The sequence below is a fragment of the Plectrocnemia conspersa genome, unplaced genomic scaffold, assembly GCF_051122295.1.
Source record: "Plectrocnemia conspersa isolate PC_06_02 unplaced genomic scaffold, ASM5112229v1 ptg000014l, whole genome shotgun sequence".
Taxonomy (NCBI): Eukaryota; Metazoa; Arthropoda; class Insecta; order Trichoptera; family Polycentropodidae; genus Plectrocnemia; species Plectrocnemia conspersa.
This window is the reverse complement of record NW_028277178.1, coordinates 29,490,845-30,576,921: the sequence shown is the minus strand read 5'-3', so window position 1 is coordinate 30,576,921 and position 1,086,077 is coordinate 29,490,845. Positions and strand designations below refer to the sequence as shown.

The window sequence follows — 1,086,077 nt, the reverse complement described above, 5'->3', positions numbered from 1 at the left end:
ATATAAATGTATATAGTACTCTGTAAATCAGTAACCTCGTGTTTTATTTTAATGACTAAATTTTAGTTTATAACAAATAAGCTTAGAATGATTTAATTCACATTACGGTTATATAAAATAATTTGTGTAAGTAATTAATACATTTGTGATATATTTTTATATGTTTACGATTGAGCATATGTTATCCTATTTTGCTGCAAGAAATATACAATTGTGTTTTATGTATATTACAATGAAGTAAATGAAAAATATACGTTTACTTATTTTTATTATGGTGTTAATTACGTTGCGCGACTTTATGTAAAAATCGATGTAAAATTGCTGAAAATATAAATATATAACTTTAAATAAAAATCGATTTGCACGTATTAATTACAATTTATTTCTTGTTTAATCTTAATTCTTTAGTTTAAAATATATTTTTGCAATATGCAAATATATATCGTTATTATAATGGCGATAATAGCATGTGTAATTATATAATTTTATAAAAATGATTTATGATGTTTTTTTAAATTAATTATAAAAACTAGCAGTTTTACTCAAATAACTCATTTATGTTATGCTTTTTTCGCATTTCTCTAATGCTATTTTTTATTGTAATTGTAAAAAATGTGATTATTTTAAATAAATGAAAACTATTTTATATAGTAAAGGAATGTATTACTTATTTAACCTTAATAATTAATTACAATAAGTAAAATTAATTTAGAAGCCTCTATTTATTATTTAAAACTTTAAGTGATAGCAATGTTATCTATTTGAAATGTTAGTGATAATAAATATTTTACAATAAATTATTTATTATTTCTCAACAGATGTCTCTAGTATTTCGGTTTGATACTGTAATAAAAATATATATATATATATATATAAAATTTATTAAAAACAGAAAAGGGCTAAAAGACAATATATTCAATTTTTGTCAATTATTTCGACAAATTTATGCCTATTTCTAAAAATTATTATAAATAATTATAAGTACGAAATAGTTCATATTTTTTAAAGAGCTTGGAGACTAAATAATAATGGGTGGCAGCATCGCAACATCGACGTTTCGTCAGTCAATCAAGCCGGTGACCAGATATTTCACCACAAGACATTTCACCACATGACATTTGGACACAACGACAATTCACTACAGTGACGATTAATTGAACACACGACATTTCCCCGCAAGCCAGAAAAAACATGATTAATCAATGTTTTAATATAATTATAAAATACATTATTTCTAATAAATTAACATACATTAAAATACATAATAAATTAATATACATTATTTATAAATAAATTACCTTAAAATAAATGACCCACCGTGAGTATAATAACAATTTACATTTACACTGGTTAATTTACTTTAAGATTAAGTAAATTGTTTTGTAGGAAGCCTACACCTATTTATATTTATCTTTATACTTTCATTAAGGTTTATTAAGGCCAAAACTTGGCGGCACTTTGATAGCACTGGCGTGACGGTTTTTATCTCGCCTGGCAACTATCGGACCATCGCGGGCTCCTGCCCCGTTCCAAAGTTTAAACACCATGTTACGTTTTATATAGTTCAATTAAACTGCAGCGTCTCAATCTTTGTCTAATTGCCACCCGTCACCATCCCGTCGCTAAAGTGTATTTATAAATAATGGTGTAGGGGGGCGATTTATATGTATTAATTTATATTTTGTAATGGCCAAAACTTGGCGTCACTCTGGTAACACTGACGTACGGATTTTTCTTTCTATTAACAATTTTCGGCGCGCTCAGCAGCCGAAGACTAGAAATTAAGTAGTGTAAAATCCAAGGAGATGTGAATATTGCCATTACATTTTTCTAAAGCTGTCTTCAGCTATTTGATTTTTGCGCGAATGAAATGAGTTATTAAAGTATTATTAAGGGCGGGGGGCACAAATCTAGTTTTTGCATGGGGCACCAAATAAAGTAAAGAATCGCTTTGCGGGCTGCGTGCTAAGACAGCCTTGATTTAAAATATTAAATTAATTTATTATAATTATGTTAAATGTTATGTCTTTTTTATTTCAAATTAGTATTTTTTATGCTATGAATTTTGTGCTTTTTATACTGTTGAGACCATATATTTATGTATTTATACTCCTAAAAGAAAGGCGCTGGGAATAAGAACGGATAATAACCAAATATCCTTTTATAAAGGTATAGTAAGAACTTTTTCGATTAATATATTTACTAGTGATGGGACTTTGGCGGACGAATGGTGGCAGATGGCAATTAGATACTGATTGAGCCGCTGCAGTATTATTTTATTTTGATATAGTCTGGTTTACATGTTATTTATGAAAGTAAACGGTAGGCGAGGCAACACCGCTGTTGTCTATTCATCAAAGTACACACAAAGAAAGTGCCCCCGACATGTCAGTGCTGCCAGAGTGCCACCAAGTGCGAGCTCGTCAAAGTCGCCAAGAGAATGTGTCCCCGTCACGTTAGTGTTACTAAAATGCCGTCAAGTTTTGGCCATAATAAAACCCAAATAAATTTATATATTTATATAAATAGGTCCCCTACAATATCAACTCTCCAGTTTGAACTTTTAACTGATTTGTTTAAGGCAAAAAAATCACACTAAACACTAAATAATCATTAGTTTTTAAACAAAAAAGGTGGCGCAGATTAATATTTTCTTGTTTGATATGCTAGGATGAGAAATTAATTTTTGTTGGAATTTTCATAATATTATATATTTTTCAAAGCAATATATTTTTTCGTTTGACGTTTTAAAAATGTCTTTATATTTTGTTACTTAACAAAATGAATTTGTGTACAGCCAATACAAAACTAGTAATAAATTAGGCAAAAAAGTGTCCTATTCCGATTTTAATTTCGATACCCAAAAGGCCGATTTTAATTGTGTTATTCCCAAATGACGTGCACGAATTTTATCGCGCTAGGGCCATCATAGCCGTTTGACGTTTGTTTGAATTTAACGTTTTCCGTTTTTCCGTTATCGACTGCAAATATTGTTATATTATCATAATGGATTTGTTGAAGCTTCTACGTGAAAGTTTCCCAAATATTAGCGTCGTCCAGCAAGAAGCGCCAAGTTATGTTCGCTGTCATTTGAAGGCTGATCAAAGTATCATTCTCGCTTATAGCAAGGTGAGTAAATCTCATTTACAAGCAATACATTTTTACTCTTTGTTTAATATAATATAAACAATTGATAGGCCAATTCATATTCTATGACGTCGACTACTCCTAGAAAACGCGATCAAACTACTCTCATATCAGGTAATTATTAAAAATATTTATTAAATCGCACATCGATTTGACACCTTTGACCTTACTTTTTTTGCCTTAGAATTTGAGCTAACGGGGTCTCCGCTCAAACTGGATTTGGGGTACGATAGATTGGAAGACACACTTTTGATCGACATATCGACTCATTGGACACAAGATGAAAACGTCCATGAACCTTTATCACTAGAAGAATGCAGGTAGCGTAGATTTGTTAAAACTTCTTTTATGTAGAAAATGATTAATTTTATTTTATTTTATGTAAAGAAACATTGTGAATTTTTATAATTCTAAAATATTTTCCTTGCCGCCTGATGATTGTTTGCCTCTTTGGGTCGTTTGTGATGCTCAAGATAAAAACAAGACGGTACTATTAGCCGCCCTATCGTTTAAGGAATATTTTGCACGTGGGATTGTTACATTTATGGTAATTAACAATTAATATCATTATAAAAATCATTTTTGTTAATATCACAAATATATTAAATTATAGGATATCATACCTGTTTCCAACTTATCTATAGATAAAATGAAACAAGAACATTGGAACACCTACAGTTGCTCACCGGAACAAGTATTGTAAATAAATTATTAACGAAAATAATGGGCGATACTAAAACATCTTAATAAATTTTAGTCCATGACGTGCATTGTCGAAGGAATCTTTAGAGTTTCCGGTAAACGAACAAAGCTCCTAAACAACGAAGATTTTAGCAAGTTTCATAATGGCATGACTCAATTGGAATGCGAATGGACCAAACCATCGCTTCAAGTTCCAGCTCATGAAACAGACGTTAAATTGGTATTTGTTATTATATAATATTTTTGTTAATATATTGATGTAGTTTATTTTCTAATATTTATTTTAATTATAGGTTCAAGAGATTATAATCGGACACGAGTTAAGTGAGTGTACTCCGTTGTGGAAATCTGTATGTGCCATACAGGGAATTAGAAATGCACTCTTGAGCCTTACCAATATTTTGACGCCGAATAATACTGCTGAAATATCATTGAAGTACGTACATTTATTATTATTCAATATGCAATATAATTTTGGAGGCCCTCTTTTTCCATTGATAAAAAAGCGCCACAATTTTTTTGTGCCACGATTTTTATATTAACTATATAAAAAAAATTATCTCTATTAGTGTGTAATTTATTCTAATCACAAATATCTCGTTATTAATGTTAAAGGCGTTTCAATGAAACAACTTACAATATGTGAGAATCGAATGAAGCATATCAAAACCGAATTTTGACCACTAGGAGAGCGGATAAACAACTATCACTTCTCAAAAGCCAAAAATTAACATTAAAAGCAATAAAATTGTGCTGTCGCAATGGAAATGCTCGGTTATCTAGTATTATCTAGTATATTTGTATAGCAATATTACGACTTACAATAAGTTAAAATCGAATGAAGCGTATATAAATAGAATTTTGACCAATAAGAGAGTGTATAAACAATTATCACTTCTCAGAAAAAAATTCACGTCAAAAGCACTAAAACTGCGCTGTCGCAATATGAACTCTCGGTTATCTAGTGTCTTTTATAGCAATATTACGACTTATAAGTGAGAATCGAATGAAGCATAACTAAACCGAATTTTGACCAATAGGAGAGCGCAAAAAACAATTATCTCTTCTCAGAAGTCAAAAATCCATGTCAAAAGCAATAAAATCGTGCCATTGCAGTCGCAGTGAGAACGCTCGTTACCGAGCGTTCGGTAACGAGCGATAAGAAATATTAAATTGTATATTCTTTATGACCAGGGATGTCATTTGGGGGGAGGGGAGCAGATGGAGGCATTTTCCTCCCCCCTCCCCTGAGTTTGCGTAGAAAAATGCATGTTATTAAATGTAATACTAAGAATCTTAATTAATTTGAAATATTAAAAAAACGACCACAGACTGACTAATCTTTGCTCCCCCCCTCTTCCCCTGGAAAAAGGTAAATTGCCATTCCTGGACTGCACGCTGTACGTGGAGTCTATTTTTATGGCACAAAGTTTTACATTTATAGTGCACAATATATAATTTATATTGCAAAGTATTCAAGCGGAAAGTATTAAATTTATAATAGAAACTATTAAATTTATAGTGCAAAGTATCATTTATAGCGCAAATAATTCATACCCGAAATTTATATACGAGATATAACTATATAGACTCTTTTCAACATAAAAATATTTACCATTTCCAATGGAAATCTCAAAAATTATATTTTTTTTTCAATTTCTTATGTGCTTAAAAAATTATAAAAAAAATTGTATTTTTTAGACCCTTTAATTCAATCATAACTCATACTCAGAAATCGCTGGAGTATAAATTACGCGAACTCTTAAATGAAATTGAAAACTATAGTGTTTTACCGCATGGTCCTAAAGGAGGTTGTATTTGTATATCGGATGACTGTACAAATTTACAGCAAGTTTTTAAGCAATATTCAAGCACAGGCTCGTCCAACGATTTTACTTATAAACTCTGGGATATACTCAAAGGTGATTATTCAAATCAATAAACAATATAATATACATATATATACATTCATTATTACTTTTATACCATCTTTTTTTTACAGAATGTAACATGGTAGACGATTTAATTAATTTGTTGGTGTACGCTCTAAAAGAAATTTATAAAAGAAATTTAAGACCTTTTGTGAGTTTAATTTTTTTGATTGATATGAATTTATTGATATGATATTTATTTTTACATTATACTTTATAGATCGATCCTGGAAACACAAGTTATATTGGGAGTCTTGTAAAAAAATTGTCTAGAGGACTATCACAGCAAGCGATAAAATCTTTATCTACATTCCATACCAATCCGATGAGAGCCTTGAACGTAATCGCCCAGTTGGGTATTGCTAAAACTTGTTGGGAGTATACAAATATCTTTTCACTCGTCGACAATGCTCTCGGATTCAACGATAGATTAAGACTTCAAAACAAGTACTGTATTTTAATATAAACGCTTATTAAACGTTATTTGTAATAATTTAAATATGTTTCAGAGTGTCGGAAATCAACGAAGAAGTACTCAATCAGACCGTTCTTGATATGACGCTCGGTTCCGGCGACGTCACAGTCAATCCTTTCGACACAAAGTTTAACTTGATGGACAGTACTTTTGTTCACGAAGCAGAACCTGCGGTCTGTGAAAATTTAGCGGATTTAACGCTAGATAATTTCGCTTCGCTGAAAAAGCACAACATTGAGATAAAAACTGAGAGACGATTGCCCATAAAAGATCAACCGTTGATATCAGATGATGTGGATATTGAATTGACGTCGAAGGAATGGAAGTTTAAACTGACGCGTCTTGCTCAGTTGCAAATATGCATGGAGCACATCTACAGATCGCAGTTATCGTTGAATTGTGATTTCAGTATGTATAAATATAAATTTATCGAATACAACTTAAATAATAGTTATAATAAATCATTATTTCTTGTAGATACTCTTAAACCGATCATCGCTCAACTCCTGGACCATTACACTGCTGACAACTCACCGATTAAAACCGTTGATCAATTGAGTAATGAGCCGGTCCAAATTTTCAATTTACCCGTACCTTATAAGATTGTTAAAGACCATTTGCAATTGTAAGTAAATAAAGAGCATAATAAAAAATATAGAATATGTACTAAGCAAAATAATAATTGAATTATTTTTAAGCAAACATGCGACAATGTATCGAGTGACACTCAAAAGCGACTGTTACGAAGATTTGGTGAAAGGCGAGCCTCCTCATGTATATCAAACCATCAAATCGACATTTGTGTATAGTCAGCAACCATTATTTCCGCCCAGTGTTTTCTCGTTACCTGGTAACTAATGACTAGTTTTAGAATATAATTATAGTGAAGATTGATGCGATCTCGTTATATCTTATTTTATTTTTAGATGCAAACGTCGCCGAAGATAACGATGTTCTGTATTACGCCTCAAAATACACGTATATAAATAACTCTCTATAAAATTGAGTACCCCTGGTTTGTTTTTCATTGTGATCATGAATACTTTGAATAAGGTAATGTGCACAATTAAAGATCATAACAGGAAGAGTGTTGCAACTCTGACCTTTGAATCATCGGTTAATTTATCGGAGAGATCACCACTCACTGTAACTAATGACGTTAATCATAGATATAGTATATTAGAATTTGATATTTTATTTTAACTAATAATAAATAATATTAGAGAAATAATTAAGTATAAGAATTTATCCATTTTTAATATTATATTTACTGTGATTAAAGTATGTATTTAGTATTCAAGTATGTTCTACGAAATATAATGAATGATATTGAAATTGTATATGATGTATATATATTCAACAACATGTAAGATTATGTGGGCTTTTACAATTGGATCTAATTGAATTACATGTACTTATAAATGATAATTTCCATTCATTATAACTTGCCTAATCAAATTAAAATTTTGAAAAACAAACATTAAATTTTAAGTTGTTACAACCTAATATAAAAAAATAGTTTTAGTAGATTTTTGCATATGTGAAATACTAACATATTTTTTTAAGAAATCTTCCACTCATATATTATGTATATTTAGTCATAAACTATTAATAATTTTTTATTTAGTATAATAAATAGGTATTTACAATACTTTTTAAATATTAAAAAAATATTATTTTCTCAATCCTAATTTTCAAGTCATAATAATAATTTTGTTAAATATGTGGCGCTCTTATATATACATATATGATATACACTGTGGTTGTTTTAAAAATGTATTATGGTAACGCCTCATTTACTCTCACTATAATAACTTGTAGGTGCTCACGTACTGTAATTTGTCATTAAAATGCAATGTGTATAGATTGAATCGACATTCACACTAAAAAGGGATAAATAAATTAGTAGTACATGCAGTTTTGCCATTGTATCATACCCTTTCTCATTACGTTTTATAATCTGACACCGTAGTGTGAATAGGGGGAGTATCACATGTCTCCCTAAATAGATATCCTTTGTGCACATAACGTACTTCCTGAGTATCCAGTTTGTAAGCAAAAATATACGGTTCATGAACAGACATTGTTTCGAAGTTTGTTTAAAAATCATTTAGTAGTGTTTAACCGAAATACTTTTCCCTAACGATTTAACTTTTTGAATAGCATAAATATTTTTTTTGTTCAAAGTCTTTCGTTGTAAAAAGGTAAATACAATCAACCCTACAAGTAAAAAAATGAGCTACATACATTTTTATGATTATAAGCTATTATTATAGATTACAATTAATAGATGTAACTATGCATAACTTTTATTTAATAATGCATCTGTGAGATTAGGAAAATGTAGGAAAACCTGAACTGTGCCTATCAATCAAAATTAAAATTGTGTAGTAATAACTAATTGCGATATCTCAGCTACGATAGAAATTGAAAGGCAATAAAGTTCCTATGGGATTCGAACCCAGGTCTTTTGGGTATTTGCCACTGACTAATACCACTGGTCTATCGCGCTGATAATGAATTATTTAATTGTATTGAGTCATCCTCTATGCCAGATACAAAATTTAGCATCACTTGCGGTTTTTTCCCAGTTATATGTATATTTCAGATGATCATGTACGTATTTTTAATGCTCAATCTTATGATCAATGTTGTGTGGCAATTCTCATGTTCAATCTTGTGTCGCAATGTTACAGCTTTCCAAAAATACGAATAATTATTTAAGTATCTTAAAATGGCAAAACCTGCGGCAATTAATATAAAAGTTAATGAAATATATTTTTCGATTTAAGTGATGGTGTCAGTTGCAGCACGTTAATTTTACTCGATTAATTAAAAGTGTTTCTCAAACTAATGTTAATTATTTAATCCATTCATGGTCATGCCCGAGCTAACTCGGAAATTTGTATTGTGTGAATTCTCATCTTAAAATATCAGCAGATTTCTCGAGAAATTTATGAAGCATTTTTTTGTTCAAAATAAAATTTGCGGATTTGCATAGGAAAGGGTGGGTCCGTTCAAGAAGATTTTGAATTATTTAAAAAAAGTAATATGACCAGGAAGTGATTTTAAAATGCAAAATAAATTTATTGCTTCTGCAGCTTAAAAAACCAATATATTTATAATGGAGTGATTAATTGCATATTTCTAAATATTTTGTATAATGTTTTCAATGTTAATTTGCAGGGTTTGTTCTAAATTTCTCTGTTTAAAATGCCTTTTGTTTCCGCTTTGTTCAAATTAATTCAAGATTTTTTTCATAAGATTCCAAAGTGAATTATCTGATCTAATATCAATCGATTATTCTTGAGTTATATATGTAATAATGTTCTGACAATGGTACCACTGTATGTGATGTGCGTGTCAATTATCAGTCATATTGAGCTCGTAGTTTGTGTTTGACAGCTATGACGACGCATTTTGTCAAGCTCAGCGATTTTTTTTATTTAAAAATTACATTAACATTAAAGTAGTTGTCAAAAATGGAACAAAATGCAGTATAGAGGTATAAATGTTGTACAGGTGGGCCATAAGTTTTTCACTTTAGAAAATTTACGGTGACCAAATTTTGATAATATCAAAGTAAGACACTAAAATAATAAGGTCATTTCGGAAATTTGCTGCGGGAACCAAAATAATTATCTCGGACATGTTTATTCGAAGAGGACAAAGGACAAAAGTAAGTCAAATTTTTGAGGATGATAATACTTCTCAAGGGCGTCTGATCACCTCAGAAAATTCAATAAAAAAATACAGGTCATATGATAGTGAATGTTTATTTCACTGACAGAACACAATTGGGAAAATTATGTCTTAAAAATAGGTTTATCATACGTCCAAGGTTCACAACATCGGTTCCGGTTTTATCGGGATTCTCCCGGTTTCACCGAATTTCCGAAATTACTTTCTTTTTAGTTGAGTTTACTTATATTACTCAAAAATATCTGGCACGGACCCAGCCTTTCCTATGCAGCAGTATAAAAATTGCAGCCATTGTAGAACAATTATTAATGTTCCTAAAAAAAATATTTTTTAACAAAAATTAGCCAAGATAATTTTCTAGAAAAATGTGCTTTTAGAGATGAGTTTATGAGCGGGAAGGAGTTAGCCTTACCGTGCATGGTGATGCATATATGCATCACACTTGTACGGCGTACAACTTTGTATCAAAGGACATAAAGTGTGTGCAAATTCATGATCATTCAAATATTAATCATCCATCAACCGCACGGCGTGTCATAAACAATGTATAACCTAAAAGTTCAGCCTGTTTTGACAGTTAAAATTGGGAAAGCGACGCTCGTGATATTCCGCTACTTTGCTAAAATATTCTTCGTTTACTGTTTCAAAGGTATGTCTTACATATTTTTTATGGTCTTGATTACATCTTACACTATCATTTATAATGTAATTTATTAATTTCATGTGCGTTTATTGTCGTTATGTTGCAAATAATGAGTAGTGAAATATATAGTATAATGTATTTTTCTTAATATTTATTTACAATATGTATATTTTATTTTATATCCTTTTTATTTATAAAATTGGAACAGGTTGTGGATTTAGAACAAAAATGGATGGAGATCCTTTTTTGTCTTGATTGAAAGTATGATTGTGAATTATCAGTATACACTGTTCCCCCGTAAAGCGATTCATTGCAAATAAATTTCCAAGAATCAAATTCCCGCTCAAAAGCCATTTAAAAAGTGAAAAAACTTATGGCTCAATCCATAGAATACTTTTATTAAAGATTCTATGTCCAAACGAAGTGTTTTGATTAGTAAAACGTTTACAGGAGACCCGTAAGACGTCGAAGATTACAATAAAGATGGACGGCCTAGCTCGTTAACCACTGGTAAAAATAGGAAAAAATATAGACATTATGCTTATCACTAATACATATTAGGCGTGAAATCGCTGAAGACGCCGATTTGTTCCAACGCGTCATAATAAGTGACTAATAATGCGAGTGACATCGAAGGAAAGGTACAATTGTTTTTATTGAAGTTCCCAAGACTAAAAAAAGCACGCCAAGTTCAATCATATTTGTGACTCTCCTTACTGTTTTTTTTAATGATAACGGTTTAGTCTACCACGAATTTTTATTACCAGGTCGTACGACTTGGTAGTAATTATTTAATAAGAAGTATTATCATGCTGTTTGTGTAAAGTACTTCGAAGAAAACGGCTGAATTGCGAGCAAGCAACTTTGGAATTTTGCATTACGATGATGCGTCTCGTAAATTTTTGGTCAAAAATTAGACTATGGAGATGCTTCAGCCACCATTTTAACCAGATATGATGTCATGCGACTTTTTCCTATCCAACTGATAAAGATGTCATTGAAATCACAACATTTTGCGACCATATAGTAGATAAAGACTATACCAAATAAAGCATTCTATGGATGTAAAGAAACGCTGTATAAGTGTATATATCTGATTGAGACTATCACGTGATAAAGGCACATTATACATAGTACCCAGAATTTATCTAGCCTTCGCCATGGCAGTAAATAATTCACAAGGGCAATCGTACAGTGCGACAAAAACTGCCTTATAGGATGAATGCTTTTCTCCTAATGTCAGAAAAAAATATGCTTGTAGATGAAAATAATTTAACAATAAACATGTTAAAAGATATAACTAGGGACAAAACATCGGCGAAGTCGGGTCAGAAAGTTAGTAGAATAATACAATTACAATAGTATGTATATATTTACCTACTTTAAAACAAAACCGAAAGTGGACGGATGTCTTATTGACTTACCTACATATTATGCTAGTACGTAATTTTGTAAGGCTTCCTTCGCAACTCGACGCGAAGAAGCGAAGGTAACAAAACCCGATTATGAGTCAAGGAATCGCATACGTGAAATTGGATCATCGTATTAGGAAATAATAGTCGGCTTTTCTGGTCGTAGGCACAAGCAGTCGAAAAAAACAAAATCGTTTAGTGCTTCCTCAGATCGGTTTTGGAGCAAACTTCGCCAGAAAATTGCAACGCCGTCAAAACAAACCGGGTAAGTACCAAAGGTCCTTCCCCTATGTCCTTTCATGTTATTGAACAGTGGTGTTACGATTTTGTAAATATGTGTAGTATATATGTATTTACGCTGAATCGTAATGCAAATATAAAAAGTTATTGATTAGAATATATTTATATATATTGAGATAATAGAGTATTATTTATTATATTTACTGGCAAATATTATTATTTAATTTATCATGTTTGTATTGGGTTGATTTGATTTGACCTAAACATGTCTCACTCATATTGAGGTTATTGACTATGTAAATTAATATTTTATGGTTTGTTTTTTCGATGAAATTCTTGATGTATACTTGCAACTCTTTTTAATCTACCATTGCATTATATGCAACGAAAAACACTGTACTTGACTATTCTATTGCATCTTGTTGAAAGTCCATTAGCTTAGGCGGAAGTGTTTTAGCTATGAAAATACTTCCATCGAGATTTAGTAAGCACGCCGCTAAAGTTGACGTCGAAGACGCTCGGTTTCGTTATACGGAGCGCGTTTCACTCTAATATGTTATTTCATAGCGTCCATGAACATGGCACTATAGTCTGAAATACTTCTTAGTTCAGAGGAATCTATACAAGTAATATTTACAATGAGAGTAAAGATTATATTTGTATTTATATCCTAATGCGATTTTCTATAAGTGTTGGGATATAATACACTGAATTATTGACGTTTGCCGATGTTTGTCATTAAGGAGAGGCAAGTGGGTTCATTTGCCCCCCCCCCCCTTAGATTTGGCCAGAAAAATGCATGTCATTTAATGAATTACTATGAATTTTTATTAAATCAGAATATTAAAAATATGTCCAATGAAAAAAGCTGATATGACGTCTTTGATTCTAATCCAGAAATTTTCGGACTATCCCATTAACAAATTAAAAATAAAAGAATCGATCCCTTGAATATGTTTTGAAATAAGTCATTTCAATGAAATCATATCGGAACACATTTTTTATCCAGTAGATAATTTTATGATTTTACAAGTGAAAATATAATTTATCTGGCATGTGCTAGTAAAATTATATGATTTCAACTTTTCCATACGTATTTATTTACATGCTATGTATAAATGTTACAGTGAATGTGTGTTTTTCGGTGAAGTTATATTTTCACTAGAGTCCAAATACATGTTCACCAGTAGATATATATTTCTACTAGCGAAAGTATAATTTAACTGATAGGTGCTAGTGAAACTAAATCTAATCTACGCGAATTAACCCAACCTAAATTAAAATTTTAAAACTAATTACAGTTTTAGAACTTTCATTAGGTCAAGTCCAAAATACAAAATAAGCTAACTCAACTCTCAGGGGAAAATAACCACAAGAAGAAGTACAGACGCTCGCTACAAGTTCTCGCATATTGCTCCATAGTTTGTCTGTACTACGATATTTCACTGTTGATATATAAAATATGATAGCTATTATATTATTACGGAATTTTGTTATGAGAGTATTGGTCAAAGTATATTAAAATCGAATTTTGGTCAATAGGAGGGCGCAAAAACAATAATCACTTCTCAGAAGTCAAAAATTCACGTCAAAAGCGATAAAATCGTGTCGGCGCCGTCGCAGTGGGAACGCTCGGTAACGAGCGTTCCCACTGCGACGGCGCCGTATATCGTGGTACAGACAAACCATGGAGCAATATGCGAGAACTTGTCACATAAAATCAATTAGAATATCATAAAATTTAAGTTATTTAATTTACAAAATAATGTATTTTACTCTTTAAAGTTTTATTTTTCGTGCTTGTCTTCAAGAAAATTTAGCAATTATTTTATTAAAATCAATCTGTTTTGTTAAATCACGCTAAATCGATAAAATTGTCATATTCAAAGCAAGGGACGATCTTAAATAGGTTTTTATAATTTTCAATTTACTGAAGCCTCTTTCAGCAGAGGCTTAAGTGACCGGTAATTTTTAATTTATCCCTAATGCAATATCCAAATTCGGATATGACTGTATTAGATTGTATTCAAGCATTATTCTTAATATATCTAAACTTGTAGCTGTCTTGAGATCTGAAATTAAATTGCCTGATTTTTGAAACGAACTATTTCTGATAATAATTACTTAGAATTATTATCGTTAGGATATTTGTAGGAAAAATTATAGCCTGCTTTATGCAAATTTTCTGAATTCACCGACATAAATTTTTCTCCTGGTAAAAATTAAAAATGTGATGAATTTTCATTGTTTTTCATATCCTTATCTAATTTGTGTTATCAAAATATCTATCACATCATTTATTTTTGTTGGTAAAATCTACGTGTATTGATTTTAACTCATTTAGTTTGATTCTCCAATTAGCGGTCCATTTTTTAATTTCGGAGATTGAGGTATATATTTTTTTGATTGATTCTTCATTGTTTCTTCCAGTTGCCAAAATTGCCGCGTCATCGGCAAATGTTCCTGTAGTGTTGGTTGAAACTTCTGGTATATCATTGAGGAGTGGGCCCATTACACTTCCCTGAGGTACGTCTGCGTTGATCTTAATTTCTAAATATCTGTCTTTTTGTTTAATTTGAAAGTAACAATCTAACGAAGTAACGAAGTAAAGTAACGGAAGGGCTTTTCGAATTTTGTGGTTCAGTCCGTCATGCCAGACCAGACAGCCGAGCAGACTTTCTTTTCTTCTAGTGCTTGTCCTATGTCTCGGATTATTCGGTAGACTTGCTCGATTGTTGAATGCTTTTTTCTTAATACAAATTGATGGTTGTGTATTAACTTTCATTTTTTTCTTATATATAGAATAAGTTTTTCGAAGAATTTGGAGAGCACTGGTAGCAGTGATATTGGCCTGTATGCTGTGAGTACTTCTGCGATCTTCCACAGTTGTGGAACATATATGAGCCGAAATACTGCGTTAAGGGTTTTAGTGATCTGTATTACAGATTTTCTTGGTAGCTCCTTCAAGACCTACCCAGTGATAGTCTGGAACTTTATTCGGGTAGGTGTCAGATCATATCATTTTTTATACTTATTTGACTGTGGCTGTATAAATTATAATTTTTGTGTCTTGTAGTGGAGCACTAGTGAGCGATGTTCATTTTCTTCTCCTGAGCTGACTGTGAAAATCTCAGCCAAGTAATCTGCGTAGAGATCAGCTATATGATTGTCTTTGATCCACTTTCTTTGCATATCCGTGGCGGTGCTTATAAGATGGGACGTTCGATCGATTTCGTAGCTTTCCAAAGTGAGTAACTTGTGCAACGTTCGGCCGGTAGTTCATTTAGGTAAGTTTTAACTGATTCTCTTTTGATATCTCAGATTTCTTCATTAAGATTTTCGATAACTTGATTCCACGCTGTTTTTTTTTCTCGGATGAGGTTAATCATTTCACGCCAGTAGTTAATACCGTGTAGCTTTCTTCTAATTACGGGGGTATTATTCCACGCTACTAATTTATTAAGTTTGGTTTAAATTTGTTCTGTGATAGTTCCATCTTGAAACTTGTCCGGAGCTAATAGTAGAAGCGTAAACCCAAACTTGTCATCTCTTTCTAAATTATGAATAATGATGAAATGGATATCTCTCGAACTGACTGTGTTAACGCAAATATAGTATAGCAATCTGATTGCATCTGTTCAATTATAATGTACATATATACAAATGTAGATGGATTCCTTAATGAAATAAAGAAACATCTTCGTGCATTAAAAAATAAAATTTAATTATAAAAAAAACTATATTCTATTTATGTTTATTTTTATGTTTTATATGTATGTTTTGATTAAATTCTATATAAACAATTCGCTATATTAACTAAATAAATTATTAAAATAAATAATAACAAAGAGACGTAATTTCGTCTCGCAAATGCGCGTGTGAGTTTAGGATGTAATTTTTTTTGTCTTCTACATCAAAATAATATCGTTCAGTTTCAATTCATTTAGCATTGAACGCAGAAAATAAGTTGGCAAAAAACAATAAATAAATATGTGTACAATACATGATATTTTCACCACGCGCCGCCCCGTGACATGTTTTATAGTCCCCGTTGGCGCCATTGGGGCGCCGGGGGTGAGTTTTCCGCGAAACTCCCGAAGGGGAGTTTTGTTTATTTGTGCGGCATGACATAATTGAGGGGTACACACTATGCATACAGTACACACTGTCTGTCACGTCGGGAAAATTCGGCCAAAAATAACAAAACTCCCAATGTTGTGTAACTCGTAAAAATCTATATGAGGCTCTGCTGCGCCATATACATTTCTCGCTTATTATTTGCACGCGATTTTCGCGGCTGCTGTCAAAAATTTGACAGCATGCTCCAAAATTGACAGTGGACTCTGAAAAAATAAATGAAAACTGCTTAACATCGAACCGGTCCCCAGCAGCCTCGTCGCTCCCGGTAACCCAGTTTTCTTTTGTCGCGCTTCTCAAACTGTTCAAACGACGTTCGGGAATCGATCGGATTCAATCGTTGAATTTTAAACATTCTGTGACCTTTACTAAAAATATCAAATTATATTTGTTATCCTCTTTCTCATCACAATGTCTGTAATCATATTTTTTTAATATGTGAAAACATTGATTCATCTTCTAAATTAGAATATGTTAGGCAATGAGAAAAAACTACTCCTTGATCCTTCTTGTATTTAAAACATTAGTCCGTTCTTTGTCAAAAAATGAAGACAATTATTTATTTTTAATGGCAACAAATTAAATTTAAATCAACTTTGTGTCGAAATAAAAAGTAAATCTCAGTCAAAAATATTTTTAAACTAATCGATCATTCAGTCTAATTATATATACCTATTAGAAACTATTTTAAACATTTGATTAAACTATGACGTTAAACATAACGTCATAGTTTAATAAAAAAAAATGTTTAGAATGCAAAACATTGCATTCTAAACATTTTAAGTATACCACAAAATGAGCTGGTTTCTTTTGTTGACATTCAACGCCATATATGTACATATATATATTGGGGTCCGCAAAAGTTATCACCTGCAATTCACCGTCAGCAATTAATCGCTAGCTTACCGCCGCGTCAATTAATCGCATAAACAACGTAAAGTCTGTAAATAATCATATTTTATCGCTAGGCAATACATATAATTTATTTAAATTTATTGGTAATTTTAAAAGTTAAATAAAACGAGCCCAACCAAACAAAATGGCCCTAAAACACATTGATTATTATGCTGTACATCTGACAATATAAAACTGACCTTGAGGTTAAAATATAGATCATATAGTATAAATACTAGCTTTTATTTATAAATCTATAATAATAATATCTGACAATCTGTTAAGATAATTCTTACAATTTCATATAATTTTACACATGTAATATTTATTTTACAACTTTTAATATAAATTCTGACCCGAAAAACACGACCTTTTTTTAATTAATTTTATAATTCAAAGCAATATTTTTTCAATTTTGCCTTAAACATTTGATCCTATTTGTAGAGTGTTGTCATATTTATCAGGCGTTAGGCGACTTGTTACATAAAAAATAAGCAGACTAGAAAATGGATTACGTCTTAGTAGCTTTACATTTTATTTTAACGCTAAAAATAAATACTGTATTCGGAATATAGGATTATTGAACCATATATTTGTACGGTACCTTACAATGTACGTGCTTTTTTATAAGTACAAAGCTTTTTATATAATTAAATATTTGTACTGCGTCAATTAGCCTCCAAGTGGTCTCGAAGATCGAGATAAACTCTTGGGAATTCTAGACCTTGTCCTTGCTTCTAAAACCAGGGACGTTATTTGGGGGGGGGGGGGTGCAGGTGGAAGCATTTGCATTAATTTAGATTCGAATTGGAGACTTACATTATTTTTGATTATTTATAAATATTTTAATGCATTTGTACTTATGAGGGACTCCCATGAATGTTTCACACTTCCTGGTCATAGTATTTTTTTTAAAATGACTCAAAAACTTCCTGTAAAAAATATTCATACAAATATAATTTTCATTCATGATAATTTTTGGGATGAGAATTCACAAAATAAAAATTTCCGAATTAATTCGGGCATGACCGTTAAGAAGTTAATTTATTCTAACTGGTTGGCCTCAGTGAGTCGCAATTATATAATAAAAATTAAATTGGGTTATAGCTACCTCTAGGTAGCCTTTGACAGCTTTTGTATCAATAGTAAAAGCCCTGACGGTGACCTGGCGTATTCCAAACGATTGATTTTTATTTGTTAGTGTGCAGAGACGTCATTTGAATTTGGCTAGAAAAATGCATGTCACTTAATGAAATACTATGAATTTTAATGAAATCGAAATATTTAAAAAACGACCGCTGACTTGGCAACCTTTGTCCCACTCCTCATGGATAAATCTGAAATGATGTCTCTGTCATTTCAGATCTTTTGTTAAGTTTGTAGGAAGGTAAGGGGTGCATGCGGTGATTTGTAAATCTTTCTAATTGTTTTATAGAAGTGTTCGATGGTTTTCTAATTATTGTTTTTTTAAATGAACCGCGATAATATAAATAAAAACACATATGACTTAATTTCGATTTTTTTATGAAAGATTATATTATTTTTTGTTGAAAATATTGGCGGGTGGATGGTAAAGAGTGGCATATAAACACATATTGGGTCGCTGCAGTATTAGTTTATTGAATTTTTATACAGATACATTTTGAATTTGATGTTTTGATACGATAGATCGGCGGACGAGGCACCGCCGGTTGTTGTCTTCCCGTCGAGGTCCGCTAAAAAATGTTTTGCATTACGCCGCCGTCATGTCAGTATTTTTGGGTATAGTAAATACTTTTTTTATTCAAAATCATGTCATAAGATCTATAGAATAACTTTTATTTTGCTACAATAACGACTTACTTTCATGATATTGAATTAATATTAAAAAAATAATATCTAAATAAATTTATTTAATGTAGAAATTTGGAAATCTTTTTTTCCATTAAGCATGCAAAAGAACTTTAAAATTTAAATATATCTGAGATTGTTTTTTTATTACTCCTTGTATTTTCAGCCATTTATACTGAACCTATCGAACCCACATAAATTTCTCCTTAATCGATTTTCGTCGCGCACAAAGCGTAACATTTTCATGAATGGCCCATGGCTAGTGAAAGTTTTCCGACGCGCGCCTCCGTTTGACTACCCCTGGCCACCAGGGGATGAGAGGTTCGGGATCGTTGTTTGAGAGAGAGAGGCAGCTCGCTCGGCCTTCCGCGCCGGGTCAGACGTGCGCTCCGCCGGGTACGCCTCGCTTGTTTACGTCATTCGTGTCTCAACGCAGCCGGTGCCGACACACGCCGCAATAGCGCACATCTCAGCCAGGGTATGTGGTATTCCCCCGGGACCCTCCTACATCCCAGCTGGGTATATACACCCCTTATACATGTTGTGATAGACACAGGTCAAGGTGTCAAGGACGCGCGAAAATCTATGACAATTTCCCGGATTTTCCGCATACGCGAAAACTGCATTGTGCGATCGATCATTTTCCGACTCGGCCTTCATTATTTCTAGTTACGCCCCAATTCTAATAACTCCATTCGGTGATCAATAATAACATATGTATGTTAAATTATCTCTTTCTTGGTATTCAATTTACGCGTATGTAATACAAAATACTCGTTAAGCCATAGCAATGGCTGTATACGACATTTAATCCCATTAATGAAGCCTTAAAGCTCCATACATTTTAACACAATATGGAAGTATTCGCTTTCAGCGAAATAATGTATTACGAGCGATAGAAGGTAACGTATCGGTCACATATATTACATCTTATTGTGCAATTATATATATTATATAGTGCAAGGACTTATTAATTCATATTTAGCTAAGACTAGCTATTCCACAACTAAATTCTTGATTATCGTAAATCAATGGTCTTAAGTGTATTCCTGTTTGCTATTTTAGTGATGAAATATTTTTAGAAATATTATTTTTTAAACTGGTACTTTTTTAAAATACAATAGAAAATTGTATCTTTGTTGAGCCTCAGAAATAATTCATTAAGTATATTGAAAATATTTTGACTGCTTATATTTAAAAGTAAATAATTTTTTAGTAATTAAATAAAAATGAATTATGTGCTACAATCAAATTATATGTTATAATAAAATAAAATTAATACATATTGATCAAGGTCTACAGCATTTATTGAATGTATCAAGTCAAAATATATTGAACTCACCTTCCACCTACATATTTAATAGTTGTATATAAAGTAATGGTTGTATATAATTCAAGTGACTGAAGTTTGTGTTTTTAATGCAGTTTTAAATTAAGACAGGAGCAATATTTTTATCACACAAAAACGGTATATACAAATAGAATAATGCATTAATCAGCAATATTATTTAAAACATTTTTTAATTGTGTATTGTTGCTTAGATTATCAGTAGCTTATTATTTTAAATTATAACTTCAGTTAATAATATTGCGATTGATATTCTATTTTAAATTTAAATTTTTTCCTAAAAAATATATTTTAATATTAAAAAATTCTTGTATATTTTTCATATCAATTGTTTTGCCAAAGCCTATGAAAAAGGCTTTAAAAGTCCAGATAAATATATAAAATATAAATAAAACACATACAATGATCAAAATTTGTCATACAACTAACGGAATTTAATGTTTTATAGTCTTTATTTCATTAAAAATGTATATTTTATTTTTTAAAAATACTTTATTTATATTCAGAATTTTAAGAACAACTTTAAGTAATTTTCATTCGAAAGTAGAGTTAGACAACTTACAATTATTTAGAAAAAATACATTTTTGAAATATAAATATCTTTTGTAGGACTAGATTACATAAAATATGAATAAATAATTCTTCACAAAATTTAATAAAAAATAGAAATTAAATTAAATGGTCTGGAAACTGTTGAATAGATACGTTTTTGCAGCTATCCCTTCAATATTTTAATTGTTACAATAAAGTTGTCAACTTTTAATTAGTGTTACTATCTTTGATATGTGAGATTTTCATTATTTAGTCGTTCTCAACTGAAAATAAATTTGCCAAAAAATCACTTAAGGCCATATAATACTATATTATACAATACAAAGCTATGAACAAATTTTTAAGTCATCGATAAATGCATAATTTACTAATGTTTCTTTGCAAAATAAAATGAAAACATAACTATTATATGAAGTTGTCTAGAAAGCTTGTCTAGAGTGTTGGAATTACATATTTTGCAAGGTTTGTTTTAATGAAAATGGAGATTTCAATTTGTTTTGAGGAATATGTACTTGATATATTAGATATATGAGGTTTTTATGACATAGCTATCTGAATGGCAAGAGCAAGGTGACATTATTATGTCATTTTTTTGCTATTGAATTTGGCAAATATGGATTGAAAGGCTATAGATATTATATAATAGTTAATTAAAAATACTTTTATAAAACCGTAATAAGCTTGTAAATATGTTGATAGATTAAATGCAAAATATATTACAATATCTTTACAATACTAAATGACACATGCATATGTTGGAGTTGTCTGGAATGTTTTTATTCCTGAGTGTTAAATTGAGATGATTTTGCCTCTACCTCTTTTTTCTTGATATTAGAATTACATATTTTTTAATGTTTTCTTTAGTGACAAACGAGTTGTTAATTTGTTTTAAAGAACTCTTGCTATAATATATTAGAGATGTAATTTTTTTATAACATAGCTATCTGAATGCTGAGAGCAAATTAAAATTATTATGTCATTTTAATGCTAATGAATTTGGCAAATATACATTGAAAGGTCATAGATATTATATAATAATGAACTATACATACATTTATAAGATCTTAAAAAGCTTTTGAATGTTTTAGTAATACATGTTTTTTTACAAAATTAAATTAAAAAATGACTATTGTATGAAATTGTGTGGAAAGCTTTTATTTATAAGTGTTATATTAAGATGATTTGCAGCTATCTTTTTTCTTTTTTGATAGTAAAATTACATATTTTAAAATGTTTCCTTCAATAACAATAGAGTTTTTAATTGGTGATATATTAGAGATGTATCATTTTTATAACATAGTTATCATTTTCATGAAAATGAATTTGGAAAATTTACACTTAAGGCCATAGATATTTTGGTTAGCAAAAAATACATATTCAAGATGCGAATGTTATTTTTATGAAATTAAAAAAACTGAAGTTAACTAAAAATATAGATTATAATAACTAGTTTGGATTATGTTTAAACTTGTTTGTATCTAAATGTGTTTACTGTAACCGCGCTAGCAATAATCAAATTCGACCTTAGGTATACGTCTTCATACATAGATTATGTGGTTCGAATCTGGTTATACCCCAGAGAGTAACAATGATGTTTCAGGTTTTGTGTGCGGTTGAAATATTCACGAGAATAAAGGATAGTGTGATATACTGCCACCTCTCGTCGAACATCCTCGTTAATATTTCATCCGTCCCTATTTTAGTAACCCATAGTTAACTGTGTTAGAATAAAATCTAATAAAAATTTAATATTTATATATTATAACATTATTTATTATTTTTCATTAGGTGCAAGCGATGGCTGGTGATACTACAATTTGTGGTGAATAATGTGCATTGTCGAGATGTTCCAGTGACCATTGTTGTTGGCGGAGACCTCTTGACCTCTGAGAATGACTGAGTCTTTTAATTTCGACTAAAACGATGAATAATAAGTGAAGTTACGTCAGGATACTACGAGGAAACGGCCGTGTAGTGCTTCGTTAATATTATAAATTGAGTGAGCCATTCATAAGAATTTGAGAAACATTAAAGATTGATTCGACGTTGTGATATAATAATTCGCCAAAATGGTATGTACGATATTAAAATTATGTTTAATATTTTATCCGATATGCTAATAGTTATAAACGACTTTTTTGTTCGTGTGTACGTATATTTAATTCGTGCGATGTGTGTCCCATGTGCAATGCCCAATTAGGTATTTATTTTTATTCAATGTGATACAATAATTTACGTGACGCGAAAATATGTTTATGGTAATTTTAAAGACACATATTGATCAAGATAAAACATATTAAAAATATGCTTAATAAATAAAGAGGTCTAAGATAAAAAAGGTCGTATCTGCTAAAATATACTATATAGAAAAATACGTAAAAATAGCCATAAAGCTTCACTTTTATATAAGAGTCAAATATATAATTTACGGCAATAATATGTTAATATACTAGAAGTCGAAAATCACCCCAGGATGAAAAAATTTGATGTTATGTTATGTTATGTATAACCTTTATAAAAATATTGTTAGCTTCTTAATTAATACTGCTTAACAGAACTATTTAACATTAGTTAATAATTAGAATTAAACATATCCTTTATTATTTTAATTATATTAGTTTATGTATATTTGTAATAGTCTACAATAATTTAAGACTACGTTTATGTTTTCGGGATAGTATTGAGAGTCCATAGTTTGAAAGTGTTCATTGTGGTCGTCAATGATTCAATGGGTGATAAGTGACGCGTTAGTTAGCGCGTCATTCGTTTTTGGCGAGTGATTTTCAGTGATTAATCATGTATCTGATTTTTATATATTTTTATAATTGCTCTTCAAGAACGCTTGGACGAGAGGGGACAAATAGAACAACTGAGTTAGGATATAACTCCACTTCCAAAATTAACCCCTTTGTGAAAGTTTATATTTTTAAGGCCCTCTGTTAAGCGACCGTCTGATAATATCAAAGGATAGTTAAAATAATACTTATTAAGTCGCTATTGTGCAATTCTTGGTGCTCTGTCAATTATTAGTGTTTATTGCTGTAAGGCAAATAATTGTTGTTTTTGCAGATTATTGAATTTTAATTTCCCCATTAAATATTCTACAAAAATTGTTGTTAAACAGTTTTAATATTTATTGCTGAATTTTATAATTAAAAAGGATTTGCAGAATATAAATTATATATTTTTTTTTTTTTGATAATAATAGATTTTAAATTACAATATAAGATGAAATACAATAGAGGCAATTATTTTGCATATTTCATATATAAAAACATATTTAATAATACATATAAAAAAATATTCTTAGCTATTTTTAATGAAACACGATTTTTCAAATCTCTTGATTTTTGAAACAAAATATAAGTCATTACAAAATGACTCAGCTGTAATTTTTTTAAGTACTAAAAATTATAATAATATAGTTAAAAGATATTAGAATGTATTAAATATTGTATCCATCTGTTTTTTTTAACAACTCATTCGTAATTCTAAATATAAAACTTTTTATTTATGCTATAAAGTATAAATTGTAAAATCAAATGGGAAACATCTTCAAACTACGTTTATGTCAATTAACATGTTTTTTGTCTTAAGGTCTTCATGTATTCAATACAATACATCGCTTGTACCTTACTTTAAGAGTACAAAATAAAAAATAAAAAATACAAACCTACCTGAAAATAAAATTTTCAATTAAAAATTATCATATTTTATTTTCAAGTGAAAAAGTAAATATTTTTTAACCACTTAACAATAACAATAACAATGAAACTGACCTTTATATATTGTAGAAAAATTATTATAAGATTTACAGTACAGTGCTAGTTTGTTTGAAAATCTATTTGTGCTTGTAATAAAAGTTTTAGGTAGAAGATTCAAGTAATCAATAAATAAATATGTTTTTACATCACAGTATTTCCAACATGAAAAAGAAAAGTTAATTTACATCTGCATATAAATCTCATTCTTATATGCCTTTAAGTTTCACAAATGAGTTTCATCACTTTTGTATAAATTTCAATTTGAAAAAAAGAGTTATAAAGTTTGACTTTTACGCTTTCGCTTCGAGAATAAGCAGATTACTGATCATAAAAAAGGCATTCGTTAACGTTATGTTTTTTGTATACTATACGATGCTTTTATGAGTTAAAAAAATCCGAAAATTTGCCAACGAAAGCCGGCATTATCATTGGGCGCGCAACTTGTGGGATTTTTCGAGTCTCTGAGGTACTTCTGAATAATTTATTAAGCTCCCAATGAAAAATTTAAATACGCGCACAGTCCGCTAAAAAGGGACATTTTTGGTCACACGTATGTTGGTGTGACAACACAATATATGTATAAGATGGAATTATGCACGACGCAAAAACCCACTATGTATATAATTGGGTATACTAATCAACAATTTTTTTTCCAGAGTTTATTAAGGGTAATAAAGTTTGGGTACGCCCTGGTGATAGTTACATTGCTACTTATGCTTTGGGCATCCTTTAGCAATGCCAGAGAGGTAAGGATCGAAGACTAAAATTATGAATATATAATAAGTGTTGAATAAATAATTAAATTTATCTTTATCTTTCAGTTTCATGTTGAACCGGGTGTCAAACATCCGCCATGTTCGTTCAATCCCCTATGTAGTTGTTCAAAATCTATTCCGGACCTCGGAATAGTCGTGTGTCGATCCGTTCCATTATTTAGGGTGCCTCCATCAATTAATTCGTCAAAGGTTTATATGCTACACTTAGAGAGTAATGGTCTGAGGAATCTGGAACCATACTTCTTTAAATCGACTGGTATTTATAATTTATACATAGTAGTAAAAATAACATTTGTAATAAACCATTATATATTATTTCAGGATTGTATAGATTGGCAATCAACAAAAATCCTTTGGATGATATACCCGAAGAAGTGTTTTTGGGTTTGGAGTGGTCGCTCAGAGAACTGGAGCTGCATGATGACGCTCTGGTTAATGTGCCAAGTAAAGCTCTGAGGAACCTGCAAAAATTGGAGTTACTTGATTTAAAAGGTAAATAAATTTAATTAAACGGTTCGTCATCACAAAATAAGGCATTAAAAACCGTTCCATGCTAAAATAAATACTCATTTGAAAGGAGTTAATTGCGCCGTAAAGAAAAATTGTGCGTCATATCGCTAGACCATTGCCATCGAATTTTTTTATAGTGCCACGTTTAATTTTTTAGAGAATTATGACATTAAAAATGATCGTCGTTAGCATATGCTGCTATCACTAACAACGATAGACAGTTATTTAGCATTCAAAAGGTTAAATATTTATAAAAAATCGGACAAACATATATTAATATGTTCCGATGTGTTTAATCTTTGAATACCATATTTAATATTACTATACAACAAATGTTTTTTCCACAAAGACATTATTATAAATAAAATACATGCTGATTTTAGTTTTTAAAATATTGTCTATTGCATTAATATCTACATGTGCTTTAAGAAAATAATCGAAAATATTTTTTAATTATATAATAGTTTGTAGTAAAATGTATTTATTTTAAGTTTATCTTTGGCCTTGTAATATATTTTTAGAGTAAAAAAAATATTTTGCCATTGTAATTATTATTTATTTTATTAATTTATTTAGCTAATATAGCTTATTGTTTATACACTAAATATAATTATGTACAAAATATAACATAAACATTACCAGAATATAAAAAAATAGTGTAATATTATAATTTATTTCTTAATGCATGTAGCTGTTTCTTTATTCCATTAAAAAACTCCGCTACAGTTTATTATGGGGGAATGTCCTAAGAATGATATTATACAAATTCACACCTCCGTACAATATTCCCCTGGCCGTACTCGTTTTCTAACGCATATCTATCCTTTAATTATCTCTATTTTTAGTATTACATCAATGTACATCTTTATTTGTAATCTACTACTTATTAAAATTCTCTGATAACATTTTATTTTTTAACCCAACCATTCCAATCTTTCAATCACACTTTTATAACTACTAAATCTATTTTTATTTAAAACTACTCTTATTGCCCTATTTTGTAATTTTAGCAACATCGTCTCATCTAATTTATTAATATTGTTACACAATAATTGAAGTGGGACAATACTATACTATTGTAGATTATATTTTTGTATTTATACTTAACGTATTTCTTATCCTAGATAATATTTTTTTTATTATGTATTTTCGTTATTTATATTATATTCAACTTATTTAACATTATAAACTATGCAATAAAGTGTCGCCAGTAAATAGATGTATTTTACATTTTTCTATATTAATAATTATATCATTAATATATATTATAAACAACAATGAGATATTTTTTTTAATAAGCATAATTTATTTTACCTTTTTGCTTTCTCTTTTGTAAATAATTACTATGTCATATTAAAATTGCGTAAATTTCAGATAAAATTGAATATTTAGTGATCCATTCTTTTTAAATATATAACCTTTTTAATCTTTAAAAGTCGATAATTAAATTAGAGAAACAATTCAATGGTCAGTAACTTTGAAATATAACATTATAAATTCAAACTCTTAAGGATTGATTTTTTTATTGTTTTTTTTAGAATGATAATATATAATACAAAATGCAAAAGAGTACTGAAAATATAAAATTGTTATAACAAGTCACTTATACATCTCGTGGAAAAGTGAATTTTAACTAAAATGTCATTTTAGTTAAAAAAAATTTTTTCAAATTTTGTCAATGCAGAAGACTAAAAGACATTTTTCACATGGTTTATAGTTCAAATGTATATAGTACTTTGATCTTCAATAGTAATCAAACGGAAAATCATATAAGCATTTTTAAAAAATGCAATACTCAAACGAACGTTTATAAACGTCCACGGGGAGATTAGTATAAATGTTACAGTGAAGTTCTAATTTCAATGGCGTTTCAGTGAAAACATATCCGAATACATTTTTATCGGTAAATATATATTTCTACTAGCGAAATATAATTTAACTGATATTATATATGCTCCAAACGGCCATTTGATAAGGATGAAACATCTATTTAGGTGCTTTTTACAAAAACGTGTTTATGTTTAAAATATAATTCAACTGAAGCTAATGAAATTATATGTTGCTTTAAAACGTCTATAAAATTTAATTTGCCAGTTGTGAAACGCTTACTTGCTGCTCAAATCCAAACCTAACAAAAATTTAAGATTTAAGTTTGAACAGTAAAAATACGTTTCGCAACTGTTAAATTGAGTAAACAATCAGTAAAGATCCTAAACTTTATTACATGCGTACAGTATTATAATGTGATTTTTATATAAAAATATTTTATAATACCAATAAAGATTGCATCTTTTTTATACCTAATGATATTATTATTATTATATCATTAATATATGACATATTATCATTTTTTATATAGTCTTCGTTGTGTCATATCATAAGTTGTTCTTAAATGACTAATTACTAATATATTTTATTTTCAGGCAATCAAATATCAACGTTGATGTCAAACAGTTGGGATGGCCTTAGAAGCTCTTTACAGACCCTAATATTGGCAGACAACTCAATCAGCAAATTGCCAATGGATGCATTTGCTAGTTTGCCGATGCTTGCAACTCTAGACCTGCGTGGAAATCATCTATCTCATATAAATCCAAACGTGTTCAGAAATGGAATGAGTAGATTGAATAAGGTATATTTTAGCACTGTAATAAATAATCAAACTGCAGTATGGATTTTTCATTCATAATTAACATTGTAGCTATTATTAGCCGATAACCAACTCACTATGATACCTTATAAAGAGATTTCACCGTTAAAGCAGCTTCGACATTTAGATTTGTCCAAGAATCGTGTCGGACAAGTTCTGCCAAATATGAATCTACTGGGAATTCAGATGTCTTTAGATGTTCTAAGGTATATTGACACAAGCGCATTATAAATAACGTTCATTACTAAATATATATTTAACTCTTTAGACTTGATTTCAACATGATTACTTACCTAATGCCTGGATCGTTCAAGTATTTTACAGTCGTCAACACGACTAATCTTGACGGGAATCCAATGACTTTCATAAGAGTAATTATTTATATAATTATATTAATAAATGTGTATCTTAAATTATGTTTTCATCATTTTAGGAAGACGCGTTCCGTGAAGCAAAGATTCGTATTTTATCTCTAAGAGATTGCGGTTTATCGGATATATCACCGGCTGCTTTTGCAGGTCTGGAATCAACTCTACAATCACTGGATTTGTCTGCAAATAACCTTACAGGCTTACCACGAAGCTTATTCCATCAATTTGAATACTTACGCTACTTAAATTTGAGAGAAAATAGAGTAATTATTAATATATTTAGTTTATCCATAGTTAAGCATTTATATACATATATAAATTATATTATTTTAAACATAAATAGGTACGTAATCCAGTTCCAACTGATTCCTTTGATGGATATCAATATGCTCTATTCAGCTTGGACTTGATCGGCTTAAGAAATGGTATCACAAGTTTGCAAGACTTGAGACGGTCAGTGAATAAATATATGATATATTTTAAATATATTTTTATGTATAATGTAATTATTATTGTTAAATTTAGGATGGCATCATTAAGAAGCTTGTCGTTGAGCTCTCTTCCAAGACCAACGCTCGTCTCGGATGACTTTCAAGAGTTTGGAGTTGATTTGGATGAACTCAGAATTATCGGTGGATCGTTAGACGCAATACAAGCTCACGCTTTTAGATATTTGAGAACGATCAAACTGTTGGATTTATCTGAGAATGAGATATCGACAATTAATAAAGATGCTTTCGTCGAGGTATGATTGATATTGTAATATGCCTAATATTTGAGATGATAATATAATTTGTGTGTTTTAGTTGGGTCATGGTTTAACGACTTTTAAAATGTCTAATGGTTTAGCAGACACCGTAAGAGAGCTACCCCATGAAGCTTTGAAACCACTATCGCAACTCAGTTATCTTGATCTGAGTAACAATCGGATTGTAATCGTTCCCGATACATCGTTTCACTTTTTGAACAATTTAAAACGTCTAGAATTGCAAGATAATCTGATTGAATATTTCCATAAAGGCACACTTCAGGTTAATATTGAAAATAAATGGATTTATATATAATATATAGTATAACTTGATTTTATTATTTAGGGTGATATACATTCATTATTGGAAAGCATTATATTATCGGTAAACCGATTGAAGCGAGTAACACAGCATACGTTTGTGGAGCTTCCTGCTTTGAAAGAATTAGAGATGGAAGACAATATGATCGAAAGGCTAGACCGTCGAGCGTTCATGAATTGTGACCGACTAAGAAAGATCAGCTTGAGAGGAAACAAACTGAAGAATATAACCGAAGAGGCGTTCCAAAATCTTCCTATGCTGGAAATGTATGCAACGAATTATACAATATTTTAATATTTTTACTAATGTTATCTATTTTATTTTACAGCCTTGATTTGTCTTATAATCATTTGAGAACATTTGACTTTTTAATGTTTGATCAAGTCGGAACGTTGTCGTCTCTTCAAGTAAATGCTTCATATAACAAGATTAGTTATTTGAGCGATTCTATAGCAGCAGCCGTTGGAACCATATTTAGAGAACCAGGTGATAATAAATTCTATAAATTTGCATGAATGATTATAACTAGATGTTCTTTTTTTGCATCGAATCTGTGTTGTTTTAAGTATGATTATTTGTTTATATCATTTTATTGTTAGGTTGGTTTGTATGAATTGTGTTATAAGATACCCTAATGTTGCTGAATGAGAGCTGAAGAACAGATTAGGGGTATAAAAAAGTTTTTTATTCTAATTATTTTACAAGAGATCGACCAATTAATTAAATGGCGTTCATGTTTAATAGCATATGGATATAGATAAGATCATATATGACGTCTAGAATATATTTTTATGGTTTTTAAATATGCAGAAATGTAGAGCAAATAATTTTTATAAGTATATAAACTTCATATTGTTATTTTTTAAAAGTTTACGTTAGATCACATGATCGGTTTTTACTTAATAGACTTATGTTTGTGTAATAAAAAAAAATGTTATATGTCTGATATTGATACTGGATTTTAACTATACAGAATCTGGTATCTTTAGTAGAAAATTGATTAAGCATGTATTTTTTAGTGTTTGAGATTTGAATGCATTAACTTCAATCTAAAGTTTTCAAACTATATTTTCATACACACCAACCTAAACTAACACATGTGACATGCACAAAGTTTTATTTTTTTTATACACGTTTTATTCTGTCTCACTCACTCTTCATACTTTTCATGTTTTTATTTGCATCGTGTCGTAGAAGAAGAAGATTACGAACTAGTAGAAGGTACATTCCAATATAATCTTAATATTGAAAAGATAGTATTAGAAAGATAGCAGTCATAGGTAATAATTTTAAACTAAATACTGTAATCAAACGTTTTAGGTATTGGGATTGGAACGCATCATTCAAATGTGAAACTTTTGGATTTGTCACACAACAACATTTCATACATCAGTCGATCATATTTTAGGTAATAATTAAATACAGCAATTGATATAAATCAATTATATTCCTATAATGTATGTATCATTATAAATTATAGCTCGGCAGAAGTTTCCTTAACGCATTTATACCTTTCGCACAACAAACTTCAAAATGCAACAAAAGATGTGTTCGGTAACATGCCGCATTTGCAAATCTTGGATTTGTCTTTCAATAATCTGATAGATCTAGAATCTGATATGTTCAAATCCACTAAAAGATTACAAGTATTTTTATTAAATTATTTTATATTTTTTGAAATAATTTATTAAATTTATTTAATCTATTTACAGATCATTAATCTACAAAATAACTTTCTTGAAGATCTACCAGGAGAAATATTCAGATTTTTACAATCACTAAGAGTTGTCAATCTTGGAGATAATGACATCAGAGTATTGCCTGATAATCTGTTTCTCGAAGACGGCTTAGAGAGGTATTTATTTTTTATACTTTTAACAAAATGTTTGTTATATTCTTTATTTACAAATAATAGGTTGGATGTATCAAATAATGAGCTATCTCGTGTGCCTACAAATTGTCTATCACAACCAGCAGCAGCTTCATTGACGGAATTGGATCTCAGTGGAAATTGTATTCCGGCCATCGGTTCAAGTGATCTTATGCAAAAGTTTCGGGTATAATTTTAATTTTATTTATGTATCAATTAAATTGCTTAGTAAATTTGACAAGTGTGAATAGATAAAAAGTATAGTTCGTATAGCTTAAGATGATCTTGGAGAATTAAATAATAATAGGCCAAATCTAGAAATGTTTTATACAAACACATTTCATATAATTTAATATTGTGAATGTTTTGGTAAATTAACTATATCTCTCTGTCAAAGTGCAGCTGCAATGAAAGATTTATTCTGGAATTAACTTTATGCTATGTACTTATTGAAATTTAAAGAATAATATACTATAGACACTTAATATATTAAATGTAGTATTGAATAAAGAATATATAATATTAACCCAAAATATGTAGGTTGTACAATAACATATTATTGAAATGACAATACTTCTTATACCGTTTTATTTCAAATAGAGAGGATCGTTTTTTATATAAACTACCAAAATAGTCCCGTAATAAGGATCAAGCCGAGTTGTACAGATTGTAAGCTTTGATTTGTGTGTGTGTGCATTTGTATTATACTGAATATTATAACTATGTATAGTAGAATATGTTGATCTTATATATTAGTGTAAATTAACGAGTTGCTATTCTTAATTAACATTACTTTCATTACATCCTTTCCACTGTGGATTTGTAAAAAAATGTGTAAGTTTCTACACTTCCAGCTATATTTATTGATATACAATATGTATGTTCCTTTATAATATTGCTAATTCTTGAATAATATCACCATTAGTATAACGATTATGACTACTATGAAATGGATCAGCGTTCCGAGTGGCAAAAACCCGGTAACGAATACCAAGATTACACATATCATAGTGTGAGGCGTCCGTATCCAAATCAAAAACCAGAAAAACTTAAAGTTCAACCGAGGGCAGAAATATTTTTAAAGGTTAATAAAAGCAGTTTAATTAGAAATGCATGTATTAACATTTAATTTAATGCTTTTTTATGTATTTATTTTAATATTAATGATCTGTTGCATCATCATTATTTATTTTAATCTTCTTACGACAATAAGGTAAGTATATAATTGCAATAATCAGTTTCTAGTCTTAATAAAGTTTTATGTATACCAAAATCTATCCAGATATTCTAACAACGATTCTTCTTATTAGGGAAATATATATATATGTTCACAAATAATCAGTTTTTTGTATTGTATAAGATAAGATAAAATACAAGCTCTTTTATGAAAAGTTGCTTGTGTGGTAATATACTTTTGAAACTGTACAGCAGTTTGTATACTTCCGTTCAATAATGGCAATAAATTTGAAGAAAGGCTTTGGTCTTTAGAAGTACTTGAAGTGGGACTACTTTCTAGAAACTTCAAAGCCACACTGTGCAATAGTGCAAGCTTATGAATTTTGGTCTCTGACAAAATGTTCTGAAGAGAAAGAAAGAAAGATAGAGTGGCTCATATAGCATAACCAAGAAATGTTTGATTGGCTCCAAAGAAGAAAGATGCTTTAAAACACCTTAAGCTAATGAGGAGCTGCGCCTCGTTACAGAAGACCGGACAAAATAAAAAGCTGTTCTCTATTTTGATTGCCAATAACAAGGTTATACTGTAGGGTATATTACATTGGTCAGAATATAAGCGGCCAGAATAAATATTAGATGGTCAAAATTTATATTAAATGGCTAGAATTTAAATTGGACTGGTCAGAATTACCATTGAATAGTAAGAATTATTTAAACAAATAGTCAGAATCATTTTTTCAGTCAATATTTATAAAGAATAGCTAGGTAGTATTTATTTTATATGAACCTCAAGGTCAGTTTTATGTTGACAAATGGTCATTATCAAGGTATTTTAGAGTCTACTTGTTTGGTTGGGTTCACAACATTATCAGATGTCAACACAACAAGCAAAGCGTGCTCTTCGCCGCTGCTCTGTCTTTATTCCCGCTTCGTTTGTCGCTCTTAATACCGTCGCCTCCTACATACAATTAAATGGATTCGTTGAGAGTTATTATTGGGGTATTCACCATTCTGACCTACACTCGCTATGGCACCTAACCTGTCCCAACAGTTTTGGTGCAAGCGAGATATTTTATAAAATATTTTTAAAATAAATAATTTATTGTCTATTTATATTTATAAATGTTATAATATTTTTTTAATTCACATGATTTATTATGTTTTTATTCTGGCGATTTGCTATTTTTATTCTAACCATTTAATATTTGTTCTGACCCTGAATAGTATAATTATGACCATTTATTTTTTTATTCTAACCGTATGTTACTTTTATTCTAAATAATATAATTATGACCAGGCTGTTATTAAAATTCTGATCGAGATTTAATTTTTATTCTGACCCAAAATTGCTTTAAATTTTGACCATTTAAGTTGTTACCATATTGTTGAACCAATTTTAACTGTTTTATTTGTTGAATTGTGTACTGAATAATAACGCAAACTAAAAAATAATTACATACAAGAACATACAACGAAAACCACTATTTAACAAAAGCATTTCGCCGCCCGACGTAATGCAATTTGACACAACTTTCGAAGCGCAGCTGCAACATCAAAATTACATTATTACCAATGTACTGTTCGAAACTTTAAAATCTTGAATATTTTACTTATTTTATTGCGGGGTTAATGATGTCTTCAATTTTAAACAAATTTCGAATTTCACACCAACAAAAAGCAGGAAAAAGTTACATATATTTAATAAAAACATTCCGCCGCCCGACATAATGGAATTCTCCCTACCTCGATGATGGAGATATCTTGTATATAAGTCAGGACTCTGCGTCTAGCAATAAGTACCACAAAAATTCAGAATTGAGTTTAAAGCAGTACCATATGAGATCTTTAAACATACACTTTTGGTGTCAGACTTTGGTAGCCAAGCAGCATTTAAACTCAATCTTGAGTCATGTATAGTGATATTAATCTGAAGGGCCGGCGTCACTGCCCTGCAAACTGGAACGGAGTGTTGCCACAGTGTAGTGCTAATTTGAAGATCATTTTAAAACCAGGAAATGTTTATCTGATACATTACATACAAATCGAATTTTAGATATAGACGTATAATGATTACACTTAAGCATGATTTTCTTGCATGTATACAATATAAATATTTCATATTTGATACAATTCATTTAATGATTTGCTTAACTCTTATTTTTATTTCTAGTCCTTGTCATGGTTGGATTTGTCTAACAATAGACTAGTACGAATTGATGGCGGAGCTCTTGGATACTTGCAGAGACTTTCCTGGCTCGATTTGAGTCATAATGGTCCTTTATCGTTAGGACGAAACGATAGAGCCTTTCAAGGAGTTGAACATTCACTTAAGCATCTCGGTTTGAGGAACATAAGTCTAATATCGGTGAGTAAAATATGATTATTATTCTATTCATGAAACGGTTTGATTATGATTTATTTTAACCGATGTTAATATTTCATACCGTTATATGATAAAATGTTATAATTTATTAATGGAGATACAGTGTGAAACTGCTGGGATGTTTGTAGCGGACAAAAATTAAGGGAGGTACACATCACTGGTTCTTATATTGTGAAGAGGTATGAATAGGTAGAGTTTGATACGATTAATGAAAACATCTCTCATGAGTTTGAAAAAAAATAGAAATCATGTAATGTCATCATGCAGATCATCATATATCGTCGTATTTATCTGGTAACAATATCAATTCAACATAAGAGAGATACATTTTACCTCCAAACAATGAAATGCATTTCATTTCATATCTATAAAAATATGACACATTTATTTACATTAACACTTCATGATAATTAGGTCTAGAACAAATGTATTAAATTAACCTATCCCCAATTACATTTATATAAAAACTAATTCTCAATATGTGTATTCATATAATCAATATCTGTTACAGGTTCCTTCATTAAATCTTCCAAAATTGAGAGCTCTTGATTTGTCTCATAATAATTTGCCAACTGTGCCACCAGATACTGCAACTAATTTAACACAACTACGATACCTTGATTTGTCCCACAATGACCTAACAACTGTTCCAGTTGTAAGTCCTATATTATTTAGTATAACTGAATTTTTATACAATTCTAATCTGTAACACAAAACTTTAATTTCAGGTAACTCATTCACTAGAAAATTTGCGTTGGTTGTCTATTGCTAAAAATCCAATCTCAACATTGACTAACACCAGTTTGTTGGGAGTTGCTGAAAAATTAGAATTTTTAGACATATCAGGACTTCGTCTTACAACTTTTGAGGTAGTATTATTTTAATTTTATTTAAAATGTTACTTAAATTAGGCACTATTTAAAACTCGTGTTAAAAAGGTTGGGTTTGATATGTGGCTTTTGATCAAATAGCTGATAATATAATTATTTACAGTTAGTCGGGAATATAACTACTTTTATATTTATATGCAATATGTGCAGTATATAAATATTGTACCTACAATTGTGCTCAATAGTTTTAAATGAACTTATTATATAATTTCAGATGGGAGCCTTATCGAAAATGCAAGCTCTTCGCTCTTTAGTGATAACGGCTTATTCAAGGATACGTGAATTCAATTTACCTAATTTACTAGCTTACAACGATGGCTTGAGAGATTTGTGGGTTAAGGTAATATTATAATATACTAATATTTGAAGCATTATGTATACAAGACTAAAGCAATAACGGTTTGTAAGAGTTTGCTGCATATTTTTCATAGTATCAATCATTGAGTTATAAAAACAGTGTATTGGGAATTTAGACTAGTTCTTCGCCGTTCTTTCAATGTGATTTTCTACTAGTATTTCCATAATCACTGTCGGCAGACTCTTATGGAACAAAATTCATTAATATAAATAATTTAATAGCAACTAATTCTAATAATAATAAAAACACTTAACTGACGGGTCAGATAGTTTCTACCCGTCAGTGTAAATATTTGTTCAAATGTTGATTTGTTGTCTCAACAAAAGGACCTGGAGTAATTCGGAAGGTGATCGATTGACAATTGATTATCATTTACATTTTTACATTTTTCAATCGGACTTCTTTTATAGTTAAGGCAGAAGTGTTTTAAACAGAAATGCTTTTGTCGAGGACTTTGGAGTGGTATTTAGCAAATGTGAAGACTTATTACTTACATTGTCAATTTTTACATAAACGAAATAAGATATGAACAAGCAACAGTATGATCCTACAAAATGAAGTAATGTAGATAGTGGTAATGGTAGATGGGAAAATGCGATCTGTCTTGATCTACCGCACTATTTCTTTGTTTCTATGTCACATATGATATGAGCAAACGACTTGTCTCTATACCTTTTTTTATCTATCAGTTAATAGAGATAGATAAACAGTGTTTGTTATATATTATAATGTCAATTTGTATAATTTCTTTATATCTACTTGATGCAGTCGTAGCTTTGTCTACGTCTCATAGGCCCAAGTAGTCTCTGAAGATCGGGATGAACTTAAGAAATGTAAAGCAAAGGCTTATGTAGTCTTTCAAGTCTCAGCAGATGCTCGACTTAGGTTCGCTTTGTGCGAGTTCGGGAGTATTTAGTGAAGTTTTTGAAAGAAGTTTATTTCGAATGGAAGTGAATTTACTTTTATATATGCTTGTTTGAGATGAAAAAGGTTTTTTGCTCTTGCTTCAATTGTAACGATTTGATAACTGAATTAAATTTGCTTATTTCCATCGATTCTCTTGTAAGAGTTTGTACAGGTGAAGGTTTTGCAACATTGTACTTGTTATATCGCATTTTACCTGCTGTCATTACATCTCTAAAGGCATCAAATGATTGAACGGCCGTTGTTGATACATTTAGAGTTCTTTGATCGTCACTTACAAATTCACTTGTCTGCGAGTTGTATAATGATGAACCTAAAAAAGCGATGAACCTCGACGATAAAACATTGGACGGTTCACAAAATATTGCTGACGGTTTTGTGCAATATTTTCGTTTTGTTTTCGAGGAATCTTTTTCGCCTTCTGCTCAGTCGCTTTCTTCTTCATGATCTTGGTCTTCAGTACTGACCATCAAAGAAACTGAGCACTCAGATCTTAAATACGGATTTAATAAATTAAATTAAAGGCGTTCTTCTGGACCTGATTTAATTCCCGATTTTATTTTGAAGGGTTGCGAAGTCAGTCTCGCTGCTCCTCTAAAATGTATTTATGATCTGATTCTCAAAACATCATCATTTCCTGATCTATGAAAATGCAAAAAGTCACCCCTATTCATAAAAAGGGTGACAAATTATATAAAAAGAATTATAGACCAGTCGCAGTGTTGTCAGCTCCTGCTAAATTATTTGAAATATTTATTCATAAATATCTCCATAATCACTTTCGGCAAGTTTTGTTAGACCAACAGCACGGGTTTCGTCCTGCCTGTTCCACTGTTACTAACCTTCTGTCGTTCACCAAAACGGTGACAACTTCTCTCGATGCGGGAATTCAAGTAGACTTCGTGTATACAGATTTTGAGATAACCTTTGACAAAGTTTGTCATAGGTTATTATTAAATAAATTGTCGAACCTCGGTTTCTCGGATAATTTAACTCGGTTATTCTCGAGTTATTTAAGCAATCGTAGACAGTTTGTAACCTATGGTGGACGATTGTCAAAAGAATATTTAACCCTTCGGGGGTTCCTCAAGGATCCAATCTGGGACCTCTGCTTTTTGTGCTATTTATTAATGACATAAATACAGCAATTAAGAATTCAAGTTTTCTTCTGTACGCAGATGATTTAAAATTATATAAATGCATTCGATCTGTTGTGGACTCCTTCTCTCTACAAAGTGATTTAGACTCTCTGTGGAGATGGGCTTCCATTAACTGTCTGCCCTTTAGTGTCGGAAAGTGCCATACTGTGTCATTTTCTCGATCCCGTTCGCCGTCAGCTTATTTCTACCATCTCGGTGGTAACATTTTGACTAGAGAAACTTCCACTAAGGATCTCGGAATCACTTTCGAGAGCAAATGGAGGTTCTCTCTACACATACACGACGTCTGTGATAAATCTTCCAAGATGCTCGGCTTTGTTATGAGGAATGCCTTTCACTTTGACGATCCGTCAGTTATTCGCATCCTCTATGACACCTTAGTTCGTAGCATTCTTGAATCAGGATCTATAATTTGGAATCTCCGAATAGCCAAATATTCCCTTTTAGTGGAAAAAATTCAAAAAAGGTATTTAAGATACCTTTACAAAAGGTTTGGTTATTATCCGTACTTATATCCCAGCGCCTTTCTTTTAGGAGCGTTGGGATATGATTCGCTGAGTTCTCGCAGAAAGCTGTATGTCGCTAAGCATTTTTTCAAATTACTAAAAGGTGCTGTCGAAAATCCAGCTATTCTCGAGGAATTCCAGTTTTGGGTTCCGAAACATTTTCGAGAATCTCGATCGAGACCTCTTTTGATGGCCGTTAGGGCTAGGACATCCACACTTGCCGACTGTGCTGTGGCCATCCGGTTCCTTAATACGCTGGCATTACATATTGACTTATTTAATGTTAGCTACGAGGATCTGATCCAGTTTGTATAATTTAATTTTAATATTTTATAATTTTTTGTTATGTTTAAGTATTGTTATATTTATGTATATATACGTTTTTTTATGTTTTATAAATTTAAAATTTGTTTTCGACCATTGTGGCGCATTGGGGTAACCTGTTAGACCACGATAGTCTTAATTTAATCTAAAATAAATAAATAAATATACTAAAGAATTTTGGCTTATTGCGCTTTTAACGCATATTTGCGTCAAGTTTTTTCTATAAAATATAAGCCATATATATATATATAAATAAATAGATGGCATAATAATATAAATAATAATACTTTGGCATTGATTATCAAATAGGTGATGATTTTTTTTTATTAAAGTAACTGGAAAGAACTACTGTTTTGTATATATTTATTCATATTTTTAGGTGGAAGATGATAAAACTAACATGGGAATTGAAATGCTCGGACAATTACCGTACAAGTTAGAAAACATTACGTTCAGCGGTAAAGCTCTGAGAACGTTAGGCGATAATATACTTGTTGTGAGTATTATATTTATTTAATTTATGCATTGATATTTGGAATAACTATTATATACTTTTATTATAGGGAATTAATAATCCTAATTTCCGATTCGCACTGAGAAATACGAGCATATCGACTATACAGCGCATAGTGTTTATGAAAGCCGAAAAGATTAGAAATCTTACTTTAGATCTTCGACACAATCGCATAAAAACTGTATCGAATCCTTCAACGTGTGAATGGCCAGGTGTGCCGGGAAGAATTTTTCTTCAAAACTTACTCCTGGAAGACAATCTTCTTAAATGCGATTGTGACTTAGGGTAAGTTTGATTATGTAATCAATGAAGTAATAAGAGCTAATTGAATAAGTAATTTAATACTGTTTTTTAGTTGGATTGAAGAATGGGAGAGAAAAAGGAGAATGTACTTATGTTCTGACGAAATGGAAGACAACTGTATGACAGTGACTGAAGATTTGCGTTTATCCAAATGCTTAAATAAAGAAAATCATACACTGATAGACGTAAGTATTGCCTATTCATAATATTGATAATGCTTAACGCTGTCTTATTAATATTTATATGTTTCTAGGTTTTGAAAAATGATATTGAATGCGGATGGAATAGCGCCTCAGGCACAACTCCCATGACTACCTTATTGTACACTATAGTAATTTGTTTCTCAATCATAATTTATCTATGAATTTTGCTTTGGCTATTTGATGTTTACTCTGAATTTTATGACTTATTGGCCGCTATATATTCGATATAAAGCGTCGGTATACGACGATGTACGAAACGGTCGCGGAAAGTCTGAATAGTCACACACCATGTATAATACTTTAAGTTAAAAAAATCAATCAACTGTAAAAATGGAAAAATCTAGTTTGGCATGTTAATATTTACTTTTCAGATATAGCATATTTTTCTCTCTTTGTATAATTATTGTGTATAAGGTACTGAAAATTCATATGTAATGTGTTCTTAGGTATTAATATCGACTGCAGAGAGTATAATGATCGTGTTGTTCATACAAATCATATAGTTGTGATTTATGATATCAGATTATTTTTGATTTTGTAATGTAACTATGAAAAAACAGCTTTTTGTTTGTTTCCGGCCGACGTTCTGTTACATGTATTGTGTGATACATGTTACGTTCAATGCATTTTATAACGTTCTTATAAAATGCACTTTAATCTATATTGACCAACCCGAAATATCAAATAAATATATTAATTAATTAATAATAATGATATATTATTTTTATCTAATATTTAAGGGGTTCAAAAACACCTGTGATATAATTTCATGCTGTTGTAACATATAATATAAAATTGTGCCAATATCGCAATATTTTTGCTTTAAGTATGTTTTTTTATTGATTTGGCCTAAATAAACTTCTTTTACATATGTATATATATATTGAAATAAAACATCTCTATTTTAACTCATATGTACATAATAATACATAAAAAAATCTAAGTCTTCTACTCTAGAAGGGTGTTTAATTGCTGGTTACCGATTGAAGATAACAATTAATTTATTTATATAATTGATGAACAATCATATTATTTATTAAAATAATATATCTAATGCGTTATATGATTATTATATATTTTTTATATGTCAAATAGCCAATATGATTGAGAGTAATATTTAACCAAAATTTAGATTATTTTATTTATCAAATATAAAAATATCTTTATTAGATTATTTACAGTTTTATATATAAAGAAAAGAGTGTCCTATTGATATGATAAGATGAACGAAGAGTATAATATTATATATTGATACAACGCTAACAATGTAAATGGATGGCATTTTAAACAAAGCAATATAGTAACTAGATTTTACCAAATTAATCTTGAATTACTAAATAAGATATATATATTTAAAAAAAGTGTAGTTTAATAACAAAGATAACATAAGGAGCAAAAACATATTTCAAGCAGGTATATTATGTGTATTTAATTACTTTATGGTGAACAAGAAACGAATTATATCATCGTAATCTCAAAACGAGAACGGTTTGAATTCCTATGTATAATTATTTATTGTATTTTTAATTTCAATTTTTATATTTATTTTGTATTGGCTCCTACTAACTAAGAAGTAGTAAATAATAGTGATGCACTATAATATTTATGTAAACAACACTTTATAAAATATACTTAAAATATAAGTATCCTGTCCATAATCGGTTTACATTATATTAATATTTTATTATATTCTCTGCTTATAATTTTATTATAAAATAATATTAATCAGTAGCCATCCTCAATATTAAACTTCTATAAACTGATTATAAATTTTCGCTTTTAAAACAGTCATTGTAAATTAATCTCTGTGTGTATATTGTAAAAAAGAATATATATATATATATATAAAATAGCATATTAACCATTATTATAAAAGAAAAAAAGATATATCTATTTACCTCATTCGTATGCCAGAAACATTTAATCAATGAAAACTGTTAAATATAATACAGATATTTATATTTTAGGATGAAAAAAATTCCGGTTCAAAGATATATTATATTATATATATACACATTAAACCATTATAGAGTTTTATCTACACTTATAAGAAGATTTAGTTTCAGATTAATTATATTTAATGTATTTCAAAACAAAAAAGACTATTTTTGCATGGTGTCTAGCAAACGATGATAAGATATAGCAATGGTATTGATACAAATGTATTTTTTGATTGTAGTCTTAAATAAATAAAAAATGTTGTGTAATTGGGATGTGAGAATATGTGCAATTCAAAAATGTTATAAAAAATATTGTAATACACACACGTCTTTTATTATTGTTATTATTTTACATTATAAATAAAACCACACATTGATATATTGACATAATTATATTATAGTTTATTGATGAAATTTTTATTTGTACAGATTTCTTCCATTAAACCTCAATTGTACTTATATAAATATACAACTACAATACTATGTCATGTTATATAAATTATCGGCAAACATTCACCACTTCTACGTTAATTAAATTAATTCGGTATTCAGGAACATGTTTTTACAATACTAAATATTTAAAAAATGCTGTGAAAAATAAAACAAGATATTCACACAAAATTTTATTAAAAAAAAACAACAACAAAAAAGATTAAATAGATAAATTGGCAACTATTTTAGATATTTATACAAGTTTTTTTTATAATTTACTATTTTATGATGTTATTGCTCACTTCTATTGATAGTATAATAATCATCTCTAATCTCATTAATATAAATAATTTATTTTCATATAATATTTATTTACATGTATTTATATTACACTTAAACTATTTCAAAGCAAATATGTTCAATACTAATTGCCATACGTATGAATACATTACAGCTTTTTGGCCATATAGACATAATAAGATGACTGATAAAAGTTGAATCGTTAACTACAGAAGTTGCTTTTATTAATACAAAATAATTTGCTTATTCTCATTACGAATAACATTAAGTACAAAACTGGTTACTATGACCCATAGTTAATGTTTCGTAATTAATAAAATTTCCGAATTAGCGATTCAATCAAGTTATTTATGTATAAAGTACATCAATTAGATTCTCTGCTATTCTCACTAGAACCCATGGTTTGTTCAACCTGAAGATTGCTCGTCGGCGATCCTGTCGAGCTTTCAGCCGTTATCACAAGACCCTCTTTCAGTCTCTTCTTCTGCTTCATTCTTCTATTTTGAAACCAAATCTTCACTTGCGTTTCATTCAATTGCAAGGCCGAAGCTATCTCTATCCTCCTAGCTCTGGTCAAATATTTATTAAAGTGAAACTCCTTCTCCAATTCCGTCAGCTGCTTATTAGTAAAATTTGTCCTTCCTGTGTTGTTTAAATTCAGGAGAGAATTCGCTAATAATGAGCTCGATTGAAGACTGATGCACGGAGAACGATTGCCTCCAACTTGGACGTCCATGGAACTCTGAGGAATGCCTTGTGCTCCAGCGAAATCAGACAGAGAGGTCGAAGTCAATTTTGGAACTGAAACAGAAAAATATATAAATATATATATATAAATGTAGTGTGCTGGAAGCGTGTCTGATCTATCTTAATTTCTGCGGATTAATTTATTTTTTTCATTTCCACCGACCCCAGAAAATCCTATTTGTCTTAAATGTTCCTACAAATCATTAAGCACGTCCAAACGCCAAGCTCGTTTATCAACGCTTAATTGACGATTTGTCTCAGTTTGTCACGAGATTTCCAACTCGTAACATTAAATGAAAGTTTCTTATGTCTTTGTACGTTGATAAAGGCAAAGTAAATACAAAAAAAAACAGAGAATTATTTTTAAATATATGTGCATTTAAATAAATAATTTGTTCCATAAAACGATTTTTTATGCATTTCGGAAAAGGATTCGTTACAGAGAGATATTCACAAGGTGTTCACTGTTCTGTTCAATAGTAATGCTCAAATAATTCGTTTTATAGAACAAATATTATATATTGCTCATTTAAATTTTTCTCATTAATAAATGTTTGTAAAAATGTATTTTTTTATGAGAGTGCTTTCAAATGACTGTCAATTTTAAGTCTCGAGAATTCGTTTCTCTTTGTGGCAATGACATGTATAATACAATAACTTTATGAATGATGAATAAAATAATTAAGGCCACCTGATATAACTGCTTGCGTTGGGTGCCGATAAAGAGAGCAGTATCGAAATTATAACATTGGAATTAGGAATCAATTTCTAAGGTTTATCATAAAGATCCATTGTGACCAGGGCCGGCTCTGACGAATGCTGGGCAAGGAGTCTGACGCAAGAAAAAAGGGCGAGCTTCCTCCTAAAAAAGGTTATGTAACGAATACAAAAGTTATTTTAAATAAAATTTCAAATGATTTTAATTTTTAAAAATCATAAATTAATTGCATATACATCATGCGAAGTAACTAAATAAGACAAACTGCAAAAAATCATTTGTAATTTCCATTATCAAAGTAATACATTTTAGAAATATTTAATTTATCTTAATAAATTTATTCTTCGGTAAAAATATTTCTAACTTTAAGAAAGGGCACGACATACAAAGTTTTCGAATCGCCACTAATAATCAATGTATGTTGAAATTTAAAACACTTATTATTTCCGAAACATTGCCATAATATTTCGTGTGTTTTCTAGATTTATTGCGACGAAGACAACACGACACATTCAAGTTGTTCTGGTCTTTGCTTATTTTACACAAAGTGCCCCGCAAAGTTGACAATGGAATTTTGGTGAAACGCGATGCCAGCTCTATCTAGGTATACAAATTTTACAAAGATTCAAAAATCGACCCCAGAATTCGCATAATTTTGATTTCATGTATAAATATATAAAAAAAAGAAAGTTTTATCGGAAAAAAGACAGTGTAAAAAAATGTCCAAACAACGACCAATAATTCTTATTTTTTTGTGTATTATTTTATTTTTAATATAAGTTTATTATGATTTAATATTTATCGTTTATATTTTAAATATATTAAATACAGTATTTCCTTTTAATCAATAAATTAAATTAGTTTTTATTCTCTTCTGTAAAAATAACTTTTGTGACAATGATTGTTCTTCAATTTTTTTTGTGTCTGAGAGATTTTGATCGATTATTACAGAAAACGTTTTCCTAGATTATAATAATCTAACTTATATTTTTCTAATAAATAATTTAAAATAAAATTGAGTTAGATCATTCTTAGTGACAACTATTGACAACTGTAAAAGTCGTTTATAATTATTATTAAAAAAAATGTCACTGATTTCAGTTTGGTATCTCGCTACTAATTTAGTGGTTGTTGATTGTGTTGTCAATTTATTGTTTCACTGATATTTAGCACATATGGATTTTATTAGTGAATAACATATTAATAGCATAACAATTTAAATATAATAAATTAAACATAATATCGTGCAAAAGCTTTTATACTTGTTGATATTTGTTTTGGTGATTTTATGCACTACCATATACAAAATATATACAATTTCATTGTTTTCATAACATAAGCGACTGATACAATATTAAATTTTCAACCATAATCCTTTATGGCAACAGCTGCTATATACTGACCGGTGTCCAGCATATTGCCCTTTGCGACAATTAACCCTAAATTCAATCCCAATACAAACATAGATATTATAAGCGTGTATAAGAATAAAATAATAAATATCAATACTTTTACTTACTATATATGCCTATTGAAAAATGAAAAACGAATAGCGTTAAAAATAAACCAGTAACGGCATGCTAAGTTCTAAAACGTTTAAAAGACATATCGTGTTAAGCTTTTCGACATAAACGCTTTTGAGTTTCGATTCTATTTTTTCGATCGAATACACTCGTGCATAAAAAACTTGTGAGGTCAGTACGAGTGAGAGCTCTATATTTTATATTTATAAATAAAAATGTAAAAGTATGTTTAATAGAATGTAATATTAAAAAAAATATTTTGCTGTGGGATATGCAGATTTTTAGAATTTTTGTGGACAGTTGGCTTTCAATGGTTACATGGTTAACCCATACGCACATATAATATTATATATGTATACGTTGACGGCGGTGAAATTGCGTGACGATATAGATAAAAAGTTGCATTTATAATGCGAGGGGGAAGTGATACTTCACATAATTCAAAAATTGAATTTACTTTACCTTTTCCAATTAAAAATCTAGAGAAATAAAATTTTAATATATGTTTGTATATTTTATATAATAATGAAATGATGTTAGAATTTGAAAGTATTTTTTTTTGTGAATCTTAAATTGATTGATCTAAATATATCAGAAACACAGTGGAGTAAATCAGTAAAAGTCAGTATTGAAATATAACACACGTGAAAAGTAACATAGGGCGACGTGCACGTCATTCTGGCTATTGCATGTCATTTAAGTCAATAAATCGTGTTCGGCATATCTGAAATTAGTTAGACAGTTGCCGACACGAAACAAATTAACGTGGTTGTATGAAGAAGAAAGGTATTTGGTTTCTGTACATACAGTCGTAATGCCTTGATTGTTTTTTTGGCTAAACGCTATTTAGATCATTAAAGTTCGGCTGCAAAAATTAATGTGAGATTTTTTTGCATTCATGTGTATACATATGTAATATTTTTTCTTCATTGACACTGATGCTTTTAAATCATGGGAATCGAATTATAATATATGTAGAGAGAATTATATCGAATATAAATTTCGTATACTTTTCAAATAAAGCTTGCATGACTTCTGCTTTATAAATCCTTATGTACATTTTGACTATCAAAAAGAAAAAAAAAACAGAAGATTTTGTTCATTATATATATAAAATAATACATAAGTTAGTGCGAATTTTAGACCAAAAATTAAAATAAGACTAAGTCATACTTTTGGGGAGACACGACACGTCCCTAATAAAATAGTACATACCTAGTCGTGGAGTTTACGGGTATTAGAAACAATTTTAATGCTCAATGGCATATGTCTCGCAAATATATAATACATTAAACCTTAACAACAAAAAGTATTGTGATAACGCCAGATCTGAAATAATTTATGTACTAATTAAAAAATCAACGGAGGATGAAATTAACTAATTACTGAACAAATACAAGCGCAAAAAATTTGAAATAATAATCGTTTCTTTTGTCGATATTTTTCTCGTTGCTAGCCAACGTTCCTAACAAATTATTTGTTGATTTATTTCGTGGCGTCAATTAAAGATCGTGTGTTTGAATCTCAAGTGAGTCCAATATTTTTTATAAATCTTATTTATTGTCTGGGAGATTAAGAGTTTTTAATAGTTGTTATAAATTTTAGCTCTATTCGATTATATTAGATTGTATTACTATCATGAATAAACATCAAGGTGAATATGGCTAATAAATCAACAATGGCAAATAACAATTAAAATTTTCTTTACGTATTAAGGAGGTTTGTATAAATGATGTCACATGTTTTTCGTGGATTTTCCACCCCTCGCCTCCCCTATGTCACAAGATTTTATTATACCAGACTCCTGTTTTGTTCACACTGTCAGAATTCCACCAACACCTTCCCCTAAACTATTGTCATAATAAGGTGTGTGTTTTGCGAGGTATAGAACTTTAAAATGAAATAAAACACATAAATATTAGCTTTTTTGGAAAGATAATTTTATGCCGATGATTTTGGGCATATTTGTATGCAAATTTTAATTTATCTATGAACATTTGCGCCAGTATTGCCATAAGTAATATTTTTAATTTAAATTAAGTAAATTGTGTCATTGTGACATGGCGCCAGAACACAATTATCACCTGACGCCTATGATAAAGTTAAATGTAAATAAAAATAGCATAATTACGAATGAGGTGGAATGCGTGAGCGACCGGAAAGTATTCGGATGGTCGTTTGGAAATTCTGTAGTTGTGTACTTTTAGGTATGGACTGGAATCGAGTGGGCGAGTGCGTTGATATTAAATCTTTTATGAGGTGCTTTACTGTGCATTCGATCAGCACTTTACTCGAAAGCGCCCTTATGATCTTGACGTGTCATATCCTAGATGATTTTCTCTCGAGATCATTTCATTGCTAAAAAGAAAGCTCATCTTCCATGAAAGATCGGGACATCCATCTGCTTTCGAGGAATTTCGTTCATTAAGAATGCGCGTTAAGTGTTTGATAATTTCCTGTTATCGCAATTATTACAAAAGTTGCCAAAAACAAATTAATAATGACCCCAAAGCATTCTGCAAATTCATGAACACTAAACGCGCTATTCAGTCGACGCCGAAAGTGATGAAGTTCGACAATAAAACATTGGATTGTTCACAAAATATTTTTGGCTGTTTTGCGCAATAGTTGCGCAATGTCCGTACTTGCCGACTCGCCTATGGCTGTAGCCATTTGGCTCCTTAATACTCTGGCATTACACATTGACCTGATTAATGTTAGCTGCGAGGAGCAGTTCCAGTTCGTATCATTTAATTTTGCTTTTTTATGATTTCTTGTGTATTATTTAAATTTTGTATATATATATATATGTATATATTTTTAATTTGAGCAGGTCGAGGGCGAGAGCAACAGTTAGTCTCCGAGAATAAAGAGTGACAGACTCTTCGAAACGTCAGACGCTCACATACCAAGTAAGATCGCGATGGCATCCGTAGCCAATATTGATAAAAAAAAAAATTTTTTGTGTATCGAAATATTGCTTTCGACAATCGTGACGCGTTGGAGTAACCTGTTAGGTTACGATGGTCTTAATTCAATCTAAATAAATAAATAAATATAGGCGCCGCGGCTGGTTCGAAAAAAGCACTATTTGGAAGTACATTTTTTCGAGCAGCTGTGGCCGTATATCGGCAATAACGCGGCGAATGTTGGCTTCCAAGTTGTGCATCGTCTTTGGTTTATTAGCGCTAACTAGCGGTTTTACATATCCCCATAGAAAATAATCCAAAGTTGTTTAATCACATGATCTTAGAGGCTAATTCACAGGCCCATTACGCCTTTCTCATTTCAGCATTTTATTTTTAGTGTGTGGTCCAAACCTTCTTCTGAAGTTTATCTAAAATATATTTATTATGTAGCACTTTATATTGGAACGTGGTAGGTCGAGTTATCTGTTTTGTGTTTACACACCATAATAAATTTAGGCTGTATCTTTTAAATATTATGAGCGTTAACAACCCCTATCGATTTTTAGCTATGAGCATCTTATAATCAGCGTATCGTGGGCTATTATTTTAATTTTTTTTATATATGGTATGAAAATCTGTAATGCATATTGTGGTGCTTTTTTGTCATACGAAAAGTATTTCGCACCTGGAGTCTCCCAAGTGCTTAATCCGCCACTGGCTATCGCATCGCCACGATAGCTGACTCCTAAGAGTTTTTCCCCATTTGCAACCTGGGGACCCGTGTGGCCGTATATATATCTACGTACACTAATATAGAAGTGTTATTCTACTTCGTCCTTTAAAACTCCTTATCATTCAAGGAAGAATATGACTGATAAACTTACGGAAGTGGCTTTGAAAGAGCGTTTATTTATTATTTAGGACAGTAGTAAGCTAAAAGTAGCAGAATGATAACCAATGCCTGATAAATTTATTTAGATGAAATTTCGTAAATTGAGTAAATATGTTGTATTTTATTATTTTGAGATTTATATGTAGTATATTGTTTAATCTCCCAGATAAATCTGTGCTCGTGTGGACTTTGTTAAAAATATCTCACACAGCTGATAATAATAATTACGCTCATATCTCAAAAAAATGGCGGCGGATTCTGCCACCAAAATTTGATTATAACCTTTCGCGAGAGAGGAAGAGAGCCAACCGATAAGGGTACCCCCAGAGGGGGCCGCCTCCGAAAAAAGCGGGTTTTAACGTAATTTGACATTTCCAGTGTGGCGCGAGCGGCGGCTGTACACGAAATGTTAATCATTTCATCGTGGAGTATCGCATTATAGGCCGTGACAGCGGGATGACGGATCGGCTCTGGGTTCGAACCCCTACCCACTGCTCTCTCGCACCCCCTGCGCTCAGACCTCGGCAACGGACACATGTGCTTCACGCTAATCCATCGATTAATCCGAATTCGTCGTACAAGACTAAATGACCAAAAATAATGGAAACAATTAGAATTGATTCCATTGTAGAGTTTTTTAACTTTTTCTTATATAAATCATTACCTCCCATCTAACATGTTAGTCGTTCAAAAGTTTTAACAAACATATTTGTAGATACATTCTACTAAATATGCTTAATTTCAATCGAGATTACAAAGTATTTTAATTAAATGTAAAAGAAAATCTATTGTTTTATAATACTATACAAGTATCGCTTAAAACATCTAACTGAGCGTGTTTATTCTCAAGCCGATGTAATCACGAAAAAACGGAATTCATACGGTGATTGCAATTATTATTATCAATTTTAAATAAATTTTGTTCACACCTGCCTTAAGTGGATATGGATTATAATAATCATACCGAGAAATTTAGAGCAGATCCATATGTTATTTAGAATTTTTTTAATATTTCGGTTTTTATAGGAGAAAGTGTGTGACTTCTGCACCCAAATAATTTAAATTACCACATACATGTGAATTGTTGTTATTGGGCGGTGACATTAAAATAACAGGTCTTGGAAGTCAGAGAGTTTTCGCTGGAATGTCAAGTTGTATTATTGCCAGGTGTGATTTTCGTGGAGCAGCTGTGATTGATGCTTTCTAGACAATCCGCTGATATCTTATTCTCCTAGCTTATCCCTGTTTCTGTGTCTCTTCCCTGTGATTAAATGTCACATATTTTATAGTGCTGCTTCCAAACAGCTCTGTTGAATCGCAGATAAGGATTTTTGTGAGCCAATTGCATCGCTTCTTGGACACACCCCCGAAATGCATGTTTCAAGAGAAACGGTTTACACGGCCATTTACAGCAAACGGTAAAGAAAAAGTAAAAAAATAATAGCAATGTATTGCCTAGCGCCCATCTTTTCCAAACAAAGAGTAGTTTTTTGGCGGTAATTATGGGTGATTACCGTCTCGGGACATTATTTGTAATATTTTTAATTATTAACGCAATTATTTAGTCATGAGATCTCTTTTCTATTGTTGTGTGAAATGCTTGTATGATTAAAGTGTCCTCTAAATTATAAAAAATATGCAGAATATTATAATAAATAGCTGAATAAAACTGGTGGAATATAATAAATATAATTAATATATCTAAGGAATTTAAGTAATAATAATTTATTATGAATATAGAAATATTCTGAGCAGTTATTTTTTTTTATTATATAATATTTAACTGAAGTACTATAATATATATTAATCTATTTTTACATAGGTTTTAATTTAAAGAAGTCCTTATTGTGATTTTTAGAGTTCTTTTTAAAATATTGGATCGTATTTTTCTAAAATAAATTAGTTATTGCCTATTTATATTTAAAAATATTGTAATACTTTTTAATTCAGACCTAACCTAACCAAACCGTTTGCTATTTTTTTTGATTGATTTGATATTTATTCTGACCCTAAATAATTTTATTATGACCAGGCTGATTTAAATTCTAACCATTTAATTTGTTGCCTAAAATAATATATCTCAGTACCTGTTTGTTAATTAAAAAAATTTTATTACAATTTTGCATTGTGAAATCTCATTATTTTATATTTATTGCTATTTAAGCTCAAATAAGTATAATTGTCACCATTTAATATCTTATTTAGGATTGAATTGATCGATATAATTTAATATCATCGACAAATAAAAAATATATAATTCAATATATAACATTATAATTTAATCAAATGTTTAATATAGTTTAACATTAATTTAATTAGGCTGAATGATCGAGTATCTTTTGCATATTTTTAATATCACCATTGAGTATTTTAAATTAAAGACTTAACCTTTATAAATCGTGTTTAAATAATTACTTTTTTATTTTATTTTCTTTTATACCTTACCTAATTTTCATTACATTAGGCTGATTTTTGTTAAAGCATCTAAAAATAACATACAGTTAGAAATAACAATTATTAACTTATTTATTTAAAACGTAAAAATGTATTTACAAAAAGCGATTAGTTTTTTTTATTAAATATTTATTGTTTATCTGAAAAAATATAAAATAAATTAATATTTAATTTTTTCATAATAAAATTGAATTTAATCGACTTTTAATAAAATATTTCACTTTATTGTAAATATATTATGTGCAATCATAGTAATAAAAATACCATTGAAAAGTTAATAAAAATATACCTGCATATATCAGGTCATTAATATTATTGGCTTTTAATTATTAATATTTAATTAAATGGTCAATTATTATCTAAAAATAGACCTGCTAGTAGTTATTTTGCTCTATGCATTTATAATTTTGCGCTTTGCGTCCAAAATATTTTTTTGCGAAACTCGAATTAACATTATTACAGGGTCTATTATTTATATTTAATACGTTGTTTTTGAAGTGTTAGTTAATTTATTTCAATAGAACGATACAGTGCGTTGCTAGACGGTAATACTAAATTAGAAATAAAAAATATTACAAATTTAGGAAAAAACCTTTAAGTATTGCCTATATAACTAATTCATGTCAGTAATCAAATCTTAAAATATTACTTACTGTACATTTTTAACTTAAAACTGACCATATATCACTTTTCTCCGCAGTCTTTTTAAAAAGTACTAATTTCGCCACAGACGTATATATCCGCGCGTAGACTAGTCGCAAATTATGATTTAATATGTTCTAATTCGTGTATTTTCATACAAGAGCTGCTAAATAATATTTTTTCTTTGATTATAAGAGATTTTTACAAATATTTTCATAAATGACTTTCACAAGTTATTATTTATATAATTGACTTGTTTCTTTATGATTGTGTTTATATTACTTTTCTCTTTTAATGAAATAATTTAAACACTTTTTTATTATGTATTATCATTATGGAAATGGAAGATTTTTTATTGATTTTGGACAAGTTTATCTTTAAGTGGATAGTCATATTACAAACTATTTTAATAATAAAAATACTGATTATTTGATTAAACTGGGAGATTAGAATTAGTGATACATAATTATTATTCCGATCGATTATCACAGATTAAATTTACCTAGATTTTCCTAATCTCATGGATGAATATCATGATGATTATTTAAAAATTGAGCTAAGTCATACACATTAAATATAAAAAAATCTTTAATAATGAGCTACTTTAACTCATAAAGAATATCAACAATAACAAAAAAATAGTTGTTTATTTCTTTAATTGTGGATTTTTTAAACAAAAAAGTCACAATAAATTACACAAAATTGTTATTTTTGTTTTTATATTTACAGTAAACCTAATTTTTTTAGTATTAGTTGAACACTAAAGTTCTAAAGTTTTATTTTAAAATTAACATACAATATTAGAACATATAAGAATAAATATTTTTTATTAGGATTGATAAGGTTTCTAATATATAATGTATTTAAAATCTTTCTAGATAAAGTATATCATATCAAAGCATATGAGAGTATTTTTTTATTAGATAAGAAATATTTTTTCTACATTATAGTACAAAATTAATATAATAAATGGCTAGATCCATATAAAATGCATAAAGATAAATTTTAATTAGCTCAATAAATATACGTAGTATATATTTATATGCAATTTTGTGCTGTTTAATAATATAAAATACAACATTGTTATTATCATGTAGCATAATTCATTAAGCAAATTTTAAACTGTGTGTTTTTCAAAGATACAGAAAAGTTTATATTATTTTTATGTAAATACTTTTAATTTAATTTTCGGTGGATTTGATTGAAAAACTTTTTATGTAAAAATAATGAACAACCAAATCAATAACTTACTTTCGCATAATAAGCTATATAGCAGTAACATATTCAATAAATACATAACTTAAGCTATTGTAAATTGCTTTAATAATATTATATAAATATTTAATTTTTATTAATTAATAATTGATTATTGGTATTGGCTTAATATATCTTATATTTATATAAGTTTATTATAAATATTACATCTTTTTGGATAATGGCTTTTACATAAAGTCAATATGTTAAAAAAAAAATAGTTTATTTGTATTTTAAACATATTTATTACTGTTATTAGTAATATATAATGTAAAGTATTTTTTATGTATGTAGTAGTGGATTTAAAAAATACCGAATTAAAAATAAAATATTAACACAACCATAACATTTGTGAAAAAATGCGATGAATTCCATTCTCCTCCCACATTACTTCTGTTTCCGTCCTGCTGTCCCGTAAGTCCTGTCCGAGACGATTGATCACTTTATTCCTCAGAGGGTTTCAAAGAGCCCTTTGTGCCCTTTTTTCGTGTAGGTCGACCATAGCACGTGAGCTTCAAATGTGCGTGAGGTCTCAAGCGAAAAACATAAAATGTTATTTCAAAACCATCGGTTTACATTTTTAATTAAATTTTATATAATAAAAAATCTCTCATAGACGTTAAATTTTCAATTTCACGACAAAAAATAACCGTACACAATATACGTTAAGCAAACAACCCTTATCCATTACCGAAATTGACTTTCAGAAACCACCCCCGCATACTCCCGGGCATGAAAAAATAGCGCTGCTACTTGAATATCGGAAAAAATTATATTCTTTAAAAAATAAGCTTGAATCAACAAAGTATATTGCTCTTCGCTCAGATAGTGATCGCCTGCGCTTTTATTATAGCATGTCAGAAATAGTCAAAAGAGGAAACATACGGATAATTTGAAACAATAAAAGTTCGAAAAACCTGCAATTAACTGAACACATAGTTGCAATTTAGATTTGCGTAGATATTGAACCGGCCGTTTACTTTTTAACTTACGACAAATATAATTTTAGAATATGCTTTCTATTTTATTTATTTATATTATTTTTAATAGTGCGTATTAAATCTTAAGAACATAAAGACTATTAATGTATTTTACGACTTTAGGGTTGATGTCACCGTCAAAGTCTGGCTTGTGCATGTCAGTCGAAAAGTGGTAAATACAGGGTTGAAAATGTTGCGAATAATTTATTTTTTATTTTATTACAATTTTTATAACACAATTACAGGTTATACTTAGCATATTATATTTATTAAATAACGTGGTTCTAATTAATTAATTTAAATTAATATTTAGTTAGATACTTTCCATTATTATCTGGTTGTGTTCAAATATCAATTTATTTAAGATTGATTTTAAAAGCTACTTGATCAATACTTTTAACAAAAATAATAATAGTGCATGTAAGCAAGTCAACCCTGATCAGTTCTATAAAAGTCAAATAGCTCTCAAATCATATTTACAGAAATATCCCTACTAAAAAGGTAACACAGGTATTATAGCCACATCCGGAGCTATGCGACGTCACGCAACTTCTATTTAGCTTTCACTATATGTATTACTAAGAAAGTATTACAATGCAACTTAGAAAAATGTGATATACACATACATATATTATGTTCGATTCTAAAAAGCTTATTCACCCGTAATATTAAAATTGGCAAGATTATCACAATAAAAATCATGTTACAATGTAAGCTTTATTCAAGAATAGCGTTGTACGAAAGATCATAATGTCTGTAATTATCTTAGCGTTCTGTCGTTTTTTTATTACCATAATGGCTTTATTAGTATTATAATTTGCGGTTACATTTTTTTTTTGTTAACATGTTAAATGTACTACAAAATAAAATAAGACTTTAATATGTATCTGTGAGATTAAATATAGGGTTATATACAAGTGAGCCGAATGTTTGCCAAAAGATCATCTGTATTTACCTTTACTTTGGCCTGAGATCGTGTTGCGTTATTTCGTTTCGAGATCGACTTTTTGTGTTCGCAGAAATTCGATCTCTTTCTATGATCTTTTTTGATCCCAAATGCATGTAAACAACGGCGAATTCTACAGACCGCACTGTTTGCATCACTAATGTCCTTTGTCACACTGTAGTAATACATATTTTCGCATATTTTATAAACATTGATTAAAAGTAAGAAAATACATACAAAGCAACAATATAATTTTATAATGGCTATATACTACGTTTACACTTTTTACGGTGTTCATAAAACTTTATGGAAAAAAGATTTTATCCATTGTAAATAACTTGATAAAGTTGCAGGTTGTGGGTTTATTAAACACAGCTTTAAGAAGCAAAACTATTATTATTTCTTATGTGCTTTTCAAGAAATTAACAAATTAAAATAGTGGGTAAAATCTACTTGATCGATATTGTAACTATACCATTGTAAAATAATATTTTATCGGAGATTAATCTCTTAATTTCTTCTAATATGTTAAAACTTTTGGGGCAATTTAATATTTGTTTCATAACTATTGACATTATTTAAAAAATATTTATAATAACTGCAATATGTTTGAGAACAATTCTCCAAGAATAAAATGTAGTTTTACCAATGACAAAATCTTGAGAGAATTACAGGTGAATTCCTAAGATATTTAGTTATGCAATAATTGTGGATCACGATATTTATATTAATTTAAGATTTTTTGGACTGAATTGTTGAATTGGATTGGTTTAGTTTCTCGTCCAGCTGATAAATAATTAAAGTAGCATTTGATTTTATTTCTGCAGCCAGGATATCATTGTTCATCTCTGCTGTTCTACATTCAGAACAATTTTTGATATCGTAATTTCTCGTTCGATTTTTTAAAGGCATCTTTGACATTTACGGATATTTAATGAAACACATAGCATTTTACAAATATTTTTAGTGGCCGTAATAAGAAAATAAATAATGAAATATAAAAATCTGCCTTCGTAAATTTTGAAACACAATTTTAGAAACACAGAGTTTAGATGTATTTTAGTACATAAATTACAAATCAACAGCCAAAGTAAAACTTAAATAAAAAATGAAGTTCATTTCAGGATTACTGAATATTTCGCTCCATTTAGACATTGATTTTTATTTTTACTATGTAAAGATCTGTTTTCTCTTTAAGATCGATCAACTCTGATCAATCCTCTGTAATGCCATATTATAAACGCGTCATTAAAGTCTTTTAATAGGTCCAGTCATTTGGACCGTATAGGAATATGTACTATGTATATATAAAAGTAAGGATTTTTTTTTAATATGTTTCTATTACTTTCAATAACACTTACTAATTAGAAAATGCCGAACTTAGAAGAACGTATATAATTTATATTATAAGGGCGTACAATTTAAATTATTAGTGTATAGCGCAAAATTGCGAGTACATAGTGCGAAAAAACGAGTGCGAAAGAATTATTTATTGAGAGCATTGTCTGATTGAAAAAAATCTGTAAGTATTTCATTAATTTTAACAAAATTGTGTATATAAATTTTGCACTATTCTTGCCACAGAGATATGCTGATATATCTATATACATATTTGTACATTGATTAAATATTTTTGTGATTAATTAGTATATATAACATATTATTTATTTAATAAATTTGAAGCTTAGTTTTAGATTTTTTAGATTAAATTTATGTTCATTAAGTATTTTCATTTTATTTCATCTAGAAAAATAAATTAAATTCTTCAATTTAAGTAAAAAATAATATACCTTTAAATGTAATGGTTATTAATATTGTTGTCACTTAGTAAATATAAATTTAAAGCAATAATTAAAGCACTGATTGCCACATGGATAATACAAAAAGGAATTTAATGTAATAAAAATATTTTATTTTTTATTTTTATAGAAATGTTCTGCTTCTTGTAATAAAATACCAGAATTTAATAAATATATTACTAACCATTTATTTTAAAACATAACATTAATTATAAAAAACAGACCCCTAAAAATACTGATGAATTAACTAACTGGCTTAAAGCAATCAAAATTAGACTCAATAAATATACGCAATATAATTTCTCTTTAGTTATTTATGAAACTATTTAAAATTAATTTTATTTAATATTGTGAATAATAATAAAACAAATATTATATTTATTATTGTAGTTTTTTTATAATTTTCGGTTTTGTACGCGTTATTATATCATATTTATTTATTTTTAAGCAAAAATATACGTTAGATTTAATTTTTTAACTTTTTTTAGTAAACAACGATTACAGACTTATACATAAAAGCTAGTCGTATAAATGTTAATTTTTAATATAATGTGCAAAAGTGCCATTTAATTATTTACATATTTTTGAGTACTTTTAACAATAATTTTGTTCAAGTTATATTTTTAACTATGATATTTAAATTGAAGGTTTAATATATATCCTATACTTTTTATTTGGCTTTGTTATAACTGTATATTTTTATTAAACAACAATTCAGTTCTTTTAATAAGTACCAACTGTGTAAATCATAAAATTTACTATTAAAAACGCAGATCTTCGAAAAAATCTAAATCATTGTGGCAAAAAATCGTACAATTTTTTTGTAGAACATTAAAATTGATAAACATAATATATTGCTGTAGCTGTTTTTTTTATTAATATTAGGAGTTTTTATTTATTTCGACTAATCGTAAATAGTATAAAATTTTTGCGATAAAAATATGTGTTAGATTAAGACTATTTTAATTTTGAACTGTTTTTTTATTTCGCATTTTTTTGGCATACAAATATGCATTAGATTAAAACTGATTTATTTTTGAACTGTAGTTATATTAGTACCAGATATATAAATATAAAAACTACTAAAAAACCGCAGATCTTCGAAAGAAATTATATTAATAATTCATATAATTATTCATATTCACGTGAAATATTTAATATGGTTAGTCTATATATTATATAAAATAGATAATGCTAGAAAATTACGTCATAATTTAAATAAATATATAGAAAGTATTATTGGAATAAAAACAGTGCTCGTAATATTATTTTAATGACAAACCTCTTGTCGTCCAATGTTATGAGAATTCATCTTATGTGTGTTATTATTTTTGTACATAAAATATTTATATGTATTTCTATATATTGTATATCGTCCGCCATTTTGCTCCATCCAGTATCATCCCCTCTCGTTTTTGAGCAAATTTCATTATAGGGCTAATTCGTTGAACCACCCGCATTTTGATGGGACGACCCTCATCTCGTCGGGCCAACCCCAGATTAAAAGGGCATGGCGTCTCCAATGAACACGTCACGAGAGTTGAGCCAAACTCTCCCCACGACAAGCTGCGAATATCTCATAATATTTTAGAAGCAGCGATAGTCAAAATTCGCGTTCGTTGAAAAATTTGTCGAAAAGTATTTCTACATCGTTTTTTCTTTCACTTCGATAAGCTCAAGCGTGAATTATAGTCGGAAATGGTACTTAGCTACTACATATTCATAGTTGAATAATTCCCATCACGCTACAAGTTAATGAAGCACGCATTATGGGCGTACGGCTGCGGTGTTTAAACTTTTGATTAATTTTTACGTGTCGTTTTCAATTTTGACAAACACGTTGTTCTACACTTGAACGACTAAACGTATATAATATTTCATTCTTGAACAAATTTTTAGTGTTTAAGATTAAAAAAATAGTAATGTGTAATACATATTTTATTGCACGCAATCTATTATAAATAAAATTTGAAACGTACGTAATAGTTTTAATACAAATTATATTACGTATTTAATTATATATATAACACATAAAATATAACTTTTGGTATTCGCAAGCCTTATGAGAATTAAATATACTTATGTTGGGCTATAAGAAACATTACATTTGCCGAACACTGAACAAATCGATTTCCATTCTTGGCTACATTTTTTTTGTTAAAACTTACTAGTTACTAAATACGAATGCTCTATCGATTATCGTTGGTTTAAATTAGACATATTAGTTTACTTTAATAGATTTTATTTAATGTAAAACATTTTTTTAGGTGATTTTCTAGAGCCAATAAATTGCATCTCTTATGGTTCATCGGGAAATATAATAAAAATACCAAATGTTTTGATATATGCAGGTTTTATATAAAAAATATGATTTAACTAAACAGGACCAATCTAAATATTAGAAGCAAAGTATTTGGATGGCAAATGTAGTGAAAGAAAATACTTTTTTGCCCGCGTGAGGATTTTTTCCTTCTAAATTTTTTGACACGCTGATTACTGGAATATAAGGATGGAATTATTCACTATTATTTAATAATCATAAGTGCTGCAATACCAGAATTTAATAAGCTGTTTATGGTTCAGATAATATGATAAAGACAAATCGCTAGGATAATTTGAGTTTGTAGTTATTTCTAGACGTTTTGCGACTTTATATTTTCCAATTCAATTATTTGTATTATGATCATTATGATCACTACATATATATTTACTAAGTACATTTTATTTATTATAGATATAAATAAAAACAAGCATTTTAGAACCATTGTATATAAAACATAGTTATACCCCACTCCGTGCTTAGAAAAAATAATACGCTACTTGACTTTTTATTCGAGGATAAAAAATGCATAGAATCTGAAGCTCTCCCCATCTGCTCTACCATCATGTAAGGTCAGATGACAGGCGGCCATTTTATTTCTTTGTTGAAGCGAGCGTATAAAATTTCCGAATTTTCTCTACGCTAACGTAGCGATTTTCCAGCGGTTAAACGGTCCGTTAAATTTAACCGCTTGAATCAAAAATTAAACCGCATCAATCTTTTGTGACAAGGCACATGCCCAAATTCAAATCTTGAGACACGGTTAAACATCAGATTAATTACTTTGACATATTTTGAGACATTTTTGACATATGTCACCGTGCGAGCTTTAAGCTCAATTAACTCCAGTTTCGACTTAACAAACGGCCAAAGTTTCTCCCCCAGCGGAGTTAAGTTCAACCCTTATGAACTGGCTGAAAAGCTTGAATTAGCAATTAGACACGCTTAACTCCAACGTAACGCAATGTATATATTTTAATAATTTGTATTTTATAAACTAATAGTTTATTTATAAATTTATTATAAATGAATGTAATCTTTTTCCATAAGTTCAATATCTATTGTAAGTATACTATAATATATTTTGAGAACATGAATATGTCAATAGTCAATCGTATTTTTATTGCATTTATCGATATACATAATCAAAATGTAAACATTCGACTGAGAAGTAGTTTTATAATCTTATCTAGCTACTGAACTCGCTATGATATTCACTACAATATATTGTGTAATAAATTATAAAAACTATTTTATTATTAGTGAATCACACTGATGTTTAATTCAATAAAAAATATTTGTATGTGTATATATTGTATTTACGATACATCAAGATATTATACTTATTTTATTTACACAATTTTAATTAAATCTTATATTATAATGATAAGCTATCTAAAGCACAGAGCAACTCATCTTTTTATACGTATAAATAACATATCAATTTTAAAGAGATTATGATTATATATTAGATAATGATTTAGTGATTTTTATTCTATGAAATGAATTTTATATTTGTGGGCACAAAGTTCCATCAAGATTATTTGTAATAAACCAGCGCTGGTTCTCTGGTCACACCGAAGGGGTCAAGCTAAAGGGGTGGCATGTTTTTATGCTTGTTTTGTTGACTGCCCTGTGAAAAAAAGTGTTGAACCACGCGACGCTACTGTCCCGACATGCAAATGTATGGCCAGCCACAAAAATTATTTATATAGCCATAAATATTAACATATTTACGACACTGTATGCATTGTATACATATCATATTTATAAATAAATTAATTAATATTGATTTAATCAAAAAATAACAATAAAAATATATATATATAGAACTTTTTGCTTTTGCGTGTAGCGGTATAGGCAGTAAAAATGTAATCGTAATACTTTTGTGAAATTATTATACTTTCGCTGTGAAGATTTGAAGGGATTAAAAGCACTGGAGCATAAAAAGTCTCAGCTGGGGCGCATAAACCTTATCACAAATCTTATGTATGATTTAATTAGATTTTTTTGAATCAATATATATATGGACAATAATATCTTAATTGTTTGATTCAATATAGAATAAATTTATTAATGAAGTGATTAAGTGCAATTATTTTTTGTAATAAATTTATGGTAAAGTGATCAAAGCAATGTTGAATTCAAACCCCTGAACTATCTTCGCTAAGGATCTCTCGCAACCCTAAAGCACAGAACCACTAAAATCTAATCGATTACTTCCCCCATTTGTTCACACATTTGCGGCCTTTAATTTTTTAACACGAAATTTAAAAATAAAGTAACAATAATTTTATATAAGAACTACAATATTTTTCAGAATTAAGTATACACTTATCTTATTAATCTAACATTATTTAAATGTGGCCCACAATCACATAATGTAATAAACTATATTGTTTATAGTGACAAAACCTGAAAAATTATATATTTACATTTATTAAAATTATATCTTAGTTTTAAAAGGCACGTGAAAATTATGAGGAATAAATGTTTCAAATGTATTAACTTTTCTGTATTTAATTGCAGAATAATATTTATATGATTCACTTATGTAGATAGGAATATATGTACATAACTCATTAATGAAATTAATTTTATATTTATATGCTTTAATATACATATTATTAGGGACGGAATAGCGTAGTCCGTAACGTCTCAGACTGTTAACTCTGAAGTTGCGGGTTCGAGCCTTAGGTTATAGATTATATTTTGCAGCTGGCTTAGAACTATGCAAATATATATCGGAATAGTGCAGTCTGTAACATATCAGATTGCTAGCTCAGAGGTTACGGGCTCGAGCCACGACAGCAGACTTTAATTTTTATTTATAAATGCGCTTTAATTAAAAATTGGCCCTAACTGCAAAGGGATATATATTGATTATAAATTATAAAACACATTATAATTTATAATTAATTGTATAGGTGGCAGTGATTCCCAGACTGAAAATCTGGTGGTTAATACTTACTTGTAGGTATTCATTATGTCTGATAACGCATTTAGCTTACGCCTGGCAGGATATAACATTAAATATTAAATAAATATATATATATATTAAAGAAATTAATTTTTAGAAGTTGAATATAATCAACTTTTAAAATATATTTTGACTGTGAGAGTTTTGTTCTTATTTTATTGTTATTAATAGACTGATTAATTTTATTTTATGTTTAATAATTTATGTTTTTTAAACACTATGTTTATCCATTCGCGTCCAAAAGTTTTCTGTTTTACACTACATAATTATAATAATTAATGAGTTTCATTAATGATAACTAGAATAGTTCAAAAAGCTTAGTCCTCTTTTTATGTTTTCACGTTGAGGAATTTGTTGCCTCGATGTTGACGTGCCTTTGGATTTCTAATCCGTTTTTTATTTTGATTATGTGATTAACCTGTTGTTTTGTTCTTATGAGTAACGTTTTAATTATTATTACTTTTTTTAACGCGTCCAGAACTTATTTTATTTTTACTTAGCATATAATTTATAAAATGTTTTTTATTTTTTTTATTACTCTGCATATATGCAACTAAGTCATTGAACTGATTTTTGTGTGAGTCACTTTTATTTTAAGCCTGACCGATTAAGGGTATGTTAGTACCCCGTTTTGACGCAGTAATGCTGTAGTAATAGATTCTCGATTATATTTTCAAAAAACACTGAACGAAATAAAGAAAAATATTTAATTATGTACATAAATCGAAATATTTCTTGTTATTTAAATTATGTACTAAATACATTTAAGTTGAGAAAATAGAGTCTTTACCTAGCCAAGACGTTACTGTTACATTTTGTATGTTTTGCTATATATTTTTAATTACTAATTTTATTAAAATTATATTTTTTGTAATATTGTAATTAAATGGTTTTTTTTGGTATTTTATTCTGGCCAGAGATAATTTTTATTTATACTCAAATATGTCTTTTGCAATACTATATTTAAAGCACAAAACCCTATTTTTGCGATCAATAAATGGACAAAAATAACTTAAAATAATATTATTATAAACTTTATTTAATGATTGATTGCACCTATTAAATAAAATTCCAGACTCATAATAAAAGTTATTTTTATCCATTTACTATTTTCGTTCACTTTTGAATAACCAGTATTACTTCTACTCACAATTATCGTTTTTGCTCTAAAATAATAGTTTAATCTATATGTTTTTATGGATATTTACGGTCGTTCTTAATATTTTATAACATATTTAAATATTTTGACATGTTTAAAAATTAGCTCAAAAATATGTAAAAAAAATTAAAACCATTAAAATCTTTCTGGGATTAGATAGTTTTGTCTCTAGCAGACATCAAAAAATATTAAGCTATTAACAGATTTAACGATTGTGATGTAGAAGAAGGTGAAATAAAAAGGTCAGAAATTATTTAGCAACAAAGTGAGGTGATAAAATAAGCTAATTATATTCTTGCGTGAGGTCATTATCAATGTAGTCATAATTTGTTATCCGCAAAATATGACTACTTTGATAATAATATGATTTTATTATGAATGTTTTTTTCTCTTATTCATAATAATGGGACGATTTATTACATGGCAATTGGTAGCATTTTGGGGTCCAGTCGTACCCCTGTTCGCACAGAGTTCATTTGTCAGCGTTTAATGGCGACACTGCTTGCTCTTGAAACAATTAGTTCTAGTTAGAGTTTTCACTTATGAACCGATGGTAGATGACCACCGAATTCCTCCAGACTCCACATGAGTGAGACTAGCGAGCGCATAGTCAGCGGCAAATCTCACGGAGCGTGATCGTATGGTTTTTGGCCACTATGGTGTGTCGTGCGATACGAGCCGGGTTCGTGACTGTAGCGCCATCGGTGCAAGTCATCGTGACGTTTCGTTACAGCATTATTAATAATATTTACGGTCGCACAAAGGGGGACAACCTAATAATCCCCAGCGATAAAAAACCAAGCGGCGCGACATAAAGTGAGCCGACCGCTCGATGTCAACCAGGAGGACGCAAGACGGTCGGCTACCCTGAGATACTTTATTGATGATCATCACGGAGATGACTGGCAACAAAGCATCTTTGAAGCGAATTCTTCAGATGTTCGTTAAACACGCGAATTTTCAATGGAGAGTATGATTGAAAGGGAAAAGTTGGTGTACGATATCGAGACATATAGTCTATCGAGTAAAGGATTAAATATTTTTCATATGGGGTATAGTAATAATATTTAAAAAGTGTCTGTCTAATTTTATTTATATTAAGTTGACATATGATGTTATAAAAAAAATGTAGGGACGCTGAAAATTTATAATGGTGAAATTAAACAGTGTATTATGGTAATATATGTATCATGCATACAAATAAAACCATTTATTTATTTATTGTATATCACTTTTTAACCATTATTCTGATTCATATTCCATAAAAAATTTACTTTTCTAAAAGTATTCTAAAGCGTCTCAAAAAATTGACATTTTGATTGCCACTGATAATATCAATGCAAATTTTTCTATCATTCAATGAAAGCGGCGAAGAAGTCTAAATTTTGATTATGACCAACATAATAAAGCAGTGATGGGTTTAAATCCCATATGGACCCGAGTGTTTTTAAAATTTCTGTAATGTGTGGGAAATTAATTACAGAATTAGATTTTTCAATACAAATATAATTCTAATCTCACAGATAAATATTGTGATGAATAGTTTAATTTAAATCCAGCTGGGTACATAATCACATATATTGATACTAAGCTGTAATAATAGTTTATATATTATATAAGATATGTCACTGATATACAGATTTGATTTCAGTATACTGTCTCACTACTTACTTAGTAGTTATTAATTCTGTTGTAAAGCATTGTCTTTTGCCTAACATAATATGAGGCATTGAGAATATTAAAAATTAAGTCAACTAAAGGAACCTTTTATAAACACAATATTTCAAATTTCGCTACTTTGTAATTAGTCCGTGCATAATACTAGTGATTGATCGTGTTTGTCCCATTGTAACGCATTGGGCTAACGCTTGTCATGTTGCAATGGAAGATTTACAATCTCAAAAAAATAACAAATACTATATAAAACAATATCAATATGGTTCACTGGTCGCAATGAACGTGATCTAGTGTTCCGACGGCAGATCTTAAAATGTTTACTCGATTCGACGCAAAATGTATAATATTATTTAAAAAGTTACAGTCAAATCTATAAGTAAGCATACAGTTATTTTTTATGAGACTGTTTGTATAATATATTGCCAATATTTTTAAAGTAAACTTAATATAAAATAAATGATACATAATTGAAAAAAATTCACATTAAGCACTATTTTCCTATTTTTTGTACAGCGATTGTATTATATAAATTTCATAAATATAATAAAATTGTATTTAAAAAATATACTTATAATTCCAAGTAAATAGTTATGTTAAATGTCAGATAACTATTGGGGGTAAGATGAGGGTAGAGATGCTTAACATGTTTCATTTGCACACAATTCCAAATCCTTTATTAAACTAAGTTTATTATTTTTCATTGTAATATATATATTACCAGTCAAACTTATAGCTACAAGAGTTTGACTGTATTATTAGCTGCTTTATAAGCTTTTTTTATAAATCTGTAGCATTATATTAATAAGCAATACTTATGTAGTAGAAAAGATTTTAAAAATGGTTTAACTTTGTTATTTTCCTGCAAAATATTTTTATTGCGTCGATATTTAATTTTTTAAATTGTTTCAGTACATTTTTATGTTTTTATTTTTTCCAGTTTTTTTGAAAGCTTTTTCTTAATACAATAATACTATAATTTACTTCTAAAGTATATGATTTACCCTATTATAATACAGCTTTATCAAAGTTCTTGGAAAGGTTATTAAAATACATAGATTAAGTCGTTTACTTTTGATTTTATTTTTGTTAAAAATCTAAGAATCATGTTTTGACAATTTTTTTCATATCTGTTTTATATCTGATTTACAATTAAGATGTGCAGTGAGAGATCCTTGACATACTCTTGTTACCAGAAAAATATTTCACTTACTACAAGTAAGCCAAAAGTCAGTATACTTAAGTAAAAATTCAACAACTTTTTCGATGTTGTATATTATTTCAGATTTTGTGTTCTAATATTAAGTAAATAAAATCAAATTGGTATAGTAACTTTTTTACAAAAAGAAAAATATCATAATTTTATAATATCATAACATGGATAAATTTAAACGATAGAAAAAAGACTAAGATCAAAATTAGAGCTATTGCCAAATTTTATTTTTTTATTTATAAATAAAAAAAATATATATTATGTAAAATATTGTGTGAAAAATAAATTTAAACACAAAAGTTATCATATTTTTAAATAAAATAGTTACTTTTTTAAACGAATATTTTTAATAATTTGAAAATATTTCATAAATAAAAAATAAATATTTTTAGTTTTTTTTCTTAACTGTGTGCAAACAGGGGTATTGCTAGACCCCAGTCCATTTCTTCTCGTTTTAAATCATATATTTTATATATATAAAGGCATTTAAATATCAACATTTTTTATCTCCATGAACATTCTAAATTGCTATCTTTATGTTTTAAACAAAAATAAACTTGAATCATTTTATTTCTTATGTACAAAAGCATCCTTTTTTTGGTTTTAATGCAAAACTTCTACTCTTTTTTCTTCGTAACTATCGTATTGTTCATGGCTTTGCTAAAAAGAATTATATAATTTTATTATTAGTTATTGAAATGATATGGTAAAAATTATTTTGTAAAAAAGACACTAGTAAAAAAATTATAAAATATTATTTTAAATTACCTTCTTCTTTGGAAATTAAAATAAATTATTTATAAAAAAATCAATTACCAAAGAATTACATTAAAAGCAATAAAAATGTTTTTAACTTCATAATAATTTTATCAATGAACTAAACACGCAAAGTGAGTTCTCCCATACTCCCACCACTTAAAAAACATTAATATATTGAGTTGTCCTTTAAAATTCCCAACGCACTGTATGATACCTATAAGCAAATCATTCCAACGAATATTGAATCAATAAAAATTAATATTTGAACATATATAAAAAATCAACCCTTATTTGATATTTCAAAGTCATAAAATCGATACTCAACCACTGGCTAATTTTGTGGTGTGTCACCCGCGTAACGACCTTTCATGTTATCGTCAAAGACTTGTAGCAAATCAGATTTCATGAGAACTTCGACCGTTATGGCTAAAAGCAACCGACAAGTGTATATTTTACCGATTCGTACTATATAAAATTTTCCATGCTCGTGACGACGTACAGTAATTATCGAAAAAGCCGCACCGACGTGAAAATATTATATTTTTTTATGTTTTATTAATCTTTTTATTACTCGACAAAACGATATTGTGTGCATATTATTATTATAGTACATATAAACAGCTTATGCTTTAGGAAATGTATATAAAACAAATTTTAAATAAAATTCGTTGCTTTAAAAAAAATTGTGCTTAAATAGGATTTAATTTAAAAATATTAATTTATTAGTAAAAACGATTCTGATCTGTAATATTTATTTTGTATTTTATCTCTGTTGAATATAGTCCAAAAAAAAAATGATAAATTACACTAAAATAATCACAAATGGATAGCGTTGTCATATAATCATATAGTTTGAGAATCGTCCAGACATTCTGTGAATATCGTCAGTTCAATATGATCTGACAATTACACGGGACTTGCCGAGCTAAGAATTTACATCTGCATTATTGGAATATTTATCGATCGATTTATTTTTATTCGATCAATTAGTAAGAGGAATTTTCCTTTAGTGCATTTATTGCCAATGTTTTAAAAACGAGCATCATGGAGCCATATCAAATTTTAGATCGTATCTACAACGTTGATGTCTAATTGCTCGATACTAATAAGTAAAATTAAAAATGTCGTCCACACCTGACTATACCTACATATAAATAGCAGATCGACATTTCAAAACCGGTCTCGTGTATCACAAGATTGTATGGCATTATTAACACGTGTTGTTTTCTTTAGTTAAATACATCGCTAATTAATTAATCCATATTTTAATACATTGATGGGTAAACGGGAGATTTCTAAAATACTGCCAAATATATGTTACATTCTTAGATAAATCATATCATATCTTACTCGATTCCAATAAGAAGGGGATATATATTATATTATTACAATCAATGTCTTTCACAAGATCACATTAAAAATTAGTATATAAAATAATGCCATTTACCTGATGGTTTAGGAACATTTCTCTTCACCTGCATCCATTTATATGTAGGAACTGCATGGTGGTGTTGATTATGCTGACCAGGACCAGGACCTTGTCCCAATCCCATCCCAGAACCAGGACCTAATCCCATGCTCTGCAATCCCTGTTGCGATCCAGACAGTCTAGATCCAACTTCATGCTGTCTGTAGCAGTCTCCGCCGTGATTTATCTCCTTCGCCATATCTTGGAGATGCTCGCTTTTCTGATAATGACTTTGGTAATCTAGACAAGCGTTTGGTGAGCCACTCTGATGCATCACAATATGTGGGTAATTGTTCAAATTTTGAGCAGGCGCTTCTCCATCAACAAAATGCATGTTGTATTTGGTTTCTAAGTAGTGATTATCCAATTTGTGATGCTGTCCTTGATGATTTATCTCCAAATGAGGGACGTTATAAGGACCCATGTCCGGATAAGAGCCTTGTAAGTGCTGTGGATAAGCTTGATTCGGATGCATGCTATAATCCAGGTTTGTATAACTGAGACCGTTGTCTGTGTTGATTATGTGATCTGGATGCTCAAGGTTAACAGGATTAGATTGATGATCGTGACCCAGCTCCTGGTAATGATGATAGTGACCTTCCGTATAATAGCCATGATCTGGTGGATAGTCCGACTGGCAGTACGCCTCTGAATAAGACTGTTGCTGGTTACCGTACATAGTGACATCCATAGTCATCATGGTTCAGCACTCAAATCTTCTATCCACCTTATTTATATATTTTATTACACATCACATTGTTAATATTTATTTTGAACGTCTGTCAATCATTGTTTGTCGATCATGGTGCAAAATGTACATGATTTGTATGTACAGTTTCAAAACTAAACTTGTCCGTTGGCCGTAGGATTATGTTCTTAGATCGGCTTCTTGTGGATCGAATTGACATGCAAAGATAGTTATGCAAATAAGACGTCCAATCGAGTAAACAAACGATACACTATTGCAATGTAATGTTATCACCGTAACGTTAGGTTAGACATCTCCGCTTGGTGTCGCAGAGGTTACTAAAGTTCTCACGTCAACTTCAAGCGCTGGCGGTAGACCAAAAGTACTCAAACTGTGACCCTCGTATTTTTACGAGTTTAGTGAATTTCTCTCTAAACATCGCGCTTCTAATATTTTTACTAAACTATATATAATATATTTAAAATAAATATATTTAATTAATAATTCACCAAGTAAAATGTAAAATTTCTCACCACGAGTTCATTTTGTGAATCGCGAGATAAGCCAAATTTTTTGTTTAAATATACAGCATTTAATAATTAAAATAGCGGTATGTTTACGCAAAGACACGTATATTATACATATGTGTTAAATGCTGCGAACGTTAAGAATAGAACGGAATATTTCTGCCTGAATTTTATAACAAGAATGAAAAGATGTTTCCACGTGAAACATACCCATTTCTTACTATCGTTTTTACGCGCTTGTGTTTAATTAAAATAAATATATTTGATTTTTTAATAAGTGAAGTGGTATTTTTCATCAAAGACGATATTATTTTTATATATTGCAGAAATTGCAAAAGTATAAATATCATTGGTTTTGGTAAAACAATATTTTACTAAAATAAAATATTTTTTTAATGTTGTGTTTGCCTTTAATTTTTTTCAATTTATTAGGCTGCAAAATTTAAATTCGGTAAAACTAATAAACTATTATATTTTAGTTCGAAATTAGATTTATTATTAATTCGAAATTTAGGTATTTCAATTTTTGAGTTTATAAATATATTATAAAACTATTTTTACCTATACCATTTTTTTAAATCAATTTTTTAAATAAGAGTTGCTATATTACATAATGCTGGACCTGGCTAACTAAAAAAATCAGTCAATATATTTACAGGGGCACTTTTTCATAAAAATCTAATATAAACTACCATAGATAACATAAAAACCATTATATTCCATATAAACGTATTTGACGATTTTTTTTATTTCATAAAAGAACACTTTGTACTTTTAATAATTATTCTAATATTTACATTAAATCTTACCTTTTTATTGTTTTTTTAAATATTGTAAATAAGCTATTATTTTCTACATCATTAAAACAATAGAGCTATCATAAAACATTTAGGAACATAAAAAAATGCTTTTCTTATTTACCGATCGTTCATACTAGAACGGCGACGACAAAATTTGCAAAATTTAAAAAATGTTTTATTTATTCTAATTCAGCTCAATTTTTCAGCGACCAAGGGAATTATACTTTTTATTGATAGACTATTGAAAAAAATAGAGTGTAGTTAAACACTTTTTTTCTCTTATGCTTTATTGCGATTTTTTAATATTATAAATTCATTTTTTTTTAAGGTCTTACTTTTTTAAATTTGTATATCTAAGGTGTAAATCTGTAATCTGATCTGTAATTCTCTATTATTAATGTCTATTATTTTTTACAGCATTAAAAAAAGTGCTATCATAAAATATTTAGGAACATAAAAAATAGTCTTTCCTACTTACTGATCGTTCACACTAGAACGGTGACGACAAAATTTACCGTCTTAACTTTTTATTATTTTTTTGCTAGGAATTTTGAAATAAATAAATCATAAAAATTGACAACAATAAAAAAATAGTGCTGTCGTAAAATATTTAAAAAAACTTTTCTATTTACCGTACGTTCACGTTCGTGTCAAAATTTGCAGTCTTACCTTTATATTATTTTTTTTATTAAAACTTTTGAAATAAATAAATTATAATTATTGACAACATTATTAAAAATAATTAAAAACATAAAAAAATAGTCATCCCTACTTTGTTCATATTACGACGGCGACGCATTTTATTGAATTTTCCCTGTAGTCCTTTCTATTTGATATATAATTATGTTTTATTGTGTTTTGTAATTTTCTCGCTTCTCGGAAGTCGCAAAATCATGCCGTCGCAGTTGTAGTGAGAACGATCGGTAAATGTTTTCATAATCTATAAAAAATAGTTTTTAAGATATATTCTTACAAAATAGATTTTTTTATTATAATTTAATTATATATTTTATTTTATTTATTTAATATCTTATAAGGATAGCCTTTACGACGATCAGTAAAAATTAAATGAAATATTAATTTAACAAATTATTTTCTAAAAATTTAAATAATCACTACGCATTTGAGGGTCGATGAAAATCACATGTCGGCGCAAAGCTTCGTCTCGCTCGCACTCTTCGTCAATGCATCAGAACTGAACGCATAAAAAGCACGCGTGAAAGAGAAAGGACATGGCGATTGAGCTGTTGGGGCGTGGTGTGAAGAAAAGGCGGTGCCTGCGATCACGTGGACCAAACAAAGTATGCGTCGACCAATAGGATAGCAACATTCAAATCTGGAAGCGCCTCCATTTTCCATTGGACGAGGGGTGCGGGGTATGACACTGAGAAGGACACGGGGATGGGATTATCAGAAGAAATCAGGGCTTTTATGATAAAATTCATAAAAAAACTGCCTCAAATACATATATTCAGAGCAACAAAAACGGATTGAGGAAGAGCTAGTTAAATTTAATAGATTAAACTATAGTAGTATTAGATTTGGTTTTTAATATGTAACAATGTTTTTTTTATCAAATTAGGGTGAATTTTTAGTTATAAGATTAAAACCAACTGCTTTATATATAAAGATGTAGTTGAACTTTTGATACTTAAATGAAAATGTAAATTTAACTAAAAAATAAATATTTAATATATTTTCCTTTTTTTAAGTCGATATCTCGTTAAGCTTTTAAGTTAATGTAGTAATTTAAAATGTCTAGACTAGTTCTTTTCCAGACTAAATAAAATGTGATTAATATTTTTATAAATGCTCAAGTATATACAATAACTTTTATGTTTTTTTTAGATTTAATACTTATATCTGGTAGTTTCAAAATATTTTTATTTAAAAGAACAGAGAAAAGTTAATGTATCTCAAAAATAATTTTACTTAAAAAATCTTTGCATTATGATTACAATCTATGTTTAATTTAATTTCTTAATCAAAACTTAAAGTACACATACTGGGAAAATAATTAAAGAAATAAGTAATTATTTTAGCTAATAATAAAGTTTATACAATTTCGAAATGGCTTTGTCGTTAATTACCTTGTCTTTTAAAAAGTTGTTGAAAAACTTAAATAAGTCTGGAGGGTATATACTTGTAGATGAGTATGTGTTTATAGTCTTGCTCTTGTATGTTTACACATTGTCGTGCAAGAAAATTGAGCCTTTTAGAATGGTTACAACTCTTAATAAATTTTTCGATTTCTTGATAATCACTCTTAGCTATAATGCTTTTCGAAATATTTGGTGACTTAAATTTCTATCTAATATTGTAGATGAAGATTAATTTATTAGTCCTACTTTTTTAATTTTTGCATATTTGTACATTGTCGTGCAAGAGAATTGGCCATTTTAAAATATCCAGTAAGGCAATCGGAAGTTGTCATTCTTTGTACACTAATCAGTTTTAGTTGTAATGCTTCGCGAAATATTTTGAGACTCTATTTTTATCTTTTGCCTTCTGATTTTGTAAATGATCTATTTTTTATCACAATTTATAAATGAATAGTTTCTTTTGCATATTAGAAGCGCAGGAAAACCATCGTAAATTCAATTTTTTTGGGTTTTTATTGTAGTTCGTGTGACACCCATTTGTACCCATTTTTGTAAAGTAGTTCAGAACTATTGAACGATTATTAAAACATTTAATTATTAAGTCTTTGAATGGTTTTACGTGAATCTGATTTAAATGGCGTCTTCGTTTTATCGCATATAACTAAATAATAACGTTAAAAACCTCTTAGTTTTCAAGGCTTTCATTGTAAAAATATATAATATTTGCGTATTTTACATATTTAAAGTAAAATTAATGTTTTCTGAAACACAAACAATAAAATACACCTAAAATAATAAAATAAACAATTATATTCTTTGTTATCTAATTGAGTTTTATCTTACCTTTCTTGTTCTTACATTCTCTTTCTTAACAAAAAATTCGGTTGTAATTTTTTTTAACTTTAAGTATGAAAGCTAAATCTTCTTTGTAATGTTTATTATACTTAGATTTTCTTTTAGAACGCATTACCATTATTTGATAAAAATACAATGCACAACAAGATAAATAAAACAGCACTATTGTGTTATTAAAATTGTCTAATAATATTTTGCTCCAAATTAGGTTTTTACAATATATAAAACCAGTTAATAAGCTATAACAATCTTATCAATAGTATAACAGTATTTTTTGTAAATAAATATACATATTTTATATTATTCAATAAAATAAATTTGATCCTGATTTAAAACACTGATTATTTGTTTAATTATTGTTTAATTGAGTTGAATCTATAAAATCAATTTTATATCACTCACATTAACAATATATTAATACTGTATTTTAAGTAAATAACAATTTTATTTACCTTAATTTAGCTAATTTTTACACTAAACATCCATTTAATATTATACATAATATAATATAAACATTAAAAAAACTTCATATTATAATTTATTTTTTAATGCATGAAGTTGAACCTTTATTCCATTTAGGAAACCTGGTACAGTTTTGTTTTTTTCGGATTACCCAAATATAAATTAACACCTTCGTAAATAATTCCCCTGGCCGTACTCCTTTTATTATACCTAACTATCCTTAAATTGTCTCTATTTCAAGTATTAAATTTATGTACATCTTTATTTCTTATTAAAATACTCTGGTAACATATTATTTTATAACTTATATATAAATACTAAGACATTTATCTTCAATATTTCTTAACCATTTAATCAATCTAATCTTTCAATCACAACTAATCAATCTATTTTTATTTAAAACTACTCTCATTGCCCTATTTTGTAATTTTTGCAACATCATTTTATCTGATCATTTAAACATGTCAAATATTATTGCACAATGATTAAATTTGGCAATATTACTACTATTGTAGATTTTTTGTTTTATAAATAACATATTTTAAATCCTAGATATTACACCTATTTTTCTACTATTTTTTTAAATTTGTAATTACAAATAATAACGTAAACGTTTTATTATGCATTTATTTATAATATAAGTAATATTGCTATATCGACTTATTTAATTACTGTTTTTATTTTACTTAATATTAATAAGCTCTTCCTCTAAAATTTTAGTCAATGATGCAGAAAATAATATTTATAATGTAGAATTACAAATAATGTTAAGATACTTAAATTCGAATATATTTGTCTATTTTTTAGTTATTCGCTATTTGAATATTTGTAGTATTCAATTACATTGCAGTAACTCTAGCAAACAAAGAACAGATCTTTGATGAGCACACATTGTATTTTATCAACGCATTTAGTCATATTTTCCTAATAATGTACCGTTCTAATATCTACAATTGTACCTTTTTGTTTTAAAAAAATAATTTTATTTTTAACAGTTGCATACAAAATAATAATATAAAAACACTTTGTAATTGCCGAAATTTCCTAAATTACTCATATTTCATATTTTAATTTATGCTGCTGTGGACTTTCTTAATGATTTTTTAAATAAATTCAAATAATGTCAAATAATGCAAATTTATGATTGTAATATTTTTTAAGTATACCGAATTATTACAACAAAAAATTATATATTTTCAATTATAGAAAAGCCTATGCGAAAACTTTAAGAAATTTATTTTAAACAATTTATATATTCAGAATTATTTATTAATCCACACCAACAGCATCTAAATGAGTCTTTTCGGTAGCATAAATAATTAAAATAATACTTCGTATATATTTGAAGCATTAAATTATTTTTTTGCCACTTTTTATTGATACCATATAAATATCTGTTTGAACCTGTATTCATTATTCAAACTGTATTTTGCTTTTTCATAATTTTACGAATATATTCGTATTCGAATATTTATCGTTAACTATTTATTTGATATTCTAATACTTAAAATATATAATAATATTTGTAAATTCTAATATAAAAGTCTCACATGTATATTCAAACGTGAGATGAATGTAAATTTAGTATATTATATTAGCGTACTTCTAGATATAGATTTGGTTGTACTACTAGAAATCAACCAAAAAGAAGGATATAGATATGTTAATATGTATTATATAACAAAGTTAGCAAACATATTTTTTTAGTATTTTCTCTATATAAATACGACAACTTAAAACTAGATTTTAATATATACTAGTACGTTTGACAAGGCCATATTTTTATGTTTTTTTACAAATATTTTTTAGGCTTCTTTTAATAAAATATATATATTTATATCTCTATGACTGACACAAACAGTAATATATATATATAAGTCAGTGACTAATTCCTGAAATACCTGGCTTCAAACCCTATATTAATCTTGGTGTTTTTGTGAGATCGGAATTTATGACTATTATATTTATAGGTATAATTCAGATCAATCTTAACAGATTCTCATGAAGGAAAATCGTGATAAATAAATAAATTAAATCAAACTATAACGCATACTGAAATCTATTGATACTGATTGAAATATATGTTTCTAATTTACAATCTGATTTCGGTCTTCTGTTTCACTATTTAATTATAGTCATTGATTGTGTCTACTTCATTGTGAAACATTGGCTTAAAGAATGTCATGTTACATAATGAAAATTTACAATAATTAAATATACTTTTGAGTAAATATTATTATGTATAAGTTTATTTGAACTTTATGTCACTATTCGTTTGCGATTTAATGCACACAATTTTTAATCTTTATTTATTCATTATACAGTGTCTAATATTTATTTTTCCAGTTCCTCGCCAAAGCCATCCACCTGGGTATCTATTTATTCGTTCTCTTTTTTATTTATTTATTTCTTAATGCAAAAAAAAACTATTTGTTTCTTAGTTAGCTAGCACTTTTTTTTTAAATATTCATGTTACCTTCTTAAGGTTTTTAACTAATGGGTTAGAATGATTTTTATTTCTGTCATGGTAATTTACTTTAAGTTTATCGAAGTAATCGCGTAAAGTGTCTATTTTTAAATCTTTATGTATATTTGAGTTTCGGACAAATCATTGAGTATTTGTCGCCATTCTTAGCGAAATATTTTGTTTATTCATTATGTTTTATATGGATTCAATATAATTTTAGTCGGTGGTTACTGGTAGTCGTTATAACTAATTTGGATGGAACGCGTGGTTCTATTGTACAGGCTGCCTTGTGTTTATCAATCATCATTATCAGTCTGTGGGATCACCGTAACAGCCATGCGGTCAACCAGGTGTTAATACCTTCGACTACCATCTTTGTTAACGTCAGACGCGTAAGTTAGTCAGTGGAAGAGTAGTAGTGGTAGCGCCAGGGTACATAAATATCTACATACATCTTCAACGGATAATTTTAATTGATATATATTGCAATTCATTGAACAAATTGTTACAAATCAGTTAATCGTAATACTGATTTTCACACAACTGAATAAATACCTTAGTAATCCCTCTGAATAAACTTGATTGGAAATTGATCAACCCCTTTCATCTACTCTAAGAGAAAATAGGTTAAACTGTATTGGAAAAAATATATCGGTATTTTATTTACTTCTTTGCAATAGAGATAAAAATATTCTCGTTAATTTTTTTGCGATGTATATATTAGAAAAAAAAATACGATTGGAAAAGCCAATGTAAATACGATATAAGTGGTATATATATATATATTTTTTTTGTTATGTCATTATTTCAATTCGGAAGCTGCCTGTCTGATCACAAGGCAACGCTGGACCATCAATCACCAGCTACAGCTTATAGAGCTACCGATCTATGATAACGCCTCCTTATCGTATTCTATTAGAAACATGCTTTCTTATTATACGCCGTACACAATACCTATCCCATTATAATATAATAAATAAATAAATGGTGAATAACGTTCATTCCTAAAAACGTTGATAGGTACACATACATAATATGTAGGTATGCGTATATATTTTTTTATAATTCGGTCCGTTTATTTTACTGTCAAAATCCTTCGCATCTCAGAATACGATCAGATAGGAACAATTGAGACAGATTTTATTCTCAGTCTCCATTGTCAAAAGAAACCGTTCAACTTCATATCTATACATAATTATTGATATATTATATTTATTCACAAATTACTGAGTATGATTTTGACTTATGTACATATAAACATTAAATTGTTTACTATTGTATTTAAAGAATAGTATCTTAACTGAATAATCATTACAGTTTTTTTCACCAAATTCAAATATTAATTATATTAAAAATTATCAAGAATATATGAAAGGTTTGTGATAGCTCACTAAATAAATGGTTATATTTAATAATAATCTACAATATTTTTGTGGCAATGAAATCAAAATCTAGAGCAAATATGCAGTCGGAAAAACCGCGTCGATTCTGACCACGCGCTTGTTAACCATTAACATTCTTTCGTGGCTTTCACCGTCATATTTATAGTTTGTTCTTAACAAATAAATTAGTGACTGGTTTTTAAAAAATAAATACCTATAAATAATTTAAATTAATTGCATACTTCAAACATATTACTTTATATCAATAATTCATATTCTTATTAATATAATAATATTCTATTATACTGACTTTTTAAAATAAAAACCTTGCTAAGATTTAGTTCAGCAAATATGTATTTAGTGTTCCAAATAAAGTTTTGTATTGTATATGTTACAGTAAATGTGAAATAATATTCTCACAAATGTAACAAAAAAATTAATTATTATTTCACTGGTCAACATCAGTGTAATTGTATTGTTACTCAATTTTAATTAAACTCAATTTTACAGCTGCGAAGTGTCCATTTTCTTTTCAAGTCCAAAAATATTTGTATAATGGTTAATTGAGTTTTAAAGACAGTTAAATTATATTTTCTGGTGAAAATATATTTGGATATGATTTTTAATTATTATTATTTGATTATACTTGCTACCAAAAAGACAAAAAATCATACTATAATAAATTAAACATTATTCATATTCATTTTAAAAGGTTAGAAAATCCAATAAAATCCACAGCTGCAAAATATTTACTCAGAAATATTCGTAATTTTTGGAATTTCGGCAATTGCGAATTTTTTTTTTATTATTATTATATTTGTCGGCTATTTTAAATTATGATAAATTTTGTTATAAATAACATGAATATACTTATATTCATGTTTAAGATAAATTTCGAAACACAAAATAAGAGCACAATTGATCTGTAGTAGTAGGTACATCAAAGAAAAAATTGACTACCTGCGCTGTTGTAATACATAAGGAATAATACATGATAAAGTTGCTTGGTTTTTTATGTTTTTAGAAATTAAAAATTATTAAATATTTACCACATTTGCAGTACAATATTTTATAAGCGAATACTTTATGAACGCACGTGTTTTAATACATTCGGTATTTGAATATTCGAAAATTTTGATTAGAGTCTCTTCTTGTTATTAAATAACTTTTTTTATGGTATAATAACAATACAAAGCACTATTTTGTATATTATATTTTATTTATTTAGTCCTTTCTAATATAATAAAATTAATACACCTGCAAATTAGGATTTTTTAACATATACTTAATTTTATTTAGTACTTCTTACACTTGTATTATAAAAGTTACTGATATTTATTTTTACTGTAGTGTTTGAATAACCTTTAAATAAACATTATTGGCTAAAAATGAGCTAATAATTCCTAAAATTTTACTCTCCATTTCAAAGTCCTTCCAAAATATTTATTTATGCTTCCTCCTTTGGAGCTATTAATCCTACGTGCACTATATTAAAGCAGATACATTAAACATATATTTGTAAAATAATTAGGAATTATCTTCTTACGCTTATATATATTGAAACATATATATTTCAAAATTAAAATTTCTTACAGCTTTTAAATATTGTATAATTTTTCTATATAATATTGATACAATGTAATAACATAAAACATAATAGACTTATACAAGATTATGCTTTGATCTAAAAATTAAATATTTTACGATGCATTGTAGTTTCGTCCGCAACACAATAACGATCGTTCCGCCGCAACAAGCTAACTCGGCGTTTCCCAAATATTCGAAAGCGGGTCACCGATCGTTCGGCAACGATTAAAACAATCGATTCGATTTTCGCACGTCATTCGCCTAATTCTTTCTTAATACTCGAAACGAGCACATACAATAAGAAAAGCAACATAACGGAATGCGGGAGTCGAAAACGAGAGACCGGTCTCCTCGCAGAGATCACCTCGTACAGATAACGATGTTTGCTTACCGTTCGGCATTCATAATAACGAGTGACATTTATGGGAGATCAAAAAGAATATGTAGAAGCCAGTGGAACAATGTGCTTCCTTCCCATGTCGGTGGAGGTACTGTTTGTTCGCAGACAAAATGGATTTGGTTGATTGGCCAACAAAGGTGTCAGACTACCGCGGCGGGTGGCTTCACGGACGGCGGATACAGGGCCGGCTCTAGTTCTAGGAAAATTTAGACATTGTATCCAGTAAAATTCACTACATTAACATTAATACAGATCCATGTTATATTAGACATCTTATCGATTTTTCGAATGGTGAAAATCTCGAATCGTGTATATACGGATTTCCAAACATGAATAATCGAACTAGTTCAGTTAGACTTTTTGAAATTGTTGAGATCAATGAGTAAGCTCCTGGTTAGGTAATCATATTTGATGCAATATTTAGGTATTTATTTAACTTTTAGAAGTCCAAAGGCTTTGTTGTCATGCCCAATATATTTTCTATTTTTTGAAGCCATTTCAAATGACTCGATGCTAAAATTTTCAGTATTTTATTGCATTAGTTACTTAGAGATACTTCTATCAATATATCACAGTTAACATATTTAGTAATTCCTAACCATTGTACCCGAAATTCAGTTGTACTATAGATTTTTGCGATACATTGTTCATGCTAAAGGATATCATATAAAAAGGGTAATCCAACAAAAAATATTTAAAGATATTTTGGAATTTTTATCTATTATTCAAACAATTGATGTATTTCATAAATTATAAAAAAATAATTTCAATTAAATAACAGCCTTACTTTTCGATGACTCTTCCGTACATTTCGGGCAGTATCTCAGCTATAACTTGGTGGATGTTGGGTTTTAGATGCTCCAACGGCGCTATATCGCATGATATTGGTATTACCTTTATTTGGCCAGAAAAAATGCATGTCATATAATGAAATACCATGAATTTAAATAAAATCGCAATATTAAAAAAAAAATGCTTTTGCCCCCCCCCCCCTTTAAAAAATTTAAGTGACGTGCCTACTTCTAATTCAGAAATTCTCGGGCTATCCCTAAAAAAAAGTATCCCGAAAATATTTTTTTAAATATGTCATTTCAGTGAAATTATATCAGAATACATTTTCACCAGCAGATATATATTTTTCTAGAGAAAATACAATTTATTTGGCAGGTGCTAGTAAACTTATATGATAAATGTGCTAAAATGTCTATGAAACTCTATTTGGCAGTTTCAAAACATACATTTTTCAGGCCAAAATAATCCCTCCTGACCCCAAAATGACGTCAGTAAGTAAAAGGCGAAAATGATTCCTCAAAAACAGAACGGAAATATTGCGCAAAACCGTCAGATTTTTTTTGTCAACCATCCAAACATATGTCAGAATGAAAAGTATTGCGGATTCATAGTTTAGCTTTCATTTTATCAAGATAAAGAAAACTTCTAAATGAGCTCTGTACTGTTTCCATATATTCGCATATTTTTGCAAAGACAGACCATTTTGAATTGTAGCTCCATCGAGGTCCAGAATTTTGGCTTCTACTATCTTCTTCCAGATTATAAACTTAGCAAAGAAAACTTTAAATATTCTCCTTTTATTCATAATGGTGACTTAACGATCTTGAGTCTCTTTTCAAAATATTTAAATACTTAATATATATTTTTTAAACTATTTTTTATACAAATATTTATATATTTGTAGTAGAATATTTCATATTTTTTTTCTTAAACGCCAAAAACCGACTAACTCCAAACTGTATAATAGCAACGTCCATGAAAATTAATAGTCGACAAACAAAATATTCAAGAAAAAAACTCATTTTAATTGCCAAAATTTCATAAATTACTCATATTTATGATGTAATGTTATGCAGCTGTGGCCTTTTTGAATAAATGGTATTTTTTTTCTCTTATCATACAACGCAAGGAATATTTTTAACCTTAATGTACTGTTGCATTATTTACAGTGCAACTTTGCTATTCTTGTTTTGCAAAATGTATATTCTTATATTAATGTTATTTAAAATAATAAACCTTTGCCTAATTGCTGCAATTTTTAAAAATACTCACATATCGGAGTTATAATTTTGCAGCTGAGGATTTTCTCAATAGCTGGTATTTATTTTTTTATATAATAAATTAATTGTAATATTTAAAGCTATTTATTATATTTATATTATTGGAGCAATCTGAGTTATAGCCTTTACGGCAAAAAAATATTAAATGAAATTTTGTACTGACTTAATGTTAGAAACACTTGATGCTCTATTATTTTAAAATAAAAGTAAATTGTTTTGCATATTTATGTTATTTTAATAACACATAGTCTTTGGGTTTTTTCTTACATTTGCAAAAATGTATAACTTTTTATAAATTAACGATAATTTAACTATTCTTCGGTGTTTGTTAGCATTAGGTATCAATGATAAATATTAGCTTAATTTAGCAGAGATAATTAGCATAGAGAATGAAGTTTTTTCCATTCAATTTCTCGCATATCTTTTTAAATCTTTCAGATTGAATCCACCCGATTTAATGTGACTGTAAACGACTGTAAAATAGGGTTTAAGGCGAGTTAAAATAACAGTCAAAAATGACGGATGAGATTCTTTGTTTATTTGTTGAAAGACGAAAATGTAAAAATAGCAAAAGTACTTAGGAATTCTGGAGGTCAGAAATTTGTACATAAATAATTTATTCCCAGGCTGTTTCGAGATGACCCATAACATCCACAATGTAGTGACAGATCTGATATACAAATAACATGGACTAGCAGTAGCGAGAGCCATTTCGTGTCCATCGTATACGCTCAGTATTAATTGGATTAGTCGTATCTTGAGATACACACACATTCAGTATAATTGAAATGTATATACCTACATAATGTACATAAAATATCTTCATCAAAATATTACAATAATATATAATAAATTATTTATTATATACAATTAACGAATATTATTTTATTATTACATAAAAAATTCTCTTTGATATAGATATCTCATATTGCTTTAAATATTATCTATTCATGGAACTGTGTGGCTAACTTTAATTTGTGTTAACTGTGAAAATAGCAGATATTATATTTTTCTGTTAAAAAGTATCAAAGATATATGCGGTGCTTTAGACGAGTGTGAAAAGTGACGCGGGTGGCTCGACTGACACATCGGCCAAGATTCACATCTGACATGATTTGAATATAACGAGAGGAGGTCTTATCGCGGAGGAGGAAGTCCATGCGTGGGTAGTGAGGGTGAATCTCTAATTATTTACTATAAAAAGGCCCATTCAATTTTTTATATGAACTTGAAAATTTACGAAAATTCACAAATTTTCTTTTAATTCAAGACAAAAAGTACTATTATTTATTTGTGTTAACTTTGATGTAAATTAGTAATATATTTAATTAATTCATAGAGAAGTTACCTAAGATATTTATTATTTATAGTACTAAATATTGCCACAAAGATAAGATTTTGTAAAATTATACCCTTTGAAAAATTTATTCCATTGAGTTAATTTTTAAATAAATTTTTACAACTGTAATATTACTGAAAATTATTTTTAAATATATTTTTTATTATACCATATATTTTAAATTACATTTTAAAGTTGTAAGCTAAATGTTGAAGATACGAATTTTGGAAATTTTTTTTATAGTCATTTTAGTAGTATAATATAAAAATATGTTCATTATTTTTCATTAATTTAATTTTACTAAAATTAAATTTATGATTTGTTTTAACCTTAAATGTATTTTTATGTAAGTAATATAAATAGCTGTAAAAAGCTATAAAATACCTGAAAATAGATTTTAGAAAAACTCCTCACTATAATAAAATTTGGTTTATTTTTTGAAAAAATTATTGTTTTTGTAAAAAAAAATATGCAAAAATTAATAATTTTTTCAACTTAAAAATAAATTATATATTCTAGAGTCTTAATTTATTTTTAATATATTATATGTCTTTCCAAATAAGTTGTAAAATTTTACCAAATATTTGTGCTGAAATTTAAAATTCTTTTAGTTAAAAATTTATTATTAAAGTCTAGAGACCAATTATATCTTTTAATAAGAAAAATGTGTACTACAATTCATAGTCTTTTGTATAAGTTGTATATTTAACTGGCTATTAAAAAAATGGTAAAAAATCATTGAATCTTAAATTTCATTCTTTTTATAATAAAAATCTATAATGTAAATTTAGAGCTTAAAATTATTTTGAAATTCATTAAATATGTGCTACATATTTTTAATATAAGTGAAATAATTTTACTAAATATTTATTAGAAGAATATGAATATGAATTGTAATCTAAGCAGAATAATATAAATAGAAAAAAGTAAAAAGTGATAAAATTAATTTTAGATAAAATATATTAAGACTCATATTTCACCTAATTCAAAATACATATAGAATACTTTTGTGAATTATTACTAAGCTTCACTACTTTAAAAATCCATGGGTATAATATATAAGCGGAAAAAAATTAAATTAGCACTACAATTCTGTCAAAATAAATGATATAATGTGAAAGAAAATGTTATTAACTTTTTTAGGCTATTTTATTTTTTAAATAATATTATGTATACTTTAAAAGTTCATAATTATAATTAAGCATAAAAAATTTATGAGGTTAAAATGTGCTATTCGTTATTGATTATTGAAAAAAAAATTAAAATAATATTGACTACAAAAATATCTAGGAAGCGAGACAATATTTTTATTAAATATCAGAGTTTACTATATATGTATATTAAATGATTTTTAAATGCAGCATCGTATAAATAAATTATTACATTATATACATTAGTATAGTAATAATACTTTACGTATTTGTATTATATGCACATATTCTTTGCAGTTTTATTTGTTTGAATAAAAGGCTTGGTATGTTACGAGGTCCATGCGTATAATAGCCTTTATCAAGTACAAGGTTTTGCGGACTGGTCCCTGAGGAGGAGAGGAATGTAAGAGATAGGAGACGAGACGACCGTTGCCATGTCCCTGTCAATTTCAATAACGTCAAAACGTCACTACTAAACCCACTATATGAGCAAGTGTATGTGAACCAAAAGGGTTCTTCGATTCCGATCGATTTTAACTTCGACTTTTCTTATACATGCCAAAACAAAATAAATAAATAATAATTAAAATCACAAATCAATATTTAATTATGTAGAGATAACAAATAATATATTATCTTTATATTTTGAATAAAATAATCGATAAGTTCACAATAAATTTTATTTGCTCACAAAACAAGTTTTCAATGACACGATGTAGGTGTCAGTTTCTGTATCATCAATTTTTTCTTTATTTTTTAATAAATAATGAACCGATGACTGATTTGGGTGACCATATTAAATAAATAAAAACAAAACGGTTTACGAAAATATTTTTTTACATATATTATTGAGTAAAAAGCATGGTCACTATATGACCCTATTTTTTGTTTGCACAAGTCCCTTGTTCTCATGGACGCATCTTTCCGGTCAAGATTGGAAGTTGACAGGACACATTATTAGACCACTAATAATATTTTGAAGGTTGGGTCTTTCATTGATAAAATAAACCTCATTATAACGACTTTGTATCATTTATTATTGGGTCACAAAAAATCGTCAAATGTCAAAAAGCACAAAACGAGTTTAGGTCCAAAAAAAGCAATATAATGTTGTACTGTGCGATTAAAATAAAATCTTATAAATTTAGAATGTGAACGTTCAGATTTACGATTATAAAAAATAATTGAGAACTGTAACGTTTATCTATTACATCTACTAGCTACCGTATAAATTTAGACAGGGCTGTGCAATTGTATATAAATAATTTTAGATTTAATTATTTTGTATTCTCCACTAAAATATATCGTGTTTTTTCTTTTCAATGTCTCTTTCTTAGGAGTCCATATATTCAGTAATATCTGATGAATATTATGGATATGCCTAACTCGGTAAAATAGAGTCTGTTTCAGGACTTTCTACCTCACCGTAAAAAACATTACAGTGAATCATTATAGGAATTTTATGATAAAGTAATTATATATGTAAGTCACACAGCGCGAATCACAAAACAAATCCCAACATCTTTAAAACTTTACTAAAATAGGACATCCACTTCTGTGTAATAAAGCACATTATACATTTTCCTTCTTGCTTTAGAATAGGTAATGTAATGACATTTTTTAATTCTTAACAGCGGATGACCACGCATATATATTTTTAACAACAAATTGAATTTTTTAACCATCCTTATTGTGATCTATTTAAATGAATACTTTAAAATCATACATGAAAAGTATGAATTTTTAATTATAAATAACTTTATTTATATTAATAATAAACAGGAAAAAACATTAATGGACTTAGATTAGAACCTTGAAAAATTCTTAATGTGGCACTGTATTTACAAGTATTGTCCATAAGGACGATTTGAAAAGTATGATTATTTTATGGGAAAACCTAAATCTATCCATTTTTAGATAGATTGAGTATTGAGAAGTCATATTTGTTTTTTTATCTATTAATATATTTTAAAATCATAGAACTCAAGTATCATAACAATAACATTTATCCACGGTGCTAGCCCTATTATTTTTTTACGTGATATAAAAATAGTTGACAATAACAGCCAGCATTCGACTGTTTAGACACGTATCGCCCACTTAATGCTAATGGCTGCTCAGATGGCTTCGCGGCCAATCTTGACAGAAATAATAACTTCATTTATAACGCCGGACAGATGTGCTCACCACCTCGTTACGATGTCAACGCTCCTTCTCGTGGACAATCTCTTCAATGACACTTGGTCGACATAGTCATATCATCACGCTCGATTTCCACCACAATCTATCTTAACATACCGGTCTCATAATGAAAATTTTTACTACTACAGTTCGAGAGATGATATCGCCCAGATCGAGATGTCAGTTTGTTGCCGTTTTTTTTTTAAGTAACACATACGTGACATTCATAGAAAAAATACAAGATTAATGAACAGACTGGGTGTAACAAATCTATGATGTAAAAGTTTATTACAGTTGCCATTTAGAAATTGATATAAAATATATTAGAACGCTAGTAAAATAACTCAATTATTATATGAAAATCGTTTTGGAATTGCGGATAAATTTGATCGAAGCGTTTTTTTGCGGTCTGACGAGTCGAGATAAAAAAAAATCATTCACGAAACAATATGCTGTTTGACAGATGACAATTTTGGTATTGGAAAAATATTTAAGTATAATATATCTCTATATTAGACGGAATGATAGATTAAATATAAGTTTATATACATATTTTCATGTTATATTATTTTTTAATTAAAATAATATTATTACGTGCATACGTAGTACTTATCTAAAAAAAGGAAAAAAAACTGTTTTTTGCTGTATTTCAATATTTCATATGCACAATTTATATGTAAAAATATGTAAGTGAAATATATTGCTATGTACTTCTTAATGTTTCTTTTGATTGCTATGTTTCATGTTTGTCTTTCATTAAATAGATAGAAAAAAAATTCATTCTCAAATAATTATACCTATAATAATTTATCTACATCTTTATCAAATAAAAACATAGTTTTTACTTTGCTAATATCTATATACATATATATTTAAACTTTAATGTTTGTAAACTTTTTTTAATTTCACCTTTGTATTTCCAACTAAAAGTATTCATGTGAAATAACGCAAAAGATAACTATTTTGTTGCCTCAAATTCCATTTAAATACACTCTTTAGATATTCAATATACAAATTTTGAGATGAACCAAATATAGAACAGTAATTTTTCTATTTTATTAGAGTCATGTGATTCGCTGTATAAATTCACTGTACTGATGCCACATTTTATGAGTGATATATTAAATTTTGCTTTTAACATATTTTATAAATTCATGTAAAGTTTATTTTTTTATTTAAATATTATATTACTTTTTAATACAAAAAAAGAACCTAATTTTAATTTTAGAATATCCAATTTTAATCCCGTTTTTTGTGACACATTATAATTATTTGTAATACCATCACTATATTATAATGTAAGTAAATTATTTTCCAATATGTGATATTGCAAAATTTAGTTTATTATTTTTTTAAATATAACTGTAATGTATAATATATTATATGCCGTTAAAAGTAACACAGGTAGTTTGACATATTGATATAATATATGACGATATGAAAACGTTATTTGTGTAGCTGGTCTGCATTTTGGTAGGATTTAGATAGTAGCTCGCTTTTGACACATATATTAATGTATACATTACAAAGGATTATTATTTACGACATGCATAACTCTCAGGGACGTAAATATTATTTTAATAATTAAAAAATAAAATATTGTTAAGCAAATATGCTTTAAATATATGATCCTTTAATTATGTGTCCCAGGAAGGATTTTAATTTATATATATTTATTAAAGTAATATATTTATAGCAGTACCATAAATGTTTTATCGGATTGATTAGCCAATCAGTATACTATTGTGTCGCCGTTTCAATAAGGGAAAAGCCTACTGTAACGACTACTGTTTTTCATATCCCGAATCGCTAATATTAGTCATAAATTTTCCAACTGTCAATGTTTCAAGCTGATATAACTTTTCCACATAAAAATTGATTAAAAACATCCAGTACAGCCATCAATGTTGATTTTAATCATTGTAAATATTTTTTGGCATATTTTTGAGGTATGCATCTGCTCAAAATCTGTGTGATGACGTAATATTTATTATAACTTTTAGCGATATATAATATATTATATGCTACTTCTTATCAAAGTAGGATTATGATATTGAAAGTTATACTATCTACATGGAATGTACTATTTCGGTGTGATAACGCGTAGAAGGATTATTTGAAAAATATAATATAGTACAAATATCTGTTTATATACCTATATAATAAATATAGATAATTTTTATATTTATCTGCGGTTCTTAACCTTAACCCTTTCTTGCTGTCAACTCATGCGTGAATAATATTTATTAACTTTGTCATGAACAACATATAATTTAAACTCCAAATAGAGGCGCCCATTTTTTTGATGCCAGAATGTTCATTAATTATACGATAAAATTTACCTGTTGGCAAATATCAAAGTTGACAAATTCACAATACCTTAATTCTCAAAGGAATGTGTTTGAAAACAGGTAATTCTAATCCCTATTGTGAATTAATACAATTAGGAATTGTGTGGGCTTGTAAACGGAAGATTAATTATACATTGGTGTTGTATATCTGTCAAAAATTCTCACTTAATGTAACACAAAGTCAATGATATTTGTATATTGCATTATATTAACATTAATATATTAACATTGATATTCTTAATTTGTGTATAATATATTAAAATATCTAAATACATATTTGTTACACAAAAAAATAGTATCCCTTACAACAAGGTATAAGTATAAACATTTTTTTGTGTCTGTCCAATGTGTTTGAGTGACAGGTTAGTATTCATTGACTTGTGTGGGAAAATATTAGAATACAATGTCATGGTCAGTCTGCTCATCGAAGATTATGTGGTCAAGACATTTGTTGACCCTTTTAAGAAACATAAACTATATGACTTTTTATATAATCTATAATTTAGCAAAAATTAAATTTTAAACAGTATTTATATAAAAATATATGTATTTTTATTATTTTTAGATGTTTATATAGATATAGAATTCCATCCTTTTAGTTCACGTTTATATGTGAATGTAATATGAATATGACCGCAAGTTTGTCACTTCTTCATACCCATGTCAAAGTAGTTTTTGTCTTTATTTTCGTGCCAAAACTCTGCAAACAATTGAAAGTTTGCAAATATTTGGTCAAGTCATTCAAGTGGGAAGAAAGGAAGCAGTCATCCGTACACCTGTCAAAAGTCAACATTTTTAAGGGGCTTTGTTAAATAATGCAGAAAATGAGAGTGCATTGTGTGCTTGATGCCATAAGTGACAATATTTGACGTTAATACGCAAACGTGATATATATTATTAGAGATGTTCATCTTACATTTTATATTTAATTAGTATATTTGGTAATTAATTTGTATTAGGTATTAGCTAATTAAAAATAATTTAAAAAAAATAAGGTTTTTCAAAATAAGGTAAATGTATATGTTTATTATTAAATGGTATATAACAGCTAAAATTTTAAAGACAAATAGTAGCTTAAAATCCCAAAAATTCATAGCTGTATTCAGAGCAAGTAGTTAAAAAAGGACAGGGATTTCCGATTAACAATTAGAAAACATTTGCTAATATAAGTTTTATGACCGATCCAAGGAATTACGATTGGTAGACATTTTGTTAAGACTTATTTTCATTTTTACTGGGCAAAAAAATATGAATAATTTAAAAATACTTATATTATTCTTTGGAAAGGATTTTCTTTACAGATAAATGTTTTTATTTATTTGCTAGATAAATAATATAATTACATTTTGTCATATTTTCAAAACAGGATAAAAAATAATCACTAATTAAACATTTTTCAGTCTGAATATTCAGAGCAGGTAGTAAAAAAAGGGACAGGGATTTCCGCTTAACAGTTCGAAAATATTGTTTGCCAATAAAAGTTTAACACTAGTACTAATACAATAAATATATACATTTTACATCGCTTATTACAACTCTAGCGAACGGATGGTGACTGGTAGAAATTATTGTATAAATAGATTGTCCACTGCAGTAGTAGAGTTTTAAAAGTTAATATACTTATTACATGTTATTAAATGATGCGAATGATCGGCGGACGATGCCCCGCCAGTCGTCTTACCGTCGAGGTCCGTCAGTGTTACCAGAGTGCCACCTAGTTTTTGGACATAGAAAATAAATCGACCGTCCACATAACAAAAATGGTCCTAATTTTGAGCCCCATAACTGTGAACTATTATTCTCTTTTTTAACATATTATTTATTTTAACTCTTAAACTTTTGTCAACATAATAATAACATTATTTCACTTACACTTATTACGGGTTTTGAGGCCAAAGGAGTGACTTTCCAGTCAATATTGCCGCCAAAAATATGATTACAGTTTATTTTATAATCAGATATAAATTAGGATATATATATAGGATAATATAGATGCCGCAATCAGGCGATGGAGTTGTATCTTTGGAAGTCGAAGAGGCTTTGCTGGCGTGTCCAGTTGTATTATTGTCGGCTGTGATGTAGCCTTGCGATGCTCATTAAATGACCCGTTGATGTATTTTGACTCGTCTCTGCTCATCCCTATTATAGTGACTCTGGCATCTTTATATCGTTTTCTTTCTGTCTTTTTCCGCGTTTTTTTCTCTGTGACGCCATAGCAATGACTTCGGTGTCTTTGGCAAATACCAAATATAGCGCTCCTATATATATATATATATATATATATATATATATATATATATATATATATATATATATATATATATATATATATATATATATATATATATATATATATATATATTTTTAATAGCTATATGGCTTTTATTATGGAAATTATTTAGTGTAATAAAATTAAGTTGTACAAAATTAAACTATTTTTAAAACAATAAAAAGTGAAAACACAAAATTTTCAATAAAACATTGCATTTATTCGTTGTACTAATTTAACTATCTTTACTTGAATTTGAAATAAAAAACATACATCTAAAGTTTTATTTTCCTTGCTTTTGATTGTTTGGTCAGGAGATTTCTCTTACATTGAGTAAAATAATATGTGACTTTTAGGACTTTTGATTTCTCTTTTCGTTTGTTCGAAACTGTTATAAGAATAATTTAAATTATACTAAAGTGTGCTGGTGGTTGGAAAACTTGTACTTTCATATTTCTAACCTAATCTGTTTAAGATTTTGCAACCCAGTCTCAGTGGAATGTTTTACATTTTCTCAACCTTTATTTAATATTTTTATTTTATTTTATATAAATATATACAAACATGAGTATAATAGTAGCAATCTTAAATTCTGGTACAGAAATTTAGTCAAAATATGTTTCAATCTTAATCGTAAAAATTGCCTCATTTTTTTATCCATAAATTATTATTTTATTAACTTTTATATATTGTTGAGTTGCTGTATTATATTGCTAATATTTTTAATAAAATATTGCTTAAAATAATGATCTTTATATACAATTTATTTTCATCGATCGACCTTCGATTTGTGCTATTTTTACTTTCATATATCGATATTTCATATCAGCTCTTTTTATCTATTTTTGTTCCATTTCTAATTTAAAACTTGTTTTCTTTTAAATATTTATAAATAATAATCTTTATTTAATATCATTAGAATCCATTAATGTAATTAAGTAGCACTATTCATATATATTAGAAAATATATATGATTTTAATTGCTCTTTAAGATCTCTGCGAAGTAATTGCAACCCCATTTTTACTCGAGTTTCCGGAACGAACTGAACACGCCTCATGTATAATTTATAATCGAAAGCAAATTATTCAAGTTCGCAAAATAATACAGGGGGAATTTTAATACGAGTCTAATGCATATTAAAAAAAATATAACTGCTTATCGATCAAAGATGAAAAAATCATATGCTAGATAAGCTACCTGAATTTAATTCAACAATAAATTTAAAGTATCGATAAGGAACCGATACGACTTATGCACACAAACACAATCTTGTTGATTCTGTGATCACACTCATCATTAAATATAGCTTTCTGTTAGATACAACTTATCCGATAGAATATATATGTATGTGCATTATAAATAGATTTAAAACGTTATGCAATGGTCGAATGTTGCTCATGCCTTATTTTATCTTGACAAGAGTGAATCAAGATTTGAGTGACTGGTGGCATAAAATGTTAAAGCTACACCTATCTAGCTTGTCTATCCTGTTGACAAACAACCGCGTGATCCATCAGGAAGAAGGGGAAGTGTTGATACCTATCTCCGAACACGATCAAAGACTTGTGAAATATGCTAATCCTATCAAAGTTGATCCTGAGCCAACCCCACAATTTTACCCTTTGACAACTTGTATCGCAAAGCACCCCACAATTCACCATGTATTATATATACATCCTAACTTAAAAATTGAAAACTTTTCACATACTAGAGTATCATACGATAGATGCAAAATATTTATCAATAACACCACTTATCTTTTTAGATAATTTTCAATTCACACATGAACATATAAATAAAGAATTAATTTTAAAAAATATTTATTATAAAAATATTTACATAATAATTAAAAATAATCAACAATTATTTCGACTTCTAGTATCACGTAATATTGCATAAAAAATAAATACAGCGTGGTTTAAAACTTGGATAACATTAATAATATTACTTGTGATTCTCAGATGTCTCTATATGAAGCATAAAAATCAATCGATATTATTGATATAATCGTTTTTTTTTACTATTAATATTTAAACGCATTAGTGGCTATATGCGTATTGTTGTTGATTGTTATATTGTTGAGTAATTGGTGCACTGAATTTACTCAGAGAAGCTACGGAATATACTGGTTTTACGGCAGTGGGTTGGTATACAGCCTTGGCTGTTACTGGAGTCGCATATGTAGATTTGGATAAAGATGTGATATAAGATTGGTGTTCTTGAGGTTTAGAAGCACTTGGTTGTTGCTGATGGACGACAGAGTTGTATAGATTGGCTGTAGATGAATAGTCGATGGGTTTGTAGTATTGAGATGATTCCAAGAATTGGTATGCTCCTGCGCCTTCTTCGTGCGATTGAGAGCTTTCTTGTTCCTTACTAGCAGCTGGGACAGTGTGCTGAAAATTTTATTGATTGAAATATAAACATGTTTTATACATAATAGTTAGGTAATCAATGTATATTTACTGGTAAATTGTAAGAGTAGGTGTATTGGGAACTCGGTTCGTATGATTCAGTTTTAACTGGTGCTGCTTTGATCATGCTCGATTGCGAATAAACAGGTTGGGGGATTTGTACGTATTTCACTTGAGGTTGCGTATATGCAAGGTGAGAAGGTTGAGAATGAGAAGCTGGAGAAATTTGGAAGTGAGAATAGCTTGGAACTTGTTGTTGATGAGATTGTAAAGGTTGTTGTTGGCGTCCGAAAATATTTTGCGAATGGGAGTATACGATCTTGGGCTGAGGCAAGGCGTAAGCGATAGGTTGTTGGACGTATTGTTGAGGTTGTGTATACTGTTGAGGTTGTGTGTACTGTTGAGGTTGGTAATATTGACGCTGGGTGTAAATTTGTTGTTGTTGAGGTTGGTATTGATGGGCGTAAGTTGGAGTAGAATATTGATGAGCTGAGGAGTCTTCTTGACTACTCGACGATGCTTGGTGCTCTCCAGGTCCAGTTTCGTCATAGTTTTGAGATATGGCATAGGCAATCTGTGCAGATGAAGCAGCTGATTCTTGACTTAATGCCACATGGACAAGACCAAGAATGGTTACGTAAATGAACTGTAATAAAAAATGCGTGATTTTAAAAAAAATATAATTGAACAGGAACTTGAAAATAGAGGTAGTAGATCAAGGCTATATTGCGTATTTTTTGCCAAGGTTGAAAGTGAGTGCTATTATATCACATTTTTGTTGTGCGAAAACAATGCAATGTTTCTTTGTTACAAGATAAACATGATTTTTTACACAATGATATATGAGTGTATTACAAAATGGTACTATAATTACCACAATGTACTGTTACTCAAACTTAAATATATAGCAAGACAAGAAATATACTTGTTTATAATCTTAAGTTAAAAATATATTACAAACAAATAGAGAAAAGGTTGACAAAAAGCTAAAGCAAGGTCAAAAAACTGTATGGTTTACTATAATTAATTCATAAAATTATATATTCTAGATTTATCTGGTTCCTTTCTATACCCTGTTATTTTTATTAGTTAACCAAAATTTTTACAGCTGTCATTTTTTGTATGATTTTTTTATTTTGTGTATGGCATAATATATGTATGTATAACGTTCTGAAGTATTTTTTATTTTATATTTAAAGCTAAACAATTTACACATAAAAACATTGATAAAGTGCTTTAATTACTGTCGATTATGGAAATTATTTTTTTGGTTAAAAAATATTTTCAGATTTTTCTAAATAATAAATATATTCATTATTACTACAAAAATCCATTGATAATTAAATATATTAAAATACAAAATTATCCTTAGTTTTTTTAGGATGATTATATATTTAAAAAATTTTAAATTTATTTTGTAGATGTGAGATTTGCATAGTATATGTTTCAGATTCATGGAAACGAAGTAGCATTATTAAATATTATTTTATGATACAGTTAGAGCTAAACAATTTACATATAAAGTAATTTTACTTTCGATTCTGTAAATAAATTCTTTGTTTAAAATAACTAATTTAAACAAGTACCAGATTTTTCTGAATAATGAATGTACTCATTATTACTAAAAAAATAGTAGGTAGTAAAAAACATTAAAATATATTTTTTAATCATTTTTTTAGGGTGCTTTTCGTATGATTTTTATTTCAAGTAAATAAAATTTATTTTGAAGATGTGAGATTTCTATACTATATGTACCAGATTCATTGAAACAAAACGACGTTATTTAATATATTTTTATGATATAGTTATAGCTAAATAATTTACACATAAAGTCATTGATAAAATGCTTTATTTAATGTTGATTCTATAAATTAATTCTTAAGATATATAAACAATTTCAAAGATATACCACATTTATAAAAATATTGAATACACCCATTATCACTAAAAAAATAGTTGCTAGTAAAATACAATGAATTAAAAACTCGTTGGTAATTTTTTTAGGATGCTTTTTGTATGACTTTAAATTTATTATAATATAAATTTATTTTATAAATGTAAAATATGCATAGCATATGTTTAATTATATAGTTTGTGGGAATTAAATGGCATTATTTAGTATATTTTTATAATATATTTGGAGCTAAAAAATTACACATAAAGCCTTCAATGATTACTGTTATTTCTGTAAATTATTTTTTTGGATATAAGAATAACCCCAAAGATTTACCAGATTTTTAATGTATTTTACTAACAGCTATTATTACTAAAAAAAATGTTGCTAGTAAAATACAATTAATTAAGAGCTCATATGTAAAAAAAATTTATATTTAAAAAAATATTTGCATAGCATATATCTCAGATTTGTGGGAAGAAAACGGCAATATTATGTATTTATTTTTACATATAGCTAAAAAAGTACACATAAAGCCATTGATAAAGTACTTTAATTAATATTGATTCTGTAAATTAATTCTGTGGATATAAGAACAATTTTAAAGTTGTATCAGATTTATCAAAATATTAAACATACTCATTATCACTAAAAAAAACAGTGACTTGCAAAGTAAAATGAATTAAAAATAATTTTGTCATTTTTTAATATGCTTTTTGTAATAAGAAAATATTTTTAATTAGTAATTTATTTTGTAAATGTGAGATTAGCATAGCATATGTTTCAGAAAATGGTGTTAATTATAATGTAGTTAGGGCTAAAGAATTTACACATAAATCCATTGCTGTAATGCTTTTATTACAATCGATTCTATAAACTATTTTTTTAAATGAAAAACAATTTTAAGAAGTACCAGATTTATGTAAATAATGAATGTACTCTACTCCATAATTTATTTAAAATAAAAGTAGTTAGAAAAATTAATCGAAATAAGAACTAGTTCAGATATTTCAATACTGTTTGAATGATGCAAAAAATCTTAGATATTTGAGGTGCAAATATGTTAGCAAATTGTTAAGGCCTTACTTTTTAAAACGCGTTTATAAAGATACATAATTATGATAACTTTCTGTCTTATTTACTATCATTAAATAAAATTAAAGTGAATCTAAGTAATGAAAACTTTTTTACGAAAAACGTTCATAACATTTTTCTATAGTAAAGGTCAAGGTTTTTATGAGGGTTAATATATTTTTCCCGGATAAATCTCAACTGCAAGGGTCAAGTGTAAGTCCCGGAAGAGAAGAAAAGTATATATTTACCTTGGATACCATGTCGATGACTTGCAAGAGCAATCTGGTAGAAAGTTACACAAGTATTCGCACTTGTGGTCAAGAGGTAAATGCTACCAGTCCACAGCAGCCTTGAGTTTTTATATCACTTTCTGTCCATTCCTCCAGTGGTACTTGCTATTAGATACCCACCACTCACTGAATTAGTCAACTGGTCGCTATGAATTCATTCATTTTTTACAACCGTTCATGTCAACCGACGAATATTTTGAAAAGATGTATTGATTTCATTTCCGAATTCGATATGCAGAGAATGCGATTTCTTCATCCGGTTCTTGCGAAAACATTACGGAGAGATAAAAGTGAACCTTGCCTTTACTTCAATGCATAGTATGAAGTTAAGATAACATTTTATAACATCGAGACACTTCATAACTTCTTATAATAGGTCAATATGAACTTATCAAAGGTGAAACAATGAGCAATGAAGTTGTATCCTACTTTATGGAATATTAAAAAGAGGGTTACAAAACAAAATCTTGCCTTATATATATACATATATTTAATAATATTAGATCTTTAAAATATCTAGTAAGCATAAAAATGCACCTCTCACTATAAATAACACTACAAAACTTATAACAATTATTTATGTTAAAATTAATTTGATATTATAGATGCATCTGAAATTAAACTTTTTTTGCTCTTTCTGTCAAAGACAAGAGAAATATAACCATTACAAATTGTACGTCATAATAAAATAAAAAGTAAGTAAATTGATTTGAGTTATATTTATCGTAGTCATAAAAAAATCTGCTGGTAAAACTATGGTGAAAAAATGAAAGGATTAGTCGCAAACTAGTTATTTTTTATCAAGATCATCGCTTATCATCTTCGGAACAGTGAACATATTATTTAATTAAATTACATCAGCAAAAAATATTTAAGGAAATTATTGCAAAAACTAATTAACAAATTATTACTTTCATTAACAAATTGTTAACAAAAAAATGGTGAATAAAATTCCGCATTTGACGTAATTTCTCAGTTCCCATTATTTTATATATTTTTTTTTAAATCTGTATTATGCCGGAAATTATTTGATTGATACTTTTTTTACAGTATTACATTAGTATATTTTGCCAGATCATATTATTGAAGTTTATTTATCAGTAGTAAACGTTTTTTTAATTAATTAATGATGTGCCTTGAGGCTGTTTATTATTTCGACGTCAAATCCTATCGCGTTTAATTGATCGTTTATCATTTGATATCTTGAACTCGAATCAAACCAATCAAAACTTTGTTTGAAATAATCTTTTCAACGCTCAATAAATTTTAGAATAAATAGGTGTAACGATGCCAAAAACTGCATATTATAAAAATAAAATTGAATATTTTACCGTTCACTAATTTAAAATGCACTTGAAACTCATCGCAACAATCACATTTTTTCTACAACATAATGTGATAGACGTAAGCTTATCTATGGACATCAAAAATAAACTAGTTTATTACTTTCACATTGAAGACCGGATTGGATCATAATCGATACGTAGTACCGAAAATGAAGAAAGAAAGGAAAATACAGCAAATAATATACACGTAATGTGTTATTTAAAAAATGTAACATAAGATTTATTACCACATGTGGAATATGATATGAGTCGTTTGATCTGTAATATAAAAACATAATGGGCATTTTATAAACATATGACACTACTACTTTCAGTGAATGTGAAATACTTTATTGTACAATAACATGAAAGAAATATATATGACAAGGTCTTAACATTGTGTATCTTACAAATAATAAAAAAAATCTAACATGCAATATAGTAATTGAAGCATTTTTTTACAAAAGCAACCAATTCATTTTATAATTAACCCCAATAAACTATATATAAAATTATATATATAATAAAATAAAAACTATTATTTTTTGCTTGAGTACTTCTGTCTAATAGCAGTTCTAGCTTTTGTGTGTATAATATATTTTGGTATGTCACATGTGCCCATGTAGATAAATGTATAATATAATCCCGCTTTTCAATATAGTGATCAATCTTTCTTTTCACTTTCGCCGCTGGGCTTATTTGTATGAAGCCCTTAGAATTTTCACATTAAAAATAACAATAAAAGCGACGTAAATTTGTATGGGAAAACCATGTTTATGGTTGTCAATTTTAATAAATATATTATTTTTTTTATAAATATTTTTTGCATACAAAATGCTTTGTTGTGCTCTAAAAATGCATGTTCATTTTTTTCATATAATTAATAAATATGTTAATATTTTTTTACCATAAGCAATTAACTTTATATATTATAAAGTAAATTACAAATTAATGGTAAAATATCTAGATGGAATGTATAATATATTATTCTAAATGTTTTAATAATAGATCATTCGTGGATTTATTTATGTTTTTACCTACAACTAACAATTAACTCTTACTGCAAAGAACAGGATGGTTCAAATCATCCGATATGATAGGTTTGTGTATTTTTTCAAACATATATTGAAAAAATATCATTTACATTTAAATGTTTTACCATTGTGTGATTAAATCACATTATATATTATTTTTCTAATAATTTAATTACTTGCATAATAATTTTAATAGTCATATTATATTGGGACAATTGTTACTATTATATAAAAAAATGGAAGACAGTATTTGAACTGTATTTTAGTAAATATAAAAATAAAATAAAGTTTGCTTATCAACATATTTTTTGTTCACGGAGGCGCCAGGGACACCAACGGGTTTGAGCCACAGCAGAAAGTGGATCTTGAATCGTCAACCAGCTGAGGTAAGCTCAGTTACTTTTTTCGGCTCACATTGAAGTTCTTATCCCTTAGCTTGTCGAGCCCCTATTAAAAACATTTTAGAATACTAGCACAGCAGAGTACAAGCTTATGTACAGAGAGGCAGAATATTTTATTTAGTAGTACTATAGTGGACTTGTTCCAAAGGCCTTACCACTGATGGCAGCCAGAGTGACACTTGAGTTTGGCACTCCCTCCAGAGGAAAACACTAGTTACTCAATTTTGCGGTTGAGTGTAACATCCTAGAAAGATAAACCTCGACTTTCATTTGACGCCACAAGGTGAAATGGTTGGGGCTGACAATGGTGGCGTTTTGGTCCTTAAAATTATTGCCTGTGACAGTTCACGAAACGCTCTCTCTGCCCACACCCGCAAAAGCAATGAAAAATTATTATTCTATTATTCATAAAGCTTGCCATCGAGACAGACATATATTTAACTTAAGAAAACATTAGTAAAATCGACATTTCAAAACACCTAAAATTGCACAATAACTTCTCAGATTTTTTAATGTCATTAATTACCGCAAAATCTCTTCAAACCAATTTATTCATACGCTTTACGATTCGTCTAAGAATATAAATGTACTCACATCGAATAAGCATTGCTAAAATTATCCTTTGTCATTATCAGACGGTCGCCAATCATGATAGCACTTTGAAACGTGAGCTTTTAAAAAGTGATGTTGGAGGTGGAGCTAGATTAGTATTAGCTTTCTCGGATCAGTAGACTAAAAATTATATGGTATAGCTCCTCGGACTGGCAGATGACTTATAGACTCTTAAGAGCCAATTCAACTTAATGTTATACGACTCTCGCCCGATTTTGACACCTGTATTTTTCTGTACATATTTAACAAAATATATATATATTATAACAAACAGGTTTTATAACATTCAACTGACCAATGAGGACCAATCCTGAAACTCCTTGTAATCAAATAGCGATTGATATCTATGAGGGATGACCTGTCAATATCTACTGTTATTAGACATACCTACTTTCCCAAAAATATTCTAATTAATCCAGAAGGTGATAGTAACGCGGAACCCTCCATAGGCCGTTCCGATAAATAATAGGTTTAAACATATCATTTTATAATCAAATTAGCATTTTACCAACTAGTAAGCTTAAAATGCTGCGAACGTTGAAAATGGAACGAACCATTTTTGTCTCAATTTTTTAACCTATAAGTATTTGTGAAAGAGTGATTTAATATAAAACGAAAAAACGGAACGGTCAGATAGATATGTCTTATTATGTACAATACCTTTGCAATTTGCGCAGTATTGAATATGTGGCTATTTTCGTCTCAATACTGCTTCAACTCGTCTCAAAGATCAGGTTGAACTCTTGGGATTCAGGTTACTACTTAACTCGAAAGTAGGAGTTAATTTTTGCTATTTTAATGGTCATCTTTGTCTATTCGGCGAATTCCATTTATTCAGAAGTCAGAAGCAAGGTGTGCGTTATGTAGTCAAGCTCTGCTTTCTGAAATTCTTGACAGAAAAAGTAGAATTGATCCAAAACGATAGTGTTCTAATTTATGAACCGATAAAAAAATAGGAGAAGTCCAACGTTCCTTCCAATTCTCGATCCTTTAAGCAATGTGAATGATTTAGGACAAAACCAGACTCTTTTTTATTGTCTGTATTTATTTAACGGTAGTTGTAAGTTATTATTGGTTTATCAGATTATCCCAGGTATTACTATTTTATAAATTAACAATAATTGCATTATTCTTTCGGTCTTTGTAAACACTAGTTGTATCAAATACTATTTATTGTAATAGTGGTATATTTTTTGTTTTAATATTTTAAAATCTAAACCAGCAATGGTAGTGGAGATAAAATAATCTCAGTTAAGCTATATTATGCATTCTGTTTTTCAACCGGTCATAATGCTACAAAAGTAGTTTAAACACCTGTAATGCAATGGGCAGGGATTTGGGTTCTTAATTAAGGTTCTTGGTTAATAACGGGTGGGCAATTTCAACATTGTATTTCATTCAAAGAAAGAATTCTGCGAATTTCGATCATAGTAGATACCGCTGATAAACGTTCTATTCACAAATATTTTTCGATTTTTTGTTAAAAAAGAGCGTCTCATTGTCTCGCATTTCAAAACAATATTAGGGCACATAAAGGACCATGGATTTTAGAGCAGCACTAGTCACTTGAGTATATTGAGAGAGAAAACGATTAAGTGTGTTGCTTAAGTATAAAAATTGTTTCATTCAAAGATTTTTTAAATTTCATTCGAGATAGTATAAATTAATATTTTACAAATATTAGACCATTCGAATATTCTTATAGTTGAAAATAGAACAAATAATTCGAATATTTGATTCAGAAAAATACATTATATAAATTAGCAAGGATGCCATTAAATGTAGTGTAAAAATTTCGTTACAGGTATTTTGATAATAAATATCTACGTAATGGCGGGTAGTTCTTGGAGGTTGTTAGTGAAGATATTAGGGCTGCCATAAAAGCAGATCAGATATTAATGATACAGATCGTCGTCTTCCTGTCTTGGTTAACCAAAGAATATTATTGTTCTTACCTCCGCCACGCCATTATACCTAGATGTTATTAATGTGATTTTGATTAATTAAGTTTTTATTAGAAATATTAAAGCCTTGTAAATCTGATAATTTTTAATAACAAAACATTACATACTAATTTCCAATGTTATGCATCAAATAAAATATTTTCACATTAATGACTTTTAAAGTAGTTTTTGGGGCTATGCATACAAAAAATTGTATGTCATACACAGCCAGGCGCATAAACATACATCATCGTAAAAATACAATCATAACGTGACAGGTTTTCACCGAAATTGGATGGTGTATTTTTTCGACAAATCGAGTACCTCTCTGCTACATAATATATGTATGCGAAAGGTATAATTTAGTCATATTTAATTTTAATAAAATAGATGGAATAAATTTCGCTTTTAGTTTTCATACATTTGATTGAAATGATTGGATTAGTAATTAAAAAATCCAATTTCGTAATTTAATCAAGAAGAATCATATCTCAGATCTCACGTCCTCGTTAAAGGTCAGACTGCAATATAAAAATTCAATCTAAAACGCGTTTATATAATACAATAACTATTAGTATACGTGCGTTTAGCGCCTTGCGTAACAACGCACGCGTTGAATTCATTTACATAACCCAAAATTGAGATTCAGACCGACTTTTCGTGATGAGAACTGAGCGATTTCTAAACGCGTCTGTCAGAACGTCTCTGCGTTCACGACGTTGTGAATGTTGTTTCATATTTATGATATTTGACGGTCACTGTCATTTGACTACCACTGACGAACTATTACGTGCGGAGCAACAGTCTTGTAATGGACAAACTTTCATCTCAAAGTCACAAGTCCTAAAAAGAAGTAGTAATCGCTTCTATAATTAATCTTATCCGGTACATGCACAAGCGTAAATAAAAAATATACTAAAAGTCTATTAAAGCGTTTTAATAATGTAAAAAATGAAAGCATTATCTAACGATCCAGTAATGGAGCACGTTAAAAAGCTGTTTTGTGAAAATTAGTCCCTGCTTTCCGGTTAAAAAGTAAAGGTAATATTTTAAAATTAATGACGGAAAAAACTACATAATAGTTAACATGGAGTTTGCCAAAAAAAATTATATTACAAAGACATTGGAGGCTTATTTCTCATTGTTAATTTTTTTCTAATATAAATATATGTATGATAAATGGTGTAGTGTTAAGTATTAACAATGACATTAGCTAGTTAAAAAAAGAGACCACCTAATAAACGGTTAATGACGCTCTTCATTTAAATTCACTGCTCTCAGAAACTGATTTAATTAATACTACATATATATGGGAGTTCTCGTTTTTACTTTTCATCTTTTTTCCAAATGTTTCAATCTCAGATATTGAGACCTTTCGATTCTAAACATAATGGATATAGCTCAGACTTCGAAAGCAGCAGATAAATTAAGTCACAATTTATTATCACGACAAAATACATTAACGTGGATAAGGAGAGCTATGTTAAATTATGATATTGTATGTCCTAGTATTAAAAACCAATTACAAACAGTAAGTTTATCTTGACGGACAATAACACGTAGAATTTAATGTATTGATAATGATGTGAATAAGCAACTGTTATCAATATTACAATCGACAAGGTGGTATTCAATCGCTCTCGATGAAAGTGCTGATCAAAATGGTACAGCTCAATTATTATTTTTTATAAGAGCATGTACCCCTGATTTCGACATAATTGAAGAACAATCAATGGAAATGATACATTTGAACAAGTATAATTTCCTAATCAAGTATAAATTACGATGGAAAAAATTCGTGAGTGTGACTACTGAAGGAGCACCAAGCTTAACTGAAAAATATTCGGGAGTTCTGACGAAAATAAAGGGCAAGATTAGTGAGGAATGTAGGGATAAGGAACTAATAACAATTCATGGTATTTTTGTATTTGATATATGAATATGTATATGAGTATTTTTGTATTTCCCTAAAATTTATTTTTAAAAAATAAGAGTACTCAGGGCTGGCCCTGTCTGCCAAATAAATTATATTTTCACTGGTAAAAATATATATTTCTGTGAAAATCTATTTCAATATGATTTCACTGAAATGACATATTTAAAAAATATTTTCGGGTTAGATTCGAGATTTTTTTTAGGTATAGCCCGAGAATTTCTAGTTCAGTATCAAAGATTCATATCAGATTTTTTCGGCCCCCCTTGGAAAAAACTGAGCCAGTGGTCGTTTTTAATATTTCGATATCATTCAAATTCATAGGATTACATGCATTTTTATGGTCAAATTAAAGGGAGGGGGGGGGGGAAATAATCTTAAGCCAATAACAATATTATGAGTTGATTTATTTTATTTAGCAACTGTATGGATAAAGTATTTTTTATTTCAATATTTGCATCACATATTGATTTTAAATGTAATATTTCTTCAGAAAGATCAGCCTTATGTTTGTTTCGTATTTTTCGCCTTTTCCGAATTTCATCATCATTTTAGATGCAAAATAACCACATAAAAATATATGCATTATTTATAAATTTTGCTTCATCAAACTATTATACTTATCAAATTAGCGATAATACAATCAATAAAAACATTAAATTTATATAATTCAGCTGATGCTGTTATTGATTCTTTATTATTTCTTGGCTGCTTCCTTTTTCGTCTATCTGAATGTCTGATCAAATAGCTAAATTTACTGCTACTAATTTACATTCCTTGGATATTTTCTCTGAATTAAGTGTAATATTTTATAAGGTTCAGAAAGTAATAAGATCAACAATAATTTGCAAACAGTTTTTATCACAAAACCGCACATAAAAATACAATCTGTTCCTTTGTTTAATAATGTTTATTGTGAAAGTATAATATTTCCTAGAAAATGAGTGCTTTTGAAGGCAATGTTCCACTCCTTTTATTTCATTTAGTATTGTGTGCAATACGCAAAAGAAACATATCTGAAATACATCACAAATGTCAGTTCTTATTTATTTTAATATATTTTTTTTCAGAGTCGGGCCCTTCAAGGAGAACAGGCCTTAGGTTTTTTCCGTCTCCCCCCCCCCCTCTCGGCAGGCTTGATCCCAACCATCTTGGTAACTCAAATTGGACTTGTTCAAAATATTTTTAGTACTCTACGGAACTAATTAATAAATCGTTTTTACTTTATTTTTTCACAATTTTTAAACGTTTTAAATTAATTCCTAAGTTTAGACATTTTTTCTAAAATAAAACTGGTATGTAATAAAATAAACATATTATTTTTATTTTACCTATGATTCAATAATAATATCACAAATAGCTACCTCACTTCCAAGAAAGATGACCTCCAAGTTGGATTAAATGAGACTATATACATTTTTAACCATTAAAATGTAAGATCTATTACTTGTATCTTTCCCAAGTCTATGCATGCACAAAACCGTACCAAGGAAATCTATAGTTAAGTTTGTCTCAACATAATTTTTTTTTTAAATACATGGGTGTTATATCAATTATTTTTGAGACCCACCAAGATCTGGAGACGTGTGCCATATATGCTTCTGTGGTAATCTGCCACTGATGCATCCAGTAGCGTAGCTAGGGTATGTGCCGCCCGGGGCAATTTTTAAAATTGCTGCCCCCCCCCCATACTTTTTTTTTGCAGGATCAAAAAATCAGCATTTCTTAAAATAATAAATTGATTATTGTTAAGCTCTTGCTATTCGTAGATTTACATAAACTTTAGTTTATTCAGGGTTAAGAACCACACTAGACGATTCCATCGCGAATATGCTGCCCCCAAGTAAGTGCCGCCCCCTCCGACCCCCCCATAGCTACGCCACTGGATGCATCCAATAAAATATTTTAACTTTAAGTTTTAGAGGCATCACAAACACAAATTTGTATATATATCATACACAATCAAATAATAATTTTTATATATTTCTTACTAATGCGACACACTAAACGTTGTCACATATTAGATATATATTCTCACATACGTGTATCTTCTTACTATAAATAGCAAAAATAACAGCTCTTATGTTGAGAAAATATGATATCAACGTTGATATCTGATGATTTGTGATAAATACAATTTTGCCTTTCATCTTTTCGCTCTTATAATAACATATTTTTTTTCTATCTTTGCTCCCTATTCGTTTGCAATTTTGACATGTTAATACGGACACTTTCCCAGCAATTTGGTGCTATAGCTTCCATTTCGGCCCCACCCTCGGTGGCAGGTGAGTGCTTTGTCTGGACGTCTGCGGAGGAGCAGCAGCTAGCCTGGAAGGTGGTAGCTCTGCTCCACTGACAGCATGATCGATCGGCACCATTTACACAACAAAAACATCCTGGCCGAATGTAATCCTGCCAGAGCAAACACAAGGGTCCCACAATCCCTCGTTCGCCAGCTCGCTGAGCGTAGCGAAAAATCCCACACGAACGCTTTCCGCGACGTTTAATGAAAATACCAAAAAAATATACATATACATATGAATGTATACATGTATAACATATATACATTCTCAACAACATAAAATAGCATATACACGTGTATACAATTATAAAATAACGTTTTTCGCTTAACGACAACAAACAGGAATTCACGCCAAGTCCTATATATAAATATATAATATAAAACGAGACTGAACAACAATAAAATACATCTATATCGGTACTTCTAAACTCGCGTATTAAGTTATTATTGTTGTCCTACAATATTATGAAAATAAAATGTAGTATAATACATAATGGTACAGATTGGAATGTGGAATGTGTATAATAATTGTAATTAAAGTAATCGTATTAAATTGAAACATGTTCCTATGAACCATACATAAAATAATAACGCTCATTATCACTGCCATATAATTTACAGTATATAAAAATGTGTTTATCAATGTGAAACTTAACTGACAGTCCGATAAAAGCAAAATTTATAGGTCTACTAAAATCAAATAAAATGAAATAAATTGGTAGGCGTAGTAAATCAATAAGCCGAATGCTATTAATAATTGACATTGTTAATTCGCAGTATAGATTCGTATTAAAGCGATCCTAAACTGGATTCTGTGTGGGTTTTATTAGTTTTTTTATATCAACGAGTTGAAGAGAAAGTACTACATTTTAATACACATGTAATTTATTCTAATTAGGATCGTAAAAGTTAAGGGATATTCTCATATATTAATCCAATATTGACATGTAGGTATTCGTTTCTATTGATATTAAAAATTAAGTTGGAGCTGAATAACGCCTTCGGGCTATATTGAACTCTTTGAATACTGCTTTATAGTTGTATGTAATTAATCTTAAATAATAATTTACCGTTACATGCTTTCTCTGTAACATTGATAACGTTTTGACCTATGTTTTGTAATAGGAGTAAAAAATATGTTCTATTATTATTATCATCAACAAAGAGAACATTGCTTTCTATTAAAATGATCTATCTACATATTTTCACAAAGCGTATAATACTGGTTTTTAGATTCTGATAAATCTGAGGTGTCATATAAATATGTTAATATTTCTATAAATAATTTAAACATTACTCTATAATACGCTTACAATAAATTTATAATTATTAGATGTGTCAAAAAATCAGGTATATCAATTTGCCAGTTTGATTTTTTGCTTCGCACGAAAGTAGCGTTTTTGTACAGAGGTTTTAAACTTATTTAGTTTCTTTATTTATATTGCTATATATTATTAAATATATAGCAATATAAATAAAGTATATAAAAAATAAATAAAATATTCTAATATTTAATCACTAGTATTTTTACACATTTTAGCATGTACATTGAGTATACATCACCGGAAGGCATGACTTTTATTTGCATTTTATTTTAAAAAAATTGTGGCAATTAATTAAGCTGCATCTTTTTTTAGTAAAGCATGAACGAAATTGCGTATTTCTTTTATATTCTCTATCAGTTAAAATAGCTCATTAATAGAGAATTTTTTATTCCTAATGTATATAAGCTAGCTCAATTTTAATTAAGCATTGCGATATTTATCCGTGAGATTAGGAAAATCTAGCTAAACCTGATCTGTGATGATCGATCGGAATTATAATTATGTAATAATCACTAATCGACAGGTTATTTTTTGCCGCGTGATTTTCGCGCAACACTTCAGCGCTTAAGTCAAGATTTTTTATTATAATATTACGACGAATGATAAGTAAGAATAAATTGAAGCACATCAAAACCGAATTTTGGTCAATAGAAGAGCGCAAAAAACAATTATCCCTTCTCAGATGTCAAAAATTCACGTCAAAAGCAATAAAATCGTGCCGTCGCCGTCGCAGTGCGACGGCACCGACACGATTTTATTGCTTTTGACGTGAATTTTTGACTTCTGAGAAGTGATAATTGTTTTTTGCGCCCTTCTATTGACCAAAATTCGATTTGAATCTACTTTATCCAATACTCTCATATCAGAATTCCGTAATAATATCGGTAAGGATAGCTATCATATTTTTAAAACATAGTATAATATCGAAATGTATGTAAACTATGGAGCAATATGCGAGATGCAACGTCTGTCTGTACTTCTTCTTCTGAGGTTTAGAATCAGGGACGTCATTTCATTTTTTTTAAATATTTCTATTTCATTAAGATTCATAGTTTATAATTAAATGACATACATTTTTCTGACCAATTATGTAAATATTACTACATATGGAAGTTAAAATCATAATACTTTACTAGTACCTGCAAGATAAATTATATTTTTACCGTTAAAAATATATATCTACCGGTGAATATGTATTCCGATAAGATTACACCGAAAAGACATATTTTCTGAATAGATTATTTTTTTTAGGGAATTTCTGGTTTATAATTAGTGACGTAATTTTAGCTTTTTCCAGGGAATTGGCCAGTCAATAGTCGTTCTTTCGTTTTAACATTTTGATATCATTAGATTCATAGTATTTCATGAAATGTCATGCATTTTTTGGACAAATTAAATGGGGGCTTTTCTCATTTTCTTAATGGATTATAAAAACCAGAGTTACTTTTATCACTTACGCCAGGTACTGCATTTAAACTTAACTTTGGAATCACTTTGCTTCCAATTTTAAATAACGAGAGCTTAACCAAACTTCCGCCAAGTAAAACTAAGCCGAATCTAACTAGATAACCCTTAAAAGAACGAGTATTCAATTTGACCGCCGAGCACTTAACCGTAAAGTTCAACCCGATCTTCGATACAACTTGAGAGACTACATTATTCAGTACTACTAAATAAACAGATACGTTTATCTATAGTGTAGTTAAAAATAATGTATATAAAAACTGTAATTATTAAAATAGATTAAGGTCGATTAACTAAAAAAAATCCCGACTTGCCATGAAATCTTTTTAAGCGCTTTTTAATAAAAAATCAACTAAATTTACATAGCATACTCAAAATACCTTTGAGTGGTTTAGAAAATATGAACGATATTAGAGCACTCGCTTATTCGTTAAACCGGATTCCATTGATTGTACGTATATAATAATAATTGATTACACAACGTAAATTCTACGACAGATTTCCACTCGTATTCTGATTTTTTAAGAAAAAAAATAATTATATGGACTGAAATTCATTCTGCACATGCATTATCTACGATAACGTCATAAATAAAATTAACATAATGATGTATGCGATTATAAAAAAAATGCATTAGAGCAACTTTCACCGTCGATCTCAACAAAATATTTGTTTACAAAAAATAAATACATATATTGCACGAAGATTTCTATTGGTCGATCAGAACAGAGACCATTGTACAATCACATCGTCGGGTATTGTGTCTTGGAGAAGTCCCCTCTTGAAATCCCACCCCATGTCAGAGGGTCCGATGCTACTACGTGTCGGGGTGGGACACGCAGACCCACAATGCAAATAGCCGTGTCGTCTGCCGCTAGGGCCCAGGGCCGCGTTTTGTCCCTGGGGCCCGGGGCCAATCCATCATCCGGACGTCCGCGACTCAATGCCCGTAATCACGTCAATGAATAATGCACAAAGAGCTGGGATCTGATCGAGAGCCGGCTTTTGGTCACGATTTGCAAGTGAAAATTTGCCACGTCCCATTGTGACGAATCTCTTAACATTTTTGACTGAACAACAAAAAATATGCAACACATGTCGCTAAAATGGCAGATTTTTAACTGAAAGGCGTATTTTTTTTATTTAATGGTTTATAACCATTTTCTAGTTAACAAAATAATATTAAAATTATATAAAATAAAAGTAACGCTAATAATAGGATAAATTAATTGCAATTTTAATTTTAAAACATTATTGTAGTATTTTTTATTAAATAAAAATTCAAGGTGTGTGATTATTTTTATTGCTTTGCGATGAGCAGAAAAATGTATAACTGTTGTTACTGTACATGCATATATTATGAGAAAAAAATATGATGCTCTTATATATCGGTTTTAGTGTTCATGCAGTATCCGAAAGACTTATTCGCAATATGCTTAGTAAATTTAAGTTAAATTTATAATGAAAACTACAAAAATTTACATGTATGTAGAAATAAATGCTTATCTTAAATTATTTTTATTCTAGTATTTTTATTCATTTTAATTGTTTTAACTGCTTAGAATAAAAAAATATATTAAGTAAAAAAATTCTAATCAAATTTTTGTGATTGATTACATTAAATCTGAGTTTCGGACTCTACATTATAATTAGTTACTATTATTTTCATAACTTATTGAGACAGCTTCTCATGATTAAATGTATACCTAAATCTTTAACGCTAACAATGTATTTTATGCAATTTTCTTGTTTGCTTTTAAGAGGTGAGGTAATGGTTGTCTACTAATTCTAAATATAACAGCTTTTTTTGCAACTAGTTACAAGATCATTAAAATATTTATGACAGCTGTTTCATCAGCGCACATTTATAAGCCATTAAAATATAGAATAAAAACGAACTAGAAAATATAAGATAAAACTATGTGCAATAACTCAACGCTAGATCAGTACCTTGTAGGAATATTAAAAATAGGGGTCTGGAAAATTTATCGCTCGCAATTCACCGCCAGCAATTTACCAACATCAATTAATCGCTAGCAGCTTACCCCTGTGTCAATTGATCGCATAAATACTTTATAGATTAAATATGATCGTTAGCATATTTTATCGCCAGACAATAGCATATAATTGATATAATATTATATAAGTGTGACATCAGCATACATCGAGAGCTGTCAGTTTTTATAAACTGCCATATCGCTAATGAACACATCAACGAAGTGTTGAGGTCCGAGAAAGCTGCCTTAAAGTACTCCTATCGTGATAGCTTGCAGTGACTGTAGAGGTCCATTGTTAATATCGGTATTGCCTGTTTCTCAAAATGTCATGTCATAACTAGTCGAAATATTAATAATACACAGCATAATATAAACACAATGATTATACAATATTATATAGTAAAAATATAGTACATTATTATATAGTAGTGACAGTCAAAAATGACAGTCATAGTGAGAGTCAATGCACTGTATCCATTTCTTCCAAGGTCGACTAGTACTTCATGGTTCTAAACAAATGTAGCGCGTAGGTTTTCTAAAAGATAATAAAAAAAATATATAAATATGTATGTATGTATATAATTTAAAAAAAAACACTACGTTTTACATAAATCTGGATCAATTACTGGTCGATTATTATTGGTAAAAAAATTGAATAGCTGTATCAAAGCGATAGAATAATTAATCACGTGACGTTAAGCGCTTAATTAAGCGCCATAAATAAAATCAGAATAAACTATCGCTTTTGTGACATATAGACGCTTGATAGCGTGAAAATTGGTAGGCTTCGGAGTAAAAATCTCCATTAACCGGTATTTTTTAATAAACGGCACCACCCATTGCCCAAGGATACGAATCAAAATTATGCAATGGTCTTTCTAATACTAAGCATTAATATTTTCTAAATGAAATTTATAACAATCGCTTCGATACCTTCGATAATGTCTTGTATAACCAAATGATCTAAATCTAAATTCCTGTGAAATTTACAGTGCAAGCTGACCTCAGCGAAACACTTTAGGTAAGTTTTAAAAGCTTATTGATAACATTGCTCCTAAAAGCGAACGCTTCGTGACGATTTGCAAAAGCGCAAAAATAAACAATGCAATGTTTTTCTAGAAAGTCACGTAGGGGCGCGAATACCAAAACAAATATATTGAGATGGTGCAGAATTAGATTGTTGTTGAACTGGCGGTCTGAAATAATATGTTTTTACCAAAACACAGTTTACCGAACGACGCTAATAACTTTTTAGCAGATTTTTTATAAAATAAATATTTTTACCGAGATAAGTTTTATACTTTGCGGTAATAAAAAAATAACGTTTTGGAATCCGTCCAAATATTGTGAAAAACGGATGCAAACGATGCATAACTGAGGTGTTTATCGGAAGGAGAATCAGAGTTTCTAAATACCGATGCCGCAATATTTACAATGATAATTTCAAAAGTGCAAGTATTGTATTATATTACTTAGGATCCAATTATTTATTTATGTTTTAATGTAACAATTTTTAATCTATCGGTATGTTAACAAAGAGTCTAGTTCTACCCCAAATCGTCAACATTGTTCAGATGACTGAAAGATTCGGTAAATGCACTGAATTACTTCTGCGACTTCAGAAACTTGAGCAAAACTTGTATCAAGCGGAACTACGCTGAATCTACAAAAGTTAAAGTTGCTCTTCAATACGAAAAATTGGAACAAATTTTACAGCCACATTTAAAATTATTATGATTTCATATTAATATTTAAAAAAAAACTTTGCAAATATAGAATATAAATATCAAAACTACTGACAGTTAATATGAAGTACTGAACAAAAAGAAACAAAATTACTGACCCAATAAATACAGGTTTTTATTAAGTATTTTTTCTAGTTCATGTTTTATTTTATATATTTCTCATACGCTTCTTTTTTTTCTACAATGAATTATAATAATAAATACTTTTATATTATCTTTTTAAGACATCATTTTTAATTTAAATTTAATAATGAAATTTTTAATATACATTTTTTTTAATAAATCTGACGCTAATTCGCATAGCTTTCTCTTAATTGCTAGATTATGTCAATGTTAAGCAGAAATGTATTAGTAATCAATTCCTTTTCCGCATTTTCCATAACTGATGATTATTTATGTATATTAGATAATCCGACATTTACACATTATTATTTCTTTAGTTTTAATAAAAATAAAAACACTTTATTAAGATTGACAAATAATATTAACATAATAGTTGTGTGGTCTATATTATTTTATTTTTTCAATCTAACAATTTATTTATAAATTGTTAATAGATATTTATAAATAATATTTATTTTAAATCTCATAAAAAAATATTTTTATTATTATTATTATGGTTCCAACAGTATAGTCGCGGTCTTCCGAGTGCTCTGCTAGTACTAGTTTCCATTTTAAAAGTTGTATTATCTATTAAAGTTGAGCCTTTGAGCCCTGGCAAATATCGATTATTCTAGCACATATTAATTATTTCACGTTTCCCTCTCGGGACTCTTTTGTTACTGCATCCCAACATGGTCCGAAGATCCTTCTCAAAACTTTTCTCTCGAACCCGTCGAGAAATGGTTTATTGATCTCCAATCTTGTGTATGCTTCATATACATAACCCTATACAAATTTATATATATATAATATAACTATCGTACCCTTTGAAATATCAACGGATTGTACATAAAAATGGTATAAATATGTCTTACAAAATTAAACAATATGTATTTTTGTGTAATATCTAAAAATACTGCATATTTTTGACGGTCAATGTAATAAAACATCATACAACGCGTGATCATCATATGCTTCTTAATTTCTGCCCTATATCGGTCGGTCGATTTGAGGAGCAGTACCGATATACTGGTAAATACACAGGGCAGTATTGTTTTGTTTGTTCTCGAGGTACGAATGTCAATATTATTATCTTGTTATATATGTTTTATGTATAATAATTATAGCCTTGCTCTACGTGTACATTTTTAATTTGATTTATTTTTACAATACATCCCTGTTCTCAGAAAGTATGTAAATTATGCATATATTTCTATTTATGCACTGGGTCATAGGAAAAATAGTTTTAAAGCGAAAAGGTGTATCATTTTGCTATATGTATTGTAGTCATTATGATAATTATATATGAGGTGTTACCGCGCGCAGCCAGTAGTACATTCTTGGAGCAACCAGAGTATAGACATCTATGATCAAAAAAGGTAAGTAAACGAAGCCAGGTTTAAAACCATTAATATTTTATTTTACTGATTTGTATTCTTCTACTTATATAACTTTCTCTATTTAGTCACCGGTAAAGGCATTTCCCAAGTATTTACAAAAAATCTTTTGATACTTAAATAATCTGATTTATTTTCAAACCTAATTTCGCCCAAAAGATTTAAGAACTAGAACCACTGCCTCACACATTTTTACATTTACGTCAGCACTTGGAATATTCTATTATGTTATTGATTTAGGTAATGTAAACATGAAAAGTAGAGACACCTGTATTGCCAATTGATACTTATTATACTAACAACTTTAACGGAGCCACCTTTTGCTATGACATAAAACTAATGTGAAGGTGAAAATGTATATTAAATCAAGTATTATTTTAAAATAATCACCTTTAAGTTGATAACCTAATCTATTTTGAAACGTTACGTCTAAAAGTAAATTTAATACATTGAAATTGTTATTTTAAAACAATGTTTATTTATACAAGTGCACTTTGTTTTAATAAAAAATAGTATTTATGGAATTCTTTTATTTTCATCAGCTACACATTCTCATTGAAACGTTAAATCAGAATAAATATCAAAACAGCGATAAACTGAATCACTAAAAAAAAATTGAGCACAAGTTAGTGCCATGTTTTTTACACGCTTTTCATTTTCATATAATAGATACACACAGTAACTTTGTGTTATGTTTTGGCAGTGTATTAGTAACTTTATATCAATATAGAAAATCAGTCTTAAAATTTTCTTTTGACCAAATTGTAAAACATAATAAATACGTTCCTTAATTGACAAAATGTACATCGCAAAATTACTGTTTTTAAAAAATAATTGACAGTCAGATCTAAATATGTCTATTGAATAAAAATATAATCTTTCACACAAAAATAGAGCATTGAAATAAAAGTCTTCTTATATAATTTTGTATTATACAAAAACGTTTTTAATGAGTTTTGCCCGGCAATGAATATAAAATAACAAACCAACAACAAAAACTTGTATCATCAAAATAAATAAATATATATATGAGAATTGTGATAACAAATTTATCTATAATCTAAGCTAATACCATTTTTAATGTAAATCTCATTTTGAAATACATTTTTACTCAAAACGAACGATTTCTTTTTAATTTCATATTTGTGTTAGACACGTTGCTTAAACACGAATTAACAATTTTATGACTTTTTTTATAAGAATACTAAGCGTACTGTAAAATTTACAAGTTTAGATTATTCTATAGTTTTATTGCAACGTAAATTGCTTGAAGCATACAACAATATTGTATTCATAACCTAAAAAATAATTAACAATGAGCATTTCCGATAAAGTAGAAATTGTGTGCAATTTGAAAATAAATCTATATCGTATTTACAAATTTTTTACTAACTTATAAATCTACGCATATGTGCATTTTTTGATTATAGATATTTAGCATAAATAGCTTTTATTAGGCACCATATTTACATATACATTTGTATGCGGGACGATTTTTATTTCTTGACATTGAGGATTTTGTTGACAGCCGTAACGACATCAGACGGTGCAGGAAGCGCAGCGGCTTCTAAGCTCTTCGTATACGGCATGGGAAGATCGGCGCCGGTGACACGCCAAACAGGCGCATCCAATTGGAAGAATGTATCGGTTTCCATAATACGGGCGCAGATCTCAGCTCCGATTCCTGATTAAATTCACACATCATTAAATAAACCAATTTAGCAATAAAGATAAAATAAAATAATAATCACCAGAGGACGGCCATCCTTGCTCCACAGTTATTAAATGATGCGTTTTCGCTACTGATTGTCTAATCGTATCCATATCTAAAGGTCGCACACTCCTCAAGTTGATAACCTCGCATTCGATACCTTTTCCTGCTAACTCTTCGGCTCCTAAAAGAGCGGTGTCTACGGCTTTAGCAAAGGCTACGAGTGTTACGTGTTTACCTGGGCGTTCGATTTTGGCTTTGCCTTTAAATTAACATATTTTATTACAATAAATAAAATAAATATATGTATATATATAAATAAAAAAAATAGTACCAATCGGAATAACAAAGTTGTTATCTAGAGCTTCATCAGACATTGGAAACTGTACGCCGTACAACATTTCATTTTCTAATACGACTACAGGGTCTGGATCTCTGATGGCTGCTTTTAGAAGACCTGTAATATTAGTAAATATTTCATCAAACATGTCCTATTTTTAAAGCATGTCTTGAAATGTTTATACCTTTAGCGTCTTCGGAACTATAAGGTGCGACAACTTTCAATCCGGGACAATGCGAGTACCAAGCGGCGAAGCATTGCGAATGTTGAGCGCCAACTCCTGCCGCAGCGCCGTTAGGTCCTCTGAACACAATCGGAACGTTGACAGCGCCGGCTGACATATAGAATGTCTTAGCGGCTGAATTGATAATCTAATTCATAAAAAAAATCGATATACATATAGACAACGACAATTGATCGTATAACGGCAATTGAAAGCATAGTGGCAATGAACGTCAATTGAGATAACAGAGTTCATCAAAACAATGGTTATCGGTGAAATGTTTACCTGATCTATAGCTTGCATGGAAAAGTTATACGTCATGTACTCGCAGATGGGTCTGAGGCCGGCCATGGCTGCGCCGACAGCTAATCCCGTGAAGCCGCTCTCGGTGATCGGCGTATCGATTACTCTTTTGTCGCCATACTTTTTCCATAAGCCTCTGTCAAATATAGATTGAACAAATTGAGTATATTAAGATCTATTGATTAAATTTGTAAATTGTACATGTTATAAAAAAATATATAGGTATTTGGAATCATCAGAACATGGGATACATTCTGATATAAGCTCAAATAAATTTCAACGTATCATACCGGAACGCGACCCAGCACATTCCGATCTCAATACACCACTGATTATACTTGTCAATATTCTTTTTATAAAGGATTTAAAAAGTCGGCTAATTTTAAACGATCCAGTCTCAACTTCGACTTACTCTAAAATGCTATTAATCCACAATTGTTTTTTACTATCCTGTAAAATTTTCATTTTACGCTACCATTACATGGTAGTTACGGGACAGGGACAGTAGTATTGAATCCTAGACTTGTAGTTACTTAAGACTAGGGTTCTCAATTATCGCAGTTTTCAACTATTCGAAAATTGAATAAAAAATGGATCAAGTATTCAAAATATATCCGTAATTTTTTCTCGGTTTTTACCGTTATTAATTTATATACCACTTAGTGAAAAATTCAACTAATTGCCTGCAAAATATTATTTAATAAAAAAAATAATTACTGGTTTATAATAATTATTTTAAATAATTAAATAAACAAATACAAAAACGTAACACGTAGCTTCACAAAAATTTCCTGTTTTTGAGATAAGCGTTAAACGATAATAAAAGGTGGGCCTTTCCAATATTTTGTTTCGTTCAACGAACAAATTCTATGAATTTCGGTCATAGCAAATAGCGCCAATAACCATTACATTCACAAACGTTTTTCGAAGGTGTAAAAGTATTCTTGTCGAGAAGAAGCGTCTCGTTGTTTCGCAATTTGAAACAAAATAAAGGATTTTGGAGCGGCACTAGTCACTCGGGTATATTGAGAGAAAAAACGACTACATGTGTTGCCTAAGTATAGTTGAAAATCATACGAGTAATTCAAATTTTAACAAAATCACTGTAAACGGTCGTTTACGCGAGCGCGATCTGCTTGTCCGTGTCCAATCTGTTCGTTTTGAGCAAGGACAACGGACAGACAACAGACGGATCTGTCCGAGAGTTTTAACACCACACACTGGACATTCATCTCGGACAAATCCGGCGGGCAGATCTGTGTGTTTTTAATTAATTTTATTTAATTTGTATTTTTTTTGTTCTTAATGCATAAATTGCCACATATGCCCGCCCTAATATATTTTTGTCAATACAATTTTAAATAATATTCAAATATTTGTAAAGGATTAAAAAAAAGAACAATATACAATATGTATAAGTAAGACATCCACATATATGTATATTAATCATAAAATGTTATAAAAATAGCACTAAACAGCAAGTTATGAGTAAAACAAAAAATTGATAATTTGGTTAAAATCCTATTAGAAACAAGTATAATCAACGGTGTAGTGAGGCTAGAACGATTTCATATAAAATAGTCATAACCAAATTACAAAATAACAAATGAAAAACAAACATGGCCGACTTGTTGAATTAAAATTCAATTTGCATACCTGGAGACTTTGTATGCGCCGTCGTATTGGGCGACTTCCTCTCCGAGGAGGAACACTCGTTCGTCCCGCTCCATCTCCTCGTCGATGGCCTGATTGAGGGCATCTCTGACCGCGACCTGGCGGCCCCTGAGCGCCGCGGAGGTGCCTAGCGCGCGTCGAGCGCTCCACATCGCCGTCTGCATCATCTCCTGATCTCGTGACGTAACACTCTCACCCAAGACGAAAGATAAGCGAGATCGGTGATCGGCGGTCGGTCCGGAAGCGAGACCGTGACGATCGAAAGAGTGCGTCTGCCCTCAGCCGACTGCCGCGATCAGCTGCGTCCGACGAGAAGGTCGCCGCGATCGTCTATATTCAAAGACGTTTGGCCTAAACGTAGCACGGAACGACCATTCGACAAATAGTATCTATTATATTATATATAAATAATTTCGGCCATTATCCAATTATTTTATTACTCTTCCGATATATTTTTAATCGAGTGAATGCTATGCTTTTATGCACGCACTAGTATACAGATTTACTCGCCCATCTCTTTTTTGACAAATTCTCTGACAAAGCAGTATAGCATGGGTTCGTGAGAGTTAAAAAATAATATGCACTTGCACTGCTCTCTTAATTTAGTTTAAGTTAGTAAACTTTTCCAAATATTTAAAATAAAAATAATAAACGAGTAGAGAAATTGCCAATAATAATGTCACTATTTTAGTTTCTTATAAATGTTATTATACAATTGCTAAATATCCCCTTTAAGTAGTCCTACTATAATTTATTTTAATGTACCAATACAATATATCCTGTAGTTAAAATTCGCTGTAGCAATATATTTCAATAACGAACATGTAAACTACCATATACTTTTAATATAATTACTTCTGCAGCGGTTCACCCTATGTGTAATTGCTACCTGTCTTCCTGTAAATTAGTTTATCAAATTATGTGTTATCTTCTACCTCTAACTATCGTATTTTTTTGCAAATACGAGTTTAAAAAAACGCAATTCACAAACATATCGCGATCGGTCGCAATGCATCTCACAAATTTTTGCACTCAAAACACACACATACATATTCACATTAAGAGATTAGTAAAATGACCAACATATGACTTATCCAGATTCAGGAAGAGTTGTTCATTAAAAAAACAAGAATGATAACTTAAATAACGGCACGTGTATATGTATTTATATTAGATTCACTGAAACCATTAGAATAATAAATTTAAAATAAAAAAATATATATATTCACAATAAGTTTATGTAGGCGATGCATATCTAAATATATGTGCATTGTTTCGCTGTGAACCGCACCAGCTTCCCGTAACTGTTAAGAAGCTAAGTACTACGCATCAGAGAGGAATCCGCGTGAAGATTTGATTGCACGAAGCTCAATCACACAAAACATCGACGGATTGTCAATGCAGATCTTAAACAACAATACGAAATGCTGCATAGCATGACACCACGTCAAAAAGGCAAAAATTTATACCCCAAGGCTCCAAACAGAGAAGTTCAATATTAGACTTGATGAATTTCCTTTACAATTTGACTAAAAATCAGAAGTACTTTGCCGTACTCAGATCCCATATAATGGACCCAAATTTGAGGATACTTTACACGGTAATATGCGTTCCACGCATCAAAAATAAAGTGTTTTATTTTTCCCTTTAATGATAAGTTAGCGGTTTCTCTTCTTTTGCGTGGGACCTTAGCCCAATGAGGAAGTGAAAAGGACGCCTTATCGAAGATCGAGGGACCAGTAAAATCCTCAAGATGGTTTTATCTCTTTAGTTTGTCTTTTATATAATAATACGGTAGGCTCACCCTACCTTCGCGCATGTCATAGGTTAACAGTAAAAGAAAGACCGAGCAGGAGTTTTCCACGTGGTTTGATGCGGGCATCTTTTAGGCATGCAAAACTTGTAATGGCGTGTTTTGTAATGTTTCATTAAAAAAAGTAAGGAAACATGTGCGAAACAGGTATCATTAAATTTAAAGGCACCCATAATGGATATTTATAATGAAGGAGGAGAGGTAATGGTTAGTCAAGCATCGCGTACCTTAGAATCACTTTTATGAATAGAACGACTTTTCTATGAATATTGTCGAAAATAAAATTTTGACTTTTGCAGAGCGCAGTAGAAGAGCGCAAAAAAATTATCATTTTTCAGAAGTCAAAAGCAATAAAATCGTGCCGTCGCCGTCGCAGCGGAAACGCTCGATACCGAATGTTCCTACTGCGACGCCACTAACACGATTTAATTGCTTTTGACGTTAATTTTTGCCTTCTAAGAAGTAATAATTATTTTTGCGCTCTCATATTGACCAAAATTCGGCTTGAATATACTTAAAATAAATCAGTATCCCAGTATTAATGCGTGGTATAGTTATCTATTCTTTTTTTAAGTCATGGTGAAACACAAAAAAGCGGATAAACCATGAAGCATTGAAATTATTTCTAATAAATATTTCTTTTGATTTAATAAAGAAGAAATAATGCCAGTTAATGACAGATAATACATTCATTCGGTAGTTAAATATGTGTTACACTTGGTTGTGTATGAATGACTTGATATATACATACTTATCTATCAGCTTATGCGGTGCTCGTTTTACACCGTTTCACTTTTAAGCAGTTTAGATAAAATATTTTTTAAATACTCCAAATCATAGATACTTGTTCTACGCGTTTAGCGTGGCGATGTACAAATGCAATAGCTTACTCCCACTTCTTGCACTTGACCCACATCTGGAACCTCGTCCACTGCTCATACAGTGTGTCCTGATTTCCTTTCTGAAGTGCGTGTGTGTCGCTGAAGATATACTATTTATTTAAGTTTGGAATATTTTAAAGAGATAGCATAATAGTTAAGATATAATAAAAAAAATATTGTTAAAAAACATCCGATTGTTCTGCGTTTGTTTCACGCAACGAAAACGACCCATTTCTCGATCGTATTGAAACGTACGACAAAAACTGTATCTTTAACAAAAACAGAAAGCGATCTGCACAATAGTTGAACATTAAAACTACATCGAAATAAGCAGCAGTGTAGTGGTACATTTTTCCACGATCGGAACGAGTTCTGGTACGATTTGTTACAAAATATGCAAAATAAACAAAAATCATATTAATCTGTGATTAATATGATTAATAATCACTCAAAAAGGGGTAGAATTGCAGTACTACTTATTTTTTTAGAACTACACCACTGGGGATAATTATAAATATTTAACAATGAACAAGATACTTTTTGGTTTAGAGAACTTTTATTCTTGGTTTAAATTCAAGTTAATGTAAATGGAATATTGAATACAAAACAATGAACACAATAAGTATAAAAATGTAATAGTAGTAGAAAGAATGTGTGTTTAAATTGTAAAGTTTGCATTAAAGCATTTAAAAATCACATTTTTAATTACATTTTACAAAAATTTATTTATTAAAATGGATTATATTCATATCAAAATTGATTATGTTGTATTTTGAACAAACATGAATTATTGAAATTAAAAACATTTTAAAATTAATAAGAAGATTAATTAACTGGCACTTAGACTTCATAGTAATTAACAAACAAAAATCAATATATATATATATATATATATATATATATATATATATATATATATATATATATATATATATATATTATATATATAAAAAGAAAAACAATATCCTTTCATTGGATTTTTTGTACTAATGTGCAGTTAACAAATTATAAAAAAAAATAACAATAATATTGCACTGTAAAACGTAGTAGGAATTATTGTAATATAAAATATGTATACATAATATTCACAACATTTAGATTTAATATAGAAATAGATAGTATTTCATTTATTTGGCACATTAATTTTGTATGAAATAGTTAAAAACATATGTATATATATAAATTGGTAACTAATTATAAAGCATCAAAATATTATTGTAGCAAGTGTGTATATATTTTCTTGAACATAATTAAACACATATTGAGTTTTTAAGAGCAAATGGTAACATCAGTAAAGTAATTTGGTATTGTTTGATGACATTTTGAAGATATTGTTAATGGAATGCATAATGAATAATTTATTATTGACTACTATGAGGTATTTCAACGTATATAGTCTTTGTAGAATTTAATTTAAAAAAATTGTCCATATACAATATAAATACATATAAAAAGTATACTTAAATTACTATAAAAATATATAAAGAAATAGTATAAATGCCTTGTATTAGATTTGGTAATGTACCACATACACAAAAATATGATAATTATTTATGTCAACAGAGTCATTATCGTATATTCATCTTAGTTACGTAACGTAAGAAAATCACACTTATTTCTCAAGACCGATTTTAAAATAGGTATTTCTCTAGTTAAGCATTAACAATGACTAAGTTTTGTTTTCGATGGTAATATTTGATATTTTACTATTTAAATTATCATTAATATTTGTTTTATTAATTATACTAATTAGTTATTCGGTTCTCGATACGTACTTACGTATACTCTTCATATTTTCAAACAACTTTCTTTTATAGACTCGAATACTGGCTTAAGAGAGTGATGAAGTAGTTTATAGTAGTCCAATATCCCTCAGGGTTCCGTCCACAGCTTCCTCCTAACAGAAAATAAAAATAAACTATCCTTCGAAATTTCAAAAATAAAATGATAAAGTACAGTTTTATAAATAATAATAGAACATAAAAAAATATTAAAATAATGTTATAAAAAGATTCAATAACTAAAAATATATTTAGCCATGCAAAAACACTTCAACACGATACCTTAATACCAAATGCATGCCTATTTTTATTTTATTTTTATGTAGGGAACGGAGGGGAAGAAGGCGCTACTGCTACAGATAAATTAAAACATCCAAAATTATTCAATCAATACAACATTCCCATGGTATATTTCGTCACCACAATAATATTAAAAACACATCAAATAGTAAATAAGAAAAGAGACACAAAGATTTCTTTAATAGATAAGTTTAAAACCTTTTTTGACAATAAATTTATAAAAATAATAACATTTTTATTGAAAATCTTTTAGAACAAATATTAGTTAATATTACTCACACCGTTATTTATTAAATTGTTGAAGATGTTAACTTATATAATTCATAAGTCATGCGCATGCATTTGAAATCGGGTATTACAAAAATATTTACTTTGGCTTCAATTTTTTTCAGTCTCATTCTTAAAAAAACATAAACCACAATCTGGTCCCTTTGATTTCGTATTAAACGATTTCCAATGCAGTTAAAATATTCAACCACTCAACAAACTGGTTATTGTTAGTATGTTAGAATAAAGATTATATAAACACAGTGAACAATTTGTTTCAATAAATAACAATTGAAAGTCTTACTTGAAAATTAATATAAAAACCGTACATAACTTATGTACATATAATAGAATACATATAACAAGCATTATACATTATTGTAATTTGAAAATACAAAGTTCGTTTGATTTTTTAAATATTGTTAATAGGATCTTCTGTACTTATTTGATCGATAACATTGTAACTTGACTATTAATATTTTTTTACAAAAAAAAATACAAATAGTCCTTTTGTAACATTTATACCAATATTTGTAGGTAAATTGTATCAATAAAAACATATAAACTACATAATAACTTAATAATAAAAATCTTACATAATTTGGAAATAAAATAATATTAAAAATATTTAATAATATATAAACGTATATTAAATTTTTCATCTCTTCTCTCATTTACTATGACATACTGTATCTCATATTCTTTCACTAACTGTAAAATAATTTGATCTATAAAACAGTTTAAATCATATTTATATGTGTAGTTGGAAAAAAAACTATAATTCTATTTAGTCTTCATGCGTCAAAGCATAATATAATTATTTAATACTATATACATATACGTAGCTGTAATGCGATGAAAATTAAATGGCAAGAAGCTTAGGCTTATGGCATCAGAATTTTTAAATATATAATATTTTTTATCATATTTTTAATAAGTTTAAAATGTATTTTCGGGAACATATTAATGATATTCCAATTTATATAATATAAAAATTGTTGGCACTTTAAAAGTATACGGTAGAAAAGCCAATAATATATTCCCGTTAATGTTATTTAAATTTTACAGAGGCCAAAGATTTTTCTACAAAGTCAGAGTTAAATTATATAGAAAATAAAATAAAACCTTATTGATTCAGATTATCTTTGATGTCCTTTTCCGGATGAAGAGAGAAGTAAAAAAAGAAATACACATAAGTGCAAGAATAGTATGCAATCACAATGGCTACACCAAATAATGTGAAAATTACCAAAAATAAAATATAAAACATGTCAAAGTTAGTCTTTCTTATCAAATAGCTACAATATACACCGAAAGCAATGATATGTATTTGACTGAAGTAATAATTAATCTATTACATCAAAAATCTAATATTAAGTACATAATATTATATATGTATATATAATAGATCATTTGTGCATTTTGATAAAATTGAATTGCAAAAAAGGCACAAATATGGACGAAGTTTTCATACATAAGTGAATTATGTGCTTTAAATTGTATCTATACTTATTTTTTAAACCTATAACAGTGATATAATAAATCATCTTTAACAAATCAATAGTAATAATAATAATAATAACAAATCTTCATAACCATTATACGTCTTTTATAATTTATAAATATAATAATTTGCATGATGCATTAAAAATAAATAAGACTAGAAAAATGAAGTACAATAATTAAAATTTTAGGCAAATCTGGGCAAGAATAATTATATTTTGTATGTTATAGCAGCTCGTTAGCAGGACTACTGACCTCTTGTAGTAAGTCTTGTGCGGCTATTGCTTTTAAAACGTTCTTCTTTGACGTTTCTTGTAATTCCCCACCTATCACCAGTTCGTCTAAGATAAAATAGGCTTTTTCGAAGTTAAAAATGATGTCCAGTTCGCACACCTGAACAAGAATCCATCAATTAAAAATACGCAAGTTAAATAGAAATAATTTAAAGTACTCACGCTGCCAAAGTATTTATCGAGAAGTTCTACATATCTATGGATAAGTTCAAGCGTTAAAAGCTCATTATCTTGTTGTTCGATTGCACAACAAAAGTACAAAGAGGCGTATCTATAAAGCAATATCAGTGTGAATTGAGTATAAAAAGGAACTAAATGGCAGATAGTTATCAATAAGAACCTTTTGTAAACAATTTTGACATCTTTCCATTCGAGAAATGAGCACATTTTAGGCTTACGGGCAAGAACTGTGGTTATGAGCTCTCTCGTGATTTTCTTTTTCAGCTTATCGGGATGAGCTACGTACCATTTTTGGAGACGCAGCTTTCCTTGCCTACTAAATAATAACATAAACTGCATCTGAAACAGAAAACAGTGTGTACATAGACGTGTCACGCCTCAATGAACTAGGTTATTGAAATGCGGTTCGAATGAATAAAAAGCACAACAAAATTTATCAATGAAAACGGCAATAGAGAATGAAGTCACTTACCTTTTACGGGATCAATTTTGACAGCAGCGAAACGTCAGACGTCAGTCATCGGCCGAGGCCGATCAGTGACGTCACAACTTGACACATTTCATAAATTTATTACCTTTTTCATTTATTACATTTACTGAATTATATTTTTATGAAAGGTTTGACAACAATATAATTCTAATTTAAACTACTAAATCATCTACACGATGAACTTGCAAGCCGTGCAAAAATCAACGAATTTAATAAATACATAGTTGGAATTTTATCTGTTATGGCCAAAAAGTTACATTTATTTAATTTATGTATATGCTCATTTTGCGCATAACACGTATAATATCGAGTATGTTTCTCTTAATTAAAAACATCATAAGTAATACTATTTAATTATCTACAAAGTATGAAATATATAATGTAGGTTTTTCAATTTTATCGGCGCCAAGTTATGAATATTTGTTCTGCTTTTTTATGCTTTTGCTCATAACGTCTGCGAAAGTGATATTATATGCTTTATTGCAGAGCAGGAACGTCATTTTGAAGAAGGAGGGGGGGGGGGCAGGTGGAATCATTTGCATCCCTTTGAATTTGGCCAGAAAAATATTTGTCATTTAATGAAATACTATGAAATTTATTGAAATTGAAATAAACTAACGCTAACTCTTGCCTCTTCTCCGGATAAAAGTAAAATAACGTCCCTGATTAAAAACCAGAAATTTTGACTAAATCATTTAATTCGGACTGGGTAAAATGTTTTGGACCATTGATACCAGGATCATATAAATCACAGCTATCGTCATCGCTGGATGTTTGAGGGCAGTGTTTTGGTATGGTCTCAAATATTTTCTAGTGTATACGGAGGGGAGGGAATAAATATATTATGTAGTATAATTTTTATTTATTGAACGAATATATATTTATTGGCGAAGTGTCACCTACGCATGCGTGACAAGAAATCATAAAGAAGAGAGTACTGAGCACCCAAAATTAGTATATTTTTGATTATTATGATTTACATTTCATTAATATCTTAAAATAAATATAGCCAACTTTTAAGCTGTTAAGGCCTTAGTTGTTTACTGTCAGATTCACACAGCTGTCAAATTCCCGGGATGAACGCAGTAGTGGCTTTGTGCCATTTCTGCGAAAACCATGGACCTCGCGTCGTCATATGCACAAGGCCCGAGTTGAGGGAATCCAATTTAATCAATTCCGGCGCTGAATCTTCAGTAGAAACGTCAAATTGTTGCGCTGCTTGCGCTCCAGTAGGATGCAGCTTGTTGGTTACTGCCGAGCGTGGCGGGCGTTTATATTGTACGAGACAACCGCCGCAGAATGACGAAACTACGCGGCTTTTGCAGCAGGCGTGCGTGAGAAGCCTCAGCTGTGAAGTAATACATATTATATATGTGTTGTTATGTAATGTTTTTGAAATTTATGTTTTGTGTATACATTTTAGGTGAGCGCGACTCAGGAAAACTCGTTCGTCTTCTTTGGCGATTCTGCTAGGGAACATGTACTGAGTTATGCGTTTCAAATCAAAGATACCCAAGCACGCGGGTTGAAACGATGGTTTTCTTTCATATTGCTCATGAAAGACAAAATGTTTTTGCTCAATCTCACGCCATGTTTGATAAAACAAATGGAGGTATTATTATATAATAATTTGGAATATTTTTTATGAATTTTATGAAGCGTCGCTTTCCTTATTTTATTGCCTGATTTATCACTACTTGCAATTAACCATTTGAGTAGTATTGTCGTTTCAATCTTTATAGTTATATATTTACGTATATAACTAAAGAAATAATAAATTAAAAACATTTATGTTTTTTTTTAATTATGCTTTAATGTGAATGATTTATATAGAAAATAATAGCAATCACTTTGAGTACGAAATAAATAAATACAACAAAAAATGGTATACAAAAAATTAAAATAAATTAACTAAATAAACGTTCAGAATCACTGATTTTTTTATAATTTACTATAAATGAAATATAAAATAATAATTAATAAAATAAAAACAGAAATAATTATGGAAAATACGTAAAGTTAACTCACTCCCAGGTGTATATTATCAAATTAAAAAATGTGAATAAATTAACTCACTACTCAAAGGGTTAATACCAAAGACTAGATAATAATGTAACACGCAAAACCTGGTTTTCTTTTATCATGTACAATATTATAAGCGAGCAATTTTGCTTCAAAGGTCAAGAACGAGTTCACTGAGAGTAGTATGACGCAAATTATATTCTTTCTTCTTTAGGTTTATCGGTACAATATATAATAGCTTTATCAAGACATGTACGTCATTGAAGGTGGAGGCATTTGCCCCCCCTTCAATTTTACCAGAAAAATGCGTCATATAATGAAATACTATGAATCTTAATAAAATCAAAAAACTAATATCTTTTTTTGATTAAAAATTGATTAACGTGGAGAATAATTGTAGAAAAAGATGGAGGATAAATAATTTAGTAAAAGTATTACACGTTTTAATTTTTAACTCATTTCACCCGCACCTTAAAAAACGCAAACAATTATATTTTATATTTAACATTATATAAACTTAAACTATAATCATCGATATAATTTTTTATTTGCTCTCAAATGCTTAGTAACAATAATAAATATTTTGATGGTTTCGTTTTTGCATGTATGTTTCTGTTTAAAGAAAGACAGCTATGTGTTGTATTGTATGTGTTCATTACACTTGAATTTAATTTATAATTATCATTGAATACCTGTTTAGTTTAAACACTAGATAATTTTATCATTATAAAACTACAATATTATTTTTTAGGAAATTGCTGAAGAATTGCAGAGCTTAGGTAATATTGTATATACCAATGATCAAGCAATTTGTTCTCAGCGAGCATTGAGACTCAAAAATAATAATCCGTTTAACGAAGTACCTCGATCGCTTATAGATTTAACTGGTAAGAGCAACTTTAATAAATATTTTTTTTCCAATATGGCTTTAATTATTCCATGTATTTTTTTAGGAAAAAAACATATTTTTTCTTTTATTCATACCAAATTCATTTGCATGCTTATCACGTGTAGTCGATATTTTAGTGAAATTGCTTGCGGAGGCATTTTACCGATAACAGATAACAATAGTACATTAAATAATAGCAATAATGCAAAAGGTACCAAGTCATTGTACGAAGTTAAGAAATATTTAGGTGATAATAGTTTTTTGAATGCCATATTTTGCATTTTGACTGGAATTCAAGTAAGTCGGATTAACTGTCTTAAATATTTTAATAATTATATAAATATGATTAATAATTTCAGGTAATAATCAGAGGAGACTCAGATATGTGCGAAAATCTAGTGCATGCTTTAATTTTTTTCTTGCCAAAGATACCAAAGTGTCTAGAATACACTGATTATATTCCGCCTAGTGAAGCACGTATATATTTTTGTAAATCAAATGTCGCCGTACCAAAGCCTTGTTCTGGAATATTAAGGATAGATATTGTGGATGAAGAACCAATCATACATTGGACCGGAAGTTTGCCAGTAAAATGTAAATATCACCAATTATATTGGATTATTTTTATAATAAAATATATAATTTTAATTTCAGGGCCGAGCATGATGGTGAACATTATGAAAGTGTTTAACGAAAGAATCGATGAACAGATTATTATTCATCATGTTAACGCTTTGAAAGAAGAGTGGATGAAGTAAATATATATTATAAATTCATTTCATGTTATTATTATTATTATTATTTTAATTTTCAGTAATGCAACAGTGTTTAAACATTTATTGAATGCCCCCAATTCCGGAGAGAATGTTTTACTTACAAAGAAAACCATTGGAATAAAGCATGAAGATGAAGGATTATTGAATTATTGGATGACTAATCTTGCTTGAATTATTTATAGCCAAATATAAAGTGCTCAATATTTTTTATAAATATTTTAATATAAATATTGTTATTTTTTGTATATTGAAAATAAATATATTTTTATATGATTTTTTTTTATGTATATTTGTAATTCTAATACAGAACAAAAGTCATAAATAACTGAAGTCAAACTGATAACGTATAGGGACAGTTTACAGCCCGTAAGTGTTTTGTTTGTGGCCGTCGTGATATATGTGTCTGGGGATGTTATACTATTGAAAATTATGTGATTTTGATTCAAGAAGTGCACTTTTATATCTGTTACTTTATTATCTGTGCATAAAAATATTAAATAAATAAATAGATATTGTTTGTATACGTTAAAGTTAAATTTGTTAGTAACACAGTTACATTTAACTTTTGGTAATCAGAGGGTATACAACTTTAAAGTTGTGGCTTGTTACGTTTGAAACAGAATCGGCTTTGCAGTTTGGGAAAATCGGTGAATAGACTTGATTAATGGTTTTGTGTCATAGTCAGCCAACAATTTAAATTAACTCTGAAAATATAGTAGAAAATATTTATTGAATTAAATGAATAGCCAGAATATTGTTTGCTTTAATGTTAATTTTATTATAATTAATTTAAAATTATATCCATATTATTCCAAGAACATATATAAACATATTTTTAATAAACTGTGTATTAATTCAGGACGATTTAACATCTTCAAGTGCATGAAATTTTTGATGTACAATCTTATTTTTACATGAAGATTGCATATTCAAACATATTATCGTTCATTTTTATTACTTAAACTTAGACTTGGTGCACAATTCTATTATGTGGTATATAAACAGTAAAATAAAATGGACGAGTTGCCAGCGTTTCAAAGGTGAATAACACAAAAATAAAATAATATAAATAGATACTCAAATAAATACTATTTTTACTGTTGGCAATTTTGTAATGATTTTTAATATAAAAAATGGTTTTAAAAAATAAGTATATTCGGTTTTGACTTATTATATATAAAGTATAAATTCTTCCGGCTTCAATATTTAATATAATAGCGTAATAAAATCGCGAAACGTCTACCAGCGCTCTTCGAATTATACTGTATGTGACTTTTTTAAGGTTTTTGTATGTAATATATACCATAGATTGGCGTCATTCAAACGATCGCGTATCTGAGCGAACATCCATTACACAAAGGTTAAAGGGACCTGAATAGGGATTCCAATCCCGGGCCAAAATTTTGATCCCGGGATTTCGGTATTGTAATTAGTCGATCCCGGGATCCCGGGACCAGTCCCGGGATAATTTTCATGTTATTTTATCGATAAAAATAATTGAATGAATAATACAATATATTTTTACATCTGTTTTTTATAACGTACAATGTATAAAGTACGTATAATTTTAGTCTTGGACTTAAAATAGAAAATAATATAATAAAAATAAAAAAGGGAAGGTCTTATATATTTATTTGAGAAGAAAAAAATGAACTTTTGACAATGTATGTACATAGGTATGTACATTCATAGACACAATTAATTGAAAACATTATTTTGAATAAAACTCACGAAGTAACATCAAAGCATCAAGTGTTTTATCATTAACCTTGATCTGATTTTGGTTCCTAAGCAACCTGCTGCTGAAAAAGCACGTTCAGACTCACAGCCTCAAAGATTCACAGATGACACGTGCAACTCGCGCAAGTTTGTACACGAAATATAACGATGTTGTCAATAATAATTCGATTGTGCTTGATAAATCAACCAATCCGAAAAATTCGGGATTATGTTTTATAATCCCGGGACTCATCTGGTATCGAAAATCGTTCGGGATCCCGGGATCCCGGGATTGGAATCCCTAGACCTGAATAATGGGAAGTGGTCAGTGCCAAATACAAAATAATGCGTTGCATGTCTCCACCACAATTGAATCCATATTCCATATAATTACATCATTGTCAATCTTACTGATTTTCAAATCGCCTTTACGTGTGACAAACTGTTTCTTTGTTTTTAGTAAATATAGGACAATGGAAGTTTCTCAATATTTAATTACATAAGGGTCTGAAGTTGTATCCGAAATTAGAAACTAAAATTATTGACGTTTACGTTAACATCTAAAAAAAACTAGATCTATTTTTAAGGTATATAACCCTAAGGGGTGTGACTTCGCAACCAGTAACTAGTGAGAATTTTATTAGATTGTATTACGTATATTGCGGCTACTATGATGGGCGAGTATCGTTTACTCCGAGCAGTGGTGGAGAAGCTGGCGCAGGGATGATGCCCGTAAAAGATCCTCAGGGGTCTTGTAGGTGGCAGTGATAGGCAGTTTCAGATTAAAATAAATAAAATATAAAGATATTGCAGTAGTTTAAATGAACTAACTAATATTGAGAACATTTTTCTACAATATTTTATTATAACTTTCTAATAATTTGATCAATTCAGTTAGGATACTGCTACCTATTTAATGAACCAGATTGAATATAAATTAATAAATTTCAAACACTGCGTCGAGTTGACAATTAAGGGCATTCGATTGACGCAATTGCATTAATTATAATTATGACTTCGGTTTGTTTCAATGGACGTTTACTTTGATATTTTAAAGAACAATTTATAAATACATATTTAATAAGTTTAACTAATATTTATTTACGTAAATAAGATAGAATACACAAATTATAGTAAATATTAAAAAAATATATTATGTAAAAGACTTTAATAACCATTTTATTTTGCGTAAACGCTTCGAGTTAATTTTCGGCAAGAGATAAAGATAAGAACATAATGAAATTAGTTTTAGGAGAAATTTCGTAATTCAATTTATACATTACGCGAAACTTCATTTAGATCACTTCAAGATTAATAATAAAGAGATGTGATTTGGAAACGTATTAAAAATAAGTTGCTGAATGTTCGTAAAAGCGCTTATGTCATAGAGAAGCAATGAAAGTAATAAATCAAGCCTTTGGCAAACACACTTCCATGACTTTAATCAGCCCAAAGTCTTACTGGATTTAGGGTGGGGAACTTAGGGATAATGATAAACCGTTTAAGGTTTAAGCCGTGTTTAAGTATGCTTTCTCGTGTGATAAAATAAACATGAATGTATGTATATATTATGTATACATATCTCTATCGATTTAAATTATATATGTTAAGATTTTAGTAAGAAGTGCAATCAAGTCATAAAACGACAGAGTATACTCGAATGCATGGTGCTTATAATAAATATACGAGACGAAATTTGGGTGTCATTTATACTACACCAAGATTTCGGTATCATGTGCAATAGTCATTTAGTAAACCAGACGAAATATAATGCATGATATAGTTCTTGAACAGGAAGTGTTCTTTATAAATTGTACCTTTAAATATGTTGCAAAAATATATTAATCTTAAAACATTTATTACAGGTAATTATATGTTGTAATAATTTAGTAAATGTTTTAATTTAATCACTTGCTTTTAATGTAGCCAAGGAATAGGAAGTCACAATCGGTTAAGTTTCGAGTGCTGTCATTCTCCAGACAAAACACAACGACCTCTATGATTTATCGACGAAAACTTCGGCATAGTTGTGTTTCTCTAGAAAGCTTTTATCTCATTGGTAGCATATGCTGTAAGATGCTGTTTCATGAGCTTTTTCTTTATGTTAAATATTACACACGAGAAAACGTCTATAAACTCGTATACTACGAATCTATAATATATACATACAGAATGATCCAAATAATTTATATTTATAATTTTATATATTTTAAAACTGTGCTAATTAAATTTAACTAAAAAAAATATTATCTTATAGCACTTCTTTTCTATCATTTAAATTAAAAATAATATGAATGGTTCTTATTTTATTGTGTTCCATCAAATTTTTCGTATATATTATTCCAGTTTTTCATATTTATTTTTATATATGCGTTGTGCTGTTTTGTCCTTGCACCGTTTTATATTGTGCTATTTTGTCGCTGCGCTCTTTTGTTTGACTTAGTGGCATTTGTTTACTATATTTTGATGATTTATGTAGTCTTCTTAAAATAGGACACCTAAATCGAAGACTACTTCTGTGAGATTAAAGCAGTTTTTCAGAATATTCGAACAAATGAGGATTTATGGTCTTTATAAAAAAATATTTAGAGCCCTGGTCGATAGCCGGCTACCTTTCAGCATCAAAAAGTGTAATGCCTGATCTACACTCTCGCGAAATTGCCCGAAGTTAAGCGAGGATGAAAGTGTAGTAAGGTCACTTAGTGCTACTTTGCTTCGCCTCAGGCAGCTTCGAGTGACTTCTGAACTGTGTCGGTATTTGTGGTCCGAGTCAAAGGGACCGAAGTCCGAGCACGAAATGATTCACCACACTACTCGTAGATGTCATGTAAAATATAAAATAAATATGTCTTCAGTCTCTAAGGCAATATGTGCTTTGAAATTTTGTGCTTGTATTTAAATTTAATGTTGTTTTATTACCGATTAATGGGTTAGTATGGTTTCGTGAAATATGTTTATAATATTATCTGATATGGAAATGACAGTGTGAATATATTTTTAAGTATTAAATAATATTTTTACAGCTTTATTTTAAATGACTTGCAATTGAGAGAAAATAGTATTACTGGTGTTACTCTACACAGGACAGGTCAAATTAATTGTTTATAGTTCAAAATTATATTTTTTTAGTAAGCGCGTTAAATATCGAGTTAAAGGCCGCAATGGCGGCAAGCATTTTAGAGCGAAGTTCAAAAATATGTTTAATAAATTTAAGCTTGGTGTTCAGGTGAACCTAGATATTTAACGCTTGTTTTGAATTTTACGTTACTGCTCTCTTCATTTAGAAAAAAGTAGAACTGTGAAGAGTCATAAAAAATCGTGAGGATGTTTTCAGCGATTTATTTATCTACAAGGAGCGAAATAAATCGCCGAGCTAAATAAAAGTAATTTATATGGAGCGGTAAGATCTAATTTAAGAAATAAATGTTTGTTAGTATATTTAATTATTTTGTGTGCATATAGTATATGTATGTGTATGGAATGTTTGAGCATATAGTGAAATATTTAAAATACTCAGTTACATATATACATATGTACAAATGTGATTAAATATATAAAATCGTGTCTTTCGGTCTAGACCCGATTTAGTAATAAAATTTCTAAAGTGCATCTTCAACAAAAGCTTTCCAGTTGCATGGTGTAGATCTTTATCTTTATGAGCAATCCTCCCTCCTGTGAGTTGAAAACGCAGATGCAGTTTTTCTAAATGCAAAATTGGATTAGAATTCCAGCAAAATTTAACAAGGTACCTCGTAGCGACACTGCAAGCACAGGAAAATGGAACACCCTGGGAAATGCGGATTTTGGGGAATGGCCCTTGGATGCCTCCTGTGTGAGCGGTGAACTCTAAATTGGATCAAGTCACCGTCCTGAATTAATTTTATGGATTAATAGTAAATACACGAGTTACATAATACAACACTGATGTGGCGTATTTTTTTTATTGTATTATTAAAACATTGTGAGGATGGGAATGGGAGTGAATCAATTTGTTTCGTTAGTCAGCGGAATAAATATGACAAGCGAAGCAGGAGATAAATAATTCGAAAAACATAAAATATCAGAGAGGAAACTTGCAGAGAGATGCATAATTCAAACAGTGGCGTAACTCGAGTGAACCTCATAAAAATTCTACTCAGAGGTCCTTAGAACTTTCGTTCGGTTAACCGCATTTATTGAAAATGCGCCTTTTTACAATAGCTGCTGTATTGATTTATAAAGAGTACTGAAAATAAATATTCAATCAACATTAAATAATTATAAAAACAACTATCAAATAATGTACAATACATAAAATAATTAATAAAATGCTTAATTGAGTCTAACAGGGAAACAAATTAAAATTAATATTATTTAGCTTATATATTGAATATTTTCATAGGATAAGTGTAAGATTTTATTTACATTTATATATAGTAGAATTTAACAAATTATTAATCAAATTCTCTAAAAGTAGATTGAATAGGTCTTGACTCAAAAAAATAAGTATGGTTATAAATCAGAAATACTATCTACCAGTCTTTTCAGTAGTAAAACACATAGTATATGATTATACGCGACCTGAAAAGCTTTGTGTTTTAAAAATGGTATATATTTTAATCTTAATATAATGCATATGAATTTTGTATCCAAATATGTATATGTAGGTAATAGTTTAACTACAGAGCTGCGACAGTGTAATACCAAGCAAATTCCCTGCATTTTGAGATTATGCATGCAACTGAAACAAATCCAACTGACAGGGTCCCTGACACCGCGTTCAAGGCTTGCATTACTCGGAGGTCACCGCAAAATTAATTTTTGGCATATTATTTTTTTTCCTCTCATATCAAAACCGAAGGTCTAAACTGACAAATCTACGAATGGGACACGCAACGAATTTATACCTTCATCGATCTCGAATCGGACATCAGTGACCTCAAATATCACAATAAATTATCAAGTTACCTTGCCGGCGATCACTCTCCAAGAAGATCTTTAGAAGAATGTGTAATCAATCGCCAGTTAAAATGGCAGGTCAATGCCACGAGCGTCTAATTTGTTTTGATCTCGTGTATACTTTTATATCAAACAGTAACAGTCAATGCACCTTTAAAAATAAAAATAGCAATATATATTATTATATCAAAATATATAGTTAGCGATAAAAACAAATTTCGCAGTTTAGAGATTCAATATTGAAAATGAATTCTATGAGGGTAATTTAACGAGCTATATGTATTTATACAAATAACATGGGACAAAGTTGCGCGTTACACAATTATATGGATTATATGGATCGTGGGAAGTAGAAAGGAACAATAATTAATATCTAGCAGATAGCTGTTACTCGCTACGCATATAAACGAGCGGCATTTAATTTAATGTGAACAATAATCGAATAAATTTTCTATTTATACTTAGAAATTTATAAAGCGATCTGTAATATAAATTTGCCTGCTTACACACATAAAATAATTTATTAGTGTTTTTATTCCATCTTGATATCTATAAAAATATGCATTTAACGTAATCATTAAAATTATGCACAGATTCTTTAACGCCATGGGTAAAATCTAAATGAGTGTTAGGACAGCTTATTGTTATTTTTTTGCAATTACGCGTTAAAAGCGCAATAAAAAATAATGCTGTGAGTATTGGGCCAGGAGTAAGTAATAGCGAAAGCACGTCCCTTATATCCAAACAAGTAAATAAGCGTAAACATGTATGTATAATTCCATCTAAAACTTCCACAAGTCAAAACTTGTCTTTCCTATTACTTTGCTTTCAACTTGAGTTCGGCCAAGCAAAGTTACGCTAAGATTAAGCACTCTGGTTTCTCGATGTTTTTTATTTCTTAAGATATACAAATTTCTATTTTATTTTTTTAATTTTTTCGAGAATTTTCGAGATAAAATATATGTAATATATGGTATGTGCTTACAATAAAAATAAACTTGAAGATGATGATTTGTTATATTGTACCATAATGGATCGAAGAACCAGAATCATGGAAAAAATTGTCAATAACTACTGTTGCTACCTTACATTTTTCATATTTATAATAGGAAAAAAAAAATACCTCGGCAAATTCTTTCTACTCTGTAGAAAGCTCTAAAATATTTTTCGAAATCTGACGATTCGTATGCAAAGCAGTTTATTTTTATATGATTATTATTGTAGTTTTTAGATTAAAAAAAAGCGAAGATAAAGCAGATTAGAGTAGTAAAAAATCACAATTAAGTAAAATATTAAATTAAAATCAACATTTTCATGATAGTTAATTTTTAAATATTTTTTACCCGAACCCGCAACCTTAGAATTACTAGTCTCACTAGTTAAATATATTGATTAAATGAATAATTAGCTAATTAATGTATTTCGAAAGAATTTAAATGATCAGTATTTAAGGAATAAACGGGTTGTAACTGCTAAATAAAACTAGTCATATTTGGTCAGTATATTAATTTGTCATAATAAAAATACTATTTTTTTTGATAAAAACATATTTACAATATTTGTAGAATTATATATTATTTTTGTAAAAACATATTTAAAGTTTAACTTTTAAGGAGCCATTTTATTTAATTCGATTCGAATAGTTAATAACAAAGTATTTTAATATATGATTAAAAATTAAGCAATATATGTATTAATTGAGAAAATCACACAGCTGCACAATAATAACTGAGAAATATGAGCAATTTCTGCAATTACATTTTTTTTTTTATATTATTTTGCTTATTATAAATAACATAGATTTCTCAAAATGAAAAATAGAAGGTTTTTGGAAATAAAAAAGTCAAAATATTGTACTACATACATATATACGAATATTTAACAAATATTTCTATAACTAATAGTTTAAAACAAGCGTGTATATTAGGTTTTTAATCTTTAAGAAAACGCATTATAGCATTATCTGTCAAAATATCAACATTTTGTCGTAAAACATAATTTATATAAGAAACAGATCCTTTAATAATTTTTGACCGTTTTATTATTTCTTAAGCTACTGATTGTTTAATTAAAAATCTGATAAAAACTGGACAATATAACTAACTTAATAAAGACAAGACGAAAGGAGTTGTTATGGTTTTAAATCAATGAGTTAAAAAAATTAGTTAATTTATGTATTATATTTATTTAATAAATATTTAAAAATAATTATAATGAGTTTGATAAAGTAAAAGAAATATTGTTGTCTATTTTTAATCACCCTTTATAGCGTGGTTCATCATATTTTGTAAAATTTAAAACAATTGGTTTTGTAAATTATATTATATAAGCAAAATGTGAAGGTCGGAAAGGGATAGTGCTGTTAATAGGGCGCTAACTTCCTTTCTTGTCCTTAATAATTAAACTTCCAACTTAGTCTTTACAACTAACTTAGTGGATAATCTTTAACTATTATTTATTACATAGATAATAATTAATGTATTTGTTTTTTACGATATTAATTTTACCCAAACAATGTGTATATAAAAGCTACATAATTTATTCCAGAGTTTTCTTGAGCTGCTCATAAATAAAAACATATATTTATATTAATAAATTTAACTTAGTATTTATGTATGTATATATATTTACTATCAATATATAATTATACTGTTTTAATATTTGTTACATTTAGAACGATAACTATATGAGCACAAATTGATATGCTAGTAAATCAATTTAGATAAGTTTGAAACTATTAATGTTGATAATATTAGATTAGTTATTAATTTGTACATATAACTAAAACATACACATCGATTTATGTTCTATTCTGACAAGTTTGTAAACAATTTGGTGAAGTTATTTTTAGATGGTTTGCAATGTTACTTATAGTGACAGTGGAAGTTTATTGAGACGAGTGTAGTTAATGCAGTTAATATTTCGATCGGTTAGGTTGATGTCTTAATAATTTTAAATATATTATTAAAACATATTAAATACTACGTATATATAAGAATTTTGTACAGACTTTATACATAAGTATAGGCAGCCATTGGCGCTCAGCCTTAATGTCAACGATCGCATCCGAAGCGATTAAAAAGTCGTCCTTTGGTAAATCGAATCCCGCTCGGTTGCAAAGTGTGCCAAGGATGGTGCGATGTTGGATCAGATCAGGAATCGAGGAGATGGGTGAGATGGGAACGGTGAACTTGGATTCGCATTACCAGCCCCGGCATACAACGACCTCTGCCACTCCGTGCGAAAAGTGATTCTTGGGTCAAGTTCGTTCACGACCCATTAGTTTTGTACGGATGGATGGAGTTCCCCATTGGTAAAAAGGGGATTTTTAATGTCGAATGGCCATTTCCTGTGATGGCTGTATTTTCAAAACTCTCTCGATAATTTTCTAAGAATTTTTTTTCAATATTCGCTTATGTCGTCTGGGAATAAATGTCTTACATATTTGTTTAAATGTAGTATAGTTTTTCTAGTTGAATGTCATGAACAGTGATTTATCACACTATATTGTATTTTATATGTCACCGATTTAAAAGCTAAGAGAAAAAAATACCTTTTAAGGAAAAACCCTTGATATTTTTTACCTCTTGAAAATGTAAATCAAAACATCCATTGCATTAAAAATATAATATATATAATATACATACATAAAAAACTAAGCATTGCAGATCATTTTCGTTTTCAAGAATATCATATTGAAGTATTTAAATTAAAATATGTATATAGAAAAAAATAAAACTGTGACTATTCCAAAAAAATATTATAATGTAGATATATAACTGTGAATAATCAGTGTTTATTTGCTCAATTAGAGAACTTATTATTTTTCCCCTTTATGTATGCTCCCTAAATCCTTAAAAGCAGTACTTTTATAGTCAAAAACATCTGTACTTTAGTTTAAAATACACAAGGAGAGAGGACAAGGAAAAAACCTGGGTAAATTGCATATATGTGATTTGCAAAACTTTACCTCTAATAACGTTGGTGTTTTTGAAAAGTTTAAAAAAGTGTTTATATTATGTAAGTAATAGAAGAGCGTAATTCTTAATCGATTTGGGCCGGAATAATTCCAATGCATGTATCTAACGTTGGAATCTACAGATAAAATCACCGAACTTCCATGGCCAAACACAGCATCAAGATTATAATTTTATAGGACACAGAAATATCTCCCAATCTATAGAAAATTTCGTGTGACATACTAACTCTAATTAAGTAAATATTTTAATCGTCCTACAGAAAAAAATAAGAAAATCCTAAATATTTGTATCTAGCCTAATTTACGTTGTTTCTAATATTTTCTAAAAATAAATTAGGAATTTATTAAAAACTCTCCGTAACAAATCAGGTGAAATAAAGTCAATATATTGTATAATATTTTACTTGTTTTAAACCATTTTTTTATAAATAACACAAAGGAAAAGTAAAAAATAACAAAAATAACACAAAAGAACAGTTGAACTTGGAACTTGATTTAATTCTTAAGCGAACATTATTTTATAAGGAAGCAGTTTTAATTTAATGCCAACTGCTAAAAAGTTAAAATTTATGCTTTTTTAACAGTCCTAGGTTTGCTAGGTCAGTGACTGTTTAGTTGCTCAAAAAATAAGAGATCTGTATCGCTTTTACGGTTGTTTTCATAATACGCTTGAACAACAAAGCTCCAATATCTATCGGTCCAATTCTAAATGGGTACTGAAAACGACTGAGATAATCCTATCTACCATTATTATAGGCAAAACAGTGTCTCATCTGAATATTAAAGATCTTTGTGCCGATCGCGTACTTGAGCGAATGTAAATGTACTTTTCAAAATAACCTAAACAAAGAACCAGATAGTGGAATGTGTTTAGCCAAAGTTCGGGGGGTTCTGACTGAGATGAAAATTGAAAAGATAAATGGTGAAAAGAATGTACGCAAGATCTGATGATGCTATAAATAAAAACAATTTTGGTGAAATCCCTAAGAACTAATACAAAATACAATATTTATAAAAATTTATGGATATACAGTATAAAATTTATACAAAAAAAAGAAAAAAATCAACAATAAAAAATAAAAAAGTATAACTTAATAAATATATTTTCTCCTTTTCGACTTTTGTGTATTTTACTACAACATATTTCATAGCTAAATTTATTCTCTGCTGTACAGCTACATTTTTTATTTATTATTATATGGAGTGTCAAATTAATGAACGAGACAAAGTGAATATTGTAATTTTGAGTTCACACTTCATTCGGCATTAGACTTTGCCATATAAACAGCATTGGCAACATTGCGGAAAGTTGAAAGGTCAATTTGAGCTGAAGTTTACCATGACACGTTAAAAAGATTCAACGCCCTCTCTAAGAATACTGCTTACTGTTAAATTTAAACGTATTTGTGATACAAACAATAAAATGTACATATATGTATGTATGTTTAAAATAACGCGATCAATCAAAATGATTTATGACAAAGGTAGAATAAAACAATACGTCATAAAAAAATAAACCCTTGTCATATTCATATAGTACTTTAAAACAATAGAAGTAGATTTGGTGTAATAAATTATTATATTGAAATTTTAGCTAATATAATATTAGGTTGGTTGTTTTGAAATCGTATATTGTTGATTATATGGTTTAATTGCAGCTCACGTATTACAAGAGATTAGTTAGAGTCGAGTTGAACTATACTGTAATACGTTTTGATTAATATTATATTACACCGTTGAAATGTTTCCTTTGCCCTTTAACAATAATTAAAGCTTTTAATTAGATATTACATTACATAACAAACATTTAAAAGAGTAAATATTTAATATTTCAATTGTTTATATTGAAAATTATATGGAAATTAAAAAAATTAGGATTTAATAAATAATTAAAGGTATAAGTAGTGTTTCTTTTAGAAAATCATTTTTAGAGAAAAATGGCAAATCGAGAGATTTCATTACTCGAAAATTATGCTGATTCTTAAAAAAAAATTTATAAAGCTATTTTTGTTAAAAAATATGATATATTAATAAATGTATTTAATTTTGCTTACAACTGGATGATTCAATATATGTTGGTGATGTTGTACAATTGATAGTTTTCATTAGAATGATATTTGCACATTTTTCTTTAAAAGAAGCGTTAGGGACAATTTTATTGCGTGGGAGAACTCAAGGTATTGATATTTTTACTGGATTCAAAACATACGTAACCAAGATACAGTTGCCATGATTATTGTCTCAATCAAAGTCTTGTTAATGGATTTATTATCTTATGTCAGAATGTTAACGATTATTAATATATTGTAACTTTATTGCATTATTTTACTAAATGCTCTTCTGATTTTAGTTTTAACATTTACTAGCTTTATGATTAAATCCTTAGCAATTCTAACAACGGTATATAAATATATCTTTTTATACTTTACACCTATCTCATTCGATATGTAATTTTCCTACATTCATTATGTTTTTTTTAACGCTGTAATGTCTCCTATATTTTATTTCCAAATAATGTAAGTAACCCTTTGTAAAGTTGATTTATTAATTTTAAATTAAACTCGATGTATTTTTCATTGGGTTTTCCTTGATATTTCAGCACATTCTATGCCATTCCAATAAAAATGAAAATGCACTACTGAAAAATTGCTTTGCCCTTGAAAGCCCCGAAGCCGGCTGACGGCCTAAATGCAATTTTCAATAGTCCCGTCGTTTCGAAGGCTCTCCCGCGGGCGAGCAAGCAAGGCTTCGAAGGTTTCCCAGGGTTCCCACATAGCGAGAGAGGGAGCAGCACCCGGGCCGAGGGGAGTTGACCCAAAAACCTCTCCAACACACGCAGCTGCCGGGCCCATACACCACACCACAAACCTGGAAATATGTCACGCTATTTGGAGCAAACCTGTTGATTCTAACCTTGGACCTGCTTCTGATGCCTCGGCCGCCAATACCACCAGAGGCTGCTTGGCGGTTGTTTATATAACTCAAAATTCCGACGCAGGTATTTCAATAAATCCACTTCCAGAGGTTGCCAAGGCTAAATGACTTGTGTTCATTAATCGAATATGGATTCCCGAGAACTCTATTCTTTAAATTCATATAACAACGAATGCGTGTGTGTGTTTAACAACACGAGGGTTTGAAGGTTTAATTGAAATTCATTTAATTTTCTGAATCACTTGAATGTAAATATTGAACATTCCGCTTAGATTGCGGTTAGATAATGATTGAAAGCTTGTTTAATTAAAGTGATTACAATCATACATACTATGCTAGTTATTTTCAAATTAAGTAAATCAACTTAAAATAGCTCCAAAATAGTTGAGAGATCCAAACGGAAAAATTAGATTAAATATTTAAAATACATTGTATTATAACTCTTAAAAAATATGACTAAAAATATTTTGAATAAATAAACATATCTAAATCATACTGTTGTATATTATAAAAATAAACTGTATAAAAAATATTTTATTTATAAGAAAAATTAACGCTTCACAATAAAAAAATAAACTTTGCCTTTCATTAAAAACAATTATGTTTCAAGTATTATATTAAAATGTTAAAAATATTTATTTAATTTTTCTTAAATTTATTGTAATGTAGGGACTAATAGTGTCCTTCGGATAAGTGTAAATATTTACATTGCCGCATTGAGTGTAATAGAAAAAATTCACAATACGCGTTAAAAGCGCAATAAACAAAATGCTATTAATGACAAATATTAAAAATGCTATTATTCAAAAGATTAGCACAATGGGTGACGTCATAAAGCTAGCGTTGATGACATTTATTAAATCCAATTATATTTTTAAATCGAATTCGTAAAACCTAATTTTTTTTAATAGGAATATTTAAATTATGGAATTTTATAAAACAAGTAAAATTATTCAAAACAAATCATATAATATTTTTAAGTAATTCCCTTTAAATTTAACTTTCTGAGTATGTTCTCTTTATAACTAAAAATAAAATTTTATTACTGTATTTTTTCTAAGAATTGCTCTAGCAATAAGTTATCAAAAAACATAATTCATTTAAAGTTACTAGAGTAATATCATAAGCTGACCATCGATAGAAGCTGCTTTCCTCTTCACGTCAACCTTGATTCAGCTATGACGTTTTTTAACATTTAAACTCTAGCGATCATGGAATATAATTATTTTAATAAAAAACAGACTAAATGAAATAAATCCAATTACATTTATAAATCTTCGTAATTCGTTAAATCATAAAAAAAATCCCTAGCTAGCTCAAGCGTATATAAGCGCATCCAAAACACATATATTTCATCAAAAATTTCCCAATTTTAAAACAGAGAGAATTCACACAAACTTGCACTAAAAAGCAGCCGCTTCCCTCTTTATTTTAATTCTGATTCAACTACGTCGTTATAAATCCAGTTGTCATGGAATGCTTATATTTTATTAAAAAAACAGACGAAATTTAATAGATCCAATTTGTAATTGGCTGTGGACTAGCAAACAATTTGCCCCGGGAAGAACAAATGAATATAAGCGCATACATAGCATATATACTTTATCAAAAAATTCTTATATTTCAGACACATAAAAGTTCTTCTGAAATCACACCAAGTGGAGCTATGCTGCCTATTGATAAGGACGAAGAAGACTGAAAAAGCAGCCGCTTCCCTCTTTACGTCAGTCCTGATCCAGCTATCATATTCGAAATTTAAAGTTTATTACTATCTTCGAAGATGATCATATTCTTTAGACGCAGAAGGTAAATTCAATAATAATTAACGAAACGTAGACTAAAAGAACAGTAGCTCAATAACTTTGCCGTATATAGTATTAACGTAACTATTTTTAGGAATAAGTAAAATTATTGAAAAAAGATTTAATTCTCCAGATACGTTGACCCTAGATATTTTTATAATTAAACTATTAAAATACTAGCCTAACTATCATAAATTAACTTTTAATAAAGCACTCATAGTTCATATATAATAGATCCAAGAAAAAGTATAAAAATATATATACCAAAACAGTGATTGACAAATATTCGTGTATTTATTCTACAAATTGGGTCTCAAAAATAATGTTATATACCTTTTACTGAAATGCTTAGTAAATATAAAATAGATTTGAGAAAAAGTATCAAAAAAATATACCAAAACAGTGAAAGGCAAATATTTGAGTATTTGTTCTACAAATTAATAAATAATATTCTAGTTCAATTGTTAAACCATAACCTTAACATTTAACGTCATGCAGTAGTTTGTATCTGTATACTGTAGTATCGATGTAGTATACGAAAATTGAAATGGGATTTCAATTGACGATCTCGGTAAACATCCGGGTCAAATCCAGCCTCCGAATTCGGGCCAGGGTCATGACAAAGCATGCTCGATAAAATCCTACAGGTTCTTATTATGTAATATTATGCACGCGATTTATTGGATAAATTTCCATACGCTTCCACGTACATAATTTATCATACCACATTGGTATATTATGTAAAATATAAGTTAGTAAAAAGTTACGTATAAAATTGTGAGATTTTAATAATAAATTATTTTATGCTTTTTTTAGATTTTAATAATAAATTTTTTTTTTTAGACTGAGTTCTAATTTTTTTATTATACTAATAGTATTTTAGATATTTAAAAAGTGAGTATCAGATACTATTAAAAAAATATTTTAGTCATATATAATTCTTGTGAATATACTTTAATTTATTTTCCAACTTATATTTGGACATATGTATATACACCTGTAAAGCTAAGAATCAGTTATAACCTTTAACTACAATATCATTTTTAATTTTTATTAAAATAATCTTTCTAGAACGGTTTTGTTCATAAACTTAATAAACGTTTTTTTCTTTAACTTTGAATTTATTAAGTTCATTTGTTACATTTTTATTATAAACGTCTGTTTCAAATTTACGATGCCATTAAGTCCGTTAACAACGAGATTACAATAAGAAAAATTGTTGTTTTAAATTATTTGGTAATTTAAACACTAACTGCAAGCACAAAAATACTAATACTACGGCTTTATATTATTTGCATGTCATGCAAAAAAGTGTTGCACACTAAAAAATAGCCTTAATTTTTATTGCCCTTGTATCTTTACTTTCTAAGTACCCCTCGAATAACACAAGTATTTTTTTTAATATTCAAATTGTATGATTACACCACATTTTAAATATTAATATTCAACCACACTTGAAAATCTATAATTAAATAAATCAATTAATATAAATATTTCATATTAAAGATAAATTTTGCATTATAAATTAAATTTATTTTTAAATTAAATATATGTATGTACATTGTCAAGATTTTTTATTCTCAATTACATATTATTTATTAAATTATTTTAATAATATGCATTTCGTTCATTGAATTTCTATCGCAATAGTTGCGACATTGAAATCTACATGAAACAGATCGCATAATTCGTGTGTCATTGTTTTAAACGGCACAGGCTGTGTTTGTTTGGGTATGGGTGGTCAGGAATTTAGGCCAGTTCACCGCCAAGGACCTAGACCTCCATTCGGCGTGCGATGCACTTAGCTATACACATTATATGCATTTTCCTGGTGGGTTAAGGGGAGTCCCGCACCGACTGAAAATCGATCACACTTGTTTAAGTTTGGTTAAGCCACTTCCAATGGCAATTAAACTAATAAAGGTGTATATTTAAAACTCATCTGATATTTAATTTGATATATAAATCATTTTTATGAATCAATATTAAAGAAAATAAATCAAAACGTGTCAAATTTTCAAATTAAATAATCGATATCGTTATATGTATTATGCGTATATGTGAGATGACATATTAATATTTAGAAACGCGTGTATTTGATGTATTGTGATATTATATTAAACGGGTGACCTATATTCAACTGGGAAGGATGGGATATATAAAGTAGGCCAATCCAGTACAATTGAAAAAAGAAGCGATAAAGACACCAATTTATTTGTTTTAAAACAACCGCCGATTGCATTGAGTTTAATTAAAATATCCATATGGCTGTTGAAAAAATCAATTATTTGATAAAATAATGAATTAAAATATTCTCAGTAAATATATAAGGTTATTTATCTATGTATATAAATTGGATAAACATATCTGTGTTTATTTTTATATAAGCTATTAAAAAGATAATTTAAATTCATTCTTAAATATCTAATTAAATAATAGTTTCTATATAATACTACTCAGTAATAAATATATTTTTTAGTTTTGTATAGTAATATGCTATTAGCCATAGTTAATTTAGTAATTTAATTAAAAAAATCATAGCGAATCAAAAATAATATTTAAAACCCAAATAGCTGAGCGTCCGTTATTCGCACACTTACTTGCTGCGGTACCTCACGATAGTAAAAGACGGACAGGTATATTTAGAAAAATATTTTTTCTTTTAGTTATACGTTTGTTGAAAGTTATTTTATTTTTAATACCAATAGTGGTAGAATTCCTATTTAATTTAATAATATTTAAATTCATCTTATTATACTCAAAAGTTAGTTAGTAAATCTGATATTTAAACAAAGTTATTTTTTGGTATGAGTATGATTGATCTTTCTTATCATGTATTTTTTTTATCATTGTAATGTAATTGATAATATTTTATTTGCTAAATTATATAACTCGATAATCATTATTATTTTATTAAAATTGTCTCGTTTCAAATACTACCTTATACAAATTTAATAATTATTTTCTGCCTGTATATAAATAAATTAAAAACACACTTATTTTTTTATAAACCCGTTTTTGTAATTCGTTAAAAGGGAATAAATCATCTTTATTACTACAAATATCAAGCTGAACTATTTATTCCATTAAAAACTGTAGTCTCATGAATTATGGAACATCAAGGGAAGTAAGGATGCTTCATGAAACATATGACTGTATGATCCTGTAGTTCTACGCGACTTCTTGCTTATTTATTCATTCCGTTATTTTAGTTCAAGCCTAATGACATGATTAATGCGTTGCACGTGTATATAAAGTGCTACACGTGTATATATTATTACATATAATTCGATTATTGAATTACACATGTATATAATGATAATTTGATAAATGTGTTACACGCGTGTGTAATATGCTATGGTGACAGCATCCAAAGTATGATACAATACCGAGATAAATCTATATTATTTGTTTTTAGATACATACATAAATTATATTTAATTAAAAACTTATTAGAAAAATAAAACATTTTTATTGTCTTCTTCCATCAAGTGGTCTAACAATCCAAAAGAGTCTTAAAAATAGTATTAAGCAAATCGTTGCTACTATAAAATTAGGTTTTATTAATTAGTAAAAATAGTAATTAAAATGCAATAAAAAATAGTGTTTTATAAATAGTGAAAAGAAATCGGTAAATATTTATAATAAAAATCTGCAACACCTAAAAATGACGGTTAGAAATTTTAGCTGAACTTTAGACGGAATCTAGCTTAATTTATAAAATTAAAATGTTGATGCTGATATCAGGGGCGTAGTTAAAATGGCTGGTCTTTAAAGTCAGAGAGTCTTCGCTGGCGTGTCGAGTTGTATTATAGTCGGCTATGATTTAGGTTAAGCAGCTAGGATTGTCGTGATATGCTAAAATATGCTTAAAGGAAAAAAATCACTTTGTAGAATTTTGTCTAAAAATATTTTAGTAGTGGTAATGGGAATGATGCTACTTTCTTGAATTAAACGATTTAAAATTTAGTTTTAGTTAGAGATTGTGATTTCTCAAGATCCTTAATTTTAAATGTATAAAGGAATTTTTTAAATTACCACTTAAGGAGTTTAAATGATTGATCTTATTTACTAGATAATAATTTAATAGGTTTGATCTTATCATAAAAGTAACTGAGGAAACCGTTTTGTCTTTTATTTGCGAAATTATCGTTTAGATATTATTTTATTATTTTAGCAAGTATTAATAATTAAATATGCTTTTTATTTTATTTCATATATAACGTAAAGCAAAAGCATAAACATTGTAATTTTGAAAGAGACAAATCTTATGATATTTGTAGAGCAAAATTTATATTTTTATAATAAAATCCTTTAGCTATTAAATATTAATTTGTTGATTTAGAGATTGAATTTAGATAATAGAAAAAATTTGTACCATTTTGATGATTGATTTAAGATGATACTGTCTCATTTAATTTAAATATAATTGTGACTATCAATTTAAAATTAACATAGAAACAATTTTTAATTGAATCAATTTTATTTATAGCATAGCTATAATAAATCACAATTATATTACACATTACTTACCCCTCAAGGTATTGGCAATTTTTATGTTATTATGTTCATAATTCAAGGTCATAGTGATAGCAAAATAACATTTCAAATTGATATATTGACTCAAACAGGATATCCTCTACAATATATTGAATATAAAAAAATCTTCTTCGTATAAGCTTTTCAAGAAAGTAAACTTAAAGGTTTTATAAAGGAAATGTAGTGGGCGTATTATATAAAAGTTTGATACAGCATTTTCATAATTTTATTTTTTAAAAACATATACATAGTTTAACCAATAAATTATTTTTTAATCAATCAAACAATCATTAATACATCTGTAAAAAATCGCATGTCACAATTTTTCAAGTAAAGTCATTAATATCATTCGTAAATCAAACAATTATAAATATTGTTAATAGTTATATTTTGGACGTCAAGACATTGAGTTATTTATTGTATTATATTATACATCAAATATATATGTACTAAATTTTTGTATTTATTTTGCTGATCAAAAATTATTTTATATTACTCAACATTATCGTTTCGCTTTATTTTAAATTATACATACATATAAACGACTTATATTCCACATTTATAAATATTATTTTTTAATAAATACTTTATTTTAATACATCGTATAAACGTTACAGGTACAGATGGCGGTCGTTTAATTAAATTCTAAAACGCAACCGCCAAGTGCTTCTATTGTGTTTATTATATCAGATTTTCATTAATAATGGGTTCTTTTTCAAAGAGTCCGCGATAAAGGAAGCTAAAAGTTAAAGATTAAAACCTGATTTATGTGCTAGTGATAAAAAAAATGTGCTTATGTATAAAAAATAAAAAAATGTTATACAAAATTTGGTCTTAAGATATGTTTTTTTAAAGAATTACAAAAAATGCACGAAATTTGCATAGGAATCAATTCTAAGTCTGAAATACGCAATCACAAAAATGCTCAACTATTTCTATACACACATATCAATATATATACATATTTTATCATATTGTACTAACATCAAAAAAACTTATATTGCTTTCAAACTCAGCAGAGAAGCAACTGAATCTTGAACTTCTAATTGTTATATATTGTACTACAAAAAATATATATTATTTTCTTTTTATCGTAATTTAATATATTATTTAAAGTTATATATTATACATACAAACATGTTCTGCTTAACATACTTCAAGTAAGTTAAATATTGCAACGGTTTACTCACTATTAAATGGCATGTGAAAAATAAAACATGGTATTATATACATATGTATATATGTTAAATGTAAACTCTTGTAATCTGCATCGTACAAATATAATTTATATATAAATATATAGTTTATCTAAAAAATATTAAATTCTCCCATAGAATAATAATCTTAACGTTTATAATATTTGTTAAAAATATACATATTTTAATAATTTATATTTCTATATTAAAATTGATTTTTGAAATTTTTAATATATTTCAAAAATATATATTATTTAGGTTTGTGCTTTATAAATTATTTTATCATTTAATAAATGCAATATATACATATTTTTATATAGGCAAAAGCACATTATATGGTAATATTTTTTATAATTTGTTAATTAGGAAAAGAAAGTGTAATAAAATATTGAGAGTACTTGTCTTCATTATTAATATTATACGAGAATTCTGTACTATTATGAAAGTATAAATTATTATAGTTAGTATTTGAATTTGTGCAAGTAACAGCAATGGGCTATCGCTTAATAGCGAATTATTTATATTAACAGTTTAAATTGTATTTTTTCATGAAATTTCGATGCTTAAATCGGATTATTTGTAGTTTCATTATCAATATGATGAATTAAAAAATATATTTCTTCACTTTGATATTTATTTCCATTTTATTTTTTATATAAACTTAATGAAAAAGCTAAACCGTATTTGAAATTATATATACTTTCACTTACACATATTTAATACAAGTATGAATATATAAATATTATATAAATTAGTATGTAATTTGCGCGAAAATATTATTGTTGAAATTCTAAAATTTCATTCTCTCAAGAATTTGTGAATATATATATTTTATTCTATTTATAAAATTTGTGGTATAATTATATTAGTAGTTTGACTACGTACATTTGCGAACAGTTTATCACATACAAACCCTATACTTTTTTTTGAGAGTGAGTGAAAAAAATGTGGTCCTTTACATTTTTTTGTTTAATATTTAATTCAATTTTTATATAGAAAATAATCAAAACGATTATGAATGAAGTTAGTAGACACTCACACATCCGAATAAGCCATGAAAATTAATTAAAAAAATGTGCGTTACGCTTACCATGTTTTCATGTTAAAACCTTAAAATTCTAAATTTGATAATCAAATATACATATATTAATTAATAGGATTAACTTTTTTTATGAAAATAATCTATAAGAGACTTTGTGTGCTGAGTATCATGCTTGAAGCTGTTTTTATTTATTTTTTATCTTAGTATTCTTGTATTAGATTGTTTTCTGTGTGTCAAGCTGTGTTTTCTGCTATCGATTCAAACAATCCTATTTTTTTTTAGATGGTGTTCTATTGATTATATTCAGACGTTCGTTGCTCGTGCAGAGTTTTATACTAAACAAAGCACGCTACCGAGAAGCGACTTTTCGGATTCTTGTACCATTTGACCAAAAACCCGTTGACGCACTACCGAAATGGGAAAGTCGCCCATCAATATTTAGCACTTGCTGTCTTGGCAAGTTAACAACAATGAACCGAAAATGCTTCACAAGGTCTTAAACTCCCGTGTTGTTGTATATGAACGACACGGCAGCTCCGTCTTGACCCGGTGGAGAACGTCTGCTGATGGAGGCATTGTTGTGGTGGTAGTGTGAGGATTTTCTCATCGAGGTGCTCGATGACATCAGGGCCACGGTTTCGTAATAGCGCAACCTTCCACAGCATTTTCTGCTTTTGATTATAGCTACGAAGCCCCTCCTATACTTCTTGTTGAAGAACGCGTACAGTATCGGGTTTATGCAAGAGTTAGAGGCGCCTAGCCATTGAGCAATGGGTGTGGCTATCGGTAGAATCTCCTCTTCCCACACTCCAATCTCGCCGCCGAACTTTATCCTTGCAAAAATTATGTACAACGGCATCCAAGAAACGACGAAAAGTATCACCACAGCCACCAACATCTTTACAACTTTCACTTTGGACTTTTGCTGCATCCTCTCCATCTGAGCGTCTTGGGTGTCGGTTGGTATATGCCTCTTCCACACCTTGATCCAGATCAGTATGTAGCACATCGATATCAAAATCATCGGCAGTATGTAGCAAAACAAGAAGTTTGCGATGAGGAAGTACAATGGTCCGTTCAAATGCTCTGGCCATACTTCTAAACATAACTTGGTGTCTGGAGATTCGTTGAAGATAACCACCAAATCGAAATAAAGCGCCCATGGAATTGTAGTAGTCAGAGCTATCACCCAAATGACGAAGATAATCAGGCGGGCTCGTCGCTTTGTTATTTGGCACTTCAACGGCCACCATATGGCAAGGAATCTGAAACAAATAAGAAAAAAGTTTTTTAAAAATGTGGCAATGACCTAAATATATCAAGAAGATTGCTATGGTTAAGTGATTATATCTTTTTTATAAATATTATTACGTTGATCGCGTTGCACGCGAGATTATTTTAGGTAACAACTTTATTATTATGTCGATATAATAATACGTCTTCGAGAGACAGCTGCTTGGAATTTTATTATAATATTATATAGTTCGAAAACCAGAAATAGTAAGCAATAAATTTATTTACTAGAAGTTGTTAAATATTTATGTTAAATACAAAAATCACTTTACTAGCAATACAGGTATTTTATGTTTTAGGTAATTTGTCGTATTTCTTTTAGAAAAAATATAAATAATTAAATTTTTTGTGTAGATTACTATGTAGCGACGGTTGCTAAACAATGTTTATTGGAATCAAATGTTGTCTCAACCACCTGCATAATTTATTATAATTTAAAGGTATCTCTAATGACCATTTGAACAAACGAAAAAATAGTACAAGATTTTGTACTCAAACAATTGCATTAATAATTGTTAATATTGCATTGGTCACCTATAAGCACATCACTACCGAGACGTTAATCTCCTATAAGTACCGTTGATAACACTACTCTTTGTTAGGAAAGGATGAGCGCTAAACAATACCTTTTACTTAGGCATTCTGTTTTTTTCGATGTTTTTTATTTCACAACAAATAAAAATTCTTATACTAATATTTTGTTTTTTTGAGAATTCTCTTGAAATTTTAATGTATTAAAAATATATGTAAAATGTAGCATGTGAAAAAATTGATATATTATATTATTGTAGATATTTTTATATTATCGATAAACAGAAAACTGCATTATCCTTGAAGAGAACAAACATATAATCGATGCGAAAAATTGAAGGATCATAACGGGACAATTAAAAAAAAATTGCACCGTAACATTTGCCAGGTATTTCTTATATCAAATAACAGTTTTTGAGATATTGTAAATTTCCGTATTTTTTATTCTAAAAAAATTATTTTCATCTAATTGCAAATATCTCTAGTTGTATTTTTAACGTATTTAAGTATTTTATAACGATTTTCTCATAGTTCCTATAATATTGCAATAATATGAAATCGTCAATCAATTTATAAATAGTGCTTAAACTTTAAAAAATAAATACCTTTCATACTATATAATAAAATACTTTTAATTTGTTATAAACTACTTTTGCAATTGGCTAACTAGAACTAGAGATAATTGCAAATCTGTAAAAACACATTTTTTTCAAAATTAAAAATATAGAAATTAAGCAATATCTCGAAAACTCATTTTCGGATTCAGCGCGCAATTTTACATATGATATGACTGTCAAATGTTATAGGAAAAAAGTAGATGTAAGCTAGTATATAATATATAAATATTAAAATTTAATGTTAGATACGTTTATCGTTAGATAAGTTAATCATTTTTTGCTATTAAAATACTTCCTACCTCTATAAAAAGTTTGTAAGAAAACATTTATATTTTAAAACATCTAGCACGGATTCACCCTTTTTTTGCTGTGGTTATTAAAAAACGTAGTGGCTGTAAGACATTTAAAAGTATTCGCTAAAAAATAATTTTTATAAAAATTTTGGAGAAATCCACAAAAAATATTTTTTGAGAAACATTAGTTTTACCACGCGCATAACACTATTGTTTTTTTTAACCCTTTCGCTCCTAATCACTAAAATAGCCATCAATATTATCTATATTAAAATACGCCTTAAGAGACGTAAACATATTTTGTACGTAATGCAATTGGCCCGCAAACATCCTCATCTGCGATTCGCCAAAGCTGTCTCAAACTAGAGTTATAAAATATGTGACACACTGTAAGAAACGCTTAAGGACACTGCATGGACATGAGAGAGAGGATCGTCCAGCATAATCATGAAAACTCAGCTGATAGTATTAGACACACCCCAAGACCTGCCATTTCAAATCCACTACCTGGTATTGGTATCTACATTTCTTTATATATGTTTATAAAATACATTTTTACTAGCTTTTATAGCGTCTATTTGCCTGAAAATCACACTTCAAAATCCTAAAATGGTGAACTCGACGTGATTTAACAACTGATTTTTATCTGCTTCTTAAGAAAATAAATAGCGGATGTCCAAAAAATTTTGCTCATGCAAATCATACGTCTATGATTTTTTCTGCATGACTAAATATCAATTGTTACATAAATGTGCAGTGCACTTTTTTTGGTCAAGCTGGGAAAAAAAATTGTCAAGGTAATTGCTCCGATTTTTATTATTCATTAACAGTTTCAAAGCATTGCATTAAGCCGTAGACTTTTTCGGAAATAAAAACTAAATATCTCCTCCAAATAGAATGAGGAAAGGTACTGATTTGACTTCACGTTACAGCGTTGTGTTGACGCATATTATGTAAAAAAATACAACCAATGCAATGATTAATTCGCAAGTTTAAAGCTTTAATCTACATTTTGAAAGCTACCAAATTGCTATGTTATTTATTAGTGACCCGTCATTAAATGCATATTTACGAAAATGCTTTATTACCAACAAATAATTTCTTTAAAAGCAAACCGACCAGTACCAACACTGGTCCACCATGTGTCATACCATTTAAGCGATATAATCTTTTATGTTTAATTGTTTTTATTTTTCCACAGCTCTCTTTTGGCAATGAATAAAATTCAGTAAAAGTCTCAAAACTTGCAATCATTCCAGGTCGTAATTTATGACATAAGCGAAATGACATTATTTAACAAAAGTACGCGATAAAAGATTTTTTCGTCAATCTGACAGTTTGAAACTGCTAGATCGATTATGGTTAAGATTCAGATATAAATAAGCATAAAACTTGTTTAGGTGTTAGTGTTGTTTTGCAGCTTGACATTTTTGATTTAAATTGATTAATTATGTCCTATTTAATGACGTTTTAATACAGTCGTCAATATGCATATTTATTTGTGAGGCCAAACATAACCTCGCACAACATAAATTGTTGTCAACATTTTTTTTGCGTATATAGAAATTAAAACAACGCAATAAAAAACATACAGTAAATATGTCTCATATATATAAATATATATGTTGGATCTATCTTGATAATAATAAAATTTGTCATATTTTTATAGTATAAAACATATGATAAACGATCTTGATATATATTTTCACTTTAATTGCATATCATTGAGCTTTCATCTTCGATCATATTATTATAATGAAATCTTACGGTTACGTCCATTTATCATTTCATCATAAACCAAACAACTCGAACCAAGAAAATGACCTTATGAAGGAAACGAGTTTTCAACTAGCAATTTTTTTATTTGCAAAAGTACCTCGTCAAGTTTCTTTTGAAGATTTATAGGAGTCGAAAAATTTGAATATTAACAGCTTTTCGAAAAAAATGTGTCAACATAAATAACAATTAAAATATAAAACATTTTATACTGCAATTATGATCGATTAAAGACACCTTTGCCCTCTTAAAATTATTTTCCTCAATATATAAAATATGCTGAACAATTAATATTCATGAAAGTGTAATTTTTGCAAAATCATTTTTAAAATACGTATTAAACTAACTGTGACACCAATCACAATTAAGCAACAAAGTGTCAGTGGTAAATATTATCAATTAAGGTCAAACAATGTCAAATACGTTACATTTTAGATCTAAAAAATAGTAATTTCTCAATCGACTTTATTATTATATAACTTTGTCTATAAAAGTGATTAAAATAATATAATAGGTATTAAATTATTAAAATAGAAGAGACAAATATAAGTGTAACAACAACAAACATGTTACAAATGCTTAAAAGTAAGGTTGATTTGAAGCAGAGGTCAACAAACTTTAAAGATTAGGGCCGCATTGGGCTTAATATTAAATTAGTTTGTCGCAGTTATTAAATATATAAAAATAGTGATTTATTTATATTGTGAAATTATTTATTAGGTATTTGGCTCTTAAACTGTTATTTTATTTTTTACAAAAAGAGATTTGCTTAGTCGTGCAGTGCTAAAATTTTGACTATTTAATTGAAAAAATATCGTTAATATCCTTGGCTATGAAACCAAGTATGTTATATTTTTTATAAAAAAAATCTGCTTATCAATGATTCATTGGATTGAAAACTGGAAATATTATCGCTGCAGGTAAGGAGATGCACATTTTAAAATAGAGTTTCTTCTGACAAATCAAATGTAATGTTTTTTTAAACAAAGGTGAAAGTACAAAAATCATAATCTATCACAACTATATTGTCACAACTATACAACTAGTATTAACTATATTTTTCAAACCACTGAAAACCAAAAATAAACACATTTGAGAATACAGATTTTTTTTACAGTTAAATGAATTGGGTCTAGATGTATTTTTATTGCTGTGATGAAAAGTTAAAATGTATTTATGATAATTGATCACACATTTAATATTATATATAGCAAATAAAAGTTTTAAAAAGACGTATATTTAAGAAAATTAGTAGTTCTTTAAAATATTGTTTTTGGGTTGCTTAAGGTAATACATTTTTCAGCAAATAAAATACTTTTGATTTGATATTAAAATTTAGTTAATATATTTTTTATATTTCATACACTTATTTTTTTTTTGTGTAAATGTAATAATAAATATTTGACTCATTACTTTACGCATATTTTTATTCAATTCTTAAATTATTATTAAAAATTAGATTCTGATCAAATATAAACATTTATATTAAACAATATTTAAAATACAAAAAAATAAAGAAGTCATGAAGTGATCTTTATTATGAAATATTGATTAAAGAGACGCTCCACCGACAGTGATTTCTGAATAGTGTATAGTGACGTGTAAATTGATTAAAATACAGATTTCAAATCGACGTGTAATTTTAAATGTCTCATCTATTTATTACACAAAAGCAACCTATCGCAGTTTTTATGAGATCCTTAACCTTTTCATGTAGTTTAATCACTTAGGCACGTAATATTCCCTTTCAAAAAAATATAATACAGCACCCAACACATTTAATCGAATTCCTTCGAAATACGCAGCGTCAACTTTGAAATTGATTTTCACACATTAAACAATGAGGCGTGTGGGATTCTTTTCATCTCAACGTTTAATCACTGGGATCGATACAATATAGTCACGTTTAAGCTTTGGTCATGCCTTCCTCGACAAAGTCATGATTTTGGCCTTCGATCGTGATATAGTCAAACATCTAATTTCGTTACCTCACTAAAATTACCGTGGTGAATCATTGAAGGTCAATCTTAGTGCAAAAATAAAAACAGGAAGAACGTAAAAATCACGAGATAAGAGCTGTCACGAATTTAAATCTGAGATTTAGAAAAGACTTGCTTTAACGCAAATTTAAATTATGATTGCGTAACAATATATAATGTCCAGATTGATTATATTATTAAAGTCAAAAACCTAGACCTAAATAACGCTTCGTTATTGCTTTAAAAATCATATTAATATCTCTCGATACCATTGTGATTCAAATGCGATTTATTTCACTGTATTGCGCATAGTTTTTTTTATTCGTTACGAAATTGTGGTAGTTAAGTTAATGTGGAAGATTTTTTCTGGCGCCGAGTCAATGTCTCGGAATAGAATCGAATTTTTAAAATATTTTTCCCATATGTTTTTCTAGAATATGATAATTCCCATCGGTTTAATTATTGTTTGTTGGCATTGAGAACGCACACCTCCAATTTACAAAAAAATCATAAACTCGTATATTTTTAATGGCATAGCGTAGAGATATCGGAAAAGAAAGGGAATGCGGCAATATTTAGTTTGTATAAAAGGCTTCAACCACTACTTTGGATCACCAGTCACATCAGTGCAGTCTTTCAGTGTCGTTGAAGCAAATAACCCTCTTAAACATGTATAAGTTTGTAAGTGTATTTCGTGTAACTCTGTGATGATGAGTGAAGTCTTGGTGATAAACATAAATTTTGTCTTTTAGGTCTTGGTATCCGCTCTTTTGGCTTATGCCTCAGCCGCTCCAGGAGTAGTGTCTTTGCACTCAGCTCCGTTGGTGCACTCTGTACACACAGTGCCGATTATTCACGCTCCAGTCGCTCACTCAGTGTCCCACAGCAGCTCGGTTGTTAACCATGGATCTCCAGTAGTACACACCAAGCTGGTACATGCCGCTCCAGTCCATGCTGTGCATGCCGTACACGCCGCTCCACTCCACACCGTCCATGCCGTTCACGCCGCTCCAATCCACACCGTCCATGCCGTCCACGCTCCAGTCCATGCCGTCCATGCCGTCCACACTCCAGTCCACACATACCACGCTGCTCCAGTCCACGCTGTCCACGCTGTTCACGCCGCTCCCATCTCTCACGCCGTCTCGCACAGCAGCTCTTCAGTAGTCCACCACAAAGCTGTTCATGCCGTCCCAGTCCTCCACTCTGCTCCAGTGCTCGTGCATCATCATTAGGGGTTACCAAATGTATAAATATAACATTTAAAAAAATAAAATCAATAAGAAAATAGACCATATGTTTCATTATTCACATAAAAAACAAAAACCCTCAATCAAGCTGATAAATATCAAATTAGACACTTCTTAGCTGTATAGAATTAATCTGTATATTTATAAATTAAAATTAAATATGTTACTGAGAAAAAAGCTCTGCAAATCCAATAAATACAATTTGTATTTATTCAATTTTGTTGTATTAATTGTATTACACATATTTCATTATATTAGTAAGTATTTTTATTGTAATAAATGAAAAATATCTCAATGAGTTCGTTGGAACTGGTAGTAACACACATTAATTATTATCTGATATAAAGAAGTATTTGTTAATATAATTAATTAACGGCTAGTTAATTGCTGTTTACTAATTAAATATTATTTTTATTAAGAAAAAACATTTCGAAAAAATTCCATATAATAATAAATAAATATGTACGCTTTTTTGTAATCTGAAGAAATAATATTAAATCTAACTTTATATATACGATACAACCATTAAAAGAGCAAAAAGATATAGTAATTTGGAGAGAAAAGTTTCCACTTTAAAGTAATTTTTCATTAGCTATTTTATGTATCTTATTTATAAGATAAAAAATTAATTTTAAAATAGTCTAAGTTTATTTTACTTTTTCTTGTATAAGTTTAAATTAATTTTGATATATTTTTGTAAATAATATTACAAGGATTTAAATAACATAAAAATAAAGACTGTTTTTACTGTTTTTTAAAAAAAGAAGCAGCTGTTTTAAACAGATCTTATTATTTTCTAATAATAATTTAAATTCCCAATAATTTAAAAAACAGTTTTGGCAAAAGTCAGTTTCTTTACAAATTCTAATATGAAATGCTAAATTATGGAGATAGTTAAAACAACGTTATAATGAAAATAAAAAATAAGAATAAATTATCAAATGATGTAAAAAATGATTTAACTTTAGTTCTTAATTGAAAAAGTTATGATAACAAAATTGTATTATCTAGCTCGATTTCAGATAGTCATCCGTAAGAATAGGAAAAGCTAGGAAAACCTAATCAATGATGATTTTAATAAATATACGTAGAAGTATCAAATATAAAAATCACAAGCATTATTGGGTCTAAACATATGTATTACTCGATCTTTTACTGTTTTAAGGTACCCAAGATAGTAAACTTCATATATAACTGATAATAGATAATAAAAACATTATAATATAGAGAGTAATATCAATAAATTAAAGAGTACGAAATAAATTAACATAATAAATAATAGTTAAATAATAATAAAATAAATTAACGAAATTTAGTATTTGTAAATTAGTAATAAAAACAGATAGTATTTTTATTAATAATAAAATAATAATTAAGAAATAACAACAAAAATAATTATGAAAAAATACGTAAAATTAACTCATTACTCAGAGGGTTAATAGTTTTAATGCAATTAAAATTAAAAATACCATATATCATTAGATCTAAAATTGTTTTATACTACTTATTTTATTTATACAACCTTCCTTTACTAGCCCTATATTTTATGAAGTATTAACAGCTATAAAAAATTAAAGGACTAAATATTATTTAATTTAAAAAATATGTATTTCGATTTATTTTTTGTATTATAAGATCTTTATATAATAATTATATTAAACAAATACTTTATATATGTATGTAATAAAGTAATATCAGATAATAAAGAAATAATTATTAATATTTAATATTGTTTTCAAAATATGTGATATTTATAATTTTGTGCCCCTATTTTTTGAGAATACTCAATATATCATGTTTAAATATTATCATTTTTATGTAATAATAGAAACATATTTATTATTTCAATGTTTCAGTATTATATAATATCCTACATTTTTTATCATTATTTTCAAGCATTCTTTAAAACAAACAATTTAAGCGTTAAGTATTGAAGGACACTTGAACAGAATAAATTCTTAAACAATTTTTTTATACACATTTTTTTAATTTTTAGTCAAAATAAATATTAATTCAATTAAAGGACAAATATGTACATACACTAAAGTTAAATATCAGCAATTGACTCTGGTTTATTGTTAAATTCTTCAAGAATAATATTTTAAAATAAATTTCCGTTAAATTATTTTTGCCACAACACATCACTAAATACACTGTAAACCACTGGTCAAATTTTTAAAACACAGGAGAAAAATTATTGCATGTGTTTTTTTTTTCAATTTAAATGTTTACAAAATTTAAATTTATTTCTTCAAGTTGTCAATTATTATATTTTAATTTTACAGTAAGACGCGCATTAATAACGTCTGATTATGATTTAATTTGTTGCACATTAACATATTTTATGTATTTTTTTCATTCAGCTACGAATTACACAACCTCTATTATGGAAACGCTTAATCAATGCAGGTCAAGTTGAAGCGGTATAGAAAAAAATGAGTTCGTTTTAAAATTATATCTGAACCGAAACCCGTCGACCGTGGTTACCAGATAGATCTTAGGATAGAACGAGATGACTCGAAAGATCGCTTTGAACCTGTTTTTAACTCTTTTTTTGTAACATTAAAAAGTTTGCCGACCGGAGTCGGTTCTTTATTATTTTCGTTGCCAAATTTGACCGGAGGAGGCATACAATTATCGTGGTGGCTTGGTACTTGGATAGACACGGTGAATGGTATAAAAGGAGCGGTGAACTTTAGTCAAAACACCAGTTGCTTCTCGGCAATCAATCGGCACATTGCTTAATTGTAAAAATAACCGAAAAAATCAAGATGTTCAAGTTTGTAAGTATCTTTAAAAAAGACTTATAGATTGATTGAATTTATTTATTTATTCATTATATTTTTATAGGTGGTTGTATCAGTCATATTGGCTCTTGCTTCGGCTGCCCCGGGATATGTAGAAGTACATTCGCCGGTAGTACATGCCCCAGTAGTGCACGCTGTGGTACCCAAAGTAGCAGTGTCACATAGCAGCAGCTCGGTTGTCCATCATTCTACTCCATTAGTTAAATTAGTCGCTGCTCCAGTCGTCCACTCTGTCCACGCTGCTCCAGTAGTCCACACTGTCCACGCTGCTCCAGTCGTCAAATTATCTACTCCAGTGGTCCACTCCCATGTTGTGCCAGTATCCCATGCCGTATCCCACAGCAGCTCGGTCGTCAGTCACAGCCACCCAATCCACTCTGTGCCGATTGTCAAAGTAGCTACTCCAGTAGTCCACACTGTTCACGCTGCTCCAGTCATCAAATTGGCCACTCCAGTTGTACACTCCCACGTTGTGCCAGTATCTCATGCCGTATCCCACAGCAGCTCGGTCGTCAACCACGGCCATGGCCACCCAGTCATTCACTCTTCTCCAGTCCTCGTTCATCATTAAGCGTTGATGTGATATTTATTAATAATTTAAAATAAAAAAGATATAAATCGATATTTTTTTGAGTATTATTTTATCCATTATAAAAAAGTCACTGTATTGACGAAAATCTACTTGAAAAGTTATAACTATTTAAAAATATATATAATTGCCTTCTTTTTTCAGATTATAAAAATTAAAACTTTGGAATAATAATAATAAAAATTGTATTTAATAACATTTTAAAATCATCACTTTATTGCTCTTACATAGAAAACACAAGTGCATAATTTTCATCAAAGAACGTCTCTTTTAAAACCAGTGATATTGCTAATGGTGCAAAAATTCAAAAAAACAAGGATCCATCAAGGATATTTTACGAAGTAAAATATTCTTTTAAGAAATGGGACATTTTATTTAAAGTCCATGCAGCTATTAGAGACAATTCCCAAAGACAAAATAATTTACAAAAATTCTGTGTTTGTCTTTTCTTTAGCTAAAGAATATTATTTGTAAAAAATCTTAGATATTTGGTATGCAGTTATAAAGATTGTCATTGCAAGAACTCGCATTTGCCAATTATAAGACAGTGTTTTAGAATTTCCATGTTATGCAGAATATTCTGTACATTCATCTATACTAATTACACAAATTATTTGAAATTAATAATAATTATTAAAATAAAAAACTTTGTATTCATAAACATAAACAGAATACGAATTCGTCCCAGTCATAGTACTATGCCACGAAGTTTTGAAATTATCCTAAAGATTGTTCCTGAGTGTGATCGAATGGTCAAAGTGGAAAGTAGCTGCTAAATTGAGCTTTTATGGATCGTCTAAGCGTAGCTTCTCTAAGTGTGAGCTTGCCTGAATTCACGTTTATTCCAAGCCAGAAGCGAAGTGGTGGTACTGAATGAAGTATCTAAAATAATACGGCTGTGTGGTTTTGAATGAAGTATGTAAAAATATGGTTAAGTATACATTATTAAGAGTTTAAGTATAATCAAAATTCTTTCCAGTTCTCAGTTATCCTGTTAATGCAATAATTTGTAGCGATACCATCTGCTAGAAATATTGTTAAACATAATGGTGGGTATAAATAAGATAGAAAATGATGTAATTCTATGTAATGTGGGTTAAAGGAACGCTTGTTATAGAAAAGTTAATAAGTTAACGGGGAGTCAGTGCATAATTCCATCGAATTAGGCACTGACTCCCCGGCTTTGTTCAGGTAGTACTGTGCTTTAAATACTAATAGATATAAGCTAAAATACGCAACTATTTTTGTAACGCTGACGAGAAAAATTTGGTCCTTTGCAAGTCTTACAAATAGTGTAATAATTTCGTTATAACTTTTATTGTATTTTAAAAAATTAAGTTATTACCTTATTATTCTGATAAATATATTAAAAACATGTTGTTCTATTCTAAGAAATATGTTAACATTAGATAGAGACGCTTTAAAATAATAATGGAAGCTTTTACATTATGGAGTAAATGGACATTTTATTTAAAAAAATTAAAATTGTCTAATTGACAGTGAAAAATAACATTTAATAACGTTAAAAGCGCAATAACCAAAAATATATTAAGCCCTTTTATCTGCTGGCAAATGTATATGACATTAACAATTTTTAAGAGCATGCCTTAACTGTTGTTTGTTGTCTTTATAAATACACACCAAACGTATTTAATTGACAAACAAATTGAATAGCAAATGATAAGTGCGAGGTTGCCAAATCTTTACCAGTCACAAATAAAAATGTTCCAATAAGAATTCAGACTAAAAAAGATAAATCTAATTACACTTTCAAATATGTGTAATTGCAAAAAGCTTATATTATTCGAAAAAAATGCGCGTAAACATTTCATAAAATATTCCATATAAGCTCAAGCACCTTATTATAAGAGTATTTTGATTTTAATTATTCATCCGTGAGATTAGAAAATTCTCGATTAACCCAATCTGTAATAATTATAAGGAATTATAATTATACAATATTCGTAAATTTCAATTTCATTGATAGGATAAAAAAACACTACCGTCTATCGTGTTAGAACTTTAAAATAATATTATGATTTGCGACATAACTTGCATTAAATGTAGCTACGTCAACAGAATCTGACAAGACTGAAAAAGCAGCCGCTTCCCTCTTCACATCGACCCAGGTCCAGCTATACATTCTGGAATCAACCTGATTTTCAGAGACGGCTGTATTTATCAAACACAGATAAGGCTACGCGCACGTATATATTTATATAATAACTACCCAAACTGTACTTGATACTTAAGACAATGTTGAACAATAATTATAATTAACAACTAATTAACATTGCTATTTAATACTATTTTTTATTAAATTTAATAAATGAAAGTGATTTTTTAATTTAATATGCTTTTTTATAATCGTGAATTTTTACACCTTAACTATGATATAATACATATAATTTATAAAAAAAGCTTATTGTATATAAATTTCTAGATCAACATGATTATTTTAAGCTCTTAGCATAATTTTATTTGTAAGCTATGGAGCTTTAAAGTATATATTTAACTGGCACAGACATTATATTATCAAGTCGAAGGGTATCGAAATTTAAGTGGCGTACCGATGAAGTTAAAGTTTTAGGTATATATTCATAGATAAATATAGTGTTGTAATTTAACTAAACATTACACGTACCAGCAATAAAAACCACATATATTAAAACAATAACATTAGGGCTTGCAGTTTCACAATAAGATAACTGCTCTATCTGGGTCAATGGCATTATTACAGCCATTAGCGAAGCTTTGTTGTTGATGTAATAAGTTTCCGATTTTCAACAGCTCTCAAAACCGGTCTATCAAACCTAAAGGGCTTTATATACATACATACGTATGTCTATTATTTTATCATTATATGAAAATTTCACAAGAGCTTTACATACTTTATATATTTTACATTCAATGATGCAACCATCAATTCTAACTAATCAATTCAGTTAATAAAAAATATCACTTCAATATAAAAAGTATTAATAATTAATAGTATATTATTATATGAAAGAGCGTCAATGATATTGTAACGACCTACACGAAAACGTTCTTCAGCAGTGACAAGGTGGTTTGGTTTAATTTATAACTGATCTTTAAAAAAATATCGGACGATTTGCTCTTATTTGGCTCTGTGCATTGAAACCAAGGTTTGTGGATTCGCATGTGCGTATACTTTTATAATATAACACTTTCAACGGAGGCTATATATATATGAGATCTGGTACATTGTTAAAGTTAATAGTAAATTTTCGTTGAAGTGTTAGCTTCATCAAAAAATTTCAACATGCATAAATTAGTAAGTATTGTTGAGAAACATGTATACAGATTTTAACACAAATTTGTTAAACAGTATCTAGAAGAAGATTAAGATTATAAATGTACATTGATATTAAAATATATAGAGTAAAGTTCAATATACAAATATAGCTATATAAATAAAATTGAATACAAACTCAAAAAGCTTATTCAATTGAAAAAAGTAGAGTTACAAATCTATGCTAGTTTAAGTTATGATTATAAATAAATATTATGTATTATATATAACAATGTGTTATTTGTATCTGTTATAGATTTTGGTCCTGTTTTTGGCAAGTTTCGCTCTGGCTGCTCCAAATCCTGGGCTCCATATCAACTTTGGACAACCAGCAACAGTGGTACATACTGTACCGGTTGTGCACACAACTTCACTGGTACACTCTGTTCCTGTTGTGCAGACCGTTCCTGTTGTGCACACTGTACCTATCGTGCATTCAGCACCCATAGTACACACTGTACACACCGTTCCTGTGGTACATTCATACCCCGTGGTACACCATTCGCCTTCTGTGGCTCTGAAGATAAAACCGGTTTACAAAGTCAAGGTTAAATCGCATCATTATCATGGATGATTTAACTTTTATTTATTGTCCCACTACACGTAATATAATATAATAAAATATTTATGAAGATAACTAGTTTTGTATTTTTTTTCTAAACGACTCCCAAAACCAAACCTTGTCCCAATATATCATTTTTTTAAGAGTAGGTTTACATATATAATTTTTCAAATCAATTCTTTATTGATCTTATTGTTTTCTGTATAACCACGTAATTTAGTTTTATGGTCGCAATGTGCGATAAAAACATATTTATTAATGTCCTTCGCACATATTTCTTGCTCGAAATCAAAGTTTTCCAAAATTATTACAACAATTCCGAACGCCAATAGCAAATGCTTCATGAAGGATTGCGTCACGATATATTATATTTGATATAACAAGGGTCTGGCTTATTTTTTTGTGTGGGCGTTAAAAGGGCAGTTTATCGATCTTAGGCGAAAAATTGCTTCTCAATTTTTAATCAAGCAAATTGGATTTTGTATGTATTAGATAAATGGATATATTACAATTAGCACTTCGCTAAAGTCCGCTTAAGAGCTGTAATTAACTCAATAGGCGCTTAAATCGCTTAGTAATTCCAATTAGCATCAAATATAAACTGAAAGTCGATATTACAGATTATTTATTCACTCTTAGTATAATCTATGTAGAAATTAGTTAAATCAATATTTACAGTGCTATGTAATGTTTTATTAATAATAAAACTATATTAAGGAAAAATATATTGAGGGGAAAAAAGAAGATATAATATTCATATATATTCTGATAAATATTTTTATAAGTATAAAAAAGCAACGTATTTTTTATAATTATTAGACCGGTATTGAGCTATTAAATATTATTAGCATTTAAAATATTTGCATATAAATATTACACAAAATAAAAATATCAAAAAACCAATTTAATTATTATATTTTTAGTTGATGGTTAATTTTTTATTAATATGAATATTTGCAATATTAAAAAGGGTATTGATTAAATTGTTGTATTTGAAATTAACTTTCATAAAAAAAAGATTGTAGCTATTTTTTGATCAAAGGCAATTAGATAAATTCTATTAAAAACTATTTTTGGATTTTAAACCAAAATAGAAGTGATTGTATATAATACCTGGTGTAGGTTTTGCACAAATATTAGACGTTAAGCTATGCTGTTTGTTTATTTAAATTTAAAAAAATACATCTAATGCCATATAAAATAAGTATTAATTCATTTTTATATTTCTCTACGAAAAAAGGAATTTATTAAAATAGAAAAAAATATATTCATAAGTAGCAGGTATTGCACAAAAAAGTACAATGCCTGCTGCTTATGATTGTATTTTTTTATTATTTTATTAAATTCCCATTCTTTATAAATATGTAGAAAAAATTTAAAATTTAATTTATTTTATAAACAATGATTTAATATTTATTTTATATGGCATTAGATATAACTTTTTTAAATAAAATTAAATAACATATTTATGACGATAATATTATAACAGTATTATAATCTTTAAATTATTTTTTAGCAATAATAAAGAAACGAAAATTTATATTATTTATGCCTTGATTGTCAAGAATTTTATTTGTATATATCTGTAAATATAGGATTTTTAGACAAATTAATTTATTATTTACTAACAGTTTAAAATCATTAATTGACATTTTATTAAAAAATTAAAAAAAAAATTTTCTAAAATATTAATAAATTATTTACTGTCATGGATTTTTTTTTATTTTAATAAAAATTAAATATTTGTGCTTAAATAAATATCATCACTGTATTTTAAAATACATTTTTGGGTAAAAAGCAGAAATTAAAAAATAGTTATATTATATTACATTTTGGTGATATTTTCTCAACAATATATTAGGAAAAAAATAAATATATTGATTTCTCTTATTTTTTTGTAGACTAATAATAAAAATATTTTTTTGACAAGAAGGAGAAGATACAAAATTTCCCAAAAAAAATATATTAATAAAGTAACATCACTATTTTATATACATATATTTTATTAAGAATACTAAGAAAAACACATATACAAATGTAATAGTTTTATATATTATTTACGTAATTTATTGATTAATATAATTAATTTGATTTTTAATAAAACTAGTTTTTATTTTAAACACGTGATAATAAATGGTCAGTTATTAAAATGTTTAGTGGCTATTGAATATAATTAAAAAAGCTATATCATTTTTTTATCTTTCCCAATTACAAATATTATTATTTTATATAGTTTAATCTAAAATACAATTTTTTTCTTTTTATATGATCAAATATTTATTATATTTAAAAGTTTCAGTTTAACCATGAAAACCTACTGCTATTATTATTTGACCAAATTTAAATTAACAATCCTTTCTGACTACTAACTATTTATACAATTAGTATTTATATATATAAAAACGTATTTTATAATATTTTTTAAAAAAAATTATAATCTGTGTTTTATTATTAGAAGAAATGTAGTATCAGAAATAAATAGATTTTCCTGTACAGTTTTTTAAATTAATGATTGTTTATAATATTTTTTTATATAACTGAAAATTTTTAACTAACCATTATATATTATCTAAAAAATATTAAAAACAAACCATTTAATTCGCTGCTATAATAATTTTACTAGTTTTAAATATCATCAATATATTTTTTGTAGCTGGATTTTATTTTCAAATAATAAAAAAATATGCAAGAGCTTAAAATTTAATATTTTTATTCTATATAATATTTTATTATATTTTATATTTTTTTTTCTAGATATAATTATCTTTAATTTAATATAATTATTTTAGTTTTTGCCAGATATTTAATTACATAGTCACTAAATTAAAGGGCAGTTTTTAAATTTAATATAAAAATATCAAATTATTCAAAATAGCTTTGTTAATTTTTATATATTTCAACCAAATATAATATTATTTAATTTAGAATTATTAAACTTTCACAAAAATATTTAGATTTTTTGTTGAAATTTAATTAAGGAGTTTTTAATGAGTACAGTAATTTAAATCTAAATTTAAATAGTAAAGAAATACAGTAAATTGACTTTTTGATTTTTTTAAATTAAAAACTAATTTTATTCAATATTTTAATTTTTTCAAGTCATTATAATTATTTTTTTCATTTTAATGACAATTATAAAAATATATATGTATATTTTTTTATCAATATAAAAAAGAAACAAATTTATTTATATCATTAATGTAATTACTTATTTTAATATTATTATTGATATATATTTTTTTAAACGGTCAGTGGATTAAAGACTAGTTTTTTATATTTGGGAGCCAGTTTTTATATAAAAGCATTGGTATTTTTTTACTTTTAACCGACGAAACATATAAATATAATATATAAATAGATTTGATAAATAAAAAAGTGTTTTAAAAATTAAAATCAAGAGTTTAAATTTAATAAAAATATCTTAATAATATATATTTTCTTGATAATTTATAAATAAGTTACTATTATAAAATAATTTAAAAATAATCAACTGACCGTTTAATTTAACCGTTACTTATCATTAACTATTTATAAAAATAATTATTTAATTTTGTAGAATTTCTAAAAATGACATTTTAATATATTGAAATAAAGCTCAAGTTTGGTGCAATTCACACGAAAGCTCTAAAATGTCATTTGAATCTATTTTGAGTTTGAGTTTCACGCCAGAGTAATTGGATATATGCAAAGTACAACTTCGACCCCGACTCATGAATACAACAAGCAAAACTTCGAGTTTTGATTTATAATACGTTCTACATAAATGTTTGCGAATCAATGTACTAGTTACAAAACTTGTAATGTACACGACGCTTTGCAAAATAAGAGGGCTTGGCCATCCGATACTGGTTATATACACACAGTCGTCAGTTGAAGTATGTACATAAGCCTTGTGTCAGCATGACCGTCACAATAATTAATAATTTTCCGAGAAGATTTATTGCAGCTTACCATCTCTAATAATGGGCATTTACATATTTTCAAACGAAGGTTGTTGACGCTTACCAGTTGTAGGCGAAAAGGCAAAAGTTACCCAACACTATTGCAATATTCATAAGCCCATAATAACGAGATCATGTCTAGAAGGCTTTAGAAACAGTTCAATTAAATTTACTGCTTCCTATGTTGTTTACTGTGAGTTTCCTCAAAATTCACGGACAATCTCGTGCAATGTATCGTTCATTATCATGATGTAAATAAACTCACCATATAGGCATATAACCTATTGAAAATAACCTCGGTCAATAAGTAGTTCAAGATCAAATACTTTTTTTAATAAAATATACTACCCATAATTAGTGTTGTTTTTGTGCGGTAAATACTTTAACATGTCAATAATGAAATAATGTATATATTGCTAATAATTAGTATATTGAAAGTTCTGTCAATATTTTTTTTAAAAACATACAGCATAACAATTTATGTCTTACCAAAAATATTTAGTTAATTGATAATAATATAGGACTGATTTTAAATAAATATTAAAAATGAAATCATATATTACAAATTTTTGAAGAAAGTTTTTTAAGGAAAATGTGTAATCATTTTAAAAAATTGACTTGCAAAAATATACTTTTTTGGTTTAAAAATTTGTAAATATAAATTATATTGCAAAAATCTTATTATAAAAATTTCATTAAAATATATATTTTTATATTGCACTGAAAAAATAATGAGTACCTATTAAAAAAATAGATATGGACTGTTAATTAATAATAAATTAAATATTTATTAGGTGGTTTTTTGCAATATTAATTAATTTATAATCAGTGTCTAATACATAAATGACCTGGATTAAAATCTCATATAAACATTAGTGATTATTATAAATTAAAATAATTAGGTATTCCTATTTTTTTTCAAGCTTAATGATACATATCGTAATGATTATTACAAATCGAGCTAGGTCCTACATATTATGTATATAATAATCTCTAATAAAGAGCTATTTTCGTTAATAGAGTATTTAAAAAACAATGTAAAATCAGTATATAAATATTGTATGTTGTGAATTATAAATATTGTTGCTATATAATTTATAAATATATTTACAATTATGCTTGACTATTTTGGTCATTTGTGTGAATGGCGTTTTTTTTGTTTTGCTTGCAAGGTCGCGGAAATCGACCAGTGAAAATAAACACTCTAATAATTTCCACGTATAGCCAAGTACTAAACAACGACAAAACACCTTTCGAATCCTTCAAACGAATGCAATTTAATGGTTCGCTGCTTCCACGCGTTAAATTTAAGGCACCCGGTGGATGGGTTCGATATTTGACATTTTAAAACGTGATCCGGTCCTTTTTATAGCCAAAAAGGACATGGCAAGGTTCAAGAAGCGTGCAATAAGTCTGTCTCTTTTTCGAACGAGCGTGGAACGAGTATGGAGCGAATGTGCATTGTGCAAATTAACATAACTGATGCAATATATAAACGGCGATGCATCGAGCTTTTCAGACAAAGTACGACAAAGACGTCGACGAAGCTCACAACGATCTCAAAATGTACAAGCTGGTGAGATATAATATACATTTTGCTTATTTCATTTACGAAATTATATTTTTAATCTGTAGTGACTATAAGAAGAATTAAAAAATAATTATTTTTTAATTCGTTACTTTGATTTGATATGTATTTATTATATAAAGATACATTGTCTGCTAAATTATTTTTATATGATATGCCAGTAATAGAAATGTCTATTATAATAAAAAAATGTCAAGATAAATAGGAGTTTTATATCAAAATAAAATAAGGAAGTTTATTTATTTTTTAATGTCAATACCAAATCAAATGGCAATCATTTACTTTCTGTAGAAATTTATTTAAAGTTAAAAATCTATTATTTTGTAGCAATGTTAAATAAAAAAACTTAATTAATTTAACTTCCCACGCATCACATTCACATAATCTTTTTTTCTACGGTGATATACCATTTTATTCGCTATAAATCCGCTTAAAGCGGGATGTAGCGATTATTCTGGACAATAAAATTGATTTTATCATTATTGCTGTGGGGTTGACACGATTCAATTATGTGAAATAGGGGTCGTAGGCATGTAGAGTTTCGGACGTTAAGCAACGCGGATTTGAGCGTAAATACATGTAGAGGTACTTTGTCTAAATTTATAGGGTGGTAAGAAGATGTATGTGCACAATCAACAATGTTTGCCCGGTTTTAATTGAATCCCTTTGGTTAGATTTTGTGAGGGAAGCGTATTTATTTTTGTAGGAACGAGTTTAAAAACGACGTCCGGGAAATAAAGGATTGATATAAAACTCTCGCATGAGCGATCGCAGATTAAATGCGCAATTCTTTACGACGAGTCGTTTAGATTCACTGAGCTGGGTGGTTTAGAATAAATAGACTTTTTGAAATAGCATACAACATAGATCAAATATATACAACATATTTATCAAATTTTGTTGATAATAAAAAGCAAAAAAAGCAGGCAATGTATTCTTTTAATTTTTTAATTGAAAGAATTTAGTTTTAAAACCGATAAAATTATAAAGAACTAACAAGTAAAAACATGGCTAATGTATTTTTATATGAGAGCCAAAAATATGGTAATATACAAAGTACAAACCTTAAGGAATATATAAGACATATAAACAATTAAATTCAGTATCTGTTATTATTTTTTTTAGTAAAATATTAATTAAAATACGCAAAAGCAATACTAAATTAATAAATTGTATTTTTATAACTAATAATAGTTTGGTTTAAAAAAATATGAATTAAAGTTTAAATAAACATTCAATATGATGTTTACCTTTCTAACTTTGTTTTTAGTATGAATTATAAAAAATACAGATCAAATTAAATTGTAAATAAAACGTATTTTGATCCCCAAACTATTTCACTACAATTACAAGTTTTTTATATATTAATAATTTCACAACTGAAATTAAAATTGATACCGAATAATATACAAACTTTATCACCCTGTATATGTGTTATTTAAGCATCAATATTTATTGTTATTTATTATATAAAATATGATCTTAATTAATTAGATAATGTATGTATATATTTAATCAAATAGACATCGACGATCGGTCGAGCGTGAAACCTATCTGTTTTTAATTTTAAGTATTCATTTAAATCAATTTATTAAACTTATTAATGCTATTTTATTTAGTGAATTTGTTTATAAATACATAATAAATACTGTGCCTCAAATGTAATTATGCATAATTTAGCTGTTTAAAAAATTAAAATATCAATACAAATTTATTTATTCATTTTGATATTCAATTAATCTAGTTGTTGATATTCACATGGTAGTAGTCTGTACTAATATTTATTTACAAGCTTATAATTATTATGTTTTTCTTAATTTTTTTGTTTATATTATATTAGTGTGGTATAACATATTTTTGTCTCCTGTTTTTTAGGAATAGTATTGTTTTTGCAGTTACTGTATTTTAAAAATTATTTGAATTTATATTTTATATTTTCAGACCATATTCTTGGCTCTATTCGCCTGCGCCATGAGCGCACCATCTCCAGGATACGTGGCACCTTTGGTGGCACATCATCCTGTAGTGGCACACCACCCTGTAGCAGTATCCCACAGCAGCTCCGTGGTCCACCACCACACGCCAGTGATCAAGGCCGTCCCTGTGGTGCACCACGCCCCTGTGGTTCATCCAGTGCATGTTGTCAAGGCTGTTCCAGTGGTACATGCACCGACAGTCTTCAAAACTGTGCCAGTCGTGCATCCAGCACCTGTGATCAAGGCTTTGCCTGTTATACATCATGCACCAGCTGTCGTCGTTCATCATTAAAAAAAACATATCTATAATATGCCAATCGATGCACAGTATTAAGTAAACATTTTTATATTATCCTTAAAAATGTCAAGTAATTTTAATTCAATAAAGTTATTTTTACTAATTTTTGGTTTATTGTCAATAATATTTTATTAAGATATCATATTATTCTGGAAGATAAGTAAGGGTAAACGAGGCACAGTACGTTATGGTTTATGGTAAGAAAAAATATTATTTTAGTATTTTTGGTTAAAGAACTACAGGTTTGATGATGAGGTAATGGACGGTAAATTGAAGATTTAACCGTGAAGCTCCAGTAAACCCATTTAAAACATAATTGGAATCTGCAAAAGATTGGTAAGGTGTCAGATAAAAATTAGAACTCAATCAAGAAGAAGGAATACACACATGCACTTATTTTTATTTAAATTTTTACTGGTGAAAAAAATAGATAACGTGCAATAAAATCAACCATCGCAGACAATAAAACTCAGTAATAACATTCTCCATTTTGCTAGTCTTTGACTAGCAAAAAACCGACTAATTAAAGAGCTTAGTTAATTTTTTAACAAATATCCAGATATCGAGACATTAAAGAACTCGGTATACCCAGGAAAAAATCATATGTATTCCACCTTAAGCATTGTCAAGGTCGTGAGTTGTAAAATCTTACGTATTTGTATTATAAGATTTTTTATGATAAATCGAAATTTAGATTCATCTTAACATATTACGGTCCGTTCACGTGTTTTCGCGTGATAGCTTAACTTTGCGGTCACTAGATTAAAAAATAATGTATCTTTAACTTGCTTTTAAATTTTATAAAAATAATATGTCTCAATATATATTATCTAGTTTTTTGTTAGACCAAGTTTTATATATAATTAAGCAAAATAACAAAAGCAAAAAATCGTTTTCTGATCAAAGTCATGTAAAATTAATATGTAATATTGGCCGAAATAACAGGATAGAACTGGATTTAATTTAAATACAAATAAAATATTATAGCTAAATCTTTGTAGGTTCTAGAAAATACAGAAGGGCTAGAAAATACAAATATTTTATTCTGACTTTGAGAAAAAACGCGTTAAAAGCGTCATAAACCAAATTGTGTATGACTTGTCGGTAATTTTTTAGGCATTTAAAATTAAATAAGATTGTGAATATTACACGTGTCAATCAAACATTCAGATATTTTATTCAAAAGCACCAAAACGTCCGTTTAGAACGTTTTGCAAAAGTTTTTTTATTATATTTTATTGATAACACACCAAGATGCATAACGAACAATTATTAAGTTGATAAATTACAAAAAAATATTAAGAAGACAGATACATGATAACATTGCTAATTATACCTTTAAAATGTCGTAATTGCATGTTGTAGTAAAGAGTAGGTGAATATGAAATTTAAAAAATCACGACTAACGATTACATAACGCTAATCCTTTTACTTGTAGCTCGTTTATGACTAGACATCATTAAAAGCATTCACCTGAATGCAAGTTTTGAAAGCAAGTGAAGTAAAGTTGAACATAAAAATGAAAAAAAAACAGCCGCTTCCCCCTTCACGTGTTTTCGGAAACCACTGAATCCTTTAAACGCATACAAGACTACGAGGATTTGATTTTAATTAACAGTATGTAGACCATATTAAAATAATTAGAAAATAATAATTTATGAATAAGTTAACTTTACCGTACAAATAAACACAATGACACTCAGGTCAAGACATTTTTGTTTTATTATTTGTAAGTATCCACTTTTGAGCAAGACATATGTACATATAATTGACAATGAAAAAAACAGTTGATTTCAAATTTACCTCAGAACTGTAAGAAATTTTTCCTGAAATAGTGTCTAATGAAACTGTAAATGAAAGATGGTTAACCTTATAACAAAGTTAATTTTCTTGATATTTGTTTATTATTATGGAAAAAGCAAATCTTACTAAAAAAAATATATTTTATAGTTTAAAAGCACTTTGGTTAATGTTAACGAAATGTATAAAACATCTTAGACTTTAGGACAACGGGTTAAAATTATAGGCTCATTTCAAATTTGTAATAATCTTTTGACGCAACATCGCAAAAAATTAAGAATGAAAAGGACCATATCAATAGATTTATATTTATTATAAAACACAATTGTCTATATTTATTTGTTTAGCATAACAACCTTTATAAAATATATATATCTGGTCCAAAAATAATCTCGATAAAACTGTAAATGTATACAGAGTTTTAGGTTCTTAACTAAAGTAGTTAGTTTTCTACAACTATTTTACTTAATGGTTATACTTTATATAGCTTGTAAATGTATATTAATAAAAAATACGAGGTTATCATGGAATAGGTAATCTTAAAAATATACATGTACAATTTTGATAGTTACTTGAAAAAGTTTATAAGAGAATTTTGTCAAAAAGTATTGACATTTCCCAAAGGACGTGATCTTTAAGTCGCGTTACAACATTCAGAAAAAAGTTTTACTAAAGGCGAGCTAAAATCGAATAAGAGCAAACTGCCTATTTTAACATTCGATAATTTATTTTTCTGAACCGTCAATAATATATTATGAGATATATTATGTGACCAGAATCGTGAGTTACATATACATATATTTGCATTTAGTAACTAATTGATGCAATCCTATGTATTCAAATCAGTTGAACACCTTGGCCCGAACGTCGATATAATAGCTTACGAATCATTCATTCTATTTTGGCAGTGCGTTTCTAAATGTACCAGATTCATACATTAAGATGACATATCTGTGACTTGAAAAAAAACAATCAATGTCATTTTTTTAAAACTTAATGCGCTTTTATATGCAGCGAATACATTGTGCTTTAAAAAGTTATATTAATTTTAAAATGAAATCACGAAAATATTTTACATTTTTATAAACTCACAGATAAAATATATATTTAGGTATTATTTTATTGACCTGTTAAATAAACAGTGTTTATTTACCATAGCTTCAACAAACAATGCATTTAAAAATAAAAATGAACTACTAGATAAAAAAATGTGTAACTAAACAGAAGCACAAACTGTTTTAAAATAAATTAGGTTATTATTCAATATCTTTTAATACTAATTTACGTTCTTTTATCAAGTCACAAATATTAAAATTCTCAGAAAGTATTTTATGTATAGCGTTTATATTCATTACAATAAAATATATTAATAATAATATTAGTTGAGTTAAGTAATAATTTTCTTTAGAAATAACATCATCAAAAGACTTATTTTTGTAAAATTGTTAACTACCATAATTTCTTGTTATTATTATAAAATATAATAATACCTAAGAAATGGCATTATTTAAATGTCGCTATTTATATTCTTAGAACAATACCCAACTTATTATTGCCAGGAGATCCTGCTTATATTTGTTATATTATATATTAAGATACGTTACTTGGAAAATATATTTAAAATAATCTAATGTATTTATAAAATGATTTTACTTTGATTTTAAACAAATCCTTGTTTAATAAAGCTTTTCCTAAAATAATATTTATACAATAAATCCAAGCTTATATTATACAAATTTTATTGTTTAATTATAGATCACCGTTTATGAACGACCTTTTATCGATTAGCTTAAGAATTTCAAGAGAATATCTTAATTAAAGGTCGCTATCCAGGGGTCATATTGATTATTAAATTACCCGAAGCACGGAGGTCTAATCGAAATTGATTAAAATGGTACTCACCTATCCAAAGATACAGCTATGAGACTATATACTGAGGCTGCCACTGAAACACCCTGTACATAGGGAACGGTTTTGCACATCCACCATCCTAGTACCCAAGCTGAAAATTGAAAAAAAATATTTAACATAATTATATTATATGCCTTTTGCTGGAAAACTAAATAAATAATCCTAGAAAATTTACCACGCTTAACCACAAACTTTCGTGTTTTTACCATGAATTTTATTACTGAGCTTCGAGAGGGACTTTGTAAAACGTAGGAAAAAAACATAATATAGAATTTTATACACGTCGTATTTTTTTCGAGTCAAATATCATTTAATATGGTAAACTTTTCATATTCTATATATTTCTTCGGTGTAACGGCGAAGGTTTTTCCTTTGTACTTTTTATTGCGTTTTTAATAAAAGCTATATTGCAATCGGATTTTTATTAACGATCTTATTAAGCGATTGTAAAACACTTTGAATAAACATGAACGAGAAATATATATCTATCTGAATTGTAACGTTTTAGTAACGGGTCAATGAATTTCTCTCTTTAACAAAGAACGGTATTTAAAGACTATTTGTTTTGTAAAGAGAGGAGATTACTTTGTTTCAACTGTCATTTCAAGTTTCCTTTAAATACAATATAGGCAATTTATTGTAGTATTAGTGCAACAAGTATCTTATTGTTGTATATGTGAGCAATAATATAACGCGTTTAAAAATATTGAATATTCAATAATTTCAATTTCAATATATATGAAACGCTAATAAAATAATATTTTAACTGACACTTGGGTTAAAAATTATTTAAACTAATAAATATAAATTTATGAGCTCTCATCTGTAAGAGTTAATTTAATAATTACTACTACTAAATAACTATTCGCTATTCTTATATATTTTTATTTATAAATACATCAAAAACCGACCAATTCTTTAATATAAACTTTTATATTATTTCTTTATATAACAACGCAGGTAATCTTTTATTTTTATCTAGACCACAATTGTGCTCTTTTTTGTATAAACCATAGCAACTTCTAACTAATCAACGAAAAAAATAATAAAAAAAACAATTTTTATTAGCAAAAATTATAGAAATCACTAATATTTTGATTAAATATTTTGCAGCTGTGGACTTTCTTAATGGGTCATATTATTTTTACAACTTTTAATATTTTCTAATAAATAATGTTTATTATTAAGTCCATCTCAAGTATTTTTAAAGCTTAATTTAACTTAACATTTGTACTGATATCAAATAGTAAACGATGACATTTATATTTATTCATTAAATTAAAAGAAAAGAAAAATAGTTTGTATTGTACGGGGTCAAGCCAGCTGGACCGTTAACGCTGAGCTCATTCAAACCACCATTTTAGATATTATGAAAAATAAATTATATTAAAATGAAATTGCTGCTGTATTTTATCCTAAGGTTGGATCTACTAAATATTAAAAATTAGCTTAAAATAAATACTTTTTTTTATTTACTCGAACTGACTATGTTATTGCAAATAGATTATATACTAAAATAATAAGTTTGGACTTGGACAGCCTTTCTACTTCAAGCGTTAAATTTTGATCCTGCCCAGTTTAGAGACCCTAGGAGTTGACTTGAGTTGCGATACGATCTAAATACTATAACGTAACATATTTTATAATATTTTTTAATGTCTTCTAAACAGTTATTGGGAATATCATTCCATATACTCCCACCACTTAATTTAAATAAGATGAGGAAAATGATTAGACATATGCGTTTAGCTAGCGCTTTATATTTTGGATGGTCTTTGCCATGTCAAATTTTCATAAACAAATTTCAAGGATAGTGTTAATTGAGATATCCACGATCAAGGCCTAGGTATAATGGCGCGATTAGAGCCCAGTAATCACGTAGGCCTCGCAAAGACATGCAATTTAGAAATCACGACCAGGGCAGCGCGATCACGTGACACAGTTGCAAATGCGGCCCTGCGATTCCAGGGCCGGCTGATTTATTCATTGGCGGCGGCGGCTTGCATTCCGCGGGGCGAACGAAAACAAGAATGGGCAAGGACGCCGCTAGGAGCGTCGGTCAGGAAAAGGTCGCCAGCCCAGGTAGGCCAGTGACCTGACCTATTTACCGGCCGGCCAAGGAAACCTCGCTTGTCAGGTCATACAAAATGTATGTGGCCGGCGATCAATTTTGAATGCGGCCCGCATTGATTTGTTGCGACTGCGGCGTGCCCCCAGACGAAAGCGATATTTTCAATTATGCGCTTGTCTGAAAAAGCTAGGTTCCACCACTGCCATTAGCTTAGATGAGCTTCGAGTCAATTTTTATCCCACACGCGCGTAGTCCCTATCGAGTTACCTTTACCGTAGAACCCTTGAACGTGACATCTATGCCCGAACAGTCTTGAAATAATAATTGTTTTCGATTTCTCCCTTCTTTATTTTTAGTGTAGTACAGGATTTGGTCAAGGTGATTTTTAAGAAATATTTATATATGGCAAAATAAAATTATTCTATTTTAAATTAATTAATATTACACAAATCTTAATTCATTATAAATAATTTTTTTCTACATTTTATTGTAATTTTTTTGTCGTTTTTAATATGACAGATTCTCGTCCAATGCGTTACAACCGTGTAAACACAATCAACACCTACAAGTAAGTAATGAGACGCGAGACTGAAAGCAAAGTCTATAAATCAGATGGATAACGAATTTTGAATTTTGAAAGAATTTTGCATCTTGAAAATTATGTGAGATCAAATATTATACTAACATTATAATGACCGGGTACCCGTTAAAAATAACAAATTATTCGGTTTTTTTAAGAACGTGAGGGTAAACACGAGATTAGTGGGTGAGTGTGGTATTGCGAAATATTTTTATAATATTTTCTGTTATGAAAATTACAGTGTTTTTTTATTGTTGGTATTTGAAGGCTTATATGCATTTTTTTAAAGATTAGTATAAAAATATATATTATATACTATTTTTGTAGACACGCTCTTAAATATAATGATAATTTATAAGCAGTAAGTAAAAACATAGGATTACTTTTAAATGAAAAAGCATTTCCTATGAAGTTTCTGACAATTTTAAATAAACGATTAATGCTTTAATCGTTTATTTAAAATTTAAAGCTTTTTAAAACTAGCAAAACTCTAATTATTACTACCACTATTTAAGTTAAGTAAAGCGAAACCAAGGCAAAGATCAACATGCATTAAATTTAACACAACAGTTTTTTTTGTAAAAACGCAATTTATTGATTTTCAATATTAAAATATTAGCAATAAAACTGCGCCTTTATATATTATATTATACATATTATTTTATATACATATTATTTTTAAATAGTGTCCTAATAATTTAACTATTTTTATTTTATTGTATATAAAATATGTCCTTCAACTTCCGATTTAATGCAACGCAATTAGGAATAATATATATTTGGCTTTCGAAAACAATTCTAAGTCTGTTTTTTAAAATTGCCTGCGCTTAATTTAGTAAGCTGTGAGCTTTATGATTCAGGATAAAATTCACTAGAACATTCTTTAAACCGAAAACTATCGATCTTTTATGTTTTTATTTGTGCTTCTTACATATTTTAATCATTGTAATTATTTAGAAAGACACTTTTTTAATAACCATATACGTTTATTCGAAATGCTTAACTCTTCCTCTTTTTTTCTTGCTTCAGCAAGCTTTCTGCTTTTATTTGGTAATATTTATAGCAAGCTCCCGACATGTGATATAAAGCGGCATAAATTATTTATTTAGCACAATACTGGTGGAACATCTATGTGCGATTGTTTCTGGCTGAGACTGTCCGGGATGAGAATTTTCGGACTTTGACCCGGCTAGGGAAAACACATAAACGTAAAATATGACATTTAGCACTCGTGGTTTAATTAAATATTTTTCTAATATGATTATATATATTCTAGCGAATGTGTATATGTATTATAACTATAGTATATATTAGCAGATTGTTAATTCAATATCTTAATAATAAAATAACTAGAAATTTGGAAACAATTATAGAAAAAGTTAAAATATAATATGCTGAATAAAAATATACATGGTGCTGTATATATAGCATTTGAATATATTTTAAAAATATATATGTAAAGAAATTTTACGTTTCTCAAAATATTTTATGTGAAAGACAATCACGAGACTTTAGGGAGAAACATTCTATGGAGACTGCATTTCAATAAATAATTTATTGGATAGTGTTGGTTATTCAACCAAACAGTAGAATTAGATTTGTTGTACTGAAACAAAAGGGAGCTTTAAAAACAGAAGACAGATGTATAGTATAAAAAATAAGTGTATATGTATTCACTATATGAGCTGTCGATTTTGAAAGTGGGGCAAGTCTATATTATGTTATTGTTGGATAATTATTGGTTTACGTTTAAACTGATTTTAAAATATTAATAAGCAATAATAGACTTATTTATTTATTTTTTTACAGTTTTTTACCATAGAAATTTCATATGCAATATTTATATTCGCGTTATTTAAACAAAAAACATGTTATCAATAGGGCCCAATAGACTCATCTCAATTTAAAAAGCAATGATTTTATGAAAATGTGAATTTCCTGTTTTCAAGAGCTTAATCAAATAAATTGAAAAATCATTTACCAAAATAAATTACTAGTAAAAATTTTTCAATGTTATTTATATATATGATTGTGAATAGATTAAAAACAGACTCACTTTCAAAATCAACGGCTCATATATTGATACTTATTTGACGTATATTAAAATTATAAAATATTATCTTTGTACGGTAAAACCATGTTTAAATATATTAAAAAGGTGTCAATGAAAGTGCTTATTTAAAAAACAAATTATTACATCTTTCGTTGTAACCTGACAGGCGTGAGCCCAATGCGTTACAACAGAAAAATCGATACCAACTGAGTATCAGAAATAATGAATACCTACAAGTGAGTACTAATCACTAGACTGAAAGTCTGGGAGTCGGTGACATCTATACTATTCATTTTAAATTATTGTGTGCTATACAATTTATAATCAATAGATGTCACTGCAGCTAGGGCCGGTTTTTTTTAATAATAGCGCATTTTTATAAAAAAAATTGAGTGCCGCTGTCAGGGCTCGAACCCGCAACCTGAGAGTTAATAGTCTGAGACGTTATTATAAATTATTGACAATAAAACTTTTTTAATAAAATACAAATAATGACTTAATTACTAATATGGCAAAAAAATATAAAAATATTAGTTTTAAAAATAAACAATGATTTATTAATATTTGAGACTAAATTTATTATATTTATTAAACTAAAACAAGTTAAAAAATATTATTTTATTATCGGTATAGGGTACTAATTAAATAGTCTTAAACATTTATTAGGGTTGCCTATAGCTTAATTGCTTACACGTCATAAAAAGCACAGAAGCGAGCGTTAATTTGAAGATTCGTTTGAAACCATCGTTGCTGCATTATCATCATCCAAATTTCCATTTTCTCAAACGATCCAATTTACACTTGCGAATATTTTAATTGTGTCAAGTTGTACTACGTCTAACCACATCAAGGTGTTTGTGTTTGTTCCAATGTGTGTGAAAATGCTATAAGCGAAATTAATTTCACCCATATAAGATATATTTGGTTCAAATAAAAAAATATGTGTTTAACATCTTGTTAAAAGAAATAAACAAAGCATTAAAACCAAAGAAACAGGAAAAAATGTCTAAGTGATTTATTTTATTGAATAAATATTTCAGCACAGAAAATTCCCTGTAGTAAATATACTGTTAAGTAACATTTAACATTATATATTATTTTAATGTATAATACAACATGTGTATCTGATATGTTATATTTTTAATATTATTTGTGAAAATTCTAATGAGAAAATAATTTGCTTATTTGAATGGAAGGCTTATGTATTATGTTTTGCTATTGTTCGCATAAAATAGTCGGAATAATGATTTAATATAACCAATATATATTTATAGCTTGACTTAAATTTATATATATATAATTTGAGCATAGATAATAAATGCTAACAATATATCATTAATCATATGTGTTGAAAATGATCAATAGTTCTTCACTAATATTTTACTTAAAATAAGCTATTAAATATATTTGGCCACAAGTTGTAAAATAACATTTATACTAAAATAGTGTATATAGTTACATATTTCATATTTTTACAATGATATTTTTAGTAAGGAATTTTTAACCCTTGTATAAGTTTGAACTAATTTTTATAATTTAAAATGTTCTACTACATAATAAAGTTTATATGCAATTAAATATATAAAAAATAAGAGACTTTACTAGATAATTATAAGTATAAGTTAAATTAAAGATAATTAAAAATAAAGGTAATAAATCTAAGCAAGTACCAAATCTTTTTCAAGGGACACCTTTGGGTGTATTTATTCCTATTAGGTAGAAGATTACAAGGTAAGCCCAAGACTCAAGACTGTTCAATTTGTCCCTGATAAATTACGGCCCGTTCGGTGCACATTGGCCATTGGGTCATGGTCGACCCAAACCTCGACCCCAACTTGCCTCTAATACTTTTGCAAAAAACCGGTTCACAACGACATTATTCACCCTATCAACTTTTTCCCTTCCGCCTGATACGCAAAGCATCCCTTGGGAAAGCTATACCATATAATATAAATGTATACAAGTATTATATTTATAATAAAATACTATCAAGTTTTTGCATAAAAATATTATACATAAATTTATCAAGCCGTTCTTGAACACTCTTTGGTAGACATTTTTGATTAATTGGCTGTTAATTGAACACCACTAGCGGATGCCTACAATAAAATCTCACTTTACAATGTGAGTTATATTCTCATTATTAGTGCTTCTGATTAATTGCTATTATTTATTACTTAATATATTTATTGAAAATTTTATATATAGTTAAAGTAATAAAATTTAAATAGATACTGCAAATAATTCAAGAGTTAACATGGCGAAATATTAAAATATTATTAAAATCACTCATTTGGAAATTTATTCTAAAGTAACAATTAACTACGAATTTATAAATAATTAATTGCCACCTCTCTTTTTTAATAAAAAAAGTAAAACAGAAAAAATAATAAGCATGTAAATCGATATACTATGATATATTAACTATTAGTCACCGATAATAAGAAAATAGATATCTTTATCTTTTATTTTTGGTTATTGTTTTAATAAAATATATGAAAAATAAATAATTTATATAAATAAAAACACATAAATAATTTCTTGTTGTGATGCAAATATTAGCAACATCACAAGATTAAATTTGCTGTTTGTCAGTCTTTTTAATACATTAAGTAATTAAAAAAAATAATAAAAGTTCAATTATAATTACAAAAGATTGTAAAGATGTCGTAATTAAAAAAAAATATTTTTTGAATACTAAGAAAGTTTTTGAACATCGTCCGACAGAATCAGATATATTTGTTGCTTTAAGCTATAGAATATATTTCTTTCTTGGAATGTGTTTTAAAATATATGTAAAGTTGTTAAAGGTTAATATTTTAGCATAATTTTATTAAAAACTATAACCTTTATTTTCATATAAATCTGTCCTTGATTTCAGAACAAAAAATTCTGACTAACTTTTTTATAGACTTTTCTTTAAATAGGCAACAAATAATATTAGAGTATCACGAAATAAACGTCGATTTTTAATATAGCTCAAAAAACACTTTTTAATGTTTATTTTTATTAATTGATTTAAAATAGATGTTACATTTTCCGATTTTTTGGGTATTTTTTAATAGCATTAGCATAACATTTTGGATCGCTATAAATTAGAAAAAGTTAAAATATGTATATATATTAATCGAAAAAATATCATTTTGGCTGTTCATATAACAATTTGCTTTTGATATCAAGAAAAGTCGTATTCAATTTAAGATATTCATACATAATTTTTCTTTTGCCAGTTCATCTAAAAGTTTGTAAACATAACGTAACATATATTTAAGAGTTTTATTACTTCTTAATAAGTTTTTTTTGCGGTATGAGTACCAAGTTTGAAAGCTACATTACTAATATGAATTTTGAAAATTTTTATTAAAACATATTATATACCTATAGCTCTAAAATAGCAACTTCTAAAGAGAGCAGTGTTAAATATTTATCTTTTAAATCTACAAAAGAAAATTGTTGACGATGCTTATATTAAGAATTTTACATCTGTTACATTATATGACATCAATTATGTAATGGCTTTTAATATATTTTTGTTAGTCGAGAACAGCTTACTCAGATTATAAGGTGTTCATTTTGCGCGTTTACATTGGTGATTTTCAATTATTAATCTGTAATATGTTCGATAGAACGGTAAATTAGAAATAACCGGGCCAAGGATAAGGACCCTTATGTTTCCACTAGATTATCGTTAAAAATAAAGGGCTGTGAAAGTTGTATAATAAATAAATTAAACATCGTATATGTAAAGTGGTGGATAAGGACTTAATCTATACAGGTAATTTAGGTGTATAGTCAAAAGATTATTTCTAATAGATAACAAAAATCTCATAAAAGCTTGTGTGGTAGCATAAGGGTATATGAGATAAATATATATATACTTTAGATTGTCAAAAATAATTCAGACCATTAGGAATAAACCGAGTATTTAAATTTAACGACGTTTAGACGCACGCTTTCTGAAACGAATTTATAACCAATAAAATTTTATAGTGACGTTATGCGAAAATCAATAAGGATCTTCACTCCATTTAACGCACGCCACGGGGTCGCTATCAATCTTGTAGAGGTAATTTTGGGCGCAGGATTTTACTTTTTATCAGCATATTATATTTATAGAAATATATTATAATGTGAGATAAGGTAAAAAAAATTTGTACTATTTTTTAGAATTATATTTAATATGCTTATTGTTATTATCATGAATGTATATACATAATCCAGAGGATTGTTATGTATTTATATTTATCATTGGATTATTAAAAATCAGCAAAGACCTATCTTTAAAATTTATAGTATATAATTCGATTAATAAAATAAATTATTAAAATGCTAAAGCATAAATAGTGGTTTTTAGTATAAATAAAAAATATTTTTTAACTAATTACATATAATACATTTACATTTTTTCATATAAAGAAAATGTTTATTATATAATAAATAGCTTTTAGCTACAATAGATTGTCTAAAAACATAAAGATTTGTATATACAAAGATAAAATTTACCAATTTATTATAAAATTAATTTTAATTCTATCATAATTTTGTATGTTTCCAATAAGACTGTTTAGTCAAAATATTCTGTTATTTGTTTGTAGATTTTTTTTGATAATTTATTTTAGATTTGTGTGAAAAATACTGGATTTAATATTTAATGCTAAACTAACATAAATAGAACATTTTTAATTGAGTTTTTTCTATGAGAAAAAGTCATCAAAAGTAAATTGAATAGATTAGCATAAGTCACAAATTTAAACTTTTGTAATAAATAAAAGTAATAACTTAAGTTACATTATCTGTTAAAAGATTGCATTTAAAATTATATATATATATATATATATATATATATATATATATATATATATATATATATATATATATATATATATATATATATTATTAATTTAAAAAACTGTATATAACATTTTGCTTGAAAAGACTACTAAAAATTCAATTGCATTTTAACAATTATTTATAAAATACTTAGTTAAATAATACATATTTAATTTATTCAACGCCTAATTTTTAAAATTGAAGAAATTTAAAATTCCAATACCAAAAGACTTGACGCCGGGGCTTCGCCCTTGGTTTGTTGGGCCCGAATAGAACGCGCGATATATATTTATATAATGTATTATTTAATTATTAATTTTTTTTTTTAATTTTAAGGGACAGAATTGGGTATATTTTAGCGAACCTAAGTAATATATTGAAATAAGCAAAACTCGAATGTATGTAAATGTACAAATTTGGATATCTTAATTACTATCAAACTTACTCAGGCTTGAGTTTTTATTGGCTTTACTGTATATATCATGTAATACATATATGTAACAATATCAATAAAATATATTTATTATTGTTTTCCTGCCTGAAATTAAATAAATATTGTAGTCTATGTACATACATGTTATGTAACAAATGGTAAGATATAAGTAATTGGGTGGAAAAAGGAATCGAGCGATTTTAGGAGATATGTAATTCCTTAAGAGACGCTTTTTTGTGTAGGTATACATATGTTCATGTATGTTCTAATGCGTGTGACTTATTTTGTTATTTTTTTCTGATCACGCAGCAGAAATACACGCACACAATAATTTATATTCCATGCTGCTATCTACTCTCAGCTGAAATTCGAAACGTTAGACTCGGAGTAAATGAAAATGCCTTTAAAAGCTAAGAAATACACGCGTTGGTCGTTAATGCATATTTTAGCAACGTTTCCTACAAAGTTAATTTTTTTCTGTCGTTGCCAAGAACATATTTCATCCACAAAATTGAAACACCACGCGCAGCGTGAAACATTATCTTAGCGAAATTCGTCGAGTGAAAAAACAGATTTATCACTTTCATAAGAGGGGAGAAAGCCATAGAGAAATTTATTTATATACATAATTTGTAGGCTTTTCTTCTCTCCTTCTTTCGATGCGCACAAATATCGGTTAAGAGTCGAACTAAACGGGTCAGTTCTCTTCCACCTTTTTTCCTCCTGACTCACCTAGCCGCCGGTAATTTTATCGACCTATTTTAGAGATGGGTCAAACTCTTTGAAAAGAAATTCTTTAGATTGTAGGTCGCGGATAGCGGCAAAATATTTCGTAAAGAATTTGGAATTATTAAACCAATGACTCGTGTGCGATTTTGCGGTAATGAAAAAATCTAAAAATCAAACTTTATATTTTGAACAAAATATTTAATAAAATAATATGTATTTTAATACAATAAAATTTAAAACATAACAGGCGAACAGTTAAAACAAACATAGCACAAGGTTTAAATGATAAGTCTAAGCTAACCTTATTTGTTGAATAGTGATTAACAGAAAAAAAAACTAATATGAAACGTAGAGGTTTATATTTTACACTTTAGGTGAAAAATAAATGTTAGTGTCATAGTGATTTGTAAAAAATGTTTTTTAAACTGTTTTTTTTTTAATCTTACAATGAATTTGTATTACCCGTAAATTTATATTTTTATCAATATAAATATAACATAAACTCAGTCAGTTTTTATCAAACAATTCATTTTCAATTTCTTTGCTATACTTAAATAATTATTTAAATAATATTTAATAAAATAATTAATTTAAAAAGTGCACTTAAAATTGTTACTAAAAGTTTAAAAAACACTGATCTAATTATTCACCATCATTTAAATAGATAAAAAATTAATAACTAATAACGCAATTTAAAATATTTATTTATTTTTAGTTTATAAAACACTAATCCAGTGAATTAACTAAAATAAACAAGCTACAACTGGCAATACCATTCGAATAAAAAAATATTTTAATAACTTATACATTATTTGACTCAAATATTAAATATTAAGGATTTCAAAAATAATATTCAAATAATAATAAATCAATTATTAGAATGAAAACGTGCATTTAAAATAATTATGAATGGTTAAAAAAACACTAATCTAGTCAAATAAACGTGCTGCAACTGGCAAACTAATTTGAACTAAAAAATATTTAATTTTATACTGCATTAGTTAGCACTAATCCAGTTAATTGAGTAACAATATAAATCAAAGTTATATAAAATAGTGCTATATCAGTAATAGTTTTTATTTGATAATTATTTTTTTAGGTTCATTGTCTCTAAAAAGAATGACTTATATTTGTTATAAATAAGGCAATATTAACAATATTTTAAGAAGTAGAAAAACTATTAATATTTGCAGCATTATACCCAAACTATAACTACTAGAAACAAGCTGCAACTGACACCATCACTTTAATCGAAAAACTAATACATTAACATTTACAATAATTAACGTAATTACTATTTTGATGTACCTAAATATATATATTTAAATCATAATAAATATATTATCGTAATAAAAACTTGCGTTTAAAATAACTATTCAAAGATATAGAAACATTAAAATAGCGAATTTAGTAAAATAAACGTGCTAAAGCTGACATAATTACTTAAACCGAAAAAAATAATTATTGCAAGCTTAGCTATTTTTTAGTTACGTATTTTTTGCGTTTGTAGAAAACTGACATTGCGATAAAACATTGAAAATGAGATAAGCATTTAGGAAAATAATTAAAATAATATTTTAAAAATAGCTGCAACACAATAGACATTTGGTATAAATTGGTGACTTTTACTTAAAAGACCTTGTTTTAAATCTCATACTAACTCTAGTATTTTTTTCGACTGTATCTGGAAGATCAGAATTTGTAATTACTATATTATCCTATCAACTCCTATTAATTGTCACAGATTCGGTTTTTCTAAATGTTCCTGATTTTAATTTTAAAATAATAAAAATAATGTACCAAATAAATGGTAACAAATCGAACACAATTTTTTTATTATTATTAAATAATTATTAACACAAAAGACCAGTGGTATAAATCAGTAACTTTTACTTAAAAGACCTGGTTTTAAATGACGTGTTTTTTTTACTGTGTCTGGGAGATTTGTATTTTTGATTATTATATCATTATAACAGATTAGCTTTTTTTATATTTTCCTGATCTCAAAGATAAATACATATAGTAATAAATAAATAAACGAAAGACTCTCGAGCTTGATCTTAGAAAAAATAATTTTAATTTTGAATTTTTCAGTTACATATTTTTATCAATAATCACTTAATTCTCCTAAAATAATATTAAACTGTTTTTCAGTTATTTATTATTTTTTTAATGAATTTATAGATATTGTTGGAAAAGCATAATAATAAAAAGGCGTTAAATGAAACAATAAATAAAAAATAGATTAATTCAGTATCGTATTTTAAAACCCCAGGTTCATTGATTTACGTTTTAAGCCTTGTAAATATTTATTAAAATAGCTTAGTAAACTTAGAAAGCTACAAATAAATTTAGAAACAAAAAACCTAATTTAAAATTATTTTTTTAAATGATTTCAAATTAAAAAAATATATATGAATATTTATATAAAAAATGTAAAATGCATATATAATACATAAATAAAATTGTTTTTAACGTAAGCATATTTATATATTATAATTTTTATTCATAGCTATATTATACCATTTTATAATATTATTTTGTAACGAATTCATTGTGTTATTGTGCAACCTTCATAAAATTATGCGGAATTCCGCACATGTCCAAATAACATCATTGTGGCGTTGACCTTCCAGACTAGCAACATTAAAGCTCGTTTCACAGAAGCTTTTTTCTTGTGTTGGCCCAGTTTTGTAACTTTTCAGCCGACTCGGTGCTTTTTCATGTTGCAAAATAATTTGACACGGTGTTGCCATACTTTTGATGAAAAACATTACTTGTTTACGCCATGCGAATAATAAAAGACGAACATATTGTGTATTATTCTCTAAACTGAAACATATTACGTTTCACATAACAAGATACTAAATTGATTAATACAGACAGACAAGGTTATCTCGAAGAGTACATAAATCGAAAAATATATGTTTTATTAATTCGATTTTGTAGTTGGGAATTTGTATTGTTTTCGACAAAACGTTTTCCATTAGATAATACATATTGTTTCGCAGCATTTCCCAGTCTCAACGATTTATATACGCATAAAGCTTTGTTATCGTATCATCTCGTTTTTCTTTCACTTTAAGGTCAAGAAGCGTCTAAAATTATGTTATTTGAACAAGGTCGAATATTTATTGTTCTATTAAAACTTAAGGCATTGTTTATGCATGCTCGTGGAAAAATAAGATTTGTAGCCAAGAAGTTAAGTAATAGATATATAATAATATATTCGAACTCAGCTGTCTCCTGATAACTGTATACAATATTAAAATTTAAGTGGGCGTCACTGGGTTTCAACCCTCATTAAAGAGTTTTCGCCAAGTTTGACATGTGAGATAATAATCAACCCCCACGCTGTGAAAAAGCCTTCAAATTTTCACAAAATTCAAGAAGCATATTCCTTGCCATTACACGTCTTCGGTTAAGGATTGTCGAACAAAATTCTCGGGGAGCCGATGTCAGAAAATTTTCAACGATTTTCCATGTACCGCTCCTACAGTATATTCGATTACCATAAGACGTGTGCCCAAAATACTAAAAAAAAGGTTATATTTAGCAACTCATTACTTTCTACCTTTCTTTATAATACACCGACAGTCATTTAATTTATATAATATATAGAATTTATTTGATATATGCCACAAATAATTTTGAGCAGCACTTATGTTTATTAAACTAAATTAATACATTTAAAATTTAAGTTCACTGTTCCTTAATTGGACTGTATTATATATAAAAAAAATATCTGTAGAAACATTATTTGCAATAATAATTTAAATGTAAATATACTTATCGAGCAAATATCTAAAACCTTTATATTTTAATCGCTCAATATTGAATTGACTATTCAAATGCAAAGATCAAGATATTGCTTCCACAAGCTTTGACAAAACTTCTAAAAGGTTCATTTTAACATTTGAGGCTTTGATCTCTTCGGCAAAATTACCTTTTAAAGAGTTTCGAACGTCGGATATTAAGGTGTAAAGTACGCCTAATGAATTCTAACATATTATTTTAGTATATAGATAGGTGCTATATATCGCGGTTGCGTAACGCGTTTTATCTTAATTCCCATTATGTACCGTGAGACTAATAAGTTATTCAAATCGTGTGATTATATCTGTCTGAGTCGTAATCCATCAAAATTAATACCCAAATGGAATTGCTTAAAGGAAACCGCGTTCTAGGAATACATTAAAGACGACCATAACAACATGACATAAGGATTTACTGGCAGACGAAATCCGGGGAAACGAGCGTTAGCAGCTTTATGTGGCATATGTATGTGAAAAAAAAGGTTTTTGTCCCATGTTGTGAAAGCGTTTTTCACGCACATGGCGATAACTCGGAACAAACGTTTTGGAATTCCGTGGCAGTTTTGCTCGGTCAAAGAATTCAACGACGTAGCACGTGCAAATTTAGACGAATGCTTTTAAACTTTGTACGGCTTTATAAAAATCTGGTGTTATGTAACCCTTTATCTAAAAAATGTTTAATATTATTATTTTTAATTTAAATTTACTGCGAAAACATCATAAGCTATAGATTTGAAGGTTTGAACGCAGTCAAATCTCAAAATATGAAGTATTAAATTGTCTTATAAAGAACTCGATTTAATAAGATACCTGTTACTGTGCTTATATTCCTTTAATAATCTATGGAAATGGTTCTTATATTTTTATTGTATTTTACAAGTTTAAAATATAGTTGGAGACCTATGGTTTCTAATATACGTAAAAATTGATATAAATTATAAAATAGCACAATATCTTTTAAGAAATTATATTTAAAATTTTATTAGAGTTAAAGAGAGTAAAATTTGTTAGTATTGTAATTTAATTATTTACTATTTCAGCCAGCTATTTTATTTATATAAAATACAGTTATATAAGTAAATATTATAAGAAAAAACTAGAAATATTAAACTAAATTTATTAAAATTAAATGGCAATCAAAATATTTTCTAAAATATTTTTATTATCATATTTTTTTAGTTAAAACATTTTTGCATCTTTTCACAGATTTTTTAATGTTAATATTAAAATAAACTTCCTAAATTAACAGGGAATTTAAATATTTATTGTATTATAATAAAAGACCTAATAATTTATTGTGAATTATGTAAAATATTTCCTAAATTTCTTTTAGCACATACATAGATATTTGAGTTCAAAATTAAATAAACATATTTTTTAGTATATTTTTAAGTCAAGTGAAAAATATTTAATTTAATACTATAATCTGAGGCGAACTTTCAAACTGCTTTTCTAGAAATATAGGATTCTTAAAAGTTGTTAAATGCTCCCAAAAAAACTCGTTTTCCATGTGAGGTATCAGGGTTTGTAAAAATTTTGAGCCACATCAGGGAGTTGAACTTAGGTCAATAACCAGATTAGAGTGAACAGTGCAGATCTTTTATTTAGCTTGACGCTGGAATTTATATAACCCTTAGCTTGTAGGACTAACACAGAAGTATGCTGCCATTTATCTTAATTTTGTCCTTGGGCAATCGCACTTATTTTAAGCTCCACTACATATGGTCTAACGTTGATATTTTGAATTATTATTAATTAATAATAACGATAAAAATTACTATGCTAATCAAAAATTTAGGATTTGATAACGTACTTAATCAAACAGGCAAAATATTTTCTCTAACAGATCAGAGAACAAAAAACATGATGTATTTAAGACCAGTTTAATATATTTGTTAGCAAAAACACACAAAATTTATTATTAGCTCGGTATATGCCGTCATTTATTACGGATTCGGCATTTGTTTTTTCATGAAACAACATACCTGGTCGATCGGCGAGTTATTTATTACACGCCGGCTGACTCAAAGAGTCAAAAAGCTGCTATAGAAAAAATGTAAGAATGCGAAATTTTCCCAATAAGAAAGAGCAAGAAATGTTCGAAAAGAGAACCTTAAAAAATATTGAAAAAAATAAATCTATTTTTTGACATTTATGTAGATTTTGAGAACATGATAATTGCAGAAGTTTGAATCATATTGAAATGAATCTTGTTTTAAAAATAGATCCCAAAAGACTGCGACTAATGAACCAAAAATCAAAACTTATATCAAAAAAATCCTGAGATTCTTTTTATAAATATATAATATAAATTATATTATAATATATAAATTAGTTCAATAATATAAATTTAAAAAATGTGTTTTTTTCTGTAGTTGATTGTAGTTTATATTAATCAAAATTATGTATTTTTATTCTAAGAATATACACATATTGTAAGTATCTTGGTAAAGTTCATCGGTAAAATAACACCTCAGGAAAAAATTAAAAATTGTTTCAATAAATAAAATTTGAAAGAAAAAGTGAAAATATCAAAAATTAAATTTTTGTAAATATAACTAAAAATCTATGAGATAAATATAAATAGTATAATTTTTAAATCAATAATATTAAAACATATTTTATCTCACTCATTTTAATATACAGAAAAATACATCATTTTTGCGGCTTTTGACTAACGATTTTTTTATTTTTAGTTATCGTTGGTATGTTTAATAAATTCGAAAATATTATTAATTGAATTTTTATACAATAATAGTAATCATAAATAATTAAATAGTATAAGCGATGCAAAAAACTAAATCAGATAATCTCGAATTAAAATAAAATAAAAAATATTAGGGTTTGAGTGAAAATAAATATTTGCTCAAATATTATTATTTTTTATTGTATGATATTCTAATCATAACCTAAAGTTGTTATAAATATAATAATTTGAAAGTTTTTTTAATGTGGACATAATATAAATATTAATACACAATAAAATTTACTAGATAGTTTTTAATTATTTGACAAAACCTTCTAATATAAAATAAAATGGCGACAGGTTGAAATTAACGTTTAATTGAATACATTAATTTAACATTCCTTTTTTACCTGTGTTACTTTTACTCATTGTTATCAGCGAAAGAAATGAAATACTTAATTAACAATTATTAACTTTACCTCACTTATACGTTATAGCAATATGTTTTATTAAGTAAAAACTATATAAAAATAATAAAACTAAATTATTTTGTTCTTAGTTTCAGTTTCAAATTTGAGAGCTATTGCTTTTAATTTATTTAAATAAAATAAAATAATATGCATTATTTATTAAAATGTCAGATACATTAATTAAGCTACCATTCCATTTAACAATTGGCCCTTCAATAAAAAAATAAATCAGAATGTCTAATACGGTAAAAACACAGGGGTGCGAATTTGAATATTATGACATAAACCAGGGTATGTGATATATAAAAACAGGGCTCAAACGGCAAAATCAAATATGCAGATTAAATTAAAAGTTCAGATAAATCAGAAAGATTAAACGTATTCATCGCAAACTCCTGACACAAGAGAAAGAATAACATTAAAATTTGAAATTGCCACCTTTTTGTAATTAGCCGAACCACTGAAGGGGTGAAAAACAAAATATCCTAGTGAGGTATTTTTGGGTATAAATACAGGAACCAATGGTCATTCAAAAACTTTTACTGAGATTTCATTATCTAGTTAAAGGCATAAGAACCTCAATAAATTTGTAGTTTGAACTCCGACCAAAAGAAGGCGGACTTTACTTTAGACCATAAAAAAATCGCAATTGCAGCCGCTTCTCTCTTCGTCTGGAGGTATACAATCTCAATTTTTGCATAAAAATATTTATATTGAAATACAAAAATAAGCACACCTGTCATTCTAATATAATGATCTGAATATATTATATTGAATATATAAATTGTGCAGTAAATTAATTTAAATTAATGACGTTCAACCATAAATATACCATTATTTGTGAGCGCATCAAATTATGAAATTATATTAACACGAATTATGATCACGATGTCAGAATAAATCATATTTTCACCGAGATCCGAAAACAAGTTTTACTATATACTTATTACTTAGATAACATGCCAAAAATTTTGTCCGTCGAGCCGTGTAAGCGGTAAACTTGAGCTATTGTTATGCCGAAAGCAAATTTCGTACCATTACACACAGACGGAAAAGGCAAAAAAAACTTAAGAACGAAAAATATAACGCATACTTATAGAATATTTGTCCAGAGATAAGCCAATGGATCTATACATTACATCGTGACCAGACGTAGCTCTGGTGGGAGTCAATACAAGTTTGATTAATGATTGAGACCTTATACCTAAAAGTTGGGTCCGAGGGTGTTATTTTTTTTATAATATCAGTTATAACAAACGCATCAATCTTTTATTAGTACCATAAGACGATTTTCGCGGACAACGACTCTTAAGCTTTGGAATATAATAAATATATAGCTGAGAGAAAGAAAAAAGCGACTGTTCGTCGAAACGTGGGAAAATGCAAGTCAGACGGAGCAATTACTCCATTCCGCCGAATTGCTTGAACTTGCATTGTTCTGTTGATTCCTTTGTACTCTTTTACATTACCGAGTTGACAAAATTTTTGCCACTTGAAATATATTGTAGTTTAATTAAAATTTAGCGTTCTAGGATTGATTCTAATTGGGGTTTGAGTTGTGCAACTATTTTATTTTAAAGTGGCACAATATTTAATGAATAAACATATAATGCAAATAAACTTGCGGGATACTATCCGTGGATTATGTATACGAAACCCTACGTTTTTGGGTCATAAAATCCAACTAATGTCCTGCGTAGTTGTTTCTTTCAACCCATCCGAATAACAAATCCTGTTGTCCAGAGTTAATTTTGTACCCTGTCACTTTGATAAATTGATAAAATGCTAAATATTTTTTCAAATTGTCTTCAAGTAATATTTATTATTATCAGTCTTTTTCTTGAATTTCATTAAGCTTTTTCCTATTGTTTTTATCTAATAAATGCCAATTTGAACGATTTGTGATTAACTAGCGCTCTGATAGATTGCTCTTTCGTACAAAAATACGTGATGATGCAAAACTAAGCCAATAATCAGATAAAACTTATATAGTATATATTCATATATAATATATTCAATCAATGCATGTAAAAATGTGTGTGTTAAATAATAAGATTTTAATTATACTTCAGTACAAATTTTTAAAAATCTCTAAACACATCCCTGATGCTTAGGTGCATTTTATAGTATGTATATACTGACTTTCCAAAGCATCCCGTGCGGGCAATACCGATAAGAAAAGACCGTATTTCCATTGGATAACCTACGTTATTTATTACCTTGTAGTAGCTTTAAACCGCTGAACTAGCACTAGCCATTTTTATGATCTATCCGCTGCAATTCAATAATGATGCAAAAGTTCATCTTGACAGATAACTTTTCGTGCAGATGTCACCGAGTAATAAAACTCTTTATATTACATATCAGTTCTAGCGACCTTATAACTTGAGCAATAAAGCATCGACGTCTACATAAGACTAATCAAATTATCCTCTTGTAGAAAATTCCACCAAATAGCCTTGACTTCAAACTGAGAGCATAAGGTCAAGTTCGACGCAGATTTATGTACGCAATGTCCAAAAATACGATACACACGCGGCCAACTATCAATCTTGAACCTAAAGTGAAATATCTGTTAAATAACTGCCTTTCACAAGGGCAAGTTCGCCTCTGCGAACTCCACCCCGGAAGTTCGGTCAGGGGCTAAAGTAATTGATGATGAAAAGTACTTTTCTGATCTTTGAGATTAAAGCTTTGTCTGACATGAAAAGAAGCACTCTCCGGCACATAAAATAAAATCGAATATGTTCTTAAATTTTATGTTATTATATTAGTTCTAATATATGATATATTTTGAGATGTTTTTGCTACTACAGTACTGTTTTTTACGCATTCAAGTAAATAAGTAGGGATAACGCCCCGAGTTTCCATAAGTTCTATTATTAAACTGGTCGTAAATATCCGTAGGCTACGAAGGGAAAAGGACGAATAGAGGTTTGAATGCATATTATTACGAAGCAGTTTAGGAAGCAGCGAAATTATGGCAAATTCAAACCTTATTCGGCAGATTTTAACCTCAGAAGAATAAATTATATTAAATAAAATACATTTTATATTATAAATATAGTTCTAATTTATTAAATAAATAAATATTTAAATATTGCTATTAAATTATATATTATAAAGAAAGATGGAATAGTTAATGAATAGAAAAATAATTGTCATTGCAAATTTTTATTTAACAATTGCATGGAAGCGTTTCAGAAAAAGAACTTTTTTCATATTTATATTAAGGCCATTTGAAAACATACATAAAACTATTTTAATAAAAAAATAATCACTTAAAAACATATTCAGTTAAAAACATTTATCAAAGAGTGCCTCAAAATTAAGGACACTATTATTTATATATTTTTTGGCAAGTAATATTTTCATATTTAAATTAAGAATAATATTAATAAATAGTAAAACTACTGCTACAATATGCCAGGCGTTAGCCCAATGCGTCACAATAGTGTATCATAAAATTAATCACTACTTAATAAATAATGAGACCCCAGACTAAAATCAGGGTATATAAATAAGTTACTATAAATTTAAATTTTTATTGTATAAACAATTATTAGAGCTTTTAATTAATTTATATCAGTGCAAGACAAAAGCTCAATTTAATATTCAATTATTTATCTGTGGGATTGGGAAAATCTAGGCAAACATGCTGTGATGGTGGATCGGAATTAAAATTATATAATAATTTATATTTAATATGTATCTCCCAGACACGATAGAAATTAAAAAACCATAATATATCATATTCGAACCTAAATCTTTTAGGTAATAAATACTTATTACATTTTATAATATATTTAACTGTTTAAAAGAAATAGTAAATGACATTTTATAAATATTATATGTTAGGTAACTGAACAATTTTCCTTTCAAATAATTCCTGGGACTTAAAATCTGGTACATTTATACAATTTAAACAATTCAGACAAATTATAAATTAATAATAGGCTAAAAGTGCAATTTCCGGACTATATGGTGTATGTACATTATTATTTATTTTATTAATTTATTTAGTCTAATTTAACTAAACATATAATATATAATATAAACAGAAAATAAAGAAATATGTACTGTAAACAATAATTTAGTTGCAGTGCTATAAATCAGATCTCGATTCGAGTTTCAAAATATTTGTGATTGTCCACAGCTTCAAAATGTTACTTTAGAAAATAATGAAATTTCTGGAATTTCGGGAGGTAAAAAAATATTTTTATTTATTATTTTGTTTGTTGGTTAAGAGTTGTAATGACCGTGGCTGTTATAAAATGTTATAAGAAGATGAATATAATAATTCAATAAAACTAAATGAATGACTGATGCCACTAATTTTAATTGTTTAAGGAAGGTCTGATATTGTTTTTATTGCAAGTGACAAATCGCAAGCAGAAATTTGGTCCACTGTTTTTTTAATCACTCAATTGAAGCGGCACTCAACTATCAACATTTTTGAACATCGTAAGCTCACTAAAATATCTTTAAACAGTAGTGAAAGTAATGTTCAGTGTCCGGCCAATCATGCTATTGATTTTATTTACGTTTCTATTGATAGAAAATCCATTTCAATTTTTTTCTGTAAGTCTAACTAAGAACTAATCTCTATGTATTAAAGCTTTAGCTATTTATACAGCACTTAATGGCATTAAAAAAAAATATGCCTAATATATGCTATAAACTAATAAATTATCTGATGAAATAAAATAGCAATAAATTAAGGTAGTGATAATGTACAAAAGATTCGTTAAAATAAATAATGTTAATGTGAAGTTTGGAAACTTCTTACATAAAATTCATTTATGTTAATTAACATAATAAAATATACACACAACAATTAATCAATATGCAAATATTATCATATTTATAAAATCAGCTTAAAGATTCTCGCGGGATTTGATATATTACAAATATTTTCCAAACGTGTGTACATAATTTTATAATCAGATTTAGAAGAAAACTTCGGCCATTAACGCTATTGATTTTTCGGGTCAAGGCTCATATTAGTTTTATTTCTTAGTTATGATTAATGGCAAAGAACACATTTGTAAATAATATGTATTCAATATAAACTTATGTATTGCATATTTTTTAAAATTGCATTGAATATTAATAACTAATTTATTGTCATTGACAAAACCCTTCGGAAACATGCCGTCCAATTCCAGACCGAAACCAATCTAATCGTCTGGTTTAGTCGTCATGGTTGGTGCACGAAGAATTTCTCCAATATTGGCTTATGAGATCGCGCCGATTTACGTGCCAAAAATTTCAAGTTCAAAGCGAAAATCCCATTTTTTCCGCTCAGTCGTCGACCAAAGTTGGTCCAATTTACCGATACCCAAAACGGCAACGTGGACATTTTCGAGGAAATATTAAATGTGTTCAGAAATTAATATACTACATATTTTATCGCGTTAATATCAAAGTTAACCTCATAAGGCATTCTAGCAAGAGATAAGGGTGTCATACTGTAAATATGCGCTGATCGATGCGATCGTTAAAATATGGATATATTGCATATTAGTCCATTATGTACTATTAAATCTGGCAATAAAATATTTTAAAATATTTAAATGCTAACGCAAGGTCACGTATCATGTAGGCTTATAAGTAAAAAAATCAAAGATTATACGAGTGTATATAAAAAATATATTTGTCTCTACAGACGTGACCAGACGAGATAAAAAGTTTTCTTAGGGAAACTTTAACCCTTAGATGAAATAATAATAAGTAAATATGTTCTTTATTTAGAAGTCGTATAACTTGTTCGATACAACTTGGGGCCGTTTTTCTTAATTCATTAGATAATGTTTTATTCGTTGTGTTTATGGCAAAATGTTGTTGTTAAAAAGGGATTTTTTCTCTATGATAATGAAAGGAAGAGGGGAGATATATTTACTGAAACGTCTTAAATAGGCGGAGAAACGAACCGGAAAAACCGGTGATAAATTGACGTTTCGACTTAACCGGACAATGGGAGGATATTGACAGTGAAAACGCTGAATACAGCCCGATTCGATACAGATATAATTTTTAAATGATTACACAATAGTGTACTATGTACCAAAACAACATAAAAAAATATTTTATTTATAATTTTAAATGTCACATTGCAATTGATAGAAGAAAATATTATTATTTGCAGTCTTAAAAAATATATGAAATTAAACTAAATAATTTTAGTTTGTTTTAAATAATGATATTTTTATTAAAATATAATTATTATCAGTAATTGTACGGTAAATACAGATATTAATAAAATAAATGTTGATATACCGATTTATCACCGAATTTATATTATTATTTATCGTTTTTCAATATTTGGTTCGCAAAACAATAAAATAAAACCATTTATATCAAAATGATAAAATTTCGGATTTTTTTTTAGCAAATACAGGTGATTTTATGTATATAAAGGTATATTCGAAATTAAAAAAAAAGTGTAAAGTACTTCATTTGGTCAAGTTAAATTTTATTAATTCGTTTAGGTTAAGTTTGGGTTTAAATAGCAATTAGTCGTTTCGAAACTGACTTGATTTCAACTGTAGATGAGAGCAGCATATAATTTAAATATATTTTTGGTTTTATAAATAAATATGTATGCCGGTGTAAATGTAATCGAATATGATTTCATTAAACGCCAGGGAAAATAAAATTCAATGTTAGTATACATTTACTGAAACTTATTTTGTAACACGAAATATATATATATATATATATATATATATATATATATATATATATATATATATATATATATATATATATATATATATATATATATATATATATATATATATATATATATATATATATATATATATATATATATATATATATATATATATATATATATATATATATATATATATATATATATATATATATATATATATATATATATATATATATATATATATATTTATATGGGTGTATAAAACAGTTAAAATATACAAATTTGTAAATTTTAAAAATTGTTTAACTCAAACTAAGCATTAATTAAAAATAAATATATTTCAAAAGTTGTTTAAAAATTATTAATTTAATTATTTATCTTCAAAATAAAATTAAAAAAAAAAAATTTAAAGAAAAATATTTTTCATTGTTCTGATAATTGGCAGCTACGAGGAGCTGATCCGGTTCGTATATTTTTTTTTATTTTATGATTTTTATATTATTTTTTGTGTATAATTTTTATTAGCTTAAGTAAATTGTTGGTTGATTTATGTTAATTAAAATTTGGTTAAAACCAAAAAATATGACTATATAAAATTCTGCGAAAATACTGTAATGTGATTTTTGTTTTACTAAAAAAAGGTACGACAGTTTAAAATGCACAATAACATAAAATTGAAATGAAAAATATCTAAAACACTAAGACAGTAATTACTAATCAGGAAAAATGTTTAAAATACGAATAAGTAAATACTTATTATTGTCAATTATTTTATTAATATGGTAATATAAAATAAATCAAATACGAAAAAGTGGTTAAAAAATATAAATAATAAACTGAAGTAATAGTTAGTATTTAAGAAAAAATAAATTCAATATGGTTATTGCAAAACTGAATTTTTTAATCGTTTTTGAATTAATCCGTATATAATTAAATAAAATCAGCGGATTTTTTAAGCTATAAGAAATTCAGCTCAACAAATTCAGCATTATATGTAGCATTCTAATATTAGAAAGCGTAGGTTTACAATAAATATCAACATTAAAAATGCAGATTGTCTTGAGGGTATTGGATACAAATCTGAGACACATGTCAATGTGTTCCAGATATAAATGTAATAGTGTCATATCAGTACATATTGCTTTAGAGACTAATGGCAACATATCAATGGTTCTAGATCTTCAGTTAAATGTACAAAATTTAACACTTAATTTAATGTTTTTTTTTTCCTTTATTTTCGATAAAAGATTTGTTAGTTTTTTATTAGATAATAAGCACCGACGTTATATTTTCTATTCTAAGTTTCAAGCAAAATGTAGTAAATAACAAGGTATAAACTAGTAATATGTATAGTTAATATATATTTGGTATGTTTGTAAAATTTATATTAGTACAATAAATGTATTATAAAAGCCACCAGGATGATATAAATCAATATAAATTATGTAACCGGAAAAGAGTAAATGATCAACTCGATATTAAAAATCGAAGTGACCTAATCTTAATCATGTAAAAAATATGTAATTCAAAAAAAATATTAAAATAAAATTAAAAATATATATTGCCATCTAGCGAATCTCAATGTAAACTAATACATGTACCAGTTAAATAAATAAATAAACATTATTATACAACAATTAATTATCATTGTTGAAAATGTTATGCATGAGTATACATTGCAGATTTTGAAACAAAGACGGAAAGATAAATGGTTTATGGAAATGGATCATAATGCGAAATTCACCGGAAAAGTTTCAACCGAACAAAAGTATCCTTTGTAACAATTTATAAAAGCTAACCTTGTTTTAATTCACACGTATAAATATAGAAAACATATATTTTCATTAAATTATGTAAATTATAAAGTAGACAAAAATCTATCACGCTTTTACGCAAGTTCGTGAACTTTAGCAGAACAGACATGTTAAAAGTCGATTTGCAAGCTTCCACCGCTACATTGCAAATAAGTAAAAAAGTTTTTGACTTTTCAGATCAACATCTGTGACACTTGAACATCAAAAAACTCCTTAAGTTATCATAAAAAGGTCGACTGAATTATAATAAATGTTTAGCTAGTAATATATTTCATATATTTCTTTCAATTCTCTATTAAGTAGAATTATATTTTATCCATTCAATATAAACGTTTCGTTCATCAATTAATTTCACAAAACAGACAATAGAGATCTTTTGGCAAGGATTTTTTATTAACGATAAAATATATATTTGAATCACTTCTTTATAAAGGAAACAATGTGAAATAAGTTCAAGGATGGGATAATAAATCTTGTTTGGGTTCGGCACTATTATATCGTAGTATTCATGAGTTATTGATGTGCATATTAAAATAATTTGTGTTGAGTAAATCCGACCCATATTTAAAATCAATTCTATAATAGAAACAGTATCAAAGCAAAAAATATTAACAGACTATTATTTTTGCAATATTGGTCACGGACGCTCGACGTATTTTTCCATATGAAAATGAGCTTTTAAAAAACTTTTTTCTGCCTTTCAAATTATTCTCGTTATATATACAACGAATAATTAAAAAAATCTCTCAGAAAAAGAGCAAAGCAATAGCGAGATCTGGAACATAAGCAAATGCGGATGTATATTTTTAAGAAGAGGCCGAACTGAATATAGGTCATGCTTGTTGCAAAAGGCTGAGCCCTGGGTCCCAAAGATTTTCCCGGCCTATCCCAGAAAATGTTTACTTTTGGACCCGCCCAATTATATCTGAAACATATGCCCGGAAACACGTAAAGTGTCTACCTTAACCGATCGTTACCTGCACATTAAACAACGCTCATCAAGGCATTATGCAAATTTTGTTTATTGGGTATAATTATAATAGTAAGGGTGTATATGATATTAGCTTTAAAATACATATTAATACAAACATACATATATCATATGCTTCGCCTTTACAAGGAAAAATGTCGCCAAAGAAATGTCAATCGAATCATTGAATATTTATAAAATAAATATTTAGGCAATGGCTTAGAACATTTCCCAAAAAAAAAATATCAACTCTGGGTAATAATTTTGCATTATTTTGTTTATAAAAAAACAAATAACACTGATACTTATATGTGTGTATTTATATTTATACGGTGATTTAAGCTATATATTTTTTGTAAATCGTCGATTTTATTTTTTCATACTAATGTATTTTTTTACTTCATTAATATAAAAAAAACAATATAATTCATTATTCTGTTCTAATGTGTAACATTTCAATAATAATATATAAAAAAGTTGATATAACTGGCAGAAAATATAACACATCCTATGCAGATGACACAGTCACATTACTGAGAATCTGCTAGAAATAAATACTGAGCACCAAGATACGATGTTTGTACCGGTTATGACGTAACCAATATACTTTAAGAGTAGAAAATGTTACGTAAATAATATTTGCGGCTTGATAAAAATTACTATTTCTTAAACAACAGATATTTAAATTTTTTTATACAATATAACATTGGTTATATTGTTACACAAACTTATTTGCCTACTTAACAGAAAAATACTTTAAGGCAAAGCTTCAGTGATGTAACGAAAAATTCAAACGTAGCCGGAAAATTCAGACGTTGGAAAAGGGGGGATTACGAAAGTGAAAGCTTCACTTTTAAAGCCACTCTGTCGTATCAGCGTTGATACTTTGATAAAACTGTCAAAATATGTTTATTTTGTTATTTTGCGTGTGTACCAGCAAAAAGGAAGCATCTTGCAGTTCCAATGCCCTACAATAGTCGCTACCCCCTAAAATTCACCCACTAAAGCAGACTAAAGATGAATGGATGAATTTGCATTTGTATTGACATGTGGCGCCGCGCAACGTCGCTAGACCTTAACTGAGCAATAAAATAAGAGATGAATATAAAATAAGTTGTATTATTTCCAGTGCCAAAGCTATGTTTAAGTAGGGGGTATAACGTTCATTATATTGTGTGCACATTGTACCTTATCTTATTTACTGCCGCGTTGTAAAAACTACCCCCTTATCCGGCACTTGCGAATGTCTGAATATTTATATGTTTCGAAATCGGATTGTGCAATATAAAATTGGGTAGCAAGTGAAACTATGTATACAACTATCAGCATATATTGTATTGTTTAAAATAAAAATGATTTTTATTTTATAGCATATTTTTATTTTATAGCATATAAAGAGCGTTATTTTAAATATAGCATAATTTTTAATAAAAAATTCTCCCATGTCAAATAGACGCTTTGTTTACGCGTGCACCTGTTAAATCGGTAGTGACCAAAACAGTGTAATGAAAATTATATATATTTTTTGCGTAACATTAAATAAATAAATACTAGACAGTGATAACTAAGATTTCTGTTGGCAAAAAACCCAAAAAAGTGAGTATAATAGTTATAAATAAGAGTTCAAATATTTTGCACCAAATCATTTATTTCGAGTCTCTATTTAAGACCACGTTGTATATTCAAACTATGTCACAAGTTACGAGATAAATATTTACTATTAAATTCAGGCTAATAAAAGACCCATAACTAGGCTGGTCAACGAGAGAATAATCTTTTCGTCGACCGACCTCAAAAATCAGCTTATTTGTTTTCTTTAAAATGGATCACAATTCTGCTAATATGGAAAGCTACAACTTCGAGCTAAAGATACGTTGACGCTTTGGGATTGCAGCTAATTTTGCCATGGCCAAATAAGGACAGCGTTTCTCCCTGATGTACAAATACAATTTGACATCAACTTGTGAAATGACATCACAAAACCTTAGACCTAGTATCACTCCTTTTTCGATTTGACTAAGATATATTTATTATTTAACGTATAAAACTTGTTTAATAAAATGCGAATTTTTAAAAATATTATTAAAATAATTTTCAGTAAATTCCTAGATATTCTTAAATTATTTTTGTGTATTTGAAAACGTCATTTTAAATAAAATCTATTTTACAGTAGTATAGGTAGTTTGACAACGAAACAACGAAAGTGTAAATAATTAACCATTTAATGAGGTGAGGGTCATGTAAAATGTCTTTAAACGTCTCTCCCCGTATTACATAATGCATCGAGGGTGTATACCAAAGTGTCTTGACCCGGATATCCGGTTATCGGCTCTCCCTCTCTTTTTTAGCATTTTTTTACCGTTCGATGAGTAAAATATTAAATTTTACCCAATGCCACGCGGCACGGTGCCGTTGCGATACTGTCCTTGGACAACTTGCATACGGCTATGGGGTGGTTATCGTTTGGGAGGTAGTAGGTTGAGACAGGCACAGGTGCCCTATCGCAGGCTAAGGCACTCTACAATCTTGGAATAGTAAAAATTATGCCGGATGCTCAAACTGGCGGTGAAAAAATTGTTATAATTTTTTTTAAGCTTAATATATTTTCTAATATAAATCAGATTTTAAATGATTTGTAAACAATAACATATCAGTAGTAAATTCGAGATTTATAGATTTATTATAAATATATTAATTTGTATTTCGTTTCCTATTATAGATATATTTACTTGCTCCATATATTTATAGTTGATCAACGAATGAATTAATTAGCAATCACAGAATTAGCTACAACTGGTTGACCTTTTTGGCTATGGTTTGGTTCAGGTGAATATCAAAGTCATTATTTTTTGTCTAAAATATAATATATTGTTTATAAAATATTCTGTACACTACACATACTGGGGCGAGACCCGACCTCCTACTTGGGTTGTCACGAGTCAGACGGCGAGGGAGAGGTGGCAGCGATCATATGTATATCATAAGTGATCTTATATTAAATTTAATATGTTTAAATCTAGCTATTGAATCCATTTGTTACAGTAATTAAATAACGTTTATTTAATCACAACTAACGCATCCCAACAGATGTATTTTTATTGCTATTGATCCCATCGTTTTTTTTTACCGCAAAAGCCATATATAAACAATGTTTGGGAAGCAGCGCCACGAGCGGGGGCACTGCCCCATATAATGACCCGGTCACCGTCCCGGTGGTGACCCAGTTAAACCTCTCACACCTTCACCACCTTTGAAGCCTCGCGCATTTCCGCCACAACCCCCGCGCACCCCCACCGCGGCTGGCTTGCATCGTAGCGTGCTACGAGTGCCGTGCTACAGACAGCGTGGCTACGAGAACGATTCGAATACTACGGCTCGAGCTTTATCTCTTACAACAACCCAAGTCAAAGCTCCGCTTGAGTGGCAATTTTAAGATTAAACCTATTCTAAAAGATCTTAAAATTTATGAAAACCATATTAAAACTGATGTTAGATGAGGGTTTGCACAGCTGATTATAATTAATATTTTAATTTTAATAAAAAAATATTTATTTAATTTTTAATCATGGTTTTTTTGCCCTTTAAAGTTGCATGTATTAGATTTCCGAATAACATTTTTGGAATGCACTATTTGCAATGGTCTTTAGATCATTAAACGATGTTGATACATCTCTATTATGGTCGCAAAACATTGTCTTTTAAATGTCAAAAATATAAAATAGTCGCAGAAGGTCATATAATATATAGTGCAAACTTTAGCGGCAGCATCACGACATTGTCGTTTTTGTCCAAAAAATACTAATTAATATAATAGTTAAGTGCGTTATCGTAGTAAAAAATCCAAAAGTTGTTTGCTCCTAATTTTGGTAGTAAATTTAGATTTACTGATTTAAACTGTAAGGTATTGTCTTTATGAACTTTATGGTACTTTATTATTGATAATTCATATAAATAAACAGTAAAGAGAACATTGAAATTTGATTACTCTTGATATGTATATTGCTTTTGGCTCTTTAGGACTTATGTTATAATATAATTATTTTAATATAAAAACCATAAATTTGTCACTTGTAACGCATTAAAGCAAATATAGGTTTTTATTACGATGCTGTTATTGTTATAAATTCAACACATATATTAGATTAAGCAACATTTTATTTGTAGTGTGCACTAAAACTAATGATTTGCATATTAGAAAATGAGCATTTAAAACATATATTTTAATTAAATAAAAATATTACATTGAGCAATATTCTATAATAGCTGTAGTGTGCATTAAAAAAAATTATGTGTTCATTAAAATATTAAAAAACGAGCAATAAAAAAAATTATTGCAAAAATAATAAATTAAACAATATTTTATTTGTAGTGTGCACGAATTTTTTTGCCTTTTAAACTAAAAAAATTGTGTTTTTAAAAAATATTAATGTATACTATAATTTGTATATATTATTATTTTTTTTATCAATTTCAAAACTTTCATTAGGTAATGTTTGGGTTTGAACAGCAATTGACGGTTTACCAGTTGCAGTAAACTCATATTTTAATTATTATAAGTATAATTTAATGCTTATTTTATAATATCTCAGAGTACAAATCAATCGTTTTAGTGCACACTACAAATAAAGTGTTGTTTAATCTAATATTTATTGCTTATTTTTTAATATTGTAATGCACCTACAATTTATTTTATAAAACAAAGTTTTCATATAAATGCACATATCTTTAAAAAATCCTTTGTAAAATCGAATCTGACTTTTAAAAGTTTTACGAGATAATTTGGCTGTTAATAGTGCTTTTAAATATCCGTTATTCTATTTTATTAAAAAAAATATAGCGCATATTTAAAAACACTATTAGCCGCCAAAAATAAAAAAATGTTATTATGGTTGTGGCTGTTGTTGTTGTTGAAAAAAAAACAAAAAATAATTGCATTTCCTAGTTTATATTGTGTAGCTGTAGACCATTTTAATGATTTGGAGTTCTTTCGGGAAATAAAAATATAATTTAATTTAATAGCAATTATTAAATAAGCGCCTATTATATTAAACTAGATTTATCTAATCTCTAAGATAAATATCGAATTAAAATAACTAAAGTCGTGTTGTGACTCGTTTAAAATTAGTGCGGAAAAAAATAGTTTTTATTTTTATACTACAATACTATCTGGATCTTTGTGGCACACATATTAATTATTTTTAATAGTTCATAGTTGACATTATAAACAATTTTAAGGTATATATGTATATATAACATCATTATACTAATCTAAGAGCTAAAGTTACCATAAAATAATAATGCCAGTACGATGCAGGGTGGATGAGTATAATATTTTCATTTCCTAAAATTAATGAAAGTCGAGTAACGTTTGAGTAAATTCTTACTAATGAAACATAAAACCAATATGGGACAAGCTACTAACCCGTTAACGCGAAAACTTTAATATTTAAACCATCTTTTTGAAACGTTCTATACTTAAGAAACTATAAACGTAGTACACGTTCAAGGTTAAACGTTTATGAAGTGTGTTGTAATAGACACAATACGGCAGTCTGAAAAGATACTACGCTACTATAATACTATAATACTACTACTCGCTGTTCAGGTGAACTCGTATGAAACATCTGCCCTCAATACACTTACTATGCCAATGCACTGGGTCGTTCTATAATAAATTTTTATTGTTAAATATGTTTCTATAAATATTACCAAAAAAAAATATGCCTATGGTAATGATAATTATTTTATAGTTAGTGCTCAATGAATCTTCATGCGAAATTATTACGACCGTGCCCCTCATATACCATTACCGAAAACGTGAGGTCAATGTTAACGCTCGGCGATTATACCGTCGCGCTTAATTTACGTTATTTGTCTGTTGATTTACGTTTAAACCCCTAGCGATTCCGGTATATATTTTAACTTTTATATTGTAGATTAAAAAAATCTGTAGGTTTCGAAAGCGAATTTTTTTAAATTAAATATATTAAATGTTTATATATAATTGTTTTATGACTTGTATCAAAAATTTAATAAAATAATATTTAAAAGAGTAAAAAACAGTTATCATACCCATCTAAAATATTTTTTTTTAGTTCCTTGTAGCTATCCCCAAAAACATTCTTGTGTTAAGCAAGTTCGTGCAAAAGGGAAATTTTCAAGCGCTGACGTCCTGATCGCAACGGTCAAGAATAAAGGACGCGATCACTACTTTCTATGGTACTTAAGCTTGAAGACAAAAGTCTCCAAGCATTGCGGGTTGTTGTATGCATTGCAATTGAAATAAGATATTAAATAAAACATTTATTAAAAATATACGCTGGCATTACACATTGACCTGTTTAATGTCAGCTACGAGGAGCTGGTCCGGTTCGTATCATTTCATTGTAAAATTTAATGATTTTTGGTTTGCTTCTCTATATGTATTATTTTTTGTGTATTTATTTAATTAAATATATTTTTTGTGTATTGAAATAATACAATTATTATTTTCGACCATCGTGACGCATTGGGGTAACCTGTTAGGTTACGATGGTTTTAATTAAATTTAAATAAATATATAAATTTACTCTAATTTGTGTTAATGAAACAAAGCGTTTTAATGATATGTCACAAAGGAACAAAGTACCAGAAAACATCAGCAACGCTAATAGTAATTAAAGTTATAACCGACCTATCATAAAAAAGTATCTCCAAGCGCTATAGAGTTAAATAAATGCTTGTCAGTATTGTTGAATAGATAATTCGACTTTCAATTCAATGGTCAGATTTAATCTACTTACACCTCAAAGAATTAAACTTGCTCTTTGACACAACTTGAAACTGTACGCGCATTAAAATATTTTTTTGTTTTTAATCAAAGTTTAAAATTTCTTAACCCTTCTTGGGCAAAAAAAAAAGCCAAAAAATACCCTAAGAATTGGTTTTAACTGTAACTTTTTAATTACTACCATTAATAGCGAAAGATTAAAATAAAAACTAAAAAAATAATAAAAGGATAGAGAAATCCTTGATTTTTTTAATCATATTTTAATTTAGTATATTTACCGACAAAATTATTCGTTAGAATTCAGACTTTTTTTACCTTTTCGGCGCAGTTATCTAGCACTGACACTTTAATTTTTTTGGTTCAAGTGAGGTCCAACGATTTTAGTGCACTTTTTGAAAAATATACATTTATACTGTAAATAGACGGGTAACTGTAACCGATCTATTGACGAAACTCTGATTTTCAGAAAAATTCGAGGGACGCAAATTTATTAGCACAAATATATTAGTTGCTTCACATTTTATCGAGTCTTTAAAATTGATTTTAATTACTTAGAAGCAACGGTTATATATAGTATAAACGAAGAAAAACATCTGTAATTTTGTGAATGAATTTTTAAATGTATTTCCTTTAACCTGTACCTAAAATACCTATTTCTATCTATCAGTATTTCTCTAGCTCCTTAAGTTAATGCGTCCTAGCGATCGATAAACGCCTGTTTATGTCGCGTACCGTAGTTTAACAGAAATTACGAGCGCGAAGCGCAATGCGTAAAATTTTAGCTATTGCCTTTTGAGTATATATTACTTTTATTAAAGTAAAATTTAAATTCCCTGTTTGTAAATAAAGATAAGAAAAATATTGCCTGCTTTGTGATACTATCTTTCAGATTTCCTGATTTACATCATTCTTTAATCATTTTATTTAGGATGCTTAAAAAAATATTTCTTAAACATTTGACTAATTAAATTATAAAAAAATATTGTAAAAATATTAAATACAGGCATTGTTTGTTATTGACAAATATTAACGTGCTTTAGATAGGTGATTATTTACATTTCTTCAATTCTTACTCAATATAATGACACATCTTATTTATTGGCGCCCTAATGCCAGAAAATGACAAGGGATTTATTATCGGACGAAAAGAATTTTTCCGAACGCATAAAAATATTTGCCCAGTTCCTCGAGCCGTCGCGGAAAGTGCAATATAAAAGTGGAATAAATCTATCGATACGTGGGGGAGCTTTTCTTGGCTGATTCGAATATAGGTCTATACGGCACAGTCGAAAATACGACCCAAAGGTCTGTGTCGTGTAAGTAGAATTTATACACTGGCCCGCAGCTGAGTGTACTTTATCGATATACTTCGAACCAAAAATTATTATATTGTCTCCGAAAGGATTGAAAAAAACATATTTCACGTTAAAGTGCTTGGGAAGAGATTGTATATTATCACGTTTTTAAAAACTGAATTTTATTAATAATAGAAAAGTATTATTCCATCATTAAAAATATGATTAAATATGATATTTTTATGAGTCACTCATAGCCAATATTTTTGCTTCATTGTAAATGAGGACGGTGAACTCGCATTGGGATTCGGTAGAATGTTGACATCTAAAAGGTCGTAAAATATCTCTTTTATTTTTGATGTAGGTATAGTATACATAGAATATACGAAAAAGCTTGAATATCGTTTTATGAATAATATACAATTATATTTGTGAAAAACATAAGCCCATTGTAGAATTGTAATTTTTCACTGTGAAAAACTTTAAAAAATAAAAAGTAAATGCCTTAACATTATACAGTGCAAAATTAATTAAGATAAAATTTTAATTTATTCAATAATAAATAATGCTTTTTAATGTTAAAAAAAACAATAAAAATCTTATCAAAAAAATTTAAACATACAAAATTAATATAGCATATAAAATTAATAAAGAACGGTTTTATTATGTAGCATTATATGTGTAAATTTAGATATAGCCACTAAAATATTATGTAACTTTAGATAAATTAAATCATACAGTAAAATACTAATAAATGTAAGTCTAAAATAGTTATTTCAAAGCTTTATTATGATATTTGGCTCAGAAAAATGAGATATCTGCATATGAAAGTTTGTAAATAAAATATGTTTTCTATTTAAAAAGATTATTTTTTCCCTTCTCGCTTTTTCTCTAAAATTTTTCTTAATAAAGCTACCATTTTTAAATATATTTTTTTAATGTTAATATAGTATTTTTGAAAGTCAAAATATTTATGTATGATTTTATTTTAGATGAATTTACATTATATGCAGGTAAACGACATAATATGCAGAAAAAATTGACTTTTAAGAAAATCATTTAATTGAGATAACAATTGTTACTTTTTAATATTAGAAGAATAAGGTAAGTGGAATAATACTCTTCTTCATTAGCCAAGACAGTACCAAAGAAATTAACTTTAAAGAGTTAAGAGTCGAGCAATATTTTACCTTTAATAATCGGTCAGGTATTTTGGGCTAAAGTCCAGTAGTTACCAACGAGCATTAGTATTTTTTTGAATGGCATTTGAAACAGAATTAAGAAATTAGGTTAGGATAAATGTGTAAATAAATTCATATTAATTTTATTTATTCATTAATTTGACTTTAACTAATTTTTCAATAAAATTCAACATTACCTAACTTAAATTTAACTTTACCTAACTATTTAATAAAATTCCCGAAACGCAATTGCGTACGATTTTAAATAGCTCGTTGCCGTAATTTTTTTAATAAAGTGTATTTTTTTTTATTTTGTATGCATTTGCAAAATTACCAAAAAAAAATTAACTAAGGAATTTAACGCAATTATTTAACAAGTTATAAAGCCGCTCACAAAATATTATTAATTATTGTGTTCATATATGAAAAAAATTGTCATTTTAAAAAATATTTTGGAATTTGCACTCCATAAAAATAATCAATTTCGATAAACTTAATAGAATATATAATATTTTTTATAATTAATAATCATAATTGGGGCCCTAAGTGATAAAAGAGGATCAGTGGGATTTTGGTTATTTTTTATTAGTCAAGATACTAAAATGGTTCAAATTTTGCCTCAGATCTTAAAATAATTTTATATTCACAAATGGTTTTCAACAAGACAGCTTATCAAATCTAGACCTTTAACCATTCATTAAGGTATATTCAGTTATGATAAATAGGTTTATTAAATGTATAGATACATACTAAAAATAAACAAATATGCGATTTAAAAATTATCCGAGCAGTGAGAAAAAAACTTTAGAGTTTGATTCTTGAAGCGCAATCGCGTGTGATATTAAATTACTCGCTGGCACAAGTTATTAAATATAGAGTAACATAAGTATCGCCATAGAAAAATGCATTTAACGCAAATATAATTTTTTTCAGAATTATTTAAAAATTAATTATTATAATAATCTACAAAATAAATTGCTTCTTTGCATTTTGCAACCTATAAAAACAAATTTATAAATAATATTTATGAAATCCAACAGACTTAATAAAACGATTTTTATATATTGAAATATACGTTATTTTCAATCAAATTGGCTATTTAGACGATGGAAGAAAAAAATGGATGGAATTTTGCCCTTCTTCATTATATAATACATGGTACTATAAAGGGAAGAACTTTGCGTTTTACTATGAGCTTAGGCATAAAGTCCATCAGGAGAGTTTATCAATGGTGTTTAACAAAACAGTTCATTTAATTAGTACCACGACTATTCAGTCCAAGCCCAAACATTAAGCCAGATCCCTTGAGGGTTAGAAGCATTATTTTAACTTTAATTATCGGATTTAGACAAGAGCTTGGCAATTACCTACAATCTTGTACTTACAAAAATCTTGTATCTTGTACTTACAAAAAATAAATATTTCAAGCTAAGGAATAAAATTGTATGTTGAATTAAAGTTAAAAAAAGAAAAGTAGTACACATATTTACTTTAATAAACTATTGCACAGAAAGATATTTTAATTGTGTTGGTGGACCACTTGTTTAACATGCCTGTTCTAATACATTTATAGGGTGGCCTTTAGCTAGTCGTTTATTGTAATGGCGTCGATGTGTCTACTCACTTCGTTACCACACAACAACGACTCAAAACACAGAACCGAATATAAATAACAACCCATAGACAGTAGCAAAATCATAAAACTCCGGTGTGCAAACGATGCGTTGAAAATTTTACGACCCTGGGGGAGATCGCCGAAGATAACATCAAAAATGGCGACAATGAATAGAGAAGCTGGCACTTGGTGCGTTATGCTGTTCCAAATGACTTTATTTTCGTCTTCAGAGTCTTTATATCCATCGAAAACTTTGGAAAACTTTTTGTTTCTCTCCACAAAGCGCTCTCGGCTCAGTGGCAATACACTTCATACTATGATATTTAATTTTTATTTCGTTTTATCAAGAAAAACATTCCATCTGTTATAATTTTTTTAAAAATATAAAACGAAGGTTTTAAAAAAGCTTTAAAACTGGTTTTGAAACAACAACGTAATGGTTTGTGAGCTTTTTGTTAAATATAGCGAGATTAGAAGACAGCGAAAACTACGTTGTATGCATCATATTCCATATTAAATCGTCTACTATGCTCGCAGAAGTATGCATTTCAATATACGCTTACAAAGTTTATTCAATGACTTAACTGCAATTTAATAGAATTATGAATATATTAACCCTTTAGTGGTATGCTTCCATTTTCAGCTTAATCCATATGCAAAGTGAGCGCATAGTGAATTTTCATCTTTCAGCGAAGGGTTTCCTTCCATTAAGCAAAGTCTATCGGGAAGCAGGGATTAGTCGGGGCATCCAGAGTGTCCAGGATGGACATGAAAGTCCAAAAGGTGGCCAATGGTGGAAATGCACCGGCTATGGGGGTTGGGGGTTGAACCAGACGAGGTCGTTGAACCAACGCCCATGCAGCGTCGCTCGATAAGCCACGCGTTCTATTACATTTACTGCTCTATAACATAACCTACGCCCAGTTTTATTCTCTTAATCAATCCCATAAACGTGCACATCTGATTGACATGCCAGATAAGTCGAATGCTGGGTTTGATATCATCTTTAATATTGATTTGAGGGTAACAATAGAAATAGTTTTATATGTAGGAGTTGGATATCAAATAGCTAGATTTATTTTTAAATAATGCTTTATTAAGAAGCTAATTTTATTTTAATATCATATATGAATTAACAATAACCTTGACTTATTTTATTGACCTTGATATAAATATTACGGATAAATCCGTAAGATTATGAAAAGCTAAGAAAACCTAAACCGAAAATAAAAAAAAGTTAACTAACGAATATAAAATTATATTATATTTAAACTTATATGTATTATAGTTATAAACATTAATTTATTTGCATATTAAAAATCTTCCATAGCAACATGACATGTCTAATGCGTTACAATAGGGTTAATACAATCAACAATTACTTGTTAAGTAGTGGAGTAAAGTCATCGACCTACACCACTATAATTTTTTTTAAGAAAAACTAATTTAGTTGCTTTTCATGTGTGCTTTATTGGCAACAATGTAATGCAGCAGCTACAAAAATATTTTCATAATAAATTACTGATAGACTTTAAATTAAATAAAAATAAATACTATTTGTTCTGATTTAAGATATACAAAAGTTATTAATAGCTATAAAAAACCACTATAATATCTGTGCTTTATATATTATAACTATGACAAGACCTTAAAGTAAAGCTTATTTTTTTTATTATTATCATATATAATGTGACATAAGATAAGATAATATGTATAATATCACGTAGGGATGCATGCGCATTGACCCAGTGTAAGAAGTTACATTTCACTTCCAAGGATTCGCGATACGAGACTGTTAAAGGAGAACCGCAGTAGTTTAAAAACTAACTTACAATCTTAAAGTCTCTATTTATTTGTTCAGTTACGCCAAATTAATGTAATTCAATATTTTCTTAATCTGCGCCAATAAAGAAAAAAAAAACTTTCTAAATCGTACAATTTACGAAAGCAATAATTGGATCTCGTTTTATGGCTGTTTATTCAACTTTGCTGTTTTTCTACAGTTGGAAACCTTACTTAATGTGTTGATCTCTCGAATGTGCTCTGAAATTGATCCGCAATAACAGTAAACATATAAAATGTTTACGTGCGTTTGCCGAGAGTTTAAAGATATAATTCGAGATTTAATATTATATATTTCGTGAAGAAATACAAATATGAATAAAAATGTAATTAATTTTTTATGAAGCATAAAAATATATTTACATTAAAAATCAATTTAAAGATATTCTAGAGTAACGTTATATATTCGCTGGATGAAAATCCTGAATGTATGCTTGTGCGATGTACTGAAAAAGTTCTCAGCTTTTCTTGAATATTTACGGTCGAAATATCGCAGCGTCTGTCTTGGCCAGAAATATGAAAATACAGAGAATTCACCCTTCATATATGTCCGTTGTCACAACGTTAAATGGTAGTTGTCATTCTTTCTATATTTACGTATTTTAACATCACATCCAGAGATTGATTTCTTGGCAGAAAGATAGTTTTGCTTGTGAAAACGATCGATCATCCAGAGTGTCTCATAGTTACATCAACGAATTTACATAAACCTTTCAGAGATGAGGCAATATATCACTTTTTGTATAAAAAATGATATTGAAATGCAATAAAAACAGTTTCAATGACCCCGTATCATATACATAAATCGTGAACACAATAGTGGATTTTCAACGTTCCTGTTGTTTCTATTATATCACGTTTGCATGCAATGTGCCATTGCAATTGGACCGAAATCATACAATTAATTTAACAGTTAATTATGATTGAAAAATAATTGTGATTAATATGACGTTGAATAAAAATTAAATTTATAATGTTGTGAAATATTAATTAGTTTGTTTTAATTGGAGAAACATAATTTACAAATTGTTTTTAGGCATAAGATTGTGTTTTTAAAAGCATTTTTTGTAATAAAAAAATAATGAAATTAATACTTATGCTATATAGAAATGCATGTATATATTTTTTTAATTAATATCAAATGTGTTTTTCTAGCAAAGATGATTCACTGTATTTATAATATTTATTTCAAGATAAGTTAAGGTCTTTAGATTAAATTAATGGATCTTCAGAATCAAAAATACTACTGATGATTTATATATTTGTTATTATCAATAATTTAAAAAAAATACAGTGCATATGTTAATTAAATTTTATGATAGTTATTGGGTTTTATATTGATATATTTTTTAGATTTTTTAAATATTTTTTTTTTAAAATGCTTACTATTTCCTAATAAAATTATTCTATTGCTACATGGAAATGTATATATTTGTTATCACTATTAGTTTTTTTTCCAAATGTTAGAATAATAAAATTTACGTAAAGGTCAATGTTAGGCTTTAAAATAATATATTTTTAACTGTAAAAGTTTTTTTTATGAATAAGGGCTGAGTAAATTTTATGAATTTATTATTTTTGTAACTTAGTGATGAGTTATATATATTTTTTTACTAATAATGTTTGTATTAAATTTACTTTAAGGTTAGTTCTAGGCTAAGATTAAAATTACAGATTTTTAAAAAAACATTTTTGAATAGAAAATATGCCCATTCATTTTAATAAAATTTATATTAATACTATAATACACAGTGATGAATAAAATGTGTTAATTATACTAATACTGATTCAATGCATGAACTAAATTATTTAAAAATTAGTTTTAGGCTTGATTTTGGAAATAAAATATCATTTTTAAATGGAAAAATGCTCAATATTTCATATCAAAGTATTATTTTTGTTTAATAGTTATGTAGAATATTAGGTGTATATACTATATATTATATATATTTAATCCTATCATTAGTTTTTAATTTATTGCGTTTACTATAACAATACTATCACATTTCATGTTTTCAAAGTAAAATAGATATTAAAAGTAAAATAAAAAAAAATATGACAATTATTTTTCCTTTTCCTAATATTATTAGTTTTTCTTTAAAATGTATTCAATATAACAAAATTAATACAAGGGCTAGTTTTGGGTTTTGGATTGTATTTATATATTTTTAATTGTAAATGTTTTTTTTTAAAAATGATTAACATATTATGTAAAAATATGCTAAGAAAATATATTCTAAAAATGTATATATATTTAAATGTACTAATAATAACAATTATTGAAAATTGTATGTATTAAATTTCATTAAAAGATAAAAGAAATAAAATCTATTATAACCTATAGATTTTTAAAGTCAAATAACATTTAATTATACATTATATGTATTAAAATTATTTAAAGGTCAGTTTAAAGCTTAAGATTGTATTTATGAAGGCTAGATTCAGGCTTTAAATTATATTTATAATTTAAAAAATATCAATAAGTGCTTATTATTTTTTTTATAAAATATTTTTGCTACATAGTGATATATGTGTTTGTTAATTATAACATACGTTACTAAATGTAATAATTATAACATTTATAACACATTGTATTTATTTAATTAATATAAATATCAGTTTTAAGCTTTAAAATGAACTTATAAATTTTTATTAAAGTGCACAAAATTTTTATTCGTAACAGTCAAAATATTTTTATATTAAATAAATACTTTTAGGAAATATAACTATTTATAATACCATAAATCAGCAAAATATTTAAAAGATTATTAACCATATAACATATGCAATCAAAATTAGATATCCCTACAAGAATTACTATAATTACAAACATAATGTTTTTTTTTAAATATTTTCGATTCAAAATTTTTACTTGTTTTTATAGAAAACGTAGATCCTAAAATATGTATCATTAGATAGCAAAGTATGTTTTATAAGTATACCTAAATATTATATTTGCGACAAAAACACGGTTGTTTAGTGCAATTTATTATTATTATCTCCTATGTAAAAATATTATTTTAGCAATAACAATTTATTTATATTGTGCAAACACATTAATTTAAATATTAAGAATATCATAAAATACATAAATAATAAATGATTACTCACGGACAAATATGTTGGACATTAGCGTGGCAGGTAGGCAGAATACTATGACCAGGATATCAGCTACTGCTAGATTTACGATGAAAAAATTAGTAACTGTCCTCATCCTCGGCGATCTGAATACCACGGCGATGACAAAACAGTTTCCTATGAGTCCAACGGCAAACACGATTAAATAAGCGACACAATAAACTGCCGTCATAGCAGAATTGTGCCTATAATAGAAATCTGGTCCGAATCCAGTATTGTTCATATTTCCCATGCTAGAATTGAAGACAGTCGTAGGCCTCGTCACTGTGAAGTCAGTCAGAGAACTTTTACCGGTGTTTAAAAATCCTAAGCTGTGCACTGTCGCCAGTTTGTTTTCAGGTCCGTAATTTGTGTTGACAATGTCTAGGATTGAGTTTGAGACGATGTCTACGAAGTTGTTGGCCGTTTCGCGATACATTTTGTTGGTTATCGAGTGGTTGTAGTGCGTTTTGAAGTGGTGTCTCGTTTTAATGAATGACGGTTCAGTAGTAGGAACTGTTTGAAGGAACGGCGTGGCTCTTCTTAGCGAATCAAAATCCAATTCTTCATTATCGGGTAGTCTGAGTGAGGCCATCTGAAGCGGCTCTAGTTCGTCCAAGTCCATCACACCCGAGTAATATTGGTTTGATAACGAAGGCATTTAGTCATTTAATGTTATATTTGGCAATATTTTTAATTACACTAAATTATCTAAACACCCAAAAGTTCGAAATAAAAAGTTTCACTATGCACACACAAAAAAGTAAAAGTTTACGGCAAAATTTAAATTAAAGTTTATAGAGCACAATCTAGCGTTGGCTATAATAAAACGCCACGATCGTCATGTCGAGCTTTGAACATGAAAGTTTGTGTTGTGATGGTGGAAAAGCTCTGTTTTGTGTGGTAGGCGTGCAGCGTCGGAGACGTCGCGGCGCCGAGTGGCCAAAGGAGGAAGGCTTTAGAGGAAAGCTCTCCAGGCTTTTCGTTTTTCGGCATCGGTGCGCAAGCGCTTTGTCCGATACGGGAATGCAACGGGAGCTTTGCATAACCCCTCGCATAGTATAGGCACTGTATATTATAAAGCTCCCCGCGTGGCGAGAAACTTTCGACGCAACTTTAATTAATAAATGCATAACAAACATCCGTTACTATGTGCGGCAATATTGGAAAATGAATTGAATCAGATTATGTAATTGGTTTGTCGATAAACACTGTTGCTTTTGACGTGCACTATGCGCCATCTGTGTAAGCTATTCAATTTTAACTATGGACTCCAATTATAGAAATGCAAGTATTCCGATATTATAATCAATATTTTTCGTATTATAATAATAATGTGGTATTAATTTATGCACACATATTTTTATTATATATCAAAAAACAAGTGTAGGTAGTTTTATTTATTGTAGCTAAAGGCTACAATATACATTTATGAACTATATACATACATCATCTATTTATATTATTTTAATTCCAGGATCCACGAAACCAATGCTGTCAGTCCATCACTATCGTGAGGAACCACAGCTGGTGAGTGTATAAATACCGAACTTTAAACTTTTTGGGTTATACATATTTTTTTAATTTCTGCTGATCAAAAATAATCTAGTTTTAGTATCGTTTTGTTAAATTTATACATTTAAATCATTGTGTAGCTTTGCATTATATTATAAAGTATTGTTCAAATAATTACTCATTATCAAATTGTAATTTATCGCTACTGTTAAATTTTTGCACGTTTGCTTTCAATAGATATGCGGTTGATCCAGGCACATTTAAGTGTAAATTTATGTACAACGTGAACTACTACTTGATTATTATGAATTATTAACTATTGGAAAATGTAGTTTTTTCTGTGGACAAACTACGTAATATTTTTGAATATTTTGAAACTATTTTTTATGTTATTTAAAAATAGGTTTGGTAATTTAATATAAAACCATAAAAAATATATAATTTAAGAGATTTAAATAATATATTTTTATTTAAATTCTAATTGTCACATTGACAACGACAGTAGCCTTCAATTCACAGTGAATTTTTCTTTCACAATATTAGTTAAATATGATGCAAACTGACGAAACACTTGTAATTAAAGGCAATAATAATAGAACTTTAAATTATTAGTGTGCCAATTAGTATATTTTGTGTGGAAAATATATGAAGGCTATTTTAAAAATGTACACTATATAGAAGTAAACATAAATAAACATACAGCAGTTTTTTTGATAATTATTAATACGATAAATATTTAAAATTAATAAGATAAATATCACTGAGCCTTTGCTTTCATAAAAGTGTCTCACTATTTAGTAGTTGTTGATTATGTTTACACAGTTGTTATGTATTGGGAAAACTCCTGTCATGTTGCGATATAATATTAAAAAAAATATATTCTTAAAGTATTTTTTTCTAAGCTAAAAGCCAGTTAGTCAGCTGTTAAATTACATTATTACTACTTTATAATATTTACCTCAATGCGCACGCGTCAATTTCAATTTTAGTAATCAAACTTTTTAATTTATGGTTATAAGCAAATATATAGTATTTTATTCTAAATACTTTCAGGGTTTTAAATATCGCAAAACAAGCATTTTATATTTTTAATTAATAAAGTAATTATGAAATTGCATTTTTAAATGTTCGCAAACGTTGAAAAGTAATGTCCGCTAAATCGAATGCTAGGACCAAAAAATGAAATGGAAAATCAGTTCATTTTCACTATCATTACGTCGATAAACCATTTGTGATAAATAAAATTAAGCTCTGAGAACATTTCCGAGATTTTTTAAGTACGAGGAGGGACCCAAAAGTAACGAGATTCGGGCTGTGGAGGAGAAGAACGTTAAAGTAACGAATTTTGGGTGATAGGGTGTTATAGAGAGAACCCGTATAAGTTAGTATTTGCCGTTTTGTTGTCGTGAGAGCACCCGTTCGTGCGTAGTATTTTTTTTACCAAAACAACTGGTTATTAATACCATTTTAGATTTCTCAATGGACGATTCAAGTGCATACTTGACGAATTACAAATATAATATTTATTTAATGGCAATATATGATATCTACTAACTGTTTACTTAATTTCTCATATTAACAGCAGGTATTCTGTTTCATAAAAAAACAGACTAAGTGAATAACTTGAATTTTTCTATTCTTAAAAAATGATTTCATTAAATACAAATTAATAAAACTTTATAACGCAGATTCGATATTTTAACACACTCGGAATGAAAAGATTGACATTTTTTTTTTAACATGATATTGCGCTTTATAATTTAAATTATATATACAATTGTATACTATTTTTTTTCGATTTTTACTCACTTGTATATTATTTGATAATGGCGCTTCATCACTATAGGCACACATGAGATAGTCATATCCTCACGTTCAAAATCTTTGGACAAATTATTGTAAGAATATATATTCCGTATTGTATAAAGCTCTCATTATTTTTATGTTTTGCAAATCTAAACATAACGGATTATATAGTCTAAGTTTATATAGTATAAGCAGTGTATATGACTAATCCTTACACATATAATGTATATATTTAGTTTTTATAATAAAAACATACCTAGTTAATTTGCACTCCAAATATGTATATTCATTCAAATCAAACAACGTAAAGGAAAATGAATAAAAAATATTTTGACGAACAAATGCTATATTTCTGTCGGACATCTTGTTTTATATTTAAATACTGATTTTTGATTGGTCCACAGTCAGAGCCTTTAATCGAAAACAAAAGAATTTAATATATCGAGGGTTTGAAAATCAATCGAAAAAATTCTATTTTTATTTTTAATAATTATAATTAAATATATTTCCTTTGTTTACTTGTATTATTATAAACCGTTCATATATGATTTATAGAGTAACATATTTAACGAAAAGCGTTTTTAATTTAAAGGAAGCGCGGCCGGAAGTGACGTTCTAGAATAATTATATATAAGATAATAATTTTATTTTATAAATAAATTTAATACTTAATAAAGCCTTACTATTGACATATAAGTGTCGTTGTATACTCCAAAACATAAAAAATAAAAAGCTGGACGATTGTAATAAGAAGCGGCTGCTTCTCATTACATCTTCTAAGGCCGGTTTCACACGTGCCGGGTGGATTTGCCCGGCACCGGGCCGGCGCCGTGTAGTGGGGGATGGTGTTGTATGGGCTAGTACCTATCATTTCAGACGTGCCGGACAAATCTACCCGGCGCCGGCCCGACGCTGCCCATACAACACCACCCCCACTACACGGCGCCGGGCAAATCCATCCGGCACGTGTGAAACCGGCCTCAGGGTCGTCTTGGTCAATTCGGCGTAGCTTTGTTTAGTGATAGTTCGGCTGAAATTTCGTTACTCTAGTTTTTATCTACACAAAATTCAATTATTTTATTTATATATAAGTAATGCGTTAATTTCTTGCCATGATTATTAAAAAAAAATCTATTTCTATTTTTATAAATAATTAAAATAACTATTTAGGTAAGTACTGTTTTATTTGTTATATGATTTTTTTATTATTAAAATCGCTACAAAAAAAATTTGTATCTTATTTGATATTGTAATGATGTATTGTTCTCTTCTGTAGTTTTTTATAGTGGAAAATATATTATTTTTCTAAGATTAAATATCTTTTTTAAGATGAATTTTTTTATTATTACAGTTTTTATCTTATTCAATGCATTTTAAATAATACTTTAGCGATTTACAGAAACTCTAATTTATGACTTAAAATTTTACAAATATTATATAAACCCCATAAACTTATTTAAAAAAAATTTATATATGTACTATGTAATATATTTTATACTTAAAATACTTCACCAATATTTTGTCAGAAAAACTTATTTAATGTAGATATGTATATTGATTTTACAATATGAAACATACTTGTTTTATAATGGTATTGATTAGGCAATTAATATATCCATATTAAAGTATTTTTTTTATCTACTATATTTTTTAAGCTTTTCTGTAGCGATTTTTATATCAATATTTTGAACTCAAAATTCTATAATTATGATATACATTTTTAAGAGACTATATATGTACTTTGTGTTAAATTTTATATTTAAAATACAAACTGTTAAATAAACATGAAATTATTCGAATTATTTTATAATTTCTTATATAATATTAAATATTTTTTTATATTGGTTTCTGAACAAGATGGTATTGATTTAGCGAGCAGTATAACTTTTATATTCAGGATAAAGTTATTGTTTTTATTGGGTTTCTTTTATTAAATATAATATTATATATCAAGTATTTGTTTAATATTTTTCAATAATAAATTCTACTGTACACACTTAAAATATTTATGTCAATGTAGTAATTATATTTTTAATTATATTTGTTATTTGTCATCTTAGTTTAAAGTCGAAGAGCGAAACGTATTTTTTTAAGTAAGCACTCTACTAAATTTAATAATGAATTTGAACCGCAATATTTCATTGTTATTATATTATACATGTAATTCAAGGGAATCGAAAAGTTTAATTTCGTTAAAAGAACGTTGTATACATTAAATTACATTTGATTGGACTTGTTTTTAAAACTTTACATAAGTCTTTTTTTTAATTTATGTATATATTGATTTTTTATTTTATCAAACAATAAAACAATGTTATAATTTGTTTAATGTATTTTATTAACATTTTTTCAATTTTAAATAAATATTTACAATATATTTAAACTATTTTATGCTATTTTTTATTTAGTATAAAGATGTTTTTATTTTTTTATTTAATTTTATATTTACAATTTAGTTGATATTTTTTTATTAATAGTATGCGTTATAAGACATTTACTTTTTATTTACAAATAAATTCTGGTAACATTTAATATCATTTAAGGTTAAAAAATTTTGGTTATTATTAAAATTATTTATATTAACAAAGACTATATTATATATACACTTTTGTCATTATCATTTAGTAACCGTTTGACTCTTTGGGTGCGATTTCGAATTTTGGTCCGACGGTAACGCTCAGGTGCAAACTTAATAAACTTTCGTCGTTCACACCTCTTTATTTACAATATTATCCGAATAAATTAATTGTAGTTTTACATAGGTCTAGCGATGACCAACCTTTCGCTACCCTGCCGCCTCATAATGGCGGCCGCCGCTGGAGTTGCCACAAATACCGCTTGTTTGGTACTTAACTCTAAAAGTTTAGAGCTGCCTTTTATGTTGTGGTTGCTTGATCTCTTAGTTTCGTTTCGGTTCTCCTTCCTAACGTTGTCTTCGACTTCGCTTTGATCATAATCAACGACCGGTTCAGCAATTCCGTTCGTATAGTTAGACGTGTGTAGGTGCGCGTGCGGATGAAGGGGCAAAAGTATAGGGTTCATGTTGCTATTTGATTTTCTTATTATACTTTTCGGATCAAACTCCGATTTGTGTATCATCTTAGGCGGCTCTTCTTCATCCATCGATGAATTTTTAAACCCGTTCTGTTTATTTCTCCTCTTAGAAATATTACTCTTCTGATTAGGTTTTTTCATTATTGAAGTACTATGTATATTGAAATGTTCATTAAATATTTCTTTAGTTCTAGTGTTGCCTTTAGCTGGCTTTCTTGTCAATCTTTCTTTATGAGACGATTTTAATGAGTCTTCATAACTGCCGCTAAAAATCAAAATGAAACGCATTATAAATAAGTTACCATAATAACATTCTACCATCGAACTATATACATATTTTACAAATTAATTCATTAGAATTGTGTGGGTGGTAATTTATGTGCCTTAAAGAAAAAGCAAGCCGCGATATTTACTTCTGGAGTAAGGATCCCAATCAAGCACCGATTTTGCTGCTAGGACGGGAAGGATGCCTCCAACCATGATCAAAGCAAAAAGCATACTGTTGGTAATAGCTGCAAAACACCATATAAATAAAGATCATTTCATACACGCTACACTAATTTTTACATTCGGATTTTAAAATTATTGTGATTGAAAAACTTTCGCAATATAGATAAAGCCGAAACGAGACGAGTTTAGATATCGTAGAATTTCAAGACTTTAAAAAGGAAGGTGTGGGGTTTTTTTGTCAAACCTAATCTAGTGTTCACAGCGAGATCTCGTCGTAATATATAGCACCCATTATTTTCACACCAACGTGTCATCCATCAAGCTTTTATGTTAGCTTTGAGAAAAATAATCAATTAATATTCTGAGCAATCGCTTTACCGGACACTGCACCGAATGCATTCCTTAAAAATGTTTTTTAAGTTCAATATTTATTAAAACCTCTCTTTGATCGATCATCAACGCTTTGTTTGCAAGTTAACAATAACATATTATAAAAAAAGTACTTAAGTATTAATCTTGGGCGAAAAACTTGTCCTTCATACATTGTTATTTAAAAAAACACATCGTTTATAATTAATGACTCTCCAAATTTTGTATATGACTCGGCAAAATATTATTTACAACGAAGAAATGGCCTTCTAGTAAAGAATTTTCTCAAGAGTCGCTCATTAACGCTGTTACGTAGTTGGCTTTATTTTTTATGATATTTTCTTGCTTAAAAATATACTTTATTACACATATATACACATTATTTACATTTTAAATTAAATTTATCTTATATTTACACGAAAGCAAGATAAATGTTTTGTAAAAACAAATTTAATGCACGACAATTTAAAATCCTTACTTGCTACTCTCTTCAGACGATTGAGTAGTCGATTGACCGCAAGGACATCTTCCTCCTTCAGCTATGCCAGAATCCTGTCCACTAGAATGGACTGATGTTATCGAGGTTTCCATTCCTGTGCTTTTTCTGTAAAAATATCAATATTTGTTGAGCGTTTTAAATATATGTAAACACTAAATAAATTAAAAAATCATAATAAATTATATTACACTTTAAATTTTTGCTACATATGATAAATATGGTAAAGCAATTTAAAAATACATTTTAATTGAAGATCGTTTTTCAATACTTTTAATTTGAAAAAATGTATTGTTCAATTAGTAAGATATGATTTAATAACTCTAAATATTTTTTTTAAGGATGATTAAAAATATTATATTACATATTGTTTTCATTTAAAGATAAGTTTTTTATTTGCACTATAATTGTTAGTATTTTGAAGGTGTGAAAAGTATTTTTCTAAAAATAAAAATCGCTGGGAAAATTAAGTATAAGTAAATATTATTAATTAGAAAAGCTTTAAGAATAGTTCAAATAAAATGATTAAATGAGTGTGAGAGAATAAGTAAAAGTAAAATTCATTATATCAATAAATTATCTGTTAAAAAAAATTTATAACTAAAAAATAATAAATATGGAATATAAAATTAATAAAAAATAAAATTATATTTAACATTTTACTATAAAAAATAAAAAAATTGAGAATTATAAATATGTGAAATTTATATATTGATAAAATTATGTTTTAAACATTTAAGTGTGTTTGATTGATTTGGTTTATATATTTTGGTACTTACGGGCTTAAATTATTAATGAGTAATAAAAAAAACACTTTGATTTAATTATAAAGATTTTTTTTCTCTGAAGTAAAATTTAAAAACATATTGTGTAAAAAAATGTAAACCACTTAAAATACTGTCTAAAAAAGTTGTCTTTAAAGCTATTTGCAAATCTTGAAAAATTAAGTATCAAATAAGTATTTTGAATATTAATAGAATAATTTTTTTTTAGAAATGGTTATAAATTATTTAAATGAATAATTGAGTATGAGAGAAAAAGTAGAAGCAAATAAAAAAATGTTAAATTGATATATTGGTAAAATTATAAATCGAATAAAACGTAAATGTGTTAAATTAGTTGAAATAATTTACTTGTAAAAACTGAAAACAATAAGATTTCATGATTAAGATTTTTTTTATAAGTTAAAATTAAAAGTAGTTAGTATTTTTACTGCAATTTTTCGACCATATAAAACATTAAAAAAGAAGTCTGTACAGGTAATTCAAATTATCTAAAAAAGTATTAGTGTGTTTTAATAATTTATTTTAACATTTTTCAAATATTAAAATTTTTATTTATTTTTTTAATATAAAATATTTTTTCTTATGTTAACTTACGTACTTTTTAATTTTTAAAAAAAATATTATACTAATCTGATGTTTTTTTATATCTTTAGTTATATATGTAAACATATATATATATAACTACCTGGGTAACCTCAAAATAGTGAATTATCGACCGCCGTACATGTACGGCGATACCGCTCAAAGGGTTAATTGAAAGTGTTGAAGAATAGATTCGAAAATCTATAAAAATGATTTATAAATGAAAATGGTTCAATTTAAATTATTAGTATTTAAAATTATATAATGACGTCTTACTATCGTTATAGAAAGAATTCTTAAAAAAAATAAAAGTTTTATCAAGGTTAAGAAACATAATATGCAAATATTTTTATTGGAATTTTTAGATCATATGAAACACTGTGAATAACATATTGCAAGTTTTGCAAAACATAAAAATAAGTAAATTTGAATAAAGATAGATTGGAATATTTTAAGTAATGGTATTTCAATTGTTATCAATTTCTGGTTAGTTAACCAAAAATTAACTATAATAAATAACCATTAATAATTATAAACTAAGAGCAAAAAAAATGTAAATGAGTACAAGAATATGAATTTCGAAAGAAAATATTATAAATAATCTAATTATATAGTGAAATAACATGAAGTATTTTTTTTATTAAGTACAAACTACACAGTGCTAAAAATAAAAACTTGTATTTTTATATAAAATATATAATGTAATAGCTTAGAAGCAGATTTTAAAATAATGTGTAATAAATGTTATCCATTCGTCAAAAAATGCAACAAAGATTAACGAAATCGACTAAACAAAAAATCATTACTTGCTGACAAAAAGTATGACAGAATTAAATTATATACAACATTGTTACAAAATGACACAAAGCATATAAATCATTTATCATTATCTAGAGCTATCATGCAATATGAAAAAAAAGTTTTTAATAATATGTACATATATTGCAAAGCAAAAGTATCAAAGAACGACTATTATTAATGATATTTTTTAAAAATAATATATAAAAAATATTTATACCTCTTTTTAGTTCCAGTTCTTCTGTTAAATCGTATGCAGCTAGGATCATGTTGCTTTGCTTGAATATAAGTACCGTTTCTGTGTCCCTCATTTCCATATTGACTTTTGACGCACTTTTGGTGAGCCTGTCCGAACTCTTCTATAGAATTGCCGTGCGGACACATTTGTTTCATATTATGAGAATTGAGGATGTCTAAATAGGAGTCGGCCTCTCCGTATCCTTGTGGAGGTTCTTGATAGGTGGTAGGAGTTGTCGGGAATAACGAGCCAATTTTCGCTAATTGGTCAGTGGATAGGCCCATGGCATTGAGGCGTTGCTGGGAGAAGGCCTTGTGCCGGTTTCTGCGGGATACAACGATAAAGAAAATAGTACTCGAAAAGAGGTAATGAAGGCTCAGAGTATTAAAATAAAAAATAGTGGTCATTAACGTGAAAACGAAACGGTTATTGTGTTAGTCCGTCAACTTGTGTGGTGCATTGTTAGACGTTTTAGCTGGAATTGCAACGTGCATCGTGAAAGCTCTAAGCAATTTTAGCACATGCAAACGACTCGGTGCGGGAAGTAATAATAATATACAACGCTCGTTTTTCAGTGGTTTATTTAGTATTTATTTTACTTGAATTTCTGTGAAAATAAACGGTAAAAATCGATTTTGTTGGGTGGGTTTTGGTTAAGATCAAAGCGGCTTTGTGTTATGTACACCATTCAACGTTTAATTAAAATTGCTTATAGTTAAAAAATATTACATACCTGTTCATAATTATTATTTTTTTACATGTGTAACAGTTTCAATCGATATTAAAGCTCTAGAATTTTATATTTTTAATATCGATTCACTAGAAAATATATTTTTATTTTCTCTTGTGGGATTTGATTAAAAAAATAAAATTCTACAAACTCGTTTTTTAGCTTAGTATATTGATTTATAGACCACAATTATTTGCCTGAAAGTTTTACTTTAAAAGAAAAAAATTAGTCGCTTGTGTTAAATAAATATCAATTTTAAAACGTGACTTTTATAATTGTTTTACATTTGTACAAAGCTGCTTATTATATTTTATATGATGTTTGAAAAATATTACAAAACTGAGTTTAAATGAATAATACTATTTGGACAAGTTACATAATAAATTATGCTTTTGTAAAAAAATAAACATATTTTTTATTCAAGGAAAAAAGCAATTTTAAAACCCTATATCAAAAATATGCTAGCATAAATAAGTTATATCTGAAAATAAGTTATAATATATATTAGTCCTTTTAAAATAATCACATTCTAAAACAACTAAAATAACAGCTAGTAAAGGATGTGCTTACTATGGTAGTCAAATACTATATTTAATACTGTTTCTTAAAGTTAATGCATATGTTTTTATTAAAGTAAAACATACTAAGGAGCAAAAAAACTGTTTCGGTTAACTCTACTTTTATATATATTTAATTCTGCTCTTATAAAAAAATAATTATGATTTTTTAATAAAATATTTTCTTACTAATTTAAGATATTGTTCAAATGCCTTTACTTAACATAAAAAAAGATTCAGCAGCAATTAATTATAATTTTTTGTTAAACATTTTTCTTGCAAAAAAATTCTAATAATTCACAATAGTATATTTTATTTTTAAAAAAAATAGATAAAAATAATAGTCATCTGAAAAAATATAGGTTTATCAAAAATGTATTTTTTAATATATGTGGTAAAAAAAATCTAGGCAAAAATTGTGGCCCAAAATTATTTTTAGAACTTAGTAAAACATGCATTTTTTAAAATTATACATCGAATATCTTTGCATCGATCTGATGTAATTGTATATGTTAAAGTGAATATGTATTTTCCAGTGAAATTATATTAACTGTCTTAGTGAAATCATATCCGCTTTTTTACACATTTCACGCATATAAATGACAGCGTAGAGCAGCATATAATTTTACTAAGACCTGTAACATAAATTATATTTATATTAGTAGATATGTGTATTTTTTATAATTTCACTAAAATGTCAATCAAAATATATTTTTATTGATAATAAATATTCACTGTAATATATATATTACACGGTAATTATAAAGTTATTTTAAATCTTTAAATTAATATGACTTTAGTTATATAGTATTATTCTGTATATGTGAGTATGGGGGCAGAATGAATTAGTTATATCTGAAACAAAAAAGTATCTCGCTGTCATTTATACCTAAAACTTTCTTAATTAAATTATTAAATTTTTCACAAGATGCGAGTTTTATCTTGATAGTTTTATATTCTAAACAAGTTTGAAACGATTTTCTCAAGTTAAAAGTAATATTTCTAAAACATTGAACTTCATGAATTTAATGAATGATTTATGTACACGTAATAACTTAAGTATCTTATAGTCGAACCTTAAAATTTGGCACAATTTTAATCTAATCACCATACATGCGCTAGGCGTGAGCTTATAATATCACATGCTTGAATCATATAATGTGGTGCATAAATATTATACATTTGTAAGTTCTTAGTTATCAATGCAACCTTTTCGTTCGTCTGACACATATAATGCAGATGGCTGTCGTCAATGCCCCTATGAAGACGATGCACCCTAAGGAAACGACGCCCAGCTCTAGGGCGCTGAGGGCATATCTCCCTTTTACAGGCATCACACTTGACCCGCCAACTTCTAAGATTTGATACGATGGAAGTTCGTGCTTTATCTCAGACTCTTTCAGAAGCAATGCCCTAAAAACGGTCAAAGTGTTTTACGTAATACGCGCAAATATATTACAGTTCAATGCAACTTTTATCAACTCACCTCTGAAGCGAATCCATATCTATTATAGAGTTTGAAGTCGGATCTACAGCGTATATGTACATATTCGTACTAAAATAATCAAATCATAAATGTCATATTATGATCAGTATTAATATATAGAATAATTTATATCTCACCTAGTTGTATCGTGAGTGTTTTTGGAATGCGATTCTAATTTCCTCACCCTGACATCCATACCGGTGGCTGATGTCAAAACGTTGGTTATGTTTTCCATCGCTTTTTCAACGTCTACTGGTTTTTGTGACATCACAACGACGAGTTGTTTGCTTTCGTCCAATACGTATACCTAAATAATTTATAAACATATTATTATTTATTATTATAATTATAGTATTTTAATTTGAAGCAATGAACAAATATTCAGTTTTTTACAACAAATATGTAAAAACATTAGAGTATTATCAGCAATATCATTGCTTATATTATTTATGATACCTGCAAAATTTTCGATATAAATAAATAATCAAAAATATTTTTTAATTACGTTTTTGCCATTGTTCATATTATAATATAGTGAATATTAAAAAATCAGGTTTATGGTATAAAAATATAAAATATTTATTATTTTCTAAAACTAATATTTAATTTAAAGACATATATTTCTAAAACTAATATTTAATTTAAAGACAGTGGTAAAAATTCAATATTGTAGTGTATAGTTTTTTTTCTAATTCATATCTGAGCCTCATATTCAATTTTTTATTATATAAATTAGGTTTAAATAAATTATTAACGAGCGTTAAAAAATATCTTAATAATAAAAAATATTTATTAATAAAGAAAGTTGTAATAAAAAAATATTTATGATACTCATATACATATATATATGCTTCAAATCTAATTAACATTAATAGGATTTATATATCATGTAAAATTTGGGGTTTTAATATATGATATATTTTTTTATAAATTACTAAATATAGAGTACTATAAATCGATGTCAAAAAAATTGAATCAACTACGACAAAATAGTCATCGCATAGTTTTATTTTTTTATAAAGTACTTGGGTTAAAAAAATGCAATAAAATCGAGCATTTTTTTAGAATAAAAATAGTAAGTTATAGTAATTACAAATACTGAGATTATTATAACTATAATTATAAATTTATCACTAAAAATCTAATTTATAGCCTAAAAACTCAACTCATTTAATATGTAGAATATAAAAAATGTTATTCAATAAAAATAATGAAAGTATATTTTTAACGTTCTATTAAAGCAATAGTGATGCTTAAAAATATATAAAAAATAAGCAGTGATCTCAAATCTGTCACTGGATATTTAAAATTGTAGATTTTAATGAACTACATAATAAATAATACTAACGCGGCAAATTTAAAAAATAATAAAAAATCAACTAAAACAGAGAAGTTCATAATATTTATAATAAAGTTTAATTTTAGCAAAGTAGTGTTATTATTTTATTGTAAAAATGACGATTATTATAAAAACGAACAATTTAAGCAAAATTATTGCAATAAATAAATAAAAAAAAAATATGATTTTTCTAAATTTTATTTTTTTTACTAAAAAATACATTTAAGAGCTATAAAATCAACACAAAAAAAATTAAATATGATAAAAAGGTAGTTTAAGTAATTTATTTTATTATAAATGTTAAAAATTTTTTTTAAGAAAAAGTTTTGTTAAACTATTAAAAATATTGAACAATACAATAAAAATGAAAACCCTATTTAAATTAAATTAACGCTTAATTGTTTTTTTTTTGTATTTTATATTTGATTTTAGTTAATTAAAAAAATATTATATTTAACATCACAATAGTTATTAAACACTGAAAAATCGCCCTTAGCAAAATAAGAACTAGTATTTATCTTTGCTTTAAGAAATTATAATAAAATTCAATATTAAAAAAATTTAATTAAAATCTACACTTTTTTGCTTGTTAATTAATAAATAGTTCAAAAGTATGTTATTATTATGTTTATGAGTTAAAGATATCAACAGCAGCTTTGGTTTATAATAATTATAAAATATATTGCAATAAAATACCATATTTATAAAAATAATCGGTTGTAAAAATGTAGTAAAATGAGCTTGAATTCAATTTAAAATAAATTTAATAAGTACAGTTTTTGATATTAAATTGTAAAATTTAAATTGAACATAATTTGTAAACGTTTTGTTTAAGCAAAACTGTTCAAACGTCATAAAATTTACTAAAAAAATTAAAAAGCAAAATCATTTTTATAAAAAATAAACTCAGTTCTTAAATCTGGTAATATATTTTTAAAATATATATTTGTTTAATTTTTGCTATCGAGAATTTAAAACTTTTTTATTCAACCTTAATGTTGAAAGTTGTAGTAAAATAATGTCGATAAAAAATATTAATAAAAAAATTATAATAAAAATCTCATTTCTCAATCTTTAGGGCAAATTTAATATTTTTTATCGTAATATTTCTATTGCAATATTTTTTTTAATGACATATATGACATTAATATTATACTACACATCAAGCTTTGATACATAGTATATTTAATTTTTCCCATAAAAATGTAATTAATTAAAGCTTAAAACTCAACACGAAATAAATTAAATTATTTGTGTAAAAATTTCAATTTCAATAAAAAAATTAAACATACCACTCTTTAATGCAGCAATTTTATTTAAATCTTTATAATATATCAATTTCTAACATTAAAAGAAACACCATAAAAAACAATAGCTTGGCTCTAATAACAAAAAACTATATATTAAAGCTCAATTTAAAATTATTGAATATGTATAGTTTATCATTGATTATATAATAACATTTAAAAACAAAGCACAACTCTTAAAAAAATTACAATGAATCGGAACTTATAAAAAATATTATTGTCGATATTTTAAAAATACAACTATTTCTACATATGAATCAAGCCATCTTTTATCTGTAGCCTAAAAACTGTCATACAGTGTGTAGACTTTAACTTTGATATATGTACACTAAATAATAAAAGTGTTTTAAAAATCACTTTTCCATGTATCAATTTAAATCCAATGATAATAATATACCGAATTCTATCATTGTCCCAAATTATCTTGAATTACAAGTACGTAGAGAAAATGGATATACTCACGAATACATTAGCAATAGCAGATTTGCCATCATCAGCACCTTTTCTGTCGGTCGCTTTAACATCGAATCCAAAGACCTTGCCAGCCTCCCTTGAGAACATAGCAACGGCTCTCACTTGGCCGCTTATGGGATCGATTCCGAATCTTTGTGACTGGTCGTTCAATATCTGGTATCTAATATCAGAGTTGTATCCCAGGTCCGGATCTGATGCCTAAAATTATCCAGGAACGGTAATGAGAGTATTGAAATTAATAAATTAGACAATATTTTCTTATATTAATGTAACCAAAAAATATATATAAATATAAATAAATAAGAATATGTATTAGTTTATTTAATATTGTTATTATTCAATCAAATTTATTTAAAAGTTACTGACGAATTTCAAGACAAACTCATTCGAGTAATCTCGGAATAGAATATTTAGTTTAAAGTAAAAAATACACTTTGGTGAATTTAATATATAATAAATTAAATTATATGAGTGTGAAAAAATACGTTATGGATATTAGTATTTTTTTTTATAATTAAGAAATATTTAATTAGTACTAACAATACACATAAAACAAGGGATTTTGTACAGAAGTGTTAAATGTATATATATAGAAGTCATGAAATCTATATCTCTGTAAAGTATATAATACTTACTTAGTATGTATATTTAATTTAATATTGTAAAAAAATATTTATGCAAAACTCACTTGTAATTTTAGTATTTCGTATCCAAAACTGGCTGTTGTAGGTATAGCAGCCACGATCGGCCTTCCATATACCGTAAATCTTGGTGAATTATCGTTAACGTCTTTTATGTTAACGACTATTTTAACATCTGCCCTCGTTAACCCTTCTAAAACGTCGTCGGATACCGGATAGATCATATGCGGCAAATTTCTCCCTACTTTGGGTCGTTCCGCTCTCACAACAATTTCGTATTTATCTCTGATCTCTCTATCCGGACTCCTAACAAGATACAATGTTCCGTTTCTCGGATCGACTACGAACATCTTCTTAATTTCAAACTTGTCCTCGCTTATGATGGAGTATCGAAGTTTTTGGTCTTTGTAAAATTCAGTCGTGTTCAGCGTAAGCAGTTCCACTGGAGTGTGCGAGTTTTCTTCGATCTCCACTTCGTAATACCTCTCGGCGAATATTGGCTTATCCTTATTTTCCAAACTTTCCGGTACGTCCGTGACTCTTAATAATATCAACGCCGTAGAGCTCAAGCTCGGTGATCCGAGATCCGAGGCGATAACCGTGATGTTATGTAAACTTTGCGCTTCGTAGTCTAATTTACCGGTCGTCGTAATAACGCCGTCTTTGGAATCAATAACGAATAGATTCTGTTGATTCTTACGTCTTTGGATATCGAATAGCAAGAGGCCGTTACCGTTGCCCGAAAAATCTGAATCGTTTGCGAATACTTTAATAACTTTACTACCGATCGGACTGTTTTCAGCTAAAACTGCTCTATACACAGGTATCATCATAACCGATTCGAAGTTGTGATTGGTTATTTCTTCGGCTTCGGGATGGATCCATTCTAGTATTTCGTCGTGGTTATAAAATTTAGGTGCGTTGTCGTTAACGTCCAAGACGTGCACTTCTACGTTGACTGTGGACGATAATCTCCTTTCCACGCCGTTATCTCTGGCTAGCACGGAAAACGAATAATGCTCTTGAGTTTCCCTATCCAATTCCCCGTTAACGCTGAGCACTCCGCTGAAAGTCGAAATTTCGAACGGTAATTTTTCATCGTCAGACACGATCTGATACGACACGTTGGCGTTTTTTCCATAGTCTGCATCTGCCGCTTCCACTTTGCCCAATACCGTCCTGGAGTACAAAGCTTCGTTCACGTCGAAGTTGTACCAAGTCTTTTTAAACACCGGAGGATGGTCGTTAATATCTTTTACATACATTCTGACGTTAATCAAATCCATCAAGCCACCTCCGTCCGTGACCGAAATGTTCAATCTAAACTCGCATTCGGGCGGTAAAATTCTAGATACGACCACATCTCCGGTTAGTTCGTTCACTATAAAGTATTGCTTAATGTGCAGCTTTCCCGGCATTATTGCGAAATTCGGAATGAACGTTTCCGCGACCGTAGAGTACTTTAAAGCGGCATTCACACCGCTATCGAGGTCTTCCGCTCTCAGTTTGAGAACGGTAGTACCCACAGCCACAGTTTCTGGTATTGATAATAAAGGTCCATATATCGCTAGATTATCTTCGTACTTATGTTGAGATCGGGGCGTAAACATTTTTATGCTGTCTCCGATGCGAGACCTCCTTTCTTCGAACAACTTCACGCGAGATATACTCTCGTCGTATTCAATAACTTCAATTTTTTCGTCCGAAGGTATAATAATCTGTTTGAAAGTCGGAGCGTTATCGTTTTGGTCGATCACTTTAATGGTCAATCTAGTTTCAGAACTCAAATTGCCTTTGTCTCTGGCCACTAATCTCAAGATATAAACGTTCTTCTCCTCCCTGTCTAGCGACTCCCCTCTGAAAAACACTCTTCCAGATATTTTATCAACTTCGAATAATTTATTGCCGTCTCCGTGCAGCGAATAGTCGAATGCAGCGTTAGAACCCGAGTCGGCGTCTTTAGCGTGAATTAAATTCGTCATATTCACTTCTGTGTTTCTGACGGAGTTCTCCAGAATTGAGCCATCGTAAGAGTTTTGATTAAATATCGGCGCGTTGTCGTTATCGTCGTCAACGATAATCGTAACTTGATATATACCAGCACCGCTAATGGCTCCCTTTGTGTATTCTGCTATAACAGTCAATCTATAAACTTCCCTTTTTTCTCTATCTAATCCCTTTTGAGTGTATAAAGTTCCATCTTGTCCTAAAAAAACAAAAAAAAACGTGCGTAAATTTTTTTTAATAAAATGAAACTTAGAAGCAAACTTTACCACACGTCTGGGGTTGAAAAACTTTTATATTTATTATTTTAATATATTCATATAATAACACTTAAAATATTATCATTACTACACAATAACTTAAAATCATGATCTGCAAATAGTATTCATAATTTTTTTTTATTTACTTAATTCCGCATAACTCATTCTGAGGTTACAATTTTATACATTAAAATAATAAATTTAATACGTATACATCTAGAAAAATATAATAAGTACACTTAAAATATTTATTAATAAATTAAAAAAAAAAAATAAGAAAAATAAAAAGCATTTTAAAAGAAAATAAAAATAACAATTATATATTGATATCATATATGTATGTCTCAATTGCATAAGTTAATTAAAAATATATTTTTTTATTTCTTTGAAATTATCCTTAGCTGATTTTGGTAAACCAATAAAAGCTTTAAATGCAATATATTTTTTAAGAATTAATGCCAAACTTCACAGTAAATGCTTGAGGGATGTGTTAATCATTGACAGATCTAATTTTATAATTATGTACCTGTTTTCTAAATTTAAATTTAGTATTAATAATCGATTTTTGATGATAATGTGTCATAAGTTGTAGATGATTTAAAAAAAAAATAAATATAATAGATATATGGTAAAAAAATAATGTACTTAAAGTAAATGTATGTTTAATAATTATAAGGATATATTAGATAATAAGGACGTGGGTGGGGGGCATTTATTGTTAAAAAAGTATTAATATGAACGCCAGATAACGAAGCGCTTTCACTGCGACGACGACGGCACGATTTGATTGCTTTTGACGTGGATTATAAATAAACTTGAATTTGCACAAAAAATGAATGTCATTTTATAAAACACGATGAGTTTTAATGAAACCAAAATATAAAAAAAATATACCACCGATTAATAAAATTTTACCCCCCCCCCTAAAAAACTGAAATAACGTCCCTGTTCAATATTCGATAATATTATAAAAATAGTTAAAGATAATTGTTGATAAAAAAATTTCCTGGCAAACTTTTGCACCCCCCCCCATGAAAAAAAAACTAAAATGATGTTCCTGATTTTTTTATTCATATTTTTACCCCTAAAAATATAATTAATCTGGCAGGTGCTAGTAAATTTATGCAATTTCAACTTTTCCATACTTATTAATATATACATTTACATATGGTATATAAATGTTACAGTAAATATGTATTTTTCGTTGAAGTTATATTTTCACTAGTGAAGTCCAAATTTATTAGTATATATATATTTCTACTAGCGAACATATAATTTAATTGCTGCTCTAAAATGTCTTTAAAACTCAATTTGACAGTTGTGAAACGTACATTTGCTGTTCAAACCCAAACCTAATATATACAAATTAACTTAACCCAATTTGACCCGATGAACGTTCTAAAACTAATTACAGTTTTATAACTTTCAGTACGTCAAGTTTAAGATATAAAGTAAGCCAACTTAATTTTCAGTGAAAAATAACTGGAAGTCCACACTTCAATATTTATTAATGTTTTGAAAATATAATAGCTATTCTTACCGATATAAAAGACTGTTCATGAATACTATAAATCTAATGATATAGCAATATTAAAAAAGAACGACTACTGACTGGTCAACTCCCTGGAAAAAACTAAAATTACGTCACTAATTATAAACCAGAAATTCTCGGGCTATCCCTAAAAAAATAATCTATTCAGAAAATATGTCCTTTCGATGTATTAAAATAACATTTTCATCGGTAGATTTATATTTTTACTAGTGAAAATATAATTTATCTTGCAGGTGCTAGTAAAATTATATGATTATAACTTTCATATGTAGTAATATTTACATAATTGGTCAGAAAAATGTATGTCATTTAATTAGAAAATATCAATCTTATTGAAATAGAAATATTAAAAAAATTGAAATGACGTCCCTGATTCTAAACCGGAAATCTTAGAGTAAAATAAGCAGAAGAAGAAGTACAGACAGACGTTGCAACTCGCATATTGCTCCATAGTTTGCCTACATTTCGATATTATACTATGTTTTAAAAATATTATTAGGGTATAGGAAAAAGTATATTCAAATCGAATTTTGGTCAATAGGAGGACGCAAAAACCATTATTACTACTCAGAAGTCAAACATACACGTCAAAGGCAATAAAATCGTGCCGTCGCCGTTGCAGTGGGAACGCTCGGTAACGAGCGCTCCCACTGCGACGAAAGAAACCTTTCGGAAAGTGTTCAAGCCAGATGTTTTAAAATATGCAAACTTTCTCAGAAGATTTTTTTGCGATTTTCTATTACTCTAACCGGCCACCGGTTTAATCTTTGCTTTGGTGATCTAATAATTTTTTTATATATTATATATACTATTTTCCTTTTTCGATAATTCAATTTTTTTGTATTGTTTCGGTAAAGTAGCAAAAGCTGTTATTAACAAGTGTCTCGCTATTATTATTGAGAGCCGAAAGGGCTTTAATTTTTTTCTTAAAACAATTAGAAAATATTTATTCTGAGCTTAACTCGAATAATAATAATAATATTAATTAACCAGATATTGATGTCATTAATTAAATATTTGCAAAATTTAGATGTTTTGCACCAGTCAAAGAAGAATGATTTCTGTAGTTATTCTTCAAAAGCAGAAATATGTAAAATATGAAAATAAATTATTCTCAGATTATTCAATGGATCGATAAATTATAAGGACTTTCACGACTTAAAAATTTTTCATTGGCGTAACAATTAAAGAAAGAAATTTCTTTCAGCCTTAGAGAGAGAAGTGTAAGAAAATTAACATCTTACGGATTACTGGAGAAAGAATTTAAAATATTTTAATCGACCATAATCAACAGAAAATGAGAAGAAGTTTTCTACATCAGAATTTTTTTTAACAAAAAAAAAAATGAGTGTATTTGATTCTTCTTTCGATGGCATGTGTTTTTAAGAATAACATGTAATAATGTATCTGCAATACGATACTGTATTACATACATTTTTTTATTCATCAAAGTCGATAATTCTCATTTCTCGTGAAATGAAAAATATAGAAAAATCGGAATGCCTAGTTATATGTCATCATGCGCGTCAAGTAATTTATATGTAAAAATATATTTTATCGTGAAATCTTTAATTGTCAAAAAACGTTTATGAAATTTGGGTTAAAGTTATGGTTCACTTAATTTAATAACAATACCTATTGCTATATCATCAGTGACGTCTTGTTGATTCGCTATAATAAATCTGATGCTCTTCGAAGAGTTATTGTTGAACGCCACAGTATTGTTTTGATATAAAAGTTGTCCTATCAAAGCTCCAGCCATATTCTCTTTGACGTGAAATTCAATCGGCGTATTAGCAGCACCCCTACAATTGTAGTTAAGAACAAAACGTATTACAAAGCGATATAATAGAGTTAGACAGAAGGCGTCGATCCGCTAATTACTTCATAAGTATTCCTCTCTCGTCTTCTGGATCCACGACATGAATCGTAACATTCGTTACCAGAGTTATATCTCCTTTTTCATGAGTAGCCACAGCTTCAAAGTCGTAAAGGGCTCTATCGTATTTAGCGAGTTCGTTAACCACGGTAATCGTTCCTGAGCGCTCCTCCACGGCGAATGGAACTGTAAGAGTTATTTAATTAATTTAACATCTTTTAAAATTCAGAATTTATAAAAAAAAATAGTTAAAGTAAATACCTCCTTCGTGATAACTGTGCAGTAAGTCGTATATAATGAGATTTTTGTCAACGGAGTCCGTTAGTCTTATTTGACCGACGCTTGTGCCGACTCCGACATTAGCGCCGACCCAAAACTCGTATGGGGAACCGATAAAACCAGGAACAGATGGCTTTTGTCCTAAATTAATAAATACAATTTAATATAATTCAATATGCTGCTAATGAAATTATAATAACAGTGTTTCGATATTGAATATAAATATATATATTTAATTTTTTATCTGCTGAATAATTAATAATATAAATTTGGTTTTATTTTACGTTCGTTGCTTACCTCTAGTGGTTTTGGTGACTTCGATGGTGACAACGGCTAAAGTGAACCTTCTCTCGCTTGGATTGGCAGGTTGGTCGGAAGCTTCTATGAACAAAGCATGTCTGCCTTCCACAAGCGGCGTTTCTACCACAGTCAAAGCCCCAGTTTGGGCGTCCACTTGGAATGGCGACGTTATCGTAAGATTACTAGTCCTTTGCAAATCGTACAGCACCATTCCGTTCCGTCCCAAATCTGGATCCATCGCTTTAACCCTACCGATCGAATCGCCCACTTTCGCATTAGACTTCATCGTGAACTCGTAAAGATTGCTCGGCAGGAATATCGGATTGTTGTCGTTGGCGTCTAGCAGAGTCACTTCGACGTTGACGAAAGACATGAGCTCGTTCGTGTTCGGGACTATGTAAACGTTTTCTTTGCTTACGCCCGATCTGTCCGGGAACACGTAAGTGGTTCTGTCTCCGACGTCTGGCGTCTTTCCTGTTTGGGGATGCCTCCTCCTCTTTGGCGTTCGACGGTTCGGAGTGAGGTTTTGCGATGAGCTCGGCACTCGACCGACGACGCTGTGGTTTTTCTCCTTGGCGAAAACTTTCATTTTTAGAGACGAGTGCTGCTCGCGGTCCAGGACGCTCTGAAATTATCGAGTGCTGTGTAATATAAGCATTCCATCACATTTATATATCAACGGAATTTACGATAAATTTATGTAAAAACAAGAATAGGGAAGGGGAGTTTCCGTAATAGTTTCCTTAGCTTCCTAACATTGAATATTATAGTGATGATTTTTATTAAATAATGTAACACCTATTACACAGAAAGATAGAGATTTAAACATTTTTTTTATATTGATTGTCCTTAGCAAAAGTTAATGCAACAGTAGAAACATTTAAATAAATGTCAATATGTGAAAGAAACGAGGTGACAGATACAAGGTATGAAATTCCTCAAAAAATTTTATATACATGGAAATCATCACAATATCAACAAAATCAATAGGTTTTGAAACTCAATACATGCTGTAAAAATCTGAGCTGGTTCTCATGCTAATAATGGGACAAAAATGCGTCTGAAAACATGAAAAAAAAAAAAAAATTGAATTAATCTGAAAAAGTTCAAAATAAAAGTGATATACAAACATCTCAAATAAATATCATAGATTTCAATATAATATAAAAATATTAAGTAAATTATAATTAATATAAAATTAATAAGGCTACTAAGCACCCGAGTTAAGATGTCTTTTCCGATTCAAAAAATCATCTTCGTAAATAAATCAAATTTATAATATCTCATAATTATTATTTCACTAGAATTTCTCAAAAAAAATTATAAATCAAGATATCTCATTTCTCAAAATAATTGGTGAGTTTTAAAAAAAACTATAGAGTTTAAAATTAAATTTGTAATAATGTAAAGTAGGAATAACTGTTATTGACAATTTAATCTAAGATTTGTTTATAAATTTGCGAGCCGGAAATTCCTTTCCGGTTCTGTAAGCAATTAAAGTAGATTAATCTATTAAGGTTCATTGATTATTTACGTTCATTATAACAAATTATTATTTAATTTAAGTTGGTTCACTTTAACGATCGCCCAGTTCTCTGTCTATCAATAATATACATTTATTTATAATAATATACTGTATTAATAAAAACACATTATGAGAATTATCATTTCTCAAGAAATAAAAAACATAGAGAAACCACAATGCCTAGTCTCATATAAGTATACTAAAAGGGTATTTAATAATAGCGTATTTGTTACCATATGAATAACATTATTGCGGGCCATTATTTATTTCCCATAACTTCAATTAAAATGTATTATTCTAAACCAAATTATTTATAAAATTTTCGTTAAATTTATTTTATAAAAAAATATGCCTAATCCGTATCAATGCAAATAAAATCAGAAAGATGTTATTAATATAATATAATTAGTATATTAATATTTAATGTTAGTTTATGTAGTTATTTTAATGAAATACATATACAAATAATATTTGAGTAATTTTAGGCAATGTTAATAAAATTATATTGCTTAAGATTTTTTTTTATATTAATTTATTTAAAAATATAATAATCTATGTAAGCCGAATTATTTGTAATATTTTCGTATAATGTTTTTTATAAAAAAATCTGTCTAATCCATTACAAGGTAAATATTGTTGTGTTTTATAAAATTAGACAGTTTGTTATTGTAATGTAATTAGTAAATTATTATTTTATATTATATTTAGATATTTTAATAAGAGAAACATACAAATAATAATTGAATAAATTTGGGCAATGTTGGCTAAGCTTTTCTTATATAAATTTATTTAATATATATAATTTTATTTAAAACGTAATATGATAAGTTAGCCAAATTATTTATAATATTTAAAATAAATAAATCTGCCTAATCCATTACGAAACAAATATTGTTGTGTTTTATAAAATCAGACAGTATCTTTTTGTAATGTAATTAGTGAATTATTATTTTATATTAGTATATGAAAATATTTCAATAAAAATAATATCAAAATAATTAGTTTCTACATTTTGGTAAGGCAATTAAATTATATTGCCTTAGATTTTTATAGAAATGTTTTGAATTAGTATTCAATCAAACTAGTGAAAGAGTCGTAACATTTTAAAACAATATGACAAGATATTTGCTACCGAAATAACAATATTTAAAAATATAACTGCATGCTAATTTTCAATATTGTCTGATTTTCAGATATCGACAATTTTATTTAAATTTTTTTTAAGAAAAATAACTTAAATTTGATAAAATATTAAAAATCAATTATATTTCGTTTTTATGATTGTTTATAAATATATTTTGTATATGGTTAGGTAATTTTATTCTAAAATTTTATTTTTAATAAAAGCAAAGATTTTTTCAAAATAATATAAAAGTTTTTTTATAAACGCAATCTGAATTATAAAACTTGATAATTTAATTTTATAAAATTTAAATTTTATTTTATTGTATATTTTTTCAATTACTTTTTTTTACTAATATTTGTTTATTAAAAGTTGTATGACCAAGTGATTTTTGCAAGTTTTGACTTTATGCAAGTATGTGAAATTTTTTTCTTATATTTTATTAAATTGGTATGTCTTAAAATTATAATATAAAAGTGGGCGTTTTAAAACTAAATAATAATATTTTTGCTGCAAAGAATATTAAAGCAAATAAAATTGCATGCACATAGCCAATAGTTTCTAGCTTTTAAAAATTACTGATTTCATTTATCAAAAAATCGATAGTTAAATATTTTGATTTACAAAATACTTTAAAATTAAAATAATATAATAAGATACATTGTACTTATTTGAGCATATTAAAGTTAATACTTTAACATCTTATCAAAGCTATGTTTTTTTTATTAAAACCTTTAAATATTTTAAATAAATATAATTTGAATAAATAGAAAATATTTTTCTGTATTTACCTTATTTTTCAGAACTACTCATAATCATTGCAAAGGCAAAAGGATGATAAAATAAATTTATCTGTGTCCCTTCGGCTTAGACTAACTGAGAATTAAAGTTATTATATTTTTAACATTACAAAAAAAAAACACGCGTATCCGAGCGGACGTCCATTAACGGTATATTATTAGTAATGCCATAAATATGTGATGTTTTTATACTTTGATTTAAAATGTAATTTTATTTAATATTCATTATTCAATTTATTAAGGCCTGCTTGGTTATTGGTCCATATCTGGCGCGACAAAAAAAAACAACATTTTAAAGAGATGATAAATAGATAAATTATTGCACTAATAAACACCAGACAATTAATAAACAAACCGAGACGGATTGCATAAAAAAATGTGTTGGTGGTAAAATTTTGCAGGAATAATTTAAAAACAATTTATTATGTTGAATGTCTATTGACAACAATTTTAATGAATGAAGTCGAAATTCCAGTAAATAGTTAATGAGCGTGTTATCATTTTCTACCACGACAACGCAACCTCATGTTTAAAAAAATTATTTACAAAAATAACTGGAATTTACTGCTTTATCTATCTAATTTTCTGCATCTTGATTCTTAGTATTATCATATGTTTTTTTTTTGTTTCAGAAGTTCTTAAATGTATAAAATAGAACATAAAAAAACATTTCTTGGCTCTAAACTTAAAGTATTTTATTATATATAAATCAAAAAGTTTTTAGCTAGATGGAGTTGATATGATTAATTATAAATTTGTTGTAGATTTATGAACAAATGCACTTAATTTTTGCCAAAAAAGTACCAAACATAGCACTTTAAAATTTGTATTATATATTTTTTTGTTATTAAACATAAATATTTTAAAATTAGTTAAAGGATTGGGAATATTTAATAACAAGGGCATACATATAAGCCTTTTGTTATATGTTGCCTACAAAACTACAGCTGAGCTCGCACTAAGTGGAGCTACGCCGAATCGACCGAGACGACCTCTAAAAGCCAGAAAAAAGCAAGCTTTGTAGTCATCTTAATCTTAAAAGATTCAAGAGACAAATATACTATAAAGACAGAAAACAAATAAGAAAATATTTTATTGATCATTCAATAGATCTCTTTGCCATTCCACTATTATGTATTACTGTAGTCAAATTGATGTATTTAAAGAGATAAAAATAAAAAATCGACTATATTTGAAACGCTAATAAGCAAATAATATTTTTTTTATTTACGCAAAAATATTGCAAGATTGTTGTAAAATGTTACTTAAGTAATTTTAAACAACATTAGTTTTATTATGAACGTGCATGTGTTTGGATGTTACATGTAGGTCATAAACTATTCTCATTATGACATAGTGCTTATAAATTGAACTTGTTAAAGTTATATCACCGTTACCGTCGTTATACATTTTTATTTTATGGCACAATAAAAATAAACGTATTTACTTGATCTCTGACTGTGAGCCATCCAGTTCTGGGATCGATCGAGAAAGCTCCGTGCAAATCTTCCAATTGATAAGTAAATTCGCCATTATCTCCTTGATCTCTATCCGAAGCTATCACTTGTAGTACGCTGAACCCTAAAACAAACATTATGATTACAAATATTAATCCTTAGTCAGCATTGTTTACCAGTTTATATACTTATTCACAGAAACAATTTATACAATCAATTATTCATACTATAACACGCAAACAAACTTACCGTTCGGGAGATTTTCAACTATGCTTATGTTGTAAAAATCCACTTCGAACTCTGGCAGATTATCGTTAAGATCCAAAACCTCCACTTCCACCCTCGCTTGAGCCGTTTTTAATGGATTATCTTCTTGAGACGCTTGAATTTGTAACACGAACGTGTTTGCTACAATTTGAACACACATGATGTATAAATCGCGTATTATATTGGTCAAATTTATAGTGATTAAGTCGAAAATAGACCTGGTAACGTCCTCTCGGTATCAAGATCAATTTCTTTCTTTAGAAATAAGGTGCCATTGGATGAATCGAGGGAGAAAAGATGCCGCTCGTTCCCAGAAACGAGGTCATACCTCAATGGAGCGTCTATGCCGGTGTCCTGATCAAAAGCTTTGATTGGTGGTACGAAAGTTAACTCTTTGTGAATTTTAGTGCCCTGGAATAAAGAGAAAAATGTGTGTCATAAGTTCAAGAACACGCGAGAATTACAATAGATTTTTTTTCACAGAGATGGGTCGATATTGGCCACAAGACTCGAGATTACGATCGATGGTGATTAATTTAAAAATAAATTAAATTGTAGATAAAGTTATATTTAATATGTTTCTAACCTTAAAAAAGTAGTAATACAATTTTAAATTATTAATTACATACTAATATAATGATAAGAGTAAAGTGGCTTCATATAAAATATAAGTAAGCTAATTTAATAATACATATCGATACAAAAGTATCGAAATATATTTCTAAAAAGTATTGCAGTTTATTTTTTTTATTAATTGCATACTAAAATAAATAATTATATGTATTATTGTATTTCACAACCACTTACCGACAATGGATAAAATTCCGTTATCTGAGCTCTATAAATGTCCTGTGTGAATTTCGGACTTAAATCGTCATTATCCTGGACGATCACGGTGATCGTCGTATTTGTAGTTCTGGCCGGAGATCCTCGATCCTAGCAAACAAACAATGAATAAGTCATGATACGTGTGTTTTATGTAGGGAGTAAGAGAAAAGGAAAGAATCTATCTCACTGTTGCCATAATCGTGAGGGTGAAGTTCCTATCTCCGGTATCGTAGTCAAGTGGTTTCTTGACGGCCAACGTTGCCTTGTGAGAGCTTTCCAAAGCAAATTTTCCTTTTTCATTTCCATGCACGATCGAATATTGGACGTCGGAGTTGGGAGTGTTTGGCTTATCTCGGTCAAACGCGTGAATTCCTTTGAAGATTGTTAAACCTGCAGCGTTCGACACAGTTAAAAATAAAATTACTTACAATTGATCTATATTCGATGCTAAAAATATATTTTAAATCCCTTGCATTAAATATTGAATTGAAACATTGGAAAAATAGGGTCAATGGCAAGTGCAAGCTCTGCGAAAATATTTTGATTATTCTTTGAGTGGGGTTTTATTATTTTTCATTTTAGATTTCTTGAAAAAATGTATTATATCGATAAGCTTCTCAGTGTGGAAATTATGCGAGGACCAACGTTTATGTTCGCATTACGATAAAAAAGAACGACCGCATCAGATAGTTATTATCTTGGACCTCTTTAGAGAGCTAAAAAGTCCCCGCAGTGAGGCTTAGCCCTTAGGATAATTTCATTCGTGACGTCATAAAATTTGCTTTTATGCACTTTGTTTCACGCTTGAAAATCCATACAATTAACTCATATATTTAAAAAAAAATCTTTGGATTTAGTCTGAAATATTGCTCAAAATAAAATAAAATTAAGATTTTAAAACACAAATAAAAATAATGCCATGTATTATATGAGTAAATTTGAAGAATAATGGCATTTTGTATATTTTCTCTTATTCTATCGTTAATTAATTATGGCTTTTATTATATTACAAGATGTGTCTATTTTAATTATTAATTTAATTCAGGCAAAGCAATAATTAAAAAATGAAAAAAAAACTGTAAAAAATAAAATTTCAAGTTATTTTTAAAATTACCTATCAAGTTAAAATTAAAAATTAAAATAAATTTATTTTCCATATTTGTTCAGGAAACGTTAAGAAAAATATTCATAATAAACTATTCAAAACTTAATTATACTTAATATTATTTTTAAGAATAAAATGCCTCGTAAAATAAGAGAAATCGTAATATTTAATACATCTAAAAATTTTAAAAGCGACTAAACTAACAATGGCCAAGCAGACTTTCAGAAATATTGTCGTTAATCACTATAGCCAATCATTATAGACTAACTTGAGCGAAAAACTTCCGTCCGGTCCTTTACTACTGGTTTCCGTGATGCGAGGAAGTTATAATTATATTTAATATTTGTTTTGTTTATAAATATAAAGGATTGAAAACATTTAAGTATTTCGCTGGTCCTTCGATCCTTGTTAAAATAGCATTTTTGCGTGGGTCAAAGTCACACGTGTCAGAAAAATCCTGATTTCTAAGTGTAAAAGTGAAAGTTCTGATGCAAGTTTTGAACAAAAATTAAGAGCAACTTCTATTCTCCTTCTTTTTTAGATTACTTGACTACTCTAGACGATTTAAGGTATAAATTAAGCCGTTCCAAAATTGCAAGTTTGTTTTTCGCTACCTATTCGCTCAAAGACGGTATTTTGAGATATCGACTTTAAATTGCATCTTACATTAAATGTATACTAGTGAAAATACAACTTCACTTAAAAATTAAAAAAAAATACTGTGACAGTTGTAAAACATTCATTTACTGACTAACTTAATTTTATAATAGTATAGTCAAGAAATTTATAAAATTTGTAATGTTACATCTGATTTAGATACAATTATTGATGGGCTATTATATAAGGGTTCGGATTTTTGGCACCAAATAAACAAACTGCGAGCTACACATATAGTACTAGATTCGAACTAATACGAAAATTCACAACTGGCCAATCGACGAGAAAATAATTTTTTCGTCGACCGACCCGAAAGTCAGCTGATCCGATTTCTCTTCTATCTTCGAGTTTAGTGTTGATACTCAAATTAATGATTATGTATTTTTGATCTATATAAAATATATTTTAAGTACACAAAATATTGCTTAAAAATTTTATGTCACACCGAAAAATTATTCAATAGTTTTAACACAATATTTACTCTTTAAGTGATTAACATACATACTTTTTGCGATTGAAACAAATCAACAGTTATTTTTTTAAGCAATGCTATATATTGTGGTTCTACATTTTAACTTATATTAAATTTTTTTCCTTGTAAGTTATTTGAATTGAAATTAAAGTTATTTAATATACATTAAATTACTTTATAAGCTTTAAAAAAAGGTTTGTATGCGCAAATAACGTATATAATCTTGAATGTATACATATATTTACAATATATTTTTTATCCATCCTGTAAACATTTATACTATTGTTAGTGTTGCCTTTAGGGTAGGTTTTGTGAGACGATCTTCCGTAAGCGTCTTTCTAAGATATGCTTGCAATAAAAGAATAGCGTTCGTCCCTGACTTTGAGATAGGTCTCACAAGATAGCAATATCAAACTGATGGATGAGTTTAGTCGTTAATCTTCAATGCACCGTTACTATGTGGCTTCAAAGTATCTGCAAAATTGGAACTGAGATAAGTGCTGATAAATTATATCGGGAAAAGCTTTCCTTATAAAAGATTTGATCTGTTGCATAAACTGAACAACAGTCTGAAAATGTCTGCGCTGCAATATTAACTTGGATCAGATTTTGTGTGTATTTATGATCACAACCCCTATATATATATGCAGTAATAATATATAAAGACATAAAAGGGTAATTTTATCTGGTCCATTAAGCCGATTTCGTGTAACAGATAAAGGTTATTTGAATATGAGTTATACCGCTAAGATGCTATTTTTTTTTATAGATATGTCAAGGCCGGGATACGTCAACCTTGTCCCATGAAACCAATATCCTGTTGAAGCATGTCTCGGCTGGTTACATGCTAAATTAAACAGGACACTCTCTCTTATTTGCAAGGTCCGAAAACGCGAGGCCAATCAAGATTGACCCGTCAATTTACAACAGTTCGTTATCTGATCCCAGCCTGCCCTTCGAGATAACAGACCTCAGAAAAAGTATCCTTGGATGTAGTAAATATGCGCTGTTTATATCTATATATATGAGCGTGACAAGTAGGTTATATTAAAGGGTTAAATAAATTAGATTTTGGTTGAATCTGTAGATAATTCATCGCGCAGGAGCCTCTTGACTGATTAGTGTTTTGACACGTTTCGAAACGCATTTTAACCACATGGTTGCTCGGTAACGTCATGATCGTGACGCAGTTAGACATTTTGACAGTTCATCGATCATCCCTATGATGACGTGTAACATTTTTGTGTATGCGTCAAAAAAATCGATGAGATAACCTTTTTATTTTATGAGTGTGTTTTGCTGCCAATTTTTATATATATTTGAAGGGCTCTCGTAGCATTATATAGTAATTATAAATAAAGCTTCGGTTTTATTGAGTTTATGAATAACAACAATACGCTAGTAGTAATGTACATATATTAAAATAAAATTTTGCGAAAAATAAATGCATAAAATCATTTACAATACAGTGAATTTTTATTAAAAAATAATTTTAATTCAATCATTTTAATTGTTTAGTTTTGGTACATAGAAAAAATTAAATTTATAGAAAATTTGACATATTTATGTTCTAAGATTTAGAACATATTTTATTTATTAAAAAAATATTTAATAAGTGTTTTCTATTTTTAGAATAAATTCTAATATTTAAATATTTTTAGTTCTACTATTCAAATAGCTTATATTATTAAATAATTAGAAACTCTATTCAACCAAATTTACAAAATATTTCACAAAAAAATATTGTATAATTACTTTCCGATTTTTCGTTCAGAAGCAGATTATATAATTTACATATCAGAGAAACTATCAATCGGGTAAATACTTAAGAAAACATAAAAAATCAAATAATATGATTCTTAAGCAACATAAACTAATAATATCAAATCGTAAATTTTATTATTAAAGTAATATTTAACCTAAAATAATAAAGATATATATGTTCTTAATATCACATATTCTAAAAAACTATGAAATAAGAATTACTTATATTTGACTGAATTTCCTTGAAAAAAATTAAAAGTTAGTTTTAATTGGCTTATAGAATAAATCAAATACATAAATCAGTCAAAAGCTTTTGGATCAACTTTAGTACGATTATTTAATAAAATGAAATGTTTGGTAATTCATTTAGGTTAAAATAATTTAGTTTTATTTATTTAACTAAATAAATTAAATGATTATTTTCTAAAAATGCACATTAAGTATCACTAGTAAATCATAATGTATAGTTTATTAAAATTTCTATAAGCTATTTAGTATTTTTACTACACCTGAACTATTTCACATTATGTGTGAATTAAAAAAATATAATGCTCAATATAAAAACGAAAAAAAGAATAGGTAACATATAATTAAATTTTTAGAAACGCATAAGTTTGCATTTTTTATTTGTGAATTTCGTGTTTTGTGTTTAAAACTGATATCAAACGTTCAGATTTATTGACAAAAGCTGAGATAGGACAAACAATAAATTTGATTGTCAAGATCAAAAGGAAATAACATTAAATGTAAATTAAAGTATTTTATTACTTGATATATAAAAAATGTGTTTATAAACAAAATATATGTCTTTAATTATTTTTTAGAATAATATAAAGTTAAAGTAAAGCATATTAAAAAAACATAACTAAGCATTTAAGAAGTTTACACAAAACCATAAATTCATGTCCTGTTAGAATCTGTTTTAATTGAATTACATTTGATAAGAAAACTAATGTCTGGGCTAAATATCTAAATATATATTTCTTGTACTTTTTTATTGCAACTATTATCTGTATATATTTTTTATTATTATTTTCATATGCTTTAAAATTACAACATAGAAGATAAACTAATTCTATATATCTACTTAAATATAATATATACTATAGATATTGTATATTTAGTCAACTGAATTCAGAAATATTTGTATATACACATATACATTTTTAATCATTATAACTATTGGTAATAAGTCGTTCACTGTTAGTCACTAATATTTTGTTGTTCACAAAATATGTAAATAAATATTAAGAAATTATACTTAACTATGTAATTTTTTGATTATTTCAAAAAATAATTAAGAGAAGGCTTTGAATTAAGTAACGAATTTTAGAGATATTAATTTTAGGATTTCTAATATATTTTTTTTTCAAGCATTTCTTAATTTAATGGTTTATTACACCTATATTAAAATTTAATATTTCTATATGTTTTAACATGCAGATAAATGACTCACATCTACTATATAAAAGATAAAACGATTTACAATTATTTTCTATTCAGTACAAAATATGGATATTTTCAGCTAATTTTATTCATAAGCAATAATTTATATTTACATATTTTCAATCAATAACATTTTCTTTGATTAATCGTCAATTTTTGATATTTATAAAATATATGAATAAATATTTAGAAATTAAACTAAAATATTTATGATAGACTTAATTAACTAAAACACTCATATAGAAAAGTCTATTGATAAAGATGATTGATCTCATGTTTATATTTATTTTTGATTTTCTATTACAAATAGACTATTATGACTTAATATGTATCTTTAATGCTTTATTATGGTCATAAAATACGACATACTGTAATTTTTTGTAGTTAATTAGTGGTTTATGGTTGATGTATATATATGATATTAAATAATAATATTCATGGATGTTTAAACATGCCTAAAAATGACTCAAATCTACGATATAGTAGATAAAATTTTTTTTTAGAAATATTCAGATAATTTTCGACTATTATCTATGTGAATAAAAATCTGAAAAAAAATAATCAAAATATTTCTAATTGATTTATTATTTAAAACACTGATTAAAATATGGCAATTGATAACGTAAATAATTTAAAATAAGCAATCCTGAATTTTTCATAGCTATATGAAAAGTTGTATATGATTCTGCATAGCTACTTAAGTAATAATAATTAATATTACTACGTGTAAATAATCATTGCGCTCTATTATTTTTATAAATTTCTAAAAATTGTAAAACATTATATAGAGTTAAAATTAATTAAAATATTAAGTCTTTTAATAATTGACTATATTTTATTAAATAAACTTAGCCTTTCAAGCTTTAGGAATTTATTGGATATTTTTTTTATGGATCTATTGCTTGAAATCCAAAAAAATAAGTAAAATATTTAGTTTGCCTAATTAATACTGATACTTATTTATATAATATTATATAATATATTGTATATTAATCTTAAGACTAAATCATATCATAATAGTTAATAGTAAAAATATGTATATATGGTAAAAGAAATAAATAAGGGAAAATTTGGTTTATATAATAAAATATATCTTTAAATTTATATATTCTTTAAAATAATCAATTGCTTTAACAATTGTAAAAACTACGATATAAATAAATCTTGAATATATAATATTTTTACTTACAAAAGCGACTTTATTATTGATTAAAAATGTATTAAGACACTTTTAATTTTTTATATAAAGAAGAGTCAAAAATTATAGTATATATTTGGCCATTTTATATTCCGCATTTATTAAAAAATGTGAAATATCTTTATATATATTTATGTATAAATATATTCAGAGTGTATGTATGCTCAATGTTGAAAGCTTTGTTCAGTATATTACGTAATATAACCAAGCATAAAAATCAAATTTAAATTCGTCCATGAAACTGCTCGGACTTCTCTTTAATTAATTAAACTTTTCTCTTGGCCAATTATATAAAACAACTCTGCGCACATTTTTCCAACGACGGTTTCAAAAAACTTAGTCGGTGAATTTCTTTCTTAGGCTTCGTTAACGAGAAACGTTGATTCTGAGCGTAGCAAGCACGTGGACCATTTACTGCTACCGTTGAACGCTAAGGTTATATGCCAAGTTTAAGAGGGTTCACTAACCAATAGGTGTCAGCTCATCCACGGTGACTTGATAAGGTGCCTCAATAAACTTGGGAGAGTGGTCGTTGACATCTTCAACGTACACGGTCACCGAGAGAAAGGCCGATATCTGTAAAAAAAAATATTGAAAAATATTTTAGCTACAAGCTACATTTTAATATGTATAGGTTGCTAGGAAAATAATTAAAAATAATTCAATCAAAATAAATATTAAAACATATTTGTTGTATGAGTTTAAAACGTATGGTAAAGCAGCAGAAGTTGCTGTTAAACTAACTTAAAAAAATCTTTGATCAGTATATTTTTAATTAGATTGATTAATATTTATTTCAAAATAATGATATAAAGGTTATAAAATAAAATATTATTCGAGAAAAGCAGATTGAATGGACGTGCAAATAAAATTCACTACAAATTTAACGCGTTTTTATTGTTCAAAAACAAATTATAGATTGTTGCAAATGATAAGTTGTATCTTTTGAATGGTGTCCAATAATGTCGTCGGAGGATTGTGGGCGTCTATTGGAAAATTGCTCTCGAGAGAAAAGCTTTCAGTGCCCAATGGAACCAAAGGGCTCTCTAGGCTACTATGTAATGTAAATAAACCTTGTACGAAAAATCTTTTCATTTTTTCAACGCCCATGAAGAATATTGTCATGTAAGCATAACATAACTTAGTCCTAATGGCGTAACCGTAATAAGAAAATAATAGAAAAGGGTAAAAATATTACGGACGAAATTATTCTTTATGTTGTTAATTAGCAATTTACGTAATTCATTGCGCTGTATAAAAATACACATAATAGTAAAAATGAGCATCTTATATATAATATATATAAATTAAAATATATACAATTTAATAAATATATTCAAGACTCAAACCATTCGCTTTATTTTAATAATAGTCAAGATACTCACCATATCATCGCCATCAGCAAAGTCGCAACCCATTCGAAACTTCAATACATTTTGCGGACTATCTTGGTCTACTAAGGTTTCTAAACTCTGCGCTAAAACCACAGAGACGTGTGTCCTATTCAGATCTCTATATGTAAAAAATTGCGCATCTTCTTCTTTATCCACTGGTTGTAAACTTAGATTTTTTCTAAAAAAAATAAACAGATGTCTCTATTAATAAGTTCAACGGATAACTGGATCAAAAAACAACGCCCCAATTTTCTATTCAATGAAAGCATAGAATTGAATTGTTGGCCTGATAAAACTGATGCCCTTGAGTAAAGTTTGTAGTGTAATCAAAAATTAAAGACGGAGGAAGCGATCAACTTAATTTTCTGCAGAATTGCTAGTTTCATTCGTGTTCTGGATATCAAAGTGTGTGGTGGTACACGATTCATGCAATTATTGACACTGGGGTTTGAAGTCAAGAACAGTTATCTGTACGCCGGTTGCAAACCGGTATCTGCAACATCTCTATATTAGATGTACTGTAGACTGAATAATTGAACAGGAGATCCCTTAATTATTTACTGATACTCATGTTGGTATGTATACCTTGGATGTACTTCAAGTTGTAGAACTTCTCCGCCTACTTTGAGGTTCTCTGGTATCCTGACGAACCTCAGGTATTCTCCATATGGATAAAACTGACATCCTGTAAAGATAATTTCGTATTAGAAATAAAATTCATGATTATAATATATTATTATATTTATAATGACACAAATAAAGAGATGTTTCGCATAAAGGTCACATAATTAATCATATAAAAAACTGATTAATAAACGCTGACTTTAATTACATATTTAGTTCTATTATATATTAGCAATATTTTTGGTGAAATTCATAATTTACATTATAATTTTTTTACAAATTTTTTGACTATGATAATGGCATGTTAAAAAAACATCCCATTGAATGCCTCTCCATATTTATTATTACAAATTCTAATTTATTTTATATTATACAAATTTATTGGTTTACATTTTGGCAAAACAAATACATTTTTAAAGAACTAAGGTTTTTAATCGATTTATGATAGCTATAAAATAAATATTCATGCATTGTTTTGCTACTTAAATATTGTGCAATAGATAGCAAAGTCAATGGTTGTTTTTCTTTTAATTTTCATTTTATAAATATATTTATAGTATTTCATTAAATTAAATTTCATTCTGGCCAAATTTAGAGAGGTCCATTTTTAGAATCCACGTCAAAATCAATAAAAACGTGCCGTCGCGGTCGCATTAAAAATGATCGGTTATCTATCGTTCATAATAAGACTTTTTTTATACAATATTACGATTTAAGATAAGTAAAATACCAATGAAGCAATTCTAAACCGAGTTTTACCTAATAGAAGAGCGCAAAAAACAATTATCTCTTCTCAGAAGTCAACAATTCACGTCAAAAGCAATAAAATCAAATGCTCTACTTAACCCATCCTTCTCAAATGACGCTCTGCTATTATTTTTTTATAAGAATATTTATAAGGGACAACCTAATAATTCCTGGTTTAGAATCAGGGACGTCATTTCAGTTTGGTGAGGGGGGGGGGGTAGGGAGCAAAAGTTCGCCAGTCAATGGTCGTTTTTTATTATTTCAATTTTATTATAATTCATTAAATGACATTCATTTTTTTGGCCAAATTTAAGGATTGCCAAATGCCCTAAATAACAGGTACTTCAATAAATTTATTAAAATAATTTTCTGCAATCAATTTGTATAAATATTATTTTAAAATAATATTGCTATTAAAGCATATACATACATATATCATTTGTCGAATATGCGAGCGATGCAATAGGCCGACCAATTTCTGCATCTCTGAATCGCCAGAGACGTTTCAAATAAAGAGTATAACTGATTTAACACTTTAAAGACAATTACACGCATCAAGCACAGACGAGCACACGATTTGAGAATATTTCAATTTAATTATAATTCATTGAATGACATGCATTTTTCTGGCCAAATTTTAGGATTGGCAAATGCCCTTACCTGCTCCCCCCCCAAATACCAGGTACGTCATTAAATTTATTAAAATAATTTTTTACTATCTATTTTGTATAAATATTGATTTAAAATAATATTACTATTTAAGCGTGTATATATATCGTTTGTCAAATATGCTAGCGATGCAATAGGCCAACCAATTCCTGCATCTCTGATTCGCCAGAGACGTTTCGAATAAAGAGTATAACGGATTTAACCCTTCAAAGACACAGACAAGCACATGATTTGAGACGGTAGAAAAAATATATGATAGCATATAAGATATATTTATTAAAAAACGATAGAAAACACAAAATTCATAAAACTTCAACAGTCATTATTATAAGTAAGAGCTTGAAACTCAACATTAAATTAGTAAATTGTGTTTAATGCATAATATTAAACATGAAAAATGTATTTTAAAAATATTTATAAAAGTAAAAGTACAGGTGAAAATTTTCAGAAAAACCTTATCATACAATTGGATGCACTGTTCAATTTTTAAATCAAATCTTTGGGACATAAAATGTGAAATTGTAATACAGTGCTAAATTACCTTAATAATTAATACCATATTTTTGATATTTAATTATAAATGGAATGGAGAAAGCGTATGCTTTTAATTTTTATATATTAAAAAATATATTTATATTATAATTTATTTCGCTATTTTAAAATTCCTATCAAGTGGCATATTATATGCATTAGATAATAACCTCAATATTAATAACCACTTTAAAAGTGTAACTCATTTTTTTTAACATAAAATATAATGCTCGTCAAGCGTATAATTTCATGTCTATTTGCAGAGCTCTGAACCAAATCGTAACCTCGAATTATTTAGTGGACCAAAAAATATTATTCAATTATAAAATAGGTCGAACATGCATATTTATATAAATTCCAATCAAATACTGACAATCCTGGGTCATTGACAGAAAAAAAGCGACGGGAACTACTGATTAAATTCTAAACGAATACAATAGTTTTCAATGGCTTATTATGCAATCGCATTAGAATAGGAACTAATCGAAAAACGGTAGTTTAATAAATGTATTTAAAACGAAGGTGATTTCTCACACTGTATTTTTAATAATACAAGCAAAATTAATTCAAGGCAGTACTTATTAATTAAGGTACATATAATTTTGAAAGTGAATATTTTAACTCGGATATTTGTATGCAAATTTTAATTTGTTCGAAAATGCAATCTAATGTCGTTATGTCACGTTTATATAACATGCGTTACTTTGTCTTAATAAAATATAATTATATGTTGTATCGTGTGTTGTACAAAATCGGTAAATAAGGTATTAGAAGGGAACAAATATTCGTGAGATGTGTGCTATAAGTTGAGAAATAAGTATGTGGTACATTTATCACGTTGCATCATTTCAAAAAAGGAAATATTGATCAAAGATTGTACGTGCGTAGTTTAAAATGATTAATAAGCGACTAAGTCTTGCAAAAAACGCATCAATTGTAAGTCGAAAGTGTAGAGCTAATGGCGAATAATTTATCGCTATCTGAAGGTTGATTGAAAGATGAATAGAAATTTATGGGTTAGCAAAAAATGCATTTTTTAAACATAAATATATATTGTGAGGCTTATCATTACACAATAATTGATAGGTGTATTTTTTTTTATTTAAAATTGGTTGTAAATTCCATTTCATCACCTGTGTGTATAAAAAGTAATGCCGATGTATTACATGTGTCAGATATACATTATGGTTTTTTTATGAATAATTCAGGGCACTAAAGTTAAATTTATTCTTAGCATTAGAAAAAACAGCAGTTTCATTCATAAAAGCCGCTTGCAGGTTAGAAAAAACTCCTCCTGACAGCAAAGATTTTGTGAATCAAAGATAATATTTTGCTTTAGATAAGAAATTTAAATTTGGAGTTTGGCAGCTTTATTAAATAAATTCTATTAAGAGCTAATTATTCATCAGTACGCAGCAAATACTTTAACTCAAGATTTGATTGAGATAACCAGAGAGCCATTCTGTCAGCCTACGATAATCTACGTGGACCATTTTATGGTATAAATCCAAAATCTAATAAATATCTGTATGATTCATATAAATTTTGAACCAATAAACCTAATAAGTTGCACATAGGTAACTTCTAAATATAAATCTAGTACAGATTTTAACGTATATAAGGTAATACATCAGGTTACACCAGATCGTGTAAGCATAATTAGAATTTCATCAAAAAATTTAAGTAATGTAGATCAGTTTAAAATTACTCCATATTACTTATTTTTTACAGGAAAATTTATCAACTTTCAATATATAATGTAATATAAAGATGAGTTATAATATAAAACAATTATCAGGTTTATCCGTAATTAAATGTGTTTTAAGTTACTCTAAAAAAAATACTAATTGAGTCAAACATATTTGAACTTTAGTTGATCTTAAAGGTTAATGTTTTTCTTTGAGTATTTAACGTTTATCAGTAATTAAACGTGTCTTAAGTCACTCTAAGAAAACATAAAAATTCTGACAGAAGTCAATTTAATTTTAAGGCAAAATTATTTGAACTTTAATCGATCTTAAAGGTCAATGTTTTCTTTTGAGTTTTTGTTTTTGTGGATGTATTAAATTATAGATTATGAATTAAAGTCATTTGTAACAGGTTCAGGTATAGTTTTAATTTCAAAATGATCATAGTCGAACTTTAATTTATATTAATAGTAGTTTCAATGTTGTAATTCAATCATTAAGCAATTTAATATAACTAAGGGGAGCAAATAAAATGTTTATTTACGATTAAATATTATTATTTCTTTAATCTGAAGTCAATTTACTTTTGACAATATTTTCCTACGAAAATTATGCAATTTAAATGTTAGTGGTAATAAAATATTCATTATCTTAAGTAAATTTAAAAAAATAAAGGCAATAACATTAAATGGATAACAAATTGATCACAACATATATGTTTTTTAATAAAATTTATATTTAAAAAAAAAATATTAAAGCCTATTTAAAAAATCAAGTGTATTCATAAATTATGAAAAAAATTCGCGAAACTTAAATTTCTTATTTAAATAAAAATATGGAATCAGAAAAATATCGACATTTTCAGTATTTATAATATAATGAGTAATATAGCATTAGAATTATAAATATAAAAATAATATTCTTAGACAGTATTTAGTTATAATAAAAAATGTTAAATTAAATAATCATATTTTAAGCATAAAAATGTAAGCCTCGTAATTTATAGAAAATATTTGGGTAATAGTTTGTAAAAAAAACCAAAGTATATAATGTGAATATAATATACATGTTAAACGTTATCAAAATGATTTTTAATATTTTAAGTTTATAAATCCTGAAGAGTAGTATGTAAATATTAAAATTTCTGAGTTGTCTAAAATTTAGGTGCGTATTTATAAATATTTAATAAGTCATGTTTTTTTTTATTTAATTGAGACGTATTCATATTTATGTTTAGTAAAACGTATATCAATTTATTATAATATAGATTGTTTAAATAAAAAAATGTAATGTATGTCATGGATTGTTAAGCTAATAATAATGTCTACAAACAATCAATCAATTCGGTACTTTCCAGTCAATTTCTAGTCAGTTAGTCTATTCGCTTCTTAAAAGGTGTTATAGAAAATGGTATAATCGTGCAAAATAAGTAAACCAGCACCTATGAACGACCTTGTATGTCTACATAATATATAATTTACAACAAATTAAATATGTAACAGAAAGAACCAGCGCACAGAGCGCATGTACTCTGTTTACACACGTACATCCACGCTTTAAAAAGTTGCGTTTAACGCATTGAAAATGTGTATTGTGGTGGGTAAAAACGGGTCACGCATCTTTCCCACGATTTGGTTTCGTTTTCAAACGTTTTGGGCGATAACAGTCGAGTTTGCTGACGATACTGCTTGCTACGAATGCGCTTTCGCAACTCGCAACGCGACTATGGGAATCGAACCAATTGCTTTAGGACAAAACGATGGCAATTGTTGCACCAGACGTCAAATATTCGTATGACTTGTATAGATAGATATGTGTGCATTTCGATGGTAAGAACTGGTTGATCGATGTATCGAGGCACTAACGGTCGAAACTGGGTTTACGGATTCAGAGTATGGCGAGAAAAATATGGTAATCTAGTTTCGACTTGTGCCAGATGAGGTTTAACGGCGCGATTTTTTTTACGTAATTTCTCTCTCAAAAGAATTGCAATTTATTACGTGTAACAAACTATTGTTTATTTTCAACATGAAATATAGTATTTAAAAAAAATGTTAAATAAATTTGCTACTGAAAATTCTGAAATTTCTGAAATTTCTCAATAAAATATATTTTTTTGAAAAAATACCTCACAAATGACTGCAATTCCTAAACCCAAAATGAGCAATTAAAATTTATGTAGCGACTAATCAGTTTAATGAGTCTGGTAAAAAATATTTAATAAATAATTCACACACGTTGCGAATAAGTTTTAATCAGGGAACAATTTGTATTTTTAAGAAGCACTTTTCTGCATTAAAACGCTACTTCAGATATGTCACTAAGCTCCCAAACCTTTACTTTATAAATTTTGAGAAAGCGTAAAACACGTGCATCATATAAAATAAATTATAAACCTAAATTATATAGGCTAGATGACAGATATATAGGAATTTAAAAAATATTGTATTGTATCCAGTTAGCTGTAATAAGCATTGAAAAATATCAAACAGAAAATACTTCTTAAAAATAAATTCTTTCTCCTATTGATTTTAATTAATAATATACTTTAAAATCACCAGAAGCAAAAATAAATTATAGTCGACGATGAGACATTAACAAAATTCGTTATGCTGATGACACAGAAATATTTGCTGAGAATATGGACGACTTTTAGAGATGAATAAAAAGTGTATAAGTTAAAAAAAGCCCATGAATAATTATCGATGAAAAAATATGGTCAAAAAACAAACAAATTAGTAAGATTAAAATTAGACGTAAAAATAATTGAGAAAAAGCATTTCAAAATGGCAAAATAAACCATTATAAAGAGCTTAAAGTCTACATTGAACCTCTAAAACCGAGTCTTTAAAATTTAAGACTGATCTCACAACAAACACTTAGATCTTTAGACAAGAATAAAATTCTTAAATGGCTTCTCTACTACGTGTTATTGTATGTATGCAAAACCTGGATTTAAAAAATAAATACAATTAAAAACCGGAAACAAAAAAGGACCTAAGTGCATTTTTTAGATTTTGCAAAACATCGGTTTTTGTCAATATTTACACAATATAACATAAAACTGTATTATTTTGAATATATTAATAAAAAAACACACATGTATATATCTATTTGCGCAAAAATAAAATTATTGGTATTAAACTATTAATCGAATAAAATTGCTTAAAATTCATCTAATGTAGAAAGTCTTATGTTCCAGTGTGATAACCTTAAATAAGGTGTAAGTGCTGATTCACGATTTTGGGGACTTTTTAAAATATTTTTGAACATTGATGAAATATATTTCTGGCATATAACCGATTTTAGATTTTTTGGCACTCAGGTCTTTGATTATTTCTGGTATTCAATTAATATACTGGAAGCAATTGAAATGTAGCTTTATATGTTTAAGCTAGAAGTTAAATGTACTTAACCCTTTAAACGCCAGCAACTTTTTAGTGAGTCATATATTATTTCTCTTCACGCGTCAGTACTTTCTAAAAATTAATATAAAATATTTGGTTTACTGATTAATGAAGTTAGTACAAAAATATTTAATAATAAAAAAAAAATGTAAATAATTCATTTACTTGTTTAAAAAAATATTCAATAAGTGACTCACCAGTGAGTCACTCTTTTTTATCTACGCGCGATCAAAAACAATATTGTGAAAAAGATACACATTACTACAAGCGATATGATGCTAAAAAATTCTTTCGGTGCAATTATCGGTTTTAACATAGCTAGCTGTTCGTTGTTAATATGACACGTTACCAAGTGAAGTCATGACAAAATCTTTTCTTTTGAGACAGTCGAGTATTCCATATAAAAATACATACGAAACCGTTTCACTAGCAGGTAGCAAAACCCAAAAAAATACGCAATACTTGTGACTATATAATTGGTCTTATAAGAAAAGAACGGCGGTTTTAGTTACGGGCAAAATTAACTTTGATTTGTAGAGAATATATAAATAAACATAGAAAAAACGCCATCTTGAGAATATCACTCATCATTTCAATTAAAATTAAGTTCACATCAGTGGAATTTACACCAAATCGACGCAAACGAATCTGTACGACCCTAAGCCTTTAAGAAAATACTATCAAATTACGGGAAAGTGTAGCCAAGCAGTCTTTGCACTTTATTTCTTCGATTTGGTTTAGCCCAGTCGTCAGATTTCTGTCGCCAATAATTAACCTGAGCTTTATCTACATTTTTAAGCGAATTATATCGGAGCACAGAAAAAGGAAAACAGTCTTTTTACCTTATTCGCTAGATTTAGCAAGATAAAATCAATTACCTTTGAGTCACCAGACTTGAGCTTCTTTTATATGCAATATAGACGCAATTATTAACATTGCTATTGCACTGTAAATAAACTGCTTCATTTGATTCTGCCAAAATATAAAAATTAATTTTATTAATTTTATTTCGAAAAAATCAATTATTTGTACGTTAAATTAATTGTATTGCCTTACTTGTATGAAATATGAATATAAATATAATACTTAAAATTTCATTTCTTCTGCGAATAAATGTAGTTTGCAGAATAAGATGATCTATCGATCGATCTTCAATATAAATTTTAAACATGTAAGCTTTACACTATTTTTGTTTTTTCACACTAATTTGTTACTTTATTATTAACGTAACTATGCATTTGAAATATGATATGTAACCATGGCTTTTTATTAATAATCGTTAAATTTAATTTGTTAGTTCTTTTGTTTCATCGTTATTTGTAAGCTGTAAAATTGAAAACTAGTTTAAAATTGTGAAAATTGCATATTGATCGCCTCTGCAATCTTATTAATATGTATGTATATATATTTAAATATTTACGTTATTACAGTTATGTTGTTTTATATCAAATTAGTGTTATAAATTTGACAATTAAAGCTTCTAAAATTGCTGGAAAATATTGGCAAATATTTTTTACCTTGTGTAACGATGATAACAATTACGTATATATTATTAAAAAAAAAACATTTTTCGTAAAGTTTCTTACAATATCTCATTTTTATATGCTTTTTGTAATATTCATATTATATTAATTAATTTAAAAATAATATTTAAAAATATCATGATACTTTATACATTTGCAACATATGTTAGGCTTTAATCTTAAATTCTAATTATTTTTTTAAGTAGAAACTGTTGATACAAACATTTTTTATAAAATCATTTTAAGTGTTTTAATTCATAATTTACGTGCTATTACTGCACAATACAATTTTAAAAGATAGAAAAGATAAATTGATCATTATATAAAATTTCAAGCTGGTTTATCTAAAAATCTGTAAACTAAAAATGAGCAAAAAATTGCAGTGAAAAAAATTAAAAATACGAAAACTGCGTACCCGAAAATTAAAATTAAAATATCTGAAAATTTTAGCAAACAATCAGTATTTTATTTTAGTATATTTTTGTGCTTCCTTGTACAAAAGCATAGATATTTTAAATACACAATACTAGTTTATAACCATTTCTATTAATGTTATATTATCTTTAACTATAATTAAATTTCCGGAAAATACATAAACCTTTAACAAAAGTTAGAATTAGAAAAAACATGTGCTTAGTGATGTTTATAATCTGATTAGGGATGTATACATTGTCACGTATTATTATCTTAAATTTAAAAGTTATGTTTAATATATGTTTTTGTATAATTATATTTTATTATATATTGTCTATAGTAATTGTTAATTGTTTCAGTTTTCATAAGGTGCGAAATTTTTATTTACAAATTTAATGTGTGAAATTTTTGTTCCCCCATTTGTGCGAAACCTAAGCGCTTTTTTATTTTTACAGAATTTTTATTCAATATTTTGGAAATCGCATCAGTTTTCACTGAAGACCAAAAATTCAACTCATAGAAATTCAAGATGAATGCTTAGTTAAACTAGAATGGATTATCAAGGTAAGAGCAACTGTTTTTTTTTTGGGTTTTGAAAGCTTGTTTTTTCCGATTCGGCGTAGCTCTGTTTGGTGCGAGTTTAGCCGAACCCTTGTAATTTCAAGTCAGAAGCGATGTGCTAATTCTATTCTTAAGTTCTAAAAGGGATTAGGTACGGCAATGTTCTGACTTATATACCATCCAAAAAATAGGAGTCTAGAAAAATTGATCACTCACAATTCAACGGCAGCAATTAATCGCTAGCAATTTACCGTCGCTTTAATTAATTGCACAAATAATTTATACCTCAAAAATTGTCGCTTACATATTTTACCATCTAGAAACAATGAGATATGTTTTAAAAACTCGCTTATTCATTGGTTGATTGGTGTGGCAAGTCTATTTTATTTTAATAAGACGTATTTCAGGAGTCTTAAACATTTCAAATTGGTTTATATGTGTCATATTTTTTAACATATTATGGTTTAATAAATTAAAGTGATTTACGGTCTTGAATTATATTAATTAACCATATTATTAGACTCAAAGGTTTATGTCCCCTTTAGGTTCCTAATACTAGCGATTTTAATGATCCGCGGTGAAAGGGTGCTGTTCTTAAAAATGTTTATGAAACTCAATTTAAAAGTTGCGATACATCCATTTGCTGTTTAAGCACAAGCCAAACCTAAATAAATTAATCTAATGGAAGTTAAAATATTAAAACTTTCATTAGGTTAGATTTGGGTTTGAACAACAAATGGACGTGAAGTTATATTTTAAATAATATTAACACAATTTTATTAACAAGGCCAGTAAATATGTATCAAATAATATATTTATAATTACACTGGGCAATATTAGTGAAACTGTATTTATTCACTGCGTGGATTTAAAAAATAACCGTATAGGAAAAAAAAATTTAAAATCATTAATAAATTTATATAAATTATATGAATTGCCTGTTAAAATAATATTCTAGCGTTCATTTGTAGGTTATAAAATTATTTATGCGATTAATTGACGCAAAGGTTAACTGCTAGCGATTAATTGCTGGTGGCGAATTGTGGGCGATACATTTTCTGGAGTCCATCGTCTTTAATATTTAGATTAATGCTGATAATTCAAGGTGCTACCAGACTCTTCGTTTTTATTTGTTACACATCTTATCAGATGTATTTGACTTATGTTTCGTAAAAGTTTTAGGGATTTTTTAAGTAGAGTTTGATGCAAGTGCTTTAGCAATAATAATATTAGGTAATCCCGAAATGAATATCGTTTTTTCAATTTAAGTTTTAAGGCCATTGATGCCTCGGAAGGCTTTTTGTTGTTGCTGTGTCGATGCATATCTGAACTCCGCATTCTGATATTAAAAAAAATGATCCATAAATTTTGCGATGACAAAATCATTATAAAGTGTAACAATTAATACAAAATTTCTTTAAAAAATCGACATTTAAGCCCACTAAAACATTTTTAAAGAAGTGAATGAATAATTAGATATCCGTCAATGTCAAAGATGGTATGAAAAAATTCTAACGGAATGTCTTGACTACAGAAATAAAAGCAAATCCTTTTGAAATTATTTATCAGCTGACCAAAAAACTAACATTTTTACTTAACAGTGTGTTATTTTAAAGGTTCTGAATCAAGGTGTATGAATTTTACACAAATTGAACAAAAAATCAAGTCGGTTGGTATCGAAATATCTCAAGAGCTTCTTGTTCTTGAATCAGTGTCGCATTTTCTTGCTCATTTAATAACCAGAGATGAGAAATAGGTGTTGAAGAAGAACAATAATTATAGTAGACTGTGGTTTTACAAAGGTCAAGTAGTAAAACCTACTTCAAGGACCAGGATCACTTCAAAAATGTATTTTTTTTGTAGGGTGGAATTGCGAATAATTGCAAAATTGACTTTCGGTAAAATCAATAAACTTAACTGAAAGATTTTATCTCATCCACCTTATACCATGACCTTCCCCTTTCTGACTACCATTAATTTTGATTGATGCAATATTTCCTAGAAGAAAAAAGTTAAAAATGTTAAACATTTTATTTTAATAAAATTAAGAATTGATTCAGAGGTGGAAAAATGATATATATTGAAAAGAAAGTTTTATTTTAAATTATTAAAATAAACAATAATTTTTTTTTCACGTAGAAATGCTGAACTGTTTTTAAGTTTCAATACTATTCAATTCTAAAAATATTCTAAGAACACTAGTCTTTTATTTTCACGATCCTTTTAACAATTCTTTAAAAAAATAATTTTGTTGCTACGATTATTGCTGGGTTCAATATTTCAGCTATCTACAACGAATGAATTTAAAACTTGCAGTAAGCAATCTTGCGCCATTCTATAAAAAGTTTATAAAATCAATTTATCGATTTAGGAGATGATGGACCGTTTGACAAGATAATGAAAGAGTAAAAAGTGTTTAACTTCATCTGTATTACACAGCACAAGTGTCTATCAAGATTGATTACGTTGCAAAACTATTTAAATCCCTAAAAACAGGTTAACTGTTAAAGCATTGAACACGTGCGATTAAGGCAATGATTCTGACTAGTACATGAGAATGAATTTGTATCTTAGAACTCCACTGAGCATTTTTTTAAATTTATAATTTGCCTTATCTTTAATTATATAGAATTGAGGTAGATTGAGCTATATGTATTATATGTATGTATATACATACATGCATTCGCTCATTGATGCGAATTAAGGAAGTTGTACAAGATCAGTTATAGTACAACGAACCAGTTACGGTTCTTAGTGTTTTTTTAAAACACAGTCAAGCCTATGATAACTAGTTATGAGATTCATGCGGCATTATGCAATAAATTGCATCCGATTTGCATTAATTGTGCATCAAGGAAAGTTCAATAAACTTTTCAAAACAAAACGCATGAATGAATCGACTATCATAGTTATGATTTTTTCAGTATTTATTCACTTGAAATAATTATAACGTAGAGAAGATACGCTCAAGAAAACATAATCCATTAAGCATAAAATTCAAACGATTTCAGCGGCTTTCACTTTCGGATGACTTTTATGCAACCGAAATGTAACCGAACGATGAAGAAAATCAATCTGTATAATTGTCGGCTCGGTTAACGACTTCTTCTGCTAATGCATTAGTGGTACCATTATGCTGATTAATCGATTTATTTGTGGTCATTTTTGACGTCTTGCATTAGTATTCTATTGAGTAACAATTGCAACATAATCATCTGTTGTACATTTAGAGCAAAGAATATATCAATCTGTGGTATAAGATGTACGGTCAGCTCAATTGTACAGATTATGTAATATTCAAATTAAATTTCATATGGTGCATTACTATTAAAAATAAAATGACTTATCATTAAGTGTGAAAGTCATATAATTAATAAATTATATTTTAAACAGTAAAATAAAAAAAATAATCAAAACCCACTTTCAATTATTAATGAGCTGATTATCAGGTTTTGCCGGTATCCAAATATAATTCCAAATTCTAATGAGATTCACAGTGATATGGTTAAATTGAAGATGATATTATCTGTCTATTTAAAAATAAATATACGAGAAAGTAAATAAAAAAATATCTTGTCAGTTTGTCAGCTTGTCAAAACAGTATTTTTAATTCTGAATTAGCTTATCTTTTAATTTTTTTATATGGTGCTTGTTAATAAAATATCATCACGAAGAAACACTGCATAATTTTAAAGTCGTGCTTTTTCAATATTATTTTACCGGTACTAATTTAATAAACGTGAAATAATGAAACCTTTTTAAAGTATCGCTGTCGATGTCGCATTATAACATGTTTTTCAACCTTTCTCCGGTTAAAGACTCGATCTTGAGATGCTGCATGTCGTGTTAAAGAATTCTCCCGTGAGATTTTTGATGTGTGCCGTGAAAAAATGACATTGTACGCCATTGTATTTTGCGATAAAATTTGCGGAATTGTAGTACGTGTCGAAAGGGATTCACATATTCAGGAAAAAATGTCTTTGATAAAATAATACCGGGTCTAATTGACCTTGTTTTTCATTTCATTGTTAAGTCATCACAATGAGGTGAAAACAATGAAGAGTTTTTGGTGAATTTTGCACAAAATTAGAGTAACGATTGGAAAAATTTACACGACGCGATGAGATATTGTTTTCTCTACAGTGCATTATTGGTATGTGTTCATTTATGATACAGAAATATTAAATATACATGTTTTTTATTTGTCTGATAATTATTATATGACTTGATTTATCATATTAATAAATATTAAATATTATTTTAATTAGAAATCAAATAAATATTTACAAAAAAATGTTGTATTGAATTTTGTGTTTATAATTAATAAAAAAAAGTTTATTTTTAACAATTTTCGATATTATAAAATATTTTTACTTTTTATTTAAAATTAAATATTTGTATAAAAATAATTGTCTTATAAATAAACACTGCCACTGTATCCACTATCACCTAATCTTGATTAATATTCTCACAACACATAATTTAATAAAATAGTGTAATTACGTCCATTAAAGTGTCAAAAATTGAATAATTTATTGCGTAGGTTATTTATAATCAATTTGTTCCGAATAAATTTTCGCCACTTTTACTTTTGGAACAGGATGAAGATGACTGGTGAAAGTAACAGCATCGGGTTTCTTGTCTCCCTGCGCGTTCATATCACACAGGTGTATACTGAGAGTTCTTGACCTTCGAATAAATTATTATGAATTAGGCCCTATTAATTTCACATTTACATTCTACCGAACTAATAGCATCTAATATAAAAATAATAAGTAACACTCAATACATTTAAAACGTCGTTAATGTAAGCTGTAAAGGGAAAACCAGATCAATCTAGAAAGCGAACAGTAAATGGAAGTAATATATAATCATCATATTCAGATACTAATAAATATATATTTCTTAGGCAAAAAACGCATTTGATACAAAACATCTGTGTGTTTAGTAAGAGTGGTTCTAGATAGAATCAAACAATAATAATTCATTTCTAACTGTGATACTGGTCAAGGCGTTTTCTTGCAAAATTTTAAATTAGAGGAAGTCCATCTGAGATTGATAGTTCGATAGCATTTTATTTTGTGTTTGTGCATGCTTAGTTAGGAATCACAGAAAATTTAGCGTTTCTTTGTGAAGATTATTCGCTTAGAGTCAAATGCGTAAACAGAGCGTGAAACCATTCTATCCGAATTTCTTATTTGTAAAAACCGTAGAAGCGCTTTTAGTGTTGTTGTTGTTTATAATTAATTAAATGAGTCGTTAAATGTGCCAAAGAAGGTTTGCTCTAGTAAAAAGTTAACAGTTTAAAACATTTTTTGCTAGGGTAATCACTCTCACGTAAAATAAACCACAATGTGACGCAACAAATTGTAGCCATCACAGAAGAAATTTATTATGTTATATTAGATGTAACAATAATTTCACTCATTATATACAATGAAAATTATTTTTATGTAACTGTGTAAAACATTTTAGGCAATTTTGGTTAAAAGCATTTATTTTCTATAATATTGCGGTTAAAGTATGCATCTTTAAATTTATATACTACAATTTTAGCTGTGGTTTAGAAATTTTTATAAGCATATTTTTTTTAAGAATTAAGGTATTAACTTAATTTTGTATACCTTATTCTCAAATCAGTTAGATAATCGTTATCATAAATCAGATAGAAGAACCACTAAGAGCTTGGGATCTTTTGTCTGATTAAGATATCACGATTTATATTCAAGTAAATGTAAATAGTACTAATATGCAATTTAAGATAATGTGGTTTGTAGATAGAGTTGGGAAAAAAAATTCAAAGTTTGTAAAAATCAGTTGGCAAAAATATGTTAAAAAGTATCTTCAGGCTCTCTATAAATAAAAACAGTAAATTATAATATTAATTTAAATGTAGTATCAACAGTTAATTTATATCTAAACCAAATATTTTTAATATTTCATATAATTGTAAAATAAATATGTATATTAGGTTAGTAAATATATTTTTAGATCGAAAAAATTGTACAAAAGGAGAAATTGTTGCTGAAATTAATCATTATTTTTGCTGATTATCACAATAATTTATTAAGCAGATTAAATGCAAAAAATGTGTACTAGATTTTTAACAATAATATTGTAGTTAATGATTATAATAAGTCAGAATTTAAACTAGCATTATATATCAGTGCTCAAAGAGTAATACCTATATGACAATGGTTAGAATCTTATATAAATCCTAATGCTTTTTAAATTTTTATCGTTCTTAAAAGGTCAAAATTATTGATTATTAAATACCTCTTATTTTAATAAATCATCACATATTAGTCAATGACTAATGAATATTGATTTTAGTCCGAAGTTTCATTTCTTACTTATATATATTATAAATTCTTTATATTTTTAAGTATACAAATATCTAATCGTAAACATTTTATATTTCTATATTAAAAAATAATTAAAATCAGTATTAAATTTTATTTTTATTATTCCATGCTGCTTTTAAAAACTATTCAATTGCTGTTTATATAAAAATTTCATAAATAATTATCAATATAGCAGGGTGTTATTAAAATATATAAAGTTAAAAAGTCAATAGCTTGTTTATATGAGATTTTATGAAATTTCGGAGATTATAATTAGTTTTTTTTTATATTCCCTATGCCTCATTTTTTAGCTTAGCCATGTCTGTCATAAATAACTAAAAAATAAAAATATATAAATAAGCTATAAATAATGCAGGCACGTATTTATTATAAAATTGTGTTTTTAGAGTTTAGTGAAATATGTATATATAAATTTTAAAAAATGAAGATATTTCATTACACATGAACGAATATATTAGATAAACAAATATTTTGTAATGGGTCGATTTATTAACTATGATCAAAAATTAGGTGGCGCTCTTGTATCTGACGAGACGGCGGCATAGGGCAACACATCCTTTGGTGGACCTCGACGGTAAGACGGCGACCGGCGGCGCTTCTTCCACCAATCTTTTGTATCGTCATTTATATGTAAGTTATTTTTAACAATTTTATTAAACACTACTGCCGCGGCCCAATCTGTGTCTACTTGACAACTATCTCAACCCGTCCGTCAAAATTTTAAAACAAAAAAATAAAAAATATTCGGTATTCTAATAGTTGAATTTTCGGATTAAAATCTAATTGTAGCGCATTAGGATAAACACCTGTCTTGTTAATACAACCACAAGATTAGAAAATTCTGTTTGAAAATGTCCGTGAAAACTAGTTAGATATCTGCATACAAAAAAAATGCAAAAAAAATTTCCGAATCTAATGTAAAACAATTTTGCCCGCCCACTTTATTTTTTTTTTAATCATGGTAGTAAAGCATTTATTTTATAAGTAAATAAATTTATAAGCTACATTTTTAAAGTAAGTTTATAGATTAAATAAAACTGAACTTAAAACATTATTATAAATATAAACGAATATTTGTACAAATATTATGTTAAAATATCGAGTATATAGTATAACCGCGAGAGAAAACAGTCAATACCGGTATTGACATAATTATATTTTTTTAATTAGTTATAAAATAAGACCAAAAATAATGTTTATTTATTCAAAATCCAAATTAATGTTTTATTGCTTTATGCTGTTATAGATCGTTAAATGTTTTTAAATGTTTGCAAATTTTGCAAAAAAATCTATTGATTCAAAAGTCTAAACCTTTTATTTAAAGATATTAAATAAAGATATAGTAACTATTGTCACTTCTATATCTTTTTGGAAATATATTAAGCTATCAGGTCTAATTTCGACTAAAGTTGCGACATTTATGACCAATTGTCCTTCTGTTTATGCATGTTTCGTGTATCAAACAATTTTCTTCCTTACATTCAGGTTCTTCTAAAAATATTTTATACGCTGATTCATTATTGTGTTGTCTTCAATTACTGATATATACAATATTATGACTGTGAACGTCAACCTTTTTGTGCTATTTATTTTTTCACTTTCATATATTTACTATTTGTCAGAAAAAATATTTTTAAAAATATGGGCGCCAAATTTTTTTATTTTTAGAACAATAAGTCTAAATTTTTATGTAAGGGTCCAGAGCACCACTCGGCAATTTATTCTAATAAAATATAAACATATTGGTATATTACTCATTATTTTTGGTCAGTTACGATTTTCCGAAAGAACCTTATGAGAAAAATAGTGCGTATAAAAATTGTAAATCTGATTATTTAAATTGCGACATATTTTTTTTTCAGAAAAATTGATATAATTTGTTTAAATAATCCTATTTTAATTTATGAATATTTTATATTTATGTTAGAGTTTCTTGCTAATTTTTATTTTTGAAAGATATATCTCTCGTATACGTAAATACTGCATAATTTTTACAATGATATCCTACGCCGAAAACTTTACTTAAGTTGATCTTTTTCAATATAAAATATTTTATTCTCTGCTTTTGCTTTCAAACAATTTTTTGTAGTTCTATGCCATGAAGCTATCGTTTTCAGCACTTAAAATGTACGGAATTGAAAAAAAAAATTTTTTTGGTACTACCGGTAATTAATTTTGTTACACCGGTAGTACCAAAGGTCGATTTTTGACCCAATACCGGTATTGACGGTATTAAGTAGTTGTAAAACGGGTGATAATATTCGCCATTCCAATATTAAATTATTTGGATTAGAGTTTTAATTGTGTTGCTTTAAATCAAAAATAAATTACAGATTAATTAGTAAACTTATATTCTTTCTAATTTAGATTAAAAAATCTATGTTAAATAAATCTATATCTGAAGACCTAAAATATTAATCCAAAAAGACAATCGCATGTGATGTTTCAATTTGGCAATCTATAATATACTATAAGACAGAATACACATGTGTCTCTCTGTCACAATAACACTGATGTGTTGAAGAGTAGCGACGTAACATTTGCACATGTCATTCATGTTGCTATTTCTAAGCCTACTGTGCTATTTTAAATTTTAAAATTTAATGGTTAAGGCATTTTATATCTTAGTGTTATGTTAATTATACTGAATAAAGTATTTGTAATTATAACGAAATTCATAATGTAAGCACACGCCAAGGAAAACTTATTAATTATATGGGTTTTTAATAGTAAAACAAGCATAAGCATACATTGAATAATTTTTATTTAGTGGAAAGCATGTAGCTTATATTAAAATTTAGAATAAATAAATGTCGATCTTTAAAGTTAAAAAAAAGCTGAATCTTACTTCGAAATTATACCTAACCACTGTATAACTGATTTAAGGATACAATGAAGTGATTGATTTATATTGATTCAATTTTTTTTTTAATATTAGTATTTATTTAACTGGTTTTCCTACATATGTGATTATTAAAATTAATTATGTTGATCCTATTTAGTAAATCTAAAAATATTTTAATTTATTATATTTTGAGATTTATTTACTTTTATGTATATTAAGTATAACATAAATAAAAAGTTACAATATTGTAGTGATTTGAGCTAAATTTACATTTAATATGACACATAAGTGTATTTTAATCAATTAACATTTTGACCGACTAACTGCTTGTTTTAGGGTGACCTGAGATTAGTCGATAATATTTTTTTAATAAAAGTATACCCAAAAATATATTCCTTGATATTAATAAACTTTATAGATTACCGTTAGATTTAATGAATAATTTAAATCAACTACAATGCCTCTAAAACACTTTGATAATGACCATATATTATTATTCTGACAACCTGGCATCATAAAACTGACCTTGAGGTTAAAATAACGATCAAATAATTTAAATACTGACTAAAAAATTGATTCTGACTAGCTGTCAAAATATTTCTTAGCATTTTAATCTCCACTTTAAATGCTAACCATTTAATGTGAATTCCATATAACTAATATAAATTCCGACCCAAGAAATCGATTTCAAAATAAATGCTTTATAAATATTTTATAGACTTTGTCATTGCTGATTGGTTCCTAACAGTTTAGCTATATTTTTTCTATTTTTTTTTGTAGTTAATCTACTAATAATTTGCATATGATAATTAATGTAAAGCAATTTACATTATATAAGTTATTATAAAATATTTAAACGTTCACATGATTTGAGCAAATGGATGAGTGACTTTTTACAACTCACGGAACATTTACCATATGCCGTCTTTCGTATAATTAACTTCGCCTTGCATAATTGCAAGACATAACAAACTAGAAAGAAACAGTATTGTTTTAACACGATTTCTGATTATAAAAACGCTCAGGTTTATTACGCAACATCATGTTAATTTAGGAATACAATTATTTTTATGATGTCCATAAAGGTTGCATAGAAATGGTGAATATGTTTTAAGTAATCGAAGTAACAGTAAGGAAAGAATAAATAACGGTTTACGCGTGCCTAATGGAAGTACTGTGTACTGCCTGGTTCTCAAACTGTTCGATACCATGTGAGCGACACGACCGTCTTGGCAATTAGTGGTGTACCCCTAGCGGGTGTTTGGCACTGATTTGAATTTTTAAACAATTCCAAAATTCGTGATATACCAGTATAATTTCGCCCGTTACCGTGGGACGATAGGTACCGTTTTGCGACTTGGCTATTGTTTCGCTCCTTATGCAGACGACTTCATAATGTGAAATTAATATGCGAGAAGGTGATTAATGGCGAAAAGCGCTACTCGTGACCTTAAACGATAACTAAGGGACGTATTCAAATCATATAAATGTTGTATAATGAAAGAGCATATCATAAAGAATAAATTAAAAATACATTATCTTATGCAATAGAAAAAATACTTTATTTATTTAAAATAGGCGTCTATTTATTATTTTTTTGCAAAAATTTGATAAAATATGAGGTTCGAATCACTATAAAAATATTTCACATATTAAAAAACACGTGTATGTTACAATTTTATTAGCATATTATTCAGTAACTGTATCTTGTATAAATAATAATTGTAAATACACGATGCCTTTGTAATGAAAATTTCATGGTGGTGCCTTTGAAGATCAAATCGTAAATTACACATTGAAGCAAACTATGTACGTTATAAAAATATTTGTGTTCATTTATAAATTATTAAAAAAAATAGTTTCAAGTAAAATTTTGCCAATGACCCAATTCTTGTATATATATTTTTATATTAGAATATATGGTACATATTTAATTTATTAAATCGCAAGATTTGCCCTCTTAATATTATTTTTTTAGTATTAAAGTACAAAAAGTTAAATGTAAAATATTAGTTGAGTAAAAAAATCAGTAAAAAAACTCTCATCATTTTTCGTTATTGTAGTGATTTATATAATATACTGTTGTAATTGTTTTTATGCTTTAATTAAATATTTTTTCACGGCTACGCCTAGCTATATTATTAAACTGATTAAATATATTTTATGAGCTTTTTTTATTAAGAATATGTATGGTATTTTAGAAATTATCAAACACTTATTAAACAAATCAGGTTAATCAACCTTCGTGATTTAAAGTTTGGAAAATTATAATTTATGTATAATTAATAAATTAATTTCATATAAAAAAGTGTATACCAAAAAAATTATATGCTGGAATACATAAAAACATTATATTACAAATTTAATTTCCTTATATTTAACAAATTTTTAACTACATTTTAGTGTCTAAAACCGAAATTGCAGTAGCAATAATTAAATACTGAGCCATCGTTATTCTTTTTTAGGGCATATGAGTGGTCATAATCTGCCAAAATTGGCGATCGGCACGTGCGCTTGTATAATGCTCACTTTTATGAAGTTGAAAATATACATTGGCTATGGTATCGCAATTCATTGTTTAGGTGTATTTGCAATTGGTCTTGATCCACCTAAACATGCGAAAGGTACATGCGCTTATATAATGCCAGCATGACAAATACTTGTTCTTAGCAAGAAAATAACTGTACCGCGTTATTTATTATTAGCTTTGTTTATGTTTATTTTCAAGGTGTATTTTCAACTGGTCTTAATCCGCCCAAACAAGCGACCGGCACGTGTAGTTGTATAATGCCAGTGTGACAATTACTTTTTCTTAGCAAGTCGCAAATAAGTGTTATTATGCTTTTAATATAAGTCGCGACAAAACTTAGTTTCACGCTTAGTGAATCGTCTTAATAAAAAATAAAAATGTAAAGTAATATTTATAGTAAATTGTTAAAAAGTAACTGATTCTGATATGATATGTGAGTGTACCTCAATGCAAAGTCAAAGGAGTAGAAAACGTTTACATTCAATAAAAAAAAATTGAAAAAAAATAGCTACATTTTATTCGATTCTTAAGTTAAAAAAAATAAAAAAAAATGTTATAAGATTAATGCTAAGCTTAAATAAGCGGTAGAGAGATTTTTTTTATATATTTTATCTGTAGCTGAATTACGATCAAAGACTGAAAAAATATTGTCCTGCAGCTTAATGATTTATAAATAGTTAATTTGTATGTTTTCTGTAACGCGACATAAATAAAGATAAACTTTTAAATTTAAAAAAAATAGTAAATTTAATTTAATTGAAAGTTTGCAATTTAGTTACATGTTTAATTGTATGCTATGAGTAATCGGCGGACGAGGCACCGCTGGTCGTCATGGTCTGGCCAATAATGTGCTGCCCTCCTACGCTATACGTTAGTGTTACTAGAGTGCCGCCTAATTTTGGCCATAATAAATAAATAATACAGTATTAAATTCTGATGTCATTATATAATAATTAAAAAACAAATTAGACTACAGGTACACCTAAATGCAGTTGGATAATGTCCATTGTGTGACAGTGCTTTCTTAACTATTAAAATATCTCAGCTTCTAGGAAGAATTGCGACAATGGAACATCGAGATGCACACGTTAAACGTTTTCGCTTTCACTTCCTTATTGAGTAGCAGAAAGCTTTATGTTTTATTTGACAATCATAAAGATTGTCATATTTCTAAAGAAACATTAATGTTCCATACCGCCATATAGCTAAATAAATAATTAAGCGATCGACATTACAACAGTCAAAATATGACTTTCTATTTTATATGTTTGTTATTATTTTTTATGTTATGGCAAGATCATTCATCAGCGTTACGAATTCCTTTTATGACTTGATAAGTTGTTTACGCTCGTCCGGTGTACCTAATCAATAAATTTCGGCGGCTTCTGATTTAATGATAAAAATATAAATAAAAATAACGCGCAGAAAACTTGTCAGGTATTCAACATTGCTGTTAGAAAGTGTGAGAAAATTCCTAAAATTGGATACGAGTTTTATGACAGGCCTAACAGCAATTTTCACGGTTGGAAATGTCTCTGTTTCAAGTGTCCAATGGAAAATTGTGTTGTTTTTAAACGTTTGACACGATCGAGGTTAGTTTTTTAAGTAATTGAAGAGAGATTTTTTACTTAACACTTTTTCAACATAATAGATGTTTTTTATTATCATTTTCTTCGTGATGATTAAGAAATTATGAATTTGACATTGAATATGTCGTCCTTGAGAAAAATCTTCCATGAGTCTGACCTAAATGAATCGCCTACTTTTGCGATAGCCGATGGCGTGCTAAGCAAGTCGGCAAATGTTTGAACTAGAAGATCTTTTCTGGCCCATTGTGAGCCATGGTGAGAAACGGACCATGTGCAGAGATTTCTCCTTATTGTTATGTGATCTGTCAAGATATTATGTGTTCTATTTAAATCGAACCGAGCAAAACGAGAAGCTCGCGTGGCCGACGTCTGATTATGACACTGATAATCCGAAGAACGATATTTTTCCACCTTTGTGTCGGGAAACTCTGCGAAAGGTCAGATAAACAACACTATACAAGTTGAAAATATTTGCATTGTATTTTTTATTCATTGATAAAGATATTCAAGTAATTTTTATGATATTAATAATATTTTACATAAAGAAAAAGAGCATTGAAATTTTTACAAAAGTTTTGTTTAATTAAACATAATGAATTCACTTATAATTTTAGGCTTTATTCTTATCCACAAAAAAATGTTGCAAAAATAATTTATGTATTGATCTCATGACGATCTTAAAGATTTCGCATTTCTAAGTTAGAAAATAATTCAGATATGTAGCTGTTGCTTTTTTTAACGTATTTAAGTGCAATCGCACAGTTTTAATCTTTGAATATTTGGCTATGCTAAAGATAAAAAATAATTTGATATTCCTTGACATTTAAAAAAAATGTTCAGAAACTAGGTTATTTAAATCATTACTAAGCAATATTATCCAAAACATAGCAAAAAACTGGTTTTGATGAAGACATAAATATAAATGACAGACCGGAAAAGTTATATCAGAATTAAATTAGGAAGTAGTAATTTTTTAGAAATAAGGTTGTTAAAAAAACTTATGACTGTTTTAGATATATTACTTAGCTCGTTAACCGAACGTTAATTAACTAATTTTTAAGTTCTTAAATCATAATATTTTTTTCCATTCTAAAAAAACATGATTGGTATCGAGAATAATTAATTTAAAGTTAATTAGGAAAATGGCTTTTTTAAAGACAAAAACTTGAGTTGCAGACTAGAAAAGTAAAATAAAAATGAAGTTAAGAAGCTGTAGGTTTTTTTCAAAATAAAAGGTTTGCTAAAAATAAAAAAAACGCCGGAACTTCAGTTTATTTTGGGTTTATGTGTCGATTCATAAACTATAAAAAAATATTTGGTGCTTAACAAAAAAATTTTACTTTGTACATATTGCTCTTCTTAAATTATAATGTATATTCTTTGAAAAATTACAAATAAAACTCGGTAATCTGTGTTTTAACAGCAAATTTCATAATTAGGTTCAAATCTGTTTGTAACAGTAGATTTATTGTACATATTTCGATTGGAATCTGCTATCTGGTTATTTGAAACCTTCTTAAAAATCTTTACTTACCATATTTATATTACATATTCTATAAATCATAAAATAATATTTTTTGGTAAACTTCACCTAATCCTAATTATATATGTTTTATTTTATATTTACAAATTTACAAAATAAAAAGTATATCATAATTTCTAGTTTGAAATTTCATAATATTCTTTGTTAAAAATATTAAGCAATGTTGTATCTAGTCTATTAGCTAAGTTTTTGAATTATTTTTTTTATATTTTACATTTAAATTAGTTATAAAAGACCCGGTAAATATGCCATTAAACTAAGTGGTTAATGGTTTTTAATTTTTGTTTACTCAAATAGATTATTACTTATTTAAATAAATAAATTACAGTTTATAAAAAGCATAAAAAAACGCTTTCAGATATTGTGCTTTATTTTAATAATTTTTTAACACTTTTGGTTTAGCTGCGTATTAAAAATTACTTTTTTATGCATTTTTATGATTTAAAATGATAAACATATTATTTACCAATTTTCGAATTAGAAAAATTGACATATTTTACAAGTAAAATCTTCTAAATATGCTTAAAACTTTCATAAAAAAATAATACTGTTTTTTGTTAATGTAGTGTAATAATTAATCTATTAGCTCAATTTAATTAGATTTTAATAATGTTGCGTCAAAATTACCTCTGCAATAAATTAAATTAAATTAAACTAATAGTTCCTTTCGAATTTACCAAAAATCAGAGTAGTTTCAGTAACTTAGTGGTAAAAAAGTAAGAAACATTTCATTTTATCAGATATATTAATTCAGTATCCCTTTATTTAATAATTGGACTATTTAAACAGTCGAAAAGCATTTAGGACTTTAAACGTTAAGACAAAGAGGGACATTTTTGAGAAAATTAAACACAACTTATATAAATCAGTAGTTTTTTCTTAAACATTATTAGTCCCATTTTTTTATTTTTTTGCCAGAATACGCAAAAAAACATTTAAATTATTCTGTAAATATTTTTGATAAATTCTTAAAACAAGCTGCCGTCATCTTGTGAGGTTTAACTGTAACGTTCATGTTTCCGTTATCTCTAAATTTGTTATTGATAGAGCAGATGCTTACAACTAAATCACTACCTTAAGGACTATAATCAAAACTTAAGGCAAGGCTTCGATACGTTGATACTTTCTACTCAGAACTTTACCATATAACTACTAACTCACTTTTGATTTAGAGTAACTAGGGTTTAACTCAACTCGCACTAAGCAGAGTAACGCAAAATTGGCTATGACGACCTTTAGATACCCGAGAAAAATAATCTTTTCCACTTTGATTGTCTGATTTGTTCCAGCAAAGCAGTCACACTAAATCTCTATTAAATAAGCTTACTCTCTAATATGACGCAACACTTTGAATAATATAGACTCAGAATATATTATAACTTAAAAGTATATATTAATAATATATTAGAGTAACAAAAATATTACATACAATGCAAAAAAGTATGACAAGTACAAATCAGAGCATAATTTTCTATACAATTTTTTTTTTATATTTGTAGTATTTCATTGTAGTCAAGTTTAGTGTCAGTGAAATAATGCATACATATTTTCCTCAAATTGTAACAAGATTAATTTAATATGCTATTTAGATAATACTTAAAACGGGAAACTAAAAAAATATTATAAATAAAATTTATTTAAAAAAATTTACTTTTACGTATATTTATTTTTAGAAATAATTATTTTAATCCTATATTATTATCTAAGCATCTGATCCGTTGATGGTGGTCAAGTGTAAAATTGTGTTTAATTGCTGTTTGAATATTGTATTATGCATTTTATTTTACTTAGCAAACATTTCCTGATGGTCACATTGCGTGTAAGTTGCCACTGATTCTCGCTAAGTGATTAGAAACAGATAATGTACAGAAAAAAATAGCAAAGTGCAGTGACTGCTGCATACAACCGATGCGATGTCAAGTTCATTGCATCTTGCATGGAACGAACTGCTAAGATGGAATGCAATTAAATCGTGTGCGATACGCATGATTGTTGAGAACCATTGTCTTTCCGTGAACGTCATGTCACGTGTGATTTTTCATATATATTTACATTTAATAATATATGATGAAACGTAATTATTATTTCTTAACATCACGTGAGAAAGCTAATAATGGGACGTCACTGACTCTTACAAATTATAACATCTGGATAAAGAAATATTTTTTTAAATTATTTAAGAAACAATTTTCTGATAAATTAAATTTTTATTTATTAGTAATGATCATAAATAACACAAAAAAATAAAAAAAACAGCTAACATAACCGACAGTTTATTATAGTATTTTTATACTCTTTATCTTTTTATAGACATTCAACATTTTTAATAATGAATTATCACTCATAAATAATTTTTCAGCTTCTTTCATTATTTAATAATTATTTTATTATTTAATAAACTTTTATTAGTTTAATTATTTTTTTTAAATATCAAAAGCTATTCAGCATCACATAAACAATCGATTTTTAAGTACATAGTATATAAAATTGATTTATCTTAACTTTGCAAGTACTGTTTTATTTAAAAAATAATTGAAACTGTTTGTTCAATAAATATATCTAATATAATAAAACGCTTTTTAATGAATATTAAAGTGCTTTAAATTATTACAAAAAACAGGTGCGTGTTTGTGGGCAATGAATATTAACGGAGAAGCATCAAACTCGCTACATAATTGCATTATTAACCTAAAATTCCTAATATAATAGAAACTTCACACATGAAGAGCCTAACACGTTTTAAATAATAATATCATAACTATCTATTTTGTGTTTAAAAATACGTTGTTTTTATTTTTTTCTTAAATTAATTGCAAATATTGAATCTTATTGCATTACATTGTAAATTATTAACACCGCTTTTTCTTCTTGCTCAATTACAATATACGTCACATTGCAGTGGTTAATTTTCATACAATGACGAGACAAATGTCGTGTAAAGTAGAGCATTTACGACAATATAGGATTATTAATAATCATAGTCAATATTTCGAAGCGTCTAAAATCATACGTCTTTATCCAACAACAACTTAATGACAGCATTAGTACCGTTTATTTTATATTTTTACAATTTTTATTTAAGAAACACGCGATAACCGAATGTTGGTGCTCTGATGTAATTATAATCATCGTTTTGCATGGTGAATTAAAAAAAACGGATTGTTCTCATGTGTCATATAAAAATATAGCCAGGGAGATAAAGTTGTGCATAAAAAATACAATAAAATAAATACCAACGAAGCACTACTTGATTCAGCCATAATAATTATTTTTTATTGGTTATGATTCTCTACTACAAACTTGTTACGATCTTGTATCGTAATTGTCTATTGTCTCCCTTTTCGACAATGGGAGCTTTTTTTAGTATTACAATGAAGAATTTATGTTTTACGCGGATCTTAAAAATTATATAAAATATGTTTAAAACAAAAATTTCAATGGAATAATTTTAGTTTTGGTGGAGCTCTCATAGCCTATAATAACCATGTACAACAATATTTTTGCCACAAAGACTTCTACGCGGATTCTAGTTGTATTATATTATTTTTTACTGTTTTTTTTTTAATTATTTAAAAATTTAATATACCTCTTAAAATCCGTGAATTATCTTAATTTGCGTTTAAAATATTATAAGGATTCTTCAAAATATAGATAGTATTTTTTTTGCTTCGAAGGCTATTAATTTTTTTACCACAATAATTTAAAACCGCTCTTAATAATTATTCTTTCTAATCGATTGAATTATTAAAAATCTACTTTTAGTACAATTCATTCTATTGCAATTTATTCTATAGCATTCTATTGTTTTTTGCTTCAAAACAAGCGATATATCAGTTCGATCGGACTCCCATACGAGCTATTTTGAGACGTTCTGTATTAAAAAAAATATATATATATTTTTTACAAAATGGCGGCCAATGTAAAAATTAAAAGTGTCATAACTTTGCAAAATAAAATTCTACTGAAAAATGTCGTATGGTAAAAGTGTTTAGAAGCTTGATTTGCATTTAAATACAATTTTTAATTCTTTTTTTTTAATAAAAAACGAGTCTTATGGTAAATTGACCGGGCCCCCATACGAGCTTTTATGCGACTTGGCATAAAGTTAACGCTAATATTTGGTTCCTTTCAAATATTTAGACTTAAATTTTTGACACAAAATACAGCTTTCGAATATACTTATGATACTGTTTAAAAAAATTAAAAATTAAAAAAAAAAAGTTTTTTTTTCCAAAACACGTTTAGTGTTACGAGTCGATCGAACCACTATACATACGCTTATAAAACTTGCAATATAGTTAAGGTCAGTGTGAGCTTATTTATACATATTTAAATTGCAATTTTTGTGACAGTATAGAATTCTTAAGCAACCTGTATATGTTTGTTACAAAATCTAATGTGTCAATTTTTTGCAAAATGGCGACAAGTATAAAAATTCAAATACCCATAACTCAGTAGGTTTAAATTTAAACAAAAAGATCGCTATACATGAAACGTTTAGAAGCCTAAACTACATCTAAATAAAATTTTAAAAAAATAGTTTTTTGCTTCAAAACAAGCTATGTATCAGTTCGATCGGACCCCCACACGAGCCATTTTGAGACTTTTAGAAGAGTTAACGCTCTTAACTGCTTGGTTTTAAAAAATAAAAATTACATTTTTAGTATCGTATAGAACTACTGCAATAATTTGCAGATTTAGGTTTTACTTTAATTTCGTAATTTATTTTTAAGGCTGATGCTCTTAATACGTATATGATGTTTTTTATGTCTGTGTGTTATTAGCAATTTTATCTTTTATTCAAATTGTGGATTACAAAAAAATAATAGACATGTTAAAGAAAGAATAATATTTAAATAATAAAAATATAAGATAAATAACATTATTTTTAACAATAAAAAATAAAATCGCCTACAAAACAATATTTAAGTAATAAATACTTTACATTATTATGTTATTAAAAAATATTTAATTTTGTTGAAATATTTTTTTTTATTTAAATATTTTTAATCCAAACTTAAAGCCAAAAACTTGGTTTTAGGTTAATTAAATTTAATTACATTCTTATACTTCTTAATAAAACAGAGCTTTTTACGAACGATAAGTTTTACCAATATTTAAAAAGGGTATTTTTGTAAGGTAAAACTGATACACTTAATTTTTTTTTAATAAATTTATTTGTTAAATATCGCAAACGTATTTTTAATATATACTAATAAGTAATATCGTTTTTAGCAATAAACCTCAGCTAGAATTTTTCAGTATTTTTAATTTTTTTTTTTCTATAAAATATAATTTTAATTGTTCTACACAACATTTTTTCATATTTTAAATGCAATACTTGTGCCCTTTTTGTATTATTTTTTTGGTTTAGAATTAAAATAATAAAAAGAGCTGATTTCACTTATTATTGTTAATTGAATATTTTATCCTTAAAAAATGTTGCATTAAAAGAATTAAGTCCGTTGAATACGGAGGCTGCAATAAAACTTTCCCACGAAAGTTCCAGATTTTAACCCCATTCAATCTATTATAGCAGTGGTATGTTGGATATTACATTTTTGCTTATTCACTTGAGATGGTCTCTATTTTATTTAATGCAATACTCAATCGAGTTTAAGGTTTACTATACATTTAAACGATTATTGTTTTACCTTGTTTTAACCTTTAAAATAAATATTGCCTTTGGAATTCCACCATACACAAAGAAAATAATTTTTAAGATTCAGTCTGGATTTAGAGGTTGAAATCGCCTTTTTTACGTGATATAGCCACTGTTTTTCTTAGTCATGATTTAAAAAAAACATATTTTTTGTCTCTAGTATTTTAGACAAATGGCTGTAATTGTGTAGGCTGTAGTGATCAGACAATTCATTTTTTGCTAGTTAATTATGAGGTCCAGACCTTTTTTATTCATTTTTTATGTCTCAATTTTAGTATGAAATATGATTATTTCATCCCCTAAGTTATATGGTTTACTTCAAGGCTTATCCATAAATACGAAAACACAAGATTTAATTTTTAAACTATCTTATTGTCGGACATATCTATTTTTAATTGCACAAATATTTTTTTAAGCAGCTGTTTCTTTTTTCCGCCTTTTTTTCATAAGAAATTCATTCAATATGAAGCTCTTTTATAAAATAAGAAATTAATACAATATTTAATTTATTTTTTAAGAGCAAATTTCTCTTGATAATCCCCAATCAAGTAAAAGTGTATTTTTTGGCATTAAACAAAGAGCAATCAAGGCCCTTACATGAAAACTTTAAAAACGTGTTAAAAACAGTCCGAAGTTAACTATTATTAAAAACACAAATATCAGTCTATATAACCTTTATAATCCAAATTAATCTATATAATAATTTAAAACAGATTTAGGAATAAAATATCAATATACAATAGATAAATAAATATATTCCCAAAATAATAGTAATTACTGAGTTACAGAAATAAGCTTTTTAGGGAGTTTTGTATAAAGGTAAAAATATGTATTATAAAAAGTGCTTACATAGCTTTAATACACATTAGTAAAAAATACATTATTTATGAATGATAATTACCATTAAACACAAAAATATACTTTTCTACTTATTTGTATATGCTAAGTATCTATTTAATTAGCAAAATGGATTATGTTAAATTATTTTAATTGTCATATATGTAACATAAAATTATATAATCTCATTGTAATTTCACCTATCACTCACATTAAATCATAAATCACATTAAACCAACACGTCAGCATACTGCGATAATTAATTATCGCATAAGGCGTGTTTTAAAGCTTTATCTATAATTAAGAACGGTATTTTTTAATATTTACTGTTTCATTGAATATCAAGCATTATTTCATTCAAGTATAATAAAATTGCATGCAAAGTAGCTGAATGTTATTTCATAATTGTGAGAATTTTCTATCGCATACACGCCCGCTCTTCCCAAATCACAATCGTCTATCGTTTAATCCATTGTTCCTTCGATTCATATTAAAAATATGTTTTACCACTTACCATTTGTATCCGGTAGATTTGTGCAGAAAATGAGGAATACGATGCTAAATTTGAACAACCTCATCTTTGACGATGTCCTATTAACGTTTTGCATTCTTCTTCCGAACATTTTTTTAACTTAGCATTGTCCATTTCTCGATTATTTAAACACAACTAAGCTTGTCAATTAGCACTGAAAAAATAGGCGTCCATTATGTATTAAAATAATGGCTACACAGCCACAATCAAAGGTCGTTCATTATATTAATACGGCCTTCTTCCGAATAAGGATGTGAAAATCGCTCGGCGTTAAATTGTTTTGGTTTTCAATCGTAAATTGCTATTCTTGATGCACGAAAAAATCTCATATCATCTAATTGCCGGGAGTGTTAATGGTGTGGCAAATTGAATCGAGTGGTTGAAATAGTTTTGAAGAAATCAACGGTGCCATAATCTCATAAATTTTACAGTAAACTTGGCAGATAGCAACTTTCCTAATGCGGTTTGGACACGGTTACTATTATAGTATTGTAGACAAGAGTTACTTGCCTCTGAGTCGATTGACTTTCTTTGGTAAATACAATATGGGAAATGAAAATAATAATTTATTACATAATTATTAAAATTGAATAATTATGAATAAATTACTAATTATATTAATATTATTTGTTATGATGCGAGAGCTTCTAATAAAAATAATTTTAATAATTTAATTATTTTATTACAAAATAATAATATTAAAATAATTATAATATTTAATGAAAATTTTATAGCTATATATTATATAATACAAAAGATGAACAATCTAAGCCTTTTATATACATTGTAAATATCTCTGAATTTTCTGCTAATTTTTAAGCTCATGTTTGTATTTTATTTTACTATATTAAAATATGATTATTTTAATAAAAATAGATTATAATTTTTTTTCAATCCGTATAAATTTTGCTGATTTAATATACTATATATTTATAAAGTAAAAAGTTAATTTAAGTAACTTATCATATTTCGCCTAAAATATTTGACGTATTTTTTTACGTTGTATCTTTCCTTAATTTGTATTATATCTTAGTAATTATAAAAAATTATATAAACCATCAATATTTATAGTTCAATTTTAAGGTATTTTTCTTTATTCTTATTTTTTCTTAAGCTGTTTATATATATAAAAAAAATAGATGCAATAGAATTGTATATAATAATGCAGACTGTTGAATATTGAGTTGTTATTAATAATTTTGTATTATATAAAAACAGACAGTATGTAACATAGTTATTTAATACCCTCTTAATAATTTTGCGCTTGAATTGCATATGGTTAATTATAATTATATGTAATGAAAAGCTGTTTTAAAAAAAATCAAAAAATATTTTAAAGGAATTAAAATATTTATTTTTTACCGGCTATAAACACGTAGTTAAGTAAAATATATTGTATAGTAAAATTATTAAATATTAAGCTGATTTGGTTCTTAACAAATTAAATATTTGACTTAAAATAAAACAAGAATTATTTTTTACGCGCATTTTTATCAATGCGTTCAATCGTCCCAAATTGATAATTAAGGATGTTACTAATCCACCGTTTAAACATTTTACTATAGTGACCGAATTCATACATCCAAGGACGCGTTTCACATTTTAGTATCGTAAAATTTAACCCAGTAACACAGACTTGTTAATTTTTTTTAACTTGCGCGCATCGTCGTAGCGGTACTGCGCCGTAATAGCCAAAATTTAAACAATTACACTAATTAAGCCGTCGGGCGTTTATCTGTGCGATCTAGAGATTTACAGTTCAAAAAACGCGAGTTGAGTAACTTTTCGTGTGATTTATACTAAGGTAAGATTCACTTCCAGAGAAACATCTTGAAATCGCAATAAACGCAAAAGCGTTTGTTATTATGGCGCGAGCGAGTAGCGTTACTTATTCTGATTGAATTATTCATAAGAATCTCTCAACAGTTAAAGAGAAGTTAGTAGCACTTTTTATTACTATTCACACTGACAGTACTCCAATGTTTATGTGGTGTTACTTTTAAAATTACTTTGCGTTACAGTTTCTAAGCATTCAAAACAAACCCAGATCCTAGATATAACATTTAACTTCACTACAATACAATCAAAGGTATTCGATAATTTTTGTTATGAAAATATGAGCTAATATAAAAAAAAACTGGAACGATGAACATGTTTATAAATAAAAAAAGAGAAAATGTACAAGGTGTATTTTAAGCACAAAATTAATTACAGCGCTTGATATGATGAATATGTAAATCTAAACACGGACGTAAATGGAACGATTGTCCGAATAACTTTTTTCGTGCATCAAGTGTTTTAATTAAAAGAAAAAGTAAAGATCAGTTTGGTTATCCATTAATCATATTCCATCCTCTTTTGGACGCTCTGATAAACATGTGGACCCTGAGGTACAACAAGATCACATATAAATTTAATAATTATATTTCAATTACGTCATAATAATCACAAATTAATAAATATTATTTATTATTATTATAGGTATAATTTATTTTTTAACATCACTTATTTATTTATATTATTATTTATTCGTTAGTTAAGTTCCTAGTTACGATTTTCGCTTTGTAACTGGCACGCAGAACTGACGGCGCGACTTTTAACGGCGGAGCGCGAATCATAACTGACCGCACTTTCGGTTAGTTACCGGCAAAGTTAACCGCGGTAACAGGTCTGGTATCCAGTAATAATTTTTCGATCGGATCGATGTGTGCATAGAAAAGAAAGTAAGTAGCAATGTCTGCTTATACTACGTAATGTGACATCCATGAATTATATAATAAATTTAACACTAAGTCTTCTATCGCATTGATATATCACCGAATACTTATTATTAGTGTTTTAATAACATGCTATAAAAGCAATTATTGAATTAAACTATTTACTTTATAATTTTTTATTAAAATTTTATTTGATATAGATTTCTTATTAAGAAATTAACAAATAGAAAAGCGATTCATGACATTCAATGTAGAAATTCCAATAAAAAATCTTAGATAAAAAATTTCAGTGGGCAAAAATGTTTAATAATTAATATAAATATTTAATATTTTTTTATTTTGTATTTTTTGCTATTTATATAAACTATTGAAAACACGTTAATTACCGTAGTTATAGATTGCTATAAAATTGCTTCTAAAAATATATTTTCGGAATATTTTGGATAAGCTCATTAGTCAGCTTGATAATCAAAATATTATTTAATTTGTAACTGTGTAAAAATTTCGTGAAAAAAAACGTTTTTTAATAAAAAATAAATTTTAACACAAAAAATATGGCAAAAATCGTTTTATAATTTTTTTTTTTAATATTGTGTATATTTTAAAATATACTGAATTTGTTGGTTAGCCTGATCAGGTTTCAAAATGGTAGTATGGTGGTAATTCAACATTTTTGCATTTAATTTTAGGTAGATTTCTTAAGAAGCTTACACATGGCAAAGGAACTAACAATGCGACTTATAGTTCAGAACTTTATTACAAAAATCTTAGAGAGAAAATTCTAAAATGTATATAATTTTTTTCTGCCATTTTTTTTGCATTTTGCTTCCACAATAACTCCTGTGATTAAAAATTGCTATAAAACTTCTACTAAAAATATAAAATTCATTAGTCAACTTTATCCGTAATCTTGTTTTAAAATGTTTAGGAATTCGTACCGCTATTCAAAAAAATATTTGATATTTTTTTAATTATTTTGGTTAGAACTTAAGATACTTTAGAAGGTCAAAGACGTTTTATAATAGTAATTGAAATATACTGTTTTATTTTACATTTTTTTTAAATATAACGAAATTTAAGAACACGATAAATGCAAGAGTTATAATTATATTGACATAAAATATATTCTTTAAATATATTTTGTAAATATCTGAACTGAATTCGTTAGCTAGCTAGACTGATTTTGCTTCAAAATAGCGGCTATTTAAAAAAAAAATTGTTGCTATGTTAAAGAATTTTTTAAATAAAAATTTTAATAAATCAAATCCTTTTATAGTAAAAAACACATTTATTTAGAAAAGTATGTTTTTGTCAATGTATTATAGGAATAAATAAACATTGAGAAAACGATTACTGCCAAAGTTATTCAATTTTTTTATAAATTTATCTCGTAAATATCTCAGAAGTTTGTTGATCAGAATAATCTTGTTTTAAAATAGCGGGTATTTAAAAAAACATTAAAAAATCGTAATTCTGTTAAAAAATCATATAAAAAAAAATATTTCATAGTAAAAACGAAATTGAAAGAAAATTAAGAACATATATTTTTTTTGAGGACATTAAAACTGCTCTAGTTTTATTATGTCGAAATAAAACATTTCTTAAAAATATATCTAAATTCGTAAGTAAATCTGATCTACAATCTTGTTTCAAAATTACTGTTATTTAAAATATAAAAAATACTAACTTTGCTATAAAAATCCCATGAAAAATAAAGTCAAAACATTTTTTAATAAAAATTAATATTACAATACATATATATCGTTTTTATATATTTTTGCCAATTATATGGAAAATTTAATAATTTGAGTGCGAAAATTTATTAATTTGAGCGCGTTAACTGCCGTAGTCTTAATAGTATTGACATAAGACATGTCTTGAAAATAGTTCTTGTAAATATCGCGGCTGAACTGTTTCAAAATGGCTTTAAAAAAAAAATGTAGCTCCGTGAAAAAAAGTAAAAAATTATATAAAATAAGAAATCGTAAATATTAAAATAAAAAAAAAACACTTTTTCATATACAAAAAATATATTTTTTGCGGATTTTTCTCAACGATTTTTTTTAATTTTAAAAAATATAAATGTATATTATAATTTGGTGTTAAGAACAATAATTATTCAATTTTTACTAAATAGCCTAATTTATATATAAAAAGTGTTTTTATATCTCAATAAATATTGCATATTATCTTAATTAGGAAAAAATACAGATTTTAATAATTAAATATATAAAATATGATGAGTATCTGATATAGACTAAATTTTTGAATTTTAGTAGTTGGTAATAAACAATGCTTAGTAAACCTATAATCGTTGCTTCAAAATTAGTTTTTAAGTTTCCTTGCAAGGGTCATAATAATAAATGATTTGTTTGCCAGACCTTATTTTAACAAAAATACGTGTCGGTGCTGAATATATCTGTCAAGCAGATTCATGAATATTGAATTGCACATTCCATATATTGAAAACGTTGAAAATTATACTGATCTCAAATTTACTAATAAGATCGTTGCCACGAAATCACTAAGCTTGCTAAAAGCAAATAAAACAAATTGTTTTATTTGTGATTTTCTTATGACGATTTTTCTCGTTAGTGTTATATAAACGATTGTGTATTTAAATGATTTTTTTAAATAACCGTTAAGAACTTGAAAAATAATTTGGATTATGATTAATGGTTCGAGATTCTCACGGCAAATAAAAAATTAAATTTAAATATGCTGAAATTATTGCTTAAACTTTAAAATCAGGATGAATCTTGATGAGGCGCCTAAATTTTTGAAACAATTATCGAATTATCTCTTATTTCAGCGGTTTGTTTTATTATAGAATTTTAGTGATTATCCCCTTGGGGTGTTATAATATACATATATAGTTACAACTATAGTGTTTAATAATAAAAAAGGATGAAATATGTTCTTTTCACATTAAGAGATAGTTAAATTTATAAGTAGGGTGTAAAGAGGAATTTACTTTATAAAATTGCTAGAAAATATCTAATTTTTTGTCTCACAAACTGAGTTACTTTTATTTTTGGAATCACTAAAATGAAGACTTTCTATTGGTAGATCAAAAAATGGGTTATCTTCTCGTCGACTGATATAGCTAGAATATTATAAATGTAGCAATAAGTACTAAATGTATATTTAATAACAATAATTATAAACAAATATTTTGTAAAGTATTTTAAAAACAATCAAAATACGTGATTAACAAAACTGTGTTATCTTTATTAGTTAGTCATTAGTATTATTTTATGAAAATGAGTTTTTATAATATATGTATATTAGCTAAGGTGTCCATAATGTTGTTTTTTTTTTTAAAAAATAGATCGTTTCATTGATTATTTTTTATGAAGGCTTTAGAAGAATAAATGTTACGGGGCATCCTAAATTTCATTAATACAAAATATTATCTAATACTAAATTATATTTTACGCAACTCGTTTATGTCAAAAATATTTTCACATGTATTAATCAAAATAATTACTTAATCATAACAAACTTGTTGATAAATCACGCACACCTTCATATGTTTCTAATAACCCTAACCTTTACCATCATTGGATGTGAAACTTGAATTCCTCACACGATGAACATCTCGCTTCGATTTTCTAATAAAACATATGTGAAAATAAGAGAATACAGGTCAAAAGTGACCACTGTAATTAAAAAATAATATTTATAGTCTTGTGTGAAGGCCTTCGGGTGGCACATGTAAATTCCAAAAAATCTTACATCCTGACTAAATTGCCAAATAAACCCAAAAACGCATTTCGAAACACCCATCGCAATGCTATACTATCAACGTAAATATTTTAAAAACATATTTTTAACCGACCGGTTTAAGTAATCCGATGCGAATTCTTTCCGAGACAAGATTGTGTAGATGCAATGTTGCATATTCGTCATTCATAATTTTATACGGATTTTTCGGAAGCCGGGTTCTGATGTATTTTTAATTGTGACTACACTGCCATGACTGACAACCTGATAATCTATGGGACGTTGCGAAACATCCTTGTTTTATTGACCGTTTTTACGGTCCAGGCTATGAAATAATTTTTGTATGTATGTATCTTGGTCGTGATAACATCGTAGGTCACTTGTTGGATACCGTAGCGTCACGATCATATTTCGACAATAATCATGTACCGTAATATATGTAAAATAGTATACAAAGATATATGTATTTTTATCAATTTATTTAATTATTGAAATGACATAGATAATATATAAAAAATTGGCTATAAAAACTATTTTATTGCTTCATTTTTGTGAAGAAATCAGACGGATATTGAAAAAGAGAGACAATTGTCTAATAGTATCATTGGTTCGTCCGGTGATTGTTTCTCGATACAATATATTTTATTTTTTCGTTTATTTTAAAATTGAAAGTAAAATTATTGTATTATCTTTCTACATAGTTGTATTTTTTATTATTGCTGATTTCTTATTTTATTAATTTATGTAACTATTATTTTTATTTATGGTGTTGATATAAATATTTTTACCGTAGATGCTTAGAATGATAATTTAGTATTTATTAAACAGGTGTAATATTAATAAGTGAATTATTTCAGTTAATATTTTTTTAAATAATAGCAAATTTAGGCCTGTATTTATTTAATGATGTTGCTCAGTAATTTAATTTAACTTATTTTAATTATTAGTTAATTGTTAAACGATTTATGTAACTCAATATTATTATTTTTTTATTAAATATTTATATTTTCTCGAGAAGTTAGTATTTTAATTAAAAACGAAAACATGCGTTACTAGAAATTAAATACCACAATTAAAATCTAATATATAATATTTTAATAAAAAACAGACATCATTGGAACTGTATTATGAGTATATGTAATAAAAAAATAAACTGTAATGTTTGTCAAAAAATAAATGTGAACATTTAAAAAGTTTTAACCTTTTAATTTAATTTTCCAAATATAATTATGTTTGCTAATGATTTTTTATTTATTGTCATTAATTGATTGAAATAGGCTTATTTTTTTCCGAACACAAATAAACAAAAAAAAATATGTAGCTACTACTGCTCCATATTTTATAGCATATTTTTTCTATTAAGTAAGTTTGTTGTTATCTGCTGCATATACTTTATTAAAAATTTAGCGAAACGCGTCCTTCTGTCGCATTGCCAATTGAGAAATTCCTCACATGCTCTAAGAAAACCACATACTTTGAAATTTAAATAAAATTGTTTTTTTGCTATCTTTTTTTTATAAATTAACTCTACCCCTAAATCTGACTGTAATGTACAGTGTATTCTAAGAAAATGTTAAAAACCAATTATATTTAACTTAAGACTGCGCATTTCTATAGAAATAAACTCTGGAGTCGTAAACTCAGAGGAATAGTTTTTAGGTAATTTTTTCTCCCATTCTAAATGTATATGAAATGTCCCTGATTTTTCATTAATGAATATTTTTTTCAACGCGAGATATTCATCTTTATTAGATGATCTTGATAGACCTTAGTTTCGGAAAGAATGCTGGTTTAAAAAATATCTTTAATAAATTTTATGGAAAAAAATTGAGCGCTGATGTTCAGAAAAATTAAAATATATAAATATCCTTATTCAGAGGGCAATTGTAGCTTAAACGAAAAACCCTTAATCGATCATTTTAGCCAGTAATTAACATATTGTTAAACATATGGGAGTCTTCTTTGCATTATTAGGTATACTTATGTACCATTCGGTCCGTCAGGGTTTTTAATAATATTGATTTTCATCCAAGCCAATTAATTTGTAATGTCAAGTTTATCAATAAAGGCGGTGTTATCGAAAATTTAAGTGGAATACCTTCAATACTATTTAAAACCATTTGTGATACACTTCGGACCTTCTTTAAAACCTTAACCACAACCACAGGCACATCTAAAATAAAAAAATTAAATTGGGTGACCTCGGTGAGCTTCTTCTAAAGCTAATAATTTTATAGATAAGTTATATGAATTATATCTGTGGTATTTAATGAATATATTTACCAATAAAAATACTTTATTTAAAATCACATTTTTTTAATTTTGCTTTTTTTTATTCAGTACGTATTTCATTAAAGTAAAATTTATTATTTTCAAGTATTTTATTAAAGCGGTTAATTTTTCATTTAAAATTCTACATTTTGTAACAAATACTTGAATTCTAAAAAGTTAAAACTAATTGCTGTATTTATTTAATCAGTCAATTATATTACTTTTAAATTGGAATTTATTTCCGGGGAAAAAAATTACAATTGATAGTTATTTATATTTTTATAAAAAAAAATATTCCACATTCAACCACACGTTAAATTGTAACTAATATGACATGCATGAGTACATATGCACACGCATCAAGCTCATTTCAGAATTTACTGTACTATATATGAAATGAAAGTAAATTATTTTTGTGTTTATTTTTTATGCAATAAAATCACAATAGAATGCGTTTTTTCTTTGATTATATTTGACATGAGCACGCGATCGCATTTAATATACGTAATACTTTATAGTTCAGGAAGGATATTTCTACGTGTAATTATATAATTCATATTTGCCGCAATAAAATAGCAGGATGATGTAAAATACGTATTTTATAGGAAATCAACTATTAAGTCGTGAGTACCGCCTTAATTTAGTTATCAAAGACATGAGAAAATGTCTCTTAATACCAGTTTATGATAAATATGTTCATTCAATTATATTTATATAAATAAATGGGTATAGTATGGATGATAAAAACTTTAAAAAATCACTGTCTATTCAATATTTATACCCCTTAAAAAAAATAAGCTAATTATTTAGATATTATCGATTCAGTTAATCGAATTGAGGCTCATATTTATTATCAGTATTTTGTTAAATTATGATTTGATTAATCTTGTGAGAATATCTGATATTGCAATACTACTTATTTTTAAAAGAAGATGAATAATCTCAAGGACTATAAAGCTTTTTCTCAATAATTTAGCTATATATTTATGTTTAGTTTTCAACATTAGAATTTCCTCTTGAATTTAAATCATGAGAACATTTGTATCGTTCTTGTGCTTCAATTCAGCATATTTCTAAGGCCATCACATCCTACCATTGCCATTCTCATTATTTGCTTTTCGTTCATATTGTTAACACTAATACATAATTGTTTAATATGCATATTAAATAATACACCAAATAATAATTAATTGTAAAATATTATATTATATACATTATTGCAATATTTTCTGCTTGAGTTGTCATATCGCAAACAACATTTTGATCGATAAATCGTTCGTGTATCTGTTTTGAATCGGATCTTTGTCGTTATCGACCGGTTGTACGTAGATACGGTCCGTACTAACAATGGAATTGCATTTTACTACGAATAATAGTATATGGCTTACGTAACCATGGAATAGAAATTTTTAGTCTGGTCGTTTCTTTTTTTTCAAAGACGATGAATTAATGTAACGGAAGCGTCCACGAATGGTTGTGGGTAAGCAGAGAGTGACCGTTGAGTAACGTGTCGGAAGTGCTCGTTTTCATAATAATTTCAAGGTCCAGTGAATGTGACGAAGAATCATCTTTGATAACTTATCCCTATTCAATATAATTAGCTTCATACGAAGGGTGTTCGAAAAGTAAAATATTTTTTTTAACAATATAATCACCAAAGACCTAAATGTATTTAATTAATACTATCATCACCATCTTGGTTTGTCGATGATTTTTTGCTTGAATTTTTTTCACGAATGCATCGGTGTCAACGGATTGCTTTCCAAACATTTCTTAATCATTAACGTCACATCTCACTTCTTTATATTCATGATAGTATTTTACCTGTTTATAACTTCATTTACATGAACATAAATAAATTAGCGAAAAGGTGGTTTTCCTTTTTAAACAGAAAAATAGGAATTTATATGACTATTTAAATAAGTACACACAATGTTGTTGTGACTGATAAACTGCTTAGTTATTAAACTCTAGTATGTAAATGTTTCAAGAGTTACTATTTTAGCCAGGTATAAAACACTTTTTATAAATACCTCAAAAAGCACTTGTTGCAGATACGGGTTAAAAGCGCAATAAATCAAAATGCTATTATTTTATTTTTATTTTTCATGAAATATTCTTTAGGAGCTAAATTAGCGCATAAAAAAATAGAACATGTATGACCCAGTTTTTTTTTTTGACAAAATAATCAGTTGTTTTAAACACATGCTAGATTTGATTTGATTAACTCTAACAGTATTGATATTTTTAATTTTCATTAATTAAATTTAATAACATCACTTTAATTTTCTCCAAATTCGTAGTTCTATTTTAAAATATTTTCTTAAGATAGAGAATATGATATCTGATGATAAAAGTAAAGGCCCTCCAAATAGTAGAGAAAAATTAATTTATTTCTATAAATTAGCGACTCTAATGATCTTCAATAAATTTAAGCTTTGGGGACAAAAATGTCAACTAAACACTGGATTGAGAAAAGTATTTTCGTTGAAAAATGGCACAGTTATTAATATTATATGACGTCAAATTACCTTTAAATTAGAAAAAAAAAATTTTCATTAACTTACTTGATTTGTTATTTACAATATTTAAATGAATTATAAATTAATAATGAATAAAAAATAGTTTTAATATATAGAATTTTTATGATAATATACGTTTCGTTATACGGCATTTAGCATCAATACAAAAACGTATTTCAGCCGTAAAGCAATGTATTACTCTTTAATTACTCGTAGGTACTTGAGTCATATGAAAAGTGAGAGTTAGTGACAGTTTTCGTGTTGAATATAAATTCCAAACTATGCATAAATTTCTAATTTAAACACTAGTTTAGGGTTTTTTCTTATTTTAAAAATCAATATTCATGATTAGAAATCATCACAAAACGATGTTCATCCGCAACTAATTAAATCGCTTAAAAAAACAATATTCATTCGATCGATATGCTATTTTTTATCTACCTAATCTTGCGTGGGATCACGTTCTTGGACCATTTAGTCCATAATTAACCACCTTTCACTTTTGTCTACAAAAGACAGCAAGTGTGATGCGTGTTCGGAAAGATCATTCATTATATTCGAGAATTTGCTCATTTCTGACTGTCAATCTCCTATTTAGATCGCCGTCCACGAAAAATACACATGTGAAGTGGGCTAAAAGGTTGTATCATTGTGCAACAGTCAGCATGTTTCGTCTCAAATCACGATCTACGTGCCTTCTTTTCAAACCGCCAAATGACAATTCGAGAGCATATTTTTTCTTATTATTATTTAAGAAATAGTGTGGTTTTCAAAGGACCGGTACACTGATTTATGATTTTGAGAAAATAAAACTGACCATGAAGCTTGGAGTTTAACCACATGCGGTGGACACACGCAGCTTTTTACAATAAAGACGTTGAACGATATGCAAAGATCATTTTTAATTTTTGATTTGGGTCAGTTGATGTTTCACGGTCGTGAATATATTTACATGTGTGATTGATGATTGTGTATGGTGTGTATAATGATAATTTTACTGTCGGTGTATATTGTTATTTTAATGAAATAATACAAATCACAGCAAGGGGTTATTTACTACATTAAATTTTGCTCTTGAACCTTATTAAATGTAATTATAAAATTAATATTATAATATAAAAAAAATACGAAATCAATACTATATATAATTTAAAATCTTGAAGTTTTATTTTCAATACAAAAAAAAACACAAATTTTCTGGCTTACACTAAAATAAATTCAATATCATATTTATGTGTTTATTATTGTAGTAATTTATTTACAAACTATTAAACATAAGTGATTCTAATTCAAGGGGAAGATTCTAGAATTTTAAATATTTTGCCAAAAAGTGATATTTTTTAACTCGACCAAAACTTTCATATCAAGATAAACTATAAATCTTTATGACGTGCGCACAATATATTTATTTAATTTAATAAATATAGACTCTGTTTTATTTTATATATTTTTAAATAACATATGCTACAGACTTTAAAAGCTTAGTATTCATAAAAAAAACTACTTGACATATTTATAGGTATTAATAGTATTTTTATAAATATTTTGTAACATAGCAGAATAGCGATCTTAACTAAATAAAAAATACCGCTCATCTACCCACTTCTTTGAAATAGTATTATCCAAAATCTTCTGAGGCAATTTTGTATATATTATAAATCATTGAATACCAAATTGCTTACCCATTTACACATAGCATAGTTTGGTTATCGATAAATATACACTACCAACCAAATTTAGAGTCGGAATCAGTAAAAAAGAGAACGGTTGTTTGCGCGAGATAAGAAGGAGCAATCGTGTAACGAGCACTGACGGGATACGATCGATCGTACCAAGAGTTTTGCACAACATTCTTTGTTTTTGCATTTCGCATTGCGAAAGCTTCCTGGATGAGCAGGTTGAGTTGGTCATGTTCAGCCATACGCTCAGCCGAAGATTACCAACCGTGGATTACGTGCCTCTAGGTACTTTTAAGAAGTGCGAAATGCGCGTCGTAACTGGTATTGTTGCTATTATTCTATATTATATGTTTTTAATATTTTATGTGAGCTCAATATTTACGTAATATTATTATTATGTGACGGAATACCGTTTGTTTGTATAATATTTTTTTTGATAAATATTATATATGATGAATAAAATAAATAATAATACACATCATTTTAAGTAGTACGCAAGGATTAGATTAAAAAATTGTAGAACTCAAAATTATTAGTAAAAAAATCTTGACTTCAAGTAATGCATACCGAATTTATAAAAAAATATATATTATAGATACAATTCGTATCGAAGATCAAGCATGGTTCTGCTTGGTGCGAGTTCGGTTAAACTCTTGTTATTTAAAGTTAAAAATGAAGTGGTGTTTTTGTTTTAACTGAAGTATTCGGCAGAAGTGATGAAGAAAGTTTTTAAGTACCGTTGTATTATGGTTTATATTTCTGGACAATTGATGGTAAAATCTGATGGATTTAGAAGATTTCCTACGTACTTTCCAGTCCTTGATCCTCTGACATTCTGCATGAATATTCGAATAACGAAATAATCATCCGCTTTTTAACTATTTTTTATTTTAATATTTGTCAAACTATTCTTGAAGTATTCATTTATATTTGCAGTGAAATATTTTAGGTTTTTAATTTCTAAAAACACCCAAATTTCTTTCTATCTCAACAATTTTTTTCGTAAATCTTCAGCTTAATTATACTTTTGCGAAATTTATTTTGCTATAGCCATAAAAACGAATGTCAACAAAAAATACTTTTTAATTGCCGAAATTCTACAAATTACTTATATTTTCGAGTTATTATTTTGCGGCTGAATTTTTTATTAATATTATATTTTATCTGTTTAAAGGCCAATAAATGTTAACTTCAAGTCTGTATAAAGCAATTAATAATTATACTATTTTTTGAGAATACGAAGTTGTATTTAGTGGCAGCAGAAAATAATAAAATAAAACATTGTACCGATTTAAATCTTAAAATACTTTGCATAAACCTTATTATTTTTATAAAAAAACTAAATGCTTCTGATACTTTTTAGCATAATTTTATGTAAGTAGGAACTTTTATTTAATACTTGATACGATTTTTTTTAACATATTTAAATGTGTGTAGGAACCCGTAATTATTAGTCAATTCTCCATATCCTCATACCGAATATTTTTAACCCTTTAAACGCCAGCGACTTATTAGTTGGTCACCTGTTATTTCTCTTCATGCGTCTGTATCTCTTTCTATAAATAAATAAAAATTACTTCGTTTACTGATAAATGAAGCAAGTAAAATAATCTTAATTAATTAATAAAAATTTTTTTTTTAATAATTCGTTAACTTGTTTTAAAAAATCGTGAAATGACGCAGTGAGTCGCTGGCGTTTAAGAGGTTAAATTTTCGAATACTTAATGTTTACTATTCGATATAAGAATTGTTAAAAATAACGAATATTTAGAAACTATTATACTAATATCTCACAGATCTGGGTTTTTTCCTATATGAACCATAGATTTCTAAATTTCTATCGTGGCTAAGGGTTTAAAATTAGTGAATTTTATATTATTTTGATTCAGTTAGATCTAGTTTTAGGGAATATATATATTTGACATAAACTTTTATTATTTGTTAAAGTAGGGTCTAACGATTTTGATGTAAGTGAAAGCTAATTATTAGTTGCTTATTGAATACGCATAGTGACAAAAATTCTGATTCTTAATTAAACCAAGAGACGTAAATTTAATATTTTTGTGACCCTTTTAGCCAGTATTTTGAAACTAATTTTTACGCAATAATTACCGGTGTTACCAGTTTAAAGACAATCTTTGTAGAAAACATGATTTTTAAATAGTTAAATTGTAATAAATACCATAACAACATGAATGTGAAAAACCAGCTAAATAATATGTAGGATATATTTTTTTTTTATTAAAATTAAAATTTTAATTTAAAACATCTTAAAATTGAACTGTGTAGTTGAGTGTAGTATGTACATCTGTGTTTTCCTTTAAAAAATAGTTATTTATAAGAGAAGATATTTTTAACATTTTTAATTTTAATAAATTGAAAAAAAACGTTTATCACCAAAACTTTAAAAATGTATATATTGATGTCTTAAAGAAAATATAGTTTGATAATAAAAAAAAAGATGCAATATTTTACAATTGAATTAATATTTTATTTAATAAAAACAAGTTTTGTCATTTGAATCGTATTTGCCTCACAGCCCATAACAGTGAAGCAAGCTCTTTTGAAAGATAATTTATATAATTGTTTAAAGAAAGACTCACTTATAATATTTAAAATTACATTTCATATTAGTATAAAGTTTCAAACACAAAAATATATTTTTGATTTAAACCAAGACTTACATAACATATTTTTCTAGTGTGTTTTTTATAATTTGATATGTATGAATTTATGTAAAAATACATACTGTAATCTTTTATTAACTTTCTTCAAATAAGGTCGTGTTTTTGGAAATCGCCGTTTTTTATTTTTAATATTCTTGTATTTTTACCTTCTGAATCTCGCGTACATCATAATTAATTTAATAGTAAAAACAATCACAAATTTATGTGTTATATATGTATAATATATACAATATATTGATTTTTCCCAAATAGATTACAATGTGAATAAAAATATTACATTAATAATATGTATTGTTTCCAAGAACAGTTTTTCTTTAAAAAAGCGAAACTTTTTCTATAATTTAATAGTAAAAACAATGTTCGAACATAATTTTTACATAATTTCTATATAAATAAAAAATGTATACTTTTTAATGACATTATTTTCTTGTTAACTGGAGACAATCAATAGACTTTCATTTCGAATTGATGATAATTATACTCTACAACAATTTTCCACATGATATAATTACACAATTTGTATGTACGCTTATATGATGATTTCAGCTGCATGATTGTTTTTAGATATCGTCGATATTATTTTAATTACACTTCGATTTATTTTCAGTAACATTTTCAGTTTCTATGGTTGATTCTCTTAAACGATTTTAAAATCATAATTTAGCTTCAAAATAAGTTTTCAGTATTGGCAAAGAAAAATAAAATTGATTATAATTTTACATATTATTTGATCGTAAAAAATATTGTTGTATAGTGTTAATAATCTGTAAAATTAAACTAATAAAAATATCACTTTCTTATAAAAGTAAAGTAGATCAATTTAGGCAATAATGTATGTGTAATATTGTACGTGTTTCAAATAGCAATTAATAAAATCTATCAATATGCTAATGCCAGAATGTGATGTAGCATTTGATCTAATTTTCATTTCTTTACTTTTTTCTTATTATTACGTTTCAAATGGTCAGATTTATTGCATCAGTTGTTACAATTCAATAACACGCCAAGTGTCATACATCATATTTTCGCGCAATCACTTTAACGATAATGTATAATACACAGAATACGAAACTGCATTGCAATATGTGTTATAATAGATATTTTTTTCATCTCTGTGCTGTATTGATAAATTATGAATACTAAAGGACTTCTTTGGTGTGTATGCATTCTCATTGTACAGAAGGAATTTCGTCAGTCATTGTATTCAAAATTGTTTTTTGTACAGTTTGATATAACGTGGGAGATTTTATGAATGTAAATATTTGTTTGTTCGATCCGTTTTATCGGTCAAAATTTAACTGTCCAAAGTGTGCGAACCCGACGACTTTTGGGTCGAGTCACTTTTCTGGTACGTACCTCCGAAAGCGAAACCGGAGATGAGTATAAAAACCACGATCTAGTTGTCAACCGTTATGTTGACGCTATTAAATCGATTTGGTTCTAGAAAATGAGATCAAACTTAAACATACTACGTAGCAAATATTATTTTATTATATTTAAAATTAATATATGAATTTAATTTACTTATATTTTTAATCTATTGTTATTCCTACCTTTGATGCTTTTTTCACTATTTTTTAATCTAGATAAACATTTATAAATTTAATCTTTATAAGAAACAAAAAGCAACATACGCAAAACTCTCTCTAATGACACTTTTGTTCAACGCCAATTATCTTATTTGCAATTTGATATCGTTATCAATAGCTTCTCTTTTATTATCTTCATTTCTTTGATGAAATGCATTCATTTTTAGTGAACTACTGTTGTATATTTAGAATTCATAAAAAATCTTTTATTATATTTCAATGATACATAAACAGCAATTAATAGTTTTTAGTGCCAATAAGTAAATACAGATAAATGACCGGAGCAAAATATGTACAGTAATTTATCATTGTGTCGTTCATTAATCAAGTCTTTAATGAAAGTTTCATGCAATCATGAGAGAATATTATACGCCTATGAATATTCAATGATCGTATACTCTAACAAAAAAATGCTTGACATCTTATACATCAATAGTTTATCGTTTACATTACTATTTAGTTTATATAATATTTCGTAATGTGGCCGTATCATAAAAACTCTGTCATTAATTGTTCAATAAAAATATATCGAATATTTTCCAATTACATTTGTGAATATTCCGTTATTTTGCGATTTTTACCATAAAGTTAAGTGTGTCGGAATGCACATGTTTAAAAATTACATTCCTGATCATACGCGTTGATGAGATCGTAGAGGTCAAACGAACACCGGCAGGTGATTAATAAAGTTTTGATAAATGAATTTGATGATAGGTGATCCTCATTTTTTAACGTGATTCTAAACGTTCACTTCCTACAAAAAAATGTTAATATTTACTCGTAGAAATAGTAGCTTTGTTCGCTTAATATTATGCTATTTAATAGAGTACAAAAAACTGAGCTTTCACTTCAATTCAAACTATATTATTATGTATATTTGAAACATCTCGTATGAATGCAAAGGCTTTTATCTCAATTGACGATCTGTGCTCGTGTCCATTGAAATAATTTGCATAACATTTCTTTAGATGCCTTTCATGCTTTGTATCGATGGACACTGTAATATGAAATGGTATTTTACATCATTAAGTTGATTATTGAATTGCATATATACATAATACAGTTGCATAAAATTTAGAATGTTAGATGAAATGCTCTAATGATGTAGAAACTACTAGAATATTTTAATGGTATGTATTTACAATGCACAGTATATTTATATTTATTAATTATTTGGGCTATTAAATTTTTTTATATTTATTAGATGAAGCTTTTTATGTTATCCAAAAACTGGCGATAGTGATCATACTTTATTAACTTTTATGTTCACGATATTGAGAAATATATAATATTTTATTTTAAGCCATTTATGAATGATATATCCTATCATTATCAAATGGGAAATGATTCAATCTCAATCAAATTTATATATCCTTTGATATTTAATTTTATAAATATTTATTAAATATTAAGTCACAGCATTTATTATGAAATAATAATAATTTAGTAATAAAATAATAAAATAACATCATTATATGAAAGTGACATCATCTTGAATTTAAATAGTGTTATGCATGAGAAAAAATAATAAAAATAATAAAATCAATTTTAATGAATTAAAAATATTTATTGAAAATAAAACTTAAATTAAAACCAACCAAGAAATTTTAATTTTTTATTTTTTAAATATCTGTAAGTCAACCTTTATGTATTTAATCCGAGAAAATATTTTCATATTTGTTGAATTGTATTGCTCGTTTAATTATTAAATCTGTACGACAGATTACATTTAATGCGCACGACAACCTGAGAATCAGGAAGACATTCCGTTGCATATTCCGTTACCTTATAGATAGGTCAGCATCCTGTTTAAGTACACATAGTGCCTTCATAAAAATCTGCACTTTTTCTAAGCATTTGAATACTTTATTAAAAAAATATATATGCATATTAAATAAGTACTTTGTTGTATTTAAATTCATAAAAACATATTATTATAGTACTGAGATATATCATGAATGAAAATTTATGGTGCAATAAATATTGGTTAGTGACATTAAATATTGTGTCATATTTATTTACGGTTAATCAGTGAATGCACTTGCCCTTACGTTCGAAGGTTTATGACCTTCCCGGTGTAGTTTATAACGTGTTCGCGGAGAAACTCGTTGATATCAGGTTCTATCTAATATTGTAAAATATGAACGGTGAGACTAGAAAAGTATGATATAAAATTTATTAAGGAAGCGGAGGTTATAAAAATAAAAAGAGTATCTTAATCAGATCTCATTTAATTTTATTTTCATAATGCTTATCGTATTATAAAAAAAGATGCAGTCGCTGCATGTAAAACTGCAGTTGCACGTGAGAACGTGCATAATTTATAACATAATCATTCTTATGATGGAAGCGAATATTCAAATTTGAGGTCACAATCGGTTCGCCAACCTTGGGAAACAGCTGATCTTGAATTTCTATATGAAAGAGAGAAAAACGCACGATACAATTTCGTGGGCGAAATCGGTTCAACATTGAAACAAATTGATGTTAAAAATATATACGCCTTCCGGTGAAAGCTTTCTCTTTTCTGCGCAGAGTTATGGTAGATTTTAACGTAAAACCATCGGTCACATCGATTTCCCACAGTCGATTAGTGCCCCATGGTCAATTTTTACGTAACGTATGCATGCAGAACACGCATAAAAACTTTCTATGGGAATTGAGACATCAAAGCGAAGAAAGTGACTAATGTTCAAATGTCAAACAACTCAATCTAATCTAGAACGTTATAGTTCAAAAGTTGTGCCATATAAATGTTGTTCTAAAATTTGTCACTTGTCAAATTTTATTTTATTGCATAATCAGAATTTTTATAAAGGTTCCATATGTTTTTTATGAATTAAATTGTATTAATCATTATTATAAATAAGTAAATAAAATCGCAAAAATTACCAAAATTCAGTAGTGAAGAATATTTTTATTAAACCATTGAAAACTTGACGTTGATCAACTCAATAATTATTTTAGTCAAATAGAAGTAGTCATAAGTTTCGATTTTAATTTTAAATAAGTAGTCAATATACCCTAAAAATATATTAAACTTTTTTAATCGAATTAAAATAAATATTAAGCTAATGTGATCATATAATAAAAACATATCAAATTATAGTGACTTTATTGTTATATTGTTTAATTGAAAAAATAGTTATTAAAAGTAATGAGGTCTAATTTATTTCTAAAAAAAATGTGCAACATAGACACTTTTGCTGTAGAATTTGAATTTTATTTTAAAATTTAATGTTGAAGTATATAAACATGTATTACATAGTCTTTATGCCGTCTTCGAACGTCAGGTTTTATGTGACTGTATATGCTACACATGAAAACCAGCTGATTGCACTGTTTTTAAAGTGACGTATCGGTCGATATTTGGCGCAGCTCCACTATATGCGAGTTCAGTTGAATTCTCGTTTGTTTCAAGCCAATAGCAAAGTGGTGGTCATAAAGTGGTGTCTGGTGTATTTACTGGTAGAAGTTCCTGACGGAAGGGAGATTAGTACGATTGTGCTCAAGTTTATAACCCTTTGATGATTAGGGTAAATCTAACGCTCTTTCAATTCAAAATCTTCTGAACAATTCAATGAGTAAGGGCAGAAACAGACTATATGTAATTGTCTAATATTTTCTGTTAAAAATTTCGTCGCAGTGATTCGGATTGTCTCTAAAACTTATCAATAAATATTTTTTTTTATAAATGCAAAAATATCTAGCAATTTTCGGTTTATTATTGTTGAATTTTAAATATTTTCGTATAAAAGGAACAGCATGGCTTATTAATACTTTAATTATTCCTCATATAATTTAGGGCGTACAATATATTAAAAGTGAAGTCGAAAACGTGACATTGTTTTTTTAATTCGATATAATATTATAATAAATAAATATACGCAGCTAATAATCTATTTTAAAATATGACCAGGTTAGTTTTACAGGACCACGAAAATAAAGGCAAAAGCATAGAATAAAAAAAATCAGGTGGTTAACAAAATATAGCGCCGATTCTGACTACGTACTCGTTGATCGCTAACCGCCTTTCTTGGCCTTAACTATCATATTTATGACTAACTCTTAACAACTAACAAAGTAGCTATTTCTTAAAAATACATAATACATCATACTTATATGTATTATATATAGATTTATAAATTAAAAAAGAATCTAGTTGTGCCAAGCACTATGGCTAAAAGATAAAAAGATAAATGACTTTATACAAAATGCGTGATTTTACTCACTCTAACCAATCAATAAACCAATGGTTATTTTTTTCACGATTGTGGTTAAGCACTTAAATCTTATTTAGTTCGTCTTTAATATTTTCAACGATCCATATAACATTTCTTACCCGATTTGCACAGAGAAAAAGTTAGGAACTGTTTCATATTACTATTTATAGATTAATATAGTCCATGCTTTTGATAGCGATCTATAGATTCAGATGATTATAAAATAATCAATAATCCTTCAATGTGTTTACACTAAGCTTAAAATCAGAAAGACAAAAATAGCAAATATTATGTAAAATGCGCGATTTTTGATTCCTAAAGAGTGTTTATCTGGCCGTTACACTTTGTAGTAAATTATATTGCAATACACAACTCAATGCCTTACATGATTTATAAATTTACAAAAGCTTATTGCAAAAAAAATATAATTGTTTATAAAGAAATTATTATTTGATAAAAAATATTTTAAAACTATTTTTTAACAAATTAATAAAAAAATAAAAAAAAGTGTACAATGAACTTAATCATGTGTTTAAGTATACTATTTTAATAGACGTATTTAATTTTATTAGTTTATAATTCGTTTATTATCAACAATAAACAGATTATCCCAGCAATCATTTTAGTGCACCCAATATAAAATATATACTTTCAATCGTGAAATTATATGAAAAAATCTAGTGGTCATAATTCGATGAATGGGTACTATAAATCTCTAGGCGTTTTTTGATAAATTGTATCATTCGCCACACTCGGGCGGAATGCAGTCGACAGAAAGTGGAATTAGATCAACGATTAAGCCTAATCTGAAATTTTATTTATTAGACAATAAATAGAGCGCGGAGTATCGCGACAGTTGTTATTACTACCATTGCAGAGAAGACAAAGAAGAAATTATTGGCGAATGCCCTCGAGTACAACAGAAGACGCAAAATTATTGACCACGATGCACTTTCTATAAATTATCCGTTTCGGATCATATTTACAACAAGTGATGGTTAATGAAATTCGATTCATGATCTAGATACACTTTCAATAGTTATTGAAAAAAAACTTGTAAATTAATTTAGTTTGGTATTTTATAAGCATTTTCGATATTATCATTTATATAATAATAATATTTTAAATATCCATCAAAAATATATATACTCATTTAATATTAAAAATGTTTGTAAATATTATGACCAAAATATTAGTAATGGATGTAAATATCAATAATAAATAAAAAAATATTATTGTTTAATAAAATTGTAATAAATAAAACAGCTTTTATAAATTGTATAAGAGAGACATCTAAAGATTTTTTTTATTATTATATAACTTTATATATTTGTTTATAGATGTCCCTAAAAAAATATTATAGCTTGAGTTTTGCTAAAATATTTTTATATTTTACAAACAGATGTCTATAAAATAATATTTTTTATATCCTAACAGTAGAAAAAGCTAATCACAAAATAAATTTAAAATTATATAAAATAAAGGAATTGTATTTTTTAATATTGGACAATAATTATTTAAATATTTTATATTAAATTTTAATTTTATAAGCAATATTTTTTTTAACTAATAAACGTTAATGTAAAAAAATATTAAAATTGTATATAGATACATTTGACTAAAGTAATTAATAATCACGTTTTGCCTTTAAATAATGTTTTTATTCGAATTTTCCGTAAAGTTTTTCCTTTAGACAACATTTTTTATTCTGTAACACAGTTACTATTTATATAGTTCTAATTTTTTAATTATTCTTTGTATAATTCTTATTAAATTTTTAGTCTGTATTTATTTTTTTCTTTAAAAAAATAATGACAAAATTACATTACTGATAAATTTATTTTCTTCACCAAATAAAAACATTGAAATATATGTTTAAAAAAAATTGGAAAGTATTTTATAGACATGCGTTTTAACATTATTTATATTGTATAAATTTGATTAGATGACAATGTACCGCTAAATTATTTTAATTTTATAGTATTTGCGCTAATAAATCTTAAAGTCGAACTCTTGACGCTTCAATATGCATACTTGGCTGGTCCAGATTGGATGATCGAAGTGAGCGCCTTCTTTTATTGGCTCTAAAGGGTTATTTTTGCCGATTAAGCAAATTGAGCAGAAGTTAGCTTCTGCTCAATTTTAATAAAAATTTCTTATTGTATATTTTTCACAAAAATCAACCTTAAGTCTTAAAAATTATAATACAAGTCATAAATATTCTTTTTAATGATTATAAAAAACATGAATTCCAACTAAATTTTGCTAATTTGCGGATTCCTTATTACATATTTTTTTATAAAAAATAGAGATAATCAAACAAAGCTTTAGTCGAATAAGTTGATTACCAAAAAAAATTAATAAATTATGGTTATGAAAAACTATTTTTTATTTAAAATAAAATCTGGTTTGGTTACTAATAGATCAACTTACGTTCTCAGAATCAAGTCGTTAGTTAATCGGTTTATAATTTAGAATGTAGACGTCAAGCTTATGCTTATTTATGTCTTGTCAGAATTAATTCTTAAGCGATAGTTGTTGATTTGGGCGCTGTGTATCCGATTTTATACATATAGCCAGCTTGAAGGAGGTGTATTGCTTATTTACTTTTTGTTGTCACGACCAATTACAATGGGGTAGAATTGTGATTTACTTACATGACTTAAATAACCGTTGCAGTGAAGTTTAACTAGGTTTTAAACTGTCATTTAATCAGGTTAGGAACGGCTGTTAAATATTTGGAATAAGTGTGAGATCTGGCAACTTTACAATAAATTATTTTAGATCCCAAAGTCATTTGCTATATTATAATAACATAAAGTCTTGTATGGTTATTATAATGCTCTTAGTTTATTGTCTATTGTCACGTACGGTCTGCATTATCCGGTATAAAAATAATAATATTAATGAATCTAATGCGCTTTAATTGCGTAAGAGGGTTTGTTTCTACGCCCAATGCGTTAATTTAATAAAATATGGCCACCTATTTAGCAAAAATAGCAATTAATATTTCCAGTTATTAAGTGTCAAAAAAATAACATTACTCAATAATTTCATTACTAACGCCGAATATTTATTTGGACCTTCAATTACCATACTATTTAATAATGTGAAAATTAAAAAATTAAATAAAAATATAATGAATCATTGAAATTAACACAAAATTTTTATTTTATTAAAATAATTTTACAGACCATTGCGAACGTAAAGTTAAGACAAATTATATTGGTTTAAAAATATATAGCTTTACTTTCAAGTGTTAAGATAAAATCGAATATTACAATAAAATCAAAAAATTAAATATACAAATTATTTTTAATGGGTTTGTGTATTGTTCATAAATATTTTTTTTATTGTATTGTAAATATTTATTTACTTTAATATGTGTATTATATTGTGTTGTAACTGTATACCTATATCAATAAATAAATCCTCTGATGACTCATACATGTTACCATTATAAATTTAATTAAAAAAACTAGACTATAGCATTTCCAAACAACGAGTTCTTTAGGAAATTACAAAGGATTAAAGTGTGTTGTTTTCCCTTTGCTCACTGCTTTATGTATACATACATTCATTATGCATGTTTAAAGATATTCACGGAAATACACGAGCAATTTCCTGTCGCCATAAAAAAGGGAAAGTGGCCCTTTTCTGCTGAATGTTAAAAGCATTCGAATGTTTAATGCTAATTGCAAACAAGTCGTTAAATTAAAAATAATTATCCAAAACGAATTTAACATGTAAAATAATCTTGTTATTAATTAAGAGGAACATGTATTGCCTTATCTTTAACGCGTTGGATATACCTTCATCGGATTAATTTTCATTAAAGAAATACTTAATTCTGGATACCGTTTTATACTATTTATATTGAGGATATTATATTGACAAAAATACTATGCGTAAAAATGTATTAAGTCATTTTATACATTTTGAAGTATACGCAAAAAAAAGCGAAGTGCTTATTCTTGTTAATGGAATACTTACGGAAGAAAATGGCTTTCTCCTTTCATCGAGTTTCACATGTTAGAGAACCAAAGTGTATTTTACGAACAATCAGACTCAAACAACCTTTTTTGCTATACGCAAGAAACGTAGAGCTCTTCAGTATTCGGTAATCGCTTTTACACAGAAGACGCTTCGGGTACAATCGTGGGACAAATGAGATTTTTTGAGGATCTTAAACGAAAAAGTGCACCACGTGGGGCTTAACGATGAAAACGTTATTGGTAAATTCATTATTGGATATATTTTTTCGTAATGTAAATATAATTTTAATTAAATTTCAGTGCGTCTACTTTTCAATACTCATGCTGAATAGTGGAAGTTTGTCGGCAAAAGCCATAAATTTTCCACGCTCGAACACTCCTAAAAATGTTGTTTTTTCGAAGGGTTTTCATATTGGAAATCAAGCAAAATTACCTCTAACGAAACGTTCAGGCTTAACGAGTCGTGACGGTTGGCGGCCTGTTACATATCCAGGATTTAAAAACAGTAACCATAATTTAAGAACAGTCGCACTCAATATACCCGTTTTCGATAGAAAAATTCAGAGAAACGCTAATAACGAGTTTGTAATCAAACCTGAGTTAAATATTCTTAAAGGTCCTTTGAGACCTGTACCGAATAACATAATTGAAAACGAGTATATTAGATTTACGAAAAAAGAGGACGAACCAATTGAACCTTCCATTGTTAACAATACAAATGTAATCAATCATGAATCCGATGCACAGTATAGAAAGATCGACAATTTATTATTGGAGAGCATTATGAATAAAAATGAAGAACTTGAGATGATCAACAAAAAATTACAAAATACTCTGGATGAATTTATTATTAAAATTAATAAGATGCTAGAAAACGCCGTATTTAATAGTACACAACAAATACGTAAGTTATATGTTAAATTATTATTTTATTATAATGTAAGACATGCTTTTTCTACAAATATAAAATAGCTTGTTTTGTATTTAAAAAACTACACAGTAATTTCAGGTGTAGTTTTATTTGTATATGTGCTTAAATAGGTTTTAATTTAAATTAATTCAATAATATTATTAAAAACATAAAAAATATCATTTAAAAGTTTTAACTTATTGTAAATAAAGTAGTATTTATTTATATTTTCTATATTTATTGTATAAATAACTATATTTTTAAATAAAAAAATTAGTTCAAAATATTTTGTTGTAGATTTATGTATAAAATCTACTTCGACAATATTTTTTGCTACCATATGCAATTTTGTACTGTAGTCTATTAACATATTTGCATTTCATTGGTTTTAATAACCATTTATTTAAATTTTTTAACATAAACATAAAAATATTTAGTCATTGGTCTTTCTACGATGTATAATTAATTTAATTTAGTCGATTTCTGCATAAATACATTGTCATCTAATTAACTCGCAATTAAACATATTTTAAAAATTATAGAATATTTAAAATCATTAAAATAAAAATAGCTTGAAAATTTATAAATCAAATTATTAAGTTGTACACATCTTGTATATAATTGTTCCAAGTCGTCGCTTCCGTTTCATTCTCCGTTCAATTCTCTACTTTGTAAATCGTATTGCTTTCTATGAACGGTGTATAATAATACACGTAAACAAAGGAAATATATTTAATTTTAATAATAAATAATAACAAAAATAAAATTTGAATTTGTCTCGTTGCTTTCCGAGGCACCGGTAATGCATTCTGTTGTTTCGACCAATAAAAAATAAGCATTCAAATATAAAACAAGATGGCTGACAGTACCGTGACAACATTTTTAAATAATTATATTAAAAATAAAATTTTGTTACGCGACAATAATTTTCATTAATTCCTCATTTGACTGAATACAAATAATCGGATTGCAAATAAACTAAGTGTGTTATAACTATGTTAACTTAAATATATACATAATGTGTTGAGGATTAGAAGAATACATTGATTAAACTAGATAAACAATCTTCGTAATGAAATCTTTAAATTTTGAATTCCCGGCGACAGGCTCCGAGGCCAAAAAGTGAGTTTTTCCTTTTATAAATAATCGGATTGCAAATTATCTAGGTGTGTTATAACTATGAAAATTAAATAAATAAATAACGTGGTTAGGATAAGAAGAATACATTGATTAAATTAGATAAACAATTATAAAACAATCTTGGTAATGAAATCTTCAAATTTTGAATTCCCGTCGCCGGGCTCCGAGGCCAAAAAGTGAGTTGTTACTTTTATATTACATAAACATTATCATTGCTTCCGATTTAATGCACATATACATTAGATATTAAGGCTTGCAAATAAACCAGGTAATTTTTAAACGCGAACGTGTAATATATCCTTAGTATGTATGAGGATTGAAAGTTAGTCAATCAAATCGGCGCTGTCGCAGTGGAAACGCTTATATGTCAGCCAACGGACAGCTTATAAATGTGTAGTTTCTTGAACGTTATCTAATAAGCGACATTTTACAATGATTATAAATATGTGATTGCATACCTGGAATAATCGATAGCTAAAATATCTAAGAGTGGGTTATTTTTAATTCCGATGTGGCAAAATATGTATGTTTACGTCATAGTTTTTAATCAATTTTTGTTTTGTCCCATCATTCCTCTTTAGGAATAGCCAAATTTAAGATATTCAGTTACATCAAACTTATGTAGTATGTTCTTTATAAACGATAATCCTTGCTGACACTGACTTCAACATGAGAAGATTCACTCTTTGTTTATATATACCAATTCTACGTTGTAGCTATATAGGTCATCAAATTGTTCCATCATTGCTTCTGAAAAATAATTAAAAAACAATAAGAATTTTATCAAGAGTAAACATTGAACTCATTATTACTATTATTATAATCTATAAATTAAATTTAAACGACAACCGAAGAACAAAATTAATGGAAGTTACTGTAGAGGATTAAACACGTAGATTGCCATCTTCATCTTCATCAAAATTTTAATGGTTTGCCATACGTAAATGTTATTAAATCTATCATTGCTTCTGAAAATTAACTGTAAACGATACTATATAGTGGGTAAAATTTAACTTTTTGTTTACACTAATACGAAATTTTTCATTATATTACTAGCATTGTAATACCTTCAATTGCCCAATCACCGCTGTTTGTCTTTTAATATTAGATCCTGGAAAGTCAATGGTAATTTTGTTAGAATAACCGTTATATATTATTCATATAACCAAACACTTACTGGCACACTCATAATTTATAGTTTTAATTATATTATCTATAATTCCAATGCGACATCACTTTGAATCACCTTCAATTGATACTTTGTAAGAAAAACACAGTGATTATAACATATTTCACTGTTTATTTAATTGCACAGAAATGGGCGCAGCGAGCGCCTGTCAGATGACAAGAACTGTCACATGTAAGCAAATTTGAAAGGGAAATCCCCGGTTTTGGGCGCGCTTGAGAACGAACTACGATATTGATTTTAACGATTTAAATTATAAAACACTTATCAAAATATGTATGAAAATCCTTAAATTCTAAAAAAAATGTTTTTTTAAATATGTTTAGTTTATATGAGATTTGAAATATAATATAATATAAATAATCTTAATTTGTATTGGCTTCTCTATCTAGAATAAAGATGAATTTAAATTTTGGCAAACGTTGGCAATTTAAAGTTATAATTTTTAGAGAAATTTTAAAATTACGCTTGAAAAAACATTTTACTAAAATTTAATTTAATCTTATTACTAAAATTTTAATTTATGATAAAATTGTGTTATATGTAGCGTTAAAACAGGCCATTAAACACCTAAAATACGCTAAAACACAATCAATGACTTATAATCGCTTACATTGCATCAACTATAGGTGATTGATTGTGTTGTAGCGTCAGTAGGATGTAACAAAATATTTTTAATATCAGTCATATTTTTGAACGGATGTGTAACCGATGCTATTTATTATTAATATTTTTTTAAACTGTAAACCTACTTTTAAATGATACAAAATGTTACGTTTTAATATTATATTTTATGTTGAAAACATTTTGGTATTTTTTGCTTTATTAATATTTAGTTAGGTTGCCTATTTTACAGTGAAATCTCTTTGTAACGAATACCGCAATAATGAAATTCCCATTATAACGAATCTTCAATTTGTCCTCGAAAAACTTTCATACAAAATGTTTTCATTGTAACGAAGACCAATCTCAGTATAACGAAATATTTTGCTCCAAATTTAAGAATGACGTTACAATTTGACACAATATTTCTCCAAATCCAGTCTGTCCTTGAATTGGCGTGTGCCAGATGTGTTCAAAAGCGACATTACAGGTGTTTCGCTGACCCTCAAACTTTTTTTATAAAACATTTTTTTCATAAATTTTATTGTGTTTTATACAGTATTCTTAAAAAAGGACAAAAAACTATTTGTGAACCTTATAAGAAGTTTTTTTTAATGCTGTAGTAATATGGTAATTAAAATAAAATAAAAATATAAAATCTTCTTTACTCAATAACGAATTTTCATTGGTTCCGTGAGCTTCACTTTATTGAGACTTCATTGTACAATGTTTAATTTATTATTATCTAGCTAAGTTTTAAACCTATTTATAAATGATATATAATATTCAGATTTATCATTAAATATCAAAGTTTCAAATCTAACATTAAATAATATAAAATGTTTTTTTTTCTGGAAATATTTAGTCAAGTTGTAAACCTATTTTAAAATGAATTGAAAATGTCAAGTAGTTTTTTATAGATTGAACCATTTTGACTATTATTGAAAATCATAAATAATAATTTCTTATTTGAACCATTACATTTTAAAATATATTTTAAAAAATCAGAACGAAGCAAAAATAATATTTAAAACCCAAAAAGTTGAGGGTCCGGTATTCGCACACTCGCTAGCTTCGGTCAGCTAGTCTGAATAATTACAACAATAAATTATAGTAATCACTACAATATTAAAACTGTATACAAATTTTAATTGTAAATATGGATGTCATTTTTGTGCTGAATTTTTTTTCAATTTGTAAATTTGAATATTAAGACTTTTGCTAAATAATTTATTGATAAAATATAACTTTATAAAAGTTTTATGTAGTTTATTAAGACTATATACTTTAAAATAATGTAAAAAATAGTTATTTATTCAATAAATATAGAAAAAAAATTACAACTATTTGTGCTAAAAATTTTCTTCTTAATTTGGAACACAAAATCAAACCAAAACATAGAAGTGTATTATCATATATTTTGATTAATTATGAATATAATGTTACTATTTTTTTTTAATATTTGATCAAACATACATGTGTTAACGAAGTATGTATGTTAATGAGATGGCAAAGAGGTTTTTGTCAACTTTTCCTCTATAAATAAATGTAATAACATTGTAAAGTTAAACATAGATTATCTTGATTTTGTAGACTTGATTTCGTAATTAAGGAAATAACTAAGGTTAGGTATTTAATATTGTGTAATTGGATATTTATGTTTTTGAAAACATGTATACGAATTATGAAAATAAAGACCTTGTAAAATTAAATTTTATATGTTAATGAGATATAATAAGGAAAAAATAATAATACAGTTTTTCAACATAAAAAATATTTTTTCCCCGGTAAGTTTAGTGTTATTAGTCTTATTAAATATATTTTTATATTTTTATAATGAATGTAATTTTTAATTTGTAAATTATTTTGAAGTAAAAGTTAATTTGTAGTTATTATATTGTACTATTAAAATGTGTTTGTAATACACATAGAGATATCGCTTAAGTATTTTCCTTAGTATTTTTGAATATAAAAAGCTCATAATTACGTAACAGTATTATATCGTTTCACGTCAAAGATTAACGTCTACGTCAACGTCAAAACGTTCAGGGATCGCTTCGAACGAATTCTTATGGCTCATTTAGCTTGTCGTTCGACTCGAGCCAAAGATTTTTGCAAATACGAAGAGAACATAAAGGGGAAAATAACAGCGAGGCATAAGTCTTGTCCAATCGCCCGTAAAAAATCCACAGACAAGGCGAGCTTCGAAAGCTTCCATATCGGGTAGGCGTGACAAGAGCTCGTCTCTGTTTATATCAGGAAATATAAATTTTATATTATAATATATTATATACATAATGTAATAATTGACTGATACATAATTCATTGATAAAATCGGATAATGTTGGCCGTCGGCCGTTATGATTTATCGGCGGACAAGATCCGCCACACGAGAGCTTTATGGCCTCAAATCAATATACAGATTTGATTGATCGATACATCTTTATTCACTAGTCGAACGGGTTAAGCTGAGAATTCGTGTAAAGAAATTCAATATAACACTGAATCAGCATAAAAATGAGCTCAAATTTAAGAATATATTCAAGAGCGTTTTAATGAAAGTTAATGCTTGTTTAAACAATGTCCTTAAATAACAACAATATCTGTCTTTGTGTTCTTCAAATAAAACAATTCCGTATTTATTTATATAAGTAATTTGTTTACGGGTTGACACCAGCGTAAACACTCACCTGATTACCTATTTTGCTAGCGGTCGTTTCTCTGGTGTCTTACGCATTGTTTCGCTGTATTATTACGTAGTTATAATTGACATTGAGGGAGTTTACTCGAAATTGCTTTGAATAATTTCAGACATTAATCATCCCGGTGGCGGGCAAGGACAATCAGAGGCACCTCCCCCAACGGAAGCAGGATACAAGAGTCCCCCAACGCTAAATGCGATTTCGACCGGCGGAACTCTCGATTACCGAGAGGAAGAGGACACTGAACCGAGCACTCAGGAAACAGGGGACTTCGCCAAACAATCCAAAAGTAAACAGGACCATCGATATCAACAGCCCGTCGACATAAACACAACAATAAACGAGGCTCAAGAGTTGGCGAGGAGCGGCAGAGGAGTTAGGAAGACCGTTTATCCTTCGGGACATTCATGGCCCTATCTCGGCAGTAACTCTCCTGACCATTCGCCGCCGGATCCTTACGTGGCTTTATTTTTATCGCACTACGGAAGGTATTTGCCGAGTGGTCGTGGATTCGGTTCCGGCTTCAGGAACCTGTATAGCTACCTAGCATCGAATAACCTGCACAACAATAAACCCTTTGGCTCTTATAAGATTTACGAGGACAGCGACAGTTGAATAGATGCTCGTTTTTGTAACAGTTGATTTTTAAATTGTACTTTGTGAAACTATTAATCAATAGATATGTAAGAGAATACTTGCGACTTAAAATATTTATCATATTATATTTTATATTTTTCTTAACTAATTATTAATTTTATGGACAATTAATCTGGTAGTGTAATATTGCGGAGTTTTGAAGTTAATGTCTTAAAAACTTTTTTCCACTGCGGTTCAATTTATGTAAAAACAAAAATTTAGCTTCTTACCTATGATGTTGGGACCACTTCTTACCTAGATGTTGGGACCACTACCTAAAAAAAGTCTTAAACTCTTTGGTTGCCAAGATTTTTAAGATAACTTTTAAAACATAAATGTAAAATAAATTAAAACAAATATTTATTATACTATTTTTAAATAAGTATCTTATTATTTTTTTAATATTCCCGACCAAAGTAGTATAAAGCGATATATCAGAATTTGCCAATCAAAGTGTTAATAGTAATGTAACGATTTATAGCGATATTTCCAATATACAGAATCTAAGATGTTTATCACAACCCTAAGGTTTATACTTGATTCATAAATATATTTTATAGGCAGTAAATGAAGTAATTATATTAAATTAGTAATAAATATATTTATGTTAAAAGATAGGATTATGTATTTTAATTAAAATATATTTTTAATGCTATATTGATTTTTTATATTTTTAATTTATTATAATTTATGTAATTCTGCAACAGTAAAAAATAACTCATTTTGCGGTTTCAATTTGATACATTTAAATTATAAATTTAATATCTATACATTTAGAAAAATAAAATAGGTACACTAAAAATATTTCTTATTAAATTTTAAAATAACAATTAAGAAAAGTATGTTAAAAGAAAACAAAAATGACAATTAAATAGTAATATTTTATATGTTTTATTTATTAACCCAATTTTATTTAATTAGAGTTTCATGAATTCTTTCAAAATTTTTTTTTTATTTATTTGCAATTATTCTTAGTTGATTTTAGCAAATCAATAAATGTTATAAATGTATAAATGCGAATTAATAAACGTTATAAATGTAAAATATTTTAATTGTTTTTAACTTAATAAGATTTGGTGTTGTTATAATAAAACGTATTACATATTTAAAAAAATATATATTGTACCATTAAATATTCCTTACGTGGTTTTTTAATTACCAATAATTCATATTTTAATCAAGATGTCTGGTTATAATGCCACATCTGGAAATTCTCAAGGTTCACTATTTTTTTAGTATATTAATGATTAAAGCTATCTATAATTCAAAATTCATACTTTTCGCTGATGATCTTAAAATATTCTTTAAAATAGATTGTATTAAAGATTACAGAAATCTGAAATTTTATGTAAATCTATAACGTACTCATCTGCTAATATATTACCATTTACCATATAAAATTTTATTTAATGACTTATTCTAAAAAAAAACACTATTTAAATTTTATTATAAAATAAATAATATGTGCTTCATCGCACAAAAGCGGTTACTAATTTGGGTGTCCTACTTAAAGAGGACTACAGATTATATCAGTATATAAAATATGTATGAATTAAAGCCTTTATGATCTTGCCATACTTATAGAGCTCGAAATTGACGACTCATTTTAATTATAAAAGGTCCTTTAAATATTTTATAGCTACACGTACACAAGGAAATATAATTACAATTTGTTTATATTTCCACAAAATTTCCACAAGGTATGCTGGAATATGATTCTCTCGAGTCGCGTCGACGAGTATATTTCGGAAACTTTTTTAAACTGATAGTTAGGAATATACAAAATTAATTGTTTTTACCAGCCTTGAGTTCCCAAGTATAGTTTAAATAAGTATTTGACAACTGTCGAATAATGTTATAACTTACACATTTATTTAAATAAATAAAAAAAAAAATATTAATTACATAGGCTTTGTGAATGGTGCTTTGTTTGTGAAACTATAGCAGAGCTAGCTGTCATTTCAAGCTTCAGTAACATAAGAATAAATTTGACAAAGTAATTCAAACAATTTAGCGACTAATTGGGATATCTTTCGAAAGAGCGGGCAAGTTTTGGAAGTTCAATTTGGTGAAAGTGAAATTTATACACCAATTAATCGTCTTTTAGCGTGCGTGACCGTTTTCATTAAAACACACGTCTTTATATCCTTTTACTGGCGGTATAAATTAATTCCGACAATGATAAGAACAAAGCCCAAGTATTTATATTATTTTTATTGTTAACTTTTATATAGTAAAATTAAACACGTATCGCGCACTACGGGTCTAACAGTTGATAAAAAATAATATACGGCCGTTTTTCGAACACTTCTGGTGGAGAAAAAAAAAAGTAAAGTGTATCGAACGCGAAAAGTTATTCTCCCTATAAAAACGCAAACGTCCACAGTAAATCACGTACAATGCCGATAAAATGCACGTTTTTATTTTGAATTTGCGAGATTATAAATCATTTTTGCCTTCTTGTAATATACGACTATTGGAAACAACGACTTATTTATGCGAGCTATTCGCACTTTTCGCCATTGTGTGTATTTCACATTTTAATAGAGTCTTCGAAGAGGGTACACTCTATATACGCGATAAAAGTGTAGTTTGAAAGTTTTACGATATACATTATTTAAGAAAAATGTCATTTATTACTATTAGTTATTATATTTAAGCCCTTATTTTCATTAGCATAAATTTTAGATTTTTAAGGTAATTTTTTTTGTATTAAATCCACTGCGGTTCATTTTATTTAATCACAATAAATAGGTTTCTTTCCTATGATTTATGCATTACTTATTTAGGGCTAGCCCTATATCTGTTCCAGATGTTAAGATCACTACATAGAAAAAAAACACGTGAGACTGTTTCGCTCTATGCCTTGTAAATAGTATTTAGGTAATGGTTCATTATTTTAATTCACAGCGCACTAATGGTATGAACTTATTCTTAATGTCACGGAATTTATTGTTTTAATTATTACTTTGATATATGAATAACTAAAAATATTTATATGTGCTCATAACAATTACTTACGTATATACAAACCTAATGTTTTATTATATTTATTTATCGTATGATATTTATCGAAGCAATTTTCCATAGCAATTTATGATTTTTAATTACATGTTGTATTAAAATCTGCTCGTTGTTTTTTTTAAATAATACAGAAATTTTCTTGTATTTTCATACAAATACTATATTATTATTGTTCATTCACCTATTAATTATACCTCCTTCTTCGCGTGTTTTTTATTACTTGTAGAAGACCTCTTCTGTTATACATTTAGATAGAAAGATATACATTTAGTTTATTTCAGGCAAATCTAACGGTATATATCAGATCTTAATAATTATGTTATGTAACATAGAAATAACCGCATCTTTTTTATGATAGGGATGGCTGGTGAAGTTCAAGTAAAGGTAGGTATTGCATACACAAAATTCTTTCTACTATATGTACATTTTTATTTACATTCTATTGATTTTAAATATTAGTAAGATTGGTATTTTTTTTAATCAAACTTAATCAATAAATATTCCTAATATTTTTTTATTGTTGCAACAACTAATTATTATAAAAATATTAAGTTATCTAGCGTTCATATTAAGACTTTAATAACAATATTATGACTTAAAATAAGTGAGAATCGAATGAAACCTAGCTAAACCGAATTTTGACCAATAGGAGAGCGCAAAAAGCAATTATCGATATCTAATTTTTATAACAGCCAGATAATAGACACGGTAATAAGACCACAATAACCGGCCATACAATATATAAGCCTGAATGTAAAATGTACTATAAAAAATATTTGAAAAGTGTTAATCGCGCTAATCAATACACCGTTAAAATATTTTGAAAAACAATTGAATAAATAAAAAAAATGTTTTTTCATTTATTTCAATGCACTTGTTTTTTTCGTTCAGTCTCTATCGAAATTTGAATCGTAACAGCAAAATTAAATTTAAAGACTTTCTTTGCGTAAGGCTCAAGGATAGATTCAAGGATTCAGTGAAATGTATCGGTCCTTAAGACATATTACCAGTTTCTACCACATCTTTTCGAGCCCGCGATGTCGATGTACCAATAACGGCTTTCGGATAAGCTGAAAAATCATCGGCCGATTAAAATAAAATGTGAAGTGTAATGTGTGAGAAAAAAATATCGTGCTTGTTCTGCACGTGTAATAAGGAAAGATATCATACACGTGCAGAAGTTGTGAAATTTCTCTTCATATTGAGGAATGTGAGTGAAATATATAAAAAAAGTGTTAATAATAAAAATAAATATAAATAAAGTTATAGTGTGGTTAATAAGTCTATTTATGTGTGTGTGTTTAATAAGTGTAATAATTTAAATAATGTGTCCGTGGCAGCTGCAAGCAGAAAAAGGACGCCGAAAAATTCGGTGAGTGCAAATTATATTATATTATAAACGGATATTTTTTTTAAATCGTTTATATAAAAAATTATAAAGGCATTTAAACTTATATATTAATAAATGATAAATAACTGGTTTTCGAACCACTGATACCATTTTCAATTGACATAAAATATTAGGAATGAAAAATACATATTTATTCGTTTATGAATTTATTACTCAGAGATTCTTTTAAACGCAATAATATTTTTTTGCCAAATATTTAACTTAATGACGGCAATTAACTAATGCAGCGATAGTTTATCTGAATTGTAGCTTTTCTCCCTAGTTTCTTAATCTGTCAATCATTGCGGTTTTCTAAATGGTGAAAAAATATCAAAATTACAAATACCGGTACAAATGTTCATAATTTATAGATGATATTTTTTGGAAGCTCTTTGATAACTGTGCTATTTAATTTATCTACAATAACCGTGACGGCTTAATTTTTAAGATTGAAAATAATATACAGAATTTCAGGTTGAAAAACTTTGTTAATTGATCATCCGCGGATGTTTAGATTTTTATTTTGATTGGATCGATTTTATGTTTACCTAGCCAAATAGTTTTGCCCCTGAATTTATTTCTGTTCAAGGAGTGTAACATAAATTATAATTTTTAGATGAAATAAATAATTATGGTTCATACATTTCATAAAAAAAATTCAATTGCCCCAAAAAGGCGACAAACCATTGCATTGCAACGCAATGGGATAAGACGATTCTTTTTACAAAATTTTCAAGTAAAATATAATTCATTTTTAATTTATTTTATGTAAAAATAGTATACTACCATCTCTCATTATCATGTAGAGACAAACTTGATAGTATCCCAGTATTTTTTTATTAAAAAAAACACATGACGCAGGACTCATGCCTTAGTTCATGGCCACTAAATAATATTCTTTCTAGACTTATACACAAGTCTTTGGGTGTTAATGTTTAAAAAATATCAATGCATTTACTGTTTCGTATTCCATAAAATTTCAAATTTTTTGTAAGCAACGTATATTAAATTTAACATATAATAAATGTGTAATGCTATCAACAATGAATGTATGTATTTATTGTATATATATATATACATATGATCCTTAAAACATTACTAAGCATATATATTTTCTATGAAATTGAAAAATGACTGTTGACACTAAATTTTTTTTTTTATTAATAGTTTTAGAAGTTTAAGGATTAAAGATGTATAGGATATAAAGATTAAAGATGTAAATAGATTATTCAAACGCAAATTTGAGATTTACTGTATTAGAAATCAGGCTAAATGGTTTACAATATTTTTTTTAATATACAATATATAAAAAAAGTATAATTATGATTTTTGTTTAAAAAAATACAGATAAATTTAAAATTGCAATAAGGAAACAAAAAGCGGAGGTACAATAAAAATATAAGTAAAAATAAGGGGAATTGTTTCTAAATATCAACCGTTAAATTAAAATTAGTACTTCAAAATAATGAATTTATTTTAAAATATTACCGGTAAATGATCTGATTACTTATATTTTAACAATTTTTGTCAATGATAATTTTAATATATTAATTTGTTTATCGTAAAAACACGTAAAAAGGTTCACCCGTCCCAATATATTGTTTCCAAAAAAATATATTTCTACTATGAGTATGAGGATCATAAAATTTTGAATGAAAATTCTATAATCTTGTATTTATGGATTACATAATTTTATATGCAGAATTTGCTCCTTTTATATTTGTAAAAGTAAAGAGTAAATATTTTTTGTTACTTATTAAATAATAATAAATATTGACTATATAATCAAATAATTTATTATGTGTAGTTAGTATCACAATTGCATTAGAATAGTTTAAAAAAAATCTGTTTACATCTCGTGTTAGTGGTGTTAGCCATCAACCGATAGATAACGAGTGAGCAAGACTAACAATAAAAAATCAGTGACGTTAAATAATAACAATAAACTTGAATGTCATTTTTTTGTGTACGACCATCCCTCGAGTATGTCGTATGTACTTTTTGCAAATACTCGCATTTTATTTTCTGAGACAAATTGTGTCATAAAATTTACATTGTGAAACAATACTTTCAGACTGTAAAATACGGATTTTCTGTCTCTTAATACCGATTTAATCTCTAAATGGATTTTGGAAATAGAAGAATAGCCGGAGAATTAAATTAAACATCTTGAAAATTTTGTGATTTACTCATTGATATATTTCATATGAAGAAATCGAATAATATATTGCAATAAAAATAACAGGGTATTCGGCTATTTTAAAAACATGCGGGTACCCGGTTCTGGTTCTACCCGAGTCGAAAGACCTAGTCGCTTCCTTCTTCTTGTATTTCAGTATTGACCATAAAATAAACTTTTTCTTATTTACTTATTATAAGGAACATTCCTACTTATATAATATTAAAACAGGACTAAAATTACAAAGCTCCAGCTACTTTAATATACTTAATTAACAAATTTAATAATATATAAAGAACCAAATTAAATAAATATTCCTCAATATGGTGCGATGCAATAAAAATCGTAATCATAGTCCCAATGTATTTTTTATGCGCGCCCATTCTTACACAGGCCTTTAAGTCTAAGCGATGCAAACCTCGGTTAGTGTCTATCTGCGAATTTTTTTACGATAGCCAAAGAACAAAAGGCTTTAGCGTTATCTGAGCCACTAACGGTAGCCTAGGGTTACGACTTTTATTGCCTTTATAGCGGTCGTTACTCGCCGTTACGTACTTCTGGCTATCCCCATGCTAGTAGTTTACTATATACAGAACCCATCCCTTGAAGATCGTCTTTTCTTTATCACATTTCATCCTATGTCAAAAGTCGATCTTGAATTAATATACCTACTCAGACAAACAATGATGTTGAATGTATTTTAAAAGCGATTCCAGATTTAGATTAGACGTGCAAGGACGGCGCCAGAGTATAACATACAAATGATATTGGATACGGTCTATAAAAAAATGACCTATGGCAAAATCTCAAACGACGATCGTAAATCATAATTGACAGCAGTATGTTCAGCTACTGAAACTTAGATTAGATCGCTTCATTGTTTGCAAACATTTTTTTTCTGTAGATACATTTGATATTGATCTTATAAAAAACTATTTTAAATAATTGTATTTAAACATATTTTTTTATTGTATGCTTAGCCTTGGTCTGAATGGGCTATTACATCAATTAATCTCATCAAATATTCAGATTTCAAAAACATCAGCGAAACATATTTTAGTTACAAAGAAGTCAAGTTTAGTTTAGTTTTTAATTTATTTGATATTCTTCAAGGGCCTTTCTTTAGATTTTTTGTGTTTAATATATTTAATAATGATCTGATATAAAATTAAAAATGTAAACACTATCTTTTTGCTTATGATTAAAATATGTATTAAGATAAAAAGTTGGTACCATTGTTTAATTTTAAAATTAGACTTAACTAACGGGTACACAAATAATTACACGCCACCTTATTTACAAATAGTATGTCATCAATTTTACTAAGAAAAATGTAATTTAGGAAAAGGTTTATAAATGAAATATTTAATCATTTTTTTTACATTTACTGTATTTTTATATAACATAGTGTTAATGTTTGATAGCAATCGAACAGTTTTTTTTTATTATTGGCAAGCTTATTTTGAGGAATGGCAGTTTTCTTGAACTCTAACTATGTATCTCATTTTTGCACCTTTCGGGGAAATGGCCAAATACGATAGGGTGGTCATTTTTTGAATCAGTAATTCTGGATGCACGTGTTGCGTTACCATTTTTAAAAAGATTTGCGACGGTTGTTTTTATTCTTTCTTACTTATGGCGTGTACTTTGATTATTCAACAAAAAAAGTTTTCTCACTGTGGTGTACTATTTTAACAAAGAATACCTTTATTGTATTTTTTGAATTATTATATCACACTAAACTGACTTTGCCATCGGGGTTTATGATTTAATAGCATAATAATTAGAATATTACGCGTGTATATCTAGCTAAAAGTTTTTTGATCGTTTAGGGTCAGCTCATTAGATGGTCTAAATGTCATGAAGGGTGATTCAAGCATGTTTGGTTGAAGAGTTTAACGTAAATAGTTTTCGAAAAATTGCGTGCTAATTGTTATTTGCTCGCTGTTAAAATTCTCATATGATTTGAATATTACATGATTTCTTTAATTTTTTTGTGCAGATCTTTTCATTGATTTTACTTTTACCGAGTATTTTTGCTATGCTACTTTATAAAATCATATCAAAAATTATTATATGTAATTATATCAAAAATAATACAATACATATATATTGATTTTATAAAATATGTTTAAAATAATTATATAAATTCAATTTCGTGATTTACCCACTTACATAATATTAAATAATGCCACATATATTTATTGATTGGTAAAGAGTAAAGGGGTTCTAGAGTTTCGTATATTGAACATGGGAAGGCGACAACATGAAAAACGACGTCAAAGGGCCCAAAAGTCCAATTTCGATCCAATTACACGGCGATTGTGCTCGCTAATTGCTCGTTTGTATTTACGACCACCGACTTCGCATGCGCATTGTAAAAAGTAATTGAAAGTCCTTAGAGTATTAAATTTGAAGCACGAAAATAAGACAAAACTCCTTGATAGAATCATCGTACGATTGCTATTTACTCTTGAAGTATGTCTAAAAGTATCTGCCTAAAGTAAGACTGAGATTTTTAAATTTAGTCTTATTTAATTCAAAGTACTATTTGTAATATTTTTAATGATACTTATATAAACATATGTCAATACAAAAATAGACACAGCTTAGTTCTGGTTAGTACGTTCTAGGATTAAAAGACAATTGTTATGAGTAAAGTATTTGTTAGATAAATGGGCTATTTTTTTGTGTTTATGTATTATTTTTCACTATATACTATATTTATTATTTGAACGTTGATGACACAAAACTTTATGAAAATCAAAATTTGTATTTTTTATATATATGATTAATTATTTTATATGTACATTTTATTATAAAGTAATTAGTTATAAATTAGATTAGATATAAATATGCATATAATAGATTAGTGGTCTTCACCCTTATCCAAACACTTGTGGCTTATAGATTAAATATTTATTATTAAAAGGAATGCTTATAAGAGTTTTTTTTTACAATACAGATTTGAGGCAGCTACCTTATTCTTTTGCTTTTTACTACTATGGGCTGTTCGTGCCAAAATCGAAATCCTTCGTTTTTGCAAAACTTTTACGAGCGTTCTTCGGCTGCATTTTCCTTCAATCTGGCAAATGGCGAGGGGCAGTCATAAAAATTCAGTGCATCTGTGTCACCATTGCAGCGCAGTGCATGGGACGCGCGTTCAACTGCATATAAAGTGACCCGAGTTGGGATACGACCACAGGGTGTTCCGGATACGAGCAATATTATTCAACAGCGGCAATTTTTGAAAAATATATTCAACCTTTAGTGTAAAATTTAGGTGTGTATTTGTCAATTTTTTCCCTTTTTTTAATAAAAAGAAGGTACGAGGTTCTATTATTTTTGCAATTGATGAAGGAAGGTCATGTATGCACCGTAACTGTTAAATTTTAATGACAATCAATAAATTTGTTTGGGTTTATTTAAAATATCAGGTTTTGAGACCGAAGGGTTGGTAACAGTTTATTCAGTTGAATTGTGCGACTTACCAAAGCCAAATATTGTCGAGTTGTTAATATGAAGTGATGTCTTCGGGACGATTTACTGAGGTCTCTCGTGTTTCGGACAAAGTCTGATTGTTTATCGTTTTGAATGGTACTCTTGATGGGCTTGATCATCTCTGAGTCGCAAGATCATCTGTCGATTTAACAAAGTATCATATTTTTATATTTTTGATTCGAAACATCTTTGGCGAAGCACAAAAAATGCAAAAATTAGTTGGAATATTGCTTTACTTCTATATTTGAATAACAAAATATGTTCACGCTTTAAATAGATAAAATTGCCAAATGAACACATTTCAAGGTTGTTAAGGCAAAGGGTAGATTATAATAATGGTTTTTATGTCAGTAGCTACATTGTCTATTGCATTCTTTATGCAAAAAGGTTTGTCTTCTTTATCCAAATCACGTTGTTATATTTTACAGATCTTTTGCCTGGCGAAGCTCTCTTTATTAAATATTTTTGTCAATTACTTAATAATGATTTTCAAGCAAGGATTTTGTGTACACACTGCCAAAGTTTGCGATTTGTTGTCAAGAGTGCTCGGCTCTTTTATGCGGAACGCTTATTACTCATAACAATTTATTGGTCACTCGCGTTCTGTACGATACGCTATTTCGCAGTGCTCTCGAATATGGATCTATGTCTGAAATATTTGTAAAATTTAGAACTTCTTATTGTAAGAAAAAAAAATATATGAATTATCTCAATGAAAAGGAGTACGGATTGTATCCGTATTTGTAGCATAAGATGAACAATGCCAACATTTAATCAAACATCTAAATTTAAAACAATGTCCTTAACTAAATTAACATAAATTAGCACACCCGAATTAGTTAGATGGCTGGGTAGGGTGTGGGTGGAACTTAAATTGCAGCCACATTTTGTGCGAACTTAAGATGTGCATGCTTTTTAAGAATATTTTTTTTGTCATTTTGCAACTCAAATAAAGTACTTAAATGCTATTAAAAGCCAAAAAACGTTACTTGTAGTTTATTTTGAGCGTAAAGGTATAATTTGTCAGTTTTTTCCAAACTGTAGGTCCTTTTTGTGAACTAGAAATCTAACGTAGGATTGTTTTCAATATTTTTTAATAATTACCATTTAAATACACAACTTTTGAGCTTTATTAGAATTTATATTCTAAAAACTGATTTTTTCCACACACCTTATTGTATACTAGTGCCTTTTTTTATTAGGAGCATTGGGATACCATGTATTGCATTCTAGGCGTAGCATCTATTAAATGAAGCTTTTGTTGAATTTGTTAAGGTGTGGCGTCAACAATCTGTGAATGTTCGGCGATTTTTATCTGCGAGTGTGGTAGAGATTAGCGATTGCGTCTCTTATTTTTGACCGTCGCGGCAAGAAGAGCGCTCCTCTTAGACGAGTATCTAAAAAATGATTTGCTCTTTATAATTAATATCTGCATTACCTTAAAAACATCTTAAATAAAAATAATCAAAAAATGCATACGATAATTAAATTTTTTATCAAAAAGTAAAGCTATTTAAAAGCATTTTTTTATTTTATTTGAATACTTATTTCCTACCCCCCCCCTCTTACCTTACAGGCTTACAACTTTGTAGATTAGCCTCCTTGCTGCCCCAAAATATTTCAGTTAAATTAAAAAAAGTTAAATTATCAGAGCAACCAATGTCTTTTTTTTACTGATAACCTATGACTAATCATGTCGAAGGCCTTTTCAAAATCAGTATACATGACGTCTACTTGTATTCCTAAATTATTATATATTTTCACTATATTTGTCAAAGAAGGATATTATAAAAGTTATCCGAATTTTGTGTTAACCATTTTACATATTTTATATTTCTAAATATTTAAAAATAAATAGTTACTTATGATTTAGTTTTCGATGTATGCGATATTTGAAAAAAAATATAATTGCATTTTGTTGATGTAAGTGTATACCTAATTCTAGATTGAATTTTGGCATGATATCAATTGCATCATTATCAACTCATCCTCTTATGTATGATTAGAGTATTGTCTATTATCACGTTGAGATCGGTCGAAGGCAGAAACATAATAGACTATGCCAAATGCAAAGCTATGATGTAGTGCTAATCAATTGAGAGTACAGTTAAGTGTGTTATTGAAATTATGATTTAATATAAAGTTTAAGCAATTTATTTTTTATTGAATTGCGCACTAAGCTATATATTTTGTGAATGCATTACATATATGCATATAAATCTGATCGTTAGGGCAACATTTACAAAATTGCGGTACGCGCTCCGAATTCGATAAGTCCTTCGGCAATCATGTTTAAAATTCAATCACGGTTGCCCTATACGAGATTCGATTTAAAAATTTCATTTCATATGAATTGAGATGTGATAGGGGCCAACTTGCATCGGGTATCCTCTTAACTTTTGCCTTTATGCGTCCCAATTTATTCTCCCTCGCACTCGAACCCTCAGCTCGTTTATTCTTATTCATTTCTCTCTTCGGCAATGTGCGCAACCTTAACGTGCACTACGTGACGAGTTTCTTAAGAATTTTTACACAAATGACCGCGCATTAAGTGCGAAATGTGTTACAGCTAGAAAATGTCCTCATTTGACCGAGAATTCGTTTTGTGCTAGATCAAAAATAAAATGAAATGCGCATCTCGAAAGGGAGACGTGAATAATACGCTGCGTCTTATGTGAATACGTTATGTATGATGAAAAAATATTTAATATGTACACGTTTTGTGTATTCAGGCCGCGTTTACCAGCCGTGACATCAAAAGTTTCGCCGGGAAAAAAGTTGCAGCCAGATCGATCCCTTTTGCAACTCGAGGGCTACGTGTCGGTATAAAATATGTAGTTTCAAAAGTGTGCGGGTCAAAGTTTTGGGTTAAAGTTTATGTTGTTGGATGCAGCCAGAGAGAGTTGAGTATTTTAGAAAAGATTTTTTGCAGTAAAGAATATATATATATATATATATATATATATATATATATATATATATATATATATACATATATATTATCTGCACTCTCACCTTTGAATATTATGATAAATTCCAATATATGTAATATACATATATCATGATATTAGGGCTTTTTTATTGCAATTATTATATTCAACTTCATAATCTGACTAATTATTTAATTTTATTCATAAAAACATTATTCGTCAGTTTTTTTCACAAATTAAATAGTTCATTGATAGAGACTTATATGCATTTTGTGTTTTCGTTATATACTATTATATTAATTTATCTGTAATGCTATATAAATATTATTTAAACATAAACTTTGATATTCTTCTTACAATATTTAGATGCTTTCAATTCATAGGCAAAGAAGTAATATTTTTTTTAATATTTAATAAATTAATTACTGATAATAACTTTCTATAATAATCGTAATGGATAATATTTCTTATGCATACGTATTATATTTTTTTTATAATGTACATATATGTATTTTGTTTAAGCGATAGACATTTCTATATTTTACATTACCTAAAAACGGAAATATTATATTTTTTTGAAAATACATCGTATTTTATTTTAACATTGTAAGAGGTCAATTCAGCTGCAAAGTTAGCTCTTAATAAATAATAAATATAAAATACTAAAATACCAAAATTACGTAGTTAAACGGTCGCTAGTCGCTCGCAATGACCAGCAAAAAAATTTTTTTGTTCGTAAATAATGCAATAGACAATGCATCTGACCCGCGTAAAAACCGTTATTATAATGTGTCCATCAAACATTTACAATACCGGCAAGTTAGTATTAACTACATGACAAAAAGTTAATTAAATTAAAGATCATGTGTAATATAACTTATAATCAATATATTACATTAATGTCACTTTGTAGTCAGGGCCAAAATTTAAGTCTCTTGCTGTTGTTCGAAATATTAAAAATTTCCTCTAAATGTGTACTGATATTTTAAATACATCTGTACTAGATATTTTTTTACAAAAGTAAAAGCTTATATTAAGAATAAATAAAAAATAATAATATAATATGCGGTACTTTTGAATCGCTTCCACTCATACTCTCCGTGAGTAATTATATGAACACATTTTAATGATGTTACCGATGTTGTTTTTGAGTAATCGATATTTGTTTTCTTCTATAAAAAATATAATGTTTTATCGTTTATAAGTTGTTTTTGTAACAAGTTATCTCTTTGTTCTCACTCTGTAATGTTTTCTTGTTTCTAATTAAAATTAATCAAGGTACATATTTTAAATCCGCGCTTTATTACCGATCGGATAAAATATTGCTCCTAACGAGTCTCAAGAGCCGTGCAAAATTAACTATGCAATATTCTCAGAACGTAAATCAGCGGTTTATGTATTTATATATTTTAATCGCAATTGCGCGATAATAAGCGTGTAATGTTATGGCAGTATTTTATGTATCTCGCATAGGATCATCCTCTCAACGTTAGGACACGTGCCGACATTAATGCGACCCACGTGTTTGGACCAACATGGCAATGTTCATAAAACGAAATCCCACCAAGCTTCGTCCTTGTATCCTTTACGATTGTATTATCATATCAGATGGGATCGTAAGGGCCTCCGTATAGGAATAATCCCATATCGAATCTATAAAAAGAAAATGGATTTTTTTTCGCACTTCTTGACGAAGCATGTGTCCGCATAATCGTAATGTAATAATATCAAATAAAAATATATTTTATGTGTTATAAAAAATAAAATAAGCGATTCTAGATAACAGTTTACTGAGATATTACTGTTTAAAAAGTTTGTTACAACTTTATCAATCATTTTTATATAAAAATAAATCCTTTTAGATCGTTTTTCATGGAATAGTTTGAACAATATGATATTTATTGAAATTGCACGATAAACAATTTTTCGAAACACATCTTTATAGCGGATATAAATCATCTAGTAAGATAGTAAATCGTTTAAGTCAAATAGTTTTAATGAATTGTTACGTAATACATATTTTTAAAATTTTCGATCATTTTATACTAGTTGAATTATATTTAACTCATTCAGTTTTGCCTTCTTGATTTTGCTAGTCTTGCAACTGCTGACAATACAGATTTAGTTCTGTAGATAATAAGTAAGTTCTGTTACCTTTTATGTAGCTTTGTTAAGTATTATGCATATTATAGAGGGACTCATGATGCGACTTTAGAAAAATTCGTTGATTAGCCCTAATCACCATCTGGTTTCAAAAAAATAAAAAAGTGGCTTCGTTAAAAATTATTTAAAAAAAAAAGTAAGGAAATAAAAACAAATTAAAGAAATAATATTCTTATATGTGGGTTTTTGAGAACACGATAACTGCCATAATTCAAATTTTATTCACAAAATACTTATTATAACCATGGATCTTATTATCTCGTCAAAATTTTCAAGCTAGCTTATACCGCCATTTTGTTTTAAAATGGCGCTTATATCAATTATTAAAAATTTTTTTTTTATTGAAAATAAAAAAAATTGAGGACATGATTATTGATGTAGTTTTAATTAAATGGACAAAAATCTCATTCTAAAATAGATTTTGTAAATATGTCGACTGTGTTTGCTAAGTAATTGCTGAAATTTTAATTTAATCGAAAAAACACGTTTTAAAAATAGATTTTTTCTTCAAAAAAATAAAAAAAATATGTTTTTTTTTTAAAAATAATATTAGAAAAAAATAGTCGGGGTAAAGCATGTTAATTAATAAGAAATAAAATTTAAAAAAATCGTTACTGTGTTTAGAATAATCGTGATGAAAAAAGTAAAAAATTAAAAATTATTTTAAAATAAATAAAAATTTTAATTTAATTTAGAAAAATATTTTTTTACGTTCTTGTGGAATTTAACAAAATTCGTGGACACGATAATTGTCTTTATTTTAATTATATCGACATTGATCTTATTCTAAAAATGAGTATTTTTAATATCTCGGTGTAGAGTCTGATTTTTGTCTGATATATTATATTATAGTTAGACAACCTGATCTGTAGCTTTGGTAAATGATATTTAAGATAAAAGAAAAAGGGTCAAAACTGTTAATTAATATTTTTTAACATAAAATAAAGACTTAAAAATGTATACATTTAAGAATGATACAAGATACGAATGATAAAAGATACTGTTGAAAAAATGCTAGGGAAAAAAATGAAAAAGGGAATATTGCTTTTAATATACATATATCTTAAAAACTAATTTTTACTTGCTTTAATATATGATACAAACATTAAACGTTTTTAAAATGAGAATAGTAAGGAAGTTTTAATAGGCAGTTTTAAACGTTGGAAAATGAAAAGATAATCTGGTATTAATTCTGGACCAGATTCTAAACCTACTTTTAATTTTATAAACCTCTATTTCATATTATTATTTTTTTTTTCAAGTCTTTGAACGAACATTGTTTAAAAGGTCATTTAATAATAAATAGTATATTAAATAAATTTGCTTTAAATCTGTTGACAATATTTATAGTAACTTATATAAGACGTTCAGAATATTAAGGTCGAACTCAAGTTTTAATTTTTTCAAATTGTGTTATATTACCACTTTAAAAAAACAAGTTTTAGAATATTAAATTAGATATGCAATAAGTTTTCGGTATATAAATAATAAACCCTAAAAAAATATTCACTTTATTTTATCAGATTATTTAAACATGTTTAATAAAAGTAAATAAATATAAAGTTTTGCTGAATTAAAATATTATTTTTTCGATGTAATTATATTTTATGTAGTTTTAAAGCTTTGTTTGTAAGAAAATCCAATATATTATATCAATAATGTTGAAATCTTGTACATATTAAATTATTACCTAATTAATAGTATCATCTAATCAATAAGTATAAATATTTTTTTTTCTAATTCTTAAGTATCTATTTACTTATTAATATCGAGTGTTTTATTAAAACATTACACTTCGAAAAGTAACGTTATAGTCAATTTTAAAAAGTTTATAGAGGCTAAGGCTTAGAATTGTTTTCGAATACTATTTATGGATAAACTTGGATCTTGGATAAAATTACTATCATGCGTTTTGATAGAGATTCAGGTGAATAGAATTCAGCAATGGTTTTAATACAAATATTTAAATACTATGCGATTTTTTTTATTAGTGGTTATTTCACTTGATAATCATTCTCGATGGTAAATTCATTTTTTGCAATAAATATATAATATTATATATTTTTATAACTTAAATAGAAAATACTATTTCATCTATATATTCATTATAGAAATTTTTTCAGTAACCCAATATAATGTATAGGGTCTTTAAATGTGTTTGAACATCGAAAGTTAAAGCGACGGAAGAGGGATGAACTTTGAATGTTTGATCCCAACATTTATCGCAATTTGGTTTCCAATCACGATCAATCTGCTCGACAATCAACTATCAAAGGACAATGAAGTCGGATAAAGGATCCGGGAAGATGAAAATGGCCCGGAGGCTTTCCGCGAACCTCCCCCTATCAGAAAAAAGTCTGCAATTCTTTGTTCGAATAAATACTGCAAGGGGATTGGCACGTGTCAACAATGAAAAGGTCACAGTTTTTTATGTGTTATATATACATATTTTTTTATAAATCATACCAGATGTTTAGCACAATAGTTGTACAATATACATAGGGGGCGAAAACCGAACTTGTCGGTCCTTAGGATGTATAAATATTGACATATACTTTCGAGGGATAAACACACCTGTATTTGACATGTTTACCTGCGGGAAAATGTGAAAGAAAATGTGCTGGAAAATGTGAAAAAAAATGTACGGGTGAAGGACATTTACGCACAAACGAATACATGCTTACATGCGTTGAAAGCTTTCGTCGCTTTTGTAAAAGTGAAGTATTAAACAGTTCCCTACATATGTACATTGTTTATTCATAATATTATGCGAATGATTAGAATAAAAAAATAGGTCATTAATTACAAGTAGTTTATTTTTTGTATCAGACAATTTAACTTGTAAAGCCATTCCAATCGTTGTATTTTTGTTTTTGTGGATTCCTTTTTAACATTTATCGTTTATTCGTTGAACCATTTAACTAATTATTCGAAGTAATATTTTTCTTACTGCTGCTGCTTTAGAGAAACATATAAATCGAATCGGATGCTGAGGACACTTGGAATTTAAATTGGAAACGCAATTAACGCTTTATCTGATCAATTGGTGATTATTAAGTAAATAGGCATTTTTAATTTGATTATTAATATAAGATATTCTTATGCAGTATTTTTATTACTAGTTTTTTAAAGTTTAGGTATATCTTGAACTAATTTTGTGATTGCTTTTTTGCGATAAAAAGCTATTGGTTATTAATAATCATATATGTTTTTATGATGTAATAAGGACATTTATGTATATCGGTACTTATATACAATATTTTAAAACATGTATACAACAGTATTTACCTAGTTAAACAGTAATAGTTTAAAATCAATGCATAGTAAATGCAATTCTCATGTATTTAATAATGCAATAACTCAATATTTTATATATTGTTCATTTACTTAAGCAGTTTTTATGTTTTTATTTAACCGGTCTTAAATAAGAAAACTTGATTTATTACAATACATATTAAAAAGCAAACAATCAATATAACAACTCAATGTTAAATAGAAACAACTAGGCTCTATAAAATATCTTCAATTAAATTGGTAAGGAACGTTAAAATTTTTGCTATTATGTTGTCTGTTTCTTAACACATTGAATACCGTGTGCACAAATTTGTGCGTTTCAAAAACCTTGCGTAGCGTCCGTGTGTAAAAATTTGTGCTTTTCGTCATATTAACTTCATATAAAGAAATCACACGTTGAACTGCGTTTTTACGGTAACGCATTCATTTAGTACTTCTAGCTAAAGATGGTAAAAATATTATAATAACTAAAATAATTGAAAAAAATCGATACCCGTTATTCCAGAGGCTCTAAACTCAGGGAAAAAATTCGTTTCAACGCAGTGTATACAAATTTTTTTCTATGCATATATCCCACATATCATATATTCGTAACAATTAAATTGGTTTTATTTAAACTATGAATCCTGAACCTAAAAAATATTTTAAAATATTTTTTACACTTTACGGTCAATATAGGCAGAATTTAAAATTTTATCTCTTTTGTGTCTACATACAATTCGAGTCTCTTTTTAACAGTGGCGTCATTTCAGATTTTTTAGCGGAGGGCAAAAGTTGGCCAGTCAGTAGTCGTTTTTAAGATTCATAGTATTTCATTAAAGAACATTTTTATAGCCCGTTTAAAATTCACGTAAAAAGCAATAAAATCGTGCCGTCGCAGTGGGAACGCTTGGTAATTTAGTGTTTATATTTTTTTGCCAATATTACGACTTACATTTATACACCGCATGTAAATAAATAAATAAATATACTCTATATATATATTTATATAAATATAAATATAAAAGTTGAAATCATATAATTTTACTAGCAACTGCTAAATAAATTTTATTTTCATTGGTAAAAATATATATCTACCAGTGAAAATGTATTTTGGTATGATTGCACTAAAATGAGACATTTAAAAAAATATTTTTGGCATTTGGATTTTATTTGAAGGCTAACCCGAGAATTTCTGATTTAGAAGCAGGGACGTCATTTCAGTTTTTTAATATTTATATTTTATAAGTATTCAAATAAATAACATACAGCTTTCTGTATAAATTTAAGGGGAGGGGTGCAAATGGCCCCACCTGCTTTTTTATTATTTACATTTTTTGAACGTATTTATCAATCTGTAATATGAGGTTTCTAACACTTGGACCTACACATACCAACGGTTGAGAATCAATGAAGTAGGTCATTATTATTGATATGATGTATGAGAAACTGGGATCAAAATATGTATGATGCTTCGACACTTTTTCGCTGGCACAGTATCAAAGTTGAACGGCCGTGCAAATATCGCCGCGTAAATCGACCGTAAAGTGTTAAAAATGAAGAAATTACTGTAGAGGTCTCAGAGTTGGATATTTGACGTTTTAAAAATAAGTAACAGTATTTCATCATTATTTATCATAATCTGCATCGTTTTTATTTTTAAAATCTGTATATTTGGTGACTAAAAATTTTTTATTTTATACAATCTTATTATCTATTACGCAATCTACAGTTTGAAATTTATTAATTTTACCATTGTAAATAGAAAAAAACAATCATTACGAAACCCTACTTTAAATTTTACGTTAAATTATTAATTATTTACAAAGTTATTGTGTTTTAATAAAATTAGTTTCGGTTCTTATTTTCGCAAATAAGCTCGGCCGCACGGATGCATTTTTAGGACAAAAGCCTGGAATGCAAAGAACGCATATTTTCTATTCCATAAAAAATGATGTGATAAAATCACTGATTGCGCTGAAAATGAAATTTCATAGGCATATCGCTTAGCTATTATTTTTTAAATTTATTTCTGTTGACACACTCAAAAGTCGTTTTAATACAAAACTTATCTGACTCAATTTATTACTATTACAACATAGTGATGCAAGGTAGTCATCTACCGCACTCACTTAATATTTTTTGTACTGATGTCTGAAACATGGCTAATTAGGGCAGTACTTGGTGTTACAGTTACATAAAAATATTAAACTTTAACTGAATCAAATTAGGTTGATTAAAATAATCTCGTATCATAGCCGTGCCTATATAAATGACTTTTTATTATAAGGTGAGTAACCGTATCAACTAACCCCTTACCACTTAAACCCTATTTCGAAATGCTTTAATGTGATCGTTTATATGGATAATTTACATTTGATTACCCGATGACGTCACGCGTCGCGACGCCTTTTTATGCGTCACCGCAAAAGGTAGCGACAATCGCGTGCTGCCTTATTGCGGTTTCCCATCACGTTTGGCACAGATCGCCCCATCAAAGTTTACAACCAATATAATGTGAGCGTGTTGGCTTGTAAACATTGGGGCTCTGCCTCCAAACAATCTGTCCTGTAAACAACTGCAATATGAAATTTAAAAGCTTGAGTATAATACGTGCCCAACCGACACCAAAAAAAAGTATTGTGCACAACACATGAATTTTTAATGTATGGGCTATGCTGAAATCCTTTTTATTTATTTAATTTTAAAATGTTCACTCAATCAAAATAAATCTGACGTAACTTTTGCACTATAAATTCATCTCTTGGAGCTTACTGCAAAAACCTGTAGGAGTAAAGCCCATGTTTTCTGTGTACACCAAACATATATACATATATGTATATATCATTCGTATACACGTATTAACTTTAGTCCGGCTGAACACACCCATAGTAAGGCTAACGAGCTCTATACTAATCCTACACGAAACTGAGCTCGTTATCTCGCAAATTTTATTAGTGTGTTTGCCATTATGCCTCTTTGATTGTCATTTTTAAAAATTCATTATAAAACATACATTTTATAAAATAAATATCATAGGTTGAAACATATATTTATTCAGTTATTACATAGAAAGTCACTTTATATTATCTTTCTTAAAACATTTCATAAGAGACATCTGTATATTTTATTAAAAAGATAAAAATCTGTCCCTATCTAACAATACACAGTACAAGATCAATACAACTTGATGTCAGTAGATAAAAACAAGAAGCATGTTTCTATCTAGCAAAATGTATTTTTTTATCGTTGAATATTTTTTTTTAATTTTGTAGTGCAATTATTTAATATTAAGCAAATAACACAAGTCATTACCTTAACCTTTTATTTTACTTTATTTTTTTTTAAAATGCGTTTTTATTTAAAGTACAACTTATATTTATAGAGTTAGAGTTTGTAATTTATTATTATTATTTTTTTGATTAAAAAGTAAACGGCAATATTTTACACAAAATAAAGGGCAATATTTTATAAAAACGGGAATCACTACAAATTGTATTTGACGTGATTAGTAAGATATGTTTTTTTATTTAAATGAAATTTTAAAGCCTGCCTGCAGCAAAAATATTTAGTCATGAGATTATTACTGATTTATTACACCCATTTTTAAGTATACTAAAGTATATTTATTTCCATTAGTCTGTGCCTATTTTGCCAGAATTACCTTTAAAACTTAAATTTTATATTCATAATATAAATATAATTATATTATTTTAAAATATATTAAATATATTTTATTAAATAAAATTCCTTTATTAATTTAATTTTAAACTTTTTAAATTTAAATTCAATTTTTATAATTAAATATAATTCAATTTCTTTTACTTTAAAAATGTACAAAAAATAATATTTTTAGATTATAAAAGCTAATTAAATATAATTATTGTTTTATTAATTTTTATTTAATTGTACTAAAGAGAAATATTTATATATTAAATTAAATACTTAAAAACGTTTTAATAATTTAATGGTTGTATTTATTCAATTTAAAAACTAACTTATGAAAAAATGTCCAGACGTTATGCCAAGGGACTCACGGATTAACGATCGGTTTACTGACATGGAGATGAAATCATTGATAATTATAGTATATGTTAATAACCCTTTTGTCAAAACGCGTTGCTATTCCTGTTAATAAATTTTCAAAATTAACGTTTGAAAAACCTTAGCATTAGCTTCCCAGCTAAGTGGACCTCCCACAACACAATACGCTAGGTTTTGTTTCTCACGTTTAGCGAGTCAACTTCACTTAAATCTGGTAGAAAAGATTGTTTTGGATTTGCGGATGTACGTTATTGATTTACAAGGTGGTCTAATTGATAAGCATGACAGATAATCTAAACAACCGAGTTCAGCCTTTTTTAAATTATAACCCAAGACAAACTTTGTCGTGGTCTTTTTTAAAATCAGTACATACGACATATTCCCACAAGGCGCGTACTGTGAGATACATTCCTTTTCGCTTGTTCGCGTGTTAAGTGGCGAGAGTGAGTAAGAGATAGGGGGTTGCGAAACGTTCCATTCCCCACGTCCTTATCTCTCACTCACCCTAGCCACTTAACACGCGAGCGATTGAAAGGGAAGGTATCTCACAATACGCGCCTGATTCCCAGACAAAAGATTTTGTTATTGTTTTGGTAAAAAAAATAAGATTAGTGACGGTGACTATACTAATAATCCAGCAAAACTTGCCGATGGTAATTAAAGACGTAACTGTAGATAATAATCTATAGTTCTTGATGCACTATCCGTCACTCTTTTAAGACTTTTTATGCCAACTCTAAGTTGTTCATATCAAATATATAAAGCTGCATAAATTAACGAAAGTAATTTAAAACTGATAAATTGGCCAGCAGACCGACTTGAATTATATTCATAATTAATGTTGAGAAATAGATTTTATTTGTAAGGGTGGAAAAAACTGATAATCCGCAACTGTAAGTTTATAGAATTTCTGCAGCAGTATACAAAATACGCATTAGGTTCTTTACAATAAATAAATAAATAATATTCTTGAATAAATTTAGGCACAGTGAAATACTTTAACAATTTCATCTACTATCGCGTTGTAGCTATTAAACGTTGTTTGCCTAGGAGAAATTCGCCATTTTCGAGTGGTTTAAACACAACTCGATGCAGTAAATATAATTATGCATAATAGTTGTTTGTTTAGCTCTCGCACGAGAGACTTGAAGACTCTATTGTAGAGCAATAAAGCTTTGCTCAGACGCTAAATGGGGTTTCGTCCAATTTCTATATAGATGTAAGCGTTAAGTGAAAGCTCTCATCTAATTTGTAGCCAACTCCTACGCAATACGATTTAATTCAACTGCTATATAGTATATGTACGTTAAATTATATTTGTACGTGTTTTTTAATAATATTAAAGTTAATAGTTTAAAATGGTGTATAATTTTGCTTAACGGGCAACGTAAAAAAACTGCGGCAATTAAAAGTATAAATAAAAAATATAAACGCTGTAGCGGAAGCGGAAAGGCAGATATAATTTTTAAACTGGCAACAATAAAACTGGCAACGAAACTTTCATTACATTTTCCTAGCAAAACGAGGGCATAATTTAATATAGTGAGCGTGGTGTGGCATGAATTGAATTATATACCTAGTGTTTGTTTCATTTAAGAAGTTAATTATAGATCAGTTGTATTAATATAGTTATTTGGTAATTTTATCAAACTTTTTAAATATTCACTAGGAATTAATTTTATACTATTTATAAAATAATAAGCCAACAAGATAATTTTATTTATTTAAAATTCTATTTTTTCTGATAAAGGCTTAACAATTTGAACAAAACCGATAATTGACAAAAAACCATTTCTGAATTCAACTTATTTTTACCAATTAATTGTTAGCTTATACCATATTTTTTGCGACTAGTCTGTGATACAATTAATTAGTGACTCTGTATCAATCGATCAACATTGACATCCTGTCCAGACAAATGAGATTATAATAACCATAAAAAAATATGTAGACGTCTGCAAAAAAGTGTTTCAAAGTCATAAGCGATTCGATCTTATGCTGTCTCAACTAAAACGTCTGGTTGCGTTAACGTATCATATAAATAAAAATAATTATTTAATCTTGTGTTAAACCTAAGTTCGGCGTTAAATTTCACATCAAGGAGCATTAACTACCGTTTGAGATTAAACTGCAATCTATTGAATCACTTCTACTGCATTAAATTGCAAGTGAGCTCGCGTAAAAGTTTATATACCGAACAGCGCAAACTCAACTAATAAATAGATCCATACATTAGATAGATAAAGTCGCGGGTTTAACGGCGTAATTTATAAGCGCAGTTAAACTGACGGATTTTTAACTTTGAACCCATTGTAGGGAGGAAAACAATTAAATCGCCAAGAGCATGGGCGTCGTAACAACTCAATCGTTTTATATTTATAGTTATAATTACGGATCGCAGTTACGATTACCGACACACAAATTGTTATAATTGCTTAATAACAGGCTTTCTTGTATGCACACAGACCCTTTTTGTTTTAACATCGTGATTATTTACAGTTGTTTTACGAACGATACAAAAGTGTATGCACGTACCCTTTTCGGACCTGATAAAATTTTATTTCGTTTGATAATACAAAATGTCCGATAGGTATTTCTGGCCTTTATTATAGGAATTTAGAGCAAGGTGTCGATGTAATTAAACCAACCGGTTTAGCTCCCTGGCTTATCGCGTGAAACGAAAGGTTACGGTCACTAAAATTAAAGATAAATACAATTTTGTAATGTTACGATACGGAAATAAAACTTGGGTTACAATCCGGCGTAATCGAAATAGGCATTTAAAATTTATCTTCTAAATAGATGGATTGAATAAAATATACACTCTAACGTGTTAAGGTTTAAAGTGCAATAGGAATGATTTATAAGCTTTTGCGTAGCGCCAATTTTTGATAGTAAAATATTCATAATATACTTAGATAAAATACAAATACTCTAAAAATATATTTTATTATTAAATTACAATATTTTATTAATATAAAAATACAAATTATAAAGAAAGTTTGAGTTTAAAAAAAATCGCAACATATGGATTTTTTGTGTATTTATTTTTAAGCGATTTAATTATTTTTCATAAAGAATTTAGTATTTTAGATTTACGTGCCTTTAATTTGTATTAAATGATTTATATTCTATCACGAATATCATTAGTCAATTGATTTATTGAAGATAGTTTTTTGCTGTCTTATTTTATTTTTATTTAAGAGTTCGATATATTTATGTATATTTTAACGCGTGGGTACTAATGATATTTTAGCTATTACGGTTGTTTAATAATGAATTTCGTCATCGATTGTATTAAATGAAGTGTAGTATGAGTAAAAAAATATATGAAACCATCCTACAACGTTATAAAGCAAAACTTAGCATTGCTTTCAATCATATGTCTAATAAATGTCACATTAAAAAAAACAATTTGGCAGTAACTGCCTTACTGTTTTTAATAAAAATCTCATATATTTACAATATTTTCAAAGGCATTCTAATAACATAAATATTCTGCTGATTATACTAAAAAAGCAAATAATATCAAAAAAATGTGAATAAATCGAGAAATACTCGTTTTATAAATTAATCAATACAACAGTTTTTTCTTAAATGTCGATTCGTGTTAAACTTTAATATACCAAAATAATTCGATTTGTCACAAACAATTGTGAAAGGTTTTTATAAACTCAACCTATATGTTTTTCAAGGCACAATAAATATATTTAGCACCTTTATAGATAGATATGTTTGTAATATTAAAATAAAACAATACATATAGATAAATTAAGTACTTTTAAAGTTTTAATATCTACTCGGTAGCAACAAACTACACACTAAATTTTGCATATTATCTAAATATACTAAGTTTACTACTACCAATCTATTAGAGAAATAAATAAATAGCTTTGACAAAGTGCGATTTGTTTGTCATACAGTGTTGATTTGCAATATCGTTTAAAAATAAATAATATACACAAAAAATCACCAGTTAATTCGATTTGTCACAAACAATTATTTGTTACATACCAGTCACGTGTGTGACATAATAAACGTCGAGCATGTCAAAAACACTCGTATGCATGTGTCATATTGAAATTTACCTTTAATAGTATCGTGACATATGTTGTTTTTTCTATCGTTTCGCGTGCATCGTGTTTATGGGTTATGACCACGCCGCGACTAGTTCATAACTTATTTATATTAATCTGGAAACCCCATGACGGGGTGCACGAGACCCCCCAGTAGTGACCCAAACCGTGAGTTGCAAAATCCGTCGAGGAAATTTTCTAAATGAATATTGAGACCCACACGAATGAAGATTGAACGGGAAACACAATATGAGTTCGCCTCCACAGTATCACTTTCACGTTTCCACTCGGATCGTATTTTATATTGTGTACATGCATGTACGTAAACGGTCAAATGTGAGATGTTCATCTGCTACAAGGTGTTCAGGAATGCGAAAATGATATTTACATTTTTTTGACGTCTATGTAGAATCTATAAGGAATATACACCCACGAGAATGTTTTCAAATACAGTGAATATATGAATATGTTTTAGAATACCATATCGGGGGTAAAATTGTTTTTTTTTATGGTTATCTGCATATATCTTAAGACAGGTTTTTTTCGTTTATTGTGTCCTTAGATAGGTCGTGTAGTATTCTTTAATGTATGCATAAGCAATGTATTTTTAAGCTACATTTTTTAAACAGATATGTAATTTGTTTTACACTGTTTGATAACTTTTACTTTTTTTCATCGAGTAAGTGGTGATGACGAGTGGGATCATTCGGTTCATCCTTTGGTGGCAATTTGAGGGCGACCATGCGATGATGACAAAGGATACGTACAACATGTTTCTAGGCGTTTATAATCAATATATTAATTATAATTTTTTCTAGATTTGCAATTTAGAAAAAAATAGTATTACAGGTGTAATAAATTGTTTGTATAATCAGATTTTATTTTTTGTAGTTAGCGCGCTCTTCTTATTAAATATCGGTTTAATAGCCGCAATGGCAGTAAGATCTTTAGAACAAAATTTTAAAATACGTATTTTAAATTCAAGTCTTAAATCCAGATATAAAACCAAGTATTAAACGCTGAATTTATATTTTACGTTACTGTGGAAAGGCGATATCGAAGTTTTTTGGATCTTTTTTATTTTGGTTAATGTCATTATTTTTATTAAAAATAAATAAACAAGTCCAAATATGTATTACATTAAACAGTTGTCTTTTCATTTACCCGAAGGGCCTAACTCTGACCATCACTTCATTTAGTTTGATTAATTGTGAGCAGTACTTAGTGGAATGAATAATTTAGTTTGGTGACGGCAGCTTGTAGTATACGATACATCTTACTAGATACACAGCATTACCTTATTTGAGTGCAATTCAGCTTATAGAATAATCTGTACTGATTCACTCTATTGTGGCCATAATTTATTGACTAACAATAATGCACTAAATTAATTCTTAATCGCCAATGGTAAATCAGATAAAAAACTTGTTTTTATTGCAATATTAATAGTAATGATTTTCGTGCAGAAATTTGATCCACTATTTTTTCATCTCTCAATTGATGGACTTTTTGAGCATTCCAAGCATGACTAATCTCGCGTGGTATTATTTTCTCGTTGTATTTTTATTTTTATTTTTAATACATATAATATATTCTATATAACCTGAAAATAGTTCATTATTAAACATATGTAGGACCTAGCTCGATTTTAATTAATCATTACAATATTTACTGTGATAATAATTGAAGAAAAAAAATTTTTAATTTTTTAATTTTACAAGGTCTTTATTTTCATAATTCATATAAATGTTTTCAACGTACATGCTTCTGTATAACGTAGCTTACCTGCCAAATACCATGTGTTAGATATATTAGACAACTAGATACATAAACTTTTGCAAATGGTTTTAGCTATCTGTCTAATGTATTTATTGTATATCTCCCCAATCTATAAAACAGTACACATCTTTGAAAACATAGAGAGAAACACAGAATTCTGAACAAACGTCATCATATTAACTATTATATAATTATCACTTTCGCTTTGTGAAGTATCAAAAAAATCTCATTGCATGTAAAATATTCTATTGATAGTAAAATTATTGCAGTAAAATTGCATTCAACGAATCACTAAATTAAAAGTCCAACTTATCACAATTTCTGCAATGTTAATATAAAAATAGCCACTACTACTATGAGGCACAATATATACATATATTATCTACATATAAACCTTTTTTAATATCTGAAACGCATATTATATTAATCTTTCATTTACGTATATCGCAAAAATATTTATATTTAAGAAATACTTTAGCAAAAATATGCGCCAAGAACACAGTCGTCTAAAGTAGTTATTACAGTTTTAAACTTATAATTGTATTTAAGTAGAAAAAACCTTTACAAAATCTCAATTATTGATATTATTCTTAAATGAAAAAATAAATCGACTAAGATGAAACTTTTTCTCAATCTCATAATGATGAATTTGAATAAACATATCGTAGAGCTCATGTTCAAAAGGGTTGCTGCCATTGCAATCTATGTATGTTAAAATGAATTACTTGGATTTTATTTTGTTTTAATAAAAATATGTTTAGCAGAAAGAAAATAACATTTTGTAAAAATACAGTTTTTTTGATTTATTAAGTATGTTTTTTTTAATGGTATATTTTATTTTTACAATAAACATACGCTCGTCTATTTACGGACTGTTACTTAATAGTGTCCATTCAGTATATCCGGACAATATAACGCGCGTTCGCATTGTCGGCTCTAAAACGACGACTTCATTCCATAAAACGACGGAAATAATTCAAACGGTATAAATTATCGTATCTCACTTAGAGGGCCACTACTATACTGATACTCTTCTAAACATGGATATATCTAGTAAGCCCTGCGGCGACCTCCTCAAAGCCCGTTTGATAAATGTGTTTTGATTTTTGATAATACCCCCCAACAAAAGACCAACAGGCCTTGCACACATATACACACACATACAGACATTCAATCACATAAATCTATTTAATCGCGATCCTGAAATACACATTCAGATACCGTTTAATCAAATACGAGAACGAAAACAATTTATACGCACAAACGTGTACTGAGAGTATAAAAACATAGCGACATTTCAATGTTATTACTTGCTTAAGCTATTTTATAATAATGCGTTGAATAAATAAAAAAATAAGTTAATAAAATATATATTAAAATATTTGTTATAAAAAATGTTATCAAGCAAATATTTTTTATCGTAGCCGTAATAAATAATAAAAATTAATTAAACAAAATGAAATGTATATTTTATAACATATTTTTTTATTGTATCACTTTGCTTTGAATTTGATTATACATACATAATCAATAAAATAAAATGTCTCTTAGCCTTTGATCCCGTAACGTGGGAACTATTTCATTACTTTTGGGATTTAAAGATTTTTTAATGCTCATTACATATTCACTGTATAAAAAATATAAAGATCTATACGCACTGTGAATATAGACTCACACACGCACACGTACCCATAGGTACGACATGACACATACCGATATAAAGTATTATTACTTTTATAATTACAAGTGTTCGTTATCGTATTCGTATAAAACAGTGGTTTAGTTTTTCTAAATTTTGGCTTTTTTTAAAATAATAATCTATTTGTATTTTTCTTGTATTTAATATATTTTATTACAATTTTTTCACAATTTATTCTGCATATCTACTGTGCAAACAAAAATATTAAAATATTATTAATTTATGTATAATGTAAAATATAATACATACTTTTTTTCGTGTATTTTCTGTTCCACGAATACTATACTACTATAAAATTCCAAATATATCATTAAATTTGTGTTTTTTTAAAAGTTTGCAAACTGAAGTTAGATCAACCTTCATTATAAATAAAAATATTTTTCTAAATACATTTTTACTATTTTTATAGAATACCTTGTCCGCTAAAATTTAATAAAAGTAATAACAAAGTTACTATTTTTTTAAATGTTTTTGAAACAATATAGAGGACTAGGCTGGCTGTAAAACTTAGCTGAAATAATTAAAATATATGTCATTATTAAATTGGTATAAATAGTACATTTTCTACAACTTTATTGTGGCAGCCCTTATATGGTCCTAAGTGACGCCCTATTGTTTGCGCAAAATTTGAACGACTAAAATAAATATTTTATTTAACATTGGTTACTTTAAATTATAATTATAATAATAATGTAATCGTTTTTAATAAGTTGCCTTGGTTTTTAAAGCTTATATTAAACTTTCTCCTCTTATTTCGTGCGGTGCTACGAGTCCATCATATGATAGGCGTTGAAAGGTTAAGTTTTTATTTTCAAGAATGACGAATTAAATTAGTTTGTTTTAAAATGAAATAATAAATTTTATCTTTTTTTAATTGATAGGTTATTTAGGCCCACCTGTATATGATATAAATTTTCATTGTATGATGAGAACAATTTGAAATAGAATTTATTTTAATTTTATAAACGCGAGTAGAATATTTTATTTCCAAAAATATTTTTTTCTTCCTTATTATGTAATCATTGTGCTAATATATTCCATGTTAGCTAGCTTGTATTGAAAGTAATGGGATACAATAATGAAAAAAATCGTAATGATATTTTAATTTATTACGACGCGCAATGTAAATGGCGGACTGCATTTTTATGATATTAAATCATAGCCTCGAGCGAGTAATTGTTTCGGGCAAATAAAAATAAATTGTCGGAACGAATCCATAACTCTCATGTGGTATGATAATAATATAATGAGATTTCATTCACAAAAAATGTATTATATACATACAATATAATAAAAGGTAGCCGGTATTTACCTGAGGGGATGACATTTTTTTTCACAAACAAATAATAGAACCGAGTTTCATTGTATATTCCGACCCCTTTAAACACCTCTTAAACTGTTTTAAAAACATTGTATATAATATAAAACCCGTGAAATAACCCAATATACCTGGTGGCACAATGTGGATATAATTTTTTTTCGGTTTTGTGTTTAGGTATAATGCGAATGTGTGTGTGTTTTCCCCTCGGCAAAGGAACGGGGGGATAACTTTCTTACCCCAACTTTTGTGGGCGAAGTTGAGCGAAATACGTCGAGAGCGTACGAGACTATAGAGTACGTACCAAAAGTTGCGGTCTGCTACTTCCTGCTAAGCTTTCAGACAGTCGAGTTTGGCCTCCTGCTAGGAGCAGTCGTGTCGCGCGCTCTCTTGGTCTTTGCGCGTCGACTTCGTAAACACGAGTGCGAAACATCAAACTTTTCGACTGTAAACAGATCGATCTTTCTAAAAGTGCATTTGTCGAATCAACAGCAACTATGTGATGATTATATTGGATACAAATTTTATAAAAAAAATGTGTGAAGTGCGGTTTTTGACCTATCAAATAAAACATGTTTACCCTCGGGGACAGTTGTGACATAATCGCTTATTAAATACTAGACCATGGATAACAACGAGCCGAGCAACCCTTCGGGGTGCAAGTCCAGCAAGCAACCCCCCGCGTCCAAGAATTTGGCATTCAGCTGTAGTCCCAACGGTAGCAGCCCGTTGTTTTTGTACGGACTGTGCATGTTCAGTTTGGTGATTAGCATGTACACGACGTACAGGGGCGGACTGCTCGAGGGCAGAGTTTTCGAGATGGAGGACAGGTTCGCGAGGTTCAGAAGTGAGATGCTGGAGCCGAGTGAACGATTGTTGATGCGTTTGAAGAGGGAGTTCGAGGAGAGGTTCCACAGAAGGATCGCCAGGGAGGCAGTGTCCACGGGGAGGAGACTTCTGGAGGCTGAACTGGAGCAGGAGCAGGCGAGAGGGAATCTCGCCACGCTAATGAGGATCACCAGGGATACCTCCGACTGCAATTGTCCAGCAGGTAGGAAGTTTTTAATGTGTTGTCAACAGTTTATTTTTATTGGTTTCGATTATGGACATCCAATGAATTGCTTATTTCCTAAATATATTGATGTATTTTTTTAAATTAAATGTGTCTAAAATACAATCTTTCTCATTATCTTTTATATCCTACATGTTAAACATGTACATAGTTATTTGTAAAATATCATTTTTTATTATTGTTTAAAATCCTTTTCTCTAGTAATTTTTAATATAGTTTTATACCTTTTAAGTGATACAATTTTTTGCTGTTGAAATAAGCTTGAGTGAAAATTATTTTTTTATATAAAATTACTGCTTAAAATAATCTCAGATTATGATTTGAGATTTATAAAAAAATATTATTTTATGAAACGTCATTGTCTTATATTTTTGTAGATTATTTATTTTTGCCTTATAAGTTTTTAATTAAATCAATATTCATCAATTGTTACCATGCACTTATTTTTATTTTGGCAGATAGTTCTATAAAATGCATTTATTACATTAACTCAGTTTTATACTTTGGTGAAAAAATCTTGTACAAGTAATTTATTTTAAATGAGGTTTTATAATTAAATAAGTATATATTTCATTATGTGAAAATTACCTTAAATAAAAAAAAATAAATAAAAATACTACTTAAAAAGTCACTTACAATAAATATGGCAAAACAAAGTAAAATTTAATTTAACTACTGATTTTTAACAATATGAAAATCTCAAATATTGATGCAGTAAAAAACCTCAGAAATTACTAAATTAAACGCTATTTTATAAAGCAGCCTTGTAACATATTTTGTCGGCACATGAGTTTTGCAATTCAAGTTTTATTCAAACCAATTTTTAACAGTCGTTACTACAATTTAATTTAATTTCTTATTTTATAACTTGATTCTATGATATGTGTTTAGTATATTTAGAATTGTAAGTTATTGATAATTAAGTTAGGTTAATAAGAATAACAACAACTTTTTAAATGAAATAATAAGATTAAAGAATAATATAAATTTAATTTAGTTAAAAATTACTTAAATGAATTTATTATTTTTTTATAGAATATGCCATTTATAAAATTAGTTTAAATAAATTTGCAGAGAAAGTAGAATTTAATTAAATTATTTTTATCACAAGATAATAAAAATCTTGCTTGCAGTAATACATCCTTAAAGATTTATTAAAGAAATGCTTTTTAAGGCAGCACTGTTGTATATCATTAGGTTATGTGTTTTCAATTCTGTTATTTCAATATTTAACATACATTACTAGCAATTTAATTTAGATTTGAAAAATTGTTTTAGGATATGCGATAAATGTATTTAAAAAACTATATTCTCTTAGTAAACATTAGACAATTTTCATCAATTCAAATCTCAGTAAACCTAGAACGTTTGGTTATTGGAGTGAATTTTATATTGCCTAATACATTTGTAAAAACACCGTTGCTCAATTTTATTTATTAAGAGAGTAGTTTTATTATTTTAATATTACGCAAATTTCAATCGGTGAAAAGTCTAAAGTAATGAATTATATTTTGTATATAAATAATACAATTTATTTAATTTAAATGCATTTGGCAGAGAAAAGTAAAATTTAATGAAATAAATAATATTTTAACAAAATAAAATCGCAACGAAGTAGTAAAATAAAATTATTATTGTTATAAATATTATATAACGTCACTGCTTTGATCTATTTTTTGCCACACATTAAGTTCTGTTTTAATTATTTCAATACTTTGCAATCTTAACAATAAATATATTGTTACTGATTTTAAGATATGGATTTGCTACATTTATAAAGACAATTTTAAAGAAAACATATCTTTAAAATATTTATTTCAAAAAGTAAATTTCTACTTATTTGGTATTCTTCTCTCAAAAAAAATTTTTTTTAAATTATTTATTTTAAATTAGTAAAATAATAAATATACTTTTTCGTAAAATTTTGCTAAACTAAATATATTTTTAGGAATATATAATATATAAAATGCATTTGGCAAAACAAATATAAATTTAATTAATTGACTGGTATTAGTATCAAATATAATATTGACTCTTTGTGATAAATATCAGAAGATTTATGAATTTTATTAAAATATTAAAAAATAAATAAATGTTAATTTATGAAATTATATGTTAAATGCTTTCTAAAGCTATTTATTAAAAATAAAAAAAATATATTCGGTAAAAATTTGCTAAGTAAATTATAGCAGTGATATTTTTATAGTACAATTATTAGACAATATAATAGTAAACTTTTAAATTGTTATTGAGTAAATAGTTTTTGATAAAGTGGCAAAAAACATATATAAATATTATATACAAAATTAAAATATTAGTTTAGAAGATTTTATATTTCTTACTACAAAATTTTTCATTGTATAAAATTAAATTAAAATATTTAGGTACAAATCGAGTACAACATATATATTAATTGCTAAAAAATTTTTGTATTTCAATAAAATAATATTTCAAATTCGTCGAATTGATCGTGTCTATTTTATAAAAGATTTTACATATGTAAGTATATGGATGAACTAACAATACAATTACTTTTTAGAGCAATATGGACATATGTTAATTATTAGCCATTTTACATATAAAAAACAATCAAACTGTAGCATTGTGATTTTGCAAAAGATTTCCTATTTTAGGTGTGTTTAATAACTTGTTTTCCACATAAATATGAATAAATACAGATAGTATACTTTAAGCTTATCAATCGAAAAATACATACATTTACTTTTGTAATAAAAAAACTAAAATAACAATAAGGTAAAAAAAGACACTGTATGACTTCTTTGAACCAATAACACAAACATTTTCTTCACTTAAATACAGATATTGGTAATACTGTGTTGAATTATGATAGTTTAATGTCTTTTTGTTTTCATTCTTTAGAATTGTAGTATTTCTTTAAGCCAATAACACTGACAAATATCTAATATAAAAAAAATACGATTTTTTGTCTGAAATTATGTGACTGTTAAAATTGTAATATTAAAAAATATCCTTAAACTTCAAAGAAATTATGGACTCACATTTCTTAAGAGCCTAGTTATATTTTAATAAATTACAATATTCAAGATTCTATATTAAACTTCAAAGTTAAATATTATTGTTATTTTACTGCATAATAATGTACGTAATTTGTGTTTATAAGGGGTTAATATTATTAGTGCAAAAAACGTTAATGCCACACCGTAATTACCCTAATCGGCTAAATTTAAGCGGCCGCAAACTAACTTTCAATATCTTGGTAACTCGAGCTGAAAATTTCACCGTCATTAAACACAGTGACGCGCTTATAAATTATTTTACGTCATAATTCACTAAAAGTGTCAAATAAATTACAGCAGCACTGTACCGTTATAGTTAAAATTTATATTATATTATTTTTATTATTAACATTGATCATAATAATCTGTAAAAAGGGTATTGCTTGAAATTATATACAATACAATATCGAACAGATGTATGGATTATGTCTATTATGGTTTTCACTGGCTGTCATCGGTCAATTGTCTCAACTGTCTATCTTGGAACATCATCAATAAATTGTGATGTTAACCGAAGCCGTGCTATTCTAGTCTAGATGTAGCTGTCAAGAATGGCGTAAGAGGATTACTTAAAAACAATATTACTGAAACGAAGACATGCTACAAAACTCAATCTCACTTATCATGATAATCCTTAGTTAATAATATCATTTCATGATTTAGAAAATATAATTTTATTTTATAAATAATTAAGATTTTATTTATTTATTTGAACAGCTTATATAACTTTTTTAGTCGGTAATTATCAATGATTTATCACTCAGCTATAAAATACATAGGTAGCTGTATACTTTTATTGACTAGCAAAGTACTATACGAATGTATATAAATGCTCAATAGATCATAAATAAGTTGTTAAATATTTATTTGCTAACTAAATTATGATTTTGTAACTCGGTTATAAATATTTTGTTTTATGGTGATGCTAATTTGTTTTTTAATACTATTTATATTTATTACGGTTTTTAAAAATAGGTTTTATTACTTAACATATATAAAAATATTATGTTGTTTGTATTAAAATACAGCATGTATTTTTATAATAAGTAATGTTAATGTTATTTTCAGTAACGTCCTTAATTATGGTCTGTTATAATCTCAGGTGTAAAAACTCATTAATGTATATGAAATGTAGTTTAATTTACTTTTTACAATATGTAAAGAGCTAGTTTGTTCTATATAATCACTGAACCACTTTAAATAACCAAAAAATATATATTGCTTGAAAAATGGGTGCCGCACAAATTAAATAATTATTCTCAAATTAAATAATCTCTTATTTTTCCCTATTGAAAAGATGTATTTCTTGAACGTATCATGAATATTTACAATAGAAGAAAAAACTGATTTGCATATTGATGACTTAACTTTTTGGTGACCAAAGTTCAATAAAAAAATTTCAGTTGATAGGTTTTGTTATAAACTATTTAAAACATTGTACTAAATAAAAAGCTTTGCAAATGGGTGCCGCATGAAAAAGAAACACCGTTAAGAAGTTTTTCTTCTTTTACGATTCATTTCTTACTGGTATTAATAGATTCTTATAATAACGGAAGGCACTCTGGATAACAATTGGAAAAGTCAAGTCCTCAGAGCATTTTAAAAAGTCCAAATTCAACCAAAAATTGTTTAAAAAAGTATTTTATCTTAAGTTAATTGTTATGACTTTTTCTTCTACATTATTATATATAGTTGTTTTTTAAATTTTATATCTAAATATAGAAATGAAATTAAAAAAAAATTTTCATTTCTTTTTGTGTTTTCAATAGCCGCTATTTTGAAACAATATAGTGGACCAGGCTGACGAACGAAAATTGCTTAAATTTTATAAGAGATCTATTTATATTTCAAGTATTATGTCAATATAATTAAAACCAACCAATTTAGTCAATATGTTTCAAAGATTCATTTTTCAGATTAGTTTTATCTCAATTTGCAATTAAAATTACGATAGTTTTAAAAAAGCAAAACTATAAAAAAAAAATATTTTAATTTATTTTTATCTTAAAACATTTTTTAAGAACTAACTCCTCTCTCTGGGTATTTGCTTATAAAAGTGTGCATAATATTTAATTAAAATTTTCAATTGATTGAATTATTTTTAACATCTTCTATTTTCTCTCAAGAATATTTCAAAATACACAAATTAAATTTCATTGCAATTTCGATTTCAAAATATATTTTATTAATTTTATTTTTAACGAAGAAATGTTTTTTTTTTGAATAGCTACATCAATTAAATAAAATACAGATTCGGTTAACTAACAAACGGAGTTACTAATTTTTTTAAAACTCTTTACCAAAAAAGTTTAATATCAATATAATTTATTTTATTTTATCAAAAAAGTCGTTATATTTCGCATAAATCACAAAAAAATACTTCTATTTTTAACGTTTTTTTTAAATTTTTAACGAAACTTTGAATTTTTTTTTTTTTAATGGTCGATATTTTGAAAAAAGATAACAGATTAGACTCACAATTTTGCTGAGATATTTACAGGATCTATTTTTAGAATAAATTTATTATTGGTATTATTGAAACTACGGTAGTTACCGTGCCTTTAATGAGATAAAAATCTAAAACATTTTTTTAACTTGTATTTAATTGAAATTTATGTATATATACCTATTTATTTTTTAACCTTGCGCTCACATGAATTGAAAAAAATGTATTTTTAATACATTTATATTTTTGAAAGTTTTTCAACCAGTCTACCTTGCTTTCCTAAATACGTTGCGATTTCTTAATTCTATAAAAAAAAACACTATTTTAAAACAAGATGTTGAATTAAGCTGACTTTTTAATATTTTTTTACCGGAGTTACGAGCATTATGAGTTCCTCTGCAATAGCTTTATTTCTTTAGAAATTCAACTAAAATAACTATTGCGACTTCTTGATGGTCTAAGCGAAAGCATTTTAGGGACCATTAAAAACAGTTAAAAAAATTAAAGGCTTGACAAATGGGTACTGCAGGAACTAAATAAAAAAATCGCTTTTATGTAGTTTTTCATGCGCTTTTTTCTCGACAACAATAATCAATCTGTACTGGCTTAAACTTACCAATATGTTTAAACCAAACAAAATAAACCATTGTTTGGTTATCTGGACTTAATATAAGACATCAAAATCAAAATCGATTAAATTTACAGAACCTTTAAATTTACTTTCTATGGTCAATGCATAAAATAGTGTATTTCTCAACACATAAATATCTGGATATAATAATATTTAAACAACTTTTTTTACCTGCTGCCAAAAGAGCACTTGCAGATTTTATCAACTCTTATACTACCGGAATAAATATAATTATTTATTGCTAAATTGTGTTTATTTTGATATATACATAAAATGTATGTTATTATCAGATAGTAAAAATATTTGTGCTAAGGTAGCTTTATTAAAATCCATTATTCAAAGTATCACAACAATTTTTTGTATGTTACAATAGATTTCGTTACAACTGAATGTATGTATCTTAGCCATCAATTTTCGTCAAATTCACAATTTTTCATCATAATTTATGAAGGGAAAAAAACAATTTGTTTTGCGTTGGAATAAGAAGTAGAAGAAAACATTTTAATTTAGCCTTTCTTTGGGGAGGGCATCGTCGGCGAGGGGGTCGGTTGACAATACTTTGTCCGTATTTAACCCCCGGCACGATTACTTAGACGTGTATTTATGCCTGGATATCACTTTATCAGGCAGTGACAAAAGCACTAACCCTCCACCATAAACAGTATTTACGCCTGAAATTTATCTCCTGCGGGGCTTTTCATGAAATATCAAAGCCGCTATACACCCGGCAAATTGGATAGCGCAATGCTCCGCCGGATTAGTTACATCGAGTGGTATATCCACCACCATCGTGTGGCGTACAGGGGATGGTATTAAAAAAAGAGCTCACTTTCTAGACATGCTAAAAAAGTCATGTCGAATCGAATCAGGGTGGGTGGTTTGGCTGTAAATTATGTTCCAACTCACGACTTACTCGAATACTGTAAATTAGAATCGGAGGTAGATGGGGTGCTAGTGCAGAAAATTCTTTTTGCAGAATTAATATCCAGAGTAGGGTGGATTTTCTATTCTAATTAATCCTCCGTTATTTTAAGATTGCCAATTTCACGCTATGTGAATATCCGAAGTTTAAACAATGCGTTTTGAGGTTTTATATACTTTATAGTGTTTTAATTGCTACTTTAATTTTTATCGATAAGATAAATGTTGAACATTTACAAATTTTAATCACTTTGAAACGTCGCCACTCATTAATATTAAGCAATCGCTTCACGGTAAACACCAATTTATTATATTATAAGTATACAAACGAGTTTGACTGTGTACATACCATATTTTTTTTCACTATTCGCCAGAAACAACGATCTTACGTCGAAATTGCGAATACGAAACGTGTGACCGCAGAATTGCTCGGGGCACCGTGTACCAAAGGCGTCTCCTTTGGATCAAACAAGACACTAAATTTGTTTTCTAAGACATTACAAATTGAGTCAAACTAAACCTGCTTTATCCTGCTATAAAACCTGTAATAAAAAATATATCGCGTCATTTCAACAGACTACTTAATATTGTATTATGAAAAAAATATAAGTAGCAAATATTATTTTTTTTTTCTAAAAGAGCTAGCTTTATATTTATGTAAAATTCAACTTCTATACAAAAAAATGATAGCATATATTTACATAAATTAAATTAGATTTATCTTTTGTATAAAGTGGTTATTTATAAAACAGATTTATTTTTTATACGGCTTTCTCTATATAATATATTATATATTCTCAGAAAATGTTTATTGTTGATTATTTACTCGCACGTATAACAAAATACAGATAGTAGTTTTAAAACCTTACTTAAACCTTATTAGGTATATAAATAAATCCTGGAATTGTTTTTTATGTTTATACTACAAAAAAAATATCTTTTGAAGTATAAATGTATAGATTATCTTAGTAAGATTTTATTAAAAAAAAGATCAAAATATATATATTATAAAAAGCCAAAAGGTGCTGTGACTCACTTCTTGTCAAGCATTTTACTAAAGAAAATTATATTTAATTGGCATTTAATTTCAATTTAAAGCAGCTTTTTCTATGACACGAAGCGCATAAAAAATTTAAAAAAAATTATATGAGCGATTTATTTATTTTAAAATTTATTGCTTGACTGCGATGGCGCCGACACAATTTTATTGCTTTTGACGTAAATTTTTGACTTCTAAGAAAAAAATATTGTTTTTTGCGCTCTCCTATTGACCAAAATTCGGTTTAAATACACTTTGAGCAATACTCGCATATTTATAAATTTTTAAATAAATAAATCTCTCATATAAATTTTGCTTATTTTTAATGGCTGGAGCATCGCAGCCAAAATATAGAAAGAGAGTAAGCTAAAATCGCGATGAATCCAGAGATTAAAAAAAAATTTATCATATTTTTTTGTTTGAATGTTTCATTTAACAGAGTCACTTTGAGGCTTATCTCGTATTTCACATACATACGTAAATGATAACGATTGGTAAATTTTTTTTTTTTTTGATAGCTTATAACTTTAATATTTAAACATAACAAAATATAATAACATTTCTAAATTTGTTTAAGATACAAAAAAGGAGTTGTGATAAGTATATCGAACGTATATTTGTATATTGTACTTTAGAGCAAATTGGTGGGGCGTACATCCAAAGTTGTTTTTTTTTTACTTGATGAAATGGATAAACCTAAGTGACTCTGTTAAAAAAAACGTAATTTAGATCTGTATATAGTTGATCAGGGCTTACAACTTTTCTTGTCTTTAATTTTATTGCTACACGATCTATAGTTTGACTTTTGACTGATTTTACCACTTTAAGTTAAAAAAATAAGCATGAAAAATATGAATTTAAAGCTTTAAAACAAATAAAAAAGTAGTTTATTTCTTTGAAAAATTGCAAAGAAATAGCAGTAATTAACTTCTGTAAAAGTTTTTTTTAGACAAAAATATTGTCAGCGATTTTAAATTATTTTTGAAAAAGTTTTGTACCCCTTTATTTGTGTCAGATATCTTAAATTAACTATAAATGGGTAAAAAATAATATTTATTGTACTAAATAATGCAGTTTTTACTAAACGGAATATTTTATTACAATATAAAATATAAAAGCTATGTCTTTTTTGTTTATAAAAAAAGCCGTTTTAATTTACCTTTGGAAAAAATTAAGTTGTACGTAAATATATAAAAATATTTTTAATATATTTTGCTATGAAAATTTGAATCTATTTTTTTATGTACAGATTAACTAATGGACAGAATACTGAACCATACTTTTGCAGTTTTTTTGGTTGAAAAAGTAGATAATTATTTTTTTAGTAAAATTTAGTCCTAATATTAGTTTTTCCCAGAAATATTTTTTTTATAAAATATTCAAAGAAATACCTCTTTTACTATTTATTTAATGAATTTATAGGTAAACTTTGCGTTTTTAAGTATAACAATGATTGTTAAAAAAATAATTTAGTGTATTTTATAGTAAAAGTAGCTACATAATTTTTTTTCACATACTTAAAAACATCTTGTAAATTTATCTGTGTTAATAAACATGTTTGTTTTGGTAGTAAAAATTTGAGTCTATAGCTTTAAATAATTTAATAGAAAAATAAGTCTAATTAAGAGTTATATTAAATAAGAAATAGGAAAAAAATATAATTTAAATCTATAAAAAGACAGTTATATAAATAAATTGTAAATTTAGAATAATATTAGTTTATTACATTATTCACACATGAGTACAATATGTAATATATAAAATATTAATTACATAATTAAATTTTCAATTTATTTAAACCGTTAAAGTTTAAGATTAAATATATAGTTAGCTAAATAGTAGAAATAAAATAATGTAGTAAACTTGCAACATATTGAACGCCTTTTCAAAATAATATTTTTTTGTGAACTTTCATCTATGTGAAATCGGCATATTTTCGGTTTAACTGCACACAGTTCTGAAGGAAAATCCCCAGCGGGTCGTCCATCGCGCTGACCGTTTACAACGTAATGATAAATGGACTGGTGATTTTTTTGCCCAACCTAAAAAGCCAGAAACGCTCCCGTGAGTAATTATGACTGTTGGAATAGTGAGACTGAGCAGATATAAAAAATTGAACAAAACCACTACTTACTATTTTAACCCGGTAAATTTCACTCAGAATAAATTCATTAATATTGGAGACAATTTAGCGGCATCGCAAGGAAGCAGTTAACTGTGCGTTTTAATTGGCCTAGTTTGCAAAAGCGACTTATTTTATAAACTGTCTTGACGTCGCGATAAAGTAATACATTTATATTGGCTAAGTAGGCAAATAGGCGTTGCTTTTGCGTGCTTTTATGATAATAGTTGAGATATGCTCAGCTCAGATAGGATACAACACTTTTAAGCAAAGTTTCGAATAGTGTAATTTGCATTCAGTTACGGTGGTGGTTTTGAGAATTTCCAAACAACATTTAACAGCAACTGTGGAATTCAACGCATAAATTGCAGCTTTGCGTCGGTTTTGAATTCAAGAAGTTTATGTTGCATCTGTTTTCGACACCTTGCAGCAACCTAACTGTATAAAAAAATATAAGTCACAAGTTCAACTTAATATTAGTTTCAAATGATAATTTATTTAATGCATTTCGTAGATATTTATTGCTTTATGTGATTATGTTAAATATTTTAAAAATTACCACGTGAATAATCATTTACATGATAAGGGCAAGCAAATGTAGGAACAAGATATGTGCCCCTATCACCACGCACATAGCACGCTACCATCTTTAGTTTATGAAACTGTGTGATCTGTTGTCTAAGTAACAACAAATATTTTTAATAGTGCATATTAATTAAGAATTTTTTCATGATGTTGAAGTAATATATTTCATTAAAACATTAGTATTATATCAAAAAAATATTTTACTTTGTTAATATTTTTTTATATTAAAAATACGTGTTTTATAAAACAGTAAAATAGACCAATAACTATTTTAATACTGAAAAAAATCATTTGTAACTAAGATTCGAAAAAATATTTTTTAATAAATATTACCGATTTTGGACAAAATTGCATTTAAATAATATTTTCTTCCAATCAAGGATGTGTAAAACTAAATTTTAAATTTAAAGCTGAGAGTAAATCACAATAATTAGAGTAAAAATAAAATCTTGGTAGTAGTGAAAGCTTATTGAGCATTTCAATTAAAATTCACAAAAATAAATTAAAAGGTATTTCTTAAACTTTGGTGCAATAATAAACCAAATAATTTAGATATAAATCAAATTAATTAATAAAGCTTTAAACACTTATAAATTAAAATGTTTTAAAAGTATGATTTTGACATTTTTAATAAACAAAAAATAAATTTTCATCTATAATTAACAAAATTTTTCTTGTTTAATTAAATACAGTTAACTAAATATTATTTTAATAAATAATTTTTGCAAAGTGTCGTTAAGTGGCTTTTGTCATTAAGTACATTATATTTTTTAAGTAGATAATGCTCAGCAATTTATTTTTAAATGTTAATACATATGTGAGATATTTGACATTTTAAAGGTCAATGATATAACAGTAAATTGTTTTTAATTTCAAAGTCTATTCGAAAATTTTGCTTTATTTTTAAACAAAACATACAACAGTTTTGTATTATACACAAGTTTTGTGATATAAACATTTGTAGTATAAATGGATATTTTTTACAAAGATAGATCAAGTGTTTTTATTTTAATTAAAGTAGGTTTACTAAGTCTTTGTTTAGCAAATGAGTATTGCTAACGAAAATTTTCAAGGCTACTTATTTTATCACTTATATAATATATTTATTTCTTAGTGATAATTTCATATTTTATTTTTAAAGATGATTTGGCACCTCATTTCATAAGTAAAATTTCCGAATTTAAAAAGATCCGAATTTTTTTCTTAGAAAAAAAAAGAATAATATTTCTCACTTATAGGTCCACAATGTAATTCTATCTTGTTTTTTAAGAAAACACATAAAAGTAAAGATGAACCATGTTTTATTTATTCGAGTTAGTTAACTAAAGCTTCAAGCCACGCATTTTTATGCGTAAGAATTATTACATTTACATAAATATGTATAATACTGTAGAATGTTGATAGTTTTAAATATTAGTTTTTATATAATGTAAAATCATTAATATTGTAATTTTTCGAATTAAATGTAAAAATATGCAGCCTTACTTGTTTGAGACAGTAAATTTAAAGTTACGGTTTCTGCTTTTTGATATAATTACGAATTTTAAAAGTAAAAGTTACGGTAACAAAACCGTTATGAAATATTTCTAAGTATTTTCATTATAGTAATATAGAAAATGTTTTTGCAATTTGTTTCTATATTTTAGAAAATAACTAAATAAATTCTTAGGATGTTAATTTTTTGGTTTTCGATAGTTAGTCTTTAATCCGTTTTATAATATTATCACATACGTAAAAAATAAATAAAAGTTTCTAATTAACTAACATATTTGTATGTAAGGTTCTGAATGTGATCAAAGATTACCGCTATCATTTGACAAATGTAAGATATGATTTAATTACATGTAAAATAATGCACAATGTTAAAATATGCCATTAGATTTTTTCTTGTATTCAGACTTATTTGTTATCAACGATAATCTAATGGTAAAATTATAGTTACGGCGTTCACAAACTAATCAATTTGTGTTACAAATTTGATTGTCAAGTGTTGTATATACTTTATTTTCAACATCAATTCACTTAATCTAAATTCAACAGTGATATATGATATAATATGTCGTGATCGAATAATTATCAGATACATTCCAAACGTCTCGGAATTTTTATTTCTTCCGCTTGTTTCTTCCAAAATACATAAAAAAATCATCTCCGATATACGACCCTCCATTATTTATTTAATCAATTAATTGCGACGGAGCCAGTGTGCCACGGGATCGGCAATCATTTGTCAATCAGCCGATGCGAGATATCAATCAGGGGTTCTCAAAAACCGGTTTTTATTCCACCTCTCTCTCTTTCTCTCTCTCTCTTTATCTCTTTTGGCCTCCGGGTAGGAGCCCGCCCCACGATATGATATAAATTACGTTCTCGGCACATTTTATTTATTTGCTCGTTTCGTTCTGCCGCCGCAATGCAATATTATTTGCGTGTGTATATATACATATATATACACACATTGTATATATGTATACTTGTATACGTATCATTGTTACTCTTAAACATACCGTATCACGCCATGAATTATTTACTGTCGGCACATCTGTTATCCGGAATCGAGTGTTTCGGATTACAATGATATTTTCTTGCGGTTTTATTTGCTTTTTTCGATACGGGTTTAAACAACAATATTTTTTAGCTTACTTGTGTTAAAGGGTTCTACTTGATTAGAGCTATCGATTTTTTTGATTGTAGTATAAATAACTTTTATTGAAAAAATAAATTTAAATTTTTTGTTTGCAAATACATTTAATCCAATCAAAGATTTTTATTATGTGTATTGTCAAAAAAACGTTTTGTACACACAATTTTACTTATTGGAATAGTGTCAGATTACTAGGAAAATAATCATGGTTACACATTTAAATTAAATTACTTATTATTAATCGAAGTTATTTCAGTAGTGTAAAATTTTCGAACTCAAATATTTTTTTAATCTTAAAATTCACCTTGACCACCGATTTAGTTATTAACTATTTGGTTGCCGGCATTCGATAATGATTTGAACATTAATATAATAGAGTGATAATTATTTAAAAAATGAACACAAAACCTGCCATTATTTTCCTATTGCCCTATTATAAAAAAATACAGTATTAGCATATGAATCAGATAACAAGGATCCGTGTTGCAATTATGGCATACAAAATATCATGATTGCAAAAAATAATAACGTTCGCAAATAAAGACATATATAATGACACTATAAAGAGAAAATTGTTAATCGGAAATCTTTGTCCCTTTTATCAACACCTGCATTGAATGAAGCAGTGAATTTAGCGCATAGTACTTAAAAAAAGAATCAGATCATTTTTTATAGGGTGTGTGTAATTTGCTCCAAAAAATAATATATTTTTAGTTAGACTAAGCAATTAATAGGTTAATGATAAGAAACTACCTACTAGCAATTAAAAATGTTGACCTAGTGATTGGTCAACATTTTTAACACAATTAGAGAGTTGTCTTGCAAGCATAGTGAATGAGTTTATATTTATTAGCCCTATTTATTCAACTATTATACAATAATATCAATCATTGAACCTTTTCGATTGGTTAGTACTAAAACCGGACATCGCAGTTTTAGTGCATTTTGTCGATTTATCTGCTGTAATGGTTTCGAAAGTGGATTCTACCTAGTGTAGATTAAAAACAGTAACGGCAATATTCTTTTATGAAATGTTTTGGAGCTAAATTTTTGTTTAACATGCAGTCTTGTTGTTGTAAAGTTGTCATGTTACAATACGATAAGCAAAAAAATGGATTTTTCTTGCTGTGTAAAAAAAGCACAAAACAATTTTCAATACGTGCGGCACCCATCTGTAAATCATTGCTGATTTACAGAGCTGTTTAAATTGGCTTTGAACAAATAAGTTAATAACGCAAGTTTTTTTATTTATTTTTGTTAAATACATATATGATATTCTCAATGAGCTAAAAAATCTAAATCAGTTTATTTAAATTAATTATCTAAAGATTTGTTCGTGAGATAAAAATATATCCCATATACGATTAAGATTAATAAAAACATATATATTCATATTGAAGTCGAACTTAAGTTTTTCTGGTATTAGTCACCGATTAAAATACTGGCCTGTCGTGCTTATAAATTTGACTAACGCTTACAGTTTAACGTTATTAATTAAAGAGACGCTCTCAGTGTATTTTTATCCTTCTTTAAGGATTATGTTCAAAGCATGAACAACCATTATTGCACTGTTCTTTATTTTTAGGTAAACACACATAAAGCATTGTTTAGTTTACAAGCAGTTTATGCTGCTAAATATATTTTTTATTTAATTAAATTGCTCATTATTAGACTAAATTTAATCTATTTTACTTAACTAATGTAAAATATGATTCTAATTTATTAAAAAAACGAACCTAAAAATCTTTTTTTCAGTAACCTAATATAAAAACATCTTACGGTAATAACATACGACACAAATAACAAAGACCCGGCCTAAAAATCTGACATTTTAAATATCATGTTTCCAAAGAATTACTTATATAATGTAATTTTTAAAAAATAAATGTAATTCTGATATTCTTGTCCTATATTTTACTACCTGCTCTAAATGCAGTTGTTAATTTAGCGAATTTAAGCCATTATTTTCTTTTAAATTGTAGCAGTTGTAAAGCAACTAAATAAAATATAAGAAAATTTTTGAGAAACCTTAAAATTGTTTGTAAAAATAAACATGTATACAATTAAATAAATATTATAAGCAATAATAACCAATTTTTTAGTAACCTATTGTAAAACATCATAAGGTTTTAACATACGACTAAAATAACAAAGACATGGGCTGAAAATCGGGAATTTAAAATATTTTTATTACAAAAAAAATTGTTTACTAAAAATTACTTATATAATATAATTTTCAATAAATCAATGTTGATATTAAATTCTAATTACTTTTTTACCACCTGTTGTAAATACAGTTTTCAGTTTATCGTTTTTAATGCATTATTTACTTTTAAATTGCAGTGGTTGTAAAGCAATTAAACATATTTAAAAAAAAAAATTAATTAAACGTTGAGTGGAAAAAAAATCGTTATAAGTAAAGACTTAAATATTTATATTCATATTTTAATGGCGCATGAGTAACGCTGTTATCCCAGGCATATATAAGACACGCATCTAGATGCGTCTCGAGCTGGAATATTTTTCTATTCACGCAGTTACTGATTATATCACAATTTGAACGTAATATTTATTTTTAATTTCTGTTGTAACTTGTCAGCCCTAAGTCACACACAAACTATACTTACATGACTAAAAATCTGTAAATTGCTAACATTTATACAATTAATTATAAATTATTTAAATATATTATTTAAGAATCAATAATTTTTTTATAGCTAAGGCTATTTTTATATTTTGGCTTTTTAAAAAAAAAATTCGAGTCTGCTGCGGAGACTCGAACCCGCGGTATCTATGTTATGGGTCGAAGTTTTATCTACTTTTACGTACGTTATTCCAGCCTTAATTGTTGCGATAAAATAGCAATTTAAATAAATAAGTTTCTTCTTATATGCATATCTTGAACTACGCTGTAAAATAACAAAACACAGCCAATACATGTATATGCAAATAATATTTTTTTCACAAATTTTTCTTATTTTTTTTACATATTTAAATACATAAATTAAAGAAATTATTTCAATTGATTTAACAACAAAATGTAGATATATTTTTATTTTATTTATAACCTATAGTGAAAATATTAACTAATTAGTAAAAAATCTTAATTTAGCCTTTGCCCAATCTAAATTATATTTTAAGAACCATCATTATAAAAAAGCATTATTAAATACTTATATTTCGTATTGTAAATGTTTTATTATGTTTTTATGATAGAGTATATTTTTTAATTTTATTTAATTGTTAAGTAACTAAATTATATAATTGACTAATTACCGTATAGTTATATACAGTATAAAAAAATGTTAGCAAGAGAAAAACTATAAATTCAATACGATGAAAAATCTTTATTATTTAAATTTATTAAAAAACAATATAGCATATATTTTTAAAATGCATTGAAATCAATCATTGAATATAAATATATTTAATTTATTTAAGCACATAGCTTGAAAATAAATTTGATGTTATAAAAAAAATAATGCCAATGAAAAATTTCCAAAAAACATTTTTGTTATCATTATTAAAAAATCTTGTTTGTACAGTGTAATTTTCTATGAGTTTACATTCACATACATATGTATGTAGCTGGAATATTTAAATAATGATATTAAGAATATTTTTTTTATTTAATTATAATTACTATACTATTAAACAAATTGATTTATTTATTGTTGAAAATGACAGTAAATCATTTAGATTTGTGTCTCAATTAAAAATAAAAATATAATCAAGTTGTCTATCATAGTTTAACGATACTGCCATAAACGTGGCATTCCAACTAGTATTAGCTCAAGTCATAAACATTTAAAAAAATATTCATTAGCAATAAATTGTATATAAGCTATTAGAAACTGCATTCTATGTACTGCACTGATATATTACGATTAATGTTTATATAATTTGCACAACTTAAACTAATAATTTTATTAGTAATTAATTCAGATATTTTTTTTAATCAGGTTCATCATAGAGTCCGATTCGCTCCTGACTGGACGGTCACATAAATTCATAAACACCGTGTAGTTTACACGAATCATTGTTAGCTTTCATTCATAATATAGACGGCAATTGCGTAATAGGTTGCCAGGGCTCCGTTAACCGGACTAAGTGGTTAATACGAAAATGACATTTGTCGGTCCATTGTGGATCAATCCCGCCGTCCCGGCCTATGTTGTATACGATGGGACCACGTCGGGATATCATATCACACAATTATTAAAAAGTACCTGATAATGTCGCATTACCGCCGAACGTCGCGCCCGTGTGAACGCGCCACTACTTTCGGTTAGTATCGGATGTCACCCATTATATCGTATCGTAAACTTTCATTGTTGCATCATATAAGTAAGCTTGATGCACTTACTGCATATCAAAATCAATCCGGACACTAATTCACTTATCTAAATATTTTGTGTACAGATAATGCGCCGGTCAAACGAGTGATTGAACCTTGTATGTATGTATTAACGCTACGAGTCAAAGTCTATAATATATTTTTAAAGAATTTTATTTTTGGACTTATAGATTTATATTTATTTGTATTATATTTATCAATGATCTTAACACATTTAGTGAACATATAAATAATTTATTTTCCAGCCCAACCAAAAAAAGAATGAGGAGTGTGCTAATTTTTAGGAAGACATAAAGCAAACGATTATCGATTCCCATTTAGTATCAAAGGTTCGTTTTCGTTGTCGATGACTATACGATGGGATTTAGGAGTAACTTAACCGATTTTTATAATAATAATATTGAAAACATCTGTATAAATTTAATTACTAATAAAAAACATTTTATTAGAATTCTCAAAAAATCTTAAATCTTCTTGAGAGCTATGTAATGAACGTGTAAATTTTATTTATAAAAATATTTGAGAATAGCTCTCTAGAAGCACTATATATTGCTTTAAAAATTTTATTTATGTATTTAAAACATTTTAATCTTTGATCAATAAATATTTCTCAAAAAGAAATATTTATTTTTAAGTAGTGAATTTATATATTCATCATATATAATAAAATAATAAAAATAGTTACAAATTATATTGTACATTAAAAAATAGTAAGCATTTTTTAATTGTTAATATACAAATATACATAGTTAATCAAAATTTATTATCAAAGCACATTTATACAAAAAAGCACATTATCTTCCGCAAAGTAATAAAATATATTTAGTCGTTTTTAATATAAAAGTGAAAAAAAAATCTATAGAAAATCGGCAACAATAGACGTTCAAATCTCGGTCCGGGAAATCATTAAAACTTGTGAAAAAAAACTCGAAAATTAAACATTTTTAATATTAATGAATAATATTTCGACTCAATTCATTTAGAATTCTGTTTCTTAACTGCTGTCCAATTTATTTTCTAATGTTGATTCGCTTGCTTCAGACCCTTTTTATACCGTTTGAACATCCTTTAATCTTTACATGTAGTCGAATGCGTAAAAAAAACCAACAGCAGTTAATTACATAGCTTAAAGTATGCGAAATTATTTATATATTAAAATATTACTATGTAATATGTTTATCTTAATCTTTACAATACCTTATTATTGAGAATGATATTTATATTGAATAAATTTTATCACATTTGTTTTCATCATACTTCATTGTACTAAGTGACTTGCTAGTTTATTTGTTGATATTCATATAGTATGTACGTGTCGAGAACAATTCAAGTTCCGCTTGTTTTACATTTACATCCATGAGTAGAAGTTGCAGTTTACATTCTGAACGATTCAATCAATCGTATATGGTTGTTGCACACATGTGAAAGCATAAGCAAACGATTCAATTGACTATTCAACGTTGACTCTCGATATATGTTGAACTGAAACTTGTGATTTGAACTAGCTTTAGAAAAAAATAATAACACAGAGAGAGCTTTAAAAATAAAAAAAAAACTTTTTTAAGTAAAAAGTTATTTAATATGGAATGCAATTATAATATACATATATGTATATAAAAGATTTTTACAAACAAGTGAATAATTTATTTTAAATTATTCATATGTATGGTTGTAAATGAGTTGAAAATTATAGTCTATTAAAATTAATAATTAAATTGTAGGCAAAAATATTATTTCTCGATTAAAACGAGACCCTAAGTAAAATTTCATTAACGCAAAAATAATTTTGTTTTTAACTGTGAGTAGCTCATCTGCAATCACTATATATTAAAATATATGCGGCATCATTCCGCTACACACCATTGCATCTATGCATGTGTGGTTAAGATGAAACGATAAATGAGCGGTGAAATAAGCATTTAGTACTAAAGTATATGAAGCGGTACAAAAGAGAGTGCCGCCACGAAACATAAAATTCGGTATATGTGGAGGTTGAGGGTATGTAGCTTTTGGTCTGTTTGCCTCAAGGCAAATCATAGTTTATATTTATACATTCCCCGATATATTCAATTACTATGTCTGCTCTATTTTAAAAAGCTGTAGTAACGTCACCATAAAATTAATGTATACTATCACTTCTCCAGCCCTCGAGCGTGGCGCGTGACCGGAGACAAATTAATTTTGTTTTATTAACCGTTCGACTTTATTTTTCTGGGAGGCATATTTTTAGTTTTAACGGTTGTGTAGTTTTATACGTTGAAAGCAATAGCGCAAATTAGTCAGCGCTTTGGTCTTATTTTAAATTTATTAGAGTCGAAAACAGAGTTATTTATAACTAATTTTGAAATATTGTATGCTCACTATATAAAAATATTTATTTAAGATAGAAGTTGTATTTGTATTTAGAATCACATAATGGATGGTATAAAGACAATCCCACTTTTCGTGTAAACACGGTTAGGGACGCCAGAGCTGAGATTTATCTTTTTAGAATGACAATTTCATACAAAGGCCGGGCATCTTCCGGGAATAATACATTATTTGTAAAGGTCAATCGCATTTATTTAACATTATACTGCTATGAGTTTAACATTAATTATTTAAAAATTCATCATACCTATGTATGTATTAAATTTTTAATATTTTTTTTTAATTTGTGTTATAAATGTTTCCTATTTTTATATGTAATATGTCTGAGAATGTAACTTATAAGTAAAGTTTAGCAAATTAATATTCTGCATAAAATTGCTTACCACGTGGATAGACACTATTTTCTAATAGTTTACTTTTATGTACCTAAGATTAATAAACTTTATTTTAAGAAAAAAATAGTTTAACTTTCACTGTAGCCATTTGTGGGTGACCGTCCGATAATAACAAATGCACAACAATGCTTATTAGATGCTATTAGTATTTATTTTATATTTATGCCTCAAATATTATGAAAAAATGGGTTTAAAGTGTTTTATGGTATGGTTTTCAGAAGTCTGCGTTGGTATTATGCAATTATTGGGTGTACCTAAATGCTCTTTTATATAGTTAGTTCTGTAATTCCTATGTTTGGTGAATTAATAACCAAACCTTTGGTATTGTTAAAAAAATAAGGTATAAATTCAAAATTTGTACCACACCTTGCTTGTTAATTAAAATAAAGCTAATAGATAAATAAAACTTTTAATGAAAATATAGTTTAATATGTAAAAAATATACTTTGGATAATGTCGATAGTATTTTTTAAATATTTTTACAATATTTTATATATTTTAATCCTTTAAAATAAACTATGATTAGAAGTTTATATTTAACCCATTTATAGCTAAAGTCAATTCCTGTAGCAACTTTTTGTCATGTTTTGCATTTTTTATGCTTTTTTTGCTGGAATTGAACTTGATCACAATTTTTGTTACGACGACCAAAATAATTTATATGTGCTGAATTTAAAAAAAACATTATATTTTATTATTATTATTTAAAAAAAAAAATTAACAACTATTCAACTTCGTGCTTCGTGCGTCTTATTTTGTATACCTCTTTCTTATATCGCTGATTCTTTGACAGCTTTGGCGAATGGCAGATGATAATGTAGGTGGGCCAATTGCATCGATTTTTAAGCATAACCGCCAAGGAGGGGGGGAGGGTAGGGACCGCACAATTTCACATAGATAAATATTAATATATTTAAATATATAATTTTAAACATATTATTTAATTACTTCACTTCGTTTTTTAACACATTGCCCCTATTTATAGTTTCACAGATTTTTATATATTTAAAGTAAATCATTTATTACAACATATTAGGCATTATTTCAATGCGTTACAATGGTATAAACATAATTATTAACAACCTAGTAAGTAGTGTGACATTAAACTAATTGTATTAGTGACGTCTATTTTATTAATAAGCAACTAGTATTTTATTCACTAACTTCAATCTCTCAGTCATGATTGAAATTAAAAAACACCAGTGCCCTAACGAGATTCGAATCCAGGTCTTTCAGGTGTTAGACACCGACTATCGTATTGGTTATATATTTATCATCGAGTCTACATACGTAAAATTTTTTCAATACATTTTTCCAATGAAATATTTTTACTTTGTATGCATACATGTAATTCGGTTAGTTTTTATTCGTACAATGAAAAAAACTTAAATTTATTGAACAACAATCAAGTCGTGTTTACAGAACGAGTTGAATTTACAAAGGCTAATTGCATCATCGCCATACTGGAGCGCTCGTGTTTATTTTGTCAAATTACTGAGCCGTTGCCAATTTGTGCAGAAATATTTTTTTTACTTTATAATGTTATCAAAATATAATATCAACCCTTCGCTAATGTTGCGTGACTTTTTTATAAGGTATTACGTTATATTGGTTCGAAAAAAAGACGTGTCGTCTAATCGAACAAAGGCCTCGATTTAATATCCCTTCGCGGCGCGGCGGGACGCTGATACATGTCGAAGCAAATGCATTGAAACTTTGAAGCTCTTTTGAAGTTCCTATTAGATTTTTTATTTTGCTGCCGTCAGCTATGAAGTTTCTTATATTTGAGTATGTCCAACGCACAAAAGGTGAACAAAGACGTATAATGCCATTACGCTCCGCTGGATATCCTTGCATCACAAGGATCTTCGTCTCTTTCCTCCTTTATTGGAGCTCCTTGCGATACGATTATTTCTTTCAAAGAACGCTTCCTATCAATGCGCCAGATTGAGAATTAATGAAAAAAATTCCATTTAATCGAAATCAATTTTGTGAAATTGCTTCACAATCACTTCCCCGTGAGCGCTTTGTTTTCATTGATCCTTAAATTATTTGGCGCATTCTTTTTATTTCGAAAAATAATGAGAAATTATTTAAGGAACGACAGGTATTTAATTTTGATGAAAATATTTGATGACAATTTTAATGCTGTTTTTTGTTATAATGTACAAAGAAATTAGTCGCATACATTAAATTATTTTATAGGGAGTTATTTTATCATATAAATATTTATATAATTAGATTATTAACTAGTGATAGTTCTAGCTTACAATAATATATTAGGTTGCTTTATATCAATTGGTCGATTTTTACTCAGTCGGAAACGAATTGTGATTAGAACAAAACGTTAGCAATAAATAGTTTTATTTTATGAGGGATGATGTGTTTTTAATTTTTTTATTCACGGTCGGACTTATATTTTTATTCTTTCGGCTCTTATAAATTACTGTGTGAACAAAAAATTAACGTATTAATTTAAACTGAAATATAATGCAGCGCAAAACACTTTAAATAATAATTTGGGATTTGGCAAAGGTATTGTTAGTCAAGAGAACTGTGAGGTGTTGTTTAGAAAAATTACTATAAAATATTTTTTTTTATTCTTTACGACGTTTTGGTAAAAATGTTATTTAGTATCATTTGGGGATGATAAAAGCCCTTTTTTCAATCGTCGCATAATATTTAATTAATCGGTGCATATTAATAATAAAACGGTAAACGAATAGATTTTTAAACAGGAACATTTAAAAGCAAATAATTCATTAAGAAATTTATATGACGAATATGGCTTACTGCAATAATATTTTTTTCTCTTAAAGCTCTTGACAAATGATATTGTTTTAATATTGACACAAGAGGGAATTTAAAGCAATTTAAATTGTCTTCAGGGCTTTTTAGATACCTGTGATTTTTTTATATTTATTAGTAAATAAAATACTTTTACATAGATAATTGGTTCCAAGGCTCATTATACCTTGTTCATATATTAGCTCTTGACAATAAAATATATTTATCTGCTTTGTTCACAAATTCAATGCGTACTATATTTTAGAATAAAGTTAAAGAAGTGCATCTATCAATATTTTAGGCTTCTCTGGCACGTCTAATTTGATAAAGCATACGTTTTAGCTAATTAAAATATTGCATAAAAATAATTACTGCGATCCAGTTGTCATTATTTTTTTAATTTTACTGCCTTTTTATTTACATATTTAATAGTAAATCTAGGTAAATCGATTTAAATATTAGTAAAATATCATGGCATTCAATGAGCAATCACCATTCAGTTTGTCAGTTTCATTATCGGTTAATAAATTGTATATTTTATATATATAAATTATTATTAATCGGTCAGATTACATGTTGATGAATATACTTTTATTTATACCTGTCAATTAGACTTATACTCGTTGATTTATCAACAGTGTGCTGTTCTGATGCAGTGCGGCTTTCATGAAAGTATTTTGATGATTATCAACATATTCACGCCGACAACCGATTTATTTGCCCTCAAACGATGAAATATAGATGAAAACTTTTCAAAACGATGGGCGATAAAGAATATTCGTTAATAATACATGCTCCCGCTCATGCCCCATAATATAAAACACCACCGAGAATATTTTAAGACACAAAAACCATATAAAAGAATATAAAATCATAAAACAACCCAGTCGAAGAGGCACTTCGTGAATATTTTAGAATTTAATTTAGTATCGCACAAGAGAGACACTTTAGTGGTTTCATATATGTACCTTCCTTGCCTAGGTTTTGCATTCGATGTGGCCTAATTTTATCTCACCGCGTAGTTATTCGCGTTTCAGGAAATCGTAAATAATGAAAGATTGATACCGATCATTTGTTCGGCACCCTCGTTTGCTTTGTCGTCGATTTCTGAGCTTGATGTATTATTTTTTAGTCGTATCGTTTGTCTTCGTCGCGATGTAAATTTTGATATATCGACTCAATTTAGGAGGGGATTTTTTGGCCTATTAGAGGATAAGTATAGGTGCATTGAGGGGATACTATCGGAGATCAATTATTCATGAGTCAGTATTAAGGAAAAAGTGAGCGTCATAATATAACATAATACAACCCCTTAGGGATATTAGCCGTTTAGTTCGACCGACGGGGCTTCGTAGGGTTGTAAACTTATTATTGAACCCATTGTTTCAGCGCTTGTTCCGCGACGCTAGTCGAACATTTCGCGGCCAATTTATGACCCCTCGATGGTTCAACTCGATATGAGTTTATCCCAGGATAAAGTTATTTCCACAAAACAGGTGAGGTCAACATTAACCGTGAAGATAATCTGAGTAAATATTTTAGATAAATTTATTTTAGCTGATCATAAAATATAGCAATTATTTATTTATTTAATCTACCATAAAATCAGAAAAAATATACCTTTACGGATTATCATATTTTATATAAATCATTCTACATCTATACACCTATATTATTAAATATTCACTATATTTAATAATGAGATATTATAGTAAAAAATACATAAAAAAAGTAATTGGGCTCGATCCCTGACCTCTTTTACACCCGGACTTTGACGATCCGTCAGGTATTCGCGTCTTCTATGACGCTTTAATTTGCAGAATTTTTAAAGCGGTATCTATAATTTGGAATCCTAAAAATACCAGATACACTTAATCGAAAAAGTTCAGAAAAGGTTCTTGAGATATTTGCTTATTATCTGTTCTTATACCCCAGCGTATTTCTTACGTTTCGCTAAGTTCTTGTCGTTCGTCGCTAAGCATTTCTTTGAATTACTGAAGGATGCTGTCGACAATCAAACTATTCTCGAGGAATTACAATTTTGGTTTCCGGAAAGTTTTCGATCGCGTCCTCTTCTGATGTTTGTTGAAAGCAGAAAAATATACAGATTTTATAAATATTTTTGTTGTATTATTATATTTTTATAAAGGTATACAACTTTAAAATACGCAATGTAAGCATGGCTTGAAAACTACATAACCAATAGAGACTTTGAAAAGGGTCAACGCTAGTATAGGGAAAAGATTTCAATCGTAATAAATATTAATAAATATTTAAAAAAATAAACATACAAATTTGAAAACCATTGAGTAACTTGTGTATCAAATGCGATCGAATTCGATAAAGTCACGATAGATTGATACCAGCATAAACCGTGTATGAGCAAAGCAAACAATGCATCCAATGTCTAGAATCCCCGCGTTGTTCTCTATCAGTGATATAATTTATAACCCTTTTGTGTACCAGTGAAATATCATACACCCATACAGAACATAAAATATAACCATAAACCTACATTTAAAGCGGTCATTGATTTGTTCATAAGTACATATAATTTTGATCGTTTGTCACCGAAGATATCGGATGTGTAGTACAGACGATTAATCTTAATAGATAACATGTCGTGAGTTTTATTGGATTACGGGGAAACAAATGACCAATTCGACTTAATTGATCCCGCGGTGAATAGACGAAAGGGATCCAATAAAGGTCAATTTGAACCATAAAGAACGCCGGCTTAAATTGTTGGACGAGATGAGAAAAATGTCTTAATTTGTAACGTATTATACAATGATGAGGAACAAACGTAAGATGTAATTCATTTAGATTACAATGGCATTTTAAATAATAGTTCCTCAATTTCTTATCTAAATCTATTTAATATTTAAACGTTGGTTAATTTATCAGATATACAAATAAAAGTGAAATTAAATGAGGGTTGTCTTAGAATGATCGTTAAAATAGTAACAGGGTGGAGTTTTAAATTATTTTATCTCAGGACTAATGATATCATTATTTACAAATGGGTAATATTAATTAGAATAGGTTAAATGTTCAGTTAAGAATGTAGACTGATTTTATTAATTCTAAATTATGATATTAATTTGTTTTATTGTCTGCTCCACGACGTTTCGCTAAATATATATTCAGCATCATCTGGTGATTTTCTTACTAGCATTTATTTTTATTTTATTTTCAATATAAATGCATATCTTGTTTTAAAGTCTGTTTTGTTTATTTTAATATTATTATTTTGAAGTATTGCCACTGTATAGTTTAATTATATACATTTATTTAAATAATGAATAGGCTGCTGTCAACAAAAATCGCTTTTTCTAATGTATAAAAAGGATTTATATTGATCTTATTTGTGATGTTTTTATTTTTTTCACAGTTATTAAACAAGAGGTTCATTATTTGGATTCTGTTGGTAGTTAAATTTACATGAATTATTGTCGCTAGCAGAGTGACATATTTTAATTGCAACAATTAACTGCTTAATATGATTATTTAAAAAAATGTATAAAATCGTGTTTAAGAGATTTATTTCCATTATAAATTTTTCTTAAAATCCCAGTTATTTATGTTTAACATATTAATCCTTGATTTATCGGAACAATTTATTTTACTCAAGTTTTAAATAAACATTGTGTAATTTTTTTAAGGTTTATGAAAAAATAAAGAAAAAATCTTCATTTAATTCATAACCAGTCCAAATGAAATTATGTATTTTTAATTATCATATAGTTTTTTTGACTGAAGATATGCTTAAATAATACTATGATAACATTTAATTACTCTGTTATATATTTTATTAAGGTAACATGTGTATTTTAAAATTATTTTTGCTCTAAAAGCTTAAAAAAACACTGATTGTCAGTTGACTTTTTTAATATCATATTATCAATCGTTCCAAAAAAATATAAATGATAGTTTAAAATGTACAAAACACAATGACCGATATTGATTCTAATTTTTTTTTTGTCAGTATCTTATCTTATCATATTTTATATATATATATATTATACCGCTTTAAATTAAATAATAAAGTAACAATAATTTATTTATTGAGATTTGAGTTACACTAACCAAAAAGCAAGTCTATTCTCAAAATAAGATCATCGAGAATGGTCGTTAAATACGACGTTAAAATGCCAAACAAGTGTTTCTCAAAATATGATTCTAAAATATGCATTCAAATATGATATATTAGGGATCATAATATATTACTAATCATATTAAAACTATTTCATTAATTTTATTGCTAATTTGATTAAATAAATAATATAGTATTTTATTAAGCTATCAATTGAACTTTTAATGGGTATAATTGTAATAATACAAGGTTATTATTTATATGGGACTTAATTACAAATTAAATGTAAAACAATAAAAAAAATTAAATAAGGTAGAATAAATGCTTAAAAAGAAATTAAATATTGACCTTTAAAAATTTAAGAGCGAGTGAATAACCTTTTGCCCAATATTATTATTATTAAGTTATACTTTTTGCGAGCACTTCGCTCAAGTTTACATCTCCCCTCGATCTCCAAAACTATATTACATAAATATAAGTGCCATTGAAACGACGTTCGCAATTTCGCACCTGGGTATTCTATTGTGTTCTGGCATTGTGCGGTTTAACTCGAATTTCCCGATCGCAGAAAACGCGGAAGTGTTTAGGTTTGCACTTTGCGACTTTCATAGCTAAGCTGGAACAAAGGGTTACAGATAACTATCAAATAGACACCGATGTAGTGTTTTCCATACAAAAATGTTTTCATATTTCATTTTTTATGGCTGACCATAAACGTATTACATATACGCGGCCGCCGAGCGGGTCGCTTTAACTTATCCATGGGGATGTTGCCACCCCTAAGACCGCAAAAATTATTTCATACCCTCTCTTTATATAGTACGTATATATATATATATATATATATATATATATATATTTTCACGAAGGATTCCACTGTGATTATTTATCGGTATCTGCGGGCGAAAATGCGCTTTGCCGGTTATCATTTTTCCAATTTTCTCAACGACACTTCTGAATCCATGCCGAACCGATTTATATGATAATGAAACTCGCATTGTTATAAAATTTTAACGAAACGAAAGCAAACAGAAAATAATGAAGAACGAAAAGAATAAATAAAAGTTTAACGGAAAGTTTAAGTTGTAGGTAGGACGGGGGTGCTGTAAGCAACTTCAAAGTTATGAAAAGATTGATTTAATCAAAAGTTTCTATTTTCTTTACGCCGGGGCTTATTTAACAATATATTTAAAACTAATTGTATTCATATTTTAATCAGTATAATGGGTCAATTTACAGGTGAACTAAATGCATAAAAAACGCTTATATCCTATGAATAAAAAAAAACGGAATAAGTAAAAAAAATAATTCGAATTCTAAAATATTTTTTTTTCTACAAAAAATCCATTGTGATTTTTTTGTGACTTTAAAATATAAAACAACTATATAGATAATATTAATACTTAAAAAAATGTTATTTTTAAATTTACACAGTAAAAATATTGCAATTTAGTCGTAGTATATGCATAAATTTTTATAGAAAAATGTAAAATATTAAATATTTTCTATTGGTTAATTGTTAAAAAAATATTTGAGAATAAATACATAGAAACAATAACATTAAACACGTTTATTTATCAAATATCATTATTAGTCACATAAAATATTTATAATGACTAAATGATAAACGTGAATTCAACCAAAATTTATGTTTTGTCATTATTTTTTAGTACATCTTGAATATATAATTATATGTATTAATCGACTATCAATATACAATATCACTTGGCTACCATTCGCAAAATAATATACCAACCTTTCTCGGAACCACTTCAAAACTACCTTGCAAAACAAATTTAAAATTTAATTAAAACAGATTTCAAAGAAATTGTGGCTAATTAAAATGAATTTAACTAAGTCGTACATTACTAAAAGGTTTTCCGAGATAACTTTTTCCTCTGTTAGATCTTGAGTCATCGACCAGAATATGACAACGCACTTTTTTAGACGAGCGCCCTTTTTTACATACAAATATTAGTAAAACGCCTACTGATAGCTTGCTAAGTAAAATTTTCTATTTAAATAGAATCTCGGTTTAAAATAATAATATAGTAACTCGTTGTTATGGTAGATATTGATAGTTAAATATATTACATATCGTGGCATGAATAATTGGTCAGATACCCTACATTGGCGACATGCCAAATCTGTGTGGAATTATAGTCGATAACTAGGTTTTATGCGTTGCCGATGGGATCTAATCATGGATTAGTTCTGCGAATGTGACTCCGCCCAGTCTATTGTTCATTCACACACAGTATGGCAATATAATGGAGGTAGTGTCATGTGAATCCATTTTCTTCGAAACCATTGTCGACTCTTGTTCGATGTGCATAATGCAAATGAGATACGGTGCCGTTGAGTTTTCAACGACCGGTCCAGCTGCGCTAGCCCTGGGCGCTGATGTGTGTGTTTTGCACTTTCTTATCAAGAATTTATGGGAAATGATTAATCTTTTGAAATCAGACGGTAAAGTGATGCCCTAGGGTTCGATGTGATTAACAGTTTAATTATAGACTAGATAAAAAACTGATATCCCTCTTAGGGTTCAGATGTTACTTTTTGCGATCTTGTTATGTAAGTTTATATCCATGCAGAAAATTAATTTAAATCTTTTTCGTTTATATACGAGTGAGTTTATATAAGAAATTAATTTAAATGTCACATCCATTAGGACATTTAAACATAATGGATGTGACATTAATATGACTTTAGATATTATAATAAAATCAGTGATAAGTAAGGGATTTTTAAGAAAATGTTATTATATGTATCATGAATGTATTAGCTGTTGATAACATAATATAAAAAAAATTTAACACGTGTTTTTGCTAAAAAGATAAGATAATTCAATTTTTTTACTTTTAATCACTACCTCACTGCTGAGGATCGTGACCATCATGACGTGTTAAATGTAAAAAAATGGTCATATGTCGGCAACTTAACTCAAAATTTGATTTTATATTTCCCAAAAAAAATGAAGACGACAGTAGGTAATACGTATTATTATAATATCTTTAATATAAATATTTATTAACTACTGTCGTATATGTTTTAACATTCAACAATATATTACAGCAATTAAGCTTTTAGTTCAACTTTAAACGAATGAACACTTATGCTCTTTTTTACCAATAAATTTAATTTAATAAAAACGGTATTGCCTTAGTTTTTCTATTTCGATAATACCGGTATTAAAAATATCAATATTAGTGCAATCCGTAGTTCCAACTTCGTGCAAAATGTTAGTCCAGTTTTTTTCTTATGTTGGAGATTGCAAATACTAAATAATAAATTGATGCATTATTCTTTATTCAAATAATTTTTTTTTTAAAATAACTTAACAATAACATATATTTTTAATTTCTAATTTTTAAGTCGTTTAATTATATCATAATATTTTATATAATAGTTCGAATATATTTTCTTAAAATTTTTGCTATATATAAAAAAACTAAGCCAATTGTATTTTTCTTGTCAATAAGTTTGTTTTTGATCATTACTATGTATTTTATTACAAATTTTTCACAATTCTTAATTTATTTTGTACATATACTATCGAAACAAAAATAAGAAAAAAATAATAAATGTATTTGTATTCTCAAATTTAATACAGGCTTTTTTTGTGCATTTCATTATTTATTTCTGGTTATTTTATAATTAATATTTTATATTTATAAGTAACTAAATTACATTTTTTTAAATAATTTTCAACATATTTACTTTTTATAATAATTTTTTTTATGAAATACCTTAATTTTCCGAGGATGGTTAAAACCGATTAACTAGTTTTTGATTTAAAAAAAAAACGAAAACAATTAAAAACAGTAAACAGTAAAAACAGAATCTATAAAAAGTTATATGGTTAAGTAAATTCTGCGTTTGCACTTTTAAACTTTCAAGTTTGCGTTATTAAGCCTTTTATTGCGGACATATTCAAGTTTAAAGTATGTATATAACAATTAGTACTGCGCCTGTTGTTGCTGTTATGTCTGACCGAACGACATGGCAAAGTTTGTAATTGCAGTTTGTTGTCGCTTTCGCAATTGCGCCATTAGCCTATGTTTTTTATTTGGCCTGCCTTTTAGTCTTTATATTTATAGTTCGGAGATAATATCTTTGATTATAGAAAGTACGTTTTAATGGCATGACCTAAAAATTTAAACATTTTAATGCGCATCTGGAAAATTCGCATTCAAATCGTGCGCGAACTTGGCGTGAGTTGAATTTTTGATATGTCGGAATATAGTAGTACAAACAAACCAAAAGTGACAAAAGCACACACATACACAAGAAAATAACGTACGGCTGCGAGTTTGGATTAAAATTATTGCTGTTGGAATAAAGTTAGTTCTGGGAAAATTTAATAGCAGTTTTGTGAAGTCCTCTAGACATTCGGAAGTTCAGAACAGGTGTGACGCGACTAGACTTATGGTCCACTTTGTTAAGTAATTTGTTAACGACTGCCCTCTATCTTCAGAGTTGCTCGTTATGCGCTAAAAATATTGCTGTCGTTTTATATTGTATAATATAAAGAACAGTTGCAAGAAATTGAATATTTGTAATATGAATCGTCCAAATAATTTTCCTATTACGACGCGTTAAAACGTGACGTATGTATTTCATTATCCTCATGAATTTATTATGTAAAAAATAAATAAAAGAAGAACATCAGATAAACATTTTTAATTGGTTTCTCGGAAATAATTATTAGATTTCTTAGAAGCTTATTTTCATCAACATTTTTGTTTATTATCGATTGTATACATATGTATATGTTATGTTACATATGCACGAATAATGTATACATACTCTGTTAAATACATATATTTACACATACAAAACGCGTACCATATTTCAATTTATATGCATGTAGCATGAGTTAGGTTGAGAATATTGTCCTTGTACGTGATTTAGCGTATACAGAAATGAATTTAAAATGGTGTAAGATAAGCAAATTTAGGGCAAGAGATATTGTGATTTTTATGAAGTTATTGGGTGTGTAAATATCGTGACCATGATAACTGTCGTAGGTTAAATCAGGCTTCCATAAAAAAATTCTAAAAATATCTCAACTAAGTGAGTTATCCAGACTGATTCATTATACTGTCTCTAAGTCGCTACTAATAAAAAATAATAAAAAAATTGCTTCGTTAAAAATTTGTATGTTAGTGTAGGTGCTGTACAATTTCTAGAGATAATTTTTAACAAACAGCGAAATAAACCAACAGTCACACACAGTATTTTTCACAACAATAAAAAATATCATTAAAAATCTTGAATGGATCACTTAATAGCACATCACCCATAAACCCCGCCGAAAAACTACTATTTGTTTGGAAAGGACTCGCGCTAGACAATACATTTTACCCTGCGCATATTGCTAATGTTATTTTCCTACTTAGAATGGGCATCTAGACCATTTTTTAAGACGTGACTACATTTCGAGCATTTGTACAAAAAGCAAAAAAAGTTTATTTTGTTGATCCTGTAAATCAGTGGTAGCAAACACATGGCCTGCAAGGGATTAGAATGCTTCTCGTTTCTCTTGATTTTACTATAACATTTTCTAAATAAATAAAGAAATAGAAACATTTAATAAAATATATTTTTAATAAGTAATATTTACTTTTATCAGTAATTATCATGAATATGTATCTATATAGTATATATTCGCCATTGCACACATTTTTTCCACCTTCAGCTTATAACCAGAAGTAGACAAATTGCAACGCTATTAAAAAAAAATCTTAAACATTGTTTATTTAGACTTTATTTATTAAGCACATTTTAAGTTGTTCCTTTATACTTAATATTTTTTATTAATGGATTTTATTAGAGTTTTTATATAAATAAGCGCATCTCAATCAAGGTTATCCATTCCATCAATTTGATGCTGTAATTTTACATGTTAAGACCGCAATTGCGGCAAGCTCCTTGACTATATACATACATACAAAAAATTCATTTTATAAAATTTCCTTTTTTACAGTAGTAAGATTTTTGTGATTTAATTGAATTTTTTTATATTGAATATCATTAGTAAACGAAAAAGTATATGTGCATTTCTTGTCATACATATATTATTTATGTAGATTAAGTACAACTTTCACAGTTTACAAATATTATATCTATTATTTAATATTACATTTTGTTTGTTCCGAGTCTTTTCAATGTCAGTGATTAGTATTTACGAGCGTCAAAAATTGTTAATGAGAATTAATCGCTACAGGCGTATCGCAAAAATTAATTCGTTTCAGTAATCTCTTACCTGTCAGGTTAATGAGTATTGCGGCCTTCGAACACGATTTACCGTTTATTTGCATTCCGCGAGTAATAATAATTAAAGGTATTCTGTATGTATTAAAACGTCAATTAAATTTATGATGTTTCAAAAGAGAATTCATTTTATCTGCGTATTAACGGGCTTTATTAGGAGCTTTCGAGCAAACGGAACAATTTGCTTTGCTCTCTCCATCTCTACATCCAGAGCACAAATCGACATGGTAATTTCTGAAGCTTCCCCTGCTTTTAGGCCACATCTTGTCCTAGAAAGGGAAAGGGCCGAGGATTATAAGCGTAGGGAGCTTCGTATTTGAACACTTTCGGTTTATCTCCCCAGTCGCAGGTTAGCCTAACTTATTGAGTTTTCAAGTGGCTTTGGTGACGGATTATACTATATATATACATATATACATAGATAATATAAAATATATTATTTAGAATACTTAATTAACACATATAAATAAATCTGTCAGAAAGAACAACAAATCTAAACGACATACCATTAGCGCTTAAAATATATCTGGCGTCCATTTCAACGAACTTTATGTTTTTTGTCATTCTAAGATTTTTATAGTGAAACTAAAATTCTCGTGTCGCATCGCTATGCATCTGCTAGATGACTGCGTCTGTTGAAAATCAATTTGGCTGCTGATTAGATTCTAAAAATGTCGTTTGTATGTATAATATATTTTTAGATAATTCTATGACATTTAAAAATCATTTTGAGCGATAAAAAATGATTAGTAAGGTAAACGTTCGTTTGACTGATCACACAGAGTTAATCTATCATATAAATTTAACTCAAAGTTAAAATTTCTGCTTTCAACACTTTTCACACGTCATTAAAAGATAAGCCAGGTTAATATATTATATATAATATATATAGTTATTTTTGAATTATATATCTATTTTATTTGATATTTATCAATTAAGTTAAATAACATTTTGTGTAAGTAACACTGTCCAATAAACTCTCGTAACTTGGATAGGATCTTTTTCAAACTTCCTTTGACAGTCTACTTAGTATGTAAAATGATAGAGTTATTATAATCCTGAATTACGTTTAAAACTTTGCCCTGACGTAATCTTGTTGTTTTTTTTTATCTAGAATATATTTTAAGTAATTTTAATATATATATTATTAGCTGGAGTAAGATACAATTTTTTATCATTTAATAACAATAATACTATAGGCTATTAAGACGCATAAAATATAGTTTTAAAGTAAATAACCTAACAAGTCAAAATAATAATAGTTACAAATTTAACTACAGAATTGATTTTGTGTTACTAAAATAGTAAAAACTAGTTTTTTACTTTATTGTTTATAATATATGTATGTATTTATTCATAGCCTATCAATCATGAAAATTTTATTAAAAATGATTTTATAATATTTTATCGTATTATAAATGTTAAGCGTCGAGCTAAAATAATATCAGAAATATCTAAGCAGTTAAGCCCCACTCGAAAAGTTAATATGTGCTAAACAGTGGTAATATATAATAGATATTTTATTTAAGTAATATAAAATAATATTTCAATTGAATTTCCTTATTCAACTTTATGGCTTCTATACAATCATGTACCCATATGTTTCACACAATAGTTTGATATTTTTCTCAGATTTATATGATCAAGGCGTGGGAAATTCTCGACAAAAATAATATCCTCGCATTGCACCGGATATCCGCTCTAGTTTTCCATCGGAAAATATCGTTTGCGATATCGTAAAAATGGGCACTTTGCGGTCCAGCTGGAAACCAAACGGGATGCTGCATCTATTCCGCGCCATTTGTCACAAAACCCACCACCGTTAATCGCTCGTGTGTGCAATTCGATCGCTGTTAAATTTTTATTCCGAGGGGAACTATCTTCTTGAGAATATAGTTTTAAAAGAAAACACAATATACAATAAGCTATAACGAAATAGTAGACCGAGTCATAAAGGCTCTGAACTCGCATTAATCATAGTTTAGTATGAAATTAATTCATAGTCTTGTTTTTAAAAGAGTTCAAAGTAAATCTTTAACTTATAAACGTTATTTAATAGCTTAATAAATTCATTTTAATTATAAAAATTTGCACTAGTTAAACATTTTTTTATTAATATTATAATTCGTGTTTTTATTTAAATACCATCGTGTATAAAATATCAAAGTTTAGGGGCAATACTTATAGTATTTCTTATTAAATACTATTTTTAAAGAATTTCTCGAGAAAATGCATATTTCTTATTTTTTGAGAGTTTTGGTAAAATGTTTTATTTGTATTAAACACTGAATTTACACAAATATTTTTTGATGAATAAGACAAATGGTAGTAATAATTCTCTACATTCACAACTGTACTCAAAATAGCTGGTTTGAAAAGGGGCAGATATTTTCGATTACCACTGCCAAAAAGTTGTTTAAAAGTAGAAGTTTTATGACCGACACTAGGAATTACGATTAGCAAACATTTCATTTTAACTTTCTTGATGTCTGAATGTGCTTAAACACGGATATCACACTTATGTATCACGCCCCTAGGACGCGGGTGTCCATTCTAAATTTTTTTTTTTTAGAATTATAAAATATTTTTTTTTGATACTTTTTGCGTACTTAATTGTAAATACTAGATTTAATTTTGTTGCTATAATAAACTGAAGTTTACACAAAAAAAAATAAATGTACAGAAATATTTTTATCAATATATACCAAAAAAATGCTTTCTTAGCATACACCGCCTAATTTCGCTTGGCACTAAAAGGGTTAAGTATCAATGGCCGAAGAACGACCGATTGTTAAAACTAATTTAAATAAACGACGTTCATTTAGGGATTACTCAATACCTACATATCGATTATAACATCTTTTTAATATTTATTATTAAAAAAAATTAAGGATTATTCGACGCACGGTTAAAAAAATTAATTTTTTTTTATTTAAAAATTACTTCTTTTTCCTTTATCTAAAATTAAGTACATATTTATGCAATTTATCGATTTACTAATTCAAAGAATTCAATATTTCTCTTAACACATACGAGAGGTAATAAAGATTAAATAATAACCATAATTTATCACACAAGTAGCAAAACTAGTAAGGTACAATGTGTGTAAATCAAACAAGCGCCCACCTTAACACTTCAAAACATTACAGAGCTTTAGAAAGCAAAGGTCTACATCAGACAAGTATAAATTCTTTCACAAATATTCGCACAGATAATTTAGTACCTCTCTTATCCCAAGCTGTATTTTTGTTCGAAAGTTTTCAAATAATATACGACTATTGTAACATTTAAAATAACAAATTTAATACACGTAATTTTTACGATCGTATTTATGTTTATGATTTACAATACATAATGTATCTAACGTACCGAAATAATAGAAAAGCACACATAAAATGGAATAATAATAAAAAAGCCCCATAACGCAACACGACCAGTGGGCTCGTTTTTTATTGACTGCCGTATCTGAAGAATCCAGGCTGGGGACGTAAACATAAATGATCTCCCAGAAGGAGAGAAACTTGAAAAATATACGACATCAAGGGTGGCTAGTATCACGGACTTTCGGACCTTATCTAAACCTACTGGATCTCCATCAATTTCGCGCGTGGTCAACCATGATGGGCGTGAATTTTCTCTCGGGCCACTTTCATTATTGAAAGTCATATCTTTTCTCCAGTGGCGAAACTACATGGTGCAAGACTCCATAGCGGGGGATCTAGGGGATGAACTGGTTCATTTATAAATGCAAATTGTTTGACGTAATATATATCCTAAATGGTTTTTGCTAAGATCGTTTTATTGCTAAAAAAAAAGCACGCCATTTATAACTTATGAAAAAGATCTGGAAATTCGTGTGCTCTCGGTCATCAAGGTTTGATAATCTCCTGTCATCACAATTATTACAATATGATTCCAGAGCATTTTGTTACTTCATTAACACTAAATGTGCTACCTATTCGATACCGAAAATAAAGAACCTCAATGGAAAATCTTTGGATGGTTCACAAAATATTGCTGACGGTTTCGTACAATTCTGTTTTGGAAAAAAAATTCGCCTTTCGCTCCGTCGCTTCCTTTTTCTTGTAATTGCACTTTATTAATAACCTTTAAAATACAATAATCAGCATTTATTATAAAATGTATTTAAAATTAATAATAGTTGCTTTTCAAACCCAAACCTAACCTAAACGAATTAATTTAATGGAAGTTAAATTTTAATCCTATGTAAATAATTGGATATGGCGATTATAGGAACATTATATAGTAATTTTTTTGGAGGTAGCTATACGTTTAAATGTCCGCCACTGCTTCTCTTATAATATACTAGGATTCAACGTATTTTACTTTTAATGGTCAGTAAATTTATAGTTCACGTTAAAATGGCACTTATGCAAGCGTGTGTATATTTCTGATTTACATAAATTTTTCTGCTATATCCGCTTTGCGGCTCTGAGGCGAGAAGGGCAAGACTTGAAATATTGCGATTTGGATTTTCGTGGGTAAAACACCCCTAAGACCTCGAGTGTATAAAACTTTTGGGACTGTGATATTTCCAATCTAACATTGGCTCTTCTTAAAGCTATATATGATACTATATATATAATATTTATTTTTTCTAGATATCATTTATATAAGAGCCAAACTCCGTAAGAAATAATTATATTTACAGCGTCCGCAAGATATAATCACTAAAAGTACTAGGTTCTATTCTTAACAGAAAATTTTTTTTTCAAAATTTTAAGACGCATTTTTTAATATGTATCTATAATTTCATATTATTGATTAAACAATATTTAATCAATATATAATAAAACATATAAAAATATAGAGCTCATGTGGAGTTTAAATCGTTAGTGTTTTAAGTGATTGTATAGATAAATTTATCAGATTTAAATTAGTTTATTATCTGAATTTTAATTAGACACATCAATGTTATATAACTTGTTTTCAGTTATATTTCATTTTCATATGGTATTTAATTCACTGGTAAAACAGATATACAAAAAGACTAACTTCAAAGTCTTGCTCAATATGATAAAATATTATTATAAAAATAATTTATATTTTATAAATTTTAAATTAGCGTAAAAGCAATTTATTTTTTATAATAATGTTTTAATGACAGTTTTGGGGAAAAGTTTTGGTCTATCAAGTTTGATTTTTTCTGCGAAAATAATTAAAAACATATTTTAACCCTTCTCAAACATGCAAAGTGTGCTTTATGTTTAAATTTATATTAAGTTTATTTATTATTAAATTTTCGCACAATATCATAAAGCAGTTTATATTAAAATACGTTTATTTTCACATGCTCAACTAACGCTATAACACAAAAATTGCCGCAACGTGTGCGCGCTCGCCAAAAGTTTTATATTAGTTTTTTTGCATTTATTGTTGGAAAATTTAATACGGGTCACTTTTGCACCAAATGTGAAAATAGTTGTTTGCTAAAGCGAGATGGTTCGTGTCGCTTTTGCTGCAGAGTAAAAGGGCAAGAAAACGCGGTTTGCCATCTAGACATTTAATAATGTGAAGGAAAAACAGAAGTACCGCATAAAGAAAGCAATTTTCAGCAAACCTGCTGACGCTCTTTAAACACTTTGTCGGGCCACTCGCTAAGCGATTTGCAATATGAAATTTATGTATATCTCTCTAATACAGTAATAATATAAAGAGAGCCAAAAATAAACATTTTTCCTATTCCGTATCAAAAATTAGTTTCTGTCGGAATATCTGTTTTAATAATATAAGGCATGTTATTATTTAAACATATTTTATACTCAATGCTTTATGTTTTAAAAGTATTTTATTTATTATCTGAAATACATATAAAAATAGTCGATTATACAATATATGTTTATATTATAATACTACATTGCTATATTTACTCAGAAGAGTACCATTTGTGTAATTTAAATTAAGAATAAACACAATGCTTTTTATTTCATTATTAATGTATACCGAATTTGCTTATACATACTTTTTTAACCAATAATTAATTATCTTTTAATGTTGTTTATTTACTTTTCAAAGTGTTAGGTAGAGTATCTATTCTTAAGTCACTGTGTTACATCAATTAACAGTCAAACTATAAATAATATATATTTCTGTGTTCGTAGTTTTTTATTGCTTATAATACATATAAATGTATAAATTTATATATTAATACTTTTTGGCAATGAAAGTGTTCGAGTTTATCTCTAGTAGCTCCAATTGATTGAAATATTTTATCTAGATAGTAAAATTAAAGTTTAGTATATGATAGTTTATTATTATAATGGTTGTAATTCATTTTGTCGATAGCAGAAGATTTTTTCTTCCATGAAAAAATATTATTGCAATGCTTTATTTTCGGGTTTTAAGACCAAATGGGTGTGACTGCTGCCAAAATGCCAGACGCCGGTAAAATCTAGTAACAGTTTATTGTTATTAATTTAAATTTCCCACAGAGAATGAGTATCGAGTTATATTTCGTAAACATAATATGTTGCTGCAAGGTGGAACAATTTTTAAGGTCGTAATACAATGATTTGATTACAAAAGCCATTTTATTTCCGGTAGACGCATCGTCTATTGCATAAAGGGTAGTTTTTTTAGTAAATACGGGCGTTTAACGAGTAGATGTGTCTGTTTAGGTACGCAGTTGTGGTATTAAGTATTCTCTTATTGTTATTAGGGCTTTTGTAAAAACGAGTTGTTATTTTCTTTTAATTAGTCTATAATAGTCGTTTGAATGACTAATTTTGCAACTGGGTGGACCACTCACAGCATCTTTTATATTATATAGGGGAAAAATTGACATTGTAACTGCAAAAAAAGTAATATATTTTCTCCTTAAATTAAAATTGTTAAATAATATGAAAGTTTAAGAAATCATAGTTAAAAATAGGGTATTAGGAAAACGAAATCAAAATAATGTATATGGTTTTCGTGAAATAGAATATATTAATAAATATTAAACAGTCTTAACTCTATATATTATTTATTTGTAGAGATCACACCTATTTTTTTTATATAATTTTACATTCTTTAAAATTTTTGTATTTTTTTAGATTGTTTCTTTAATTTACAATCATATCCCTTGTATGTACCTAAGTTACAGTTTTTTTGTAAGACAATGTAAGCATTCTAATAATGTTTTATTTTCAAAAAACAATAGCTATATTATAACATCGATAAAACCAAAAATTTAATTACAAATATTAAAGATTAATCTCAGTATTGCAGATTGTTATGGTATAAACATAAATTTTGTTCCCAATTATCTGCGCTTCTTTGTGTCTCGTTATCAGTGAAATATGATTCGGTAGTTAATCTCAGCAGTTAAATGCAAATAGCCATCGGTGTCATTCCTCAACACCACGCCCACAATGGAAACAATGACCATTATCTCTGGCGCGTTTGTTAAACTAACCTTTTTCACCTGGCGCCCACTTGTCCGTCGGTCGCATAACATTATGACGGATTCGTTCGAACCCCAGACGTCTGTAAAGTGATACCCTGCTTTATTTGTGTAACAGTCACAATGGATACCAACGGACGTAAACAAATACATACCGACTGATACAATTGCCCCGTGGGCCAGTGGTCGAATCGTTTGTAATTTAATATCAGTTTTGACCTTTGGTTGAAATAAATTATATGGCGTTGAAGTGGTATTAATACAGCGACCAAGGCATGTTATTTTTATTGAATAACGAACGTAGCTTCCGCACGTTTTATTTGCCAAAATCAGATACGTGTCCTATGTGCTCGCCCGAGTATCTACCGTACGTGTTTTCGCTAATTGAACAACCGAAGTTGGAAATAAATAGACACGCCGAGGATCTCCTAATTTTCTTTATGTGTTCCGCTGTTACATTCCGTGGAGTCTTGTGGCGTGTCTCTTGTTGCTCTTTCCTCTCTTCTCTAATCTTCCGCCGTGATCTGGAGTTAAACCACCCACCTCCACATATCATACAATTCTGTGACGTGCACCTTATCTGGATGTTCCTTATCCCTTTGTTCCATCGAGGGGTGTCGACAACATCGACTTATCAAATTCAATTCGGACTCTTTTTCTTTAGAAAAGAATATACATTATTGAATTATTTTATGAATTCGTTTACTAAAAGTACCATGTATTAAATAATTATCTAATGGAATGTAAACAAACAGTTTAAATAGAGTTTTGACTTCTTGTGGTATTTTTTTAAGCATCAATACTGTTGGAATTATTTGTTTTATTTTATATAAATAATACATCTGTATGTGAACTACTAGACAACTTTTACTACATTTTTTAATTACTATTAAAAATATAATATCAAATACGATTCTTCTATATTATAGCTATGAAATTTATGTGATATTAATCGCGATAAGGGCTTTAAGACAATCTTTATGTATAACTATATTCAATATGAAATATTCGACGTTCATGCGATTTTAGGGATCGGCAGCTTTTATTCTTCGTTTCTTACGACTGTTTACGTTTCCTTAAATAAATTATGTCAAGGGCTAATAATTGATTTCCTAATCCATTTCGTTGATATACCTAAACACGCCCAATTTTCATACGCAGAAAGGAAAAAATAATAAAGATAAGTAGGCTCTTATTCAATTATAGACGCCAACGTAATATAAGCGTTATCGAAGCATCTTATTGCAAGATAAAAGTATTATTCGTTAATATAAAATAAAGATAATTATCTAAAATAAATTTATGGGTTCAAAGCTAATTTATATTTAACTTATATGTTGATTTAAGTTCTAAAATTTTACTGTTATAAGATCTAAATAAATATTTAATATAGCTTTGTGTCACAAAAAATAATAACAACGACGATGACTTAAAAATGCATGTACTAGTAAATAGATAAATAATTTGATGATTAAGTCACTTTAAAAACACGCTAAAAAATATGGTTTTATAAAAATAAACTCAGCTTAAAATGAGTTGGTTTTTGTTAAATTGCTATGCGAATCTGGATTTTTTCTTAAATAGCAAATAACATGTTTAATGAAGTATTTTGTATTTAAATTGAAATTTCATTAAAATATTTGTTTTTTTAGGAATTAGGAATTATGTTTAACAAAGTAATGATTTTTTTAATTTTGTAAAAAACCGCCATTTAATCAACAAAAAATATTTTTAAAACAAGTTACATGGCAATTTAAATAAAACTACTGCAATTATCATGTCCCCAAAAACCCACATAGAAGACAAAAAAAATAAAAATAAATATTTTTTTTATTTAATACATAGACATATATGTATCAATTGTATTTTAGTGCTACAAATATTATTTTTCATTATTGGTAAATAAAATTTAAATTTAGACGAAATTTTTTAAGAATCCCAAAAATACTTCAATTAAAAGTATTTATTTTAGCTTTAATTATAATAAATAATGAATTCTGGATAATACATATTTATTAACCGCAACTGAAATTTGAGGCACGCTCAGATAAGGGATGACTCATTAATTGAAATTATGATGTTTCATCCGAAGTTTGATTTTTAAGAAACTTCATTAAATTCACACAATGAATAAACAGGAAAATGTTTTTTAATAGTATTAATAAATTGTTAATTTGTCAGAAAAAATAGAGCCACAGTTCTCAAATATGTTTTTTAGCAAAAATATTATTTAAAAACAATTTTTGTATACAGCCCTAGATTGTAATATGCAGTTAGCATAATAAATACTACTACGTATCATCGCTTTGTTCCTGCATCCTACATTCCTGGCGTAATAACGAATGTCGCCCCCGCGTTTCACAACTTCACTCAATTATCTTAATCCAACTGTGGCTTTACATTAAAGTCATGCGACATTAGTCACACATTTTATATATGTGCGCCGACATACCCGTCAACTTGTTATTGCTCGAGCTTCGACGGAAGTTAACTTTTTCGATCGTGTAATTGATATAGTGATCGATCAACAATTTATCAAGTGAAAATATCCGTGTACAGTGGACGTAATGACACGCGATATTTCCCAGTCGGGGTCTTACGTGCCGTCCATAAATTTCATAGGTAACGATCGATTATTTACGCAAGTACACAGTATGTTACCTCTAAGCTCTAGACTGAGGTTTACCTTTCAAATAATAAATAAATGAATAATTTAATATATACTATATTAGTGTTAATATTATTTTAAAAACAAACATATGAATTTGTATTCATATTTGTTAAAATTTACATCTACATTGTATGATGCAGTAAAAAAAGCTTTCATTTACATCGGTGTCAGATAACAGAACAAAAGGTAATCCTTTTGTAAGTGACTCTTTGTATGTGACGTGCGCCTTTACCTTTGCCTTTGACATCTATAATACAAGAATAGTGAGTGTGTACATTTTATATAAAAAGACCACATGTCATGTATTTTATATCCACCTGTCATTTGAATCGGATGGATATGTGGGAGTGAAAATAATGAATGAAAATGTATTTTAAGATTTGTATTTTTGTTCTTAAAAATTTCAAACATATCAATTTGCTAAAATTATCTAAGTATATATATTTAGATACAAACATAATAACCATTATGTTTATATAGAAATACCATACAACAAGATTTTTGCCAAAATCATAATTGTTTGTTTTTTAATATAAATATGATGAATGTGTTATTGTTCTATGTATTAAATAGATTAAGGTTAATTTGTGAATATAATTGTTTCTTTTTAAATACAGTCATTATTTTCGTATATTATTCAAAAGTGCTATTAATTAATGCTTATATTATATAATATATTATATATAATAAGATTTTTTAAAATGTATTTAAGAATAATAATCAATACTACTTTTGTAAAAGAAAAAATTGACTTTATTTAAAAACAAACAGTTAGTATAAAAAAACTTAAGTTATTTATTATATAGAAAAAAAAAACACATACATCATATTTAAGTGTGACATAAAACCATATGATATTATGTATTAAAAAATATAAATTGTTAATACATTATTATTTTGACAAAAAAGTTTAAAATGATTAGATTCTAATAATCAATATGCTAATAATAATATATTTGAAAAAGTTGTAAGTATAGTGATTATGAAAATCTAATCATTTTGCTGTTTTTTGTTAATATGTTATATTAAATAGATTGAGCTTAATTTAATTTTTTTGCCACTAATATTTATTAAATATCTTAATATATAATAATAAATTAAACATAAATATAGTCTTAGGTTTTAGACTTTGATGAAAATAATTCCTACCTAGATATTATTATATATATTAAGTCGCTGTACACATTAAATAATAACAGAAGTTATAAAAAACTAATCATTTTATTTGATCATTGTGGCATAAAAAATAAAATGTGTTTATAATAAATCAAGAAATTTGTAATGATTTTTAAACAAAACATTTTACTTTTGTGCTAAAAAGTCAGTTTGAAATAAATTATAATATATATTATATTATTATATGTTACATAGTTTATTTACTTAATTATACAAATTACTTTTTAGTAATATTTCTATGACAAAGAAAAATTATACATAATTAATAAAAACAAAACTTTTGTAAGGGATTTTTGAAAAAATATGCTTACATTTCCTAAGAAAAAAATCACGTTGAAAATAAATTTTAAGAACAAAATGCAAAAGTAGTAAAATACAATGAATTTTACCAATGTTTTCCCAAATATATCAATAAATTATAGAAAAAAAAACAATAACATTAAATAAACTTTAATCTTTCTGGAGAAAATCATACCAATCATATTTCTCTAATCTTTTATATGTATTTAAGCTATTTTTGTCTTGTCACGCCGTGTCTCTGTTGGACAAATTTTAAGGAATAGCAATGGGAGTTTGGCTGCTCTGTGAATAATACGACTGTATGATCCTGCATTCTAGCTACTGATTATTAAATTAATTGAAATATTTTGTTATTTAGATTTAAAACGAATTTGTAAAAATCTGATACAATACTGAAATAAATTTTTAATATATTTTGTCTCAACTATATACATAACATTTAATCAAAAATCACGAGCGTCTCGAATCTGCTAATCTTAAGCAAATACTTACAAGTTAAAATAAACAAAACAGTAAATTTTGTATTTTATTTATTTTTAACCCGTATTGTTTAAAAAACAGATTGAATTATTATGTATTTATTAATTTTCAATATAGTCGGTGCAATTTTTTATTAAACATAATACTATTTTTATAAACACCTATTTCTTTTAATTTATTGATATGATACTTATATTTCTGTTACAGGACAATAGCCACAAATAAAGTTATAATTATTTAATTTAACTCTAAAAATATGATTTTCACGATTGGGTAATGAATTTTTTAGTTTTCTTTAAGAATTAAATATCCTTACTTAAACTTAATTTATTTTAAATCGAAAATTTACAAAAATTTGCATATAAAAACTAATTTTATTTTAATTTTTACATAGTTAATTTTTGATTTTTTCATTCTTGTCGTTTTTAAACTTTTTTCTCTTTTATTACACAATCTAACTATTGATAATAAGTATTTTTTTCTCTTTTACTTAATTAATAAGAACAAGGGAAAAAGAACTTACATAGTGGAGCCCTTCTTTACCTGTTCCACTATTTTTAACATACATACAAAAAATCTGAAAAAAATCTTTGCAAAGATAAGAATACATTTGATCCAACGATTCTTTTTAATATAACGATTTTTTTCTGCATTTAATTGCATTTTTCTCTAAAAGTTTCGCCAAAAATATTTTTTGGCCTTTTTAGGAGCTTAACATAAGCGCAATTTTTATTTTCTCTTAAATTAATACAATCGATTTTAAAATTTTTTTTTAAATATATAAAATAAAAACTACGTATTTCGGTAGACATTAAAATGGTTTAATCGCTTTATAATTTTCACGCAGTTATATTTTTATTGTTGTGTATTTTAAAGTTACATAATTAAGCTCATATATTTATAAATTCGATGTTGTTATTTAGTATTATTTAAATTTATTTTTCAAACCAGATTCACATAATAATTTTTGCTTTGCGTTTTTTTTTTCATAGTTTCGACAAAAATGTCTGTCAGCATCCTTAAAAAAAATGTGGTTGGATTTGTACTATTATGATATTATTTTATCGATTTATAATTTTTACGCGGCTATTATTTATTTTTTAGGACACATGCTTACACAGATATATTTAAACCTATAAAATTTGTTGCGGTTATATAATATTATTTAAATTTATTTTTTAACGCATGTTTACATGATTATATTTATTTATATGAATTTCTCTCTACGCTCAGTTAAATTTTTTCTCTTGACGTTTCGCGAAAAATATATTTTGGCATTCTCAAGAGAATAACTTAGGCGTAATCTTTATCATTTCTTAAATTACAAGCATTTGAGAAATGATAAAGGTTATACTCACTCCTAATTAAAACTGCTCTCGTTCCTTTATTTTGTGACTTTCTATATATACTTGAACACTATAGGTTTTATATCAATAAATCAATAGTTATTATTTAATATTAAATGAAAATATATCTTCAAAATAAGATATGCATAAGTAGTAATCTAAATTCAAATGCGCAATGTACTGCGATCAAGATAATATTCGACGTTCTCTGTACAGAGGGTGAATAATTTAATAGAACGTTGTGTGAGTTATGCGCATGGAATGCCAAAGCGCATTTTAATATTAAAAAAATCTATAAGTCAATGATGAATATGCCAAAAATTTTATATATGACACACGTCCGTCAACCTTAATGGATCATGTCAAACGTCGCACGCGATAAAACTTGTATAAAATGCACACTGTGCACATAGTAAGTCATAATCCATTCGAAGGAGGCATTTATACGATTCAAGTAGTTAACCGGTTTGTCAGCGTGTATTACTCATTTATTTTAATTCGAAGATTACCTGTGGCGATTAGTATAATGCGGTAAAAGGAGCAATCGTAATTATGTATCCGTCAATTTGTCAGGAGATAAAGTGGATCGGATAGAAAGCCGATCCGGTCGTTTATTTCTCAACAAGTACTACATATAAAGATGTGGTAGTATTTAATATTATGTAAAATTACAATTTTCAATACGTACTGTTGTATGTTACAAAGAGAGACGTTTGCGTAACGAAGCGAGTGATTATCGTAAAACGAGAGGGAGAGAAAGACATTAGGGAGGCATAAGGTATCTACAAAAGTTTCGCCTTACGTCTTCATTTGGCGTAATTGTCCATTGTATTACCGCAAAGTATGCGCTTGATTATTACAACGGGTTATTGTTATTTGAAAAGTTTCTTTCGTGTTAATTCGGAGCGGTTAAAAACGGTCAGTTAAACGCTTAGCTGCCGGCGAATAAAGGATATTAGGCATTAAAAAAAAACTAATTAAAATAGACCTTATTTAACTTAAATTATTTTATCATTTTAATTTCTTTTACTTTTTAAAGCCACGCTAAATTTGTTTAGGTTTTTTTAACACTTGGTTTATTAATGGAAAAATAATACATAGAAAATTTCAATACATGTTATATCATTTTAAATGTATATTAAAAAAACTAATATTTGTTCTTTTTTATGTTGCAGGTATGTCGATTTATTTAATAATGAGCTGAAACACTATCGTAAGTGTAACACTATTCAATTTTATTTTAAATCTATATATGTACATAAATCTGGGGACATGTGTTATATAGTTAGAGTATTCATATCCATAATTTTATAAAGTATCTATTTACTTTTGAGCGAAATTAGTTTTGATTAAAAATATATAGAAATATATTTATTTATTAAATTAGAAAATTGCTTAAATATCATTACTAACAATTAAAATTTAAATTGAATAAATAAATAATAATTTAGTGAATTAAATATAATTTTCTTGTCAAATATATTAGCGTGCTATAAAAATCATGTCTTTTTTAATAATTTTTCATTTTTTTCAATATTAACGTCTTTTATAAAACATGGATTCAAAATCCTTGACTTAAAAGCTTTGAAATTATTAATATTTCCATTGTAAATGTAAATAATAAATAAAAATATATAAATTTCAATCTTCATTTTTTTATATAAATTATAAGTATAGATTTAAATCTTAAAAATTCATAATATCAAACAACTACTTATTTTTAATTTATTATAATAAGTAATATATGTTAAGCTTTATTAAAATAAAAAATTATTTTAAAATTTCTTTATAAAAATTACTATTCAATATATGACTTTACTTATAATTTTAGTATGATTTTTTTCACATACTTTTTCTTATGATCACTTGGCACATATGATGTTAGTAGATCTCTACCAATAATTTCAAAAACAGGTCGCCCGTAGTGAGCGAAAGTTTGCCGACCCCTGCATTAAATTGAGCAATATTTATTTGCAGTGTGAACTTAAACGAATGATTTGTTCAACAACATATTAAAAAATCAATAAACAAAATAAATATATTTTTATTCAATAATAAATGTTATATATGACCATATTTTGTCTATAGCGTGTACTTTATTGAATTATTTGTGCATTAAAATATAATAAATCAGCATTGAAATACTGTTTTCAAAATAACAAACAGTAAATTGAGCAATATTTTATTTATAGTGTGCACTAAGAATATCATTTTTTATCTAATAAACTAAAAAACTTTATATCTAGAAAATATGAACAAATCCTATAATAAGATATATTTTTAATAGTATGAATATATTTTTTTTGGTCATTTTTGTTTATATAAATGCACAAATCTTTTTTTTTTATTCACTAAAACTATTACCATACAGGTATTATAATTTTATAGACGCTAGTTTCTCTTAATATAACTACTTTTACAATAAGTAAAATGTATTTTACCTAGATATTCTTATTTACTACTAAACATATTTTTTAATGTTTCACCGATAATTTTAAAATTAGTTAGAATTTCCTCATGAAAATGTGGTAAAATTATAAAAATCCATCAAATAACATATTATTATATTTTTAAAAAATTGTATCTTAATTTTCATCTTTAAGTTAATATATACTTCTACAATTGTGAATTTATCTTTCTTTGTGATTTTTACACAATATCATAATTTTTTATGGCAAAACACAGTTTTTAGTGTATTTTTGATAATTTTGCTCCCATCAACTTTAATTTTTGAAAAAGAAATCTGATTTTTTCTATATAGGACATTGTTGAAACGCCCCCTTATTGAATATTACACATAGAATAGAATAATTGACCAATGTCTTGAGACATTTAAATCATTACTGAATTAACAATAAATATATTATATTTTGAGAGTTTTAATAAAACAATTTGCTTGGAAATATAATTACGTTAATACAATAGTACTAAAGTAGTTACGGTTATATTAGTCTTTTTAAACTAATATTAAATTTCCTGATTTTATGGTTTGCATGTTCTGAAATAATATCTTGACTATGTATATATCAGTTTGATTCAAAATTATCTTGAACATCAATGGTGTATTTGTGATATCTATTGTTTCCCATTCAAACGAGTTACCGATTCAATTTATTTCTATTTAATTGGTATTTCGTGTGAGATGATGTTACTTAGATATAAACATGAACGCTTTTGTGTTATTGTAATAATAGCGATTAATTTGCATAATGCGTCAATGGTGAATTGTCGTTTTGTTACGAAAGAGGCGTTGTGGTGACGCTTCGGTTAACTCGTTAACACGCGAGGGAGGTTGATTAAATGTCAGTCATTTGTGTCATACGCAATACGCATTAATTTTAATAAATTGTTTATTAATATAAATAGTATGCAAACTGAAAACAATATCTTTGTGAAACACTGTTTTACTTGCCTTATATTTTGCGAGTTCAACCATTTCAATCTGAACATAATGAACTTTTCAAGAACATTTTCAATTACCCTGTGCGCTATTGTTAAATATAATATTTAATGTTTGTTTATTAAATTCATAAATTCATAAATAAAAAAATGATATTTTTTAGATATATAATTAAACTCTTATAAACAGTAAATTAAAATAGTATATTATATACAGCAAAATATATTAATTTAACATATTTATTACGAGAGATATTCAGAAAGCAATGTGACATTGCTTTTTAGAAAAATAAATGCGATTTTATACTTGATTGCGAACACTGCCATTTTCACTAGACTTTGGGTAACGGGGCATGGCATATTAGATTTCAGTCAAAGCAATGTTGTTTTTGTGCTGTGTTTAAAATTACGAGGTTTGTTTTTCTATTGTCCAAAAGGAGAAACTGAAACAATAACCGACAATTATTTATGATGTTTTGATTTTTTTAATAATAAATCGATTTTAGCAATTAAAAAAATATTTTAATTCACGACAATTTAACAATCAATAAATCTAATGAACAATTACGAAAAGTGTCTAGAATTTTTTTTTAGCAAACAGGTTTTGACAAAATAAACTATCAAAAACTCGCACGAGATTTCTTGAGGTTTGTGTTAAAAATAAATATAATGCCTTATTATTTAGCTCTATAAAAACAATATAAAATACACCAAATAGATCTTTCTATCGATGTATAGATATGATTTCCAATCTTTATAATTTATTAGGTCATTACAAATAAATAACAGCAATTTCTTTGAGATATAATATTTCAATAATCAGGTTGGGTAATATTATATAATTATTTAGTTATTTTGTCAGTCTCAACTGTCAGCTAAAACCAACAAATAATTAGAAAACCAATGCAACGAACCGTATTATTCTGTTAAATTTTTTTTATTGCTGAGGTTGATTTGGTAACAACTTGATTGTTAAATCTGTTTATTAAAACAAGATTAATTAAATTAGCAATACAGGTTATTTTCGGATGCAGCTATAGTATTTTTTATTTATTTATTAAAAAGATACTCTTCGTCGAGTTGGTTGAACGGTTTTTATACAACACGTTGTAGTATATACCTATTGTATTACACCTATTGATTTTATTTAAAAGTATACCGTATAAGTAAGAGAGAACTTTAAAACTTTAAAACAATAAACAAACAAAATTATTATCAAAAGCAATTTCAATAAAGTTATACTGAAAAGTGCTTATCAACCCTACTCAATAATTAAAATAATTGTAAGGTCATTTAATAAAAAACTTATTTTATACCGGATCTTTCTCCGCCAGTTCAATTTATTAACGCATGAGTTTTTTTCTTAAATAATTCATAGTTAAGAAGTTTTTTAAATTTAAATATAAAAATATTGATAAAACCATGTAATCAATTTAAAAAAAATTTTAGTCAAGGTTTGTGTCTCTAATCTAGGTTTTCTAATGAATCTTTTAGATCATAATATGTAAGAATTTTGTTTTATTAACAAGCTATAGTATTTTCACATATATTCGGTTAAATGTACCGAAAATTGATCGAATTACAACACTTTTTTCTGAAAAAAATACACATAAATCATATTTCCGGTTTCTTATTTATTTTTTGACACAAAATATAACTCTATATATTATCTTTTGTATAATATCTACTAAATTTTGACTCTTTTAATTTTCTTGTAAGTCATAACTTATAACTGCTTACTATTTTTTTTTATAAAATTAATATTTTTATTATTGTAACGTTATATAGTGCTTTTAAGTTCACATATCATTTGTAAATTAACATTATTTTAATGACAAATATCACTATTTTAATTCATTAAAAGCTAATACATTAAAATAAAAGTTGTTTTTATAAAATTTCCATTTAATAATATCGTTTTTACCAAATAAAATGGTAATTGACTAAAAGAACATATGTATATGAAGTTCAATCTAATTAAAGGTTATAACAAATTTTACTTCTAGTGCTACTCTTCAAGCAAACGTGTATCATTTTACAACCAAATTAAGTTATATTTAATATGTAGGTAAAATATTTTTTATTGGTGACTTTTTTTGTGAAAGTGCTACATAAGCAAAGCATATAAAAATACTTACGCGTCACAAGCTACCGTATAAACTTGACTAAAATCGACTTTAACAAAAAAATTGAGGAAGCATATAATTATTTTATAAAAACATTCTTAGTTGCGATTTTCATACTTTTTTTGGTTTAGTTAGCTTTAAAATTAATTTATATATTTTAAAGTAAAAATCTTAGTTATTCATTATAAAAAGTTATAATAAATATAATACCTCTGTTTATTTTAATATCAAGTGCTTAGCATTTATTTGGGTTTGAAAGTATTTATAAAAAAAACAGAGTTTATGAAACACAGCTAAAATTCTATTGTAAAATTTTATAGGCAAATTAGGTTATTTACGATATATAAGTAATTAATTTTTTATGACCAAAAAGTAAATATTTATTTACGCGTCAATTTACTATAAAAAAATAATTTTCTATAATAAAAAGTGAGGAAAGCATATTATTATCTTAAACAATTCAATAATTTCATAAAAATATCATGTTTACTTTTTTCTGATTTCTATACATTTTTTAGTTTTCTTTAAAAAAGCGTGAAATTTATTATATTTATCAGATATAAAATGGCAATAAAATTTTTTTTTAATTGGCGATTTACATACATAATAGGGAAACGGACTTACAGTTAAAAAAATTGTCTAGAATTAGTTTTATATAATATATTAGTAAATCAATTTTCGGGGCCAAAAATGTACTATAGTATTCTTGTAAATCATAAATGAGTGCAAAAATAATTTAAATACATATGTATATATTTACAATAAAAAAATGCGATAAAATTCTAAGCATTTTTATACAAAAAAAAAAAATTTTATAAGCATTAAATTATTTTTATAATATAAAATCCTTAATTTTTGCTTATTTATATAGCTTTTTGAAAATCATATCGGCATGGATTTTTTTTTTAATGTCTTTATTTCAATAATATACTTTATTTTACAAACATACTAAATATATGTACTATACATATTATTGGCTTATAACCATTTTCATGTTTACAATAGGTTATTAGCTACATTTTAATAAAAAAATAAGAATATACAATAAAACCGTAATTGGTTATAAGTTTAGAAAAAAAAAATATAAAACCTTTTACAATTTAAGTGAAAGTAAAATAAAAATATGGGGGAAAAAACAATTAATTAAATCAAAATTTGACTACATTTCACTGAATATTTATAACCATTATTATGTTTTACTTAGCTTCTAAAGAAATATATGCTCTAGCATTTTCTGCTTGTATTTAAATTTAAGGTTTTATATATCGCAGTCACCGATACACGAGATTAGTGTGTTAGAGTTATTTCGCGAAATATTTTTATATTATTTTTTGGTATGAAAATAACTGTAATTTCTGCTTACTTTTATGATTACTGCTGTGGTTTAAATCATATCGACATAAAACTTCTTTTAACTAATGGTATAAGTCTCTAGCTCTTAACCTTGAAAGTCCTGGGTTCGAATCGCATATGGACCTTAATAAACTATTTTATATTCTTATCTCATGTTTCAGAGATTGGAATTAGTGATTAATATATAATTAAAGTTATATTGAATTTTTCTGATCTAGTGGATGAATATCTTGATTATTATTTAATATCCAGCTAGATTAGAGCTAGATAGAGCATATTGGGTATTAAAAGTTATCTTATAATGAGCTATAATGAGTTCATAGAGAATTTAAAATTTTACGCGTCACAAGTCATCGTAAAAAATGATTAATTAAATCCATGACAATAGAGAATAAATATCACTACAATAGCAAACACTTGAATTAAAATCTTTCTTAAATTTTTTGCATGGTCTTATGTGCTTTATTTTAGTGTTTTAATTATTATATAGTCTGATTATTGATACATGTAATTGAAATATTATTATTTTGAATATATAAATAAATTAATATTATGTTTATTCATTAAAATATGACGCAAATATTTAGTTAAACATTCATTGGTAATATTACATATTACATTCGTTGAAGTCACACAGAGCTGTGTTGAAATTTGTGATATAATGCATTGTCGCCGGTCGGTAATAAAGGCCCTTCACTAATCCACTTAAGCGGGTGTCGCGACGCGATTTCCACGCCGATTTTCCCGGCGTTGCATTTTCGCGCGCGGTGCTCACCCCGGAAGTGCGGAAAGCGGAAACAGCTGTATCACATTGTAAAAGGAATCAAACGAGTCCCACCCCCAAATGTTGCCCCCACCGCCTAGCCCGCATCCCAATTGTCGCATTGCGTCTATAGTAGTAGTCCCCTGTATCGCATTTCATATTTTTCATTTACGACCAGATAAAAAAGAAGTTATCCGCACCGGCGAAAAGGCGAAATCGGCCTTTCCCCTCGCTCGTGTATATGTGCGTACGTATGAACAACCGAAGTTCCCCTCGAAAGCTTTGCCATGAGAATCGAATGAAATAAATAAATGTAAGCGATTTAAATAAGTTCAACGAGAGCCTCTCGGCGGTATCTGTTTTTACGACCGATTCGCGATAAAATTTGCTCGCGCTGCAGTAATGCTTCAAAAAGGGTTGAGGCAAAAATTGCTCTTTGTTTATATGCGCAAAGTTTATAAAACGGGGTATGGTTGAGGCAGCTTCATAAATATATTATTTTTATCGTAAAAAATAACATAATACCAAAAAACAACTCAAATATACTGTGAGCTATGTAATGAAATGGTAATTATAAATTCCGCAATTAAGTAAAATAAAAATATTATAACTGATGATATTCGAATGACGGTTGTGTTAAGAAAAATAACAAGTACTGGCAGATAAAACCGAAATTTAGCTTTGAGAAACTGTAATAAAATACTATAAGCTATTAGAGGGTTAAAAAACCCAAAACTAGTCACATAAAAAAACAATTTGAGATATATAATGATTCAATTTACAATGTAAGCCCATCATGAATTTTAAGTGTCATTAAAAACTACTGGATTTATTAGATTATATATAGTTTTTTCAATGGAAATTGCATATATTACATATTCGTATTTTACCACTAAAATTTAGTTGATATGAAAACATTTATTACTAATCTTGAAAAATAACTTTATATGCAAACTTATAAGGATTTTCGAACCTATTTTTTTAACGCTAAAAATACTATGAAAATGATTTACTCAATAACCCATTAATTACAAGTATCTAAGACCATAATAAAAGTATTTTCATGGTTTTGAGCCTTTATATATCATATATATCTTTGATCCTTGATCTAAAATTCTATTTCAATTTTTTTAAATTTACATTACAAAAAATTTTATATAAAATAAAAATTAATATTTTAGGACAAAGATTTATTTTAATAATCTTTTACATACATATAATATTTTCTATGAGGTAGAATAACTCATTACTTGATCATTTTTATACATAATATATACGATCAAACTTGATTTGAATTATTCATCACAATATTGATTAATGAGATAAGGAAAATCTAAGAAAACCATATTTATGATGATTGTTCTGAATTATATATTTATAGTTTTCACTTAGCTTATGCGATTACAGATAATAATTTACATTAAAATTACGCGAAAATCCGGAAAAACAATATTTTTTTATTAAATTTTAACCATCAATAGTTTTTATTAACTTGCTATATATAAAATACATGCAAATATATCAAATACTTAATCTGCTCTGGTTGGTGAATGAAGAGCAACTGTTAGGTCACTCAAAACTGTTTATTATATTGACACCAGGCGTAGGAAGGGGTTCTCCAAAGCACTGTGAAACGTGTGATAAGTAAAATATTTTTTTTAAATTCAGTATAGAAGTGATTCTTAAAAAGTACAAAATTTATTATTAAAACATAATAATTTTGTTTGGCAAACAGTTTCTACAATACAACTGTAAAAAATAATTAAAAATATGAATGATGGATTACCTTTATTGAAGAACGATAAAAAATATTTTATGTTTTTTATTGAAATCTTGATATCGTAAACTAAGCCTAAAATGTATAGAAAATATAAACATATATGTTCCTTATAAACTTTATTAAAAAAATTTTTCAAATAATATTTATACAAAGTGTCCGAATTTTTAAAATGTAATTTATAGGAAACGATAGATTGGGGGATGAGGCAAAATTTATGATACTAGTTTGTTTAGTTTTACAACAGTAGTTTGTAAAAAATTAAGTTTCACATTATCATGAAAAAATATCGCTCCAAGTCGGATGTTTTATGGTTAATTTTCTATGCATTGTTTAAATTTACTTGTGCGTAACCAGATTACCACATTACTGTCACTCTATTTTTTCTGGTGGAAACGAGCTTTTTTGCTGCTTTTGCAATAATTTTTTGAAAGAATATTTTTAACTTTTATATATCATAAAGTTCTTGTAAAACAGTTGCAAAAGAATCCTTAAATCTGTTGCGAGTGTCCGAATAGTTGTTTGTCGATTTTTTTTAATCAACACCATATCGTTCTCTGACTAACAGTACCCTCACCAAATTCCAAACTGTTATTGATCATTGTGTTTCAGTTTAAGCTTGTACAAAAAGTTGAAAAAACATGACGGTCAATATATTTATTTACTGCGAAGATCTTGTTTTAATTAAGGATTCAAAATCGGCCTCTTGATATGAAACAACCTACTACTTCGATTAAATTGTAAATGAGTCAAAAAATATTTTAATACAAAAAGAATGAGTTATATATTACACAAAATATGTCAAGTTCACTTTAGTTGTACTCTCAGATCAAAATAATTTTACATACAAATAAAAAACATTTAAATGACAAAACTTGTATGTTTTTATCCGTCCGTCAAGTTTATGCCTTTCTTGGTATTTTATTATTTATAAAGGGTAGATACTATGTCATATATTTAAATGTATGTATATTGTTTTAAATGTCAAGCAGAAATGTGACTCTTTTTTACAAATTACAATAGATACAAAAATGTAATAGAACGTTAATAAAAACGTACACACGAGAAACGCCGCTCTAATAAAAACCCCACGTGATTCATTCTTTTTCGTTTTTTATGACCATGTCGCAAATTTTGCATGCGTTATGTGGCGAAAACCGCCGTAAACCAGTTAAGCTGGCCCCCGGTAATAAAACAGAGCTTTTCCTGACTATATTAAGAGAAATATTATTTTTAAGCTCCACGCTATGATTTAAAACTCGATGACGTGGCTGTTGCGTATTGTATAATATATACACTTTTACCATACTATTTTTCATGTTAAAGTACCATTTTATTTTCATTTGAGATAACTTTTGCTTTGCGGTGTTTACATACATTGTAATGTAAATCATGCATAATTTAAAAATAATATGTGTGTTTTATTATTTCGATTTGTTATATTTTACATTTTACTCAGTAAATAAATATACCTCTTAAAACAATAATCACTATGTTTCTTCATTGAGTAAATAAACATAAATATATTCACATTGAATAAATAATGGAACGCATTATTAATATTAAAATATTTTTAAAATTCCATTAAATCGATTAATTAGTTAACAATAGCAAACTTAAATAAATGATTAAAATTATGTTGTTGAAATAAACACATAGGTGTTATTTTAACCTTACTGTTTGATATATTACATTTTTACTTTACCATAATATTTTTTAAGTATATAAATAACATACACGTGCTTCCGTTGTGCTTTAATAGTTTTAGTGTTTCGTGTAAATATACACATTATAAGAATATAATCTTGCAAATTTCTGTAAACAAGAATGTTTAGATACTGTCTATGAAAAAAATGCGATATTTACGGTTTATTCTAGTCGCATTATTTTTACATATTTTTTTATTTAGATCAGGGCGATTTTTTCCATGATCTCTGTGAATAATATGCTATAAAATTTCACGGCGAACATAAAGCCTAATTTATAGTCTATAGCGCTTCATGACATTCAGTCTTATTGCGTCGATCCGCGTTTCCATCAAGTGAGCCTACGTGGGTTATGATTTACGACTTTGTTGTAAAATATTTAATGTCGCCGCACAAGCTGGCCAGACACTGGCACTAGCAAGACATGTCACCCCTTTATTGGCCGTGTCACGTAGAGACAAACAGCCTTCGAATTGGCATGCATTCGACCGCCGTGCGAAAATCTCAGGTTGAATACCAAGTCTGAGCGAAAGCTGCGCGGCCGGAGCTTTTTACGGTGGCACGTACAGCTTTTTCGATTCGCGATTAAGCGGACGGGAATCGTAACGAGAAGTGTAAATGTAAGTATTTCTAACTCTTTTTGTTGAATATTACAACAATCGAGCTTTTTTTGGAGGATATTTCTAGAACGTATAAAATTTAGAGTCAAAAATATATTTTTTATTGAAATACTTGAATACTGTTAAAAGCACAATGTAATTATCATGTTTTTAAATTGCAAAATTACAATAAAGTAATCGCTATTAATAACAATTAAAAACTATTAAATCATATGTACAATATACAATCACTATAAATACAAATTAAAGTCAGTATTTGTACTTTTATAACATAGAAATATTTTAAAAATAATAATTAAAACTACAAAATCATCTGAGTGATGAGTTTATTCATGTGACAGCTTAATGCTTTAATATTAAAAGTATTTTTCCATGTGCTTAAGAGAATCAAAAAATTTCAGCTCATTTACTAATTTTTAAATTTATGGTTCTTTATCACATATTGATATTATTATCAAAAATTAAAGGATTAAGAAAATGTTTCTTTCAACAAAGATGAGAAAGATTTTTTTTTACTTTACTAATATTTTTTTGAAGCATGTAAACAATTAAATACATTTATAAGATACAATATGTGGAATTTACTGATAGTTTTTAATATGTATTTAATTGTCTCTATAAAATATTAATCTATATATAAAATACTGATAATTTGTGATTATATGATATTTTGAATTTTTCTATAGACAATGATAATATGTATTTTTTTAAACATTACACTATTGTATCTTATTAAATTTTATGTGATTACTTAAGTTTATTAAAGTTGGTAACATTAATCTATTTATGGGTTACAAAATCAATACATTATATTTATATTTAAAAAAATAACAGTAATGTTGCAATTACTAAAAAAAATGCTTTCTTTACTGACAATTGATTTTTTTCTGATGATAATATCGATAGTTTGTTATCGTATCTAATCAAAAAATATTAATATGTAAAACATAAAGAACAATTATTTTTATTACCTATAATTTAAATATTAAATGATAGTATTTTATGTCTTAAAAACGTTATATACTTATATCGTTTATAAGGTATCAGTATTAAATAATTAGTTTTAAATAATCAACAAATTAATTCAAGTATTTGTCATATTACCTTTGTAATTTAATTAAAAAGAAAAAAAATAATTAGGAACAAAGGCAGCATAGTACTAGTATAATAAATAATGATAAGTACATATCAAATTATAAATTTTCAAATAATATACACAGTCTTACCTTTCTTTATACAGTAAATAAATATACTTTAAGAAAGTGATTATATAATAAAATCACTTTAAAAGTTAAGAGTGTTAACAGAAAGCAATGTATTTTTAAATGAAATATAAACTTAACTCAGCATTATTTAATTTAATTATAACTTTATAGTTAAGCTTTTACCTTTTAATTTAAATATTTATAAGATTTTAATTTTAACTTAAATAATAATATATTTTGAAAATATTACTTATACAGCTTTATGTATGTGTTTGTAATTTTAATATACAAATAAAGTTAGTAAATCATTAGGATTAAATAACAACTAAAGACCAAACATTTATTTATTTTTTATAAATTCTTTAAATTTCAATTAAATACATTCTCTTTATAGTGAAACTATCTATAAAGTATTTTTTATTTTTATCGCAAGGATGTTTTAATATTATTCTTAAAGTGATATAATAATTTTCATGCAAATAATATTTAATAAATGTAACCTAAATCTGTAATAATTTTCGTGCAAAATTGATTTTGCTCTAAATCAATCTCATGGCTTTAGACAATATCTAATTAAAACTGGTGTAATAAAAAATGATAAATATCGATAAAATATTATTTTTTTATGACTTTTACCTTTCTTTGAACTACCAATCGCAAATATCATTAATTTTTTTAAAACCTAATCTGTAACACATAAATAAAAAAGTCTTACCATTTGTTTCAAACTTAAAGCTAAAAATTTAACACAGTTCTTACTATATTCCAGTAATAAAAAAAGTTATTTTTCTTTAAATTAGGTAGTGCGAAAATAAATTTGTTAAATATTTGAAAGCAACACAAACAAAACTTCAATTTGATAATATTGCCTTTATCCTTTAAGTTAATATTACAATGTTCATTTACTTGATAATCCAATAATGGAAGCTGTGTGTTAAAACGATCCGATGAGACAATAACGATTTAATTACACACCCAAGTATCAATAGCGCTATTCAATTTAATTACATTCCTTGGCTTTGATTCATTATTGTCAATACAGATTGAGACGTTAATAAACGCTTCGGTCGTTCGTTAGTAGCTGGTAGTAATTCACAAAACGTGTCTTGCATCTCCGGCGCTTAAAGCCGTTAATAAAAAGATTATCGTAGAAACGCGATAAAATCTATCTAGTAGGTATTTGTATAAACCGCCGAAGCAACGAAGACCTTGGAGTTAAAGCCCGGTAAGTGAAATTATCAGCCGATCGTCTCGGATTTCAGCGTTGGCTTCCCTGTCTCAGGAGCTCGGTTAGGCATTGAAGAGACACGTTTATGATTCAATTTATTTAAACGGTTGTAAATTAAGCCTTCCCTCTCGCCGTTCCGAGTTATTGCTCCATCGGTTCCGACGCGAAGGGCCGGCCGTCCGTTTTAACGCCCAAAATCGGGGCTCGGATTTTATGTTATTGTTGTTAAATAAATTTGGTGCGATAGCGATTACCGTAATAAAGGCAATTTATTGTTTTATTTAATTTGGAAAAGTTTCAAGGTGGCGCGAAAATTTTAAGTAATAAGATCGCCTTGGAACAAGGCCAATAAGCCACTTTTACGTGCTGCGCCCGGCCAAAGTTTCCTTATTATTTGCTAGTTTGCTTTATTAAGGTACTTTAACAATGATAAATTTTGAACTAACATAAAAATGTCATTTAATTAAAAGGATCTTAAGCAGTACATTTATTGCTCTTACTAAGAATCTGATAATGAATTATTTAGATATAACCTTTCGTTGATATTCTATGTATATATGAGCCTATAATTATGAATGTGGACTAAGTCATGTCTTTCCTTTTGAGATATTTAAAAGTTTGCGTTTAAATTGATTAATTAATTAATTAAGCAACCGAAACGTAAATTTTGAAACACGGAAACGATTTTTCTAATTAAAATGAAAATCCAAAATGTTCTTTAGGATTTTATGTAAGATCAAATTTCTCTTTTACGTTGCTAAATGCATCAATATTTAATTTCAGTAATTTTGGAATATTGGTATTATATATACTATCATGCGTCACTCTTATTCATACTTGTTATGTGAATGGTATTAAATCAAATGTTATGGTTATATATTTAACATAGAGTAAAGTTTCAATCGACACCCTTTGTAGCCTCAAATCTGTATGTAACTTGATAAGATCCTTCATCAATATGATTCCATTGGTTTCGTTATTTTTTGTAGTGATGTATCATATTTATTTACTCTGCAAGATATATTTTTTTCTAATTCACTGAAAATATATTATAATTAAATTTATAAGAGAGTGACTAATATCTGAATCGCATACGAACCTTACTGTTTTCTAACTTCTATCGTGACTAAGAGATCGGAATAGTAATTTTTGTATAGTTATATTGTATTGAGTTTTATAATTTTTTATAGTTATTCCCACAAATGAATATCGTGAAAAATAATTTAGATATATTAGGACTATAATAGTTTTAATTAAAAAAATAAATACTTTTGTTTTCGAATGTTTTTTTACTAGCTACTTAATAGTTGTTGATTGTGTTGATACCGTTGTAACGCATTTGGCTCATGCCTGTTATGTTGCAACGGAAGACTTACAATAAATAAAATCGAGAATAGTGTAATCTTTTCTTTGTGCACTGAAAAAATAATTTATAATTTATTAAATATATGTCGAGTTGTAACAACTTTTATGCTGCAACGGAAGATTTACGGTAAATAAATAATAGAATAAACATTAGCAATGTTCTAATTAAATATAATGGATATTACAAGAATATATGTGTTTATTCCAATTATTTTTTTAAAATTAAATTGGATAAATTCTAAAGTAGTATTTATATACATATAGTTATATATTTTTTAAATATTTATAACGAATAGTACAAGTATGTAGTATTTAAGGTCTTACATTTGTTAAATTTTAGTATATAGCTTTTTAAAACATTTAATTGTGAGCAGCAATTATATTATACTTATTATCATAGTTTTTTTGGTACAGTAAAGAAATCATTTCAATTTAAAAACGACCCATTTTTACAATAAATGGATTGAACTAAATTAAATAATAATATATGTTATTTAAGTTCATGTTTTGAAAAACGTTTTTAATATTGAATATTTATATCGAAGGAGTTATGTTGACATATGTTTACGAATGTATGATACTCCATACATGAAAGAAAGTAAACAAAGATATCGCGTGTCTCGCACGCTTGATAGAAAAAACTTAAATTCTGATATTTTACGCCTAGCTTATACGTTTTGTAACGATTTGTTTTTCATGTGAAGACACTTCAAATATAGGCACGGGAAAAGCAAGGGAAATATTTCGTATAAGTGCTCTTGAAACGCGAGAAGATACAACTGCAGAGCACGGTTAATATTACACAATAAATATTTTTTTCTCAAGAAAAAAATACAAATAGTGTTGTTACTTTTATACTGTGTATTTTTCGTTTAACTTTTCCGCGATTTATTATTCCTACTAGAGTGAAAACGAAATTGCGAAAATTTCAAGGGTATGGAAAATCCAGCCTAATGTTTGGCACGTAGATGCCTTCATCCCCTGTCACTATTTCGACCGGCGTCGGGAATATCGATGGTCTGATGAGATTAAATCAACTCGGCCATTACCAGGATATGGCAGGCTACAGGGTGGTACGTGCGTAGAATAATCCAACCCTGGACCAGGGTTGTGGCAACTAGGGAATGCTTCGATTAATCAGTTAATGTTAAATTAATTAGTGTAACCAATCACTTGATGCCATAAAAAAATAATATTAATTATTATATAAACAAAATTTTTTAATATGATTCTAATGAGTATACGTAGTCCTATTTTCACTACTTTCCCTATAATAAAAAATCATATACATGTTTTTCTTTAAAAGAAGGTAGTGAGAATTATATATTTTAGTATGGATGTAGACATAAATTTACTCACGATAGTATAAAAGTGGATTTGTTACTATTGAGGCGCTAGGACAGCTATTTGATTGAGAAATTAAAAAATATAATACAAAAAATAGGTAAATACACCGTTAATATTGTACACTTTAAAAAAAAAGTAATTATACTAGTAATAATGTATTTCTCAAATGCTGACACAAGTATACGTTTAACGATACTATTAATTGCACAAGACTAACTGTATCCTAAGCACATGTCCAATATTATTAGTATTTTTATGTAGAGCAGTATGTAGGCCACCTGTTAAAGTTAAGTGAGTCTCCGATAGTAGCATTATGTCAATGTTATAGTTTATTAAAAATATTTTTATTTCTTGAATTCTTCGCCCTAAACCATCGGCATTCCAATTTGCGATATTTGCAATTTTGGTCATTAGTTAATTTTTGTTGTAAGTGCTGTGAAGAGATCTAATATTGTTTTCTTATTATTCATTAAGTTTGAAATTAATTCTTTAAGTGTTTTTATCGGAATATTCATACTATCGGTTATGTTGTTTTATGTTAGACTTTTATTTTATTGAGCTTTATCATTACAGGTAGATTTGTATATATGTGAATGAAAATAGATGTTTATGTTGATTTTTTTATTGTTTTATTATCTATTATTTTGATTTTTCTATTATTTAAATATATATATTATTTTTTATTTTTATATTATATTATTATTATTTTTGTTATATTTAAATTATTTTTTTAACGATTTTCCTTTATAATTTTTTTATTTAAATTTTAAAGTTACAGTATCGTTTTTGAAATATTTTAATATATATTTTTTCTATTTTAATTTTCAAGCATTCTTTTTGAAATAAGTTGTAATTTTTTTGCTTAAAGCTGCCAACTTAAAAATAAAATAGTGGATTAAGCCGCCTAAATATTTAGCCAAGATATTTGAGAGCAAGCTTTATGTTTGTTTTAAAACTTTCGCAGTTATCAGGTCTTTAAATATCTCACATAAATAACAAAAATATATAAAAAAACATAAATTTAATATTTAAAAATTTAATTTTTATTTATTTTCAAATTTTACTTTTTATAAATTTAAAGCTTTAAACGTTTGTAACATTTAATTTTTTTTCTCAAAGATATTTTTAAAGATATTACAAAATTGTTTTGAATAGCCGCCATTTTAAAAAAAAACTAGCATTTTAATTTTTGCTTTTAAATGTTTCACAGCATTTCTTAACAAAGTTCTTTTCTTTTTTTTTTGAATATCTGCAATCTTGAAACAATATGACGAATCACGATAGCTAACGAATTTAACTTTTATATTTTGAAGCAACTCTCATATCAATTTTAAATCTACGGTAGTTATCGATCCCCTAATATATATTACATAAATTACAAAAAAAATTTTAATTTTTAATTTTTTTTTAATAGCTGTTATTATAAAATATTATGACGAATCAGGCTGGTTCAGGAACTTCGCCTAGATTTTTTCGAGGTTTTTTCTTAAAAATACTCCATGTCAATATAACAAGAATTACGTCATTTATTGTACTTATAAATTTCGTTATATTGCAATTATTTATTGTTATTAACTATATTTTTGTTTTATAAATTAGGACATTTTTAAAACATATTCCAACACAAATATTCAATTTTATACCTCAACAAACATGAGCAATATCTTAATAATTTACAAAAAAAACGGAATATCCATATTTTTTAACAATATTATCTTTAAAAAACTGTAGCCACTGATATTTTATTGAAAAATTAATTCTTATGAAGTGCATTTTAACTGTATGTCAATAAAACATTTGATAAATTATATTAAATGCTATATTAAAAATATATTTAATAAGTAAACAAATATTTATAATATACATATACCTTTTTATTAAAATGATAGCACGGTAAAAAATACCTTACTCCGTTTTTTTACCTATTCAATTTACATAATTGTTGACATTATTTTTTCTCCAAAATGATTAAGCAAACATACCCTAGAATCAACTAATATCATAAACCGTTTATGTATGTGTGTTGGAAAACTTTTATAATCCATTAGCAAAATTTGCGAGCAGACTGTAAACATTTGAACAACATATAAGGTTATTCGTACATAGACAAATAAGGGTGAAGGATAAAGGCTAAAGGTACAGCGATCAATGAAAGTAATGAGTAAACACGTGTAAAACAAAAACGAGACGCTACCATTTAGAGTAGAAGTGGGGTATACTTTTATAATTTTAAGTTACTTTTCAATCATCATATTAAATAAAAACTAGTGTATTTTTAATCATTTAGCATTTTAATGGTTAAAGACTATTTTTTGTCATATAAAAAAAAATATATTTAAATTGGGGCCTTTATTATTTGTGCTCTATTTGAATGATATATGTTAAATTCAACTTGTACAATTATTTATTAATAGTATTTATTATAAAGAGAGATTTCAAAAAAGATATCAAAGTGATATTTATATTTTTATCTCGTACTCAAAATACTTTGTATATGGCCAAATAATGGTGCTATATGAATAACGTACTATAAAATATATATGTAGCATTATTATTCGGCTATATCAAAATATAGTAAGCCCCACTTTTAGAGTACGAGATGAAAAATAAAAATATCACAAAACTAGGCGATGATGTAACACATATTATCAAGCTTTTCTTGACTATTTTTTTTACTAGGCCGTTTTTGTATTTGAGCTACTAATATATTTTGTCACGTTTCATAATAATGGCCCTATAAAAACGGTGCTCACCATTATTGTAACAAACCGAAATTTTTCTTTAAGCCTTATATATAATTATTAAAAGCCCCGAAAACATATATGTTAGTTTATGTACGTAATGGTATATTTAATTATTTTTATAAGTTAATCTCCTAGAATGGAATTTGTAAAAATACAGGACTTTTATACACATGACTACAGGTTCTTAATCTCTGCTAATACCACTGAGATATGAAGCTAGTTATAAAGTAAAATAAAACGGATAAGAAAGAATAAGACGGCAAGGAAAACCATTTCATGGCCCTATGAAGGGGAATTAAGTGCGGAAAAATGACGCGACGGCCAATTACGCAACGACAAAATGAATCTTAGTCGTATTAATTTATGTTTAACGCTTTAGATAACGTTTCGCTCCACGAAATTGGATTTTACGTTTAATTTATGCAATCGTTACTTTTACTTTTGCCAACACCCCTCCGTATAATTAAAGCTCTAAATTGCGAACTGCGCGAAAAAATAAACAACACACAACGTATTGTTTCTCGACGTTGATTTTTTTCATGTCACAACAAATTTGCCGTCTTTTTATATGTGGCCTATAAGAAATTAAATTTCACGACCTCGCCAGCGTCAAAGCAATATCGTAAAGGGAACATAAATGGGATTTTTACGCTCAAACAGAGACGCGCCCGCAAGTGAGTGTGAAAATATACGCGAGCGTGTTGGCATAATTTTTTCATTCTCTATTTTGTTGGAAAATAAAAAAATATTTCGGCGAATGGAATTAAAAAATATTCTTAAGCAAAACATTAATGAAAAATAACGTTAATTTTTTAAGCTTATTAAAAATTGAGAGAATAATAAAATATTTTATGTACTATACAATCCATATAAAAAAATGCTGAAAAAAGTAATAATTTATCAGAATATAATTTGCGGTTTCGAAAAACTGTTTAAATTAACCAAAAATGTATTAACATATTTATGAACAATAAGAACCACTGTTACGATAAATGAGTGAGTTTTTTCATCGTCAAAATTAAAAAAAAAATATTTTCAATATATTTGAGAATTTTGAGAGCAACTTAAATTTATTCTAAATTTTATTTTTGGTTGTTTTATCAATTTTTTATTTAATTTATAAATTATCGTTTATTTTTTATCTTTGTGATATACAATATTAGCATATTTTAACATAAAATAGTAGCTATTATATATAATTTAGAATAGCTTTCTAGATATGCACTTATTTTTATTAAAAAAATCATTAGTAAATTTAATAAAAATTTATTGTAAAATTATAAAATAATCTTAAACATATAAAGTATATATTTAGTAAGTTAATATAGAATGGATTTATGTTCTCATTAATGAGAAATAATTTATTAAAAATACAGAAATGGGCTTTCATAGATTCTTAATATCAATTTTGATAGTTTGTATTACCATTTTTATTTTTTATTTTTTTTACGTATATATGATATTTTCAACTGCTGAAGATTATATTATATTTACTTTGAAGTTCATTGCAATAATCAATACGGATTTTGCTCATAAAAAGACACAATAATTTCAAAAATATATATTATAATTTAATATATTCAGTATTTTGAAGAGTCAGTTCAAAATATTGTTTTGAATAATAATTGTCATCATATTTAATGACACACAAATATGATTTTTTTAGGAGCTAAAGTAGCACTTTATTATAGAATTCTTAATATTAAAATATGAACGTCCTAGTTAAATTTTTGTTTTTTGCCACCTTTTTAACTCTTAACCAACGGGTATAATTGCCATTTTTAGCGTTATTACTTATTACATATTGTATTGTAATTTTCTTTAAAAATTATACAATTAATTTACAAAATAGAAGACGTATTAATTGAGGGTAAACAATAGACAACATGACGAGTGATATAATCTCGTTGATGTGCGGAAATTCCGCAAACACACTTCCCGATAATAATTTTCCAAAGCCGTAGTGTCGGTGAAGTATTTCAATGGAGCGCAGGTAATAAACGTAATCAACAGGTGTCTGATTTCATAACACAGGTAAAGTTTACACATGCCTGGGCTACCTGCGAAACATTCCTCCGCGGCGGCTAACCCTTTAATGGCAGGATTTGCGGTTTGAACCCGAAAGCTCAAACGTGCTTCCGCTCTATAGTACATCTATAATACTGTTGTGTGTGAGTCGTCAAGATATAAAATTACCTATAAGTTATATATTATGTATAGATGATTTATTAATCATTTTTCTTTTAAATATGCACACAAAGCAAATAAAAGTGAGAAAAGCTATACATGTATTAAAATTGTTTCTGAGCACTGCTTTAATACTTGATTCAAAATTTTATCTGGTTTTTGAGCTTAACGACTCAAGTACACCTTTACATCTTATATTACGAAGTGTGTCAATTTTCATTCGATAACAATATCTCTATTGAGCCGGATTAAGTTGTTATCTATACTGTTACGTGTATATGCTCTATACGTGTAAACGGTTTAATGAGAATCTCGGCGATTGCCATCTTGAAATTTATCCTATCGTTTAACCTGCGAAACCTCGGGCCATTCACTATTCTATATTGAACTTACTTCGAAGAAAATAAGGCGTCTGTGAAAACAGCGTCAGTTTGTAATAAGAAAATTTTCTTAATATACATAAAATTGCTTAAACGTTCGCATTTTCCAACATTACGGCATAAATTAATTTTATTGTATTTCACACTCGTGCAATAGTTTTTAATGAAAATATGACCTTGTCAGTAGAAAAAATGTAAATTATTTATGAAATAAATTAAGAGATGTTCGATCTTTATTATACATATGTACATATAATACATCAATGTCAATAAATTTACTATCTCTATTTTTAAAGGAAAAATAATTTATTATGTCACTATTCAGATACATATAATATAAAAAATCATATCTTTATATTGTAAAGTAATCATAAAAAGCATTACCTTTCACAATTATATTTCTATTAAAATCATTATTTATAAAACTGTATGTACGTATATGAAATAATATTTGCGAAAAATTATTATATTGAATACATGTTATATTAACTACTATAGATCAATATAAAATAATATACTTATAGTCTTTATCAAATTAATAGTCAATAACGAATATTTTTTTAATATTAAATATATATATATGTTAAAGTATCAACTGTTATGAAAGTTAGATTTTCTTATTATTCTCTAAACAATTTAGTATGCAACGATATGCTTAACTTACTGCTACATTTTATTATTATCTAAACAAAATTATTATTCATGACCAATAAATTTCTAGTGTCCAAAATAGTATACATGTGTAAAAATATTTTCACAGCTGTGGTATAGGTTGGAAATTCCGTTTCTGAATATGGGTTGGAATGTCGTTTTCCCTTAGAAATGAAAATATTCACATATTTTTATACGAGCTCAACTGAATCTTATACAGCTTGTATTATACATATAATATAAATAATACGTACACAAACGGCGTGCTACGTCCATTATGCGTATGTATCTATAATTTAATATTCTCCTAGAACATTTTATTCGTGTTCTAGGGATGAAACGTGACCCTTAAGCAAATAATTGCTACGAGATCTCGAAGGGTTTCTTGCTAGGGGAAATAATCAAAGCTCGCCATTATTTTCTCTCCTCGATTACAATGATAATAAAATTGATGGTTCAAGATTTTTAAGAGGTTAACGTGAATATATGCTATAACAGCGAGGTTTGCTTATTTGCGTGCTTCGGGCGTTTAACATGAAAGGACGCTTTTAGGCTCAAACCCTTCAGCGATGAAATGAATTATGCATTCTTACACTTTCAATGTTTCTCTCCTGGCATTTACCAGAAACGTCTCTGAATGTAATTTTTACGTAGGTTTTTATCTAAACAAGACTATAAAAAATATTGGAGTATAACGTCGACATTGGGAAATTAAAATAAAATTCTTTTTCTCGCAAAAGGTTCTGCATTGAATACTGTGGTTTGTTTTATATAATTTAAATATATTGAATATTATTATGCATATGATCTTGATAAAAAAACACAAATTTAGGTGATTTTTTTCACACACCATATAATTAATTTGATGTTATAATAAACATATGTATGTTAGATTTATCTTACTATATTAATAAATTACTCTCATAATTATATCATTAATCATTCCAATATTATCTTTTTTCATTGATTTATTCGTCGTAAGAAACGTTGTGTAATTAATCTATGATAAAATAATTTATTTTCTCGTCGGCTTGGGATTCGCATCAATGAGTTTTAGGACCCTCAGGCGTTTTGGCATAAATTTATTCATCAAAATATATTCCATTATCATATTTTTGTAGAGTGTTATTCAATATTTTTTACATGCATTACAATCCGTAGAAATGATTTAAATAAAATAATATTTTTTTATTAATTATTATAGCTTGAATAATATCTAAAAATAATAATATTTTTACTATAATATTAACTATCACATAATAGTGAATACTAAGAGTTATTTATAATTATTATATTTAGCCTACAAGATTATTTATTTAAGTCACAAAACCATGCCGAGATGACATTTTTGGTTCTTAGTCTTTTTCATTTTACTTCATAAAAACGTTTTGGTATAGGTGTATGTCTTATGTTGCATTAACAATATATATTTTTATTGTATCAAGCTCTCAACCAATGAATTATTTTTAAATATTTTTGGTATATAATTTTTTACCTACCAAAGATAGGAGTTTGCTGAAACATTGCTTCATGAAAGCTTTATTTTCTTGTACTCATTATTTTTATTTCATTTATATTGTATATACAGATAGTCTTTTATGCTTTGTGCGTCTATTATTTTCCGAGCTACCAACGCTAAGCATTTCCATTAGATATCGTTATGATAAGGCGGATTTAGAGCCGTAACGTTACGCTCGCTCGTGAGTAACCAAGAATTGCGCTAACTTTGAGAACAGGCTTTTCCGGACGAAGGCGTCCGGAATTGCTGATTTGCCCGTAGGTACTGCCGCGATTGATTAAATAGATTATCCGACAGGAGCGGAAGAATCGCAATATGAAAAAAGTATGTGCGTTCCGAGCTTTATGGCTAATGAAACTCACATGTACACGTTTCTAATCGCGATCAATATGATATAAATCTATATAAAGCAACAACTGACATATCAAATATTAATTATTAATTTTTATTATTCACTTAAATTTATGTAATGTATGTTAAGAGTCCTTTACTTTTACGTAAATAAGTAATTTTATAGAAAATACTCAAATAAATAACGATCGCAAAATTAGTCAAAATTAATGTACCAAACAACTTGCAAACCATATGAAGATTGCATTAAAGTACATGTTTATTTACTGCTAAAACAATATGTTTCAAGTTATATTTTTTATTTAAAATTGCTTAGATAGTGAAATGTATTTTAAATTTGCTTTTTAAGCGCATGAAATAAATAATTAGTAACAAACAGTCTCACTAGTTCGGCTTCCAGAAAGAGTAGTTAAAGTTTCGTATCACGAGTTTTATTTATGTATTTAGTATTAAAATATTAAGTCACTAAATCAATTGTTAGGACCCAGTTGTAATTATGTTGGTTAAGGCCAAGAAAGATGTTCAACGGCTAATAAGCGCGTAGCCGGGATCGGCACAAACCTTTTATGGTAGCTCAATAAATGTTTTAATGCTCTCGACTTTGATTAGGCTGCTTTTAAAAGCCAAGCTTGTTTGACCATTTGAGCGGTATCACCGTACATGTACGGTGGTCGATCTTTTACTGTTTTGAGGTACCCCAGATAGTTATATATTTACACATATAAATGAACAAATAGTAAATGAAAAACATTCAATTTGTAAGATATTTTATTTTAATTAGATTTAATGAAAATATTTTTTTTGGAAAATATTACCAATAAATTAAAAAAAAAATACGGGGTCTTATTCTTAATACTCACGTTTATTTACTGGGACTAAAATTATCATTCAATAACATGCAAACAAGACGATGGGACCAAACAAAAGCCCTCGTTACGACCAGAAAAAATCACATGAATAACATGCGTGTTCTTACTATAGATCACCTTAATATTAATAGTTCTATAAAATAGACAATTTAAAATCAGATAATTTAAAAAAATATATATCAACGGGTGTACCTTAAAGTTGTGTGGTTGAACCTATATTATACCACCAAGTATTCATAGATGTACATACATTTTCTTATCTAAATGTAATTGTGGAATACAAGATGTCGGTTGCTCACTATCGCGAGGTACCGCAGTTAACGAGTGTTTGAATGCCGGACGCTCAACTTTTTTGGTTTTAAATTATTTTGATTCCTTCTGATTTATTTAAATCTTGTTTCTTTTAAATTCAAAAACTAATTATTCAAGCCATTGTGTAGTTGTACGTTGAATTATATAATATAAATGGGAGGAAATGGTTGTTTTACACTGCATATTTATTATTGCTTATTATTAGTTAGGTTAGTTTTTAATTATATTTTATTAGAGAACCTCACAATTTTCTTAAAACTCATAAATTTGATTATTTTCACAATTAGAGCTCAGTTATTTTTTTTACCATCCTTAAATTATTCTGTACGTTCGTTGTTGTTTTTTAGAATTTTTTTATATTATTTGTAATGTTAAAAATATTATATTTTGATTAATTGTAAAATATATATATGGTTTTACTTATAATGTACATTATACTACATATTTTATTATTACCTGCGAACTATTTTATTAAATAATAGCAACATATTTGTTTCGCGATGTTAACCAGTTAAAAGCTGGAGACGAGGGCGAAAGTTGTTTTGTACTACGATGTTGAGTTTTTGTTTATCTGTGCTTGTTTATTTTTGTAAATATTTAACTTAACAAAAATAAAATCAAATAACAGACATCTAGTAATAATATGGTAATTTTTATTTTACGGTCCTGCAACTGTTTTTATTTGCTCTATTAGTATATAAAATTCGATACACGTGCGAATAATGATAACATATTAATACGCAACACGTGTAAATAATTAATTACATACAATTTATTTAATTTGTAACATGTGTCTATAATCATTTATTCGTTGCTATGCGAATTTATTTTTAATTTGTTGGTCACAACAGAATTATGATAGTCAGATATTAAAATGTAATAAAAATAATAATACTCTATTTAAAGGCAAAAGAGCAAGAAAGAAAGAGAAAACATTTTAGATAGACTTTTATGAATGTATCGAAATACTGTTCTAGTATTTAGTTTGATTTTAGGATTTTAACGTTTAAATACATATATTTGTGCCTTCAGCTCTTTGTAAAAATATTATTATATTTTATAAAAATATATTGAAATAGGAAGAATAAATTACATAAGAGTATGAATACCACTGTAATAGTTTTTCTCTCAGAAAAGAGACCTTTAATAGAAAAAGTGTCATATAACACGAAAATGCCTAGTCACAAACCGCAAAAACAACGATAAAAAGTTGCACCCGGTTTATTTGCCTGATCTCACACCTGTCATTTTCATCAGTTTCTATCGGTTAAATTGTTTTGCAAAGTTGCGAATTTTTTTATAAACTCAAGTCAAATCGTTTCTTTCTTAGCTAAGAACAAGATAACTTTTATTTCTCTTTGCCAGTTATATTTTATCTTATAATAAAATCACATTAAAAATATATTCAGATTAGCTTTACGATATATTATGAGATGCTTTACAAAAAATATTTTCCACCTATTAGATATTTTTACAGCGAAATTTATACGCCTTTTTGTTTGGTTAACGATCGTTTAACGCATGGACACTCCTCATTGTGCCGGTGCCGGCAATCGTATCGACAAATTATTTTGGTTAACTCCGATCGGGTTTATTTTTCCGGGTTCAATCTAGCGTGTCCGTCTGCGTCGGATAAAAGCGTTTTGTCGCGGCGCACCATCATAGGAAATGAATGCATGGGGTAACCCGGTTCCGGTTCATTGAACACCACAATGTCATTATGTTGTCATGCCGCACCGGCGGCTCCAATCATACAGGGTCCCGTGGGTAATGTCACGTCATTCGGACTGGGCGTCTGGGGGGTCAAATGTGAATTATTAGCAGCCATCAAAAATGCACCGCCACTCGACGACAATCCGGTCATTTGAGACGCATCAGGGGAGAATTGATTTCACGGGTCATGTCAGAGAGAACGAATGGATTTCACACTTCGAATAACTAGCGGTGTGACGATGAATCGATTTTGAGCGAGATATCAGATCATGTAGTATAATTTTTACCGCAGGCAATGATATTAATCTATGGTTAAAATCTAATAAACTGGAATATCTTAGTATTTTTTATCTTTCGTTTAGAGATGTTTTCAATGCATTATGCAAGTAGGGTTCTTAATACTGGTAAAATAAATACATATTACATTCATAAATCTATAAACGTCAAAGGTTTGGCTTAATCGGCATTTCATAATACCCAAGAATTGTACTATTCTGTTGAAATAAGCATATCATAAGCTTCAAATTCGCACGTATACTTTGTAATTATCGTAAGGTGGTTTAAAGTTAAGTTATCACAAAAAAACTAATAAGAGGTAAAGCTAGCACCTCTTTAATTGGCTCTTTATTTTTTTTGCTCATCATTCGTTTTATAAAACGATATCATTTTTTTGTACATGTATTTTTTTTTAAATTAGTAACATATTTAAAAATGTATTTTAGTTATTCGATGGTAACGACTGACGTTTTCTTTACTTCATATTAAATAATTGCTGTGGAAAAGCTTGATGGAATTTTTGGTTTGCATCTGCAAACTCGAAATTTGCTTAAAATTGCGTGACGTCGGGCGGCGGAATTTTCCTTTCGTAAAAAAGGGAAATTTCATGATGCGATTTTTGTTGGTGTTTTTAAATGCATTTATGCATCAATTTTGTTGTGATATTGCTTCTAATATTCAGTGCGTATTATTTTTATGCAATATAACATAATATTTCTTTGATGCTTTTAAATGCACTTTTTAGTATTTACACAAATTATCTATTAACAACACTTGAGTAATAGTATAACTAGATGTTGCAACTACGCCTCAAAATTTCTTCCAAAGTGCATGACGTCGAGCGGCGAAATTCTTTTGTAAATAGGGTAATTTTATGATGCAATTTTTTATTGCAATCTAACGTGACTTATAAATTCGAGCTTTACGCCCATAATCTCGCACTTTGCGCTAAAATCTAAGCTTTTTTGTTAGTGATATCTACAATTGCTTATTTATTATTTATTTATTTTATCATAATAAATTAAACATGCAATTTATTTATAAATATTACAAATTCAACGTACTGATTTAGTGAGTTTGAATATCTTCAGTATTATGTTCATATCAAATCTGAAGTAATATATTCTCAAGATTCAATTATAATTATTCTAAAATTCAGACAGACCAATATCCATTAAATCAGCTGGCTGTCTGAGTTCTGGTGCGTTACTAAAATGCATTTACACAAAGTCACTCTTGCAGCAATGCACTCAAATGGCCAAATGGAATTTTAGGTATGTTGCGAATGGTGTTTGCATAATAAATTCTCGTGTTGACTCAGCGTACGTACATACGTGGCCAAACCGTAAATTTCACGTGGAAAACTTGATATTGATTCAATGCTGGGAACCCGCCGGATGCCCTTGTAACAAGGGCGTACCCTATGGGACGGCGTTTAGGGAAGTTCTTGAAAATTGGCTTCATTGAATAAATATTGAAGTTTTCCCTCGATGCTTTAAATTTAATATAACCTAGAGACACGTATGTCTCGCTCTATTTTGTGTAAAGATAGATTGTACAGTATTTTTATTTAAGTAGCAAGTTTATTTTTATTTTTATAAATTAAAAGCTTTCGATTTGAGCGACTGTGAATAAAATAAATTTCCGTCTGTAAGTTTATGAACCGTTTTATCGAATAAAAACACATTCATTGCGATGTATCATATGGATATGTTAGTGAATTGATTGATATTTTGGCATACTGTTCTTAGAAAATGTATTTGTAGCGAAGTTTATATTTATATTTTTAATGCAAATGTTTTATTTTTAATAAATATATAGTATAGCATAGCAAATTGTAAAATAACATAGGCATAATTTTCTGTGCCATTTTCAGTTCTATCGATTTCTTATTTCGTAATAATTTTAAAATTCAGAACTCTGTCAATTTAAATTAGTAAAACTTTATAAATTTTAACTTTCTTTTAAACTCAGGAAAATTTAAGTAATTTCCTAAAATATAATCAGGCAAATCCGCTTTAAAAAGGCAATGCTTTGAGTAGGCATAAAATAAATTACCGGATGGAATTTGAGCTATAGTTAAACAGTCTTGAGCCAAACCATCGATACCATATGTTTTTTTAAACTCAACGCAATTTGAATTTGTTGACATTTGATTTTACTCACTTTTTCCATAAAATGTGGCTTATCTCTCAACAGTAACACGCTTTGATAAAATCAAACTGAACAATCGCTAAGTGGTTTATTCAAATTAGACTCTAAATAAAGTCAGCGATTATATTAAACGGTCGCATTACATGGATTTAATTATCGCTCTGTATAAATCATATTACGGTTTAGTGCGATAACAGCGCCGCTTAAGAGTTAACCCATTGCGTAGTAGCGCTTTATCTTAAATGCACATCTCAAGCCTTCGCTTCGAGACCGCGGCGTAAAAGTGAGCCAGTTCGGTAGTCAAGGCTCCGAAGATGCTGGAATTAAACCATAATACGGTAACAAAGTAATTATTAAGTAGGAGTATAATGAGGGAGGTATAACCACAGAGTGCACCTCGCGGGAGAGGGCCCACCCATGTAGGCCTCGCCGGGGAATAAACTCCACTATTATCTCGGAATTTAACAGCAACATCACCTAAGACCTCATTTCTCGATCAATTTAAGATAAAAGATCGTGTTACGTCGCTATTTATAGGACGATAATGGATTTGTGCTCTGGTAATGGACGTGGATGCACTTGCCCACCAAAGGTGGTTTCGACAACGACCGACGCGTCTAGTTTAATTTTATTAAACCGCTCTAGAAGAATGCTCTTAATAATTTTCAATTATCGCGTGTGATTATAATTATGATTTTTAGATAAAATTAACTGTTTAAATATTGAATACTAGCATGGTTATAATTTAATTTGAAGACTCGTTTTTATTGTATTAGTGCGTAAAAAATCAGTAATTGTATTAAAAATACTTTTTAAATATATTTAGCAGTGTAGCAAGATATTTTTAGGTTCCTTTACATAAGCATATGATCAGTTAAAGAAAATACTTTAAAATTAATAGTTGTCGTAATGTTACATACAACTTTTGTAATATATATATAATATATACTTTCTTGTTCTTTGAACAACTCTAAAGACTCTATAGCAAAATATTTTTATGTTCTTTTACATACAATTTCTTTCGCTAAAGAAAAAGCGTTTGACCAGTTAAGGAAAATACTTTAAAATTTAAAGTTGTAGTGTTACATAAAACTTTTGTGTTATATATAGTATTAGGTATATACTTGATAGTACTTTTAACAACTCAACAAAAGATTTTAATAAAAAAAAGACACATTTTTTTGAAAATACTTAAGTAATTTACAAACTTAACCCTTTCACAGTTTTTTCACATTTACATACAAACCATCAATAAAATCACTAGTACGTATTGCGCAGCAAACTGTTCTATGAACTTTTAAGCCTTGTATTGTTAGTTTATATAATTATATGCTAAAAATTAATTTATTTTAATAAACAATAATTTAGGGTTTATTTTAAAGATGCAAAATTTTTTTACCACAGATTTTGTTTTAATATTCTAATCCACGCTAAAGTTAGAATTCCTAAAAAAAGTTGTACATTTTGCAGTTTTTATTTTGCGCTTTTTTGTCATGCGTGTTTATGTTGGTTTGTGGATTTGATTGCGCGATTTTGTCGGTGCAGTTCTATTTTGCGCCGAATTGTTTTTTTAATTATCATTATTAATTTATTGCTTATTTTGCTGAAACATGTATAATATTATTATATATTCGATTAAAGCTAAGCTTTACATTTAAGATTATAAAATACTATATTTAAAATTATTTTAGTTTTATTAATTGATTTTTACGTATATTAAAACATCACAAATATCAGTATTAATTTTATAAATCTAACTTATTAATAAAGTAATATTGTGGCGGACGATATATGACACATACAAATAAAATGTAATTTTAATGTTGCGACGAGCCGGCCAGATAAGGGATGACTCATCGATCGTAAATTTGATGGGTCATCCAAATTTAAAAAAAAATCGTTTCCCAAAAATGTAATTATTTGTATATTGAAAACCCCTTTTATTTGTATAAATAATTTAATAATGCATTAACTGTAGTATTACTAGTATTCGAAAAATATTTTTTATTAAATAATAATATTTTTTTTAATTTCCTGATAGATAACTAATATCATTATTAATTTATTAAACATAATAATATTGTATCAGACTATGTGACACATAAAAATTAATGATAAGGCGAGCTATCAAGATGAGGAATGACTCATCGATAAAAAAATCTAATTTGGCATATAAATTAATAAAACTTCTTTTACTGAAAATTGTGTTAATATTATATTAAGAATTTATTTATTAGTATAGGCTTAATAATTATATAAAAGATCAACTATAGTTGAAAAATAATGTGACAAAAAAAACTAAATTTTAAATATTTCTATTTATAACAATTTATAGCAAAGTTTAAAATTAAATAATAATAAATAGTATATTAATTATTATTTCAGTTTTATTTAAACAATAATATTTGATTTTTCAGTATACTGATAGATATGACTCATCGATAGAAAATTTATAAAATTTCTTTTGCTGTAAAATCAGTTATTAATGTAATAAAAAGCCTATTTATTAGTTTCAATATTTAAATACTGTACTAATAATACTATTGTTAATATAATATTTAATTGTTCATACTAATAAATAACAAAACTTTAAATAAAAATATTTATTAGCATTTAAAGCAATTATAAAATATTATGTTCATTATAACGTTTCATTAACACAATAATAATTTATGTTTAAATATAATGATAGATCACAATAATAAATTTAATGATAAGCGAGCCGGGAAGATAAGGGATAACTCATTGATAAAAAATCTATTGAAGCAACTTAATGCTTTAAATTTCGTTTCCTAAGAAATTATTAATAATACATACAAAAACTTTTTGATACGGTGTAAAAGTAATACCCAACTTAGTATGTGGCAAAAATGATATTATACAGACCGTTAAGGCTACAGACTTTTGAAATTGCTGTTATATTATTGTACATATTTATTATAAAATCCACAAATATTTTTTTTATTGTCAGCGCCAGGACCGCAAACTAATTTATTTAATCACATGTTATTTAATTATATTTTGCCATACCTTCCATCACGCATGACCATGTTATTAGGCTCAATAATTGCCGACGTTTTATTTCATTTGCCAACCAGTCCGTAACCCGTAATCAATGTAAACATCGACGGGGTGCGTAATATTTTCGATATCGCATCTAAATCCAATTATCCCCCAAAGAAAAAAAAGACCTCTCGGACCGTTTAGGGGTCCATAATGGCATGTAAGTCGAGCCGAGGCGAGGATACGGGTGTAATGGTCCGCTGAGACCCTAATTCTGGAACACGTATTTACAGGACCCAGGTGGGCCTCGCGTGCCATTAAACTTGACTGAACCATCTAGAAATTGTAGAACAACAAACCAACGGCAGATGTCTTCGCACTAATTAATAATTAGGATTGATTAAGTCACGCAAAAAATAATAATAATAAAAAAAACCGTCTCTGCTTTATATCCAAAAACACCTGGTGTTTGCAAAGGACTCATAAATTCGAGCTGTTCCTTCTATTTTTCTTGGGATTTCGTGGAAAATATTATGATGAATAAAGAGCCGAGAAAAACGATGAATATAACGAAACAATAACGTGGCAGATAACAGGGCGAAATAGTAAATTTATGACTTTCGACGACTCTGGGTATCGTCCTTGCGGTAAATAAGCTCAGATATGATATTATATAATAATGCTTTTGGTAAAATTATTATAATAAGCAGCTCAACAAATTATTATTTATATTTAAGAGACCTGTATAATTTTATTTCGATTAGGTAACCAAAAATTTGACCCTTGTATAGTATATAAAAAAATAATAATTGAAAACAACCGCAAAATACATCAATTTTGTTTAGAAAACAATTATTCTTAAAAATCGAATTAAAATTGTAATAATTTTGTTTTTCTAACATGTTTATTTCGAACAAACAATATTTTTGATGTACTTAAAAAATATATTAGATTTTTTTTTTCTATATGTTTATTAAAAATTCATTTTTTTAAATGCACATAATTGAAATACTCAATAATTATTTACAAATAAAATAACTTATATTTAAATGCTACATCTTACCATATAAAAACAACGTTTTATTTGACAAATGTCTACAATCTATTACCAGTCAAAAATACAGCCTTTTCTCAGTTTAGTTGACGGTTTAGATAAACAAGGTTTTTTTTAGAACGATTTATATTGATACTGTGTGTTTATATATCAAATACAGAAGACGAAAATGACTCGAAAATATATACACAAGTATGTCTATCGATCAATAGTTTTACAATGTCTGACCTTCGTTTTGGTTTTGAAAAATTAAAGAGTAAAAATCAGCAGCTTGTATGCTTAAAAATACAGTACAATATTTATATTTCGATGTCTAAGGTTTTTCCAATTCCCAGAAATCAAGACACAATTTTTTAGAGTCCCGGAAATCGAGACATTCATTATTTTTCATTTGAATCATGGTATTGTTTTGTGGAATTATTATTTAAAGAAAATTCGTATTATATGTGGAAAAAAATTTGTAGGTACATATATAATATAATAATTTAATCAGATATTTATTCAAAAAATATTTTACATATTCAGGTAAAAATAGAATTGTAAAAATATTAAAGCACTTAACGATAAATTGGATAGCTTATTTATTATTTTTGTGTTTAATATTTCCGCCGTAGAAAATATTCGTTCGGTTTCTGTTGAAGTAGGCTTTGCTAAAAGCAATAATTTATATAACAGATTTAAATTTAGATTATTTGATTCCAAGATCTGAAATTCCTTATTATGATTGTCTATTATTTTCACTGTTGAAATATTTTGATGGTGTATTAATTCTTTATTTAATTATTATCCAATCGACAATATGACAATACAATCAGTGCTTTCTTCCACCTCGATTACTGTGATATCTAAACTATATTATATACATACTTTTTATGAAACAACTAAAAAAATAGTTGTTATTGGTAACATAATTAAATTAAATTTCTAGAATTAAAAATATATATTGAGAGTCATCTTCAACTGTGTGCTTGCTACCTGCTTGTATATCAAGCAGATATGAGCTATTTTGCTGTTTATTACATTAAATGTACGAAATAATAAATATATTTTACATGTCGCGATTTTCTGGTTATTTTTTTAATTTCATAGGACTCAGAATCTCTCGATACAGAATCACCGAACCAGACTAGTATTTAAAATCCTATTTAATAATGATTCAAACCATATCAAAATTATTTGATTGATCAACAGCATGATTTTCATATATCGAGATCAGTAGCAACGAATCTGCTCTTTTTTTTCTAATACTGAAATATCTATAGTCAGAGCAATAGTAAAGACTTTTAAATAAGGCTTTAGAATAAAAAATCATTATTTTACATTACAGATCAGAAAAATTTGTATGCAAAATTATTAAAAATTTTAATTAAAGAGATCTATCAAAATTATATTTTTTTATATATATGTGGACATTTGATTTATTTTAAAATATGTAAAACAAATATGTTGCTGTTATTTTATTTCATTGGTTTAGTCACTATTAAATTTACGATTTAAAAAACTAAATTAAATTGTTTTTAGAGATGAAAAAAATCTTTAAATTGTGTTGATATTACACAGTATTACAATAATTTAAATGTAGACCTTCAAATACGAAATAAACATCAATCAAATGTTAAATAATATAAGAGCTTTTAAAACTAAACTTACATTGTAGACTTGCCAACTGATATCAAATAATATGGCACATTTTCCGACGTAAACAATGGAAAATCCATCGAATACAAGAAAATATAACATGCGGAAAAAATAAAACAATAATATGATTCTGGGTTCAAATTGTTACGAAAAAATAAAATTTATCTTAAAATATATTTGTCACTTTTAAAAAAAAATACGATTTTTTTTATTAAAGATATTTAATTAACAATGCAAGATCTAATTAAAAAATAAATTTGAAAATGTCGATTTTGTTTATTTTTATAAATATTATTTTCCATCAGTAACTAGGCAAACGGTTAGTTTATTTGTAAGTGCTTAACTCTGTGAGAAACAATTTTCCAGAATGAAAATAAACACTTTGGTGACAAGAGGCTCAAAAATTGCATACGAGATGGAATATCCTCTATATCAGCGGATATAAAAAAGGTGCAGATCATTTCATTATTATTTTTCTTTGTTTTAACGGTTTTATTTAAATTATATAATTTTTTGTAAATTTTCTGTAAATATATCTACATATTTTTCTGTCCGTGGTGCATTGCATTTAAGTTGTGCCTTGCATAAATATTTTAATAAATAAATAAACACACCTAAATCAATAGACTGCCCCGAGTTAAGGGCCAAAAAAAGTCGAATAAAATATTAGTTCAACCCAGCTGATTTCAATCTATATATATATATCTGAGAAAAGATAGAAAGGTCGAACAAACTCGGGGTTAACCAACGCTACTTTCATAATATTTTTTCTTTATAAAAAATCACAAAATCCGTTTACGATCGAGAATATAAAATTTGACAAATATCCTCGTCATAATCAGAGGACGTCGGCATAAACTGCTTCCGATACGGTCGGGCGTCGTGACGCGAAAATATTGCGTCCATTGTGATGCTCAGATATATTATTATATATCGGTATCCATAGTAAATCCGTACGTATGTGCTACGAACAGTCTTGAGCGTTTCTGGGCACCCGGTGTCCATTCATCATTTCATTGTGGAACGCCGTGTGATAAATAGGATGACCATACGCGAAAGGATTTCACGCCGTAACTGATTAATAAACGGTTCGCCCTTATTTATTACTATTGCGCCTCGGGGTGAGTCTACAATATCGTTGGCCAAAGCCGTATTGCGTGTAATGAGCTGATGAGTAATAAATAATATTTTAAAAAAATATGCTATTTCATGAGAATTTATTAATATTATTTTGTATCTCATTTTAACAAGAGCTTTTACACTTTATATGAACCACAAACAGCTTTTCTTAAAAATATGTTTTTAGAGCACATGGTAAACTTACATATATTGTAATAAAAATTTTATTCTCATGGCAGAGTACGCGTCTATTATTAAGTCGTATCAAATAATTTTCCTTAAATTGATTTTATTTTTAATCGCTTACTGAACTTTCCTGAAGGTTGTACATTTTATATTGATTTGAGGCAGTATTTCTTCAGGAGGTTTTTTTTTATAATACTGGTTCAGTTAAAATTAATATTTTTGATAAATGTTCAGCTAATGCTTTAGTTCATTTCCACAATAAATAATTTGTTAATCAGTGATCTCACTTAAGAAAGTATTTATCAAATATCTTATGATTTCTTATATTTATTTTTATCATTTTCTTTCCAATTTGATCAATTCAGTTTTATATAGTGGTGCGCGTGTACGTTGCTACTTGCCTTTTTTCACTGATGAGATCAGTTATTTTTTGTATTTAAGTTTTGGGGTGGTCTAAATCAATTTTATTCTTTAGTTTGCATTAGTGATTATGGATAGATTTATTTGCAACATTTATTTTAAACTAAGGTGACCAGACGTTTTGATTGTTTTTCTTTGAAGAGGAATTTTATATACATTATCGTACACATTGTTTCATTAGTAGTGTATTTTAGAAATAAAACAAACATCTTTGTTGTTGAGTTCTAGCGCTATTTGGAGCTTATTTTTATAAGAGATGAGTCCTCTGGCATTTTACGTGAAAACTGTTTGTTTTATTTTTTTGGGTTATAAGGCCGAGCAGGTGTAACTTTGCAGCCAAAATAAACTTCGGAAAAACTTCTCGAAGTTTATTTAATAAACATATAGACACGCAGATGATAAAATGGCTAATTTTTTAAATCGAAGTTGTTGTATTATTGATGGCTGTGATATCGGTCATGATGTGCTCTCACAATGCTCTTTGAACGGCCTCTAAACTTATTTATACTGCTGTAAATTAGTGACATGTATTCTCGTCTGTTTGTATCTTACCGTGTTTTTACTTTTGAGATCATGTGCCACATCTTTTATAATGCTAGTCCGAGACTGCTCTGACGAATCACAGATTAGATGTTTAAGTAGCAATTGCATTACTTATTTACCACATGTTCACGCCTTAAAATATAAACAATAATAATATGAGCGTCTTTTCCAAACAAAAAGTAGTTTTTTCGGTGGTACTTATGGGTGATTAAAGTATTGGGATTAGGCGTTTAATGTAATATTTTTAATTAGTCCCAACATCTTGCTTCAACTGTTATGCATATACTGTGCGTGACCCGACTTTTTCGTTTGTTCGAAATGGTGGATAGAATGACCTTTAAATTGTGCAGATAGTTAAAAAACCCTTATATTGTAGTAAATAAAAAAAATGTTTACCCTGAAGGAAAGTCTGTTGCATTTTAGGTAAATTACAGTTATAGTAACAGTTTTTTATATATTGTCTGATAAAAAAATACAAGTGGGACTATTCTAGTTTCATATAGAAAACATAAATCTAGATATTTTACTTTCGGTTCAGTGTCAAAACAAAATAAAATTGTATACATGCGAATTTTCTGTGTTTGTACGGCAAACGTCTGATTGGATTGGAACCGCATTTATTGTAATGGATTTTTTCGAGTGTTTGTATAAAAACTAGAAAAAAAAACTCGCGGTGATTGTGTACCGTTTTGACAATGAAGTTCTCCCATCGACAAATTTCCTTCGGGCTTCTGTTGACGTTTATTTCGTCAAATCAAATCAAACGCTTCAACTTTGACGATGGGCGCGTAATTTTTCATTTATATTCCAGGCAAATTTTCGAAAATTAGAAAAAGTTTGCGAGCATTATAATATTGTAATTTAAAATTCCGACTTTTGACTTTACGACCCGCAATCCATCAAGTCTTAATGATTTTTTTTTCGTTTGTTACAGGTACGCCAATTCTTCTTGTAATTAGTTGCGAAAATTACGTAACTTTTAATCGTTTCGCTCTTAATTGAATTTAATCCGCATCTGGAGTTAAGGTCTGTGATTTAATTTATTTCTCATACATTATAGTATGATTTATTATTTTTTTCGAAAAAATATTTTTTAATCATCATATAAAATATATTAAAAGAAATTTTATCAAAACAATTGCTATGAAAACTTAAACTTTTAATTGTAAGGCTTTTAATATTCAATTCAATTTTATAACTAATAGTAAATTTTCACAATACTGTAAACATAGTCTAATTATTTTTCTAAGATTCTAACTTTTCAATATTAACTTTAATTTAAATTTAACTTTTAATTGTACACAGTTAACTTTGATTATTATTTTACTATACAATAAAATCTAGTAGTTAATGCCTATTTTAGCTATGTTGATTTTTAAATTGAATTATTCATTATTTAAGTTTTCTCTTTACACATATTTTGATATTTTTGTTTATGAATATTAAAATATATACATATTTTATTTGAAACTAATTTATAATTAACATTGTATGTTAAAGGCTATATAGTCGTAAATAAATAAATAAAGCCGACTGTCATCTTAATAATTTATTATTAAGTACACTTAAAGGGAATTGATAATTTGTTATTCTTGGAAATGTTTGACAGTTGTTATAAATTTATAATTATCTGTAAAATTTGATATACATGATCAAAAATTGCATGATGAAAATCATGAATATTTTCATTTCCTTGAAAATTAATTTTTCATGTTTAAATTAAAGCACGATTGTTACAAAAGTTTAATGGTTTATCCGGCGTCTCGTTGTTATTCCTGTTATGAACCGTATTACTTATCCGGCGCTTTGCTAACATGTTTGTTATTTTTTCCAAGTTATTTCACGTGCAATCTGCCTCCGCTCAAATGGAAAGTTGTTCATAAATTAAAAGCACGCAAAAATAAAAATCTGCGCAAGCCATACATAATGTATATACACATACATTTGAAACAATGTTTATATTATTTCCATCTGCTGCGAAAGTTCCATATCTGCAGATCCACACTCGTCGGTAAAATGTAAACAACCCAAGAGAGATCAAACCCCCGGGGGTGTTTTTCGGTAACCAGAGTAAAAGTCTTGACGGGATAAAAATCGAACCAGTGAAACGAAACCAGCAACGCATTTCCAGTCGCTATTAATTTTTAATGCTCAAAGTGCTTATCAATTATTTAACTAAAACGAAATTCGGTGAATATGATTTTCTGTACAGTAATTTTAATGCTTACATTTAAATTTTAAAGAAAATTTGTGTTTCAAGTACCACTTTCGATTAGGTTGATCTCTAATTTAAATATTCAATTTAATGTGAACGAACTATTTAAAACTTTTACGTCATTATATGCCAAGCAAAACATATATATTTGTTTTTGTAATGTTCAATATTTTACTGAGGTGTAGAATTAGTAATAGTTTAATAGTGTGACAATTAGATTCAATCTTACAATTAAAAAATTATACCATAGATCAGCGGCTCACTATTTATTTTAACGTCACTGTTTTATGGCTGTTTTTACAGAAACATTATATTTTGTATTAAATAAATTATATATTATCAAATATATAAGCTCTCAATATTTTTAAACTCTAATAAAACTCTCTTAGAGAATATAGTTTTTTTTTCAGAAGGCATAATTATTAGAATAAATTTAGAAACTAATTGGGAGACAATGATAGCAAATGCTATTGGGTTTTATTTAATATTACTAAAAAAAAGTATGACTAAAAAAACATGTTGCAATATAAAAATTGACTAAATATTAATAGTATTTAGATTTACGTTATATTTATTGTGATATCGAATAGTATGCAACAATATATTTCAATATTAAATTAAAATAAAATGGTATTATTAAAAAACATGAAAACTAAATATTTAATACTTTAAATAAGTACGTTGTTTTATCTTAATTATTCTTGGTATCGAAAATACTCATTTAGTTGCTGTTCATATGAGCTTCATGATTAACAATTTGTTTTATAGTATGTTAGATCTTCTTGTCTTCTTTATAAATGTATCCAAATAAATAAATGCTTTTGCATTTACTTTTTAATTTTTTTTATTATAAAAATAGGCTTCACTACAAAAAATAAAATTAAATTCTAAATTTTAGAAAGCATTTAAATATATAATTTATAACATAAAATTATACGTATTTTTTTTCAAGGTATTAAGAAAAAAACTATTTTTTTGTTTAGTTACAAAAAGAAGTCAAAAACTATAAATACTTTTAATACTTGCATTTGATTAGGTTTGGGTTTGAACAGCAAATGAACGTTTCACGACTGTTATATTTTTATAAGAAGTAATATTTTCAATAATATGAATAAAATTTTAGCAAATAAGCCAGTTTAATTTTATTAAATAATTTCTTTATAATTTTACTAGTTCTTTAAAACTATATTTATTTAATGCGCGGATGGTAAAAATAACACAAATAAAAAAACATTTTTTTCAATTGAAAATAATCTTTAAATTTATTAAAATAATATGATTTGCTTGTATGCTATAAATTGTTTATGCGATTAATTGACGCGGCGGTAAAGTGCTAGCGATTAATTTCTGGCGGTTAATTGCTAGCAGTGAATTGCGGGCAATGTATTTTCCGGACCCCCGTCATTCTATGAGTAATTCCATTAATTGTTTACGTTTCTGAAAATCTGTGACGATTTATTATTGTATGTGCTATTGGGCTATTTTAAAAATACGACTTTTAATTTAAAATTTTGTGCGTTAATTAAAAATATAATACATGTAAGTCACTATTTTATTTATTGATCTGATTTATTTATATACTTATTAATTTTATTAATTACTTTTATATGAAGCTGTTAAAATTAATAACTATGTGAAACTTTACTGTATGAAATGAATTAGAATTTAAATGAATTTTGCATTTAAATTACTGACATAATGAATTTTAAATATCAAATTTTTGAGAATCGCAAAATTTTTTCACTGCTAAAATATTATGTATATTGTACTAAATAAAAACATAAAATCCTTATCCACTAAAGACATTGAACTACACCAAAGATATACTAGATATTAGTCACCCACTTATACCACTGATCTATCGGGTTGATAATCTTGTGTGTTACAATTGTTTCATTGATTATTTGCTGTCGATATTTCATCTATTGAATAAACTATATATTTTAATTCAAAGTCACTCTTAAGGACCCTGTTTGAAACATCGATATCCTCCCAACTCCTCTTATTCACCCCACTCTCTTTACTAATATAAATTTAATTGAATGCCACTGATTTTAAATTGTGCTTTGAAATAAAGACCCTACCCAATTTACCCCTCTTACACTTGAACTAAAAATAAATACTCTTCATGCACAATATAACGAAGAAAGCAAAAAACGAATATATTTCTCTGTTATTTCTAGCTTACAGTGAGGTTGATTTGATGTATTTTTTTAAAGAACAACATTTTTATTTATGTATGTATTCAAATATAACATGCTTGTTTCTCTTGAACTCACAATTATGGGTGGTTTACACGCGCTTAATCTTAATCCCAGGCAGCTCGAGTTTTCAATATAATAATACTCAAGTAGAAATTAATCTTGATTAATGATGGTTTTAATAAAAGGGACATTGTACTAATGCCGTTTTAATAAAATTATAAATAAAGTATATTATTATTATTTGGTTTATTAGTTAAAAATATAAAATAATCAATAATGTGTTTATTCGATGGTTGATTAGACATGTGGGAAAAGAGAGCTCGATAAAAGAGTCTCAAGGAAAAAAAAAGTGAAAGGATTCGAAAGAAAACTAATATGGCAGCCAGCTGTATGTGTACACAGTCCGAAACTAAGGTCGGTAGGATCGCCGCAGTCGTAAAGTGTATATCCCGGGACTATTCCTTTTGGCAATCGACAAGAATTGCCAAAGGAACTTTGGAGACTTGTTTCAAAGCGATTTGCGAAACTTTTTTCATCGCAGGATATCGGTTTGTAAAATTGATTTTATTTTTATCCCAACGCGGATATAGCAATATTCCAAATATGATATAAAGCGATATACTTTATCTACGTACTTCAGTTACTATGACAACATTTTAAAGTGGGATTCACCCATATTATTTTTGAAATATGCGATTGGCTATTTATATAAATAAATATCAGTTATAAATGTGTATTTATATTTTTTTAAGTATAAAGTTTCAAAACTGCGACTAACTTATGGTTATGCAAATATGTAAGATTTACTAAAATACTTGATTTTTTTATGCTAAGCTGCTTTTAAATCATATCTTAAATATATTTATTTTTTTTTGAGACGCGTCAAATTTATTATTTTTTGCGAAAATAAATTAGGTGCACTGTAGGATGCCGAAAGACATTTTTGGCGAAACGTCGATCAAAAAATACGTAAATACAAAATTACTTTTTCATGTAACTATATACATATACTAGTTGGTTAAACTATTTTCTACTTTTCCATTGTACGAATATGTATTTACGTCGTTGCTCAACCGCTCTTATGCGACTGGTAGCGTTTTTTGAAGAAGTGGTCTATTTGCTTCGGCGGTTTTTCAAGTTCTTGAACTCTCCCTATCTCTTTCACACACTACACTTCTGAATCTTACGGAATTCCCAGTAGAACATCTCAAACAAGCCTCGACTGTGCAAACACCAGGATTCTCTCGAAGAGCTTCACTCGAAGAAGTGGTTCAACGAACCAATATACCGATTTCTGATCGTATTGATATTAACCGATTTTGTGTGCTTTTTGCTCGGATCGAATTAAACATTAATTTGGGGTAATATATCAAATTTTAAGTATGCGATTTATAGTATATACGTAAGGGTTCAATGTACATACAATACATTTTTACACTTACGTATTTTGTAGGTATCACAAATATATGGTTTGTCGTAAAAGCTCATTTAGATATGTATGTCGTATTTTTGGTACTTCTACATAAAATATTAAAGCTAAAAAAATATTATACATATGTACAATAAGTATATGCTACTTGTGTTTTATGAAGTTCGCGCAATATGGAACATATTCACATTGCTCGGGTTGAACTTAATTTTAAATTAATTTGTCAAACATTCCTGAAAATTAATGAAGCGATATTACTTGAGAAATAAAATCTATAGATTTTCAATGTAACATAAGCATAAAATTGTTGTCGAATAGTTATGTTAAGTTGTAAGTCGATGCTCGTAAACATTATTTATGTAAAATAGTATATATAGTAGATTTATATTTATTAGCATAGTATTAGTATTTTTATTTCAAACATATTTACAATATAATGTATGGTAAGGTGTAATAAAATATTATTATAAAAGCAATATAAAATAAACATCAACAAATATTTCCTTGTGATATATTGTATTGTATACTATATATACGTCTTCGCTAATGTTTCTTCACAATAACACTTAGCTACCAATAAGTAAGATGGATACATAAACCATTGTGTGCTTTTGCTTCACACATAAAAATACGAATTTATTTCACATTTTTTGTAGCTGTGTATATCATTGTATATATGTTGTCTATAGCTTTCATAGTAATTACGTTTCTTATTCATTGAAAGAGAATGAGTAATTATATTTATGTGCTTCTAAGTTCGAATCGATATAGCCTGAGGGGGATCTATACTTGATCTCTAGCTCCAATTGAGGATAATCCGCAATAAATTATCTCTTGCAGCAAGCCGTTTGTTACAACGTCTTCTATTTCAGTAGAGAAGGGATACTGAGAGCATCACCGCGTCAGGATTACATAGTCCCACCGGAAATGAATAGGGCTTTATTGAAAAACCATTCTCGATACGAGAAAAAGGAAGTGTATCCCTTTCGGGTTTAAGCAAACCGACCGAAAGAAGAAAACAAAAAGGACCTTTGATTGAATTGTTATCCCCTTTGAGTCGTCCGGCGTACACGTTTATCTGCCGATTTGTTTGAACCGAGCGAAAAAATATATAAAAATTGTAGACTTTCCGCAGCGGCCAATATTCCTGATATTGACTTTCGACTTGCCCTTATCCGTCGAATTAACTTTTAAAACTCCCACGGCGCGACAAGGCAAAAGGGCTCTCGCTTCTGGGATTAGCTTCCTGCCGCCAGTTTGTATAAAATTTCTTAATTTCCGTTCCATTGTTACTGTCGAATGAATGATCGGGTACAAATGTTTCTCTTTTATAAAATGACATTTTTAAATAAAGAATGTGCGAAATGCATAGTATGACAGTGTTAAATAAGTTTGTTTAATGTCCGTAAATTAATTAAATTAAAACAATATTTTAACCAGAGAGGGTTTCTTTATTTCTTTATTGTTTATCGAAATACCGTAGGAATACTATAACATATATTATTTTCAATACTTTTTTTAAAAAATTTTTACACCTAGATATCATTAATTTATCTGAAGCTTAGTATAAAACTAATATAGAGATTAAATTGTACTCAATGTAAATAAATAAATTAAAAAATACTTTTCTTGCACGTTTTGATTTAAAACCAAGTAAGTTTGACTGTTTATAGTCAACAGTAAAATTCGGACAAAAAATAAACAATCTGTTCTTTATATTTTAATATTTATTGTTCTATTAAAGGGTTAAATTGTCTTATTCATATTACTATTAATATACTATTTTGTGATATGTATATATTTAAAACCAAATATTATGTAATCTTTCTGACTTTTAGTAAATAGTTTATATGGTTTTCTGCATTTTAGAAATCTATTTATATATTTCTTGTGCAATTTATTAAAATTACAGGTATTACTGATTTTTCTATTTAATCTTTGCTGTAACGTACCTATATATTATATATGTATAAGGAAACATGCGTCATTAGTAAAATGTTAGCACACACAACATTCGTAGTATGTAATCAAGAATCAGTAAAAACATGAAAGGTCGAACGATGATGAGTATTCACGCGCGGATGGCGAATTATCCGAAATTCAATTTTCTATCAATAACAGGCTTCACTCCACAATAAATCATATATAAATGGCATCTTATCATAAGCCCTTTTTTTATTAAAATGTGACGTTCGGAATTCGAGAATTTTGCTTATATAAAATATATAATATAGAAGAGAGTGTACGATATACCCATCACGCGGAAGATAAATCCCCTTCTTCTACTTATCATTTTTCATATTTCGTTTCGAGACTGTCATCCGACGGTTTTTTACGCGTTCAAAACGTTCTCCACGCCTTGAAAGACGAGTAGGAGAAGAGAGGAGCTCTCGCGGTGGTATTGGGAATAAAAAATGGCACCGCGAAGCTGAAATTCGATTTACTCCTAGCATTAATATGTCACATAATTTCGGCTTACGTGTGCCGTCAGAGTTTGAGAAATCGTACATTTAATAAAATATATGTAGGTAAGCATCTCTGAGAGTTATCACGGTTCAGAGTAGATGCTTTTTTAACGCTATGAGCTCAATAGGCTCAAATTGTATCATAAGACACTTCACTTTTTTTTTAATATAAATATACCAACAAGGAAAAATTATTATATTATAGTTTTTTTAGTTTTTTTTTAAATATCATTAACAGTTTCGTTAAGGCAATCTACTTTATCTATGATAATAGCATTTATCATGAAAACAGTGTTGTTGATTTTATTTTGTATTTTTTTCTGGAAGCTATAGTTATGTAAAGCTATGTTACACTTATGCTTGTTTACTTGCTAACGTTCCAAGACTGTCCTTTGCTTTCTTACAATTATTGTTTGCTTCTGTTATCTATAAGTTGAGTTATACCGTCATCAAATTTCTACTATTTTTATTAAAAAATAAATCCAAGTGGTGAAAGTTAAATACATAACCATAACACAATATGGCACGAGGTTTTCCGTTTACCCTCCTTTATATATGCATTTTCAACGATGGTGATAAATGAGTATATCTCGTGTTAACCGCGAAAAGTAGCGAGTACTATACGAGACACGTATAAATTCGAGATTTCGGAATTGGATTGTCTTTTCACTGTCACGAGACATTTATTTTTCCTTCCGATACGTAAGAAGAGATTTCATGCCACTCGTCTGAGCGTAATAATTACTTTCGAGTAAAAAAACAGCTGATAGAATCGTTGATTAAATTGAATTACATATTCAAAAACATGACGTATATAGAACACAAAATTGAGCATCATGTAAGGACATGATTGATGGCACAGTTCAACGTTTTCGCATAAAGAAATTGCTTTCGAAAAAATGTAAATGTAAGAACAAAAATGTGTCGCTCGTGCTTGAATCTCAATTTCAATATATTATACTTTATTGAATAATCAAAATAATTTATTATTTTTTGCGAAAATGCATTTGTACGAGAAAATCGCGTCTTGAAGAAAATATAATAAATATTTCATTCAGCTCGAGGCTTTTCACTACAAGTATATAAATATATAGGTATACCTTATGCTTATGTATCAAAGTGGTCTTGACTCTAATGAAGCGTAAAGGAAGGATATAGATTTGTACATCTGCGGATGCCAGAGCCAGGATATTTTGCTTCCAGCTGTCTTTTCGATGTAGCACCCTCGGGGAGAAATATTTATCGAGAAGGAATAAAGGACATTTCGTTGTGATCGTTTTCCTGTTAGTATATACTATGGCGTTAAATTTTCGGCCCCATTAATATAAACACGTCATATTTCATTCGAATTGATGTTTAATGTATATAAGATCGATCGTTGTGTTGAAATCCGTATCGTTTGTAATAATTGAACCCTGTCATGACGATGCATCTTAACGATATGGGATCAAATGTACACGATCGTATCTTTGTGTCAATGATGAAAAGAACACAATGTCTGTATTTAGTGCATTCAAATGAACAAATGGATTGGATTTGTCGTATTTATCGGCAGTACAATGAAACAATAATCGTTGTAACGTACATATGTATGTATATTAAAAAAAAACTAATTTAAGTTTAAATTTACAGTACCATGATATAAATATATTTTTATAGTAAAAAATATTGAAAGCTTACTAAAATATTTTAACTTTAACTAGATCTGCTTTTTACGGCTTTAAGTTGTATAATTTTTGTCTGCATTTAATGGTTGTTTCTTATGGATTTCTTCATTTCAAGTTTTTCTTGTTTTTTTGTCTTATCAAAAATCACGAATGGATTACTGGTAATGATTTTTTCCACAATACATTTTGTTACAGTATTTTAAAATTGTTTCTATTTAATATTTATGTACTTTTTCATACATATATATATTTATTTATTAAAAATATTATTTTTAAGAAAAACGTAATAAAAATAAATAGCTGAGTACTATCAATTGTATTTAAATTAGTAGTAAAAAACTTAACTTAGTTGTAAATTAGTTGTGAAACTGTATTTATGTCCCTTGATTCTTTTGAGATTTGTAGCTGTTTTTACTGAATAACGTTGAACTTTACCAACAAGTATGCAATTGATATGATCTATAGTGTAGCTACAAATAAGGAACTTATATGCATGTAAGCTAATAGACTGTATCAATAAATAAAAAAACAATAAAATTAAATATGAACACAAATCAAGTGTTTATCGTATTATAAAAAAAAGAACCACTAGTTGGTAGCGCAAATAAGTATAGTCATTCACCTTAGTTAAAATGTTTGTCAGATTCTTCTTAAAGTAAGAGTTTATAGGAGGTTTTTAGAACTACGGTTCTACCTTTCGTTAAGCTTTCATTTTTAGGCGTATTATTTATTTTATTAATAAGCTTTAATCGTAGAATAAAATAAATTTGTAATTGTTTTGACAATAAACATAAACATTAGTATTTTTAAAATATTATTTTGAGAAAATAAATAAATTAAAATACATAGCTTTATATTTTTTTTATTTTGTTCATTTTGTATTATATTTTTTTCAATAGATTTTTTACAAATTTTGGCTATGTATAAATAAATTTATTTTTGTTCATTATATAATATTTTATTTTAAATTGTTCAAATTTTTAAATTTATTTTTTTCATCTACTATGACAACAAAAATAATCAATATACAGTTGACCCCCCAATAACACGGTAAATTTGGGTGCGTGTAGCTGGGAGACTAGAAATTATGCATACATTGTTTTGCAATACGTACGTACGAATCAGGCGCGTGTGGTTATTATATCTTTTCTTTTACTCGATCACATATAGTAACGAGCACCCAAATAGCACGTCCCTAATTTACCGTGTTATTGGGGGGTCTACTGTATGTATATTTTCAAACACAATACATACTTTTTTGATAAATTTCATTGTCTATATCTGGTTATTTTACCGTCAATTCTATATTTATAAGCAGTGAAGTTAAAAAAAACATTGCAAACAAAAAAAATAAAAAAATAAATAAAACATATTACATATTCTAATTTTTTGATAATGATATAATCGGTTAACGGTTTTTAGATTTGCAAATAATCAAAAATTCATTTTGGATGTACAATTTTTTAATTAAACCCTAAATTTATCTTTGGTCATACCGAGTATAAAGCTAAATATCCTCAACATTAAAATTTAAAATTGGATCGTTTTTAAACTCTATTATTTGTAAAAAAAACTTTATAATAAAAGTTATTTGATATTTATTTGATCTTTCACGACAACTTAATAGACAAGTTGATTGTTATGCATCATCTATTTTTAATATTATTGGAAGGCTTGGAAGGTTATGGTTTATTTAAATATAAAAAAGAACCAAATTTATTATGTTCATAAACGGTACAGATATTTTTAGATTACCTTAAATATATAATATAAAAATACACCGGGAAAATTCCCTGTGAAAATTTCACCCTACTTGGACACGATTCCTAATTTTTTCTTCAAGTCATGGCTCATATGTCGTATATTACACACAAGAGAAACACAACGCCTGTAAGGAAACTTGTGTTATCACAGCTGTTGCGTCAGCTATCTGAACTTTCGGGATTATTATTCCGAATCCTGTTTTATGCGAGCGCAGGTCTGCGTGGGCGTAGGGTCTCAACTTATATTTTGTCACGTAAGTCGAGATAATGGTGTTTGACGCAAAAATATCCAATACCTATTAGCCTATATTTTGTATAAATGTCTATGTTAACAACTAAGGCAGTGATAATTTCGCAGTTAAATTTAACTCGCGCTGTGTTCGATACAGCAACAGCCGTTCAGGAAACATAAAAGCAATGTTTCGCACATAATTCTCTCTTATCGCTGAATGTGTTTGCCTTAAAATAGGTATTCAATTAGATACCGGAGATAGGAGTGCTTTTGGTTTATTATAATACTGGAAAATGTGCGTTGTAATAATTGTGCATATATTTCTAAAAAATAAATTACGTATCTATCAAATCAATGGTGAGATAAATAAATAATATTCTGTATAAAACGTTATACCCTCATAGTATACTATTTAGTAGTATTTTGAATTCTAAGCTTGCATCCCATCGTAATTTTAAAACGTTTAATCTTTCGCATACACGTAGGGCCGTTCGTTTACATATTAAAAGCACGTTAAATCCGTATATTATTCGAGGGAGATTTCGAATAATGCGGAATCATAGGCTTTCAGCTGAATCTCCAACCGTGACGCGTACAGATATCCGGATTAAAGAATCAATAGCGCGCATATGAAAAGAATTTTAATTAAAATATTTTTTGGCAAATTGGGGCCGAGGATCGTATTTATTTTTTTGGGTGGAAAATTCTTCCACTCGATCAATTACTAAGTGACCTAGGAAACAATAAACAAGTCCGTGTTTCGATAAAGAAATTCCAATAATCCCTCGGGCTTATAAGAGAACATTCTTTAAAAAGTCGTCGTGGTAATTATGTATATTTATCTACAACATGCGGCCGTAATTAAGAATCTTGTGAAAGGAAAGATATTTTGCATATTTTGATTAGTATGTATTATACAATATTATTTGTAGTTAGAAATATTATATATAGTATAAAGTGTATATAATAAATGTTTTGTGTAACAAATATAACCTTTCAATTTATATTTTAAATACTTCTAAATATTTATTTGTTTTTAATAAATATTTGATTTTATAAAAAATTAAAATATTACTATGATCAAATACTATAAATAATAATACTACTTTATAATATATTTTAAACCTGCTTTTATCAAAAAATATATTATAAATACGTATGAATTTAATACAAATACATCGACTTGAATAGGTTGTAGTTGTTTTTATAAGAAGTCTTTAGCTGCATCGATACCTATGTATCTTAAAATAGCCGGTATTTGAGGCCTCTAATAATTTCCATGTTTTTCAAATAATAGTTATTCTGTGAATAATATTCTTTATGTAGCCTTTTATTGAATTGTGGTCTCATTTTTTTCAAAACACACCAAATCGTATTTAAAATTGAAGTAAAAATATGTTTGTTTAATCAAAAACAAGCTCAAACACGAGTGATAAACAAATAAAACAATATCCACAAATCAAATATTGTCATTCCGAACATATGACCTCTTAAAATTTGCCAGTGACGATTATTTATTAATAATAATCTGTGATTATTTATCACTTATTTACTAAAAATAACCAAATTAACACTTTTTTCTTATGTTAACTTTAAAAGCGTATTCTTAAAACTTACATTACAATAACAGTTTTAAAAAAATATTTCTAAAATGGACAGTATACCACAAAACGTTGTCACGGTAATATTTAACATACTTGATGTGTTTATATTCTGTATTTGATTATAATAAATTATATTAGTTACTATTAAAAAAATAGTAGGTTACTATTGGTAATATATTTTTGGTTGAATCAGTAAAAATTCAGTGCTCATAATTCATGTAATTTTTTTAAATTAAAAAATTATGTAATTGCTTTAATTTTTTATTTTATTTTTATTTAAGTTATGAGATATGGTTGATACCATATTTTACCAAAACTAACCATTATTATTTCTGGGGCAAGGCAGATATAGGGATTTCTCAGAACGAATTTTTTTATTTAAAAGTATGACTCGGCAATTTTTGTATCATAAAATTAAATTGTTACAGCTAATCTTTCTGGTCCAATAAGAGTAATGTTATATTATTTGGAATAAGTGGTTGATCAATTTTTTATTAAAATGATTACAAATTTAATGTTTTTAAATAACAATGTATTTAAACTTAACATAATTAAGGCAACATGTTTGTTTTGCAGCAATAAATATCCGTTGTGTTGCTAAAAAATATTTTAAAGTGAATTATTAAAATACATAGTGAGATATGCATACATTAAAATAAGTTAGAAGTTACTGGTTTATTTTATGACAATATTTATGTTTACATTAAATAATTAGAAATACTAAAAGCTTTATTATTAAATTAATATAAAATTAAACTTATAATTTAATTACACTTACAACAAATTTTAGTCTTAGTTTTAGATATGTATATTATATTAATAGGAAAAAAATAATAATAAATAAATTTAATGTTAAAGTTATGAAATAGTTTAATTGTTAATAGAACAATATTATTATATTGACATATTAGAACATCCATTTGTTATATTTGAAATACATTTACAAACAATATGGTAGAAGTATTTTTTTGTAAAATAGTACTTGAATATTAGAGTAATATTAATAATAAATGTTACGGTATTCTTATTTAACTGCAACTGTATATACAAAATAATCTTTAAAAGAAAAAATCACGTTTTTTTAGTAAAATTAAATTAATTTAATTTTTTGTATATTTTTAACTACCCTATGGTTGTAATATTGAGCTTAAAACATATCATAAATAAATCATGATATTAAAAAAAATAGCTTAAAAAAAACTGTAAGATTTAAAAAAACAATATGTGTAGAGGGTTATTTTAATATAATGTTACGATAAAATGAAAATGCCTTTTTTTAATACTAAAAGCTACAACCACTGTTCTTTCATGCGGGTCAAATTAATATACACATACAGCTTTAAAATAAGTCAATTAAAATAAATTGCTTAATCTTATTTGTATGTAAATTTAATTAAAATTCATATAAATACAATTTTATTAATATGTTCCTTAACATTGTTGCGTGGGATTATTTAGCCATTTACATAATCACGTAACTTTTGATTCAATATGGAAATCATGGTTTAACGTATATGGTGTGCAACAAAATCTACAGTGTTTTTTTAAAGTTATTTTTGTTGTTTCAAATAAAGTTAAAACAATCATTCATTGATTAAAATATCGTCCATGTTCGACACACGATCGCTTTTATTTGCATATTGATTTGTCTGCGGCACTCGAAGTTTATTTTTATTTTTTCATCACATCGAAAATAAAAACTACGAAAATAAATCATTGAATTTTTTGATGAACAAACGAAAAGGCTTAAAAGGATTTTCGTCGTGAATAAATTTGGCTTTCCGTTGCAGATCATTAAGTCTACTCTCTAATTAGCGTCCGACCGCGCAGACTGCTTTTGCATAGAGCTGCCTAATTTCGACAGATCCTTAATTTTATTTTCTCGCATAGATATATTATAATGCCAGTGTATATATCAATGAGCTTATTCTGTGTACGCAGTTCGAAATTTTACTCATAAACAATTGATTTTTTTTAGTGGTTACAACAAGATGAAAATTCTATTTTTCGTCGCATTTTATTTAATGCTGCCTTTGAAAGGCTTACCATTTGAATAATCGATAGCTATGTTCCTCCATGATACATTTTGGGCGGTATGTTTGTTTTCGGGTTATTATTGTATTTGAAATTTTCCAATAAGGACCGTATTAATATATGCTTCAACGCGTGGGATAACGCGAGAAACATAATTAATTTCTCCCAAATTCGCAGAACAAATGAGCGCTATCGCTATAACAAATGTGTGGCGGAAACGAGTCTTTTTATATAATGAAATATATTTATATTTTAAATATTAAATTAATAATAATATATAATATGTTTTATAGTATTAATTTAGAATGTGTAGAGCAATATTGAAATAATAGTTTATTTCATAATTGACATGCATTTAATATAATGCCAAAAGTTTAATTACTCCAATCTGATTAAATTCAGCCTTATAAGGGGATTTGACTGAATCGATTTATTAAAGGGTTCGGATTTAATTTCACGCTCGACTTACTCTTCATCTGAACTGTTGAATGCAATGAAATATGCAATCAATTGTACGTTATTAAAAGATTATATCTTCTAACGTAATAACATTTAGGTAAAATCACAACAACTAAAATTATATTTTGTATAAAAAATATCCTAAAAGAATAAAAGCTTTCAATTTAAATATATTTTGGGAGCTTTCCGCATAGTTTTATTTAGCAGTTGATAATTGGATCAATAACTTTTAAAAACAACGATGCTTTAGACTTATTAATTAAAACCGATAGTATAATAGTTATATCTGGGATTTTCAATGACGATACAATTTATGGAATTTAAATTTTAACAGATTACTTAAATAATTATGTTATATTTTATACAGAACATATAAAAAATGTATATATTTAGTATTATATTTTCGACTTTTTAATATACTTATTTTTAATAAACCAGTGATATATTTAGATATTAAGTCAATATATCGCTTTATCATTTTTTTATGAATGAAATATAACAATATGTTTATTATACATATTGTTATATTATATATTTTTTCTAGTACAGTAGACCTCTCAATAACACAGTAAATTGCGCACGTGCTATTTGGGTGCGTGTAGTTGGGGGACTAGAAAATACGCGTGTGATGAGATATCCTTCCTTTGGCTCACTCACACCTAAAGTAACGGGTACCCAAATAGCTCGTCCCTAATTTACCGTGTTATTGGGGGGTCCACTGTATTTGTAAATATAAAAACTATGAATAGCCATATTTAAAAATATTTTTTTTTCTTTCTACAACCATTAAAATATTTTATTAATTCTTTATAGGTTTTAGTTCATAATTTTATGTTTTGTAATATATTTTTATGTGCATCTTTTCATTTTTGTGTTATAAATGTATAAAAATTTTAAGCCTGTTTTGTATAAATATAAACAGATAGCTTTGTTTTAATATTAAAAGTCAAATATAAATTAAAATATATTAATATATCTTTTAAAGTGATTTAGTTTTAGACATATGTATGTTTATCAGCCTCTAATTTTATAATATATGTTTTCTCACTAGTCAATTCCTCTATACTTTATCTTATATTAATTTGTGTACACAGTGAGGATTTTAGCAATAACATATCGAGCGATAAAAATTTGCTTTTTCAGGACACTCAATAATTGTACAAATACCATCAATAACCGCAAAAAACTCCTCGATTTTTTTTTTTTTTGTGCTTTGACACTTGTCTGAAAAAATAATAATTGCCTCGCATAGATTAAGCATTATTTATTATATCCTTTGATATTATTAGACTGTCGCCTAATGTGAAGTAACTTTGAAACTTTATCACAAACGGATGGATAAGAGGTGGAGCTAAATATTAATGCAATTATCTCCAAATTGCCCTTGCTTCCATTAGTATTAGCTTTCTGGAGTACAAGTATAAAGGATGGACAATCTTTTGGCAAACTCACTCGAGGAATTGCTCGACAAAAATCACAGACTCGCCAATTCATAATTACAACTCATTCAAAACAATTATAAGCTGGTATTAAAAAGTTATTTTGCGTTCTATCTGAGTCACACCACTTGTTTACTTATCCCAAAATACTATAAAAGTGTAATATAATATATTATGAGAAGTAGTCTTGTAATAATAAATTTTGTGCTATATGTTTTATATATAGTTACCTTTGGGTTAAAGGACGTTGAAGGTCACTAAGCGTCAAAACTCACAAAACGAACTCTCCTGTCCCGTATAATTGGCAAGCCCATTTTGTAATCAAACTCAATTTCTCGAGATATATAATCAATTAAGTTCATTAAGATCGACTCGATTAAGTAATTTACTGCCGGGCGGAATTCATTGCAAAAATTCGCTACACAAAAACGGTTAAGTAAAACTCGGGCAATCAACAACAATTTAATCGCCAACTTCAATAATGGGGTGGAGCGAGAAATTAGTTTGCGAAATTCACGTTCGCCTTTCAAAGATAATTATCTACGGCCATCATGGCGAAAGATATCGAAATTCAATGTGGCTAATCAGACCTCACGAACTTATCGTACGGAAAATTTTCTCTATAAGCTAATTTTGCAAAAGTTTAACGTAATTAATAAAATTCACACGGTGTGAACGTGTCGAAGTCGGTGAGTAATCCTTCAGGTGACCCTAACCAACACTTGGCAGACGACGGTCATAATTTAATCACGGTTGTCAGGACGTCTGAGGATTCTGGACAGCATCCAAATTTAAGTGTCATCTAAAATCGACCGCCATAGAAGATTAAATTTATATATACGATTTTATTGTTCCGTAATAAACGTCATTTTAAGGTACGCGTAATTTATATTTTGTACGAATTCACACAATGGTCATGGTTTTAATAATAAGCCATAATTTTATTGGAAGAAGCAGTGTGCTGTGTCGTGTTTGTTATGAGCCCCGAACGCCTTCATATTAAAATATAATTTATAACACTTTTGGGTATAAAATAAACAATGAATTAAGGGTTGATATATGGCAGTAATACGTATGTACTTGCATTAAATAAATATATCACAATTTCTTGGTATAAAATATTTTAATGTATTCCGTAGACCTTCAGTTATCTTTATGAAAGTTGAGAATATAAAATTAAATTAAAATTAAAATTCAGTTTGTGACAGTCAAAGTAAAAATATAAACTACTATTAAAATCATAAAAAACGACAATATCATACATAAAAATATATCTTCACATCTCAACGCCCACTTTCTGTATATTATTTTTTTTTTTACTTCTGACAAAAAACAAGTTTTGGAAATAAATTAAATTTTATTGTTACATTTGTAACACAATATCTTTAACCAAGGCTATTTTAGTCTTGTAGATCCCGTTTAATTATTAATTAAGTTTCACAATATTGCTTGTTTTATTGCTGTTTTTTGATATAAAAATTTATGTTTTTTTAATTCGAAAACGATAAATTAGAAAAAATATATTTCTAGCCTAATTTTGTTTTAATGAAACACTAAAGCTCACTTTAATGCATATTAAAAAATTACTAGCAAGCTGGGATCTGTCATGATGTGTTCTCTTAATGATAATGCACGATCCGCTGATGTCTCTTGTATCCATAAAGTGACATTGTTCATCTTCTGCATCTCTCACTGTGTCTCTTCCATATCACATAGTGTTACATATTTTATAAGGTTCGAGACAGCTTTGCCAAATCGCTATGTTGTCCTAAACACTCCCATAAAATGTATTTACGTCTTAAAATAACAATTCCATTAAAGACACAATTTACAGAGCATATTATTAGGGAGCACAGACCCTTGGCCACGCGCCATCTAGAAACTGTTCTGAAAAATAATGTAGTACAAATTTTCTGATTGGCCTCTTATTTCGTGGAGACAGTTCTGTAAGCTGCAGTTTTTTTGCAGAAAATCTTAGCTCCTTGCAGCGTGCAAACTGCTGTTTTAGGGGGCTTGATAAAGATGCCTTAAATTAGGTATTTTATTCTTTAGCGGGGGCGGCTGGTCAATGGCACTCTAAGGCCTTGGCCTAAAAGGCAAAGATTAAAAAATCTAAAGAATAGTGCGCTGTTCTTTCTGCTCTGGTTAATTATTTAAGATAAGCTGTTAAGTGTGGCTCAAAACGTTTAATATCCTTATCGCCTGAAATAAACAATGTTTTTTTTAAACCCCGGTACAAACGCGTGGCTTATCAAAATTTTAAATAAAAATATCGCTTTTTATATTTTATAAAAAAGCTTTTTATTTTTATTATTATGATTTTGGATTTTACTTTTCTATCTTGCATATAAATAATCGCAACAGTTCATTTAAATTTGTAGTGTAATGTAATACAGCAAAATAATGCAATTGCAACTGCAAAAAATATAAAATTAACTGTAATCATGATAGGTTTTACGATTTAAAAACTCTTTTATTTAACAATTAAATCACTTAATGGAGGGATAAAATAGGTCAAAAAGCTTTTAGCAAAATTTATAGGCGTGAAAATTTAAATTTTATGCAATTTAATCATAAACACTGGTAACAAAACTAGTTGGTATGTGATATAAAAATAATTATTGCCTCATAATAATTATTTTAATTATTCATATGAATAATTATTTTAATAAAATATGCATAGCACAATGCTGTGCGAATTACTATTAGGGCGTCAAAAAAATGCTTAATTTATTATTTTACATACTTTTTGATCAGGGACGTCATTTTAGCTTTTCTTAGGGTGGATCAAAATGTTTTGTAAATTTATATATAAAATTACAACCCTTCTTCTGGTTTATTTTTTTTATTGTATTTTTTTAAATGTTGCTACATTTATACAAAATACACCGTAGACGAGTGTCTACGTATTTTAATAAATTTGACACATTTTTATGACAATGTTTAGGGTACGCAAATGCACCACTAAACGAAATTTAATAAAATATGATGCACGTAATAATAAAGAATAAATTATTTTTATTGTAGGTTTTATTGAAAGTGCACTTTCGCTAATGGCTAATTCTACAAATTCATATTGAATTTCGGCAAAATAACCGTTTTAATTCTTCATGTGAGAATTTTTTTAATTAAATACATTTGTGAGAAACAGAATTAACTTTAATATATATTTTCATTCGAATTTATATCTGTCGTATAATAAATATTTTTGGAACGAATTCGATGTACATTTAGATCGTTTGTTTTGCGCCAAATTGCATGTAGATTAAATCATCAGAGTTAAGATCAGCTGCGATTGAATTAATTCAGCAAAATTGATGGAATATTTTAAATGCATAATTTTATCGAATTTATTGTATATACAATAGCTAATAATGTTCGGAACGAATTTGGTATTTATAAAGATCGGGTCCGTATTGCCGTTTGTTTTATGTGAATATTTGCATATAAATTAAATAGCTAGAAATATATTAACCGCGATTGAATTATTAAACTGATTACAATAAATTATTTGCGTTTTGAAGCAGCAAATACAAATAACTTATAACTTTACAAAAACTTGCAACGCACACCTGTTTTTGAGATAAGCGTTAAACGATAATAAAGCGTGGGTCATTTCAACATTTTTTTTTCAACGAACGAGTTCTCCGAATTTGATCATAGTAAACACGGCGACAAAAATTTTATTCACAAATGTTTTTCGAAAACATTTTTTTGAGAAGGAGCATCTTATAGATCATGGATTTTAGAATGGTACTAGTCACTCAGGTATATTGGGGAAAACACGTCTTACTAAGTTTGGTTCAGTATTTAAATTGTTTCATTTTAAAAAAAATATTTGAGATAGTATAGACAAATATTTACTAAATATTCGATAAATTATTCGAATATATGTATAGTTGAAAATCTGGCGAATAATTCGAATATTCGATAGGAAATTCTACTACCCACTTCAAAAAACGTGAAAATCAGATATTAACTAAACATACTTTACGCGAAAGTCAGGACTTTCGTATTTATTTTCAGTGCCTTTTTATAAGGACTAATAGGATACAGTTTATTGCAGTTATTTTAATGAATTATTTTGTGAATTTCTAAAGGGAGTTGTCAACGATGCGTTGATCTCTAGAGAGTCGCGATTGCGTCCCTTATTCTCAACCGTTGCAGCTAGAAAATGTGAGCTTGCTAGAAATAATGACGTTTTAGTCATAGCTGCAAGGAGTAAACACTTTTCAAACAGTTTAAATAGAGAATATGCCTAATTTTATTAAAATAATTTGACATTTAAATTAAGTGCAATTTTTGTATAATTATCTGATCTTAAAAAAAACTGTTTAATAGTAGATTAGAACAATCTCGTATTTTTTAGTTTTGCGCTTAAACAGATGATAGATTATATAGTAATCAATGGTTTGAAAATCGAGGGACGCTAATACTGAGTACGTGCGTTGAAACTCTCAACTATCCCCACAAACTATACACATAACGTACAAATTCAGCGCTCGCTCAATTTCCCCAAAAACTTTTCCGGTCACACGTGTCGCGCCGCCTTTGGGAATACCACAATAATTTATCGTCAATCCGTTCTTTCAGATTGAAACGTCGAGCCAAGATTTTGCCAAACACAATGGCAGCCAGACAATGGGCTAGGGAAAGCCTTTATTGGCCCTCGATGCTCTCGCAGAAGATAGGACATTTGCATAGTGGATCGGTTGCACCACTTGCATATTCATGGAGTTCCTTTAATGACTCAAGAGCGGCCTCCCGCGAGTAATTATTCCCCGCACTGCTATGTAACAATTAAGCTAATTTATCGGAGGGCTATTTTTAAAAAAGTTTGCATTCCTCGATGAACAAAAGGACCACGCGTTCACAAACTGACTGCATTAACCCCGCGCGGTGCCCACGCGTGATTGAGATGACTCCGACGGCAAAAGCCATTAATTACCATTGACTTTTATAGTCTTGAGGTTTACTTTGCCAATTATTACTCACAGCGCCGCGCGCTTTCATAATTTGGAATGCTTAGTTTTGTACCGACACAATGAGACAAACCATGGAAAATTTAGGGTTTAAATTTCCTTTTGCAAATTGGATAGTAACAGTGACACGTTAAGCATTCATATAATTATTTCTTACGTGCCCGCTCTATTAATCTTAAACCAATGTGTAGCTATATTTCTTAAATTCAATTATCTATTACTCTCAACACTAGCGGTAATATTCCTGTTACATTATAATGTAAAATGTAATCTTATCCATAGATGTTCCAATAAATTTGTGAAAGCCCAGAAATCGAAAATATTTTTGATTCGGCGAGGAAGGAAAATGTGCAATTTTAGCATATATTTGCAAATTTTATCTTAAATCACTTAAGTGCCAGCGACTCACTAGTGAGTCACTTGTTGATTATTTTTTTAAACAGTTTTTATTAAAATAAATTGACGAATTATTTACAATTTTCTTTAAATTATTAAAAATGGTTCATTTATGTTAAGTTTTAGAAAGAGATTCGGACGCGTAAAGAGAAATAACACGTGACTCAATAAAAAATTACTGGTGTTTAAAGGGTTAAGAATCTACTATGAATTTTGATATGTATCGCAAATTGCTCTATGTTACAATTTGTTAACAATTTGTAAAAGCTTTACTCATAAAATAAATGTAATTGCTTTTTTTTGTAATAATATTTTATAAAACTGGGGTTCGTAGTTCGTCACTTTAAGTCATCGAAATTTATTATAAATGATTTTATATAGTTTATCTTTGAAAATATCTTTTCACATAAGTTCTGCCAAATACAATCACCTGAAAAACACATTTGAAGTATTCTGTTCTTTTGAAATGTCATAATTTTGCCGATTAGTCACTTACAATGAGAGATTATGTAAAAGTTTCTCAATTGTACATTTGAATAAATTTTAAAAATCTAAATATATTCTGCACTTGATTTTTAAAATGTAAGTGTCTTGCAATGGTTTTCAAATATTTTTTTTTAAATAAGTACTATTTTTTATTTTATTTTTTACTAGAAAATTTTTTTCTTCACGATTGTTTTAATGGAATGACAAACTTTTTAATATTTTAAATAGCCGCCTAATATGGCAAATTAGGCTAGCTTCACATAACTTTTGCGGTATATTTAAAAAGTTATTTTTAATAAAAAAAATCTTGCTTATACGAAAAAAACTATCTAATATAGGACATTTCGTAGTTTGTATTTATCTCATACATCAATTCATGATGTATAATTATATCCTAAGTTGGATATATAAACGACAAAAAATAATAAAATATTGGATGTAAAGTACCAAAGTATAGTGGTAATTCATCTTAATGTGATAATTTAATAGATGGTCAACGAAATAACTACAAGCCAAATTTAGAAATAGCTAAAAAAAAGATTGCTCTTAAATATATATACTAGTTTGTTGACTCATCTGTATTATTATTTTTATTTATGCCATGAAAAAGAATCTAGAAAATCATACTTTTTATGCTAGTATGATTTTCAAAATTTTACATAATTTTATTATTTTTAATGATCAATAAATTATTAATTTAAAAATAATAATTTAATTATCATTAGAATTATTTTACGATTTTCTCAAAATATATTTTAGTTTGCACTAAAATCACGTAATAAATAGATCATAAATGGTATATCATGGTAGTTGTATAATTTTTTTTTTATTCTATATTTACAATCAAACATATTTTTAGTATATAAATAAAAATTGTTTAAATTTCAAGTCAATGTCCCTAAGAACGAATTTAATTATTACAATCTTGAATTAAACTGTATAAGTCAAACGGATTCGCTTTGAGATAAACTCAAACACAATCTGAACACTCGTTCAATAAACGAATCATTAAATAAACACAAAATACGAAGAAAAATATAATTAAATACGTAAAAGCTTTATTTACGACTTTGTAAATTCCCCATTCGACGTTCATTGCATTTTAACGACCGTAACGCAATATCAATATCGAAAAATATACACAGATCAATTCGATTCTTACGAGAGTTTATTGCCCGTTTGGTGAAACTACAATTGGTCAAGTGATAGAATTAGTTTGTGTGAATTTATTGCCTATAAAACTTGTGTATTAAGCTACGCGTTTATGCATAATAAACGTATGTTATGTAAGGAGATGAAATGAAATGTGTCGGAAATGATGAGGTTTTTGAATCGTTGCCAACTCTCTCAAAACCACGAGCTAAGCCTTTATAAGGCTTTATGAATAAATTACATTTGATTGTCTGTTATGTTACTTTGGAATATAATTTCTAATATAAATGCACGAGTAAACATATTTAGTAATATTTATTAATGCGACTTTTAAAAATTGCTTAATAAATCAGATCAATACATTGAGATTGATATTTAGCATTTAAACAATTTTTTTAATTTAATTTCAACTTTACTATTAATAAAAAGATTGACGTAGCATAATAAAATGATTTAGAAAATAATTTAAAAAATATATATTTTTCAATTATTTTCCAAATCAAAGTATTTTTTATGGACTAACCATATGATTCATTATCACCCGTCGATATTAAAAAAATCGCTTTTGCTCACGCCTCGAATTTGCTAATTAAAAAGGCGGCCAAATGGATAAATCAAGCGGAGCAGAGCTCACGTCAACAGATCGTATAATCGCTTCATCCGCTTCGGCAATGTATCGACTAAAATCTCTTGGTCATTTCTAGTCGATAAATTAATCTGGACCAAAGGGTCTCTCATTCTCACCTCACACTGCAAGCAACTGGGTGGTCTTTGCGTGGGAGATTTGTCTGCATTCGCAATTAATGACCGGCCGATGCAAATTATTTTTTTCGAACACCGTGTACCGTGTAAAACACGAACGCCTCGAGTGCTCTATAAAATTCACGGATCATTCTCACAAAACTCATTGTGATACCGCTACAATGCAATCGTGTAGGTGTACATAATAACTGAAGCCTGCTATGATTGTTCGCTAAAATCTAATTATCAACGAGAGCTTCGCAGAACACAATTAATACAAGTCACCATTCAAACATATAAATCCCCGACGAGTCTAAGAAATTCACAACTTTCCGGCGAAGTTGTAAATTTATTTCGACTACTCGGCGAAAAGCTTTCGCTCAAAGAACCGCAACCTTGAAAATTAAACCATAGACATAAATATCAAGTATACGTAGTACGTTAACTGCGAACAGACAGTGTACGGAATTGAGTTTCGCGAATGTTCGCGGTTACACATTTATATGATCGGTTTATATTTGGTCGTGCGAACTGAGTACTATAACATAAATATTATATTTATTTCAATCGATTTATATATTTATAAATATCAACGATTTTTAGAACATTTATATATGTTCAATTGATAGTATTAAATTAGGTAGCACAGAATCCATTAAGAAATCAATAAAAATGTCCTTTTTGTGTCTACGTTGAACTCTGGATCTTAAATCAGGGTTTGACGTGAAGAGAGAAGCAGTTGCTTATTCAATCTTTGATAGTTTTAAGATTGTCTTAGTTCTCTCTTGAGTTTGCTTGTTAGAGTTGCAGTGAAAGTTTTATCTAAGTCCTGTGTATCAGTCTTCTATACGCATGGCTCCTCTTGAGGGAAATTTAAGGCTTGTCTACTATTATTGTCACAGCTAACTATAGGTATAGGTGTTACTGTTACGTTTATAAGTCGCTATATATGATTGTTTGTCAGGTTTATAAGTGACCGTTAATTTATAGAAACGAGTAAAAATTGCTTTTCGTTTTTTTTTATTTTAACCGGTTCTTTTTGTATATTATTTTAATTAAATTCAATAAAAAAATCTGTGTTATGCCATTATCATACTAACGGGGTACAAAGTTTACGAATTAATTTACTTTTTCGAGCATCATGAAACCAACAGCGATCTTTGTTAGCATTTATTTTATATAATGACGCACAACGATAAATTTAGTTTAGAATCTAAATATTTTTACTTTTTAACGGATGAAAATAATTAAAATTTTGATTGTATATTTACATTTTAGTTTCGTTAAGAAGCATAATACTTTTTTTTACCATATCTTGATAAATTTATCATTAAATCCTAACTAACACTGAAAATTTTGGTTTAGGTTTATTCAATATTGTATGTGTTTAAATATATTTTATATATTATATATTTTTATACATTATTTTTTTCTTTCCTTTTTTGGATTTCTGTTTTATTTTTTAAATTTGTGAAAGTTTTTATGTATTTTTCCTTAAATTTATTATTCCTTTTATGTCATTGTATAACTTAACTAATTGTAAACAATGGAAATGGTTATGAACCATTTGATAATTTCAAGGCAATATTTTACTGATTTTTAATTTATTACGAATACGCTAGATTTCTTTGTTGAAACGTTTTGTGGGTCTCAAAAATATAGTTAAAGAGTTAACGTGCTTGTTTCAACACTTGATAAATCTCTTTTAATTATTAATGTTGTGCCTTTAATTCGTGATGTATTCGTATTTGTATTAATATAATAAATAAGCCTATGCTTAAGGCAATTTGAAGTCGAAATTTTTTATTAGTGAAAATATGAATTTTACATATTATAGTATCAAATAAATATTTTATTCAAAATAAAGGACAACAAACTCTATTTGTATTTTGTCAGGTTTATTTAAAATAAGTTTTTTGTGAATTCTAAGAGTTTGTTTAAGTGGATTCTGACATGTTCAATTATTAAAAAAATATTTTAAATGAAATGTTATAATGATTTATATCTAACAATTTAACAATACTGTGATTATGACGCAGAAAAATATTTCTCAACTCAATAATTTAAATATCAGTAACTCAGATCAAACTCAAATTTTATTATAAACATTTTCTTTAAGCTCGTCGAGCTTTAATCGTTTAAATTCTAATTTTTAAAGCTCCATGATTCCAATTAAGTAAATAAGTTATAAGGTAATTTAAATTAAACCTTCAAATTTAAATACGTTATTCTTAGCAAATAATTAAATGTGTTAATATAAATTAGGAATAATTCAGTCAAACCAATTACGATGCAAATATAATAATATTATTGTAATAAAAATCGTGATAAAAAGACGATGAAATGGCATTTTAATAAGAAAAAATAAAAGCTTAAAGGCATATTAAGTTTCAATAAAAATGTATTAATAAAACCTTTGGTTTTTATCTGATTTAATTTACTGATTAATTAATTTATACGTAATATGGGTTATTTTCTAATTAGCAGTACAATATTTTAAAAATATCGTATTTACAGTCATTACTTATTTTCAAGTATTTTATATATATTATGTATATATTATATTTCACCTAGCACAATTTTTGATTAATAAATATGTACATTATTTTTTTAAGTTATCCATTGAAACTATAATTATACATGATAATTAAAATTTCCCTGAAACAATATAGAATTAGGAATTTATAGGTTCATGTGATATTTTACCCTTAATTAATAAGCTAATAAAATAAGTTGGTAATATTTAAAACAAGTTCAATTATTTTTAGCAAACGTTTTTTAAAAAATAAATTAAATATACTTTTAGATTTCTCAAATTAGTATAAAATATATTAGCAAAAAATTTTTGGTTGCAAAATATATTTTAAAATAATTTATTTGTAAATTTAAACATTAGCTTAAATAATTTTTTGTACAACCTTCTTATGTTAATTTTTTGAAAGTTTAGGTTTGTCTATTTTAAAAAATCTTAAAAACATTTCAATTTTACGTGTCTTATATTTACAATTTATTATTAGCTGCAATTTAATAAGAATTAAGATATTAGTAGTTGTAATTGATGAAAAAAAAAAATCTATACAATTTAGGCGAAATAAAAAAATACAGAAAAAAGCAAACAATTAATGATAATTTTAGTGCGTTTTACTAAAGCTGCTTTAAAACTAACGTCCTGGCCGCGACGGCAAGTGTTAGGGACGCGATCGCGACTCTCTAGGACACTCTAAGGCTCACAGCCCGCTTTGTTGTTGTTGTAATAAACCTAATACATCACCAGTGATAAATTGCTGTTTTTTAAAAACTCGTTTTTATTACTTTTAAATAATAAATGGCAAGCATAATTTTTTTAATGTATTAGCAAACTATCGAACTTCTTAACCATCTTAAGTTTTGCAAATATTGCTACATATATTATATGGAAATATTTATATGGACCACTTGCTCAGCAACGAACTTTTTCGTAGCAAGCAAAGTTCTGTATTATTTTAAAACAAATTACGTTTTCTTGTTTCAATACATTAGCATAATGGTATGTATAAAAGAGAACCCTTTTTTCTTATATAATTTTATTATAATTATTGCGTAGCAAAAGTCAGAACACTGATAATATTTATCTACATCTAAGTCAAAGCTGTTATAAAGTTTATCAATAAATTTGATTTTATAATTTTATAACTATTATTGAAATCTTAACAACCACAAGATTTATCAAATTTGTGGGATCGTTAAGCTTAATCAAGACCTGATAAATTATACCATTATCTCGGAACATTTTTCTCGGCCAATCTCGCGTGTCTACTGCACATTTAATTATTACAACTAATTCTTTTTAGTCGCACATTATTGGATACAGTTTTAATAATTTATTATAATATATGTTACAACATATTATTTTAATTCATTTAAATTAAAATGTATTTTATTTTGGCACTGACAAATATGTCTACATACCTGAAATTTCTGAACCGATGTTATACCATTCTGATGTTTGATCATGTCCGTGAATAAATTTTTATGGCACATTTCTTAAATTAACCGATAATGTGCGAACATTCACACCCGAGCCGAGTATCGGTCGGTTACACAAACATCCACTCAATTTGCTCATTGTCGTTCAAGTTTGTTTATGTTTGTATGCTGTGTATATATTTTTAACGCGACATTCGTAACTTCACTCCGAGATGGGCGTATCTCAGTGTCACATCACCGAACACACAATGGATGCTGTGGCACAAAAGCATTTTTTCTCACATCACCAAACACACAACGAAGAGCTTTCGCAACAGAATTAATGTATGACCTCGTTCAACTTTGGATTTGTTGAGACTAAGCGTGATGGAGCATTTTTGCCATGCGACTTTTGTATTATGCATGTTCATAAGTGTACACATCACTTATGGCTAATTTTGTCCGGTTAAATTAAGTGCTTCGGATAACCCACGGGATCTGTTCTTACGAGAGAATGGCTTGTGCTTGTCAGGTTGATATTTATAGAAAGTGACTGGCGGTGAACTTCAAACTTTTCTTCACATCATTGTGCTCATCTTAATTGGATAGATCAACATATAATATTCATTTATAGAATTTCATTGTCACTGGTGATTTTAATATAAATGTATTTATAAATACGTGGGTGGGCTTATTAGATATTTTTATCTGAGTAAATATGTGCAAAATTTATTACCAATAAAATTATTTTTTCACGAATATTTTTACAAGTACATGGTAGAATATTGTTATTTATTTTTTGCCACTAATGTTATTTAATATGTTTAGTTGAAATATAAAATAAATTAATATTTTACATGTATTTTTATTAGGTTAAGTATCAATTTAAAATGACTCAATAATGTACATGTGTCACATTTAATTTTAATCAATTTAAAAAATCAAAAATAGTAATTTGTTAAAGAAAAAGAATTAAAGAAAAAATAAAATTACACAGCTAGAATCAAAAAATACTTATTTTTATTAAAAAATATTACTCTACTTCGTTATTTATATATTGCTCGAGATATAAATCAAAATTATAAGAAATAATTATTTTTATGAATTTTAAGCAGATGTTTACAAATTGACTCAATTGTGATAAAAGCTCGTTTTTTCTACTTTATAAAAAAAATATTCTAGAATTTCAATTTAAAGCATTGCCATCAAAAATATATCATCATAATTTAAGAGCACAAAAGAGAGTCATATATCTTATCACATCAAAGCGATCGCTGAGATGAGTTCGCTTTGCGTGTCCAAAGCTTTGTTTTTTTTTATTACCTTTTTTCATATTATACGTTTCTAATTATTTATACGTTCCCTTTCGATTCTGATACTGTATTGTTTTTCGCCTCGTTTTATCCCAACTCTTTGTCTCTTAGAAATATTTCACCAAAAGAAACAGGACCTAATACCGTACAACACCTAGGGAGGGATAGACGTCGTACAGATTTACGACAGGACTAAATAAAGGACTCGAGGCAATTAAGGATGGTCGTCTGCCTCCGACCGATTATTCTCTCTTTATAATTATCACAGAACTTCATTCAACCGTTCTCTCCAGCGATACAAAATTATTTGTTTTCGAATCGGTTCAGACGATTCAATTCATCTGCATTATTTGCAAATTGATGAAATTTCAGTATCTTTAAATCTAAAATATAGTATATAAATCGAATATCGAATTTACTCGTTCACTTCACTGTGCTTCTTTTATTTTCATTTCCGAATAAAAATGCATTAGGATATTGGCTATGAATGCGGTTTTATAATTCAAAGCCTTTCAATTCCCTCGAGAAGAAAAATTATTATATATGAAGTATTTATATATATACTTTCAATGTTTATTTTTTGAATAAACGTTGTGCTTGTTAAGATCCTAAAGATCGATGACCAAAATATATAAAAATAGTTTAACATTAGATAATGCATTAACTTATGTATACATTCATATTCGTTTAGCTATTTATATTAGATATAGTATATATGCATGTACATATATTAAATTAATTTTTAACGTCAAGTTTGAACCTTTTGGAGGCGACTTCTATTGTATACTGCAAAGTACTTATCATTAACGAAGGTTTTCTGTTTCCGAACAATGGCTTAATATTATATAAAAGAATTTGTTCATATCAGGTCAAATGGTGCTTGAAAACGTTTTTTGCTTATCTTGTATTTTGATGTTGGGTTCACTTTTGTACATATAATACATATGTATATATTTAATAATGTTTCTATATATAAAAACGAACTGTCTGTAAATATTTCGGCATTGGGCAAAAGCGCATATTTATGCTAATTTTAGAATGCAACTCCTTCGCAGCAATTACTGTCTGGAAGCATCATCACATAATTATTAACTCGTCGTGATGCTCTCAAATATTTTTTTCGCATTTAATCAAAGAGAATTTATATTTTAAAAAGCATTGAAAGAAATGCGGAATTTTTTAATTAGCAGCAAAAGTATTTATGCTTATTAAAAAATATTATTTTAATTAAACATATTTTTTTTTTGTTACAGGTCAGTGGTTGAATCTATACAAATCGCGAAATCCTGTTATTTAATAATCGAACACTTAAAAAAATGGTAAGTGACGTTTCTATTTGTTGGAATTAAAAATAGTTGTCTTTAGTTGTTATTGTAAATTTAAATATAGGTACACTTATCAAAGCACATCACTAAACTTAGGTTTATGATGAGTTTAGTATACATATTATCAGAGCTATGATAATAATACTACGCAATGTAACTTAGCCAGTTTCTCAAGTAATTTCCATAGAGTATATCTCGTACTTGTTATAAGGATATTTAAATAAGGAATATAACAAATTATGTAAATAATCTAAATTGGGACATATGTGAATTAATTCCCTCGCTGTTGAATTATTTTCGTAGTCTAAAATAATTATCCATCTAAGAGATTCATAAAAATAATTAGGAATTACTTTTTGAATATTATTGTAAAAATTTAATATATATGTATATAGATGGAAACCCATGCCTAACGCATATTTTTTTATAAAAAAAGGACTAAGTGGTAAAACAATAATTGGTTAATCAGGATATTGCATTCATACTTATTATATTATCTATATATTTATGAAGTTTTCTATTTTATGGTTTGTCATGAGCTTTTGCTCTTCTCTCTTAATGATCATTTCTGAGCAATATTTTTTTATTATTTATCATCAAGTTGACATATATTATATAAAAATACATATAGTATTAGTACTTTTAAATAATATGTACAAAATTTTAATTATTGTGCAACACTATTAAATATGTTAAATAAATTAGATAAACAAATGTTGCAAAAATTACAAAATAGGGCAATGAGAGTAATTTTAAATAAAAATAGATTAACTAATTGTAAAAGTATGATTGATAGATTAGAATGGTTGAATGTTCAAGAAATATTGAGTATGAATGTTTTAGTATTTATATATAAGTTAGAAAATAATATATTACCAAAATATTTTAATAAGTATTTAATAAGAAATAAAGATGTACATAAATATAATACTAGAAATAGAGAAAATTTAAAGAAAATTAAGTATAAGGAAACGAGTACGGCTAGGGGAATTATGTACGGAGGTTTTGATTTATATAATAGTCTTCCAAGAGAAATCCGAAACAGCAAAAATATAACGGGTTTCATAAATGGAATAAAAAAACACCTTCGTACATATAGAAATAAATTATAATATTAAGACTTTATTATTGTATATTTTCATTTTTTCTTTCTGTTATGTATTTTTTATATATTTTTATATATGTTTACTAAATTTGTTAGATGTAAAGATTAGCTATTAAGCTAAATAAATTAATAAAATAAATAAATAAATAAATAATAAAAAATCAATGAGATACAATGTAATTTCTGTGGATCTGTTTCATGTTTCTCTGCGTTTTTTCTGTAGGTAATTTATTATTAATTATTTACCGTGTACTATTTTTATTGTAATAAAATTGTTTAACATAATTTCTAGTGTCACACTTTAAAATCATAAACCTGTATTTATGCTTGTCATAAGTTTAGGTCAAGCATCGCGTCTAAAGAGTAAATACCGAGTATTGTTTCTGATGTCTCGACATTTTTCATTTTCCCATAAAATAAATTTTTAGTATGATTCTTAAGAAATCTCGAGATATTTATATAAAAATAGTAATATTAAAATATATTTATTTGGCTTCACCTTATTAGAATGCAAAAATCTTAACTACATAGTAATATATTTAAAACTATAAACTGTCTATATTTTGTGTTTACTAGAACAAAGTGATCTACTTTATATTTTAAAAATATTTTTACCTTATATTATAAATACTTTCTAATGATTTCAAGAAAATTATCCATCTTTGATGTTTTGCAATTTTTTATATAAAACAATAGCTTAATACATTTTTGTACTTTTAGCTTAATACATTTTTGTACTTTTAAAATCTTCGATTTCATTTCATTATTTATTAATCAATTTTGAAGTACATTTTTTAGATATTTACACAATTGTAGTTGTTGCACTTAGATGATTATTAAATGACAGATTTTAATCGATTGAAAATTTTAAAATTTTTATGAAAATGCCTGAATATAAAAATGTTATGTTATATCTAAATATATAAAAAATATATTAAATGATTTTTTTAGACTTTTTTGCCTATTCTTTTTTTATGAATTTTATCTAAAGAATAGAAAACAAAATTTTTATCTCTTCTATATATTTTTGATATATATAAAAATAACTTGAGCTGAAACTAAATATAAATAGCAGTGCCACATTTAATTTATGTCTAGTAGCAAAAAAGCACACATTGAAACATTATAAGGTACTTTGTATTTAAAAGAATCAGAATTATTTCATCTGCTTTCAAAGTCTTGTTTTATATTTATTTTATTAATTTGTACACATTTTTCATGTTAATAAAAAAATATATTTTTATTATTATTTATTTATGGTAACTGTTTTAAATTTTTTTACAAAAAATACAGCACCCTTTTTAGGTTAAAAACAAAAAATATTATGAGCTTAAGCCATCGCTAGTTATCTAATTTAACTTGTTTCTTATGGCTCTTTGGGAAAACTGCATTTTCATCTCAGGGTTATAGCCATACACCCAACTTTAATCTCCAGTTAATTTTGCCACGATTCATTTTTCAATTATAATATAGTGTGCGATTAAAAATGGATCATTCATGATAACATAAAGCAATCTGCACAATGGTTAAATAAAAATTAAAGCATTAAATTTATATTGCGATTGGTATAATACTCTTTAATGTTTTAAATTCTGGTGACACTATTAAACAATTTAATTAATACCATCGTGACTTAATGGTATTCACAATGCGCCATACAATGTATTTAAAAAATAAAAAGTATAATGTTGGTAATGACACTCATGACACGAAAGTTATGAATATCATAATCTGCATAAAGTCGAACTGTTGAAATTTGTAATAAATTTTCTTTTGTTTTTCCACATCTCGAACTACCCTGTAAATGGAAATTCTAAAACTTAATCGTGTCGTTACGTTCTAGGATCAAAACCTATTTTAAAGTAAACACCCACCATTTCTCCGAAATGGGTATGTTGTAGTTGCATTACGCGATCGGCAAAGCCAGTTTGCGGCCACAGTACACTCTCCCTAATGGTTCCCTGGCACGGGCGATTATAAATTTGCGTTTTCCCTGCTCTTCGATAATGACAAGGCTCCGAGCACCCTACCCGTCCGTTAAGGTGTTAACCATTAACACACAAAACTACTGTCGGCCATTGGCTGTAAAAATGGCCACGTGCAATTTTTATGGCCCGAGAACCACCCCGTCTCGCTCTCGCCGAGAAATATTAAATCACGTTCGCAGCTTTTTCCGTCCAAACTCCTTTCATCCATTTAAATCGTCGATAACCTCGCCAATGCTACTGCTGCCTCCACGTGAAAATTTTATTATTAAACCGCCCACGCCGGCCCAATAAAGCGTTTCGTCGGCCGAAATGTAATTTTTTCATCATCGAATCGAATTTTCGCACGATTCGATTACACTTTGCTGAATTGCCCGAAATTATACAACTCGATGGCTTTTGATCGTGGGCCGCAAAGGGTTAAATCGAGGCCGTGTAACGACGTGTTTATTCACGCGAGTGCTTTTTATGTGCAAAATTGTGATATTTGAGCCGTTATTAAAATAATGTTATACTTTAAGTAACATTTTTCTATTGTAAGCTCAAAAACAGCTGTTTTGATTTATTACGTTCCGGTCTAGACGTGATTCAATAACCTTATAAATTAAATGGCGGTAATTGTTTTATTAAAAATGTAGTCTATGACAGAAAAATACGTTTTGTAAAACACACAACAGAAAAATACAAAACAGATGAATATTCTAGACTCTATATAGATTAATATAAAAAATGTTTATGTTACATTTGTATAAAAATTTTTGTATTACAAAAAAATATTTTAAAAGTATAATTTAATATTTATAAATATTTAAATGAACTTGAAATGTAATATTTATAATTAAATATATACAAACAAACTGATAAAACGAGTAAAAGCTAAATTCAGAAATATAATCAGTTCTTGTCTAAAATTTTAAATTTGTTTTAAAACATAATTTTGTGGGAGATCCATCTAGCTACGCAGTTAACGGTTAAAGCTTAGGTCATTTTAACGACAATTTCAAACTCATATAAAGAAAATATTATCATCATAAAAACAACCCTTTTGTGCATTAAAGTTGCAACGAACAATGCGTCCAACTAGCGTAAAAACCACTATTAATATAATATATACTCCTTTTACATTAATGACCTTGAAATGTGTGCCGTGTAGCTTCATTTACTCAAAGCGTGAACATATTTCGTTTGTCAAATATGCAATCGATGCAATTGGCCAACCAATTTCTGCATCTCTGATTCACCAGAGACGACTCAAATCAAGAGTATAAAAGATCTAACACTTTGTCCCATCAGCAAACGATCTTGCGATTTGAGGCGAGCGGATCACAAAAGAGCACACGATTTGAGACTGCACTCTTCTTCTCCACCAGTGCTCATTTGATACAATATGTACATCTTGTCGATAAATTAATACCCAGATTTTTCCGGCGTCTATTTTGGCTGAAAGTCACATCTCTTCTGCCTTCTTAAAAACATTAATAGTAGTAGTTTTTATAAGCATAATTAATATGACTTCTTATTTTTAATTAAAATTGCTTTATAAACGAAAAATACATAATTTATTGATATTTTTTTTAATATAAGAAAAAAATCCTTAAGTTGTTCTCATTAGAATGCTAAAAGATACTTCCGATAAAACATCGAGAGAAGCACCTCAAGTTAAATACTTGAATTAGCTTAGAATTCGCAATATAATCAGTATGATAGACCAGTGGTATAAATCAGTGACTAATATCTAAAAGACATGGATTTGAATTCTATATGGACCTAAGTGATTTAACGATTTAACTATTTTAATCGAAAGTTTGCAAGATTGTGTTTTCTTAGATGTCTGTATGGGTATTGTGCCGCTATGGGTGTTTTAAAATGGCAATTTCATATGGTTATTGTTAAGCTAAAACAAGATCTCTGATTCCTTGATATATGTTTTTATTCGACAAAACTTCTTAGACGCAGGTGGAAACTAGTGAAAATTTAATTCGATTATATTTCATATTGCGGCAGAATATGATAGGCGAGGTGTTTTTTTTTCCGAGCAGTGGTGGAGAAGCTGGCTCAGGAATGATGTCCGTGCCCTATAATTTTTTAATATATAATGATATAATTATTGGTTGTTTATTAGCCATAATGGCGCATTGGAGAAAACTCTTGATGTTAAAATTTGTAATAAAAATTGAATGTCATTGTTTTATATTAATTTTACATGCGATTACTTTTCAAGACCTTTTAGAGCATGCGTTTAACCCATCCAGTTTAGAAATGAGTTTAAAGCGCTACTCATTATTTATAGCTTGCGTGCACGCATGGTCGTCTTTTATTAATTTTAATTTTAACGGTTTTACTGGGGCTCTCCATCACGCGCTCATAACTGTCCCATAACTCAAGCTCGGTCCGTCATAACTAACCCTCTCTAGCACAAAACGCCGCGGCTAATCACGCTTCGAGCTTTCATTACAATATCGATATATCAGCCGCCTGGACAACCATCCTGACATAATTAACACCCGCGAGCCGGGTCAACAAGACGGATGCGCTGAATGCCATGCACCTGGTGGAAACTGCCCCTGCTTCATCTGACAAGAGCGACGGTTGTAATCTCAGCTTAACCCTCAAGCGGTGTGTGCTCGTCATATAAATAAATGCAAATCAACATTTAATCCTATATAATGTATTGACCTAAAATAGTTTAATTTATATGTAGAAGAGATAAATCATATAAAATATTTAAAATAATAAAAACAATACGGGAAGAATATAAGGATTTAAATGAAAAATAGAAAACATACCAACAATGTCAAAACATTAGAAATAACGAATAAATATTGTATGAAAAGTCGATAGTAAAAGTCAATGAAAAATTAATTAACCCTACTCAAAAAACCGACATAATACATATAGAGATTGATGGAAATATATATAAAAATCATCATATGATAAAAGAAAAAATAAATACATAGTACATAAAAAGTATAGAAGAGATTGTAAATTCAATACCTCAGTCATTTAATTAGTACAATACACAATGAAGCATTTAACAATATAATTTGTTAATTAAAAAAAAGAACCAGTACTGATAAATATAAATAAAGAAATATGGAAAATACTATTAAAATAACATTCAGTTAATAACCTTTTTGAAGGAGAAGCACCTGATAATTTTAAGATTTCTACTATTATACCTATAACTAAAATAAAAAATAAAAAAAAGGTTGAGGAAATGAGATCAATTACCGTAATGCTTGTATGGAATAGGTAAAGGAAGAAGTAATAATCAAACAATTAAATCATTATATTATTTCTTACAACATTCTGTGACAACAAAAATCGAGATTCAGAGAGAAACATTTCGCACAATTTGTATAATATTATTCCTAGATCGATTTTTGATTTTCTGAATAAAATAAAGAAACACCTTTGTGTATGAAGAAATAAATTACAATATTAACGTCTTTTTTATATTCTGTTTATGTTAATACTATATTTTATATACTATGAACATATTTTAATTAAATTTGTTTAGCGTATAAACAATTTACTATATTAATATACTATATTAATAAATATGTATTTTGACAAAAAATCAATTAAAGATGATGTCAGTTCTCCTTTTTGGGTCACATCCGTCACTTTTGTTCATCGAGTTTACTAATCTGTTGTGAAAATACTTAACCAAGTAAGCCGTTTATATCCTTTTAATGTCCCTTATAAATGAGTGTTTGTGTTTCGTTATTCGACGTGCGTTTTTTTACTAACCTACATATATTAATAATATTATGGGTTAATTCTTGATTTCCATTGTTATTATTAATTTTCATCGTGTCTAAAAGGATAGAGTTAGTTAATATAATTTTATTATAATTCTGATTGATCATCACAAAGTAAGTTTAGAAAAACTTATCAATCTCGTAGGTAAATATCAGAATAATTGATGAAAATAAAATCAAGCTATTTTGGCACGAATAGCTCGATTTTATTTTTTTTAAATAAAAAAAAAGAACTAGAGTTTCAACTATTGTAAAATACGATTCCAACTAAATTTCTTAATAAAATATTTGTTTATACTATCTGCAATAAAATTTGAAAAAAATAATTTTTATACTTGTGCAACACATGTCGTTTTTTCTCTCAATATAATCGAGTGACTAGTGCTGTTTAAAAATACATTCCTCTTTATGCACCTTTATTTTGTTTCAAAATGAGATGCTTCTTTTTAACAAAAAATTGCTTTCACGCATTTGAAATAGAATGTTTATCGAAGTATCGACTATGACTGAAATTCGCAGAATACGTTCGTTGAATAAAATAAAATGTTAGATAGGACCACTCTTTATTATCGTTTAACGGTTATTTTAAAAACAGGCTTGTCTCGCAATTTTCTGTAACGTTCATGTTGCGTTTTTGTATTCATTGTTTTAAAACGCAAAGATTATATTTTAATCGGTTAATTTATATGTAGTTATTTAATTTATATGCAAATTCGCACAAAACAAACGTCATATCAAATTTGTTCCGAACATTATTAGCTATTGTTTATACAATAAATTATGTGTTAAAATAATCCATTGATTATGTTGAATTAATTCTTATTAAATATTTTTTAATAAAAAAGTTTAAGTGACATCATAAATTAAACATTTTTTTTTGCCGCAACAGCATTACGGGAAAAAAAATATAATAAAGCAATAACTATTTTTAATTACATAATAATTTATAGAGGGAAAAATATTTTTTGCACTAATTGGTTAAATAAATTAATATCAGTAGAAACCTAAAAATAAAGGTAGGAACAAATTCAAATATTCGAACACTTCATCTATTTTTAATACATATAGGAATAGTTGAAGATTATGAATTATTGAGAATTCTCATCCCATCTAATATAATCTCTAACGAATAATACTTTTATTAGATTGCTTCAACATAAAAGGAAGAAATTTAGTGTACGAGGTCCGACACATGTTCTTTAGGGTTAAAAGTAGTAATATCCGCAATAAAACTGCGGAATCAACTCGAGACACGTTACCTCTGCTATAGGAACAAAGCGAAAAAGCCGCGCGAGTGGTGCAGTCGTAACTTATAAAGCGAGTTACAATAAAATTTCACACGTGCCAAGCTGACAGACCAGCAGACCAGCAACCGCTTGTTCTTTCGTTCTTTTGTCTTTATTTTTTTACCTCTTTTCTTACTTTCCTCTATCCGAAGAAGCTATATTCGCTCTTGTCTCGAGAATTATTCTCAGATCTCAGAGGGCCAATCTTATTTTGAGCGGCACTATTGCGTTTGTTATCTTTATAAATGTGTATGCATAGGTAATGGGTTTAGTTTGATTGTTTTATGATAATATAGAATTTAAAGTGATGTACTTGTTAGCAGGGCTTTTCTTAATAAAAAATGTGCTGCAACTCACTTCTTCTTGTCAAGCTTTTTACTGAAGAAAATTATATTCAAATATCATTTAAATTTAATTTAAAACAGCTTTTCCTATGCCACGAAGGGCATCAAAAATTAAACAAAATTTATCATATATTTTTATTTACATTAGACACGGCAAATCTTTAATTGAACGTACAAATACAACTTCAGACTAAATTTAAAATAAAATTCTAAAGCATAATATATTTTAATAAAAGTTTATAGTGATTTGCAAAGTTTCAAAATCGTCTCGATTCCTTATTTTACAACTAGTGTTCATGGTTGAATGAAATCTGAGAAACCACAGATCAACGTATTTTGAGGGATCGAAAAGTGGCAAATTTGGTCCAACGAGTTTGATGAACAAAATTGCTGAAACTGTATTGATCTTGAACGAAGTTCTTATTGGGGTAAAAATTAGATTAATTTGCAAAAACCCGCGCTTACATTTATTTGAAAAAGTAGGAATAGAATTTAGAGTAGATATTAAACGCAATATTTTTATAGGATGTCTTTTTGAGAATGTATTTGCGAAATACACGAATCATTTATCCTTCGGTTATGGTCTGATTGATATGTTCCTAAATTCTATCTAGCCAAATTTAAACTAAACATCAATATTTTCAGGCTAATATTTTTAATAAAGTACGCGAGCCTTGATTAAAAATATAACTGATTTTAAATATATTTTTTCATTGTGCAATAAAATACTTTTAAATCAATAGGAGTGCTGTGAAATAATAAATGTCCAAAATTATGAACGTCATTCGGAGAACACTTACCCCACCTTGAATTTGGCTAGAAAAATAAAATGTAATTTCTAAAAAAAAACGATCACCGACTGATCAACTTTTGTCTTCATGTCTCTGGGAAAAGCAGAAATTACATTATTAATTATATCATTATTATATTATATAGATAGCAATGGCCCTAATTTGCATACCTGTGGTACACCTTGAGATAATATTATTTTCTGTAGAATAAGTATATATTATATTATTAAAACTTTTACTTTCTCAAACTTAAATAATTAATAATCCATTTAAAAAATATTTCACTTAACCTTTAATCTCAAATTTCTTTAACAATACTATTTTGTATATTATTTAGATTAAAATTCAAGAAAAATGCTTAGTAGTTTTACAACCTAGTGGTGCATATTGTTTTTATAAATAATCGTTATATAACAATAGTCTTGCATTTTTTGTTTAATTTGAGCAATAATAGTTATATCATAACTGACAAATTTATATATTTTAAAAGATGATGGACCAAAAAAATGCATGTCATTTAATTAAAAATAGGAAATGACGTCCAAGATTCCAAGCCAGAAATTTTCAAATCTATTCCGAAAATATTTTTGAATAATATTTGAAGGGACAGTACAGACTTTAAATAAACATTTAATTGTAAATAAGAATACATAATTTAATTTCCAAATTAAAATCAATGCATACAAAAATAAACCATTTGCCACATCTAGGTTAAATGCGGGGCTAAGAAATGGCTTAAGAAAACGTGCATAAAATAAATTAAAATACATAAACACTACGTAAGAATTTCTGAGCATCCACCTTTATGGATTGATTTTATGTGTTAAGAGAAAATTACCTCTCTGGGTTCAATGCAGATATGAGCAACGGGATAATCATAAAACGTTATAAAAGTAGACGTTACATACCTATGTACATTGCGAACGCCAGGAATTGTCTAATAAACGGTTCCGTAGTTGAAACCCTCGAAAAGGCCGTTAACTCTCCGGATTGCGTGATTAAACCTAAGATGTAAATTATCACATTATACGAGCTCACGTTTCTGGTTTGCACAGTAACGCAGTGTGAATTTAAATGCGAAAAACTTGACCTTTCTACTACAGTTTGGGCTATTTGCGCGCTAAACGGCTGTTTTTCTTCGCTAAGTGCGTATTGAACCGTAAAAAAGAGGTTTAGGAACCCTCTCGAGGAACATCCTTGCCCTAGATATCCTCGATTAGCGGATCCGTGAAGTACGCAAATCTGAGCAGAGTCGCGATCTTTTACAGGAGAATATCGCTGAAAATAGAGAAAGGATTTAACACATTTTTCATAGCTGGTTTTCGCTGCTCTTTCATAGCCATTCGCTATTTTATAATATAAAATCGTACAGAAACTTTAAGCTCGCCAGTTAATATGATAAGGATAGTGAGCTTGCTCTCCCTTTGTTTGCTGTCGTCGCACTTTTACGTTAGAGAAACTTGGAATTTTGCGCTACGTGCATATTGCTTACTTACGTTTCTCGTTCAAAAACCAAATGACAAGTATAATAATGTAGATAGGTGTAAGGTAAAATTTATTATCAATAAAGTAATTATGACTATTTTTTTATTTGCTGATAAAATATGTCACTTGTTTATTGGTTTGCATTAGTCAATATATTATATTTACTGAACATACATATATCATGAATTATCTTTAATGCTAATTAAACTTGTGTCTTAGCAATGCGTTTATTCAAGTTAAAAGTAATTGTGCATTTTCAAGTTTAAAGGAGCAATTCTATCATAAAAAAGATGGTATAATATGGTTCTTAATGTTAAATTACAAATGTTTTAAATTATATCATTTTTTAAATACTCGTTTAAATAAGATATATAAATTTAATTTATATATCTTTGTGGGGAAAAATACTGTTATCTTGAGCCATGTATCATTTGGGTCAACCTATTGGTCTTTATATAGTACCTTAATTAATTTGTCAACTCTTGAGTCTGTCTATATTACTATTAGAAACAAACTATTATTATTTATAAATTGTTAATAGTTACTTTAGTTAAAAGTTTTGCTGTGAACCTAAGTCTGCTAAACATTTCATGCAAAGATGTGTTTCAACGTATAATACCGAAGATCAAAAGCTTTCTCGCTAAAAAGTTTTAAAAATAATTTTACAACTTTGCTTCTTTCTTTATAACAAAAACTTTGCATGTGTTTTATTTCATGTTTGGTGTCTCGTGTGAAATTTTTTGAATGATTGTATAAATGTTGATATTTGAAAGCTACTTCTAGTTTTGATAAGTCAGTATAAAAATGTGTGTTTTATATTATTTATTTCTAATGACTTGTAAATAGTAATTATTAAAAAAAAAATATTTTTACTGCACAGCAATTAAGCATATCTAATACTATTATTTTTATAAATTGCAAGTCATTAGAAATAAAGCTTAAAAATAATAATTTAATGCACCTTTTTGTACTTATCCTCAAAAAATACATATTAGTCTTGAAATAATAAGAATTAAAGAACAGTATAATTTTTATACCAGAAAATAGAATAAAAATATTTCGCAAAATTACATTAACCCACTAAATAAAACTTAAATTTTAATAGAAGCACAGAATGACAAAGCACATATTTCTTTAAAAGGTGCAGAACATATCAACGGTTATAGATCTTTAGTGAAATTATCATTTAATTTATCTTTTTATTTTCTTTCACTTAATTTTTTTAATTATAATCATTAACGTTTTATTATATATTTTTTATCAAAGTGTAAGCATGATAATTATATTTAAAATTATTTATATTATTAAAAAAAAATGCATTTAAAATAAATTAAATTAAATTATTATCTGTGTTTACGCTTTTTTTTTTGGTAAATATCGGTCAAAATGTCAGCAAGCCTTTGGACTTGAGTCTGCGATATGTTTGGTGAATTCAAGCTTGGAGTCACGTAATCTGTTTAAAAACAATCTCAAACATGAAAAAAATGTTAAATATTGCTGATATATTGTTTGCATTCTAAAATTCATTAACGTCCAGCACGTATTGAGGCAAATGCTCTTGAAATATTTCAAACGTTTCCATATGTGGGTTTTATCTGATTGTTGTACTTTTATGGTCACTCTACCACCGATCTTATCTTGACACCAATCTTCACATCCCAGCCGATGTTTATCTCGGTAATATGCGGGTTCTAAAATCGTCACACGTTTAACTGATTATTATGACTGGATTATTCCACTACAAGGGTATTCAATTAGAAAGTTTTTGCTTGTCGGCGTATAAAGATAATCTAGGATGTTCGTATTTCGACTTTTTACGATATTTGTAGCCCGAAGCGGGTTGAGTTTTAAAAGAAGAAATACATCGCCCAACATAATATTGTAATGATGATCCTATACGTAACGGATTTAGCTGGAAGGCTTTCTAATAATAACAAGGGCGCGTACTAATGGCCATGTTTTTTATGAGTAATTCATAATTTTATAACACATACGTATCTGGAAATATGTGGGCCTGGTAAAAACGACGCTGGGTTCCAAATAGGGCAATTTCGCAACATGCGCAATTCGCTAAGACAATGGCAATTATTTTAAATAGTTGCTTAATCGCTGGGTTAATCATTCCGAATGAGTTTTCAACAAGGGTACGTGGAAAAGTTGCTGGGGAGGAAATGTTCGTAATGTACACTTTGCATGCAAAATTGTATAATGTACGTATTTGTTCATTCGTAATTAGTAAAACAGTTTGAGCCGTTTCACACCTTGATATTGATTAAATAATAAAAACATAGCAAATCAACAAGTATTGATTGACCAACAGCATGGGTTTCGTCCTGATTGTTTTACTGTCTTTTACCGAAACAGTGACAAAATCTCTTGATTCAGAAATACAAGTAGACGTCGAAATAATGTTTAGTCCTTCAAAGGTTCCTTAGTGGTAAAAATTGTTTAGATTCATTCGATCTGAGATGAGATTTTAGCAACCGTTTGCTCTTTAGTGTCATACCATATCATTTTCTTAAATCGATTCACCAATAGATTATTCCTATTTTGGTTAAAGAAAATTTGAATCACTTTTAAAAACAAGTCGAGATTCTCTCTACACGTAAACGACGTCTGCAATGAATCGTTCAAGACCCTCAGCTTTGTTACGAGGAACGCATTTCACTTTGCCGATCCGTTAGTTATTCGCGTCCTCTATGACACTTCAATTCGCATCATTCTTGAATCGGAATCTATAATTTTTAATACCGGAATAACCAAATATGATTTATGCTCTTAATAAAAAAGTAAAGAAAATGCTATTGAGATAGCTTTATAAGAGATTATGATCAATTTTTGTATCCCAGCGCCTTTCTTTTAGGAGTATTGGCATACGATTCGATGAGTTTTAGCAGAATCTTGTATGTCACTTAGCATTTCTTTGAATTAATAAAGGCTATTTTGACAACCAAACTATTTTCAAATATTCTAAGATTTCTTGTAAAATCTTCTTATTTTTATTTTTTGTGTATTTTAATGATACAATGTATTGTTTTTATTCATCGTGATAAATTAGAAAAAGGTCTATTTTTTTTAAATAAATAAATAATGTTTAAATGAGCTTTTACTTTTCTAAATTATACTATATATTTTCTTTAATCTCTCGAGGATGTTCAAATCTGTGTTGTCATCAAAACAGTATATTTATGTGCAAGTTGAATTTTGCCGTAGCAAAAGCTCAAACCTTTAGCGCTCCCAAGAGTGCGACAATTTTCAAAAGTACGAAACGGCAATTATTATTGTGGGAGACTTGTTACAGTAAGGCAATGTTTACGGTTAGTTCTATTTTAACGACTCAGTCTGAATATAATAATAAATAAGTAACTATTTATATGGGTTGTTTCATATTGCTAATTTATTTTATAGATCTTTATTACTGTATTTTTTAAAAATAACGATATCACACCTTATATTTAAAAAAAATCAAGGCACGCCCCCTAATGCAATAAATTATTTTAAGCACAGTTTTGATTTGGAAATATATATTTTTATCTAAAAATAAAAAACGTAATTAACAGAACATGACGATAAGGTATACTTATATTATATATGTGCATGTTTGTAATTTCATTTATTTTGATGCGATGGATGAGCTTTCTATCAGCATAAAGCTTATCAAATTGTTGTGTTATCGTAGAAAGCTCTACTCGTCTTTTTTTCTCAACAAAACAGGCTAAATATTTTTATTAAATAACAGCTAATATATAAAATTTCGTATCGCATTTCGAAGGTGTTCGAAGGGTGGTTAATTGGGCGACGGTCATGTGGGCGATAAATGCGTAAAAATAAACTTTCACGCTTAAACGAAAAACTATAATAAATTTAAATTAATTTTAATTTTAAAATAATAATTATATGCAATTTGCAATACCACATAAAAATCCTATATGTACCTATCATAATTTTTTGGTCAGTTTCTGCGTCTATGTTTGTACTGATGTTCAAAATCTGCTATAGTTCTCTCATAATCAACATCATAGATTTTTTTGGATTTTTGATAATTCGCAGAAACAATTATCACTTCTCAGAAGTCAAAAACTCACGTTAAATGCAATCAAATCATAGAGTAAAGAATATTTATTATATATGTATATAATAGAGACGGCGACATAAGCCAAAATCATGCCTAGTTTTGATCTCGACTGCTAGTCGCGCGATCATTAACCTCACCGTGTGCGCCTGCGCGGTCGGCAGTGTTTGTAACGCCGACGGACAAAATGATCTTGTGACGTTTGACAATGATTAGGGCTGTCACATTTGTATTTTCTTAAATTATATTTTTCTTTATTAATTCACTTTTATCGCTAATATTTATTATATCATTACACTTGGTAAGTTTTCTGATCGCGATTTCATCTATAGAATAAAAACTTAAAGTTAATGCAAACGATCGAACTTGGGCTGAATACTTTGCTACTTTTAAATTTTTTTTTTAGAAGAGGTAACAACTCTTTTGAATCAGAATCAAAATTTGCTCATAGTGACAAGCCGTTTTCCTCACTTAAAAGTCCTTTGTCTGTTATTGACTTAACTATAGTTTCTACGATAAAGTTTTGCCTTAGTGCGTGTATTATTTTTTCACGTTTTTTTGAAATAAATGATTTAATTTTCGTAATAAAAAATTGTTTTAGGAGATTTGTAAGCATTAGTATTCGATATTGACGTTGACGGGAGTGTAGACGATGGTTGGTTTTGTAAAGGGACTGAGTTGAGTTTTAATCGTTTATACCTACCTTTTATGATAAAAAAGGAATCTGGGTTAAAATGGTCCGAACAGATGACACTTCTCACGGATGGCTTCCATGAAGGACGTAAAATATGTTCAAGTCATATATTCTGCAATTTTGGTTCTAAAGAAAATCAAAAAAACGTGTGTAATATTAATAGCTCATATGTAACAAAAATATTTATTAATGATATATATATATATTATTTTTATCATTTTTTATTTAATTTAAAAATAAATTGAATATAAACTCGAAGAATAGAATGCGCAGCCTTAGTTGGCACGGTTAGAATGACTTGAAATAACAAAAATAATTGCAAAATGTAACCTGTAAAATGATAAATTGCAATTCTTCTGCTGGTTTGCACTGTTTTTACACGATATGTCATATTTGAATAAGTTTGTTGAATGCGCGGAGACGGGCCCCACCGATCACGCGTCCGGGTTGAATGATCTAGAGACGAGGCGGATAATATTTTAAAGCACGCTAAATTTCTTTCTATAGACCGCTCTATATTATATGATACTCTTTACTCTATGAATAAAATCGTGTCGGCGCCGTAGCAGTGGGAACGCTCGGTAACGAGCATTCCCACTGCAACGGCGACGGCACGATTCTATTGCTTTTGACTTCTGAGAAGGAATAATTTTTTTGCGCTCTCCTATTTGTGAAAATTCGGTTTATATGTTATTCATTCAACTCTCGCTTATTGTAAGTCGAAATATTATTATGAAGTCTTAATAACCAAGTGGTTTTAATTCGATGGCAGCGGCACGATTTTATTGCTTTTGACGTGGACTTCCTTGAATTTGGTCAGAAAAATTGCATGGCATCCAATGAAATACTATGAATCTTAAAGAAATATTAAAACAATTAAAACTGAATGGCCATCTTTTACCCCCCCCCCTCCCCGGAACTATTTTAAAACGCTTTTTTCTAAAAAAATTAGTCGTTAAAATATATTTATTTTTTCAATAAATATGTGTTTGAATTATTAGCCTAAAAAAATGCTAATATGTATATATATGTGTATATTATAAACATACTTGAATTGTGGTTTGCATGCACAAATTTTTTAGGCAAGTCTAAAACTATTTCAGTTTAAAGCTTGTCGACAAGATCTCATACGTAGAAACTGCATCCGCGTAAGGTTATTCAAGTTTTCGACTTTGTATCCGCAGCACTCAAGTCCCTTGAGGGCCGTTCGGACATTGCGAACTCGTGGGGGACACTTTATTAAAGGACCCCCGCTACCCTAAAGGACCCTTGTCTCCTTGACAGCCATCCAAAAGGCTTCGCGGGAGCTGAGGGCCGGCGACACTTGCAGTTTTATGTGCTCGCCTCTACCGTAGTAACGATTGTGTGGCGCCGTGGTTTCATTTCGGTCCCCTTTTATATTCATTCAAGCTAATACCAGTCTACACTTATATGCAGCCAGTCAGTGTAGGAATGGATAAAGGGTTGTATTTTTATTTAAATAGTATCCTACTATTCAGACGATTTAAGATTTAGTTCAATTTCGCTAATCAGGAAAATAGCAATAAAAATATATAATTCATATCCATGTCTAATAAATAGCGCCGATTCCTAGTAAGAATGAATCTAAGGATAAATTTTAAGATGAAAAGAATTTCTCTATTTTTTATATCGGTTGTAATCAGAGTGATGAATGCATACTATAAGGGTGGCGCAAGAACAGATCAATGTGTGGATTATCCTCACAATGCACAATGCGGGCCGAATTTAATATGCCAACACTGAACGAACGTCATTGAATCGTTGTCGACAAAAACACATTCGTCCGTCGCTTTGGAGGGAACGCCTTTTTCCTGTAAGCTTTGTACCCTATAGTCGAAGCAAAAAGCACGGAATCCTCTCAACGAGTGTGCGAACTGCGCAAAATTCAGAACAATGCCTCTTGTTTGAAACAAATTAAATTAATCTTAACTATGATCCCGACAAATATTATATACAAAATCGTTTTTATACGCGCAAAGTTTGTATAGAATATAGCTTCGGTACTGTAAAAAAATAAAATGAGGCGCGAGCAAAAATATTAAATTAAAAGAGTATCTTATTTATTTTTTACTATTTATCATTAAACAGTCTCTTTATGTTGCTTTAATATAAACTAATGAAGCTATATTTATTTTTATTCAAAAGTCAAATCAAGCAAGTAATTTAATTATTCATAAAGAATGAGGCGCTGGCATAAACATATTGATGCACTCACGTATATTTTTGTCGTGACGTCATGTACGTTAGGGCAAACTATAAGATCTTAAAGCAAAAAAACTTAATGATTTTTTAATGTTTTTTTAACTACTAATATTATATTTTGAAAGCATTGAATTTAAACTATTAAGTCAATAACTTAAAATTATATCCAAGTTTAATATAAGTTAATTATTTATATTTAAAAGTTATGAAACATTTATAACAACTCATAGATCACAAATTATATAATAAATATTTAGAAAATGTAATTCGAACATAAAAAAAATTATAAATACTAGCTAGCATATAAAACATGCTTTAACTTTTTGCGCAAATTATATAGATTTTCTTTCTTCTTGCAAATTTACAAAGGAATACGATTTACTATACCTCTAAGGTACAGAAATATATTACAAATGCAAATTAAAACTCACATTTCCGCTACATTTGCTCGCCTTTGCTTTATATTACGATTTTTTACGCCAGAGTAACATAATGAATTTTGCAATTTGGCGCTTAAAAAGTTTTTGCATTCTTTCAATCGAAAAATCGAATAACGTCGCCCTTTTGTCACAGCTCTGACGTTTTTTCCCCCAAAGACAGGAAGCTATGTATAATTGAAAATTGGCGATGGTTAATTGCTGAAAAAAGGTCGAATTAAACGAGACCCATTCCGTATACTAAAACAGAAAGGTTGACAGCCATTGGCCGTAATCACCTATCCGAGTGAAGCGAAGCTGGTACAACTGAATAATTGAAATTGCTAACAAATCAGCAAACACTCCTTTATTAGATTCCTGTTAAAGACAAAGATGGGAATGTATGTTTGACAAAAGCGTTAGTTTTAATTTATTTTGTATTAAAAAAATAGTAATAACGCAAGCAATCAATATATAATACATTGCTGCGAGTCAATCAAACTGTTTTGCAATTTACAAGAGTCTCGCTATACAAACATTGTATCAATATCAAATTACAAACCCTTCGCAACCCCTTTTTTAGAAATGACCGTTTTACGTTTCAATAAAGGGGACAAAGTACACTACCCCCGTTTTCTATTTGATAACTCTTCCCCTCTCTATACAAACCCAAATCAATCTCATCAAATAAAAAAAATATCGAGCGTTCGTTAAAAATAACACAGGATACGATTGCGTTGCTCGTTAAAGCATAAATAACTGAATATCCTCAACGAAGAAACATGTTAACTGACCTAAACGTGAATTGTGATATATATATTTATAGCTTATAACAAAAATATAAATAGGAGTGAAACGGGATAAACAATGTTAACAAATAGATATGTGGAAATAGTTATTATATTCATTCATTCGCACATAAAATATTCTAAATAACCGGTTGCTTCATTTGCGAAAAGTTGCACAATACCCAAAATGAGAATAATTAAATTTCAGCGCAACTCGTGCTTAAAAAAAATGTTGAACATTTCTCTTTAATTAATACTGCTTAAAATTATAGTCACGGATCATTTTATATTAGCGTCGGTTTTGAATAGAAATAATATTATCGAATTCTTCGTGTAACAAAAACGAAGAGCCCTTTATTAGCCGCCATTCGATCGGCAATATTTCATACGGAATGTTGTTAAATGTTGTTATTTAAATAAACATACGGGCGGTGCCCCAATCAAAATTTCATTCATGAAAACAATAAATTTGAATAACTCTGATACGAAGGGCGTGAAAAATACAATTTATTCCGACAGTCTTGGCACTGCCCAGCCTCGATAAAAAAGGGTTCATCGGAAATATTAAACCGGTCATTGAATGTCTACCCCATATAGAGAGAGAATTGTTCAACATTGGCTCGCGTTATAATTTGTGTAGAAATGCTAAAAATGTATTATTTGAATTTTTTTATTACTGTATAAGAATTTTCAATAAAATCAATTTAGCGTTTTATATAAAATATTTCTCTATGAATATTTTAAAATAGATTTAATATTAGTTTTTTCCAGAAGCAGATGTGGTGTTGGCAAAATGTGTATACTGTAAATACATTCAATAAAAAAATCAAATCTAAATATTTGCTAATAAAAAATGCTCTTTACTTCAAGTACCTTTACAATCCATTCATTCATTGGTGTTTTTTTTTATGTGGAACGCTCGTTCCATTATATTCGTATTTTTATTATGAAGTAAAAAATAAACGTTAATACATATGTATGTACATTTCTATAATAAACTTATTCCGGGTGCATTATAGTGGAATTTTTTTATATACAAAAGTATTATAAAACTTGCCTTATTTTATATGTGGCAAATAATATGGCATAAGACATATTTTTATAAGGGCTCATCATAGTGTATATTTAATAATAATATTTTAAAATGTACGAAACACGATGCCCGATATAGATACTTTTTGATTAATAGTATCTTCGCTGGTTCTCGTCGGTTTCTTATTTGCTTATTATTTAAGCAATTTTTATTTTATGAATATTGTTTATTTATAATAAGCAATAAATTTAAAGGTTAAATATATAAGAGCGTAGCGCAAAGCATAATATTTTGTAAGCGCACCGGCGGGAACTTTAATCGCGTCGATACTTTTTTTTTAAATTTATTTATCACCTACAGTAAATTACTTTGAATTTTGGATTTTAGGCTCTCTTATAATAAAAATTATATATTATTGTACGGCTATATGTATTTTTCGACTTTTAGTTTAAAATCAAAATTAAAAGATTATCTTAAATAGTAAATATTTACAAAACAGATAAGCGTAAAAATGAAAAATATTTTTCAGAATTATTTAAGCATAATTTTATGTAAAGTAATTTTCAAATTTTTTTTTATATTTAATGATTATTTAATTTCATTAATTTATTTAGCTTTATTAAATTTTAGGAACACAAGCTATGATATTATATTTTACAAGCACGATAGATTAGTGGTATAAGTCAATGACTAATGATTAAAATCCCATATGGACACTAGTATGTTTTAATTCGTCTTTTAACGTCTCAAATGTGTCTCCATTTTCCAGTAGAAAGGCACTATTTTCATATTCTTATCTATCATTACTTACTAGATTATAATGAATTATTTAATTTTATATACATCTTACTTTTGATATGTATTAATTAGTATATCTAACACTCTACTTAAAAAGCACAATATTCAAGTGGTATATGTCAATGACTAATACCTGAAAGACCTACATATGTGTATCTTTGTGTGTTTTATTTTGTATCATACATGGGAGATCGGCACTTATGAATAATATATAAATATATATTTATTCGATTATCAAATATTAGATCTTCCTAAATTTAATTGAGCTAGGTCGTACATAGTGACATCTATTAATTGTAAGTTTTTATTAAATATATGTCCTAAGTAACATTTATCTTACTACTTGCTTTGTAGTTGTTAATTGTTGTTGATTGCCTTTTTAATGAATGTACCAAACAACATCTTAAGGTGCTCTCTAGATATATATGTTGATGCGACTCAATAGATTCATATCCCAACAATCTGTTCTATTTTTTCCGCGCCAGAATATTTGGCATTGATGTTTCACTACATAAAATGTTGGCTATCACTGCTATTTTGACAGACAGATGCACTCGCCTCGGATTGTATGCGCCGACCTGGGCGCGAAACACATGACAAAGGGTCAGAGGCGGCACATTATGTTTGCTCATCGCACAGGAAGGAAGATATGAACGGGGGCCGGCGCCGCGGGCGTCGCAAATATGACTGCTAAAAGGCTTTCACCGAAGGCTGTCGGCTAATGACGCTTTAGCGCCGACGTGCCAATTCATTAGTGTCGTTAAAACAGTAAGCCTAAAGGCTTCGATTTAATTATTTAATAAATTATAACATATATTCGAAACCGTTGGATCTAATAAATATGTTAAAGTTACGGCCGTTTAATGTGTAAAAGCTCCACTTTCGAGAGCTTTCGTAATGTATATTATGAACCATCGTTAATTTGAGATAATAATTTAGACGGTTGATGGTGGAGCGTTGGAAGTCCTGCTGTGAGTGAATTTAGCAAATATTTAATGCACTAAAATGAGCGCCAAAAATACTAAATTTCAATAATATTGAATGTTTTTAATATTTATCATAATGTTTTTAATACGCAGTTTTTTAGGAAAACTTTTAAAAAAATATTTTTATTAATTTAACGTGCCCTGAAATCTGTCCCCTCTCGGCAGGCCTGTGTGTATGTTAGGGTGGTCTTATCTATATTGTTACTATGACATCACGATGCTCATCATTATTAACTATACTGTGAACTCAAATACAATGAAAAACCTGTATAATTAAATCCAAATTTAATCGTAAAATAGTGAAGCGATTACCTTGGAGTAAAAGATTCATCCGTTCATAGACAATGTACTTAAAAATTCATATTCAATTTGATTGTACAATAATTGTTTCCAAATGAATTCCCACTTTATGAATGTCGTTTATTATTATACTTTAAAAAATAAACGAGTAGGACCCTCCAACTTTATCGACCCTCCAGGACAACCCTCCGCTCGCTTGACTGCAACCCTTTCTTTGCTTAAAATGACACATGCACTTCATTTTAATTGCAATTGAAGCGCCGGTCCCGTTTTCAATCAAACCCTCCAATTTACGAAACTATTATCGGAACGAATCGAATTCGATTAAGGTGAAAATATAGTAGTCCAGACACAAAATTGAAGCGATTACTCGTCACAATGGATGGCGGAAACTGGCGTATCCGAATCGACACCCTTTCATGTCCTGGCATTTTTCACAACGCTAGGAAACCTTTGAAGAACGGACACACCTCGTTCGTTAAAACGACGGGCCCATTCAATCGCCCACACAACAGGTTGTTTTCACAATGGTCGATGTTTCTATGATTAATATGGGCGGTCTTTTTTTCGTCTATTGACATATTGTCGCATATGTTTGATGTTAGGATTTGTATTCTGAAATGTTATAAGTAAAAAGACTTTATCCACAGACGTAAGACAATCAAAATAGTCTTAAAAATACAAATATAACTGTAAAGAATTATAAATGCAATGTTATACTAAATATTGATAAGAATATATGTTTATTCATACCATGCGAATTATTTTCTTTCAATTACGGTAATTTATGGGAAAAATTTCAATAAAAATTGTGCTGCTTGGTATTACCTATTATATAGTAACGTTTAACAAAAATGCAAAAATATTTTTATTAATTTTTCTCTACAATAAAAAAAATCGAACCATTTTATTTTATTTTATTATTATATAGAAATCTATATTTATTGTATATTCTGAACCGTTTGTAATATTTAATTTTGCATCTTTGAGCTATTTTTTTATAATGATTGTTTTTCATTGACATTACTTAAAAAATAATTGCTTATCTAAAATTACGTCATTAAGGTAAAATTTGCAGCGGGACTTATATATTTATTAAAATACCTATTGCAGATGAATTTGTCATATTATTACAAAATTCTTGCTTTATTTGTCATTGATACACTATACTACAATAATTTTATCCCCACTTTTTGTTAATACAAAATAGCAGTCAAACACTGCGTTTAAAATATATTTATAAAATAATTAGAGTTAGTTCTTAATTGATAAACCATAGTTTAATTTCTTGAACTATATATTTAAAAAAAAACTAGTAATGTTTGTATACATATTTATACATCTGTAGGTTCGGTTATATCTGCTTTCAAATGCTAACTATATGCAAAAATAAATATACATAAAAAAATACGTAAATATATTTGTAATTTAAAAAATCATATTAAAAGTTGAAAAACTTTAAATTAAAGAATACGTAATTTGTATGATATTTTAAAATATAATTTAATGCAAATTTTCTGGTTACTTCACAATATATTTATTTATTATTTTTAAAAATAATATTTACATATCTTGAATAAAAGTGATGTATTCTATGTTTTAAGGGTTTGGGGGGAATCCTGATATATTTTTGTGGAGGCATAAAATTTTAATTCTGCCTTGTACAGAAATTTGTTTAGGAGTAATAACTAAAAAAGTTTCCGAACCCCTGTTCCACACAGACAATTAAAGCTTCCTATTTTAATTTAGAGATGAGGTAGTTATTGAGTAAAATCACAACTTTTTACGCTCTGTGTGTAGTTGAAAATCGATATTTTTTCATTACAGTTCAAAGTAAAATACCAATATTTTAAGTAAGCCTTTTTGCCACATATACGAATTAATTTAAAATCTTAATTGGAGCATTAAAATAAGTAAACCGAAAAATTAAAAGGGTCCAAATACAAATAGAGATCGGGGTCAGCTTTCACAATTCATCTACGGATTGTAAGAAGCACTGGCATTTGTATAAGATATATAATAAACATTATTTTATAATTAATCTTAGATATACTAAACTTATAAACTATATTTTATTTATTTTGTAACATTAATTAACCAATATAAAATCAATCAAAGCGTTCTTCAAAAATTTGCATATATATTCATTCAATATTTAACAAGTGTCATATTCTTGGCATCGTAACGTAAATATCGCGTAATTGTCGAAGGACTTGCTACTTTGCCGAAGAAAATTACACGAATTAAGTGCAACGGTGAAATTGTTTACTTTACCTTGTCAAGATTGAATGTTACAGGTGGCTGTAATAATATGTAAATGGTAACATAAGGCAAAGTCACACGGTGTTCCGAGACAAAATATCCCTCTGCTGCATCTCTCATTTGCTATTCCCACCAGTGGGACTCAATGACGTTTATAATAACAGTCTGAATTTATTTATTATTTTAAACTACACGCACGAAGAAATGATGACCAAGAAATTATACACTGCGGTCATTCATCTATATAATACGCCGTAATTATATTATCAGAACCGCTTTTAATAACATTTATTAATAAAGGATTCTTTGAAAATCTCAATGCAGAATGCTTTATATATACATAGTTTTATTCTGTAGATCCTGCAGCAATTAAGGATGTTCGTTGTTTTGCATGAACTTTCACAATGGAACGCTATTTCAACAAATAAGATCGCTAAGGCGTAGCTATAAGGCAATGCAAATCTCTTACAAATTAATTAGCTTAATTACCATTTGTTTTAAATTAAATTTAGTTTGCTTTAAACATAATATATAAACCAATTAAAATTTATTAAAATCATCATATTAACATTGAATGTTTAATGATAATTATAATATTATTTAATTGCACCTTTCCTAATATAAACATGACACAGAAAGCTCTTGAGGATTAATTAACATCGTCGCCAATCTTGATTTCGCATTTTCCATAATCCATTTTTCTTCCGCGATTTTTCATGCCTTGTTTTTCCGACTATGAATTTTCCATACATATTCATGGAGCGTCCACAGGTCCCGGAGATCGTCTGAATATAATCAGATGTAAAACGATGCAAATTAAATCGGACTTCTTGATCATTGTGAAAATCACAGCCACCCTCAGCGTTTCCATAATAATTGCATAAATTGACCCTGTGGCCAAAACGTTTTCCAAGAAAAAATATTATCACATTAAACGCAAAAAATCTCACGACAATACAGATTTTATTGTTTTAATGATATTTTTGAATATCTTTAATTTACATATTACAATACGCTATTAACTAATAAATAAATACATGGAAATAGACTCAAGCGCCACAACCACTATAAAAATAACGATAAAATGTAATTTTATGTCTATATTCATGATTCGAAGTGGATAAATTAAATATAAAATCTAGTATTACACTAGTGATAAAATACACTATTCTATTATGGCTATAAAATTGTATGATAAATATATGAATATTTCTGAGAAATATGAAATCTATACGTGGCTGTAAAGATAACAATAAACTGCATTTGATAATTGAAAACTAGCATTCTTAATATGTTTTAATCTATATATGTTAATATATATTATATAAACACTTTAATTCTTAGGTAAAATATAAAATAAGATTAAAATTTGTTACTAAAAATGCATATTTTAATTTATCATTACATTATATATTAGTATTACTATGCAGCATATTTAATTAGATGCATTTTAAATCTTCTGTTTTTATCATTACATAGCTATGAGTATTGTTGATACCCTTTTTTGGGAATTAAGTTAAGCATACAATTATTTCTGTGCATTTATATATGAATAATTGTTACTGTATAAAATCTGGCAATTGTGTAATCGAGTTAAAGATTTTCATAAGCAGTATTGTCGATTTTATAAAAAGTCTTTATTGGTTTGCATGATGTTGTGACGGAGTGTAGCCTTATAAACATTATTTTTAATTATAAACTATTATTTTTAACTACATTATACAATTTACACACTACATAATAAAGTTTTCGAAAAAAATATATATTTCTGTGATTCTAAATAAAAGTATTTCGTCAATTTTTTTTCCTGAATATAAAAATTCCGTGCCAAAGAGATCATTTTTTATTTGGAATATAGTCACCATAAATCATTATTAATCCCTATAAATTTCGTGACTATCAATTTTGGCACCTAGCGCATGCAAACCTTACACTTACCTTTCATAAATAATCATTTTGAATACTTTATAATTTTTTTATAAAATTCATTAATCGTTTGCTGCCTACTACTTTTAGCATTCTTTAAATGGATTTCTGCGAATCTTGCGATCGGAAAGAACATTGTTTTTATATTTTAATTTTTTATTAAATTCTTAACAATTTAGAAATCTCGTACAATCTGTGCAAGTAGTATATATACTGCGTCACGTATTATTTTTCGAAGATTTTGTTGAGCTCTTAGATACGTGACTTAAACCAGATTGTACGTGTAATCGCCATGAATGATTTATCTATCGTATAAATGTTATATATTTTTTTTAAATGTTTAGTTTGCGCTTATATATTCTTTCATATATAGGAAACGAATTTTATTCATTTCTACTCTCGACCTTTTGGCCAATGCGATACCTTAGGGCGGAAACAGAATATTTTATTATTTGTTATTTATCATATTAAATTATTTATCAAGGACAAAATAGCGTAGTCTGTAACGTCTCAGACTAGTAACTCTGAGGTTAAAGATTCGAGCCCTGGCAGCACACTTGAATTTTTATTTATAAAAAAAAATGTTTTTTAATTTAAAGACCTGTCTTACAAAACCTCTGCGGATTTTCTATGGACAACATCCCTGCGCCAGTTTCTCCGCCACTGTTCGGAAAATAACGATACTCGTCCATCATAGAAATATATGTAATATAATCGAATAAATTATAACTAGCTTCCAACTGCGTCTTTCTGACTTCAAAGTCACACCCCTTAGGAATAGAAAACCTTAAAGTATTATTTTGTGTTCATATAGACGCCGACTATAATTATCTAGGGTTCATTTGAAAGCTGCATCTTCAAATGCTTCTAATCCGTTCATAAAGATTATCAGCATGCGTGCTTGTATATCGAAGACAAAGAAATAAAAATGTTTTTAGCAAGTTCAGTTAATTTAATTACGTGAGAAATACCTTAACAATTAATTAAACTTGACATTTTTTTTCTTATATCCTTATGGTCTTTAAACATTTTTTTTATAATAAACTAATACATTTACAATCCATTATCTGTTATGACACATTGTAACAATCCTGAGTCGTCAGCGACTAAATGATATTTACGATGCTTCTTTACTTTTGACATTCTATCTAATGTCTGGTTTTTATCTCAAAAAACGATCATAATTTATCACCTTGGTCCCTTTTTTCTAAGTGCATTATTTTCATTATTTTATTATTTGAATAGACACCGATTGTTCCATATTTGGTTTAATTATTAAATTTGCATTTTCAAGTGGTCCTGATCCGTCCAAGCAAGTGATTGGCACGCGCGCTTGTATAACTATGATGATAATAATAAACTTGTTTTTATTAATTACAAATATTTATTTTTAAACTTTGCTTTTACCAAGTAAATACGATAAATTATATTTGCTTATAGATCCATTGCCAAGAAATCAATAGATAATCCGTGCATTTTGCGACCAGTATGACCATTTTAAGCACACGTTACAAGCACAACGTTGCTTTGCCTGTGACCTAATACTTTTGTCATAAACGACAGTATTTCTATTTTTATTTAGTGGTTTTGATATGATATCATCGCCTTCATTATATTTATAGCTGATTTTTTAATAAAACTCTTTGAAAAATATTAGTAACATACTGTTTTTTTATATATATATTAATTAAATATTTAATTGCATGCATCTTTAGCTTTAAACCTAAAAAATATATTAGCTTTATATACATATGCATCTATAACATATACTGATGTCACTTTTTTGAAGTAAATACTGGTTTGCGAGAGCTATTCACAAGTTTGCTTTAAGTGGATAGCGTGAATAATTTAGTGACGAAAATCAAAGCGGTTAAGTAAATAAGAGTCACTCGCAATTCACAGGAAATATCCTTTCAAAACATATACTATTTCATTCATGAATCACTTGCAGTATCAACAATAACATACAAAAGTTTGAGAGCCAAGAAGATTCGCTCGACTGCGAAAATGCACCGTTTTGTCATCTGCGATGAATAGTCAACGTCACGTCTTTAAATGTTTCATCGCTCTCAATGTTTTCGCAATATTTCCTCGCGTTTGCTTTGAAATCTTAAATCAACAATAAGTTTATTTAAGCATATGCGAATAATTATATTTAAATACCATTATTTATTCAATACCTAATTAAAGAAATTAGTTGGTTTATTTACACTTCTTAAAACAATAATATTGGTATATTATTCAATATATGTGTTTAATATTTTTTTATAGAATAATAAATGCTATCTTTATATAAATATATATAATAGACATAAAAGCAAGAGTAATTAATTTATATTTAACTGTGATAATAATCTGAACGTGTACTTTGTACGTGTATAAAAATGGACTCGATTCAAGGTAAACGTTTTCGTACATTACAAAGTACTCGCAGACGGTTCATTAGTCGTTCCTTTATATAAAACGATGTAATTCGATTATTTTCAAGTGTGAAAGCTTGCGAAAGCTTTCGAAGGCCGAAGAAGCTTTTATGATGATAAAGAGTATGATAATTCAATTGACGAAATGCTTCAAAGGTAAATTGCCGAATTTCTCTGAAAAAGTTATTCAATTAAGACACGAGTGTTTTTTGCGTCAAATTGAAATATTTCTTGGATTTTTATTTATGTTCTATAAGATAGATCATATTAAAGCAAATAAAAAAAATATGTTGATTTAACTGCAATTTAATAAATATTATTTTACTGTTGCATTGCACTAATTGTGATTCTAAAACCACAGATTTATAATTCAACTTATATTTATACAAAAAATAGTGGTAAACTAATAAAATATTTCATTTAGTTTGTGTACCACGATATAAAATATATAAATATATTTAAAATGTAATCTTTCTTTGTTCTTGCAACCCTAAGTTTAAATAGATTTTGTGTATGCTATATAGTAACTAACCACCATTAGCTTATAGGCTTATTGTAGATAAATTGAGCTATTTTTCCCACTAACGGAGGAATGAAAGGCACATCAAAGTGTCGAATCTTGCAGGATATTTTCTGCAACGCTAGGGGACATAAGATAACCATAGATAAAAGCACCCTTGATATTCGCCTATTTGCCCCATTTGTTACTCGAACGTGCCAGGAAATAGGGATTCCATGATAAATACTGATTGGGTCACAGCCCATTAAGCGACCGGAACAGGTCTACGAATCAATTCACATACTCATCGCACGCTATTTTTTACTAAAAAAAACAAAGAATACTGTGCGTTTGTATCTATCGCTCGACAAGAGCAATCTTCTCTTAGGTTCATTTTATGCGACGCCCTTCTTTGAACTTAATCTAGTTTATCTTTGCATTCGGACACAGCGGGATTTGAGGACTGAATAAGGCCTATGATATTGCCCATAAAGATTTTATTTTTTCTTTGGTAAGCGCTTTTTCTTGATGAGGAACAAAAAAAATATTGCAACAATTCAAACTTTCATCTCGTAAGATTGCTTCGCCTATTTTTTACAGGCGCGATAAAACACTTTTGATTGTTTTACGTCCTATTTTTTCATATATAATAAAGGCATTTGCGCCTCGCAATATACGCCACTCCCTTATATAGTTTTCGCAAATTTTCGACGGCGAACAGTAAAAGGATTGTTTTGATATTATAAAAAATACGAAGAGAGCAAAATGAAAAAAGTTACACGGGACCAAATTACTTCGGAAGAGATTTTACGCAAAAGTGACGGTTCAGATGGTGTCATAAACGTATAATCCATACTATATGAGGGTGAAATCGTCCCGGGCTAAAAAGGTCCCGGAAACAAGTTTTACCGGAGTTGCGGGTGCCATTATTGTCGGCAACGTGCGACTTGACTAAGATACACAAATTGAAAAAGTTTATTCTCCTTCGTCGCGGACCGATGTCGAATCGCAAATTTGCAACGTTATCCAATAATCTGTGTGTTTTGATAAATACAAATAGCATTTATTTATTCTAGTTCATCGACGCTAAAACGTAAGCGCTCGCAGACTCGCGCCATCAAGCGCCTTTTTAAGAGCTAGTCTAATACACAACGAATTAAATGAATTGTCCACTTTCAAAAAATATTTACATAAAAACAAATTAAAAAGTAGTTTGAATTATAGGCAAAAAAAATTATATACAAAGTAGGATAGCAAAAATTCAGAGTGCTATTAAAAATTAAAACTTAGAATCGATTTCAGTAAATTAGTTTTTGTCAATTTTCTTTATATTGTATTCACAAGCTTACAATTTTTTTTATTCCTTGCCTTTAAAAAAATATATATATATATTGCAGTTTATTTGTAAAGCATACAGCAAGTTGGGGGTTTTAGAGGGCCCTAAGGAGTCGCGATCGCAACCCTTATTCTTACTTGTTGCGTCTAGGACGGCTTGCCTCATTTTTGAATTTTTTTTAAGATGTTGCTCATATATTTTAGGTGTGCAACATATTTGTTCCTTAATTTAAAAAAATCATGTTTTTCAATTTTTATCCAAATCACTATTTCGATAATAAGTTGACTTCAAAAACTCAGAATTAATATATTTTAAATATAAAAATCAACAGAAACATTTTTTTTATACAAATAAAAATATAATTCTTTTGAAAAATACACATTAACTGTAACATATTCAGTATTATTGGCTTAAATGGTGAAATTTATTGTACCTTTTTTCTACTTCAACTAGATCTTCAAATCAAATAAACTTTTCTGCGTTATTTATTTTTATCCTGTATGTTATTTTTTATTATAAATTAATACAGTTCTTCTCTTTTTATTGTTTTTTATATTTTTAAATGATGTTTATCTTTATATAAATGCCAGATATTCAAAGTTTTCGTCCAGAAACGGTTTAACCATTACTGGTGACTTATCGGATCGAAAGTTCAGGGTTACGCTTCATAAATCTAAAAAGCCATTTGATTTTGCGTCCACGTGTCGGGCATATTTAATGAGTACTTAGAGCCAATTGAAAGGCCAATTTGCGAAGTTATTTAGGTGGCAATTCGTTAAATATATTAGCTGCTTTAATAATATATTTCAAAACGTTTTTCTCGTCCTTTACATAAAGTATTTGCTTTACATTGCGATACACCATGATAATAATTTTTTTATTTTTTCGAACATAAAAATACGTTAAAACGTCTTTAAAACTGCTTTTAAAAAAAATAAAAAGCGCAAGTATGACGTTTTTATGAAACAATTTTAATTAATCATACGTTTGTTAGTTATTATTACACTGTTCTTTCAAAAGACGCCAGAGTTTTCAAAAGTTTTGACTCATGCCCAGCGGTCGTTGACCAGAGTAATGAGAAAACGCACTCATTTTTGCAACACTAGAGTTTCCTTTAACCCTAGGCTTATCAGGCCGCCATTGAACGCTTTCGTCCTTGGCCGGCCGACCCCATTAAAAATTTTACCTAATTTCATGCATCTTCTAGAGCATACCCAACGTCGTCCTTTACTATAAAGGCAACCTTTGTAATTTACTTCACGGAGCGCTACCCTTTTTAATAGGTCAGATAGGACTGTTGAGCACAATAATATCAAAACCCACCACACCGACAAAAACCCCTGGATGCTGTGTCTTGATAACGTATATTTTTTTGTTAAATTTAAAACCACTGGTTGATGAAGCGAAAATGTTAGAAACTCAGGAACAATAGTAATAATTATGACATTTTATTGTATTTAGTATTTTTCTAATTTTCAATAACTAGCTTTTACACTAAAAAAAACTTTTAAAATTATTTTTAAAGCTGCTGAATTTAGAAGCACTATATATGTAGTTTTAATAGATAGGAAAATTTTTGGATTTTAATAAAAACCACAACAAAAATCTACGTTAATTTAGAACTTAGCTTGAACTTAACTTGAAATTACTAACAAAAAAATAGTGTAGTAAAATTTTGTATAAAGTAGTTAGATACATTGACATATTTTCTTAATCAAATATCATTCGTAACTAATTAAGTATTCTTATAAAATATTTGCATATTTTATGTTATCAAAGTTCATAATAATGGTAAAATTATCCATACGAGTATTTTAGTCGAATAAAATATTTAAAAAAATAAAACCTATGATTAATGGCACGTGTCCCAGCGACAGGTGGGAAGGTCTGTTACTTAATTTAATAAAACAATTGTATTAGTCGCATTTGTACAGTCTATAATAAATTTTATCACTTATTTTACAATTTTTAATATGTTTTTATTTTAATTTTTAATATATTAATTATATCACCGGGGAAAGGTATAAAAAATACTTTACTTTTTCATTACTATTGTGTGAGATATGCACGTTTACTCTCGACCAAGCGATTAAGGGCAAAGTATAAGGACAAAATTGCTTTGTTTGTTTCATTTTTGCCAACAACAAACTCATTTTTCTGTCTATTATGGTTGCTCTTTCCACTGTTATCGTCCGTAGAAATACGTTATTATTTTCTCTTATAAAACATTTTTATAAATTCTATGGCTGATTATTTTGTAAAGGTATATTTTTATTTCTCTGACAGTGATTTAACAATAACATCTTTGCGTGCGAAAACCCGTGAGAATTGCAAAATATAAATAATATTCAAATTTTCCCAGTTGAAAAGGTAAAATCAGATAGATTTGCGTTTTACATTCGATATGTTTTTTATTCTTATCGAAGGTATTATAGATGGATTTAGGCGTCGAAGAGGTCGGTATAAATCCGATATCCTCCGCGGGCCCATAATTACAAAATGATAGATTAAAGGATGTTCGGCAAAGCCACGGCGACAGTCACAATTGACTTAGTGCGGTAATAAATAGTCTAGGCTCAATCCGCCGAGCTACCATTTGATCAATATTTATGTGTACCTACACAGCGTAGTATGCCAGTTTTGGTCGACTCATTAATCAATGCCACCTGATAACTGAAGCCGATTTGATGATGGGAAACCTTCCGGGCACAATCGTTAGTTACCAAAAAGGACAATTTGATTACCGCAATTCGTTGGTCTCTTGTACCGTCGGGCATTCAGCGCAATCTTCGCATTGTGGATGAAAAAAAATCTGGCAAATATTTCTTTGAAAAGTTTTAATATATCTCAGAGATTTTTTATTCGACGCGCATTTTTGCGCTTTATTTGCCGAATAAAAAAGTATTCTTATAAAATTTGATAACGCGTTGATGTGCAGATGTTGCGTATATTATATATTATAATATAAACTCCGACAAAAAACAGTGCCGCAGATGTATATGACAAATAAGTGATATACTCTGCTGTTATACGGATTTAAGCCTAATAAACATATATATAAATATATATTTTTTAATGTGTTTATATTAATTAAATTAAATTGTATCTTTTACTATCGTAATATCACTAATTTTTTTTTGCAATGAAGTTATCTAATCTTAAATTATGCATTACTGTATAAAATTAAAAATATCCTATTCAAAAAATAACCCTTGTCACAAAAACATAAATTTTACAAGAGAGGGTGAAAACCCATTTTTTTTAGAACATACTTAATATAATACATCAAAAAATAAACATATTTTTTATACTTATTTTATGTGACAAGTTAATAAATATTTTATTATTTTTTAAAATGCGAAATATTTTTACTACTAGAAATTCATAATATATTATCAATTGTGATGATGTAGAGAGAATAATTTAATAAGGTTCAACTAGCATTTATAATTTTATACGAATAATGGTGATACAGATTCATTTATATTTATTAATAAATACATTGAAGTATTTAAATGATCTCTTTGGCGGGGCACTCAAAGAAAAATAATTCAATTATATACTATTAATATTATATATATTAATATTATATATATATATATTAATATTAGTCAGTTATTTTATAATAGGACAAGTTCGATGGGGCTACCGTTTTACAAAATTATATAACATGAATGATGATAGCTACGTTGTTCAACGAGATGAATCTTATCCTTAAAGTCATTAATTCAAGTCGGAGTCCATTGTGTTAACAATTTTCTACAAAATTATTATAGCGATCAATTTCCCTGCATTGTAAAAATATATGTATATATCATATATATCTACGTATATTATTTTATATTTATGTATATATATATATATATATGCTTATAATAAGAATAAATTCTTCCTAAGAATTTGTACGTTTAACATTTAAAAATATATGTTTTTTATTGTGAGAAATTCTTGAGCTCACTTTAATTTAACATATCAATGGTTGAGTTATTTTTTTTCTGTATATATTATTCTATAAAAGCCAAACATTTTTTCAACAGGATTAAATTTACATATTTTGCTAAAAGGACACGGCTGTGTGGCATGTTTAGAGCTGCGTTATCAATTCGTTGGCATTCAATAGGGCAATTGATGCGAACGCCGAGATAAATCTAAAGGCCGAACCACTTCTCAACTATTCCATTTCGTCCTTATCTCCGCAAAATTGATGCCGCAGCCTCCCATTCGTTCTTACGGTCGACGGATCGATCCGTGTACATACTCGTAGATCTAAATTAAAAGTGACGAAAATACGGACGGGCGCGTTTAATCAGTCAATTTGTGATTAATTAAATCTCGACTAAACGCATATCTATCGATCTTAATGTGTTAATTAATGTATCCATTATGATTCGTTATAACTTTTTTCGTCAGCTAATAAGCAGTCGTTGACATCGTGGGTCGAGTTTAGTCTTGTGTTGTTGATATATGACCAAATGGTTAACAGCTTTATCAGTGAACTGATTTATTTAGAGAGAATCGTCCATCATTATGATAAGTGTTCAAACCGAGAACCGGTTACAGCAATTTGAAAACACAGCACATGCATTAAGTCTAAGCCCACGATCGAATGTATACAGAGCCGCATTGATATGATGCGCTAATTTAAAGGGTTGTAATGAATCATTTACTTGTATTGCTTTGTTATGTGCTGAATTTTATCTTTAAATATATATATAAAAATTTAAATTATTAAAAATCTTAAAATATTAATGCCATTTTATTTAAAGATGCAATACAGCAATTTTATCAAACCTATAATATTTAAATAACAAGATGGATATCGAAAATAAGATGAAATATATACAAATACAATTTTTAGCCATGATTTTTAATTGTATTATTTTTAAGCTGTCTCAGTACAAGTAAAAAATCATTCCTAAATGAATATATTTATTTATCAAAGAGGTTTAATACTAAGAAATAACTAAATTGTGTATGTACTAGCAATATTTTCAAAGGATTTCAATTTAGATTTATACCCTTAAAATTAATTATAGTAAAACATATTACTAATTTCCGTATAAATGAATGTGTGTCTGTCTAACACCCACACATCTGAAATGACTAATTATTTAATTAATTAATTTAACAACATTCATTCCTCAATACACAAGATAACTTCGCACACATACACAAACACGTGCCATTAAAACTTTGCCTTGCGTTTCTGGTTTAATCGCGTCATATGTTTTAAAGCCCACGCGTTATTGAAACAATGCTCGGGAAATGTTGGGCAATTTGAAGGAAACCCACCTAACCACTATTCCCTGCGGATAGAGGCAAAGTCTGCCAAATTAGAATAACCGCCCATCGATTTTCTTATAGTTTTTTTTTAATTTTGTGAAAGCTGAGCTTGCCACAGCTTTTGAGCTTTTAGGGCCGCGGCGTAATAGCGACACTTAGTCACGAACCGCTCGAAAGTGCGTCGGTTTCAGATGAGGTTTTGACAGAACAGCCCGAAGAGGTTCTTCATCAGACGTCCCGTCACGGTTGTGTGACGTTAAAAGGATTTTAACTGGAGGATTCTGTGACGTCAGATGAAAATATAATTCGCCACGCGTGACAAAAGAAACGTGATCGCTTAATGAGAATTCGCCGAACACGGCCATGGCCCATTCGATTTATCGCCTTGTGGGGTTTTAATTCAAGAAGAGGCTTGATACGAAACTTGAGGTGTTACCTAACACTTTAGTATAGCTTTTTTATAAAATAGTATTTATTTTAATTATCTGCAATATAATTTTATCAACTCTAATGGCCAAACTTTTTTTATTGATTTAATTAGTAATAATTTTATTTTTAATAACAACCAATAATTATTATCATTTAATTCAATCATTTTTGAGTCACATGAGATTTAGTCTCTTAAATTTTTTTAATCATATAAATAATATAGTTTGTAAATTTAAACCAATGGTCGTCGCCATGCACCAATAAAAATTCATAGTATTTAATAAAAATATAGATATATATATATATATAACAGTTGAATCATAACGTTTTATGTTTATATTTATATTTAATTATAATTAAAAAAGTAAAATTTGAATTTTCTTGATTATTTAATTGAGTATTGATTTCTTTTGTTTTTAATTGGAGGCACAAACTGTCGACCAATAAAAATCAATATTTAAATATAAATCACGATAGCAACGTGATAGTTGTTTATAAAAATAATTTTCGTTAATTTTTCAAGCGCGTTGTTCGATTGGACTGGATATAAATATTTGGATTGCAAATTAATAAGGTACGTTTTAATTATGATAAGAACATAATTACCATGTAATTAAAACATTTCAATCGTTTCATTCCATGTGTATCAAAATATTATATTTGCATCAAGGCGTTTTGTTCTTTGCGATCATTTTTCTTAAATAATGATTAAATTCAAGCTATTTACTTACAGAAATTTTACTACATTCTCTATAAAACAAATAAATAAAGCAGTTAATTAGTAGATTATATATATTGTAGAGTCTCCAATTCGAGTAATAAAGTACTCGATACTATTTTATAGTATTTTATGAGTATTTTTGTCTATTTTTCAAGTACTTGATAATCGAGTATTTTGAAAATTACTCGATTAATGCTCGAAATTAAATTTTTTTTATATATTTCAGAAACAAAAATAACTTTAACTCGGTCCGGTAAAGGTTAACGTCTTGCTTTTATTTGGCGTTTATGCCCGAAGTCCCGAGTTAGAGCGGTTACTATCAGGTATAATTTTTTCATAGTTCCATAGTTGCATAGTTCCGGTCGTCGGCTATGTTAGTGGGTACGACGGAGAAATTTCTTTTGTGTTTTCTGTTCGACTTATCTAATTTATGGCAATGAACAATATGAAATATCAACAAAAAAAATTTTTAGGTTTTATGACTATGCAGTTGTAGCGTAAAGTGTTGTCAATTGTTTATACTGATCCCTCAGCTTAAAATATAAATCAAAACAATTGTGTGTTTTAAAGGCATTTAAAGTAAAGTCAGTTCTTTGCGAACCGTTTATCTCTAGAGTGAAAGGGATTCACCCAAATACATCTTCGAAGGATATAGATTTAAATTCTTCGCATTAATCAGAAGGAGTAGAATATTGTATATTGTTAAGAAAAAAAATCTATTCAAGAAGAATTACAAAATTCTATTTTGTCAATAGTCGAAGGAAATAAGAGAAAAGCAGAGAAGGGAATGAAAGAAGAGAACATAAAAAGAGAGTTCAAAACATTTTATATCTATAAAGAGCGAACAGATATAAATTAGAAGCCTTATCCAACGCGTTAATGACAATAAGACAAACATCAACAGCAACGAAAAGGGTTTTTTCCATAACGGGAATAATAAAACCAAAGGTTAGCAGTAATATTAAATTCGAGACACTTTTTGCATTATTGTTTTTAAAAAGTATGTTCGTGAAGTAAAAATAATTGTAAAAATTAACATACTAAGTATTTTATTTATTTATTTATATGTGCACGAATTTGAATAATCGCTATTTTGGTACATTTGGTAAATACTCGAAAGTACTCGAGTACTCGAGTATTTTAAAATTTTAATATTCGATACTCGAGTAGTTGATGGTTCGAGTAATTGGAGACTCTAATATATTGGCATTAAATAATTATTTTAATTACGGCAAAGAACTGAATACTTAAAACGTTTATTGAGAAATCTGAAATGGTGTAATCAAGTTTATCGTTCTTATTGTATATAATATTTTTTATTGTATCTATGTTAAAGATTTTTATGATATTTTTCATATTTACTCACTTTTATTATAATATAATCAAAATCACAATATTCAGTAGTAGTAAACTTATATATGAGCCCCTAATTAGGAAAGTGGACTAAGTCATGTTTCTTTCCTTTCAAGATATTAATGGATTGCGTTTGAATTGATTAAAAAATATTTTTATTTTAGGCAACATATTGTTTTCGAATTTATATGATCTGCTTGATATATAATTTAAACGCTTACTTTCGACTGGCTTTGAGCAACAGTTTAAATGGTTGAGATTTTAATTTTATTATTTTTTTTCATATGAAAATGTAGTTAAAATGAAATTCTTTTTTTATTTATTATAAATTCATAACCTGTGAAATTTATTGTATATTTTATTTAATTTATATAATACAGCAAGCTATATTATTTTGCTATGAGTACATTTAGAAAAACTTTATTTTAACAAAGCGGGTATTAAACAGTAAAAATGCACTACAACACAATCAATGACATTATATCATTGAAATAAATATACAAGTCAGGTAGAATAAAATTTTTTAATGTTATATTTCCAAAAAAATATGTAAAATATGATATTTAGCTTAGTTGCAAAATTATATAATAATATTATGTTTACACAGTAGCGCGGGAACGGTCAAAAATGTAAAATAAATGCTTTGTTTCATAAAATAAAATTGTTGTGCATTTATGTAAGGTATATATTTTCGTAAAAGGATTCTTTGCAGAGATTTATGCATAAGATGTTCACTGTTCTGGCCTTATTTGTTTAACAGTAATGCATCGTTTAGTAATAAATCGTTTAATGAAACACTTATTTAATATATTGCTTATTTAAATCGTTCTCTTTAATTAATTATAAATCATTATTACAACTAACAGTCAATATATGTCATTATTCAAACATTACAATATTTTTCAGAGGTCAGAGCTTATCGTTTTAATTTGAAAATCTAGGAAAATTTAATTTATAATTTTATTCTATATATAAATTATATTTTTTTAATAATCACCTATTTCGATCTTTCAGATACAATAAAAATTAAAAACAATATGTTTTACATTAAATTAAATTTCTGATCTATTGGGAATTGGTTACTAGCTTATACCACTAGTCTATTGTGTTGGTTTTATTGTATTATTTACGGATCTTATATGAGCATATAGAAAAAAAACATATATATTTAAACCTTTTGCCTATTCGTTCAACTGTCGTTGATAAAACTTATAAAATGATTGACACTTGCTCAACATCAGTAATAAAATAAAACATTTAAATAAATTAAGGGAGTTTTGGATCTACTAAGAAATATAATAAACCAGAAGATAAGGGCATACGTGAAATGTAATTCTTATAAAATAATTTGCAACTCCATTTTCAATACTGTTATCGTTTGTTAATACATAATAATATTTCATATAATAGCATTTTGGTATATGTTTACTCGTCTATTTTGTAAAAATTGCCACGAAGTTTTATTTTTAACTAATTAAAAATATAGAATTTTAAATGGATTGTTAAACAATACAATTTTTAGAATATATTAAACACTATTAAGTGATCTTTGATTTAATATTTAATACATATATTCGTCGATCTATCTTAATTTATGTATTATTTATATCTATATATTTTTAGAACAAGTTGGCATAAGCTTTTATAAATATGGTATTATTTCAATATATAAATATATTTTATATTTATAACATTTACACATATATTACACCTACGCAAAATTAATTTTAGAAAAGATATTTGACGATCAATCAATTACTTATTCGTCGCAGCTTGAACTCACGACTCATTCGATTGAAGTTTGTTATTGAATTCGCAACTTTTGCGTTAAAAACAATCCCTCGAGATCTTTGCAAAATGTCAAGACTTATTCGTTATTCGAAACGAAACAAAGTTATCTAAATAAATTAAAACGCGAAACGAAGTCGTTGTTTCTTTGTTTCAGTAATATTATAATTTTTTCTTCGATGCTTATTATTCAATCTAATATATAAAATAAGCTCATATCTCACTGCAGCAAAGCAACAAGCGGGTGTTTGCAAGCGTTAATTTAAACAAACACTGTTATTTTTTACTTCACCACAGTCAAATGAAACGGGGGATTCACTTCAGTCACCTTCCTTTTATTTAATTACTATTTACTCTAGATCCGAGAACATCAAAAGGACACTTATTTACTTAAACGCAGTATTTGCTTCCATGAAATACGTTCAACGCTGTATGCACAGTCATTATGTTGGTAGTATTTGTGGAAGAAATGCACTCGCAATGCTCCGACACCTCTCAAACCGTATGCGGTATATTTTAGCTTAAGTTTGAAAACTTTGTATTCAAAGTAAAAATATATTAATTTTAATATAATAAAAAATAATAATATTAAACTTATCTGTAAGAAATGATTTGGATTTATTTTTATTCTCATCAAAAATATGTAAGTAAAATATTACCTACATATTTCAGTAAAAATCTCCTTATGATTATGTGTTAGTTTTTTAGCTAATTTTAAAAAAAAATACCTACTTTAATGTCATATAACACATAAACAAAGTGGCACAGGGGTAGAATAAAAATTATCAGCTCGTGAAACACACATGGTTTTTGTATTTTTTTTTTATCAAATTAAAGAAAATTTATATTTTTTCGATTTCGTATAAACCGAGGGCGAGTCGAAGTTAACATCTGTGCACAGCATTCAGCGTACGAGGGATGAATCTAAATTGTCTAATAAGGCTCTCCGTTCATCCACTATGTCTGCGATTTCACGACTTGAGCTGAAACGGATTTTTAAATGACAATATTTTAATTAAACTGCAGACCCTCGTCCGAAAGCTCGAATCTAAATAAATTATCAAAGCTCTGCGATAATCCGCTTAGCTGTGTTTTTAACGAAGTTGATGTCACATTAATAATTTTATTTTTTTTGTTTCAGGTAATGACACAATTATTAAAACGGTAGCTTCTTAAATCGGGTAAGGATAGACAAAATAAAACTATTTTAATTTATTGCATTCGGTTCGCCGCGAAAATTAATTATTCATAATATTTATCGAATATTTTAACAAGTTGGTAATTGAAAAAGTTATCCGAACTAAAAACTTTCGAATGGAAAGTTTATTAAGTTTTGTTTAAATAAGGCGGGCCTCGAAACATCAAAGAATCTAATATTGTGTTTAATTCCCAGGTTAAAAAGTTTGTTAGATATGTACGTTAATTAAAAATGATTTGATTCAATGTTTCAACATCGACGAACATTGGCGAAAACTTATTAATTTAATAAAATAATTTGTAAATTTTAATATAATATTGTTAAGCATAGATATACATTTCTTTTCCGTTACATTAATTACATCCATATTTAGCTGAAAGTAATAAATAATATTTATTTACCATATACATAGATTTATCATGTATAGTATTTTAAAAAACATATTATTTTAATTCTTAACAATAAGCCAATTGTAGTTTTTATTAACAAATAGTTTTATGAGTAAACAAATATTTGTATAACTTCATTCATACACAATTTGTGCTCATTTTTTATTGGTGATTTCCTTATTGTCTTTAACAAGCGATTAAATCGTTAATCATATTTGATGTACATAAGTATAACGAACAAATTTTGCCACGCTTCATAATTTTTTTGCTTTAATTTGAAAATTATCGTTAGCAAACTACCCTTAATAAATAGTTGTATAAAGCGTATGACTTTCTGGCTATGAGCAACTTAAAATATACCAGAGCAAGTTTCACATCTAGACGTTGTGCGCAATCCGTAGTTGGGTTCAACTTCCTACCTGGGCTGTCGATAGACAGCTGCGGTTGGTTAAATCTGGTACAAAATTTCTAATAGTCTTTTAGTATCATAATTTCTGTCTTAGACTTTTTTTAATGTGTGACTTTGCAGTCGAATAAACGCTGGAAAAACTAATAAAATTGCTGCAGTGAAGTTAAAATGTCAGGAAATATCGAGTTGTATTATTGTCGGCTGTGATTTCATGGCTCGGAAAGCCCCGTGGCTAGTCAGAAATTATTTTATCTGGAATACCGGTTAGACCTATCGTATCTTGATTCTATTAACTACTGTAAAAATAAATGTAATTATAAATACCCAGATTTTTGGCAATATGATTTTTTTTTTTAAATATTGTTTGTAATGCTAATAATAGTATTTTTGTTCTTGTATTAAATTTTTTTAGCACGTTTTTAAATATTTCTCTAAAGCTATACTTACAATATAGTATATTTGCTATAATTTTTTTTTTAATAATAGTAAAGCAATATACAGACACGTGTGAAAGCACTTTTTCAATTTTTAATATTATATTAATATAATAAAAAAAATATTTATTTTTTAATACACGTACTAAGTAAAATGGTAAAATAATAGATCAACAAATTTATATAAGTTTAAGCTAATTATTGATTAATTTGATTAGGATTTCACTAGTTTGGAGTTTTTAAACAATTGTTTAATATATTATATTTCCTTTTCCTGTAAATGAATATATATAAAATGTAAAGGTTTAGTAATAAATGTTAACAGTGAGCCTTTATGGTAATATTTCACGCGATGCGACACTAATTATTTATAGTTGTGGAAATCATAAATTAAATGCTTAAAGCGTTAATAATGCGTTTTTAAAGCTAATTATCAACACCCACGCCAAACCGAGTGTTATCTATAGATTTAAAGCAGACATGTCAAACACGCGGTCCCATAGAGGTCTCCGTGCGACTCGCAAACAGCTGAATAGGTTATTTATTATATATTTATTAAAAATCTGACAAGTTTACACAATGCTTTGCGATGGACTTTATACAAAATTATATAGTTCAGACATATCAGCTCTATTATTTCGTTTCAAAACTGTTTTTATAAAAAATAGGCACTAAAGGTTTAATTATTTTAAATATTAAATGATTAAATATTTCGATAAAGTATACATTGCCTAGATAGAGTATGCACTAACTATGAGTTTTAGTTAAAGCTTTTCGAGTTTCTAGTTTCGGGAGATTGTTATTCTCCGAGCGGTAGTGGAGAAGCTGGCGGAGGGATGATGTCAGTAAAAGATCCTTAGAGTTCTGGTCGGTGTGGCAGCGACAGTATAGCGGAAGTTCATCCTTCTCTGCTGCGGTGCTCGTATGCTGGAGTCCCTATCAGGATGCTAGTGTCCATGACCGTATTTTGTCCGCAGGTGGGCAGTGTCTTCCAATCTGCCGGCGGGGCCCGGTCTGCCAGTGGGGCGAATCTGTCAGATTCCATAAAATTTATATATTTTTTTTGATTTAATAACGACTGTCGATAAATTTCATTAGGGATGTTAATTAAATATTTTTATTTTTAATTACCGAGCAATAAATTATTTATGTTCATCCTGGATTTACTCAAAAAGTGATTTATGAATTGTTTTATAATTTCAACGAGTTTCTGCATACAACTGTCTCAGAACATAAAATACATAGTGCTTTATTGCCTTTGTTAATCATGTCATATTATTCAGAATGTCTTTGCTGATTAGTTCTAAAAGCTTTTATTTTTTATTTCCGCTAGTCATAGCAAATAAACTTATTATCCAAAAATAAAACTGAATTCACTGTTTTAATAATTTAAAGTTATTTTAAAAATATTTATTCATTCAAAGCTCAAGCAAAAACATATCACAGCTTAACTTCTCACAACGTTTTTTTGTTCAAAATTTACATATAAAGACGTATCGTACTTAATTTTGTATATATCATATATATATATATATCTATAATTTTTTTAGAACCATCTCTAAAAATGAGTGCTTTGCTTTGCTAGTATTCTACACAATGAGTCCATATTCAATGAAGCGTATTGTAAGTGACACGCGCTCCGCATAACAAAGCCGAGTATCTTCGAAGTCTTATCGCAAAATTTTGTGATACGCATATTAAATCTTCATATCTGCTCGAACGTCACTTCCATGTCATTGACAAAAGTATTTCTGTTTAAACTAATGCTTCTGTCTTCGACCTAGACCCAATGCAAAATAGTTATTGCTCACAATATGAGTTTGGTATGCCCGAGTGGCAAAAATTGAACTCTCTAAGTTTCCAAAACCACAAAGTGGATTTCCTCGTAGGCCGCAGTACGTACAGGCGAAGAAGGGTCTTTCGGGTCTGTGTGATCTGCATAAAGAGTATCGAAGCGCCCTTCGTTAAAACAAGCCAACCCTTTACTAATTACGGTGTACGTGTGTATGTACGGTTATTACGTAGCCGGTCATACGCGGCCCCTAATGGCGTATCGTTATTCGTACGTGCGCGCAAAGGGTTAAATCGCGGTTTAACGTCGCGTTCTTGTTGTTGCGAGTGTTGTAGTGTTATCAAACAATTTGTATCCGGTTAATTGAGTTTATTCAATTATACGTAATGGAATCAATCGCTCACTTCCGCTCGCCGATCGAAGTTTGTAACTAAATTTAAAGGAAGCGAGCTATGTAGATAGGAGGAGAACGCGGTTAAGGGTTTCAGCTTTGGTTTGAATTAAAATAACTCTGGCGTATTTAACACTTTCGAAAGCAAGTGTACCTAAGCGAACGACTTAGTAGTTAAAGAAGTTTAACTATGGTATCTATAAACTAAGCATAGCAGTCATTCAGGAAAAGTATAATTAAAAAAAGTATGATGGTTCTATTGGTAATATATTTAGGTTTAATTTTAGATAATATATACTAAATGATGGATGATATTAATGAGCTTACGTCAATATTAATTACGTTCGCACGTAAAATTCTTTTAAATTTAATGACACCGTGTGTCGAAAGTTTTACTGTGAAATCTAAGCGCAATTAACAGAAACGAAAGCTCTTGATTGATCGACTAGTTACAGAGCACTCATTAGTACAGTGAAGCCAAACAATTGTTGTGACACGGACCGAATTAGGCGCGCCGGTTAAAAAAACGATCATACCCTTTACCGGCGCTCGGTTACATATTATACATAAATCAAAACCGGATTCAATTAAAACGTGTAGCATGTGCCTGGAAACTTTGACACACAGACATACGCACATAATAAATTTGTACAATCACGGCGTGTTACCAGTGCGAACCCGTCGAAATTAAGGCTGAGACTCTAATCGAAAATCGTGAATTGCTAATGAACTAAACTGTTTACTTGATAGATTAAACATAAGCTTCAGCCTCGAAGATCGAAGGTTTCGTTTCAATCAACACATGTACTGAACGCTATTAAGTATTCAACGCTTGTTGGTTGGATGGAGGGATGAATAGCAAGAAATTGTTTCTATTAAACGTTTCGACTTGATTGCCACGCCCGCGTTCGTGTTCCCGCGTAACAATCGCACACTAGCCAATTTACACATCAGTAGGCACTATTGAGAAATATTAATAAACTTCCATATCAATATAATATCAACTAAATGTCTTTAAGTATGCTTAGTAAATATTAAAGTCAAGACCAAGGGTCTTCACACAACGGCCCGATAGTATCATGAATTCTTGCCTTGTGTCCAGTTCTTATTAATAAAATAAAATCACGTGAAACATTGATAAAAATGTGTATAAAGTATAATATTTATTAAATTCCAGTGATAGGCGATTTTTAAAATTATCTTTTAAAATATCGCTACACTGTAGTGTCCATCGTTGAAATCTGCTCCCTCGGATTTTTATGAGGTGCTATATTGTGCATTCGATCAGTATGATAATTTTATTTTCTCTTTCTTACTATGTACTATTTTTTGTCGATTGTTTTAATATTTTTTGTGGCTAATACATTGTACTGTATATTTTTATGCCAATCGCGACGCATAGGGGTAACCTGTCCTAATTTATTTAAAACAAATAAATATGAACTTCTGATGAAAATGTTTCTATGTTAGATTCTATAAAGCTTCTAAAAAGTGACAATATAAAGTGCTCTATAAATCACTCAAAACTTAAATTTTAAAATAAGCAATTATTAGTTTGATGACTGAATAGTTATGTGCTTTAAAATGTTTAAAATAATTTATATTTAATCAGAATTGAAACAAAACATTTTTTGTCGGAATGATTTAATATTTACTTCTTTAAATCATTATTATTTATAATTAGATATGTATATTTTGGATTGATACGAAAGTTTAGATATTTTTTTATGATGCAAAAAAATATTTTTTCTCTGAATTGCTAAATAACATCTGTTTTTAAACAATTATTTTGAATAAGCAACACATTCTTGCTACTTTCTGCTCATTATGACTCAAACATTAAAAAGCATAATATTTTTCTGAAATGTCTGCCATTTGAATTTCCTAAATGTAATTCTGCAACTATGGCAACTACATTTTGACTACATAAACAATTTAGACGTGTGCTGTGAATATGGCATTTAAATTCGACTGACACAAAGGTGACTTAAAAAATTTTGATCTAAAGATTTTTATTGCTGAATACAATGTAAAAATACCAAAGGAGACTATTCTTAAGATGTGAGATATTTGCATAAGAATACTTTCATCATGAAGTTTTGCCTCCTTCCTAGTTGTTTCAACATATGTTTCTTTGAGTGCAATTAAAAATATAGAAAAAAAAATTAGATCTGGAAAAAAATATTTCGTCTCAACAAAAAACGAAAAATTAATTCTCAAACTGATTTATTCAAGAGCAAATTTATTTGCTTAACAAAAAATATTGTAACTCAAAAAAAATTTATTTTAAAATGTCTTAAAAGTGTAGCAAAAATATTTTGTTGTGAAAAATCTAATTTTTGTAGTGTAAATCTATAAAATTCTAGTATTCTATTTTTAAGTATCATTTCCCTATTTTTGATTAGAGCACTGTTGTTTATTTTATTTATTTATATTATATATTATATTATATATTATATAATATAATATATTATTATATTATAGTATATTATAATATTATATTTATTATATTATATTATATTATTTATATTTAGAAAAAATTTAATAATATTAAAGAAATGTTTTTTCCTTAATATTTGTATTAAACGATTGTTTTTACTTAACCATCAGTATTTATTAATTAATTATTTTAAATACATGCGCTGGCTAACAACTTTTCGCCTGTTAAAAAAAAGGCGTGGTTGTACCTATTAAAGGCTATACAATTACATGGTGGTACAAAGCAAGCTTTTTTATAGAAAATGCTTGAATATGTAATTAATCTTGCAGCCTGTTGTATCAAAAGTTCCTGTTCTAAGACAATTATCTAAGTGTGTGTCGGTAAATAGATTAAGTACGGAGTAGCGTAGTCCGTAACGTCTCAGACTAATAACTCTCAGGTTGCGGGTTCGAGCCCCGGCAGCGGCACTCGAATTTTCATTTAAAAAAATTCGACATTATTAAAAAACTGACCCCAGCTACAGTGACATCAATAGGTTATAAATTATATTATATATAATAATTTATAAATATGAATATAGATGTCATCTATTCCCAGACGTTCAGTCTAGTAGTTAATACATATTTGTAGGTAAAATCTGATTGACTTACTCAGTTAGTACAGATTTACCCCGTTGTAACGTATTGGGCTTACGTCTGTCATGGGACAGCGGAAGATTAAATAAAATGAATAAATAAATTTCAAAAATTTATAGTTGAAAATTGCGATTCACATGAATGATAAGAGTATTTTTTTTTTTAATATTTTCTTTCTAATGGATATGTATTGTTATCAAATTAATTCCATAATGTTTTATTATTATGCAGAGATATTAAAATTATATCATTTTTTAAATTTATGACTCCTAATTACATTTTCGTCTGTGGAGGTGATTTATTGTTCGTATTGTATATTTAATATACAATATGAATCATGAGAGAGTTTAGTTGATAGCTAACGCTTATTCTACATCGTATGAACTTAAACAAAATTATTCGCATAAAAAAATACATAACAAAGTATTTGTTACATAACAAGTGTTTAGGCAAAGCTAGCTTTTTCAAACTTCAGCTCATTGAAATACCAGAATAGGTTATAAAATAGATAGTATGGGTTATAATAATATAAAATTAACTATAAAATCTATTTTATTACTTTTTATACAAATTTATTTAATTTATTTTTGGAGCTAATATTTAACAGTTAAATAAAAAAACTAGTAATGCAAACAAAGCTGGTCTACCAGATCAACCCTAAATTTAGATAAATTATATCTAAGGTGTCATTATTGTGCTCAGTCAGAACAAGCAGTGTTGCATGTTTTTTATTTTCTTTCAATATAAAACGTGGATGGTTTTCAGTATATTTTATGATCTCATGAGTTTTCGCTAACTGGCATGAGTTTATCTTTATTTAAATCTTAAATTTTCTGTAAAACGCTTTGTTTTACCATTATTTCTTGAGTCTCTCTTAAATCGAAGCAGATTTATTTTTAATTTGCATTTTTAAAAGCCATACATGCCAAACTAAGTAGTATTAAACTAATAAAAGCCTTACATAAATTTATTATTAGCATTTAAAAATTTAAATCTGAAAAACTAAATTGCTTAATTAAAGAGACATTGCCAGTTGCAACACTTACATTTTACTCAATATGAAATTTATGAATACGAGCTATTAAAATACAATAATTGAGTAAGAGAGTTATCTATAAGAATATCATTGTAAGGAAAGGCAATAAACTTTTATTTATAATATTATAATAAAAAACTTTTCTTAATCGCAAAAACTTGCACACTTTCTGTCGTAATTTGTCTTCTTGTCCCCCAGATAGATATTATAACGTAATGGGACAGGTGAAATACCTTCACGCCCCAAGTATTGAGAAGACATCTTTTTGTCTTTTTCTTCACAGCTTCTTTATTGTCTGGCGATTTTATAAAATATATTAATATAAGTAGAACACCACGTGCAGAAATGCTATCAAATAATATAATATAAATTGTTTAATCTACTATCGTTATAATGTAATTTGATAAATTGTAAGCGATCACGCGAGATTGTATTTAACATATATTTTCAAAATAAAAAATATATTTCAAATTATAGTTTTGTACTCTCATTTTGATCCCAGTTATATACACTTGATGTTTTTGGTTCAAATATTTTATTTTAATGTATTTTTAAACCTCTAAATATGAGATTGTGAAATAAAATTTGGGTGAATAAATATTTAATGTATAAAGCAGTGTAGAGTTAGATTTAAAAATCAAAGCAATGTAAAGTAAACTTTGTATATGTATATATATAATAAATATTTAATTAAAATATATACATATTTTCATTCAACAGTTACTTATCTTGTGTAAGTAAATACAGCTTCGTGATGAATTGCTATAGCACTTAGGGTCCGACCTACTGGTGTATAGGACACGTAGCATAGTAACGAAATATATAAACACTCCTTCTTCAGCAGCTAAAAATTGTTTCCACTTCAGCGCGCCATCATCAAAGAAGTCATAAAAATTCCCAGGGGATCGCGTGAAGCAATTCCGAAATTGGACAAACAATTGGAGCGGCAATTCCAGCGAGCCGCTTCCAGCCTCCGTTCGGGAATTCCACGATTAATTACGTGTCAAATATCTTCTCGTGTTGCTCGTGAGAAATTCTGTCGCCGTTCTCTTAATTAGCGGCGGTGCGAAGGAATTGGTTCAAATTCGGCTACCTCTAGATCCGATTGTGTGCGAAGAATTCTATGGAAACCTTCTATGTGATACTTATAGTTATGTGTGTGTTTTATAATCTCTTTCCGTGACTAAAGACCATTACAGCGGACGCCCTCCTGTCCGACTTTAAAATCCTTATTTTTAATCTACAGCTGTAAATTCAACGGCTGACCTCATACGCCTGGTCGTTAAAGCGACAATTTCACCGTAATAGTGGCATAACCCGGCCTTTAATGCCCCATCTGAGGTATCACACTAGCACTAATTTTCTATCAATGGAAAGTGATGCATGATCGTCCCCATAAACCTACATATTTATCGTAATATGATGCCATTAATTATTTGCTTTATTTAATAAGAATTAATACTAATTCAAACAACTTCAATATGTACTCAAAATATTTTTTTAATACAGTATACGATTAATATATTATTCTATAATATTTCGTTCTAATCTCACACTTATTGTTATGAGTTTATGAGTTTTGATATAGCGCACAAATGCCACAAATTTCATATTAATATGTTTCAAGGGAGGTCTGAAATCTTCAATGAAACTCAGCAACTCTTCCCAGCTTCCATATTTAAAGGTTTAAAGTTGAGGTATTAAAATAAAACTCACAGCAACTCCAGTTTTCAAATTTATCGATAAACTAACCAGGCCATGGGAAAACAATGATTCCGGGCCTCATGACAAAAAAGACATTTGATATATTTTTAACATCGTAATATAATTTCTTGAATAAATAATAATAGGTACGATATGCTACACATAAATATAAAAATTAGCCACCGTTGTGACATATTTTCTAAAATGATATTTTATGCGAAATATTTTTATTAGGCATTAAAAATTATTAAAAATACCTGATAATTAGTGGCTATTTTTTTGCTGCTCAGTGTTGCCATATAGTGAATTTCCAATCCAGGTCAGAAGCAATAAAATCGTGCCATCGCGGTGAAAGCATTTTAATTAAGACTTTTTATAACAATATTACGTGTGAGAATCGAATAAAGTACATTTAAGCCAATTTTGCCCAATAAGAGAGCGCAATTAATATTCCTTCTCAGAAGTCAAAAATCCACGTCAAAAGCAATAAAATCGTGCCGTCGCCGTCGCAGTGAGGCCGCTTGTTGCCGTTCATATTGGGACATTTTATAAAAATATCACAAAATACGATAAATAACAGTCGATTAAAGTACATTTAAACCAAATTTTGGTCAATAGGAGAGCGCAAAAACAATTATCACTTCTCAGAAGGCAAAAATTCACGTCAAAAGAAATAAAATCGTGTCGGAGCCGTCGCAGTGGGAACGCTCGTTACCGAGCGTTCCCACTGCGACGGCGACGGCACGATTTTACTGCTTTTGACGTGGATTTTTGACTTCTGAGAAGGGATAATTGTTTTTTGCGCTCTCCTATTGACCAAAATTCGGTTTGAATATACTTTGATCAGCCCTCTTATATTAGAAGTTCATAGTAATATCAGTAAGGATAGCTATTACATTTTTAAAACATAGTGTAATAATGAAATGCAGATAAACTATGGAGCAATATATGAAATACGATGTCTGTATGTACTACCTAATAAATGAGTTGGCTCAGTTTGTATTTTGGTCTTAACTTAATAAATGTTCTAAAATTAAAATTAGTTTTAGAACTTTCATTATGTTAGGTTTGGGTTTGAACAGCTATAGACGTTTCGCAACTGTCAAATAGAGCTTCATATACATTTAAGAGCAACATATTAGCGCCTATCAGTTAAATTATATTTTTGCTAGTAGAAATATATATCTACTGGTGAAAATTAATTTGGACCTAATAATGAATATATAACTTTAGCAAAAAATACACATTCTCTGTTAAACGTATACATCGGATGTAAATAAATAATGATAAGTATATAAATATATATATTACTACATATAACAAAGTTGAAATCATATAATTGTACTAGCACTTGCTAGATAAATTATATTTTCACTGGAAAAAATATATATCTACCAGTGAAAATGAATTCCGATATGATTTTACTGAATTGCCATATTTTAAAAATTATTTCGGGATAGATTCGAGTGTGTTTTTATCTAGATTTTGTTTTACAAATATCCACATGAAACTGAATGTATTATTTATTTATAATTTATATTTTCACTGGTAGAAATATATATTTACGAGTGAAAATGTATTTCGATACGATTTTACTGAAATGACATATTTTAAAAATATTTTCGGGATAGATTCGAGTGTGTTTTTATCTACATTTTCTTTTATGAATAACGACATAAAACTGAAAATGTATTGTTTATTTATTTTGCTTCATTAAATCTAGTTGTCAAATTTCTAATAATACAATGTATAAAAACATCGAATTTATATAATTCAACTGCTGTTGTTGTGGATTTTTCGTTATTTCTTTGCTTTTTCCTTAGGTATTCGATCTGAAAATTCAGATCTAATACCTAAATTTACTGCTACTAATTTACATTCGTTGAATTTTTTCTCTCATGTTTAATATTTCTTTAACGTCCAAAAAACAATATAACTAACAATAATTTGCAAACAAATTTTAACACAAACGAAGCCGTGTCAAAAACTACAATCTGTCCCTTTGAATAATAATGTTTATTGTGAAAGTACTACCTAGAAAATGGGTGCTTTTGAAGGCAATGTTCCGCTTCTTTTATTTGTTGTATGTATAAAAAGGGCAAAAGAAACTTATACCTGAAATACATCTCAAACAACTATAGCTTAGTTCAGATTCATTATTAGAGGTTACTCTTTTTTTTATACATATATTCTTGCTATGATTTTTTCTTGTCGGTCCCCTCAGTGAGAACGGGCCCCGGGAATTTGTCTCTTGTGTCCCCCCCCCTCCCTCGGCAGTCCTGGTCGCGAGATTTGACATGATTTTAATATACGTTATTTTGAGATATATCTTATTTTTAAGGGTTTATTGCTCACAAGAATATTATTTTTTATTAAGCAATTTTCATTACAATGGGAGATTATATTGTTGATATTTACCGGACTTTTTTGTCGGTAATTGTCGGTCATAAAAATGATTGTATATATATATTTTTTCAATATATAACTAATAAATAATATTTAAATTAAACATTGGTTCTAATTATAAATATATAAATTATTTTTTTGGTTTATTATTTAATATTAATCAGTTGCTTTTAAACCTTAATGGTTATTTAAAATATCTGATCCAAAATATGCAATTTTAGATTGAGTATAAAATCTGTAACAATATGTTATAAATATATGTTCATATAGCTGAGCAAAGACATATTTCACAACATGCCAGACAAAGAGCACTATTTTGCAAACAAAGCCTTTGCAAGAAGTCGGAATGTCCTTCGAGATCCATCAGTCCTTGTCGGGTATCCAGTGGTCTTTTTCGAGGAACTCGCGTGCGTTTTACAGGCACAATCGCAAATTTGTCCACAACCGGATTTTCGACGTTGGTTTTATTACATCTTGTGCGATGGACAAAGTGGGCCGCGAATTCAGAACTCGAGAACAATAATTCCCACAGTGAAATGAAACGAGATATGAATTATCGTACGACGGGGAGTTTAAAGGCTCCCGTCGGCCCACGCAGCCTACGAATGGTAATTGGAAATAAAACCAGTAGTAAGATGGTAGATAAATTCATCTTTCTCTCTCTCTTGTTTCCAAAAGGATTACAACTCTATCAATATGATAAAAAGGAACGTGTTGAAAAACAAAGGATCGTTTGTATGGGCATTATTCAAATGAGTTACGTAGCCCTGTCGTGGAAACAAATAATTGGCCCTGCCACTATATTATATTATAAATATGTACTATTGCCCTCGACGAAATTTAATCAAGATAAAAGCAATACGAACCTCTTTGTATATATGTATTATATATATATGTATATATATATATAGAATATTATAGATAATTGATACACTGCTACAAATTTTTTTGTCTTATATTTTAAAGCTTTTTCCTTAAACATTTTATTTGTATTGAAATATATTTTAATATAAATTAAAAACAGACATGGAAAAAATAATAATACAGTTAAAGTAGAGATATAGTTATTAATAATAGATTATTAACATACATATGTTCTGATTTTCATAGTAAATAAATATTTTAATATAAAATATATTTTATGACAAAAATAAGTATATGTTATTCATAAATTAGTACTTTAGATTGTCAGCATTTATTAACATATTTATAACTTAAATAAATATATGTAATAAATAAAAAAATATTATTTATGAGTCGATATTTTTGAAGCCTACGCGTTAAGTAGATTAAGGTCTTAGGAGCCTAGATAATGTTTCAGCCACAGCTACAACACTAATCTAGGAAAGAATGTTTTTTTATACTATACAGTTGCGTCAGACATTATGTCTGACTTTAAAATGACACCAAAGTGTAATAAAAAAACGTGAAAATAACAAATTTTCCTACGTGGGCAGTCTCATAAATTGCGCGAACCATCGGCACAATATATCACTGGATGATAATCGAATGCAAATTATATCGTTACGACCCGCCAAAATGTATTATCCTACTTGTTACATTAACAAGTTAGCGAGGGTGCTCCAAAGACAAGAGAGGTTAATTCATTTAATAACCATTCATTAACTGCCACAGTTAAACGCGCAGTTGAAGGGTTGAATTATACGAAGGTTCAATTCGGTTAAGCTCGACAGCGAACACTCCTCCTAAATAAAAACTAATAATATATTTTATTAAATATTGATATATTTCACACTATAAATAGCAAACGAGCTTGTGTGGGATTTTATATTATAATAAATACTATCAAGTCGTTTATAAATGAATTGGAAATCAGTGTCACGCTGAAATTTATTAAGCTACAATAACACATTACAATATGCATAAGCTTTTAAAATACTTGTCGCAACATTGCTATGTAAGCACTTTCGAATAAATTTTGCACATAATGGCATTACAGATGTCAAGCAAACTCTGTAAAACTAGTAGTGAGAGCTCATGAACGCGAAATGCATGCAATGTCAAAATGCTCAAAAGTGATCGTTAAAGTCTCATAAAGATGCTAAACACGCGCTGGGAATTTGCAAATATCAACCGCAATTTTTGCTTTACATATCAAGCAAAAAATGAGATTAAGCATCTGTGCATATATTTATTTAATTTTATTACATAGAAAGCTTCTCTGAAGTATGGTTGATTTTAAATTACTGAAATATTTTGCTGTTCTACTTTGATAAGTATTCGACATTTATCAAATGATCAATGAGCTAAAATTAATTATTGCTAAAAATATCAAGACAGTTGTTAGTAGTACCATATTTTTATATATATTTATATGTATCTTGTTCTATGCAATGTTTCACTATAATTTGCGCCGATATTGAGAAACGAGTCTGATATGTCTTGCATATGCTTAAAATTTTAATAATCCGCAGATGCGGCAATAAAACATGAGATTTAACACAGTAAATATACGCATTTGCCTCTTGTCATGTTTGCCGTTTTACATTAATGACATTTGCAGTGAAACACCGTGGAAAATTCGTAATCACGACTCTCGCATTTCTCACTGGTCCTTTTTTTGCGCTATCTTGCGTCCTGAAGCTAAAGTGCAAAATAAGAGAGATTTCATAAAGCCACTGCACACATTTCTGAAATGCAGTTGAACGTGACTCGCGGTGGTTGCGCATAATTAGAGCATAAGTTTTGAATTTATTCTCACCGACGATGGAGAAAATCCCCTCGGTTTACGACCACTGAACTCTGAACACACCGGTGGGATTAAAATATAAAATATATATACGGTAAAAAATTAAATATTTTTTTCTCATAATTTATCAAGCAAAACTGGCACACACTTGATTAAATATATTGTGATTCTTGACACTATTTGATGGCCAGAAATTATTAATTTTAATGCAAAATCAATTTATATAATAATTTTTAAATAGCTTTTTTACTTTATATTGGATGCAATAGTATGAGTAATTGTCTGATTAAACTATTAAATCCGTAATTTATTTTGGCTTTGGTCTAGTCTGACAAGGAGTGACTGCTTCCTCGCACTTCTTGGAGTATTCTTGGTTGATTTATGGCGTAGCTCCGCTTGATTCAAGTCAGCTAAACTAAACTAAAATGAAGGAAAAAATATCAATTCTTTCGCAAAAACAACTAATGTCCAAACATCAACTGACTAAACAATGCATATATAAATTTAAAATTTTGCACAAGCTAGCAATATCTACTTATTAAAATTTAAATAATCGATAAAATATTTTTCTCATAAATTTCGTATAAAGTGTTTTATATTCCTCATTTTTGTTAAATGTGACTTGATCACAAACATTAAAATTAAATTTAAAAGATAATAAAATGTGATGTTATTATAGAAAATATCGACTCTTTTTTACACAGGGTATTGAATACATTATATTGCAAAAACGCCGCAAAAACACAAGAGCAAACGCATCACTTGCATATCCCATAAACAGATATTCTCTAGTCTGTGCGTGCAAATCATGTTTATTTCATAAGACGGCTTTTATAAATTATGACACAGTTTCAGAGAGAGGGGGGAGTCAGCGGAAATTGTGATGGTGTAAAGGAAGGGGTAAAAATACAACAAGAAACCTGTGTCATAATTTATTAAAGCCGCCTGAACAAAATTTTGTTTTCTTAAATTTCGAGGGGATACTAATTCATTACATGTATGTATAAATAATCTCTGACCAGTTGCATTTTAAATTTATGAAATATATTAGTTTCTTAATATCAAATTTAAGAAATGTTCTTTAATTATTATATATAATGTGATGACATTTTTTGATGGTAAATGGTAATAAATTTGCGGATATAAATGAAGAGTTTTACATTCTTTAATAGAATATATTAAAAAAAAATAATAGCAAAACTATAAAAATACTTACAGCACAAAAAATATTCTTTGAGTGATTTTCGAGTTTTTCCTTCAATTCCTTGAGGAATTCCTGATGTAGCAATGTATCCAGACAAATAGTGTTTTCTATATTAAAAAAATTGCCTAAGATTTAAAAAAATAAAAAAGTGCCAAACAGATTTTAATCCAATCGGGCTATCGAATCTTCTTTTAAAATTATGAAAATCAAGACAAAGATTAAGACGAATATTAAAAAAATTAATTTCATGAAAATATATAAATCAATCCATTTTTTAAAAATAAAATCATAACAATAAAAATATTGTAATCCAGCACTACAAATACGCAAATCAAATTCACAGTTTGTATGCAAATTGTGTTAATGAACGTGCGCTTGGATACGCAATATTGTTTGTTGATGCTGGCGAAAAATCCAAATCAAACAATTTAATTAAATTTGTCATCCTTTTATCGAGTCCAATTTCCGAAATTACCAATGTTATTATTTAGCAGCATAATTAAATATACATTGAAGTCGAATCTTGTCAATTTACTTATTACTTTAGTTTAAATATTTCATACAAGACTTCCCTATTTGATTTTTTTCATTACTTTTGCACCATCTGTGCTCGTTCTTTCAAACGGTTTTTTTCTATTTTTTTTAAATTCCGAAAGCACTATTTTCTCTGTAATTAAAAACAAGAAATCAAAGCAGTTAGATAGTTTTAACTGTGAAATAATAGAAACTAAAGTCAATTTTTAATATAATTTAAGTTGGACATACGATATATTGCCAAAACCCTTTTTTGGTACAAGTTTAAAAATTATAAACATGTTTTCTTGAAACGTTTTTATCTTTTAAAACAATCAAATGATATTTTAAAATAAAAATATAAGTAATTTTCCCAATCAGAATATCGTTAAGTATTAATTTGTAAAATTAAGCAGGACTTATATGATGATAGAATTTATAAACTTGCCTTTAAGTTCAAAAAATGTATTTAGGTTTATGGTGAGAATATTTCTGCATTTCATTGTGGCAAGAAAAATAAAATAAAATAAAGCCCATTCAATCATTGTTCAAGTATAAAAACAAAAAGAGGGAAAAACTATAAAAATTAAGCTTTTAATGATATAAAATTTAAGAATAAACACATTCTTGATTCATACAGTAAGCCGTAAACTAAAACAACGCCAATTTATTCAATTTTTCCGACTTCTCATTGTTTTATATTGCTCTGGAATTGAGAAATTATTATATTACTCTCAAGGATTCGAGATAATATTTGGCTTATGAAAAAAGATATTTGATTATTATTATTAATTAAAATTAAATTAAAATATTTGCTAATTGTAATTTCTCGAGTTATTCATATACCGTATATTGGTATTAATCGATAATCCCTGTCCCTTTTCTCACTACCTGCTCTGAAAGAAGCTGTTAATTTTGCGGATTTAATTACAATTTGCTTAAAAAGTTGCCGTGGTTTTAAATCCTTTCAAAATATTCGTATAAATTTAAATCTCAGCGAAAAAATATTCTATGTATTTTAATAAACAAATTTTGATGACATAAATTTCGAAAAAAAAAGACTAAATGAAACTAACCCTAATATACTTAAAACTCATTAATGTTTATAAAAAAACGTAATAAATTATTCAACAAGAATGATAGACCAATTGCAGTTTTGTCAGATTCTGTATTAACAGTTACGTCTTCAGAAAATCTCCTGATACGGGAGTAGACGTTGTATTTTGAGAGGATTTTCGACGAGGTTTTTCATAAATTGGCAATAGTAACAAAATTGTTGGACCTTAATTGCTTAGATAATTTAGCTAGATAATTCTGAAGCTATTTGAGCAATCGTAGATAATTTGTAACATATGGCGATCGAATGTCATATATTTGCCAGTTTCGAGTTATTTATTAATGACATCAATACAGCAATTACTAGTTCTAGTTTTTTATTGGCATTTAAAATGATTAAGGAATATTCGATCTGTAGTGGATTCTCACTCTTTTGAGCGACTTAGATTATCTTAATAGATATGCTTCAGTCAACCGTTTACCCTTTAGTGTCGGAAACTGTCATATTGTCAATATACCGATTTCATTCTCCATCAGAATATTTCTAGGATCTTAGTGGAAATGTCTAGAAAAACTTTCACTAAAGATCTTGGAATCACTTTTGAGAGTTAAAAAATATTATCTCTATACGTAAATGACGTCAGTGTATTTTTTCCAAGATGCTCGACTTTGTTTTGAGGATTACATCTTACTTTGACGATCCGTCAGATATTCAAGTTCTGTATGATACTTTGGCTCACAACATTCTTGAATCTGGTTTTATAATGTAATGTAATCAAATACCCCAATATAATCGAAAAAGTTTGTCTTTTTTGTTTGGAATATCTATATACAATGATATAATAGTAATATTCTATGCTTGTTAACAACAATATATTAATCATGTAAAGTTAAAGTGTCTTAAACTATTTGTCTGTGCTTGTAAATCTAATTTATTTAAGTCGAGTGACTATTGTTTATATTAAAGAAGACATTCTAAATAAAATCGACTGTTTGTAGAGCACGGCCGGCGTTAAATCGATTTTTTTCTTCGGGCAAAAGAAAGATGAGTCTGGCTCTGCGAGATATTTGACAAAGTGACCGGTCATTAATTTAAAAGCATTTTTCTCGTGGCGAGTGTGTCATGTCCGACGCACGCACAACAGGCGCTCGACTTATGCTCAACCTCTTTTTTTTGTGTGTATTACATATAACGAAATTACACGCTAGAACTGATTCATCCAAACTGGATACCGCGGAGATAATCGTGGTGGGTTTAGCTAATGGACACTCGTTTTGAGTGATTTTTTACCGCACAAGTCGGTTAAGAACATGTGCGATAAAATGACAGCATTCATAAATACTGAATATAATGGATATACACAGATGTTGACAAAACTAATTACAGCAACAACAAAAAAGATGCTGAATATTCTTAAATATTTTTAAATGAACATTATTTATATATATTATATTTAGTCATTGATACAAAAACCTATTAGACTGTCCCAATAATATTTTTATTTTAATAATGAACAAGTCGTGTAGAACAGTCTTTAGATAAATTAATTTTTTTTACACAGTGACAACTTAGCAATAAACACTTTAGAGTGAAATGTTTGTATATGTTGTTTTGAAGCGTTTTAAATTTGTACACACACCGAGAATAATTCGCGAATTCCGCGAAAGCTCCATGATGAATTGTGTGTGTTTTTCTACTTGGAAAAGCGTTTCGAATAAAAATTACAATTTATACTTTGGTATGTGTGAAGAATTTCCCACGCTGACGACTTATTTTGATTTTCGTCACACGTCAAAAGTTATTCAACTTTGGGTGGTCTGTACTGAGGATTAGACCACAGAAACCTCGTCCACTCGCGTATGAATATCACGTACCGCGTGTCGTATTACAAAAACAAACAACTTAAACCTTTTTAACAATCGCTGGGATTAGAAGAAAAAACGCGCTTGTTTGTGTTTAATTTTCTTCCTTTCCTCGTTTGCGACGCGTGTTCGATTTTTATTTGAAAACTTCCATATTGAACGAAGTCCGTTCGTGCATGAGCCGCTGTGTGAAGTGAAACAGGTGTTAAAATATAAACATACGTGGATCTAGTATGTGTTTTAAAACGGGGTTGTGTGTTTTAAACAAAAAAAGCACTTCGAAGACCTTTCACCTCATCCATTAGCGGTCGTGTTTCATTGTATTACATCATATGAAAATACTTTTAAATAAAGGTATTATTTGCTGGTTTAAAATATCGTTAAAGTTATTTACAATGCAATAATTGTTAATGTTACTGATGCAAAAACATTTACAACATGTATGCGATTCACAAGGAAAAAATTATGCATCAAAATGTATTTCTTTTAAAGCTGAATAACATAATCACATTAACTTATATTCTTCAGTTTAATTTTATTTTAACTCCTGAATGTTACTTATCAGCTGCGAGTTCAGGTATTTTCATATTAGTATTTGACTCACTAAAATAACCATTTTAACCTTATTACTTTTTAATAATTAATTTTCGGATAAATATATTATGAACACAAAATATAAAAGGCAGAAATATAGTTATTTTTTTAATTGAATTGCTTTTGATTTTTGTTATTTCTTGATCCTACTTGATTAAACAAGGCAATGTATTTTATTGAATCATTTATAAGTGTTTTTAATGTTATGCTTGTAATAATGCAACAGTAAAATAGGCAAATCTAAATATTTTTGGGGATTTACAACATAATTTTAAACCACTTCATGTTATTCAAAATAGTGCCATAAAAAAATTGTTAAATTTGCGATTCGATGCTCACACGAAAGATTTCTATTTGAAAACTAAAATTTTTCTCATAACTATTCCACCAAAGTGTGAACTTATTATGGTAACTAAAAAAATTCAAGATAAAAAAAATTGATTCTAAATGTATCCCTCGAGCATTCATTAAGAAGTTAAGCACAAATTATTTAACATATGATGCATTTAAAACCTTTAATGATTTACTAAATTTAACAAATCCAAAACCCTAATTCAAATATCCACATCATCTTTTTAAATTGAGGTATTTTTCCTTAGAAATATATTTCTCTAAAGACTTGGCTTTTAAAGGAATGTTACAGTGCAAAGTAATAATTTTATTTTCAAGCGTTTATTATTATTTTTAATACTCTATTTAAATCTGATTTAATATCCACGTCATCCTTGATTGATATATATTGATAATAAATTGAATCAGGATTTCATAAAATCAATAAATATTCTGTATATTTTTCTGGGTTAAAATGATAGCATATATCTCTGAGTAACTAATCAAATAAAATACTGGAAATTTGATTATCAAATCTATTAAAATGGCTTCAGAAAATATAAATATTTGACATGACATACATCTCTTTTGATTTCAAATGTTTAGGTTATAAAAAGTAGAAATCCAAGCTACCTTAACGATAAAACAAATCGCTTTGCACAAAATATATATTTTTATTTTTGGAACAAGATAATATTTTTAGTTAAAATTTAGCATTTGATCTTTAGAATTATGGTTAAAAAAAATATTTTTATGTACACCCATACCTCGCTTTACGGCCTAGATACGTTCCACGAAACTTGGCCGCTAAGCTAAAAGCCGTATAACGAATCAATTATTCTAATACAAATTCATACAAATTCAATGGGATCGGTTCCAAGTTTGTTAAATATGTAACATGGTTTATCATTTAAAATGCATTTTATCTTTTTATTTCATTTAAATAAAAAATACATACATAACAAGTACATACATTTGTACATAAAATAATAACAGACTCCAAAAACCAACAATAATCCATAAACAAAAATGAAACAACTTCATGTTACATAAAATATGTGTATGAATACATACATAATTTTTTTTAAAATGGCTTTAATCTGAAGACGATGAAGAAATGCTAACCTGCAGATCACTGTCGTTCTCATTTTTCGCTGGTAAGGATGGGCCTGGCTTAAAAAAATTGTCCAACGTTGATTGTCTTGCCTTTTTGTCTCTTTCGTTCTTCAGTGACTTATAACAGCTAATGTCTGAGTTAATTCCTCGAGAAAATTTAGCGCTACGTTCGACGTCAGGATCGTTTTCAAGGAAGATGTTTATTCCTTGTTCGAAATAGGAAAAAGCTTTTGACAATTTTTTCGATGTTAGCTATTTGGATACAACAGGCTCTGTCTCTTCATCAAATGCCGGTTCTGCTTGCAACTGAATGAGTTCCTTATATGAAAGGGGTTCCCTATCAGCTTCAAGTAGACCAAGCACATCACGTTCGTTCAAACCTTCAAAGTCGAGATCATGTGCTAGATCCAAAATGTTTTGCCTAATTTCAGGAAGGCAATTAACTTCTGCATCAGTGCTTTTTACACATTCTGGCCATATTTTTTTCCAAACATGGTTCATTGTTGTTAATTTTAATTCCTTCCATGATTCACTGATGCTGTCAACAGCGTCCTTGATGTTATAGTTTTTTCCAAAATGTTTTAATTGAAGATTTACCATCGGTTTCCCTTATAAGTTGTCGGAAAGTTTGGCGTAGGTAATATGCCTTAAAAGTGGCTATTGCACCCTGATCCATTGGTTGGATCAGAGCTGTTGTATTTTTCGGAAGGTACTCAATCATGACATCTTCAGATAGTTCGGATAAATTAGTAGGATGCCCTGGTGCATTATCCAAAATTAGCAAAGCCTTGTTGTAGTTATTGTCTCGCAAATATTTTTTCCCTTCTGTGCAAAAGTGATTTTTGAACCAATCCTCTAAAGTAGCTTAAGTCATCCAAGCTTTCTTGTTGGATCTCCATATGACGGGTAATTGATTTTTATTTAGTCCTTTAAGAGGCCTTGGATTTTCGGACAAATATATTAAAAGTGGTTTTAGCTTAAAATCACCCGCGGTATTTGCACCAAATAGCAAAGTTAATCGTTCTTTAGACACCTTATAACCAGGCGCAGATTTTTCGGTTTTTGAAATGTACGTGCAATCAGGCATTCTCTTCCAATAAAGCCCTGTTTCGTCTACGTTAAACACTTGTTCAGGTTTATGACCACCTCTTTCAATAATTCCCTTTAAAATGTTGTGATATTCCTTAGATGCGGCCTCATCGGCGCTAGTTGCTTCACCTTTCATTTTAAAATTATGCAAATTAAATCTATTTTTAAATTTTTTTTAAAAATCGACATCGAAAAAAAGTTTTTTTGCCGTTATAGCGAAACATTTTAGGCCGTAAATCGAAAACGTGTCTTAAATGAAGAGGGCCGTTATAGCGAAAGGCCGTATAAAGAGCGGCCGTATAGCGAGGTATGGGTGTACTATATTAGATTTTACTCGTGAGTAAGAAATTAATCGTGTTATTATAGTGTGAAATGCCTAAGAGATAAATTGGTTTTGTCACTTTTTTATATATTGTGGAATAAACACGTGTTTTTTTTTGGCGCTGTATTTTTTCAATATACAAAGTATATACCGAAAGTAAACATAAAAACGTACCCAGCCTGACTTATATTACATTTAAAACAAAGTCTTAAAAAAGTTTTTTTATTCCAATGTTATTGAAGTCATAACTTTATGAAGTCGCATGCTCTCTTTTTTAGCACCAAATGCGTTCAAATTCCGATTGATTAATCTTTGAGTAATCGTTATTATTTTTTATAACCAACATTATTTATAAATATGGCTTGAAAGCTTATTAAAGTTATTTTTTAACTTTTAAATGACACAATAAATATATCACTAACTAAACAAACTATTTTAAGCACTGCAAGCGTAACGTTAATATGGTTACTCAACATAAGGGTTGGTTTGTGAATTAATTTGAGAACTCAACTGAATATCTAGTAGTTTACTTTGATCAATTGATTTAAATAAACGTGCTACAACTGGCATACATAATTTATTAAATGTAGAAATGATTACATTACCATTTAAATTGATTTTTTGTTATGAAATCAATAAAATATTTAATTTAGCTTAAATATTTTTTTATTTATGATTTACTTTTATTTAAATAATAGTATGCATTAATTAAATATTTATTCATATGTATTAAAATGATGCAATTAAATCATTGTTCACAAAAAAAATAAAAGTATTGCTAAATCGCAATTCGTATATAAATCGATCATTCAATCGAAAATGTCGATCATATATTAATTTTTGTGTACCTTGTATTGCATTCACAGGCACGTAATAAAATTTATAACACAACATCAATCTGTTAGCCGTTGACGTGTTAAACCTCCTGATAGATTACCGCTGAATCAAACCATTAAACCGTATCGCATTGTAACGTCACTAGTAGTTGGATGCGATTCGGAAAAAGATTAATAAATCACCAGACATAATGCCGACGACCAGCATACGTAATAAATCTTCGACTTATCAGCATTGTCATATTCAATCATGCGGCATTGTACCCATCGGACTTTGCCGAAACGCTCCCTTGAGTACTAACTGCTGTACTAAGGGTTACCCTGGGTCGTCTATGAACTAAACTTTGTCTGCGGTTTTTCCGCGAATGAAAAAGATAAATGGGCGGAAAACTCTGTGCCAGATAATGCTTTTATAATCACTTCTAGAAAATAAATTTATTTTTTTGGGTTAAAGTTAGATATACAATACAATTTGACGTGAATAAAAATTATACATTAAAATTAATATATACACGTTTAGCCATAGTTTTGAATTATATAATAAGCAAAAAATATTTAATCTTTAAAATATACATTGTACATAACATGTATAAAGACATTTTAGATTAAAGCTGTCAAATAAGTCTGAAAAGCTGTATATAATTCTAAAGAGCCGAGTAAACATCACGCAAAGATGCATTTATTATTCAAGATGTTGTGAATTAACATTTTCAACTAAATTAACATAAACTTGATATTCTTACATATATGTTTTAGTCCTAGTTTTTAAATATTAAATTACTTAATAATCAAAGCATAAAAGTATTATTTAAATAAAATAAAAACAAATTATGCCTTGGAAATGTGCTCACCATAGCTTATAGTGAAAGTTTAGTGATTATTTATTTTGTGTTAAGCTTCTTATTAGCTTATGACGTTAAGATGTTAATTAAATCACTGAAAAAATTCTATTAAATTTAGGTTAGATTAATAGATTGTATCAATCGTCACCGCGTATAATCCAGAAGCTTTGTCCCACGAGTATTAGGAAAAATCCTAGTTGAACTTTTGACAGTTATCTTCATATACTGACACATGAACGACTGATATGGGGCGTATATTTTGTTAAAAATAACTGGCCGAATAAATTTTTACGGTTGAAACATGTAGACGAGACTTTCGGACACTCGTATATTATAACTTATAAGCGAAGCGAAGGTGTGCGACGATATTTTCTTTCCCGAAGTTATTCTTCTTAATATTCTGTGGACATATCGGACGTTTATGAGGACAACGTGACTAATCGCCAGAATTTATTTTGGTTGAAACGCCTACTCAGATACGAGTGATATACGTTTTTGGTCCCGCGGGAGGTCAACCGAGGTGTAAAAATTAAATGGGATACAAACACAAAAGTCTTGATATGCGTCGAACACTTTGTCGGCTTTGGATTAAAATATTAACTTAATGATTTAAGTTCTCATATTTTTTTATTAAATAACACTGGTTAACAATGAACTTTGTATTTATTCTATAGTTTCAAATAGTAAGTCGTAACGATTATTGCTACTGTAATCGCAAGGTTTTCACAGAACCAGTTTTTTTTAAAACAAAATATAAATTTATTAAAAAAACCTGATGAGCTTTTTTAAATTCACATAAAAAAGTCTAATGAAGAAAACATCTCAGAACAAATGTACTCATTCTCCCTAATTACACTCTTTCCTTTTTCGGTTTGCGTCAAATTTACAGGAAACTTTCTAAATTAAATAACATTAAGGGGGACCGATAATTGCCACGTTTTGTCGCCACTAATTGCTTCCTTGAGTTTTTTTTACTTTTCCATCCCATTATCGCGAATTGTCTTTCCTTTTGGCATCCAGAACGCTCGCCAGTTTGGTGCAAATTTTTCTTAAAACTCGAGTTCAGATTTTGAACGGTCCATCTGACAAACGATTCTAATTAGAGAACCCAATAAATGTGCTGCACGCTGCAATTTTCTATAAATTACAGGAGCACTTAGCGCATCGATAAATAACATTCCAAACGACACTTTACAAAGCTCACAATAGCTTTGACGCATTCTTAATTCGAATTTAATTTGTTTTGCATTACATGCCGATGAAACTGCCTCACAGACATCTCGTTAATCACAGATCCTTCGAGTGAACAAGAACCAATTACATTATCGTCCGTTACAATCTTGATCCGTGTTCACTTTGAATAAAGGGCGAAAACCCTCGGTTACTAGTATCCATTGCGATTTAATTCAAATATAGAAGGGCTCAGTGACATATTACACAGTATAATCCAAGCGAATGATTTATTTAAAAAAACGCATTAAATGTTAATTCATTTTTAAGTAAGCTCATCAAAAATTTAGCTTTAGAAAAGTGAAATCGCCGCATTACCATTTTCATAATTTATGACCGAGCTTTGCTCGAGAGCTTTTATATAAAGAGATTAACTTAATACTGGCATAAAATCAAATCTCGTTTGCCTTTGATATCGAGCTTCCCCGTTTTTTAATGTTATAACTTATACGCTCTATATAACTAGTACTTACATAACGTATGCGAGATCGCTATTTGGGATTCTGATTTTAGGCACTTTTTAGAATCCAGGGAAACGAGATTCTCACTTTCACAAATCCCGGGATTCCCGGAAATTTTACTCTGCAACTCCTACACAATCTCTATATTTTATTTATTAATATTTTAGTAATGGTTATTAAGACACTCATTGTATAAATTTCCTCATTTTTAATTGTACGTCTTTAAGCTATTTGATATTTTAACTTATAAAAGAGCTATAATTGCTTAATTGTTATTTATCATCATAACATATTTGTGCCCTAATATTTTATAGCAATTAATGATTTTGTCAATTCATCATAATTTTATTTTTATGTAGACATAAAGTCTGGTCCAAATAATATTTAATGTTTTATAAGATTTAAGATATGGCAATTAATTTATCCCAAGACATGTAAAAAAAACTAGTGTGCAAATTTAATATATTAAAGTACATACAGTCCGTAATTTGTACATTTAAAGCAATTTAATATTTAATATATTGTTATCAGTTTCAAGCTTATAATATACATATATGTTTCATACTATAAAAGTTTTATTTTATTTATTATATTTGCTATGATTAGATGCCTAAAAAGATTGACACAGATCTGTTTTATTTAGATAAATAGTAAATACTATTTTATTTGCTGTAAATATTATTTTTATTGTATTATATAATACAATTTGATCCATAATAATCAGTTATTTATTGCCTTTCATTATAAATACTGAAAAATGCAGATTTATTTGTATATGTATAATAAATTATATTTCAGATATGTTATTACACATATAAAAGCACAACAAAACACTTTATGAGACATTACGCATAAAATATAATAATAAGTAGAGTATATTTTCTGTTGTAAATACCTTAAGACTTTTTCGTGTGTTTTATAAACCAATTTCTATAACCAAGCGGCCAAAAATCAAATCAAATTGTTCAATGCTTAAAAAAATCAAAGCTTAACTCAAAACCTTTTACCAAGAAAGCATATTTGTTTCTATATGTTAAGGTTTTTTCGTGTATTATATAATGCAATATTTATCATGAAGAAACGAAAATTGTCTATAGATATATAAAGTTTATTTAAAAAGCAAGCCATCAAACTGATTGCTCATTTTTTAAATAAACTTTGCATAACTTAAAATCTAGAATTAAAGCACAATTTATATTTACCTAGAAAACATATCCCATATATTAACGATTTGAAATTCTTATATTTAAGATCAAACAATGCTTGAGAAAAAATAATAAAAATAGGTTGAAAAACGTATTAGTAAAGTTATTTTTATATTTATTGCAATATTCAGCACAAATTTGTCAAAAATTGTATGTATTTAAAATATATTAAAAATTGCAAATTTATGTATTATATTTACATACAAATAAAAGCTCAACTAGTTTTTAACTAAATTTTAAAACCTTAACATATAAAGATTTTATTTTTATAATTTGATGATTAAATTTCTTTAATTTTTAAAATTCAGATTTAGATATTTTAGATTATTTATTTCTTAAGAAAAAAAATCACGATTCAACTTATTACCTTTATTAACTGTTTTCATTTTTCTAACTAAAGATTAGTTCGTTTCTTATACATAAATATTAACAATATTTATCAAAATAGCCTATAAATATACATAATATATTTACAAAGTGACCAAAAAAAACTGATTTAAATTACTTATATTTTAGACCAATCAATGCTTGTGAAAAAATTAACTATTTTATTTTTTTGCTATAAGCAAAAATTTATTCCTTTATTATATAATACAATATTCATCACTAAACTTCCAAAAATGTATTTGTTTCTGAAAAAGTCAAAAATACAAATTCATACATATAAATAAAAGCTCAACTCAAAACCTATTTATCTAAACTAACATATCTCATATGATTTTAAACCATATATTTTTCTCTTAACATTTAATATTTGATGATTATAATACCTTAATTAATTTTTTTTTTTAAATGCAGATTTAAATATCTTAATAGTAAGGCAACAAATTATTTTTAAAATGCTTATAACTGAAATTTTTTTTTAATTATATCATATAATCATATAATCACCTGTGTAACAATTTAAACAGTAAGCTTATATTTTTATTTGAGATAACAATGACTTAAAAATCATCAAAGTGACAATGGCTTGTCTGAGTGACATTATAAATCAGCAGAACGCCAGAATTGCACAATAGCCTCGCAAACATTTGAAAGCTATTAATTACCAACAATAATTATAAATTACAACAAAAACTCTTGAACCCATTTTTTACATTAGTTATTTTAAATTATCCTTTGTATTGGGCGGTCACCCAAACAAAGGGCCACTGAAGGTGTGGTTAGATCCTATGCGATTGGCTCCCAATTTCTCTCTTATTCGTCCAGGCCTTTTCGAAGAACAGTTATAAAATATGTGACACTTTCAAAATCACTGGCAATCACCCAGAGGATAAAAATAATTAACAAAGTATTGCATGAATGGCAATCACATGAATCGCGCATCACCAATTGCATCATCGACGACCACAACGACGACTCTCAAACCAAAGACATCTACAATTTTCTGTATATTTTTTCTTAAGAATTAAATATTTTTTCTATAAACTGTTATTAGATAGCTTCTCCTACATCTGAAAAAAACCCTAAAAAGCAAATGTATTTTTAACATTACTCTTATCAATCTTTAAAGAAAGTTAATTGGTATAATTATACTTTTATTAGTTATAATCGTAGTCACTTTTATATTATATTTTTTATACTTCTTAAATATCTTAATAATGAAATCGTGCCTAGATAAGATATGGCGACGTTATCATCACTTGGCGAGTCACGCGCGTGCACGTGTCCTAATGTGTAAATACTTTGCAAAGGGCAGAGTCCAGGGACCGCTTGATATTTGGCAGAAGGGAATGAGTTAATGTCCGTAATTTTCAACTCAAGCCCGAGGCCGACTATTCATTACAGGGACGTAGGGAGTTTTAGGTGCAAAAACCTTGTCACGTCTGGACCGTGTGGTCTCTCATATTAGCCTTGTTAACATAGGATAAAAACACAATATAATGAAACAGAGCAAAAAGCGTCTTCGAATTTTTAATGCAGATAATATTATTATTTCCCCAGTTAAATATTTAAAGTGGAAGATTAAATTTTTATTAGAAATACAAAAAATCATTTATAAAAAAATATTATTATAAATAAGAATGTATTTGTATTAAATTTTATATATCAAATAATAAGCTAAACTAGTTAATTTTAATTTTAAAATTTATTTCTAGTACGCGGTAGTGCGATTAAACAGATTTTTCTTAACTTAATAAATATGACACAAGATTTTTATCTTTTTTTGTGAGAATTTTTTGAGAGTTATGTTTGATTTATGTGTTCGACTAGACGAGTTTTGAAAGCAAAAAAATAACTTCTCAGTTCAAAGGTTTATATCAGGATTAGTTATATTCTCGTAAGGTAAAGTTTATATGTAAAAAGTTTGATGAAAAATGATGAAAAACGATTGAAGTGTCTATGCGGAAAACGAGTTATCTCAACATTCATTTTTTTATGACAGATAATCGTCAAAAATTTTGATTAGATTATATATGAATGTATATAGTAAATCATTGCATTTCACAAAAATATTTATTAGCTAAGGGAAAAACTATTTTTTAAGTAAATGATATATTAATGTCAGATTAAATCCCTTTTCAAGTCATTTGCTTTATGTCTAGTATTTTTTTGAAAATAAATTGGCAACTACTTGTAAATAAATTACAAATTCTACATACTTTAGACACAAAATTATTTATATAAATAAAATAGTTGCACATTAGGCAATATGAATACGCAGATATATTATTTTTTTATTAATATGAGAGCTCAGTATTTTTTTAAGATCTTTGACCACGAGCAAAAAAGCGACCTCCGTAATAATGGAAGTCTATAAATTTAAAAGTACACTTTAATGATCGTGTACATTTTTTCCGGACATTTATATTGGAAACTTTTTAACAAAAAAAAAGTTTACTAAATACCGCAACTTTTCGGAACCATAAAAGGCTCGGGGATAAAAGTGGAATTAAGAATACGGACGATAACAATGAAAAGTGTGAAAGTTAAAATTGTTAGAGTAAATTATAAACTTCAGGGCCGGATCGTGAGATAACATATTTTTTATATTGATTTTAATCTTACAAATATTAATTATTAAACATAATGGATTGAGATTATACAAAATTGAGCTTTATTTATTCACTAAATCTGCACACCTATCTAACATATATATTTTTCACCATTTTATAATCCATTTATTTAAATTAAATAGTAAATGTCCCTGCATATGATAGCTATATCCAATATATAAAATAGTATTTCCGATGATATTTCCAGACAGCTTTATGTTTTGATCGTTTACAAGTTCAGCGGTTCGGTGATAAATTTTGCAGGATCGTATCTACATCGTCCCTTGTACCATCTCAAACTGCATTTATGTACCATAACCGAGTCGATATCGATGAGAGGAAAGAACGGTAGAGATAAAACAGAAGTGTTAATAATAATAATAAATTTATTGCTTCAGTTATGGCGCAACATAATTTGTATTTAACGATAATCGATAATACATTTTATTTTCTTATATAAATTGCTTTAGACCAATTATTTTGCTATATGCAATATGCTTATATTATACTATTTTTACCAAATATTTTCATAAAAAATACATAGCTATGATCGAAGGAGAAAATATCGTCATTTTAGAGGCACTTCGATGTGGTTCGCTAGCGCCCAAAAGTTACAACTATAGAGCATCCCCCAATCTCATAAAGGCTAAAAAGCCTCACTATAGGCGATAAGGTGTCGCGTAAAATATACATATATGACACAATTTTTACCGAAAAACATTACTTTGGAAATTTGACGCTTGTTGTTGTTGTTTTCTTTTTTTACCTCTCGACTCTTTTGTGCGATACAAATTTATACGCTTTTGCTTTCAGCGCCATTGCCGACGTCGTGCAAATAAATATTTTTGTGTCAATAGAATTTTCTTTGTGTGTAAACTTGATTTTCTCGATATGCAAAAAGAAAAGCGGCTCTTTTCAGCTATCGCATATATCTTCGTAAGCGACTTGAAAAGCTTCGGGGTTTTGCGTTTATAGCATTTTTTTTGCTCTCGGTGAAACCTATAAGCGTATATAAAACATTATACATATTTGTGTTTAATGTGAGAGATAATAATAGTAATAAATATTTAGTATGGCAATCTTTTACACAAATATATTCATACTGATTTATATACGACAGCAAATTATCACAATATAAAAAAAGTTTGATTTTATTTGCAATAAAACTTACGTTAATATTTAAAGCTTTTTATTTTTGATTTTCTTAGTATTTGAGAAGACATATTAATTTATTAAATACCTATATATATAATATAAATACATTTAGTTCATACCAACCTCAAGAAAAATATGTAAAAATATTTATTATTATATTTAAAAAAAATATTTTACAATTAGGGCTATGTATTGTTTTTTTAATGGTCTATATTACTATTTTTTACAGCTACATGCTCCAATATTTGGTAATATTTTAGCCACAATAATTTGATTATCAGATGTATATCTTTCCTTAGTTTTATTTCTACCCGTGTTTTTTTTTGTAAACAATTGTTATATTATATACAAAAATTTTTTTTTTAAATATGACGACATATTTATAATCATCAATGCAAATTGATCATTATAAAACATTTTCAGCTTCGCACTTATATACAGAAGTTTTACTGATTTTTAAAAAATAATAATAATATTATTGTCAAAAATTAGCTCAATGTATTTTTCAAGCAAAATTTAAAAAATAAATTTGTTACAATTTACAATTGTCATTAGTTTTTTATGAGCATGTATAGATTTTTTTCATTGTTATTAAAATCGTTGTTCAAACATGTTCTAATAAAAAAACTAATAATTTTTTTTTTGATTAGTACATAATCACAAATAAATTATATTATCGTATTTAATTCTTACAAAAAAAGATTTTTTAAATTCAATATAGTAAATGATATTCCACATTGAGAAATTAAGCTTTAAGAATATCTTGATTTTTTATAATATTATTATACATTAAAATACAATTGAAAATATTTTTGAGTATTTTATAAAAGCAAAAGTGTTTCGATTAATGACCCAATATATGTATGTTAAAACCTCGAGTATTCTTATCTCTGTGTCAAAATATGAACACTGATATATATATTTTCTATTAAATTATAGTTTAAATATAAATATTTTTGCTTAATAATTAATTTTAATAACTCAAAATATAAGCCCACAAATGTGCCATGAGAATCCGTTACTACCATAATTTAATTAAATTTATTATATTATACTACGCATAAAATTTATTATCATATTAAACGCAATAAATTATGAGAGGTGTGATATAAATTAATTAAGAGAAAATTGATATAAACAACCGAAACCACAGCCAAGAGAGCCGATTTTAATGTCAAAGCCTCGTGACCTTTAAAGCTCTAGATGGGCTCTAATTGACAAACCCCTTTGAGCTTTTATTTCGAGGGACCGGGTGGTCGAAAAGCTCACCTGTCACCGCCAATTTTGATTGTCATACTCGACCGGCTTCTACTTGGCGCGGTTTGCGCGTATTCACATTTTCCCTTCCAGGAAGTCATGATTTTTTGTAGGGCCCTGACTTCAAACAGCTGTCCTTCGTGACACGTGACCCAAGAACATTATTTTATATAGAGCCTTTTTTGCTTATTTTCATCATTCACGCCGCGTCAGAGCGTGTCACGAAAACACACCCTGTTCTCATAATGTGCACTCAAAGTTGAAGATAAAATATTATCCGGTCAGGACGAAGGTTGATCATAACTCAAAAGTGTAATGTAAGGTCCTTTTAGGTCGTAGTAAAAAATAAGGTAATTAATTTAAAATCGTGTATAAGTACATTCATATTGTTTACTAATAAATGCCATAACTATATATTGAAGTAAAAAGCTAAGAGATTTCATTTAGAATATATTTATAAAATAAAATCAAAATATTAGTATACTGTGTTATATATATTTTGGCAATCCATTCGTCTGGATATAAAAATTTCATTTAATCAATAAGCGTTGGTTTATGATTTTGTACGTGACACATTTATTAATATCTGCTAGTTTTAAAATAATTGGTTAAATAATAGCATACGTTTTATTTTTAATATCTATTTGAAAATAGATTTTTTAATAAGTTAAAAAAACTAGTCTGGTCTTCACATTTTTTAAAAATATTGTCATGCTAAAATTATTTTCGCCAGCTTGTCAGACCAGTACTTTATTAACAGCCGTTTGTTTTAAAAATTTTCACGCCTGACGCCCAACGTTCCATATATTATTTTTATTGATTTTTTAAACACGTCCGTTTTGTGTTCATTATTCGGAAATTCCAATTTGAACCTTTGAGACGTAATAAAAAACGCGTAAAACTCTCAAAAAATTCGTACACGCAGTCTCACCAAGGAAGAAAAACAATTTGACCTCTGCACCGAATAAATTACATGACAGAAAAAGCACTATTAATTTTACGAGTTTTTATTTCGCTTTGAAAACGCGTATCGGCACATCCATTAAATTCTCACGTGTGTGTTTCAACGCCCACGTGTCTAAAGAATCCTACAATATTTCAAAAAAATAATAATTGAATCTCGGTTTTTTTGTCGGAGCAAAATTAACGCACTGTCGTTTTTTGGACCCATATTGTTCAAGGTCTGCATTCCAATGTCGCATTGATAGTCCGCAATGTGGTGCAAAATTTGGTCACACGCGTATTGTTTAATTTAAAAGGCGCGAGAGCAATGTTTCCGAGCCCGAATATATTCGTGGAAAATACATATTGGAATTTAGGTTTTTCGGTCTTTTGTGCCGATATTTTTAAAGAATTCCTGCCTTCGTGAATATGGACCTACAACGTATAGGTCCAAAGGGCACCCTGCCGAGCTCTATGGGGCACAAGCTTCAAATAAACTATTATGTCGAGAGTAGAACACGTCATTGGTTGACCTACCGCACACTCGCCAGGTGTTATAAATAGTTCAATATTTTTTATTAAGTTTCTGGGTGGCTCTTTTGAAAGTTGCTCCCAAATATTAAGTTATATAAGAAATTGAATATGTACAGTTAAGAAAATATTATAATATACTAAGGTGTATTTTATAATATATACATAGGATAATGGAATATTATTTTATTATTTATATATAAAATACATTCAAATAATATTTTATGCTTATACAACAATCGAGATTTTCACGTAGTTCTAAATGAATACTCCCAGGCGTATATAAAGCAGGTTTATTTGAATTCCGGATATGTGATGCAAAGAGAGAAGCGGCTGCTTCTGTGATTTTTTATGGTCACTCTTGATTGTTCTTACGAGCTTAATGGATCACATTTTAACAGCCCTTGATTTTTTCATCTCCAGTTTTGATATGGGTTAAAATCTAATAACTTAACACCATTAACACAATTTTTCCAAGCTCTAAGCTAATAAAGAGCAAGGTCTGTACTATAAAGTGAATGCACTGAAACATCTAGCTTAATACTTAATATAATTTAAAATTCGTATTAAAAGCATTTTAAATTATATTATTAACAATAATCGCGACTGTCCAAACAAGTATATTTGTTACGCCAACGTAACGATCAGATATTTATACGCATCTTTTAAATGCATTATAGTTAATAAATATATAGCTTTTATGACATATTTAAAAATAATAAATAATTGGTCCCTTGTGCTTTGGATAATTCATACACTGCATTATTTATTTCAATATTTTTTAATGCGATCTTTTAAAACTAGTAAGGCTCACAAATTTTACATAAAATGCTAAATTGAAATTAAATGCCAAATATACTGTAATTTTTTATATATAAATATTTTCGTGTGTAAAGTTGGTAATAGTATGTCAATGTAATATAATATATACATGTAGTATGTATATATTATTATAGATGTATCTCTATTAACGAAACACTTTGACATACTTTATATTTTTCACCTAAATAAACTTAACGTATCAATTATGGCTTATTGGCAGCAAAACTCTCCACCTGATAAATTGTAAAAATATTCCATTTTAACCGGCGGCAATCGAGCGTGCATAAAAAAAATGAGCTACCTCTCAAGTATTTTAATAGTCCATTAGCCCGTAATAATGTCGGTTAAATATTGCATCTATGGTGTCCGAAGGATATCCCAATATTGCCAATGACTCCCTCAGGTAGTGACCTGGCAGATAAATCAACCCACCCAGCAGGTGATCGAAACGACTTTGAACCTAGTTAGTTAGAAATAGATTAGGTTGTCACAGAGGTGCAAAAGCGCATTGTGCATCGGCAAAGATTATAAATATCTAGCCATATGTGTTTCGAGATAAAGCTGATGCAATAAAACGCAATTCTCATAAACGTCGAACATCAACATCATCTGGAATTTATTCAGGTCATTGAAGATCAAAGCTTATCTAATGGCAAAGCGTTCTATTGGATCATAATATAGACAGCCAATAAAACATTTCTTGAGAACAAAGAAAGTCTTCTTATAAACTGATTCTAATATAGCATAACGTGTTTATTTCCAAATCATATTTTTTTACTAACATATGGTTTAACTAATCAACAAACCAATAACCATTAATTACAAGTTAAAACCATATTAGAGTCACATTAAAGTTGAATTATAGCCATATTAAAATATGAACATCCCATTCGATATTAAGCTATATATTTTATTTAGCAACATTTCAATTTAATTATTAATTCATATATTCGTTCGTTAAAAATTTAATATATATGCAAAAAACCCTAATCGGTGCTCGCGTAACGATTTTTTAATAAAAGATAATAATCTATGTACGCGTTTTTTATAAACGCTCACGAAATTAATAACATGGTATTAAAAATAATAATAAAAAACTAGGAGTTGTCGAACAACGTATTTATCGGCGATTAAGATGTTTTATAATATTAAATAAACCCGGTGCTTGTAGCCGCACACGTTGTGTTTTTTTAACTCGTTTATAATCATAGGGTGAAATATTTTATAAACATAAATAAAAAACATCCCAAAATTAGGTGTACCGGACAAAAAATCCAATGAAGGAAAGCCAATAAATAACGGCGTGTGTTATTTTTTACGTTAAAAATCGAAGAAGGCGCTTCAAAAAATCAACTTAGAAAATATTTATAACAGCGTTGATCAAACTTTTTTTATTTCGGGATTATATTAATAGCTTCATAGATTATTTTAAATAAATTAAATATCAAAATCGTATCGATTTAAATCTTAATTAATTATTATAAGATTACGCTTAAAATTGTATATATTTACCGCCCGATCAGATACGAGTACTTCATAATTATTTTATGCGTTTCATATGTGTATATTTAATTATGTTATGTGGCAAATCTGATTAGCATAATTTTTAATCAATCATGCAAAAATAAATATAAAAATTTAGTTACTCACAGTTCGAAATAAGCACTCGATTAGACATTTTATATGCGGGAATCGAGAATCTAGTTAAAAGCAGGAAACAAGGAAGAACCATTTTTTTAATACGATGTTGAGGTTTAGTGCATTTATGCCTATATGTTGTAAATATTAATTATTTAGACTAGAAATCTATATAGTATGACACATTTTTAATTTTAAATTTATTTACAAACTATTTTCATTACTTTCAAAGTCAACAAAGCCACTTAAAGTAGTGACTTTTAATATTATTTTATGATAGAATGTTGATATATTTAAAATATCTTTTATTAAATGGATTGCCGCAATTAAAATTTTGATCGTTATTTTGACGAAATTATGGATATGATTTCATTAAATCATTATTACAATATCTTTTATTTTAATAATAAACATACATAATTTGAATTAATGTAACACAATATTTATTACCCAGTACTGTCTGTTAGACATAACATACTCCCCACCAGTATTTTTTGTAAATGTTTTCAACACACAAGTAGTATTTTATATGACCTTATTTACTATTATTAAAATATACGCATGAGGTCATTCAAAGTTTTTTATAGTTTATTGCGCAAAGGTTGCAAAAGTAAACAACTGTATTATTGTGCTTGAATAAAACGTGTGCGTACCTTTTGGTGCTTAAATTATTAAATATTGATTTGTGAGATTTAAAGATAAATTAAATATATATTATATGTACATACATAAGCACATATTATATTTATATAGTTTTTTTAATTAAATAAGAGACACTAACATTGACGTCATATGGCTTGTTAGCTGCATAACTTTCTTTAAATCATCAGTAGCTTACAAAACAATATTGCTAAGATTTTTTTAATAGGAATAAATTATTACGTTGTACACAAAATTAAAATAATAATATTATTTAATAAAAATAGTATTACGCTGTTTTGAGAGCCACTGCAATAGAACTGTCTTGTGCACGCTTAACTTGATTAAATATATTTATTGTTTTGAACCTTCGGGCTCAGGATCGTTATCTTCACACAGACTAGCACGTTAATTGTATTACAAAAAAATACGTTTTTAGACCTCGTGCTTTACGTAAAACATTATCAGTATTCTTATAAAATTAGGTAACAAATATTTAAATTTTTTAATAAAAATTAATTACCTTAACAAACATTGTATCGATTCCATGTAACATAACGCCAAGGGGTGTGGTAACTGGCGTCACCCTTTCAAATAAGTATACGTTGATTAACACGTAACTTAAGAGACAGAGTTGTTAAAGGGACACCATTAAGATGTAACATAAGAATTTGAGATACGAAAGGGACTCTGGTCCTAAATTAGGCAATTTTACCGACCTAGAGAGCCGACATGATTAACTTTCATTATATTCGTGTAACGAACTGTGTTATATAAAAGGCCCTATACAACATACTAGTAACTCATTTGTCAAAGATGAAAAAAAACATACACATTGTACCGTATAATTAATATCGGCTTAGCAGAAAAAAAGTATGTGCGTCGGTTAATTAACTAATTCGAATGGATAGGATCGTATGTCGATCTACAAAAGGTCTTAAAATTAATGTTTAATGTTGCGAAGGCAGTCTGGCAAGTCGCAAGTTTTTGGCAACTTGAATTACGTACCTTTTGAATGTGGTTAAACTATACGTGATATATTGCGTGCGGTTAACCGAAGGTGGTTGGTGTTAAGCGGCGTATCGCACATTCGTGTATTATATATTGTACTTCACTGTGTGTACATCAGTATTTTAATGTAGAGTATGAATTTCGATTTGTATATTATGACATAATAGCATATCATGGGAAATTTTAGTAAAAATTACAAAATAATATGTTAAAAACAAACACAGCTATAGAAAATACATACATTAAATTTATGTATAATTGAATTGAAAAAATAAATAAGACTATTTATAACTACTTATTTTAATAAGGGCGCAGAGATATTGTAAAATAAATTTATGCGTCTCATTTAAGTTTAAGATTCTGGAGATTAGTGGGTTAAAATAGTCTTGCGTAATATTTTCATAGCATTTTCGGTATAAAAATAGCAATGTTCTTTAAATGATGCTAATAAAAAACTGCTATAAGTTTTTTTATGTTAGTATAAAAAAGTGTTTATTATTTTTATCGGATAATTTCGCATTACATGGAGCTTATAAAAAAAAGATACTAGTGTTACTCCTCACCTAGCAATCGTATGTTATTACCGGTCTAGTGTGCTGTTTATTTAGAGTAGTCTTGCTAACGAGCTTTTTCTGTTTGTAACAAGCTCTTTAACATGTTTTAGGTGAATTTAATATTAAAGTCCCATATGTATACCTAGGTATTTGACATTTGCTCTCCATTTAATGCAGTTTCCTCGTTCATTTTTAAAATTTCGAGGCAATGGTTGTCTGTTGCTGAAGTTTTTTCTTTGTTTATTTTATTTTTCTATTACTTTTTTTAAACATTAAAACTGGTTTTCATGACCAATAATTAATTTTACGATAAATTTAATAATTTGGGTTTTAAATACTATCATTGGCGTCCGAAAGTTTTCTGTTCTACAATACACAATCACTAATAAAGGGTAACTTGACTTGTTCGAAGGGTTTAGGCGGTCTTTTAAAGCTGTCCACATTGAGGAGTTTACTGCCTCGATATTGACGTGCTGTTGGAGCCTCGTAAAACGTTTTATAGCACTGGCGACGCTAACATACCACAAAGCATTCACAATGTTTGTAACACTTCATTTAAAAAAATCAATAATTTTAATGTGTCACTACTCCTCTATAAAATACTCAAAACTATTTGTAATAAAATTGTATTTGTATTAAAATTGCAACTGTATTTTGCTATGCCACCTAACATACAATATTTTAGTTATTCGTGAAATACCCTAACTCACATACAACCTTTCTGTTTATGTCGTAGTCTCAAAACCGTATCTAAGATCTAGTTTAATTTTTAAAGATTTGAAGTAACTAATTTTAAGAGTCGTTTTGATCGATTCTACATAACTTTTATGACTTTGGCTGTTCTCTAGTTATTTAAATTTAAAACGAAATGGTAGTTCTATAGTCAACTTTCAGGTGAAAATAATTTGAACGTCTTTCACGGTACTCGTCCTTTTAACCAACATTGATAATTCAGGGTGGAACCATATTTTTTGCTTTTATATAATAAATATTTTATCAGATTCTTTGACGTGTCTAACGATGTAAAGATTAATTTTAAATGGTGGTAATTTATTAACGTATTAATTATCTGGATTGTTATAATGTGCAGTACATACTTGTCGCATATGTAGACGTCGTGTATACAGATTTTGAGAAAGCCTTTGATAAAGTTTGTCATAGGTTATTATTAAAAAAATTGTCGAACCTCGGTTACTCGGATAATTTAACTCGGTTATTCTCGAGTTATTTAAGCAATCGTAGACAGTTTGTAGCCTATGGTGGCCGATTGTCGAAAGAATATTTTACTCATTCGGGGGTTCCTCAAGGATGCGAACTGGGCCCTCTGCTTTTTGTGTTATTTATTAATGACATAAATACAGCAATTACAAATTCAAGTTTTCTTCTGTACGCAGATGATTTACAATTATATAAATGCATTCTATCTGTTGTGGACTCCTTCTCTCTACAAAGTGATTTAGAGTCTCTGTGGAGATGGACTTCCGTTAACCGTCTGCCCTTTAGTGTCATTATACTGTGTCATTTTTTCGATCCCATTCGCCATCAGCTTATTTCTACCATCTCGGTGGTAAAATTTTGACTAGAGAAACTTCCACTAAAGATCTCGGAATCACTTTCGAGAGCAATTGGAGGTTCTCTCTACACATACACGACGTCTGTGATAAATCTTCCAAGATGCTCGGCTTTGTTATGAGGAATGCTTTTCACTTTGACGATCCGTCAGTTATTCGCATCCTCTATGACACCTTAGTTCGTAGCATTCTTGAATCGGGATCTATAATTTGGAACCCCCGAATAGCCAAATATTCCCTTTTAGTGGAAAAAATTCAAAAAAGGTATTTAAGATACCTTTACAAAAGGACATTTGATTATTATCCGTACATATATCCCAGCGCCTTTCTTTTAGGAGCGTTGGGATACGATTCGCTGAGTTCTCGCAGAAAGTTATATGTCGCTAAGCATTTTTTCAAATTACTAAAAAGTGCTGTCGACAATCCAGCTATTCTCGAGGAATTCCAGTTTTGGGCTCCGGAACATTTTCGAGAATCACGATCGCATCCTCTTTTGATGGCCATTAGGGCTAGGACGTCCACACTTGCCGACTCGCCTATAACTGTGTCCATCCGGCTCCTTAATACGCTGGTATTACATATTGACCTGTTCAATGTTAGCTACGAGAAGCTAATCCAGTTTGTATCATTTAATTTGGATATTTTATAATTTTTTGTTATGTTTATTATTTTTAAGTATTGTTCTATTTATGTATATATACGTTTTTTTGTTTTGTAAATTTAAAATTTGTTTTCGACCATTGTGGCTCATTGGGGTAGACTGTTAGGCCACGATGGTCTTAATTGAATCTAAAAAAATAAAATATGGTTTTAGTGAAAATATGCATAAATGATATTTTGTTTCTGACGTCGAAATAAAAGGGTAAAACAACAACAAATTTATTTGTTGTTTTACCCTTTTATAATAGCGAGTATGGATAATTTTGACGACGCCTAAATAATTTTACTTTGCTCTTACCATTTTGATAGAAATACTATGAAAATCACACATCTTTAAAACCGCAAGTTATTATTGAAAATAACGCTGCAAAATCTTTTTGAAAATTGATTTAAAAACAGTCATGTCTTTGGTACAAAACCTGTATTGATTATTTCTCAATGGTATTGCATTATTTAATAAATACTAGTAATCATTGTATATTGGATCCTTTTTGTACTACATTTCTTAGTTATATTCTTTATAAACATATGTATATTATATGTATGTATATTTGTGTAGGTACAGTTAAATATATAGCGTGAAGGGTAAAAGATATAAATAAACGTCGTGGGCGAAGAGTTGGCGTGGAAATGTCTTAATCCACTATAATTTGTTGTGGCCGAATTAAAATGACCGTTTTTATCAGTCATTAATGTCTCCCAGGGGTCCAAATGAGACATCCGGACACTTAGAACGACCCGACGTTCAACGTCTTTCGGCCTTTATTTATGGAAATAAAAGCGAAGTTGTATCACCACCGTGTTGTACCATCGATAGGGGAAAAAGGCGAAATAACAACGACAGCTTTATGAACACACTTTGTAATATTTATATACGACGTTGGTTTTTATTTTAAATCTATCTTATAAGATATATATTATGTGATACGCATAAATAAAATTAATTTATCAAAAAGTTTATATCCTAGCCTCGAACATTCTCAACTGTATGTTCTGTGAGCTCAAGTGCACCGCGATCGATCAATTGCAAAGGAATGTTGGAAAGAATTTTCAATATGGACGACGATATTAAAATAGTGTAATTTATCGCGTAATAAAGGGCCCAAGCTTTATTGTGTCTCAACGAAAGAGGTCTCATCTGTGGACAAATGGTGACATTACCAGTTACAAATTGTTCCAAGAAAGGAGGAAAGACAATAAGTAGACTGAAGCACGCGAGCAATTCATATACGGAAACCTTCGTGTACTTTAAACGAAAATAGCATCACGCATAATTTACTTTTACATCTATCCGTGATGCGACCCTTTTAATGATTTTTTTCGTTATTCGCCTGTCTGCGTTTCGGTCGGTTTAATCTTACCTTTCGCTGTTTCTTATGGGTAGTATTTCTGATTTCTCGACAATTTTTTTAATAAAAAAACTGTGAGAAACACATGCTTTTGATCTTTAATGATATACAAATTAAAATTTATTCAATATTACTATAAATAAAACAGATTAAACCATCGCTATATTTCTCAATAGAAATACAAAATAAATCTAAATTACATTTATATCACGTGCAAACTCTCCCCGCTTCACAAATCACCAAAACTCGTGAATGCTACCGTGATTGCACAATACGCCAGTGATTATACAATAAGAACAAGCAATAAAATCAGCGAGAGGTCTGCCGCAAAACTCTTTTAATACCACAATAACGAGCCATTAAATGTGATACATCCCACGTACTATAATGGTAATATGTTTACGAAAAAAATTGTCATACGCCGCCTCGGTGATTGATCGTCTGCTAAAATTTTCAGTCACTTGGGGGTGAGTGCAATGGGGATTTATCTGACGTTTGCTTCGAATTACGAGATGATTTATCGAGTGCTAAACGTCGTTAAAAGGGAGCGAATGAAAATTGTATACGTTTTAATATCGAAATCAAAGGCCTTTCATTAAAAAAACTCGATCAAAAGTATTTTCGGCCGGAAAGCGTCTTAAACGAAGGGACACTGTTCCTAATTCCATTTGATGTTTCCTATTTCCTTCCTTCCAGAATTGAGGACCCTTAGGCATTTTATTACCAGCAGATCTCAAGCTTCATCAAGCACTATTAATCTAAGGTTTCTAACGTATTATATTTACACACATTTAATATAATCACATCGATCCCTCAGCTTTAATAGATATAACATAAAATCAGATTTGCTGAGAAAATGTGATTTTCCAAATATTAAGTTATTTATTAAACTTTTAATAATATATTAAATCACATACAATAATACGTTGTACATTTCTCACTTAGTTATTTGAAAAAGATTGATATGCATATAATATATAAATAATATCTTTTGATAAAGTATGTTTTATATTAAAAATATCTATATTAAAATTTGTCTAGAATTTAGAACCAGTCGGGTTATTATTTATTATTTTTATTTAGCTCGCAATTTAAATTATTTTTTGGAATACCTACATGAAATTTTTCAAGTGTGATTTTTTTGCATTGAACCGCAAAATGATCGTAAAAATATTTTTTCGTTTTCATTTGAAAATTGATTTATTTTAAACATTTAACTAAAGACTTAGACCCAGAAGTTTTGATTCATACATTGTGTATATTAAAACAATGCATGACCTCCTACCTAAGCGGTCGCGAAAAATAGTATATTGCTTGAAGTTGTTAATAGTCTTTATCTAATTAAATTAATTATATTAGTATCATACGCCTAAAATATCATTACCATGAACTAATAACATGTTAAGTATAATATTACACGGATCAAAGAAGAATGCTTTTAATATATTTTTGAATACATCTTAATAGTTAAATCATTAACTTTATTTACACAGGCTAATTATTTTTCTGTAATAGATACTAGTCAGTCTGACCTACCATTTTTTTACCAGCTAACTTTTTTTTAACATGAAAAAATTGTCACTTTATCAAATAAAAAATAGAAAATAAAGTAATAAAATATACATTATTTTTAATTTAATACATTAAATTTTGATAATTAACAGCTTAACGACCGGTATTTATTTGCCGAACTTTGCTTGGTGGCCGGGCGATCTCACGGAAAAATGGCAAACAATTATCTTTTTCAGTAAATTCCCTATAACATGTAAACCAATTAAGATATTGTATTCAAATTTAATATGTAGCTTCCTTATGATTTTTCGCATAAAGCCCTGTCAAGTTCGTCATTTAACCAGTGTTTCTAAACCTGTGGGTCCAATTTGTTTGAAATAATAGTTTCAAAAACAAAATTATATCATTGGCAAACATCTTACAAATACAAAGTAAGTGAGACCCTTCAATAGATTAGTATTAATTACCTGATTCTTTATCACTTTTTAAATTTAAAAATAAAAATTTTGATTTGTTATTTCTGGGCCACCATGTCTGACCATTTGTATGCCCATACTCACGAAATGAATTTACGGTACACTTCACTAAAAATATTTTGCTTATTGCACTTAAATAAATTAAAAGTAACATGTATGCTTTCAATATATTTTATAATCATCATTTTCATTCTTTCCATAATAATAATTTGGTATTATATAGGTGATATAAACAAAAAACCAAACATAAATTCTCAGAACAGTTTCTTTCTAATTATATTGTATGCTTTGAGCGAAGGCCAACACCCATTTCTAAAATGTTCATTGTTGACAATTTACTACCTGCACTTGCGATAGCTAGATTGGCTCTAATCTTAGGAAAGATATTTTCTACTTAATTTTGTATTGGTTATTTACATGAAACACAAGTTAGATCAGCCCACAATATTCGCATACACTACAAGGTGTTTAGCAATTCACAAAAATATTATGATAATATTTTCTTTAAAAAATTATTATTAAAAAAAATAGTTTACGATTTTATCTAATGTTATTGTTAATTTATTATTCTTAATCTTATAACACATCTAAGCACTATATTTTTTACCAGCTTAACGCCCGGTGTTTTTTTGCCGAACTTTCCTTGGTGGCCGGGAGATTTCGCGGAATAATAGCAAAAAATCACCTTTTTTAGTAAATTCCCTATAACTTGTAAACCAAATAATATATTTTATCGAAATTTAATTTGTAGCTTCCTTATGATTTTTTGCATAAATATATTGTAATTACGTCATTCAACCAGTGTTTCTAAATCTGTGGGCCGCATAATTAAGTGATATAACGAAAAAAAACTTGTTTACAAATATAATATTAAATATTTACTATAAATTATAATCAATGTTATTCTAAAAGGGTAAATCGCCACTACCTGTCCCGTCTTATCAGCTTACCTTGTGCATACCTTTTAAGAATTCATCTATTAGGGTATATGACACTTTTTTTATTGTGGAATTCCCAAATTCGGGAATTCCACACAGATAAAAAAATGCATTTTATAATCAAAGTAATGCAGTATATTTAGTCTCCTCTAAACTATCGGTCGAAACGTATCGCGAAAATAGCTCTTCTGTCTGTGATCTTTCGTGATTGTGATTTTGATTTAAAAAATTTATTTTCAATCACGGCAAAATGGACGAAAGAAATTAAACCTTTTTGGAAAATTTTGATGACGCGTTGTCCAACGCCCCCAGTGATTGTGAACATGGTGATGTGTGCGAAAGTAATTCTAATTCAAGTGTACGTGAACATAGACCGCGTGTGACAAATTTGCACTCATCCAGTTCATTTTCTTCATAATGACAAATGTTTTTACACATATCACTCAGTGTAATTATGAAAATAAATGTGTTCGAAACGGTTGTACGCAGAAAATGGACGCCAAAAAATTTAATGAGTGCAAATTATTATTTATTATAAATGGATATTTTTTATAAATCGATTATAAAAATTTTTAGAAGCATTTAAACATACATGTTATTAATTTAATTATCACATTTTAAAGCTAATGTGGTTTTCAAAAAAAAATCGTGCACTAATCAACGTTGTCAAATTTCAAAAATTTCTTTAATGATTATTTAACTATTTTTGTAAATAAGCAATTTACTGTTTTTATTATTATTAACTAACTTTTACTATAAATTATCACTTATTAATAACAACAACAATAAATAAAAATATAATATTCCACAATGCAAAAAATATGGTCACTGTAAGTGGGGAGCGGCTTGGAGAACCGTTACCAAACAACACACTAGCCCAAAAATATTAGAATATAACAAACTAAAATAGGCGACGACTCGTTGCATTGCGACGCAGTGGGATAAAACGACTCATTTTACGAAAAATTAAAGCAAAATATAATTTATTTTATATTTTATATTAGGTAGAAATAGTATACTACCATCTCGCATTATAATATAGGGGTAAACTGTATTGTATCATAGTGTATTTTTAATAAAAGAAGACGCATAACGCAGGACGCATGGGCGAGTCCTCGGCCGCTACAGAAGATACTCTCAGGACTCATGGGTGAGTCCTCGGTCGTTAAGCTGTTAAGGGTTCATTTCTTGAATTCATATATAATATCATTTAATTAACAATAATTAAATTTAATAATTTAGACCTATTAATACTCGAGAAATAGAATTTATTTCATATAGTATTGAAGAAATGTTTTTATTATTATATCCAATGATCATTTATTTCTTTATTTAAATATTTCTATAAAGATTCATTTCAAATGCTTGGGCTTGGGGCATTACTTATTATAAAAAACTTTGGAATACAATGGGTTAACATTAAATTTAAATATAAAAATGTTATTGTTTTATTTTTTATTGAATATGAGATTTAACAAAATTTGATGACACGATAACTGTCATAAATTATTTTGTAAATATATTTTATAAATATCTATGAATAAGATCGTTAGCCAAACTGAACCCCCCTTTCTAAAAAAAATGCGGCTAAATGAATAAAATTAATACGGTTTAAAAATCATATAGAATAAAGTCAGGAAGCTAAAAACTTTTATAATAAATATAAAATTATTAAAAAATATTTATTTGTTCCTCGCTAGATGGAATGGTTATCATTATTTATACCATTAGCAATATATTTTTTGTTTTAGTGTTGATTACGTTTCTAATCTAACGCTTAATACTCCTATTTGTCACACCGCTAAAACGCCGTTTTATTTACATGTATTATATGACTTTTATTTATATATTGTTGTCATTTTATTTGACTTTATAATAGCAATTTTCTATAGGTACTACAAATATTTTTAATACCACACAATTAATATTGCTTGTGTTCCTAAGTATTGTTTTTACTACTTTTTTAAGAACTAAGTTCATTGAAAAGCTTTAAAAAATCACAGCTAAAAACTGATTAATTTAAATTATACCTTCTCATTAATATTTCATATAATATTTTTATGAAATACCTGATCATTAGATTTTTTTATAATCTATATTACTCACGTTGTAAGGATAACACTTACACAGTAAAATAACTATAATTTTAATATTATTTCCTACTAACCTAATACGAAATTTCTATATAGGACTTATGTAGATACTATATACAAATGTGTATACAAATATTTGCATATTCGTAATTATTATCCGTAATAACAACTATCCAAAGCGTTTTGAATATGTTAATTATTCTAAACGGTTCTGTGTTTCGCAAGATAGCTTAACTTCAACAATAAGCTTTCAGTTTGTGTAGAATGCAATGAGCGTCGAACTTTCACAATATTGTCTTAAAACTTTTCAAGGAGTATCTGCATATTTTAGATAAAACTTGTTGGACTCGTGAATATTTTTTTATGAAAATACGATCCACCGTTTAAGCACTGTAGACAGACATTACTCACCACAGCAGCAGCTCTGTAAGAAGTTATCAAGGACACACAATTATTCCCTCTTAGGGGATAGATTAGGAGCATTTATCTAAGCTTTCTTCTCATCCTTATGTTTCCCGAGGGAAGCACTTCGCACGCCCTCGTCTTTTTCGCGAAGGGTTCGCAATATGCCAATTCCTTCTTTTTCTTATGATTTTCTTCCCCTCATTGCGCTCGTTTATTTCCCGCTTCATTAACTGCAATGATGAAACGAATTCATCTGTACAAACACTAATTTATAAAAATAGGTAAATATTTTTCAATACAAAGTGTTTGCGTTTATACACATGTTTATATATGTAAAAAATATGTGTTTGCCTTAACCCGAATGCCTTCGCTATCCTTATAAGGTTTTTCCTTTGTCCTGAACTGAATTAATGGACAAACTCGAACGATTGAAGACTTGTAAGAACTCATCCATAAATGGTGTGCTATCCTGACACAAACACCATACTTCAGATAACTTCGACATTCTTTAATAAAATTTGCAAATACGATTTTTTTTAACTTGAATCGCTTTTTGTTTGTAAATATATACATATTATAATACTATAACCGAACTTATAATCTAGATTAGGTATTAAACTGAACTTATTTCCGATTTTTTAAGTATAAAAACAACACTGAAAAATAATGTGAATATAATTGTTTGGACGTGTACATGTACACACAAGGTAAACTTTTAATCGCTCTTAGCTCTTAATTTATTTGAAGTAAACTTGAATTGTACACAAACGTTTACATATATAAATGACTTAACCCTTCAGGCAACATAAACTTCTTGGAATAAAGTCAAGTTTTCTAATACAGAAATTGCTTATAAAAATTGTTCAAATAATATAATATTTGGACACTCTCCAAATGTTAGCTTTATCCAATTAATATTTTAACAATGAAGAGCTTAAACTTTTTTATAGCTCCCAAAAGGCTAAATGTTTAACTGGCTTGTGGTTTTGTGATCCTAGCGCGTGCTGTTTTGTCTCATTTTACTATCCGCATGAGAGTATTATAAAACCTTAAAAATAGGTACATTCAGTAAAATTTTGACGACAAAACAAATTATGCGTCACAAAGGTTTCCTTCCGTACAACTTCCTCTTCCGGTTATCCCCCTCGTGCGTTTCATTTATCATATGTGTTATGACATAACCTGGAGCTAAATAAATATGCAACTCGTTCCTGAATTTATTTTTAAATCATTTACAATAAATTATTTTTATAATTCATAAGACATTACATCTAATGAATGACACAAACGTTGCTGCTGAAAAATATTGTTATTTAAGGTTACAGGATTTAGTTACTTTCGCGAAAGATTCAAATCCTCGATTACAAATTATAGTACAATAATGTTCATAAAGTATATACAAGAACAATAATTTAAACACGCTTGTTTATTATCCTCTTGGATTAGATGCTTCAAAATATTTGTGGTGCACATAATACGTCCCGGTCCTAATAACGAAGAAAGGGTCAAAATAAATATTTGTTTTATTACGAAAGGGTAATCAGGATGAAAAGGGTCGTTGACATATCAACCGTTAACCTCTGACCTGTGAAAAGTCGGGTTCATGTTTGACTGCATCTCTCCATCACCTCACGAGGGTGGCGAATTCTCAAATTATATTCATATTAATTAACTAATATATATCATATAATTTTGTTACTTGTTCGAATGTATATATTCCACTGTTACTAACCTTCTGTCGTTCACCAAAACGGTGACAACTTCTCTCGATGCGGGAATTCAAGTAGACGTCGTGTATACAGATTTTGAGAAAGCCTTTGACAAAGTTTGTCATAGGTTATTATTAAATAAATTGTCGATCCTCGGTTGCTCAGATAATTTAACTCGGTTATTCTCGAGTTATTTAAGCAATCGTAGACAGTTTGTAACCTATAGTGGACGATTGTCAAAAGAATATTTTACCCCTTCGGGGGTTCCTCAAGGATCCAATCTGGGACCTCTGCTTTTTGTGTTATTTATTAATGACATAAATACAGCAATTAAAAATTCAAGTTTTCTTCTGTACGCAGATGATTTAAAATTATATAAATGCATTCAATCTGTTGTGGACTCCTTCTCTCTACAAAGTGATTTAGACTCTCTGTGGAGATGGACTTCCATTAACCGTCTGCCCTTTAGTGTCGGAAAGTGCCATACTATGTCATTTTCTCGATCCCGTTCGCCATCAGCTTATTTCTACCATCTCGGTGGTAACATTTTGACTAGAGAAACTTCCACTTAAGATCTAGAAATCACTTTCGAGAGCAAATGGAGGTTCTCTTTACACATACACGATGTCTGTGATAAATCTTCCAAGATGCTCGGTTTTGTTATGAGGAATGCCTTTCACTTTGACGATCCGTCAGTTATTCGCATCCTCTATGACACCTTAGTTCGTAGCATTCTTGAATCGGGGTCTATAATTTGGAATCCCCGAATATCCAAATATTCCCTTTTAGTGGAAAAAATTCAAAAAAGGTATTTAAGATACCTTTACAAAAGGACATTTGATTATTATCCGTACATATATCCCAGCGCTTTTCTTTTAGGAGCGTTGGAATATGATTCGCTGAGTTCTCGCAAAAAGCTGTAGGTCGCTAAGTATATTTTTAAATTACTAAAAGGTGCTGTCGACAATCCAGCTATTCTCAAGGAATTCCAGTTTTGGGTTCCGGAACATTTTTGAGAATCACGATCGAGACCTCTTTTGATGGCCGTTAGGGCTAGGACATCCACACTTGCCGACTCGCCTATAGCTGTAGCCATCCGGCTCCTTAATACGCTGGCATTACATATTGACTTATTTAATATTAGCTACGAGAATCTGATCCAGTTTATATCATTTAATTTTAATAGTTTATATTTTTTTGTTATGTTTAAGTATTGTTATATTTATGTATATATACGTTTTTTTATGTTTTATAAATTTAAAATTTGTTTTCGACCATCGTGGCGCATTGGAGTAACCTGTTAGGCCACGATGGTCTTAATTTAATCTAAAAAATAAAATAAAAAAATAAAATGTGAGTCACTAATTCGTAAAAAGCAGAAAAGTGAAAAATTCAAATAATATTTATTGATGCAAATTTTTTTGAAGTTTTAAATGTGGTCCAAATGATATCTTTAATACCTTTAAATTCAAAACAGATGTTTAAAAATTATATAATAGATATGTGTAAATTGATAGTCAATGGTAGCGCAGTATCTGAAAGATGCAGGCCCTCTGTTGAAACAGCAGCTAGACGCTGCCGTCACCGTCTCTAGGTTCTAACGGTTCTAAAAGCGGTTCTAATTTCTCTTTTTTTATTTTATAAAATATGAACTACATTGCTCATAATTAGAATTTTTATATATAATATGTATTACGAATATCTATTTGTATTAATAATCACGATTTTCATCCGTGAGATTAAGAAAATCTAGGAAAAGCGCGATTTTTATATTTTGTATTATTAAATTTTGAATATTAATATTAAAATTTATTAATAGTAAACGCTTAATTCTAGATTGTAATTGCCGATCCAAATTCATTTTGACCTACTAGTATGTTACTTTCAATTTGAAAAATGAACTTGAAGATTACATTCTCTTTAAGATACATCTACGACGTCTACATTTTTCCTCGCCTAATGTATTCATATGCAATCTTAAAGACCCACGCGTCATTAGTCGCTCTGAATAAGCCAACTTGAAAATATTGAAAACGCTTTCGGCGCTTTTTGTTCCTCTCCCGTTCCGCCTATTACTTAATACACCCATACGTTTTTGATCCTCTTATGTTTTGGCTTTGTGCAAAGTATTATATGTGATATGAGGTGTGAAAGTCGATAGCGCTAGAGGGCAAGTCTGGAGTTAATGTTGTGAAAGCTTATAAAGAAAAATAATTTTCTTCTACGAGTATGTTTTTTAAAGTCCTTCGAGTAATGACGCATGAACATTCTTAGATACAATCCGTCGAGACGCTGAAAATAATTACGCTAGATTGCTCTGAGATCCGTGGAGATAAAAAGAAAAGTGATGATGAAATTAATCTCAGTCTCGCTCGTTACATTATACAACTAGAAAATACTCGATTCGTTCCGGCTTTTTTGTGTAACCCGTTAATTCTAGCCTTTCAAAATAACGTGAATTAGTAAACGTTACGGCTTAATTTTCAAGCAATTATTTAAGCGAGTGCTTATGAAATATTTTAACCTCTCGACTATATTTTGATAATTAAAACTTTATGTCAATGGAATCTGTGGTCCTTGATTTAATTTATATACTAATTATCATAAGTTTTACATATTATATATAGTGTATTTTATACTTGAATAAATAATAAAAATAAGTGCTAGGATAAAAAATATATTTATTTGATACATAAATTGTACCTTCTATACTATGCGATTTTTTTACCCTCTTAATGTGCGCAATACATCGATTTTTTTTCTATTTGACTTTTGAAAACTAACGCTCCCTCGCCTCATGAATAACGCATGATCCGATATATTCAATCGGAACCACATATTTCACACGAGGAAAGCAAAAGGGTGATAACCTTTGAAGGCAGTTCCAGGTCACGTTTGTAGGGGATGTGCTCTGAGGTGAGCAACGATTGAGACATTTTCACGATTCACCAATAAGTGTTCACCGAACCCGTCACTTATACTGGCCAAGTCATGAAGGTACAAGTCTCGCGGGATTCCTCGGCGATGGTGCTTGTAATTTAGAGAGCTCTTATTAGAGGCCGTGTGCCTTAATAGTGCTTTAATGACGGTCATCACTCTGGACCGGTGAAAACTCTTTTAGTCCGAGCCGAAGGTCTCGACGCTGACCCCAAACGCTAGAAACACTATAATAAGGTTAATTAATAATTCTTTTGAATCACTTTTAAAGCACCTTAGAGGCAAAACAATCTTAGAGCCATACAACTATATTTTAACAACGAGTAAAGGAAACAATTGCCACATTTTATATTAATATTCAGATGATATCATAAGTAGTATTCTTAAGCAATAATTATATGCACTAACTCATCAAAGTGTAACAAATTTAATAATATTATTCCATAAATCTAAAAAAAATATATTTTATGCCACAGATTTTCTGGTTTTCAGTAAAACAATATTTACAGTAATATCAACTAATTGTTATGAAAATGTCATCCATACATGACCTTCAATCAGATAAAAGTTTGAGGTTTACATTAGCAACATTAATCAATATAAAATATGAATGCTGAGGCAGCTTATAAGTTTATTGTATATTAACATTCAAAGTATCTTTCGAGAAGCCTCACATCTTGTCAAAGCAATACTTAAGTTTTCAAGTGTTCGTTCCATCGCAACTTCGGATCCAAAGCTTATTCGAAATATTAGCCAAAGTACGACTTAAATATCAATCAGTATTAATTTCACATCGACTCATCTATGTATAATACATATTAAAATATTATTTTGAGATTAAGCCTCGTTTAATTTGCTACTGAATGAAGTCATATAAATTGGTCAAGGATTGGAGTGCAAGTACATCCAACCAAGTACATCCAATTTCTCGATCCTTTATCCAATACAGATAATCGGGGCTAAATCAGATATTATATTAAAAAATTTTGGCGTGGTTAATTAAAAATTATGTAAATCTAGTAAAACGTTCTTGATAACTGTTCGGTCGCAATATTTGACCCTAAACTTTTTTTGTTAAAGTACAGTACAACGGTTTTAGTACTATAAAATTTTCGATATTTTTTTATTTTATTAAAACTTTCGTTGTAATCTGAAAGGCGTAGGCCCAATGCGTTAAATCTGTACCAACTGAGTAAGTCAATCAGTTATAATGAATACCTAAAAGTATTAACCACAAACTGAAAGGTCTGAAAATCAGTGATATCCATAATATTAATTATAAATTATTATGTGTAATATAATTCATAACTAATGGATGTCATTGTAGCTAAGCCCGGTTTTTTTATGCTAGCGCATTTTTTTATAAATAAAAATGTGTGTGCCGCTGTCGGGGCTCGAACCTGCAACCTTAGAGTTACTAGTCTGAGACGTTATATCTATACTCATAAATCTTTTATTATTCATTAGCTCTGAATACTTTAACTTGTCAATTCGAGGGACAAGTCTTATTTAACCTCATTTACTGTAACTTCAGCACATTTTCTTATGCCTCCACTACACTCTCTGAAAGTTGTCCGAACCGAAGCGACACTGAAGTCGGTCGAGATCTACGACTTCGAGTAAGCGCCCACACTGTCGTGGATCTCCTATGCCCGCGCGCTTCGCGGCATGAATGACGTTCGGACGGCGGTTTCTGTCACGTACAGCCGGCATATTTGCACGCGATCGAAAAAAGTGGCAAATAATCGCAATTTTTAAATTGTCATATTATTAAAATTACGCTACTGATAAGTATATCAGTGAAAACTTTTCGCTCGTAAATATTCAATTTACGCAAAATCTTTGTCGGCTTTTGCAAAATGACATAAGGCATAAAAATGATACTTCAGAATACGAACACCATATCTGTGACTATCCTAAAATTTGTCGCCATCGATTCTAAATAAGAATTCGTTATGGTGTGACATTTATATAAACCGATTTAGGAAAATACATAAGGATATTCGAAACGATTTTTTTTAACAAAATCAAGTACCACTAATTATTTTTTAATTATTTAATTTTACATGAAAAAAAATATAATAACGATATCTGTTAGAAGAATATACAATCAAAAATAGAAATAATCTAATTGGCCAACCTTGGCCAACTTCCAGAGAGTGTAGTGCATGCATTGCAGTATTAAACAAATACTATTTCATAACATGCATATTTAATCATTTTTGTTAGCAATAACTACTCGTTAGATTTTTTGAGTCAATTAAATAACTCATTACTACAATGAATAGCATCGTTCAGTAAATATATTATTTACAATTTAAACTTTAAAGTATCAATAACATAACTTTTGTATTTACATTCATATTTCTATTAATATTTTTTTGCATTGACATATAATGTTTTATAAAACAAATCTTATTAATATACTAAAGGTTAAAATGTGTTTCAATTATTTTATATATGTTTCAAATAAGCCATGGGCAAATGAAGCAGTATTATAGTAATTATTATAAATGTCACGAAAACATTCCAAAAATTAACATAATAGAAAAAAAAAATCATATTTATTAAATATTTATTTCAACAGTGACATTAAAAATCATGCAAAATAATATGGTAATTTAGCATTTAACAATAAACATTAAAGATCAGCGAAATACTCATTATTGCACAAAAGGTATTTAAACTTTAAAAAAACAATAATCAACAATACTTATTATCAAATTTATTCGCAATAAAATGTTTATTTATTATAAATTTAATTTATACGAATATTTTCAAAATGTCATATTTGCACTTTAGTCACTTAAACTTCCAAAAACCAATAATCAATAATTACATTAAAATAAAAAAAACCTTACCATTGTAAGTTTTGAGACAGGCATAAAAATGATACACTTGATCAATTTTGTCTCAATATAATGTTTATTTGTTATACATATAATTTATACAAATATTTTTAATAGGTTAACAACCAATGACGGCTGTATTACCTACTCTTTGACTGTCAATCATCGACGACTACAGAGATGACTCTCAGACTATTAAAATTTTCTGGCATCTCTAAGTAGCTGCAAAAGTCACACCACTAATATTATTATATTTATATCCATTAACTTATTAATATTACAATATAATACACAGTCTAAAAAATATTTCTAAATCATTTAATTATATAATTAATACTTTGAGGACATAAAATAATGGTATAAAAAAATCATATTGAATAATTCGAATAAACGAGGGTTATTTGCTTAGTGATTATACAAAGATAATGAAATAAGGATTGATACTAATAATACTTTAGAACGCCTTTTTTACAATGCGATTGGTATACCTAAGAACCAGTTTCTTGCTTCGAACTTTATAATAGTCTTGTCTCTTCCTGCTCTCTTTTGAGATACACAAACACATGCAGTTTTTGTTAATCCAACCGTTCAGTAGAGTAGTTTTTGAATAAGTTTATAAATTTGATTATTTATAACATTATTAACACTATTTTATTAATCTTAAATCTCATCGATTTGTGCTTTGAATTTACGATATTATTTACCCACATTTTTGTTGTTCATGACATCATTGCGGTTTAAAAGATAATATAATCGATTATTTATTGAATTTTTTTTTATTTATTTGTACCTCTTATAGTATTACAAATTTAGGTTATTTTAAATAAATAAATATACTTAGCTTATGATTAAGTACAACAAGATAGTCAGCATAATATTTCTATATCCAAATCATCCTTTCTTCATAAGAATGAAAAAGAGATGCTTTGTTTGTTATATTTGAACACATTACAAATGCATTGTCCAGACTGTTTTTACTGTCTCTCTATATCTAATGTCCTTAGTCTCCCCTATATATGTGAACAACTATCTTCTTAACGAACCTGCATATCCAAAAGTTGTCCAATTTATCCGGTCTTGTGTTTTCCTCGCCTCGGCGACTTGTATTCCTTAGGGCTTAGCTCGAACTCGATGCAGCCGTTTTTAAAACTAAGGCATCCCTTTGCTGCAGCAAAAAACTTGTATGAATACACACCATCTAATGCTTTCTTATCTCTTTCTTGTTCAACATTAACAAGCTGCTGTCGAGGGATTCTCATGTGATCAAACAAATTTGATTCCCATGCGTACTTTTACCGATTCCATTCGCCGAATACGTAAAAATGTGCAGTAATTAAACTTTTGTGTTAACAAAAAAAAGAATCGGTCTTAACGCGTGGGATTGTTGTACGTCGGCTATTAAAAGCTTTTTTATTAGGTATTATCATTTGTCGGAGCTTAGGAGCGATACGGATCTCGAGCCTTTTATAGTCTTTTTCTTTTGAATCGCTTTATATGGAGCAGTAAAATAAGAATCGAACCCCAAAGATCCGTGTGTCTTAAGCCGTGCCCCGCCAAAGACCTTCGCCTTAATTAATCCAATGATCTTTTATTATATACATTATTGAGTGAGGCCTTATGTTCGTATATATAACATTTATTATGTGAGATATAATACATAACCAGAAAGCTAATGCCCTATATTTATATAATATAATCATATAAGATAATCTCTAAAGCTCTAAAGTAAATCATCCATTATTAAGAATAATAGATATTTATAATATATATTTTCTGACCTTTTAGAGAGTACATAAACAATAAGAAAATATTACTCAACTTTATTTCAATATACGTAAAAGTTGCATTTTTGTTAGAATGAATGAGTGTTTCTTAAATAAATATTTTATAATATTCCTATTAATAATACTAGCAATGTTCAAATTCAGCAAAGATGCATCGAATGTCAACATTTATCGACATCGACATTTAAACACGAGCAGGGTTAAAACGTAGGTAATCTTCCATGTTGTGATTCCATTTAATTATTAACACTTTATCGTGTCAAGCGCCGCTGTTTGATAAATGTACGTATAAATTTTCTCCCCGTCTTAATTCACATTCCGACCGAGTCGTAATTAATCCCCTATCTTCTTTCGGCTTAAAATATCTCAACTTCCTTCAACAAACGCCACAAAGTACCGGAAAGTTTTACTTCGCCTCCGCTTAAACAATGCTCGTAACGAGCGGCTCCGCGGTCCAAATATGATTCGGCATGTTCTCTTCCCTATACCCAAAAACCCAGTGGATCAATGTCGTTTTGAATAATTTGCTCAAACTTGTAATTCGGGGATGAGCGCAAACATCGGCAAACTACCGCTACTGGCTCATGATAAAAATTAAAATTCGCCAATGGGCCTCGTGAATTCACCGCAACTTTGTGTAAATATAACGCTAGTCCTATGATAACATAACCAAAATTTAATTCAGCTATACTGAAACATTTACATACAACGTATCATAAGCCGAATTGTCTTGATGTTATTATAGTATGTGAAAATATTTTTAGGAATTGTAATTAGCAACCACGACTTACCTGAAACGAGTTTAATTTTATAGAAATATGCATAAAGTAAATGTATGAGACTAGTGATTTTTTACTAATCATAACAATATATACAATGTGAAAAAGTCTCCAGAACTAATTCTAAACCTTTACAGAAATATTAGTAAAAATTATCAGATACAAAAAATTGAGTAGGCGGTTGATTTATATAAACCACTGGAATCAAAAAACTTGTCCTGAGGTGCAATAAATGCATTAAAGTTTATAGTGACTATGGTGAACAGTAAATATAATTGTATTCTAAAGGTATTAAAAGCCAATCCCAAAAAGAATGTTTTATACTTTTATACTTATTTTTACTTTCCGTTTTATTTTTTATCTTATGCCTGCATTACACTCTCTGGAAGTTGGCCAAGGTTGCCCAAGGACGGAGAATATAGTGGGTTACTTCGGTCGAGTTAGGTCTAAAATCTCTCGGAAGTTGACCGAGGTTACCGAAAACGGGAGGTAAAGTGAAGGTATTTCAATCGACTTGGCCAACTTCGAGTGCTTCCGAACATTGTCGGCAAAAGGACCGAAGTCGGAGCTGCTCTTTCGAGCGCGAGCGGTGAGATACTTCTCCTTTCGCTCTCTCCCGTGTTAAGTGACGACAGTGAAAGAGATAATGATATGGTTTTTCGCAAACTGAGATAGAACGAGTAACTCGGTTCAGTTTCAGTATGCGCGTAGGCGTCCTATGGCCAACACGCATGTCGAGCGCTGCATCGTGGTCACGTTATAATACCACATGCTTATCAGGGACTTCAACAGACTCTTACTGACATCTTTGAATATTTTAGGGCACCAAAAAGAATTAATTATATTTTTGATAGTATATTCTTCTAACAGATATCGTTATTATATTTTTTTCATATAAAATTAAATAATTAGTGGTTCTTGATTTTATTAAAAAAAACTGTGTCAAATATCCTTATGTATTTTCCTAGATCGGTTTATATAAATGTCACACCATAACGAATTCTTATTTAGAATCGATAGCGACAAATTCTAGGATAGTCACAGATGTGATGTTCGTATTCTGAAGTATAATTTTTATGCCTTATGGCATTTTGCAAAAGCCGACAAAGATTTTGCGTAAATTAAATATTTACGACCGAAAAGTTTTCACTGATATTATATTGGTGAGTGTCCACACAAACTTTTATAATTATCAGTAGCGTAATTTTAATAATATGACAATTTAAAAATTGCGATTATTTGGCACATTTTTCGATCGTGCGCAAATATGCCAGCTGTACGTGACAGCAGCTGCTGTGCGGACGTCATTCACGGCCGCCGTCCGGACGGCATATGAAATTTGTGACAGTGTGGCCGCTACTCGGCCGACTTCAAATCCAACTTCGAAATCATTTAAATAGGTAGTTACCCATTGCTTTCTTCGCCTAAAATACAAATATGATTTTACTGAACAATAAACTAAAGTATGTTAATTTTCATTAATAATGGACATTGTTCAACGCATTATCATCATAGTGCTCTTAATTTTTTGCCTTGTAATTGGTTGTTTGTCAGGGGGTTGCACCGGTACGTGTTATGACACAGGATAGTTATATTTTAATTTAATAAATCTTTTACTTTATTTATTATAAGGACGGAATAGCATAGTACGTAACGTCTCAGTCTACTAACTCTGAGGTTACGAGTTTGAGCTCCGGCAGTAACACTCGAATTATTATATTAAAAAATTATTAAAAAAAACATCTATTGGTTGTAAATTTTATAGCATATAATAATTTATAATTAATAATATAGATGTCACCAATACCTAGACTTTCAGTCGGGTGGTTAATACTTACTTGTAGGTATTCATTATGTCCGATTGACTTACATTGGCTATTAAGAAATAACGCATGATGAGTGCGTATCGTACAAGCGTTGCGATACAATTAATTGCAATCTTGAAGTAGCGTGTATTCAAGTTGCTGAGAGGTGATGTCTATAATTCGTTGATGCTGTATTGTGATTGCGTCCCTGATTCTGTACCGTTGCGGTCAGGACCTCAGCGCTCTTGGGAGGCGCCATCTAGATTTTTAACGGACATGACATTTGTATATGTATGAAATATTAAAACTAGTACACACTTGTGTAGCCAGGAAAGTTATGATGGTCGTATTTTTAATGAATAAATAATTGCGCTAAGAGAAAAAGGTAATAGTATTTTCTACTATCTTATACGTAATAAAAGCACCGACTTACTATATTATCATATTTTGAATAAAGCTATACGAAGTTGCTTATTCTAATTTATATTCCAAGATCGTACGCGCGTTAACAACACAGCGCATCGAATGTCTAGGTCTAGAAGTTCTCGCTTCGAGGAATAATTTATTACTTACTTCATATAAATATACACTTTCAGTCGAGACATAATCGAAGAATATTGAAATAAATCATTTAAATCTACTTACCAATCAAAACAGAGTCGTTAATGCGACACCTTTCCGAGTCCATACACCACATTAGGGATTTTATATTAGTCCCTACGTGTAAAGTGTCCGTCCCTAATCTTATTATACATTATGATTCGGCCGTCATAAATCGGACTTAGGTCAAACATAATTATACTTAGACTTTGGATCGAAGGCAAACAATAATTCGTGGTGTTTTTTTTTCGTTTCAGGCCCTCCAGGACCGCCAGGCAAGAGGGGCAAGAAGGGCAAAAAGGGTGATTCGGGAGAACCAGGACCGGCAGTAAGGACATAAAAAAACTTTTCTTCGTGTAGCCCAGTATTTATTTTTTTAGTTTTCCCTTCCATTCCCTATAGTACCACCGCAGGCTGTTTATGACTCATTATTTAGATTCACTCAACGAGGCATAATAAATTAACACCAGAGAAGGGTTCTCGATATATTTGATAACAAAACCTCAATATCATTTTATGACAATTGCTTTAAATAACAATACATCTTGATATATGTTATAATAAAATAAACATAATATTTTTACTATAAATTAGTTATTAGATTAAGATAAAAATATATATAAATAAATTTAAAAACGTAGTTAAAAATATTGTATATAATTTAAAATATTTATTTTAATGAGTAGATTTTCTGAAAATAAACCAAGTGTATCGAATTTTATATTTATCATTTCCGTAAATATAATTATAACATGAAAGGCTTGAAATATTTAATATAGTATCCTTATTATTATAAATTGCAAGAATACCTTAATCCTCGTCGCTTTTTAGCATATTTGCATATTTTTTGCAATTAATTTTGCTTGTTTTACAGGGATCAACGGGCCCTCCTGGCAAGAACGGATTTCCGGTAGATATTATTTTTTGTTTATCTTATATTTTGCAAAACTCCTCTTATCTCTGTTTTGTATCCTTATACAAAAACTGGCTTTCCAATTTATATCTCTTGTTTATCATTACACATTTAGTGTACGTTTTATTATACACATACTTATACACACACACAAACACGTGCGCGTATTTTAATAATCCTTGCTGTGTTCTCACGAGAAAATAATTGCGTTACAGGGCACCAAGGGCGAAAAGGGCGAACGCGGTTATATGGTAAGAAATTTTCGGGTCAGTCTGTACGTGTGTCGGTTTTGCTACTAAACTAACAGTGAGAGCGGCGTAGATTTTTTTAACACGATAACATAATTTAATAATTTGCGTTTGTTGTATGGGTGAACCAAAAGTCATATTTTATCTACAGGAAGTCTATGAAAGTAATTACCATATCATTACATTATATACATAGATATCAAAATGCATTCTATTGTAATTCCTTATTATGCATAAATATTATTTACTTTGCAAAAGAAAAATTAAAATGCAGAAATTGTATTACAAATATTGTCCTGAACTTCGTGGTTGTGTTTATTTTTGTTTTTAAAAGAAAGTCTGCTGTTATTTAATTTTTGTGCAACAATTGAGATCATCAAGTACAATTTGTATACTTTAGTTGTACGTGAAGTTTTCCGTGAAGAGAGAAGCGGCAGCTTCTGCGAGCTTTAATATAGTTAAGTCGGCTTAGTTAAGTAAAAAATATAAGTTCATGTTAACTTAGTAAGTAAAAGTTGCAGATCTGTTTAAGTTATAATGTCTTGAACTCCGAAGTGAATCATCTAGTGAAAATTTCTTTGAGATAATTTCATTTTTTTATATTTCATGAGGGTTTATAATTGAATAACCTAATATTTGGATTCCCCAAGTTTTGCTAAAAAAATTGCCATATTAAGCCATTATTGCCATATGAAGGGTTATTTAATTAAAAAATACAAAAATGGTCCAATCTCCTTGCCAAACGGTCACGGATATAATAAATCACCGGATCCACAACATTCCCATTGCAATGCAATACGACCTTGGACGAGGCCCATCAAGCGAACGTCGCTTTCTAAATGCGTATACCTATTTCACCGTTCTAAGAAGCGACTGCTGCGATTGGCTGGATGATCGCTGCATAATTGCGATTGGTCAGCAAGCTTTGCATCTTAAAGCTTGGACTCCGATAAGGTGAAGGCAGTCACGAATCACTAGTCACCAGCAGCACTCCAGCGGACGCTCGCAGAGACGTCCGCGGACAACATACGAACATGCACTCACACATCCGCTGCCAGCTTTTCCACTACCGCTCGGAGAACAAACTGTCGCTGGCACACCAATCAGAACTCTTAAGATCGTCTACTGACGTCATCCCTCCGCCAGCTTCTCCACCACCGCTCGGAGAAAACATCGTGTGTCGCAACATTTGTAAATATAAAACTCTAACTAGATTCCACCCTGAGTATCATTGGTTACGAAGTCATCACCTCCAACCCTAAAGCATAAATTGAATCACTACATTTCAAACCATTTTTTTTTTAATTATTATAAACTATTTTTTTTTGTTATATTAAAAATAAATATTTAAAAATATTAATTAATTAACATATTAATATGTATTTGTATACGAATACAATATTATATATTAAAATAGATGACTTTTGGTTACCTTTACATATAACAGTTTATTAAAAGATTATTAACATTAGCGATTGCTTCACGATAATATTACAATAATACTTAAATAACCTTGCAAGATGTATCAAACTAACTTTAGCCAAGTTTTTTATACTTTTGATCAAATTTCGCGTTATTGCCAACGGTGCGCCGTTTGGAAAGTTTTCCTTGTAAGTTATTTTGTCACGTCGTGATTTGTTCTAATGACTTTCAGAATGTTTCGGTTTTCCTGTGTTAGGATATAGAAACTTTTTCGTACGTGCCTCATGGATGTACAAATCTCACCACAAATTCGGATAAATTTTCTTAAGCGGTGTTTTATATGACTACTTCGTAAAAAAAATATGAAAAATTCAAAGAAAAGATTCCGTTCATTTATATTACAAAAATACTTTATAAATATTTTATTTAAGCAATTTCCTGAGAATCGCATTTCCGATTACTTTGCCTAATTAAAAATGATTTATTTAAGCCATCTTGAAAAGTTTCTCTGAAAATAATTATTTCACTTTGATTGAAACATCTTGCTTTACAACAAAACGTTTTCGGTGATGGATTATTATATTCGACAAATTAGAAGAAAACAGTTACGTTTTATACGTTTACACATATATGAAACGTTAAATTAATGTGTTTCAGGGACTTGGCGGATTACGGGGTTTACCAGGATTTCCGGTTTGTTAAAAACTTTCGTTTACCGGTTTTAGGTGGAAGCAGTTATTTTTATAGTGCTGATGATATGAAGGGCGAAAAATTAACAACTAAAAAACTAACACTCAACAACAAGCTTCTACTTCTATTCTCTACCTATCCTAAAAATATAATTTTCGCTTTGCTCTATTCACACTTTGTGTCATATTATTTTAATTAGGTTGCTTTAATATATTATTTAAGATTATCAATAACAATACATGTAAAAGTAGCACTCATCAGATTTTATATATTCGATCGTTTTTTCTCATTTAGGGACCTATCGGCTTAGACGGACCAAAAGGTGATCCTGTAAGTATAAATCTTTACATATAAATTATTATAAATATTATATTGTAATGAAACTGTCGAGAGAAAATAATCAATTCATATGTTTATAGGGTAAACCTGGAGACAAGGGTCAAAAAGGTGAACTAGGAAGCCCCGGCTTCGATGTTTTCTCGGCTGTTAAGGTAAACTAAAATAACATATTGTTTACTTAAAAATCAACACTAAATAAATTGTATATTTATGTATTTTTAATGAAACATTGTGAAAGCTGAAAAATGTAAAATATTTACAGGGAGTGAAAAGATCTATAACCACTCTTCGAGGTGGTACTCTTGGCTATGCAGAAATAGTAGCCGTCAAGGTATTGCTGTAGTAGCAACGTAGATACCTAGAGTTTTTTTATTTACTTATCACACAGTTCAACAGTAGCGTACTGCACATCTTTTGTATATTGTAAATTTAATTATTGCACCATTTCCATTTATATGTTTTAGCCTTAGGTACAGCACCCGTATTGCCTGCATCAATTTATTTAGAAAGAATTTTTTGTAATGTTATTATTATTATTTTTAGTAAAATTTGTAGTATTTGCTTTTTAGGGTCTACAAGCCCAAGGTCATAATATATCAGCACAGACAATTATTACACTTAAGGTATGTTTGTTGTAAATACACATAATGCATGTTTATAATTTTTGGTGATTTTTAGTATAATAAATGGTAAATCAGTGGTGTCTTTCAAACGTTTCCAAATTCCGTTCTGTAACTGCCCTCTGGTATCCGATTTAACGCATTTTTTCGGGAGGCAGCCTCTTACTTTTAGGCATGAATATAAATCTTTCTTTAATTAAAATGGTTCAGGGTCTTTGTCGTCATATGTTTCTTCAGGCATTTTTCTGTTTTCCGGCAATGTTGTACATTTGAATATCTTGTTTAGTACTTCTCCGCAATGGTGACACTCAAGAGTACCTCCTTATTTTGAGATAGGATCCAAAGCAACAGCGTCTTGTGAACAACTGAGTCAAATCTTCAGATTTCTAATGTGTCAATACGCTTTTGCCACTTAGCTATGATCAGCTATGATTGACAAATGTAAAAGTGTGGCTTCTCTATGAGGCCCTGCTTGAGCAAACGAGGCGCAATTTGGCCAGTAGCTTTCTTAAAGTCGTCTTAGCGTATCGTGCAATGACGGAAGATGCCACTTCTATTGACCCTTTAAGAGGCAGGCAATTTTCAGACACTTATAACAGTTCACATAACCTTAAAAAATGTGTTTTGGGTTGCGATTATTTCAATCCCTTGATGTTAATTTAAAATCAAGCTATGTCGTACCTATTAGATATTGAAAAATCTCTTATAAAGAGCTACTTCAACTCATATAGAATGTCATATATATAATAAAAACATTATTTGCTGGCGCGCGTCCTCTGATACAAAGGTTTTTTTGTGTTACCGAGATCTCTATTATGTTGTGTGATGTGTGAGGTCTTAACTTTCGTGGGGAATTTATGATGAGTTTTTTCTTTTAGTTGTTTAAGTGGTCGTTGTGGTGACTTATTATGTGATTAATGGCCCAAGTGGTCGAAAATCCTCACAACACTCCTGCTTTATCACAAAAAATTAAAACGCATGTTAACCGGAAATTTCACTTGTCACACTCACAAACATTTTTATATTTATTGTGATTTTTTTTGGAACCACAACGTAAGCTTTTTTAACAATACCTACATCAAAAGCATTATTAAGTTAATGACAGTTTTTACTGTTTATCACTTGTTTTGAACTTAGATAAGAAATGCTTTTACCTGCTTCAATTTGAGAGACAATTATTAATTAAGTGTAGATCTTAAATTTAATTTTAAAATAGCAATGCCATTTTTATTGAAAAAAAAAGTTATATTTTCCGAATATTCAAACAATATTTTTACCAATCTGTAAAAATCGATTATATTGGAAATAGGATGACACCTCTGAGTAAGTATATTATAATGGCACGCTTTAACTTTTAAACAAAGTTTTAAAATTAAAAAATACAAATGCATGAATTTTATTGTGTTATGCTTATACAGGAAATAACGCTTGTTTTATAATATTTAGGGTGAACCTGGGGAACCAGGACCTCCAGGTCCTCCCGGACCGCAAGGAAATGAAGGAATACCAGGACATGAAGGTCGTGCTGGAGCTTCCGGTGAGCCTGGATCTAAAGGAGAAAGAGGACTACAAGGTACACTAGGACCTATCGGACCCACTGGTGTGCCCGGACCTTCCGGAACGAAGGTGATTATAATAATAAATTAACTTGAACGATCGTTTAATGAATATCACTAAAATCAAATCGAACAATTGGCGATAAAATGAATCATATTTTCAGCAGTATATTCGATACGGACGCCCTGGATTTCCTGGTATTCCAGGAACGATGGGATCCCCCGGGGAAAGGGGTTTCCCTGGTTTGCCAGGTTTACGCGTAAGAAATGCTTATTGACCTTAATTGGTGTCGGTCTAACAAGATTAACAAAAAAATGATTAAAATATATGTTGTGTACTAATTCTGCTAAATGTGGTGGATGTATTTAATGTTTATGGAAAAAAAAACACGATGAAACAATGACTTTTTTTCATACGTTCGTGCTATTTCATTTAACAAAAAGTTAGCATTTTACTGCTTAGAAATGAATTAAAATTTAATAAAATTAATGCTTTACCAGGCAGTTATTACTGTTGACTAATTCATTAAAAAATCTGGCTTTCTTAAATAAATTTAATATGACATAATCGCTCTTAATTATTGCTATCTTTAGTTCCGAATAATTATTAATATATTTTCATTACAATATATATAAACCTTAAAAAAATATTATTTAAATAAAAAAAAAATTAAATACAGTTTATTCAAAGACTATTTATTAGTATTTTCCACTGTGAAAATAATTTTTTTTTTATAAAAAAAGAATATATATTACATTTAGGACTTTAATTTTGTTATATTAGTAATTCTGTTTACGATTGTTTCATGGTTTAAAAATACAAGCTAATTTGTGATACGTTTCATTAAAAGTACCTATTTATTCAGATTATGTATATTATTAATAACAGGCGTTAGCTTAAAGTGTTATGCTTGCACTACACTCTCTGGAAGTTGGCCAAGGTTGGCCAAGAACGGAGAATATAGTGGGTTACTTCGGTCGAGTTCGGTTCTGCCCGCTCTAAAATCTCTCGGAAGTTGTCCGAGGTTACCGAGAACGGGAGGTAAAGTGGGGGTAATTCAGTCGACTTGGCCAGCTTTGAGCGCTTCCGAACATTGTCGGCGAAGTCAAAAGAATCGAAGTCGGAGCTGCCCTTTCGAGCGCGAGCGGTGAGATACTTCCCCTTTCGCTCTCTCGCGTGTTAAATGACGACAGTGAGAGAGATAATGATATGGTTCTTCGCAAACTGAGATAGAACGAGTAACTCGGTTCAATTTCAGTATGCGCGTAGGCGTCCTATGGTTAGCACGCACGTCGAGCGCTGCATTGTGGTCAAGTTATAATACCACATGCTTATCGGGGACTTCAACAGACTCTTACTGACATCTTTGAATATTTTAGTGCACCAAAAAGGATTAATTATATTTTTTATAGTATATTCTTTTAACAGATATCGTTACTATATTTTTTTCATATTAAATTAAATAATTAGTGGTACTTGATTACGTTAAAATAATCGTTTCGAATATCCTTATGTATTTTCCTAGATCGGTTTATATAAATGTCACACCATAATGAATTTTTATTTAGAATCGATAGCGACAAATTCTAGGATAGTCACAGATGTGATGTTCGTATTCTGAAGTATAATTTTTATGCCTTATGGCATTTTGCAAAAGCCGACAAAGATTTTGCGTAAATTAAATATTTACGACCGAAAAGTTTTCACTGATATTATATTGGTGAGTGTCCACACAAACTTTTATAATTATCAGTAGCGTAATTTTAATAATATGCTAATTTAAGAATTGCGATTATTTGGCACATTTTTCGATCGCACGCAAATATGCCAGTTGTGCGTGACAGAAGCCGCCGTCCGAACGTCATTTACGGCCTCCGTCCAGACGGCATTCAAAATTGGCGCCAGTGTGGTCGCTTACTCGAAGTCGTAGGTCTCGGCTGACTTCAGTTATAACTTCGGCTCGGACACCTTCCAGAGAGTGTAGTACAAGCATTACAGCATACAATATTAAATTAAATTAGTCTCAATTAAAATAATTATACTTTTAGTCTTAGCTTAATTAAATATATAATATATAGTATTGATAGAAAATATAAATACATATAAAAACATTTTGCTGAGTTTATACAATACAACATGTTTTTAATAAATACAATAATATTTAAGCAGCTCATAAATATTAAGAATTAAATGGGTTTCAACAACGTTTTGCTACATAAACACGATTTAAAAGTTAAACAGGTTAGGTACAAAAGAGTTGCAGCGAGTGAGCGTTGGTCAGAACAGTAAACACCCCATGAATAACTCTCTGCAACAATTCTACTAAAAAGGAGGATCATATAAATTAGCAACCAGATTTACCTTAAATAAATGGTTTGAATTTTCTGACCAACACTTGTTCGCTGCCACTTGCTCACATCTAACCAGTTTAAATTTTAAAATGTATTTATGTATCAAAACGTTACTGGCCGCTTTCGTGGCCTATAAGGCCAAACCAGCAATGTGACGCAGCAAAGAATTCATGACCATTGGTTTTTGAGTGTGGCGCTGATATTCTAAAGAAGTACTCAAATTATGTTTTATATGACTGATTAATATAGATAATTCAATACTTATGTTATGTACTCTCCGTTGATTATTGAGTCATAGCTCTGTTGCTCCACCGATACGCTTGTATAGCTAATTTAATTTTATAAAATTCCTTAACATTATAAAAGACCTATGTGAGCTAGACATTTTAAATTATTATACAATTAATAATATTAATTTATTGCATTGCATCAAAAACATAAGAAGTCAACACATTCAATGTACAATTGACAGTATTGCGATCGAAATATAATAAATAACATACAATCAATAATATAAAAAAAACTGCTTTATAGCCATCAGAACCCACATGCGATATAGTGCTATTCATAGAATCAAAAGCATACATCAACATTTAACAACCTCGTTGAACTTTATACAATTTTTAACGCAAAATTAAAATATTTTTTTTTTAATAATAAAATTAGAGCGTGACAAAAAGCGTCGACACAAACTACGCGTCAATAAAATGAGCTCAACCAAGAATTGTCGTTTTTATTTGATCACACCTTGTATATAAACATTAAAGAAATTTGCACATCTAATATTGATTCTAAACACATATAAAATAATATTAATTAATTTTCTTTATACATTCAGGGAGACAAAGGAGAGAAGGGTGAACGAGGATTAACTACGACTCTAAAGGGTGACCAATTCCCGACAGGAATCATCGAAGGTCCACCAGGACCTCCAGGTCCTCCAGGTATATTTAAACCAAGCATCACAAAACTTACAGTATACAGTTGTGTAGTTTTATTAGCACAGATTAATTACAGCACAGTTACTTTTCTAAACATGTGCACCGCTAATCACAATCACTTAAAAAGGCGAAAATATTATCAATAAATCAATATTTTTGCTTTCACTTTGTTAATATATTGCTGGTTATGGTTTTTGTTTTAACAATATATAACTCGCAGCTTGTAGTAATCGTTTTTTTTTTAATTATAATATTAACTAACAATGGATGAATGTGTTCATCGATGTAATATTCAGGACCGGACGGATTGCGGGGAGAAAAGGGAGATTCTGGACCGACCGGTCCGCCCGGAACCGCCGGGGAAAAGGGAGCGAGAGGCAAACGTGGAAAAAGGGTAAAGTAAACCCTGTAAGATGGAATGCTGTATGAGAATATCATTCCAAATCTCTTCATCAGATACTTCTTCAGTTTATATTTATATAGCACTGGCAGCTCGCTCTTCTTCTTCCTTTCTGAGATCATTTTAAACGTTACTATCTTCCATTCGATTGAATAGAATCAACTGTGTTGAGAAAGATGCAGTATTTAATGATATATTATATTATTATGTACGTAGAATGCAGCATGTGATACTTGCATGAATCAATAAAATCATTCTTCATATTCATTTATATTATAATATATATTACAATTACATTGTTTATGTATTTTTTGTAATATATACTATATCTATCAAACAACTTGTGTTCAATAGATACAGTATATACATTTTGTAGTAAAAATAACATAATAACAACACATGCACAATTATTAGTATTAGATTTGCTTTTTTGGTGAATTTGTCGGACACCCAATAACTGTAGTCACCGCAAGAAGCTTATTTTTAACAAGATTATGTATATGTTGGTGAAGAATAACTAGATCTGAACGGTAAGTTATTTTAATTAGATTCTGCTTTTTTACTAAATGATATTGAAGTACTCAAAGTAAATTTTCATATATAATATATGCCCTTATAATGATATTGTTACACTTTCAGGTGAAAAAGGTGAATCGGGCACTCCGGGAGTTCCGGGAGAAAATGGGTATAATGGCGATCATGGTCCGCAAGGACCTCCAGGACTTCCTGTAAGTAATGCTGACAAAAATGAAGTGAATAAATTATAAAATTAATTACTAATTATAGACTTGTATTAGGGATCGGAAGGACCGAAAGGTGAGAAAGGCGAATACGGAGACATCGGCCCTCCGGGACTTATGGGTCCTCCTGGTTTACCCGGTCCACCTGGATATCCTGGAATGAGAGGAGAAAAGGGCGAAAAGGGAGAATCTGTATGCTTTTTCAATCGCATTTATAATACCTAATTATTTTTCATACTAAAAGAATCAATCTGTTTCATGGTACTGTCTACAAAAATGATGCAGAAATATAAGAAATTGAGAAGAAGACAGGTAAATATTAATTCTGAAGTATTCTTTACATAATTTAAATATGGTTTATATATAATTTTACAATAATATCCGAGAGCATTTAATCATATTTTAATTGTTGAATTTGCAGGGTGATGGCACGGGAATGGAATTCTTAGGTGGAGAAATAGTAAGTACAGAGATTATCATTACTATTATAAATCTAGCATTATAACTATCAAGAACTAACACCGTAACACACAATAGCGTAACAATTAACACCTATTATATATATTGTGACAGCACTACACTCCATTTTTCCTTAAGAATCAGTTTCAAAATTAATGTGATCACTGAGAAAATAAATAAATTAGAACAAATAAAACATTTGGTGAATAGGTAGTAGTCCTGTTCGTAATGGAACACAAATTAGCCGCTGTAGAAGATTTATTTGCTGTTTAATATGTTTACATGTTATGGAAATGATTATGAACTGTCGGTCCGCAAACACCGAGCAGTAGTTATTCTTCCATTGTGTCGCCAAACCCCACAGGAGCAGTATATCCAAAGAACCGTGACTAGAGTAACCAACTTAAATGAGTACTGATTAATTTTAGATATAGATTAAATTTAAAAATTCACTTAGAACAAGGAAAGGATTATAATAATAAAACACATAAATTATAACTATAACAATAAAAAGGCGATAAAATAATATTCTCTAGAAATAAAACTACTGCTGATACTGCCCTGTAGACTTACACATACTAGTACTGCCCCTCAGGGCAGTTGTCCAATCGAATCAGTTATCGAGTAAGACTCCGTTTATTTTATCCCTCTATCAAAGTCATAAAAGTTTATTTCAGAATAGATGTTAACAATTATAAGGAATAAAATACAAAAAAATGAGCATTAAATAAATATATCTATGTTAAACAAAAAATATTAGATTGGGCAACATTTTATTTGTAGTGTGCACTAAAACGAATCATTTGTGCATTATAATTTTAAAAATGAGCAATAAGTTATATTCATGCTATTGAATATATAACTCACTGTAAGAGTTGCGAAGCGTCCAATTGCTGTTCAAATCCAAACCTTATCTTAAAAAAGTTCAAAAACTAATTAATATATAAATATGAATATATGTAAACTAATTATAGTCTATATTAATATATAGTAAGTCTACATAGTATTAGTTAAATAGCAAAAAAAATTATTGCACACTACAAATGAAATATTTTTATTATTTTAATGCACAAATAATTTGTTTTAGTGCAAACTACAGATAAAACACTGCTTAATGCAATATTTTTTATTGAATAAAGATATATTTATTTAGTGATCATTTTTTGATATTTTAATACACAAATCATTCGTTTTAGTGCACACTGCAAATAAAATATTGCGCCATCTAATATATGTGGAGCATTTCTTGTGGTTACTTTTCTGATATATTGTCATAAATTATTAGTAAAAATGACTCTAATTTAAAATAATTGTAAAAAGCAAAACACTAAATTATTAGGAAATATATATACCGTTATGTATTATAGATGAAGTCACAACAAAACTGAGTCTTTATATGATATATATAATATATGTATATATATACATACATGGTGTTTTCATATATTATGTTTTAGGCTATTGAATTGGTAAGACCATTAATGATAAGATTATTATTATAGTAAGCTGCAATAGCTTATTGATTTAATATAATTAGCTTTACCAAATATTAAAGATTATGATTGTTTTACAGATCGTTGGACCTCCAGGCCCTCCAGGACCCGTAGGAATGCCTGGACTTCAAGGTCCTCCTGGAATAAAGGGTGAAAGAGGGAATAACGGTGGCAAGGGTGATACTGTATGTAATTTATATCAAATTTATATTTATTTTATTTGATTTATGTTTAAAATATTTGTATATGATTTTAGGGTGATAAAGGAACTAAAGGCGAACCTGGTCCCATGGGATTGCCGGTAAATGTTTAATGTTTACAAATTTTTTATACAACAATAATGATATTCTATTCATGCACAGCCATTTTTAATTTACGCTGCTAATATGTTTTTGCTTTTTATATATCTAAAACATTTTAATAATAAACAACAAAGCACAAATTCTCTCTTGATGCTTTCAACCTCATCAAATCACACAGTTATTTAATGTACATATTTTAAATATAATATAAAGAAATCTGAAAGAAGATGATTCCATGCTTTAACACATGCAAAATATTTTGTGTAATACATTCATCGCTTCTCTCATCTACGGATAAATTTGTGTGTTTTTATCAAATTTCGGTTATTAAAAAAAGGAAAACCTGTGCAGATGGAATGCATGAATGTAAAAGTTCATGCAGTTTATTGTGATGTTCCAGGGTCCTATGGGACTGAGAGGGGAACTTGGAAGAATGGGAGAATATGGAAAGCAAGGACCCATGGTAAGCAATTCGCTCACCAGCAACCGTGTCCAATAATAATGATTTTGTTTCCATCAACATTTCTTATTTGGTTCATCAAATTTTATTTTGTCAACCTCCAACGAATACAAATATATAATTCAATATGTATAAAATTCTCACGACACCCGTATCATCCGTGTTGAATGTTGCTAATCAATGTTTTTTATTTGTTTTAATTTTTAGTTTATTTTTGGCTAGTTGTAAGATAGTGATTGTATGCTTCAAATCGCATTTATGTGACATTTGTTGGTGATTTGGCTATCTGACGTCGGATTAATATTTTTTTCATATTAACAATTAACAAATGTCATATATTTTTATAGTGAATCACCTCATGTTTATTTTGCGTTTCACTCATTGTTCTAATGCATCCAATATATATATTTTTTATTACGTGCATATAATATCATTATATTAATTGATATAATAAGCAATATTTTTTATAATTAGTTCAACAATATTAATAAAGTAAATGGGTGCCTTTATATATTTGAACGGCCTAATCCTTAATTTAGGGAGGCGGAAGGAGATCGCGCTATGGACAGAAATTGTAACATCCATCTACGACCGTGAAATACGTCTTTGTAAATATAAAGAAGAAATAGAGTTACAATTTCATTATAGTTTTCGGTATGAAACTTTCATTTTATAATACATTCTCTATGTTATTTCTTAAAACTAGTCAATATAAACGCAAATTGTATCTTTTTTATGATAAATTATGTATTTTTTCATTCTATTTTAACATATTTAATGTTCATTAAAAAAATGTTTTGTGTAATTGAGACTATTAATAATATTACTATATTATAAAAAAATAATCATATTCAATCAAAGCCAAATTAGTAATTAAGAATCAATCTCTCTCAAAAAATTATATTTATGTGAATATTATATTTTAATTTTTTAATAATAGCTGTATTAATATGTACATAAATGTATGAATATTCGATATTTTGTTAAGTATTGAAAACTGTATGATAAATATTCATGATGTGCAAAGCGAGTACAATAAGTATTTTGAGCCAATCTAGTATATAATTTAGTGTTATATAAATATTGAAAAAAAATCCTGTCCATCCATTATAAATTAATTATAGATGTGTAAGTTAATATTTAATACAACATATATGATACAATGCCTGATTAAATACTCAATAACACCAATAAAAGCCTAATTTGCTAAAAAAAATATGCCTATGTAAAAATCAATTACCTCAAAAAAAAAGTAAGTGGATCTTTGTGTAGTTAAATATTTTGTAATACATTTTCTAATTTAAACTTTGTGTATGATGATGTAGTTGCATATCATGATATTGTATATTTATTATATAAGATGTAATATTTATTGTCATATGAAATAGTAATTAATTTATTTTTATTATTTTTTCATTATACAAATTTTAATAAAACCGAATGCCATATTATATAAGTTAAATAAGAAACTAGCCACATAGTAATATAAATGTATATTATATCCATTATTAATATTTATATTACCAATCTGCATATCATGTTTTTTTTATATTGTAATATTATGAATGAGTTCCATATATCTTATTTTTTAATATTAATTATTTGTTTATTATTTTTCATCAAATATAAGATATATTGGAATGTAAAAAAAATTGTTAACATGAGGTTTGTTCATAATATATATAAAATATTTCTCATTATTTATTCGCCCTTAAATTTTTAACACCATTTTAGTATAAACATTGTCTTAAACGTGAATCTAATATATATATAAATATAAATATTTTGGAAGTACATATATATAATATATGAATACGTATTTTGTATTAATTGTATCTGATAAATAATCAATAATAAGATACACGGAAAACTATTTAATTTATTTGCCAGTATTTTAACATAAATTATGTTTTACAGCATCGTTAAAAGTATTGCTTTTTTTTTAAAGAATAAAATTATTGTTACTACATTTATACATATATGAAAAATTCAATGTAAATGTAATTGTTATTTACAATTCCATTATAATGATTTTTAATAAATGTGTGCAAGTGCACGTGCTCTATAATGAATTGCTGTATATTATTTACTATACTTTAGATTGGATGTTGCTTTTATGATTATTTCAATATTATATTTTAAACATATTACTTTCCTGTTTATTTATCAATACTTCCTCTTTCACTCTTATACGTTAAATATATAAATATAACTGATAGTATTGCCTGTTATAAATATTGATTATTTAAAAAGATTTGTAGTACGAATAAAATCATAAAGGCATTTTATAAAATAAATATTTTAGTTTTACTTAGCTCGACAAAATCGTTTTAGTATATTTTTTATTATAAATCATTCTCATGCGTATGTTGAATCTGAATGCTTGCATCCGGTAATTTGCATTATGTTTTATCTAATTTGATCATGAATATATCTATTTGTTTTTGTTTGACATGCTAACACATATTAATCAAACTCATCAATGTTACACTGCGTAAGTTTCGTTTTTTCAATTACTCTCCGTTGAAAAAAATCTTTAAAATAAAATTGAACACTTACATGTTGTCATTTTATTGTCCTTTTTATTTCAATCGTAATCACCTTACAAAATATCCCTCTATTACTTCCTTCAAATTTTCATTTAAAAAAAACTATTTATATTTTATAATCCATTTTTACTTAAATCATTTATATCAATATAATAATAAAATCGTTTTCAATGTAATATTTAGAGCTTATGATATTTTTTTTCCCGCAGGGCCCACCTGGGTTAGACGGAATGAAGGTATATATTTTATAATCTAAAAATTATAATAAAATAAAATCAAAATAATAATATAAATATTTTAGGGTGCTCAGGGTGAACCTGGTACAAAAGGTGAACGAGGAGATCCAGGTTTGCCAGTATGTATTAATATAAATAAAATTAATCCTGACATATTAACTAAACTAATAAAAAAAATGCATTACAATTAATACTAATTACAGGGAACTGATGGAATACCGGGACAAGAGGTGAGATATTAACTCAACTAACACTATCTAAAAAGCATAATTCTAAAAATAAATTATTAAATCACATAACTTTAATATTCTGATATATTTTTAGGGTCCAAAAGGTGACAAGGGTTATAAAGGCGAACCCGTAAGTTATCGGATTAAATATTATAACCCTAATAATTGAATTATTTAATATAATCTCATATTATTGATCATAACGTATGTATTGCTGCACTTTCACGCATGTCTTATGTTATTAAAAAACATACTTTGATCAAATCCAATCTTCATACAAATATATCTTTGCTAATTTACTCTTCATACCATTATCTCCTGAATGTATCAGTTACTGAACGGATGACTAATTCAAAGCCTATAATATAGATATAAATTATAGTGATAAAAATAATAATTAAATAGTATTAAATAAAATTGCAGGGACCGATCGGTAAACGTGGAAGAAAGGGAGATAAAGGTGATAAAGGAGAACAAGGAGTACCAGGACTCGATGCGCCTTGTCCTTTGGGACCAGACGGATTACCGTTACCTGGATGCGGTTGGAGACCACCTAAAGTAAGCTTTATGTTAATCAATCATTATATTTAAAGGTTAGTAAAAATACTAAAATTATATAAATATACTCTGGTTGTTTTAAGAATGTATTACAAAAATATATTTATGTAAATATTGAAGAGTATATATATATATATAGTATATGTAAATATTTATGCATGTTAAAAATAAGTAGAAAAATAACATTATTGACTTAATTAATCGATAACAATTTATTTCATAGCGGCTTATTAATAATGGTTCGGATAATAATACCCTTTCAAATGTAAGTATCTAGCGATATTTGTTATGATTATGATTATCCTTTTTGTAGTGAAATGAAGTAACGATTTACGTTGCTTAAACAAATATTTTTTATTAAACTCAATTTATGAATAGAAGCTTAATTATATTAAAAAAAAAATTTTGATTGCAAATATTTCATAAGCCCTGAATTCTATAAAACAAATACACCAAACTATACATTGTATTTACAAATGTGTCAAAGTGCATTTTCACTTCTTTTGAAATATCTCTAACATCCAACTTTTTGTGGAATTTTTTAATCTAAAACGGCTGCCGTACCCATTATAAAGTTCTTATGTGTTTGACTAAAGGAAACGCAATTCAAACCTCTATAAATAAAAAAGATTTTGTAATGTTAAGAGAAAAACCCTACATCCGGTTTATGACGGAAGGAGAGTGTTTCTCAGAACCAAAAAACCTCTCATCGGACAAGTGGCGTTATTTCATTTGGCATTGCAACCGTCGCCTTAATATATCTATATAGATAAAATATTTATAAATAATGCAGTCCTACAGGGGCGTCGTTTCAGACTTTTCCAGGAGGGAGGGGGGAAGTTGGCCAATCAGTGGTCGTTTTTTTAATATTTCCATTTCATTAATATTCATAATATTTCATTAAATGACACGAGTGGGAACCGGTTCAATGACCTTGGTATAGTTGTAAAGATTTACCATGTTGTGACGCATTGGGCTTACGCCTATCAGTTTAGAATGGAAGATTATAAAATAATAATAATAATAAAATGATATTCTAAAAGACGACTCCAATATAAATAAAAAGTTTTATAGACAAAGAATTCATTCATTGTTCAATCTTTGTCAAATGATTCTTTCTGTAATTTAAGCAAATAGGGTTTTATAAAAAATAATCTCACTGAAAAAGTCCGGCCATTTTATATGAAACAACGTAATAGAATATGTATATAGGTCATGCAATTTGTTTTATATTGATATATCATTCTCAATGATATATAAAATTATGGTGAATAGATATTTCTTGAGCTATTTATTTTATAAAATTTGCTTAGTTAATACAAAATAAGCCTATTAAAATTCTGTATGATTTCTTTAACAGAGAATTAAATGAAGCATATATAAACCGAATTTTGACCAATAAAAGAGCGCAAAAAACAATTATCACTTCTCAGAAGTCAAAAATCCACATCAAAAGCAATAAAATCGTGCGTCGCCGTCGTAGTGGGAACACTCGTTACCGAGCGTTTCCACTGCGACGGCGCCGATAGTGATAATTGTTTTTGCGCCTTCCTATTGACCAAAATTCGGTTTGAATATACTTTGATCAATACTCTTATCTCAGAAGTTACGTTTTAAAAACTACTATTTAAAATGTAGTGTAATATTCAACATTCTTCTTATTCCGATTATTTTCCCCTGAGGGATGAGTTGCCTTATTATGTATTTTGGCCTTGATTTATTGAAAGTTCTAAAACTATATTTAGTTTTAGAACATCAAGTGTATGACTTGCAACTGTAAAATTAAGTTTAATAGACATTTGGGGGCCTAGTCCCTATTGTGCAGCTCTAAAAGCCAAATGCAGCTCAAAAGTGCTAAGTCAACTACAACAGAAACTAAAATTTCAGAAATTTAGATTACTCATTAAATTTTTTATCGATTAGTCATCCCTGATCTCGTCGCCAAATTAATTAGGTAATTTTTTTTTACAATATTAACGTTTATAAATTTTTTTCATTGCCTTTCATTCATTCCTCCCACATTAGATTTATTTTTATCAAACACATTGTCAATATTAATGTAAGGTTTAATATAACAGCTAATTAAAAATTTATAAAGAAATAAATAATAGTCCAAATATTTGGAAACAAAATCACAAGTTGTTCTATAAAATCAATTTCTTCTTAATCTAATGAATAATCAGATTTCGAATCGACGATAATTTTGTCAAAATAATGACATTTGAATCACTTTTTGCCGTTAAATAATTTAAGAAGAAACTGCTTTGGATGTCTGTTGGCTTTGAAAGCAACTTGAATTCAAAATTCCTTTAGTTAAGAAATCGGTCAATTTTACTTGCAGTAATAATAAGGTAGATTTCTTACTATTTAGAGAATAGTATATATTTACGACACAGACGCAAATGAAAGAAATCTTGACATCGTACAACAAAAACATGTCGTCCTCTTCTCCCATTTTTAACCGATAAGCGTCACGAAATAAAGATTCTCGTCTTTAACATACAAGGTGTTAATGTTAATATTTTTTCTATAGCACTAATAATTTATAAGATAAGTTATCAAAAAGTTATGGAAGAATTTTATTTAATAATATAACAAATTTTACTTAATCAAATTGTCGATTCTCTGTAATATGTTTTACTATTAGGTATACTTTTCGATCCTCATTAAAATTAACATTTACTAATTACTAACAATGTCATTGCACAAACAGGAAATATTGCCTCCTCCGCCTCCTCATGAGGGTATTGATCCAGGACCCGAAGATAAAGAGGATCCTGGCGAGGAATATGACGATAACCAAGACGGGAATGAGGAGTACGACGAATACCCCGACAACGGTGCAACCAGTGTTCACCATCCAGACAAATAACAAAGAGCTTCTACTAACACATCAGACTGTTTTAAAAGCAAAACTAACTATGCTTGTACATTAATCATCACAGTTATAGTGGAAATGAGTGTACTGTATGCTAACAATTTGTGGTTATAATATACTAATAATATGGTGGTGGATTAACCTGTATGACAATACTATTAACATTAACAAGTGGTTCAATGTTTCCTCATAGGTTTAAATAATAAGTTTTTATACATAGTTTATATTTAACTATTAAATGTTATACAAGCAATGGCGGAAAAGTTAATCTTCTGAACATAGAAGTTAATCTGTCTATATTCCTATACTACATATTATTATTTTATATTTTCATATTAAAATAATTATTTTATCATGATGTATACATAATCAAACTATTAAAATTCCGTTCCATATATCAGTAACTTAACGTGTGCCAATGAATATTTTATTATAACAAATATGAATAACATTTAAAATTATTACATATCTATAATACGTATTCGACGATGTTGTATAATCATAATATTAATAAAATTGTGTAAATACCTTTTTTATTAAATATAATTCTAATTATTTAACAGGAATCGCACCTGGAGTGGCTCAAGAAACATATAAATGAAAATAATGTAAATTAAAAGTGATTATCGTAATCACTCAGTCAAAAGTCTGAATATATGTTTGTGTATATTGTAGATATCATATTTAAAAAATATTCCGCTCAATTAAGAATTTACAGGAAGCTCGCCAGAACACAACTAATCATAAAGATTACTGTCAGAAATTATGGCAGTGGCTGTGATCCTATTTGAGATTTCATTTTGCCATAATTTATGTATATTAAGATACTGTTTTGCTTAAATTAAGACAAATAACGATCCTCATAGATGTATTTATTCATAACAATTTTATAAATTACGTAAGCTATATTTATGATCATAAAAGTCCATTTAATATTCCAAACATTTTATAAATACATTGTAATGTAGTAGCTATTAAAAGTTGTTGAAAAATTGTTTCATGTTGATTGAAAGTTATTCTAAAAAATTGTATAATATGTTTCAAATTTTTGCAATCGTCAAACTTAAGCCAATTAAAAATGAATAATGTAATGACAATATGAGGATTTTGAAAATAAATTAAACACATTTTAATCCTAAATGTACTACAATGGAATTATTAAAATGATTATATTGAGATTTACAATTGACATAAAATCTCTTTTTACTATAAGTCTAAAAACTACTCTTGATGTACAAAGTAATCTAAGTTTAGTTTAATATGCTTGTTTTATAAATAAATTCATCTTGCTAATCGTCATGTTAAGCTTTTTCTAAAATAATAAAACTTATAGTATATAAAAATGGTTAATTTAACATAAAAGAATAATGAAAAGTGCCCAATGATTTATAAATAATGTAGGTATACGAAATAACAGCGAATAAAACAAATTTTATATTATATACACGTATCAATATTTTATTTAACGAGTTTTGTAAATACAATTATTCTTATACTTTCGAATACAATAGATCAAAGATTAGCTAACTGCATTTTAGAGTTTGTATTTAGATGTTAACGTGAAATCATTGTTGTAAATTAATGTTGGCATGTACAAAATATTACAAGGTATTTTTTTATTCAGCAACTGTATATCTGTTTATATAAAGTATGTATATTTTTGAACACTTATTGGCAGATCATGTGACTAAAATACTTGTTATGTGTGTTATGTATAATAAATTACATTTTTTATACATAAATTGTAATAGTAGTTCAGCTTTAATTATATTTATTCGATAATTGTACTCTCGAACGTTGAATTTATCAATAACAGTCTAATATATTTCATTTTATTACTTTTTTGTTGTAAATATATACTTAAATACAAAAAAAAACATTATAAATATTGTTACCAAAGTTTACCTTGTTTTATTTATTCAATACCTGTATATATTATAACTATTATTAATGTCAATTAAAACCGAATAAACGCGACATCGATATTAATAACTTTAATTGATTATAGTATATTTATGTATAATAATTTGTATTTACCAACAGTTCCAATAAATACAACAACAATACTTCAACATTTAATCAATGATGGTGTGTCTATACAATTTATATTTACCGACATACTTTTTCACATCTTCTTTCTTGTACGGTTTTAACGCAATGCAAGTGGGTAAATTCTCTGGCTTTTCTATCCACACTAAATGTTGAATATTATTCTTTTCTAAAGTATCGGCACATTCTAGTAGAGCGGCGCCGTTTGGTAGCTGAAAATAAATAAGCTTAGTTATGTATATAAAATAAAAGAAATATTCATATATATTTTTACAACCTCCAGCACAACTTTGTGCATGTTTTGGAAATCAGATAAATATTTTTGTGTGACTGGATCCTTGGCATGTATATGCATCACTGCTGTTGAAGCGTGACATGCTTGTGCTACAAAAGCACCGACGGACCACTGCATATCTTTGAGTATATCATGCCGGAGTAATATATATTGAACTATGTCAGACATATTTTTCTGGAAACATACAATTATAATATTTATTAAATGTGTAGTGGATGCAACTGTTCAATAAAAAGCAACAATAGAATGCTTTACCTAATAAAAACATAAGAGAAAATACCCAAGAATCTCAAGAGTTTTAAAAATAAATTACCTTAATTACTTAACCACATTGAGAATCTTTATTTATTTAAGAATAATACGCACTGTTTCGCTCAATATAGTTATATGTATCCTTGATTATCATCAAAAACAGACCACAATAGTTTCGCTTATAAAGTGCCACCCAGGAGGCATACTCTTCATATCATTAGAGCGTTTGTATTATACATTAAAGGAACTCAATAGTATGACCATTGGAATAAATAAGCATTTTCTTCCATTTGTCAAAGCTATTAAGGTGAAGCTTATAAAAAACACTAAAAAAAACACTCAACGAGAGCGACCGGAGAGAGTAACTATTTTTATTTATAAGTTGACAATATTCTCTCAAATCGACGATATACTGAGAATCAAGACACAATTTTTAAGGATACAAATTTCTTTGAAAAAATATTTTATTGTAGGTGTATTTCTCTTGCATTAGTTAAAATATAAAACATGCATCAGATCAAAACGACATTCATTGCCATTGTAATTATTTAAATAACTCTAGCTAATATTTGTACATCTCTAGCTTATAATATTCACATAAATAACTCGAGAATAGCAAATTTTAGAACTCAAAATGAATATGTATATTATTTGTATTGAGGTTCAATTTTATATATCAATTCCCTGTGAAATAACACATCTGTGTTCAATCAATTGCCTTGATGCTATAAACTCTATTGTTATCAATTGATGCAGTTATGATGTTGATGTTCGGAATGTTTTATCTTTACCAAATGCATTAAGTCTATCCACATTTTATAAATAGTTTACAGAAGCATTGCAAATCGTTTTCTGAACCAAAATGCGCTACAATTTCACTACTATGCACAATAAATCATGCTAATCTAAAAAGTTACAGTAGCATCTATACTTACGACGCAAATTATGCTACACAATATATTTGTACTCAACTTTGCATTATCTGTGTGAAGGCACAGTAAAAAATAAATTGTACATAATTTAAAGCAAACCGGAAAGCATGAACATGTCCAATTCGCAATGCTAAGCATTTAGCGTAAAATTTCAACTCTATTATGACACATTCGTTAGTTATTTATAAATATTGTTTTTGACTTATCGTTCAAAACAAATGTTTTTCTAGATGTATGGAAATATTTAAAAGTTATCGATACCAGCTTAAGTATTTGACAAATCGAAACGTTCCTTTAAATATTGCATCGCGCCACTGGCGCAACAAAAAATAGACAACAATAATCTAGAATGGCTAACAGTGACAACAAACAATAGAAAGAGACCAAGTCCAGATCTAGTCCAAACAAAAATAAACAATTACTGGATCAGGGGAGCACAAACAAAAAACAGATACAATAGACTCGAAGAAGACAACGGAACAAATATTAAAACCTGTACCAGAGATGAACTAAAACCACCACCGATCTTCGTAGCGGGGGTCAAAGCATGAAACCCTTAATAACGTTATTAAACTCGATAACTATTGAATATACAATCAAGACAACCAACAATGAAGAGGTTAAAATTCAACTAAAAACTGACGATAAATACAGAACAACCATTAATGCTCTAAAGCAGCGATCACCTTTCAAACCTCAAGAACCACTAAACTCAAAATGTTGAATCCTACAACCCACAAACATGATGTTTTTGTAAAAGTTACATTTTAAATAGGAAATGGTACTTGTTTTCCGTGAGGGAGACTTAGTGCTTGCCCACTTATTTTTGCCACGACCAGACTGTTTTCTTACTGGACTTATATTTTGTAGTTTTTCAGTCAAGTTGCAACCTGTCATCTGAACAGGTCTGTCCTATAATAAATAATTATATTGGTCTAAGTCTTTTGTTAACGCGCAATCTAATGAGACGAAAATTCAAAATTAAAAGAAAGTTGAATCAGAACATAATAAACAAATTTTAAGTACATTAAAATTACTCCACGTACCAAGACATATTTCTTAAGGACCATAAATGGTCCGGCGGACCACTAGCTAGCGACCGCTGCCCTAAAGGAAAGAAAGACAGAATTTCATTCATATAAAAAGAGCAGAAGAGATACTATAGAGTAGTATTAAAAAATCTATTACTAGTAAAATTACAAACGAATTTAATCCACAATTAACAACTCCGAATCATAAAACTGATTGGGATTTGTTCAAAGAAAACTTTGACCAAATTATCGAATTGAACATTTCCTTGAAAAGCAATGATGAAGTAGAGCAATCAGTAAAACACTTAACAAAGGCAATTTAAACAGCAGCTTGGAAAGTCACACCCAATCTTACAACAAATAAAAAAAGGTAAAAACAGTAACAAAAAAAATAGCAGAAAAACGTAAGCTACGCAAAAAGTGGCAATAATCAAGATTAAAGAAAGCTACAAAGAAGCTAAAGCAACCCATAAAATACTTACTGCCAATTAAAAACGAAAACAATCAACGGGATAGAAGTGATAAGGAAAAGGCCGATACCTTTGCAGCTCACCTGAAGGAGGTATTCATACCATACGATCCTGCGATAGAAACTACAATAGATGCAAAGGAAATTTAATGTAAAAGAAATAAAACAAATAATATTAACAGGCACAAATAAAAAAAAGCGCCAAGGTTTGACTTAATATCAGGAAAATTATTAAAAGAATTATCGGAAAAAGGAATTAAAATTATCACAATAATGTTTAACGCCATTTTAAAGCTGGAATACTTTCCTTCGTCTTGGAAAGTAGCAGATGTAATAACGATACCAAAACCAGAAAAACGATTCGAAGAAACAAAATCATATAAACCGATAACCTGTGCTGTCAAAAATATTCGAAAAACTGTTACTTCAATGAATAAACCCGATAAAGAATTATTCCAGATCACCAATTTAGATTCAGAAATAACCACGGGACCATAGAGCAAGTCCATAGGATTATAAAAAAATCAGCAATGATGTTGAGGGCAAAAGATACTACACCATTGCGTTCATATATATCAGTCAGGCTTTTGACAAAGTCTGGCATGATGGACTGCTCTATAAGATAAAAGTAAACCTGCCGAACAAAATTTATAAAATATTAGAATCCTACATAAGAGGTACATAATACATAATACTTTCGCGTGAAAGTCAATGCGGAGTGCACGGAGCTGAAGGAAATCAATTCAGCAGTTACACAGAGAAATGTATTGGGACCGGTACTCTACCTAACATATAACAGTACGACTTTTGCGAGCGATACAGCTGTGATCGCTTCTCATCATGACCCATTGAAAGCATCAGAAAAGCTCCAGAGAAGCCTTAATTTCGGAATCGAATAATGGATAACTTGGAGAATGGAAGCAAATACGACAAAATCAACGTATGTAACGTGCACATTAAATAAAAAGACCTGCCCATATGTTTCGCCAAATTGTCAAATATTATGACCAAAAGAAGAGGTCAAATACCTGTGAGTATATCTGAATAGAAGCCTCACATGGAGGAAACTCATCTTTACTAAAAGGAAACAACTTGGAATTCAACTTCGAAAAATGCACTGAATGATTGAAAGAAAATCCCAGATGATACTAGAAAACAAATTAAATATCAAACCAGTATGGACATACGGGATTCAGAATGATAGTCGACGCTCTCTGGTATGTTCCTAATGACGTAATACATAACAACCTTAAAATAGAATTCATAAAATACGAAATAACGAGCAAATACATGACATATAGAGACAGACTAAAACTCCACCCAAACAAAATGGCAACTGAACTACTTGACTGTAGATATGACGACAACGGACGACTTAAGCGATTTAGACCATCTGACAGACGTGACAAATAATAAATGTGGAGAGGCATCCAATGGGATGTTTTCTTTACATATCAATATCATAACCAAAATAATTTACTTATTATTAATGTATAAACAGATTGTGAATAAATAAAAATATATACTTATATGGTAATCAATTAGATGATTTTGAAAATGCTTTTGACAAAGTACAGCATGCCTAAGTTCTACAAAAAAAATTTAATTTGAATTCAATATCAACATCAACACTAACTGCATTAGTCATGAGAATGTATATTTGGGGTTAGTGGTTGAGTGCTGTGGCTTAGACGCCAGATTATATATTTGATACACAGTTTATTGTAAGGAAACCAGATCTTGAAAATATCAAAAGAGGACAGGATGTAAAAAAAGGTCATTTAAGAAATTTTTGTTCAAGGACAAAATTTTTGAGGACAATCCTTCTCAGTTTGTGTTTTGCCCGAAGACATCTGGTCACCTTGTTTATTATACAAATCAGAGCAGGTGGCTGTGTCGAATGAGAAAGAGTCGTAGAGCTTTGTAGTTATAAAAATGGCGAGTCTCTCTGGTCTCTGGTTCAACGTGATCAACTGAATCGAGTGAGTGCGTGAATCAGCGGTGATGTGACTAAGAGTCTAGTCCTTTATACCATTCCTTGTCGTGTTGTCAAGGTTTTCAAAATGGACGAGAGATGAAACCTTTTTGGAAAAATTTTAAAAGACGTTGTCTAATGCCCCCAGTGATCATGAATATAGTGATATGTGTGAAAGTGATTATAATTCAAATGTATGTGAATATAGACCGCGTGTGATGAATTTACTTTCACTCAGTGATGGTGTGTGATAATAGTGATATTATCCCAGAAGACTGGAGTGAATTTGATTCAACAAGCGATAATCAACTTTTGGAAGATATTCCAGGGGAACAAGATTTTCCTAATATTAGTGAAAATATCGAAGAAGTGGCCAATTTATTTATCGGTGATGATTTGTTTGAAATAATAGTTTCGGAAACAAATTTATATCATCGGCAAACATCTCACAAATACAAAAATATAGAAAAAAAACACACAATGGAACGATGTGACAGTAAGTGAAGTGAAAACGTGGTTTAGTTTACTTATTATAATGGGTATAGTTCATAAGTTTAACAAACCTCATAATCGAGACGTAGATATTTCGAAAAACAATGTCAAGCAATAGATTTAGAAAATTTTTACTTTTTTGCATTTTGTTAATAATGCAACAATTTCAGATATCTACTTTTCATAACAGCCAGATGATAGACACAGGAAAAAAGAGAGCGACCGGCCATAAAATATATAAGCCTCAATGTATAATGGACTGTAATGAATATATGAGGTGTTGATTATGCCGATCAATACCTAGTTACTTAGTTACCTAATATTTCGAAAAACAATTGAATAAACAAAAAAGGTTGTTTTTCATTTATTTCAATGCGCATTGTTTTATTCGTTCAGTGTATATCAAAATTGGAATCGTAACAGCAAAATTAAATTTCAAGATTTTTTTTGAATAAGGCTAAAGGATGGTTGCACAATTCAGTGAAATCTATTGATTCTCAAGACATTTCACCATTTTCTACCACATCTTGCCGTGCCTGTGCTGTCGATCCATCAGAAAGGCTTTCGGATAAGCTAAAAAACCATCAGCCAATAAAAATAAAAAGTGGGGAGAAATATGTGAAAAGAAAATGTGATTGTTCTGCACATGTAATAAGTAATGTGCAGAAGTTGTGAAATTCCTCGTATAAAAAATAACAAAAATAAATATCAATAGTGAAATAGTGTGGTTTACAAGTGTAATGATGAAAATAAATGTGTCTGTGACAATTGTAAGCAGAAAAAGGATGCGGAAAAATTTGGTGAGTGCAAATTATATTATATTATATTATAAACGGATATTTTTTATAAATCGTTTGAAAACATTGCAACCATTTTCAATTTACACAAAATATATTCGTTGATGATTTTATTCTTCAGAGATTCTTTTAAGAGCAATAATATTATTTTTTTTAATATTCTACTTAATGTCGGAAATAAACTAATACGGCGATAATTTATACTAATTGTAGCTTTTTCCCCCTGGTTTTTTAATCTTTAAATCATTGCAGTTTTCCAAATCGTGAGGATATTTCAAAATAACAATGTTCATTTTTATTTTTAGTTTTCATTTGTTTTCATTTTTAGTATCCTTTGATATATTCAAAATGTGGTCACCTTAACATATTGTGTATTGATTGAATCAATCAGCCGATTCTCGAAGCACGTATATAGAATGGGATGTTGTTTTATTCAGAGAATATAATATTCGTGTATATCGACAATTTCAAAGTTGTTTTTAAGGTTATACTCACTTTGCACATTTCGGTGTGATGAATGGACCTTTCGTATATGTATTGTATTTGGAAATTTGATATTTAAAACGACTTGCCTAGCGAACGATGGTCAGCCTTCTGCATAAAATAATCGAGACGGCCGGCGCAGACGCAATACGTCAAATATATTGAACTACCAACTTAACGGCGAAGCGCATCCAACTTCGCAACTCAATATGGAACGTTTTGCGATCACTTCTTATACACATAGACGCATCTCATGCGCATGCGCGAATATGAAGCCGAGGTGTCAATATTCAAGTAAATGTATTCCAATCGCGCTCGGAAACTTAAACCGATTTATTTATACAATTATATCATCCTATTATTTACAAACATATTTATATAAAAAAAATGGTGGTTAAAAAATAAGCTAATGATTATAAATATTTTCTCTATATTTAGTCCTAACGACCAAAAAATTAAATGTTTATAAATTTTTTTTCACACTTTAAATAATAATTGAAACTCAATTGCAAATACAACCCCCTATCGCAATTTTTTTTCCGTTAAAATAAACATATGCACTAGAAAAAAGTGACATGCTACTGAAATTAATATTTCTGGTTTTCACTACGCCCTAAATATACATAAAAATCATTTTGAAATGTTGGTTTAAGGACGCTGATGATGGCGGGTGGCAATGAGACACAGATTGAGCCGCTGCAGTAATATATTTATTGAAGATTAACGGTGTTTACATTACATGGGGCGCGCGCGCGCGACGGCACGCGTCCCAACCCTTGTGGGCTTGCCGGTAGAGAGAGAGAAAAATCGCCACGCAATGCTACTCCAGCGCCGACCAGTTTTGGCCATAACAAATCTAAATTCGGCTCCCCTATTGGTTTATTTTGTGTAAATAATTAAAATAATTGTACTAAGGCGGGTTTCAAAAATGATGTCACTGTTTTTTCGTGAATTTTTGACCCCCCTTCACCCCATTATAGCACAAGATTATTATTAGCCAAATTCCTGTTCGTTTTACACTATCACAATTTCCCCCCCTCCTCTTAAACCTGTAACATAATTTATGGAAGCCGCTTTAAGCATTTCAGTTGGATATGAAGTGATATTTTGGCAATGAAACAAATATTAGCAACTGCAAAAGATTTATTTTTAGTTAAAGCAGCGGTCGCCTACCATTCTGACCGTACGGACCACTAAATTCTAATTGTTGTATCCCAATCTAATATGATTCTTTCATCAAAGTAAAATTAATATTATGAAATAATACTTGTTTCTGCATTCCAAACTATTTTCATAAAAGGGTGATCCAGCTTTAGTTTCCGAACTTTTCTTAAAAAAAAACGCCAATTTGAGGGTATCCTCATATGTTTTATTAATCAAACATTTGATATATTTCTCCCAAATAGCCGCCTCTGGATTTATGTAATTTTTGATGACTTTTTTGTACATTTCGGACGGTATTTCGGCTAGAATTTAACGGATGTTGGTTTTTATGTAATCCAACGTTTCGGGTTTGTCGGCGTCGACACGGCTTTAGTGTAACCCCGAAAAAAAATCCAATGGCGTTAAATCGCATGATCTTGGCGGCCGGTTGATGTCACTAAAACGTGAAATAATACGACCTGTGAACTTTTCACGCACAACGTTGCACCCGATGTGTTGCAAGTTACAAGTTACAGAAATATAAAATGTCCAATTTTAAGCCGTTTATACTTTTTTATATTTATGATGAACTAACGTTAGTTAACGTTTAGCTTTAACTTGAAATGAGTTTTCAAACGCGTGTGTGTATAGCGATCCGTTATTATTGATTGCATTTGTGCATGCTTGCGCATGACTGTGTAACATTTCTTGGTGTGAGAATTAGTCCAGTTGTAGTGAGATTTCGGAATATTTTATTGCACACAACCGTTGAACAAAAATGTAATGTAAAAATAAATAATTTATAACTAAGTTCATAACATTATTTAACTTAGATATAAACAAATACAATTAATTGTCTGAAAATAAGTAAAAATAATACGGGAAATATCCAACAGATGTCTATATCACATTAATTAAATATATTAGAATTTTTGTTTAGTAAAAATAAGTTTGAATTAGTGTTTTCATATTAGTAAATAGCAAATCAAAATGCATTTATTAATTGAATGTGTATCGTTGGTGTAATTTTATACTGAAGCAATACCAAATCAAATTAAATTAGGGTTATTACAAAAAAATAAAACTTGTCGCCTTCCATAATATTTTGAAGGATATCCAGCGAAGTCAAAAATTTAAATATATTTGCATCATATATTGATTATAAAACTTAAGCAAAGAATCATTTAAGTTTATCATATATCACGATAAACTTGTATATTTAAAAAATTGTTTATCACTTATAAAAGCAGTCTTAATGAGAAAAAATATATAAAAGATTTTTGATTGCGCTACAACATGTATTAATTTTTCTTTTCTTGAAAGGGTAGCAATGATTTTGTTTTCCACGTGAATTTTTTGACCACGTAACTGCTGTTAAAAGTTTGTATAGTTAAACGAAATGATATAAACACAGTTCAACATAAAGTAATTCAATTAACCAAGACCACCTGTAGATAATTACATTGGGCAAAATATTTATCAAAAGACGCAAAAAATATTAATTAACGCCGACGCTATTCTCACGTTCATACAAACGTTGTAGAAAAAACATGAATATTTTCATGCTTTGATTAATTGTCGCCTTACTTGGAATTGACCATATAATTGAAAAAGTAAAGTAATTAAAACTAACTATAAATAAAATCCAAGAAAAGTTAATATAAAATTCTCAGCAATATTGATGGAAAGGTATTTTGCTACATACATTTGCATAAGTATAATGAATTTTAATTAACTCAAATTTGTATCAATTACATTACTAATTGTACTTACGTAACTTTGAGTCGAATAATAAGTTTTTTTGGTAAAATGATTTTTTAAAATGCGCATATAAGAACAACGTGTTTATGGACTATGAATATATATTTGTTTTTGCGCGTCAAAGTATTCAATGCAATTACCGAAGGATATTACCGATTGTACTGGACCAAAGGGTATTTTTACATACCATAATGGAAAGCTGCGGTTATTTGTGTAGTATATAGTAAAATTTTATGAAATATAAAGTCGCAAGTATTTGCATATATGTACGCAAAAAATATTTGAAATGGATATAAGACTACTAACAGAATATTTTCGAAATTATTTATTATTATGTGGAATAGAAGGTATACTTAATTTAAAACTGGAATTGATAATAAATTTATAACAAAAAAATCTAAAAATAATAATTGGAACTTCACCATTGTTAATAAATTAAGACTAGTGCTTGCTATTATTATAATATCATAATAATAATATCAATTACGATACTTACCAGCTTTGAGAGATGAGAAAGCTTGCGTATATCACATGTTTTCTTCATCTCACCAACCGACGTTTCGACCACCGGAGTTGGAGTCACCATCTTATGCTAAGTATTGCTTTTATCTTCCTTCTATGCAGATGGTTTAGTCTTGGTCATTAATTGTTTTTCGCATCACTATTATAATAGTTTTTACTATAAAATTGTTAATTTTGAATCTGCTAATGGTAAAATCTTATCTTTATTATCACACTATATGTTTTTTTTCTATATGAGTAGATTTATGAGTAGAGTTTTTTTAATGTAAATTTTATCTCAGTTATTATAAAATTGAGGGTTTTTCTCCTTTTCAATATCATTTGCTCTAAGTCATTTTAATAACAGCTATAATATATGTTACTTTTCAGATAAAAAGAAAGTATTCTTGCACAAAAAAAATGTACTCCAAATAAGTTTGGTATTGTGATCATCAAATTAAGAACCTAAAGTTTTTTCCTCACCCACTTTTTATGTGTATACAATTTACAAATATGCTAACATACGTGGGCGTCACGTGCGAAATCGACCGTGTGTATAAGTGTTCATAAAAAATATAAACGTAAGTGAAGAAAATGCGTTTTTTGTACCTACAAATATCAATTGTATGTTTCGAGAAAGCGGATTTTGTAAAAATCCTTCATTTGTAAAGGCTTTGGAAAACTTTCCATTATGCGTAAATTTTGTATGTACACATTCTTGCTTCATCAATTTCTCGATCTTTTATGTATACTCAACGCATGATAGACATTAAATAGCTCTCAATGTTTATTTGTACATAATACATTTAATTTATTATACTAATCTCAACATTGTAATAAAAACAAATCATAATAATGTAATTTGAGTCGACTAGTAGAAAATTTTATAAGTCTGAAAATACATAAAAGTGGCGTTGCAATTAGTTACTATTTTTTTTGTCTCTTACATTTGCAAAGAAAGTCCATCTTTTAGTCTAACTTGAGTAATGTTAATTACAATAGTATATATATATATTATTTATTTATTTATTTTAGATTAAATTAAGACCATCGTGGCCTAACAGGTTACCCCAATGCGCCACGATGGTCGAAAACAAATTTTAAATTTATAAAACATAAAAAAAAAGTATATATACATAAATATAAAAATACTTAAACATAACCAAAAAAATTATAAAATATTAAAATTAAATGAAATAAACCGGATCAGCTCCTCGTAGCTGACATTAAATAGGTCAATATGTAATGCCAGCGTATTAAGGAGCCGGATGGCCACAGCCATAGGCGAGTCGGCAAGTGCGGATGTCCTAGCCCTAACGGTCATCAAAAGAGGTCTCGATCGTGATTCTCGAAAATGTTCAGGAACCCAAAACTGGAATTCCTCGAGAATAGCTGGATTGTCGACAGCACCTTTTAGTAATTTAAAAAAATGCTTAGCGATATACAGCTTTCTGCGAGAACTCAGCGAATCATATCCCAACGCTCCTAAAAGAAAGGCGCTGGGATATAAGTACGGATAATAACCAAATGTCCTTTTGTAAAGGTATCTTAAATACCTTTTTTGAATTTTTTCCACTAAAAGGGAATATTTGGCTATTCGGGGATTCCAAATTATAGATCCCGATTCAAGAATGCTACGAACTAAGGTGTCATAGAGGATGCGAATAACTGACGGATCGTCAAAGTGAAAGGCATTCCTCATAACAAAGCCGAGCATCTTGGAAGATTTATCACAGACGTCGTGTATGTGTAGAGAGAACCTCCATTTGCTCTCGAAAGTGATTCCGAGATCTTTAATGGAAGTTTCTCTAGTCAAAATGTTACCACCGAGATGGTAGAAATAAGCTGATGGCGAACGGGATCGAGAAAATGACACAGTATGGCACTTTCCGACACTAAAGGGCAGACGGTTAACGGAAGCCCATCTCCACAGAGAGTCTAAATCACTTTGTAGAGAGAAGGAGTCCGCAACAGATCGAATGCATTTATATAATTTTAAATCATCTGCGTACAGAAGAAAACTTGAATGTTTAATTGCTGTATTTATGTCATTAATAAATAACACAAAAAGCAGAGGTCCCAGATTGGATCCTTGAGGAACCCCCGAAGGGGTAAAATATTCCTTTGACAATCGGCCACCATATGTTACAAACTGTCTACGATTGCTTAAATAACTTGAAAATAACCGAGTTAAATTATCTGAGCAACCGAGGTTCGACAATTTTTTTTAATAATAACGTATGACAAACTTTGTCAAAGGCTTTCTCAAAATCTGTATACACGACGTCTACTTGAATTCCGGCATCGAGAGAAGTTGTCACCGTTTTGGTGAACGACAGAAGATTAGTAACAGTGGAACGGGCAGGACGAAACCCGTGCTGTTGGTCTAATAAAACTTGCTGAAAGTGATTGTAAAGATATTTATGAATAATTATTTCAAATAATTTAGCAGGAGCTGACAACACTGCTACTGGTCTATAATTCTTTATATATAATTTGTCACCCTTTTTATGAATAGGGGTGACTTTTGTGCATTTCCATAGATCAGGAAATGATGATGTTTTGAGAATCAGATCATAAATACATTTTAGAGGAGCAGCGAGACTTACTTCGCAACCCTTCAAAATAAAATCGGGAATTAAATCAGGTCCAGAAGAACGCCCTGTCTTTAATTTATTAAATCCGTATTTAAGATCTGAGTGCTCAGTTTCTCTGATGTTCAGTACTGAAGACCAAGAACATGAAGAAGGAAGCGACTGAGCAGAAGGCGAAAAATATTCCTCGAAAACAGAACGAAAATATTGCGCAAAACCGTCAGCAATATTTTGTGAACCGTCCAATGTTTTATCGTCGAGGTTCATCACTTTCAACGTAGACTGAGTAGCGCGTTTAGTGCTAATGAATTTCCAGAACGCTTTGGGATCATTAATTATTTGTTTTTGGCAATTTTTGTAATGATTGCGATGACAGGAAATTATCAAACACTTAACGCGTGCTCTTAATGAACGAAATTCCTCGAGAGCAGATGGATGTCCCGATCTCTTCCATAACTTATGAAAGGCGTGCTTTCTTTTTAGCAATGAGATGATCTCATGAGAAAACCATCTAGGATATGACACGTTAAGCACTCGAGGGCGCTTTCGAATAAAGAGCTGGTCGAATGCACAATAAAGAACCTCATAGAAGGCCGCCAGGGAAGATTCAACATCAACGCACCCGCCAACTCGGCTCCAGTCCATACCTAAAAGTAAATTATTTAATAAACCAAAATCTACACAATTTCCAAACGACCATCCGAGATCATTCCGATCGCTCACGCATTCCAACTCATTCGTAGTTATGCCATTTTTATTTATATTTAATTTTATCATTAGCGCCGGGTGATAATTATCTTCCGACACCAATACGAATTCGCTCTTAATTACTATGCAATTATTTACATTTGTATAAATTAGATCTAATTTGTCACCAAAATTATTATTGACACAATTTATTTGATTTAAATTAAAAATATTACTTATTAAACTTATGTCAATATTGGCACTAATGTTCGTAGGTAAATTAAAATCACCCAAGATGATACATTTTTTCTTCAAAAAATATTCAGATTCCGACTGAATCTTACGAAAAAGTGCAGCAGTAACGTCTTTTAATTGATTTGGCGGAAAATATAACACGCATATAACGATTGAAGCTCGTTTCGTCTCGACGAGGATCCAGAGATGTTCTCCGTCAGCTTCGAGATGCGCAAGCCTTCGCGCATGAATTGAATCTCTGCGGACAGCTAAGAGCACACCTCCGCCTCTGCTGCATCGATCTCTTCTAAACACGGTGTAACGATCGTCGAAGAGCTCAGCGCTCAGCACGGAATCAGTCAGCCACGTTTCCGTTATAGCGATGATGTCATGCTCCTGTGCGTAGATAGCGGAAAGAAAGTCGACGGTCTTGGAATTTAATCCCCTTACGTTTTGATAAAAAATCGAAAGGGGATCCATCGAACTCTTCCTAGGAAGGTTTAACGCCTTTCCGAAATCTCCATTCTTTAAATGAGCATCCAGATGGCCATAACTCTGGACACATAACCTCATTTAGTTTGGCATCAGGAACTGCAATTTTGAATGATGCATAACTTGTGCCCTTTGTAATGATTTTCGAGACCGACACATCACATGATTTTAGTTTTTCTTTTAGATATACCATAATTGCATCCGCGGTTGTATCCCGGTGCAAGTAGAGCACGTGTAGATGTCTAATTTTTAAAGCTGCTTTTATTAACCCATCCTGCTGTCCAGACCCGCGAAGAAGCTGATTGCGCGCTTGTTTATTCTTCTTCCTGACTTCGGTCCAGGCAAATGGCGAGACATCGGGCACAGGCGTTGGGGTTTTCTCTGCAACCGAAGGAGCTGACGCGTGTCGTCGACGAGTCGGTGAGACTGCGGGTTGAATTGGTGACGACGAAATTGAGCCTATCACCATCTCATTGCTTGGCCTAGAGTCCATGGATTTTGCGATTATTTTTTTATTTTTTCTTCTCTTTGTGAGCTGTTGCTGCTGGGTCGCAGCTTGAATTTTTAGCAGACTTTTTAGTTGCGCAATTAGAGATTGCTGTTCCGCAATCAACTTCGCTTGTGCAGCGAATTTTGCGTCCATTTTTTCAACAATAATATTAATTATGTCCATTACTGGAGCTAATGTAAGTAGACGTCCGATAATGACGAGCGATAACGAGCGAATTATATAGACTTTGTATCTCTATGCCAAAATTAATTAACGCTAAAAATTTTATCCGTATTTTTCTGTCCATTATTTCGAAAGCTCTCTTGAATTTCAAAAGAGCTTTATAGGTATTAGTTAAATAGTTTTAAGATTGTTTAATAATTATTTTAAAACTCACAGTGTACCACAAGACTGCAAATTTAGACCATTACTGTTTATAATATATAATAATAATTTAATTAATAATATAAAAAAATATAAAAATTGTGTCGTCCACAATTTTCGAATGCAGAAAAGTCCTGCTTGATCAAGAAGGTTGTTACATGCATTCAAGTATGATATAAATAAAGCGGTTCTTACAGCGGCAAAGTAATTTTATAAATAGCAAAGTCATTATAGTGAATAATCTTTTAATAAGTCATTGTTAGTGCCTCTTAGTGTGTGTCAAAGAGAGACTTTCTACAAGTGTCAACTCTTTTTATGTTCTCCAATTAAAATTTAGACAAAAATGATTAAAAAATAATTATAATAATTGGGCATTACTATTATGAGTATATCTCTCTAATTTTAACATTAGTATATATCCAGGATAATCCACTATAAACGAAACCATTGTGGTCGCTTTACTTTTATTCTACATAAACTCCTCAAAAATACTATTTCGTGTCCAAAATAGTACCATTATATAAATAGTGACAAACGATAAGAAATGGATCTGAGAAATTGTCATAGTTTACGTTTGGATCTTTGGATTTGTAATTATGTAAGATTCTCTATAGTTTTATAAAGTCTCCAAGTACAGTACTATATAGAAGGTATTTTATTATCTTAAATGGCTGTTTGTGATTAGGATGATTTTCATCCTAATCACAAGTTTGTTTTTAAAACAACAGGCTTAAATCTTGTTTTATCAGATAAAGATGTGAAATACAAAATAGTTTTTGAATCCTTAATTAACTGGTTTTCTGAAATATCAAAATTGTTTTTTTTTTTATAAACAGTAGTTTTATTTTTTAGTTTAATATGAAAGCGCCCCTTTTAAAATTATTTGTGGTGTGTTAAAATTAAGGCAAAAATAATCCTTTCCATTTATGACGTTCGCAACATATCACTAAAAATATGAAAATATATTCGGTGAAAATGCTAATTTTTAATTTAATTTATTCTGGCTAATTTATATTTTGAGCTGAATCAGTTTCTTCCTCTTTAATAATTCTTTACCCATCCCTTTCTTCCTTATCATTCTTTATTGATTTATTTATGTAATTATATATTTTAATCATGGAGTACTTAATCTAAATCATAAATGGTTTATTTATAACCATTCAATATGCTATATCTTTGTGTCTATATGATTTTTTTTGTATTACTAAGCATTTTAAGCTTTTTTTATTATTCAAGTAAACTTACATAACCATTATTAATCTTTTCACGAGAATTACACTAATTTGCAATTCAAACGCGATGCAGACGCGTTTTAAAACATAAGTAAAATTTCAACTTTCCACAATGAAAATTAAACTTAAATTAAATACATAATTAAAACCGTGTAAAACCGAAACTTTTCCGTATACATCAAAAAATTAAAGCAAACTATTTGACTGCATAAAATCAAAAGTGTGTACCCTTGTAAACATCCTATCTTTATGAAATAATTATGTAGATTGAGTGATGTGATTTTGCTAGCCAGTGAGATCTGCTGGGTACATATCAACATGCTGACTGCATGCTCTTATCTCTCACTCACTCTCGTCACTTACCACGCGAGCGATCGACAGGGAAAGTATCTTACCGCCCGCGCTTGATACATATATTTTTCAGAAATATATATATACATATAAATGTTTGTTTAGCAAAATATATATATTAAAAAAAAGTGTGTAATAAATCAACAAACTGTGGAGCAGGACGTCGAAAGTAGAATAGTCTTTAGGGTGGCTGATGTTTCTGTCCTGCTCGAGTGTGTGGTCCTAGTTCTGGCGAACCTTTTTTTATGATCCCTGAGAGCAGTTTTAAAACGAATTAAAAATGCCTTTTATTAATTATAATGTAATGACGCGTGTATATTAATCTAGAGTGACCATATAGTGACTTGTCTTGACCATATAATCTGCACGTTTCAATACGTACACTTTTATTGTTTATTGGTTACAAACGATAAAATAAATTTTGATTATATTGGTATTTTTTTATGGTTACGTCTTTAAAAGATCGCGTAAAGGTTCAATGTTTAACTATTGAAAGTCTGGTATGGCGATTTATTTTACGGGTTGATTCATAAATTGTTCAAATAACGCATAATTATGTAAGATTTTCTACAATATTATAATAAAAAAACAATCTAAAAACTCTTTATCCTAATAAAATTTCAATCAGTGAAAAATCTGGTCATAGGTGATTAATATACTTATATACATATGTATATTTAAGAACATGTCAATATATGTATATAAAAAAGTCTGTATACATATATCACACATGGCAATATGATTTTTCTTTGAAAATATCATGTTTAAAAAATATATTTACAATTTTAATAGTAATTTATAATGGTATGATACACTTAAACCCAAAAATAAAACAATCAATTGTGTTCAGAATTTTCGTGTATGCAATAATCCAGTCACTTAAGCTCGGTGTATTTTAATAATATACATAATTATTTTCTCTAGTCCAGCAAATTTTTTAAGCAGAATTATTTGCTTTTATATTTCTCATATTTAATAACAATATGCAGTTACTGAGTAATTAGCATACCAAAGCACAATAATAATTTTTTAAACTGCATAATTTAATGTTTTCTGTTTAGTTAAGTAATCAAAGGTAGCTTGTTGTTGTTTTAATTAAAAAAACAAATCGTTAGCGACTGCAATACCAATAAAATATTATTATAAGCTAACGGAAATTATCAGGAAGGTTAAATAAAACATATTGCGTACCAATAGTTAATATTTTCACTCATTTGCTTCCGGTAATTGTTATATTTTATATAATAAAAACTACGTATTCTATAAATTTAAATAAAATTGTGGTTAAAAACTTGCTATTACATTACCTTTACCATTGTTATATTAAATTATTAACTACTAGTTTCGTTGATTTATATATATTTCTTTGTCATATAATCCAAGGTACACAAAACTATTTATTGTTACTGCACCAGTTTTATTAAACTTGATAGCACCATAGATGAACTTTTAGCTTGGCCTTAACAGTATTGACGATTAAGCTTTCTCTTTAAACATTCCCTATAAGTACTTTCGTTTCTACCTTTCATGTTGCAACAAGGGTTGAATCACTAGCGAATCAAAGTCTTGAATTTTCATATATTGAAAAGCCTGCTTTCGTCAGAATGTATGTATTGAAGAGAATATGAAAAAGAATAAAATCAAATTTTACGTCAGTAGAGTTTTGATAGTATAAATAATGTTCAATGAAGTTATATTTATTTGACAAGATCAAAAGCTTTGCAATAATAATTTAATATTAAGCTCTCTCGTTTTCTTTATATCTATTTTATTTTAATGCACATTTTCTTACATTAGGGTTTTGCAAATCCAAATAGTGTTTAAACCTTTTATTTATTAAATAAAAAAAATATTTTACTCGCATGTGAAATGAGTGATAACATAACATAATTATTACGTTTGTCTCAAGGACGTTTTTAACCAAATTTTATTCAATAGAAATCCTGGAATTGTCGTCGTGTCCCTTCGGACTCCAAGACAATTTTGTATCAAATATCTACAAAATTGTAGCTTAAAATTATAAGCATTGAATGCTTACCAGACGCGTACGGTGAGATATTTTCTCCTTCGCTCGCTCGCTTTTTGAGAGTGAGTGATAGATAAGGGCATGCGGATCGCACAGAACGCACGGCCTTATCTCTCTCTCTCGTCACTTAACACGCGAGCGAGCGAAAGAGTAAGCATCTCACCGTACGCGCCTGGTGCTTACGTAGTTTTAATACGAGCTTTTTTTGGTTAAAAATAATTATATGTACACCATATATTTATTTTTTATATTAATACATCTGTCCTTTTATATGCGATATACGCGGATTATTTCTTAAAAAAATCCAGTTTTGGTAACCCTGTGCTAAAAAAGGGTGAAACTGCTCGGGAATATCCCTTAAAGCCGGCAAGAATTATTGAAAAGGGTGGATTCACCCCAGATCAGATTTTTAACGCTGACTTTGGTCTTTTCTGGACAAAACTAACAACATAGCAATGGCCCAATATTCATAAGGGAGCTTTAAAGTTTATAAAGATCGTTTGACATTCTTGCTTTGCAGCAATGCTTATATAAAAAGTCAAAGAAGTGTGCATATAAGAAAAGGATTAAAATAACTTTTCAATTCATTGTAATAAAAAATGTTTGCGAAAACGTGTGAAAATGTATTTAGGTGTAAAAAATCAAAAAAAAAGTAATTATGTTCTTAAAATTATTGATAACGCGTTATTTGCTAAAAGAATATCCAAACTAAATACTATACAAATTATACAATTGGATCAAAGATTATTTCAAATTGAAAATTAACTACCTTAAAAAACTATTCAGTTCGTTTTAAAAAGTTCAGAAATTAAATAAGACAATAATAATAAAATAGTAATTATCGAATTTTTTAAAGAAGTTCATTTATTATATATATATGAAGTTTTCCGTGGGTGCGTCCATAAGCCTCAAACAAAGACGTTGCACGGAGGTTAGGATGCGAAGAGAGAAGCGGCGGCTTCTGCGATCTTTTATGGTTTGAAATGGGATCTTGAAGTTCTGATGCATTGAACTCAGAAGTGTGACTTACAATAAAAATATCAGTCAAAGTCTCTGAGATAGTTGCTGTTGGTCGGCAGCGTTATTTTTATATTTATAGCTCTTCATAGGAGATTCTTGTTTCAGTCCCTTTCGGTGGGACGGCCAATTACAAAAAGAACTGTAGGTTTTTTGTAATGCCGTTGCTCGCTAGAGCAGATTACCAATGGCTATCTAAATGATTATCCTGAATGAACAAGTTCATATTTTTCAATGCGTTTGTTGCAATTGTGTGATGTTTAGATACAGTTACAGTTCAGAGAAAATCTATAAAATCGATTTGTATTTATCCAATTAATTAAATTAAAACATTTTAAATGTTGTCCAGTACACAATTGTTTAGGTTAGTAGCAAATAATATCATAATTTGTTATTAACAGAAATATTTAAAAATAAACATCAAGTAAATATTGTGAATTTGTGACAATATAAATGTACAAAGAAGCGTGATTAACAATAATTACGAGTTTTATTATATTTTTTCTGATTCGTAGCGTGTACTTTGACTTAATTTACAAAAAGATTTTCTCACGGTGGTGTTCCATTTAACAAAGATGCCCCTTTTGCCTTTTTTGACCTTTAAACCATTTTGGTTTATCACCGAACTGGATTTAACGCTGGGGTTTATGATTTAAAAGCGTATTATTTAGATTCATACCCCTATAAATTTTGCTAAAATCATTTTGACCGTTTTCAGAATCCCTCCATTGGGTGGTACAATTGTTACATTGATGATCCAAAAAGCTTTAAGTAAGTTTTATTTCAATCAATTTTGAAGCAACTGTTACAGTTGGTCCTGGAAATATATTCTTGATAGTTATTTATGCAAATTTTTAACTTCTGAAACCAATCAATTGCGTGAAAATGGGCTGTGTATTTTATTAAAATATATTTTATTTTATGCACATTACTGTCATTAGTAATAAATAATAAGTAGTCGTCAGAAAAAGTGTTTTTATTCAATAAAAAAAAATAGTTTTCAGCATTATTAATAATTTTATTTATAAAAAGTTTAAACCCAATCATTTTAGATTTATTATAATATTATCAAAATACATTATTAATATATTAAAAATATTGGTATTATATGTATATATATATTGCGCTGAAAGGTATTGTATCGAGCCTTATTCATTATGTGACGATTATGTTGTCCAGATTAGTTAGATAGCAAATAACGTTAGTGATATGATTTGATTAAAATTCATCATTGTTTTCATTTCAGGTCATGCTCGAGGTGTTGTTCAGAGAAAAAATTGACGTACCTTTTGCGCAATGTGCCCACGCACCTGGATTTTATGGTATATAAAGGGGAATCCAACTAGGAAACTGCCATAGTCCAAAACCCACAGTTACAACTCGTGGTTGCATCACGCGAAATCGTCTACATTTTTACCACTTCGACACCTATTACAGACATATATGTAAGTAATAAATGTATTTATTATTTTAATACTAAAATTCACATTATTAATTTATAAATATATAAATAATTAATTATTGTATATTTATGAAAAAATCATAATAGTTGATATGAAATCAATTATTTTCTACAACCCACATAACGAAGTATATATTCGATTTAAAATAACAAAAGGACTTCAATACAGTTTTTATTATTATTAAATAAAAAAATTTGCAATTAACGTTTCAATTGACAAAAGTTTAACCTACGGAGTTAATATATAAAAGTTAGTACGGCCACGTAACGAATTGTGAAAAAAATATATAAAAAACAAGCTTTTATAGTAAACTTTTTTATTATATATCACGTGTTTTCAGAAAAAAAATACCATAATCACGACGATTGAATGACTTGTCCAGACATAATATTTTACCATTCAATACTTTATTTATTTTTTATATTACAAATAAGGTTATTTGTATTTTTTTATTATTATTTTTGCATGGAATTTAAAATTAAATTTACCTTTCACTTAATATGTCAAATAAGATATTTAATCAGAGTTAAAATATCTTAAGCTCTCATAGAATATTGGGTATACAAATTGCTGAATATTTAATTTGGTTTATCTTGCTTTTTAATTTTGAAAGCTCTGTTGCTGATACCTTTACAATTGATTTATATTTACTGATATTTAAGTAAGCACTTGATTCAATCGATCTATTTAATTAGGTAAAAAGTTTTTTAGTATTTCTATATTTAATATTCTGTATCAAATAATGGTTTTTCGTCAAAAAAATATATATTAATAATAATTTATTGATGTTTCATTAATAGAAGTTTATTATTAGTTTTATATTTAATATATAAGGATATATACATTTATACATCCTCGATATATTTATAGAAGAGTTGCGGACAACTATTGAACATTTGACGTAATTCTTAATAAACTATTTTTGTTGAGGTAAAGTTGTATTAGTTAGTAATTTGTTTTTATTATTTAGTTTGCTTTCACTGTAAGATTATAAAGAGTGTTACTACATGTTTTAAGTTTAGCTCATTTTTGATACATATAAATTTACAATGCATACATATAAATTTACAATGTATTATTTAAGAATTTTTATTTTTTATAGGAATAAACAAGCTGTCTTTAAAATTAATATTATATATAATTTTCAAGCTGTTTATTCAATTGATGATAATTTATTTATTTATTTGATATATCAGATATATCATTAATTTGTGAAAAGTTATACACTGGAGCTTTAAATATAATCTTAACGACAAACAACCATCTTAATAAACGGGAACACGGATTAATAACATCGAACGAGTAAACTTTTTCATAAGCCTATAAAAAATAAAATACATGTAATATTGTACATTATCAATTTGAAAAGAATAAAACGTAGAAGAAATCAATTATGTAACGATATTTATCTATATACGTGGCGCGTTTTTTTACGTTTTTTTTATATCTAAGAGTTGCGCGTAGATTCGATGTATATTTAATAGAAAAACGTAGTCGATTTATGTGTAGATTTTTTTCACAGATTGATATGGTTCCGAAGCCTACTGTTCTGCTGTTAGGGGTTTTCCTAGTGCTGGTGTCTCTGGCATTCGCGTCAGAGTACGACGACTATGGACCAGGCAAGCAACAATTCGCACAACTGCATCGATATATGGAAATGAAGCCGAGGTAATGTATATTTTTACTTTTCGCAAATTAAAGACGTGCTCATGAAAAATTCTGTCACCAAAGTGTTTTTAATAAGGCATTAAGAATTTAAAGAAAAATAATTCGAAATGGAAACAGCGCTGCTTTTCTTGACGCTCTTTCTCTTGTGTTTTCTGCGAGAAACGTAATTAAAGCATTTTATGCCTAATGTTTTTAAAACATTAAGATTTTTTTGGTATTTTCTGGAAGTGGCGACCTTTATTTATTTATATGTTATTATCTCATTACTACGTTGACGTATTTTTACTAATTGAAACGAAATAAGTCTCCTCGCATATAATATTAATATAAGTGTTCCTCGTATTGATTTTACATGGAAAATAATGCCTTACTAACTATTAGCTTCAGTGGTATATTGACACTATAATACTGGCGATAAATCACGATTAACAAAATTTGATTAAATCAGCATAAAAAATATGTAATAATAGGACATGTGTATATATAATCATATTTTATCAGAAATATATACATATATGCTAGATGAATATGAAAAGATGTAAGCTCTAAATTATTTTATTTCATTTAATTAGATGTCAATGAGAAATTTATCTCGTTTTATGTACATACATCTGTAAGTTATTTATCAATATGAATTAATTACGGTACAACCACTAGATCCAATTTAGTAGCGAAATCGAATTCTCTAATAATACGAAATTGTTGAACAAATAGTAATTTTTCATTTATTTTATTCAATTACCTAAAATAACTTTAATTCAATTTTATATACTGTTGACTTTTTCTATACATATTTTTTAAGAAAAATCATTATTATATATATTTTAATGGTCCATCAAAAACATTCTAAATATTTAAAAATATATTAATTATGATTATAGCGACGTATAAAATATATTGTTAAATTTAGTTTCTGTTTTAATATACACATAGTAAAAAATATCAGTATATTTATATTTTTTATATGTATATATATAAATAAATATATCAAAACTAGCAAAAAAATAAAATACTGTAACAGAAAAAGTAATTTTTACAACACTTTTATTATCATTTTTACTTCTTCAATTTAATGTAAAACTTTAAATGAGTTAAGATGTATTTAATATATTATTTTATAATTAACCAATTTTCGCGTAATCTATTAGTAAAAAATAAAAAGTTAAAAATACGATATTTGAAAATTGGAAAAATAAATTTGGTCTATTTTGTAGCAAAAGCAAATTGTTTTTGCTTTTTTATTTTATTGTAAAGCTTAAAATACGGTAAATTTTAATAAGTTATATTTAACTATATGTTAATTATATTTTTGATCGATTTGTCCAAACAAAAGTGTTTCGGAAAAATTAAAATTTTAATTATGAGGAAAATTAATCGACTTTATCTAAAAACGTAATATTAATTATTTTTATTTTTATCGAAAAAATCGTATTGTTAAGTATAATTTACTTTAATAAAAGAACGAGATATTTATATCGCAATTGTATAAGCATTATATATTTATTAAAAAAAATTCTAGCAAAATATAATTCTAAAATTATATTTGTAAAATCGTATTTTAAAATTGGTAAAAAGATACAATAATTATTATATAAAAAACTAAATTTTTAACTACAATTTAATATTTTTTTATCGTTTTTCTCGACGTAATGTGCGGTATCCATTTCCATATTTATGTTTAACCTCACTCGTTACATTCTTAAAAAGAGCTTTTACATTTTAAAGTTGATAATAACGCCTCGCTCGACTAACAAAAACGAAACGTGGCATTAGTTAAGAAATGAATCCTTAATGCTTTTAAAATTAGTATGCATTGAAATTTAAAAGTTTTATTTATATACTGAAATATTTAAGATAGTACATTATGTATAAGGATACACATACTAATAGAATTATTAGGTGTTTTGTATTATATTTCAATGGCAGTTACGGATCGTCTGAAAGCATAAAATGTCTCATGTGTGTGCTTCACTAATCTAAGTGACTATAAAGAACGATATGGTATCGTTTTATATATGCGTTGTATAAAATTAATTTAATATTTAATAAGCATCAAGATGTACATTAAACTGATCATATTATTAAATTGAATATATATGTTGATAATTGATATGTCCATCACAGTACCTCTCACATACAACTGTTATCAGATAATTTGAAAATCTGGTGTGTGAAGCAGATATATTAAATCTGGCGTTTAAAATTCTGCACCTGTTCCCTATGTAATTACCTTTCTCACAACGCATCACCTATCCCTATCGCCTTTGTGGCACTTACACAGAATATAATATATCTGATCTCATACACAATACTTTTACCCTTTATATTTTGGGTTTTTATATGAATTTATTTTTTATTATAAATACGTTACAACGGGATCAAAACCAGCAACTACTTGGACAGATATAAAATTATATAAATCGTGTATTTTATTCATTATAAAATATTATTATAGTTTACAATTATTATATGCCTCTATTGAAGACCTAGCTCGATTTTATTTTAATTAATTATTAAAATAATTATCCGTGACATTGAGAAATTTATATTAACTAAATTTGCGAGAATCGATCAAAATTATAATTATATATGATAATATTTACTAATTAGAAACTCTTTAAAATGTAATTTAAACCCAGGTCTCTTAGGTACAAGTAATCGATTTATAACACTACTCTATCGTGCTGTTTAAAATGTATCTTAGGGTTACATGAAGTTTTTGAAGAATGTGTTTTAATTAAATTCATCACATAACTAACGTACAAAAAAAACTTAGTAATGAATGCTATTATTTGTGTACGATATAAAAAATATACGTCTAGTTATTTATATATAAATCCATAATGAACAAATTCAAAGTAGCATTCTTGAAAGATAAAATTAATATTCAATATTTAAAGAATCATATCCACATCTTCCAAAAATTTTATTTCAATTAGGTCGAATTATTACTTGATGGAGATCATTGTTCAAAACTCTCAAATATTTCGACTTAAAAGTAGACGAATTAAAAATTTATTTAACAATGTGATTTGAAATTCATTGTATTAATATTTAATTTAAATATATAATATTGTTTTATTAGTATTACCTCACTTAAAATATTAAATATATTTTATTATTTTTTAAAGAGTAATTTTTTTTATAATATGTCTTGAGATTAATATAAATGATTTTTTCTCAATTGCTAAGTGCAAGTCTACGTGTATGAGACAGTTGATTAAAAAAAAATTGTATGGAATTAGTTCTATATATTTAGTTGCCAAAAAGAGGGAATTTAAAATTATAACATTATTCAGATTACTTTAGATTGTAAATAAATACTGAATCAATGTTTAAAAAGTTAAGAGAAAAAGGGTGTAATGAAACATTTATTTTTTGAGATTTATTAAATAAAAAAAGTTACAGTTCTGCAGTGATTTAAAATAAAATAAAAATTGTCAATAAGTAATTTTAGTATTGAATCAGATAGTAATATACTTTTTATGTAATTAATTATAGTAAAAAATAATACTTTAGTTTTAATAAATATGTTTAGATGTTCCACTTGTTTAATTAAAATTCAGCTTAGAATTAACTAGTATTTAATATTTAGTTTTATATTATTTTTATATATTATAGTAGTTAATTAAGATTGAATTTCAATATTTTTTTAATTAAATTTTCATTACTTATCGGTTAATAGATATTAATTTACTCAGGCACGCTAAGGATTTCGTACAGTAAATATAAATGTAAAATTAATAGCAAATTTAATATTTTGCTTTAAAATACTAAAAATATATGCAACATTTTATATTTTATTTAACAAATATTATATTAATGTCTTGTTTGTAAGACGTAGACTTTTTTTACAAATCAATATAATTAGTTATTTTTAACACTTTTTCTTTGATAAAAAATACCGTCTTATTAATTTTTAACGTAGCTTATAGCTTATATATACATTTTAAAGTTATGTTTTTCGATTAAATTTATAATTGTTTCAAGTAGAAGAATTTTTTATATAAATATCGCTGCAAAATACAATGCTCATTAATTTTTTACATTACAAAATGTTAGTTCAATAATCCAATTACAATGTACATATATTCTACTGCTATTTTTAGATGGCGTAAATATGTTTTGCTATTGTACAATATATATTTTTTCGATTAAAAACTAAATACAATATAAATGCAAATTTCGTAGCAAATAAAATGTGATTATAGTATATTATATAAATATACATTTCATAAATCTTTTAAATTAATAAAATTTATTTAGTTTTCACTTCAATGATTTTTTTATAAATCAGTATAATTTGTCGTTTTTGGACAAAATCACAGCTTGTTTGTGATTTTTTAGCTTATGTGTTTTTTTCATAATTATATGTTTATAGTAGAAAAATGATTTCTTTAACATGATTATCGCTACACAGTAATGTTCAGTTTTTTTTTCATATTTATTATAAAAATGTGTACTTATTTATCGCTATTTTTATTTAAAAAGCCTATGTATGGTTTTTTTACTATAGTTTTTTTTATATTCATAATGTTCACGGAGATTTAAAAAAAATTAACTTTTATAAAAACTAGTAAAGAATTAAAAATTATCTATGGTATTGAAAAAATAAGCAAAATTGGTAAAAATAGGCATTATTAATTACTTAAAAAAACTGTTTTGGCTAGTTTGTATTTAACATAAAATCTAAAGTGGATTTGTATGAAATTAAACTATTAAATGATCTATAAATTCTTATATATGCAATTTAAAAATTGGAAATAAAAACTACAAATTATATTTTATGATAAGCAATTATACATATTATTAAAAAAATATAAATTTTGTGGAAAATCATATGTAGCTTTTATAGGAAAAAACTATTGATTTATATGAAAAAAAAAGTGGTTACAACATAAATTTTATTATTACAAGTTTTTATTATTTATATGGTTTATTGAAACTTTTATTAAAAATCAAATTTTGTTAAAAATTGCTATTAAAATGACCTTAAAAAAAACTGTTTTTGCTAATTTGTATCAAACATAAAAGCTATGATAGACAAATGATATAAAAACAAACCATAAAATGTTCTATAAACATTTATTAAATATATAAAAATTATTCTAAAAAAATTAAATAATACTCTCCTATAAGCATATTAAAAAAATCTTGTTGTACGTTGTAATTATAAAAAACTTTCATGATACAAAATTTTAAATATTCATATAGTTTGTATATTTCACATAATTTCTATTTAAAGTCTTTGCTTAAGAATACTTTGAAATGCAATTAAAAGGTCATCCGCATCTTTCAGCAACAGCTTCAAACTCATATCCATTTTTGTGAAAGCTTTGCGGTTAGTTATCATTATATAAGGGAGTTTTTCTCGCTGTTTTTAATTAAAACATCCCGCAGAAGAATCGCGACTTTAGGAAAGAATGCAAATTAGCAGGGAATGACGTGATAAGGGGGTACTTTGACACATTTCACATTTGAAATTCATGATACCGTGTCATGTCGCATAATTATAATAAGAGAAATTTGTCACCGGAATCACAATAGGCTGCCATTAACATACTCATCGATTCGCGGGGGTTGAATAAATTTTGTGTGCTTCGACAAAAAATAACAATACGTAGGTATAACGAATGAATAAAATATCACATCATGAAAGTGACGCAAAACACGCTACTTTCTGTATAATGTACATATTTTCCGATCCATTTTAGAAATTCTATATAAGCGCCTGGGGACTTTCAGATCCTTTGCAATTTTGTAAACGCGGGCAGTAGTTTTTTACAAAAATTACATTTCGAAAACTTTACTCCGGTGTTAGCTAACTTTTAAACGTGTCACACTTTACCTTTATTCGAATTTCATATGCAGCCGAGGGGCGCAAATATCTTAGGCGTGTTTAAGTTAAGATAAAGGCTAAGTAAAAGAATCGAGCTTTATGATGTTAAATATAGACTAAAAAATTACTTTTTACCTTAAATTTATTTTTGAAATTTCAACCTTTTCGTTAACAGATTGCTTATAAAATCGCTATGTATATACATATATAAACGTTTTTCATACCTGACTTAACACCGCAATTTCAATTTGGTTTTATTCCGAGGCGATTAATATAGATATTACCTTTTCAAAATTACTCTTTTAAGACTTTGTCGTTTTAATAAATATGAGTTAAAGTTTGCGACATTTGGAATATTATAGTGATCCAAATTTTAATTGTATAATTTTAAGTTTCTCATGATGCGCGTTTGTCTGAGCGTGATGAAACATATTATTTTAATACTTAAACTTATAAACTATTATAAGCATCACTCTAATAGTTATGTGGTGTAATTTGTGTACAATTGTTTTTTTGTATTATTTTTTATTTTTTTAGATTAAATTAAGACCATCGTGGCCTAACAGGTTACCCCAATGCGCCACAATGGTAAAATATATTTTTACTTAAAAATATGTTATAAAGTTATAGAAATAATTTATTTAAAAATCTTGTCTCTTACATATTATTTTATTCCAAATTAACTGCATAATTATACTGTATTGGAAAAAATACAAGTTTTATAATTAATTCAAGTTAAATATTTTCAGATCATACAAATCAAAGTTAACAATATAATCCCTATTTAAAAGTGAGCCCATTGTAAACATTTGCATTAACTAATCTAAAACATACCGGTAATATTTGATTAACGCCGAGATTATCGATTCCTGCCGTATATATTAAAATATATTTATCACACCGTTTATCGGTATCGCTTTAATTGTATATATTACCATGGTTAAATAAGTGTTAACCAATCAGATAGCATCCTTGATAAGTTTGCATAGTTTGATTGATTCCCCTGTGTAATTAGCTTAATCCCCAATTATATAGATAACGGTCGCGTATTTACGCACAAACGTTTAAGGATTCTAATAATACAATGGATTGTGTGACGAAATCCTAAATTATTGTTAATAAAAAATACTGCTACGTCATAAATGTTGAGTGTTGTACAAGTACAAGTGTCACGAGTGAATTGTAAGCACGTCTCAAAGTTTACGCTTCTGCATTTGTCACATGAAAAAAGTTTTTGTCTAAATTTGAAGCTGGGATATGATGAGTTTTTAGCAAATACAAAACTTCAAGTTCCTGATTTATTTCAGGAGTTTTGATGTATTGCATTTCTATTTAAAGTTTAAATATTATTTAGAAGACACCGAAGAACAAATACATGGGTTAGTCATCATAGATAGTCACTTAGTTATAAATACTTTTGATATAGAATTATTTAAGTGAGAAATAGATGCAAGTGGAAAAGCTTTTTATGAACAGTGAGATAATGTGAGGTGATGAATTTTAATCAAAAGTGAGGATTCTAAAAATATATTATTAATTTATTTATTGATTATTAAAACTTGAATTATCTAGCTTATTATTTACAATAAAACAATGCTGGTACTTGTGATAAAACATATTATTTAATGAAATGTGGCTATTTTAATTTAGATCATTTACAAAATCAAAATATCACAGACATCTGCAAAAATATTATAAAGGTATTTTTATAAAATAATTTATTTTATTTTTAATAAATATTATGTAATATATTTTTGCAAAATGTTATTTAAGGTGTTATTGTCCTTATGTACATGTTTACTACAGAAATAAATTATTACAATAGAACCGTTGTAATAAATTACCCTGAATACATTTTCAACAATCAAGGCTTTATTATGTAAAAGAAAATTGATTTACTTGAATACTATTAATTACTTTCTATAAATACTACGTTTGAAAGTTGCACTGTTTTCTTAAAAAATATTTTTAGTATTATATATAATATTCTGTTAGACTTTATGGGGCACGTAAATATAATTGTATGGTAATTAAAAGTTTGATGAATTACTTTGTGACGAAACCGCGTTCTTTCAACAATTTATAATTCACTTATTCAGTGCTATGTTTTAATTAAAAGTGTTTTAAGTATATTATGTTATATTAAAATTAGCGGATTGTAAATGTATGCATATTTATTATTTATATAAGCTTTTAGCATTTTATATTTGAATAGTTAAAATAAATGGTTCTATAAATATATAATGGTTTATAAATATCTGTGTTTCAACTAATTACATATTACTTATCCCAGTTTATTATATATGCAAATACATGTTCCCATCAGTTTTTCTTTTTTAATAGTAAAAAAATATAATTTAACACAACCGGATATTTACGAAAATATGAGAACTAAAGTGCATCAAATAATTTTGATTGGAACCATGCATGCAGTTCTAATATTTTTTTTTCATTTTATAACTGAACCCCTTAAAAAAATACTTTCCCTATCATAATTTTAAAGTTACCGAATTCTAAAAAATATATAGGCTGCTTCAAATAAAAATGTACATAGTCAAAACTAATGTTCATAAATATGTACATGTTATAATAATATGTAATATTCACAAAATGATTTTATTACAAGTAACTTTAATTTTAAAATTATTAAGTACATATCCAAAATTATTCCCTTTATATAAACATATTCATTTTAATTATTTATATAGATTATTTGTTTCTGTCTTTACACAAAACCATTGTTTTTTGATGTTAAATAGTGTTTTTGCAATTTTAAAAGTTATTTTTGATACTGCATAGCAGGCGCGAACGGTGAGATACATTTCCTTTCGCTCGTTCGCGTGTTAAGTGACAAGAGTGAGTGAGAGATAAGTGCCGTACGGAACGCGTGTAACGCACGCCCTTATCTCTCACTGATTCTCGTCACTTAACACAGTTTTATGACTCTTTTAACGAGTCTTGATTATGGGTGACTCCGATAATGCACAGGACGGAATAGCACAATCCGTAACGTCCCAGACTAGTAACTCTGAGGTAATGGGTTCGATCCCCGGCAGTGGCACTCGAATTTTTATTGATAAGAAATGAGCTTTTATTAAAAATTATTTGCAATGATATATATCGATTATAAATTATATTACAAATAATAATTATTAATTATTAATATAGATGTCTCTGATTCTGTTAATACTTACTATATTATTATGTCTAATTGATTTATCCAACTGGTACAGATTTACCCTGTTGTAACGCATTGGGCTGTCAGGCTATAACACAAGATCTAAAATCAATGTGTTTTATGATCCTTTTAGCAAGTCTTTTCTAACTAATTATAAAAAAAAAAAATATTACAAAATCATTTTCTAGTGTTTTATATTACAAAAAAATACTATTGTAAACGATTCGCATGCGTTTTAATTCAAAATATTTTCCTTTTACAGTTTTACTGTCAGAGAATGATTGTTTTGAGCATAACGATATAAAATTGCACATGAGAAAAACATTTTCGTACTAAAAACATCAACATAGTACAAATTAAGTTTGTTATTTATTTTTTCTTTACGGATCATAATTTAAATAAATATTTCATTATTATTAAATGACTGAAAATGATAAAAATTTGATGTAAGTAATAACGCAAAACATTCTTTTAATTTATTGTAATTTCTGTAAAATAATCATAAAAACCAGTGATTTAGTAAGACAGTTACATAATAGTTATTATACCCTATTTGCGTTAACACAGTCAGTTCGAGAGCTATTAATTTTATCCTAATTTATAATTGAGAAAGAGATGGCAAGTTTGGGTTTATTGGTTCGATATACTTATCATTACTCTTATTTGAACGAATTTATAAAAATTAAAAACATTACTGGAATTTTTATATTTATCAATCAATCGGAGTAATGATAAGTATATCAAATGTATATCCGTATCGTATGCTTTAGAGCTAATGGTAGGGGCGTAAACCCAATCTCTTTCTCAATTATTAATATTGATAGATAGCTCTCGAACTGACTGTGTTAACGCAAATAGAGTTATATGTCAATTGTATATTCAGTTTATTTTTACATTTAAATTAAAATACAACTTTAATTTATTATTTTTTAATAAAAATATGAATTTCACTATTTTCATTATTTATTTGAGTGCCACTCAACTTTTTCTTAGATAAATCAAAATTGTTGTATTTTTTGTGTATATATGTTGTATATATATATAACATATCTGATACTAATACATGTAAATAATAATTGGTTTTTAATTTCTTAACAAATATTTGCCATACTTGGATATTTTTGTATTGCTATGAATATAATATTATGAACTTATAAATTGAGTTAACTTCACAACTTCACATTTATACCATAAGCACACCATTTACATATGTATAATACTCTTTTAAAACTTCATTAACTTTATAATTGCTCGCAGTGCATCGAACTTAAAAGTAACCTTTATCACATATCTAATCCTGTTTATTAAAATATATTACTACAATTAAGATTTTTAATATTTTTAAATTAAAATTCTGTATATGCATTTTTGTATACACAAAAGCTTTGGTGAAAAAAGTTAGTGAAGCACAGATTTCGATGGCTTTTTATGGCTTATTTATTCAACATTAATAATAACGATTTAATAAACTTTTTTCATAGCGATTTATTCGATTTTTTTTACAGTGAAGCTCATATTTTTTAACCAGAAATATAAATGTGTGGGGGCGAAACGGTGTAATTAAAAAATAAATAAAAGTTTTAATCGTGAAGTTAAACAATGTCCTGCAACAAAACAATACACCAATTGGTCGACCGTATTGAATAATTGATTTACCGCCGGTTGTTACGCTCTTGGAATTTATCCCTGTAGAGTAATTTTCTGGAATTAAGGGTCCAAATAAATTTATTGGGAGCTCATTAGAAAGGCGCTCGACTCCCCGCAAAAAACGAAAGGTTAATTGTTTTATACTTTTGCCACAGTCTGTTGTGCGTGAGAGTAATGAATTACCAATCGTTGAAATTGCAAAATCCATACATCAAAATTGATAAAATTCACTCGAAACTGCATCAATTAATCTATGTCGGATTAACCACTGTTGTGGTATTGGGAATATTGAAATTTTAATGTTTCGCTTGTCATCGACTAACGTATTGGCGGTACAATGTGTAGGTGAATAAACACACAAACACTTGTTGCGGTGAACTTAATTGAAAAGCTCATATCTCTGATGATATAGGCTGATAATCGCACTTTTGTGAACCCAGATATGCAATTAGGAACATTACCTTCGATTAGAATCGATTTTTATATCGGGATTATACTTCGTAATACTTTTAACTCGATTTTATAAAAATATGTTTGCAAGCTTTTTAATTGATGGTAAATTTTCTTTAAATTGTTACATTAATATTAAAGCAAAAAATTAATTTAATTATATTTATAATCTGTTTATATTTCACATTAGTTTTTGAACTACTACAATAAATAGTATCGCTGTATTTTGATTTACGTTAAATAGCAAATTTTCTCAGTACATTTATAATTATATAAACGTTCGTCCAATTCACGTCGTAAAGAATTTATTTATTAAACAGTTTTCAGATAAACGTTATGCCGATTATGTTTTGCTTAGTAATCCGCATATTGAAATCTTGTTTTATACATTATCTGACAAACCCCCAAAGCTATCTTTTCGCATCTACCATTTTGCTTTAGCTTTTTAACGTATAACGTATGTACTTAAATACTATTATCGTAGAGCAGTCAAACGACAAATAAGACATGATTTACGTTGTATTTACGTTATAAATAACAATGTTAGCATTTTTTGAGTTCTTTTCGATTTTTTTATAAATGTCAAAGTGACAAACACCAGTTTCGAAATGTGTATTAAATATTTATATATAGTGAACAATTCGGGCACATTTTCCAAACCTACATTTAAACGTCTATCTTGATTTGCTTAGCAATATTTCAGTTATGATCTATTTGTGTAAAGCTCCGCAGTGAATGGTATTTCAGCGTATAAAAGAGTCTTTGATAGTATTTTTTCATTAAAATATTCTATATAAGTAGTGTGATTTTTTTATGATAGTAATTCTACAAATATCTGACCATGTATAATTTTTTTTGTTGATTTTATCATATTTATTTTAACGTTATTTTTATCAAAGATTGCTGACTATTAACTTTTTTGATAGATAAACTGTTCAATGCTAATTTGCCACAAGAGTGTTATTGAATAGATAGGCTACGCTGCATACGCTATTATTTACCAAACTTTGGTATTCAATAACCCTTAGAACAGAATCGCCGTACATGTACGGCGGTCGATCTTTCACTGTTTTGAAGTACCCCAGATAGTTATATATTTACATATATATAACTGAATAAATAATAAATGAAAAACATTATAATTATAAAATATTTTTTAAATTTGATTTAATGTAAATGATATGTATAGAAAATAATACCAATGAATTTAAGAGTACGTAAATGAACATAACAAAATATAGGTTATATTAATTTTATAAAAAATATTGTAAACCTCTGAATTGCTATAAAAAATTTTCATAAAATTATTAATACACGCAAGTAGTAAAATAAATCAAAACAATTAAACGTTGAGAATCACTGAATTTTTTATAAATTACTATAAATGCTTAGGGGTTATGAGCCTAGGTGTGATTGACTTTGTGGCTAATGAGACTCAATGTGAATTTAGTAGGACTTTTTACTAATATATTTACATGATTATCGGCGAGAAGTTTTCTCCATGTAGTGAAGCTGACGCTGGTGATGATGCCCGTGGATGATTCTCATTATTGTGACTGTCTGGAGCTAGTGTCAGAAGATAGTTCCTCTTGCGGCGATGGGAGTTCCAAGTCGTCTTTTCGCGTCTGTCGGTGGGGGCGCATCTGCTAGTCTCCTCGAGTAGCTGCTGGTAACTCTGACTTTGTGTCTCCTGACTGGGTGACTGTCTATCCTCATCGGAGTCCGGGCTTATATACTTTAGGGGTTAAAGCTTGCTCGTCACTCGCATATGTGCAGCAATCTTCCAGCCAACCACCGCAGTCGCTTCGTAAAACGGCGAAATACGTCTACGCCTTTAGAAGGCGACATTCGCTGGTCCAAGGTTATATTGAAATTTTCGGAAATGTCACGGATGTGGTGATTTATGATATCCGTGATCATTTTTTCTTTCATATGCCGCTCCATTACCTACAGTTAAATCATACCCATTTTTATTTTGCAAAATTTATCTTCTTATCTATAACATTTATAGCCATATAATAGCGGATAAACACAATAATAAAAATATTTTTTGATTGCCGAAATTACAGAACAAAAAATCACTGGATTTATAGCATCGAGAGACACCTTGTTTTTACAAGACTCTCTTGACAGAGCCTCTTGTGTTTTTAATCACTAATTTTAATCAGTGTTCTATACTTTCTTTAGTCTCGAAAAATCATATCCAAAGCAACGCCACCAAAAGAGTGACTTGTTGAAGTATGGCATAAAGAAAAGCCTTTGGATTAATTTGTTTTTAATTAATGCCATAGTTACAGCGTTATTAAGTCCTTGTATACAGCGTAGCGTTATAATTAAACCTTTCCATGACATTATCGAAATGGATCCCCCTTGATTCCTATACTAAGAATAGAGATTAATAAGGATGTTGATATTGCTTTTTAAAATCTAAGAGCAAAAAAATTTGTAGATAAAGATGACATATCTTCAAGCATCTTGAAAATCTCAGACACTATAAAGTTCAGGATTTTCGTAGCGTCTGTAAAATGGTATAAATAAAATTTATATTCAAAATTTAATATACAAATGTAAGATCATAGACATATCATTTTAAAGATTCATATAAAATGGTAAATTAGATTATAGTGCACACCTGAAATATATAAGCACTAAATTTTTACAGCTCCAAAAAAATTAACGCCAAATATTTTTTTATGATACTTTTTGGCACATATTATGTAAAAATAAAAAAACATAATTTGGCACTAACAATATCCTTTAAAACACATGCATATTTTTTTTACTTGATATTAAAAATGACAGGCCAAATACTTTTGGACGTACCGATATATTGGATAATATTTTTTATGCACTATATGAAAAAATCGTCCACTTTTTGCTGAACCTAATATTATATTTGAAATAACAAAGCGCAAACGAGAGAGGAAAATATTGGAAAATAGATCTATTGTGTTGTTAATTCTCACCCTTAAACCTTGTATTTATATGTTTATCCATCAAAGTGTATAAAAGGAGAACCACGTCAATTTGAAGATAATTCATGCGTGATACATGGATACGTCAATATTATACTTACCGATGTTCTCGTTCAATTTTGTATCGCATGTAATCTCTATAAAGATGGATAAAAATATGTAAAGAAAAAATACTTTCAAAAATATTTACATGCATAACCTTTTACAAAAAATTATACTAGGTAAACATACTTATTAAATTAGCATGAAATATAATAAAAAAGCATCTCTGATATTTTCTTAGCATAAATAAATGTAATTAATCATAAGTTGCCTCAAGCGATATGTTTAAGTTTACATAGCAATTAATATAATGTTTATTTTACAACATGTGTTTGCATAATATTGAAATTTTTAGAAACACCCAAACAAATATGTATTACAGTGTGACATATTTTTGATAACAGGTTAGGACGAAGCGACATGTACAATTGGGCACAACAACGTGAAGATAAGAGAGCTTTCTTAAATGCAAACAGATATGGTCAAAATGTAATGATGCCTGATGAAGAAGAAGAAGCTGCTGATACAAGACTTGTCAGAGCTTCTCGTCTTCAGCATCTCCGCTCTCTCGACTTTCTCTACAACCAAGATCACAAGCCAAGGTAAACCTTATGCAATTTTAAAATCGACAGATTAATAAAAAATGCATGTTTTATTTTTTTCGTTTCAATTATACTTTGTACAGCTTTGAAAAATTTAGATCGATCTAAATATTATCGCTAATAAAAAATATCACAATCAATTTAAGTAATTAAATTCAAGAAATACATACAATGAAACATGCAGGATGTATTTAAACTACATCACTTAAATTATTCTACTTTGTTCCAGATTTGGCAAAAGAACATATTCATATGGAACATGGGATAGAGAAAGTGATAATCCAGTGGTAGTATACTAGACATAACTACTAATTTTATTTGAAAACAAACGTAAATACAATTTTATATATTGTGAACGTGAAATATCTAATTAATTAAAGTTGATTGGGATATTTTAAATACATATTATTATAATCAGCTTTTTTAAAATATTATTTTAATCTATTGTGTTTCTTTTCAGATAAATGCTGAACTTGAAAACCGGTCTCCGCTCACTAATCGAAAATGAAGAGAATTACCTCCACTTGAACTTTTACATTTGATTGCACAGTTATTTATATAACTATTATGATTTTAAAAATTGTAAAATTAATTTAAAAAAATGCTTCGTTCATGAAAACTTTATGTAATTGTCTTAATTTTAATTTGAAATAACGTAAATTATATTTCTTCAATATTATTTACTTGTAAATATCAAAACTTTAAATATTAGTTATTAACATAGTATAAATGTTATATCAATATATATTATTATATAATATTCACGTAACAAGTGAATTCATATTTACTTTGTTCTTAAAATTTAATATCTATGATAAAATTGAATATTATTTAATAATGTTAATAATGTATATTTAATTTATAAAATAAATCTATAAATACCATGTTTATTGAGCATTCTACATCATTTTTCATTACAATAATATTCAGTTGAAAGACTATGGAGAGAGAAGCATTCAATTTATTTTATCTATTTAAAAAATATAAATGGACGAAAAAATAAAATATTTGCAACAATAGACAACATTTTAACTATGAGAAGCATATATTTCTTCTGTTCCATTAAGTGAATGTCCTTTTTATTAATATTTATAAGGCAATGCAAATTGCGAAGTGTTAATTTTAGTTAATTTAAAAATACAATGCACTTATATCCAATCGTATTAGATTGCATAGTGTATCTCAAAATAACTCTAATATTTTCAAATCGAAAGCGAGATAGTAAAAATGCTAAGTTCTGACTTATCAAAGTTCCAGATGGAAGTGTATTCCGAAAGGAAGTGTCGTGCGTACACATATCAAGATTATGTCCGAGATATATAAATACATATATAATATTTTAGAGTTATGGAACATGCTTTCGCTTTTTCCAGCTCCTAATCTTATCGCCAATACGACGGTTTGGGGTGGAAACAGACTATTTTGCTATGTGATACTTTTCTTATATAAATACTCATGTCACGATTATCTTTCAGAGAGTTAGAAATTAATCAAAGCAGTCACATGAAACTTTGATTACCTGCTATTCGCATTCTTGTGACTTTTCAGCACCTATATTGGTACCTTTGTATAAACACTAACTGTCTTTTATTTAAGTAAATTATTGTATCTGCGATCGTCATGAGCGTTTGTATTACGTCAGCATAATAAATATATTTTTTTCTATTCATAAATACAATATTAAATGTGCTTTCAACGAATAATTGCGACACATGTTAATCTGACGCTTACCGAGTTACATTCATTACATTCTACAGAATTTTATTCTCACTTGTTGTATTATCTGTCTTTTTACTATAGTTTTCAGATAAAAACCAAAATTTCAGTTCAGCTCTAACTATTCCCTTGGACTACCACTACCATTTTCGACTTTTTATAAATAAACGAGAGTTCAGTTTGAACTTGAATCCAGTGAAGCTTACGTCAATTCGACACTCTCACACCGACCGCTCGATCTAGTCAATCAAAGCAGTTACATTAATTTTAAAAAACTCGATTTTGGAAATATGGGACATTGATCTAACCCCTTTCCCCGGTCGTATACAAGTCGTAATTTACTAACAATTCACTTCCGATCTCAAGATGTAGAATGACATTTAAGCCCAAATTTAGTTTTGTAATTTAAAAAGCAACAAATTAAATGGTCAGAATAAAAATCAAATTTCAGAATTTTATAAGCAGCCTGGTCATAATCATATTATTCAGGGTCAAAAAATATAGCAAATGGTAAGAATAAAAATTACAAAAAAATGATTCTGACCATCTGTCAAAATAATTCTTATCATTTAATATAAATTCTGCCATCTAATAATATAATAATCTAATAATAATAACCATCTAAAAATAATGTACTAAGCAAAAGCACCGCATAAAATTGAAAATAAGAAATAATTTATGAGTAGTTCCTAGGCTAACGACTAGGCTTAACTAAGATCTGACGATTGAAGTGGGAAGACGGTCTGGTCTGAACCTTGATAGTGTCGACTGGAAAATCTGGGTTCTGAATTAATCGTCGATGTTGTAAGGGCTTATTTAACATATTGCGGTATTAATCACAAATTAAAAAAGTTGCTATAACGACCACTTGAACAACAAAAATATAAATATCTCACACAACAAAAGTATCAATCCGTTACAAGTACTAGAAAATCTCAGATCTCGGTACCAGAAAAGACTGCGCCAACAATAACAATCGTGCACAGATGCCAAATATAACATAATAGCACAGTACTGCCAAAAACTTATCCCTTCTCGCCCATAATCATTACCAATAAAAACAACCCTTTGTGTGAGAAAACGCGCGCCAGAGACAATACGTTCGACCCTGTATCTATTACAATTGTTTTTCGAACTCCCTGGTTATCGATTGCCGAAGTAGCCAGCTAAACTGTGTTTTCTCTTAAGATGTGAATAAAATTTGGAGGTGGGCTTAAGAAGCGATGCAATTGGTTTGTGAACATCATTATTTGTGCCTCATAACATCATTATTTGTGTTCAGAGAACATTACGACTTATATTCCAGATACTTCATAAGCACTCAACCGACAACTACAACTTGTCATATCAGCGAAGGCTCTCTAACTTAGAAAAGCCGCATTCTGATATGATATTATTTAGATACTGTTGTGGTAAATTGTACCTATTAAATGAAAATGTCAATTTTTCAGCTTCACTGGAAGCAGGCTCAAGATCTAAACTTGAAAATATTGGTTCAAAGCTAGAAGAGATTGCTCTGAGGCATCGTTACGACTAATATATAGAAAACATCTTGGGAAAGGGAACACCAAACATACCCGTCTGTTGTCTTCTCCATTTGTAAGAATAATTGCAGATGAAAAATCTACGCTCTTTTTATTATTATTGTATCGAATATTTTAATACCGGTCCATTACTCAAGCGAAGAACAAAAGTTAATATGTATCTTAAAGCGTTTATGATCTTTGGCAGCTCGTTTAAAATATGTTGCTTCATGATTTTATAGATTCCTCGGCTGACTAATTTTTGTCGCATAATTATAATAAGAATACTTATTATTGGTCGACTAATGATTCCGAATGGTGTGAGTTATTTGCACAGTTAAACACCAGAAGATCTGTTTGATATGTATTTTTGCATACGTTATTATTTACAACAATATAGAGATGTAATTCAGGTGTTAGTATCAAGTGGCGGTGTAGAATGCAGAAGAGTGCAGGTAGTTCAAAAAGGTTGTAACAGTCGATTGGATCCTATATAGAGTAGTACTTGCAGTGGTATAACATAAGTATAAGTAGCAGAGTACTTGCAGTTATGATGTTGTAAACGTGTAGAGTCCTCGTTGGTGTCTTTCGAAATGCATAAGTGTGTCAAAATGATCTATTCTAGACTCTGATCTCTGCTTTCACTGGTATATCTGTTCTGTAGCATTGATCTGCCATTTGCTCTCTAAGTGTAAAGTCTTTGTTTTATGTTTTCTTACACATGTTTGTACGAATGGATGAAAAGTTGATTTAGACCAATTTTGCCATATTGTATGTAATGTCTATTCCATTTAATGAAGAATTTGTCTTTTGGATAACTCCTAGAAACAAAACCATTATAGTTGTTTTTTGATGGTAATATATATATTAAGCGATACCATGATTATTGTTCGAACAAACAAATTACATGATTTTAGCAATTGCTAATTGTTTGTGTTCTTCTTTGGTGTTCTTCCGAGGGTTTGTTTATAAAAAACCTTTTTACCTGGCCATTATATAGGAAGCACTTCAAATCATAAGCTGTCTAAGACATTAACAGTGTGCATTTAGCACAAATTAAGTGACAAATTAATGCAATATCAATTATCATATGACTCCTGATTTATATTTTAGGGAACCTCAAATCTTATGGAAACTAAACAATATACATATTTATCTTTTATAAACATACTTTGATTACAAATATAAAATACACTCTTCTATGGTAGAAACATTAGTATGAATTCTTCACCGAAATTTTATTGGCAGCATTTATTAAAAACACTCATTTTAATGTTTGTATTGTGTATAATATTGAATAATATTGTGCTTAAAACATTAAACATTCGCTCAACATGCTTAATATATTTATACGAATATTAGATACATATCAACAATTATCATACTCGTATCTGCTTAGACACAAACATATTATATTACATTGAATAAAATGAATTGACAACGTTTACTTCACACATTCCCGTCGGTAAAATATATTTATATAATCTTTGCGATTCTCAAACATTATACATAACATACGTAAGAAATGCTTGAATGTGATCAGTCATTGAAGATTTTAAAATACATATGAATGAAGGACTTAATTATGGTAATAAATACAATGCAAAGGTAATCACTTACAAAAATAAGTTCCGTTAATACGTTGCTCGAATAAATATTCTTTACATCAAAATCACAACTGGAACTGTAATGTTTATAAAAGTATTGCTGAATATAATAATAAATGATTGTTGAATGGAGTACATACGTCCTATTAATAGTATACTTTTTATGGTAACCAAAAAGCTAATACATGAAAAAAATATGTGAGCTCTATATATTTGTATATCGACTCGGAGCCCTCTTAAACAAGGGATTAATTTAATCATTTTTTTAATTTATTAAAACGTATATTGAATACATTCTTACTTTTTTAATAATAAAATAAAATTGTAAATTTGGCAATATGCAAGCATATATACTATTTTTTTGAGATATAGGTACATACACAAAGTTATCAAATCAATCTTATAGTATCTTATATAATTTTGACACATTCCTTTAGTATTTACAATGGAAGATCTATAATTTTGGCATTGAAATTATTAAGGATTTGCTATTTAAAATAAATATATAAAAATAATTATATAAGTTTGTCATTATCAATAGATATCTAAGAGTATACAGAATTTTTAAAAACTGTATTGCTATGAATACATAAGTATAATCTAGCATATAAAAGCATTATAATCATAATTAAAAATATATGTATACGTTAAATAAAAACGCAGATTAATCACTCAATCTAAAAGTTATCTAAGACATTCATTTAAAAGTAAATATCTAAACTACCAAGTACGTGACTTCTAAAAGACATTGAATATAGAAGAAGTAGATATAGATTAAGTATTTAGTGTTAGAAAATCGGATGGAAGTTCTGGGGCATTAGCTTTTACACATTTTTAAAAGTAACTTTGTCAAACTACATAATTCTCTACTAGGAAGTATCTAATAAGTATGTATACTTATAGTATTAATATAATAATACACTAATAAAATGTAAAGGCAACATTTTTGACATTTGAGTATTATTTACTAATAATGTAATAAATAAAATAAATATTAAAAAAAAATTTACTCTAGAAACAATTTCAACAAATATTACACCAACTACACATTTTGTAGTAAAATTATATTATAATAGTATAATTTTATTTATATTTACAAAAACTGTACAACACAATGTTTATGTCATGTATAATATATTTTAATTAAAATTTTATCAAAAAGAATGTTCTCTAATATTAAAATCATAAATAATTTCATCGATCAAATTAGAATTTTTATTCATTTTTTCTAAAATTAATGTTTCTTGGGATTATAATCCATCTTAAAAAAATATTTTGATCTAATTTGTTAAATATACAACTAAAAACCTAATTTATAAATTATTTTTCTTAATCAGATCTTCATTAGATAAAGTGCATGTTTAATAATTACTTTATTATTAACAATTTGGCAATGTTCAAAGCATTTAATTTTTATTACTATTTACATGTATTTTTAGGAAAAGGCTTGCCGTACCGTGCAAAAATATATGATTACTTTATGGCGAAGAATCAATAAGGTATTCTTTGAATATTATTAATATACGCATAAAATATGTTTAATTATACCAAAGCAAAAATAAAATAAAGAGAATCATAAATTTATAATATGTTACATACACTTTGTACAAGTATTGAGTTTATATATATGTATATATAATTAATATATATACTATTTTATTCACAAGTCTTTTATTAAATATATCATAAGACAATTTAACACATTTTTTATGGACTTATTATAATTTATGTTTAAAGTATCAGTTCACTTTACAACTTATTGTTATGTGATTCGACTTTGTTCACTTTGTTTAATTCGGCTTCTTGTTTTTCTTGATTCTTATCCATTTCTATATGGATCGCTTCTTTCAAGAGATTCCAAAGTTCGTTTCGATCCACCACTAAAAGTTGATCCTTTTTCTCGGAGAGGAACTGCAATGGTGGAATCTCAGAATCCAACTCCATAGTCGTTTCTGAAATAGGTGACAATGGTGGGTGTTGTTTCTCATGATTCACAGATTTGGGTATTTGAGATATTTGCTGTGTGACTGTTTCCGGTGTAGGAGTTAATATATTATTTTTATCGGTTACAGTTGTGCTTCTTTCAGAAATAGTGGTACTTTCTTTCTTGACAACATTTATCGTAGTGCTTTCAATTTGTGCCTTTTCTGATTTTATAGGCAATGGAGTTGTTAAAGAATTTACTGTAATGTTACTCAGAGTTGTAATCAAATTTGTAGCTACCGTGCTCGTATGTAATAATGGTTGAATTATCTCTGTATTTGTTACTTTAGCCAACGAAGCATTGTTCACGTTATGAATGACTCTAATATTTTTCTTTAATACATCATGATTTTCTCCATATGTATATTTTAATGTACCTTTTTTTCTCGATATCGACTGCTTCTTCGGATAAGGTTGCTTCTTGGCTATATCGAATAAGATCTTTGTTGTGTCTGATTTTGAAGATACATTTAGTTTCTTTTGCGTGACAATTTCATCTCCACTCTCTCCTTTGATCGGTAAGAATGTAGTGGCAATAGCATCACTCGGCATTATAGAAGGCACGATAATAGGAATATCATTACTGACACTCGTAGAATCAGCTTTTTCTTTAGTAACATTAAAACTTGTTGTATTAACAATCACATGCTTTTTAATCTCATTATCTATCCTGTTTCTACATATTTTTCCACATTCGCAGATCTCTGGAAGGTCTTGTCCGACGTTTGGCATACCATTTTCAGTTTTACCGAACCACGTTATTAAGTCGTCTTCTATAATACCTTTTAATAGTGGACTCGTTGGTTTTGTGTGGAAGAAGAGCTCTGCAGCCAAATCCGGTCTAGTCGCCGGATATATTGTAGCAAAAGCTGGACGGAGAGAGCTTAGAATAAATGTAGATCTCGCTTGATATGTTACACACACCGGACAAGAAGAACTTATCTGAAATGATTTATAATCATAAATAACAAATATAAAAACATAAACAATACAAACTCATATTCATTTCACTTACATTTGTGAACGCGAACCATACAAAGTTATCTTTAGATCCGTGTTGTAGATCGGCAAAAGTTCCTTCATCCAAAACGACGGGATTGATCGAAACTACTTCATAACCAGAAAACAGTGACACTTCCAGTTTCAAAGGACCAGATCTTTCCTGACTCTTCCATCTGAATAAAAATTGTTATTAATACATAGCGTCTTAATATAAATAATGATATGAAAAATTACTTGAAACATGTTTTGATGTTGAGCGTTGGTAGTTTTCCTTGCAATTCTTCCAAAGAGCTCCGTTCAGGTCTGATTTCTTCGATAACAGCTGACCATAATGTGAGTAAAGCGTTATCTGAAGACGGCGTGTATGCAGAATACGTAATACGTCCCTATGAAAAGAAAGATATTTTAATAAACTTGATATAATATTTATTATCCATTAAAAATATATAAAAAACATTGAAAAATATATAATAATGATATTATAAAATGAACAAAATCCCCAATAAGGTTTAGCCCTATTTTCTAAGACACTATTGAGGTGAAAACCGAGTTCTAGCAAATTACTAGGAATGTCGTAACTACACTTGTAGATAGAATCGTATCTGATGCTGTTATTTTTGAGAATAAAGTATTTTCAAAAATATTTTTTCCAACAATATAGAAAGTAAATGAAAAGAGGAAATTAATGGTACAGAAAGGTTTTTGTGCACAGTTGTCTTATTCATTTTTATTAGTGCTCATATACAACAAAATAAAAATTCAGCGTATGAAGTATTTTTAGAAGTAACTGAATATAAGGAAGATTGTTTAAAAGCTTCCTATTCTTTAAAACACGAAATATGCATTAACAGGCAGACGGAGAGTTCGTCATACATGATGACAACTGAAGTCAAAAATTTGACTGCTTGTTTATTATATTTATATATGTATATAAATATATGAAAAATATGAAGACTACAATAGTTATCATATATTTATTCAATATCTTCAAATAAAATGCTCCAATTCTTGAATCCTTGGATTTTTTCCCAAAATTTGCAAGCATGTATTCAACAATACATTACACCATAAGCTAGCAATAAAACATTCATTTCGACTTTGAATAAATAGACATTATTTTTTTGGTCTTTCTATTATTAATTAATAAAAAAGGAATAAAGACAATACCGGTAATACCAGTATTGACTGTTTTATCTCGGTATTATTTCAATTCCTAATTTAGAGTGTGTGAGTATTTTTTTTTATCTCACAGAAATATGAAGTAAATTAAAAATTAAAACAGAAATATACATTAAATATCATCAGACAAGAATCAGTCTATAAACTGTGAGCTTCCAAATGAGAAAGTAGCAATACCATCTGAAAGTCGGTAAAAAGTCGAATCGTATACATTATTTTGAACAGTACACATTTTCAAGTTGCTTAAAATCTCTATCAGCAGCTTAAATAAGTGCTTTATAAGGTATATACATCAATGCTACTCTAGAGATTCATATCCGAGTATACCTTGCCAGAATTTTGTTTGAAATAGAAATGAAATTTATTCGCATACTATAATATTATATATTTAGAAAATCTCTTTAGTACTATATCTATATAATCAGCATTTTTTTAATTTAAGTCTGACCAACATGACTTGATTCGTTTTTTCAATGCGTCATGGAACATACAAGAGTCGCATTACATATTATGCAGTGAAGCACGTTTCTATCCACTTTATAATCATAAGTAAAAAATATTATATATTACCTGCACTGTAGCACAACCAGCTCCAGTGGCATAAACAAACACTTTTGTTGGTAATGATGGTAAATGTAAGTGTCTTGCCGGATGATCTGCTTTTAGCTCTACGGTGTCCGTCAACTCCATTCCGGCAGTAGCCAAAGAAACCGTTAAAGAACGATGCCTAAAGTGTATAAAATCATATTTAGTCATAGTCAATTATACAATTTATACAAAAGATTTACCTATCATAAGCTAAAGTTGAAAATGCAGAGAACGACTTCACAGCTTGATACAAAAGTTCCACGTGTTTATCCAAAAGGTGAGTTCTATAAAACAGGTAACGAGCAACAGGCTCTGCACTTTGCAAATCGCCCAAAGCTGTATACGTGGATAATACACATAGTGAAGCTTTAAAATCTTCTAAGCTTGCTAAAAATCAAGGATGTATTTAGATAATATGTATATATGAACACATAATATTAATAGAATAGGGTTTACTTAAAACTGGTGGATTCATACGCCTCGTTGAATCTTCTTCATACAACCAATCTGCATCGCGTCTCGGTAGAGGATGAGGCCAACCGAAATCTCCTTCTTCTGTTGTCGACGCATTCTTTAATATCTTCAATGCTTCAGGAAGTAAAGGACTCCTGTGTTTTAAAAAAAAATAATGTATGAAATTTGTCCCGGAGAAACTTTTTAGTTCAAGTTGAAGAGAATATTAAAAATATATTATATCAAGATCCTACATAAGGAAGATATAAGTTATTTAATTCTAAAAATATAAAAATTAAATAAGTAGACATCTATGATTTTAGGATTTATTAAGAATATTTTTTAGATAATTTTATCAAAGCTTTGAACCATTAATAAATATGAGAGATCCATAATAATAATAAATTTCACTCTTGGGATAAAAATACTGTTTTCTGCTATTTACATGATATAAAAATACAATAAGTATCAGTATAATACGTACTGTGTTACAACGAGAGCATAGGTCATAGCTGCTAACGGATGTGATGATGTCACATTATAAATATTACTTTCAAGATATTTTCTAGCTCTCACAATAGTATCAAGGTCTTTCTGAAAGTTGATTGATAATTATTAATACAAAATAAAGTATAAATATGCAACATATACAATACAATGAATACAAACATCATTTTCCAATCCTATTTCCATGAGCATTGCCAATGTTTCGGCGGTGATTTCTACGTTACGTTCCAATTGTAAAGCGTCCTTAGATAAGTTCTTCCACTTCTCAACTATTCCATAATCGAGTTCTTCATATGAGTTCAATGATGCCTTTTTATTGTTATTGTTGATTTCCATATCAGCGTCCGACGTCAGCATTGAAATTTTAACATCGGCTGGGAGAGGAGCAAAACTACCGTCTTTTTCTTGTCTCCTCTGAATCCAATGTTTGATCGACTCCAAAAGGTCAGGATCAATTCCGAAATATGATTGTATTTTAGTCAAGACTTCTAGTACGTATACAGTTGATAGATGACTGCTCATTCCGGGATGGTCGCTAAACGAGTTATCGTTTCTCTTGAACGACAGTAAATTTTGTACCTGAAAATATTGAAACACAATTTTTTAATACATTATAAAATAATAAAATACAACAATAATTTAATAAAAAAAATATTACGTGTCACTTGAACATAAAAATATCTATAAAAAAAATAAAATTATAAAAATAATATAAGATATGAAAAGAGCCAGCTAAGAGTTAGATACCTCTGCTGATAGTTTTTCTACTATCGCTTCGTGCTGTGTGATATTGGCATGGTTGAGAGAAAATAGCGGAGTAAAAGCTGCAGTAGCCGCTGCTAAACTAGAAGTAGGTGATGTTCTAGTGTCATCGTTGTAGAAGATTAAGTGCTTGTAGTCAATAGGATTTGATGGGATTGCAAGACCACCGGCTACGAGTAATTCTCCGGACGCCGTGCCTGGAACGGCCCATCTCGGCAACGCCAATTGAACCACTTGCGAGAAACCAGCTTCATCGTTAAAGTTCCACACTCTGAAAATATAAACATGTATTAATAACCGTAGAGATAACCGTACAAAATTGTCAATTTACTTATTAACAAGTAAAATGAAGTGATCATTTAAACTTAAAGTTATATGAGGTGCGATGTCGGGACCACTCATGATCATTTCGTCAAAATTAAATGTGCAAGACTTAAATAGAGTCATAAAATAGATTTGTGCCCCCTCGAGCTTAGTTTTTGTTTGTGTAACAAACAAAAGAGCAGCTATCTGCATATACTAATAGTGCATTAAAGCCACTGGACCTTTTTTTAACAAAAAAAGTTAGTGTCAAATGGCGATAACCACCGTTGACATATGTACATCATTTTTTATCTACCATTACACCCATAGAGTCTGAGAGGATTTTATATACTTGTTACATTATAAATCTTAAAACGCTAGAGACGCGTAGTTTGTGTTTGAACAGTCAAGTTATGATGATGCAAATAATTCATTTTAAAAATGATGAAGCAAAGAAATAGTTAATATGGTCAACTTAGTTTTTAGCAATGATTTTATATCCAAACATATGGTTCATGAATGGTAAAAACATCTTAAAGAGGGCCTTAAATACGTCAAAGATGACGAGAGAGATGTGCAACCTAGTACATTAACAACTAATTAAAATGTAAGAAAATAAGACTGATAAATATTATTAGCTAAATTGATTGATAAAGAAGATAATGTTTTATTTTACAAAAATAGCTTAACCATACTTGTAATTGTAATCGTAATAATTACTTTAATCGTACATTTCCAACAGATTATTCTGAATTAAATAAAATAACAAATATTCTGAATTACAAGAAATAAGAGCTGGAGTCTCACAAGGAAGTGTTCTAGGGTCGATACACATGATTTGCCACAGATTGAGAATGTCACAATTGCAACATTCGCGAATGATACAGAAATGTAGCAAAAAATGAAATAAAGTTGAATGCATTAAAATTGGTACATATCAACTTCACCAATGAAAATATAACTAATTAATAGCAGATTTTCATGGACAGCAACATTATCCCATTTTGAAATACAGCTAAATACCTTGACATGACCTCGGACAGAAAACTGTGGTAGAAGGAACATATAAAAAAGAAAAAAAGAAGAACTTGATATAAAATTAGGAGTCATATTGGCTTATGGGAAGAAATGAAAAAGAAAATTGAAATATTTAATCCACTCTAGGGATGTGCCAAGAAGGGCCATGTTAAAATGATTAAAAAATTCAAAATAAAGTATTGTGAAACATTGTGAATGCTCCATGGTATGTTCGCGATAGGGACATGCATCGTGACCTAAGTGTCGAGGACATCACCAGTGCTATAAAGCGTTTTGGTGCTAAACATGAAACGAAGCTTCAATAGCAAGTCAACATCAAGGCAGCAAACTCCTCAATGTGGACAACTTGAAAGGAACTGTTCTAGTTATCATTACTGAAACTCATTTACTATTAGTGATTGTGTAGTGTAGAACATAAATACTTTTGACGCCAACGGGGAACATAGTGTTTAAAAGATAAATTGATAAATATAGAGTAAAAGTAATTGTTAGTCATAAACATGATCAGTTTAAATGTAATAAAAATAGTTCGTTTGCATATAAAGATTTTCCTCACTGTTTTATTATTTTATAATTGTATAGTCCTTTGTGTATTCTTACCACTAGGTCAAACGGTCAATAATAAGTATTACTTTATAGTTTACAGAACTTCGATGAAAACAACTGGAATTGTGGGAATATTTTGCGAACTGACCAAAACTCTGGCATAAGTGTATTATGTCTTATAGGGACTAATTGAAATGAACTATGTACATTTTTAGGAATAAATAAATACTTTTTATTAAAATTATATTTTTTAATCACACTTTGTAGTTTTTAACTCTAAACTAATTAATTACACAAGAAGGACAAAGCTTTGATTACATTGGCATTCAATGAGACTGTAGGTAAAAAGCTATTGTTGAGAGAAAACCTGTGTACGTGTTTATATATTGAGTCAAGATCATGCCGCTTGGGTTAACAAGTGTGCATTCCTCAGCAAAGTTGATTGCAAAAACGTTGATAAAAGAACTGTATCAATTAAAAGCACAAATTCAATTTCCATCTATTTATTGTCATAAAGGATACACAACTCTACGATATTCCGTAGAGAAAACCATTGTTCTTTGGAATTTTACTTATTAAGAGACAAATAATATTTTCTCATCATAAGGTAATTAAAGTTAATTATTGTGAGCATAAGCTGAAAATATTGTAATTATTGTCACTGTCTTAAGCCACATGCAAGTGCGTGCCGGTAATTAAATGCATGCAACCTAACTGTAGTGGTATTTCGGGGAGAGACAATTACTTACCGGAAGTCTGCTTGATGTCCCCAGGGCGAAGAGAATCCTACATGTCTCACATGATGAGTGGAATCCAGCCTCCAAATAGCGAGGGTGCCAGTTGGTGGCAAAGCTCCCTTGCCTGCCGTGAGGGTGCCACGTGCCCAGGAAACCCAAAATGTACGGAAGCCGCCAGCTGAAAGTGCATCAGGAATTTCTCCAGACGATAAATGCACACCGTAACCTGTATAAAATTAGCGCATTATTAATAAATGTGTATATTTTTTAAAGTATAAGAATCAAATAGATTAACATGTCAAAGTTAAGCCAATACATAGCAGGAACTTAAGTACCTTAAATAATGACATAATATTGAATATGTGCTAAATAATTTTTTTGATTGTTAAGAGAGAAGAAGAAAATGATTCAAAGTAGTAAGTTGTATCAAATACGTAAAAAAAAATAGCATGTAATCTTTTTATGTAAATTAACTGAGAAAATAATTGGATAGATAAAAGTCATAAAAATTTAGAGATCTCATAATTATGTTATTGATATTTGAAGGACACGGAGCATTAGTTAAAAGTTTGATCCTGTGTATAAATTTACAAAATAATTTTTCAGGAAGTCACACTTAAGGCTCACAATAATAATTTAGTATTGATATTAAATAGGCATTATATTTTATTTTTTTCTTTAGCGATTTTTCCAAACTTTAGCTTCAATGCCGAATTAAAAAAGGCAGACCAGTATTTACGTCGTGTATTTGTAATAAATACTAATGTCTGACTCGATTCGTGACTTTTAATTATTGTGGGGAAAGTTCAGCAATTGATGGGTAAAATGTAAGAAAGTAATTCAGATGCGTTCGGCATCGTCTCCGAAGTTTTAAAGCAAACACTCGCTGGGCAAATAAGAAGTCGTCGCGTTTCTCCCGAGATAGAAAAGAAGAGATTGTAGAAAAAAGCACACCCAATTCTCGCCCCCCGTTCTGGTAAAAAAATGTCCAAAAAATTGAAGGCGGAGAATAGAAAAAAAACACCAAGCGCCCTTTATGAAAAAACTTTCTTTATTTTGCTTTCGGCTCGTAACGATGAAACTTTTAATTCAATTCTTCGTCGGGGGCTCAGACCGATCCGCTTATGATGTTTTCATTATCTTCGTCGCCGGTGCAAAATATGTTAAAATCGCCGACCGAAATTTCGCTCGCAAAGTCGACATAAGCTACTTTTGTCGTTTTCCATAATGACGTGTTTTCGACGATTTTCCGCCCGTCGGAAAAACGCTTTGTTTTAATTTGGGTTCGCCACTTTGTGGGATTGGACACGGCCGTAGTCGTGTCCGTGGACCACTTTTGTAAATTATACTTTAAGTGCTTGTCCTTTTTTCACCGATGCAAAAAAGAAACACCCCCTAATTTATAACTACACCTTAAAACAGTGGTTCTTAACCTTTTCAAAGTCACGGTGCACTTTTGATCAAGGGAAAAAGTGGCGGTGCACCAGAATTAAGAGGTCGAAAAAAATATGTGGACATAATTTTTATTACATATTTAAAAAAAATAATAGTTACCTACAAAATTACATACAAATTTTTTACATATTTTTTAAAATTAAATTATATAAAAAAGTTTAGTATTGAAAATAAATTTAGGTAGTTAATTTTGCCCTAGAACCAATTTTTAATTACGTGTTTTATTAAAAATATTTGTATTAATATTTAAAGGTGCTCTTTGGGTGGCAAATCTAAGTGGTGCATTTTCCCCCCTTTGTTTACCCAAAATGACGTACCTGCTTAACATAATGGAATTTATATGATCAATCAAAAATTAATTAATGTGATACCTGAGCTTCTTGGCTTTGCAGATATCAGAAATATTAGGTCGAATATTTTATGTAGTTACCCTGAATTCTTCGTTTAAATTTTTTCTGTCTTTCTCGTTTTTTAGTTTTCATATTAGTTGTTGTTGAGAAACCAAGCTCACACAAATATGATGTTGAAAACTGTAACAAAATGTTCATTGCCTTCATGTAAAGAAGTGAATATTCCTCTTGGACAGTAATCCAAAAATTCTTCATAGTTATTTCGGAAAATTTAATTTTTAGAGTACGATCAGTCGACAATGAGACTAATTTGATGATTTCGTATCCGGTCATAATTTTCTATATTTAAGAATGGAAAATAATGTGCAATCTTTTCCTCCAATAAAGTTTAGTGTTCTATTATTGCGGAAATAACTCCCTCGGGAATGTTTTCGTTAAGTGAAGGAAACATATCTACTTTTTTTCTATTATTCGATTTTTCGAAAGAGTTATTTTTTTCCGAAATCCTGTCAATTTGTCAATGGATGTCATGAATTTTTCGTTTTTTCCTTGAATGCTTGTGCTAACGTTATTTAAGTAATTAAAAATATCTGCTAAATATGCCACTTTAGCATACCAATCATTATTCTGAAGACATTTTACAAAATCATCCATACCTTCATTTCGAAAAAAGATTAACAATTCATTCTTAAGTTCTATGAATCGGCATAAAACTTTACCCTTTAGATAACCACCTGACTTCAGTGTGAAAAAGCAAACACTCGTACATAGCTTCCATAGAAATGCAAAGTTTTTTAAACATGCGTGTTTTTAAAGGTCTTGATTTTATGAAATTCACTATATTTACAACAGTACAGGTTTTAGTGTTGCTGGTAATGTTTTCGAAACTAAAGATTCTCTATGTAAAAAACAGTGCGTAGATATAATATTATGTTTTCTTGTCTTTGCAAGGGTTACAAATCCTTTAAATGAGCCTACCATTGAAGGAGCACCATCCATACAAATTCCTACACATAACTCCCATGATATTTTAAATTGTTCTAAATATGATTAAATAAGATCAAAAACATCTTGTCCTGTCGTATGCTCGGTAAGTTCTTTGCAGCATAGATATTAATTCACTATTTTGTTTTCATTTATGAAACGAACGAATCTTAGTATTTGTGCCTTACCGCTAATGTCAGTAGATTCGTCGACTTGTAAAACAAAATATCGCTTGGAAAGTTTATCGTTAACTTTTTTCTCAGCATCATCCGACATATTTAATTCTTTTTTTTATTGTATCGTTTGAAAGAGGAATTTTCATAATTTCCTTTTTGCTTCATCACCAAACATAATTTTTCCTATTTCACAATATGCAGGTAAAATTAGAGACTTTGCTATAGTATGTGGTTTTAATTGTACAGCAATCAATTCAGCAATCTTGTATGACGCCAGTTGTGCCTTATCGGAAATTTTAACAGTTTTTTCAAAATATTTCGCTTGTTTATTTTGCATGCTTAACAATCTTTTGAAGTAATCTTTACTTTTTGATGCAAGATCGGCGTGCTTCGTAGTGAAGTGGCGATTTAACTTGTCAGTATACATCGCGCTATTGGACAGTTTTTCTCCACATACAACACATAGTGGAATGTGATATCCTTCCTCATTGATGCTAATAAAACTGAAACGTAAATATTCTTCAGAATACTGTCCATTATCTTTTTTGATTTAACTGGATATATTTTCTTTTGTATGAGACGTATGATGTCTAGTAACATCTTCACTACTTCTTCCACTTGTACTCCCAGTGTCATTATAATTTTGGTCTGATTCACAATTTTGTTTGGTAATAAATTTATCCATTGTGTATCATGACTATAATAAAATACAAATTAATTGAAACATTAAAATTTTACTATTTTGCGGATTTTTGTTTTTACCAATTTTCTCGCGGTGCACTTGCAATAAGCTCGCGGTGCACTGGTGCACCGCGGTGCACCGGTTAAGAACCACTGCCTTAAAACATCAAACGTTTTTTTAGTTCAGTCTCTTGCTTGAAAAGTTGATTAAATCATTTATTAATATATTATATATATATATATATATCGGTTGACCAATTGTATTGCTTATACATTTGACCAACGAAATATGTTCATGCATTGAATAGGTAAAACTCGATAAATAAACTTATTACGAATATCGTTAATGCGAAGAGGTGAAACAGAATAGTGGTTTTGCCGCCAGAAAGACGCATTCTCTTTTGCATCCTTTATGCACAAAATGGTAGTTTTTTGTACAAATGGATTGTTAATTAAATGGAATATCTATTAAGTTACCAAATTGTATTATATTCTTTTATCTTCTTGTGGGTTAGTCTTTTGTCGAAACGAGTAGTTATTTCCTTTAATAATTCAATAGTGTCATTTAAGTAACTTTGGCTTTGAGTGCACAACTGACGGACCCAGCATAAATCTACCAGTGTAAACGTGTTTCAATAAGATTTTACTGATGGCAGAGAAAATATATTTTTACTGGTTTATATACATTCACTGTAAAAAATATGTATAAATTTACCCACTGCGTATTTTTGCTAATTAATAAAGATTCTATCAATGGCATTTATAGTCCATCCAAGATGTTAGTGCTCATCATCGCTGTGTTGGAAATAAGGGTGCGTGTACGCATGCATGCATACATACACAGTTTTCCGCGAATTTGTTTACACCGATAGGAGAACGTTACGCTGTTTTAAGGATAGGGTGACCATACGTTGGAAATTTAATTAAAAATTATAATGTGTTATATTTTTATTATAGATTATTGTCATGTTGTGGTATTTTGTTATCAATAAAACAATTCCTGTAATATTCTATTGATATTTTAAAAAATATTATATTAAACAGATATTCAACCTGGGGAGTGATACCAAAACTGCTCTCATGTGTTTGAGTTAAATATGTATATAAATAAACAAAATAAGCAAGAAAGTGATATTTTACACTTTCCTCAACAAATTAAATTAAAAAAGTAAAAATTAATTGCACTTGTAATTTCACATGGTCACCTTATTATGTTTTCTGTGATGATGAGCGTTCATATCTTGGACGGACTGTAAATGTGATTAGCAATGCGTCACAAATTGTGCATAATATATAATATGCATATATCGTTTCCAGGATATTTTCGATGACTTTTTTGGATCATTAGATTTTTATTTAATATAAACGAGTTTTAAAATAATATTTATTTGGTTTTAAATATTTATGAAAATAGAAAAAAATCAACATTGCTTAAAATAATTATGTAAAAAACTTTTAAGTTTCTTTAAATAAAGTTAAGCTTATTAAATTAAAAAAATTAAAATATGGTTCAAAGCAAATTAAATTAAAAAATATTTGGAAAACGATTGAAATGAAAATCAACGGAAATATGTTACTTATTTTAATTCATGAAAAACTCATTGTATATCATAAATAATATGTAGCTATACTACTTTTTTATACAAATAGATTTTATTTATTTTAAAAATTATAAATAAAAACCATATATTTAATACTCACGTAAATAATTAAGATCACTGAATTTTATTATTTATCGTTAAAGAAACATATTATTAATATACAAAAGTTTTATATGCCCTGCACTTTTTTATAGTCCTCCGGTCTGTACTTAATAAACTTCAAACATAGCAAGATATTTTACTAAGAACTACGTCAAATGCTTCATAGTTTGTCCGCAACTTTATATTACACAGAGAGTAAAAAATATATACCCTTAACGAACACTTTGATAAGTTAAATATGCAACATTGTGAATACATTAAACTTAAAAAATGTATGTATACCAAACATTTTTTTCTTTAAAAAATAAATAGTTAACTACGTAAAAGGCTTTTGACATGGAACTAGACATAAATAGGAAACATTGTAAATATTCAATAGATAAAGCTCTTTAACTCACCGTGTTGACCTCTTCCAATCCAGACCAAAGAATTTCCTGCATCTCCTATGTTGACATGGTACATACTGTCTGTGGGTCCCCTTTCGTCAGACAAAGCGATCCTCACGGAATAGCCAGCCTTGACTTCAAACACGAGAACTTCTCTATTCCTCGGTGCAGAAATCCATTCGTACTCGTATTTGTCGTTGGTGGATATCAAAGTGTGCTCTGCAAAATACAAATAAAACCTAATTGATCGAAAGATACTTCTTGGCGTAAGGGTAAAAGGACGATATTCAATTACCGTTTGCGCAAAAGTACGCGCTTTCCGTGTCGGTCCTGGTGAGTCCTTCGGACCTGACTTTCAATATGACGGTCTTTACGACGTTGCCTCCTTGAGGTGCTTGAATCTGAGCCCCGTGATTTACGCAGCCTCCTGCCACCCCCGCCACTTCAGCTAAAAAATACATTAGCACAAATGTAGCAATATATTTTTAATTAGGCGCTTTTAGCATTGAGATGATAATTAGGACAAAATCCGTATTTTTACAATTAAAAACATTGAAAAATAAACGTATTACTATGCTTATATTTTTTCCATTAGTATTTTATAAATACAGATGGCACCAAAATAATAAAAAAATATTTTAAAATATAATTTTCTGGTATTTGTAATACACGATTCAATGGATAATGTTAGTTGTAGTACATTAATTTCACTCAATTGACAAGATATTGGACGAAGAAAAAGTTATTAGTTTATCTTAATCAGTATTTGCTAAGTTGGTTGTGAAGACATTAAACAAACATGATTCGGAAACGATCGGTACATTCCGAGAATTCCATCGAAACCTAGTATTGATTCCCAATTCACTTTGTCTTCGCTGTGACAATAAATAAGTCATAAGGTCAATCGCTCAATGTGACAAGAACTGACCTGTGAGATTAATTATTCATTTGTGATCAATCTCGCAATGAGCGTATCATCAAAAACATTAATATGTAGGTTAGGGTGACCATTATTTTTCGACTTTATTTATTTTTGATGCACACCCTCTCATTTTATTCGTTTAATATTAAAACACTCATAAATAAAAAAAAATATTATTAGGACTGCGTTAACCCGTGCCGAATCGCATCAAAACATATCGTTTGGCCATTGGTTCAGCTGTGCAATTAGGGTTGCCAGGTGTCCCAGTTTGACGCCTTTGGTCCCAGCATCAAATAATTAAATTTACTTATAAATACAGCTTTGGCCATTATAATGGGGCCCCTTAAAATAGTGTGTAACTTTTTACAAGTGCATAGTCTGACCTAAATATTTTAGCAGGTGGATTTAACCGTAATTCTGAAAACCACTGAGTTAAAAAATATCGCAAGTCTAATTATTCAGTCTTGCTTAAATAATCGTAATGTTTAGTTGCGTGATTTTGGCTTTTATCTGTTTGTAGGGGATTTTTGACTCTAGCGTTAAAATCTGTGACCAAGAATAAACTAGACAATAGCAGGATCGCACAAAGACCCTCGTTACGACTAGAACAAAAGGCTTTCCTATAAATAACACGCAAAGGTTCTCCAGTGCATTGAATGATTATTTTTTTGTTACTAAACAATCACGGGAAACAGTATATTACCGGAAGACACAATGCACTGTAATGCCACAAATTCCCGTTGCACAATTTGACCTCGTGCAACGATTGTTTGGATGATCGCTGCATGATTGTGATTGGTCAGCAAGCTTTGCAGCCCTGAATACATAAGGCTGGTCTCTAATGAGGACTAAGCAGACATCGGCAGACACTCGAAGGAACAGATTCAGTCATGGACACTCACATAGTGAGAGGGACTCCACCATACGAGCAATGCAGCAGAGAGGGATCAACCTTCGCTATACTGTCGCTGCCACAACAATCAGAACTCTGAGGATCTTCTGCGCACATCATCCCTGCGCCAGCTTCTCCACCACCACTCGGAGTGTAACGATCTCGCCCATCATAGTCTGACAATTCGAGTAGCTTTTGAACAATGTTGATGAGTCAATAGCTGTTCAAACTTTGACCCCTACGCATTTTTATAAAACAGGTAACATACAATAACCATCTGTTTCCACCTCATAATAGTTGAGAGAAGGCAGAGCAAAATAACCTTCCCATTTTCACAAGCGTACAAAAAAACGAACATAACGTACATCAGGGACTCTCATCTAGAATATACTAGACATTATATTTTTTTTTTGATATGGGGTTAATTTTATCTTGCACAAAGCTACGCCCCATATCGACTGAGACTTAAAAGATTTATAAGAGCGTCTGATTTTTATTTTACGTCAACTCTTGTCAATGTAAAAATAATATTAAACGCGTAACCGCTAAATAAAATATATATTTATATTATCATATAATAATAACGTTATTATTAATGAAATGAAAATATAAATTAAATAAGTCTGAATTCAATGTAAATAGTGCGTCAAGTCTGTCTCTATTGTTAACAGATATACAAAGAGAGAGCGTTTCGCAAGTTTAAGTAAAGCAAATAAAATAAGTCGAATTGAGTTAGTTCTTAACAAGCGCGACAAGAAAAACTTGTCGAGACAATGAAATTAATTTAACCTGACAATAAAAAATAAAATACTTTGTAAATTCTATAGATTTACATTTTACTTGAAAAATCTTATTATGAATTCAAATTATATGTATATAAAAATTTCAACTTAAATTTTTTTACATAATAAATCTGCAAATCGATTCACTAAAAATGAAATAAAACTATAAAAGATTTTGGAGTTTGTTTAATCCTGAAAATTTAAGCGCAAATGGTATATCTAAATGTATACTTAATGAGATTCATAAAGTATTAGAAAAAATTGAAGCAAATTAATAGCTCAAACATATGATAGAATTAATGCTATAACGGTTGATCAAGAAGGTCTTTACCGGTTTTCAGAAATGTATATTATGTTCATTGTTACTTAATCTGCGAGATTATGTTTCGATAATCTATTGTGAATAGCAACAATTTTTATACAAAATCTCCTCAGAGATTTGCAACATTAGATAAATATGCTCGTAATTTTAAATCATCGAATTTTGTTGTAATTTTAATATTAGAGCTGGTTTTTAAAGCAAAGAAAAACTTATAAAATATTTTGAAGAAGAGCAGCTTTTAAAAACGACAGGATTTTTACGATTATTAAAAGATAAAATATTTTTATTTTGCCTGAAATTTTTTTATTATGCTATGACGCATGTCAAAATATTACATAATCAAATGTTGATCCTTGTAAAATTCAGAAAACATTAAATTAATTATATAACGTAATTTTAGGAATCCGTAATACAACCGTTTGTGAATTATATTTTTTGCTTACATAAATCATTTATTAACTGCTAAGCTATCAAATCACAATTTTTTCAGAATTACCATAAAAAGTTGACAACTCTTGTAATAAAAAAATACATGTAATATGTGTTCAGATTTGGTTCAAGAAAAGATTACTAATATTTTTTATAAATTGTATTGATTGATTGCATTATTAAATTTATTAACAAGCGTATTTTCTAAGACAATTAAGCTTTAAAAAATATTAATTACAATTCCAATGACTACATCAGTATCCAAAAGATGCTTTTTAACTTTTAAAATAAAAATAAATGTATTTTTAAAAATAATAAAAATATATTAACAAGAGCGATTAACAGCTGTCAATGACTTAATTCGATTGAAAGAAGCCCAATTTTGGAAAGCTTAAAATTAATGAAAGGGTAATTGAAAATTTTCGTCAAGCCAAAAATCGAAGAATGGATTTTATATTTCAATAAAAATTGTTCTAATTACTTTTTAATATAAGTTTTTATAAATAAAATGTTAATAATAATTTTCCTCTTAAAGAGTTTATATTTTTTTATTCAATTGTAACATTGATAATTAACATATCTTAACTTGTAAATTAGACCTTCGCTATTAAGCAGTATCTTTGTACAGTCCATCCAAGATGTGAACGCTCATCGATATAGTATTAGTGAGAAATATTTTAGGGTGACCATGTGAAATTACACGTTCAATTATTTTTTTCTTTTTTAATTTAATTTGTTGTAACGCTCTCCTATCGGTGTAAACAAATTTGCGGAAAACTGTATATGTATGCATGCATGCGTACACGCATCCTTATTTTCAACACAACGATGATGATACTATACTATTTTTACAAAAATAGTAGCTAGTTTTGTAATATATTATTATTTTATTTGAAGTTATTAAGTTATTTTTAAACTTTTAGAATGATAGCAGTTTTTAAGCATAGTAACACATTTTTTAAACTGCATTCGAACTATATTTTGATCATTTCATCACCTAAGCTATCAGTTTTAAATAAACATAGTTAATTTGCTACATACAATAAAATTATTAAAAATTGTGAATCTAAAAGTTCCGCCACTATTAAAAAAAATGTATTAAATAGACCGCAGTCCTTAAAAGTTAGCTTTCTTGTATAGATTACCCTATATCAGCCATTATAAAATATATTTTCACTCTAATTAAATTATATAAAATAGTTCTGAAAGTTTCTTCGTTTATATTATAGTTTAGGTCTGATGTGCGAGTTAGCTGAATTTGATATGACAAGATATCCTTATTAAGTAATTAAATTTCCTCGGTCCGTAGTCGAGGCCGGGAGTGCCGTCTGCCGTCTCAAACTCACTTAGCTAATTATATTACGTGTTAATTGAAAAATTACTACGTTAATTCCTTCAGTTTTTTTCAGTCTTGCTAATAATGCGCTCGTGATAAGTGTTTATCGCTGTTATTATTTTATAATCATACTAACGCGACGTATAAATAGATAAACGCTAAGTAAATTGGACCAACTTCTGTCTCATTAAAAGCGTAATTTATATTTTTCAGAATAAACCTTATATACTATTATTTAAATTGTATATAATTTCGCTTAATTTTTTTATCATGTTCAACTGATATATATGTTATGAAATATAATTGTACATTTTGATGTATAACGTTGTAAATATACGTAGAATCTTTAATAATGCAACTAAAAGAATGTTTCACTGTTTACTCCGTAAACATAAAATATGCGTTATTACGTATACGCAATACTGAAAAGCATAATATACAAACGCGAATAAAAACATTCTTCATTCGCTTCCTAAACTCTCTCCATCTCCTTGTCTGTTTGCATTTTAATGCGACATTCAAAAAAATATAAAAAAAAAACATAATATATAATTCATCTCCAGTCCGTGCCCGGAATTAATGAGCCGGTAGTCGGGGTCGTGTTATTTTTCAAAGGCAAATTTGTATTGAGTTTTCGTGCTCGGCCCAATCAAGTTTTTCAGCCGGGAATAATTCGAGTAGGTATTATGTACGGTAAGGGTATAGAGAGATACGTATGGTAGATACGGCAGAGGGACGTTATCGGAATAATCCGAATGCTCGCTTCGGTACAAGCACACCATTGCCAGCCGGGAAATATAATCCCGAGGATATAAGCGATGGAACATCAGGGCCGCTAATTAACCTGAGAGCGATAAATCGAATCGGACCAGTCGGGCGAAATCGTCCGCATTCAATTATAGCATACATGTCGGGGCGTGTGTGTTGATGGAAAATTGTCGGTGAAAAATATATACTCAATTTCATTCAAAGCTCCACATAAAATAATAAACTTCATGATCAAGAATAAGATTCCGCAATATTATTATTAATATATGTTGACTTCACAACGTCAGGTAGTCAAATCATTATTACAGCACGGAAAACCCGCTAATTGTATTACGTACACGACATATTTTAATTACAGCCGTTTCTATGGTAATTATAAAAGTGACATAATCATATTCGCTCGAGGCAATCGTTAATTTTCTCGTTTAGAGCTCGATTTTCCAGGCGCTGTTGCCGCCTACGGCTTACTCGTTGCATCAATGTGTTTGTGTGTATATTGTTTCTGTTTTGCGGAAGAGAGAGAGAGAAAGAGCAAATGGGGCTTTTGAAAATTAATCTGGATGATGAAGCAATATAGTAGAAGCGGTTCAATCGAGATGCTTCTCCAATTTCATGGGATTTTGAAAATGCTCTCCAGGTGAAAATACATCACAGGGACGTCAGGCTTTACGTGTTTCCGCGTAAATCAGCCCACCGTATAAACTAAAAGCTCATTCGTGAATATGGCATAAATAAAGCTGAAATAATATTATGAAGTCAGAGCAGGAAAATATTCAGATCTTTGAATTATACAATTTGTGTATGCAATCAAAGCTTTATATATGAATAGGTTAAACGTAACTTTTACGTGAAATATTTTATAAAGTCTAAGCCGAGTAGCGTTCAGTCGCTTAAATATAGCTTAATGAGTAAACAGGGATTAAAAGTAGTGATAACATGCAATGTATGCAAGTACTCTTCAATTTATATATTTTTCTGGAATATTACAATTTTAAGCTTGCAAAGATGATACGCTAAAGTATAATAGTAAAGAAAACCTATTTAATTTTTCTGAAAATTTCGTTAGAACATATGCATTGAACACTAGAGGAATAAATCGCATATGTTACAGTGAATGTGTATTTCACAGTAAAGTTATATTTTTACTAGTATAAATATAATTTTTGTAACAATTTCATTAAAATCATACACATTTTCACCGGTTGATAAGCTAGAAAAAATGTAATTTAATTGATAGGCGCTAGTAAAATTATATGCTGCTCTAAAATGTCGATAAAATTTTATTTGACAGTTGTGAAACGTTCATTTGATGTTCAAACCCAAAACTAACCTAGATGAATTAACATAAAAAGTTTTTGACGTACGCTTATTTTAAAGTCTCTAATGTACGTTATGTACGCGCTTATATATGCTTGCGATTTTTTATTATTTTGTCCTGCTTACTTTTGAAGTTTGGATCAATGCGACAATTTAAGGGTGGAAACAGATTTATTATTGCATGTTACATTTCGTATAAAAACACGTAGCTTATGGATCATAGGCTATGGTTTAATCGCAGTAATGGGGTAAACAATTCGACTGACTGTCAGCACTAGTCAATAAAACTAACTAGCCTATTGTTTAAAAAAATATTTTTTTTTGACAATATTTCACATTTAATACCTTCAATTTATTAATACAAAGGAAAAAAAACGTCGCATATACATAATTTAAAGAGGTAAAGAGCTTTGAAAATAAATAGAGAAAAGTGAGTTACTTCTCATCTAGTATTTAAAAAAGTATCGCTACAAAAACAGCACTTGTTTCGATGAAAAAAGTAAAATGAGTGAGAATCGAATAAAGTATATCCAAACCGAATTTTGACCAATAGGACAGCAAAAAACAATTATCCCTTCTTAGAATTTAAAAATCCACGTCTAAAGCAATAAAATCGTGCCGGCACCGTCGTAGTGGGAACGTTCAATAATCTGTCGTTCAAGCTAAAACTTTAATAATAATATTATAAATTTAATGAGGAACATATAAACCAAATTTCGACCAATAAAAGAGCGCAAAAAACAATAATCACTTCTCAGAAGTCAAAAATTCACGCCAAAAGCAATAAAATCGTGTCGGCGCCGTCGTAGTGGGAACGTTCGTTAATCTAGCGTTCACACTACAACTTTTATAATAATTTTACAAATTTAATGAGAAACATATAAACCAAAATTGGACTGAAAGGAGAGCGTAAAAAACAATTGTTCCTTCTCAGAAGTCAAAAATCCACGCCAAAAGCAATAAAATCGTGCCATCACCGTCGTAGTGGGAACGCTCGATAATCTGGAGTTCACACTATGACTTTTATAATATTATTACAAACTTAATGAGGAACATATAAACCAAATTTTAACTAAAAAAGAGCGCAAAAAACAAAAATCCCTTCTCAGAAGTCAACAAACTACGCCAAAAGCAATAAAATCGTGCCTTTGCCGTCGTAGTGGGAACGTTCGGTAATCTGTCGTTCACACTACAACATTTATAATAATATTACAAATTTAACGAGAAACATATAAACAGAATTTTGACTAATATAATAGCGCAAAAAACAATTATCACTTCTCAGAAGTGAAAAATCCACGCCAAAAGCTATAAAATCGTGCTGACGCCGTCGCAGTGGGAACACTCGTTACTTTCAGTACTTTCACAATTTTTTATGGTGACTTTTTAAAAATTAAAAATGAACTGCCAATCTTTTTTTCTACATCATTAGAAAGTGATAGTATTGATGAAACGAAACCAAAGAAAACTGTGCAAAGAAGGTTTGCTTGACATTATGTTACTATAATTTGTATTATTTTCTTCTTATTAGATAAAATCTGTTTTTATTTAATTTCAATATATAATTCTGCTTTAATAAAATATGGATTTACCATGATGGAATATCTCTTTCCAAATGCGACAATTGTTATCGAATGTTCCCAAATAATTCGATGAAATCTTCATTATTTAAATTGTATATTTTTCAGCAAAAATATATTACGATGTGATTTCACTGAAATGTCATTAAAATATATTTTCACTAGTAATACACATTTTCTGTAACATATATACTACTAGATTTTTTAATCAAGATTCGTCAACAGTTATTTTATTATAAGCAATGTTTTTTTTATATACCTACATATATTTGCCAACAAATATTGGCATTTTTAAATATTCGTTCATGTCACTGCGACATTGATTGACCACAAGGGAATAATTATTCTCCCAGATAAATTCTTGCCATTTTGAGCGAATGACCTTTTGAATTATTTATTGCCACAGGGCAGACAAAGTTAACTAGGAATCAAAACTAGAGATCAATTAGATTCTGTAAACAAGCACATTGCCAAATCAGATATTATCTGTTTAACGTCTTGACAACCAACTTTTCGAATATAGATTACTTTGTAAGTTTATATGAATATATTATGTTTAAGTAATCAGCATAGACACTAAAAAACTTTTTCGTCTACCATTTTTTCAATTTAGAACTACAAATGGTATCATTCCTTGAGTCGAGTTAAATAAATTTAGTATCTAATTTATCGATTATCATATAAAAAAATCACAAATGCATTGATAAGAATAACAATAGTTCACACATAAAAATATAGTTAAAAATTATTATTTTTATAATATAAAAGTAGCGTACGTAACATAGGTTTTATTTAACATGTTTTTTACATAAAAAATGAACTGTATTCTCCGAGCGTATACGTAATACGTACATTTGTGCTTTCATAAATATTTTTGCATATGCATTCCGTCGGTCATAACATTTTTGCACCATTGGGAAGTTCAGTAATGCGCCAATTCGCTTTTTAAATGCAGTCGCCTCAACGCGTTTGTCCTGAATTGCTTTTGTGTGGTTATGAACCGAAATAAAATACACGATGACTTTTTTATTACAAAAAATGGGTATCATACCCACTAATACACTAGGTACATGAATAAGCGTAATTGAGGAGTTATGTATACCGTAATCATTTATTTAATGTCGCATCCGACACGAACACGATAATTGAATGGTTACGTTCCATTCGAACTGTGTCAACGTTCAGCGGTTTCGGTATATAGCTTGCGGTTAAAGTTGAATGTTTACTCAATTATCTGAGAATAGTTGCCAGTTGGAATTGGGTCAATTATGATATTATTTCGCCTGAAATTTCAATATTCGCCAGTGATAACAGTCGTTGATAGGAGAACGCGCATTAAAGATCGAAATAATGATTATAGATATGGACATAAATATTATATATATATATATATATTGGAGAAAAATTTAATTAAAATTATACAAGTGTGAAATGATACTGATACATCCCAAAGCAATTTTTGAGGTAAAAAAAGCGAAACTCGCAATTCGCATCGTTAATGGGGAATGAAATATACGCAGAGAATTTTTGTAATTTTGTTTTCCACTCGGAGAATCTTTCATAAATGTATAATAATAAATACAAAGTTAATGGTATAATAATAAACAATGTATTATATAATATTTTTTCAAGAGTTTGCTAGAAAATTAAAAAAATATATACTGATTCAAAGCTTTGTCTTCAGGTAAACGGCTTGTTTTATTTTAAATTAAAAAGTGTGGAAAATAATTTTAATATAAAAATACGGTATAATGAATTAATAACAATATTTCACAGGATTTATTCGAGTATAAAATACTGTGCCATGATTATGTTTGGTAGTTCATTAAAATAAATGTTAAAAATACGAGCATATTAGCCATATAAATTTAATAATATTTATATATGCGGGATTTATAAATTTACTGAATCGTTCGTTGTAATTCTAATAGTCAGTTTAAAACTTAAAGTTTCGGAAAACCAAATGTCTGAAAAATAAAATAACTATCAATTTAGTAGTGAGACAAAATATTGAAATCAAAGTCTTAAAAACAAAACCTTACAATTAATATGTGACATAATTACTCATCATGATATTAATCCTAAGGATAAGGAAAATATAAGAAAATTTAATATGTGATGATCGATCAGAATCATAAATATTAATTAATTCTGCCAGACAAACACTTCTAATTTGGGTAATATTCATTACTGACCACGCTGGGCTTACGCCTCGTATTTTACAATAAAATATTTACAATAAACTTTTGGAACTTACTACGTAGATCAAATCAATACTACTGTGAGAGCCGAAATGAACTTGTGCTTATTTTTTAAAATATTTTCTTGTTTGCAACGACTCACTGTGAGCCAAAAAAAAATTAGCTCCACCAACCTTACTGTGTGTAGAGTAATATTCATAACAACGCACATGTTTCCTTTCTCTCTACCTAGTTACATTTCGCAACTATAAATTGTGAGAGTCGAAATTAGCTAGGTGGCACTCTGGTATTAATATTGATATGTCAGTGTAAAAAGGCAAAACATTTTTTGGCGGATCTTAACGGAAAAACGACGACCGGCGGCGTCTCATCCGTTGATCTCTCGTACATTTAATTTAATATTTAACTGTATATTATTTTAATAAACTAATAATGCAGCACCTAATCTGTGTCGAACTGTCACTCGTCCGCCAAACTATTTTACATTTGGTAAAACGTTAAATGACTGCATGTCGGAAAGCTATCTAATTATCTCTTACTTGGGAATGCAAACGCTAATGATTAAGTTATAATAGCATATCATATAGTACTGTAAAACTCTTACCAGCAGTGAAAGAAACCATTTTTCAAGTATACAAGGTAATGCAAAACTAAAGATTCCACATCTAGCATACCTTGTTCATTTAAAAAATGAAAAATAAAAAATAAAATAATTTATATCAAATTTTAACATTATATAAGACTTACTGCGTATCAACCACTAAGCAAATATTGAGACAGCAGACTGACATCAAAGTTTGTAAATCAGTGACTATTTTTATAAATTATAAACTATTAGTATAAACAAGAGCTTAGACTAGCTCGCAAGCGGAGCTACGCTGAAGCGATCGAGAATGCAGCCGATCTTTTTACAACCATTTTTATTAACGATGACTTAAGCTATTTTAAAATTAATTTATATGAATATAAATATTAGGCGATTGAATAAATTATTATTACAATCCTAATTATATTTTTTACTATAATAATTAAAAATGGTAAACCATTATTTATACTACTGATATCATGATGCTGAAAATGAAAAAGTTTGAATTTTTTATTGCAACATATGTTATTTTTAGCAAATTCAGGATAAAATAGGTCAAGGATGTAAGAATTGGGTCAAAGAATATTTATATGTTTAAGATCACAAGGGGATTTTCCATGATATATGAAAAAACAACAGTTCATTATTAAAAAGCATACGTTATTGATCTTGCAGAACCTATGCGTTAAACCTTAAATCGCGTAGGTACATGTTTGCAATTTCCCGTTGCACTGATATTTGTTATGGGAAAACTTTAAATTACTTATGGCAAACATCCTTCGGGAGCTAAAGTTTGTTGAGGAAGAGTTTATAAGAGTTACTTGGGTATGTAATGGCTCATCTGAGGAAATCGTAAACATACACCCAGAAGCGTGTATGATGATACGCCTTTGCATATTTTATGTCAACTTGCGAATATGGCGAGATCACATTATAAGTACCATTAAGGCACGAATAGGTAGATTACTCTTCATCTATATGCATGTCGTCACATTCATATTGAAACATAAAAATCTTAGATATCACATTCAGAAGTTATGGATATCGATTACGCTACGAGTGTGTTGTGAATCTAAATTTCTGAACTTTTCGAATAAATCTCCAAAGTGAGCATCCCGAGGGATTAGACGCTTTCTCGTGAGTTGTTTGTCATTTGGTCTTGACTTTATACAGTCGATTTTAGTATATTTTTATTATACGATTCTGTTCGAGCTGATATATATATAATACTTATACTCGTATATTGTTTTATTAAATTGACAAATTTTCTGTGATGATATAATATATTGTGAAAAAACCCTCCTCGAAGGTCTTACGATGAAAAATCGCCAAAATGGCACCTAAACCCCATTTACTATGATCTAAACCCCATTTGCTACTTTACGCGGTCAACTTTGGGGGAAAGGGTCTATCGTGGTTGGAAAATCCGTGACGTATCCCAACATTGAAAGTGAATTATGTTCACTTAGAAAGTGCTCGCACTGAGGTCAATTGAAAAGGCCTTTTATAAATTTTGTAAGATTAGATGCTGCGGCTGACCGCCATAGAATATATTTTTAGATATTGTATTATGTGGTTTAGTCTTTAACTGTTTTACCCTATTTAATTATTTACTCTTAATATTATTTAAGTATCACTAAAAATGGTTTGTTCAAAGAATTTTTAACTTATGCTAACGTAAATTTATAATTAAACTCACCTCTCAAAGAACCTATCTTTGCGATTAACAAGAAATTAAAATCTCAAAGCCCAACGTGTTTTGATTATTAATTAAAAACTTAAATTGATTAATTTTCGAAGATTAAAAACTTAATCGAACCTTTGCGGTTAACGGTGCATTGACATGCAAATTTCGGCGTCGTTTCAAATAGGTCGTTTCTCAGGACCGAAAGCGTGGGTTAAAAGTTTAATTAGCAAACCAAAAACTCAACCCCTCTTCGTTCGCAATACCGGTTTAAGCTTAGGGTGCAGATTTGGAAATCTCTTGCTTTGCTCATAATACATAGGTACAGTATAACAAAAAGCGATTATAATAATTCAAAAATTCAACATTTCTATCACTAGCAATATATAATCGTATAGAAATTGTAAGCATATTAAAAGCTTTTACCTAAAAAAATATCGGTCGAATATGATTCCGATAAATAAGAGTACAAAATTACTTTGAAATGTGTAATAATTGTGCAATTGATTGAATAAATCGTATTATATTATTCAGGTATATTTACTGAGTAAGATAAAAAATGTTGAGAGTAACTGGACATAACAAGTACAAATATATAAATAATATATGCGCTGAAATTAAAGCGATAGAACTATTTAAATTGATAAAATTACGAAGCACGGATCTCATCCAAAACTATGGGTAATTGAGAACAATTTAAAAAAGCCCATGATGGTTCTCAATAAAGTTTTACAAAAATCAAGAGAATATTTTTTAGATTTATATATAGCACACTTATTAAAAAAATTCAGTACTTTTAACGAATTTAACATTGAACCAGATATTTTACCTGCAGAAATTCATAAACCTATTCAAAAACCAATGACCATTTCGACCAAGTCGAAATGATTAATCAACTTAGAGACTATGATATTCCCATCTTATATGATAAATGCATCAAAATATGGAAAAGCGGCATTTGGCCTTAAAACTGGATGAAATGAACAAAAAAGGATTCTCTGAAAAGTGCACAAATTATAGAAAATTAGCAGAATCTTCATATTGTGTATATTCCATACCAGTAGCTTAAAGAAGTGCTTTACAAAGTACACTCATCAATGCGACTCGAATAAATCATATCCTAGCATACTTTGTTGGGTTCTAAATCGAATAATTCACCCAATTGTTAACTTTATGAAAATTCAGATAACTAATCGAATATTCGTTCATACTATCTCAAATAAAATTTAAAATTTTTTTTAAAATAAAACAATTTCTACATTTGAGCATAAAAGATTCAGTATAAAAAATTCCATAATCCTTAATTTTGTTTTAAAATTTGAAACAGTGAGAAGCTTCTTTTGAACAAAAAATTCGTTCACGCATTTGTAAACATTTGTAAGGTGTTTTTTCTAAGGCGTGAACGAATATTTATCGGCTGTATCTACTGTGACCGAAATTCGCAGAAATCATTTGTTGAACGAAAAAAAATATAGGAAAAGCCCACTTTTTATTAAAGGTGTTTATTATCTCAAATTTAGGTGTGCGTCACAAATTTTGTGTTACGTTTTTGTATTTAGTGCTTCAAGGCGCAAATATTTTATTTTAATCATTTCCATAATTCGATCGCGGTTAATTTATTTTTAGTTTTTAAGCTTATATGCAAATCCGCATAAAATAAAGGTCGATTCGGATCTGATCTTTATGTATATTAAATTCGATCGAAACATTATTGTACAAATTTGACAAAATGTCCCATTATTTTATCGAATTAATTCAATCGCAGCTGATCTTTTTTCTGGTGATTTAAAAAAAGTTTAAATGACGTTACTGATCAAAAGGTATGTAAAATATTTTTTTCATTTATCAGTAATTCATGTTTTATATACTTTAAAAAAAGTTAACGATTAATTAAAATAAATAATATTAACTAATCCCTATTTTTTATTTTAAAAATATTAGTAAAAATCTTGAAAAAATACGAATTTAATCAATATTTAAGCATATTTTAAAATTGACATCTATCAAACGCGCTTGTAAATAACACAATCAGTGAATGCACTGCAACATGTGGCAAGTATAGAATAGACAAAGCGACTGTTTTTTAAATAATATTTGTTATGCGAAATAAATTACAATTAAATATTTAGTAAGATAACAAGCAGTTTGTTTCTACCCTAATTTAGTGCATTAGCTGGGAGATCATAAATAGGAATGGCAAAAGGCCTTTTATAACATTGAAAGTCAATATTATTATTTTAAAAAAATAGTCAAAATAGCGTAGACCTTACGACATTCACTGGTAGCCCAGAAACCTCGGGTTTGAGCTACTTATTCGAATTTTTATTTGTGAAACTAGCTTTAGCTACAATGTGTTATTTATAAATAATAAATTATAATACACATAATAATTCATAAATAATGAAATAGACTGATAATTCTGATACTTTTAATATTTAATTAACGCTTTGTGTTAAGGTAAGCTTACAACAAAAGTTACAAAAATTTAACTAATTTAAAAGACTTAGCATTTTTCATTATTATTATTAAATTGTCAAAAAAATTCTCGCAAACTATTTCATGTGTTACACACGGATCTGGATGTTTATTATATTAATGAGCTTGTTTATATATATCAACGACAAACTGTATCGCCACCCTTGGTACCTGAGTACATAAGTAGATACTTATATACATATTAATACATCCTTAGGGGTTGCGCAGCAATTTCACCGTGGCTCCTCGGGATACGCGAAATATCCTCAGCCATAGTTCAAAGGAATAATTAATATCAGCGTGTTTACATTAAGACGTCCTTTGTTGTCGTAAAAGAGTTGACGAATTGAAAGCGAGTTAATTTAGTTCCTCTCCCGCGGAGAGAGATTGAGAGCGAGCAAGAAGGATGGAGAGAGCGAGAGAGAGAGAGAGAGAGTAAACAAACCAAACGTTTGTCAAAAGCTCGACTTGAAATGACGCATTACCAGGAGCGAGCTTATTCACTACCACTACCGTTCTCTCGACAGAATAGGTACCTATGTACTTCACATCCCAACTTCTCAAATTGTGTGGCAAGACAATAATTTAAATTTTATGGCTGTGCACACGTTCGCACTGGTGTCATTGGGAAATGTCTCTCACCTGTGAGATTATGTTCACCGCTGTTGGTAACTACGATCTTAACCACTAACGATGTGGCGCCTCGAGGACCCAATCTCAGCTTCTCCGTGACGTACATCATGTTGTTGCTAAGGAAACGACCTCCGCCGCTCAATGACAGCAATGCAGTTACCTGGAGGAATAAATAATGTTAAATTATCAAAAAGGATACACTAGAGAGCATAAATATATTAAAATAGATACACGAGAACGTCTCATAAATATCGTCATGCGTTCATTGAACCGTTGTTACCCAGTGAGATGTAGGGGTTTTCCCCTTCTTTAAATAATATACGACAAGCGTAAAAATAAACTAGCTATTTAAAACCTTTTGTAGAACACCAAAAACAAAGTATCAAGAACACGTTACAGTGATATTATTTTTAAGCCTTAAAAGAAAGCCATCCAAAGATTCCATATTTATTAAAATTCAATTAAAAAAACATGCTATAATTTAATTAACTTCAAAAAGTTTCAAATTTTTTTTATCTTTAATTTTTTTTGCACATATATAAGCGAAACAAATTATTTTAGTTTTTTGCCATGGTTCACGATAAAAATAATGTCAGTTATTATCATAAAAGCCTTAATGAGTATTATTTCAATTAACGAGGTGCTTAAAAGTCTTGAGTTCGTTACCAGTGGAGCTCACGCCAAATTGACACAAACGAATCTTTAGGCTATCGTACAATTTTTAGGCTATCACCATCAAATTTCGATGAAAAACAGAAAAATATATGTAATATTTCTTATTGCACATATGTGTTTCTTTTTTTTTTATTGAGGCAACTCGCTACATCTTTATTGATTAACAATACCATTGTTTCGATATTAAAAAATATATAAATTAAAAATTATTTAATTTAAACACTTTCAATATTTATAAAAAAAAGTATTTTTTAAAATATGGGCTTCTAATCTTCTTTTGGAATAATAAATCTATAAAGGACAACATCGTCTTTGATCGATCACTTCTGGATGCCTCCAAAATTTAAAAATAAGGGTGAGAGCACCACTCGCCAATTTATTCCAATAAAATATATTACTCATTATTTTTTGTCAGTTTATCAGAAAGAACCTTATAAGAAAGGAGTGCGTAGAAAATTGTAAATCTGTTTGTTCAAAGTGACATATTTTTTGATGATTGATAATTGTGATATTTATGAAAATACTGTGTGGTTTATTTGAAAAAATAATTTTTAATTATTGCGCATTTAATATTTATTTTAGAATATCACTATAATATTTATTATCAAAATTTCATATAACATTAATTCATTTTGAGGTATATTTTTTTATGTAAATATCATATAATAAAAAATACTCGTTAACATAAAGCATAACCCTTTTAGTCCCAGACAATTTGGCTTAATACAAGCGATTTTATTTGTGAAAAAAATATTGTTTTACATTAAAAAATATGTTATATGTGTTTAAAAAACCTTGACTTTTTTTTATGTACTCTCAATGATATGAAGAGCAATAATATTTAGTTAATAATAAAAAATAAAAGATTGATCAAATTTGATGTATAATAATATAACATTTATTAACACATTTGGTTAATTACTTATTTTAATTGAATTGTATATTACAATCTATATTTAGTTTGGAATAAAAAAAACATTACACAATTTCCTAATTAAAAAGTTATTTTAAAAAAAACATAAATTTCGCGAAAATACGTTTTTTATTTAAATATTATTATAGAGACTTATCTTAATATTTAACACACGGTAAAGCATATTTTGTGAACTATTAGTGTAAAAATATGTCTAAATGCAGATAAAAATATACAAATAGTAGAAAGAATTTTGTGTATGCAATATTTGCTTTTATTTTTATTTCGCCAGCCATCACTATCTTAAAAAGGGACGAGCAGACTGCTGCGGTACGGTCATTTCTTTGTTACATAACATAATTACTGGTAACAACAAACTCAATGAACAAGTTCGTTGATCTTTAAACGCATACCAAACAGATTTTTATAATAAGTTACAACGAATGACTTTTTAATCACAAAAGTCATCTTGTTCTTTTTCATTATTTTATGGCATTAACAGAAATAAGCTTACGATTATTATATAAAGCGTATTTTTATATTGCACAAAATAAATAAAATACCGAACAAATCTAGGCTTAACATGTTATTTTAATATAAATTGAATGGTCATATAAACCAAATTCTAAAAGGACCACGTCACACGTACCGTAGCAAAATTTTAGGAAAAATACGCTTTGCTATAAGTAACCTGGTATTTTAACTTTCAAATATATCTTGTATATACAATAGAAATATACTTTTCATGAAAATATTCCTTTTAATAAAGTTTATTATTAAATAATGTCTAGTTCTATAATTGATCAGTTTGTGATCTTATAAAAAAGTGTTCAGTATTAAAATGAATTTGCCCTCGTAACCAAATAAAAAAAGCTTAGAGAAATATAAATTTGATTTTTTTTATTGTCTTCTTTAGACTAAACCCCGACGAGAGTTATAAAAACAAGTAATTCTAATTTTGACAACAGAGCCTAATTTATCTTTTATTTTGCTACTATAATCATTTCACTAGCGACTTTTCATTATGATTTTAAATTGCATCTTAATTGTATTTTTGTCACATATTAATTTATACAGGTGTTTAATTGTGATTTTTCGTTTATAATTTTCCTTTGACGCAAAATTTTTCTCATCTAGAAAATAAATGGAAATTTTTCATAAAAATTTTTAAGAAAACCTAATTTAGAAATGTTTCGACACAATTTATATTACATACTGACTAGTTTTTTTTTCTTAGTATGAATAATATTTAAAATCAAAGTCAAATTTATTAAATTTATTTTAAAAGTAAACAATTTTTATTTATATCTATAAGTCTTGAAATAAACGTAAAAAACACAATTTCACTTCACTTTATTTACTATATTTTCAAGTAAATATTTCTAAACTGTCGCTAAATATTTTTTTATAAAAATAAATTTAAAGGAGATGTGTCAAATAAGGCCAGATTTGTCCATGTACAATCAATTCATATATGATAGTAAATATCTTGAATAAAAACTTTTGGGGTAACAATCCAGAGAACAAACCAATAAATAATTAATTAATTGATCATCTGCTACAGACACTAAAAAAAATTTAGCTGTGTAATTATATATACATCAAAATGGTAAAAATGAATCATTAATTACATAATCCTCAAATCACAGTGTATTTTTATTAAATATAATTATTTTTATTGAAGATATTATTCCACAATTTAATTCGATATGTACAACAGCCAGGAAGAAAGCTTTGCTGCGTTAACGCATGTGGTTTTTTCGCACTAACCGAACCAGTTTGAAAATGGTAGTAAGCAGTATTTGCATGAAATATTTATTCTCAGCAAAAGTGTTGTAAACAGTGTGTTAAACATCTCACTAATTCAACGCCTTTTGCTTTGTTCCGTTGAGCTTTTATTTATTCATCCAAATGTAGAGCTTTCGCTTACGGTCGCATGCAATATGTAGCCGTTCGGGAATTAATCCCAGACTTGCACGGCCACGACTTATAATGCAGACTAACCACTGTATTAAACGCTTTCTTGAATTTGTGTTTTTATGATTAAATATAACATGAATACTATATGCATCTAGAAAAGTTATACACAATTTAAAATCATAGCGTGACGCGTTAGAGTATTTCTCTCACTCTGGTATTTCAGTGAGAATGAACACATTATATTCCGTGTTGATTAAAATTTTAATAATATAACAGTTTCATAGTGATTTAAAGTTTATATTTTAATTAAGAAACATTTTGTACGTTTATGTTTTAAATAATTAAATACAGTGGAAATTGTATTTTTGCGTGGCGCTACAACTGTATATTTTTCCTATTTATAATATAGGAGTATATAAAACAAGTAATACAATATGTGCTGTATATGTTTATGATCAACATTTGCGTTCGTAATTTCTATTATTTGTATAACAAATTGTTATGTAGACCGCAAAAGGTATGTTTTATACAAATATAAGACTTTACTTTATTTAAAATAAATACATATAATATTTATTAATACTTTCTGCATTGTTTAATTATTATTAAAAATAAATTAAATGACAGTTTTTGCACTTTGCTTTGCAAATATTAAGTCTTTAGTTAGCCTCTATTTATTAACGATGCTTTTTAGTATTATTTTATTTTTTTAGCTAATACGTAGGTATTTGATATGCTTCATGAAAAAGCATTATTTTTTTAGAGAAAAGAGTCATTGAGTTATTTATCAGAATGTCAACAGATGGCTTCATTTTTTTATAATTAAACATGAGCAAAATAAATGCCTCTAGTTTAGATAGCTATTATTAAAAAATATGTAGTTGAGATATATACTCATTTCATAATTTAATTTCTGCAAAACGCTTTATTATATGTTGATTTCTAATAAAAATTAATATACTTTTTAAAATTTCTTTAAGATGTAAGAGCTAATATTTATTTATATAATTTTAATAAAATATTATATTTATAAAGAAAATGTACTAATTACATTAATGCAATTTGTAAAACGCTTTGAATGCCTTTTTATCAATATAACTTCTAGTTTATAGGAAATATAAATATAATCTTAGTCAAACTATATTTTTAAATTTTGATTCTAATTTTTACATCTATGTATAATTCTGAATATTCATGGATTATTAAAAAAAATTAAGATTATATCACAAATAATAGAAATGAAAAATAATATACAAGAAAATATATTGTATCACGAATTACGATTTAGAACAAAAAAAATTACATAATTATTTATAAGAGAAATGATCGAAAAATTTATTGATGGATTTATTTCTTAAGAAAATGGCTCTTTATAAAATAAAGACGATCTAATATTATATCATTTAATCTTATTTTTTTCGACATCCAATTTCTAGAGATTGAATGGTTTCGGTACTATTTAACGGGGAATTATTTTGAGAATAAAATACAAATGCATTTAAATAAATACTTTGTTCCATGAAAAGAACTGTTTGTGCATTAATGTATCTCAGTTTCAAAGAAAAAAAATCAGTAAAACAATTTGGTCTATGCAAAAAAATATATTTCGCGCAATTTTTTCAAATACGTTTTTGATTTAAATACGATTATTGAGACTTACTAATATTTAACACCAATTTGGATAGAAATATGTCTGAATGAAGTTGAAAATGTATAATTATTATAAAGAATTTCGTGTACTATATATTCTTTACCTTCGCCAGCCATCCCTAGCATATAACGCAGTCATTTCTCTGTTATATGATTACTGGGAACTGCTAAGTACCGTTAGATTTGCATGAAATAAATCAAATGTATTCCTTTTATGTTGACACGTCACGCATGTACAGAAATACAAAAATATCCAATGTGTTCAAAAAATTTTTCGGGAATTTTGCATTGGCATGGTGAGATATTAGGTGTAGATTTTCAGTTGCATCTACCAAATTTACTATTGATTCGACTAGATAAGACGTGTACGCTTCAGGATGGTTTATTGAAACAATCTTTATAGATTTTTTTAGAACTGTTTATGAGCCTCTTAATTGTATAAATTAATAAATTTTAACTTCTACTGTAACCATTTGGACCAGTTTTTCTGCAACAAGTCCCAAATTTACAAATAATTGTACAGATCTTAGAATTTGTAATACATCTTTTATAATATTACTATAATAATAATTTGTTAATTTGTGATTTTTTTATCGAGATGAACCACAGTTTTGCAGCTCTTGAAAATTATGATTTCACAAGCTCTCAATCTTCATATGTTGTATTATAAATACCAACAATAAATAATGCATGTTCTTAAAAACAGACCACGCATGAATTATGTATGTGTGCAGACGATACATAAATATGGCATAAAGGTATCGTTGGAACCCTTGCATTTGTCTGGTACGTGCCGTACGTTTTCCATTCATGTGTGGCCAACACAATGAGGGGGGTCTGAAATATGACGCGAAATAAAACCACCCGCGGGACCTTTACTCCATTATGCCCGGCACTACATTATAATCTGAACACGGAGGACCCGGGCTATATTCAAATATAAAAGCCAGCCGAGGGCTTCTGGTACAAACGGGACAGCTTAATGCCGTCGAAGGGACTCGCCCTTGATGTCGATGCCGTTATCGTGATATACGAAGGTCCACTAGCCGGATTTTATGGACGACAATACTTTCTGGTCGGGATGTACGAATCGATGACCTATATTACATTGTGACTTATTGCTCGCACGGCGGTGCGTACCATTGTATTGTGTGCTTTATACGGAATCGATAAAGTAAAACGTCAATAATGAATTATTATGATTACAGATAATGCCCACAAAAAATATATTGTTATGTAGCAATCTACTTGACTACGTATCTAAATTGAAATATAGGGAGAGCCCAAATTTTTATTACTGAATTGACTGAAGTTTCAGATTTAACTTAGAATATATTGTCAACTGTCCACTGTCGAACATAAAGTCCACGCTTAAGTTTTGACAAGGTGTTAGTGACGTTAATTAATTTAATGGCATACTTACATCCATACAAGCGTCCAACGTGTTTGAAATGCTTATATCCAGTTCCAAAGTTTCTCTAACGGTCAGTGGAGGTGGTTGCGGAAGTGTCACTCTCAAAGCAGGGGTCGCCAATGGGATCGGACGCACTGCGGAGACTTTCAGACCACCCGGTCCCACGCTCGTGGCCCATAACGAATATACACCTTCTTCGTTCGGTAGTACCACTTGCCGCTTTGTCAGATCTGGCCTGAAATATTAATCAGTAAAATGTGTGTGAGTGTACAATATTATATAAATATATAGAGAGAAGTCAAAAAGCAATCGAAATAATCGCTCTTCTGCTCCTTATCTATATTATATTTAAATAGACGGAATCCGACTTATCTCAACGATGAGTATCCCATTTCAAAGATAGTACTTTATCTCTTTTACACTTAGCCACCCAGAGAGCTTAATTAGATTGAGCTAGTTGCAGACTTGATTCGCCAACCTCTTCAAGATTTTTTCCGTCTGAATATCTCGGCATTTACTACTACTACTATATGTGTATTTTATCTTGTATATGTGTCTAATATATTGGAGTTAACTTTTTATGCATATATTTAAAAGTTTATATTATAAATGACTATGCCCTGATATATTGTTAAAAAATATACAATATTAATAATAGCTAGATTATAATTAATTTTTTGACACCATTTGTATGTCAATATATTTAAAAAAGTTTAATGCTCTAAATTATTTTTAATTAAAATTATATTTATTCGAAACTTAAAAAAATATCAGTTGCACGATAAAATATTTAAAAAAATAAGCTCTGCAGTCGAATTTTTTAGGTGCAAGATATTTAACATCTATTTAAAATGAGAAAGTGGAAACTCATTAAGCACATATTTAGGAGAATTGAAACCGCACAAGAAACTAAACAGCGCTGTCCTGACGACCGATTACGTGCTACTGCATACGTGAAGAAAAGATACATTAATTCTTACACTATATAAGACTCTTGTTGTTTCACTCGAATAATCAAATACTACCTAATATAAATTATTTAAATAAAATATACCTATCAAATATATTATAGTACATATATGTATATTTACATAAAGTATATATACATGTTCACCGCAGTTTATGCTTTTTATTTTTAAAAAATGGAGCGCACAACGCAAAACCAAGCCAAGTTTTGGCTAGCAGATAATTCTGAAGCGCTCGCGAGTGAAATGTATTCAAAGGATTTTCAAGAGTAACGTGAATAATTTATACTCTCGCAGCATCGTGGTTGCCGCTAAGGAAATTGCTTCACGCTAAACCAAAAAAAATCCACAAAAATATAAGAGAAAATTAAGCGTATGAATACATACTACACTGATATACACGTACACACTTTTCAACATTTTACACAGCGTCAATATAAAATGTTACGATTTGCAATAACCGTGCACACGATACTTTGCTCTCTAATACAATCTTGCCGGGGGTGGGAAAGAGCATTTTATGACCATCTTCGCTCTCTGGGGTGTCTTTTCGACCATCCCTCCCAACTTCTTCATTTTCCTTGACGCGTGCCCGGGGTAGTGTTATTTTTTTTCGCCTTTACGCCTCAATAAAGTTTTATACGTACGTGTATTTGAAGCAGTCCCACGTCCATATCTTGTCCGTTGGCTGAGGCAGTAGGGGAGGTCGCCGACGAGAGCGAGGTCCTCCCGGTCTGTAAGTGACACTCGATCTGGCTCCTGTGCCGAAGCTGGGCCATGTTCCGTTCTTGACGTGTGGTCTCACTATAGGACATCTGCGTTGGAATAGAGTCACTCCTGCCTCGAGGAAATCTTGCTCGTCTTTGATGCTCTTCAATGAGTGCACGTGACTAGAAAAAGTAAACAAAGATAATTTGTTATTATATATTTTGTAAATGCATGTGCAAGGCTTACACTCAATGTGCTCTGCATATAAATCAATAAATATATTTTGGCAATAAAATATAATTGATGGACTTAAATTCTCAACAAGTATGGATAACACTTTTTGCGATTAGATCATCACTCAGTCTTCAAGCTTTTTCTATGTCGGGATAAACATGCTACAGTCTAGACGACAAAACTACATCTATAGTTAAGCACATACTTCGATTAACTGCACTGTTTATTATTTTATATATACTAAACCAAATTTTCCAATAAAAGAAAGATTTAATAGAACAGTTAGATTGTTCACTATAATAGGCTAAATTTGGCATTTAGAACTGTGGGGATTTTAATTGCAGGTTATTCAAATGCTATGAAAAATAAATAAGAACTCACCTCAATAAAAGGTTTATCAATTAAAAAGATAAAATTTGCTTTCAAAATTTCACAGACCACCTATCGGTTCAAAACCTGAATCACAAAAAAAGAATACCCTTTTGTGCTTAAAGGATGCGTCTCTCCTGCGCAAACATAACCATTGTCTTTTATATCTTCATTAATGACCTCGATAGCGATGCAATTGGCTCACTCACATCCGTATCTGTGATTCACCAGAGCTGTCTTGAATTATTAATATAAAAGATGCGAAAATACAGCTGACCTGCCGATGTTTATGACTTAATAAAGTAATTATTATTTTTTGTCTTAAGCGCTTGGGACCTGTCGACTTGATCCATTAAAAAAAATATATTTTATAGTGAAAATAAAATAGGAACAATCTTCTAAAGCAGCGGTTCTTAAACTTATGTAGTCCATGGACTCTTGAACAGAATTATTTTGTGGACCCCAGCTCAATCCTAACTATTTTACGTCGTACTTAAGAATTAATTTATGGCTGCTAATTAATTAAGTATATATTTTATACGATTTGAGGCATACCTGTGTATTAAGATACTGTAGCAATGAAATCAGTTTGTTTCATTTTTATGTATGAAACTAGTAACTAGAAACATATTAATAATATATCAGATGCATGCTCATTAATTTCTTTGACATGTCTTAAGCACACATTCAAAAGTGTAGACATGCCTTATTGTTGTTGAACGGAAGGCGTTACAGTTGCGACAATAAGCAGTGAAGCGCTAGAATGCGTCTGTGTAGTCGAACAAGGGGTTGTTATCTTGAGAGCGTGTCAAGGGTTGGAAAGGCGAAACAAAGACAGGGCTTTAGCTTGACAAACAGGCTTTGATATGAGCAATAAATCTCACTTGGCCCGTTATTGCCCGTTGTACGCACATAACGTCCATCAACGTACTAATCCACCAGCCAGACGACCTACAGACAAGACACAGCTATTTTTCAACAGCGACACTGATTTAGTACATATTCAAAGTCGACGGGTTATTGCTTTTTTAGTTTAGGTAACTATTTTATATGAATTGCTATTGTATCATCTTAATCAAAGTCAAATGAAACTCATTAGATATTAGTTATTATCTTATTGATAAACTTGCCTCATAGACTTTTTGATTAATTGAAAAAATAATTAATTATTTAGAAATAATATTCTCCATTAGATGACGATAAGAACGACGATAGACGGCACACGCTCGGCATTGTCATAAGAAAAATATCTACTGTTTTGAGCAATGTACTCATAATTTCGCACTCTGTGTTTGTAATAATAATAAACAAATTACTACCCTCATTGTGTTTTTATAGCATAAAAGCAAAATATACAGGCGACACAAAGAGCATACACATAAACAAAATACTCTTATTTCAGTGTTGATATTCGTGAAAAGTAATATTTGTCGAATGAACTTATAGAAATAAATTAAACTCGTTTTTATTATACCTAGTTTTAAAATAATATATCTAGATACCAAAATCTGTAGTTGAAAACACAACACTCTACTTTTGGTGGCGATAAATATTCAATGGTCCAATTGTGCATCGATAATAATTAACAGGATGCTTCAAAAATATGTATTATATGAAAAGTTAAAAGTAGATTTTTCATATACAAATTCATTATTATGCTGTAACTATGTCGATAAAAATTGATTTATAACTACAAACATTTTTATTTGGCGTGCCGAATATTATGGAATGATGTAGTTTTATCAACGTTAACAAAATAAATACAGAATTATCATTGTCATTCGGATAATTTAAAAAGGTGAAGCATTGAAATATTCTTTTCATGTGAAAAATCCGAACCCACAACATACAAATTTAATTATTTCGCTTCACCCAATTTTGTGTGAGAAAAAAAACACATTGACATGACGTCATCGTTATTTTTCCTTCCGCTCTATTATATATACTAACATACTTCCTTATCTGAGCTTTCGCATCATTTGTTGCGTGGTTTATGGGGAAGCACTCTTCCTTTTCCTATCATTTTTTACTGTCACATATGCCATCACTTTTGTGTATCTAATTATTCTTTACACATGATTTACTCCATGTTCATATAAGTAAATGTTGTTATCGTACTACAACGATAATATTATACATACTACATATAACTATAAGCACACAGCTAGTTCACAAAAGATAATAATAAATAAATTTATATATAAAAATATTTAAAAATTAAATATTTTTTGTCAAATTGATATACATATATTATCGATTGCTATATACATTTTTTATTAACATTAATCTAAGTAGCTCAATAATAACAATATATATGAAACATACGATCCAGCTCAACTTAAATATATAATATATAAAAAATACTTTATTATTAATAAATATTTAGAGAAATTATGAACTATTAAAAAAGCTTGTAAGTCGCAACCACATTTTGTTATTATTTGGAGGTTAATATAACAACTATTCTAACGAACGAAAAGAGAGGTCAACCCTAGTCGAAAGAAGGTCACATAGACATCATATTCACATATACGTAACCAAATAATTGCGTTATTAATTAAAAATATTTCACAGAACACCTAATAGCACATCGTCCCAAGACGAACTGCTCTTTGTTTGGAAAGGACGCGCGCTAAAAAATATATTTTACCTTTGCGCATAATACTTTTGTTTTTCAACTCTTTGCTTACCGATCGTGGAAGTAGATATCTATATCAGAATTATAATTATTTAACAATCACTTATTATGAACTCACAGACATGATAAAAACTCAAAAACACAAAGGTTCACATGTTTTTGGCGTGAATTACCTGTTCATAAAAACATGAAATAAATTTAAAAAAACAATTAATACTTCTTAAAAAGTTAAAAAAAACTTATAATTATTTACTCAACTGCGGACCTGGAGCCAAAAAAAAAGTTTTATTCCTCTAAAGCAATTTTTGATTTGGAATTTTATATAGTTTTTTAGTATGATTATGTTCTTTAATGGTAGGTTGCAAAAATACTTTTTAACTTAATTTTTCATGGACTATATATATTATTTTCATCGCTTTATTTTTAATGACTAAGTTAAAAACATATTGGAGTTACTCCACACCGAGCAAGCGTGTGTAATAGCTGTTTATGTTGATAAAATTTCTCATGCTAAATATTTGTTTACGGGGCGCAATGACAGCTAGCACTATGGACCAAAATTCCATTATATATTTAACTAATTTTAATTTGAAGTCCATATGCATACCCAGCTATATGATTTAATGCAGTTTCTAAGTGGACTTTAAAAAAGAAAAAGATTTTTTTTTGCGAATTATAAAAAAATTGCTACAGTTTTATTTTGGCATATTTTAATTTTGTATTTAATAAAATAATTATTCATGTTTTGTGAAAAAAAGTTCAACTTCATTGTAATTGGATTAAGATTGTAAGAACTAGTTATGACCGTTGTGTCATCAAATTATATTGAAAAGTCAGTATTTTTTAAGATAATAACGGCATTAGTATGTAGAATAAAAAGGAACGGACCGAGCAAACTACCCTGCGGAACTCCAGCTACAATTTAAAGTGGTATTACTTAGCGAAAGAATATAGCTTAAACCTTTTGTATATGAAGTATAAGATAATCAAGGGCTTCATATTCAGATAGGCCGTCGTGACCAGGGCTGCTGAAAGCAATCCCGAGCCCTGGGCCCCATGAGACAAAAACGTTTTATGTATTTTTTATCGTCGTAATATATTTTTTTAATGAATGGTCATGGTATACTACATCGAATGATTTTTCTATATCTAGCATTGTTAATCCTGTACTTTTATTTATAAAAAATATAGCAGAAATCTGCACAGTAAGCCTCTTAAGTTAATGGATCATTGTATGCATTTTGCGAAACCCAATTTGTTTGTCTATAATTTTATATTAGTATCAAAGACTTTAATTATTTCACTTATCAAAGATAATTAGCTAATGCTATTTTCTTTTATTTTGATTAAGATGAATTTTGACTGTTTTACAGATACTAAAGAATTTAATCTCATTTGTGTTTAGCAATGCTTAGTTAAAATTTATAAAATAAAAAAATTAATAATCTTTATCCATACTGTATTTCGATTTTCTCCGATAATTTTTCGTTTAGTCCAAAATAAGGCATAACATATTTCGTCCGTTTTATGACATGAACAAACATGTTTACCATGTGCGATAATAACCATAACTCTCATCCCAATGGTATCACACGCAGCCGATACGTCGAGGGTGATATGCCACCAACAAAAATTAATGACCGGTCACAAAAGTGACGGCCATCGTTGTGCCAAAATTAATATTCGGTTGATAGTCGGCGCAGACCTTCGCCTGGTCATCGTGAGCCCCAGAGAATATTGGTATTTTTTATTATGATTAATCAGGATTATGGGACAACGACTCGTCAAGCCGGTGACGTAATCGAATTCCACCGTCATTGTTCCGGCAAATCTCCAGTCATCCGGTGTTCTTGTACCGTACGAATTTGTAATAACCCACACCGGTCAGGCAAGAATGCAAGCGTGACAGTGCGCTAGGCCGTCCATCAAGTTTAATTAATCCAGGCTCTGTCCGACACCGAAGGATATTTTTCCCGAGCGAAAAAGGACGCTCGTGTTACGTGGCGTAAATCCGCGTACAATGTAGATACCGTCATTAATAACACGTGAAGTATCAAAAACGTAACGCTGGCAGCAGAGCGCCTGGCTGTGTCGGCGTCTCGTACTTTATGGTCGTTTTAACTGTTACTAGATGCATCTTTGAAATTTAAATTAAAGCATCTGTAAAGTACGAACACCGGCGGTTGCCATTTTGCAAGTAATCGAAACATTTAGTTTGTATTCCTTTAAACAGGCAGGTGAAAAATTTCCCTCATTGAATTTGACCAAAAAAATGCATATCACTTATAATGAAATACAATGAATTTTATTGAAATAAAAATTAAAAAAAAACGACCACTGACTGGCCAACTTATGCCCCTCCCTACCTTTCTGGAAAAATCTGAAATGACATCTCAAAGAAAATCTAAAAAAAACAATCTCAAATCTATCCTAAAAATATGTAATTTCAGTGAAATCTTATCGGAATATATTCTAACCGGTAGATATATACTTTAATTAGTGAAAATATAATTTATCTGGCAGGTGCTAGTAAAATTAAACGATTTCAACTTTTCCATTTACATATTTATCCTAATTTATTTACATGCGATGTTATAATTTCACTAGTGAAATTTAGATACATTTTCATCAGTAGATATATATTTATACTAGCGAAAATATAATTTAACTGATATGTGCTAGTGAAATTATATACTGTTTTAAAATGTCTATGAAACTGAATTTGACAGTTGCGAAACGTACATTTGTTGTCCAAACGCAACTTGACATAGTGAAAGTCTAATACTTTGTCCAAAATACGAACTAAGCCAACTCAACTTTGAAGATGATCAGACAGACGTCGCATCTCGCATTTTGCTTTATAGTTTATCTGCATTTTGATATTACACTATATTTAAAAAATAAAATAGCTATCCTTACTGCTAAAAGCACGGACTTCTAATATAAAAGTACTGGTTAAAGTGTATTCAAACTGAATTTTGGTCAATAGGAGGGTGTAAAAACAATTATCACTTCTCAGAAGGCAAAAATTCACGTCAAAAGCAATAAAATCGTGTGGGCGCCGGTGCAGTGGGAACGCTCGGAAACGAGCGTTCCCACTGCACCGGCGTCGACACAATTTTATTGTTTTTGACGTGGATTTTTGACTTCTGAGAACGGATAATTGTTTTTTGCGCTCTCCTATTGATAAAAATTCGGTTTTGATATGCTTCAATCGATTCTCATTTATTGTAAGTCATAATATTGTTATTAAAAGTCTAAATAATTCATTGCTTTTGATATAGATTTTAAACATAGACGTCACTTAAGGGGAGGAGCAAGTAGATGTGTTTAACACCCTCTTTCCAAATCGGCCGAAAAAATGCATTTAATTTATTGAAATACTACGAGCTTTAATGAAGTAGAAATATTAAAAAAATTACTACTGACTGACCAAATTATTTCCCTCTCCCAAAAAAAGCTTAAATAAGACCCCTGTCTTTAAATGAGAAATCTGTGAAAAATATAGAATAAAAAAATGCAGGTTAAGGCAATCAATATTTATTTTACTTTGTGGCGCGACATCGCTTTTTATAACTTAAACGCTCCATTTTGAAAATTAAAACAAACCTTTATTTATATAATTAAAAAACTTTAAAAATAACACCTCATAAGTATGCTTCAAACTCATTAAATGAGACAAATCCGGAGATGTCAAGAATATTCTGGTGAAGAATATTCAAGAGCCGGAGATCCGGAGCAGAAATTTGTTTTTATGTGCCACCTAATTTCTTATTAACACGCGTATGCAAGGACGAGAGTATTAGATAACCTTTTGATAAGCTCAAATATTCAGCTTTTTAACCATCATTTGTTATCATCCAGACACTCACAAGTAGTGACATATTGTGGCGTTTTGTCGCAAATATGTCTCTAGATCAATCTTGAATTTTTAATGTGTTTTATTTCATTTAAAAGTTCTACACCTCTAAAATAAACACCTGGTATCAGGATTTTTTCTTTGTTTGGTTAGAAAGTATGCTTCTCTTGTCTGGTTACAAAGCAAGCAGATACCTTTATATGTGAATATATAAATATTATCTACCTTTATTTTGTTAGGGTGCATTAAGCTCTTATGTTTTGCACATGTATTTAAATGAATAAATAAGTTAATATATCGTGCTATTATAATATACATATAAAGCAAAATGCAAAGCTTCTAGAGGAAGATGTTTGAGCCCAGTGGAATTACAGTCGCTATCCTGAAATATCCCGTGAGAATTTTTATACAAGACGTAACTGCGTATTGCTTAAATTCAAAGAGTAATAAAACTTTGTTTTTAAACTAGAATTTATTAAAATAGACGTTATCTTTATTAGTGGTATTTAATTTAAAACCTTTATTAGTTTTATATAGATTAATTACCATTACACATACTTTAAATAGTGTCATAAAATATTGTTTAATATGGAAGTAAAAAAGTAAAATAATACAAAAGTCAATGAATCTCACTTGATCTTGTTCATTAGTAAATTTTTGAAAGATACAGATATTATATCGATAGCGCTACTTTGTAATTCTATTCATTGCTTTATGCTGTAATTGGATGTTATTAAATAATATTACTCACGCGTAAAAATATACATAATTAAATTAAACTTACTCAATCGATTATAAAATTAAATAAAATTTAAAAATAAATAAGTAAGCAGTGAAAAAAATTAAATCTTAAATTATTTAAAAACTTCAATAAACCAACTAAAATTTGCGATAAAAATCAGTTAAATAAAAACGAAACGTTTTGGCGTAAAGAAGATAATAGAAAATAATTACATTGACAGTGATGCTAGCTAACACTTTTTTTGTCGTACGAAGTCACTAAAAGCTTTCTAACATTCTAAAACTAAAAAGTAAATGGATCAATAATCTTGTGCAGAAGATAATGACTCAAATTGAAAAATAGCTGAGAGAAAATTATAAGTAATTTTATACTTTAAAAATAAAAAAATGTATTAAAATTGACATATTAGATTACATAATAATAACACACATTTCTGGAATTTGCATTTACTACTAAATAAACATCCTTAAAGTTTGCTTAATTTAAAATTTTTCTAAACCATTTAAAAAACCGCTTAAATTCATCCAATAAGGATCCTACCATTCCGATTAGCTTATTAACGTGACTTAGTAAAATATTTAAAAAAATAATCCTTATTCGCTTAAAAGAATCTCTAGGAAATAAAATTATTAGCGAACAGTTTGGCTTCCACTTAAAATCTCTCGACAACCCAAGGATTATTTAAAAAATTATTTTGTATTATGTATATTCTAACTGACACCAAAATTGTAAATATTGAAAAAATCATGAACCAGTAACATGTAATGTATATAATTATTTGTTTGTAAAACTAATATTATTAAATTATCATTTTATATTTTTTTTTCATTAATATTTTCATTAAGTATGATTCAGGTCGTTACTTACTACAATAAAAAAAAAATTGCGTCTAAAAAATGCAGCAAAATATAAATATTTTTTAACTTAGAATTGCTTCAAATAACGGACATTTAAAACTTTTCCTCAAAAAATTAATAACGAAATCAAAAACATGGATTTAAGAAATATTTTATTACAATTTGAAAGGCTTTTAAATTCTAAAAAAATACGACTGGTTGATAAATACAATTTTTGCTTTGTAACATACAAAAATAATCACTGATAAATTCACAAACATATAAAAAACAGGGTAGAAATTAAAAGAGTGCAAGAAAATAATAAAAAATACATGACCATTTCCACATTCACAAACAATTAGGAAAAGTTAGTGGTATTATTTATTAAAATAAAACAATATTAAAATAGAACAATAAAGAAATATGTTATATAATATTTTTTTTTTCAGACATAACGCAGTGAAACAGATATTAGAAAAGAAATGCGAATAACAGGTCCTGAAGTAATGGCATACCTTTATAATTAACAAAATTACATGGCGATATACCTGCATAATAAATCATTATTAGTATTACAATATTGACGATTTTTTTAAATTAAATATACGTGACTAAAAACATTCTATATGAATGATTAGTCAACATTTATTCCTTTACCGAAGAAAAATAAACCGACCAGTTTAGATTATTATAGATTGATCTGTTTAATTTGGCTTAAAATTAATCTCAGAATCATTCAATTGAAAGAGCATTCGATAGAGTGCAACATGATAAATTGATGAATGCACTAAGACAAGTCGAAATAGATAAAAGAGATATGATTATCTTGAAAAATCGTCACTGGAATTGATCTTCCATAGTAAAGGTCGAAAGCATGAAAATAGAGTGTGAAGAAATCTGTCAAAGAGTATGACAAGGTTGTATGTTAACACCCATATACTTCAATCTTTTGAAATATTGTGATATTATTATTATTATCTATACGTACTCTTTTTTAGTTTAAGATTGTCTCACTAATTTAACTTCTATTTTTATTTTTGCGAATTAAGCGACGGATCCCTTTATATTTAGCAATCCTAACCTAATGTATGTATTGTTTTTCATACCCAATATTCATTATATATTATTGACTAATTAATTGACATGACAAAAGTCTTCATCCATATCCACAACCATTAATAGTATCGAATCGATTGCTCACTGATTTGAAAGCAAAAATCTGGCATAATGTTAAATATCATATAGACGGCAGTAAATCATCGCGATTGTATTATGCAATTCTAATAAGAACAGTCCCAAGACGAATATAAGCAATAAATTTATAAGCTCGTTATTTTATGAGCGATAATGTACATTATACGAGCAAATTCGTAACGGGTTCGCCTAAGTGATATATCATCCCGTGCAAACTACGCAAAGGACACACGCGAGAGATGATCCTTTATAGTTTTTTTAACCATTTCGAGGGTGTTCGTCTCTCCCGATAAACCCCATAAAGCATCGGTTTGATATTTTTCACGATGATTATCGGCCGGAGCTTCGCAACTCTATTGGCCGTCGGCCATAAATCACGGGAGTAACGAAGCGCGACCCGCGAGCGGACAACCGCCATACATCAAGGGGGTGATGCATCACCGGAAACGCCCTGCGGCCGGAAGCACACCGCTACGGTGCCGACCCCTGAATCAGGACAAAATGGCCGCAATTAAAAATTAGCCATCCAAGTGCGACGTAAAAACGGTCATAAAATTAATCATCATATTTTAAGAAGATTTATCCGAAGTTTGAAAACTGATATTTTCAACCCCTATATTCATAAAAAATAGTAATAATACTAAGAATTTCTAATATGATTAATCACATATAAATAATATCAGTATCGTAATTTATTTACTCAAATTAGTTGACTGATACCTAAATTTTAAGTGAAAATATTAAATAAATTAATAGGCATCTTTAAACAATACTGTAATTTTATTAACAAATAACGATAAGCTTAAATTAAAAATTAAAAATACTATATCTACTAATTTTTAATTCAAAACCAACATTATTTAGAATAGATTGAATCTAAATATTTGGGTCATAGTCTAAGTTCAAGAAGCTCGCACAAATACAGATTTGTTTTTGTTGCTAACTAATATATCATACCTAAGGGTCGCATTATAAATGCTTTTTGGTGCTTAATGTGAATATTAGGGAATAGGTATTTTGCTCATATTATATTTAATACATTTTTATCTTAATTTAAAAAGAATATTACATGTAAATAATATGCAAAAGACGACGAAATAAAATTTATATTTATTAGCTCTAAAATCATTTTGCTACAATATTTATTGAAATAATATATAATAGATTTTTATATATTTCTGCATTACTGATGCACAGTATACATTTTATAATGTAGATATATTGTTTTTTGTTTATGTATATCAATCGTACAATTTTCTTGAATATTTGTACAATTTGTCTTAGGTGATTTGGACAACAAACGCAACATATACATTCCAGGCGCGTATGGTGAGATACATTCCCTTTCGCTCGCTCGCGTGCTAAGTGACGAGAGTGTGTGAAAGATAAGGATATGCGTTACATGCGTTCCGCACCCCCTTATATATCAAAATGTATCCCACCGTATGCGCCTGGTACATACGTTACAACTAGAGAAATATCTTTAGTTCTAATCTAGAATTCCATATATTTTTTTTAATCAAGTATACTGTACTATACTATCGGTTAGAACACTGATATCTTCACCAGAATCCCAACTAGCTTGTTACGATAACAATTATTTAATATATGATCAATGAGTTTATTAATAAACTAATACGCTAAAGTTACCGAGAGTTTAACAAGAAGACATAAAACACTCTTTGAAATCTTTTGTTATAAAATTAAAATCTGGAAGTCACCAAATATTATTAAAGACCGTCTTCAAAACCTTTAAAGACAATCTCGAAAAAGGCAAATTAAATTTTTGTAGAGATGCTGGTAATCGCAAATCTTGAGTAAAACTTTTGCCTACTGTTTATTTTACTAGCTCTTAGTAAAATTTCAGTATAAGTGAGAAAGCACGACTATAATGTTCATCGGCTGTCATTCAAATCCGAGTGTTTCTCTGAAGAGGAGTACATATTGGTTATTAATCTCAAAATATTTGCCGCGGCAAAAATAAAACCAACTCTACTTAATCATGCTATTTTAGAAAACATTGAAACTGACAGTCAATAAGAAACTTTCAAGTGTAAAAAAGTGACAATCACTGCGTAAATCCTTTGCAGCCGCTCAAAATCTATTTTTTTTATATATTACGCGTAATATTTATAAATTTATAAGCAAATTTTGTTACCATATTTGCTATAATCTGCAATTTTTGTACGTTACATCTGTATATAAAAAAAAACTTGCCGAATATGATGTTAACTATTGTCGTCGATAGTTTGTTTATGATTTATTTTTTATATAATTTTATTATTACAAATATGAGAATTATGAATTGACAGATTTCTTTGATACGTTATGATATCCATTAAACAAGTAATAATTACACCATTAAATAAAACAAATAAATAAAAATCACTAATATTTTTATCCAGCTCCTCGTGCTGATCTTTTAAATTCAAGAAAACTTTGGCAAATCTCAGATGCGGATGTTGGTTTGTCAATTGCATCGCTTGTTTATTTAACAAACGAAATATATTCACGCCTTAAAGTGTGGTAAAAATTTGTGAGTTGCTTTTTCCTTTCTATAAAATTTAAAATGGTCGTTTGAATACCCTAAGAGTTTACAGTGCAACTGGTTGGACAATGCTTATTTCAAAGCTAATGAAGAAAAAGTTACTGAGAGTTTTTGGGTCATTAATGGCTTTTGAAAGTCTGCCAAAAGTTGTTGTGCATTTTTAAATGGAATACCAATTTTAAATTTATTGTTTAGTCAAATTATTTTGATTAAGCAGATTTGTAACTATAGCAAAAATATTTATTTTTTGTAAATAAAAAAAATAATACATAGAAAAACTTTTTTTCAATGTAATAATAATATATTATTAACAATTATTCGAGTATTTTTCTAATGTCTTAAATATATGAAACCATTGAAATGCTTTATTTTTAGAAAAAACAGGAGATTTAAATAAATAAATTCACGGACATCAAATCTATCTACTAATTCGAAAAGAATAAGTGATAGCACTCATAAAAAAAATTAAAGCTATAGAAATTTCATCTTGCAAAAGAATGATCGACACGTATTATCTTAAAAATTACTTCTGCAACAGAAATACTATTTGAATGAACAAAATTCTCTTAAGTAAATATTTTTACTATCTTTCGTAACAAAATTTCTTCTACGGTGTTATTTTACTAATAATAGACAAAAAATCTAATAAGGGCTGTCTGAACACTTTTTGTAATTATTAGAGAGTCGCCTAACCTTGAGACTTTAAGCTTCAAGTCTCAACAAAAATATTTATTTTTAATAAATAAATATAATAATAATATTATTATGAAAAATATAACATATGGTGTCAAATAGCGTTTTAAAAATATATAATCTTGAATATAATAACTTAATGAATTATTCAAATGCAATTAAAAATAATTTTAGAAAACAAAATGTGCAAAAAAATGTATAAAAAAAATCTGCTAAAAATTCTGATAATTTAGAAAAGCTAATTTTACATGTAATAATAATAAGTTATTAACCATTTTTCAGGTATTTTTGTGATGTTTAAAAATTTTTGTCTAACCTTGAAGCTTGAAATTGATTGGAAGCTAAACTAGACACTAACGCGATTGACTCTATATTTTAATTTTCTCGAATTCGTCCGAGCTTCCTTAATGAAATAATATGAAAGAAGTGGCATTTATAGTTTACATTTAAAGTTCACCTAAATTAAGCCAGTTTATAAAAAAATAATTATTATCAAATATGATTCTATAAGTAAACATGTAAATTTTTCCTCAACTGAATTTAAAAGTTACTGTCTAGAAATCGTGGTAGTTAATATAATATGCTATATTAAAACATGAAAATATTAATGCTCTAAATACTAAATATAAAGTTTGTTTTATCCATCTGTAGAAATTATTATTGAGCTAGTACTAATTTCAATAAAACGTAATTTGATAAGCTTCACTGCATCAACGAACATTGATGAAGCCCTAAAATTAATTTGATTGATTTTACTTTTACCTTGTTTTATTTTTACAATAAAATTAAACGCATATTAGAGGTTTATAATAAAAAAATAAAACCACCAAACTGCATATTAATATGGCCAAAATTATATGAAAATATTTTTATTGTATATTTAACTGAGTAATTCAATATGTTAACCAATCTTCCGGAAGCATGCCGGTGACAACGTCAAAAAGTTTACTCGGCCACCGGGATGGATGGCACCAAGCTTCCTTAATTGGTTAATTTACTCTTCAAACAAAATAAATTACAACGCTGCTCTAATGACATTCTATTCGTCGGTTCCGTAAAATTATAAACGCACACTTGTGTTTATGTAAGAGGAAGCCAAAGTAGATAGGAACGGGCCTGAAATTGAGGTGTTCCATTATCCCAGGTTAAACAATTAGCGGTTTGACGACAATCAATTTCACGCGATCAAATATTGTTCGAAAAAGAGATAAAACGCGACATAAACCAGTTATACTCCAATTTAAGTCAAGCATTCTGACGTGAATAGAGAGCAGTATTGGCAATAAACACACCTGGTTTGAGTTTTAAATGATTTACCGTCGCTACGTTGAAAATGGAAAAGTGTCGCGCGTTTTGCGAATAAATTCGGTTTATCGCTCACTGTTTACGTGGAAGGATTTTTTTTATGAAATATGATATCAGTCCGTGTGTGAAGGAAGATAAATACCTGTTAAATGGGTCAAACTTGTCGCTGGTAGCACTGCCTCCAATCAAACACACCAAATTGTTGGGTTCAGCTTTGATGACAACTGTGACCTTATCGCCCAGCTGCCAAGTTTTATTCTCCTCCGTAGATAAGGAAACCTTAAAAATATAGAGGAAATTAAATGCATGTTACAATAATACTGTTTGTATAGAACAATATATACCATATACATTTATACATATACTTTAACACTACTGTTTCTATACCGAAGATCGCAAAAAGCTTAACTCTAAATCTTTAATTATAATTTTTTTCGCAATATTTTACAAGAGAAAATAAATTAATAACGTGGATACTGACGTTGACACTAGATGATAGGAATGGAACAAGAAAATAGAAAACACAAAGTAGCAAAATACGATTCATCCTTATTATCATTAAGATTCATAAGTATTATGATAAGTGGCTTAAAAAACAATGTGTTTGGTTTGTACGAAAGTTTTGGCTTTAGATATTATAAAACAATGTAAATTAAAAAGTCATATTGCAACTATGCATTTTAAATACATTGGTAAATTCATAGAATGGGTTCGAAAAATATTATTAAAAATAAAAAAAACATGCGCTATAAAGTGCTTTGCTTGTAACGTATCAAGTTACTAACAAAATGGCAAAATGTCAAAAACACAATAGAAAAAAAGTTAATTTGGCCAGAAGTTATTGATTTAATTAATGCAGAACAGTTGTAACAGATGCCGTTTGCTGTTAATATAGTTGAGGAAAAAAATTGATTATATATCTGAAGATCTTTGTAATTCGCAACACACGTAGATACTGCAATATATAAGGCAAAATATGCTAATTTAATTGCATATTTTCAATATGTTACTAAAAAATAGTATACAGGATGATGGCATTTTCAACCTAATTTCTAAAAAAGATATGTCTACTGAAATTTTAAATAAAATATAAAAAACATTTTTTTATAAGAATGACATAGAGTCGAAAAACTGCATTAGATTTATAGTCAATGATAAAACATATATCAGGACTTCAAGCATTAGTTGAAAATAAAGCATCTGATGTTATTTGGATAAATTGAATACTTCGAAGAGCAGTTACCAAAGTTATAAATTACATCATAAACAGTCATTTAAAAGCGAGGTCGATAAAAAAGTTGTGTAAAAATATGAGAGCTAAATACACTTTACTTCTTTACTAATATGAAGTGCGTTGGCTTTAAAATTAAAAGAGAAAATTACAAAATTTCTTGATCAAACTAAAAGTAAAATGCAAAATTAAAAAATAACAATAAATTTATTTTGAATTAAAAAAGATCGAAACTTTCGAGGGCCTACAGCCGATATTTAATTAAAAACATTTGTTTTTAAATATATATACAATTAATCAAACCTATCCCTAGATATATTTGCTAGGAGGGGAGTAACACATTTTGTAAATTGCAATTTAAAGTCATATAAATAATTAGTAATACATATTTTATTTTTACCAAATAAAGAACATTGTTTTTTTCATACTTGAAAATAATATAAAAATATATCACGGAACTATTTTTAGAAAAATTATCTGATTCTAATAAATTAATTCACGTACCACAAATGTATTCACTGTTGCAATCAGACTAAGTGAAAGCATTTATTAAAAAATAGAACTATAGAAATTTTAAATTGCAAAAGAATATGAACGACATGTTTTCTTTTTAAAATTACTTTTGCATCAGAAATGATATTAGAGCAAACAAGATTCTTTCAAATAAACATTTTCAATGTTTCATAATGCACTTGTACAACTTTAGCACTTTTTAAAAATAGCAACTGAATTAATTAATCATATCATATGTCATTGTAACAAAAATTTGAGACTAAAACTGTTATTTATCTTTATTTGAGACAAAGTAAATGTAAAACAGGATTTCCTGCGTTAACTGCCAATAAATTAAAATATTGACTTAGTTTCATAGTGAAAAAATAGTTCATTTAATATTGCGCAAACAAAAATTGCGCACAAATAAATTTCAAACAATAAAAATTCTGATCGTTGATGATCAATATACATATATTTGTATATTGGTTCACAATTAAGAAAAACCCATAACTAAAGTCTATTGTAGTGTCAGTTAAACTGAAATTATTTTTTCTATGAATCAAAAATCAACATGATATTTTTAATATACAAAGCAAACGGTTAATATTAGTTTTTCGGTTTATATTTTTTAATTGAACTGCTAGTTCGTCGTCCGAAATCGCCAAACATGAAATTCGACTGCGCTATTGTATTTTATACAGTTTGATTTTTTTTACAAACCTTAACAAGCAATATCTGGTGGCAAAAAAGACTCGTGAAAAAATACATCCAATAAAATCCACTAAAATAAATACAATAAAAATCCACTGTAAATAAACCGTTAGTTGGCGATTGGTCGCATCAAGTACAAAATGACGAGAAAGGCAACGGCGGAGAATTTTCCGACTTTTCCGACTTTCGCGCGTGGTCGTTTCTCTCTATACAGTTTGTACTTGTGTGTTTGTTTGCTTGTTTGTTTTCTTGTTGGCTTTCACTTAATTTATTCGCTTGACTCTTTCCTGCGGCGCCCATAAACTGGCTGTTCATTTTTACGAGGCATGGCGTATATAAAAACGCACTATTGTCTCCTTTGTATTCCGTATATATATATATACAGCAGGATGTATCTATACAACTTTCGGGGGTGGCAACATTTTCAGATTGAAAATGCTGTTGAAATAAAGTAAATGAATACGTCAAAAGCACGTTTAGAAAATTACAAATAAATAATAGAATTCATAAACCTTTTAAGCTTTAAAAATATTCAGCTTATATAAAATATCTTATATGTAATAAAAAATATATTTATTTATAAACTCAGTTAAAAATATGTATATAGTGTAGAATGAAATATGAGTTAAGTGAAATGAAAAAAAAATTACGATTTTAATTATTTTGCGACAATATTGGGTCAGGTTCATAAATTAAACTACCCTTCCATTTAGAATTGCACCACCCAATGGAAGGATTAAATGAGCAGGTCCATAATCAGGCAAAAAGCTTTTAGCCAAATTTACAGGCGTGAAAATACGAATATTTTGTTATTAAATCATTAAAAAACAGTGACAATAGTAGTTTCGGGATTTAAACGTCTAAGACAAAAAGAGACTTCTTTGTTAAAATAAAACACATAGTAAAATCAGATTGAGGCAAAGTAAAATTAAGAAGAGATAGAATAACACATGCATTCAAGATTGCCATCTAAACGACCTTAGGTAATCTGCTCTGATGACCAATGGCAAATTGTTAAAAAAAATACTTGTTATTGACAGTTCCACTAATGAGGCAATTAAGAACCGAAGATCACGTCTTTAAAGACTTTATTTAACAACTTTACTAAGATTCACGCTTGAACATCCATTTTGGATCACAAGGCATGAGAACTTTAAGAATTAAAATAGTGTGGATGTTATCATCTGATCCTAATGGTTGAGTGTCGGTCCTTACATACCGGTCCAATAGAAACCCGTAGCTTCAATATCTATTAGGCTTCGCATGGATGGTCTTTTGGCGTCACATGCTAGAGACGAAATACTTTGTTTAAAAAAATACTTCTTAACGCCACCTTTTTGTAATTGGCCGTCCTACCGAAAGGGATGGAAAACGAAATCTACTATGGAGGGGGCTATGGGTATAAATACGAGAACGCGTTCATACGAACTTAGACCAAGCCAATTATAGACCATCGAAAATCGCAGAAGCTGCCGCTTCTCTCTTCGCATGCCCTGATGCCCAACTTAATGTCAGAAATTAAGCTTTAAGCCCATTTTAAAGACGTTTTAAGCCTATGGACGTACCCACAAATAATAATAACACACAACTTGTACGTGACAATCTCAATTTTTGCAAAAATAAACAAAAATGGAAACGAAAGTCAGGATAGAATGTGCTAAATAAATGTGATAATATGATGTTATAAGATTTACAAAATGGATCAATAGAACATTATAAATGAAAATAAATGTTTTTGTTGTAGAGAGAAGCAAAATGAAAAATTTGAATCATAAGATGTTCAATATATAATATATTATATTAAAAATGTTTATTTTATAAGTTCAAAAATGAGATATTACTGTAGTTTTATAAGTATTTTAGAGAAAAATTAAGAAGTAAATTCTCATAAAGTTGATTACGCAATAAAAAGCAAATAATTTAAAAGTAGTAAATCATATTTTGTATTATTTTTTATGATTTTTATGTTACAAATACCATTAGCTATTAGCTAATATTAATTAATTAATATATATATTATATTATAAACTCCTATCAGCACGACAAAAATTCTATGTGGACCGTATTTTTTTAAAATTTTAATTGTGTCTGTGAGATCAGAATTAGTCAATATTGTATAATTATAATTCTGGTCCATCATCACAGATTAAATTTACTATGATTTTCCTAGTCTCACGGATGAAAATGGTGATGTATAATTAAATTGAGCTAAATCGTATATATTAGGTATTTAAAATTCTCTAACAATAAGCTACTTGTGCTAATTAAAAATATCTTACATGTATTTAATAAAAAAAATACTATCTATACTTTTCACCAACATCATATTATTTCCATAAAGAAAAAGACTAAAAAAAATACTGAAAATATTTATAATGTAATTCCATTTGCACTTAATTTCAGTGATTTAAAATATATGTAAGAGTAGCTATGAAATTCTGTATAATCTGACAATGAACAATTTAAGGAATTAATTTAAAATGTTGAAGGATTAATGAATACATGGAAAATTTGCGTGAAGCGCAAAAACAGGATGGCTGTTTGCAGGCTCGTAAAATTCAGGAACCATTATTACACAGTTTAATAACGGCATATAAAAAGTTTATATTAACCCTTTGGCTGATATGATGTTTTTTAATTCCAATTTTTTTTTCACCTGTGTAAAGTAAAATATTCATATGATGATTTTAAAGAATATATTTATTAAATTATATTTTATATTGATAATACATAAAGACTACTTTGATCTTTCATCATACTTTTCGTTCATTTGATCTTTGCCATATTATTTATTTATTTCTAAAACCTACATCTATCTGAGTGACTCAATTATGTCTCAAACTTTATTTATTCATACAATAAGAGGATATTTTATATGTAAAAATATAGTACAAAAGACTGTGTACGGCTTGTTTCCGGCCTTGGGGCCATTATTCGCGCAAAGCTCAATTTATTGCGAAGCACATAAGCTGGCGAATGTAAAGCGAGTGCGGTTCGAGTACCAACTTTGTCCACGCCTGGACGAACATGTCTGTCAGAGACTTCTGTGCCTCGTATTCAGCGAGAGCTCCGGCTGTAGCTAAACGTAGAGCGGAATTATTGTGGTCGCCCGGAACCGACTCAGTTTGCAATTGAATACATCCGGATTTAACGAGTTTCCAGCAAAAATAAAAATGTTGACGTGCATCAAGTTGATAGAAGTACATCAGCATATCCAAAATAGGATGAAAAAACCGTCAACGATCTAGGGTGACAGGGCCGAATTTGCCAATTATTCAAATGCGCAGAAAATGGGCCAGGTGCTGGTTCGAAATTCTGGCCCTCAATTATTAGATTATCTGAGACATTTGTATACATTATGGTGCCGGCTGGTTGGGGGTAGGGAGTCGAGCCAGACACGGTGCCCCCATGAATTCTAATGCCTTAATTAGCAGTAATTTCTACGGTCATGATAAGGGAATTATCAAGCAAGGCAGATAAGGCACAGCGCAGATCCTTTGCACCGATATGTTCCTTTAGAAAATTGCTCTTAAAGCGACGATTAAAAGCGGTGAATGATAAGAAATAACTTATGTAAATACTACCAGCATATTTATAATACATTTTTAGAATAATAATATTAATATAAACCATTAACATGACAAATATAATTTTATTTCCATTTTTTAAATTCAATAATTGCAAATCATTGATAAAGACATAACTGGCGATAGCATAATGCGTTACTATTTTTTTAAGTTATTTCTCGAAAATTTCTCGAAAAAAATGTTAAATCGAGAAATCTTATAAAGCATTTTTTATTATATAAAATTAAATTTGTATTAATATTTTTAAAATGTTTTATTTTTGCTTAAGTAATAAAAGAAGACACTCTGATAAAAGATGTTCGAAAGTATTTTAACAAGCAATAATTTTTTTTTAAATTTTCTATTGCTCTAACCGGCCGGCGGCTTTATCTTTGCTATGGTGATCTAAGAACCCGCTCCAATTAAACAAACTACGCAGAATGCAAAATAATTTTGAATTCAAAATAAAAGGTTTGTAATATTGTATTTGTAAAACATCAACAGCTGATATTAACAACTGTCTTACAAGTATTATTGATAGCCAAAGGGGCCTTAATTTTTTGTTAAAACAATTAGAAAATATCAATTTTGAGCTAAGCTTAAAATTCTAACTTGAGATAATAGAGGAATTATATAATCGAAGAAACCAGACATTGATGTCATTAATTATTTGCAAAATCCATAATATTTCATCAATCAAAAAAATAATGACTTCTCTAGATATTCTTCAAACGCAAAAATATTTAAAATTAGCAAAGAAATTATTTGAGGAATATTTAATGGTTTGACGAATTCTAAAAACTCTCGCAACTCCATTAAATCATTTAAATCCATTATTAATTGTAAATATTTTAATTTTAAGTGCATATTTGAAGCCTTGTTGTGGATTTAACCATCATCAACATAAAACGAGAGAAATTATTTTACGGCATAAATTTATTTAACTAGAAAAATAACGGATATGACTACTATTTGTTTGATGGATGTACGAAAACTACGATTCACAGTAAATTTAATTTAATTTAACAAGCTCAAATAATAATTTTGATGCAACGACAATGTAATTCAGACATATTGAAATACTTTTGTATTACAACAAAAACTATAAGCAGTAATTTGAGAACAGTGGCAGTTGACGTGAAATTTGGGCCTGCCACCAGGGCTTTGCCCTTGGATTCAGAGGCTGCAACTCCCAGAGCTGTGCTACAGGGACCATATTCTCAGACCTGCGACATTGCGCCTATACTCTCCAGGAAATCAATACCATTAGACTGCAGTTCATAAATGCAGCGTCTTTAAAGGACCTACGTTCCTCATTAACCAACAGCATAATTGACTCATTCAGTACTCTTTATGATAAAAAATGTTTAATAATTCATCTAACGGAAACTTTTAGTAAAAGGGAATCAATAATATTTCAAATTAAAACACATTTTTATATATTAATAATATTCAGATGAGATATCTATGCTTAGATGCTGCTTTTAATAAAATATGTGTTAAACATGCTAACGATCCGATCGTGGCATTTCAAGTATGATACACTTAACTATTTATGTACCTCCATAAACGGAAAAGTGTTTGCGCTTTGTCGCCAAAAATAACTTTATATAACATCTCACACACATAACATGTTTATGGGTAAACTTTTTCTCGGTAAAGGATGGACCCTCCCCTACCATTTTTTGACTTTAAAATATATATAATAGGCACAAGGGTTGGTGTAGGAGTTTTCCCGATAAAATTTAGCCTTTATCGTTGGCAGTATCTTAAGTCGAAACCGCCCGAAAACATCTAACGTCCTGCGGCGGCTGTTCAGACTTGGAACTGAATTATGATAATTGGTTTTTGGAAATGGTATACTTGATGCCCAATGTGGCAATTTCCATCTCTTTTTTTCTTTCTCTCTCTCTCCCTCTCTCACACTGCCTCTATGGCGTAGGGGCGTTTTTCATTTTTCCTATTCAAACTTTTCGCATTATAGAAATGTACATGACGTTGCCATAAATTTGCTTGACAAATTTTATCTCGTGCAAAATATGCACGAATACGATAATATAATAATATATCTTATACGTGGTGTAAGTGTTAAGTTGTTCTGAAAATTGTATCAGATTTTGGCTATACAGGGTGTGGCATAAGCGTCTATAGAAATCATATTCACATTTGAATTTAATTTTCAATAGATTTATTTTTTCCATTAAGCATAGGTTTTTAATTAAAATTTAATACACAAAGAGTAAGTCGTGTTTACTAACACTGCAATCGAATATAAAAAATAAAAATCAATATATTTAAATTAATATGAGAAAATAAAACATTATATATTTTCATAAAACATATTTTCTATGTATTTTTTTTTTGTAATTATAAAATGAGGTCTTATATATGTTAAGTTAAAAACGCTTTTTTTATAATAAGCGAAGCACTAATTAAGTAAAAGTTATTCTCGTAAAACTTAAGTCGAAGTATTATTAAAAAACAATTAATAATTAGTCAAAGTTATTTTTGTAAAACATTTAAAGGAGAAAAATTAATTTGAAATGACGTATTCAATTATAGAAATAGGAACATGTTGACCAATATTTTTAAAGTAACTCTTAGATGAACTGTTTTTTGTGCTTGAACTAAGCCCTTAGTATTTGTGAGATAAAGAGGGTTTTTATTGCACAAAATTCTGCACACATTATTATTAAAATAAATGATTTGATCTATATAAAAACTTATATTGTAAATGCAATGAAAGTTTACTGTTTATGCTAACAAGATCTGCCTTTGAATAACATATTTATTCAATACATTTATAAACTCTTCTATCAATACTGATAATATTTATATTCACCAAAAGTTGAATACTCAACTTCATAAGCTCATGGACTTTATATGATTTTTCAAAATATTCTGCCAAGAGTTTGGAACAGAAAAAAGTTTTATTGGAAAACATAAAAATGAGCTGTCTTTGAAGTAGATGAATCATAACCGATGTAATTGAACTAAAAAATGTTCAAGCAATATTTGGTAAGTGAAATGTGAGAGAATTAAACATTTTTTAGGCTAAAACCTAAATATATTTCAATGAGAAAGTACAAGAAGTAAGTTTAAAAAAAAAATGTTTTTTTAACCAAGCAAAGACAATCTAATTTCGCCTGTTTTAGTAAAAATGTACAATAAATTAAAATAAATAATTTTATAAGCGTGTAGAATTCGGATCGCATGTAAACAATAATTTATGCTTCAAATGACAAAAAATCGTGCATGAGACACAATATTGCACAATAACCACAAACTTAAAAAAGTCAATAATAATTAATCATCCTTCACCGCAGTGTAAAAAACTCAAGACATACACCTTAGGCCTTGCATCAAATGCCATTATCGTTATGACATTGCTCTCTCCAATGAGTGTCAACTTTAAGGGGGGTGTTTTTAAAGATAACGCGATATTTTCTTCATTATATATAATCATCCTAATAATTTATATGGTGCTATATAAATGTTTACAAGCATAATAATATTTGCTGCTAGATAAGGAGTGGTATGGCATTACAATATTGTAAACACTCAACTAAATAATTTTCCCTCATTTATTCACACATTATATATAGGGAGAAAATCTCATCATTATCGACCAACTAACGAAGGGCTCAAAGTATTATATAACACGGGGCACAATTCACGAAAAGGTTAATTGTTCTCCGAGTAACCCTGTACTATTTAATCCAGTCTGTGCTTAACCATCGAATCGTAGGTCTAAAAGTACTTTTCGCCGTAGTGTTGTAAATTGTGTGACAGTAATGATCCGCTGCAGTATCATTGTTATATGTACCTCTCGTTTGGGGGCAAAGTTTTCTGTTCCTCGGTCAAAGTTGCGCCCCCAGGGGACCGGTTAGTTTGGCTTTGAAAGTTTTCGCCAGTTCAACAACGAAGGGTCCAAGATGAGGGACGATGATTTGTGCACGGTCCTCCCCGTACCTACCATTATAATACCTCAACGCAGAAACGTAAATTGTTATTTTATTAAGACAAATTGAGTATCATACGCTGCGCCAGTGTTTGTATTTCGAATTTAATTCGTATTATGTAAGTAAACTTTGAACGATTCGATGTAAGGTCTACCCGAGCGAGATTAATAACAAACAGCCCCTTACTTACTAACGATAGTTTAATTATTATAAATATTATGCAAAAACAAATACCTCTTTGTGCTGTAGTTGGACCTCAAAGTCGTTCACGTCGCTGACTGGCTCTCCGTCAGCTGTTATGTAGTAAACGAGAATTTGACTTGATGGTGCCATATCGGGTTTCACTAAAAAGCTGTAAAATTACATAGGTATTAATATTACATTGAAAAATTTGTGGCAAGAGCAAATATAAAATTTGTAAATAAATACGAATAATGATTTCTGATTCACTTTTACGCAAGATTTTTAACTAATGTTAATAACGAGACAATTTTAATTAAAATATTTATATAAAAATAGCAGTTACCATAATTCGTCATATAAAAAATAATATTAAAATAAAATTATACGAACCGGAAAAGCTCCTAGTATCTGACAATAAATATTATAAATCAATGTGAAATTTCAGAGTATTAAGGAGCTGGATAGCGATAGTCATAAGCGAATCAGTTAGTGTATAAGTCTTTGTATATACATTAAGTTGATATTTTAAAAGCACTTTTGGCTACATAAATTATTAATATAACATTAATGCTATTATTAATATAAAATATTTTTCGCTCAAATATTTTTCAGTTATTTCTATGGGCTTTGATGTTGCTAATAATATTCACGCAATTTTAAGAAATTCATTATTTTTCAATGCGATAATATAATCAATACACAAACCAATTAGCGTATTTTTGATTTATTCTCTTATTCTCACAAAAAGTTAAATTTGATCTTGTCTTGCAGTCAAAAATAAGCGATTACTTGTTTTATTAGAAATTTTTCAATTAATATTTTTTATAATATATAATTTTATTTTTCTAATATATGTATTCACATCTTAATATTGTGATCATTTTTTTAATATAAATCTAACTATGCACGCTTTACAGGTCATGTTAGCCTTATAAATAATTTAATGTACATACATATTTGTGAGATATGTTTTGTAAATGAAAAATAGTTTGAAAAATAGGGCACACATAAATTCAATAAATGTAAATTATTTTGAGACAATGAATGGCTCGTGAATCCTCTAGCGCAAACGTCCTGGTCAAAACAAGCAAGAATAAAGGACGTAATCGTTACTTGAGAATCTAATATTTAGATTCCTGACGATTAATAATACCTATGAATCTCGAAATTAGTAAAAATAATCTCGAAAGTTTTAAGATTACTTAAAATCAATATATTTTATTGGGTAATAATATAGTTGGTATTAAATTGATGATGCAATTGTCAAATTAGACAATAAAATTCTTGTCACGACAGAACACCAATTGTGCATCAGTCATGAAATTCATCTCCTTATTTATGAAATCATTTACAAAAATATTTTTACTTAACTTTTGGAATCATGTCCTAAAAAAACGTTCGAAATCAATTTAATAATTCGTAGTAAAACTTAAAAGATTTTTTTATTGTTAATAAAATAAAATTGTGGCAACAATACCTAAAATAATGTTTATCTACTAAAATATGTTAAAAACCAATACGGCAAATATATTTTTTAATAATTTAGACTTTAAAACTAGGTAGAATAGTATGGTAGACTATTTACATTTTTAATATTAAGAGCATAAAAAATGCTAATAGATTAATATATTGTTTTCGTAACATTTACCAAAAAAAAAATGCATAAAAATTGCATTAAATATAACAGATTTTAAATATTTAAATATAGCTTTTAAAACATTTTGTCAACGTGATTTTATCTTATGCTTAACTAATAAATAGTAGACTCCCTAATAACACGGTAAATTAGGGGCGTGCTATTTGAGCGCGTGTAATTGGGGAACTAGAAAATATTTTTACAATACTAAATGTACATCTTAAATCTTTACCCCTGTTTTAACGTCACTGCCAAGTCTTCAAAAAAAATATTTCTGGATAAAACACTTGCGCCTTAACTATAAAGAAAAATCGGGCAAAGAAATCTTGACTTTGAAGTCAAATTAAGTAACGTATTTCTAGTTAAAACACATCTGTTTAGGTAAAACATCATATAAAAAAATTCAGTTCCTGCTTAAATGAAAATAAATTAATTTAAAACTTGTATTTAGTATACAAAGGACTTATTAATCTTTTAAAAAATTATAATTTCACACATGGTTGTAACTAAAGCGCTGTCATTTATCAACGAGACTGACAACAGACAATAAGACATCTAGAGACAATAAGAAGAACACGTCTTTGCGATTGAAAGGACACAGAATGGTACAAAAGTCGATATAAGTCCTGGTAATTCCGTTTGATTGAAGACTCGCTGTTCAGCGGGCTTAGGAAAATTACTTATCTCGGGACTGTCCGATGAAAATGTTTTTCATCTGCACAGCCAGGATTTAGAGTAGTGGTACGTTATAGCCGATAAAAGTAATGATGCACCGGATCAATCAATCTTTGGCACGATATTGTCTTCGCCGGCGATATCTCCATCGGACAGGACAAAGCAAATGAAATTGAAACGTTCCGTTCGGGACGATATAATTCGGTCATCTTCAGACAATGGCTGATGGGATTCGCTTTTTTGTTCTATTTTATTTTTCATTTCGATTCTCATCTTGCCCGGGATGTCACGTCCAATAAATATAAGATCCTCCAAGGGACCGGAACACGAAGATTTTTCATTACTGAAAGCGCAAACCTAGCGTTTCATCGGAACTGACACCTGGCAACGTGTATTTATATAATATTATATTTTATGTATGAGAGATATAAAAGCAAAAAGAGTCAATGCCTAAAAATTTAAAAAACACGTTAGTACCTATGTTCGTTTTTTACATGGTGACTCAAATGTAAAAGTATGTTTATAAATATATAAATACATGTTGAAAGTATTTGCAAAAAAGCAATTTATTAATAATCAACATTGTATGTATTTAAATATTTATACCTAATTATACAGTACTTCACATACAATCGTATTAATATGTTACAAATTTAATATTTAAATCGCTATTTATTATTTATAAATGCACTTATCATGACGGGTATTTTATGATGCGGCCAATACCAACTTAACATACTAATTATTTATGATAATATACTATAAATATATGTATGAATATTAATTATTAAAAATAAAATTTAAAACATCGTCCTTTAAATATTTATTTATTTAAAATATTCATTAAGACAATCCTTAATAAAGAACACGTACTAGAAAAAATAAACTAGTACGATATTACATTAGAAAAGCTAGTTTAGAATAATATATTTCATTATTAAGAATTAAAAATTGTCTGTGTTGTGAAAGAGAATCGAAATTAAAGTCAGTTACTTAAAAAAAAGTCGTAACAGACATCAAAAATAATAAAGTGCATTCATTACAAGAATGGAAAAGAAAAAGTCTAGAGATGATAGTATTAGGGGAGGCAAACTTTTTTTGGCGTACGCAAAGCCGCTAAATCCCTTTCATTAAATATGCAGAAACGGAAAGGGAAAATGTGAAGGAAATTTTCGGACCTAATATGCTGTTTCCCATCTCTGCAGGGAAATAAAATAATAAAAGCTTTTTTTTATCACTTTTTTCAAAACAAAAGTTATACCGCACCCGATATAATAACAGGAAAAGGTCAGAGAGTATTCGAAATAACTTATGAATAATAAAATGAGCTTTCGCAAAAGTTAAAAGCATTTAAAAAAAATGATATTATTATAAAACAGAATTACGAATATTGTTATTAATTAAATAGTATTCACAGAGAAAATATATTTAGACTTGCCCTTTATTAACACAATGATTGACAAGTTTTATATAATACATATTTAATATAATCAGCTTTAGAGTGGCTTTAAGTAAAATATAATAAATTAGGGTTTAATAAAAATATTAACTTTAATTATAATTTAATAAATTTATTTCTTTAACGCAATTTATGTATGTAGCATAAAATTTTTTTTTTTTGGAATAATACTATTTTTATATAAATACGTTTTATTTTAAAAAGTAGGTGTAAAAATATTTAAATAATATAAAAATAATATAGAAAATAAAAATCAACTCATTAAAAGGTGCTAATGATGTGAAAGTTGACATTTTATTTCAACTCTTACGAAGTAAACTAAAAATATATTCTCAGGACTAATGCTATTTAGAAAGTTCTATTATGACAAAAAATGTATATTATAAAAAGACACAATTTAAAATATTTGTAGGATTTCTAAAAATATTAAAATCTAAAACATAAATTGGATCTTAAACTATTGTATATACTCAAATATATATAGCCTATGATCGATTGTAAAGAACATTTAGTATATCGAAGTTTAGAAAAAAGTTCTGAGAGATGTTCAAGACTATAGCGATTCACTGAATAATATATAATAATTCCTTATCAATATTCACACATATTTTTTTTATTTGCGCAAATTTTATATTTTACTTAATTAGCCAAAATGCCTTGAAATATTTTTTTAATAACGGAGGATACAAATTCAGGTGATTTTGGCAAACACAAAATTTTATATATAAAATATTGCTTTCCTTGTATATTATTATTAAAAGCCCCAAAAATGTGTTAAAAGTTGGTTTCAGAATAGGATTTTCTTAAAGGCTAAAGCATAATGCTACCTATATAGAAAAAATAAAGTCAGACATATAAAATACTAAAAATAGAAATAATTATAAAATACAAATTATTGCCAATAAAAATATTGTTTGAGAAGATATCAAGAAACTTGTTTTTATAACACATGTATTAAAAATAATTCTGTGTGTTTTTATTAAACAAAAATTTTGACAAAAATGCGCAGGACAAAATTGCGCTGACAAAAATGTTCCGACAAAATTAGAAAGTAAAACAATATATTTTTAAAATTTGTCTCTATATACGATAATCTGAGTACAGTGATGATATAATTATGTAGTTTTACATAAAAATTCATATTTAAAAATATTAAATATGTCAAAACTTTATAATAAAATGTTGAAAAAATACTTGGCTGGACCAGTTCTCGTGTACTCCAAGCCAAAACAAAAGTTGTATTTTATGTGGTAGCCTCGAGTAGATGTTAAAATATAATTTATTTACCTCGAGTAGAAATGAGGGTAGATCAACGACTTAATCAAGTGAGATTTGGTGTTGAATTTGAATTAATTACAGTCCTGGGCTATTTTGTCATGCGTGATTATGTCGATGCACGATTTTGTCGACGCACTTTTGTCAACACAGTTTTGTTTAAGATGCTATTATTTAAAGGCAAATTTTTAATATTGTTTTAAATTTCTTGTATTACAATTTCGAATATACAAGTAGAAAAAATAGTATTAAAATCCAAGATACTATTTGAGTAGAAAGTGATAGAGAGCTCAGAGCAAAAAAGAGAGTCAGAATTAAATTGCAGAGTTATTAGGTCAGACCCGATTCGATTATTAAAGACAATCTTATTTAGTATTCGAAGATATATTATTTTTATTATTTAAATTAATGTAAACATATTAATATTATTTTATGCACATATACTCAAGGGCTCTTTACGATATCGAGGAAATGCTAACATTCGCCTGGTTAATTAATAACCTCGGTTGCGAGCCTCACCCTATGTAGAGTATTAGAACCTTCAATTACCCCGAGCGGATCGATGACCTCAAATTTGCATAATAAAGTGTCGATATCAAATTATTGTCTATACGGCCGCGCGTCTTCAAGAAAAAGCAATAAATATTCATTGAATAAGTTAGCCTTTGATGGGGGCCCACTTGAAAGTATCCCAATAGCATCTTATTTACACTCGAAAAAAGGGTTTCGAAAGTAATTCGAAAACGGACGCGGCGGTCGGACTTTCGTATATAAGGGCGTAGGCTTCTATTTATTTTACGTGAAAGGGAGATTTGGAAGAAGGCAGACCCTTCATAAAATAAAACCCGATTCTGAGGCGTTACAATTGTTGGTCGTTCTTGATTCGATATAGGGTGAGCGGTTGGAGTGTTATTAATTGCATTTACCGAGTCAGCTCGTCTAATAAAACGGCTAGGTTTATTGTTTTGTGAATTTAAATGCGTTAATATTAAATAGGATCACGACATACGAAATATGTAAATATTAAGCAATTCAGAAATATGATATCTCGTTCAAAAAATTCCATGTGCACAAATATGTTCGTTTGTGATGTTTACATTCCCAGAAACATTTCAATTTGTTCGTATACAATATTATGTGGAAATAATGAATGGGTTGATATGAAATTTTGATGCTAGGAATGCGAATTTCTTAATAACGATATGGATATGATATTTTCATTGAGTTGTTACGTCGAATTTATATTAAATAGGGCAATAATAAACGTAAACAAATATTGAATTCACACAAAAATTACTATGACGAAAGAGCGATGCAAAGATTGAGAGAAAAAGTATATAGCGTGTAACTCAAGTTCGTATAATAAAATAATAACTTTAAAACATATTTCTAATTAGCTTAAGATCTAGAAAAAATAACCAAGAGGATAAAAATAACAATTAATAAACAAATATAAAATTTGATGCTATACAATATTTAAGAATTGCCGTTTTAGATTTAACGACTTTTTTAGAGAAAAATGTTTATATTCTTTCTGGAAAACTATTGTTAAATTAAATATAACTATTAAGCTATAATTTATTTATTATGTTTTAAATCTTAATGTCACAGAGAAATCTCATACACTACGTAATTTTAAGAACCATTACAAAAGTGTTTCAAAACTCGAAAATGATGACTCTGGCATGAAAAAACGATTGAAAATGGTGACTCTGACGTAATACAAAACCCAAAAGTATTGTATATAAACTAAAAAAAACTTTCGGCTTAAACTTAATTTTTATAATGTTTTAAACCTATATTAACACTTTACTTCCTACTCAATGAATCAAAAATAGTGCGTTCCATAACATCTCAGACTAGCAACTCTGAGGTTGCGGGTTCTAGCCCCAGCGACGGCACTCGAAATTTTATTTATAAAATTGCGCTATTATTAAAAGTCGGCCCCAGCTGCAGTGAAATTATATTACACATATCACTGATAAAACAGTTTTAAAACACATGTATAAACACCAATAAAAAATAATAGAAAAGGCCGGTGAATATATCTACCAAGCATCCCTTGAACCAACATTCTACACAATACAGACGTTAAGAAGTTATACAAAGACAATAAAAAAGTCTAGTTCCATCCTGTATAATTCAAATTAGTCAGAAGGTCGAAGACTGGAAGGGATGTTGCAACTTTCATTAATTCGCAAAGATATATCTGCGAACTACAGCAATTCAGAATAATCTGAATCAATACAGAACTAGTATTCCGCTTTTTATTTAAACTATGTGGGAGCTTTGCTGAACATGTACCGTGCGGAGCTACGCCGAATCGACCAATATGACCATTAAAAACCGAGACAAAGATTTTTTATTAATTTTGTGACCAGTTTTAGCCAGAGCAATCAACTAAAACAATTAAATATTATTTAAAGACTATAGTGACGCAGTAACTTAAAAATAAGATATCATAAGAATTAGTAAAAAATCGTCAAGACATTTAAATAAATTACTACATATAAAATTAGTGTTTTGAGAATTTTATGAGAAGTTTTGCCCGCAATTCACTTCAAGCAATTTACCTCCAGCAATTGATCGCATTTACAATTTATAGTCAATAAATTATTTATAGCATATTTTACAGTCTAGAAGCCATAAGACATGTTTATAGAAACTTTCATATTTATTAGTTGATTGACAAGTCTAAAATGTTTTTTTAAATCAAAACGTATTTTAAGATGTATAAATTATATGCTGTTTTACAATGTCTGTAATACTCAAATTTACAGTTGATCAAATCCATTTTCTGTTCAAAGCCAAATCTAACTTGAACGAATAAATATAATGTTTCGAAACTGTTACAATGAAGTTTTAAATTTTACTAAATAGGCCAGCTAAAATGTATCGAACAATTAATTTATAATTCCACTGGGCAATAACTGTATTTATTTACTGCAATGGTAAAAATAACACGTTGTTTTTTTTATTTATAATGACCAATTAATTTATATTAAATATATGCATCGCCTTGCGATAAAATATGCTGGCGACCAATTGACGCAGCGGTAAACTGCTAGCGATTAATTGTTGGTTGTGAATTGCGGTCGATAATTTTTTTGGACCGCATTTAGAATATGTTGATGTTGTCTTATTAATATCAGGTTCAATTTTGTATTATAAATATAATTATTATTATTTATTAAATTTACTAAAATTAATCCAGAATTTATAATTTTACGGTGTAATTGTAGTAATACGCTAATAATAGATTTCTTGATTAAAATTTGTAATAATTACCTGAAATGCACACTACAATGGGTCGTTCCCACAATGCCCGGCTCCAATTGCATATTCCCCCAAATTACTGAGCTATCGGAACCACGCGCAGAATTATAATTAGACCCGTGACTAGTCGGTCTTTCAGCCCAAAAGGTCAATCGTCCGTCAGTAACGATTGCCACGTGGAACTCTCTCTCGCAAGTGCACGTGGATACAACTTTGACCTGCGCTCTTGATCCGGCCTGAAAAAAATATTAAGGTAATCTACGGACTGGCCTAATATAATAAATTAAAAAAAACATATTAGCACACAAACCTGTAACGGAGCATCCAGGCCTTCAATTACCAAATAGCATTTGGAAGACGAGTTCCACTTTTGTATCGTTTCTCTTGCTAATATGTAATGGCTTTCGATTTCTTTGCCTTCGACGGATATGAGTTCAGCCTAAAAGCGTATTACAATATTAAAATACTTCATTGATTTCATACATTCAAATAAAAGTTTATTGTGTTATTGTAAGTGTAGAAAAAAAATCTATTTTACATTTGTATGTATTATTCAAACGACTGATAAATTTTGAGATTTATGTTCAAGTGGTTACAATGACGAGCACAAAGTTTTTTACTATAGTTTGTGTGTGACAATATCTCATACAACGTTATTTGAGCATTTCAGATTAAATAATGTCAGGATTGTAAATAACCAATAAAAAACTTTTTGGACCTTGAAACGTCAAATTAATCAGAATGAAAGAAGGATCTTTAAAAATTCAAAAGTTTTTAACCATTTGTATGCTGTATTGTTTATCATGTTTTAATTTAATTTTATAAGAAAAGTATTTACAAATTCTTAATGTTTTGAATATTTGTTAATTGATCTATTACAAAACACAATTTGTAAGTCTTTCAGCGGTGCCGTAAAAACAAACAAACTTTATAGAGGGGCTTTCCAACCGATGGGGAACTGTCCCTGGGGATGGAATTTTAGAGTTCTAGTAAGGGGATTGCTACCGGATATAGCCATGATTAAAGTAAGAATGTTACCCCCTCACTCGGCGCACTTACTGGCTACCGGGGACTACCTGGCCATGCGGCTTAAAAGCAATATTAGAATATCAGAATCAACTGACTGTGTGCGTTTGTCGTAATACTAATGAGTGTAGCCGTATAATTGCTTTCTGAGAGGAATAACCTATGATTTGCTTGGCTCTGTTATCTCTTGGGTATCACAAAGTAGACAGTCCACTTTGCTCTTTGCACAAAAAGTTCCATTCATATTATGAATTTCATCTTGTGTTTAAGTCACATAACTTTAAGCTTATCACGAGAAAAAGAAGCACGACATTTTGTTTAAATAATATAGCACGTCCATCATCATCAATGAAGAAGAAAATCATAAATGTGTTGTTTGTTTCAGAGCTTTGTTAAGTCATTATATTTACTTGAACAAAGTTAAAGCATTATTTGCGGAATGTTTATTAAAAACACAAGAATAAAGACAAAAGATTTTTTGTTTGCTATTTATTTATTAAAATTATGACCATCGTGACCTGGCAGGTTAACCAAGCAAGCAATGAAATTTTTCAGTACTCAAAAACATTAAAAAATATGTTCAATTACAATAATAAGGAGATAAGTTTAGTTCGTAATTCATTTAACCATTTGAGTGCCAAGGAGCGCGATCGCGCTCCTTGGTGCACATGTCAAAATTATTAGAAGTGCGATACATGTTTCGACATGTTACGGCGGTATCTCTTGACAGTTCCCGCGTGCCGTTATATATTGTTTTTTACATCAATTTGAATTTACAACAGTGGAAATAAATAATTAAAATGTACGTTTTTTTTAATTTTCCCAAGATAACTATTTTTTTTTAAATAATGACGATTCGCTGTAGGATTTTGCGAGTAGTGCTGATAGTAATATGGAATATGAATCCGAAGATAGTTTCATTGCTACCATTCGAAACAAACCAGAGTTTTTAATCTCATTGAAAGATCAGAAAGCAAAGAAATTGATACAAATAAACACTAATTGGTATGCAAAGCAATTTTTATTATAATAAATACATGAGAGGTATAGATAGCTGACAAAATGCTGTATACCTTGATGATAAAAAACTCTAAAATATTGAAAAGAGTATCCTTCAACTTTTTTTTTCAGTATGATCCTAAATTCTTATATTATATTTAAAATAAACGTGGGTAGTAAATGTATGCTACATATTTAATTAACATCAAATATAATTTTAAAAAACAGTGGAAATGGTTACAATTAAAAAATCAACCACCTATTTCAACTACAAATGCTACCTCAACAGAATTAAGAGAGTTGGAAAATTATCATTGTCGTAATTAAAGATGTATTGTATGCATTTCCCAAAATGAGGAACTTATAACCTAATTTGTGTCTGATGTAAAAAATGTGAAGATGTGTGGCCAGCATAAATGTGAAAATAGGTAAAATAATATTAATTTTTTTATTACGTAAATATTATATTTTTATTTACAAAAAATATTTGCATATGCAGTCTAATAATAACTAAAAATTGTAATATATAAAGAAAAGATGTAAAATTTCATGATTAAGTTTTTTTTTAAAATTGAAAACCACATAATATTTTTTAATATATAAAATATTAATTTAAGGTTTTGCCATGTACATACGTTTAACAAATTTTATGTATAAAAAATATTACGATTGCTTCATATTTAAAAAAGTTTTTTTTATCCCTTTTTTAAGGTAAGAAATTGTTTGCAATTCTTACATAATATGAAAAAAATGTGTGGCAATCAAATGTTAAAGGGTTTGATAATTTTCAAGACGAATTTTTTTGGGATGAAAACTGATTCGAAAGTAAAATATATGTTCCATTAAAATTTTCAATCTGTGCAATATAAAATTGTCAGAAGTTTTTTAAAGTACTGATAAATAAAAAAACAGTTACAGGTTTCTCATTGATTAAAATCCTCATAAAATAAAGTAAACTAGATATTACACTTTTAATTTATTTAAATACGTTTCAGATTACTTCAGTATGTTATATAATTAGTTATGAATAGTAAAATAAAATAATCAACATTTTTTATTGCTATCAAATTTTTTAAATTATGTAAATATATAAAATATTTTCAATCTACATGAATGCACATTTTGTGTTAAGGCTTAACTATCTTGGTAAGAAGGTTTTTATATTTTAAAAATGGTTAAAGAGTAAATGAAGCAAACATATTGGGAATCCTTGTTATAGAGGAATGGATAAGTTATTTTTATTTGACTGTGTCTCTCACGTATGCATTTTAAGAAACGAACAGTTCTAAAATAAGTTTCATTTGCTCTACTTTTCTAAAATGTATTAAAACATATACATTCACTCGTATTATATAATGCTTGTAATATTAAGAATATTGATCCAATTATATATTTTAAATTGATTTGTACGAATAAACGAACTATTGAGTTATAATCGAAGCTAAATATCAAGAAACGTGCCAAATTCCAAATCCGCCAGATTTTCGCACAACCGTCTACGTGTTAATAGTTAGTTTCAAAGGATAAATAGACATCAGTTTATGTTTAACCGCACCAGGGTTAAGTAGGCGAAATGTTTGAACTCCCAAAGCTCAATATTGACTGTTGCGATATCGAGCGTTGTTTAATAAATATATATATGTATATACACACATACGAAACGATGTTGCTTGATTATTTTTCAGACCGAACGAAAACATCACAATCAATCAAACGCGAAGAACAATAATAATTATCGGTAACCAAGGGGTTATATTATACTTGGAGTTTTGTCGGCTAAAACGCGTCGTTATTCATAAAAAGTGACAGGCTCGTGGGCGATCCATCTAGGGCCGACATTGTTTAGTGAACGAAATAATTCGAAGTGAGTGCTTATCTTTGCGAATTATAGAAACCCGTGGGCTAAGAAACCCTCCTCTGTAGTAATTCAATTAAATTTTGAATAATTCTGTGTATTATTCGGAAGTTAGTGTTTCTTATTGAAGCGTGAAATGTAATTACTTGAAGCATGATTTTGAGAACTCATTTTTTTAAATAATTCTACTAATAAATTTATTAATAAATTTTATTATTTATGTACTTGATACTGTAGCACAATTCCAGGTAATGATATGAGAACCATTAATATGGAAATAAGGCACAATAAGAATAATGAATACAATGTTAAAATAAGTTGTTTGTGTACAAGTAAAAGAGTTTATAAATAATAAAAATATTTTGCATTTCTAATAATTAGGGCTTTAAAAAAATTTTAATAACAGAATTAAAGCCACGTAAAAACAGAACACATCTAATATTAATTTGGGAAATGAATTTCATCATCATGTTTTATATACTTATTTATTATTATAAAATTTATGCAATTGTATTGTGCCTTAAAAATTATTTGAGACATCCCACACACAAGTGTAACGACTTTTTAAGTATTTGTAAAAAAACGATTTCTTTCGATACAAGGAATCGTTGGATATGTATTATACCACAGCCTAACAAAGAAAATGAAACATTTTTTGTTGCCAGCTCCGATGATAAATTCGGCAGTCGTTCATTAGACACGCAAGTCGACCATTACCGAACGCAGCAGATGGCGAAAATGGCAAATGAAGTCGTCTAAGGGCAAAAAAGAGCCCATTTGTCTTTGTCGAGTCATTTCAGAGGATGAACCGCAGGTTTCTTTTTGTTCCGGTGCAGCATCCTTTTCGAGGAAATGTGAAAATGTGACACCCGTTATCATCCCGGAAGTGGTTTATTCATATTGCTAGTTAAGCATATAAAAATAATTTATTGAAGCGATAGCAATTAAAAATATTCCTAATAAAATTCAGAGCATAAATTAAAAATGCCAAGACCAGCAAATAATTCACTATGAAAAGTATAATAAAATCATTTAAAACAGAAAATATCATAGCTGATACGAATAAAGTAAATAAATTAGCTGGCGCTTTTTCTGTATCGCTTAAACTCACTAAAAAACTGAAAACAATGTGAATAGAAAACAGGTTGGTTTCCGTAAAATTTGACAACACATCAACTAAATAGTTTGACGGAGCATATATGGACTAATTTTAATATAAAAGGATAAAGTGTATTTTAATTATAGATATAGAGAAAGCTTTCGACACAGAATGACGGTTTTATTTTTAATCTCATAATCTAACGATATCCCAAAAATAAAAAATTGCAAGTACGGTGACGAAACAATTATTTTAATAAAAAAATACTTAAGTACAGAAATCGTTTAAAATCTAAAATAAATATTTTAAGAGGTGGAAAAATTAAAATTAATTACTTTAATACTTGGTCTTACATCTGAACTTCAAACTTAATTTAATAAATTTGGCATAAAAAATAAAATTTTAATTAATAAAAAAATAATTAGACCCATTTTAACATATATTATTAAACCAATATTTATATAAATTTAAACTAGAGCTATATAAATAATATTTAATACACATTTTAATGCAAAATAGCATAAATTAAAGTACACCTTAATTTTCATATAGGAAAGTATTATAAAAATATAACCACACTAACCCACTAATTTAACGTATCGGTGACTATTATAAAAACAGTCTTAAATTTAAATAGAAGAACAAAATGCTTTAGAGATAGTTTTAGATTTTCAGTGAAAAGTACTCGAATTATCACGTAATTTTTTTTTCTATTTATTTCACATAAATTTTAAAAGTTTTTTTTAGTGTTTTACAACTACCAGTGTTTTATAACTACCATCGTTTAATACTCATTTTTTTATGTCGAATTTTAGCTCATAAAAATTGTAAACATGAAAATGGTTATAAACCAGTAACATGTAAAATTATTTATATTATTGAAACAGCGATATCATTTTTATATCAAAAGTAGTCATTGTTGATTTAAGTTACTAATAAAAGTTATTCGTAATCGAAAGATTGATGTACTGTGATTACATTAATGCTATCTTTCTAACTTTGTAACCTAATTAAGGCATTGTATCGAAGGCAAGATGTGGTGATTTGTCTAGAGATGCTTTCGAAGAGCGTAAAGTTCAAATACCCAGGGACAACAAAGAAAACGAAGAAATTGCTCCCAGACGCTATTATGTCTAAAATAAACATTGGGTTAGTGCAAGAAATATAGACTTGAGATCTAACAATGCGTCGGCAAAGTTTGAATTACTCTTTTGTGTACCTGAAATTTGTGGTCACCTCAAAAATGTATGAAGGTGATTGAATGTACTGAAATGTGTACGAACTTTAGCTTTTGGTGTAATAAAAATAAACAAAAGTTGTTTTCATGTACGTTTCATTGATGTGTATTTTTTTGCCTAAATATTATAGCTTAATAAAAAATCCTATGAATTAAATAGATATCTAAAATAAAAATTATTACCAAAAAGGTCCAAAAAACAATTGTTTCGTCATCATTTCAGTTTGACGAAAATGTTCGCGCAGACAATCGGACCTCATTAATTTATTTATAAAACAAACAATGTTTTTTTCTTGTTATCAAAGTGTACAATTTTCGTTGCTTAGGGTTAGATTAGGGTAATAAAATGTGATATGAATCTGTGTGTAAAAGATGCTGAAATAATAAATGCAATTATCACATTTGTTTACAAAATATCATAAAAATATGTAATTTTAATTTACAAATTGTTGCTACGCCAAGTGAGATAACGCCATTTCTTGGAAAATAAATAACGCAATTTTTTGAAACCTGATTTTATTTCAATTTTATTAATGATAAATGAACGAATTTACGCAAAACAAATCTAAGAGGTTGAGGGCTCAGAGAAATCCGCTCTTTCGCCATGAGTCAAATATATCAAAATTTTTAAATCACGCCCCAAATAGTAAATTTCAAGCAATCAACCAGAGTGAAAAGCGCACTTTTTCGGACAAGGGTTTAAGCTCTCAAGTTTATGATTTATCAGGGCTTTATTGCAGCGAGTCAGCACCACAGCAAAGGCATATACATAAGATTTTATTGGTGCATCTCAGAGACTGCACTTTCAGAGCTGCATTCAACAAGTAGCCTCTTCTTAGAATGGTAACCGAGTGTGCAGATGGCGCGTTGCTGAGAGTCTGCGCCCCCAGATAATATGCATCGTAAGTTATGTTCTCAGATACAGCATATTATTGGTCCTATACAAATATATTTATTTTATTATAATTATTTATTTAAAAATTAGATAAAATGGCTTAAATTGCTTCCACCGTTACCCACGCAATAGCAATAAAAAAGACAATGCGGTTGTCTTTGCTCCGGTCAGAAACTGTATCTCTAACTAGAGCGAGCTAGAGACATTTCTATGCCTCTCTAGCAGAACGGAACACCAATTATTTAGCCAGAGAGGACTGAAAACTGCGACAAGCTGAAGTCCAGCCTTCATTCCTCGATCAAGTAAGCTATGCCTTTTGATAAGAATAAAAAAATTGGCACGTGTCTTAGGGTGCAAGCTAATCAGTGCCGAGTATATGCACGGTACAGTTTTATAATTAAAAAATATTAAAAATATATATTTTTATATATGAATGTTGTAGGCAAAATGAAAACACCTATGCCCCTGCGAATTATATCCACTTTTGATTCAGATAGAGAGGTCCAAATACTACGCTATTTCAGCCACGACGAGCTTTAAACGAACCTCTCCTTGCAATATCTGACAAGTCTGTGACATGTTGCGAAAGGAGACGTTGAGGAATCCGTCCCCTAAACGCAACCATCGGTGACTGCAAAAAGTACTGTATTAGTATTTTTATTAAAAATAAATAACTCTTGCATTTGAGTATCATCTGGATCATCTCACACTGCTCATACAATATGTTACTTTTGAAAGTGCACGCGTGCACGCAAGATTTTTCTCGTTTACTTTATAATTTAAAGAAATGTTAAAAAGTTCTGGTAAATACGATTTGATTGTTCTATTAAAAAAATAATATGTTTCGATTTACGCAATATTTTTGAGAAAGTATCTTCTGCGTAAATCATATGTTAAGATATACAAAATATTAAATTTATTATTTTTTCTAACCTATAAACAGTCTAATAGACAAATCAACTTTAGATATTTATTTTTTTCGGTACAAATCTGACCATCACTGAAAAAATATGAGGCACATTTAAAATAGATTCAGCTTCTCTATCGCCAAAAACGTTATTGTGTTTGGCATGTTCATTAAGAAGCTGGATGTATTGTGCAAGAGCGCTGACGTCCTGACCGCGACGGGTAAGAATAAGGGACGCGATCGCGACTCTCTAAGGCAGTCTAAACAACACCCCTTAGCAATAAATAAAAAGTGTTTCATTAAATAGACGTTACGCTGAGAATGAAATTAATTGTATCTCAACGCTCCTAGCAAAAAGGCACTTCGCTTCACTTGTAAAATTCCAATTTTATTTATTATAATTTGTTAATGGGTTGTATAATATTTTGTTATCAATAATGATATATTATATATTTATTATTAAACATTTTATTTAGATTTATCAGATACATATGTATCAATTTCAATTAAAATGTATAATCTACTATCTATATAACTTTTATGTGCTCAAAGTTAGTACGCGTTAATCAAATATCCAATGCAACAAACGTTGATCAATTTAGAATGCACAGCATGCCTGAAAGCTCATTCTGTGTGGTCAGGTTATTTTCAATTCTCAAAGTGTCTGTTAACATTCAATTCGGAAAATTGTTTTTTACTGCCTGTCTTTTACGACGGTCTCGTTGAAATCCCCATTCCGTGACGCGCCGGACAAAACTTTGTGTAACTGTGACTGTGTGTGTGTGTATATATGAATGGGAACAAAATTGGATTTGGAAAATTAATTAAACACGATACTTCACCTGTAAATTGAGAACGTCGTTGTTTGAGACCATGTAGGGTACCGTGAAACTTCCGTCGCCTTGAGGTATCTCTACCCCCTGACTGTATATCGATGTGGTGTCGTCGAAAATTTCCACCTTGACTTGGATGTACTTTTCAGTGCTGACGGCTTCCACCTGGTTCAAAAGAGCAACGCGTATTTTATTAATATGAATTAAACTAACACGAAAAATAAGCATTATTTTATTCTAAATTCAATTAAATATTCTATTGCTTTTAATTTATATTATTTTAATATACTCTCATATCGATACGTTATTAGTATATCAATACATACAAAGGCGTTTAATAAACATTTGTTCAGATAAAAACCTATCTTAAAAATTTTACAAAACACATCTAAAATGCGAGATGTTACAGAAATATGTTACCACCTGGCGACCCTAAGAAGAAGAACATGAATAAGCGGAAAAATTAAATCTCATAAAGGTTTGCGTGCAAAACTTTTTCGGTTAGATTTGAGTCAAAGGAAATTCCAATTGAAAAGTTGTCGTGCGGGTTGAAACTTTCAAACAAATTAACGTCTATTGAATTCTTTATTACCAGCGTAGTATAATTAAATTTTAACCAATTAAGAATTGAGAATTAATACAATATGTATCAATATAAATGAATATAATTTTTTTGTACACCCTGCGCATGTAATATATAACATCAAGAACATAATTTACTATCAAGCAACATCATTTATCAAATTCAGGAGGTTTGCTGACATTGAAATACGGTAAAATGTGACAGAGATCTATGTAAAGATAAAGGAAAAGTTTCTACGAGAAGAGCTTTCGCAAAATCGAGGGGAGATTTCTTGGCTCGCTCAAGCCACCGAAAGATATCCATACAAATACGTATACCATAACAATGCGTTATATAATAAACGCGTAATAAACGATCCGTTATATATTATTTAGAATAGTGCGTCGTTAAACGGTATAATTTGTGTAATCTCGCGGTGACTCGATCGTTTTGGGATTTTGCTCTGGCTCGAATTACTGCCATTTGCAAGACTCGTCCTTCCTTAATGTCTCTCGATTGTTTTGATCTGTAATTTAACTGCTGTCGTTATTTTCAAGCGCTGCGACAATATGACAGAGCATCAAAACCGACGATTTCTATTGCTAACCGAGAGAAATAATTCGTTTAACCTTATTGGTGTTTAGCAATAAGTTGTTAAATCACATTTAAATTATTTTAAGTAATTTAGGATTTATTATTTGATGGGTATTTATTATTAAAAAATGTATTAATAAAATACCTTAACACTTTTTTTTGCCTATTTTTATTTCGTAAATTTTTTTGCGATTTTTGACAATTAATTTGATTAAATGGTAAGAAGGTTCATGTTCCGATGTATAACGGTCTATAATTATTTAAATACCAAATAACTATTTAGAAATTATTAGTAAGTATTATTTCACCAGAATGTTGATAATATGCGTTAATAGAGATTTACATGTTTAATTAGCATATTTCGTATAATATACAATAACACATTCACACTTTAATCACAATATACTGAAAACATTAGTGTTAATGTAATATTAAATAAGTTAATATAATCAGAGCTTTACTGACAACTTAAAATTAATAATGGCCAATATATTAAAAAAATATAACTAAATAAAAAATTATTCTAAAAATATTAGGATTTCATCTAGAGAATATTTTTTTCATTTAGTTCAAATTAAATCATTTTTCTTTCAAAAACTTTTGCTTTATTAACTACCAAAAAAACTTTAATAATATATTTTTTTAATAGTAACATAAAATATTTAATATTATCTTTTATAAAAGTTATTTTACAGTTTTTTTTTCCTAACAAATATTTTTTTTTAAATTAAGTTTTTTCATTGAAATATGATTTTAAACCTAATTTTTAATGAACATATGTATTTTTTATGCATTAAAATATATTTATGAAATAAATATAAAAATACGTAGAAATTAAAATGTCTTTACATTGCAGTAAATATATTTCATATAAACATTTTCATTCAAATTTAGGTTTAATAATATATGTACAAACATATATTATGTATCCAATCTATATTTTCTATTATTTAATTTTAATAATATTTTAAGTATTGTTAATAAAAATTTTATTTGTAACGCCCAGTTAAATTATCTCGTTGGAATTAGACTTTATGACATTTATATGCCACAAAGATTTGCATTTGATAATTTTAGTGATATAAGGCATATACTAGAAAAAACGAACTACACGATTAGATTTGATACATTATTATATTAATAAAAATTATTATTCTGTTTCGAAAAATACTAAAAACGTTTTGTAGTGGATTTTAATAACATATATTTTTTTTAATTATTAATATGTAATTTAAAACTTTAGCTAAAAATAATAAGCAAGTAAGATGTTTTTTAGCAAAAAAAAAAGATTTTTATAGTCTAAAGAATACATTTTTAATTCAAAGAATTATACTAATTATAAAATTCAAAATAATGCAGTGTTATAATTACATTATTTGTGTATTTTTAATTTTTAACTAAAATAAAAACTCAAGCAAATAATATTTTTTAGATAAATACGAAGTAAATTTTTGTAGGGATTTATAAACAAACAATTTTTATATTTATTAAAGAAAATTAAGTTTTAAATCAAAATTTCTTAAAAAATACTATTAAAAATATTTGGAAACCCAAATTTCAACTTTAAATACGTTTAGAATTTTAATATTTTTATTTTATTTTAAACAATAAGAAAATGCATTTTTTTATTAGACACAATATTTTCATTGCTATTTTTATAACAAATATTCTACTTTTTTATTAAAATATTATAAAACATCTTGTTTAATGAATATCAATAAAAAAATAATTACAGTATTTTTTTATATCAACTAATTCACTTTTTCATCTTTATAAATTATCGTTAAAATTACTATATTAGTAAAATTATTTAAAAATAAAATCATTATTATTAGAGAAATAATTTCATAAATTTAAATACGTTTATTATATTTATTGTAATATATTTTAGTAAATCAGTTGAAAAAGTAAATAAAAAATCATAGTTATCATAAAATTCAAAACTAAAAATACCTTCAGTGCTTTTTATAATATATTTAATTTTATATAATAATAAAAATGCTATGAAATAATTTTTATTAAAATTTAGTAATAATATTTTTATATCAATTTTTATAGCAAATTTTCAAACTATAAGAGAATTAAGAAAAAACGTTTTAATTTAATTACTATATATTTTAAGCAATATTAAAATGCATTAATATACAAAAAATACCGAAGATGTTTTGTAGTAATTTTATAGCAAATATTTTATTTTTTGTACTTAAAAAAATCATAACCATAATAAAACTTTGAACTTAATTTAAAATATGTAAGTCAGGCGTGTACAGTGAGATTCATTCCCTTTCGTTCGCTCGCGTGTTAAGTGACGAGAGTGAATGAGAAGAAGTTGGCGTGTGGAAGTGTGGAGACGCATCGCCTTATTTCTCACTCACTCTCGTCACTTATCACGCGAGCGAGCGAAAAGGAATGTATCTTACCGTATGAGCTTGATGTAAATATGTTATTGTTATTGTAATTTAAGTTTTAGAAGAATATATAAAACTGAATTACCAACATATTTAATCAGGGCAAAAGTAAAAATTATTAAAAATAAAATCGACAATATTTTTAATACAGGTACCAATTTAAGAAATAGTATTTGAGTTTAAATCCTAATGTAAATCAATCAATTTGATCTTAATATAGTTGAGTTATTACGTATAAAATATATAAATAAATCGTATTTTTTTTATATTTTTAAGTGATGTTTGAGTCTTGATATGAGTTAGGTATTGAAAATTAAATTAAATTTAAATCACAATGAAGCGAAATGAAATAAATCAATATTATGAAATTTCTGATGTAATTTGTAATATTAAAAATAGCATTTATTATAGTCTTCAAAATAAATATTGTGATTTATTCAGTGTTTGCAAATAATGAAAAATGACTATTTTTAGTCAATCAGAAGCTCCAACCAACCGTTTAAGAACTGTCTGACCTTTCGCTGACGCAAACACCTAACTCCGATAAAGCCTCTCCAGGTCTAACCGGTCTATTCCTCCATGAAAGATTTCCCCTCACGACAATCCATCTAACCCTCATCAAGCACAACAATGGCGAGCCTTGTCTATGCCTTACTCTTCCTAATGACCCGTCAATAATACCGCCATAAGCGGACAATACTATGTCAACCCACATCAAAGCAACATGCTTGTTCGCGATTTTTCATTGACGTTTTCATTATTGAAGGCATTGTTGATATGTGAAAACAAATCCACATAGATCGAAAAAAAAAATACATATAAAAATCACTCACCTTTCCCTTGAATGATAATCCTGGCTTATACCATCTTTTGGTAGTAGGCGCGAATCTCAATTCGACAGAGTGTTCTTCTGCTGCCGGAGATCTAGAACCTCCAGATACAGACGCGCGATCGTTATCCTTGAGTCCGTTATTTGTATTTTGGTTCGACACATTCACGGCACCATTCCAAGAACTGTCTCCACATTGCACTTGCACCGTCCAAGTTCCGAGAGTAGCTCTCCCGTTCAAAACGATATTGAATTTCTTCACTCCTGTATTACAAAATTAAACTTTTAAGACACTCCAAAACGGTACAATGTATTTAATTTATTCCGATGCTTACCCTCATCAAGCGAAATCTGATCCCAAATTGCCACTTTAGTGCCGGACGGATCTTTCAGCGAGACCGTTCCCAGAACGCCTTTGGGTAAACGAAGATCGTGATCCAAAGCCAGTATCCAGAACGTAACTAAAAATGCAAATAGAGATATGTATAAACATACGTATGTATATTATTTGAAGAGCTATTATACGCTTACGCTTTACTGCGACAAGGAACGAAATCAGTAAACTTAATAAGGCGCTAAGTAAGTTAGCTACTTGAAGTTTCGCGACTGATGCAGTCTCAAATTGCAATTAGTCACTCGATGTAACTTCCCCATCGGATTTTCTTACCCCGAAACGAACACGGATGATAATTTAAGAGCAGTTAAGGGTCGCATCAAGAGTTACTCGAATGGTGGATTAAATTCGGATTGTCACTAAAGATAATATTAAAGATGAAACGTTTTAAACTTTGCTGCATCGGATTAGTAGATATTAATAAGCACTTTAGTTTCATATATTTCTTAAACAAACAATCAAATTTAAGTTTAAATACAAAATAAACCGTTGTTGTATTGTTGTTTTTTTATTATAAAAACATACAAATAAAAAAATCTTTTGTAACAGCATTCACCAGTACAAGTACACATCCTAATTAGTTATTAGTTTTTTATGCAAAAAATACCCATGGATAGTTTATTTATCAGTTCAGTCAAGCTGCATTAACTCTGTAATCGATGTGTATCAAACGTACATGTAGGTATTTTCAATTGATTTCGCAAGGAAAATATTTTCGAAACATCCCTCTGTCGCCGAGTTTCACTTTGTAGAGAAGCACCCCCCTACAATAACTCCCTTTGAGCAGTGAATGCAGCTCCCGAGGATTAACTATTCGTTCTTTTTCAAAGGCCGAATGCGACAACTTTTCCGCCGGGGAAATTGTGAGAAAACATTTCACATTCACGGATGAAAACTGAGCAAAAGAAAACTTGTCAAGCCATTATGCATGCATTCACTTTATTAGTGCACTTATATACGCTCGATAAATGCGTTGACTTTCCTCTCTCGCCCATTAAACACTATTATGGAAAGTCAAGATCTATAAAAACTTACTCGTTTCTCCTGGAAGATACGTCTGTTTGTTAGGTCTGATGATGACATTTCGCACGGGCCCGACGACTGTGAGAAAAGATCTGCTTTGGTATTCGGTCTCGTGGTCTAACAAGTCCTTGTGTGTCAAATTAGCTTGATTGTCCATGAAGCTGACTATAGTGTGGAGTGTGTGTAGTCCCGATTCTGTCAAAGGAAGCTTCATCGATATGATGCCGTGACCTGAAAAGAGAAAAAAAGCATTTGTCATTTTTCTATTAACGAGACGATAAAAGGGGTTCCGCAAAAAGGGGATGTTTATAAATAAGGATAAAGTAGGTTCTCCCATAAAAGCCAACCCTACGAAGGGGAGATATAAAGAAAGCATACTAGGTCAAAATTCTGCATTAAGACATCGTACAATGGAAGTCATGAAAAATATAAGTAAAGCTTTTAGAGAAAAGTTAAATATCCAAAAAGCCACAATAAAACGTTTTATTTAATGCATTTTATATATTTTTTTAATAAACAAGCATTCATTATTTTCAGGCTAATGCTATAAGTATATATTTTTGTGTATCTGGCAAAATACATAGTGTACTTATATTCATTGACAACATCTCATAATAAACATCATTGTTTTAATATAAGATTCAAATTTCTTTATGGTAAATTAACAAAAACAACAAATAAAAAAGGTTTTATTCGTATACTTCTTAATCAATATGTATATTATTAAAATATGATATAAAGACCGTAAAAGCATTTCATGTATCTCGCAGAAGTAAAAAGCTTAATAATTAATTTAGTATTTTTAATGTTATTAAAATAAATATTATAATTTTAATGGGTTCAACGATTAACGTAAAATATATATGTAACTATAATGTAAAATTATAATGTAACTATAATGTAAAATTCAACGGGCTCAATTAGAATAATAGTTTAACTTTAAATGTCATATTTTTTATAAGTTAAAAAATAACCTTTTAAAATTAGTTAAGAATAATACCATGCAAAGTTCAATTATTAGCTTAAATAGAAAAAATAATAAATTTAAATGGCGTATAAATTTTATTATGGGTTGTAATCTGTAGGGGTATAAAAAATGAGCTGGCTTGTCTAATAAAACATTAAATATCGACACCCTGGATTGCACAATAGCCACGCAGATTTTCAAACGCCATTGATTACCACAATAACTTTTTAACTTCTTCTCTACAAAATCTTTAAAATTTGTCTAGGAAAAAAACACTAAATCTTTCATATCAAACATATTTCATTTAAACTATTTTTTGTAATAATCTGACGATTATTTAAGAACAGCTTTAGGAGGTGGAGAGAAAAAATGAAAATTGCCTCTTATTTGTACATTATTAATTATTTTTTCTGAGCTTCCTTTAATGGTCATTATAAAATAGAACATAATTAAAATCATTCATCGATAATCAATCACCACTCAAACGTGACGACAATCACTTGATAGGCCTTTAACATTTAGAAGTCCAAAGTGTCATGCCCAAAATGGTTTCACCATTGCATTCCAAAGACATCTATGTCATACTCAATTTATTTTCTATTTTCTGAAGCCATTTTAAATGACTTAATGATAAAATTGAAAGTATTTTATTTCATTAGTTACTCAGATTTAGTATTTCTTAACCATTTTACTTGGAATTGTCAAATTACTAAAATTCACCGTAGAACCTATTAATCCATCGATAAATTTGCGCTCTCCTATTGCTCAAAATTTGGTTTAAATGTGCTACATTCAATTATCACTTATTGTAAGTCGTAATATTGTTAAAAAAGTATAGATAACCGTGCGTTTCTACTGCAACGGCGTCGACATGATTGTGGATTCTAAACAGGGACGCCCCTTGAATTTAGCTAAAAAAATGCATGTCATTTAATGAAATACTGTGAATCGGAATAAAATCGAAATATTAAAATAAACACCACAGACAACCAACTTTTGCCCCCCTTCCAGAAAAAGTTAAAATGACGTCTCTTCATTTGACACGTTGAACACGCGTGATTATTGGCAGCCGTCTGATTTATAGTGCTGCCAACATATTGGATCACTCTGCCAACTATACACGATTAACAAATCGGACAAAAAATCGTCACGATGTGATCGTCACAAATATACCCAAACATAAAATATATAAATATGTAAGCAATTGCAATGTACAAACATTAATAAATTTAGTGTTTCATATATAAAAGTAATAAAAACAACAACAATAAATTTCGTGCGATTAAAAATATGTTGAGAACCATTGGTGTTGTTTGAATTACAATAGCGAACTAATAACTATATATTATTTATAAGGTTAGAACGAAACGTTTGTTCTTTTGTCATTGAATTCTTTGGTTGTTTTTTTTTCTGATAGTGGTCTCAAAATCTGGAACGGATACAGGATAAACCATATATAAATTATATATATAAATAATAGGTAAGTAGCCTATTTTTTTAAATTAAATAAACTAAACAGCAGTAGATTAAATAAGAAAAAAAAATAGTCCAGAAAAGGTTAAGACTCGACAAATTCATTCTGCTGCTTGACACCGTCACCTACATTTTTATTCACACAATTTTGTAAATTATATATTTTGCGCAATAAACTATCACCAGCGTTTTATAAAAGTCACACCTTTTCCTAAAAATATTTTGATTTGAAGGTCTAAACCCAAAACACGGATTTCTATCTTTTAAGTTTATTAAGAATCAGAGCGACCTTTAGAAATTGTAAACGTTAAGCATAACAGGTGTATAGCTACTACAAGTGCAACCCTATGGGCGGGCACCCAGCTTGTGACGGCCGAATGAGCGTGACCTACCCCCGTAGTACTACATATTTTATCGGAGTTTCATTAGTATTTCTCTCGAGCGCACGGGGAGACGTGCTCTCGTTGGCTGGCATGCATTGCTTTGCACTGTATGCATTGCATATCATCCTTTCACAACACCACCACTCTGAACTTCGAGGGATTTATATGTTGCCTCTGTCGCATCCTTGGCCCTCAATTCTCCTCAGGGCCGAGCCCTTTGCCCCTGCTTGCTATGCTTTGTTCGTCATTAGTAGTGTCTAGCACTCTACTTCGGACGGCCAGCCCGAGAGGTCACTTCCCCTCAAGGGTTTGGGTCTAAGCCTCATTAGGACTCCCACACTATCATCGGCGAGCTCCAGCGTGTGGTCAACTGACGCTGATGAAGCATAATAATAGAGGAGATATGCATTACCGTGCCAAAATAAATATTGTAAACGCAAATACTCCAAAATTAAAAAATGGTCAGCCCCGGATATCGCCACCGAGCAGGTAGCGTTCACAATAGTCGCCGAAATGCAATATTCCAGAGCGTAAAAAATATTGACAGATTTAAAAAATCGCTAACGAAATCTGTAAAAAAGTGTATAGTAAGATGTGTTTTAACGAAAATTAAACATTTTTATAACAACTGCATTTTTTAAAAAAGCAAAAATTATAAAAAATAGCTCTTTTTTTCTTGATAATTTTCTTTAATTCTAAAATTATATTTAGATTAATACTATTTTAATATGAAATTTAGCCCAAGTTGAGCTTACGATAAATCAATCCAGTCGATAATTTAAAAGCCCAGAAAGCAGCTGCTTTCACTTCAATCTGGTTTAGCCAAACAGTCGTCCAGAATCTCCAAGAGCTAACCATAATCTCCATAATGACTAAAAGACTACGACTGCATAAATATTAAGATAAAGTATTAAACTATTCTTAAATAGAAATATTTTAATGAATTGCGTGTACCAATTAGGTATGTATATTACAAACAATCCAAGAAAAATAAACGTTTCATAAATAAAATATATAATAAAAAAATAAAGGCAATGAAGATACATATAAGTAAAATAGCAAATTAATATTTTAAGGCGAAGAGAATTGTTAAAATGTAATTTTCGTGAGTTTGTCAATGATTAACATAAAATATTACATAAGACTACTACCGTGTAAACATAAACATATATCTTGATGATAAGAAAGAAGGAATTAATATACATAATTTAATGGCTATTTTTATTTATCTTATTATTAATTAAATAATAAAATATATTTAATACCAATCACAATACATTGTCATGCATCTTTTACTTTAAGACCTATTAAATAGAACTTTTAAAAATGAAATCGAAATATAGAAATAAAGCGTTGGGTATTAAAATGCACATTTAAAAATTTGTGAATAATTAATTCATATTCTTAATAATAAAAATAGTAATTTATTGATACGACACTTTTTCTGTAAGGTACATAATAGCAATACAACTAAAACCGTTTTCGTACTGCTTGAAAATATATATTTCTTAAAAGAAATTACAGTTAATTACTAAAATATTACAAATCTTCACACTACGTTTGTAATTGAAATCTAAAATATTTTGTAAAAAAATTAAATGTGTACTAAGCTGTTCTGAAAAAATGTATTTCGAAATATTGAGTTGCTTTTTTTGTTTGTTAAGAAGTTATAGTTACAAACTTAGTTTTTTTTATGGGTGCTAAAGATTAAAAAATATTTTTCTTAATAAACATGAACATTTAAAGTGCTATTAAATCTCTCCTAACAATTACAAATCTGACTTGCTTCAAATAACGAATATTGTGACATATCTGTCACAAAAGTTTTAAAATAATCACACATTAAATAATTACTTTTGACAAATTTCCGTAAGCAGAAAAAATACATATACATTTTTGTAGATCCGCAATGATTAGATGTATGGTTTTCAGTTGTAATAAATGCTTTTTTATAGAATATGTAACAAGTATTATTTTTTTTATTTAGGCTAGATAATGTAAAAAATTACAATATAGATGTCGACTAATAAAATAGAAATTAAATTGATCTTGAACCCGAATTTTTTTTGCCTTGTCAATTTGTCAAGTTTATACATTTACACAAAACTAATATAATTGCATGATATTAGAAAAGGGCAGTTAGACAAGTTAATTACTACGTGTCTAAAAACAGTCAATTTTTATTATTTACTTGTTTTCATTTCGTATTTAGAACTATCTATTCTATCGCAAAAAATTGGTACCGCTAGAAGCTTTCGGCCGAGGGTTGACATTTATCTGCTTTCGGAATACGAGACACGGACAATGAAGCTCTTGGAGCGGATCCAAATTAGAAGACGGAAAAATAAAATTGAAAATGAAAGAATGGAAAGAACATTCGGTGCCTGCTATAGGTACTTAACGATCCGGAACAAATTTCCTCCGACACTCTTAAAGAAAAATCTACTTCCGACACCGAAACGCTAGCGGAGTACACACAGGGTGAACCGAAAATCTACCGACCGTTTCAAACTAAGGGTTGTTTATAAAATATTCCAGAAAAAAGCGAGAATTACAGGGATCACTTAAACAATGTTCTCGTAATGGCCAATTATTCGGCGGTGAGCGCGTATTATGATGTCAAATAGCTTCGTAAATAATAGGCCACCGAAAAGGTTTCGGCGATAAAGAGAACGTTTCATAACGCCCAATAAAATTTATGCAAAACATAAACGGGAACGATGGCATTAAAGCGGTTCGAACGCCCATAGATTCGAGAGAATTATTAATTGTTTGAATCGGCAGATTTTTTAATTAAAATACTGAGAGTTTATTAAAAACGTCGCAACAATATTGCCTCGATCTTTGGTAATTGGTTGGCTTTGTATGTACATAAATATATATAAATATATAATATATATACTATTGTATATAATAAACAATTGTAAATCATTGAGACTCTTTGTTATATTTATATTTAATACAATAGTGAATAAAATGCCAAATTACACATACAATATTTTTTATACATTCACTAAATTACCTTTTATATCAATTTAAAAGCAAATAATGTAGCAATTTACGATAAATGGCTTTCAATACTGCTTCAATTAAAAAGGTAAGTAACTAAAGTCATTGCTTAAAAAAACTAAAAGTCGTAGATATAAATCTTAAATACACTATTTTTTTTTTTATAAGATTTTTTAATTTATTCTTTGTCTAGCTTTTTTATATGGTTACAAGTGAATAAAAATGATATGTAATACCATATGTTCATTTGACAATCCCGCACGTGAAAAGTTCAGGTGCATCAAAATTAGTACAAAGATAATTCGATAATTTTTGACAAATGACAATCCATAACTTTTTGGACATCCATCTCGAACAAATCCGGCGGGTAGATCTGTGCGTGTGTCCGACGGACAGATCCGTGCGTGTATGCCTGGGTAATGCCATCGACGTAGGTCAACAACTAAACAGATTTTTTGTTTATAGTCGCATATGTACAGTTATTTGAGTCTCTGAATATTTTTTACGTGAATTAAAATACTGTACATAATAATTAAACACTTGAAAAATAATTATACAAATTAAATATTTAAGATAATAAATTAATTGCAACGTTATCTTAATTACTTAATATGAATTAAATTATACCAATTATTAGTTAAGTGTCCAAATAATCATTTTTAATAATTAAATTTATCAAAACATAAACAACAGTTATAGCAATATAATATATTGTATTATAATCATGTTTTTATAGTGTTGTATTAAATCAAAAATGTACAGTTATTTTTTTCACTGCGTATATAATTTCATTTTGCATTGTTTTACACCGCATATATAATTATTTGATATTATCGCTCCAGACGGCCATGAATTTAGTTTTTGATGAGTGTCTAAAATTAATCACTATCATTATCGATCATTTGCGATAGTGCAATTTACTGATCACGTACTTCACGAATCGAGGTCACACAAAACTGTGATCGGCCCAAAAGTAATATTAATGTTAGCATTATATTAATTCAACATTACAAAATCTTTATGTTTATTATCAAATTTATTTCGTAATGAAGGTAAACATTCAGTTTTTATTGAGAAATATTAGTGAATTTATTATGTATATTTAAAACGAAATCTGTTTAAATGAATATTTATCAGATGTTTTTTTTATTGAATAACAAATATACCAAGAACGTTATGTTTCTTTTTTTAAATCATTTTATCGCCGTAACAATTTAAATGTCAATACAATATTTAAGACGATTGACAAAATCAAAGTAAAGCTGAACGAAAGTCGTCAAATGTTCAGGGATTACCACGGCATAAAATAGGGGTGCGAATATGGAAAATGAAATGACAGACGACGCTAATGAAGCCCAAATTAAATTATCAATTTGAAATCTCATTCAAAAATTAAACTTCCTGCTAAAAACGTGTCATAAATACTAACATATTCACTTAATAAAAATTAAAATGAAACTATAAAAAAATAGTTGCTAGTCTCCCACATTTATTTATTTAGATTAAATTAAGACCATCGTAACATAACAGGTTATCTTAATGCGACACAATTTTAATACAAAAAAATATTAAAATAAAATAAAAAAATCATAAAATATCCAAATTAAATAATTAAAATCATTAATAATCAAAATAATTCAAGACTATTCTTGATATCGTAAGTTCCCATTCGATTTGTTTTAAACCATTTTAGCCATTTATGGGTATCTAATAAATTACCTATTACTTTACAAATGTTTTCACTAGCTATAATTATTTTAATTTTTTAAATTCATGTAACATCTAATTTCGTATAAATTGTCTACTTGGAAAAAAAATTCTGCCATCGTATATTTTAGGGTCAATATTAACAATAGGATTTTAACTCAATTAGTCACCAATCGTTCCACTAACCATTCATGCTAACTAATATATGCCAGATCAGCAATATATACTCATTTAAAAAGCGATAATTGCGCTAGAAAGTAAATTTTACCGTCATATCGCTAGTCTTTTCCCCTATTAATTATTTTTTTAACCATTAGTTATTCAACAACTATTTTTTGTCATGTCTAGTACAATTTAATTGCTTCAATGTATGATGATTTTAACACAACAATTAAATCATATCGCTAAATACTTCTTATACTTTTGAAAGAAAATCAAGAGTGACAAAAAATAGAATTATTGATAACCAAAAAAATAGAAACAGGTAAATGCATCTATATCCAGCGTATGTTTCAACACTCGAATACAAGTTATCATGTATTAGTGAACAAAGTTTTGTTGTATTGGTTTTTTTTTATTATTAAGAAATATTCAGAAACCAGGCACAGAAGGTTCAAAATGGTTATTAAAGAACATAATCCGATATCGTAAAAATGCGATTTGGTAAAATGGGTCCGCTTTCTATCAAAATATCATCTCTTCGACAAACTTCTACCGTATTAACTTCTTAATGCGCTATCACTCACGGTTTATTCGCGGAGGATGGATCCTTTATCCACGCCACCATGATTATAGGCCCCTCTGGCATCAAGACTCGAGAATAATTCATCAATCAATCTTGCTTAACTTCGAATTTGAGCCACGGTGTTAGAAAACTTGCCGTCGTATTTTAGGGCAATTCGTCATACTTTAATGCGATATCTGATACACTTTGAAATATTGAAAATGAGCACAAAAAATCTATTAAACTTATTATCGACTCGTATTATATTATGTATGCGAGAGCATAACCGTACCCTTTTGTGGTCGTTGGTGTTATTTGAGGATCAAAGAATTTGCACGGATGAATAATTCCTTCATTGCTTGCTTATAGTAAGCGTATACAATTTTGGGACAAACAATAATAACACAAAGTATGCGAAATTAAATAAAACCACGTAGTAAACCGTATACAATGAAACACTGTGTGACCCATTTTCAAATAATAAAACATTTACGTGTCATTCCATTGAAAATTTTTGATAAATTGCTTCTACGTTTTATCGTACTGTTTACAACTTTTCTCTATTAACTGTTAAATCAATATTATAAATAATATTACCACATCTTATTGAATTGTCCTGACTGAAGATTAATATTACATTTATATCTAAGCAGAAAAACAATATTTAATTTCCAGTTACGCGCTTACAAAAATATAGCGTTAATTAAATGTATTTATTGTAAATGACAGATGTTATAACAAAGTAAACACAATGAAAAAGTATTTAGGAATTAGTGAGACATCAGAATAGTATTAGAGTCAGTAAATCAGTGACAGTGATTTTAATAATACAGCTATAAATATATGTTAATATGCACGAATTGATTTTATATAAATTATTCATCCATGAGAATGAGAAAAGTCTAAGAAAACTCCATCTGTGATGATCGTTTGAAATTATAACTATATAATAAGCACTAATTCTGATCTCATAAATACGTGATAAATTGTGATAAATTAGACTACTTTTTTGTTTGTTTTTACAAGTAAAGAAAACATTTAGAGAACAAAGCTTTGAAAATAAAAGCAAATAGTACATATCACAAAAGTTTAGTGAATTAGTAGAAACTCTGAATTAAATGTATTATATTATATATAATAGTGAAAATGCTTGGGGTGTTAAAGTGTTAATCATATTAATGATTAATAAAGTTTAAGAGTTCATGTTTTATATTCAGATATTACTTATATTGTTTTTTAATAATACATATACAGCATGTCTTTAAAATAAAAAATAAAAATAAATAACGATTAAAATATACACTTTGTAGTTGAGCCTAGCTATTTTTATAATATTAATTTATGGTGAATAATAATGCAATATTTTTTTTAACGTGAATTTTAATAGAATAATTTAAAACTATAATATGTTTGTAGTATGTGCGTATGAGGAAAAACATATTTTATGCAGATATTGAATTATTTAAATTAATTACAAAATCATGGCTAGAGATGTGAAATATTAATTTTATAACTGCAAAAATAAATATTATAAAAATAAAATAAAATCAATCTAAAACACTTTTGTGCAATAAACAAATATTTATCCAAAAACATAAAGACACGAGATTTTATTTTAAATTTTAATTCACATTTATGCAGCAAGTGTTATTACTCTAAAAAAAACTTCCTGGAATTTTATTAGTTATGTTTTATTTTTTTTTATAATTAGACTTTTAAATATAAATTTTACAAAATTAGTAGAAAAAAATAAAAATTTAAGAACTATAAAAAACGATGATTACATTATTTTACAAATAATAATTTATTTGTTTTGACAACAAAATAATCGTCACAACTTTAACTTTTTCAGAACTACTACTAGCTTTTTAAATAATTTATTTTACACAAACATAGATTAATATTAGTATTAAGTTATAAATATAGTTTTTTAGGTAAAAAAATATTATTTTAAGTCACATAAGAATATTTATTCTTCAAAACAATGGAGTAAACAGCCTTAAGAAAATTGCAAGTCTCATAAAAGCTTATATGGGGGTCCAATCAATTTAATATAAAACTTGTTTTAAAGCAAAAAAAAATATTTTTTTATACTATATTTAGATGCAGGTTTAGCTTCTAAACATTTTTTTAAAAGGAACACTTTTTGTATAATTTTATTCGACGAAGTTATGATATTTTAAATTTAAATTTGCCACTATTTTGCGTAAAATTAACATATTTTTTTAGCAAATATTATTGGGGTACTTAAGAATCCCATTTAAAAAAATTTAATTCTTAGTCATTTAAATAAAGGAATTATCAGCCTTATGAAAATTTCAAGTCTTATAAAAGTTTGTATGGAGGGCCGATCGACTAAATTCTAAACTTGTTTTGAAGCAAAAAACTATTTTTATGACAAATTATATTTTTTCGAAAATACTATAAGGGTTATTAATAGTTCTATTTTATAAGAAAAAATCAAGCCTTAAGCGTATTTTTTCAAATAAAACTTTATTTCCACAATTTATTAGAACGTGTTATTTGCTATTTGCGCATTTTTATGTAATATGTAGTGAAAACTCAAATGACAACATTATAAATGCAAATGAGCTAGAGAATATGTTTTTAAGAAGAAACAAAAAGTAAAAAAAATTAAGGAAAAAATTTAGAAATGTGCAATATTGCCACTGTGGGGGCCGACTTATTTGGCCAAAAGCTAGGCAGCCCTAGCAACAATGACGTGGTAGTAGCAATAGCAACACATTACAATAAAAATACCATCTCATTTATAACATTTAGTTAATATGTAAATATTACTTATAAATTGTTACTGCATTAGTCCAATCAATAATAAAAACCCGTTTCCATTCGTCTGCCAATCAAAAATTATACTTTTTTATAATGCATTGATATTTAAAAGGTTTTAAACCACTAAATTTCTAAGCTATAAAATTACAACAGTATAAATATATATTTATTTTGAACATAATAATATAAATTCATTAACATATCAATATCCGTTTTTTTTTGTTAAATTATTATATAAATAAATACATTATATAGTAATTTAACCAATAATTTATATAACTAGTTAGTCTACGAGTTTTACATGAAAATTGTTTAAATATAATATCTATACATATAAAATCTGATACTTTTTAACTTGCACTGTTTTTATTATATTTTTTTTTGACGTTTCGCAAAAAAATGGATTTAGCTACATCTAGTGATTTTCTCGTGGACCATATTTTTATAAAACAGTTTTATACAGATTACATTAGACACATGTCATAGCGTATGCACAATTTTGTGTATTCCATTATTCTAAATTCATACAAAATAGCACACGTTAAGCTGCGCATTTACTGTACCGTATTTATTTATCCCTATATCTAAAAGTATCCAAAGATGATAAATACATTTTGAGTCATTTTTAATAATTAATACATTCCATCATTATTTGTCGGCCATCCTATGGACATTCATCCATTCCTAACTTATCTTAAAGGTGCTTAAGAATTTTTCTGCTAAAATTTAGGTATTTATTAGGTATATTTTTCAATTATTTTCTTAATATTTAATCCACAGTTTACTTGTACTGATTATTTATATAACATAATAGCAATAACATTGAAATGTTGACTAATTAAAAAGTAATGTTTTTGTTCTAATCGCTTATTTATTTATTTTTAATCATAGATATTCCCTATAAGATAAAGTAGCTTAATATTAAAGATTTTTATTTAAAATGTACATCATATCTTGATTAGAAATAATCTGATCGATATTCATCCAAAAGATTAAGATAATCTAATAAAATCCAATATGTGATGACTTATCAAAATTATGATTATATAATAATCATGAATACTGATCTCTTAGACACGATATGAATTCAAAACACATAAAGGTGATTATGGGATTCCATCATATTATACCACTTGTGTATCATTATTTAATGTTTAAGATAGTATATTAGTTTAACTGTAAGTCATAAAAAAAAAACACGATACACATGTACGTTTTGTTATTTTTTAAATATGAGTTTTATTGAGGTTTTAGATCCTAATTTTTTTAATGGTGTCAAGAATTAGATGATTAGATTAAACTGTTTAATAAAATTTAATACTATTTGCATCATAAAAAGTCATCACATCGGCTGAAGGCATAAAAACTCGATAAAAACACTATCATACAAATAATTCATTATCTATTTATATCATCGTAAAAGCCAATTGCGAAACGAAAGTTGTAATCTATTGATTGTAATCTTAACGTAACTGTTATGTTACGTAGTAAGTATTTTATTGTACTATCTAGAGACTGATGACCTCATTAAAACCAAACTTTTTCTATTGGAAATACATTGTACAGTTGAAAACAACTTATACTGAAAAAATAATAAATTGGAATTTGAATCGAACATTGAAATGAGAATTGAACTTCTTATCCGTAAGCTAATCCTTATATGCATAATTAATATGAGAATCATTATTTTTAATAAAATAAGATCATATTTGGCTTATTTATCCAGTATTATATTACTTATATTAGTAAAAATCTCAGTTACTATGATCAATCACATGTACGAAATGATAACACTTTTCTAAGAATATTATGAAAAAATTATCAATCTGATTGATAAAAGTCTCGTACGTATTTTTTTATAAGCAAACAGTTAATGCTTTTTATTTAATAAAATACAAAGGGAAATAAACTCAATGTCATTATACAGTATGTTTACAAAGTCGGTACAATCTTTTTATATAAAAATATTTTTTTAAACATATTAAATATACACTTTAAACTATCAGTTTTATTGTGATTTATATAATAAATATATATATTTTAAAAGAAAAATTTTTTTTTTGTAAAAAAAAATATAAATTACACAACAAAAATTCTAGCAATGTTTATAGAACTAAAGTTGCTGTTTAGTTTAATAATAAAATTTTTAACACTTATAATTATATTTATAGTATGAGCAAGTTAAACAAATAGATTTAATTTGTTTCGATGAACTGCAATATTTTGTGTTATATATAATACAAATAATAGATTTTAATTATTTATTTATTAAAATAAATAACAAGTAATATTTCAAGGTCTGTTTCAAATTATTAAATATTTAATTTAACCACTTATTTCATACTACAATACAATATTCAGCGCATCGCACTCTCGCGAGTAGATCGTTGAGCTTCAGCCAAAAGTCTCCTTTGTTAGGTAAAAATACCATCAAATCTTATGCATTCTTTGTGCCCAATGTACACGAACATCCGTTCGTTCACACATATTATGCAAACACTTCGAACCGATTTTGTATTTATACAAATTTAATCGGCAAACAAACCTAATTATCCGCTCTCGCTTTGAAGGCGCATTCTGCCGTAAACGCCCGACGATCCGGATAAAATCCAAATACGAAATCGTCCCCGGGGGATATTAAGACACCCCCCAGCCAGTCTAGCTTTCACCCACACCGTGTGCCATAAATCGGAACGATGTAGCTATAAAACAGCGGAAAAAAGCTTTGGTGACACAGCAGAACCGTTGTAGATGTTTATGCGAAGAAAACGTGCCGTTTGCTTGCGAACATAGAAATTTGATTCGAAATTCGAAAGGCATATCTTGATATAGTCATTTTTTTAACAAACGTATACAAAGGAAACAAAGTAAGTCAAGGAGTGTTTGTTTGATCTAAATCTTCGTTTCAAATTGAGTCTTTAATAACAATAGTGGTATATGTTACAAAACAACATTTACAGACAATATTAAAATACCGTTATGGTAAAATCTATGTTCTATGCTACTGTATACCATACACATTAAATTAAGTTTTAAAATAATTTTATGTTACAGAAATTTATATTACAGCCGTGAAATTTTTTTTAATATTTTTTTTTTAAACTTATATATGATACGCAAGTGCCCTAGAGTTGTTTTACAACTCGAGTTTCCTCTTGATGAACTGATAATGTAATGAAAGGAGCCGTTTTGCTCTGAGCTTATCGATCTGTAAGGTTTAGATTCGTATTTCAGTACGAAAACCTCAACCGGTTCGTACTTTAGTACAAATCAACACATGCCTGATTTGGCATGAGCTCTGTATCTAGTACATATATTCAAATGACGAGTAAATGCTATTAATTCAGTGACATTCCAGTATATATTTTGTAAAGGAAATCAAAGAAGAACAAAAATTTTTATGGCTGGCCTCTTCCTCGATTCCCCAGATAATCAGTGAAGACGAGGGCGGCACATTTCATTGTGAACATTTATGATATTTTCTATAATCTGATGTAGCATAAGACAAGGAAAATCTAGCATAATCTGTAAAGATTGATTGAAATTAAAATTAAATACAAATCACTAATTTGGATCGTCTAGACACAATATAAATTTAAAAAAATACAAAGCTTACAAAAACTTTGGTTTTTAAAGTATTAGTCATAGTATATGCTACTGGTATATCGTGTTGATAAATTATTATAAAATTGTTCTAGTGATTTCAAGTGTAATATTTCATAGATTTTTGTAGACAATAGAGGTAATTGCCTTAATGTTATTTTTGTTTGATTTTTAAAAACGAGTCTCTAAGCCTTGGCCGGCAGTCCCCGTTCAGCAGTTGCACAAGGCTTGAGAATTCAGCCCATTAAACATTATAACATGTATTTAGCTGGGCTTAGATTCAGTAACACTGCACAATCACCTACGTGAGTTGTCGCAAATTACAACTGCGGACAGGTCAATCAATTAATAGATATACTAAAAAATCATTATAAAAAGTCAGTAAGCATAAAAACAAAAATCACGACTCAAATTGCTGAATATACAAAAAAAAAATGTAAAGCTATCGTTAACCATAAAAAATTACAACTACTAATTTGTTACTTTTTATATTACTAAATAAATTGCATAACGTGGTTAGTATGAAATTAAATTATTTATTCTACGCTTTGTGAAATATATAAATATCTGCGCTATGTAAAAAAATAGATTTATCTTGTTAACCATATACAATCATTTTGAAAGTTGATTAATATCTCCTGTTATCAATAAATAATAACTTGGTTATAAAAAACCCCAAAAAATAATAGCAATACCATATACATAAGTTGAGACTAAATAAATGTTTTAAAAAATCTAAGAAACAGAATCCACATTGTAAACTAAATTAATCAATTTTTAAGTATACTAATATTATAAAAGGCTAATAAATAGCTAAACAAATAGTTATTCAAATAATAATTCCCAAGAATGTAAGAATTTGATAATATATTGCTCCCAATATTAAAAAATATTAATAATCTAGTTAGAAATATAGCTTTATGAATACAAATTATCACTAAATACTGCAAAAAATATTTTTAACGAAACGTTGTAAACATGGATTTAAAAATAACACAAATTATTTGTTGTAGCATCCTTACATATATGTAACTAATTAAAACAAAAACATTGAATATGATAATAAAAACGTTTTAGACAAAAGTTGTTGCTAATTTCGTGTTTGAGAAAAATATATTTTAAATTGTAATTCAAAACGAAATTGCAATTTAATTTACAACGATCTTAAAACAGTTTAAAAACATATATAATTAAAAAAATCAGATCGCTGTTGATGTTGACTCAATTATTATGAAAATATTATATGTGTTAAAATAAAATTTATCGAAATGATGTAATATTTATAATAATATTTGCATATTTTTAACGTTTCACAAGCAGTCAAAAATACCGGTTGTAAGAAAATATCATGATGAATTCGTTAAATTTATAATTGTATTTTTTAATAAAAATGTGATTTTGTAAAAAATAAATATTATTAAAAAATTTTTACAGCGAAAAAAAATGGAATATTCAATATATTACAAAAAAACTTTTATTATATAGAAATTATGTTATATAAAATAAAAAAATATCAATTTTTTTATTATTTTACAAGTAATATATGTATGTATATATTATTACAGTTTCTTAAATTTATATATCATTAAATATTATTGCCACTTAAATATTCAATGACACATTTTTAAAAAGTCGAAAAGTATTTATTTAGCTTCACTTTAAGGTAGTGAAGAAGAAGAAGAAATATCACTAGAATATGCTGAACAACAATTTGATGAAACATCGTAATCATGGATAAGAATAACGCAAATTAAATTTTTATAAAGATGCAGAAAAAAGTAATACATACAGAATACTAATATATAAGAATTTTTATCAGATATTCTTAGTTTAGTGTATTTCACTAAAACAGAACAATTTTATTAATTTTATTTTACTACTCCCGTCGTGATTTTAATAAATACACATTATTTCCTAAAAATTAAAATAAATTTTGTTACAAAACTTAAGATTTTTGGTCGCAAGTTTTAATTTATAATAATCAGTGTCTTAGCAAAAACATTTAAAACAAAACCGCGTCGTTAAATGCGCGCAGTCAAATTTGCGAACCAACAAAAGCGCGCATGACAAAAACACGTCAAAATTTAAAAAAATCCTCAAAAAATAATATGTTATTGTACATTTTTCTCTTATATACGATTAAAACACAGGTGTAATACAATTATATAAATAATCTATATTGCTGTAATTCTCAAAATTGTTACGCTTCGTCTAAGATACTTGTCATACTAGTGCATAGTAAACAGCGCAGTAATAGTATCGCAGAGAACAAAACCACGCCGTCAAGTGTGCGTGGTCAAAATCGGGAAATCAAAAGTGTGCATGACAAAAAAACGTTGGACAAAATCGCGAAAAAATGTTTAAAATAATACTCAGGTGAAATATTTGCTGTCTGACATGAAAAAATACAGATATAATTTAATTATAAAATACAAATTATTGTAACTCTTAGAATTGTTACACTTTTCTTTAACCCTTTCTGCGCCTTAAGCGTGTTAACGCGCTTTATGTCTGGGCGCATTAGTTCAGCCATTAAAAATGAGCACGACAACAAATTCAAGTGTTTTGTGTGACGTAATGACATATCTTAAGTTAATAAGAATAAAATCGACGAAATAAATTGCAATTATTTCGATATTAGAGATATATAAGTCTAAGCATTGTATGACATTCAATGAGAATTACTATTCAGGGCTGTGCCGCGCGGGCGTTTGATATTACTAACAAGAATAATCCATAGCAGTAGTAACTAAAAATATATATTGATGTGACAGTCCTAGCATAATGTTTTTATAAATGTCTAAATTTAATGTATTTTTTTAATTTTATTTTTCACAATATTTTAAAAAAAAATTCTAAAGCTAACGTGACAATCTTGATATTTGTTTTAGATTTTAATTTTGTTTTATTAGTCTGCATTAAATTTGCTTATACCTATTTGTATATGTATATGTATATTTGGCGCGTATGATGAGACATATTCCCTTTCGCTCGCTCGCATGTTACGTGATGAGAGTGAGTGAGAAGAGGCGGGCGTGTGGAACGCATGTAACGCACACCCAAATATCTCACTCACTCTCGACATTATATCTCCCCGTATGCGCCTGGTGTATATACATAAATATTTACAAATATGTAAATATTTTTTTACGAAATTTTAATAATATATTTTGGCTAATAGTTATATGACAACCCTGACATTAAACTTATAATATTTTTTTAAATATATTTTACAATATTTTGTATTCTTTTATTTGTTATTTTGTAATGCGATAAGCTTAGAAGGAAAAAATAGCGTTTTTCTGAGTAAATAACAGTAAAAATTAAACGTTGTATATTAATTTTAGTGTTACTAAATTTTGTTATCGCTAAAAAAATCTTGGCCTGTAGTGCACTACCGTACTAATAGTTTGTGGCATATTAAATGTTAAGTATATCGTAATAATATGCACTATCTAATGCGCGCGGTTAAAATCACAAAAACGCACGAATAATTTGTAAAATCTTAAACAAAAATATTTCCTATTAAATCTTTCAGACAAGATAAAGAGAAAGTTATTATACAATTATATAAATAATACGTATAATAATTTAATTTTCAGACTTGAAACGCTTTTTCTTAGATATGTTGTATTAGTGTATAGTAATCAGCGACGTAATAATAACGCAAAGGACAAAACTACGCCATCAAAATCAGGAACTGACAAAAACGCGCAAGACGAAAAAGCGCCGGACAAAAGCGTGAAAAAAAATTATAATGAATACTCGGGCAAAACATTTTTTTGGTGACATAAAAAATTCAATTTAAATATATATTACTCTTAGAATTGTCACGCTTTTTATTAATTGTGTCGTTATAATATGCACTGTCAAATGCGCGCGGTTAAAATCGTGAACCGACAAAAGCGCGCAAATAATTTGTAAAATATTAAATAAAAATATTTAATTTTACATTCATGTATTTACATTACGTAATTTGAGACGATCGGATTGTATTATTTGACATTATGATATTTTGATGCGAAATTTATAAAAAAATAATCTCTATGTATTATAAAAGTGAAATAAAATCTGATATACATATGTTAAAATATTTTTTTTATAGCTTGGAATTATTTTTATATGCGTAATTTAAAAGGTCGTAAAATGCCCTAGATGTTATTTTGTTCGCGCGTGCCTATTTTTAAACACCTGTGACAATAGAGTTATCAAAACATCTTAGTGTGCCAATGTCAAACAACGAATTGAATTAACGAACAAAGAGCAAACGGCACGCCAAATTGATTCGACAAAAAAAACAAGCAATTACCGGATACATTATTTCATATGTATTCCAGGTGTGCTAATTAAACGGCCGCGCGTATAAATTTTATCTTATCTCGACGGCAATAAACTACGATTTCGGACAGAGGTATTTCAGATACGGAAAATCCTTTTCTAATGCGTTATTGATTACGTATTATGTGCCCTGTAGTTAGATTCTATGTTTTCTATGTGTTGTATAATATAACGCGTGCGTGTTTTTATTATGTTTGATCTGCTGCGTGTCGACGAACTTAATATGTACTTACGCAGTTCTATTTTCTCTCTCCCGTCTCTTTATCTATATCTGAAGGTGAAAATTGTAAACATGGAAATATACGCTCCAATGGTCCGGAAGATCTCGAGATTCGATAAGAAGAAGAGAGGCGAAGGAAATTGCGGATAGGGACGTGTTCGAAATAATTACGCAAAATCAACACTATTGAGTGCGAAAATAAAAAAACGATCGATTCAGTCTTATAATTTATTAAATATAATATTTCATTTGAAAATACATATATTTAGTTGTAACCGAGCGATATGAAAGTTGTATATTTATTAATATATCCTATCTGTAGTAATTAACGACAATTTTAGAATGCGATGCGTCACTCGCGTGTGCTAGTTGCAAGATAAAACAATGCCCGTTGTGTTTATATTTTATTATCAGTCCATGCTAATAATAATTATGCGACTTTAGAATTGTTGTTAATTATATAGTTATTGTCTTTATAATTGATTATTATTCGTTTAGGCAGATGGTTCTAAGCATCGCTTCAACGACGGCGTAGGGATCGCAGTTGGACGACGGTCTCCTGTCTTCCAAGTATCCTCTTTTCTCGTCGGCTACGTTCCTGGGTATCCTTATGCTACACTTTCGATTGGCTATGCCAGCGCTGAAGTCGTTGATGCTCGAAGTTTCGAACTTTCCAGTGAGTCGCTTCTCGTTGTCCTTGCCACCGTGGGGATCGTACACTTTTATGTGTCTCATGTGGACCTTGGAAAGCTTGTCTATGGCCTTTTCGATCTCGAGAATGCCGTTAGGATCGCGCATCTTTTGGGTGGAGAAGTTCGTGTGAGCCCCTGATCCGTTCCAGTTCTCTACGGGCTTAGGGTTGAGGCTTACGATGATACCGAACTCTTCTGCTAATCTATGCAGGATAAAGCGAGCCATCCATAGATCGTCGGCCACCCTCGTACCGACGGCCGGTCCTATCTGGAACTCCCACTGGGACGGCATGACTTCGGCGTTCGATCCGTAAATGGATATCCCCGAATATAAACAACATCTATAATGAGCCTCTACCAAATCTCTAGCGAAGACTTTATCGGCCCCTACGCCGCAATAATAGGGCCCTTGAGGCGGAGGGTTTCCCTGACGCGGCCATCCGTAAGGCCTCATATCCGAATCGAGCAGAGTATACTCTTGCTCGATCCCAAACCAAGGCTCTTCGTCCTTGCATTTTTGATAAACTTCGTCGCACGTAGCGCGGTGATTGGTCTGAGTCGCTTTGTTATGGTGGTCGAACGTCTCGCACATGACCAAAATGTTGTTGCCTCTCCTGAAAGGATCTTTGTATATGACTTTCGGGTAAAGGAATATGTCCGAGTTTTTACCGGTCGCCTGGTCGGTTGAGCTGCCGTCGAAGTTCCATATCGGCAGCTGATTAGGATCGTCCGGAATGAATTCGACGGTCCTGTCTTTACAGCGCAAGTTCTCCCCTGTCCCATCGATCCACACGTAGGTAGCTTGAATTTTGCCGGTAACGGGGAGGTCCATGTACTTGATGAGGATCGTCTTGCTCAGGGCCGCGTTCGGCGAGTTGATCAAATAGTGAGAGCCTTGGATATGCATCTCGTCGACAGCGACTTTCGCTGCTTCAGACATCCTGGTTATATTCGACGATCTCGACTACGTTTTGACCATAAATAACAAAACGAGGTCGAGCCGGGCGGCGAGCGAACGTTCCCCGCCGAGACGCGGACAACACTGGCGCAAAACGAAACGTGCACACTTAAAAATCCTCCGGCGCATGTGCATATCGTTTGCAGATATTAAACGCCGAATATTATCTCAATCCAATTATCGGCATCAGCATCGCGATGAGATACGGGGAATATAATGTATCAGAACAAACCGGATCGAATCGGTGTTTGGGGCGTGACACGCACGCGGATCGTGCTGCGATTTAATCTACACTCGAAAATGTGTAGAAGTGTGTAGAAGAATAAGACAGAAACAGAAAACGCGCATCGTCTATGTAAATTCGTATAAAAGATACACAATGTAAGCGTAAATGCAAAATAAAACGAAATATAAATATAAATATCCAATCGATTCGAAATAAATTATGTATATTCTATTCATTAAATACTGGTTTTAACATTTAAATATATTATGGCATAAAACCATATTTTTAGGTTTGGTATTTTAATACAGTTGTGGTTAGAATTTAAATTGGATTAGTCAGAATTTATATGATATTAAACGGTACGAATTATTTTGACAGATGACAAAATCAGTATTTATTACAGTTCATTAGTCAGTATTTATATTATATAATATGTATTTTTACCTAAAAATTAGTTGTGTGTTAAAATATGATCAATATCAATATCATGGTTTGATGAACATCTAAATAACTTAAATAAAAATAGAAATGTTTGTCATCACTAATGGAAGCTACAACCTAGTATTATCTTAGCTCAGAAAAACAGATCTGCTTATCGAATGAAAATAAAAATAGAATACTATACTAAAATGTTTAATAATACTAATAATAACCAATTTAAAATATAAAAAAAAATTAAAACAATTATCAAAAATACTCCAAAATTTATTTTGAAAATGGGGGACTTAACTACAAATACAAAAATAATAGCCAATGAATTTAATAAACATTTCATCTTAATTGGAACATTTTTATCAGATCAAATACAAATTAACATTGATGGTATAAACACTACCACAAATATGGCTCAAGATTCAGCAAATTAAGCCATAAGATATACAACAAACAAATTAAAAAATAACTCAGCGCCTGCTATTGATAGTATAACAGTTAAAACAATAAGATCAAATGATAGTCTTATTGCTCCTATCTTAGTAAAATTATTCAATAAATCTTTGAAAAAGAAAATATTCCCCGAATGCCTAAAAATTGCAAAATAACTCCTTTATATAAAAGGATCACTAATAATTATCGCCCTATATATGTTTTACCAAATCTATTAAAATAGCTTGAACCAATTCTAATGAATAGAATAAATTAATTTTTGACAACAAAGTATGCGGCTATTGATTTAATTAATGAAATACAACAAAACTTCAATGATAAAAATAAAACTTCAACATTATTTATAGACTTAAAAAAAGCTTTTGATACAGTAGACCATAACATATTATTAGAGAAATTAGACTATATTGGAATAGTTGGACTAATGCTAAACTTTTTAAAAAGCTTTTTAAATAATATACAATATGTAGTTATAATGGTACGCAAAGCGAATTTGAGGTGGTCAAGTGTGGAGTTCCACAAGATTCTATTTTGAGACCATTACTATTTAATCTGTACATAAATGATTTAACCCTATGTAACCTTACAGGAAGGATTCAGCTAATATATAACTCTAAAACATACAAGGACATGTAAAATAACATGCAGAGTGATTTGATCCATATTAGTGAATGGATGAGATTTAACAAATTACGAATTATAGGAAAAAAAACTATATAATATTTAAAGATAACTTCAATATTTCAGTTATTGTAAATAATTCTCTAAATACAAAAAGTAATAATAAAAATTCTTAGGTCTATTTTTGTATAAAAGTTGAAATTTTAATAACCATATTGATTGTATAATAAAAAAAGTATTACTCATGTCAAAAATTTTATACAGGTTTTAAAATATTTTATCATTTAAAAATAGATTAAACAATTATAATTCACATACTCATAGTCATCTAACATATATGTCTTGCGTTTGGGGGCTTAGAAGTAAATTAAAATTAAAATCACTTTAGGTGAATCAAAATAGTGCTATAATTTTTTGTTAAATTTGTCTTTTGATGCTCACACTAACATTTTTTAACTATAACTATGCTTGTCGCTCTGTCGTTATTCCCGTTTCGTTCGTCACTCAAAATACCCAAGCGTCCTACATACAATTGAATAGATTCGTTTTTACGATACAGCTTATTTAACTAGTGCTAACGGTCTTAGCCCTTTAGATGCTGAACAACGATTAACCTATGTTCGTCATTATAGAAAATAAATGCTAATAAAGATCGTTGTTGACGTCTTAATGCTCGAAAAAAGTAAATTAATTTGTGAACATTTCACTCATTAATATGACAATGGCTTAAAGCAGTTCTTAGATAAATTTATTTATTAAAATGTATATGTAGAACCTATATTTTTTATTAAATCTTTCGTTGTAACCAGACGGGCATAAGCCCAATGCGTTTCAATGAGTAAATCTATACCAACTGAGTAAGTCAATCGGACATATTTTTTTTGTTTGTTAAAGAAACATAAAAATTAGAATAATAATTTCGCAAAACCAAAACATATGTATTTGTTTAAGTTTAAGTTCTAGCATGCTAAAACTTGGTTTTTACCAAGTAGGATTTTGTATAAACCTTAGCAGCAATGGCAAGTTTTTAACAAACATAGCAAATTCTTTTTTTTCTGTTTAAGTTATATACTATATGTATGTTTAGTTAAAATTTATTTGCTATAAAAATAAGCTATTAAGCTAAATACATTAATAAAATAAAATAATATTAATCATATGTTTGTGAAAAAAAAATGAACTCACTAGCCTCTATAAATAAAATATGTTATATTAATTTTTTAAAATAAAATATTATTTCCAAATACTTTTGCCCCACGTATTTTAATTAAAAAAATCAAGTTGCTGCAAAACTTAAATATTCAAAACTTAACAGCAAATGTGTCTTTATAAAAATATACACTAAGAAACAATGACACGTAATTTATTTGCGACGCGCAAGCTATCTCGCTAGTGGGGAATTCCATTTAAATAATCTTCCAAAGTCGAGACTGAAAGACACAATTTAACACGTCAACAAAAAATTTAGTATATACTTTGTTTGCGAGATATGTCCATATATTAGGAATTTATTAATAAAATGCGTAATTATCTTATTAGCGAATTTTAAACAGCCTGTCTTTATAAAATACAACAATACAATAGCAATTCATTAAGGTCAGTAATATTGTTTTTACTTTTGGTTAGTAATTTAGTTAAGCGGTCAGTAATTTATTTAAATGTTTTGTTGTTAAATTAACTGTTAGTTATATTTTAATAAAATACTGATATATGCATTATTAAATTGAATTGTAAAAATCCACTATAAAATATGTGTATATTATATAGTCACATATCATATTCCCTAACAGGTTTAAGCCCAATGCGTTAGTACGGAATATTTCTAGCATATATAAATAATACTTATTAGTATCACTCTAGAAATCGGCGACATCCATATAATTAATAATAAATTATAATTTGCATACACCATTCGTTGATTTTTATGAACACGATATTGCTTGAATATTGTTGTATTTTTAAAGAACGAACCGTTTAAATTTCATTATGCTGCATTCGAGTAATATTGTTGCATTTCATAAAATCAGACAGTTTTTAATATTTTAGCAATGAATAAAAATCTATAAAAAAATGTTATTTTTTACAGAAAAATTCATGCATTACACACAAATATGCGTGTTTTATTGAATATTTAAAAAATAATATAACTGGTAATTAATAATTAATATATTATAAAAATACTCTTCATTGATTTTGCAACTATTTTATTAGAGCTATATAATGTCAATAAATTTTGTTTATATTTATTGCCCTGTATCTAAAAATACGCAGAGGGCTCGGAAATAGTGTTTAAAAAGTAACTATTTACGACCAAACTAGTAAACTATAGTAGTATCGTTATGTGTAAGACACGCACTGTTAAATCTGTACACTATGTGATGTAATGAATTTGATAAGCCATCACCTAAAATAAAATTGTCAGGGTTAATCAACAAAAATATTAAAATTAAATTCATACAAGTACTAAAAAAAAACGTTTTTTTTTTCATTACTGTATTTTTTAATTTTTTTTATCAAGTATTAATATAAAATTTTTTTTGACAAAATGAGCAATTTTAAAATACGTATTTAAAATATAACAATCATTACTAAATAGTTTATATAAAAACGATTATCTTAAAGTTACCGTTATATTATAAAAAATAACCTTTTTAACCGTCAATTATTTTGTGTTCACATAACTAAATAATTTTCTACTTGATACTCAAAAGACTATTTATATTATATCTCTCATTATTTTTCCCAAGGGGAATAACCTTTTGTGAGTTTATCAACTTGACAACATAGCATATTGCTCATTTATCATTATTTCAACGCATTAATCCATATATGTACTATGAATCACTGGCGTTTCGTGTCTTTGAACTAATGCAGTTCACTATTTGCAGTATTGGACAAAAGCCAAAAGTGTCACGCGATGGTATCGCATCTCGTTATTGCATTGTACTATAGCGATAATTGTAATGTTTATGTTATTTATACTCACGAAGTATTCTTTCAACAAAACTAGATAATTTATAGCACCTAAATAAATACGTATATTTATTTTCATGACAAATAAATTAATAATCATTCCTATCATTAAATATAATTGTTTATGCTTAATCATTTCGAAACATATAATAACAAAACCACAAGATATTTTATGCAAAATATTATAAATCCCACAAATGCGTAATGTCATGTAACATTACGCATATTTGCTTCACAATATTATTTAATTTTATAAATAAATTCAGTATCATATATCAAAAACGCACTATACAAGAAAACGTGTTTATACATGACGATTGCATAAATAATACGTCAAGATAATAAAATTGCTATTTTCTCAATTTTAAAGTCACAAGACGACATTAATTTGTATCCGTGTTATTTTTTATCTGATTGAATAAAAAAATCATTGATGATCAAAGTACAGCAGATCTTGTATCTAAAAGAAGATAAAGAACGCAGTAGAAGTATGTATTATATTTCAGTAACGTCACTATAATGACTTAATACATTACGTTGAAATATATTTTAGATACATTTAAAAAATATAAAAGACATTAATTATTTACATTAATGCAAATATATTTTAAAATTAAGAATAATATTTTTGTATAAATATTTAGTTTGCCTCAATTTTGCAAACTAAAGGTACACAAAAAACGTTTTAAAACTTCAATCGAAAGCAAGATATCCATTTAACACGTACTACATATTTGTCAGTTTCAGCTAGACAAATCTACTTTTTTAAAGCATCTCTTTCGCGGCTTCGAAATTGGATTTCTCACAAATAGCCGAGAACGAAACGAGATTAAAGTAGGAAAGCTTCAGAAAAGCATAGGGCGTAATTTCAATGCCTAGTCTTGTTTATGCTGTACTTCGGTTTCTATTAAATGGCATTAATATTCACATCGTGTATTAAATCGTATAAATTTAAGGAATAAACCTCAAATGTATGTATAATACGTGTACATAATAATCTACTATATTGTGTACATGCCTACCATTAAATGCTGATAATGGGCGTTTAAGTGTTAGATTAACATGCTATTATGTTTATATATACACACATGTGTATCTGAAGCATTACTACAGCTGGAATAAAGTTCAATATTTTATATATTTAGAGATTAGGATTTATAAAGATATTAAACTGATATTTGAACTCAGACATAATTCGTGGAATTTTCTATTGTGTTTTTATTAAAAAAAAAACGTTCAACAATGAGACGCTGTTAATATTTTTTATCGATTCGACTTAATATATTATAGACATATTTATCAGCACAATAAAAATCTTGTATCATCTATCAAACTAATTGACAGTTTACTATTATTCAAACTACAAATACGTAGTTAATTAATAAATAACGTTGAAACGTTTATATTCATGCCTAAGTATATATAGAAAAAGCGTAAACAAATCAGCATCCAATTACAGTTAATTGGATGCTGTTGTACTAGAAAACAACTTAGATTACTTTAATATGTTTACTTTTATAGATAAATACATATGTAGATTAAAAATTAATTTATAAATTTTAAATCAATATTTTTTTTATGGATATAAATAATATCAAAGACTAAAACCATTTCTCTATACTTCTACTTTTATTAACCGTAAATTAATAACTAGTTTATGCAGTTAAATCCGGTTAAAATATTTATAGGCTTTTTGAATGCGCATTTTCAATTACAAATTAATTAAAAACTCCTTACTGCTCCATTCTGACAGCTAGTTTGGACCAAAATCTGACGATTGAAGTGAAAAGGCTGTTTTCTGCGAAATTTCGCACTTTGACTTGAATATCTGGGTTCGTAATGAGATATTGTATTTTTTTGTATGCTTCACTGATGGCGAGTTTAAGGTTATCTGCATATATAAACGAGAATATAAGTGCCTGAGATCTTTTTGAGACCTATAGAATTTTTTTTTAATTTAATAAAATTATTTAATTTTATAAAAATTATAAGAAGACACGATTCTTATATAAATGATTTTTTTTTTAAATTTAATAAAATTATTTTATTTTATAAAAATCATAAGAAGACGCGATTCTTAGGTGAAAGGAGCGCGACTAGCCACTATCAATCTCCATATTATTCATATCTGATATCCGTCTCCTTTAATTGATGAGTGATACTAAAGACCATCAACAGTTTAAAGCTAATATACACGACCCCCATACACTAGCGACGGCTCAGGTAGAAGGTCAAGCTTAGTCTGAATCCGCGCAGTTTACTAAATAAAAGCTAGTAGTTACTAGTGGATCAATTATTAAATTACTAAACGTGGGTTAGTTGTCTTGGGCCATGGATTCAATATTGTCGTAAGTATAGAGAAAAATAAAAAACTTCCATCGCTTCCTTATTTTTAAGGACCAATCACAATCACCGTTTTTAATTATTTCTTAGATTTAAACTGTAACTAAATAAATAAATGATTTTCTACGAGTCGATTAAACCTTTTCTTTATAAAGCACATATTTTCTAAATTTACATTAAACTATTAAACATAAATTGGTTTGCAAATCTATACGTATATGGTTAAAAAAATATATTTACAGCAATATCAAAAATAACATTAAATTGCACTATACAACATTTAAATTTTTTGTTGTCACAAAGATAAATATGTAAAATCACACGCTGATTTTAACTGTTTTAGAAGATTCATTCTATAAAGCTTTAGATAAAATATGATTAATTTTAATAAACTTTATTATGTCTAATGAGATTGATATATATAAAAATACTGAGAAGATTAAGGTGATTGGGGAATCGGCTATAGTTAACTGTTTTTTTTTCGCGATGGTTTATTTAAGTGACATACTTTACTGAGCTCTTGCTGAACTGTCAATATACATGTATTATATTGAATACATACCATATTGAGAGAATGTAGCTTATTTTATAGAGACCAGAAAATGAGCTGACACTAAAGGTCGGTCGACGAGAATAATATTTTTCCATCGACCGACTTAGTCATAAAGAAGTAGACTGCGGATTAAATGATTTTGTACAAAATATTATTTTTATTGCACAATATTAGCAATTTCGTCACGATTTTGACTCTCAAGCAAATGTCAGATTAAAATTCTGTATTTCATAGAGTTCTAAAAAGTTTCTATTAAAATAATACATGATAATGAGATTTATTTTCATTTTTTGCCGCGAGAATCTTGGTTCAGATTATTTATAATAAATTATATAAGCAGGCATTAATTTGCATTGCTCTGTTTTTATGAGACATACTCTTTTGGTAGACAAATGGTGAATTTGATATGCAAAAATGTTTCACGATTATCATATTATGCTATTTTAAAACAAAAGTTAACAATAGTGTGACTAATAGCACAATTAAATAATATTTGTATATAATTAAATTATAGTTTTATATTTAAAATATAATATTTATTTTATTTTGATTAAAATAATATATTATAATTAGTCACTAACATTATTTAATTTTTAATTTTGTTAATTTAAAAAAAATTAATGGTAGAATGTATATATTTTTTTCATAAATCATTGCCTAATTTTCATTAATATTTTATCTAGAAAGGGATATACAATAAGTGCTAATTAAAATACTTTACAATAGTATTATATTGCCGCATATTCATTATTGTAGTATAAGGATATTCAATTTACTCAATGAAGCTGTTAAAATAATATTACGAGAGTTGCAAAATGAGAGTTGTTTACAATTAAGATTGATTTATTAATTATAAAAGTTGGCTTGAACGATTTGGATGCTAAAGAAGTAAAAATATTAAATGTTTTTATATATATTGTACATAGAGTTCATATTAAAATATAATTTGGATATATTTATGAGTTGTAGCTTAGCAATATTTTTTAAGAAATCGAGAAACAATTTTGAACTATACGACCCAAATTTTATAATGAGTAATTTTTAATAAAAAATATCTACAAATAATTTTAATATTTTTTAGTTAAGTATATAATTAGTTTTAAACAATTTTCAAAGATCTTAATTTTTTATGTTAGACTAAAGTAATATGAACATAGAAAAAAAATTGATATTACACTTAAATTAAAAAATACTTAAATCAAGAAAATGCTTTAAATATAATAATATTATCCCTAAAATATTTTTTAAAATAATAAAATCAGCAGTATTTTTAAATATAAGACCCAAATTTTAGAATAGCTTATAAACATTGATAAATATATAAAAATAATTATAAATTAAAATATAGCACAAAGCATATTTTTGATAAATTGACATTTTTTTTTATTAAATAATTAATGATTTTTGCTACATAAAGGTAATAATCTGACGTATATGTAAAACGGTCCGCTAAATTTAATTTCAATATTACTTTTTATATCACAAGGTATAGTTTTAAAAAGAGGATCGTCAGAAACAAAAACAAATTTTAATAAAACATTACACATAATTTTCATATTAAAAAATATTAGTGTTACAGTAAAAATATTGAAATAATAAATCTGAGAATTTCATGAAGATGTACTACACAAATATCTCAGTCAAGCATGTGATTGTGATTAAAAAATCACATGACGTATTTTATCGAATAATCACCGTTTTTCATTTTACGTACGAGAATTCAAAGGTAAATTCGCTTAATCGAGTGGTGATCGCGGTCGGTAGTGAGAGCAAAAAGTTGCGAGACTGTGTAATCATTTTCGTTTACGAATTTCTCCTAGCTCGGGGCGAAAGTGTTCGAAGACTGATTGCTTCAAGTTGCGGGGGCGAATTCGAATCAAAGGCATTCGACTAAAAAATCTCCCCGCGGGGGTGCGTGACGCCAATTTCGACGAGGGTGACTGTGGAATTTTCGCGATGCAGTCGAATCACGAAACGGCTGGGGGTGTAACGACGTGTACTACTAAAATAACGAAGACAGTATTTTTTTCTCATATAAAACCCAAACATAAAAAACAGATTTTATATTTATATTAAATAAACTAAGAATTTTTTATTATCCCCGAATCCCCGAAGAACCTAATACTTCCTTTTAATCGAAAGAGTTCTGAAAGGTTCTTGAGAGGCTTTTTTATGTAGCATGTTTAATTACTATCCATTCTTGTAATCCAAAATATATCTTTAAGAAGCATTAGAATACGATTCGCTGAGTTTTTGTAAAAAGTTGCATATTGCATTTCTTCAAACAACTGAAGGTTACTGTCTACAATCAAATTATTCTGAAGAATTGGGTTCCGAAACGATCGCATACTCTTTTGATGACCGTTAAGGCCAGAAAGTCCGCTCTAGCAACTCGCCTATGCCAGTCGTTAGTTTTTCTTCTTAAAAATAATTTTTCGAGAATCATTCTTGAAAAAAATATCAAGTCAAGAATTCTCATGTAGCGACCTATATATTATATTTATATATATATATATATATATATATATATATATATATATATATATATATATATATATATATATATATATATATATATATATATATATATATATATATATATATATATATATATATATATTCATTTGGATTTTGTTATGGCCTAAACTTGGCGGCGCTCTGGTAACACTGGCGCAACAGATTTTTCTCACTACTTGCAACCTTCGGCGCGTTCACGCGCGGTTACGGACCCGCGCCCCGTTAAACTTGTAAAATACCATGTGAACAACTTTATAAATCGTTAATAAAATACTACTGTGGCGGTTTAATCTGTGTCTAATGAATAATTAATTTAATTATAATTTTCAAAAAAAAAATATTCATATATTTATTATATGAGGTAGGTTAAGATTTACTAATATAATTCACAGATTAATATGAGCAATATATTAAAACTAATTTTCCTAACTAATTTTACTGCTCTTTTAGTTTTAGTTAATAAAATTAATGCAAGAATACTGAAAAATATTGATCAGAGGGTTAAGCATCGTTTTAAATATCAACAAATATATGGCTTAATAATAATATTAGCTTAATATGTATATTTTATAATATATAGTAGGTTAAAAGATACTACAAAGAATAAGTAATTTTATTTGTGATTGTGATTGTGAAACACTAGGAAATTTTTAGGGTACTATATAATATATTACTTATTTAAATTGTAAAAATAAAATTAACAGATTAAGTAAGTTATATAATAGCCTACAGGCAAAATCATAAAATTGCAATATTATATTAGCATTCGATTTATTATATCATGTTTCTATATAATTGTACAATAGTTTTTTTTTAATTTAATATAATATACTTGAAATATGACAACGCATTCCTTAAATATTGGTTTAACTTGATTTATTAATATTAATTAAAGTACAAAGTTTACTTAAGTAGAGACATTAGTTATTCAAATTAAAGTTTGATATACGTCGGGATTAAATCATCAAATTAAGACTTTTCATTTAATGAATAAATTTTAGAGTTCTCTAACCTTAGTTTTGAGTATATTATTTACAGTGAAAGTTTTAATTATAATATCTGCTAACAGTATATGTTTTAGGCAAAATTGTATCAGTTATAAGGTAATCAGTATTATATTACATTAATTAATATATTTTCAAACTGCTTTACAGTAACTATTTTATCGTATAAAACAGACAATTTAAACGTATAAATAATTAATAAATAAGTAATGTATCTCTTTAAAACGATCATCCATTTTTTTTTATTTTAATCACAAGTGATTCTGTAAACCTTTTATATGGATCTGTTGTTTTTATGTATAAATAATGAATATCTCGCATATGTATCAAATAATGTCAAAATTTGTTGTTCATATGTACAATATAATTTGACATTCAAATCAGACACATATACTCTTTATCATTGTTTATGAGTTACAACTCGCATAAAAAGATTACAATCGCTGTTTTATATTTACACTTATCTTTAACTTATCACTGGTAATTTCCGGTGAATTCAAGCTATACAGTATTTAATTAAAATACAATTTTGCCTTTTAATACAGAATAGAACGAGAAATTCAGTTACTATGATAAATATAACTTTTGCATAATAAGTATAAAGAGATATTTATAAGGTAAATATAATATAATATTTACTCCAAGAATATTATTTATATTCCTCGCTGTCTTTTTAACATGCATTGAATTATTACGCGATGTAATGTCGTCGTTTCTGCAAATATTATATTCGCAACAAAAACATTACGTCACTACTGTGTTTTTACCTTCGCGAGCTACTTCGTAAAAAATACATAACGCTTCTCAAACTACTTTTGTCGAACAACAACAATGGCGACAACAACAGTGACGAAATAATTAATTTAAAACTTTGACGCGAACCGAACGCTGTCAATGAAACTTTATCTCTATACAGGCTAAAATCCACGCTTCAAAATTCATTGCTCAAAACGTATTTCGGATAATAAATCTCGATGGACTTTGATGATGATGACAATAATGACAACGACGATGATGAATATAATACTTTAAAGCGGCTCATTTTTTATACCTTCAATCTACCGATCGTTTTTTTTATTGCCATTACTAAATTTACGACAGGGGATATACTTTTGCTAAGCGCTTGATAGCTTTGGAATTTTACGACGTTTTTATATTGTTTCTAGAGAGGTGCACCCATCAGCATTTTCATAAAATCTTTATTAAGCCAAAGCACGGGTTATTAACCCTTAAAAGAAGGTTTAATTTATTGATTTGTTTAAGTTTTTATTTTACTAGCTCGCAAATAAATAATTATACACTATTTTTTTCAATATATGTGCATTTTAACTTTTGGTCTAAACCAGAATTTATCGAACTATATATAAATTTAGTAACCGATAAACTATTAATATCCGTTTTTTTTGTATCGTCTTAGCAAAAATTAAAATTCAAAAACCATATAGTTAATATCTCAATTTAAGGAGAAGAAAATACGAATAAAAATATGGGATGCAGTATTGGTTCAGTATAAAAAGGGCGTAAAAAATGTTAATTATAGAATTATAGACTGTACATACAATATATACATTTTATAATTAAGTATTAAGATGTTTGGGATATTATTTAATGAATGGAATGCAAAAATTAATATATAAAGAAAATACCTAAATTAAGATTGAGGTTTAAGCGTATCATGTAGTAAAATAGTGATCTTAGTTGGGACCATTATATTTTGTGTTATTTTTACTATATTTTATTGTGTATACAATTATACATTGTGAAATTTTCGAATGCTAGATTAGGAATGTAGCTGAAGCTAGTATTTGGCGTTTTTTTATTTTTAATTTTACATTTTCTAATGTCTACTATGTAAATTTTATATAAACATGAGAAATATTCAAATTAAGTACAAACAATGTCAGTTCAAAAATCTACAAGAACAAAGATTTATCTAAGCAAAACATTAATGAAATCGTTATTTCGGAACACCAAAGAATTTGCATAAAAATATCAATTATCATACAAGCCCTCCTATCCTATTAATAACACGAGTCTTGTTCTTACAGTAAATATTCTCTGTCATTGAGAAAATATTTATTTGTTGCGAAACGGTCACGGTTATATTAAATTACAAGATCCGCAAAATTCCCGTTACAATGCAATACGACCTTGGACAATGCCCATTAGGCAAATGTCGCTTTATAAAGGAGTATACCTATTTCGCCGTTCTAAAAAGCGATTGGATGGATGATCGCTGTATAATTGCGATTGGTCAGAAAGCTTTGCTGTCCTGGATACTTAAGCCTGGACTCCGATGAGAAGTAGGCAGTCACTAGCAACTCAAAGAGACCAGAAGACAACATACTATCATGGGCGCTCACATCCCGAGAGGAACTTCTCCATACCGAGCACTATCGTAGCAGAGAGATATCAACTACCGCTATACACTCACTGCCACGCTACCTACTAGATCTCTGAGGACCTCCAACGGACATTATCCCTGCGCCAGATTCTCCACCACCACTCGGAGAAAACATCTCGCCATTTACCGTCTGTCGTAACAATTGTAAATATAACGTAATAACACTCTAATTAGATTCCACCCTGAGTCTCTCTGATTACGAAGTCACACCCCTAAGGTTCTCAAACCGCACTCATGAAAATCCATTTTTGCGAGTTTCAAGCACCTGCATAATATTTTATAGTTTAGAGGTCATTCTTATGATCATTTAGAAAAAATAAAAAGAGAAATTTAATAGTGCGTTTAAATAATTTGAAGCTACTTACTAGCACATCCGTCCCAAAATGTGCACATATATCTACCGAAAAAAACAACTCTTTACTTGCAAAAGGATGCGTGGTAAAAATGTATTTTACCCTACGCCTAATAATAAAGTATTGTTTTAATACCCTTAGGTTACCGATCACCTTAATTGTTTCTCTTTTGATGCGTAATTTTGCGTCCAAGAAGCAATGCAATTGGCTCGCAAATGTCCTAATCTGTCATACGACAGAGCCGTCTCGAAATAACATTATAGAAAATGTTACACTTAGTTACGGGGGGAGGGAGGGAGAAACGCGGCGAAAACGAGATGAAAGAAGAGAAGAGAACTATCTCCTTAAAAAATGCGTTAAAGCGGATACTTGGGGCTGCCTCAGTTGAGACCTTTTTTGTTATAACTATTGGTGTTTTTTAAAGAGAACACCTTGCATTATTTAAACAAAAGATTTAAGGTATTGAAAATGTATATAAACTGACTTACCGTTAATCATCTTTGAAGTTTGACATATCAGCGTGTTGTCCATCTTTTCGCTTTGAAGTCTCAACGTTACGTTGGCTGGCCTTTTCGCTTCCTTAGGATCCTGATGTAAATCCACCAAAACGGCTATCCACTTTCCGGGAACTGCAGCTTCTGGAGCCACCACCGAGAATCCTCTGAAAGTTCAAAAATAATATTAAAGCCAGTGCTTAATCAGTACGTGTATGTACCAGGCGCGAATCACGTCGCAAATTCATCTACTTTATCATGTTAATTGGAGTAATTTATGCTAACCCTGTGATAAATGCGACACAACTTTGGGATACAAGTTAATGCACGCGTGCAAATCCCATAATTGTGCATTATTTATCATGCGGACTAATGCAAAATTATTGCCCGAATCAGAGCAATACGTTCTGCGACTTAATAACTCGGGTAATTTGTGTAAGTGACTTACACGCTCATAAATCTCAGGAACGTTTGTTGAAATATAATATTAACTTTGATTTTAAATTATACGTATTTTGTTAACAAAGTAAATTAAATAAATTAATTTGAATTCCTTGCCTGGCGTCCTAATGAAATCTGAGAGTGTTATTCAAGAAAAGTCAAGCTTAAAGCTTGATAAAATAATAGAATTTAATACATTTAAAAAATATAAATCAATTTACTTATTTCATAACAAATATTTTTAATGATTTTTATTATAAATAAACATTGGATAATCACATATAAATATTTAGGGAAAATAGATTAATCAATAATTTATTTTATTGCTATAGCTTTAATTACGATTTAAGTACTACAGTTTTTCCGATGATTTGTTAATAACGACAACGGTTAATTGGATTTCTAATAATTACTATAAATTTAATCAAATGGTTTTATTAATTTTATTACCATATTTATAATTGCTCTTTGACGTAATACTGTTCTTTTATATATAATTTAATTATAAAACAAGCAAAAAATATGTGTTTTATTTTATATTTAGTAATATTTAAAAACATATGTTTGATATTATGTAAAAATATTTTCTTCAATATTCAAAATGTTTTATTAATTGTAATTTGAAAAGGTCACTTTTAAGGTTTTAACCACGTACACAGTTTGATATAATTTTGAGGTCATTTTAATGACTATTTTAAAGAAATAAAAATACGCATTAAAATTAGGGTTACATACAGTAATTTTAACAATGAAAGAAACAATTGCGATAATAATCGAAAATATTGCATGTCAAACTATATAGCACAACAGTTTATAACCCATAAGTAACACCGAAAAGTACTGCTTGCCAATACATTCTACCACGTACATAATATTATTGTTCTGCTACCCTTTGGCTACCAATCACCGGAGTGCCTATATGAACCATTCTTTTTTAAGACATAAACACATTTAATGTCTCACAAACATCATCTGCGATTCGCCAGAGCTGTCTCGAACCAGCTTTAAAAAAATAATAAACTTCGCCACATAATCAAAAAAATGTAAAAGAGGCGAAGTCGCAGTGAGCTGAGCCAGAAGATACTAGAGACATCAGTGGATCGTCGAGAAACCAGTATAAAAACATATCACGACAAATCCTAACTGCTCCACAGACATCACAGCCGACAATAATACAAATTGACATACCTCGTAATAGCGGAGTCTACATTTCTCTTTATATGTTTAAATAATAAACTTTTACCAGCTTTTTCAGAGTGTTTTTGCCTACACATCATATTAATACATGGATTTTAAATAAAAGATATGAATAATTTAAATTCGAATATTAAATATACTATTTTCAGATTGTCATTTTGTGTACATATATAAGATAATATATATAAAATAAGAAATATACAGACGATAAGATGAAACAATAGTTTTTCCAGGTTTTTGCCAAATTGCTCAAACACATAACTATCACTAATTATATACAAACATAATCAAGAAAATATATTAAACGAGACACTATTTCACTAGACAAATTTTTTTTCAAAGCTTGTTATATTATGTTGTTATAACAACGAAATATAATATGCTTTTGTTTTTTCAATGATTTTTTCGAATATTAGGTTTGACAATGTTTCGTTTTATACTATAATTAAAAAACATTTCACTTAGTATTAAATTTTTATTTTATTTATTGCTTAAATAATTTTTATAATACCTCTTTATTTTATACTTTATCCATTAATAAATATGTTTAATATTCCATGACGTATTTTTCATTTTATTTGATATTGATTCAGTATTTAATAAATATAATAAATTGTTTGCAAAAATATCGCATTATTTTAATAATTTATAAATAAATATACATAATTCAAACAAAGAGAAACGACTATACAACATTATTGTAATATTTTTATGTTGTAGTTGCGATTATAAAAAATTATGTAAATTAAATTTACCTGTTGTTAAATACCTTACAACTTTAAACAATATATATTACGAATAAATTAAATATTATCGAGCTATGGAATACCTTCTAACAAATCACGAACTATAATATATTATTTAGTGATTTATAAATTGCAAAGCAAAAAGGCACGCTAAATATATAACGGCGCATTTAAAATCAATATTATACTTATCTTAGGAAAATAAATAAATAAATTAATAAAAATAGTGATGCTTGTCATTACATCAAATCGAGTAATTTAGGTTTAAAAACTGCGAAAAGACAGGAGATAATATACATAGACAAAAAGCTCGAATAATGAAGATTTTCGTTAAAAATAATTATCATTTTGCGACGCCTCAAAATTGGTTAAAAGCGGGAGAAAAGGACCATTTTTTTTACTGCTATGTTCTGTAAGCGAAAAGTTTTACGCGACGCTTATATTATCTAATCTATATGTTATGATATCATTCATGCAAATATTTACTATTTAGTAGCAATGAAGATTTTCATAAAAAAGCTTATTTCAAGTGGTGTAAGTCGCTGTCTATAGACTTGAAAGACCTGAGTTTAAATCTCATATGAACCGTATTGTTTTTTTCAATTTTTATCATGTCTGAAAGATTGGAATTAGTGATTTATATAAAATTTTATTTTCATAGATTTGTTTTTACCTCGATTTTTTTAATGTCAGTGATAAATTTTGCGATATTTAATTGAAATTACGCTAAGTCGTATATTTGGTAATAAATATTTTCTAATAAAAAAAAATAAGAAGGAAAGTATTTTTTATAAATAGCCCTGAAATATGCATATAAAAGTCATAATTAAAAAAAACAATAATTTAGAACACCTAACAATTTTAAAGGCAACTTAACTTACAATGGCCACGCAGACCTTTGAAAAATATTCGTGTTGATTACTGCAAAAAAAATCTAGCCTAAATACGGAAAAAAAAAATTGGTATCTTGCGCATTAAAAGCATTATTATACGTATCCTATTTATGACGAGGAAGCGACCAAAATGGTTTCGCTTATATAGATACACCCGGGAGTCATACTTTTGTTTCATTTAAAAGTTAAGTTTAATATGCTTTAATAAGCTCTTAATACGATTATTCTAAGGAATAAAAGACACATACACTTGATTCAACGCAAAGACCAGAGAGACTCGTGCATTACGAGTCTTTATTAGGAATATTACCATTTTACTACTGATCGCTAAAATCTGTTACAACCATATTGGTTTAACCTAGACTCTTTCTGATTTAGCACAGTTGTATAATATCGACACCTACATATAATAACATTGACGAATAGCTTAAGAGCAATATAAAAATCACATATGACACATCAATAATAAATACTGAAAAATGTAATCTCGAGAGAGTTGAATACTCAAATGAAGATACATAACCGTAGTAAAATATATATATATATATATATATATATATATATAAATCAATTTTTTAGGAATTAAAGTAAATTGTTTTATACATAAATTTTACGCAACTTGCCATTATTATCAAAGAAGTATATGATTAAGATTCTGTTAAGCCCAAATAAGATTGGTTTAAAGAGGATACTGTTCTGAAGTTATTATTCAATGGTGTATTTTAATTATTTGTAATCTAGATAACAATGCTTTGTAGCTACCCTTATAGAATATATCGATGTAAATGCATCGTAGCAAATTCAAATTCGCATGTGCAACGTCTCCCCGGTGACACATAGCCGCCCCTGCTACGATAATTACGACTCGCACACTAACATACAGATATTGGCAAACGCGCTTTCCATGTCCAGGTCGTATATCAGGGGTAACAAATGGCATATTGCATTGTATATTCAGGCCGGTCCCGCTGGCAATAAATTTCCCGGAAGAAAATATGAAAACGCAGGTGCCGCCGGTTGTCAGGGCGCTTGGCTAGCTTCCACTACCCTCGATGCGGCCCTGGCGCCCCCCGTCGCCGGGTTCATACGCGACTTCCGGCCCGGACGGAAGTTACATCACCATAACACAAACCCTGTCCCGGCTTTGGTGTATTTCCATCGGTCACGCGTCCTACGTATACCCTTACCTACCCGTTAAATATTCACGAGAAAATTGGCAAAGTGTTGAGTGCGAACGGCGTGTAGTAAAATCGGATACCGTAACGTCAAACGACACTTTTGAAAAGCGGCTGTGTATCTTATTTATTGAAAAAGAAAACGGTGATTCACTTATTTATGCTACTGTGAATAAACATCTCATAGCAAAGCCCTGTCGAATACGACAAGAAAGAAATTTATAAGGTCTACATATATTATATTTGCAGGTGGGACAAATATTACTTTATTATTTAATTATTTTTTTGCTTACAGTATTATTAGATTAAAATTGTAGAATAATAAAATCAAAGCCTTGTTAATATTAATTATCATAAAAACTGCGTAAAAGTTTCTAAATTTTACTTTGAATATCAGCGCTTTATTGTTCTGACGTAACGGACGGCAAAATATGCCTTCATAAACAGGTTACTAAATATTTATATCTAGATTTATATGTAATAAATAAGGTAACACATTAGAGCATAAACTTAAGTTAAGTATTTAATATTTTATATATCTGAGGTGGCAAAACTTTTGCTCACTACGAGTGACCTGCTTTTTAACTTATTAGTGGTGGTCACATTTAAATTAAAATAAACATAGATAATGCCAATTATATTTTAATAACAGAAATTATTGATTACTTCACACAAACATAAAAATATGTTATAAATAAAACAATATGTTCTTCTATTGATTTTTTTATGGCGGGCGCTAAGAATAGTTACGCGGTCGACCAGTCGACCGCGTTCGACGCTTTAGCCACCCTTGCTATATATGAACTATCAGTTGCAAAAACTATAATAAATAAAAATAAATTGTACATTGAAAAAAATATTTTATATATTGATTTATAGATATATTAAAATCATTTTTCTTTATATAAAAAAAATGCTGTAAATGTATGTGAAAAAATATTATTTTGCAAATATAAAAAAGAGTTTTTTTTAAAGTTTTTCTAAGTAATTAGCATTAATTTAAATTAAATATGAAAAATAAATAAATAAATACTGAGTCAAGCTTATTTATAAAGATCAAAATTAATATAAGTGAAGAAAAAAACATACAATTTTTTAGTTCATGTAGGAAAATAGGAGTTTAAAACAAAAACAGTGCGATGACAAAAGTGCTATTTAGAACATAATATGTGTTTAAATAAATGTATTTTTTTACTAAAGATATATTTTAACTACTACAAATATATTTTTTTATTCTGTATCAGTGAAATCATATCTGAATACATTTTTACCGGTAAATATATATTTCTACTAGCAAAAATATAATTTAACTAGTAAATTCATATGCTGCTCTAAAAGTATTTAAAACTCAATTAGACAGTAGCGAAACGTTGCGAAACAAATTAACCTTATAAAATTAAAAATATATTTAGTTTTGAAACTTTTATTTTGTAAAGTTTGGTTTAGGTAATTCGTAATAGCAAATAAACGCTTTGCAATTATACAGTAAAAATTTATAGACATTTTAAAACAACATATAATTTACTAGCGCCTATAAGTTATTTGCTTTTAAAAATATCTAGTGGTTAAAATATATTCGAATATGATTTAACTGAAACGCCAGAGAAAATTTAAATTTATTGATAGTGCACATTCACTGTAATTTATATATAAATTTTTTTTTTCTCTAAAGCTATATTTTAACTAGTAAATAAATATAAAATTCCATCCGAATACATTTTTATCGACAGATATTCATTTATAGTAAAATATATTTCAACTAGTAAAATTATATGCTCATTTAAAAGTATATGAAACTCAATTAGACAGTTGCAAAACGTCTACTTGCTGTTTAAACCAGAACCTAACTGAAACAAATTGATCTTTTAAAATAAAAAGAAATAGTTTTAAAACTTTTATTATGTTAAACGCTTTGCAATTAAACAATAGAGATTCATAGACTTTTACTAGCGCTTATCAGTTATATTTCATTTTCACTTTAAGAAATATATATTTACTGGTAAAAATGTATTTAAATATGAAACGACAATCAAAATGTAACTTTAATGTTAATTCTCATTCCCTATAATATACATACAAAAATACATCATAAATATACCGAATTTCAAACCCAAACCTAACCCAATCGATTTAACATAAATATAGTTAATAAATTGCAGTTAGTTTTAGAATTTTCATTAGGTCAAGTTGGTATGAGTTTAAACGGAAAATATATGTTTTGCAACGCTTAAACTGCGTTTCATAGATATTTTAAAGTAACATATCATCAGCTAAACAGCAATTATATATATTTACCAGTGTATATGATTTTAATAAACTTTTATTGGCTACTAAACATTTACTGTAATATGTATAAAGAACAACATATTTCTAACCCAAATCTAACTTTAAAAAAGTTCAAAAACTATCGTGAGTTTTCATTGCGTTTAATTCGTTTTGGATCATTTAAATTATATTTTGCCTAGTAGAAATGTATATAGCTGGGAAAATGTATTCGAATATGATTTCTTTAAAACGTTAGTTAAAATTTTACTAGTAATAAACATTCACTGTAACATACATAAAACACAACATTTTTAGAATTAAAAAAATAAGCATTTATTATTTGTAGTGTGTATTAATTAATACATGCCGACTTATATAATAATAATATTTGTGTTTTTAAAATACTGGGTAATAAAATATAAGTCAATAACAAATACGACTCTAATTAATAAGAAGAGCGTAAGCGAAAATAATTTGAAGAAAAATTGCAAAATCCTGATAAAAAGACAAATGGATTAATATTACTAATTTTAGATTGCAAAATATTTAGATTACAACAACAGTTTTTCAAAAGTAAAATATCAATTAAATTTTTTTGTAATAATTAATTAATAGGTAAAGATCATCATTTTTTTATAATAAATGTTGCATGTTTTAAAATTGATGATAATACACTACGTTAATAATATGTAAGTATGTGTTTGATTGTTTTTATAAAATTTAAAAACAAATACTTATTGAACAGGCACTGAACTTCTTTTATTAAATTTAATTAAAATATATTATAAGAAATATTTTTTCGGTTAATTAAAAATGTAAAAACATATTTTATAGCAGACTAATTAATTCTTATTCTGTTGAATTTTTAGCAACCAAAATAAAATTAAATATTTGATGCTTTGTTAAAAAATAAATACATCAAAAAGTAAATGATGTAGTATTCGTTTAGATTTGTATTTATTATAACATAGGTATATTTAATTAAATTATGTATTTTATTCTAAAAAAATATTTTTATTACTTATATAATAACATAATTAGGTTCATATATTAGGATCGAAGCTTATGAAATTGTTTTGAATATAACCAAAGAATCGTTTCAGGTGTTTCTTTATGTAATCACACAATCTTGGAACTCGCATACATGTTTTACTAGTACGTGGAACTAAGCTTTGGTCTCTGTGACGCAAAGCCGTGCAAAATCTATCCTATAGGGATCAAAGCTTTAAAGTCATACATCTGTCTTAGCAAGGATCAAATACTTGTTTATATTGATTAATAAAATACAATATGTTTACCATAAATTTATGTTATGTCCATTCCAAATATTCGCATCCTAAAAATGCGTTACTTAAAATATTTTCTATAGTAAATAGTTCAGTATTTATAACTTTTATTCCTTGAACGTAATAACACGATATAAATATTTTTACATATAAAAATACCCAAAAGTCATATAAGATAAATAATGTGCTGAAAGAGTTATTAAATTATGAATGACATAAATATCTAAATAAATAGCTGTTGTATTAAATGAAAAATATATGATTAAATATAACTTTATGATCATACACACGTTGGTTATTTTAACTGCGTATGTAAATTACGAATTTTTTATCATCGACATTTTCAGTTATGGATTTTTGTATTATTCCACGCTGTGATATATAGCGACAAACTTCCCATTTTATTTTATATAATACTACATTCATAAGAGGTATAACCTACAATTTCATTTAAGGTGTACAAAAGGGCTTATTATATTCGCGACCGTATTTTCCTTCACACTGATATTAGCCAAGGTGATATTAGAGTGCGCCCACTTGATTTATGCCACATTTTCGGTTCGAATTTATTAGTAGACATCTTTAAAAGCTTTTTTTCCCGAGCTTATCTCCCCGCCGCCGCCGAATTTATGAATTAATCCAGGGTGGTTTTTCACGGGAGTCCTCCGGAGTGCTCCGGAAATACCGTGTTTTCAGAGAATATTTCATAAAAGGCCGAAAGCGAACGAGAGAGTGAGAAAGAATGAGAGCCACGTTCGCGCCATGTGTCTTTGACTCGTTGGAAAATTGGTTTTTCTGGAAGAAATTTTTACGCCTGTTAAAAATAACTTGTTAAGAGACTAAACCGTAAAAAATGACACTTTTATTAAAAAAAATAATAACTATAAATACCGCAAAGATGTATCGATACGGCTACTAAAATAAACATTATTGCATTGATAAGCTTTTAAAGTTTAAAATTTATTATATATTAGTTTTTTAATTTTTACTTAAATTTATGATACAATATTCGAACGTTGACGTCATAATGTAAATAAATAAATGGTTCTATTTTATTCTGAACGTTATGAAAATATTGTTAGCGCCATCGTTCTGTTAAAACGTGACTGAAATTTTTTAAATTTTACTTGCACCGTAAAAGTCTTGAAGAATGTCTTAAAAGAGATGTCGCAAAGAAAGGCAGGGTGGTACTCGCGAAGCATATAATTTTAATTTGCGTGCCGAAATACATTAAGAATTTTTTTTAAGAAAAAGAGAGTGTAAATAGTGTTTCAATGATTTAATAAAATAAACCAGCTTTACTGATACATATAAATAGTTTATTTAGACTAATTAGATGCACTTATATTTATACAATATTACTATAGCTTATTACTTACTAATTGAAATAAATTTATATTTTATATTTATTTATGTAAAATCTTAATGAGCACTGAACGTTACTTTCTTTACAAAAATGCAAATATTATTACATAAACGGAATAAAAATATTATTTCATAATTTCAAAGTACTGATTTTTTTTTAAATTACGCAAAAACGTCTGGTACAGGTCAACCTTTTCTTATGCAGCCGTTGTAAAAATTTAAAAAATATTTGTACAAATTTAATTTTTAACAAAAAAAGGCTATGATAATTTTTGATACGTGAATAACAAAATACACGTTTTTGAGAGAACTTGGGTGAAAGACTCAATGTATTATTGCAAATTTTAAATTGAAATAAAAAAGTTCAAGACATAAATAATAAACGGAATCGTCGTTCCAGGAATATTTTTATCAGATGTATCTTGATAATTTTTTTTATTATATATTCTTATTATTTTTAAATCATTATGAATTATATATAAATCTTATTTATTTCGCCCTCGCGCCTTTATTTAAATGATGTTTATTTTTTAAACACCCCCGTAATGAAACCCAAGAACGCACTCTAATAATAAACTCGTTTCCATGAACTCGAGCTTAAAAGGGGTGTAGTCCATATCTGGCATAAATTACGTCACAAAATATATATTTGCTCAACATAATAAATGAGCACGACCCCGCCCCTATACATCCATAGTCTAGAAGACTTTCATGTATTACTGGGATAATATAACGAGATTCTCCTCAGGAGTCTGAAAAGTATTATAACATTGAAAACTTGTTTGGATTCCGGATCTGCGTTGCGACGCAGAATCAAGTTCTAAGCTGCCGTACAACACTAAATTAGAAGAGGCAACTCGAGTTAAGAGTGAGCTTATGTGATTTAATCTCGTCTTGTACTTTTGCGAGGGCTGTATACAACGAACTATATAAGGTCCTATTTAAACGGAGCAAAGCTATACAGAGCTACATATTATATATATGCGTGCGTTCAGTGCTGAAGAATTTAGCACTGTTTTAATCAGTAACGTTTAAGGGATTTCATTTTGATAATTTATTATCGTGCATACTTCTAAGAAACATACTTGTACGTCGTAATCCTTCAGAAGGTAAAGTTAAATGTATATTTTTATGTTTCAAAGAAAGTCGTTTATTGGCTTGGCGGTGAACTTAAATTTAAGCTATCCATAACATAATGTAAAGTATACACAGATATGTACATACTTATATAAACTGTATGGGGAGCGAGGTGTGAACGTTCGCATAAAAAGATAAAAACGCAGCAAAGGTTTTCGAACTGAAAGATTGTGTTTTATCCAATCGTTCATAAAATACTAATGTTGTGTCTCATTAAACAGTAGCTTAAATTATTTTTAGAAACATTTTTACATATGTCCAAAAATGTTTTATTAATTATATTGTACTGTTTGCTGAATATTTTTTTGGTTCTCAAATAAAAATTATGGATGAGGAGTCACAGTTTTAATAAAATTTATGTACCTTTATTAAACGTTTCTAATACATCTTAACTGTAAGTTATGATTTGTAATAAAGAAATGTATTAAGCATATTATTAATAATCAAATCAATTGTTGCCATTTAATTGCCATTTTAAATTTCAAAGATGGATGCTTTTTCATATTTCGTATGGTGTACTAAAAGAGACTAAATTCAATTTTTTTAAATTTTTAAAATATGGTTAACTAAAATATATAACAGCCATTAGAGGCACATACTTTATATTATAGTTATGGAGAGTCTAGTCCACGCAGCGCAATACTAAAGGCTATGGTCTCTGTGTGTGCCTTTTTTATTGTGATTAGCCAGCAAGGGCAGAGTCACTTTTTGTAGGGAGGCCAGAACGGTCAAGGGCAGAGCCCTGGCGGAGGGCACGTACGACTCTTACGTTTAGCCTTAAACTATTTCAACTGCGGCTCGTGGCTCGTGTCTCGATGAGACTGAATGAATCACGTACTTTTTGCATTCATGCAAAGCACCTTGACGCGCACCCGAAATTCTAAAAATATACACAAATATAAATTAAAATAGCCTGAACACATTAACTGTTGTGACTCATTATGGACAATAACCCACGCAATAGATAATAAAGTGATTCAAAAATAATAATAAAAAAAATTATACTGGATGATTTTTTTATTTTTTATATCAGGGTTGTATTTGTTATTTACATATTGCTTTTGAGATAAACAAAATTAAATGTTTTTTATTATTTTTAGTAGCAATGCTGTAGTATTTTTTAAATTTTAAAAACTCCTAAATTATTTTTTGATTCTTAAAAAAAAAGTAAAACGTTTTTGCCACAATTATGCAATAAAAATCTGTATTGATTCTCAACATGCTTTATTATTTATATTCAAAACATATTTTTAATATCATACTGATTCTCAACATGCTTTATATTCACTCTATTATTTATAATCAAATCTTTTCAAAGTATAGTTTAGATTTTAAATTATTAAGGAGGGAAATATTTTTAAAGTAATGATAGATAAAATGTAGTTGTCTAACTAGTTGCTACGGCGATTCTTAAGTCATTTAAACGATTGTTTTAAATTTATGAAAAATAAATAACAACTCGTTTTGACAAAAGGTCAAATTAAAGAGGAAATAACTCGATACTAAACAATTGCATTATAATCGAAAGATTTCATGGACCACCCTGGTTAACGCATCCACCCCGTTAATTACTCGTGGGCACTTGAAAAACTACACAATTGTGCGTTAAGATATGCAATATACAATGCGTCTATCGCATAAAAACCGATGATGCCATCTACACATTGTATTAAAAAAATAAGTTAAGACTTAAACATATAGTTTTGGTTGAATTATCAAGCGATGCAATTGACCCACAACATCCGCGTGTGATTTAAAAGAGTTTTAATTTTACCAAAAAAACTTCATAAAAAAATCTAGGACTATATTATAAATTAAAATCAATCTTAAGAATGCATTTAAAATAATTTTGATTACAAAACAATAAAAAATCTGTCATACAATTTACTTTAATTTTAATTGCAATGATCTTTGTGTACCATATTATTATTTATTGCTGTTATTTATCAGATTATGCTCTCAAACACGAACATCGACACTACTAGACGTTAAATAAAATAATTATTTGCTCAGTTAGCCGTCGAATTAGTAGTGGAGGTTTTGTACCACGGGGGTTGGGTGTTTGCTGTTACATTTGCGATTGGAGCACGATCCAAAACCAGAATTTGTGTTCCAGGGACGAACGTGGACTGAATGTTTGGACACGGTGTATACGTATGAAATTCATGCCAAATATTTATTTGCGTCAGAGCAATTCCCTCTTACGGATGTGTTTGTCTTGCATCTTTGCATATATCACAAATTGAATTCGCTCGCTATCTCTCTTATTAAAAGCGGCGTCTTTCGAGCGAAATTTCATTTATTGTGCACACAAAAAGTCAAGAATTCTACTTACAAATGCCGAGTCACTGTTTTTATATACTCTTCATGTCACATTGCCAGTTAAATTGTAAAATCGTAGCAACGTACATATTTATAAATAAATACAATACAAATATAAAATAAAATACTATTTATACTATTTGTTTTTGTATCTTAAGAAATATACTTTGACATTGAAGTTGCGTATCTATCTTATTTTCTAGTTTGATTTTTTTTTTATCGGGTATCAATAACAAATTACGAATACGCAAGTAAAATAAAATTTGTATAAAACGCTTTACTGCATATATTGCATATATTGCATTTACATTGCATATATCACGTAAAATATTATAGAACGCCATTTTAATTTATAAAGATTGAAAAGAGCGATAATGCAAACAATACAATTTAACTTGAATAAAACAAATACAATTTTATATATTTTTTTAACTATGGGTGCCAAAATTACTAAATGTTAAAATATGTAAAAAATGTCTATAGGATATTTTAATTGTAAAAATATATTTAAATAAACAATATTTTATCAGAATTGTTTACTACATTAAAGGCGTTAAAAGTATATTTTTGTGGAAAAAAGTACGCTCGGGATAAGGATTCCGGTTTGTTATTGTGTGCGTGAACTGTGTGGCTCAAAACAATTTCGCTCAGAATATTTATTTTTTTTATTTTAAAAGAAAATACATGTTTATTTAACATACATACATCTGAGCTAAGTTGGAAATTTCAACGGACAATTAAAAATATATTATATAATCCAAGAAACCAGACATTGATGTCATTAATTAAATATTTGCAAAATTCAAAATCTTTCACTAGTCAAAAAAATAATGAAGTTTTTAGCTATTCTTCAAAAGCAAAAAGATATAAAATGGGGAAAGAAATTATTCGCAGATTGTTTAATGGCTCAACGACTCTATTAAATCATTAGAATCCATTGCATAAATTAAAAAAATATCATTGGCGCAACGATAAGAATAATAACTTTTTTAAGCCTTACAGAGAATAGTGTAAAATAACCAACAACATACGGATTAATGGAAAAATAATTAAAATATTTTAATCCACGGGTAAGAGAAAGAATAAGTTACAGTGTATATTTGAAGCCTTGATATCAATTAACCCAGATATGCCCGAGAAATTTTGTTCTCTTAAAATTTCATTTATAAATGAAAAACACTGGCACGAGTTTAGTGACCTACCCATGGGACAGTGAGCATATCTAGGTAAAACCAATATCAACACGAAATTATTTAAAGTAAATCACTAGAGAATATCGAACTTCTGTGCCACACTGCACTTTAATGACGAATACCAGCGTTGACGAATCAGCGACTGTCCTTAAAAGAGAAAGCGAGACAACGAAGTACACGCTAAATCGCTACTCCCTCTCATATACATGTACACGCACACAATAACAAACCAGCATTCTTATCCCGAGCGTACCCTATCATATTATTGTTAAATAATAATATAAATTCTATCATTAAATATTTTTTTTAAATCAGAAAGATAAAAATTAGTCTCTCTCATCTTACATAGCTGCTTTTGTAATTTTTATGAATATGTATATTAATGTAAAAAATATGATGTATTGTAATATGTATTGAGAAAGATACTACAAAATTTTGCGCTAGAAAGCATTATTAAACCAGCAAAAAAAAATTTATTTTCAACCGCTATACACGTGTATTCAATAACAATTGCTTTTGAAACATTAAAAATATCGTTAAAAATGTGCCGGAACGCCGTTCCATCGCGTTATATAACAAAAAAATCTCTGTTTGATCTTACAATCCCATTGATTTTAAATATTTTTTACTGCTTCAATTTGCATTGAATTTGTCATGAAGAAAAATAATTATTTAATGTAAAATTAAATATTTATTTTATGTACCAATAGATACTGTAGAATTACTTTATTAACACACCTATTATTTACTAAATTTAAGCTAACCTGCTTTTGTATACGATTACCGATTAGTGCGATACAGTTTTCATGTTTTAACTAAAACTTGTATAATCCTTTGATGCTGCTATAAATTTGTATAATCTTTTGATTACGCCATAAATTTATAACAGTGCATTTAAAAGTAGTTTGAGAGCATTGTTTGATAATCTTTAATAGTCTAAAATCTCACACGAGCAAAACTTATTATCATAGTTTGATTACCTATTGCTCTTTATGAATATATATCGATCACTTAAGTCAATCCATATACAAACCCCCCATGCGATATAGTCGTGGAAACGTATTCGTGCGTGGGATGAAAGGGGGCCAAGTATTTTCTAGGGAAGCGAAGAACAAGGTACTTCAATCAAAATTGCCACTTTGTTTGGGGAGGAGGATGTTCAATCAACAGAAAATGGTCGGTGATTGCATACAGATGCGAGCAAAGCTATAAGGTTATTTGTCTCAAGAGAGGGGATTATATGGGCCGCATTGGGCGGAGATACGACATAAAAAAATGTTTACACAATAGTTTCGCCTTTCAATTTCAGCGATTTGTTGCTACAAATAAGATCTCTTATATGGAGTTGAACACGCGAGACTTATTTACACGCTAAACTTTTCCAATATCGCGACATTGGGATATAAAGATGTCACAGTCGCGACATACGTATATTTTATGTCGCGTGTATGGTGAAAGCATGTATCGATTTTTCAAAAATAGACATCTCTGTTAAATTAATCTAAATAGTATAGAGAATGTGCGGAGAGAATATGCTCGTACCAAATCCCATTCGGAAGCTTTCGTAGACAATGGATTTATGCGATATCAGATTCATATATTATCTCTCTTGGACCATTAATTTCGCGAACGCTGTTCATAAATAAGGATTTAACTATGCACATGATGAGGAAATATTTTCGCATACGCAAACGATACGTCTTGTGCACGATCATCAAATTTTATCAGCACGCACACAGGAAATAGCAAATTAATTTTATAACTATTTAATATAAACTTTAACTAAAGCTCATATTGACCTATTACTTGATTAGATTTACTTCGTTTTTTTTTTAACAATCTTGTTAACTTCTTAATGATCGCCGTCAGATGAGAGCTATGGTTATCGAATATTTTCCTTGTATTGGAGTACAGCAGGATCAAATTAGATCCTTAGCTCTTTATTTATTTTATCAGTAATAAAAATAAAACAATTAATAACTATATATGCTGGTAAACTATAATAAAGATTGTCATAGTATTAGCACAGGTGCGAATTAGCTGTTTTTACAAAAAGACCTAAGGGCACCGTGTAAGGGGTCACCATTCAGCATTGCTACATATACAGATCTCCCTAAGTGTCTTAACTAGAAGTATAATATAATACTTTTATCAATGACTTACTTTCTCTTAATGTATATTTGAAAGTAGTCTTCATATGACTGCATTTTTTAAGCGCACATAAGCATTAATGCTCAAAAACTCTAACTTTAAATAAGCTGTGCGGGATTCTATTCTGTGACCAAAAACAATCATTCATCAATAAGGATAAAATAGGCAATAGTAAGACCACACGACTAGAAAAAAGGGTTTTCCCATAAATAATACACAAGGATTCTCTGGTGCATTGAATGAATATTTTTTTGTTACGAAACAGTATATCACTGAAAGACAAAAAGCACCGTAAGGTCACAATATTCCCGTTACACAATTCAAAAAAATCGAAAATGAAACATGGGTCATACCTAATTTTTTTTTTTCAAATCCATACATTTATTTGCTAAAAACGATATCTTTAAGGCTAAGAACTACAAAAACGACATTTTTCATACTATTTGAAAGCAGAAACGGAAAATAAAATAATTCTCATTTACTGGCACATTTATTTTATGTTACTTCTATTATAATATTAAATTTATAACTATACGAGAGATATATTTTTTTAAATAAAAAATATTCTAAAATAAATATTAAATGTGCAATTATTAAAATTAGATTACACAAATAAACCACTTTTTTTTAAATATGTCGATTTTAAATAAACAGATTTACAGTTTTCTACATACTATTTTTTTGGAAGGTTCTTACGGAAAATCGTAACTGAGCAAAAATAATGAGTAATATATAAATAAGGGTATATTTTATTAAAATAAAATGGCTAGTGGTGTTCTGATCCTTGGTATAAAATTTTAAGAAGCATCTAAAAACGGTCTACTAATGACCACGATTTAATAGACTAATTGTTTCAAAATGGCGCCTGTATTTTTAAAAATATTTTTTTTGACAATGAATGAAAGTGAAAAAAAAATAAATAACACAAAAAGATTTTTAGACACAGATGACTTATGATTTTATTGGTACTCGTAAAAAACCCAATAAAAGATCAGCGTATAAAGTATTTTTAGAAGTACCTGAATGTAAAGAAAATTTCACAAAAGCTTAGCATTGGGTTAAACACGAAATATGCCTAAACAAACGGAAAATTTCTTATAAATATCAGTTAAATTTGACTTGCTTGTTTAATATATTAAAAAAAATATATATAAAAACAACAATTGTTTCTACATCTTCCTTTTGACTTTTGAATTACAGGATTTTTTGAAAAAATTCGCAAGCATGTATTAACATTCAAAGGAATTACAAATATTCAAGCAAAACTCAGCAATCAAACATTACTTTCGAATTTGAAGAAATGAACCTAATTTTTTATATTACCAATTAATAAAAAAAAACACCAATGTCAATACCGGTATTAAATGTTTTCTTTTTCGGTAATACCAGTATTAAAAATCCAGATATCGCAATCCCTAAATCAGCTTAAACTGACGTATTTTTATAGCATGTTTTTTCAATTTGTCTGTATTAAAAATATTATGATAGGTCTATGTATTTATTTGCACAAACCATACATTTTAGCAAAAACTTAATAAAAAATAAATTAAAAAATATAACTAGTAGGTACATTTTTTTGCAAATTTTCGTCTATTAAACTGCTTTGTTAATTATAATCAAGAGTTAAAAATCTTATTTAAAATTAATTTAGAATATATTTATATCATAGTCTTCTAAATATAAGCAAATATGTAAGAATAAAATTAACGATAATTAAAACAGCGAGAGCTTTTAAACATACACTTAATATTAGTTCAATTTTATCTTTGTGGTATAAAAATAGTATATCTTTTTATTGATTGCCAATAATAAGCGAGATAAACTATTTGATTTAAACCTACGTTTGAAGAAGCCTAGAATTAGAAACAGAAATATATAAAAATTAAAGTTTTACTCGGTTTAAATAGGAAAAAATATTTAATCTATATGTGAATCTTAACTCTGATAATTAATCTCAAAATGCTAATATAACGTTTATAGCAAAAGTGTATACCGAAAGCTTACTCAAGACACTCAAGCGTGATGAGACTTTTGATTTTGTGTCTTTCAAGGATTCAATTCAGCTGCTTAGTGCCGGCTTCAAGTGGATACGATAAAATCAGACTTTGAGTAAGATTATTCGAATTAATATACATTCAGAGGGAGCTGATCGTCCTTCAGCGAATATTTTTCCGCAATATAATATAGAAAGCTTGAACGCTTGTGCCTTTTGTGATAAACTATCGGAATGGTTTCTGGGAAATTGAATCAATAATCTGCTTTCTAATAATAGTTCACAAAACATCATGGCCGCAATGAAAGGTTCAATCAATCATGATCGATTTTTTATTTTAAGTTTGATCTTATATTATCATCGCTATTATTTTGCTTTTGTTTAAATTGCGAGACAAGATTAAGGAGCAAACATTCGTTTTACGTAAGGAGTGGCAGGAATGGCATTTTGCCAATATTTTTGGCATATAACGACCTTGTTTCAAACATCCAAGCTTGGCATTTTTACAAATTTTCTGTTTGCGGTGAACTTGCTTTTCAACTGTATAACATATAAACATATTTATAATACACACATTGTGTATGTGTTTAAAACATATAAAGGACGATGCACATATGTTTCAACTAAATAAAATTAAACATATTTTCAGATTAAAGTCTATAGAGATTTACCAAAGGAACTTAAACTATTATTTTATATAGATTAAATTTATTTAAATTTAAAAGGCCTTGAAAAAGTTGCGCTTGAAAAAATATTTCATGATCATTTTACCCTTTCATGTATCAAAATAATGCTCCATATTTGTGTTGATGAATAAATCGTAATTTTACCAATCATATCAATAAAAATGATAAAGGATGTTATCAACTTTATATTATAAAGTTTCTGAACGTGACACACGTAATCTTATTAAATTGTGTATAATAAGATTATTTAATTTATAAAAAAATACTCATCGTCACACGCATAATAAAAATATCACAATTTTTCACAACAGGGAAATTTCAAATTTTTCGCAGACGTTTGGTCTCACGAGCTCTATTGTCAAGTTAGACGCCGGTTTGCGTTCTTTTTCACTTGTCAGTGCGCCATAATGTCAAAAGTGTCAAAGTGGGAGAAGAAAATTAACTTGGCTCCATAATGGTGAAAATATTCACGAAAAATTTCCAACGTAATACGTTCTGAACATGATAAATTATTATTTGGTTTTGGACATTACAATAATCGATTATGACTTTGTAAGAATTGATGATGTAAGACACAATTCACATCACGTCAATCAATGTACTAGTACCTATCTACGTGCCTAAGAACAAAACCTGAAATCGATCCTCTCCTTTCAACACATGTCGAACGTCCAATGTAGTTTTTCCCTGATAAAGAAGGTTCATAAGAGCCTTTTGTCAGAGGCAAATGAAAATGCGTAGTCCGTTGCCGAAGAAACCGTATCTCCCCGTGAGATAAACAATGGAAAAGGGCTGTGGGCATCAACAATATCCGCTTACAAAACAACCCTCATTAGTCCAGCAAACAAGTCGAACATCCGGACACCTTCGCGGCACGTGTTCTTGCCAGATCCATGAGGACTTCGCGGATTTCATCCTCATCCAAAACACGTCCATGGATGCCAGCTGGCGTCGGGTTTCCATTCCGCACTGTATACCTATGTACGTATGTCTAACTTTGTTTTTACACGCTTGTTACGACTCACGAGATCCATGTAAATTACCTTTCAGCAAGGTCGTTCCCTTACTTTTTCGCAACGTAAAACTACACATAAGATTTAAGCACGTATCTGCGCCACTCTCTTTCTGCCAGTTTATCTTTACATGTGAAAGGTTTCATTAAAAGTTTTATAATTTATTTATTTATCTAGACAAAAGCGTCTGTCAAGTAAAGACTTTTAACATCTGTCGCAATCAACGAGTATCAGTTTGCATAATTCTAAGACACATATAGTATACTTATACACAAAACCATCAGGAAATGCATGTAGAGTGTACAGAAAAAAAGAAAGCAAAATATCTCGCATTTTGAATAACCAAAAGTTCATGGAACAGAAAATATCTTACTGTCTCGATAAATTTAATTTACATTTATAATTTAATTTGATACAAAAGCAAATATATTGTATACGAAATTTTCAGTTTAAAAAACATGTATTATAAATATTAATTATAAAATATTTCTAGAAATTAAACAACAGATTCACTAAGCACAAGGTTGCCGCAAAACCTTAGGAACAAAAGCTCTTTTCAGTACACAAGTTTTAATACAAGTCTGTCACGTTATCATTGTAAATGTCCATCTATGTTTCATGAATTTTATTTTCATATATTTATTCAACATAAAAATAATATTATTCTACAGGAACAAGCGATACAAATCCTTGATTTATAATAAATTCGTACGAGCAAAAAAAGAAAGTCATAAATAAATGACAAATCGTTAAACAAAGTAGATGAGTCTTGCGACATAAGGGAGACAGCCAAAGTTTCTCTTTTTATTCGCTATATCATCTGGGAGTCCTAAGGAATAACTTTTTGGGGTTATTGACACTTTAGGGACACACACGCGGAAAAGTCACAGCAAAAGCTGTCAAAGTCACTGGATGCATGGAAAAAATCACCGTCCATTAAATATAATTGTGTGAAGTGCAACCAATGGGGCAAAAATTAATACAGGTGTGAAAAAATAATTTATTTATAAATTTTAAAGATCAAAATAGCCACAAAGAACTAACGTTTTATTGTATGATTCACCAAGAAACGCTTTGTACAAGACACTTTTTAACCTTTTAAACGCCAGTGAATCATTTTTTTAATTAGTAAAGATTATTATACTAGCTTCATTTATTAATAAACTGAGTATTTTAAATTTATTTTTGAAAGCGATACTGACGCATGAAGAGAAATAACAGGCGACTCACTAAAAAACCGCTGGCGTTTAAAGGGTTACAAATTATTGAATTAGTAATAAAGATTACCAACAGCATTTTTGCAAAAGCGCTCCACCATCGTAAATTGCAAGAGTTCTTAAGTGAAATAGATAGCAAATATCAAGACATTATTATTTACAACAAAGTGTAATGATTTTTAAGAGCGTTTTCCTTTTTGCTTAAAAAAATTATAGTAAATTACAGAAAAAAAATCAGTAATTCTCAACGTTTATCTACTTTGATTGATTTTTCTACTGTTTTGTATCAGTGTGTTTAAATTATTTATTTCAACACTTTTCTTATATTAAATTTCGTTAATATATTTTATCTATTTTTCGGCTTTTGTGGATTTTTTTTTAAATCAATTCAAAAGCACTAGATATTTTTTAATAAAATTATTAAAACGTATTTTTGTTATAGAAATTTACCTACAATTTAATTTATAAGAAAATAATATTATATAAATAAAACAAACGGTACCGCCGTACATGTACGGTGATACCGCGCAAAGGATTGAAAAATATTTTATAATTTTAATAAACTAAAAAAAATAAATGGTTTTAGTATTTATAAAGTTAGTATCTCGAATATGTTATATGGAAAGAAACTATGTTACGCCATTAAATAATTTATGAAGCTAAAAACGTAGAAGTGGCAAATAATATCCCAGAAATTGTCCTAGGTAACTTGAAAGACATATTTTTTTCCCTAGCAAATTAATAAAAATGCATACATATCAGGAAATGTCAATCTAACGAGTTTTATGATATACAATTTTGAGAATACAGCAGAATATTATTTATATTAATTTAAACAGCACTTAAAATAAAATTAATATGGCATGTACAATGCCTGAAAAATGTTATTAATTTCAAATGCGCCAAATAACATTTTAAAACCATATTAAGAAGTACTTTTTAGAAAAAAATGTGATAATGTCATACTTTTCTGAAAGGTTATCGTTTCGAAAAACCTGTAATTTCTGCGAAACGCAATGTTGAATTTGGGCTACACTCAGTAAAGTAGAGTTTTACTTGCTTTTGAGAGTCAACTCAGTAGCGTCCTTGCCCGGATGACCCCACATAAAATGTTTTCTTTAATTGGGGCCCTCATAAATTACAGATTATAGATCTGCATACAGTGAAAGAGTTTTACTTTTCTATAAGAACCACCACAGCAGCATCTTTGGCCGGCTAAGCCCACATAAAAGGTTTTCTCCCATTAGAGCCCTCATAAATTACAAATTTAAAAGGCCAGCCAGAAGTCAGCGCCACAAAATCTCTTTCACTGAATTTAAGAAGCACTGAATTTAAAACACAGAGTGATGAGATGTGATTGCTAGTAAAAAAATGTTTATGAAGACTTTTTGATATAAAAAAAGTTTTGTAGTATTTAGAATTTTATACATCCCACGTCTGAGAATGTAATATTTTAATTGGAAGACATTTTTCACGGTTTTTGAGACAAAAAGGTAGCAATATAAAAGCTTTAATGCAGATATTTTTTTAGAGGTTTAATGTATTTTTCGGTTAATGCTAATAATTAACAGTTACGGTTAATTTTATATTTTTATTTAATTATATAACTTCAACAATTGTAAACAATGAAAATGGTTGTAAACCAGTACTGTGTATTTAATGTTTGTATGCAATTGTATATATGTATATTTTTAAATAAACTTTTATGAAAAAAATCCTGAATGAGATTTTAGCATAAATTAGGTAAAAACTGTAAAAATATATTTTTTAATAATACAATGATAAGAACCTGCTCTACGAGTTAAGTCAAATATTTTTCTAAAAAGACTAACTGAGAAAGAATTAGATTATTGTCCAAAAATATTGACTGCTATGTTTGAGAAGTAGTTTCTCTAATTTATTTTAGTAATATTTTTTGTCGGCTTTCCTGGTTTTAGTATATAAAATTGATTTGGCACATATTTTAGACTATATGTAGCGTTAAATAGTTAGGTGATAAAATAATATTAAGGGAGGTTTGGAATAACATAAACTGATAGTATTAGATCAATCAATTATGTTTGAATAACATAAACTGATAGTTCAGATCAATTAATATATTAATAATATTGTACACGGTTTAAATCAATAATAGCTAATTCTAAATTAATAGGCAATTACTCCTGAATCAGTGTGTCCAACTAGAATCTCAACATTTGGTTACCCTCATAGTACAAATGCATACATACAATGATGCTGATCGACGATCAGTATTACACGTAATCAAAACCACATTCGTATTCGGGTCATGCATCATACGCCTACCACGTTTAATTACTATGGACATGAGTCTGTTGTTTAATCAACGACCGATCTAAAACAAAAATCGCTGTCACTATAATATATGTATGATAAGTAACATTACGTTGAATATCCATGATAAGCTAGTATCACTCATCGTTATGTTTCAGGTGATAGTAATTTTTTTGCCAACTTAATTTAAACAAATGTACCCGAGAGAACAGGGGAAAGGTAGGTCTGAAAATTACATACACCCTTTTGAAAAGGATAAATGCCTAAAGCAACGGCACTGCGCGAATTTCAAGTGTCCCTGGCGAAAAAGTAGGTCAAACAAGATTTGTTATCTTTTTGAAGTTTGGAACATACTAGGAGGTGCATTTTTTACATTTTTAAATAACAGACGTGATTATTATTTTTAATTTAAAATATAAAGTGAGCAATAAAATATTTTGTAATCATTAGTACTATAGCATCCAAAATTAAACAATAAACTTTTATTAAACCGTTGTATTGACTTTATATATCTAGATCTTTACTTTAATATGCTATAACTTGTTGACAGTTTTACTTGTTTTCTCCTTCTTCGACATAAGGGGTCACTTTTTGTCGTTTCATAAATATTTATACATAGATAGAATCACAAAAATATTTTTTGGAAAAATACACGCCCTCTGTTTGGTCAAGTTTTGACAAAGTGTTTACCCGATCGAACGTAATGGATAGCTCGCGATTAGTGTTTTTTATTGTCTTGCTCTTGTTTTTATTTATTTTGCCGTTTGAGTGCGAAAATAAATATTTTACGATCGAGCATTACACTCAACAAATGGCAGTACAAACAACAGTTTATTGTAGGAGCTCGCAATCATAATTTAAAATAAACATTAAATAAATCAAACGAAACGATACGCTTGTACATAATATTTTGCATGATAGAACGTAAATGTCACAGAGAGGGTGGAACATAACAGGTACGAAAATACGTACATACATTCAGAAAATATAGACGGGAAATTGGATTATTACGTAACATGTTTACCATATTAACCTTTAATTTTTTCATTCGGATCTCGAGTAGATATTTACGTAATAGTAAAGGTAATTTAATATATACATATACATAAAAATATACAATTTATATTAATTTAGATTATATAAACGATTAAAATGTATTTATCATTTGCTACTAAATTGATATTGAAATTGAAGCAATTTTTTTCTGCTTAAAATTGCTAGTTTTTTTTATTTTATTCTTAGTTAATTTTGCCCTGCATAGAAAATTTAATGGAAAAAGTAGTCAATAAGCAATCAAAGTATTTTATAATTTCTCAAAAAACATTTAATGTAAACAACAACCGGGATTCAGAAAAATACATTTCACTATGACTACATTACAAGTAGTTGAACAAAATCGTAGGAGCAGTTTAATAATGTTGAATAAATTATAAATAGTAGATTACAGTGAAATAGCTTTAATATGGTTTATTAATTATTTAAAAAAAAACAAAAAGTTAAAATAAATTAGGCTTAATCCAAAAAGATAATATCTCACGGTGTACCGCAAGGGTCCAATTAGGACCATTGTTGTTTATAATATATTTTAATGATTTAACTAATAATATAGAAAAATATAAAATAAATCTGTTTGCATACGATATTTTAATTTATTGCACAGGTGACAATGTTAAAGAAGTTGTAGATAACTTAAATAATTAATTAAGTATAATAAAAATATTTTTTAAGAATTATGTACTCAAACAAAATAAGAATAAAATTTATAAGTTAGAGATGATTTTACTATAAAAATAGTTGCTAATGTAAAATATTAAGGAGTAACTTTAGATAATAAAATTTTAAGGAACATTGTAATTAAATATTCAAAAAAATAGTATAATCTAGTTTAAGAAATATGTTAAGTATAAACAAAAATATATTCTACAATATTATTATTTATCCCAATTTTAATATTATGCAAAAATATTAAATATTCTTTATAAATAAGATAATAGAGTTTTAAAAATGTGATTGATAGATGTTCAAAAAATATTGAAGTTGAAAGTTTTAGTATTTATGTATATATAAGTTGAAAAATAATATTTTTCTAGGGAATTTAATAAGAAATAAAGATGTACATATGCAATACTAAAAAAAGTTGGATCTAAGAAAACGAGTACGGCCAGGGGATTAATGTACAAAGGTATAAATTTTTATAATAATATTTCTAGGACAATATGCAAAAATAAAAATATATCTTATTAAAATAAAAAAACAGATTCGTGCATTAAGAAATAAAATAAAATAATAAAATTTGTTCTATATTATTTTTATGTTTATAATATATTTATGTTTTAATTAACTTTGTAAAGTGTATAAATAATTAATTGTTATTGCAAAATAAATTAATAAAATAAAACAAATGACACTGGCGTGACGGCGATAAGGGTCAGCATGTATTTTGGCGGACCCCAACAGGAAGACAACGGCCGGTGGTGTCTCGTCTACCGTTCATTCACATATATTAAACTATATGTGTATGTTTTGATTTTTTTAGTATATAAACAATATTAAATTAAACATTATTTTAATATAAATATATATATTAAAATCATTTTACAATATATATATATATATTTATAAACGGTTTGCAAAATTGGCGGCTTGTGTTAGCATTAAATTTAAATACTTGCTAGAAAAAAATTATAATTTTTTTCTTTATTTATTTTACAAATCTGATTATCATGACTTAACAGATTTTAATAATACGCCATGGTGATTAAAACAATATTAATACAATTAAACATGATGCACACCTAAAATAGATGAGCACCATACAACTTAATTTTTTCAGCTCCTCCATTGTTGAGAAACTATATGGCTCGTGTAAGATAAACGTTCTTAAGCGCTGACGTCCTGACCGAAACGGGTAAGAATAAGGGACGCGATCGCGACTCTCAAGGGCACCATCAAGCTCGCAGCTCGAACATTGACGGATTTTCAACACCGCCCCTTAGTAACAAATATAAAAAGATGCTACGGCAAGAATGCATTAAATTAAAACACATCGCTCCTAGCAAAAAAAAAATACAAATAAGAGTACGACCCGAATATTGTAGATATATTTTAAAAAAATTCTCTGAATTCTCTCTATCAACAAGAAATACTTCATTGTACTCGAATTCCAGACAATAGAACCGCTACGAACTAGCGTATCGTACAGAACGAGAAAGTGAAAATTTGCGTTGAAAAACTTAAAGTCGTAAAAATTATATTTGGCAAGTCATTTAAGCAGATGTAAGTTCTTATTTTATTTATTTTATATTTCTATTAAAGTTAAACGTTTGTCTGTGGAAATATATCGTACGGTTTCTAAGCCTGAAACTCGTAAATACAATGGCAGTCTTAAAGCATTAGCTTTGATTTAAGTCTGTTCTACAAAAGGTAGTATTGAATGTGCTGGACAATACAGGAGTTTATAGCTAATATTGTCAACATGATTACCGAAAAAAATATGTTATTATATAGCGGTCACTGTATTCATAAATCTTTGTGTTACAACATGAAGGGTTGAATTAGACAAATTAAATTTTGTCCGAGTTTGAAGAATTTCCAAGGACGCCAACTTCCCGTGAAAATTGTATACGCACACCTAATTAGTTTACCTGTTGTTTTATGCGGTAACGTGGGTGTTTTGCGAGTGTGGAGAGAGAAAAAGGCTGGCGGCCCTACTTACTAATTCGACAGGGTTGGGGTCCGGCAAAAACAAGTTTCGGTCGAAAACTTTAGCGGCCGACCCCGATCCCGGACGAAAATAAAAATGAACCACAATATTTTCTTCGGCTCCAAGTTTCCGGTTCACAAAAAGAACTCTCACTCTCTCTCTCTCTTTTGCCATGGCCGAAACTTGGACCGGCTCTTTCTGTCGCTACAGTGAAAAAAGTTTTCCCTTATATAAATCAATCTTGTATTTACTCAGCGGGCGATACTCGAGTCGCGCTTCGGTGGTGTGGGTTGTTATTGAGCACAGGAGTGACTTTAAAGCGAGCCCTTTGTCAACGTTAAAAATCCCTTTCATGAAGCACAATGGAACGATAGAAAACCACCAATAATTGAGATACACACATAATCGTTTTTAAGCTAAACTATTAAATCAAATATTGATTAATAAAAGCATTAAAATTAAATTAATAATCATCATTAATAGTAACAATTTTAATACATCAAAAATTATTCTTGAGACACGATCAAGATTTATCTTATAAACAACTAATTGGTGTGTGCAAACACACAGGTGCACCGAAATCTTTCAAATTTCATCTGTGAGTTTGGAAGTAAAATCTAAATATAACGCTGATCGATTATATTATATAAAGTTTTCCTTAACTCGTGGATATTTATTATGTTTTATGAACCAAAATAATTTCATTTAATTCAAGGCAAAAATTAAATTTTAAATTTAATGACTACAATACTACAATAATTTCTATATATATTAAATATTTATAGAATCAAAATAAACATATAAATTATTTTAAAAAACTTATTATAGTGGCTTGATATCAAAATTTGAAAACTGATATAAAAAACATAAATTGTTAAAAGCGCAATAAACTCAAAGTTATATTGCAATGCTGACAATTATATTTTGTACGTTACGATCAATAATCTAATTAGCTAAAAGCATCTGCCTTTATAAATTAAAATGCATTGGCAAACGCAGCAGATTTAATAGAAATTGACAAATAAAATGCGGGAGTACCAAATCAATACTTCAACTCTGTTTTATAACTAAATAAATTCAATTGCACCCATAAATGTTAATAATAAGCCGTCACGGCAAAATTAGGCAAGCAAAATTTTACAGTCAAACCAAGCGTTATATATAATACATAAAAGTAAATATAGCGCATATTTTTCACATCCATTTAAAATTCGCTTCCGAGCTACTTCAATCATCGTTAGAGAAGAACAAAGCGGCCGCTTCCCTCTTCACGTCAACCCATGTTTAGCTACGACGTTCTAAATCCAAAGTTCAACGACTGGATTTTGCGGACGCAAAAAAGCTACGAGATCCTAACCGATACAGAGTATCCATGGACTTAGAAATTGTTGCACAATAAAAATATTACATTCTTTTTGAACAGTACTCAACCCTAAAAATGGAATCATTATTTCAAGGACATATTAAGTGTTAAATCTCTTTATTTAATCTACGCTAAAAGTTCATCTTTTTGCAATGTCAAGCAATCTTTGCTATAGTTTTTACATATTTTTGTTTATTACTTTTATAACAAGAAATGTTAAATAGATAAATGAATATAATATTTAGAAGTTTCTGAATCGATTGCCAATTAGTGTGACTTTACAGTAAATTAGACGCTGAAGAAACTAAAAATATGTATTTGTACAAAATATATAAATTATTAAATTAACTAGTATCTGTCCGGTCAATAATGATTTGTGTCTGTCGAGCAAGACTGAGTTGCAAATATTTTATAAAAGCATGCTTAAGAAACTTTTGTAAAATATGGTTTAAAGATCTTACGTATGGCGACCGTACGATAATTACAAAGTTCTGTGCATACAATGCTCATTTAATGCAAGGTAACTTAAAACTTAAAAAAAACTTATATTAATAAATAGATTTTGAAAATCAGCGTGGCTATTGTGCAACTTTAGGTGCTCTACTGATTTTTAATTTATACTGTTGAGGCAAACTATTATTGTTTTTTTTATTGATAAATGCCATAATTGCAACACACAAAATCATTTTTTTCATCTAGGAAGTGTTGCATCGATTAAAATAAATCAAAAGGAGCAAGATCTGGAAAGTATTGTGAATAAGATACAACTTTTCAAGTAGGTGTTGCTGTTTGACCTTTGAATAACCACTGTCTTTTAAGACGATTGTTATCGTACAACACACATTTATTATCTCTGGTAATTGAATGATCAAGAAAAAGCGATTAGTTTCAAGATCCAGAAGCTATTGAGATACGTGTTTTTTTTCGATCAATTCGTGCGGAAATTATTAACTTTGTCTCCAAGCCTTCCCAATTTTATTAATGTGTCTATGTACTATTAAATCAAACTGGCTTAGTTTCTTAGCCCACTAATAGATAGTTTAAGTAGGATTTGATTATATTTTTACAGCCTTGACACATCCAGGACTAACTTTGATATCGTATTTTTTGTCTGACATTTAATCACTCATTACTTCACAAATATTTGTATTGGCCATGTTCAGAAATTTTTTTAATAAATTCATATGATATGCAACATTGGAAAAATTGTTCATATGGTCAAAATTTTGTCATTGTAAATTTTGAGGCTCAATTTTTGTTTCAATACCAAAATTATAAGATTTAGATATTAACAGCCAAAACAATACCGGCTGTTGAACCTTAATTATTTAATATTTTTGTATGAACTTCTTGTCGTTTTTTTGGCAGTTATGATAACAGTAAATAAATGTTATAATTATATAATATTGAAGTATGTTTTACCCGGTATATATTGTTCGCTTGAGTGTTATGTATCTATCCAGTTTTAATTCCATACGCTCGTATGCTAATATTTCAGGCACATTATTCAATTAAAATTTAATTATAGTTCCCGAAGAAAATCCCCCGTCGCCTACGGGTTCAAACGAAACAAATCCCGAAAGAGATGATTATAAATGAAATTAGAAGCCTTTTTTTCCTGTGAACATATACAAAAGTAGTGATATATACGGCAACGTGTAAACCCGAAATGTAAGAACGTTATCTGGCAAAAGCCGTTAAGCCTTAACCTTCATTGGCTCGTACCGATGGAAACGGCAACCGATATATGGAGTAAAGCGGCGCTGAAATTTAACGAAGCTAAAATTCAGAAGCGATAGGGGGCGAACCATGAACGAAAATAGCTATGATTACATACATTCCTACGTTTTATCTGCGGTATCTTATTATTGTTCATACCAACGTATATACATTCGGGAAAATCGTCCGCGCTTTCTCTACAAAATTTTACCGAATTTAATTCACAATTTCCCAGAAGACCTCACATACACATAAACATACAAACACACACGTAGTGGAAAAATATATGAGGTCTACGTCGACGAGGAGTAAGTACGGTAAAAATTCTTCTGCAAATAAGATAAGAGCATTACCATGTTTCGCAGCATCCATAAAATGAGAGGGATGCAAAATGAATGCAGTCGAATGTGTGCACAATAAAACAATTTTTGTGTGACACCCACAATTGAGTCACACGCAAAGCATAATATTTTATAAATGTATTTTCTATATACTTAATATCTTAAAGTCTCGACTTTACTTCGACGAAACAATATCGTTTCAAAATTGCTGTCATTAATAATTTTAATGTCTACGATATTTTTTCCACAATTTTCTAGATACAAATGGTTTAAAATCTCGATAGTAATTTGAAACCTTAAGCATTGATTTAAAAAAATAATAACTTAAGAAAGACACTGTTTGAAAATAGTTTCTACTTAAAATGATTATTTTGTGAAATCATGCCAAAAATCTGATTCTATAAACAGATAATTTTATTTCATGAGGGGATCAAGAGATTTACTTCATTATTACTAACGTTTTTGTTAGGTATCTTTATTTATTTGTTCAAGTGTCATTGTGCATCTTATGCTTGTCGTTTATTAATACAGAGCGATTAGCTGAAATCAACTATAAGGAACAACTGACTAATAATAACATATCCAATTATACACTTTAATCTTTACAAAAAACTTCAAGCGATATATCAAGACTTTTATTTATAACTCGCTTCCAACAACACTTCATCAATAACTTTCTGTTAAGTTGGCCATGGAAACGGAAAAGAATGAGAAAGCAGCCGCTTCTCTCTTTACGTCAATACTGGTGTAAGCACGACGATTGAAATCCAAAATTTAACACGATCTTCAGACACGAATAAAACATTTAAACGTAAAAAAATATATGGACTGATTTAAGATTATTGCACAATACTTATTTATAATAAATAATTCATAAAAATACGGACACTGATACTCTAGTCAGATAGAAGTACATTTTATATTTTGAACAAAATATTATATAACCTTTGATTACGGTTGGAATAATAATTTCCTGTAACGAACTCTGATCACTTGACTAGTCTCGTTGAATTTGGATCACGCACAGCATCCGTCGGAAATCATCAAGCCGATCTCAAAGCGTATTGCTTCGAATGCCTATATAAATACTACATACACACATGTCTACTCCCAGGTGAGTTCTATACCTATGTATGTACTACATGCCATTCATTAACTGTGACTAGCGCGTTTTCCAATCAATTACCCCTTTGCGGGTGAAAGTCTTTGCCGCACGACGCACGGAAAATGGCCAATTGATCAAACGAATCAAACGGACAGATTTAATGCGGCGGCATAAAAGGCCCCCCCAGATATAAGTTGAAAAATCCCGATCTCATTATAGAAATTGCTCGATAAAAAATAATGTTCCGTAAATATTTCGCATTATAGCAGATATACGCTTCCATTATTTCCAAGGTTCGTTCATTTGACCGAAGAAATTTTAAGATATTTTTTCAAAAATGCTACTTTACTCAAAGAAAATGTCGCGAAAAGTTAGTAGTTTTTTTTTCCGTTCGTATTCAGTGAGACGAGCTGCGCGCTAAAATGAAATTTATTTCGCAGATATCGGCCGAGAACAATTTTCTTTCTATATACATTCCATTTCCTCCGGTCCCCAATTTCTTTCATGTCTCCTCGAAAGCCATTCGATCTTCATCGAAGACAAATTCAATATAATATGTATGTCCTACTTTAGCGCACTGTACAAATTCGCACTCGGCTTTGATTGTGCGAAGGCCGTGACGTCTCAAGTACACTACTTTATATAGAGATAAAATCGTATACATGATTTATATTTTAAATCATATTTTCTTATCACTAGTATTGTTTTATTGTGACAATATATCACTTTATTTAGAGCATAACTCTAAAATAAATATTATAATATTTTAATCTCAGTTGAGTAATATTATACAGAGCTGCAATAAAAAAATTGTAAATCTATCTATGCCAGAACTTCTATTACAAATATATCAATATTTTCTACAATGTATTTTAATTGCACTTTTAAGAATAGTATGATAGACAGTGACTTAGATATAAAACATGTAAAACATATTTTTAGTTTTGTCAAATGCATTACAATCTAAGATTTGATTGTTGTGTTTGTAATAAAGATTGACCTAAATAATAAAAAAAATCATGACAGACAATATTTTTAATCTGATTTTAATCATAAATCTTTTATAATACAAAAATGTAACATCACTGTTTTTAAATCATAAAAAAAATCAAGAAATTAAATTCTATAAATCTAAACATTTTAACTGCTTATTTAAATTTTTTTTTAAATATCATGTATATTTTAATACTACATATTTTTTTATTGCTAAATATACTAAACTGAAACATAAGTTTTATACTAATTTATGTTTATATTATTCACCAATTATAAAATTTTCATTAAAATTTTAATTCTATGCACAATGGGTTTAAAATAGTTTAATAAAAACACACATTTACCATTATAATTTACAATTATAGATATGCTAAAATTTAATATGATTGAATAAATACAATATTTTATAATATAATAAAAATTTGGCCACAAAAAAAATAATATGATTCTTAAGCAGCCCATAACACTCGATCATGTTGAAAATTTAATTAAAAATAAGATTTTACCATCATTTTATAGCATGTCTTCTACAGTAATAATTTTTTTTAACTAGTGAAATGAAAAATCAATATATAAGACTAAAGCTCGTTTTATAAAAATTATGTAACTTTTAAGGCAATACAACCTAAAAATTTTTAATAATTTTAATGAGCTGCAAGAAATGTGACAAATACAAAATACCAAAGATCTGGAAAAAATCTCAGGTATCAACAACAGTTACGAAAAATGACTTATCAGTTAGTAAAGGCAAGTTGTGTTATGTATTATAAATTTATTAAAGTACGTTCTAAAAGCTTAGCAAAAATAATCTGTTTTAAAAATATTCAGATACTTTTTAGTATTATTTCATAGCTTCAGATAAAAGCACTGATGTTACAAATATGCAACATGATTTTCACTACTCTATTTTTAGTTAATATTGACATTATACCAGAAAACTTACAGATTATATGTATATATTTGAAATTAGATATGTAATATTAGGAATTTGTTATTCAGGTTTTTTATGAGACTTGCATAAGTTTATAACTGCATTATGAAAAGTATTGTGCATTCTAAGACACATAAGATACAAAAGGTTGGACACCTCTGATTTGAACATTTGTTAGAATAATAATATGTTTTTTGATATTATCGCAAATTTTATTTTTGCAAATATTTAATAAATTTCATGATACTTTAACACTTTTTATTTGCAAAAATATTGTAAATAAATTGATTGCTTTTACCATATTAAAATTTTAAGTTATTTTTAAATAAATAGGTTACTATTTGCTTACTCTATAAAAAAATTAAATATTAACGTGTGATTTTTGGTTTAAAAAAACAGATAATAATCTGATTTTTTTTAGGTAAATTTGTAATATTCCAAAAACGGATTAATTATATGTATAATAAAATATTTATAAAATTTAATTAAATCAATATTACTTTTACAAACCAAAAAAGCTTCGGAATATTTTTTCATTAATTAAACATATCTAAATTAGTTTTGAAAAATTTTCAAATTAAAAATCACTTGAGTTTTACAGAAAAAATACAAAAAAATATGAACAGTGCAAATTATTTTGAAGATTTTTTTTTCCTGTAAACACTGCATTATTTGGTATAAAAAACATAATACATACCAATAAGTTTTATTTTATTTTATTTTTGTTGATAAATTTATTAATAAAATAGTAAATATGATATAAAATCGCTTCGATATTGAAAAGTATTTATTGCACTAAAAGTTTCAAGTTCAATACTTTAATTTATGCTAGGATAAAATTATTAGGTGATAAATTATTATTATTGTGCAAAAAAATTTAGAGTCCACGTGATTTGTGCAATGAACTTAAATACGTAAAGTTCTTGTTTTTAACGTCTGTAAAATACAGCTTTCCGTAAAAACCAGATTTAACTCTATATTTCAGAGTCGTAGCTGGACTAACATAGGATTGATGTAAAGAGAGAAGCGGCTACGAAACGAGTGGATGTTCCTCTTTTTATGATACTACTAGTAACCACCAGAGGTTAAACATATGGATATTTGGCATCCAAATATAAGGCATCAAACAGTTATTAAGGATACTTTTTAGAGGTGCTTATCCTGTAGAAAAAGATCATTGAAAAAATATTTATCTATATTAATACCTAATAATGGCTGCGATAGTATAATTTAAACGTATGCAATGAAATTTCGAAAAAATCTTAGCAGGTTACAATTTAGTTTAACGATAGGCATTGCAGGTATATTTCTAGTATCCAGTCCCGCTCATCCGGCCGTCACAAGCTGGGTGCCCGCCCATAAGGGTTGGACTCGAAGAGCAACGGTAGTGGTTTACACAACGGAACAAGTAGTACATATCACTGTCGTAACATATGTAAATATATTTTGATAAAACTAACTATATTCCACTCTAAGTCTCACTGGCTACGAAGTCACACCCCCTATGGTTCCCAAACCTTAAAATAATAAATATTTTTACTGGTTTTTGAAAAAGACAAATTTAAAAAATATAAGAAATTAATTAATTTTGATTTAATTTTTACGTTTTTTCTTAAATGAAATAAATAAAATATTTTAATATGATTGTTTCACATAAAAATAAAAATTCTAAATTAACTATTAAATATTATTATCAGTGTCAAGACACTAATTAAAATAACATTTGCGTTTTCCTTTCTGTCATATTATTATTTCTTCAGAAATTTAACAGAAGAGGTATATTTTTCCATTCCACTGTATAATCTCGTTTATATGAAATATATATTTTATATTCTGCCAAGGATTTGACTCGCGGCTTTTAAATTTAATTATTTCGGTTTTTATTCGAATTTTAACAAAGCCCTGGGATCGCACGAAATCGCTTATCATATTGCATTAATTCCGCAGTTCAAAACCATTTTGGCGAGTCAGGTGATTGTAAATCAGAAGATAAATCAGACGATTGTGAAACGTATGATTCACAATCTTGTGATTATATTTATCTATATAATCATAAGTCGCAAACTGGTGATATAAGTCGTAAAAGCATATATCTTTAACGATAATCTCCGTATTTACTAATTACTGGTTTGATCCACTAATTAAATTGATGCGCCTATTTATAAATATGACTTTTTTGCATTTATAAAGATCATAAAATCATTTAGTCTTTGATTCTTTTAACAATGAAGATGGAACCATACTATCACACCCTGTCGTGTGTAATCATTGTAATCTAAAATATGGTTTTAAATCAGTATCTTGTAACTGTATATAATCAACCATCGAAATCACAAAAGCAAAGATTGACTACGATAATCTCTGTATTTACTTTATAACTATTATATGATTTTTAGCGCCGATAATATAATGTGTGTGACCGTATTAAAAATTAATTCCCGCTCGTTTGTTACGCGAGCACCGTATAAATTTTATGAGAAACTTGAGCGTCGCCCATTAAAAATTAAGTCCTGCTCCCTGTGTATATTCGGGTCTGAATAAAATGTACGGAGATGGTCCATGAGGTACCCGTGGGAATTTCGGTCCGTCCAATTACAATAAACCTGAATGGACTGCAAAAGTGGGACCGTTTTCTTTTAGCGCTAATGGCACGTACTATGTACGGACGTTGGAAAATCGAAGCTCTCTTGTGGATTAAAACCGAATATTACACACGCCATTATCACACAAAAATCATACAAAGTTAATTAGAATAATATTTTTTTTTACATAACTTTGTATACAAAAGTAAATTTTATTTTATTGAGACAAATATATATTATTTAATGTTTCAACAAATAAGAAAAATAAATAGGCACAGCTTGTCACAAATATGTAATACATACAAGCTCATAAATTTAAAATAAATGTTTTGAGATCTAATATATGTACTATATATATAAATCTACAACAATACATTATTTAAACGGTATGCTAACTATTCCCATTAATTAGACATACATATGTATTTACGTTAATTTTGCTATTCATTCATTACATTAAAATAATCCCATTACAATGAAACTATTACTTTTATTAAAAAATTTTGGTAACAAATATCAAAAGTATTTTTTTCAGAAAATCGCAATTATATTCCTTTGATCCTTTTACATCAGATTTGTATTCGCTGATAACGAAATTCAAGATTTCCCTTTGTTCAATAAATTATTTTATAATTGACAATCGAGCTTAATATCTATTGAACCCTTTTTATGCATAAAACAATACGCCAAATTTAAGTAAATTTATCTACACAATTTACTGGAATTTAAACTCAAGATGTCAGTATTTTTTAAATTATTATTTAACAGTGTATATTTAATATGATTATAAAAATAAAAGCGAATATTAAAAAACACTGTTTGAGTGGTAGAAAAAATTGTGTAAAATGTTAGTTTTTCACAAGGGTGTGTTTGATATAAAAATGATATTTATATTTTTTTAAATACAATACATCACATCCATTTAAACTATTTTTTACTATTAAAATTTTTTTACTACATACAATATAATATATTGCTTAATTTTTTAGCTAAGATCTTAAAACCAAATATTTGTTTAATATAGTTATAGTTCAATCAGTAAAAAAAATGTTAAAAAAGAGCCTTACATAAGCTGTATTTAATCAAAAATTATACATACGAAAAAAAGAACAAATTGTATGTTTAAAGTTACTGTTAAGATTTATACATATATTGTCAAATGATATATTTTCATTACTATATATTTAAATAAATATTTATTATTTATTATAAGTATGAAAAAACATATGTTAAAAATATACTACAAATTTTAATATGCAAACTTTAAACGCATTTTAAATAAATATTATCAATTAAGATAATGGCAATGATAGTAGTATTAAATAGACACAGTGATTAAAAATAACTGTATAATTTCATAAATGTCAAATAAAATTTAGCAATAACAAATTTTAATGGTGTTTATAAAGCTATTAAAACAATTGGAAAACGATGAAAAAAAAATGTATTTTTATATCTCTTTTTCACTTAATTTCAATCCTAATTTTTATTTTATCTTAATTTTAAATATTAAATTAAATCTAAGTTTAATTAATTAAACATAATAATTACATATATTAAAATCGACTAAAGTTGATTTTTATATGTATGCTTATGAATTTAATTAAATTATTATTACAAAATTAAAATTGATTGATAGGAAAACTTTTACTTATTCTACTTTTAAAAATTATCATTGTAATTTAGAGATCAAAACTTGTATTTTAATTAAAATAAAATGGACTTCACATTATTTTTTATTAAAAACAGAATTTTTTTTCTAAATATGTTAAAGCTATTAAAATCAATAAAAAAATCAAACATCAAACAATAAAGCAACTCCAATGATTTGATTTGATTATTTTACTTCTTATATTCACAATATTATTACAACGAGCAAAATCTATCTGTTCTTAATTATAATGAGACAGAAAATGAGTTTTACGTGTGCTTATAAGGTTAAAAATAAAATAAAACAATGGGGGAACTATTTAATTACATTTAGTAATTAATAATTTTAACTAAAAAAATAAGACCTAGCTCTCGATTAATTTAAAATAAACTAAATATCTAATTTAATTAAAATCAATAATATTTAATTTTAAATCTATAAAATTCTAAACTAAAAAAACTTAACTTAACATTAGGAATACTGTAAAAATAGTCAACAAAAAAGCTATAAAATAAAATAAATTATACTTTTTCTAAAATTAATAATTTTAATTCAAAGAACAAAGCTTTAAATGAGTTTAACTTACTATACTACATACATATATCTTTAATAGTGTTTAATTAAAATTAAAGATTAACTTATGAACATATATTGTATAAAGCTAGATTAATATAATATTATTACTAAAATAATAATAAAGGAAAAATCAGAAACATAAAAAAACAGTTTTGCAGATTTTAATTTTCAAAATATGGTTGATTTTTACTTAAAACAAAACTCACGAAAATTTACTTATACTGAAAAAAATAATGGTTAACTATGTGTATAAATCAGATATTTTTGTGACAAAAAACGCTGTCCATTATTAAATTATTAGATTAAAAATAAAGATGAAAAATGATTGTAATAATATTGAAAAACGAAAATTCATAATCAAAACTCAGAAATCAAGATCAAGCTCACAATTACTTTAAAATAAGAAATGATTTTTAAGTATTATTATAAATCTATTATAATCGAAATTAAAAATACTAGAATAAACATTTGAAAAATTATAAAAAAAATCTATTTAAACATTTTACTTTAAAAATTCATGATTAAAATATTTAAATCAAAACTTAACCTTTAATTAGGTAAAAAAACGCGACACATCAAAATCCATAAAGTAAAATCCTTAATTTTAATACCAAATTGATTTTAATTATTAGTAAATAAATATAATAACATTTGGCTATTATATTTCAAAAATTTATAATTATTTTTCAAAGATAAAAATTCGGTTTATTTTTAGTTACAAATAAACTAAACGTTAAAGTTCAATATAATTAAGAGAAAAAAAAAATGATGTGTCTTTATAAAGTTTTAAGTTCAATATTATTTTTTTTAATTATAGCAATGGAAGAACTATAAAATAAAATTAATTAATTTTTTTACCTCGTTCGAAAATCAAGTTAATTATAATTAAGCTAAAAATATTAATTCATAATATATCAAAATATTAATTATACAGTTATTAAAATCACTATTTAAAATATGATTTTAGATTATTATAAGGCTCATAATTAATTAAAACTATGCTTCACATCATAGTGAATTTTTATCAAGAAAAAAATATAATTTAAGAATATTTATACAACTCTTAGTTAAAAATGAGCAATAGGAGAACTATAAAATTAAAGTACCTTTAATTGTTCTACACATTATAGTCAATTAAAATAAAGTTAAAAATGTTTATTTGATTTCTGTTATACAGCTTATAAAATCAACCGAAAAAATATAAAATATAATATAATAATATATAAAAGTTTACTGTAATATTTAAAAAATTATTAATTTAAATTTAGAGATTAGGCCTACAAAAACTAGTTGATAGCAAAAATATTATTTATAATTAAGTATTTAATTAAAACTAAAGGTTACCAATTAAAAAAATATTATACAGAGATACGGATTTATATAATATTATTACAAAAATAATTTGCAAATAAACATGAAATATTCTATGTTTTCAGTTTTGCAGTATATTTTAAAATATGTTTAATTTTAACTAAAAACAGAACGTCTCCCAAAAAAGTACTAATATTTTATAAATCAAATCAGTTATTTTTTTGACAAAAACTGTTGTCCAATTAGATTAAAAATTATATAATAAAAATGAAAAACGATAAACTTTGCATTGTTTTTAGAAATAAAATTGTCGATATCTAAAAATAGAACCTAATTGATAAAAAATATAGAACCACAGAAAATTATGTCTAGCTTTTCGTCTGAATAAATAGCAAAAAAAATAATTAGATTATTTTTTAGGTGAAACTGTAATAGTTAAATATTACATAAATAGTAACAGCTTGCCTCGAATATATTTTTTTATAAATTAGTAATAATTTTTGCTATTAATATAAATCAAGTTGCTATTAAAGATATATAAATATATTTATTTATGAACATATTTATTGATCATTGTAAATAATTGCAATTATTCACAACAGATGTCTCTCAAAAAAAAATACTACAACATGCTGTGTGCTAAGCGATTTTGCTACTCTTTTTAACAATTGACTGGTTTAATTTGTCGAAGATTCTCGTTGGAATGCGCCATTAGTTATCGGATAGGACTACACATGTCGCTCCCTCGTCACTCCACAAAGGGGGTAATTTGTGGTACAAACGCTTCCACACAAATGAGCAGAAATCTCTTTACGCCACAGACTTGCGGACACGCTTAAAACTCGCTCTAAATTATCTCGCGTCCTTTATGTGCGCAGCTAAAATTGCAATCCTCCCCATATAGAATAGACACACACACACACTCATAAACCCTACATCTCGATCTTTTTATGCGTTAAATTTTTCATAAGATTAAAAACGAGAGAAAGCGCGATAAAAGTTGAGAAACTAATTCCGCCCGCCGAAAGCGGAAAAGCCGCGCCGCGACAAAACGCAATCTTTTCGCAAATCTGATCCGCACAATAAAAATTGTCAAGATAAGTGTCAACTTCCCTTAGGGCGCGTTGCTTTTCCGTTTCGACAATAGCCCGAAGGGCGTCACTGCGCCGAATGGAAAAGTTAAGCCGGCACGTGACGTGAAAAGCAACCTAGCCGATGGAAAATTTTTGAAGCGAATCCTCTCTCTCTCTTGAAGTATTGTTTCCCTTGCATTCACCCTCAAAATTGGTTTGTACTTTCCTATATACATCGCTATTAACCTTTCAAAATTCCAATTACAAACTTAGTGCCGAAATTAGTTTGCTAATTAAGTATTTACCAAAATGAAATATACGTTTTGAAAGCCAGAGCTGTACATTTTCAAAAATATCAAGATCCTTAGAACATTAATTTATTTAGGAAAAAAATATTTCAATACATCTGATGACTTAAACATTCGTAATTCTATACCCCCAATAAATTTAAGGCGTACGTTTATCCACATCTCAAATATATCATCTTTTCCGATTATTTTTTTATTTAATATATATGTCTCTAATCTGTATAGAAAAATAGCGAATATATAGAAAATAAGTCATGGTTAGAGAATAAAGCTTTTCAATCTGTGTGAGACTAAAATTTGTCAAAAAACTGATTTAAAACATAAGAAACCAATTTTTTATAATATTTAAGATTAAAATAATTAATCTATACAACTGGCGTTAAACACGCACGCGTGACATTCGCTTATTTGGGCAGATAAGGACTATTCAAGTGGACTTCAACAAATGAGAGTCGGTGTCTATACAAATGGTGATTGGATTATTGCGCATACGAAAATTGGGAACAGCAAAAATTTTCAATATATGTAATTGTTTGATTGTCAAATATATTTCACTCTTAATTTCAATCGCTTTATATTTTTGTCTATTTTTAAGGAAAAATTCATGTAATTATAGAAAAAGTATATGTATCATACAATGTTAATTACTGTTTTTAAAACATTAAATTTATAAATTAAAATCGTATTAACATATGTAATATATACAGATATTACATATTTATATATTTTTAAATATTTATAAATATACATATATCTTTATATTGATCATAAATGATCAGAATTGATGTTTGAAATTTTTATTTGTGCAATTTTTGATTACCTAATATTAACTAAAACTATGAAGTATATAAATATAAATGCCGACAATTAGGAAGAAGTGTCGATTGACAGTGTTGTCAAATCTCCAGCTGTTCAAATTATGACTGACATGTAAAATAATTTATATTAGAAAATTTATAAAACCACAATTTAGTCTGTTTATGATAGTCGAGATTGACAAAAAACAAAGCAATATACCTTTCTCAAAAATATTTTATACTAAATATGTAGAGCTTTAAGCTTATTTTTTTACTACAAAATACCTCTAAAATGAAAGAGAAGTCAGAGATTATTACTTTGCTTTCAAAAATGTAACACAATATGGTCCATCTGAACTTGCATTAAAAGACGTCGACGTGTTCTAATTTAAGTTAAGCTATTCACAATACTAAAAAATCACAAGGTTTTCACAACACACTTAATATTACTAACACGTCACGCAGACCCAAGCAAAAACCGCAGTTTTTAATACGATTTAAAAATATGTAAATTTTGCTTTGAGCAATGGTTCAGAAATTAGTCATTTTTAATGTAATTTTTAAAACACATAATACTTATTTAATTAAAATTAAAACAATGCGAATTTGTTACTTGGAAAGTGTATTGTTTGAAAGTGATTAAATAACCTATTTTATAATTTTGTGAAGCTGTAATATATTTTTTCTAAAGCATATGGTATATGTATTTAAACTTCTACATCTAAACGATTGACGCTATAAAATATTTATATTTAAATTAACAGTTTTTGATAAATTAAAAAAAATACTATATAATAGTTTATTTGGATAAGCGTTTATTTTAAATCATGTATTGGATCTAAATGTTTTAGCTATTTTCACATAACCATAAAGTGACAATGTTAAAATTTGACTTACAAGTGTTTTACTTTTCTAAACTAAAACATAGTGGGCGATAAATAAACACAGCATCGTATTTTTTGCGCCTTTATGATAACTAGATGTAAAATACTTATTTAAAGCTATAATAAAACTTATCAGAACAAATATATGATAGAATAATATAAAGTTTTTTTATATTTATTCAACGCCTACACAATTAGAAAACCCTTTCCTAGATTTTATTTGATATCACTGTATCATAACATAGAAAAAGACATTAACCATTTATTACATTTAAGGTAAAACTCGTTGCTTAAAAATATTTATGACGATAAACTTCATATATGTATATATTCTAATTATTATTTACAATACATATGTGAAATTAAAAAACAAAATGTAATTAGTATTGATTTTATTAGCATGAAAAATATTGTGCTAGCAAATTCAGAAAAAAATATTAATAAATAAAAATTACATAAGATGTGAATGTATTTGTGTAGAAATATGTCGGAAAAAACCTGGTTTAATTAATTAAATCCCATGATGAATAAAATGTGTACCTTTGTGACCTTATTTATAAATGTAAACAGGCCGACAAAGAAGGAATGCATTGTTCATTATGATACAGATATTTTAATATTTATTTTTTTAGCAAAATATACATATTTCTTGGAGTGTAAAAACATTAATAAAGATTATTGTATTATACAAAATATACTATATTAAATTAAATAACTCAGTTTTTAAACAAGAATAATTTACAGTTATCAATAATAAACTGTACAAGTATATTGCTTGTTAATGCAATTTTATTGTCGTTAATATTTTTGAATACACAAAGCTAAAAATGATTTATATGCAATAAGATATAAGTTGATGAGCTTTTAAGCAACCAATATTGTAGTTTTAGTAGTATAATATAATTTTATGGGTTCTGATCATATCTAATATTTTTTTTAAATATATAAAATAAATATTATTTTCCAAAAATTATTATTTTAATTATTTTTAAATTATTTTAATGAAAATCTAAACGATTCACATTATGCGTACCTCTGCTATTATGATAATTGAAAAAAAATATGATTACACTAATTATAATTAATGCGTTATTCGCGTTCAGAGTTTGCTTTTGAATAATTTATTTTCAGCAATTATTATTCACGAACGCATACCGAAAATGAAAAATAAAACTAACGCGCGCGAAATTATGAATTCGCCATGAATAAATTTTCCGCTTAAAACTCAATTGCGTACACGGTTTGATAAAGCTCCCTTTGTTACATGAAGCCTGCTTTTTTTCGCGCTCAATGCTTTATATTCAATGAACCCCTTTCAAAAAGTGGAATTTTTGACGAGCGCATTATAAAAAAGTGCTAATCAAAAAGTTTCTTCTCTGTCAATCAAGATGATATATTAAATAAATACTAATATTATAATGAAGTTGCTTTAAAACTATTTTTTTTTTCACTACATAGAAATTTATTTGCAGCTATTTATAATTAATTTTTTTTTTATTTTAGATTAGAAAAAGACTTTGAAAACAAAAATAATGTTTAATCTAACTTTAGACAAAGTGTGGCACGCTGAACTACTAGACAAAATTAAGATACTACTTCCACACAACATCCTCTGAATAATTTAATTCTAACTTAAAGATAGATACTTCCAAAAATAGAAAATTGTACCAAATATCATCGGGTGTGCTTCCGAGCAGTGTTTTTGATACTGACTCAAAAATAGCCTCGAAGAGAACGCAAGATCACCTCTCAAAAATCCAAGCTTGGCTCTGTTAATAGCGAATCAGAACTAATGAAACTAAATCACTTCATGTTACATTTACGCTAAACAAAGATACTTGTATTATACTTTGGTATCCCTTAACGGAAAATTTATTATACACTACTAGGAAATTTCATAAAATATCTTAGAATTCATCTCGACAGAAGACTGACTTTGAAAACTCATATTTAGAACAAACTTCACAGCTGTACTGGCTCATAGGATCAAATTATTGGAATGTTATAAATAATGTTTAAACTAACAAATAGATAAGCTTAGTTAAGATATACTTATCTATAATAAGATGGAGCGTAGACTATAATTATACTAAAATAAACATACTTTAATTATATGGTAGCTATTTAACCCTTTCAACGCGAAACCCACCATATGATGAGTTTATCAAAGCGTATGATTTTTAGTGAAATGAGATAGGTTTGGATATAAGTTATAAAACAGTTCAACTTATTATTTAACGTATTTATCATTCAACCAGGTTGAAAAAAACACAAGTATCAGCTGCATTGAAGAAACACTTTGCCATTGTGACGTTTTAACATAGAATTTAACGAGGTTTCAAAATTTTTTTAGTGTTTTAAATAGCTACCATTTTTAAATAATAATAAAAGTAATAACAAAAAGTAACAATAAAAGTAATAAGAAAAGTAACAACAAAATCAAAAAATATCATAACGGATATAATTTTTGATAAATCTCAGCTACTTGACTTGAAAAATACACTCTTAATAGAACGTCAATTAATTAGAAGCTTAGACCAATTGCCGAAAAACCCTAAATTTATTATTTACAGACAACTTTTCTATCAGAGATGGACCAGCTCAGAGTTTAGCTTAAGTCCACCATGGCTACTTGCGACGACCAGTCAGTCACTACTGCGTTTTGATAAGCCTAAAATAATTGAATCGATTTTTAAATTAAATTATTAATAATAAAGGTATAAAATTTACTTTGAAGCATTTGCTAAATTATTTTCATTCCTAAGGTCCATAAGTTACCTCTTTTACTGAGCAATACATACATATTTAAAAAATATATTTTTTAGGTTTATTACAGATAAACTCAAAAATATTTTATGCAACACACGGATTTTTTAGAATATATATGACCGCTTTAATCCAAAAACGTCAATATCGAAAAATGTCGAGGTCGGCAATCCATTACTCATAATAAAAACGCAAAGGGTCCAATTGACACCTTAACAGAATTTTTGGCCGAAAATGGCTCTGTCGGCAAAAAACGGGGTTTAAGTGGCACACCAACCCGTCACGCCAGTTTTTCCATGTTCTTCGCGGTAGGGTCGTAAAATTCCGAAGAAGAGGCCAAGAGGACCATACGCCCGAGGCTGGTCGTAAACCGCACGCCCCACACATAACACGAAACACGTTATGTCAGACTCCATAGAGTCTCACAGATTTTATATCACATTTTTTATTGTATTTTTTATACATACGCGACGATTCTCTTTGCAATTAATTCCACTTTGACACAAGCACCCTAATTTTCGCCAAGGGACCGAAAAGAGATTCGTGTGTAAGATTCTGAATACATTTAATTTAAAGAATAAGAAACACTGCTAAAATTAAGGAATGTAAGAGTCAGCTATATATTCAGTGAATAATGAGATAGATTTAAGATTTTATTTAATGGGATAAATGAGAGGTAGAGCTTTATTAATAAAACGCCGATATTTTACGTTTTTATTGGAAAAACTAACAACATTAAAATTGCCAGATGAACATCGCGAACCCTGCTGAATATTGCTTAACTTTGCGCGTCGGTTATGGGGATGCATGGCGAATATTAATTGTAGGAACCGTTGGGTTTTTGCACGTAGCCCATAACTATTCCACTTAACTGTTAAGTACAAAAATAATTTTTGTCAATACCTTTAATTTAATCTCTGATTAATAAATCTATTTTTCAGGTGTATTCTCAATACATAATTATATTCTATAGAATGTTTATGCATTCAGTATGTATAATATTTAATATTATAAAAAAGGTTTTAATCAAGCTATATTTATTTATTAATTTTTAAATGAAGCAAAGTTATTTAATTTTAAATTACTTTTAAATCACGACAAGCTATGTAATAACTATGGATACGTGATGTTCATGTATCCTTATCTGCTTTTGTATAACCCAGTGATTTTCAAGGATTAGGATTGACGTGAAGAGGGAAGCGGCAGCTTGTGTCCACTAAAGATTATTGTTGCAAGTAAAAAATGTGCTTTATATTTGCACTCGCTATGATATATAAATGCGCTCAATATAATATAATATATATATATATATATATATATATATATATATATATATATATATATATATATATATATATATATATATATATATATAAACACATATAAAAGGTTTCCTTACTCTGGCTCATATCTACGTGTGAACTAATTACGGTGTCTTAGAGACTAAATTATATGTTTATTTTCGTCGTCTCTCTTATAATAATCTTTGCGTAAAAATCAAGTTTGAAAAATAGAAATTTGGCAACCTTGCACTTGTTATAGTTAGCACATTCCACAAACTTTCACCCTGTCAATATATTTTTTTGTGTTTTTAGACAGTACCGACTAATCGTTGTTAATGCATTTTGAGATGCTAATCTTTTTAAAAATCTGAAAGTCACGTCAGAAAATCACAAAAACTAATAGCATTTATTGCGCTTTTAACGCGTATGTTCGACAAGTAGTTATTCACGGTCAATGCGTATTTTCAATAATGCCTTCTGCCTGCCAATTAATAATAAAAATAATAGACAAAAACATCTGTTTCCACCCCTAAATCATTGCACTAGCATAAACGTCGAAAGTAGGAAAGAGCGAAGCATATCCCATATCTCAAAAAGAGTTTTAATTTCTATTAAGATATATCCCTTCTACGAGTTGATGCTTGACTTTTTTGACAGAAAACGTTCAGCTAAACTTAAATCACACAGAGCTACGCCGAATCAACCGAGGCGACCCTTAGAAGCCTGGAAAAAGCAACCTCTTTCTCTTCTGTCTATTTGTCGCAACCTCTTTCTCTCCTGTATTATTATTTGAGTTGCCGCTAAAAATGTCGATACCCAGATCGATAGTTGTCAATCGCTCATTTTTTTCTAATCCTTTTATTTGATAACAGACACACAATATTAAGTAAGAATTATGCACAATTAGAGCGTATAATCCCGTTTCATCCCATATCATAAAAATATAGATACCCTTTGAAGGAAAAAATCAGTTTAAGACCAATAATTGTCAAGTATCGCGTTATGCGCGATCTTAAAACCGCTCGATCCGGCCATGTTCCGATGAAAAATTTTACAATAAACTTACACTCGTAAATTTAAGATGATTGAGTTATTTGCATAAGTTGAAAATTGAATATTACTAAAATTAAGTTTTTTTACCATTAATAAAATGAAATTGGCAAAATTAGCTCCAACACAAAGCCAATAAATGCATTTCAAGGTTTGAGTGCAACGCTTGGAATACGATGTCGACTTACTAGCACACAAAATTAGAAAGACATTACCTTGTCTACAATTGTAAATATCCTCGCGGGCCACGCGACTTCGGCGTCACTCCGCAGTGGAAGGGACGCGGTGGAAGGGACGCGGTAGAAGCGACGCGTCGGTTGCACTCTGATGCAACGACCTTGCATAGCAACAATATATTGTGTGTATAACACACGAATTTTAGCTATAAGCACTAATATTTTGTATACACTGCTTAATTTTAACACATACACTAAATTACACTGGTAATTAAAATTAATTGAAATCATTTTATAATGCACTGCTAATTCAAAACATCGAAAGGGATATTCTTATAAAAAATATTCGGCAAAAATGTAACACGACCGTTAATGACTAATGTCAAATAGCTACTGAATTTTTTTTAAATATTTCGAGATGCATAAACAAGTTCAAACGAGTTCAAGGTTATGCTTCGTGCTATGTTCATATAAACCATAACGATTAAAATGTCGTGCATCTCAGATTACAAAAAAAATATTTTGTATCGAAGTTTTCAATTATTTTAATGCAAGTTTTTTTATTTATTTTTAATATTTTAATGCAAGAGTGACACGAAAGTCACCTTTGTTGTTGACTTGTTGACCTTCTAAAACTATAATGTCGATCAATTCAACTTTTATATTATTTAAATTTAATTTATATGTGCCAAATTTACGACATTTTCAAATGACGTTCTAAAAAATATTGAAAAAAATATACTTTTATTACATATTGATAATATGGGGGTTAGGGGGGGCTGAACAAAACTATATTTTGAAATTTATTTTCTTTATTTTATAAACATATTATGTATTTATTTTTATTGAAAATTAACAGAGTGTCCTCGAAAAGAAAGTTCTTGTTTAGATAAAAAGCAAATCACGTCAATTAGTTTGGAAATAATATATCTGTTTGCAGTAACTTTTTTATTATTTAATTCAACATTTGCCTTAAATTGAGCACTGAAGAAATCATGGACTCGACTTTCTTTACTAATTTTTTTTAATTGTATAGTAGTGCATATTTGAGATTGAGAGCAATCGTGCTTTTTACGAGCTTCACTTAAATTGTAATAAATTTAAAAATATAGTTTTTATTCCCATTCCTCTTATTTTACGAGCTTCACCTATTGTAATAAATTTAAAAATATAGTTTTTGTTACTATCCCATCTAACCGCATGCCCTGTTTCAAAGTTACCGCACGACACTGATATGCATATATCGCATGTATGGGGATGGGGAGCCATACTTTCGTATGTACGTAATAATTAATAAATATTAATATTTTTATTGTCTAATAATTTTAATCGTCATTGCGCTCTGGCACATAAAATACTAATTTTACCGCCTATATCTCGTAAATTTTAAATCTTAGTAAATTTCTCACAATTACTTATATTTTGTTTAGATAATTCCTAAAATATTCATTACTTGATATATATCAAGTTGTTTTTGCGCTCTTATGACGTGCTCTCTTTTTTTAAGCGCTCATATGACTCTCTGCGCATTTGACGCACGCTATTTTGTGATAGCGCTACTTTGGTAAACGCTCTTATGACGCAGCGCTTATAATGCAGCGCTTATATGACAGCGCTCATTTGACGCACGCTCTTTTGACCGGCTGCCGAATCTTGCATATTTTAAACTAATAACGTAAAATATGGAAGATTAAGTAATTAAGTATACATTAATAAAATATACAGACTATATGATTCAAAAAAATACACAGTACACTTTTAAAATAATGTTTTAAGTCAAAGTAAATAATTTTATTTTTACAAAAGTATGTATATTTTAATCTTTGGTTCAGAAAACAAACAAAACGTTTTCATAATATTATCTTGGATAAAAATAAAGATAATTATTTTCTTTCATACAATTTTAAATTTAAATAATTAAAATTCAGGCGACTTTTCCAGGAATTTTCCTTAACAAATAAAAGCGAATATTAAATCTAGAAAATGCATTCCTGGAATAAATGTTTATCTATTTTTCTTACGATTTTATTCATAAATATTTTTTTACGTTTAACTCAATATAATAATAGTTAAGATTTTTAAAAATTGGTAAAAATAAATATAATGAATTATCAATAGAAGTTAAATATAAAACTCATTGAAAGTGATAGTCAGATAGAAAAAATAAGTACAGTCGCAGTTAAGTCGTCCTCAAGAATATAAGTAAGTCAGTCTTCTTGCCTTTTGGGCCTTTAAGAGCCTACGTGGTGCTAAATTTCTAGAGTGCCATGGAAGACCCTGATTGCCTAAAGCGTAAGCAGATAACACTACATCGCAAAGAATTCACTTCCAGAACTAATTAACTGTGATACTGCACCAACACCCTCTAGAAGGTCTACTCCAGATGCCGCGTCACCAAAGAGCCTGCGCCCATCAGATACTGCGCCTTTTATCGTATGTATGTGTTACATTGAAACGTCATATTATAATTAATTTACTACAAAGCATAGACAATTATAAATATATTTAAAAAACATATTAGTATAATGCTTCACTGATTTCAATATTAAAATGAATAACATTAAGAATCTTTGGATAATTAAAATCCTGGCTTTTCGACTTTAACGCGTGCTGTAATTACACAAAATCAATTTTCGTTGATCGTCGCTAGCCTAATCTCGTTCGTACGCCGAATTAAGCTCGCATGCTAAATTTTTAATTAGGTTTCGCCGAGTCAAAGTCTCTCCTCTCGCGAGCGCGTCTGGATGTTTAATATGTATTCCGGATTAATGTATGGAGAGCCCCGCTGAATATTTCAGAGTCAATTGAGTTTGGTAAATGTCAAAGGCATGCGCATATTTTGATAGTGAGTCGAACATGCGCCATTCTGCTGTGGCAGATGGGGTCGTCTCGGACCTCTACTCTGCTCCATAAAACATGAACGAGTCGTTAAAGGGACAAAAGGCGGTTGTGGCCATCGAAGCGGCTGACCGAAGCGAAGTTGAATCCGAAGGACATTTTACGACCTGGTGATCGTTTAATTTTCTTTCTGTTTGTTGTTTTCGTGAGCTTTCAAAGCTCCAGGTTTACGCCTAAAGGCGAGAGCACACCGGCGCGGATAGCTGTATAAATATTTAATACCACCGTTCCGCATAAGTAAAGACAAGCAACATTTAAATCAACTTGATACTTATTTAAAAAGAAAATTTAAATCATCCATTGCGGATTAATTTATAATATAAGATTTTCTTTTTTGATTATTGAAAATTTAAAAAAAAATAAAAAATTATTAAAAAATAAAAAATTTCCTAAATACTCTGCTGATTCCTTATTAATTCGTCATATAGGTGCAGGTTCTTAAATCACCAAAGCACAGATAAAGCCGCCGGCCGGTTAGAGTAAAAAATCGCAAAAAAACTAATGGTCATTCAAAAACTATGTATGTACAAATAGTATGCAAACCTTCGGAAAGGTTTCTTATTCGAGTGTCTTCTTTTATAAAATAAGCAAAAATAAAGTGAGTTCGTGTGTAAAAATTTGTAAACATTTTTTGTTTTTTTGTACAGTTGTACTATTTAAACCAAGAAGAATGCATATTAGGCATGAACCCGCCTTTACTTATGGAGCGTTTTAAACATATTCATACAAATTTAATTTTACATAATAAAAAATGTTTTACTACATTTCTTAATGCGAATTTTCGAATTGACATTTTTCTCAAAATATTCTCTAGAAGAAACCCTAATTATCTTTCAGTAAAATGAAAATATCAGAGCAACTTGATACTTAACTTAATACCATTTTTGTATGGTTTGCTGCTGCGGGATAAAGAAACTTATTATATTATATCATGGGTTAGTTGTAACACGTGTTTATTAATTGCGCCGAAAATAATATTTTAGCGCCATATCACTTGTTCATTATGCGGAAAATTTAGGAGCATATACTTTCTCTGTCATGAAATGGTAAAGCTTTCGAAATAAGATATTTTTGTCGCATAAATTATATCCTACAACTTAGTTGCATATTTAAAAATACACATAAATGACACGACAGATTTAATTTTTTAAAAATACAATAGACTCAAAAAATGTGTAAAATATAAAAAAACTGATAATTGCCGTTTGCAAAAAAAAACAAATTTATCAATAATTTAATATAGAACTGTATATAACAAATTCATACTTTTGTCTATACAACTCTAGCCTTTTATTATTTTTTAAGCTAAAAATTTCATTGTAAAATAATTTGGATGTTTTTCTTTAATTCTAACGAGTAAAATAAAAATATTTTTAAGAATTCATCCAAAAAAATGCTAAATCCAGAATATTTATTTCTGAAAATTTTTAATATAATAAATTAATATTTGTTTTACAAACGCTGAATTTTGTTGCATTACTGCATGGGAAATGATGGGTCTGTACCAGATGTTCAAAAATATACATGCTTAGTTGGAAGCTTTTAATAGAAGTTGAAAGTATTTGAATAGCAAAAAAATATTTATTAATTTCTGAGCTACATTAACTATCTGTATTTTTTGCTTTGGTAATTTGAGAACCACAATAATAATCAGATAAGAAAAAAACCGCTTCGCGTAAAAAATTGTCAATTGAAAAAATGTATTTTATTTTTCACTGAAAAATTCCGAAAATATTTCTAAAAAGTTACTATAGGAATATTATATGACAATCTACTAATCTACCTACTAAATGATTTATGTTTTTCTATCTCTTAAGTTATTTTATATTTTATTTGTAATGAAAAATATAATTCACATCCTAAATATCGCAAAAATATAAACAGTAAATATGTTTTACATATTCAAAGATATCTACAATTATAAACTGTATTATTTTAATCACATACTATATATTACTTTTATTTTTAATATAATAAAATTTTCCAGGGATTATTAAAAACATTAAAAAGAGAAATTCATAATTTTGATTTCTTTGTATTAAAGTCATAATAGCGTAATTTGTAAGATCTAGATTGGTAGTTTAAGGGTCGCAAGTTCACACCACGGCAGCAAAATTTTTGTTTATGAATTGCGGCAAAATTAAAAATTAGTTCCAGATGCACAGTGACATCTTACACATAATAATTTATGATTATTCATATAGATATCACTGATTCTCAGATTGAAAATATTGGTGGTTAATATCTACTTGACGTCTGATTGACTTACCCTGTTGGACAGATTTAACGCATTGGGCTTACGCCTGTCAAGTTTCAACGAAACATTTAGTTTTATTAGATCTTAAATTATATTTATTAAGGTAAAAAAAGACTGTACAAGTTTATTAACCCCTTTGTGTATATAACAATTAAAAATGTAATTATGCTTCAATAAATTTAATAATTTGACGCATCGACAAATCGGTTCAACTGATTAATATATTGTAGAGTTACCTAATTAATCAAACCATGCCATAAAACGATCATAATAACAAACTCTGAATAAGCATATCTCATCTTCATTAGAGTAAAAGATAAAGAGTAAATAACACCCATTATTTTAGCATCGTGTAAACTCAACGTATTACAATATTTTAACAATTGCCTAAAATTCCAGCTTATTATCTTGGTAAACAATTCAATTAGGGTTGATATATGTAAGTAATTATTAAGGGATTGATACATTAATTATATAAAGGGACGACAATGCTTTGTTATGTTACGAAACAATGTATGTTATAGCAAAATCTTATATGTATTATATTTAATAATATTTTTTTATGGAAACTAGTAATTAAATATTATAAATATATATTTTGTTACGATCATAATATTTATATAGTGTGAAAATCATTCTCGATTATTAAAAGCGCACACATGAAAAACAGAGATTATTGAATTATATTTCATATCATCCAGATTGGTTGATTCCCAGATGAGTCATGAATAAAGTGAATAAAAAATATCTATAAAGAGAAAGAGGGACGTAGATAGAGAGAGCAAAACAAAAATGTGGTTATCGATTCAAAACGGATTTTGCGAGGGTAGGACTTTACCCGGATTTTGATTAACCTCAGCCATTACGCCAGTTATTACATACTAAATGTGGGTTGCGCAATATGAGGCTGTTGGAAAAAATTCTCACGGTAAAAAATGCTGGGAAAATCACGTCAAGGACGATTCTTTATTCGCGAGGAATACCCGGCGTGTTATCGTTAACATAGCCGTGTTGTCGAGAGACCGAAACATAATTTGCTTTCCGTGAAAATTCTTCTCTACGGTTATGAAAGAAAATATGGCAGAGCTCGTAAATAAACCGTTATACAACTTTAAAAGCCTCACTTTTTTCGCGCACGTATAAAAATATTTTAAGCATTAATGTGTTATTTATACGTACATGAATGTAATGCATATTTATTTAACTAAATTTTCCATGGTATGCTTTAACGACATGCAAATTAAAAAATGCGCCATGAATATCTTACAGAATGATACTTGAAACTTTAGCGCGGGCTAAGTAGGGTTAATTTTTATTAAGCGGAAAACCACCCGAGAATTATAATCTCGGTTGAATATAATTAGCAAAATGTAAAGTTGCCTAATATTATTAATTCAACGTTGAGCTTCTCCAAATAAATATGATTTTTTTAAATTAAATAAACAATATCAATTCAAAAATCTACTGCTATACTCTTTTTACTGTAAAACATCCAAAAGACTTGCCCTTGAATATCGTATTCGTTTCGCATCGCTCGTTGAAAAGAAGCGATCGGAAAAAATCATTTTGCGATTTCTTTGACTTTTCTCGAAAGCGAATTTCGTTAGGTATGCGATTTTGTACGTGCTTTATATTTGAAGCTGAAGTTTGAAAAAAAAAACACCAAAAGGCAGACAGTATATGGTGAAAATGTGATGGATTTTTAAAAGAACTACCTCTCGTTTATATAAATAAATAGTTAAGCAAAATTGATCAAATCTGTTCTATATTATAATTAAATAAAAATTATTCCTAAATCATATAATTCATAAACGTCCTAATATTATATCTTTATTTATATTTACGCTTCTTTAACATGTTTATAAGATCGTAAAAATCTCTATTGTACACATATAAAACACGAATAATCCGTTTTCCTTTCAGAATTTACGCAAGCAATAAAAATCCTCCTTTTTATCTAGTGCCATAAAAATTTGATCTTGCATTTGTTCAGTGCCTACTCGTAGCTACTGTTAAACACGGTTTTCTCTCTATTCCTATTTTATTTCTTACTTCGTATAAAAATATTCTGACCGTTTGTTCTATCAATACGTGATCAGAAATTCAAAACAGGGCCTTATACAAAAAAAACCCGGATATACTAAACGTCATATCGCGCTGTAAAATATATTTTTGGCCCTAGTTCAATTTAAAGCGTGTTTGCTATATAGAGTGGGGTAGTAAACATATATAAAGGGGTGGTACTCACGTTGTGCATTTTTCCGCTTGCAATTCCGTGGAAAATATAAACGAAACTAGGCACAAACACGATATAACAGCATGCAGCTTTTCTCGGAAAGTCTCCATGGCGATATCTTGGAGTAGGGTACTTTCACGACAGCTTTCGATGGATGGTCAGTTCATCTTTGCTTGGCCAAATTTCTGTAAATATAAAATAATTAATTAAATATACTGCGATTTTTAACAATTATAATTAATAAAAAATAAACAGTGATTTGTTTGTTTAATTTGAAAAAATATATTTTTTTTTATCAACAATGAAAATCACATTTTAGTTGAGATCGTATTATTTTATCACGTTATGTTATATGTAAATTTTCAGTTATATTTGACACGATGACACCTGATAAACGTGTGCTTAATAATCACTAGATCACTTTTATAAAAAAAATCTTGAGGAAGTAAAATTAATTTGTAATAACGTTTTTTAATAATAAACCGCTAACAGGTGAATTTGTTTTATAACAAAATAGTTGCTAAGCAGTTGTAAAATAAAATCGTTGACAACGAATAATTTCTCTAACGCGTCATAACAGGTAATGAATAATATTAATATATTGTATTGATACTATAACATAGGTTTAATTGCTCTAATGGAAGCGCCTTAAGAGGTGTGGAGTGAAAACATTTCGTTAAGTTTATTCTAATGGCAATGATTTTAATACTGTTTTTTAATTCGATTATAACAATAAAATCTACTAGAAATGTATAGTATAAAATTATAAACAAACGAATTTTAATTTTTTCGAAAAACACATTTTTTTATTATTATATAATCCGCTTCTACTTTTTATTGTTTGTTAAAGCCCTGTATTAATTTTTCTTATTTTTCAGATACCATTGAAGGCACCATGTTATACTATAAAAACAAATACATCATACTAAAGGGATTTACATTGCCAAATAATTAATCAGACACCACGATACAAATACTCTCAAAAAACCGGTACTTGTTTTATCTTCACTATGTGTTAGTTTTATTGCTTTGGCTTTATCGTTCCTGTAGTTTGGGAAAACTTATTTAGTCGAATTTTTTTTTGTCGTGATATTTTTTGATATATAATTTTATTAAACTATCAAGTCCCAGGGAGATGTGATTTTCTAAGCTTAAATTTTTTTAGATTTGTAAAAAAAAACACATTTTTTAATTGAGACAGATAAATTTAATTTGTAATTTACTTCAAAAAATAAGTTAAATAAATTAAAATTGACTATGTAAATAATTTATGTAGAACGAGTAAAGTTATTCCGTATAAAATTTGCTTAGTAGTTTTTCACATAATCGTCAATGTCTGTATTATATGTTATCAATGTCATCTTATCTCTTCTTTAAAAAGCAATGTGTATATTTCACTCTTAGCATATTTTTACAAATAAGCTCTTTTTTGAACCCAGATTTTAAAATATTATTTTTGTAGTATTGATAATTCTATTAAATGATAAAATATATGTACTGCACATGTCTTGTATGTGTTACAGTGATTAAAAAAATATTTTTACTGCAATTTTAGTAAAATAATATTAAAATATTTTTATCGATAAGTACTATTAGTGTAAATATATTTTATCTGACATGTGCTACTGATAAGAAACGAGTAAAAAAGCGACTTAAACTGACGCTTAAAAAAATATTTGTAGAATGACACATTACCTGTCAAAGTCACAATGTTTTAAAATATTAAGCAATAAAATTATAAATCAGTTGTTTGATCAATTTTAATCGATATATACAAGTAAAAATATTTTTCTCTGAAAAATATACTTTTTCTGTATCAGTTGCGAAACGTCCATTTACTTTTCAAACCCAAACCTAAGCTAAACTTTATCTAATGAAAGTTCTAAAACTAACAATAGTTTTTTAATTTTTATTACATAATACATTAAGTGATATTTGTAAAAAAATAACTCATTATTATTTTATAACATTCGTTTGAGTTGGAACAGAAAATGAAAAATAGAATTTTATTAACATTTTAGAGCTGCATATAATTTTAGTAGCGCCAATTAGTTAAATTATATTTTCGTTTGTTATATATCTATCGGTGAAAATGTTTGAGTATAAATAAAAGGATTATATTTCATTAAAAAGTAGTATGACGCAAACTAATGTATTATTTGTAAATTCGGTTAAATTTATTAACCAACCTATTATACATATGAATATATAAATATTAACTGCTATATCAGGTTACTAGAAAATTGCATTTTCTATTTATTAAATAACATTTTATTTTAAGCCTGAGACACTATATAACGAGGTTTGCAGCGAACAATATTAAATGGTGTTTTTACCTGTCCTTTGACTTTCTTCTAACTAATTAATAGGTAAATAATGCGTTTATGCTTATTAAACTATCCGTAGAATCACTATTTTGCGGAAACGTATTTTTAATTTAATTTTTAAACGTATTTAGTTTAAATAAAGAAAGATTAAATTTTATTGAAAGCTCGTAGACATTCTTAAAAATATTTTCGTCTGTGGTAGAATCATTAAAAGAGACAATATTTAACAATTTTTTAGTCACAGTAATATTTTTATCCCACAAAGAAATAAATGCATATAGTTGAGTTAGTTTATTTATATTTTTAGTGTCATTAACTGTAATTAAAAAAACTGATAAAATATAAATTCATGATTTTCTCCGCAATTTTAATAATTCTAACTGCAATATAATTTATTGTCAGTAAAATATTTTTAATTGTACTATTCCTGAAATTATTAAATTGCTTAGCAAATTTAGTTAATGTAATGAAACTGGCTTTCACGATGCTTTCGCTGTCTTCAATATTTCTTATAAATATGACTTTGAAGTACAGATATCAAATTTATTTTGAATTTAGTTTTTCTGTATGTTTGTATTTATTTAATACTTACATTTTGAAGTATGTTTCTTAAAGATTTTTTTATTAAATATAAGATATTCTTTATGATCTGAAGTTGCTCATTATTAGAGAATTTTCTGTACTTAAAATGTGCTACCTAGCTAAACTTTTATTTTTATTTATTACAATATTCATCCATAATATTAGGAAAATCCAGATTAATCTAATCTCTGTGGATCAAATGGAATTGTAATTTTAAAATATTCACTGGATATTTAAAGACATAAAGTTCCATATTATATTCATACTCAGGTGTTTGAGGTCAATAGTAAGAAACTTACACCGCTCATTTATTGTGCTGTTTATTAAACAAAAAACGTTTACTTCTATAAAAAATAAATCTAAATCTTGGTTGTGAAATTGTATTTTATGCATTTTATTATTATTTTACTATTTATATACAGCAATATTTAAAAATGAAAATGGTTAAAATTATGTTAAAAACTTAATTCAAGTTTCCTTAACCCCTTGAGTAGTATCGCCGTACATGTACGGCGGTCTATCTTTCACTGTTTTGCGGTACCCCAGAAAAATATATATTTAAATATAATGAAATTGTTATATTTTTATATTTTTTAATACAGGCGCGACTGTTACAGCGAAATTATATTGTAGGGTAATTAAATCCATACATAGAAAATTAACTATAAAATATCTGGTAAACAGACTGATACTGCAAGTCCTCATTTTTAACTAATCACTTTTGAAAAACTAAACAAATTAGTATTGGAATGTCTTGGAATTCTTACTCATTCAGACTTATTTTTTTCAAAATATGAAATTCAATAAACATCAGTGATAAAAAGTACAAATTTTGAATTTAATGGAAATATGTACATTGAGCTTATACTTGTATACTTTTAAAATATTTGTGAAGTACTTCGGAACAACGAACGCACTGGCGGTCGTCGGCGAGGAAAACTTCTGCCTATAAAATACCTTATTTACATGCCTTTGCATTCCGACGAATCATTATATAAGCAAGTGAATATTGTTAACATTTAACTTTAGAATAAATTCCTGAAATGTTTTCTTATTAATTTCGCTAGAAAACGTGTTTCGCTTAAAGCTACCGTTAAATCGATTAAAAGATGTTAATCTCGGCAAAGGGTCGCCTCTAGAGAATAATTAAAAATATTGAGTCAAGTTTTTTTTTCGCAGTCGTAATGATGCACAGATTATTCCCGCGCTGGGGTTTGAATTTAAAAATAAGAGAAGAGGGTTGATTATGCATTCAATGGCGTCGGGGGTGGACAGCGGAGCCCCCGAACTCCTGGCGGACCCTAGTTTTCATTACTATTCAAGAGACGAGGTCCGTCCGAAGAAGGGGGCCCACATTGTCGCAGCCAACCCCTGTCTTTTTTACACCTCTGTGCCGGTGCTTGGCTGCAGGAAATTATTGGAGAATGCAATTATTTTGAGAAACTGATAAAGGAAATTGGCCGAATCGTGAAACAAGTACGTGAGCCGAACCCGAAACTAGTCAAATTACGAATGTCGACAGAGTATAATTTATCAAAAGAGAGAGACTCTTTTTTTATTGTATTTAAAAAAAGTAAATATTATCATAATCGATTCTGTATTAATTTATGTTATTTAAATACACGTGTAGGACACAACAGCTTTACTCTAACGCTCTTTGTACAGAAAAAAAACTATATAAAAAAAGTATTTGCAATCACAGTGTCCACCAAGTGTAAGTACTTGAATGAGAACAAATCAATACTATCCGACAGATGATATAAAAATTCTGATAACTGTGCTTATTATGTAGTTGTCCAATAGTCTGTTCTTGCATGTGGTACTTAGTTGCTCAAGCTTGTTATGCCAAAGGCTAAATATAATTTTCTCATAAGTACATGGTTGAATCTAACAATTAGTCAAAATAATTGTCTATACAAAAATTAATGTGAAGCATGTACTTGTTTTTTTACGGTTGTACTTTATTTTTAAGACATCATTTAAATGAGAGTCTGTAATTTTCGAGCGTGTCTTTGATTTAATATGCTTTATTCTAAAGAATGCTTGTTCACATATTTATATACCTGAAATTATAACTCAAGCAAAATTCTTTATTTTTTTGTAACTGGTTTCCGGTAAAAGTTAATTATGTTTTTATTTAAATGTATCGTTTTCCCGTAAATCATATAATTATAATTAAATACTAATTATATTTAGTGCATAAACAGAAATATTATTAAAAAAAACGCTTAGTAGAAAAATATATTCTAAAAAAAATTATTTTTTGTGATATCTCTTTGAATTCCAAATTTTTGGACAAGTATTTTTGAAAATATATTTGTAATGAAAGATGCTGTGAATGTTTGAATTCGTATTTTGTATCAACTCACTTATGTGAATAAGCATTTTTGAATTTTCAAATGATAAAACATAAAAATTTAGTTAGTTTTACGAATACGAAAGACTACTTTACCGTTTGAGTTAGTTAATTTATATAATTTTTTTAATTTGTTAATAAACATCTGGAGTAGGTTAATATTACGTATACTTTCATTACTAATTTCTTTGTTATCAATATATTATTGCATTTTTAGCGAATTATATAAAAAAAATCTGTGATTCTCTTCGCTTTATTGCTCTGAATAATTTTACTTCTTTTCTGTATTAGTATGTTTTAAAAATTTATTTTACACTAAAAAAAACTTTTAAGTTAAAAAAAATAATAATAGAAGACTATTATTATTTTTTTAAATTTATTTTATATATTATTCTGCTTTTGTGGAAATTTTTTATACTAATTCAAAGGCTTATAATATTTTTTATAAAATTAAAATCAAATATTTTTTTAATGTTTATTTATATCGTACTCTACAAATTATTGATACGATTATTTTCTATAAAAACCTCTTATGTATATGAAATATCATATAAATATAATGTTATATATGAAAATATATAGCTTAAAACAGTGAAAGATCGACCACCGTACATGTACGGCGATACCACTCAAAGGGTTGAGGTTAACATTAGCAATTATTCACCTGATTTTTTATTTTGAACAATCTTTCCATTGAATATTTATTGTTTATTTATATTTTTATAGTATGTATTTAAAATTTGTTTATTCCACAAACATGTATATTTAAACCCTAAAATTAAATTAGACGATCGAAGGGTAGCGACCAAACACAGATGTCCACGTTTGAAAGGGTCTTTGTCTCATTACTTGCGTTAATTTACTGTGAACCAAATGATCATCTATTAACAAGAAAACAAGACAAATGATTTAGACCACACAAGAGCTCTCGTTACGACCACATAAATAAAACGAGTTTTGCTCATACTGTAAATATTGAGAGAATATTTATTTTTTGCGATATAATAAATCACTGGATTGCGATTGGTTAGCAAGCTTTGCAGCCCAGGACTCATATGAGGAGAAGGCAGTCACCAGCAGCCATTCGAAGACTCAGGCAGACGCCCGCCGCTCGCGGACAATATACGATTAAGGACTCACACATCCCGCCGCTAGCATTGAAGAATATACTGCCACTACTACACCAATCAAAACTTTATGGATCGTTCATTGACATCGTCCCTTCGCCGGCTTCTACACCATCGCTCGGAGAAAACATCTCGCCATTTTCTGTCGCAATATATGTGAATATAATGTAATAAAACCTAAACAAGAGTCTCACTGGCTACGAAGGCATCACACCACTAGGGTTCCCAAACCTTAAAGTAGTGTCAGAAAAAAATATAGTAGATCAAGTTGGCCATTTCTGGCCTAAAAATAATAAACTCAGCTTTAATGCGTCTTAAAAATACAAGGACACCAAGTACAGACCTTCCTGCAGAGAAGCTAAAAGAGGATACTTTTCTAGAACACACAAAAACAATCTTTCTGAATGGAATGAAAAAATATATATGTCCAGTACATAAGAAGTGTGAGTCATTGATATAATTGACTACAGATATATCCTGTTAGTAAATACAACATAAAATATTAACTAATTCCATAGCGAGCCGCTTTAAACACTAAGAAAAAAAAAATAAAGTAAGGAAATACCAATATAAATTCAGAATAGAAAATTTCACAAAAGAAGGAAATTTTACATTAAGACACACTACCTATTCATTAATTATAAAACTGCTTATGACGTATGGAGCCATGGAGAAATTGGGCATCCCAAAAAAGCTTGTTTTCATGGTAAAACTCGCAATGAAAATTGTCTAATAAATAAATAATAAATGTACAATTTTTTATCTATGCTGGCGACATGGATTTTGTTACAAGAAAATAAAGAGTTTAATAAATTTAATTCTATGAATTTAAAACGAAAATATCTTCTTTGAACAAGAAAAACTTATGTGTATATAGTTAGTTTTTATTTAGTAAATTAGTTTATATACTATTTTAAATTATATTAAAAATAGGTAAATATCTAATTCGTATCTACTGTTTGAAATTCTTGCAGTAAAAAGCACAAAATATTACGTGTTTCGAATGTCACAAACGAACTAAAACTTTATCCACAAACCACCGCTGCTGCTTTAAGCTTTTTCTGCATATTTATTTATGCATTTGTGCTTCTGCTTTTCAACTTTTTCCGATAATCAATGCGACAAAGTGATGTTTTGAGAGAGATAGAAAAAAATGTTTTACTTATATAGGCGTCGCGGGTGTATTTTACTGCGGTTCTTTTTACGACACTTTCCAACTTTACCACAATGGGTGCACACTGAAACGGCAATTTTTATCACTTGCCTCTTTTAAATATTAAGAAAAAAAACCTACGAAAATGAAACTTTTTTTGCAAAGATGTATGCCTATGCGACTCTTTTCTATTCTTCTGTCGCAGCCTTTTATGATCTTATTCATGTACTTCCGAATAGGGTCACCCTTATTTTGAACGTAAAAAAGTTTTCGCGCAGTACAGTCGCTCAAATCATTCTGCTATATTGCACACAAGAACGCTTTAACTTCAAATTGATTATCTCGCTGCTTAAGTCGAAGAATCCAGCTAAATCTCTAATAGTCCCCAATCGCAAACTTCTTTGCCAACTCTAATAACCGAGATATATTAAGAAGTGTTTAATTGCGCAGACATAACGACAAGGAATTCGATCAGATCCTGGTTTAAAAGATTAGCTGTGGGGTTAAAAGAAAATATGTAACTAAATTTAATTAACATTTTTTTAATTAAACATACATATATCCAAGCGTGCTTAAATAAGTCAGTATGTGGGTAAACAACCGCCGCCAGGAGAGAAATGTCAATCCCTTTGATCCAGGTTGCGGCTATCTCTTTACTTAAGAAGACAAACACCTTTATGGAAAACTTTTAATGGTCTCCCCGAAGAGTTGGCGTCTCCGAAAATGCTATTAGCGCCTTCCGTAGCTCTCTTATCCTCCGTCAAAATGAACTCCGTGCTCCGATAAGTTTTCGTCAAAAAGTTGTCGGCGGTGCCGCAATAAAATGCCCCTATTGTGTGTTTGTTATTCAATTGAGATTGCGGTCGAGGAAATAATGCCCAGCGAAAAATAATGTCCCAACAATAACTTTAGTAGCTACAATGGGACTTTTGCTTTACGAGCATCCGACTCGACGATTCTATAAGACCGTAAACCTGGGCATAAAACGTAATGGAGATAAGGCAAAACTAAAACGCTCCGACATTACACTCGGCGGAGAAGTTTTGCGGAACTTTATAAAACACTTTGGGCGCTGCTAGAAGCCTCTTTTCTTCCTCTGACATCCAAATAAAAGTAAACAACGATTCACGCCTACGGCCATGCTCGAAACACCTATGGTATAGTAATTCGTAAATTTGATCTACTATATATAATATAAAAGCTAAGTGGGAATATTATTTATATATTAAAATATGGATATGTTTTATTTTTTTTCACACATTAGGATATATCCTCTTTACTAATAAATTAAACTTATTTTAATTATTATTAGTTTAGAATTTGTATCAAATACTTTAAATTATGTTTTGACAATATCTCTTATATAATTTTATAAATTATTGTAAAACCAGAATAGATTTTCTTTATATTTTTTAATATTACTAAAAATGTTTATAAAAATAGCAAATAGTAAATAAATTGTTATAATATGTCGTATGTTCCTTTTTAATGTGTAGTAATTGATTTAAAATATACTATATTTTACTAAATTAGATTTACTTTGATTTGATTTTCAAGCAGATCCTCACAACTGCAATGCATTTGTAAAGGTACTTTAATTTATTTTTATAAATATAACATTTTTGTATACTATTTATATTATTAAATCCATTAAAAACGATAAAATATTTTATATTTTTAATGGTTATTTAATCTGTCAAACATTAAATAAATGATCATGCGTTATAATTGATACACTTTATTTATTGTTTTTTTTAATATGTATGCATTAGGGATTGTGATTTTTGTCACACATTTTAAAATCGCAAAAATAGAGATTCTAGAAACATATTCTATGTAATTTGATAACAAAATTAGAAATTAATTTAAAATAATTTATATATAGATACATTTTAGAAATATTAAAAACTAAAATATAGTTTGTAATTAAATACGTATATATTGTATATTACAGTTTTATATTTTTTTTTAAAACTTTCGACTACAAAAATATGTTTAAAGAAAAAAAATCAAATTTGCATTAAAAATATGTAAGAGAAAAAAATATTGTCATAAAAAAATATTATTAAAATTATTACATTTTTTTGTCATTTTTGTGGGTATTTAAAAATACCATTACTGTTTTAGTTTCAATCATATTAATTATGAAAATTTTTAAATAGATCTTGTAAAACTTGCCATTTTTTCCTCAATTATAAATGATGATGAAATGGATTGCTCTCGAACTGAATGTGTTAACGAAAATAGGGTACACGACATTTATCTTAAATGATAAAAAAAATGTTTTTTATTTTATTTTTAAATCTTTTTAATCCCATCTTATAGTTTTATTTTTAAATATTTTTAATCTTATAGATCTTCTTAATATCTCGGTTAAGTTCGTTAGTTTGATTGAGAAAATGTCAGAAAAATGTGATAAAATAAAAAACGTTTAAAATTATTATTACAAATAAAATTTAATATTAATTAGTAAAAATGTTGTTCTCTCACATATATTATATTTATTGAATGTAAAAGAAAGAATTATAATTAAATTGACATTAAATTTATTCAAAGACAGGTCTTGTTAAAATTTCGGCTAACTTTGTTAGTCTTACTCGACATCTTGTTAAAAAATGGCTGTTATCAAAAATTAAAAAATTGTACTGCCATGAAACTTAAAAAATATATCTTGTAAATATCTTAGCTTAGTAAACGCTATAATAAATTAAAATAGAGGTTAATCCCAAAAAATTGATAGTCATCCTTCCGTTAAAAAAATATTTGAGAAAAAAAGTAATATGTTTTTTATAAACAATAAAACTATCGTAGTTTTAATTACATTTACAATAAACTAGTTTAAAAAAATACATATTGATAATTAGTTTGATTTGCTAACTTTACACTCACATTAGGAAAAAAAATATTTTTAAATGGATGATATGCAAACATTAAAAAAAGTTCTTAGGAAATTAAAAATTAAGGGAACGTAATATTTTTTTAAAATAAGCTATATATTAATTTGAAATATATAAAAAAAATAAATTAAAAATATTATATTATATTATATATTATATGTATAATATATTGAAATAATAAAAAAACATTTTTTTAAACATATTTTTTATCTAAATTTAGTTTTCATTGTGGTGTAGTTACTATTTGCCTAATAATTATATTCTGTTCCTCTTATTTTATTTTTGTTGTATACAATAATATTCTTATTATTGATTTATTAATAATAATATTAATAATATTTGTTTAATTCACTTTTAAAGACTAAAATTTTTTTATTGTACGTGTTTCTCTGTATTAATATATTTTTTATTTATGTTTATAAAAAATATTTGTTATCAGTAAAATGTCTCAAGTTTCAGATTCGAAACATCAGTTTTTAATTTAATATTAGTTAATTTACCAATATAATTACACTTTAGATTACATCCTATTCACTTAGTACAACAAACTAATTTTTTTTAAAGCGTTTTTAATTACTATCGTGTCTTAGAGATCGGAAATAGTGATTATTATATACACAAATAAAATTCTGATCGAACATCACAGATTTAGTTTGTTTTTTCTAACTTATGGATTAATATGGTAACGAAGTATCATAAAAGATTATTCGTGTCATACATATTAGGTATAAAATATTTTCTAATAATGAAATACTATAGCTCATAAAGAATATCTTATGTTCAAAAAAAATATTTTCATCCTATTTATACTAAAGCGTACATATTGTTTCGAATATAATATTTCAACCATTATAATAAAAAACTAGATTTAAGATAATTAATGTTTTGTATTGTAAATCCTAAAAAGTTGAGCGTCTGTTTACACACACTTGCTAGCTGCGGTAACTCGCGACAGTGAGAGATTTTTCATTTTTTTATGAAAATACAAATATATATTAAAAAAATATATTTTAATAAAATTGATTTTAAGCTTTAATAGTTTATTTACATATGATTTTACAATATATCGTATTTAATTCTATGGAATTAATTGTGTGTATTAAAACTTAAGCAATAAGCTTAAATAGGACTTTCTTTTATCAATATTTTGGAAAGGCATACAAAAATGTATTATGATATCAAATAAATATTTGATAACTAAATATGCATAAATCATTACTATTCCATATATTTATAATTAATACTTAATTTAAATGAGCACAAGTTTTATTTAATTTCTTACTCAATCTAATTAATACAATATTTTTTTATGTGCAATATGTTTAATAATGCAGTGTAATTTTAATCTGTAGGATATCATAATTAATAGTAAAATAAGTTATTTTTTGTTCTGCATACATATATTTATACCTTTCTACTCGCAGAAAAGTATAATTAAATATATATAAAATTAATAGGAAAAAACCTAAAATTTATTATTTTAAATAATACTTTTTATATACAATATATTATTTAATTTAGTCTAATACCATATATTTTTGTTGCCAAGTCTTTCTATTTTTATTAGCTTTCCAGCTTGCAAAAAATGAAGTAATACTCAGTGCAAATATCTAACAAAGTAATGTATAATATTTCATTATATTGGAAAAGGTATTGCGGAGTTTCGTTGAAACTTTCCGGCAACGCCACCTCATTGGTTTATTCGATTTCCGTCAGAGATAAGATTTCTGCTACGGCAAAAGCGTCATTATTTAAAATTGATAGCATGAAGTAAAAAAAACTCTAAACGAATCTCTCTCTTGAATGGATAAAGTCCGAGAGAAAAAAATCGAGGAAATCCTCCTCGTTTGACCTTTTAAAAGACCATTACGATAATTGCTATATAATTCGTATCTCTCTGGATTAAAATAAACGTTTTTTAGAAAATAAAATATGAACACGCACTAATTAAATTTTAAAAACATCCAAACAATTTAATTTAAAATAAAATCTCGACACTAATTCACGTTTAATGTTATGTAAAAACTTTTTTACGCGTCACGTATGATTTATGATAACGTATGTAAAACGATTCATATGTCATTTTATGGCATTTTAAAATATGATAAAAGAATGTAATTAGTTTTAATAAATAAACAGAGTGACGCTAATAAAGCTAAATGAAAAATACAGCGAATATATACTTCCACCTTTTCGTGGAACTCGTGTTTTACGGCAGGTCAAGTTTCTCTGTACTAAATTCTCATTATTCTCCGCAGGGTATCGTCTTGACTTCAAAGTATATAAACAAACATAGTCGAGCACAAAGCTGAGGAAATTTGCGCGTTCCACATCCAGTTCCATATTGTAAAGAGGATCCTCCTACCGCAATGTAAAGGTTAATGATACTTCACGAGCATACATCGCAATGTAAACCACTATATCCATATGAAGTTATAGCCTCGATGTTATAGGCATCAGCGCAATGGGTTCGTCATAATAATATTTAATATAATTTATTTTTAATGGTTGGTCTTAAGGAAAAAAATATACTCTCCTTAATTAAAACCTTTAAAGTTCGCCGAGTTGCGAGGTTAAAATGGGGTAGATCGTTCTTTCCATGCACAATTATGGCTAAAAGAAAACGTGATAATCGTTCATTATTCAAAATAGGAGCTTAAAAACTTTTTCATACTCTGAAATTCTCAAGTCGTTCCGCTCGCGAGTGTATAACTTTCACAAAATAAACCGCCATATAATATTTAAGTAACGTCGTATTTTACATATCCAAGTTTTCACACCAATTGTGCATATCTTTTTTGAGACTATTGCAAAAGATTTTTAACCTTAAAAATATATTGCAAAATACGCATGTCAGGGTGCAAAAATAATAATATTTATTTTTTGCAAAATACAAGAAACAATATATTGTAATGAATAGTAACCGTTAATTCAAAATAATATAATATTACATTTAGAATATTTACACAATCCTATATAGGAATTTAAAATAAATTCATAATTATGTTTTCATATTATACAATAATTGTTAAACCATTATTTTTGCTTTCATATATTTTAATTTGAAGCTTTAATATAATTTACATGCAAAAACATTGGCTTAAACCGTTGTGAGTTCAATCAAAAAACATATTTTCTATATATAAAAAATATGTACTGTAATAATATAAATACATATAACATATATGTTTTTATGCACAATATATAAGTATTTTCGAGAACTTTTAATATTTAATATTTCATTACTTATATATATTGTTTGAGTTATTTAATATTTGCAGCAATAATAAAAATTTCTATACAAGCGTATTATTTTACATTAAGTAATTGGACCTTTGTGTACAAAAATCGGTTTAATGTAAGATTCGAATGAAATAAAATATAAAGGCTGAAAGTAATCTAAAATTTACAAATATTTATATACATAAAAAATATATTGGGCACTATAATAAAATTTGCTGTATGTTAAAAGAAATATGGTAGACAATATATTTCACAATAATTTATTTATTTTTTATTTTGTACTGTAGGGTATGAGTTGGCTACTCCGGAGCGACGCTGTTCTCTGGCAACACTGAAGTGCTTGGTTTTACGAAGCAAATGACAATGTATTTTTTTAACCATAAATTAATTTTCTGTAGATCTCATTGGTAACCAAGCGATAATCAATTTGAATTTTGAACCTAAAACTTTACTTTAAATGTGTTTAAGCTTATTAAAATAATTAATAAATTAAAATAAAATAGATTTATTGTATTTTTGAAAACATAAATTATATTTTTTAAATTAAAAAAAAAACTCATTTATTGTTTTTTTATTTTGTTCGAATCTCAAAAATAAAAGAAAATGTCTTACAATATATATTTTTACTAAAATACTAAATGTATGGTGAATAAAATTAAATTTAAAATTGACTATCTCACATAATTTTTTTTCACTTTTTCTAGGATCATATATAAATATATTTAACACGATTTTTTGCAACAAAGCTGACTGTGTTGTCTTATTTAAGCTGGCTACTCTGGAGCAACGCGGTTCTATGGCAACACTGCAGTGCTGTTTCGGCGACACATGGTTTGACAAAGCAAGGCGTAATTGTTTTTTAACTTCATATTTATTTAACCGTAAATTATTCTTTTGCTAGCTTGGCGGCAATTCATTCCTAAATTACATTTAAACCTTAAAACTTAGCTATAAACGAGTTAAGAAAATATTTGATATATGGTATTTTTTTAAAACATGGTATATATTTTAACATAAAAATAAATCTGTTAGAAAATCATCTAATTTATCATATAAATTACAAAAATAAAACCAAATGTCTTACAAATTTTATTTTGTCTAAGTGACCGAAATTTGTGATAAATAATAATATAATTTAAATTGCGTATTTCAGATTTTTTTTTCGCTTTTTCTAAAATTACATATAAAAATATTTGGCCGGATTTCAAATCATAACCATCATAACTAGCCAGGTCTCCCCAATGTGTCATGATGGCCACAGAAACACTAGTACCTCCTAAACATCAACGACTCACTGGTGCGTCATTTGTTGATAATTTTTTTTTATAATTTTTTTCAACTATTTAACGAATTATTTAAAAAAAAAATTTCTTTAATTAATAAAGATTAATGTACTGGCTGCATTTATCAGTACACTAAGTATTTTATATCTATTTTCAGAAAGAGATACTGACCCGAGAAAAAATAACAGGTGGCTAAAGGGTTAAATGAGTATTTAAGTTAAATACTGCCGCATGTACACATGTCGTTAATAATGAGTAAATAGAGCATAGGACACAGATCGGATCCTTGTGGTACTCCAGTATAAACAAAATACTAATCAGAGCGACGATTACCATAACTCACATACTGACGGTGGCGAGAGACAATTAATTATAAAGGTATACTATAAAACGTTATTGTTTTTGAATTTCTATTATATCTAAAGGATTAGAATTGCTGTTAATTATATAATTATAATTCTGATCAAAACTTTTCTATATTTTCCTAATCTTACGGATGAATATCGTGATATTATGAGGTTGATCGTTTATAGTTTCATCTATTGATAATTAGCAGAATTTATTGACTTTGATTTCAGTCTTTTTTTACTACTAAATTATGGGAGTTGATTGTTTTTACAAGGTTATTATCATTTTAGAAAAAAAAGTTTAAATAATATCTAAGTATTAAAAACAGTTAGTCTTAATATTTTTTATAAAGAGTATAGCATACACGTTTTTGAATAAATATTCTATACATAATTATATTAAGAACTTTATACTAAACCATTGATAAAAATGTTGTAAGTCAGCAGTAAAAAAATATTTATGTATTGTTCTAAATTACAGCATTAAATTTAAAACAGAATATAACTTACATAATATTATAATTATACAATATAGTTTATATATATTAAATCAACCAGAGTAGCTTAACTATGTTCTGTTATATTAGAACAGTTTTTTTTTTGTATCCGTCGAATGTGTTAATAAAAACCTATCAGAAATCTGCAATGAAATCGAATTTTCCCTGATGGTTCGCGTTACGTGCTTTCGTGTTTTCTTTCCACAAAGACCCGAGGAAAACTCGTAGGTATGTTTTCATTACGTTTTCATCTTTTTTTCTCTTTCTCTCACTCTCTTTACACTCAAGCCTCTTGTTAAATTTGGGAATGGCAATCCTTGATCGTGTGTCACACCCGCCGCCTCCGATTCCCATTCCCGAAACGGAAAAATGGGAAAAATGTAGGTACAACAAAGAGATTTCGACGTTTCGGCGAACCGAGATAGATATTTCGAAATAGGTCAGTAATATTTCGATGTTCATAAAGCAAGTGTCTGCGGACCACGAAACCCACGAATTCCACTTTTAGATTGATAAAGGGAACGACGATCACAAATCACGAGACGCGTTTGACCCCTCTTTGCCTCTGTGTCGTTTATTTCGTACAACATATTGTGCGTAGGTCGAGCACAAGTGATATGTGATGTGAATTAAAACATATTTTACGTATCTTTAATAAAAAAATACTTTGTGACATATTAACTTGAATTAGATACTGGGTACCACTTATTTACTTAACTTTAATGTCTAATAAAAATTAAAAAAAATATTTAACATTACTTAGATCATTATGGAATAAAACGCTAAGACGTAATTCATTTTTAATAATCTTTTTATTATAATTTATTATAGCACTTCAAATTTAATGTTGAATTTTAGTATGAAAGTTTTTAGTCTCAAGAGCTAGCTTATATTCATTTTAATATGCACTAATTAATATGTTGGCATCAAAATTAAACTTTTAAGTACTATCGCGGTTTATCCTTGTAAATATTTTATCACTCAAAGATACTTTCAATTATATAGTTTTAGAATCGATATGAAAACTTTGCGGCTTTTTGCGACTGCCATACTTTTTAAACATCAAAGAACCTAGTCAGTTTAATAAGAACATTGCCTCTTGTATAAATATATTATTTAATATTAAATTATCTTTTTAAGTAAAGTAAAAATAATAATATTTCATCAAAACTCAAAAATTAGTTTAAAGGTTAATTTTATACCTACAAAAAATATAAAATAAAGTCAACGTTAAAAATGCTACATACATAGAATAGTAAACAACATGAAAAAATTGATATTAGTTTTAGAACAATTTTACCTCAATCGCGAATTAATTTTTTTACAAAGATACTACAATGTATCAGTGCAAAATGTGTGGTTTAATTTTAAACTTAATATACGCAGCAGACCGATATTAAATAAAACTTATGTTGCGAACTTTGTGCAATTAGTATACATCAAAATACGTATTATTCTCGTATCATCATCTGTGTTTCATAGCTACTAAGTTGTCTACAAAGGTCCGATTTAATTCTTGGATTTTAATCTTATTTGTACGTAAACTTAAAAGCAGTTGCTTCATTGATCTTCTTAAGATCAGGATTGCTCAGTTTTCTCAGTTGCTTTAAGTTATAAGAAAGTGTAGTTCTGACTGATTAAAAATTATTTTATTATATTATTTTTCCGAAATTTCGCTCATGGATTTAATTTTTTAATCATAACTGTTTACCGTTTGAGAGAAGTTCTTGCAATAAATAAATTTTATAGCATAGATACTTTTACTACAACTTTTATGAATAAGCTGTTTGTTTATAGATAACATATGCTTTTGATATATTAACGCTATATACCACATGTTTTCGATTTATTGCTTTTGTATAAGCTAATATATTTGAAAAATTCATGTTAGCCTAAATGGAACCTTATGGGCTTTCGACGGTTGACAAAATGAGAGGTAACGCATAGCACGAGACCAATAAGCCAATAAAAATAGCCCTCGGGTCATATATTGGGGAAATAAACGGGGTCGGGAAAAGCGATAAGCCTTTTACCGAAAACGTGGAAAACAGGAAGGTTTGTGCCCCGGAGCAAGAATCTGCATTATCGACGCTTTTAGCCGCCGAGCACTTTTCGTAAATTTTAATACGCGAAACGCGTACGTGCTCGCTCCCAAACATAAACGTTGGAGATAGAAGCGTATAGGAGGCACAATGAAAAATTAATATTATTACACATACGAGAGATGCAAGAAAAACAGGAGAGCGCTCCCGAAAAATATGCCATTTTCACAAACAAAACGCAAACCGCAACCCTCTTTAAATAACTGCCTGCGATTATTTTTTATTTACCCCAAGGTCCGTGCACCCCCGCGGTTTCCTTTCAAAACCAGACTTGATGGAGGGTCTTTTGTAAAAATCCTTTTCATCATTCTTTTGATTGAGTACCCTAACCTTGTACACTGAAATTCGATATTTAATGTACATCGACTTTCATATGCGTTTCAAGATGGATCTTAAGAAAAAAACTACTTTAATAAATTAAAAAAGGAATGTAGCAGTATTAATTAATATATAATATAAGGTCTCAGCATACATACATATATATATATATCTACATATATGAAACGGATATATATGTATGTATATATTTTCGTTTAGAATCTCTCATATTCATGCAGATAAAAGATTCGTACGGGTCCTGACCGTATTTTTCCCTTTACATGCAAATTTCCCGTGTCCACGTAAAGAAAAACATGCAAATTTTATATAAACATTTCGCATGAATGTACAAAAATACATTTTGGATATATATTTGAGCGTACAAAAACCTCGTGGAAAAAGGGGTCGTAAAAATGTGTGTGTCTGAATATTCAAGGGCATATAAACATCGCATAATAATCGCTGTGACCGTCATATTGTCGAGGGATGCTGTTTGCAAATAACAGGATTTTGCCAACCTGTAACTAAATAAGTCGATTTTCGCTGTTTTTCAATAGTATATTCCAACAAAATACAGTATCTTTCTTTCTTATTCTTTAATAATAAGTATGTGTGTGTATTTAGAACATATATTATATTTACGTGATTTATTGTAGATCGCGTTAATGTCCTGGGAGTAGTCTCGATATATTTCGCCAAAATATTTTTGGCATCATCAGGAGAACTTTTTTATTTTTATTTTTGTATACACATTTTTTACATCACACAGATAAAGTTTTAGAATTCGCATTTTCACTAATTAATTTTTTTCAGCTCGTTATCATTCTTAACTATAGTATTTTTGACATTTACTAGTGAAAGTGCAAATTCTTTGCAATGTAAAAAATAGTGTATTTCAATACGAATTGCTTGCGACTCTTGCGAATCGCAAGCAATTTGTGATCATGGCCGGAAAATCACGGCCGAAATATTGAATACAAAAAGTAAGCATAAATCGCGATGAATCCCGAGATTTAAAAATAATTATACTCGCGAAAATCTAAAAATACATGCTTACTTACTAAAAATAAATGAATACTTAAAATATATATATATATATATATATATATATAAATATATATATATATATATATATATATATATATATATATATATATATATATATATATATATATATATATATATATATATATATATATATATATATATATATATATATATATATATAGATATATATTTCATATATATATTTCACCTCGTTGATACACAGCTACAATATAATTTTTATTAAATATATATATATATATATATATATATATATATATATATATATATATATATATATATATATATATATATATATATATATATATATATATATATATATATATATATATATATATATATATATATATATATATATATATATATATATATATATATATATATATATATTTAATAAAAATTATATTGTAGCTGTGTATCAACGAGGTGAAATATTTGAAAATTATGTCCTATTCTCGAATGCAGCAGTTCCTCGTGCGCCGCTCAAGGAATTGCCAATCATTATGCAAAGTAGGTATCCTACGTTGGATGCAGAAGTTTCGAAGCTCCTCGTCATCTTATTACGGTGTTCCACTCCCTCCCCTACTACATCTTTCGGCGGTCGGAGGGTGGATATAGATACGGGACGTTCACCGTCCAGGGAGTCATTCACCATTCATCCCCCGGAGCGAGATATGCCAAATGGGCATCGTTGTTCGCCAACAGTGCGATAAGAATAAGAATTACGAACACGATTTCTTCCTTCCGCATTCTCCTTGACTCTAGGCGTTTAAAATTGGGGCGTTGTAATTTAATTCTAATTTTTAATATTTTTTTAACAATTAAAGTAAATACATCCTGTTAAAAACAAAATATCCTGGGTATTACATTGCAAATAGAAAGGTTTTAATTGATTTTTTGTAATATTAGAATATAAAATTAAAAGCTTTCTGAATTTTATATATTAAACTTCTACTTTTTAAAACTGTATTTCAATAACATTATATCAATACATCAATATACCTAAACCATACTTTGCATAAATAAATTTAATAAATGTAGTCAAACAAAAAGAAACGCAACAAAGGTAATAGAAACCGTGCTAGACACCCCATATTGCACAATAACCACAAGCTTTAAAATAAAATTTAATTTAACAAGTACTTTATTTGTACATGTAATACATTATTAATTTAAAATATTAGGTGACTAACCTAAGTAATTAAATTAATCTACAAAATTATCAGTTTCTTAAAATTATTATCTTAGTTTATGTCATTTGTTCCCCCAGGTGGTTGATCCCTTACACATTTACAGTTTATTTAAGTATTTATATTCGTTAATACCAGCGTTCGTAAAAATAGTGTAGAACCAAATTCATAATATTATTGCTCTTCTACAAAACTACATATAATTCCAGGCAATTAAGAATGTGTTCATATTGACAATAAAAAAGTTATTGTAAATATTATTGTATTTAGGAACTGTGATAAACTATTTTTAATTTATTTTTATAATATTTTAGTTTACTTTTAAATTATTTTCATTTTATTATAAGAAACTTACAATGTAGTTTGAACTTTTATAAAAACATTTTTTTGGCAGAATATTTGCAAACAAATATTTTTAAAAGTATGAATTTTCGACTAAATACTGCTTATATTTTCTAAAAAATAATAGGTAAAATATGTTTTGTAGTTTAAATTAAAAAAAGCATTAAACTTTTTCAGGTATGTCTTCTACGATTTTTAGAGAAGAAATTGAAATCGAAATTAAAATATTAATGAAAGAGACGGCGCCAAAACAATTTCGGATACTTGGTTACCAAGCTTTAACAAAATTCATACAAATATAAATTCCGTTATGCAAACAAATTAAAAAAATGAATTCATTTGTTGTTTCCTTAGTAACAAATAAACGTAAAAATAATAAAAATATAAGATCGAGTCAAGCACGACGCAGCTCAAGGGTTTGTGGTGGCTGAGATAAGATCAAAATTGCGCCCAAGATGATGACCCCAACATCGGTGGTCAAAACGAGCGAGAAAAGGCACCATCACATCTTAAAAAGCTAAGTAAAGTGTTGAATAAATCCGGTTGAAACTTTAACGAAATAATCGGGCGCCCCAATAAATGTGTTATGTTTTAAACAAACCAGAAAATATATACAAAAAACGATTAGGATTGCTTAAATTGTTTATTTCAAGCATATTTTTATTATTTAGTAGACCTACCTATGGCTTTAATTACAGCTGTAACCCTTGGCATACTAAAAAAAATTTGTATAATTTCTTGAACTTCATCACTGACCGACAAAAATTTTATAGCTAGGATATTTCTGACTGATTGAACTAAGTTTATCAAACATATTCAAAGTCTTTAATGTGACTATGATGTATCACGTCAATGTTAGCGTCAAATTATTGTTTGTATGGACCCATACATTAAAGATGTACCGGTAATTGCTACCTAGGAATGTTTTTGTCTAATGGTTTAATGGAAGTTGTGATAATATGGAGTAAAAGTAGTGGGTGATATATTTACTAATTTATATTAAAAACGATCAAAAATATATGAAAATAAACATCAGTTAAAAACAGAATTATAAATGCTTCTTAATATATTTTCTTCAAGCAGTAATCTGGTATCATACTAGCATTCCATTTTTATTGAAAACGGTTTTCTATTATAATCCCCATATCTTGAGGGAATCTTTCAACCGATTTGTCTCTTACTGCCCCCAGATTTTCCGAAAAAAAGACAAGATACGAATAGAGAAAATTAATTTTAAGTGACATTCTTGCACCTATTTTTACTAAATTAACATATTTAGGGTATTTCTTATTACCTAAAAAGCCTTTCACTACAGCTTCGAATGACTTTAAGGCATCTAACTGAACACTAGTGAAGTGATTTTCGAATTCCTTATCCTGTAATATTTCGCATATTTGTAGCCTAACAAAAATGCATTTTCTTAACTTTGCTTCCCAAATTTTTTTAAATTTTGTTTGAAAGTACTGAAAGTTAGTGTCATTTTTGTCTAACGCTTTCACAAAAATTTTGTATGACCAAACTCTATGTGCAAAGGTGGTAAGAATTTTTTTATACAAGTGGCTTAAATTTAATATTGTCTTTTCCAATCACAAATTCTGGTCTCTAAGGCCATGATATTATTATTTTATAATGTTGATGTGTTGCTCTACTACCCCATAAATATAAAAAGCAGTAATACTTTATAAATCTTCCTTACAAACCTAGCAGTGCGACAAATATTCCATTGGAAACCATTGTATTTTATCAAATTCATCAAATTCGACATACTTTCATAAGTTTTTTTTGTATTGTCCGCTTCGATGGTTTTTTATTAACATTGTTAAGCAAAACTGCTTTTAGATAAATCTATGAATAGACGCATATCACCTGAATCATAATCTTCATTCAATTATTAGAATACTTCATGTATATCCTTGAAATAAAAAATGACATCCATCAAATCGAAATAAACAGTTAGGTTTTAATTTATTTTTCTAAAATAATAAATCCTAGTTTGTGTTGAAAGTGAATTACATTATTTCAGCAATTCAGCTTGTTGCTTTGATAAATTAAGGTCTTTTACCAGATGGTTGAGCTTATTTATTGAATTAAATGCGGTTTCTTTTCGCGTCATAACTTTCATCACTCGATAATGATGATGATAAAAGCAATAGGTTCTTAATGAAAAATAATATTTTTATTATTGGATGGTGGAATAAGCATTGGTATGTCAGAACTATATAAAACTGGTATTATAGCAGAAGGTTCAGATATGCAAAGCCATGCTTATTTTTACTTGAGAATCCTGTGACGTCAGTAAGGCAGAAGTAGTAATTTATTACATGATTTTTGATTCTTTCTACACAATTGGAACACCAAATTACATCATTCTTTATTTTTCATATAACCATTAAGCTAGATTTACCTTACAAGATGTGCAGCAAACATAAGGAGCCTATGATTTGTCTTGATCACCAATATGGCATCCGAAGTAGTAAAAATATGCACTTTTATTCTTTGGAGCTACGTCATTTCTCTGTTTGACAGGTATATATGTTCCACATATGTAATAAAACTGTCAACCACGTTCTTGCAGAACATTTTACTGATTTTACGTATTTTTTTGTGGGTTTATATATGCACTTTCTCACTAAAACCTATACTCAACCACGAGGTATCTGTCAGTTGATAACAGTGTTGCAACATTACTGTGTTTCCAATGTAAAAAAAGTGTTGCAAACATGAATGAAATAGTTATTAAAAATATTGCACGATTAGCGCAAAAATAAAAATATATAATTTACATATGAGCCACTGATTTTAAAAGCGGGGTAAGTCTATATTATATTATTGTTGGATAATTGATGGTATGCTTTCGAACTGATTTAAAAATATTGATTAGTAATAATTGATTTGTTTTATATTGTTTACGGTATTTTTTTATAATAATTATATCCGCATTATTTAAATAAAAATCATGTTTTTAATAGACTTACATCACTCTCAAAAGTAATGATTTTATGAAAATGTTGATTTCCGGTTTTTAAGAGTTTAATTATAATCATTTACTTCTTTAACACATCATACGGTATTCGAATATTCGATTATTTAGATTAGTCTCTACATATTTTGTATGGTTTTATTAGCATTATTGTTGCCTCTCAAATATTCTTAAGATTTTTTAAGCACTTCTTAAAAATTGATTTTAAATTTTATTTATTACCTAATTAATTATTTTTGTATTTATTTACCGTAGAGCGAACTTTTACTTGCGTCCACTCATAAACGGAACTGTTTGATCATGGTACTAAGTAAACAAAAGTTGATTATTGAAATTTAATACCATAAAAGGGAGAGCCCCCGAAGAACGGATAAGCTTGCGAGACAGAGGGAGATCTGCTAGGGGTAATTCGGGTTTGAGAAAGGGGTAATGCGACGCCCCAAGTTTGGTGTAGGGAGCTGTAAATAATTGTCTGGACGTGATTTACCGTCTCAAGGCTTGCGTAGGGAAATCGTCGCGATTTATCAGCCGCGGCGACAGGGAGCCCGCCTCGCGAATGCCGGCCCTGTCTTCCAAGGATTCCCCAATCCCATACCGGGATATGTGTGCTACGGGAACACTCTTGCGTAACAACCATCCGGGCGTACTCTACGTATCTGATGGCGGGGTCGTAGCACCACGCGTACACCGCTCGCTTTATCTGGATATCGGCCGGATGGGTCATAAATTGTCTGCTATCCTTGATGACAATCCAGGGCCGGATTTATATTAGGTTATTAGAGATCGGACGTATTTTCCCAAAACGAATTCGGATTCGCATTAATACGAGAATGTATCGTGGAGATGCAAGTAACTATATAATAGGGTGAAAGCTACATATGTTGTTTTGTGAGATAGTCAACACTATATACCTAATTTGTTTAAATCATATAAGAAATAACTTCAGATATTTTTAAAAAATAAATAAATATTTTAAATTCATTGACGCTAAAACGAATTTAGTAAAACGTTTTCACTAAAAGCCCCTGAAACTAATTTATTTACTTGTAATTCAAAATTACGTTTAAATAACTCATTACAAAATTAACTGTAACCGACTTGTCGCTATTGCGGCCATTGGACCAGTAGTAAAAATAACAACATAAACAACTTTATATAAATAGTATATACAAAAATGTATATACTGTTTATATAAAAATGAGTCTGTAAACCTTACATTTTTGAAAATTATGTGATTTTTTAAATTTTTTGTTAATAAAAATCCAACTTATTGTTAATATTTATAGTGAAACATCTTTATGTTTTTTTTAATTATTATATACCGACTAGCTCTTAAAACATAGTTGGTTATCAGATTTTTAAGTCGTTGTGTATTAAAACAATACAAGCAAACATTTATTATTAAATGTACCACTGACTTTTTCTTCATTATTTTTATTGTCAGTTATGAGTTATTATGGCCATGATTTTTATAAGTAACATGAATATAACAAGCTAAATTTTGTGCACTTTTCGCTATGCGATATTTATCTTATTATCTGTAACAACCATTGTCATTATAACCCATAACCGAATAAAAAATCAACGAAGAAAAAAAAAACACTTTTTAGCTGCTGAAATTCCATAAATTACTCATATGTCTGAGATAATAATGCGCAGCTGCGGATCAATGGCCTATATTAACTTTTTAACTTTTTTAAATGAATAAGAAAAATGCCAGTTAAAAGTAATTTATTACATTAATATTTTTAAAGCATATTCAGTTTTACATTTTTTTGCATTATTCAATTAAGCTTCGTACTGATTTACATTTCATAGCACTTAATGGTCTAATATTATTAAAACTTACTTTTTATTGTTTTTTCTATAACATATAGGTGTCTATAAACCTGTATTCAATATTCATGCTGTATTTTTTGACTTGATAACTTCACGAATATATTCTAAAATTTTATCGTGTACTATTCGATGTTCTAATAGCTTTAAAAAAAATTTTAACTTTTATTTAAACGTACGTCTGTAAATTTTGTTATGAAAAATAAATTTCACTTAAATATCAACATTATGTAAATATTTTTTAATGCTATACAAATATCATCTTATATACTCGGCAACAAATGTTTCTTCTCGCGAATTCTTAGAGAAAAATGCAAAATAATTATTTTACATTTCTCGAATATTCTTATATATTTTTCCTGTTTAAATGAAATCAAATTAAATTTATCCTTATATTTTTAATTATTTAATTTACAACAGCTGCAGTTTAAAAGACAATTAATGGTTTTAATCCAATAAATGCACAGCTGCATTCATATCAGGTAGTACGAAAAGTGACAGATTTCTGGTTAAAACTCTCAAAACATTTTTGACAATAAATACATTAGCTAATTTGTTTAGTCTTCCTTGAACATTTGCAAGTTAATAAAACATGAGGAATGCAAGGATCATATACTCAATAATGAATATATTATTCAGTCTTAATAATATTATATATATACTGGTATCCAAATTTCTTGAAATGTTTCGAAAAATGATAAATATATAGAAATTAAAAATAATTTCAATTATTAACTAGAATCTTTTTTAAGCAATATATTTTTAATATTGTAGAAAAATTATTTAATAGCACTATAACTAGATAGGAATTTAAGGCAGAATTAAAAACAATTTTTACAATGATAGCAATTTTTTTATAAACAAAAACAAAATACTAAGCTTGTATTGTATAAAAATTACAGAAAAATAGCAAAATCTAAGATATATTCATAAACATAGATAATAATAAAATATTATTGTCCAAGAACAAGTATTTTAGCAATAAAAATAACATTAAATGTCTTCAAATTCAAGTCTTAGACTAACTAACTGAGACTAAATCATAACTAGAGACACATTTTGAGCAATTTGCAAAAGATGCTCAATGATATTAAAATATGCAGATGTTGAAATTATTTGACTTAGGAAAAATAACGTATTTTTACTCCATTTAGAAATTTTGTCTTAAAAATTTTCGGAAGAATTTTTTTTTAAGGCTCAAAACTATTATACAATAATATTGTTGTACTTCAATGTAACCCCTATATTATCTTAATATAAGAAAAAATTACACAAAATAACTACATTCTAAAGGTTTTTTACTTCTTAATAGCCTGAAGAGCATAACTCAAATTTCGATTTATAGTCTACATCCAATTATTGTATTATTTTTATTGCTAAAATATAGGATAAATGCGATAATTTGCAAAAAATTAATATCAAAATTGAAAAGTCAAAATATATAGATTCCTTAAATACGTGTCTCAAATAATAATTTATTATTTTTAAAAATATTTTGAGACAAAACTTTTAGTATTAAAGTTTGTTTATTTTAAACCAATAAATAAGCCAGTTAAAAAATCAAACACAACTAGATAATAACATTTAGAGTAACCTAAACCATCTGTAAAAATTAAAAATGAAAGACTAAACTTATCATAGTAAACCGTTTGAATAAACCGATTTTTGGTTATAGAAGTGGCAGAATAAATAAATAACAAATACATATTATACTATTAGTAATTAGGTAATCTTAAGCTATTATTGATTTAAAAAAGCAGCATATATTAAACATGAAGGGCACTATTTTCTATCAAGATAATAGCAAACCGCATGTGTTATTCACTACTGAAAAGTATTTTTGCCATACTCCATATTTAGTAAAATAATCTTTTACTTTTTAATAAGTTGTTTGCTCTTTTTAAATATATAAAATTGTAAATTATTTTTGCATTTAAATACTTTAAATTGTCGCTAGATGATCAAGTGTTTTTATAGCTTTTGCCATTCAAGACTAAAAAAAATTAAGTAAGGGTTTAAAACACATATTTGGCTTCCACCTGCATTCCTGTACAAATTAAATGTGTTATATTGGTAAATGTTTTCATAACATATAAAGTGAATTTTTATCAATTAGCTATATTATATATCACACCCTATTATATAAATTACCTATAAAAACCTTTTTTGTCATTAATCCAACAAAAATAACACTTACGCACTTACGCTTAACCGCCCAGATAAATATATAAAGCGGAAAAGAGCTATAGCGAAAAAAAAACAATTCCACTCGAAAAAATATATTGATGACTATAAATCTAAACCGGCGTTAACACGTTCCCATCGCTCTTCTCGAACGACTTTATACATTTTTCCCGCGGCCCGGGGCGAACAGAATTTGGGTGCCTTTTTGCGAGCGTATGCAAATCTTGATATTCGTGTATGACGAAACAAAACCGACGCCCTTGCAATAAATTAACACGCCGAATACGCCCTTCGCCGCAGGGAAAACTTTCCAACGGCTTTCCACTCTCACCCCCAGCCATCGACAGAGATAAAATAATGCGCCAAAGTGTAACCGGAGCGCCGATATTAAAAGGGTAGGGGGTTGGTAGGGTTATTTTTCTTAACGGCCTACACGTGCATTTCGTGATATAAGGTACTAACATATATTTAAATGACAAAAATATAATTTTCATTCTCTGCAACTTCTCTACATTTCTGGACATTGGAGATTCGTGAGTGAATCGCCTTTCAGCGATTTACTTCATGCCTAGGGTAAAATATTATTTTTGGACATTTGATAATTTAAATTAGATTTGGTATAAACCACTAGGGGTGCAATATTAATTTCAGATTTTTCTAAAATAATTTATATTTATATTATAATGGACTATTACCATATAAAAATTTAGTCTGCTCTGATGATGGTGTAATACTTTAATGTTCCCTCTAAAATAAATAATCAAATTATTCGCGTTTTGATATAAATCGTAGCCACTGAAACTTATCTAAAACCGCACTTTAAAATTAGTAAGAAAAGTTAATAAATGTCGCAATGAAAATAAGTTTAAATTTATTAAAAATATTTTTGAACTGCACTCTAAATGACTCGCCGTCATTGCGGCATTCAGACCAATATTTAATATAAAGATCGCTTAGTATACAAAATAATTAAAACTATTTTATTAAATGTTTGCTTAGTGTGAAGCAGAATTCATATATAATAAATGTAAAAAAATAATATATGATACACCTTTTTATACTATTCTTAAAGAAAAGTGCTCTCTTTTTTTTCGAAATATAATTATGGACCATTCTGTACCAATATTCACTCTCCACACTGTACGCAGAAGCACATTATCTACGAAAATCTCATATCGCCCCGCACCGACGAAATAAACAGATTTCACGCCGAGCGAAAAGTCGTTACCGTTTTATAGTAGCGATAATGCTAACTGCCATTCTCCCGGTCGAATTTTAATTGCTACATTATCTAATCTAAATTAAATTCACTAATAATAACAGAGAGAAAGTAATCAAGTAAGAAAATTTAAATACTCCTACCAGTCTATAAAACAGTCAGTTCATAAATTTAACGCATTCTCCTAAATAAATAAGTTATGCTTTAAATATATATATATAATATTTGTAAGTATTTATTACAATTCTATTTTAGGATATCTCTTCTCTGAAAGTAATATAAATTTAAAAGACAAAAGGCTTAATTTTCTTGCAAAAAATTAATTTCAAGTATTGGATTTTTTATTACACAATATTTCTAAGAACTAGATTTTGTGAGTAAAATGCGAAAGAATAATAAATTATGAAATGTAATCAATATTTTTATGGTCGACTTTACAGCGCCTATAAGAATCGCGTACTAAAAAGTAATCCGTGTTACTTTAATATAAATTGATTTTAAAGCTCTTTGATATTATTTATTATACCATTATTCATTTATATAGAAAAACATATCCAGATTTTTTTATAATAAATTATTTAATCTATTTAATCAGATAATTATTTTATTATCTATGCACATATGATATTCTATTGAGATTTTAATTTGATTTTAATATTATTTTATTAAATAAATTAAATTGTTAAAAAAATATTTCAAAGGATTTATTGATATCAGCATACACAATATAATATTTAGGGGCAAAAAGATTATCCACCCGCGTCCGAATGATTCCGACAACAAAACATTTCCGAATTTATTCAGGGCTTACTTCCATGCGATACACAGCGTATTGTGTGGACAAATGGTGTGCAAGTATCGCACATTTTTTCCTGACCTTCCAAGATATTAGCACGATACGAAGCGGGTGAAAGCTGCCAAACACAAAGCCGAGAAAAGCTGTGACCATTAGCCCCGCGGTGATTCCTGCCCTTTGATACGAAAATTGTTTGAAGTCTTTGCCGCTTAAATGCAACGATCACGAATAGGACTTTGCCTGCTATTAGGGCATCCTGAATAATAAAGGATTTTTCTCTGTGTTATCTTTCGTGTAACAGCGTATTAAACTTTAATCGGCGGTCAGTCGGTAGCTTTGAACAGACAGTTCACATTTTCCCAGAAGGCTTTGTAACGTCCACTTCACCGTTTTTCTAATAAATTGTATAAAAAATATACTTTCAAATAAAAATGTACATAAAAAGACTTTTTTAATACACTTTTTGTTTAGCAAAGAAGCAAGTTAAAAACTAATGTTTCCCAGAAAAACTATGCTTCTTAATCTATGTATTTATATGTAAATACATATAACAAGAAAGGCAGTCGCAAACTAATTCAGCATAGGTTCGTTTGCATTATATTTTAATTCTAAATAGCGCCAGTACGAACCGCTTCCTAGTTTGTTTATATTTGAAGAACTCTTATTTACTTATATTGTTTCATAGTGTATAAGAATTATAGTAATTTCAACTTCAAAGCAAGTTCTTACTTTATTGTATCGTACTTTGAATACATCGTTTTAATTACTGCAGCGTAAATTATTGTATTCTAAATATGTTAATAAAAAGTTCACTAATTAGCTGGGAACATAAGAGACAATACATTTATATTGTTTATAGAGTGAATAATAATCGTTAGTTCAATAAATAATTATTTATTATATTAACGATGTTTTTAGTAGAAAACACTAGATTCATAAATATAAATTATTTATTTCACAAATCTACCTAAAAATCCGACAATCAGGCTGTTAGATTTATATTGATTGATAAATATAAAAAATACAGTAATGATTTTAATTTCTATAAATTTGCTTAAAATATAAACAGGAGTAATGATAAGCATATCGTACGTACATCCGTATCATGTGCTTTAGAGCTAATAGTAGGGGCGCTTAAACCCAAACTTGCCGTCTCTTTCTCAAATATGAATTATGATGAAATGGAAAGCACTTGAACTGACTGTGTTAACGCAAATAAGGTATAGGTGAATTTATATATATATTATATTTTTGACCTATTTACTTTATTTTCTAAGATTTTTTTATGTAGTCATTTCTTGAAAAAAAACTTTAAGCAAAAATTTTCTTTATTATATATTTTTGCTCATCTTGCTTTTTTTATATAATTTACTATGATTAGGTTTTCAATATCTGTCATTTTGCAACTAAATGGTAATATCGTCACGCTCGTTACCGAGCGTTTTCACTGTGATGGTGACGATTTTATTGCTTTTGGCGTGGATTTTTGACTTCTGAGAAGGGATAATTATTTTTACGCTCTCTCATTGGGCAAAATTCGGTTTTTATATTATTTATTAAATTTTTAATATTATTTTAAAAGTCGTAGTATGAACGACAGATTACCGAGCATTCTCACTACGACGACGACGGCACGATTTTATTGCTTTTGACGTGGATTTATGACTTCTGAGAAGGGATAAATGTTTTTTGCGCTCTCCTACTGGGCATAATTCGGTTTAGATGTACTTTATTCGATTCTCGCCCGTAATATTGTTATAAAAAGTCCTAATATAATCACAAAATTTTATTGCTTTTAAAATTCACTTTATGGCAACACTGAGCAGCAAAAAAAACACGACTTATTATCAGAGCAATATTATGAGTAGATATTTTTAATATTTTTTTAAGCCTAATTAAAATATTTTGCATTAAATATGATTTTATAAAATATGTCGCAACGGTTGATACTTTTTATATTTATTTGTAGCATAGAAAGGGTTAACTCGTACCTATTATTATTTATTGAATAAATTATATTATGATGTTAAAAATACATTAAAAGACAACCGGAATCATTGTTTTATCAGGGCCTTGTGCCCTTGCATAAATCTTAGAATTTTTATTTATTATTTTATCTGAGATATTATAACTATAATACTAACTGCATGTTTTTATATATTTTTTAATGTCACGAATGATGTGTTATGATGTGCATTGTGACATTTATATAATATGATTTAAGTTTTGTGTTCCATTACCTATTTTTAGGTGTTTATTACGTTGACAATGTTGTAACGCATTGGGCTTATGCCTGTCATATAGCAACAAAATATTTACAATAAGTAAATAAATTTAATTTGTGGCGAATTTAACAGTCATAAAATAAATATTTTTTACAGTAGATAAATTTTTGTTTATTATACATGTTAGCAAAGATAAGGAAAGTTTTAGACAGAGATGTTTAATCTTCTGCCAAATTAATCATCTATAAGTACAAACAACGCTTTAGAGCAGGCTTTGATTTATACTTTTGCCATAGGATTTTACCTTAATTTAGACATTTAACTCGCCATTAATATAACTCATAATAATAACTTTAAATTGACACGATCAAAACAGCATTTCCACTTCAATCGACAAATTTTGGTCTAGCAAAGTTTTACTTGCTTCAATTCACCCTGTACCATATTTAAAATAATTTTATTTAATTCCGGAAAATTTACAATAAATTTAAATGAACCCTTACATAGTTTATTTATAAGATACATAATAATGGTCTTCCTGATATTTTTTTGTATTTTATATCGTATTTTTACCAACTTAAAAACATCACTCCAAAAATTTCTTAAAATAGTGATATATTAACTTATTTTTGTAAAATGCCTCTTACAAAACCTTGTTTGTTTTAGAATTAAAATATACATCTGTTCCAGAAAATAAATTTCTTTCCTATTTAATGCATTTAATAATTTTTTGCACACTTTCTTTGTATATTTATTATAATAAAAACTAGATAACGCAGTTTATTAAGAAATCATGCCAGACTGGTATCATTAATATTATATAGAATATAAGTTGTATGTTTATTTATTTTGGATGTCTTTTATCTACCTACTCTTAGGGCACTGTGTATTTTGAGTTGCCCTACGGCAAAAATCAAACCAAATATATTTGCATCCATCAATACTGATACCAGTCACAACAATGAAAAAAATAAACAATTTCGGTTCTTTTCAAAAAATATATATTTTTATTTCATATATTTTTTCCACGGAATCTCAGGAGTAAAAATACAGTCCCTGGGCAAAATTTCGACTTTATCACTTCAAGTGTCCCCTCGTTTCCTTCACTCGTGTTTGTTCAGGGGCGAACAATGTAAACTCGGAATGACCAAGAATGCCGTAAAGTTTTGTTGTTCCATAAAGCCTTTAGAGATAAATCCAAGATCAAAGTGGCTAAAGCACATCGGGAATAATTATGCATAAAGCGAATCGATAATCGACGCGAAATATGAGACTCAATCAACGCTTTATGGTCGAAGGGTGCTTGTTTATCCTTTAGTCGGTGATATTGCTCTCGACCCGAGGGGGATAAGGGGAGCTTCGTGGAATAATCGAGAGCGATAATGTCAGGAGAGGTGCAATCTTATCTTGGGAGAGCATTCAAGTCTGTCATCCAGCCGGAACATCGCACCGGGGAATTCGTTAACACCTCCCGAGGGAATTTAACGAAAACACCTTCAGACAATTTTCCACTTCTTCGGATGTGTCGCGTTGCGATAGTGCTTCGGTTAAACTGTGCTATGTCTACATTTTTGTCGGTGGAAGATGCTACTGCGAAATGATAATTATTACATTCGAGAGGGTATCGATTTTTAGTAACCTCGCTCCGCTCTAGGATACACTATTAATTTCAGTAAGTTTCCCAAAACAAATACTCGCCTCTGTGTTCACGCTGCTAGTTAAATATGTTGATTCACAAACTTGCAACTAGCGATACATTTGCACATAATGAATACAAAGCACTGATAATATTTTAAATATTTAGGAAAAGTAATATTATTTATTAAAAAAATAATCAAACCTCACTTTATTTTTATTAAAAAAAACATTTAGCTACGCAGTGTTTTAATACGTAACTTAAAATATTATTTTTTTTAAATAAATTACTGTTAGTTTTGACGAATGTTGCACGGTTTTATTTTAAGCAATTATTCTGCTCTTTAATTAACCAGCACAATAGATCATATTGGTGTAAGTCGATGGCTTTCACCTAAAATGCATGGGATTTAAATCACATAAAACCAAAGTGTTTTTCAATTTTATTAAAATAAAATATAGTAGAGCATTTAATTAATTGTGACACGTAATTTAAAGTATCATTTTTTTTAAAAACTTAACTTAGTTCTGAAATTGCATAACAATTAGCAGATATATTAAAACAATCGATAAATTAATAAAAAAATATTTGATTTAAATTAAATAATAAAATATGAGTTTGGTGCAAATAATTATGAGTATTTATTTTACTATAACATAGTTAAATATCTTTTTTGCCTTTTTTTACTCAAAAAGAGTATTCTGAGTAAATGAGAATGCAAAATTAATGCGACAAAGTACCTGAAAAAGAATCTTAGAAATTGCGTAAATTTTTTGGAGCAATTTTCCTTTAACTAAATATGGTTTTTAAACTTGTGTTAGGTTATTTTGCTTAGGTTAGGTTTGCTCTTGAACGTTTTGTATTTGCTTATTATAGACATTTTACTTAAAGCAACATTTAATTTCACTAGTTAAATTTTATATTCGCTAGATAAATTAAATGGTGAAAAATATTCGAATAATTTTTTCACTAGCTATTTTTTGTACTTGTTATTTTGCATTGTTTTTTTTTAACAATATCTTTGCTTCAAAAATCTTCAAAAACATGTAAAATTATGTGTTTTTATCTACAGGAATAACATAACAATTGCAATACTAAAAATGTATATTTAGAAATATACAAAATATTTTTAAATATACAAAAAAAAATATATTTAGTACATTTAAAAATATACAAAAATCTTTCTAAGCCTAATAGATACTTTAGTATGTAATAAGTTATATAGTTAAATAAATATGTTTATTATTTTGGGAATATGTTAAGTAATTAATCTGTTTCTAGAAAAAAATAGCGTAAAAAAAAGTGTTTAGATTTATCTATATCTGTTAAAACGATAAAAGATAAATTATTTTTATATTATTATTTCAATATTGAAGTCTTATTTTAATAAGATATATCAATATTAATATTTTCGCATATTAATATATAATAAATATTATTACAATATATAAAAAATATTAGATAACAAAAATGTATTGAAAAACTTATTACTATTTCATTTTCATTTTTCCCAGTAAAAAAAAATTCAGAATCGAAATTATATAACTCTTAACTTAAAATAATTTTTAATGTAATAATTATACACATAATTATGTTAAGACAAAAAATATATTAACGCAATTTATTCAATTGATCCAAAACAGAATATGAAAGAATCAGATTATCTTAATAAATTTGAGTATATATTGCAATTTTTGAGGTATTTGTCATAATTTTAACCAGCACTTTAAGTTTTATTTATAAATCTTGTAGGTGTGACTATAAATTTCTTGATATTATATAAGGAAATTAAATTTTACTGCATTTTATCACGGAATTCTTTAGACGCAGGTCCTGGTTACATTATATTCAATCCATTAAAAACTGACATAAATTCCATCAGTTCTGTCAAAAATATTTAAAAAACTATCGCTTGTCAATAATGATACTAATCAAATACATGATAATGGTTTTTAACCTTTGTGATTTTAAATTCGCAAGTTGTCTTGTAAAATTAGTCAAAAAAATTATAAGTAATTATCACTTTTTCACCACATAAATTAATTATCTTGTACAAATAATTTAAAAATTAAACTTTTAAGCAATTACTTGAAGTATATGTGTAAAAATTAGACTGGTTGTTTCTTAATCTTCTGATATGATTTTATTCTAATCGATAAATTTTTAAAGCAATATTCGTTACTTTTGTGTGTTTATTTGCTAGATGAAGAATGCAGTGAAAGCTCAAAATAGATTCATAAAATCCGCTTTTAATATAGATAACCTTAATGTTTATATAAATAAGTATTATTTGTTTTAATCTATAGAGTTAAATTATAAAAATTATATTTTTATATTTAATTTATGCTATAAACTCTCACAATTCTTGTTAATAATAGCAAAATTTAATTTTTATTTGCAAAATTCCCAGACCTTACTGACAGCGTTAAAACTATTTTTATTTGCGACAAAAATAAAAAAATACACGCAAGATTCACAATTGATGCGGCAATAAAATATTTTATACAAGAATAAAATATAGTATGGGGTTTATCTGAGCGCAAAGTTTCTCTCCTGGACATAATTCAGCATAATGGCGAAAATAAAACTGAAGCGCACACACACATAACCGCGAACAAACACACATTCAGTCTGGGTCGTTAATGCGACTGTGGAAAACATTTTTCTCGATGGCCCTAATAAAATTATATCCTACATGTTTTTCTCTCGACCCTTATAAATTTTGATTACGTCAGTATTTCATACAGCATCCGCTTAGGAGTTGCTCCACATTTCGATTATACGTACAAAAGTACCCCCCTTGCAGTCTGTTTGAAGTACTCTAATTTCGCCCTTATTTATTTAGCTTCTGTTTGATTTTCATTTATTTATTGAGCTTTCGCATAGAGCGCGCCGGCTGAATTGTATTATATTAAACGGGCCTCTTGTGCGTATTACATACAACCATATAATAATATAGGTATTTGCCGCATACGTCTAATAAGGTATTCATTTCCTGGTTTAATTTTAACACGTATTATATTAATATAATGCGTATTTTTATCAAGTTTAAATTAAATTTTATATAGACATATACTTGTGATTGTGTATCATATATATTAAATAATTTTATTAAAAGTAGGATCGTTCGAAGAATATTGTAAATCGAGTTATCTAGATAAAGTATCTGTCTTGCCCCAATTTTCTTAATAGTATCCGTAAGCTCAGGGTTGTTGTTTTTTTGTATTTATATACGTATGTATATATAACTAAAATTGATTGAGCAATGCTTTATGAACTTTTGTTATTTCCATAAAGCTTTCAACGCCTATCTTGTATCATACCTGGAAAGTGTTTTGAAAGTTTTCATACTAGGGATTTTATGACTGGGATTTCCTAGTATTATATTATTATATAAATATATTATTTATATGTTTTTTTACTAGTTTGTATTTTTGTCTTTAGATCAGAAGTGAAAAAAAGAGTTTATTTTTTATTTAATCCATTAATTTTACACTCACACTATTAATTATAAAGCTTCTTTGATTGATTGTACTAATACATTTTCAGATATACATGTAAAGAAGTTCAGAAGCAAATAAGCATAAGTATTTTTACATGAAAATGTCTTAATACCCATAAAAATTAACAATATTATTCAGTTTTATTTAAAAAAAATAATATACCTCAATATAATCTAAGATTAAATTATTTGCTTGATAGTAACTTCATTAATGCTTTAATTGACCTTGAAATTTTATTTTATCGCTGTTAAGAGTAGTTATTCCTATTTTTACGACACCTGATCTTGAACAGTGCATATATTAGAAAAAAAATAAAACGGTTTTCCTTCGCTGTGAAAAATCGCAATTTTCACAGTACTAAACCGATAGTAAACATTTTTTTATAAACGGAATTATATTTAATTTTCTTTTTATTAGTTTTATTTGAACAGTGTGGAAACTGGAGGTATGTTAGTTAATTTATGTAGTTCATATATTTTCAAACTCAACAGTTAGAAATAAGGTCATTCTCTTCGGAATTCATGTTAAATGATAAATAAAGAGCGACTTATTTTTTCGGACTTATGGTCTTCTTGGTCGATTCGGCGTAGCTTCGTTTCGGATGGTTTTAGATACTCTTCCGTTATTCAATGTCAGAATCAAAGTGGTAGTTTTAAATTTCTAAGGGTGCTAGGAAATAAACACCCCTTTCGGTCCTTGATTTTCTGAGAAATGTGATTTAGGTCGAAACTGGACAACAAAATTGTAACAATTTAAAAAAAATTAAACATTCATAACTGCTTCAGATAAAATCCTACAAAAAAAATTCATTTAAAAAAAAATCGTTATGAAGCTAATCTTGCATCGAAATAAAATATAAAAAAATAGTTTTTTGCTTAAAAATAAGTTGTATATTAAATTAATTAGACCCCCATACAAGGTTATATAAATTTTTCTTTGTTTAAAAGATTAAAACTTAAATTTTTGTTATAGAATATAACTTTTAATAACCCTTACAATATTCACTAAAAAAATAAAATATGTCATAAAAATAGTTTTATGCTTCAAAACAAGTATAGTATTATAAGTCGATCTGTCTTCCATACAAACTTTTATAAGACTTGCAATTTTCTTATAGCTGGTATTTGCTTTGTTTCAATAACTAAGAATTATATTGTTGTTATAAAATATAATTCTTAAGCACCACTATAAATTTTCTAAGAAAAGGAAATATGTCAACTTTTTTACAAAATTGTGGCAAATTAAAAAATTTCGTCGGATAAGAATTCTACAAAAAAGTGTTCCTCATAAAAAATGTTCAGAAGCTAAACTTGCATCAAAATAAAATACAAAAAAACTGTTTTTTTTTCTTTAAAACAAGTTTTATAATAAATTGATCGGATCCTATTTTATTTTAATAAGTTAGGTCTCCTTTTTAGTAAATAGTATACTATAACAAATATTTTAAGTTAATTTTAGGAACACAAATCAATTAGCTTATGCCCCTTTTAGCAAGTCTTTATAAATAATTTGTAGGCATCGATTATAAATAGTTCTGACTAGAACTTTCTCTTAACTTTGCAATAAATGAAATATGATTTGTACTTTGGCAACTGCGGGTTTTTTTTACGGTTAATATAAAAAAAATAAACTGTACTTCTTACAATATTTTACTTTTTTATACTTCACTAATTTAGTGTGTATATTACATATATTTAATAGTGTATTTAAGCAAATTATAACAATATAAAAAAATATGTTATTCTCAAAAATATAAGATAAAACTATTAAATAAAAATCAGCGTATATTTTTCTCTTCAAAGCAATTTATTTTATATTTTTCAGGCACAAATCTTGTTTTTATTAATTTATTTTTCTAAAATATTTTTTTGCAAAATGATAACCGTGTAAACACAATCAACAACTACTAAGTAGTGAGACTCCAAAGTCTGTAAATTAGTGACCTATATTTTTTGATTCCTAATCAATTTATGGCACTATGTGTGCTTGATTTTATATACTTGATTCAGTAGAATTTGAATAAAAAATAGCCTATAAAGATCTATTAGATGTATGAATATATAATAATTACTATTTCCATTTTCTCAGATACGATATAAATTGAAAAATACAAGGGGTTTATAAGATTCGAACTCATGTCCTTGGTTGTAGCTTTAATTTATTTAATTATGTATTCGTGTTATATAATATTAATTTATCTTATAACTTTATGACAATAATTCCTTGAAATTTATTTATTTATTTGTTGGATAATTACAGGCATAACCTTAATGTGCTACAACCATGTAAACACAATCAATAACTACTAATTGGTGAAACATAATACTAAAATCGAAGTCAATAAATCAGAGAGATTTATGTTATAATTTATTGAAACTGAATAGATGTTTCTTTTAACGATTATTTTTTCTTTTAATTTTTTTTCGGTGAAATTTGAAAAAAATTTAAAATTTTTATGAAAATCACTTTTATTAAAAGCATAAATTAAAATATAGTAGAGTCCATATGGTATTCGAAGTCAGGTCTTTTACATAAAAGCTATCGACTTATAACACTGTTCTAACATGTTGGTTATATGTTTATTTATGACCTTTTTAGCAAGTCTTTCGCAAATATTTTAAAAACATTGATTATGGGTGGTTATGTTGAGAGCTTTTTTTCAGTAACCGTGCGTCTTTTTACGGTTAAAGTAAAATCTATTTTAATTGCTTATTCCTAACTTTAATATTATTTATTGATAGTGAGACAATAAGTTTTTAAGTACAATACGCAAATAGAATTTATATGAATCATTTATTTTTTTACCCATTAGTAGAACAAAGAATCCAATTAGTGATTTTTATGAATTTGAAACGAAACATCACAATCCATTGTGATCGATCGTGTCGAAAATTACCAAATCTGTACAAAAGTTTATGAACATTAAAACGGCGCTGAACACAATCCCCGTCGAACGAAACATTTCCATGTTTGTGTGCACAGAGACGGTGAGGTTAAAACACACATGAAGCGCCATAGCCGCAGGATGGTTGGTAGTCTCAGTTGGTAATCTGATTGGTCTGTCAGTGGCAGCTGTTTGTTCCATTCTCCGGAGTGACTTTTAACGTTCGCCACGTAAAGCCCTGTCATAACGGAGCCTACGAACGGGTACTTCAATTAATTTCGTCATACGAGGGTCGGATCATATATACACACCCAAAGCCCAATCTAGTTTATAACCGAGCGGGTGGGTCATCGCTATGCCAATCCACATAATAGAGGGCAAACCTCGTCATTTGTTATTGAGCTCACAGAGCGCACAAAAGCTAGTCAATACAATGACACCGTATCGGTGTTTGGAAATAATAATGTGCAGTTGAAATATGTATAATATAATAAATTGGGTGGAGTGAATTTTATAAGTATCTAAGCGATTTACTAATATGAAAATATTGTTTTAATTTACATATATAATAATAAAATACTATTTTATATTTTTATATAGTTTTTTTCGAAATTCATAAAAAATATATTTTCTTGTTATTTTTATCAGGTAAAGATACATTAATAAAGATTATTAATCCATTAACTTTAGTGTAAAATTTGAGATTAATAGCTTTAGTTGTTTCAGAGATAATGACTTTTGACACGATGTAGGTCATTTGGCCACATAGTAGCGCGGAGTTCCCATGAAAGCAAAACCAAATAAAGTCTGATGTTAAAAATCTAACAATTTCTTTTTTTATTACTACCACAATAAATTTGTATATTTTTGATAATTTTAGGTAAGGCTTTATCTGGTATTTATGTATGTAGTCAGGTTAGGCGTTAGTAGCAAATGCATTAGAATCTAGATAAATCATAATCATGTATCATATCATAAAATTAATAGCCATACCGTGCTTAATTATTAAAAAGTTTTAGGTGAGAAGGCCCTTGAAGTAAGTAATTTTATAGAGCCAATGTTTTACATGTTAGATAATAGTAGCTTTTACAAATGGTAAACAGGTTTATTTTGATCAAATTGGGTATATAGTTAAGGCTTCCATAATTACCAGACCACCGACGGGAATTTTTTTATTGCTGGTAATGATTTTTTATTTCTTTAAAATTATTACGAATAAGTATTTTATTTAAATTAAATTGATGACCGGATTATTGCGCACACGAAAATTCCACAACGCGAAAGTTTTAATTATATGGTATTGTTATATGCGGGCCTATTTATACGTATGTATTTAAGTTTATTATGGCCAAAACTTGCCGACAGTCTGGTAACACTGGCGTAACTGATTTCTCTCCACTGGCAAATTCTAGCGCCCCGCATGTTATAAACAACATGTAGCTCTTTATTATTCAATAAAATTAATACTGCAACAGCTCAATCTGTGTCTAATTGCCAATCTATTTAAAATATATTTTAATAATAAATTACAAATATAATCGTAAATTATTTTTAAATTAAAATCATATATACAGATTTTATATATTATTTTTAATATTTATTCACGAATTCTTAAATGTACATATATATGTGTATATTGATTATGTTTTTTGACAGTTTCGCTGTGCGCAATTTAGTTTGCGCAATAATCAATTATACTTAACTTCGTTTTCATTTAAAATTTAAAATAATAAATCAAAATAATTAGTTCTGATATTTATTATTGTTTATTTGAATATTTAATTATGTTTGTATTAATCTGAATTTTTAATTTAAACTAAATTTTTGGATTCTGTATAATCATATATATTATTTTCGAATATTTAAATATTTATATTTAAATTTTTAAATATTTTCAAATATTTATTATCATAAGATATTTGAAAATATTTTAAAATTATAGTTACTATATGTATCATTTTTAGGGCAAAATTATGTTGGACTTCCTAAAAAACATTTATTTAGTAAATATTACAATAATATTTTAGCTTTTAAAATGAAAATCGGTGGTCAGTTTTTTACATTCATAGTAGGGGATATTTTATGTAAAAGATTTATTAACACAGCTTTTTGTGTTTGCCATAAGTATAGCTCTCAAAAATTACTATTTGATTGACACCAACTGAGCAGCCGTCCCACTTCAATGGTCAGATTTTGATCCAACTCAATCGTCACTTTTAAGCAACTAGGAGTAAACTCTAGTTTTATTTGAAGTGTACATTATAATTCAAAACTTATTTGTAATTTTCGGTTGCTGCATAATATTAGTAACATTTGAATTAAAAGTAACACAGTTTAATCAGTGAATTATTTTATAAGTACCATTCACACAGAAGTATACCTTTAAAAACTAATTGAAATATACAATTGATACAAGTCATTTGTAGAGGTCGTTTCATGATATTAAACTTTCCAAAGTTAATGAGCACATAATCATTGCCTCTTCAGAATGGTTCTGAACATTTTTTACCCTCAATAAACTCGATTTACCAACGTTTTCCAGCGCTTAAACGGCAATGTTAACAACACGGAGCGGGGTGTCATTATCCCAGTTCCACTGACCCATTTTCCACATATAAAAGAGACATTTCCACTTGCGCACAGAACTACACATCACTTTGTCCCACAAAAGTAACCCACTTCTTCCGTAATAATCATACGCTCTTGAACAAGCCGCTAATGATTAAATTAACATAAAAAAATAATAGCGCCAAAGCGGCGTTGCGCAACTTTTTTTTTCATCACACAAAGACAATAAGAAAGTTCATTTTTCTTTTGGATAACCTCGAAAAAGAATCAAAGAAGTTGAGCACGATTTCAATCTGTGAAGGAGTTTTGCGTCAATTTTTGTATGTATATACTTTTTAATTTCCTTTTGAGGTCTTTGTGGAAATAAAATTCGCCGCAGGAGTCCGACGGCTGGCCAAATTGAGTTTTAATTCCGACTCATGAGATACAGTGTATTTTATTAAAATATATAAAAATGCTTAACGTTTGCCTTATGTGTCACCTTATTAAAAATAAATTGAATTTATAATAAAATAATAGATATATTTTGTTAAAAAAATATTCATAGGCGTGTTTTTAGGCAGTTAATGTCGTTGTGCTACTTGTTTTTAACTAATTATTATCTATATTGAATGCCCAATTTAAAGTAAAATTATTAATAAATCCTTATTAAATGTTACTACAGTATTGATGAAACATGTTCTTTGAAAGTCATACGCAATTTTCATTAAAAAAAAATAAAAAGTAAAATTTATAAAAACAAAAATAAACCTAATATAAAGTGTTTTTAGTGAGGAAGAAGAGGCTCGTTTCTTAGGATTCCAAAAAGTATAGATGCTTATTTTGTTCGTTATTCTTTATTATCAAATAATAGATGGAATCCTTTTTATACATTTGTAACAAATGGCAGACAGGGGATGGCAGGCACATGTTCCGTGTAATTAATTTTACCGGCTTCCCGTTTCGGATATCGGAGTTTTCAACTTTGTTTTCGGCTAGCTGGATGGAGTACAGGTGAAATTTCGTTTTCGATCAATTTTAGCATTTCACATCAGAGATACCGACTTCCGTGTATTTCGCTAGCTGAAAATCTGATGTGGGGATTTGATTTAATTGGAATTTACTAAAGAAAATTATTTTTTTAGCAAATACATCATACTTGAATTATTAACGAGTTCCCGGTGAGGGTGAATTTAGGGCGTAGGGTTTATTTTCTTGAGAGCCATCTCATAAAAATAAAGAACCGATATTCCGATCGTTAAGTCTACCCTTCGTCGGTTGCCCATTGCCTCTAATGGTGAACGAATCACTTCATCGGAAATGTGAATAAAACAAATGAGGTAGAAAATTGATAATTTTGTTCTTTCGCTTCTTTGCGAAACTTCAAGATTGCTCTCCTAACGAACGGAAGGAGGAATTTTTCGCTTGACATAATATTCGCCGAAAAATATTTTTAACGTATGCGTAACTTTTGTAAATGTATGTATACATAAATATGTATGTCATAGAATTTCTGCTTTACAAAAAAATACTTAAAAATCAATATTAAGACTTTTGTAAGTTCAATGTTAAGTAATGTAATTTTAAAAAAATACTATACATTTGCATAAACAAATCTAATTTAACATTAAGATTCATTTAAAAATACGCATTTTAATAACTGACTAATATAGATTATTTTTTTGCAAAAAAATACTTTAAGAACATTGTTAATGCTATAGTTATACACAAATCCAATTTAACATAAAAATGCATTTGAAAAAAACACATTTTAATAACTGACTTATTGTTGTCAAAAATAAATTATTTTTTAAATTTTTTATACGCAAAAAATTACTTCAAAAGCTTTGTTAAGACTTTTTTATCGAATACAAAAATTGTAAAAAGTCATGTAATTTAAAAAAAACCTATTTGTTTGCATAAAAAATGGATTTTACCATAAAAATTTATTTGAAAAAAACGCATTTTTATAACTGTCTTATTATTGTCATATATAAAATCTTTTTTAATTTGTGAAAAATTGCTTCAAATGCTTTTTTTATTGAATACAAATATTATAAAAAATGATGTAATTTTGTAAAAAAACTGCATATTTGCATAAACAAATCTAATTTAACAAAAAAATTCATTAAGAAAACGCATTTTAATAAATGACTTATTATAGTAAAAAATATTTTTTTATTTAAATCTTACGAAAAAATGATTTCACATTACATTTCCACTTCAGAAAAAAAATCAGAAAAGAATTTTGCATAAATTAAACTTAAAAGTTTTTGAAACAGACAGGAAAAAATTTAAAGCAAAATACAAATTTCCCTTAAAACTACAAACTAATAATCTACAAAAAAATAATTAAATATAAAATATTTTAAAACTATCGCGTAAAAATATGTTTTTTTAGTTTTTCAGTACATACTTATTTATAATATGTATATAATATTAAGGCCTAAAAAAAAATTTACCAAGAAATAGTTTTAATTTAAAAAGTATTTCATAAGCTCTTGCTTTTTTAATTGATTGAAGGTAAAAAAGTTTTAACACACGAATGAAAACTGTTTTCGTTTATTTTGGACTAAATATGAAAACTAAATATTTTGAAAAAATCTATTTCAAGTATTTTTTGATAAGGAAAGCCCATTGATTTTCAAAAAACGACAAATTATTACAATAACTTTCTGATCTTGCAAAAACATTTCAAAATACAGAACTTTAAAAGCACTTTAAATAAGTTATGAAATACTATGTAGCTTAAAATACATTTAAACAATATATGGGGAAAATATTATTTATATATATAACTCCACTATTCAAGTAAGATCAGACAAAAAGTTATAAAAATTGGAAAGCAAAGCAATAATATATAAAAACCACATTAAAGACAGAATGTAAATTCATAAACAATTTTAATACCTTCATATTTATTGTATAACTAAATAATACCAGAATACTTAAGTAAAATAAAAATTCATAAACATTTTAAATTTAATATGAAAAATACAGATCTAGAAAAAAAATACATACACATCTATAAAAGTGAGGCCTAAAATAAAAATTTGGTATACTGTAGCGCCTTGTCTCATATAAACGAATGTTATGTAATGTAGGGATGTATGGATGCTCCGCGAGTAACACGACTGTATGATTCTGTAGTTCTAGTGACTGATTTATTAATTTAAATAATACGTATTTATATGTAGTTAAAACGTAATGTTATTATTATTCTGGTACACGTGTAAATTATGTAATACTTGTTTATACAAAGATGAAGATATATAATAATTTGCGTGTCAACTGTATACATAATATTTAATTAAAAATTATGAGCGACTTAAATGCGACAATATATAAGTATTAAAGTAAAATTATTTAAATAAAAATTAAAGTTATGTATATGTATGAATGAGTGTATTTTGTAGCTCGCAGCTATATGTGTACATGTTAAATTTAAGTTCTCTTTATTGTGTCGGAAATAAATTTATTCATAAAATTCGAAACAATATTATACATATATTTAATAATGTTTGTGAAAGGGCAATAAACAGAAAAGACATCTCAAACGTTTTACCATCTTTGATATACGAGGTGGCAAACAAATTAGTTATTACCGTAGAAAAAATGTAATTAAATCCTTGTGCCTAAACTTGTTTCACGACATCTACTGCTTAATTAAGTGACTTTATATTCAGCGTAATATCTCAATTTTGAAATTTAAGTTACGTAAATTATTAATTTTTAGCTCTTTATTTTTTAACTGAAGTTGATAAGCGTAAAAATAATTAATTTGACAAGGCTTTAAAATGTTACTTGCGAATAAATATGTATTGAGTCCTGTTTTTGTATCTGAAAGTCTAGACACAGAACAAAGTGTGAAAGCCCTCTTTTTGTCGAAGGTAATTAATTTGACGAGCTTTTTATTCTCAACCTTGAAGAGGGCAAAATTAACACCCGAACAAACAACGTCAAATTTCATTTCACCATATAGCACATGACAACGCACAAATTCAAAGCTCTCACCTTAAACGACGGCGTTTTGTCTTGAAGACAAACGCGGCGTAAACACGACCTAAGACATTTGGAATTTAGTTCGAGGAGCTGAAAAAAAACTATGCAAATGCGAAGAGCGAACAAAATATGCAAATGAAATATGAAAATTTTGCGCGTGTGCGTATGTTTGGTTATATGTGTGGAAACAAATTTCGTTTTCCATTAGCATATGTAAATTGAAGCCGACACTGCGGAGCTCTCATTACTCAGCCTAATCATAATGTAATTATTTAATCCGTCCCGTGCTAGATTAGCTCGTTCCAATTATACGGCGAAATCGGGTACAACAATATGTTTTACAACAAAGTCGACCGTTTCGCGTGATTGGGCGCGAAAGCTGCGAAAACCGCAAAAGCTCGCATCGGCGGAAAAGCGAAATTAAAATTCGACCAAAGCGTTGACGACGCTTGATTATGTTGCCAAACGAGCAAAGCAAAGTTAATCTTTTGCAATATTGTTTAAATCAAATACACACAATTACAAATTGTTTCCATTTCCTCTTCAGACCCTTTTGTATCAAACATTTGATGGAACTTAAAGCTTTGTATTAGTATATTAATATAAATTATCCTATATCATTGATAAAGTATTATATTTTCTTAAACACATTTTGTGAATACAGGCAAAAACACTTTGTTTAATATAACGAAAGTTGGTCGTTCGTGATAAATGTGTATGGTAAAATCGACTGCTTACCCAGAAAGGGACATTTTCACCCTCGGCCAAAGCGTAGGCAATATCTTCGCTGCGCTGTTTTGTGGAAGTGTTTTGGTACAGTTAACACTGTCATAAATTTCCTTAAGTTCGTTTGGCTAAAATATCTCGAAAGTGGGCAAACGAGGACCTTAATTCCAAAGATCGTGGACCGTGAACAAGTCGTAAACGCAACGCGGGCTCCTACCTCGATGCGTTCATATACGACATTTTCAAATGACGGTTTAAATGCTAATAAACTCGTGTATGCGTATCTAGTTATAAGGGTAGTGGTAATAAACTAATTTAGAAATAATTGCAATATATATAAACTTGAATTAAATTAGAAATATATTAATCTCTGTGTATGAATTTATATTATAAAAGGCTAGCAATGTTTTTCGTATACTAATGGAACAGTGTTTTTAAAATAGATTTAAAACAGTGCATGAGTTCATAGAATAATATTTAAAATAAATATTGTTAAATGAAATACGTGCATTAATTTAAACCGATTTGTTAAAATGTAATGTGTATTTAGTTTGTATGTGCTTCTGGATTGTTAAATATACATACGAGTACATAAATTGCTTTTAAGTTTGTTTTATCTAAACGTCAAAACAACATGATTATGAAATTATCAACATTTTTTAATCTCTTGCATTAATACATTATATATACTTTTACTAAGCTGGATTGATAAATTAAAAATCAAATATTTATTTATATATAGACATGAAAAAATCTTTAGACTGAAGTCTATTTATTATTTATTTAATCATGAGATTAATAGATATAAATATGCTTCAGATAAATGTATTTTTTTAATAGATAAAAATTAATAATGCAAATTAAGTACCTTAAAAAACTTTATGACAAAAAATATAGCTTATTACTTTAGATAAATTAAATATACTGTATACTTTTATTGCTTTAAATAATTGCTTATTACCTGTCCTTGCACATAGATTTTTAAATCTATAACAAGGAAAATTCATATTTTTTATTAAACAATTTTCTTTAAAACGAAATATAAAATTTAATTACCCTAATGTATTTTTTACAAATCTTTAACTATATTAATCAAAAAAATTTGTAGCTTAAATATATATTACACTAATTAGTTTTTAATTTCTTAAAATTATGAGTTCTAATTATAGTTATTTACTTTAAATTAACAAAAATTCAAAGTTAAAATATTTTTATCACTTCTACTTAAAAAAATTGTTTTTCTTAAAAAATATATTAAAATCAAAGCTACGTAAAAATGTATGACATTTTTATATTAAAGCGCGTAAAAGTGGAATATAAGTATGTTTTTGATAAGAATTTGTTGTTTTCCCGAGAATTTTCATAAAGCCTTTTTAGTAAAAAAAAAATGTTTTTAAATAAAAAGGAATTATTTATTTGGCAAAAAACTGCTTATGATTTTCTTAACTACTTTAGTTGACCATATCCTTGCTTTGTCAATCTAAAAAATACAAACTGCGTGGAAATCGACAGCTTACAAAAATGTATGGGAGCTTTTATTAGAGTAATTTTATCAATAATCCAATGAGATTATTTTTCTTTATCTTGTTAGAACTATGAAAATCAGTCGTAAAAAAATAAAATGGATCTATTGTGTGCCTTTGATTATTCGTGTCCATTATAACAAATGTTTTACGATTTTCTCAACTTATCTAATCAACCACATCTTTGTTTTGATAATCTTAAAAATACAAGCTGCGTGATAATCGACAGCTTGCAAAAATGTATGGGAGCTTTTCTTAGAATAATGTCAAAAACTTGTTTGTCAGCAAATTTAAATCTCATTTTTGAAATATTTCAATAACGTTATTTTTTATTTATATTGCTCGAAATATAAAAAATGTAATGCAGTAACAGCTGCTATTAAAATTTTTCGGAAGTTCAAAATTATTTTGTATCTTGACGCTCTGTTATCAGTGTACCTTTGATTATTTGTGTACATTATAAAAAATGTTTAACGATTTTCTCACTACTTTAATCGGCCTTATCTTTGCTTTGATTATCTAAGAAACACAAACTGCGTGGAAATCTACAGATTTCAAAAATGTATGAGAGCTTTCATTAGAGTAACGCTTTAAAAAATGCGTGTCATCGAACTAAAATCATATTTTATCGATAATTTTTGAAGTATTTTACTTTATTTTGTACGAAATATTAAAAATATAAAGCAGTAACAGCTGCTATTAAAATTTTGCGGTAGCTCTAAATTATTAAGAAGTTTAGTTTTTTAATTTAATAAATTACGTTTCTAAAAACGTATTATTTTCGAATCAAAAATGATTTCTGTGTCTTTCTTAGATATAACATAAAAAGTATATGCTCTTGCCTAATTTAAATAAGGCTTTTCTAAATGTAAATCTAATATACATCTTAGCACTATCTTTAACATATTTAAATAATGCGCTTATATCAATATAAAACCTAGCAATATCTACAATTCTGCAAAATTCGTTTTATTGGTTTTTAAGCTGACATTTTATTTTTAAACCCTAAAAAATGGATTATTAATACTTATTTCCAAAGATGATCTGTTTTTTTATTATTAAAATGTTAGTATGGATAGTATGAGTATTGAACAATATTTAAAAAGTAAAATAGTAACGTCGTAAAATAACTGTTATTTTTATTTTAAACATATATTGTTAAATAATACTTAAAATTAGCTTTTTATTAGAGATTTCTTGCTACAACATATACAGCTTAATAGTGGAATACTTATTTGTAAGATTTGGAAATTCAAAGAAAACCTAATTTGTATTACAATTATAATAAAAAAACTAACCTGATCTTTTAGCCATGATTAAAATTGATATCTAACCCATATTTTTTTAGTGTTATTCATCGGCTTACACAGCCTCAAATTAGGCAGATTAAAATTAAGAGCATTTTTCTTAGATAATATGTACATGATTGATTGGTTGCTAAGTGAAAATATTAATGAAAATTTAATATAACGGTCAACTCTCCTCTAAAGATTGCCTCAATTTTCCCGTGAGAGCAATAAAAATAACGTTTTAACTTTCTACAGTATATATATACATATATATTGATTGTTGACATTTCAAACAATATGTTGCTTGTTGACATTTCCGCGGTAGTAGTGTTTACGGTAAACATCTATGTATCTACACACTCATATCGATTTACAAATTTTCTTTGTTTGCACTTCAATCACTTTAACATGGAACTCGAAACATACATATTTTTTATAAGTTTATTATAATTTTTAATAACATTTTTTATGCTACATGTATTAAATATATACTTTGAGATAGGTGGTAATCAAAAATATAGTTCTTATAGAATTTTTGAGCTTTGTAACATTTTTACCAATTGCTTGAATAAGTATTTTTCTAGGTATATGTTACAAAGAATCTGTATTACCAGTCAAAATATATATGAATACATTTTTACTGGGCGGTTTATATATTTCCACTAGCGAAAGTGTAATTATTAGGAGCTAGTGAATTATATGCTGCTCTAAAATATATATGAAACTCAATTTGCCAGTTGCAAAAAATCCATTTAAAAAAATTAAAAACTATCGTTATTATTAGCACTTTTAATAAGTTAATTTGTTAAATGGATCTATTTATATTTTTACGAGCTAAAAATTTTATTTTGATAATTCGTTAAATAGTTATATTTCAGTGAGTATATTTTTGAAGAAAAAAACAGATATTCTTTTTCTAGAGGGAGTCAGTGATCGTTTTTTTGATATTTCGTTTTCATTAAGGTTCATACTATTTCAATGAATTATATGCATTTTTTGTAAGAAGGCTAAATTCTACTACCTGAACCCTACTAATAAAATCTTACGGTCGCAGTGAAAATGCTCTATTATCTAGTATTTATAATAGGATTTTATAAGACAATATTACAACTCATAATAATTGAGAAACGAATGAAGTAAATCTAAACCAAATTTTGACCAATAGGAGAGCGCAAAAAACAATTATCCCTTCTCAGAAGTCAAAAATCCACATCAAAAGCAATAAAATCGTGTCGGTGCCATCGCAGTGGGAACGCTCGTTACCGAGCGTTCCCACTGCGATGCTTTTGCTTTCAATAATTATTTTGCTTTCAATAAAATACATAGTATTTCATTGAATGACATGCATTTTTCTGACCAAATTTAAGGAAGGGCAAATGCCCTTAAATAACGACTCTGATTTTGAACTCTGTATGTGCTACAGTTGCTGTACATTACACACACAAAAATTTAATAAAAAAGTGATCCTCCTATTGACTTGAAAACATTTTATTCCACGTTGAAGGAGTCAATTAAAAATTATGCTAGATAGCAAAAATCTTGAGTTTGTACTTTGAGTTCGCGTATTTGACTAAAAATATTGGCCTAAAAATAAAGAATTTTCAGTTGACATTTTAAATAATGAAAATTATAAACATGTCAGTCAGACTAACACTAAACGAAAAAAATGATCTGTGGTTTCTTTGATTTCATTCTGCCATAAACATCAACATTATAAAAATAAATCGAGACGATTTGGACAAGACATTGGAAATCACTATAAAATTTTATTTTTTAATTAATATGATACATTCAGTTTATTTTTCCATGTGCTTTATGGCATATGAAAATCTGTTTTAAATTTAATTTAAATTATTTAAATATAATTTTATTTAGTAAAAAGCTTGACAAGAAGAGTTCTGGCATTTTTTTTTGTTTAACAAAAGCCTTCCATACCTTCCAATATTTCTATATACTTCTTTCAATGAATGCCTTTTAATCGTTATATAGGATTATATAGCAGATTAAAAATAAGTAATCGTCACATGATGACATGTTATGATAATTCATGTGATATAGAAGAAAACATGAAAACGAAAACACTTGGTTTAGTTAGTGTCCGAATCGATACTTTCACGGTCGTGTTACATAATTTGGTTATGGGGAAGTTCATCAGGGACAAACGTTGATGAGTAGATGAGTCGCTGGGTGGCTCAGCTGGCCAGAGGGCGAGCTAATGCCCCATAAGCTGGCAGTAAGCCCAAACACTCGAGGGAGAACAAAATTTAATATTTACGAACAGGACCCTTTTCACCCTCAGGTACACTAATGCCAAACAAACTACGGCGGTGCGTTTCTCAATTTTTATAGTGAACCCTTTCGGTTGTTTTACGACCGAAGTTCTCATATTTGCTTATCGTTGTGTGTACGAGCTGAATAATGTCCGTCGGAACGCCAAAATTAACATTTTGTGTCCCAGAACCGTACGAGTGATGTTATATTTTAAACGTATAATTTCGCCATTTACATATTATATCACTTAGGCCATCATTATGCGTTTAAATTTTACCACACGCTGCTGAAATGTAAATCAATGAAAACTTAATAAATGTAACTTCAAAAAGTTATTAGATAACTAGTTAACAGTTAGAGAAAGTTGTTTTGTATGAACCTTTTTGTTCTATGGACTCCTTTATTGGTACTATAAAAGCATTGGACCCCTTCTTGAATTATGTTTTTATATTAAAATTACAAAGAAAAAGTTATATATGGATTAATAATATCTAGTTGTTTTTTATCTTTAATTAAAACATTTAAATGTGACATGACAACACCTACATCATGTTGGACATTTAATCGATTGCGAAATTATGTTTTTAATGTTACAGTTGTTTAATTAAATTGTTACTTTCATACCTCGCTTTACATTAAAAATTAGAAAGGCGTTTTTCTCTCAACAACATAGTTCATAGAGTTTTCTAGTTAAACTTTAATGGCAGATTTTGTGTCAAAAGATCAATAAATTTATATTCAGAATTTTGCATTTCAACTCCAGCTATGTCTAAGTTTGTAAAAATGCTGTAACCTAGCTAATATAGCGTGTAATATTTTAGTTGCATATATAATATTATCTTTACTACCCTAAATAAAAATATTTATCTTATATATAAGGTTAAAAATAACTACCACATAAACCAACCCATAAATAAAATTTTTCACGATTATGTTATAAAAGTGAATTTTTATTTTTTCCAGAAAAAGGTTAACTCATTCCTTAAATTAAACAAAATATTAAAGACAATAAGATGAAGAGGTACTTCATAATTTTCTTCTATTTATTGACAATAAGCTTAAAAAAATATGATAGTAAAAAATACAACTGTTGTACTAAATAAAATAGGTTAGCTGACATGTTTTTAGTATTTAATGATTATTAAATTATTTAATCAAAATAATTATTCATTAATTGCTAAAATTAGATAATTTTATTATAATTAAATCGTATTAGCTGACTAAATAATCGACTTCATTACTATCAGATTTAAAGTTCTGGTCACTTTCTTGAACTTGTTCTGACTCGGATTAGCCAAAGTTTTCTGATCGTCTTCTTGAGGAGCTTTAAAGATCCCATGCACCCTATTTATGATACTGATATAAGCTTTCACTGTTATTTTTATATAATTTGTGGCTCAAAATATAATAAGTGGTGACTTATAAAAACTATGAACCTATTTAAACATTAAGTTAGCAAAACCAGAGTTATTACTAGGCATTGCAAGAGTTTTATTAATAGCAATAAATAATAATAAAAATTAAAAAAGTTTATTTATACAGCTTCTGAATTTAATAAAATAGGACTCATTTATCGGATTAAAATATACTGGATTAAAAAAGCTAGGTAGCTATGATAATTTATAGCTAATTTTTTAAAAGGCCTCACTCTGTGAATGCAGCGTAAAGGCTGCAGTTTCACGGAGTCTGGTTTTTTGATGTCTTTTCTCACTAAATAAAAATTCTCATTTTTACTTTCACATTTTTTTTTAATTTTGGAAAAAAAAAGTAATTGAATTATAATGTACCTAAATATGTTAATTTAATACGTAATTAATTAATTGAGGCTACCGAATCGCAAAAATTTTTTTAATAACAGTTGTTGCTTTTTAGCATTAATTTTATTTTGAAGAATATGAAGATTGAAAAAACATATTTGGACTATTGAAAAAACGAGATTTTGGCTTGTTGATAGGCAAATTTTATGGCAAAACTCTGTAGAAGGTCCCCGTACATTTTCACAACTTTCCGATTCCTATACAGGGCGCTGTTTTCTTCTCTAAATACTAATGTAGTTCTAAAAGTAAAAAAACGATTAGAGTTGTTTTTGCCATTTAAATACTTCCGACCTTTATTAAATGCATGCATGTTATCAAACATCTAGCACGGACATATCCTTTCTGATGCAGTGATTAAAAAATGCAGTATTTGTAAAATATTTTCCAATATTCCTGCAAATTTACTTTGCAACAAAAAAAATATTTTGAGAAATCAGAAAATTACTCGAAAGATTTGGTATTTCCTTTAAAAAAATTCAGGAAATAATTTTTGAAAGAAATAACATATATGTATGTCTTAAATGGGAACTGACCGGACAGAAATAAATGGGAACGGCGAGCCAAGGACAGAAGCTTGATGAATTTTGCACATTAGTATAATATAATATATACACAAAAAATAATATTTCTAATTTCTAGAATTGAATTTCTAGCTAGAAAAAAATAAATATTGTCTTTAATAGATTTTTTTTGGATTTGTCAAATTGTATTTATTTTATTTGATTATCGAAAACCATTTTAATACAGCATAAACTTAATCAACATAACAGATTTTTCACTATCGATAAAATTTATTTAAAAAATATAAAAAACAAATATAAATTAATAACCAATTATTTTTTTAACTTGAAAATTTAACTGAAACTATTAAGAAAAATAAATGTTATACAAGAATTAATGTTTTATGATACCTTATTTTAAGCGTTGTTTTCTTAATGGTCACCACATTAGTATAATATATAAAGAAATAATTTAATATATGCAAAACTGAATTTTTAGCCAAAAAATAATTGAATACCTTCTTTAATATATTTTTTTATTGTTTTGACAAATTTTATACGTTTTATTTACAGTAAATATCTATATTTATTTATTCACTAAATTGATAAATTGCCTTAACTTTAAATACTGAGCATGATTTTAATTTAAATATATAATAATCATTTAAATTAGAATCATGCTAAGGAACAACATAAAACACTAGGATCTATATTAGAATACAGTCATCAAGTTGTTTTAAATCAGATTTTATCAACCTTAAAAAACATTTTAGGTCCTTTTTTTTATATACTAAATAAATATAAAAAAATATATACAAACCTGGCAAAACTTTTATATATTATTAACTTGTTACTTTACTAACTGAAACATTTAACTATAACATACAATGCCAATAAAAAACGTCATAAAAGAAAAAAATATTGTAAGAAATGATTTAGCGATATTTTGCCCCACTTTAAATCTAATGAAAAGTTTCTCTTAGATTTTAATGTTCGATTTTTTACTCAATGTAGGATAAATAGTTTTTTAGCCTAATTAATACATTTTCTGCTTGAGAAGGTTATTATTACATAAACAATATCTTATAGTACTTTTCCATAGCATCGATATATAATATTACATATTCTTGAATATATTACGTTCAATAGAGATTTTCCTATCTTAATTAATAATATTATTAATTAAGCATATCATAAAAGATCTTAATATGTGAAACAATATAGGTATTCGAAATAATTATAAAACTATATAGTGTATAATATATCATTATTATTATTATTAATTAAAAAAATTTAATCTTTAAGTATTTGTAAATTATTATCGTTTGGACGACATGCGTTATAAATTTATTTTAGTGATTAATATTGTTCCAAAGATTATTTTGTAAACTTTATGCTGTTGACACATTTTCATATTGCATCAAAGAGATTATTATTATATTAAATATCATCAAAGAAAATAATTAGCTACTAATGAATTAATTAAATCTTTATATGTGTTATTATCATAGATCGATATTGTTAAATTAATTCTGACTTTCTCTTTGTTATCTCTCGCTTTGAATATTACCAAATCCATCGTTCGTAAAATCTAAACTTTAGTAAAATGTAAAAATTGGTATTTGAGATATTTAACCTCAGGAATTTCAGTCATATTTAAGGCGGAACTCGGAACGAGTGGGGAACACGTAAATTTTCCTTTGAAACTTTTGTGTGCTTTAACTTTTGCAATATTGTTAATTATTCATATCGCGGTGCATGAATTCGGGGCGCGCGAGAAAAATGTTACATTTCTGAGCGAGTTCCTAAAAAATATTACATCGTTCGCAATTTAACAATGTTATTTTCATAATGGAGGAAAACATGTTATGGTATGTTTTTTGGCATAGCTTACTTATGTAGCAAGGTGCTCGGATGCCAAAGCAACATTATTATATTTTATAATTTTCGAGAACCATTTTAATACAGCATGAACTTAATCAACAAAACAGATTTTTTTTAATTTTATTTTATTATTTATTAAATATTAAACAATTTTTTAACTTAAAGTAATAAGAAATATAAATGCTTACTACATTAAACACGGGGTTATAATTACGCATGGTATTAATAATTAAGTAACCCTACTAATTAAAGCATCAAGCGAATTGTAGCTTTATTAATATTGTTGTGTTTGCACGACACCTCACTGTGGGTCTTAGTTTGTTTCACCACATGACGCCATAATTCTACAAATACCTAAGTTCTAACGTTGATACATATGTTAAAGGTCAGCTTAGATAAACTCGTCCGATTCATATTGTTAAATTTTTACATTCATTATATTTTTTTACTATTGTGACGCATTAGAAATACCCGTTAGCTTGATATGATTAATATGTAAGCAATTGTCCTGACCTGTTTCAAGTGTTCATTTTTGTTTTTAATGCAAAGTTTCATGTTCAGTTTGTATATGTAAATTACACGTGAAGTTTTTCATGGGTCTGTAGGCTCCAGGTGTTTCGAAATTGGACTTAACTCTGGATTTAAACGATGCGAAGAGAGAAGCGGCGACTTCTGCGATCTCGACGGTCTCAAGTTGGTCGACCTCTTCTTCGTTAAAATTTTGATGACTTGGATTAGATGTTTAAGTTTGAATGGCAGGCAGTAGAGGTGTCAGAGAATTCTCTGCGGGAATGTCTAAGAAAGGTGTGAATCATATTTATTAAATTTTATTTTCTCTTTCATTCAAACGGCCAATTAAAAAAGGTTAGATATTAGGTAGTTTTTAAACAGTTTGTCGTTAGCCATAGATCAAAAATCTGTATCCAATTAATATAGCCGTGACCACATAAAGCCAAATTTTGTTTAGCTATGTATCTTTCTAAATTATTAATTCTTAAAACTTATGATATTTTACTTAAAATATTAAAAGGGTAATATTATAAAAGTAACGTGAAACTATGTAATTTAGGAAAAAAAATATAATTATAAAGATCCTTTTGATTGGATTTAGACAAAAATGACGTTTTCAATAATGGAAAAAAGTAATTAAGATGAACTCGAGATTGTCGGTTTTCGCGTTTTTTCACGAAGTGAAAAATATTGATTCATTGGAATTAATTCAAGTTGACTGCTAGATTGAACTCGATAATTAAAAATTTAACGATCCATATGTTTATATATTATTTATTAAAATATTAAAAATATTTTTTTTTAGAATAATTAATGTCTGGAATGTTTAAGTTAATAATTTATTAATGGAAATTTATGTAATATGCAGAAATATGTTAAGCACAATATATTCTTTTGTAAAAAAAATTGATACTGATTTCGATGTCAATATTTATAAATGCAAATTATATTTGAGTTAAATATAAACGGTACTGTAAAGTTAATATTAAAAACGAATGCAAATAATGATTGAACATTTATTGAAATACAAGAGTTCGTACCTTCAGATTATTATATATTTTAATATTAATAAGTTCTGACTATAATATTCATTGTGTGTTTAATTACCTGACACTTTTCATTGCATTACATTTTTTTTTTAATATATTGATACAAATGACATCTCATCGTATGATTTATATTTTTAACATATACATATATACATTGACTTTTATTTAAACAAAGCAATCCTTACTAATTAAATCGTGATTAAAAGAGTAATTAAAAAAAAATAATCAGAAATCCCTGGCTCTTTTTTCGCTACCTACTTTGCATGCAGCAGTGAATTCAGTTAATTTTCACTACTACTTGTTTTAAAAATTACATAAACATAAGCAGCATAAACCATAAAAAAGTATTCGGAATTTCCTGTCCCTTTTATTACCACCTGCTTTTAATGCAGCTGTGATATTAACAAATTTTATCACTACTTTTTTTTTAAATTGCAGTGCTCGTAAACTATTTAAAAATATTCGTGAACATTTCAGTTTTACAAAAAAAAAAATTATAACAATTTTTGAGAGAAAATAAAATTTATTGATAAATGAAAAATCAGCATCTTACAATTTTTCGATAAATTCTTATAAAATAATAATAAAAAAGATGTACTAATTACAATTCAATATATATTTATTGATATTAATTATTTGATTACAATAAAGTGCTCTAAAATTTAATTATTTTTATCTTGTATTCTGCAGAATATAATATCTGTTTTGTGTAGTCTTCATGCTTTTCAATCCAGGATTGATGTTCAAATAATTTACTAAAGGCATTACACACTAAATATGAATAATGATAAAAAATAGCTGCCATATTAAAACCCAAGACAAACATTAATCAAGAATTATTGCTTTACATTTAATACTCTTCAATAAACATTCAGTATAGAACCACCGTTTCCCTTCAGAATATCGAAATCAAAATTACAATTTTTCGGTCGTTAATCTCAATTACGCGACCGGAAAAATGCTCAATGTCTGTATATACATAGTAAACGTATTATATTAACGAAGCTATTACGTCAAGCACAATTTCCACGAAACACTCCCAACTCATTGTTGTCGGGAAAGTGTACGTGAAATTTTCTTTTGCCACACCTCGAAAATCCATTAAAAGGCGCGGGCTTTCGTGTGGCGCGTCAGACGCCTCCGAGGAGGAGAAATGCAAAATCCACAGTTGTAAATAAAGCGAAGGGTCATAAAAACCTCTCCCTTATCCCACACGGGGAAAGAGAGAGATAGTATTTTTTATCATTGAGGGGATCGCGTGACCGCCGACCGTTAAGGGTCTATGGGAAAACGCGCGGAAAGTGATATTCGCACGCGAAAACCTCGGCAGTTAAACTGTTGTTACTTGAGAGCGTTTTCACGCGAAAGCATTCGGAATATTCGTCGCGACAAATAAATTTAGACAATTTCTTAATTCAGAAAACCGCCAAGAGTTTTGCTTTTCCTCTTCGCTATCTCAAGGTGCCGCTGTAAATTTTAATTAAGGCATTACACCGCGAAGGGAGAATTTTTCGATTGCGCGTTTAAATTGTATTTAATGGAAATTATATTTAATTTATAAAATTGCTTTTATTATTGTATCCTTTCAAATTGTGTTATTGTTAGAAAATGTAATTAAAATGCTTATATTTTTGAATGGCTTACATTTTAATGTTTAATTATATTCGAACGACCCTTTAGTTAAGATACTATAATAATGAAAGTTTCAATTCCAATCACTTAATATCATCCAAGTCAGTTTATTGTAAATTAAAGTTTAAGTTACAGCTTTGTTGAATTGAGCCAAAACTAATTTACAACTTTATTTAAAGTTAAACAAGTTTTGAAAACAACTATTTAGACACTGATTAAATAAATATAAAATTAGACATATAGAAAATATTATTGTGTATTTCGTAAAAGCGCTGCATTTTTTATATTCAATAATCAGAAAATAAATTGTATTTTTTTAATAAAAAAAAAATAATTTTATATTATTGATTAATATAACCTATGTATTTCCACCTTTCTGTATTTTTTATTTTCATTAGTATAAAATATTTGAGGCTTTGATTATTTTTTTCTCATATACTTCATTTTATTTTATTTTTTTCACCTTAAAAGTATTGCATCAATTTTAATAAATATTAGTTAAAAGGAGCATGGTCCAAATAATAAGGTGGATGAGATTAAACCATCCAGATAATTTATTTGATTTTATTAAGAGTCAATTTCGCCTCGTGTTGACGCGCGATGTCGTTTTTTTGATAAATGCAGGCCTTTTTTTACGATCCAGTGGATCATAATAGAAGCTTACTATTATTGTTTCAACAGATTTAAATCCAGAATCTCTTGTGATACGCTGATACGCACTGATTTTTTTCCGCTTAATTCATGTATAGCCTATACAAATTGTCTCCAAACCTTCCCAATATTACTATTGTTTATGGACTATCAAATCGGACTGGCTTAGTAGCTGAGTAGAATTTGCTTCTATTTTTTCAGCAGGACATCATCTTTACTAGTCTACCACCCCCAGATCAATTCTTGACATCGAAATTTTCAGTTCAAATTTTTTTTAACCATCTTTAATATTTATGAATATGTAATAAATCGCTTATTTTACAAGTGGTTTTAGTGGCCGTGGCTGCCGATTTTTTTAAAGAAATTCATGTAACATGCAAATTTGTATAAATAGTTCACTTGGTAAGAATCTTGCCATCGTAAATTTTAAATATTTAATTTCATACAAAATCTATACACATACTTGATTAAAGATAAATTTTATTATTTTGCGTGTTTCGTTATTTTATAATATTTTTTTAACTCTTATTGCTACAACACAATTGTGTGATATTAAATATGGACTTAAAACAATATGTAGTATGATACTTATCAGCGCCAACAAAACAGAAAAATGTCGTATTTTACGCGTTAAAAGCGTGATAAACCTAAGGTGATTCGTCTGTATCAAGACACGGTAGCATTTTATTACAAATTTTATCATACCAAACGTAACAAAATTTATTCTTCAGAAGCATACCTAAACAAATTTCAACAACCGTTTATGACCTTAACAAATAAAGCACAATGGCATGAAAAATGACCAGTGCACGGTTGCAAATCAGCAAACAATAAAATTTAATATACCATTTAACTGCAGTTGCAATACAAAAACGGAAATAAACAAATTTAAAATACCCCCAAATCTTGCAGCAAAACTAGACTAGCAAGAAATCAACTCCTTTTACATATTCATTGTCTATACTGTCACTTTCATTTGGATTTAACTATCTAAATACTCAATTGAGAACTTTTACTTGTTTTCCTTGACTTGAGGCACAAAATTATTTACTATAAAACTCTTTACAAAATGAATTTATGTCGACCATCGATATCGATGAAAAATATGTAACCTTTTCAAGTCCACCAAGCTTTAGATACGACGATCTTAGGAGATGACAGTCCAAAACTAGGCTACATATATATATATATATATATATATATATATATATATATATATATATATATATATATATATATATATATTTAATTAAACAACTGTTATTATACGTAGCTAAAATATATATATATACAATAAAAGCCATAACTTAATTAACTTTTTTTATAAAAATAAACATAGTAGTATAAAAAAAATTGTTAAGACCAAGTTATTAATTTGATAATTTTAAGGCCAAGTCAGGCTAATTAAGGCCAGCGAGCACGCAATCGATATTAGCACGATGCTTTAGACTTTAATTTATCTGTCTTCAGAAGCTGACCCTGTAAATACTACAATCAAATTAAAAAACTCAATATTTTTATGAAGTGAGACACTTCTTTTAATACATTTTTCAATGCTTTAATATCACGAACTTTTACAAACACTACAATAGTTATTTAGTTTAGTTTATGTATTATAAGCCAAGTTAATTAATTTATGATAACAATCTTTACCACACAAGGATCTTTTTTTATAGAATCTAAATTTTAAATGTTGTGTTTTTTTCGACATTGCAGGTTTTTTATAGTAATAGTTTTTAAAAACTGTTACTACAAAAAGTTATTAAAATACTATAAAAGGATTTTTTTTTATTGTTTATTCATCAATTCACAATTTTTATAAATCTGAACCTTAAGATTATTTATTTGTGAAGTAAAATATCTCTACAAACAATGGCTTTAAATTTGTTTTTATAGCTCTTATAAATGTATTATTATTGAAAGCATTTTTATAAGTAAATTTATGCTTATTAAATAAAGATTGTACGATACTATTAAATTTAATTTTATTATTTATCAGAGCTACAAAATATTAGTGAGCATATATTTTTTAAAATAAACTGAAATAAGAAATACTACACTTGCTTATAAAATAAAATCAGATAGAGTAAATAGAGTTTATTTTCTATAAAAAAATGTAGTCAACTATGTGTAAAATCATATATAATAGTTCTAGATTTTCACATCAGAATTTATTATCACCTTTAAAAATTTACCCTTATAAAAATCTGATATATCAAAGTCATTTAATACGTTAAAAAAAACATAAATCTCTCATATTATTATTAGTATATTTCAGCGATAGAGTTACAACAATAATAATAAAAATAAGGGTTGGCTCGTAAATGTCAGGTAACTTTTATTGTAAGGTTATATTACTCTTACCTCAATTTTCATTTATGATAGATTAGTATCATTACTATATAATAGTTTGCTGTCAGTTAGGTTAATTGTTAGTAGTATGCGATTAAAACACAAGGTTTCAAAACTATAATATGCTAGATACTAAACTAAAGCAATTTAAATGGTAGTTCAAAGTTTCGGCCACTCTGGCGTTAAACATATTCACGAGTATAAATTTTAAATAACATCTACCCTCAAATGTATACATCCCTGTACGCGTTGTTAATAATTTATGGCCCATTAAGCCGTTTCTAGTGTATCACCGCGATTGTCGGTTAATTTGATGAAAGGGATGCTTACATAACGGACTCGGCGTTATCCTTTCTCGGCACGCACCGTCGTTTACTCTAACTTGTGCCGATCCAGACATTTCCACCAATCAAATATATCGTCCGTATGTTGGAAAATAATTGCCAAATTAGGTTACATGCTAGATATATTGGCTGCGGGAATCTCGACTGAATGCTGCGTAAGGATTTCCCGCGAAGATGGGATTTTCACGAATTTTCCCAGCAAGCTCGAGACGTAATTTCACAATCAATTCGACATAATTTTATTTTTGAAATAGTTAACGTCGTTTCACCTGCGCTATGCTCCTGAAACACTTAAACCACTTAATGATTCGAACCGCGCACCGGTCTGGAACAAAAGCTTTATGCTCCGTGTTTAATGTGGTTGGAATTTGTAATTATTGCTACTGTTGTATAAGAAAAAACATGAATGTTAAACGTAACATATTTTCTGTTTAAAGAAAATACTTATTGTTTATAAAATTTTATAGACCCTAACTATTTTTAATGTATTTTAACTAAAAAAATATTTATATGTGATCCCAAAATATTTTTTTTTTCGTTTTTTTAAAAATTAATTTTATCACTCAGTCTTGCTTTGGCCGTTGATACCTTAGTAAGTATTTTATTATATCTCTGTTGTTACACATCTAAATTTTACATTCCAATATTTAAAAAAAAATGTGCTACAATATTTACGATAGCTGAGTTCTTGCAAAGTAAATAATTTATACAAAATTGCATGGATATATAAATTTAACACAAAACTTCCATTTGAATTGATTTGTAAAATAGTATTTAATTCATTAGATACCCTTAAATGTCAAAGATGGTTTAAAAAAATAATATGAACAGTAAATTAGGTATAATTATGAGACCAGAAAATAAAGTAAAGAAGCACACCCTACTTAAACTATTCATCAGCTACCCGAGAAACAAAACCAGTTCATTTAGAAAATTGGAAAGTCCTGGTCAGTGCGTATCTGCATCTGCATATCCCAAAATCTAGATTATTTGTGACAGTGCTTACTGTAAAAAATAATTTCAGTATATAGTAGGATTTCAAGGGAACTGTGCAATATGAAACTCTTACACATTTCTAAACAATAACAGCACGCTATTGTTATTAGCTGGATCTGCTCAGGGAAGTTAAAAAATACTTGTCAATAGAAGCCAAATAGTTTTCGTTTCCGTCCTTATGTGGCGAAATTGCCTCTTGATAAAATCTAGGAACTAAGCTAAAAGGTTTTATCTCATCCACTCTATTATCCAGATCTTGCACTACCTACATGAAAAAAAATCTAAAATGCAGACGATGTGAAAAAGGGGCTCTCGGAATAATTTATGTCTAAGCCTCCAACATTTCATGCTAATGTAATTAAAAATGTATTGAGAGGTAGAGAAAGCTTATATTTTTAGAATAATCAAAATAAATAAGTACATTTAAAAGTTATTTTTTAGTTCCCATAGAAAAACGATATTTATTTCGGGATTACCTAATATATAATTAAAATTAAGTTGAATAAAAAAAATAACATAATTAATTATTAAATTAAAATATCATAGGTAAAAATTCTAAAGTAAATTTTTTTAAATTTCCTTATAAATAATATGATACATAAATTATATATATTAAAAGGATAAGATTATTGATTTTTTTATTTAAAACGTTAAATATGTATATTTTAAAATTATTTTTTTATTTAGACTTATTTTCAGAACTCAATTCTAAAATTTGTAGCAATTACTCAAAAAAAAACAAAACAAAAAAGTCTGTTTCTGCCCTAAATCATCGCATTGAACAAATGGTTCAGTGTATAAAATATTCTGGCACCCCATTTATATTATAAAAATATAACGTGCTTTTAAACTGTAAATAATAATAACAATAATTTGAAATAGCAACAAATTTTGTATTTCATCAAAATAATTATAATTAATTATATACAAAAAAAAATATATATAAAACAGTTTTACATAAAAAGAACTTTAGATTTTTTAACAAATTTTTGAATTTTTATTGTAACCTGACAGGCATAAACCCAATGCGTTACAATGGGGTAAATCTATACCAACAGGGTAAGTCAATCAAACAAAATAAATACCTACAAATAAATAATAATCATTAGACCGTCTAGAAATCAATGGCATCTTATGAGATGATTGAACGATATTTTAATTATATAATAATTTCTAATCTCGATCTTTCAATCCCGACATGAAATAATACCTCAGGTTTTTTTAGGAATTAGTCACTGACTAATGTTGATCTATTGTGTTGGTAAAATAACAGTACATCAAATACAATTATATGGATATTACTGTTAATTTTTAAATACTTAAACATTAATATTAAAATAAAAAATATTTTAAAAATACAAAAACATTTTTCTTAGAAATATTTGAGCAATTGCAATTTTTTTATTGTCTTTATATTTTAATCTAAGAACGGAGGTTATAAAATTTAGTATATCTAAAAAAATACTGACACGTTTAACATATTACTAAATAGATAAGATGCTCTAAGAATTAATGATACTAATTTTTAAATAAGTAAAAAGTCGCATCCCAATAAAAAAAAATATCTATATTTTTTCTCTAAAGGATGCCGAATATATTTCTAGCGAATCATTAAGAGTTAAATCTTATTCGAACGCAGAGAAAATATTTTTAAATGGTAAATAAATTACCTCTTTTTTACTTTGATAATTATTTTGAAAAATTAAACAATGTTGTATTTTAAATTAAATAGTTATATAGCGATATCAAAAACTTATAAATATTATAAATTTGATTAATTCTGTAAGCACAATCAAACAATAAATAATAATTTTCGATTGAAAAGTAAAATGAGAATAATTTGTACAGCTTTTTAATTAATTAAATATTTTGATGAATTATAATTTAAATTATTTATACATCTGCTATATTCCATTACTTTAACAAATAGATAACAATGTGTTATATAATATTTACTTCTAAAATTATTTAGTCTATTTATTAAATTTAAATATAATAAATTAATATAAATAGTTTGGCAATATAATACGTCAATTTATAATATAATATACCTAATTAAAATCGAGCAAAATTAATAATAATTTTGCATTTGTAGTACCTAATTGGCAACATGATAAATATCCAATTTATGTCAGTAATTATTTTAAAATACAAAACAATAATTTTACTGTAATTTATTAGATTATTTCGTAAAGCTTGCTATTAATTATGGCACAACGTAAAACCAATATTGAATAATATAAATAAAATAGTATATAATACAACTTAGAATATAGCAACGATTATATTTTTCTCGTTTATCGCAAATAAATCACTACTTGTCCAAAACTTTCCTTTTCAATCAAACCACGACGCGTGCGTATGGTAGTGTATATTCTCGTCAAAACTTTTGATAAAGTTGGCAGGTACATGTTAAAATTTAACAACTCTCAGATACGTTTATTTGTAACACACGAGCGAAACGTGCTCACATTGCTGTTTAATATTAAATCTATAATGGATATAATATCTTCTTAATGTGTATGGTAGGAGTTTGAGTTGAGGGGAAAGGAGATTTACGTTTTTGCATTTCGTACGTGCATAAAAATACGAGAAACGTAATTCGTGCAGAAAATGATAGAAAATGACATTTTGATCGATCGTATCCAAATTCACTCCGACAAAGATGATGATATGGTAAACGATGAATATAAATGAGGGAATAGATTCTTTTTGATTTTGTTACTATCCTAAATTAAATAAAAAATTTATGATATTTCAATCTCACTGTGTATTTAACGAAAATCATTAAAAAAATATTTATTATATAGTTAAACCTAAATATGTACAATTTAGAATATTAGAATATGCTTGGCATGTTTACAAAAGACTGCTTATTATATTTAAGAACATATTTTACTTGTTCTTGAATTGTTCTTATTACATTATTTTTGTATAACTCTCTTTGATATAATATATATAAACTATGTTGTTATTAATGTTGTTCCTTCGAATCAAGACAGATTACAAAATAATATAAATGGTTCGATTTATCTATACTTAATTACATACTTTAATAATGATCTTCGTCATCAACGATGATATTTTTTATTAAAGAAGAAAAAGGTAAATTAACTTAAGCGTGACTAAATTATTAATTTTTATTTTATTGTATTTGATTTATTTTTTTGGGATACATTTTTGCTTTTAAAACTAGAGTTTTTAAATTATTGTTAGCTTTTCTCTTATAAATAAATGAGCAAAAATGTCTGATGTTCACATAGAAAACTAGAATGAGAAAAACTTGTGTATTTTAATTTGATTTTACTGCGTATTTTTGCGTTTTCATATTTTTATAAGATAAGGTGCTATAAATTAAATTTTGAAAACTATGTCACTGTAATTTTCTTATTTTAGCAAGATATAATACACAATAATCTTAATTCTAAAGTATATATTATATAACTGTGACTTAATTGTAATAATTAAACTCCATATAGTAATGACCAAATGTTTTTTTATTTGATTGTATTCAATATTGTATTTGATATATGTACTTTTACATGCCAAACAAATTTAAAAAATCTAGTGTGTAAATGGTTATTTTATTTTATTTTATACATACATAGTCAAAAATATTTATGATTTATAAAGTCACAGTAAAATCGAATTAGAATAAAAGTTTAATCATTTTGCCATTACTTATTGGAGTAAGAGTGTCTCAATGATTCTGCAGTATCACTTGCTATTTTAATTACTTAAATTATGCTTTTGTTAAAATGAGACACTTGGAATAGATAGTTTTATTATTAGATAAAGATAAAAAATATAAAAACACAAGAAAATCTAAATAAAAAAAATGGCGAACACTAAAATTACAGCGAAATACACAATTGTTTCTCATTAGATTTTCTATATGAATAAGAATATTAGACTTACTTTTTACGGTGAATATATAATATATAAAAAAAAATTAAAAAGACGGCTTTTTAAGTCTATGAAATTTTAATAACTTCATATTATGGTTTTGTCAAAATTAGACAATTTTAATAAAGATAGTTTTTTTAATAGATTTTTAACGTTTTATATAATAAAAAATATGAATACGTAAAAAACCTTAATAAAAAATATGACAAACAGAGTGCTTCCCATTCGATTTTTTTATGTGAATTAATATATCAGACATATGTTTTACTATGTATATATATAAAAGAAGACTTGTTTTAAAGGATAAAAAAATATTCATTGGTACGACAGTTTATCTATTCTAATCAAACATCTATTCATTATCAAACACAAATAAACAGACTTTAATCATTCGGTCATTTTTTTATTGAGTTTGATTGTAACAATTACGTCACATAAAACTTTTGTCAAATAAAACAATTACAGTAATGCTAGTTTTATTATTAGATTTATAAAATCACATATATTAAAAATATAATAAAGTGGAAACACAAATAAAAAATATATCAAAGAGTAAAATCACAAGTCTTTCTAATTTAATTTTTTGATGTGAATTAGAATATCAAACAATTTTTTATTGACACTGTGGCGTAACAATTAAACTCAATAAAATATTAACTTAATAATTAAAATCGTGTATTTTTATTAGAAAAAGTCGAGCCTTAAAAATGCCTGTTTGCTTTTATTTTATATGTAAATAATAAAAAATATATCTCATATTTTAATTCATATAAAAAAATTCAATGAGAAACGTTTGTGTATTTCGCTGTGATTTTAATGTTAACAATATTTTTTATTGGTTTTACCTATTTTTTATTATATTGTGGCTTTATAAATCTAATAGCAAAACTAATATTATTGTATTTGTCTTATTTAAAAATACACAATCGAGATAGTAACTTACACTGTGTCGTATTTGTTACAATTTTATTGCACTTTTGTATTTGTATGTTGTATTTTTTTTTAGTAAATTGAATTTTATGTACTTTCATAGGAACTTGTCTTGCAAATTTAATTTTTTTTCAGCCTTTAAAACTAGCCTTATAATAGCTTATTTTTCATTTAATTTATAGTATTTTTTATTATAATTATCTTATTATGACGAAATCAAATAATAAAGCAAAAAATTTCAAATAATACTGAAGCATCATTAAAACAATCAAACCCCGTGAAGTGATGTACTTTTATCAAAACTTTCCAAACAGCTTTTCAAAGTCGTTTTTAAATAAAAATATATTTTTATAGTAAAAAAATATGTGTGATATTCTAAACATTATAGAAAAATTAAACAAGAAACACTTATGTATTTTACTGTGTTCAGTGTTTGCTATATTTTTAATATGTGTTTCTCATTTTTTATGTCTTTGTTATATGTGGCGTTATAAATATAATACTGAAACTAATATCACAGTAATTGTCTTATTTGAAAAAGTTATAATACATAGCAAAAGAGATAGTAATACTGTGGGGTAATTGTTATAAAGATACTCCATCAAATAATGACCAAATGATAAAACTCTGCTTATATGTATTTGATTGGATTTGATTAACTTTTATTATAACCTGTCGAACAAATTTTTGAGCCGTTTATATGCTTTTTTGCTTTTTTATATATAAATACATAGTAAAAATATGTCTGATTTTTTAATTCACACGATTTAGTGTTCACTACATTTTTTATTTGAGTTTCTCATTTTTTATATTTTTAAATATAAATCATGTTATAAATCTCGTAATGAAACTAATATCATTGTACTTGTCTTATTTGTCAAAACCGTAATTGAAAGCAATCAAGATGCTGTGGTAATGTGATAATGGACTTATATCCATCTAAGCTCATGGGTCTACTCATCAATTATCAAGGTCGAGTTTAATCTTGAAATACGTGAAAATGGTCCAGCATATAGTATCTAATATTTAATAAGTCTTAGGAGACTTATTCTAAATTGTTTTATTTGCTATTTCTGAGCTTTAAAAATGTTATTATAAAATAAATACCACCTTTTTAACTATTATATATTCTTAACGACTCACCTCTGTCTTTACATTTACAAATACATGAGTTTTAATAAGAAATCTTAGTTATGTATATACATATATGACATAAAAGTATATTAACGATATAACGATTATTAGTAACCAATAAGAAACGGACATCGGTTGACTTTTCCAGTCACGTCTTGCGGCCGAATGAAAATTTGTTTCGGGCTTGTTGGCTCGCCTTTTTCCAGCCCGACACAAAAAAAGGAAAACCGTGTACGTTAGGTGCGGGTTTTCCACACATTCGGCGTTTTTCACCAAGGCACCATACAAGCGCTCACGTACGAAACGTTTTATTCTTCAATTGGCCGAGGGGATGCTTCATCTCCACTAGCTGCCACAATTTTACCACCCTGCACCCTCGCCCCTTAGGTATATATACACATCGGTACGCATATACACACATACAAAAATACATGCATCTTTTATTAATTTCGTACGAAGCCATCGCAGCGTAATTCTCAAATGGTTCGTACCTTTTGCCACAATGAGCCTAATATTTATTTTACGGCACTCCTTGAAACTTAGGCGTGTGTGCGAATTAAATATTTCATGTCTTGAACACATTTTTTAAACTGTACAAAAAGTCCTTTAAAGCTAATTTTTTTTTGTACAATATATATTTTAGTTGACCTTACTGCAGTGAATTATTGCCTTAATTATATACACGTAAATATTAAAAAACATGCACTGAACAACATAATAATTTATAAAAAAATAATGTATGTTTACCTTTTATTGTAATGTGTCTCTCAATGTCAGATCGAATGTCACTGTTATCAATTTTCCATATCACACATCATAATCACAAGTTATAAAATTTGGCACTAATATATATATATTTTAAAAGTCACTATTGTCTTTATTAAATTGTTTATGGTACGAAAAGAAGCTGTTGTTGAGTAACAGGGTGTCCGTAAATACGTTTTACAATGAGTTTTGCGAACGATAGGGACACGTGCTTCGCGCGCGAAAGCTCGTAGCAGAATGAACGAGATTCTGCTCGCAGCCTCGCTACGGCGTAGACGGGGGTTGGCAACAGTTTCTAAGAATAAATAATCTATACAATAAAACGTCAGACCATATTATTTTACATAATTAGCTGTACTATATTACTACATCTTTGTTTAAAAAATTCTATCTCTCTAACTTATTGTGATCCAGATTTTTTTAAACTAGTTCAATTATACTCAAATTATGTTACTATTCTATATATTTTGAGTTTAACTAAATTAAATTTAGGTATAGTTAATTTTATTTTAAGGACCTTTATTAAGCTCTTAATATAAAGCAGTGAAATGTCGTTTTATTATTTTTCAAATTTACTTACTATAACTTTTAAAAATATTTTTTATTTACATCATTTTAAGAATCCACAAAAACACATCTAATAAAAAATATTTTTATAATCGAAAATGCAATAATTTTCTATGAACTACTACAAAATAATTGTACTTAATATAAAACAGATTTAATTCAGTGGGAGTAATATTGTTGTACTTCTTAAAATCAGACCATATATTTCATTTTTTTTTAAATATGCTTTTGATACTGTTGTATTTATAATAATAATGTTGTATTTTATATTTTAATACCATGCATATAGATCTAATTAATAATACACATTTTTTACTTATTTTCATATAATTATTGCAAGTTCTTTTTATGGATCTATAATATATTTATTACATAGTGAAATAGCTTTTATTTTAAATACCAAAATAAATTCATAAAATATCAATCTCTTATTCAATAAAATCAGAAAATATAAATTAATTTAGATTAAAAACATTATTAAAATATTTATGAAATCCAATGTTAACGTAGTTAAAATAAATAGGTATTATCAACAGACAACATAAATTAAATAGTAACAAAATCTTAGGTTAACTTAGTTCAAATAAATAGACAACATTACCTTTATTTTTATTATTTATGTGGTTTAACTTAAGATGATTATTAATGTAATAAAAATAAATAATAATAGTTGTATGATGTTTTATGTATTCTTCTCTCAAGTTGAAGCAATTAAATATCAGAGGTTTCTCAAGCAACTTGATTTTACTTAAATTATACAACTAAAATTTTAGCCTTTTGAGTAGTATTTAATTCATTCACATTTGTTTATTAGTATACACCTGGGGGTGAGTTTTTTTAACGTATTTTTCCACAATTATTTCTGTTGCTTTTTATTTATTATTATTTTATATTGCATTTATAGTAAATTATAGAGAAAATTAATTAATTATTTCTAACGTTTTATTGCTTTGATTTATTTTACTATTTTTGTATTAGTATGTTAAAAAAAATATTTTAACGCTTTTCAATTTTTAAATTTCCATGATTTATTGAACATATTTTTTATATAAATCGGCTTTTGTGGATTTATTTATAACCATTCAATATATTTCATAAAATTAAAATAAAATATTTTTTGTTATGATTATTTATTTCGTACTATTTAATTTACTGATATTATTTTCTACAAAATTTATTTACATTATATCAAATATTTTTTTTTATAAATATAATATTTGTAAATTTTTAATTTTTAAGTTTTATAGACTATTTTTATTAGAAATATAAAAATATGGCATGTACACAAAACTATCAAAAAAATTGTCTATCTAGTTTTTTGTTTCTCCTGTAAAGTTTTTAAATATGAAATAAGCAACTTTACACTTTAAGCCATCAATATATAAAAACATAGAAAATTGTATTTTACTAGCTTATTTTTTGTATTTTAACTAATTAATATCAATGTAATCTAGTGGAGAATATAAATATTTTTATTCAATTTTTTTTCAACATGATTTTTTTTTATTAATTAGTGTGTTTATCAATTAAGAAAAAAATATGTTACAACTATTAAATTACTGCCTATAAAAATATGCGTACTATTTGAAAACAGTAAATAAGAAATCATCCCTATTTTAAATATTTTTTAAACTATACATCAATAGGGTTTTTTTATTTATAAAATTTTAACATAAATATATTTATATATATATTTACTTTTTAATACAAATCTGACCTTCATGACTTGACTGGTTCTTCCAATGCGCCAGGATAGCCAAAGAAGCACTGCTAGTTAAATGTTACTAATAAATCCTTATTTAAATTATATAGCAAACATATAAAATAATAATGCTTTGTAAATATTTGATTTTTAGCATTATAGAGAATCTGTTAATACATCAACGACTGTTAACTCTAATGTATAGTAAATAATGCAATGTTTACATTAATAGCAGAAGGGTCGTCAGTCTTTCGAATCATGTATATTTTATTAACCGGTTGCGTATCCCTGACTCCCGCGTGCAGAGTGGGAGTGGCACGCTACAATCCCGTACAGATACGATTCGGTAGATTTCAATAAAAAGATGTTCTTTCGCTCATTTTCACGGAGAAAACTTTCGGAAAAGCCTTCCGGATAATTTACAACTGCCCGTTCTGGCTGATCATTTATCAGACCAATGGACGGCAAACTCCTTATCGAATTCCTGCATTCTTGCAGGCAACGGATGGACGAATTGAGATTTCATATTTCGTTGAATCCGTTTTTATCAGATGTATTATATATTTTCTGATGTATATTATATGTTATTATATAAGCTATTTTACATCATTTTAAAATTATATAACAAGTTTTTTCATATAAAAAATTATGTGTAAACTTCAGTTGTGTTCTCATTAGATTTTAATGTACTTTGTTGCGTAACATATTTTCAATTGAAGGATTTATCTTAAAGATTATTTTTAAATACATTAAATATGTAGTATGCTTTTTAATATGTATTTTATATATCAATAAACGTCGTAGAAGTCTTAAAGTCGAATCTTAAGTCGTTAGTTAAGCTCTTATAGATTCGAGGTGACTGCTTGGCATTTTGTTTAATGACTTTGCAGCTAAAATAACCGCCAGTAGAGCAGGTAATAGTTTATTTTTAAAACAAACATAAATTACCACATATAAAAAATGTAGATACCAATATCAGGCACTGGAGTTACGTTGGCAGATCTTTGAATCTTTGATGGAAATTCGAGTTTTAGCAGTGATTTCAGCATAACGTATGAAATTTTTGTAATGTGTTCTCGTGATGCTCTTTGGATGATCTGCAGATGTCTCTCGTGTCAAAGCTAGTCCCTTCTCGTCTCTGTTCATCCTTGCTACTGTAACTCCATAACGTCTGCTCTGCCTGTGTGACAAAATGTCGCATATTTTGTAATGTTGGTTCAAGTTTGAGAATGTTTGCGAGTTAACTGCATTGCTTTTCATTCACCCAAGCGATCGATAACCAAGAGGTTCGAGTAACAATAATATTATGCGCAGGGCATAAAAGATTGTTTAGCGCGCGTCTTTTCCAAACAATACGTAGTGTCCGTGCAATATATTGAATTGTTTGGTAACAAAATATGTTTTTCATTGTCGTGAATATACTGTGTGTGGTTTGACTTTTATGATATTTTAATAAATAATGATATTTTTCCTTAAATATACTTAAATTAATAACATCGACTGAAATTGTAAATTAAATACAATTTATTATGAGCTCAAACTGTTACACTTTAGGGCTTTTAGGGCGTTCCTCTTTGCTTTACTTTGAAAGGTCTAAACTGCTTTTTTTATGGTTCTCAGGATTGTTTTGGTCGATTTGGAGTAGCTCTGCTTAGTCGAATTTAGCTAAAATTTTTTTCTGGTAGTAATTATAACATAAATGATTAGGTATGTCAGTAAGTGGTAAAAAAAGTGTTCTAGCCTATATAACCTTAAAAAATATGGTAAGTCCTATTCTTCCAGTCCTCGATCCTTTGACTAATTCAGATGATTAAGACGAAAATAAATTCTTTGTTATTATGTAAACAGAGGCTATGTGCCTCTCTTTGGACAATAGAAAAAAACCCTACTTTTGTGGAGATACCGCACTGTTAAAATAAAATTAGTTAAAAAATATATAAAAAACAATTCAGTAACTGAATATATGTTTAAAAATAATTTATGCTAAGAAGCTGATTATTTTAATTTAAATATATTCATGTGATATATTTTTTTTCGGAAAAAAATGAAACATAAAAATTTCTATTATACTGCAATATAAAACCAAATATGAATGATTTGTTAATAAATTTAGATTTTAATCAATAATTATATATTTACTATGAAGCGGCTTAAATAGCCAAGCTTCATTTAAATGAAAAGCAAAAAATATATATTGTTACTCCACACCAAGCAATATTATGTTATTTTTTTAATTTAATTAGACGTTTATAGTTTTATATATCAAAAGCATAAATCCTATTTAAACAGCAATGAATTATTTATTTTTATCTATAAATTTTCAGTTTTTTTTCAAAAAATTTGCCTGAAAAAAACACTTTAAAATACTTTTAGACTAACTTAAAAAATTATTCATCCAAGTTTTTGCTCTCAAGCAATTTTAAAATAACACTTGTGGTATAAATCGTTGACTATTGAACTAAAAGTCCTATGTTAAATTGGTGTTTTTAAAATTCTATAATTTTTAAGAGATTAAAATTAGTAATTATTATATGATGAAAATTCTGATTGATCATGACAGATTACATTAACCTTGACTTTCCTAATTTCGCGGATGAATATTTATTAAAATCAAGTCATAAATTTTAGATATTTAAAATTCTCTAATAATCAGATTCTTCAGCTCATAGAGAATATTTTATATGTGTTCAACAAAAATAATATTTATCGACTTTGATTCTGTTTATTTATTTTTTAAGCGTATCTAAATAATCATATTTTTTAATAAAAATAAATTCAATTTAATTTTGCATCATTATTACCTGCTCTCTGAATATATTTTTGTTGAAATATGTTCAAGCGATTTTTAATTCAATCGCTTCAGAACTGTTATTATATGGATGCTTTGACGCACAGATCTTTGTTTTGTGTTAAAGTAAAGTCCAACGGTTTTATCAATATTACTAGGCCGATAATAAACGCATAATACTTTGTCACGCTAATGAAAAAAATCTGAATTACGCAAATCAATTAAATTTTTTATTATTTAGAAAGTCTTGCAAAATAATTTTGACACAACGATTATGGATGGTCTTTATATAAATTATGACATATATCAAATATAAATTATATATGTTGTAAATATCAAGCGAATAAATAATAATAAAAAAACAGACATAGCGCCTTATAAGGGTCAGGAAATTAAGCTTTTAAAATTGTATGTAATAATAATTTATATATACTTCTTTGAAACTAATATTCTACTTTCTATATTAAATTAAAAAACTTTCAACTTTTTTTAAATTAGTCCGTGCAGTGAAAAAATTATTATGATATTTTTTTACAGTTTTTAGAATTACAAAATAAAATTATTGTTAATATCAATTGAAATATGTATAAGCAATTAAACTACTAATGGACTTTTCTGTACATATGTTTGTCATTTATATATGTTTTTTAACTAACTGTCATTTAGAGTAGACAGTGAATATTTTCAAATATATTTTAATTAACATGTCACTGCATAAATTAAAAATAAAATGAAAGTTAAAGGGTGAAACGACTCGCTGCCGCTCCTCTCTTTCTCTCCAACGCTTTAAAGCCGAACTAAAAACAAATTTTCACCCTTAGAATAAAGTCCGACATTTTTCATTGTTAATGGAATAATTAGTCGGAAAGGTACGCCGATAGAAGCGGGAAAAAATAGGGTTTATTATAACAGCTTTGAGCGCGTCGAGATTCTACATTACACTCGTTATACCTACGAAAAAAAATATTTTTTATATTAAAAGGGCAAGCTATTATAATAATAAAAAATACGCTTTGATACCCAAAGGTAACTAATTAATTTTAATTTAAAACAAATTTACTTATAACGAGACTGTGGGCATGGCGCTCGTGCTCCAAGTAATGGCACATAGTACACGCGAGGTTTAATATACTCATATTTAAGCTTAGTACCTACTACTGCAGGATATTTTCATTAAGGTGTAACCAGCGGCTGGTTTTATCAACTTGGATATTATATTAAATTTATCACAATACATATCGAGACACTGTGACCATATTGTACGAATCTATACATGTATGTTTAATCAATGGCTCTCTTAATAATCATAGCTAACAAGACGAGTCCTTATTTATTATTCCAAATAGTACGGATTATAATCCAAGATCTAAAGCGAAGCACCCTACCCCTTTCTTTAGAGTATCTGGTATTAATAGACCCTGACGGCGGTAATTAAATCAGCGAGGGTCGCTTTAAACAGATTACAAACCACCCCCAAATGCAAAACACACCCCCCTGTTACATCGCGACGATGGAAAATGGGAAAAATGTGTTAACATTTATCACAATCCCTGGTGTTGACTCAACTGTCATCTCTTAACAACCAAAAATTATGAATAATAATTAATGATGGGCTGCTTCTGTCTTTCATTAAATATCTAGATAATGCACTTTAATATTTATATTTTGAGCATTTGCAATATCAGATACTCAATATTATGTAACAAATATATATCTTTGAAGTGTTACGTAACGTAAGCGTAACAACACAATACGATAATATTTTTTTAACATTTTACGTAGCACAACGAACAGAAAACAGACACACAATGTTGAAGAAATAAAAATAAATGTTTCCTGGCTATAAAAGAAGTATTTATGACGGCGTACTGGCAAATGCATAACAAAAGAACAAATTAAGAGGGATGACCAGTAAATTCGAGACATAAACAAAATCATAAATTTCCAAGAACCCCTCTGCAACTTTTATAACGTTAAACTAAAACTACGTTCGAGTTACGATGAAAACAAATTATTTTAAGTATATGGATGCATATAAAGCTCTTGGATATATATTTCAAGAATTGTTGAACGACAGCCGGTTCTATATATAGTATATACAGCTTTTATATTTTCATTTTAGTTCTTTGTAATAATAGAAGGAGTGACGTGATCCCGTCGCGGCTTGGGTCTGGATAGAATTCGTTAGAAATTGCATCAGTGTTATCCATCCGAGTTCTAGGATATTGCGGCAATATATTCACTGTACGCTATGAAAATAGCAATTTAATTTCCACGTAGAAAATTATTTTCCTTCAAAGTAACATCTCAAAGCTAAAGCTAATCTTACACGTATTCACCGTGACATAAGTGTAAAAATTCTTAACCAACATATAAAAACCAGTGAGCAAGGTGTGTATAAAATTAAGGCCCTAAAGTGCATAAAAAGTAATCAATATTTATATTATTAATTTATTTTTGCAAAGATGTGTTATTTTTTAATTGAAAAAAATAAAAAATTATCTATGAGTAAAATATGTAATTTAATAATAAATTCTATTTGTATTCTTTTAGCTTTAGACTATTTATATACAGTATTTAAGTTTACCAATTTATCTTGATTGAGTGCTAGGAATATTTATAACTATTGATCTAGAGCTACTGATAATTAAATTTAAACCTTTAAAATGGGATGTGCTAAGGCATTTTATTTTATAATTACCGTAAAATTTGTTCCTGTCGTACTAACCGATTATATATATGATGGGGCTAATATGTTTTTATGTAATATTTTAAAAGTATCTTACTGTATTAAATTGAAAATTATATTTAATTAATAATATTAAAAATCTACTGTAAAGTTATTTAAAATTATTATTGAAAGTTGTGTTATATCACCTAATTATAAAACACAAAGTTAAAAAAAATACTTATGTAAATGTTACTCCATCCCAGAATTTACAGAATTTATTTTGTTAAATATTAATTTAATGTCTCAAGTAAACTCTTTAAACCTGAGATCCGTAATATGTTATGTGATATGGTAATTTAGGCATAGTCTATATTTTTGCCGCTTTCTTAAATGAAATATATATTATTGTAATAGTTTTTTTAATAATATATGTAAATATATATTAATTATTAAATTTTTTACTAGTTCGCGAGTATTAGTATTATTTAAATGCTAGAATTCATCGCGATTAAAATCAAAATTTCGATATTTCGGCAGTAATGTGCCTGTCATGATCACGAATATATATAAAAAAAAACGTAAGACTATGGCAGATGCATCACAAAAAAAATTAATTAAATTTTTAATCGCGAAAAATCTCACATTTGCATATGCATATATGTATGTATATGTGTATATATTATATGTTTAATTTTCATTGTACAGGGGCCTAATATTAAAACAAAGAACTAAATAAAAATATAAATAATATCAAGTCCATTATAGTACAATATTTACCTCACTAAATGAACAACACACATGTGCTTTCATTTAGTATTTATCTTTTGCCAAACATCAATAAAATGTTAGTTTAGTTGGCAATTGTTGGTGAAAAGTTATTCGTAAAATTCTCTCTTTATCCGTTTTCACAGGTATTCAATGGGTTAATACCTAGGGAATTTCACGGCTGGTCAAGAACCTTGACTTTTTATTGCTCATAACCACTTTTGCTTTATGGCAAGGTGCAGAAACATATATTAATGTAAACTCGCCTTTTGGGAACAGCTCATGGACCTCAAAACATAAATTTCGCACTTTTCCTTCATAATTTGATCTCTCGCAATATTTTTGAATATACCTTATAACTTATATAATTTTTTTTTTATCAAAATATGGTTCATTTAAATATAACTTTATATAGTTATTCATAAATAAATATGTCATTTTAATGCTAATATAATTCTTGCAGGTAAATAGCTGCCTTAACTAAAATATGTTATAAAAAGAGTATGAAATTGTTTTTTTAATTGTATGATTGTCCACAGCATCTCTCAGTAATTTGAAGAAATGTTTAGCGACATACAGATTTCCACAATAACTTAATAAATCGTATCCCAACGCTCCTTATAGAAAGTCTCTGGGATACAATAACGTAGAATAACCAATCTTTCTCATTTTACTATTTTAATAGCTAGATGATAGACATGAGAAAATAACAGAACGATCAGCCTTACAATATATAAACCTCAATGTATAATGCACTATAATAAATATATGAAAGGTGTTAATGGCGCTGATCACCTAGTTAAATAATATTTTGAAAAACAATTGAATAAACAAAAAAATTGTTTTTTCATTTATTTCGATGTGCATTGTTTTATTCGTTCAGTGTAAATCAAAATTTGAATCGTAACAGTAAAATTATCTGCAAAAATTTTCTTTCGAATAAAGCTAAAGGATGAATACAGAATTCAGTGGAATATATCGATTCTGGAGACTTCACCGGCTTCCACCACAGCTTATGGTGCTGTCAATCTACCAGAAAGGCTTTCGGATAAGCTGCAAAATCATCAGTCAATAAAAATAAAAAATGGCGAGAAATTTGTGAAAATAAAATATCGTGTTTGTGCTGCACATGCAATAAGGAAAGATACAGCATACATGTGCAGAAATTGTGAAATTCATAGTGACGAGTGTTTTTATGTGTTTAAAAATATATTTAAATAGATAAAAAAGTGTTAATAATAAAAATAAATATAAATAAGAATATAGTGTAGTGTATAGTGTGATTGTAAAAATAAATGTGTTTGTGACAGTTGTATGCAGAAAATGGACGCCGAAAAATTTGGTGAGTGCAAATTATATTATATTATTAAAGGGCGTATTCATAAATTGTTTATATAAAAATTCATAGAAGCATTTAAACATACATATTATTAAATAATAAGCAACCATTACAACCATTTTCAATTTAAACGATATATTAGGAATGAAAAAAACATATTTTTTCGTTCATGATTTTATTCCTTTAAGCTCAATAATATTATTTTATTTAAATATTGACAGGAATAAACTAATACAGCGATAATTTATCCAAATTGTAGCTTTTTCCACTGATTTATTAATTTTGTGAATCATTGCGGTTTTCCAAATGTGAGGCAATATCAAAATAACAAACACCCAGTAAAAATGTTTGTATGTTAATGGATGTTAATATACTTTGATTACTGTATTATCTTATTTATCTACATATACCGTAACGTTTTTAGTTTTTAATTTTACAAAAATATACAGAATTCCAGGTAGAAAAACTTTAAATAATTGATGTGCTATCAACCGCGGATGTTTTGATTTTTTTGATTAAATTGGTTTTATGTTTACCTAGCCAAACAGTTTTTACATTAAAATGTATTTTTTTTCAAGGAGTGTAACATAAAATATTATTTTTTAGATGAAATAAATAATTTTGTTTCATATATTTTATAAAAAATATTCACGTGCCTCAAAAAGGCGACGACTCATTACATTGCGACGCAATGAGATAAGACGACCCTTTTCACAAAAATTTGAAGTAAAATATAATTTATTTTTATTTGATATTATATAGAAATAGTATACGTTATCTGATTATTGTGTAGAGGCTATTTACTTCGTAAAACTGTTAAGCTCGTTAAAAAATCAAATAATATCTGCAAAAAAGGTTAATTAGGAAAGTCATTTATTATTTGATAATAATATTGGGGAGTATATGTTTATTGTTCAAAAAACCTTAATAAAATTTTACTGTATTTTAGAACAAGTTAGGGTATTTGTCCTTTATTCTGATAAAAAAGGAGTCACAAAACTGACATAATAGATGTATTATCACATTATAAATTGACATTTTTTCCACAAAATATTGGTTAGTTAATATTACGATAAGTAATTAAATTAAGCATCTGATTATTCATTAAAGTCTTTGCATTTTTACAAACTTTATACTTTTTTTAACTAAGCTTTAACTTGTTCCACAAATATTTTTACCACCATCGGATTAGTAACGTTTTAGTTTATTTTAATTAAAAATGAACTTTGTTAAAATTATTTTTGTCTGTAGTTGTTCTATGCAGACTATTCATGAAAGCGTGTTCTTTAGTCACTTGAAACATAGAAATATCTCGTCGAATAAACAATGTGGTGTAAACCAGTAACTTACTTAGTAACTAACTGTTGAAACAATTTTTGATTTTTACCTAACTCGTCAATGATACAAAATATTTGCTATTTTTCAAAGTACACTTTGAGAAAACGCTAAGACTTTAAAATCTTATGAAACACCCATAGGTTAGGCTGAAAAAAAAACACTTTTGACATTTGCATTGGTAGTTAATTGTCTATTGATGTTACTCACAATGTGCTCTAACCTTCTAATAACATTTTTTGCTGAAAGACTGATAAATTTAAATAAATCTATTTTACCGTAACATTTCTTTGGCAGCAACAAACATACATAACTTAATTAATTCGCCATCGGTAAATGGCTTTTTTTATTAATTAATAAATAAACTATTGTTATGTTTTTTTATATATTTTTATTTTTGCGAAAAAAAATGTTGAAATACAAAATTTCAAACTTTTATTCTTTTCAATTTGTATGATCGTTGATTTTTTGCAAATCGTTAATATAGTATCGAGTACTTAGTCTTGCAATGAATACATTATATTTATTTAGATATAAGAGTATCGCACAATAAGCATAATGCTTTGGCATCTAATTAAAAAATAAAATATTTTACACTCTCTTCTGCTTTAAAATCACAACATTCAAAGTCCAATATATTTTTTTCTGGCTTTAACAGTGACATGATAAATATTTATGGGTTATAAAATGAGAACAAACTATCGCAAAAAGCGTTACAAAGGGCACTGAAGACACTGTCGAATTAAAACGTGGAATGCGAAGCAATGGGAACAACACATACGTTCATATCTCGCAATTTATTAACACGACACCTGGTCAATACGTTATAACTATGGTTTGGGAAACCCCGAATTTTTGGACCCGTCGGCTCCATCGGATATAGTCAAAGTCAAAAAGTATATTATAAAGTCAAAAATTCACGTCAAAAGCAATTAAATCGTATCGGCGCCACCGCAGTGGGAACGCTCAATAATCTGGCGTTCACACTGCGACATTTATAATAATATTACAAATTTATTGAGGAACATATAAACCGAATTTCGACCAATAGGAGAGCGTAAAAAAAACAATTATCACCTCTCAGAAGTCAAAAATCCACGTCAAAAGCAATAAAATCGTGTCGGCGCCGTAACCGAGCGTTCCCACTGCAACGGCGCCGACACAATTTTATTGCTTTTGACGTAGATTTTTGACTTCTGAGAGGTGATAATTGTTTTTTGCGCTTTTCTATTGACCAAAATTCAGTTTGAAAATACTTTAATTAGCTTTCGTATATTAGAAGTCCATTGTAATATCGGTAAGGATAGCTATCATATTTTTAAAACATAGTATAATATCTAAGAGCAGACAAATTTTGGAGCAATATGCGACAACTATCTGTACTTCTTCTTCCGTTTATTTTCCCTTGAGAAATGAGTTGGCTAAGTTTGTATTTTTCATTTGAGATAATGAAAGTTCTAAAAATAATCATAGGTTTGGGTTAAAACAACAAATGTACGTTTCGCAACTGTTTCGCAAAATTTTAGAGCAGCATATTAGCGCCTATTAGTTAAATTATATTTTCGCGTAACAATATATATACCTAAAGAATAAAATGTATATAGACTTTACTAGTGAGAATATAACTTTACCAAAACTACACATTCACTGTAACATTTATACATTACATGTAAATAAATAATGATGAGTATGTAAATTTATATATTACTACATATGGAAAAGTTGAAATTGTGCAATTTTACTAGCACCTGCCAGATAAATTATATTTTACTGGTAAAAATATGTATCTACTGGTGAAAATGTATTCCGATATTCTTTTATTATTATTTATTTATTTTATTAATTTATTTAGCTTAATAGCTAATCTTTACATCTAACAAATTTAGTAAACACATATAATTTACTGAAATGATATATTTTAAAAAATATTTTTTGGATAGATTCGAGACTATTTTTTATAGGTTTTTTTATGAATAACCTGATACATAGTATTTAATTAAATAACATGCATCTTTCTGGCCAAATTCAAGGAAGGAGATTGCCTTCACCTACCCCCCCAAATAACGTCTCTGCTGGTATTGTACAAAATAATCTTAAATCAATAATATTGGTGCAAGATTGAGTTGTTTAATTTTTTAGGGTTAAATATTTTTATTTTGAATATTAGTATTATTTATAAATGTTAAATGTTATATTTCTTCGAATAACAGCTTTCCAAATCATTGTTACATTTGTTTCGTAGTTTTTTGCCTTTATCAGAATCTCATTGTCATTCAAGTCGCGAAATAGCCACATGAAACTGAATATATTATATATTTATATTGCTGCATTAAATCTAGTTGTCAAATTACCGATAATACAATCTAGAAAAGCTTTGTTATTGATTCTTCGTTATTTATTTGCTTCTTATTTTTTCGTCGAAAATTCAGATCAAATATCTAAATTTACTACTACTAATTTACATTCGTTGAATATTTTTAAATGGTTTAAAAACCAATAAAGTCAACAATAATTAACAAACAAATTTAAATAGCCGCGTCAAAAAAATTCAATCTGTCTCTTTGAATAATAATGTTTATTGTAAAAATACTAAAAGTAAAAGTAGGTGCTTTTGAAGGCAATGTTCCGCTCCTTTTATTTCTTGCATGTATAAAAAAAACTAAAGGAATTGATACCCGAAACACATCAGTAAATACATCTCAAACCAGTTTCGTTCTGATTCATTATTTTTATGAATATATTATTGAAATTATTTTTTATAAAATCGGGCCCCGGGTATTTGTCTCCTCTCTCCTCCTCGCTCTTGGCAAGCCTAATTATTGAACAATGTGTACTACGAATTATATTCATAGAATTAAAAAATACTAAGACTGATATAGTAACACCCTCAATATAAATTTAATTTTACATGTATAACATGTTCATTATACAAAGTTTAATCCCTATAAATGCCCAAATTTCATTATATATATTGTAGCATTATGTTCGATGTAAACTGTGTTGTAGAAATTAGAAGCGTACACTGTCTAGTCAGCACAGTGGCGTTGAATAGAAGCAATTTTAGTTTTAATCAAACGGCTATAAAACAACAATGCCTTCAAGTATTAGTCAAATTGATGCTTTTAAAATTTAATCGGCGCCAATAAAACGACCTTCGCCTTCTTAGACCCGAAGATAGAGAGACAAAGTTGCGAGATTGCACAAGTCGACTTCATTTAAGCGCGGCCCTTCGCATGAGATGGGCAAAGTTTCACAATAGAGAGAGAGATTGAGGTCTCGGTTCGTTTGAATATGATTCATTAGAGACTACTAGAAGTTGAAAAATTAACGTCCTGTGTTATATGTATGTGATCAACTTGTTGAATTCGGTTCCGATTGACGTTTATGCAGATTCGCCGCAAGCGAATTACACGTCGGTCCCGTGAAGTTTTCACATTACAGTTTCCACTCGTTTGTTTAACTATTTTATGAGTTTCCACGGTTCGCGTACACATAAAAGGGGCGCCAACACCTGTTCTGTTTCACAAGATTATTTCCACGTTCGTGTGTTTCGACACACGGTGAGGATATCCGGTTCAAAGTTTCAACCGAACATACGATCCTTGTGACGAGACCATTTCGAATGCATAAGTACTTGTAGATAAATTAATTGATAAGTGAAATTAAATAACAGTTTAAAAAATGTTGATTTTGTGAGTGGTTAATTTACTGTAATGTTATAGTGAACATGCAAAATTTTTTTTTTAAGTTTGTATGCCGAGTAGTATGAATTATTTAGTCAGATAGATGCTATAAGAACTGTCTTAAATTTACTATAAATATTATGTTGAGGTAAACACAATCAACAACCACTAAATCAGTAATGAAACACCAGACAAAAATCATTGACATATTGTATATTTTTATTATTAACATATTGACATGCCACACTTTCAAAATCAACGGCTCAAATATCCAACAAATATTTAAACAAAAAATATATTGATATAGAAATTATTAATAGTGTTTAACTCGCCAAATTTTTATTGAGACAGACAAATAAAATACCAGCTTTAAGAATGGGTGTCGAGTAAGCGTGACTTGACAGCAAATGAGTCGCTCTGTGAACATATGTTTTGTGTTTTATGTTGTTAGCGTTTGCCAATAATCAATAAAATGCATGTGTATGTGTCCATAGGAGTGGTAGCAAGACGTATGAGGTCGTGAAGTGATTGAGCAAAGGGTTGAGAAGAAAGTCCGTGATTAAAATTCTGTCTGAAGCCGTTATGATACATATTATACATACATGTATTTAGAGCAGTGGTTTTTAACCTTTTCAAAGTCACGGTGCACTTTTGATCATGGGAAAAAGTAGCGGTGCACCAGAATTAAGATGCCGAAAAAAATATGTGGACATAGTTATTATTACATATTTAAAAGAAATAATAGTTACATACAAAATTACATACAGGCGGCCCTCGACTATCGCACATAGTTGGTTCCTGAAAATGTGTGCGAATGTTGAATGTTCAAAAGGAGAGGGAAGTAAAAAATTAAAATTGTGTGTATTTTAAAATATTTATTTATCAAGTAAATATAAGATGTTTAAGAGGCGTCTAAGAGACATATTTAAGTGGGGTTTGCGGGCGTTTTCTTTGAAAAGTTTTTTTTTTTTTCATATAGTATTTTTTAACATGCTATGTCTTTATTGATCGCCCTACGCACTTGAGATATGCGTTTTCAATTGAGATCACAATCTTCCATAATATTTAAAAATTTGTCAAGATGCGTAAAGGCTTCATTCATATTTTTCATTGTTAAAGAGTTTTCCAAAATAAACCTGTCTTATCTACATTAAATTTTTGGCTAGAAGAATATTCTCCATCTTCAATAATTTTGGATAATTAGGAAATAAATTCTTTTGCAACATCTTTATCCGCATCAGCCGATTTTCCAGTAAATTTAATATTATGAAAAGTGTACCTCATTTTAAAATGGTAAAATCTACCGTTACTTGCTTGAAAACCCGTGTTAAATTTTTTTTCAGTCTATCCTTCCAATCTTAGTGCAAACTAAGAGCTTTTGCTTAAATAATTGAAATACTCAGAGGGACATCGTTTTGATGTTGGTCATCAATCCATGACGACAAAGATTTTTCCATTTTATCCATTTTTTTTTGCCGTTTTTTTTTGGAAACCTATCTTTAAAGATTGTGGAAATATATCTTTAATTTCCACAATTTTTTTTTTCCTCAATTATATTTTTATTTTACAAAATTAAACATATCGTAGACCTGTTTGTATCATACGAACGTCCGATTGAAGCAAAAGATTCACCGCTATCAGAACGTCTAATAATTTCCATCTTTGTCTCGAATCGTGCGAGGTTTATGAGTCCTTGCTTCCTTTTTGTTCGTATCAACACTGAAGTTTTTCCGTTTCTCACTCATGCTTATAATTTTTTTTTTTAAAAAAAAGAATAAAAAAAATGTTTTTTTTTAAAAGTGCAAAATAGCGAATTGTGCGAAAGTCGAACGTTCGAAAGTCAAGGGCCGCCTGTACTATTTTTTTTAAGTTGAATTATATAAAAATGTTAAATATTGAAAATAAATTTAGTGAGTTATTTTTTCCCTAGAAACAATTTTAAATTTATACGCGTTTTATTAAAAATATTTGTATTAATATTTGAAGGTGCTCATTGGGTGGCAAAACTAAGTAGTGCATTTTCCCCCCTTTGTTTACCTAAAATGACGTCCCTGCTTAATGGAATTTATATGATAAATCAAAAATTAATTAATGTGATACCTGAGCTTGTTGGGTTTTGCAGATATCAGAAATGTTATTTTCTGTGTTTCTCGTTTTTTAGTTTTCATATTAGTTATTGTTAAGAAACCAAGCTCTCACAAATATGATGTTGAAAGCTGTAACAAAATTTTCAGTGCCTTCATGTAAAGCACTGTATATTCCTCTTGGACAGAAATCCAAAAGTCCTTCATGTTCATTTCGGAAAATTTAATTTTTAGAGTACGATCAGTCGACAATTATTTTCTTCTTCGGCGTATGAAAATCCATAACATGATGTATCAATCGTAGCAAATGGATTTCGTATCCAGTCATAATTTTCCATATTTAAGGATGGAAAATAATGTGCAATCTTTTCTTCCAATAAATTTAAATGTTCTATTATTGCGGAAATAACTCCCTCAGGAATGTTTTCGTTAAGTAAAGGAAACATATCTACTTTTTTTTATTATTCGATTTTTCCAAAAAGTTTTTTTTTCGTCAATTTATCAATGGATGTCAATTTTTTTTCGTTTTTTCCTTGAATGCTTGTGTTAACGTTATTTAAGTAATTAAAAATATTTGCTAAATATGCCACTTTAGCATACCAATCATTATTCTGAAGACATTTTACAAAATCATCCATACCTTCATTTCGAAAAAATATTAACAATATATTCTTAAGTTCTATGAATGGGCATAAAACTTTACCCCTAGATAACCACCACCATTTGTACTTAGCTTCCATAGAAATGCAAAGTTTTTTAAACATACGGTGTTTTAAAGGTCTTGATTTTATGAAATTCACCATATTTACAACTTGATATAGTACAGGTTTTAGTGCTGCTGGTAATGTTTTCGAAACTAAAGATTCTCTATGTAAAAAACAGTGCGTAGATATAATATTAGATTTTCTTGTCTTTGCAAGGGCAACAAATCCTTTAAATGAGCCTAACATTGAAGGAGCACCATCCGTACAAATTTTTACTCATAACTCCCATGATATCTTAAATTGTTCTAAATATGAAGAAATAAGATCAAAAACATCATGTCTTGTCGTATGCTCGATAAGTTCTTTGCAGCATAGATATTGATTCACTATTTTATTTTCATTTATGAAAAGAACGAATCCTAGTATTTGTGCCTTACTGCTAATGTCAGTAGATTCATCGACTTGTAAAACAAAATATCGATTGGAAATCTTATCGTTCACTGTTTTCTCAATATCATCTGACATATTTAAAAAAATATATTTTATCGTATGAAAGAGGAATTTTCATAATTCCTTTTTTGCTTCATCGCCAAACATAACTTTTCCTATTTCACAATATGCAGGTAAAATTAGAGACTGCTATAGTATGTGGTTTTAATTGTACAGCAATCTTGTATGACGCCAGTTGTGCCTTATCGAAAATTTTAACAGTTTTTTCAAAACATTTTGCTTGATTATTTTGCATGCTTAACAATCTTTTGAAGTAATCTTTACTTTTTGATGCAATATTAGCGTGCTTCATAGTGAACTGGCGATTTACTTGTCAGGATACAGTTTTTCTCTACATACAACAGGTAGATATCCTTCCTCGTTGATGCTAGTAAAACCGAAACGTAAATATTCTTCAGAATACAGTCGATTATTTTTTTTTATTTTACTGGATATATTTTCTTTTGTATGAGACGTATGATGTCTAGAACATCGTCATTACTTCCTCCACTTGTACTCCCAGTGTCATTAATATTTTGGACTGATTCACCATTTCGTTTAGTAATAAATTTATCCATTATTTGGTATCACGACTATAATAAAATATAGATTGATTGAAACATTAAGATTTTACTATTTTGCAAATTGTTCGTTTTTACCAATTTTCTCGCGGTGCACCGGTTAAGAACCACTGAATTAAAATGACTATTTGAGTGATGTGGCTCTTGTAGCATTTATCATGTATGATAAAACTAGCTTCCAAAATTTAATTAAAACAATTAGACAATGTAAATTAAAACAATAACATTATTAAAAAATGACTAGAAATGTGTTTTTTTGATGTGGTAAAAAAAGGCAAAGATATAGCAATAATTATACTTAAAAATATACATATATCCGCTATTTTTAGGATCAATAAAAACACATATCGCAAATGATATTGAAGAATATGAATAGCATATTGACGATTTTAATATTATTAGATGCGATTCTAATTCCAAACATACAGGAAATGTTCTATTGTATATTTGAGAAAAAGTAAATTATAATATACTACATAAAAATAATAAAGATATGGCATACTGGCCCAATACGGTGATAATTTTCGTGGAAAATATTGCCATATGATTATATGTAGTATATAGATCTCCAAATAGTGATTTAAATTAATTTTTGGAATTCATAAAAAATATTTTAGAACGAAGTTCTGATAATTGGGGACTGGGATTTTAATTGGAACAGTTCTTCAAAAATATAAAAACGGACTAGTATAATATATTTGGTTTACAACAATGTGTTAACGAAAATACAGGGACAACTAATAAAAATTATATAACTAAATTAAAAAAGCAAAGTTTACAGACACTTAATAAATTATAGTATATATACCCAATTTAAAAAATCTAATTTAGTATATTTCCAGATTTTACAGTTAAATTGCATTGTAACGTTTTCTTACGATCTGCTGATGCGTACTTAATATTTTCAACAAATTTCAATTACGCTTTTACATTAGGTTTTGAACAAGACAAATCGGTTACAGTGACTCGTAAAACAGCAACGTGAAAATAATTCCCAATACCTTGAATTTCATCTTAAGCCATGTTACTTATTACGTCTATGGATCTGTCTTTTTTTAATAAATTAAAATAATTATATATTTTCAATTACTAAAATAGTTTATTATATATAAGTTAAACATTATTCTAAACCTAAATTTTTTTATGTATATGTATTATATATTGTTGTGTCCCTTCATTACTAAGCTATTGATTTCATTACTTGAATAGACAGATTACATTTAAAATTGAATAGCATGCTTCAGTTTATCGCATATTCAATGCGTGATAATTTAGAGTCTCGCTCGTATTGTGATCGAGCTCTCATTAGAAATCTAATAACGTCGTATATATTAAACACAATTCACAAGGGCGGCTCGTGATATTATTCCCGTCACGCCCTTAGTCTAATGTGCGTGAAGACTCCAACTAGAACTATTTGTCGTGTTTAAGCGTTCGTCGAAATCCTTTAGTTCAAAACCCAAAATCAAAATATGTGTGTAACAAACGGCACCCGTGGGATGGGTGCAGAAGAAAGGGTCAAAAGAATCCTTGCAAGGTCAACTTATTAATCAAGTCGTTCGCTGGGACTCGGCATGAATAAAATACGCTCACGTGGGTAAAACGAGCCGTCGGATTCGAACAAATTGCGACCCCACGACCTTGGGGTCGTTTTGAGGGTTGAGCATAAATCATAAAATAATAAGATGATGCGTAACGTTTTGTGCGGATGGATAACAAAGTGAATTCGGATCGCATCAGATTTTCAGACGAGATTGAATCGTTTTGCATTAGGAGACTCGTTCGATTTGCATTACTAAATTAGATGTTGAACTGTAACGATAAACATATTAAATTTTATATGTTTTATACAATAAATATAGTGGTATCGTTCTCACAATCATTATTAAGGCAAATATTTTTGCATTGCTGGAAAAGCAATCATCAGCATTTTAAAAGAACAACATTTAGCACAATTTATTTTTTACTGCAATACTGCAATAATATAATAGGCAATCGATTATATTAAATTCTTGCTTATTTCCACTTTAACACAAGTTAAGGCAAATGTTGAGAAAATAATATCTTTTGCTATTATACAACTTTGCTTAGATACAACTAAATTTATACATAATTTGTCTAACATTTCAACGTTTTTTAGAACTAAATTTATAACAATTTTCCAATGTCTCTGAACTACTTCAAAACTGCTTTTAGAAAAAGAAAAAACTAAAAATGCCTTGGAAAAAAATATATATAAATCATCGGCCTATCGCACGTTTTTTAATGCTTCAGAGAAACTCCTTCCTTTGTTAGGTGCCAGTGATATTAAAAGTTTTGAGTTCATACTGAGTTGTCAACCAGAACAGAGAGTATAGAACATTTTTATTGGCAGGACACAAGGGTTTATTTAAACCCTCGTCAGGTCTTGTAGGCCTCATGGCAGGCCTACAAGTCCTTGGCCAGACGTCCCCATTGTAGACTTCACTTAATTTAAAGCATCCGCTGGATAATAACTCAAAAGTCACATTTAACCAAGACGGTACCCTATAGAGTGGCCTTCACAGAGCAAGGGCCTCCTTAAAGATTTCATCCCACTCAGTCTTAGTAAAATAATGTGCTCCGTAAACTGTGATTTCAGTAATTTTGTTATATAAATATAAATTAAAATATATTTTTATGTAAAAATAAAAGTTTATTTAAATTGAATCAGTGCCTTGAATTGTAATTTCTAAATAAAAAACTATTAGTTTTTTTTTAAATTCACGGGTAAATTAAGTGCTTTTTTATTAATCTATAAAATCTATAAAAATTAAAATAAACTATAGATAAAAAATTTAAATCAACGCTAGAGTCTTTGTGTGGCAAATAATCGTCACTTCATAGTTAACCATAAAATAATATAATATACTGTAATAAAAATTTTGTATATGATTTAGGAACATAATTTTTTTTTTAATAATTATTTAATTACAAATACACATTATGAACTTAGTGATAATACACATAAACAAGTTTATCTTAAGACGCAATATTTAAAATTTTTGCATTATTAGTGTATTGTTAAATATATTTATTAATCCCAAACATGATCTTACTAAATTTAATACTGTAAGATCGTATTTTTAAATGTGTATATCACTACAACAATCGACGTTTAATTTATATTTAAAAAACAACATTATCTATCAACACTCTGATTGCTGATCATGAAAAAAATTATCTAAATATTAGTATAAAAACAGACTTTTCACTTCGTTTGTCAGATTAAGTCCAGACAGGTCGTCTTCTTAAGTCACCAAGAGTTAACCCAAGCTTTGAAACGACTTGTTTATTTTACGATGCAGATAAATACATAAATATATTTAAATATTAATATATAGCACTATTTTTTACAGTTAGAATATCACCTATATTTTTTTTTTAATTTAAATTTCAATAGAGCACAAAATCAACTTAGAGTGCAATAAACCTGTCAAAAAAATAGTAAATGCTTAAATTTAATAAAATTTAATATAAATACAGATACTTGTATATTGTAGCTTTAAATATCGTAAAAAAACAACCCCGAAAAGCTATTAGCTCACTCCAATTCGCTTCGCCCTGTTTTCTATTTTATTTCGTTCGTTTTTATACTGCGCTTGTGCAAGTCATCAATCGCATCACTCGTTGTTTTCTAATAGGGCCGATGGTAATTTAGCGTCCGTGTCGGTAAAGTCGAAGAAAATATTAGCCATTAGCGTCATAGAGCCACACCTTAACAACTCTCCACCCCTAGCGTTAGGGGCTCGGGGGATGGCGCTGATGGCCCTCTTTGAGCAGCACACGTCTTAGTCACGTAACCATTTATATAAATTAACCGCTTATCTTATCTCGCACATTTTACATATAGTAAACGATTCAACTATTAACGACCGTTATTTTGCGAGGCGTTGTCGTTACGCGAGCCGCAATTTTGCGCTCACCTGTTCCTGGGCCCTTGGGCTATTTAGTGTTATTCTTGGGTCGTGTCAGGAAAATTGCTTTTTAAAGTTTTCTTTTAAGGGACCGCCGGCTCTTGGCAACCAATTACACGAAAACACAACGCAATATGGAAGCGTTTCGGAAATTTCCCCCTCGTTTGTGCTCCTTTTGTGCTGTCCGTCCGCAACAGATACACAATAACGTTGTGGATGATTTTGAAACGAAAAAATACCACAAATAGTAAAATCATACATTTAGAATGCATATTTTGACACTTCCGTGTAAATGTGATTTTATTATGATGTCTGATGTTGTGAATAATTAAAATTTATCAGGTTAGACTTATATTCAAATATTAATAAATACAGCTAAGTATCTAGAATTATTATATTTTTTTAACACGTTTATTATTAAATATAATTTACTCAATAATATTTATATATTTAATACTAAAATATAATTAGTGTTTTTGTTAATAATTTCATGAAAGGCTTATACATATTTTTAATAAATTAACGATTTTTTAACTACAAATTTCTAATCAATTATAAACCAGTACGGTTATTTCAACCGTAATATTAAATAAAGCATTTTAATAGTAATAAAAATATAGTATGTAAAACCTATTTTTGTCAATTAAACCATTATTAAAACAATAATAAATATTTTACTTGCGTATAAACCATCGCGTTCCATAGATGTAGGTATTTGTATATATAGTTTTTATATTTATTTTTAACCCTTTGTAGTCTAAAGTTTTTTTATATGTTTTATCTCAAGGACAAGCGATTCTGTATAAATATATTTAAATATAATTTAATGAATATTAAATATAATTAAGAAACTATTTATTTTATATTATATAATATAAATTCTATTTTGGCAGAATTAACTGTATTAACTTTAGAAGTAATGTTCTATATAAATATTAAATATTTAATTAGATGCATTGATAAATTTATTACTATGATTTTAATTTTTTTATTTACATGAAATTTAATTTATAATAGTTAAATAAACGTATAAATGTTAAGTCCATTATTTGGAATAATTTTTGTAATAATTTTTTCCTTTAATATATTATATAGATATATTTATGTAATGAATGAAATATTTGATATACGTTTTATTTATTAGATTTTCTTATTTATTTTACTTATAATATTATTAATTTTAAGACATAATTTTAAATAACTAAGAAAAAATGTCTTGACGTTATGGAATCAAAATTATCCTTTACGAATTTTGCTAGAATAAATGAGCATAAATCGGGAAATAAAACATAAAACATAAAAATAAAGATTTGGTTTCTTTCTGTGGCATAAAATTTATTAATTTTATTGTCACTAGCAGACTTTTCCTTAAAAAATTATTCAAAAATATTTTTCATGGAAAACGATTAAACTTTAAGAAGTTTTTTATTGACGTCTTAAATTTTGATGATTTTTTTATTAAAACAACAATATTTTTTCAGAATACAATGTAACGTGAAATTGTATTTCAGAAAAATATTTTATCAAATTATCACTCAAAATTGCTACAACGTAATTAGTCGTAAAGACTTTCTAAAAAAGGCTAATGAACCCTTGGACATATTTTAGTATTAGTTTTGATTCTCATCAGTGTAAAACTAACTATTTAAGCAAATGTTTATCTTATCTCTTATTATTACTAACAAATAACAGGAAAAATAATAAAAAAAGAGGTTTTTATTGAAAAATTTTATGTTGTAGATTTGCAACACTGCATTACTCACACTATTCATAAAAGAATATTTTGTACAATTATTATTTTTGATGAAACATAATATAACTAATAGTTTGAGAGTGGTCTGTGCACCCTGGCATTTTACAGCAATTTTTTTGTGACCATAATTATGCATTTTTTACCATCTTGACGCAATAGGATAACATCTAAAATAAATATATTTTCAAGTAGTTTTTTATATTGTAGAGTACGCTCGGGATAAGGATGCCGGTTTGTTATTGTGTGCGTGTACATATATATGAGAGGGAGCAGCGATGTAGCGTGTACTTCGTTGTCTCGCTTTCTCTTTTAAGGACAGTCGCTGATTCGTCAACGCTGGTATTCGTCATTAAAGTGCAGTGTGGCACAGAAGTTCGATTAAATAATTTTGTGTTGGTATTGGTTTAATCCAGATATGACCACTGTCCCATGGGTAGGTCACTAAACTTGTGCCACTGTTTTTTATTTATAAATGAAATTTTAAGAGAACAAAATTTCTTGGGCACATCTGGGTTAATTGATATCAAGGCTTCAAATATACACTGTAAGTTATTCGTTCTCTTACCCGTGGATCAAAATAGTTCAAATATTTTTCCATTAATCCGTACGTTGTTGGTTTTTTTACACTATTCTCTGTAAGGCTTAAAAAGGTTATTATTCTTATCGTTGCGCCAATGATAATTTTTTAAATTATTCAATGAATTCTAATGATTTAATAGAGTCGTCGAGCCATTAAACAATCTGCGAATAATTTCTTTCCCCATTTTATATCTTTTTGCTTTTAAAGAATAGCTAAAGACTTCATTATTTTTTTGACTAGTGAAAGATTTTGAATTTTGCAAATATTTAATTAATGACATCAATGTCTGGTTTCTTCGATTATATAATATATTTTTAATTGTCCGTTGAAATTTCCAACTTAGCTCAGATGTATGTATGTTAAATAAACATATATTTTCTTTTAAAATAAAAAAAATAAATATTCTGAGCGAAATTGTTTTGAGCCACACAGTTCACGCACACAATAGCAAACCGGAATTCTTATCCCGAGCGTACTCTAATAAATAAAAAAACACTTTAAAATGTAATAATTTTAATTAAAATGTTTATAGTTTTATTTTAGCTAGAGTCGTTTTTGCCCTCTCGTATACATATAGAGAAAAAACTTTTATAATAAATTAAATTAAAATTCTGGACAATCATCCACTTTACAAATATATTTATTGTATTTATAATACAGTCATTAACTTGGATGTTAATCATCATGCTCATTTAGTTTACTGATCCTTGAACGGCTTGCATGTCATAGCCATGAGAGCAATATTTCCGTCGTCTAGTTATGTGAAATATGTTCACATAACTCCACTCCAAGACTAAATACTAACACACGCACAACTGCATATTGCATTCTGAATAATTGCTGAATTTCGGAGTCCGAAAATTCCAATTAGCTGTAAATCGAACGGCGCTTATCGTTTGCATTATGAATATACCCGGATGCGGTGGTTAAATTTTGCATTCCGTGCATTTCTGGCTACAGATGTGCAATTTGAAAAGGCGGGCACAGAAATAGTAAAATTCGCTTCACAGCCATTGTTTCTTGCAAGCGTTTGCAGAAAATTGCAATTCAGATATTGCATTCTGACATTATACTAATTGGACGAATTAATTAAAGGCAATATTCCAAATGGCTCGCACGCGCTCTGAATTTTAATTAGAGTAACCTTTTTAAGGTTAGGTATTACTTTCGTAAAAAATACTACATATGTGTAACAACGTTGAAATTTATATCTTTTCCACGCAGTTTCACAATGTGTGTTGCACAACAACGAGGCGCTCGTGGATGTGCTTTTTATATCGCTATTTTCGTATTATTTGTATAACAAATTTATAGTCGACTAGGTAGAGTTAATCTAACCAGCCGTAGGTTTATTCACAGCAAAGGGTAGGTTTATATTTAGGCGACCAGGGTCCTTTTTCGTATTTTTTTTTACTTCTGGTCCATGCACAGGATTTACGCGCCAGCATACAGCAATTTAGTTATGAGTTTTTAGGGGTTGAAGTTTTGTTTTTTGGCTTGCACGGAATGATATAAATTATTTCTTGCCAGACAGTTATATTTGTATTATATGTAGTGCTAGCTTTCGTACTCAGTCTCGCCTGCCTTTTACTTACAGTTATATTTTAACACATATGCATAGGTATCTTTGAATAATTCGCTGCTCTTTTAAAATGATGTCTCACTACTTACTTTACTTATTCATTTTATCCTAAGCTGATCAAAAATTATATTTTCAAGTTAAGGGTATGATACAATGTTCATAAACTCAGAGACAGATTTAGTACTCTTGATCATTGTTTAAATAATTTTGTATATCCAAAAATAAATCGAAAGCACAAAATATTTAGAAAAAAATATTATTTAAAATCCTTTACCTGGTAAATCGCAGTTATAGATAAATTTTAATTATTATTATAAAATATTTCAGGGTTTTAAAAAAATAAATAAAAATATATATATATTTATTTATTACCATTTTACATTTTCAATTAAAAATACAACTTTTACAAATTCGGACTTACAGATATTTTATTATGAATCTATTTAATATGAAACTTGATAAGTAATTACTGCTCAAACATTAAACTAAACCTTTAATTTGCGAAGCAATGTAATTATGAAAATATTAAATTCATACAGTATTTTCAATTACTTTTAATATTAAAAAAAAATTGTTTTTATACTTGATATTACTCACAAAAAAAGGTCCAATAATATTAATTAAATAACTATTGAAAAAGGTCTATGTTGTAGTGATAAATAAAAAAATACACTTAAAAATGTATTTATTTCAATTAAATTGTTTATAGTTTTATTTTAACTAGTAGTAATTAACCTAAAAGTGTATAATTAATTGAATTAAAATACTTGACTATAATCCACTTTACAAATATAATTATTGAATTTATATATTTTTTTTATATTCGTAATAAAATCTCAGAAATTTATTTAGTATTTACATAGTCGGCTTTAAATACGGGAAAATCAACGCTAAAAGTAGCGTTAAAATATGTATTAGGCGGTCGGAAAAGACTAATGTCGATTCCGACCACGCGCTTGTTTTCTGGCCTTAACCGTCATACGCACAACTTGGTCTTAACAAATAACTATTATAAATTCAATCCTACTATTCAAATTAGTTTATTTATTTTATTAATTTATTTAGCTAATATAACTAATTGTTTATGGTCCAAGCAGGTAACTATTACTTAATTAAAGCATAAAAGTCAGATTATTTATTATTATTTTTATTTAGTTATCATAGCTAATTATTTATTTAAAAAACAAATATTATCAAAATATACTATAAAAATATTTATTTTTGCACAAAGGTGTTTCTCTATTCAAACAAAGTTTGATACACATACATATTTATTTCATAATTAATTTTATAAAAGGAAATATAATCAATGCATGGATTTTTGTTAATATAAACACAAATAAATTAGTGATATTTATTGACTTATATTATCTTAAACTATTTTTTCATGAAAAACTGATTATTTTAAGTACTGGTTAATAATGAAAAACTTATTATAGTGACAAATTTCTATGCGATTAATATATGTATGTATGAAACCATTTTTTTAATAGCCCAAAAATCATATAGCTTTGTATATTTTTCATATAATTTCAGTATGGAATATTAACTTTTTAATTATTTATATTATAAGTAAACTTACAAATTATTTTTGTTAACTTATTTTTATAATCAACTTTTATAATTTTAATAATCTATTAATAAATATGAAAAAATGTTTTTGCGTCGATGCCAAAAAATACTACTTCATATAATTACAACTGTATAATAGTTATTGGAAAATATATATATGATATTCTCTATGATAAATAAAGAATATTATATACCAATGTGTTTTCTCATTATTAAAAATTTTTAATGCATAATATATACGATAATATCTTTGATGAACGATTAGAATTATAAATAAAATTCTTATATAATCTTATATTAAAAGTTGACTATCATATTAATGATTTTAACGACCTATTTCAGTGGAATTGCACCTAAACTATTTTCCAAAATTGCATAGTTTTGAGTTGCTACTTATATTCTGCTGATTTTCCCTTAAATAATCTGTTGTATTATGCTTCTTTCATAATATGGCCGAGATATTAAAGCTTTCTTATTTTGATGTTCTGCAGAATTTCATTTTTTTTCATACATCACGTTTTACAAATGTTGATCTTCATACCAGCTTGTTACGTGCCTTATTTACCTTTTTTACCAATGTTTGAAAGTGACTGGCATTATCTTTTATGTTATTTATTAGCTTACTGTGACAGTATCCCAGAGCTTCTTAAAATATTAATTCGGAGTAAATATTAAATAGCAGGGGTTATAAAACATTAAATTTTGACATTTTCACTGTATTAATTCTTAACTTAAGCATTTTCTGTTTGATTTCAGTAAAGGTTTTTAATGCGGATGTCATTAATATATATTTTTTCTTTTATATTTGTAGAAATTTTGGATGGTAAACTTTGTCAAAAGCTAATACAATAACAGTCAAACATCTTTGTACAAGAACGTTTACATTAAGTATAGCCTTTCTTATTCTCAAGCCATTTCTAAAACCAAAATGAGTTGCTTATACCTTTCTCATTGCGTATTCTATTGTAAAAGATTTTAAATAATATTTTAAGCAAGTGTTTTATTAGGCTTATTATTCTATATTACTGGCAATTTTTTGTATTGGCATTGCTTTTAAGGAATAATAATAAAGGTGGATTCAAGCCAGTTACTTGGTATCGAATTAGTTTTGAAAAGTTTTACAATAAGATTAATTTTATTGTCTTTAAACAGTTTTACCAGTTCAGCATCTGTTGCAATAGATTTTTTGTCAACTTTATAGCATACAGAACTTCTTTTTGCGTCATTACTGGTCTTTTATTATATTTTATATTTTTGCAATGACTGCTCTTAAACATATATATTTCAATCAAAGTATACTACAATGAAATAAACTGCCACAAATAATGTTTACATTTTATAAACATACCTTTGTTTCTCTTCATGATTTGTGTCGTCTATTGGCGTAGCATAGGGGTGCGGATAGTATGAGCATAGAGTTAGACATCAGTATTCTACAGCTCCGCCACGGTGTCCGCTACAAAATCAAGCGGAGAGGATAGATTTACAGCCTCCACGATGCGAGAGACTTCCGGAAGATTTATGTATACCATATCCGGTCGGCGGGATGGCGCATTTCAGCCACAACGAAAATCATTCGTTCGCCATGTTACAAGCCCTGTTTTCTATATATGCGCAACGGCATACAACATAGGCACATTATGGACAATGTTGCGCACAGTTCTAATATCAAGTCCATAAATCCTGGTTCGATTGCCCGTACGTTACGCTGTCGTTGAGGTTATTTATCTTGCTTACTTTGTATATATAAAAATCCGATATGTCTCAAATATTATTTGTGAAACGTAATAGCGTCTATTAAATATATTGGTAACCAATTGCGAGACAACTTAACTGGATTGGTTGAGATTACTTTGAGATTCGTGCTGAGATATTTCTGGTTAATTTAAAAAAAAAATCAAAACTCGTAGATATACCTAAATTAAATTTATTATTGAAGTATTTTCAAATAAACGTATAAATAAAATAACGAACTGTAGATAAAAAAATATATAATAAATCTATATATTAGCATTCTGAAAAAGAAATAATTATATTATATAGTTTGCATTTTTTAAGTCTTAATATATTTTAAATATTAGCGTAGCATTATTTTTTTTTAAGCCTCATCTATATTCTGAAATCAAATATTTCTGATTTTCATTTTTTTGTAAATGGCTCATTTCATTAAGTTATAAAACACAATTTTGCGGTAAATTTCGTATAAAAATTACAATTAGTGTTGCTCATTTCTCGATGTTTTCCTCTCCTCAAAATTGAATCTATTTATGTAATATACGGTAGATATTCAATACAGTGTGAAATGCCGATTTATTTGGTATGGCACTTTGGTAGCAGTAACGATACGGCGCGGCGTCAAGGGCATCATTGATTTTTTGGTGGACCACGACGGGAGCGCCACGGCCGGCGGTGCCTCGTCTGCCGATTAATAATATAATTTTCAATACCCATGTAACTATTACAACCACTTTAATTCATTTTTACTGGAGCGTCTCAATTTGTGTATTCTATGGCCTCTAGGTTACCAGTCCTTTCAGGCTACGCTATTCCAACCTAAATATTTTTTACACAAATGCGTGCATTTTATATACGTAGATGAGTAGATCAGGTTTAAAATAACTAAAAATATTAAAATTAATTATATGTTTAAGCGTATAGCATATGATATTTATTACTATTATATTTTTAATAAGACATGTTTTAAGGCAAGCATTTTGCAGATTTTGATCGCAGTCAAGTGCAACTGTAACCGCCTTTGTGTGATATAAAATTGGCCCTAATATACCAAGTTTGAAAATTTTCTGTAATAATTCAATGTACGGCGACTGTAGTCCGGCCACATTCGAGTTGAGCCATAGATCAGAAGAAAGTTCAAAAAGTTTGTCCGGGCAAGTTAGTTTCCATTTCTTGGATCTCGGCGCTACGGCATACTAAGTGCCCTCAAGTCGCTACTAGACTGGTAAACGAACCTGAAAGCCATCTATTTAAATACATACACACATATTTTTGCATATTATAATATTTAATTATAAAAATCCGATTCTCTATATTATTTTAGCAATATTATAAATTGCTTATATATGTATATTTTATCTAAAATCCAGTAATCCCTTTTTAATGCTTTTAAGTATTTTTCTTATTATTTTGAGTAAATAAATTTACGTACTAAAAATATCTACTGTATCTTTAAATACAGATACAAATATGACTACAATAAATATATAAAAAATAAAACGAACGTGAATTCTGTGAAATATTTGAAGGCCATAAAACATAAATTTACTTTATCATACAACATATTTATATAAATCTCTAACAACCATTATTGAGCAGGCAAACAGTCTTAAGAATAAAATCTAATGTGACGTTAAATTCACTGTCCGTACTTTCCCGTGAAAATACACCTTCTTGAAAAATTGGTTCCTCGGATCTTGTTTAAATTTCTCCTTTAAACTATCGTGAAAACTTGTAAATTACCCTAGAAGGGCAAATTTTGCGGAATTACTGAAAGGTGGGCTCGCCGTGAGAACTTTTAATGGAAACAATTTTATTTACGGCGAAAAAGCATCAAAGAACTGTCGAAAGTTCAGACTCGCTCGGCAAAAGTTTTTCCGTGCCGAATTCGAGCCCCCTTTCCAGGACTCCCAAGTAGCAAATCATCGTTGCGGGTCTTCACCATCGCTTCGGTAAGAACCGGAACCGGATGTGGCACTGTGTCAGCCTTAAGTTGTTAATTACACTACATTTAGCGTTTCGGCATTCCCTTCGTTTCGGAGCGATTCGCATACGTCGTGGAAAACTTCAATGCACGAGTAACACCGGTTTTGCTTGTTTGCGTCCTAAATTGGATTGAAAGTCTTAATTTTTGTCCAAATTAATGTGAATCTCATAGTGAACATATATATGTATATCCTTAGATTTTTATTTTACTATAAAATAAATTTTATTCTGTGTTGAACACATACATATTTATAATAATATATTTAACTAGCTGTCGATATCTCACTGTCGTGAAGTACCGAAGCTAGCGAGTGTGCGAATACCGCACATAATAACATTTCACAAGAACTTCCACTTGAGCGCACCGGATTTTTTTCAATCTCAATCCTTTTAATTATTTTAAGCTCAACTGCACAAAACCGACCATCAAGACGGTGAAACCCGCTGCTTCCCCCTTCACGTCAATCCTAATCCAGCTACGACGTCCGTAATCCAGTGTTCAACCCGATCTTTAAAAACTGAGTTTTTTAGACACATACAATTTTACAATGATCTGGCTCAAATCTAGTGCACAATATTCATTTTTATACTTTATTGATTTTTTTGTAAAAATACTAACCCTTGGGTTAGTGTGTATATTATTTTTATTAAAAAATATTTTTTTTTTTTAAATAATACAAAATTAAGAATTAGACTCTTTCTTGAAATCTATGGTAAAAGATCAAAATATTCAGGGCGGTGTTGTTCTGACTCTAAACAGCTAATTCCTCGTTACGGTGCACGCTAGTGATTATTCATCGTGTACTACGACCATTGTTTGGATAATGGCTTTGCACCAACACCCCAGAGTCGGGGGTTTATTGTAGCACTGCATTTCGTAAAACGTTACGTTGACAAGATGAGTATTTACGGTTTACCGCCAGAGCACCAGAACTTGTTTGCACTCAAATAATTCAATATATAATATGATTTTGTGATAAGATATGGATGGAATTTTTTTATCATAAGTTAATTAAATTATAATTTATTTTGTGGCTATATTTGTACCTAAAAAGATTTATATTCCGCAGGTTGCCAATATTAATCAAACTCGAATTTATTGTATTTATAAAATATTTCGTATTTACGTTTTTGTAGAAAATATTGTTTAAAGTACATTGAAACTAGGCTTGGCAAATTAAAATTGATGACTTTTTTAAACGCGTTCGATGATAAAGCATTTTTTTAAATTAAATAAACATCATGAGTCTTGACATATTTAAATCACTTTTCTTATTATTTTACGATCTCCAATCGAAGGTTGGAAAATCATATTAGCGAATATTAGTTTGCTAACTGCTACATAAAATATTTTAGTGGAATTGCACCCAAACTTTTTTCTCAAATTGCTAAGCTATGAGATGTGACGTCACCTTGTACTTCTTATTCTGCTTATTCCTCCGTGAATTATGAGTTGAAGTCGTCAGTACTTGGTCTCGAGCGCATGTACTGCAGGTGAGGCTTAAGTTCGTGGAGCGAAGTAGTAGTCCGAGCGTCGAGGCATAACGGAATCGAGTGTATGTAGTCTGGTTTTGGGCCGCTCTCGATTGTCCCATGAGTTGCTACAATTCTTTCATAATATGATTAAAATTTTAAAGAAATTGATTCATTTTTTTTAAAGTTTGATTCCATTAACCAAAGAAATTTTAAAAATACGTCTTCAGATCCACATCGTTAGTTCTTTATTTTTCGAATTAATTCTTAAATAAAAGTTCATGCCTTCACTTTGTATAGGATAGTGGCGAAAATATAACAACGAACCATGCGCATTCTTAGCTGAAAGCTTAGGTTACAATTAAGAAATAGATGGTTCATAATAAAAAAATGCACTGTTCGCCATTTCTATTCGACCTCTTACTTTTTGAGATTAGTCCCATTTCTCATTCACCCATGTACTCAATTATTTTTAATCTGTAACTATTATCACATTGTTAATGGTACCGGTTGGTGTAAGAAATTATATTTTGGTTGATATTAATAATTTAGATTTACAAAAGGATTAAAAAAGTGAAAATGAAATTTAAAAAAAACACGAAACGGTCCACTTTTTCTTTAGATATATTAAATGTGTCCAAAAAAATCTTTCAAATATTAAAATATTTGCTCCTTTGGTATTTAAATAATATTTAAAACTGCAAGTCCTTTGCGTTCCCTGTAATTTCTCGGTCGCATTCTTCTCTTAGCACACTTCTGTGTAAAACCATTAGTCTGTAAGACCCCAAAAACTTGCAAAATTTTATTTTCTCGTAGCTATCGAAACTAACTAACATAGCACACTTTTCAATTTGTATTAAAATTAGTTTATTTTACGCTTTCAAAATCAACAAACAATTAATATCATTGACTAAAATAAATTACCAGTAAAAAAATACTTATAGATATAATTGTAAATTGATTGAATTGAGTAGCCCTTTCTCACCAAAATAGACTTACCCAACTTTCAAAATCAACAGCTCAATATATAGAATGTAGGTTAACAAAAAAGACCAAAATACATGTGTTTCTGTATCGAGCAATTGGCTGGAATAATATTCCATAATAAACCTATATTCCATGCAATTTCATAGTCCTCTTTTTTTCTTAGACTCAGACTGCATACTGTTCTATAAAAAATACTTACATACACATGTCAACCATATACCTTTTAGTTTCTTGTTCGTACAAATCGTAAATTGCGAACTATTAGAGTTCTACTTTTAGTGGAACATGAAGTTTGGGTATCCATTTTCTTTGACGCATGAGTGCAGTGTGCAGAGTTTATCAGTAATTAAATTTTGTATATTATTTATAATGATAATAATCAACTTATTTTTATAAGAATCATACATATATAATATATTATAATTTTAATCTTATTTATTATTTAAAAAAATAAAGATCTACTTATATTTTATTTTAGTAAAGGCTAAGAGCTTTTTTTACACAGTATTATGATACCCAAAAGCTTTGATAAGTTCGTCGAACCGCCGCCGAAAGACGAACAACTTGGTCGTACACCCGTCCGTCTTCTTGCCTCCCAACAAAATAATTTATGAAGTGAATTTGATAGATTTAAAATACTTCGCGAGTCGAGCGCTCGTACAATATCATTTTTTTCTGCAACCCGCGTGACAAATTCTCTCCAGACGAGCGAAACTTGAGGTCATTTGGCAAGTTGTAAAAGCACAGAGTCGGGGGAGGTCGAGTTGCGAAAGCTCATTTGTAATTGTTAACTTTGCTTCGAAAGCTCAATCTTTGCTACAAGATTTCACTGGAGGGGCACGTAAGTGTAAGAAGGCGTCTCGTTTAAACCTCGCCGGTGACAAACACTGCGACCGCAAAGACAAAAGAAACTTTTCGGCCACGTCGACCGAGAAACGTGTAGCTTGACAACCGCCAGAACTTGCAAATTAAATTGTTTTCCACGACTTCTGGTGAATTAGCACCGCCCTTGTTTAGCCGAATTAAATAAATACGCTTTTTGTGCTTGTGACTAAGCGTGGAGGGATTTTTGCGGCCCACGAAGCGGCTGAGCGTCGTGTCGGCCACATTCGAAAACCCTTCTCATTACTAAACTCTATTGTGTAATAATATAATTTATCATATTTAAACAACATAGCTAATAATATGTAAAATATATACATGTTTAAAACAAATCTTTAAATTTAACAACTTCTTTATAAATCAGAAATAAATATTTTCTTGAATAATTTTATTTTATATAGAGTAGTTCATTATATTATAGTATTTGATCTTTGATTTTTTTTTAATAATATTATTAAAAACGTTTGCTTTTTTAATATTCTGAAAAAATAATTATGTTTTAATTTATATGCGTGTTAATCTTTATTTATATAATAATTTATATAAAAAAATATTTTTTATTATTTAATAGTTCAAATTATGCTAATTAGATATGTATAAAGATGCTGTACATAGTGATTTCGCAACAGCTTAATACAAACGTTATGATGTAATCATAATATCAAAGAGCCACTGCAATAAATTGCAAAAAAAGTCTCTAAAAGAAAATATTTTAATTGAAAATAGTCCAGTCACAGTCATCTAAATTTTATCTTCAATGTTTTTATATTAAACAATATATATAATTATATTTTTAAGTAGATAAAATATTGTATGTAATTCTGATGGCGTGTATTGTGTACAAATACACTCAGTTTATTATTAAAATTGCTATTAATATGAGTACCATTGCACATGTATGTAATACGACCCTTAAAATATATGTACATGGCGTTTTGACCTCATAGCTATCTGCTCGAGGGTCTTCGATTACGTACTTATTGATTCTGACGACAATAAAAATAATTGTCAGCCCCACGCAAAAAAAAAAACAACACGACACGAGGGGGATGATTGATGAGCTTTGACGAAAGGCGTCAACGGTACATAATAAAAATATCATTCACTGTCACAGCCACCTAAGAAAAACATTTTCGGAAAATGGATCCACGCGCAGGATCCTATTAATAGTTCGCGCACAACCAATCATTATATATGTTGCCATTATCAAAAAAAAATATTTATTGCCAAAAGCACCGAAGCGTGTGGTCTATTATTATTTCTGATGTGTCAGCATTTTTATACACATACCAATCAATATATGTACAAATACTATAATATATTTTAAAATAAAAAGTGTATTATTATCCCTTTATCGGTTCATAACGATCAATTTATTTCACGATTGAGAGATAATCAAATACATATGAAATCAAAAGTGTCAAAAACAGATCATTATACATAGGCAGACCTTTATCAATATATTATATTTATTGCCTAAAGCATCGAATCGTTCATTTATATTATAATATATATTATTTCATGATACGTCAGCATGTTTACGCACTCAATTCGTAAGTTTACATATGGGATTGCCCGTCCCGTATTTTTTCTTCAATAAAATACGACACGCTACAATTGTGTTTTCAATGTATAACATTTCAATAAATATTTATAAGAGTAATATCCACGCTGTAAACTCTGAATTTACATATATATTAATGGCAGGACGCGCTTTGGTAAACATTTGCAGCAGGCTTGGGAAGAAACGTCTCAATTTTTATTCATTCACATACATTTTCTCGTGAAAAACGCCCTTTTCTCCGAGAGTGGAGATTCGGTTTTCATCTCGAAGAATCTTTTTATGCGACGTTTATTTTTTATTTATTTTTCTTCTTTGCTGAAATAAATAAAAAACTTTTTTTCGTATATGCAACTGCGTATCTCATCGATGATGAAACGTTCAATATCATGGACATTGTCTGAAATTACTAGTGCTCTCATACAAATAGAGAATGCTTTGTTCATTTATTATATGGACCAATGTTTGCGTAATATAATTCTCGTGATTCTATTACAGTAGTGAAAGACAAACAAACGAATCTATTTTATTTGCTCTGATGGACGAATATATAATACGCACAGTGGTAATGGATTATTTTATTTTATATACGTACTGTATTATATATTGTCATATACTATCGTTTCATTTAACATACAATACGATTTTAATATCGCTAGATTAAAAAAAAAATATTATTAAGCTCATAATATGATAAATACTATGAGATTTCTACTTGAATAAATATAAAAGTATTTTTTTAGTTACTTTACATAATTGTTTTTAATAAAAGTTAACTTCAAAATCCATAACAAAAATTTATATATGAATTTAAGGGTAAAATATGTATAAATGTTTATCTAAAGATGAAGAGTAAAATAAAATAATTCAATTAAAATTAAGATTATATTAGTTTATTGCCATTTTCTTGTTTTATCAAAACAACCCAAGATGGGATTTCGCCTCCCCTTCTTAATAGTGTAAAATCTGTGATTTATTTTTTTTGCTTTTGAAATCTGTTTTTGGTTCAGATGGACAGGTGATTAAACTGTCGCAAATAATGAATACCATAATGAAAAAAAACATATGTCCACTCGTATTTGATATCAGTTTTTTACTGACAGCTTCTATGTCCATAGCGTATAGACATTCTTTCTCAAGGGATTTAAATTTATGTCTTAAAATGAATTATAATATAAATAAAATAAATCGCATCTTAAATATTTAATTTAATATTAAAATATATCTATATAAATAATAAACTTATTAATAAAATTTTATAATCATTTCTTGAAATAATATTAATCAAATTCCATTGAATTAAAACTTTATAATAACCTATACAAGTCCAAATGCATCTATATATTTTTTTTAAATTTCCTGTATTTTATTTCATTAGTTACTCAGAGATACTTCTATTAATATTTTATGGTAAAATAATTAGAAATTCCGAACCATTTTACCTGAATTTGTTAAATTACTAAAATTCGTCGTAAAATATATTAATCCAATATTGGATTTTGGAAACAATTTTTTGCCAAGTCTGTACCAGCCGCTCAAAAACTATATAAAAAATTATCAATAGTTCTTAATCTAAAAATTTTTGTTTTTACATTTACGTACTTATTTTTTTTAAATAAATTAAATTACTGTTTTTAATTCAATCATATTAAGATAATATATTTTGAGAGCATTAAATACCGAATCGTGAATTTGATGCTAACAATATTTATTATTTTGTGCCCAATTCGAGGATTATTAAAACTAATTGTTTTATTTTAATCAAGAGTAGTTTTTTAGATACACGATAGATTTTTGCTATACTATGTTCGAATGAAATTCTAGTAATGAAATCGAAATATTAAAAAAGCGATCCCAGACTGGCCAATTTTTCAACACTCTCCCCCCTTTGAAAAATCTAAAAAGACGTCCATTATTCTAAACCAGGAAAAAATCTATCGCAAGTTTTTTTAAAATGTCATTTCAGTGAAGTTATATTGAAATACATTTTCACCGGAAAATATATATATTTTTGCTAATGAATACATAATTTATCTGGCAGGTGCCTCTAAAATTATATTATTTCAACTTTTCTATACTAAGTAATAAATACATTTATGTACTTGGGAAAGCATATGGGTTCCACACGCACTAAGCGACGAGAACAAGGCGACGCGCCTGCCTCATATTATGAGAAAAAATTAATTCTCTCGGATGAAAAACTGTTGCTTCTTCTTTATATTCTCTTAATATAGCACAATCAAATAAACATTTATTTAAGTCTCTATAACCTAATTTAGATGGTAAATAAATTAAGTGTTAAAACATTTCCCTTTGAATATTTTGTTTTTATACATGTCGGATTAAAATGGAAAAAGGTTGTCATTCGTATCTGTCGATGAAAATTATTTTGTGAAATAATTTAGTTAAATATATTTGTTATTAGAAAAATGTATTTTGTTAAAAAAAACGTCCTTTTTAATGGGTACTCCTATATATTTTTACCAGTCAAAATTTAATTTATCTGATTTCAACTTTACCATATTTACATACTTATCATTATTTATTTACATGCGATGTATAAATATTACAGTGAATGTGTATTTTTCAGTGAAGCTATATTTTCACTAGTTAATTCAAAGTACATCTTTACCAGTAGATATCATAAGTTTGTACTAGCAAAAATATAATTTAACTGACTATAAAATCTTAATGAAACCTTATTTGACAGTTGCGAAACGTCCATTTTTTATTTAAACCCAAGTCTAGCCTAATGAAAATAATTATAGTCTTTCATTAAATAAAATTTACAATATATTTCTTAGAAAAAAATAAGTACAGACAGACGTCACATCCCGCATATTGCTCCATAGTTTGTCTGCACTTCAATATTACACTATGATGTAAAATATCTTAACTTCTGATATAAGAGTGCTTGTCAAAATATATTCAAACCGAATTTTCCGATCAATATGAGGGCGCAAAAACAATTATCCCTTCTCAGAAGTTAAAAATTCACGTCAAAAGCAATAAAATCGTGTGATAATTGTTTTTGCGCCCTCCTATTGATCAAAATTCAGTTTATGTGTACCGAAGTTAGAATATTTTAAAGACATAAGACATGCTCTTCAATACTGTGTGTTTTGCGTGATTTATTATGTTTTATTTTAAACACCACCATGAATGTTTGCATGATTTATAATTTATTGTTTCAAGGCAAACTATTTTTAATGTCTTTTCTAAGCTCTAAACTCACATTTTTAAATATTTAAATTGTTTTGCGGGGCAGATTTATTCAGTTAGTCTCGAGCTAGATGGCACTCTGGCAGCACTAGCGTAGCGGCAGCGAAAGCAAACACTCTTATGTCAACAACGGCCGGCGGCGCCTCGTCCGCCGATCTCATTGTAATAAACATCTACTAGAGCGGTCAATCTATGTCTAACTGTCACCTGTCATTAACAGTTCGCTAAAGTTTTATCAATATTTTTTTAAATGTAAACTTTTCAATAAAGCTATGGATGCAAAAATATTATCTGCAATTTATTTTACTATCCCACTATTTTGCCAAGCATTTAAAATACTATTTTGAAATACTTTACTACATTTTTTTGAGCTATAAACAGCAACTTACTTTATATTTTTACAGCAAATTAAATTTTATTTGGTAAAAACTTGCGTTTTTCGCAATTTACTTAATATAAATAAATCAATTTTATAATTGCTTATATGCTATTTAATTTGAGTAATAAAATGTCTAGTAAGCAGATATTTTCTTTCATGTACCGTAAAGGTTAAAAATCAGATACTTTATTTATTCATAGCATATAAATGATGCTTCAGATAAAGCAATTTCAAATATAATTATAAAAAAAAATTTAGCAGTTAATTATGTGATTATGTAGTGTGACAAAATAGAAAAAATAATGATGTAAGCCAATAGCCTAAATTTTAATATAAACTGTATCAATTTATAAAGTATATAATATTTGTATATATAGACATCATTAATTTTTTTAGGAACGTATATTTTTTGTGAGTTCACATAGTAAATAAAATATTAAAATTTTATTTTGATTGTTGAATTTACAATACAATATGTTTATGTAAGGAAAATATTTATTCTTAAGGTCAAAAATTACTAATAATATAATAATATTATTAGTAATTTTTATTTTTTAAATTCAACAATCAAAATAAAATTTTATTATTTTATATTATTATATATAAAACCTTAAATAAATAAAATAATATAATGAGGATGGCGAAGTGTGAATAACTAGAGGTGTTTATTAAGAAATTCCAAATACAACTTAAGATCTGAATATAGAAAAAATTATTAAAATTTAATTTTAAACCACTAATAGTATGAATACGTATATTATGTTTACTTTAGTTAATAATATTGTTTAAGCTTAAATTGTAAAATATTTAAGTAAATAATAAATATATGTTATGACAGTCTGTTAGACAATATTAGTATTAAATTTCAATAATTTACTATATAATAGAATACATATGGGCGGTTTATTCTGCAAACGGTATATTTTAGATAATATTACACTGTATGGCGTGTGTTATTGTTATTTTTCCCATTGTTATCCGAGTCCAGATCCGTTAATAAACATGAAAGGGTGCAGCCGAGCGCATTTCCATTATGCCGGAAACTTTTCATCAATCATCAAACGCGGATATGGCGTCACTTATCAAGTTTTTCCGCTTGGACGCCCTTGACGCCCGTAAAGGGAATTCTCCGGATTAAAAATAAGCTCTGTCCTTCTACGTATCCGGGAAAATATTTTCTCTCTGTTGTATCGAACGTAAAATGTTTACGACGACCGCTTATTCTATTGTGCTCCTGTTTTATTGCTGCACTGCCGTGATGAGTTGGAATTTTATGTGGTTCGAATGTATAATGCAATATACACACCAACTTATATACATGCATAACATGTACATCATACTTCAGTCAGGTAACAAATTAATTAACATAAATGATACTTTGATAAAATTTTCTCTCACATTTGAAAATTTTACAGACAGAATAAATATATAATAGTCTCTGAAGCTAAAAAATCTTGACACCATAATAAGTTGACATATTATTAAATAAATTACACAATTTCATACAAATATAGCAAACAGAAAAGGATACTCAATTCTTAAAAGTTCATTAATAAATATAATGTATTTATATGACATCTAATTATTCAATAATTTGTGCATAGCAATTTTCAAACTGTCAGCAGACACAAAATTATTTCTACTATAGGAATATATTTATTGTTATGAATATAATAAGAATTGCAATACCGGTAATACCGGTATTTGGGAAAAAATTATCCCTAAGTACTACCGGTATTACAAAATAAAATACCGGTAGTAACGAAAATATTTATTTTTAAATCCGTACTTCTTATTTGATTAAAATGATGTTTCTATTGCTTAGAACTATGAGATTGACGATGCCCATATTTCTTGAAAGCAAAAGCGTAGAATAAAATAATGCTCATTGTAGGTGACTAACCTAATTTGTTTTATCGTGGGAGAGGGCCAAAATATCGGCCCACCCTTCTTATGCAAAAAATTTCGACACAAATTTTTAAAATGTAATTTTATTTGCTCGATTTTTTTGTGTTTATGTGTTTTATATGTGTCAACATAAAATAAAAACGTTTGCTTAATTTCAATCATATCTAATGGTACCTAGCCATTCCTAGTAATCTGTTATGTAGCAAAGAAATGACTGCGCCTTTTTTAATGATAGGGATGGCTGGCGAAGTGAAAACAAAAACTGGTATTGCAAACATTTTTATCTCCGTTTAGACATATTTTCCCCCAAATAGTCTACGGAATATGCTTCACTAAACATAGGCTAAATATTAGTAACAAGTATGTTTCAATAATTTTATTTAAATAAAAAACTTATATTTTTTTTTTAATTATTTTTCATTTTAAAAAAATAGAATGGTATTTTTGATCTAAACCATATAATTAAAATAAGTAATTAATAAAAGGTGTTTTTAAAATCAAACTTAATTTATATTTGTTTTTTCAATCAAATAAATATTAAGAATATTATTTTATTGTTGAAGCAACTAAATATTATAGCTTTTTATTATTTCGCATCATTTAAAGCACAAAATAAAATTTAAATTCTTAAAACACATATGTAAAACATAATATATCTTAAAACGCAAATTAATGATTCATTCATAAAGAAATATTAGAAATATTAGTTAAATATTAAACTATTCATCAAATAAAAATGAAGCTTTCATAATAAAGTGTTAACTGATGCGCGATTAATTAAAAATATGGCTAACAGAGCCAAAAAATTGCGAATAAAAAAATATAATAAAAGATATTTCCGTATGAAAACTCGGTATGCAATAAAAATGTTATTCAGGTGATTTTCCCGGAAAAATAAATACAGGTGCTTTAATTTTTTGATACCGAACCTTTAATTTCTGTGGAAAAATCGAGTTCAAAGGATAAATATGAAAAGGTTTCTTTAAAGGCATTCATCCGGGTTTATGTCGAAAAAAAATTCTCAATATATACCTACGTATGCATACCAAGCTATGAAACTTTCCACTATAAAACGGTTTTCCATAAACCAAGTGATTGGAGATTACGACCCGTTTACCCTTTTTTTGACTCGAGAAAACATGGCGCCAAGATATTCGCATTGAAACTTTTTCATCCCTCTTTATCACTTAGATCGAGGCATACAATTTAGAAAATGTATAAGTCGGACAGTCGCCTTCTAATCATCAGGGGGTTTTCACTCGGTTAAACATTTTTTTTTTAAATAAAAATGTATGATAAGAATTCCAATGAACTTTAATATACCTATAAAACTATATCCATATGCATATTAGCACCTTAAATAACGTTTAAAATTTTTGATGCTATACCAGAGCACTAGATAACTATACATACATATATTACTTTTATCATGATTTAAAAACTTTAGTGGTATAAGTCATATTTTAATTTCTATCGTATCTTGTAGATTGAAATAAGTATATATTTATATAATTTTAATCGATTATTACAAATTAAATTTTCCAAAATTTTCCTAATCTCACATATGAATAACGTAACGAAAATTGAGCTTGGTCGTGCAAAACTGATTGTAAGATGTAATAATAGTTATAAATAATAAAATATATTGCATTCTGATGTCTCATTACTTATTAAGTAGTAGTTCTCTCTTTGTAACGCATTATGCTAACACTTGTCACATTTCAGTATAAGGTTTAAATTAATTAAATAAAAATTATTAAACTTTTTAAGAAATTAAGCATCATTTATTTATTTTATAAGGTTTACGCCTTTAACTTGAGATTCTCTGTCAAGAATATCTCTAAACTAAGGACCCGACCGCCATTTTATACAATACACTATATATAAAAGAAGTGACATAAAAACCTTTCCGGTCAACTGGTTACTGTGTCATTTGAAGCTAACACTTACATATTATATTTACAAATACTCGATCAATAAAATACCTTTTTTTTCATCTAAGCTTATCTCAATATAAATATAACATTTTTCAACTCAAAATTAATATTAAAAAATCTGTCAGTTAAGGAACAATTTTTATGTATAAGAAAATAATAAAAATCAAAAACATCCATGTTTTTTTCATCATTGCATAAAATATTTAACATATTTATGTATCAGTTATTTTCTCTTTATGCAATAATTTGATGCATACAACGCAATCAAATTAAATGCAGTTTAAGCAAAACTTAGTTATTTTAAAGTAAAGTGTAGATCATGCAGTTCTTCTGCCTTGTAAAAGTTTCTGATATAAGTGTATTCAAAAATTTCCACTGTACTTTTTACTTAAAATAATATATGAGAAATCAACCTTACCTCGCTTTTAAGCAAAGCGACCTGAACGACCAATTTTCAAACGCTTTTACTTCAATCATCCGATTTAGTTATGTCAAGCAGTCACTCAAAGTCTTCAAGAGCTATATTTGATATTTGAAACGACCGTAAGACTACGACCTATATAATAATTATAATGTTCATGGCAATTTAAATTCTATATTTGTGTTACTTGTATTATATTTCTAATACTATATTATAATGGAATAAAATAATTTTATTGATTTTTGACTAGTCTTAAGCATATATATATATATATATATATATATATATATATATATATATATATATATATATATATATATATATATATATATATATATATATATATATATATATATATATATATATATATATATATATATATATATATATTTATAGCACACCATCGGACTGTCCACAGTCTGGACTGGGCGGTACCTTTATGGGTGGAGCTCGCTTAATGAACCCAGGGAGGCATCAGGAGGTCCAAACGTGGTGAACGAAGGGTGTAGTAGATCTGGCGGGGAGATTCACGAACCGTTGTGCGATTGCCGAACTGGGAATCGTTTGTTTGCTGGTATGCCCTAGACACCAATATGCCAGCACACTGGAATAATTGAACCAATCCACAATGGACTTATGAATGCATACCTTGAAATAGATGGCACATTTTCTCGAGCGATCAATCACAAAAAAAATCGAAACGTAAGGCTCTATTTATTTAATATTCTAGTACGACCCTTAATTAAAAATTATCCGCAATGCAGTTGTGAGATTTTCGTATTATCACTGCTACCCAAGTTTGAAGTTGCTAAGTCAATTTCATTGTCTCTCCTGCGACGTAAATTATGTCCTCTTTGCTTTCAGTTTGCATAGTGTAACGTTTATAACTTGTATATAACATCAAGGTTAAATATTGTCTGTTTTTATTGCTTTGAAATAAAAACAGTGAAATTATATTTGTAACGAAAATAAAATCAAAATTTTTATTGTTTTTTTGACATTTTTTAAAAAAAATATGCAATCGAAAATAATAATAAATTAAAATTATATTTTTTTTATATACAAATGAGAATATATTTCTACAGACCATCTATCATAAAAACTGCATACAGTAAATCTTTAATTTATATAATAAAAAAAATCTGTGTTTCAGCAAAAAAAAACTTTAAATATCCAATTCTAAAATATTTACTTTTAGGTAACTATCACCATCTATTTTTTATTTGAACAATTTGTGTGTACATGAATATTTCGACTGAATTAAATATTTACGATTATACGTCGATTTTAATTTTTTAGTCAAACATATATTTTTTTTTTTAATTAAATACTATTTAAGCAATGTCTCGCCAGATGCCTGGACTGAATTTAAGTCAAACTAAATTAAATTTTACCTAAATTCATACACATATAAATTCATTTAAACAAACCAATTCTAAAATGAATTCATTTGTTGTTCCCTTAGTAACAAACAAACAATATCGGGTCCAGGACGACGCTGCTCAAGGCTTTGCGACAGCTGAGATAAGATCAAAATTACATCCAAGATGAAGACCCCAACATCGGTGGTACGAAAAGGCGCGGTACGAAAGCCATCACATCTCAAAAAGCTAAGTAACGTGTTGAATAAATCCGGTAAAAACAAAAATAAAAAACCACACGTCTGCGATAAATCTTCAATGATTTACAAGGCTTTGTTATGTCAGTTAATATTTGTGTTTAGGGATTACAATAGGTAGTACCGATACCAGTAATGTTGATATTGAGAGAAAAATTGATCTTCGGTAATACCGGTATTACAAAAGTAATAAAAAAAAACATTTTTTTCAAATCCGATAATTTTATTTGTTAAAAACTATATCTATATTACTAAGAACCATAAAAACGACGATGCGCATATTACTTAAAATGAGCAAATGCGCATTTTAAGGGATTAACCTAAGTAGTGTTATCGGCGTAGGATATTAAAGTAGAAATTTATTATGCAGTATTTAAGTATTTTTATTCTATATTATTAACTTAAATTTATGTTACTCTTAACGTAAGTAAAAATATATAAATATACAAGACATAAATCTTTTGATTTTTGCCTCATTTTATTTTAAGTCAAAATTTAACCTGCTTTTTTATTATATTTCCCAAAAAAAAACAATAATTTCTATATCTTCATATCTTAAAAAAAATATTCTGACTCTTAAATCCTTGGATTTTTTTCACATAGTTTGGTAGCATGTATCAAAATTCAATAATACATTACTGCATAAACTTATCAATAAAATATATAGATGCACTTTGAATAAATGAACAATATTCATAATAATATTAATGTCAATACCGGTGTTACTGGTAATACCGGTATAGGCTATTGTTTTCTCTGTAATACCAATATTATTACAATACCTATTCGTATCGTTTGTGACACATTAGTTCCCAGTATTCTTGAATCTGAATCTCTAATCTGAAATCCCCGAATGATAATCACTTCCGCTTAATCGAAAAAAGTCTAGAAAAATTATTGAGATATGATTTGCTGAGCTCTCGCAGAAAGATATATGTCGCTAAGCATTTCTTCAAACTACTGAAGAGTGTTGTTGACAAGCAAATTATTAATGTCAGCTGTGGAAAGCTCATCTTTTTCGTATTATTTAGTTTGATTATTTTATGATTTTTTCCTGTTTCTCACCATGTATTATTCTTATATTTTTATTTTATTGTTTATTTTATGACCACTGTGACGTTTTGAAATAATTTTATTAATTAAAGTATTTTAATTAAAATAAATCACTTGATGCTGCTCAACTGACGGCAAAACAACCGTTGAGTGGCCTCGATGAAATCGTTTTTTTTATTTAGACAGCACAGCGTTCATAGTCTGTTATTCTTATATATTTTTATGTTTTGATTTATACTTATACATAAATTGAACTGCGTCTATTAATTAACTACATCAAAAATAAATATTCATAGTCAAGTTATTAGCTAAAAATTATATTTTTACATTAATATAAATTTTCAAAGCTGCAAAACGGAACAAAGCGAAATTTATTTTATACATATCGTTAAGTTGCTCCTTATCCGAACGGCAAAATTTAGTAGTGTAATACGGCCACGGATGTTAGCGTCGTTTATCAGGCGGCGCGACCGATTTCATCTCACTTCTAATGACTTTCGCAGGTGCGACGGTTAGTTTTACGCGTGAAAGGGGGTCTGCGAAAAGGGTTTGAGAGGTCGTTAGGTCACGCGACCCCTGACCCCGCGTTTTGCACACCTGTCTTTCTCGCGTGGCCTGGACAGTGGGTTATAGGTCTGAACTCTAGTGGTCAAGTGCGCCGTTCCAACCTCTTAATAGCCAATTCGTGTATTATTTCAAGGTAAATAATCCAGCGTGTTGAAAACACCCCACTCGAGCCACTGGACAATGTGTGGTTTATGTCTGGCTCAATGGTCGATGAGGCTGCTTTCTGAATTTCGAATAATATTATTTTTCTGCTTGAATAAATTAGGATATATTTGATTTAAACCAAGCAATTTAAAATATATATATATATATATATATATATATATATATATATATATATATATATATATATATATATATATATATATATATATATATATATATATATATATATATATATATATATATATATATATATATATATATATATATATATATATATATATATATATATATATATATAGATATATATATTTACTCAATAATATTTAATAAGCAAATATTCCCATAAAATGCATATGTACGCCAATAAATAAAACGAAGATAAGTTTAAAAACTAGCACTGGATCATTACATATCATATACCAATGCGCTGTTTATTCTGGATTTATCTACTGGTAGATAGGGACAAATAAAAATACTATTAACCCTTTTAAATCAAATCAATAAAACCCAGTTATTGATTAATAAAATTTAGTTTATTTGATTTTTTTTTATTGGTATAGCAAGAGGTCAAACATTTACATTATCAAATTGCAACATCAGCAACTAACTTATTAAAAACAAGTTGTTTCACTCTTTATGGTATCAATGTCTTTGCAATAGCAAAAATATATATATCTTATTATATAAGAATAGTCATAATCTTTTTGTATAATGGAACATATATTATATGTTATTTTGCGTAATAATTTGATAAGACAATTATTAAAAGTTATTGATTTGTTCAAAAACAATGATCTGCCTATTTAAATATATAAAAAAAAAAATTTTCACTTTATAATCAGTATATTTTGAATATTGTGTTTTTCCCATTTTAGCAGTAACTAATTGTACATATAGTTAAAAATATCAGTGTTTTTTACAAGCCGTTTCTCATATAATTTTTAAAATGATACATAAATAATTAAATAATCGCTTGCGCTTCAACTGATATATCTATATAAAAAATATTAGTAAAAAATATTATTATAATAATATTAGCTGGCATATTAAGGGATAACTTATAAATATAAATTTCAATAAGTTTTTGAAATTGGCAAAATTCAGTTTTTCAGAAGCTGCGCGAACAATATTTGATTTGACCTCCTACCTGGGTCGTTGAGAGCGACAGCGACGGTCAGATTATTTGCCGCTAAGCTACGGATGGTCTCCGGATTCTGTAGATTTATAACTCTTATATAAATAAATTAATTTTGAAGGAGAAAGAGGAGCGTGCATGTTATCTAGATGTGAGATATATTTAAAAGGGTTCTTCAATATTTTTTGTTGCTTTATTTTTCGCGATTCAACCATAATGTGCACATGCGGAAGCTTCTAAAACCACCGGGGCATTGCCCTTAACTATTTGAGCCCTCAAGAGTTTCTTATAGTGTCATTGAAGAGCCAGCATCACTGCCTAAGCTAACTAATTCCCCTGCCTCGATATAAGAATATAACTTTAAAAAAAGTGCCCTCATCTGCGCCCCAAAGATATCCAGAGAACCTACGTCACTGCGCATACGCCCTCCAGAAAAGCGCCTTTTAGTGACCACTGGAGGTCCTGCGCATCATCATATAAACATTGGTTAAGTGACATACCTTATATATGTATTTAACATATAATTTTAAATATGTTTCAAATTTAAATAATATAATTGCGACTCACTCGGCTCCATATAAACCCTTGAAACATGTTTAAACCAAAAAGGTATATAGGTGTCATATATTAAATCATACATATATGCATTAAATCACACGTATGTTAAAACGATCGAAAACGAAACGAATGTAGTATATCACTAAAAAAATAAAACGTAAGGTTTAATATATAAAATTTCACGCACCAAATTTCCAAATCACCATTAGTGTGCAAATGATATTGTATTTCTGAATATATTATATTTAATACACATAAAATATTCTATATGTTATATTTTTAATTGTTACTAATCGACTAGAGTCGATTTATTAAATTTCAATCATTAAAAATGGTCAGTGAGTAATAATTATCACGTGAACAAGCTAGGTGGGTTTGTTTGGTATTTATTTTATCACACGAAAATCCAGGTGAATGTTTTTTACCTGTTATAATTAAACAATAAATTTTATCAATGAATTTGAATACATACAATTGCTACAAAGCAAATTAAATAGAAAAATAAATAAAACTAATCAGTCTCACAGAATTACCGGATATTTAAATAACAAGATTTTTGTCTTAAATATTAGCTAAACTGTATCAATAGTTTTCTTAATTGTATTTTTTGATGTGGCTTAAAAATTTCACACTGCATTGCTTAAAGGCTTTTCAAAATATTTATTAATCACAAATTTTTAAGAAAAATACAACTCGCGACTCGCCAATAATTTATTAAAGTGACTAGCGTTTCGTACAACGAAGCCATTTTTTATATCCGCTTAAATCAGTCAATATTTTGCTTGAACTATAAAAAAATTCTAGGGCAAAAAAAAATTTAAATGTAGTACTTGTCGATAAATCACACGATTTATAATGACACCGAATCCGCGTTTGTGCAAATAATCTTAAGCACTTTCAGGCTACTAGCATATATTAAATATTTTTAGTTTTAAATTTTTGCTTGTATATCGTTGTTAAATAAACAAAAAAGCAAAGAACTCAAATTAAATTTTTGTGCGGACAAAAACCATGTTGCTGGCGTACTAAAGCCTGCCAACAGTGTTTATAAATATATTTGTAAAAAGCGACGAGCACTATAAATTACATATATTAGAAAGTTCGAGCAACCAAAATTGCTTGACTTTCTACGGAGAAATATTTTTTTAATTTTTTTTAAAAGTCGGTATAGACTTTCTACTATAATTTAAGGAAAAACTTCTTTTGAGAACCATAAAAAGTGATCGTAGAATGACGCGAACGAAAATTGTTTTGCTAGTCTAGTCAAGCCTACCGACAGTAACAATGGTTGCATTTGTAAATAATTATAACAAGCAACTTAATAGGTGTTAATGGAACGGCGACCGGTCTGAAATTATCGATTTAGATCAGCAGATTAACCTGCCTGAAAAGCCTGCCAACCCTTTAATATAAAGTAAGGATAATATCAATCCTGCAAAGCTACAAAAGTTTAACTTCTCAATACAAACAAACTAATTTGCTGAGAAATGGGAATAGTAATAGAAGGGAAGTCTGACATTTAAGAAAAATCTCAAATCTAATTCTCAAAAATGAGTATTTAAAAATAATTACCGAGAAATTAAACAGAGTAGTATCATGTGACACGACAAACGAGAAAAGAATTACAAACATAAACCAACGTGTCACTTGTGTACACATAGTCCAGATCGATAGATTTTAATCAGTTTCCAAACGGCGACAAATACACAAACCCGATTACGCTATTAAATACAACAATGATTGGATTATTTATCTGTTCGAATAAATAGCGTACACCGAAAACCCATTTTGATCTGACAATGGAGCGACGTCAAATATTACCGTGGGTGTGTCGCTCTTCCTTTGCGCCAGGTGATACCGTCCGATTCTAGAACCAGGACTAATTATTGAATCCTTAAATTTCACTTAAGCATTCAGACGGGTGCTCTCACCCCTTAGTCCTTCGCTAACCCCCGCCTTCACCTGGCAACACCCCTGGAACGTTTCCATTTAATTTGTTGTTGGATTCAATTGAAATTCTCGTATTTGTACACCTTGTTTTCCTTTCCCGGTCTGCCAATATTACGAAACGGATTAACGTTTTCAAAAGGTGGATTTTAATTAAATTATTTTTTTCGTGGCGCTCCCCAAATGCCATCTGTACTTACGATTTTTGTTGAAACGCTTGGTGATATTAAATTTCAAGTATATATTTTCTTCGTTTATAGTCATTATATTAAAAAAATAATATAATTCAGTACTTATATTTTATTAATAAAATGTCAATTTAAATCTATGAAGCGGTATGCTATTGATGCTTAATGTCTCAATAGACGGTGAGGCGTAAGTTTGTGGGCAAAGCAGTCCTTGGACGAATTAATATTCTGAACGTCGAGGCGTAGTGGAGTCGAGTGTGTAGTCTTCTTCTGTACCACTTTATATACACCATCGTGCAAGTACGCCTTATTCCTACAACGCATGTTGAAAGAGATCGTAAGAACGCAGACGTACCTATCGGTGGCTGATAGGTCCACGGGTACTGTTCGTAGGACTTTGAACGCGCAAGTGCTATGACTCTTAATCTCTCTAATATATATGAGTCACTGCAGTTAATGTATAAAATAACGTTGAAGTTAAAAATTACTGCGTTGTAATGTAGCTAGAAATACTAAGCAGAATAAACAATGCAAATTTCAGGCAGGTGGGGCATTTACCAACCCTTGAATTAAGCCAAAAAAATAGAATTTAAATAAACCCCTGCTGCGTCACGGTGTTGTGCTATATTATCCTCATTTTAAGTAGATTCGTTGAAGAGAGTTATTCATTGGGTATTCACTGTTCTGACCAACATTTGCTCGTTTGCACCTAAGCTATTTAAATTTTAAAACATATTTATGTACCAAAAAGTTGTTGGCCGCTATCGCTACCACTACGGAGAGTACGTAACCATTGGTTTGGGAGCGTGGCGCTGTTATTCTAAACAAGTACTGAAAAATGTATCTAATTAAATACTATGAAATCGAAATTTAAAAAAAACAGACTGGCCAACTTTTTCCCTCCCATTCTTCTCTGCTATAAAAATCTGAATTTACGTCCATGTATTAGACAGGTTTGTACATAAAGAAACCTAAAATTGTATATACTTTTGTTGGCAGGTGGGAGCATCCCCCCCTCTCTTAAATTTAATGCTTAGTGAAATACTATGAAACCTAATAAAATCCTAATAATAAAAAATAGCGACCACATATTAACTTTTGCCCCCCCCCCCTTTCTCTTAAAAAAAGATAAATGCCGTGCACTGATTGCCATTTAGCTTTTTAGATATGTTTGTTTTTAAAAAAACTATACACAGGTCATTTTGAGACGGCAGGTGAGGGACATGTGCTCCCCCCCCCCCTTTAATTTGTCCAAAAAATGCATGTCATTCAATGAAATATGAATCCTGGTAAAATCGAAATATTAAAAAACGACCGCAGACTAACTATTTTTTTTACTTCCCCCCCCCTCTTCTATGGAAAAATCTTGAATGACGTTCAAGGACCGTGTGGTCTATTTTTATAATACAACGTATTAAATTCATAGTGAGCGATACCTTTGATCCTAGTGGTTTTGAGACGTACGCCTGCGATTTTATGATCTCTACTAACTTACGTGGTGGGTATAAGGCGGGCCCGTATCATGCAAATAACGCGATAACAAAACCAAACCCAATGTTATCCGCCTTCATATTTGTACTATTACTTCTTTGACTTTGTACTTTTGCCTCACTTCTTATTGAAAATTACTAGCCATATTTGTATCCAGAACGACCTACCAAAGCAACCGAAGATTTACGTATGCTTTACAATTCAATATTAATTTTAAAATGCCTTTCGGTGTAATTTATTGCTTTGTTCTTTGAGAATATTCTCTTACTCTCATTTCAAGAATATCACAAAGATGATATTTTGACGACAGTGGTTGCCAATCGTTACACGCTACAGCTTAAATATATTATGATAATATTCGATTAGAAACTAAAGTTACTGTTATCTAGACTATATTTGGATTATTATGTATAGTATTTAATTTACGCATAAATGTTTTTATTAACGTATTTATAAAATATTTTAATAGGTAAGTGTATTTTTTGCTACAATTAAATTTATATAAGTCATTTGAAAATAATTTACAGTTCGCAATATTGCATAACACAGACAATTTCTCGCTACTGTCATATTCAATTTATTTAAAAATCTCCATCTTGAATTTCGCTAAGGCGAAAGGCAAAAAATAGTACCGAGGCGTAGAAACAAAGTTAAGTGGCATAACTTATTGCCGGCCATAATTGTAAAAGTTTTCTCGACACTCCTTCCTGTAAGAAAGGCAAAGTCCGTTGAAAAAAGTAGTGATAATTTGAAGCCAGTTAGAAACAGAAACAATATAAATTAAAATATGTGTTTATATAAATATATATGTATATGAATGCACATGATGACGAAGCATTTAAGCGTATATGTGTTAATTCCAGTGACATTGTTTTATTTCACATACCTTTTGTGAAGGTTTAATCCTATGACAGTTTTACATAAACCAGTTAATGCGATTCACACGAATCGTTGCTTCGATAGCTTCGTTTAATTAAATTTGCATACATTTGCCTACAAATAAAAAGACCCCAACGAACCCCACTAGCTCCAATTGCATTTATTTTAAACAACCATTCGCTTGGCTCGTCTTTAATTATATTATTGAATATCAATTAAACGCCAAATCCGCCAAAGCACGTCGGGGTCAAACAACGCAGTTTAATTGACTGCAATAAAATAAAAATGAAATTAAAATTCAAAGGTTAAATTATATCAACCGAGCGAGAAAAGTTTAGGTTTTGGGAATTTACGACGAATTATCTTCCCAAGTCGACCGTTTTATTTTGTCGTAAAAACGAAGGGTTGCTCGCTTTGCGTCTAGACCTCGCACCAGCTGGGTCAACCGGGTATCTTCCTTTTCTTTATTTTTTCCCTCGAAATACCCCCACGGATTGAGCAAATGAAAGGAATCGGCGCGGAAGTAATCGCAAATGAGTTTTTTTTTCTTCGCCTCCCCAGTGTTCTTTTTTCCGTTCGCTTCCGACGTGAAGAATTCCCAATCTGAGCAGATTCCCCCGCTGACTCGAGCGAGGAAATCTTCGAAAACGTGCAATTGTATAAAAAGCTAAAAAAAAAGAAACAATTTGGTGTTATTAGTTTAGTTTCGTTTGTATTTTATTTCGGTCTATTCTTCAATGTGGGTCATACATAGTAAATTTAACTATTCCAACTGAATATTTTATATATACATACATATATAATTAGAACAATATTTATCTCTTGAAAATTTACCTTTCTTAAGGGATTAAGGAATACAAAAATGTTGAATATATTATATTCTACATAATAAAAGCTGTAAACCGATTGTTCAATATGTAATGTACTATTCATTGGTTCATTTTTATATCAAAGGCAAAGTTATTTGTATTAAAGCATACATACAGATCAAAGTTGCTTCTATGAGCATCGATTGAGTCAGTAATTATCCTCCTTGAAGTCATCGGTACTTATGCTCTTGAGCGCGTGTCCTTGATGTGCTCAACAGAAGACGAAGTCTTTGAGAGAAATAATTATCCTATCATAGTCGAGTGTATTGAGTCTGGTTTTTCTATCGCTTGATATAAATGGTCGTGCAGATCCGTCATATACCCACCATGTACATTAGTAGGGATCGTAAGATCGCGGACGAACGTCTCAACGGCTACTAGGATCACAGGTATTTTGCTTGTATGACTTTAGACGCATATGTATGTTGTTTCTTAACTTGTTTTTATGTATTATACAATATTATGAATCGCTACAACTAAATAAAGCAAATTATTTATTAATAAAAACCAATCTACACACATATTTTTACTACAGAAATGAAACAAAATCCCATTATCAATAAATAACTTTGGTTAAAAAATCTCGATAGTTTAAATAGGAGCGTAAATACTTAATTAGAATAATTAGAATCGTGAAAAAATTAGAAATAAGTATTATTATTAAAAAAAAGTATAAGGATTCAGTAGCTCATTATAGCTCATGAACTATGAGGTTTACTTCTTTATCGACTCACGAATTGTATGTAACTATTTTGTCACGAATTGAAAGTTACTAATATTTATTTTGCTTACTTCTTTACTAAATAAAAAGCAGTGCTCATATTCATCTTGCTCCTTTTCCTACTAGTTTCTAACTTAAATGATTAAAGTACAATGTTTATATGTTTGAAGATCACTTATTACGTAGCTATATCAAGAGAGATTTTTAATTCGTATCTCTTTGCTCTCTACATTTTATTTTGTTTCCGAAGGAAACGTTAGCAACAAGTAAAAAAATCAAACTCTTCTTTTCTCTACTCAGTTATCCAAGATTATCTCTGGCGTTGCTCACAACTTTTGCAAGCCCTGACGCCTATAATAGGAAAGAAAGTTTTTCGAAAACACTCAAAATCTTCCAAACGTCTATTAAAAAATTTAAAGCAAAGGAAAGCCACTATATATTCATTCAAAAACACTTTTTGCCTTTAAAAGCGGTTAAAAGTCTTCCTGAGTACACGGGAAAAATCTTATGTATCTCCAATAACATATTTAGGGGGGTAGGAAACCGCTCAGCCGGCTGGCCATCACAAGCTGGGTGCCCACCCGAAGGGTTGGACTCGTAGGACTCGCAGTGGATAACACGTAGTTACACTTTTCTCTGGATTTTAAGTAGGGCAATGTACATCTTGTTGTTAGAAAGAATTTGAAGAAAATTTTTAGCACATCTTTACAATAAAGAATGCGGGTCGTATCTGTATGTATATTCTAGTGCATTTTTTTCTAGGGATTGGTTGTCAGCGATACATATATTTATGTTGTGTCTATTTCCAACGCCAGTTGCTTGATTTACGCCATAAATATAGTTTACCATTATTTATTTTTTTTGATAAAAAAAACGTGGACATTATAATTTTAGTTTATTTTATTTAGTTTTTAGAATATTTCGCAATTTAATATTGAAGATTTTTAATTAACTGGTTAAAATGGTTTTTATGTCTTTAGTAATTATACACCAATTAAAGAGAAAACCATTTTTTCACTTCGATCATCGAATTTGGCACAACCTAACCGTCATCTTGAGTCGTCATCTTTCCGATTTTGCAACCACAAAATGTCGGAGAATTTGTTTGTGTGAAATATGATTAAAATAATTATATTATTTTTAGCGTGTTGTTTTGAGATATTTACAATTTTTCAATGTGTTCTGATGCAAACCAAGCATTGATAAATATATTATTTTTATAAAAAATATTAAATGTTTTCAGTAATTCTATTACATTTTTAAATTTTCTAATAATTTATATCTGCTTCTTTATGTTCTAGGTGCATATGATTATAATATATAATGAAAAATTAATGAAATATTCAAGTAATATTTAAATAAACTGAAATGCCATTTTTTTAAGATTATTATAATTAAATAATACATAATTATAAAAATCTTAATCACTAACACGTATTTTTCAGTTTAAGTTTTTCATATACTATTTTAAAAAAAATATAACTTGCTGTTATATAATATTACGATATAATTTTTCCTCTATTTGTTCCGAGGATAGATTAGTCTGAATTTTTGACATTTTTGTCATTTATCTCGAATTGTACAAAACATTTGTTTTATTATAAAATTAAATAAAAAACACATTTATAAATCGACTGATACTAATTTTCACTTTTTTGAAGGAATGGCTACACCTAATTTTATTTCTAAGCGCATTATTGTTTTCTTATTTTTTTATTGTATATTGGTGTAATTCTTGATTATATGATCGTGACGTATTATAGAACTTATAAATATATGTAAATAAGTTTTTTTAATTCTTCAAGAAATGTTAAGTCAAAAATTTTGCCTTTTCTTCACTACTCTCTGAGGACACGTTTGTCTCTTAACCCCTTGTCTGTCTCTTAACGGGTACTAACTGTGTGAAAGTTTCACTATTTTTTATCCTCGTCGTCGTCGTTCAGGGAATATTATTTTTAGATAAGTAGATAGAATTGAGCACCAGAATAAAGAGTATTTTTTGAAATCCCTCTTAACGACCCTAACGTAAAATGCATATTCTGAAAAATATTAAAACCTTACATTCAGTGTAATAAAATGTCCATTTAACGTGTCATTTAAATTCATTTTACACTCGCTGACTTCAAATCGTCGTAACATTCGTGAAAAAACAACAAGAAATACATCCAGCGTTGTGTAGTAATTTCGTGTCGCCGGTTGAAAAATGGCACGAAAGGGTCGCTGATTAAACCGAAGGGGCGAAAAGGGCATGTCCATTTCCACCCGTGTTCCGATGAAGGGACGCGGAATCATTTTTCATCGTCGAGTCAACCAACTCCCAGTTCAAACATAACTTTGTACGTATGTATACATACATATGCACGTATGTGTGATTACTTTTGCTTTTGTGTGTGCATAATTTAACGGAAAACATTCACGTGGGCAAATCCCGTGATACGATTAATCAAACAATTTCACGGTAAAATCGCGGAATTTGTTGTGTACTGCAAACATAGGCATTATATTCAATTTCAGTGTGATACGTCAATGCCAGGATTATTTTATAGTGAACAATCGGATTAATGTATTTTATTGTTTTACTGACATCTATGCATCGTCGCTTGTGTATAAATAACATGCTGTGATGAATGTGATATGTATTAACCTCTAATGTAATTTTTTATTTTTTTATATATAGTTCTTTAATTAATATCCTACCATATAATTAAAATAATAAATATAGTATTCGTGTTAATAGTACATTGATTACAATATTTTTTTATACACAAGAGACGATGCATAGATGTCACTAAAACAATGACATATCATAGTGATTATATCATTGACATTACTGTCCAATTCAATATTTTATTAATTACAAATCTGATCATCATGACTTGACAGTTTTCTTTAATGCGTTATGCGTCGACATTTATACAAAATAGTTTTTAATAGACATTTAATATACATGTAAATTATATACGTCAACTCAAACATTTACTTATATATTATATACATACAAAATTCTTAAATATTAATAAACCTCACATACATCTAAATTGTTCCAGCTCCTTGTAGCTATCGCCGAAATATGCTTGTTTCTGGCTTATTTCAAGCTTCTTGACCGCAACGGTCAAGAATAGGGAACCCAATTACACCCCCTTATTAACTTCATAATATAAAAATCGCTATATTGAATATATGCTACTTCGAGAATTATATAAATTATATTCTAAAGCTTTTATAAGAAAGGAACTAGGATACAAAAACGAATATAAATTTATACTCACTCTTGTATAAATATTTTAAAAAATTTCTTCGAATCTTCTTTGATATTTAAAAACACTACGATACTAATGTTTTATATATCTAAAACGCAAATCGATCAAAAATTGTTAAAGTGACACGCGCTCCGCATAACGAACCAGCGCATTTTCAACGCCTTATCGCAAACTTTGATGCATACTAAATATCAACCCCTTACTCCAGCGTATTTATATTTAAATCATTATAATGGTATGAATATCTTCTAAATTTTGAATAGGTTATGTAGAAAAAATGTATTTAATTCTAAAAAACATACATATTTACAGTTATATTTAAAAAAATCTTATTAGACAAATGGCAGTTGTTATTGGCAATACATTGCAAAAAATATTGCCGAAATTTCTAAGGCGAAATTTCGGAAATTTCCAGCTTAATCCCTTTTTTAAATATAAAAGAGATTAAGGATGATATTTGAAAACCTTTTTCTTCATGTATCCTCAAAAGAAAAAGTCACATGAGCTGCACTGATACCCTCAGGGCTCTAAGGTTGTCATGATCTTCCTTATCTGATTCTTGAGCCAACATCATTTCATAATGATACAGTTTTAAATCAGCATGACAAAACCTACTCATGGCATATTTATGAACTGAATGCCTTGCCGATTACTAAATGAATGCTTTTACTACTTTCACATTGCCATCACTTGCAACCATTTTGCGATCTGGAACAGATGCATTTTGACTATGCGCGAGCCTTGTATGAAACGCCCTCAGCGTCATAAAACGGGTGTTCTCATAATACGCTTGAACAACAAAACTGGTCCAACTTATGACGAGTACTGAAAACAACAGATTAACTGAAAAGCTTACATATTCGTTCCTCGTCGTGTATAAGTATATTCCACTGGGAAAGAATAACTAGAAAACAATGTAACACTTGGCAATACTGAATGGTAGAGTGATCATAAGTACAAAAATTTCATCTGGCAATGGCCGAAAAAAAAAAGTAGAATGCTGTTTATAAAAGTGTGCATGAAAAAATATTTTTTATTTTAATTTTTATATTATTTTAAAATCCATAAAATACAGAAATCAGTTGGAAAATTGCATCGCTCTTATATTTTATCTTATATACCAACGAATAAGTGAACGTTTTGAGATAAAAAACATTCCGAAGGTCGTTAATGCAAAGGGGTATTTCACAATGTTGGTTTTTATGCAGTAAAGACGCATTGTCTATTGCATTATTTATGCACAGAAGGTTTTTCTGGGAATTACGAACGTTTAATAGATGTGTTAATGCGGGTATTTTTAATTTCGCATAATATTATCCTCTTGTTAGTTAGGCCTTTGTACAAAGGAGTAGCAATTTCCTTTTCTTACGCCCGAAAGTGTCATTTAAATCACCTTGGCTTTAACTGCGCAACCGGGCAGACCCCCCAAATAGTAAAAAATTCACATTTTCATAATTTTTGTGGGTATAAAAAATTTTAGGGCGCAATAACTGTCGTAGTTTTTTTATCATATTTAATTTAAACTTGTTATAAAAATACCATTTGTATAATTTCCATTGATTAAAAATCTTAAAAAATAAAATAAAAATTTGTCTTAAATAATATAAAAACAAAAAATTATATACAAGTAGTTACGTTAATATTGTCTAAAGACAAAGTTTGTTGTTATATTCAATATGTTGTGCAACAATTAATAAGTGTTTTCCGTGGGTGTGTCCTTAGACTGCAGACGTCTTCAATGATCTGAATTCCAGACGTCGAGCTATACCAGTGGGTGCAAAGAGAGAAGCGGCGGCTTTTTTTCAAACGTGGATACCATTTGTGTCAAAGAACATCTCTGAAGGGAATTTCTCACACAAAATGTGCGAAGGGAAGTCTCAAGGCGAAGTGTCAGAGAAGAAGGGATTATTGGTTACTTGAACTTCCATGTATGAATATGCACTGCACCCTTTATGATAGATTTTGTTGTCTGTCCCTTTTTATGGGATGAGTAATTACATACAGGTGAAGAGTTTTTTTATAAATAAAATGCCATTGACCAATAAACAAATTTTAAATGTCGTTTTGTGGAATTAATGGATTAACATTGGCGCATTATGGCGCATATCTTGTGACTTAAGCCGGTAAAAAGTTTCCCATGGTGTTGTCCTATTTTGTCAAGAAAACGCATTTTTTCTTAAGCGGTTAAAACTCTTGCTGAACTGGTCTTATTATGGTAGCATTATTAAATTCCTTTAATGGTTAATAAAAAGTAGCTAAATTAATAAGCCCAATAATATCGATTGACTATGTAGATGTACAATGTTATTATTTTTGCTCGCCCCAGCTTTATTATCTTAATAATGAAAATTATTTCTGCGAAATAATTTGATTTTGTGTATAACATGCTAAATATTTTTCCTGTTGCCATAGCAATTATTTTAATATGAAAGTAAAATAATATTTTTTTCGCAGCATAGCATTACTCATACCATAACCCTCGCACCGCCACTGATATGCATACACATACATAGCTATGTATGTAAAATCGCCCTGAATGCCTTAATTTGGCACAAAATAAAAGTTAATTATAAACCTTGCGGCCATTTTAAAATGCAAATTTAATTTCAAAAATATTCTTCAGCAAATAGCATTTTCGGCTCTGAAGTTTAACTTAATATAACGCAGTAAAAATAACATGCACATTTAACTTTACGTGCTTGTGTACGGTAGGCACCATCTGGTCTGTTGTGAAAATAGTTTTTTTCTTTCTCGTCTGGCAAGTTGATTTAAATAATATCTCTGGGGTCTGACAATTTCGTTCGCCGCGTTTGAAATAATTCCCGGTCGAATGGGATTTCGGGGAAAATAATAGTACACGACATCTGGACTAAAATAGTCCCTCTGTGTGACAAAGCCTAACGGCGTTCATTACACATGACAACCAGTGCCTTTTATTAGCTACTACCAAATATCGACAAAAACGACGGTGTACCCGAGGGCAAACAGAAAACAATTATTTATTTATTGTTCAACCTTTTTTAACCTCACAGGATAACAAAATTGGGTTACGCTTGCCTCGAGGCAGTAATTAAACAATTCAGAATTTTTGCCCAAAAAATAAACCCACTTTTTATTTTTAGGTTGCTTTTGGTTACCACAAATATAAATATAAAAACAAAATTAATAAAAATCTTGAGCCTTTTCAAGAATCAATTTATTATGAACACAAAAGCAATGTACTTGTACCAAGTATAATGTTGCGTTTTTCTAGGAAGGTTTCTACCTTGTCAAAATAAATATATATATATATATATAATAAAGCGTTTCATATATTCTTATTTTTATGAACACCGCTTATTAAAATAACATTCAACTTTATATACGTATGCAATAATATTTCTTTAGTTTTTATTATAGTATATTTAATAAAAACCAGAAGACATTATCAATAACAACAAGATATTGAAATAAATCGTTAATTCTTGCTATTAAAAATTTTTATTAAGTACGCAAATCACTTACGTCTCGTAGTCTCCAAATCTTCCAAGGTCTGATTTAATTATTTGATATCGTCTTCGTAGCTGGAACAGGTTTGACTTGAAGTAATTTTTAATTTTATCGATACTCGATGTAGCTTTATGAGCTTAAAGTGAAAGATACTAATGGAAACGTGTTCTAATATACCCTTTTTGCGATTGACAAGTTGCTTGATTATTTCCTATTCTCTCCCATTTAGCCAATGCGAGAATTTGGAGCAAAATAGATTGATTTGAAGTTGTCACTTGTCTAATAGTGCGTTTTAACTGTAGATTTAGTAACGCTGTCACCTTGTCTGTATTTGTATATGTACATATGTACACTAATTTTTTTCAATTCTGATTTATTAAAAATATGTATTTGTAAGTAACTTTTAATTTACCTAAATCACCAAAAATGCAACGCTGTTATATAGTATTTGTATAAACACTGAATGTCATATTTTAGGTCCATTTGAAACGTGGATTTTCAAGTGGGCCTACACCATTCAAATCTCAGATCGTCACGTGTGCTTGTACAACGTCGGTGTGATGAATATTTATGTCCTGCAAGTCACAAATATTTATTAAACATTTTATTTAAAATATATATATTTTTTTACGTGATTTTTTGTTAATAATTTTTGCTAGCATTTGAGTTATTTTGCTATAATCGTTTTCACTATTTTTCGCTGGGATTAGACTTCATAACATTTTTTTTCTCCTAAGAATCGATTATTTATTTAATTAGTACTTTATAACAAGACGTGACGAACAGCAATAAATCATAATTATTTTTAATATAAAATAAAAATATTATATACTACTACTCTAAAGTTTAATCATTTTACAGAAAACTTATGTAAAAATCTGAACATTTTTTTTAAATGTTTCTATCCTGATTAAATAGTATAATGTCCCAAAAGAGGAATGTCAATTTCTGTAATTTACTAGATTTCTTTTTTGTTCTTTAATATTTTCCTCAAATATATAGCTGCTTTCATTAACCCATAAATGTATCATTTTCCCAAATTCAAAAATAAAAATATTTTTATACTAAAATTAAACTGAAAATGAAGGCAAAAATTATTAAAAAAATATTTGCACTTATTTTTGGATTGAATTTATAAAAAAATCCTTGTTGCGACCAAATATATTAAAATTAAAAACATACAAAAAATATTTACAATTGGATATTCCAAAAGCAATTTTTCTTTATTAAACCATAAGACCACACCACATTTTTATACATTGTTTGTGAAATTCCATTGCATTTCGGCATTTTGCATCTGTTCCTCTTGTCTACAACTGCATGTTTTGTTTATTTTATGCAACTATTACAAAGAATAGAAATCAAAAATAAATAAACAATGGTAGACTAACCTTTTTGGAGTATATAAATAAATTTTATTTTGTTTTATATCCACTAGCACTAATGAAAACAAACGTTGAAATTCTCGAAAATGTGACACATCTGCACTTAACGATTTTAAATGGCATTATCACGCGTACAGAGACATCTATCGGAATAATTTGAAAAACAATGGCTCTGCGTTTGTTACACATATGTAATGCCTGCACTTCACTCCCTGGAAGTTGGCCAAGGTTGGCCAAGGACGGAGAATATAGTGGGTTACTTCGGGGTTACTTCGGTCGAGCTCGGTCTAATATCTCTCGCAAGTTGTTCGAGGTTACCGAGAACGGGAGGTAAAGTGGGGGTAATTCAGTCGACTTGGTCAGCTTCGAGCGCTTCCGAACATTGTCGGCAAATGGACAAAAGTGAAAAAAATCGAAGTCGGAGCTGCTCTTTCGAGCGCGAGCGGTAAGATACTTCCCCATTCGCTCTCTCGCGTGTTAAATGACGAGAGTGAGAGAGATAATGACATGGTTTTTCGCAAACTGAGATAGAACAAGTAGCTCGGTTCAATTTCAGTATGCGCGTAGGCGTCCTATAGTCAACACGCATGTCGAGCGCTGCATCGTAGTCACGTGGTCAATTTAAAATACCACATGCTTATCAGGGAATTCAACAGACTCTTACTGACATCTTTGAATATTTTAGGGCACCAAAAGCAATTAATTATATTTTTGATAGTATAATATATTATTCTAGCAGATATCGTTATCATATTTTTTTCATATAAAATGAAATAATTAGTGGTACTTGATTTTGTTGAAAAAAATCGTTTTGAATATCCTTATGTATTTTCCTAGATCGGTTTATATAAATGTCACACCATAACGAATTCTTATTTAGAATCGATGGCCACAAATTGTAGGATACTCACAGATGTGGTGTTCGTATTCTGAAGTATCATTTTTATGCCTTATGGCATTTTGCAAAAGCCGACAAAGATTTTGCGTAAATTGAATATTTACGACCGAAAAGTTTTCACTGATATTGTATTGGTGAGTGCCCACACAAACTTTTATAATTATCAGTAACGTAATTTCAATAATATGAAAATTTAAAAATTGCGATTATTTGGCACATTTTTCGACCGCGCGCAAATATACCAGCTGTACATGACAGCAGCCGCCGTGCGAACGTCATTCACGGCCGCCGGACGGCATATGAAATTTATGGCAGTGTGGCCGCTACTCGGAAGTCAGCGACCTCGGCTGACTATAGTTGAACTTCGGTTCGGACAACTTCCAGAGAGTGTAGTTCAAGCATAACTTTATGCAATAGAGTTATTTTATTGAACGTAGACTGAGTTATAAGCGCTTAAAGAAACTGTTGCATATTTGCAACACCGTGCATTTAAGGGTTAAACAGAATCAAAGGAATTTTGATACTTATCGATGGTACTAAACTATAGTTTAAAACTACAATAAAATGGAATAATAAATATTTATTATAACAATTTTAGCAAACGTTGCAGGTATAATCTAATTCCCTTTTCACAATATATATCTTATCTAATTATTAAATATGCCGAATGGATTTCACCATATTGTAATCCATTCTCTGATAAGCTTAAGGTTTATTGTTATCAATTAGTCTTCTGCCACCTATATGGCCCTGGCTATGCAAAAGCTTTTCTACCGTATTTTTCGGCTCACTGCTGTCAATTAAAATAGAAAATTATGCGTGAAATAAATACGGATATGTCGCTGTTAATATACACCAACATGTGAACGTATACGTGACATATTTACGTTGAAGTTGAATTGATATAGCAATTTGGTCCTGAGGCGAGAGATGGCACTAATTTCTACTTGCTTCTAGCTCGTTAAGGCCGTCTGCCGTAAATACGTTAGCGGGGATATTGCGAAAGTATGGCGAGACGGGAATACCTAATAAGCACGTCCACCAAACGGGGCGAACCTGGATAACAGTATTATTAAAAATATATCCCCTAGCCCTCCGAAATGGACCTTAAATTATTTAAACACCCATTTAGTACGACGTCGGAATTAAAACGAATCCTTTGATCTCTTTTGCCGCGCCAAACTTTTACACGGCCAGACGACTAACGACGAGTTTATGACGTTATTTAAGCTGTGGTCACGGACCTTAAATTAATTAAATGTCCTTCGTGTAAAACGACATGTCCAATGGTAGGAGTTAAAAATGTTATGGCACTGATGACACTGTATAGCAGACTGTCAAAAGACCATTCCGCCAACGGCAATACAATGGTCTACTCAAATTTTATAATTTTAATAAAAATAAAAATAAATTTAAAATAATACTTTAACGTCAATCATTTTTATTGCAAGACTTGAAGCAAAGCTTTACATATTTTTTAATCATAATCGTCAATTCAGATTTTTTTAGGATGGAGCAAAACTATAAATTTATATATGATATATACAATTACAACCCCTCTTCATGTTAAAATTCGTTCATGTTTTTTTGTTGCTTAGGTTTTATAACCTCAATGAAAAATGTATTGCAGACGAAATTTTTTTTCAGTAGAATTAAATATTTTTCAGTAGAAGAAAATTCTTGTATTTTTAGTGTATGTTGTGTATATAAAATAATGAGACACAGGGAATTTTTTTTCAACTGTCTCATTATTTCTCATTATTTCAACAAATGACACACATGTTTTTTGAAAAATTTAGGGTAAGCAAATAATGTCACTGTGTCTCAAAAATAATAAATACAAAAATTCATTACGTACTTACACAGTAACGAAATTTGAGAATATATGATACACTCCTACCATAGGCTTTACCGAAAGTGCACTTTCGCTAATGGCTAATTCTACGAAGTTATATTGAATCTCGGTAAAACAACCGTTTCAATTCTCCATGTTTTTATTTTACATTGTGGGAAAAAACACATTTATTTTTCAATTCAATACAGTTTGTGAGAACACAAATTAGTTTAAATACATCATTTTATTCAAATTTATGTTCAATAACTTACGTTTTTTGTATATAATTCTTGGAACAAATTCAATGTACATTTTATCGTTTGTATTGTGCAAAATTGCATGTAAATTTAATCAGTAAAATTAATCAGCTGTGATTGAATTAATTCAGCAAAATTTATGAAACATTTTGAATAGCTAATTTTATCGAATTTATTGTATATACAATAGCTAATAATGTTTGGAACGAATTCGATATGCATAATGAATCTGTATCGGCATTAGTTTTGTGCGAATTTACATATAAATTAAGTATTTAGAATTAATAAAATAATAGAAATATTTTTTTTCGTCTTTAAACAACAAATACAAATAACTTATAATTTGTGACACAGGCCTATTTTTGAGATAAGCGTTAAGAAATAATAAAGGATGAGCCTTTCCAAACATTTTTTTCTCTCAGCGAACGAATTCTACGAATTCGGTCATAATAGATACGGTAACAAACATTATATTCCCAAATGTTTTTCGATAGACTTGAGTTGTTAACTTAATGTTGAGAATTTTCTTGCATTTTGAAACAAAATAAAGGCATGAATAAATCATGAATTTTAGAGCGGCACTAGTCACTTGGGTATATTCAGAGAAAAAACGACTACCTGTGTTTCTTAAGTATACAAATTATCGTACTCGAAGATTTTTTTTCAAATTTCATTTGAGATAGTATAAACGAATATTTAATAAATTATTTGATTATTTGTATAGTTAAAAATCTGGCAAATAATTTGTATATTCGATTTCACCCTGTGCTGACAAAGTCCACAGCAACAGCAACTAAATGAGTGTTTTTGCTAGCAAAAGTAATTAAAATGAAACTTTGAACCTAATAATATTTTGAAACATTTATTGCTTTTTTTAATTAAAAAAATTGTCATATTATTGTTGACATATAAATATCGATGGCTTAAAATGTACAATTGCTAACTTCATATTTGACAACTTTTAAGGAGAAATAAAAAACTAAATAGACAACTTGAAAATAGGAAAACTAAACAATATCTAAAGTTTACAGTTTAATATTTATTTTGTTTGATTGGAGATTTAGTAGATTATTTTTACATAAAAGTAAGCCAGTATTCATTTCTAATTTTTTTTTATAATTCTATGTACATATTTCAATATTTTTTTATTTGCTTTAAAATATTTCAAGGGTTGATAACCCTAGAGGTATGATTCGTAGCCAGTGAGACTAAGGTTAGAATTTAGTGGGAGTTTTATTACATTTTATGTAACGACAGATGATAAATGACGAGATGTTTTCTCTGAGTGGTGGTGGAGAAGCTGGCGGCGGGATGGTTGAGTACATTATCGTATGTTTTCCGCGGGCGGTGAGCGTCTACTGGACTCTTCGAGTGTCACTGACAAATAGTATGCTTCGTTCTAATATGTTCAAGCAATTCATTGTTTGACTGAATAACTAGACATTTACTGATTATAAATATATAATAATTTGTAAATTCTGAAATTATGAGCGAAATAAATAGTTCTGAATGCGGCGCTCTCAGTTTTCATAGACACATGTCACTGAATAAGTACATCCCAGTAGAGAGTTTGTCTCAATTGAATAGCGAATGTAAGCGGGGCTTCAGCATTTCCGGCAGAAGTCGCTACCGTATTTCATAAATTGCGAGGAATGGTATATGGCTTGTGGGAAAGATTGGCGACACGAAGAGTTTAATTTCCGCAGCTGTCAACAAGTTGCGCGACGAAAATTAAATTCTACAAAAATAGCAGAAACAATCGGATAATGCGTAATTGCGTTGATTTATTACGTTTCGCGTGGTCTTATCGCGTTACGTTAAAATTACGCCCTCATTTTTTATTACCTAAATATGTATTACATATATGAAAGCTACGCTTACCATTGTGTATTTGCACAGTTATGAATTAATTTTCAATAATGAAAATTAAACAATTGACCTAAACTTAAATGCATAATATAATATGAGGCGTTGAGAATATTAAGGGCGAACTCAACAAATTGTCCTGAAATAATCGAGTACAAAATGTTTTAAAATATGTGAACCCATCTAAGCTTCTGAGCCTTATAATTCATTATAATGTTTGTAGCCGTGTCTATTATGACCAAATTCGTAGAATTCGTTCGCTGAGAAAAAAATTTTCCACTCGTTCAAGTCAAGCGATTAAGTAATTAAAGTATTCAAAATCATCTATTTATAATTAATTTTAAATATATTTTGCCACTTGAATTTTGAACTAATCTTAAATTTTTGGCCATATTAATCTTTAAGAATTGATGAATCTGTGTATAAAATAATAATAACATGTCGCTTTATGAGTTTTAATTTAGTATTTCACACATATTTGTGATTTAAAATAAATACAGTTTACTAGCCCCAGGTCAGTCACGTTTTGTCTTCAGTCAGTTTATTCTAATCAACTAACAGAACTGAGAACGTATAATGAATAATGGCACAGAAGTTAAAAATTAACTGTACAATTCTAAAATAATGTTCTTTTTAGGGCTGTGGAGTAGTTAGAAATTATTCCTGACTCCAACTTCGAATTTAAAAATTTCGATAAGATAATCTTAAGATACAAAATTATTTTTAAAGTATTTTATTTATTTATTTTCATATAAATGAAAACAAAGAAGAAAGAATAAAAAATAATTATAATAATATTTTTAGGATTAGTGCCGCGCCATTGTATGTATATACGTATGACCGCGTAGGGTATTTGATTAAGTGCATAATAACTTTTGTTTACTTCATATTACCGACTTAAAACGCATGGCGCACGACGAACAATTAAAAAAATATTGGTCGCGGTAGAAAAGGGTAAAAAAACGGAGTCGATCGATTTTTTACGACTCCGACTCCACAGCTCTGGTTCTTTCGCAACTTTTTGAATGGTGTTGCTGATGTCTAAAATAAATCTTATCTATCGGTAATATTTAACCAAAGAAATTTTATTGATACTAGTTTTTGTCAACAATATTTTATCCTGCAAAATATTTTTAAGTAATTTATAAATTTATAAATTCCATTCCCTTCCTGGGTATCAAGACAAGTTTAGGAATACTTAGGAATTATTTCCCGGATCAAATCTTAACTAGCAACTAAATTAAATTATTGTTTATGTAATGTAATAAGGAATCTAAAACAGTTTGAATTGTTACAAAAATTATCAATATAATTTATTTTATTTTAAGCCTATTGAAGTGCCAATGCAGTAATTATATTTTATGCACATGTGTCCTTTAAATGTATACATATTCATGAGTTACGAATGAAGCTAGTTGCTAGTAAATAATAAATATTATAATAATGGTTTTAAACTTGGCTAAATATATTTATTAAATTGTTTAATATTGAATATTGTTCATAGATGTCTGCGTTTGTTTCCCTAAATAACTTTTGTACTGCTATTAGAATAATATGAAAAAAATAAAACTTTGGTACTGATATTAGAAAACATCGACTGAATTACTAATAATGAAAGTAAAAGTTATAAAATAAATAAGGCCAATAAATATGACACACTATTGAAAGAATATGTAAGATCTCATTTAGGATGTTTAAACAAATATAATGTATTGATTGAGAGCTTAATAATATGTAGCTTATTTTTTTAATTTAAAATGATTTTTTTTCGAATAAAAACTTGTGATTTTTGATGAAGATATTCTTAAAAAAATTGTATCCTAAGACAAAAATAGTGAGCTTTTATTTATACTACTTTTACACTCTGATATAATTTATTAATATGAAATATTATATTATATTTATTAGGCATTCTTATACATTATTTCTTATTCTTATTATAGTGAATGCATATATAACTATGTACATCTCTCAGTTGATGCTACTATCTGGTGCATTTATTCTAAACCAGTTTACTGGCAGTCAACTGGTTCCAGAATGAATAGAACATTCTGTTTATACACCAGCGTAAAAAATACACACAGATACATGCTCAAACATGACCTTGGGGTCCCAAACAAACATTTGTAAAAATTATTACTCGGAACTTCCACCGACACGAAGCTAGCCGGTTACACACATCATTGAAACTCAGTTCTGCGGTAGAGTTTTAGCTGCTAGGCCGTGTCTCATTCTTCCTCTGGTAACTTTCTCATTTGATCTCATTTCTCCTAATTAACTTAACAAAATAACAATACAAGTTCCTCGCTAGCATATTCAACTCGTGAATCAAACACTTATCACTTCTAAACCGACTTTTAAATCACCATTTTGGCCAAGACCTTGAGTGTGTTTACATAGGGGCGTTAGCTGCATGCTTACATTGACAATTTGTATTGATGTAGCAATCGTTATTTATGGTTTGGTGTAAAAAAAACATTTTATGACAAAAGCACTTAAAATAAATCATTCATTGTATTACGCGTAGTTCTATATATCGAGTTCACCAGACCGTTAACAAATCGCATAAATAACTCTGTTAAAATGTTCTAGAATTTTATCATTCAGAAAAATCAACATTTTCATGAGTTTTATTAATATGAATTTTGCGTAATGTTTAACTGAGATTATATTACCTTTATGGTCTATTTCGTTTATAAATTTTATTAACTTAATACGTATGCACTTTCAACTGAAAAAATACATCATTTAATAAACGTTAAGAAATAGCAATTTTATCAATAATATCTTAACCTGCTGGGTCAACGATTATGACGTATATCATACATGTGGCAGTTTTTCGTTTATAGCTTATATAAAAATATAAAATAAATAACTATTATAACTATAAATATAACAGCTTCATTTGGTAACTAATTTGTTAAATTGTAATTGTAAGATCGTCACGAAACAAGGCATTTTATATATTATACATATTATATTATAGATGCTAACATACTTTAAATTAAATAGCACAATGCATATAAAACTACGACAATTGCATATATGATACTTTTAAAATATAACCATTAAATTTAATTGCAAGTACGGTTATTAATTATTATACACAAACTTTACGATATACTATCTGATTTAATATAATATAATAATAAACTTTAATTAATTAAAATCATATATGTATAAATTGAATTTTTCCTATAAATAAAATAAAAGATTAGAAAAAATCTGTATATTTTACATTATTGTTTATATGCATAATTATGCTTCGTCATCTTGTTTTTCTATAGATTTCGTCGATATAATTAAACAGTTTTATCAATATCTCTAAAGGTATTTTTAATCGATTTTTTGTATGATTGATTATAGTTTTGAGCCTAGGGGTCTTTATTAATTTCATAATTGATCTTTGAATTAAGTGTACTTTATTATAGTTTAGATATAATACAAATGATTTGTAAGTTCGGAATTTTATATAATACAAACGGATTTAAGATTCGTTATTTTGATTAGTATGCCTAAAACAAATTTCACTTTGGTGACTACTGTAAAATATACATATACGAAGATCGCTTTATAAATAATAGTATTTTGAAACAAGTAAAAGAAAAAATACTGCACCTAAAGAAAAGATGTATTATTTATTATATAAATTCAGACGCGTACAGTGCGATTCGTTCACTTTCGCTCGCTCGCGTGTTAAGTGACGAGAGTGAGTGAGAGATAAGGAAGTGCGCACGCCCACTCTCGTCATTTTACACGCGTGCGAGCGAAAGGGAATGTATCTCACTTACGCGCCTGATAAAATCAGTTTTGTATGACTAAGTCTTACCTAACAATATGGTTATATTTATAAATATATATTTTATATTTATTGATAATTATATTGTCACCCGGTTGATGCTATAATTGCTTTGGAGTAATGCCCATATTGATTTACGTTTTTAAATCGTTGGTTTAATGTCAATTTATTACTTTTTAGTGAAAATCAATAATACTTTGGAAATATGATCATGAATAATTATTTTAAAATATGAACTTTTAGAATTAGTAATTTTATATTTATTTAGTTGTAATTTAATTTAGCTTGAATAAAAATCAATAACCAATTATTTTTAATTGTCTTTGCATCTTCTCTTTTATTTACAGATTTTTTATTCTCGCCTGAAAATTTTGATAGTTTTCAACAAAGTGTATGATATGCTTATTTCCGAATTTAAATCAAGTTTTTATGTTTGATTTCTTTGTAAGATTCCTCGGATTCTATCCAATGTAAATTTTGTAGCATCTGTCACAAGAAATTTGATAAACTACTCGGGATTAATTAGAGATTTTGTCCTTTCCTTTTAGTATTTTTTTTCTGAATTTTTTATAAGGTTTAAAAATAATTATAATATTTATTTTTGAGTAGTTTCTCATTTTCTTTGCAACACTTTCTTTCATCTTAGAATTCTGCACATTTATTTACATTCTCATAAATAAATTGGGCCATACGATTTCTGGGAAAATATAGAAAAGATGCTGCGTCAAAAATAACAAATTATTTTGTCGATTAAGAACTTGTAGATCATATCATGAAGTATTTTTAAAAAATTTCTGCATTACAGATTTTCAAGTCTCTGGGTCGATACTATAATTGACTTGTAATGATGCCCACATTGATTTAAGTGTTTAAAATCAGTTTAATATGATTGAGTCTTAACAAATGTTATAGTAAATTTACAATGTAAGGGTTTGTTGTATTTATCAATACATATATAATAATAATCATAACGATAGCCAAGATCATATATTTTTTAAGCACATGTGCAGGGCATAATAACTTTACGCCAATGCAACCTAAATTTTAAAAAATACATATACAATACAAATAAATATTTATAAAACAATTAGATAAATTAATATACAATAATGACTGGAACACAATGCATATACCAACTGTGAGTACCTCAATTAAAAAAATACTATTTAACAGATGGTTAAAAAGTTGGACAGTTGTTATTGTGCAGTTGTTTTTTATGCAGCATTTCAAAAAATGTACTGGTAATTGGATGGCACACAAAAACCAGTTTTTTAAAAAAAAAAGTTTTTAAAATATGATACATCCGTCGACGCGACTCGAGGGAATCATATCTCAGGATACCTTGTAAAAAATTTCACAATAAAAAATATTAATATTTATTTTCCTACATAAACAAGTATCAAAAAAAACTCTTAGGACTTTTTATATAAAAAGTAAGTTTGTTTTTATTATACGGCAACCAAACTAGCAATAACTGCGCACTAAATTATTATACAAGCTACATAGTGCCTTCGAGCTCATCAATCTATTGGCATATCACAAAACAAATCTCTCTCTTTAAGCCATATGTTTTCAATATTCTGATTAAAAAATATAAACATGTATGGATCCAGGTGTTGCAAAGTATTTAGACAATTTCTGTGATTCGTATTGACTTAAAAAATGTGATCATTTGGAAGGTAAACCCAAAACTACTTATTTTTTAAAAATTAAAACATGACAAACTTAAGCAGTAGCCTTTTTTTAAATCAGTGTAGATAACATCTACTTGATTGCCTATATTAATAAAATAAGTTTGCAGATTTAATCAATTAATAAGCTTATTATCAGTTACAGACACATAACATTATTATAGATTGTAATAATATACAGATTTATACTTCACTAAAAGATTAGTTTTTTACGTTTTAATTCAATGTATAATATTCTTATGAGATGATAATTATATTTTTTATAAAAGCTAATTTTATTAATAAATTGTATATAACACAATCTGGAATAATGTTACTTTAGATTAATTTAATACTGATTTTAAATATTTACTAGTTTTATTCCACTTGCAATTAAAACTATTTTAGAATAATTTTAATCATATAACGTAAAATAAAATGTAGCATGCTATAAAATATTATATTGTGTCTCATGTTACTAAAGTACACGTTTATTATATTATCTAATATAACTGCTGATAAACGTTCGTAAACAATTACATTGAAATTAATGATTGATTCAAGATAAATAACGTTACGTTACAATCTCTATATAGTGTTATTATTAATAACAAAATAATCGTAAAATTTTATCAATTATATAAGTAACAACTTGTATTTTACAATTTATCTTAAATATCAAGATAAAATATTTAATAACATAATTTTATGATTTTATAATCAAACACACACGAACCAAATAATCATGCGACAATTTTTTTAAATTGCAGATTTTATCATCAAACATGACTGACTCAAAATACATATTGACTTACTTCAATGTCAAAGGTTTGGCTGAATTTATTCGATTCACTTTTGCTTACGCCGATGTTGAATTCGAAGATGTCAGGATTGCTAAGGCAGACTGGCCTGCTCTGAAAGCAAGTAAGTTTTATAATAAATATTCATTACTCGAAATCAGAATTATTTTTCATTATTATTTTCAGAACAACCATATGGTTCTCTGCCTGTACTAGAAGTCGATGGCAAAAAATTGAATCAATCTGTAAGTATTTGCAGATATTTGGGCAAAAGATTTGGTTTGACGGCAGAAGATCCTCTAACTGATGCTCTCCTTGAAGCTTTAGTTGATAACTTGAGAGATGTGCAAATTAGTACGATCATTTATTATTTTAAAATATATGTATTAATATATTATATATAATTATTTTAATGTTTATAGAATTGAAAGAGGAATTTGTTAAGAAAACACCCGAGTCGAAAAAGGAATGTGACGCTTTATTCAAATACACCTTGGATAGAATTGAACCATTGGCTTATAATGGATACTTCTATGGTTCAAAGGTATAGTTTATTTTGAGGTTGTTTTTATTGCGATATTTATTAATTGTTAATATATTTATAGCCAACATGGGTAGATATTTACTTCACCGGTTTGATGGAAACCATTACCGATTATAAAGAGGATGTGCTTGAAAACTATCCCAACTTGCAAAATATTTGCAGGAAAATTAAAAACAAGGATGGAATTAAAAATTACATCAAGAACAGACCAGCGCCAGAAAAACCAACTACTGAATAATTTTAGAATATATCATACTATCGTGTAATAATTCAGTAAATTATTTGATTAATAATTCTGTTTTTTTATTTATTACAAATTTAACCGTCGAATGCATCAATTTAACCACCCAATAAAATAAATCGGTAAGTCTAAAAGCAATCAAAAGCCTTTATCAAAATTTACAAGTGTGAGTATTTAAGCACAATACTATTAAAGCAAATGGAACACCACCGTGAGAAAACATTTTTTGCAGATAAAGTCAAAGTACAGAAAGAATAAAAATGTTCATTGCATATGCCTTGAGAAATAATAAGTAGTAAATTAACAGCCGTTCGTAATCTGGTCTAGCAGTCAACGGTTATCTGTTTAAAAAAACTACCCAACAACCACCTTTTTATAATTAACCGTCCCAACAAAAGTGACGTAAAATAGAATCTTTATTGGTATAAATACAGGAACGCGATAAATCAACGATTATTTTCTCGGGCATTCCCTCAGAGCTTTTTTTGACACCATTGATTTACTATTTTCACTAAAATATAAACTTAAATAAAGTCCAGATGTTCGCATACGATATTTATAGTCAAGCATTAGCAAACAATAGCTTCAACATTTTGTAAGCTTCGCATAGTCGGCTTTTCACCAGCAAAGTGATCTACCTCCGTTTTCGACCTAAACCGTCACGATCTACGACTGCAGCTGGATTCTTAATCACGATAAGTATTTTTTATATATATTATTATTTCATATATAAGATTCACATTTGTACCTGATATGTAATGAAATACACGGTTCATAACCATTTTCTTGTTCACAAATAAGTAAAATACATTTTTTTATTATTGTATTGCTATCATCTCCCGGCATTGAAGACAAAATCTTAGAAGCTCTTTAACTTGGACTTACTAATTTCGTACGAACTTCAACCAAGAAGAGTCTAACCCGACTTCAAACCATCGAAGATCGCAGAGACCACCGCTTCTCTCTTCGCATCTCATCTAGCTCGATGTTTAAAATTCAGACTATGCCCGCTTAAATGAAACTTAACTTATAACCAACATATACATATTTTAGGTTTTGCACCAAAAAAAAAAACAAATAATATCAACACACTTTGTCTGGAAAAAAAAACATAAACATCATGACAGTATTTTTATGATTCATTATTTTATAAATTCACTATCATAAGTTACCCAAATCAAAATTATAATAAAAAATATATAAAACATATGTTATAACCATTTTATTATTTTATTTTACTTTTCCACTAGTCCTTGGCTATCGAATTAATATAATCATCACCGTAGCTTTAATGCTTATATTAGATAGATAACAAAATTCGTGCGATCAATAAAACAAATTTAGTTAATATGTACAGCAGTAGTTAAAAATCGCAGAAGGGTCTTCTCTCTAAATAGTCTTGCACTTCTGGAACTGCATCTATTTTTGCCTTGAGTGCTTGAAGATATGGGTAAGGTTCGAGAATTTCTTTTTTCAAGCGAGTTTCCATGCAGTCGATAAAACCCGCAAAGTAAACATCAGCCCAGGTAATCTAAAAATATATCAGATAATGTTAGATCGAAATTACAATTTTTATTAAATCAATAAGTGGTATATACACAAGATAAGGAAAACACAAGTATGACTGATAATGCATTTATATCGTGTAGCACCTGTAGTATTTTGTATAAATGATACTGCTATATAATATAAAAAAAACTGAAAATAATCTCTTACTTCACTTAAAATAAATGCAGGAACATATGTGTTTGATATGAGCAACAAAATATCTGTTCGATTATTATCATGTATAAATATGGGTGTGGTTTAAAAGTAACGTGATTCATTCAAGTGTCACAGTAAATATTTATTTTTTACTATACTAATAACTATATGTTAATGTTAAGCTTGAATCACTTTTTTCTATGTAAATTAATTTGTTTTGGTTTATTTATGATATTATATAATTAGGCGTACAATTACTATACATAATATATTTTAACATTGAATGTAAAATATAGACATCCAGAAAAATGTTATATCGAACTTAGACTAATAAAAACAACCAATCAGAATTTTTGCTCATATGTTCAAAAATAAGTTAAATATAATGAATCAAGAAATATTCAATAATTAAATAAAATGTTATGTATAGTATTATTTGTACAAATTGTAAATTTTCCATTGCAACATAACTGACGTTAAACTAATGCATAACAATGAGATAACAAAATCAACAACTACTAAGTAAGTGGTGAAACACCAGACTGAAATCAATGATATATATTTTAATAAATATAAACTATTATTATAGCTTACAATCAATAGATGTGACTTATGTATCTAAGGAAACCTAATCAGTGATGATCCATCCAAATTAAAGTTACACATTAATCAATAATTCTAGTCTTCCAGATACGATAAAAATTAAAAAGCACTAGGGTTCATATGAGATTCGAACTTTGGTTATTCTGATATTAATCACTGACATATACCAATGTTGTATTGTGCTGATTTGATAATAATAATCAGATTTTATGATATTATTAAATTTTTTTATTATTTTAGTTTTTACTTCTTTTGCAAATATTATATTTTTATATTATAAATTAATTTTAAAATAAATTTTGCAAATCCATATATATAATAATATAGTAAAAGTTTTTTCTTTTTATATGGCCATTGCATTTTATGAGTTAAAAATACTGCCAAAAAATATTTTACTTCACTATTGTATTACTGTATATTACATACAATAAACTTGATTCTGAATGAGAGAAATCATACGATATAATAGATTAAGATATTTTATAGATAATTAGTATCTTGTGACAGGGCTTTAAATTAATACTATAAGCCTTTTAAATATTAAACTATATTAATTAGTTGCATTGCTTATTGTCGCCCACATTATTTTCAACATACTAGAGCGACGAAAAATAATGGAAATTCTGATCTTTGATTGATTTTATTTATTATTAGATATATAAAATAGAGTAAGTTTAATGCTTAGTATTTTTTTATAAATTTAAACATTAACTAATATTTAATAAAAAAAAAATTTTTAATTGTGTATCCATATTCCATATTGAAGCAAATACTTAAGACCGCTTTTGATAGTCAGTTTTTCAGATCTGCACTAAGCTGTGACGTGAGTCTCTAAGCTTATTTTAATACTATTATTTATTATTATCTTTATAAAAAATACTAACGTTAGACCCATAAAATGCTCCTCCTCTGGCAAGCGCGTTGAACTTGTTGAAGTAAAACGGCAGAACATTCTCTGCAAAAGTTTCTACGGCTACACTTTGCGACGTGTTTGCCGGAATGTTTCTTGCAAATAAAGGTGCTGATTCAGCCTCTCTAATTGATGCGTAGAGTTCTGAAACATTCCAAGTAATATGATATTAATATCATATACATATATAAAATTATTAATAATAATTTATTTAAATTATTACTCCAGTGCAAATCTTGCATATGGTCGACCAAGGCGTCCAACTGAGCATCTTGGACGTTGTCTTTTCCGGTTAGATTGAAAGTTTTACCCAAGAAACGAGCAATAGCCAAAGATTGGGTCAAAATGAAGTCCTCGCCGGTGTCCAAAATTGGAAGTTGACCGAAGGGCTTATCTGAAATTGATTTTGAATTATATACCTTAATGTGCAATGAATCTATTATTACGCTTGCGTGTGCCGTAAGGACGTTAATGGCATGGCTTTAATGACCGTGGGTGATAAAAAACCTTTTATTTCGACGCACATAAATTAATAAGAATAAAAACTTTAGAGATAAAAACTATATTCTTTTATAAGATACTCTTATATTTCTAACTCGTAAAATGTTTGTGGTGCATTTGAGATGCATAAAAATAATATATTACTTAAGATTCAAGACTACCCATAAATCAGTTGCTTGATTTATAAATATTTAATATAATAATACATTAGTTAACATTTTCATTAAAAAATATTATTACGAATTAGAAATAGCTATTAATAATTTAAAAAAAATATAGCAAATTTTTGTGTTTTGTTGTTTGTAGGTAAAGAACTTTTTAACACTAGCCAAGTTTACTATAATCAGTATAATCTAAATAAGTCAAATGAAAAATAAAAAAATCGTTTCTCAGCCACTATAGTCTTGATTTTTATTTTTAAGTGAAATTAAAATATCTTTGTATACCAAAAATTGGACAACAAAATGTCTTTCGTTGGAGAAATATTTTTAAAAACTGCCTTAATTAAATTTTAAGACATAGCAAACTTTACTGCTCTTGTATTATCCAGTTTTAAGGAAATTGTTTCTTTATGAGTATAATATAACAAATTTTTATACAATGTGAAAATAAGCCCAAATTAAATATAAACTATATCAGCAAATTTATTACAGCAAACGTCGCAAAAATCAAGTAAATTTATATATATAAAATATTAAAATATATTTTTTATGTTTTTAATACAGCTATAAAGTAAATTGTTAAGACCAATTTAGATGTATGACGATTAAGACCAAGATAGTATGTTGATGGCCAATGAACTAGCGTGTGGTTAAATCGACTACATCCTTTTTTGACCATTTAATAAATGCTTAAATGATGCCATTGTTGCTCTCAAAAGCCAACTTTGTAAACACTACTTAAATATCGATGGCGTTGGTGTAAACTTGTTAATTCCACTTTTGAATGAAAATTACTTAACAATGTCATATTGTACGTTTAATCAAAATATTTCTGAAAATCTCCAATTAAACACCAAAATTTTATATCAAGAAAATTAAGACATTGTTTTTTATACCAATTTTCAATTTTTCTATTAAGATTTTTGTTCCTCCTGTAAAATTGTCAAATATAGAGTTAACAATTTTACACTTTAAGCCACCGATATATAAAAAAATTAACAATTTTTAACATCTAATGGCTACATTTTTAAATAAGATTGCCAAGATTTTTATAGAGTCTATTGTTTTAGAAAACTTTCGTGAACATTTAAAGTAAAAATAAATTTAAAAAAAATATTTTTTTTACTTATGCTCTAATGGTCTAATAAAAAATGAGATTATTTTTTATTAGAGCATATTTTAAAACCCTTATATCAAAACAAAATGGCGGATTAAGCTTGCTTATCATTTTAGTTTTAATTTAATTTAATTTAAATCTAGTTTTTAGAAAAACCGTTTTCGTTTCTCACAAAACCTGTTTAATTTTATATATGAGAAAAAAATCAAACATAAATATTTTTATTAATTTAAAAAGACACTCTTAACCAACATACTTTTTTCTTTAAGATTATTCTCTTGAAATAGGATTTCTTAATTTTTTTGATAAAAACTACATATAAAAATTAATAAGTTTTACTTTTTTTAAATAAAAAAAACTTTTTTTTAATTTGTATTTAATTTTTAAACATATTATAGACAAAGTTTAAAAATTAACATTTGAGATTAGTTTAAGAATTAATACATACAAAAAAAACAATTTTTAGCTTCTTTACTTTTTTTATACCAATGTTACTTTTCACTGACTCTTTAAAATAAAAAGACTAGGATTTTTAAAAGTTAAAAATAATGTCTCATTATAAGATTATCTGTATTAAAAAGCTTTTTTAATTTTACATTAGTTTTTATCATAAAATCTAGTTAAAAAAACAATTACTTATGTTTTTAAATCGGAATAAAAAAAATTATACAGATATACTTATATTCAATTAGATTTAAAGCAAAAAAAATACGAATATTTTTTATGATTCCAATGTTCACAACTACTGCTTTTTAAAGTTCGATTATTATACATACATTTGTGCTTTAGTATATATAAAGAATAGAAGAAAGTAATAATCAGTTATCCTATTTCAATCGAACTGTTATTACGCGATTGTTTTGATCGAAAGTAATCGATAACTGGTAATATATAGTAAAAAGAGAAAATATAAGTTAAATTCATATTCTGTCAATGTTTATATCATTATAGATTAAAATGGCAGACTCTACTTATAAATTACTTTATTTTAATATAAAAGGAGTAGCTGAATGTGTCCGGTATATGTTTGCTTATGCAAATGTACCATTTGAAGATTTTAGAATAACCAGAGAGGAATGGGGAAATTATAAAGAAAGTAAGTATTAATAATATAAGTAATATAATAATTTATTCATTACTAATTAACAAACATTTTTAATTAAAGAGCAACCATTTGGAAAGATACCTGTTTTAACCATCGATGGTAAGCAGCTGACTCAGTCAGCTTCTATTTGCAGATTTTTGGGAAAGCGTTTCGGACTTGTCGCTAATGATGAGTTTAAAAATGCTCTCTTAGAAGCTGTCGTCGATAATATGAGAGACGTGCATACTAGTGAGTATAGCTTTCTTTTAAAAAATATGATAATTAGGCATAGAAATAATTGTAAATTGTGTATAAGAATAGAGCTCGCTCAGTCGGCTGTTCTGAAAACCCCAGAAGCCGCCGAAGAAGCGGAAAAAGGCTTTCATTATGTTTATAGAAAACTTGAGCCCCTTGCAGCTGACGGTTACTTTTACGGTTCCGAGGTTATACTATTTTATTATTTTAATTTAAATAAAAAATGTTAATTATGCTGGAATGAATGATAATTATTATTTTTCTAGCCAACGTGGGTCGACGTATACTTCGCTGGAATGCTGGACAGCATTTTAACCTTCAAGCCGAATTACTTGGACCCGTACCCTAATCTCACTGCTTTATTGGAACGCGTTAGAAGCAAGGAGAGCGTAATTAAATACTTAGAAAATAGACCGAGAGATTAGTACGTTAATAAATGGTACTGAAGATATTTTAATTGAATTTTTAATAGAATAATATAATTAGTTATGTAGCGTATTTTTGTTTTTATTTACCTTGCTTCATCATGGCCCAATCGTCTCTCTCGATCCTCTCATCTTCAAAATTGACTCCTCCATAGGCCAAAAGATACCTAATGGGCTCCGAAACGCCCTTGACGTTAAAATATGTCAATTTGTACTGTGCCATTTTGAGTCGATATCACACTGATTCGACTAGCTGTTTCGACACCATTATATAAACTTTTCTATGTATTAATATGTTATCTTATTGATAAGGATTATGTGTTTTTTCTGATAATATATTTTTGTCTATACAAATAAAAAATAGATAAGACTTAAAACATAGTTTATATAATGCCTTTTAAACCACTTTAATTAAAGATAATGTATTATACTTGGAAGGGAATTGAATTGAACAAATATTTATTTGGCAAGGGGGAGCAAAACGTCATACCATACTTATTCTATATCTTATTCAAATCGTTTACGTCTATACAAATGTTTGCAATCCTTTTCAAGAGTACAAAAGACCACTCTGGCAGAACAAGTATTAGCAGCGAGTTTTAAATTTACTGCCGTCCAACGTTAGATTTACATCTTTCGCTCACTAAATTTATGTATTTGTAACTAAATAAACTAAAATCAGTATAAAAATTAAAGTTTAAATATATGTCATTTTTATCATAACATAATTTACCAATAAACATTATTTAGAACAGTACCTAACTTAATATGATGATAGAAGTGCTCAAACAGACATTTACAGAAGTTTCAAAACCATAAATGCACAATCAACTACTTCAAGTTTAGTATCAATATTCATAATTAAATTAAGCTTTATTGGTTAGAATAAATTGAATTAGATATTTAAGTCAACAGAATTATTTTTCTAAAAGTATATCAATGAAGCAAAATATAAATAGACCACGTGTATATTACTAATGGTGTATTTAAAAAACCTGAGCTCTAATATCATATGGATCTTAATGTTTTTCAATTTTTATCGTGTCCAATAGATTGAAATTACCTATTATTATATAAATATATTTTACAGATTAAGTTTTCCTAGACTTTAATAATCTTTCAGATGAATAACATAATTGTACATAGGGACATCTATTAATTGTGAGCTGTAATAATAGTTTATAAATAATTAAATATTAGTTGATTAGATTTCAGTCTGATGTCTTACCTATTATTTATTATTTACTGTTGTAATGCATTGGCCTCGTGCTTGTAATAGTGAAAAAAATGTGTCACAATAAAAAAAATGGGTTATAACAAACAGAAGGCAAAAAGATTCGCTGAATATCTAAAAAACATTATACTACAAAATTAAAAACAAATAGCTAACTTGATCTAGAATAAAATAACTCAAGATAAAGGAGAAATAAAATTTGTGTCAATGAACCAATTTTTGCATGTCATTTCGCACTTTGCCATAATTTATTGAATATTGTCAAGTAAAAATATTATGGTTCAATAAATTTGAGTGAGTTTCAGCATTTTCAGCGGTTGAAAGATTAAGACAAAAACAAATTACTTGTGCCGAAACGGAGACGGGATGTCCGTGGGTGCATCCGTGGGCTGCAAGCGTCTCCGAAGTGGGTCGCTCTGGATTCCGGACGTCGAGCTAGACCAGTGGACGAGAAGAGAAACGGCCATATCTGTGATATTTTGGTGTTTTGAAGTAGAATCAGCCTCCTCTCGGTTGCGGTCCAAGTTAGAAGTTTATTGTGGTTCGGGTACCTAATCCTAAGTAGATGTCGAAGTATGTGTCAGACAAAGTATCGAAAGAGAAGGTATCAGACGAACTGTCTGAGGGGAAGTTCTCGAATTTTTTTGGTGAAACGATAATTAATAGAAATGTGGCGTATTTCTTCGAAATAAATTGTAGTTGGCCAAAAAAATAAGTTGGAAAAATCTATTCTCAAGGAAAAGAAATATTTAAAAATATATTATTTAGGTCGCGTACCTTAATCCGTTAAGTGGTCTCCCATTGTGTTTTATTTCAAAGGAAAAAAAATTTAAATCGTTCAGCAGTTAAAACGCTTTTATCGCAATTCCAACTGGCTCTTTTTATGATGATATGCATTTATACCTACAATTATAGATAAAGGAGTGGTTCAGTTCATGAACCCAATAATACCAATACCAAGAAAGCTACCTCATAGGGCTACATCATATAGACACATTGTTGTTGCCAATTATGGCAAATGAGCGGCTTTTGTAAAAGAGATTTGAAGCTATAATAAATATAGAAAGCTTTTCATTAAACCACCAATTTGGCTTCAGAGAGAGAATATCAACAATAAACTAAATACACAGTATACATACATTATGCTTAAATGCGATTCTAATTCCAAAACTACAATATGAGTAATAACATAAATTTGAAAAGATATAAATTATAATATACTATTCAAAAATAAGTAAGATAAAAAAATACTGGTACACCACAGTAAAGATTTTTGTTGAAAAATATCGTTTAGCATATAGATCTCTAAATAGTGATTCTTAGAATTCAAAGTTCTGATTATTTTATGGATACCATTTTAATTGGAGAATGGATATATTTGAAGTAAAGAAATAAAGATGTACATAGATTTAATACTAGAAATAAAAATATTTTATTGATAGATAGATATATGTCAGAACACTAGTACGGCCAGGGGAATATTGTATAGAGGTGTAAATTCGTATTTGTTAGTGTTTAAGCAATATAATCTAAATAAATTAATAAAATAAATAAAATAATCACAAAAATAGCACTTCTCTAGTATTCTCTAGTCCACCAACTACACGCACCCAAATAGCGCGTCCATAATTTACAATGTTATTGGAGGGTCTATTGTATGTATTATAGTATATTTAAGAATATACATATATTATTTTTTTCATAGTAAAATAATTAATAAATTGGGAAAAAATAAATATAAAATATATTATAACGGGCAAAAACAATTTTTTGACAAAAAAATACGATGGATTATTATAATATTATATTCATAGACAAAATTTGGAGATTGTATATTTGAATAATACCGCAAAATATTAAAAAATACCATGAACAATTAAATGACATTAAAATTAAAAATTATGAAGATATGTAGTTAAGTTTATATATTTAAAAAAAAAAAAAATAGAGAAAAAAAGACTAATGGATCAAATAAATTAATCAAAAATCGAATTTTCGTATATAAATATTTGCAACGTTCACTCGCGGTTGATGTTTAATGGTTAATAAAGAATTCAATCATTTTTGAGATTAACAGTACTCTTTTTGGAATATTCAAATAATTTAAAATATTTTTTCACTTCTGGAAAAGTCAAAATCGATGATATACTTTTATGGCAACGAGGTAAAGAGTCCTATCGTTGTTGGTTTGCTTAAAAATGTATTCATCGATTTTTGCGATATTTATAATTTTTGAAAAAATCTTAATTTAATTTATAAATAATCGTAAAAAAAACGGTTAACCGAGTCAAAAAATCTGATTTTTACTATCATGAAAAATTGCCGAAAAACCGTGTAATCGGTTTGAAAGCCCAACCCATACATGGACATGTCAAGAGACACGGCATATACGCGTCTGAAATTTCGCGAGTCGTGTCTGCAGACCTAACAACCGTCGAGAAGTACGCTCAATCTCACACTACGGTGTATATAACGCGGCACAAAACAGGACTAAACACACTCACATATAAGACACACACTCAAGCACCTTAAAAAATGATGAAAATATTTCTCCCTAAAATATTAAAAAGTTGGCAGAAATTATTAAAAAAAAATGTTGGTCAAAATTGCGTAAAGAAAAAACGTTTCAAATATTACTTATAATAACAACATTGGTTCGAATCTGTGCAATTCTAAAAAGAGATACAATATCTGGCGAAACGGGCAAAAGTGGCCCGACTGAATATTTAATAGGCACACGTAGGCGGAGTGCGTGCGGCCTGATGAGTTTTCGTTTTCGTAGCCAACCCCTCAGAGATCTCAGCTAAATCGCAACCGGTTGACCCCAGAAGCCAGTTACATTCAGCCCCACAAAGGCCCTACACATAAAAAATAAAACAGCTACAAAGGCGTTTATCTCCCGGGGATCTTGTGCGTCTGTTTGACAAATTCCCGCTATTTCATAGAGCTGTTAGTGAGGCAGATGGTTTTCCCTTTTCAATGCCGTTTTCACTTCAGAGTCGCGTTTTTCACGTCCTTTGATGATAGATGGAACCGATATCATTATATCACCAGAGGCGTTGCCAGAACGTGTTCCGAAACCTGTTAAAAAGTCTACGTGGATAAGAGTTATATTTTCACGCTCAAAAAGCCGATAACGCATTTGTAGATTGTAAAAATACATGATAAAATCTGATGCAATATATAAATAATTAATCATGGATTAGATAGAAAATGACTACTGATCGTCAGATAAACATCAAATATATTATGAGCTCGAATTTTACTAAATTTTATCTATGTGTCTAGTGACGGTATAACATTATTAAATAGTATTGTAGGGATGGTTCGCTAAATGAGATAACGACGTTTCTCTGAATCAATTATTTTTCAGCATTCTCGTAACTACGTTTAGACTGCTATAGAAGAAATACTGAGAGCGTTGGCTTATCAAATTAAAATATAACATTATCACAGTGAATTTGAATACGATTTTGTTCAATATTACAAATAAAAAATGTATTTGTATTGTATATACTTCAAGTGTATTAATTCCAAAAAGAGTCAACGTTAAAATACAACGTATAAAAACTACGATGAAAATTATCCGACTGGTACTGAGTTGCGTAAAAATAAAGTGAGACAATTAAAGTCACAATTAATTGTCTTGTCAACAGACTTCTCTCACCAAATTTAATGAAAAATCCAAGACAGCTACCGTGGCATCTTTGATAATAGCAGATGTTTGAATAAAACATAAGAAACATTTTGAGGATGGTCGCAAATGAAATTATTTATTTATTCAACCAATATAGCTAATTGGTAATATTTTTCTAGTATTAAATCTATGTATATTTTTATTTAATAATAAAAACCTATTAAAATACTCTGGTAATGTACTAATTTCTAAATTATTATAATAAACAAATAATTAAAAATTTAATGAGTTGTTTTATAAGTTTAAGAGTATATGTTAATTTATTTTTGTCGTTATTTTGAGTTTTTGAATTGTCTATTTTTTCAAAATCCGTTTTCAAAATACATACAGCTTAATTTTGCCACCATAAAATTGCCTTTTTGATGGGCTTATCAAGATATTAAAATACAAGCGGTATCAGTTGACTGCCATCAATAATTTTATCAACTAGTCGCCCCTAGAACATAAAAATATGGCTTAAAACTACTGTTAAAAAATCGACAGTCTACTCCCCGCACTGTCCAATTCTTTTGCACAATCACATATTACACGATTGAATCTCAAAAACAATGAAATATTGCCTCATAAGACTATTAAGTCATCAAAATGAATTATAAAAAGTATTTTAACCCATTACCGACTACCGTACACGCTTGTGTACACCTATTCGAAGCTTGATTTAGTGTTCAATTTCTATACTTATTATGGTAGTAATTACTTATTTCGAAACTATATATTAGTAGTAGTGAACTATAAAAAAAAATTGCTTAAAAAGCCTGATTGAAATATCCTTTATATACTATTTATTATTTAGCAATTTTAAGCAAAAATATTGACTATTAATTACCATTAAAATAAATAGCTTATTGTGGTTCACTTTAATCTCGATTTATCAGTAATGTATTATTTTCATTTCAATATACATTTCAATATAATACATTAACTCGAATAAAATGTGTTATTATTTAACCTTGATTCCAAAATGACCCGTAAAACTGACTCAAACAGTATATGTATATATTATACATATACATATTGTATATACATATGTTTACAATCGCAATTTATTTATCCAACAAGATAAATAAGTTTAATGTAGAATCAACAGATGTCGTTTTATTTATATTTTTGCACTGTCAGTATTTTTTTAATTATGGACTTTTCCCCGCTGTACAATTAAAAGCACGCTTGAAAAAATACCTCTGGGACTGAGAAGCCCTATATCGGGTGACCCCAACCACCCACGCAAACAAAGGGTTTAAACGCGAAATGTATAACATGCGTTATATAAACCTGTTTATTTATAATCGCATATCATAAAAAAATAACGTTGCTACCTTTGGTCAAAAAATAGAGGTCAATTTAAACGCTAATTATTGAGTTATCTGCCGAGTTATTCGATAACCTTTTTTTGTATCCATGAGCGTATGAATTGAATCGATTTTATTTGCACAATTGCATCTGAAGAATTACAACGTCTGAGATGACGACTAAAGCCACTTCGGATTTTACGAAGCGCCACGGAACCTGCGAAGGTGTTCGGTACCTTTTAAAATATGGTGGTGATAAATTGGGGGAAATGCGCGAAACCATCGAACAATGGATAAAATCGGTAGAAGGTGAGTTGAATTTTATATATTCATATGTGCAGATACGCACATAACTCGAATACGACTTATGTATATAAGAGCGACATTGAGTCATATGCTAAGTGTTTCATGAGCGCTAATACGTGTATAATATAAAAAGACGATAACCACTGAAAATTTATAGTTCATATATTGATTGTTTTACATGTGATGTCATTGCTATTTTATCCTACTTCTTGCGATATGAAAAATAATGGATTTTTATACTATATTTCAACATTTTTATTCCATAAAAAATATTTCATTATGTACAGGATTAAGAACATCATTTTGACGGAAGAAAAATTACTTTATATACAATATATGTATGTATTGAAATATTATATTTTTATCCTTAGGAGTTAAATTCATTTTTCTTCACGGTTGACGTTCGTGGTTTTCCATGTGTCAGTTTCTTTGACATAAATTTCATAGACGTACATATATAACAAAAGTTTTAAATGCTTATTTCTTTTGCAGAAATTTTTATTTTTATTTACACAAAATGTTTTGCCTCACCAAAACTATCTTCCTAAAAGAGCAATACTTCATTGTAAAATTTTCTATATTACGTCAGTAATTGTATACTAATTATATTTTTAGCATCTTGTGGTATAAATTGACTATTGCGTCTATCACTAAAATTGTTTTGTTAAATCAAACATGAATAAATCTGATGTACCATTTGAAAACAACTGTATAATTGACTGTTTTTATGAGCTAAAGTAAAATTTAAGCTTCTCATAAATCAGAATATTTATTTTAATAGCTCAAAGTAATGAAATAAATCGAGTGATGTCATGTTGCAATATTTTTATAGACAAAGTCAACAGATTCATAAATTTCTCTGTAATTCAGTCATTCTAACAGAATGATTTTCTGTACTATACATATTAAATTTCAAAATGTGGAACATTAACTGCGATTTGAATGCAGTTATGAACGATGACTATTTCTATATAAGGCAAAGTTATTTAATTACAAATGTATTAAATTCCACGTTCAATTATTTTATATACTTAAAGTTTATAAACATTTTCTGTGTTTGAATAATCTAAGCATTGGCAGATTGTTGACACCGCCCCTTAGAAACATTCATTGAGTTGACGCTACACCAAAAATGTAATGAATTGTATTCCAACACTCCTAAAATAAAGACGCTAAGATAAAAATACGAATAATATTTTTTTTAATAAAAGTTTTGTACTAAATCAATAGATCTGTAAACATTGGATATGCACTAAATTTTTAAAAATGGTATAATTATTGTTTGTATAAAGCTTATCATGACGCAATAAAGAAATCTATTAAGTCATAATGTTTAGATTTGTAATAAAAAAAATATATAAAAAATCAAGCAAAAAATAAACAAACCGACAACGACAAAAGTTAACATCATATTCAGCAAGATTTTTTTTATAAACAAATTCATGTTTAATTGTACTGCATTAGGGATTTGCAATGAAAAATAAATAATATACTATTCAATCTATTTTAAACAGTTCATTTTATCTAGCAAAAATAAACTATGCTGCCTGAAAAACGGTATTTAGATTTTTAGGGTACACATTATTTCGTTGTTTGTTTCGGAACGATATATCCTATTTTAGCGTTAATTACTATCAACAAGGTCTTATTGAGCATTTACTGCTAAAATAGCGTCTTTTGCATATTCAAAGATCAAAAATCTAATTGGTTTTATATATAAATGTATCGCGGCGATTATGGATGATCCCAAAATATTAATATTTTATCGTTTTAAAAACACTTTTTTTAAGACCATTAAATAACCAATTCTCACGTTAACTATAAAGAAAATAATTTCACCTAATTTATGATTGAGATTTTCTTCTTTACTTAGAAAAGCATGACCTATAATTTTAGCTGTAAAGAAAATCGCTTTCTATTTGTAACAAATGATAGCGTAAAATATGATTTATTATTACATTAAATATGTAATAATTAAGCTACAAAAAATCAGAAAATAAGTGTTTTATCGTTCAGCGATGTAAAAGTTGATAATGCAACGAATATGTAATTAAATAAGTTGATGCATTAATTAAATTTGTCTTTGGAAAAGGCATTGCTATTTTGGCTTTATAAATTATATATTTTATATTCACAGAAGGAAAATCTACACTTGATATCCACCACGCAGTTACTGTAGCTCGTTGCATGGGAACAGCTTTGGGATTAATCACCGGCGATTATTGGATTGACGCAAAACTGGAAACAATCGCCATAGTAATTTACGACATCCTAAAATGTGCAAAAAAATTACCTCAATGCCGTTTATTATTATTTTCATCGCAAAATGACCATATTTATTTTTTTCAGACGCCGAGTCTTGGTATAAAGAAAAAAACAAGGAGAAAAAAATTAAAACGCTCATCGAATTTCGGAAAAACATTCTCGACGATTATTTACAATCATTGGAGAAGGCCGTCGAGGATAACGGGGGACAGTTTTCCGCCGATAAGGTGATATATATTTTTAACCCAGATTTGTTTTAGTGTGCCGTTATGACGTGTAATTATCGTTTTTTGTCGTTCAAGCTGACTTGGTTAGACTTCTTCTTTGTTGGCGCCATGGAAGTACTTGAATTTTATCTTGGCATTAGCATAACGGAGGGGAAATATCCAGCGTTGTTCAAGTTGGCCAAGAAAATTTGGGAAATGCCCGAGATCAAAGATTACATCAAAGGGAGGGATTTCAAACAGGAAACTCAGCGTTGATACTTGTTTTAACGTTCGCAGTTGCTTTGTTTTATCGGCGAAATTAAAGACAATATCTTAATTTCAACTATTGTTTCATTTCCGAATTTATGCTGAATTTACATATATTTCTAAATGTATAGATATAGTTTGGCTCGTTCAATTTTACGGAATGCATAGACGAGCTGGTTTAATTTCCTTTTAAACTTCATTTCAATGCTACTCCGAAGGAAATTGCTTATCAGGACCAATTAAATATGTCCCCGCCTACGGATTCCCATTTACTATGCGAAAATTTCGTAAGATAACTCGGAATTATTTTATAGAACATCGTACATAACATTTCAATCATTGGATTACATTCGAATCTATTTGACAGACAGAGAAAGCCTAGAAATTGCACTGGTTGGTGCATTAACTGAATTAGCTCAGAGGACAATAGGACATTGCAACGTGCAAGGTTATCGGGTCTCCATCAATCAATAACACATTTATGAAATGAAATTATAATAAAAACTTTTTTCTTTTTAAATTAATATTTCACTTCAACACTATCAACGTTTTTACTAAAACAAATATAACCTTGCATTATGAATACATAAACATATTACGTGATTAAATTTTAAGACTAGGTACATATTTTAAATATAATTCAATGACGAAGAAAAAAACAGACTTTGATGTAAAGAAAAAATGTGTCACAATAACAATATTTATTATTTGTTTAAAGATCATTGATGCTATGTAGAACTATGCGTTAATTTAATATACTATAACAATTAAAAAATATATTTTTAAATATTTTACTATGGCAATAAACTCAAAATTAATAATTATATAGACCAGGAGTGTCTAAATACAGGACTTTAACAAAAAATAATTATAAATTACCACCACTCTCCAGTACTTTTATTTTTATCATTGGATTGCCTAATATTATATTTAAAACATGGTAATGTCAAGACCACCCATACATCATAGATTTTTCCAGGGAGGGGCAAAAAAAGTCAGTCAAAGGTCATTTTTTATTATTTCGATTTAATTAATACTCATATTATTTCATTAAATCACATGCATTGTCCTGACCAAATTCAAGTGAGGAGTAATTGCCACTATCTGCCCCCCCCCCTCCACGCATATTATAACTTTTTTATAAAAATATTACGATTTATAATAAATGGGAATCGTATGAAGCATATCTGAACTGAAGTTTGACCAATAGAAGAGCGCAAAAAACAATTATCTCTTCTCAGAAGTCAAAAATTCACGTCAAAACCAATAAAATCATGGCGGCGCCGTTGCAGTGGGAACGCTCGATAATCTGGCGTTCACACTACGACTTTTATAATAATATTACAAATTTAATGAGGAACATATAAACCAAATTTTGACAAATAGGAGAGTGCAAAAAACAGAAGTCAAAAATTCACGCCAAAAGCAATAAAATCGTACCTTCGCCGTAGTATTGGAAATGATCGGTAATTTAGCGTCCTTACTAGGAGTTTTTAATAATGTAACAAATTTAGGAACATAAAAACCGAATTTTGCCCAATAGGAGAGTGCAAAAAATAATTATCACTACTCAGAAGTCAAAAATGAACGTCAAAAGCAATAAAATCAGGCCGGCGCCGTCACAGTGGGAGCGACCGGTAATGAGCGTTCCCACTGTGATTTTTATAATAATAACATAAATCTAATGAGGAGCATAAAAACCAAATTTTGCCCAATAGGAGAGCGCAAAAAATAATTATCACTTCGCAGAAGTCAAAAATTCACGTCAAAAGCAATAAAATCGTGTCAGCGCCGTCACAGTGGGAGCAACCGGTAACGAGCGTTCCCACTGCGACTTTTATAATAATATTAAAAGTTTAATGAGGAGCATAAAACCAAATTTTGCCCAATAGGAGAGCGCAAAAAACAATTATCACTTCGCAGAAGTCAAAAATTCACGTCAAAAGCAATAAAATCGTGTCAGCGCCGTCGCAGTGGGAACGCTCGGTAACCCCACTGCGACAGCCCCGACACGATTTTATTGCTTTTGACGTGAATTTTTGACTTCTGAGAAGTGATAATTGTTTTTGCGCCCTCCTATTGACCAAAATTCGCTTTTAATACACGTTGATCAATACTTTCATATACGTCAGTAATAATATTTGGTAAGGATAGCTATCATATTTTTTAAATATAGTATAATATCAAAATGCAAAAAATAAATTTAAACACGGCCATACTAAATCACTTCCATGATTAAAATTAGATATATATAAAACCATTTGCTTTAAGATTGGAATAAAAGAGTATTTAGCTAAACTTATATCAAGCAGTGCAACCCTAAGGCGATCCTTAAAAGACTGAAAAACAGCCATTTCGTTTTAACTAGCTAAGTAGCCACTTAAAACATAAGAGTTCAACCTGTTCTTTAAAACGACTTGAAGACTACGTGGCAGTGTGGACGCAATCAATCACCACATTGCAAACCCTTTCCGAAGAATTCCAAAGTCTGGACAAGCAAAAAACTCGCTTTCGAAAATGCAACATCCGATTTCCTCCGAGGATGAGAGAGCAGACGGTCCACGGCACTTGAAGCAGACGGCCTCAGGCAAGAGACGGGCAGAGACGAGCAGACAGCCAGCGACTCAGACTATCTACCAGCAGTCATTCGGAGGAACCAGCCACGCGCCCTCACCGACAGACCAGAAGATCATTCCTGGAACTCTCAAACTACCAGCCGTTCGAAGAGTCACACCTGACACTTGCCGCACGCAGTCACAAGAGCCCAGAGCATCATCTACGGCCATCACCACCTGCGCCACCTTCACCTTCATCACCTCTAGGGCTACGCACTTTAAAAGGATATAAAAGAAAAATCACTGAAAGAGCTAATAACTTTACCAAATAGTGCATAACACAATTTTTTTACGAATTAGAAGAAATGCTGACAATTTATATCTGAAGAAGACAATATTTTTTAATTACCTCATTAATGTATTTGTAATATTCTTTAAAAATAAATTATTAAGTAGTATTATAATAACAAACATATTATATACAAATATATTTACTAAAACAACCGAATTTAAAAATCAACGGTATTTTCTATTACCATAACCATAAATTGAACAACGAGAAGATCGTTATTTATTGTAAAACCTGACATGTTTCATAAGAAAGCTACACTATATAAATTTTATTTTAATCCACAAACATTCACCTAGAACAATTATAACTGCCACACAGTTACGAGCGTTTAACTGTGACCAATTAGTTTTCTTTGGTTCGCTATCGGCTCGTTCGAGTGGCTCAGTGTGAATTCATCACTCGTCACTTGCACACATTCGCTTTAATATTTTCTTTTCACTTTTGATAAATAAACACTTCATGGTTATCGATATGTACGTACAATCAAACGTTTGATTATAATTGTATTTATAACAATAACAAAATCTAGTTTTTTATTTAACTAATCCAGTTAATCGATCGCTAATTAGCGAATCGGTTCATTCGATGCCATAGATGAAATTTACGAATGTGAGTATTAAAATTTATTTTTAAAGTTAAACTTAATATTTAATTTGTTAGTAGAATTAAAAATTTGCATCAATTATTAACGCCTTGCGTTGAGAAAAATCTCTAGAGCGGTCATGTTCGTAGCACTAAGCAGCGTGGTAACATATTTTTTTGTCATCGTTTTCAACATCAATGAATGATTATAATAAATCATGCTAACAATTGCTTCTCGTGACTATCATCAATGTCAAGGTATTGTTATCATGAATACAGCCTTTATTTTATTCATTATGAACAAACAAATTAATACTCGAAATCTTTTCATTAATTGTTAATAATAATTGCATCATAACACGACCATAATAATAGATATAGATGTTTAACAGTGTGAGATAAACATTTTTCTCTAATAAACACAGGGAATACGATACCAAGTCTCGTTAGGAGAAGCCATTAAATACGCAAAATTATTCACATTTTCCTTTTAGTATCGTTGAGAACAGAAGTACAAAGAATGATGAAAAAAAAATGAAACTTGTGAAAGATGCTTTAAAATATATTTTTATTTTCATCATTATGGCACCACGTTTTATTATAATATTATTTTACTGCAGGTGAATTTATAAAATGTTCAAAAGAGCGCCAGTAAATAATTCATTATGTCACGGTTTCATAAGTTCACTAAAATTAATGAAAAAGAATGGTCGATTTTATGGAAAAATATGCATTTCTTTGCGGAACAGTTAGCAGCATCTTTGCTATAAAATTTATTTTTTAAAAATCTGCATTATAAATGCATTTGAATTTTAGTATGGTAATTAATGTTTAGAGATAAATATAATTTAGTATGAATTAAGCTAGTAAGGCGATCTTTACAATGAAAATGTTATAAATATATTAAAGCAGAATAAATTTAAAAAAATCAAAAACATTTTTATTAATTATGTTTTTTAGCTGAAAAATATGTTTTATATTTATTATATATTGATGGTATATTCAACATATTTGTAATATCTCACACAATATTTAAAATATTGTTATAATACTATAAATTTAATTATTGATAAATATATTTTTAATTTCAAAAATTTCCTATACTTCTTATTATATGTTAAAAATATTCCCTTGAAATAAATTAAATATACTGACACTAATATAGTTTTTTGACTGACTTTCAACTAGTATCAAGCTGAGCCATGTGTGTATATTATATACATATGTCTCTAATAAGTAAAATCAATATTTTCAAAGTAATTTAATAGCAATATCAGTGTTTATCTTTAATGTAAAAAGTTTTACTCATTAAAAATTCTAAATAACTAATATGCCTGGGAATATGCTCAGGTAAATAGAAAACATTTAATAAATATTTTCTATTCTGTGGTGATTAAATAATTTAATTAAAAATTTTAAAATTGAGTTAAAACATAATTTGCGAAACTCTCTCCGAAATGTAGGATAGTTGGTCAACGCAATTAAAATGAATTTAATTGCTAAATACTCTAAATGATATGATAATATATAATAAAATACAATAAAATATATCAGAACGATAAGAAAAATAATTAAGTAATTAGTTTTCTACGTTATAAATAAATTTATGAGAAGCCTGAACGATGCATGTATTCAGTTGCTACACATTATTATATTTTTCAAGTCGTATCAAAGATCAAGTTGTACTCTAAGACTTTTCTAGGACTAAAGATCATCTCGGTAGAAAGGATTCGGAAAGGTCCTTATCCATTATATAGATGATTTAGGGCGGAACCAGACTCGTTGTTATAATAAAAATTAAAAATATTTTTTTACTGATTAATCAAAATCGGCTCAATTTTACAACATGAATGAATTTTATCGAACGGTCTAGATAAAATGCTACTATTTTTCAGTACTTAGTACAAGTTTGACTCAACACTTATTATTTCAATGCCAAGTAAAATAGTAACATGGGCAAGATCCGGGTCAAAAGACTTGCGGGAAGTGCTTAAATGTGTTCTGGCTCACATACCATCAAATAATTATGGCAGGCCTATTATACCCTCTAGTAAGCAATTATTTATTTATGATTTAGGGTGGAATCAGACTTTTTGTTATTATCTAATAAATATATTATTTGACTGTATACTGTATATATAAATTAAAAATCGCTAAAATTTGATATCAACGTTGGATTTGATCGAACGGTTGAAGTAAAAAAATCCTGTTTTTATCGGGCTTCTAAAGGTTATCTTAGTCAATTCGGCGTAGCTCGGCTTATTCTTAGTAAGAAATAAAATGGTAGATATAATAATATTTAAATATAGCAGTGTTCTGACTTATCATCAAGGAACGAACAGAAGGTTAATATCTCTTATAGTATTTGACCCTTTGACTAATGCTGATGATTAAGGGCGGAATCAAACGTCTAATATTATTCATATCTTAACATTTGACTTTCGCTTGTGTAGTAGCTTAATAATGCATTTCCTAATCGAGATATTTGGCACTAACCTTTGTTTTATGTATATTTCTTGAGAAATATACGTATTTTAAGTTAAAGTGAAGTTCACAACCTTCGTGAAAGTGCATCGAACTTGCTACTGAACGTCCGATGGAATATGCATAGCCACTTTTTGCCAAAGAAGAATTGTCTAATTCTTAGGTTATGCAAAGAATAAAAATATATTAATTTTATGGCTCTTTTAGCAAGTCTTAAGAAAACACTTTTTGTCACACGTTCAATACGACTGAGAAATATATCGTTTTCGTTGCGTAAAATAAGCGCAGAAGTTTTTTAACCTGTTTTAATTATATTTAACTTATGTGTAATCTATTTCAAATATACCAAACCTAAATAAATAGTATTAACACTTATCCTTTGATTTATGCAGTAAATACGTTCCAGAAAATATAGCGCAAATCGAGGCATATAAAAAATTGTATTAAAATGATCGAATAGTAAGCATTTGTATTTTTAACATTTCTGTAACTCATAAAGTAAACGAGAAAAATTTGCAGCGATACGCGTGCACTCCAAAAAGCAATCTAGGACACACTGCATAGGCAGTGGAAGAGGTTCAAGATGTAGGTCAAGTGCAGAAAGTAGAACTTTATATAGTGTAGTATTTAAAAAATGTTTTTTCCTAATCACGAAAAAGTAAAACCATGTAAATCAAGGGGTAAGTGTATATATCATTCTATGGTATATATAAACTCATTTATATCATACTACTAAATATAACACATATCCAACTACTCAATGAATGCATTGTCTATAAACTGTCATTATTTTTTTCTATATCAAGTTAAACGAAATATTTTATTAGAAATAATTTCAATGCTTCATGGTTTGTCCGCTTTTTGTGTTTCACTGTGGCTTATAAAAAGAATATATATATCTCTACTGATCGTTCACACTAAAGAAAGTGAAGGCGTGATTTGATATATTTATTTTAAGTATTAATTAAAGTATATTCAAACCGAATTTTGGTCAATAGAATAGCGTAAAAACAATTATTATTTCTCAGAAGTCAAAAATTCACGTCAAAAGCAATAAAATTGTGTCAGCGCCGTCGCAATGGGCGCTGGCACAAAATTAATGCTTTTGACGTGGATTTTTGACTTCTGAGAAGTGATAATTGTTTTTTGCGCTCTTTTATTAGTTAAATTTGGTTTATATGTTCATCATTACATTTGTAATATTATTATAAAAGTCGTAATGTGAATGCTAGATTACCGAGCGTTCTCACTATGCCGGCGACGGAACGACTTTATTGCTTTTGACGTGGATATTTGACTTTTGAGAAGTGATAATTGTTTTTTGCGCTCTTTAATTGGAAGAGCGCTGTTTCTACTGCTATACCACTAGTTTTAAGCTCATACCTAAAGTTTGCTCTTATTTGCTAATTTAAATTGAAATTAAGTTTCGATACTAAAATACAAGTTAAAAATGACATCATCATTTAAAACATTAAGTTCGTTATTTAAAAACAAAAAAAAATTTGCAACATAATATATCAGGTTTATCCATTAATCTTTGCGTTGTTTTTTTTCTTACACTTTTAAAAATGTATAATATTTTATAAATACACTATACAATCAGTAGACGTATTAATAATGCTATTTAATAACGGAATATTTTTCGTTTCGATATTTTCAACCCTGAATCAATCTCAGTTAAGATATATAATGCTTTATGAGTTTCAACTTGAGCATAATGCGACAATATTAGTTAGAAACATCTTTAATGCAATGGACAGAGATGCGATTATTTATAAAGTAGCAAATGTGGTTCTAAGAATTTAGTTCCGGGAATTGAAACTGAAATCTACGTAAAGGCGAGTAGTCCTTAGGGGTTGTTAGTGAGGATATTAGGGCTGCCATCAAAGCAGGTCCGAGATTAACGATACAGAAGCTAGCACAAAAGTTCAACGTGTCGGCTACGTCAGTTCAGAGACATTTAAAAAATTAGGAAAGGTGTTAATTTACAGAACATGGGTATCTCATAAATTGTCAGAACAACCTCGCGCAGAGAATCTCAATGATTCGGTGACAATTGCTCAGGACAGTTGCTCTCAGGACAATTGCTTTCACGGAAAATTGCACTCAGGGGCTATTGCTCTCGCGGACAATTGCCTTCGTGTTTTTTAAATTTGCTGCATTTTCATCAGGAGTAAAATTATTCATTTCTTTAAATATTTTAGTACGATAGACACATAGTGTGCTTATCTAATTAAAAAAGACCTTTCCATATAATTTAAAGAAAGGTAATTTTACACCAAGACAGCACTCCCTTCATTTATCCAAGAAGACGATAGAAAAATCAATAGATTTTATTTGGAACGCCTTTCTCACCCACGGTATTCCTTAGACATTGCTCCAAATGATTATCATATATTTAGATCCCTGCAACAGTTTTTAGATAAAAACAAATATTTTACCAAAACAGATATAAAAACGACATTAAAGAATTTATTGCTTCCAAAAATACGTTATTTTTCGAAACAGATATAAAAAAAATGATTAATATATGGATAATATTTTAATTTTTAACTCATTTAACCTTAATATATGTATATAAAAAATGTTTATAACTATAATTAACATACATGTCACAATAAATGTATCATTTTCTAATCTACAATGTATATAATATATACCATTTTAATAATAAGAAGTCGGATTTTGCTAGTCGGATTATATTCTGAATAAAAGGAAATTCAACCAATTTCAACCATTTGATAAATGTGCGATACTTTATTTTATTGTCCGCTTTGGTTCGCCAAATAATGGAAAATCGGTTTAGCGTTATCAGTTCCCCTGTGACAATAATTCGCGGAAAACTACTTGCAATAGCATATTTTCACAGCATTATAAACGCGGCCCATTTAATTTCGCATTGTGCCCTTAATAACACGCGACTGAATTACTTCCGGCGAAATGGGTCCGAAACCCGAGCCCTGCGTATGCCCATTGTATGCCTAGTTGATACATTAGCTCCGGTCAGATTATTATCACACTATGCACAAACAATGGCCAAGGTCCGGCTAACAATAATTGAAACAATATAACAACCCAGATAGCAATCGGTGCAAGGGATCGAATCTGATCTCAAGTCTAAAATTTAAGCATCTGGTTTCCAAAAGACTAGATCGGACCATACATAACTCTGATCATTCAGATTGATGGTCATTGAACGCTTAATATAATACATCAGAGAGCGATCGGTGCATGTAGTCGCTCGGAGCTCAGGTGACTGTTGAAAGTCAAGGGTTGAAATGTCTTAAAAGAGCACTTAGTTTAAAGTGCGAAACGAATGTCGCCTTATCAGGATTAAGACTGCGGGTGGATTTATGAGGAGATAACACTTAGGAGCGGGCGCTCCAGCATCCGGCTCGGAAAAGGTTTTATCGCGATTCGGCGGGTGGAAAACGCGAGAAAATCGCTTTTCCATTAAGCAAAAATGTTTTAAGTAGTAAAATGTATTCATCAGTTTACCTTGTTATCGACGATATCTGACTTGAATCTTAAACTGAGCGGACATTTTGGAAACTCCGAGCGTTGCATGGTTATACATGGTCGGTATTGAAATACGAATATTAGACTGAACTCATGACAACCAATAATAAGCTTTCTAAATATGGAGTTACAAAACGATATTTGAGCTAATGATAAATACGGTTAGGAGTCACACGAAATTCAGTGTCGTTTTGTTACTTAAACTTATATTTCAAAGCTCAATATATATTATAGATTAAAATACTTTTTTTATAGAAGCGTTGGGATACAATTCATTACATTCTCGGCTTTGCGTCTAGTCAATGAAGCACTTTTTAAAAATGCTAATAGGTGATCCAAATCGACAATCCGGTTCTACACGTCGATTTTTAACTGCAAGAGTCTCGATCGCGTCCCTTATTCTTGCCCGTCGCGGCCAGGACGTCATTTCAGATTTTTCTAAGGGGAACAAAAGTTGATATTATTTTTTATATTTCACTAAGATGCATTGTATTTTATTTTTCTGAATTCACGTCAAAACCAATAAAATCGTGCCGTCGCAGCCAATCAAAATGCCAATTAAAAAGAAATTAGCTAACTATCGATCACTTCTAATATCAAATAAATATACTCATACATTTTTTTTTAAATATAGCATAAATATAAACTTATAAACGTATATCTAAAATATATTCTATTTATTTTCACGACCAATTAACCTTTGCTATTTTATTCAGATGATAATATTTTAGACTGTATTATCAATTAAATTAAAATATGTTTATTTTTTTATTAAATTTTAAGTACATTTTTAGCACAACAACTTATGTGTATATGTGTTTTGTAATGATTATATATATAATATATACCAATATGTTTTATATATTTTGTTAAAACTATTTACATAAAATAATACATTTACCTGTCCTAGCTAAATAATATTACCTGACTAATAATGAATTGTTTCTAAATCTAAAGTTATTTTTGTTTGGAATATAAAACAATGAGTGGCAATTTACGTTAATATTCTGAGCATGTCCGCATATTTCTCTCATTTATTGTCAACCAATCTTTGCAATTATGATCTCTATTCAATAGTATACGAGACGTTCATATTTAATGGAGATCTCAATAGTTGTGAAGAATATAAATATAAAAGAACTTTGAGACAATACTACTGTCCGCAACAATGCATTGCATTAAAAATATACCGTAAAATAAAATAATAAAATATCGTACAATAGGTAATTATATTTACTCTTTTTAATAAACTATACGATTCAATAGCTTTATAACAATACAATAAAACGAGCTTATGCGTTAGTGAAATTTCCAATATTTTATGATTATGAAAGCAAGTGTAAGATATTGTCACTCTCAGTGAATCACTAAGTCGCAAACTTTATGCTGAAAATTTGTTTAAATACAATTTTCAAAGTTACTTTAAACTTCTCCAGCGCCAAAAATTAACTACTTCTGACAGTTTTTGTTTTAGATAATAACCAAGTCTGTGAAGTATGCTATTTATGTATATATAATATTTTATGAGAGTATATGTAAACACAAAATATAATCTAAACTATTTTATGCGGTTTCGTAATCAACCATTACGATATTAGGATATTGTACAAATGTTTATATTATACTATTATAATCTTATCAGCGAGATTATTAAACTAAATATAAATATGAACGTATGTTTATATTGAGGTACTTTAATCAAAAAGTTTATGACCTAAATTCTTTATGCTAAATCTTAATTCTCTTTATTCTGAAACAATTATCAATTAATAAATTTCATGCTTCAAAAAATTATTATGATTTATTAAGCGAATAAATAACACTAACGGAAAAAATTACAAAAATTAAATTTATTTTATTACAATCCAATTAAGTGCCACTTAACTTTTGCATAGATAAATCAAAATAGCCATAATTAATTGTATTAAAAAAAGTAAAAAACAGTAACTTTTTAATCGAAAGCAAATATTTATTATATCTATTAAATAAAAACCTCATTAGAAATATTTTCTTCTGCGTCTAGTTTCTCTGATAAAGTGAAAATAAATAAGTACTATAGCAATCTAGAACAATATTATTTTATTATCAATATCATATGTGTCCATAAACACTTAATTTACATATAATAAAAAAGAGTAAAGATATTATACTAGGTTTTTTAAGATAGCATTTATAGTTTTAATAAAATCCATTTATACTCTTCAAACACTCTTTCACTACTGTATTGTTTTAACTGTTAGATTAATCTCCTTGCTCTCTTTTCATATATTTTTACATCGTTTCCTGTATCGCAAATATGAGAGTAATAAAATAACAAGTAAAAATAAAAATCTGTTTCCACCCCTCAAATTGTCGCATTGGTTAAATAGTCATGAGTAGGAAGGTTAATTAAACAACTAACAAAGAATTAAATAAACTAAGAACTTTTTTTGCCTGTCTTTGTACATTTTTTTTTAATATCTAAATTATTTTTAACTGCCCTGAGCAAATTATAATTAAAAGGAGCAAGGTCTGAAAAATATGGTGGATGCATAATAGTACCCAAATTCCTTTTATATTATTATTATTGTTGATAATAAACTGTAGTAATATTTATTTATTATTATTATATTGATTTGATGTGAAAGTTTAAACATTTTTTTATGATGATAACAATATATTTTTTTCCTTTAAATTGATAAGTGATATCTATCTTTAAACAATTATATTGTACAAAAGACACTTCCTTGCTACTTTCTGCTCAATTCTGATAATATTTAATAGTTAATATTTTGACATAAAAAATCAGTGAAATATTTTTTTTTTCTCTGAATTGATAAATAAAATCCTTAACAATTCTATTGTAAATATTCTATTATAAAATCCTTAACAATTCTATTGTATAAGGATAAGAGACACTTCATTGTTGTTTTCTGCTCATTTTTGGCTTTGTCAACGACCAGTAGAACACCATATATGTAATTAAATATATACAAAATAAAAATGTAATACTTTTATCTATTTCACTGATTTTTTAATGGAAAGTCAAAATATTAACTATTACATGTCATTAAAAATTAGCAGAAAGTAGCAAGGAAATGTCCATTATACAATAGAATTAAATTAAAAACAGATATTATTTATCAATCATCATAAAACAATGTCAAAACTTTTGCATCAAACCAATATAAAACTACAGTAAATTAACAACAATATTAATAATATAAAAATCAGACTAACATGCAAATCTTACATAATAATTTTATAATTTATGTAATTAAATGTATGCAAAATGAAAATTTATTACTTTTAAAATACTTTTAACCTATCACTGATTTTTTGAATGGAAAGTTATAATATGAACTATTATATATTAATACATAACAATACAATACGAATATCTGTTTCAATACTAAAGAAAAAAATAGTATAAAACTGTTATTTATTTAGTCTTCAAAACCTCACAACAGTTATTGTATTACAAAACAAGTTATAAGCAGCCTTTATCCTATTCGTTTTTAATGGATTCTATTGACACTCCATTATTTCACAGATGAATATGAAAAATGTGATTTGCTACAAACACTTTGCTAGAATTTTGTTACTTAACAACTACTCGACTTAAAATATTTTGAAATATTACTAATTTAACCGTTAATTTTTCACACACTGAGAATAATGAAGTACAAAAAAACTTAAAATATGTCGAGGCGGATATTTTTGACTAATTTATACATATGTTTTGCATAGCTTTGAACTTGAAGTAGTGCCATTAAACGTAAGTAATTAACTAACGGTATTATTACCATTACTGTGCAACGATCTCGAAGTTTTGTTCTTAAGATACACGCGTAATTCGATAAGGATTATCGTATGACTAAAGGTGTTTGCCTATCCATATTGTATGCTAGTGTAACTCGAGCTCGTTTAGTTCGCCTTCAGCTCTCCGTTATTATCGATGTGCATTAAAGTTAAACATGTAATAATACAAAATGCAAATAGACGAAATTGAATCTGAATCATCTTCGGGATCAGAACCCGACGATGAAGAAAATTATGCGCAATATTCTACGAGCTTGTATCTCGAAAATCAAGGTTGTGTCGCATTTAAGCAAATTGAATTAGCAAAAATGTGTATATGTATATTCTATCTTCGACAGCACAATCATCTCGATCTGATTCAATGTGGTACCTAACGATAGAGACCCTCGGAACTGCCTTGAAAATTTTTACACCAGCTGCGATTCTATCATGGCTCTACCGACACGATTCGTTCATCTCTAAAATAATTCAACAATGCGACAAAACCATCAAATCAGGTTAGTATCAGATAAGCAGTATTGATATGGCCTAATTAAATACATGAATATTTATGCCTGTCTTGAATTAATAAAAAAATATATACCCACATTTTACAACGCAAATATGCGTGCGGGTTTCTGATATGAAATATTCATGAGCTGAACCCTTCGCAAAAAATAATATAAAAGAGCTCTCAAGATCCGAAAATTCAAGTGAGGCACTGCGACAACGTGCGGTATTAATTAAGCAAAAATAACATGTTTCAGTCTTATACCGCGAGAATTCTGATGAACCGGACGAGGTACTAAAATGGCTTCAAGAAATACTGCCACAAGATCGTAGAATCGCGTCTTTGGATACAATATGGGCTAATGGATCTGTTGTGTGTGATATTGTACAATCTATGGTGCCGGGTTCTTGTCCTGGACATCATGATAATGTCGATTTTAGTCATGGACAAAGATTAGCAGAACAATATTTAGGAATTACGCCAGTTTGTATTATATTTTTATTATTATACATATTGCGCATTTTTTTGGTATACTCATTTTTTTTTGTGTTTTTCAGGTGTTTTCAAGCGAAGATCTTTCTCAAACTGCACTAACAACTTATAACGAATGCAAGCTGTCGCATTTTTTGAATTCTATTAAAGAAGCTTTAGGTCAACTTAGTCCGCCCATTTCTAGAGCCGGTTCTCCTATTTTAAATGTTCAAGCTTATACTTTGGATTACGTGGCAAGAGGTATGGGTCTTGTTACTGCTACTCAAAATAAAAAGGCTACTTTTTATGTCTATCCTACGGCTCAACAAGCGATTGAACCGGGAGACATATCGATTCAGATCAAAGGTCCGAACGGATGCTATGGATCCACACTAGTGCCAGCAATTTATGGAAAGACTCATATAATCCGCAGTGTATTTATGAATCTTGGAAGTGAACAATGCGGTATTATTAAGAATAACATTGATCGGAATTATTTTTTAGCAAAAATCGCTAATGATATCGACGTCAATGTAATTGTATTTAGCGATAAAGTTAAAATAAGTTACGTTCCTACAATTTGTGGGTGTCATGAGTTATCTTTGATCAGCAAAGGGTGTCATGTTATAGGATCACCTTTCAGAATAAGTGTTGAAGAATATTCCGGTACGTTTGAAATAAACAGTTTCTTTGATGATGATTTAATCGATAAAGAACTGCAAAAGAGTGATAAAAAGGTCGTATTTAGAATCGTCGATTTTGTGACTGAAAAAATGCTACTCAAAGAAGATGGCTCTCTGGAACAAATATCCAGCGAAGACGCCGCAGCTTTGATACATAAAGTCGAATCGATGGAGAATATGTCTCTGGAATGCCTCGACTTGAACATATATTCCGAACCGGATCTCATAGATAAAACGTGCGTGAAAATCAGATTCGTTTCATTTGCGAGAAAGGTTTTGTTGATACTGCGCATATGTAGAGAGCTGAAAGAGATGGCGTCCAAGAGGAAAAAAAATGTCGATAGTAAGGAGAATATATCGACGCCGGATATTATAAATTCCACGCTCAAGGAACGTTGCCCGGAGGAGCTAGTTTGCGAATTGAAGTCTGCCAAAGAACTACGGAAACAATATAAAAATAAACTCTCGAGCTTCAACCAAACGACTGATAAAGAAGTTTTATTCCACACACTAGATAATATAGTCGAATCGGAAGTCGCCTGTCCAATATCAACTTCAGTTGATATTATTGTATCTTCGTTCGATGACGATGAAGAGGAAGATATAGAATATATAACACCGATTGAAAGACCTAAAACTCCGTTCGATAGACCTAAAACTCCCGTGATCAAGATTTTATTAGGCGATGAAGAAGACACCACAGAAAAATTTCATGGTTTTGATATAAACAAATACGAAGGGCGCTTTGATTCATTGACTATGGAATATAACGATGAACATCCTAATATACATTTATTTCAGGATCTGAAGAGCGAAGATATGAGCACACATATAAATAGTACATCGTCAATTAACTTTCATATCGGAGAACCAGTTAGTTTTGTGCGCACGGTTGGATTATCAAACGCTGAGGAAGATATGGATAGTATCATTTCAGCGCCGAATCTCGAAGAAGCATTGCATAAGTTTGATATTAAAATGCAAAATAATAACGAATCCCATTTGGAAAATTCTTTAGTGATCGCAACACCGTTCGAGCAAATGACCGATAGTGAAATATTAAAAATGTTCGAAGAACCTTCTGATGATTTTACTACAAAAATAAGCAATGCCGTAAAGATCACTAGAAGCAGTAGCGCAGATACTTGGGATTCGGCATATGTTAGCATAGATGATGTGAATAGTTCGCCAGAGGAGAATAAAAGTCCACAGAAATTTTTCAATGACGTTGATTTTTCTAAAATGGGTCCGGCTGAGCGTGAGCTATGGGAATCCATGACAGAAAACGACATAATCAAAGAAAGCGATTACAATTCTATTAATCTAATACATACGAACAATGCGAAGAAGCACGCTTTTAAGTATCGCATCACGAGCATATCGCCGATAATTGAAAATGATATATGCGACGAAAGCAACGACGACGTGTTCGTCGACAATAAGAACGGTACACCACACGATGGTGAAAGTGATGGTTCGGCGTCTGATCGATCAGCAGACGTGAATCTATCACATGAAAACGCAGAACCAAAATTGATTTCGTCAATTCAGACTCAATCTGAATTAAAAGATGTAAATCAAATTGATTTAAATATAAACGATAAGACTAATGTTAAAAAAACTTTTCGATTATCAAAGAGCATATCTGAAAAGAAAGTATATTGGGACGAGAAGATAAACAATGTACTAAATAGTGGCGATTTTATGAACAATAAAACTAAATCAAAATCAATAGATATTAATAAAAATGATATAAAACAATGCGCTGAAGTAAAAGTATACAATTTAAGTGAGACGTGTGATGAAGTTGACTTAAATGATAAACTTGTAACAAAGTGGAAGAAATATTGGGATGAAAAAATAGAAAAATCACCTTCACCGGACTCAAACACAAAGTATATTCATAATCATTTATTGAAGAACAGAAAATATCTCGTCTCGCCGGATGAAGACAGCGCTGAAGAAAACGAAATGAACCATAAAAGTGACCGTGTAAAATATTCACATGTGGAAGAGTTAGAGAATAATATACTAATTAACAATTCTAATTCGAAAGTGAACACAGACAAACTCGATTACAAAGAACATTCAAGAATAATTAAAAATCTCTCTGAAAGAATAGACAGATACTTGGATACGATAACTACTCCTTCGCCGTATATAACTGATTTAGATGAAACAAGATTTTCAACTCCTGATACCATGATATTAAAAGAAGAAGAAAATCCAATAAATCAAAAATCTGACGATAGTCTATCTGTTAAAAAGTTAAAAGAAATATTCAATAAAAAATCTGAGGCTCGCGATTCGTTCATAAAAAACAAATCTAAAACTGTAGACTTTCCAATGACATCATCCATCAAAAAATTAAAAAAATACTTCTCGATTGACTCAATTCCTACGATGAAAGATATTAATATAAATTGCTTTTATAAGACTGAAAACAACAACAAGAACGAAGATAAGATTATCAATAATGAAATAGGAATACAAAAATGTACTTCTACTGATTCAATACCAACGCTTTCAGAAAAGAAAGCAATCATAGAATTGCATCTAAAAAATATGCAAGATAAAATTAAGAAGAACAGTAACTCTAAAAGCACGCCAAATTTACATTCATCAATCACAACTTATGATGATAAAATTGTACCAATAAATAAAACCAAAGAAGACCGAGTTGAAATCAAGCAAGTTTCAGTGCCTATTAGTAGTATAGTTGCGCAATTTGAAAAGTGTTTGAAGCAATCAAAAGACACCGTTTTGCAGAATAGCACTGTTGAAAAAATGAATAATAGCAGAAGTTTAGAACAGCCAAAATTATCGGATGCCGTTAGCCTTGTAGGTTAGTACAAACGTACCACAAATACACACAAAGGCATCATCAAGTTCATTTAATCATATCGTACCATTTATATTAATTCATTATACATAACACTAATGTGTATAATATTATTTATTCAATTGCTTCGAATCTAATAAGGCTTCATGCTTCGTTTCAGGTACCACGTTATTAAAAAAAGAACCTGCCACTTTACCAATATCCAATTTGATCGAAGAGACTAGCATACCAAATAAAGACGAATTCATTCAATCAGATAAATATAAGGAACGGTTTCAAAAAGCTAAATTATTCTTTCAAAACTTGGACGGATCACAGAAGAACGTACCAGAAAACCCAAAACCACTGAACGAATGTGAAAAAATTCTACTCGGAATAGCATCGGAGCAAAAGCAACGTAACAAACCGTACAAGTCTTGCAACGATATTAACGTTTATCAAAACATTGAATCAATCAATAATAAGCGTAACAAAGTTTTCAGAAAGACCAGACAGAAAGCATTCTCCGCACCGACGTCAGACACTGAATACGAATATCAAAAATACATGAAAGGGGCGCAACTGATGAAAATATCGGAAAAGTTTTTAGTCAAAGACCTATTTAGAGACGTTGCTGGAGAATCTAATAAAATGGGATTCGGTTCTTTCAGGGGCATTCCGCATAAAAGTGCAGTTTTAGCAGCGTTCAAGTCTATGGAAAACGTCGATCAGATCACGTCTTATGAATACAGCAATTCGCAAATGATTGGTGAGAGTCAAGTATATGAACAATTGAAGGATATTGATGAAGCGAAATCAGAGTTCACATCGTCTGGATTGATTCTTAGAAAGGATTTTCTAAAACTGCAGCGATCGAGAAGAAACAGTGCACCTGGTGGTTCATTCATACATTCTGCTGTATACATAAATTCTTAACTGTTAATAATGCGTTTTTAATGGTTTTCAGAATTTTATAGTGGCATGAATTTTATATGTTCTAGTCAGCATTATTGAAAACATAATTTAACACAGAACAAATAACATGAATTATTTTTTAGAAACTCAATCTGTATTATTTACGTACTTATAACATAAGATTATCGTTATAAATATTTATTGTATTACTCATAAGTATTATTTACAAAAATATGTAAAACAAGTAATTATGTTGTAAATAAAAAGTATTCATATAAATGAAAAACCATGTTATTTTATTAATATTTTTATCTATTATACATAATATTATTACTAACCTACCATTATAATAAGAAAGTAATCACACTATGAAAGTACATATTTTAATTTCGACTTTTTAAAACCAAACCGAGTAAGAGAAGTAGGTTTAAGAGAAGTATTTCTTTGCTATGGTACTGTCGAGACAGCTCTTGGCTTACAACATAACACTACAGAGTAAACACTTTTCATCGACTCCTCAAAAGTGAGTTTGAAAACTGTTTTGATTCACAATAGAAATTCTCAACCATCCATACCATTGGCCATGCAGCAAATATGAAAGAGACGTGCGACAATATGAAGTTGCTGTTGACAAAAATTGAGTATGAAAAATACAGATGGAAAATATGTGGCGACTTAAAAGTATTAGTCTCGGTTTGCAAATGGGATACACGAAAAATTGTTGTTTTCTGTGTGAGTTGGATAGTAGGGACAGGAAAATTCATTACACCAGTGGCCTGCCAAAGAGCACCTTATCCCTGACGCAAAGAATTTTCACCATTTTCCTCTAGTCAAATCTGATATCCTTTTTGCACCCTAACACATTAAATTTGGCTTAATAAAAAACTTTGTCATAAGCTCGCCTAAAGATAGATATGGAATAAAGTACTTGAAGAAAAAGTTTCCCAAGATCAGCGATGCAAAAATAAAAGAATGATTCTTTGTGGGACCACAAATAAGAATTTCAATTTAGTGTTGGGATAGTTTGAGCTAGACGCTTGATAAGCCTTCAAGAACGTTGTCAAAAACTTCTTTGAAAACCATAAAAGTGAAGACTACATATCAGCATTGTGTCCGAAATGCTCGCGGCCTACAAATATATGAGCAGGCCTACCGAGAAGGGAGAGGAGAGAGGACAAATTACAGACAGAGATCGCATCTCACATATTGCTCCATAGTGTGTCTGCGTTTATATTTATTATAGCATGAAAAGGGTTATCTATCATTATTTATTTAGGAAATTATATTACAATGTTAAAAAATATATAAAATGCCATTTGTATCATGTTGTTTTCTCAGGGGCCGGGTTCACTCTCGGCGAATCTGGATATGAGATGTAATAAGTCTTTAAAAATCCACTTTCTACACTTTCATCTTAATTTTTTCCCTGAAAATTTGGGTGATGTCAGCGATGAACACGGAGAGCGCTTTCATCAGGATATTGCGGCTATAGAGAAGCGGTTCCAAGGAAAATGGAGCCTATCTATGCTAGGCGACTATTGCTGGAAGTAGCAGAGAGATTCTTAAGCTACGTACAAACGCAAATCAAAATTAAGAGTATTTGCCATACTATGAAACAATTATGTTATGAAACTTTGTAAAATAGAAAAATAACTGCCTTCTAATACAATTTTTTTTCGTATCATACATAAGCATATTAAATACTTTCCGAAAAATGCATTTAAACTGAAAGGATTACACATTCGTCAAAGTTTGTCGATCAGTGCAATTCATCAGAAATGGTAAGACTCCTTCGGAGGCCCTGAGGTGAGTACCTCCCCCATCTATGAGTCAATCTTCCACTGCTTAAGCCTCAATATATATGAAAATCAATACACTCAACTTATTTTTTTCACGTTACTATTATTTTTCTATATTGTATTTTGAATTTTATTCAATTGTTTGGTAATTTTATTTGATGTAAAAAGAGAAATTGCACGTTCGCAAACGCTCATCCTTATGTTCGCGATTACCCCAATGTCATATGCGCCATGCGCGAGATCCTATTAGCGGCGGTGTCGGCTGGAGCTTTATTGTTAGCTCTACTGCTGCTTGTAGCGATCGGTGAGTATTCTACACCCTAGATCGGTTCGTGATGAACCACTCGATGATCACATGGTGAAATAATATCCTATTTATGTTTGTAATGTACATTTTTAACGCTCCGCCCGATGACATTTCAGGCTGGTATTTGGTTTGGAAGTGCTTTTTGTCTCGTTTCCGTTTCGTACGTGAGCTTCTGGGAGGCTCCGCCGAAGCAGCTCCTAACGAAAACGAAAGCGCCCAAGAGGGTCGACCCCGCACCAAGAAAGTACGAAGGGAATAGGTATCGTATTATCCTATACTTTGTTCACTTTTCACTACCTTCGTCCACTCAGTTATCTGAATTGGTTTCAGAATAGCAACGCATTCAAGATGAATATCCGTTGCGCTCGTCCAGATGATCTCATGAACATGCAGCATTGCAATTTGCTATGCTTACCCGAAAACTATCAAATGAAATATTATTTTTATCACGGTCTATCGTGGCCACGGCTCAGCTATATTGCAGAAGATGAAAGCGGCCATATTGTCGGTACGTATTTTGATTAGGCTATCCAAACCTTCCAAATTTATTACAAATTTGAAAACCTGTACTATTTTTTATATGAAAATACCGATTGATAATTACTGTTATGTTGCAGGATATGTGCTGGCAAAGATGGAAGAAGACAGCGAGGACAACAAACACGGCCATATAACATCGTTGGCTGTCAAGAGATCGCATAGGCGTTTAGGTCTTGCCCAAAAGTTAATGAATCAAGCGTCGCAAGCCATGGTGGAGTGCTTCCAGGTAATTAATATATAAAAAACACATGTAACACATGTAGTTAGTTACAAATCAAATTGTTTAGTATTAAACTAGTTTCAATTTATTTATCATAAAAAGAAGTATAATCTATTGGGTGGATTCTGAACATTTTTTTGTATACCACTGGTACCTCAACTTACAAACATAATTTGTTTCTGACATTGAATACATAAATACTGAAATATATACATGCGCCATTCTTTGCGCTGTTTCTCAGATAAATGTGATGTAGTAACAATAAACACCGCTCAGATAAATAGTTTCGGCGTGTGCTTTTAAGCACAGTGCATCACGGTTCGTGTCTCCAATCTAGTTTCATATATAGAGGTCAAAATGAGGTATGAAAAAAGTCCATATGCGAAGCAGTTTTTAAGTTGAGGTACCACTATAATATACTACAAAATTTTAACAATTTTCCATGCATTATAATTATAGAATCTATCTATCTGGAATAATAAAAATGTTTTTTTGTCAGGCAAAGTACGTTTCGTTACACGTGAGGAAAAGTAACAGAGCTGCGTTGAATCTATACACGAATTCGCTTCAATTCAAAGTGATCGATATTGAGCCCAAGTATTATGCTGATGGCGAAGATGCTTACTCGATGCAGAGAGATTTGAGTACCTTCGCAACTGAAAGTACAGATTTGGAAATCAAATCGGAATCCACTGTTATATCACAGTGCTAATTTAATAATGCTATTGCGTCTTTTTGTAAATTATTGAATAAAGGAGATTTCGTGAATAGTCATATGTTTATTATTCTATTTTTGTTTAGTTATTAAAAAACGTTCATTAAATCGAGGGATTTAGGTTTTTTGTATGTCAACGTACATATCTTTGAGAATGGGACAGTATGACAAAGGCGTTGCAAATGACTGCTTTATAAATTTGGTTGACTACGCAACAAAAATCAATTACACTACAACAATTTTACACATTTTTGCTATAAAGATCTTAGGCAGCTCGTAGTATCCTTGAATTGTTTCTATAGCATAGATCTTGTTCTAGGTTGAAATAGTGAAATTCAAGATTTTTGTATTTTCTTTGAAATAAAGAAGATATTAGTGAACAAACTACTATTAAGCAAAGAGGCTTAAATTCATATTTATTTTTTGTCAAAGGAAAAAATTGTGGGCTCTTATTCTTCAAACTCGCGTTAATGACTGACTAAAAATGATCATTTATAAACTAGACAGCAGTGTAAAAGATGAGAGCACACAAAGCTTTCGTTACGTCTAGAAAAAAAGAATTTCACATTAATAATACGCAATTATTCTCCGATGCATTGAAAGAATATTTCTTTGCTGCGAAACAATATATTACCAGAAGACACGAGTTCAGTAAAGACAAAATATTCCCGTTGCACAATTCGACCGTGGAAAGAGATCAATTAAACAAATTTTACTTTCTAGAGGCGTATACATATTTCGTTTGTTGATGAAACGATTGCAACAATTGACTGGAATGTCGCTGCATGTTTGTGATTCGTCAACTAGCTTTGCAAGCCCTAATACTCAATGCTGGTATCCAACGAGGAGAAGGCAAACACGGTCAGAGATGACTCGAGGCCAGAGAGGGACTCCCGGAGACTAACACTACAACAGATAGGAACTTACCTCCACTACACCGTCGCTGCCACAACTACAAGACCTCCGAGGATTTTCCACTGACACCATCCCTTCGCCAACTTCTCCACCACCGCTCGGAGAATAACGATCTCGCCCATCATATCATAATTCATCGCAATATGTAATATTAACCAATAAAGTTTCCAACGGCGTCTTTTTGGCTGCGTAGTTACACCTTTTACGGTAAGCAAACCTTAAAAAACAATAACAATAAATATATTTAATATACATATACATATATACGCAATACTTTACTGTATTACATACATCTTTTAATTCATAAAAAATTCTCAAGAAATGAAAATCAGAGTGCCTAATTGAAAGGGTTGACTTATTATGTATCAATGTATGATTAATAACCACAGGTTTTGCTAAGTATTCTCAATTTAAATCCTGAATCAGATTTTATATTTCTAAAAATATATGTTCTTTTTCTAAACCTGTCAAACCACCCAACTAGCGTCAAATTTACCATCGCTTTCAACAACTTCTTCCAATTTTTTTAAACGAGCAAATATTTTTAAGGCTTTTTGTTTAATGAATTCATATTCCAACTTTTACCATTTACCCGTGCAACTCGTCTCATGGATTCAGAGGATTCGATGATGGCTTTGTCTTTAATTTTTTACTGTTTCGTTGAATTTTATGAATCGTCGCTTCGTGTAGATTAAATTTTCTGTAAATTCAACATTTCATTATAAATAAAATTTTCTTGAAATTGAATATTTCATTATAGATTAAATTTTCTTGAAATTCAATATTATTATAAATTCAAATTCTTATCATTTCACTGCATGTTACACCAAGAAAATTTGGCAGCACGTATTTCCATCGGCGAGTAGATGCTGTGATGAAAACTGGCATAAATATAGTGAATTACATCCGAGCACAACGACATAGAAAATTTTAGTCTTTTGCAAAAAATGAACAGTAATTATAACAATGTTCTTTTAGATACCTCGGTACGATGGCTAAGCAGAGGGAAATGTCTGGAACGATTTTGATCTTTACGGTAAGAAATTATTTTGTTTTAACATGAGAACAATAAAATTTACAGAGTTTACAGGGTGAAAATAAAATCATGTCACAAATGGCGAATAAATTATTTGCTTTTGAAAGAAAATACACATGTATTGTGAGAAATGCTACCTAATTTTCCAACCCTAATGATATTGACATTTCTCCGAAAAATTATATAGTAATTTTAAATTATTTAAGAATTAATTATCTAAGAATTTAACACTAGATTTCAAGATTTAAGAAAAATCAAGAAATATCTGTTGCTTACAGAAAATACCTAGCACTTGGAATTTAAAATATTGAACAACTAGCAGTATTGAGATTTGATTATGCAATGTTATTTGACGAAATCATCGAGCTTAAAAACAATACGAATCTGAAAGCAATTTTTAAAGAAAATAGGGAGATAGAGGAGTATGCTGAATATTGGAAAGTGATACTTGAAAAATACGAGACTACAATATTGTACCCAACTACTGCTCACATTGTTCGCCCCAATGTATTTTTGTGAATCATCTTATTTTAAAATTAAATATGCAAAGAATATCTCACCATTATGATGAATGAAGAGCACTAATAACTACACCTGATTTGTCTAAAATAACTAAAATTTTGTTTCAATGTAATTTTTTTAATAAACAAATAAATAAATAATTTTGAATATGTTGGATACATTTGAATTTTTGTTCATTTATACTTATATATTGTTTTGTTTGTCGTGCAGCCCGCGTAACATAGCAAACAACTGTGCTTGGCCTAAAACATTTCATAGTCGATCTAAAACATTTATTTTTTCTTCTTAGGAAATAGCTTTCTTGCTATATTTGTTTTTATTCTCGTTGTTAAACATAGACTATAAGTAAAAATAAAATAAATAATAATAGCAGCTAATAAATTAATTGGTGATTTTATTTATATAGAAAGTTGATAATTCCTACTGTATCACTCAAAGCTCAGGACACAAGACCATACCGGATGGCAGATAAAGACAATCATAGACAAAGGATACAGAATGTATCGAATACATGTGGTGTGAGAGGAGCGAGCAATGTAGTAATCAAAGGCCATACCATACCAAATCGTTTTAGTGAGGGAGTGTGACATAGTTCGTTCTCTCGGGGAGTGGGAACGTGTCGTTGGGGATAAATCGCAGCTATTCTTAGAGATAGTGCTCGCAGGGAGCGTGTTCTCTAGGAGTCTACTGTATCATTATCGAGCAGTGCTTCAGTCTAGCAGCAAACGAGTATTGCATATCTATAATTGAATGCAGAAGAACTCCAAATTAAACCACAACACTCTTAAAAACCTACCACAGGACGAAATCAATGGGGACTGTTGCTGTTAACACTTGACCGATGGTTCGTTTTTTTCTCGCATGATCTGCAAAAACAGGCTGTTTCGCGAGAACTTTGCGCAACACAGATTTATAACAAAAAGATATGATAACTTTTGAATTAAACGGAATTAAAAAACAAAAATTTATTCTGCATTGTATTGGTTCATATGTTAAAATTATTTTATCAGTGGTTATCAATCTGTGGATTTCATAAAATAATAATTAATATCATAAAATTTTCTTTATTCTACTTTATTACATCTCTAGTTTAAAAAATAGATAATAATTAATCATGTGAATTATCATATATAAATTATATTTCGGTCTTTCATGTGTTAAAAATTTTAAAAATAATTTACGATCAAGTTTCATTATTATCTCTTATTTATACAAAGAGCTCTTGATTGTCCCTCACATGGGAAGTCAGCCAGGGCAATAAATATAATTATGCATTGAAATTAAAATTCATAGATGGCAGCAGGAAACGCTTTAGTTTTTGCCAGTAGATACTACTGGACCCGTCGTTAAGTCAGAAATCATAAAAGGTAGTCACTACTCGGCCCGTCGGTTAAGTGCTAAGTAAAATTGCATGTCACTGAAGAAATCCCTCATATAGCCCTAACCTTGCTCCTAGAAATTTCCATATTTTCAACTTTAGAAGAAAACTTTTCCAACAACGATTGTAAGAGTCATTGGTAAAATATTATCAATAAAAATGCAAATATGTATGTACATACATAAATACTTTATTTGCCTTCATACAAAAATCATACAATACAATATAAGTATATATTATAAAAAAAAAACTTATTAGATACATATTAAATTATATACATAAACTGAATCTAAACATTAGATATTTATTTACTTTAGCATTTGAAAGATGAGTTATTTTTAAGTAATAAAATAATTTACAACAAATAAATTCCACAATAGTTTTAAATAGATCAAACTCTTTAGCTAGTCTGATATTCATCATCACCATTATTTCCGGATCTTAATTCTATTTAGCATTCTGATATAAATATATTTAGTTGATCTGCAAGATCCTTTTCTACATGAGATGTAATTTGTTCTATATACAGTCTTGGTCTTGGACAGAATCAGAAATATTATCCTGGTTCCAAAGAGTCTTTTTAACATGTTTTTTAATTTATAATTACAATTGATTTTGCAATCAACCTAAAAAATGCAAATATTGATGTTACGACACATTTGATTGATGGTATGTATGTACTTGAAAGAATATAGAGGGAGATTCTATCAATGTTTAAAGAAAGTCATATCTATCTCTACTATTATCATCATTTTAAAATAAATATTTGATTTTTTGAAAGTACAACTAATGAAATATATAATCAGTTAGGGGACTAGAACATCGCATTTGTCGTGATTTGATCGATTTAAAGCTCAGTGACGATTTTATCGTCGTGGTGTCTCTGCAAAGGGTCGCCTTTCAACATCGAGACGATGATGCCGTACAAGTAGACGAAGAAGAAGAGCAGGTAGTAAGCCAGGCAGAACATGACGCGGCGCAGGTGACGGCTGAGAGAATCTCTTTCGTGGATTTTGGTCGGATCGTACACTCCCATGTCGCCGGGAGGATATTTGGCCTCGATGACCAGCCAAACTAGGAGAGGCAGCGACCCTAAAGCCAGCCACCAGTGTCCGTGCAGCATCAGAATGGCGGTGAGGAAAGCGTGAACGCCCAGCTTGGGGTTCACCCATACGTTGAGTCGAGCGCAGCACTCCATGGCATTCAGATAATCGCATTCTAGATCAGACAACGTGATCACAAAATAAACCAGCAAGAACAGCTCCATCCCGTTCACAGCCAGCGAGGTGGCGAACACCAGAGTCTCCGACAGAAACATGACCGGTGTCTCCCCCGTCAGACGTCAAACGGTATAAAACGGTGCTGCCATACTGCTTGTTTTTCTGACAATAGCTGCTGATATCGAACTGCGGGGTAATACTGAACAAATTATTTATTGATTTTTTAAAATAAACATCTAATAAACTGCAAATGAATCGTAATAAATGACAGCTCAATCATGTTTTGTTGAAAATGCTGAGAGTACTTCATTTATAACTACTTATTGCCTTGAAACTTATCATTTTTTATTTAATTTTAGATAATTTGTATGCTGTGCATATAATATATAAAAAAAATTGCAAAGCAAAATGAAAAAAATTATAATTTTAAATAAAATATCTGATAGAGTTTTTGTTTACATATAATTTAATAAATGTTGCTTTTTGACTTTTTAACTTGTATGTGAAGAATAATAAGGTGGCTAAGCGTTTTCTTTTAGGGAAAACAGTCCTTTTTTTGTACCTTCTGTCCTCGGTCAAGAAGTGTGCCTACATGTTCTTTTTTTTCGATATATGAAGACTAATCTGTAAATTTCTAATAATACAAACACAAATTTCGAAAGACGAAGACGCAAATTTTAAAATTTTCACCACATTCAATATGCGAGTTAAAAAGGTCCTCCGAATGAAATATTAGTTACTTATGCGAATCAAATCTAGATGATATGTAGCCTTAGCGTAAAGTTTATTATATTTGGAAAAAATGAATAGTCCGAATATAATTTAATGGCCGTTACACAATTTACTTAGACCACAACGCATTTTGCTTGACAGTTCTCACCGTATACTGGGTGACATAGTTTTGTCAAAATTCAGCGATTATTTCACAATGACTACGTTCAACGACCGGAAAATGGCTCTATTCGATTCTCTCGTGACCGCAGAATCTCAAATACCTCACAAGATGCTTCCGCCCCTACAAAACACGGTGATCCGCAATAATAACTCTTCAGGACGAAGTCTGCGTCGGAAGACAAAGCCCTATAAAGGTCGACAAAGTATGTTTAGTAAACATGACGACTCTGCAGATAAACGCATACAAGCAAACCGTTCAGGTGTTCGAAGAAACCCTAATAAATGGACTTATTATAACATGGAGGACGTGCCGGAAGTCTCGGAGAGGTCCAACGCTGCAGCAGCCGCCGCCTGCATGAAAGAGATCCACCTCGGCCAACGGATATCTGACCCCGACTCGGACATGACGGACTCGTCAGATAGTAAAATAGTTTTTAGATTACCGATTAAACATACTTGTTATAAAGACGATTTAGAAGAAGCTAAAATTAAGCAGGACAATAAGATATTTATTAAGTCAAAAATCATACTACCGGAATATGTAGTGGGGGAGAAGAAGAAAAGCACAAAACCGAAAACGATAAAATCCAAAGCTAGCTCGAGCAAATCAAATTTAAAATTGGAACATTTGCTCGAAGAAGAAGACGACGAATAAGTTTAGTAATGAACATTTCTATGTATATTGTCGGCAATAAACATAATGTATCATATTACTATATTTTATTGTAAGCAGAACTACATTAAATATTTGCTTTATTTGATACAAGTGTTTGACTCGCTTTCATACACCTAATCCTTTAACCCTACTGTACTGATGGGGGAACTAAAAGACCCCAATCTTTCGCTATTACTTAAATAATTATAATCATCAAGCTGATAGTTTTCAATATGTGTTGGCTTAGTTTGTATTTTGAACTTGACTTAATAAAAGTTATAATACTGTAATTAGCTTTAGAACTTTCATTAGGTCAAGTTGGGTTTGGTTAATTTGAGTGAGCTAGGTTTGGGTTTGAACAGCAAATGTACGTTTCCCAACTGTAAAAATTGAATTTCAGACATTTTAGAGCAGCATATAATTTCACTAGTGCCTATCAGTTGATTTATATTTTCGCTAGTAAAAATATATTCGGACTTCAGTAATGAAAATATAACTTCAATGAAAAATACACATTCACACATATAAATAAATAACGATAAGTAAGTAAATGTATATATTATAGAAAAGTTGAAATCATATAATTTTACAAGAACCCGCCAGATAAATTTTATTTTAACAATTAAAAATATATACCGGTGAAAATATATTCCGATATAATTTCACTGGATTCACTTATTTTTAAAAATATTTTTGCGATAGATTCGAGAATATTTTTCTTAGATTTCCTTTGAGGTTTAGCCAGAGAATTTCTGGTTCAATATCAGGAACGTCATATCAGATTTTTACAGGAGGGATGTAAAAGTTAGTCAGTGGTCGTTCTTTTTAATATTTCTATTTCATTAAGATTCATAGTATTTAAATAGCATGCAGTTTTTGGCCTAATTCAAGGGGGCAAATACCTACCCCATCCCCAAATGACATCCCAACTGCACCTGATCTATCGTGGTGATATTAGTATACATTAAAAGTTTTATGCATATAGTCATTAAACCTTTTATAAAAATTACTAATACTAATTATATAATAAATACTTACACTACTTAATTCAAATCATTATCCCATGCAATATTAATTTCAAAATTATTTATAATAATTGTTTAAGTAACACAAAAAACGCATTATAATATAAGTATAAATTAAAGTTCTCTCCTTTATACTTTTGCTGTTCATTATTTTGAAACTAAATTTATAATAATTAGCACATGCTCTAAACTTATATAAACAATATATTTAGACGACGATGGGATGAAATTTCCACCGATGAGTCACCCCTTATCTTTTTTATTCTTGAAGTGGTTTAGCGTGGCAAATATTTTAGATTTTTAAAATAGACCAACATAAAATATAGCAGCGGACCACTACAAATTTCCATGCTCCAGCTCCGCTTCTGCTCCTGGTAAAAACCCGTTGCTCTGCTGATCCGTGCTCCACTCCAACGCTCTGGAAAAAATATTGCGTTGTCATTTTACGATCCCTATATGAGTGAACGAAAGGACATTTTCATTTATTGAATAGAAAAATTTCGGTCAATTTTTTTTCATATATTGTATAACAAACATTCATTTTATAGATGGCAGCACAATAAGCTTTAGTTTTTAATGGTAGATGCAACAGAACATGTCGTTAAAAATCTGAGGTCAAAAAGATAGATTTCACCTTTTCCGTGGATTACCACTAGCAATGATAACGGGTAGAAACTATCTAACTCATCAGCTTAGCATTAACAAATTTCCTAGTGCTCATATATTTTTTTCCTAATAAAACTCACCATTATTTTATTAAATTATTTGCTACCTAATTAGTAAAACTATTGTGAAGCTTTGGACATTTTTTGTAAATATTTATCAGATGAAAAAATTATTCCTGGTAGCTCGGCTGCAGAATTTCGTTTGTAACTTCTATTATCCCAATTCCAATTCTTCTGCCGATTTAATACTGCAAGCGATTTTGATTTTTAAATTTATGCATTTCCAGTTAACTTCAAACATTTGTATAAAACTTTCCAAAGATCCTATTGCTTAGTGTAAAAATACTTGTACGAAACCCCGGAAGAGATATAATAACCCTTTTCGGATCATGCCTATTAGAAAGGTGTTTGATTCTTTTTTCAATGATGACTTGGCAATTGGCATCAGGCAATTCATGTCAATATATTGAATTTCAGCAACTCGATTGAAAGTCGATTTTAAATGTGCGTATTATATTTAATAGTTTTCATAATATTAAGACATATAACATATTTTATGGCAATATATAATATCACATTAAAGTAGTATAAACAAAATCTAAGCAATAACACTGTAATATTCTATTGTAAATTCTTAAATAATTCTAATAAAATTTGGTTACACCAATTTCATTACGTATTAAAAATATTTGTGACTAGTTTAAAAGTATAAATGATTAAATGACTCGTTGCTGTAAATATGCATCTAATTTAACATAACGTTGGTTACGGTGCGTAGAGCATGATCCGTAACCGAACAACACATAGATATAAAATTAAAACTAAACAACGTCCATCAAATGGTCAGTTCAGACAAACATACACAATAACATCAAATACATAATCAAGTCATTAATTTACGATAATATTTTACAAAAAGTATAATTGGTCATATAATTGAAAGTATATACATATACAAAAAACACATTCTAAAACAGTGTAAAAAATTGGAACGTAGTATTATATAAATAGTCAACGAAATCATCAGATTGAATGGGAAATTAAATTACTATTTAAATTTTTCTAATCGTATTATACTAAACTTTACAATAATTCAATCAAATCAAAAAAGTATTGTTTAGTGCTTTTTAAGAGATTTACTTTTAAAGTAGCATAGGTATACGTCATATAAGTTTCGATATAAAAATATGAGTGCAACTTTGTTTTTATTTTTATGTATTAAAATATGTTATGGCATTAGATGATTTTTAACAACTGCTTAGAAAGCATCAGTCATTATTCACTATATATTTGTATAATTTAGTAAATCTGCAATTGAGTTTAAAATATTATGTTTAAAGTCTAAATGACAATAACAGAAGAAAAGGCAGCAGTTCGAAACGACTCTTTACAATAGCTTGGAATAAATAGTTTAATATATTCATAACTGATTTTTTTCATTGCATTGCAATGCTCGAAATTTAAAAGTAAGCTTTTCAACAATGATTAAATATTTGGTTATTTCTTGAACTTTTTAAGCTTTCATAGTAATTTCGATGTAAAATATTTTTCACGCATAGACCATTTTACAACATGCTTAATATTCTATTCAGTATTTATCAATCGAACAAACACACAAACGCCCTTAACAATCCTTCGCCGAAACAGGAACAAGAACATCCAGTTTTCTTTTCGTCCACGTCAGAATCGTCGCTTAATTGTTTCTTACAACATTTCTTACTTTTCTTCTTCTTCTTTTTCACGTCGCTGCTGTTATTACTATTTATATCTACTTTGACCTGCCGTTTAATTTCAGACCTTTTACTGAGCTGTATCGGCTGAACGACTAAATTAAGAGATCTCGGAGTGGCAAAGTGACGTATCATCTCCTCCTGTTCCTTTGTAAACTTTATAGACTTATCGCCTTTCATGTGTGCCAAAATCAAGCGACACTCAGTCAGATCCAACAGCTCGCTGGCCTGTGGACCATTTTTGAACTCATACTCCGTCATCAGCAAATAGCGGACTGAATAACTGAGTTCGCCCAGAACCTGCCTCCGATTTGCTGATGTTAACTCCTTTTTGTTTCTCTTACATTCGCTTTTACACCAACGGCTCAAGGCGCAGAAGAGTTCCATTTCAGACGTGACGTCGAGGGTGTCTCTTTGAGCTATTATGGCCATGTCGAAATAGCTCAGTTCTTCTATCCTCTCCTGTTGCAAAACTGAATCGGCATTATCGTCAATATAAAGCAGACAGTTGTGCATCAGAGAATCGCACGCTTCAGTCATGCTTTCTTCTGCTCGAGCGTTGTTGGCTGAGTTGTTTATCGCTTGGAAAGAAGGCGCTGTTGGGGCGTTGCTGGTGGTGGGGACCCGGCTACAGAAAAACCTCAAATCTTGGAATATTTCGAGCACTATTGTCGGAGTCAGGTTTAAGTCCAGGTAACTCACACAATCATACACTAAGCCTGGACAGATGTATTTATGTGCAGCTTCCAGAGTGGCACGAGCTGTTGCAACCGAAGGTAAGGAGACTGGTTGTCCATAAAGATACCTATAAAACAAAATAATATATAGAAACTTGTTGTTCTTTAAATTTGCTTATGTTACAAGATTATTACAATTTATTATTCCTATGAGGTATATGAGTTTTCTTGTCGTTACCATACATATGACCCCGACGTTATTTAGATATACCATATTTTTAAGTTGATTGATTATATACTACGTAACATATACTACGAGGCTACGTTAAAAACTCCATTAAGCCTGCTACAATTTCTTCGGTGGATGAAAATCGTTACTCTAACAGGTGTTTTCTAAGGTTCAGAACTGGATTTCAACCACTAAAAGCCAGAGAATCCATTAAATATGCTCAGAGACTTCATGAGAATAACATATATTCTTCAGAAAGTCTTCCATTACAATGATCACCGCTAATATTATCCTTCCTATGTTTAAATAGCAATGTATGAAAGACGGGATGTTTTTATTTTTGCGTTAAGTGCAGATATTTGATCACTAGTGTAATGAACACTCTACTTTAAAAAAATCTATATAGCTCACAGATTAACGTATTAAGATAAAACTAATAAAAGTTCATATAACATCACAAAAATAAATTGTGCATCTAGTACTCTTTGTGTTTTACAAGAATACAGTGTTTCCATCTCTCTTAATTTGCCATGCAGTACATTTTATACTAAGTTTTAAGTTCTGTATTATAATTATTAATTTTTGAATTTGCTAAAATGTGGCTAAGGTTTCTATAAACAATCACTATAAGATATAGATAAATTCATACCGTATCAACTACATGTATATATAGTCTATTTATATGTTTATATATTTGTATGTATTTTAAAATTGTAATATATTTTATACTCTTGGCAATCGTGACGCATTAGTTTAACCTGTCAGGTCACAATGGTCATAATCTTAATAAATAAATAAATAAAAATAAATATCACCTTAATAGTTGTTCAAACGCCCGCTTATCCACGTCTTTGACATATATCAATTCTTCATTATTGGAAAGTGGTCCACACAACATCGCCTGGAACACTTGATTCGCAGCAGCCAGGACAGCTCTGTGTCCGGGAAACCTCCACGTGTCATCGTCGATTCCTGCCACAAAGGTGACGTCGCTCCCCTGCTCGCTATCGTACAGGCCGGCCTCGTCGCCTGACATTTCTTGTTGAGGGTTAGTTATGATGGTCATCTTGCATTCGTTACACATTTTTAATGAGAGATATACGCTCTCAAATATCGAATAACATATTTCGTACTCTTTAAACTTGTAATTTCATAAATCACTTCTCTCTGTGAAAAGGCGCTTTCGGTTTCATTCAACACTGATAGTGCATAGCATAGATAAATTTATACTATAAATTTATAGTATTTCTATAACATAAATTGTTTTTTAAATATTTAATTTACTTATTGTATAAGAACGTTTCTTTGAAACATTTTTTACAGGTCCTGCGGTTGACCTGAAACGATAAAAAAAATCAATTAATTAAAAAATATGGTATAAATATATACATGAATCATATCTACTGACTACTGTGTACGAATGTAATGATTTACTTAAAGCTATTTCATTGTGTGTACTCTAAGTGTTAATCTTATGTTTTAGCGTGGTGTTAATTGTTTGCATTGCAGGTATAATATTGTGCATACAATATGTAATGTGTGTAGATTTTGTTGATTTAATAAAGTGGTCCTAAGAATCATATTTGTAAGCTGAATATTTGGATTATGCATACATATATTCAGCTTAACCAGTGGCAGCCAAAAGCCGGCCGCATATTAAGGATGTAGTGGAACATCGTTCCGGTACTTTTTCCCACAACAGAAACGCGTTCCGATACAATTTATTAGCAGATTTGATAATATCAAAAAAATAAATATGTTTCTTGCAAAAGAAGAAACAGATCTTCAAACAACGATTTGGTAAAAGATCTGTTTCTTCGTTCAATAAGATCAAATAAATTTAAACAGATTTTCTAGCAAATTGTTGTTAGAAGATCTGCACAGTTCATCTATAGCGCAACAAACGAAATAATTAGGGAAATCGTCTATAGATTCACATAGACTCAAGTCTCATTGATTACCCTGAAGGGGAGCAGTGTTCTGGTAATTCATTTTTAAAACTATACTACTACACTTATCCCTCGGTTTATGCGGTAAAGAAAAAAACATTTTTTCAAATACTTTCCACTTCTTGCATCTGGAACCTCTTCCACTGTCTATGCATGGTGTCATGGGTTGCTTGCAGATTTTTCTCGTTTACTTTATAAGTTAAAGAAACGCTAAAAATACTATTCGGTCATTTTATTACAATTTTCGTTCAATGCCTCGATTTACGCGATATTTCCTGGAACGTATCTACCGCTCAAATCGAGGGATGAGTATAAATACTATTTATTTAAATTCCATTTCTCTAATAGCGGTGTAGTGGTACGTTTTAACACGGCCGGAACGCGTTCCGGTACGATTTGTTACAATTTATTTTAGTTCAATTAGATTGTTGCCGACATCACAATTTTAAATAGCACACTGCCCAACACAATTATAACTACAACGAAACAAACAATATAACTAAGGTAATCGTTTCCAGGTTCACATAAACAAAAAAAATGGTAGCGTTCCAGTTTTGATACATATACCCAAAATGATGTCGACGAATTACTTGAAGATAATGTCTTGAATGACAATTATATTATTGGTATAACTCACATAAAGAAGATGAAACTCTATTCACCCTTACTGCAAATGTAATTCGAAAAGGTTTTCAACTTTGCAGTAAATTGACAAACCATTTCCTTGAAAATATGATAATTCTGAACGAGCCTTCAAGACTCAAGATTTCGAACTGCAGAATTGTGTATCTGGATATCACAAATTGTACAAAAAAATAGCAAATCCATTGCAAAGTTTAATCACTAATTATATTGTCAAAGTAGAAAAATCAACATATGAAGTTGAAGCTAATTTTATTTTTAGATATAGATATGATGACTATCTCTTCTAGTTATGAAAGTGATTTCGAACCAGTTCGTAAATCATACCGAACACTGTCATATAGCGACGATAATTGTAAAGAAAAAGTGTGAAAAAAATATTGTTAAATATTGTGAATTTGTCGCTGCATGGTTATGATTCGTCAGCGAGCTTTGCAACCCTTGATACTCAAGGCTGGTATCCAGTGAACTATATGGTCATTATCAGTTAGGGCCAGAGAGGTACTCCCGAAGATGATCACCACAGCAGAGAGGAATGAACCTCCACTATATCAGTACTGCCACAACTAAAAGACCTACGAGGACCATCTACTGGACTTCATCCTTCCGCCAGCTTTTCCACCACTGCTCGGAGAAAAACGATACTCGCCCACCATAGTTTGTCACAATATATGTATTATTATATAACAAATTATTATCAGTTTCTAACGGCGTATTTTTGGCTGAAAAGTCACAACGCTTAGGGTGTGCAAACAAACCGTCAAATCTCTTTATGAAGAACAACGCAGTATCTTAATTTTAAAATATGATTTGTCTCGATTTGGTTGATTGGTAGTTTCATAAATTTGGTATCGAAGGTAAACTATCAAACGTGTCGCATTGAACGTCGCACAATTCATTCATTATAAAGATTGCGTTTCATAAACGAAAACGATTTAATTCCACGAATATTCAGGTCGAGCGTTTAAAATCCGTCACGTGCCTACAATTTCTCGCCGCCATAATTAGATATTATATCGAATCGGAATAGTATTGTACGTAAAGAGAGAGAAAAAAACGATAATAAGTGTCTATCCTTGAGAGAATTAATCAGTTAGGTCAACGTTACGTGTAGGAATCGCCGTGAGTCATGCATCCACAATACGCGAATAGATTAGGAGAACATTGCTCTTTAATAATAATTGATACGCTCCAATTGGATTTGATTGTAAAATATAATATATTGAAAACAATCATATGTCGCAAATTGATTTTAAAAATATGATCTAAGAGAGCGTATCATCATCTGTCTGTAGCTGTACGAAACGTTAACCCTTAAAGACCGTGACCCATTTTCTTAAACGGGACACGGATCGATGAAGCTTAGCTATCCCTTTCTAGCGAAGGTTCTGTATGTAGCAAATGCATAAGCTAGAATGGAACCAAGGCTTCCCTTTCTATAGCACAACCGCAATTTCAGGTGGATTCAATAAGGTCGCATTCATTGAACCGTGTCACAAGTAAACATTATTTTTAAAGTAGATTACTTCTAACATGATTGAATCGCGTCATTGTGTATGTGTTGTTAAACGTCTGGCGATGGACAGAGGCGAGTGTTCGAGCATTAAGAATTTGTCGATGTTAAATTGTACTAGCTTATCTAAAAGCCTAACCTAAACGACAGTTAAAAATACACACATTTTGAGAAACACTGATGAACGCTTTAGCTCTGACGCTTCGTGTTCAGAGTGATACATACATACCTATATACAAGTCTAGCGAAATATAAATATTATTAAATTTCTGGTATATATGTATATAAAAGAAGCACAAAGTTCGAATATGATTCATTCTATGAAAACGGACAAAATGTTTATAAACATTAAAAAAAATAGTATATACTCAAGTTTAAAACCGTTATGAATATGTTTATTATTTCATCCGCAACTTCGTGTGTTACACATGGATCCAGGGTGTTTTCATATTTATTAATATCAAGTGTAGAGAGTGATATCATTGCATCATATCATATATAACCAATAATTGTATTTTTATATGAAGTACTGAACAGAAGTTTAATAGACGAATGCTAACAGTAGTGTTTATTTTTTTTTTAAATTTACAATTTAAAAACATAATGATGTGTGATCAATGGACGAGGCACCGTCGGTCGTCGTATTCCCGTCGGGGTCCGCCAAAAAGCGTTGGCCATAATAAATAAATGAATTGCCCCTCCCCTTCACCCGCACTAAGTTAATACGATAAAACAATCAAGAACAAGTCTTAAAGTTTTGGTACAAGTTATGCTTTAATTAACATATACGTTACATAATCGTTCCATTACAAAATATGCATTGTCCCTTGCATTTGCAAAGAAACTGTGTTTTAATGAAGAAGAGAATTTCTCTCGTCAAAATGTTAATCCTTCTTTTGTCTTTCTTAAACAAAAAAAATCTGAATTTTCCGATTTATTATAGCTCTTGTATTTTTTTAAAATTATAATAACTTTTTTTAGTTTCCGCAGCAATTTATCCTTCTCAAAAAAATTCCGAGATAGCCTTTTTATTTTATTGTTCTCCTTTGATACTTCCTAGATCTAGTCACCTTAGTTTTAGCGAGGAATAGAGTACCAGTGATTCCAAAATGAATTAACACTAAAACGGGATCTATTGCGAACGGAATGTGTGTGCCACTACACAATAATATATTCAGAAAAATACCGTCTTTGAAACAAAAGTAAAAAACCGAGCAGGTACATATAAATTCCATTGTTGCCGAATTTACGCAACCCGAAACGAAAGCAACTTCTTAACTGGTGATGTAATTTTAAATAAATAAGTACAGGAACGCTACTCCCTTTTATATTATTTGTTGTGCTGTTTAAAAATTTTGTCGTATAACAATTCAATTACGCTCAAATAAATTTTAATAGATTTAAGAAATCGTGCGAGAACTCAATCTAATCTTAAAAAATGTGCGGCGCGTTCCAACCCAATTACACACTGTGTTTATCAGCTAGAAAGTCTAATAATATATTTATCAAATAAAAATAGATTCCAGTTTCCCCCCGAATTTAAATTAGTCAAAAATTCGAAGGAGAAGAGAATCGTTGATCTCATCTTCTTTTCCCGATTACGCTGCTATAGAAAAATCACTTTCGTCTGGAACTTCCCACTTCGCTTCTGATCTTAAACATATAAGATTTCAGTTCAAGTTGAATCGACACAAACGCCAATTTTGAAGCACAAAGAGAAGCAGCCGTTTCCACTTCGATCGTCCGATTTGGTCCAGCCAAGCAGTCACTTTGATTCTCTTTGTGAGATGACTTGAAAAGTGTTGTCAACATTAGTAATGATTTACAAAAGCTAGTTATAAGCTTTATATACTGTTTTCTAATTAAGAGCTCAATTCATTATTTTTAATCAAACCTTGAATTGATATTGTGCTACGTACAATAACGTTTATATATTTGTGTGTGATTAAGGTTGTATACATATAAACGTATTATTTGGAATTTTAAGACTTGTATGTGAATAAAACAAGAACTATTTGATAAATACAAATATTTGAAAATCATCAGGTTAATGCAAAAGTTACCACGGTTTTAATGACATTTATTTTCACCCCAGTTTTTTTCAATCAGTTTTATTTCATCTTCAGTCGTGCAACAACCCCAAATTATAAAGAAAGTAGTACAACTAAAGCGACTAATATATAGTTAAGATTTGGTAAAAACTTAACTGTATTGTTTTTGGTCACTTAGCAGATCACAATATTAAATATTTACCAATCAATAAAACTCATAAATCAGTAATGGTGTCATAGTTCAACGTATGAGTGCCGCTTTTAATGTATATGTTATATACATATGCAGATTGCTACTCGCCACACAAAATAAGGCGATGAAAAGTGAGCTATGTATATTAATGCTACACAAAAATTGAAACTCGAAGTACTAACCCAAGTAAAAATGTTATTATTTTGGTGAATATGGCAACGTCACTAATGAGCGCGGACAAATGGGCGTGCGTCAAAAGAGCGCTGACTTATAAGCGCTGCGTCATAAGAGCGTTTACCAAAGTAGCGCTGTAACAAGAAAATATTTTTGCGCTCTTATGACGTGCGCTCTTTTTTAAAGCGCTCGTATGACTCTCTGCGCATTTGACGCACACTATTTTGTTACAGCGCTACTTTGGTCAACGCTCTTATGACGCAGCGCTTATAATGCAGCGCTTATATGACGGCGCTCATTTGACGCACGCTCTTTTGACCGGCTGCCGGTGAATATATAATGGCGATTCGAGATAGATTGAGCCGCTGTAGTATTATATATTGAAGTTTATTAGTACATAGTAATTAAATGTTATGAATGAGATCGGCGGGCGAGGTGCCACCGGTCGTCGCACTCCTGATTTCATTGCCAAAAAAAGTGTTGCTCTCGCCACCGACATATCAGTGTTGTCAGTGTGCATAAATCGGATTGGGCGTCAGTCCACCACACACTGGACGCACGCCATCCATCAGTGTGGGAGTGTAAGGGACCCTTCTTGTGTTATAACCCAAACCCTTGAGGGGAAGTGATCTCTCGGGTATCTGACCGTCTGAGGTAGAGCGCGAGGCACTATCTAGGACGAACTAAATATGATAATTTTATTCGATATATAATTTATACAATAATATGTCATGTACACTCAGTATACATCACAGTAAAAGAAATGTTATTCGAACAAAATATCTTCTATAATCCAAAGACCTTATTCTGATCCTTAAAAAAATATCTTAATGAAACGTAATTCATTGGAAGAAGACAAAAAAATCATGTCAAATTTATAGAAATGGGAATATTAAATTGATAAATAAGTTATAGAAGATAAAAATATTTACTATTTTTGCAAAAATCTTTCAATTTTTATTGACATATTTATAAATAATTTACATAATAAGATGACATGTATATACTCTCAGATCTCTGAAAAATTATACTAATAGTAAAAATTGTAATTCTTTGGAAAAAGTCAAAACATTGCCCCAAATTCATAGAAATGGAAATAATAAATTTACTAATAAGTTGTAAAAAGTTATCAAATAAACATGGTAACTTTTAAAACATGAATATATACAATTTTTGCAACATATTTCATAAGGAGTGTATGACATATTGTGTTGAATGATGTTTACTGAACAGTGTGTATTTTATATATAAAATTAAATTTCCACTCTCTGACTGCAATTTTAAAGCAGGATTTATATAAATATAACTTAATAATTAGCAACATGTATTGCCCATTTTTGTCTGTTTGTATTCATCAATATTAACTATACGAATAATTTTAAAATAACTTATGAAACCAAGCTTTTTAAATAGTGTTTATAGTACCATCATTTTAACTAGATGTTTACTTGTATTTCGTATACTATTGAGTCACATATTTAGTAATATAAACATAAAGCTGTTAAAAGCTTCCTGACTAATTTTACCCAATCAATTTTAAAGAAAAAATAATACAGTTATCTTGCGGTTTTAACCACAATGCAGTTGGCTATGGTCAACTGTTTTCGTAGACTTATTTTAATTAAAATGTATGTCACTTGAGTGAATAATAATTTAGTGCGACACAGTAAATTGTTGGGGTTAAATGTTAAACCCATCATCCGGTTAGATACGTTGTATATCGCATCCGAAACAGTATTTTTACTCTCAAAGCTAACGACATATGATATGTCTTAGTCACAGCATTAGATAAATTTTGATCTTCCCTGTGACCCGCAAACTTTTAGTTTCTAAATTACGAAGGAGTTAAGACTGATATTTTTTATGGTAATAATAACTCGATTATTGCATGAATCATTCTACATGTGCCAAATTTAATACTGAAGTCATCCGATGATGATATTATCTTGTTTATACACGAATGAGAGATATTTTGCATGTATTAATAAAACGATAAAAACGAATACAAAGATTGCATTTAAAAAAACACGATGATGTCAAAATACAATGAATTTAGAAGCTATCTATATGCCTTATATCGGATACGTTATATGAAAGATGTTATGCATTTTTATCACAAGATGACTAATTTTCAGTCGCTCAAGCGAAAAGTGCCATCTGACTGTTAGTGTTTTATAACATCAAAGAAAGGATTATGTCACTCGAGTGAACAAGGACAAATAGGAGTAAAATTAGGCGTGGTCCAACAGAAAGTTTCGCTTTAGTGGCATAAAATTGACTTTACATCTCGTGTATGACGAATTCTTGTATATAAATTCAATGTCACAAATGACCATTGTATTAACCATATAATATTATAGTTATGTTTTTGTGTTTATAAATCATATCTATGGTTATACTATATTGTGATAAAATTTATGACTGACGTCTATGGTTTTCCTTAAGTATTGTGAAGCCTATTACAAATACGTAAATATTTAATTTAATGTTTTAATTATCTATCTTCTAATTAGGTTCTCGCCAAGTTCAGCTTCCAGACTTATTGATAAACCTATCGACATAACATAAAATAATTGTTATCGCTTTGAACTAGCTGTGACTCATCCGATCGATATTATCACTGTCTTGACGGACCGTGTGGAACAGATAATAATATGATAATGCTCTCCTATTTATAAACTTATGCTAATTAAAAGTGCGATGAAGTCAAGGAATGAGTATTATTCTCAGTTTTACCATCTAAAAGTAACTAGTCGTTGTCCGAACAACTCGAAAGTAACCTTCACTAAAGTTAATATATGTAACATAACACTACTTTTATGTACGTTTTTAACTCGTAAGATACTATTTATAATATAATTTAAAATTTTAGCAAGTGTTACAAAAAGTATAAAATCGCATTTGATTTTATAAGAAAGTAAGTAGAAAATTAGCATGTCTTTAAAATGCTGAAGAGAAGAGCCATTCTTGTCTCCTTGTATGGTTTATTTAATCAAGTGAGTATAAGATGCCACCGAAATATATCAGTCATATGTACATATATAAAAGGTCGACCTTCAAGTAAAATCGAGAGAGATAAAAGCCAGTTTCTCTTTATCTGTGCTTATATGAAATATATATATACAGGATGTTCCATATTGCGCTAAGAATGGCGACAAATGCTCAATGGTTTGTCCGAAACTCACTTTACACGATTATTTCGATAAACTTAAAGTAAATTACCATGACAGAAATAAAAATCATTCTAACCCATTAGTTAAAAATCTTAATAAGATAACATAAATATTTAAAAAAAAAAAGTGCTAGCTAATTTAATAAGAAACAAAAAGTTTTTTTTTTTCGTACTTTTTTTTTGCCCTAAAAAATAAATAAATAAAAGTAAGAACAAATTATTAGATATATATGGCTTTGGCCAGGAACTGGAAAAAAATAAATATTAGACACTGTATAAACATATGATAACTGCTAATTATTTTTTAATAAAATTGTGGGTCACAGTGATTACCTGTAAGCTGTAATAGCGTCCATCGGCAAATTTTAAAAGCTTTTATTAAAATTGACGCAGTGACCGTAAGAAAAATATATCATTTTTAGCCGGTCAGTGCAGAGCGTGTGTGACAATAGACGGAAAAACTAAAAGCATCACAATATGATCTAAGCCAAAGTCGCAAAATTGGCAGATCTGACATTTGATCATCATATTTAATGAGCGATTTAAATCTGGTAAAACACGATTAAAACCTATGGCCAACTTTTATTTTTTAAGTAAATTCTTAAAAATTTGCATCATATAATTCAAATTATTAAAAATTTCATTCCATTGTCATATTAACGGAGTAATATGTTCAGAAATGAATTTATCTTTTCGAGCATTATGAACTTTTTTAGCGCTTATTTAATAAGAAAAGTCCAGTAAGAACACAAGCAAACGTGGTAGAAAAAATTTATGAGCTTTATACTTCTCAGGTAGACTTATGTGTATAAAATATAATATACAGCGCCCAAATATGCAACTATCGTTTGACACATTATTAACTTCCACTTCAGCTTCCTAATTTGGACACAGTTCGTACGAACTCGAACCATGAGGAGGTAGCCGCTTCCCTCTTCACGTCGATTCTGGTCCAGCTCGACGTCTAGAATCTTAAGTGCAAGTAGATAGTACAGAATAGTGTAACATATAAGTTAATTAAAAATTAAGAAATAATTTTGAGTCGTATAAATATTAAACATATAATAAACAATTGTGCAATTGTAGTTAATATCTTATCCATCAATCATATAAAAATATAAATTTAAGAAAAGATTTCATTTTCAAAAAACAACCTTGATTATCTATCTGAAACATATTATTATAGTAACAGATTAATTGCAATTCGATATGTAAGAAATTGTACATTCTATGTTTATGCATAACCACAATAATTTTATCAACCGCGGAATTTTTTAAATAACATATTAGTATATCCTACGTTTCACAAACTATTAACAAATAGGTGCTTTATAATTAATCATAAAGATTTACCCATCTTAGTAAAATCAAACTGCATATTTAAGAAGCGGCCTTCGGGCGCAAAGCATAGGTGCTCACTATGCGAGTTAATTAATTAAGGCTGCAGAAATTGGAGTGTAACAGCCTTGGTTTATCACCAATGACTTTGTCTATAATTTTTGTATGTTTTCCAAAAAAATATATAACATAATCATACATATGCGGAAGAAGCCACATCCGCGGATATAAAAACGAGGCAGGAATCCGACCCTATTTTAAAACTTATTGATAACGACTTATCATATTTGTAAGTACCTTAAAATTTTTTAGAATGACGTGTATTAAGTAAAGATAATTTATAAAAAAACGTAGAGCTTCTAAATCGCAGTTTACTTGAAAACCACAGTTGCTCAATATTTTTACATGCGTATGAAACAGCGGTAAAATTATTGTCCATTATAAATATCGAGGTCGTTATTATTACCTGATTTTTATATTATATAACTTAATTTACATTGTTTGTAAATATTGCAGTTTCGCTAAACTGGCACAAATTTGTTTAAGAAAATATGTGCAGGTCAACGATTTATAATTCTAAACAAGTAATGTAAACATAATATACTATTTCCTTTTACATTCAAGTATTATAAAATTATGTGAACTGTACATCTGTCTTTTTTTACAATAAAAACAGTGAGTACGTATTATAAAATTTAACGAAAATATTATGTTTAGAAATAGACGCAATCATCCATTTTGATCTATATTAATTTAGAAGGAATACAAGGAGGGTTCGCAAGTGGTCGTCATACGAACATTGGGGGAATACTAAAGTAATTAATTGAAGTACATTTAGGACTATAGTGACCTCCACAATAGCATGCGAAAGAAATGCTTTCGTTGAATTGTAAACGAAAAGCCCCTATGTCTACTTTAAATCGCAATTGAGATAAATTAATATTAGATATTAAAACAACGTTTGAGAAATACCGTTACTAACTGTTGTTAATTTGTTGCCAAATACGATCGAATTATTATGGTTGAAGAAGGTCGATTGTGATCGTCGAATATGAGGAACAAACACTGTCTATTGACAGATTGATTTTCGGTTAACTGTTTGGCAAAGTAAAATTAAAGTTATTATGTGAGATGTTTGTTTTAGTAAATGTTGAACACAGAACAAATAAGCAATTAGATGATCATATTATTTGTTTATTCATGAACTTGATTGATCACAAGGTAAAATTTTAAGGTTATTGAATAATTACAACTAATATAAATTAGTGTCTTAATTCAATTATATATATTATACAAACATTGTTCTAAATAATTGATTTTTTTAATATTGAACAAACCAAAACATTTTTACAAATATCAAAGAGTATGAATTACTTATGTATAAATCTTTGATGAACTAAATCAATTCTGTACTATTATGAATATATCGTTAAGAAACCATAACAAGAACTACTGGAGGCAAAAGTTAATTAACGTATACGTAAAGGTCAGAACGCACATGAACATAGGGCATGAACGCACAAATTTAGTTAAACTTATGCTTTGCTAATTAAATAAACAAAATTATATTTGCTCACACGCGAAGGAAACAATAATTGGATATTTTGTATGTAGCTGATTTCGATTCGAGTTCTTTGTGCTGCGAAGGAAGAGGAAACTGAACCAAGGCTTGTTAAATAATTATGTTCGATAAATAAACGGATACATGAGATAACCCAAATGGTCAGCGCCATTTCAACATAATTAATAATAAAAAGTTATATAACACTTATCTTTGTGCGACAACTATCGAATGCTAGCACTTTAAACTGCATTATCGATTTTGTCCGCTACTGACGACAATACAAATATTGTTTCTAAATTAGAACACATTTTTCATCTGCAAACACCGTCTGATTATTTTGTTCATAGGCTATGTAAATTTGCCAAAAATATGTAATAAAAATATGAAATAATTCACTATATATTTCTAGTGGTCAAATAATGATTAAATATAAAAAACTAAAATCTGTTTGGTCAGAGCTTATAATAAACATGCTATATTTTGGCTTGAATTAAAACTAGCACAATCTTGCCAAATATTTTGGATCACTGCCAATAAACCGTTCACCATTTTATTTTATGGCGCTTTTGCATGAATTGATTACTGTATCTTCTTATCTGCGATTACTCATTATAGATTATATCATCCAGAGTTGTCTTATGTAAGTGATATAATTCAAGCATCAGATTAATCATCCCAGCTGTATTGACTTAATATTATCAATAAAACAGTTAAAATAATTACCGTGCTTCAATATAATATCAACACTTTTTTAGTTAAAGCAACGTTATGATTCATAAATAATACCATGTATCTTTAAACATAATACTAAAAAAATGGATGAAATACTGAAAACTGTGATGCAATGAAAAGAACCAATATTAAATTATTAAATAATTATTTATATTTACGTCTAACTTAGAACAATAATTTGTATTATTTTATATAATACCTTTGGTCTCTAATGAAAGATATAAATAAATAATATCCAGAAGAATTGCTCAGTTACGCTTTATCTGAAAAAAATGTTCAGATGCTTACAGATCTTGATGAAAATATAAATTTATATGTAAATAAATACCATCTGGATTTTTAAAAAAATATTTAATATTTTATATGTATCGAAATAACTTGTCATCATAAATAGCAATTCAGAAAATAAAATATAGATTAAAATAATAATTATAAAACACATATAAAGGTCATCAGTGCAGTGCCACAAGTGTCACATCTTGGACACTTGTGATATTTATTTATAAATGATTTTTTTAATATTTTATTTATAATTAATACTTATTTATTTGACGACTATATAGATCAATGATTCACATATCTTATAAGGTAACCTAAATAAAACATAAGATTCGAGATTCAAGATGTTTTAATTTGATAATAAATTATTTTTTTCTGGGTATTCGTAATAAACACTTATTTAAAATTTAAAACTATGCTTACGATTATATTCCTATTTATAGCACTTAGAAGTAAAATTCTGTTAACGCCAAATAAAATTTCTTATTTTTTTTTAAATACTACCTAAATTAATTTATTAAAATGTATATGAATTAAATTTACTAAGATAATGATTTAAAAAATCTTAAAATATATTAAACTGTCCTGAATTTAGCGTCAATAATATTTATATTAAATTGATAATAATAATAATCTCTATTGATGTATTCATATATTTGCATATAATTGCTAATAATGCATTAAATTAATAAATTGATTTACTGCATATCAGCATTTAAAATAAATGTATTATATGTCCCAATATTATAATTTTAACAATATAATTTACACTGGGGTTTTTTCGATTACATTAAAATGTATATACTAATACACACATAAATATTTAACTAGGTTGTTAAAAATCGATTTCGTAACTTAGTCCAATCTGGCCCTTATTTCCCATTTAGAGTGATTGTTTTGCTAAAAATATTTATATTTTTAATTGGTTACAGAGTATTTACGGCCCCCAAATGGATCGTTATGCAATTTTCGACAGCATCCGATTACGAGTAATTATACCGCGTGCCGTTACGTACTATGTACAAAAGTACACTCGACACAAAACGAAAACGAAATGAAGTCTCGAAAGGGAACGTAAGCGTATAAATTAATATAATATAATAAAAATATATAAAGTGTATCATAGACAATCTCATCATTTTTTTGTTTAATAATAATATTCATTAAACTTAAAAGTAACATTGTATTTAATCAACATTAGAATAATCTTGCAATGTATAATATAAGATGTATACAAAAAAAAACGAATATAAAAAATAAACTCAACACGCAACGTATGATTTTCCATAATCAAATTATACATAATACTAAAATAATATGTAGGGTTTTATTCATCTACACAATTAATTTAAAGGTCATTTTAACGTCTATTTCGAATTTATGAAAAGCAAAAAGAACTCGTCTCGAAAGTAAGATTTGATAACGGAAGAGAGATCTCGTGACTAAGCAAGTGTATTAATATTTCATGGAACACCTTTTAAAATATCCATCCCAAGACGTTAACTACTTGAAAGCACCCATAAGTACTAAAAATAAAACTTTTTTTGGAAAGGATGCGTAATAGACAATGCGTTCTACCCTGCGAAAAATACTATTGTTATTCAACTCCTTTGTTGTCAATCGCCAAAACGGCCATCCAATAGTTTTATTTTTAAGGTGTAAACATATTTCGTTGGTGTGTCAAAGAAGCGATGCAATTGACTCGCTAACATCCTCATATGTAATTCGTCAGAACTGTCTCGAACCATCAATATAAATAAGTGACATAGAGATGCACTGGGAGAGATACAAATGAGAAACATATTCACAAAAACACATCACAACGATAATTCAACTCGTCACTTCGACTCCCAAAATCTGCCATTGTCATATTTCTATGTATGTATATATGTGGTAAATAATATATGCTTACAAAATAATAACGCTTCATTATTTTAAGTATACACATTTAATAAAAAGTGTTTAAAAATTAAAACAAATCTTACAATGTGTATTGCAAGTTAAGCAATTGATACTACTGTATTCCGCACTAATATTTTGCGGTCAATTTTAGTAAATATTATTAATTAACTTCTATAATAATATGTGCAGTAAAAAACTATTAATTGTTTAATATTATATATGACAAGATTTTTTGATATGCATAGTATATAATGCTTTTTTTTTATTTATCTATTTATTTATTAATTAAAATTATGACAAGTTAACCTAATGCGTCACGATTGCCAAAAGTATAAAATATATTACAATTTTAAAATACACACATTTAAGTAAAAACACGAAAACAAGATAAAAGTGTGCATTGTCTCACACGAATTGCACCAAAACCCCATATGTGCACGAGAAAATGTCAATACCTCGATGGACAGTATTGAGCATATTAACGGCCTTTGCTAGAGAAGAGTTGGCAAGTGCTCCAGTTCTAGACTTTACATGTAAGAACAGTGGACGCGATCGAGAACTATAACCAACTTCCAGAGCCCACATTTGGAGCTGCTCGAGCACCGAAGGGTTGTCTATTATGCCTTTGAGCAATTTATTTAATTATATAAACACTTCTGCAAGTTGACAAAGAAACGTATCAAAATAAAAGCACTGGGAAACAAGAACGGATAATATCCATATTCCTTCAAGTATAAATATCAAAGGAATTTACGCTGTACTTTTTCCAGCTTCAATTCATTACATTGATCCAAATAACAGAGCTAGTTTATAGTATGCTGCGGACTAGAGCATCATAAAGAGTGCGTAATACTAAAGTTTTCGTGAAGTGGTGCGCATTTATTAAGAAAAAACGGAGCATTTTTAACGATCTGCAATGTGCTGAATAAATTTATAACGTTCTTCGAAAGTCACGCCTAAATCCTTAGTAAAAAAAGTCCTGTCTAAAATATATCCGCCGAGATAGTAGGAATATTCCGCCGGCATCTACGACCTTGAAAATGAAATTGTGTGACATTTCTTTACATTTAAAGGTAATGGGTTATAGCAAGCCACTTCCATAAAGAATTAAGATCCTGCTGCAGGTTGAGGTAATCTGAAATCGACTGCACTTTCTTGAAAATATTCTAGTCATCTGCATATAATTAAAAAATTGAATGATGCATTGCTGTTTCTATGTCATTAATGAACAATAGAAACAGCAATAGACCCAAGTAAGCTGGTCAAGTAACTTTTAGAACAGTTATGAGACATTCAGAAAACCCGAAATTAGGTCATTTTTTAACAAGTAAAGCATAATAAACTATATCGAATGCCTTCTCAAAATCTGTGTAAATAACGTCCACTTGTATACCAGAGTCTAATGATCTTGAAACAAAGTTAGAAAAAACCATAAGATTAGTGACCGTGGATCGAGATTAACGGAAGCCATGTTGCTACACCTGCAATGATTAAAATGTATTTATGAAATTTAATCTCAAATAATTTTGCAGGTGCTTAAAGCAGCGCTATTGACCTGTAATTGTCAATGTGAGACTTGACACCCTTTATATAAATCGGGTTAACCTTAGAGCATTTCCATAACTCTGGTAAACAGGAGGATCTCAAAAATAAATTAAATATATATCGAAGAGGGTTCAAAATACCAGACTTGCATCCTTTCAGAATGTTGTCTTGGATAAAATAAAATGATTTGAATATATAAAAAGTTATTTTTATATGTATATATACCAGAAGCGGGCGGTGAGATACTTTCCCTCTCGATCGCTCGCGTGTTAAGTGACGAGAGTGGGTGAGAGATAAGGGCATGCGGATCGCACTAATCTCACTGCCCGCGCATGATATACATATACATAGTATGTTACATGTATGTTCGACATAATCAGATTTTTAGAAAATTGTTCAAGTTCTACATTATCTAATATAAATAAAGACGTGAAGGAAAATTATTAAAGCCATATGATTTGCATAATCGTTGTGGTTTAATGATTATTATAAATACCTATTACGAACACCAGATACGTATTTTAATAATTATCAAATTAAAAATATAATTTTGTCCGTGTAATTGTAAGTATATACAGCGAAATGCTCATTATGAATCACAGACGAAATATCACAATGGCAGTGCCAAAATCGATGACTATTTAATATGCACCTAACGACCATTAACCTCAATATAAGGAAGAAATCAAAGAGGCAATCAACTTTGAAAACCTAGACACTGTCTAGTTTAAATAGTGGAACGGAAAAAATCATTGTCCACACAAATGATAAAGATCTATAAAGGGATTATCGCTTTAGCGGAAGGTAAGCGTTATCTGGCTTAGGTAAATTTAACAGTTTTTAATAGCTGCATTGCGCAAACAGAAAATTTATAACTATGATCTCATTTATATCGAAGGAGATTACGCAGAAATTGAATTATAATAATCAAGCGATGAGTCTTTTAGGTCAAAAGGTTGGAGTGATCTGTGTATAATAGCTAATGTAGAAAACACAATCACATGCTTTTAAGAAATGAAAAGATTAATTGTAAAATATCATTGTTTTTAATTAATGATCTAATATATTTTTTGTATGAATACCCAATTAACTGTTAATAATAATCAATTGATTTTCAAGCATTTTACATCAACTTCAGCTTTAAGCTCATACCAATTTGGAAAAATACCTCAAAAAATCTAGTAAATATAATTTGCTTCAGTAAATTTAGACAAAAACACGGGATTAAAACCTGGTTTTAGTCACCTACTTATACAGCTGTACTATCGAGCTGCAGAAATTAAAATAATAGCGCATTTAGCAGTAGCCCTAAATTGCTTAAAATCGGATAGTTTGATACGTATCTAAAAATACATTCAAACGAAGCTTTTACAATATTTTTTTCACGTCCACCTTAGCTTCATAAATAACGATTTGTGAAACTTCTATCGGATATAAAACGCTTAAAAATACATTAGATTGCATTCCAGAGTTGAAAAAATCACAGTATATACCACCGGGAAATGGGACATAGAAATCGACGCTGCTTCTGATTTATAATTAATACACACATATGTGCCATTTGGAATTCTTCCGCATTCCTATGCAAATATTCGGTCTTTTAGAACCAAAATTTATGCGCGTCCCAGATGCATATCTGTTCTATATTATAAAAACAACAGATATCTGAGCTTTTGTGCAAGAAGCTAACGCCGCTTGGTTAAAATCAACAATACGCTTTATAATTAGCCTGTGAGTCGACGGTTTGGCCAATGCAAAAATATACTAAATTTTATTTACGTGTAGGCGTACTTGATGTGGTATTTTTGCCATTTTCTTACATGTCGAGATCTGTATTTCATGTTTTTAAGTTTATACAAATATATCTCGAATGAGCTTGTTGTAAACAGGCTAAATGCGTACTGCGAATTTGATGTTTGTTGATAATTTAGTTGCTGGGTGTGGATAACTTTATTTGAGCTATATCAAAGTAGAAAATGTTACAGATATTTTCTTGCATGTGTCACAATTTTAGATATGATTTAAGAAAATAACTAACATATCTATGAACTTAAAATACATTTCGCGTGATAGCGAATCTAGCAATCATTTTTAGGCTATAAATTGTTTATGCGATCAATTGACGCGGCGATACGATTTGGATCATGTTCTCTTTCTTAATGCTGAAGATTACAGCCGCACAAATGCGGATTCACTGTCTTAACAAAAATACATGTCGAATACAACATGTGAGTCATGGTATTCAACGAGTATTTCATTTTTTTTCTGGAGTACCACAGAGATATAATTTCCGTGTTTTGCTACGTCTTTTCTTTATCAATGACATTCTTGATCGACATATTTTTTAAATGCCAATAACCTTAGTGTGTAGTATTCGCATAAATGCGGATTCCCTGTTTTTACAAAAAAAAACTGAGGTCATTGTGCAGGTAATCGATCGACAACCTGCTACACTTTAGCATTGCTAATATTTTACAAATCTTTTTATGGTTAAAGTGAAAGTGTTTTAACCAAAGATTCATGATTTATTATGCATAAAGTGTCAACAAATCACTTTCCTATTTTCATATTAACTATAATATTACTTTATTGTCTGGAATCCTAATAAGTTATGTTAGAAAAGATTCAGATATATCTACAAAAAGAAGTGCAGGTTGTATTCGTATTTATATCATTTTATTTTTTTAATACGAGTGATTATTCAAAGAAGCACTTTTTCAGTCATGATTGCGTCCCTTATTCTTTACCGTTCGGACAGTCATCGGAGCCACTTAAACTTTTAACGATCTTGCTAGACACAATGAGGTTTTTGGTGCTTCTATTGAAATGAATCAAAGCAATTATATATTTTGGAGTTGCGCCACTATATTTTTTTTGTGATGTATGTATATAGCTACATAAGTATCATTATGACGTATTAGGGAAATTTGTCAAGACGTGATGGTCAGATTTTAAAACAGACAAATTAAAATAACCAATTAGAGATAAGTGTTTGGTCACATGATCATTATTATTTTTTGTTATATATGCCACCCCGCCACTGGTTGTTATTTCAAATTGTCATGTTGAAATAAATACTATTTCGGTAAAATGACGTGATTAATCAAAAAAGTGTCAAACTAGTAACGGTTTAATATTTAATTATTTTTCTTTGGCTATAACAATAATCTTATTAGGATGAAAACTGCGATCTTTCACGTTACGTATATTTATGAGACTACACGAATATATATAATTAAATTATAATAATAATATAAATAGTGATCACTGATATGTATCAAAAGAACAGACCACCATTTGACAAATATAAAAGAATCGAATCTGGGGAGAGTATAAAGTTTTGGACATTTTCAGTGCTTCTATTGAAATAAATCAAAGCAATAACAATGCGATGCTGAAGAAATAAGTGGAATAAAAATAACATAAATATCCCTTGAAAAGAAAAGTTTTATCATTTTAACGAAAAGTTTCAGTAGAGTAGTTTGCAATAAAGTGATATGAACATATAATATATAAAATGTGGAAATTCACTAATTCTTTTTCTATAATTTACCATAAATGCAATATAAAATAAAATATTAATTAATAACAATGGAAATAATTATGGAAAAGTAATATAATTCCCGGTTGTATAATATCCTTGAATGTAGCTGTGTTTAATACTTCATATATATTAATTAAAGATATATTTTAGATTTATATAAAAAATCCTCCATGTACAAAAGTGATTTTTTTATTTATTATGTTGTAACCCAACCAAAATCAAAGATATAAGACTGAATTTAAAGTATGTAAATCAGTGACACTTATAATCAACATATGGCACTATGAATATCCTAGCTCAAATATATTTTAAATATTTATTCGTGAGAAAATCTAAAATCTAAAAAAACTAAATATGTTATGATCGATCAAAATTATAATTAAATAATATTCTTTTAACTATCGTGAAGCATTGGGTTTGACTGTCAGGTCACGATGGTTATAATTTTAATAAATAATTAAATAAATAAAATAAATAAATTTCTCAGATGCATATAAGATTTAAGTATTAGTCACATATTTATAGCACGAGTATATCGTACTAATATATATAATAAAAACGTATCTATCAGGCAGATCTCTGTAAAAATAAGAATGCTTCACTATAACCTGAAAATAGATAGTGCATCTAATTTCAAAATATCTTGCAATAAAATAAAATGACTAATAAATACGTCAGTCATTGTTAATGGAAAACAGTTTCTTATCAAATCTACAATAGTAGCAGATAAAACATAAGTTTACTATGATTACTTTCTTATAATTACATTTTAAGCCATTTAAAATACTAAATACAAATTAACTTTACGAATATTGTTAAAAATAATAGTGTTGTACTTTATAAAAATTAAAAATTTCTAATATGTTACTAAGAAATAAATGTATGTCTTTAAAAGTTATTGTTTACTGAAGTGTAATTTACAATAAAGTAATTTATACAAAAATATGTAGATGGTTTTTTTTTCAATAAAAAAGATTTTTCACTTCCTGTAAAATTGATAATTATGGATTAAATCAATTTATAGTCGATATGTATTTATTAATAATATACAATTAAAATATATATACATATGTATATGTAAACATTTATGAATAATAGTATATCCTTGGATAGTTATATATAAGCACCATAAAAAAAGAACAATATTTCAAATGTTGATGTTACAGATTAAATATTAACACCAAAATATTGTCAAGAGCATACGAGACATCAACATGATGCTATAAACTTAAAAAAACATTGTTAATAAGGGGTTATAAATTAAATTGTTTATGATGTAATTCTTAACTGTAGCATAGCAGTCAAACTAAAGAAACTGACGTTTCAATGATAATTAATAATATGAAATATAAATAATTTTAATATACTTTATCATCTTATACTTTTTTAACTAAGATGCGCATATTACAAATAAAATAAAGTAGACGACGCATACGATAATTTAAATAAAATCTATGTATATTGGCATTTATTCTACAACTACTTGAAAAAACATTGTTTGTTCAATGTGTCGTTGTAATTGCGAACCATGGAATGAATTTAACTTGGTTAGAAAAAAGCTTGAGCTCAATTGAGGATGAGGTATATTTTGAAGAAAAAAATGTACATTAGAATTGATCGATATTTCGACGATCCCTAAAAGTACATTGAATTTGATATACATGTGTCTAAAATATCTATGTATATTTTAAGAAGAATCATATATCTGATAAACATTACATTTTATAAATACAAATTAAATCTGCTACACGATGTCTATATACTCCAAACATTCTGGATTGTTTTTATAACACAGCAAGCTCAATTCATCAGATACGTCATTTAATGCATTAGATTAATCAGATTGTTAACTGTGTTGTGTTTTGTTATTGTTATGACGTTAAAAATAACACAAAAATGGACTCACCCGACGTAGTCGATACGACGTCCGGGCGCACCTCCGACAGGATTCTGCGCATAGAGCTTTTCCCCACTCTGTATGGGAAAATTGCGAGAGAGAAACGGCCGTATATGTCCGTCTCTGTTGGATGATGTTTTCCGAGATTGTTAAATCAGCTGACGAATTTAGGCGCCGTAACGGGGCGGGTACCCTCTAGAACGGCGCCCCATTTTTGCTGGGCTCAAAACGTTCTTCAAGTATAGAAACAGTGAGCACTCCATTGCTGATTTACAATGCGTTGATTCTGAAAAATAAAATTAATAAATTAAATATAGTAAATTCTCGCTTTTTAGATTTGTAAGACTTTATTTTTGTTAAGATTTGTAAATAAATAAATATTTAAAATCATAATAATCAATGATAACTATTACATATTTTTTTCACTTGTGGTAGGTAAGCTTTTGAGCTTTATGTTATAATTATATGTATTAAAAAAATATTATTGTAGTGAAGTGTAAAGTTTACTTTAAATATAAATATATTTTTTCTCCGTGAATTGTGGCTTTTTAGATATTTTGTAAATAAATATATAAATAAAATTATATTAGTCAATGATAACTATTACATATTTAATTCACTTGAAATAAACTTTTTAATTTAATGTTATAATTATATGTATTTTAAAACTATAATAATGATAATATTGTGACATGAAAAGTTTACTTCTTAAGTTAAATTTGTTAGTGTTTTATCATTTTTTTGACTTTCTATAAATTTCATTTTTTATAAAATTTGTATTAATGAAAATGGATATTTTATATTAAAAAAATTATGCTAGAGAAAAATGTTGCTGGTCTGATTTTAGCATTAGCATTAGTATTATTTTCATAAATTATAGCATTTGAGATATGGTCGATATTATGTTTGAGAAGCTTTGTAAGTATGTATATAAATAAATTATAATATTATAGAATATGATTCATATTACATATTAAATTCATTCAAAGTTAGCTATAATTATATATTTTTCAATACTACAATAATTTTATTATGGTGAAGTTAAAATTTTACTTTTTTATTAGGATTTTTTCAATCAATTGATATTTTTTTAGTTTTATTTAAATTGTTTACGTTACATATTTTTTTTAACAAGTTTGCCTGAGATAAGATAACTCTTTATATATCATATGTAAAATTATAGACTGATATCAGAATTTTCCCCCTAAAAAGTCTCGCTTTTGCGATATGCTTAAATTTATGTTTGATATTACATATATTATAGTTAAATATGGTTTGATAAAATATTTTCAAAAACATTTTTATGAAGAAATATGCTACATATATAATTAATTTAAAGTTTTAGGTTATAACATATAATTATTATATATTGAAGATATTTTATATTAATTAAAAAAAAACTTTAAAATCAAACGTTTTTTTGAAACAATAGATTTGAAAAATAAGATTTTTATGATTGATTTCAAAGCTATTAATAAATGTAATTTTTTAAATATAAAAATACAGTTGCATTTGTTTTTTTCATAAATTCTCATTTTTTAGATAGGCGCAATTATATTTTTGAAAAGTTTCGTTAATTTAAAAATACATAAAATTTTAATAGATTATGATACATATTACTTAAGTTAACTTTAAGCTTTACGTAATAATTATTTGTATTTTAAAACTAAAAAATGTTATTTAAGTAAAGTGAAAAGTGAATTTTCTTAAATTTTCTTTTAATGTTTTTTATAAATGTAAATTTGACTTGTCTGTTAATTAATTTGTATCAACAATTATAGATCAAATATGATACTCATTAATTAGCACGGCGCAACACTCAAATACCACATGTTGCTACCTTCACTGCGTTACCCGTGACACGCATGCGTCTGCAGTTATCAAATTTGACGGTTTCGAAACGTCCATTTACTGTTCAAACCCAAACCTGATCTAAATGAATATAATGGTTAATTTGTTGAGGTTAGGTTTGGGTTTGAACAGCTCGTAAACAGCAGTAATGGTTCATTTTCAATCCATATAATAAATTCATAACAACGCGCGAATGTTGCAGTATCACTGCATGCGCGCATGCATTGTCATGGATGACGCAGTGTGAAATAATACTCAGTTTTTTTTGTAAAACAACCTTTCTCAAGAAAAAAAATACTCTATTTATATGTAAAATTAAAGGTCAGTTTTAACTATATCAATAGTTTGATATAGTTAAATAATTTATTCAGATATGTAAAATCTGTCAATAAATAAAATTTGCTTGTAGACTACTCAAAACATATTTATAAAATAAACATGATACATAATATCAGTTTTGAGCTATATGTTATTATTATTAAAATTTACAAAATTTACGTTGCGATAAATAGAATTGCAAAAACAAACAAACTTTACATACCACAAATTAATAATAATCAGTTTTGTAACCATGTATGATTTTACATATAAATCTTTATGAAATTGTGATTAAATACAACTGTAAAATAATCAATATATTTAAACTTGACACAACCTTATAACAACAAAAAATATTTTTATTACTTTTAAAATTCAATCTAAAACTCGCGATAGTATAAATAATAAACAATAAATTTGTGGTTTAATATGTTATCTTTTTTTTTGTGGTAAAAATCTAGTGGTAAATTGAAATTTGATTCAATGTTTATATGGTTTATCTCAATAATCCATGGATCGTAATAGAATTGTTACATTTTAAGTCGTTACTATGTAATGATTGTGTCTGTTTTTATTATTAAAATAAATAAAGCATGCACTACTAACATTTCACCTTCGCTTTCTATTTAGGCCGCGCTCGGATTAGGTCAGCGGCTTCTCTTTCTTGTAATTAAATTATCCAACTAAGTCACTAACGTCACAAAATAAATATGTCGGTAGTTGGCAAAATCACAACACTTTGTTTACATGGGCGAATCAAATCCGCGAGCCGGCCGGTGTCAGATTTTCAGAAAGGCCAAACACTCGACAGGTGTCTAATTTTAGCGCGGATATTTGTAGGTGCCGCCGGGGACATGGACACCGTTTTGCGGTCGAACTGGACGTGCTCGCGGCACGAAAGCCGACAGCGCAATGCCAGGATATCCACGTGCGACTCGAAGCCGTATCCATGGATACAGCTTGGTGGCTACCCCATGTGTATTGCTGTCTCGCTTTAACGGTCTAAGTGCAAGCGAGAAAGAAGGCGCGTCACAACAGTCTGTTTGGAAAATCGTAACGGAAAATCGATCGCTGTGTCACACGCGATTTTCCGGAAAAGTGCGCGTGGGCGTTAACACGTTGCGGTCTAAGGCTATCATGAGACGTCTCTGAAAAAATGTCGATTCGTAACAAAATCTACTGTACGTGTATAAAATAGATTCAATATGAATTCAAATTCAAATGCTTGTTTTTTGTTTATATTGGTAAAAAAAAATGAGAGCTATAATGATTCACAACCCGATGTAATCTCGCGAATGTGGAACTCACAAGGTGATTGGAATTATTATATAAATTAATCTGTGAATAGTAAGTAATTTTATAATAATCATATTGATTGATTCAATTCATTTATTTTTCTGAATTAAATATTAAATAAATGAATAATAAATTGACAAGTAATATATTATGGTTATTTAATATCAAAAATAAATTTATTTTGTACCCGATTTAGTAATTTAAGATGAATGTATTTTTTTTCCATTGAAACTGGTCTTGTTTATGATCAACAATTAATGTTTTTAATCACTATGTTCACCCATTGTCGTCCAAAAATCACTTATAGTAAATAAGTTTCATTAATGATACTAGACCAGTTCGAAGGGCTTAGTCCTCTTCCGTCGTTTAGCGCCGTTTCAAGTTATTCACATTAAGGAGTTTGCTGTCTAGATGTTGACGTGCTGTTAGAGCCTCGCTTCATGTTTAGCAGCAAAACGTTTTATACCACAGGCCACGATGTATACACAATGTTTTGTAGCACTTTATTTTGAAATTATTATTGTTTTGTTTAGCTCATTGCCCGAATTGTATGCGTAAACCCAAACTGCTTTCTTTAAAATCAAATCTTGATTTTATTGTATATTGATAGTTTGAAGCTTCTACCCATAAGTCTATATAGCTTTCTATAATTTTGCTGTTTGGTGTCTAAGGTCATAATGTATTTACCTGTATTTGAAAATGAGATTGTGTTGCCATTTATAAAAATTTGCAATTGATTAGTTTTATATTTATTAATTAAATTTATTTAATTTTATTTTCCATTTTTTGTTTTCAGCGGCTTGTTAAAGTTTTTCGGTAATATTCGCTATTTCTTTTTCCATTTCCAAAATTACTGTATCATCTGCAAATGTTGCAATTGTGAAATTCTCTATTTGTGGCAAATCATACGTGTTCAACAAAAATAGTATCGGCCCTATGACACTTCTTTGTGGAACTCCAACCTTATTTCTTTTAATTCAGAATGTTCCTTATTTTATTTTAATCTAAATATTTTTATAATAATAGTAATACTCCAACGATTTATGTAAAACAAAGGATAAGTTTATATAGTTTCATCCATATCTTTGCAGATGGTGATAAGAACACTCAACTATGTGGAGCCCAGAGGTTGCCTGACACAAACTGTGGCTTTCAGAAATAAATAAAACTCGAAGGTGAGTGAGATTGGACATTTGAATATTAGGTAATTGTCGCGTTTTTGGGTAGTATACTAGCGTTGAAGTGTCGGAGAAAAATATCTAGCTAATTGCGTAGCACTCAAAGTCAAATATAGTGGCGGAAGCGTTATGATCTATCGTTGGAATTCACATTAATGAATTCATACAGAAAAATATTTCCAAGCACAGACCAACCGATTCTAGCAAGACAACACTCCGTGCCATAAAAAAGCAGGGGTTAGTTTGCTTCAAAAGTTTGACGCTTTTATAATGCTCTGCACAGTTACAGACATAAATCCTATAGAGAATTTATGGGTAAAAATAAAAGAAAAGCTTGCTCAACACAATTGCAAATGAAAAATTGCAGATGGAATAGAGAAAATTGTCTCAGTCCACTTGCAAGTCATTAGTTGATATTATGCCAAAAAGAGTTGCAGCTAAAATTAAAGTTAAGGGTGTGTTTAATAATAAGCTTAAAATAAACAACCTTGATCGGTTTTTCATTTATATTTTTATGATTTTTTTAGATATAACAAATTTATTGGGGTGCCCCATTATTATGGCCAAGCCTGTATATATCATTCTTTACGGCTAAATATAACACATATTTATTTACATAATGAATATTTTAACCATAAACTGTCATTATTTTTTCTATATTAAGTAAAATGAAATAATTCGATGCTTCTTGGTTTGTCCGCTTTTTGGTGTTTCATTTAAAAATATAAAATATATTCTTACTGATCATTCATACCAGGTTTGTGAAAGTGCGATTTTATATTTTTATTTTAAGTAGTGATATAAATATATTCAAACCGAATTTTGGTCAATAAGAGAGCGCAAAAACAATTATCACTTCTCAGAAGTCAAAAATTTACGTCAAAAGCAATAAAATTGTCGTAGATTTTTGACTTCTGAGAAGTGATAATTGTTTTTTGCGCTCTTCTATTAATTAAAATTCGGTTTTGATGTACTTCTTAGACATTGTAATATGCTATCATCGCCGTCGTAGTGTGAATGATCGTGCGTTCCCACTATGACTTTCGATTTTGAGTATTTAAACAAAATGTGTTTGAAATAAATAAAGAAGAAAAAATCGATTCTTTCTCAAGAAGACAAGATAAAATACTAACGTCTTCCATAACTGTAACTTTTTCAATATTATTCTTTTATAAATGATCATAACTTTAACTAGTTAAGTATAAAACTTTCTTAAGAGTTAAATTAATAATTTATACTAACATTTGTATCAGATTTAAACTGTTTTTAATCAAATTGCCGTATTACAATAAAATATAAATCAATTTCATCATCGAATTGTGACTAAACTACATAGCGGGGATTTTTACTTGGGTCAAGCATAATTCGATACAAAAATAGTTAGCTCATTCACGGGGATTAACCTTATGTAGTTACAAAACCGGTTATATCGTAGTAAACATCATTGATCGACTCTTTGATAACACATTTTTATAGTTCAATAATCTTAATTTTAAATATTATTGTAACAAATTTATTTATACTTATTCTTCACACTTTTCGAATCTACATGATGTTTATAATTTGATTTTTGTAAGGGAAACCACATGATCTAAATATAAAGCATGGTTGTATGATTATAGTGTACACATAAATGATTCAATTCTATTAAAAATAATGTTGTATATACATCTTTGATTCGCTTAAAAATTAGTCTGATTTTTTATATTCTTGACTAGATTCTCTATGAAAATTAATTTGCGCATATATTTCCGATCGAGCCAATACAGAATAAAATTAAATATTTTATACAGGCATAAAATTCGTTCATGCACATCGGCCCCTTCCGCCATCCCTGCATTAAGCGTAAAATCATATTTATTAGGTAAAAATATATTAGCGTCAGTGTACGCGAATATCCTTGATCAACTTATTTTGAGCGACGATTTGAATCACAAGACTGTTGAATTAGTCACGCCAGCTTGAATACGCCATTTATAATGTACTAAATGCGCCATTTATAATATAGAAAATTATCAATATTGATTTTAACAAGGATTATCATTAACGGTTTAAATTATCAAGGATAACGAAAGGAAACTAACAAATCTTTCGATGAATGCAAACAATAAATATTATTAATGCATCCATTCTAAAAAAACATATCGAATGCCATTAAAGATGTATGTAAGCAAAACCATGGTCGGTTATATATAGGTTAAATTTACTTCCTTGGAAATATAATTCAGAACAGTCCACCTAGTGTTTGCAATATCTTTTGGACAGTCAAACCTCTTATCTGGGTATATATGTATATACATATATATAAATATTTGTTGATCAAGGTTAGATATTAAAATACACAGATCTTTAGGTGTAATGAATTTCAGTTTTATTTTAAAGAATAAATTTTAATATCAGGGTATATTTTATTGTATAATAGCTTAGCCGACAAAAAAACATTTTTGTTAATATAATGTAATCAAACAGCTGCTTCAAAATAAGCACGTTTACCAGCTTTTTAAACTGTGTGTTTTTAATAGGATAATTTTAATATTATATCTATATTTTTTAACTGGGGTGAAAGCTTTTTTATAATATTTGTTTGAGCTCTGTCCCAATATTACGACACAACAATTATTTTTCAGTTGAACTCATATTTTTTTTCACGTTAGTACTACCGTCTATTATGTACGTGCCAATTGTCAGCTATAGCGTAATTAAATCGAAAAATTTGTAGTAGTTTATTGAGGATGCTCAGTTTCATTATGCGGAGCGCGTGTCACTTCAATAATTTATTGATGATTCCCATTCTGTACGATACGCTTGTACGTAACGTACTCGAATATAGCTCCATTATCTGGAATTCAAGGGAAATGAAGTACTCCTTATTGTTAAAGAGAATTCAAAATAAATTTCTGAGATATCTTTATAAACAGTATTTTTTTAAGAGAGTTGGAATACAATTCATTACATTTTTGGCGTAGCATTTACTCAATGAAGCACTTTTTAAAGTTGCTAAGAGGCAGTGTCGGCAACCTTTGAATTCAAAAGAGTCGTGATCGCTTCCCTCTTCGCATCAGCAGTTGTGAACGCTCCTCTCGCACGACCCATTCAGTTTCCTAACAAGCTTGCCAAGCACAATGATGTTTTCAGCGATTTCTATGTGGATCTGGAAAAAAATATGAAGCTCATATATAATCTTTTATGTGTGCACCATAACTTTTTTTTAATGTTTAATCGTATAACTATTGTTTGTATAGTAGCCATCATGATATGTATTAAGCAATAAAAATAAAAATAGAACTGTTGCTTCCATACTCCAAAAATCGAATATATTCGCCCGTTTTCTAGCTACTCGTTAATCCAAGATTTATCAAACTATTCGTATAGTATTTGTAGTGAAATATTTTAGAAAAAATAATTTTAAAATCACCAAAAATCGACCAATATTAAAAAGTTGTTGTGTTACACCAAAACTATAGTTTTTGTGTAACACAACAACTTTTAAGCGATACTAAAGAAAATAATGGAATATAAAAAAGGGTTAACCCTCAAGAAAGATGATAAATTAATTCAATAGACTGAAACTAAGTAGATAACGGATAACCCTCGTAATGGCCAGGAGAAAAACTAATCCTTTTGGACATAAAGGAATGCATAAGCAATATGTCAAAGCATTCCTGCGAAGAGACGCTTCAGAGACGGCCCAGAGACAGTCCTGCGACTTAAGACAACGTTGCGAATCGAGACAAGCACGAGAAATCTCAGAATACCTTCCAAGGACATCATTCATCCGCCAACTTTTCCGTCAGCGCTCGGAACACAGAATATGCAACTCTTAAATATTTCGCTTATATATTGTTATAACCATAACAACTAACAATCGACAAAAAAACACTATATAATTGCCGAAATTCCAGAAATAAATTAAATATCTGAGTTATTATTATGCAGCTGTGGACTTTTTTTTTTAAATCAAAACAAATTATGTTTTTTTAAAACACTCAACGCTCTATTATTTTCAAATTTAAATTCTTCTAGCCGTACTCGTTTTTTATACCTATCTATCCTTAAATTAAATTGGCTCGCAAACATATTTATCTGCATTTCGTCAGAGCTGTCTTTAGAAGAGGAGAGTCACAGCTGCATCGACATGAAAGATATCAGTGGATTGGCCAGAGAGCATTACGATAACACATCACGACATATTCCAGCGGCTCCACTAAAATCACAGACGACAATAATACATCTCGACACTCCAGGAAAGACTTTCTGACTTTCAATATCTATCAATTCAATTCCACTACCTGATAGTGACATATATATATACTTTTTGGCGTCTATTTGGCTGTAAATTCACTCGGCTCAAAACACAAAAATCTCTGTTATAATAATACATCTTAAAGCAGAAATGTTCATTTAAAAAATATTTGTTCATTTCTTAATGAGCAAAATTTTAATTTATTTTACTCTTGTATTAAAAATAATTTAATGTTGTAGTTACTTTAGAACTAAAATTTGCAATTTAATATTGTATTCATATATTATTATGAGGATTGTGTAACATGCAATATTTCTTTGACATTTAATCACTAATATAAAAGTATATGCTTATTTTAAAACTATGCTTTTTTTCTAGCTTGTAATTTTATGTAGAATTTGATAAAAATTAGACTATTTATGTTAGTCAATTTGATAATTTATAATATGATTGCGATACTATGAATTATACAGATGATATTATTTTATAGTTTTACAAATAAAGTTATTTTACATTTTGCATTATAAATTCCCATAAATCACTACTAACATTTTTTTATATTATTTTATCTATGTATCTTTTAAAATAACACTGTTTTAAAAAAAATTATCTGTCGATAAGTTAATTAATTTTACTATTTCATAACTTTTTAATCAGGATTGTTGCTTACTCATATTTACATGTCGATCTTGATTAGAAGCAAAAGCAATCTGATGTTTCAAAATATGATCAAAAGGGCTTCCGTTGCTGTAAATTCTTTCGGCATTATTTCTTTAATTTCCGTTTCCATTGTCGAAATATCATCACACGATACGATACGCGTCGGGTCCGTGAAATTAAATCTGGAGACATTTTCGATGGTTGAACGACCTAGGAATTCCCAACATTTCAGAGTCAACGTCCGTCATTGAGGTCTTCCAGTGACCTAGATGCTTTCCAGATTCATCCCGGGAATTTGTTGTGCTCGGCGTGGTATTTTTAAAAGGTCTTAAAGTTCCTGTTTTCAGTTTAGCGAAACAGTCATCGCTGGCATTAGCGGTTGAGTTTATTTTTTTGGGAATGTACACATCCAGCTTCGACCACCTTGAACCATTTAGTTCTAGTCAAAACGAGACAAATAATACACTGATTAAAATTAATGAAAGTTGGATTTCCACTTTAATATATTAAATACATTTGTCAGCCAAAAAGATTTGTTCACAACCTTAAAAACAATTAGTACATGAACTATTACAGTAATTAACAAGGAAAAGCTTTTAAAATTTACCTACAGTATCTACTAACAAATGTTAGCCTTCATATTAAAACTAGCTTTGCAATAATACACATTTATACCACAGTACATATATTAGTATACATGAAATGTATATTTGTTGTTTTCATTAAAAAATAATTTTCGATCAATATTGAGAAGAGCAAACACATGTACATAGCTCAAAAATAACTGGTTTCTAAAATTATTATTTCTAGTCGAATAAACAAATATTTAATATGATTGATTTCAATATTCGGAATAAATGTTTAACGCTAATAATTTCTAAATGAGTATTTTTATTATTATAATGACATACATAGATCGAAAAGTAGTTCTTAAGAAAGAGTAAACCAAATAACATTACTCAACGTCATCCATTTAAATTGTTCATGCCTTCCAACTTGAACAACGACACAAAAGTATTCATGGTTTGATAAAAAAATATTATAATTATATCCTCTTGTGACAATATTGGTCTAAATAAGAGGAAGCTTAAATGTCAGGAGGACTATATTTTCTTCAAGGAGCAAATTTTGGAATGGTTGTTTCGAGTTTTGATGCCTAATGGTGTGAATTATTCAATCTGAAGAGCTGTTTAATATATAGTTTTATTGTAAAAATATAAACCATACCGATATATATATATTCGGGTGGCAATGTCGAATACGGAAGAGGCTGCTACTTCAAAATGGGTTATATCAAGCGTAGGGATATGAATAGGGTAGTCTTCGTATGGGTGAAGTTGTAATGGTGATATGTCTCTCTAGTCTCTGGTTTATTGTAGTGAGCTTGTGACGCTGTTCGCAGTCGATTTTTCTCCTCGCTCTTTTGAGTGTTTGACTAGAGACTTATGTGAACAAGTGTCAAGTCTTTTAAATACTTATTCCAAGTAGCTTCGATGAATGAGAGAAAATAACTATTTATCCTACTCCAATGAAGTAAGATTATGTATAAGCAAAACCAAAATCGATGAGTAAAATATTTCGAGGACAATTTAAATGAGGAATATATAAAATAATTGTTCTAAAAAACGAGTTGTTTATGCATTATTGTTGGATAGTGAATATCCCATGAATAACTCTCTGCAACAAATCATTCACCAAAGAAAAAATCCGAAGTTTTACCTTACATATATGCATATACAATTCGTTTTATGGGACAAATTATTTATTTAAATGCACATATCTCTTAAAATAGTTCCCTAAAATAGCCAATAAATGTACGTCTTATTTAATTAAGCTCAGGAAAACATTAATTTTAAATTGCCCTATTCCATCGAGATACTCCGGTTGTTCACGCATGATTATCAGATGCGCGTGTAGACGAAGGGGCAATTTTCTCTGAAACAATGTTTTTTAAGATTATCACCAATATAATATTTTAGTGACTTAAGCGATACTGGTTGTTAATCGTTAATTCATATAAGGTGGGTATTTATCAAATAAAACATACAAAACTACTCCAGAAATTATGTAAGCGGTCACCCATCCAAGTATCTACCACGCCCAATGCTACTTAGCTTCGGTCGCTCACTACACTAATGAAATTATAATGCGCAGCTTATATATATTAATGCACAATACAAATAAAATGTTGCTCATCTATGCATTTATTTAATGCTTATTTATCATTATTGTAATGCATAAATAATTAGTCTTATAGAAGAAAGTATTTATTTAACTGCTAAATTTCTTCAAATAATTCCTTGTTATATGTTAAATGGCACCCTTTTTTCATTATCTCATATTCCATGAAAAATTCGCACATATTCACTATTAAAACACCCCAAAACTATAAATGAATTAACTCGATTTCCAACAGTTGTCACAAAACATTGTTTACTCCTTTCTCTAACGAATATTTGTAGATAAACTCTGCGTCTCAAACAAAAAATTATGAATTTGGATTCATCGGACCAAAAAGCTTTTTTCTGATCTTAAATCTTCCAGTTTTGGTGTCTTTATTCAAGATCAATTATGTCTTATTAATTAGTCTTTCAAATCTTTTTTCTCAAACAATCCTTTACAATATTTGTATCAATTTTAACATCTTTGTTTTTATTGATTTTATTGTTTTTATTGGAATAGAAAATAAGATACATTGGGATTCAAACCCAAATATTATATTATTCAAATATTAGTCATCACCTTTACCTATTGTTCTGATTATATTTGTTTACATATATTAGGTAAAGCGAAAAGAATTTTTTTTTATTGGGCCCACGCCCTCCTCCCACGGTTCCATTAGGCTCGGGAGTTTCCGGTTAAAACCCAGCCTAGCTTTCGCGCCTGCACGCTGCGCGGACAGGCCTCCTTCCTTGATCGTCCGGGTGACGTCTGATGTCTGACACTGATGGTCTCCGACATCACTATCCCTTATGGAGAAGGGAGTTGGATAGGGGAAGTGGAGGGAAGGGAGCGAAAAGAAATGTTGTTTTTTATATGTTACTTTGTTCACTGGTAGAATCATATCCGCGAAAAACCATCAAAGAATTATCTGAAGAAATTAACTGTCCCTGGTCGAAGGTAAAAGAGCATTTGAAAGGCTCAGCAAAAAACATAGGCTAGGAGTTTGTGTTCCGCAGTCGGCTTTGTAATTCGGTCTTCGCTGCTTTTTTGAGATAATTACTGGAGACGAAAAATGGATCCTTTTTATTAATCCACATAAAAAACAATGACTTTTTCCAGGCCAAATGCTAGTTTCAATATATCGATTATCTTTATGTCTGATGGGTTATTATAGATGTTATCCATTATGAATTATTAAAACCTGGTCACACCATCACAGCCGAATTTTATTGTACTCAATCAGAGCAATTAAAGGCGGAATAATTATGAAAACAATCATTCCTAGTTAATAATCAACGGCGCAACTTACACCACAATGTTACAAAATTACACGGTACAAAATAAAGAAATTGGATCTAGAACTTCCGCATCATTTATTCCGGTTTATGGAACATTGGCTTCGAAAAGAAAATTTCAATTTAACAGATGATGTCCGAAAATATATAAATTCCTTTTTTAAATTAAAACAGCAAGAATTTTACAAAAAAGGCATCAAAAATTGTTCAAATTTTGACAAAATATCATAAATAACAATGGAAATTATCTTTTGGAATAAATATTGTATATTTTTTTACTAAAAAGATACATTTCTTTTTGCTTTACCCAACAAACTAATCGAATATGAAATAGTGTTATATTCATAAGCATGTGCGCTTAAAAAATAATTCAGTACCCCGTCCAAGTTTATAAAAAGAACTATATAGATTTTCAATGTATTTTAATTGGATATCTTACATTCATCTTTGCACTTAAAACGATTGTACAGACTGATATTAAAAAGTTAAGCATAATAAAATTAAATCAAAGATCAATATGCTGGTTCAGGCTGTTGGGTCAACAGTAAGCCGAATCGTTTCTTTATGATAATCCTTTGTTTTGAATAAGCATCTTGAGGTGAGAAGCGAGCTAAAGAAATAATAAATAGATTAGCACACAAATTACTCATATAATAAACAGATATATTAGATACATACCCGGATGAGCTGATAAAGTAGGATTATTTTGGGGATCGACGCGCTGAAAGAGAAAATATTTATTAATAAGATGACTAACTTTTTTACAATGAAAAGGAGGAAAAATTCATAAGTAAAAGAAACATTTTATTCGTTGCAATAATACACTAGCATACAAAATACGTAATAAAGACACATGTAACATTTTATATTGCACTTATGTTTTCGTCCCTATTTATAATTATTATTTAAATGAGTACTTCTCTACTGAATGAATATTTTTTGTCAATGTTAGAAATATCGGAACACGAATTATCTCTCATATTGAATTTTATAGACAGCAAGTACTGCAGCTAGTATCCACATTGAACCTAGATTTCTCTTTTCCAAAAATCATTAGCAATTGAAAAAACTCTTTCATCCAGGGCAACATAATGTTAATTGAACAAGACTAAATAAATTTTCACACAGAATACGTTCCTTCTTGAAATGGCTGAATATCTTCACCCATTTTTCATCAATTTCAACGTACTGATTTTTCCATTGTTTTAATTTTTTTAAAGTTAAAAATAGATTGTCTTCTAATTTCTGCAAAAACATAACTATCGTCTATTTTAACACATTGTTGTCGGGACACGGATTTTTCCGTTTTTGCGGTACTGCTGCTGGATTGCGGGACCCGTAAAAATCCGTTTTTGGTAGTCTGTTGCTAGAAGTCGGCTCACGTGTTTATCCGTGTAATTTTAACTGCATTTATTTTTGTTGTCAGCAGCTAGATGTCACTGCTTTGATATTTAATAAAGACATTATTTTATTCGTCGTCGGATTTATTACAGTTCCACCAAGTATTGTACTAATTTTGATATCGAATTTTTATACCGTACAAAAAATTAAATAACGAACTATAAAAAGTTCCTGTTATCCCAAATATCTTCCATTATGTTCAATTCTATTCAAGATGCTTCGAGGAATTACTTTCTACCTGATGTAAAAGAAGGGATGGTCGGGAGTGAGAAAACAAAACAAATTCCAATGAAACTTGACCTAGGGTAGATAACAAGCAACGGTCATTGCGACATCTGACTTGTTATAAAAAAAAATACATCATTACAGTTACGCGTAAATGTTCCGTCGTTCGGTTGTCTCTAAAAAATAGTTTTACACCCCGAAATGTTTTCCCCCGATGAAAATAAATATGACGATGAATTTTCTGATTATTGATGATTGGACCAAAAGTGTGGCTATGTACCTTTTGACATACCTCTACAAAGCGGTACGTGTTTTTAGAGATATCATACCTTGAAAAACTATTCATAAAAACAAATTGTGACATATTTTAGTTTTATTTAGTGTTTAATTCGATTTTTTATTACATACATTTTTATAGTACTTTTATGTGCAAAATAAACGCAAGTTTCCAGTAAATATAAAACTGTCAACCTCCAGTTTCTTCTTCATTTGATAGTACTGTTTATGGTAAGTCTGTGTTTAAAATTTCATAATTTTATATTGTATAGTATAAAAGTTGTGGCGAGTTTCCGAAAAAAAACGCGGAAATTCTTCGTTTCCGAAAAATTCCGCGGCTGCTAAAAAATGGCCCGCGCCAGGCTTAAGACAATGCGCGAAATCACCCGACAACAATGTGTTAATATCTAGCATTTGTTTTTTTTATTATTCAACATCCGCTTCTACACAAAAGCAACCCATATACATCGTCAGTCAGAAGACACAGCAGACGGAAATATGAAGCCCTGCTAAGCTAAGCTCGCGAACTAAGCGGCTATCTACAATGACGCCGTAATCCTGCTGCCCCCTCTAACGTGTGGAGTAGGAATACGTTTGACGCACCTGAATGCGAATGTAACGCAGTACCAAAAACTCACTCGACACATTCGACTCTCGGTCTAACATATCTCCTCTTGTCTGATCAACCACCTCCAGGGCACGCACTCGAGACAAGTACCGATGTCTTCTAGAAGGGTTTAGCTACGTAAACGAAGGTTGACCGCCAAACACTACGTTACAAATAATGGGAGATTTCATAAAGGCCGTTTTGTACAAACGTCCTACTACAAATCATCGACTAATCACTGAAGAAAAAATACCGCGAGTCTACTGCGCGCGTATGTGCCGCATCGCATTTCGGGAATTCCACAGTCAAGTACGTTCAGCGCGCTCCCATGAGCTGTACTAAGTTCGGGAAAGGGGGTGCCGGCTGCTAGCGCAAAGATTTACATAATAGTCTTCAAATTTCGAAAAGGAAGACAATTGGGAGGATAGAACTCAAAAAAGTAAGATGATTGGTCACCATAGTACGTTAATGTTATTTTTTTAATTTAAGTAGCATGGTTAAAAACTAACACTACACAATCAGGTAGAAAACAGTTAACGTACGTAATAGTACAAAACATAAGCTATCTAATGTCATTTTATCTCGCTCAGTATATGGTTTATGCCATTTTAAACTTTTGAGGTTAAGTTTTACATTATGATTTTTAACAGCGCTAAGTAGAACAAAAAACAATAAATTAACTTCAAACCTTGAGAGTATACACTCGCTCTCCTTTTTCGTTCAAAAAGTACTTCAGATACATCCTTAATTTATTGAAGTAACAAGACGTCAACAACGAAGCGAGCACGCGTGTGTGTTGTGACACAATGAACATAAAAGCAAAAAAGTTGGCCATGTTCTTTACAACTTATATCGAAAAGAAATCTTAAATATGAATAAACTAATTTTATTTTTTTTAATTAGCAGACATTATTTTAAAGTAAAATAAATATATTATTAAAATAAATATTTTTTTCAAAATTGCCATTTTTATAAAGAGAGTTATATTTATTAAATAATTAAGTTTCTATGCATTTGAAACAACTTAATTTGATTCAATAAGTTCAAAAAGAAACAAAACAAAACAATGTCCTACTTGATCTGTATAATCGGTGATTTTTTATCATAATTTTCAGTTTATTTGTTAACAATTTCAATCATCTAGTAAGGCCGGCCCAAGAATATTCAGCGCCCCAGACAAGAAATAAATTTTCTGTCCCCCGCTTCCTCCCGTTTTCATAGACACATGTCTTGTATTAAATAGCAATATATTGTATTAAATAATACTGTAATCATTGTCACAATATCCTATTATTATCAAGTTAATAATGTATATCGACTCCAAAAAAATAAAATAGTTTCAATTCCTATAGGCATGATATAATGTGTATTTATGAACCATAATATTAACTATAAAGGTCGTCATCAAATATTATCAGTTAACATGTACAATATAATTTAGGGACGGTGATGGTGACGGGTGGCAATTAGACACAGATCGAGCCGCTGCAGTAATGTTTTATTGAAGATATGAGCTGTTTACATTGTAAAGGGCAGACGCGAGAAGATGCGTCCGAACGCCTTAAAGGTTGCTAGTGTAGAGAGAAAATCGTCACGCTAGTGCTACTCAAATGCCGACCAGTTTTGGCCATAACAAATTTAAATCGGTCCCCATAATAATTGTAATCAATAAATGTATAGAATTTGAAAATACTGATTTAAAGAAATGATCTATTTTAAGATCAAATTTTAGTTCTTAAGATACACATAAGTAGTAGTATATACGTTGACGTCTGTTTCGACTGCTGTGTGCGTTCGCGAACGCCATCTCACGGCGTTCGGAAATGTTAATATTTTCATCAGTCGACTCCGACCGATCTTACAAAACGATTGAAATGTACCGAGCTCAATAAATACCTGGACAAAAGTACACGTGTTTTGGATTCAGACCTCAATACTAACCAATCCACATACCAGACTGCCCGTCCCTCAGGCCAGCCCTACGATTTAGTAGGTACTAAAAATAGCAATTTTTCGACTGCGAAAATATTAAAAATAAATTATCTGGATTAGTCACCCCGTTCATGATTGCTGTTAAGATAAATATATTTACTGCAAATTTATTAAATATGTATGTAATTCCCCGATACCAAAATTGTAATACATATTTATTCAAAAAGCAAAAACATAAAGCAAGTAAAATTAAAGCAGTTTTTTACTACTTTATGCTTGCATCGTGTTTAAAATGGCCGTGTAAATTCATAATCCCGCGTCGTATATTTTAAGTGACAGGAGAACCACTGCTGAAATTAATCTACACTTTATTTATATCATAAAAAATAAACGAAAGGTCATCAGTTATCACTGATGCACTTTTTCAAAAATATGGAATTAATGAATAATGGCAAAAAGCATATACGACTGTTATTTAAATAAATCGATCAATATTTTCACATGGGCGTTCAACTCCTGAAAGCGACCCTAACTTTAGAAATAATGTTTGATCAATAAAGAATTGCTATTGAGAGTGTTCCTTAGCAACAAATAATACTACAATATTATTCATTACAATCATGGCTATTTTAGTTAAAAACTACACCTGGAGGCAATCTGAAAATGTGATTTACATCTCAGTTCCATTAAATGGCGTTCACAGTAGTAAAGTAGACATTTTTATATCAACGTCGTTTTTAAAAATGTGCTATCCGCCATTTTTATTTGAAGTCTTTTTGTTAAATAAAGTGAACGATGTAGACAGTAAATGTACGTTCACAGACACCGAAGCTTTTTTTGAACTGCCTAAAGAAGTGTACGCAAATTGGGGAACTTTAGAATGTGAATATAATAAATCGGATAAAATAAAATTAAAGGAAATGGCCATACTGGAAGTGCAAACTAAGACAAGAAAGATGTTGGATGAAAAAATTCAGAATAAGGATAATTTACAAAAGTTTGCTGTCCGAGAAGCTATGAGCGATGATAAAAGAGATATGGAGGCAATAGATGCGAGACGGGACAATGAGAGAAAACATGCAATGGGCGAATTTGATGATTGGAGAAAGAAATGCATAGAGAAAAGCACACCCAAGGTATCATTAATAAGCAATGGGAATAATAATACAGTTGCTAAAAGCAAATCTCGACTGAAAGTTGAAGATAAAGTTATTAAAAATGCCATTCCACCGCTTCGACAAGGAGGAACTTTATTTATTAAGTTTACAGAACGCACTTTTCCTACTCCTAAACGAGAATCTTCATCTAGAGAAGAAGATATTTGGCTGAAGAAGGTAAACGATGCTAGGAGGGCTAGCGGTACGTATTAAAATTATAGTACATATATTTATAAACAAAGTAAGCTCTACAGCTAAAGATAGATCTTAATTCAATAAATCTCACACCATTATTAAATTAGGATCTATAGTTTAAGTAACCTGAGTAATTAAATATTCCATGTTAATTGTAAAAGTTTAGAAAAGATTCTTGAGATACCTTTACATGAGGATATTTGGTTACCATTTGTTCTTGTATACCAGAACCTTTATTTTGGGAACTTTTTGACACGATTCATTGAATTCTTGCAGAAAATTGCATGTCCCTAAGCATTTATTCAAACTACTGAAGGATGCTGTTGACAATCATTTTTTCGAGGATTTCTAGTTTAGGGTTCCGGAACATTTTCAAAAGTCACAATCGCGTCCTCTTTTGATGTGCTATGTAGATCTAGATTACACGTTGCTCTATTAATTGTCAGCTATATGGAGCTTGTCCGGTTCATTTCAGTTCATTTACATATTTTACAGTGTATTACACAGGCCTGCAAGAAACTACTTTTTGAAAATTGTTTAATTTTGGTAATTGATTTTTATGCATTCTATCTTCTTTGGTATCGCATTTCCATTATCTTTATGTCCAGGTGAAATCTTTCACCTTGCATCTCACTTACTGTACCCAAATTTTCAGGAAAGTAGTCCAGATGTGAATGGAGAAAATATACTTTTGAACTCATACTACAGCTCAAGATCTTGAATTTTTTCAACTTATCTTCAACAATATACTTGTAGTTTGACTCTTTTTTGTTTTCAAGAAAGCTCGTTACATCGAACGCTTGTTACCGAGCGTTCCCAGCTTCTGAGAAAGGATAATTGTTTTTTGCGATCTTCTATTTGATAAAATTTGGTTTAGATGCGCTTCATTCGATCTTCAACAAGTCTTGAGCTAGTATGCTTCTCCCTCTATGAGCTAATTCAGTTTGACATAAAGGCTGCTTATTGTCCTCGCTAGAGACAGATTGCAGATAAAGAAAGAAAAGAAGAAAAATAAAACAAATTTTTTCTTATATACTGTGTATTATTTTTTGATTATTGAAACACATTGTAGACGAAAATTGTTTGTTTTGAATGTGATTTATATTGTCTATTTATTGCTAAATGGACAGTAATACAGTCTTAAAACAATTATATAATATATTTATTTAGCGATATATTAAATAATTGTTCCATAAAATGAATTGTTTGTGCATTACTGTAGGACAGATTAGGTGCAAGCAAGCATTTGTCAAAAGTGAACACCTAATGAATAACTCTCTGTAACGAATCTTTTTCCGAAGATATATATAAATGCACAAAAAATTCGTTTTATAGAACAAAGTATTTATTTAAATATACATATCTCTTAAAATAACACCCTATTTTATTTAATATCATTTTAGGTTTTATTTCTGAAGATTTGAGACCCGAAGAACATGATCCACAATGGTGTAAGGATAAAGGAGATGAATTATATAGAACCGGGAACTATTTTGGAGCTTTGAATGCTTATACGCACGGAATAAAGTTATCTGATAAGTTACCGAGTCTTTACGCTAATAGAGCAGTGGCTCAATTTGCTCTGGGAAACTTTCATAAATGTGTATGTAATTTATTTATTGAATTGTATATGACTATGTTTATAAATGTATTATTTTATATTCAGGTTGAAGATTGTTCGGTTGCGCTTGGTTTAATGGTACCGCATTGTGAACTGAATTTAAAGAGTCGAGTTAAATGTATAGTTAGAAGAGCAGCCGCCCTGACAAGAATTGGTATGTTGAGTAAAGCGATCGATGAAATGAAGGTTGCTGTTAAGCTTCAACCGGACGATGAGAAGATAAAGGAAGATATGTATAATATGGAGAAGGCATGGGAGCAGGATCCAGATTCTGATTAGAAATTGTAAAGATTTTAATATATTTTTCATAGCATTTTATTCAATATATTATATTAAAAACATAACAATGAAAACTATAACTATACGCTAGTTTTATTTCATTCTGCCTTGATAAGACCTAGCATTTGCAATAATGACTTGTGAGACGGATCTCTTCCTCTAAATCTCCTGAAGACTTCGTTCGAATCGCAAGATCCTCCCAAGCCTAAAAATGTGTCTCGGAATCGACGTCCCACTTCTAAAACTTTCTTCTCATCATCGTTGACTTCTTGGAAGGCACCGTATGCGTCGGCTGCGAGCATGCGAGACCATATATAAGAATAATACGCCGCACCCCATTCGTCACAGAAAATCTTGACAAACGTGCAAGGATGACAATCGTTTTGGTCGTAAGGTAGAGTATGATACTTTGGCCATATTTCCTTCACCAAGTCTCTCCAGTATTTTTTCGTAGAATGTAATTCAAGATCTAAAGATGCTTTATACAGCTCTTTGCATAGATCGTAACCGGCCATATGTTTACTGGCTTGGTTTAAATTAAATATCATTTCATTAGATAGCGATTCTTGCGTTGTATAGTGACTACTGATGGCTTTTAATACGTGAGGTTCGTGTAGCCAGTTCGTCATTACGTAACCGGAAACAAAAACTGCGTCCCATTCCACGTTTGATAATCCGGCAGTGCTGGAATAGTTAGCTTGGGTTAATAAATGTCGTAAAGCCTGACCGAATCTGAAAAATAGTAACGTGACTTCTGGAAACGTTAATAAAGACGGTTTCCCGTATATTGGAACGGAAAAATTAAAAATTAGGCTCGCCATCGGTTTAGTTCGCACTAAAGTGCTTCGATTGGAAATCGGAACCATCCAACCTGATTCGGTTCCATAGCTTACTTTTTCGTCTGTTCTTGCGTATGGATCTAAATAAAACGAAGCGATCGGAGTCGAGCTGTTTGATTGGAATATTTCATAGAACTTGACGTCTTCGTGCCAAACGCTGACTTTAGATCGCTCGGTTATTTTTATATCAAACAACTTAGAAGTCAATTCTATGAGCCCTTGAAAGACGACCGGGAGAGGGAAATAGTCTCGCATTTCTTCTTCGTCGTATAGATACAGTGTCTTTTTTTGCTCTCTCTTCCAATATTCTACGTCGCATTCTTCTATTTTGTCATTCTGACCTAAATCGTGTGCGAAATCTTCCAAACGCTCCATTTCTATATCTTGCGTCAACCTCGCCCTCTCCAATAAAGAAGATAGAACAGATTTAACATTCTTTAAATTTCCGGCCATCTTCGTTTCCATGCTCATATCGGCGAACGATTCGTATCCCAACAAATTCGCCTTCAACCGTCTTAAGAATCGTATCTTTTCTATATTACTGCTCGTGACGAGACTCCTTTCGGAGCGATTCGAACACAAGCGAATATAAGAATGCCAAGCGTTGTGTCTCAAAGTCTTATTCGGACAATGTTCCATAAAACTATCATAAACATTGGGTTGATGAGAAACTTTCCACGGACCGCGCATCGGTTCGTTTTTATCGTCAGACATATTTTTTAATAAATCCAGAGGAAAATGTTTGATAATTTCAGGGTTGGACAACGTATGAGAATATTGATTAATCGCTATTTTATGTTTCTGTCTTAAATGGTTCATCTCTTGGCTCATATCGCTGCTATATTTCTTAAATAACAACATATCGTCGTTATTCAACAATAACCCGTTTAGTCTACCTTCTAATTCATATTTTTTAAGCACTCTTTGTTGTTCGTCTGTAAAAGATTTGTTACTATTCATCGCCTCCACGACAGAATCGTAAATGAATTTATTGGTAAATTTCATAGCTTTCGCACTGCCGGCTTTTTCGTGTATTTGCAAGTAAGATTTGGTGGGCATTGAAGAATTATTACCCAAATAGAGCGTTTTAGCTATGCCCCATGTTAACTCTAGAGGAGTTTCCATATGCTCGATCGGGATCAGTAATTCATCGAATATATTAGATACTTTTCCTTTACTTTCGAAGTCCTTTACGCTCTCTTCTACAGTGAACGACTGTCTCAATGTAGTTATGACGCATTTCTCTATCATAACATCGTTAAAATGAGGCAGGCCTTCCCGGTTTACGATAGCATTTTCCTTTTCAGAGACATCTTCGCCGATTTCAGGAAGTCTGAAATGTTTTAATTAGCAATTATTAAATAATAAATAATATATATTTTATTAAGGTGACCAGCTTTCGAAAATATCAGAGCTAATAGTTTCAGAAATTTTTGTTCATTTACGGATGCTGCAGAAGCTAAAAAAACATCACCTCTGGCATTTGTGTTTAAGGTGGACAAAGGACAACATTTTTAAGGAGGACCTCTGGTCACCTTAACTTTACACAATATTATGAAACAAGTCGTGGCGCATTGCTGCGATTTGAGGTTAGGTTCGATGGTAAAAATGTCCGTTTCTTACAAAACAATATATCCGGTTTGTCTCGTTAAAGGTGGAATCCTGGATCGACTCAATAATCGACGACTACACCACAACGCAGCCATCGTTAATCGGCCGGCTGCACTGACAGTACGCTCAGTGTTGCCAGTAGCGGAAGGGATAAAAATAGAAAAATCAAAAAAGGATTTTCGATAAAATCTTAAATAAATTTGATAATTTATAAAAAGCGTATTAAATTAGTGTACCATAAAAAATATTTTATTTTATTGTATTAATGTACCACTACAATTATAATTTTATTACTGTTTTTTCAGTTTCTAAATCTGGGATGATGAACTTTTGGTTTGCGAAATTATTAAGTCTATCTCTGCCACGGAGACTGCAGGTGAGAAACAAAATTCAATAAACATTATAAACTATTCCAAAAATGGTACAGGTCGGCGACAAATACCTGAAAGATCTAGATTTAAATCCATTATAGACCCTTGTGTTTTTGAATTTCTAATGTGTCTGGGAGATCAGAATTAGTGATTATGATATAAATATAATTCAAATTGATCATCAGATATTAAGTTTTTTAGATTTTTTTAATCTCACCAATAAATGTTTAAAATAGGTCGTGCATAGTGACATATGTTTATTGTAAGATGATTAATTATTTATAAAATATATGTCACTGATTGACAGGTTTTGATTTCAACTTTTAAGTAAACGATGAAACACCTCAATACTTACTTACTAGCTGTTCATTGTGTTTTACCCCGCTCTAACGCATTGGGATTACGCTTTTTTGCAACGGAAGATTTAAAATTAATAAATATGTTATAGGTACATTCACATTAAAAAAGTCCAAACAAATTATACGATTAAATTTTCTAGTTAAATCTAATTTGGAAAAATGTGTTTTTTCTAAAATTGAAAACTATAAAAAATTGTAAGTTTTCTAAGAGAAAATAATATAATCAAAATTATACTTTATTAGTACATACATTAAAATTAAAATATCATATATATGATAATGATTGCATAGGAGATACTGAATTTAATTTAAATAAGTAGTTATTTCGTAGAAAAATATACATTACTCCATTTGGAATCAATGTAGGTATAAAAATGTAGAATTCCGGGAAAAACGAGGTTTTATAGAAATGAGATACGGTTCTCAGAATTCCAACATATATCAAGAAACAGAATCCTTAATGAGTTCATATGTGTAAGAATTATTAATATAATATATTACACGTTTCATAGTAATACATTAATGTTAAAAATATAGCTACTCATTTCAGTATTATAATTTAATAATTTTAGAAAAAGCGTCTAATTAAAAATTTGCCGAGGATGCTTGAAACTCTGCCTGTAATTAATATTATTTAATTTGTAAATATTATTTTTATTTCGTAAAATATTTCAAGTGCCTAAAGAGAATTTCATAAATTTCTACCTTAAGAAATCGTTTATAAATTACACACGATTTATACATTTTAAATTGCTCGTCTCGCAAATCATAGATTCAAAGCACTATACATACGTATATGTATTATTGAATGCTCTTCATTGAAGCGCTTACCTGTAGGCACAATATGGACACGTATTTATAAAACGTCGATTTACACACCTGGACACGAAAGCGTGCTTCGAACTCAAATTAGAAGATCATCTTCATGAATAGGTGTCAATGTTTAAAGACCGGTCCGACAGTTTGATCATACTTTGCCACATCCGCATGTGTATGAAATTGTAACATATCTATAGATACGTTTGTGTAACATAAAACGTAAGCGATTTATATAGGGAAGAGTGTTGTATCTGGGAATAGTCCCTATAAATAAATCTGTTAGAAATAATATTTTTGTTTTATAATATATTTTTTAGCGGTGCATCATTTGATTTGTTCTCAACACATTTTATCTTGGAGCGTAATAGTATAAACAAGCCTTTCTTTGGTGTTGAAGAATCCAGAATTGGACTATGAAGTCACAGAGGAAGCTGTTTATTGGCTGAAAAAAAATACCTCACTGTATCTCAAGTACAAAATGAAATTAAAAATTTGAACTAATATGTTTATATATAAAATATCTTGTAGTGCGCGCATAGTCTCCAAGTCGTCTAGAAGATATCGTATTACTCTTGGATTCCAGTGACTTTCTTGGTCTTCTAATGGTCGTTTCGATCATACTCGGCGTAGCTTCGCTTACGTCCGAAGGATCCTGTCGCCTCGAAGGGAGTTCCGAACGTCAATCTGGGCCAGTGGATACGAAGAGAGAAGCGGTGCTTTATTAATCTTTGATGATCTGGAGTTGGATTGGCATCCTTATGGCAAAGCATGCAGTTTGTACAAACTTTGAGAGAGATTTTAGGGCCCACCTACTTTTCCTGCACAGACCAATTACTAGTCTAGGTGTAAACGTTGGCACAGAGTATAACACAACGTAGTGTATCAAACCGATTGCATCCCTTCAGATTTACAACGCTATTGTAATGCATTCCAGGCAGAAAACACAACGGCACTTGTATTTCTGACTGATGCTTTTAAGTATAGTTGATTTTAGTGCTAGGTACCCGACGAAGTATATGACTTAATAGCGTAATATTGGTTTAAAAGCTTTTTTACCTTAAATTGCCTCAATTTTTGCTGTACAGAGACCTGTCGTTGTATATAAAAAATTGCATTGTTTGCGATTTAGTTTGTCGCCGGTATTTATAACTATAGCCGTTTTTTGTGTTAGCTACCCGTCGACATATTTGACTTAATACCGTAATATTCGCTTAAAATATTTTTTGTCTTAGACGTTTAAGACCTGTTTTCGTATATACAAAATTGCATTACTTGCGATTTGGTTTGTCGCCGATGTTTATGACTTAATAGAATAATATTCAGAATATCACGCCTATGCGTAAAATTGGTTGAAATCTTTTTGAATGATTGAGACATGTCGATTTTATCTCTATATTGTATGTGAAGTATGCCTTTTGTATTTGTTTTAGACCTGTCACTGATGTACATTTATGGATTTACATGATGGTCCAATTGATTAATGAAATGGCCTTTCTATAGATAAAGGATTATTATTTATAAGACAAATGTTTAAAGCACGAGGTTCTTAAATGTCTGAAATGAGCTTTTTAGTTTAAGACTCAACAACAATGATTTGCGATATTCATTTCATTGGATCTTCGCCAGATTTGGAATCGCTCTTTTAGTCACACGTATTCCTGTTTTTATTTCGAGTTAACGATGTAATAAATGCATTAAGATTATATTAACTCTAAATACATGCATAAAGTTTATAAATACCGCTAATTTGAAAACGATTTACATAAATTTGTTTATGTTTGTCTCCTTATTATTGATAGAATGTTGAAAAATAAGATAATAGAGTTTCTTTCAATCAGAATTACGCATTACAATTCGAGAGCTTGTAGAAAGAAATAGGCGTTAGTAATCTAACAGTTCTGTACTATTTAAAACTTGACTTTGAATGGGTACCGCACGAACTGAATGTAAACAAATAATCTTTGTTAGTTTGTTCTGCATGCTACGCAACATAAACGATCCATTTATCAATCGCAGGGCCGTAGGAAGACATTTGCCAAGGGCGCGAATATCTGACGGGCGCTCGGAACGTGAAGTTAGACTTTTTATAGAGATAGATACAATATAAACAATACAATTATTAAGGAATTTTTAATATCCATTCACGCTAGTTATTTCTTTAACTGTGATTTTTTTTAATTTCGTCAAATTATACCTACTTTTTATGACGGTTTTAAGATGAAATTTATTTAGGCAAATTGCAGTGTTACGGTGCCGACACTATTTTATTGCTTCTGACGTGAATTTTTGACTTCTGAGAAGTAATAATTATTTTGCATCCTCCAATTGACCAAAATTCCTCCAATTTACTATAAAAGATTAACTTTCCGATGATTAATCGCCGAAATTAGATTTCATTCCAGCGTTATAGATGTTGTAATAATATAATTGTAAGAACATTTTCACTGCATTCGACAGATGTGTTTTTTTATCTCAAATTTAAGTACAGATAGTTTAGTTAGTACCGCGAATAAATGATACTTTGTGAACTCTAGAAAAGAATCGGAATAAATTTTAATGAATGGGGAAAATCATGAAGCAATCAAAAGGATCTCATGTTACAACACTCTCCTCTTAATATAATATAATACTTACACACATGCATACGTACGTTTTTGTGAAGATTGAGATTGGATTTAAGTTCACTCTACCATATTAAAGTTAACGTTTCGTAGTACTTGAAAAATGTGACCTTTCTTTATTCTGTTTTATTTTATGCGGCCAAGAAAATCCCTTTTGTTATGCGCTCTCCCCTCTTCTCCGTTCCTTTTTCGTCCTGCGTAATCCTTTTTACGACATTATTTCTCGGTGCCGCGCTAGAAGGTAAGCGTTTTTATTCCCGGCCCGATAAAGAAGACTCCATTTTTTCATCCAACAAGTGAAATATCGTCGCGGCGACCATCCAGCGAAGTTGGACAGTTTGTCGGTGCAAGGGTAGATTTTAACACTTCATGGCCGTAGTGGGGTCCGATGAGACCCCCTCTTGAATCTCGCTTATCACGCCAAGAGTTAAATTCAATCATCCGTTACGTAAGGGGAACGTGCTCACCACCCATAAATAAATTTGAAACAGCTTCTTCGAATAACTTTTTTGAATTACTGTTTTAGAGCTTCTAAATCAACGACTTTAATACCATCCGTGGGATTTATTAGCAATTATGTTATAGTGATAGATTTATAACATTTAAATAATAATACTATTTGATTTGTACCAGTCAGTCCAGAGGTGTTATAAAGATATTTATATTGTTAAAAAATAATCTAGATCTTAAATGTTTCTATCGTGAATAATAAAATAAAAGGCAAAACAAAAATAGTAGTATCAAAACTACCCCCATAACTTTAAGCAATATGGCGTAGCAACGAAACGGTTAAGATGGAACCATCTCTCCAATAAGCCCCCAGGCTTTACGGTTAAATAATTAGGAGGCAATAAACGATATTTTTTATATAGATTTAATCCATTGTTGCTTATCCACACTTTCGTGGGTGTTCTAAGCCGCCCCCACCCACTGTCTGATTTGAATAAATCGGAAATAAATTATCATCTTACCCGACAAAGCAATCAGCAGAGCGGGAAAATGAGAATCGCCCCAGACTGAGGGTGGTTCTGTGTAAGTATAGTTATGTGTTTTGTGGAATTAATTCACGATTGTTTCGATGCAAATTACCTGGACAAAAAATCGACGAATAGCGTGTCCGACGGCGATATAATTTTAGTATCGAAAAAGTTGCACAGTACTGATATGCATATTTACGTTTAATTAATTTTTGGATATGGCAGTTGGGGGAACGCCCGGAGCACGCTTCTAAAAAAGTTCGAACTCTGCTGAATTGTATTTTTGCTTTTAGTCTACATCGTAAAAAATGTATTCCGTACATATTACATACCTAAGTGATCCTATATTCTACAAAACATAATTTAAAAATCGTAAATATTATAGTCTACAGAATATACGTATTTACAGTACAGTTTTGTAAAATTATATAAAGGTAACTAACAATAATTTTCAATATTTAATGATGTTTGAAATTTTAAAGTAACTAAAGTGAATTTTAATTTAAATTTTATTAGTTAAAAATATTTAAGAATCTTTATTTTGTTTTTTTAAATCAGAACGATCCAAACCTTCCAAAATTCTTTAGAATTTATAATATATCTACATGTATAACTTGTGACAAAATTATCTATAAATCTCATTTTGCTCACATGTTCGCTTATTATCAGGGGTATTAAACAGATTATAAAATTGTATTTATTACCACAAAATTATATAATTATTAATAAATACTTTTTTTTAATTTATAAATTATTTTTTATATTACAATTGAACGTAAATTTTTGAAATAATAATTTTGAGGATACTTTCAGTCGATTCAGAATAACTCCGCTTTTTGTGAGTAATAGTTTTGATTGAGTCTTAATAAAGTATATATGGTGAAAGAGGTTCTTATTTATTTATTTAAATTAAATTAAGACTTTCGGTACCTATCAGGTTATCTCAATGCGTTTAATGGTAAATAAAGCAATACACTGTGTACATTATTACTACTACATAGTAAGATTTTTTTTAAATTAAATGGTATGAATCGAACCAGCTCCTCATAGCTGACAAGGGGTTGCAATAATATCGGTATTACCGAGAGAAAAAACAGTCATAACCGGTATTGATATGATTATTATTATTATTTTAATTTATTGACTGAAAATATAATACATTATTAGCAAAACAAATAAACATTGGTGTATATAAAATTAAAAATATTAGAGCAGTTTATAAGGATGTTCGATAATATTGTATAGAGAATAAATGATATGTTTTACAACATTTATATACGATAATAATTATGTAATATATTTCAACAGCAAATATGCGTGAATTCACATCCAGTTATTGATTTCTTGTGACGGGTTTATATATCATTTAATTTGGTTCATGTTTAACTTTAATTTAAAAAATCATACCAGCATATCAAATCTGTCGCTAAAAGCTCTCAATGTCACATTCAATGCATGTTAAAGTGAAAAAAGCGATCGTAAAATGCATCGTCGAGAAGAGGTTTTATTGCTCCGAAAATTCATAACGAATTGAATGTAGCTGCACACGAATTGGAACTTATGAGAGCTGTAAATAATCGTGTCGGCCGTTTCACGAGCTCAATTAAACACGGTAATTTACAAGACGTATTAAACGTGTCGATTTGAATTTTGCAAGTTGGCTCGACAAGCCAATTCGCATTGAAGATACATTAATCTTGAAGGGGAAAATATCTCAGACGGATACCTAGATAGGTAGCGAGTATATATACCTTTTTATAAACGTATCGGGGCGAGTTCGAGAGCGTATAAATTACAAAAGTACACAAACGGAAAAACATCTACATTTATCTATAATTTGCATAGGGACCGATAATTAATAGTCTTAGTGCTACTTAGACTAATGAAATGTATAATAACTGCCAAGGGGAATGTCCTCTGGTTGTAATATGAACCATACAGTCGAAGTGCGTTGAATAGAGTTCGATTATTCAAAATATTCTAAATTTACATCACAAAACCACAGAAGATACATAAGTGAAAAAATGTTTGCGTAATACGTGTAAAACTGTATTTAAAAAAATATTCTTACAAATATGTCTTTCAGGTTATTACAATGAGTAGTATAAGAATATTATTACAATATTTTACTCATTATTACTGCTGTTCTTGCTTTTAAGATAATTAAAAGCTTACGTAATATGAAGGTAAAATAATATTGATGAAAATGTTATTAAAATAATTTTATTTGATTTTTAAATGTGTCAATAAAGTATTATAAACCTAAGAAGAAAATGAAATTGCAGATCTTATTATAATTATTTATTATTATTTAATTTATTTTAACATTACAATTAAGGGTATGAAATTTAAATGATGGTTTTAATTTTTTACATACATACATAAATATAATTTTTAGTATGCTGTATTAAAAGATTAGCCAATAAGTTAGTTGTTAAGACCAAATTAAATAACGGATATGGCCAAGAAGCGCGCTGTCAGAACCAGTGCTATTTTTTTCTGACTGTCTTAAGGATCCCGGAGACGATCAAATTGCAAGAATCAGGCGTTGGTACAAATAAATAATAACTTAGTAATTGGTATGAATTTGCTCCTCGTACTTTAAAAATGATAATATTGGAAACGTATGAGGCTATATTCTAAAAAATAAAAGAGAATATTGCTTTCATTAATTTATTTAGCTAATTGTATATAAACAAAACATACACATAAAACATAAGCAGAACATAAAAATATACTTTAATATTATAATTTATTTGTTAATGCACGAAGGTGTTTCTTTACTCCACTGAGGAAATCCGCTACATTTTTATTTTTTGCTGATTGTCCTAGGAATATTATTACACAAATTCACCGATTTATAAGTCCATAATATGTTTGCAATGCAATGGTTGACTTTCCATAATACAGGAAATTCTCTACACAGCAATACAAAATCGCGTTCTGTCATATCGCGTTCGGCCATGACCGCCGCTCATGTGAACACACTCGAGACTAAAAACGATCTCAATGCGCAGGCGCACAATCTATGATGAAAATTTTGATTGACGGTGGTCCAAACAGTCCAAATTAGGACCATTACTATTTATAATATACATTAATGATGTAATTAATAAAAGTTTGCAGACGACAATTTAATTTATTTAGTGTTTAGTGTATAAAAAAAATAGTTATATTAGCTAAATAAATTAATAAAAGCAATGTTATCTTTTAATTTTTAGAATATAGCCTCACACGTTTCCATTATTATCATTTCCAAGGTACGAGGAGCAAATTCATACCAATTACTAACTTATTATTGTGCAACAATAGTAGTTTTATAATCATCGGGATCAATTTGTACCAACGTTTGATTCTTTACAATTTTTTTTTAGTAGAAACTGAGTAGAAATCATTTTGATAGATCGGCAGATACTAGAATCAGGGTTATCAACCGTCCCGGATATCCTGGGATTGCATCAAAAAATTTTGACAGATTCGATACGACTTGCTCGACGGCGCAACAATACGAATGAGTCATAGCGATTGTTGCAGCATCAATCCCGCATTATTCGAAACCGTCAATCACGTACGATTGATCAATCGCAATTGATCGTCTCCGGGATCCTTTATAAATGCGCTTGGGTTTGATTGCGTTGCCCTTAAAAAACGAACTTATAAATATCATATAAATATACCTACAACTTCTTAAATACCTATTTAATATAAAACAATTATGGAATAAAGGACATAAGTAAAATAATATTTTCGCAAAGTAAAATTTTGATGTTCACTATTTTTATAATATTATATGTAATACTGTTTCATCACCTTTTTTTAATGATCTATTACGACTAAAGATTGCAATAATAACGGTATTACTGAAAGACAAAACAGTCAATACCGATATTATTATTTTATTTTAATTAATTGCTAACATAAAAAACCGCTCGTATGTTTCACTGTATTAGATTTATTTATTTAAATTAGATTAAAACCATCGTAACGTAATAGATTACCCCAATGCATCACGATGGTCAAAAGCAATAATTGTATTATTTCAATACACAAAAAAAATATATAATTAAAATAATACATATAAGGAAGCAAACCAAAAAATCATATAATATCAAAATTAAATGATACGAACCGGACCAGCTCCTCGTAGATGATTATAAACGGGTCAATGTGTAATGCCAGCGTATTAAGGAGCCGGATGGCCATAGCCATAGGCGAGTGGGCAAGTAGATTTTTTTGTTTAAAAATGATTTTATTTTATTACATTCAACTATACCTATTTGTATAAAATTGTCGAAAAAAATATTTGATAGCTCTTAATTAAAGATATATATTTCAAAACATGCCTGAATGTATTTGAACTAAGATAAAACATGAAAATTAAAATTAATATAATGAAAGAAAATAATGTTGAGATTAACGACAAAAAAAATCCAATATAAACGGATAAATAAATTTCATATACGCATTAAATATTGTTTATTATTACTTTTTTGTGACAATTTGATATAATTTGAGATTTTGCTCGGGCTTCGACATTACTTCTGTAAATCTTCCATATCTTCAGGTAGCATCGGAGAGCGACTTTGGGAAGACTGTGATATAAGCAGTGCTGGGGGGCCATTATTTAGGATCAACCCGTCGGTTCTCCAGGACCAAAGGGTGGGTCCGTGATTTGCTTATCACGAACGCACAGACTACCAGAGAGTTTTAGGATATTTGCGAGAAATTGCGATTCGCCAACTTGGTTAGCTTTTTGTTCCAGATCTGCGGCTTATACATGCAATCAATTTTAACCGAAAATGAATATCAATAAAAGTTGCACAACACCCAAAGATAAGCTGAGCTGCAATATGTTAATTTATTAGCTAGGGAGAGGAGCGGTGGATATGGAGTGTTTTGTTTGAAGCTCGTAGAAGCCGCCGCGTCCTCGATGTGAACGGTTTTAAGGTCGAATTAATACAACGAGGGCTCTTTCTCTTGTCTAACTGCTAAACTGGGGAAGCCGTAAACATGAGAGCTTGATGAGGCGCATAATCCTGACAAATAGAAGCCTACAACGGCGCTATCGAATGTATTGTATTAAGTATTACAAGCTTACCCCCGAAAGCCTCCGCTGTGTCGGCTCGTAAAATTGATGCAAACACGCTGTTGTTACCAGCCATTATCCACAAATTGTTATTCCGGAGATAATCCTTCTGGAGATTTTGGCGAAGGCTGCTTTTGAATTGAATACCACAGATATCGTTTGTCATGTTTGTCGTGCTGAAAAGTAAAATAATTCGACATATAAATTAACCGATACGATATTTCGAATATCTTGAGCTTTCAACATTGATACAATAAAAATATTTGAGTGCATAATTTTTAAGATATATTAAAAAAAAAAAAATTTATTAGTTCAAAAAAAGCTATTCTTGTTAAATTAAAATACATCATATATAGATATAAAATAAAAATCAAAAATAGTAAAATATAAAATATCTGTTTAGATTTACCGAATTGAAAATTCCGAGAAAATTACAAAGAAACTGCTATTTAGATAAAAAAAAAAGGTAGAAAAGTAAATTGAACAAGGATCGTTTGTGTCCTAAAACAATAAATGATAACATTTCAAAGCTGACTTACAAGTTTGTTGTATTTTAGATTATGGATAGTGAAACACTATTCATATAAGGCACACACTATTTGTATGTACTGTCCTGACCTTCGTGTCAAGGGTTTTTTAAGATAAAGTTTGTTATTATTTTATTATTGCTTAACAATTATTGTGTAACGACAATATAAAGACAATTAATAACTCAAGCACAATAATGGATTTTTTTTTACCCATAGTAAAAGAGTACAATGTAAAGTGAAAATTTTATGATATATTTTTATATAGAACACCATAATGTGATTGCAGTAAAAAATAGGTTTTAACAAATTAAGAATAGAAATACAAAAATGTAATTGGAATGTAAATAACATGGATATTAATATGTGATAATTCTAGAACAGAACATTGATTCAACCCAAAACCGTGATTTAATGATGATGTTAAAATGCTTTCATATCTTGAAAATATTAAAAACAAAACGAGTAGAATATGAAGTTTTAAATAAAAATGGAAAACATAACCATAATGTAGAAATATGCAGTCAAAGTAAGGATTAAAAATAGCTAAAAAAATGGTATGAAAATTTAATAGATGAAATAAAAAATGACCGAAAAGGATGTAGAAAATAATAAAAAAAATGAATTAATCCTACTCAAAGAAACAACATAAAAATATAGAGATTGATAGAAATATTAAAAATGGAATATATACTATATTGAGATTTTATTTAATAAATTATAAACATTTAATTATAATCTTTGTAGAAATTCACAACATAATTTGTAAATTAAGAAAAAAAAACAGTACTGATGAATAAGATGTAAATATATTTAAAGAAGCATACTGAATTACATTATTTAGTAAATAAAGCACTCTTTGAAGAAAAAATACCTGATAATTTTAAGATTGCTGCTATTATACCTATACTTAAAATAAAAATAGTGAAAAGGTTGAGGAAATGAGACAAATTAACATGTTGCCATGTATGGAAAAGGTGAAGGAAGTAGTAATCAAACAATAAAAGGACTTTATTATTTCTCAAAACATTTTATGTGAACAACAATCGGGATTCAGAAGAAAACATTCCACTGGAAATGCATTACAACTAATAATAAATGAATGGTTGTTGGCCAAGGATACGAAAAAAATCATTGAATCAGTTTTTTTGGATTTCAAGAGAGCTTTCGAAACAATTCTAAAGAAGTATAATGTTAAAGAAATATCTTTGTGGCAAACAAATTGTTTTCAAATATTTACTACTATTTTTATATAACATATTCTGATAATTTTCGTACTAAACAATTATTTTTATAATAAGCAATTTCAAGAGAGCTTTCGAAACAATGGTCAGAAAATATTTAATTTAATAAAAAAAGTTACACAAATTAACTATTTTGTTTACAAAATGTAACTGTGAAACAATGGAGGTTGAAGGTTTATCATATTTATTTACTAATAATAATTAAACTTCGATTAATCATCGATACTTCAGGATATCGACAAGCAATTGACATATATAGATTAATTTTGTATAATAACTCATTATTGTTTTAATAGATTTTAAAATATAATATTATATCACAGTTATACATAGAAAAGTTAACTAAACTTGGCTGATTTCATACAAGGTTAACTTTTTTTGGTACCACTTGTGGACCACACGTGTCCGTAATAGACTTGTTGATTGAACGATTTATACATCCACTTGACATTTGTGTATTTGAATATCTTATACATAATTCTATCTGTACAAGCTATAGCTAATTTTAGATTTTGGTTATTTACAAAAGTACGTAAAGAATTTATGGTGTGTAAAAAATCACTAGTCTTACCCTGTGCAAACATTTAACACGACACAAGCAATGATTTACAAAAGTAAACAGCATGGGGGGCGAAACCCTGAAAAAAATATTGAAAACAGGCGGTAGGATCGTGTCAATGGGACTGTTGTCAAAACATCTCGTCGGTCGTATATCTTCGAAACGACCCATACAGAACCATTCGCCCGACAGGACATTATGTCAAAAGTGTGATATAAGTACAGGTAAGATTTTTTTGACAGCCAAGTTTGAAAATGAATATTTTGCAACTTGTATGCATATTATCACAACGTTAGTCCTTCTCCTATAACAAGTTTTGTCGCATTCCTTGACCTCGACCACATGACATGGCAAACATCCTGTCTGAGCTGCCAGACATTCAGGAGCCACTTCACTTTGAAATGCACAATACAATAAATTTATAATACGCGTTCCAATCTACTTAGATACTATACAACCGAGCTTTCGTATTGTTCGAAAGCTCTGGCTTGTATAAAGAACCATTGTTTCTTTCGGATCTAAATTCGCTGCGCCAACATGTCCGGTAACAAGCAATTCCTGAAATACTCTCGTTAATCTCTTCAAAAATGTGGCCAGACATCTTGTTGTTTTTATATCCTCAGAATCCGAATACATTGACTATGTAGTTTATTTTGCTTCTTTTTTCGACGTTCAAACTCTTGAAAAGAGTCACAGATTCGGAGAATTTATGTCTATAGCGGCATGTGTAGATAGAAAAAATGACTAGTAATTAATAAATTACGTTTAATAAAAAACACAGTGTGTTTAATTTTCATTTAATTAGATTAACCTAAGATCAATGACAAGACAGTAAAAATACGTATTGCATTTATTGCAAAAGTTAAGTTAACTAAGGATTAAAAGCTTCTATAGTTAAGTGACAAGAGTGAGTGAAAGATAAGGGCGTGCGGAACGCATGTAATGCACGCCCTTATCTTTCACTCACTCTTGTCACTTAACACGTGAGCGTGCGAAAGGAAATGTATATCACCGTACGCGCCTGGTGAAATTACTTAGGAAAAAATGTACATATAAAAATACACAGCAAAAATTAATCAAGAAAGAAATTACACAAGAAAAAAAATACACGTGATAAAATTAGACAGTAAAAAATTACGGTACTTGTTAGTTAGCACGGCGCCACGCTCCAAAACCACCAGTTATTTCTCACCGCGTTTCATATACTGTTTGAATTCAACCATAACTTAAGTAAATTAACCATTATACCGTTATAGGCAAGGAGAATGAATTATTTTGCCCCCCACAAGTGCTGCTGAGAGGATTTCTGGACCCAAAGAGACCCCCCTGAATATGGATGGACGGGCACAGAATTAAATACCGTTATTATATTCGTTTTGGTTATGCCTGCACTATACTCTCTGGAAGTTGGGCAAAGTTAGCCAAGGACGGAGAATATAGTGGGTTACTTCGGTCGAGTTCGGTTCTGCCCGCTCTAAAATCTCTCAGAAGTTGTCCGAGGCTACCGAGAATGGGAGATAAAGTGAAGGTAATTCAGTCGACTCGGCCAGCTTCGAGCGCTTCCGAACATTGTCGGCAAACGGACCGAAGTCGGAGCTGCTCTTTCGATCGCGAGCGGTGAGATACTTCCCCATTCGCTCTCTCGCGTGTTAAGTGACGAGAGTGAAAAAAATAATAATTTAATTTTTCGCAAACTGAGATAGAACGAGTAACTCGGTTCAATTTCAGTATGCGTGTAGGCGTCCTATGGTCAACACGCATGACGAGCGCTGCATCGTGGTCAAGTTATAATACCACATGCTTATCGGGGACTTCAACAGACTCTTACTGACATCTTTGAATATTTTAGGACACCAAAATGGATTAATTATGTTTTTGATAGTATGTTATTCTAACAGATATCGTTATTATATTTTTTTCATATAAAATGAAATAATTAGTGGTACTTGATTTTGTTAAAAAAAATCGTTTTGAATATCCTTATGTATTTTCCTAGATCGGTTTATATAAATGTCACACCATAACGAATTCTTATTTAGAATCGATGGCCACAAATTGTAAGATAGTCACAGATGTGGTGTTCGTATTCTGCAGTATCATTTTTATGCCTTATGGAATTTTGCAAAAGCCGACAAAGATTTTGCGTAAATTGAATATTTACGACCGAAAAGTTTTCACTGATATTGTATTGCTGAGTGCCCACAAAAACTTTTATAATTAGCAGTAGCGTAATTTTAATAATATGACAATTTAAAAATTGCGATTATTTGGCACATTTTTCGATCGCGCGCAAATATGTCAGCTGTACGTGACAGCAGCCGCCGTCCGGACGGCATATGAAATTTGTGGCAGTGTGGCCGCTACTCGGAAGTCGGCAACCTCGGTCGACTTTAGTTGAACTTCGGTTCGGACAACTTCCAGAGAGTGTAGTGCAAGCATTAGGTTGGATTTGAACAGCAAATGGACGCTTCGCAACTGTCAAGTACCAAAATTACATGTGATAAAATTACATTGAAAGCATTACACAAGAAAAAGCCACACATGCAATAAATTTTACACTACAGTAATTTTACATTATTCAGTAACATGTCTAACCCTTTCTTTGTGCATTTTAAATATGAAAAGCGGAGCCAAAAATATAAAATGATTTTAAATAAAAACAATATATTACAAAAATATTTATTAAAGTAATTTACATCGTTATTGTATGTAGTCGAAAAATATTTTAAAAACACATAGGAAAATAAAATTAATTCCCAATTTTATTTATTTCCTTATTTTATTAAATTATTTTATAAATAAAAAAATATATAAACATTAAAGATCTAATAAATAACCCAAAGTTTCTGTACCAATGTGAATAACTAATTTATTTTATAATATTTTATTTGTGTAAAAACGGTATTTGTAAAAAAATAAATACATTTTGTATATAAACAATGGTTAAATATGTTTCTGAAAATGTAAAGCTACTGCAGTGTAAAATTTATTGCGTGTGTAATTTTTTCGCATGTTATTTTTTTCTTGTGTAATTACGTTTTACACAATAAAAATATTTATAAAATAAAATAGAACATTAACAGATTAGATATTTATTTATTTCTATCATGTAAAACTTTGTCTAATTTTTATTAAATAGCGTATCTAAGTGAATTTAGATTTATATTCCGAATAGAATAGTCTTACGTTTTAAAGAAGTGACTGTTGTAAAACTTTTAATTACAATGATATTTAATTAGGTAGTTATTTAGGTATTAATTATAGTATCTAATACCGGTTAAAAAAAAACTAAAAAAAACGTGTTTTATAATGTTATAAATTTATCTTAAAAAACCGGGTTTAAATCCTGTTTTTATAACCTAATCTAAGAAGACAATTGTGTCAAGAAAATTATTCAATAAATCGCACCGATTATATATTAACAATGAATTACCTATACGTCTATAGAAAGTTAAGCTGTATTTTATATGTAATGAATATTCATTAAAAATATTCAGATACGTATATAAAATGTCTTTAAACCCTTAAATATTTATATCTATTTTACATGTATATAGTTATAATAAATTAACCACTTTATGATCATAACTGGTATTGATTAAATGTACCTACATCTATATTCTTAAAATTAGTTTATAAATTTAATTTAATTATAAAATAAATACAAGTAATACTATTTTGCACTGACTTACTTAAAAAAAACTTTAAATCTGGGGTATATTTATATTTTTTTTTTATAACTTTTTACGACTTTCACTATTTTGGAAGAGAATATGGCACACAAATGTACTATATATGTATATATATATATATGTATAATGTATGGATGTACACAAAATTGTATGTATCAAACGGCACGGCACGCCTTGCGTTTTTACATAACACTTGTATGCAAATCGCTCTTTTTAAATATATCTAAATTTTAATTTGATTTTTTTATCTGCCTGCAATCATTAGCATACTCGCCTGGATTATATTAAAATAGCACAATCAACCCAGTTGAACCATGGGTGTCTCAATTTAGCCTAACACCAAAAGTCGGTAACGCGCGTAGGTAGAACTAGCTATATGAACAGATTTGTAATAATTAATTTCATCGGCCACACCAATCGAAATTAAATTTGCATAACGGCTCGTCCCGGTGCGTCGATTTGCATAGCATTTGCATCGAAATCAGTCGGGGTTTTTATTGCAATTAAGTAATATATTACACCAGGATGTTCATGAAATTATTGCCGTTTTCAATTATATTATACGAGTTTGTCAATTTATACTCCAAGCTCCGACGCGATATCAAATAATACGAGTACCGAGTTTATCGCTTTGACTTCGGTCATACCTGAGATGGTTCAAGGTGAAACGTCCATGGGAGAGTATTTACAAAACGTTGATTGCCTCACAGCATTACGTTTACATAGCACATTAGTTGTTTATGACTTGGATAGGGTCACTTGTGCTCAGTCATGTGTTTGTTATAATAAACACACAAATGAAAATCGATTAAGATAACTTTCAATTCAAACTGTTTTTATTTTTGAACACGTATACAAAAACAGAGTGAACGGTTTTATACTTTTATGTGAAAATAGTAACAAAACTGTTTGTATGACTAACTGTCGAACGAAAGGGTCGGCAACCTTCAGCTCGTATATAAGGACTTTGTGTGATTACATATAAAATAAGTAAACATTGGAAAAATATACGATATCACTGATTCCTAGACCAATTTAAGTCTGTTATTCAAATTATAGGTTTTCAAAAGACTTATAATAAATAAATAAAATTCAGTGCTGAGTTCGAATCTGTTTATCTGTGTAAAAGTTAAACATGAAAGTGTACTACGGTATGTTGTACTATTTGATGCAATATAAATCTTTAAAAATCCTCTAATATTACTAAAAACATTTTTGGTTAATAACTGGTTACATTATTTATGAGATCATGAAGAGCGCAGTTGCTTCTGAAGAACTTTGACCATCCAAGGACGAAGCCCCGGCGGTGGGTCCATGACTGAATCAGTGAATATTGAATAGTAGATGTAAGTGAAGTGTAGTGGAGTTAAAAAATAGATGGTAAATATTTTTTTGGAATTACTGTCATTGGCTTTAAATGTTATTTGCAGATATGTAAATGTGTAACAGTCGTTTTTTTAGTTTTTAACTAGTACAAACTTAAAATAAAATTTAGAGAAAAATATAATTACAGATTAAAAAGTGTTATGCAGTTAAAGAATACATGTATATATTCATAAAAAAAATTAGTAGTCACAGTTTGAGGTTCTTTGTATAATCGACTTTAGAAATCAAAGGTGAGACATTTACGAAGCGCGCCATCGGTGTCGCCTTAAAAATATCAACCAAAGTCGTATTCTTTATAATTTATTTGGGTCAATTAAGACTTTTACCCGGTGTTAAATTCTATCGGCGGCGAGATGGAGCTACTAGAATAATTTATGCGCTCGTATTTAGACTGGTTCGGTTCTTATTCGAAACCATAAATCTGGTTCGCCAGCCCCTTCCTTGTCGGACAATCGAAAGTCTAATTAAATAGACCAAGTGTTGCCCGATATATCCGTAATTTATATGTGATAATTGCGGACGACATGGTGTGATTTCACATAAACGATCTGTACACGAAAGGTTGTAAGAGCCGTTAGCGTTTTCACAGAATTTATTCATAAATTCCACTTTAGCGTTATTGGGGATACGCATCATCAGATAACGTGCCGAGATTAAGGGTCCGTGTATTTATTTATTTATTTTTTTCGAGTGGTTTGCCGTCGAGATTGGATCGAAAACGGAGGCTCGAGTCAAAAGAGATGATGTGCTGGATGTATTATAACACATTTTTTATACATTCTAAAGAATGTCCCATAAAATCTATAATGCATCTATAAATAAATAATCTAAAGACCAAGGTCATGAACCAATGTAGTCAATAAAGAAGACTCAACATTTACAACTAGCAGTGAAAGTTCAGAGCTATAATAATTCAGATGATAAAATACGAATTTAAATTGAGAAGACCAGAAGTATATTTATTTAGATTGTACAAATTAAAATTATATTATTTTTTAGATAATATGAAAATACATAAATATTAAATATATTTTAATGGTATTAATATACCCACAGTTGAAGGTTTGTTGCCTTTCATTTACAATAGTTTTATTGAGTTATCATTGAATAACATTTTTTGTCCGTCGGTCGGTGGGCGATAGAAAATACATGATATATAAAATATTACATCATTTTTTTACTTAGAGAAGACGGCCTTATTTTCATATGTATGGTTTTTGTGTGGTGGAAAATTCATTGTGCCACAAGAGGGGTATCTATTTACATAGAATTTCAATATCTTATCGCGGGGGTGTTCAACTCGAACGATATTGGGGGTCGCGCGCGTAGCCCATTTTTTGTATTATAAACACGTCGATTCAATCTAACTTTTTTTATTTATTTTTTACCTTGTAAAAACAACGTCGTGTTTACACTTAATAAATTAAATTATAAATTGATTTTTTCAACAACATAAACATGCTAGTGGCCATATGATTAAATTTTGTATACACCTAATATATTATATATTTCTCACTTAAAATTTAACAGATGTTGATTGAAGGTTCTACTATCATATTTAATTTATTAAAAACAATAGTATTTTACGGCATGTATTTATTATTTTGACCAGTAATTAAATTACACAGTCTATATTTATGGTAAGTAATTATATTGAATAGAAAATAATAATATTCATTGCTAGACATAAAATCAAGTGGCTCCACAGTGCGATTTTTATGCAGTGTTTGGATTTGGAAGGTCTGTTATCTTAACTAAAATATTTTTATTGCAAATTGAATTGAGAGTACTTTATGAATATTTGCATGACTCTTAATAATATTAAATCAACATAAAACAAGGATTTTTTTATACATGGCACATATATGATATTCTATATAAATTGAAGTAGCTCATTATTAGATAAACTTAAATAACTAATATAAACAACCTCACTAGATTTGAATAAATCATCACGATATTCATCCGCGAGATAGTGAAAACATAGGAAAACTAAATCGGTCGAAATTATAATTATATAATAATCATTGAAGTAATCTTTTCTTGTGAATTTAGCTATAATATTATATTTTGATTTTTGCAATCTTTTGTAGTAACACGTCAGACGTTAGCCCAATGCGTTAGTGAGCCACTAGACCTAAATCCAAGTATATGTATCAGTAACATATAATTTAATAATTATAAGTTTCTATAACTATCGCTAATTTCGATCTTAAAAAAATATAAAAATTAAAAACGCTATAGTCTATATGGGATTCTAACCTATGTCTTTCAGGTAATTGTAACTGACTTACCGTGTTTTATTAAGGCTTTATCCAGTGTTTTTTCACACTGGAAAATGACATCAATATCACTCCTGAGATAATCTTCGAGAGAGCTGATTGAAAAAGGATCAGAACCGATGTAGACACTGCAATACACTAAAACAAATAAAAATATTTTAAATCATTATTTTTTTTAATACATATAAGATATTCTCTATGAGCTGTATTGGCACATTATTAGAGAATTTTCAATTGAATTTGATTAATTATTACGATATTCACCGGTGAGATTAGGAAAATCTAGGTAAACCTAATCTGTGATGATTTATCGGAATTATAATTACATATTAATTACTAATTACTACCTCCCAGACGCGATAGAAATTTAAAAACAATAAAGTCCATATGAAATTCGAGCCCAGAGCTTTCAGGTCAATAGTCAGAGACTTATACCACTCGTCTATTTATTTAACCACGTCGATAATTAAATATATTAAATAAAAAAATAAAATATGAAAGCAATAGAAATAAAAAATAATTAAAAAATATTAACTAATCACATTAATAAATTCGTCTTAAAAAAACGACAGATAGTCACGTAAATTAAAAATAAAATAAAATTTGATTTTCTTGATTTGCTAAACAACTAGAATCGACTTTATATATTTTAGTGGTTTAAAAAAGAGATATAAGTATACAAACAACAAAAACAGTAAGAGAAAAAACGCAGTTAATCATAAACCTAAAGTAACTGTGAAGTTTAATCATCAATATATTAAATAAATGCAAAATAAAACCATTGTTGCCCGCCGATTTTCAATAGGACGACCAATCACAGAAGGTTTATGTTTTTTTAATTCTTCCTTTATTATTGCACGTACTTTGCAACTTGAACTGTTAAAATGGTTCTCACGGTGGTGCTCCATTTTAACGAAAAAAACAATTTTTTCCAGATCAAAATTGCTTATAACCAGTCGAACTGACTTTTTTTTATGAATTATTAACATGAGTTAATCTTTTCAATTGTGAATAGAAGAATATTTTATAAACATGATAGTTTTTTTTGTTCTCAAAATATACACAAAGATCAGATCCGTATTTACATTTGTTTTGTGTGGATTTAAATATATAATAAATAACCATAAATAAATAAATAAAGATCGAATTATTGAGCTAATTTAAATATGACTTATAACGAAAAACGTTAAACGATAATACAGGGTGGGCTTTTCCAACATTTTGTTTTGTTCTACAACCGAATTGTGCGAATTTCGATTATAGTAGACACCGCCCAAAAACATTCTATCACAATATTTTGGAAAGGCGTAAAAGCATTATTTTTTTGTTAAGAAGAAGCGTCTCATTGTAACGCATTTCGAAACAAAATAAAGGCGTATAAAGAACAGGTATATTAAGAGAAAAAAGGACTACCTGTGTTGCTTAAGTATACAATTTTTTCATTCTAAGATTTTTTAAATTTCAATCGAGTATTAACTTAATATATAATTTAATATTATTAATATATTATACATATATTAGTAATATTACTAACCGTTAAATGTTAAAAGTAACTGATAAAAAAAAGTATTTTACATTCCTGCCTTAATTTAAATATACCAACAAGTACTAAATTGAATATAAAAACATACTTTATGTTTTTTAAAGTCACAAAATATATATTTACTTAAATATAATATTTATGAAATAATGCATTAATATAATATAGATATTTCTATATTTGTAATAAATAAAATTTAGGGCAGTAAAGATAATTTTATTTTTGCAAATTAAAATACATTTTAAGAAGCGTTTTTAGAGTAATTTTAATTAAAGTAGTGCAACGAAAATATTTTTGTATTATTTAATTTGCATGTTTCAATATTTAGTGTCATTTAAAACCATATATTCAATTATATTATATTTATTTTATTATAATACATAATAAAAATATTTTGATAAGGCATAAAATTGTGCTTTAAATTTTTTTAAATAAAATCATCGATATTTAAAAATATCTATATATTTTAATATTATTAAGCACGTAACTTTATGAATTTAATTTTAAAAATCTTACCTTTTTGACAATAACTTGCTATATGATGTTATTATTGTTAAGGTTACCGTCGAATTAAGCACTTCTTTTCAGATTAATTAATATTGTTGAGGTAATTAAAACTATATATGTAAGATTTAGATTTACATAGGCTAAATTTCTAAAAACATTGGATGAAGTTATACGATGAACTTATTTAGCTTATGTAATTTTTATTTTGATTTATACATTGTATGTTATAATAAATAAATTTGAGTAACCATAACTACAATATTAATATAAGAAAATATTTATATTCAGATGTTTATTTCAATAATTTTTATTTATACATAGTTAACGGTAAATTAGTATAAGAGTATATTTATATTCAGATGTTTATTTCAATAATCTTTATTTATACATAGTTAACGGTAAATTAAGATATTTGGACTGTTACCATGGCAGTTAGTTGAATAATAATATTAAAAAAACAGTTAATTTATACATATATTGAATGTAAATAAGTCAAAATTGATCGTTTTCATCATCACGTATGTAGTTGATCTATATTTATTTTATTCATTATTGATCGTCCGCGACGCTAAAATATTAATTAAACAACCCAATTAAAACTGCCGATGGCTGTTTGTTTTTTGATACACGCATTTTTTATGACATAGCGGCGGTCGTTAATTCGTTATCGAAGCGAAAGCTTCAACGCCATAATTGAGTGTTTATATTGTAAAAAAGAGCGAGATTGATGAACGCCCAGCGCTACTTCGGAGGTGCGCAAAAAATGTGGTTTTGGTTATATATTTTTTATTGAAAGGGTTTTACAGAAACGGGGTAAATAAACATTTTGATACGTGTTGAAGAAATTACGGCGATTACGTCCTGCCCCGGGCGTCCGATTGCCCCTTTCCGACGAAGAGCTCGTCGGAATCGATTATCTGGATTACCTTTTTTTTGTGTGTAGTTGTTATATAATAAAAGTATGCGCGTAGCGATGCTTTCAATGTTGATTTTTGATATGCGTAATGGCGGTGGGTAGGAATATTTACAAAAGGCCGCCTTTATGGCGCACAACAAACATTTTCTCTCCGAGCACTAAAACTACTACAGGCGTCAGATCGTGCCGATATTTCAAAATTTACTATAGCTAAATGCATTATTCATGGAGAAAATTCAAAGCAAACACCGGCTCTGTCCAACTCGAAGGTGCTTGAAAGTCAATAAATTGATTTTTATTCGCGTTCGAGTCGATACATAATTACCTACAAATTATATAAGCAATATTCAGAAAGTAATATACAAGATTAAAAAGTATTTGAAAAAGAGATAAAATATTTCAATGTCTTATAAGTCTCGCCTCTGATCGCTTTTTTGGCACCCAACGCTCGCAGAGTTTCAGCAAATTTAATACAAATTTAATAATTTAGTAACAGTAACATAAATAACAGATTTGAACACTTATTGACATTATTAAAATAGTTCATATACCGCTATAGCTCTTAAATTATATCAGTGACAACAAATGATCATAAAATACACTTCATTTACTTTAAATTTACGATATTGTGTTGCTTGTTCCAGGAACGACATTTGAGAGAGACAGTCTGAGCATTTACTTCCCTCTATTGAATTTGGCCAGAAAAATGTAAGTCATTTAATTAAATACTATGCCCTACTTAAATACGAAACACTAAGAAAATTATCCCAAAAATATTATTTAAAAAATGTCATTTCAGTAAAACCATATCAGAATACATTTTCGCCATTGATATATATTTTAACCAGTGAAAATATAATTTATCTCACAGGTGCTAGTAAAATTATATGATTTCAACTTTTCTATATTTAGTAATATATACATGTGCATATTTATCATTATTTATTTACATGCAATGTTACAGTGAATGTGTATTTTACAGTAAAGTTATATTTTTACTAGTGAAGTGCAAATACATTTTCACCAGTAGATATATATTTCTACTAGAGAAAATATAATTTAACCGATAGGCGCTAGCAAAATTATATGCTGCTCTAAAATGTAATATATGAAACTTAATTTGACAGTTGCGAAACGTCCATGTGTTGTTCTAACCCTAACATAACCTATTTAGAGTTCTAAAATAAATTATAGTTGTAAAACTCTCATAAGATTAAGTCCAAAATAAATTAAGTCAACTTAGATATCATTCTATGTTTTATGAATATGATATCTATTCTCACCAATATTATTATTCGTTAGCACGATTTTATTGCTTTTGACGTGAATTGTAAGAATTCTGGCCAACTTTTTTTCTATTATATTCTTTGTTCTGTGGTTATTATACAGTTGTTTTCGCTGCTGTTTTTAATTGTCTATCTACTACTTTTTAGGTCTTAAATGCATAAATGTGTTTCTACTGTAACATTGATGGCACGATTTTATTGCTTTTGACGTAGATTTTTGACTTCTGAGAAGAGATAATTGGTTTTTGCGATCTCTCTTGGTCAAAATTCGGTTTAGGTATGCTTCAATATTGATTCTCACTTATTATAAATTGTAATATCATTACAAAAAGTCATAGATGACTGAGCGTTCCTACAGCGTTCCTGGCTTGTTCATAACTTTACTTAAATAGACAGAAATAATCAGATCGCAGAATGAACTTAATGAATATTGCCATTTTAAACACATAAAGCGTTTGAGATCTATAAACTATGTTTATTCCAGATACCTCCACTTTGTTTAAAATTGTATCACGACCAATAGATAAATGTTTTATTAATCGTCAATGAAGTTAAAATAAAATTATTTTTGGGAGTTGCGCTTATGCTTTTGACTTTTTAGAGATCTTAATAAAACACATCGTTTTATGAAGCAATGGTTTTATTTATGCATGTGATTGTAAATATATTATGAATGTATAATACTTTCTTTGCACAAATGTGATGTGATGTGAAGGTATGCGCTTGGAAAGAACTCATGATTTATTCTATGTTCGAATCGGTTCGAGCTAAGAGACTGAGAGAGTACATGATTTCCATCGCGTCACTTGGCACTGCATCCGACTCTTATCAGGATTGTCCCCTGTACGCTCTGCCGCCGTACTGACGTCACATAATTTTAATAAAATAATTTTATTTTGCTATTTTAGTGGTACTTGATTATTGTAAAATAAAATACTCTTAAGTTCATAAATTCATAAAATACTCTTCTATTCATAATTTAAAAAATTAACTCATGTTATAAATCGTTTTAATCAGAAAAAAATGCTTTCTTCGTTAAAATGGAACGCCACCGTGAAAAACATTTTAACAACTCGAGTTTCAAAGTACGTGCTAAAACAAAGGCAAAATTACAAAAAATCGTAAACCTTCTGTGATTGGTCGTCCTATTGAAAATCGGTGGACAACAAAATCCCACATAGGGGGTCATGGATATAAATAAAAAAAACGCAGGAAGCTATGACTTTCCCTCAGACACTTCGTCTGAGAACTCTTCTTAGACTTTTTCAAAGCTTATTTTACTGGCATATTTTTACTTTGAACTCATGGCGTCCAAATTTCAATAGCTTTTCAACTTGAAATTCAAACAAAACGAGGACGACTTAAATTCAAACCAGCACACTTCTTACGTTGCATTCAGAGACCAGCTTAATTACAGATATTTTTAATAAAATAGCTAGTAAGTAAATAATAACTTAATATTAAAAGCAATCTTTATATTGTTGTTAAAATTATTGCATTGATTTTAATATATTCTTCGCTGATTTTTTTACACAATATTGGTAGATTTGTCTTTTAATATATAAAAAGAATTTTCTTAAAAAGTGATATTGGTTGTTTATATCTTTGTTAACTCATGTTATGGTATACCTTTATGTTGTAATATCCTTACTAAAAATCTAAAAGCGTAAATTGTATACTATTGGATATTTTATATATATATTTTTATATTTTATCTCTAAAAATACAATGCTTGTGTAAGATATATCAATAAAAGTTATGTCCTTAATCAAATATATTCTTATAAACCTTATAAATCTATACGTAACACATAAACATATATGAAAGGCAAAAGAATACCTCGTTAAAAGAAATGTTGACGTTTCGTTAAAAAATGCGCCCTTCTTATATATTATAATACAAAGCCTAATGTATTATTTAACGTTTTCTATATAAATTCCTCCTTTTAAGTGTTTTATTTTCTTTGAAATGTATTTGTATTACTTAGCTCCGCTACAATCTAATATATGTTTTTAATCGAGACATTCAGAATTTGTATTTAGATTACTACGTTTCTATAGTGTCTTAAAAATGTTATTCGAAACGAAAATAATAAATTCAATATTGCGGTATTTATGCGCAATCTAAAATACACGACCCAATTTTATGTCGCAAAAAATTCAATAATCAAAGTAATTAAGTATTCTGCGTATATAATTTAATCGATAACGTTTATTTAATTTATGTATTACTTACACGCATATGAAACATAATATTTACAATATATAAATGAGCCTTAATGGTTATTTTCATATGAGTGATTTTATTGCTTCATATATTGAAATGTTTATTTTAGAAGTAATATACATATATAATTCTTATAAGTCAATAATTTTTTTTTTAGCTGCAAATAATTCTAAAGTTTACATATATATTTTCAGTTTAACTGTTGCAATAAACATTGAAACAATACCAATTTCAGTTCCTTCGCCTTATCGTTTGCGGATAATGAGCACAAGTTTGGAACTGGTAGTGTTTTTTTAATTTTAATTTTTTTTTATATAAATAGGATTATAAATTATACTTATGGTTTGCATGTTAACGTAGTAAAATAAATCTATTACGATATTAAGATTCGTATGTAATACGAAAATTAAATTAAATGAATAAGCGATAAATGATCTTCAGGTATAATATCAATTATTCTACAAACTGTTTTGAAAATGATTCGCGGAGCATTATTATAATAAAATCAATAGCTGCTGAAAGAAAAAGCTTTTCTTCTATTGTATGTGAATTTTTTACATTTTGCGATTATGTACGATGTTAGAAATAAATTTGATATGATATATATTTTAAGTATGTTTGCTAATGTTCAATAAACTAATCTAATTTTATTTAAAAAAATAGATTGATTCCCTGATGCATAGTTGCATACTAGTTCTAGCAAAAACTGTAGTGCAAACCAAACACATTGTTTTTTTCAAACCATTGTGAATCCTTATGAAAAATTAAATAAATCGTATTATAAGATATCATATAGGATTAATTCTATTTTGCTGTAATATTCCCACTATCTCGTATCAGCATCAGTTTCTTTATTATTAGTGGATTATTGTAACCAGTCATAGAATAATCCGTTCCTTTCAAAATATTTGGAGTGAGTAAAGGCGCTCTCACATTTTGGAAAAGTCTTGAAATATTCATATACCAAATTATTAATAATTCCTAAGCGTTCTGGAAATTTATCAACACTAAACGCGCTACTCAATCGATACCGAAAGTAATGAATTTAACAGTTCAGAAAATATTGCTTAAACTTTTTATTTCCGCGTTCTTCTTGGTCTTCAATTCTAACATAATAACATAAATTATTTTAGATTTGCAGTTATGTTGGAAAACCATTCCTTTTACTTTTGCCCATAATTTCTCTATAGGATTTAGGTCTGGTAACTGTGCAGGCGATTATAGAAGCGTCAAACTATTTGACGCAAACTAACCCCTGCTTTTTCGCGAAGTATGCCACGGAGCGTTATCTTGCTGAAATCAGATGGTAGCGTGGTCCGTGCTTGGAAATATTTACCTGTAAGAATCCATAAAAATTGATTCCAACATTGAAATAAAAATGTCACTATTCAAGTATTCATACTAGCAAATGTACAGGTTTCCTACCGTTTCCAGACGTTTCCGCCACAGTATTTGACTTTGGGTTTTTTTCTCTGACTCTTCGACGCACATCAGCGGTCCCAAAAACCTAAAAAATGTAAGAAAAAAGTATGATTATTTAAAAAAAATATAGCTTTAGAAATTTTAGAATAAATTAGGTTTTTAATATTTTTTTATATTAACCAATATTAGTTCATAATTACTTTAAAGTTGGATTTATCGGACTTTTTGGTTGGACTTTCGCCCAATCTTCAGACGGCCCACTCTTACCTTCGAGTTTTTTTTAAAACCACGGTTTGTGTTGGGCTTCACAACCTCTGAGTCTTACATCGCTGAGCCTTCTTTTGTAAAGTAATGGATGGCCATCCGCTTGCAGAAATTTCAGCAACCAGCTTTGAAGTTAAGGGGTTCGCAAACCAAAACCATCTTCCTGGGCAGTTAGTTGTCTTTCGTTTTCTGACAGTTTTTGGTTTTGATTTGTAAGAACTACATTCGTTGAACTGTGTCAAAGCATTTTGGAAGCGTGTCGTGAGCAATTAACGTGCTTATTAA

At 28.5% G+C, this 1,086,077-nt stretch overlaps 27 protein-coding genes, 1 long non-coding RNA gene and 1 pseudogene across 79 annotated transcripts; 15 read left to right on the top strand and 14 right to left on the bottom strand.

Moving 5' to 3' along the window:
- Window positions 1–2,908: 2,908 nt before the first annotated feature.
- Zwilch (zwilch kinetochore protein) lies at window positions 2,909–7,399 on the top strand. Its single transcript, XM_088203127.1, has 14 exons — window positions 2,909–3,129; window positions 3,198–3,261; window positions 3,332–3,467; window positions 3,535–3,694; window positions 3,761–3,841; window positions 3,905–4,069; window positions 4,143–4,285; window positions 5,551–5,771; window positions 5,852–5,931; window positions 6,001–6,227; window positions 6,290–6,663; window positions 6,733–6,880; window positions 6,954–7,105; window positions 7,182–7,399. The coding sequence occupies exons 1-14, from the start codon at window positions 3,007–3,009 to the stop codon at window positions 7,253–7,255; spliced, it is 2,148 nt and encodes a 715-aa protein (XP_088059253.1). The 5' UTR covers window positions 2,909–3,006; the 3' UTR covers window positions 7,256–7,399.
- Window positions 7,400–11,988: 4,589 nt separating this feature from the next.
- Window positions 11,989–41,454, top strand: chp (leucine rich repeat containing G protein-coupled receptor chaoptin). Of its 7 annotated transcripts, none has more exons than XM_088203117.1 (31): window positions 11,989–12,277; window positions 14,683–14,778; window positions 15,055–15,253; window positions 15,329–15,499; window positions 22,802–23,085; window positions 25,434–25,523; window positions 25,599–25,809; window positions 25,875–26,045; window positions 28,487–28,695; window positions 28,765–28,919; window positions 28,982–29,084; window positions 29,147–29,347; window positions 29,428–29,537; window positions 29,610–29,829; window positions 29,891–30,115; window positions 30,179–30,420; window positions 30,483–30,640; window positions 31,349–31,375; window positions 31,475–31,562; window positions 31,635–31,800; window positions 31,867–32,009; window positions 32,070–32,211; window positions 32,983–33,108; window positions 35,371–35,565; window positions 36,095–36,238; window positions 36,312–36,452; window positions 36,688–36,813; window positions 40,125–40,241; window positions 40,309–40,544; window positions 40,615–40,747; window positions 40,816–41,454. In XM_088203117.1, the coding sequence occupies exons 5-31, from the start codon at window positions 23,083–23,085 to the stop codon at window positions 40,924–40,926; spliced, it is 3,993 nt and encodes a 1,330-aa protein (XP_088059243.1). In that variant the 5' UTR covers window positions 11,989–12,277; window positions 14,683–14,778; window positions 15,055–15,253; window positions 15,329–15,499; window positions 22,802–23,082; the 3' UTR covers window positions 40,927–41,454. The 7 variants fall into 7 exon arrangements, with proteins under 7 accessions (XP_088059243.1, XP_088059238.1, XP_088059244.1 ...); XM_088203112.1 differs by having other exon boundaries at window positions 32,950–33,108; XM_088203118.1 differs by lacking the exon at window positions 32,983–33,108.
- Window positions 41,455–43,672: 2,218 nt separating this feature from the next.
- Window positions 43,673–70,720, bottom strand: LOC148226773 (uncharacterized). Its single transcript, XM_088203128.1, has 2 exons — window positions 69,854–70,720; window positions 43,673–44,238 (listed from the first exon to the last, which is right to left on the bottom strand). Exons 1-2 carry the CDS (start codon window positions 70,572–70,574, stop codon window positions 43,802–43,804), a joined length of 1,158 nt encoding a protein of 385 aa, XP_088059254.1. The 5' UTR covers window positions 70,575–70,720; the 3' UTR covers window positions 43,673–43,801.
- Window positions 70,721–94,382: 23,662 nt separating this feature from the next.
- Window positions 94,383–107,911, bottom strand: LOC148226772 (uncharacterized). Of its 2 annotated transcripts, none has more exons than XM_088204054.1 (3): window positions 107,658–107,911; window positions 94,975–95,568; window positions 94,383–94,904 (listed from the first exon to the last, which is right to left on the bottom strand). In XM_088204054.1, exons 1-3 carry the CDS (start codon window positions 107,688–107,690, stop codon window positions 94,548–94,550), a joined length of 984 nt encoding a protein of 327 aa, XP_088060180.1. In that variant the 5' UTR covers window positions 107,691–107,911; the 3' UTR covers window positions 94,383–94,547. The 2 variants fall into 2 exon arrangements, with proteins under 2 accessions (XP_088060180.1, XP_088060181.1); XM_088204055.1 differs by lacking the exon at window positions 107,658–107,911 and adding an exon at window positions 98,139–98,270.
- An 8,364-nt stretch (window positions 107,912–116,275) lies between these two features.
- Pdhb (Pyruvate dehydrogenase E1 beta subunit) lies at window positions 116,276–120,370 on the bottom strand. Its single transcript, XM_088203082.1, has 6 exons — window positions 119,994–120,370; window positions 118,320–118,473; window positions 117,996–118,182; window positions 117,806–117,928; window positions 117,512–117,733; window positions 116,276–117,444 (listed from the first exon to the last, which is right to left on the bottom strand). Exons 1-6 carry the CDS (start codon window positions 120,176–120,178, stop codon window positions 117,257–117,259), a joined length of 1,059 nt encoding a protein of 352 aa, XP_088059208.1. The 5' UTR covers window positions 120,179–120,370; the 3' UTR covers window positions 116,276–117,256.
- Window positions 120,371–124,196: 3,826 nt separating this feature from the next.
- LOC148226770 (AP-1 complex subunit sigma-2-like) lies at window positions 124,197–127,641 on the bottom strand. Its single transcript, XM_088204409.1, has 5 exons — window positions 127,502–127,641; window positions 127,190–127,368; window positions 127,012–127,120; window positions 126,812–126,949; window positions 124,197–124,602 (listed from the first exon to the last, which is right to left on the bottom strand). Exons 2-5 carry the CDS (start codon window positions 127,366–127,368, stop codon window positions 124,558–124,560), a joined length of 471 nt encoding a protein of 156 aa, XP_088060535.1. The 5' UTR covers window positions 127,502–127,641; the 3' UTR covers window positions 124,197–124,557.
- Window positions 127,642–128,534: 893 nt separating this feature from the next.
- Window positions 128,535–131,479, top strand: BHD (folliculin). Its single transcript, XM_088203764.1, has 7 exons — window positions 128,535–128,874; window positions 128,943–129,131; window positions 130,293–130,428; window positions 130,495–130,727; window positions 130,790–131,024; window positions 131,085–131,184; window positions 131,245–131,479. The coding sequence occupies exons 1-7, from the start codon at window positions 128,596–128,598 to the stop codon at window positions 131,375–131,377; spliced, it is 1,305 nt and encodes a 434-aa protein (XP_088059890.1). The 5' UTR covers window positions 128,535–128,595; the 3' UTR covers window positions 131,378–131,479.
- Window positions 131,480–153,444: 21,965 nt separating this feature from the next.
- On the bottom strand, window positions 153,445–223,775 carry LOC148226766 (neuropeptide SIFamide receptor-like). Its single transcript, XM_088204241.1, has 3 exons — window positions 222,823–223,775; window positions 179,871–179,970; window positions 153,445–154,620 (listed from the first exon to the last, which is right to left on the bottom strand). Exons 1-3 carry the CDS (start codon window positions 223,487–223,489, stop codon window positions 153,852–153,854), a joined length of 1,536 nt encoding a protein of 511 aa, XP_088060367.1. The 5' UTR covers window positions 223,490–223,775; the 3' UTR covers window positions 153,445–153,851.
- On the top strand, window positions 160,414–161,136 carry LOC148226768 (uncharacterized). The gene is made up of 2 exons (XM_088204242.1): window positions 160,414–160,525; window positions 160,597–161,136. Exons 1-2 carry the CDS (start codon window positions 160,514–160,516, stop codon window positions 161,077–161,079), a joined length of 495 nt encoding a protein of 164 aa, XP_088060368.1. The 5' UTR covers window positions 160,414–160,513; the 3' UTR covers window positions 161,080–161,136.
- Window positions 163,733–176,271, top strand: LOC148226767 (uncharacterized). Its single transcript, XM_088204568.1, has 5 exons — window positions 163,733–163,877; window positions 163,945–164,466; window positions 168,060–168,374; window positions 173,826–173,882; window positions 175,836–176,271. Exons 1-5 carry the CDS (start codon window positions 163,866–163,868, stop codon window positions 176,160–176,162), a joined length of 1,233 nt encoding a protein of 410 aa, XP_088060694.1. The 5' UTR covers window positions 163,733–163,865; the 3' UTR covers window positions 176,163–176,271.
- Window positions 223,776–228,755: 4,980 nt separating the features above from the next.
- Window positions 228,756–294,392, bottom strand: Cad89D (cadherin 89D). Its single transcript, XM_088204079.1, has 22 exons — window positions 294,268–294,392; window positions 291,815–291,986; window positions 260,351–260,450; window positions 259,757–259,943; window positions 258,839–258,947; window positions 251,917–252,119; window positions 251,709–251,837; window positions 251,120–251,312; window positions 250,884–251,042; window positions 250,625–250,758; window positions 245,727–246,354; window positions 245,412–245,570; window positions 245,156–245,336; window positions 244,907–245,076; window positions 239,503–241,661; window positions 238,803–239,012; window positions 235,832–236,001; window positions 235,695–235,763; window positions 235,418–235,621; window positions 232,904–233,245; window positions 230,501–230,626; window positions 228,756–229,468 (listed from the first exon to the last, which is right to left on the bottom strand). Exons 2-22 carry the CDS (start codon window positions 291,921–291,923, stop codon window positions 228,904–228,906), a joined length of 6,306 nt encoding a protein of 2,101 aa, XP_088060205.1. The 5' UTR covers window positions 291,924–291,986; window positions 294,268–294,392; the 3' UTR covers window positions 228,756–228,903.
- A 61,743-nt stretch (window positions 294,393–356,135) lies between these two features.
- Window positions 356,136–596,402, top strand: LOC148226764 (uncharacterized). 32 transcript variants are annotated; one of them, XM_088203853.1, is made up of 25 exons: window positions 356,139–356,845; window positions 575,375–575,445; window positions 575,992–576,027; window positions 576,246–576,281; window positions 578,358–578,393; window positions 578,685–578,720; window positions 578,810–578,881; window positions 578,992–579,060; window positions 579,299–579,352; window positions 580,796–580,975; window positions 581,070–581,165; window positions 584,096–584,201; window positions 585,238–585,326; window positions 585,396–585,530; window positions 585,624–585,650; window positions 585,751–585,798; window positions 587,371–587,475; window positions 587,547–587,591; window positions 587,993–588,055; window positions 590,811–590,837; window positions 590,903–590,956; window positions 591,041–591,067; window positions 591,162–591,197; window positions 591,491–591,625; window positions 595,067–596,402. In XM_088203853.1, exons 1-25 carry the CDS (start codon window positions 356,419–356,421, stop codon window positions 595,118–595,120), a joined length of 2,064 nt encoding a protein of 687 aa, XP_088059979.1. In that variant the 5' UTR covers window positions 356,139–356,418; the 3' UTR covers window positions 595,121–596,402. The 32 variants fall into 32 exon arrangements, with proteins under 32 accessions (XP_088059987.1, XP_088059994.1, XP_088059979.1 ...); XM_088203835.1 differs by lacking the exon at window positions 595,067–596,402 and adding an exon at window positions 594,339–594,806 and having other exon boundaries at window positions 581,073–581,165; XM_088203836.1 differs by lacking the exon at window positions 595,067–596,402 and adding an exon at window positions 594,339–594,806 and having other exon boundaries at window positions 585,247–585,326.
- On the bottom strand, window positions 595,934–603,496 carry LOC148226763 (putative peptidyl-tRNA hydrolase PTRHD1). Of its 2 annotated transcripts, none has more exons than XM_088203871.1 (3): window positions 603,368–603,496; window positions 596,830–597,021; window positions 595,934–596,764 (listed from the first exon to the last, which is right to left on the bottom strand). In XM_088203871.1, the coding sequence occupies exons 2-3, from the start codon at window positions 597,013–597,015 to the stop codon at window positions 596,579–596,581; spliced, it is 372 nt and encodes a 123-aa protein (XP_088059997.1). In that variant the 5' UTR covers window positions 597,016–597,021; window positions 603,368–603,496; the 3' UTR covers window positions 595,934–596,578. The 2 variants fall into 2 exon arrangements, with proteins under 2 accessions (XP_088059997.1, XP_088059995.1); XM_088203869.1 differs by having other exon boundaries at window positions 603,291–603,479.
- A 13,973-nt stretch (window positions 603,497–617,469) lies between these two features.
- Window positions 617,470–634,769, top strand: LOC148226762 (uncharacterized). Of its 4 annotated transcripts, none has more exons than XM_088204404.1 (5): window positions 617,470–617,635; window positions 619,176–619,321; window positions 633,857–634,054; window positions 634,284–634,341; window positions 634,515–634,769. In XM_088204404.1, the coding sequence occupies exons 2-5, from the start codon at window positions 619,182–619,184 to the stop codon at window positions 634,560–634,562; spliced, it is 444 nt and encodes a 147-aa protein (XP_088060530.1). In that variant the 5' UTR covers window positions 617,470–617,635; window positions 619,176–619,181; the 3' UTR covers window positions 634,563–634,769. The 4 variants fall into 4 exon arrangements, 2 of the variants coding, with proteins under 2 accessions (XP_088060530.1, XP_088060531.1); XR_015812337.1 differs by having other exon boundaries at window positions 617,477–617,635; window positions 634,284–634,384; XR_015812338.1 differs by having other exon boundaries at window positions 617,480–617,635; window positions 634,284–634,338.
- Window positions 634,770–640,554: 5,785 nt separating this feature from the next.
- On the bottom strand, window positions 640,555–887,094 carry LOC148226760 (C3 and PZP-like alpha-2-macroglobulin domain-containing protein 8). The gene is made up of 26 exons (XM_088203337.1): window positions 886,971–887,094; window positions 816,081–816,253; window positions 760,685–760,857; window positions 725,466–725,684; window positions 724,372–724,497; window positions 724,041–724,300; window positions 719,653–719,808; window positions 711,103–711,231; window positions 710,805–711,028; window positions 702,523–702,640; window positions 692,466–692,602; window positions 677,845–678,087; window positions 676,242–676,467; window positions 669,670–669,820; window positions 654,029–654,181; window positions 653,746–653,952; window positions 648,011–648,224; window positions 645,360–645,645; window positions 644,775–645,191; window positions 644,590–644,699; window positions 644,109–644,260; window positions 643,853–644,039; window positions 643,635–643,791; window positions 642,120–642,271; window positions 641,899–642,058; window positions 640,555–641,825 (listed from the first exon to the last, which is right to left on the bottom strand). Exons 2-26 carry the CDS (start codon window positions 816,176–816,178, stop codon window positions 640,650–640,652), a joined length of 5,631 nt encoding a protein of 1,876 aa, XP_088059463.1. The 5' UTR covers window positions 816,179–816,253; window positions 886,971–887,094; the 3' UTR covers window positions 640,555–640,649.
- On the bottom strand, window positions 744,882–746,403 carry LOC148226761 (glutamine synthetase 2, cytoplasmic pseudogene; annotated as a pseudogene). Its single transcript, XR_015812198.1, has one exon. The product of XR_015812198.1 is annotated as a glutamine synthetase 2, cytoplasmic pseudogene (transcript).
- Window positions 887,095–957,980: 70,886 nt separating the features above from the next.
- Window positions 957,981–962,894, top strand: LOC148226759 (glutathione S-transferase-like). Its single transcript, XM_088203281.1, has 5 exons — window positions 957,981–958,030; window positions 962,028–962,181; window positions 962,244–962,411; window positions 962,480–962,601; window positions 962,663–962,894. Exons 2-5 carry the CDS (start codon window positions 962,043–962,045, stop codon window positions 962,837–962,839), a joined length of 606 nt encoding a protein of 201 aa, XP_088059407.1. The 5' UTR covers window positions 957,981–958,030; window positions 962,028–962,042; the 3' UTR covers window positions 962,840–962,894.
- Window positions 962,895–964,049: 1,155 nt separating this feature from the next.
- On the bottom strand, window positions 964,050–969,849 carry LOC148226757 (glutathione S-transferase-like). The gene is made up of 4 exons (XM_088203280.1): window positions 969,693–969,849; window positions 966,283–966,453; window positions 966,034–966,203; window positions 964,050–964,373 (listed from the first exon to the last, which is right to left on the bottom strand). The coding sequence occupies exons 1-4, from the start codon at window positions 969,823–969,825 to the stop codon at window positions 964,206–964,208; spliced, it is 642 nt and encodes a 213-aa protein (XP_088059406.1). The 5' UTR covers window positions 969,826–969,849; the 3' UTR covers window positions 964,050–964,205.
- On the top strand, window positions 968,357–969,672 carry LOC148226758 (glutathione S-transferase-like). The gene is made up of 5 exons (XM_088203283.1): window positions 968,357–968,722; window positions 968,790–968,934; window positions 969,004–969,171; window positions 969,244–969,365; window positions 969,444–969,672. Exons 2-5 carry the CDS (start codon window positions 968,796–968,798, stop codon window positions 969,600–969,602), a joined length of 588 nt encoding a protein of 195 aa, XP_088059409.1. The 5' UTR covers window positions 968,357–968,722; window positions 968,790–968,795; the 3' UTR covers window positions 969,603–969,672.
- A 5,806-nt stretch (window positions 969,850–975,655) lies between the features above and the next one.
- LOC148226756 (glutathione S-transferase-like) lies at window positions 975,656–978,942 on the top strand. Its single transcript, XM_088203282.1, has 4 exons — window positions 975,656–976,131; window positions 978,266–978,406; window positions 978,478–978,620; window positions 978,696–978,942. The coding sequence occupies exons 1-4, from the start codon at window positions 975,996–975,998 to the stop codon at window positions 978,873–978,875; spliced, it is 600 nt and encodes a 199-aa protein (XP_088059408.1). The 5' UTR covers window positions 975,656–975,995; the 3' UTR covers window positions 978,876–978,942.
- A 3,214-nt stretch (window positions 978,943–982,156) lies between these two features.
- On the top strand, window positions 982,157–997,825 carry LOC148226755 (uncharacterized). 7 transcript variants are annotated; one of them, XR_015812192.1, is made up of 7 exons: window positions 982,157–982,382; window positions 992,498–992,656; window positions 992,906–993,132; window positions 993,207–996,648; window positions 996,806–997,052; window positions 997,121–997,519; window positions 997,592–997,825. XR_015812192.1 is itself a non-coding variant. In XM_088203275.1 (7 exons), the coding sequence occupies exons 3-7, from the start codon at window positions 992,521–992,523 to the stop codon at window positions 997,636–997,638; spliced, it is 4,566 nt and encodes a 1,521-aa protein (XP_088059401.1). In that variant the 5' UTR covers window positions 982,157–982,246; window positions 982,324–982,382; window positions 992,498–992,520; the 3' UTR covers window positions 997,639–997,825. The 7 variants fall into 7 exon arrangements, 6 of the variants coding, with proteins under 6 accessions (XP_088059401.1, XP_088059405.1, XP_088059403.1 ...); XM_088203275.1 differs by having other exon boundaries at window positions 982,157–982,246; window positions 982,324–982,382; window positions 996,806–997,519; XM_088203279.1 differs by having other exon boundaries at window positions 993,207–993,381; window positions 997,128–997,519.
- A 1,936-nt stretch (window positions 997,826–999,761) lies between these two features.
- vnc (GNAT family N-acetyltransferase vnc) lies at window positions 999,762–1,001,179 on the top strand. Its single transcript, XM_088203589.1, has 4 exons — window positions 999,762–999,904; window positions 999,976–1,000,153; window positions 1,000,263–1,000,411; window positions 1,000,905–1,001,179. Exons 2-4 carry the CDS (start codon window positions 999,994–999,996, stop codon window positions 1,001,115–1,001,117), a joined length of 522 nt encoding a protein of 173 aa, XP_088059715.1. The 5' UTR covers window positions 999,762–999,904; window positions 999,976–999,993; the 3' UTR covers window positions 1,001,118–1,001,179.
- A 3,960-nt stretch (window positions 1,001,180–1,005,139) lies between these two features.
- On the bottom strand, window positions 1,005,140–1,006,341 carry cnir (cornichon-like protein). Its single transcript, XM_088203800.1, has one exon. It carries the CDS (start codon window positions 1,006,287–1,006,289, stop codon window positions 1,005,819–1,005,821), a length of 471 nt encoding a protein of 156 aa, XP_088059926.1. The 5' UTR covers window positions 1,006,290–1,006,341; the 3' UTR covers window positions 1,005,140–1,005,818.
- A 683-nt stretch (window positions 1,006,342–1,007,024) lies between these two features.
- Window positions 1,007,025–1,007,846, top strand: LOC148226752 (uncharacterized). The gene has a single exon (XM_088203441.1). It carries the CDS (start codon window positions 1,007,120–1,007,122, stop codon window positions 1,007,738–1,007,740), a length of 621 nt encoding a protein of 206 aa, XP_088059567.1. The 5' UTR covers window positions 1,007,025–1,007,119; the 3' UTR covers window positions 1,007,741–1,007,846.
- A 2,080-nt stretch (window positions 1,007,847–1,009,926) lies between these two features.
- Window positions 1,009,927–1,037,679, bottom strand: axed (BTB/POZ domain-containing protein axundead). 2 transcript variants are annotated; one of them, XM_088203225.1, is made up of 4 exons: window positions 1,037,337–1,037,679; window positions 1,034,571–1,034,847; window positions 1,012,882–1,013,403; window positions 1,009,927–1,011,965 (listed from the first exon to the last, which is right to left on the bottom strand). In XM_088203225.1, the coding sequence occupies exons 3-4, from the start codon at window positions 1,013,148–1,013,150 to the stop codon at window positions 1,011,029–1,011,031; spliced, it is 1,206 nt and encodes a 401-aa protein (XP_088059351.1). In that variant the 5' UTR covers window positions 1,013,151–1,013,403; window positions 1,034,571–1,034,847; window positions 1,037,337–1,037,679; the 3' UTR covers window positions 1,009,927–1,011,028. The 2 variants fall into 2 exon arrangements, with proteins under 2 accessions (XP_088059351.1, XP_088059352.1); XM_088203226.1 differs by having other exon boundaries at window positions 1,037,344–1,037,662.
- Window positions 1,037,680–1,037,785: 106 nt separating this feature from the next.
- Window positions 1,037,786–1,055,339, top strand: Dnaaf4 (Dynein axonemal assembly factor 4). 2 transcript variants are annotated; one of them, XR_015812190.1, is made up of 3 exons: window positions 1,037,786–1,037,911; window positions 1,039,118–1,039,201; window positions 1,054,762–1,054,892. XR_015812190.1 is itself a non-coding variant. In XM_088203227.1 (3 exons), exons 1-3 carry the CDS (start codon window positions 1,052,627–1,052,629, stop codon window positions 1,055,256–1,055,258), a joined length of 1,173 nt encoding a protein of 390 aa, XP_088059353.1. In that variant the 5' UTR covers window positions 1,052,518–1,052,626; the 3' UTR covers window positions 1,055,259–1,055,339. The 2 variants fall into 2 exon arrangements, 1 of the variants encoding a protein (XP_088059353.1); XM_088203227.1 differs by lacking the exons at window positions 1,037,786–1,037,911; window positions 1,039,118–1,039,201 and adding exons at window positions 1,052,518–1,053,365; window positions 1,055,025–1,055,339 and having other exon boundaries at window positions 1,054,762–1,054,961.
- Nop10 (Nop10 ribonucleoprotein) lies at window positions 1,047,971–1,050,888 on the bottom strand. Its single transcript, XM_088204428.1, has 3 exons — window positions 1,050,763–1,050,888; window positions 1,048,244–1,048,286; window positions 1,047,971–1,048,175 (listed from the first exon to the last, which is right to left on the bottom strand). Exons 1-3 carry the CDS (start codon window positions 1,050,886–1,050,888, stop codon window positions 1,048,078–1,048,080), a joined length of 267 nt encoding a protein of 88 aa, XP_088060554.1. The 3' UTR covers window positions 1,047,971–1,048,077.
- LOC148226750 (uncharacterized) lies at window positions 1,048,293–1,050,874 on the top strand. Its single transcript, XR_015812341.1, has 2 exons — window positions 1,048,293–1,049,495; window positions 1,049,610–1,050,874. It is a non-coding gene; the product is annotated as an uncharacterized LOC148226750 (long non-coding RNA).
- Window positions 1,055,281–1,057,839, bottom strand: LOC148226747 (uncharacterized). Its single transcript, XM_088203224.1, has 2 exons — window positions 1,057,721–1,057,839; window positions 1,055,281–1,057,430 (listed from the first exon to the last, which is right to left on the bottom strand). Exons 1-2 carry the CDS (start codon window positions 1,057,801–1,057,803, stop codon window positions 1,055,357–1,055,359), a joined length of 2,157 nt encoding a protein of 718 aa, XP_088059350.1. The 5' UTR covers window positions 1,057,804–1,057,839; the 3' UTR covers window positions 1,055,281–1,055,356.
- Window positions 1,057,840–1,086,077: the final 28,238 nt, after the last annotated feature.

Coding starts and splice junctions, on each gene's coding strand:
- LOC148226756 (XM_088203282.1), top strand. CDS start 975,996: ATGACGACTAAAGCCACTTCGGATTTTACGAAGCGCCACGGAACCTGC. Junction 978,407..978,477: donor AATTTACGACATCCTAAAAT/GTGCAAAAAAAT, acceptor TATTTTTTTCAG/ACGCCGAGTCTTGGTATAAA. Junction 978,621..978,695: donor GACAGTTTTCCGCCGATAAG/GTGATATATATT, acceptor TTGTCGTTCAAG/CTGACTTGGTTAGACTTCTT.
- LOC148226758 (XM_088203283.1), top strand. CDS start 968,796: ATGGCAGACTCTACTTATAAATTACTTTATTTTAATATAAAAGGAGTA. Junction 968,935..969,003: donor ATGGGGAAATTATAAAGAAA/GTAAGTATTAAT, acceptor TTTTAATTAAAG/AGCAACCATTTGGAAAGATA. Junction 969,366..969,443: donor GTTACTTTTACGGTTCCGAG/GTTATACTATTT, acceptor TTATTTTTCTAG/CCAACGTGGGTCGACGTATA.
- LOC148226747 (XM_088203224.1), bottom strand. CDS start 1,057,803: ATGGCTGCGTTGTGGTGTAGTCGTCGATTATTGAGTCGATCCAGGATT. Junction 1,057,431..1,057,720: donor CAAACCGGATATATTGTTTT/GTAAGAAACGGA, acceptor AAAACATTTCAG/ACTTCCTGAAATCGGCGAAG.
- LOC148226759 (XM_088203281.1), top strand. CDS start 962,043: ATGACTGACTCAAAATACATATTGACTTACTTCAATGTCAAAGGTTTG. Junction 962,182..962,243: donor CTGGCCTGCTCTGAAAGCAA/GTAAGTTTTATA, acceptor TATTATTTTCAG/AACAACCATATGGTTCTCTG. Junction 962,412..962,479: donor CTTGAGAGATGTGCAAATTA/GTACGATCATTT, acceptor TAATGTTTATAG/AATTGAAAGAGGAATTTGTT.
- LOC148226760 (XM_088203337.1), bottom strand. CDS start 816,178: ATGGAGACTTTCCGAGAAAAGCTGCATGCTGTTATATCGTGTTTGTGC. Junction 724,301..724,371: donor TCAGATTTCGCTTGATGAGG/GTAAGCATCGGA, acceptor TTTGTAATACAG/GAGTGAAGAAATTCAATATC. Junction 719,809..724,040: donor GATTATCATTCAAGGGAAAG/GTGAGTGATTTT, acceptor CTTTTGAACCAG/GTGGAAGCCGTCAGCACTGA.
- LOC148226763 (XM_088203869.1), bottom strand. Junction 596,765..596,829: donor TGCACAAAGTTGTGCTGGAG/GTTGTAAAAATA, acceptor ATTTATTTTCAG/CTACCAAACGGCGCCGCTCT.
- Dnaaf4 (XM_088203227.1), top strand. CDS start 1,052,627: ATGGCTATTTTAGTTAAAAACTACACCTGGAGGCAATCTGAAAATGTG. Junction 1,053,366..1,054,761: donor CGATGCTAGGAGGGCTAGCG/GTACGTATTAAA, acceptor ATATCATTTTAG/GTTTTATTTCTGAAGATTTG. Junction 1,054,962..1,055,024: donor TGGGAAACTTTCATAAATGT/GTATGTAATTTA, acceptor TTTTATATTCAG/GTTGAAGATTGTTCGGTTGC.
- chp (XM_088203112.1), top strand. Junction 29,538..29,609: donor AGTTTGCAAGACTTGAGACG/GTCAGTGAATAA, acceptor TGTTAAATTTAG/GATGGCATCATTAAGAAGCT. Junction 36,239..36,311: donor ACCTAACAACTGTTCCAGTT/GTAAGTCCTATA, acceptor CTTTAATTTCAG/GTAACTCATTCACTAGAAAA.
- LOC148226755 (XM_088203275.1), top strand. CDS start 992,521: ATGTGGTACCTAACGATAGAGACCCTCGGAACTGCCTTGAAAATTTTT. Junction 993,133..993,206: donor AATATTTAGGAATTACGCCA/GTTTGTATTATA, acceptor TGTGTTTTTCAG/GTGTTTTCAAGCGAAGATCT. Junction 996,649..996,805: donor GGATGCCGTTAGCCTTGTAG/GTTAGTACAAAC, acceptor GCTTCGTTTCAG/GTACCACGTTATTAAAAAAA.
- Nop10 (XM_088204428.1), bottom strand. CDS start 1,050,888: ATGTTCATTGTGTCACAACACACACGCGTGCTCGCTTCGTTGTTGACG. Junction 1,048,287..1,050,762: donor AGCGAGTGTATACTCTCAAG/GTTTGAAGTTAA, acceptor TTTCTCTTTCAG/CGCGTCGATCCCCAAAATAA. Junction 1,048,176..1,048,243: donor TACTTTATCAGCTCATCCGG/GTATGTATCTAA, acceptor TTATTTCTTTAG/CTCGCTTCTCACCTCAAGAT.
- LOC148226752 (XM_088203441.1), top strand. CDS start 1,007,120: ATGACTACGTTCAACGACCGGAAAATGGCTCTATTCGATTCTCTCGTG.
- Cad89D (XM_088204079.1), bottom strand. CDS start 291,923: ATGTTCGGAAGAAGAATGCAAAACGTTAATAGGACATCGTCAAAGATG. Junction 245,077..245,155: donor GAGAGAGGAATACTTATGAA/GTAATTAGCGGA, acceptor CTACAATTGTAG/GGGTGCTGCTAATACGCCGA. Junction 239,013..239,502: donor ACGAAATACTAAAATTACAA/GTGAGTTTTGCA, acceptor GGATAATTTTAG/GCATCAGATCCGGACCTGGG.
- cnir (XM_088203800.1), bottom strand. CDS start 1,006,289: ATGTTTCTGTCGGAGACTCTGGTGTTCGCCACCTCGCTGGCTGTGAAC.
- LOC148226764 (XM_088203834.1), top strand. CDS start 356,419: ATGGATAACAACGAGCCGAGCAACCCTTCGGGGTGCAAGTCCAGCAAG. Junction 576,282..578,357: donor AGGGCGAACGCGGTTATATG/GTAAGAAATTTT, acceptor AATGTGTTTCAG/GGACTTGGCGGATTACGGGG. Junction 579,061..579,298: donor CAGAAATAGTAGCCGTCAAG/GTATTGCTGTAG, acceptor TTTGCTTTTTAG/GGTCTACAAGCCCAAGGTCA.
- LOC148226757 (XM_088203280.1), bottom strand. CDS start 969,825: ATGGCACAGTACAAATTGACATATTTTAACGTCAAGGGCGTTTCGGAG. Junction 966,454..969,692: donor TTGGGCCATGATGAAGCAAG/GTAAATAAAAAC, acceptor AATCAATTTCAG/ATAAGCCCTTCGGTCAACTT. Junction 964,374..966,033: donor GAGCATTTTATGGGTCTAAC/GTTAGTATTTTT, acceptor ATATATTTTTAG/ATTACCTGGGCTGATGTTTA.
- BHD (XM_088203764.1), top strand. CDS start 128,596: ATGAACGCAGTAGTGGCTTTGTGCCATTTCTGCGAAAACCATGGACCT. Junction 130,728..130,789: donor GCATTTTGACTGGAATTCAA/GTAAGTCGGATT, acceptor TAATAATTTCAG/GTAATAATCAGAGGAGACTC. Junction 131,025..131,084: donor CGGAAGTTTGCCAGTAAAAT/GTAAATATCACC, acceptor TTTTAATTTCAG/GGCCGAGCATGATGGTGAAC.
- Zwilch (XM_088203127.1), top strand. CDS start 3,007: ATGGATTTGTTGAAGCTTCTACGTGAAAGTTTCCCAAATATTAGCGTC. Junction 4,286..5,550: donor ACTGCTGAAATATCATTGAA/GTACGTACATTT, acceptor TGTATTTTTTAG/ACCCTTTAATTCAATCATAA. Junction 6,881..6,953: donor GTTAAAGACCATTTGCAATT/GTAAGTAAATAA, acceptor ATTATTTTTAAG/CAAACATGCGACAATGTATC.
- vnc (XM_088203589.1), top strand. CDS start 999,994: ATGAATATCCGTTGCGCTCGTCCAGATGATCTCATGAACATGCAGCAT. Junction 1,000,154..1,000,262: donor TGAAAGCGGCCATATTGTCG/GTACGTATTTTG, acceptor GTTATGTTGCAG/GATATGTGCTGGCAAAGATG. Junction 1,000,412..1,000,904: donor CCATGGTGGAGTGCTTCCAG/GTAATTAATATA, acceptor TTTTTTTGTCAG/GCAAAGTACGTTTCGTTACA.
- Pdhb (XM_088203082.1), bottom strand. CDS start 120,178: ATGATGCAGACGGCGATGTGGAGCGCTCGACGCGCGCTAGGCACCTCC. Junction 117,929..117,995: donor TAGTTCCGAAGACGCTAAAG/GTATAAACATTT, acceptor CTAATATTACAG/GTCTTCTAAAAGCAGCCATC. Junction 117,734..117,805: donor CAACTTTGTTATTCCGATTG/GTACTATTTTTT, acceptor GTTAATTTAAAG/GCAAAGCCAAAATCGAACGC.
- LOC148226766 (XM_088204241.1), bottom strand. CDS start 223,489: ATGCCTTCGTTATCAAACCAATATTACTCGGGTGTGATGGACTTGGAC. Junction 179,971..222,822: donor AATGTCCAACATATTTGTCC/GTGAGTAATCAT, acceptor TTCAATTTTCAG/CTTGGGTACTAGGATGGTGG. Junction 154,621..179,870: donor ATAGCTGTATCTTTGGATAG/GTGAGTACCATT, acceptor TATTTGTTTCAG/ATTCCTTGCCATATGGTGGC.
- LOC148226770 (XM_088204409.1), bottom strand. CDS start 127,368: ATGCAGTTTATGTTATTATTTAGTAGGCAAGGAAAGCTGCGTCTCCAA. Junction 126,950..127,011: donor TCGATAAATACTTTGGCAGC/GTGAGTACTTTA, acceptor ATTCTTGTTCAG/GTGTGCGAACTGGACATCAT. Junction 124,603..126,811: donor CACAAGACTTACTACAAGAG/GTCAGTAGTCCT, acceptor ATTTTCTGTTAG/GAGGAAGCTGTGGACGGAAC.
- LOC148226762 (XM_088204404.1), top strand. CDS start 619,182: ATGGTTCCGAAGCCTACTGTTCTGCTGTTAGGGGTTTTCCTAGTGCTG. Junction 619,322..633,856: donor TATATGGAAATGAAGCCGAG/GTAATGTATATT, acceptor TTTTGATAACAG/GTTAGGACGAAGCGACATGT. Junction 634,342..634,514: donor GAGAAAGTGATAATCCAGTG/GTAGTATACTAG, acceptor GTTTCTTTTCAG/ATAAATGCTGAACTTGAAAA.
- axed (XM_088203225.1), bottom strand. CDS start 1,013,150: ATGTGTAACGAATGCAAGATGACCATCATAACTAACCCTCAACAAGAA. Junction 1,011,966..1,012,881: donor GCGTTTGAACAACTATTAAG/GTGATATTTATT, acceptor TTTGTTTTATAG/GTATCTTTATGGACAACCAG.
- LOC148226772 (XM_088204054.1), bottom strand. CDS start 107,690: ATGGAAGCTATAGCACCAAATTGCTGGGAAAGT. Junction 95,569..107,657: donor CACCAAATTGCTGGGAAAGT/GTCCGTATTAAC, acceptor TTTTTATTACAG/TTCATTTACGTAACCATTCT. Junction 94,905..94,974: donor CCTACTCTTACAATTTACCA/GTAAATATACAT, acceptor TAAAATTTTCAG/CACACTGTCCCAGCTGCTAG.
- LOC148226773 (XM_088203128.1), bottom strand. CDS start 70,574: ATGATGACTATGGATGTCACTATGTACGGTAACCAGCAACAGTCTTAT. Junction 44,239..69,853: donor AAATGTTCCTAAACCATCAG/GTAAATGGCATT, acceptor TTTCTGTTTCAG/TTCCAAAATTGACTTCGACC.
- LOC148226767 (XM_088204568.1), top strand. Junction 164,467..168,059: donor CTTCTCCAGTCCTCGTTCAT/CATTAAGCGTTG, acceptor TATCTGTTATAG/ATTTTGGTCCTGTTTTTGGC. Junction 168,375..173,825: donor AATCGCATCATTATCATGGA/TGATTTAACTTT, acceptor CGAGCTTTTCAG/ACAAAGTACGACAAAGACGT.